The sequence below is a fragment of the Geotrypetes seraphini genome, chromosome 2 (assembly GCF_902459505.1).
Source record: "Geotrypetes seraphini chromosome 2, aGeoSer1.1, whole genome shotgun sequence".
Taxonomy (NCBI): Eukaryota; Metazoa; Chordata; class Amphibia; order Gymnophiona; family Dermophiidae; genus Geotrypetes; species Geotrypetes seraphini.
This window is the reverse complement of record NC_047085.1, coordinates 12,912,535-14,065,967: the sequence shown is the minus strand read 5'-3', so window position 1 is coordinate 14,065,967 and position 1,153,433 is coordinate 12,912,535. Positions and strand designations below refer to the sequence as shown.

General features: G+C 44.8%; 3 protein-coding genes and 1 long non-coding RNA gene across 4 annotated transcripts; 1 reads left to right on the top strand and 3 right to left on the bottom strand.

Annotated features, from left to right (window-relative positions):
- Positions 1-301,190: 301,190 nt before the first annotated feature.
- MAFA (MAF bZIP transcription factor A) lies at positions 301,191-303,804 on the bottom strand. The gene has a single exon (XM_033933906.1). It carries the CDS (start codon positions 303,586-303,588, stop codon positions 302,680-302,682), a length of 909 nt encoding a protein of 302 aa, XP_033789797.1. The 5' UTR covers positions 303,589-303,804; the 3' UTR covers positions 301,191-302,679.
- Positions 303,805-356,214: 52,410 nt separating this feature from the next.
- Positions 356,215-933,401, bottom strand: ZC3H3 (zinc finger CCCH-type containing 3). The gene is made up of 12 exons (XM_033934356.1): positions 933,270-933,401; positions 927,187-928,606; positions 918,321-918,502; positions 671,882-672,041; positions 557,530-557,723; positions 491,892-491,979; positions 490,720-490,878; positions 486,076-486,145; positions 456,342-456,473; positions 423,661-423,842; positions 401,807-401,997; positions 356,215-356,527 (listed from the first exon to the last, which is right to left on the bottom strand). The coding sequence occupies exons 1-12, from the start codon at positions 933,313-933,315 to the stop codon at positions 356,496-356,498; spliced, it is 2,856 nt and encodes a 951-aa protein (XP_033790247.1). The 5' UTR covers positions 933,316-933,401; the 3' UTR covers positions 356,215-356,495.
- Positions 933,402-939,825: 6,424 nt separating this feature from the next.
- On the bottom strand, positions 939,826-959,902 carry LOC117355379. Its single transcript, XR_004538348.1, has 3 exons — positions 959,881-959,902; positions 954,050-954,258; positions 939,826-940,162 (listed from the first exon to the last, which is right to left on the bottom strand). It is a non-coding gene; the product is annotated as an uncharacterized LOC117355379 (long non-coding RNA).
- LOC117355378 (1-phosphatidylinositol 4,5-bisphosphate phosphodiesterase gamma-1-like) lies at positions 940,289-1,144,501 on the top strand. The gene is made up of 33 exons (XM_033933848.1): positions 940,289-940,415; positions 941,037-941,286; positions 985,475-985,624; positions 989,122-989,215; positions 993,762-993,809; positions 1,015,875-1,015,959; positions 1,018,737-1,018,817; positions 1,025,001-1,025,035; positions 1,032,800-1,032,872; positions 1,045,043-1,045,144; positions 1,049,858-1,049,976; positions 1,052,671-1,052,756; positions 1,056,859-1,056,979; positions 1,061,418-1,061,586; positions 1,062,897-1,063,016; positions 1,065,945-1,066,052; positions 1,067,186-1,067,373; positions 1,072,051-1,072,251; positions 1,085,291-1,085,410; positions 1,088,821-1,089,004; positions 1,090,333-1,090,410; positions 1,096,566-1,096,669; positions 1,097,993-1,098,089; positions 1,101,173-1,101,239; positions 1,104,567-1,104,730; positions 1,112,770-1,112,866; positions 1,114,548-1,114,772; positions 1,122,783-1,122,931; positions 1,129,057-1,129,171; positions 1,129,986-1,130,147; positions 1,130,435-1,130,523; positions 1,140,441-1,140,625; positions 1,143,474-1,144,501. Exons 2-33 carry the CDS (start codon positions 941,064-941,066, stop codon positions 1,143,523-1,143,525), a joined length of 3,891 nt encoding a protein of 1,296 aa, XP_033789739.1. The 5' UTR covers positions 940,289-940,415; positions 941,037-941,063; the 3' UTR covers positions 1,143,526-1,144,501.
- Positions 1,144,502-1,153,433: the final 8,932 nt, after the last annotated feature.

The following is a 1,153,433-nucleotide window of genomic DNA, read 5'->3' as shown; positions in this document are numbered from 1 at the left end:
CTGCCATTCTCACTGTAATTCAAAAACGGCTTGACCGATTTGAACGATACTTGGTATGCAGATCCCTCACTACCTGGTGTGATAAGTTCTGGGGGTCTCGTGGCCCACCTGCACACGTGGGCGGAGCTACAAACAGAAAATCATATTTCACCCATTCATGTCAATGGAAAAAATGTAAAAAGCTGCCATTCTCACAGTTATTCCAACTACCTGGTGTGATAAGTTCTGGAGGTCTCGTGGCCCACCTGCACACGTGGGCGGAGCTACAAACAGAAAATCAGATTTCACCCAGTCATGTCAATGGAAAAAATGTAAACAGCTGCCATTCTCACAGTAAATCAAAACCGGCTTGACCGATTTGAACGAAACTTGGTATGCAGATCCCTCACTACCTGGGGTGATATGTTCTGGGGGTCTCGCGGCCCACCTGCACACGTGGGCGGAGCTACAAACAGAAAATCAGATTTCACCCATTCATGTCAATGGAAAAAATGTAAAAAGCTGCCATTCTCACAGTAATTCAAAAACGGCTTGACCGATTTGACACATATCTCCTAAAGCAATAAATAAATAGAAATTTTTTTTCTACCTTTGTCTTCTCTGGTTTCTTCTTTTCTCATCTTCTTGTTGCTCTCTTCCTTCCATCCACTGTCTGCCCTCTCTCTGCCCCTATATGGCATTTTCTCTCCTTTTATGCCCCTTCCAGAAACTGTATGCCTTCCCATTCCATCTCTCCCTTCACCCCCATTGATCTGGCATCTCTCTCCTCTCCTTCCCTCTCCCACACCTCTCCTCTGCAATCCCTTTCCCTTTTTTCCCTTCATTTTCCTTTTCAATTTATTTTCTGCATCTGTCTAGATTACATTCTTACTACCCTGTCATCAATTTCCTTTATCATTGTCTACCTACAGCTTGCCACCTCTTTCCCTCTGTCCTCACGATGGCCAATCCAGGTCACTAGTACCTGGCAAAAACCCATAGAGTAGCAAGATTTATTTATTTATTACACTTTCACTAATTCAATCCTTTTCCCTCATCATGTGCCCTCCTTTTATTTATCCCCTCCTTCCATCATATGCCCTCTTTCTCTACCCCTTCCATCTAGTACCTTCTGCTCTCTCAGTCCACTTCCATCCAGCATCTGCTCCCCTCTTTCTGTCCTCCCCATTTCCTTCCTGCATCTGCTCCCTTATCTCTCCCATCTGCACATCCATCCAGCATAAGCTCCTCCTCTACCCTCCCCACTACCATCCAATGTCTACCCTTTCTCTCTCCATCCACCCCTCTTCAATCAGCATTTACCCCTTTTCTCTCCCTTCCCCCCACTTCCATCAGCATCTGCCCCCTTTCTTTCCCTCCAATCCAATTCCATTCAGTATCCTTCCCCCTTATGTCTTTCTCCCCTTTCCCTGCACACCAATTCCATCAGCACCACCCTGCCCCGTTTCTATCCCTCCACCACTCTTCCATACCAGCAGTCCTGCTCCTTTCTCTCCCTTCATGCAGCAAGGTTCCGCGATGACTGTAGCTGCCGGATGCCAGTCCACCCCACTCCGACGTACTTGCTCTAGAGCAGAGTAGGCAGTCGCACTAAGGTGCAGGAAGGTCCCGCGATGACTATGTCTGCCAGCTCCGCTCCGGAAGAAGTATGTTACATCAGAGGGGGTGGACCCGGCAGACGCAGTCATCACGGGACCTTCCTGCACCTCAACGCGGCTGCCGACTCTTATGCAGAACAAGTACGTCGGAGGGGGTGCACCGGCAGCTGCGCTGAGGTGCAGGTCCTGTTGCACAGTAAGGCAGGAGGTTCCGGACCCGGCCGGCTGTGCACCCTCCTAGGGCATGAACCCGGGGCGATCCGCCCCCCCTCCTTTGATATGCCACTGTATATGGGTTATAAGTGTAATAAATAAATCTTGCTACTCTTTGGGTTTTTGCCAGGTACTAGTGACCTGGATTGGCCATTGTGAGGACAGGCTACTGGGCTAGAAAAAGCAATAGTCTGACCCAGTAAAGCTATTCTTATGTCCTCCCCTGGCACTCTGGTAATACTTTAAATGTTCTTCCTGCTTTCTGGAAGCCAGAGAGATTCTGACACACAGTGCTTCTCTCAAGCCACTATTGATCCCAGCTCGGTAAAAATGATTAAACTTGACCCCAGCCTGCACTTGCTTTCCTGTCTCTATAATTGCTCAAAATTGGTGTGAATGTTCTGTGGTGGGGGCAAAGGATCGGAAAGATTTTGAAGTAAGAAAGAAAGGCGGGGAGGGTGCCATTTCTATTGTTCTCCATTCTTTTGTGTGTGTTTTTCACTAGAAACAGAGGTGAAAAGTCAAGGTTATTGCGCCCTGCTGGAAAGAATGCTGGTCACCTCCTCGACAGGCAAAAGCGAGATGTGCTGTGACTACCAGAGAGGTGAGGAGCCCATGACAGCTTAAGAAGCCCTAGGCTTCTCCCTCGGACCGCAACAGATGCCCATTGGAAGGGCCTTAGGCATCCTGTTCGCTTTTTTGGGCCGCCGCCACACATTGGGCGGAAGGTTTCATCATATTGTCTACGATGACACCCAGATCCTTTTCGTGGGCGCTAAACCCCATGGTGGACCCTAGCATCCGATAACTGTGATTTGGGTTATTTTTCCCAATGTGCATCACTTTTACCAGATCAATCGCCAGTAAAAATTTCCGATAGAGTTTAAGATGTTACCATTAGTTCATCAACAGTTGAACTGTGAAGCTCCTGTGGTTTTGAAATGAAGGTTATCTCTTTATCAACCTCCTCCCCCACCCCATACCTTGAGGTCAGAGACAGGGATGAGAATTTCTATGTCGGAATATCATAAGGCACATTATCGGATTACTAGGTCAGGTGGTTTTTTTCCTCTTATATTGCCACTGTAGCGGAATGACCTTCCAGGATTACTAATATATCACACTGTCTTATTTTCAGGGAAACACAGTACTATTCTTTAGAAGGTAATTGAAAACTTATTTATATGATAAATTTGTTACTGGATGGATATTATGACTGAAACGATTTGTAATTTGAATATCACAGCTGTACCATGTGATATGTAATGATCGCTGTTTTGTAACCCATCCTCTTGATATAAACCGCCCAGAACTAACATAGTGTGGCGGTATGCAAGAATAAAGTTATTATTATTATTACTAGTCTTTAAGCCCGTTACATTAACGGGTGCTAGAATAGATGTGTGTGTTTGTCTTTCTTTCTTTCTTTCTCTCTCTCTCCTTGGCCGCTGTCTGTCTGTCTTTCATAAGAACATAAGAAGTGCCTCTGCTGGGTCAGACCAGAGGTCCATCGTGCCCAGCAGTCCGCTCGCGCGGCAGCCCATCAGGACCTGTGGAGTAGTCCTCTATCTGTACCCCTCTATCCCCTTTCCTTCAGAAAAGTGTCCAATCCCTTCTTGAACCCTAATACCGTACTCTGTCCTATCACGCCCTCTGGTAGCGCATTCCAGGTGTCCACCACCCGTTGGGTGAAGAAAAACTTCCTAGCATTGGTTTTGAATCTGTCCTCTTTCAACTGTAGTTTTCAAAAGTTTGAAGAATCTGTCCCTCTCCACTTTCTCTATGTCCTTCATGATCTTCTAAGTCTCTATCATATCCCCTCTAATTCTCCTCTTCTCCAGGGAAAAGAGCCCCAGTTTCTCCAGTCTCTCAGTGTATGAAAGGTTTTCCATACCCTTTATCAAGCGTGTCGCTCTCCTCTGAACCCTCTTGAGTATCACCATATCCTTCTTCTTTCTTTCATTCTGTCTCTCTCTTTCCTCTTTCCCGTGAATATACCGAGGGGAAAAAAGGCTGGGAAGAAACAATGGACAAATCACAGGAGTTGGCAAACCCAGAAGAGGAAGTTATAAGAATTGTAACAACAGAGAAGAAACTAAAGATCGAAGCACAGGGAAAGGAAATAAAGACAAGGATATACAAGGATCTAAATTGCATATATACTAATGCAAGGAGCCTAAGAAACAAAATGGGGGAATTAGAAGCCATGGCCAATGCAGAGGACATAGACATCATTGGAGTCTCTGAAACATGGTGGAATGAAGAAAACAAATGGGATACAGCACTGCCGGGGTACAAGCTCTATCGCCAGGACAGGTAAGGACAAAAAGGAGGTGGAATAGCCCTCTACATAAAAGAAAGCATACAATCGACAAAAATGGACACAGCAGAAATGACCAACAAGTTAGAATCGCTATGGGTTAAAATACCTGGAAGGAAAGGGCCTGAAATAAAGATGGGCTTATACTATCGTCCGCCCGGGCAATCAGGAGATATTGATGAAGAAATGGAAGCCGAAATGAAGCGAGAATCCAAAAGCGGTAACGCGGTTATTATGGGAGACTTCAACTACCCCGGAATAGACTGGAGTCTTGGAAACTCAAATTGCACTAGGGAGACAGAATTCTTAGAGGTTATACAAGATTGTTTCATGGAGCAGCTTGTCAGAGAACCGACGAGAGGAAATGCCACTCTGGATCTAATCCTAAATGGGTTAAGGGGACCTGCTAAAGAAGTAGAGGTAGTGGGACCGTTGGGAAACAGCGATCATAATGTGATCAAGTTCAAGGTTGAGGTAGGAATACCGAAAGGAAAGAGAACCATAGCGACAACTTTAAACTTCAGGAAAGGAAACTACGAAGCAATGAGGGAAATGGTAAGGAAGAAACTTAGGAACACTTCAAAAAAATGGCAAACGGTAGAACTTGCCTGGTCTTTTCTCAAGAACACGGTGAGCGAGGCGCAAAATCTATATATCCCCAGATTCAGAAAGGGGTGCAAAAAGAGTCGAATAAAGGACGCGGCGTGGATAACCAAAACAGTGAAGGAAGCGATAGGCAATAAGAAAAATTCATTCAGGAAATGGAAAAAGGACAAAACTGAGGGGAACTGGAAAGAGAACAGGAAGTATCAAAAAGAATGTCACCGAGTGGTTCGAAAAGCCAAAAGAGAGTATGAAGAGAGGCTAGCCAGGGAAGCAAAAAATTTCAAACCGTTCTTTAGATATGTTAAAGGGAAGCAACCGGCTAGGGAGGATGTGGGACCGCTGGACGATGGTGACAAGAAGGGAGTGGTGAAGGAGGAGAAAGAAGTGGCAGAAAGACTTAATGCATTCTTTTCATCTGTATTTACAAACGAAGACACATCCAGCATCCCGGAACCTGAACAATTCTTCAATGGAAATCAGGCAGAAAAATTAACAACCATGGAAGTGAGCCTTGAAGATGTACACAGGCAGATAGATAAATTAAAAACAGACAAATCCCCGGGTCCGGACGGAATCCATCCAAGGGTTCTGAAGGAATTAAAGGAGGAGATAGCGGAACTACTGCAGCAAATTTGCAATCTATCCCTGAAAACAGGCGTGATCCCGGAGGACTGGAAGATAGCCAATGTTACGCCCATCTTTAAAAAGGGATCAAAAGGTAACCCAGGAAATTACAGACCGGTGAGTCTGACCTCGGTACCGGGGAAAATGGCAGAAACACTGATAAAAGAAAAATTGATGAACATTTTGAAAGAAACAAACTTCTGATAACCAGCCAACACGGTTTCTGCAAGGGAAGATCTTGCCTAACTAACTTATTGCACTTCTTCGAAGGAATTAACAAACGGATGGACAATGGAGACCCCATAGACATCATATATCTTGATTTCCAAAAAGCCTTTGACAAGGTGCCCCATGAACGCCTACTCCGGAAACTGAAGAACCATGGGGTGGAAGGAGATGTACATAGATGGATCAGAAGCTGGTTGGCGGGTAGGAGACAGAGGGTGGGAGTGAAGGGCCACTACTCGGACTGGAGGAAGGTCACGAGTGGGGTCCCGCAGGGCTCAGTACTAGGGCCGCTGCTATTTAATGTATTCATAAATGATCTGGAAACAGGGACGAAGTGTGAGATAATAAAATTTGCAGATGACACTAAACTATTTAGTAGAGCTCGGACTAAAGAAGACTGTGAAAAACTGCAAAGGGACTTGAACAAACTAGGGGAATGGGCAACGAGATGGCAGATGAAGTTCAATGTTGAGAAATGTAAAGTATTACATGTGGGAAACAGAAACCCGAGGTACAACTATACGATGGGATGGATGTTTTTAAATGAGAGTACCCAAGAAAGGGACCTGGGGGTGATGGTGGACTTGACAATGAAGCCGTCGGCACGGTGCGCAGCGGCTGCTAAGAAGGCAAATAGAATGCTAGGCATCATCAAAAAGGGTATTACAACCAGAACGAAAGAAGTTATCTTGCCATTGTATCGAGCAATGGTGCGTCCGCATCTGGAGTACTGCGTCCAATATTGGTCGCCGTACCTTAAGAAGGATATGGCAATACTCGAGAGGGTTCAGAGGAGAGCGACACGTCTGATAAAAGGGATGGAAAACCTTTCATACGCTGAGAGATTGGAAAAACTGGGACTTTTTTCCCTGGAGAAGAGAAGACTTAGAGGGGATATGATAGAGACTTATAAGATCATGAAGGGCATAGAGAGAGTAGAGAGGGACAGATTCTTCACACTTTCAAAAAATAAAAGAACAAGAGGGCATTCAGAAAAGTTGAAAGGGGACAGATTCAGAACGAATGCTAGGAAGTTCTTCTTTACCCAGCGTGTGGTGGACACCTGGAATGCGCTTCCAGAGGGCGTGATAGGGCAGAGTACGGTACTGGGGTTCAAGAGGGAATTGGACAACTTTCTGCTGGAAAAGGGAATAGAGGGGTATAGATAGAGGATTACTGCACAGGTCCTGGACCTGTTGGGCCGCCGCGTGAGCGGACTGCTGGGCACGATGGACCTCAGGTCTGACCCAGTAGAGGCATTTCTTATGTTCTTATGCTGTCCACCACCACCCCTTGCCTGCTCCCCCTGTCCAGCAGTAGCCCTTTTCCCTTCCTTTTACCACCCCCATGTCCAGCAGCAGCCCTTCTCCCTTCCTTTTACCTTTCCCCTGTCCAACAGCACCCCTTCACTGCTCCCCCTGTCCAGCAGTAGGCCTTCTCTCTTCCTTTTACCTCCCCCATGTTCAGCAGCACCCCTTCACTGCTCCCCCTGTCCAGCAGCAGCCCTTCTCCCTTCCTTTTACCTCCCCGGTGTTCAGCAGCACCCCTTCCCTGCTCCCCCTGTCCATCAGCACCCCTTCACTGCTCCCCCTGTCCAGCAGCAGCTCTTCTCGCTTCCTTTTACCTCCCCCCTGTCCAGCAGAAGGCCTTCTCCCTTCCTTTTACCTCTCCCCTGTCGAGCAGCACCCCTTCCCTGCTCCCCCTGTCCAGCAGTAGTACCCCTTCTCCTTTCCCTGCTGCCCCTGTTTAGCATCTGGTAGCCTGGGCAACCTCAGGGCTTTTGCTAGGCCGGACCACCTCGCATTATCGAAGTGGGCCTGCCTAGCGAATGCCCTACGGCTGCAAGATGAAACCGCGGCTGCTGCGTTTGCTGGTCCAGGGGTGATAAGAGGCATCCCGGCAATGGCAGCGCAGGAAGTCAGCCGGCATCGGAGATTGGGGCAGAAGGCAGGCAGTGCACATGTGCGGCACGGAAACACACATCACAGTGGCGTTTTATTATAGAGGATTATTACAGATGTGCTCGTCCAGGAGTACTTTTAAACAATTACAGAAAACACTTCTGTTTGTGCAACCATTCTGTTGGGGTTTTTTTTAAAGGAAGTTGTGAGATGGTTGTGAGATGGAAGAGGAATGATTGGTTGTTTTTTTTTAATCTTTATTAATTTTTAAAAACTAATATATATACATTAATAACAAAATAAGCACTTAAATTCCATCAATAACAATGCAGATAATAAATATCCCTCCCCTCCCATCCAACCATTTGATCAAGAAATGAACCAGAAATATACCCCCCCCCCCTCATTCCTTCCTGGACATGTATAAAATAAACAAAAAATTAACAAAGGCTCGTCAACGGGTCCCAAACCAATTTAAATAATTTGCTATTCCCTAACATATCTGCATTCATCTTTTCGTACTTGTAACCTAAACATAAACAGGCCCAACAAAAACGGAAAGTTGAGGCGGTCGCAATTTTTCCACTTGTGGGTTATCATTTCCATAGCGATCCCTCAAGAGGGACGATTGTATGATGATTTTGTTATTGGATTATGTACATGTGCATTGTAATCCGCATAGGTATATGTGGAACATTAATTTAATTAAATAAATAAATAAAGCAAAATGAAAATATCTGCAAATGGCATAAGAAACTAAAGAAAATAAAATGAGAGGACACCGTCGAGCGGTCACTTTGTTGCTGTTGGCAGAGACTGCCGCCTAGTCACCCTGATGTCTCTGGTCTCTCTCTCTTTCTCTGGTCTCTTCCAATCACTACCGGTCACTCAGGTCTCTGCCAGTCACCTTGGTTCCTGCGGACCCTTGGGTCACCAATCAATTCGGGTCTCCTGGTACCTTGATCCCCATGGACCGGTGGTCACTGGTCAATATGGGTCTCATGGTACCTGGAACCCCCACCCCTCCCCGTGCCATTCTCTAGTTTGTCCAAGTTCCTGGAGGAAAAGACCATAGTCTGCTATTGAGATAGACATGGGGGAAGCCACTGCTTGCCCTGGAGTGTTGCTTCTATTTGAGTTTTTACCAGGTACTTGTGACCTGGATTGGCCACCGTGAGGACAGACTACTGCACTAGAAAGACCATTGGTCTGACCCAGTAAGGCTATTCTTATGTTATGGGCTTGATGGACCTTCAGTCTGTCCCAGTATGGCAACTCTTTTTTTTTTTTGTAATTCTTTATTTAAACACAGAAAGTGAACAAGACAAACACACGATATGTTTTGTCATTTCATGTCATTACCAAATGAAAACGAGCCAAAAAACCCATGACATTTCATGCTTTGTCATTTGTCAAAAATAGGTTTGCTCTCTTTCCAAACAGTGGAAACACCACGCATGTTTGAACCATGGTGTAATGTAATGTAATGTAATTTATTTCTTATATACCGCTACATCCGTTAGGTTCTAAGCGGTTTACAGAAAATATACATTAAGATTAGAAATAAGAAAGGTACTTGAAAAATTCCCTTACTGTCCCGAAGGCTCACAATCTAACTAAAGTACCTGGAGGGTAATAGAGAAGTGAAAAGTAGAGTTAGAGGAAAAATAAAAATAAAATAAACATTTTAACAAGACAGCATTGATCTAAATACTTTGAAAGGTAGAAGAGAGGAGAGAAAGGAATAGAAGCAGAAGGGGGAGCCGTTGAACAGTAGAATTCTGGAGAAATTTAAATGATAGAAATAGAACAAAACAAAGACAAAAGGCAAAACAATAGATAAGATGAAAGATAAATCATAAGCTGGAAAGAAAAATAGAATAAAACTTTGTCTTCAATCCACGGTTTCAGCGTCAGTGATGAAGTGGAGCAAGTAAGTTTAGGAGGAGCGATTGACGTTTCCAGAAAGGGCTTCTTCAGGGAAGAGACTTGGCCGACAGTCCCAGGATGCCTATGTCTCCTCCCCTGCGATGTTCTCCCATCCATGCATTCCCTCCCAGACACACTGCCCGTGCCCCAGCCGCTCCAAGGAGGCTGCCCCAGATGAGGCCCACGGTGAATGCAGGATTCTCTCCTCTGCGGGAAAGCCGCCCGGAGCCGACAGTCGATCTTCTTAGCGGATTGTATTAGTGTATGCACAAACCTGGGGAAATAATCTGCACTCTTATGGCTAAAGCAGGGGTGTCCAACCTTTTGGCTTCCCTGGGCGTAACTGGCCAAAAAAGTGTTTCTGGGGCCGCACAAACACGCAAACGCTGCAGCAAGACAGAGGAGGGAGCCGGCAAAACGGTAAACACCGGGGAGCAGCAGAGGAAAACACTGCATCACCCTCGACCGGGGCCACACAAAATACTTCACGGGGGCCGCATGCGGCTCTCGGGCTGCAGGTTCGACACCCCTGGTCTAAAGGGTTTCCACCATTATCACAAATTGACAAAATGGTCAAAAAAGCCAAATACAATGGTACCTTGGTTTAAGAGTATAATTCGTTCCAGAAGCATGCTCTTAAACCAAAACACTCGTATATCAAAGCAACTTTCTCCATAGAAGATAATGGAAACTTGAATAATTCGTTCCACCAACCCCCCCCCCTGAGGCTACCGGCGCTGCTCCATCACCCCCTCCCCCCGCTCTAACTGGCATTGCACCCCCCCCCCGAACCGGCATCGCAACCCTCCCCCCCCCCCCTGCGAACGCCCTCCCGCGAGAACCGCAAAGCACCCCCGTGCTGAAAGCGGCATCCGCCCGCCCTTCCTCCCAAGCACGGCCTTACCCCTTCTGCTCGTTGTAAGGGTGAATGTGAGCTCCCGCCTCTTGCCTGGGATGGGCCTTGAGCATCTGCGCATGCTCAAGGCCTTCTGGTTCTCGTTCTCTCGGAGGGGGGGCGTTCGCGGGGGGGGGGGTTGCGATGCCGGTTCGTGGGGGTGCGATGAGGGTTAGAGCGGAGGGGGGAGGTGCTCGTACACCAGAACATGCTCGGTTTGCGAGGCAAAAGTTAGCTGAGTGTTTTGCAAAACACTCGCAAACTGGGTTACTCGCAAACCGAGGTTCCACTGTACATGGGCATTACAAAAAGTAATCTAAGGAGATTACAAACAATTCAAAATACTGTACAATGAAAATTCCTGTAAACATCAAGGTGAAAATGGTTGGTTCTGCACATTTACCACAACAAAACTAAGATAATAGGGCAAGTCAGTGAATCTTCCATTCTCTCAGTTTGAAAAATTAGATTGAAGCCCTCTAGGGACAGGGAAATACCTAGGGTTAGCATATGGCTCCAGAGAAAAGAGGATGGATTAAGACATCCGGGTTTTACTTCCATTATGGCAGTAAAACCCGCATGTCTCAATCCGTCCTCATTTCTCTAGAGCAGGGGTAGGCAATTCCGGTCCTCGAGAGCCGGAGCCAGGTCAAGTTTTCAGGATCTCCACAATGAATCTGTATGAGATGGATTTGCACGCACTGCCTCCTTGAGATGCAAATCGATCTCATGCATATTTATTGTGGCTATCCTGAAAACCTGACCTGGCTCCAGCTCTCGAGGACCGGAATTGCCTACCCCTGCTCTAGAGCCATATGGTAACTCTAGAAATACCTACTACACATGGTACAGGGGCATTATAACATTCATAGTCTTGTTAACCATCCCTTTTTTAAATAATTCCTAGCATCCTGTTTACTTCGCCTTGAGCAACACAGGCATGAGTCAAATCCAGAACCAGAACTAGATAAAAGCTTAAACCATTTGATCTGTAGCCTCCCTCCCCTTTACGACGAGTCCTGGCCCTCTCCACCAGTTACAGAGACACAATGAGAAATGAATGAAGGGTTCCCAGAGGGCTGTGGGCTCGCTTGTAAGCATTAGCGCAGAGAGATACTAAGTAACGGTGGTTTTGTGGTGAGTGAAAAGGCGGCCGGGGTTGGTGGGAGGCAGCAAAAGCCCACTTTTCATCTGATGACCTACAATTACTTTGGTAGAGAGGTTAAATGGAGCGCGGCGAGTACAAAGCCTCGAGCGTCTGCCTAGGCCATGCACGGGATTTATTTTGATGTAGCTCATGGCAAATTCCAGTGATCCAGCTGCACGGGCATGACCACACAGGCGGTGCAGCACCTTGGACAGCTGCCTGCCTCATTCCCGTCCACTTCCAGTGCTCCGCCACCTCTTCCTATCCCAGCAGCCACTTCTCCTGCATCGTAAAACCCTTCACCGAGTCCTTGAGGACGCATGTTGGCTATAAGGTTCAGACACGGTTCAAAGTGCTTGTTACATCACGGGCCTTAGCAAACCCAGAAAATAGCACAGCAGACACCCATTTCCTGCTTGCCTACTAAATCCTAACTCGCATCTGATTTTCCTTCAATTACATGTGCGAAGACACCGGATTCCATTTACCAAGCTTGGTAGGATCCAAATGCATAATATACAAGTCAGGGTATGTGGCAAAAACTGCAATTCTATGACTGGACTCCCGCACTTCCATGCCCCTCGGGCATATAAATATATAGGATACTGGCACACTCTTGGGTAACAGTACTCTTATGCACATATGTGGCAGCAATGCAGCCAAGCTCCAGTCTGTAAGGACATAAGTAAATGGTATAGTGTGGGGGAGAGTGTGGCGCAGTGGTTAAAGCTACAGCCTCAGCACCCTGAGGTTGTGGGTTCAAACCTATGCTGTGCCTTGTGACCCTGGGCAAGTCACTTAATCCCCCCCATTGCACCAGCTACATTAGATAAATTGTGAGCCCACCAGGACAGACAAGAAAAAATGCTTGAGTACCTGAATAAATTCTTGTAAACCGTTCTGAGCTCCTCCTGGGAGAATGATACAGAAAATTAAATAGTGTGAAAAGTTTCAGCCTCTGATAGCCAGAGCTGGTATTGTGACATCATAATGCCTCATTCCACCAATAAGAGCCAACCTCATCGGTGATGTCACAATGGCTGGATTATCTGACACTTGGATCACGTTTGCTACATTTTGATTTCTAGAGCTGGAATACAGTGGTTAAAGCTACAGCCTCAGCACCCTGAGGTTGCGGATTCAATCCCACGCTGCTCCTTGTGACCCTGGGCAAGTCACTTAACCTTTTCCTATCGTGTGTCCCGGATGACGGGACATTCCAAAAATGTTGTTGCCATCGTGGATAAACAGTCTGTATGGACTAATAAAGAGCCAGGAACACAAAATATTTGAATTGACAGGCTTATGACTTATTTACATTATGTTTACAATAGCCATAAATGATAACGGTGAATAATACAAAACTTTGCTAAAATAATTACGATTGGAACCAGCGTAACGTAAAATTTATTACGATAGGAAAAGGTTAATCCCCCCATTGCCCCAGGTACATTACATAGATTGTGAGCCCCCCAGGACAGACAGGGAAAAATGCTTGAGTACCTGAATAAATTCATGTAAACCCTTCTGAGCTCCCCTGGGAGAACAGTAGAGAAAACTGAATAAATAAATAGTGTGAAAAGTTTCAGCCTCTGAGCTGAGCAGAGCTGGTATTGTGATGTCATAATGCCTCATTCCACCAATAAGAACCAACCTCATCAGTGATGTCACAATGGCTGGATTGTCCTACACTTGGATCCCTTTTGCTGCATTTTGATTTCTAGAGTGGCGCACTGGTTAAAGCTACAGCCTCAGCACCCTGAAGTGGTGGTTCAAACCCTGTACTGCCACTTGTGACCCTCCATTGCCCCAAGGTACATTAGATAGATTGTGAGCCCACCAGGGCAAAATGCTTGAGTACCTGAATAAATTAATGTAAACGATTTTTAGCTCCCTTGGGAGAATGGTATAGAAAGGCGAATAAATAAATGTATATGCAAGGCAGTGGAAGTAAGGAGGACGGATTGAGACAATGGAAGTAAAACCCGGATGTCTCAATCCGTCCTCCTTTTTCTGGAGCCATATGGTAACCCTACACTTAGCTTGCTGTATTTTGACCCCTTTGTGCACAACTAAGGTTTAAGACAGGGGTGTCCAATGTCGGTCCTCGAGGGCCGCAATCCAGTCGGGTTTTCAGGATTTCCCCAATGAATATGCATGAGATTTATTTGCATGCACTGCTTTCAATGCATATTCATTGGGGAAATCCCGAAAACCCGACTGGATTGCGGCCCTCGAGGACCGACATTGGACACCCCTGGTTTAAGCCAATGATTCCCAAACGTGTGCTGGAGGAACTGCAGCCAGCTGGATTTTCAGGACATCCACAATGAATATTCACCAGATAGATTTGCCTGTCAAGGGGTCAGTATGTGCAAATCAACCTCATGAATACTTATTGTGGACATTCTGAAACCTGACTGGGTGGGGTTCCCCCAGGACAGGTTTGGGAATCGCTGCCTTAAACCTTAGTCACGCATAAAGGGGTCAGTTCTGTAAAGGGTGGCCACATTTGGGAGAGAAAATATCGCAAGAGCTGAGCACGCTCAGGGAGTGCCAGCATTGGCGGCTAGAGGCGTGTCGCCAACTTCCTGTCTTCGGAGGCCGTACAGACTTGTGCATGTGGGTTTTGCCTTCTCGTCTTTCTCCCTCCTCGTCTACAACTCATCTGCGGTAAATTCCCACACACTGTCTTTTCATGGAAAGACTAAAGACTTCGCTTGCGCTTCACTATGTAGAAGGCGAATAATCAATAAAGACAATGCAATAGATACCTTTCCCCCTTGTAGTTGAACTAAGGCCGGTACTGGGCAGACTTGCACGGTTTGGGTCTGTATATGGCCTTTTGGTGGAGGATGGGCTGGCGAGGGCTTCAATGGCTGGGAGGGTGTAGATGGACTGGAGTAGATTTTGACGGAGATTTCGGCAGTGCGAACCCAAGCACAGTACCGGGTAGAGCTTTGGATTCTTGCCCAGAAATAGCTAAGAAGAAAAAAACTAAAAAAATTTAAATTGAATCAGGAAGGGCAGACTGGATGGACCATTCGGGTCTTTATCTGCCGTCATCTACTCTGTTAGTTACGTACGCTATCTGTGGTCTAAGACCTCCCATTTATTACTCCCTCCAACCATGAACTATCGATGTTGAATCTGTTCACTTCTAATTTGGAATCACAAATGTAGTCCTTCTTGCTCTAAGCCGCAATGATTCCCTGTCGAAAATTGGCAGGATGTAAGAAGCTGTTTGGTATTGTATTGTACTTTGTCTCTTTTCATATTTGTGTCTCTGCATTTCTCACCTTTGTTCCTCTCTCTCTCTTTCTGGGTGCATGTGTCTTTCTCTGTCTCCTTCGTACCGGTCACTGCCTTACGTGCTTTTTCTTGTCCTCCAGATCCTTTGATCCTGAGAAGGCAGCAAAGGTTGGTTGCACAGGACCAAATCCCAGGGCACGCTCAGAGGAAAAAAAAAAAAAAAAAAAAAAAGGTCTTTAAAAAATACTTTAAAAGTCAGCAACCTTCAAACCTGCCATAAATCAAGACCCCCCCCCCTGACGTCCCACTGTAACGCCATAAATAAATAAATAATCAACCTGGTGAAGCGGGAAATGGCTGTGAGGTAAATATTCACGACTCCCAGCCAAATGCTGACGGAGAATATTTTCATGCAAATCCCAGCAGTCTGTAAACTGGCCTGCGGCAGCAGCCTGTGCTCACCGGGACAGTAGAAGGCTCGCCTCTCCCACCCTCTCCATGCACAAATTCCACAGGCTCTCCACCCACACTATAGGCTGCATGCGTTCATCGAGGGGCCCAGGGCCTGCGTTTGCTTAACCCCGGAACCAGCTCCTCTCAGCTTTAATTAAAAATAGGAATACAGTAAAACCTTGGATTGCGAGGAACTTAGGGCTCCTTTTATCAAGCCGCGCTAGCGGGGTTAACGCCTGCGACTTTTCATCACGCGTTAACCCCCGCGCTGGCCAAAATCTACCGCCTGTTCTAGAGAGGGCGGTAGCGGCTAGCGCGGCCGGCGGGTTAGCGCGTGGTATTACGCGCGTTAAACCGCTACCGCAGCTACGTAAAAGGAGCCCTTGGTGTACGAGTGTTTTGCAAGACGAGCAAAACGTTTTAATGAATGTGATATACGAGCGAGGTCTTGCAATACGACTACGTACAGTATACGCGTGACACGTCATCAAAACTGAGCCGATGGCGCTTCTCTTTCTGACACTGCGGGAGTGTAGTGACTGTTCTAAACGAGCGAGGTCTTGCAATACGAGTACATACAGTATACACGTGTCACATCATCACAACTGAGCCGATGGTTCTTCTCTCTCTGACAGTGCGGGAGTGTAGTGACTGTTCTAAACGAGCGAGATCTTGCGATACGAGTACATACAGTATACACGTGTCACATCATCACAACTGAGCCGATGGTTCTTCTCTCTCTGACACTGCAGGAGTATAGCGACTGTTCTAAACGGGCGAGGTCTTGCGATACGAGTACATACAGTATACACATGTCACATCATCACAACTGAGCCGATGGTTCTTCTCTCTCTGACACTGCGGGAGTGTAGTGACTGTTCTAAACGAGCGAGATCTTGCGATACGAGTACATACAGTATACACGTGTCACATCATCACAACTGAGCCGATGGTTCTTCTCTCTCTGACGTTGCGGGAGTGTAGCGACTGTTCTAAACGAGCGAGATCTTGCGATACGAGTACATACAGTATACACGTGTCACATCATCACAACTGAGCTGATGGTTCTTCTCTCTCTGACGTTGCGGGAGTGGAGTGACTGTTCTAAACGAGCGAGGTCTTGCAATACGAGTACATCCAGTATACACGCATCACATCATCACAACTGAGTCGATGGTTCTTCTCTCTCTGACGTTGCGGGAGTGGAGTGACTGTTCTAAACGAGCGAGGTCTTGCAATACGAGTACATCCAGTATACACGCGTCACATCATCACAACTGAGCCGATGGTTCTTCTCTCTCTGACGTTGCGGGAGTGTAGCGACTGTTCTAAACGAGCGAGATCTTGTGATACGAGTACATACAGTATACACGTGTCACATCATCACAACTGAGCCGATGGTTCTTCTCTCTCTGACGTTGCGGGAGTGGAGTGACTGTTCTAAACGAGCGAGGTCTTGCGATACGAGTACATACAGTATACACGTGTCACATCATCACAACTGAGCCGATGGTTCTTCTCTCTCTGACACTGCGGGAGTGTAGTGACTGTTCTAAACGAGCGAGATCTTGCGATACGAGTACATACAGTATACACGTGTCACATCATCACAACTGAGCCGATGGTTCTTCTCTCTCTGACACTGCGGGAGTGTAGCGACTGTTCTAAACGGGCGAGGTCTTGCAATACGAGTACATACAGTATACATGCGTCACGTCATCACAACTGAGCCGATGGCGCTTCTCTCTCTGACGCTGTAGTGACTGTTCTAAACGAGCGAAGTCTTGCGATACGAGTACGTATAGTATTTTGTGGAACGAATCGTCTGAGTTTCCATTATTTCCTATGGGGAAATTAGCTCTCATTGGCGAGTGTTTTGGATTACAAGCATGTTTCCGGAACGAATTATGCTCGCAAACCACGGTTTTACTGTACCTAATTTAAAACTTCTGCTTCGTATGCAATTGGAATCAGGAGAGCCCCTACATTGCGCTCCTCGTGAACTAACGCTGAAAACAGCGCCTCGAGTCTTCTCTTTTTCTGTGCTGTGTATTGCTTATATCTGAGTGGACAGCTGTCAGTTTTTCTGCTTATTGATTTTACATTTATTATACCACTGCAACCATACAGGACAGAGGTAAGCGGTATACAATCTAAAATTTAGGGGGGGGGGAAGACAAAAAGAGCGCTATCGTGTGGGTGGGAAAGAAACCTATCACTCACACAAGACACAGGGTAGAGCGTAGAGACTGGGCTAGCAGGACAATAATTCTACATGGAATAATTTGAATGTGTTGTAGACCCAAGTTCCAACAAGCAAAAAGAAGAAGAACACCTCGCCTTAAAGTCCAAACAGTTCAATAAAAGGCAAAGTAGACGTCTATTCAACCAATGGGTCAATATTTATTCATAAAATAAGTCTTTGTTCCTAGTTATAGTCCCAACTAGGATAAACGTTTCAGCGTAATCAAAACGACTTCATCAGGGGACACGTATGTAAAATGGACTGAACGCGGTGAGGAGCCGTCGCGCGTGCTGTAGCAGGCGATACTCCCACGCTGTAAAAACAAAAGTGCCCAAGTTCTTCTTGCTACCCCTAGAAGTTCAATACACCCCATTTTTGTCTATCACTCCAGCACCCTGGAATTCATTCAGAACAATCTGACCCAACATTTAAGGCCCTGGTGAAATATACTTTAAATTTTCTAAAAATTTGTTTTATGGTAAAAGAATATGGACGTACCCAGATGTGACAAAAATTATCCAAGAAAGGAGGAAACCGTTTTTGTCTTTAAGACAAGATGTAATATCTCTGGGGGCCTCTTTTCTTCTGGCATATCCCTGTAAATCTATTCTATTCTATTCTATCTATATATATAAAATCGGATGTATGTGTGTATGTATGTGTGTATGTGCCGCGATCACGCAAAAACGGCTTGACCGATTTGAACGAACCTTGGTATGCAGATCCCTCACTACCTGGGGTGATATGTTCTGGGGGTCTCGCGGCCCACCTGCACACGTGGGCGGAGCTATAAACAGAAAATCGGATTTCACCCATTCATGTCAATGGAAAAAATGTAAAAAGCTGCCATTCTCACAGTAATTCCAACTACCTGGGGTGATATGTTCTAGGGGTCTCGCGGCCCACCTGCACACGTGGGCGGAGCTACAAACAGAACATCAGATTTCACCCATTCATGTCAATGGAAAAAATGTAAAAAGCTGCCATTCTCACTGTAATTCAAAAACGGCTTGACCGATTTGAACGAAACTTTGTATGCAGATCCCTCACTACCTGGGCTGATATGTTCTGGGGGTCTCGCGGCCCACCTGCACATGTGGGTGGAGCTATAAACAGAAAATCAGATATCACCCATTCATGTCAATGGAAAAAATGTAGAAAGCTGCCATTCTCACAGTAATTCAAAAACGGCTTGACCGATTTGAACGAAACTTGGTATGCAGATCCCTCACTACTTGGGGTGATATGTTCTGGGGGTCTCTTGGCCCACAACTCTATGTTTCTTGCTGAAGGGTGGGTTCACCCAACAATTTATATGTTCTTGCTCCTGGAGGTGAAACTAAAAATGTTGTTTATAATCACGTTTTGCGTTAGTTGTATTGTATTCATTTTGTCAAATATTTCACATTATAATTTGAATATTGTACTTTTTATTAAGCTGTAAAAAAATAATTTCATTCACCACTATATAGTATCTTTATTTGAATCCATTTACAGTGTTATTGCTATAATTAAATACCCGTGCAACGCCGGGGCATCAGCTAGTGCATTATAAAGTATTCCCAAGTTAAGTATGTGTTTTTTTCACCAGATCAGTTAAAATCCTTTTTGGAGCTGAAAAAGATAGCTTGATAAAGTGTGCACAAGTGCAATGAATAAGCTACGGCGATTTGTGAATTAGTGTTAAGCCTTACCTATTACCTTTACGTTGATTGAATTTATCTCTCTTTCAATGTTTAGGCTAGACTCCTCTCTTATTTGTGGTCTAAGGAAGTTAGTTAAAATTATTCCACTATTGTATTTTGGGATTATATTAATAATACGTTACTGTATTTCTGTAACAAGAAGTTATTTTTCTTGTAAAAATTTGATGAAAAATTTAAATAAATATATTTTAAAAAAAGTAACTAATAAAAGACCATGAGAAGTATGAGGTAGTAATTTACACCTCAATACTTATAGTCTGGATCCAGACCCCCCCCTCCCCCTTACTACGCATACTCTCATCTGCACGGCATCTGGGAACTGGCCACACAAGCTTAAAGTGAGCCACATGCAGGAAGAGTAACTACTTCCCTGTCGAAACAGGATTTTATTATTTATTTACCACTTATATCCTAAGTGGTTTTATATTCAGGTACTTCATGATAATTCCCTGTCTGTCCCGGTCAGCTCAAACTCTATCTAGTGTACCTGGGGAAATGAGGGGATTAAGTGACTTGCCCAGCATCACAAGGGCAGTGAGGGATTTGAACCCACAACCTCAGGATGCTGAGGCTGTAGCTCAAACCACTGTGCCCCACTCTCTTCCAATATCAGAAGTGAGTCAAGTATAGAACAATGAAGCCATTGTGACATCACTGCTGGGTTTGGCTCTTAGGTATTATGACATCACAGTCTGAGCTCTGGAATGTTGCTACTCTTTGGGTTGCTGCCAGGCATTATGACATCAGGGAAAGGGGCTGGGACTTGTATAACCACACTCAAGTTTTACATACAGGTCATTCAAGCATTTTCCCTGTCTGTCCTGCTGGGCTCACAATCTATCTAATGTACCTGGGGCAATGGGGGGATTAAGTGACTTGCCCAGGGTCACAAGGAGCAGCGAGGGATTTGAATTCACAGCCTCAGCGCTCTAACCACTGCGCCACTCACTTCCAGTGTTGTATCTGAGGCAACATAGGGTAAAATGTGTTGCCTGAGGTCACACCAAGTATGGGTTTCTTCTCCAGTTCTCAGTCCTAACCATTTAGGCTACTCCTCTCCTTAAATCCTGGATGATTGACAGATGCATAGGGAGCCCTGGACAACTCAGTTCTGTAGAAAAGACTTGAAAAACCGAATTTTGCTAATGACCAATTGAAACCTTCCCCCCCTCCCCCCCAGGGAAATCCCAGCAGCAATGGCCTTGCTTAGGAGCTGCTGCAGTGTGAAGGGAGCCTCCAGGAAGGCACTTGATGGATAGCAGGAAATGATCTCTCTCCCTATAATTGCAATTGCTTCGTAAGAGAAGAAGAAAAAAAAAAATGCATCTGTTGAATGAATAAGCAGCAGGAGATTGATTGAATATCTCACTTCATCAACACCTTCCCAAATTGGAATCAATCACCAGGTCACCGGAATGACTGCTTGTCGATCGAATGGACGCACATCTCCGAGATGGAATTGCATTTTTAGGCATTAAAATATTTCATTTACATCATCATACAACACACACAAAACTGTCTTCTGGCCATAAGTTGCCCATCCGTCTGCTGTTGGGCAAGTTGCAAAAGTCTTACGGCTCAAGAGCAACTGGTTTCTATCCTTTCAACACAGATTGACTTGGTCTGGGTTTAGCGTACATGCAGTTGGGGGTGTACTTTCCTACAAGTCCGTGCATCATGTGAGCAAAAGGCAAGAGTGAGGGTAACTCTAATAGAAGTCCAGTCGTACAGCTGGGTTGTTCCAAATTGCCTCTTCTCAAGCCTGACTCCCGTATTTTCATAGGAGCAGTTCAGACTAGTTGGCTCAAAAAGATACTTTGACTGTAATGATAGTCCTGGTTTGTCCCATCACATCCATAGATTTGAAATTTCGGTGCTTCTATGATGTTAAAAGGAGTGCAAGAGAAGATGGTTTCTTCTTCTTGAAGAAATCCCAAATATGGGAAAGATCAACTCCATGTTCTGAGGCTTGCCCCACAGTTAAAATTTAATTACTATAGGACCTGAATCTAAAGTCCACTAACCAGTCTAATTTGTTTAATGGTTTTTGTCATATGTATGTCGATAGATATAAGAACATAATGAGATCTCTTTATTTTATGAGTTTCTCGCACTTTTTCAGTCTAAAGAAGACAAATAGTTGCAGGATGAGCTGGAGATGCTGGTGGAGAAGTTGGGGGGAAAAGATACATCTCTGTATCAACCAGCACTGGAAGTGCTACGCAGGCAGATTCGCTCCTCCACCACTTCAATGAACATAAGAACATAAGAAATGCCCGCACCGGATCAGATCATGGGTCCATCTAGTCCGGTGGTCCGCACCCGTGGAGGCTCAGCTAGGTGTTCCCCGACGAGGACCTTGGTCACTCGTATCCCTCAATGTATCTTGCAAGAAGATGTGCGTCCAACTTGCCCTTAAATCCTAGAATGGTAGTTTCCGCCACAACCTCTTCCGGGAGTGCGTTCCAGGCGTCCACCACTCGCTGTGTGAAACAGTATTTTCTGACATTTGTCCTGGTCCTGTCTCTCTTCAGTTTCAGTCCATGACCTCTTGTCCGAGTTACATTTGACAACGTCCATGACCTCTGTTCCCAAGCCTCTGAAATTTCTATGGCCTCACTATGGCAAGCTGAAAGAGATTTATGAAAGCATGGCTTCTGGAGAGAACAAGCGTTTTGCGGCTGACATCATTTCTGTGTTGGCTATGACGATGAGTGGGGAGAGGGAATGTCTGAAATACCGCCTGCTGGGATCCCAGGAAGAGCTGGCATCATGGGGCCATGAAACATGTAAGGCACCTGGCAGGGGAAGTTGCCAAGGAATGGCAGGAGATTGATGAGGCTGATAAATCTCAAAGGGACACCCTTCTGACCCTGGTGAAGGAGATTGTGCCCTACAACATGGTACACAATGCTGAGCATGAAGCCTGTGACCTTCTGATGAAGATTGAGCAGATGGACATGCTGGAGAAATATATTGATGATAATGCTTACACCAAAGTGTGCTTATACTTGAGCAGCTGTGGCAGTTATGTCCCAGAACCAGAGAACTCGGCCTTGCTGCATTGCGCCTTGGGAGTCTTCTGCAAATTTAATCATTATCCCGAAGCACTGCGCTTAGCGTTAATTCTAAATGACATGGAGCTGGTGGAAGACATCTTCACAACCTGCAAAGATGTGATTGTCCAAAAGCAGATGGCGTTTATGTTGGGAAAAGATAAAAAGAATGGAATTGTCCAAAAGAGATTGATGTGCACTAAAATAGTGTCCACAAACTCATCTGTTGGTGTGTAAAGCCTTTATTCTTCCAATATCATCATGGTACAATCAATGATTCAGTGACTCGACACGTACATGTTTCGGCCAACAAGCCTGCCTCAGGAGTCTTAAGAATCACAGAAAAAATGATGGAATGAATGAATTGATGCATAAAAACTAGACGCTACCAATGTTCAAATGAAACCAGTAAAGGACAAATCTTTCTTTCACCCTTAGCCAAGAGACCAAAGAAAATGGAAGGGGTGCCCACAGCAAACTATTAGAAAACCTGTGACTTTTGATCTCATAAATCCCTCCTTTTACGAAACCGTAGTGCAGTTTTTAACGCCGGCCGGTTTTCTAATAGTTTGCTGTGGGCACCCCTTCCATTTTCTTTGGTCTCTTGGCTAAGGGTGAAAGAAAGATTTGTCCTTTACTGGTTTCATTTGAACATTGGTAGCGTCAATTTTTTATTTTTTGGGGGGGATTGTGTTAGGATCTTTATTACACTTTTCAACTGAAATATTTAGTCATTGTCTACTACTTTCAGATCATAATAATCCAGACAAAATTTAGTACCAGCAACCAGTGATCCAGCAAGTTTCAGGGTAGAGACCCAGTTGGGTTCCAGAAGCATATTCTTGGATGTTGCCAGCCACGAAGCCACATTTGCTGGGAGTTTTCTTGGACTGGTGTGTTTGCAGTGACATTTCCTTGTGCAAGAACTATCTACCTGGAAGGATGGCCAACGACCTTCTGGTCTGACCCTTTCTGACTTATCTGTTGCCTGCTCCACCTCCCCCTCCGTTATGCTGTTGTCCTGGTTTTGGTCAGTAACTTGCTCCGTTTCCTTCTTGCTTTGTTTTGCAGGCTTGTTGATCTTTTGTGCTTTGGTTTCGGTCTGCATGGGCAGCTTGGGCCTCTCTTGAAACTGGGTGGATTGTTTAGGCTTCTCTTGAGGCTGAGTGGGCAGTTGGGACTTCTCTTGAGACTGATTAGGTGGTTTCAGCCTCTCCTGAGGCTGAATGGGTGACTTTTGACTTTCTTGTGACTGAATGGGTAAATTGTGGCCCTCTTGAGGGTTAATGGACATTTTGGGCTTCTCTTGAGGCTGGATAGGTAGCTTGGAATTCTCTTGAGGCTGGAGGTATGGGGCTGTACAAGGCTTGTACTGGCTCTGAGTTCTAAGAGGAGGCTTGGACATCGTGCCAAGGGGGCCCTGATATTTAGTTGTTGGCTTGACTTGGGAAGTTGCGTCTAGTTTTTATGCATCAATTCATTCATTCCATCATTTTTTCTGTGATTCTTAAGACTCCTGAGGCAGGCCTGTTAGCCGAAACATGTACGTGTCGAGTCACTGAATCATTGACTGTACCATGATGATATTGGAAGAATAAAGGCTTTACACACCAACAGATGAGTTTGTGGACACTATTTTAGCGCGCATCAATCTCTTTCGGACAATTCCATTCTTTTATCTTTTGACATTTTTTTGTGGTTTTGTTGTTCCCCTGTTTTTGTGCTGTTTATGTTGGGAAGATATGGTGCATTCCTGGAATTGAATGAAGATGTAGAGGAGTAAGAACATAAGACTTACATAATGGGTCCGATAAAAAGGCCCATTGAGCTCCGCACACTAACTCAGACAGTGGCCGATCCAGGTCACGAGTACCTAACAGGTGGTGGCGTAGTAAAAGGGGGTGAAGATTGGTCCGCCCCAAGCGCAGTCTTCCTAAAAGCACGGCACCCCTCCCGCTCCTCTCCTTGCCGCATGTGCACGCCCCTTGCCTTCCTCATACCTTTTTTTTTTTTTTACTTCCCCACACCCACTGACTCCCATTAAGTTTTTAATTCAGTTTCAAATACTAGTTCTCACTCACAAAACCATTTATACAGATCTTATTACACCATGCTCTTCTTCCCATCTCCTCTGTTTATCCAGCCCATTTCAGTTCATCATTCCATCTCCATTGTCGGCTGGTCTAGAAACAGCCTAACCCTCAGCCTTTTTCTTCCTGGCATCCGCGCTATGGAATCTTTTGCCACGTCCCATTCAGCTTCCTAAATTTAACGTGGCCCTGAAATCTCAGGGGTCAATATTGAGTTAGTGGTGGTGAGGGATTCTTCACCTGATGGATTCTCTTCAGGGAGTAGGATCTACATGTAGGGAGGGACCTTTGTTTATATCAAGAATGTTAATTCCTTACAATCCTATTCGTTCACTGAGATCATCCTCCCAAAACGTATTAGTTATACCCTCCCTTAAAACAATAGGAATAAGAAGAGCAGACATGTTTTCTGTCATGGGCCCACAATGGTGGAACTCTCTTCCACAATATATTACAATTGAAAGAGATTTGCATTCTTTTAAAAAAATCTTTGAAAACTCACCTTTTTAAAGACGCTTTTAATACTCAATATTAAATAATCTTTTCTTAGTATTTTAATTTTTTAACTAAACCCTTTCCCTTATGTTTTTTTCCCGTATTTGTTTTTCTATTTAAAACAGATGTAATTTTTGCCCTTTTTTTCCCTCCATTTCAAGTTTGTCTTGTCTTAAAACTGATGTTACTGAGTTTTAATTTGTATCTCCATATTTTATGTTTTTTTACTTATGTACATCGCTTTGTAAACAGATTTAGCGATAAATCAAATGTTAATAAACCTTGAACCTTGAACCTTGAACCTTCAGTGCTGGAGGCTTCTTCTCCTGGAGCAGCTTGCTAGCGGGGATGTTGGTAGGGCAAGGGACATGGTGGTGCATAGTTTACACCAGTGTCTCAAACTGTGTGCCACGGCAGAGTGGTGTGCCCCGAAGAGATTCCAAAATTTTACTTTATTTTAAAAAATTCCCTTCATAAGTATACACGAGAATAGGTGACATGTACGTCGCATACGCAAGAGACTGTCAATGGTATGAGTGTCTGTGTGCGTAAGAATACAATTGCCCAGGCAAGCATCATTTTGTGACGTGATTGGTCCTTGAAAACTAAAAAGTCATTTTATTTTTAATTTTTTATGCAGTAGTTATCTTAACTGGAGCAACAAAGCAATCAAGGCTTGGTTACCAATTGGATCTTCTTAGCGTTGCGAACTTCAGCTCTGACAGAAATTAAATCGAAAAAAAGATGCAGATGGTAGACGATGAAATGTGACGGTGGACGATGAAAAAAAGACTGCAGATGGTGGACGGTGAAATGCGTGTTTGCTTGTCGACTTTCGAGCCATGTCTTGAGTTCATTTGCACTCAAAAACAAGCTCATTCATCGCATTGATTAGCAATTCTATTTTATCTATCTTACCCCCTCTTCTATGAAACCGCACTAGCAGTTTCTAGCGTGGGGAGCCGCGCTGAATGGCCCACGCTGCTCCCGATGCTCATAGGAAGTCAATGAGCCTCGGGAGCAGCGTGGGCCATTCAGCACGGCTCTCTGCGCTAAAAACTGCTAGCACGGTTTCATGGAAGAGGGGGTTAGTGTCACCATTGTTACAATTACCCATACATAGCTTAAAGAACTGTATATGAATAACTCTCAATTTTTATTTTTTTTTGTTGGTTTTGCAATTTTATAATTTCAATTATAATGTGCCCCCGAAAACATTTGCTCCGTTTAGTGTGCCGGAGTAGAGAATGACACGGGGAAAAAATCTGTCCCCGTCACCGCCCCGTCACCGGCCCACCATCCTCTGCACCGCCCCGTCACCGCCGATCCCTTCACCGCCCCGTCACCGTCACCGCCATCCCTTTCACCGCCCCGTCACCGCCACTGCCATCCCATTCACCGCCCCGTCACCGTCCCCGCTGCATCCATATAAGCCTTTTTCCTTTCACTCCCTCCTTCCAATTTGAGCCGGGAACACTAGCGATCGCACGGTCCCCGCGGCCACTATCTGCCTGCCTGGTCGATCCTGGTGTTTGGCCGGCTCTCTCCCTTCTCCTCACCTTGGTTTGTGGGTTTTCTTTTTCGGCAACCTGCGCGCTTTCCCAGGGAGCCGCACACGCGCGGCTGCTCAGTGTTCGATCTTCTGCTCTGCTGCAACTTCCTGTTTCCGGTTGCGTCAGAGCAGAAGATTGAGGCTGAGCAGCGGCGGGTGTGCGCGGCTCTCTGGTAGCGTGCGGGTCGCCGAGGAGGAGGATCTGCGGACTGGGGTGAGGAGAGGGGAGAGAGCTGGCTGGACACTGGAATCGATTGGGCGGGCGGGTGTGAGCTGCGGGGACCGCGCGATCCTTCATGCCTCACTGCGGGGGACAAGACCATTCACCGCCCCGCGGGCGGTGAATGGCCTTGTCCCCGTCGCCGCAGCGACTGCTAGTTTTCTTCCCCGTTTTCGGCGGGTGACCCGCGGCTAAAATGCGGTGGCCGCGGGTAAACCGCCACCGTGTCATTCTCTATGCCGGAGCTAAAAACATTTGAGACACACCGGTTTACACAATGCTGGGTGTCCATCCTAAGTTCAGAAGGTCTATCCTCAAGTGAAGGGCCCCAGTTTCAAGGGTCCATATCAGATAGAGTAGTTGTGCCTTTGGAGGAGGCTAACATGAGATGATTATGGCTCTCTAACCCTTGGACAATTGCTTTTTGACCGGAAGTGTTTGAGTGGGGAACATAAGCCTTGTTGGGCCTTGTCTTATGAGCCTTATGAGGCTAACATTCAGTCTTACCCACATTTGGCATGTTAATGCAAACTATATTATTTCATGCAATTTGCAGTAACCTGTAATAATAATTCATGAGCTACTTAGTATAGATTTGCATACTATACAGCTCATGTCATATTTTCAACATTAGCTGCATTAAAGGTCGAAAAGAGAAAAAAAATGCCAAGTCGAGAGGGGTATCCATTTAAACTCTTTGAGACTGGAGCAGTGAAAAACTGTTTTTACAAACTGCGCATGATCAGGTCATTAGCAAAAGTATTAGAACCATCCGAAACTCGACTATTGTAATTCTCTGCTTAAAGGCATCCCCCAAAACCAAATACAGAGACTTCAACTTATCCAAAACACGGCAATAAAAATCATAACAAATTCAAAAAAAGTACGACCATGTAACACCTCTTTTAAAAAATGCACAATGGCTGCCAATACCCCATCGTATTACCTATAAAACAGCATTACTTTCATTCAAGATCCGCCAATCTAATCTGCCGACCTTTTTGGACAGGTTACTTATCCCTTATAGTCCATCCAGAACTCTGCGGTCCTCTGACCAAAACCTTTTCTCAGTACAATCTCTTAAAGTTATCGGCACGAGATGAGCAGAAATATTTTCAGTAGCTGCGCCTCAATTAGGGAATTCTTTGCCTGGATATATTCGAGGAGAATCCGCTCTAGATAAGTTTAAAAGTTTTTTGAAAACGTTTCTTTTTAAAGATGCTTTCGTAAATGAAAATTCACCAATCAAACTTATTTTTGAAGGTCTTTTTTTTTAAAAAACATTTTTGCTTCTGCTTTTAACCCCTCCACGTTGTTTGACCCTTCATTGTTATCTTTTTCAAAAAATTTTAGAGTTCCACCCCCCTCTCCCATTGTTGTCTGTAAGTCTGTCTATTCTTGTTAACGTATGTGTGAAAATGTTCTTATTACCCCTTTTATATCTGTAATTCGCTTTGAAACTATGGGCTCCTTTTACTAAGGCGCTCTAGCGTTTTTAGCGCATGCAGGATATTACGCGGCTAGAACTAATGCCACCTTAAGGTCTAGCGTGCACGGCAATTCAGCGCACGCTATTCCACGCGTTAATGCCATAACATACCTTAGTAAAAGGAGCCCTATGTTATAAGCATTTGCATCAAATTTTAATAAACATGGAACATCACCTAATAATGATCATCATTTGAAAAGGCAGACTAAAATGCACCCCCACCCCCACCCACCCATATATACCAAAAATCAATTCAACATATAGCAAAGAGGAGGGATTTGTGTATTTTCAGAGCTGTACAGCCAATTACAGTTCATTTAAGTGCAGAAATGCAGAGCAAAACTGTATTTAATGAGACTGTTAATCAAAATAAAACAATCATATAAACAAGGCCATAAATATCTCTCCAGCTAATTTGCCAAGACAAATTAAATTAATGAAATCAAATTAAGAATTCTGCGCATCTGTCCAATGAATGTTAATCATGGCCAATAAAACAGGCTGAACTATGAGAAAATAAGGAAAAAGTGTTTGTACTGAGCACATCCATGGCAAATACTAAAATGGAAAGCGGAGGTATAATATGTGGAGGGACAATTTTCGATATGACGTGCGAATCTGAGTTTGGACTTTTTGCGGAACGCACACAAAACTCCAGTAGCGAAGATGACCATTTTTGGAGACCGTATCTGGCGAAGGACACAGAAAGGCTTGAAGCGGTCCAGAGGAGGGCGACGAAAATGAGAGGAGGCTTGCGCCAGAAGACGTATGAGGAGAGACTGGAAGCCCTGAATATGTATACCCTAGAGGAAAGGAGAGACAGGGGAGATATGATTCAGACGTTCAACTACTTGAAGGGTATTAACGTAGAACAAACTCTTTTCCAGAGAAAGGAAAATGGTAAAAACCAGAGGACATAATTTGAGGTTGAGGGGTGGGAGATTCAGGGGCAATGTTAGGAAATTCTACTTTACGGAGAGGGTAGTGGATGCCTGGAATGCGCTCCCGAGAGAGGTGGTGGAGGAAAATGGTTATGGAGTTCAAAGAAGCGTGGGATGAACACAGAGGATCTAGAATCAGAAAATAATAGTAAATATTGAACTAAGGCCAGTACTGGGCAGAGCTTTGGATTCTTGCTCAGAAATAGCTAAGGAGAAGAAGAAGGAAAAATAAAAAACCCAATGAATTTTTGGTTCATAGTGTAAAGCACGCGAGGACAAAGGCGCGCTGACAACCGAGCGCAGGACTTCATCGCGCCGAAGAAAAAACGTATTTTAAAGGGCTCCGACGGGGGGTGTTGGTGGGGAACCCCCCCACTTTACTTAATAGAGATCGTGCTGGCGTTGTGGGGGGTTTGGGGGGTTGTAACCCACCTCATTAAACTGGAAACAACTTTTTTCCCTGTTTTTTAGGGAAAAAGTTAAGTTTTCAGTATAATGTGGGGGGTTACACCCCCACACCCCCTAACATGGCAGCATGAGGCAGCACGATCCCTATTAAGTAGAATGGGGGGATTCCCCCCCCACACACCCCCACCCCCCCCCGTCAAAGCCCTTTAAAATATGGGTTTTCTTCGGCGCGATTAAGCCCTGCGCTCAGTTGTCCGCGCGCCTTTGTCCCTGCGCGCTTTTGACCCGTCACCAAATTTTTAGATTGAATCAGGTTGGGCAGACTGGATGGACCATTTGGGTCTTTATCTGCCATCATCTACTATGTTACTATGAAACAGAAAAACGTTTATCTTTTTGTTTCAAAAGTGGCCATTTCTCGGGTGTGCTTGCCCTCATTGCATCTATCTTTTTGAACCATTTTTATATCTTAATCTTCTTAAATAATAAAATGCTAGCCCGCGCACTCGCGACAAGCGTGTTCCCTGATCCCTTTTCTGTCGGGATGTGGCCGCACGAGTGCGCATGCGCGCTTACTAGGTCACAGTCAGAAGACGAACCGTCACAGAGGGAGTGAACGCGGAGTCCTGCCGTCCCTCAAACGTAAGTCTCCTCCTTTGCCCGACTCCAGCCTCTGCTCCTCACCAGTCCTGCCTTCGGTCTTGTCCCTGTTAAACCGGCTGCCAATAACATAACAAGATGCCATGGGTTCTTCCCTTTTGCCAAATTGCTAAAGGCTCTGCCGGTCTCGATCCTGTCCATCTCTGAAGTTACTTCCCGATTTTGAGGGGCGGGATCGAGACTGGAAAAGCCTATAGCGATTTAGCAAGAGGGAAAGCCCCTGTGATGTCTGGCTTCGTTATTGCCAGCCGGTTTAGTGGGACCGAGACAGGACCGAAGGCAGGGCTGCTCACAAAGGCGCGCGCCGACAACTGAGCGCAAGACGGAGGCGCGCGCCAAAGAAAATTACAGTTTTTAGGGGCTCCGATGGGGGGGGGGGGTTTGTTGGGGAACCCGGCGCGCGCCTCCGCGCTGCGCTCAATTGTCTGGGCGCGCCTTTGTCCCGGCGCGCTTTTGACCTGACACCCTCCCCCCTCCTTCCAGCTGCCGGCAAACAATATGGAGGACTGCTTCCGGGAGGAATCGGCTTCCAGCTTTATATGTCAGGCCTGACTCGCGACTCCATTGGAAGAAGCAAGGAGTAAAAGGTGATGGGCAGAGAGAGAGATGAGGTGTTGGAGGAAAGAGGGGAGAGGATATGCTGGATGGAGGGAGCAAGACAGATACTGGTTAGAAGACTGAAAATAAAGGGGGAAGAGAGAGAAAGAGAAGATGCTGGAAGGGAGGAGTTAGCAAAAAAAAAAAAAAAAAATTCCCCAAAAAACAAACAACTGGAGAAATAGAAGCAGCTAGAGATGCAGAAAAATAAATGGAGGAAAACTGAAAGATAAGGTTAAAGTCAGAGATGGATGTAGGAGAGGAAGTGAAGACAGGAATGAGAGAAGAGTCAGATAGACTGCAAACCCTGGTAAGAAAATTGAGAGAAGAGAGCAGAAACTGGGATAAACATGAATAAAATGGCCAGACAATAAAAGTAGACTGCTTTCTTTTTATATTCCAAAGTGTATAGTGTTTTTTCTCTTTCTCTGCTGTGAACTGTATATTGCTGGACAGGGGGAGCAGGAAGAGGTGCTGATGGACAGGGGGGGAATGAAGGGAGGCCTACTGCTGGACAGGGGGAGCAGGAAGAGGTGCTGATGGACAGGGGGGGAATGAAGGGAGGCCTACTGCTGAACAGGGGGAGCAGGAAGAGGTGCTGATGGACGAGGGAGCAGGAAGAGGGGGGAGGTAAAATAAAGGGAGAAGGGCTGCTGTTGTATAAGGTGAGCAGTGATGGGGTGGGGGAGGACACAGGGGAGGTAAAAGGAAGGGAGAATGAACAGGGGGAGCAGACAAGGGGTGGTGGTGGACAGCCAAGGAAAAAAAAGAAAGACAGAAATACCGAAAGCGGCTAAGGAGAGAGAAAAAGAAATAAAGACAGACACACACACACATATTCTAGCACCCGTTAATTTAATGGGCTATAAGACTAGTTAATAAAAATATTGAACATAAAAATAAAAACCCACACACATTCAAAAGAAAAATGGATTGGGACTTTCATACTGCCTTTTTGTAGTTTTAGAAACACACTCAAAGTGGTTTATGTACAGTAGAGAATGACACAGTGACAAAATTCATCACCGTTCTCAACCCCACGAATAACTGCGGGAAACCATCTCCATGTCATTCTTTCAGGAGAGAGTGAAGAATCAGACTATGAATGGGCCCAACCACTCACCGTCAAGTCCTGCATTGAAGAATGTTGGTGCAGAAGGACTGAGGTTGAGAGATTCACTAAAGAACGACAGTCTTTGGTATCCAGAGCCGATATTGTGATGTCATAATGCCTCATTCCACCAATGCCTAAGAGCCAACCTCATCAGTGATGTCACAATAGATTAATTGTCCTATACTTGGCTCACATAAGAATTAGAGTATGAACAGGCCCAGCCACTCACCCTCAAGCCTTGAATTGAAGAATGCTGGTGTAGAAGGACTGAGGTTGAGATAGACACTAACGAATGACACGGGATGGTTTCCCGCGTTATCTGCAGGGATGAGAACAGTGATGAATTTTGTCACTATGTCATTCTCTAACGTACAGGTACTTCAAGCATTGCATTGTAGGAGGGGCCAGCATTACGGGGCAAAGACCTAAAACAATTGCTTTCGCCCACCACTTACGAGGAATTCAGGAAGCGCCTAAAAACATACCTATTCCTGAAGTACCTAGACAACTGACCCGCACACCTCTCTCAATTAACGGTTTTCTTGACCTATTCTCACTCTCTTCTCTCTTAAGTTCTTTCATTTTTTACCTCTTGTAATCTTTTGTAAACCGCATAGAACTTTACGGTATTGCGGTATATAAACTGTTATTATTATTATTATTAGCATATTCACGAGGGGAGATGGAAGCAATATTGTTCTTCTAGAAGTCACTGCTGAGACTCCCTTCACCAGTAGCATAGCTAGAACTCAGTGGGACTTGAGCAGGAGGCTGAAATGGGACCCCTCTGGGTCCAGCACGCTTTTTCTCCCCAATAGTTATCTGTCTGCGGGATGCTATACAGCTACAGTGTCAGTGACGGTGCTAAAGGCTGCCTCTCTGGTGCTCTGCTGCGTCCCACTCACAGGAAGTTGCATCAGCGCAGCAGGATGTAGCAGAGGAAATGTCCAGCCAGTCAGAGATGCAGTGTATAGTGTTGTCTCTGATGCTGAAGCTATGGAGGACTTGGTGGGTGGGTAAATAGCTGAGCGCAGGGGGGAAGTGCTGAACCTCGGCACGCAGAAGGAAGGGTTTCGCTGCAGGCAGCCCCTACTATTGGGTGGTCCTTGGCATTTTGTCAGGCTCGCTCAATGGTAACTATGCCCCTGCCTTTCACCCACTCCTATCCCAGTACCAGGTTCAGTTCTGGAGGCTGCATCTTTGTCTTTTTTCTGAACTGCTTCCATCGAATTGATATTCTTGCAACCAGAATGATGCAAGACCTGCCACATAAACCCTGCTAAGAGTGTCTCGACACTCAAAATCTACTTGTTGGAGGCAAGAAGGAATGGGGTGAAAGGATAGAAGCATTCAAATATTACTCGGGTTTCGATAAGGCACAGGAAGCTACAGCTTCTCATAGAAAAAGAAATGGAAGACAAGGTATTATGATGGAAGTCGAGGGAGGAGTTTTAAGGAAATCCTTCTTTATTGAGAGGGTGATAAATGTAAACATACATGGGACGAACATGGAGTACAATGATAACAACTAGTAACGGAGGAGATCATGTGGAATTTAGAAGGCAAAGAGGGGAGAAAAAATGTTTGGAGCTGAGAGTGGCAGAAGGGTCATAACAAGTTTCTAGAAAAGCTGTGGTAACTTGTATGGGTCAGCCATTATTGTAATTCTAAAATCATTAGTACAGCTATAAAAGTTGTTATTATCATTATTTTATGTGGGGGGGGTCTTTGATAGAGAATGACACGGGGAAAAATCTGTCCCCGTCACCGGACCACCATCCCCTTCACCGCCCCGTCCTCCTTGTCCTCAAACCCACCGTCCCCTTCACCGCCCCGTCCCTGCAGCATCCACCCTTCCCTCGCCACTTCACCGCCCTTCAGTGGCCCAAGAATCTCCCTCCCTCCCCCTTACCTTCATGGCGTAAAGAAACTTAAGGGAGGGAAGGCGCGCGGTCACCGATCACGCGCGCGGCCCCTTTCCTCCCTCCCTACCTCCGGCCAAATCTATCTATCTCCCTCCCCCCCTTACCTTCGTGGCGCTTTAGAAAAGAAACTGATGCCGGCAAAGCCTACCTGTGCCACCCTGCAGTCGTGTGTTTGTGGGCGAAAGCTTCTCCTCTGACAATTGTCATTTTATAAACACAAATAAAACAGAGCAAGGTTCAACAAAACCCATGGCTTGGCTTTACAAAGGGAAGGTCTTGTCAATCCAATCTGATAAGCTTCTTTGACTGGGTGGCAAAAAAACTGGATGGGGGTGAGTCCCTGGACATCGTGTATTTGGACTTTAGCAAGGCTTTTGATAGTGTTCCACACCAGAGGTTACTGAACAAGATGAAATCATTAGGACTAGGAGAAACACTGACAGCATGGGTACAAGACTGGCTAAGTGGCAGACTTCAAAGAGTAATGGTAAACGGGATTCCATCAAAAACGTCGAAAGTGACCAGTGGAGTGCCACAGGGCTCGGTCTTAGGCCCGATGCTATTTAATATCTTTGTAAGGGATCTGACTAAGGGACTTCGAGGCAAAATTACATTATTTGCCGATGACGCTAAACTATGCAACATTGTGGGCAGGGCAACAGAACCTGACAGTGCAACCAGGCCCAGCACTATGGAGCAGGACCTGCTTTTATTGGAACAATGGTCCAGTACTTGGCAATTAAACTTTAATGCCAAAAAATGCAAGGTAATGCATCTTGGGAGCGGAAATCCATGCAGAGCATACACCTTGAACGGTGAAAACTTAACTAGAACTACTGCAGAAAGAGACCTGGGAGTTCTCATCCGAGAAGATATGAAAGCTGCCAATCAGGTGGAGAAAGCTATAGCAAAGGCTAGACAAATGCTGAGTTACATCAGAAGAAGCTTTATCAGCCGAAAGCCTGAAGTCATACTATCGTTATACAGAGCCATGGTGAGACCTCACCTGGAGTACTGTGTCCAGTTTTGGAGGCCACATTATCAAAAGGATGTGAAGAGAATGGAGTCAATCCAGAGAATGGCCACTAGGATGGTCTCAGGACTGAAAGACATCCCTTATGGAGAACGTCTGACCAGACTGCGCTTATATTCTCTCGAAGAGCGCAGAGAAAGGGGGGACATGATAGAAACATTCAAATACATCACGGGTCGCATTAAAGTGGAGGAATAAATCTTCTTTCTAAAGGGTCCCACGGCGACAAGAGGGCATCCGCTGAAACTTAAGGGGGAAACCAAATTCCTGCTGCTAGAAAAAGACAAAGAACCTACCTTAACTGATCTGACGACAAATGCAATCACATACCCAATACAGCCAGCACTCAAAATCCTGGGAGTAACAATAGACAGGAGATGCACAATGCAGACTCATACTAACAAAACCATCCAAAAAGCCTTCTACACCATGCGCAACCTGCGAAAAATAAGAAAATTCTTTGACAAAATTCAATACAGGATCTTAGTCCAATCACTTGTACTAGGACTTGTAGACTACTGCAACAGCCTTTATCTACCCTGCCCCGCTTACATGACCAAACAATTACAGACAGTACAGAACACAGCACTCAGACTTATCTACTCGCTAGGAAAATACGATCACATCACTAATGCCTATCTCGACTCACACTGGCTACCGATACAAGCAAGAACTCAATTCAAACTATACTGTTTATTATTCAAAGCACTAAACAGAACAGCACCTCTCTACCTAAACAGCCGCCTAACCCGAAACCTCTCAACTAGAGTAAGGAGAACCCAGACTCCATTCACCTACCCCTCACTCAAAGGCACAAAACGCAAAAAGCTATATGACAACCTACTTGCTACACAGGCCGCGAAAATTGACCCCACCATATCCAAGCTGCTGACCACAACTACGGACTACAAAGCGTTTCGAAAAGATATAAAAACCATACTATTCAAAAAACACATCCCAATATTATAATCTACCATCATCTTCTCTCCCTTCATAACCTACTGCAACTCACAACCAACTGCAACTTCGTCCCCATAGGCAACATCTAATCTAGCTGCATCGGGCGTAAAGCCAATTCATATCTAGAAACACAGTCTCCCCAAATACCGAAAAAATCAGATATAGCAACCTAGGAACAGACGATTTTTTGGTAACATAAGAATATGCGTTGTAATATTATGTAAAGTAACATAAGGTTATGCGTTGTAATATAACATAAGGTTATGCTTTGTAATATCATGTAATGTAAGTTATGCAATGTACTGGAATAATAAGGTAAAATAACATAAAATAACTCTACGTAAAGTCTTGTAAAGTTATGTAAGATAAATTATGTAAGATAAATTATGTAAACTTAATGCAAGTTATGCAAGCACGGTAAGGATAATGTAAAGTAACACAAAGTAACTCCACGTAAAGTTATGTAAAGTTATGTACGTAAAGTTATGTAAAGTTATGTACGAAAAGTTAAGTAAAGTTAGGTTTGCAAAGTTTGTAAAGTTATACAAATAATTGTATTGTCATCGCCTGGAAATGTCCAGCCATCTTCTAATGTAATCCGCTTAGAACCGCAAGGCACAAGCGGAATAGAAATCACTAATGTAATGTAATGGAAAGATTTCATGGTGACACCAGGAAATACTTCTTCACTGAACGGGTTATTGATCGATGGAATGATCTTCCATGCCAGGTGGTCGAGGCCAGTAGCATGCTCGACTTCAAGAGTCGATGGGACAATCAGGTGGGGGCACCACAGAGCTATGCCCAAAAGATGGATACCCCAAGGAGGAGGGTTCGTATTGATTAAGTGGGCAGACTTGCGGGAGGGAGGGTTCTGGAGTGGGCAGACTTGTTGGGCCGCCAGCCCTTTTCTGCCGTCATACTCTATGTTTCTATGTCCCCTCCCTTTCACAAATATCCCCTTCACTATTGTGAAAACTGAACAAACCAAATTAATACAGAATGCTACATAGAAAAATCAAGCTTTAGTCACACATGGCAAGAATAATGTTAGGGGAGTGCAACTAGGGCAACTGCCACCTGGTCAGAGAGAGAGCCCTAAGCCAGCTGGAAGCTAAAGAAGCACAGCCTGGACTTTGTGGTCCCCAGTTATGTCCAATACCAGCTCTAGCAGGATACATATTTCAAATCTGAAATATTCTAATCACAAAATGTAAAATAAATTTATTTTTTCTACCTTTTGTTGTCTGGTAATTTTATTCTTCAAATCACATTGGTCTCAGGCTTTGGTTTTAGGTTCCTTCTGTCTTCATCGTGGCATGGCTGGTTAATGAAGGTAAAATAGGCGCAAGAGGAGCTGGGGAGAAGATGCCGAGTCTGACACGGGTGCAATTTTTTTTAACACAGGAGTAAGACTTTTCACCATTCCCACGGGGCGGTAAAAGGTCTTGTACCAATTCCCGTGGGGCGGTGAAAGGTCATGTCCCCATTCCTGCGGTAAACCAGTTGGAAATGTCTCCATTCCTGCGGATTTACTGCGGTGACCCGCGGTTTACCGCGGTAAACGGTCCCTGTGTCATTCTCTAGTCTTTGAGTTAAAACAGCAGAGTCAGGAGAGCAGCTGCCAGGTGTAATCTAAGGAAATACTGTATTTTTCTCTCTATAAGACGCATTTGATCATAAGATGCACCTATCTGTAGAGGAGAAAAAAAACCAAGAAAAAAAATTCTGAGCCTGTCCCCCCTCTGGAGTATTGCCCATTCCTACAAGCTCTGCCTTAACCACACAAGCTTCAAACAGTTATGATTTTAAAGTGTTTGAGACTTGTGCAGATGAAGACGGAGCTTGCAGGGACGGGAAAATGAGTTGCCGTGGGGACGAAGAAAAATTTGTCCCCGCGTCATTCTTTACAATATATGATTCAATAATGATAAAATCTCAACACCTTGTGGGATCACTCTAGCTAGATCTAAAGATCATTCATAAATGTTCTTAAGCATAATATTTCCACCTCTCAGCCTATGACTTGTGCACCACCTTCATCAGGCAATGTCTAATTATTCATAAATGACTCTATGTGACCAGTGGCGTAGCGAGGGTGTGAGGTGCCTGGGGCTGTGGTGCCCCTCCCCCACCCTCATCTCTGACCCCCCTCCACCGCTCCTTCTCCAATCTTGCCTGCCGCGCCTGCCCCCCTTCCCGTCCTCCGTACCTCTAGCTGACATTGTTGCTCGCGGTGGTCAACGTGCTCCTCACAACCCCGTCGGCTCTCCCTCTGACATCTCTTCTGATGCGCGGCACCCAGAAGTGACGGCAGCGGGAGAGCCGACGGGGTCGCGATGAGCACGTTGTTGACCGCCGCGAGCAGCAACGTCAACTAGAGGGTATGGGGGAAGGGAAGGGGCGCGCACATACAGGGGAGGAACAGGAAGAGGCGGGGGCGAAGAAGAGGAGGGGTGCCGGCACCCCCCCCCCCCCCCGCATGGCGCCCAGGGCGGATCGCCCCCTCACCCCCCCCCCCTTTGCTATGCCACTGTATGTGACCGTATAATGAAAAGATATCACTCTGTATGCATATTCTGTAATAAATCTCCAAGAAAGCAACCACTTGCGTCAGGGGGCGGTTCCAAATCTAAACATCAAACCCTCGTTTTCTGCCTCAGTCTGATGTTTCTTTGAAACGGCACCTGATCAGCAGGGTACCGTAACTAAAGCGCGCAGGACCTTGGTGCAGCGACATTTGCATGCCGGACAAATGTGTGCCGCCGTTTCCACCATTCCCATTAGCACTCTGAAGGGGTGTGGGGGGATCCCCCCACTACACTTAGAAGTGTTCGTGCTGCTGTGAGGGGGAATCCCCCTCTCCCCACTACACTGAAAATTGACGATGAGTGAAAACGGGAAGGAGAACGGGAGTTTTCAATGTAGTGGGGGGGGGTTTCCTCCCACACGCACCACCTCAGAGCGCTAAAGGGAATGGTGGAAGCGGCGGTGTGCATCTGCCCTGCGCGCAGATGTCGCTGCGGGATTGTTGGCGCACCAAAGTCCTGGGCGCTTTTGACGGGTCACCGATCAGCAGTCATGCTGCATCTCCTCCCTTCTCAAAATGGCGTCAGCTACAATGATCACGTGAAGTGTTGGGATTTTGTCACTATTGCAGTACCAGAGTCCGGGTTTTGAAAAGCTTTCCGCCACATGACGTCGGACAGGAGGTCATCCGTGCATGGCGGCATCGCGGCGCATATGAACATGCGTGGATGACCTCCTGCCCAACGAAAGCAGGCAGCAGGGGGCCTGGCTAGAGCGGGACTGGGGCGTGACGGGGCAGGGATGGGTGGAACTGGGCGGGTCCAGGGATCCGGAATTTCCAAATGGAAAATCTGCTAACCCTATGTATATGCTAAAGGGTTAAACATTCAGAGAGGAAAATCTGTCGGAGTGAACAATCCTATTGGGCTCTAACATACTATTATTTCCTCTGCTACCATGTGTGAGGGAGTCTATAGAATGCTACCACTCCCCCTGCTGGATACTCCCTGGCAGTACCAGAGCCGCCTTAGCATATGTAGCCCCTCCCTAGGGGGAAGTGACACGAGAGGGCGGAGTCAGGGAAGTAGCTGCCAGGAAGTATAAGAGGCAGGGCCAGAACTAGGTTAAGGAGGCCCAGGAGAGAAGAAGGAAGAAGTGATCCCAGTAAATGCCTTAACCACAACCACCAGGCATTGTGCTTGGCTGAAGTAAGCCAGCTACATTTTGCTGAGTACTTGTGAGCCCTGATCTGGCATCTGGCCAGGGCCAGACCTGGTTATCTGACAGAGAGAGACTGTGCAACCTGTGTTTGGGGCATGGGCAGCCACCAGCCCGGATGGTGTCTTGGGCCCTGTAAATCACCAGCCCATCTCAAGACTTTTTGCCCTTGAATTAAGAGACTATTTTCCTTACCCCGACCCTGTGAAGTAACAGCATTCAGGTTTCTGAGTTAATAAAACAGTTTTTTTTGCACCTTTTATGACTCTGTCTGGCTGCGTGTGCACAGGCCCAAAACCCAAACCCGTTCGCACTGTTACACTATGCGGTATTGGGCTGCTTGTCCTTAATCTGAGTTCATGCTATGGAAAAAAGACCGGACCCAGCAGCCTCTCTCAGTGCCGGCGAACAAAGCCCGGGGACTTAATGTATTCAGAAGCACAGGCCATCACCTCTCACTTTTAATGGAGTCTCACTGTCTATTTTCATTATTGAACCATTTCTTTGTATTGGACATCTCGTCTCATCCTGGAAATTAGATCGATAGGGCTCTGAAAGACTGGGGTGGGGGAAAGGCCAGGACTTCTAATGGGTTTCTTAGACTCTTATCCTGACAGCCCTCGGTGAGAAAAGGCTTTTCAAAGGTTTGTGGGGGGGGGGAAGGGGTTTCAGTCTGGTGAGGGGTTGCCATTACCCTATCTGAAAATTATTTTGTCGCCCTATCGTTTGCCGAGTGGTCGGTTAGGCTAGAGTCCACGATTAGTGTTTGAGGGCTACATGAAGGCCGGTCCCTTCTTGGCCTTGTGGCTGATGTTAAGAATCTGTATAGTATGGGGGGACAGTGGATAAGTTTTTGCGGTCTGTCGTGTACCCCAGAGCTGTTACCCAGGGCCATCTCTCCATGGCCATCCTCTGATAGCAGACAGTGATGAGTCAGGGCCTGGGGAGGCTACATCAGGTAATGGGAAACCCATGCACAGGAAGAAGATAGGCAGCAGGAGGGCCCTTGAGAGCACACACTAGCTTATAGGCCCACATATTAGCTTTTGTCACCTTACTTTCTGTCACTGAGTGACCAAATAGATAAAAACAAAGAAAAATGAAGGCAGATAAAGACCATTTGGCCTATCCAGTGTGCCAGGTCCAAGTGGCAGCCCCCTTGTCACAGCACCAGAAAGAATTGTCTTGTATGCTGTAGTTACTTTATTCACCAGATGGGCCTCAGGACATCAGCCAGACAGGCTAACATCTACATAAAGCACATATTGTCATCCTAATGCTGACAAAGACCCATCTCCCATGTTAAAAAAGGTTTGGACAAGTTCCTGGAGGAAAAAGTCCATAGTCTGGAGGAAAAGTCCATAGTCTGCTGTTGAGACTGATATGGGACGGTAGCCTGGAATGCTGCTACCATTTCAGTTTTTGACAGGTACTTGTGACTAGGATTGGCCTCCGCGAAGACAGGATACTCGGCTAGATGGACCATTGGTCTGACCCAGTAAGGCTATTCTTATGTTCTTAGGTGTCTGATGGTCTCTAACAGCATACTGCCATATGTAACGTGAGCATTTTTTTTCCCCATCAAAATGGGACATCTATTAATATTCAGTCCCGCCCCCAATCCCGCCCTAGCCCCACCTCCAATCCCACCATAGCCCCGCCCTCAATCCCACCCTAGCCCCACCCCCAATTTCTTCCATTCATTTTTCATGTATACACAATATCTTATTATTTCATAATGGTAACCATAAAATTTAAAAAAAGCACAAAGCACCCTATACGCAGAGAAAATGTTAATTATCATTTATATTTGGGGGGTTTTCAAAGATGTCACCTCAGTAACTATAGAAATATAGACAAATATATTACATTACATATAGTGCAAACTATAGACAGCAGATATAAATTCTCAAAACTGACACATTTTGATCACTAAATTGAAAATAAAATCATTTTTCCTACCTATGCTGTCTGGTGATTTCATGAGTCTCTGGTTGCGTTTTCTTCCGACTGTGCAATCTTTCTTTCATTTCTTTCTTTCTGCACTCAGGCCCAACAATTGTCCCTTTCTATTCCCTCCCTTCTTCCTTCCTATGTCCTTAGTGCCCCAGCGCCTCCTTCCAATGTCCTTAGTGCCTCTTTCTATGTCCTTAGTGCCCCCAGCACCTCCTTCCTATGTCTTTAGTGCCCCCAGCGCCTCCTTCCAATGTCCTTAGTGCCTCTTTCTATGTCCTTAGTGCCCCCAGAGCCTCCTTCCTATGTCCTTAGTGCCCCTTTCTATGTCCTTAGTGCCCCCAATGCCTCCTTCCTATGTCCTTAGTGTCCCCAGCGCCTCCTTCCTATGTCCTTAGTGTCCCCAGTGCCTCCTTCCTATGTCCTTAGTGCCCCCAGATCCAGTGTCAGTTCTCCTTTGTACCTTTGTTCCAGGTCTCCCTCTCTCTCCCTCCTCTGTTATGATCTTGCCTCTTTCTGCTCTTCCTCAGGGGCTCTCCCCCTCTGTCTGCACCTCCCAAAGTCCTGCTTCTGCCTCTTGTCTTTCCCCTTTGGTCCAGGCCTTTATCTCTCCAGTCTTTCTTCTATTTACAATCCCCCTACCTTCTCTGTCTCTTTCTCCTCTTCCTTCATCCCACCTTCCTATGTCCCCCTCACTGCCTTCCAGCCTTTGTCCCACCCCCTCCCAAAAAGCCTGCCAGCCTACCTCCCCCAAAGCCAGCCTGCCTGCCTACCTCCCCCAAAGCCAGCCTACCTGTCTCCCCAAAAGTCAGCCAGTCTGCCTGCCTACCTTCCCCAGAGCCAGTCAGCCAGCCTGCCTGCCTCCCCAAAGCCTGCCTACCTACCTCCCCCAAAGCCTGCCTACCTACCTCCCCCAAAGCCAGCCAGCCTGCCTGCCTACCTACCTACCTGCCTCTCTGCCGCGCAAAAGCCAGCTTGCCTGCCTACTTCCTTCTCCCCTACCGCGGAAAAAAAAAAGCCTCCCTCCAAGCCCGATTTAAACTTCCCTCCGGTCCACCGCCGCTGCTCCTCTGCTTACCTTCCTGCCGCTAATTGCGCCCAGAAGCCTTCTTCCTGACGTCAATTCTAACGTCGGAGAGGACATTCCGGGCCAGCCAGGCAGACACAGAATTGACGTTGGGAAGAAGGCTTCTGGGCGCAATTAGCTGCAGGAAGGTAAACAGAGGAGCAGCGGCGGTGGACCGGAGGGAAGTTTAAATCGGGGGGTGGGGAATTTAAATCAGGCCGGATGGGACGCTTTTTTTTTTTTTTTTTTTTGGTGCGGCAGGGAGGGACAGGAAGCGATCCCCTGTCCCGTTGTCCCCGCGCACAGCTTCGGGACGCTGTCCCTGAAAACGGGACATTTTGGCGTCCCGAAGCTGTGTGTGGGGACAACGGGACAGGGGATCCGAAAACAGGACTGTCCCGTTCAAGACGGGACATATGGTCACCTTAGCCATATGGTCTCTCTTCTGTGATATGATATATCGCAGGAAAACAGAGAGTAGAGCTGTGACGCTTGCATTTTTCGGTACTTATCTAGACAAACAGTTGGTCTGCAGGAAAAAGAAATCACTTTTATTGTTCACATGTAAGTTCTAAAAGAGACGAAGTGTAAGTAAACAGAAGATTTGCCACGGTCGCCATGTCAGGAAGGAGGCCTCTACGAAAATTACAGATGTGCAAGATGGTAAGTGACAGAAGGATGAAGAAATAAGGATGGGGAGAGAGAGAGAGAGAAGCGAGGGTGGGGGGAAGCAGGAATGATGGTGAGAGGAGAACAGAGCGGGAGAAAATCCAGAGTAACCTGGCACGGATCTTTCTAGATTTATACCCTGGACACTTTGTCTGGAAAAATCTCACTTTTTGGCCTTCAAGCTCATTTAAGGGGGACGGACCACTCTCTTGGCGTCTCTGTGTGTAACTTTGAAGGAAAAAAAATCCACTTGGAGGGTAATAATTAGTGAAATTTCTAAGCAGTGGACGTTGGGACTTTAATTATTGCCCAAAATGACAGTAAGTAAAGGAATGGGCACAACATGTCCTCTGAGCGAAGCGGTGGTGCCGGGTCAGAGTGCAGCTTGGGATAATCAAAGCCACACGGGTTTTTAATGAGGAAAAAAATTAGGCACCGAGGAGTTGATATTCAGCCGGCGGCGCTCGGCATTCTTCTGGCCGTCATCGGTGTTATGGCTGGAAACTCAATACCAGGCTATGTCCAGACTCTGGCACTAAACTTCCAGTTTTAGGGAGCCAGTGAAACCATAGCCTGTTGCCAGTGGTGTGGTAAGCGGGGGAGGGGAGGGGCGGTCCACCTCAGGCGCCATCTTGGTGGGGGAGCAGGCACACGCTCTCCTTTCTGCCCCGCCCCGCTCCTTCCCAATGCCCCCCCCCCCCTGCTATGCGCATCCGCCCTTTCCCTTGTACCTCACAAAATTGCTGCCCACGTCAGTGTCGGCTCCGACGTCACTTCCGGGTCCCGCGCTGTGTCCAGAATGACATGGAAGAGCACCTGGGCGGAAGGGGTTTAGATACCTTTGGCACTGTTGACAGTCTGTCACACATGTTACACAGAAATACACTAAATGATGACAGATAAAGACTCATTTGAGCTTTGGGGCTGGAGAGGAATTTTAGGCATGCCATGGACTGCCAGAAGAACTAACAAATCGATTCTGGAAGAGATCAAACCGGCTGTGTCACTCGAAACCCAAATGATGAATGTAATGTAATGTAATGTAATTTATTTCTTATATACCGCTACATCCGTTAGGTTCTAAGCGGTTTACAGAAAATATACATTAAGATTAGAAATAAGAAAGGTACTTGAAAAATTCCCTTACTGTCCCGAAGGCTCACAATCTAACTAAAGTACCTGGAGGGTAATAGAGAAGTGAAAAGTAGAGTTAGAGGAAAAATAAAAATAAAATAAACATTTTAACAAGACAGCACTGATCTAAATACTTTGGAAGGTAGAAGAGAGGAGAGAAAGGAATAGAAGCAGAAGGGGGAGCCGTTGAACAGTAGAATTCTGGAGAAATTTAAATGATAGAAATAGAACAAAACAAAGACAAAAGGCAAAACAATAGATAAGATTAAAGATAAATCATAAGCTGGAAAGAAAAATAAAATAAAACTTTGTCTTCAATCCACGGTTTCAGCGTCAGTGATGAAGTGGAGCAAGTAAGTTTAGGAGGAGCGATTGACGTTTTCAGAAAGGGCTTCTTCAGGGAAGAGACTTGGCAGACAGTCCCAGGATGCCTATGTCTCCTCCCCTGCGATGTTCTCCCATCCATGCATTCCCTCCCAGACACACTGCCCGTGCCCCAGCCGCTCCAAGGAGGCTGCCCCAGATGAGGCCCACGGTGAATGCAGGATTCTCTCCTCTGCGGGAAAGCCGCCCGGAGCCGACAGTCGATCTTCTTAGCGGATTGCATGGGGGGAAGAGTTCACACTCTTGGTAGGATCGGGTCTGTGTGCTCTCGGTGGTTGTGGCTGGTCTCGTTGCTGCTTAGGTGTAAAAGCAGTTGATCTCCACTGCTGCTGATATTTAAAAGCAGGCAGATTGATCTCTCCAATGGACTGCAGGGGGAGGAGTTACCACTATCTTATTTTGATCACAATGATTGGCTTAACTGAATAGGTTCCCCCGGGAGAGTGTTTAAACTTGACTTATTTATATTTTGGACTCATTGGCAGCTGTCAAGTCCTGAGGGTTAGTTTTTCTTGTGCTTATTTTGATCACACCATCAGAAGAGAGAGCTCACTGGAGAAGGACATCACGTTTGGGACGATCGAAGGAACCAGTTGAAGAGGGCGACCTGCAATCAGATGGCTGGACATGTTGAAAACAACCATAAAAACATAAGAATTGCTGCAGCTGGGTCAGAGCAGGGGTCCATCGTGCCCAGCAATCTGCTCACGCGGCAGCCCTCTGGTCAAAGACCAGCGCCCTAACTGAGACTAGCCCTACTTGCGTACGTTCCGGTTCAGCAGGAACTTGTCTAACTTCGTCTTGAATCCATAGAAGGTGTTTCCCCTACAACAGACTCCGGAAGAGCGTTCCAGTTTTCCACCACTCTCTGGGTGAAGAAGAACTTCCTTACGTTCGTACGGAATCTATCCCCTTTCAACTTTAGAGAGTGCCCTCTCGTTCTCTCTACCTTGGAGAGGGTGAACAACCTGTCCTTATCTACTAAGTCTATTCCCTTCAGTACCTTGAACGTTTTGATCATGTCCCCTCTCAATCTCTCTCAATGAAGTTAGAGGACCTTTCTAGACTAGCACAAAACTGAGCTCTTTTTAGATCCGCAATTCATCAATTCGCTAAGACTTGATCATGAGTCGATGGCACCTGACAACAACAAAGACCCACAAGGTGCATCCAACATGCCAAACTGTGCAGTCAGAGCAGCACCAACCACTCCATGATTAAACACTGGCATCGCAACTAGGGTAGTTCTCAATTTGTTACTATAACATATAGGCAATTCTAAATATCGCCCAGCCTATCACACGTGGAGGGGCATTTTTGATTTGACATCATGCACAAAGATCCAGTAGCAAACATGACTAGTTTCAAAGCAGGAAAACCTTCATCTTTTTTGGTTTGAATATGGCCATTCTCAGATGTGTTTGAACATCCAAAAGTTCCCAGCTTAGAAATACTTGATTGTAACCTGTCGCATTCCAACCATATTTCTCAGGTGGTGTCTTCCTCATTTTACTAAGTGCAACAACGCCGAAAATAAGGAACTATATTTCAGGATCTCACTTTGCCCAACTACTCTATGCCTTAGTACTCTCCCACAGGGATTACTGCAATGCACTATTCAACGGTGAAGAATGTACGTCGTCTACAGCGTGTTCAAAATGCGGTGATCAGGCTTCTGAAAAACCTCCATGCTCGCGACCCCTGTTTCCCAAGTTCTAGCGAAAGCTCACTGGCTACCTGTAGACAAATGTTTTGTCTTCAAGGGTCTGGTGCTACCATTCAAATCCTTGCATGACATGGCGTCGGCCTACGTGATGACTATGCTTCCTCTGTATATGCCGAACCAGACCCTACGCTCCCAGGATGAAATACACCTCAAAACGCACCCTGATCGTGCCCTTCAACTGCAAACCGCAAAGCGACAGTCGTACTCCCACCTTCATACCGAGTCACTGAAGGACTCTTCAGCTTAAGAAAAGCAATCAAAACATACCTCTTCACCTAAACCCCTATCCTTGACCGATAGACTACAAAGAGATGTACATTGGTACCAGAACCAGTATCTGTCACATAAGGATAACTTGTATCATACACTATAACTGTCTGTGTGTTGAATTAGGTATAACTTGTAGTAGAAACCTTGCATTGTAAGTGCAACCATAGCAAATTGTAACCAGTAAACTGTATACAGTATTATTATTAATCCCTAGCATGTATCAGGTTAGGATAAAAACCTGTATCGTAAACTTGTACAGAAACTATGTATGTTAAACCTGTAACCCATTCTGAGCTCTTTGGGGACATCGGGCTGGAAAACAAATTAATTAATTAAATAAATAAAATCACACAAAATAAGCTATTGGGATGTAGGAGGGGCCAGCATTTTTAGTAGACTGGCTACAAAGCAGAGCAGTAGGGCATCCTAGGGGACCACAGCAGTGAACTTCACATAAAAAGACCGAGGTACAGATCTCACCATAACCCCCTTATATTGAATGGGGAGCAAAACCTACTGGACCCAACTGTTAGGTGCTATCGACTCATGTTAGAGTCTTAGTGACTTCATGAACATAATCAAGTTTTCGTGAAGTAGAACCTAAGAAGCCCAGTAGCTGGTTTTCACGGTGGCCAATGCAGGTCACTAGTACCTGGCCAAAACCCAATGAGTAGCAACATTCCACACAGAATCCCAAGGAGTAGCAAGATTCCGGAATCCCAAAGAGTAACAAGATTCTAGAATCTCAAAGAGTAGCAACATTCCATGCTACTGATGCAGGGCAAGCAGTGGCTTCCCCCGTGTCTTTCTTAATAACAGACTATGAACTTTTCCTCCAGTAACTTGACCAAACCTTTCTTAAAACCAGCTACGCTATCCGCTCTTACCACAACCTCTGGCAACGCATTCCAGAGCTTAACTATTCTCTGAGTGAAAAAAAATTTCCTCCTATTGGTTTTAAAAGTATTTCCCTGTAACTTCACGAGTGTCCCCTAGTCTTTGTACTTTTTGACGGAGTGAAAAATTGATCCACTTGTATCCGTTCTACTCCACTCAGGATTTTGTAGACTTCAATCCTATCTCCCCTCAGCCGTCTCTTTTCCAAGCTGAAGAGCCCTAACCGTTTTAGTCTTTCCTCATACGAGAGGAGTTCCATCCCCTTTACCATCTTGCTGGGCCTTTCTTCTGTGCAGGATACAATCAGAGCAAATGCTCCAAGATATTTGTACACCCCAGGGTGCTTAGGGAGTTGAGTGATGTCTTGGCGGAGCCACTGTCAGCGCTCTTCAACCTCTCCCTTAGTACAGGCAGCGTCCCATTGGACTGGAGGACGGCTAACGTCATTCTACTCCACAAGAAAGGCTCAAAGATGGAGACAGCAAACTACAGACCAGTGAGTCTAACATCGATAGTGAGCAAACTAATGGAAACTCTAATCAAACACCAATTGGATAAGATCCTGGATGAGGAGAATCTACGGGACCCCCGTCAACATGGATTTACTAAGGGGAGATCCTGCCAATCCAACCTGATCAGCTTCTTTGACTGGGTGACGGGGAAGCTGGATGTTGGGGAGTCCCTGGACATCGTGTACCTGGACTTTAGCAAAGCATTCGATAGCGTACCACACCGCAGGTTGCTGAGCAAGATGAGTTCTATAGGATTAGGTGACACATTGACGAAATGGGTTGGGAGCTGGCTTGGAGGTAGGCTCCAAAGGGTGGTGGTGAACGGCACCCCCTCCGAAATGACGGAGGTGATTAGTGGAGTGCCACAGGGCTCGGTCTTGGGACCGACCCTATTCAACATCTTTATAAGAGACTTGGCAGAAGGGCTTCGAGGTAAAATAGCATTATTCACCGATGACGCCAAACTAAGTAATGTAGTGGGCAAATGCACAACGGACAAAGATTCAATGCCCGACAACATGATGCATGACCTACTCCTACTAGAGCGCTGGTCTAGGACCTGGCAACTCAGCTTCAATGCCAAAAAATGCAAAGTTATGCACCTAGGCAGCCAAAATCCATGCAAGACTTATACCCTTAATGGTGAGATTCTAGCAAGAATGGTAGCAGGACGAGTCTTGGGGGTGATCATCAGTGAGGACATGAAGGCTGCCAGTCAGGTGGAGCAGGCCTCATCCAAGGCAAGACAGATCATAGGTTGCATACGCAGGGGTTTCGTCAGCCGTAAGCCGGAAGTCATTATGCCTTTGTATAGATCCATGGTGAGGCCCCACCTGGAATACTGTGTGCAATTCTGGAGGCCGCATTATCGCAAGGATGTGCTGAGACTGGAGTCGGTTCAGAGAATGGCCACCCGGATGGTCTCGGGACTCAAGGATCTCCCGTACGAAGAACGATTAGACAAACTACAGCTATACTCGCTCGAGGAGCGCAGAGAGAGGGGGGACATGATCGAGACGTTCAGGTATCACACAGGCCGCATTGAAGTGGAGGAAGATAACTTCTTTTTCAAGGGTCCCACAGCAACAGGAGGGCATCCGTGGAAAATCAGGGGCGGGAAACTACAAGGTGACACCAGGAAATTCTTTTTCACTGAAAGGGTGGTTGATCGCTGGAATAGTCTTCCACTGCAGGTGATTGAGGCCAGCAGCGTGCCTGATTTTAAGGCCAAATGGGATCAGCACATGGGATCTATTCACAAGACAAAGGTAGGGGAGGGTCATTAGGGTAGGCAGCTAGATGAGCCGTGGCCCTTATCTGCCGTCTCTTTCTATGTTCCTATGTTTCTGTCTCCCTCCAACAGTGCCCATCTGCTGTTTGCTGAAACCTGTCTGCCTTGGGAGGCCCTGCTAGTAGCGAAACTACCGACGGCATAGCTTCCAGCTTCTCAAATGCGCACAAGCCCCAGTGGCATGACAAACCCATGTACCATGACTGGGGGGACCCAAATGTACACCACACAATAGCCCTTATGCCTGCAGGTGTCACCTACATGTAGGTACAAGTGAGGGTAGTCAGATTTTCCAATCGGAAAATCCGAACCACTAGGCCCGCCCCCCGGCCCGCCCATTTCCACCCATCCCCACCCTTAACGCCCTAATCCCACCCCCAGTCTCACCCCAGCGGGCAGGCACATACACGGATTACCTCCCTGCTCAACAGTATTTGAGGAGGCTTTTCAAAACCCGGACAAAGTCACAGGTTTTAAAAAGCCGTCCGAACCCCCGGACAGGAGGACATGTCCAGGGAAATCCAGACACCTTAGTACAACTGGATTTGGGAGGATTTTGGAAGGCTCACGTATTCTGCCATCAATTAGAGTGGGGTAGAGGCCTGAGTTCCCAGCTCGATGGTCCACTCCATCATCCACTAGGCTACTCCAGGCGCCTTTTTGCAGATGTACTAGGATTAACCATAGCATCTAAAGCTATCATAGAGGTAGGTAGGTGCTGTTTCAGTCACATCTTGGGGGGAAGAGGGAGTAAGTGACCACCGGGGGAGTGTGGGGAGTTCATGCCTTGATCACGACAGTGGTCACCTGGTCAGTTTGGACAACATTTTGGCATTCATATGTTGTTAAAGCAGGCCTAGCCCTAAACATTCACGTTGTGCCCCGGACGTTTGCTAAAATGTTCAATATTGCAGAAAAACATCCAAGTCATAAGCCCACCCTAGTTTTGGTAGGAAATTTTTTGTTTCACTCAGAGACTAGTTGAGCTCTGGAACGTATTGCCAGAGGTTGTGGCAAGAGCAGATAGCGTAGCTGGTTTTAAGAAGGGTTTGGACAAGTTCCTGGAGGAAAAGTCCATGAGCTGTTATTGAGAAAACCTGGAGGAAGTCTCTGCTTGCCCTGGATCGGTAGCATGGAATGTTGCTACTCTTTGGGATTCTGTATGGAATGTTGCTACTCTGGGATTCTAGAATCTTGTTATTCTTTGGGATTTCGGAATCTTGCTCCTTGGGGTTCTGTATGGAATGTTGCTACTCTTTGGGATTCTGTATGGAATGTTGCTACTCTGGGATTCTAGAATCTTGCTACTCCTTGGGGTTCTGTATGGAATGTAGCTGCTCTTTGGGATTCTGTATGGAATGTAGCTACTCTTTGGGATTCTGTATGGAATGTTGCTACTCTGGGATTCTAGAATCTTGTTACTCTTTGGGATTCCGGAATCTTGCTACTCCTTGGGGTTCTGTATGGAATGTTGCTACTCTTTGAGATTCTAGAATCTTGTTACTCTTTGGGATTCCGGAATCTTGCTCCTTGGGGTTCTGTATGGAATGTTGCTACTCTTTGGGATTCTGTATGGAATGTTGCTACTCTGGGATTCTAGAATCTTGTTACTCTTTGGGATTCTGGAATCTTGCTACTCCTTGGGGTTCTGTATGGAATGTTGCTACTCTTAGGGATTCTAGAATCTTGTTACTCTTTGGGATTCTGGAATCTTGCTACTCCTTGGGGTTCTGTATGGAATGTTGCTACTCTTTGGGATTCTGTATGGAATGTTGCTACTCTGGGATTCTAGAATCTTGTTACTCTTTGGGATTCTGGAATCTTGCTACTCCTTGGGGTTCTGTATGGAATGTTGCTACTCTTAGGGATTCTAGAATCTTGTTACTCTTTGGGATTCTGGAATCTTGCTACTCCTTGGGATTCTGTATGGAATGTTGCTACTCTGGGATTCTAGAATCTTGTTACTCTTTGGGATTCTGGAATCTTGCTACTCCTTGGGGTTCTGTATGGAATGTTGCTACTCTTTGGGATTCTGAATGGAATGTTGCTACTCTGGGATTCCGGAATCTTGCTACTCCTTGGGGTTCTGTATGGAATGTTGCTACTCTTAGGGATTCCGGAATCTTGCTACTCCTTGGGGTTCTGTATGGAATGTTGCTACTCTTTGGGATTCTGTATGGAATGTTGCTACTCTTTGGGATTCTGTATGGAATGTTGCTACTCTTTGGGATTCTGTATGGAATGTTGCTACTCTGGGATTCTAGAATCTTGTTACTCTTTGGGATTCTGGAATCTTGCTACTCCTTGGGGTTCTGTATGGAATGTTGCTACTCTTTGGGATTCTGTATGGAATGTTGCTACTCTGGGATTCCGGAATCTTGCTACTCCTTGGGGTTCTGTATGGAATGTTGCTACTCTTAGGGATTCTAGAATCTTGTTACTCTTTGGGATTCCGGAATCTTGCTACTCCTTGGGGTTCTGTATGGAATGTTGCTACTCTTAGGGATTCTAGAATCTTGTTACTCTTTGGGATTCTAGAATCTTGCTACACCTTGGGGTTCTGTATGGAATGTTGCTACTCTTAGGGATTCTAGAATCTTGTTACTCTTTGGGATTCTAGAATCTTGTTACTCTTTGGGGTTCCGGAATCTTGCTACTCCTTGGGGTTCTGTATGGAATGTTGCTACTCTGGGATTCTAGAATCTTGCTACTCCTTGGGGTTCTGTATGGAATGTTGCTACTCTGAGATTCTAGAATCTTGTTACTCTTTGGGATTCCGGAATCTTGCTACTCCTTTGGGTTCTGTATGGAATGTTGCTACTCTGAGATTCCAGAATCTTGCTACTCCTTTGGGTTCTGTATGGAATGTTGCTACTCTTTGGGATTCTAGAATCTTGTTACTCTTTGGGATTCTGAAATCTTGCTACTCCTTGGGGTTCTGTATGGAATGTTGCTACTCTTTGGGATTCTGTATGGAATGTTGCTACTCTGGGATTCTAGAATCTTGTTACTCTTTGGGATTCTGGAATCTTGCTACTCCTTGGGGTTCTGTATGGAATGTTGCTACTCTTAGGGATTCTAGAATCTTGTTACTCTTTGGGATTCTGGAATCTTGCTACTCCTTGGGGTTCTGTATGGAATGTTGCTACTCTTTGGGATTCTGTATGGAATGTTGCTACTCTGGGATTCTAGAATCTTGTTACTCTTTGGGATTCTGGAATCTTGCTACTCCTTGGGGTTCTGTATGGAATGTTGCTACTCTTAGGGATTCTAGAATCTTGTTACTCTTTGGGATTCTGGAATCTTGCTACTCCTTGGGATTCTGTATGGAATGTTGCTACTCTGGGATTCTAGAATCTTGTTACTCTTTGGGATTCTGGAATCTTGCTACTCCTTGGGGTTCTGTATGGAATGTTGCTACTCTTTGGGATTCTGAATGGAATGTTGCTACTCTGGGATTCCGGAATCTTGCTACTCCTTGGGGTTCTGTATGGAATGTTGCTACTCTTAGGGATTCCGGAATCTTGCTACTCCTTGGGGTTCTGTATGGAATGTTGCTACTCTTTGGGATTCTGTATGGAATGTTGCTGCTCTTTGGGATTCTGTATGGAATGTTGCTGCTCTTTGGGATTCTGTATGGAATGTTGCTGCTCTTTGGGATTCTGTATGGAATGTTGCTGCTCTTTGGGATTCTGTATGGAATGTTGCTACTCTTTGGGATTCTAGAATCTTGTTACTCTTTGGGATTCTGGAATCTTGCTACTCCTTGGGGTTCTGTATGGAATGTTGCTACTCTTTGGGATTCTGTATGGAATGTTGCTACTCTGGGATTCCGGAATCTTGCTACTCCTTGGGGTTCTGTATGGAATGTTGCTACACTTAGGGATTCTAGAATCTTGTTACTCTTTGGGATTCCGGAATCTTGCTACTCCTTGGGGTTCTGTATGGAATGTTGCTACTCTTAGGGATTCTAGAATCTTGTTACTCTTTGGGATTCCGGAATCTTGCTACTCCTTGGGGTTCTGTATGGAATGTTGCTACTCTTAGGGATTCTAGAATCTTGTTACTCTTTGGGATTCCGGAATCTTGCTACTCCTTGGGGTTCTGTATGGAATGTTGCTACTCTTAGGGATTCTAGAATCTTGTTACTCTTTGGGATTCTAGAATCTTGCTACTCCTTGGGGTTCTGTATGGAATGTTGCTACTCTTAGGGATTCTAGAATCTTGTTACTCTTTGGGATTCTAGAATCTTGTTACTCTTTGGGGTTCCGGAATCTTGCTACTCCTTGGGGTTCTGTATGGAATGTTGCTACTCTGGGATTCTAGAATCTTGCTACTCCTTGGGGTTCTGTATGGAATGTTGCTACTCTGAGATTCTAGAATCTTGTTACTCTTTGGGATTCCGGAATCTTGCTACTCCTTTGGGTTCTGTATGGAATGTTGCTACTCTGAGATTCTAGAATCTTGTTACTCTTTGGGATTCCGGAATCTTGCTACTCCTTTGGGTTCTGTATGGAATGTTGCTACTCTTTGGGATTCTAGAATCTTGTTACTCTTTGGGATTCTGAAATCTTGCTACTCCTTGGGGTTCTGTATGGAATGTTGCTACTCTTTGGGATTCTGTATGGAATGTTGCTACTCTGGGATTCTAGAATCTTGTTTCTCTTTGGGATTCTGGAATTTTGGTACTCCTTGGGGTTCTGTATGGAATGTTGCTATTCTTTGAAATTCTAGAATCTTGTTACTCTTTGGGATTCCAGAATCTTGCTATTCCTTGGGGTTCTGTATGGAATGTTGCTACTCTTAGGGATTCTAGAATCTTGTTACCTGAAGAAAGGAGATAAATCCTTCTTCAGGTATATCAGTGACAGAAATAAGAACTCAGGCTGGATAGTACGTCTTAGGTAACCAGACGGAGATTATGTAGAAGCAGACTCGGAAAAAGCCCAACTGTTAAATTAATACTTCTGCTCAGTCTTCACCCGCGAGGCGCCAGGATTCGGCCCTCAGCTACAGACAAGGGTTGATGCAGATGACCCGTTTAGTAATTTCGAGTTTACACCCAGCGGTGTCTACTGCGAGCTGTCAAAGCTTAAGGTTAACAAGGCAATGGGACCTGACAACCTACATCCCAGGGTGCTCAGGGAGTTGTGTGATGTCTTGGCAGAACCGCTATCCGCGCTGTTCAATCTCTCCCTTAGTACGGGTAACGTCCTGTTGGACTGGAAGACGGCTAACGTCATTCCACTCCACAAGAAAGGCTCCAAGATGGAGACAGCAAACTACAGACCGGTGAGTCTCACATCAATAGTGTGCAAACTAATGGAAACTCTAATCAAACGCCAATTGGATACAATCCTGAACGAGGAGAATCTACGGGATCCCTGTCAACATGGATTTACTAAGGGGAGATCCTGCCAATCCAACCTGATCAGCTTCTTTGACTGGGTGACGAGGAAGCTGGATGTTGTGGAGTCCCTGGACATCGTATACCTGGACTTCAGTAAAGCATTCGATAACGTACCACACCGCAGGTTGCTGAGCAAGATGAGTTCTATAGGATTGGGCGACACATTGACGAAATGGGTTGGGAAACTGGCTTGGAGGTAGGCTTCAGAGGGTAGTGGTGAACGGCACCCCCTTCGAAATGACGGAGGTAATCAGTTGAGTGCCGCAGAGCTCGGTCCTGGGCCCAATCCTATTCAACATCTTTATAAGAGACTTGGCAGAAGGGCTGCGAGGTAAAATAACATTATTCGCCGATGACGCCAAACTAAGCAATGTAGTGGGCAAAAGCACAACAGACATAAATTCAATGTCCGACAACATGATGCACGACCTACTCCTACTGGAGCGCTGGTCTTGGTCCTGGCAACTCAGCTTCAATGCCAAAAAATGCAAAGTCATGCACCTGGGCAGCCAAAATCCATGCAAGACTTACACCCTTAATGGCGAGATCCTAACAAGAACTGAAACAGAATGAGACTTAGGGGTGATCGTCAGTGAGAACATGAAGACTGCCAATCAAGTGGAGCAAGCTTCATCCAAGGCAAGGCAAATCATAGGTTGCATATGCAGGAGTTTCGTCAGCCGTAAGCCTGAAGTCATTATGCCATTGTATATATCCATGGTGAGGCCCCACCTGGAATACTGTGTGCAATTCTGGAGGCCGCATTACCGTAAGGATGTGCTGAGATTGGAGTCGGTCCAGAGAATGGCCACCCGGATGGTCTCAGGACTCAAGGTACTCCCGTACAAGGAATGGCTGGATAAGTTGCAGCTGTACTCACTTGAGGAATGCAGAGAGAGGGGTGACATGATTGAGACATTCAAGTATCTCACGGGCCGCATCGAGGTGGAAGAAGATATCTTCTTTTTCAAGGGTCCCGCGGCAACAAGGGGGCATCCGTGGAAAATCAGGGGCGGGAAACTGCACGGGGACACCAGGAAATTCTTTTTCACTGAAAGGGTGGTTGATCGCTGGAATAATCTTCCACTTCAGGTTATTGAGGCCAACAGCGTGCCTGATTTTAAGGCCAAATGGGATAGACACGTGGGATCTATTCACAGAGAAAGGTAGGGGAGGGTCATTGGGGTGGGCAGACTAGATGAGCCGTGGCCCTTATCTGCCGTCTATTTCTATGTTTCTATGTTACTCCTTGGGGGTTCTGTGTGGAATGTTGCTACTCTTTGGGATTCTAGAATCTTGTTACTCTTTGGGATTCCGGAATCTTTCTACTCCTTGGGATTCTGTATGGAATGTTGCTACTCTCTGGGATTCTAGAATCTTGTTACTCTTTGGGATTCCGGAATCTTGCTACTCCTTGGGATTCTGTATGGAATGTTGCTAATCCTTGGGTACTAGTGACCTGGATTGGCCACTGTGAGAACGGGCTACTGGGCTTGATGGACCATTGGTTTGACCCAGTAAGGCTATTCTTGTGTGAGGCTGGATTTGAAAATTGTCTAGCACCAGAGTGTGTACATTTTTTTGTGTGTGTTGTGGAGGGAGGGGGTGTTGGTGTGTGTTCAGATTATGCATACATTGAATTGTAACCTATGTTTTCCTAGGCATACTATGTGCATGCACAGACTGAACACAAATGAACACACACACACACACAACCAAACATTTCTTTCCCTGGCTCTCTAAAGGCAGGCGTGGTACAGCTGTTCAAAGATCTATCTGTTTAATTGTTCTCCCATTCTCTTCTGCACACCAGAATGGGTCAATTAAAAAGTGCACCAGTCGATGAATTGGAACAAGTAATTAATTGTTAATCCATTGCCCAGGCTCCCTAATTGCTCAGAGAGATGGAGGAGGGGTGAGAAAACACCTCAGTGCACCAAAGCTGGTTAATTTCAGCTGCTTTGCAATGAGATTTTTTGGCCCAGGGGTTTTGTTATTGCAAGAGGGCTGGTGTGCCCGTGAAAATTCCATCTGGTATTCAATTTAGGCTAATTCAATTAATCTCTTGCTCTGACCTTTGCGAATTAATGGGGAGCCACTTGCTCCCACTCCCTGCTCTTTCCTGGAGAGAGTGACACTTCTAGCTCTGACCCTAACCTCCAATTCTCCTTCTCCGCTCAGAGCAACCATAAGTCCTGGTCTGCATTTTTTTCCCCCATCTTCCAGCCTGGAAAGAAAAGTTTTTCTTTTATTGTTGTTATGTTACTGTGTTGGTTGCTTTTGAAAATGATAAGAACATAAGAATAGCCTTACTGGGTCAAATCAATGGTCCACCAAGTCCAGTAGCCCGTTCTCACGGTGGCCAATCCAGGTCCCTAGTACCTGGCCAAAACCCAAAGAGTAGCAACATTCCATGCTACTGATCCAGGACAAGCAGTGGCTTCCCCCATGTCTTTCTCAATAACAAACTATGGACTTTTCCTCCAGGAACTTGTCCAAATCTTTCTTAAAACCAGCTACGCAGTATTTCCAGTGGCCTAGACTCCTACACTTTTGCTGCAGCAGATTCAGGAATGGTCACATTGTGGTTGCATGTGCTGTACCTTGGAACACGGGTAGGGTCAGTTAGCCCTTTTGTCAGCTGGAAGCAGAGGGAAGCAGCAAGAATCTTAAAATCTACAAGTTTCAAGTTACATACAAATCTGACTTAAGAACAGCTTTGGTTTGGATTCACGAGTTGACGTATTAACTCCAAGGGTAACACATTCCAGCAATCGGGCCCCTGTACTGATAACCTAGTGTTACCGATACCCAGACAATCTCACTGCAGTCATAGGAGGCACATCTAAATCACAGCTTATCCAGACCGTAGGGTCCGGGTTGGCTGATATAAATGTAACAAGGATCTCAAGGCCACCGGAGAGTCATCATTCAGCAGGTTAAATTCAATGCGTACACTAATTGGTAGCCAATGTAATTCTTTCAGAATTGGGGTAATATGCGCAAGATCTTGAAACGAGCGCAATAATGCACGCAGCAGCGTTCTGAGCAAGTTGTAAGGCCTTAAGAACATACTTTCGCAAACCCAAGTACAAAGCATGACGATAGTCATAAACTGGAGTCAACATCATCACGATAGTTCTTAAAATTGTCCGCAGACTGGTGGAAGGGCGTAACCAAAAGAAACGCCTAAGTCTGATTTGGACATAGGGCGCTAGTCGCCCAAAGTCGGAAGTGGCAAAATAGCCATTCTCGAAAAGTACGTCCAAAATATTTTCGGCTGCCCGTACGTCCAGGCATTTGATCGTCCACTATGTCTATCTTTATACCACATTATCAACCAAAAATTCGTCCAAGTCCCGAAACGCCCAGAACAAGACCTTTTTGGCCATGGGAGGGGCCAGCATTGTGATGGACTGGCCACCCAGACATGGCAACAGAGCAGAAGGGCACCTTACAGGGCAATGCTGTGAAAGTGTCAAAAAGGGTGCCACATCTCACCAGAACTCCCTTAAAGGTCATGGTGAGCCCCCAAAACCCACTATATCCACCTGTCTACAGCCCCAATGGCCCTTATGGCTGCAGGTGGCACCTGTATGGCAATACAGTAGGATTGCGGGGGGGGGGGGGGGGGGGTTGGTGGGCACACATGTTTTACCATAAATGTAGTGGTTAGAGTAGCTTATGGGCCTGGGTCCTCCTCTCTATGGTTCACTAGCCCACCACCCCGGCTATTTAAGACACCTGTGTGCAGTTCTACTAGGCTTTCCTGTACTAGGTACTGATTTTCTGGAGACGTTTATATTCCAATCTTTGTGGGGAAGTGAGGGGGTCAGCGAACACTGGGGGAGTCTGTGAGGGTCTTTACTTTGTCCCTGCAGTCTCGTCAAACCTTCAGTTATCCCTGCAGGACGACTAAGTTTAGGTCATGGAAACATAGAAATGTAGAAATAGACGGCAGATAAGGGCCACGGCCCATCCAGTCTGCCCACCCCAAAGACCCTCACCTACCTTTCTTTGTGAATAGATCCCACGTGTCTATCCCATTTGGCCTTAAAATCAGGCATGCTGCTGGCCTCAATAACCTGAAGTGGAAGACTATTCCAGCGATCAACCACCCTTTCAGTGAAAAAGAATTTCCTGGTGTCCCCATGCAGTTTTCAGCCCCTATCACGCCCCCATCCTGTCCACATACTGCCCTAATCACTCCTCCAGATACGCCCCTTACAGCTCTGGGTGCAGAGCAGCATTCAGAGGCCTAAAAAGTCCCTGGATACGTCTAAAAAGCCTTTTCGATTATCGGCACTTGACCGGCCTATCTTTTAGATCGTCCAAGTGCCGACTTGGGTGGATTTTTAGACGTATTTAAGTTTCGATTATGGGTCCCATAATCTCTTAATCTACGCAGCAATCTTAAAGAATGCTTGGCATTCTTATGCTCACAACCTAAAGCTGGCATTTGGATCCAATTAACACCGGACAAGCACTGGCATTAACCTGGAAACAATGTGCACACCAGAGATGGCTGTTAATTGTATTTAAATGTAGTCAAAGAGATGTTAATGAGGTCATTTGCTATGACCTCTCAATGCTTAGAGAACAGCACACAAATCGGACTTAACGCTGAAAACCTACTGTCAGCTCAGAGCTGGCGCTGGAGGATTTTAAGAGAGGATTTCTTTTGATTTTCTATTTAAATCTGCTGGCTTTGATTCGTTTTGGAAGTGGAAAGAAACCCGTGAAAGCCTCTAAGAGCCAGTACTGAGGAAGAAATGTGAGCAAGTCCGAGCATACCCGAAGTTGCAAGCATACATTGGCACCATTTGGGGGGGATTTTTTTTTTTTTTGTAGTTAAGTATAAACCTTTCAAGAGAAAAGAAAAATGGAAAAGTTTATATTTAAAGGCACAGAAGAATGGCACAGATGTACTTTCAGGGATTAAAGGGTAGGCCCAGTAGGCACATGCCTTGGGTTTGATAACATCAGGGGGGGCCCACCAGCATTACGGGAAGGCAAACAGGGCAGCTGCTTTTGTGGCAGTTTTCTCTTTCAGAGGGACCCTTTTGCGGCAGCCATTCTCACTAGTTGCATAAGTGTGGCTGCCGCAAAGCTTCTCCTCTGACGCGATCCAGCAGAAACCGGAAGCTTTTGGGATTGTCCTTTACTTGGCTCATATAAGAACATAAGAGCTATCAAAAAGGGACAGACCGAAGGTCCATCAAGCCCAGTCTCCTGTTTCCAACAGTGGCAAACCAAAGTCCAAAGTAGAAAAACTGATTTTATGCTGCTTATCCTAGAAATAAGCAGTGGATTTCCCCAAGCCATCTTGATAACGGCCTATGGACTTCTCTTGTGTGAAATTATCTGAACTTTTTTATAAACCCTGCTAAGCTAACTGATTTCACCACGTTCTCCGGCAATGAATTCCAGAGTTCAATTACACGTTGTATGCAGTGGCGTAGTAAGGGTGAGCGGTGTCTGGGGTGGAAGCGCCCCTCCCCGACCTCTTCTTTGCCCCCCCCACCACACCCCCTTCCCGTTTCCCGTATGTTTTTAACTTCTCCGGCATGGCTGGCATGCCCGTGTTGGTGTCCGCTCGCCCTTTGACATCACCTTCTAGGCGTGGGTCCCGGTAGTGGCATCAGAGAGAGCGCTGAGGCCGACGCAAGCAACAACCTCGCACTGGGAGAGTAAAAAAAAAAAAAATACAGGGGGCAAGGGGCATGTGCACCTGCGGCAAGGAGAGGAGGGGGCAGAGAGGAGCAAGAGTGCCACACCCTTAGGAAGACCGTACCCAGGGTGGACTGCGCCCCTCCCCCCTGCACCCCATTACTATGCCACTGGTTATGTGAAGAAATATTTTCTCTGGTTTGTTTTAAATCTACTTCTTAGTAACTTCATCGTATGCCCCCTAGGCCTAGTATTTTTGGAAAGAGTGAACAAGCGATTCACATTTACCCTTTCCACTCCACTCAGTATTTGATAGACTTCCATCGTATCACCCCTGAGCCGTCTCTTCTCCAAGCTGAAGAGCCCTGGCCGCTTTAGCCTCTCCTCATAGGGAATTTGTTCCATCCCTTTAATTATTTTCTTCGCCCTTCTCTGTACCTTTTCTAATTCTGCCATATGTTTTTTTGAGATACAGCGACTAGAATTACACACAGTATTCGAGGTGCGGCCGTACCATAGAGCGAAACAAGGTAAATCATTTTTTCCCTGTCCCTGCAGAAACTCAGTTTCCCTGTCCCGTCCCTCCGAGTTTTGTCGCTGTCCCTGCCCCATACTTGTAAGCTCTGCCTTAACCACCCAAGCCTCAGACATTTATGATTTTAAAGGGTCTGAGGCTTGTGCAGATGAGGACGGAGCTTAGGCATTGGTGGAAGAGGCATTATGACATCACAATCTGAGCTCTAGAATGTTGCTACTTAGGATTTTAAAGCGTTTAAGGTTTGTGCAGATGAGGACGGAGCTTAGGCATTGGTGGAATGAGGCATTATGACATCACAATCTGAGCTCTATAATGTTGCTACTTAGGATTTTAAAGGGTTTGAGGCTTGTGCAGATGAGGACGGAGCTTAGGCATTAGTGGAACGAGGCATTATGACATCAGAATCTGAGCTCTAGAATGTTGCTACTTAGGATTTGAAAGTGTTTGAGGCTTGTGCAGGTGAGGACGGAGCTCAGGCATTGGTGGAATGAGGCATTATGACATCACAATCTGAGCTCTAGAATGTTGCTACTTAGGATTTTAAAGGGTTTGAAGCTTGTGTAGATGAGGACGGAGCTCAGGCATTGGTGGAATGAGGCATTATGACATCACAATCTGAGCTCTAGAATGTTGCTACTTAGGATTTTAAAGGGTTTGAAGCTTGTGTAGATGAGGACGGAGCTTAGGCATTAGTGGAACGAGGCATTATGACATCAGAATCTGAGCTCTAGAATGTTGCTACTTAGGATTTTAAAGGGTTTGAAGCTTGTGTAGATGAGGACGGAGCTTAGGCATTGGTGGAATGAGGCATTATGACATCACAATCTGAGCTCTAGAATGTTGCTACTTAGGATTTTAAAGGGTTTGAAGCTTGTGTAGATGAGGACGGAGCTTAGGCATTAGTGGAACGAGGCATTATGACATCAGAATCTGAGCTCTAGAATGTTGCTACTTAGGATTTGAAAGTGTTTGAGGCTTGTGCGGATGAGGACGGAGCTTAGGCATTGGTGGAACGAGGCATTATGACATCACAATCTGAGCTCTAGAATGTTGCTTCTTAGGATTTGAAATGTTTGAGGCTTGTGCGGATGAGGACGGAGCTTAGGCATTGGTGGAACGAGGCATTATGACATCAGAATCTGAGCTCTAGAATGTTGCTGCTTAGGATTTTAAAGCGTTTAAGGTTTGTGCAGATGAGGACGGAGCTTAGGCATTGGTGGAATGAGGCATTATGACATCAGAATCTGAGCTCTAGAATGTTGCTACTTAGGATTTTAAAGGGTTTGAAGCTTGTGTAGATGAGGACGGAGCTTACGCATTAGTGGAACGAGGCATTATGACATCAGAATCTGAGCTCTAGAATGTTGCTACTTAGGATTTGAAAGTGTTTGAGGCTTGTGCAGATGAGGACGGAGCTTAGGCATTGGTGGAATGAGGCACTATGACATCACAATCTGAGCTCTAGAATGTTGCTACTTAGGATTTGAAAGTGTTTGAGGCTTGTGCAGATGAGGACGGAGCTTAGGCATTGGTGGAATGAGGCACTATGACATCACAATCTGAGCTCTAGAATGTTGCTACTTAGGATTTGAAAGTGTTTGAGGCTTGTACGGATGAGGACGGAGCTTAGGCATTGGTGGAACGAGGCATTATGACATCACAATCTGAGCTCTAGAATGTTGCTACTTAGGATTTGAAAGTGTTTGAGGCTTGTGCAGATGAGGACGGAGCTTAGGCATTGGTGGAATGAGGCACTATGACATCACAATCTGAGCTCTAGAATGTTGCTACTTAGGATTTGAAAGTGTTTGAGGCTTGTGCAGATGAGGACGGAGCTTAGGCATTGGTGGAATGAGGCACTATGACATCACAATCTGAGCTCTAGAATGTTGCTACTTAGGATTTGAAAGTGTTTGAGGCTTGTGCGGATGAGGACGGAGCTTAGGCATTGGTGGAACGAGGCATTATGACATCACAATCTGAGCTCTAGAATGTTGCTACTTAGGATTTGAAAGTGTTTGAGGCTTGTGCAGATGAGGACGGAGCTTAGGCATTGGTGGAATGGGGCATTATGACATCACAATCTCAGCTCTGGAATGTTGCTATGAAAGTTCTCAGGCCAACCAAGAGAATGATGTGGATATGGTTCAAATAATATCTGAAACAATGTCAAAACAGAGAATTTTGTTTCTGCAAATTGGCACTTAGCAAAATAAGATCACAGTCTTTTCAGCTCCAGTGGCAAAATAACAGTCAGAATTTAGGAAATTGGTTAGGATAAAAACATTTCAGCACTCCCTTGTAAATCTTAATAAATCAATAAGACCAGTTGTTAATTGTGTTGCTATATGTTTACATTTTATCTGTGTATGTGTGTGCATACTTGAAACATGTATGTCTCTACACGTATGCAACATGTTTCTGTGGAGTCATGAGAGCAGCTCCGAGCCTGACATGCAGAGCTCTGGGGGAGCATCTCACCTAATGAGCAGACTTTCTGTCGCGTGGCTCCGTAATGAGGTCCCTGTCACTGGCACTATCCTGACAAAGCCTCATAATTGCTAGGCAGGCCGGCAAACACTCCAAGACATTTGTACAAGCGTTGCTTCCCTTTCTACCTGCCGTCTCCACCGACGTTCCCTCCGCCTTGCATTTCAACGGTCCAGTTTAGCCGGCAGCGCAGGGCGGACGGTGGGTGACTGGAAGCCCGGATGCCCACTGGGTACTTTTCCAGGTGCCTTGGGATGTCGGTGGCGGGGCCTCTTTCTCGTCTGTGGGAGGCTTCCCGCTTCCCTCGGCAGGTGCCGCACACAGCACGGACGATTCAGAGCAGGAACTGTTGGTGCACAGCCGGCTTTCCCACTTAAGAGACAGCATCATCGCCGTCAAATCCCCCCTTTCAGCGGCGTGGCATCTCTCTGTAGAATTTAAAGCTCACACGCAGATCCAAGCTCCTGTGTTTTGAACTCATTGTACTCGCGCTCCACTGCTGCTTTTGTAACGGGGGATCGTTCTGAATTTTCTGTGCATTTTGATGGGTGGGGGGTTGGATTTGGCTTTCTGGACGGCTGCACAGCTTGCCAGACTGCTTAAAGGGTCAAAAATGACCCTATACCATCTAGAACAAGCTTAGTGACTCCTGACAAGAGAGGATCAAATAAACGCTCTTGTCAAGAAGTGCGTTTTTAGCCTTCGAATGTTGAGAAAGGTCAGAAACTTTTTCCACCAACAACACTTCTCTGTTCTGGTCCAATCTATCATATTATCCCGGCTAGATTACTATAACGCTATCTATCTCGGCATAACAAAGACCTGCCTTTAAAGACTCCAACTGATGAAATACCGCTGCAAAATTAATTTTGGGAAAAAGTAAATTTGACCATGTGTCTCCTTTGCTTTTAAACCTTCATTGGCTTCCGGTCTATCTCAGGATTCACTTTAAACGTGCATGTATCACTTTTAAAATTTTAGATGGTATCTTTTACCCCTCTTATCCCTTTATTATGGAATGCTTATTCTCCTATGCCAGGGGTAGGCAATTCGGGTCCTCGAGAGCCGGAGCCAGGTCAGGTTTTCAGGATATCCACAATAAATATGCGTGAGATAGATTTGCATCTCAAGGAGGCAGTGCATGCAAATCCATCTCGTACATATTCATTGTGGATAAACTGAAAACATGACCTGGCTCCGGCTCTCGAGGACCGGAATTGCCTATCCCTGTCCTATGCAAGAGGCATCCAACAATTCAAACTCTCCCTTCCTTCAGTGAAAGGAATCAAAGGAGTCAAGAATTTCAGTCAATCCTTGGTTTTCAAATTTTCTCAACTATGGAATGAACTTCCTCTTATTTTAAGGGGTCCTGGTCCTTTTCAACATTTTTTGTAAATCTTATGTATAACAATTTTTATTGAAAGAATCAAATAATCAGTACAATAGGATAATACAAAAATACATTCAATACAATAAGAATTACAATAATATTTCATACAAATTTAAATCATTCTTTCAAATGTAATTTCCATATGAATTAATTTCATCCTTAATTTCATCCCCTACCCACTATCTTCCCCTAAATGAAATCCCTCACCCTGGATGAAAGTTGACAAAAATAAAGAATTAAAATAAATAACTGGAATGTAATTAGTAAACCTAATTTTCATAATAAATCATTGATAACCAAACTTCGTATTTTTGGTGAAAGATTCTGAATATAAGGATCCCAAACGTCCATAAAAACTATTTTATTTGCCAAACACTTTGGAAACAAGTCATATTAATATTTTCTGATTGTTACTTTTTTAAGTATTTTTTTTGTTACTGTTAACCGAGTCGAGCTCCTTTCTCTCCCCTTCCTCTGGCATTGGCTGAGATGTGGACCCGCAAAGGGATAAAACCAGGACTGGCCCACAGGAAATGGAGTTGCTTGCTAACCCTCATAAAAACCCTGTTTACTCTGGCATGAGTCATTCTGGCAGATTTCATAGTGCCTTTAAAAGTTTCCTAACAACTGCAGCTGTAATTTTTTTTTTAACTCACATCCAGTGGCAAAGCGAGGGTGAGAGGTGCACCTCCCCACCCTTCTTCCCCGCCCTCCCCACCCCCATCCGCTCCTCCCCGCCCCCCTCCTGCCGTGCGCCTGCGCGCCCTTCCCTTCACCCTGTACCTCGTTTAACATTTGCGGCGTGAGCAGCAATACCGACCTGCTACTCGCACCAGCGTTGGCTCTTCCTCTGACGTCACTTCCTGGACCTGCACCTAGGAAGAGTCAATGCTGCCGCAGGCAGCAGGTCGGGGGTGCTGCTTACGCCGTAAACATTAAACGAGGTATGGGGTGAAGGGAAGAGCGCGCATGGCAGGAGGGGGCGGGGAAGAAGCGGATGGGAGTTGGGGTGGATGCCCCACCGTCCTGGGTGCGTCTCACCCTCCTATCAAACTTCTAGGCAGTTACACATATTTGAAATGATAAAATTGGGGTAACAAACATTATGACAAAAAAGACATCATTTTTCTACCAGCTTCGACCTTCTGCTGGTGGTAAATATTCTCCTTTACGTAATGAGGGAGGACAATTGTAGAGCAAAAAGACTCCAGATTCAGAAGAGTGCTGGTATCTGACCACCGTGACAAAACTCTGGGCTACTTTCTATATTCAAAAAAATATATACCAACTCAACTCTTTTTTTTTCTTTTTTTCTAATTCTTTATTCATTTTTTTAAAAAACTTACAATAAGTGTAACAGTATTTATAGCATTTAAAATTGAAATACAACACTTAATATTCTGTTAAACATTATATCAGACTTTATCCCCCCTCCCCCCTACTCAATTACATTCTTAAAATTCCAGAAAACCTATCATAAACCCCATTCTTATATACCTTATTTCAGGGGTCTCCAAAGTCCCCCCTCGAGGGCCAAATCCAATCGGGTTTTCAGGATTTCCCCAATGAATATGCATTGAAAGCAGTACATGCACATAGATCTCATGCGTATTCATTGGGGAAATCCCGAAACCTGACTGGATTTGGCCCTCGAGGAGGGACTTTGGAGACCCCTGCCTTATTTAATGTTCAAATCAATAAAAATCCCTTCCCTCCCCTCCCCCCATCCTGGATATGTATTTTTAAGGGAAAAAGAGAAAAAAGAAAAAGAAATATTCAATCATTACAATATTTTGTTAATGGCTCCCAAGTCTCCTGAAATTTTCTAAAATTCCCCTGCTGTGTGGCTATTATCTTCTCCATTTTATAAATATGACATAAAGAGTTCCACCAAAAACTGTAATTAAGTCTCTTCCAGTTTTTCCAATTACTCGTAATCTGTTGTATGGCAATATACCAACTCAACTCTAAAAAGATGTTTTGAAAATCATTTCATGAAATACTGCAACTACTGAATTTAATATAAGGAGGAAACAAGCCTCAGAACCCCGTCTTCAGACAGATGAAAACTTGCTGAAAGACTGCAAAGAGTAAGTACCCATAAAGAACCCAAAAATAATAGGATGGCAGACCAAAATGAGTTGATCAAAGGACACAACCAAAAAGCATGAGATAATGTGCCAGGATCTTTATTACATTTAATACAAATTGGGGTATCTATTAAATTCGCATGAAAAGCTTGAATTTGGGAAAAATAAGCCCTGTGTAAAATTCTCTCCAAACAAACCCTTTTATAATCTTTGGTAGTCTATTAATAGATTGAGTAAAATCAAGAAGAGAAATCTGAATTCCCAACTCCTCATTCCAATTTTGTAGAATTTTATCATATGTACGGGTAGGTAATATATTCCGCCACCACTTGTGTAATAAAGAAGCTGAAATAGACACATCATCACATTGATTAAAAAATGAAATAATTATGGAGATATAACCCATGTATAACAGATCTGCTACCTATTCAGGGTAATGGAGATTTTCAACCTGGTATAAGAACATAAGAACATAAGAAGTTGCCTCCACTGGGTCAGACCAGAGGTCCATCCCGCCCAGTGGTCCGCTCCCGCGGTGGCCCACCAGGTCCTTTGACCTGTGAAGTGATTTGACCATTTTTATATCCTACCTCTGCTTCTATCTGTACCCCTCAATCCCTTTATCCTTTAGGAACCTATCCAAACCTTCCTTGAACCCCTATACTGTGGTCTGGCCTATCACAACCTCTGGAAGAGCGTTCCATGCGTCTACCACCCTCTGGGTAAAAAAGAACTTCCTAGCATTTGTTCTGAACCTGTCCCCTTCCAATTTCTCCGAGTGACCCCTAGTGCTTGTGGTTCCCCACAGTTTGAAGAATCTGTCCTTGTCCACTTTCTCTATGCCCTTCAGGATTTTGAAGGTTTCTATCATGTCCCCTCTAAGTCTCCTCTTCTCCAGGGAGAACAGCCCCAGCATTTTTAATCTGTCAGCGTATGAAAAATTTTCCATACCTCTTATCAGTTTTGTCGCTCTTCTCTGGACTCCCTCGAGTACTGCCATGTCTTTCTTGAGGTACGGCGACCAGTACTGGACACAGTATTCCAGGTGCGGGCGCACCATTGCACGATACAGTGGCATGATGACTTCTTTCGTCCTGGTTGTGATACCCTTTTTGATGATGCCCAGCATTCTGTTTGCTTTCTTTGAGGCTGTCGCACATTGCGCCGATGGCTTCAATGTTGCGTCCACCATCACCCCCAGGTCTTTTTCAAGGTCGCTCACCCCTAGCAATATTCCCCCCATTTTATAGCTGAACATCGGGTTCTTTTTCCCTACATGCATGACCTTGCATTTGTCCACATTGAAACTCATTTCCAATTTTTTTGCCCACTCCTCTAGTCTCGTCAGGTCCCTCTGCAGGTCTTCACAATCCTCCTTGGTTTTGACCCTGCTACAGAGTTTGGTGTCATCAGCACATTTCGTCCCCGTCTCGTTGATAAATATATTGAACAGGATATATTGAACAGGAGTGGTCCCAACACCGATCCCTGAGGGACTCCGCTCGTGACCCATTGCCAGTCTGAGTAATGCCCTTTTACTCTATGGACCCTTACTCTATGACATCTAGGATTTTTAGAATTTGAGGGTTTAAAGGTATTTATTATTTATCACAAGCATTGGATGAAACTGGGAAGATTAAGAGTTTTCCTGACCTTTCTATTGAAGTGGGAAGGGGTCCTGGATCATTATATGCGTAAATGCAATTGGTAATTTATATTAATAAATTGAAGAGATTGAATTTTTTTTGTCAGCTTTTAATCTATCTGTTTGAGTACGTCTTCGAGGCTTACCTCCATGCATGATAATTTTCCCCCTTGAAGATGTTTTTCGGTTCCGGCAGGTTGGATGTGTCCTCTTTTGTGAAGACCGATGAGAAGAACGTGTTTAGTCTGTTTGCCACCTCCACCACTCCCTTCCTGTCTCCCTCATCCAGAGGTCCCACCTCTTCCCTTGCCGGCTGTTTTCCTTTCACATAATGGAAGAATGATTTAAAATTCTGTGCCTCCCTGGCAAGTCTCTCTTCATACTCTCTTTTTGCTTTTCTGACCATGCGGTGGCATTCTTTTTGATGCTTCCTGTGCTCTTTCCAATTTTCCTCGGTTTTATCCTTTTTCCACTTCCGGAATGATTTTTTCTTGTCTCCTATCACGTTCTTAACTTCATTGGTTATCCATGCCGGGTCTTTTGCCTGATTCTTTTTGGACCCTTTTCTAAATCTGGGTATATGCAGGTTCTGCGCTTCGTTTACCGTGTCTCTGAATAAGGTCCAGGCTTGCTCCACTGTCTGTGCTTTCCTGGAGCTGTTCCTGAGCTTGTTCTTCACCATTTGTCTCATGGCATCATAGTTCCCTTTTCATTGTTGCAATAGTTCTCCTTCCCCTTGGCATTCCTATTTCCACTTTGAACTGGATCATGTTGTGATCACTGTTTCCTAAAGGCCCTACTACTTCCACTCCCTTGGAAGGTCCTTTCAGCCCGTTGAGGATTAAATCCAGAATAACTGTCTCTCTTATTGGTTCCTTGACAAGCTGTTCCAAAAAGCAGTCCTGTACAGTCTCCAGGAACTCCGTTTCCTTTGTATATTTTGAAACTCTAAGACTCCAGTCTATCCCGGGATAGTTGCAGTCTCCCATAACTATGGTGTTTGCATTTTTGCATTCTTGCCTCAACTCGGCTCCCAGTTCCATATCCTTTGCTTCAATTTGCCCAAGTGGGCGGTAATACAGTTCCTTCTTTATCTTGGCTCCCTTTCCTCCCGATATTTTAACCCATAGTGATTCCAGTTGGTCAGTTGTCTCTGCTGCATCCACTCTGGTCGAGTGGATGGTGTCCTTTATGTAAAGTGCAACTCCTCCTCCCTTCTTATGTGTCCTGCCTCTTCCGTAGAGCTTGTACCCTGGCAGTACTATGTCCCATTTGTTTTCCTCGTTCCACCATGTTTCCATGATCGCTATGATGTCCAGGTTCTCATCTTTGGCCATGACTTCTAGTTCCCCCATCATAAGTTCTTCTGAGCAGGGACCATCTACATGTTAGTAGATGTACAGCACTGCATACACCTTTCAGCACTATGGGGCCCGTTGACATCCTTTGTTAATTCAACATAATTGTCTTTATTTAATTTCTGTCTATTTTTATGCATATCCAGGGTGGGGCGGGTGGGTGGGGGATATTTTATTGGTTTATTTTTTGATTGAACTGTTGAAAGGGTGGGATATTTTTCTTTGTATTATTATTGATGGAATTTAAGTGCTTATGTTGCTTATTAATGTTTGTAAAATTCATGGCACTTTATATTAGTTTTGAAAATTAATAAAGATTTAATTTTTTTTTTTTTTTTAAAGAAATGATAAACAGTAGTAATAGTAATTTTAAAAAGAAGGTAATCAGGAAAAGGGGATGGGATATACCGCCTTCCGTGGTTGTGATCAAAGCCCTTTACATATTATATACAGGTACTTATTTTGGTACACCATCAAAAGCGCGCTGGACTTTGACACGCCGACAATCCCGTGGTGACATTTGCACACAATGCGTGCTGCCGCTTCCTCCGCTTTTAAGCCTTTTCGTTAGCGCTGTGAGGGTGTGTGTTGGGGAACCCCCCACTACATTTACAAGTCCTCACACTTCCATGGGGGGGTTGGGGAGGAACCCCCCTCCCAAGTACAGTGAAAACTCCCGTTTTCTTTACCGTTTTCACTGTTCGAGAGTTTTCAGCGTAGGGGGGAGTTCCCCACACACATACACACCAACGGGAGCGCAAGGACTTGTAAATGTGTTGGGGGTTCCCCCCCCCAGACGCCCCCCACTAACAGCACTAATGGAAAGGCTTAAAAAGGCGCATATGTCCTGTGCGCAAATGTCGCCACGGGATTGTCGGCGCGCCATAGTCCGGCGTGCTTTTGATGGGTCACCCATATTTTGTACCAGTCAAAAGAAGCTACAGTGGGTCTTCTTGAGCCCAGTGTCCCTGGTTCTTAGCCCCACTAACTCACCGTTAGGCTCAGTGCTGTGTATCAACCCGTTCTCCTGTCAAGTGTGAGCGGAGTAAGGGAAATGACTGAGGACAGAATGAATTTCACCTATGTACCCTTGCTTTTCTCAAAGAAGATCATCAGTGCTGTGTGCCGTTCAACGGAACTGTAAACTAGAGAGTTGCGCAGGGACAGAAATCCCACCCATCCCCTCCAGGATCCTCTCCATCCCCACCCGTGCCCGTCAGGATCCTCTCTGTCCACACCCATCCCCACAAGGAATTACCTCCATCCCCGCCCATCTCCATAAAAAGCAGCAATTACTTCTGACAGGATTATCAATTCCACAGTTTCTTTTGTGTTTGCGCTGCTGTTTTCCTTGTGGAATCTCTTTGGTGGAACCTTTTTTTGTTTTCAGTTCAGGTAATTAACTTATAAATCCCCTCTTTTACTAAGGCTGATGTGTCCATTATATTATATGGACGAACCCTGCTTCCAAAGCCTTCCATCCCCGTGGGAGTCCCGGGGGTTAGGGGGGGATTCCTGCGGGACCCGCAGGATTCCCACGATCCCCGTTCCCGTGCAGACCTCTACTGTAAGAGAGACAGGCTTACCGTGGGAAATATTTGGATCATCAGTGCTGTGTGCTCTGCGCTGTCGCTTCTTCTTGTGAGAGAGGAGGAAGAGGGATATTGTGGAAGGGTGCAGTGCAGGGGGCAGAGGGCAGGGGGCAGTGCAGTGAAATGCGCTGTTGCATAATGATAGGTACGCCAATATGCCCCAACATTCTGCCCAATCCTTTTCTTCCAGCGCCCCCTAGATGTGGCACCCTGCCAGTTCTCCTCCTCGCCCCATGACAGCCACATCCCATTCTCTTTTCCTTTTGTGGTGCTCGTTTCCTGCAGCTAACAGATGTCTCTGCCAGCGACCAGCGTCGACTTGTCAAGCTCTCCATCTTTATTGGGAGGAAATGCCCCTGATTTAATAACATTTCAGCTGCTTTGCCCCAACATACAGCTCTCTGGATGACACCGAGACAAATAACAGGAGAACAGAAAAGGGAAAAAGTGGATCCTTTTATTCCCCCCTCCCCCACCCCCTAGAAAGCTGCAGGCACAGAGAGTCCTGGGGAGCTGTTGTTCCCTGGGCCCACTATTCATGTGGCCAGCGTGGGAGAACGCCAACATAAACCAAAAATACAACATGCTGACTCCTTTCCCTGCTAACGTAATTGCATTTGAAAGTCACGGCCTGCTTTCCCTAATCCCCTAGTCCATTCAAAGCTGCAGATATAACAGAATAGGGCTCAAATTCAATCAAGTGCGACAAAATAAACTGATGTTACCCCTCATGATTACCCCGTCCCTTATAGCTTCAAAGCTGATGCAATAATGTGGCGTTAAATATAGACAATTCAGAGCATCCTTACGCATTTCAGAAACACCTTAGAGCAGCGGTCTCAAACACGCGGGCCGCATGTGGCTCTCCAGGTTTTATTTGCGGCCCGTGGTCTGGAGGCCATCATTCTCTTCCTTTTGGAGCAGCAGCCGGCTCGTTCGCTCAAAGCCGCGGGTTGGCGGCTCCTTGAGCTATCCACTCCTGCATCGGAAGCCTCTCTGATGTCACAACATCAGAGAGGCTTCAGACGCAGGCGCGGATCTCGCAAGGAGCCGCCACCCGCGGTTTTGAATGAACGAGCCGGCCAGACACGCTGCTGCTCCAGTGGCGTACCAAGGGGGGGGGGCGGTCCACTGTTCTCTTCCCTGCAGGGCCGACCAACTCTGGCGGCCCGACGTCAATTCTGACGTCGAGAGGACGTTCTGGCTAGCCAATCGCTGCCTGGCTGCCTGGAACGTCCTTTCCGACGTTAGAATTGACATCGAGCAGCGAGAGTTGGTTGGCCCCGTGCAGAAGAGAAGCAGGGAGATGGCCTGTTCCCGATAGCGGCAGCAGCAGCAGCCTATTCTGCGGCGGCGGTGGCATGGGGGAGGGCAGGAAGGAAGGAAGAAAGAAAGAAAGAAGGTGGGGTGGGGACAGGGAGCCAGAAAAAAAAGCAAAAAATGGGGCACGAAGGAAGGAAGAAAGAAGGAGGGGGGACAGGGAACCAGAAACAAAGCAAAAAATGGGGCACGGAATCAGAGAAAGACAGACATAGAGAAAGAAAGAAAAAGTTGGGGGAGGGAATGAGGTCTGGAGGAGAGGAAGCATACAGGAGGCTGAAAGAAGGGAAGAAGTATTGGATGCACAGTCAGAAGAATAAAGTGCAACCAGAGACTGATGAAATTACCAAACAAAGGTAGGAAAATGATTTTATTTTCAATTTAGTGACTGAAATGTGCCAGTTTTGAGAAAGAAAAGATATTGAACTTTAAATGTGGGTGCTGCAGAAAAAAATAGAGTACTTGGAGGGCCGCAGAAAAAATAGTTAATGTCTTATTAAAGAAATGACAATTTTGCATGAGGTAAAACTCTTTAGTTTATATATCTTTCCTTTTAACTGTTAAAGGAAAGTTTTATAAACTATAAAGAGTTTTACCTCAAGCAAAATTGTCATTTCTTTAATAAGACATTAACTATTTTTTCTGCGGCCCTCCAAGTACCTACAAATCCAAAATGTGGCCCCGCAAAGGGTTTGAGTTTGAGACCACTGCCTTAGAGTGTCCTACAGCGAAAATGGAGTCCTTTTACTAAATTGCGGTAAGCGCTAGCACGTGCTTACCACACATTAAGAGGGCTTACCACAGGATGTGAGCGGCCATCCTGCACTAAATTTGCCTATCTGCATGTGTACGCCACATGCTAAAATGTTACTAATTTTGTCTAAGGTGTCACGTTTGGGGGTGGAAAGTAAGCGTGGCAGCGCTAATTAGTTAGTGCATGAGGCATTGCCGTGCGGTTAGCATGTGGGCCCTTACTAAGGGCTTATGCAGTAACTCTATTTAATGGCTGTGCATCAGTTGTGAACTTAGCAGATGAACAGACAGGCAGAAGAGCACCTCGCCTTCGAGGAAGGACTGTCAAACAGAAAAGGCAAGGGAGGTAAAGGGGATGGGCCTCCGCTCGTGTGAGGAAAGACTAAAACGGTTACGGCTCTTCAGCTTGGAAAAGAGTCGGCTGAGGGGAGATAGGATTGAAGTCTAGAAAATCCGGAGTGGAGTAGAACGGGTACAAGTGGATCGATTTTTCACTCCGTCAAAAATGACAAAGATTAGGGGACACTCGATGAAGCTATAGGGAAATACTTTTAAAACCAATAGGAGGACATTTTTTTTTTTTTTTCCACTCAGAGAATAGTTAAACTCTGGAACGTGTTGCTAGAGGATGTGGTTTTAAGAAAGGTTTGGACAAATTCCTGGAGGAAAAGTCCAAAGTCTGTTATTGAGACATGGGGGAAGCCACTGCTTGCCCTGGATCGGTAGCATGGAATGTTGCTAATCCTTGGGATTCTGTATGGAATGTTGCTACTCTGGGGATTCCGGAATCTTGCTATTCTTTGAGATTCTGAATGGAATGTTGCTACTCTTTGGGATTCTAGAATCTTGTTCCTCTCTGGGATTCCAGAATCTTGCTATTCTTTGAGATTCTGAATGGAATGTTGCTACTCTTTGGGATTCTAGAATCTTGTTCCTCTCTGGGATTCCGGAATCTTGCTATTCTTTGAGATTCTGTATGGAATGTTGCTACTCCTTGGGTTTTGGCCAGGTACTAGTGACCTACATTGGCCACCATGAGAACAGGCTACTGGGCTTGATGGACCATTGGTCTGACCCAGTAAGGCTATTCTTATGTTCTTAGGTGTCTTTTCAACCAATGATAAGTCGTTATTGGACAAGTAAACATCCCAACAAGGATCCCTGTTTCGGCATATACAAACGCTTCCTCAGGGGACACGGCAGTAGCCAGGCAGCAGCGTGCCGAGCGCTATGAAACCGAACTTAGCAGGTGGCCATAAATTAGGAGGTAGAGGAGGAGCGCAGTGCATAGTGTGGTGGACCCTGATCCTGGGGGCCTGGCCTCAATTCCCACCGCAGTTCGCTGTGACCCTGGGCAAGTCACTTAACCCTCTATTGCCCCAGGTGAATGTATACGGCACTGCCTATGCCTAGTCGTAGCAGAAAATGGGAAAGTCAGCCACTTGCTGGCTGTGGCACAAGTGGACAGTGGTGTAGTGAGGGTGAGAGGTGCCCGGGATGGTGGCATCTCTCCCCTGCCCTCTTCTTTGCCCCTCCCCCTCCTCTACCACTACTATTTATTATTTCTATAGCGCTGAAAGGTGTACGCAGTGCTGTACATTTAACATACAATAGACGGTCCCTGCTCAGAAGGGCTTACAATCTATTTTGACAGACAGGACATCTCAGGGTTGGGGAGATTATGGTAGAGGACTGATAGAGTGGGTCTAGGCATCTGACAGCAGTGAGGGGGAGTTAAGAGTTGAAAGCAGCTTGTAGCTTGGATTTGAACACCGCCAGGGACAGAGCACGATGTATTGATTCAGGCAGCCTGTTCCAGGCATAAGGTGCTGCAAGAAAGAAGGGACGGAGTCTGGAGGTGGCAGTGGAGGAGAAGGGTACAGATAAGAGGGGCATGTCCGGAGAACGGAGATCACGGGGAGGAGCATAGGCAGAGATAAGTGAAGAGCAAACGCACTTGTAAGTCAGCAAGAAGAGTTTGAATTGTATTCGGAAACAGACGGAGAGCCAATGAAGCGACTTGAGGAGATGGGTAATGCGAGAATCGCGGCTCTCCTTCCCCACTCCCTCCTTCCCCTTTCCCCCGTAGCTCTGTAATGTTCCTGGCATGAGCAGCAACCCATAACATAACGTCATTTTTTTATTTACAGTTCAAAGCAGGGTAAAGAACAAGGCGACAGAAATGCTGTAACTAAAAGGCCGGATCATCTATTTTTTTGTCAAATTTAGCATATGAAAGGCCAATCTAGTATTATTTGAAGAATGTCTACTAGCAACGAACCCTGTTTGGTGGACACCAATAATATAAGGAAGAGCCTTGGCCAAGCATAAAGCTAATAATTTTGCTAATATTTTCCCATCTACATTAATCGAAGAAATCGGCCTATAATTAGCAACCAACAAGGGATCTTTATTTGGATTTGGCAAAACAATAGTTAATGATTCCGCTATAGTACCTGTTATACAACCATTATTCAGTTGATCCTGATATAAATTTAATAGATGGAGTATTAATATGTTTTGAAATGATGCATAGAATTCAACTGTATATCCATCACCACCTGGAGCGGATCCAATTCTAAGGGACTTCAATGCAGATTGTATTTCTTTTTGTGAAATGGGTGCTTATAATTTTCCTTTCACATGCTCGGGAATTTTGGGACCCTCAATCGGATTTACAAATTCTAACCCATCTTCCTCCTTAGTTAAATAATGCTCAGAAGAATACAAGCTTGTGTAAAATTTCAAAAACTGTTTTAATATATTATTATTTTGATAATGAATTACCATGTTTTCATCTTTAATTGCTGTAATATTTATTTTCTTCTTTTTAGTTTTTAAATAATTAGCCAGTAGTCTTTCCGCCTTATTTGAGTTTCCATAATACAAAGCCTTTAGAGACACCAATTGTTTCCTAGCTAGCTGAAAAGAAATTTCATTGTATCTAAACTTTGCTTTTTTAGTATAAACTTTTTTATTCACCAACAGGAAAGATATACACAAAATAGAGAGAACACAATTATTTTCTCAGTACAATGCCTCAATACAGAATCATGGTAACACCCAACTAGAAATCCCAGATAACAGCGAGAGTCCAGGCCTGTACTCTGATAGCCTGGAGCCCTCCAAATCCAAACTAGAAACAACCCCCCAACCGCTCCATCCCAACACCTCCCCCCCCAAAACCCCTACCTCAACCCACTGGCAATACGGGGACAACTGGCTTCCGCAAGCGATTGACCACCTGGCTCTTTATCACAGGGGGCAGAGTATCCAAATAAGAAGCCCAAACGGACAGAAAAAGCTTGCTCCGAGATCCAGAAAACCGAGCGGACATGGACTCCCAGACCATTAAAAGATGCAATTTATTGCGCCAATACCAGATGGTGGGCGGGGAGTCCTGAAGCCAATGAGTAAGAATACATTTCTTTCCCACAATATATCCTTTACGAATGAGCTGGCTATCACCTGCAGAAAGGCCGCCTAAATAGCCCTCCGCCAAAAATATAGTCCCTTCCACCGATGAGGGGAGCCGATAACCCACCAAAGTAAACTTTGCTTTTAAAAGAGCCTGAAAAGTATTTGGATCCCAATTTGACTTCAATTGTAACTCTAATTTAGTAATATCTTGTTCAAAATAAGAAATTCTTTATTTAATTGTTTTTTAATATATGAAGAATATGAGATTATATGACCTCTCATGGTAGCCTTAAAGGCATCCCATATTGTTTCTTTAGTTATTTCTTCTGAATCATTAATCTGAAAAAATTCATTTATTTTCAAATGAAATTCCTCTTTAAAATTAGAGTCTGCCAGGAATGTATTATTGAATCTCCATACAGGTCTATTATTCTCTTGTCCATCTATGCTACAATCAATCCAAACACCTCCATGATCCGATAAAATAATCGGATCTATGGTTGCCCTTGTTACCTTTGGAACTAAGTTATCTGATACAAATATATAATCTATTCTTGAAAATGACTTATGCACAAGAGAGCAAAATGAAAATTCCCATTCATTGAAATGGAGAATTCTCCAGATGTCTTTTAAACCACAAGACCCTACCAAATTATCCAAACCTAAAGATTTTAAAATTTTACTAGGTTTTTTTTATCCAATATCGGATCCATAACCGCATTAAAGTCCCCTGTCAATATTAAATTGGAGGCTGATGATGATAATATTAATTTTTGGAGCTTGTTAAAAAATTCCAATTAATTCGAATTAGGGGCATATATGTTAAACAGCGTCAAGGTATTTTCCCCTGAGATCATTTCTATTTGAATACGTCTTCCCAACTGATCCATAGATATCATATTAAACGTTGCTAAACATTTTTTATGTATCAAATAGCTACTCCAGCTTTTTTTCCTATAGCAGGGGCATAAAAACATTTCTTAACCCAATCCCTCTCTAATTTATTTGACTCCACTGCAGATAAATGGGTCTCTTGGATGAAATATATATCCGCCCCCTGCCTTTTTAAAAAAGATAATGTTTTTTTTCTCTTTATTGGGTGATTGAGCCCATTGACATTTAGCAAATATATTTTCAAAGACATTATAATATAATTATCACAAGGCACCAACATAAGGAACTTACATTAACCCATGGCCAACCTAAAATAATATACCTAATGCACATCCATTTACCCTTATTTAAAAACCCCAACCCCCCACCCAACCCCAAAGTAATGCAATTGCTTGAAAACGCACATCGTGACCAGGCATTTGATCACATAAACTTCAAATTAAATTTCCTTAGTAATATCAAAATAATCATCATACTAATATAATACTAATATAAATACAATCATCATTTGTTTATATTATTAGTAGTAACATAAATCTATAAATAATCAATAAATCAATAATCAATAAATAGCTTCTCACCTATAATAACATTAATTCCCTAATAATTTTCCTATTAATGATTAAGAATAAGCATATCAATACCATTATGTAACCTGATACCCTATTATTTAATAAAATTTGGAGCCCATTGACTAAATTTGTAAAAACATAATAATGTATTTTCATCATATCTCTTTTTTTCTTTGGTTTATTTATCTTTACATATCCAGGGGGGTGGGGGGTTGGAGGGAGGGGAATAAATATTGATAGTGATATTTGGGTAACTTTATTCTTTATTTGTATTGTATATTAGGATATATTATGATATTATTATATGCAGGAAAATGAAATTATTGATGATATTTATGTTACCTGTATAGATAATAGTGGAATATGTGGAATATCATTTGTTCTTTCATTTTTATGACACTGTTTTTGATTAAAAACCAATAAAGAATTAAAAAAAAAATTTTTTTAAAAGAAATGCTGTAACTAATAACATCAAATATAATAAATTAAAAACATATAACAATGGAAATGAAGGATGGGAAAAAGAATGGGAGAGTTCTCTCGGGAACGGGGGGGGAAAGGTTCAGGAAGTGACGGCAGAGGAAGAGCTGGCGCGAAAGCAGGTTAGAAGTTGCTGCTTGCACCAGGAACGGTGCAGGGGAAGGGAAGCAGCACGCAGCCGTGGGTGGGGGAGCAGGGAAGGAGCGGGGGAGGCAAAGAAGAGGACGGGTGCCCTCACCGAGGTGACGCCCGGGGCAGAACACCCTCCCAATCCCCCCTTGCTACGCCACTGCAAGTGGCCACTTTTGCACCCTTTTTGCGTGGGACCGTTTTACGAAAGCTTAGCGTGTCCGTAAAATGTGATCATGTAAACCTTTTTTTTTTTTTTTTACAAAACATGTTTGTACTTTGAAAGCAAAAGTCCGAGATTTGCTCTTGTGAGACCATGAAAAAGAAGGATACGAAATTAGATGATCCCCAGTCATACCAGCCAGAATGTAATATACCTTTTATTGGAAAGTTAATTGCAAAGGTGATTTTCAGATGACTGATCGTTGCATTACTGTGAAGATTATCATGCTCATTGCTGTCAGCCTGGGTTGCGAGAAAAACCTGGGTCAACGACTGTCGTCACATCAATTATGAGTAACATCCCAACGACAACAGACGGGGGTCAAAATTCAGACTGGACAGCGTTTGAGGCAACTGACCATTCAGAACCAGAACAGAGCAGCTGGGCTGGTAATAGGTGTAAGGGCAGGAGTAACCTAAGGAAATACTTTTTTTTACAGAAAGGGTGGTACATGCGTGGAGCAATCTCCTGGAAGAGGTGGTGGAGACAGAGACTGTGTCTGAATTCAAGATAGCCTGGGATAGGCACGTGGGATCTCTTACAGCAGGGGTGTCAAAGTCCCTCCTCGAGGGCCACAATCCAGTCAGGTTTTCAAGATTTCCCCAATGAATATGCATGAGATCTATTTGTTTGCACTGCTTCCATTGTATGCTAATAGATCTCATAGAAACATAGAAATAGACGGCAGATAAGGGCCACGGCTCATCTAGTCTGCCCACCCTAATGTCCCTCCCCTACCTTTGCCCTGTGAATAGATCCCATGTGCCGATCCCATTTGGCCTTAAAATCAGGCACGCTGCTGGCCTCAATCACCTGTAGTGGAAGACTATTCCAGCGATCAACCATTCTTTCAGTGAAAAAGAATTTCCTGGTGTCACCTCGTAGTTTCCCGCCCCTGATTTTCAACGGATGCCCTCTTGTTGTCGTGGGACCCTTGAAAAAGAAGATATCTTCCTCCGCCTCGATGCGGCCCGTAAGATACTTGAACGTCTCGATCATGTCCCCCCTCTCTCTGCACTCCTCGAGCGAGTATAGCTGCAATTTGTCAAGCCGTTTTTCGTATGGTAGATCCTTGAGTCCCGAGACCATCCGGGTGGCCATTCTTTGCACCGACTCCAGTCTCAGCACATCCTTGCGATAATGCGGCCTCCAGAATTGCACACAGTACTCCAGGTGGGGCCTCACCATGGATCTATACAATGGCATAATGACTTCCGCCTTACGACTGACGAAACCCCTTCGTATGCAGCCCATGATTTGTCTTGCCTTGGACGAAGCCTGCTCCACTTGATTGGCAGACTTCATGTCCTCACTGACGATTACCCCCAAGTCTCGTTCTGCTACCGTTTTTGCTAGGATCTCGCCATTAAGGGTATAAGACTTGCATGGATTCTGGCTACCCAGGTGCATAACTTTGCATTTTTTGGCATTGAAGTTTAGTTGCCATGTCCTAGACCATCGTTCCAGTAGGAGTAGGTCGTGCATCATGTTGTCGGGCACTGAATCTTCGTCTGTTGTGCATTTGCCCACTACATTACTCAGTTTGGCGTCATCGGCGAATAATGTTATTTTACCTCGAAGCCCTTCTGCCAAGTCTCTTATAAAGATGTTGAATAGGATTGGGCCCAAGACTGAGCCCTGTGGTACTCCACTAATCACCTCCGTCATTTCGGAGGGGGTGCCGTTCACCACCACCCTTTGGAGCCTACCTCCAAGCCAGCTCCCAACCCATTTCGTCAATGTGTTACCTAATCCTATAGAACTCATCTTGCTCAGTAACCTGCGGTGTGGTACGCTATCGAATGCTTTGCTAAAGTCCAGGTACACGATGTCCAGGGACTCCCCAATATCCAGCTTCCCCGTTACCCAGTCAAAGAAGCTGATCAGGTTGGATTGGCAGGATCTCCCCTTAGTAAATCCATGTTGTCGGGGATCCCGTAGATTCTCCTCATCCAGGATCTTATCTAATTGGTGTTTGATTAGAGTTTCCATTAGTTTGCTCACTATCGATGTTAGACTCACTGGTCTGTAGTTTGCTGTCTCCATCTTTGAGCCTTTCTTGTGGAGTGGAATGACGTTAGCCGTCCTCCAGTCCAACGGGATGCTGCCTGTAATAAGGGAGAGGTTGAAGAGCGTGGACAGTGGCTCCGCCAAGACATCACTCAGCTCCCTAAGCACCCTGGGGTGCAGGTTGTCCGGCCCCATTGCTTTGTTAACCTTGAGCTTTGACAGCTCACCGTAGACACTGCTGGGCGTAAACTCAAAGTTACTAAACGGGTCAACTGAGCCAACCCTTGTCTGTAGCTGAGGGCCAAGCCCCGGCTCTTCTCGGGTGAAGACTGAGCAGAAGTATTCATTTAATAGTTGGGCTTTTTCCGAATCCTTTTCCACATAGTCTCCATCTGGATTTCTAAGACGTACAATCCCGCTTGAGTTTTTTCTTCTATCACTGATATACCTGAAGAAGGATTTATCTCCCTTCTGGATGTTCTTTGCTAGAGACTCCTCCATGTGGAATTTAGCCTCCCTGACTGCTGTTTTGACGGCTTTTGATTTGGTCAGGTAGTCTGCTCTAGATTCCTGCTTCCCCGATTGTTTGTAAGAGATGAATGCTTTTTTCTTCTCCTTGATGAGGTCTGAGATCTCTGCAGTAAACCACTGTGGCTTATTGTTCCTTCGCCGTTTACTTACTGATTTAACATAGCGGTTTGTTGCTTCTTGTATGGTTGCTTTCAAAGTCGACCACATATCTTCCACGTTATCGGTTTCTGCATATTCATTGGGGAAATCCTGAAAACCCGACTGGATTGCAGCCCTCGAGGAGGGACTTTGACACCCCTGTCTTAGAGAGAGGAACAGAAAATGGTTACTGTGGATGGGCGGACTGGATGGGTCATTTGGCCTTTATCCGCCATCATGTTTCTATGTTTCTATAACTATAAAGTTCTATGACATCACAATGCAGGTATAAAGAGCCTTAGCCAATAGGAAGAGGAGATGCAAATGTTAAGCGCCTTAGCCAATAGGGAGAGGAGGAGATAGTGGATGCTGCAGATGGGCAGACTTGGATGGGCCATTTGGCCTTTATCCGCCATCATGCTTCTATGTTTCTATGTGTAGCATAGTGGTTAGAGCGCTGGGCTGAGAACCAGGGAAACCAGTTTAAATCACAGTGCTATTCCTTATCCCTCCATTACCTCGAGTTCAAACCGTGATAACAATTTGCAGTTCCGTGACTTAATAGCAGAACCTAGAGCGAGTGGTCCCAATTTCTAAAAAGTATGTTTTATTTTTTAATGCATGGGTAGGAAATTACATATCCAACAATTACCGCAGGCTGCCTCAGCGTGCCCCAAGGTAAGCCATATTTTGCTGCGGTAAGCATGTATTTGGGCTTACCATAGCTTAGTAAAAGGGTCCCAAAGTGATTTAAATACAAGACAAACTATATTACATAAGAGATGCCATATTGGAACAGACCAAAGGTCCACCAAGCCCAATATCCTGTTTACAACATTGACCAACTCAGGTCACAAGTAACTGGCAAGATCCCAAAGAGTAAAACAGCTTTAATGCTGATTATCCTAGGAATATGCAATGGATTTTCACAAGTCCATCTTAATAATGTCTTATGGACCTTTAGGAAAGTATGCAAACTTTATTTTTTTAACCCTGCTAAGCTAACTGCTTTACAATACTCTCCACAAAAAGGCAGACCTAGTCACATCAAGGTTCATTCGGAGGACGCTCAGGAACACAGACTATACACACAAACCACGTTCAGTATCATGTGAATGAGATCAAAGTGAAGGGTGCTCTCAGTGTGAACCATCAGCGATAGGAGTCCAGCTCCAACACTTCACTTCTAGGTAGAGGCGATAAGCCCCCACCCGCACACCATCATGGAGCACCCTGAGTGTGCTAGAAATCAAAGCAAAACTTTCACCAATTAATCCAATAAATCCACAAGTGAATAAATCAATGTAAATAAGTCAATGTAACCTGAGCGACCCCCAAACGAACCCTGCCAGCCGAACCCCCCGAAAAATGCAACCAAAAAGTCAAAAAATCAAAATACACCATACAAAAGAAAATAAATGAAATACTTATCTGCAAATGAAAAAGTCACAAAACTGCAACGCAGAAAACCGCGCCAGGAAAGGAGTGTAATCCTTGTGTTACTATACTCTCCGGCAGCAAATTCCAGATTTTAATTATATGTTGAGTGAAGAAATATTTTCTCCAGTTTATTTTAAATTTACTACTTAGTAGCTTCATTGCATGCCACCTAATCCTAGTAATTTTTGGAACCGCAGCAGAGGGAACATGTTGAGGAGGCTGATGGCAGCCTGATAGGATCACTACAGCACCGGCAATCCTCTGCAGGCTGTCGTAATTAGCTGATGGTGAGACTGGGAGGCCGGGGGGATGCCAGAGGATGCTAGAAAGAAGGGAGGAAATATGCAGGCCTTCAGGGGGAGGCCATGGTATAGATGTACATGGAGGGAGGGAAGGGGGGGTCCAAATAATAATAATAACTTTATTCTTCTATACCGCCACAATCTTGCGACTTCTAGGTGGTTTACAATCAAGAGTGCTGGACATTCAGCGAAATACAATATGCAGATATTCAGGGAAATACAGAGAGCTGAGACCTTAAGAAGGCAATAGTATAGAAATACAATTTGCTGAGCAAAAATATAAGATGTACATTTTAGTAGGTATTGTCCTACAGGACCTGTTCGGAATAAGTAGCAACGTAAAATTATGACAAGATAAAGATAACAGATTATATATATCACAGTGCTGTAAATTCAGGGGGAGGACTAGGGGGAGGGAAGAAATAATGGGTCTAAAAACAGAGGAGAGGGAGAGAGATGGTGGACAATGGGATTTAGGGAGGGATGGAACAGAAAGGGAAAGAAGTTGGACACAAGGGATGGTGTGGAGGGGGGGGGATAGAGATACTGGATAGGAGGGTAGTTGGGAAAAGAAAGGGAGAGATGGTGGACCCTGAGGTGGTGGGGAAGGAGGGAGAGATGCTGGATGAAAGGGTAGTTGAGAAAAGGAAAGATGGTGGATCTGGGGATAGTGGGGTCCTTCACTGCAGCTGTTGGGATTGAGATGAAAAAAGGAAAGATGTCAGACCTCCAGGGGAGGGAAGGGAAACAGAAGGGGAGGACAGAGATGGAAGATGGATGGTTAGCACGGAGAAAGAAGGAGACCCTGGCAAATGACTTATCAGAAGACAACCAGAGCCTGGGACCAACAAGATTTGAATAATGACCAGACAACAAAAGGTAGAAAAATGAATTTTATTTTCTGTTTGTGATTACAATATGTCAGATTTGAAACGTGTATCCTGCCAGAGCTGGTGTTAGACCGCAAACGTGAGCTAGGATTTAAGAGAGAGAGGAAAAGTCTTTTTTGTTTGTTTATTTTGTTTACACCACAGCGCCAGTGTGGTTAGGAGAAGCCAAAGGGGTTGAAGAGGCTATAAAATAAACCCACCAGGATGTTTGAAAGAAACACCCAATTGGGAAGGAAAATCGAATCGAATCAAAATTGTTTTTTCCTAAATCGGGCAACCACCGAAGGTACTCCACTGCCAACGTGTGGCTCTGTTTCTGAGAATTCCAGCCCTGGCTGTGGAGTCACATTACCACCGTCCTTCTGCCACTAACCGTTTTAAGGTGTTTTTGTTCCCATCTAATAACTGTTTTGAGTAAAACTGACATCTTTCCTGTCTGTGTTAATTGTTGGCAACCAAACCCTGGGACAACTCCATGGATCTGTCCTTTATTTGAGGGGTGGGGGGAGGCAGAGGTTAGTTGAATGCAATCTGAAATGTCCCTGGAGATTTCCAGCACATTAACCCCCGGCGTGCCACTAAACGCAAGCGCACCATATAGTTTCAAGGCTTAAAAGTTAAGCGGCAGCTCTTTTTAAATATGCATTTGATTATTGATTATCTCCATCCTAGAGCTTCTGCGCTGAAGCTGTATGATTGTCCTGCACTTTAAAACTTCTGCATAATGCATGTGAAAAAAAAGAGATAAATCTGCAGAGAAAACCATCTCTTTGCCTGGATTTCCTGGGTGTTTTTTTTTAGGGGGTTATTATTCTGTGTGGAAAGAAAGGCCAGTCAATGAGTTGTAACAGACACCCTTTGATTGCATTAACGGTACCCGATGTTTGTGTGTCCTGCTTTCTGGGATAGTGCGTATTTCTTGAGGGCTGTTTCTTGAGGGATATTTTATGTATTAGGATTTTTTTTTTTTTAAATAAATCTTTATTAATTTTCAAATATTAACAGTGCATTGCAAAAATTTTAAACATAAACGAATTAGGAAAAGCACTTTAAATATACAAACATTCTGAAAACAATCATTTTCTCCCCCTTCCTCCCATTCATCCATAAAAGTATAATCACATATAGAATTTCAATAAACTAAATACAAGAAATAATGATGCCTTCCCGCCTCCCTCCCACCCTGGATGTGTAAGGAATTAACTAAAAATAAAAGGTCCATAAAGGAAAAGACAAAATGAAGAGAAAATTTAGGACAGAGTAACCAGAGAGAGGAAGAGTTACATTTTTTTAAATAACCAGGTTTTCAGATGTTTATGGAAGAGTTGGAGGGAGCTCAGATTCCTAAGAGGGGAGGTACGGTTGTTCCAGAGCTCAGTGATTCTGAAAGGGAGGGAGGAACATAGTTTTCCTACAAGGGCTACTTCTAAAAAGCCAGCAAACCAGTAAACTTATCTGGCCGCTGTGCTGCCGGGTACACGCTGCTGTGGTCCGTGTATGTTACAGTCTCCCTTTTGCCGACGAGGCACGCCATCGTTTGACTTCAATGGCTGCGTCAGGGCAGGAGATCCTATGAAAGAATGAATTCAGAATCACAGAAGATCTAAAGAGCAGCGTTCATGGCATACCTGTATGCGCAGTCTACTTCTTAGTTACTTACTATCCGGCGCTTAGACTCCGAGCTCATACCACAGCTGTGACGGCTGTGAGGCAGAGACGCTGCGTTTTGAAAGAGCGTCTGACATCTTCAGATGACGTCTTCAGTTAACAGCTGACCGACCGGCCATAATTTTTTATTCTTAAAATTTATATACCGTTTTATTCCAAAAGCGGTTTACAAATGGTTACATACATAAAATATTGTACAATTCAAAACCAGGTTAAAACAAGACAAACAGATTCAGTCCTTACATAGGATCAATTTCTCAAAGAAATGCGTCTACATATAATTGTGTTTTCAGCATTTTCCTAAATGATTAGACAGTCAGCCGCAAAAATACTGGGGGTTGAAAAACAAACCCTAAATGTTGAAGATCTGGGGAGTGTCCGAGTATGCACAAATGCAACATGATGACATCATACACATGCACGTAAGCGTGGACGCCCTCCAGACACATTGAGCTCCTAAACCCAGACAAACTGCTGGTTTTTTTTAAAAAACGCCTACCACTGATATACCTACAAAATTGTCTTGTCTCCCTGTTTTATCGTGTCAGCTATTTTTTTCTTCCATTTGCATCTTTGCTTTCCTGACTACACGGCCAGCCTCTCGTAACTTTTCCAGATATTTTTGCCTGTCTTCCTCTTTCTGCGATCTTTTGTGCAGCCCGCCCCGGGTGCCGTGTTGGCGGGTTCACCGGTACCTCTCTGCCAGGCCCATGCCATCCCGCCCCCTCCCACCCCATACCTCTGTAGATCTTCACGAGTGCGAGCAACTTCTCTTGCCTGTTGCTCGCGCCAGGCTGGTTCCCCTCTGAATCACTTCCGGGTCATGGGGTCAGGAAGTGATGTCAGAAGGAAGTCTAACGCTGGTGCAAGGAGCATGTGGGAGAAAAGCCACTCATGCAGGTGAATGTTTAGAGGTACGGGGGGGGGGGGAGAAGAGAGCGTGCAAGTGTGGAATGGGGGGGGGTGAAAAGGAGCACCTCCTACCCTTACTATGCCACTGTGTGGAGAAGACAATATGGGAAAGGATGAAGAAACACAATGACTAAAGATTCGGGCAGAGGAAGGGAGAGGTTTAAAAAGTGAATAGGATCCCACCAAAGTGTGTTTCCCTCCTGCACAATACAGTATTAATCCAGCCCTGAACAGGGAAATGAGTGACAGCGGATTAGCCTGGCACACTCCAGCTCTGAAAAGTCCGCCAGTACCCATGGCCTTCCGTGAACGGGGAGAGCGATGGCACATTAAACCAGGGAGAAAAAACATTATAAGTCAAAAATCAACGAAAGAGAGGTGTGTAAGAAAAAACAACAACTCAACAACCCTCCGTTTCCTAGTCAGCTGAGATGTGACAAAGTAATTTGCTAGTGGCAGTCTATCACTGCTGTCTAATTCCCAGTGACACGGTTCAGCTGCTGACTGCACTAACTGTCAAAGGCAATTAGCCGGGAGCAGCGGGAGCAGACTGTTTACAGGTGCTACAATTCACTCCACACGCTGCGCCGAAGTGAGAAAGGAGGACGTTCAAAGGGAGCAAATTAAGCACATTGTTAAACGCTCTGCTCTCTCCTTGGCACTCGCATTCGGAGATTAGAGGGGGAAAAGTTGCAATGACTGCACTGGTAGTTTGGCGTAACGTGTATTTTATTCATTTTTCTATGCTGTTCTCCTAAGAGAGATCAGAATGGTTTGAATGCATTTATTCAAGCACTTTTCCATGTCTGTCCAGGTGGTCTCACAATCTATGTAATGTACCCGGGGCAATGGGGGGATTAAGTGACTTGCCCAGGGTCACAAGGAGCAGCGTGGGATTGAATCCGCAACCTCAGGGTGCTGTGGCTGTAGCTTTAACCACTGCACCGCTCTAGAAATCAAAATGTAGCAAAAGGGATCCAAGTGTAGGACAATCCAGCCTTTGTGACATCACTGATGAGGTTGGCTCTTATTGGTGGAATGAGGCATTATGATGTCACAATACCAGCTCTGGATATCAGAGGCTGAAACGTTTCACACTATTTATTCAGTTTTCTCTACTGTTCTCCTTGGGGAGCTCAGAATGGGTTTACACGAGTTTATTCAGGTACTCCAGCATTTATCTCTGTCCTGGTGGGCTCACGATCCATCTAACGTACCTGGGGCAATTGGGGGAGGGGGGATTAAGTGTAGGGTTACTAGATGTCCGGATTTATCCGAACATGTCCTCTTTTTTTAGAAGACATGTCCGAGTGTCTGGACAGCTGTTCAAAACCCGGCATTTTGTCCGGGTTTTCAAAAGCTTCCAGCTCAGGACCGTGTTGGGAGGGCATCTGCGCATGCGCGTGGTGAAGTTAGGCACCTGCATGTGATGTCATTGCATCACACCTGCGCAGATGCCCTCCCGATGTGGCTCTGAGCGTGAGTAAAGGTTGAAGGGGCGGGGCTGGGATGGAACAAGGCGTGACTTGAGTGGAACAGGGCAGGCCTGAGGATGGGGCCCTGGGTCCGGGTTTTACAATAGCAAAATCTGGTAACTGTAATTAACTGGCTTGCCCGGGGTCAAAAGGAGCAGGGTGGGGTTTGAACCCACAACCTCAGGGGGGCTGAGGCTGTAGCTTTAACCACTGCACCACACTCTCCCTCTACGAAGAGGAAGGGACTCTGAAGGCATGAAAAGATTTCAAGCCTAGACTAGTTAAATACATCATTGAAAATTCTGCGTTTCCCACAATCCAATGAACGCAAGTGTTTCGCAGCTTCTCTGGCTTTGTCAAGATCACTGTAGCACAGGGGCATCGAAATATGAATCCTGACCTACGGACATAGCATAGTAACTCCGAGAACAGCCCTACACTCCAGGACCCTTAACTCCCCCCCTCCTGCAATGAACCGAAACCACCTCCTCCCTCCCTTACTGCTCTTCCCCTTCCTCCCCTCCCCATTTTGACTCTCTCTCTCTCCCTTCCCTTCTAACCTCAACTACATCGTTGCTTGTAACTCTGATAAAATGTTGTGAATCCGCTTGTAATCTCGGATCTTAATTAATTGATGTGAACCGCCTAGAACTCCCTGGCTATGGCGGTATACAAGAATAAAATTATTATTATTATTATTACACCGACCTTTGTCCACACCCGACCTAGGGCAATCCATTTTTTCTGAAATTTACCCTCACACACACACACACTTTACTAAACCGGAATAGCGGTTATCAGCGCAGGGAGCCGCGCTGCTCCAGACACACATAGAGTTCCTATGAGTGTCGGGAACAGCATAGAGCATTCAACCGCTAATAACCGCTATCCCGGTGTACTAAAAGTGTGTGTGTGGGGGGGGGGGAATGGGCAAGATTGAATTTAACAAATTTGCAACACTTGAGGAACATTTCAGCCAATGTTTGAGAGCCACAATGGAGGACTTGGGGGGGGGGGGGGTCATGCATTGGAGACCCCTTGAGAAATGTATAGCAGGATGCCACAGTGCGCCCTTTCTATGCAGTGGCGATGGGAACATTCTGGGGCTCCTTCAGAGAAATCCCCGTCAGACCAGTGCAGGGGTGCTCTATGCTGGGGGAATAGCTCAGTAGCAGGAGATCTTCAGGAAGGAAGTATAAAGTCCAGAGGTAAATAGAAGGGGGTGCTGAAAAGTTCTCAGCCCAACTCAGCAACTTCCTAAATTCTGAGCGTTATTTTGCCACTGGAGCTGAAAAGAGGGTCGTCTCATTTCATTAAGTACCATAATGCAGGAACGAAATTCTATATTTTGAACCCTATCCCCGTCATTCTTTTCTTGGCTGGCGCTGAGATCTTTTCAGCACCCCATAGTAGCATGAAGAGTTTCAGTCTCTGGTAACCAGAGCTGAGATTGTGATGTCATAATGCCTCATTCCACCAATAACAACCAACCTCCTCAGTGATGTCACAATGGCTCGATTGTCCTATACTTGGCTCACTTTTATTACATACGAGGGGGTGCTGAAAAGTTCTCAGCCCAACCAACCAACTTCCTAAATTTTGAGCGTTATTTTGCCACTGGAGCTGAAAAGAGGGTTAAGTGCCAATGTTTTGACCTTGATTGAACCATATCCCCGTCATTCTCTTCTGGGTTGGGCTGAGGACTTTTCAGCACCCCCTCATAAATATTCAGTTGATGACGATGAGCAGTTTATCTGCTGCCGGCTTTTTCCTCTGATGCCGGGTCATGCCCAGGCACATGCGTTGAATATGTGGGTATGTGTGGATGGCTGGTACCAATCCAGTTAAGGGCAATATGCACCGCATAGGTGAAACTGTATTGCTATTATTGTCAGGCTGGCATTTTATTTTGATTTTCTGCTCAATATGATGTATATTGTTCTTGTTTTTGCCTAAGATGTTTGAAATAAGAACATAAGAAATGCCTGCACCGGATCAGACCTTGGGTCCATCTAATCCAGCGATCCGCACACGTGGCGGCCCAGCCAGGCCTACCCTGGCAAATACCTTAGTTACTCGTATTGTGACCACCACTATAGCCCAGGGCAGGGCTCAATAAAAATCATGGTGGTTACAACAGACAGTACCTTAGCGTGTGACCCGGCATGGAGTCACCCTGCAGGACCGGACTTTCAGCAACAATCAAAATCAACTCCACTCAAGAATACAGTCCCAACAGTAGAGTAGTTTAAAGGAATAGTTCATTTTTAAAGCAGGTAATTCTTTAAAGCAGGTAAGTAATTCTTCCAACTTTATAACATTAGTCAGGGTTCCTCACCACATTCAAAAAGAAAGAAAAAAAAAACTGCCAAAATGAGCAAGAAAATAAAGCAATGCACAATCAGGTTCAAACTTTCTTCTTCTGCTTATTAAGTCTCAATTAGCTCCTGAGACCCCAGCTCTATAGAGAGCTAGCATTGCCTGCTTCAAAGCAGGTATTTTATCAAAACCAAAAATAAAGTTCAGCATACAAGTTTCCTCAATTCTCAGTCAGAAAAGAAAATCAAGAAAAAGCCTCTGGCAACAGATGTCTGCCAGGAACAGGAGAGAGCAATAGGTTTTGCCAAAACAAAGGCCTTCAGATAGGCTTTCAAATTCCCTCCCAAGGTGGAAGCAAAACCTCTCCCCACACTCTCCAAGCCTTCTCTCAAAACCAACATTCAAGAAAAAAAAACACAGCACACAAACAGTTCCAAAAGAACCTCACTCACTGTTTGTGGCTTAAAGCCAAGTCCACCTGCATTGGTTCAGGAAAATTGCATTCACAGCCAGCCCAAGCCTCTTGGAAGTCCATAGGCTCTTCATTCATGTGGGGCACATCTTCAGTCCATTCAGCCTCAGTCAGCTCCATGGGTTGTGGCCTGTTGCCCCTGTTTGGCCCGGAAGGATCCCTAGGGAGGCAAGGCCTAAACTTCCTCCCTAACCGGCTTCCCTCTTTGAATGCCACTGCTGGCTTATCTACCCTAGGGGCGTGCCCTGTTCTGAGTATGTCAGCTGAATTCCAGGGGCCTCTTGAGCTCCCCTGGTGGTGGCTTGGACAAAATTCGCTCTCTTCATCCTCAGATAAATCTGGCTCCTCCTGGTGGTGACTTACATTATTTTCCTCACTATCATCCTGGGAGATCCTGGAATTTTCCTTCCGGGATTTTACTTTTACTTTTTTTTCTAGATTACCTGGGACCTTGGCAGGCCTTGGGTCTGACTGGTCACAGTATCCCTCAATGTGTCTTTCAAAAAGATGTGCATCCAACTTGCCCTTAAATCCTTGAATGGTGGTTTCCTCCACAACCTCTTATTATGTGCGCGTTGTTGTACTCCGCCTTCAAAAAGACGGATTATAAATAAAGAAATCATAGAAACATAGAAATAGACGGCAGATAAGGGCCACGGCCCATCTAGTCTGCCCACCCCAATGACCCTCCCTTACCTTTCTTTGTGAATAGATCCCACGTGTCTATCCCATTTGGCCTTAAAATCAGGCACGCTGCTGGCCTCAATAACCTGAAGTGGAAGACTATTCCAGCGATCAACCACCCTTTCAGTGAAAAAGAATTTCCTGGTGTCCCCGTGCAGTTTCCCACCCCTGATTTTCCACGGATGCCCCCTTGTTGCCGCAGGACCCTAAGCTGGACAAAGATAGGCCTGTGTTTTGTGCAGTCTAATTTTTCTGGTTACTTCATGTGGTTACGTGCTGAATATTAGAACTTAACCGTGTACGTCCTGGCTCCACCACAACTCTGCCCCCCAGACCTCCCTCGACATAGCCAGTTTCAGCTTAGATAGTAAGAGGGGATAGCCAGTGGTACCCCTGAATTTTGGCGGCTTTAATGGGGCAGCAGCCTCTCCTACTTCCTTAGGTACAAACTAGATCGTGAGCCCTCTGGGAACAGGGAAATACCTACTGTACATAAGAATTGCCCTACTGGGACAGACCAAGCCCAGTATCCTGTTAGCAACAGTGGCCAACCCTGGTCCCAAGTGCCTGGCAGAAACCCAAAGAGCAGCAACATTCCAGAGCTGAGACTGTGACGTCATAATGCCTCATTCCACCAATGCCTAAGAGCCTCATCAGTGAGGTCACAATGGCTGGATTGTTCTATACTAAGCTTACATAAGAATTGCCCTACTGGGACAGACCGAATGGCCATCAAGCCCAGTATCCTGTTAGCAACAGTGGCCAACCCTGGTCCCAAGTGCCTGGCAGAAACCCAAAGAGTAGCAACATTCCAGAGCTGAGACTGTGATGTCATAATGCCTCATTCCACCAATGCCTAAGAGCCTCATCAGTGAGGTCACAATGGCTGGATTGTTCTATACTAAGCTTACATAAGAATTGCCCTACTGGGACAGACCGAATGGCCATCAAGCCCAGTATCCTGTTAGCAACAGTGGCCAACCCTGGTCCCAAGTGCCTGGCAGAAACCCAAAGAGCAGCAACATTCCACAGCTGGGATTGTGATGTCATAATGCCTCATTCCACTATGAATCAGCCTCATCTGTGATGTCACAATGGCTGGACTGTCCTATACTTGGCTCACATAAGAACAGCCATACCAAGTCAGACCAATTGTCAATCTAGCCCGTTTTTCTGTTCCCCTAGCTAGATCCCAAGCAGTAAAACTGATTTTATGCTTCTTCCCCTAGGAATAAGCAGTGGATTTCCCCAAGCCATCTCAATAATGGCCTATGGACTTCTCTTTTAGAAAATTATTCAAATCTTTTCTAAACCCTGTTAAGCTAACTGATTTCACCACATTTCCAGAGTTCAAGTACACATTGTGTGAAGAAATAGTTTCTCTGGTTTGTTTTAAATCTACTTCTTAGTAGCTTCATCGCATGCTCCCTAGTCCTAGTATTTTGGGAAAGAGTGAACAAGCGATTCACATTTACCCTTTCCACTCCACTCCACTGATTTGATAGACTTCCATCGTATCACCCCTGAGCCGTCTCTTCTCCAAGCTGAAGAGCCCTAGCCGCTTTAGTCTTTCCTCATAGGGAAGTTGTCTTAGCCCTTTTATCATTTTTATCACCCTTTGTACCTTTTCTAATTTCGCTCTATCTTTTTTGAGATCCGACAGTATTCGAGGTACAAAACCAGTACTCGTGTATCCAATAATGACCCCTTAATATGAACAATACACTCTGTATCACACTGAGGCCTCAGATTCGGAGCATACGCGAAGTCCTATCACGGACTGAACGATCAGCGTATTCCCAGCTCCACACTCCAGTCATAGGCCCCCTAACTTAGCTAGTTTGTTAACTTCTTTTTTTTAAAAAAAAATTATCAAAAATATTTTTTCTTATACTTTTTTTCTCATTTTCTTTTTTCAAAACAGTGTAGCACTAATATTATAATAGAAAGGTTCAAAGATTTCCTAAGTGCATTCTAAAATATCTATATTATCAAGTGAAATACAAACTGGCAGGTCTAAAAGCACGCAATGCCTTAATGCCCTTTGGTCAGTGGCCCTGACGCACTGGACTGTAATTGATAGCCATGAAACACTGGCCGCGTCGGCCCAGATAGGCGAAGGCTAAGGCTTAACACTCAAGTTTCAATGAATACCGCTTGACATAAGTGATCTATCTGCCTGCTAAACAATTCATATGCTTTGTATTTCACTTGATAATATAGATATTTTAGGATGCACTTAGGAAATCTTTGGACCTTTTTTATTATAATACTAGCTGATGCCCCGGCGTTGCACGGGTATTTAATTATAGCAATAACACTGTAAATGGATTCAAATAAAGATATTTTATAGTGGTGAATGAAATTATTGTTTTACAGCTTAATAAAAAGTACAATATTCAAATAATAATGTGAAATATTTGACAAAATGAATACAATACAACTAACGCAAAACTTGATTAGGAACAACAATTTTAGTTTCACCTCCAGGAGCAAGAACATATAAATTCTTGGGTGAACCCACCCTTGAGCAAGCAACATAGAGTTGTGGGCCGCGAGACCCCCAGAACATATCACCCCAGGTAGTGAGGGATCTGCATACCAAGTTTAGTTCAAATCGGTCAAGCCGTTTTTGAATTACTGTGAGAATGGCAGCTTTTTACATTTTTTCCATTGACATGAATGGGTGAAATCCTATTTTCTGTTTGTAGCTCCGCCCACGTGTGCAGGTGGGCCGCGAGACCCCCAGAACATATCACCCCATGTAGTGAGGGATCTGCATACCAAGTTTCGTTCAAATCGGTCAAGCCGTTTTTGCGTGATCGCGGCACATACACACACACATACATACATACACACATACATACCTCCGATTTTATATACAGTGGTGCCTCGCATAACGAACGCCTCGCACAGCGAACGCTGCACACAACGAACTTCATGTCTTGATTCATACAACGAACTTCGTTTCACACAACGAAGTTGCCCGAGCTGCGTTACTCACTGCGCTTAACTGCCCGCTCTCACAGCCCTTCGCCTGGCTCCCTGTGCAGTGGCGGACCGTCGGCTCGCCTCCTTTTATGGAGGGGCCCGGCGCCTACTGCTGATGCGTTGGGGGGGGGCGGAGCTACTCTCGCCGCTTCCCCGATGCTAGAAAAAAAAAAAAAAGAAAAGTTAAGTCCCAGTTTTTGCCGCTGAGACTCTGCCCTCTCTCACTGTATACAGTCGTCCTTTTAAGATAAACTCAATTTTTTATATATCATGGCTTCTAAAAAAAAGCAGGAAGGTGATTTCTGTTGAAATGAAACGGGAAATAATTAGAAGGAGTGAATGTGGGGTAAAACAGTGTGACCTCGTCAAAGAGTTTGGCCTCAGCAAGACCACCATTTTCACCATTTTGACAAATTTATCTTTTTTTATGTCATCTTAGCATATTTTATGCTGCAGAACGAATAATTTTTTTTAACATGTATTGTTATGGGAAAACGCGTTTCACATAACGAACTTTTCGCATAACAAACTTGCTCCTGGAACCAATTAAGTTCGTTGTGTCAGGCACCACTGTATATAGATTAGTGCTACACTGTTTTGAAAAAAAGTATAAGAAAAAATATTTTTGATAATTTTTTTTTTTTAAAAAAGAAGTTAACAAACTAGCTAAGTTAGGGGGCCTATGACTGGAGTGTGGAGCTGGGAATACGCTGATCGTTCAGTCCGTGATAGGACTTCGCGTATGCTCCGAATCTGAGGCCTCAGTGTGATACAGAGTGTATTGTTCATATTAAGGGGTCATTATTGGATACACGAGTACTGGTTTTGTTAAAACCACTTGGGTTGGGTTATTTAGTTAGTATTCGAGGTGTGGCCATACCATAGACATTATAACATTTCATCTTTGTTTTCCTTTCCTGTTAATTCCTAACATTCTATTTGCTTTCTTAGCTCCGCCACACACTGAGCTGAGGGTCTCAATATATCCTTAACGATGACACCTAGATCCTTTTCCTGAGCAGTGACTGCTAATGTGGAACCCAGCATCACATAGCTATAGATCAGGTTCCTCTTTCCCACATGCATCACTTTGCACTTGCTCACGTCAAACATCATCTGCCATTTTTACGCCGAGTCTTCCAGTCTCACTAGTTCCTCTTGCAATTTTTCACAATCCTCTTGCGATTTAACAACTTTGTGTCATCAGTTGAATGTAACTCGCCTCGAAACTACTAACTGAAAAGATGTGAGCTGAGAATTGCTAGGCTAAAAGATGCTGGGAACCAATATGTGGAAAGTGATGTAGAGAAAGCGAATGTGCTAAACAAATACTTCTGTTCTGTGTTCACAGAAGAAAATCCTGGAGAAGGACCGAGATTGTCTGGCACGAGAAAATGGAGTAGATTCTGCGCTGTTCACGGAGGAGGGTGTTTATGAGCAACTTGAAAAACTGAAGGTGGACAAAGCGATGGGACCAGACGGGATCCATCCCAGGATACTAAGGGAGCTCAGAGAGGTTCTGGCGAGTCCTATTAAAGACTTCTTCAACAAATCTCTGGAGACGGGAGTGATTCCTGGGGATTGGAGGAGAGCGGATGTGGTCCCTATTCATAAAAGTGGTCACAGGGATGAAGCAGGAAACTACAGGCCGGTGAGCCTCACTTCAGTTGTTGGAAAAATAATGGAAGTGATGCTGAAAGAAAGGATAGTGTATTTCCTTGAATCTAATGGGTTACAGGATCCAAGGCAACATGGCTTTACAAAAGGTAAATCGTGCCAAACGAACCTGATTGAATTTTTTGATTGGGTGACCAGAGAGCTGGATCGAGGACATATGCTAGATGTAATTTATTTGGATTTCAGCAAAGCCTTTGATACAGTTCCTCATAGGAGGCTGTTGAACAAACTTGAAGGGCTGAAGTTAGGACCCAAAGTGGTGAACTGGGTCAGAAACTGGCTGTCGGACAGACGCCAGAGGGTGGTGGTTAATGGAAGTCGCTCGAAGGAAGGAAAGGTGAGTAGTGGAGTCCCTCAGGGTTCGGTGCTGGGGCCAATCCTGTTCAATATGTTTGTGAGTGACATTGCTGAAGGGTTAGAAGGAAAAGTGTGCCTTTTTGCAGATGATACCAAGATTTGTAACAGAGTAGACACCAAAGAGGGAGTGGAAAATATGAAAAAGGATCTGCAAAAGTTAGAGGAATGGTCTAATGCCTGGCAACTAAAATTCAATGCAAAGAAATGCAGAGTAATGCATTTGGGGATTAATAATAGGAAGGAACCGTATATGCTGGGAGGAGAGAAGCTGATATGCACGGACGGGGAGAGGGACCTTGGGGTGATAGTGTCCGAAGATCTAAAGGCGAAAAAACAGTGTGACAAGGCAGTGGCTGCTGCCAGAAGGATGCTGGGCTGTATAAAGAGAGGCGTAGTCAGTAGAAGGAAGAAGGTGTTGATGCCCCTGTACAGGTCATTGGTGAGGCCCCACTTGGAGTATTGTGTTCCGTTTTGGAGACCGTATCTGGCGAAGGACATAAGAAGACTTGAAGCGGTCCAGAGGAGGGTGACGAAAATGATAGGAGGCTTGCGCCAGAAGACGTATGAGGAGAGACTAGAAGCCCTGAATATGTATACCCTAGAGGAAAGGAGAGACAGGGGAGATATGATTCAGACGTTCAAATACTTGAAGGGGATTAACGTAGAACAAAATCTTTTCCAGAGAAAGGAAAATGGTAAAACCAGAGGACATAATTTGAGGTTGAGGGGTGGTAGATTCAGGGGCAATGTTAGGAAATTCTACTTTACGGAGAGGGTGGTGGATGCCTGGAATGCGCTCCCGAGAGAGGTGGTGGAGAGTAAAACTGTGACTGAGTTCAAAGAAGCGTGGGATGAACACAGAAGATTTAGAATCAGAAAATAATATTAAAGAATGAACTAGGCCAGTTACTGGGCAGACTTGCACGGTCTGTGTCTGTATATGGCCGTTTGGTAGAGGATGGGCTGGGGAGGGCTTCAGTGGCTGGGAGGGTGTAGATGGGCTGGAGTAGGATTTAACGGAGATTTCGGCAATTGGAACCCAAGCACAGTACCGGGTAGAGCTTTGGATTCTTGCCCAGAAATAGCTAAGAAAAAAAATTTAAAAATTTAAATTGAATCAGGTTGGGCAGACTGGATGGACCATTCGGGTCTTTATCCGCTGTCATCTACTATGTTACTATGTAACTCTAGAATTCATTATTAGAGAATGTGGTGAAAGCAGTTAGCTTAGCGGGGTTTAAAAAAAGGCTTGGCTAATTTCCAAAAAAAAAAAAAAAGAAGAGTCCTTGTATTGAGATGAGAAAATCCACTGCTTATTCCTAGGATAAGCAATATAAAATCTGTTTTTCTCTTTGGGATCTTGCCAGGTATTTGTGACCTGGGTTGGCCACTGTTGGAAACAGATACTGACTTGGATGGACCTTTGGTCTGTCCCAATATGACAACGCTTATGTTCCTATGTTAACCTGGGGAACTGGACTCCATTATCACTATGCTTCCTTGTGACCCTGGGCAAATCACTTAATCTTCCATTGCCACAGGTACAAAAACTTATATCGTGAGCTCACTAGGGACAGAGAAGGTACCTAAATGTAATATGTAAACAAAGACAGTATATTAAATTCATGACCCAAGACCAAAGAAGGAGCAGAGATCAAGGTATAATTCTTACACTCTAAAGACCAATTACTTCTTGGAAGAATAAGTAAAGAGGTGTGTTGCTGCCGACAGCCAAGAAAGAAAAAGCCTCTCACAGAGTAGACCGAGGATCTTTTGCTACTATTCTGCTTTGGTTTTATAGATTGATGCCTCATTATTTTTATATTCTTGTTTCTCTATATATTTTCACATTTAAGAAGGATGAAATAAATTGGAATATATTTATACTTCCTGTCGATCAAATCAGGAAGGATTCCGGAAGACTGGAAAGTGGCGAATGTTACGCCGATCTTCAAGAAAAGTTTGAGGGAAGATCCGGGAAACTACAGACCGGTGAGTCTGACCTCGGTATCATGAAAGATGATAGAGGCGCTGATAAAGGACCAAATCATTGACCAACTTGACGGACACAGTATGATGAGGACCAGCCATCACGGCTTCAGCAAAGGAAGATCTTGCTTGATGAATTTGCCGCACTTCTTCGAGGGAATAAACAGGCAGATAGACAAGGGTGACCTGGTCGATATTGTATATCTGAATTTTCAGAAGGTGTTTGACAAGGTCCTGCATGAATAAGGTGACCATACGTCCTGTTTTGAACGGAACCATCCCGTTTTGGGATCCCCTGTCCCGTTGTCCCGTTGTGATCTATCATTCACACACAACTATTAAGCCTAGAACTATTAAGCCTAGAAGGATAATTCTAAAACAAATAAACATCCAAGCTTCACAGTCTCCCTCCTTCCCCTTTCCATCCAGCATCTCCCCTCTCTCCCCTTCCATAAATAGTTCCATCCTTTTTGTATCTTTTCTCTCCCATATATCTGCCGCCTCTCTCCCTCTCATCTTCCATTCAGCATCTGCCCTTTCACTTCCCCCATTCCATCATCTCCCTCCTCTCTGTACCCTACCCACATCTGCCTTCTCGCTTCTCTGCTCTATCTAGAATCCATATTACCACTTCTATACAAAATTGACCATCTCTCCCCCCACCCAAAACCATTTCCCGTTGTCCCGTGCACAGCTTCGGGACGCTGAAATGTCCTGTTTTCAGGGACAGTGTCCCGAAGCTGTGCACGGGGGCAACGGGACAGGCGATTGCTTCCTGTCTTTCCCTGCTGCACAAAAAAAAAAAAGCCTCCCTCAGGGCCAGATTAAAGGATCTTTGCATTCCGGCCATTTCTCCCCCTAACTGGCCCATCTCCCTCACCTTTGTGGACGACTCCATCGCTGGAATTGCCGGCGGCAGCACTCCCCATTCTCCCCACGCAGCTGACCCTCCGACCGCGAGACGACCGACATGTCTCCCTCAACAGCAGCGTCGGCAGCGCTCTAAACAGGCTGCTTTGCAGCCTTTTCCTGCCTTGGCCTTCCCTGTGCCGTGTTGCTGATTACATCATCAGTGATGTGGCAGAGGGAATCGGTGACAGGAGAAGGCTGCAAAGCAGTCTGTTTAGAGCGCTGCCGACGCTGCTGTTGAGGGAGGTATGTCGGTCGTCTCGCGGTCGGAGGGTCGGCTGCGTGGGGAGAGTGGGGAGCGCTGTTGCCAGCAAACCCATCCAGAACTCTGTACGACTGCAGGCAGGATCTTTGAAGACACATTTTAAATGGCTTCCAGATCTTTCCTGATCGCTTCTAGGGCAGTCTCTGATGGACAGACCAATGCTGATAGTGTGTCTGGGAGGGAATGCATGGATGGGAGAACATCGCAGGGGAGGAGACATAGGCATCCTGGGACTGTCTGCCAAGTCTCTTCCCTGAAGAAGCCCTTTCTGGAAACGTCAATCGCTCCTCCTAAACTTACTTGCTCCACTTCATCACTGACGCTGAAACCGTGGATTGAAGACAAAGTTTTATTTTATTTTTCTTTCCAGCTTATGATTTATCTTTAATCTTATCTATTGTTTTGCCTTTTGTCTTTGTTTTGTTCTATTTCTATCATTTAAATTTCTCCAGAATTCTACTGTTCAACGGCTCCCCCTTCTGCTTCTATTCCTTTCTCTCCTCTCTTCTACCTTCCAAAGTATTTAGATCAATGCTGTCTTGTTAAAATGTTTATTTTATTTTTATTTTTCCTCTAACTCTACTTTTCACTTCTCTATTACCCTCCAGGTACTTTAGTTAGATTGTGAGCCTTCGGGACAGTAAGGGAATTTTTCAAGTACCTTTCTTATTTCTAATCTTAATGTATATTTTCTGTAAACCGCTTAGAACCTAACGGATGGAGCGGTATATAAGAAATAAATTACATTACATTACATTACATTACACTACTGAAGTTTCCAAACTCTCTCTTGCCGGCACTAGACCCAAAGGTGTAGCCTGTGATGAATTACCTATTCAGCCTACTCACTCCTGCTGGGAATAACACACAAGGCAATGCCCCAGAGGGTCCTGGCAAAGGTTCAGTTCTGGGATGTAGGGGAGGACTAGGACCTGCTGGGCTAAGTGTCACATCACTCCCGAAGCTTGGGTGGTTCATAGACAAAATCGCGCGAGACAACGGCGTGCCGACAACTGAGCGCAAGGTTGACGGCGTGCCAAAGAAAAGCACTATTTTAAAGGGTTCTGACGGGGGGTGTGGGGGTGGAACCCCCCCACTTTACTTAACAGACATCGCGCTGGCGTTGGGGGGGGGTTGGGGGGTTGTAACCCCCCTCATTATACTTGAAACTGAACTTTTTGCCTGTTTTTTAGGGAAAAAGTTCAGTTTTAAGTATAATGGGGGGGGTTACAACCCCCCACAACGCCAGCGCAATGTCTGTTAAGTAAAGTGGGGGGGGGGTTCCCCCCACACACCCCCCATCGGAGCCCTTTAAAATAGTGCGTTTCTTCGGCGCGCCGTCAACCTTGCGCTCAGTTGTCGGTGCGTCGTTGTCTCGCGCGATTTAGTCCAGTCACCGCTTGGGTTCTTCTCCCTGCCACAAACAAATCCCCTGATCTTTGACCATCTCATCAGAGGAAACATCACTTGACGAGTGGACTATGGAGGGGATCACACACGTCCTCACACCCTGGCAGCCTAGACTCTTTTCTAAAATACCTACAGGGGTCCACATGTAGTTGTGGCATGTGGGAAGAATCAGAGGAAATGTGGCAACATGTAACGTGTAAGTTGGTATTTTACAACAAGTAAATTGCAAAATGGATTAGTCAAATAAAATGGTATATTCTTATTTTTAAGTTTTGTGTTATTTCTATTGGTTAATTTGTAAAGTGATTGTTTTGTCAGTTTCTTCAAATTTACATCTGCTATATTTCTATTTTGCAGAGTATTATGCGTCATTGTTCCTGTGGTGCTTCACTGTTTGCAGTTTGGCTTCTTGGCGGTTCAGTTTAACCTTTATCAACATATTTCTATTTTTAGTTTGTGATTACTTATTCCATACTGGGTGAAGCTGTATCTGTGTGTATGAAAGACATGGTTTTCTGTTAGCGTTGACTAGCCTTGTTTGGCGAAATGCATCAGGCATGGTTCTTGGGAGCACCTTGAATTAACCTGATTTGAACCTCCTTATTTTCTGCCAATCTTCTTTTGTTTCACGTTGGATTCTTTGGTGGACCGCTTGCCTTGTTGTTTCGTTGCAAGTTAACATACATGGAGTGGAACGTACTAGAGGAGTTACAGATTTGGTTGTTTATATATATATGGGTTACAGTTGGTTGATGTAAAGTGAGGCAGTTGAGAGGCGTTGTAAACCTGGTTATTAATATAGACTTTTATATTTTGGATAGTATTACTGCTTTACAATATATTTAAACACTTTTATATATGTATGGAAAAAAAGTCCTGGGTAAATAGGTGGGAAGGGAAGGGAAGGAAGGGGGATTTGTTCAGAGATGTTTGGGGGTTGCATAGAAGAAAAACTGTGCACTGGTATCCTAATCTTTGTTTGATTTGAATTTAAAAAAAATACAACTGGAAATAAAGAAGTAAATAAGAAAACAGTTAAATGAGGGTGGGGAGTGGGCAGGGCCAGTGGGATCCAATGTACTTGTGTGCCTAGGGGCCCTCAAAGAATTAATCCTGCCCTGGCCTCCCTCCAGCGCCCGATTTAAACCTCTCCTGGTCCGCCGCCGCTGCTTACCTCCCTGCTGCTGCTGCTAATCGCGGCACAGAAGCCTTCTTCCTGACGTCAATTCTGACATCGGAGATGACGTTCCGGGCCAGCCAGGCAGCGATTGGCTGGCTTGGAACGTCCTCTCCGACGTCAGAATTGATGTCAGGAAGAAGGCTTCTGTGCCGCGATTAGCAGCAGAAGCAGGGAGGTAAGCGGTAGCAGCGGACCTGGGGGGTTTAAATCGGGCGCTGGAGGGAGGCTTCTTTTTCTGAATGGCAAGGAGGGAAGGAGGTAGGTAGGCAAGCAGGCTGGCTTTGGCGCGGCAGGGAGGGAGGGAGGTAGGTAGGCTGACTGGCTTCAGGAGGTGGGAGAGGGACAAATTCTGGAAGGCAGTGAGGGGGACATGGGAATGAGGCACTGTGGGCACTAAGGACATAGGATGGGACACTAAGGACATAGGAAGGAGGCACTGGGGGCACTAAGGACATGGGAAGGGGCACTAAGGACATAGGAAGGAGGCACTGAAGGCACTAAGGACATAGGATGGGACACTAAGGACAGGAAGGAGGCACAGGGGCACTAAGGAGATGGGAAGGGGCACTAAGGACATAGGAAGGAGGCACTGGGGCACTAAGGACATAGGATAAGAACATAAGAACATAAGAACATAAGAAGTTGCCTCTGCTGAGTCAGACCAGAGGTCCATCGCGCCCAGCAGTCCGCACCCGCGGCGGCCCATCAGGCCCATGACCTGTACGGTGATCATCTGAACCCTTAAATCCCCTTGGTCTCTATCTAAACTCTCTCTATATCCCATCTCTACCTCTATCTGTATCCCTCAATACCCCTATCTTTCAGGAATTTATCTAATCCTTCTTTAAAACCCTGGAGTGTACTCTGTCCTATCACAGCCTCTGGCAGTGTGTTCCATGTGTCCACCACCCTCTGAGTGAAAAAGAACTTCCTAGCATTGGTTCTAAACCTGTCCCCTTTTAGCTTCTCCGAGTGCCCCCTTGTACTTGTGGGCCCCATTAGTCTGAAGAATCTATTTCTGTCTACCTTCTCGATACCTCTCATGATCTTGAAAGTCACTATCATGTCTCCTCTGAGTCTCCGCTTTTCCAGGGAGAAGAGCCCCAGCCTTTCTAACCTGTCTGCATATGAAAGGTTTTCCATGCCTTTTATCATTTTCGTCGCTCTTCTCTGGACCCTCTCAAGCATCGCCATGTCCTTCTTGAGGTACGGCGACCAATACTGGACACAGTACTCCAGGTGCGGGCGCACCATCGCTCGATACAGCGGCATGATGACTTCCTTTGTCCTGGTTGTGATACCCTTCTTAATAATACCCAACATTCTATTTGCTTTCTTTGAGGCCGCTGCACATTGTGCCGTTGATTTCATTGTTGTATCCACTAGCACACCCAAGTCCTTCTCAAGGTTGCTTTCCCCTAGCACCGATCCCCCCATTTTGTAACTGAACATCGGGTTCTTTTTTCCTATATGCATGACCTTGCATTTCTCTGTATTAAATCTCATTTGCCATTTGTTTGCCCACTCTTCCAGTTTGTTTAGGTCCCTTTGTAGGTCTTCGCATTCCTCCGCGGTCCTAACCCTGCTGCAGAGTTTGGTGTCATCTGCAAATTTTATGACCTCACACTTCGTCCCCGTTTCCAGGTCGTTTATAAACACATTGAACAGCAGCGGTCCGAGCACAGACCCCTGTGGAACACCGCTCGTGACACTCCGCCAGCCTGAGTATTGTCCCTTCACCCCAACCCTTTGTTTTCTGCCTGCCAACCAGTGTTTAATCCATCTGTATATATCCCCTTCCACCCCGTGGTTTTGCAGTTTCCTAAGTAGTCGCTCATGGGGCACCTTGTCAAAGGCTTTCTGGAAGTCGAGGTAAATGATGTCTATGGGTTCCCCTTTGTCCAACTCTCTGTTTATACCTTCAAAGAAGTGCAGTAAGTTTGTTTGGTACGACCTTCCCCTGCAAAAGCCATGTTGGCTCTCTTTCAGTTGTCCGTTTGTTTCCATGTGCTCACAGATGCTGTCCTTTATCAGTGCTTCCATCATCTTGCCTGGAACTGAAGTCAAGCTCACCGGCCTGTAGTTTCCGGGGTCACCCCTTGATCCCTTTTTAAAAATAGGTGTGACGTTAGCTATTTTCCAGTCCTCTGGGATCTGCCCCGTTTTCAAGGATAGGTCAAAAATTTGTCGGAGTGTTTCCGCTATTTCGTTTCTTAGCTCTTTTAGAACCCTTGGGTGGATTCCATCCGGGCCCGGCGATTTGTCGCTTTTCAGTCTATCTATCTGCTGGAGGACATCCTCATGGCTTATCTCTATTTGCGCCAGTTTTTCTTCTTCTCGATCTCCACTTATGGTCTCTTCGGGTTCTGGTATATAGGATGTGTCCTCGCTTGTGAAGACCGACGAGAAGAATTTGTTCAACCTGTCAGCTACCTCTTTTTCCTCCTTTACCACTCCCTTTCTGTCTCCATCATCCAACGGTCCTACTTCCTCCCTCGCCGGTTGCCTCCCTTTAACGTATCTGAAGAACGTTTTGAAGTTTTTTGCTTCCCCAGCCAGCCTCTCTTCGTATTCTCTTTTTGCTTTCCTAATCACTCGGTGACAGTTTTTCTGGTATGTTTTATGTTCCTTCCTGTTTTCCTCGGTTTGGTCCTTTTTCCATTTTCGGAGAGATTTCTTCTTGTCACCTATCGCCTTCTTCACTTCATTTGTTATCCATACCGGGTCCTTTGTTCGATTTTTTTTGCATCCTTTCCTAAACCTGGGGATGTACAGGTTTTGTGCTTCTTGCACCGTGTCTTTGAATAGGGACCAAGCTTTCTCTACGGTCTCCATTCGTATTGAGCCTTTTTTTTTTAGTTTCTTTCTCACTATTGCTCTCATAGCATCGTAGTTCCCTTTCTTGAAATTTAACGCCGTTGCTGTGGTTCTCATCACTTTGGATGTTCCTACCTCTAATTTGTACCGGATCATGTCGTGGTCGCTGTTTCCCAGTGGTCCTCCTACCACCACTTCCTTTGCAGGTCCCCCTAGCCCATTTAGGATTAGGTCAAGAGTGGCATCCCCTCGCGTTGATTCCTTGACAAGCTGTTCCATGAAGCAGTCTCTCACGGCCTCCAGGAATTCTGTTTCCCTAGCGCAGTTTGAGTTTCCAAGGCTCCAGTCTATCCCGGGATAGTTGAAATCTCCCATCACTATCACCCTTCCGCTTTTGCATTCCCGCCTCAATTCTGCTTCCAGCTCTTTGTCGTTCACTTCCGTTTGTCCAGGAGGGCGATAGTACAGTCCCAATTTTATGTCAGCTCCATTTCCTCTTGGTAATTTAACCCATAATGATTCCAGTCCTTCCGCCCTTGCTGCCGTATCCATTCTGGTCGACTGAATGGTGTCCTTTATGTACAGTGCTATTCCTCCACCCTTCTTGTAAGTCCTGTCTCTCCTGTAGAGTTTGTACCCTGGCAGTACTACGTCCCATTTGTTGTCCTCAGTCCACCATGTTTCAGTGATTCCAATAATGTCTAGGTCCTCGTTTTTGGCCATGACTTCCAGTTCTCCCATTTTGGTCCTTAGGCTCCTTGCGTTTGCGTATAAGCAGTTTAAGTTCTGATTTTTTTTCTTCCCTGCTGTTCTTCCTTGTGAATTGTTCTTTTTGCCGTCCTCCTCATGGGCTGTCAGCCCCTGAATTTCATTTTGTTCTTCCTCATCCTGCGGTGCATCTTCTATTTCCTTAGCCTGTTTCCTTGTTTCCATCTGTTTCTCTATTTCCCGCGGTTTGCTCCCCTTATTGGTCTCTAGTTCCCCTTGACTCTTGGACCCCTGTAGTTTATTATTTGTTTCTTCCCAGCATTTCTCCCTCTCAGTATCTTCAGTGGATACTCTTGTCCGAAGCGACGATGTCAGGTCGACTGTCGGCTTTCCCCTTCTTCTCAGTTTAAAGCCTTCTCTATTTCTTTCTTGACGTTGTTTGCCAGCAGTCTTGTTCCTGTTGCGCTCAGGTGCAGTCCGTCCCTCCTGTAGAGCTTGTTCTTCCCCCAAAAAGTCGTCCAGTTCTTCACAAAGTGGAAACCTTCCTCTTCACACCATCTTCTCAGCCATGCGTTTATTGCTTGTAGCTCAATCTGCCTCTTCGCATCAGCCCTCGGTACTGGCAGGATCTCTGAGAATGCTATCTTCTGTGTCCTCAGCTTCAGTTTCTTTCCCAGGATCTTGAACTGTTCGGTTAGTGTAGTCCTGCTGTAATTTCTTCTGTTGACATCATTTGTTCCTACGTGGATGATCACTGCTGTCTCTTCCATCTCAGCTCCCTCCAGGATCCTCTCGATTCTGTCAGTGATGTCCTTCGTTCTTGCCCCTGGGAGACATGTCACCAGCCGATCTTCTCTCCCTCCTGCTACGTGACTGTCCACTTCTCTCAGGATTGAGTCTCCCACTACAATTGCGGATTTCCCTTTTCTCAGCTTCCTCTTTGGCCTCAAGTCTGTATCTTCAGTGTGGTGCGATACTTCTTCCTCAGGATTCTGATGGATCTTTGCCTCCTCTTTTTGCTCGACGTTTTCATAAGGTCCTTCTCCCCTGGTGTCTGTTGGTTCCTGTCCTCCATCTGTCGGTTCCTGTCTGCACTGTTGGTGATCCTGATCCTCCACTCTCCTGTAGGCCTCCTCGATGAATCTCTCGAGCTCCTCAATGTGGTTCTCTGTTGCGGGATCTCTGGTTGCCCAGTAAGGATCTCCTGAGATGCAGAGTTCCTCCAGCTCCTGGACCCTGTCCTGTAGTCTAACGACCTCCTTCTTCAGGCTTTCCAGATCCTGACACCGACCGCATATGTATGCCTGCCTTCCCGAGGGGAGGTAGTCATACATATGACACTCTGTGCAGTACACCGGGAAGCTCCTCTGGGTTCCTGCTTCTTCCATCTCTCTATCCCCTCTTTTAATCTCTTGGTGTGTGGTGTGTGAAGGTGGTCCCTGCTGTGCAGTTAGCTGAAAGAGAAGAAAAGAAAAAAGGTATAAGAGAAGATAGAAGTACTTGTGGCTTGGGCGGCCTGGTCTCCTGGCTCCTTCTTAAGGCTCCCTCGCAAAGGCGCTCTCGCCTTTGCTGCGCGCCTTCGCCGCGCGCCGAACGGCTGTGCGCCGTTGGCTCCCTTCCTTAAAGGGGGGGGTCCGGGCGCTGACGCAGTGCTGACGTGGAGGGGTGGGCGGAGCCTTCTCTCGCCGCTACCCGCTCCTTGCCTCCGCTGGAAGTTGTCTCTGTCTTCCTCCGGTTTCTCTGCTCTCCCTCCGCCTCCTCTCTCCCTCTTCGCCGCTTTCACACGGCCCGCAGAAGTCCTCGCGCCGCGGCTCCCTTCCTTAAAGGGGGGGGTCCGGGCGCTGACGCAGTGCTGACGTGGAGGGGTGGGCGGAGCCTTCTCTCGCCGCTACCCGCTCCTTGCCTCCGCTGGAAGTTGTCTCTGTCTTCCTCCGGTTTCTCTGCTCTCCCTCCGCCTCCTCTCTCCCTCTTCGCCGCTTTCACACGGCCCGCAGAAGGGGCACTGAGGGCACTAAAGACATAGGAGGCAATGAGGGCACTAAGGACATAGGAAGGAGGCACTGAGGGCACTAAGGACATAGGAGGCAATGAGAGCACTAAGGACATAGGAAGGAGGCACTGAAGGCACTAAGGACATGGGAAGGGGCACTAAGGACATAGGAAGGAGGCACTGGGGGCACTAAGGACATAGGATGGGACACTAAGGACATAGGAAGGGGCACTGAGAGCACTAAGGACATAGGAGGCAATGAGGGCACTAAGGACATAGGAAGGGGCACAAAGGACATAGGAAGGAGGCACTGGGGGCACTAAGGACATAGGAAGGAAGGAGGGAGGGAATAGAAAGGGACAATTGTTGGGCCTGAGTGCAGAAAGAAATGAAAGATAGGATGCACAGTCAGAAGGAAATGCAACCAGAGACTCATGAAATCACCAGACAGCAAAGGTAGGAAAAATGATTTTATTTTCAATTTAGTGATCAAAACGTGTCAGTTTTGAGAATTTATATCTGCTGTCTATATTTTGCACTATATTTGTCTATTTTTCTATAGTTACTGAGGTGACATTGCAAGTCATCTGCCTTGACATCTTTGAAACCCCCCCAAATATAAATGATAATTAACATTTTCTCTGTGTATAGTGTGCTTTGTGGGTTTTTTAAAAAATTTTATGGCTACCGTTATGAATTAATAAGATATGTGTACATGAAAAATGAATGGAAGAAATTTGGGGCGGGATTAGGGGTGGGGCTAGGGTGGGATTGGGGGCAGGACTGAAAATTAATAGATGCCCCGTTTTGATGAAAAAACTAAATGGTCATGTTATGCATGAACGACTACTTTGAAAAATTGCAAGCCATGGAATTGATGGTGAAATACTCGCGTGGATTAAAAACTGGCTGGCGGATAGGAAACAGAAAGTGGGGGTAAATGGACAATGCTCGGGCTGGAAAAGCGTCACGAGTGGAGTGCCGCAGGGTTCGGTGCTTGGACCCGTGCTCTTCAACATATTTATAAATGACCTGGTAATTGGTACGACAAGCGAGGCGATTAAATTTTCAGACGATACGAAGTTATTCAGAGTAGTGAAGACACAGAAGGATTGCGAAGACCTGTAACGTGACATAAACATGCTCGAGAAATGGGCCGCAACATGGCAAATGAGGTTTAACGTGGATAAGTATAAGGTGATGCCTGTTGGTAAAAAAAATCTTATATACAAATACAGAGAGATCCCCCAGGAAAGAGACTTGGGAGTACTGGTCGGCAAGTCAATGAAGCCGTCCGCGCAATGCGTGGCGGCAGCGACAAGGGCGAACAGAATGCTAGGAATAATTAAGAAGGGGATCACGAACAGATCGGAGAAGGTTATCATGCTGCTGTACCAGGCTTGGTACGCCCCCACCTGGAATATTGCGTCCAGCACTGGTCGCTGTACATGAAGAAGGACACGGTACTACTCAAAACGGTCCAGAGAAGAACGACTAAAATGGTTAAGGGGCTGGAGGAGTTGCCGTACAGTGAGAGATTAGGCCTCTTCTCCCTTGAAAAGAGGAGACTGAGAGGGAATAGACTTAGTAGATAAAGACAGGTTGTTCACCCTCTCCAAGGTAGAAAAAATGAGAGGGCACTCTCTAAAGTTAACTCAAATATACAAACAACTAATTAGACATATATCAATAATTCAGAATACGACTTCTAGCCACAGATGTCATAGTATTCCAAAATGGCTCCCATGTAGCCGTAAAGTGGAGACCACCTGTTGAGGAGAGGTCAAGGACACTTCGACGTTCCCAGGCTAGCAAGGTGATCATCTGAGACCTCCACAAGGAAAGTGTTGGAACAGTTGGTTCTAACCACAACAGCAAAATGCATTTTAAAGCAGACAGAATTGACCATCGCAAGAAGATCCTAGCTCCAGGTAGTCTAGGGCAGTGGTTCCCAACCCTGTCCTGGAGGAACACCAGGCCAATTGGGTTTTCAGGCTAGCCCTAATGAATATGCATGAAGCAAATTTGCATGCCTATCACTTCCATCATATGCAAATCTCTCTCATGCATATTCATTAGGGCTAGCCTGAAAACCCGATTGGCCTGGTGTTCCTCCAGGACAGGGTTGGGAATCACTGGTTTAGGGTGATAAGAAGGTAAAACCCCAAAAAGTAGTTCTGGTGTAAGACGTACTTTCATCTTCCAAATATGTTCAATGAAGGCAAATAAACTGGTCCAAAAGAATTGAACAGCCGGCCATGACCAAAACATATGGCCAAGAGTAGCTTCCTGGAATCCACATGTCATACAGCATGGAGAAGGGCGTAATTTAGCTTGATGCGCCCACTTAGGTGAAACAAATAATCGAAATAACAATTTATATTGCATTTCAAAGAAGTATATATATTTTCTTAAAGAAGGTAGTCTGGTTACAGCGGTAAGAATAGTGTCATCAGGCAGTATTATATTAAGATCCTGAGCCCAAACGATCTGGTATTTTGCATAGTCAGGGGGTGGGGTCTCATCTTTCAGATAACGATGATGAAATTTAAGAGGCACCACCATTTGAGAGTACTCTCTAAAGTTAAAAGGGGATAGATTCCGTACAAACGTAAGTGTTTCGAAAAGAAATCAAAACAGTTCTATTCAAAAAACACGTCCTTACTCACTAATCTCCTCCCACTCGTACATGCTTTTCCCCCGTGAATAACACACTAGTCAATTCCTCGAATCATACCTACCAAAAAAATATCCAGACCGCTAAACAAGCATCTACCACATGTATCCAATAAACTTATCCCTTCAATGTTAGGTAATCCTCTTGAGTTACCCGAATATATTGGTATTCTCCACTGTTTCCTGTAAGTACTTGAATCTTTACTATGTAATTCCATCGGATAACTTCAGATATCCTCTAATTTGTAACTCTCAACTGTATCATGTAATGTACTTGAATCTTTGTTATATAATTCTCTCGGTAATGTCCAGATATCTTCTAATTTGTAATCCACTTAGAACCGCAAGGCACAAGCGGAATAGAAATCACTAATGTAATGTAATGTAATGTAAGGAAGTTCTTCTTCACCCAGAGAGTGGTGGAAAACTGGAATGCTCTTCTGGAGTCTGTTATAGTGGAAAACAACCTCCAAGGATTCAAGACAAAGTTAGACAGGTTCCTGCTGAACCAGAACGTACGCAGGTAAGGCTAGTCTCAGTTAGGGCGCTGGTCTTTGGCCTGGGGGTCGCCACAGGAGCAGGCTGCTAGTCACGATAGACCATTGGTTTGACCCAGCAGCGGCAATTCTTATGTTCTTATGTTTGCGTTCCTCACTCATTTTGTTGAGTAAGTTTGGAGCGTGCTTGGGGTAAGATCCAGAGGAAGTTGCACCAGTGTTGCCGTAGACACTGATTTGAAGGTACCCACCTCTGGGGTTGCCCTCAGCCCCCCAACCCTTCTTGAGACGTCCACCACAAATTGATCATTTTGAATTTCCAAACTTGTACTCAATTTATAATTCAGCTGGATGAAATTTCTTTGTGTGTGAAAGAGACATCAATTGTTATCAAGAAATCAACTGCACGTATGCTATATGGAATAATTTTGAACTTGTGAGAACGAGAGTTACAAGCAAACTAAATAAGCGGTTTATTAAATACAAATAAAAACTTGAAACTTGAATGCTGGTTTTCTATTAAATATCTGGACGGAGAAAGATTTTTAAATTACTTTTTTAGTATTTCTCTGAACTGGAGTGGCTCTGAGTGGGTATAGGATATCAGCATGTAGAGTATGAATTTATTGTATATGTAATATTTAATAAACTATGAATATTTAAATTTATGATAAAAGTATATTTATGATATAATTATTTAATATATATCTAGTTTCGAGGATTATATGTGTCGTACAATTTATAATACAGGTATAAGTCCCTGTCCCAGAGGGCTTACCATCTAAAGGCAGTATGTACTAATATGGATTAATGTGAGTCTGTTTATGCATTGTTCTCATAAGTTCCATTGAGAATAATGGGGGACCAGGAGGGAACAAGATGGAGAATAATGGGGAGTTCTGTTATTTAAGCATGTGTAGTGGACCTCTCAGGTAATGGGACTGAGGACTGATCCCAGAGGCAGTTACACAAATAGTCCCTCTCCCAAATTCACGGACATATCAGAGGTACCCTAAAGAAGTTTATTAATTCAGACTAACCCCCCCCCCCCCTTTACAAAACCTTAACGCGTTTTTTAACGCCAGCTGCAGCGGTAACAGATCTAAACTTCGGATTCCTAAACCATGGGGAAGCGCTACAAGGACTTCAGGGACCAGACGGACTCCATCTGACCAGTAGGGGTAAGAACGTCTTCGGACACCGACTAGCCCGCCTGCTTCACAGGGCTTTAAACTAGGTAAGTCGGGGGAGGGTACCCATTCACATATTAGTGCAGAAAGGAATTATCCTGATGAGGTGAGTCGAAACTCAGCTTCCATGTCCAAGCTAAGTACCCACATTGCAAACAGTTCTTTAGGAGTCACACCGACTCGGGTAGGATACGCCTCACAGGGACTTAGCAAACACAAGATATGGAGGGCCATGTATGTCAATGCACACAGTTTAGGTAACAAAATTCTAGAATTGGAGGCTGAAATAAGGAATGCCGACCTAAATGGCAATATCTGAAACTTGGTTCATGGACTCACATGGGTGGGATATGGCTATACCAGGCTACAATCTACTTCGTCAGGACAGAGAGGGCAGGTTAGGAGGGGGGGTTGCTCTATACGTTAAAGAGGACATCAAAACCACCAGGATCACAGATGTCAAGTACACCGGGGAGTCCCTCTGGGTAAACCTGGCAAGAGGCATAGAAAAATGCCTGTATCTAGGTGTGGTATACAGACCCCCAAGACAACTGGAAGACATGGACGCAGAATTAATTGAAGACATAGAGAATATCACTCTACGAGGAGAAGCTGTACTGCTAGGGGACTTCAATATGCCTGATGCAGACTGGAACTCATTTTCAGCGACAACTCCGCTTCAATTCCCCTGCTCCTGAAAGGCTGGAACCAAACGCTTCAGCTCCGCCAGCCCGCTCTGAGATGGCAGAATGAAGAGAGGTGTACTGTCCTCCCAAGGGACTCCAGAAGAAGTTGTGGGCTGGGAGCTGGATGTGAGTAGAGGCTCTGGTTCTGGGTATAAGAGGCATTCTCCATCCCGCTGCAGCATCAGCCATAACCAGCTATGAAAATGATAGCTTTGCGACAAAAGACGTATGAGGAGAGACTGGAAGCCCTCAATATGTCTATCTTAGAGGAAAAGAGGGACAGGGGAGAAATGATTCAGACGTTCAAATACTTCAAAGGTATTAACGTAGAACAAAATCTTTTGGAAAATGGTAAAACCAGAGGACATAATTTGAGGTTGAGGGGAGGTAGATTCAGGGGCAATGTTAGGAAATTCTACTTTACGGAGAGGGTGGTGGATGCCTGGAATGCGCTCCCGAGAGAGGTGGTGGAAAGTAAAATGGTGACTGAGTTCAAAGAAGCATGGGATGAACACAGAGGATCCAGAATCAGAAAATAATAGTAAATATTGAAGAACTAAGGCCAGTACTGGGCAGACTTGCACGGTCTGTGTCTGTATATGGCCCTTTGGGGGAGGATGAGCTGGGGAAGGCTTCAATGGCTGGGAGGGTGTAGATCATGGGTCTCAAAGTCCCTCCTTGAGAGCCATAATCCAGTCGGGTTTTCAAGATTTCCCCAATGAATATGCATGAGATCTATTTGCATGCACTACTTTCAATGCATATTCATTTGGAAGAAGGTAATGGTATGTCGGTCTCGAGGTCGGCATGGGGAGGGAGATATGGAAGGGGAGGGAGAGCTGGAAGGGTTGGCGGGGATAGAAAAATGATGTGGGTTTGTGATTGGGCATTGTTTCCCCGAAAATAAGACCTGGTAGGTTTTTTGGGCCCCAAATTAATATAACACAGGGACTTATTTTCAGGGAAACACAGTAGTGACCTGGATTGGCCACCGTGAGAACGGGCTACTGGGCTTGATGGATCATTGGTCTGACCCAGTAAAGCTATTCTTATGTCCGGGGAGATCCGTCCGTCTGGTAACCCCACCTCTGTGGATAACAGCAGTGCTGTCCTCCGTCCAGACATTCAGCACCGCTCACTATCCGGATAACAATGAAATCCGAATTTCATTTCAAAACTATGGCCAGTGTTTTTTGTTGAACCCAGACTGAAGAGTTGAAACAGTCTCTTGTAAAATACTGTTGCATCTAATCTTATAAAACAGATGGGTAACTGAACAAGTCCTGACCTAGGCCTCTCAAATCCTTTCTGACATTCACTAGGCACTAGAAGACTCGATATGTTTTCGGTAATGGCCCCTCAACTGTGGAACTCACTACCTCAGTTTATTAGAGAAGAAAAAGATCTTACTTCCTTTAACCCTTTCAGGACCATAAGGATCGTAGGCCAATTTTTGTGGTTTTGACGACATTTTTATGGTAAAAAGGGCTTGCAGATGCCAAAATATTGATTTTTTTTGTGAAATATCATTATTTTTTTTTAAAAAAAAATCACACTTCTGGCTTATGGACAGTGTGGCAAGTGAATCTTCTCGTCAATCTGGCAACGACGCTAATGAATGAATGTCGGAACCAGTTTGTTTACATAAAGGCAGTATCATATGGAATCCGTACATATCAAATTTAGAACTGTAGACTATCCCAATCAAAATTTATAGGATTTTAAAGTTATGGGACAAATATGTCCCTTGGTCCTGAAAGGGTTAAAAAGTCTTTAAAAACCTATCTGTTTAAAGACGCATTTAACATTTGATCTCTAGACCTCCGATCCTATGCTTCAGGTCCTTAACTTTTTACCCTCCCTCTCTCGCCTTTTTACTTTTTGTTTATTCTCTCTAGCAAAGAATTGTAACTTTTCCCCTCTACCCTCCACGACTCATGTTTGTCTTAAATTTGTAAGTTTGATGTTATTGTGTATGTTTCCACACCTATGTGTTTAGGAAATTGTACATCGCTTAGCAAATTGAATAAGCGATTCATCAAATATTAATAAAAACTTGAAACTTGAAACTTGAAACTATAAAATGGGGCTTAATTACACATATTACGATTTGAATTTCAAGTCCTTCAACTCATCCAGTGCACAGGGGGGGGGGGGAGGAAGGGACAGGAAGAGGCAGGATAGAAATATACTCTATGTTTGTTTTCTCAAAGGAAGGATTCAGCCTGGGCTAACGACAAGAGAATAAGGAGGGGGGGGGAAAAAAAAAACACCTCGAAGTAGGAAGTGACACAGAGGGAAGGTGACTGGTGTACATGAGTCTGCTGAAATATTCATTGCTGAAAAGTGAGGCGAGGGGCTGAGAAGAGGCGAAACAGACGCTGCATACACAGCGCCCGCACGCACACCCACAAACAAACACACAAACGCAGCCCCTGTCACTTGGCATCTTAACTAAAAGGCAACAAGCTGTGCCAGTCAGACAGGGACTCAGGTTTCTCCCAATTAAATTTAACAAGAGCCGCCCCTGAATCTTTCATGAGCGCTCGGAAATTTCAGGCTGCCTGTATCGCTCGCTCTTTAAACTCCCGATACAAGCTGCCTATTAGTCGCGGGCTTTTGTTTAGCCATTAATAATTTCTGAAAGACCTGAAGTCCAAGCAGCAGTCGGTGTCGTATGCTCGTCACGCTCTGAGCCGAGTCCTTTGGCCCTCTTGCGTGCTTTCATGAGGTTCCCCCCCCCACCTCCTCTTACACTGTTCTCCTTCCATCCCCCCACTTATGTCTGATCGATTGTCACTTAATTATCCCAATGAAGGGAAGGTAAAAACCCAGCCCCTAGTGAAGCTTCAAAGTGTTTGGTGCGTTCTGGAGCATGTGCAGCTCCCGCTATTTCCAATTAAATTGGTTTTACCTGAAAAGACAATGCCTAGAGCTGCCAAAAGCAAGCAGGAGGGAGGTAGGTTGATATGTCCCAGTTAGGGGCACCACTCCTCCACAGCCATCACCCTACCAATTTGACAGAGGAGAAAGATCAGAAGGCCAATCTAACCCCGTACCCTTTTCCCAAATATACTGCGACACAACAGACTCCAATTTGCCCCCTAGCCACTATTCCCTCTTAGCTGAGCAGGAGTCCTCCAACTGCATTGCTGCCAGTAGGGGGTGCTGCTTCAATATTGTGTATTCAATCACTAGGGACAGACAGGTTCCCTTGAACCCTGCAGAGCATGACTGTCTATCACTATTGAAAATATGATAGCAAAACAGCACCCCACACTGTCAGGAATGTAGGTGAAGAACAGTGCACCCTAGCTTGGCCTTCGCTTTATAAAATATATCTAGCACTCTATTCCAGGTCTTGATATCATAAATTTACATGTAGGGTTACCAAACGTCCGGATTTCCCCGGGCATGTCCCCCTTTTCGAGGACCTGGCACTTTGTCCAGGTTTTGAAAAGCTTCTTTGAAATCGCTTCAGGGGTGAGTCTAGGGGGGGGGGGGTTCCGGATTTTGCTAAAGTAAAATCTGGTAGCCCTATTTACATGAAAAGGCAACAACCCCCGTCTACAAACTGCTCATAGTCTTAAATGGGTACCTGGAGAGACGGGAGAAAAAAGTAACTTGACGGAACTTACCAAGGAAATAAGACTGGAACTCGAATCTCAAGGGTCTCAGTCCATTGCTCTAATCAGTAGGGTCTTCCCTTTCCTTGTTTCCCTGTTACTGAAAATTTTCTGCTCCTGAAAATTTCCAGGCCCTTTGAGTCTGTTTCAACCATATATTCCCATAATCTTCATTGGGAGGGTATGATGCCAGTAAAAACACATGTAAAACACCATTCATAAAACACACATATAATCACAAACATATTTGCCTTCCTCCCCAAAGAATGCCTTTCCTTCAAATTAGGTAGCTACTGGCATTTAAATTAATAGCTGTTTTCCATTCATCGTGCCTACAAAGAAACACACAGTTGACCATAAATCTTTAGACATGGAATTCCACCACTGGAGGACCAAACCCGGAAAGGTACATTTTCGGCATTCCTTACCTCCCCAACTCCTGTGCACCCTAAATATAAGTCCTGGGATTACCTAAGAGCCCTAGCTAAGCAATTTGTGCCTTCAGGAACCAGAGCAATTTTTACAGATTATCCACAACAGAAGGCTTAGAACCTTAATGGTCAATTGATTGGTTCTTTACGTGAGCTGCTGTATTTTACGTGAGCTGCTGTATTTTGTGCAGTACATAGAGCGCACTGCAAGCTCAAAGCTGCCCCAATTAAAGCCCAAATTACCACTGCTAAATGTCTACTAGTCAAATATGATGTCTCCTGATGGAAAATGCTCCTACAGCCTCTTCATCCCACAGCTTTGGAACCAACTCTCCCCATCAAATCAGATCACAGAACTTATTGATGCCCTTCTGAAGAACAGTGAAGGCCTTTCTCTTCAACTAGAAACATAGAAACATAGAAATAGACGGCAGATAAGGGCTACGGCCTATCTAGTCTGCCCACCTCAATGACCCACCCTCTACCTTACTCTGTGAATAGATCCCACGTGTCTATCCCATTTGACCTTAAAATCAGGCACGCTGCTGGCCTCAATAACCTCTAGTGGAAGACTATTCCAGCGATCAACCACCCTTTCAGTGAAAAAGAATTTCCTGGTGTCCCCGTGCAGTTTTCCGCTCCTAATTTTCCAAGGATGCCCACTTGTTGCCACGGGACCCTTGAAAAAGAAGATATCTTCTTCCACCTCAATGCGGCCCGTGAGATACTTGAACGTCTTGATCATGTCACCCCTCTCTCTGCGTTCCTCGAGTGAGTACAACTGCAACTTATCCAGCCGTTCCTCGTACGGGAGATCCTTGAGACCGCAGACCGCAAACAGTCTGAGTCCCAACCGCCACCAGCTGGCGACCTCCTGGTTCAATCTTCTATACTGCCCCTCCATAAATTCCCTATGACTGTCCTCAAGTTACTGTACTACCCTTTGTGACTGTATTGTATAGCATTGTATTGTATTACTAAAAGTATTGTCCAATTTAACTTCTGTGGATGTTGGCTTGTAACCCATTCTGAGCTCCCAAGAGGACGGGATAGAAATCAAATTAAATAAGTAAATAAATACTATCCTTAACTGCCAAAATGAAATCTTTGTTAAATTTGAAGATGCATGGTTACTACCACATCTAGAAACACACCTAAGAGGTAACCACTGATTTAATCTGTAAAGCCTGTCCATATAAGATCAGAATTGGAGGAAAACCCTCTAAGTCAACCTTCCTAATCCAGGACAACTTGGATTCTCTCCGATTTAAGTAGGGCCTGTTTTCCAAAAGCCACTGGTGTGCAGAACAGAAACACTGTGCCCGCATAGCTAGTTGTCTCAGCTGTTGACTATCCATTTCACAAATGTTTTGGGCTTAATCTGTGTAAAATAAACATCACAGTCCAAATCCTTTAATTCAATCTGCTAAATAAATTCAATCTGCTATATTTTAGAATTATATTTAGTATATTTAGAATTATATTTGAATTCAAATATAATTCTAAAATATAGTAATAAGACAAGTCACATGTATTTTGAAATGTGGGTTAAATACAGGAAAATTGAAATTGAAGGTTATCTAACAGTATAGCAACTTTGACGGGCCAGTGACGAATCTACATGTAATTCTTCCCGCTATACAAAACAGTTAGAGCGGTGGAGTAGTGAGGCCTGAAAATATATGGATAATAGAAGATATACTGAAGGAGATTGCACCTGGAATATTTCTTAAAATTGTGATATCCAAAGGATAGGGGGGCATGTTGTGGGTGTAGGCTTACCATATTTTTGATAGGAAGGAAAAAAAAAAAGGAGGACACGTGGCCCCGCCCCATTCCACCCCTTTCTTATCCCTGCTCTGCTCTGTCCCAGCCCTGCCCCCACACAGTCCTCATCTCCAATTCTTCCTGGAGCTTGGGGACATGTCTGGAAGGCCTCCAAGCATGCACGTGTCAAGTATCAAGCTTCAAGTGTATTCATGGCTTGATATACCGACCATCACATGTATCTGGGCGGTTTACAATATTAAAAATTAGAAAGGTCTAATATAATTTTTGAATTAGGTGAGATAAAATAAAAAGAGGGTAAACCTAAAACTATGACGAATTATGACTGATTAGAAACGAGAGGTTTCAGGGGATAGGGAAGTTTTCTTTACAATAAATAAAAATAAAAGGTAGGGTAGAGAGATGGGAAGTAACGAGAGGGAAACAAGGATGTTGCTTCTTAAAAGCTTTCTCTCCCCCCCCCCCCCCCCCACACACACTTATTAGTAGGCATCTTTAAAGAGAAATGTTTTGAGATTTGTTTTAAATCCTCTAAAAAGAGGAAAGTTCAGGTAAATCCAGATGTCTGGTAACCCTTTGTGGATGTATTTTGGGTGTTAGAGAGAATCAATAAAAAAAATTTGGAGTTTAATCTTCAAAAACTCAATCCTCAGCAAATATCAAATGATATACTAAATATACAGGATTGATAAATTCAATCAAAACAATAAAAAAAATTAACTAAATAATAGTGCTCAGTGAAAAAGCCAACAGGCTATAAATGTGAGAGCAGCAAACTCCACCAGCCCAGACTTTATAATATCATGGCACTCTCCCACCTTCCTAAAATATATCCTTAATTTAGAAAACAGGATGACCTCAACAAATGTTCAATGATGGAGATAATGAGAGAAAGAAAATCGTGTACCTACCGTATCTCGCTGGCTGATGTTCACTCAATTTGCTGCTTACAATACTTCACATTTTCAACGTGAAGGCTGTGTTCCCAGTGTTATATGTGAATCCCCCCCCAAAAAAATTCCAAACCACAAAATAGTTCATATCCATTCACCCAATAAAATCCAAGTGACAAAACTTTAATCCATAGTCCTTAAACTTCCTCAACACACTACATCAGGGGTGTCAAAGTCCCTCCTCGAGGGCCGCAATCCAGTCGGGTTTTCAGGATTTCCCCAATGAATATGCATGAGATCTATTAGCATACAATGAAAGCAGTGCATGCAAGAAACCCTAAACCCCAGTAGCTGTAAGAAACCCTAAAAGACCACAATCATTTACCCAAAAGGCTACACACTCAGTGATCCTGGGCCTACCTGAACTGATAGAGCCATTGAAGATTAGGCTTCAAGATAAGCAGATATGTAAATCCTCTCCTTAACTTAACTCATTAAAGAAACATGATCACATTACAGAAGCATATCTCCAATCGCACTGGCTTCCGACCCCAGCAAGAATACAATTTAAATTCTACTGCCTACTATTTAAGACTTTATATGGAGACAGTCCAAACTACCTGAATAACCGCCTCATCCACAACACCGCAACCAGACATAGGAAAACTTACACCCCATTCTCATACCCCCCAATTAAGGAGGTCAAACAGAAAAACTGTATGATGGCCTCCTGGCCACTCAAGCAGCCAAACTAGACAACCAAATCGCCAATCTACTGACGGCATCCCTCGACTACAAGACTTTTAGAAAAGAAATAAAGACCATACTCTTCAAGAAAACTCTGAAAAAAGAAATAATACTGCAAGTCTCAAACTCCACCTCTCACTAAAGCCAACTACCCCAAACAAATAACCTTACCCATTTTTTATTCTTTTTGAAAATGACCAATTTTTTTTTTTTTTTGTAAGTTCTTGTTGTAATACATCTTGGATAATTCTTTTGTAATCCGCCTTGAACTGCAAGGTAATGGCGGAATAGAAATCCCTAATGTAATGTAACTTTATGTGATAGAAGGAGATCGAATATTGCTCCTATATACTCGCATTAGAACCACTTTTGGTATTTTTGGAACGTGCAACCCAGGCCCCACAACCATGATAAAACAACTACAAACAGTTCAAAACACAGCGCTAAGACTTATCTATTCACTGAAGAAACACGACCACATCACGGCGGCATACCTCGACTCACACTGGCTCCCAATACAAGCAAGAGTACAATTCAAATTCTACTGCCTACTATTTAAAACCATAAACAGACTACAGTTGTATTCCATTCCGCCTGTCTAATTTGGGGGTTGGGGGGGTTAGGGGGTGTGGTGTTCTGGGGGGGGGGTCTGGGGGTTAGAGGCTCTTTGTAACCTAAGAGGACATCAAAGTCCAATCCTCTTGGGGGGGGGAGCCTTATCTTTTTTCCTTGATTTCTTGTCTGCTATTTGAATTTGTTGCTGTATGGTTTGTTTTTTCTTAATAAAAAACAAATATCAACTAAAACCATAAACGGAGACAGACCAGCCTACCTAGACACCCGCCTAATCCAAACTACCTCAACCAGACATAGGAGAACCCACAAATCGTTCACGCATCCGCCAATCAGAGGCGTCAAACAAAAAAAACAGTGTGATGGCCTTCTAGCCACACAGGCAACAAAACTGGACCGCCAACTCTCCAATTTACTGATAACGACCCCAGACTATAAATCGTTCAGAAAAGAAATAAAAACCATGCTAGTCAAGAAATCCTTGAAGACAAACTAACACCGCAAGACTCGTCCCAATTCTCTGAAGCAACCCGCTCTACTCTTCAATTCCTCTGGAAATGGCCAGATAACTCCTTTTGTAATCCACCTTGAACCGCAAGGTACTGGCGGAATAGAAATCACTAATGTAATGTAATATTGTGAAGGGAGACATTTGGGTGCTATGAGGTATCCACTTGCCAGAATGTTTAATGGGGAGAAGCAATATCTTGAGTACCCACAGCGTTAAGACAAAAACACTACAGAAAGAAAATCTGATGTCCTCACCAGAATCTGTGTCATTCTTTACTACTATTCATTTCAAAAAACTTTAAAGACAATTCTGTTTGCTAATTATTTTGGAAACCACTCCTATTAATTTTTCCCTCAACTTTTGGTCCCTTCTTTTTTCCTCCCTCTATCTATGTACTATACTTATTGTTAACCGAGTCGAGCGCCTATTGGTGATGACCCGGTCTACAAATCCCAGTTTTAGTTTAGTTTTTTAGTTTAATCTTGTTGTTCCAAAATTAGGGATCCTTTTACCAAAGCTTAGCATTTTTTGTTAGGTACCATCGACTCATGTTCGAATCCTAGTGACTTGATGATATCATCAGATTTTCGTGGCAGAATGATGAGGTAGATTGCCGGGTCTTTCTTCTGGCTTCAATAGAAGAAAAGGAGTGATTGAGAAGTGACCCAATTAGGCTTGAAAAACTGCTCAGAAATATGAAACTCTGAAGGGAAGGCTGTTAAACCTCCCTTGGAGAAGAGTTCACCTTCCAGTCACTGCAAACTTAACAAGTTTATGGGCACACTCAAAAACTCCAAAGATGTTTGAAAAAACAAAGTTTCAAAGTCTTTCTGTTTTATACAAGAAATGTCTTCATTTAGTAAAAGTTAAAACTGCCACCACTGAGTTACTTAGCTCTGTTTATTGTCTTTGGGGGTCCCAACGTGGCCCCGTTTCGAATCCTGCTTCAGGAGACCCGATGTAGATGAAAATCAGAGAGTAACAAATGTGAACATGTGTGACTCTACAGTTCTTCATTAGCTAAATACTTTTGCTGGTTCAGTTGTACCCCCAAAGACAATAAACAGAGCTAAGTAACTCAGTGGTGACAGTTTTAACTTTTACCAAATGAAGACATTTCTTGCATAAAACAGAAAGACTTTGAAACTTTGTTTTTTCAAACATCTTTGGAGTTTTTGAGTGTGCCCATAAACTTGTTAAGTTTGCAGTGACTGGAAGGTGAACTCTTCTCCAAGGGAGGTTTAACAGCCTTCCCTTCAGAGTTTCATATTTCTGAGCAGTTTTTCAAGCCTAATTGGGTCACTTCTCAATCACTCCTTTTCTTCTATTGAAGCCAGTTTGTTTTACTATATCCAATCCTCTTTCTGGTTTCCATTTTGTTTGTTACACTTCACCCTGTACCTTGCATATAGTAACATAGTAACATAGTAGATGACGGCAGATAAAGACCCGAATGGTCCATCCAGTCTGCCCAACCTGATTCAATTTAAATTTTTTTTTTTTTTTCATTTTTTTCTTCTTAGCTATTTTTGGGCAAGAATCCAAAGCTTTACCCGATACTGTGCTTGGGTTCCAACTGCCGAAATCTCTGTTAAGACTTACTGCAGCCCATCTACACCCTCCCAGCCACTGAAGCCCTCCCCAGCCCATCCCCCACCAAACGGCCAAACACAGACACAGACCGTACAAGTCTGCCCAGTAACTGGCCTAGTTCAATATTTAATATTATTTTCTGATTCTAAATCTTCTGTGTTCATCCCACGCTTCTTTGAACTCAGTCACAGTTTTACTCTCCACCACCTCTCTCGGGAGCGCATTCCAGGCATCCACTACCCTCTCCGTAAAGTAGAATTTCCTAACATTGCCCCTGAATCTACCACCCCTCAACCTCAAATTATGTCCTCTGGTTTTACCATTTTCCTTTCTCTGGAAAAGATTTTGTTCTACGTTAATACCCTTCAAGTATTTGAACGTCTGAATCATATCTCCTCTGTCTCTCCTTTCCTCTAGGGTATACATATTCAGGGCTTCCAGTCTCTCCTCATACGTCTTCTGGCGCAAGCCTCCTATCATTTTCGTCGCTCTCCTCTGGACCGCCTCAAGTCTTCTTACGTCCTTCGCCAGATACGGTCTCCAAAACTGAACACAATACTCCAAGTGGGGCCTCACCAATGACCTGTACAGGGGCATCAACACCTTCTTCCTTCTACTGACTATGCCTCTCTTTATACAGCCCAGAATCCTTCTGGCAGCAGCCACTGCCTTGTCACACTGTTTTTTCACCTTTAGATCTTCGGACACTATAACCCCAAGGTCCCTCTCCCCGTCCGTGCATATCAGCTTCTTTCCTCCCAGCATATATGGTTCCTTCCTATTATTAATCCCCAAATGCATTACTCTCCATTTCTTTGCATTGAATTTTAGTTGCCAGGCATTAGATCATTTCTCTAACTTTTGCAGATCCTTTTTCATATTTTCCACTCCCTCTTCGGTGACTACTCTGTTACAAATCTTGGTATCATCTGCAAAAAGGCACACTTTTCCTTCTAACCCTTCAGCAATGTCACTCACAAACATATTGAATAGGATTGGCCCCAGCACCGAACCCTGAGGGACTCCACTAGTCACCTTTCCTTCCTTTGAGCGACTTCCATTAACCACCACCCTCTGGCGTCTGTCCGACAGCCAGTTTCTGACCCAGTTCACCACTTTGGGTCCTAACTTCAGCCCTTCAAGTTTGTTCAACAGCCTCCTATGAGGAACTGTATCAAAGGCTTTGCTGAAATCCAAGTAAATTACATCTAGCATATGTTCTCGATCCAGCTCTCTGGTCACCCAATCAAAAAATTCAATCAGGTTCATTTGGCATGATTTACCTTTTGTAAAGCCATGTTGCCTCTGATCCTGTAACCCATTAGATTCAAGGAAGTACACTAACCTTTCTTTCAGCAACACTTCCATTATTTTTCCAACAACTGAAGTGAGGCTCACCGGCCTGTAGTTTCCTGCTTCATCCCTGTGACCACTTTTATGAATAGGGACCACATCCGCTCTCCTCCAATCCCCAGGAATCACTCCCGTCTCCAGAGATTTGTTGAACAAGTCTTTAATAGGACTCGCCAGAACCTCTCTGAGCTCCCTTAGTATCCTGGGATGGATCCCGTCTGGTCCCATCGCTTTGTCCACCTTCAGTTTTTCAAGTTGCTCATAAACACCCTCCTCCGTGAACAGCGCAGATTCTACTCCATTTTCTCGTGTAACTTTGCCAGACAATCTCGGTCCTTCTCTAGGATTTTCTTCTGTGAACACAGAACAGAAGTATTTGTTTAGCACATTTGCTTTCTCCTCATCACTCTCCACATATTGGTTCCCAGCATCTTTTAGAATTGCAATTCCATTTTTTATCTTCCTCCTTTCACTAATATATCTGAAAAAATTTTTATCTGCCTTTTTTACATTTTTAGCCATTTGTTCTTCCGTCTGTGCCTTTGCCAAACGTATCTCTCTCTTGGCTTCTTTCAGTTTCACCCTGTAGTCCTTTCTGCTCTCCTCTTCTTGGGTTTTTTTTATATTTCATGAACGCCAACTCTTTTGCCTTTATTTTCTCAGCCACTAGGTTGGAGAACCATATCGGCTTCCTTTTTCTCTTGTTTTTATTGATTTTCTTCACATAAAGATCCGTAGCCATTTTTATCGCTCCTTTCAGCTTAGACCACTGTCTTTCCACTTCTCTTATGTCCTCCCATCCTAACAGCTCTTTCTTCAGGTACTCTCCCATAGCATTACAGTCCGTACGTTTGAAATCTAGGACTTTAAGTATCGTGCGGCCGCTCTCCAATTTAGCCGTTATATCAATCCAAACCGTTTGATGATCGCTACTTCCCAGGTGAGCACCCACTCGAACATTAGAGATACTCTCTCCATTTGTGAGGACCAGATCCAATATCGCTTTTTCCCTTGTGGGTTCCGTCACTATTTGTCTGAGCAGAGCCTCTTGAAAGGCATCCACTATCTCCCTACTTCTTTCCGATTCCGATTCCATCTTTGAAAATAGGTCTTTCTTCTGTGCAGTATAAATTTATTGTTACTGTTATCACATCAAACACAATCCTCCGTCTTCAACACTTCCCACCTGCTGCTGCCCAGATGGGTGGTACTTCATTAGTCTAACATCTCCGATGAAACCTGTCTGCCTTGGGAGGTCCTTCTGGTACTGAAACTACCGTTGGCATAGCTTTCAGCTTTGCAGATGCACGCAAGCCCCAGTGGCACGACAAGCCCATGTACCATGAGACAATTCCGTTAGCATGCGCTAAGCTTTAGTAAGAGGGCTCCTTAATTATTTCAGATGGGATGAAGTTCACCCCCTCTCACCTCTCATTTAATTGTACGTCAGTGCTATGTATCTTGTGGTATGCAGCTTATGCCTGCTAGGAGTGTCCCCAGAGTAGTGCACAGTTCAAGAGTAGATACTCCATAAACAGCTCCATTTAAACCCCAAACTGAGGAATTGGATGACTTTCCTTCTCTGACATATAGAGGGAGCGGGAGAGCAGAAGTGCAGGTTTCCCATCCCTCACACAATCCTAGGTTACTTCCCAGGAAATCTTTTCTACCTGAGGGTTTGGGGCGTGGCTGCAGACTGTTATCCCAAAGAGCTGAGCTGTTAGAAAGGCAGAGGCAGAAGCAGAATCAGAATCAGAAGGAGCAGCTACAGCTAGAGGACAGGCAGCGGCGCTCAGGGCTGAGAGCTCTGAATGGCAGCCCCCATGTGGAATGCATGGAGTTGACTGAGGCTGTAGCGGAGCCGCCTCTCTGCATGCCTGAAGTTCCTCAGGACATGGAGCTGGACCCAGAGCCAAATGCTGAGTTACAGAATGAAGTCCTGCCCATGGAAGTTTGCTGTTCCAGAAGCAAGTAGTTGACACTGCCTATGTGAGTAACTGAAACCTTGCTTATCTAAGCTGCCTCCAAGTTGTTTTTGGTAACCCTGTGGGAGATGAAGAACTGTGAGGGCTCCTATGGGAACTGTGAAAGACATGTTTTGAATTTTGAGGGGGGGGGGGTTCTCCTGGATGAGGGGAAAAAGGACTGTTCCAGTCCCAGGCAGTGGGGTTTGCCCCGTGTTCTCAGTGGTGGGATAGAGGGCCTATTGTTGGTAAAGTTGTTACCATGCGGAGCACACTGCCTGGCCAACACGTCAGCTGCTGGGAGGGTCAGTGCCGTAGCACTGACTCAGGCTGAAGATATCAGCACAAGAGACTGTTTTGGGTTTGAAGTTTTTCCAAGTGATTGGACTGTTAATTGGCTGGAGAGTCAGCCACAGCTTTAGGGAAGATTTGCCTTCTGTGTTTGGAACTGCATCTAACCTACATTTACTCAGAGATATATTTTGATTGTTTTGGGACTATTCTTGTTCACTGAACATCCTGACAAGTTTGCGTTTTGTTTTGAACCGATTAATATGCAAGCAAGTTAGCTTGATTTATTTTGGTTTCAAGAATAAACCCAGTTATTACTCGAAGATTACCTACCTGGTGAGGTGGGGTTTCCTTCTGTTAACATTTCTTTTCCTTTCCTTGTGCTGCCCGCAGTGGCTCACAAGAGTTTTTCTTGTCCCAGTGTCCCAGGACACATTGCCCTGAGGCTGCTGGTGACAGTCTTGATTGTATATGTCCATTGTTTTAGATTTTGTCCTCCCCTTTTTAGCATTGTAAAACACCTAGAATTTTGGATAAGCGTTTCATCAAATTTCAAATAAAACTTGTTGCACCTGAACACTGGAATAAATTATTACCCAGACTGCAAGAGCAACATTCTCTGTTCTCATTCAGGAAGGGCCTGATTCCATAAACAGCATTTATTTATTTATTTATAAGTTTCAAGTTTATTAAAATATTTGTTATACCGCTTATTCAAATTTCTAAGCGGTGTACAGCAATAAAAGTAAAGTTTATAAAACAAACATATAGTATTAAAATAAGAAAAACAAGACAGTGTTAGTTAGTCTAATAAGGGTTAAACAGGGATCACGTAAGTTGACTACACACAAGTAGTAAAGGGGGAAGAACTACAATAATTTCAGTAAAGAGAACATTAAAGGTAAAGACACAAGGTAGGTAGGGAAACTAGCATAGTTTAGTCCTGAAAAGGACAATTTTTTTTTATCCAAAGGCATCCTTAAATAAAAAAAGTTTTGAGGTTTGCCTTAAATTGCTTTATTGAAGATCCCATTCGTAAATGATGAGACAATGAATTCCATAGGGTAGGCGCGGTAACAGCGAAATTATTGATTCTTAAAGTATTGATAATCTTGAGAGATGGAACAGTTAAGAGATTTTGTGATGTAGAACGAAGAGATTTAGCAGGGTAATAGGGAATAAGTAATCGGTCAATAAATTGTGGTAAACTAAATGAACGAGTGGTGAAGATTAATAGTAAAATTTTATAGCTAATTCTGTGTTCGACAGGTAACCAGTGGGCGTTAATTAGAAGGGGGGGGGGGGGAGACATGGCCGTATTTCCTAGCACCGTAAATGATTTTAATGGCAGTGTTTTGTATAATCTGGAGCCGCCTTATTTCCTTTTTAGTGATGCCCTTGTAGAGGGCGTTACAATAATCTATACAAGTAATTACTAAGGAATGAATTAGTATATTAAGAGATGATAGATTTAACAGTTTGGAAAGAGAACGTATCATCCTGAGACGGTGAAAACATTTCTGGACCACTGTACTAATGTGATTATGGTAGGAATATTTACAGTCAGAAGTAACTCCCAAAAGTTTGAGAGTAGAGATCACTTTAATCGGAATCGATTCAAATTTCAGGGGGGCCTGAAGGGTTAGTCCCTCTTTAAGAGGGAAAATCATCAGTTTAGATTTATTGATATTGAGTGACAACATGTTGGTATCGAGCCATAGTTTAATTTTTTTGAGTTTTAGATTAATGGAGGCAATTTCATCAGAATTATTCAGATCAATGGGATGTATTAGCTGCACATCATCAGCATATGCGAAAGTGGTAAAGCCAATAGACTGGCCCACTAACAAAAGGGGAGACAAAATAGATCCTTGTGGAATCCCGTATTTAGTGGGAAAAGAAACAGAGGAAGAATCATTAGCAATAACCTTGGAGGATCTGTTAGAAAAGTATGATGTAAACCATTCCATGACTTGACCAGTTATTCCTATTTCTTGAAGGTGAGAAAGTAATAAGTTGTGATCAACAGTATCGAAAGCAGAAGAGAGATCAAGAGAAATGAGCAGGACTGACTGGTGATGGTCAAGATGATAAAGTATTTTAGTAGTTAGACCCAATAGGGAGAGTTCTGTGGAATGATGTGGGCGAAAACCGGTTTGATTGGGATGTAAGACATTTGTTTTTTCAATGAAGCCGGATAATTGGTGAAACACAATTTTTTCGGTAAGCTTGGCTATGAATGAAATGTTAGCTATTGGGCCAGTTCATGGGTACTAGACGTATGATCCTTAATAATGGGAAAAATGGTTGATTGTTTCCAAGCTTTAGGTAGATAGCCTAATGATAAGCTGGAATTGACTAAGTCTTTAATGTACGGTCCAAAAATGGAAAAGAATCGTTTTAGGAGAAATGGAGGAATAACTTCAGATTTCGTTCCTTTTATATTAAGAGAATTAAGACTTCTTTGTAATTCTTGCAAGGTTGGAAGGATAAAGCTAGATAGTGTAGAAAAAGACAGTTTAATAGTTGTAGGGTCAGTGGGATCAGTGACACTATTGGAGTTGAGAGTTTGTGAAAAATTCTCCCGAATTTTTTGTACCGTATTTGCCGGCGTATAAGACGACTGGGCGTATAAGACGACCCCCCAACTTTTACAGTTAAAATATAGAGTTTGTTATATACTCGCCGTATAAGACTACCCCTTCTTCCGCACACCTTCTGCACAACCTTCTGCCTGCCTGCCCCCCCTTGAAGGTCTGCACCCCCCGAAGGCCTGCACCCCCCCGAAGGCCTGTCCCCCCCCTTGTAGGCCTGTCCCCCCCCTTGTAGGCCTGTCCCCCCTTGAAGGCCTGCCTGCCTGCCTGTCACCCCCCTCCCCCTTGAAAGCCTGCCTGCCTGCCCGCCCGCCCCACCCTGAAGGCCTGATGCCCCGACCCACCCCGAAGGACCGCTCGCCCCCCTGGCCTCCCCGCACCACCTATGAAGCAGCCGCAGCAGGATCGCGAAGTCAGCGTCAGCGATCCCTGCGCTGCTTCCTGCGCCACGGTCCCGCCCCTCCTCTGACGTCAGAGGAGGGGCGGGATCGCTGACGCTGACTTCGCGATCCTGCTGCGGACTGCTTCACAGGTGGTGCAGGAAGGTCAGTGGGGCGAGCGGTCCTTCGGGGGTGGGGGGGGGATTGAACGGCAAGGCCGGGAGCACCCCCTTAGGGCTGGCACCCGGGGCGCACCGCCCCCTCCGCCCCCCCCTTGGTACGCCACTGCATGTAAACAGTACCCGGCGTATAAGACGACCCCCGACTTTGGGGAGGATTTTAAGGTACTGAAAAGTCGTCTTATACGCCGGCAAATACGGTACTTTATCTGCAAAGTAAGTCGCAAAAGCTTGCGCTGACGGTGTTTGAGTTACTTTGTTTGATTCTGTTTTCTTTGAAGTTAGAGATTTAACTATAGCGAATAGTGCAGAAGTATTTTTTGCTTTATTGATTTCAGTTTTATAATAGGCTGCATGATCCTTAAACTTATTAAGATTAAAAAGTGTTTTATTACTTCTCCATTTACGTTCTAGAGAGCGCAGTTGTTTTTTAATAAGATTCAAGCTGGCTGTGTACCAGGGGCTTTTCAATGTACGCAGAGAACGCGTAATAGTAGTCATAGATGCGAGAGAGTCTAGGAGCTTAGTGATGGCAAGATTCCATTCTTAAAATTTTATTGTCGATAGAGAGACTAGACAGTCTATCAAGAGTGAGGTCAAAGTTAGACATAATAGAGCCGGCATCCAGGTTATTAAAGTTTCTAGAAACGACTAATTTAGGTTTTGGTTTTAAGGTGCGATCTACGGTTAGTTGTGGAAAAGAAACTAGAAAATGATCTGTCCAGGGAACCTGTAAAGTGGGAAGTGGGAAGGACATGAAAATTACTGTGGAAAGAAGCTTGAACAAGCACCCTATCCAAAGTATAACCGGCAGTGTGGGTAGAATTGTATAATAACGGCAAGAGCTCAAGATCTCTTAAAAAAAGTGAGAATTTCTGAAGTTAAAGCATTGCTTGGGTCGTCGAAATGAATATTAAAATCACCTAGAATGACAGGATTAGTAGTAGAGATGCAAAAATCCAATATAGTGGATTATAGATGCGTAAGAGTTGTAACACTGACTGGGGGTGGGAGGTACAAAAGCAAATATTCTTGAGGAGGGGAGGTTTTAAGCGTAACCTCCATGTATTCCAATGTACTATTATTAGGAGAGACTTCAAAGGCAGCTAGTATGGTGGAACGATAAATGATGGCTAAACCACCTCCTTTTTTACCCTGACGATGATTATATTGATAAGTGAAACCTGGTGGACAAGAAAAAGACAGATAACATTCTTCCCCTTTGGATAACCAGGTTTCTGTAATAAAAAGAAAATCGAAGTTGTGTTTGGTTACAGTGTCATGTATCAAGTGATGTTTTGTTTCGAGAGATCTAGAGTTAATTAAGCCTATTTTTAAGGCTTTCAGAGAAGTAGAAGAAGGTATAGCATTAGTTTGTATTATAGTTAAGTGAGCAGGTTGTGGCGGGACTGAGCTGGGAGAGGAGTAAAAAGTTGTACCTGGACGGTAGCCCCAGTGTACAGGAATTTGGGAATAAATTAAAGCCATAACTAATAGTATTTGGAGAAAGAATGACAACTTAAGATGGAAAGATTTATGATTGGGCGGAGGTACAGAGGAGGCGCACAAAGGGGGCACACAAAGGAGCGCGCTTAAGGAGCAAAGGCGCGCGCCGCAAGCAGGGCGAATAAATAATGCATATACCGGCACGCTTTGAGGTGGGCGGGGTCAGCAGCGCCGTCGCTTTGCGGCGGCAGGAGAGGAAAGAGACATTGAGAGCCAACAGATTACAGAGGCACACAAATAAGGAACAGCAAGCAATTGGTGCAGGTTGAGTCCAGTAAGATAGTGGATAACATTTATATTCCGCTTAAAACCAAAGCAGATCACAATTTGTATATCATGTATTGAAGGCACATAACATAGAAACATAGAGTATGACGGCAGAAAAGGGCCAACGGCCCAACAAGTCTGCCCACTCAAGAACCCTCCCTCCCAACTAGTCTGCCTACTCAAGAACCCTTCCTCCATGAAGTATCTATCGTTTGAGCATAACTCTGTAGAACTCCCACCTGTGTGTCCCATTGACTCTTGAAGTCAAGCACGCTACTGGCCTCGACCACCTGGCGTGGAAGATCATTCCATCGATCAATCACCCATTTGGTGAAGAAGTATTTCCTGGTGTCACCATGAAATCTTCCTCCCTTAAGTTTTAGTGGATGCCCTCTTGTCACCGTGGGACCCTTTAGAAAAAAGATTTCCTCCTCCACTTTGATGTGACCCGTGATGTATTTGAATGTTTCTATCATGTTCCCCCTTTCTCTGCGCTCCTCGAGAGAATATAAGCGCAGTCTGATCAGACGTTCTTTCAATCCTGAGACCATCCTAGTGGCCATTTTCTGTATCGACTCCATTCTCTTCACATCCTTTTGATAATGTGGCCTCCAAAATTGGACACAGTACTCCAGGTGAGGTCTCACCATGGATCTGTATAACGGTAGTATGACTTCAGGCTTTCGGCTGATAAAGCTTCTTCTGATGCAACCCAGCATTTGTCTAGCCTTTGCTGAAGCTTTCTCCACCTGACTGACAGCTTTCATATCTTCCCGGATGAGAACTCCCAAGTCCCTTTCTCCAGTAGTTCTTGTTATGTTTTCACCGTTCAAGGTGTATGTTCTGCATAGATTTCTGCTCCCAAGGTGCTTTACTTTACATTTCTTGGCATTAAAGTTTAGTTGCCAAGTACTGGACCATTTTTTCAATACAAGCAGGTCCTGCTCCATAGTGTTAGGCCTGGTTGCACTGTCAGGTTCTGTTGCCCTGCCCACAATGTTGCATAGTTTAGCATCATCGGCAAATAATGTAATTTTTTCCTTGAAGTCCCTGAGTCAGATCCCCTACAAAGATATTAAATAGCATTGGGCCCAAGACTGAGCCCTGTGGCACTCCACTGGTCTCTGTCCTAACTAGGCTCACAATCTAAACTACACTTCTCCCTCCGTATTCATGGTTTCAGCATTCATGGTTTCGATTATTCACGTTTTTTAGCTTGACTGCGTTATGGAATGTTCTTCCCCTCCAGATAAGATCATGCACCTCTCTTCAGGTTTTTCGTAAAATCTTGAAAACTATGTTGTTTCAATGTTTTTTAGAATGTAATTCTTAATGATTTATTTTAATATCAACATTTTCTTGTAAACAAATTTTAGTGTAAACCGAGTCGAGCCCTATGTTTTTAGGGATGACCAGGCATATAAATCTAAGATTTAGATTAGATCAGATCCCTGCCCTGCAACCATGCTCCATCAAACTGGGGTAGCTGGGGTTTGAGATACCAGTAATATTATTGTTGTAAAAAAGCAAAAAAAAAAAAAAACCCAAACCCAAACAATCTAAAACTATGAGTCCTAGGACATCAAAACATTTTCATCCAGTGTAAACCTTCCATTTTGTCCAAAATAGCTAAGAAAGTAGATTACCAGGTTGAACTTCATGTCTTGATTTGAACAGTATTGTGTAATGCAGACTCGGTTTCCATGATTGAACAGTCACAAGGTTGGGCAAATCAAAAACAGCAGCAGCGTTGTGATATTCTTGTAATGAAGACAAACTCAATGACTGGAGAGAAGCATTCCCCCAGTACTGCCACGTTTCAGCTTAGGCCCGCAACATTCTCACATCATCTTCAACAATTGGAACTGTGGAAGACGAATCAATACCCAGTCTTCTCTGGATGTGACATGGTGCCCCGATGCAGATGTAGGCCGAAACACAGTCGCATCAGGTGACGCTTCTCTTCAGCCACTGGTTATGTCTTCAGGCTGGGTAGATGAATTCCTGGTTAAATCCGCTGACTGCTCAAACCTACTCTTATTTTACATTTAAGAAATCATTAAAAACGTATTTATTCGATAAACAAGAATGCTGATTTTAATTTTACGATGCGGTGTTTTTATTTTTCTAAACTTTTATTTTTTAGTAATAGGGAAGTGTATTTTAACTAATGCTGTATCTGACTGCTGTATGAAGTAATGTTTTATGAAATTGTATTTTTTCGCTGAAATGTTTCAGTTTTTCTTCTGTTGTGAACCGCCTAGAACTGTTGGTAGGGAGGTATATAAGAATATTAATTATTATTATTATTATTAAGAGTGAAGGAGTCTGGGACTGGTTTTCCTAAGTGTTGAACTAAGTTTTCTCTTTAATAAAATGCTGAATTATGTTTAGCTGCAGACCTAACTTATCTCATGTTCGAGCCTGCCTGCATTGGGTGTTTTAGCTTGGACATTCAAACTTCTTATGGCTATCTCAGCTTAAACGACATGTAACAGAAAGACTGCAGGGCTTAGATAAGTGACCTGCTAATAACCTGCAAGTGTGAGCTTAGCACCAATGATTGTTAAGAAAAGTAACACGTGAAAAGTGTTTTCTAGAATTCAGTTGTATAGCCAGAAGAATGTATAAATATCTCTGTAACTTCCTGTTTTCGGGACTTCTGAAGCCAGCTTGGAGCTCAGGAGTTGCATATGTATGCTTATAAACATCTGTGCTTAACATAAGAACATAAGCAGTGCCTCATCTGGGTCAGACCAGAGGTCCATCGTGCCCAGAAGTCCGCACATGCGGTGGCCCAACAGGTCCAGGACCTGTGCAGTAATCCTCTATCTATACCCCTCTATCCCCTTTTCCAGCAGTTAATTGTCCAATCCTTTCTTGAACCCCAGTACCGTACTCTGCCCTATTACGCCCTCTGGAAGCGCATTCCAGGTGTCCACCAACCGTTGGGTAAAGAAGAACTTCCTAGCATTCGTTTTTTAATCTGTCCCCTTTCAACTTTTCCGAATGCCCTCTTGTTCTTTTATGTTTTGAAAGTTTGAAGAATCTGTCCCTCTCCACTTTCTCTATGCCCTTCATGATCTTGTAAGTCTCTATCATATCTCCTCTAAGTCTCCTCTTCTCCAGGGAAAAGAGTCCCAGTTTCTCCAATCTTTCTCTATCATCTCTCTCCCTTTCTCTCTCTCTTTCTTTCTTTCTATCTCTCTATATATTTCTCTCTGTCTCCCTTTCTCTCTCTCTCTTTCTGTCCCTCTCCACTTTCTCTATGCCCTTCATGATCTTGTAAGTCTCTATCATATCCCCTCTAAGTCTCCTCTTCTCCAGGGAAAAGAGACCCAGTTCCTCCAATCTTTCTCTCTCTCTCTCTCTTTCTCTCTGTCTCCCTTTCTCTCTCTCTTTCTGTCCCTCTCTACTCTCTCTATGCCCTTCATGATCTTGTAAGTCTCTATCATATCCCCTCTAAGTCTCCTCTTCTCCAGGGAAAAGAGACCCAGTTTCTCCAATCTTTCTCTATCATCTTTCTCTCTTTCTCTCTCTCTCTCTTTCTGTCTCTCTCCCTCTCTCTCTCTCTCCCTTTCTCTCTCTCTTTCTTTCTATCTCTCTATATATTTCTCTCTGTCTCCCTTTCTCTCTCTTTCTGTCCCTCTCCACTTTCTCTATGCCGTTCATGATCTTGTAAGTCTCTATCATATCTCCTCTAAATCTCCTCTTCTCTGGGGAAAAGAGACCCAGTTTCTCCAATCTCTCAGCGTATGAAAGGTTTTCCATCCCTTTTATCAGATGCGTCGCTCTCCTCTGAACCCTCTCGAGTAACGGCATGTCCTTCTTAAGGTACGGCAACCAATATTGGACGCAGTACTCCAGATGCGGACGCACCATCGCCCAATACAACGGCAGGATAACTTCTTTCGTTCTGGTAGCAATACCCTTCTTGATTATACCTAGCATTCTATTCGCTCTCTTAGCGGCCGCTGCGCACTGTGCCGTCGGCTTCATTGTCATGTCCACCATAACCCCCAAGTCCCTTTCTTGGGTACTCTCACTCAATAACATCCCTCCCATCGTATAGCTGTACCTCGGGTTTCTGCTTCCCACATGTAATACTTTACATTTCTCAACGCAGCGCAGAGCATTCAGCGTGTCCGCTTTCTTCAAGTCTCTAAGTTTTGTGGCTGCCCAAAGTGACCTTTCAAGAGAATTAGGGCTCCTTTTACAAAGGTGCGCTAGCGTTTTTAATGCACGCACTGGATTAGTGCGCGCTAGCCGAAAATCTACCGCCTTGCTCAAAAGGAGGCGGTAGCGGCTAGCGCGCAGCAATTTAGCACACGCTATTCCCCGCGTTAAGGCCCTAGCGCACCTTTGTAAAAGGAGCTCTTAGTTTTGATCATTTTTTGAATAATAGATTTCAATTTGCGAATTTGGGCTCCAGGGTATCACAGCACTGGCCTCTTAAATTTGAGGAGCCTCAAGGTGCTCTTTGTCACCCCCTCCTCCTGATTTAGCACCTTGTCAGGAATTATGTCTAAGTTTGGAGTCCATGTACAGTTTTTTCCCAAATGATATACTATCGTATATTCCTTATGTAGCCCGCATATCAACCGTCTACGCAGATAACAACGATACGTACATAATTAAAACAGAGCATAGCAGATTATTAAAAATAACAGCATACAACAAACAATAGAACTGATTGGAAAAACAATCGGGGAAAACTGAGCTGCTGTTAACAGTAACGAAGGAGTAAATGAAAAAAAACCCCAGAAGTATCGATATGTGGGAGTAGAGTCAACCACTTGATCATCTATAAATCGGGATAGAGTCAAGTAAGTGTCAAAAGATCAGGTACTAAGGGCTCCTTTTACAAAGGCGCGCTAGTGGTTTTAGCACGCGCTAGGCCGCTACCACTTCCTCTTGAGCAGGCGGTAGTTTTTTGGGTAGCGCGCACTAATCCAGTGCATGCGCTAAAAACGCTAACGCACCTTTGTAAAATGAGCCCTAAGTCTGGGGGTTGAAGCTTGATTGTAGGTTAACTTTTTGAACCCCAAATTTCACAGGTCATTAGGTCAGGCATTTTCTACTTATGACAACTTACCCCCCCCCCCCTTTTACAAAACTGCGAAAGCGGTTTTTAGCACAGGCCGGCACGCTGAATGCTCTGCGCTGCTCCTGACACTCATAGAGTTCATATGGGTGTCGAGAGCAGCGCAGAGCATTCTGCGTGTCAGCCTTCTTCACGTCCCATCTTTAAAAATCATTAGTACTCGTAGGGCTTCTTCATTTGCAACTATAGCCCCCTACAATTTGGAATTCGCTACCATTATATTTAAGGTCTGAGAAAAATCTAGATAAATTTAAGGGCCCATGAATGCTAAATGATCTCTGGGTCCACCCTTGCCAAATTCTGCATTAATCATATTCAACGTTGATATGATTTCTTCTAGATCCCTCTTGTTTTTATCCATAATTGTACTCTTTTTCTTTTTAAAATTGTATTTCTCCCTACTATCCTATTGTTTTAATATAAGTTATGTCTTGTCATTAATTAGTATGTTAATTGTTCTAAAAGGTCCAAAGTAGAAGACGGAGAGTGAAGAAGTTGGACAACTCCAAACCAAGCAGAAACCTTCACTCATAGGGTTCAATCTTCAATCTGTACAGTGTTAATCAATTTGTCCAAAAAATAAGAAACAGACTGACATCGGTGTGCTTTCATCACTTGTCCTTTATTATAATCAAAATTTCTTGCCCCAATAACAATAACATTGGGGCAGGCAATTTTGACTATGTTAATTGTTCCCCATTTTAATTTTTTTTAAATTGTCAAACGCTTAGAATTTATGATTAGCGTTTCATCAAATTTTAATCAACTTGAAACTTGATGTTTAATGATTCATCCTTAAGTCAAAAGACGTTGTTCAACTGTTGAATGCTGCTGTTGTGTCTCGGTTGAATTACTGCAACACCTTTTACCAAGGGATGTCAGTGATGAGTACAGGTAGTTACAGAGTCAAGAATATTACAGTAAGACTTCTAGGGATTAGCAAGGCCGAGGGGTTATGTTTCCCCTATTTTAAGATCTCTACATTGGTTGCCTGTATCCATGAGGGTTTGTTTGATGATTCTGGGTTTAGCTTTTAAGACTTGTCATGGAAAAACTTCAGGGCTGTTAATCTATCAATTCTTTGCGATCACAGGGGAAGTGGTTATTCGTGCTTCTATTAAGATCTTTTGTTGGTGAGGAATTGGACGTGCACTCTTTCATGAGCTAACCCGTCACTTTAGAAGAAATTTCCATTTTCTTTAAGGCTGCTTCAGGATTTAATCTAGTTTAGGCAGGCAGTAAAAATATTTTTGGACCCGGTGAGATGAAATTGTTTTTTGTTGTAAGTGATGGGGTAGGTAGGAAGAGTGAGGCCTTAGGCTGGCTGCTTTGACTGCTGTCATTGTGGAGTTGATGATTCAAGTGTTAAGATGAAAATAGGCAGAAGAACCATCAGCAATCTGAGATATGCAGATGATACTACCCTGCTGGCAGAGAGTAAACAGAACCTCTAGAAGTTGATCCTGAAACTGAAAGAAGAAAGCGAGATGAGACTTTACCTGAACATCAAGAAGACCAAAATCATGACTACCGCCAACAAGAAAGTCCACATAAATGTCAACAATAAAGAAATAGAAGTGGTTGACAGCTTCGTTTTCCTTGGGTACCTCATTGATCCCAATAGCGGTTTGACAGCAGAGATCAAGTGTCGATTAGCACTGGGACGTTCAGCCATGGTGAGCATGGACCAAATATGGAAGTGCAAGGATATCTCAGTTACCATAAAAGTCTGATCATTGCCATTCTATTCCCAATCACAACATATGGCTGCGAGACTCACGAAAGCAGATAAAAGAAAAATCGATGCCTTTCAGCTGTGGTGCTGGAGAAAACTTCTATGAATGCCATAGACAGCTAGGATCACCAACAAAGATGTTCTTGACCATATAAACCCAGAGTTGTCCCTGGAAGGCAAGATTACCTGACAGAAACTGACCTATTTTGGACATGTGATGAGGGCGACTTCACTAGAAAAGGAGGTGCTACTCAGAAAGGTCGTTGGTAAAAGGAAGCAGGGGAGACCAAAGGCCAGTTGGCTGGATACCATCAAGAATTACATTACATTACATTAGAGATTTTTATTCCGCCATTACCTTGCGGTTCAAGGTGGATTACAGAAGAAGATTTCTGGACATGTCCAGAGGGGTTACAGAGTAGAGCGGGTTGCTTCAGAGGCTTGAAATGTTTCATATGGTGTTAGTTAGTCTTCATGGATTTCTTGAATAGCAGGGGGGGGGTTCTTTTCTGAAAGTTTTGTAGTCTGGGGTCACGATTAGTAGATTGGAGAGTTGGTGGTCTAGTTTTGATGCCTGTGTGGCTAGACGGCCATCGTACAGTTTTTTCCGTTTGACGTCTCTGATTGGAGGGTATGTAAATGGTGTCTGGGTTCTCTTGTGTCTGGTTCTGGTGGTTTGGATTAGGCGGTTGTTCAAGTAGGCTGGGCTGTCACCATTTATGGATTTAAATAATAGACAATAGAATTTAAATAGTATTCTTGCTTGAATTGGGAGCCAGTGTGAGTCGAGGTATGACACAGGAATGAACATCAAGCAATTGAAAGAAGCCAAGGAAAACAGGGAAGCATGGCGAGGACTGGCTCACAGAGTATCCAAGGATCGGACACGAATGAATGGATTGTAGCAGTATTCTGTTACATCTTATTGTAACCTGCTCTAAACATGAGTCAAGCTGTACTGAATTAATAATATCTGTAATGCTTCTAATTTATTGGTAAATATCTCCAATGAAGATAGTGAAATTGGATCGCTTCCATGCCTTTATCAAGGGAACAGTAAAAATTGCTTCCCTTCATTCTAATTGTAATCAGTTTTATATTTTGCTATCTGTTTCCATCTATTTTGATCATGCCTTTTGCAGTCATACCCCAAAGGATACTGTTGTTCTTGTTTTGTTTCCTTGGAATTTAATTGATTTCATCATCTACATTAAAAGATTTTAAATGTTAGTACATATCTACAGTACTAACATTTAAAATATTTTAATGTAGATGATTTGCTAAACAAGAGGACAATGACAGGTCATTGGTGAGGCCCCACTTGGAGTATTGTGTTCCGTTTTGGAGACCGTATCTAGCGAAGGACATAAGAAGACTTGAGGCGGGCCAGAGGAGGGCGATGAATATGATAGGAGGTTTGCGCCAAAAGACATATGAGGAGAGACTGGAAGCTCTGAATATGTATACCCTAGAGGAAAGGGGAGATATGATACAGACGTTCAAGTATTTGAAAGGTATTAATGTAGAACAAAATCTTTTCCAGAGAAAGTAAAATGGTAAAACCAGAGGACATAATTTGAGGCTGAAGAGTGGGAGACTCAAGAGCAATGTAAGGAAATTCTTCTTTACGGAGAGGATGGTGGGTGCCTGGAATGCGCTTCCAAGAGAGGTGGTGGAGAGGAAAACAGTGACAAAGTTCAAAAAAGCGTGGGATGAACCTGAGGATCTAGAATCAGAAATAATAGTAAATATTGAGGAACTAAGGCCAGTACTGGGCAGACTTGCTTGATCTGTGTCTGTATATGGCCGTTTGGTTGAGGATGGGATGGTGTAGATGGACTGGAGTGAGCTTTGACGGAGACTATGAAGAAAGAAAAAAAAAAATTAAATTGAATCAGGTTGGGCAGACTGGATGGACCATTCGGGTGTTGATCTGCCGTCATCTACTATGTTACTATGTTGCTATGTAAAATTATTTTTCATGGAGAGGGCGGTTGATGCTCAGAATTCCCTCCTGGAATTCAAAAAGGTATGGGATGAACACAGAAGATCTCTAATTAGAAAGTGAATGGTATTACAGAACAAAACTTAAATGGTTTTATATGTGTTGGATGTGTCAAGTAGTACTTAGATGGTGACTTTGGCTGTGAAGAACTAAGGCCGGTACTGGGCAGACATGCATGGTCTGTGGGTTTAGGATGGGCTGGAGAGGGCTTTGACAGAAATTCCAGTAATTTGGAACGCGAGGAGAGTGCCGGGCAGACTTTTATGGCCTGTGTCCGGCAAATAACAAGATGGTTTAGATAGGCCGGAGTGCACTTTGATGGTTTTAAGCGGAATAGAAGTTTTTAAAATAAATAAATAACTTCATTAGTTGAAACCTACGGACAGTGCTAGGAGGACCTCTATGGTCTATGTTCCAGAGATGCCAAAGAGAGACAATTTAATCGTGAATTAATAGTAAATGTGACCGTTGGGCAAACAGGATGGACTGTTCAGGTCTTCATCTGCCATCATTTACTATGTACTATGCTATGTCATAATCTGCAGCTGAAATGTATCAAGGTGAGGGATACTTTCTAAGTAGGCAAAGATGGCAACTATGGACCAAATTACCGAAGGATTTTCACTCGGCAACACATTAGATCAATAAAGAAGTAGCATATCAAATGTAATTATATAATAACTAGGATTGTAAATATTAGATTTAGTCTAGTATCCCAAGAAAGTCAGAGGACCACTCTTCCATGTCTAGGAGCAGTATGGATGGCATAGCATAATCCAAAATTATAATTTATTTATTACCAGGATTCATTACTCACTTCACTACCAAGTTGTTGTTCTTGTGTGTTAGTCCGGAAAGGTCCTCCAGCGTTAACCCCATCTGATTGCAGGTCGCCCTCTTAACCTGGTTCCTTTGATCTTCCCAAACATGATGTCCTTCTCCAGTGATCTCTCTCTTCTGATGGTGTGACCAAAATAAGACGGTCATAACTTCATCATTTGGGCTTCGAGTGACACAGCCGGTTTGATCTCTTCCAGAATCGATTTGTTAGTTCTTCTGGCGGTCCATGGCATGCCTAAAATCCTTCTCCAGCACCAAAGCTCAAATGAGTCAATCTTCTTTCTATCTTGTTTCCGTAGTGTCCAACTTTTGCATCCATAACTGACCACTGAGAAAATGAGTGTTACCTTCTTGCCTATGAATACTTTGTCGAGAGCCTTCATTGAAGAGCAACCAAAAGCTATTCTGCAGAGTATTTACTCCCTGCTAGTTGTTTCTTTGTTTACAAAAGAGCCCAGGAGATTGAAATCCTTTACAACTTTTATTCTATCGCCTTCAAGCTCAAAATAGTCATCATTTTCCGTGTTCATGATCTTCGTTTTGTTTATGTTCAGTTCTAATCCCATGTTATGACTTTCGGTTTTGACTTTTCTCAGTAGATACAGCATGTCTTCATTGCTGCTGGTATCTTATTTATTACTAGGATTCATCATTCACTTCACTACGAAGTACTCGGAGCAAATTACAGAATACTTAAATGATATCACCGCCATACATCAGTATGTATAAAACTGAATCAGATATAAGGAGAGAGTGGCTAAGTATTAATGCATGCTGCAAGACTTTTCACAAGGGAAGACATCAAAGCTTTCTTCTTTTCACTGGCCAAAGTACGTGTAATATGTTATTTATATCATAAGAGACAAAGCTCATTGTATAGATGAATTTAGAACGTTATAAAGAATACAGTAAGAATGGATGACATGGGATGTAACAGTTTTTGCAATTAGGTATAACAGCTCATATTAAGAGCGGGACTCTTTATAACGCATAGTGATTATAGTATGCTACAGATGACTTTTATATATGAACACAAGAATCTGAATATTTACGGAGCATTCAAGAAATCACTGGTTTTTCATGGGGCAATGTCTCTAAATGGGCTGGTTTTGCGTTTTGCACATTCCGTGACAATAATGAACCTCGATCCAAAGCCAGGGTATGTTGAATATGATCTCATTCTCTTGAAAAAAGAGCTGCCTTGTATATAGGCAGCTCATCAAGGTGTGCTTGGAAGTTGCTTTTAATCAGATCTGTGGCACCCACTACACTAGCAAACCTTTCTGTTAACTTTTTCCCACATTTTTGTGGTCTCCAACTGCATTTCTTGGTACCTGAGGAGCTTCTTCCTCTCAAAACAATTCACCGATTAATTACTTAGCATTAGCAAATAAAGTAGGAGTCCAAGCATGGTAGTTCCATCAGTGGACACAGGATGCCTACCAAGAGGCCTTTTGTCCAGGAGCTATTTAGAAGGAGATTTGTGGACATAGATAGATGTCTTCATATGCCCCATATAAAACGTTTTGGATTAAATGGATTACATGCATCTTTTCAGAAGATGGAATGTGGAAATGGACATTTCACTCAATGTTTTAAATACAGTTACAATAGTTTTTAGACTGAAGAAAAGACCATGCCAAAGAAAAAAAGCTCTGTTCCAGTCACCAACTGCACTTAATGCTGTTATCGCCCCCCATCTCTAGTTAACACCTTGCATCTGACCATCTATGCTCAATATTATACCATGCTTCCATTTTTATCATCTTGGCTTCCTAAAAATTGTGAAGTGAATGCAAACACCTGCCTTGTCAACAAAATTATTGTGTGGTGAGTAGAAGGAGGGTCACTTGTCATCAAGGTCATGACAGACTTAAAGATCTCATTATGTATACTTTGGAGGAAAGACGGGAGAGGGGAAATATGATAGAGCCTTTTAAATAACTTATGTGGCATAAATGCGCATGAGGCGAGTCTCTTTCAACTGAAAAGAAATTCTGGAATGAGGGGGCATAGAATGAAGTTGAAAGGGGTTAGATTCAGAAGTAACCTCGGAAAATGTTTTTTCATGGAAAGAGTGGTGAATGCTTGTAATGGCCACCCAGTGGAGGTGGTGCAGACAAAATAAATTTATCTATAATCAAGAAAGTTTGGGACAAGTAAGTTGGATCTCTAAGAGAAAAGAGGAGATAGTAGAGGGCATGGTTAGGCAGACTAGATAGGCCAAATGGTCTTTATCTGCCTTCATTTTAATAGGTTTCTCTATGGCCACATAGCTGCATTTTTAACCATCTGGCTCTACAAGAGACAGTAGAATTTATTTTTGTACGACACAGACCAAAGTGGAGCTAAAAAAAAGGTGTAGTGTCTCATAATTAACTAGAGAATATAGCCTTAAAGTTGAGCAGGGCTGGATGGGGGCAGTAGGCCTCAGTCCTGCTAAATCCAAGCTTCCCTGTTGCTTAAAAGGAGCAATGGGAACTGGAATGATTCGGCGCATGAGAACTATGTTAAAACTAATCCACAAAGCTCTCCGAGCGCCATCTGCTTTGCCTGCCAAGACATGGATACGAAACATGCCCATTTGAATAATGTGCCAAGTTAAATAATTTGGCAAATACTTTAATTGCCAAACATGTGACTACTTAGCAAGTCATTACCGTATGTAAATAGATACATATCATAGTAATTACTATTCCCCAACCAAAGTGTTACCACAACAGCTACAAATTACAGGGTAATTATGCGACAAGGTGTTGCCGTTTTTGACACCCGACGTAAGAGTGTCATGCGCGCATTTAATGAAATACAAGCTTTCCGCTAGGAATCATACACAGCTGAGCTTTCAGGGTTTCCCAGCTCAGCACAGTGCCTTCTTCCTACAGCCTGGAGAGAATACAAGTGAAGAATAATTAAAGAAATAAACTAGGGCAGGAAAGGGGTGGGGAGGGCTCTTGTTTTTAATGAGTTCTGGTGGCCGGAAATACCACAGTCCTCCCCAACAAGAGTTGGATATATCGCCCCCAGTGTGCAAAGCACAGCTTTCCCTCCGTCTCGTTTATGGTTACATTGAAATAAGCTTTAATTCGATATTGCAAGCGTAAGGCATTTGTCATTGTCCACTTAAGCCCTTGATAAGTGGCACAAGGGTAGGTAATCCCATCTTGGTTCACAAGAACATGACAATTGCCGCTGCTGGGTCAGACCAGTGGTCCATCGTGCCCAGCAGTCCGCTCAACACGGCAGCCCCCAGGTCAAAGACCAGTGCTCTAAATGAGTCCAGCCTCACCTGCATATGTTCCAGTTTAACAGGAACTTGTCCAACTTTGTCTTGAATCCCTGGAGGGTATTTTCCCCTATAACAGACTCCGGAAGAGCGTTCCAGTTTTCCACCACTCTCTGGGTGAAGAAGAACTTCCTTACATTTGTACGGAATCTATCCCCTTTCAACTTTAGAGAGTGCCCTCTCGTTCTCCCTACCTTGGAGAGGATGAACAATCTGTCTTTATCTGCTAAGTCTATTCCTTTCAGTATCTTGAATGTTTCGATCATGTCCCCTCTCAGTCTCCTCTTTTCAAGGGAGAAGAGGCCCAGTTTCTCCAATCTCTCACTGCCTCTCCAGCCTCTTAACCATTTTAGTCGCTCTTCTTTGGACCCTTTCGAGTAGTACCGTGTCCTTCTTCATGTATGGCGACCAGTGCTGGATGCAGTACTTCAGGTGAGGGCGCACCATGGCCTGGTACAGCTGCATGATAACCTTCTTGGTTGTTATGCTGTAAGCCTTATGGACAGTAGGAGCAAAGAGAGCCATGCAAAGCAGAGTTCTTGAGAAGAGATAAAGAAAGACGGATGCTGCTTTATCAGCTAGTCCTGGTTTGGCTCCCCATCGTATCTCTGAACTTGCAATTTCTGCTTTTATTGGAAAAATTGGAACTACAAATCCATACATTTACTGGAACATCAGAAGAACTGAATCAGCCTACTTCAATGACCTGGAAGCATCTGAAAATATTTGAAAAAGCTGCAGATTTTCTACTTTTCTTTCCAAAATGTTGCCTTATTCCTTTTCATTTCTGTGGAGACCATCTGCTTGTTCCTAGACATCTCTCTTCAGAACCATTAAACAATTCCCAAAATGATCCCACTCAGGTCCTTTTCATAAAATGAAATACTCTGTGGTAGGCAACCACTTCCAGCGGTTATTTCCCTCAATGTTGGCAATACCAACCTGTTAAATATGAGAATGCTTCTAGTATAACTACTGATACTCACTAACTCAACTGGTAGGATGATTCAGGAGGTGAAGAGGTAGGTATGACATTCGTGAGTCAGCAGATAGAGAGGTGTGACACTCTCATATTAATGAATGGGGAGATTGAGAATAAGAGAGTAATTTGTGACTTAGCACGCTGAGAGGTGTGACACTCATTATGACTAAATTTATGACTTGGTGGGTTGATAGGTGTGATGCAATATTCATTAATGACATGACAGGTTAAGAGGTGTGATACTCACGTGTTACTGACACAATATGTTAGAGGTATAATACTCAGCAGGTTGAGAGATATGATAGCTAGTGACTCAACACATGGAGAACTATGGAATTTACAAAGAAAGTAACTCCATAAAGTGGTACCTAGAAATAGGCACCACCTAACTTGTCAAAGTTGCCACTGAATTGACAGGTGCACGTGATGGGCAGTTTTGAAATCCCACTACTGCCACAAAATATGAATGGGCCGAGTGGTCACCACCCGTCACTTCATCATCTTGAAGCACTTCTGGTCTTCCTTTCATTCTTCTACCAGGTTCTTCTCCACACTTCACTGACACACTGCTAAAACCACGACCAGGTTCCTCCAAACACTTCCCTGGTCTCTCTGGCTGCCATAAATCACTCCAGCCTCCGCCGGTCCTTCTGATCACCACTGGTTACTTCTGATCATTTTGATCAGTACCGGTCATCCCTGGATATTTTGGTAGCCAGTCCCTTCTGGTCACCACCGGTCACTCACTCTGGGGCTACTACCGGTCCCTTCGTTGCCAGCCTCTCTGGTCCCTCCCGGTCACTCTTATTCCTCCACTGGTCACCACTGGTCTGTCCACCAGCCACTGTCAGCCAGGACTCCACTTATACACTTGTCCTCCTACAGACCCTCTGGTCACCAGTCACTCCTTAAGGACTCTCCTGGTCCTTCAGGGACTCTCATTTCCGGCACTCTCCTGGTCATGCAATCTTCACTCCTTGAAGATTCCCCGGTCACTCAGCCTTTACTCCCTAAGAACATCTCCGGTCCCTTAGTCTTCACTCCCTGAGGACTCTCTCAGTCACTTGGTCTCTCCCTGAGGACTCTCCCAGTCACTCAGTCTCTCTTCACAAGGCCCTATGCTGGTCATCAAGCTCAAGCCCTCTCTAGTCACTCCAGATTCTACTGGACAGGCCGTTCTAAGTCAGGCTTACAGAGGGTTAGGCCAAATGTGTTATTCCTCCCCTTGAGGGTCACCTGGGCTCCTGAAGGAGCTCTTGCTTTCCCCAGCTGTGTTGGAACTGTTCTTTTCAGCACCCTTTTCTACTCAGGATGAGTAGGCAGCTCCTAGGTGCAAATGAGCTCCATTACCACTGCTGAGACTTCCCTCTGGATGTCTATAAGATAGCTCTTAAGTGCTATAGCACCTAATGGCAAGGGGTGCACAAGAGGGTGAAGCATGGGTAGAGTGTGAACATGTCTCCCAGTTACACGCATAGGGCGAGATTCTATAAACAGTGCCTAAGCATACCCTACATTGAAGGCACCACTCGGCACAGTTGTCAATCAACCACTTGGTGCCATTTATAGAATCATGCCTAATGACGCCTAAGTGGACTTAGGCATCCTAGACATAGGTGCCGCTCCATTAGGCTAGCTTTTCACTCGCCTAATCTGGCAGTGCCTATGTAGGCCACCTAACAACACCTAACTCAACCATGCCTAGTCTCCACACATAACCACGTCTACTTTTTAACATAGGCGGTGTTAGGCAGCGTTAGGCATAGAAGGGCACCTCCACTTAGGAATCCTAAGAATTTTACGCCAAACTCTCAAATTTTTTAATTAATTGGGGGGGGGGATTGGCTGATAACTAGCATGGTCAATTACCATGCCAATTAAAAAATTTAAGTTCGGCATGGATCCTGAAATTAGGGCATCTAGAAGCACCTAATATGGGCGCCATTTGTAGAATCTGGTCCATATTCCCCAATATTCAGCACTATTTATCCAGCCAGGAACAGATCCTGGCCTTGAGTAGTCAGTGGGAGATAGCTGCTGAAAGGCCATCAGAATGGTTTCAGGACTCAAGGATCTCCCGTATGAGGAACGACTGGGTAAGTTGCAGCTGTACTCACTTGAAGAACGCAGAGAGAGGGGAGACATGATCGAGATGTTCAAATATGTCACAGGCCGTATCGAGGTGGAAGAAGATCTCTTTTTTTCTTAAAGGACCCACGGCGACAAGAGGGCATCCGCGGAAAATCAGGGGTGGGAAATTTCATGGCGATACCAGAAAATATTTCTTCACCGAAAGGGTGGTTGACCGCTGGAATAATCTTCCATAACAGGTAATTGAGGCCAGCAGCATGCCAGATTTTAAGAAAAGATGGGATTGGCATGTCGGATCTCTTCATGGAGGTAGATAGGGGGTGGGTCTTTGGTGTGGGCAGACTGGATGGGCTGTGGCCCTTTTCTGCCGTCATTTTCTCTGTTTCTATGTGTCTTACTCATGGTCAGCTGCTAGTCCGGACACCAGCTTTGTCATACAACATAGCCAGTTAGCACCAATATTCATTGGCTGACCAGCAGGTTTAGCAGCCAGATAGATCTGCCTAAAATAGAAGATCTTTCTTTAGCCAGTCACATGATGAACATCAACTTGACCGGCTATGTAAAATGAGGCTAAAAATAGTATGCCAGTTGCCGGAATTGAATTTCCGGGTTCACCACCGACCACAGGTGCTAGCCCAGCCCTTAGTTTATAAAATACTATGAGCGCATCATTCGGTGTACCTCGGTGCCCAACTTATGCCTCCTAATCGTGACGCAAGAGGGACGCCTACATGTGGCATGCCAATGTTGACCTCACGCTAGCATTCTGTTCGAGAATCTTGGCACCACAATGCTATTATAGAATTGGTGCTAAGCGGGCCAGCATTTGGGGCACCCAGACTGTGATGCCAATTTATAGAACTGCTCACAATATATGCTCACTGTATCTTCAACATTTAATTACCATGACCTCAGCGCCCAATTATTTATGAAAGCGGGTAGAATTACGTGGTCATGAAATGATTTAGTAATGTTAAATTGTGTTATTTTATACTTTTCTTGAAATTAACAGTGTTTTTAGCAATTTAGCAAAAGTTTTATGGTTCGGAAGAACCAGCTGTATTTATCGTAAAACCGTTGTACCGCACGGGCTGGGGAGGCTGAACCCGACATGTTTCACTGACATAGCTTTACCAAGGGTCCACCCTAGAAAAAAATAGCCCAATAATTAATTGTTCACGTCAAAACAACTTTTACTCTCATAAGTGATATCCCACTATTAGGTATGAAATACCTACCACAGCCGTTTCATGCCTTCCAGCTCACACAAGTTTAGTAAGTTAAGACGGCGACGGTGTTCCTCAATTGCATTTAAAATAATAAGAATAACTTTATTCTTCTATACCGCCATAGTCGTGAGACTTCTAGGCGGTTCACATTGAAGAGAGCTGGACAGTCAGCGAGTTACAATCAGCTGACTCAAAAGAGCTGACCAATCACCAGCCTGGACTCAGAACAGGGACGCCCACTCAAGCTCGCTGTTTAAACCCCCCAGTTCCACAGTGTTTAGCATATAGATATACCTTTGTTCCTTCCTATTTAATAAACTTTCTGAATTATCACCCTCCCTCCCTCCCTCCCTTTTATCTGATCTACAACTCGCCAGCCAGCCCATGTTTATTTTGTAACCAATGTTGTACTATAGGAGCCTGGAGAGCTCCAGTAGAAATCCTCGATTTATATTCATTCAACCAGAGCATTGGACCATTCTTCAAGTTTTTTTGAGATTTCTCTTCATGTCATCTACACCATCAGAGACATCTGTCCAAATCATATCAATTAGCCCTTCTAAATATTGTTTACAAAAATGTTTAAAAAAGCACCAATCCAAGAACCAGTCCTTGTGGCCCAGCACTGGTAACATCCTTTTCTTCAGAGTGAGCTACATTTACTATTGAAAACCATTTTGTTCACTAAGCACTTTGGAGATTAATTTTCTTTGATATCTTCTCCGCTATAGCCTTCATTGGCCTAACTAAGTTAACCATTGTACACCGAGTCGAGCTTTCCTGGATTGAAGTCTCGGTATATCAAGCCAAGCATTAGATTAGATTACTATTGTCCTTTCTCACCTTCCACGCAATCAATTTCTAAACCTGGAATTGGCTGGTTTTCTTATACGTGTGATCCATACCAAAATCGATGGGTGTATTGCAGAATATAAGACATTTTGTATTGTACTGTATGACATTGCAAACCAGTCAGTCACTTTGAGGTCCATACTGAGGGCACACAGTTATTTAAAGTCATCAGTGAAGAACTGTGTCAAAGGTTTTGCTAAACTCTTAAGTATACCACATCTAGCACTCTCCCTCAATCCAGTCAAAGAAATTAATCAGATTCATCTACTTCTAGTAAAACCATGCTGTTTTGATTCCTGCAATCCAGAGAATGACAGGGTGACAAAATTCATCAATGTTCCTGTCCCCACAGGGAACCACCTCCATGTCATTCTTTAAGGAGAGAGGGAAGAATCAGAGTACGAATGGGCACAGCCACTGACCCTCAAGCCCTGCATTGAAGAATGCTGGTGTAGAAGGACTGAGGTTGAGACAGACACTAAAGAATGACAGTCTCTGGTATCCAGAGCAGATATTGTGATGTCATAATGCTTCATTCCACCAATGCCTCACAGCCACAATGGCTTGATTGTCCTAAACTTGGCTCAGATAAGAATCAAAAGTATGAATGGGCCCAGCCACTGACCCTCAAGCCCTGCATTGAAGAATGCTGGTGTAGAAGGACTGAGGTTGAGACAGACACTAAAGAATGACACGGGATGGTTAGAACATAAGGCCATAAGCATTGCTATACTTGGACAGACTGAAGGTCTATCAAGCCCACTATCCTGTTTCCAACTGTAGCCAACCCAGGTCCCAGGTTGGCAGAAACCCAAAGCGTAGCAACATTCCAGAACTGAACTTGTGACGTCATAATGCCTCATTCCACCAGTGCCTACGAGCCAACCTCATCAGTGACGTCACAATGGCTTGATTGTCCTATACTTGGCGCACATAAGAATCAGAGTATGAATGGGATGACCCATCGACCCTTAAGCCTTGCGTTGAAGAATACTGGTGTAGAAGGACTAAGGTTGAGACAGACACTACAGAAGGACACTGGATGGTTTCCTGCGGTTATCCACGGCGATGGGAACGGTGATGAATTTTGTCACCGTGTCATTCTCTATATTGGATTCACAAAAATTCACCATCCTCAGTTTTAGAAATATTTATTTTACTCACCATGGAGACCAGATTAACAGGCCCATAGTTCCCAACCTCATCCTTACTTCCTTTTTTTGTGAAGAGGGACCACATCACTCTTCTCTAGTCCTCTAGGACTACTCCAGACTCTAAAGAAACATTGAAAAGGTTAGACAGTGGTACTTTCAGAACGTCCCTAAGTTCCTCAGGACCTTCTTATGTAACTCATTGCGTTCCATCGTTTTGACCACCTTTAGTTTAGCTAGCTCCTCACAAACACAAGTCTTCTGAAAAATAGTCAAGGTCTACCACAGATCCATTTTGGTTAGCTCTTGTCTTCTGCAGTCCTACTCCTGGTCCTTCATCTATGAACACAAACAGAAATAACTTAAACAGTTTTGTTTTATCCTTACCAGCTTCTATGTATTCCTCCTCTTCACCTTTGAGCCTTACAATGTCACTTTTTCACTTCTTCCTATCACTAGTATATCTAAAAAAAAAAGTATTGTCCTCCAGTCTTACTGTATTTGCTAATTTTTTCTGACGTTTGCATCTTTGCTTTCCTGACTACTGTTCTAGCTTCTCTTAGCTTTTCCAGATATTGTTGCCTATCTTCTTCTTTCTGTGATGACTTGTAATATATGAAGACTAACCTCTTTTCCCTTACATTTTCAGCTACTACTTTTGAGAAACAAAACAGCTTTCTTTTCCTCTTGCTTTAATGTACTTTCCTAACCAAAAAGATTTGCTGCTCTTAAAATAGCTCCTTTGCTCACAGCTTTTTTTATTTTGTAAATCTTTATTAATTTTAAAATATAAATAGTGCAATACAATGAATTTAAACATAAACAAATCAAGAAGCGCATTTTAAATATGCAAATAACTAGTGTTAAAGCCCGTTACATTAACGGGTGCTAGAAAGCAGCCCCCTTTCCCTCTCCCCCTCCCTGACTGTATCTCTGTGGGCCCCTAGTATTTAAGCCCATTACATTAACGGGTGCTAGAATCTATGTCTGTCTGTCTTTCTTTATTTCTGTCTCTCCCTCTCACTGTTTTTCTTTCTGTCTGTCTCTCCCTGGCCCCTTTGTCTCTGTCTTTCTGTGTCTCTCCCTGCCCCTATATCTTTCTTCTTTTCTTTCTGTCTCCCTCCCTCCCACTGTCTGTCTTTCCTTCTATCCCTCCCCCTCCATTTTTCTGTGCAGCAGCAGCATTTTCCTCCCCCACCCCACTTCCCTGTATAGCAGCCGCACCAGCATTCCCTCCCCCTCCATTTCCCTTCCCCCACACCACTTCCCTGTGCAGAAGCAGCATTTTCCCCTACCACCCCTTTCCCTTCCCACGGTCTGGCTGGCTCCCTTAGTCCCTTGCCGCCCTCCCTTCCATTCCCTTCCCGTGGTCCCGACAAACCTGCCGACTGAAGCAGCGCAGCACTCTACACATGCTGCTTCGGGGCTTCTACTGCTCTGATTTACTCTGGCACGTCCCTGATAACATCATCAGAGATGCAGCAGAGCAAATCAGGGCAGTAGAAGACCTCGAAGCAGCATGTGTAGAGTGCTTTGGACACTGCTGGAGTGGACAGGTTTGTCGGGACCGCAGGAAGGGAAGGGGGGCGGCAAGGGACTAAGTCAGTCAGACTAAGTCAGTCAGAAGGCGGGAAGGGATGGGAAGGTCATATCGTGATGGGAGGGTCAACGGTCAGGACCATGGGAAGGGAAGGGTGGCGTCAAGGGACTAAGTGAGTCAGTCAGACGGCGGAAAGGGATGAGAGGGTCAAACCGCGATGGAAAGGTCAACGGGGGTTCAGGTGCTTCGAGGAGGGGTGCGAGGGGGACCATTTTATACGCGCAGGGTGCTAGAGTAGATGTCTGTCTGTCTGTCTGTTTTTGATTTTTTTTTGATTTGTCTCTCTCTCCTTGGATGCTGTCATTCTTTCTGTCTGTGTCTTTTGCTGGCCCCCTGTCTATCTTTATTTCTAACTCTATCCTCTTCCCTCAATCCTGCATGCTGCTCCCCCTGTCCTCCACACTTCCATTCAGTGTCTGTCTCCCTCTCTCTACCCCTTCCATCTACTGTTCACCCTCTGTCTTGCCCCTTCCATTCACTGCCCTCTCTTCTCTTTCCATCCAGTGTCCGCCCCCTCTCTCTCTGTCCCATATGGCCTCTCTCCATCTCCTCTTTCCTTTTCCCTTGGTCTGGCATACCTTCCTCCTTCCCTCCATGCCCTGCCATCTGTTCTTCCCTCCAAGCCATTCTCTCCCTCTCTGCTCACTTTCCTCCTTCAACTACTTCATCGGGCAACAGCAGCATTCACAATTCATTGCTGTTGCTGGCTTCAGGTCTTTCTCTCTGGCGGGTCCTGTCTTCATGAAAACAGGAAGTAGGCAGGACCGGCCAGAGAGGAAGGCCTGAAGCCGCAACAGCAGCGAATTGTAAACGCTGCTGCTGCCTGAAGCACCCGAGGCAGATGCTTCTCTCCCCTCCCAGCCCAACCCCCGCTGACTCTGCGACCCTCCCAGCGAGATGACTTTTAATAACAAACCTCCCTCCAGCGTTGGCAGCCGCAGCATGTTAAACAGGCTGCTTCCCGGCTTTCTTCTGCCGTTGAGTCTCTCTGTCGCGTCATTGATGACGTCAGCAGTGACGCGGCAGAGGGACTCAACTGCAGGAGAAAGCCGAGAAGCAGCCTGTTTAACGTGCTGCGGCGGCCAACGCTGGAGGGAGGTTTGTACCGGTATGTGCAGAAGCGATATGTACCTCCCCCTCCGGCATCCCTCCGGCGCATCCTCCCACGATCCTGAGTCGGCCACAGCGCTTGAGTGTGTTTCTCCCGCTTTGTCTAGCCGCCGCATACGCACTCTGGTCACGGACCTACAGATCACGGAACAGGGATCACAGATCACGCAGGTCTGAGTGCGCATGCGCGGCTAGCGTTTTATTATATAGGATTCATAAAACACTCATTTTCTCCACCTCTCCCTCCTTAACTAATAAAAGTAGATATACATTTATAATTTCCATACAATAAATAAAATAGGAATAACAAACAATAATACATTTCCCACCCTCCCTCCCTCCCACCCTGGATGTGTAAGGAGGTCAGATAAAAAGAAAAGGTACATGACATCTATTGTGATTCAATAAATGATGCCAATGGGCTCCACATCATGTTAAATACTTTACTATAACCTGAAAGTTCAGCATTCATTCTTTCATATCTATAACTAGAACACAAGTTGGCCCACCAGAAAGTATAATTAAGTCGATCATAACATTTCCAATTGCGTGTTACCATCACTTTAAATAAATCCTCTCCACATATATCTTAATATTTAACCACACCTTCTGGTGATCACTGGAGTTAGATTATCACCAATTTAAAACATCAAAAACACGCTACCCATTTGTACGCACCAGTTATAGCATGGCCCCATTCAAATTTGCTATCAACAAACTTTCCTGCCAAAATTCTAACTTATGACCAGCTCTATTTCCTTTTTTTTTTTCACTCAGAGAATAGTTAAGCTCTGAAATGCATTGCCAGAGGTTGTGGTAAGAGCGGATAGCGTAACTGGTTATTGAGAAAGACATGGGGGGAAGCCACTGCTTGCCCTGGATCGGTAGTTTGGAATGTTGCTACTCCTTGGCTTTTGGCCAGGTCCTAGGGACCTGGATTGGCCACCGTGAAAATGAGCTACTGGGCTTGATGGACCTTTAGTCTAACCCAGTAAGGCTATTCTTATCTGAGTGCCCAGGTGGTGTTATAGAACAGCATGGTTGCGGAGTCAGTACACCAAACCTTGGACTCTGACTCCGACCCCAGCTCTGGCTCCTACTAATATAAGGTTTGGACAAGTTCCTGGAGGAAAAGTTCTTAGTCTGTTATTGAGAAAGACATGGGGGAAGCCACTACTTGCCCTGGATCGGTAGCATGGAATGTTGCTACTCTCTGGGGATTCTAGAATCTTGTTACTCTCTGGGATTCCGGAATCTTGCTACTCCTTAGGATTCTGTATGGAATGTTGCTACTTTTTGGTTTTGGCCAGGTACTAGGGACCTGGATTGGCCACCGTGAGAACGGGCTACTGGGCTTGATAGACCATGATCTGACCCAATAAGGCTATTCTTATGTTCTCATGTTTTTTCATGAGGAAACTACCTACCTTAAGATTCAGTCAATCAGGTTTGAAAACCCACTAAATACAAAGACAAACTGCAGAGCTCTCAGCACACCCTGAAGAGAGCCACAACACAATGGCTGAAACGTCAGCTCCACTTACTCAGGCCTGGCAAGACCCTGACAACTGCAGCAATCGTGACGCCAGCCGAGGAGCCAAGGAGAACAATTATTACAGCATCAGTATCTCACAGGCTGAGAGATTAGCTGAACTAAGCCAGATGTGAGTCCAACAGATGTCAAAAAAAAAAAATCCATTAGACAGAGAGCATGGTAAAGCAAACCACAGGGCAGAAGCATAGACTGTACGTTATTTGCAAAACACGCCAATAGCTTTTGATAACCCGCTTAATTAAAATGCTTTGTCGGTTCATTTCAAAGAGCAGACCAGAAAAGAATTCCCAATATCTTGTCATGCTCCCTGTAGCAATTGACCCTGAGCAAAAAGAGCCCTTTGGAATGCTCCCATGATGACCTTCTACATAAAAACTTTAGATTCATGACATCCACCTGTACAATTGAGTATACAGATATGGGTTTGAAATGGGTTACAATCAAAAATCAAAGCCAATTGTTCAATTACGCAATAATCGGAACAGAACTAACCGTATTTTCACTCATACACCGCGCACCCGTGTAAAACGCGCACACGGGTATAGCGCGCGGGAAACTGTAATTTATGTAAAGAAATTTTTATATACCGCGCACACCCGTTTACCGCGCATGCCGCCCCGACTCTCCTTTTGCCCGCCCTGACTCTCCTCTCCCCCTTGAAGTCCTGTCCCCACCCTGAAAGCCTGATGCCCCCCCCCCCGACGTCCGATTCACCCCCCCGCAGGACAGCTCGCACCCCCACCCCGAAGGACCGCTCGCACGCACTCGCACCCGCATGCGCACCCCCACCCCGAAGGACCGCTCGCATCCCCACACCCTCCCGACCCCCCCCCCATCATGGAGAAGCTCCTACCTTTGTCCTGCTGCTTCCTCTTGGCGGTCCCGGCCCTTCTGTGAGCCCTGCGTCTGCGCTGCTTCCTCTTCCAGCGGTCCTGCCCTTTCTCTGACATGGTTATGCACGGTTTGTAAAATCGTGTATAACGCGCGCGTTATATGCGTGAAAATACGGCTAACAAAATGCAGCATATTTCAAGCTGGTAGACAACAATCTTGGTTATTCAGCAAGCTAGGTTATCCTTGATATTTGGATTGAAAAAGAGCGACCATGTTAGCCCCTACTTCACTGGTTGCCAATGGAGGCACGAATAATATTCAGGTTCTCTTGCATATGTTTCAAGCTGGTTTGGGGACTAGCTCCTACATACCTGCTTCCTCACTTCACTGTATACAGCCCTACGAGACAAACCAGAAACAGCAACCTATTTGCATACCCAAGCATTATCGGCTGCAGATACAAAACCTTCCTGGATAGAACCTTTATGTACCAAGCTAACAAACAACAACACTGGTTGGACAGCTCCATAAATGGAGCAAGACTGACATATAATGCCTTTCGAAAAGCCATAAAAACTGCCTTATTCAACAGAATTGTCACCTAAAAAGTATCTACACCCAACACTACATATGTCCACTCCTGCTTTCAAATCTGAAATGTATAACATTTTTTCTGCTGCCTTTTTAAGACTTTGCTGTATTTTCACTGCCTGTTGTAAGACTCCATATGCTCTTTGTAAGACCCTACACGCTATATCCTGGACTTTTTTGTAAGATTCTATATGCTTTTGTAAGTGTCTGTATACTGTATCCCGGATCTCAACACATTGTAACTTCGCTGACTGTCCAGCTCTCTTCGGTGTGAACCACCTAGAACTCTCACGACTATGGCGGTATAGAAGAATAAAGTTATTATTATTGCTGTTTTCGGAAATTAATTAAGACCACTTTGTTCGATAAGTTTATTACTTAGTGAGTTTTATTATTGAAATTCTATTTTACAAATATTTTTATTTTTACTGTATTATTGTATTTCGCTGATTGTCCAGCTCTTTGTAGTGTAAACCTCCTAGAACTTTTGGTTATGGCGGTATAAAAGAATAAAGTTATTATTATTATTATTATATGTACACGTACATTGACTGTTGGATAGTTTATCCATGCACAGTATAATGCTTGGCCTTTAGTCATGTGGCAGCCACGAGGTCAGAAACATGGACGCTCTATTACAAGTTTGCACCATCAAAGCACATGCAATAGTGCACTTTCTAGTGGAAATTCACCATCAGACATTAACTCAGTATGGACATAGCACCATGAATCAACGAAAGGCTTATGAGTGGGTATAAAGGTTTAAAGCAGGAAGAACAGGTCATTCTGCTCGCCCATCAACATCACGCAGCCAAGAGAACATTGACTGGGAGGGTGCCTTGATTAGAGATGACCGACAGATAACGGTGTCTCAATTGGCTGCAAATTTGGATATCAGCCATGGATCTGCATTTGCCCTAATGCATGATGACTTTGGATACAGGAAGGTCTGCGCACGATGGGTTCCCAAACAGCTTACTGATCTGAGCAAGCAAAAGCATGTAGAGGTTGCGACCCAGTTCCTGAGACGGTATGTAGAAGATCCATGTATTCTGGGGAGAATTGTCACTGGTGACTAGACATGGGTGTATCACTGCAACCCGGAGAGCAAAAGACAAAGCAATTTATAAAAACATACAGGGAAACAAAAATTCATATACCAAAAACATGACTTTTATCGGACAGACAGAACCAATAATTAAAGTACGGATAAAAATACAGTAAAACCCTGGATTGCAAGTAACTTGGTTTGCAAGTGTTTTGCAAGACAAGCAAAACATTTGATTAAATTTGAACTTGATATACAAGCAATGTCTTGCAATACAAGTACATACAGTATACACACATCACAACTGAGCCAATGGTTCTTCTCTCTCCGACGCTGCAGGAGTTTAGTGACTGTTCTAAACGAGCGAGGTCTTGCAATACGAGTACATACAGTATACACACATCACAACTGAGCCGATGGTTCTTCTCTCTCTGACGCTGCGGGAGTGTAGTGACTGTTCTAAACAAGCAAAGTCTTGCAATACAAGTACATACAGTATACACACATCACAACTGAGCCGATGGTTCTTTTCTCTCTGACGCTGCGGGAGTGTAGTGACTGTTCTAAATGAGCGAGGTCTTGCAATACGAGTACATACAGTATACACACATCACAACTGAGCCAATGGTTCTTCTCTCTCCGACGCTGCAGGAGTTTAGTGACTGTTCTAAACGAGCGAGGTCTTGCAATACGAGTACTTATAGTATTTTATATTAAAGTTTTTGGGTTGTGGAACAAATTGTCTGAGTTTCCATCATTTCCAATGGGGAAATTTGCTTTGATATAAGAGTGCTTTGGATTACAAGCATGCTTCTGGAACGAATTATGTTTGCAAACCAAGATTTTACTGTACAATAATTGAAAGCAAATGAGACAATTAAGGAAAACTACAAAAGGAAGGATTTTAAAGAAATCAAGTCTTCAGCAGGATTGAAGGGATCTAAGCTGATATGTGCAGTCCCAATTTGCGATGTTGAGCAACCAAAAGCAACTTTAAAAAGAAAGCATTTTAACTTGCTCTTAAATCTGTCGATATTTTGTTCTTCCCTTAACTAAATTGGTAAGGAATTCCACAATTATGGAGCCGTAACTGAAAAGATGTATCGTCTATGCGTATTAATGGTTTTAAGTGAAGGAACAGTCAGCAGATGTTGGTCATTGGACTGAAGCATTCTAGTAGAAGCGTATGGAATTAGAACTCTCTCGATGAAAGTTGGGGATTTGTAGAGCGATCTCCATTGACAACTACCCTCTGGCACCTTCCACTTAACCAGTTCCTAACCCAGTTAGTCACTTTAAGGCCCAAACAGAGGACACTCAGTTTAATTTATTAATTAGTCGTCATGCGGAACCATGTCAAAGGCTTTGCTAGAATTCTAAATATATCGCATCTATCACTCTCCCGTGATCCAATTCTCTGGTCACCCAATCAAAGAAATTAATCAGATTTGTCAGACAATACCTGCCAATATTCACCAGGACTCGTCTGGATAGGAGAAGCTCTCACCTGGATAAGTCCCACTGACCTGGATTTTCGATGGCATTCATTTGGATACTCAAAACAGAAAAGGCGACCACTGGTGTTCAAATTCTTTATTGTAGTCAAGACTCGGCACATACGTGGTTCGGCCATAAGGCCTGCCTCAGAAATCTTAGTTACAATGCAACACAGTGTGTCTCGTCTGCTCTAATCAGTTTTGTCGGTTCAACGCATAAAAGCAGTGCGTCTCGTCTGTTCTAATCAGTTTTGTCAGTTCAACGCATAAAAGCAGTGCGTCTCGTCTGTTCTAATCAGTTTTGTCGGTTCAACGCATAAGAGCAGTGCGTCTCGTCTGTTCTAATCAGTTTTGTCGGTTCAACGCGTAAGAGCAGTGCGACTCGTCTGTTCTAATCAGTTTTGTCGGTTCAACACGTAAGAGCAGTGCGACTCGTCTGTTCTAATCAGTTTTGTCGGTTCAACGCATAAGAGCAGTGCGTCTCGTCTGCTCTAATCAGTTTTGTCGGTTCAACGCGTAAGAGCAGTGCGTCTCGTCTGCTCTAATCAGTTTTGTCGGTTCAACGCATAAAAGCAGTGCGTCTCGTCTGCTCTAATCAGTTTTGTCGGTTCAACGCATAAAAGCAGTGCGTCTCGTCTGTTCTAATCAGTTTTGTCGGTTCAATGCGTAAGAGCAGTGCGTCTCGTCTGTTCTAATCAGTTTTGTCGGTTCAACGCATAAAAGCAGTGCGTCTCGTCTGTTCTAATCAGTTTTGTCGGTTCAACGCATAAAAGCAGTGCGTCTCGTCTGCTCTAATCAGTGTTGTCGGTTCAACACGTAAGAGCAGTGCGTCTCGTCTGTTCTAATCAGTTTTGTCGGTTCAATGCGTAAGAGCAGTGCGTCTCGTCTGTTCTAATCAGTTTTGTCAGTTCAACGCATAAAAGCAGTGCGTCTCGTCTGTTCTAATCAGTTTTGTCGGTTCAACGCATAAGAGCAGTGCGTCTCGTCTGTTCTAATCAGTTTTGTCGGTTCAACGCGTAAGAGCAGTGCGACTCGTCTGTTCTAATCAGTTTTGTCGGTTCAACACGTAAGAGCAGTGCGACTCGTCTGTTCTAATCAGTTTTGTCGGTTCAACGCATAAGAGCAGTGCGTCTCGTCTGCTCTAATCAGTTTTGTCGGTTCAACGCGTAAGAGCAGTGCGTCTCGTCTGCTCTAATCAGTTTTGTCGGTTCAACGCATAAAAGCAGTGCGTCTCGTCTGCTCTAATCAGTTTTGTCGGTTCAACGCATAAAAGCAGTGCGTCTCGTCTGTTCTAATCAGTTTTGTCGGTTCAATGCGTAAGAGCAGTGCGTCTCGTCTGTTCTAATCAGTTTTGTCGGTTCAACGCATAAAAGCAGTGCGTCTCGTCTGTTCTAATCAGTTTTGTCGGTTCAACGCGTAAGAGCAGTGCGTCTCGTCTGCTCTAATCAGTGTTGTCGGTTCAACACGTAAGAGCAGTGCGTCTCGTCTGCTCTAATCAGTTTTGTCGGTTCAACGCATAAAAGCAGTGCGTCTCGTCTGTTCTAATCAGTTTTGTCGGTTCAACGCGTAAGAGCAGTGCGACTCTTCTGTTCTAATCAGTTTTGTCGGTTCAACGTGTAAGAGCAGTGCGTCTCGTCTGCTCTAATCAGTTTTGTCGGTTCAACGCATAAAAGCAGTGCGTCTCGTCTGTTCTAATCAGTTTTGTCGGTTCAATGCGTAAGAGCAGTGCGTCTCGTCTGTTCTAATCAGTTTTGTCGGTTCAACGCGTAAGAGCAGTGCATCTCGTCTGTTCTAATCAGTTTTGTCGGTTCAACGCATAAAAGCAGTGCGTCTCGTCTGTTCTAATCAGTTTTGTCGGTTCAACGCGTAAGAGCAGTGCATCTCGTCTGCTCTAATCAGTTTTGTCGGTTCAATGCATAAAAGCAGTGCGTCTCGTCTGTTCTAATCAGTTTTGTCGGTTCAACGCATAAGAGCAGTGCATCTCTTCTGTTCTAATCAGTTTTGTCGGTTCAACGCATAAGAGCAGTGCGTCTCGTCTGTTCTAATCAGTTTTGTCAGTTCAATGCGTAAGAGCAGTGCGTCTCGTCTGTTCTAATCAGTTTTGTCAGTTCAATGCGTAAGAGCAATGCGTCTCGTCTGCTCTAATCAGTTTTGTCGGTTCAACGCGTAAGAGCAGTGCGTCTCGTCTGTTCTAATCAGTTTTGTCAGTTCAATGCGTAAGAGCAGTGCGTCTCGTCTGCTCTAATCAGTTTTGTCGGTTCAACGCATAAAAGCAGTGCGTCTCGTCTGTTCTAATCAGTTTTGTCAGTTCAATGCGTAAGAGCAATGCGTCTCGTCTGCTCTAATCAGTTTTGTCGGTTCAACGCGTAAGAGCAGTGCGTCTCGTCTGTTCTAATCAGTTTTGTCGGTTCAACGTGTAAGAGCAGTGCGTCTCGTCTGCTCTAATCAGTGTTGTCGGTTCAACACGTAAGAGCAGTGCGTCTCGTCTGCTCTAATCAGTTTTGTCGGTTCAACGCATAAAAGCAGTGCGTCTCGTCTGTTCTAATCAGTTTTGTCGGTTCAACGCGTAAGAGCAGTGCGACTCTTCTGTTCTAATCAGTTTTGTCGGTTCAACGTGTAAGAGCAGTGCGTCTCGTCTGCTCTAATCAGTTTTGTCGGTTCAACGCATAAAAGCAGTGCGTCTCGTCTGTTCTAATCAGTTTTGTCGGTTCAATGCGTAAGAGCAGTGCGTCTCGTCTGTTCTAATCAGTTTTGTCGGTTCAACGCGTAAGAGCAGTGCATCTCGTCTGTTCTAATCAGTTTTGTCGGTTCAACGCATAAAAGCAGTGCGTCTCGTCTGTTCTAATCAGTTTTGTCGGTTCAACGCGTAAGAGCAGTGCATCTCTTCTGTTCTAATCAGTTTTGTCGGTTCAACGCATAAGAGCAGTGCGTCTCGTCTGTTCTAATCAGTTTTGTCGGTTCAACGCGTAAGAGCAGTGCATCTCGTCTGTTCTAATCAGTTTTGTCGGTTCAACGCATAAAAGCAGTGCGTCTCGTCTGTTCTAATCAGTTTTGTCGGTTCAACGCATAAGAGCAGTGCATCTCTTCTGTTCTAATCAGTTTTGTCGGTTCAACGCATAAGAGCAGTGCGTCTCGTCTGTTCTAATCAGTTTTGTCAGTTCAATGCGTAAGAGCAGTGCGTCTCGTCTGTTCTAATCAGTTTTGTCAGTTCAATGCGTAAGAGCAATGCGTCTCGTCTGCTCTAATCAGTTTTGTCGGTTCAACGCGTAAGAGCAGTGCGTCTCGTCTGTTCTAATCAGTTTTGTCAGTTCAATGCGTAAGAGCAGTGCGTCTCGTCTGCTCTAATCAGTTTTGTCGGTTCAACGCATAAAAGCAGTGCGTCTCGTCTGTTCTAATCAGTTTTGTCAGTTCAATGCGTAAGAGCAATGCGTCTCGTCTGCTCTAATCAGTTTTGTCGGTTCAACGCGTAAGAGCAGTGCGTCTCGTCTGTTCTAATCAGTTTTGTCGGTTCAACGCGTAAGAGCAGTGCGTCTCGTCTGTTCTAATCAGTTTTGTCGGTTCAACGCGTAAGAGCAGTGCGACTCTTCTGTTCTAATCAGTTTTGTCGGTTCAACGCATAAGAGCAGTGCGTCTCGTCTGCTCTAATCAGTTTTGTCGGTTCAACGCGTAAGAGCAGTGCGTCTCGTCTGCTCTAATCAGTTTTGTCGGTTCAATGCGTAAGAGCAATGCGTCTCGTCTGCTCTAATCAGTTTTGTCGGTTCAACGCGTAAGAGCAGTGCGACTCGTCTGCTCTAATCAGTTTTGTCGGTTCAACGCATAAAAGCAGTGCGTCTCGTCTGTTCTAATCAGTTTTGTCGGTTCAACGCGTAAGAGCAGTGCGACTCTTCTGTTCTAATCAGTTTTGTCGGTTCAACGCGTAAGAGCAGTGCGACTCTTCTGTTCTAATCAGTTTTGTCGGTTCAACGTGTAAGAGCAGTGCGTCTCGTCTGCTCTAATCAGTTTTGTCGGTTCAACGCGTAAGAGCAGTGCGTCTCGTCTGTTCTAATCAGTTTTGTCGGTTCAACACGTAAGAGCAGTGCGACTCTTCTGTTCTAATCAGTTTTGTCGGTTCAACGCGTAAGAGCAGTGCGACTCTTCTGTTCTAATCAGTTTTGTCGGTTCAACGCGTAAGAGCAGTGCGACTCTTCTGTTCTAATCAGTTTTGTCGGTTCAACGCGTAAGAGCAGTGCGTCTCGTCTGTTCTAATCAGTTTTGTCGGTTCAACACGTAAGAGCAGTGCGACTCTTCTGTTCTAATCAGTTTTGTCGGTTCAATGCGTAAGAGCAGTGCGTCTCGTCTGCTCTAATCAGTTTTGTCGGTTCAACGGGTAAGAGCAGTGCGTCTCGTCTGCTCTAATCAGTTTTGTCGGTTCAACGTGTAAGAGCAGTGCGTCTCGTCTGCTCTAATCAGTTTTGTCGGTTCAACGCGTAAGAGCAGTGCGTCTCGTCTGTTCTAATCAGTTTTGTCGGTTCAACGCGTAAGAGCAGTGCGTCTCGTCTGCTCTAATCAGTTTTGTCAGTTCAATGCGTAAGAGCAATGCGTCTCGTCTGCTCTAATCAGTTTTGTCGGTTCAACGCGTAAGAGCAGTGCGTCTCGTCTGTTCTAATCAGTTTTGTCAGTTCAATGCGTAAGAGCAGTGCGTCTCGTCTGTTCTAATCAGTTTTGTCAGTTCAATGCGTAAGAGCAATGCGTCTCGTCTGCTCTAATCAGTTTTGTCGGTTCAACGCGTAAGAGCAGTGCGTCTCGTCTGTTCTAATCAGTTTTGTCAGTTCAATGCGTAAGAGCAGTGCGTCTCGTCTGCTCTAATCAGTTTTGTCGGTTCAACGCATAAAAGCAGTGCGTCTCGTCTGTTCTAATCAGTTTTGTCAGTTCAATGCGTAAGAGCAATGCGTCTCGTCTGCTCTAATCAGTTTTGTCGGTTCAACGCGTAAGAGCAGTGCGTCTCGTCTGTTCTAATCAGTTTTGTCGGTTCAACGCGTAAGAGCAGTGCGTCTCGTCTGCTCTAATCAGTTTTGTCGGTTCAACGCATAAGAGCAGTGCGTCTCGTCTGCTCTAATCAGTTTTGTCGGTTCAACGCGTAAGAGCAGTGCGTCTTGTCTGCTCTAATCAGTTTTGTCGGTTCAATGCGTAAGAGCAATGCGTCTCGTCTGCTCTAATCAGTTTTGTCAGTTCAATGCGTAAGAGCAGTGCGTCTCGTCTGTTCTAATCAGTTTTGTCGGTTCAACGCGTAAGAGCAGTGCGACTCTTCTGTTCTAATCAGTTTTGTCGGTTCAACGCGTAAGAGCAGTGCGTCTCGTCTGCTCTAATCAGTTTTGTCGGTTCAACGCGTAAGAGCAGTGCGTCTTGTCTGCTCTAATCAGTTTTGTCGGTTCAACGCATAAAAGCAGTTCGTCTCGTCTGTTCTAATCAGTTTTGTCGGTTCAACGCGTAAAAGCAGTGCGACTCGTCTGTTCTAATCAGTTTTGTCGGTTCAACACGTAAGAGCAGTGCGTCTCGTCTGCTCTAATCAGTTTTGTCGGTTCAACGCATAAGAGCAGTGCGTCTCGTCTGCTCTAATCAGTTTTGTCGGTTCAACGCATAAGAGCAGTGCGACTCGTCTGTTCTAATCAGTTTTGTCGGTTCAACGCATAAGAGCAGTGCGTCTCGTCTGCTCTAATCAGTTTTGTCGGTTCAACACGTAAGAGCAGTGCGACTCGTCTGTTCTAATCAGTTTTGTCGGTTCAACGCGTAAGAGCAGTGCGTCTCGTCTGCTCTAATCAGTTTTGTCGGTTCAATGCGTAAGAGCAGTGCGTCTCGTCTGTTCTAATCAGTTTTGTCGGTTCAACGCGTAAGAGCAGTGCGACTCTTCTGTTCTAATCAGTTTTGTCGGTTCAACGCATAAGAGCAGTGCGTCTCGTCTGCTCTAATCAGTTTTGTCGGTTCAACGCGTAAGAGCAGTGCGTCTTGTCTGCTCTAATCAGTTTTGTCGGTTCAACGCATAAAAGCAGTTCGTCTCGTCTGTTCTAATCAGTTTTGTCGGTTCAACGCGTAAGAGCAGTGCGACTCTTCTGTTCTAATCAGTTTTGTCGGTTCAACGCATAAAAGCAGTGCGTCTCGTCTGTTCTAATCAGTTTTGTCGGTTCAACGCATAAAAGCAGTGCGTCTCGTCTGCTCTAATCAGTTTTGTCGGTTCAACGCGTAAGAGCAGTGCGACTCTTCTGTTCTAATCAGTTTTGTCGGTTCAACGCATAAAAGCAGTGCGTCTCGTCTGTTCTAATCAGTTTTGTCGGTTCAACGCGTAAGAGCAGTGCGACTCTTCTGTTCTAATCAGTTTTGTCGGTTCAACGCGTAAGAGCAGTGCGTCTCGTCTGTTCTAATCAGTTTTGTCGGTTCAACGCATAAAAGCAGTGCGTCTCGTCTGCTCTAATCAGTTTTGTCGGTTCAACGCGTAAGAGCAGTGCGTCTCGTCTGTTCTAATCAGTTTTGTCGGTTCAACGCGTAAGAGCAGTGCGACTCTTCTGTTCTAATCAGTTTTGTCGGTTCAACGCGTAAGAGCAGTGCGACTCTTCTGTTCTAATCAGTTTTGTCGGTTCAACACGTAAGAGCAGTGCGTCTCGTCTGCTCTAATCAGTTTTGTCGGTTCAACGCGTAAGAGCAGTGCGTCTCGTCTGTTCTAATCAGTTTTGTCGGTTCAACGCGTAAGAGCAGTGCGTCTCGTCTGTTCTAATCAGTTTTGTCGGTTCAACACGTAAGAGCAGTGCGACTCTTCTGTTCTAATCAGTTTTGTCGGTTCAACGCGTAAGAGCAGTGCGACTCTTCTGTTCTAATCAGTTTTGTCGGTTCAACGCGTAAGAGCAGTGCGACTCTTCTGTTCTAATCAGTTTTGTCGGTTCAACGCGTAAGAGCAGTGCGACTCGTCTGTTCTAATCAGTTTTGTCGGTTCAACGCGTAAGAGCAGTGCGACTCTTCTGTTCTAATCAGTTTTGTCGGTTCAACGCATAAAAGCAGTGCGTCTCGTCTGTTCTAATCAGTTTTGTCGGTTCAACGCGTAAGAGCAGTGCGACTCTTCTGTTCTAATCAGTTTTGTCGGTTCAACGCGTAAGAGCAGTGCGACTCTTCTGTTCTAATCAGTTTTGTCGGTTCAACGCGTAAGAGCAGTGCGACTCTTCTGTTCTAATCAGTTTTGTCGGTTCAACGCGTAAGAGCAGTGCGACTCTTCTGTTCTAATCAGTTTTGTCGGTTCAACGCGTAAGAGCAGTGCGACTCTTCTGTTCTAATCAGTTTTGTCGGTTCAACGCGTAAGAGCAGTGCGTCTTGTCTGTTCTAATCAGTTTTGTCGGTTCAACGCGTAAGAGCAGTGCGACTCTTCTGTTCTAATCAGTTTTGTCGGTTCAACGCGTAAGAGCAGTGCGACTCTTCTGTTCTAATCAGTTTTGTCGGTTCAACGCGTAAGAGCAGTGCGACTCTTCTGTTCTAATCAGTTTTGTCGGTTCAACGCGTAAGAGCAGTGCGACTCGTCTGTTCTAATCAGTTTTGTCGGTTCAACGCGTAAGAGCAGTGCGACTCTTCTGTTCTAATCAGTTTTGTCGGTTCAACGCGTAAGAGCAGTGCGACTCTTCTGTTCTAATCAGTTTTGTCGGTTCAACGCGTAAGAGCAGTGCGTCTCGTCTGCTCTAATCAGTTTTGTCGGTTCAACACATAAAAGCAGTGCGTCTCGTCTGCTCTAATCAGTTTTGTCGGTTCAACGCGTAAGAGCAGTGCGTCTCGTCTGTTCTAATCAGTTTTGTCGGTTCAACGCGTAAGAGCAGTGCGACTCTTCTGTTCTAATCAGTTTTGTCGGTTCAACGCGTAAGAGCAGTGCGACTCTTCTGTTCTAATCAGTTTTGTCGGTTCAACGCGTAAGAGCAGTGCGACTCTTCTGTTCTAATCAGTTTTGTCGGTTCAACGCGTAAGAGCAGTGCGTCTCGTCTGCTCTAATCAGTTTTGTCGGTTCAACGCGTAAGAGCAGTGCGTCTCGTCTGTTCTAATCAGTTTTGTCGGTTCAACGCGTAAGAGCAGTGCGTCTCGTCTGCTCTAATCAGTTTTGTCGGTTCAACGCGTAAGAGCAGTGCGTCTCGTCTGCTCTAATCAGTTTTGTCGGTTCAACGCATAAGAGCAGTGCGTCTCGTCTGTTCTAATCAGTTTTGTCGGTTCAACGCGTAAGAGCAGTGCGACTCTTCTGTTCTAATCAGTTTTGTCGGTTCAACACGTAAGAGCAGTGCGTCTCGTCTGCTCTAATCAGTTTTGTCGGTTCAACGCGTAAGAGCAGTGCGTCTCGTCTGTTCTAATCAGTTTTGTCGGTTCAACGCGTAAGAGCAGTGCGTCTCGTCTGCTCTAATCAGTTTTGTCGGTTCAACGCGTAAGAGCAGTGCGTCTCGTCTGCTCTAATCAGTTTTGTCGGTTCAACGCATAAGAGCAGTGCGTCTCGTCTGTTCTAATCAGTTTTGTCGGTTCAACGCGTAAGAGCAGTGCGACTCGTCTGTTCTAATCAGTTTTGTCGGTTCAACGCGTAAGAGCAGTGCGTCTCGTCTGCTCTAATCAGTTTTGTCGGTTCAACGCGTAAGAGCAGTGCGTCTCGTCTGTTCTAATCAGTTTTGTCGGTCCAACGCGTAAGAGCAGTGCGACTCGTCTGTTCTAATCAGTTTTGTCGGTCCAACGCGTAAGAGCAGTGCGACTCGTCTGTTCTAATCAGTTTTGTCGGTTCAACGCGTAAGAGCAGTGCGTCTCGTCTGCTCTAATCAGTTTTGTCGGTTCAACACATAAGAGCAATGCGTCTCGTCTGCTCTAATCAGTTTTGTCGGTTCAACGCATAAAAGCAGTGCGACTCTTCTGTTCTAATCAGTTTTGTCGGTTCAACACATAAGAGCAATGCGTCTCGTCTGCTCTAATCAGTTTTGTCGGTCCAACGCGTAAGAGCAGTGCGACTCGTCTGTTCTAATCAGTTTTGTCGGTCCAACGCGTAAGAGCAGTGCGACTCGTCTGTTCTAATCAGTTTTGTCGGTCCAACGCGTAAGAGCAGTGCGTCTCGTCTGCTCTAATCAGTTTTGTCGGTTCAACGCGTAAGAGCAGTGCGACTCGTCTGTTCTAATCAGTTTTGTCGGTTCAATGCGTAAGAGCAGTGCGTCTCGTCTGTTCTAATCAGTTTTGTCGGTTCAATGCATAAGAGCAGTGCGTCTCGTCTGTTCTAATCAGTTTTGTCGGTTCAACGCGTAAGAGCAGTGCGTCTCGTCTGCTCTAATCAGTTTTGTCGGTTCAACGCGTAAGAGCAGTGCGTCTCGTCTGCTCTAATCAGTTTTGTCGGTTCAACGCGTAAGAGCAGTGCGTCTCGTCTGTTCTAATCAGTTTTGTCGGTTCAACTCGTAAGAGCAGTGCGTCTTGTCTGCTCTAATCAGTTTTGTCGGTTCAACGCGTAAGAGCAGTGCGTCTCGTCTGTTCTAATCAGTTTTGTCGGTTCAACGCGTAAGAGCAGTGCGTCTCGTCTGTTCTAATCAGTTTTGTCGGTTCAACGCGTAAGAGCAGTGCGTCTCGTCTGTTCTAATCAGTTTTGTCGGTTCAACGCGTAAGAGCAGTGCGACTCTTCTGTTCTAATCAGTTTTGTCGGTTCAACGCGTAAGAGCAGTGCGTCTCGTCTGCTCTAATCAGTTTTGTCGGTTCAACGCGTAAGAGCAGTGCGTCTCGTCTGTTCTAATCAGTTTTGTCGGTTCAACGCGTAAGAGCAGTGCGTCTCGTCTGTTCTAATCAGTTTTGTCGGTCCAACGCGTAAGAGCAGTGCGACTCGTCTGTTCTAATCAGTTTTGTCGGTCCAACGCGTAAGAGCAGTGCGACTCGTCTGCTCTAATCAGTTTTGTCGGTTCAACGCGTAAGAGCAGTGCGTCTCGTCTGTTCTAATCAGTTTTGTCGGTTCAACGCGTAAGAGCAGTGCGTCTCGTCTGCTCTAATCAGTTTTGTCGGTTCAACGCATAAAAGCAGTGCATCTCGTCTGTTCTAATCAGTTTTGTCGGTTCAACGCGTAAGAGCAGTGCGACTCGTCTGTTCTAATCAGTTTTGTCGGTTCAATGCATAAGAGCAGTGCGTCTCGTCTGCTCTAATCAGTTTTGTCGGTTCAACGCGTAAGAGCAGTGCGACTCGTCTGTTCTAATCAGTTTTGTCGGTTCAACGCGTAAGAGCAGTGCGTCTCGTCTGCTCTAATCAGTTTTGTCGGTTCAACGCGTAAGAGCAGTGCGTCTCGTCTGTTCTAATCAGTTTTGTCGGTTCAACGCGTAAGAGCAGTGCGTCTCGTCTGTTCTAATCAGTTTTGTCGGTTCAACGCGTAAGAGCAGTGCGTCTCGTCTGTTCTAATCAGTTTTGTCGGTCCAACGCGTAAGAGCAGTGCGACTCGTCTGTTCTAATCAGTTTTGTCGGTCCAACGCGTAAGAGCAGTGCGACTCGTCTGTTCTAATCAGTTTTGTCGGTTCAACGCATAAGAGCAGTGCGTCTCGTCTGCTCTAATCAGTTTTGTCGGTTCAACGCATAAAAGCAGTGCGTCTCGTCTGTTCTAATCAGTTTTGTCGGTCCAACGCGTAAGAGCAGTGCGTCTCGTCTGTTCTAATCAGTTTTGTCGGTCCAACGCGTAAGAGCAGTGCGACTCATCTGTTCTAATCAGTTTTGTCGGTCCAACGCGTAAGAGCAGTGCGACTCGTCTGCTCTAATCAGTTTTGTCGGTTCAACGCGTAAGAGCAGTGCGTCTCGTCTGTTCTAATCAGTTTTGTCGGTTCAACGCGTAAGAGCAGTGCGTCTCGTCTGCTCTAATCAGTTTTGTCGGTTCAACGCATAAAAGCAGTGCATCTCGTCTGTTCTAATCAGTTTTGTCGGTTCAACGCGTAAGAGCAGTGCGTCTCGTCTGCTCTAATCAGTTTTGTCGGTTCAACGCATAAAAGCAGTGCATCTCGTCTGTTCTAATCAGTTTTGTCGGTTCAATGCATAAGAGCAGTGCGTCTCGTCTGCTCTAATCAGTTTTGTCGGTTCAACGCGTAAGAGCAGTGCGACTCGTCTGTTCTAATCAGTTTTGTCGGTTCAACGCGTAAGAGCAGTGCGTCTCGTCTGTTCTAATCAGTTTTGTCGGTTCAACGCGTAAGAGCAGTGCGACTCTTCTGTTCTAATCAGTTTTGTCGGTTCAACGCGTAAGAGCAGTGCGTCTCGTCTGTTCTAATCAGTTTTGTCGGTTCAACGCGTAAGAGCAGTGCGACTCTTCTGTTCTAATCAGTTTTGTCGGTTCAACGCGTAAGAGCAGTGCGTCTCGTCTGTTCTAATCAGTTTTGTCAGTTCAACGCGTAAGAGCAGTGCGTCTCGTCTGTTCTAATCAGTTTTGTCGGTTCAACGCGTAAGAGCAGTGCGACTCGTCTGTTCTAATCAGTTTTGTCGGTTCAACGCATAAGAGCAGTGCGACTCTTCTGTTCTAATCAGTTTTGTCGGTTCAACGCGTAAGAGCAGTGCGTCTCGTCTGCTCTAATCAGTTTTGTCGGTTCAACGCGTAAGAGCAGTGCGTCTCGTCTGCTCTAATCAGTTTTGTCGGTTCAACGCGTAAGAGCAGTGCGTCTCGTCTGCTCTAATCAGTTTTGTCGGTTCAACGCGTAAGAGCAGTGCGTCTCGTCTGCTCTAATCAGTTTTGTCGGTTCAACGCATAAGAGCAGTGCGACTCTTCTGTTCTAATCAGTTTTGTCGGTTCAACGCGTAAGAGCAGTGCGTCTCGTCTGCTCTAATCAGTTTTGTCGGTTCAACGCGTAAGAGCAGTGCGTCTCGTCTGCTCTAATCAGTTTTGTCGGTTCAACGCGTAAGAGCAGTGCGTCTCGTCTGTTCTAATCAGTTTTGTCGGTTCAACGCATAAGAGCAGTGCGACTCTTCTGTTCTAATCAGTTTTGTCGGTTCAACGCGTAAGAGCAGTGCGACTCTTCTGTTCTAATCAGTTTTGTCGGTTCAACGCGTAAGAGCAGTGCGTCTCGTCTGCTCTAATCAGTTTTGTCGGTTCAACGCGTAAGAGCAGTGCGTCTCGTCTGCTCTAATCAGTTTTGTCGGTTCAACGCGTAAGAGCAGTGCGTCTCGTCTGTTCTAATCAGTTTTGTCGGTTCAACGCGTAAGAGCAGTGCGTCTCGTCTGTTCTAATCAGTTTTGTCGGTTCAACGCATAAAAGCAGTGCGACTCGTCTGTTCTAATCAGTTTTGTCGGTTCAACGCATAAGAGCAGTGCGTCTCGTCTGCTCTAATCAGTTTTGTCGGTTCAACGCGTAAGAGCAGTGCGTCTCGTCTGTTCTAATCAGTTTTGTCGGTTCAACGCGTAAGAGCAGTGCGTCTCGTCTGTTCTAATCAGTTTTGTCGGTTCAACGCATAAAAGCAGTGCGTCTCGTCTGTTCTAATCAGTTTTGTCGGTTCAACGCGTAAGAGCAGTGCGTCTCGTCTGTTCTAATCAGTTTTGTCGGTTCAACGCATAAAAGCAGTGCGTCTCGTCTGTTCTAATCAGTTTTGTCGGTTCAACGCGTAAGAGCAGCAAAGCAACCAAATGAAGGTGCCCTGACACTTTTCATTTAGGAAAACCCCAAAAAAATCCTCAATAAGTATTTTGGGAGGTGGCACACAATGATATAGTGAATGAAAATGTAAGTAAGTATAAGTGAGCTGGATTTCCCCAGATATGTCCTTTTCGAGGACATGTCCGGAGGTCCGGATGGCTTTTCGAAACCTGGCACTTTGTCCGGTGAGAGCAGGCAGAGGGGGGTGCGGTTGGGCAGGTTTGGGGGAGGAACTGGGGCGTAACGGGGCAGGGATGGGTTGAACTGGGGATATTACTAAAGTAAAATCTGGTAACCCCACACGTGTTTACCTGGGTGAAGGGACAATCGTGCGCCTGACACCAGCGCACTGACAATCGAGCACTGACAATTCAGCGCAAGACACAAGCGCGCTACGGGAAAACTTCATTTTAAAGAGGTCCGATGGGGGGCGTTTGGGGACCCCCCTTCACACTTTACTGCACACTGTTCGCGCTGCCGTTGGGGGTGGGGGTGGGGGGTGCAACCCCCCACATTATAGAGAAAATGGAACTTTTCCCCCCAAAACCCAGAAGAAGTTCAGTTTTCTCTATAATGGAGAGTTCCAACCCCATCCCCCCAACAGCAGCGCGAATACTATGCAGTAAAGTGGGGAGGGTTCCCCACTCATATCCCACTTCGGAGCTCATTAAAACTAAGTTTTCCCGCGGTGCTCTAGTGTCTTGCACTGAATTTTCTGCCCTCCATTGTCGGTGTGCTGGTGTCTCGCGCACGACTGACTATGAACCGGTTACCTGCATAGGGTTCGCTGCCAAGGAGAAGGATGAGCACCAAAATATACAGCGTCTCCCATGGCCACTGATGTGCAGTCCCTTTGAGGCTTTATAGATAACTATATAACAGTCTTTGCCACTGTCCACCAGGAAACAAAAGAGCAACAATATTCTTCTGGGCAAAACACAGCGCATTTCTTTGTTCATGTCAGGTAGCCACATGCACCAGCCCTCCAATCAAATGTCATTTTTTTTTAAAAATATAATCTACAAGAAACAGGCAAATTCTCAGTCCCTCTGGATTGTCCTTTTTCATACAAAAAAATTTTTTTTAACCCAAAACATTCAATGTGCTCTTCTGATTTTTCCCTGGAGAAGCTGGGACACTGTCCTTTTGTCCTCCTCAAAATCTGTCTCTCACTATTCCCCTTATACCCCCTCTGCCAGCTCTCCCTGTCCTCCTTCTACCCCCCTCTGCCACCCCCAAGTCCATCTCTCCCTGTCCCTCACAAATCTGGCATATTTCCCTCCCTCCCTTACCCCATTCTTGAGTTTCACATGTCTCTCCCCTTCCCTCATTTGAGTCCAACACCTCTCCCTTCCCCCACTCCCTCCCCCAAGTCCTATACCGCTCCCGCTCTGCCTTTTACTCCTTTCCCAAATCTGAAATGTCTCAGGAGAGGCCTTATTTCTAGGCAGCACTGGTGTGGTGCAGTGGTTAAAGCTACAGCCTCAGCACCCTGGGGTTGTGGGTTCAAACCCACCCTGCTCTTTGTGACCCTGGGCAAGTCACTTAATCCCCCCGTTGCCCCAGGTACATTAGACAGATTGTGAGCCCACCGGGATGGACAGGGAAAATGCTTGAGGACCTGAATAAATTAATGTAAACCGTTGAGTTCCCTTGGGAGAATGGTATAGAAAATTGAATAAATAGATAAATAAATCTTGCTACCAGCCAGCATACCTGCTGGTTGGCTCTCCCTGGCATGTCCTTTCCTGCATCTATTCCTTGTTACGCCCCATGTGTACCTCAAATTTCTTGTAAAAAAACACAGCGCCACCCCCACCATCAGCCCCTGAGTCTTCTCTCCACTGTGGCTTGCCCTCTCTTACAACTTCCTGTTTCCACTGGGGCAGGCCGCAGTGGAGATAAGACGCCAGGGCGACGTCAGGGCGGGGGGGCCCTGTGTTTTTACAAGAAATTTAAAGTAGACGCATGGAGGGGGGGGGAAAGGGCAGAGTAGATGTCGGGGAAGGGACGCGGCAGAGAGATGCTGCTACCATGAGAGCACCGCCGCTTAGGTGCAGTACTGCAGCCTCGCAAGCGGTGTTTCTATCTGGCAATTTTGGGGGAGGCCATGGCCCCTGTGGTCCCTGCCCCCCGTTCCGACACCTATGCCCTGCTCTATGCCCTAGTTGCCACATTGGGGTTGCCAGATTTTACATTCGTAAAATCCGGAACCCCTAGACCCGCCCCCCCATCCCTGCCTCATTATGCCCCAGTTCCGCCTCTAATCCCGCCCTAGCCCCACCCCCGCTGCTTGCTCTGGTCGGGCAGGAGGCCATCTGCACATACACTGATGCTCTCTTGCCCAACACAATTTGGGGGGAAGCTTATCAAAACCCAGTTTTGAAAAGCTGTCCGGACCCCCAGTGCCCCGGACATGTCCTCAAAAAATAATATTATTTGATAAATTCATCTCCTAATCTGTGCTTTTATCTTTATTTTTTTTAAACATAATTAATCTTATCCTATCAATTTTAAATTTTTTATGTCTTTTTACTATTTTGTATTTCACTGATTGTCCAGTTTTTCTCTTTTGTGGAAACCGCCTAGAATTCTTTTGATTAAGGCGGTTTAGAAAAATAAAGTTATGTTATGACATGTCCGGGGAAATCCGGACATCCTGTAACCCTATGCCTCGATGAAACTGCAGGGAAATACTTTTAAAACCAATACTCAGAGAATAGTTAAGCTCTGGAACGTGTTGCCAGAGGATGTGGTAAGAGCGGATAGCGAAGCTGGTTTTAAGAAAGGTTTGGACAAGTTCCTGGAGGAAAAGTCCATAGTCTGTTATTGAGAAAGACACAGGAGAAGCCACTGCTTGACCTGGATCAGTAGAATGGAATATTGCTACACCTTGGGTTTTGGCCAGGTACTAGTGACCTGGATTGGCCACCGTGAGAACGGGCTACTGAGCTTGGTGGACCTTTGGTCTGACCTAGTATGGCTATTCTTATGCTCTTATGCGAGCTAAGTATTGGACAATCAAGCCATTGCACTGATGAGGTTGGCTCTGAGGCACTGTGGACTGAGGCATTATGACATCACAATCTCAGCTCTGGAATGTTGCTCTCATTGGGGTTCCGGAATCTTGCTGTTCTTATGTTCTTATGTTTTAATCTATAGAAATGGTGTGTATTTTTATAATATTGCTTTGACTTTCTTTTCTATTTTTATATTGTAAACTGTCAAGGTAGCATGATGATCGGCAGTATAACAAGCGCTTATTAAACTTGATGCTTGAAACGTGATAGATTTTCATCCTAATATTCTGTACTCTATATTGGTGATTGTAGATCCCCTTCCCCATATTTTTTTTCGCGTAAGCTGTCTTGCATCTTATTGTAGAAAAAGGTACAATATCAAAGAAATCCAAAAAAAATAAGATAAACACCATTATATCACCACCATAATGCAGCCCCTAATTATTGTATATTCAGGCAACATCTGACATGGCTCATTCTGCTGCGATATGATGAAGGGAGTACAGCTCTCCAAAGCTGTTCACATATGTGATAAGTTTCAGCTACAATCTCTTGCTTTATTTGGAAGCTGCAGGAAAATTACACTCAAGCAAACAAATAATTTTAGTATTTGAGCATCCTTTGACTCAGGCTCAGATGCACAAAGCTCCAAAACCCCAGAAAAAATACCATGGTGGGAGTGATTTTTCCTCGCTAATATTGGGTATTGTTATTGATTCATCTCTTAAATAAGGATCAGCTAAAGTCTCTTGTTAAAAAGTGTTTCTTTAGCCTCCATATCCTGAGAAGAGTGAGAGCACTCTTTCATCAGCAACACTTCTCTGTATTGAGTTAGTCAATTATTTTCTCAAGGTTGGATTATTGCAACCCAATGTACCTGGGTCTCTCAAAGGTCAGTCTGCAGAGACTCCAACTGATACAGAGCACTGCTGCCAAACTCCTTTTTGGTAAGAGTAAATTTGATTACGTAACCCCATTGCTCAAGGAATTACATTGGCTTCCAGTGTACCTTAGAATTCAATTTAAGTGCGTTTGTATTGCATTTAAAATTCTCTTTGGCATTTTTATTACTTTGGTTCCTTTACATTGGAATGTACACACATCTCATCTCACTAGGAGTTCAAATAAATTAAAACTTACATATCCTTCCCTTAGGGGTAAAAATAGAACTTTCAAGAGATTCAGCCACTCTTTCATTTTCAAACTGAACTCTGGAATGAGTTACCGCTTTCAGTTAGAGTCTAGGCCCCTTTGTTTTATTTTGGAAAGCTCTGAAAACTTTCTTGTTTACTAAACACTTTGGAAACTAAGCCATTCTAGATTACATTCCCAGATCCTGACACATACTATAGCAGGGATCTCAAAGTCCCTCCTTGAGGACCGCAATCCAGTCGGGTTTTCAGGATTTCCCCAATGAATATGCATTGAAAGCAGTGCATGCACATACATCTCATGCATATTCATTGGGGAAATCTTGAAAACCCGACTGGATTGCGGCCCTCAAGGAGGGACTTTGAGACCCCTGTATTATAGCTATCAATCTTGTAATCTCCCTGGGAATGCCCAGGCTAATTTCTTGTTGCAAACCGCCTAGAACTGAAAAGTATTGGCGGGATATAAGACATCAATGTAATCCTATATAATAAAAGGCTAGCCGCACATGCGCACTCCTATTTGTGTGCTTCCGAGATCAGTAGGTCTGTGGCCGCAGGAGTGCGCATGAGCGCTAATACGTCACCAGCCACTGATCGCCTCCTCAAGCCGAGACTGCAGCTAGCCGCCGATCTCCGTTCCTCCAGCGGAGGAGGGTCTGGGAGGAGAGGGATCGCGGCCGCTCAGCGCCCCCACCGAGGAGCCCAGCAACTTTCCGCTGCCCGGGACCCGAGTCCTTTGCCGCCCCCCCCCCATCCCATCCCGCGGGCCCGACTGGCGATTTAAGCAGCGTGTGCAGCAGTCTTCACACGCTGCTTCGGGCCCTTCTACTGCCCTGATTTGATCTGCCGCATCTCTGATGATGTCATCAGGGACGTGCCTGAGTAAATCAGGGCAGTAGAAGGACCCGAAGCAGCGTGTGAAGACTGCTGCACACGCTGCTTGAATCGCCATGTGTAGTCGGGCCCGCGGGAAGGGAAGGGGGGGCCGCAAAGGACTCGGGACCTCGTTTGTAATCAGGACCGCGGAAAGGGAAAGGGGGTAGAGGAAACGCTAATGCTGCTGCACAGGGAACTGGTGTGGGGGGAGGGAAATGGAGGGGAGGAAATGCTGCTTTGGACAGACAGACAGAGGGAGGAAGAGAGACAGAAAGAAAAGAAGAAAGACACAGGGGCAGGTGCACAGGGAACTGGTGTGGGGGGAAGGAAATGGAGGGGGAGGGAATGCTGCTTCGCACAGACAGACAGAGGGAGGAAGGGAGACAGAAAGAAAAGAAGAAAGATACAGGGGCAGGGAGATACACAGAAAGACAGACAGACAAAGGGGGCCAGGGACAGAGACAGACAGAAAGAAAGACAGCGGGAGTCGCGTCAGGAGGTGTGCGGGATGCGGCAGAAGGAACTTTTCCAATGGCTGCAACTGGGTGGCTGTTGGGAACCTCTGATCAGGGGCAGAGCAAGGTAAGTGTATCATAGGGATAAGAAGGAGGAGGGGGGGAAAAAAGGAAGGGATGCCTACTGCTGGACAGGGGGAGAAGGAAAGAGGTGCTGATGGACAGGGGGGTGAAGAAAAAGGAACGGAGGCCTAATGTTGGACAGGGGGAGAAGGAAAGAGGTGCTGCTGGACAGGGGGAAGTAAAACAAAGGGAGAAGGGCTGCTGCTGCATAAGGAGAGCAGTGAAGGGGTGGTGGTGGACACAGGGGAGGTAAAAGGAAGGGACAATGGACAGGGGGAGCAGGCAAGGGGTGGTGATGGACAGCCAAGGAAAAAGAAAGGCAGAAAGAAAAAAAGCGGCTAAGGAGAGAGAGAGAAAGAAATAAAGACACACACATATATTCTAGCACCCGTTAATGTAACGGGCTATAAGACTAGTGTAATATTCTTCTTCTATATTTATGTACTATTCTTACATCATTGTAAACCGAGTTGAGCACCTTTGTGACTGAAGACCCAATCTATAAAATTAAGTTTTAGTTTAGTTCTTAAACTAGCCTTATACTGGCTGGAGTGTGAAATAAGGAAAAGAAGGAAAGGGAGATCTGGGACTGGAATAAATTCCAGCCAAAATTCTAATCTGCAGTATATTGTACAGTACTTGCATCTCCAGCATACTGCATTTCACCCTTAATCCCTAATTCACCTGTTTAATACCCATGCTCTTATAATACTCGCATAATAAATATAACTCAATCACTTATTTGTTCTGTTTGTCTCGGTTGAATAAATTCTAAGTTCTGTTGAGAAGGAACTGCCTCATCTGTGTTTGTGTATAGTGCTGTGTACATCTAACAGTGCTACAGATATAAGTGATGGCAGTAGCAATAGTAGTAGTAGTAGTAGTAACAGCAGTGATGGTGTTGGTGGTAGTACTACTATATAAGTAGTAGCAGAGGAGATGGTAGTGGTAGTAGTAGTGTTAGCAGCAGTAGCAATGGTGGTGGTGGTGGTGATGATACTAGTAGCAATGGTAGTAGTGGTTATAGTAGTAGCACTGGACGTTGTAGTAGTGGTAGTAGTAGCAGCAGTAAAAGTGAAAGTGGTAATGGTGGTAGTAATAGTAATAGCAGTGGTGGTAGTAGTAGTAGCAATAGTAGCAGTGGTGGTAGTAGTAGCAACAGCAGTGGAAGTAGTGATGGTAGTAGTATTAGTAATGGTGTTGGTAATAGTAGTGGTATCAGTGGTTGTAGCACTGGAAGTTGTAGTATTAGTACTATCAGCAGCAGCAGTGGTGGTGGTAGTAGTAGCAGCAGCAGCAGAAGTAGTGATGGTAGTAGTATTAGTAATGGTGTTGGTAATAGTAGTAGTAGCAGCGGTTGTAGTAGTAGCACTGTAAGTTGTAGTATTAGTACTATCAGCAGCAGTGGTGGTAGAAGTAGTAGCAATGGTTCTACTGAGTGGTTATAGTAGTAACACTGGAAGTTGTACTAGTACTATCAGCAGCAGCGGTGGTGGTAGTAATAGCAGCAGCAGTGGAAGTGGTGATGGTAATAGTAGCAGCAATGGTGGTAATAGTAATAGTAGCAGTGGTTGTAGTAGTTGTAGAGGTAATACTAGTAGTAGTACTTGAGTAATGCACATCTATCAGTAATGGTGGTGGTAGTATTAATAGCAGTGGTGGTAGTAGTAGTAGCAATGGTAGTAGTGGTTTTAGTAGCACTGGAAGATGTAAAAATAGTACTATCAGCAACAGCAGTGGTGGTGGTAGTAGTAGCAGCAGCGGAAGTTGTGATGGTAATAGTATTAGTAATGGTGTTGGTAATAGTTGTAGTATCAGTGGTTGTAGTAGCACTGGAAGTTGTAGTATTAGTACTATCAGCAGCAGCAGTAGTAGAAGTAGTAGTAGCAATGGCTCTACTGAGTGGTTGTAGTAGTAGCACTGGAAGTTATAGTAGTACTATCAGCAGCAGCGGTGGTGGTAGTAGTAGCAGCAGCAGCAGTGGAAGTGGTGATGGTAATAGTAGCAGCAGTGGTGGTAATAGTAGCAGTGGTTATAGTAGTTGTAGAGGTAATACTACTAGTAGTACTTGAGTAATGCACATCTATCAGTAATGGTGGTAGTAGTAGTAATAGCAGTGGTGGTGGTAGTAGTAGTAGCAATGGTAGTTGTGGTTTTATTACCACTAGAAGATGTAGTAGTAGTAGTACTATCAGCAACAGTGGTGGTGGTGGTAATAGTAGCAGCAGCGGAAGTAGTGATGGTTGTAGTATTAGTAATGGTGTTGGTAATAGTAGTAGTATCAGTGGTTGTAGTAGTAGCACTGGAAGTTGTAGTATTAGTACTATCAGCAGCAGCGGTGGTGGTAGTAATAGCAGCAGCAGCAGCAGTGGAAGTGGTGATGGTAATAGTAGCAGCAGTGGTGGTAATAGTAGCAGTGGTTATAGTAGTTGTAGAGGTAATACTACTAGTAGTACTTGAGTAATGCACATCTATCAGTAATGGTGGTAGTAGTAGTAATAGCAGTGGTGGTGGTAGTAGTAGTAACAATGGTAGTTGTGGTTTTATTACCACTAGAAGATGTAGTAGTACTAGTACTATCAGCAACAGTGGTGGTGGTGGTAATAGTAGCAGCAGCGGAAGTAGTGATGGTTGTAGTATTAGTAATGGTGTTGGTAATAGTAGTAGTATCAGTGGTTGTAGTAGTAGCACTGGAAGTTGTAGTATTAGTACTATCAGCAGCAGCGGTGGTGGTAGTAATAGCAGCAGCAGCAGCAGTGGAAGTGGTGATGGTAATAGTAGCAGCAGTGATGGTAATAGTAATAGTAGCAGTGGTTGTAGTAGTTGTAGAGGTAATACTAGTAGTAGTACTTGAGTAATGCACATCTATCAGTAATGGTGGTGGTAGTATTAATAGCAGTGGTGGTAGTAGTAGTAGCAATGGTAGTAGTGGTTTTAGTAGCACTGGAAGTTGTAGTAGTAGTACTATCAGCAACAGCAGTGGTGGTGGTAGTAGTAGCAGCAGCGGAAGTTGTGATGGTAATAGTATTAGTAATGGTGTTGGCAATAGTTGTAGTATCAGTGGTTGTAGTAGCACTGGAAGTTGTAGTATTAGTACTATCAGCAGCAGCGGTAGTAGAAGTAGTAGTAGCAATGGCTCTACTGAGTGGTTGTAGTAGTAGCACTGGAAGTTATAGTAGTACTATCAGCAGCAGCGGTGGTGGTAGTAGTAGCAGCAACAGCAGCAGTGGAAGTGGTGATGGTAATAGTAGCAGCAGTGGTGGTAATAGTAGCAGTGGTTATAGTAGTTGTAGAGGTAATACTACTAGTAGTACTTGAGTAATGCACATCTATCAGTAATGGTAGTAGTAGTAGTAATAGCAGTGGTGGTGGTAGTAGTAGTAGCAATGGTAGTTGTGGTTTTATTACCACTAGAAGATGTAGTAGTAGTAGTACTATCAGCAACAGTGGTGGTGGTGGTAATAGTAGCAGCAGCGGAAGTAGTGATGGTTGTAGTATTAGTAATGGTGTTGGTAATAGTGGTTGTAGTAGTAGCACTGGAAGTTGTAGTATTAGTACTATCAGCAGCAGCGGTAATAGAAGTAGTAGTAGCAATGGTTCTACTGAGTGGTTGTAGTAGTAGCACTGAAAGTTGTAGTGGTACTATCAGCAGCAGCGGTGGTGGTAGTAGTAGCAGCAGCAGCAGTGGAAGTGGTGATGGTAATAGTAGCAGTGGTTGGTTTTTTTTAATTTTTATTTATCAATTTTCAAATAAACAATCACTTGTACAGAAAGGAGAGGCATTAAAGAAAAACACACATTCCAAGTAAAACAATAATTATAATCAAAGCAAAAATAATCATAATCTCCTCCTCAAGTCCTCAATTAATGGATCCAAGATGTAAAACATTGAGCCTAACAAAAAAATCTTAGTAATATATTGAAAAAAGAAAACAAAGTGACCAAATTAAACAATAAACACTCATGTTATTATCGTCCCAGCTTTCAGGTGTGCAGCTGACAGAAAGGTTGTCAGTTGTACAGGATCAAAGAAAACATATTTTTGCTTTTGATATAATATCACACATTTACATGGGTGTCTTAAGAAGAAAGAGGCCCCAAGAGCGATAACTCCCGGCTTCAAAATCAAAAATTCACGATGACGCCTCTGGGTACCTTGAGCCAGATCTGGAAATATTTGTACTTTAAATCCCAAAAATTCTTTTAGCTTATTTTTGAAGTAAAGTCTCAGCAACCAGTTTTTATCCGGCGCTAAGGCAACAGTAAAGTTGCAGGTGTCGCAATTTCCTTGTCCGACGGTTCCAATATCAATGAAACATTTAAATTCTGTTGGACCTCTGTAGATAATGGTGGTTGTTGATGTTGTCCTTCAGTTTTTCATATAGGCTGGGTTAAAGGCGGAAGCAATTCTTCTGATATATCCAATATTTCTATCATATATCTTTTTATAATCTCTTTCGGAGATATTGTTGCCACTCTAGGAAAATTGATCAGCCTGAGATTGTTATTGCGAGAAAGATTATCCAAAGCTTCCAGTTTTCTTCTCATATTCATATTGTCTCTCGTTAACGTTTCATTAAATTGTTTGGTGGCAGCATTTGAATCTTTAAGGTCCTGCATATCCAGTTTGTAAACCTTTAATATTTGTTTCATGGGTTTTTAACTTCAGTTCAATTTGGGAAATTTGAGGTTTGATTGGTTTTGCCAAATCTGCCACCAGATCCCATATCGCCTCAAGAGTTATTTCTCTAGGTTTCTCTATTTCAACAAATTGTTCATTCTGAGTAGGAAAGTTAACGATAACTGACCTTTCTTCCTGAATGCTGTTCTCCTGGAAGCTGTTTTCCCTCTTGCTGTTCTGAGCCTCAGCCCCCCACTGGACTCACAGCATAGGAGTCCAAATCCAGTCTCCCCTGTCTGATGACTGAAGCCTCACAGGGCAGGAGCTCACCGACCTCCGGTGGCTCTACCGGCCGAGGGGAACTGGTGTTCTGAGGAAGAGGGGGTGGAGTTCTGGCGGTCGGGGCTTAACGAGATCTCCAAGCCCGGGGAGACCGCATCCTGCTCACCACCTAGAGCCCCCCATCGGGGAAACCGACGACGACACTTCCTGCATCCAGCGGATTAAATCTTCGATGTTGCCGAGCCTTGCGGGGTCAGGGTGCCGCGAGGCTACAGCGGCACTTCGGCCCCTTCTCTTCGGCGTTGCAGGTAAAGGCAAACGCCGCACAAAGAGGAAAAACGAGCAAATATTCAAATCTAGGATCTAACCGGGACGCTCAGTTAGCTGTCCCGTCGGCCGTCAGTAGCAGTGGTTGTAGTAGTGGCAGAGGTAATACTAGTAGTAGGACTTGAGTAATGCGGGAGTATCTGCTTTCCAGGGGGATCCACAGTTGTAAGAGTTACCACTCCCACCTTACTCTCAGTGCCGGGACAAGGCGCACGCAGACAATTGAGCGCAGCGCGGAGGTGCGTGCCACAGAAAATGACAGTTTTTATGGCTCTGACGGAGGGGGCGTGGGGGGGAACCCCCCCCCACTTTACTTAATAGAGATCGCGCCGCGTTGTGGGGGGTTGTAACCCCTCACATTTTACTGAAAACTTCACTTTTTCCCTGTTTTTAGGGAAAAAGTTAAGTTTACCGTAAAATGTGGAGGGTTACAACCCCCCAAACCCCCCACAACGCCGGCGCGATCTCTATTAAGTAAACTGGGGGGCTCCCCAACAAAAACCCCCGTTGGAGCCCCTAAAAACTGTAATTTTCTTTGGCGCGCGCCTCCATCTTGCGCTCAGTTGTCGGCGCGCGCCTTTGTCTTTCGCCGAGTTGTCTATGAACCCTTACTCTCCTACCTCTAGTCCCTTATATTTCCTCACCTAAGTAACACGTATAAGCCTTTGTCCTATGTCCATCTTAATTAGATTGTAAGCTCTTTTGAGCAGGGACAGTCTCTTACGTGTTTGTTGTACAGTGCTGCGTGCGTCTGATAGCACCTTATAAATAATAAATAGTAGCAGTAGCAATCGCTTGAGACACAGGAGGCATTCATATGAGTATCCAAATCATATATGTTCTAAGACACATGTAAGAGCGTCCGACTGAGATTATGTTTAAAAGTGCTTCCCTGAGACAAGTCTTAAGATTAGCTTTAGACCTGTAAGCGGGTTTATTTGAGACACACTTGCAAAAGTGCCTGCCAAAGACACTTGGAACAGCATCTGCCTGAAACATATGTAAAAGGCGATCCCCCATCCCCCCCCCTCCGAGACATGTATGTTAAGAGTCTGTCCCTGAGACACAGTAACATAACATAGTAGATGACGGCAGATAAAGACCCGAATGGTCCGTCCAGTCTGCCCAACCTGATTCAATTAAAAATTATTTTTTTTTTAAATTTTTTTTTTCTTCTTAGCTATTTCTGGGCAAGAATCCAAAGCTTTACCCGGTACTGTGCTTGGGTTCCAAATGCCGAAATCTCTATTAAGACTTACTCCAGCCCATCTACACCCTCCCAGCCATTGAAGCCCTCCCCTGCCCATCCAACACCAAACAGCCATACACAGACACAGACCGTGCAAGTCTGCCCAGTACTGGCCTTAGTTCGATATTTAATATTTTCTTCTGATTCTAAATCCTCTGTGTTCATCCCACGCTTCTTTAAACTCAGTCACCGTTTTCTTCTCCATCACCTCTCTCGGGAACGCATTCCAGGCATCCACCACCCTCTCCGTAAAGTAGAATTTCCTAACATTGCCCCTGAATCTACCACCCCTCAATTATGTCCTCTGGTTTTACCATTTTCCTTTCTCTGGAAAATATTTTGTTCTACGTAAATACCCTTCAAGTATTTGAACGTCTGAATCATATCTCCCCTGTCTCTCCTTTCCTCTAGACTTTGTGGGACTGTCAAGAGCGACTGCCCGAGATGACAGACGGATTTGTTTCTCTGTGTGGATGACAGGTTATGTAATCAGCTCTGGTCCTCTATCTCCTTGGAAAAAGAAGACAAGGAAAGGGGGGGGGGGGAATCATTTTCGATGACTCTCCAGAGAATAGAGCAGCAGGTCACCCTCTCCGTAGCCAGGTGTCGCGTCCACGAGAGATGGCAATAAAAAAAATACAGTGCGTAGAAGTGTTAATGCTTCGTAGGCTCAGAGAAGCTGTACTGAACCATGGCAAATGTCTTCCACTTGGGTTTATTGCCTTCCTAGCAATCAGGATAATAAAACGAGGACATTGTCCCGGCATCGCTCCTTTCAATGGGCTCCTGAATTATATGGGAAGGAAATGGCCTGCAAAGGACTTTCAAAGGCACTAGGCCATCATCCCTTCTCCGAGTGTCGCCTGATGTTCTCCCTTCACTGTCGCGGCTCTTTATGTATCCCATTCATGTCATGGCTGGACGGCTGCCATCTGGAAGATGCCGGCATAACCTTGACCCTGTTTCCCAGGTTTACAACCACAGCTCACATGAACTAAACCTCGGCTCTGACTGACTCAGTAACCATTGGGGGTTAGGGCGCAGCCTCCGTGCATCCCTGGGGAAGACGACAAAAGCCAGATGGACACGGGGAATCCAGATACACAGGGAGCCGTTTTATAAGTAAATTGACCATAGAGAGCATTTTACATCCTTGAGCAGGGGCTCAGAAAAGATATCCGTAGGTATTCCCAGGGACAGAGAGCATGTAACGCAGGCACTAGGCATGTATTTTTGTGTCCAATTTCAAGAAAACCTGGGATAGTCACATGTGATCTCTTAGAGAGAGGAAGAGATAATGGTTACTGCAGATGGGCAGACTGGATGGGCCATTTGACCTTTATCTGCCATCATGTCACTATGTTTCTATAACCATAGAGTTCTATGACATCACAATGCAGGTGTAAAAAGCCTTAGCCAATAGGAAGAGGATATGCAAATGTTAAGAGCCTTAGCCAATAGGGAGAGGAGGAGAAAGTGGATGCTGCGGATGGGCCATTTGGCCTTTTATCTGCCATCATGTTTCTATGTTTCTATAACCATAAAGCTCTATGACCTCACAATGTAGGTGTAAAGAGCCTTAGCCAATTGGAAGAGGAGATGTAAATGTTAAGAGCCTTAGCCAATAGGAAGAGAAGCTGAGGGGGGACAGGTTCAGGACTAATGTCAGGAAGTTCTGCTTTACTCAGAGAGTGGTTGACACCTGGAATGCTCTCCCAGAGGAGATTATGACAGAATCGACCGTCCTAGGCTTCAAGAGCAAACTAGATGCATATCTCCTTAAGAGAGGCATATAAGGATTGATGGACTATAAATTACGCCAGGTGTACACCTGGCAGGGCCTCCGCGTGTGCGGATCGCCGGACTTGATGGACCGAAGGTCTGATCCGGAGAAGGCAGTTCTTATGTTCTTATGTTCTTATGAGATGCACATTTTAAGAGCCTTAGCCAATAGGGAGAGGAGGAGAAGAAAGTGGATGCTGTGGATGGGCCATTTGGCCTTTTATCTGCCATCATGTTTCTATGTTTCTATAACCATAAAGCTCTATGACCTCACAATGTAGGTGTAAAGAGCCTTAGCCAATTGAAAGAGGAGATGTAAATGTTAAGAGCCTTAGCCAATAGGGAGAGGAGGAGATAGTGAATGCTAGGGATGGGCAGACTGGATGGGCCATTTGGCCTTTATCTGCATTCATGTTTCTGTGAGATGCACATCTGTGACACTTACTGGCAAAGCTCCCAGGGTCTGAGAGATCAGGAGCAGAATTATTATAAAATATTAGATGACTTTATAGTGGACTCAGTGTAATTCATGTTCCAGGATACCTGAGAATGGGAACTCTCAGACCAGAGCAAAATGCAACACAGAGAACTTTTAATTCCAAAGCCAGGCAACGATATTAGAGCAGCAGGGATCATATAGATCAAATTTGCGGTGATTCTAGGTCTGATATTCAAAAGCATTCAGGAATGCTATCCTAAAGCCAGGACAGAAAATCTGTTCTCCTGATCTCAGCCACTTATCTATCCAGATAGTCTCCATACTAACAGCTCTACCTATATATTCAGCACTGCTTGTAATTCAGATATTAATCACCCTTCACTTCTTGCTATTACATTACATTGGTGTCTTCTATCCCGCCAATACCTTTCAATTCTAGGTGGTAGTCTCGTGAGACCACAGGAACTCAGAGCACGGCTCTGCACGGGCAGGAGTGTAGGAAGATCTCTCCTGCCCCACGTCACCACTAGACCACCAGGTAAGGTCCGTGCTCCTGGGGCAGCTGCTCTCCTCTTCCACCTCCGATCGCCCCTCTCCGCCTCTAATCGTCTCCTTCACCTCCGATGGCCCCCCCCCTCCACCTCTGATCGCTTCCCTCCTTGCCCCGATCCAAATCCCGGGGCCGTTTTTTTTTAGATGCGGGCTGCCAATGAGTGATTCTCGGGTGGGGGGGGAGAGGCCTGGGGAAAAAATTGCAAATAATCGAAACCCGGATGGTCTCAGGACTCAAGGACCTCCCGTATGAGGAACGGCTGGATAAGTTGCGGCTATACTCTCTCGAGGAACGCAGAGAGAGGGGAGACATGATCGAGACGTTCAAATATCTCACGGGCCGTATCGAGGTGGAAGAAGATATCTTCTTTTTCAAAGGTCCCACGGCTACAAGAGGGCATCCATGGAAACTCAGGGGAGGTAAGCTGCACGGTGACACCAGAAAGTACTTTTTCACCGAGAGAGTGGTGGATCGCTGGAATGGTCTTCCACTTCAGGTGATTGAGGCCAGCAGCGTGCCCGATTTTAAGACAAAATGGGATCGTCATATGGGTTCTCTTCACAGAGAAAGGTAGGGGAGGGTCATTAAGGTGGGCAGACTAGATGGGCCGTGGCCCTTATCTGCCGTCTATTTCTATGTTTCTAACTCCTAATGGGAATCGAGGAGAAAATGGGACAGATTTCAACTTAACCAATTTTCTAGCGAACTCTTTGGAGGTTATTACAGAGAGAGAAAAACCTTGCTGTTAACACTTGCTTTGGAAAGTGAGAGGGGAGTATGTATTACGAATGTATTTCCGTCATATAAATGATCAGTTCTTGGGCTCTAATGTTTGTGTATTTCCAGATTTATCTCAAAAATCCCAAAGGCGGAGGAAGGAATTCTTGGCATTGCGCCCAAGAATCCTCGCTTGGGAGGTATATTTCGACTAAAGTTTCCTGTAAAATATTTTGTTACATATCAAAATAAGAATTACCTGTTTTTGGAACTCAAGCAACTGTTAGAATTTATAGAATCAAAAGTAAGGTGCGCTAGCGTTTTTAGCATACGCAGGAAATTACCGCGCGCTACACCGTACGCTATGCTTCTAGAACTAACACGGCTTAGTAAAAAGGAGCCCAAAGCGTATCTGTAGCTCATGAAGGGTAACCTGACATAAACCGGCTGTAGGATATGCAGAGGACTGCCGTTCTTTTGCTAGTTTTAAGTTTCCAAAGATGTCACTTTTTCCTGTTGATTTTGTCTAAAATTGTGGACTAAATAAAGGTTGAATTCCTTATGTTTTACTTTTCTATTTCTGTTCTATGGAATTATTGATCTGTTTCAAGTTTGTATACTTGGATGTAATAAGAAAAAAGAGACTGGAAGCCCTGAATATTTATACCCTAGAGGAAAGGAGGGACAGGGGAGATACGATTCAGACGTTCAAATACTTGAAGGGTATTAACGTAGAACAAAATCTTTTCTAGAGAAAGGAAAATGGTAAAACCAGAGGACATAATTTGAGGTTGAGGAGTGGGAGACTCAAGAGCAATGTAAGGGAATTCTACTTTACGGAGAGGGTGGTGGATGCCTGGAATGCGCTCCCGAGAGAGGTGGTGGAGAGGAAAACTGTGACTGAGTTCAAAGAAGCGTGGGATGAACACAGAGGATCTAGAATCAGAAAATAATAGTAAATATTGAACTAAGGCCTGTACTGGGCAGACTTGCATGGTCTGTGTCTGTGTATGGCCGGGGGATGGGCTGGGGAGGGCTTCAATGGCTGGGAGGGTGTAGATGGGCTGGAGTAGGTTTTAACGGAGATTTCGGCAGTTGGAACCCAAGCACAGTACCGGGTAGAGCTTTGGATTCTTGCCCAGAAATAGCTAAGAAGGAAAAAATTTAAATTGAATCAGGTTGGGCAGACTGGATGGACCATTCGGGTCTTTATCTGCCGTCATCTACCATGTTACTATGGTTTTTTTAAAAACAAAACAAAACTGTAATTTGTATGTTGAATTATTATTCCTGCCCTGCACTGCCGTGGGTGAATCTCTTCATAAAGGTGGTTAATCAAGCTCAATAAAAATAAATAAATAATGTTTTGTTGATTGTCCTCTCTGGAAGATTTTATGTTTGTGCCGATAGTTTTTGATCTGAGATTTTTTTTGGTCTTTTGCCTCTGATGCAGCCCTGGATGAAAATGTGGCCGTGGCAGGTGTATTATTTAATTTAAGTTCTTTAGATTTTATTACATCTATATATATAAAATCGGAGGTATGTATGTGTGTATGTGTGTGTGTATGTGCCGCGATCACGCAAAAACGGCTTGACCGATTTGAACGAAACTTGGTATGCAGATCCCTCACTACCTGGGATGATATGTTCTGGTGGTCTCGCGGCCCACCTGCACACGTGGGCGGAGCTACAAACAGAAAATCAGATTTCACCCATTCATGTCAATGGAAAAAATGTAAAAAGCTGCCAACGCAAAAACGGCTTGCCCGATTTGAACGAAACTTGGTATGCAGATCCCTCACTACCTGGGGTGATATGTTCTGGGGGTCTCGCAGCCCACCTGCACAGGTGGGCGGAGCTACAAACAGAAAATCATATTTCACCCATTCAAGTCAATGCAAAAAATGTAAAAAGCTGTGGGACCGATTTGAACACAAATTGGTATGCAGATCCCTCACTACCTGGGGTGATATGTTCTGGGGGTCTCGCTGCCCACCTGCACACGTGGGCGGAGCTACAAACAGAAAATCAGATTTCACCCATTCAAGTCAATGGAAAAAATGTAAAAAGCTGTGGGACCGATTTGAACGAAACTTGGTATGCAGATCCCTCACTACCTGGGGTGATATGTTCTGGGGGTCTCGCGGCCCACCTGCACACATGGGCGGAGCTACAAACATAAAATCATATTTCACCCATTCATGTCAATGGAAAAAATGTAAAAAGCTGTGGGATCTCCAGTTATTTTACTTAGCAACCTTGACCCACCAAAACTTTGCAATGGCACAAGGCTTTGTGTAAAGAGGTTACTGTCCAATGTAATTGAAGCGACTATCTTAACCGGAAAGGGACAAGGTGAAACCGTATTTATCTTGTGGATACCACTTATTCCAACAGATCTTCCTTTTCAGTTTAAGAGATTGCAAATTTCAGTGAGACTTGTATTCTCTATCAAAATCAACAAATCACAAGGACAGACTATTACATACTGTGGAGTGGATTTAAGATCCCCCTGTTTTTCCCATGGACAACTCTTGCTCAAGGGTGGGTTCACCCAAGAATGTATATGTTCTTGCTCCTGGAGGTGAAACTAAAAATGTTGTTTATAATCAAGTTTTGTGTTAGTAATATTTCACATTATTATTTGAATATTGTACTTTTTATAAAGCTGTAAAAAAATAATTTATTTCACCACTATAAAGTATCTTTTTTTGAATCCATTTACAGTGTTATTGCTATAATTAAATACCCGTGCAACGCCGGGGCATCAGCTAGTTACATTATATAAATTCTTCTATACTGCAGTTAGCTTGCATTTCAGTACAGTTAACAGCTAAGAGGATGATCATAATAAATTAATCCAAATATTTACCAAACAAGTGGGTTTTCAGCAATTTTTTAAAGACTAGATAAGAAGTTCCGATTGATATCTAAGTACCAACTTTTTTGTCCCACATAAACACATCTCTTTACAGATGGAAAATCAAAAAGTCGTATCACACGTGTTTTCTAGTAGCAAAATTGAAGCAATCTAAAAGTTGGGTAAAGGTCCATTCAAGGCCTTAAAACATACACAAGGTAGAGAGATTAGACTATTGCAACTCTAGCTACTTAAGCCTAACTAAGAAAAGCCTCCTCAGACTCCAGCAGATTCAAAATGCTGCAGCTAAGCTTATTTTTGCAAAAAGTAAATTTGATCACGTCTCACCACTTCTGTCCAAGCTTCACTGGCTTCCAGTAATCTCCAGGGTCCACTTCAAATGTGCCTGCCTAACTTTCAAGATCCTTCACGGCATTCTTCCTCCCGTTATTCCACTATCTTGGAATTCCTCTAATCCTAATTCCAACAGATCCTCCCAAAAATTAAAACTATCCTTCCCTTCTATAAATGGTATATCCCATGCTGGAAAACTAGGGACATCCCTCCCCTTTAGAATCACTGAGCTCTGGAACAACCTTACATCCCCTCTCCGAAACTCGAGCTCCCTCCAACTCTTCCGAAAACAACTGAAAACTTGGCTTTTCTCAAAAATGTAACACCTCCCCCCTCTCTGGTACCCTAAAACCCTCTATATCTTCTTTACACTTAATCCTACAACCTTCCTTTGGAGTTCCATTCTATCTTAGTCCTGTAAACCGTGCCGAGCTCTACTATTGTGGAGAAGATGCGGTATACAAACCTAAGGTTTAGTTTAGTTTAGTTTAAAGTTAGAAGGGAAAAGATTCCGTACAAACGTAAGGAACTTCTTCTTCACCCAGAGGCTGTTATAGGGGAAAACACCCTCCAGGGATTCAAGACAAAGTTAGACAAGTTCCTGCTGAACCAGAACGTACGCAGGTAGGGCTGGTCTCAGGGCGCTGGTCTTTGACCTAAGGGCCGCTGCATGAGCGGACTACTGGGCACGATGGACCACTGGTCTGATCCAGCAGCGGCATATCTTATGTTCTTCTGTTCTCCATGGTAGGGAGAAGGAGAGGGCACTCTCTGAAGTTAAAAGGGGATAGATTCCCTACAAACGTAATGAAGTTCTTCTTCACCTAGAGAGTGGTAGAAATCTGGAACGCTCTTCCGGAGGCTGTTATAGGGGAAAGCACCCTTCAGGGATTCAAGACAAGGTTGGATAAGTTCCTACTGGAACAGAACATACGCAACTAAGGCTAGACTCAAATAGGGCACTGGTCTTTGACCTAAGGGCTGCCGCTGGAGCGGACTGCTGGGCACGATGGACCACTGGTCTGACCCAGCAGCGGCGATTCTTATGTTCTTAACCAAATCTAAAAACTACTCTAGCTTCTATTGTAAACCAATGCAGTCTATAATAATATTGTGACACGTGATCTGTCTGTCTGGTCTGCTTTCTGTTCTGCTAAATGGCAGTGCGCCTAAGCTTTTAACGCCCACCGATGCCTCGGAACACTTAGGAACCACTAGGCACAATTCTATAAACGGTGTCTAGCCGATGCATGACAATCGCGCTCAACAGCGCCTAGGAGCTAGGTGTCATTTATAGAATCAGCGCCTAAGGGCTCACGTGCTAGCTACGCGCTAATCCGGTGTTCCGCAAATGTTTTGCAGCCACGGCACACTAAAGTCAGGACCGCAGCTAGAGAGCATCTGGAAATGCACGGATATTGACGCGATGGCGTCACGCACAAGCGTGATGCCATCACGTCGATATCCACACTTGCGCGGAGACGCTCCAGATGGGGCCCTGAGTCTGCAATTGCTACGCCATTGGGAGGGGGGGCAATGCTGCAGGAGGAGAGATGCGGATAGTAGAGGCACCAGCGAGGAGGAGAGACGCTGATGCTGGCTGATTGCCTACAACAGTGTTTTTCAACCTTTTTCCACCTATGGACCGGCAGAAATAAAAGAATTATTCTGTGGACCGACATCGGTCCGTGGACCGGCGGTTGAAGAACACTGGGCTAAGTCGTGGGCCAGACCCCGCCCATCTCTACCCAATCTCCACCCCAGACCCCGCCCCCATAATAGTACTAATTGCACCTTGCACGTCCCATGCCTCATCTGGAAGCCTTCCCTCTGACGTTGCAACGTCAGAGAAAAGGCTTCTGGTTCAGGCGCAGGATTCCCGTAGGAGCCGTTGCCCGTGGCTTTGTGCACTGAATCAGTTAGGAAGAGGGAGCTGGCTCGAAGATAACACCGCATCGATCGTACCGTGGACCGGTGGTTGACGAACACTGGGCTAAGTCGTGGGCCAGACCCCGCCCATTTCTACCCAATCTCCACCCCAGACCCCGCCCTCATAATAATATTAATTGCACCTTGCACGTCCCGTGCCTCATCTGGAAGCCTTCCCTCTGATGTTGCAACGTCAGAGTGAAGGCTTCCGGTTCAGGCGCAGGATGCCCGTAGGAGCCACTGCCCGTGGCTTTGTGCACTAAATCAGTTAGGAAGAGGGAGCTGGCTCGAAGATAATGCCGCATCGATCGCACCGTGGACCGGCAGTTGAAGAATACTGTTTTGGCCCTGTGGACCGGCACTGGTCCATGGACCGGTGGTTGAAGAACACTAGCCTACAAAACGTGCTTCATGCCACAAAAGGTATGTCCTATATGCAGTCAGCCAGCACCGGCACTGGTGCCTCTCCTCCTCACTGACTTCTTGCAGAACACCCAGAATCTTGCCATGGCGCTCAGTTTGTGATACGCTCTGCTAATCACTAGTTGTGCCCTAGAGGATTCCAGGTGTTCCCTGAGATGGCAGCAAGGAGGAGAAGCTCTGGCGCTGGCTGACCGCTTGCAGGACATGCATGCCTCTCGCGGTGAGAGGAACATCCTGTAGTCAGTCAGCCAGAGCCTCACGTCTCCTTCTGCAGCACCCTCCACCAGTGGTAACGGGAGGCTCAGGGCCGCGGCTGCAGGACATCCGTGCATGTGCGAATGTCTACATGATGATGTCATGCATGCGCATGATGTCATCACATCGACGTCTGTGCTTCTCCGGGTGCCCTCCAGTTGCAGCCTCAAGATTAGTGTGCCGCTGCGTACAAAGTTTGTGATACACTGAGTTAGCGCATGGCAATGTCACTGCTCGAACCAGATCTTCCTCCAGGGCTAAAAAAAAACAACTATTTTTTTTTTTAGCACACACAATGAAATCTTCCGCCCAATATGCGGCCAAAAAATCAAATAGGATGCTAGGAATTATTTTAAAAAGGGATGGTTAACAAGACTAAAGATATTATAATGCCCCTGTATCACTCCATGGTGTGACCTCACCTGGGATATTGTGTTCAATTCTGGTCTCCTTATCTCAAGAAAGATATAGTAGCGCTAGAAAAGGTTCAAAGAAGAGCGACCAGGTTGATAAAGGGGATGGAACTCCTCTCGTATGAGGAAAGACTAAAACGGTTAGGGCTCCTCAGCTTGGAAAAGAGACGGCTGAGGGGAGATAGGATTGAAGTCTACAAAATTCTGAGTGGAATAGAACGGGTACAAGTGGATTGATTTTTCACTCCGCCAAAAATGACAAAGACTAGGGGACACTCGATGAAGTTACAGGGAAATACTTTTAAAACCAATTGGAGGACATTTTTTTCACTCAGAGAATAGTTAAGCTCTGGAATGCTTTGCCAGAGGATGTGGTAAGAGCGGATAGCGTAGCTGGTTTTAAGAAAGGTTTGAACAAGTTCCTGGAGGAAAAGTCCATGGTCTTTTATTGAGAAAGACATAGGGGAAGCCACTGCTTGCCCTGGATCGGTAGCATGGAATATTGCTGCTCTTTGGGGTTTTGGCCCGGTACTCGGGACCTGGATTGACCACCATGAGAATGGGCTACTGGGCTTGATGGCTATTCTTATGTTCCACGGGATGCCTGAGCACACCCCACGGTACTGCATTTTAACCTGCAGTAAGTGTGCATTACTGTTTACCGCGGCTTCAAAAAAGGACCCCTAAGATACATACCAAAGACATATACAGAGGAATTGGCAAGAACTCCTTGAGCCATGCTCTGCAGCCTTTCCTCACTTGTTATCGTTCTGAAAGGTTACAAAATGTTTAGCAAGAAAACTGAATTCTGAAACACCGCGTGCGAGCATCGAAATGAAAAGGGTATAGAGAACTGAAGATCTTTTTTCCCGAGGGCTGAGCGTATCCTGTTGTCCTTGTACCTTGCATTAAAAAGGAACTTAAACAAGGCTGTTAGCTATAGAGAGAAGGCGCTGTCTTTCCGATAACTGTGAAGCGTTGTTTGTGTGTGCTGATAGCGCTTTGGAAATGATAAGTAGTAAGAGTAGAAAGATGGAGAAGAAAAGGAGGAGGGAGAGAGGATGGCAAAGGCGTCGGCAGAGGAAACGTTGAAATGTTAACAGAGGCAGCAGAGCAGAGGGATGGGATAAGCAACACATACCGGCAGTAATAGCTTGAGATCATATGTGATCTTTTTTCTGTAAATTCTTTATTTATTTTTAAACTTTACAATCAGTGTGACAATATGTCCAAACCAATTGACAACAAATATATCACTTAATAATCATCAATGGTACAAATAATATGCTCTTATCTCTCACCCTTCCCACCCTTTCCTGTCATAAAACCAAATACCTTGTACAATATGTAATAATAAAATTATCACCCCTCCCCCCTCTCACAATTGAACTTGTAAATTTAAGGGAAAAAATGTCATCTAATCAGAACAATATTTTGTTAATGGCTCCCAGAAATCTTGAAATTTCCTGAAACATCCCCGCTGTATTGCGATAAATCTCTCCATTTTATAAACATGACATAAGGAATTCCGCCAGAAATTATAATTTAATCTACTCCAATTTTTCCAATTATACGTCAATTTGTTGAATGGCAACTCCAGTCATTATAAGTAATAATTTGTTATTATTTGTAGAAATCTGACTTTTTGCTCTCATTACCATACCAAATAGCACAGTATCATATGATAATGCCACTGGGTTATCTAATAAACAATTAATTTGGTCCCAAATTGATTTCCAAAAATTCATAATAAATGGACAATAGAATAACAAATGGTCTAAAGTCCCTGCTTCGAGATGACAGTACCAACATTTATTAGACTTAGAGCTATCCAATTTTTGTAACCGAACAGGGGTCCATAATGCTCTATGCAACAGAGAAAACCAAGTTTGTCTCGTAGATGCCAACACTGTACATCTCATCCTCCAAGACCAGATTCGTGTCCATTGAGACGCAGTAATTTGATGCTTAATCTCAATGCTCCAAATGTCTCTCAGACCAGTGTTTGGTTTCTTTTTAATAAATCCAGTCAGCAATTTATACCACAGGTGGAGAAAAAGCCTTAAAAACAGGGATGAGATTTTTGCCAGCTGAAAGTCATCAAAGATTGCTGCTTTTTCTCCACCTGTTTTATATCTTAATGTTAGATCTTATTGTGGTAACCCAGGGCTGGTGAGTGACATTTTTTGAATTTTTGGTTTAATTGTCACTACAATAGAGACATTTAAATACCTACATAATGTAAATGCGCATGAGTCGAGTCGCTTTCATTTGAAAGGAAGCTCTGGAATGAGAGGGCATAGGATGAAGTTAAGAGGTGATAGGCTCAAGAGTAACCTAAGGAAATACTTTTTTACAGAAAGGGTGGAACAGTCTCCCGGAAGAGGTGGTGGAGACAGAGACTGTGTCTGAATTCAAGAGGGCCTGGGATAGGCACATGGGATCTCTCGGAGAGAGAAGGAGATAATGGTTACTGCGGATGGGCAGACTAGATGGGCCATTTGGCCTTTATCTGCCATCATGTTTCTATGTTTCTGTAACTATAAAGCTCTATGACCTCACAATGCAGGTGTAATGAGCCTTAGCCTATAGGAAGAGGAGATGCAAATGTTAAGAGCCTTAGCCAATAGGGAGAGGAGGAGATAGTGGATGCTGTGGATGGGCCATCATGTTTCTATAACCACAATGCAGGTGTAAAGAGCCTTAGCCTATAGGGAGAGGAGATGCCCCAATGTGTACCAAAGAGAACAAATATTTTCTTGACATCATATCTGAATAGTTCAAGGTAGAGAAACAGAGTGACAGGACAGTGGACAGAGCCAGAAAGATTAGGGTTACCAGATTTGCCGATTTGAAAACCCAGAGCCATGGCCTCGCCCCGTTCCGCCTCCATCCCTCCCCTGTTCTGCCTTCAGCCCCACCCCCAAAAAGAACATCTCTTTTTCTTTTGATTTCCAGTTTGGAGGGCTTCCTGCGCGCGCCGAGGCGTGCGACGTCATCCGCGCATGCTTGTTGGAAGCCCTCCAGTTGCGGCCGGAGCTCAGGGCTTTCCAAAACCCTGGCAAACTGCCGGGTTTTGGAAGGTCCGTCCGGGACCCCGGAGAGTCCTCTAAAAAGAGGACATGTCCAGGTTTTCCCAGACATCTGGTAACCCTAAGAAAGATACTCATCTGCACAACCGGCAGGAGAAACGAGGTGACAGGCAATGACGAGGCCGAAGGCCAAGGCTGGAGACGGCCCAAAAGGCCAAAGCAGGCTGGCGAGGGTTCAGTGAAGGGCTAGCAAAAGACTACACCAAAAGCCTTACAAATCCGAGCAGAGAGAGAGGGCACAGGAAAGAGAGAGATTCAAATTCAGCCTTCATTTATTTGCTGCTCATCAGACCTCAGCCCTGCCTGTTTATAAAATTAGCAACTCTCAATTGTAACCGTGCCTCAGAATTCGCAATTACACTTTGTTTTTATTTCAGTGTAGGGTTTGTTTGTTGTTGTTTTTTTTATTAGCTGTCAGGCAATACATATCACTTTGAGAAACATTAAAACCAGAAAAAAAGAAACTCCTGAAGGCATCAGCATATGATAATGCAGTCAGCAACCCTATTTTATGGGTTTGTTTTCAAGTCTCTCTCTCTGTAGGAGCTGCTCTGTCCCTCCCCTCCCCCCCCCCCAAAACACTTCCACGTCGAGGGGCACCTTTGCTGTTCCCCGATGGATTTTAATGGAGCTTGCAGGCTTTGGGCCCTTTTATTGTTAACCCTTTCAGGACCAAGGGACATATTTGTCCCATAACTTTAAAATCCTATAAATTTTGATTGGGATAGTCTACAGTTCTAAATTTGATATGTACGGATTCCATATGATACTGCCTTTATGTAAACAAACTGGTTCCGACATTCATTCATTAGCGTCGTTGCCAGATTGACGAGAAGATTCACTTGCCACACTGTCCATAAGCCAGAAGTGTGATTTTTTTTAAAAAAATAATGATATTTCACAAAAAAAATCAATTTTTTGGCATCTGCAAGCCCTTTTTACCATAAAAATGTCGTCAAAACCACAAAAAGTGGCCTACGATCCTTATGGTCCTGAAAGGGTTAAACACCTCGCTGTGGGGGCTGGTGGGAGCGCTGACAGCTCCTCGCTTGGGCTGGATGAAGAAAGCGGGAGGGGCGCTCGGAAACATGAAGAACCGTCTTAATTATTCAAACTAACAACGAGTCAGGCAGGAGAGAAGGCTGCGCAGCAGAAAGAAAAGGTATCTAGGCTTATTCTGGCTTCGTCTGGCAGCGACGAAGCTCCCCGAGATCCAGAAGAATGGCTTTTTTTTATTTTTTTTTAGCTTTCTTATGAACAAAGCATCGCTGGCCCCTCATTGCCCACATCTGTAACAGTCATTTGCAATTGCTTTATAGAGGTGAAGGACTGCCGGGACCTGTGGCAGGATAATGATGGAAGGAACCCCTGGGCAGTGTTGTGCAATGCTGTTACTAGTAATTAGTTACTGGAGTTAATTATTTTCTTGTTGTAATTAATACTTTTTCATTATCCCAATAACTGCAATTAATTACTTTTGAAGAGCAAACTGGCACAACATGATATGGCATGACAGAGGATGTGGTCGGCATGCTTGAGGAGGTGAGGAGTGGCCTAGTGCTAGGGCCCTCTCTGGGGGAGAGGGGGGCAGTCTGCCCTGGGTGCCATGTTGGTGGGGGTACTAGCACTCCTCCACCTCTTCCCACTCAACCCCACGCACCCTCTTCCCCCCTGCCTCTAGTGGTTCACCTCCGCGAGCAACAACTTCAACATTTTCCTGGCGACCGTGCCAGCTCTCCCGCTGATGTCACAGAGGAAGTGATGTCAGAGGGAGAGCTGCCGGGGTCACAAGGGGCACGTCGAAGTTGTCACTCACGGCGGTGAGCAACTACAGCTACGAGGGAAGGGGGCGCACGCGTGGCAGGGGGGAATCGGGAGGCGGAAACGAGGGCGGGGAGGGGTGCCTCTCACCCTCGCTGCATCACTGATTCCCCTTCCCCTACAAGTTAGTCAAACCTCCTTGAAATAAGCTTTGAGAGTTGAAGTTATGCAATATTCTCATTGGGGTTGTGTATGAGGGATATTTTACCTCTTCACATACCATAAGACTTGTACCATATGTTCTCGCATACCAGCACTATTTGGTTTTCCATCAGTTAGGAGATGCCATAACAGATTACTTTCATATCAGGCAGGACATAATTTGAGGTTGAGGGGTGGTAGATTCAAGAGCAACGTTAGGAAATTCTACTTTACGGAGAGGGTGGTGGATGCCTGGAATGCGCTCCCGAGAGAGGTGGTGGAGAGGAAAACTGTGACTGAGTTCAAAGAAGCGTGGGATGAACACAGAGGATCTAGAATCAGAAAATAATAGTAAATATTGAACTAAGGCCAGGATTGTACCATTTTCCCCAGGGAGCTCAGAACAGTTTACATGAATTTATTCAGGGACTCGAGCATTTTTCCCTGGTGGGCTCATACTCTAATGTACCTGGGGCAATGGGGGGATTAAGTGACTTGCCCAGGGTCACAAGGAGCAGCGTGGGTGTGAACCCCCAACCTCAGGGTGCTGAGGCTGTAGCTTTAACCACTGCACCACTCTAGAAATCAAAATGTAGCAAAAGTGATCCAAGTGTAGGACAATCCAGCCATTGTGACATCACTGATGAGGTTGGCTCTTATTGGTGGAATGAGGCATTATGATGTCACAATACCAGCTCTGGTTATCAGAGGCTGAAACTTTTCACACTATTTATTTATTCAGTGTCATATACTATTCTCCTAGGGGAGCTCAGAACGGTTTACATGAATTTATTCAGGTACACAAGCATTTTTCCCTGTCTGTCCTGGGGGGCTCACAATCTATCTAACGTACCTGGGGCAATGGGGGAGTATTCTATGAGATATGTGCAATTTCCATAGCACAGAACTGCAAGGAGGTGTGAACCTGGGCAGAGGATGGGCATGTTAAGGACATGCCTGGTATTTATACGCACACCTTATAGAATATGCGCATTTACATGCCTAACTGCGTAAGCGTAAGCATTTACACCTGCCAGTGGGTTAGCCTAAAGTTCTATCCTATGGGGGCGTTCTTCAAAAAGTTTCCGCACTTTAATATTTTCACAGGAAATGGTTTGGGGCTGGAGAAGCGGTAAGAGGACGTGTCGTGCGACTAGTCAGTCGGACAATACAGGGTGATTATGTGGAAAAGTGACGTAATTTGCTTTTGAGATATTTAATAAATAGTGTTTAAAAAAAAAATAAAAGTGTGGAAACTTTTGGAAGATCTGATCAATTTCTTTGACTGGGTGACCAGAGAATTGGATAGAGGAGTAATTGACCCTGATCAATTTTCAGAGGGTTGTGTTTGTGAGGAGCTAGCTAAAATAAAGGTAGACAAAGCGATGGGGCCGGATGGTATATATCCTAGGGTGCTGAAGGAACTTAGGGAAGTTCTGGAAGCTCCGCTGACTGACCTTTTCAATGAGTCTCTAGAGTGGTACCGGAGGACTGGAGAAGGGCGGATGTGGTCCCTCTCCACAAAAGTGAAAGTAAGGAAGAAGTAGGGAATTACAGGCCGGTAAGACTGACTTCTGTGGTAAGCAAATTAATGGAAATGCTTTTAAAACAGAGAATAGTCAAGTTTCTGGAATCCTGTGGATTACAGGACTGGAGGCAACATGGATTCACTAGAGGTAGAAACATAGAAACATAGAAAGATGACGGCAGATAAGGGCCATAGCCCATCAAGTCTGCCCACACTATTTACCCACCCTCTTAAGTCTACTGACCCCCTAAAGAATAATTGTAATTATACTGTCACTCTACTGACCCGCTCATTCAGTCCTAGTGACCCTATCCCTTGGCTTGACCTCGTAGGGATCCCACATAGGTATCCCATTTGTTCTTGAAGTCTGAGATGCTGCGTGCCTCGACCACCTGCACTGGAAGCTCGTTCCAATGCTCAATCACTCTCTCCGTGAAGAAGTATTTCCTGGTGTCTCCACGAAACTTCCCTCCCCTGAGCTTGAGCGGATGTCCTCTTGTGGTCGAGGGTCCCCTGAGAAGAAAGATATCATCTTCCACCTCTACCCGTCCCGTGATGTACTTAAATGTCTCAATCATGTCTCCCCTCTCCCTACGCTCCTCGAGAGTGTAGAGCTGCAATTTGCTCAGTCTTTCTTCGTACGGGAGATCCTTTAGCCCCGAGACCATCCTGGTGGCCATCCGCTGAACCGATTCAACTCTGAGCACATCCTTACGGTAATGTGGCCTCCAGAATTGAACACAGTATTCCAGATGCGGTCTCACCATGGCTCTGTACAGTGGCATCATGACTTCAGGTTTCCTGTTGACGAAGCTTCTCTTGATACAACCTATCATTTGCCGTGCTTTAGATGAAGCCTTCTCCACTTGAGTGGCTGCTTTCATGTCATATAAGGTAGGTCTTGTCAGACAAATCTGATCAATTTCTTTGACTGGGTAACCAGAGAATTGGATAGAGGATGTGCGCTAGATGTGGTGTATTTTAAGAAAAGATGGGATTGGCATGTAGGATCTCTTCATGGAGTTAGTTAGGGGGTGGGCCATTAGTGTGGGCAGACTAGATGGGCCGTGGCACTTTTCTGCCGTCATGTTCTATGTTTCTATTTAGATTTTAGCAAAGCCTTTGACAGTGTTCTACATAGACGTCTAATAAATAAACTGAGTGGCCTCGGGATGGGCCCAAAGTGATAAATTGGGTCAGAAACTGGTTGAGTAGAAGGCGACAGAGGGTAATGATCAATGGATATCACTCGGAGGAAATGGATGTTACCAGTGGTGTGCCTCAAGGTTCTGTTCTTGGGCCTGATCTTTATAACATTTTTTATAAATGATATTGCTGAAGGGTTGTCGGGTAAGATTTGCCTCTTTGCGGATGATGACAAAATCTGCAATACAATAGACACACCGGATGGTGTGAATAACATGAGGAAAGACCTGGCGAAGCTTGAAAAATGGTCTGAAATTTGGCAGCTAAAATTTAATGCTAAGAAATGCAAGGTCATGCATATGGGCTGCAAAAACCCGAGGGAACTGTACAGTTTAGGGGGTGAAGAACTTATATGCACGATGGAAGAGCAGAACTTGGGTGTGATTGTATTAGATGATCTTAAGGAGGCCAAACAGGTTGTAAAGGTGACAGTGAAAGCTAGAAGGATACTAGGTTGCATAGGGAGAGGTATGACCAGTAGGAAGAAGAAGGTATTGATGCCTCTGTATAAGACTTTGGTGAGACCATTTAGAATATTGTGTACAATTCTGGAGGCCACACCTTCAAAAAGATATAAAAAGGATGGAGTCGGTCCAGAGGAAGGCTACTAAAATGGTGTGTGGTCTTCGTGATAAGGCGTATGGGGACAGACTTAAAGATCTCAATCTGTATACTTTGGAGGAAAGGCGGGAGAGGGGAGATATGATAGAGACGTTTAAATACCTACATAATATAAATGTGCATGAGTCGAGTCTCTTTCATTTGAGGCCATAAGAACATAAGCAGTGCCTCTGCTGGGTCAGACCAGATCATGCCCAGCAGTCCACTCACGCGGCGGCCCATCAGGTCCAGAACCTGTATAGTAATCCTCTATCTATACCCTTCTATCCCCTTTTCCTTCAGGAAATTATCTAATCCCTTCTTGACCCCCAAAACCGTACTCTGTCCTATCACACCCTCTGGAAGCGCATTCCAAGTGTCCACCACCCTTTGAGTGAAGACGAACTTCCAAGCATTGGTTCTGAATCTGTCCCCTCTTAATTTTTCCGAATGCCCTTTCGTTCTTGTAGTTTTTGATAGTTTGAAGAATCTGTCCCTCTTGTGACAAACCCAGCACCAGCACTAGTTTTGCCCCTAATAGGATCCTGTGCAGAAGAGCTGACCAGATTGATTCTGGCGGTCAACTTGAGGCTGACCTCACTTGCCCCTATGATAAGAGCAATAGTGATTCGGAGCAGAGGCAGGCAGACTGGCAACAGCAGCCTCCAGTCTATAAGGTAGCTAGAAAAGCCACAGAGAAACTGGCTGCACCTAGAAAACCCAGGCAGGGAAAGGCTGTTTTAGAGCCAAAGCCCATCCCCCGCTACAGGCTGAAGGGGATTGGCTCTGAGCTGTTTAAAAGCAGGCTGAGACAAGAAGGAGGAGGAGGAGCGAGTGACCAGGGTGAGTCACTCCCACAGCCCAAGGCAGGGGAGGAGCCGTGGAGCCAAGCAGCAGAGCCAACAGTTCCAGATTGGCCCATGCAGGAGGTGGAAGAAATCCTCCCCACCTCAAACTTCCAGATTCCGGATTGTGTGGAAAGCATGGAGGTACAAGTTGCTGGTCCTATGTTAGAGAGCCAAACATTGAATGAAGGAAGTGAGTAGCTGGGAAACAATTAGTGTTTTGTGTTTTCTTTTCTTTTTCTTGTGCTTTCCTTCTGTGCAAGACAAGCCTGAAGAATGTGCTATGTGTTTGGGCTTTATGATGATTTTTGGTTTAAGGATTATACTTACCTGAATTCCAACTATTGGATTTACTTAAAGCCAAGTTTGGGGGAAAAGAACCTTAAGGTGGAACTTTGGAAATCCTGCTGTGGCTCCCGTTCCTGAGAAGCTAATTAGCTTATCTCTCTCAGCTGTTGGCTTTTGCCTTCACGAGGTAGCTGAAGAAACGCTGGGCTGTAATTGCTTAAGGAGGTATCCAATATTGTTTACAGCAAGGGTTTGTTCTAAACTTTACATGACTGCTGAAATCTTCTGTTGCATGCCTATAACAAATATTGCTGGGAGAAAATTTGAATTGTGTGTGAACACCATTATAAGGCATTCCTGAATCAGAGTACAAGATCTCAGGAAAAACCAACTACATGAGATTGCTGTTTTGGGTATATCTTTATTTTTGCCATTGACTTTATTTTGGAATGAAATGCAAAAGTGACTTTGTTTTATGACCACTGTGTCAGAATAAACATCCTATTCTTACTTGAAGAACGTGGTTTGACTAATGGTATTTTGAAACCCTTACTTACTTGTCTCTCCCAGGCCTAGGCAGTTGCCTAGGGCCAATTGAAAAGTCCTGAAAGTACCCCTGGTTAGAGGGGACACGCCAGAATCCTGGTGTTTGTCACACGATAGCTCTGCGCTGAGGAGTGTTTGTGACACTCTCCACTTTCTCCATGCCCTTCATGATCTTGTAAGTCTATCATGTCCCCTCTAAGTCTCTGCTTTTCTAGGGAAAAGAGCCCCAGTTTCTCTAATCTTTCAGCATATGAAAGGTTTTCCATACCTTTTATTAATCGTGTCGCTCTTTTCTGAACCCTCTCGAGTATTGCCATGAAGTTATGAGGTGATAGGCTCCGGAGTAATCTGAGGAAATACTTTTTTATGGAAAGGGTGTTAGATGCGTGGAACAGTCTCCCGGAAGAGGTGGTGGAAACAGAGACTGTGTCTGAATTCAAGAGGGCCTGGGATAGGCACATGGGATCTCTCAGAGAGAGAAAGAGATAATGGTTACTGCAGATGGGCAGACTAGATGGGCCATTTGGCCTTTATCTGCTGTCATGTTTCTATGTTTCTTCATATATTGATACTCCATGGGAGATTGCTGATGTAGAATTCATGCTCATCATTCATCATCCCAACCACCAGTTTTAGGTGACCAATAGAAAATGTCACACCCATCTTCAAGAAAGGATCGAGGGGTGACCCCGGGAACTACAGGCCGGTGAGCCTGACTTCAATTATAGGGAAGATTGTTGAAGCTATGATCAAGGACGGCATTTGCGAGCACATCGAGAGAAATGGCCTACTGAGAACAAGCCAGCACGGATTCTGTAAGGGAAGGTCGTGCCTAACGAACCTTCTGTACTTCTTTGAGGGAATAAGCAGTCGGGTGGACAATGGGGAGCCCATAGACATCATTTACCTCGACTTTCAAAAGGCTTTCGACAAGGTGCCACATGAAAGGCTACTTAAGAAGCTGTGGAACCACGGGGTGGGAGGGGATGTGCACAGATGGATCAAGCACTGGTTGTCGGGAAGACTGCAGAGGGTTGGAGTAAAGGGTCAATATTCTGACTGGCGGGGAGTCACGAGCGGTGTGCCACAGGGATCGGTGCTGGGGCCTTTACTCTTCAACATATTCATCAATGACCTGGAAAAGGAGGCAAAGTGCGAGGTTATAAAATTCGCAGACGATACCAAACTGTGCGGCAGAGTTACGACCAGGGAGGAGTGTGAGGACCTACAAAGGGACCTGGACAAGCTGGAAGACTGGGCAAACAAATGGCAAATGCGCTTCAACGTGGACAAATGCAAGGTCATACATATAGGGAAAAAGAACCCGTTGTTCAGCTACAAATTAGGGGGGGTATTGTTGGGAGACAGCAGACTCGAGAGAGACTTGGGTGTGCTGGTGGATGCATCACTGAAGCCATCTGCACAGTGCGCAGCAGCCTCGAAAAAAGCCAACAGGATGCTGGGCATCATAAAGAAGGGCATAGCAACCAGAACACGGGAAGTCATCATGCCTTTGTATCGAGCGATGGTACGTCCACATCTGGAGTACTGCATTCAGTATTGGTCGCCGCACCTCAAGAAGGACATGGCGGTACTTGAGAGAGTCCAAAGGAGAGCAACGAAATTGGTAAGAGGGCTGGAACACTGCTCATATGCCGAGAGGCTAGATAGGCTGGGGCTCTTCTCTCTGGAGAAAAGGAGGCTCAGGGGAGATATGATAGAGACTTTCAAGATCATGAGGGGCATAGAGAAGGTGGATAGGGACAGATTCTTTAGACTGAAGGGGACAGCAAATACGAGGGGACATTCTGAGAAACTGAAGGGAGATAGGTTCAAAACAAATGCAAGGAAGTTTTTTTTCACCCAGAGGGTGGTGGACACTTGGAATGCGCTACCGGAGGAAGTGATCAGACAGAATACGGTACAAGGATTCAAACAGGGATTGGATGGATTCCTGGGGGATAGAGGGATCGTGGGATACTGAGGGAGGAGCTGGGAGGTAACACAAGTATAGGAAGTAAATCAGGTAATGAGTATAAACTAACCTGGTCGTGCATGTGCAAGACCGGAGGGCTAGGACTTCGATAGGAAGGCAGGACTTAAATGGGAAACCAAGGTGGCAGGGGAGCCCCTTCTGATGATTCAGACAGGTCTTGACCTGTTTTGGGCCGCCGCGGGAGCGGACTGCTGGGCGGGATGGACCTGTGGTCTGACCCAGCGGAGGCACTGCTTATGTTCTTATGTTCTTACTTGTCCAGCCAATATTAATGTATAAGCGGATGCCCTCATTTATACCTGGCATAAACGGGACCACCTAGATGAAGCAGACAAGTGAGCACTTTGCGGTAAAAGTAAGAAGAAAAGAAGGCCGCATTGGATCTCAAAAGTAGTAGCTCAGAAGGTAAGGAAAAAGAGGTTGGCTTTCATAAACTACTAAAGATTGCAGAAAGAGGAAGACAGGCAAAAAGATCTGGAAAAGTTAGGAGAGGCTGGTTGTGTAGTCAGGAAAGCAAAGATGTAAATGGAAGAAAAACATAGCCAACAAAAAATGTATCTGAATATAAGAAAGCTTGAGACATTTAAAAGTTGACTTGAAGCTTATTTCCTTTCTTGATCTCATAAATATTGTGGGCTAAATAAGAGTTAATATTACTTGTTTATATTTTGTTGTTCTTTGTTAATGTTAATTTCTTCATCTCTGATCTGTATCAAGTTATGATTGTCATACTTGTGTTATATATAAAATTCAATAAAGTAAAATTAAAAAAAATAAAGAAAGTTTGGGACAGGTACATTGGATCTCCAAGAGGGGAGATATGTGGCGTAAACGCGCACGAGTCAAGTCTCTTTCTTTTGAAAGGAAGCTCTGCAATGAGAGGCATAGGATGAAGTTAAGAGGTGATAGGCTCTGGAGTAATCTGAGGAAATACTTTATTACAGAAAGGGTGGTAGATACGTGGAACAGTCTCCCTGAAGAGGTGCTGGAGACAGAGACTGTGTCTGAATTCAAGAAAGCATAGGACAGGCACATGGGATCTCATAAGGAGGGAAAGGAGGATACAGTGGATGCTGCGGATAGGCAGACTGGATGGACCATTTGGCCTTTATCTGCTGTCATGTTTCTATAACCATAAAGCTCTATGACCTCACAATGCAAGTGTTAAGAACTTTAGCCTATAGGGAGAGGAGGAGATAGTGGATGCTGCGGATGGGCATATGGTCTTTGTCTGACTTAATGTTTCTCTGTTTCTTACTTGCCTGCCTAAAATTCTGCCCCACCTAGCGCCTGCCTATGTGAATGCCTGTCAGATTTTCAGGATATCCTCAATGAATATGTATGAAAGAAATGTGAATATAATGGAGGCAGTATATGCAAATCAAGTTTATGCATAGTCATTGTGGATATCCTGAGAACTTGACTTATAATGGGGTACTCCGTGTTGAGAAACACTGCAGTTGTCAAAACGTACAGTAAATAATGGCCACAAGTGGTTCACATACAGGTACTTCTGTCCTGGTGGGCTCACAATCGATCTAATATACTGAACCTCTGGCAGTGGAGGATTAAGTGACTTGCCCCAACCACCCATGTTTAAATGCTGGCTGTGTAGTCACCACCCTGCCAACCATCTAGGCAGCCAAACATGATGGGAATGATATGTGATTGTAGCCAAGACTTCAACTATTGATAAGATGTTGGCAGATCTGCGCATAGATCCAGATTAGAGCCAATTAATACCAATATTTGATTAACAGCTTGTTGATTAGGTTATGTCTTGGATCTTGGAGCATAGACCCAGATTCTATAAAAGGTGCCTAAAAGCCTGACTTAATTTTTGTAATTGCCTTAATCGGCGCTCATAATTGAAAGCACTATTAAAAGCAATTAAAAATCCATTGACAAAAATTAATTAGTTGGTAGGCATCGAACTCGGTAGGCTAGGGGTGGGTTCGGGGCAGATTTTGGACATGGTCTGACTAAGGCGCAAGTAGACGTCTAACTTAGACGCCCTCATTTAGACCGTGAAAACCTTGGCCTAAATGGCAGTGTGCCTAAAGATTCAAAGCCTACTGGTGTATAAGACCACTTAGGCGCAATTCTATAAACAGTGCCTAGTAGATGATTGACAGTTGCGCTCGACGGCGCCATTCATAGAATCAGGGCTTTAGGGAGTCATTTTTAAAGCAATTAGACACGCAAAATACCAGTGGCATGCAGCCGGGGCCTTCAGGGGATTTGTCCCGCCCCTTAAAGGCCCTGAGGGCACTGCTCTGAATTTGATTGGTTGAGCAGGCAACAGGCAGATGCTGCTCAGCCAATCAAATTCAAGTCAGTACTGCCAGGGCCTTCAGGCGGTTTGGAAAATCACCAGCCCAAGAGTCCTGCTTTTTTTTTTTGTTTGTTTGCTTGTTTACTTTTTGCTTGATGCAGTTTGGTTGAGCAGGCTGCCTACCCAATAAATCAAACCGCATCAAGCAAAAAGTACACAATAAAATTTTTAAAAAGCAGAGCTGTAGAGCTGGGGATTCACTGAATCCCCTGAAAGCCCTCATCACACACCACTGCAAAGTACCATAGATTATTAGAACATAAGACTAGCCTTACTGGGTCAGACCAATGGTCCATCAAGCCTAGTAGCCCGTTCTCACGGTGGCCAATCTAGGTCCCTAGTACCTGGCCAAAACCCAAGGAGTAGCAACATTCCATGGTGCCTTGTGTCTAAATGCTTTGAAAATTAGCCCCATAGTGACTTCTGTGTGACCCAGGTCAGGCTGAAAACACGCAGCAAAAGCCCACCTTTATCCTTCATGTGCGCTCCTGGAGAAAGTGCCTCTACCATCCATCCCAGGACTCTACGTATCTCAGGCTGTCTTACGGCGCATTTTGGAAAGAAATTAAGACTTGTCTACTCATTGAAAAAACATGATCACATTACTGAGGCTTCATCAATTCTCATTGGCTTCCAATCCAGGAAAGAATGCAATTTAAATTCTACTGTATACTATTTAAAACTATAAATGGAGACAGCCCAATCTACCTGAACAACCGCCTCATCCAAACCACTTCTACCAGGCATAGAAAAACACACACCCCATTCACGTACCCCCAATCAAAGCAGTAAAACGGAAAAAACTATACGACGGCCTACTAGCCACTAAAGCAGCAAAAATAGATAACCAAATCTCCAACCTATTGATAACAACCCCAGACTACAAGATGTTCAGAAAGGAAATAAAAACTATACTCTTCAAGAAATCCCTTAATAAAGCTTAATACCATGATAAAGCTTAACCCCCCTCTTACCATCCCCTCCCTAACCCCAGATCCTACTTTTCCCTCTCTTGGAAACCTTCTCTGATCTAACGTTGTAACCCTTCTTCCATAACTCTTTTTGTAATCCGCTTTGAACCGAAAGGTAATGGCGGAATAGAAATCTGTAATGTAATGTAAATTAATTTCCTAAATAAAAGTTATATTAATTCCAATAATTCTACTCTGACTATTCTTAAGAAATATTACATTACATTACATTACATTACAGATTTCTATTCCGCCATTACCTTTCGGTTCAAAGCGGATTACAAAAAGAGTTTATGGAAGAAGGGTTACAACGTTAGATCAGAGAAGGTTTCCAAGAGAGAGAAAAGTTGTACTTTTGCTATTTGTATTTTGTACTTCACTGATTGTCCAGCTCTCTTCGGTGTAAATCGCCCAGAAATTGTCTGATTGTGGCGGTATGGAAGAATAAACTTATGTTATGTTATGCTCTCAGCCAGCACACACTTCCTACACTCCCGCTGTAACTTCAGCAGCAGCAAGTGAACTCAGGAAAGGGCCTTGGCAGGCTCAAAGATCTGCGAAAAGAGGCCATTTTTAAGCGGTTTCTCGCATGCACCATGTTCTCTCCTGCTTATCGCATCTTTAATTAAATCAAGGACTAACCCTCTTCTGATAAAATAACCCAGTAAAAAAAAATATAAGCGACAGAATGTTACAGCGTTACAACCCTTCATCTGATTAGCCATGAAAAAAAAGTCATTTCAGGTAAAATGATTTTCCCGGCCGTTCATCTGCAGAATATCCATTTTCTATTTACATTTAAGAATAACAATTATCCCTTACAACAGCAGAAGATTTCCTGCCGATAATGGTGAGATGGACAGAATTTTAAACAGGAGGAGGGAGAGAGTTTGGCTAATTAGCACGAGGTAATTTGGAACCACTTTTCTCAACTTTCAGTGTAATACAATGGCGCCAAGAAGGTCCCTATTGGGTAAAAAAAAAAATGACATTTCACTAACTGCAAAATCATGTCTCTTGGTGTTATGTGAACAGTAGCTAAAGGGGATGATGTGGCCACACAGGTCTATTCTATTCGTCAGTCTTCCCTTAAAAAGGTCCCAATGTGGTTTATATAAAAGTATACAAAATTAAATCAAAATAACAAGCAGAAGAACTGTATAATCTTCAAAGGGAAAAAAATTAAGCATTATAATCTTAGGAAGAGTATTCCAAATTGAGGTTTCTTTATAGGAAAAAGATTACTTTAGCCCTTTATTTGGCATTGTTGTTCCAAAGCAACATGTGTTTTCGATGGCTCTTATGGGAGATCTGCCATCTCCAAATGCCTGTTACCTTGGCACTGTTGCTTGCGTTCAACATCAAGTTACGTAAAGCATCGTCTAATTAAAGCCACTGTTGCTTGCGTTCAACATCAAGTTACGTAAAGCATCGGCTAATTAAAGCCACTGTTGCTTGCGTTCAACATCAAGTTACGTAAAGCATCGGCCAATTAAAGCCACTGTTGCTTGCGTTCAACATCAAGTTACGTAAAGCATCGGCTAATTAAAGCCACTGTTGCTTGCGTTCAACATCAAGTTACGTAAAGCATCGGCCAATTAAAGCCACTGTTGCTTGCGTTCAACATCAAGTTACGTAAAGCATCGGCCAATTTCACCATCGGCCAATTAAAGCTTGATAATTCTAGATTGTCTGTAAGGGATACATACTTTGAACAGGGAAATGTACTAGTGCCAGAAACTTCCGGTGTATCTGCACAGAAATTTTTTTTAAACAAAACAAGAAATTTAAAAAAACCCCAATTCTCTATTGCTTAATCAAATTTTAATGTCCCATATTAAAGATCCAAGATGGTAAACTTGATTGAAAAATGAAAACTAACGAGTACGAGAATTCTCTAATTTTGTATTTACTTTCTTTTTTGTAATACTGCTGATTGTCTTGATCATATTCTGTACAAGAAGTTATTCTTGACAATGTTCAATAAAATAAATAAATAATTTTTAAAAACCTCAAAAAACAATTCTCTTACGAAATGGGAGCCAATGCAATTCTCTTATTTGTCAACCACCTGTTCCTAGACGGCCTTACAAAAGTAACATACACAAAATGGAATAAGACTTAGACAAGCATCTTACATTACAGATGAGTAGTTACATCTTAAAATACCATAGTTTTATAGATCCTCACCGTACACATCTTTTATTGAAATGCTTGTAGAAATGGTGTAGCTTTAAGCATTTTTATAAACTTCTGAATATCAGATAGAGCCCTGGTGAAATGGTGTGGTGGCCGTGTTAGTCCCCTCTTCAAGGTCATATGTAGAAATAAAACAAAAACATACAGGGAAAAAAATTATACCTTTTGAATTGGATATTATACCTTTTGAATTAATAATGCAGTTAATGACTAGCTTTCGGGGCTTTCAAAAATTAGCTTTCAAAGATGTCTGCTCTGAGGAAGAAGGGTTTACCTTCGAAAGCTAACCATAAACTACTTAAAAGCGGTGAGGCTTGTTTCTTGAAAATCATACAAGCCGCCATATTCTGGGGCTATCTGAGTCTCCTCAGAAAACCAGTTGTAATTCCAACATAAAGTGAAGTCAAGTCTAGATATATATATATATTGATGGGAGCTTATAAAGTATAATCTCGTTATAACGGAACCTCGCCTATAGCGGACGAGGTCCGCTGGTCCCGGCCGTGCGCCTTTATAAACATACAGAAAATCATCGCATGTAGCGGACTCGCATATAACGGACTTTCGGATATAACGGACACCGCTTATCTGCCAATTGATTTGATGCCAACCTTCTAGCCCTGAAACGAGATGTGCGCAAACTAGAAAGAATTTGGTGCAAATCTGGCACAGACACTGACAGCTACTCCTGGCGCATAAAAGTCATTGAAAACAAAAGAATGATCAAAGAGAAATGCTCCAAATATTACTCCCAATCAATCAACACCCCATCACTGAACAGCAATAAACTCTTCAGACTAGTCAACTCCTTATTTGACATCAACTCTCATAAAAGCTCCCCCATAGATCTTCCACCCTCCCCGACAAACCTAGCCGACTACTTCGCCAAAAAAATTCATAACTTAAAAACCTCTCTTGCAACAACAAGCACCAGCCCATCAATCCAACTACCTACCCCAGACAATGAAGGTTCAACCGCCTGCATGACCTGGAATCGCTTCGAAAACACAGATTGGAACCTATTTCTCGAGTTATACTCTAAATATTCCAAATCCAACTGCCTACTAGACAACTTCCCACCCTCCATCATGAAAATAGCTCCCCTCCCCCTTCAAAGCCGAGCTCTTTAACTGGGTCACTCTCTGCCTGTCCACCAGCTACTTCATGCTGGAACTCAGCCACATCCTCATATCTCCAATTATCAAAAACCCCAAAGAACCACTCTCTACAGCCGCCAACTACAGACCCATCGCCAACATACCCTTCTTCCTCAAAATTATGGAAGGCCTAGTCAGCCATGACCTCATGAGAACTTTAACATTCTTCATGACTCCCAGTCTGGATTCCGCACAAGCTACAGCACGGAAACCGTCCTAGCATCACTAACTGACTACCTCCTCCAACTATTCTCCCAGGGAAACAGCGCACTGCTACTCCAGTTTGACCTCAGCAGTGCCTTCAACCTTGTAGACCATGACATCCTGCTTAGTTGCCTAGACTCTATAGGCATTTCAGGACAGGTACTAACTTGGCTCACAGGCTTCCTAAAAAACCGCACCTACCAAGTCCACAATGAGGGAACCTTCTCCCATACTTGGTGCAACCCCTGTGGAGTTCCTCAAGGCTCCCCTCTATCCCCCTCCCTATTCAATATCTACATGGCATCGCTAGGACACATGTTATCAGACCGAAAGCTGAAATCCTATATTTATGCAGATGACATTACAATCGTCATCCCTATCTCCTCATTGTCACAAGAAACAGAACAACACATCTTATCAGTATTCACCATGGTCGAACCTGGACCACTCGGTTCAAACTAAAACTAAATCCAGAAAAAAACAAATTCTTCCTTGCAAGCCCCAACCACAAATTAATGACCACCACCCTACAACTTAACGGTCTAACTTACCCTATCAATTCCACCATCAAAATTCTTGGAGTCATCCTGGACCGCTGCCTGACCTTCGAAGACCACACCAATCCCAGGTCAAAAAATGTTTTTACACCCTCTGGAAACTCCGTACCATCAAACATTACTTCGACTTCCCCTCCTTCAGACTGTTGGTCCAATCCCTAATCTTAAGCACCCTAGATTACTGCAACATCATATATTTGGGCTCCTACAAGAAAACCATTAAACATCTGAGACTCATTCAAAACACCGCCGTCCGCCTCATCTATGGCCTCAAAAAGTCAGACCATATTAGCCCTTACTACAGAAAACTTCACTGGTTACCAATAGAAGCGAGAGTCATCTTCAAATTTGCCTGCCTCTGCTTCAAAACTTTAACCGGCTCGTCCGCAATATACCTGTCACATCACTTTGTGTTCCCTGGTACCAATCGCACATGCAATGCCTATCTGTTTACCTACCCATCCCCAAAGGGATGCACCTACAAAAGATTCCTTAACAAAACTCTCTCATTCCAAACTGGCAGATGGACTGACTGCCTGACTACCCTCATCTCATCTGCTCCATCCTACTCATCATAGAAACATAGAAACATAGAAAGTGACGGCAGATAAGGGCCAAGGCCCATCAAGTCTGCCCACACCAATGACCCTCCCCTACCTCCCTTTGCGAAGAGATCCCACCTTTCGATCCCATTTAGCTTTAAAATCAGGCACACTGCTGGCCTCAATCACCTGCATCGGAAGACCATTCCATCGATCCACCACCCTCTCGGTGAAGAAGTATTTCCTGGTGTCGCCATGCAATGTCCCTCCCCTGATTTTCCATGGATGCCCTCGTGTTGACGTGGGTTCCTTGAAGAAGAAGATATCCTCCCCCACCTCGATACGGCACGTGAGGTACTTGAATGTCTCTATCATGTCCCCCCTCTCCCTGCGTTCCTCTAGGGAGTAGAGCTGCAATTTATTCAGCCATTCCTCATACGGGAGATCCCTGAGCCCCGTGACCATCCGTGTGGCCATTCGCTGGACCGATTCAAGTCTCAGCACATCTTTGCGGTAATGTGGTCTCCAGAATTGTACACAGTATTCCAGATGGGGTCTCACCATGGACCTATATAATGGCATTATGACTTCGGGCTTACGGCTAACGAAACTCCTTCAGGAAATCTCTGAAATCTTACCTCTTTGATAAATTTCTTTAGTGTCTGCTCTCAACTGCATTGTACATTCTCTTACATTGTATCCTGGCTATACATGTACAATCTCTTGCATTGTTAACTGCTCTCAACTGCACTGTACTTTCTCATGCATTGTATCTTCGCTGTATACGTACAGTCTCTTACATTATAAACTGCGCACAACTGCATTGTACATTCTCTTGCATTGTATCTTTGCTGTATATGTACAGTCTCTTGCATTGTAAACCGCTCTGAACTGTTTGTGGTATTGCGGTATACAAAAATAAAGTTATTATTATTATTATTATTAACCAATTTGGTCCCCAGAGCCACTTTTAGCTGTAGTTTTCTTCGGCTATAACGGACATGCAGGCTCCGCCTACAAGGCGCATGCATGCCGGTGATACAGTATTAAAATGCAGCCCAGAAGAAAATGACAGAGTATTTTTCTTTCCACTACAGTATGACATAATACTTTAGAACATCTAAAAGTGTTCTGGTTTTGCAGTCGTTTCGTGCCATACCAATGTTTTGCTGAGTTTTGTTCTTGATGTTGCTGATATGGTTGTGCAGTGACTGTTCTTCATTCATTGAACGTTGACCTAAATAAAGTTTTAAAAAAATGCAACTCTGGATATAACGGACTCTGGATATAATGGACCGTTTTTCCAGGTCCCTTGAAGTCTGTTATAACGAGATTATACTGTAGTCTCAAAAGAGTGCACACAGGTTAATATGAGTATCTTTGTAAAATCTGTCATGTTGGTTCAACGTTGGTCTACTGAAAGGTCTCGGAACCTGTGAACAATCCAGTAGAACACTGTGAAATGGAATTGCACTTTGGAGTTCACGGGAAGAAGTATAGGAGAGATACTGAAGAGCTGCAGAAGAAGGAACAAATCCATAACAAATGCAGTCCAATCATTGGGTAAGTTTCTCACTGCCAACTCCAGACTCCACCCCTTCTATCTTGCTGCACCATATGCCTGGAACAGACTGCCTGAGTCAGTACGTCAAGCCAGTGGCGGAGTGAGGGTGAGCAGCATGCCCACGTCGGTTTCGGCTCACCCTGTGATGTCACTTCCTAGATGCACGTTCAGGAAGTGACATCAGAGAGAGCGCCAATGCTGATGCAGGCAGCAACCTCGCGCCGATAACGAGCACTTAATTGGTGTGTTTTTTTTCAAAGTTACACAACCTGTGTGGTGACATACACACCTAAATTTCATGGTATGCATTTCTAAAGGGGGTGTGGCCATGGGAGGAGTATGGGTAGATCAGAGGTGTTCCCTGAAATTTAGCACAATGATATAGAATACCTGCATTTGCGTGCCTGCCATTAGTCGAGGGCCAGCTTGTACACCAGCCTTTGGCAGACATAAGTGCTCCAGAGTCAGGCACGCAAAGCTAGTCATCTGCTGCTCGGTGCATGGATCATTCTGATGCCTAACTGCCATTATCGAATCTGGTGCAGACGCTGCTTCCATTTAAGCATTTGACTGTGCGCTTACACGAAACACTGTTGCCAAAGGGACCAATCGTTCTACCAGCAAGAGTACCCGGTATCCTTTCGCCTTGAGTGCCACCACCACTGCAGTTACTCAAACCCTCTGGAGCACAAGGAAAGGGCGGGAAGTGTGTGCCCTCCCTCATTGCCTCTCAGCTTTATGATGCAATGATTGCAGATGGTGCAAAATGGAGTGGTCAGGTTAACTTTTGGGTTAAAGAAATATGACCACGTGACACCCCTCTACCGGATGTTGCATTGGTTGCCAGGAGAGGCATGTGTCAAATTTAAATTTGGTTGCTTTTATTTTAAAGTTCTATTTGGTTTGACTCCTAAATATATAAATTAACTTTTCTCATTTACGACCAATAGACATAAGAGAAGTTCACATTTGAAGTTTAAGAACATAAGAATTGCTGCTGCGGGGTCAGACCAGTGCTCCATCGTGCCCGGCAGTCCGCTCACATGGCGGCCCTTAGGTCAAAAACCAGTGCCCTAACTGAGACTAGCCTTACCTGTGTACGTTCTGGTTCAGCAGGAACTTGTCTAACTTTGTCTTCAATCCCTGGAGGGTGTTTTCCCCTATTTGAATCCCTGAAGGAGGTTTCCCCTATAACAGCATCCGGAAGAGCATTCCAGTTTTCTACCACTCTCTGGGTGAAGAAGAACTTCCTTATGTTCGTACAGAATCTATCCCCTTTCAATTTTAGAGAGTGCCCTCTCGTTCTCCCTACCTTGGAGAGGGTGAACAACTTGTCCTTATCTACTAAGTCTATTCCCTTCAGTATTTTGAATGTTTCGATCATGTCCCCTCTCAATCTCCTCTGCTCGAGGGAGAAAAGGCCCAGTTTCTCTAATCTTTCGCTGTAGGGCAACACCTCCACCCCTTAACCATCTTAGTCGCTCTTCTCTGGACCCTCTCGAGTAGTACCATGTCCTTCTTCATGTAAGACACTACTCGAAAGGAAGCAAACTTAAAAAACATCACCAGCATCTTCTTTCATATCAGGCAGCAGCAGGGGGCAAAAATTTAGATCAACTGCTTCTTCTTACCGAAATTTATGGGGAATTTAGAAAACATCTAAAAACATATTTGTTTCTGAAGCATTTAGATGCTTAATTTGGAAAAAAAAAATATTTTATTAGGCAATAATCAGATCTTTTAGGGTTTTTAGCCATTGTTTCTAATTCTCTTCAACTTTTATTGTATACTACATGACATATTTTAAAAGATGTAAACCACATAGAACTTCACGGTTTTGCGGTATATAAATAAATTATTATTATTATTACATCTGCCGGTGCTGTAAGCCAATGAAGAAGGCTGATGAGGAAGCCATTTCCAATGCAGCCTCGTTCATTGGCTTCCAGCTTTATCTATATATATAAAATCGGAGGTATGTATGTGTGTAGGTATGTATGTGTGTGTGTGTGTATGTGCCGCGATCACGCAAAAACAGCTTGACCGATTTGAACGAAACTTGGTATGCAGATCCCTCACTACCTGGGATGATATGTTCTGGGGGTTTCGCGGCCCACCTGCACACGTGGGCGGAGCTACAAACATAAATTCAGATTTCACCCATTCATGTCAATGGAAAAAATGTAAAAAGCTGCCATTCTCACTGTAATTCCAACTACCTGGGGTGATATGTTCTGGGGGTCTTGCGGCCCACCTGCACACGTGGGCGGAGCTACAAACAGAACATCAGATTTCACCCATTCATGTCAATGGTAAAATTGTAAATAGCTGCCATTCTCACAGTACTTCAAATACGGCTTGACCGAATTGAACGAAACTTGGTATGCAGATCCCTCACTACCTGGGGTGATATGTTCTGGCTGTCTCCTGGCCCCCCTGCACACGTGGGCGGAGCTACGAACAGAAAATCTGATTTCACCCATTCATGTCAATGGAAAAAATGTAAAAAGCTGCCATTCTCACAGTAATTCAAAAACGGCTTGACCGCTTTGAACGAAACTTGGTATGCAGATCCCTCACTACCTGGGGTGATATGTTCTGGGGGTCTCGCGGCCCACCTGCACACGTGGGCGGAGCTACAAACAGAAAATGAGATTTCACCCATTCATGTCAATGGAAAGGATGTAAAAAGCTGCCATTCTCACCGTAATTCCAACTATAAAACACTTTCTATGACACTATAACCACTAGGGACATCGTTTCTATTCTACCACGGACACCATACATATAGAGTTTGTATGTTCTAACTGTGTTTGTAACTGTTTCCTTCATGCACCCCAGTTCATAATGTTATTACATTACATGAGTACTCACATATGCTGAACTAGGAACACAGGTTCCATTCTGAACCGGGAAAAAACTGCATGGAGTTTCTTTTCAACCTGAGTTTCCACATATTGAGTTGTTTAAATCAATACTGAAACTTTTGGATGCCACTTTTTCCAACAGATCTTCCTTTTCAGTTTAAGAGATTGCAAATTCCAGTGAGACTTGCATTCTCTATCACAATCAACAAATCACAGGGACAGACTATTACATACTGTGGAGTGGATTTAAGATCCCCCTGTTTTTCCCATGGACAACTCTATGTTGCTTGCTCAAGGGTGGGTTCACCCAAGAATTTATATGTTCTTGCTCCTGGAGGTGAAACTAAAAATGTTGTTTATAATCAAGTTTTGTGTTAGTTGTATTGTATTCATTTTGTCAAATATTTCACATTATAATTTGAATATTGTACTTTTTATAAAGCTGTTAAAAATAATTTCATTCGCCACTATAATGTATCTTTATTTGAATCCATTTACAGTGTTATTGCTATAATTAAATACCCGTGCAACGCCGGGGCATCAGCTAGTAATGTATAAGTGCCTGCGCCGTGAGCCAATGAGCGAAGGTGAGAACAGAGCCATTTCTACTATACGTTCCCTTATTGGTCTACAGCTTATGAATCACTTGTGGGAGGGGAAGTGGAGGAGAGAGGAGGAATGTGCTCCCCCATATACAATCTCCCCCAAATTGGAGGACTGCCTAAGCCTCTGTAAAGTCCCCCCCCCCTCCCTCCATCCCATTGCTCACCATCACTCGGTCTCTCTCTCTCCCTCACCCCCTTTCATAATTTGTTTTTCTCCAGTTCCTCCATCACCTGTGGTCCACATTTTCCCCTCTCTCTCTCATCCCCTGGGCTAACCCACAGTCCGGGCATCTCTTCTCCTTGTTGGTCCAGCTCCCTCCTTTCCCCTCACCTTCACAGTGGCCTTTGAAAATCAACGTTTTCCTTTTCAAAGGGGGCCGCAACGTTGCAGCCATTCTCATAAGCAGCCAGCGGCTGCCCTGAAGCTTGCCCTCTGCCATGATTTGCCCAGGCAGTGACAGGAAGTTATGTCTGAGGGAAAGTGTCAGGGAAGTTTGTGATAATGGCTGCTGCACAGGAAAACTTTGATTTTCAAAGGTGAGGGGAAGGGAGGTTGCTGGACCAACAAGGGGAAGAAATGCACAGATCATGAGGCCCCCTAGAGTTATGGGGCCCAGTTCAGTTGCCCTGTTTGCCCTTTCCTAATGTCGGCCCTGCCAGTGTGACCACGGTGAAGGAAAGCATTGCTGGAGCCAACGCAGATCAGTCACTACAAACAGATTTCTATGTTGATTTACGAGTATGGAAATTGATTTCCTTACTGACTCGAAATTGATTTCTCTCCAGATTTAGGACTGTGTGTTGTTTTTTTTAAGTCTCTCTTACCTGTCCAGAAAGTGATTTCTGGAGTAGTAGCAAGTGAATAACTTAAAAACCAGCACAGAAGAAATTTAACGGCTGTGTTTCTGCCTCCTGAAGAGTCGATACACAAGCAGCTTTGAGAAAGAGCGATGGCCATTCCAAGGTGAGTCTAGGTCACTGAGATCCTATGTAGAGAATGACACGGGGACAAATGTTTCTCCGTTCCTACGGGAACTCATTTTCCCATCCCTTTCCCTGTGACTTCTTTTCCTGCCTCTGCCCCGTTCCTGCAACCTCCGTCCTCATCTGCACAAGCCTCAAACACTTTAAAATCATACGTGTTCGAGGCTTGTGCGGTTGAGGCAGGGACAGGCATAGCGACAAAATTAATGGGGATGGGAAGTGGAAATTGAGTTCCTGTGAGGACGAAGACAAATTTTTCCCCGTGTCATTTTTCTAATCCTGTGGTCAGTGTGGGAATGTGAGTTCATAGTCTGATTTCCTGTGTGCATGCAGAAAATGGAGCGCATAGAACCCAAGAAAAGCAAAAAAAATGAAAACCATCCACAAAAATGGAAGAATTAATCATAGGACCACAGGGAACATGTGTTTGCCATAGAGCCCATTAGTGAAATGTGCTCGTACAAGGACCTCTTCCTCATCTTATAGAAACATAGAAATATACAGCAGGTAAGAGCCACGGCCCATCCAGTCTGCCCACCCCAAAGACCCTCCCCTACCTTTCTCTGTGAATAAATCCCACGTGTCTATCCCATTTGGCCTTAAAATCAGGCACGCTGCTGGCCTCAATAACCTAAAGTGGAAGACTATTCCAGCGATCAACCACCCTTTCAGTGAAAAAGAACTTCCTGGTGTCACAGCGCAGTTTCCCGCCCCTGATTTTCCACGGATGCCCTCTTGTTGCCATGGGACCCTTGAAAAAGAAGATATCTTCTTTCGTCTCGCTGCGGCCCGTGAGATACTTGAACGTCTCGATCATGTCACCCCTCTCTCTGCGTTCCTCGAGTGAGTACAGCTGCAACTTATCCAGCTGTTCCTCGTACGGGAGATCCTTGAGTCCCGAGACCATCCGGGTGGCCATTCTCTGGACCGACTCCAGTCTCAGCACATCATTACGGTAATGCGGCCTCCAGAATTGCACACAGTATTCCAGGTGGGGCCTCACCATGGATTTATACAATGGCATAATGACTTCCGACTTACGAAACCCCTGCATATGCAACCCATGATTTGTCTTGCCTTGGAAGTCTGCTTTATTTTTAGCTGGGAGTCGGCTGGGGGACTTTCAGAGTATCTCACTCTGTTTTTTCTTTAGCACTGTGAATATGTGATTTACTATTATCACTTATAAGTTTGTTCACTTGATTATTTGGTTGGTTTGCGCACTTGGAGGGACCCGATGATGGTGTGCAGGTGGAGGTTATTAGACCTTCACCAGAATATGTGAGCGCTGGAGATTGTTCTCCTTTCGCTGAGGATCCCCCTTTCACAGATTATATTACACTATTGGACGTTCAGTGCTTGAGACAGAGTGAGTTACTTTGAAAGTCTATTAGACTTTTTTTGCTGCTGCTTGTGGTTTCTATTTAGTGTCTTGTGCAGTATTTTTTGCGATAGTGATTTCAGGCATTTGTGCTCCTTGTCTGACTCTTACCTTCAGTTTAAAAGGAAATTGAAGACCAACCTTTTTAACAAATTCATAGGCAATTAGATCTCTTCATTTGGATTATTTCTGTATCTTTATCACTCTTTTGTAAACCGCATAGAACTATGGGGACAGACTTGGAGATCTCAATCCGTATACTTTGGAGGAAAGGTGGAAGAGGGGAGATGTGACAGAGACGTTTAAATACCTACATGATGTAAATGCGCATGAGTCTCTTTCATTTGAAAGGAAGCTCATGATTGAGACGGCATAGGATGAAGTTAAAAAGTGATAGGCTCCGGAGTAATCTGAGGAAATACTTTTATAGGGAAAGGGTGGTAGATGCTTGGAACAGTCTCCCGGAAGAGGTGATGGAAACAGAGACTGTGTCTGAATTCAAAAGAGCCTGGGAGAGGCACATTGGGTCTCTCGGAGAGAGGAAGAAATAATGGTTACTGCGGATGGGCAGACTAGACGGGCCATTTGGCCTTTATCTGCCATCATGTTTCTATAACCATAAAATTCTACGACATCACAATACAGGTGTACAGAGCCTTAGCCAATAGGAAGAGGAGATGCAAATGTTAAGAGCCTTAGCCAATAGGGAGAGGAGGAGATAGTGGATGCTGCGGATGGACCATTTGGCCTTTATCTGCCATCATGTTTCTATAACCATAAAATTCTACGACATCACAATACAGGTGTACAGAGCCTTAGCCAATAGGAAGAGGAGATGCAAATGTTAAGAGCCTTAGCCAATAGGGAGAAGAGGAGATAGTGGATGCTGCGGATGGACCATTTGGCCTTTATCTATGTTTCTATTTGGTTATGCAGTCTAGAAATTGATTTATTGTATTGTATTGTATCATCGCATCGCATTCGAGCATGCGCAGATGCCTTTCTGCCCGACGAACAAGCAGTGGGGATTGGGGCTGAAGGCAGAGCTGGGGCATAACGGGGAGGGTGGGTGGAACTAACGTAAAATCGGGTAACCCTACAAAAAATCAGAAGAAAAATATTAGGTACATTAGCAGCAGGAAGGCGGATCATTTTCTAAAATGCTACCAGAATTAGACACATTCTGACCTGGATGGCTCAATCAGTGGAGTAACTACAGGGGGGAGGAAGGGCTTGGGGGCTGGGGTCCACACTTTGGGCTCAGGCCCTCTCCAAACCTGCTCTGTACCTGTTAAATTAGAATTGAGTCAAAGGATGCAGCAAGCCCTCCGATTGGGCAGAGGTGGATTCATGGACAGGGCTGTGGAGTCAGTACATAAGACCTCCAACTCCAACTATGAATCCTTTATTTATATATCTATATAAGAATAGCCAAAGGTCCATTAAGCCCAGTAGCCGGTTCTCACGGTGGCCAATCCAGGTCACTAGTACCTGGCCAAAACCCAAGGTGTAGCAATATTCCATGGTACTGATCCAGGGCAAGCAGTGACTTCTCCTATGTCTTTCTCAATAACAACTATGGACTTTTCCTCCAGGAACTTGTCCAAACCTTTCTTAAAACCAGCTATGCTATCCGCTCTTACCACAACCTCTGGCAACACATTCCAGAAATTAACTATTCTATGAGTAAAGAAAAATGTCCTCTTATTGGTTTAAAAAGTATTTCCCTGTAACTTCATCAAGCGTCCCCTAATCTTTGTAATTTTTGATGGAGTGAAAAATTAATCCATTTGTACCTGTTCTACTCCACTCAGAATTTTGTAGACTTCAGTCCTATCTCCCCTCAGCCGTCTCTTTTCAAGCTGAAGAGTCCTAACCGTTTTAGTCTTTCCTCATAGGAGAGGAGTTCCATCCCCTTTACCATCTTGGTCGCTCTTCTTTGATCCTTTTCTAGTTCCGCTATATCTGTCTTGAGATAAGACAACCAGAATTTTATTTTCTCTTTAAGATAAAAGTAGTGTGGTAGCTCTGTTAATAAATAAAAATAGAAAATGGAGGGTTGATAAGACTTGAGGATAACGAAGGAGTATGATGACAAATGGACATGGGGATTTTTGGTGCAATGGCTGTGTGGAGGGAGATCAATGAGAATGACCTAGCACTGAATTTACGGGTTTAATTTTTGGGAAGAGACAGAAAAAGAGATACTGTAAGATAAGAGTTTTATTGACTCAGGGCTCCTTTTATCAAGCCGCGCTAGAGGTTTAATGCGCGAAATAGCGCACGGTAGTTTTTTGGCCAGCGCGGGGGTTAGCGTGTGATCAAAAAAGTTGCGTGCGCTAACCCTGCTAGCGCGGCTTGATAAAAGGAGCCCTCAGTCTCCGATGATCTAGCGCCAACTGGTGAACCTACATATTGGCCAACAAAGAGTGCCATCGTCTACCTCAGTCAGGTGATCTGTCTGTTTGGGTAAGAGAGGACAAGGCAGCAAAAGCAAACTAGCAGAGAGAGAGAGACTGGAGAATGTGTTAGCTTAGCAGGGTTTTAAAAAGATTTGGATAACTTCCTATAATTGAAGTCCATAAGCCATTATTAAGAAGGATGTAGGGAAATCCACTGCTTACTCCTAGGATGAGAGCATAAAATCTGTTTTAATCCTTGGGATCTTGTCAGGTATTTGTGACATGGGTTGGCCACTGTTGGATACAGGATACTGGGCACGGTAGTGTAGTGAGAGAAGGGCAGGGGGGCAGACCATCCTGACCACCATCTTCTAGGGGGCACCATCACCTCTCCACCCTCCCCCCTCCTCATGTATCTCTTCCATCTACTGCTCCTGCTGGTCTCGACTCCCTTCTGACATCACTTCCTGCTCACCGAACCAGGGAGCCGAGGCTGGCACAAGCAGCAGGTGGAAGATGCCGTTCGCACTGGAAAACATTTCAAGAGGTGGGTGGGGGTGCTCAAGCAGCAGGGAAGAGTGGGGGGGCTCACGGTGCGGTGACGCCGGGCACCAACCTCCCTAGCTACACCAATGAGTGGACTTAATGGACTTGTGGTCTCTCCCAGTACTGGAATGCTTATGTTCTTTTGTTCTTATGACCTGACCCGCCCACTCAGCTGCTCCCCTATGTCAGGTACAGAAGGCGGATTTTTTGATACCGAATCTAAAAACCCGAGACATTCTTCAAAAATCACGCATGCAAATAAGATCGGCGGACAGCAGCAAAGATTTTCTACATTTGCATGTGCCTGTCGCTGATGGGCACATGGGCAGAAAAACGCCCGCAAAAGAACAAAACCACACTCTCCTGCCGCACTATTGGACGAATGGAAGGGAGAGAAGGGGAGAAGCGACGTCGACTTTTTTCAATCGCGCATAAAACATGCCTTACTCTCCAAAAAAACTACTATAATTCAGGTAAATCTTGTAATTTGTTTTTAATGTAAAATGTAATCAAGACCCACTGCCAGAAACACACATGACAAGGGTATCATACACGCGCTCAAGAAGAAACGTTGGCTTTTGACAAGCACGCACGATACATGCCTGTGTCTCCCAAAAACTCAAAAAATACCCTCCTCTAAAAATATATAGATACACTTTTTTTTTTTCCTCATTAGCCATAGTCAAAACACAAGTGCTGGCACTTTAACGGCACCCCGGACCAGTTGCTGTCTTTTGTCACCAAAAGCCGACGCCGCTCTTCGAAAATGCCTCGGCGATTTTTAAGAATCCACCGGAGGGCTCCTTTCAATGTCAAAGAGACCATTTGCGTGCCATTGTCGGAGACTGCTAGAAACCTCGCTGAAGACAGAGAGAATCCGTTTTGATAATCCGCGCGCAGGCAAAACCGCCGGAAAACAGTTTAGCGACAGCATTAAAAGTTTTGAGAATCAATGGTTACAATATCAAGAGACTCTCATCAAAGAAAGGCCACTGCCGAATTGCCTAACCAGGAACACCCCGCCCCCCCACCCCGGCAAGCACAACAGAGCTTGCAGGCTTAGCTACTGTGATCCTTCACCCCAGGACCCGGAGCCTGGAGCACCAGGGAATCTTGCAGTCAGACATCCCTCTCATAAAGTCAACCCTGGAAACTTATGGCGTTTTTCATATTTCAGAGGTGCTCCATTTTTCTCAATTCCAGTGCAAGGAAAGGTCTGAATCAGCAGCTGCCTGAATTTATTAGCATCTCTCTTGCAACTTGTTCTACGACTCGTCCAGTGCCCAGATTCTTGTTGTCTTCCAGGCACCTGCAGAAATGTTCCCGATTGCCAGAAAGACGAATTTCTGGTCACCTCATAAACTATTCCATGGTAATTTTTCACATGATTTTTTGCCATACGAACAGCCAAGCCCTTATATCCGGGATGGCATATGAGAGTTATGTAAACAGGTATGACTGGATCTATAACCTGTCACCCTGTCCAGTCCTAAGCATCATTTCTGATCAGTTTCACAATCAAGATGATATATGTTCTCTCAGGGTTTCCGCAGCTGGCATCGTGCTTGTTGTCAGGTAGAAATCGACTTTTCAGCCGTCATGCTGCTTTTGTCTTTTATACAGCAGGTCCTCAATCCCGATTGGCCGGGGCTTGAGGTGAATGAGGCAGGAAAGACCATTGGTCGCCAATTTAAATTTTGGCGGGAAAGTCAGTTGGTCACAAATCAGATTTAAGGACCTACTATATAAAAGACAAACTGCAGACCTCACAGCATACTCTGAACAAAACCACAGCATGGTGGCTGAAATGTCGGTTTCTACCCGGAAACCTGCCACAAGCAAGATGATACATTTTCACATTTTTCCAAATTCCAGTCAGTTTAAGATCCTATACTGTTCATTTCACACCATTGAACCATTATTGCCAAAACATCACTTTATTATTGTTATATAATGGGGGGGGGGTTTCTTTTGATTACCTGTCAATCATCTTACCGTGTATATTATTTTGTGTAGGCCCTCGCTGCAGGCGAGTACGCCGAAGCACGGCCCGTGTCGGGTCCATCAATAAAATAAAGTTTGACTGCCTGGAACTTGAAGGCCCTTCGTGTAAGGTCTTTTTCGCTAGTATCGCAGTTGGTGCCAGTCCATGAACAGATTTGGCCACTGAAGTTTGAACTGTTTGTAGTGCTTTCAGGGTAGAGGCTGGAAGCCCTGGCAGAGAACCACATTATCAATGAGTGCTGTAGCTCTAACCACTAGGCCATTCCTTCTTGTCAGGAATTCAATGCTGAGCCATGTCTGGGCCCCATTGAATTTTCAGGTCTCCCGAGCGGCTGCACCATAGCTAGTTAAGTGAGATGCACCCGGTGGCGTAGTAAGGAAGGGGGTGGGGGCTGCCCCATGGTGGGGGCACCAGCACCTTTCCTCTTTTCCTGCCCCCGCTTCTTCCCACTCCTACCCCCGCCACATGCGTGCCGCCCTTCCCTTCCCCCATAGCTGTTCACCGCCACGAGCAACAACTTCCAGCGTACGACTCGTGATTGCGTCGGCTCCCGCCAATGTCGTTTCGGGGTGCCACGCCTAGGAAATGATGTCAGAGGGGGGGAGCCGACGTGGTCACAAGGAGCACGGCGAAATCGTGGTACCCCTCTTCCTCCCCACCTCTTCCCACTCCTCCTCCGCCGCACGCATGCCCCCCCCCCTTCCCTTCCCCGTACCTCCAGGTGTTCCCCGCCACGAGCAACCACTTCGACGTGCTCCTCGTGCAGGAAATGACATCAGAGGGAGAAGACGTGGTTGCTCGCGGCAGTGAACAACTAAAGGTACGGGGGAAGGGGGGCACACGTGCAGCAAGGGGGCCATGGAAGGAGTGGAGGGGGGCGGGGAAGGACGCTAGCCCCAGGTGCCTCTCACCCTTGCTACGCCACCGTATGCACCACATAAAGACAGGAGTGGTTTTTATGCGAGCAGTTTTGAGGTAGACACTGCTGTCCGGATTCTCTAAACAGCGCCGGTTTCTTAGGTGCCGAAGCTCAGTGATAAACACCCTTTAAATGACACTTGTCACAGATTTTCAAGGCGCCAGAATCACGCCTCCGTAGGTGCTTTACGACACCTAATACCACTGTAGGTACGGAAGCAGCGTTAGGTGCCAAAAAAGTGCCTACGGAGACGCAATTCACATCAAAGGTAGGCACCTAAAGACAGGCTTGGAAAACCCCAGCCTACCATTTCCAGCGCCTACCATTGCCGGAGGTGTGATTCTCTAACCGGCGCCGTCACACGATTGACACACTATTGCCGGCCGCTTTAAGGGCTGCCACCGACAAGGGCGCCAGTTAGAGAATTCGGGCCTGATTCTGTATGGAACGTCTCCATTAGACACTGCTAGGCGTTCAAATCAAAGATGCCTAGCGACGCCTAACTTTGGAAGCCATGCGTGACTTTTTTTTCCAATTGGCGTGGTAATTGGCCATGCCGGTTTTCAAGCAATCAGAAAAAAATTTTAATTAACAATTAAGAGATTGGCACCAAACTCTTAGGATGCCTAGCGATGCCTAAGTCCAGGTGCCCTTCGATGCCAACCTGAAAAGTAGGCGTGGTTAGGGGCGGAGAATAGGCATGGTTGACTTGGGCGTCGCTGGGTGTCCAGGTTAGGCGCTTGTAAATTAAGCCAAATAAAACCTGGCCTAACATACCGGCACCTACCTCTATGAAGCTTAGCAATCCCTAAGCACGCCTAGCTGCTGCTAGGTGAGATTCTATAAGTAGAGCCTAGCGGTTGATTGACAACCACGCCACACGGCGCCATTTATAAAATCCAGGTTAAGCACTGTTAAACAGGATCCGTTAGCCCTGAACAAGTGATTTAATCAGCCAGGAACAATTTCTGGCAAGTTAAATCAATTTGAATATCAATACTCCCCTCCCGGTGTGCATTTACCCGTACAAATGGGTGACCCGTCAAAAGCACTCAGACACCGGCGCGCCAATTGTGCGCAGGGACGAAAGCGCACCGTCGCCTGAAGCCGTTATTACCATTCCCGTTAGCGCTGTGAGGAGGGTACACTGAGAAATACTCCCGCTCACGTTGAAGGGGTTGTGGGGGGAGGGGGGAACACCCCCAATACACTGAAAAGTCCCACTCTCCTACCGAACACCGGCTCTTCCACTCTGCTCCCCCCCACACACACAGGTTCCCCCCCAACCCCCGTCACAGTGCTAACAGGAACGGTAATAATGCGTGCAATTGTCGGTGCGGCTTTGTCAGAGCGCTTTTGTCCTGCGCTCAAACGGCGGTGTACCATAAACATGTCATGTGGGCACTTAAGTGACATTTTGCAAACAGGCACTCAAATGGCATAGCGTGGTATTTCTAAGGGGCATGCTCACATGGGCAGAGAATGTGCGGGTCATGGGTGGGACAGAGATTTAGGCAGGTGACTGTCATTTGCCCGTATGTCTGCTTACATTTTGGACCCTCCCATTTACACCAGGTCTATGGTAGGCGGTGCCTAGTGTTCAATAAGGACGATCCCCTGTACGGAGGTGCCCTGTTGTAGAATTATCCCCTTTGTGTCCGTGGCTGAGTGAGGAGAGGCAGGTGGTTTATTCAGGAGTTAACACCTGCTGCATGGGTTCCAATGCAGCCACAGATGGGTAAGAGTGCGCTTTGAGCTCCAACACACGTGACAAGTAACATTTGTATTCGTTTTTCCAACATTGAGGGGAAAGGGTCTACGAGAGATGAAAGATGGCTGCCACGGTAAGGCTAATGCAGAATGCTTCGTCTGGACTGGCTGAAGCTCCTCTTTGCCTCTTACCTAGTCCTTAAAAATATAAAAACTCACAAAAAATACCTAGGAACTAGTTGCCAGATGGTGTGGTAGGTTAAATGCAACATGGGGAAAACCACGTCTTATCCCTGGAGGTAGCATGGAAACTGTCCAACCTTTGGGATCCCGTCAGGGGATTGCGACCTGGACTGGCCACCGCTGGAGGACCTTCAGTCCGACCCACTGTGGCTAGTTTGAGGTTTCTACAGGTTGCTCACACAATCACGCCCAGCTGAACGCCCTTCCTATTCAAGCAAAGTATACTAACGGGCAGAAATGATCCCGGTCACAGATGGAGGTGCTCTCTGGGATTGGATGGTTGGCATCAGTAAATTGTGTTACAAAGGGGTTACAACATAAACCAAATCCAGTAGTTGGAGCATTGCTTTTGTGGTTTTGAAATTTTTGTATATTTTTATGTGAAATGGTACATAATTTAAGCGTGGTGTCGTGGTTAGAGCTACATCCTGAGCACCCAGAGGTTTTGGGTTCAAACCCCGTGCTGCCGCTTGTGACCCTGGGCAAGTCACTGCATCCTCCACTGCCCCAGGTCCATTAGACAGACTTTGAGCCCACTGGGACAGAGAGGGAAAAAATGCTCGAGTACCCGATGGTGAATCGCTTAATACATCTTGTCCAAGCAGTATATCAAACCCCGATCCCAAAGTCCTTGAACTTTAATTTTTTGGGAAGTCTTTTCTTCTGGGCCTCTTGACTGACCAGGTCATCTGATAGATTGTTGTTTGAAAAATCAACCACATAAAGTCTTGATAAACTGATCCACTCTCTCCCGGTAGAATTTGTCTTCGCGGTGGATATCTGCCAAAGAACACAAACAACATATAACCAAAAAAAGTCTCTGAAAGTTCAAAGTCTTTTTTCTCGTCACAGAAACTCTTCTTAATTAGTATTTACGTGGTTTTTACATAGTAACATAATAGCATAGTATATGATAGCAGATTAAAAACCCACATCGTGCATCTAGTCGGTTCATAGACAACCCCACGAAAGACAAAGGCGCGCGCCGATAACTGAGCGCAAGACGGAGGCGCGCGCCGAAGAAAATTACAGTTTTTAGGGGCTCCGACAGGGGGTTTTGTTGGGGAGCCCCCCCCCCCAGTTTACTAAATAGAGATCGCGCCGGCGTTGTGGGGGGTTTGGGGGGTTGTAACCCTCCACATTTTACTGTAAACTTAACCTTTTCCCTAAAAACAGGGAAAAAGTGAAGTTTTCAGTAAAATGTGGGGGGGTTACAACTCCCCACACCCCCCACAACGCGACGCAATCTCTATTAAGTAAAGTGGGGGGGTTCCCCCCCACGCCGCCCCCTCCCCCCGTCGGAGCCGTAAAAACTAATTTTCTGCAGCGCGCACCTCCGTGCTGCGCTCAATTGTCTGCGCACGCCTTTGTCCCGGCGCACTTTTGACCTGACACCCATCTAGTCTGGCCTATTTAGGGGACAGAGAACTTAATATGTACGCATAAGAGCATACGAATTTGTCATACAGGGATAGACTGAAGGTCCATGCAGCCCAGCATCCTTTTCCCAACAGTGGCCAACCCAGGTCCCAAGTACCTAGCTAGATCCCAAGTAGTAAAACAGATTTTAGGCTGCTTATCCTAGGAATGAGCAGTGGAATTCCCTAAAAGCCATCTCAATAATGGTCTTTGGACTTCTCTTTTAGGAAATTATCCAAACCTTTTTAAAACCCCGCCAAGCTGAATGATTTCACCACATTCTCCGTCAGCATTGTGTAGAGAAACATTTTCTCCGGTATGTTTTAAATCTACTACTTAGTAGCTTCATCGCATGCCCCCTAGTCCTAGTATTTTTGGAAAGAGTGAACAAGCGATTCATATCTACACTTTCCACTCCACTCCGTATTTTATAGACCGCTATCATATCTCTCCTGAGCAGTCGCTCCTCCTACCCTGAGCCATTTCTGCCTACACTGGAAGAAAGATGGAAGGGAGAGAATATAATAGAGATGTTTAAATATCTCCTTGGGGTTAATGTACAAAAGGTGAGTCATTCTCAAATGAAATAAAATGCCGGAAGGAGAGGGCATAGAATGAGGTTAAGAAAATATTGGGCTGCAGTACCAGAACCTTCCGTATTCTACCAGAATAAAAGCAATTCTAACTTTTCACTAATTGCTGCAACTTCCAGAACAGGGACTGTGCTTTCTCCACCTCACTGACATGGTGGGATTCAGCCCTTTAGTTTGTCACCTAGGAAAATGTCTTTGACTTTGGCTTCCAGGCCTCAGCCATTGTATTGTACAAGGATACCGTTAGGGGACCAGGCCTGGCTCTTATCTCACCAAGGTCCATCTACTAATGAGAGAGAGGGGTTGCTGGCTTCTCAGGTCAGAGTACCTGGAGAAAGGAACAAAGCCTGCAAAGCTGCTGCACATAGTGAAGGAGGAAGGAAGAGAAAACAAAATCAAACTTTAACCAAGTGATCCACATTTCCACAGAACTCAGAAGTTGTGTTCCAGGGAAGAAGAAACAAGGGCTCCAAGAGTAGATGCTTGGAGAGAAAGAGACAGGGAAGTTCCCCTCCGAGAAAGGACTCAAAGGAAGTTTGTACTGTAGGTGTTAAAGAGTTCAATACCTGTCTAGCAAAAAAATACTTCTTTACAGAAAGGTAGATGTGCGGAACAGTTTTCCAGTGAAGGTGGTGCAGACGAAGACTGTATCTGAATTCAAGATAGCGTGGGACAGGCATGTGGGATCTCTTAGGACAGGTGTGTCAAAGTCCCTCCTCGAGAGCCGCAATCCAATCAGGTTTTCAGGATTTCCCCAATGAATATGCATGAGATCTATGTGCATGCACTGCTTTCAATGCATATTCACTGGGGAAATCCTGAAAACCCGACTGGATTCTGGCCCTTGAGGACCAGAGTTGCCCACCCCTGGGCTAGATTATAGCATGAAAACATGACAGCAGATAAAGGCCAAATGGCTGTCCACAGCATCCACTATGTTCTCTTCTTCCTAAGACAGGGGTATCAAAGTCCCTCCTCTAGGGCCGCAATCCATAGAAACAGCTCTGGTCCTCGAGGGCCGCAATCCAGTCAGGTTTTCAGGATTTCCTTAATGAATATGCATGAGATCTATGTGCATGCACTGCTTTCAATGCATATTCAATGGGGAAATCCTGAAAACCTGACTGGATTGCGGTCCTCGAGGACCAGAGCTGCACATCCCTGGTCTAGCCTCAGTGAAATCGATGGATGTCAGGGTGAGATGTAGGACTCACTTCCTTCTCTTTCCTTGCACGCTGCCCCGCTTCCTGTTTCACCACGGGATGTACACTTCTCCCTCTGCACTCGCGGTTTCGCTTATTCGCGATTTTTCAGATGCTGACTCCGGCCCCCCAAATTAGGTCATGAGTAAAGTTCCTTTTCTTTTACTGTACCGATAAAAAAGTTTAGCGCTTACCAACATGCATTCTGAGAATCGCTGCTTAAAATCTTTCACCCTCAAAATCGCTGCTTCCCAGCAACTCCAACATAGGCAGACACCCAGGTCAGGTGGGGCCCTGCCATCCACTCCCCCCCCCCTCCTCCTGATCATCTGATATCCTTTTAGACTTGGGGTTTTGGGGGGGTAGTTATGTTTTTTGCTGCGCTAACAAACCTTGCCTTTACGCTTCCCAGCAATGTAAGTGATTCGGCGTGACAAGGAGGAAAACACACATTTCTCATCTTTTCGTGCGGCCGCCAAACCGAGGAGAGAGCGCTTTAGCACGCACCACTACACCGCAGAGCCGTTCTCGCCAGCTTTCAGCATTCACTACCTTTAGGTTCGGGAATTGTCTTTGTGTCTGTTTTTTTTTCCGTTATTTGGTTTAAGGGGGGTACATAAATTTGGATTTAAACTCCCACCGCCACCGCAAATAGTAATAATAGTGGCTTTTTTCAAAAAAACCCGCAAATAACAGTTGAAACGTTATTCACGGCTTCAATAGTAAAAACGATGGCGTGTACACAAATCCGCGAACAACATAAAAAGTTATTCGCGGTTTTTCCGTAATCGAGGCTATGTTCCGCCCGCATCCACTGTGAATACAGAGGGAGAAGTGTATTGCAAACCGCTCTGGTGGCCCTTAAGCATCTCGCTGTATAATAAAAATTGGAATAAATTAATCTACACCCCTGGGACACTTATATACACACACACACACTCATCTGAAACATTGAATTCAATATATAGTTCTATATACAGGTAACTTAAATTAACATTTAGGGCCTCTTTTTACAAAGCCACAGTAGAATGCACCGAAGGGGCTCTTTTTTTCCAAAATCCTAAAAATCACAGCATAACAATATCATAAAATATCTAATTCAAATTAAAAACTTCCTACTCTCCCTCCCCCCACCCTGGAAAATCCTCTATGAACTCCACAAATGTGCTTCAGTCCCTTAGTCCAGTGACTTTCAACCCAGCCAGTCAGGTTTTCAGGATAGTTCAAATGACTATGAATGGAGCATATTTGCATGCCAGTCACCTTCCTTTTATGCAAATCTCTCTCTTGCATATTCATTAGGTCTATTCCAAAAACCCGACTGGCTGGTGGGCCTCCAGCACAGAACTAGGAACCACTGCCTTAGTAAACACTCCTGAGTTAGCCATGGCTTATGACGTGTTTGTTTCTTTTCTCCAGTTCCTTGGCACAACAGAGATGCCAAGTCACCCAGTTCTAGGCTGGAGACTCTTTGGCAGTCCTGGTTGTGAACTTCCATCCCAAAGCAGTGTGAGATTTGTACTAGAGAATGATATGGGTCAGAGTTTATATCCCATCTCCACCCTGTCTCCACAATAATCTCATTTGTACAAAAGCAAACGATTGTTTATTATCAAAATTGATGGAAGTGGTTCAATGGAATGGATGGAAATTTGGTAGGGAAATGCACAAATTTTGTCCCCATGTCATTCTCTATTTTGCACTGCCTGATCTTCTCCTTTGAAATCTAGCCAAGGAGGCAAAAAACTTTCAAGCCGTTCTATCGATATATTAAGGGGAAACGATCCGCGAAGGAAGCATGGAATAAAGGGAGTGCTAAAGGAGGACAAAGCCATCGCTGACAAAGTGAACACACTTTTTGCGTCTTACCATAGAGCAGGGGTAGGGAACTCCAGTCCTCGAGAGCCGTATTCCAGTCGGGTTTTCGGGATTTTCCCAATGAATATGCATGAGAACCATTTGCATGCACTGCTTTCAATGCATATTCATTGGGGAAATCCTGAAAACCCGACTGGAATTCCCTACCCCTGCCACAGAGGATATACACAACATACCAAAAGCCGACAGGTTACACGCAGGAAACGATGATGGGAAACTGACTGGGTTGACAGTCAGTCTAGAAGAGGTATGCAGGCAGATTGATAGGCTTAAAAATGATAAATCCACTGGACCGGATGGCATCCATCCAAGGGTAATCAAGGAACTGAAAGGGGTTATAGCTGAATTGCTTCAAGTAATAACCAATCCGTCAATCAAATTGGGAAGGATTACGGAAGAATGGAAAGTGGCAAATGTTACTCCAATCTTCAAGAAAGGTTCGAAGGGAGATCCAGGAAACTACAGACCGGTGAGTCTGACCTTGTTACCGGGAAAGATGGTAGAGGCACTGGTATAGGACCGAATCATTGACCCCCTTACGGACACAATCTGATGAGGACCAGCCAGCACGGCTTCAGTAAAGGAAGATTTTGCTTGACGAACTTGCTGCACTTCTTCGAGGGAGTAAACAGGGTGACCCGGTCGACATTGTATATCTGGATTTTCAGAAGGCATTCGACAAGATAAGAGGGCTGGAAAACTGCCCATACGCCGAGAGGCTGGATAAGCTGGGGCTCTTCTCTCTGGAAAAGAGGAGGCTCAGGGGGGATATGATAGAGACCTTCAAAATACTTAGGGGCATAGAGAGGGTGGACAGGGACAGGTTCTTCAGACTAAAATGGACGACAGGTACGAGGGGGCACTCAGAGAAACTGAAGGGGGATAGGTTCAAATCAAATGCAAGGAAGTTTTTCTTCACCCAAAGGGTCGTGGACATATGGAATGCGCTCCCGGAGGAAGTGATCCGGCAGAGTACAGTACAGGGATTCAAACAGGGATTGGACGGATTCCTGAAAGACAAGGGGATCGTGGGGTACTGAGGGAGGTGCTAGGGTGTTGCTTAAGTATAGACAGCTCACCAGGTCGTGCAGGTGCAAGGCCGGAGGGTTAGGACTTTGATGGGAAGATAGGACTTCGATGAGAAACCTAGGGGGCAAGGGGGCCCCTTCTGGTGATTCAGGCAGGTCATGACCTGTTGGGCCGCCGCGGGGGCGGACTGCTGGGCGGGATGGACCTGTGGTCTGACCCGGCAGAGGCACTGCTTATGTTCTTATGTAAGGTTCTGCATGAACAACTACTTTGAAAAATTGCGAGCCATGGAATCGAGGGTGAAATACTCACGTGGATTAAAAACTGGTTGGTGGATAGGAAACAGAGAGTAGGGGTAAATGGACAATACTTGGACTGGAAAAGCGTCACCAGTGGAGTACCTCAGGGTTCGGTGCTTGGACCCGTGCTCTTCAACATATTTATAAATGATCTGGAAATTGGTATAACGAGTGAGGTGATTAAATTTGCAGACGATACGAAGTTATACAGAGTAGTGAAGACGCAGGAGGATTGCGAAGATCTGCAACGTGACAAACACGCTCGAGAGATGGGCCGCGACATGGCAAATGAGGTTCAACGTGGATAAGTGTAAGGTGATGCATGTTGGTAACAAAAATCTTATACACGAATACAGGATGTCCGGGGCAGTACTTGAAGAGACCCCCAGAAAAGAGACTTGGGAGTTCTGGTTGACAAGTCGATGAAGCTGTCCGCGCAATGTGTGGCGGCCGCGAAAAGGGCGAACAGAATGCTAGGAATGATTAAGAAGGGGATCACAAACAGATCAGAGAAGGTTATCATGCCGCTGTACCGGGCCATGGTACGCCCTCACCTGGAATACTCCGTCCAGCACTGGTCGCCGTACATGAAGAAGGACACGGTACTACTCGAAAGGGTCCAGAGAAGGGCGACTAAGATGGTTAAGGGGCTGGAGGAGTTGCCATACAGTGAGAGATTAGAGAAACTGGGCCTCTTCTCCCTTGAAAAGAGGAGACTGAGAGGGGACATGATAGAAACATTCAAGATACTGAAGGGAATAGACTTAGCAGATAAAGACAGGTTGTTCACCCTTTCCAAGGTAGGGAGAACGAGAGGGCACTCTCTAAAGTTGAAAGGGGATAGATTCCATACGAACGGAAGGAAGTTCTTCACCCAGAGAGTGGTAGAAAACTGGAATGCTTTTCCGGAGGCTGTTATAGGGGAAAACACCCTCCAGAGATTCAAGACAAGGTTGGACAAGTTCCTGCTGAATCAAAAATGGGGTCTCGGCTTACATTGCCTACCCGCCCCCCCCCTACCGGACCTATTGCAGACCTCCACAGGGCTTGCCGCAAGACCCGGTAGTCCAGCGGTGGGCTGGGACATGTGGGATTCCCCCTTCTCCCGTCCCAGCTGAATCCACCTCAACTCCTCAGCGACCTCGCAGTGGACGGGATAGGAGAAATCCCTTCTGCCTCCTGCACCTGCCGAAATTGACAACCACATCTCTTTACCACCTCCCCCAAATGCCTTCTACCTGGAGGCCCCACGAAAGTGTTATGGCCTTAAAAAGAAAGCAGCCGTGACGTGGGATCTGTGGGGTTGGCATATCTGTGCCTAAAGCCATTATCCTTGCAGTGTGCATTCCTCTGACAAATCAGCAGCTACCGGTATTACTGTAATGAACGTCATTCTTCTCTGGTAAATCAGTGTTTTTCGACACTGTTCTTTCAGTGTGTGTTCCTCTGGTATGTCACTGCTCGTCAGTGTTATCAGTGCAGTATTATCAGTGCAGTGCAATCAGTGCAGTAATACTACTATCACTACTACTGTTAATTATTTCTATAACACTACCAGATGTACGCAGGGCTGCACATTCACAAAGAAAAAGGGAAAAAAAGTCCCTGCTCCAAAGAGCTTACAATCTAAACAACCAAACAGGATGTCATGGATACAGTTAAGGGGAAGGGATAATGTGCTGACTGGGTTGGAGGGCAGAAGAGAAGGGGTTATGGATTGAAAGCTACGAGCGCGTACATCAAAAAGGTGAGTTTTCAGTCTGCTTTTAAACAAGGGAAGAGAAGGGGTTTGGCGGAGAAACTCAGGTACCGTATTTGCCGGCGTATAAGACGACTTTTCAGTACCTTAAAATCCTCCCCAAAGTTGGGGGTCGTCTTATACGCCGGGTACTGTTTACATGCCCTTACTTTACATTAGAGAGCTGCACGGGGACGCCCCTAGGGTCGCGGGGATCCCGTGGGGACGCCCTCTAGGGTCGCGGGGATCCCATGGGGATGCCTCCGAGGGTCGCGGGGCTCCTGCGGGGCTGGATGTACTCAGTCTTCTGGATGTACGCGGCTCTTCTTCTCCCTACCTTCTCTGCTTGCAGCACAGAGCCGAACGGACGTCTTCCCGACGTCAGCGCTGACGTCGGAGGGGAGGGAGGGCTTAAACAAAGCTTAAACAAAGCCCTCCCTCCCTCCGACGTCAGCGCTGACGTCGGGAAGACTTCCGTTCGGCTCTGTGCTGCAGGCAGGGCAGATAAGGAGAAGGAGAGTAGCCTCGCGGTTCGAGTGGCTACCAAGGGAGAGGGGCGGCCCGCCCCACCCCGCCCCGGTTGCAGCACAGCCGGCCAGGTTCCCTTACTTTTGTGGCACTTCCCCGACTGACCGATAACAGCCCGGGTCCGACAATCCTCCCTGCCCTGTAGCCGCGAATCTAAATTACCTTCTTACAGCAGCTGTAAGAAGGTAATTTAGATTCGCGGTTAAGGGCAGGGAGGTTTGTCGGACTGGGGCTGTTGTCGGTCGGTCGGGGAAGTGCCACAAAAGTAAGGGGACCTGGCCGGCTGTGCTGCACCCGGGGCGGTAGAGAAGGTGTGCGGAAGAAGGGGTAGTCTTATACGGCGAGTATATAACAAAACTCTATATTTTAACTGTAAAAGTTGGGGGGTCGTCTTATACGCCCAGTCGTCTTATACGCCGGCAAATACGGTAATTTATTTCAGGCATAGGAGGCAGCTAAATGAAAGGAACAGAGGCTGGAACTGGCAGTGGAGGAGAAGGGTACGCAGAGTTCTCTGGGAGATGTATAAGGAGAGAGGAGCAAGAAGAGACATTGAGGGGCAGCAGAATGAATACATTTGTAGGTCAGCAATAAGATCTTGAACTGTATGCGATGGCAGATAGGGAGCCAGTGAAGTGATTTGAGAGGGGCGACATGAGCGTAGCGAGGTTGGTAGAAGATGAGTTGCGCAGCAGAGGTTTGCACAGATTGCAAGGGGGAGAGGCGACACTGCGGGAGACCAGTTAGGAGCAGATTGCAAGTCATCTAAGCGTGAGGTTACGAGAGCTTGGACAAGGGTCCGGGTAGTGTGCTCAGAGAGGAAGGGGCAAATTTTGGTGATATTGAAAAGACAGAAGCGACAGGTGGACGTGCGTAGAAAATGCGAGCAGAGGAGACTGGAACGATGACAGTATTATTTGCCAAGATGGAGAAAGGAGGAGGAAAGAGGAGCTGCTCAGTCTTGGACATATTTAGTTTCAGATGACGGCAGGACATCCAGGCAGCAATGTCAGCCAAACAAGCAGAGACTTTTTCCTGGACTTTAGGTGAAATTTTAGGTGTCATCGGCCTATAGGTGATACTGGAAGCCATGAGACGAGATCAGAGGCATTCCTCTGATAAACCAGTGCTCGTCAGTGTTATCAGTGCAATGGTAAATCAGTGCTTTTCAACTTCATTAATTCATTGTGAGTTCCTCTGCTATGTCGCTACTCATCAGTGTTATCACTGCAGTATACATTCCTCTGATAAATCAGTCCTTGTCAGTATTTCCAGTGCAGGGTACACTACTCTCCTCTGGTAAATCGGTTTGTCATTGTTATTAGTGCTGTACTCCCTCTTTTTGATAAACCAGTGCATGTGGGTGTTATCAGAGCAGTGCACACTATCTGGTCAATTAGTACGTGCCAGTATTATCAGTGCTGTGTACACTCCTTTCGCTAGGTTCCAGCTCTGTAGGTGCTTGAGCATCCCCAGGATTGGACAAATGTTTTTAGCCCTCTTAAAGAGATGCAATTTGTCACGGGTTTAGCGTCCTCCATCATTCTGAAAAGTTGGCTCCCGTGCTCCTCTCCTCTGGTCTGGTAAATTTGTGTCTGTCAGTGTTATTTGTGCAGTGTGATAAATCAGTGCATTTTGAGATTATTGATGTTGTGTTCTGTTCTCTGGTAACTCAGCACTTTTTCATATTATCAGTGCAGTGTACTTTCCTTTGCTAAATCAACATTTGTCGGTATTTTCATCTCCCCCCCCCCCACCCCACCCCTTTTATTAGTTTGTCTGTCTCTTGTCAATTATTCTGCAGTCTCTGGTATATGGACGCAGGCTGTTCGATTGATTTTTGGTTTAAAAAAAGAACGACCATATTAGTCCATATTATCGTTTACTTCATTGGTTGCCTTTGGATGCAAGAGCTTTATTCAGATTTTCCTGCATCTGCTTTAAGCTGATATCGGGATTGTCTCCAACTTACCTTTTTTTTCATCTTGTGTTGCATAGACCAGTGGTTCCCCAACCCTGTCCTGGAGGACCACCAGGCCAATCGGGTTTTCAGGCTAGCCCTAATGAATATGCATGGAGCAGATTTGCATGCCTATCACTTCCATTCTATGCAAATCTCTCTCATGCATATTCATTAGAGCTAGCCTGAAAACCCGATTGGCCTGATGGTCCTCCAGGACAGGGTTGGGAACCGCTGGCATAGACCCTCAAGAGAAACTAGAAACTTCTACTTATTTGCTTATCCCAAAATTAATGGGTGTCGATATAAGACCTTCGTAGATAGGACCCGAGCGTTTCAAGCTGGCAGGCAACAATCTTGGTTAGGTAAATGTATTCAGCAAGCTATGTTATTGGAAATTAATTAAGACCAGCTTGTTCGATAAGTTTATTACTTAGTGAGTTTTATTATTGAAATTCTCTTTTACAAATATTTGTATTTTTTAACTGTATTATTGTATTTCACTGATTGTCCAGCTCTTTTTAGAGTAAACCGCCTAGAACTTTTGGTTATGGCGGTATAAAGGAATAAAGTTATTAGTATTACTAGTCTTTAAGCCCGTTAAATTAACGGGTGCTAGAATAGATGTCTGTCTGTCTTTCTTTCTGTCTGTTTCTCTGGCCCCCTGTCTGTCATTCTTTCTTTCTCTCTGTCTATCCTTGGCTAGTGTTTGTCTGGGGGGGAGGTTTCTTTCTCTCTTTCTCTGCTGTCTGTCTGTCTTTCTTTATGTCTGTCTCTCTCCCTGGCCCCCTGTCTTTCTTCCTGTATGTCTCTCTGTCTTTCTCCCTGGCCCCCCCTGCCTACCTGTATTTATCTGTTGCCTCTCTGGCCCCCTGTCTTTCTTTCTGTATGTCTGTCTCTCTCCCTGGCCCCCTGTCTTTCTTCCTGTATGTCTCTCTGTCTTTCTCCCTGGCCCCCCCTGCCTACCTGTATTTATCTGTTGCCTCTCTGGCCCCCTGTCTTTCTTTCTGTATGTCTGTCTCTCTCCCTGGCCCCCTGTCTTTCTTCCTGTATGTCTCTCTGTCTTTCTCCCTGGCCCCCCTGCCTACCTGTATTTATCTGTTGCCTCTCTGGCCCCCTGTCTGTCTTTCTTTATGTCTGTCTCTCTCCCTGGCCCCCTGTCTTTCTTCCTGTATGTCTCTCTGTCTTTCTCCCTGGCCCCCCCTGCCTACCTGTATTTATCTGTTGTCTCTCTGGCCCCCTGTCTTTCTTTCTGTATGTCTGTCTCTCTCCCTGGCCCCCTGTCTTTCTTCCTGTATGTCTCTCTGTCTTTCTCCCTGGCCCCCCTGCCTACCTGTATTTATCTGTTGCCTCTCTGGCCCCCTGTCTGTCTTTCTTTATGTCTGTCTCTCTCCCTGGCCCCCTGTCTTTCTTCCTGTATGTCTCTCTGTCTTTCTCCCTGGCCCCCCCTGCCTACCTGTATTTATCTGTTGCCTCTCTGGCCCCCTGTCTTTCTTTCTGTATGTCTGTCTCTCTCCCTGGCCCCCTGTCTTTCTTCCTGTATGTCTCTCTGTCTTTCTCCCTGGCCCCCCTGCCTACCTGTATTTATCTGTTGCCTCTCTGGCCCCCTGTCTGTCTTTCTTTATGTCTGTCTCTCTCCCTGGCCCCCTGTCTTTCTTCCTGTATGTCTCTCTGTCTTTCTCCCTGGCCCCCCCTGCCTACCTGTATTTATCTGTTGCCTCTCTGGCCCCCTGTCTTTCTTTCTGTATGTCTGTCTCTCTCCCTGGCCCCCTGTCTTTCTTCCTGTATGTCTCTCTGTCTTTCTCCCTGGCCCCCCTGCCTACCTGTATTTATCTGTTGTTCCATGCCTGACTGTCTCTCCGTAGCCCCCTTCCGTCTCCCTACCCCCTCCCGAAAGCAAGCTTGTTACATTAACGGGTGCCCTGTGCAGCAGCATTAGCGTTGCGTTTCCTCTATCTCCCTTTCCCTTCCCGCAAAGCTGGTGATTCCAGCAGCGTGTGCAGCAGTCTCCACACGCTGCTTCGGGTCCTTCTACTGCCCTGATTTACTCTGGCACGTCCCTGATGACATCATCAGATGCAGCAGAGCAAATCAGGGCAGTAGAAGGGCCCGAAGCAGCGTGTGAAGACTGCTGCACACGCTGCTTGAATCACAAGGTTCGTAGTCGGGTCCGCGGGAAGGGAAGGGTGGGGTGGCAAAGGACTTGGGGTCCCGGGCGGCGGGGTCAGTTTTTGGGTTCGTCCCGGGGGGGTGGGGGGGAGGAGGCGCTCTTTCTACCCCAGTCCCAGCTTGTGGAGGCGATCGTCAGCGTGTAAAGAAACTTCCGTATTGTGAGGTGGAGAGCAGGGAAGCTTGATTGGCGCGCATGCGCACTCGTGTTTCCGCGACGGATCAGGGAACACGACTTTTGAGTGCACATGCGCAGCCTAGCATTTTATTATATTAGATTATTTAAGTGAAGCATGTTCAGATGAAGGACCGCTCATGATCTAGCAAAGTTGTATTTGTGTTGCCAAAGCACGAAAGAAGGGAGGGGAGGAAAGAGCTTAAAAATACAAGAGGGATATAAGCAATTCTCAAATTCTAGTGATTCTCTGTTTCATTGGATCCGTCCATCCATGCTGGGAATAAAAGGGACACGGACTGCAGGAAGAAAGTATCTAACCACAGTTTAGTAAACAGCCAGGTTAAGGAAATCCAGAGATGATAAAACATTTCTGATAGATTTCACCTACTACAGATCTCTCCAAAAGGGCAGGGCAGGATTAATTCATCGAGGGCCCCTAGGCACACAAGTACACCGGGCCCCCTGCCCTGCCCCGCCCCACCCCACCATGCGCCCAGGCGGAAACAGGAAGCTGCGTCAGAGGGAAGCTTTGGGCAAGCAGCACCACTTGCACAATTACAGTTCCCGTTGCCTTTCTTACCCGAGTTGCTTGCTCGTCTTACTTTCCGTCGATGGGGGGGGGGTTTCCACGTTGCCGATCAGGGTGGGGTCCGCGTTTCCGATCGGGGGGGGGGGGGCCGCATTGCCAATCGATGCTGGAGGGGTCCCATCGCCGTTTGGAAAAAAACAATGTTGAAGCCCTCCTTCATCGGGGCCCCCCTGACCATTTCGGGCCCTAGGCACGTGCCTACTTGACCTATTGGTTAATCCTGCCCTGCAAAAAAGGGGTTTGAGGTTTTTGAAGCATGCAATGCCGTCAGCCTGGAAAAGTGCAGTATTAAGTTGGCTGTCACTGATCATGCCCTCGCTAGCGTGGCGGAGGGTTCGGACGATCTCATTGCTTACTCTGGAAAAAGTGGAGATGGGCGCTGTGCAGTCTTACCAAGGGTGTTTGTTTCCCAATGTAGGTGGGAGACCTTTTGGAATTTTTGTGGCTCATGTTGCAGTGACAAGTACCCAAATATTTAAGCCTCTATGGTCCTTAGGGAACAGGGAAGAGAGAGGAAGGAGAGTGGGAGAAAATTTAGGGCCGATGGGATGAACTATGGAAGTATTTGGGTGCAAGTTCTTGTGATAGATCAGGGTTTCCCAATTACAGTGGTACTTCGGTTTACGAGTGCACCAGTTTGCGAGTCTTTTGCAAGACGAGCAAAACATTCGCAAACTTGGTGCCTTGTAAACCGAGCTTGCCTCGCTGTATGAGCGCCCCCCCCCCCGCTCGCATTGCCCCCCTCCACCGCGATCCTACTTCCCCCCCCCCAAGCAGTCAATTACACCCTTTACCCGACTTGGCACCAGTGCCGGTGCCCGAAGATCCTCCCTCTTCTGGCGCGGCCTGGGCTGGGCGGTGCGTCGGAGATCCTCCTTCTGTCTGGGCTGGACTGGCTTTGAGCATTTGCGCATGCTCAAAGCCTTCTGGTCTCGCTCTCAATCTCGGAGAGAGCGAGACCAGAAGGCTTTGAGCATGCGCAAATGCTCAAAGCCAGTCCAGCCCAGCCCAGACAGAAGGAGGATCTCCGACGCACCGCCCAGCCGCGCCAGAAGAGGGAGGATCTTCGGGCACCGGCACTGGCGCCAAGTCGGGTAAAGGGTGTCATTGACTGCTCGGGAGGGGGGAAAGTAGGATCGCGGTGGAGGGGGGGCAATGCGAGCGGGGGGAAGAGATGCTGGTTCGCAGGGGGGGGGGAAAGCTGGATCGCGGGAAGGGGTTTGGAACAGCGTCGGATTCCTCAAGGGGGGGGAACATGGAGCAGTGCCGGTAATCTCGTGGAGGGGGGGAGGAGGTGGAACCAATCAAAGCAGTGTCCCTTACTTCCTATGGGGAAACTTGCTTTGATATACGAACAATTTGGTTTACGAGCATGCTTCTGGAACAAATTATGCTCGTAAACCAAGGTTCCACTGTACTTAGGATATCCACAATGAATATTCATAAGATCATAAAAATAGCCATACTGGGTCAGACCAATGGTCCATCTAGTCCAGTATCCTGTTTCTAACAGTGGCCAACCCAGGTCCAAAGTACCTATCAGAAACCCAGAGTAGCAACATTCCGAGCTGAGATTGTGATGTCATAATGCCTCATTCCACCAATGCCTAAAAGCCAACCTCATTAGTGATATCACAATAGCTTGATTGTCCTTTACTTGGCTCGGTTCATAGACAACTCCGCAAAAGACAAAGGCGCGCGCCGACAACTGAGCGCAAGACGGAGGCACGCGCTGAAGAAAATTACAGTTTTTAGGGGCTCCGACGGGGGGTTTTGTTGGGGAGCCCCCCCAGTTTACTTAACAGAGATTGCGCCGGCGTTGTGGGGGGTTTGGGGGGGGGTTGTAACCCTCCACATTTTACTGTAAACTTAACTTTTTCCCTAAAAACAGGGAAAAAGTGAAGTTTTCAGTAAAATGTGGGGGGTTACAACCCCCCACACCCCCCACAACGCGTCGCGATCTCTATTAAGTAAAGTGGGGGGGTTCCCCCCACGCCCCCCCCATCGGAGCCCTAAAAACTGTAATTTTCTGCAGCGCGCGCCTCCGCGCTGCGCTCAATTGTCTGCGCACGCCTTTGTCCCGGCGCGCTTTTGACCTGACACCCTTGGCTCACATAAGAATTGCCATACTGGGTCAGACCAGTGGTCCATCTAGTCCAGTATCCTGTTTCTAACAGTGGCCAACCCAGGTCCAAAGTACCTGTCAGAAACCCAGAGTAGCAACATTCCGAGCTGAGATTGTGATGTCATAATGCCTCATTCCACCAATGCCTAAAAGCCAACCTCATCAATGATGTCACAATGGTTTGATTGTCCTTTACTTGGCTCACATAAGAACATAAGAATAGCCTAACTGGGTCAAACCAATGGTCCATCTATCCAGAATCCTGTCTCCAGCCATGACCAATCCAGATTATACCTGGCAGAAACCCAAATAGTACAAGGGGATGCTGAAACGTTCTCAGCCCAATCAACCAGCTACTTAAATTCTGAGCGTTATTTTGCCTCTGTAGCTGAAAAGAGGGTTATCTTATTTCGTTAAGTACCAATTTGCAGAAACAAAATTCTCTGTTTGACATTGTTTCAGATCATTGATTGAACCATATCCACGTCACTCTTTTTGGTTGGGCTGAGAACTTTTCAGCGCCTCCTCGTAAAAGAAATATTTGAACCATTTAAGAAAACACATTTTTCATACATTTCCTGATTTATTAGAATAAACTACTAGCTTGCAAAGACGAAAGGTCTTAGGTTGTTTTGCAGAATCTTATTAAGATGAATTGTATTCTCCATTGCATATTTTTATCTTTAAATCTTATAGAAAAAAAGGAGTGTTTGTGCTTATTACCAGGTTTTCTTTTAACAGAACAATTTTTCAAAGTGACAAAAGTTTCAGCTCGCTGGCACTGGTTTTCCTTTCAGTTAAACGCAGCCTTCACCCCCCCCCCCCCCCCATATCAGTTTTTACAGGGCTTGGTAGAATTTGGTTTATGGGCAGTAGGTTGTATTGAAACAAATCTTCCTATGACTTGCTCCAGTTTGACTTTTTGTAGGGGAGGGAAAATTATAAAGAAAATTCTTGCCTTTCAGAGCCTTCCGGATAGATTATAACTAAGTCGCTTGTAAATTTTAAGGAAAAAAATCCACTGTACAGAAGTGAGAAAAGATGAATGTGACCCTCAGGTCTGTATTTATTTGGGTACAGGCTGGGTCATTCCAGTGGTAGCATAAAGTGAGTTATGTTTAGGTACAGAAGGTATTTTCTTGTCCCCAGAAGACGTGCAATGTAAGGGTTAGATTCATTTAAAAAATTTAAAAAAGCACTACCATGCGTTAACCTTTACGCCAAAGTCTAGGGGAAACTCAATGAAGTTACAGGAAAATATTTTTTCATTCAGGGTAATTAAGCTCTGGAACTTGTTGCCACAGGATGTGGGAGCAGCAGTTAGGCCATTTGGGTTTAATAAAGGTTTGGACAAGTTCCTGGAGGAAAAGTCCATCATCTGCTATTGAGACAGACACAGAGGAAGTCACTGCTTGCCCTGGGATCGCTAGCATGGAATGTTGCTACTCTTTGGGGTTTCCGCATGGAATGTTGCTACTGTCTGGGGATTCCATATGGAATGTTGCTACTGTCTGGGGATTCCGCATGGAATGTTGCTACTGTCTGGGGATTCCGCATGGAATGTTGCTACTGTTTGGGGATTCCGCACGGAATGTTGCTACTGTCTGGGGATTCCGCACGGAATGTTGCTACTGTCTGGGGATTCCGTATGGAATGTTGCTACTGTCTGGGGATTCCGCACGGAATGTTGCTACTGTCTGGGGATTCCGTATGGAATTTTGCTACTGTCTGGGGATTCCGCACGGAATGTTGCTACTGTCTGGGGATTCCGCATGGAATGTTGCTACTGTCTGGGGATTCCGCATGGAATGTTGCTACTGTCTGGGGATTCCGTATGGAATGTTGCTACTGTCTGGGGATTCCGCATGGAATGTTGCTACTGTCTGGGGATTCCGTATGGAATGTTGCTACTCTTTGGGGATTCCGCATGGAATGTTGCTACTCTTTGGGGATTCCGCATGGAATGTTGCTACTCTTTGGGGATTCCGCATGGAATGTTGCTACTGTCTGGGGATTCCGTATGGAATGTTGCTACTGTCTGGGGATTCCGCACGGAATGTTGCTACTGTCTGGGGATTCCGTAAGGATTGTTGCTACTGTCTGGGGATTCCGCATGGAATGTTGCTACTGTCTGGGGATTCCGCACGGAATGTTGCTACTGTCTGGGGATTCCGCATGGAATGTTGCTACTGTCTGGGGATTCCGCATGGAATGTTGCTACTGTTTGGGGATTCCGCATGGAATGTTGCTACTCTTTGGGGATTCCGCATGGAATGTTGCTACTGTCTGGGGATTCCGCACAGAATGTTGCTACTGTCTGGGGATTCCGTAAGGATTGTTGCTACTGTCTGGGGATTCCGCATGGAATGTTGCTACTGTCTGGGGATTCCGCACGGAATGTTGCTACTGTCTGGGGATTCCGCATGGAATGTTGCTACTGTCTGGGGATTCCGCATGGAATGTTGCTACTGTTTGGGGATTCCGCATGGAATGTTGCTACTCTTTGGGGATTCCGCATGGAATGTTGCTACTCTCTGGGGATTCCGCATGGAATGTTGCTACTTTTTCAGGTTCCGGAATTCTGCTACTCTTTGAGATTCTAGAATGTTGCTACTCTTTAGGTTTCTGCCAGGTACTTATACCCTGGATTGGCCACTGTGCAAACAAGATACTGGCCTACATGGACCAGTGGCTATTCTTATGTCTATATTTACCACTGTTCCCTTTTATGCAATGGGATCCATTTACTAACATCGCGTGCTAAGCACTTTATTAAATCCAGCCTTTGCTTTGTACCTGAGGGTGAATGAAGTGTGCACAAGGAGTGCTTTATATAAGAACTTTAGAATCGTCATACTGGGTCAGTATCCTGCTTCCAGAAGCTTTTAACATTTGATTTAAATTTTACAGTATCCTTTTTAACTCCCTTAAGGAATTAAGCAGCAACGAGCCCTTTCCTTTTGTTTTTTTTTTCCTTATTTGTCTTTCGTTCCTATCCAAATTGTATTTCTAACCCTATTTCCTTTTGTCTCCCGTCTGTCTGTCTCATTTATCCCTTTTTAATACGCACCTTGTTCAAGCACTATTTATTAGTAATATTTGGAAATGGGATGGGTGGAGGAGGGGTCAGGGGATGGGAAGGGAAGGAGGTGGGAGTGCTGGGAGGTACTTTATCGATTGTTGATTTCTTTGAGTTTATATATCTACAATGAGTTGAGCTGATATTCTTTGTAAGATTTTTGTTACGTATATTTTATTTTTAAAACTCAATAAAAAAATTATTGAACATTAATATACCAATTATTAGTTGATGTTTCTTTGTAATTGTTTTCTTTTTGTAAGTATTAATAAAAATGCCATTAGCAATACCATTATGGTCACTCTCTTTTTTATATTGTAAATGCGCTTAGAAATTAGTTAAGCGATTAAATCAAATTTTAATAAAACCTTGAAACCAATCCAGGTCACACATACCTGGCTAATATACAAAGAATAGCAACCCCCTCCCCGGCCGCTGCAATTCAGTTTTTGAGCAGTCGGCGGCAGCAACAAGGTGAGCCTGCTGCCGCCGGCCTGTCCTGAAAGCCGCCTCTCTGCGAGGCCCGCTTATGAAGGAACAGGAAGTTGCTGCGGATAGGTGGCTTCTGTGACAGGAAGGTTATTTACCTCGTTGCTGCATTAGGCTGCCCAAAGATTGAATTACAGTGGCGGAAGTAGGTAGGGGGGAGTCGGGAGCTAGAGAAGGCGTGAGGGGAAGCAGCATCGGAGGAGGAGGCTGGAGCATGGAGAGAGGAAGGGAGAAACAGCATGAAGGGAGGGAAAGGAGGGAGGGAGGGAAAGGAGAAAGTGCTGGAGAAAAGAACATTGGTTAGGATAGTGCTGGATGGGAGGGGAGAGACAGAAACAGCAGGCGAGGAGGTTGTTGGAAGGAAAGAGAAAAGGGCACCTGCAAAGAAGGGGGAGAGGTTGGAAAGAAACACCCACAGGAGAGGAGGGTTGGAAGGAGAGAGATAGAATTCTGCACCTGTTGGGAAGGAGGGTAGGAGGGAGGGAGAGATGCACTTAAAGGTGCAGAGGATGGGAAGGGAGACCATGGAAATGGGTGAAAGGTGGGTCATGTGTAATCTTTTTGGTCTGTATTTTAAACAAAAGGAGGAGTGGAGGGAAAACTATTACCACATCATTTAGACTACAGCACTCCAAGCTTTGACAAAAGAAAAAGCCTCAGGTCATTGGTGAGAACCTCCGAGCTCCACCTCCACCGCCCACGTCATTGGCGTAAAACAACTTTTTGTCACGAGTGACCATTGCCAAGTCTAAATGAAAAAATTGTCTAGAACAAAATCCAGATTTAGATTAAACTGTGAAACATTCAAACCACCTCCTGCTGCAAAAAAATAGTCTTCGTCCATCTGTCGAAGCCAAGTTTCACGGTGCACAGGCTGCTGCTTCAGGACATAACGGACTTCGCCTTCCCATCAGCTGCGTGTGACTTTTTGACTCTTTATCGCTACGCCCTTATCCCATTTACGATTCTGCAATTGCCCTCGCCCAGCTACCGAAATGTAAACTCTTCCTCCCTTTACAATTCTGGAGACCACATTACCAAAAGGATGTGCAGAGAATTGAGTCGGTTCAGCGAATGGCCATCAGGATGGTCTCAGGACCCAAGGATCTCCCATATGAGGAACGGCTGGGTAAATTGCAGCTTTACTCACTCGAGGAATGCAGAGAAAGGGGAGACATGATCGAGACATTCAAATATGTCACAGGCCGTATCGAGGTCGAAGAAGATATCTTCTTTCTTAAAAGGACCCAGGGCAACAAGAGGGCATCCGTTGAGAATCAGGGGTGGGAAATTTCATGACGACACCAGAAAATATTTCTTCAGCGAAAGGGTGGTTGACCGCTGGAATAATCTTTCACTACAGGTAATTGAGGCCAGCAGCGTGCCAGATTTTAAGAAAAGATGGGATTGGCATGTGGGATCTCTTCATGGAGGTAGTTAGGGGGTGGGCCATTAGGGTGGGCAGACTGGATGGGCCGTGGCCCTTTTCTGCCGTCATGTTCTATGTTTCTATGTTTCCCCTCTCCACCCGCAACAAATGACCTTCACTCAATGATGAGATGTAACTAAGGTTGCCCATTCGACCCCATGGGCCTCTTAACTAGTCAAATTGCCTTGAACCTGCACTAGATAAACGCGATACAGAAAGAGAGATTAGATTAGATGTGTGAGGATGTATTTTGTATATGTATCTTTTCTATTCTTTTTCTATGCTACTTAATACTCATGTCAATAGCGGTAAATCAAGAATAATCAATCCGATCCCTACCAAATCACTGCAGCGGGAATAAATCTCCCCTTCTCCAAGTCAGGTGCACTTTACCTAAGAATTACTTTTGCAGGGTTAACATCCTTTATCTGCCAAGAGGGGGGGGGGGGGGGACAGACGCACTCGCAAAAAAACTCAGGGCACGGGAAAAACAAAGCAAGTTAACTGTAGAAAGGAGATTTTTCCACGTGAGAGGAGGGGGAGGAGCTGCTGAAACATCCGCCACGTCTGGCCCTGGCTGCTCCTCTCTAGAGCAGGGGTAGGGAACTCTGGTCCTCGAGAGCCGTATTCCAGAGCAGGGATAGGGAACTCTGGTCCTCGAGAGCCGTATTCCAGAGCAGGAGTAGGGAACTCCGGTCCTCGAGAGCCGTATTCCAGTCGGGTTTTCAGGATTTCCCCAATGAATATGCATGAGATCTATTTGCATGCACTGCTTTTAATGCATATTCATTGGGGAAATCCTGAAAACCCGACTGGAATACGGCTCTCGAGGACCGGAGTTCCCTACCCCTGCTCTGGAATACGGCTCTCGAGGACCAGAGTTCCCTACCCCTGCTCTGGAATACGGCTCTCGAGGACCGGAGTTCCCTACCCCTGCTCTGGAATACGGCTCTCGAGGACCGGAGTTCCCTACCCCTGCTCTGGAATACGGCTCTCGAGGACCGGAGTTCCCTACCCCTGCTCTGGAATACGGCTCTCGAGGACCGGAGTTCCCTACCCCTGCTCTGGAATACGGCTCTCGAGGACCGGAGTTCCCTACCCCTGCTCTGGAATACGGTTCTCGAGGACCTGAGTTCCCTACCCCTGCTCTGGAATACGGTTCTCGAGGACCTGAGTTCCCTACCCCTGCTCTGGAATACGGCTCTTGAGGACCGGAGTTCTCTACCCCTGCTCTGGAATACGGTTCTTGAGGACCTGAGTTCCCTACCCCTGCTCTGGAATACGGCTCTTGAGGACTGGAGTTCCCTACCCCTGCTCTGGAATACGGTTCTCGAGGACCTGAGTTCCCTACCCCTGCTCTGGAATACGGCTCTCGAGGACCGGAGTTCTCTACCCCTGCTCTGGAATACGGTTCTCGAGGACCTGAGTTCCCTACCCCTGCTCTGGAATACGGCTCTTGAGGACTGGAGTTCCCTACCCCTGCTCTGGAATACGGCTCTTGAGGACTGGAGTTCCCTACCCCTGCTCTGGAATACGGCTCTCGAGGACCTGAGTTCCCTACCCCTGCTCTGGAATACGGCTCTTGAGGACTGGAGTTCCCTACCCCTGCTCTGGAATACGGTTCTCGAGGACCTGAGTTCCCTACCCCTGCTCTGGAATACGGTTCTCGAGGACCTGAGTTCCCTACCCCTGCTCTGGAATACGGCTCTTGAGGACTGGAGTTCCCTACCCCTGCTCTGGAATACGGTTCTCGAGGACCTGAGTTCCCTACCCCTGCTCTGGAATACGGTTCTCGAGGACCTGAGTTCCCTACCCCTGCTCTGGAATACGGCTCTCGAGGACCGGAGTTCCCTACCCCTGCTCTGGAATACGGCTCTTGAGGACTGGAGTTCCCTACCCCTGCTCTGGAATACGGCTCTCGAGGACCGGAGTTCCCTACCCCTGCTCTAGAACGACTGAATATGTCTTCCACGGTTTAACCCGACCCCCACCATGCTCTTTGGTCTTTCCTACGGGTGGAGGAATTTACGTCGCGTTTAACCCTCCCAAACATTTCAAAGAGTGGGCTCCGGTGGGAAGAGTTCAGCGTTCGGGAAGATCAAGCAATTGAAAACGCGATACAAGATGAAACCTAAACACATTTGGGCTTCCTGCGGCCCAGGATAAACCAAGAAAAAAAAAAAAAAATAGAAAAAAAAGCAAAGGAATTAGAAACTTAACGCTGGTAACAAGATGAGGCTATGAATGTGTTTGCAGTTCCACTAATAACATATTCCCTTGGTGTTATCAAATGGTCTAAAACAGAGCCAGAGGCTGTCGCAGAGAATATTGGAGTGTGAATGACGCATCACCCCATCCGTCACCCAAAAGGTGCAACCGAAAGGATCCGTCTTCCACAAGAAGAAGAAGCAGGAAGTGGCTTAATTACACCAACACTTGGAATCATGCCCAGACTGCAAAACGGAGGGAACTTTTTTTTTTTTGGCAGCGCATCCAACTGTCTCCTCTCAAAAACTGGTAGCTAAAGCTGACCCCGAATCTAGGAGGCAGAGGATAACGGTTCATAGACAACCCCACGAAAGACAAAGGCGCGCGCCGACAACTGAGCGCAAGACGGAGGCGCGAGCCGAAGAAAATTACAGTTTTTAGGGGATCCGACGGGGGGGTTTTTGTTGGGGAGCCCCCCCAGTTTACTTAATAGAGATCGTGCCGGCGTTAGGGGGTTTGGGGGGTTGTAACTGTCCACATTTTACTGTAAACTTAACTTTTTCCCTAAAAACAGGGAAAAAGTGAAGTTTTCAGTAAAAATGTGGGGGGTTACAACCCCCCAAGCCCCCTACAAAGCCCCCACAACGCGGCGCGATCTCTATTAAGTAAAGTGGGGGGGTTCCCCCCCCCACGTCCCCCCCCGTCGGAGCCCTAAAAACAGTAATTTTGTGCGGCGCGCACCCCCACGCTGCGCTCAATTGTCTGGGTGCGCCTTTGTCCCGGCGCGCTTTTGACCTGACACCGAGGATAACCCATCAGAGCTCTTCTCAAGAGAACACAACACCAGGCCCCCAAGAAAGACCGCAAGCGACGTGATGGCTGTGTGTGGACAGTGACGCCATCCAACTGCGCGGAGGAAACTCTGGCAGCTCGCTGGCAAGACACTTGTGAGTTTAGGCATCAACATTTTCAAATGATTAGAGGTGTCACACAAAATTCAAAATTGTCCCTCCCTGGGCCCAGTTCTCAATACTTAGGGTTGCCATATGGCTCCAGAAAAAAGGACGGATCGAGACATCTGGGTTTTACTTCCGCTGAAAGCAACGGAAGTACTACTTTTATCTATCATTTCTATAGCACTGAAAGCCAAAACACAGCACTGTACATTTAATATTCCATAGGCGGGTCCCTGCTCAGAAGAGCTTAACAAAAAAAAAAGCGGGCTTTTAGCTTGGATTTGAATACTGCTAGAGATGGAGCTTGACGTATTGAATCCCGCAGCCTGTTCCAGGCATATGGCATGGCCCAAAGAAGGGACAAAGCCTGGAGTTGGCGGTGGAGGTAAAGGGGACAGATAAGAGGGACTTGCCCAACGAACAGAGTTCACGGGAGGGAGCGAAGGGGGAGATAAGCGAGGAGATATATTGAGGGGCTACAGAGTGAATGCACTTGTAAGTCGGTAAGAGCAGTCTGAACTGTATTTGGAAGCGGATGGGGAGGGGATGACTTGAGGAGAGGCGTAATGTGGGCATAGCGGCTCTCATGGAATATGCGTCGGGCAGCAGAATTTTGAATGGACTGAAGGGGGCGAGAGATGGATGCGCGGGAGACCCGAGAGAAGTACGTTGCAGTAGTCTACACGCGAGATGAGAGCATGGATAAGAGTTTTGGTAGTGCGCTCAGAGAGGAGAAGCTGGATTTTGGTAATATGATAAGAGAAGGAAGCAATTTTTGGTTTTGGTGGTTTGTTGCATCTGAGCAGAGGAGAGAGGAGTCAAAGATCACACCAAGGTTGCGAGCTGACAAGACAGGAGGGAGGAAAGTGTTATCCACAGAAATATAGAATGGCAGGAGGGGAGAGAGGTGAGTTTAGGCAAAAAGATAAGGAGTTTGTTTTTAGCCATATTCAGTTTTAGATGGACGTGAGACATCCAAGTGGCAATGTCGGACAGGCAGACCGCGCGGCCCCGGCCCCGAAGCCCTTTAAATCTCTATGGGCTTCGTCAAACAGGCCCTAAGAGTTAGTTAAATGGTTGTAGTATACTTGTTTGGCACGTGAGAGGATAGATTGAATTTGAAATGTACGAAGTCGGCACATGTGCAGGATTTAAGCCAAAGACATTCAGCAACTTGGGCCCAGGAGTGGGGGTCACGGATTTGGGGGGTCAACCAGGGCTGGGGTTCGGCACGTCTTACAGGACGTGAAATGGGAGGGACGAGGATATCAACAGAAGAAGAGAATGGAGTTATAGGAGAGGACAGTTTTATTGTCAGACTTGTGTGACGTTGTAGAAAGCGCATCGGGGTCAATAGCCGGAAGGTTCCCAAATATATGGGTAGTGATTGGCCGGGTTTGGGGGGAGGGGGTGATGAGTTGTGAAGGTTAGCAGCTGATGGTCAGAGATGGGAAGATTCAGGGTACAGAATTTGGTGATAAGAGCAGCTGGAGGAGAGGAAGAGGTCGAGGCATTAGCCATTCTGGTACGTAGGGGTGGTGGAGCACAGCTTTAGATTGCATGAGGATGTTAAGAGCGAGAAGTAAGGAAGACAGATTGAGATGCCCAGATTTTTCTTCCATTGACAGCAAAACCCAGATTTCTCAATCCGTCCTCTTTTTTTCTGGAGCCATACGGTAACCCTATCAATACTGAAACACTCAGCATTCACTGGTGCTCCCAGAACTGGCTCCTGTGTTTATGACAGCTCTGGGAAAGCTTCAGGACCGAGGGTGAGCTGCAAGAAATCAGAGACCACGCTGGTTGGAGGCTGGAACCCATTGATTAACTCCCTCCCACATAACGGAGTGCCTGCTGTTGACGTATCCCCGGGCAATCCTTCAGCAGAGGTTCTACCGCATAACACTGGTGCAGCACTCTTTCCGTCCATGTCTTCCTCCCCTCCACCACTTCATCCACCGTTACCCTCCAACTCCTAACTAAAAGGGCCATGTCCGCCTGACCCGGCACCCCTGCCAAAACCCCCACCACCCGCTTCTTCCCTATTTCCACTCCCCCCAACCAGTCTTTCCAAAACACTGTACCCCACGTTTGAACACTTTCTACCCATGCCACCCTTTCCTGCTGTCCCCTCACCAACCCCCCCAAACGGAACTGGAGGAAGAGGGAGGAGAAAAAAAGAATGGGGTTCACCATCCCCAAGCCCCCTTGTTCTTTTGCCAAATACGTTACCCCCCTCTTCATTGGATTTAAGCGGTTACCCCAGAGGCACTGAAAAAAAAGACTATACATTGTAGCGTGCAACCCCTAAGGGAGCAAACACACATAACTAAGGAATAGGAACAAAGGAACCAAATATACTTTCATTAGATGCACCCGTTCCAGAAATGTCAGCTTCCACTGCTTCCAGGCTTCCACCTTCTGCCGCCCTTCCTGGATTTTTTTCCTTCCAATTCTCCATTTGATACTCCTCATCCCCACTGAAGACAACCCCCAGCATCCTTACCCTCCCCTCTGGAGGCATGAACCCACTTGTACTCTCCACCTCCCATGCCGGATCCCCGAGTTTCAACAAATGACTCTTTTCCTGGTTAATGCACGCCCCTGTGGCACCTGAATACTCTCCCAGTTTTTCCTCCATCCACCTAAACTCCCTATTTGAAGACACAAACACAGAGATGTCATCGGCATATGCCACCACCTTGACCTTTGTGCCTTCCCCCATATCTAATCCTGTTAAACCCCCACCCTTCTCCAGCCGCTGCAGCAATGGATCGATGGCAAACACATATAGCAATGGACTTAAGGGACAGCCCTGTCTCACCCCTTTCCCAATGGAGAAACGCTCCCCCCTCCACCCACAGGAATCCCATACTTTGTAAGAACCCCCCACAAATATTCGTAGGGCACCCTATCAAAGGCTGTGGCTTGGTCCAAACTAACTAGCACCCCCCCCCCTCTCAACTGCCTCTCTTACTGTTACCGCTGCTTCTATCGCCCTCCTCCCCTGCATGCCACACATCTGTGCCGATGCCAGTACTGCTGCCACCACCTCTCCCAGTCTTGCGCACATCATCTTTGCTAAAATTTTCCTATCCGTATTAAGCAAAGAAATCGGCCTCCAATTTCCCAACCTTGACCCTTCCTTCCCTGGCTTCGCAATCAAAACCAATACCGCCTCCTTCATGGACCTCGGCAGAACAGGCTGACAGCTAAGCTCCGTAAACAGCCGCACCAAGAAAGGTATAATCTGCTCACAAAATGTCTTTAAAAACTCGGCTGTCAACCCATCTGGACAGGGTGATTTCCCTCTGGTCAGGCCGGCTCCTCCACCGTCCATGGGCCATTCAGAGCTTCTGCCTCCTCCTCTGTTAATCCTCCCACCACCCCTTGGGTCCCCGCTATATATTCCTCCCACCCCTCCCTTCCCTCTTGCCCAACTGCAAAGGGCCCCCCAAAATGCTCTCTCACAACCCTCAAGATCCCTTCTCGTGACTCCTGCTCTATCCCCTCATTGTCCCACAAACTCCTCACCTTCCGCCGCCTGACCCTCTCTTTGCATGCCTTGAAAGGGTCTGGTGAGATGAAATGCCCATAGTCCCTCTCCCACACTAAGGACCTATATCTATCGTACTGTAGTGCTTCAATTTTTCCCTTGAGTACCTCAATGCCCTCCCCCTTTTCACCCTCTTCCACCCTCCAATTTAATTCCTTCCTCAGAGCTATCAGCCTCCCCTCCCTGTTTTGTAATGCCCTCCTACTTATTTTCTTGAAAAAACCCTTGATCCTACCCTTCACAACCTCCCACCATCCCTCCAATGACCCATACGCGCTCACAGTAGACAGCTGGTCTGTCCAGAACTCTCTAAAGGCCTCCTGTATACTCTCCTCCTGGAGCCATGCATTGTTGAGCCTCCACAGACCCCTACCCATAACCGAATTCTTTCCCCCTATTTGTATGCTCACCAAAGCGTGATCCGTAAATTCAACATGTTGCACTTGGGGAGGGACCTTACAAAAAAACCTGCCAAATGTAAACCCCCCTTGCTTCCCAAAAATTGTATAAATATCAACCAGCCCTGCCCCCTCCCCCCACCCGTTTCAAAAATAATTCATCATATCCTAAAGAAAATTTCCTCCCTTCCCTATCCTCCTGCCTCACCACTGCATTAAAATCCCCTCCCCACACCACCCTCCTGGCCGTGTATAAATATGGTCTGATCTGGGAGATTAGAGCTTTACGCTCCCAGTTCCTCTGAGGACCGTAGATGTTCACCAACCTTACCTCCTCCCCTTCCACCCAATATTTGCCCCCTCCCCCCACCCAATTCTACCACCCTACGCACTTCACCGCCCTGGAGTTAAACAGAATTGCCACCCCCCCATATACCTCCTGGGCTAATACCCAGTAAGACGGCCCCCATTTCCAGTCCCTTTTAGCTTTCCACAATAAACTTGGGTGGTCAACCGTTTGTTTCTTGCAACATGAAAACATCCAGTTTTTTGGAAGCCAGGAACTCATAAACCAGAAACCGCTTTCTCTCTGTCCAGAGACTAGCAACATTCAAAGTTGCAATATTCAAACCGGGACCCCCCATCATGACACTAACTTAGATTTCTTCCCCCCCTTCTCTCCGCTCCCCTCTTCCATTCCCCTCTTCACCACCACCCCTGGTGGGACCGCCTTGCCCTCCACCAGAATCAACTCTTCCCCAATTCCTTCCCCTTCCTTAATCACATCCTCCCCACCATCAAAACGTTCCCATCTACTTCCATACCTTCCTTCCCACCCCCTCTGTATTTAGAAAAGCCCCTCCACCATCTCCTTCCCCTCCCACTTTCTCAACCCGCAACCTCTCCAGAATCACCACCAGCTATTCCTGCTGCCTTCCCTCCTGCCCTTTTTTCCCTTTCCTCTTCTGGTACACCCCACCTCCAACCTCTTCCTCCTGTGCCAATACGCTAAACCTATTAGTATCCTCAACCCTATCCCCCTTCTTTTCCTCTGGTGTTTTCCCACCTTCTTACTACATACCATTTCCCATGTACCCTCATCCCCCCCCCTCTTTCCCCCCTGTTTCTTGCACCAGCCCTTCACCTTGCCTCACTCTTTCCTGACTATCTTCCTGCCCACCCTCCTGATCCCGTTCCTCCTCCTGGGCCCGCTCCTGAAGTTCCTCCCCTCCTTCATCATCTTCCTCTCTCCCTCCCTTCATTTTCCTCTCGCCACCTGTTATGTGCAGCCCTCTTGACACTTGCTGAACGGATGCCCCAGACATCCACACAAGTTGCACCGAATGAGGTCACACTCCTCCCCAATATGCGCCTTCCCTCCACATTTTACACACATCAGGGTAAGACACACCATACTTGGATGCCTAAACGATCCACATCGAAAACACACCCTGGGCTGCCCCTTGTAAAAACATTGGATGCGCTCTCTCCCAATGTATGCCACTGGTGGAACATGCTGTATCACATTACCCTCTTGACTTAGCTTCATGCTGGCCGTCCATCCACCAGCCCAGACCCTTCTCGGGCCAATGATCTTAACTAATGGAGTCCGAAGCACCCCATACCGATTCAACCAGTATGTCAGGTCTGAACTGGGGATGGACTCATTTCTCACTAACACTGTCACTTGCACAAGGTCAGGTTTACTCACAGGTATGGCTTTAAATTCTGCCCACTGCTCCCTCCCCCTCACCCCCTCATATTTTTCCCAAAATAACTCTAAACCCCTCTGTCTCTGGAAACTGATGTCATACTCCGGAACCATTACCGGATGAATACAGGCATACAGGTCCTCAGGGATGAAGCCCAACCCCAGAACCATTCTCAACACCCTGTCCCTTGTTGGCATATTCCCCATCCCCACCCACTTCAACTGAACCACATTTCTTCTCTTGAAAATACCCCCCTCTCCCCCTCCCCCGCTACCCCACCCCCCACCACCATTCCCATTCCCTCCACCATCCTCCCTCCTCCCCCCACTCTCCCCTTGCGCATTCCCCCTCCCCCGATTCCTACCCCCCTGCCCTAATCCCCCAGCCACCACATCTGCAAAAGATATTCCCCTTTTAACCTCTTTCTGGGCACCATGCCCACCACCCCCAGATCCCCCACCCTCTCCCAACCCGTCCCCCTTCCCAACACCCCATTCACATTCCTAGGGATCTGTCCTACTTCAAACTGCCCTGCATTCAGTTTTTTCAACTGCAGTTCTTTAGAACAAGGCAAAACTTGCTTTGTCCATTGCTGCCATTGTGGCAGCGCAGCTTCATCATCTGCAGCCACCTCCTGCTGTACTTCTCTCTGTAGATTCTCAGGTTCCAGCTCCTGACTCCACTCCACTCCTTCCAACACGCTGGAAACACCTCTCTGCTGTATTCTGCACTTTGAATTAGGCTGAGTTCCCTCAGCACAGTTCAAAGACGACTCCACCCCTTTCTCAGTCCCACAAATGATTTCCCCCACCAGTTCTTGGGAACTCCTCCCCTGAGCTGCATTCTGGGATTTTCCTTGTCCATGGAACTCAGGTGTTTCCAATCCAGGCTGCTGCTCAATCAGTTTCAAATCACATTCCTCCTCCTCCTCCTCCAAGAATTTTAGCAAGTTACTGGGCAAACTAGTCTCAGTTACCTGCTGTTCCAGCACTCCCTCAGGTGCTTTTATTAAAGTTTGTGGTAGCTCAATTTCTGTTTGTGGTTTCTCAGTCCCTGCTAATACTTGCTCAAACTCTATATGAAGTTTTTCAGTCCCTGCTTGTTCCAGGTAGTTCACTCTTTGTGTGGCTTTCTTCTTCCTGTGCTCCTTTGTCTGCCCCTCCTCCACTCTGGTTTCTGCTGTGTCTGCACTCTTTTCCCAGCTGTACCAATTCAGGCTGTCTCCCAACTTTTCTCCAGTAGCCTCTGTGGTAGCTTTTTCTTCCACTGCTATGGGAGTTTCCTGCACTTCTTCCAACTGTCCTGCTTCTGCACAGGGTTCTTCTGCAGAAACTGCTGCCTGTAATTTCCCCTGGTGTCCCTGCAGCCCTGCCATTCTCTCTCTGTTCCGATACACTTCAGCCATGGGGTTAGACACATCTTTTGTAATACCAGCCATCTCTGTTATGCAGTTCTCCACCTGCCGCTGAAGGTATTGCTGTTCTTTCTTATACTTTTTCTTTTGCTTCTCTGGAGCCAGCTTATACAGAGTGGACACCATACGTTGTTTCTTTTGTAAGTCCTGCAGCTTTTTCTCCAGTCCAGCCATCCCCTTAACTGTTAATATGGCTCTTGTGGCCAAATCCATGTCCTTCTCCACCTCCTCCTCCCCACTGAAAATATCCTCCTCTGACCCTTGTGAGTCCTCCATATCCTCCACCACTGTAACAGCCTGGGCTTTCTGCCTGTCCATCTCCACCTCCAACTCCCAGGCCCTGCCAGACCCCTGTTGTACCTTCATGCTCCTTGGTGTCAATTCTGGAACAGGAACCCTTCCTCTAGGAGCTCTGGGGTCTGGCTCTTCTGGCCTCCTCCAGCCTGATGGCCCAGGCTTTTCACCATCTGGTTCCCTCCTTCCTTCCATAGTAGGTCCTCCAAACCAGGACCTTCCCTGGGAAGGGACCCCAGGCTTCATAGCTCTGCCTGGGGCACAGAGCTAGGCCCAGCTCCCACCTTCCACAGGACTCTGGTTCTCAGTTGCAGCTCTCTCTTCAGCTCCTCTCACAACCACAGTCACACACAGACTGGTTCCAACTACTGAATAATAATAATAACTTTATTTTTGTATACCGCCATACCCAGGGAGTTCTAGGCGGTTCACATCAATTAAACAAAACTTAATAAGAAATTACAATAAACTATCTTTACAAGTAAAGAAGTCTACATCAAAGCTCACTCCAGCCCATCTAAACCATCCCAGTCATCGAAGCCCTCCCCAGCCCATCTTCAACCAAACGGCCATATACGGACATAGACCATAGAAGTCTGCCCAGTACTGGCCTTAATTGTTTCTGATTTGAGACCCTCCGTGTTTATCCCATGCTTTTTGAACTCTGTCATCGTTTTCCTCTCCACCACCTCCCTTGGGAGCGCATTCCAGGTATCCACCACCCTTTCCATAAAGAAGAATTTCTTTACATTGCTCTTGAGTCTACCACATGCCCTCTAGTTTTATCATTTTCCTTTCTCTGGAAAAGATTTTGTTCTACGTTAATGCCTTTTAAGTATTTGAACATCTGAATCATATCTGCCCTGCCCCTCTTTTCCTCTAGGATGTGCATATTCAGGGCTTCCAGTCTCTCCTCGCCACATAAGTACTTTGATTTGGCATGGCTGGCACTGCACGGCATGATGTATGTCCAGGCGAATCTGAAGTGTAGACCTGTGACTGACAGGGAGTGTCCAAGGGGGGAGTGCCAGGGAGCGTTAGAGACAATGGAACATTTTTTGTGTGTTTGCCCCTTTTCAGTTGAGGTGGGGAGGAGGGTGGCCAGGGATTTGGGGTTTCAGGTGGGTTTGTTTGAAAGTCTGAGTTATGCGGATTGGGTTTATGGGGTGGTGGGGGGAAGAGGGTGGATGGTGAAACTTTTTTTTAATTATTTTATCCATACTAAAGTATTTCATTTGGATGGCACGTTGCCAGATGTCGCTGAGGCAGCAACAGCTGGCACCGGACACAGTGGCAATGGATGTGGTGCGGGCAGTGTGCCAAATTGCAGAAGCAGAGAGAAAAAGGAGTGAACAGCAGTGGCGTCTACTGTGAAAGGGGGTACGGCTTCGGCCTCCCTGGCACGTGTTTCAGTTTTTGTTTTAACTGAGGTTTTGTATTTAGGTTTATTTATTGCTTGGGGGAGGGGGGGTTTCTTATCACTTTGTGTACAGGGTTTGGGGCTGTTTAGTTTTCATATGTACAGGTTTGGTGTGGGGATAATGAAATGTCAGTTTATGTTTGTATTATTTGTATGATATTTGCTGCTGTGACTTTGTAATGCTTTTTGGTGTAAGTCTATATAATAAAAAAATAATTTTTCATAAGTTGGAAAGTAAGGCCAAAGCCAAGCAGACTTCTAGGTCCAATAAATGCCCCCAAACTAGACTGGGCTTCAACAGCAACTGCGCTAGTTGGGAAGTAGGTCTAGTCCTGTCAGAAACCGCCCGCAAACGCTCCTACAGCCACTTCATCCCCCAACTCCGGAACCAACTCCCCCCGCAAATCAGATCACAGAACTAATTGATGACCTTCCAGAAAGCGGTAAAGACCCTTCTCTTCAACTAAAATTACAACCGCAATCTACCCCTCATCCCCCTAAACTCCCCCTCCCTTCTACCCTTTCTTCTCCATTCTGAACCTCTACTTAAATTGCTGTATAGACTTTGTATTGTCCAAATGTACTCCACTGTGACTGTTTGCTTGTAGGCCTTTCTGAGCTACTAGGAGGGGAGGACGGGATAAAAATCTAAATAAATAACTAAATAGTCTGTGCCCCATTGATTGACGGAGAAAGAGGAGGGGGCCTTAAAAAAAAAAAAAAAAAAAAGTTGGCTGTTTCCCACAAAACTTGCAAAATCAGAAGCAAAAAGGCCATTTCCGAAAGCCAAGCCACTAGATATCCTCCCCAATTTTTTTTTTTTTTTTGTCTATCTGGACATCCAGGCCACTAAACCGTCCAAGGCTGCCAAAATGTCCAAAGTTATACCCCATGTTACTGTTGTCTTCTTTCCCAGCTTCTGTTGGGAGTTTGTTTGGGGTTTTTGTTTTGTTTCAAATTAGGTAGTTGTTGGAAGGACAGCACTGGTGGTGAAATTGCAGAAAATTGAGGTGCTGTCAAGGGAAAGTATGGTTTATAGTTAGAATTGTTAGGAACTTGAGTAGTTTCAGATTTTTATCTTCTGGCAGTGATAAAGAAAATAAACCAAAGAAACAAAAACCAGAAGTAAAAGCCAAAAAGTTTCTCTGTGATCATAGATTCATGTCATGGAGGTACTTGTCTAACATTAGGTAATATGTCGGTAAACCTCTGAATGTTTTTATTAATTTATCTGGATAAAAACCAGCTGAATTTAAGAAAGGTATGGACAAGTTCCTGGAGGAAAAGTCCATAGTCTGTTATTGGGAAAGACAAGGGGGAAGCCACTGCTCGCCCTGGATCGGTAGCATGGAATGTTGCTAGTTTTGGGGGATTCCGCGTAGAATACTGGCGCTATTTGAGGTTCCGGAATCTCGCTATTCTGTGAGAAGCTGGAAAGTTGCTACTGTCTGGGATTCTAGAATCTTGTTACTCTTTGGAATTCCGGAATCTCGCTTCATTTCATGTCACTGAGCGGTGTTTCCAGTGGCATAGACTCCTACACTTCTCCTGCAGCAGATTCAGGAATGACGCATGGCCACATTAAGAATAGCGTGTGGTCGTGCGTGCTGTACCTTAGTGGGAACACTGAGGGACAGTTGGCCCTTTTTGTCAGCTGGGAGCAGAGGGAAGCAGCAAGAATCACAAAATCTACAAGTTCTGACTTACATACAAATCCGACTTAAGAACACCTTTAAAAAAAAAAAACAGTAACACGTTCTTAACCCGGGGACTGCCTGTATTCAAATCTAGGCTAAAAGCTCTTTTTTTTTAACCTCTAAATCCCACTCACTTGTAAAGTACCCAAGTCTGTTTTATCATTCCCTCTGTGAGAAATTCCCAAACCCCTGTTTGTCCTGTTTGATTAGATTGTATGTAAGCTCTATTGAGCAGGCATTAATTACATCTAGCACTACAGGAAAGTACTTTGTCCAATTTTTCTTTTTTTTTCCCCCACTTTGCTATTCAGTGTTATCAAGAGTATATTATACGACGTTTAGGTTTATTAAAGTTTTTGACCGCACTTCGTTTTAGCATCAGCACAGTTTACGAATATTAAAAAGAAAGGAACGCCATTAAAAAGTAAAAGAAAATTAAAGTAAAAATAGTCTAATAGTTGCCTCAGAAAAGATGCCACTCTCGATAATTTCAAGGGAAAACTAAAATCAAAAAGAGACGTCTTCACAAGTGACCCACATTTTGGGTAAGAAAGTTCAGAACGAATTTCAGTCAGGCAAAAAAAAAAAAAGAAAAGCAGAGTTACGAGTTGAAGCCAATCAAACATCAGGGGTGTCAAAGTCCCTGCTCGAGGGCCGCAATCCAGTCGGGTTTTCAGGACTTCCCCAATGAATATTCATGAGATCTATTAGCATACAATGAAAGCAGTGCATGCAAATAGATCTCATGCATATTCATTGGGGAAATCCTGAAAACCCGACTGGATTGCGGCCCTCGAGGAGGGACTTTGACACCCCTGAACTAAATGAACTGAAGGAAAAGTTAATGAATAAGCAGATACAGAGCACAAGCTACGAGTTGGCCCATATGGAACTAATCATTTCACCCAAATATTCAGGTTGATCCGATTCAGTGGCGTAGTAAGGGTAGGTGGGGCCCCTCCCATGCCCTTCTCTCTGCGCCCCCACCCCGCTCCACACTTGTGCTCTCCTTCCCCCACATACCTCTAAATCTTCATCCGCGCGAGTGGCTTTTCCAGCATGCTCTTCCTCATCTCTGCCCCACTCCCCCCCTCTTCTTCCCCGGTCCCATTTGCCACGCGCAATCCCTCTACTTGAAGTTGTTACTCGTGGCGGTCAACAATGTGCTCCACACAACCCCGTCGGCTCTCCCTCTGATGTCACATCCTATGCGCGGCACCCGGAAGTGACATTAGCGGGAGAGTCGATGCGGTCACAAAGAGCATATTGTTGACTGCTGCAAACTAGTACTACCACTATGAATTATTTCTATAGCGCTACCAGACGCACGTAGCGCTGTACAGCGTCACAAAGAAGACAGTCTCTGCTTCAAAGAGCTTACAATCTAAACAGCCAAACAGGATGTCATGGATACAGTTAAAGGGAAGGGTTAATCTGCTGGCTGGGTTGGAGGGCAGAGGGGAGTGCAGAACAATCAAGTCATTGTGACATCACTGATGAGGTTGGCTCTTATTGGTGGAATGAGGCATTATGACATCACAAGCTCAGCTCTGCTTTCCAAAGGCTGAAAAACTCTTCACACTACTGCTATGAATTATTTCTATAGTGCTACCAGACACACGCAGCGCTGTACAGTCACAAAAGACAGTCCCTGCTCCAAAGAGCTTACAATCTTAACAAGCAAGACAGAAACAGGATGTCATGGATACAGTTAAAGGGAAGGGTTAATCTGCTGGCTGGGTTGGAGGGCAGAGGGGAGTGCAGGACAATCAAGTCATTGTGACATCACTGATGAGGTTGGCTCTTATTGGTGGAATGAGGCATTATGACATCACAAGCTCAGCTCTGCTTTCCAAAGGCTGAAAAACTCTTCACACTACTGCTATGAATTATTTCTATAGTGCTACCAGACACACGCAGCGCTGTACAGTCACAAAAGACAGTCCCTGCTCCAAAGAGCTTACAATCTTAACAAGCAAGACAGAAACAGGATGTCATGGATACAGTTAAGGGGAAGGGTTAATCTGATGGCTGGGTAGGAGGGCAGAGGAGTAGGAATTAAGGACTGAAAGCTATATCAAAAGTCCACTTTATAAGTAATAAATAGAAATAAAGCAAAAATAAAAAGTTTTTACTAGACTACCTCGATATATTTTTGAAAAGCTTTTGAAGGTAGAACTTTCTTCTTCAACTACAGGTCCGGGGGAAGGGAGCATGCACGTGGAGGGGAGGAATGGGATGAGGTGGGAGAACGGAGAGGAGGAGTGTCAGCGCCCCCACCAACATGGCACCTGGGGTGGTGGAACCCCCTTCCCTTTATCACGCACTGCACAGATGGTGCCAAAATTTGCACAAAAGATCTGGATGAACATAAATTTAAATTTATTCAGGAGTCAATATAAAGTTATTCCAGCTGCAGTTGTGTTGTGAAAAAGGGACCCAACAAGGTCTGTGTTTCAACACTTTGGTCCTGATTCTATAAAAGGTGCCTAGAACTAGGCTCCTAGATCAGCTTAAATGGCACCGATTGAAAGTGCCATTAAAAAAAAAAGATTAAAATACAAACAATTAATAAAATTAAAATAGCAGGTAGGCACCAAATTCGGTAAGCGCCTACCACCTCACGGTAGATGACTATACTGAGGCACTTCCGCAGAAAGTAGGTATGGTTAGGAGCAAAGTTTCGGCATGGATTGAGTTAGGCACTTAACATTACGACACCTTCCAGTGCTGAAATTGGCTTGGCGCTGTTAAGACACGATTCTACAAATGGCGCCTTTGATTGACATGCGGTAGGTGTCGTTTATAGAATCATAGAAACATGATGGCAGATAAAGGCCAAATGGCCCATCCGCAGATTCCTATTGGCTAAGGCTCTTAACATTTGCATCTCCCCTTCCGATAGGCTAAGGCTCTTTACACCTGCATTGTGATGTCATAGAACTTTATGGTTATAGACACATGATAGCAGATAAAGGCCAAATGGCCCATCCGCAGCATCCCTATTGGCTAAGGCTCTTAACATTTGCATCTCCCCTTCCGATAGGCTAAGGCTCTTTACACCTGCATTGTGATGTCATAGAACTTTATGGTTATAGACACATGATAGCAGATAAAGGCCAAATGGCCCATCCGCAGCATCCCTATTGGCTAAGGCTCTTAACATTTGCATCTCCCCTTCCGATAGGCTAAGGCTCTTTACACCTGCATTGTGATGTCATAGAACTTTATGGTTATAGACACATGATAGCAGATAAAGGCCAAATGGCCCATCCGCAGCATCCCTATTGGCTAAGGCTCTTAACATTTGCATCTCCCCTTCCGATAGGCTAAGGCTCTTTACACCTGCATTGTGATGTCATAGAACTTTATGGTTATAGACACATGATAGCAGATAAAGGCCAAATGGCCCATCCGCAGCATCCCTATTGGCTAAGGATCTTAACATTTGCATCTCCCCTTCCGATAGGCTAAGGCTCTTTACACCTGCATTGTGATGTCATAGAACTTTATGGTTATAGACACATGATGGCAGATAAAGGCTAAATGACCCATCTAGTCTGCCCATCTGCAGTAACCATTATCTCTAAGAGATCCCACGTGTCTATCTCAGGCTTTCTTGAATTCAGACGCAGTCTGTCTCCACCACCTCTACCAGAAGACTGTTCCACGCATCTACCACCCTTTCTGCAAAAAAGCTTTTTCTTAGATTACTCCCGAGCCTATGCCTTTATGCCTTCCACAGGGGGTCCTTATTGCAATTAAAATACACCTATTGGGGATAAAGCAGCTAAAAGCCAATCTCGCATTCCAAACACCCAACGCCATCACGCCACAAAAACTGGTAAATGAAAACAAATTTGGACACCCGAAGATCCAAGATGCGGGTGTACAAACAAATTGGTCAATCAGCTGTAAACTACTGAATAATTCCATTTAACAATCAATTACTGAAGTTAATCAGTACTAATTTGGTTTTGTGCGTACATCTACCGTACTTCCCCAAAAATAAGACAGTGTCTTATATGCATTTGGCGCCCAAAAAAGGCACTAGGTCTTATTTGCGGGGTATGCACATGATCATCTCTCCCTTACCCCAATCCTTCCTCTTTCCTTTCTCTCCCCCACATCTGTAGCATCTTTCCTCCCCTCCCTCCGTCCCATCCCCCTTTGCAGCAGAAGTTTGCCTCAGCTTCTATCCTTCCCTCCCTCCCCTCCCTCTTGCAGCAGAACCCTTGCCCAGCTTCTATCCTTCCCTCCCATCCCTTGTGCAGCAGAACCCTTGAGCAACCTCCCCCCCCCCACGCAGCCAAACCCCTGCTGACCCTCCATCCTTCCCTCCCCGCAGACAGCGAGCGAGCCCTACCTTCAACTGAAGTAGCGTCAGACCGGCAGCACTCTAAACAGGCTGCTTCAGCCTTGTCCCTCGGGGATGACATCATCAGTAATGTGGCAGAGTGAAATCCCTGACGGACAAGGCCAAGCAGCCTGTGTAGAGTGCTGCCGGCCCGACCTTGCTTCGGTCAAAGGTAGGGCTCGCTCGCGGTTGGCGGGGGAGGGAAGGATGGAGGGACAGCAGGGGTTCAGTTGCGTGCTCGGGGGGGGGGGGGGGGGAAGGGAGGCAGGTTGAAGAGTTGCTGGCGAATCCCAGAACTAAGGCTTATTTTTGGGTTAAGGCTTATATGAAGACCTACCCCAAAAATGATGCTAGGGATAATTGTCGGGGAAACACGGTAGCTGCACGCTTGTGACAGGATGTACGTTTTATTACAAGAGGAAAAGCGTAGGATGCCTCAGGAGAGAACCGACACCAAGTCATAGGTTTGAAGGTTTCCTTCTGCTCCCCCAGTACAGTTAGGGAGAGTATATTGATGACCTGCTGCGAGTGGTTGTAGTCTTGTCAGGGAAGGCCACGTGGTAGGTGACAGTCCCAAATTATGGACTGACCCATCTAAGACACAAGTCCCTAAATTCTGGGAGAGAATATATAATACCCAGATAAAGCTACAAACTGTTGGGATTTGCATCTCATTTGCATTGAACAGGACCTGCGTAACACCGACTACTGAAAAAACAAAAAGGGGGGTTGGGGGGAAGAAAGCCCTTCATTACACCCCCAGAAAAAGGGGACAAATGCTCGGCTCTTAGGACCAGATGCACAGAACTCGGGCACTGCAGTAAACCACACCCAGTTTTACATCGATTTTTAAAAGTACTGGGCACCGCTCAACACTGGCAGCATGCAATCCATATGTACGCTGTTAGTGCCGAGTATGAGCAGTAAAAGGGGAAGGAACGTGCCTGGTCCCTGCACCCAAGAGCCGAGCAGTAAGCACTGCTTTTATGCACAGGCCTATGTCACGGCAGGAAATGCATACCAGGAGATACTTCGGTAGTAGTCAGTGACACAGTAAGGGTGAGAGGCCTCCCACCCATGCGCCCCCTTCCCATTCCCCATACCTTTTTAATTTCTCCAATGCGAGCAGCATGCCCACATTGGTATCGGCTCATCCTTTGACATCATTTCCTAGGCAAAAAGGTACAGGGAAGGCAAGGGGCATGCGGCAAGGAGCAGGGGAGGGGGGTGCCACACCCTCAGCAAGACCGTGCCTAGGGCCACTGGCCGTAATCAAGGACCTTGATCGTCCTTGTAGAAGCATGTGGCATCATCCAACAGTTCACCCTAAATCGGGCTCCCCCCCCCCCCTTCTCACCGGAGCCATTAGAAAATAAATACTTTTAAAACCTGCACGTTGGCGTGGAAGCGTTTCTCTTTTGTCAGACGTGTTTTGGGACGTTAATCCTCGTGCCAACCAGTCAGAGGTTTCTATTCACCCAACACCCGCAGTAAGGCTGCTTCTGGTCTTTCTGGTTCAAGCACGAGCTGTCATAGAGCTTTTGTGAAGCTACCAGCAACTGCTGAGGGCAGCTGACACCGTGACTTAAATCACATCCGCTGGGCTGGCGCTGGCTCTTGCATCGATGCATTCCGAAGCTGACCGGTGCAGCACATGCTAAACCCTGCTTCCAGCTGCCCAACAGGTGGGGAGTGGACATTCCGGGGGGAGTGTGCTTCTGCCAGCGTACAGCAAGTGCTCTGGGTCGGGGCTAAGACGTAACCGCTACAGGGTGCATTACAGATGGAAAAATAAACTAAAACCTGGATTTGTAAATCCGGTCATCCCCAGTGATTCAAAGATACACAAGAAAAGGAAAAAGGAAAAAAAAAACACAAATAATAAGGGCAGATGAATCAAAGAAAAAGTGATTTTCAAAATGATTTGTTTTTAAAGTTTTGCGACATGATTGGAAGGAGCCGAGTCCCTTAAAGTAACTGGCGAAGCATTCCGTAATTCTGTTAACTTGAAAATGAAAGACCGGCTTTTATTCCCTTAAATGAGAGAAAGAGAGTTTGAATCTTTGGGTACTTCTCGCACGATAAGATCTACGAGAATTCCAAGATAAGGAGACCAGAGGAACAAAAAAAAAAAAAACAGAGGAACAAAAAAAAAACAGAGGAAACAAAAAAACAGAGGAACAAAAAAAAAAACAGAGGAAACAAAAAAACAGAGGAACAAAAAAAAAACAGAGGAACAAAAAAAAAAAAATCTTGAAAGCGATACATGTACATTTGAAATGAATCCTTGGATGAACAGGGAGCCAATGTAGTTTTTTGAACGGGGGGACACGTGATTCAAATTACTTTTCCCGAAGATCAGTTTAGCGGCGGTATTCTGTATCAATTGGAGCCTTAGTTAATCCCAGGTAAACTGCATTACAGTAATCCAACCGGGCCAACATAACAGATTGAACCCGGACAGAAAAATGTTGTTGAAGGAAAAACATTAACTTTTCTCAGCATATGAAGGCTAAAAAAAGCACTTCTTTACAAGGGAATTTATTTGGTCCTTGAGAAGTAAGCGAAGAGTCTATAAGAATACCTAATTTCTTGGAGGAAAATTTGATCTGCAAAGACACCCCAGAATCCAAAGTCACAAGCCTCCAACAAACAAATGGATTTCCTCTTATACGTTGCAGCAGGGAAGCCAGGGTACAAATTCCACTTCTCCCACAGATGCCCCCATGACCTTGGACACGACCCTTCACCCTCCATTTTCTCAGTGGCAAAACTCAAGACCACAAGCCCGCTGGATAGAGATGCTTATTCTACCAGATGGGGTATGCCAAACTAACCCCCTCTTTTATCAAGCTGTGCCGATGAGGAGTGCGCGATAAATGCCGAGCCGCCCATTCTATTCCTATTGGCGGTTCAGCATTTAGCTTGCATTGGAGCCTAGCTTCATTAAAGAGTGGGGGTGGGTAAGGTTACTAACTGGACCCAAATTCACACAACAGGATTAATCCAGGCCTGGGTTTACCCCATTGCATGTAGGGACTTGTAGTCTTTCTTGACTTAGAAAATCAGAACTACAAGTCCCTGCTTGCAATGGGGCAAACCCAGGACTGGATCAATCCTATTATTTATTATTGGCACTTGATATACCGATAGCAGTCCCATAGGTTTTTCAGCAGTTTACATTGAAAACATATACAAAGAGGTTACACAATTAATCAACATTGGTTAGTAACATACAAATAATGCATACAAAGACACACACTCCCTCCTTCGAAAATACAAACTAACATAAGAATCCGCAATTCACTTAAGCGCCAAATAACTTAAGAAGAGATGTGTTTTAAGCTTTCTCTTGAATTCCTGAAGGGCAGAAGAGCTCCCACTTTGCTATGGAGGTCACTCCAAAGCTTAGGAGAGGGTGCAGAGACGAGCAACGAAGCTAGTAAAAGGTATGGAGAACCTGGAATACGAGGATCGACTTAAGAGAGACTGGGACTGTTCTCCCTTGAGAAAAGGAGACTGCGAGGGGATATGATCGAGACCTTCAAAATACTGAAAGGAATCAACAAAATAGAACAGAAAAAACTATTTACATTGTCCAATTTGACACGGACAAGAGGACACAAGTTCAGGACAAATATCAGGAAGTTCTGCTTCACGCAACGAGTGGTGGACACCTGGAATGCTCTCCCAGAGGAGGTTATTGCGGAATCGACCGTCCAAGGATTCAAAAGCAAACTAGATGCACATCTCCTTACGAGAGGCATAGAGAGATATGGGTGACTAAAAATTACGCCAGGTGTACACCTGGCAGGGCCTCCGCGTGTGCGGATCGTCCAGACTTGATGGACCGAAGGTCTGATCTGGAGACGGCGCTTCTTATGTTCTAACGAAATGCAGAGTGAAACTGTGGCGTGAATCTGGATCCAGTTGGCAACCTTATGTCAAACTAAAGACTACCTCCGCGTCAGCCTGGCTCTTCTTTAATGCATGCAGTGACTGACTATCCACTCACTCCACTGCAGACCTGGATGTAATGTAGAGACTAGCTCCTTTGTAAAGATGGTGAACAAATCGTAATCAATAAATCTCTTATTCAACTGTACATCTAATTTGCCTTCAGCATGTCTGTCTACCATATTTTCACTCATATACCACGAACCCGTGTAAAACGTGCACACGGGTATAGCGCGCAGGAAACTGTAATTTATGTAAAGAAATTTTTATATACCGCGCACACCTGTATACCGCGCATGCCGCCCCGACTCTCCCGTCGCCACCCGACTCTCCTTTCGCCTGCCCCGACTCTCCTCTGGCCACCCCGACTCTTCTTTCGCCCGCCCCGAATCTCCTCTCCCCCTTGAAGTCCTGTCCCCACCCTGAAAGGTGATGCCCCCCCGACGTCAGATTCACCCCCCCCGCAGGACCACTTGCACCCCCACCCCGAAGGACCGCTCGCACGCATTCGCACCCGCACCCCCACCCGAATGACCGCTCGCACCCCCACAGCCTCCCGACCTCCCCCCATCATGTAGAAGCTCCTACAGTTGTCCTGCTGCTTCCTCTGCCGGCGGTCCCGGCCCTTCTGTGAGCCGGGACCACCGGCAGAGGAAGTAGAAGGACAACGGTAGGAGCTTCTACATGATGGGGGGAGGTCGGGAGGCTGTGGGGGTACGAGCGGTCCTTCGGGGTGGGGGTGCGAGTGCGTGCAAGCGGTCCTTCGGGGTGGGGGGTGCATCGGATGTCGGGGGGGAACTATGTAAAAAAAAAGTTGTAAAACACGCTCACGCGTATAACGCACATGGTTTTGCACGGTTTGTAAAATCGTGTATAACGCGCGCGTTATATGCGTGAAAATATGGTATATCTCAACTGCAGTTGGCCACTGGTGTAGTTAAAATGGTTCATTGCATTGTACAAACAGCGTTGGCGTCATACGAGTTCTATATTATTTAAATGGTCTAATGTGCATCTATTAAGACATTTCATTTGCTGTGGGATGACATTTTCTAATCTTTCCGTTATATGAACACTTCTTCCAGTGCTGCCTATTAAAGGTATCGTTTTCTGCCGACGTTTATCCCGTTTGTTTCACGACTGTTTTACAAGGCGTTAGACATTTATATTTTCCGATAAAGTAAAACCTTGGATTGTGAGTAACTTGGTACGCAAGTGTTTTGCAAGACGAGCAAAATGTTTTATTAAATTTTAACTTGATAAACGAGCGAGGTCTTGCAATACGAGTACGTACAGTATACGCGCATGACAACTGAACCGATGATTCTCCGATACTGCGGGAGTGTAGCGACTATTCCAAACGAGCGAGGTCTTGCAATACGAGTACGTACAGTATACGCGCATGACAACTGAACCGATGATTCTCCGACGCTGCGGGAGTGTAGAGACTGTTCTAAACGAGCAAGGTCTTGCAATACGCGCGTCACGTCATAGTGGAAGTCGTCCTTCACAATAACCCTCATCCTCTCCTCTCTCACACCAACTACAATTCTTTTCAAAAGTGCAGGTTAATATATTTTAACTTTATACAGTAAAGTACAGTATTTGGTATTAAGGTTTTGGGGTTGTGGAACGAATGGTCAGAGTTCCATTATTTCTTATTGGGAAATTTGCTTTGATATTAGAGTGTTTTGGATTACAAGCATGTTTCTGGAACGAATTATGCTCGCAAACCAAGGTTTTACTGTACTGTTTATTCCTATTACGAGGCTTCAATGTGCGTGTCCAACTAGAGTTTGCGTGGGGACAGAAATCCCACCCATCCCCACCAGGATCCTCTCCGTCCCCACCCATCCCCGTCAGGATCCTCTCCGTCCCCACCCGTCCCCGTCAGGATCCTCTCCGTCCCCACCTGTCCCCACCAGGATCCTCTCTGTCCCCACCCGTCCCTGCCAGGATCCTCTCTGTCCCCACCCGTCCCCGCCAGGATCCTCTCCGTCTTCACCCGTCCCCGCCAGGATCCTCTCTGTCCCCACCCATCCCCGTCAGGATCCTCTCTGTCCCCACCCGTCCCCGCCAGGATCCTCTCCGTCCCCACCTGTCCCCACCAGGATCCTCTCCGTCTTCACCTGTCCCCACCAGTATCCTCTCTGTCCCCACTCGTCCCCGCCAGAATCCTCTCCGTCCCCACCCATCCCCGCAAGGAATTACCTCCATCCCCGCCCGTCCCCATAAAAAGCAGCCATTACTTCTGACAGGATCATCAATTCCACAGTTTCTTTTGTGCTTGCGCTGTTGTTTTCCTTGTGGAATCTCTTTGGTGGAACCCTTTTTTTGTTTTCTGTTCAGGTAATTAACTTATAAACCTCCTCTTTTACTAAGGCTGACGTGTCCATTATATTATATGGACGAACCCTGCTTCCAAAGCCTTCCATCCCCATGGGAGTACCGTTGGCTAGAATGGGGTCCCCGTGGGCCAGAGGGGGGATTCCCACAGGACCCATGGGAGGTTCATAGACAACGGCGCGAAAGACAAAGGCGCGCCCAGACAATTGAGCGCAGCGCGGAGGCGCGCGCCGCTCAAAAGTACTGTTTTTAGGGGCTCCGATGGGGGGTTTTGTTGGGGAACCCCCCCACTTTACTTAATAGACATCGCGCCGGTGTTATGGGGGGCTTGGGGGGTTGTAACCCTCCACATTTTACTGTAAACTTATCTTTTTCCCTAAAAACAGGGAAAAAGTGAAGTTTTCAGTAAAATGTGGGGGGTTACAACCCCCCACACCGCAGCGCGACGTCTATTAAGTAAAGTGGGGGGTTCCCCCCCACGCCCCCCCCCGTCGGAGCCCTAAAAACAGTAATTTTGAGCCGCATGCGCCTCCGCGCTGTGCTCAATTGTCCGGGCGCGCCTTTGTCCCGACACCCCCATGGGATTCCCGCGATCCCCATTCCCGTGCAGACCTCTATTTCCAACTTGACCGCCTTGACGGTACGAGGGCCAATCGAAAAGCAACGAGACGGCTTTTCTTTTTGTTCAGAATCCGATGACTCCGCAGGATCTGAACATTTTTCTTTTCCAAAGTAGCGGCCTTCACATTCACTACATCTTTTGTAGCCAGTCAAAGACGTGCGGTAGATTGCCTTCCAGAACACACTTCATCAGTCACTCACGTGTTACCACCTTTGAAGGGCTCGTTCCAAGTTTAACACAAAATTCAATCGCACACCTCTGGCGTACACTCACAGACACGTCTTCCTCGTCTGCCAAAAAGTACAAGTTCTTCCTTTCACTGTGACCCAACAATGGAGACTACGGCAGTCCAAAGGTCAATGTACGCCTTTCACAAAAACCAGCAGCGTTGCCACTTCTACTTCTTGGGGGAAAAAAAACCTCATTTATATTTGATCATTTTATTATTGTTATGCCATTAACAAAAATTGTACATTTCACAAGGGCCTGCTGAAAAGTTCTCAGCTCAACCAACCAACTTGCTAAATTCTGAGCGTCCTTTTGCCACTGTAGCTGAAAAAAGTGTTATCTTATTTCATTAAGTACCATAATGCAGAAACGAAATTCTATTGATCCGTATCCATTTCACTCTCTTCTTGGCTGGGCTGAGAACTTTTTGTAGTGTGAAGAGTTTCATTCTCTGGTAACCAGAGCTGAGATTCTGATGTCATAAAGCACAGTTACTTACCGTAACAGGTGTTATCCAGGGACAGCAGGCATATATTCTCACACATGGGTGACGTCATCTACGGAGCCCCAGCGCGGACAGCTTTCAAGCAAACTTGCTAGAAGTTTCAAGTTTGCACACTGCACCACGCATGTGCTAGCCTTCTTGCCCCTAGAGGGCGCATCTCCACCTCGTGGTCCTCAGTTCCATATCAAGCAAAGAAAAGCCATCCCCGGGGAGGTGGGCGGGTTGTGAGAATATATGCCTGCTGTCCCTGGATAACACCTGTTACGGTAAGTAACTGTGCTTTATCCCAGGACAAGCAGGCATGATATTCTCACACATGGGTGACCTCCAAGCCAACCAGAAAAAGGGGTAGGTGGGAGGATGGCAATTTAGGAAAACAGGTTACGTAACACCGACTGGCCAAACCGGCCGTCACTCCTGGACAAGGAGTCCAGACAGTAGTGGGAGGTGAACGTATGAACCGAAGACCAGGTGGCAGCTTTACATATGTCCTCCATAGGAGTAGAACGGAGGAAAGCAACCGAAGCTGCCATCGCCCGGACCTTATGACCCGTGACTCGACCCGAGAACGGGAGACCAGCCTGAGCGTAGCAAAAAGAGATACAAGCAGCTAACCAGTTGGACAAGGTACGCTTGGAAACCGGATGTCCTATCCGATTAGGATCAAAGGACAAAAATAATTGAGGAACCTTCCGATGAGACTTAGTACGTTGGAGATAAAAAGCCAACGCCCTCTTACAGTCAAGCGTGTGAAGTGCCGTCTCACCAGGATGAGAATGGGGCTTCGGGAAAAATACCGGAAGAACAATGGACTGATTGAGGTGGAAATCAGACACAACCTTAGGCAAGAATTTGGGATGGGTGCGAAGAACCACCTTGTCATGATGAAACACAGTGAAAGGAGGATCCGCAACCAAAGCCTGTAGCTCACTAACCCGACGAGCGGACGTGAGCGCAATCAAAAAGACCACTTTCCAAGTAAGAAACTTAAGAAGAGATTTATCGATAGGCTCAAAAGGTGGTTTCATCAGTTGAGCCAAGACCACATTAAGATCCCACACCACAGGAGGAGGTTTGAGAGGAGGATGAACATTCACAAGACCCCTCATGAAACGAGAAACCAGAGGGTGCAGAGAGAGGGAACGACCCTCGAGATGTTGATGGAATGCAGCAATTGCACTAAGATGCACTCGAATGGAAGTCGTCTTCAGACCAGAATTCGACAGATGCAACAGATATTCCAGCACCGAAGACACAGGAACCGAACTCGGGTCCATGTGGTTCGAGGAGCACCAGGATGAAAATCTGGTCCACTTCTGGGAATAACAAAGCCTAGTCGAGACCTTCCGAGAAGCCTCCAAAATATCCCGTACTGACTGAGAAACAGAAACCGAAGTCAAGGGGAAAGGAACCAAGCCGTCAGATGTAAAGACTGAAGATTGGGATGTAACAGCGAACCCCGACTCTGAGACAGCAGAGAGGGAAAGACAGGCAGAAGCAGAGGCTCCCTGACACTGAGTTGAAGAAGCAGGGAGAACCAGTGCTGTCTTGGCCAACGAGGTGCAATGAGAATCATAGTAGCTCTGGTCGATTTCAGATGAACCAGCGTTCTCAAAATCAGAGGAAAAGGAGGGAACGCATAAAGGAACCTCCCCTCCCAGTCGAGAAGAAAGGCATCGGCCTCGAGACGGTCCCGGGAGTACACCCGAGAACAGTAGAGGGGTAGTTTGTGAGTCTCGGGCGAAGCAAACAGATCCACCTGAGGAGTCCCCCAGCGGTCGAAGACTTCGCGTAGAACCCGGGAGTTCAGCGACCACTCGTGTGGCCGGAGAAGACGACTGAGTTTGTCTGCCAGACAATTCAGCTCCCCCTGAATGTAAACCGCCCGCAAGAAGATGTTCTGAGAGACGGCCCATGTCCAAAGGCGCAGGGCTTCCTGGCACAGAGGCCAAGAGCCCGTCCCCCCCTGCTTGTTTACGTAATACATGGCCACCTGGTTGTCCGTTCGAACGAGAACCACTTGATCGCGCAGGAGGTGACCGAAGGCCCGAGCAGCCAGATAAATGGCACGAAGCTCCAACACGTTGATGTGACACCGACGATCCGCGGCCGACCATAGGCCTTGCGTTCGTAGACCGTCTAGATGAGCCCCCCACGCATACTCCGAAGAGTCCGTCGTCAGGACCTTGCGATGCGGAGGGACGCGAAAGAGCAAACCCCCGGACAGATTGGTAGAGTTGGTCCACCAACGGAGCGAGCGTCTGAAAGACGGAGTCACAAGCAAACGTCGAGATACTGGGTCGCGGTCCTGACGCCATTGCGAGGCCAAGGTCCACTGAGGAATCCTCAGATGCAACCGGGCAAAAGGGGTCACTTGGACCGTCGATGCCATGTGCCCCAAAAGCACCATCAGACGTTGAGCCGACACTACCTGCAGTTGCGAAACCTGCCGGCCCAAGCGAAGCAGTGCCTCCAGCCGTGGAGAAGGGAGGAAGGCACGGAGGAGAATCGTGTCCAGCACGGCTCCTATAAACTGGAGTGATTGAGTCGGGCGCAAGTGAGACTTGGGAAAGTTCACCTCGAACCCTAGACCCTGAAGAAGCGTGATAGTCTGTTGGGTCGCTGAAATAACTCCTTCCCTTGTCGGGGCCTTGATCAGCCAATCGTCCAGATAGGGAAAGACCTGCAACCCCCGGGAGCGCAGAGCAGCCGCGACCACCACCATACATTTCGTGAATACCCGAGGGGACAAAGCCAGACCGAAGGGTAGTACACGGTACTGCAGGTGCAACTCCCCGACCTGAAATCTTAAAAACTTCCGAAAGTCGGGATGCACCGGAACATGGGTGTACGCTTCCTTCAAATCCAGGGAGCACATCCAGTCCCCCTCGTCCAATAGAGGATACAGAATCGGAAGCGATAACATACGGAACTTCTCCCTGACCAGGAACTTGTTGAGCTTCCGGAGGTCCAAAATGGGGCGCAAGTCCCTGGTCTTCTTTGGGACCAAAAAGTAACGGGAATAAAATCCCCGGTCCTGCTGATCGAGGGGCACCACCTCGACCGCCCGGAGGTTCAACAAGGCCCTGGCTTCCTCTCGGAGAAGGGCCAACTGGCTCCGATTGGACGGGCACGCCCCGGGAGGCATGTCTGTAGGCTGCCTGGAGAAGTTTAACGAATAGCCCTCGGAGACGGTCCGGAGCACCCATGCGTCTGACGTAATCTCTGACCAAGCCCTGGCAAAAGCCGTGAGCCGACCCCCGATGGGGAGGGGGTTGGGTGACTTCGCGGCGGGGGCCAGCCCCCGGCCGCTCATCCCGTCAAAAGGACGGCGCCGGCTTGGATGCCCCCTGCGCAGCGGGCTTGGAGGGCCCCCCTCTACCCTGTTGGGGTGGACGTCGGGGTGGAGGTCTCGAAAAGGCCGGTGTCGATTTTTGAGGATACCGCCTAGGTGGTTGTTTAAATGGCCTCTGAGGCGACGGCTTAGGCTTCGGGCGAACCAGAGACGCCAAAGATCGCTCTTGGTCAGAAAGCCGCTTGGTAGCCGCCTCCAGGGAGTCGTCGAATAACTCCGACCCGACGCAGGGTAGATTGGCCAATCGCTCCTGTAGGTTGGGGTCCATCTCGAGGGTCCGTAGCCATGCCAGCCGGCGCATGGCTACCGCACAAGCGGATACCCTCGAGGCAAGCTCAAAAGCGTCATATACTGCATGAAACAGATAGAACCGTAGTTGGGACAGGTTCGACGCAAAAGTGGCAAACCTATCCCTGTGTGAATCCGGTATCACCCCCTGAAAGTCTGGCAGATCCTTAACCATGGATCTGAGGTAGGAAGAATAGGCGAAAGCATAGTTGAGGACCCTCGTGGCCATCTGGGAATTAGCATACAGACGACGGCCGAATTTATCTAGGGTCCGACCCTCTCTCCCAGGGGGGACAGCAGCCGAGACTCTAGAAGGCTGCGAACGCTTAAGAGCCGACTCCACCAGGAGCGACTGATGGGAGAGTTGCCCCTTGTCAAACCCCTTGGGGGGAAGAGTCCGATATTTGGATTCCATCTTGGTGGGCACTACCGCCACTGTAAGAGGGGTCTCAAGGTTCCGCAGCAAGGTCTGAAGGAGGACCTTGTTAAGCGGCAGGCGGGGAGATTCCCGCTGAGGGGCAGGAGAATCCTGTTCCTCCAAAAATTCTTTGGTATAGTGTGACCCTGCCGACAGGTCCACCTCCAGAGCCTTCGCCATGTCATGGACAAACTTTGAAAAAGAAGATGTCCGTGCAGGCGGAGAGGGTGACCGAGACTTCTCAACGGAGCCGAAGGGAGAGGCCTGGCGAGAATACCCGAACTGCCCCCCCCGACCCCGAACCCCAGGAGGCACGATCTCGAGACCTCGAAGGGGTCGGGGAGACAGTCCGCCGAAGAGACCCCCTGGGGGAACCCCCCGGGGTACGGGGTATGGAGGCCCGTCCCTTCCGCCTCGGCGAGGAGGCACGGGAACTCTCCCGGATCGGGGACCGTAAGAGATCGGGGTTGTCGAGGCGGAGTTCCTCGACACGCAAAGCCCCGCCCTCGGGCGGCGTCGAGCGATGACTCCTCAGAGGCGAGGCTCGAGACCGCTTGGCCCTCTTGAGGCGGTGCTTCGCCCGAGGCTTGCTCGAGGGCGATGAACCCCGTGAGGACCTCGAGGACGAGGACGAGGAGATCCGGCGTACCCGGCGCTGCTTGTCTCGGGACCGCACACTGACCTCAGGCTGTCTCACCGAGGTCGGATCCGAGGGAAGCGTCGAGGTCGAGGCCGAGGGAGCTTCGGCCGCTGAAAGGCCGGTGCCCGAGGCCGAGGTCGCCAACTGCGGGGCCGCAGAGACCGAAGTCGAGGCCGAAGCCTGCTGCAAGGTCTCAATGGCCCCGGAGAGCTCCGAGGAAATTAAAGCGCGAAGCAATTCCTGGAACGCCGGGATAGTGAGACCCGGAGGCAACACCTGGGGGCGCTCCGCAGAGGGCGACCTCGGTTTCGAGTATTCCCTCGGGGCTAACCCCTTCGACACCTTGGACTGGGCCGAGGTCGACGGTCCCGCCGACGAAGAGCCCGAGGATGGCTTCCTGGTAGATGAAACTGAGGAAGGAAGTGGAGACTTACCCGGGGCTTGCTTCTGCGAGGCAACCGGCTTCGAGGTAGCCGAGGGGTCCGATGTCGAGGCCGAGGTCGAGGCCGGGGCCGAAGCCGGGGCCGAGCTCGAGGCCTTCCCCGTCGGGGTATCGACGGCAAAGAGATCAGCCATACGGGCCTTGCGACGAGTAAGGGCCCGTTTCTGGAAGGTGGCACACTTAGGGCACGATGCTGTCGGGTGATGGGGCCCCAAACACCTTAGGCAGCACCTGTGAGGGTCAGTGATGGACAAAAGCCTATCACACCTATCACACTTCTTAAATCCCGTAACGGGCCGGGACATGGGCCCAAAACAAGGCCGGGAACAAACGAGGTTCCTCGGCCACGGCTACCGGGAGCCCCCGGAGCGAACGGAAAGTTAGATTTTTTTTTTTTTTTTTTTTTGAAAAAAGAAGAAAATAAAGAAAGAAAACACAAATAACGCAGCGACCGCGTCGAAAATCCGAACACAGCCGCGGCGACAGAAGGCAATACGAGCACAAATTAGCCACAGGGCTTCTGGCTCCGCGGATGAAAATGAACTGAGGACCACGAGGTGGAGATGCGCCCTCTAGGGGCAAGAAGGCTAGCACATGCGTGGTGCAGTGTGCAAACTTGAAACTTCTAGCAAGTTTGCTTGAAAGCTGTCCGCGCTGGGGCTCCGTAGATGACGTCACCCATGTGTGAGAATATCATGCCTGCTTGTCCTGGGATAATGCCTCATTCCACCAATAAGAGCCAACCTCAGTGATGTCACAATGGAGTCATTAAGGACATACAAATAGCCTTACTTAGTCAGACCAATGATCCATCAAGCCCAGTAGCCCATTCTCACGGTGGCCAATCCAGGTCACTAGTACCTGGCCAAAACCCAAAGAGTAGCAACATTCCAAGCTACCGATTCAGGGCAAGCACAGGCTTCCCCCCTTAACAGGCTATGGACTTTTCCTCCAGGAATTTGTCCAAACCTTTCTTAAAACCAGCTACGCTATCCGCCTGTACCAGAACCTCAGGCTTGGCTCACTTATTACATACGAGGAGGTGCTGAAAGGTTCTCAACCCAACCAACTTCCTAAATTCTGAGTTATTTTGCCACTGGAGCTGAAAAGTGCGTTATCTTATTTCGTTAAGTGCCAATTTGCAGAAATTAAATTCTATGGTTTGACATTGTTTCAGATCATTGATTGAACCACATCCACCTCATTCTCTTCTTGGTTCGTCTGAGAACTTTTCAGCACCCCCCTCGTAAGTCAAGTTGGGCGCCATCCTCATCTGATGGATATAATGTACTTTGGTGCAAATGATTATTGTGGGCGTCTTTACTTTTATTTCTATCAAGGTAGCATAGTTCCTTTCTGAAAGCTCATATTTTCAGTCTGTAAACTGCCTCAACTTGTTTGTTCAATTAAGGTACTATACAAAGTAGTAATAAACTATAAAAACAATTAATAAATCCCAATAAACAAATAAAAATGTAATACACATTACACCTGGATTTAGAAAGGTAACCGTTCAAATCCAAAATCCAGATCTCCTGTCATCTCCCTCTGTGCCCTTCTCAAGTGGGCCTGGATTCTGGCCCCCATCACTGTTAACAGCAGATAGGAGATTACTTGGCACAACTAGATTTATAAATCTAGTTAACATTTTTGCATAACAATAGATGTTTTAAAAGAAAATAAAGTGATATATAGTAATAAAATTTATGTAAGAGATCGATGTTATTTTTCCAGAGAAAGGAAAATGGTAAAACCAGAGGACATAATTTGAGGTTGAGGGGTGGTAGACAAGAGCAATGTAAGGAAATTCTTCTTTAAGGAGAGGGTGGTGGATGCCTGGAATGCGCTCCCGAGAGAGGTGGTGGAGAGGAAAACAGTGACGGAGTTCACGGTTTCAGCAAAGGCAGATCGTGTTTGACGAACTTGCTGCACTTCTTCGAGGGAGTAAACAGGCAGGTCGACAAGGGCGACCCGGTCGACATTGTATATCTGGACTTTCAGAATCGAGGGTGAAATATTCACGTGGATTAAAAACTGGCTGGAGCATAGGAAACAGAGAGTGGGGGTAAATGGACAATACTCAGACTGGAAGAGTGTCACCAGTGAAGTGCCGCAGTGCTCGGTGCTTGGACCCGTGCTCTTCAACATCTTTATAAACGATCTGGACATAGGTACGACGAGTGAGGTGATTAAATTTGTGGACGACATGAAGTTATTCAGAGTAGTGTCACAATCCTATCCCCGATGCTCTGCCTGTACCGGGTTTGGCTCCCACTAAAGCCAGCCCGATCATACAGAGAGCTAATCATGGGGATAGGGTTGTGACCAGGAGAAGGGAAATAGCTGCATTCCCCTTTAAACTGGAAAATTCTGATTGTGAGGGAGGAGAGGAAAGTGAAGAGAATGGCCCTGGGCAGTCTCCTTGGGACCTCCCTCCCTCCTCCAACTCTCAGCTGAGGGAGATAATCAGCAAGCCGAGAAAACCTAGGCAAACTTTACAGGCAGCTCCTCCCCCTAAGAGAGCAGGGTGTGGTCGGCTGAACACTTTAGAGGCTGCTCTTAGGAGGAAAAGGGCAGTTCTCTCAGGGCCAGCACAGGAAGAGGTCTATCCAAGCTGTTCTCCTGTAACCCAGGATATCGAAATGCAGGAAACAGACATTGACCCTGTGGCCAGCCAGGCAGCCAAGCCAGAGCCTATGGACTGCATGGAAACTCCCAGTCTGCCTGAAGACACCTGTATGGATCTCAGCTAAGTGGCAGGGCTGGGAAGTTTGGGGTTTATTAACCCATTGTGTATGTTTTTGGGACTGCTTAGGAAAGGGTGCTTGCCTTTATGAGTTAATTGAGAACTTGTGCTGGCTGGTGCTGTCCTGCTTGAGGGAAGCAGGAAGAAAAAAAAAAAAACGTTTTTCTTTTGAGCTTTAAAGTTTCCAGCCAAGTTGAGCTGGCTGGGACTGTTATTGTTCTGAGAGTGTGAGAGGGAAGTAATGTTCGGGGAGAATCCACTGTCCATACTGGTTGGGATTGTGGGGCCATTAGTGGCATTCTGTTCTAGCAGAAATATTTAGTGGATTCACTTACTTCCCCTCCCCCACCAACTCCCTTTGAGCTGGTTGGGGCTCAAGCCTTCCAAACAAAAAGGCTTATGCACAAAGACTACCTGTAGTGCTAACAGTTGTGTTTGTAGTTTGTCTGAATGTAGAGACAGCAACTCTTTTTGGTTTATTTTTACTTTCTCGTTCCGTCAGCATGTAGATGACGGATGGAAACCTAGACCTGTTGGTCGGTGATATAATTTTTGTTGATGTAATTTTTGCTACTTGGGAAGTTGGACTAACTACAAGTTTGTTCCCAGCAAATATACCACGCAATAAAGTGGTCATCACCAGAAAAATTAAATTGACTCTGATTTTCTTTTTGCCTGTTTATTTGGATTATGCGAGAATGTCGTTCAGCAGGACTTCCTTACTTTATGGGAAGCACGCAGAAGGAGCTCTAAGGTGAGCGTGGACCGGCCCCGCTGAAGGACAGGTACCGGCCCCGCCACAATTTGGTATCAGGAGTGGGATAGAGCGCCTCCTGCTGGACATTCTTGAAACTGGGAAAAAAAAAAGTGGAAAAAAAAAAAAAAAAAAGTTGTGACTTTTGAATATTTTTTGCTTTAGCTTATTATTTTAGTTTGTTGTGTTGGTTCCTGTTCGGAGGTGTCCAGACGCCAGAGTCGTTTGCCGGAGTGTACAGAGGGGACACGCGACCGGAGGGATTCGACTTGGACGGTGGTGAACCGGAGGCGGAGGAAAACCTCAGGCCGGATAAGAGGACAAAAACGCAGATAAGCGACTGGGGGCCAAGGAGGCCTACAAACCAAAGGCCCAGACTCACCCGGCCCTCTGGTAAGGTACCTGACCAGGGAGGGGTGAGGGAGATAGGCTAACCTATTGTTTTCGTGCCACACTTGGGTTGGTCTCTCTGTTTGTTTCCTTTCAGACGGTGGACCAAGATGGATCAACAGCAGCTGTTGGCGTTTCTCACGGCCGAAAGGCAAAAACAGACTGAGGACTTACAAGCAGTACTGAAAACCAACCAGGAACTGTGGTACAGGTCCCAGGAACTGTCTCGGAGGCAGCATGACGAGATGGTGCTAGCCATGGGGGAGCAAACAAAGGTACTCTCACAAATTCTACAGAGACCCCTGCCTGTGGGAGGCAGCGAGCCAGGACTGAGTGGTGTACCGCAACCCTCAGGAGCAGCTAACCCTCTCACCATGCTGAACCTGTGCAAAATTACACCGGCGGATGCTCCGGACGAGTTCTTGTCCGCGTTTGAGAGGGTGGCTACTGCTGCTGGTTGGCCTCAGGGTCAGTGGGCTGTAAGGCTTCTCCCATGCCTTGCAGGTGAAACATTGTCTGCTTTCCAAACCCTAGCCCCAGAGGTAGCCAACAATTATCAGGCAGTAAAAACCCATATCCTGGAATACCTAGGCTATACTCCTGAGTATTACCGCCAGCAGTTTAGGACGACGGTTATGCAGGAGAAGGAAAGGCCTAAGGCACTGGCTCAGAAGCTATCAAAGCTGGCTGAGCGGTGGCTTAATCCTTGGTGGGGAGACGCCAGGGCCGTAGTACTGGAAGTAATTAGGGAACAATTTCTGCAGTCCGCACCGAGAGGTCTGCGAGGTTGGGTGCAGAAACAGGGCTGCAAAACCTTGGCCCAGACTGTGGAGGTTGCCGAGGCCTATTTGGACGCTCAGGGCGCCTACGAGGAAGGAAGGGCAACCTCCATACAGAGTCCGGGAAAAGGTAAGGCAGGCCAGGGACAGGTCCCACAGGGCAAGGCCTCAGGGTACCCCAAGGCTAAAGAGCCTCTCCAGAAAGAAGCCCTTAAATGTTTTCGCTGTGGGAAAGCAGGGCATACCCAAAGGTATTGTCGGGTTATGAAAGACCTGATCATAACCAAGAGGGACTGGGCTACGATTCCGCAAGAATATCGGGTGGTAGTATCAGTGGCAGACAAGAAAGTGTCGGCTCTTGTCGACACAGGGGCTGAACAGTCAGTGGTGTCAGGGGAACTGTGGAAAGAGCTGGATAAGGGCCAGGATACAGGTACTGAGAAAGTGCCCATCACATGTATTCATGGGGAGGCCCAGGAATACCCCCTGAGAACCCTGATTATAGGATATGGGAGCCGGGGAATTCACCTAGCAGTGGCCGTGCTGGAGTCGGCGCCTTACCCATTAATATTGGGAAGGGACTGGATTGCTCTAGCGGGGACAGGAAAGTCCGAAGTCAGGCAGAGCCCGGAGAATTGGGTGCTGGGGAGCCGGGTGGGAGGAAGTCCTATTGCCCCACCGGAGCGGCAACGTAAATCACGAACACCAAAAGCTAGGAGCTGGAGGCCGACGATTCGTTGGGCCCCGCTCTCGGGAAAAGCGAGGGCACCCACTCGAGCTTACCCTAGGGCCGCCGGGTATGACGTGTATGCGGCCCATGAACAGTTAATACCCGCTAAGGGACGGGCTCTGGTTAAGACCGACATTCAGGTGTCCCCTCCCCCAGGGGCCTATCTTAGAATAGCTCCACGATCTGGGTTAGCGCTTACGCAAAATATTGATGTAGCTGCGGGGGTGGTTGACCCGGATTACAGGGGGAATGTGGGAGTACTCCTGGTAAACCAGGGGAATTCGGAATATAAAGTCCAGTGTGGAGATCGAGTGGCACAGTTACTGTGTGAAAGGATTTGGCACCCTGACATGGTGCAGTGCTCCTATCTCCCGGAAACAAGCAGAGGGCAACGGGGTTTTGGCTCTACAGGGATGGGAGTACCAGGGGTTAGCTCCTGTCCTGAGTCACTAGCTAACCCTCGAGGGGATACTGGGGCTAGGTCCTTTGCCGCACTCGAGGCAGAGGTTGATAAGATTAAACAAAGTTTAATAACAGCTCGCCAGGACTGGGAGGCCGGGTTTAAATCCTGTGCGGAGGCCAGTTTTCAGGCCTGGAAAGATCCCATAGACCAGGAGCACAAAAGATCCAGAGAGCAGGTTCTATCACAATGTCAGCGTGAGTCAGAAAAACTTGCTAAAGTAATGGAGCAAGTTAACACTCAACTCAGGTTGATCCAGGGGCAGGTCAAAGATAATCAAGCCCAGCAGCAAGCAGTCCAACACAGTATGAAGGAAATAAAGGACGCTTGTGGGGAATTAACTACCAAAACAGGGAAGGCAGAAAGTTGGGTGGTAAAACAGCAAGCGCAGGAAGAACAGCTAGAACAACATGCCCAACACTTCGAGAAGGTCCTAGATACCTTCAAAGGAATGGAGCAGGACATGGAGGAACTAAGGGAACAAATCGCCCGAATAGGAAAGGAGGACTTAGGGGGCATTACCCAGGTTGTAGCGGCATTGGCCCAGAGGGTGGAGGGGCTAGAAGATCCAAAGAATCATAATGGCGAAACATCCAGAGGGCGAGGTGAGGCATCCCTGTTGAGATGGCCAGAGGATTTTGAGGACCCAGACCCTCTACCTCTAAGTCAGGGGAAAAATCTTCATAAACCCCGGAAGCGCTACTAAGGGTTGTCTTGCATCGCCCTGGCAAACTAAGTACTAATGTCGACACATTGTCCAGAATGCAAGAGGATAGCAAGGCTCCCCTGGAAAGTAGGGACAAGCAACCCTTAAAGGTGAGGGTATGTCACAATCCTATCCCCGATGCTCTGCCTGTACCGGGTTTGGCTCCCACTAAAGCCAGCCCGATCATACAGAGAGCTAATCATGGGGATAGGGTTGTGACCAGGAGAAGGGAAATAGCTGCATTCCCCTTTAAACTGGAAAATTCTGATTGTGAGGGAGGAGAGGAAAGTGAAGAGAATGGCCCTGGGCAGTCTCCTTGGGACCTCCCTCCCTCCTCCAACTCTCAGCTGAGGGAGATAATCAGCAAGCCGAGAAAACCTAGGCAAACTTTACAGGCAGCTCCTCCCCCTAAGAGAGCAGGGTGTGGTCGGCTGAACACTTTAGAGGCTGCTCTTAGGAGGAAAAGGGCAGTTCTCTCAGGGCCAGCACAGGAAGAGGTCTATCCAAGCTGTTCTCCTGTAACCCAGGATATCGAAATGCAGGAAACAGACATTGACCCTGTGGCCAGCCAGGCAGCCAAGCCAGAGCCTATGGACTGCATGGAAACTCCCAGTCTGCCTGAAGACACCTGTATGGATCTCAGCTAAGTGGCAGGGCTGGGAAGTTTGGGGTTTATTAACCCATTGTGTATGTTTTTGGGACTGCTTAGGAAAGGGTGCTTGCCTTTATGAGTTAATTGAGAACTTGTGCTGGCTGGTGCTGTCCTGCTTGAGGGAAGCAGGAAGAAAAAAAAAAAACGTTTTTCTTTTGAGCTTTAAAGTTTCCAGCCAAGTTGAGCTGGCTGGGACTGTTATTGTTCTGAGAGTGTGAGAGGGAAGTAATGTTCGGGGAGAATCCACTGTCCATACTGGTTGGGATTGTGGGGCCATTAGTGGCATTCTGTTCTAGCAGAAATATTTAGTGGATTCACTTACTTCCCCTCCCCCACCAACTCCCTTTGAGCTGGTTGGGGCTCAAGCCTTCCAAACAAAAAGGCTTATGCACAAAGACTACCTGTAGTGCTAACAGTTGTGTTTGTAGTTTGTCTGAATGTAGAGACAGCAACTCTTTTTGGTTTATTTTTACTTTCTCGTTCCGTCAGCATGTAGATGACGGATGGAAACCTAGACCTGTTGGTCGGTGATATAATTTTTGTTGATGTAATTTTTGCTACTTGGGAAGTTGGACTAACTACAAGTTTGTTCCCAGCAAATATACCACGCAATAAAGTGGTCATCACCAGAAAAATTAAATTGACTCTGATTTTCTTTTTGCCTGTTTATTTGGATTATGCGAGAATGTCGTTCAGCAGGACTTCCTTACTTTATGGGAAGCACGCAGAAGGAGCTCTAAGGTGAGCGTGGACCGGCCCCGCTGGAGTACAGGTACCGGCCCCGCCACAGTAGTGAAGACGCAGGGGGATTGCGAAGATCTGCAACGTGACATAATCAGGCTTAAGGAATGGGCATCGACATGGCAGATGAGGTTCAACGTAGATAAGTGTAAGGTGATGCATGTCGGTAACAAAAATCTCATGCACGATTACAGGATGTCCTTTGCGGTACTTGGAGAGATTTCCCAGGAAAGAGACGGGAGTTCTGATCGACAAGTCGATGAAGCCGTCCACGCAATGTGCGGTGGCAGCAAAAAGGGTGAACAGAATGCTAGGAATGATAAAGAAGGGGATCACGAACAGATTGGAGAAGGTTATCATGCCGCTGTACCGGGCCATGGTGCACCCTCATCTGGAGTACTGTATATGGCACTGATCGCGGTACATGAAGAAGGACATGGTACTACTCGAAAGGGTCCAGAGAAGAGCGACTAAGATGGTTAAGGGGTTGGAGGAGCTGCCATACAGCGAAAGATTAGAGAAACTAACAGAGGAGATTGAGAGGGGACACGATCGAAACATTCAAGGTACTGAAGGGAATAGACTTAGTAGATAAGGACAGGTTGTTCACCCTCTTCAAGGTAGGGAGAACGAGAGGGCACTCTCTAAAATTGAAAGGGGATAGATTCTGTACGAACATAAGGAAGTTCTTCTTCACCCAGAGAGTGGTAGAAAACTGGAACGCTCTCCCGGAGGCTGTCATAGGGGGAAACACCCTCCAGGGATTCAAGACAAAGTTAGACAAATTCCTGCTGAACAAGAACGTGCACAGGTAGGGCGATGGTCTTTGACCGGAGGGCCGCCGCGTGGGCGGACTGCTGGGCATGATGGACCACTGGTCTGACCCAGCAGCGTCAATTCTTATGTTCAAAAAAGCGTGGGATGAACACATAGGATCTAGAATCAGAAAATAATAGTAGATATTGAAGAACTAAAGCCAGTACTGGGCAGACTTGCACGGTCTGTGTCTGTAAATGGCCGTTTGGGGGAGGATGGTGTAGATTGGCTGGACTTCAGTAGCTGAAACCTAAGAACAGTACTGAGCAGAGCTTTGGATTCTTGTCCAGAAATAGCTAAGAAGAAAAAAACAACAACAAATTTTTAGATTGAATCAGGTTGGGCAGACTGGATGGACCATTCGGTTCTTTATCTGCCGTCATCTACCATGTTACTATGTTTCAGTACTGAACTGACAGGGGAACAGTCTGTGGCCAATGTGACAAGAAAACTCACAAAGAGACGGGTTTGTCACTCAGTGCACCGCCTACCACAAAACACAAGAACCCCAGTTCAGTACTCTGAGTGGGATATTTACACGTATAAATCAGAAAAAACAAAACACATATTTCTACCAGGCAAGGACCTGCTTGTCTCGCTCCTTTATTTGCATTCGGTCAAGGATTAGGAGACTATTTCAACCAACAGAGAAACTTTCATGAAATACAGATGTACTTTGCAAACCCAGTCCAACGCATCCATTCACCACAGGAACCCCATCACCATAAGGAACTGTCCTAAAAACCTAGCCAGCAAAGGGACATGTCAGTATCAGCTAACGACCCAGAATATTCCTCCAGCACAGTATCATATCAAAACCAATGCTCCTGCCTATTCTCATATTTGTCCATTCCAGATGTTTCACCCCTGCGTGCAAAAAGAAATGGCCGACACAAGTAGAAGTCGGAAGGAGAATTTTTAGTTTTTGGGGGGTGTTTTGTTGTTATTGTTTGGTTTTTCAATAGGAAGAGAGTTGCTTGCCCTGGATTGGTGGCATGGAATATTGCTACTCTTTGGGCTTCTAGACAAGTGCTCTTCAACCTTTTGACACCTATGGACCGGCGGAAATAAAATAATTATTTTGTGGACCAGCACCGGTCCACGGACCGGCAGTTGAAGAACACTGGGCTAAGTCGTGCCCATCTCCACTCAATCTCCGCCCCCATAATAGTATTAATTGTAACACCATTTTTTTCCATTCATTTTTCATATATGCACACATACAATATAATCGTATTAACAACACATAATGGTTACCACAAAATTAAAATACACAAAGCACACTGTATGCTTTTCAACATTCATTCCTACCAGAAAACAGATAACCCCATACAAATATGGGACCAAAAACTGAAAGTACTAATATATACAAACAAACCCTAAGATGCAAGACTCTGCAAGCAGTACAACCCCAGAGGAAAAGAAACAAATGCATTTCTTCCTGAACAGACAAATCAATCACTAAATAAAAAAATAAAATAAAAGCATTTCCCCTACTGTTGTTGTCTGTCTCTCTTCCTCCATGCTGTACCTTGCCTACTGGCCGGTCTACGGTGCGATCAACGCAGCATCTTCGGGCCGGCTCCCTGAGTGCTGCATTGCACAAAGCTGTGGGCAGCAGCTCCTCACGCATCCCGCGCCTCATCTGCAAGCCTTCCCTCTGAGAGAAGGTTTACGGTTCAGGCGCAGGATGCAGGTAGGAGCCTTTTCCCACGGCTTTGTGCACTGCAGCACTCAGGAAGCCGGCCCAAAGACACCGCATTGATCGCACTGTGGACCAGCGGCTGAAGAACGCTGTCTTGGGCACGATAGACGTGCCGGCCCCTTGGACCGGCAGAAAATTTCTGCGGTACCGGCACCGGTCCATGGACCGGCGGTTGAAGAACACTGTTCTAGAATCTTGTTCCTCCTTGGGGTTTGGAATGTAGCTTCTCTTTGGGGTTTGGCCAGGCACTAGTGACCTGGATTGGCCACCCTGAGAATTGGGCTTGATGGATCATTGATCTGACCCAGTAAGGCTGTTCTTATGTTCTTAATCATTTTCATTTCTCAGTTTCTTCTTTAGGAGTATTCATCTGCCTTACCAATTAGGTTAAGGAAGAAGAAAAGAAATTTAAGTGTGGTGGGCATGCTGCCTTCCTTCGGGGCTGTGAGCAGGCATGGCTTAACCACACAGAATAAATCCCAAGACCTCTTCCCAGCCCCCAAAATAATCTACAATGCATTTTTGGATTTTAGGGAACCTGAAGAGATTTATCAAGTGTTCTAACACTGGGATTAAACTAGTGGCTTGATTTTGCACATTAAAAAAAATAATTAAATTAAAAAAATCAACCCTTTGGTTTCCAAACTGTTCGCAGGGGAAAAAAAAATGTAAAACCCTGGATTTAGGAGGAAAAGGAGAGAGTAAATTCCCCAATCTTTAACAGAAAGTATATGTGGGGAAACCCAGCAAACCTAATCACCCCTTTTTTTTGAGGAACAGGGTGGGGAGGAGCCCGACTTTTTTTTTTTTTTAGTGAGCAGAATACCAGGAAAAAGTCCTGTTTTGAGTAGTTCCAACTCCTACACGAGCTGGAAGTTCATTATAAGATCCAGCTTCCTCGATACCGATGGGATTCCCTTCACAGCAGGGGTGTCCAATGTCGGTCCTCGAGGGCCGCAATCCAGTCGGGTTTTCAGGATTTCCCCAATGAATATGCATGAGATCTATTTACATGCACTACTTTCAATGCATATTCATTGGGGAAATCCTGAAAACCCGACTGGATTGCGGCCCTCGAGGACCGACATTGGACACCCCTGCCTTCACAGTCACCACGTCTCTTCGGTCGCATGAAAACAAAACCCATATTTCAAAAAGATTACCTTTCTTCTTTTTTTTTTTTAATATAATTTCTTTATTTTAAAGCCATAAGTAAGAGCAAAATATAATACAATCGTATAACTCTATAAAAGCACTTAAATCCAATTACAATTATAATCTATGACAAAAAGATACATCATCCCCCCCAGAATTATATTCAAAAAATACACTCAGATTACCTTCCTATATTTCATACTCTTCTCACTAAGGAAAAAATACAGTTTATAAAAGCATACACAAAAATTGTCACCTGAATCTGAGCAATTCAAAATTAAATGCAGCAAAGTTTGTTTCCTGGGAAATCAGCATAGCTCGAGCCTCCGACATGCAACCCCCCCCCACCCCCCAAACAACCCACTACTTTAAAAAAATCATTGCTAGTACAGATATAAATTTCTTGAGGATTAAGGCTTGGTGAGATCATCTTTAAAAAAGCAGCTACCAAGCGTTCACTTTTAGATCGGGAAACCCTGATAGTCTAATTTCTTGCAGATAACATGCACAGGAAAAGCCAAGCAGACGTAAGACGAGCTTATAGGGTTGACCTTTGCCCTCTTCATATCCCGGACTATCCGTGCATCTGTCTGCTAAAAATGCCAAGTAGCCATGTACTGGCCCCACAGTCCCAGAAAATATTCAGACTACCCATCTGCACACGAGTGACACATCCCAGAATTGTAATTTAATTTCGATACTGGGGGCTCCACGAGCATCCACAGCTACCCATATCGGCAGGCCCTGCCACGAGTCTCTTTCACACAGGGATCTTTATTTATTTCTTCAATTTTCCATACCGTTCTCCCAGGGGAGCTCAGAATGGTTTTCATGAATTTTATTCAGGTACTCAAGGATTTTTCCCTGTCTGTCCCGGCGGGTTCACAATCTATCTAATGTACCTGGGGCAATGGGGGGGGGGGGGGGAGGGAATTAAGTGGCTTGGCCACAAGGAGCAGCGTGGGTTTGGACCGCCAACCTCAGGGTCCCGAGGCCGTAGCTTTAACCACTGCGCCATGGCATGGAGTCATGACGGAAAAGGTGGTTCTGAAGATGAATTCAATCCATGCAAAAGTCCCCTGCCTCCGCCCGCTCCCCAGCGGATATCAGAGCCGCGCTTGCAGCTCTCTGAAAGCGTCCTCCTGAACCGGAGGCGAGAATGGAATCTGTCTCCACACTGCTCCCTCGCCGTTAGAATCGGGGATGCTTTTACTGGGAGAAATATCAATTCTGATGCAGCTGTTATTAGGGCTTCAAATTCAGCAGTTGCAGATTTTTTTAAAAGAAACAACTGAAAAATTACACATAGGGGTCATTCTGCCTGAGATTCTGGGGCCTGCTCAACCCTTCTTCTGACAACCAAATTTTGGATCATCTCCCAAGCCTTCAGCTGAAGAAACAGTTAACTAGCAAGTCAGACACTCAAGAACCAACACCAGCTGTACAGGCTGGAGCAAGGCTGGCTTTTCCATTCCTACCATAGCCGAGATCATTGCCACGGACCTTTCCTGACTTGTTTCCTTAACTTAGACTACTACTACGATGAATTATTTCTATAGTGCTACCAGATGCACAGAGCACTGTCCAGAGTCACAAAGAAGACAGTCCCTGCTCCAAAGAGCTTACAATCTAAACAGCCAAACAGGATGTCATGGATACAGTTAATCTGCTGGCTGGGTTGGAGGGCAGAGGGGAGTACAGGACAATCAAGCCATTGTGACATCACTGATGAGGTTGGCTCTTATTGGTGGAATGAGGCATTATGACATCACAAGCTCAGCTCAGATTCCCAAAGACTGAAAAAGGATGTCATGGATACAGTTAAAGGGAACGGTTAATCTGCTGGCTGGGTTGGAGGGCAGAGGGGAGTGCAGGACATTTAAGCCATTGTGACATCACTGATGAGGTTGGCTCTTATTGGTGGAATGAGGCATTATGACATCACAAGCTCAGCTCAGATTCCCAAAGACTGAAAAAGGATGTCATGGATACAGTTAATCTGCCGGCTGGGTTGGAGGGCAGAGGGGAGTGCAGGACATTTAAGCCATTGTGACATCACTGATGAGGTTGGCTCTTATTGGTGGAATGAGGCATTATGACATCACAAGCTCAGCTCAGATTCCCAAAGACTGAAAAAGGATGTCATGGATACAGTTAAAGGGGACGGTTAATCTGCCAGCTGGGTTGGAGGGCAGAGGGGAGTGCAGGACATTTAAGCCATTGTGACATCACTGATGAGGTTGGCTCTTATTGGTGGAATGAGGCATTATGACATCACATGCTCAGCTCTGCTTCCCAAAGGCTGAAACTCTTCACACTACTGCTATGAATTATTTCTACAGCGGTTCCAGACGCATGCAACTCCTTTTTGTGTCTGCCTTTTCCATATCCGTTTATAACCTTTGTTCTCTACTGAAATGTTTTAATGTATATCACGTTGACACCGTCAGGAATATACTTTATCGCCATAATGTGTCTGTTATCCAAATATTTTTATGCTGCAATATACCTATTGCCAACGTCCAGATTATTCTCTCTATATACTGCCTTCGGTGACTTTTTCCCAACAAGGTGGTAAATAAATCAATACATTTTACAGCCACCGAACTGACCTTGCCCCTAAGACGGCATCAAACGATTTGACTGCATTGGTCTAGGCTTTTATAAGCTGCTCGTTCCTCAAAGGTCCCGAGACGTGTGCAGCCAAAGGAAGCCAATTACCACACTGGGCAAACGCAGACTTAAAAAAACATCAACACTCTAAAATATCCCCGGTTACAAAAAAATCTATGAGATACGGTAATATGTAGAAATGAAAAGAAATAACGGTTCGGATCAGAGGTCAATTACCTTCGAAAGCCCATCTAACCATTCTCTAGTTAGGCCACTTGCGTTCATTTCCACGTTATTATCTATGAAAAAGAGGGTTTTGGTTTTTTTTTTAGCAACTTACAGAATGAGTTCTACAATGTTTCCTGCGTAATGGTCAAAAGACGGCTTATTCCAAAGACTGCAAAAGAGCCCCTTCCCTTTGCTCAAACATCTCAGCGGCTCCAGGTAGGTATCAAAGCACGGGATAAAGTCTCCTTAGACCAGGCTCTCCCCCTTTATGCCAAGTCTTGGGGAACAGCAAAACCCTGTCCAACATATTGCTAACTGCAGTGACAGGGTTTATAAGTAAATATATGATGCCGTGCTTTAGTGCCAGAAAAGGAACATTTAAAGGCCGTGCCCTTCCCCTGGTGTCCCAGAACTTCCTTACAAATGACTTTTAAAACTATTTTCTACATTTGTTTTATGCAAAGGGGGAAGTGAAAGGGACTAGGCCTTGTATACTACCTTTTTTTGCTTACACATTCAAATCAGTTTACATATTTAGAAACATGATGGCAGATAAAGGCCAAAAGGCCCATCCAGTCTGCCCATCCGCAGTAACCCATATCTTTCTCTCTCCGAGAGATTCCACGTGCCTATCCCAGGCCCTCTTGAATTCAGACACAGTCTCTGTCTCTACCACACATCTACCACCTTTTCCTCAGATAACTCCGGAGCCTTTCACCTCTTAACTTCATCCTATGCCCTCTCATTGCAGAGTTTCCTTTCAAATGAAAGATGCTCGACTCGTGCACATTTACATTATGTATGTATTTAAACGACTCTATCATATCTTCCCTCTCCCGCCTTTCCTCCAAAGTATACAGATTGAGATGTTTAAGTCTGTCCTCATACACCTTATCATGAAGACCACCAACCATTTTAGTAGCCTTCCTCTGGACCGACTCCATCCTTTTTATATCTTTTTGAAGGTGCGGCCTCCAGAATTGTACACAATATTCTAAATGGTCTCACCAGAGTCTTATACAGAGGCATCAATACCTCCTTTTTCCTACTGGCTATACCTCTCCCTATGCAACCCAGCATCCTTCTAGCTTTCGCCGTCACCTTTTCAACCTTAAGATCATCACATACAATCCCACCCAAGTCCCGCTCTTCTGTCGTGCACTTAAAAGTTCTTCAACCCCATTAAACTGTACCTAGGGCAATGGAAGACCGAGTGATCTGTCCAGGGTCATGAGGGGCCGTGCCAGGATTTGATTCCACCACCCCTGGGTGCTAAGGCTAGCAGGTCCACCACTAGGCCACTCCTCACGTGCGAAGAGTAGACCAGTGCTCAAACCCAGTCCTCCGAGACCACCTGGTCAGTCCGCAGTGCTGGATTCACCTATAAGCTAAACAAGCTGCAGCTTAGGGCCTCATAGAAGTTCAGAATTTTTTGAGGGAGCTCTGAAAATTTTATGTGGCTTTTTCTCAGAGACTTTACACCTCCCCCTTTTTACCAAACTGCACCAAGAGGTTTTTAGCGCCGGCCGGCACGCTGAATGCTCTGCGCTGCTCCGACACTCATAAGAAATCTATAAGCGTCAGAGCACCCAGTGCGCCGGCCGGCGCTAAAAACCTCTTGCGCAGTTTGGTAAAAGAGGGGGAGGTATTTAAATATTCAAAAGATGGAATTACTTTAAAAATGGTTTCATACGTAGTGAATTTAGGTGATATTTTAAACATAAATGTTCTGTCTTCAGGCTTATCACTTAGATTAATAAAAGCGATCCAAACGACTAAATGCTAAGGCCTCCGTTATATTCTTTGGGGGGCTTAGCATTTAACTCACGCTAATCTAGCGCACGCCTTAATAAAAGGACCCCTTTGTCAGCATTATATACCAGAGTACGCTAAAATTATTTTTAAAATTCCATGTATAGCTTCTGGGTTATACAATATGGCGGAACCTATTAACAAGGGGCCTCCAAGCTTTATATAGGTTCGGGCCTCACCAAGTCGAAATCTGGCCCTGCAAGTCAGGTTTTCAAGATACTCCCAATGAATATGCATGAGGGATATTTGCCCGCAGTGGAGAACGAGCGTGCTAATACAACTCATGCGTTTTCATGGTGGATATCCTGAAAACCCAGCTGATCAGGTGGTCCCCAAGGACTGGGCTTGAAAGCCTCTGGTGTCAACAACATGGGGATGGAGGATGTACTTCCGACCTGGAACAGTCTCACCTCCATTCTTTCGGGAACCGATTCATCTAGAGAGGTGGGCTGATATCAGTCAACCACTCTTTCACAAGGACAGTGCTTATGCACGGGTCAGGACTAATGTGATCAGGGGGAGGAAAAAGCCTCAGACAACAGACCCTCCCCACCATCCACAGATGGGATTTAAGGTGTTCCGGCTAAACCCACCCCCCCCCTGAAATTTCAAAACTGGCTCTGTGCGGTGCAAAATAGAGTTAAAGCATTTCAAGATAGATGAAAAAAAAAATCAACTTATCTCACAAAAACGACCGGTACGCCAACGGTGGCCAGCGTTACACATTACTGCTACCTCAGGAGGTAACAGTTCTGGAGAGTTCCAGGGGTGTTTTTTTTTATGTCAATGAGGTTTAGCCATCTGTGGATGGTGGGAGGGAATGTCGTCTGAGACTTTTTCCTCCCCTGATAATATTAGTTCTGGCCTGTGTATAAGCACCATTTCTTTACTTTGCCCTATCCTCGTGAAAGAGGGTTTGACTTATATTATTGAATGTTCACTATATCTGTGTTATTTTTTGGACTGATATAATATGCCACCTTCCACTCCCCCCAAGTTCTAAATGGGATCTCGGACGCTTTTCTGTCAAAAAAACCCACCTCCTCATACAGCAGTAAGGACCAGCCAGAATCCTACCTAGGAAAAAAGATAAATACCAGCACAGCTGACTCCCTGCAACTCCTCCGTCCCATTCATACAATATCCTTGTCTCTGTAGGCAGAAAAAAATCACTCTTACTGGAAGAGGTGAGCAACTTCCCCCCTCGACGAGAAGTGCCAGAAGGACCCCTAGAACACACAGGCTACATGACATGAAGATGACCCAAAGCCAAGTTTTAGTCAAACCACAAATCTCACTTCCACATTTCTACAAGTAAAAGGCTGAAGCTGCAGAAAGGGTCGTCCACGTTGCAGAGGAGTCAGCCCTCCACGCAGAGTCAGCAGAAAAGCACAGTGTTTGAGAGTTCAATACACGAGGAAGAGCAAGCCACCCTGCTGTTATTAAAAGGCATGCCCAAATCCAGAACAGAAGACTAGCCTTACTGGGTCAGACCACTGGTCCAACAAGCCCAGTAACCCGTTCTCATGGGGACCAATCCAGGTTCCTAGTACATGGGCAAAACCCAAGGAACAGCAATAATCCATGCTACCAATCCTGGGCAAGCAGCGGCTTCCCCCCAAAATTGGTCTGAGGAAGGGAGTGGCAGGAACTTAGAAACAGTGGATCTTTGCTTGGAAAGGATCTACAGTCAGAAAAGCTCGTGGCCCGTGGATAACCTTTACAGGGGTCCAATACAGGACATCAAACCTCACATATTAACAGTAAATGACAGCAGGTAAAGGTCACCCAGACCTCCAGAGTCTATTCCCAAACCATACATCAGTCTCTCTCCCCTCCCCCCAAGCACCCGGGATTTTGCCAACAGATAGTCGCTCTGACCCCCTTTCCTCTTTTTCATTTCGCGTTTCTCCCTAGTGTGATGTGCTAGGCATCGTCTCTTAACTACCTTTCAAGTTTCCTAGAAGACATTTCTTGAAAAGGGGAAAAAATTCAGTGTATACATTTCTTCTTAAACAATTTCTGCTTTTAAAATGGACTGGCCACTTGCAGAAACATTGATCCGATCTAACACGGCATTTTCCCAAGCTCCTGCCAGTGGCGCGGGTCTCCGTGGAAATGGCTTCTAACCTATTTTCCAAGGGGGGGGGGCTGAAAGGTTCCGAGCCCCACCAACCCACTCCCTAAATTCTGAGCGCTACTTTGCCACCGTCAATTTGCAGAAACAAAATTGTTTGACCCGTATCTTGGTCGGGCTGAGAACTTTTCGGTACCCCCCTTGGAAAATTGTTTAAAAGCTGTCAACGGGGAACGGTCAGAAAAGCAAAATTTGTTCTCACCTCCGACTAATTTTTATTCACCCTCCAAAACATTACCAAGATAACACTGTTTATATAGGCAGCAAAATCATCAAATAAAACCTTTGGGAAGAAACCTAAGCCATGCGGTTGCCATCTTAGATTATCAGAATGCCTGAAAATATAGATTAACAATTCAAAAGTCATGTCAGGTGATAAACTTATTGGACTGGCTTTTGCGAGCCAAAATGCGGATCAGAGAGAAAGTGGCTAGATGGTGATGGGAAAGGCGAAGGTGCGGGAGGAGAAGCGGCTCGATATATTTGAATGATGTTAAGAAAGTGACACAGAGGCAATAACATTTCTGGTAAAAAAAAAAAATACGAGTGATATTTTTCAGGAAATAATTTTTTTTTTCTTAAATGAAATTTGGTTTACCCTGGCCACATCTTACACATTTGGAATATTTTATGTCAGGGGGCTTGGCATTTTTAAACGAGCTACCTACAAGCTTAGAAAAGCCGCATGGAGGCTCTTAAAAGTTAAAAAATAAATAAATAAATTCTGTTTCTATTTCTGATATGTCGTTAGTCCTATTAGTAGGATTAAATGTGCCATTTCCAATTTTTCCTTATTTATGTTCATACTTGGTCATTATGCTTTTAACGTAAGTGTAAGTTTGATGTCGAGCTGTACCCGCCGATTACCACCTTAGATGAATCTCTCCCAAAAAGGCATTTAATAACTCCCAATAAAATATTCTTAATAAGCTCTATAACATTAAACGGGGTTCAATAGATTCAGTAAGTCAGTACAATGATTTTTGTTACAGGAAAATTAAAACCAGCACAGAGCAGCGCCACAAACCCATAATCTGGAATGGGACAAAGCTTAAAAAATGACTGTCCTATAAAAAAAAAAAAAAAAGATTTCTTCAGTCATCGAGAAATAAAAAAAAAAGTATAAATTTCCATTTACCTTCCTGCGTGCTTCCAGGTGCCTTCAAGGTATGTTTAAAGTTGTCCCTCACGGCCGGGGAGTTAAAAATAACAGAAGGACTGGGCGTAAGAAAGAAAGGGGAAAAAACGGGTTTCTCCTTGGCGAGCTTTAAACAAACAGAAGAAAGACAAAAAATTATCAGCAGGACACATGATGGCTTAGGAAAAGCCCTTTTGCACAATTCAAACCCCCGCTTCTGTGCGGGAGACGCTAAGACTGGCTAATGGACTTTTGGGCCGTTTTCCCTTTCGGCGTGATTTGGAAATGTGGATTTTAAATGCTCTTGTAACCTTCCCCAATACAGACCACATAGAAAGATAGATAAAGTTTAGTTCCGCAAACAGATCTCACCCCACCTGGGCATCCCACTGGTTTAACACAGCAGCTGCCCTGCTTTATTCAGGTTTTGGTGCAAAGAGCTTAAAACCAGGTGTGCCAACAGGCTTCCTCATGCCGTCTCTCTGAGAAAAAGTGCTTAGGGCAGGGTGGGTGCAGTTGGTAATAAAGGGGACGATATAGCGGCAAACAGGTTACGTTAATAGCAGAAAAAGCAGCGTTACCCAGATTTCTAGCCTCACCGCTGTTTTTCCGCCTCTCTCTAGGTTAGTTTTGTCCTGGGAACGTTCTACCTGTTCGACCTTCAAACCAACCCCCTCCCTCCCTCCCCTAAAATCAAAGTAATGGGATAGCCACAAATGTCCACTTAAATGTACAGGAAGTTTCAAGAACCCAGACCAGGAGAATGAAATTCCCACACTTCAGACACTGCCGTGACCTGATTTAAAAAAAACAAAACAAACCCCAAACCAAAGGCATCATTAGAAAAGCAATTTGGGGAGGTGGGGGGTCGATTTCAAGCACCGGGTAGCAGCTACACTTCTAACTCCCCCGTTCTCTCTTTCTTGGCAAAACTAAACCAAAAGCTGCCCAGAACTGCCGCTCTCGCCCTTACCTAACGCAAAGGTCAACCTCCCAGTTCACAGAAAATCGTAACGACACCGAGACCTTCAGGTATACATTCTAAACAGGTTTATTTCGGTTTGTAGCAAATGAAAAGCTTTGAACGAGTTCATAAAAATCCAGATGAAAATAAAACCTCTGATTTCGTTTACGCTCTTTTTTTTTTTTTATTGCAACAGCCATGCGGCTCAAGAACATAGAAATAAATTAAAAAAAAAAAACCCAAAAAACTTGATTGTATGTAAGCTAGATGAGTATAATAGACGCAAGACTGGCAGCCTTCAGGGAAAATTTTGCCATAGCAAGTTGTTGAAAGAGCCTTAGAGAAGTATCTATGCATGGAGAGGGTTCAAAGCCCACACGGGTCGCAGGATCTTGTCCTAAGATTGCTGTCCTTCACACTAAAGTTTTGTTCCGTTATCCTTGTTCTTAAATAGTAATTGTTTCCCAGGGTTACTGATAAAATAAGTCTTGTATACAGAGAAACAGCCAGCCTTTGAGTCCAGTCCATATATTAATATAGTACCTTAGGACCTGTTATTATGAACAAAGGTTATTTCTTTTTTTTAATCTCTATAAAACAGTGATAAGTACCCAATTTGTCCTCTTATATAGTGCATGAAGCTTGTTTGTTTGTATTTTTTTTAACTGACCATCACCCTTTAAATGATTTTTTTTGTTTATATTTGCATGCTTTTTTTGTTGGGTTTTTTTTTACATACAAACATTTCATTAAGACTTTCTCGTTCAAGTTTAAAATCACAAAGCAAAAACAGAAGCTCAAAGGGGGAGGGGGGAACCGGGAAAGGGGGAAAAATAAAATTTAAAATTTTTACAGCCTGTACAAGTGAATACTTTAAATAAATTTATATCTGGCTCAGGTTTCTTTAAAATAATATAATATACAAAGAAGGGAAAAATATAGATATATATATTTAAAGCAAAAGAATTAAAAAAAAAACACTCATCCCTTCTGATGCTGAAGTCCGATTGATATTTCGTTTCTACATTTGTTCAGTTCGATCCGTTCCTGGATCCTCTTTAGGACTAATGCACAAAAAGTCGTTTTGCGAGTCTTGTTCAAAGATGTCAAAGTGCCGAGAAAGAACAAAACCCCCGAGGAAGAAGTGTCTAAAAAGAAAGAAAGCCAGCCCAAAGTTGGAAGACAGCAAGGGAGAAGCGCAATACCGAGGTACCGTACATGTCCCGCATGCAGGGTGAGGAGGAAGTCCCCAGGGTCAGTCGCCCTCCGTCCGTATTGCGCTCAGAGGAAGAAGTCGGCGGCGGCGGCGCTGGCCGGGCGCTTGGCGGCGCTGGGCGAGGCGGGCGCGTAGCCGGCCAGCTTCTCGTACTTCTCCTTGTAGGCGTCGCGCTCCTTGGCCAGGCGCGCCACCTCCTGCTTGAGCGCCTCCACCTGGCCCTGCAGCTGGCACTTCTCGCTCTCCAGGATGTGCCGCTGCTGCACGCGCTTGTAGCGGCACGACTGCGCGTAGCCGCGGTTCTTGAGGGTGCGCCGCTTCTGCTTGAGCCGGATCACCTCCTCCTTGCTGAAGCCGCGCAGCTGGCGGTTCAGCTCGCGCACCGACATGCCCACGAGCTGCTCGTCGGAGAAGCGCTCCTCGAGGCGCAGGTGGTGGTGGTGGACGTGGTGGTGGTGGTGGTGCACCTGGTGGTGGTGGTGGGCGCCCGACGAGGGCGGCGTCTCGTCGGGCGCGTACTGCTGGCCGCGGTAGGCGCCCTCGTAGCCCTGGTGGGGATGGTGGTGGTGATGATGGTGGTGCGGGGCGCCGATCAGCGCCTCCACCGCGTCCTCGGGGGTCAGGTTCAGCGCCTCGGGGTTCAGATGGTGCTGGTAGCCCGACATCCAGTAGAGCTCGTCTAGCGGGGGCTTAGCCGCCGCCGCAGCCGGGTTGGAGTGGCCGCCGGCCGGGTGGCCGCCCGGCTGAGCGGCGCCGGGGCTGGGCGCGCAGAAGGAGGGCGACGAGGGCACCGAGGAGCAGGGGGTGCTGAGCGGCGTGGACGACAGGGAGCCCGGGGGCAGCCGGTGGCAGAAGCGCTCCGCCTCGGGGGGCTCCTTCTTCACCTCGAACTTCATCAGGTCGAAGTCGTTCACGTACTCGATGGCCAGCGGGCTGTTGGGCAGCTCGGCGCCCATGGCCAGCTCGGAGGCCATGGCGGCTCTTCCTGGGGGGTCGCTGCCCCCTGCCCCCTCCGCTGGGGGCGGGGGGTCACTGGCTCGCTCCGATCGCCCCCCGCCACATGCACAAGCGGAGAGGCAAAAAAAAGTTGCTCCGTTCAATGCACACTCCGGCTCTGCTCGCTCGCTCAGCGCGCGCCCCCCGGCCGGGCCCCCCGCGCTCCGCCTCCTGCAACTCTCGCTGCAGCCGCGGCCAACTCTTCTCTCGGCCGCCCGGGACACTCGGCCCTTTTACAGCCCCGGCCGCCCCGCCCCCCCGGCCCCGGCTCTCCGCCAATCGGCGCCGGCCCTGGGCGGGTGCATTTGCATGTCCCCCTGGCAACCCTCTCCGGGAGCTGTCAATCGGCCGCGGCAACAGCTGGCCGGCCGAAGGGCCCTCTAGCGGCGGCGAGCCGCAGGTGCCGCTTTCCAGGACTACGAGCAGATGTTTCCCTTTCGCAGCCAAAGGAAAGGCTGGAGCGCTGACGCCAATTCCCCAGATGCTTCGGGTTTTCTCTTAAAAACAACCCAAACCCCAGCAGAATGCTCTACCTTATGACATTTCCTTCACTCTCCCACCGGCTAATGAGCTCACGGAGGGAGGGTTATCCTCCAGCCTGCTTGGGTAATGCAACCCCGCCCCTCCTCCTCCTCCTCTTCCTCCTCCTCCCAAGCTCTAGGGAATACTTCGGCTAGGTTGATCTTCGCAAAAAGCAAATTCGATCATGTTTCCCCACTTCTGTCAAAACTTCACTGGCTTCCGGTGATTTCTAGGATTCACTTTAAATGTACCTGCCTAATTTTCATGGCATTCTTCCTCCCCTAATCCCACTATCCTGGAATTCTTCGAGACCTGACACTACCAGATCCGCCCACATACTCAAACTATCTTTCCCCTCGTTAAAAGGCGTCATGTACGCAGGTAAATTAGGGAAATCCCTTTTCTTCAAATTCACTGAGCTTTGGAACAACCTCCCTGACCCTCCCTAGGCTCATTCCAATTATTCCGAAAGCATCTGAAAACCTGGCTTTTCTCCAAAATGTAAAGCTATCTATTTAAAATGTAAAGCTATCCATCCTCTTCATAACCTCTAATTTCTTATTATGTCCTTCCCTCATTTATTGAATTACCTGTAAACCGTGCCGAGTTCTATCTTTATGGAGATGATGCGGTATACAAACTTAAGGTTTAGTTTAGTTTAATTCGTCCTCCCTCTCCCATCAGGGAGTTTTTGCAGAGCTGAAGTGCATCTGACAGCATCTGTCCCTCCCCGTCTGATTGCTTGTGCCTAGAGCTGGATAACTTACACGTGCAAGTGATGGTCTTTGCTCACCTCGCCAGCTCCTCATATACGGTGAAGTTTGGTGCCATTGTTTCGTGAAAACAAAAAAGTTAAGTGGCAGAGAAAGTCCCCACTCGCTGGATTATAATCAGAAAGCCATTTTTTCACGTGTTGCCAGGGTAGTTCACGTCAGGAGCTAAATAAAAGGGGAAATGACCAAATACAGATAATTACAGTAGAAACACGTTCATTAGTTCCAAATGATTATTATTAATTTTTTTTTTGTCAGCATCAGGGATGGAGTAAATTTAAAATCTCAGGTTCATATGGTTCATTAGATTTTTTTTTTTCCATCTCTGTTGTAAGCGATCCTTATAAGAGACCAGCACTAAAGAAAAACGATATGTCCAGAATGTTAACAAAGCATAAGCTAGAGCTATTTGGAACTCCTTTGAATAGGAATATCAAGGATGTAATAAACATAAGCCAAAGCTATTTGGAACTCCTTTGAATAGGAATATCAAGGATGTAATAAACATAAGCCAAAGCTATTTGGAACTCCTTTGAATAGAAATATCAAGGATGTAATAAACAAAAGCCAAAGCTATTTGGAACTCCTTTGAATAGGAATATCAAGGATGTAATAAACAACAGCCAGAGCTATTTGGAACTCCTTTGAATAGGAATATCAAGGATGTAATAAACAAAAGCCAAAGCTATTTGGAACTCCTTTGAATAGGAATATCAAGGATGTAATAAACAACAGCCAGAGCTATTTGGAACTCCTTTGAATAGGAATATCAAGGATGTAATAAGCATAAGCCAGAGCTATTTGGAACTCCTTTGAATAGGAATATCAAGGATGTAATAAACAACAGCCAGAGCTATTTGGAACTGCTTTGAATAGGAATATCATGGATGTAATAAGCATAAGCCAGAGCTATTTGGAACTCCTTTGAATAGGAATATCATGGATGTAATAAACAACAGCCAGAGCTATTTGGAACTCCTTTGAATAGGAATATCAAGGACGTAATAAACATAAGCCAGAGCTATTTGGAACTCCTTTGAATAAGAATATCAAGGACGTAATAAACATAAACCAGAGCTATTTGGAACTCCTTTGAATAGGAATATCAAGGATGTAATAAACATAAGCTAGAGCTATTTGGAACTCCTTTGAATAGGAATATCAAGGATGTAATAAATATAAGCTAGAGCTATTTGGAACTCCTTTGAATAAGAATATCAAGGATGTAATAAACATAAGCCAGAGCTATTTGAAGCCGCTTCGCTTGTGAAACAGCCTCATGATTGTCCTCCTGTAAATTGTCTCTTGAGGGTGCGACCAACATCCAAAATAAATTGAATATTTCCTGCCCCTAAAATCAAAGCTGATTTGGAGCACTTATATTTCTAGAGATCTCAATAAGATTACAGCCTCCGCCATTCAAAATTCTTTTTAATTTGAACCTACAAGATTTCACTAATCTTACATTAGAAGAATAATCTTCTCTCTGGAAAATTACAACACAATGCCTCGTAGACCTTCTTGCTTCCCCTCAGGAAAAAAACATCCAAATTACAATCTAAAAAGAAACCTTGGTACAATGAAAATATCAGTCTCCTCCATTGACAACTCCGCTCCACCAAACATAAATGGCGGCAAACACGGTCTAACAGCTCCCTCCATCAATACAAAGAACATGCCTCTCAATACAAAACTGCTATACAAGCCAAAAAAGAGTACTCTTCAAACTACATAACTATAGCTCACAATTCTTCAGCACTCTTCAGTATAGTACGATCCCTATCTCCCTGTTCAAACAAGAAACCTCCCCCTTCACTTACACAACCACCAGCTTCAGAACTTGCAAACTTTTTCGACAAGAAAATTAAGGATATCAGATTGAACCTAGGACAATCCACACCCGTACAACCCCAAGATCCTTCCAACCAGACAAATTTTCTACCTTTCAGTACTTTTTCTAACTTTAGACAACCACCTTTAGCAGACCTCCCAAAAATCTTTCAAACGATAAACGCCCCTAATAATCCAATAGAAAGCATCCCTCCCTCAAGTCTGAAAAAAATTATTTTCTATCTTCGGCCCGGTTCATAGACAACGTCGCGAAAGACAAAAGTGCGCGCCGACAATTGAGCGCAGTGTGGAGGCGCGCGCTGCACAAAATTACAGTTTTTAGGGGCTCCGACAGGGGGTTTTGTTGGGGAACCCCCCCAGTTTACTTAATGGAGATCGCGCCGGCGTTATGGGGGGTTTGGGGGGTTGTAACCCTCCACATTTTACTGTAAACTGAACTTTTTCCCTAAAAACAGGGAAAAAGTTAAGTTTTCAGTAAAATGTGAGGGGTTACAACCCCCCACACCCCCCACAACGCCCCCACAACGCATCACAATGCCTATTAAGTAAAGTGTGGGGGTTCCCCCCCATGCCCCCCTGTCGGAGCCCTAAAAACAGTAATTTAGAGTGGCACGCGCCTCCGCGCTGCGCTCAATTGTCTGGGCGCGCCTTTGTCACGGCGTGCTTTTGACCTGACACCCTTTGGCCCATTCATACTGGAAATGATAACTAAAAGTCTCACTTCTAATTCTGGCCCAAAAGCCTGGACATCTGCTCTAGTTTTCCCGAAACTGAAAAACCCAAATTTTAACAACACACAACCAGCAAACTTTTGTCCCATTGCTAACCTTCCCCTCATTTCAGTTTAGAAGTAGGGGATCCCCCACCCACTTTCATGCTTCTCTCTGTTTTCTAGATTTCCTTTTTCAGCAGCTAGTCTGGCTTTTGCTCTAGCCCTGGAATGACCTCATTTATCCTCCTGACCCGGTGGAAAGTCTTTTTCGCAGCTCTTTCTCCCAGGCTGTCAGCATGCTGGGAAAAAAACCCTACCTGGGTATTTTTCAAAGATTTCCCCCTGCCCCCGGTATACTTTTTAAATAAAACTGAATGCCCTCCTCTCCCAAACTGCCACACTATGCCGCATTCATCCAGATGTGGTTCAGAAGGAGCAACACCAGATCCACGATCCCAAGCGACCCCCCTCACCAGCTTTTCATAATTGAACTCTGCATCTTGATCACTCTACAACATGGGTGCCCCCACTTTTTGGGCTTGCGAGCTACTTTTAAAATGACCAAGTCAAAATGATCTACCAACAATAAAATTTTTAAAAACACAAAACACACTGTATGCAGAGAAAATGTGAATTATCATTTGTATTCTGGGGTTTTTTCAAAGAGCTCAAGGCAGATGACTTTATGCAATGTCACCTCGTATACAAAAATGGACAAATATACCCCCTCCCATTTTACTAAACCGCAAAAGCATTTTTTAGTGCAGGGAGCTGCGCTTAATGCCCCTTGCAGCTCTCGACACTAATAGGTTCCATGCGCTAAAAACCACTATCGCGGATTAGCAAAAGGGGGCCACAGTACAAACTATAGACTATAAATAAATTCTCAAAACGGACACATTTTGATCATTAAATTGAAAATAAAATCATTTTTCCTACCTTTTTGTCTGGTGATTTCATGAGTTTCTGGTTGCACTTCCTTCTTCTGTAAAGCCAATATTTCCTTCTTTCTGCCCCCTCCCCTTTTCTTTCTGTCTCTCTTTCTTTCATTCTCCCCCTGCCCCCCTAAGCCATCGCGCCAATTTCTCCATTTCCCCAATTCTTTCTCTCTACCTGCCCCCCCCCCTCAAGCCACCATGCCGATTTCTCCCTGCTTCCCCAAGCCAGGCCTGGTGCGTATAAGCATCGGGCCCACAAGCCTTCTCCCCCCCCCCCCCCCACGTCAATTCTGACATTGGAGAGGAAGTTCCAGCCCAGAACATCCTCTCCAACATCAGAATTGATGTCGGAGGTGAAGGCTTTTGGGTCTAGCGGGTTTTCGGGGCAGGAGTGATCTTTCAACGCTCCTGCCCTGTGCAGATTGCTCACAGAAAATGGCTGCCTTGAGCTTCCGTAGTCTCTCAAGCCATTTCCTGTGAGCGATCTGCACGGGGCAGGAGCGTTGAAAGATCGCTCCTGCCCCAAAAACCCACTAGACCCACAAGCCTTCACCTCCGACGTCAATTCTGATGTCAGAGAGGATGCTCTGGACCAGCCAATCGCTGCCTGGCTGGCCTGGAACTTCCTCTCCAATGTCAGAATTGACGTGGTGGGGGGGAGAAGGCTTATGGGCCCGGTGTTTATACGCACCAGGCCTGGCTTAAGGGGGGGCTTACAGGGCTTAAACTAGCCCAAAAAATGAAAATATATTTTTTGATTTAAAACTGCGAATAAGCGAATCCATAGATATGGAATTCGCGAATATGGAGGAGGAAGTGTAGCAGTATAATAAGGTTTTGGTGGGCTCAGACTTTCCACCTACCAGGCTACTTAAGACACCTGTGTGTTGCTTTACTAGGCTTTCCCACACCAGGTACTGCAGTTTCATTCAGATTTTGGGGGGTAGGAAGGGGTTAGTGACCACTGGGGGAATGGGGGGGGGGGTAATAATGTAATCCCTCCAGTGGTCAACTGGTCAGTTTGGTTACCTTTTTTGCACTTAGACACTTCTGAACAGATCTAGCTCACAAACTTCTAAGTTTCATCCAGGATGCCATGGGAAAGGTTACATTCATACCATAAGATGACGAAGTCTAAACCTGCCCAAAGCTCACCCATAACACACCTCCAACACTCTCCCCCCCCCCCCCCCCACACACCTTATAGTTCTGGGTGCAAAGCAGGTAGAATGACTCAGAAGACATCAAGAAAGACGGTTTTGACGAGATGTTTTGGCGAGAAAAATGTCCAAGTACCGATTTATGCCATTTTTTAATGTTTTGAAAATGCCCCCATTAGGGAAACGAGTCACTCTAGATCAGTGGTCTCAAACTCAAACCCTTTGCAGGGCCACATTTTGGATTTGTAGGTACTTGAAGGGCCGCAGAAAAATTAGTTAATGTCTTATAAAAGAAATGACAATTTTGCATGAGGTTAAACTCTTTTCTTTTTGGCTAAGTCTTAATAATCATATTGCCATTTATAGCTAAAGAGACGTATGATCGAGAAACTTTTATTTTACTTTTGTGATTATGATAAACAGACCGAGGGTCTCAAAATAGTACCCGGCGGGCTGCGAGTTTGAGACCACTGAGTTAAGGGGAACAGTTAATCTATTGGCTGGGTTGGAGGGCAGAGGGGAGAACAGGACAATCCAGCCATTGTGACATCACTGATGAGGCTGGCTCTTATTGGTGGAATGAGGCATTATGATGTCACAATACCAGCTCTGCTTCCCAAAGACAAACAGGATGTCATGGTTACAGTTAAGCCAGTGGTCTCCAACTCCAACCCTTTGCAGGGCCACATTTGGGATTTGTAGATACTTGGAGGGCCGCAGAAAAAAAAAAAAGTTAATGTCTTATTAAAGAAATGACAATTTTGCATGAGGTAAAACTCTTTATAGTTTATAAATCTTTCCTTTTTTCTAAGTCTTAATAATAATATTGTAACTTGTAGCTAAAGAGACATGTGATCAAGAAACTGTTTTATTTTACTTTTGTGATTATGATAAACAGACCGAGGGCCTCAAAATAGTACCTGGCGGGCCGCATGTGGCCCCCGGGCCGCGAGTTTGACACCACTGCTCTAGATGTTGGTTGTCTCATTAATTGATGACTTCTCTTCTGCTTACCTACATGAGCTGATTAGACACACCGGCTTGTGTTTTCTTTTCATGTCTTACATGGGTGATAAAATATTACTCATGTTTTGTATCAGTGTAGGTGAGAGATCTTTACTTAGAGAGTGATAATTTGTGGAGGAAAAAGTGCTCTATGAATTCTAATGTGGCTTGTTTTCACTCTCGGTCCAATTTGATGGTGTTACAATCACTGCTGAGATTGTTTGGTTCTCCTCCCTCGAGCTCTGCTACGACCCACCGCGTGAGCACAATTATCTCAATCCGTGCTATTTTGTTCATTCAATTTTGCAATGTTCTGTTCATGATTTAAAATCTAATCTAATAAAACGCTAGGCCGCGCATGCACAGTTCCTAAGTGTGCGCCGCTTTTCCGTGAGCTGTAGCGACACATAGGAAGTGCGCATGCGCGGCTTACGGTTCTTTGAAAGACGCGGTGGTGGCTACTCTCACGATCCCCGCCTGCGTCGGACTTCCGACGCAGGTGGGGATCATGAGAGGAGCCACCGCCGCGTCTTTCAACTAAAAAAAAAAAAAAGTCAAGACCGAAGTTTTTTTCAATTTCAGAGACGCTGCAGCGGCTCTCTCTCTCTCTCCGGTCGTCGGCGTCGTCTTCATTCCTCTCCCCGGCACACCCGAACCCCTGTTCAGCCTCCCTTAGTTCCTTGCCGCCGCTCCTCAGAGCAAATCAGGGCAGTAGCAGGCCGCGAAGCAGCGTGTTTAGAGTGCTGCGGCCCCTGCTGGAGTAAGGACGTTTGTTGGGACCGCGGGAAGGGGGCGGCAAGGGACTAAGTTGGCCGGTAGTGCTGTTTTTCCGTGATGGAGGAACACGCGAAAAGAAAACAAAATAAAGAAAATGTTGGCCCCCGCCAAAGAAGCGGAAGGTGGAGGAGGGGCGTGAGGAGCCGGAGAGCTGTATGTAAGTGTGTGTGTGTGTGCATGTGTATAGCCGAGGAGGAAGTGCAGCAGGAGCAAGGAGGTGGGGAGAGTGGATTTCCCCTACTTGGATGTCAGGCATCAAGAGGATTGGAGTAAAAGCTTTGGTCCTGTGATCCTCACTCTTTTCCTGGGGCTACTGCTGGACAGGGGGGAGCAGGACATAAAGGAGAAGAGCTACTGCTGGACAGGGGGAGGAGGGAATGGGAGGGGTGCTGCTGGACAGGGGGAGATAAAAGGAGAAGGGCTACTGCTATATGGGGGGGGAAGGTGTTGCTGGACAGGGAGGAGGTAAAAATAAGGGAGAAGGGCTGCTAGCACCCGTTAATGTAACGGGCTAAACAACTAGTATTTGGATAATCCCGTTGTTTTAAAAATTAAAAAAAAGAACTTTTTTTTTTTCAGTATTTTACCGTCGTGTACTTTTATCTCCAAGTGACAAATAAGTCCTTATACCAGCACTGTTAGTTTATATCAGTATATGCGTTCGTCGGAGCCTCAGCGTCACCACTCTACCGCTCAATTAAACTTTCATAGCGGCAAGCTTTACGTGCCAGATCGTCATACGTTCAGTTTAAATTTTATCAGACCTTATATAATAAATCTCTTCAATATCTCAGAGCATAAAATTGATTTTTAAAAAAAATATATATATTTATTTTTTTAATCATAATTGCTACCATTTGTTAGAGTACGGACAGGGGATTTTATATAGGTCCTCATTTATTAAGCTGCGGTAAAGGTTTCCACTGCGGCCCAGCGCGCTAAATGCACAGACGCTGCTCCAGCGCTCATATGAATTCTATGAGCATCGGAGCATTTAGCGTTCCGGACCGTGGTAGAAACCTCTACCATGGCTTAGTAAAGGGGGGGGGGAGGGGATAGTGTCTTCCCGTGGTACAACCAAAGTGGTTTACATTTTTTTTTTAAACCTAAAAAAAACTTACCCTCTCTTTTATAAATACATAGAGTATGACGGCAGAAAAGGGCCGACGGCCCAACAAGTCTGCCCACTCAAAGAGCCCTCCCCCTAAAAGAACCCTCCCCATAGCATTTCCCAAGGAGCGAACCCACACGTTTATCCCATCGTCTCTTGAAGTCGAGCACGTTGCTGGCTTCGACTACCTGGCGTGGAAGACCATTCCAACGATTAACCACCCTTTCGGTGAAGAAGTACTTCTTGATGTCGCCATGAAGTCTCCCACCCTTGAGTTTGAGCGGATGCCCTCTTGTTGCCCTGGGACTCATAAGGAAAAAGATATCTTCCTCCACCTCAGCACGGCCTGTAAGATATTTGAACGTCTCTATCATGTCTCCCCTCTCTCTGCGTTCCTCGAGAGAATATAACTGCAGCCTGCTTAGACGTTTTTCATATGAGAGATCCTTGAGTCCTGAGACCATCTTAGTGGCCATTCGCTGAACCGACTCCATGCTCTTCACATCCTTCTGATAATGCGGCCTCCAATACTGTACGCAGTACTCCAGATGAGGTCTCACCATGGACCTGTACAACGGCATTACGACTTCAGGCTTTCGGCTGACAAAACTTCTTCGGATGCAACCCAGCATTTGTCTAGCCTTGGTTGAAGCTTTCTCCACTTGATTGATAGTCTTCATATCTTCACTAATGATTACACCCAGGTCCCGTTCTGCGACGGTTCTTGTTAAGGTTTCACCATTCAGGATGTATGTTTTGCAGGGGTTACCGCTACCAAGGTGCATAACCTTACACTTTTTTGGCGTTAAAACTCAGTTGCCAAGTATTTGACCACTTTTCCAGTAAAAGTAGGTCCTCCCCAACCCTGAGATGTCCTGTCTGTCGTTCCAAATTAGATTGTAAGCTGTAAGCGCCTGTGTCGTCTCCTTCATGATTTTAAAATGTTCATCTCAGTTTCCCTTTATAAGTATATGTTGGTTAAATTTAATGTAAATCCCTTACCCCCTCTTTAACAAAGGTGCACTATGTTTCACGCTAAACAGACGCTAAACGCTAATGCATGCTTTTGTAAAAGAGGGCCTTTGACTGTCGGCCCACTAGGACAGAAAAAGTTCCTGTATAGAATACGAAAACCGCTTTGATTGTAGACGCAGAAATCGGATCCATCCCTCCTTTCTTTCTCCCTAGTGGGCCGACAGTCTAAGGCCCTCTTTTACAAAGGCGCGCTGAGGGCCCCTTTTTATCAAGGTAGGCGGTTAACGTGCGTTACACCGCGCGTTCATCCGCCTGCCGCGCCAGTCGCTAACGCCTCCATTGACGAGGCGTTAGTTTTTAGGCTTGCCGCGGGGGTTAGCGCGTGATGAAATGTCCGACGCACTAACCCCCGTAGCGTGCCTTGATAAAAGGAGCCCTAAGCGTTTTAGCGCGCGTTTAGCGTGAAGCGTAGCGCACCTTTGTTAAAGAGGGGGTAAGGGATTTACATCAAATTTAACCAACATATACTTATAAAGGGAAACTGAGATAAACATTTTAAAATCATGAAGGAGACGACACAGGCGCTTACAATTTAATTTGGATGGTGTCAGGTCAAAAGCGCGCCAGGACAAAGGCTGCGCGCAGACAATGGAGGCGTGGAGGCGCGCGCTGCAGAAAATTACTGTTTTTAGGGCTCCGACGGGGGGGGCGTGCGGGGGAACCCCCCACTTTACTTAATAGAGATTGCGCCGCGTTGGGGGGGCGTTGTGGGGGGTTTGGGGGGTTGTAACCCCCCACATTTTACTGAAAACTTCACTTTTTCCCTGTTTTTAGGGAAAAAGTGAAGTTTACAGTAAAATGTGGGGGGTTACATCCTCCCAAACCCCCCCCCCCAATGCCGGCGCGATCTCTATTAAGTAAACTGGGGGGGCTCCCCAACAAAACCCCCCGTCAGAGCCCCTAAAAACTGTCATTTTCTTCGGCGCGCGCCTCCATCTTGCGCTCAGTTGTCGGCGCGCGCCTTTGTCTTTCGCGGTGTTGTCTATGAACCAATTTGGACAGACAGGAAGGACAACTCAGGGTTGGGGAGTTTCTAGAAGAAGGAAGGATATGATGGATAAAGGTATCAGGTGGTGAGCGAGAGCTGAGAGTTGGAAGCAGCTTCAAAAAAAGGGGGCTTTTCGCTTGGATTTGAAGACCGCTAGAGATGGAGCAGGATGCATCGACTCCCACCTGACCTGGGGAATTCATTCATTCCATTTTCACATGAATTTATTCAGGTACTCCAGCATTTTCCCCCTGTCTGTCCCGGAGGGCTCACAATCTGTCTAATGTACCTGGGGCAGTGGAGGATTAAGTGACTTGACCCAGGGTCACAAGGAGCAGCACGGGCTTTGAACCCACAACCCCAGGGTGCTGAGGCTGGAGCTCTAACCACTACACCACACTCTCCTCCAATACAATAGCAGAAGTGAGCCAAGTATAGAACAATGAAGCCATTGTGACATCACTGTTGAGGTTGGCTCTTATTGGTGGAATGAGGCATTATGACATCAGGGAAAGGGGTTGGGACTTGGATACCACCTTTTTCTAGTTATACAACCACATTCAAAGCAGTTTGCATACAGATACTTCAAGCATTTTCCGTATCTGTCCCTGTGGACTCACAATCTGTCTAATGTACCTGGAGCAGTGGAGGATTAACTGACTTTACCCAGGGTCACAGGGAGCAGTGTGGGGTTTGAACTAGAGAGTTGCACAGGGACAGAAATCAAACCTGTCCCCGCTGGAATCAAATCCATCCCCGCCCATCCCTATAAACTTCAGAAGTAGTTACTTCATTTAATTATGCTACTGAATTAAAGGCTCTGGTAAAGACCCATTAACAAATAAGCAATGACACTTTATTAATTTGGAAATATTAATTGGGAAGAATACATACTTTGTAAATGGGTTTCTACCAGAGCCTCTAATGTAAATATAAAATATAAATACTCAGATGATGAGAACCCCCAAGCTGTCAGCTGAGGACTTCCTTTGCAGTTGGCCGGGGGTCCCTTTTGCCAAGCTTCGCAGGCAGCAGTAGCGTCCCTGAGTCACAGATGCTGGCACCTCATGGATGTTGCCAGCGACTGCTGTGCTTGGTGGAGGGGAGGTCCTCTGCTGGCGGTGCTTGGGGATCCCCACCAGTCACAGCAAGGGTCAGCAAGTACTTCAACACTGTAGAAATAAAACCAGAAATGCATTTCCTTTTCTTTTGAACACAATACAAAGACATCTGCTACATACATTTCCCAAAGCTGACATATTTTAATCAACAAATTCCGTTTTTTACCTTTGTTGTCTGGAGACTTATTTTTCCATCAAGATGGTCCCAGTTTCTTTTTTCTGCTTTCCGCTTTCCCATCTTCTGTCCATTGGTTCCTCCTACCACAGTCTAGCATTTATCCCTCTCTCATCTTTTGCCCCTGCCCACCAGCCCCATGCCCAACATTTCTCCTTCTATCACCCTTCTCCAGCACCATGACACATCTCTCCCTCCATTCCCTTCACCACTATGTCCAACATTCCTCCCTCATGCATCCCTTTCAATCTGTCCCACTATTCCCTATCCACCACATTTCTCCCTCTCATCTTTCTCTTCCCTCTCATCTGTAACTCACTCCCTCCCTATGACCAAAAATTCTCCTTTCTTCCATTCCCCGTGTACACGACATCCCCTCTCACTGACACACCACGCCCAATTTTCCCTCCCTCCCCCACCTCAGCATCTCTTTCCCTTCCTTTCTCTCTCCCAAGTTCATGCCTTCTGTATCCAAAAACGCACTCCCTTCCCTCCCCCTCCTCTCCCCTCTGTGTCCCGTGATCGCCTCACAACACTTCGCAAACAGTCTCTATAACTTTCACACTACCCTCAGGAACCTCTCTAAAAACTGAAAAGACATCGAAGGTCCTTGGAGACATACTTCACTCCACTCTTTGCTATGGAGAAAAACCTTCTATACCATGAGACAACTTAGACTAATTAGATCCTTCTTTCACAAACATCATTTCGCCATACTATCACAGATGCTTATACTGTGTTATCCCAACTCGACTACCGTAACTTTCTCTATGCTGGCATCAACACAATCCTTATGCACAAATTGCAAATGATCCAAAACACAGCATTGAGATTGATATCTAAAATGAAGAAATATTATTCCATCTCGCTTTATTATAGCAAATTACACTGGCTACCAATCAATGCTCAAATCATTTTTATACTACCTATCAAAGTTATCTAAGCATTTTCCCTCTCTCTCTCTTGGTGGGCTCACAATCTCAGTGGAGGATTAAGTGATTTGCCCAAAGTCACAGGGAGAAGTGTGGGATTTGAACCCACAACCTGAGGTGTAGCTCTAACCACTGCACCTCACTCTTTAAACTGCCATGTGCAATATATCACACCCTATATGTGAACTCAGCAGAGCCACTTATAAACCTTTTCATCAACTGCTGGTCCAAATGACCCAGAAAACTCAAAACACTCCAACTTATTCTTCCCTCACCCAAAGGAATAAAATATAAATGAATATTAACTCACTTTTCACTTATATTGGCACCGAAACCTGGAACAATCTTCCATCAATCAAGACAGAACCTATCTTCCTTGGATTACCCCCCCAGAAAAAAAAATTAAAAACTCTCCTTTTTGAAAACATATACATCATTGACACTTAACAAATATACATCAACCTACACAGCTCTTCATCCTCTCAAACCCTACATGAGCTTCCCCTCGAGCTCTGGGTTGCATAACCTGTATCAAATTTTAAACCACCTTATCCTCTCGTATGAGGAAAGACTAAAATGGTTAGGGCTCTTCAGCTTGGAAAAGAGACGGCTGAAGGGAGATATGATTGAAGTCTGCAAAATCCTGAGTGGATAGAACGGGTACAAGTGGATTGATTTTTCGCTCCGTCAAAAATTACAAAGACTAGGGGACACTCGATGAAGTTACGGGGAAAGACTTTGAAAACCAATAGGAGGAAATTTTTTTTCACTCAGAGAATTGTTAAGCTCTGGAACACATTGCTAGATGATATGCTAACAGCAGTTAATGTAGATAGGTTTGGACAAGTTCCTGGAGGAAAAGTCCATAGTCTGTTATTGAGAAAGACATGGGGGAAGCCACTGCTCGCCCTGGTTCGGTAGCATGGAATGTTGCTACTCTGGGGATTCTAGAATCTTGTTACTCTCTGGGATTCCGGAATCTTTCTATTCTTTGAGATTCTGTATGGAATGTTGCTACTCTCTGGGGATTCTAGAATCTTGTTGCTCTCTAGGATTCCAGAATCTTGCGATTCTTTGAGATTCTGTATGGAATGTTGCTACTCTTTGGGATTCTAGAATCTTGTTCCTCTCTGGGATTCCGGAATCTTGCTATTCTTTGAGATTCTGTATGGAATGTTGCTACTCCTTGGGTTTTGGCCAGGTACTAGTGACCTGGATTGGCCACCATGAGAACAGGCTACTGGGCTTGATGGACCATTGGTCTGACCCAGTAAGGCTATTCTTATGTTCTTATTATAATCTCTAATGGCATTTCTGTGTACATCTGGTAATTTCTTCCTAGTTCTCCTTCATCTAATTGTTGTAACTCCAATTTAAAATATAAACCCTTAATGTCACCTAGAACCTAGATAGGCACAGAGTGACTCAGAAATTAAAGATTAGATTAGATCTTCTGGTTCCTGCTTCCAGCACACTGTGGCGTTCAGATGATCCAACACCCTTCTTAAGGTTCACCACCGCTGCAGGAAACAGCGGTGTATTCAGCGTTAGAGGCGACAAAGATGTTTCAAGCCCCAAAGGAGTGGACATTCCCTTCAGCCAACTCCAAAGCAGGATGGCTCTCCCCGACCGCATGCAATGGAGGTCCGGCTGTGAAGCAATCAATCATTTGTTGACCCAAGGGCATGGCTTGTGCCAAGGAAGGTGCAGTACAAAAAAAAACCTTTCTCTTACTATAAGGCATCATTCAGGGGAGCAAACCAGCAAAGAAAGACAAGCTTGCTCACAGATGGTGCCTGTCACCATCTTAGTCACTCCCCCTCCAAAGTGCACTGAAAGCACTCTTATCCAAACCTTTTTTAAACCCTGCTAAGCTAAGTACTTTCACCACATTCTTTGGCAACAAATTCCAGAGTTTAATTATAGAAATAAAGGTGATACCTTTTGTATTGGACTAACTTAGTGCATTGTGTGATTGAAGAAATCTTTTCTCTGGTTTGTTTTAAATCTAGTAGCTTCAGTTAAATATTTTATTATGCGTTTTCCATCTGTGAACCTTTTATCGTATGTAAAACTTTGTAAATTTATATCTTGGACACACTGTCCTTAAATCTCACTTTTTTAGACAGTTCACCCTTGGAATCTCTGGTTTGTACCAGAGAAAATGGAGGGTGAAAATGACTTGTCCAGCTTCCCTAGTTCTCAGCCCAGTGCGAAGGGAGATTGTTGGAACTTACTGTATATCTCCGTTCAGTGTTCTGTATGTAGGTCTTGATAACCACCAATTGAAATCGGCTCTTCGGGTCCCATAATGTGCCAGGAAAGGGCTGCAGAACCCCAGGTCTTGCTTAGAATTTCTCTCCTAGAACTGGAGGACTTGGCAGCTTTCCATCTCTACCCATTAAGCTTCTCCATTCAAAGCATGTGATTGCATAGGTCCCCACCCTCACTCACAAGCTATTACTGCTATCATACCCAAAGCTAGGCTCTGTATTTTTCCCTACTACTTCTGGAGAGGCGAAATGATGGTAAGGGAGGGGGGTTAATCTGGCCCCGATAATGAATATGTACGAGATCTTTTTGCATGCAGTGGGAACAATGTGGAAATCCCGAAAACCAGGCTGGGTTGTGGACCTCAAGGATTGGATTTGAGGACTCCTGATAAAACAATGCCTGCATAAGGTGAGAAGTGAATCAACCTGGCCAGCGGATTTTTGGCTTCTGTGGAAGGGAAACTAATGGAAATAAGCTCTGGCTTCAACTGAGGAGCCTCCAGAAGCATCCCAGCTGGAATGTTTCTCTCCGTTTGGGCTGCGAACTGTGTTTGTTCTGTGCAGCCGGAGCTGCTAGTTATTGAAGACAGAGAGGAACAGATGCACACAGCCATGCAGGGCGGATGCTAAATCATTGCAGCACTTAGGAAATCCTGACACATGATCTCTGCAGGTTTCCTTTGCTGCAGTTGGTGTGTTGTAAAGTCGCTGTGAGAATGTGGCCACATTTCTCCCGGTAGGATAGAAAGAGACTTGGGTGACCGGGGCATAATTATCCAGTCACTGTCACAGCCTCCATCCCTCCCTTGACACGAAGCATGGTATACACCAGGGATCTCAAAGTCTCTCCTTGAGGGCCGCAATCCACTTGGGTTTTCAGGATTTCCGCAATGAATCTGCATGAGATCTATGCGCATGCACCGCTTTCAATGCATATTCATTGGGGACATCCTGAAAACCCAACTGGATTGCGGCCCTCAAGGAGGGAGTTTGAGATCCCTGGTATACACTAAGGCCACAAGCTGCTTAGTTGAATTCCCAGTGCAATGGTCTTTGGCTTTTACGCCTCATTAGACCAATATATCGGAAGACGCACCAAAATTAGCATTGCGATTTCTCGTATCTGGAAACCTGGACTACCTTCTCATGTTTACTCAATAGCAGAATGTTAAGGAAGGAAAAGCTTACCGTAACAGGTGTTATCCAGGGTCAGCAGGCAGATATTCTCACTTATGGGTGACGTTATCCACGGAGCCCCGGCACGGACGGTCCCAAGTGCGTGGCCACTTTAAAAACTTTATAAAGTTCGCGACCGACCGCACCATGCATGCACGAGTGCCTTCCCGCCCAACGTGGGTGCGTGGCTGCTCAGTTCAGATAGCCACCTAAGAAGCAGGAGTCTTGGATACAGGCCTGGATGATGGGCAGTGCCGTAATCCAGTAGGCGGTACCGGGATCCTGTGAATTGGTACCTGGGTCAAAAGATTGAAAAGGCTACCATACGCTGTGCGAAAAAACTGCTCAAATTGTTCTTTCAAAGTACCTGTGGCTTCGTCGCCGCTACCATAGGTGCCTCGACTCGCTCTGGAGAGGATGGCTCCATAGAGGAGGAACCCCCAGATGGATGAGAGAGTCGCATTAAGGGTCGTATTATGGCCGGCAGGATTGGACTCAATGCCACAGTGGCCAATCCCACCTGGGAGACTGGCGACTTCCTTACTGGCTTATCCAAAGGAGCGAGGGATTCGGATGTAGAAGGTGGTGCCGATGAAGGTCGCGACGCCTTGGATATCTTCGGAGGTGCCGCGGAACACGGTGCCTTCTCCTCCGGCACCTTGGAAGTCGAAGGGAAAGATTCTGCCATCTCAGCACCACAAAGTTGATTTTGTTGAAGAAGGCGGGATTTTAAGGTGCGCTTTTTTTAAAGTAGAACAGCGCGTGCGCACGTCAATACGGTGTTCCGGCCCCAAACACTGAATACACAAACTGTGTGGGTCTGCGACCGAAATAGTGCGCTGACACTTGCCGCACTTCTTAAAACCGGGTAAAGGACATGCCATTAATTTAGGAAAAATCACCTCAGCCAAATCGAATGTGTGAGGCTGAGGTGAGAGAAAACACGAAAGTGTGACAAAAAAATGAAAGAAACTCTCTACTTACTTTTTTTTTTATTCTACACAGAAAAGAAATGCCGAAAAAATACGTATAAAATATACACAAAAATTCCGCGTGAGCGGGAAGACAAGCACAAAAAAATTAACGAACGTTCAATGGCGCGAATGAACAGCTCCGTGGAAAACATTGAACTGAGGAGCTGCACACTACGTCAGGCAGAAAGGCAGTCACGCTTACGCGGTGCGGTCGGTCGAGAACTTTCTAAAGTTCTTAAAGTGGCTACGCACTTGGGACCGTCCGTGCCGGGGCTCCGTGGATGACGTCACCCACATGGGAGAATACGCTGCCTGCTTGTCCTGGGATAACGTCTGTGATCAGTGCGTCTTGGACAGGGAACATGAGCAGCTTCAGACTGCCGTCCCTACTGACACAGACAGGTGTCTGATCGAGACTTACAGTAACCTCCGCATTAATGTCCTGTAATTAATCATCTGAGCTCTTTACGCTGCCCTGGCTGAGAAGGGTCCTTTTCAGGCTGGCGTCTAGTCCATGCGTGCTTTTCCTGGGGGTGTATTTTGGGCAGGGAAAGATAACAGCCCATGCACACGTCATATTCCAACGTGAGTGTGGAATTGTATTCCCCAAAGAGGAGGAGCAAAGTCATTTCATAACCAAGCATGAAATAAAAGCAGTATGTGTCTTTATAAAATAACACCACCACCCGCTACCTCCTGCAGGAGGAAGTTTGTGCATTCATATGCAAGCAGAAAGCAGAAAACACGTGCACATTTTATGCAATAAAATCCACAGGGGCTGACCCCACCCCACCCCACCCTGTGAACACCTGTGTGCGTTTTGCATAAAAGTGGATGTCCTAAGGCCTACTGTGTGTCTGTGCTAGGGCAGCTGTTCCCAGGTTTTCGGGATGTGCACAACCAATGTTCATGAGATGAATCTGCATGCAGTGGAGGCAGTGCATGCAAATCTCTCTCGTGAATATTCATTGTGGATATCCCGAAAACCTGACTGGCTGGGATGCCTCCAGGATCAGCTTTGGGAATTACTGTGCATCTAATGCAGTGGTTCCCAAACCTGTCCTGGGGGACCCCCAGCCAGTCAGGTTTTCAAGATATCCCTAATGCAGTGGTTCCCAACCCTGTCCTGGAGGAACACTAGGCCAATCGGGTTTTCAGGCTAGCCCTAATGAATATGCATGAAGCAAATTTGCATGCCTATCACTTCCATCATATGCAAATCTCTCTCATGCATATTCATTAGGGCTAGCCTGAAAACCCGATTGGCCTAGTGTTCCTCCAGGACAGGGTTGGGAATCACTGCCCTAATGAATATGCATGAGAGAGATTTGCATATAATGGAAGTGACAGGTATGCAAATCTCTCTCATGCATATTCATTAGGGATATCTTGAAAACCTGACAGGCTGGGGATCCCCCAGGACTGGTTTGGGAACCACTGATCTAATGAATTATGCCCTATTGCAGAAGTAAGGAACTCCGGTCCTCGAGAGCCGTATTCCAGTCGGGTTTTCAGGATTTCCCCAATGAATATGCATTGAAAGCCGTGCATGCAAATAGATCTCATGCATATTCATTGGGTCCCTCCTATGGTTTCCAATAGGGCATAATTCATTCGTATCAGGAGTTTTGTATGTCCTTCCTGAGATTGTTTTGGGAAATCACTGTGCACCCGCTGAGTATGTAAAGCTTTAATCCTCATAGGAGCCCAGTATGAGAGGTTTGGAGACCCCCTACTCCCCCCTTGGTGAAACAAATTGACAGGAAAACAGCAAGTGCGCTGGTATTTATTGTGGTGGGCCACTGACCCCCGGCAATTAGCAACCTCTCACCCCAGAATCAAATGCCACGCTGTTATTTGGTGATACTAAGGGCTAGATCTGCTAATCTGCCTGATCATGACTGATCCGTGCCTGATCCCTGGCTGGCCGACCAATTCACTACAAAGTAATATTTAAATGGGGGCGATCGGAGGAATGCCCCCCACAGACCGCACGGATTGCTACTTTGCCTGTCGATGGTCTGCGCATGCTCTCTCCGCGCAAGGAAGACACTTAGGGAGGGAGGGAGGGAGGCAGCAGGGGGGGTGGGCAATCAGCCAGAACACGCTAGGCCTTAACCCGCCCGACTCTCCTACTCTCTGCCTCCTTCTCTGCAGTGCGAGCCCCCGTGTTTAAAGCTTTAAACCCGTGGGCTCGCACTGCAGGGAAGGCGGCAGAGATCCAGAGATGGGGGCAGAAAGCAGGGCTGGAAGATCGGGACAGAGAGCAGGGCAAGATCGGGGCATAGAGGAGGGCGGCAATGGAGCAGGAGAGTCGCTTCTTCTGCTGATCGGCCAGCCCAGTCGGTGTCTCAGATTTGTTTAGTGAATTGCGTCCCTGTTTACTTTGCATGCCGTTTGCCCTCATTTGCATGCACGGATCGGAAGCGGATCGGAGGAGAGGTTAGTGAATCGGGTCGCAAACCGATCGGTTTGCTTAGTGAATCTAGCCCTGAGGCTAAGGTTGTGCCACGTGTTCACTGCGGGAGCCGCAAAGTTCCTTCTTGAATTTTCACGCTGGCTTCCGACAAGTCTCCGTTCTCTTATTCTAAACTACTAGTATTTATCATTTCTATAGCGTTGAAAAGGGTACACAGCGCGGTACATTTAACATTCGATAGACGTCCCTTCTCAGAAGAGATTACAATCTAATTTGGACAGACAGACAGGACATCTCAGAAAGCCACGCCAAAACCTCTTGTGTTTTTTAACCCCTTTTGCTCCGAAACAAGGATCCCTGATTGGAGCTCATCCCGACAAAGCACCTGAGCAGGAAGGAAGAGGAAAGCTCGGAGGGGGGAGGGGGGGACGGACTCAGAGACAGCAATAAAATGTCAAGATCAGAGCTTGAGTCAGAGCGGAAAGGGCCTCAGCTTCTCTTAACCCTTTCACTGCCAAGAAACGAGCTTGGACTGCTGCCTCCTCAAGTAACAGCTCCTTCAGTTCACAAACAGGAGGTGCTAAGCACTGGGAAGGGGGAGGGGATTGCTTGACAATGCCATCATGGATTTGCAGTGAATCACATTTCAAGGAATGTAAATTTTCCAATATTCCATTTCCAACATGACAATATAAGAGCATAAGAATAGCCGTACTGGGTCAGACCAATGGTCCATCAAGCCCAGTAGCCCGTTCTCACGGTGGCCAATCCAGGTCACTAGTCCCTGGCCAAAACCCAAGGTGTAGCAATATTCTATGCTACCGATCCAGGGCAAGCAGTGGCTTCCCCCGTGTCTGTCTCAATAACAGACTATGGACTTTTCCTCCAGGAACTTGTCCAAACCTTTTTTAAAACCAGCTACGCTATCTGCTCTTACCACATCCTCTGGCAACACGTTCCAGAGCTTAACTATTCTCTGAGTATTGGTTTTAAAAGTATTTCCCTGCAGTTTCATCGAGTGTCCCCTACTCTTTGTAATTTTTGTCAGAGTGAAAAATCGATCTACTTATACCCGTTCTACTCCACTCAGGATTTTGTAGACTTCAATCCTATCTCCCCTCAACTGTCTCTTTTCCAAACTGAAGAGCCTTAACCTCTTTAGTCTTTCCTCATATGAGAGGAGTTCCATCCCCTTTACCTTCTTGGTCGCTCTTCTTTGAACCTTTTCTAGCGCCACTATATCTTCCTTGAGATAAGGAGACCAGAATTGAACACAGTACTCCAGATGAGGTCGTTCCATGGAGTGATACACGGGCATTATAATATTCTTAGTCTTATTAACCATCCCTTTTTTAATAATTCCTAGCATCTTGTTTGCATTTTTGTCCACCGCCACACATTGGGCGGAAGGTGTCATCGTATTGTCTACCATGATACCCAGATCCTTTTCTTGGGTGCTAACGCCAAAGGTAGACCCTAGCATCCGGTAACTGTTTATTCAGGTTATTCTTCCCAATGTGCATCACTTTGCATTTGTCCACATTACATTTCATCTGCCACTTGGACACCCAGTCTTCCAATTTCCTAAGGTCCGCCTGCGTTTCAACGACTTTGAACAGTTTAGTGTCATCTGCTAATTTAATCCCATTACATTACATTAGAGATTTCTATTCCGCCATTACCTTGCAGTTCAAGGCGGATTACAAAAGAATTATAGATGATGGGTTACAATGGAAGATTATTTGTCATTTCTAGTGAGGTAAAGAGAAGTCCGGTAGATTTAGTGTGGCGGGAAGATGGAGGATGTGATGTTAGGACTGTTTCAGGAATTTCTTGAAGAGTATAGTTTTTATTTCTTTTCTGAATATCTTGTAGTCTGGGGTAGATATCATTAGATTGGAGATCTGGTTATCTAGTTTTGCTGCTTGAGTGGCTAGAAGGCCATCGTATAGTTTTTTCCGTTTTACTTCTTTGATCGGGGGGGGGAATGGGGTGTGTGTTTTTCTATGTCTGATTGAGGTGGTTTGGATGAGGCGGTTGTTCAGATAGGTTGGGCTGTCTCCATTTAAGGCTTTAAATAACATGCAGTAGAATTTAAATAGTATTCTTTCTTGGATTGGTAGCCAGTGTGAGTTGATGTATGCTTCTGTAATATGGTCGTGTTTCTTCAATGAGTAGATGAGTCTCAGGGCCGTATTTTGGATTGTTGCAGTAATCTAGTAGACCTAGGATTAGGGATTGTACTATAAACTGGAATTGTGTTATTTCAAAGAATTTCCGGACTTGTCTTAATAAATCCCTTAATAAAGCTTAATACCATGATAAAGCTTAACCCCCCTCTTACCATCCCCTCCCTAACACCAGATCCTACTTTTCCCTCTCTTGGAAACCTTCTCTGATCTAACGTTGTAACCCTTCTTCCATAACTCTTTTTGTAATCCGCTTTGAACCGAAAGGTAATGGCGGAATAGAAATCTGTAATGTAATGTCTTAGTTTTCTCATAACTACGAAGGATTTCTGTATTGTTTTATTTATTTGCGGTTGCATGGTGCAGCATCAGTCTATAGTCATTCCTAGTAGTTTTATGGTGGTTTGGATGGGATAGTTGGTTGAGTTGATTTCTATATTGGTTATGGTTGGGACTTTGTCATTTTCGAGGAGGATCATTTATAAATCATTTATAAATAAGTTAAATAGCATCAGCCCCAGTACAGCCCCCCCTGTGGCACTCCCCTGTTTTGTTTACCCTCCTCCATTGAGAAAAATGACCATTTAACCCTACCCTCTGTTTTCTATCCAATAACCAATTCCTAATCCACACCTCCCCTGCCCTCGTCTCTGCTCCCCTACTCCCGCCTGCCGTATGTGCCCCCCGCTACTTTCCCGCTCCTGCCTGCCAGGCACACACACCCTTTCCCTTGCCTTGTATCTTAGTTGAAGTTGTGGCTCGTGGCAGTCAACCAGGTGCTCCTCACGACCCCGTCAGCTCTCCCTCTGATGTCACTTCCTTTGCTTAGCACCCGGAAGTGGCATCAGCGGGAGAGCCGACGGGGTCGCAAAGAGCACGTTATTGACCGCCGCGAACAACAACTTGAACTAGAGTTATGGGGGAAGGGAAGGGGGGGCGCGCATGTGGAGGGGAGGAATGGGAAGAGGCGGGGTGGAGTGGAGGAGAGGTGCCGGTGTACCCCCTTATTATGGCCCGGCCTGGATCAGTTGCTCCAAGAAGCAGCCACTTATGACGTCTAGGAATTTTACCTCCCTCGCATTCCCTGACGACAAATGAACGTGTAGAAAAGTTCCCAATCCTTGACATGGGATTTACTGCAGATAAAGGGCTCCTTCTACAAAAGCGCGCTAGGGCCTTAACGCATGGAATAGCACGCGCTAAATTGCCGCGTGCGCTAGCCACTACTGCCTCCTTTTGAGAAAGCGGCATATTTCCGGCTAGCGTGCGTTAATTCGGTGCGTGCGTTAAAAACGCTAACGCACCTTTGTAAAAGGAGCCCACAGTGTATCAGTTTCCAAGTTTATTTAATCTTCTTATAAGCATTTTAGAACTCAGTTGAAAACCTATCTTTTCTCAAAATACTTGGCCCAATAACTCTTTTTGTTTTTTCATGATATTGTTTACAATCTTTTGTAAACCGCGTCGAACGTATGGTTACGCGGTTAAGGAGCACGATGTTACGTTATGTTTGATATACCATTTATCAAAACATGCCAAAACAGTTTACAATTATCAGAATATTGTTAAGATAAAACATGAACTTAAAAGTAATATGGGGAGGGGACGACAGAACGAATAGACCGACTAGAACAAAAAAGTCAAAAATGGGAAAAGGTAAGAGCTTACATACAATGAAAAATTAAAATCTTAAAAGGGAGGGAAGAAACGGAGGATAGGGATCGCTTCAAAAGAAGCATTGCAGTTCGCTACTGCCGACTGCGTGGAAGCTGTTAGGGCTTTAAGTGAATGGAATCAAACCGAGACGGAGTCTTTAAAAAGGAAGGTTCTTAGTTTACATTTGAATTTTTCAAGAGATGTTTCCTCTCTTGGTGTTCCATAAAATGGTTTTGCGGGTAGAATCGAGAAATAGCTCACGAATAGAAGGAATAGAAAACAGATTTTGAGTGGTGGAATGCAGATTCTGGGAAGGGGCTTTTGGAACGAGAAGTTTGTCGATGAATGCGGGTGAATTGGACTGCTTGGTTTTAAATGTTAACAGAAGCGTTTTGAAAGTGATGCAATGAAGAATTATAATAATAATAACTTTATTCTTTTACTAGTCTTTAAGCCATTACATTAACGGGTGCTAGAATAGATGTCCGTCTGTCTTTCTTTCTGTCTCTCTATCTCCTGCTGTATTTCTCTCTCCCTGGCCCCCTTTCTCTGTCTGTCTTTCTGTCCCTCTTCCTGCCCCTGTGTCTTTCTTCCTTTCTTTCTGTCTCCCTCCCTCCCGCTGTCTGCCTGTCTTTCTATCTATCTGTCTCTCTCCCTGCTCCCTATGTAACATTCCCTCCCTCTCCATTTCCCTGTGCAGCAGCATTTCCCCCCACTCCACTTCCCTGTGCATCAGCAACAGCATTTCCCTCTCCCCCACTTACCCTGTACAGCAGCCGCAGCAGCATTCCCTCCCCCTCCATTTCCCTGTGCAGCAGCATTTCCCTCCCCCACCCCACTTCCCTGTGCAGCAGCCGCAGCAGCATTCCCTCCCCCTCCATTTCCCTGTGCAGCAGCATTTCCCTCCCACCACTCCACTTCCCTGTGCAGCAGCCGCAGCAGCATTCCCTCCCCCTTCATTTCCCTGTGCAGCAGCATTTCCCTCCCCCCACTCCACTTCCCTGTGCACAGCAACAGCATTTCCCTCTCCCCCCACTTACCCTGTTCAGCAGCCGCAGCAGTATTCCCTCCCCCTCCATTTCCCTGTGCAGCAGCATTTTCCTCCCCCGACCCCACTTCCCTGTGCAGCAATTGCAGCAGTATTTCCCTCCCCGTCCACTTCTCTGAGCATCAGCAGCAGCGGTATTTACCTTCCCCTCCAGGTCCCTGTGCTGCAGCAGCAGCATTTCCCCAACCCCCCCCCCCCCCCTTCCCTTCCGGTCTGGCCTACCATCGCACTCACTGTGGTCAAGGAAATCTCCCTCCTCCAGATTAGACACACCGATTGGCTGCTTCATCAAAACTGTTCGTTGCCGCAATGCTTCATTCACTGAAAGAGAGGGCACAGCAAGAAAAACGGCACTACCGGTAGAAGTTTATTTTTAAATTTAAAGGTGCCGCGGCGGCTCCTCTCAGGATCGCTGCTTGCGTCGGAAGCCTTCTCTGACGCAGGTGCGGCTCATGAGAGGAGCCGCCGCAACACCTTTAATCTTAAAAATAAACTTCTACCGGTAGTGCCGTTTTTCTTGGATGGAGGTCTGGAGCGCCAATTCTGTGCACGTGTCCGCCGCCAGCACTCCCAATGACCTCCTCGCAGTCCAATGCGGGCAGCCATAGCGATGTTTCTCTGGCGGTGGGTGGGTGAGTGAGGGCGGGAGGGGGGAGTGGCGCGTGTTTGCTGCCTCTGTCAACCGGCCACTGCCACAGCCAAGCGCGCATGCGCACTCCTACCTGCGGGAACCTACAGCTCACGGAAAACGGAAGCACGCAGGTAAGAGTGCGCATGCGCGCTTAGAGTTTTATTATATTAGATACTGCCATAACCATAAGTTCTAGGCGGTTTACACTAAAAAGAGCTAGACAATCAGTGAAATACAATAATACAATGAGCTTTGAGCACGAGGGGGGGGGGGGTCACATGGTCAAATTTTTTAGCTTTCTACATGAGTTTGACTAAGGTGTTTTGTAATAGTTGAAGCCGGTGAATTTCCTGTTGTGTCGGAGTATAGCCCTAACTGCTAAGGCCCCCCTCCCCCCCACTGTTGTCTGTTGCGTGCATGCGGTGCTGAAGGCTTTGAGTCTTGCACAGCTGCTGAGACAAAGTATATAATGCACAGCCTACATTTGCATCAGCTGAGGAGAGCAGGACTTGGGAGCTAAGGCGCTTCGGAGTTTGATTTGGCATTAGGGTGTTTCATAATTTAAAAAAAAAAAAACACTAGTGAAAAATTTATTTCTTTTAAAAATTTCTTTACTGTTTAAAACTAAACGGTGTACATAATTTACATACATAATTTTAAAACAAAAAATGATAAGATAAACATAGAAACAATCCTCAGAAATGATGTGTACAAAATAATACCATAGCTTGCATAGTAAGGATCATGAATAGTTCATCAACTCTGCCAGAGGGGAAAATTATTGGCTAGAGAAAGGCGTCAACAAATAACTGCGTCTTAAGTAGTTTTCTAAACATGTCCTTTTCACGGCAGTTTCGTATCTGACCCACCAGAGAATTCCATATCTTAACTCCTGCACAACAAGACTGAGAGGGGACATTCAAGATAACGAAGGGGATAGACTTAGTAGATAAAGACAGGTTGTTCACACTCTCCAAGGTGGGGAGAACGAGAGGGCACTCTCTAAAGTTGAAAGGGGATAGATTCCGTACAAACGTAAGGAAGTTCTTCTTCACCCAGAGAGTGGTAGAAAACTGGAACGCTCTTCCGGAGGCTGTTATAGGGGGAAACACCCTCCAGGGATTCAAGACCAAGTTAGACAAGTTCCTTCTGAACCAGAACGTACCCAGGTAAGTCTAGTCTCAGTTAGGGTACTGGTCTTTGATCTAAGGGCCGCCGCGGGGGTGGACTGCTGGGCACGATGGACCACTGGTCTGACCCACAGCGTCAATTCTTATGTTCTTAAAAAGTCATTTTACCTCAACAAGCCTTGGATTCACAGTCATCTTCAGCAAAGCTATATTCTCCCAGCGCAATGATCTTTTTGGTGTATAGCCAAGTATATTATTTTTAAACAATTCTGGAATGTTTCCATACAAGAATTGATGCCAAATCATTACTGCTTTATATTGTACTCTGAAGGCGACTGGTAGCCAATTTAGACCATTCCATTATCAATCTTGCTGCCACGTTTTGTATAACCTGCAATGCTCTACATCTTGCTTTTGTTATTCCAAGGTACAGGGCATTGCAGTAATCGAGCCCTGACAAAACCATAGCCTGGACTACAGGACAGAAATCATATGGCGCTAACATTGGTTTTAATCGGTGTAAGAAATGCATTTGTGCGAAACCTACTTGTACGGTCTTAGTTACTCCCAACTTCATTGTTAGGCCAGAATCAAGCCTTACACCTAAGATGGTCATAGACTCATGTCCCGAAAGAACATCATCAATAACTTTCACTTTCTTAGGCCACTGATGATCCGATTTTCCTACCAACATTATTTCAGTTTTATTTACATTTAATTTCAAACCTTGTTCTCCCATCCACTCCTCAATTTTACACATATATTTACTCAATGATTTTTAAAAATTCTTATCCCATCCGCCTCCTACAACTTCATGTCGAAAATCAACAACTAGCTTTAGATTTTGTGTAAAATGTTATTATCTACCTGGAATTTCTAGGAGATTATGCCAAAATAAGTTTAAGTGCTCTGATAATAGTTTAGAAACATAGAAACATAGAAAAATGCAGCAGAAAAGGGCTATAGCCCACCAAGTCTGCCCATTCCAAGTATCCCCTCCCCTGAATTTACTCCCTTAAAGATCCCACGTGAGTATCCCATTTTCTCTTAAAATCCGTCACGCTGCTGGCCTTTATCACCTAGAGTGGGAGTCTGTTCCAATGATCCACTACTCTTTCAGTGAAGAAGTACTTCCTGGAGTCGCCATGAAACTTCCCTCCCCTGATTTTCAGCGGATGCCCTCTGGTGGTTGAGGGTCCCATGAGCCAGAAGATATCATCTTCTGACTCGATGCGTCCCGTGATGTACTTATATGTTTCAATCATATCTCCCCGTTCTCTTCTTTCCTCAAGTGAGTACAGCCGCAATTTTTTAAATCTTTCTTCATACGTGAGATCCTTGAGCCCCAAGACCATCCTGGTGGCCGTTCGCATTGTGTTTGCATTGCGTCTTAAAAGGGAAAGGGATTGGGATTTCATATACCCCTTTGTATCATCACTGGAATGTCCTCTTATTCTGTGAACCGCCTAGAACGTTTTGGGTGTTGGCGGTATAGAAAAATAAAGTTATTATTATTATTATCTATAAGGCCAAAAAATACAATCAAGTCACTCCACTCCTGAAAAACGCTCTCTGGCTACCCATATCTCACCGTAACACTTTCAAAATCTTACTCCTTGCTTTCAAAACAAAACAAGAAAACTCTCCGGCATTTATCGACAGACTATGACTTCCTCACACTACTTCATGGCTACTTTGTTCAATGCAGCAAAATCTCCTTTCAATTCCTTTAATTCGTCATATAGTTCATGCAAACCCATTTTTTCTGTTGTGGCTCCTACCTCATGGAACACTCTTCCAAGCCATCTCAGACAAGAAACATCCTTATCCTTACCAATATATAAGACGAATCGAAAGACCTTTCTGTTTAAGGAAGTTCTCAGTCTCTATCGGTACAGAATAGTAGCTTTACCCTCTCCTATCTGTGTGGCCTTTTCATTTATTTTCTTTTTTGTTTGAATGTTGTATTTTCCCCCTCCCCCCTTTTGTCTTCGGTCATTATTTCATTTTTCTCTGTATATTCCAGTAATGATGTCTTCTTTCAATCCTTTGTTTTATCATATATGTAAAATTTATTTTTTTTTATTGGAAACTGCCTAGACGTAATGATAGGCGATATAGCAAATAAATAATACACTTGAAACTTGAATGGACTATGCGGGTCTTCATCTGTTATCATCTACTATGTTGCAGTCCTGCACAGGCTCTAGACTTGCATTGCTTGATCCTGCCGTCACCAGCAGCAATGAATCTGCGTTGCCTGAGTCTGGTAAGGGTAGTAAATATGAGATATACTGTCCTGTCTACTTTGGATGCAGTTTAGATGTCTTTATTTTATTGATTGATATTATTATTATTTTGATCTATATTATGCTTATAGATTTGTTGTCATGCTGTTATTTACGCACCACCTCTGCCTTCCTTTTTCTCTATTTTGTAGCACAGTGTGTCGCAAACTTTTTAAGCTGCTGGCACACTAACCTTGGGGCTGCGGCTGGAGGGCACCCGGAAATGTGCCGATGTCGATTCTGGAGGCCGCACCTTCAAAAAGATATAAAAAGGATGGAGTCGGTCCAGAGGAAGGCTACTAAAATGGTGTGTGGTCTTCGTGATAAGGCGTATGGGGACAGACTTGACGATCTCAATCTGTTTACTTTGGAGGAAAGGCGGGCGAGGGGAGATATGATAAAGATGTTTAAATACCTATGTAATACGCATGAGTTGAGTCTCTTTCATTTGAAAGGAAACTCTGCAATGAGAGGGCATAGGATGAAGTTAAGAGCTGATAGGCTCCGGAGTAATCTAAGGAAATACTTTTTTTACAGAAAGGGTGGTAGATGCGTAGAACAGTCTCCTGGAAGAGGTGGTGGAAATAGAGACTGTGTCTGATTTCAAGAAAGCCTGGGATAGGCACGTGAGGAAGAGATAATGGTTACTGCAGATGGGCAGATTGGATGGGCCATTTGGCCTTTAGCTGCCATCATGTTTGTATGTTTCTATAACCATAAAGCTCTATGACCTCACAATGCAGGTGTAAAGAGCTTTAGCCAATAGGAAGAGGAGATGCAAATGTTAAGAGCCTTAGCCAATAGGGAGAGGAGGAGATAGTGGATGCTGCAGATGGGCCATTTGGCCTTTATCTGCCATCATGTTTCTATGTTTCTATGATAATGTCATGTGCATTCATGGATGTCCTCCAGCCATAGCCCTGAGCCTCCTAATACCACCGATTGGGAGTGCCGCATAAAGAAAGGTAACAAAAAGGAGCAGTGGTGCCGGCGAGGAGGAGAGGCGCAGGCGGTGACTCTCGCTGTGCGCCTCTCCTTCTCACCAGCATCTCGGGACACACCTGGAAGCCTCCGTGGCACACAGTCTGCGATACACCACTGTAGAGTCTAATTCCTAGGCAATTCCTTCCCATACCCCTGGAAAACCGTGGAAAACCATCCCCTGTCATTCTTTAGCGTTTATCTCAAGCTCAATCCTTCTACACAGTTCAGAAAAGGCTCAATGTGATAAGGTGGAGATGGATTCCTAGGCAATTCCTTCCCATACCCCTGGAAAACCGTGGAAAACCATCCCCTGTCATTCTTTAGCGTTTATCTCAAGCTCAATCCTTCTACACCAGCATTCTTCCATGCAAGGCTTGAGGGTCATTGGTTGTGCCCATTCAAACTCTCTCCTTAAAGAATGACACGGGGTTAACCGCAGGGATGGGGACGGTGAGGTGAAAATATCTCAGCATATGTGGAAACAAACTTTTCAAGAGCTCTGCATGGATAGTCCCTTTCTAGGCTACATAGCTCCAGATTAGAGAATGACACGGTGATAAAATTCATCACCGTTCCCGTCCCTGCGGATAACCGCGGGAAACCATCTTCATGTCATTCTTTAAGGAGAGAGGGAAGAATCAGAGTATGAATGGCCACAACCACTGACCCACAAGCTTTGCTTTGAAGAATGCTGGTGTAGAAGGACTGAGGTTGAAACAGACACTACAGAATGGCAGTCTCTGGTATCCAGAGCAGATATTGTGATGTCATAATGCCTCATTCCACCAGTGCCTAAGAACCAATCACATCAGTGATGTCACAATGGCTTCATTATCCTTGGCTCCCATAAGAATCAGAGTATGAATGGCCACAACCACTTACCCGCAAGCTTTGCTTTGAAGAATGCTGGTGTAGAAGGACCGAGGTTGAAACAGACACTAGAAAATGACATGGGATTATTTCCTGCGGTTATCCGCGGGGACGGGAACGGTGATGAATTTTGTCACCGTGTCATTCTCTACTCCAGATACAATACCTTCCTACTCCCAATTTTATAGAGTTTGTGTTTTATTAACAGTGAGAATTTTTCTCTGTGGCTGCTCTGTCTTCAGGCTGAAAGAGGCGCACAATTCTGTCTCTGCTGGTCCCAGAAAATGCACTCCAGGATTTATCCAATTTTATTGTACAATGCTTCAAACTTTTATGATAAGCGATTTATCAAAATTTTATTAAAACTATGAAACTTACAATAGCAACCTGCAGACTATGCAATGCCTTTTGGGGTTTACTGCAACCAGGGAAGAACAATTCCAGTAAACAGGTAAATTTCATGCTCAGTTCTTTGTAAGATCATGGGGACAGGGACAGAGTGAGGCTCGCCCCTCATTGTGTAGAATTTCCCCCTTAGTGTGTCATGTGATCCCACTCTGGAAGAGATTCAGTTAAACAGCAAAAAGGCCTAACGAGGGGGGAGGACCTCCCTCTCAAAAGATCTCACACGCTACATCCATGTTGACACATCACTCATGAGGTTGCATTACATTTGGCAACCAGATCAGTGGAATGGTGAGCCAAGAAGATGAGGCACCACCCTCTTGCAGTCTTCTTTGGATTTCATCATCCTTCACTGATAAAAGGTATGGAAAACCTTTCATACGCTGACAGGTTAGAAAGGCTGGGGCTCTTCTCCCTGGAAAAGCGGAGACTCAGAGGAGACATGATAGAGACCTTCAAGATCATGAAGGGCATAGAGAAGGTAGAAAGTGACAGATTCTTCAGCCTATTGGGACCAACAACAAGAAGGGGGCACTCGGAAAAATTGAAAGGGGACAGGTTTAGAACAAATGCTAGGAAATTCTTTTTCACTCAGAGGGTGGTGGACACCTGGAATGCGCTTCCAGAGGTTGTGATAGGACAGAGTACGCTCCGGGGTTTCAAGGAAGGACTGGATAAATTCCTGAAAGATATGGGGACTGAGGGATACAAATAGGGATAGATATAGGTTAGGAAAGGGTATAGATAGAAGGATAAAGGGGATCAAAGGGTTAGACAAGGATCACCTTACAGGTCATGGACCTGATGGGCCGCCGCGGGAGTGGACTACTGGGAGCAATGGACCTTTTGGAGGCAATTTCTTTTGTTCTTATGTTCATCTTCTTTGGCTCGTCTCCCATGAGTACGGCACATGGGAGACCCTATCAGGAACCTATCAGGCTCCTGAAGGCCTCGCCCTCAAGGGTCATTAAACCGGCAAGCCTCTCCGCCATAGCTGAGGACAGGCATAATGAATATCCATGAAACACATTTGCTTTAGTAGCAGGTCAATTTGCGTATTTTGTTTATCCTGAAAACCCCATTTCTAGGGGATTCTGGGGGACAGGAACCAAGAAGGCACTGCTTTCGAGCTGCCAGTTCCCTGAACGCCTCTGCTCAAGTTCACATTGCAGCTTATTGTTTCAGGCTCAGAGTACAATGCATCTTTTTAATTGTAATTGCGATTTAATTGAAGATATTTAAATAGAAAAAGCCTATGGGAAAAGATATCTTAAAAGAAAATGTTAACGTTTGGTAGTACAGACCTTGAGAGAGCTGTTTGTTCATTGCACATTACGAGGGAATCCCATTTAAAGTCAATCAGGCAAGCTGTGTTTCTCGCCACTTCTGTCCCTGTCTAGGATATGGTAGATGTGAGAACACCAGAGGGTTGTTAGGGGTCAACAAGTAATGCCATTTCATCTAGAACAGCATGGGGCAGTTCCACATGGAGGCGTATGTCTGAAGAAAAAAAAAAATAGCCTGTCTTAGGCAACACGAGCTAACCGGTAAAAAGATAGTCTACGCATGGGTGACAAATGGAAGAGATTTGATTATATAGGGGTACTTAGTTTGTATCTGTAGCAATTTAGGGTTAAATGACTTGCCCAGAATTTATTTATTTTTAGGATTTATAGACCACTTAAAGACTAGGGGACACTCGACAAAGTTACAGGGAAATACTTTTAAAACCAATTGGAAGAAATTTTTTTTCACTCAGAGAACAGTTAAGCTTTGAGTGCTGGTCATGGAGGTGTTTGATGGTCTGGTCCAGGGGTGTCAAAGTCCCTCCTTGAGGGCCGCAATCCAGTCGGGTTTTCAGGATTTCCCCAATGAATATGCATGAGATCTATTAGCATACAATGAAAGCAGTGCGTGCAAATAGATCTCATGCATATTCATTGGGAAATCCTGAAAACCCGACTGGATTGCAGCCCTCAAGGAGGGACTTTGAGACCCCTGCTCTGTCTTATTTGGTTTATTGATGTCTGTTATTGAGGCATCTTGTATGACTTATGGAATTTTTTATTTTCATGAAGTATATATGTTCTTTTGCGGCTATTCTTTGGATGGGCACGTCACGTGATTTTCTGATGATTATATGTTAATGTTTGTTTGATTTTATTTGTTTTGTTGAATTATGTATGTAACGATATGTAAACCATTTAGGTTTAAACGGTATATACTTTTTTAAAATAAATAAATGTGTGGGTTTGGCCATTTTTGGCCTTAAATTGAAATTCGTTATTGATGCGACGTGTATGTTATATGTATTTTGATTTGATATGTAAGTATGTAATTTGTTATAATGTGTCTCTGAAGTGTTTTGTACGATAAATGTAAATCTTTTATTTTGTATGTTAATATATAACTCGCCCTGGATAAGGGCGGGTGAGAAATCAACAAACAAACTCTCAGGGGACAACACATGGACCCCTTCCCCCCTCCCTTTTTCAAATCTATTTTTTTCATTGTAACTTTGCACCCTTCTCCCCCTTCTTCCTCTTGATTTCATGTTAGTCTGGTTTAGTCTGTGAATTCCCCTCAATTTTAATAGAATATTTTTTATTCTATTTACTTTATGTTTAAATCATTTTTATTAGGAAAAGCAAAAACTTATGACAATACAAGTTTCCACACAATGAGATTTTCAGCAGAACACCACACCAATCCCCCACCCACCCAACCACCCCCCCCCCCCACCCACCCAACCCAGGTGGCAGCAGCGGCAATCAACTCAAGGTAGAAAAGGATTATGCAGGGGCGAAAGAAATTCTGAACATCCCAAAGTTGTTGTTGAACATAAGAGGTAAAAGTTAAACTAAAAGGCCGCCAGCATAGGTGGAATAGCCGCCCCACTTTGGAGGACATATTATCAATGTCTCTCCTTTCCAGTAACATTTGTTGTAACATTTGTGTTCTCCACTGCGCAAGCGAGGGAGGCTGAGATGAAAGCCACTGTAACAGAATACACTTCCTTCCCATCAACACTGTCTTCCGGATGAAAGACGAACAGCCAGGTCTAGGAGGATGAAGCCAAATCTGTAAGGTGAAGAGAAAGTTCGGATGTAGTCGCCAGGAACACTGCCAGAGTTGAGCCACAGAAGATATCACCTGTAGCCAGTAAGAGGATATCAAGGGGCATGACCAGAACATGTGACCAATAGTTGCCAAAGGTTGAGAACATTTGCCACAACCAGGTCCCGAACCAATCCCCATTAAATATGCTCTCCGTGGAGCGTAGAACGCACGTAGAAGAAATTTATAATTCCTCTCCTTCTCTACTGCTGACAGAAGTGCAGTATTGCCCATGCGAATACCCCTACGAAGCATCTCCTCCGAGATGGGCATCCGGAGATCCATAGTCCATTTCTGAGCCAAAGTAGCATAATCCAGGGTACCAGATAAGTCTTGTAAGAACTGATGATGAATCTTCAAAGGTATAATGTCCTGAGCCGTGAGGCCAAGAGCCTCTTGCAACTGGTCATGAACTCTCTCCGTCAGTATGCTCGGGGCCAAAGTTTGTAGATAATGTTGAAGTTGTCTATATGCAAACCAATCAGTTGGGCGAAGATGAAACGTCGCTTGTAATTCAGTGAAGGAGATAGGATGACCCTCACGAGTTACTGCTTGAGAAACATACTGGAAGCCCATCCTGGACCAACGACGAAACAAAGCAGAGTCCATTCCAGGTGTAAAGTCTCCATTTCCCCATAAAGGAAGGCAAGGCGTTGTTCGTGATGGAATCTTTAATAAGCGACATAACATCCTCCAAGCTATCCGCATAGCAGGTAGTAGAGGGTGTGTAAGCAATTGAGGCACATCAGGCAAATGGAGAACATGTAAAAGGTAGCTAAAGTGGTAAGGCTTAAAGGAAAAACATTCAATTTCAGGCAAGGAAAAACAATCAGTATTGCAGAACCAATCATGGATATGACGTAATTGGCAAGCAAGATTAAACCTATAAATACTCAATAAGCCCATTCCCCCCTGTGCAATAGGAAGCATCAGTTTGGTCAAAGATATCCTAGCCCATTTTCCCTGCCACAAGTATGTTGATAGGGTAGATCTATGTTGAGATAAGTGTCGTTTCGTTAACATTATAGGGAGTGTTTGTAATAAGTAAAGCCATTGTGGGAGAATCATCATATTATATAAAGCTATGCGACCAGAAAGAGAAAGAGGATAAGTCCGCCAGTTCTTTAATGTTGTACCAGTGCGAGAAAGTAAGGGCAGTATATTGACGGTATAAAGCCTATCTAATTGTTGAGGAATGACCACCCCTAAATAAACCAGCTGGGAGGATGCCCATTGCAGTGGGAACTCACCATTCCAGTTCTGACGCACCTCTAGTGAAGTGGGGAGAGCGATTGATTTTTGTTTATTGAGAACCAGTCCCGAATATGTATTAAATTCATCTAAGATGTCCAGCGCCCGACACAACGAACGTTGAGGGTTGCCCAAAGCCAGCAAAAGGTCATCAGCAAAGGCTAACACCCGCAACTGAGACCGACCCTCAGGTAGTCCCATAATCTCATCGTCCCTCTGCAGTGTACGTAACAACGGGTCTAAGTAGAGAAGAAACAGGAGAGGGGACAGTGGACAGCCCTGACGCGTCCCCCTTCCAATAGAAAAGGAGGGCGATCTCATGCCATTAACTAACACTGAGGCAGTAGGGTTCGCATAGAGTGCCTGTATAGACGCAAAATAACTAACAGGAAATCCCATATATTGTAAGAGCTGAAACAAGTAGTGCCAATTGACCTTATCAAAGGCTTTCGCTGCGTCCAGCCCAACTAGTAGACCAGGTAAACGCAACTGCTGCGCACGAGAAAACGCTAGTAGTACTCTCCGGACATTCAACACCGAATGTCGAGTTCGAACAAATCCCACTTGTTCAGGAACAATCAGTGACGATAACAGCGGGGCTAACCTATCCGCCAGGATACGGGCAAAGATTTTTACATCTACATTTAATAATGATATCGGACGGTAGGATTCCAAGTCAGTCGGTGGTTTGGCCGGTTTAGGGATAAGAGTAATCAAGGCCTCATTGGCATATCGAGGGAACATGCGCCGTGTCTGAATGGTCGTGTAATAAGCAAGAAGAGAGCCCCCAATGGAAAGTGCTAAGATCTTAAAAAACTCAGGGGAGTAACCATCCGGCCCCGGAGCGGTGCAAGATTTTATGTGCTGAATCGCCCGAAGCACCTCCTGCAATTGCAACGGGCGGTCCAAGCGTGAAATTTGAGCATCCGTCAAGCGAGGCATACCCGCATCTTCCAGGTAATCATTCACATCTGGGCCTGTATATGCATCCGGGGACGCATAGAATGCCTCAAAATGTCTATAAAAACTCTCAGAGATAGCCTCTGCTGAAGTTAGTATATTCCCCGTCCTATCCTGTATCATTGGGATGTATCGAGAACCCTTCCAACTTTTAGTAATGGATGCTAGTAACTTCCCCACTTTATTACCGTATTTATGAAATCGAAATTTACGAAAAAACAATAGCTTTTTCGTACGTTCATGTATGAGGGAGTTTAAGGTCACCAACGCCGAATGATACGCTTCGCGGTTAGTGGCAGTGGGGCTATGCAATAAGTCTCGTTTTAACAACACCAGTTGTCGTTCAAGCGTTATAATACGATGTGCTATGCGTCGCGTGCGAGTAGTGACGTATGCGATAATGTCCCCACGGAGTACAGCTTTTGCTGCATCCCAGAACAACACCGGTTGGTCAATATGTTGGTTGTTGAAGGAGCAATAAAATTCCCACTTGTCAAGTAAAAACTTTTGAAAATGTGCATCTTGATGTAAATAAGAGGGAAATCTCCAGCCCGTCCCCGGCCCTACTGGTCCACCCACCGCTAGGTCAATCCAAATCATGGTGTGGTCGGATACCTCCAAGGGGCCTATGGTCGCCTCAATAACCTTGGCGAATAAAGATTCTGACAATAAGGTGTAATCAATCCGCGAGAATGACCCATGTGCCCGGGATTGGTGTGTGTAATCCCGCTCGGTGGGATGGAGCAAGCGCCAGGGGTCAACTAGCCCCAAAGCCCGACATAGGTAAGGGACCCCTTTGGTGTGTCTCGTCGATGATATACCCGACGTCCCAGATCTATCTATGTTTGGGTCCAATACTTGATTTAAGTCACCCACCAGGATCAAAGGACTATCCGAATCTTGTAAGCAAATGTTAACCAAATTTTGAAAATACGAATGTTGATATCCATTAGGTCCATAACCCACCAACAATCTAAAAGTCCCCCCGAGCCCCTCAATCTTCAGTAAAAGATAGCGACCCTGGATGTCACGTCGCTGGACTCGAACAGTGCACGCTAAGCCCTTTCGGATAAGTATGGCCACCCCAGCCCTCCTCCCAGGGGCAGATGCGTAGTATACAGTACCAACCCAGCCTTTCTGGAGCTTCTGGTGTTCTAAATCAGTGAGCCTAGTCTCCTGGAGACATGCGATATCTGCTCTATGATGTTTTAGTTGGGATAGTATCTTAGTTCTTTTAGCCGGGGATGTAATGCCGGATACATTCCAGGAGATTATACGTAATGGTCGGTCACCCATGGGATTCCCCACTAGGATATCGGGAAACAGTCAACCCCCAAAGAAAGTGGGTCCCAGGGCGCCCAGCCTCACCCCAAGGTCCCTTAAATACACTCCATACAACCCACTCATACTTCCCCACAAAGGTAAACACCCAGCAAAATTTTAACATCAATATAATACCCCAAAACCATGCCGCCGCTACCACCCAAAAACTAAACACCCCCCAACCCCCCCAAACAAACCCAGCAGTCCCTACCAAGAGGGACCCAGACAGGTTACAAAAGACACTTGGCCCGAGGCCGCCCGAATCACTGTAAGAGCCATCAGGACTAAAAAGTGCTCCAACAAACTAATACTCTAATCAAACAGTAATTAGTGCAATAAAGAACAATGGGCTATAGAGACTCATAATGCAGTCAAGATTCTCCAGACGTCTGGCTTTCCAGGATTTTTATGAAATCTGCTGCTGCCTCAGGTGAATGAAAGGATTTCCAGACTCCATTATGTTGAACTCGCAGCAGCGCTGGGTAGTTAAATTGGAACCTCCGTTTAAGCTCAGCAAGTTTCGTGCAGAGTGGGTAGTACGGCTTTCTCTTTTCCTGTAAAGCCACCGAAAAGTCCTGGCTTATGCGGACCGGTGTGCCGTCATAGGTAAGCGCATCCCGTTTGACTCTATATTGATGTAGAAGCTCTACCTTGTGACGGAAGTTTAACAGCTTAAGGATAACCACCCTCGGGCGAGTCTCCAAACCCGGTCGGGATCCCAGACGGTGAGCCCTCTCCAATCTCAGGGGGCCCAAAGAGGGTGGGAGAGGTAGTTCATCCTGTAGCCAGCGCTCCAGTGTATCCAATAAAAGGCGATCTGCAATTGTCTCAGGAATGCCCATAATCCTCAAGTTAGAGCGACGGGAGCGATTCTCCAGGTCATCCAGTTTTTCTGCTTGCAAAGATACTTGTGCTTGAAGTGTAGATATATCCGTGCCTCTGGTCACCGAGGAATCCTCCAGTGTGGAGACACGCTGCTCCAATTCAGTGGTACGAGCCGCAGCAGCTGATAGCAAGGTTTCAATATTGGAGATTTGCGTGGAGAGCAGTTCCATTTTGGGCCCCAGGACCTGCGATATTGCCTCCTTAATGTCCCCCAGCGCGGTCTCAGTCAGGTGGGAGACCGGTGCTGCAGGGCTCGACGCCATCTTGGATTCCCCCGGTCGCACACGTTCGCGCTCCTTTCGGGCCGCTTTGGTCGTCATAGAGTCCTGGGAGCGCGTAATATATCTGTCCATGCAGCGACTCACCGATCCCGGAGCTGCACTAGCGTCGGCGAGCAACTTTGTCCCGCGATTGAGAAGTAAAAAATCGGGCGGCCTCGGAGCGAGCGAGGAGACGTCTTCACTCGCTCATAGCGTCACGTGACCTCATTCTATTTACTTTATTCTAAATTGTCTAGATCAGGGGTGTCAAAGTCCCTCCTTGAGGGCCACAATCCAGTCAGGTTTTCAGGATTTCCCCAATGAATATGCATAAGATCTATTTGCATGCACTGCTTTCATTGTATGCTAATAGATCTCATGCATATTCATTGGGGAAATCCTGAAAACCCGACTGGATTGCGACCCTTGAGGAGGGACTTTGACATCCCTGGTCTAGATATTTGTGATAGATGGCATATCAAGATACTATTAAACTTGAAAATAAAGATGAGCATTTGGGGGTTACTGTTGTTAAAATACAGACCCTTCTCTGGACATCCACCTAGGCATCGACATTGCCTTAATAACACAATATCAGGAAATGGAGAAAGAGCAGCACTGATCAAACTAAAGAATCACTGGTACCCGAGTAGAGAAAAAGACCTCCTTAATGCTCCAAAGGAGCTAACACCATGCTCTGAACACCAGACTAACACAGTATTGGTTAATACAGCAGTCATAGGTCGAGACAAAGGTCCACTTGTTAGGGTGGTATTCAGGTCCTCACCTAAAGCAGGTTCAAAGGGATTAAAAGGAAAGAGTCCTAATGAACCAAAAATGGCCAGTTATCTCAGGCTTTTCCATTAAATTCCAGACTGTGTCCATATAGAGCAAGTCCCAATTGGAAAGATTTGAGTCCCAATGATGCGACTGGTGAAATGGGGTACACCTGTTGGGACTCGAATCTTTCCAATTGGGACTTGCTCTATATGGACACAGTCTGGAATTTAACGGAACAGCCTGAGATAACTGGCCATTTTTGGTTCATTAGGACTCTTTCCTTTTTGTCCCTTTGAACCTGCTTTAGGTGAGGACCTGAATACCATCCTAACAAATGGGAATGGCTGCCCTGACGGGACTTGCGAGAACTGACAGCAGTCATTCAGTGAGCGGTGTGGGACCAGGCAGGCGCGCCGCTCTGCCGCTGCTGGAAGACATCAGGACAGGAGGCAGGATTAAAAAAAGGTACTGGGGGGAGGGGGAACTGTATTCGCTACAGTACTTGTTTCTTCAGCGGGCCCCTGAAAACAGACATTTTGGTGTCCCGAAGCTGTGCTTGGGGACAACGGGAGAGGCTACCTAAAAACGGGATGGTCCCGTTCAAAACAGGACGTATGGTCATGTTACCTATGACTGATGTATCAGCCAATACTGGCTGGTGTTCAGAGTATGGTGTTAGCTCCTTTGGAGCATTAAGGAGGTCTTTTTCTCCGCTTGGGAGCTTGTCTGGGTACCAGTGATTCTGTAGCCTCTCTTAATAACACAACCCCATAAACTTTCATGATTTGAAGCTAAGCAATTTTTATTATAATAGTTATATAAATATGAATTGCACATGGATTTTTTTCAATATATTTTTGAATCATATTTGATATGCAGACATTTTTTTAGAGAAGCTGAGACAGGTGATATTTTAAATGAAACGGAAGGACATCTGTGAAGGGATTGTGAGCGCACCGGGACAGATAGGGAAAATACTTGAATACCTAATTTGTAACCTCCTTTGGGAGGAGGGGCTAAAAAAAAAAATCAAAGAAATAAATAAGATTGTGAGCTTCTTGAATTTGATGGTCTATATCAGGGCTGCCCAAGTCCAATCCTCAAGATCTACTGGCAGGTCAGGTTTTCTGGATCTCCACAATGAACATGCATGAGAGAGATTTGCATACCAAGAAGGCAGTGCAGGCAAATCTCTCTCATGCATATTCATTGTGGATATCCTGAAAACCTGGCCTACCAGTGGATCTCGAGGACCGGAATTGGGCAGCTCTGGTCTATATTCTCTATGTTAAGATTTCTGTCAGTAAGTCGCTTTTAAAAACAGAGGTATAAAAATGTATTTGGGAGCTTAACTTCTAGTGGTAGTACTTCAAAACTGCCACTAGGGGGTCAGAGGCAGCATTTTGAACCTGAGTGTCAAAGGGGCAGAAGCATCTAGAGATCAATCCTAACCCCGCCTCCCCCAACACACACACTAGACCCCCAAGGTAGGGTTACCATTTGGCTCCAGAAAAAGGAGCAGTGGAAGTAAAACCCGGATGTCTCAATCCATCCTCCTTTTTCTGGAGCACTATGGTAACCCTACTGCAAGAAGACCTCCAGCAAGAGCTGGAGGAGGTCAGGAGGCTCTTGTCAGGGGAGGACAGTTAGATGAGTGTCAGGGTAAAAATTGTATCAGCAACTACCTAACATTTCATTCATCAACTCAATTAGCTCAAAATAGGACTTATATAGAAATCGTAAGTGGAGGAAAAAAAAGTGTTACTCATAAGCGCAGTGGAAGGCCATTCAGATGCTACGCTACTTCAAAACCTCCTTCTTGACACTAGTTAAGTTCAAGATCAAGAGGGGAACACATCACGGGTTAAAAAAACCTCCTCTAGTGCCCTCAAATTCATCCATTCAATATACATTTATAACAGAAAATGAACTACACTTCTTCCTTATTCGTTGTGATAGGGGATTAACAGAACCGCAAATAACTTTTTCATATGTTATTCGCTGTTTTCTATTAAAAACCATTGTGAATATGGTGAAGCGAATAACATGGCGGGAGACCTGGCCTGTTCCGGAATGAGAGACAAAACACGGTGAAGAAAGTGCCGGGAATCAGAGATTTTTTTCTGTAAACACTTGGAATCGGTGATTTCTCTATGCAAGCTGATGTAATTTGGGGGGGGAGGGGCCAGGAAACTAAAAATCGTGAATAATCGAAACCGCGAATACGGAGGGAAAAGTGTATTTCTATAGTGCTACCAGACATATGCAACGCTGTACAGTCACAAAGAAGACAGTCCCTGCTCCAAAGAGCTTACAATCTAAACAGACAAGCAGGATGTGGTGGATACAGTTAAGGGAACGGTTAAACTGCTACAATCAAGCCATTGTGACATCACGGATGAGGCTGGCTCTTATTGGTGGAATGAGGCATTGTGACATCACAATCTCAGCTCTGCTTCCCAAAACTGAAACTCTTCACACTACTACTATGAATGACATTTCTCCCTCCGTATCCGCTGTGAAAGGGGATTAACAGAACCGCAAATACAGAAAAAACGTGAATAACTTTTTCATTTGTTATTCGCTGTTTTCTATTAAAAACCATCGTGAATATGGTGAAACCACGAACCTGGTGGGAGATCAAGCCAGTTCCTGAAGGAGAGGCAAAACACGGTGAAGAAACTGCTGGGAATCGGCGATTTCTCTATGCAAGCTGACGTAATTTGGGGGAAGGAGCCAGCAAGCTAAAAACTGTGAATAATCAAAACCGCAATTGCTGAAACCGTGAATATGGAGGGAGAAGTGTATAGTTTAAGACTATGTGCACTTATCGTTCAATCCTTTTCAAAAAAAGGTCCTTAATCCAAAATGCGGCAAGGTGCAAGTCTTCACGGCTAATAAACGGCTGCTTCGTCCACTTCCAAACGCTGACTCTTCACATGATGTTCCAACAAGGTCCCTTGTTTCACTTCTGCTGCCTCAGGGGAACCATGAACAAAATATGGTGCTTCACTTCGGTTGTTGGCCGTGGTCTGTGACCTTTGGGCGAGTGCAAAACCTGCTGTATTTTCACATACATCTATTCCCACTATAGAGTTTTGGCCACCTAAGCCATGCCCCATATCACCCCAACCCACTGGACTCACTGCGTGGTGGGGACTTTCACCTGGAAGCACACAAAGCGACACGATGGTCCCGCAGAAACGTAGATCAGAGAAGAAACAAGTGGGAAAATAGAGATAATTCCAAATACAAACTTTTATTAAAAGCAGGGATTCAGTTCTATCGGTATAAATGAAGGACAACACTGCGACTAGACTGCAGGAGATTTTTCCAGTCAACCAATGTAGTCGGGTTTCTTAAGGCCGTTTTGAAGAAAAAAAAAACCCAGCCTGTGTACGCAAGATGAGATTAGACAGAAAAGAAACCCACCAAAATGTTTTGCTGGCTCTTGCACCATTTGCTTCTTCTCTGGGGACTTTCACATCTACGTAAATATTGCGATTTATACATGAGATGCTTCTACAACAGCTTTCTTAATGAATCAGAAGGGTCTCTACTGGCTCCGCTACTTGTGAGTGTTCAGGGTCTCTGCTAGCTCTATTGTGCAGGGATCATTATTGGATCTAATCTCAGCCTGTGAAATAAAGCAACAGCTTCTGTCGCTTAAAGGGGTTATTTAAGTCCTTGACATTAACGGTTAGGCGTTTGTAGTCTGTATTGGCAGGCATTCATGAGCATTAATAGTTGTAAGATACAAGTCAGAGGCAAACTGCACCAACTTTCCGGTCAAGATGCCTTCCCCTCCCTCCAAAGCTGCACCAGACACTGGAGTTGTCAAACATAAGACTAGCCTTACTGGGTCAGACCAATGGTCCATCAAGCCCAGTAGCCCGTTGTCTCAATGGCCAATCCAGGTAACTAGTACTTGGCCAAAACCCAAGGTGTAGCAATATTCCATGCTATCGATCCAGGGCAAGCAGTGACTTCCCCCGTGTCTTTCTCAATAACAGACTATGGACTTTTCCTCCAGGAACTTGTCCAAACCTTTCTTCAAACCAGCTATGCTATCCGCTCTTACCACAATCTCTGGCAATGCGTTCCAGAGCTTAACTATTCTCTGAGAGAAAAAATATTTCCTCCTATTGGCTTTGAAAGTATTTTTGTGTAACTTCATCGAGTGTCCCCTAGTCTTTGTAATTTTTGATGGAGTGAAAAATCGATCCACTTGTACCCGTTCTACTCCGCTCAGGATTTTGTAGACTTCAATCCTATCTCCCCTCAGCTGTCTCTTTTCCAAGCTGAAGAGCCCTAACCGTTTTAGTCTTTCCTCATATCAGAGGCGTTCCATCCCCTTTATCATCTTGGTCGCTCTTCTTTGAACCTTTTCTAGCGCCACTATATCTTTCTTGAGATAAGGAGACCAGAATTGAACCCAATACTCCAGATGAGGTCGCACCATGGAGCGATACAGAGCCATTATAATATCTTTAATCTTGTTAACCATCCCTTTTTTATTGAGTAAGAATTTTTTTAAATAAATACATTCCAGGTCCATTCCTTGGAGCTCAAAATGAATGGAACTCATTAATAGTGGCCTCCCTGGGGCCCCGGCATAAGGAAATGGAGCTTCTCCTCCAGAAAGTGTTCTGAGCAAATTCCATGTGTAACATCCAGCTTTAAGTTTAGTGTCCGAACAGGACACTCTGAGTGTTAAAGTGTATTTACCATGTCATATAATACCATGAAAAACGATACATGCTAAACTGGTTACAAGTTCAGCTGGGAAGGAATAAATTACAAAAAAGTGTGTCTGCCCTAGGGGAATTAGTTTTTGGAAACTTTCCAGGCATACACCACACAACCGGCAGCTTTGCATTCTGGCCATGATCTAGGCTCTGTTTTTGCTGTTTACTCCCCGATTTTCCAGTGCCAAATATAGTGGGAAAAGCCTGGCCTGAATTATCCTCTGTGCAACTTGTGATACAAAGATTAGGTGCAATTCCAAGTTCCGTGCAGGTTGCAGTTGTTAAAATAATTAGTGAGCTTGAGATGGTGGTGGGAGGGGAGTGGAAGGAAATGGATCCATTTGGAGCATTCAAGCCTGGCTCTGGAACGTTGCTAGTGGCGCTTTGGAATCAATCGGTTAAAGAGAACCTACTAGTTTGCCTTTACACATGGAATTAAATCAAACAAGGTTAATGGTTTGGGGCTTTATATTTGACTTTTCTCATTCCCCCCCTCCTTCCTGATTTTTTAATCTTCCACTTTCAAAAACCCTCCCCAAGGGCAAAACCAGAGAACACCAGGATCCATCATTGGCTGAGGACTGGAAGTGAAGTTCCTTCACAGTACAGCTATGACGTCGTTCTGCACCCAGAAAGAACCGCTGGTGTGGCCTAGCGGTTAGAGCAGCTGCCTCTGCAACCTGCAATTCCCAGGGCAGCTGCTTGGGACTCTGGGCAAGTCACTTGCCCCAGGTACAAAATAAGCACCTGTCTAGAATACATAAACCACACAGAAAGGCGATATACCCCTTTACCCTTTTCTGGGCCACTGCACGCTGGCTTGACTGATCCACCGAGATGAGGAATCTGAGCCTGGATCTCCTGCTATGATTTAAACCGGACTTGCTTTTTTTGGTGGTGCTTGTTTTGAACAGTGGCCAATCCAGGTCACAAGTACCTGGAAAGATCCCAGAAGAGTACAAGAGATTTTAAGTTGCTTACTCCAGGAATAAGCAGTGGATTTTCCCAAGTCCATCTTAACAATGGTTTACGGCAGGGCTCAACAAATCCTAAGCACCTAAAAATTGAACACAGAAGATTTAGAATCAGAAAATAATATTAAAGATTGAACTAGGCCAGTTACTGGGCAGACTTGCACGGTCTGTGTCTGTGTTTGGCCGTTTGGTGGAGGATGGGCAGGGGAGGGCTTCAATGGGTGGGAGGGTGTAGATGGGCTGGAGTAAGTCTTAACAGAGATTTCGGCAGTTGGAACTCAGGCACAGTACCGGGTAAAGCTTTGGATTCTTGCCCAGAAATAGCTAAGAAGAAAAAAAAAAAAAAAATTTAAATTGAATCAGGTTGGGCAGACTGGATGGACCATTCGGGTCTTTATCTGCTGTCATCTATTATGTTACTATGAACTCTGGTGTTTTTTGGTTGTGGTGCTGTAGAACAGCAGATTACCTGCTGCTCTGCTCTTTGGACCAGATGCACTAAAGCCAGCATTTGCCGACCCGACCCTTAGTGCCGTCTTTGCGCCTCTCCTCCTTGCTGCTACCCCACATACCTCCTTAAATGTTTGCCAGCGCGAGCAGCGTCTTCCACTTGCGGCTCGTGCCAGCCTCGGCTCTATTCTGACCATGTGACCAGGAAGTGACATCAGAAGGGAGCCAAGGCTGGTGAAAGTAGCAAGTGGAAGACGCTGCTCGTGCTGGCAAAACGTTTAAGGAGGTATGTGGGGTAGCAGCGAGGAAGAGAGGCGCAAAGACGGCACTAAGGGTGGTTCACCCCCTCCACCCACACTATGCCACTGTCTGGTTGTGTGTATGTATGTTTGCCTATGTGTTTGGATGGGTGTGTGAACACACCTATGCATGTTTGTATCAGGATAATGTCTCCAAATGGGTCAGTTTTGTGCATACTACAACTAATTGATGGGAAAGAACCAATGAATTGACATTTCCTATATAATCTACAAACAAAAAATGTCTTTTAAGCACAACTATATATTCACTTAAAATATTTTTAATTGAATAAATCAATAAATAATCCAATGTGATGTGCTCAGTACACCTCCTTCATGGCCATATCTGAGATATGACTGAAGTCTACAAAATCCTGAGTGGAGTAGAACGGGTACAAGTGGATCAATTTTTCATTCCGTCAAAAATTACAAAGACTAGGGGACATTCGATGAAGATACAGGGAAATACTTTTAAAACCAATAGGAGGAGGAGAATAGTTAAGCTCTGGAACACATTGCCAGAGGTTGTGGTAAGAGCGGATAGCGTAGCTGGTTTTAAGAAAGGTTTGGACAAGTTCCTGGAGGAAAAGCCCATAGTCTGTTATTTAGAAAGACACGGGGGAAGCCACTTCTTGCCTTGGATTGGTAGCATGAAATGTTGCTACTCTTTGAGATTCTAGAATCTTGTTCCTCTTTGGGATTCCGGTATCTTGCTATTCCTTGGGATTCTGTATGGAATGTTGCTACTCTTTGGGATTCTAGAATCTTGTTACTCTCTGGGATTCTGAAATCTTGCTACTCTTTGAGATTCTAGAATCTTGTTCCTCTTTGGGATTCCGGAATCTTGCTATTCCTTGGGATTCTGTATGGAATGTTGCTATTCCTTGGGTTTTGGTCAGGTTCTTGGGACTTGCATTGGCCACTGTGAGAACGGGTTACTGGGCATGATGGACCATTGGTCTGATCCAGTAAGGCTATTCTTAAGGGCCACGAAATGAAGGGAACCATCATCGTGTTTCCTCAATTATCCACCTTTAACTATTCACTTTATGATGAATAACCAGTACTTATCTGAATCAAATATTGCCAGTGAATGTTAGCGGCTTGCTGAAATCAGGTCCTTTCTCAGGTGTGGCCGAGCCCCTATATTCACCGTATTAGTGCTGCAAGTGTTCATAAATCTTTATATCCGTCCATGCTGTCCACTGAATGAATGTTTTCTATTTCAAGTTCACCCGTTTCCTCTGTAATGAACTTCACTCCTAACTCAAGGTATGTAGAGCATAAGCTCAGTCTCTCAATGAAGCACCTGTAAATTGTTAAACAGAGCTTCCTTTTGGAGCTCACAGGACATAGGCCTCCAAATTCTATATGTGGCACTCCAAATTATGTGTACAGATTTGGGCATGCAATTTAACTGAATTACGAGCCACTAACAATTTCAATATACAGTGGTGCCTCACACAGCGAACGCCTCGCACAGCGAACGCTGCGCACAACGAACTTTATATCTTGATTCGTACAACGGACTTCGTTTCACACAACGAAGTCCGGGGTTCCTGCGGGGTTGGATCGCAGCGGGGTTGGTCGAGCCGCGAGGGTAGTCTCCTTCTCCTTACCTGCCCTGTCGCAGCACACAGCCGAACGGAAATCTTCCCGATGTCAGCGCTGACGTCGGAGGGAGGGCTTAAGCAAAGCCCTCCCTTCCTCCGACGTCAGCGCTGACATCAGGAAGACTTCCGTTCGGCTGTGTGCGGCTGCGGCAGGGCAGGTAGGATGAAGGCAATGGCGAACGAAAGAGGGGGGAGGGGGCGGTCCGCCCCGAAGAATGTGCACAGCTGGTCAGGTCCCCCGATCGACCGACAACAGGCCCGGCCGACAAACCTCCCTGCCCTGTAGCCGCGAATCTAAATTACCTCTTACAGCAGCTTCAATAATCCAGCTGCTGTAAGAAGGTAATTTAGATTCGCGGCTACAGGACAGGGAGATTTGTCCGACCGGGCCTGTTCTGTTGTCGGTCGGGTGCAAAAGCGCCACAAAGGTGGAGGCAGGGAGGGAGGAAAGGTGGAGTGGAGAAGAAAAGACGCTTAAGGGGGGAGAAGGCCGCTGAAAGCACATGTTGGAGCAGGGGATGAGAGGGAGGGAGAGAAGGGGAAATATTGGACAAGGGCAGAAGGGATGCTAAATCATAGGGTGACAGGCAGAGAGAACAACAGGAAAAAGAGTGGAAGCAATCTTGAACCCTGAGGGTGAGGGCAGAGAGAGGTGGTGAGATGATTGATCATGGGGAGAGGGACAAAAGGGAATAGAGATGGGATAGGAAGATAGTGGAAGTAAAAGGACAGGGAGATGTATGTTTTTAGATGTATCTAAATAAAAATAATAACAAAAAATTTATCTTTTTTATGTCATCTTAGCATATTTTATGCTGCAGAACGAATTATTTTTTTTTACATGTATTCCTATGGGAAAACGCGGTTCACATAACGAACGTTTCACATAACAAACTTGCTCCTGGAACCAATTAAGTTCGTTGTGTGAGGCACCACTGTACAATATGCATGCATCTCTCCATTCTGTATTCTATAAAGACTAGTATTTAAGCCCGTTACATTAACGGGTGCTAGAATAGATGTGTGTGTCTGTTTTTCTTTCTTTCTCTCTGCTTGGTCGCTTTCTGTCTGTCTATCTGTCTGTCTGTCTTTCTTTCTGTCTCTCTCTTTCCTCGGCTGTCCACCACCATCCCTTGTGTCCAGCAGCACCCATTCCTTGCTCCCCCTGTCCAGTAGCAGACCTTCTCCCTTTCTTTTACTCCCCCCCCCTGTCTAACAGCACCTCTTCCCTGCTCCCCCTGTCTAGCAATAGGCCTTCTCCCTTCCTTTTACTCCCCCCTGTCTATCAGCACCTCTTCCCTGCTCCCCCTGTCTAGCAATAGGCCTTCTCCCTTCCTTTTACTCCCCCCCTATCTAACAGCATCTCTTCCCTGCTCCCCCTGTCCAGCAGTAGGCCTCCCTTCCTGTTATCTTCCCCCGAGGAACTGCTGGGCCTGTTACATTGTGTCATAATGCTCTACAGAGGCTACCACAGCCTGGACTTGGACCCCGCCTCAGTGTCCCCGGCCTGGCTCCCCCCCTATAGCGCTTCCCGGGAGGAATGGGGTCACACCAACTATAGCGCAGGAGCGGCTGCTCTCAACCCGTCCTCCGGGCCCACTGAGTACCCGGGCCCACCGAGTACCCAACCCTTTACCTGCGCTTCCTGGTCTGCCCTGAATAAAGAGAGAGAGAGAGAGCAATCTGCAATCAAAAAAGCCTACTGAGGATCGCGGCCGGCTGTAGCGAACCTCGCAGGCGCTATGCACCTCGGTAGCATGTTCCCTCTGACACGATCCGGTGCGTCAGAGGGAACATGCTACTGAGGTGCAGAGCGGCCAGCGAGGTTCGCTACAGCCGGCCGCGATCCTCAGTAGGCTTTTGTAGACAGAAGAGCCCTTCGGTGGACTGGATGGAGGACTGGCGCTCGATTCCTGGAGGAACTGGAGAGCAGGGAGGTCCGTGCTAGCTGACAGTAGCGCGCATGCGCACTCCTGCGGCCACAGACCTACGGATCACGGAAGCACGCAGTTAAGAGTGCGCATGCGCAGCTAGAGTTTTATTATATAGATGTGCATGTAAATTCAATATTCTTGTTATATAGGACGATTTAGAGGAAGCTCTTGAGGAACTTTTTTGAATGGTTAAAATCTTTGACAAGACATCTACGGTTTACCATAATAAATGGAATATGGCTTGCCTATATGCCCATATATAGAGAGAAAATGATTCACTGTTGATAATGTTATATAGAAAAGAATTTGCAAGACATAACTTTCTCTAGTTTCAGAATTACACTTCAGTTTAACAGTCAGTCAATGGAGCATTTGTTCTACTAAAACTGAGCTTGTTACTCACGATCAAGAATTATATCATAGATTATTGGCAAGGGGATACCTAGGACTGTCATCAAGAAAGCATACCTGAGAGCCAAGGTTGGGAAGCTCTATAAAACCCAATCCAAGGAAGAAAGATTGGTAGCAGGGTTTCCCTATATAAGCCATATTGCTCCGATGGTTTCATTAATATTGTCCTTGCATAGAGCATCTCAGGAATCCCCTTAATAGCATTTTGACATGGGAAAACTGTAGGTGAATTCTTCACTTATAGAAGATTGGACTTGTCGTTTGAACAAACACACATACTTGGGCATTGAAAATATAGACCATGTCAATGGTGTCAAACCACCATTGAGGGAGGGAATTGGCTGGACCCAACAGTTACATCCAATACCACTTATGATTCAGACATTATCATATATATCGTATATAATTGAATAATAATAATAATAATTTATTTTTTTTATATACCGCCAAAGCCATAATAGTTCGAGGCGGTTTACAATAAAAGATGCTGGACAATCAGCGAAGTGGTTGCATTACAAAGTCATCAAATATAAGGTACAGGATGGGAGTAGTGAAACACTATAAGATTCTTAGGTTACAATCGATTAAACAAATTCGTTTTTATTGATTTTCTAAAACTGAAGTAGGATAAGGAATGCATGATAATGTTACCCAGCCAGTCATTCCATTTACCTGCCTGGGAGGCAAGAGCTCTGTCCAGGAATCTTTTGTAGCGACAGTCCTTTAATGATGGATAGGTGAACATATGAATTCTGCGTGTGGGCCTAATAGAACTGTCCAGATTAAATTGAGAAACCAAGTACATAGGGGCCAGGCCAAAAATTGATTTATAACAAAGGCAAAAAAATTTAAACAAAACTCGTGCTTCCAGGGGCAGCCAGTGAAGTTTTTGATAATAGGGACTTGTCAACTTGTATATATGGGTAGATCAACAAAAATAATTGATAAAATTGAAGTGGGATGGGAGGGAGGGAGGCAATGCAAGCAATTTTTTTAAATTACAAAAAGCAAAGGTGGCTCTTTGTCATAGAAACATGATGGCAGGTAAAGGCCGTCTGCCCTATCATTGATACAGTTTCTCCTAAAGATTGAATTTAGAATTGGATTGGTCATCGTTCTTAAGTGAGAAAACAATTGGTGGTTCTGTTACACCACTGACGTATTTGGGTTCAGGGTTCAGAAGCCACTGCCATTTTGAGGAATTGAGAATAAATTATGGACAATTAAGCTTAGATGCCATCTTTGGAGGAAGAGCCATTGATATATTTGTGAACTGGATTATCAATTTCCATGCGACTAATAATGCAGGCCAAGTCAAGGACAATCGAGCCATTGTGACATCACTGATGAGTTTGGCTCTTAGGCATTGGTGGAATGAGGCATTATGACATCACAATCTCAACTCTGGAATGTTGCTACTCTTTGGGTTTCTGTCAGGTACTTGTAACCTGGGTTGGCCACTGTTGGAAACAGGATACTGGTCTTGATGGACCTTCAGTCTGTCCCAATATGGCAATTCTTATGTTGTTACCCAGGACATAGGTGGGTTTTCTATTCTCTATAATAAAACCCTAAGTGCACGTGCGCACTTAGGGTTTTGTGATCACTGCCACCCTGCTGTGTGCCTCCGTGCCGAATTCGATTTCCGGTGCTTGAGGAGGCTTGCGACGGCAGTGGCGGTTTGACTCCTGCGCTGCCGCTGCTGGGACGCCTCTTCTCACCCCCGGACCAGCAAACGCAGCAGCTTCGGGGCATTTGCTAGGCCGGCCCACTTTGATAATGCAAGGTGGACTGGCCTAGCAAAAGCCCCGAGGCTGCCCGGGCTAGCGGATGATGGACAAGGGGAGCAGGGAAAGGAGAAGGCCTACTGCTGAACAGGGGGGAGGTAAAAGGAAGGGAGAAGGGCTGCTGCTGGTCAGAGGGAGCAGTGAAGGAGTGCTGCTGAACAGGGGGGGAGGTGAAATGAAGGGAGAAGGGCTGCTGCTGGACAGGGAGAGCAGGGAAGAGATGCTGCTGGATAGGGGGAAGGTAAAACGAAGGGATATGGCCTACTGTTGGACAGAGGGGGAGGTGGGAGAAGGGCTGCTGCTGGTCAGAGGGAGCATGAAGGAGTGCTGCTGGACAGGGGGGAGGTAAAATGAAGGGAGAAGGGCTGCTGCTGGCCAGGGGGAGCAGGGAAGGGGTGGTGGTGGACAGCTGAGGAAAGAGAGAGACAGAAAGAAAGAAAGACAGTCAGACACATCTATTCTAGCACCCATTAATGTAACGGGGTTAAAGACTAGTTTGGGCATAATTCTCTACGGCACCCAGATGTTGGGTAGGCTAACACTGGTTCTGCTAGTGTTGTCTAAAAGAATACAGGTGACTATGTGCGTCCTATAACTCCGATCATTCCATTGGACAAGAAGCCTCCATGAATAGGATGTCTCATTCACAAACACTCCAGGGACTCAGAAGCAAATGAAAAGATCCTTTAATTCAACACTTTAAAAATTCCTATAAATCCTTTGGAAATAATATGTCTCTAGGAATTTATACAAACTAAAATGGTACTTTATTACTCACACAGCCGTGTGTAAAAACCTAATAGCAAAAACACACACTCTCCTGGCTCTGGTACAGGTTTCCTGAGAAGGTGCCAGGAGATCCTTGGAAGCAGTTCCCAGCAGTTTGGGAGTGAACTCGGCTCTGGAAGCACTCATAAGATTGCAGAGGTCCTGACAGCTGACCTTTCGGCTCACAGTCTTGGTTTGATCTGGAGAGGTTTCCCTGTAAGGAGAGATATGAGAGGGATCAGTCGGGGTCGCTGGAGACGGCAGAATTTACGAGCCCAGAGAAGCTCCTCAAGTGGCTCCAAATTCATTGCTTTCTCACTAGCCAGGCTTGCTGGCTTCAAGTTCCTAGTTTATTAAAAATGGGATTAAACGCTTATCATAACATTCAAAGCGTTGTACAATTAAAAAGCTAAAATATAAAATGGGGGAACACACAACAGATAGTGGACAGAATCTTCGTACAATCAGACATACTTGATTGGGAAAAAAGGGAGAACTAGAATTTTTAAGTAAAGTAAATATAAAAGGGTAACACAGTAGGACAGGGATGTCAAAGTCCTTCCTCGAGGGCCGCAATCCAGTCAGGTTTTCAGGATTTCCCCAATGAATATGCATGAGATCTATTAGCATACAATGAAAGCAGTGCATGCAAATAGATCTCATGCATATTCATTGGGGAAATCCTGAAAACCCAACTGGATTGCAGCCCTCGAGGAGGGACTTTGACACCCCTGCTCTAAAGGATGTAACAAATCCTTGGAAACAGGAAGAAGTTCCATGTGATTGGAGATGGGCTGATGTGGTCCTTTTTCAAAAAAGCAGTAACAGAGAAGAGATGGGAGGGAAGCTACGGAGGTGATAAGTTTTACTTCAGTGGTGGGAAAAAAATCACAGAACACTGCTGAAGGAAAGGACAGTGAAATGTCTAGAACAGACATGGGCAACTCTGGTGCTTGAGGGCCAGAATCCAATCGGGTTTTCAGGATTTCCCCAAGGAATATGCATGAGATCTATTAGCATACAATGAAAGCAGTGCATGCAAATAGATCTCATGCATATTCATTGGGGAAATCCTGAAACCCCGACTGGATTGCGGCCCTTGAAGAGGGACTTTGACACCTCTTCAATTGGATAAGAAAAAGTAGGGATTGGCTTCAGAAATAAAGGACTGAAGGATTGGAAAACTCATTCGTAGACATCTTTAAACAGAAAACATTTTAAACTACTCTTGAATTTGTCCAAACTTTGTTCTGCTCTAATAAAAAGTTGGGAGGGAGTTCCAGACCGAAAAAATGGTGGCTCGACGAGTGCCAATTATTTTAAGTGAAGGGATGTTGAGGCTATGTTGCAAGGCAGACCTTAATGTTCTGGGAGGATCATGGGGGCATTTGTTTTTTGAGTTTTGAAAGTTAATAAGGTAATTTTATATGTAATTCAGTACGAAATGGGTAACCAGTGTGCGTTCTTTAATAATGGAGTAACATGATCAAATCTTTTCGAGTTTGTAATCATTTTTATGGCCGTATTTTGAACGAGTTGGAGACGCCTAGTATCTTTTTGACACAGTCCTTTGTAAAGGGAATTACAATAATCGATTTTAGAAATGATGAGAGAATGAATTAAAATGTTGAGGGCCTTAGAGTCCAGAAGTGGAACTAAGGATCGGATCATCCTGAGCTTATAGCAACCAGGAGGAAGCTTTTAGGGTTATCCCCGGGGGAGGGGAGAGGGGTATAAACAGAGCACCGTTTAAGTAAAGGGCAGCTTCCATCTCCCCAAGCGCCAGGCTTTCAGATTTCTTTAGATGGTGTACCCTGTGACATAATGAAAAGCTTTGGGGTGCACTGCTGCTTGCTTTATTTCCAGAGCATCCTGATTGCGGGATCTTCTGCCCAGCACAGAGCAGACACTTTTTCTACCATGCTATAAATAAAGTGGTATTGAACGCCAGGAGGAGCTTCTTGTGATGTGAAAGGGATTCATTTCACAACCTTTGGCATTGCCCCAGACCGTTGCGCTAGGGCAGAGCAGCGATTCTCTCATACCAACCACTTTTGTTATTAGACCTTGACTCAATAATGATCACATAAATCCCCGGAAGATTCAGCAGGTCCCATCTAGCGGCAAATGGATTGCGCTTTTGCTGCTGGTTTTAAACACCAACCATCAAACAACGTTTACAGAAATGGGTTGAAGTTTTGGCCGAATCTTTACACAAACTTCCAAGAATAATTCTATACGTGGTATTATGTAAAAGCCCTCTCTGAGCTATCGACTGTGATGAAGACCATCTCGTGAAATCACCAAGGCTGTAATTCACTGAAGTCTACTTGAAAAAGTGCATCATTCATAGAAAAGAGAGAACCTGAGGCACCTCTCAGCTGTTGGGCTGTATTTCCGAGAGGAATAGACAGAATGAGGTGCTGTATTTATTTTAGGATCTGTAACAAAGTGGACATCTTTGAGGGAGTAGACTGTGGCTTTAACTTGGTTTTACTGCAGATTTTACTGGCTAAGCAATGCAGAAATCATTTCACATGGATTTCATTACTACAGACCAAACTAAAACACATGTTAATGTGGCCATGCAGGAAGAAAAAGCTTGTCATGCACATCGTGCATGGGAAACTTTTCATCTGGTCAGAGGTAGTGACATAAAACTCCCCAGATGCATGGCCCTGCCCTGTTCTGCCCCAGTCCCGCCTTGCTTCACCTCCAGCCCTGCCCCATTCCACCACCAGCCCTGCCCCGCCCCCACAAAGCTTCGTCTCTTCTTTCCCAACCTCCGGGTCGAATCTAGAGGGCCTCCAAGTATGTGCGGATACGTGTGACGTCATTCGCGCATGTTCTGAGGCCCTCTAGACGTGACCGGAGCTCAGGGCTTTCCAAAACCCGGACAAAGTGCTGGGTTTTGGAAAGTCCGTCTAGGCACCTGGACAGCCCTCTAAAAAGAGGACATGTCTGGGTTTCCCTGGACATCTTGTAACCCTAGGTCAGCGGCACCCCTTCTCTTACTAGAATCAGACCACCCCTTCCCCCTCCTGACCCAGGCACTCCTCTGGATATTAAGAAAGCAAGTTGCCCAAGTAGTCTATTGCCCCCCCTCCTGACCCTCTTTCCCTGCTATTCAATCAAAGGAGATCCCCCCCAGCCCCCGCCTTCTAAACAAATTCCGTAGTATCTAGTGGGACTCTCTCCCACTCATCCCGAGACTCAAAGCCTAGGCCCCCCCCCCCCAGATCCATGTCTTAAACAAAGCAGGAGCAATGTCCACTTACTCCTCTCTCCAGCACCAATGGGGCAAGGCACTGAAGGCACAATGAGTTAGCTTCGCTCCTGCTTGTTTGAAGTACAGGGTGGGCGGGGCCTAGGCTTGGTCTCACTAGTCTAGCAGCAAAGTTTTCGGGAACTGGAGAGAGAGGGAGGGAGGGAGCTACTAGACTACCAGAAAATTTGTTTAAAAAAGTGTGAAGAAGGGAAGGGGGCCACAACCAGGGATGTTTTGGGGGGGGGGGGGTTCGTCATGCGGGGGTGGGGTGAGTTCTTTTTGGAGCAAGCAGGAAAAGGTGTGGGGTTAGAGCAGCGGTCTCAAACACGCAGCCCCCCCAGGGACTATTTTGCGGCCCGCAATCTGTCCTCATCTAAAGCAGGGGTCCCCAATCTGCTTCCCTTCCCACTGCCCTCCCCCAAGCCACCGCAATCGGGGAACAGGCCAGTGCCCGAGGTCTTAGCTCTCCCTGCATATCTTCCCCAGCTTGGAGCCGACCAATTCTCGCCATCCGACATCAAATCTAATGTCGGGGAGGAAGTTCCGGGCCAGCCAATCGCTGCCTGGAAACATAATTAAATGCACAAAAAAATAAAGTCACCAGACAACAAAGGTAGGGAAAATGATTTTATTTTCAATATAGTGATTGAAATGTGTCAGTTTTGAGAAAGGAAAGATATTAAACTTTAAATGTGAGGGCGCAGAAAAAATATTTAATGACAATTTTGCATAAGGTAAAACTCTTTATAGTTTATAAATCTTTAACTGTTAAAGGAAAGATTTATAAAATATAAAGAGTTTTACCTCATGCAAAGTTGTCATCCTTATATAATAAAACCCTAAAGCACGCATGCGCTCTTGAAAAATCGTGATCCCTGGCGCCGTGTTTTCTGATCCATGGCCGCGTTCCATTTTAGAACGCGGCCAGGGATCACTCTGGCCACTCCCCTCCTCATTCACCAACCCGAAGCAAGCTCCTCACCAATCGGAAGCAAGCACCTCATCTCCCGCCTTCGCTCACCGCTGCTGCTGCCGCTGATCCTTCTCTTCGGGGCAGCCTGTGATCGTGGCCAGCTTTGGCGGGCCTCGTGGGCCGCTTTTCGGCCTCGGTGGCACGTTCCCTCTGACGCACGGATTGCGTCGGGAGGGAGCGTGCTTCCGGGTTGGGGAGCAGCCTGTGAGGTTCGCTGGGGCCGGCCACCACAATCGCGGCCTGGAGCAAGCCAGAAGACGCCGGGATGCAGGGAGGGTAAGCAGGGGAATCAATACAGGGGGCCAGAGGGAAAAGGGGCTGCTTTGGGGGGAGGGGTGTGCTGAGGGGAGACAGAAGGGGCCATGGAGAGACAGGGAGAGGGAAAGGGGACTTCTTTGGGGGAGGAGTGTGCTGGGGGAGACAGAAAGGGCCATGGAGAGATAAGGAGAGGGAAAGGGGGCTGCTTTGGGGGGGAGGTGTGCTGGGGACAGACAGTTTTGCTCTGGGGGAAATAAAGAAGGGACCATGGAGAGACAGGGAGAGGGAAAGGGGGCTGCTTTGGGGGAGGGGTGTGCTGGGGGGAGACAGAAGGGGCCATGGAGAGATAGGGAAAGGGGGCTGCTTTGGGGGGTGGTGTGCTGGGGACAGACAGTTTTGCACTGGGGGGAAGACAGAAGGGGCCATGGAGAGACAGTTAGGGAGAGGGAAAGGGGGCTGCTTTAGGGGGAGGGGTGTGCTGGAGGCAGACAACTTTGCTCAGGGGGGAGGGGGAGACAGAAGGACACAGACAGCGGCCAAGGAGAGAGAGAGATAAAGAAACACAGACAGACAGACACACATATATTCTAGCACCCGTTAATGTAACGGGCTTAACGACTAGTTTCTTTACTAAGATATTAACTATTTTTTCTGCGGCCCTCCAAGTACCTACAAATCCAAAATGTGGCTCCACTAAGGGTTTGAGTTTGAGACCACTGAGTTAGAGGGATGTTTATCGCAGCATCTGGTGGGGGTGAGGGGCTGATTTATGCCATAAGTTTAGTTTAATGTAGCGATAATCTTCATGCTCTTCGTAGCTGATCTTAACCTACTGACTGGTCCGTCTCTCAAAGATCTTTTCTACACTCAAAACTTTGGGCTCCTTTTACAAATCCACGCTAGTGGTTTTAACGCTATAGCGTGCACTAGCTCCAAAAGAGGCGGTAGCAGCTAGCGAGTGCGATAATTTAGCGCATGCTATTCCGCGCGTTAAGGCCCTAGCGTGGCTTTGTAAAAGGAGCCCTTTATCTTTTCTGTCATAGCCCCCTGCCTCTGGAACGCAATCCCATCTCATTTTCGATCGGATAACTTAAAACTATAAAAACTTTTTTATTTCAAGATGCGTATCAAAATTCTGGATGAAATCCTTTTTTTAAATCCAATTTTTAATTGCTCAAAACAACCGCTTTCCCTCCCCTCTCCTTTTTTGTTCTCTCCCTTCCCCTTCCTTCTATTTTTATTTTGACTTCGATGTCATTTTAAATCTTCCCCTCCCTCAGTGCCTTTTGTATCTATTCTGTCCTTGTCTGGATTTTATGTTCTCCTATTTTTATTGCATTTTTTTTAAAACTCCAATTTTAGGAATTGTAAACCGTCCAGATATCTGTTTGATGGTTGGTATATCAAATTGTAAATAAACTTGGAAACTTTCTGCATGAGCCCCAGAAAAAGGTGGTTACCTGTGAGTGTCCGGACCGCAGTTACTTTAAGGTGTGTAACAGACAGACTGAGGCAGGCACGTGGCAGCTGTAGATCAGTGGTGTAGCCAGAGCTGGGGGGGAGGGGGGGTTAGCCAACCTTAAAGCGGGTGAGCAGTAAGCATACGGATACGGATCTGAACTGCTCACATTAAGTCCCATTTAAAAACAATTTAACTCCTCGCAAGCTTCGGTCACAGCTGGTTTTCCATGAAAACTGAACCAACCAGACACGGAAACGACATGCTAGCAGAAATACTGTGCTTCTGTGACACCGCAAAAACTGGACTGGAAACGACTGGAACAACGAAGAAAACGCATTTCCCTCCGAAATGGAAAAATTGGATATGCCCAAAGCTGCCATATTTAAATAAATACTTTTTTGTGTAGCTAATCTGCCTTTTAATAGCCAGTCTCTGAACAGACATGTACGTTTATGTTCATTCAGTGACTTCAGTTTGCAATTGGAGAAAGGGAAAATGCACCATTTGTCACACCTTTCAACGTGCTTCTTTCAAATTTCTCCTTCATTTTCTGTTTATCCCTATCTTCTTCGTTTCTTTCTCTCTTTCTGAAAATGGTTTTCCCCTTTCATCTTTTTCTCAATCTCTCTTTTTTGCTTCTCTTTATACCTGTTTTATTCCCCCCCCCCCTTTTAAACATATACTCTTCACTCTCCATCTTTCACTTTTCTCCTATCTCTAATCTTCCAATTGGGTCCTGGTCTTCTTTCCCTTTTCATCATTCTGGAGTCCCTCATTTTCACCCTCTGTATTCTGTTCTTCTCTAACCCTCATCTTTCTTTCTTTCTTTCTCTACCTCTCATCCCCAGCTTCTTTCCTGCCTTCAGAATTTGTCAGCCCCCCAATCCTTGCTTTCTAAGGATCTCAGCTCTCCTACTGTCTTACTCCTCCTTTCAACCCCTCCCCACCTTTGTCCACCCTGGGTCCCTCATATCTAACCAACCCTACTTTTACCCCCACACAATCACCTAGTGCCCATTTTCCTAATGCCAAACCAGACTCCACTCTCCCCCCAACCTACTCAATACTCTAACTGCCGAATCTGTGCCCTCTTACCTACTCTCCCGGTCTTCACTTAGCTTTGAGTCTCTGCTTCCCCTATCCCTATATCTCCAGCTTCTACTTCCTTATATCATTCCCAAGCATCAACCCACCTGCGTCCTGAGCTCTTCCCCAGAATCCATCCTCTTTCCCCACTGTCTGCCCCCTCTTCCCCCAATGTCTGTTCCCTGCTCTCCATCAGCACCCTTTCTTTTCCTTCCACAATTATTTTATCAGCATGTCTCCCTGCCTCTTCTCTTCCCATTTACCAGTACCTGGCAACCTTCTACTCAGGAGGGAAGAGGAGCGCTCTAGCGGTGTAACTGAATGCTTCACAGCCTTTCCCTAATGACCAGCTCTTTCCCAAACACAATGGATGCCCACATCCATAAAACCAGGTCGATGAGTGCCCTGTCCTGGCTTACTGTTTATCTAACAAAATGAAGCTATCTGGGAAACAGGTGACAGCTTCAATTCCTCTGTAGAGAGTATGGTTCATTCATGGAAGTTTGCTGCAGGCATGAGCTCCATTACCAGCTGCTTCCTCCTTCATTTCATTCCAGCAATGCCTTCTAATCTAACCTGAAAATCCAGATTCCCGGAGAATGCTTATTTGCAGTAGTCACCAAGGGAAAAGATAGACAACAGGTGCTGTTCTACTGGAGACTGGACACAGTAACATAGTAAATGAAGGAAGATAAAGACCTGCATGGTGTCTTGAGTTTGCTCAACCAGGTAGTCAGAGTTGGACATGTCACTCCATGCAGGTTATACCTTCCATACCCTGTGTAAAGTATGAAGGTCATTTAAGGTTGGTTTGTTTTTGACCATCCTCTTTCAGAATCAAGATCCTCAGTGTTTATCCCACCCATTTTTTGAATTTCTTCTCTGTTTTTTGTCCCCACCACTTTTGCTGGGAGGGTGTTTCATTTATCCATCAAACTCTCCATGATAAGTTACTGTCTGATGCCACTCCTAAGTTTACCACTCTACAACTAGAGAATGACACTAGCCACAGGTAGCCGCGGGTAACCCGCTGAAACGGGGAGGAAAAAACTGGTTGTTGCGGGTACAGGGACAAGGCCATTCACTGCCCAGTGGAGCAGTGAATGGTCTTGTGCACTCAGTTAAGTATTTTGCATGCGTTGCCTCACTTATCACCCCTCGTGATCGCCGTGATCCAGGCATCTCCCTTCCTCCTTTCTCTTCACCTTTGCTGGCGATTTTCATTTTTCTGCCTCCGAGCGGCACAAGCCTTTTCACAAATCACGTGTGGCTGCCTGAAACTTCTCCTCTGATGCAACTGGAAACAGGAAGTTGTGTCAGAGGAGAGGTTTCAGGGCAGCCACATGTAACTTGAGAAAAGACTCGAGCCACTTAGAGACAGAAAAATGAAAATCGCCAGCAAAGGTGAGGGGAAGGAGCGAGGGAGGGAGATACTCGGACCACGGTGATCGGGAGGGGGCTGCTGGCCCGCGTGAAGGGTGCTAAAGGGAAGTGGAGAGAGAGGGGGAGAGGAGAGAGGAACAGACGCTGTAGGGAAATGGGGAGAAGAGAGTGGGGATCAGACACTGCATGTTAATGGGTAGGAGAGAGAGGGGAGAAAACGCTGAAGGAAAATGGAGAGGGGAGAGAGTGGAACAGATGCTGAAGGTAAATGGGGAGGAGAAAGAGAGAGAGGGGAGGACTGTACATACTAGATGGAAGAAGGGGATAAAGAAAAAAGAACACATGCTGGATTGGGGAGACAGATACCAGATCTGAGGGGAGGAAAGGAGGAGAAAGATGCTAAAAACCACCTGGAGGAGGGAAGGAAAGAAGTCAGAGATGCCAGACTATGGGGGGGAGCGGAGGGAAGATTAGTGCCAGACAAATAGGGGGTGGTGGAGGGAGAGATGGAAAGAAGAGGCAGACAGTTTCTGGTAGAGAGGCATAGAAACAGAGCAGATGCCATATGGAAGAGGCAGAGAGAAGGCAGACAGTGGATGGAAGGAACAGAATGATGAGAAGATGAAGAAAGCAGAAACCAGATAACAAAGGTAGAAAAAAATTTATATTTTTCGAAAAAAATTTCTATTTTTCCTTTCTTTAGGATAAAGTAGTATTGTAGTTGTGGTGATAAACATTTATAAACAAAACTCTGCCAGCTGAAGATCTCTTCCTCTAGTTCGGCAGCCAGAACTTTTCATGTCCTCTAGTTCTACTTCTTCCCCTCCTCGGAAAAATAATTATTTAGCTGGATCATCTGGAGTGACATACAGAGCTAATAAACATAACAACAGTAAATGAAAACAATAGAAATACTGAAAATTATGTCAATCTATAATTACAGAAGAGTAACACATATCTGGTAAAGCTGGTCGAGAGGGAATATGTATTAAAGGGACATCCAAGCACCATTTCCTCTACCAGTAGGGAGTAGTGTTTCAATATCGTGTTTGCAATTGCTAGGCACAGGCAGATTCCTTGCCTGGCCCTCACTATTGAAAATGTGATGGCAACTGTCACTGGAGGACTCCCACTCGGTGCATCCAGAGCATATACATTTGATATCCCAGAGATTATACTCATCTACCGCTGGCAGCAAACGTAATACCGCTGGCTCCTTCCCACTCTCAATACCTTCCCGATTCCCCAAAGCAACCTCAACTACTCCGTATCTCCTCTAGAAATTACCAGATATCTTCTTCATGTAATACGTTCTTTGTAATTATTTTGGAATCCGCTTTGAACCGCAAGGAATTGGCGGAATAGAAATCTCTAATGCAATAGAATGGTCGAAAAGTACTAAAGTGCCCACAAGTCAGGAATGCTTCAAGAGAATCAGGGAAGTCGAAGAATTGGGAAAACTATTCCTGCAGCTGAAAGATTGAGCCCTTGAAAGGAGGCAATTTGGAATATATCGCAGGATGAAAAGGACGCCTGAAAAGAGTAGGGAAGGTACAGTAGCACACAATCTGTGCTACTGAGCTGGAAAGATGTTCTGGTTTTGTTTGTTTTCCCTTTCTCTGGGTACGTTTAACATTTAAATGGACAACTAGTTTAGAGAGAAAACACCCGAAATGAAGTTAGTCGATCCAAAGACAATCCAATAAATCAGACACTCCATATAGAACTGGAAAGGAAGAAGCTTCAGAAACTGTATTATATAAAAACTATTACATTCAACAAAAGTCTTCAATATACTCAACAGCATAGACTATCAAATGCATTTCATTTCAAATCTGACTTCAGAACAAACTGCTGTGATGAAACAATCCCAATGATGGCTGACGTTTTGCACTGCTGCTTGTGGAGTCAAATGGACCAACTTGACACTCTTCAATCCAGCAGGTCAGTCCATTTGTGAAAATTTATTCTGAAATCAATTTTTGAGCTAAGTGTGTTTCTATAGGAGAGGCTCCTGCCCAGTTAACCCTGAGCGAATTGGCCACTTATCTGGGCACTGTCTTTGAATATCTCTGCTAACTGGCTAAGTTAGGGCAAGCCAGGGGTGGAGCACCAATTTAGTAGCGATATTTGGTTTGCTAATCAGCTAAGCAATACGTAAAAGGCCCTTTTACTAAAACTTAGCACACGTCAACAGAATTAGTGGTGCACTAAATGCTAAGAGACCCATAGCTATAAAATGCGCTTATTAGCAAGTAGCACAGAATCTGGTCACACCAATGAAGATTCTCAACAAAGTATTCAAAGGCAAGGAAATAACACGTCAAACGAAGATCAGACTTGTCCACGCACTCATTTTCTCAGTGGCCAATTACAGATGTGAAAGCTATAGCTCAGTGGTTAAAGCTACAGCCTCCGCACCCTGAGGTTGTGGGTTCAAACCGACGCTGCTCCTTGTGACCCCGGGCAAGTCACTTAATCCCCCCATTGTCCCAGGTACATTAGATAGATTGTGAGCCCGCTGGAACAGACAGAGAAAAATGCTTGAGTAGCTGAATAAATGCATGTAAACCGTTCTGAGCTCCCCGGGGAAAATGGTATAGAAAATTGAATAAATAAATTACGGAGACAAGACAGAAAGAAGATTGACTCACTTGAGCTTTGGTGATGGAGAAGGATTTTATGCGTGCCATGGACTGCCAGAAGAACTAACAAATCGATTCTGAAAGAGATCAAACCAGCTATGTCACACCGTCAGTAGAGAAAGATCATGTCTGGGAAGATTAAAGGAACAAAAGCAAAGGGAGAAGGGAGTTCCAACTTTGTCTGCAGTAAAAAAAACCAACGTAGCGAGATTTCACAATATCCAGTGACCCTTGGCAATTTATATAATCCGGTTTTTCTACTATATATATTTTTTGTGACATACCGTATTTTCACGTAGATAACGCACACCCGTGTAAAACGCGCACACGGGTATAGCGCGCGGAAAACACAAATTTATGTAAAGAAATTTTTATATACCGTGCTCACGGGTATACCGCGCATGCCGCCCCGACTCTCCTCTGGCTGCCCTGACTCTCCTTTGGCTGCCCTGACTTTCCGTTCGCTGCCCCGACTCTCCGTTCGCTGCCCCGACTCTCCTCTGGCTGCCCCGACTCTCCGTTCACCTGCCCCGACTTTCCGTTCGCTGCCCCGACTCTCCTCTGGCTGACCCGACTCTCCTCTGGCTGCCCTGACTTTCCGTTCGCTGCCCCGACTCTCCGTTCGCTGCCCCGACTCTCCTCTGGCTGCCCCGACTCTCCGTTCACCTGCCCCGACTTTCCGTTCGCTGCCCCGACTCTCCTCTGGCTGCCCCGACTCTCCTCTGGCTGCCCTGACTTTCCGTTCGCTGCCCCGACTCTCCGTTCGCTGCCCCGACTCTCCTCTGGCTGCCCCGACTCTCCTCTGGCTGCCCTGACTTTCCGTTCACTGCCCCGACTCTCCTCTGGCTGCCCTGACTTTCCGTTCGCTGCCCCGACTCTCCATTCGCTGCCCCGACTCTCCGTTCGCTGCCCCGACTCTCCATTCGCTGCCCCGACTCTCCTCTGGTTGCCCCGACTCTCCGTTCACCCGCCCTGACTTTCCGTTCACTGCCCCGACTCTCCTCTGGCTGCCCCGACTCTCCTCTGGCTGCCCCGACTTTCCGTTCGCTGCCTCGACTCTCCGTGCGCTGCCCCGACTCTCCTTTCGCCCGCCCTGCCCTGCTCTGTAAGCATGCGCAATGGTCTGAGCATGCTTGCCGCTTAGTTTTCTGCGCCGGGTTGTGGGGGCGCGCTTTTGACCTGTCACCAAGGCGGTTTTTCTGGCGGTGTGCTTTTCACCACGTGGCTGTGGCCCCCCTCTATCTGGCCTTGTAATTTGCCCAGTGAATACTATTTTGACTATACAACAGCATCTCAGCCTTTGGGTAAACCTATAAAAGATTAATGCTGCATGTAGAGCCCACATTTTAATTTGATCTCTTCAGATTGGTATTCTGCATATATCTACCCGGTAGTAGAGTTTATCAATTAAATTTAAATTTACCGCCATAATGGCAGGAATGAGACGAAAGTCATATACAGCGGACTTTAAGCTTCAAGTCGTTGCGAAAGCTGAGGAAATAGGCAACCGGGCCTCAGCGAGAGAGTTCGATGTTGGAGAAACATCGGTGCGTGAATGGAGAAAAGATAAGAAGGAACTGGAGAAATGCAATCCGCGCAAACGGGCACGTCGTGGGCCCAAACCAAAATGGCCTCAGCTGGAGGATGACTTGAAGCAGTGGATTCTGGCGAGAAGGGAGCAAAATCAATCAGTCTCTACTGTTGCGATTCAGATGAAGGCAAAACTACTTGCCAATGGAAGAGGAATACCCGACTTCAAAGCTGGCTTCACATGGATCTCATAATTTATGAAAAGGAACGGACTATCAGTTAGATTGAGAACAACTGTTGGCCAGCGACTTCCAGATGACTGGCAGCAAAAATTGATTGATTTCTGTGACTTTGTCGCCAAAGAAATATCTGAACTTGGCATCACTGCAAAGGACGTCATCAACATGGATGAAATTCCAATGGCATTCGACATTCCAGCGACAAGAACCATAGCCCCCACAGGTGCTAAATCTGTTGCCATCACCACAACTGGGCATGAAAAAACGTGTTTTACAGTCGTTCTTGGTTGCTCAGCTAGCGGGGTTAAGTTAAAGCCCATGCTCATTTTCAAAAGGGTCACTATGCCCCGTGAAAAGCTGCCCACCAGTGTGGTTGTGCACTGCAACAAGAAGGGATGGATGGACTGCGACGTAATGAGATTGTGGGTAGATAAATGCTTTAGGGCAAGACAGGGTGGATTCTTTGCAAAAAAATCCTTGTTAATTTTTGATGCCATGGCTGCCCACAAAGAAAAAAATGTTCAGGCCTACATTAATTCTACTCGTGCCCACATCGCTGTGATACCTGGAGGCCTGACATGTAAGCTGCAACCACTTGACATCGCAGTGAATCATCCATTCAAGACTTTTATTAGAAAGGAGTGGGAGGAATGGATGCAGAGCGGCATGCACGAGTACACACCCGCGGGGCGGCTGAAGCGGGCAACTTTCACAGAAGTCTGCAAGTGGGTGACTTCAGCATGGGACAAAATAACACCAGATACCATTCGAAACGGATTTAGAAAAGCGGGCATTGTTTATGAAACCAATGACACTACGGGTACTACCAGTGCAGCGGAAGGAGGCAACAACATGGATATCAGCGATGATGATGACGATGATGACGATATTACTTCGGAAATAAACGAGGATCGTCTGCAGGCCGTGCTCACTTTATTTAATGACGATGATGACAATTCGGATTTTGATGGATTCAAGGATTCAGATGACTGTGATGATGATGACTGAATAAACCTGTAAACTTTGTTTATTTACAACTTTACCGTAATTACGGTAACTGTATTTAGATTATTTTGTCCTCGATACTTCGTTTGATCTACCGGTTAATGTTATAGTTTATAAGAATGAACATGTAATTTCTGTTCTTGTTGCTGAATTCATACTCACTAACTCTAGATTAAAAGTTATACGGTTGTTTATAAGAATGAACAGTTTTTTCTTTTCACGTGTTTGGTTGGAGAGTGTGTGAATGGTGCATGTGTTCTCCTATGTATGGTTGAGGTGGATTGAATTACCGGTATTTAGCTGAAGAAATTATGGTAGTTAAACACCCCCCCCCCATTCCACACACATTACGGTAATTCTCTTCCATTTTTGTTCCCATTATAAAAAACACTGATAAGTTTCCAGAAAAAAATACATTAAAATAAGAAGTGAAAACAAAGGCCCCTACAGATGAGAACATAACATAAGAATAGCCTAACTGGGTCAAGTCCAATGGTCCATCATGCCCAGTAGCCCATTCTCATGGTAGCCAATCCAGGTCACTAATACCTGGTCAAAACCCAAAGAATAGCAAACATTCCATGCTACGGATCCAGGGCAAGCAGACGCTTCCCCCATGTCTTAATAACAGACTATGGACTTTTCCTCCAGGAATTTGTCCAAACCTTTTTAAAACCAGCAACGCTATCTGCTTTTACCATAACTTAAATCTTTCCTTCCAAACAGAGACCTTGCTAGATGTCAAATACAGAAAGAACAAGGTAACTTCACAAGGACTTAGCTGTGCAGGAAATGTGAATCTCCTCATACACCCACCATATAGTGCAAAAATGTGCAAAGGTCTGTTTTTTTCTTTCGATCACTACATAGCCTAATGCCACACAAATATATTCTGAAGGTCAATGCTAAGGTTAACAAAGTTTCCTTCCTTGGACCACAAGGAGATACTGACAAACCACTAGAGAGATCCCAAAACAACTACGCAGGCACAACACCACTCAGTGTGTGAACCAGTTCAGTGGAGTGGACTACGGTAACTGGGGGGTGGAAATGGACCCGGAGTTTTCTCAGCAGAATTTCCCAGAACATCTCTTCCTCTCAACACATTGACACGCTGGTGGGTTTATTTTATAGCTTTTTCACTCCCTTCGGTCTGCCTGTCCCCCCTTGAAGTCCTGTCCCCCCTTGAAGTCCTGCCTGTCCCCCCTTGAAGTCCTGTCCCCCCTTGAAGTCCTGCCTGTCCCCCCTTGAAGTCCTGTCCCCCCTTGATGTCCTGTCCCCCCTTGAAGTCCTGTCCCCCCTTGAAGGTCTGCCTGTCCCCCCTTAAAGTCCTGTCCCCCCTTGAAGGTCTGCCTGTCCCCCCTTGAAGGTCTGCCTGTCCCCCCTTGAAGTCCTGTCCCCCCTTGAAGTCCTGTCCCCATCCTGAAAGCCTGATGCCCCCCCCGACGCCCGATTCATCATCCGGAAGGACCGCTCACACCCCCACCGCTCGCACTCCCACCCCGATGGACCGCTCGCACCCCCACAGCCTCCCCCCCTCCCCCATGAAGAAGCTGTTTACCTTGTTTCCGGATGCCAGTGAGCCCAGCTGTTTCCTCTGCCGGCGGTCCTGCCCCTTCTCTGAGCCCTGCGCTACGCTGCTTCCTCTTCCGGCGGTCCCGCCCTTTCTCTGACATCAGAGAAAGGGCGGGACCACCGGAAGAGGAAGCAGCGCAGCAGGGCTCAGAGAAGGGGCAGGACCGCCGGCAGAGGAAACAGCTGGGCTCACTGGCATCCGGAAACAAGGTAGACAGCTTCTCCATGGGGGAGGGGGGGCGACTGTGGGGGTGCGAGCGGTTCTTCGGGTGGGAGTGCGAGCGGTCCATCGGGGTGGGAGTGCGAGCGGTCCTTCCGGATGATGAATCGGGCGTCGGGCGAGGTGGGAACTATGTAAAAAAAATTTTATATACCGCGCTCACGCGTATACCGCGCAAGGTTATGCACGGTTTGTAAAAACACGTATAACGCGCGCGTTATATGCGTGAAAATACGGTATTTTTCTTCCCTTTTCTACCATGGACCCCTGATGAAGGTTGTCCGAAACACGGACTGTGTTGGGTCTCCTGTTTGGTAAAAAGGTTTTTAGATATAATTTGGTTGTCACAATAAATTTTGCCTACACCGTTGTACATATCTGCAGTTTTGGTTTGTTTGTTCCTGGGAAGATTAAAGGAACCAGGCGAAGAGGGCATCCTGCAATCAGATGGCTGGATATGTTGAAAACAACTATGGGGATAACACTGGAGGACCTTACTAGACTATCACAAAACCAATCTCTTTTGAGATCTGTAATTCATCAAGTCACTATGACTCGAGCACAAGTCAATGGCACCTAAGAAGAAGTTTTAGCAAAACAGTCCCAAAGATGAAGCAAGTTATTCAAGTACTTGACTGAATCAGCCAGTTAACTTCCAGTCAATGGACATACCTGGACAGCCCCACATGCCCTGGCCTTGAATATCCACGACTAGGTCAGCCAACGGCTGGAATTGGCTTCAACTATATTAATCGGAGAAGATCTATGAGCACATAATTTAACCAAACACTGAAAATGTGGAAGCTACACTGTTGTGCCTGATTGTAACTCCCCTTGAGCTACAACTGAAAAAGAGGTGTGGCCTAAATCCCAAAAAAAAGGACAAAAAATCCCATTCAACAACAAAATCATCAAGTCCAGCATAAAGTGGGGACCTTTGTGTGTTCCCAGAGCAAGACTGCAGAAGGCGTTGTGTACCTGACCTGTTAGCCCTTACACCAGGGGAGACTACATAAATGAGAAAAGACCAATTTAGCACTGGTAAAAGGCAAGATGTCATTAATGACTAACATTGAGAACCATGGAAAATTTTTCTTGCTATGTTTTTTAAAGAAATGTTCTTCTCAGTAGGATGATTTTTTCTATGGTTTTGCAATTATCTCCTGAGTCTCCACCAGCATTAACTAGGGCATATTATATTTCTGTCACACTTAAAAAGCCTGGTGAGACTAGGGAGGGGGGGCGGTGATGCTTTTACAGTTTTATTGGACACCTCAGGTGAGAAGGATACTTATAGGAGGGCCTCAGACCTTATCTGTATTTTTTACATTTTGCATCATTCTTTTTCAAGTTTAGAAAATAAAATGTTTTTCCTTATCTCTGCCCTGCTATGTTTGTAGTTAGGAGACTATGTCTTGTCCTGAGACCCAGTCTTAGGTCTGAACATGAGGTACTTCCTGAAATAAATTGTCAAAGATCAAACAAGATCTTATGTCTTCTTAGTACCAATGCAGTTGAGAGTGTTTGTACAGAACTTGGCTCTCTCCTCTAGGACCGATAAGAACATAAGAATAGCCTTACTAGGTCAGACGAATGGTCTATCTAGTCCAGTATCCTGTCTTCATAGAGGCCAATCCAAGTTGCAAAAACCTAAATAGTAGCTGCATTCCATGCCACCGATCCACGGCAAGCAGTGGTTTCTCCCATGTCTGTCTCAAGAGCAGTTTATGTACTTTTCCTCCAATAACTTGTCCAAACCTTTTTTAAAACCAGTGCTACATTGGCAGCCTCCCCTGCTGGACAGCCGCCCAAGTCCCCATCTGCCGTGGAAGTGAGAGGCAGACATGAGCCTGGTCCCGTGCCGCCACCCGAATGGTGTCAGCTCAGTCCAGCACTGCATCGGCAGGCTCTCCCATCTGCCGCAGAAGTGAAAGGCAGGTGCAAGCCCCGAGCGCGCCTGCCTTTTCCTGCGCCGCCTCTCGAATGGTGCCGTCAGCTCCCACAAGTCTCGCGAGAATCAACAGCATCATTTGGGCGCTGGCGCAGGAGCAGGTAGGCGTGCTCGCGCCTGCTTTTCACTTCCATGGCAGATGGGAGAGCCTGCCAATGCAGCGCTGGGCTGAGCTGACACCATTCGGGCGGTGGCACGGGACCAGGCAGGCGTGCTCGGGGCTTGCGCTTGCCTGGCAGTTCGGGACTCCAGCGGCCATCCAGCAGGGGGGCCTGCCGATGCAGCGCTGGACCGCCAGGATTACATCAAGGTACCGGGGGTGGGGGTGGGTGGTATTCACTGCATAAGACACACCCTTATTTCCACCCCCTTTTTGGGGGTGGAAAAAGATGTGTCTGTTGGAGTGAAAAATACGGTTTTTTCGCTTCTATTCTGCAATTTCCTTCTTTTGTGGATTTATGGAGACTTTCCTTGATTGTTTCATATGGGAACCAGCTTCTCTCTAAGGGCCCCTTTTACAAAGCTGTGGTAGTGATTGTCCCATGGCAAATGCACTGAATGTGTCTGATAATCTAGTCATGGCGTATTTTCACATCTCTTCCAAGATGTTCAGGGATTTGTAATTATAGTTCCGATTTTGGCCCTTGAAATGTAATAATACAAAACAGAAACACATGCAGATGCCCTGATGTTTACAGGGGCCCATCTGTTTGAGTGGATCATGAAAACACAGCGCTATGGCAAAGCCAGGTAGCACTAGAACAGCTGATTAGATTCTTGGATCCTGTAAGTCTGGAAAATCTTTGAATGCGAGGTGGAATAGCATTTAAAGACTGTGGTCATGAGCCTTGTAGTTAGCCTAGAACAGATGATCCTGCTGTGAGGGTAGGAAATGATAGTCTTGAGCACTGTATTAACAGGCATGGATTTTGGAGCCGCTCCAGAAGTGGGGGGAGGGGCGGAGAGATGAAGTGTTGAAAAAGTTATTCTCCATTGCAGAGAAAGCCGCTCTTTTAGTGCCGATCTTCTTTGGCCTAAATCTTTCCAGAGCACGAGTGTGGGAGCATGCTCAGTGGAGCCGTTAAAAAAGACTGCAGCGAGCGGCTTCCATTAACGTTATGACCGTGAAATATGACAATAAAATGATAGCCGTATGGCCACAAATTTGCAGCCCACCGAGTTGCCAGGGGTTTATCGTCACTCAAACGTGCAGAGAGCCGTAAAATGTTTACAGAAAGGGTCGTTTGTGGCTATAAAATCCTCCTTTCTCTCCTAAACAAGGCTGAGCAGAGCCATTTACAAACCCCCAAATGTTCATCGGGGGAGAGCGGAACATCTGTTCTCTCCAGGAGCGTGCAGCCATCTTCTCCAACAAATTAACTAAAATGGGTGCTTTCTAATTAAATTAGCACTTGACTGAAATGGTTCGCATTGGTGTGCTTGCTTACAATTATCATAGGGAGAACAGCTCACTCGGTCGCACGGCTATTTAACTGGAAGGTGAAATATGGAAATTCACATTACCTGAACTACAGGCCTTGGGATTGTCCTAATCTCAGATTCCAAAGAGCAAATCAAGGTGTGATGTAACTATGTAGAAAACATAATGTACTCGTACCTTTTCCCTTTCCGCCAGCTATAAGGGAACAGAGTGAAAGGTCTGTCCTGCAGAAAGACAAATCCTCTGGAAAAACAGAGCCAAGCTGTTAGGATCTTCTGAGGACGAAGCCTGCCCTTATTTTTTGTATAACAAAGCATTCACTAATGAAGCACTCAGTGGATATAATGTGCAACTAATTAATGGGAAAACCGCTCTGGCATAAAACACAACAATGGAGGGAGACTACGTCTCTCTTCTCCAGTAATCGTCAGTAACAGGAGTCGAAAACTCCTTTTGGAGAACCTGTTCAAATAAGCCCACAGCATGCATTTTTAAGCAACATGGGCTACAGACAGCATGAAATATTTGGGCACGACAATCCCAGCACAGTTAGAGGAGAGCTGTATAAACTGAATGTGCACCCCTCGATACAAGACACCCAACGTAAATTGCAAATGAAGGCAGTCTCATTGATGGGGAGGGTCCATTTATACAACTTGATGAATGTCTCTGGGTGGCTCTATAAATTCCAGATGTGGATGAGAAACTATTGTGTAGGTTAATTCAGAGGCTTTTGTGGCGTGGGAAGAGGCTGCTGATACCCATTGTTAAGGTAATATAGTCCCAGGCCTCTGGGGGTTGGGGTTGCTGAATATTAAACATATGATAGTGGCTGGCCATATAAGGCATCTAAATGATTAGTATCGTAACTCCACTTTGTTCTCAGTCACTGACGTCTCTTCCTCCACTCATTTCAACACCCTTCTGCATCTTCAATCTGATAAACTTCCTGTATGTCTTTTATATTACTGCAACCAATGCATGTCACTTGGAAATGGACTTGTGCCTACTTGAAGGTTTCATCAAGTGTCTCCATACGGAACAATCCAGAGTTTCTACTGGGAATGGACAATAAGGTTTTTGTGGACTGGGAGAATAAGGGTATCCATTATCTCTGTCGTGTTGTATCAGCGGATGGCTGCATGAAATCGTTTATGGATTTGCAACAGGAGTATTGACTTCATCGTAAGGACTTTTTTGCCTATCGCCAGCTGCATCACTAAGTGCAGTCGCTACCCTGGGAGCATCTTTCGGAAAATGTGCTGGACCAGATCTCTACTCCATACTCTTTGGGCTCCCTTCTCCTAGTGCCATTAAGTTGTCATCATGCAGCTCCCCCAATCTCTTATAGGGTGCTGGCGGAGTGCTGGACAGAGGACTTGCAGATTAACATTCTTGTGGATTTGATTGGTTCCTCATTTGCTAGATGCTCTAAGATTACTGATGGAGCATCTTTATAGGAAATAAAACACAAGTTCTTGCTGCGTCTGTTTCGAGCCTATCTTGCTGCACTTTGATCAAATGATGCTTGTCCAAAATGTCAATTTTCCAGTGCCACATTGGGATACATGTTTTGGCACTGCCCTGCAGTTACAATCTTTTTGGGCCACTCTATTCCTGTTTGTCCGACACCATTGGTACCATCGGCTAGCAGCCACTCCCCACTTTCTGTTTGGACATTACGGAGCCCTGTGCTCTAGGTCCAGAGGCCTCAATACCTTTCTGGACAAAACAATAATTGTTGGTCTAAAAGCTATCCTTTTGGTGTGGATCCAGCCAGATGCGCCTTCTTGGGCAGTGTGGCGGACTCAAATGATTACATTATTGCTGCTTGAACGCCAGGGAATTCAAAATCTCTCATCTTCCAAGGGACAATTGTTTCTGAAAACTTGGGAACCCTTTTGGCTCATTTTTACGTATGTGGCTCGAAGTAGAATTTTTCTTTTTTGTTTTCAGAAGAAATGCATGGTGGGGGGAGGGGGTGGAGAGTTCCAGAATGGGTGGGGTGGTAGGGTAGGGGATTGTACTTTGGCATATCCGATAGGGCTGTTCTTCTGGGCCATTCTTTCATGGTAATTCTGCAGACATATTATTTTTCTGTCACCTTTATTATGCTATTGTATTGCCATGTCCAACTGCATTATTATATTGATACAGCCTCAATAAAAATGATTTCAAGATATAGAGGGTCCGCAGGCAGCGCCTGATTTTCAGCAAGGCTGATCCTACCCTGTGTATAGGGAAAGCAATAGAAAAATCAGAACTACAAGATCCTGCATGCAGTGGGGGTAAACCCAGGACTGGATCAATCTAAAAATATGGAGCCTACTGGCAACACTCTGTGTATGATTCTTGATTGATAGACGGCTCTGGAATTGGAATGCGTTGATGTAACAGTCCCTCACTAGCCAATCAGATGCGAATGATGCCAGAGCATCTGCTGTTTTCTTACCTATTTGTGACATCACAAAGGCTCGAGAGCCTGACTGCATTACATACATTAATGATTAAACAAACAGAATGTTATTCCCGTGGGGCTACAGCAGACATGAAGTGGATCAGTGGACTAGGAACCAGAGACGGCAGGACTGAAATCCCACTTTCCCACTGATACTTCTTGTGACCTTGGTCTAGACCAGGAGTGGGCAACTCAGGTCCTCGAGGGCCGGAATCCAGTCGGGTTTTCAGGATTTCCCCAATGAATATGCATTGAAAGCAGTGCATGCAAATAGATCTCTTGCACATTCATTGGGGAAATCCTAAAAACCCGACTGGATTCCGGCCCCCCGAGGACCAGAGTTGCCCACCCCTGGTCTAGACCAGGGGTCCCCAAAGTCCCTCCTTGAGGGCCGAATCCAGTCAGGTTTTCAGGATTTCTCCAATGAGTATGCATTGAAAGCAGTGCATGCACATAGATCTCATGCATATTCATTGGGGAAATCCTGAAAACTCAACTGGATTCGGCCCTCAAGGAGGAACTTTGGGGACCCCTGGTCTAGACACTCTGATACAGTACCGGCTTAAATGAAAAAAGTGAAACGTTCCTGGGTTTTGTCATGGGAGCTGTCAAACTGTTTCTGTTCTTTGAAAACACCCCAACAGTGAGGCTTTTTGTCCAGAACTGAAATGCCATTCTAATATTTTGTACAGACAAAATTGCAACAGACAGTACTTAGCACTGATTCTCCTTAGGCTCCCTCTGCTGAAAAATTCTGAACCGGTGCAAGCATCAGATTCACAGCTTAAGCAAGAGTGCCTGATAAAGCTACGGGTTTATTAAAAGTGCTTTTCTTTCTAGTTCAGCACCTTGCTTTCTGGACAGCTCCTGTGACAGATAGCAGTTGGACGCAGTGAAATACATCGCACTTTTCGAGATTTTGAAATGTGCTGAAATTTAATTTCTGTATTTAATGGGCATACTTGCAAGACCACCCAATACTTAAAGCAATTTAACTGGGCAGGAGAGGTTCCTACCCAGTTATTGAGAGGCACTTAAAATGGCCATTTAACCCTACCCTCTGTTTTCTGTCCAATAACCAATTCCTAATCCACAATAAAACATCTCCTTTCCCATGACTCTTTAATTTTCTCATGAGGAACTTTGTTGAAAGCTTTCTGAAAATCTAGATACACTATGTCAACCGGCTCTCCTTTATCTGCGCGTTTATTCACACCTTCAAAGAAATGCAGCAAATTGGTGAGGCAAGATCTCCCTTGGCCGAACTTCCAATCTCTTCTATAACTCAATTTCCAGATAGAGTAAACCAATAAACAGACAGAATCTTGCGCTTAACTGGGCAGTGCCAGTGACCACTCCGGCAGAATCTGGGTACTGCCAAGGTGGCCCAGAGGACAGAGTTGGAGTGGATCCGGAAATTATGCGAGCACTATCACCGTTCAGTGGCAACGCCTACAAAGCTAAGCAGGCAGCCAAGACCACATAAAATGCAATCCAGTCTTCATCTGGTCGACATCTGGGTTTGCTGAAGACCTGGAAATTCAATGCCGGTGCACATAAGAGTTGCCATACTGGGAAAGGGATTTGATATGGCGCTTTTCTGTGGTTACAATCAAAGTAGTTTACATATTATATGGAGTGTTAGGTGACTAACCTAGTTACAAGGAGCGGCAGTGGTAACTAAACCCAGTTCCACTGCATTAACCATCAGTTTCTCTGATTCATCAGCAATGAATACTATTTCTGGCACCGGTGAAAATTGAAGCAAAGAAGTCATGCAATCTCTCTGCTATGGCCTTCAATGTCCCTTTTACCTCTCGGTTATCCTGCGGATTCTTTCTAGTTTACTTAAATGCCTTCATAAGGGACCCTGGGCATCCAGTTTGTAAAGCGTTGCATTTAACATGTTTCAGGGCCAGGCATGGGTTATACTTGATGGCCCTGACGCATTCAAAATGTGGGCCGATACGGCAACCTACACATGGATTTCCTGTTGGAGGCGAGGAATGGCCTAGTGGTGCAGCTGCTGCCTCAGCACTCTGAGGTTGTGGGATCAAATCCTGCTCCTTGTGACTTTGGGCAAATCACTTAATCCTCCATTGTTCCAGATACAAAATAAGTACCTGTATTTATGTAAACCGCTTTGAATGTGTAACCAGAAAAAGGCAGTATAAGAACATAAGAATAGCCATACTGGGTCAGACCAATGGTCCATCAAGCCCAGTAGCCCGTTCTCACGGTGGCCAATCCAGGTCCCTAGCACCAGGCCAAAACCCAATGAGTAGCAAGATTCCGGAATCCCAGAGAGTAACAAGATTCTAGAATCTCAAAGAGTAGCAACATTCCAAACAGAACCCCAAGGAGTAGCAAGATTCCGGAATCCCAAAGAGTAACAAGATTCTGGAATCCCCAGAGAGTAGCAACATTCCATAAAGAATCTCAAGGAATAGCAAGATTCCGGAATCCCAGAGAGTAACAAGATTCTAGAATCCCAAAGAGTAGCAACTTTCCATGCTACCGATCCAGGGCAAGCAGTGGCTTCCCCTTTGTCTTTTTCAATAACAGACTATGGACTTTTCCTCCAGGAACTTGTCCAAACCTTTCTTGGACTGAAGCTAAGGGGGGACAAGTCCAGGACAAATATCAGGAAGTTCTGCTTCACGCAACGAGTGGTGGACACCTGGAATGCTCTCCCAGAGGAGGTTATTGCGGAATCTACCGTTCTAGGATTTAAAAGCAAACTAGATGCACATCTCCTTAATAGAGGCATAGAGGGATATGGGTGACTAAAATTACGCCAGGTGTACACCTGGCTGGGCCTCCGCGTGTGCGGATCGCTGGTCTTGATGGACCGAAGGTCTGATCCAAAGATGGCAGTTCTTATGCTCTTATGTTAAAACCAGCTACGCTATCCGCTCTTACCACAACTTCTGGCAATGCACTCCCTTAGTTATTTTGCAAAGGCTCCACACTCAGCAAACCTTTTGTAAAATATACAGGTACTTGTGCACTTTAATGTGCCAAGCAGCCATACCCTGATGCAGTCCAAACATAGCTGAGATCCAGGAATATCGAAAGAGCTATTTCAATTATGAATGTATAATTACGTCATTGGCAGCGTAGAATCATAAGATACCTTGATCATGTGGACAGACTATTTGACCTCACTCTGTGTTTAAACGACCAACTGAAAGAGCCTGTGCTGTTGAGGTGGCAGTTAATCAAGCTGCATTTAAACCACTCTCTCACCCTATGAGGGGAGTTTTAGTCTAACCAGGAAGGTCTTTTACAAATGCTCTCTCTGTCAGAGGCTATGTTGATTGATAGCCAAAGGAAGACCTTAACCCCTCAAAGAGATCAGGATAACTAAAATACTGCAGATCTTATGATCAGAGGTGGCATGACTCCTCGTCACTTCCTCTTTGAGAAAGGTCTGTTATGAAAACAAAAGGAGCTGAGTCTTTTCAATCACAGGTCCTTATAAATGAAACCGTTTACAGCTGACATAAGAGCACGGGCGACCTGTCAAAAGCACGTTACACATTGGCGCAGAGGGACGAATGTGCGCCACCGCCTGAAGCCGTTCTGACCGTTCTCGTTAGCACTGCGAGGGTGTGGGAGAACCCCCCTCCCCACTATACTGAGAAATGCTTGCACTCACATTTGGGGGTGTTGGGGGGATCCCCCTAATATATCAAAAACTCCCACTCTCCTCCCGAACACCGGCTCTTCTGATCTGAGGGGCGGTGTGGGGGGGGGAACCCCCAACACTCCCTCAAAATGAGCGTGAGTATTTCTCAGTGTACTGGGGGTTCCCCCCCCCCCCCACAGCACTAACGGGAACAGTCAGAACAGCTTCAGGTGGTGGCGCGCATTCGTCCTTGAGCGCAATTGTCGGCACGGCTTTGTCAGAGCGCTTTTGTCCTGCGCTCAAATGTTGGTGTACCAAGAGCACGGACTGAAACATCTCTCTTTAAGAAACAGGTTGATATATGGTACATGAATTTCATGGCTGATAAGAACATAAAAATTGCCGCTGCTGGGTCAGACCAGTGGTCCATCATGCTCAGCAGTCTGCTCCCGCGGGGGCCCTTAGGTCAAACACCAGTGCCCTAACTGAGTCTAGCTTTACCTTTGTATGTTCTGGTTTAGCAGGAACTTGTCTAACTTTGTCTTGAATTCCTGGAGGGTGTTTCCCCCTATAACAGCCTCCGGAAGAGTGTTCCAGATTTCTACCACTCACTGGGTGAAGAACTTCCTTATATTCGTACAGAAGCTATCCCCTTTTAACTTTAGATGTTTTGATCATGTCCCCTCTCAGTCTCCTCTTTCCAAGGGAGAAGAGGCCTAGTTTCTCTAACCTCTCACACAGCAACTTCTCCAGCCCCTTAACCATTTTAGTCGCTCTTCTCTGGACCCTTTCGAGTGTACAATGTCCTTCTTCATATACGCCAACCAGTGCTTGATGCAGTATTCCGGTATATCAGAATACCATGGCCCAGTATAGCAACATGATAACCTTTTCCGATCTATTTGTGATCCCCTTCTTAATCATTCCTAGCATTCTCTTCGCCCTTTTTGCCGCCGCCATGCATTGCACGGACAGCTTCATTGACTTGTCAACCAGTACTCCCAAGTCTCTTTCCTGGGGGGTCTCTCCGAGTACTGCACTGGGCATCCTGTAATCGTGTATAAGATTTTTGTTACCGACATGCATCACCTTATCCACATTAAACCTGATTTGCCATGTTGCGGCCAATTTCTCGAGCGTGTTTATGTCCCGTTGCAAGTTTTTCACAATCCTCCTGCGTTTTCACTACTCTGAATAACTTTGTATCGTCTGAAAATTTAATCACTTCGCTCGTTGCATGGGACCAAGCACCAAACCCTGCGGCACTCTACTCGTGACGCTTTTCCAGTCCGAGTATTGTCCATTTACATGATATACGAGGGCTGTTCAAAAAGTATCAGACTTTTATTCATAAAAAATACTTGCATGCAGATACAACAATCTTATACTAATCTCCTTCAAAGTAGTCCCCTTGGGCTGCCACACACTTCTTCCAACAGTTCTGCCACTATCAGAAGCAGTGCTGGAACGCATCTTTTGAGATTGCTCACAATTGGTCCGTCACATTCTGCATGATGTCTTCTCTTGTCTGAAATCTGGTCCCTTTTAGGGGCATTATCAGCTTGGAGAAAAGCCAGAAGTCACACGGAGCCATGTTGGGAGAGTAGAGAGCCTTAGGAATCACAGGTGTGTTGTGTTTGGCCAGGAAACTCCATATCAAATGTGAAGAATGGGCAGGTGCGTTATTGTGATGGAGCTGACAATTGCCTGCTGCCCACAGGTCCGGTCATTTGCGTTTCATAGTGTTACGAAGGTGATGCAGAACCTCTTGGTAGTACCCCTTGGTGATGGTTGTGCCGTATGGTGTGTACTCGTGATGAAACACGCTACTGGAGTCAAAGAAGGCAGTCAGCATGACTTTGACATTGCTGTGAACCTGCCTTGCTTTTTTTGGCCTCTGGGATGTTGAATGTTTCCATTGTGATGACATTAACTTGGTTTCTGGGTTGTACCCATAAACCCAGGACTCATCGCCAATAATCACTGTGCTGAGGAAGTTGGAATCATTGTTCACAGTCTCCAGCATGTCCAGTGCCATTTCCAAATGGAGTTGCTTCTGCTCGATCGTTAGCAGCTTTGGAACGAACTTCGCTGAAATTCTCCTGAAGCCCAAATCCTCAGTCAAAATGAAATGAATGGATCCAACACTGATGCTCGCCTTGTCTGCAAGTTTTCTGATCGTGATTTGACGATCCTGCATCACCAGGATCCTCACTTGGTCAATGATGATCTCATTTCTGGATGTTGAGAGCCTACCAGAACATGCTTCACTCTCCACTGATGTGCGGCCATCTTTGAAGCGGTTGTACCACTCCTTTATCTGTATGGTGTCCACTGCTTCGTCCTCGAAGGCCTGTTGAATCTTATGGATTATTTCCACTTGGGAATCGCCAAAATTTAATGTAGTAGCATTGTTCAAGTTCAAAAACGAAAATTGGATAGTGCTCACTTACACTTCCTCACTTATCTGCGGATTACCGGCGACTGACAGCTTCTGTAGGTGGGAAAAAATTCAAGCATGTGCATTAGGGTCACCTACATACAAGCACCAAACCACGCCTCCCTAGCTTTGTTTACGCAAGAAAAATTAAGGTCTGATACATTTTGAACAGCCCTGGTATTGTCATTAGCTTTATTTTTGTTTGCTGTGTTTTTAAATTTAATTGCATTTTTATCTGTATAGGCATTGTAATTTTAGTTTATTGATTGCTTGGATTTAAGGAATATAAATATACCATAATCATTGTCAGGCACAGAAACTGCAATAATGTGTTTCTTAATTTTGGACCTTGCCACTTTAATTTATATCCCACTTTACCAAGAACTGTTCAAGGTAGATCACATAAAAGCTTAAAAAAAATAAGAGCCAGCCAATTACCCTTACAATATCTAGATTATATAAAGGTCTTATAATCAACATTTAGCTTGCCAAGTACACATTACTAAGTAGATAAAGATTTACAGAATAACCATTTCATCAAGGCACATCTAAAATCCATATAGGAAGATAAACTTCTCAATTCTAGGGTAAAGAATTCTGGGCTGCTGGTCTCCAACCTGAAATACTTTTATTTCTAATTTCTTGTAATCTAAAAAGCTTCATAGCGGGGTATACCTAACCAATTCTTACAGCTGAAAAAAAAAAATCACCTGAATGGAACATATAAGTGTATAAAAACACTAAACTATACTAGAACCCATGAATATAAAGTTTTAAAAATGAACAAACAATTTGAGAATAATCCAGGACTTCAACCAGGAAAGGTGTGCTCTGTCCATCAAGTACCCTCTAAAATCAATTTAATGGATGCATTTTGCAAAACCTGTAGCCCTCATAATCGAAACAGAAAAACGTCTAAAAACCGGCCTAAATCGGCACTTGGAGGATCAGTAACAAAAAACCGTCCAAGTGCCGATAATCGAACAGGGTTTTAGACGTATTTAAAAACGACTTAGGTCTTCATAGTGCTGTTGAATGACCAGAGCTAAAAGGGGCGTTTTAGGAGGAGTGGTGAGGTCAGGACATGGCAACAGAAACAAGAGGCGGAGGAGTCCAACCTTGTCTGCAGTCAAAAAGCCAATCAGGAACAAACCAACCAAAACTGCAGATGTAGGCGAATTTTATTGTGACAACCAAAATATATATTAAAACCTTTTTACCAAACAGGGGACCCAACACGGTCCGTGTTTCAGACAACCTTCATCAGGGGTCCATGGTAAAAAAAGGAAAAATGTATGTCACAAAAAATGTAGGAAAATACAATAGAAACAAACAAATGATATGTCACGCCGAGAGTCACTAGATATAGTGAAAGTCGCTAGTGGAGGTCAGGACATGGGCCATCCTCGACTTAGTCATACTGCATGTATAACCAAAGATTTTACAACACTTCCTAGACAGAACTTGGACATTGTGACTTAGGCCATCAAAAACCATGTCTAAGTCCACAAAAGGCATCCAAAGTGACCAGTTAAGCACTGCAGACACAAAATACAGACCCCCCCACAAACAGCCCTAGTGATCACTGACCCCCCCTTAGAAATCGTAATAACAACTTTACATATCTGCCTCCAGAACATCAGCACCTGGCAGCCTGGCATAGGAAAGCCTAGTAGAGCTGCACAGAGGTGGCTTAAGTGGTCTTTGGGGTGGGTTAGTGAACAATGGAGAAGAGGACCCAGGCCCATAAGCCACTCTAATCACTGCATTCATGGTGAAAAATGTGCACCCCCCCAAACCCCCCCCCATCTCTTTTGTACTGCCATATAAGTGGCTCCTGCAGCCATAAGGGCTACTGGGGTGGTAGACAGGTGGGTCTAGTAGATTGTGGTGGTGTTTTGGGGGGCTCACCATGACCTATAAGGGAGCTGTTGTGAGATGTTTATGTGGCATCCTTTTTGTGAAGTTCACAGCAGTGCCCTGTAAGGTGCCCCACTACTCTGTTGCCATGTCTGGGTGTCCAGTTCCTTACTTTTCTGGCCCCTCCCACGTCCAAAAGGTCTTTTTCTAGGTGTTTTTGACTTGGATGAATTTTTGGACGAAAATGGGGTATAAAGATTGATGACTTAGCGGTCTGGACGATCAGACGGATGGACGTACAGTTAGACGATTTTCAGAAAAAAAAATAAAATATGCTGGATGTATTTTTTGAAAATGGACCTATTCCTGTGTCCGACTTTGGACAACTTTTGAGTTAGGCCAAAATGGACTTAGACGTTTCTTTTGATTATGCCCCTCTGTGTGTTTGTCCGGGAACCCTAATAAGCTAATATTACAGAACTTAAAGAGGGTCACTAAAGCTGAGTAATGATCATCTGTAACTGTTTAGTATCCATAAGATTTGAGGTGACAAACTAGTTTCAATTTAGAGAAAATTTTCTTCATTGGCTCTGTAAAGTTCCATACTTAATTCAATAGCCTTAAACTATTTGATTCACTGTATAAAGATACACTAAAATCTGATAAGTTGGGTTAATAAGAGGTTGCTCAGTATTTTGACCTCCTAACGGACTATAAACTTTTTAGGAAGGACAGAGATGGCTGAAAAGGTGAAGTTACTCTTTATGTGAAGAACAATATTCAAGCGACTGAAATGCAGAGGGCCTGGGGAAAGGACGAAGTGGAAGAGGTCCTGGGGAAAGGACGAAGTGGAAGAGAGCCTGGGGAAAGGACGAAGTGGAAGAGAGCCTGGGGAAAGGACGAAGTGGAAGAGGGCCTGGGGAAAGGACGAAGTGGAAGAGGGCCTGGGGAAAGGACGAAGTGGAAGAGAGCCTGGGGAAAGGACGAAGTGGAAGAGAGCCTGGGGAAAGGACGAAGTGGAAGAGGGCCTGGGGAAAGGACGAAGTGGAAGAGAGCCTGGGGAAAGGACGAAGATATGGATACTTAGTTTTGAAAAGAGATGATGGAACTTTTATCTACATGGGTACTGGCTACAAACCTCTGCTACAATCGGAGCAACTTGATAAAGATCTGGTTGCAGATATTCAGAAGTTGAAAAAGAAAGGGAAGTTGCTACTTTTGGGTGATTTCAATTTGTCAAATGTGGATTGGAAAGTCTGCGGAATCAGAAAGAAGCAGAGAGATCGTGGATGACTTTCACCATACTCTCCTTAAGCAATTGGTGACAGAACCCACGAGGGAAGAAGCGATGCTGGATCTGGTGCTCACAAATGGAGAAAGTGTCTGAGTTAGCACCCACCTGGGCAGCAGTTGTCATCGAATGGTTTGGTTTGATATAACAGTTAAAGTGGAGGGCGGCCACACAAAACTCAAAGTCCTGAATTTCAAACGTGTAGGCTTCAGTAAAATGAGGGAGTACCTGAAGAAAGAGCTGATAGGATGGGAGGATATAAGGGAAGTGGAAAAAGAGTGGTCCAAACTGAAAGGAATAAAATTGGCCACCAACCTTCATGTGCGGAAAATAAACAAAAGCAAGAGTAAAAGGAAACCAATATGATTTTCCAAAGAAGTGATGGAGAAAATAAAAGCAAAAGAGTTGGTCTTTGTGAAATACAAAAAAAAACTCAAGAAGAGGAACACAGAAAAGAATACCAGATGAAATTGAAAGAAGCCAAGAAAGAGGTACATCTGGCCAAAGCTCAAGTGCAATAGCAAATGGCAAAATTTTTTGCAGGTATATTAGTGAAAGAAGGAAGGCAAAAAATAGAATTGAAGCTATAAATCATTATGTGGAGAGTGATGAGGAAAATGCTACCTTACTAAACAAATACTTCTGCTCTGTGTTCACAGAAAATCTTGGAGAAGGCCCGCAATTGGTTGGCAAAGTTACCCATGAGAATAGGATGGATACTACACCGTTTACACAAGAAAGTGTTTATGAACAACTTGGAAATCTAAAAGTGGACAAAGTCATGGGACCAGACGGCATCCATCCCAGGATACTGAGGAAGCTCAGAGAGGTTCTGGCGGATCCTCTTAAAGATTTGTTCAATATCTTGTTGGAGACGGGAGAGGTTCCATGGGAGTGGAGAAGAGCAGATGTGGTCCCTCTTCACAAAGGGATCACAGAGAAGAAGCAGAAAACTACAGGCAAATAAGCCTCACTTTGGTTATTGGAACAATAATGAAAGCATTGCTGAAGGAAAGGATAGTGAACTTCCTAGAATCCAATGAGTTACAAGATTCGAGGCAACATGGTTTTACTAAAGGTAACAAAAATATCAAAAAAATTCAAGAAAAGGATGCCCAAAATAAATCACAAAAAACTGCACCCTCCTGTATTGTTTGGAGGGTGCAGTTTTTTGTGATTTACTAAAGGTAATTCATGCCAAATAAATCTAATTGAATTCGTAGACCAGAGAATTGGATCAAGGTCGTGCACTAGATATAATTTATTTAGATTTCAGCCAAGCCTTTGACATAGTTCCACATAGGAGGCTCTTGAATAAACTTGATGGGAAGAATTTAGGATCCAAAGTGGTGAAATGGATTAGAAATTGGTTGAAGGACAGAAGCCAGGTGGTGGTGATTAATGGAATTTGCTCAGAGGAAGGAAAGGTAAGCAGTGGCGTGCTACAAGGATTGGTGTTGGGGTCGATTCTGTTCAATATATTTGTGAGCGACATTGCTGAAGGTAAAGTTTACCATTTTGCAGATGATACCAAGATTTGTAACAGTGGACATACTGGAGGGAGTGGAAAACATGAAAAACGATCTGCACAAAGTTAAGACGAATGGTCCAAGTTTGGCAACTAAAATCAATGTGATGAAGTGCAGAGTGATGCACTTGGGGAGTAGAAATCCAAGGGAACAGTATAGAAATATAGAAATAGACGGCAGATAAGGGCCACGGCCCATCTAGTCTGCCCACCCCAAGGACCCTCCCCTACCTATCTCTGTGAATAGATCCCACGTGTCTATCCCATTTGGCCTTAAAATCAGGCACGCTGCTGGCCTCAATGACCTGAAGTGGAAGACTATTCCAGCGATCAACCATTCTTTCAGTGAAAAAGAATTTCCTGGTGTGTTAGGAGGTGAGAGGATCTGAAGGTGACGCAGCAGAGTGACAAGGCAGTGGCTTTAGCTGGAAGAACACTGGGCTCTATAGAGAAAGACGAAACTAGCAGAAGCAAGGAGATGTTGATGACCCTTTACAGGTCGTTGGTGAGGCCCCACCTGGAGTACTGTGTTCAGTTTTGGAGGCCATATCTGGCTAAGGATGTAAAAAGACTCAAAGTGGTCCAGAGAAAAGCAATGAAAATGGTATGGCGCTTGCGCTAAAAGATGTACAAGAAGAGACTGGAAGACCTGAATATGTATACTCTAGAGGAGAGGAGGGACAGGGGAGATATGATACAGATGTTTAAATACTTGAACGGTATTAATATAGAAACAAATCTTTTCCAGAGAAAGGAAAATGGTAAAACTAGAGGGAATGAACTGAGGTTGTGGGGTGACATAGGAGTAATGTGAGGAAATCCTTTATCTTGGAGAGGGTGGTGGATGCCTGGGATGTCCTCCCAAGGGAGGTGGTGGAGATGAAAAGTGACAGAATTCCAAAAAGCATGAAATGAACACAGAGGATCTTTAATTCGAAAATGAATGGTATAAAACAAATTAAGGTCAGTACTGGGCAATCCTGCACAGTCTGTGTTCCATATATGGTGATTTGGTTTATGATGAGCTGGGGAGGGCTTTGATGGCAACTCCAGCAGTGGGAACCTAAAAGACAGTACTGGGCGGACTTCTATGGTCTATTGCTCAGAAATATTAAAGAATAACGACAATTTAACCTTGAATATACTGTATGAGTGGGACTATTGGGCAGACTGGATGGACCGTTCAGGTCTGTCATTTATTATGTTACCCATAGGATCTTCATTTCCTCAGGATTTAATGATCTTGCATCCAATCCTGTGTATACTCAATGAATCTATACATAAAATCAGAAGTGTTTTGATGGGTAGTCTTTAAGGGGAAAAAAATCAAAAGAACATAAATGGCATATGGATATTAAAGGACCCCAAGATATTTCAACCCACCCCATGCCAACTTTGTCCCACCTTCTCTGCACTGTTTCTCACCCCACTGCCCCAAATATCTCTCTTGCTTTACATCCCTTCTGCCCTCTTGACCCCATGTTCTCTGTACTTTCTCTTCCCCTCCATCCCTTCTGCCTTCTTGGTCCTATTCTCTTTGAATTTAGATTGACTTGCCTTTTCTAAATCTAGACTCAGGGTGAATTACAAGTCGGTATGCAACTTATTTCCCCATCCAAGTGGACATACAATTTGTTTCACTGCAAGGAATGGAGACTGAAGTGACTTGTGTAAAGGTCACAAGGAGCATCAATGGGAAACGTGGGATTTGAACTCAAGTCCCTGGTTCTCAGCTTGCTGTCCTAACTACTAAGCTATTCTCCTCCTTAGGTTTCAAATTCCTCTTTATTCTCTCATCAACTTCCTGACCTTCTACGTTCCATTTTCTCTGCCTCTCTCACACACCCTGTTTTCAGGCTCTTTTCCCTCTATCTTCAAAGATGCCTTTCTTAGTCAATCCTTTATAAACCCTCCTCCCCCTTGAGCTATTAGTCCTCTTGTATATCTCCTTCCAAAAAGTACCTGTTCTCTTGATTCCTTCTGATCTGACTTCTAGAAAGCTCATTTTCCTCTAACATTTATCACTAAAGTATCTGAATATCTCCAAGTGTCACATTTTGATCTTTATCCTTGTTGACCTTGCCACATAGTTGGATATCACATCCCATCCTTTACTCTTTAAGGCATATGGGGACAGATTTAAAGATCTCAAAATGTATACTTTGGAGGAAAGGTGGGAGAGGGGACATTTATTTATTTATATACCACTTATATCTTAAGTGATTTACTTTCAGGTAATCAAGCATTTTCCCCTGTCTGTCCCGGTGGACTCACAATCTATCTAATGTACCTGGGGCAATGAGGGATTAAGTGGCTTGCCCAGGGTCACGAGGAGCAGCGTGGGATAAGATATAGATGTTTAAGTATCTAGGTGGCCTAAATGTGCATGAAACGATTCTCTTTCATTTGAAAGGAAAGTCCAGAATGAGAGGGCAAAGGATGACGTTAAGATAGTTATAGGCTCTAAGGAAATACTTTTTTTAACAGAAAGGGTGCTAGATGCGTGGAATAGTCTCTGGGTAGAGATGGTGGAGACAAAGACTGTGTCTGAGTTCAAGAAAGCATAGGACAGGCACATGGGAGAGGATGAGATAGTGACTGGGCAAACTGGATGGGCCTTTTGGCCTTTATCTACCATCATGTTTCTCTGTTTCTTCCTGGAATCTGAAACTCTTTCCTAACACTTTTCTTGCTTTTCTACAGGGGCCTCCTGTTTTCAACTTCTGCCTATAGGAGGCCTTTGGGGTTCAGTTTTCTGTCTACTCTTTCCATTGAAAAACTTTCCACTAAGTGGTAATTACCATCAGAAATCTTATTATGTTGGTTTTAAGTTGTTCCTTTGTTAGTAGCAGCTCAAGCTGGGTTACATTCAGGTACACTAGCTATCTCCCTGTCCTCGAGGGCTTATCCTTTGGCAGTAGAAGACTGACACTTGCCTAAAGTCACGAGGAACAGCAGTGGGATTGAACTTGGCTTCCCTGGTTGCTAGCCCAGTGATTTAACCACTGAAATGATGATTTCTGCTATCTCCTCTATACAGCTCTTTCCCCTGAATGACTGGGCAAGGAGCTTCAGAAGTGGTCCTCAGATCCATTCTCGGGAGTCTGGGGATTAGTACACAAACAGATGGAAATTAACTAGGTTCTTAGATCACAAGTATGCAGGTATCTCATCCTTATTCATTCTTGATCAATGTGGGGGCCTCAAGGAGTGGACTTAGTAAGCTGTGCAAGTGTGTCTTTCGAGTAGTTTGGTACAGTTGATGGCAGGATACTGAGGATATGATGTCAGAATCTAGTGCTCTGCTGCTCCTGGAATACAGTGGCAGCACCCCCCCCCCCCCCCCCCCCGGCAAAAGCAGCAGGGAGCTCTCCAGTCAAGCAAGACAGTGAATTATGAGCATGAGTTCCATTTAACTGGGCAATTCCAAAACCCTACAAAAAGCAGACTTCAGGATATATTCCTGCTTCTGAACTGTGCTGTGCTATTGCAAGCTCTGAGAAGATCAGACTGCCTGACTGATCAGAAATGGAGAGTCAGTCCAGACTGACATGCTCAATTTGCTGCATTTCAACAGCTTTCGTTTTGTGGATTAAGAGCTCTGTCTTCAAAGCACAGATTAAAGCCCACTGGCTGGCCTGAGGCTATAGGGCAGAAGGCGGACAGCAGTCGCCTGGCTACAGAGATCAAAAGCAGCTGAACCAAGGCCAAGAGCAACACTGAAGAACTCGGCAGGAAGAGAGCCGGGAGAGGCAATGATCACTGCAGAAAGGATAGCTAGCAAGGGGGAAGACGCTACCAGCCCGAAACAAAGAAAAACCACTTCTCTCTAGGGCTCGGAACTTACTCCGATAAGCGCAGTGCTGCCAATAGCTGTGAGGGGTGTGACCGAGCAGTTCCACCCACCCCCTTCCCCTCAAATCAAAAAATATAATTAGTCTAAGTATAATTAGCAGCATGCTGATAAGTGACTTCTCACGGGTCAATATTCAGCTTTGGCAGGCAGCATTTCATTTAAACACCAGCACTGCGGCTGAAAATAATCTCGATATTCAGCATTAGTATCTGAAGGCTTCAACTAGACAGACAGTGCCAGTATGTTGACCATATTATTCATAAATTCAGCACCACCACCAGCAGATATCTTTTAATTGAAGTGCCAGTGCTGGACCTGCTCTTTGATTATGTCACTTGAGTGCCATCCCACTTTTCCTTTAGAGTCACTAAAGGCCAGATATAACATACCTTCTGACTACCACCATTGATCATCTTCATAGCACTACAACACTGTAAACCGAAAAAACGAACGAGAGGGCACTCTCTAAAGTTAAAAGGGGATAGATTTCATACAAACGTAAGGAAGTTCTTCTTCACCCAGAGAGTGGTAGAGAACTGGAACGCTCTTCCGGAGGCTGTTATAGGGGAAAACACCCTCCAGGGATTCAAGACAAGGTTGGACAAGTTCCTGCTGAACCAGAATGTACACAGGTAAGTCTCAGTTAGCGCGCTGGTCTTTGACCTGGGGATCGCCGCGTGAGCGGACTGCTGGGCGCGATGGACTACTGGTCGGACATGTGGTAAACACATCAAACAACCTGCTAAATAGCAAGAGAAGCAGGAATAAGCCAAACAACTTTGGTTAGGATAATTCAAGACGATCTGAAATTAAAGTGTTGTGCCCAAGAGTTAACTTTGCACAACAAAGACACATGCCTGAAATGGCGCAAGCAACTTTTGACTAAGAACCTGGAACACACTGTCAGCTTCATCTGGTTTACAGATGAAAAGATATTTATAGCAGCTCCATCGATTAACACACACAGAATGATCACCAGTACGTGCCTTCAACAACACTGAAGCGTGAGGTTAATGCCAAATGCCTACTATGAACCTGCCCGACCTTCAGCCAATCAGTCATGGTCTTGGTCGCAATCTCAAAACTCAGATTCATAGACATAAGAACATAAGAAGCGCCATCTCCGGATCAGACCTTCGGTCCATCAAGTCCGGCGATCCACACATGCGGAGGCCCAGCCAGGTGTACACCTGGTGTAATTTTAGTCACCCATATCCCTCTATGCCTCTCGTAAGGAGATGTGCATCTAGTTTGCTTTTAAATCCTAGAACGGTGGATTCCGCAATAACCTTCTAGGGTTAAGATCAAAGGTGCATACTATCAGGACATCCTCTACACAGAAGCCGTTGCCAGCGATCTGTCACATGTTGGGAGACTACTTTATCTTCCAACAGGACAATGCCCCAGCACATCAGGCAAAGGACACCGTAGAACTGCTACATCGGGTCATTAGTTCAGACCTCTGGCCTGCGAATTCACCAGACCTAAACCCAGTCGACTACCAGATCTAGGAGCTGATACAGGAACGCATGTACCAGACAGCGATATCTGACGTTAAAGACCTTAACCAACACCTCATCTCTGTTTGGGCCGAGCTGAAGCAGAGCGTCACTGACAAGTTCATAGATCAGTGGCGGCTAAGGCTGAGGGTATGTCTTTGTGCAAAGGGAGCGCACTTCGAACATCTGCTTAATTGAAACATTACTTTTTGACTTTACATTTTTCTGCACAATATGCCATAAAACTTTTTGATGTGTTTTTATTCAGTTCACAATTCACTTTCACAAGTTGTGGTGCAGTGGGAAATAGTGACATGTTACATCAACTTCATTCAGGATACGGCCCACTAAATTTCATAAGAACCAGCCAAGTTCTGTGGAAGATACAACAAAAAACATATTTTTTTTTTTTTTTGGGGGGGGGGGGTGTTTCAGTTCACAGTGTAGATATACAGTATACATCATGATACAGCTATTCACAGAAGGCAGTCCCTGCTTAGAGGAGCTGAGAATCTAGTTGAGATACAGAAACAGGGCTGGGAGGGTCACGAACAGGCTAGATCAGATTTTCCGCTTTGTATGAAGCCTGGCTGGTTCCCATAAGGGTAAAAAGGGATGTTTATGCTGTTGCTATCAACCACAGCATTCCCTCGCTTTGGCTTCAAGCCACACTACACACTTATCAGTAGGTAATAAGGACTCAGTGCCTGCCGTCGTTTCAAATCTCACTGTTCTTCCTCCACTCTGTGGGCAAATTTTCAGCCTATGCTGCAACTGGCGTTTAATACATATGTTCATTTTGCTATCTGTATTTCGATAACTCTACATTTCCCCCTCCACATTCGCGGTGATAAGGGAATAACAAGTCAGTGAATACAGAAAAACCGCAAATAAGTTTTCGTATGTTATTCACGGTTTTCCGTTACAAAAGCCTAGAGAATATGATGCAACCGCAAATAACTGACCTGTTCCTTTGAAGAAAGATCAGTGATTTCCTCTGTACAACGCTGCTCCCGGCGATTTTCTCAGATGTAATTTTGGGGGTGGAGCTTCAAATGAAAAACCGCGATTGGTGAAACCACGAATGTGGAAGGGGATGTGTATAACACAGCATCTACTAATGGTGCTTGTTTAGGGAATGAAACGGAAAGGGGAGGGAGTTGAAAGAAGGCAGCGTGTTATTAAAACAACAGTCTAAGAACCAGGGAATCAGGGGTTCAAAGCTTTTCTATCTCACTGAAATTCCCTGTGATCACAGAATATGAATACAAAGGTAACATAGTAAATGACAGTAGATAAAGACCTAAATGGTCCATCCAGTCTGCCCTATAATTACATGCATTACAATTTCATGATTAAAGTGTCGTTTTCTTTGTTATTTCCGGGCCATAGACCTTAGAAGTCCACCCGATACTGTCCTTAGGGTGCCGTTGAAGCTTACTCCAGCCTATCTGAACCATCTCATTGTTTATCAAAAGCTTCTATACCGCTACTAATGACAGTGAGGAGTCAATTCAAAGCAGTTGGCATGAGATAGCATTTTTTGAGTTGGTTTTTAATATAGACACATTTATACCATAGTCAATCATCCTACATATACTGTATACACATTATAATACTAGTATCGTGTACTATGTTCATACTAAATCCTACTTATTTGCACACATAATACCTGTATCATGTTCTATGTTGCATTCCTAATGCGGGCAAGCCAGCTGGCTCCTTTATGCTGTTTTATTAGTTAAATTAGTCTGTGAAGAGGATGGTCTTTATTCCTTTCTTGAACTTTCTGGTGTCCTTTTCTAGTTTTAATTGCTTTGGGAGTTCCGCCACCTTGAAGTCATCAATGAAAACATTCTTGTCCTTACGCTTTTGTGTTTGATGTCTCTGGAGGATGGTACTTCCAACAGGTATTCTTGGCTCGAGTGCAGGGCTAATGCTCGTGTATGGTAATGTAGCCTGGACACTAGATATTGCGTGTCTGAGAGATGAATGATTTTGTGTGTCAGCAATAAGATCTTGAATTTCACTCTGCTTTCAATCAGAAGCTAGTGTAACTTAGTAGCAGGGTGATACTCATCTGCTTCGATTTTCCCAGCAGAAATCTTGCAGCTCTGTTTTGTACCTTTGAATCTGCCTGATCATGTACTTCGGAACGCCCAGCAGGATTGAATTGCAGTAGTCAAAGACTGAGACTACCAGGGTTATTATTACGTTGGACATTGCTTGATGGGTGAGGTAGGGTTTGCCCAGTAGAGTTTGCCATAAGTATTTTTCACGATGCATTTGATCTGTAACGTTATGTCTAGGTTCGGGTTCAGCCATACTCCTAGGTTCCTCACCCCTTCTGTGGATGATTTTATGGTATTGCCATTCAGTTAGTTGTTAATTAGAAGTAGCTCCGTTTAATCCTTGTTAGCTACTAGTCCATTTGTTTGGAACCATCCGAAGATTTCTCTAGGTCTCTTGATCCACCGTTTAGTCTTCGCATCCTGTTTCTTCAGCGGGATGATCAGTTGGACATCATCTGCATAGATGTAACATTCCCATCCTAGTTTTCTGATGAATTTCCCCAGCGGTTGGAGGAAGATGTTGAACAGCATTGGTGACATAGCAGATCTCTGTGGTACACCTACGGCTGTTTCTTTCCAGTTATTTGCGTTTCCCTGCCATTCTACCCTTGTTAGTTTTTGGGATAGAAAGGACTCTATCCATGCCATGACTTTTCCTTTAAGACCCAATTCTATGCATCTTCATTTTACCAGTGCATGTAGGACTAGGTCAAAAGCTCCCGAGAGGTCCAGGAACCCCAGCAGTACGTCTTCTCCTTTTGAATGGTATTTGAGAACCAAGTGCTGTACTGTCATTAGCACGGTTTCCCTGCTCAGGTGTCTTCTGAACCCTGATTGGGCCTGGTTTAGCTTTGGTGAGTTTTCTAGGAAGTCTGATATTTGTTGGAAGGCTAGCTTATCTATTAGTTTAGATATCCACAGTTGGTTGGTCACAGGTCTGTAGTTGGAGGGATCTTCTAGGTCTTTTTTCTTTACTCATCAGGATGGGCCTGATGACTGAGAGTTTCCATTTAAGTGGAACATGTCTGGACTGTAATGATTCATTGATAAGGTCAGTGAGGTAGGAAAGTTCTGGGCCTTTGAGCTCTCTCATCGGGTGTATCAGGCATGTGTTGAAGGATGGTGGGCCCGGTTTCACTCTTCTCAGATGTTTCATCTCCTGGATCTCTGTGATGTCTGCCCAGCACTGTCCTCATGCTCCAAATTGCTGGAGTTCCTGTTGAAGCCCTCTTGACCCTCTTCCCCCCATGCAGCATTTCTTCCTCTCTTGCCCCTCTCCCCCAATGCATCTCTTTTGCCCCTCACCCCATCATGCAGCATCTGTGAAGTGAGCTCTCTTCTCTTAGGTTTAAGGTTCGACTTAAAGCATTTCACTGGAACCTCAATGATATAATCAGCCCTTTTTTGCCAGTTCCTTCTTACTAAAGCAATGACTCTCCCTTCATTGTCCTGTTCTTTCTTTTCATTACCCTTCCCTGCCTTGTACATCCTACCCTTGAATTAACAATAGTAATTCTTCTTTCCATTTGATATTTTATTCTCCTATATCTTCATAATCCTTTTCATGTCTCTCTCTCCCCTTTTTCCTCTTTAGTTTATGAATATTTGCAAACTGCTTAGACATCAATTTTATTTGTGGTATATTAAATGTGAACAAGTGATAAGCAGTGACGGGGGGATATGGAGACATTTGTACCACATAGTGATATGGCTATGCTTATATAGAAATACACTAAAGCCAAACCAAATCTAATCATCATAGCTCTAAAGAAATCTTTTGTCTGCTTCTTTTCACACTTCTCAGTGGCGATTAGGAAAATGCAAAGTTGCCTGCATTAGTTCCTGAGTTGCGTATTCACCCACACACTGAATCTAGGAATTAGTAACACAGCTTTGAGTAAAGTTATTTATATTACTGACGGCGAGAAATGGCTTTGAATTGCAAATTACAGAGGTGCAAATTGATGTGATATGAGAAATGATTTTTTTTTTATATTGCTTCCCGATGCAGAGGTGATGCCAGAAGATACTGGGAGGTTGAGGAATTCATAATTCAGATGTGCTATGCAAGGATTCCTCATGAAACGAGACGTGCTCAATCCTAGAGCGTAGAAACTCACTGAAGGTAATTTTACTGTATAACGTGTGAAAGGCAAGTAGACACCTATTTGGAGCTATTTGATAAAGACAACATACCGTGTTTCCCTGAAAATAAAACCTACCCCCCAAATAAGCCCTAGCATGATTTTCAGGGTAGGTCTTAATATAAGCCACGAAAATAAGCCCTAGTCGTAGGCAGCCGCGCTTTCTTCCACCCCGCAGCCAAACCCCCACTGGCCCTCCATCCTTCCCTCCCAACCGATCCTTGCCAACCATGACCATAAATACCTTCCGGCAGAGGAGCGTCGGGCCACAGGCACTCACAGGCTGCTTCGTGGCCTTTTCACTGGGGCCTTCGGTGCACTGATGACATCATCAGAAATGCGGCACACAGAAGGCCCCACTCCAAAACACACCCACTTAGGTATTAGGTGCTCCTAACCGGGACAATTAAAAATTTTGTTTTTCAATTATGAGCTTGTTAAATGTCTTGGTTTTGAATCAGCTTTCTTTACCCACAGTAGGTTTGCATTGCCCTGTATTGTGCTCCGTCCTTAGCAGGCCCACTGCTCGGCATTACGTTTTCATTTTTTGATACTAATACATTTAACGCTGGCAGATCTGTTTTGTTTTTTCAACCTTTATGATATATGAGTCATTGCACACGTATTTTTAAGAACATAAGCAATGCCTCTGCTGGGTCAGACCTGAGGTCCATCGTGCCCAGCAGTCCGCTCACGTGGCAGCCCAACAGGTCCAGGACCTGTGCAGTAATCCTCTATCTATACCCCTCTATCCACTTTTCCAGCAGGAAATTGTCCAATCCTTTCTTGAACCCCAGTACCGTACTCTGCCCTCCTACATGCAAATGGCTTATTTGGGATGGTTTTAATTTGGAATTTTTTTTTTTTTTTCGATAATGGCAACAAAAATTAGATGTCTAGCTGGACAAAACATCTAGCTGGGTCATTTTCAGAAGAAAAAGTTAAGACATCCAACGGAGATAGACGTTTTGCAGGTTCAAAAATTGGCATTTTCTCCATCCGATTTTTGGACGTCTTTCTCAAAACATCCAAAGTCAGACTTAAGACGTCCTATCGAAAATGCCCCTCCAGATCTTTTTTGAGATGTGACGACCGGAATTCTTTCTAGACAGAATTAAGATATCATCTGTACGTAAAAGGGTGAGAAATCGGAGCATTTGGACGACTCCTTTAGTTCAATTTCTACACGCAGATCCAACGTAAAATCATCGTATGGGAAATTAAGATGGATTAGCGGATTGAGAAACCTTTTATTAAGGTGCACTAACCGATTTTGCACACGCTAAATGTCAAGGCGCCCATTTTTGGGAAATGGAAATATGATCATGTTTCCCCTTTGTTGATAAAGCTTCACGGGCTCCCAGTTCGCTTTAGGATCCAGTTTAAGGGCTCCTGTTACTAAGGTGCACCAGCGTTTTTAACGCACGCCAAAGATTAGCGCGCGCTAGCTGAAAAGGAGGCGGTAGCGGCTAGCGCGCGTGGCATTTTAGCGCATGCCAAAACCGCTAGCGCGCCTTTGTAAAAGGAGCCCTAAATGCGCATGCATAATCTTCAAGCTCCTCTATGGAATATTTGATCCTTTTGTCCCCTTATGTTGAAATACCCTCAGACTTTGCCATTTGAGAAACACACAAAAATATAAGTTAGCCTTCCCTTCCTTTAAGGGAATTCAATCTGCTGGGAAGCTCAGTCGATCTTTTGTCTTCAAGTTTGTAGAGATCTGGAATGAACTTCCCGACTCCATTAGGCTTTTAGGCCAGCTGCAATTATTTCGTAAATTCCTGAAAACTTTGTTGTTCTCGCAATTTTTAAATGGTTTAACTGCAGTCTCAACGAAATGATAATATTTTGAAATTTTTCATCGTGTCCCTTTGGGTATATGATTCTCAAAGGTGCTATATTTTACAGACAGATCTGTAGATTTATTGCTTTTTTGTAAAATTTGCTCTTAACGTTGTTTGCCTCTGTTTTACAGGTTCATAGTCAGTCGCGCACGAGACACCAGCATGCCGACAATGGAGGGCAGACAATTCAGCGCAAGACACCAGCGTGCTGCGGGAAAACTTAGTTTTAAAGAGCTCTGAAGCGGGGTGTGTGTGGGGAAACCCCCCCCCCCCACTTTACTGCATAGTGTTCGCGCTGTTGTTGGGGGAGGTTTGAGAGGTTGGAACCCTCCATTATAGAGAAAACGGAACTTTTTCCAATTTTTTTCAGGAAAAGTTCCGTTTTCTCTATAATTTGGGGGGGTTGAACCTCCCACACCACCCCCCAACAGCAGCGCAAACAGTATGCAGTAAAGTGGGGGGTTCCCCACTCACACCCCGCTTCAGAACTCTTTAAAACTAAGTTTTCCCACAGCACGCTGGTGTCTTGCACTGAATTGTCTGCCCTCCATTGTCTGCCCTCCATTGAAGCGGGGTGTGAGTGGGGAACCCCCCCCCACTTTACTGCATAGTGTTCGCGCTGCTGTTGGGGGGGGAGTTGAGGGGTTGGAACCCTCCGTTATAGAGAAAACGGATCTTTTTCCGATTTTTTCGGGAAAAGTTCCGTTTTCGCTATAATTTGGGGGGTTGAACCCCCCCCCACACCACCCCTCAACAGCAGCGCAAACATTATGCAGTAAAGTGGGGGGTTCCCCACTCACCCCCCCCGTCGGAGCTCTTTAAAACTAAGTTTTCCCGCGGCGCGCTTGTGTCTTGTGCCGAATTGTCAGCGCTTGATTGTCGGCGTGCTGGTGTCCGGCGTGCGATTGTCCCGTCACCGTTTTACATTCTATTTTTTATTAATAAAGAGTAAACTTGATTTTCAAGGTGCAAATTATCTACATACCTCAGAAGAGGCCATATTGGGTACGTAACTCACTCCATTTTCCTCACAAGACCTAATACACTGACACGTCACTCACCATTGCCACCTTTAGCCACTTGGATGCCCTATAATTCAGCAGCTTAAGGACTAAGACAGATTCACTATTTTACCTGTTTTTATAAACACACAATGAAGACACATTTTGGTCTGTTTTCTCTTTTACACTATTGCACATTATCAAGAGATATGATCTTCAACATGCAAACACACACTTTCATACCTACAGGACCCTGAGGAAGATCTCTGGGTCGAAACACGGACCGTGTTGGGTCCTCTTTATCAAGTTGTGGATGGATTTTGTCTACATCAGCAACATCGGTCTCCACAGTCTCTTTGTTTTGGACTATTCCAGGCTCTACCTCCCCCCCCCCCCACTCAGCTAAGGATCCTCTGAGCTTACACCATCCTTTACCCACTCACTCTTCCTCAGCTAACAGTGCTCTGTGCTTATCCCAGGCTTTACTCCTCACTCCTCCGACATCTGAGAATCCTTTGTGCTTATCCCAGGCTTCACTTATCTCTCTGCCACAACTAAGGATTCCCTGTACTTTTCCCAGGCTTTACTCCTCACTTCCTACAGCTAAGGATCCTCTGTGCTTAACCCAGGCTTTACCCCTCATTCCTCCCTCCTTCCAAATGTGCAAACAACTCCCCACAGTATTTACCAGAAAGTGAGAAGGTGTGAGCTGGGAAACCACATCACCAGGTCAGCATATTAAAACATAAATACCATATGGGAGTTTCAAGTGAGTTATTTTGTATTGCACTATGATCAGACAAGCTGGTGGCCAGCATGTAAAAATCACCCACCTGCATCATCTTCCCTGGGCTTGACTCTGCCAGATATGCTCTCATCGCCTGGAGAGGGAGGGGTCAACTGTAGAGAGATAAAAGATGGCAGCTTTCGTAACCCATGGCGTCCTGGTTCATCCTCATCATTCAAAGGTTTGCTTTTGCTCGCCACCCTCAATTTAGGCGTACCATCAATCTGGGCCAGAGCACTAGAAAAGATGAGAAACAGAGCTAAAAGGGCTTGAACTCCATTCAGGCCTAGCCCAGTGGCCCTATAAGAGACAAGGGTCTGACTGCTGCACCTTGCTCCTGCTCATTCAGCAAGCATGAGGGGAGAGTGTGGTGCAGTGGTTAAAGCCACAGCCTCGGCACCCTGGCTGCTCCTTGTCACCCTGGGCAAGTCACTTAAACCCCCCCATTGTCCCAGGTACATTAGATTGAGCCCACCGGGATAGATGGGGAAAAATGCTTGAGTACCTGAATAAATTCCTGTAAATTGTTCTGAGCTCCCTTGGGAGAACGGTATAGAAAATTGAATGAATAGTGTAAAAAGCTTCAGCCTCTGATAATCAGAGCTGTTATTGTGATGTCATAATGCCTCATTCCACCAATAAGAGCCAACCTCATCAGTGATGTCACAATGGCTGGATTGTCCTACACTTGGATCCCTTTTGCTACATTTTGATTTCTAGAGTGGTGCAGTGGTTAAAGCTACAGCCTCAGCACCCTAAGGTTGCGGATTCAATCCCACGCTGCTCCTTGTGGCCCTGGGCAAGTCACTTAATCCCCCCATTGCCTCAGGTAAATTAGATAGATTGTGAGCCCACCGGGATAGACTGGGAAAAATGCTTGAGTACCTGAATAAATTCATGTAAACTGTTCTCAATGAATGAATACATAAATAAATAAGGTAATACACAGCCCTTGTAGAGGAGAACCCTAGCGATCATTCAACAGCGACAACTATCTGAAAGGCCACATGTACTGGCTTTCAACGGTTGCCACAGCTAGTGGAGACTGGTCAAAACACTGAGCTACAGAGGACGGTGGTTATAAAAATGGAGACACCCCCCAACATTGACTCCAGTAAGTTTTATCCAGAGGGGGTTAGTTTTCAAAAAAATGATCAGTCTTTCATAAAATTGAGAGTATTTTTAGCTGAATTTAAGCCTGCAATCCATTTGCTTAGATTTAGACCCCTAGGTTAGGTGTTTACTGCTGAAAATCAGTGCTAGGTGCCTTTCATCCGCTTTTAAGGCGTCTATATTTAGCTGCCGAGCCCCGGCAAGTTTCCAAACTGGCTGATTTCGGTGCCTAACTCAAGACAGGCTTATTTATCAAGTTCTGATAACATGTTGGCAAATACACTCCATCAAGATTAATGGGGTCTATTTAGCACAATTTGAGAAATAGGCCTAAACCTTTTGAAAACAGATACTATAATAATCAGAGAAACCGATTAAATGAAGTCATCGTTGTCAACTATCTCCTCCTCTTCCTAAGAGATCCCATGCTTTGTTGAATTCAGACACAGTCCTCATCACTCCCACCCCCACTGGAATGTTGTTCCATGCATCCACCACACTTTCCGTAAAAGTCAACTATCTCCTCCTCTTCCTATGAGATCCCACTAGCCTGTCCCATGCTTTGTCGAATTCAGACACAGTCCTCATCACTCCCACCCCCACTGGAATGTTGTTCCATGCATCCACCACACTTTCCGTAAAGGTCAACTATCTCCTCCTCTTCCTATGAGATCCCACTAGCCTGTCCCATGCTTTGTCGAATTCAGACACAGTCCTCATCACTCCCACCCCCACTGGAATGTTGTTCCATGCATCCACCACACTTTCCATAAAGGTCAACTATCTCCTCCTCTTCCTAAGAGATCCCATGCTTTGTTGAATTCAGACACAGTCCTCATCACTCCCACCCCCACTGGAATGTTGTTCCATGCATCCACCACACTTTCCATAAAGGTCAACTATCTCCTCCTCTTCCTAAGAGATCCCATGCTTTGTTGAATTCAGACACAGTCCTCATCACTCCCACCCCCACTGGAATGTTGTTCCATGCATCCACCACACTTTCCATAAAGGTCAACTATCTCCTCCTCTTCCTAAGAGATCCCATGCTTTGTTGAATTCAGACACAATCCTCATCACTCCCACCCCCACTGGAATGTTGTTCCATGCATCCACCACACTTTCCATAAAGGTCAACTATCTCCTCCTCTTCCTAAGAGATCCCATGCTTTGTTGAATTCAGACACAATCCTCATCACTCCCACCCCCACTGGAATGTTGTTCCATGCATCCACCACACTTTCCATAAAGGTCAACTATCTCCTCCTCTTCCTAAGAGATCCCATGCTTTGTTGAATTCAGACACAGTCCTCATCACTCCCACCCCCACTGGAATGCTGTTCTATGCATCCACCACACTTTCCGTAAAGTATTCCCTTAGGATGGTGGTTACCAAACACATGCAACAAAAATGCTTGATCTGTATGCTGTGTGCTTTGACGATGAAAATATGCTGCCAAAAAAAAAAACCTGAAGAAAAAATAAAGTCATGGGATAGGAGGTAATGTCCATTTATGGATTAAGAACTGGTTAAAAGATAGCAATGGAGAAGGACAGATAGTGGGGATCCCCAGGAGTTTGTGCTGTTTAACATATTATTAAATGATCTAGAGATGGGAACAACTAGTAAGGTAATTAAATTTGATGATAACACAAAGTTGCAAGAGGACATAAGAACATAAGAATAGCCTTGCTGGGTCAGACCAATGGTCCATCAAGCCCAGTAGCCCGTTCTCACGATGGCCAATCCAGGTCACTAGTACCTGGCCAAAACCCAAGGAGTAACACATTCCATGCTACTGATCCAGGTCAAGCAGTGGCTTCCCCCATGTCTTTCTCAATAACAGACTGTGGACTTTTCCTCCAGGAACTTGTCCAAACCTTTCTTAAAACCAGCTACGCTATCTGCTCTTCCAGAGCTTAACTATTCTCTGAGTGGAAAAATTTTTCCTCCAATTGGTTTTAAAAGTATTTCTGTGTAACTTCATCGAGTGGGACTGGGATATGAGCCATCAAATAGCAGATAATGTTTAGCATGAGCAAGTGAAAAGTGATGCGTGTGGAAAAGAGGAACTCTAACTATAGCTATGTGATAAAGGATTTCTCATTAGGAGTCACTGCCCAGGATACATTGAAACCCTCAGCTCAGTGTGCGGCGGCTAAGAAAGCAAACAGAATGTTAGAAATGAATGGAAAACAAAGAATGAGAATGTTATAATGCCCTTGTATCATGTGAATAGTATATGCAATTTTGATCACCTCATCTTAAAAAAGATATAGTGGAACTCGAAAACGTACAAAGAAGAGCGATGAAAATGATAAAAGGGAGGGGACAACTTCCCTTTGAAGAAAGGCTAATAATGTACAGTAACTAGGGCTCTTCAGCCTGGAAAAGAGACGGCTCCGTGGACATATGATAAGGTCTATAAAATACTGAGTGGAATGGAATGGGTAGATGTATTCCAAAAAACTAGGACTAGGAGGCATGCAATAAAGCCAGAGAAAATATTTCTTCACTCAGTGTGTAGTTAAACTTTAGAATTCTCTGTCGGAGAACTGGTGAAAGCAGTTAGCTTAGTGCAAGGGTCTCAAAGTCCCTCCTCGAGGGCCGCAATCCAGTCGGGTTTTCAGGATTTCCCCAATGAGTATGCCTGAAATCTATGTGCATGCACTACTTTCAGTGCATATTCATTGGGGAAATCCTGAAAACCCAACTGGATTGCGGCCCTCGAGGAGGGACTTTGAGATCCCTGGCTTAGCGGGTTTAAAAAAGGTTTGCAGAATTTCCTACAAGAAAAATCTATAAGCCATTATTAAGGTGGATCTGGGAAAATCTACTGTTTATTTCTAGGATAAGCAGTATAAAATCTGTTTTACTTTTTTGGGATCTTCCCAGGTATATGTGACCTGGATTGACCACTGTTGGAAACAAGATAGTGAGCTCGATGGACCTTTGGTCTGTCCCAGGATGGCAACTTATTTGATGAACTGCCTAAAGCAAGGCTGTCAAGGTGGTGTACATCAGAGTTCTTCAACTGCCGGTCCTCAAAAATTTCTTGCCGGTCCGTGCAGGGCCGGCACATGCCTCGGGCCCGAGGAGATCAGGGGGGCCCGATGAGCTGGGTACCCGTATAACAGTGGCTTTCTCCCCTCCCCTCAGCCCCTGCAGCAGTGCCAGTAGTGTCAGAGCAGTGATTCATTTAGGCAGCCTTGGGACTTTTGCTGAGTTGCGGCCCGCCTCTGATGATGCAACTTCCTCTTTCCTCAGAGGTGGGTGCGACCCATCAAAGGACCCAAGGCTGCCTAAGTGAATCATTGTGCTGACGTTACTGACACTGCTGCAGGCAAGTTAAAACAATGATCTACTGCTAGTTCTGGTAAGGAAACGTGCTATTGCCACTGGTTGGAGGTGGAAAGGGGAGCTATTGCTGGTAGGGTGAAAAGGGAAGGAGAGCTAGAGCTGGTTGGGGGGGGAAGGGGACAGTGCTTCTGCTGGTCAGGGGAGTTGCCACACTAGACTGGAAATGGAGGATAGTGAAGTGGGAGCTGCTATTGGACAGAGGAAAAGAATGGGAGAGCTACTACTGGACCTGGAGAGAGGGAGAAGGAGAGATGATGCTGAACTGTGGGGAGGGCAGTGGAGAAGGGGGAAGAGAGAGTGAATTGGTGGATGGGGGACAAGGAGGGAGAGGAAGGAAGGCATGCAAGCCATAGGGTGGGGGGCCTGGGCTCCGGGCAGAAAAGAAAAGAGAGATGATGCCCAGAGAAGAGATGCTGTTCATGGAGAATAGGGACCGACACAGAGGGGGAATGCTGGATGGGGACACAGAAGGGCAATACTGATCACAGGGGTACAAAGGGACAAGGACGCAGAGGGTAGTGGTTTTTATTTCAGTCTTAGTAATTTGCCGATCCATAAAATAATTCTTTTATTTCTGCCGGTCCATAGGTGTAAAAAGGTTGAAGAACAATAAAATTCAGCAAAGTATATTAAAAAGAGACAAGATTTGTCATCTTATGTTGTAAGATTCTTACAGAATGCTTAATATTCTAGCACTGACCATGCCTCTAACACAAATCTCAGCGCAGTCACCCTGCGATGCACTTGCATGAGCTTGTGCAAGACAGAAAATACAGAGGTGTTTTTGCTAGGAGGAGGCAGCAGTGAGCAGGGGCTCTTCTGTTAGCTGGTACAGAAAAGATGTAACTGCAATTTCACATTAAAGGGAAGAGGAAAGAACTGGGATTGAGGAAGAAAGGAAAGCTGACAAGTTAATATGAAAAAGGTAACAGGGATCCTTAGATAATTAAAGCAGTTTGGTGGTAAGACATGGGAGGTCAGAGCTGAGTGATCGGAGCCTGCAGTATTGTGACAAGAGACTGAGAAGAAAGATGCACGGAGCTGAAGTTGCGTTCCTAAAAAGTGACGGTAATGGCGAGGAAACTGGAGAGCGGGATGTGCAAGATATGAGGTTCCATATTGGAATTTGTATGTGTCTGTCCCTCAACTGGGCAGGCTGGATGTGCCATTTGGTTCTTTATGTGCATCAACAGTGGACACTCAAATACACACACACTCACTTTTCCCTCTTAGAAACATAGAAAGATGACGGCAGATAAGGGCTATATAGCCCATCAAGTCTGCCCACACTATTTACCCACCCTCTTAAGTCTTCTGACCCCTTAAGTATAATTGTAATTATACTGTCACTCTACTGACCCGCTCATTCAAGTCCTAGTGACCCTATCCCTTGGCATGACCCTCGTAGGGATCCCACATAGGTATCCCATTTGTTCTTGAAGTCTGGGATGCTGCGTGCCTCGACCACCTGCACTGGAAGCTTGTTCCAATGCTCGATCACTCTCTCCGTGAAGAAGTACTTCCTGGCGTCTCCACGAAACTTCCCTCCCCTGAGTTTGAGCGGATGTCCTCTTGTGGTCGAGGGTCCCCTGAGAAGAAAGATATCATCTTCCACCTCGACCCGTCCCGTGATGTACTTAAATGTCTCAATCATGTCTCCCCTCTCCCTACGCTCTTCAAGAGTGTAGAGCTGCAATTTGCTCTTAATCTAGGTTGCCAGAGACTAATAATGTACAGAACTTGAGGCATATAAGGAGGGGATTTAGCCCTTTTCCACTTAGTAGAAGGAATGGTGGAAGTCATGCCTGATCCTTTTCAGGCTCCAGGAGGCTTCACAGAACCCAGGGGAAGAGTGTCATCTTGCTCAAACCCTAGCTGGAGCATTTACAGTACATAGGATGGCAGAGAAAAGATAAGATAATGCAGTCAAGCTCTACTGTTCGTCTGGCAACTTGACAATAACTTAGCACAAAAAACCTAGACAGAGTGGGTGAGCCAACTGGTCTTTACTAGAATTTATTTAAAAATCTTCTTACTGCCTATTGGCATTATCAGAACCCATCTACTATACTATAGCACTATGTGAATTGAAGGTATCCCAACTTCCAAAGGGTATGAAGAAGTTTCATTATACGGTGGGTATGATCTAGTCTTGCAGAAAGTTCTAGTTCAAACCTTAAGGCTGAAGAAGCAACCCCCTATCATCAGTTGCATTACCATGGGATATGGCCAATTACAAACTTTTCTGATCACATCACTTTGTGATACTGCTTTGTGTCATCAACCTTAGGTTAGAGTATGGTCAAGAGCAGAGAACCTCACCTGGATGGTGTTTTTATGATCTTCTCACTCTCAGTTCTTCTCTGTCTTACATAGTAAAATAGTAAATGACAGCAGATAAAGACCCGAATGGTCCATCCAGTCTGCCCAATCATACACACTCTATAAATTAATGATTTAATTTAAATTTTTTCTTAGATATTTCTGGGCCAGAAACCCAGAGCTCTGCCCAGTAGTGTGTTTAGGTTCTATCTACTGGAGTCTCCGTCAAAGCTCACTCAAGCCCACCTTAACCATCGAAGCCCTCCCCAGCCCGTCCTCAACTGAATGTCCATATATGGGGCAAGTCTGCCCAGTACCGGCCTTAGTTCCTTCAATATATACCCATTATTTTCTGATTAGAGATCTTCTACGTTCATCCCATAGTTTTGCTGATAATGTCTCAAATAAAAGGGATGTACATCTAGCATGTCAGTTTAAGGGTGGGGATTTTTGTGATAGTCTTTTCATTGTTATGAATGTTGATTGAATTAGTTTAGCCTCAACAGAACATTTTTGAAGCATTCAATGTTGTTTGATTGGGTTGACACCATGTGATGCAATGACAGCTGGTCTCAATTCTAAGCATTTTTTTGTGAATGTGTTTCCTGGCAAAGCCCACATTCTGGCTCCCAGGGGACCACACACCAGCAGAAGGGAACAAAAGTACTGACAGATTGCCAGTATCATTCTTTTCTATTAAAGAGTCATTCCCACAAGATGTACTATCCAAGACAATAAATGGAGTGTGGCAGAGAGTATTTTAGCTATATCATAATATTGCTTGAAATTGCTACAAAAAATACATTGCTTCTTATGGCAGAACATAAAGAAGATTATAGATAGGATTGCACTACACTAAGTAGATTTGTTTGGTTTTTGGCACTTTTGCATTTAGTCAGCATGCAAAGGTTACCAGGAGAAAGCAGCAGCTATGTAGGCAACTGATTAGTCTTATCAGAAGCTGATGCAAAGGAGAGACTGCAGCCATCAGGAGAAGCCAGAAGAGAGCCTCAATCACTGAGAAAGAGCGCGTTCTTCTAGGCCTGACAGATCACAATTCCAGCCCAGGCCCCTGTGTCTAATCAGCACACCTTCCTAAGTGACTACGCATCTTTATTTCATGGGAAGAGAACAGTATTACATTACATTACATTAGGGATTTCTATTCCGCCATTACCTTGCGGTTCAAGGCGGATTACAAAAGGTTAATTTAAAAAAGACAGAGTTACATTGATTTGCTAGAGAGGTAAGTTGTAGATCTTAGGAGCATTTAGAGGTCGTGTTGTTATTGCTGTTTCAGGAATTTCTTGAAAAGTGTGGTTTTTATTTCTTTTCTGAACGTCCTATAGTCTGGGGTGGTCATCAGAAGGTTGGAGATCTGGTTGTCCAGTCTTGCGGCTTGGGTGGCCAGGAGGCCGTCGTGTAGTTTTGTTCTTTTTACTTCTTTGATTGGGGGGGGTATGAATGGGGAGTGCGTTTTTCTGTGTCTGGTACTGGGTGCTTGAATGAGGCGATTGTTCAGGTATGATGGGCTGTCTCCGTGTAGGGTTTTAAATAATATGCAGTAGAATTTGAATTGGATTCTTTCTTGGATTGGGAGCCAGTGTGAGTTGACGAAGGCTTCAGTGATGTGGTCATGTTTTTTCAATGAGTAGATGAATCTCAAAGCTGTATTTTGGATTGTTTGGAGTTGTCTTATCGTGGTTGCAGGACATGGAAGGAAGAGTATGTTACAGTAGTCCAATATACCTAGTATTAGGGATTGTACTATAAGTTGGAATTGTGTTCTTTCAAAGAATTTTCGGACTTGTCTCAGGTTTCTCATGATTGCGAATGATTTTTGAATTGTTTTATTTATTTGCGGTTGCATTGTGCAGCATCTGTCTATGGTCATGCCTAGTAGTTTTATGGTGGTTTGGATGGGGTATTTGGTTGTGTTTATGTCTAGGCTGGTTGTGGTTTGGATCTTGTCATTTTCTAGGAGGATGAATTTGGTTTTGTCTTGGTTGAGTTTAAGTTTGTGATTTTCCATCCAGGTTGTGACTGCTTCAAGTGTTTGGTGAAGTTTGTCTGTCATGGTAGGTTTAGAATGATCGTATGGGACGAGGATGGTGATGTCATCCGCATAACTATAGGAGGTTATGCCTAGATTATCCAGATGCGTTCCTAGAGAAGCAGTGTAGAGATTGAAGAGGGTAGGGGATAGTGGAGATCCTTGTGGTACGCCGCAGGGGTTTGACCAGGATTCTGACTTTTCTTTGTTTGATTTTACACTGTAGGTTCTGAGTTTTAGGAATCCTTCAAACCAGGAGTACCGTATTTTCGCGGATATAACGCGCACCATTGTAAAACGCGCACAGGGGTATAGCGCGCAGAAATCACGATGATATGTACAAAAACTTTTCTATACCGCGCTCAGGCATATAACGCGCATGCTGCCCGACTCTCCTCTGGCCACCCCGACTCTCCTTTCGCCCTCCCCGACTCTCATCTGGTTGCCCCGACTCACCCTGACTTTCGGTGCACTGCCCCGACTCTCCTCTGGTTGCCCCGACTCACCGTTCACCCGCCCTGACTTTCGGTGCACTGCCCCGCCTCTCCGTGCCTGTCCCCCCTTGAAGTCCTGTCCCCCCTTGAAGGTCTGCCTGTCCCCCCTTGAAGGTCTGCCTGTCCCCCCTTGAAGTCCTGTCCCCATCCTGAAAGCCTGATGCCCCCCCTCGACGTCCGATTCTTCTCCCCCCTCGGCAGGACCACTCGCACCCCCACCCCGAAGGACCGCCGACTCCCCGACTATATTGGGCCAGGAGGGAGCCCAAATCCTCCTGGCCACGGCGACCCCCTAACCCCACCCCGCACTACATTACGGGCAGGAGGGATCCCAGGCCCTCCTGCCCTCGACGCAAACCCCCTCTCCCCAACGACCGCCCCCCCCCAAGAACCTCCGCCCGTCCCCCAGCCGACCCGCGACCCCCCTGGCCGACCCCCACGACACCCCCACCCGCCTTCCCCGTACTTTGTGTAGTTGGGCCAGAAGGGAGCCCAAACCCTCCTGGCCACGGCGACCCCCTAACCCCCCCCCGCACTACATTACGGGCAGGAGGGATCCCAGGCCCTCCTGCCCTCGACGCAAACCCCCCCCTCCAACGACCGCCCCCCCCAAGAACCTCCGACCGACCCGCGACCCCCCTGGCCGACCCCCCCACCCCCCTTCCCCGTACCTTTGGAAGTTGGCCGGACAGACGGGAGCCAAACCCGCCTGTCCGGCAGGCAGCCAACGAAGGAATGAGGCCGGATTGGCCCATCCGTCCTAAAGCTCCGCCTACTGGTGGGGCCTAAGGCGCGTGGGCCAATCAGAATAGGCCCTGGAGCCTTAGGTCCCACCTGGGGGCGCGGCCTGAGACACATGGTCGGGTTTGGCCCATGTGTCTCAGGCCGCGCCCCCAGGTGGGACCTAAGGCTCCAGGGCCTATTCTGATTGGCCCACGCGCCTTAGGCCCCACCAGTAGGCGGAGCTTTAGGACGGATGGGCCAATCCGGCCTCATTCCTTCGTTGGCTGCCTGCCGGACAGGCGGGTTTGGCTCCCGTCTGTCCGGCCAACTTCCAAAGGTACGGGGAAGGGGGGTGGGGGGGTCGGCCAGGGGGGTCGCGGGTCGGTCGGAGGTTCTTGGGGGGGGACGGTCGTTGGAGGGAGGGGGGTTTGCGTCGAGGGCAGGAGGGCCTGGGATCCCTCCTGCCCGTAATGTAGTGCGGGGTGGGGTTAGGGGGTCGCCGTGGCCAGGAGGGTTTGGGCTCCCTTCTGGCCCAACTACACAAAGTACGGGGAAGGCGGGTGGGGGTGTCGTGGGGGTCGGCCAGGGGGGTCGCGGGTCGGCTGAGGGACGGGCGGAGGTTCTTGGGGGGGGGCGGTCGTTGGGGGGAGGGGGTTTGCGTCGAGGGCAGGAGGGCCTGGGATCCCTCCTGCCCGTAATGTAGTGCGGGGTGGGGTTAGGGGGTCGCCGTGGCCAGGAGGGTTTGGGCTCCCTCCTGGCCCGATATTGTTGGGGAGTCGGCGGTCCTTCGGGGTGAGGGTGCGAGTGGTCCTGCCGGGGGGGGGATGTATCGGACGTCGGGGAGTCGGCCGGGCAAGAGGGCTTGGGCTCCCTCTTGCTCCGATCGTGGATGCGGGTGCGGGTGGGAGCGCGTGCGAGCGGTCGTTCGGGGTGGGGGTGCGAGCGGTCCTGCTGGGGGGGTGAATCGGGCGTCGGGCGGGGTGGGAACTATGTTTAAAAACTTTTGTATACCGCGCTCAGGCATATAACGCGCGAGGGGTATGCGCGGTACGTAAAATCACGTATAACGCGCGCGTTATATCCGCGAAAATACGGTATACTTTGTCTGAGATGCCTATTGCATCTAAGATCTGTAGGAGGATGTTGTGGTCTACTAGGTCGAATGCCGCCGATAGGTCCAGTTGAATGAGTAGCATTTTTTTCCCTGTACTAAGTTGTTGTCTGACGGTATCCATAAGGGAGCCTAGTAGTGTCTCTGTGCTGAAGTTTGTTCTGAAGCCTGATTGCATGGGGTGGAGTAGGTTATGGTCCTCTATGTAATTGGTGAGGAGTTTGGCTACTAGGCCTTCTATAATTTTGACATATAGCGGAATTGAGGCTATAGGTCTAAAGTTAGATGGGAGGTTTTGTGGTGCTTTTGGGTCTTTTTGGATTGGGGTGATGACAATTTCGCTGAGGTCAGCAGGGAATGTGCCTTCTGTGAGCGTGATTTGGATCCATTGTAGAGTTATGGTGCGGAATTTTACACTAGAGGTGGTAAGGAGATATGAGGGGCAATGGTTGAGGTCACAGGAGGCATGGCTGTATTTTTTGTAGAATTTGTTGAATTCTGACCATTGTATGTTAGGGAATTGAGTCCAAATTCTGTCTGCTGCGATTGCCTCTTTTCCTGTAGGGTGGATTGTGATTGGATTTTGATGGGATGGGTTAAGGATGAGTGTGGCTCTGGTGTTGGTGATTTTGTTCTTGAAGTGTTCTGCTAAGAGGGTGGGTGATGGTGGAGGTGTGTTCGTGGTGGTAGTGTATGGTTTGGTGTCTGTTAATTCTTTCAGGATTTGGAATATTTTTTTGGAATCTTGGGTTTCCGTGCCTATGAGATTAGTATAGTAGCTTTTCCTCTTATCTTTTAGTAGCTTTTTGTATTGTTTGTTGATTTTTTTCCAGTCGGTTTTTGTTTGATCTTGGTTCTTTTTTCTCCATTTTCTTTCTAATCTTCTACACTGTCTTTTGAGTTGGAGTAATTCATTATCAAACCATTGGTCTGATTTCCTGCTGGTTCTGGTTTTGGTTTGTAGGGGTGCCAGATCATCAAGGATGTTGGTGGATACATTTTTCCAGTGGGAGATGAAGTTTTTTGGGTCGCAGTCTTGGATAGTTTCGTCTACATTTGACCAGAAAATGGTTGGGTCGATATGTTTGCGTGAGGTATAAGTGGTTTTTTTTTGATTGAGGTGTGTGTTTGGTCTTGGTCCAATTGATGTTGAAGTTATAAATGTAGTGGTCTGACCATAGGGATGGGGACCATGTTCCGTTAGGAGTTTGGATTGCTGGATTGGATGGTTGGTGAGACATGAATGCAGCAATGTCCAGTTGATGACCTTTTTCATGGGTGGTTTGTGGGTTTAGGATCTGGAAGGATAAGGCATTGAGGAAGGATAGACAGTTATTTGTTGGTGTGGAGGTTGTGTCTTCTAGGTGTAGGTTTAGGTCTCCTAGGATGAGGTTATATTCAGCTGTTAGTGAGTTTAGGTAGATGAAGTTTTCGAATTCAGGTCTCACTGTGGTCCAGTTTCCTGGTGTTATGTAGCAGAGCAAGCAGTTTAGAGAGTTTTTTAGTGTTGGGTTTGTGAGTTGACACGCTAGGAAATCCATTTGTGGAGTGGATGTTTTCTCAAGAATGTTTAGAGTTAGGGAGTTCTTGAATATTATTGCTAGTCCTCCTCCTCTTTTTTTCTCTCTGCAGGTTACTGTTATTTTGTATCCTGGCGGGCATACTTCTTTTATTCTAGGGTCTGTGTCTGAGGTTAACCAGGTTTCAGTGAGGAATAGGCAGTCAAGTTTTTCTGTTTTTAGCCAATTTTTTATGTTTTCTGTTTTGGGTCCTAGAGATCTGATGTTAACATAGGCACAAGTAAGGGAGGTCGTGTTGGTCTGGGGAATGTAAGTTGTTTCCGGGTATATGAGTGTTGTGGGAGTTGGGTGAGATTTTGTTTTCGGAGGTGTTGATCTTCTTCTCCAGATAACATTGATGGGTTGTTGAGTGCTGGTGTGGTGGTTCGGGTTTCTTGATGTGAGTATTCTTCTGTTGGGAATTTGGAAGTTGGTTGTACTGGCGGTTGAGGTTGTGGTGGGTAAGTTGTATGCTGTTGTTTTCCAGCTAGAGATGAGGAGGATTATCAGGAGGGTGGCTAGTTTGTGTGTATGCAGGGAGAGCTTCATGTTTGATGTCTGGTTCGGAGTGTTCGGAGTGTTAGGTAGAGGGAATGGTTCACAGAAGCCAGCATCATTGGGTACACCTTTTACCTTAAAGAAGCAGGGAAATATTTGATATCTCATTTCCATGCAAACTTGACAGCATCAACCCTAAAACCATTATATCTATGAGAAAGCCCTGGGGGTAACATGACTGACATAGCAGACGCAATCTTGAAAGGTAAAGGTATTACTCTGAAAGGTTAGATGATGGCCACCAGGGAGAAGGCCTTGTGGGTTGGGAGCTATATGGGAATTCATTCGTACACTACATCTACCCAAAGTGCAATATCACTGCTGGGCAAACTAGATGGGCAATTTAGAGCTTTCTCACCTGCCATTTCCTAAAAAGAGATTATGTACTTACCCTGGTAAGCTCTTTTCCAGTAAATAAGTGAGGCATTCTAGACAAGTAGGTAGTGTGCCCATGGATGCGTGCCATCTGCAGACGGAATCCAGTTCACTAGGGCCCAGACGATCCTCGACCTGGTACTCACCAACGGGGAAAGCGTCTCAGAGGTCTCAGTAGGAGATACGCTAGCCTCCAGCGACCACAACATAATATGGTTCAACCTTAGGAAAGGCTTCCCTAGATCAAACACGAAAACAAAGGTACTCAATTTCTGGGGCACAGACTTCGCACGCATGGGAGATTTCGTCCATCGGACGCTGCAGGACCAAGCGGAGACCGATGATGTAGAAGCTAAGTGGTTAACACTGAAATCAACCATACATGAAGCAACTAGCCGCTTCATAAAATCAGTAAATAAACAACAAAGAAACAATAAACCCCAATGGTTCACCGCGGAGATCTCGCACCTCATTAAGGAGAAGAAAAAAGCGTTTCTCTCCTACAAGCGCACGGAGAAAAGAGAGGCAAAGGTAGAATATAGGACCAGGTCTACAGCGGTCAAAATGGCAGTTAGGGAGGCAAAACTTCGAGTGGAAGAAATTCTGGCAAAAAACAATAAAAAGGGGGACAAATTCTTCTTCAGGTACATTAGTGACAGAAAAAGGAACACAGGCGGGATAGTACGCCTTAGAAGATCGGACGGAAGTTATGTGGAAGCAGATACCGATAAAGCCGAACTACTGAATGAATACTTCTGCTCAGTCTTCACCTGTGAGGCACCGGGACACGGTCCGCAGTTGAAGGCAACACAAAGCACAGAAGACCCGTTTCAGAATTTTGAGTTCACACCAGGTGAAGTTTACAGTGAACTGGCAAGACTCAAGGTGAACAAAGCCATGGGACCAGACAATTTGTACCCAAGAATGCTCAGAGAATTGAGCGATGTCCTGGCGAAACCATTGGCTGAGCTATTCAATCTCTCCCTAAGTAAGGGGAAAGTTCCCCTGGACTGGAAATTAGCTAATGTCGTTCCTCTGCATAAAAAGGGTTGCAGGGCAGAGGCTGCGAATTATAGACCGGTGAGTCTCACATCAATAGTGTGCAAACTCATGGAAACACTAATTAAAAGCAAATTGGACACGATCTTGAATGAAGGGAATCTTCGGGATCCCAGTCAGCATGGATTCACCAAGGGTAGGTCCTGCCAATCCAATCTCATCAGCTTCTTTGACTGGGTAACAAGAAAGTTGGACTTGGGAGAGTCTTTGGACGTCGTGTACCTGGACTTCAGTAAAGCTTTTGACAGTGTCCCACACCGCAGGCTGCTAAGCAAGATGGAATCGATGGGGTTAGGAGAGACACTAACTGCATGGGTCAATGATTGGCTGAGTGGCAGACTTCAGAGGGTGGTGATTAATGGTACCCTCTCTAAAACATCGGAGGTGACCAGTGGAGTGCCGCAGGGCTCGGTCCTGGGTCCATTCCTTTTCAACATATTCATAGGGGATCTGACTCAAGGGCTTCAAGGTAAAATAACACTATTCACCGATGACGCCAAACTATGTAATATAGTAAGTGAATGCAGTTTACAGAATTATATGGCGCAGGACCTGCTTACATTGGAAAGTTGGTCCTCAACCTGGCAACTAGGCTTCAATGCTAAGAAATGTAAGGTCATGCACCTCGGAAGCGGAAATCCATGCAGGACATACTTCTTGAACGGAGAAACTTTAACTAGGACTTCAGCAGAACGAGATTTAGGAGTAATCATCAGTGCAGACATGAAAACTGCCAATCAAGTGGAGAAGGCTTCATAAGCACATAAGCATTGCCTCTGCCGAGTCAGACCATAGGTCCATCATGCCCAGCAGTCCGCTCCCGCGGCGGCCCCCCAGGTCAATGACCTGTAGTGATCTATTACTCAAGAGCATTTTGTCTTGTATAGTAACCCTCTAATTGTACCCCTGGATTCCCTAACCCTTTAGGAACTCGTCCAATCCCTTTTTGAAACCCAAAACTGTACTCTGCTCAACTACCCCCTCTGGAAGCGCATTCCAGGTGTCCACCACCCTCTGGGTGAAGAAGAACTTCCTAGCATTTGTTCTGAACCTATCTCCCTTCAATTTTTTTGAGTGTCCTCTAGTTTTTGTTGCCCCCGCCAGTCTGAAGAATCTGTCTCTCTCTACCTTCACTATACCCTTCATGATCTTATAAGTTTCTATCATATCCCCTCTAAGTCTCCGCTTTTCCAGGGAAAAGAGCCCCAACTTCTCCAGCCTCTCAGCATACGAGAGGTTTTCCATGCCCTTTGTCATTTTTGTTGCTCTTCTCTGGACCCTCTCGAGTATCGCCATATCTTTATTTAGGTACGGCGACCAGTACTGGACGCAGTACTCCAGATGCGGTCGCACCATTGCCCTATACAGCGGGAGGATAACTTCTTTGGTTCTGGTAGTGATACCTTTTTTGATAATGCCCAACGTTCTGTTCGCCTTTTTTGAGGCCGCTGCGCATTGTGCTGCCGGTTTCATTGTTTTATCCACCAAAACCCCCAAGTCTTTTTCTAGGTTGCCTTTTCCCAATGTCATCCCCCCCATCGTGTAGTTGTACATCAGGTTCCCTTTCCCTATGTGCATAACTTTACATTTCTCCACATTAAAACTCATCTGCCATTTATCTGCATTTATCAGTTTGTCCAGGTCCCTTTGGAGTTTTTTACATTCCTCTACAGATCTAACCTTACCGGAGAGTTTCGTGTCATCCGCAAATTTTATAACTTCACACTTTGTCCCTGTTTCCAAGTCATTAATAAATATATTGAATAGCAGCGGTCCCAGCACTGACCCTTGTGGGACGCCACTTGTGACCCCTTTCCAGTCAGAATAGTGTCCCTTTACTCCTACCCTCTGTTTCCTGTTTGCCAGCCAGTTTTTGATCCATCTGTGTATGTCCCCTTCCACCCCGTGGTTCCACAGTTTCCTTAGAAGGTGCTCATGAGGTACCTTGTCGAAGGCTTTCTGGAAGTCTAGGTATACTATATCTATGGGGTTACCTTTGTCCAAATGTCCGCTTATCCCCTCGAAGAAGTACAGTAGGTTTGTTTGGCAAGATCTTCCAGTACAGAAACCATGCTGGCTTGTTCTCATCAGCTTATTTTTTTCTATGTGCTCACTGATACTGTTCTTGATCAATGATTCGGCCATCTTCCCCGGAACTGAGATCAAGCTGACCGGTCTATAATTCCCCGGGTCGCCTCTGGTTCCCTTCTTGAAGATAGGTGTAATATTTGCTATCCTCTAGTTTTCCGGTATTACCCCTGTTTTCAGGGATAGGTTACAAATCTGCTGCAGTAACTCCGCTATTTCGTTTCTAAGTTCTCTTAGTATTCTTCGGTGAATTCCGTCCGGGCCTGGCGATTTGTCAGTTTTTAGCCTATCTATCTGTTTGAGTACATCTTCGAGGCTTACCTCCATGCACGATAATTTTTCCTCTTGGTCCCCCTTGAAGAATTTTTCCATTTCCGGAACATTGGATGTGTCCTCTTTTGTGAAGACCGATGAGAAGAACGTGTTTAATCTGTCCGCCACTTCCTTTTCCTCCTTTACCACTCCTTTCCTATCCCCCTCATCCAGGGGTCCCACCTCCTCCCTCGCCGGCTGTTTCCCTTTCACATATCGAAAGAAAGGTTTAAAGTTCCGTGCCTCCTTTGCAAGTTTCTCTTCATATTCTCTCTTTGCTGTTCTGACTACGCGGTGGCATTCTTTTTGGTGCTTCCTGTGCTTTTTCCAATTTTCCTCAGTTTTATCCTTTTTCCATGTCCTGAAGGATTTTTTCTTATCTCCTACCACCTTCTTAACTTCTCTTGTTAACCATGCTGGGTCCTTTGCTTGATTCTTTCTGCCCCCTTTTCTAAATCTGGGTATATACCAGCTTTGCGCCTCGTTCACCGTGTCCTTAAAAAAGGTCCAGGCTTGGTCCACCGTCAGTGCCTTTCTGGTGCTGTTCTTGAGTTTTCTCTTTACCATGTGTCTCATGGCATCATAGTTCCCTTTCTTCATCTAAGGCAAGGCAGATATTGGGTTGTATCAATAGAAGTTTCATCAGCCGAAAGCCTGAAGTCATAATGCCGTTGTACAGGGCCATGGTGAGACCTCATCTGGAGTACTGTGTGCAATTTTGGAGGCCACATTACAGTAAAGATGTGTGCAAAATTGAATTGGTTCAGCGGACGGCCACCAGGATGATCTTGGGGCTCAAGGGTCTCTCGTACGAAGAGAGACTGAACAAATTGCAGCTCTATACTCTCGAGGAACGTAGAGAGAGGGGAGACATGATCGAAACATTTAAGTACCTCACGGGACGTGTCAAAGTAGAAGAAGATATTTCCTTTCTCAAGGGACCCTCGGCCACAAGAGGGCACCCGCTCAAACTCAGGGGCGAAAAACTTCATGGCGACACCAGAAAGTATTTCTTCACAGAGAGAGTGGTACTAACTATAGGTGGCGATAAGGAGCTCAGTGAAGTACTAAAGAGGCACATAGAAACATAGAAGATGACGGCAGAAAAGGGCTACAGCCCATCAAGTCTGCCCACTCTGCTTACCCACCCCCTGTCTATGCCTTAATGACCCAATTTCCTTATCTTGACCCTCGTAGGGATCCCACATGGGTATCCCATTTATTCTTAAAGTCTGGCACGCTGTCTGCCTTGATCACCTGCGCTGGAAGCTTGTTCCAATGATTGATCATGGATTCGGTGTTGTTCAGTCACCCTAAGACCAGGCCCTTGTCAAACAACAACTGCCCTGAAGGGAAGTCTCGCCAAAGAAACCTTTGGAAGTGGAGTCACCAGCCCATTGTCTAATCCAGAGCATTCTGCGGGCACAAATGGAAAATGCCAAAACCCACGTAAGACAAATAAAGCGGCAGTCACAGAAGCTGACCCAACAAAAAGAAATTGAGGAGGAGAATCTACAGCTTCACTCTCCAGGGTGCACAGGCGAGACAGATGCTGCCAAAGTAGCCTGAAAGCCCAAAGAAGCTGCATCAAAGCACCTCCGGAGGACATCCACATGGCAGTCCTGCACATCTATAAGCACCAAGGCATTTTCCCTGGGTAGAGAGGTGCAGTCACAGGCACCTGTGTAACCAAAGAATTTATTCTAGGCTGATCCAGAACCTGCAGGCACTCCAATGCCAGAGGGTAGAAGTGAGACATGGTCCTCGCTAATATAAGAGCACCTACCAGATAGTCACAGTGTGCTGATATTAAAATGGTGAGATCAGGGTGCCAGGGAAAAAGGTGGGAGACTTGGAGAATGCATCAGAAAGTCAGGAAGAAGAAGAGGACAGAGCCAGTTCCTGCAAAGACTCAGAAATAAGATCCGGCAAAGCCGCAGACTGAAATAAGTGCAGAATTGTGGGATTGTTCTCAGGTCCTAGAGCTCCGGAAGGATCTGAAGACCCAGCATTAAATCCCTGGTCCCCCATCCTTGGAAGCTCTGCGCCTTGAAACAAGGGGTCAGCAAGCTGGACATCAGCATAAAGACCAGGATCAGGCAGATCAGGTTGACTGAGACAAGGTCATGTTCAGAGAACCAACGCCACTGGGAGATGCAGCAGATGTGGAGAGGGACTACGCAGGGAAAGAACAAAGAACGCCTGCTTTGAAAAGGGCTTTTTTTTTACAACTGTTTCAGAAAGTCCCTGGCTCCTAGGGTGCATAGTCACCCTCTGATGACTAGGCTGTGGAAGGACTGCATCCATGTGCACGGAACTATAAGCCATGCCGAGCCTCAAAATTAAAAAATGCTGCCCCACCCAGGCTAGCCAAGCATTTTGTCACCTGCTAGACCAGGAGAGAGGATAAGCTTTGTGCTGTTGCCCCTCCCGGCTGCACACGCAGAATGTGGCGCAAGAATTCACACTAGGAGAGCCTAAGGACTCCATACCAACATGATTTGAGGTAAAAGTTACAGTTTTGGAGAAGCAGGAAGCTTTTGAAAAAAAAAGATCGCTAAAAATCCAAGATGGCCGCCACTGTGAAATCTGCACCAAAATTACAATATTTACCACACCTAGCCTAGTTAAAATATGGCGATTTTAAGATTTTTCAGATGAGATAACACAGAGGTCCATGCAGAAACCTTGAAACTCCCACTTTTCAGACCTCCCATGATCCATCTCACAGGCTGTAATAGCCTATACTCACTATGACCTCTTTGTAGATATGTGCTGCAGCCTGCCTCAGCTCTCTTACAGTAGCTGGATTAGAGAATCACTGCCTCATGCTGGGAATGACTCTGCAAAGCTGATCTTTGGGCTGCCAGTCAGACTCCATGCCTGACTGCACCTCCACCTCTGTGGACCGACAGACGTGCACGGGGACGGATGGAGTTGAGAAGATACAGCCGGCACCTGTGAGACACCGCAAGCCTCCTAAGGGCACCTAACAGCCTATGCTCGACCCCTGCTTAACAGTACATGCTTCAGGGTCGGCCCTGAGTTCCAAAGAAACTAAGCAGGTTGGCTAACAGGTACCCACTGGGATTGGCCTGTCAGCTACAGCCAGAGGTCTGTGTGTTCTTAATGCAGGCAAAGCAAAAGAAATGTGCTGAGCACAAGAATCCTGAAAAAATGGACTAAAAACTCTGAATAAAATAATAAGATGTGGAGAGCAGAACAAACACACTCCTGCAGGCATGTGTGCAGAAGTGATAAACTGTAGATAGAGCTAAGGATTCTTTCTGCAGATGGCACATGGCCACGGGGACACTAGAGAAAACCAAAAAAACTCTGTGGAGTGACGATGTTCCTAAATGGACTTTATTTGAAAGTGTCAAAGTTACAAAGTTACACAGAAATCATCCATATAAAATAATTTCATCCACATAAAAGTAAATCATCCACATAAGAGCCTTAAAGGACCTAGTCCGTTAGGGATACAGGACCCAACAAGGTCTGCGTTTCGACAAAAAGTCTTCTTCAGGGGTCCTATAAAGGTGAGTATGTGGGAAACAATTGTGTGGTGAGCCGGAAGTGAGACACTGCTTGCATTTGTCGAAACGCAAACCGTGTTGGGTCCTGTATCCCTAACGGACTAGGTCCTTTAAGGCTCTTATGTGGATGATTTACTTTTATGTGGATGGAATTATTTTATGTGGATGATTTCAGTGGACCTGTGGAACTTTGATACTTTCAAATAAAGTCCATTTGGGAACATCGTCACTCCACAGAGTTTTTTTGGTTTCCACGGGGACACTATCCACTTGTCTAGAATGTCTCACCTATCTCACTGGAAGTTATTTTATTTATTTTTTTTAAATCCATATATTTCACCTATCAAAAAAATTCTTAGTGGATTACAATATTATATAAATAGTAAACTGAAACATTAAAACAAAAAAATCCCCAAAATCAGGCAAAAATAAGCTTGCTGAAATAGGAAAACCCTAAAATGTTTTCTAAAAGACACTAAGGAATTCATCTGCCTGAACGGCAGTAGAAGAGCATGCCACATAGCTGGACCTGCAACAGAGAAAGCTGGGGTGCGACCAGGTGAAACAAAGCGTTTCTCCTAACAGGGCAGTAATCACACAGGGATGTTACAACAGGGCATAGAAACGAAAGCTAAACTTTTAAACTGAGGCTGGCACCCAACAGGCAACCAATGTACACTTCTCCCTCCGTATTCGCTGTGATAGGGGATTAACAGAACCGCAAATGCAGAAAAACCACAAATAACTTTTTCATATGTTATTCGCTGTTTTCTATTAAAAACCATCGTGAATAGGGTGAAACCGCGAATAACATGGTGGGAGACCTGGCCTGTTCCTGAAGGAGAGGCAAAACACAGTGAAGAAAGTGCAGGGAATCGGCGTTTCTCTCTGTAAACGCTTGGAATCGGCGACTGCTCTATGCAAGCTGATGTAATTTGGGGGGAGGAGCCAGCAAGCTAAAAACCGCAAATAATCAAAACGGCGAATATGGAGAGAGAAGTGTAGTTTCATAAGCAACAGAGAGATATGTTGTTATGTTTATTTATTTATTTAGTTGGATTTCTATCCCGTTCTCCCGGGAGCTCAGAATGGGTTACAATTGACATTCTGGATTCCTGCATTGGGGGACCTGATACAGAAAAGCATTTATCACTAGGCAGCACTTGGCAAAAGGTAAGTCAGGATCAAAACGGTTTGCAAGCATGCTGAGCAGAATGCCTTTGATTGTCTTACCCTGGCTCCTCGGCAGATCGCCTTCGCTTCGGGGCTCTGGTGTCCTCTTCAGGGTGACGGCTGGGACTGAACGATCTCTTTGGGTGCTTCCTTTGACGATGCTGCAGTTTGCATTGTGCTCCTTTGGGACAGCTGCCATTTTTGGCAAAGTCTGGGCAAAGCAGGGTGTGCTTCTTTTTACACTAAAGTTAAAGAAACAACAAAATATTTGGATGATCAATGATGATCACAATTCATTTCAGGGCTCTGGATAGAGGTACTAAACATAATTAAAAATTTCCCATGTGACAATGCTCCATTTAGTGCCTCTTTCAGGTATGGACAGGTTCCTGGCCTGTGGAAAGGGGAAGACAAGACACAGAGGCCAGTCTCAGTTTTGGACATTATTTTCCCCTGTTTTCATCATAAATAGCCAAGAGAATAAACACTATCTTTAATGCACTATATTGCTCTTAATGACCAGGCATGCTCGACTGCAATGGCACCTTCCCCTAAGTCAGGGGTAGGGAACTCCGGTCCTTGAGAGCCGTATTTTCAGGATTTCCCCAATGAATATGCATTGAAAGCACTGCATGCAAATAGATCTCATGCAGATTCATTGGGGGAAATCCTGAAAACCCGATTGGAATATGGCTCTCGAGGACCGGAGTTCCCTACCCCTGACCTAAGTGGAAGTTGTGTTTTCTGTACAAGACACCCAGCCCCACTCATCATTGTCAATATTCAGCTGGCAGCAGTCAGCGTCTTTTGGGTGCCGCCAACTTTATCCCCGGATATCCACGTCTGGGCACCAGCAATGAATATCTCGGCATATGTGGCCAGTTAACACACGTGCCGTTAAGTGCAATACTCAGCACTTCACTTCATAAAGATAGGACTGCGTTTCATGGACCTGAATCCTGGCACCATCACAGAAGTGCTGACTCTGCCCACAGCCGGTTACAGCTTCGGAATTAACCACAAATACTCAGTGGCACTATGTGGCTGACTGCGGCTAAATAGCCAAGGTTAGCCCCAGACAAGTGATTTAAATGGCCAGGAGCCTCTCCTGGCTGTTTCTTAGACTAGGCAAGAATCCACATCACGAGTGCCTTAACCAATGTCTTGTTCCTGGACTTAGTGACAAAGCCAGATGTCCGATCTTTCATGCTGTGCATCGAAAGTATTTTTTTGTTGATATTATCAATTGTCATATTAAGTTCCCAAAACATGTATTCAGTCTCCCCTGCAGTATTTAGGAATTATCTTACTCTTGCTGTACATCATTTTCAAACCTGATATTTGTTTTCTCATGCTGTATATAGGAATTGTCTCACTATTATATGAGGACAGAGCCAACCTAGTCTTCCTGCTAACCAAACATCTAGTCCCTTCAGAGTAGAGCTATTGTCGCTAACCGTTGTATGTCATCTTGAAACTTGATCCACAAGGATAAGGAAGCCCAGCCCCAGATGTCCCCGACGGATAAGGACATTATGACCATAGGCCCTACATAACCAATAAGAGACTTACAGTGAAGCTTACATCAGGGAAGGGGCCCTAGAGAGAGTAACGTTACAAGAGGAAGATCCACTGGAGACTTTGGGGGACATTCTGTAGAGCAGGGATCTCAAAGTCCCTCCTTGAGGGCCGCAATCCAGTCGGGTTTTCAGGATTTCCTCTAAGACGCTCCTTCCCGCCTACATTCTCTTACATTCCCTGGTACCCATCGATTCCAACCCTACCCTAACTGTCTCCAACCCTATCCCAGTCGACAGATCCTGGACTGCCTTTGGGCTCGTATCTGAATCACAAGTCTTCAAACTCTCCCTCAAACTAAAAACTTGCAATTGTACCTTGGATCCTTTCCCCTCCTACCTATTTGAGAAAATCCCCGCACAGGCCATCGCTTCTCTTACCAAACTTATAAACTCAGCCCTACTATCGGGCCCATTCTCTTCTGAAATGGGGCACATTGCTCTGACCCCACTACTGAAAAAGGCTGACCTAGACCCCTCCACACCATCCAACTATCGTCCAATAGCAAATATCCCTCTCCTAACCAAGATGCTAGAATCTATCATATCCACCCAACTCTCATCCTATTTAGAAAGATTCTCTATTCTCCTACCCAACCAATTTGGCTTTAGACCCAACTTCAGCACTGAATCCCTATTGGCCTCATTAATCTCTAAGGTTCAACAACTTCATTCTTGTAACAAGTTCGCTGTTCTCCTACAATTCGATCTCTCTGCAACTTTTGACGTTGTCCATCATGATATTCTAATTTTCCAACTCTCCGAAATAGGCATAAATTCCACAGTCCTAGATTGGTTCTCTAAATTCTTACGTTCCCGCTCTTACACCGTTAACCTAAAAGGTACCTCATCCTCCCCCTGGAAACCGATATGTGGAGTCCCGCAAGGTTCACCCCTTTCTCCTATTTTTTTCAACATCTATATGTCCTCTCTGAAACTCCTCTATCTATCCCCCCTAGAAACACTCTACACCTTTGCCGACGATATCCTTATCCTCCTCGAGACCAACTCGAACCTCATTAACCTCCCTGAGAACATATCCTCATGTATAATGAACCTCCAATCCTGGGCCCACACTGTACAAATAAAACTGAATGTCCAAAACAAAATTACTTTGGCTCGGCCCAAAATTAGACCATTTACCCACCTCCATCCCATTGTCCTCCGGCCCCACATTATAGCTCGAGTTTTCAATCAAAGTCCTGGGCATCATCATAGACTCCTCTCTATCCTTCAATGACACCTCAACTCCTTGGTAAAAAAATGTTTTTTTAGCCTTCATATGCTGAGGAAAGTGAGATCCTGCTTCCATCAAAACACTTCACCATACTCTCCAGATTGGATTAATGCAACTCTATCTACTTAAGCCTACCTAAGAAAAGCCTCCATAGACTTCAGCAGATTCAGAATGCCGCGGCTAAGCTTATTTTCGCAAAAAGCAAATTTGACCATATCTTACCACTCCTGTCCAAACTTCACTGGCTTCCAGTAATCTCCAGGGTCCACTTTAAATGTGCCTGCCTAACTTTCAAGATCCTACACGGCATCCTTCCTCCCGTTATTCCACTATTTTGGAATTCCTCAAATCCTAATTTAACCAGAACCTCCCCAAAATTAAAACTATCCTTCCCTTCTATAAAAGGTATATCCCATGCAGGAAAACTAGGGACATCCCTCCCCTTTAGAACCACTGAGCTCTGGAATAACCTTTCATCCCTGCTCCGAAATTCGAGCTCCCTCCAACTTTTCCGTAAACATCTGAAAACTTGGCTCTTCTCAAAAATGTAACTCTTCCCCCCTCTCCGGTACCCTAGCCCCTCTATACCCTTTTTAATAATAATAATAATAATAATAATAACTTTATTTTTGTATACCGCCATACCCAAGGAGTTCTAGGCGGTTTACATTAGATTAACAAAAAATTACAAGTGGTTTAAAAACAATTGAACAATATTAGAGGCAAGCAATAAATAATACGTGGTTCGAAAACAATTGAACAATATTTGGAGCAAGGAGGTAGAATGTAGTTAGGAGAAGAGAGGGGGGTAGGTTAGGGGGGGGAGGGGGTGGGTAGGTTGGGAAAGGAGGTGGAAGGGGGGAGGAGGAGATTGTTGTTCATTGGAGAGGGGTGTTAGGTGTCTTGTCCATGGAATAGGTGAGTTTTGAGAGATTTTCTAAACCCAAGGTAGGTGGGGGCCTCAAGGACAATTTGGGCTAGCCATGGGTTCAGTTTGGCAGCCTGGAAGGCAAAAGTTTTATCAAGGAATCTTTTGTAGTGACATAGTTTTAGGGAGGGGAAGGCGAAGAGTTGAATTCTTCATTGGAGTTCCTTTCTATCCCAGCTCTGTAAACCGAGTTCCACGCTTGCGGAGATGGTGCGGTATACAAACCTAAGGTTTAGTTTAGTTTAGTTTAGTTAGAATATGCATTGAAAGCAGTGCATGCACATAGATCTCATGCATATTCATTGGGGAAATCCTGAAAACCCGACTGGATTGCGGCCCTCAAGGAGGGACTTTGAGATCCCGGGCTAATCTGACAGAGAAATTTAAGCAGACAAAGGGCTAGATCAGACATGGGCAACTCCGGTTCTCGAGGGCCGGAATCCAATCGGGTTTTCAGGATTTCCCCATGAATATGCATTGAAAGCAGTGCATGCACATAGATCTCATGCACATTCATTGGGGAAATCCTGAAAACCCAACTGGATTGCGCCCTCTAGGAGGGACTTTTAGACCACTGCTTTAGAGGATGCCAGTCTCAGCAGTCACCTAAGAAGTGGCTGAGAATCGCAGACTGGTGTCTTATACAGAATCGTAGCTGCCCTAATGGACAGACATCTAACCCCACCTAACCATCCTGATACTCTAACCGGCACCCATGACACAGGCCTTCCAAAACTCAAACAATCCCTCCATCGTTGGGAGAGAGGAGAAGAGAGCCGGTGGTGACCGACGCATTTCTTTCGCAACACACCCGGAATCTCGCCAAGGCACACAGTTTGCAATACATTGGTTTATAGAATTTGGGGGTTAGTGTCTTAATAAAATATTCATTTCTAAAAACTTGATATCCCAGCATAGAGGGTGAAATGGGCCCTGTTAGACTTTTATAAAAGTGCATATTTTGATTTTAAGATATGTACATTTGTTATATGAATAATCGCTTAAAGTCACTCTATACACAAGTTTTATATCCAGAGGTAACAAAGCCACTTGGTTTATATTGAATATAACTGTTACCACTGCTACTACTAATCACTTATATAGCGCTGGAAAAGCATAAATCTAACTTGGACAGACAGACGTGACATATAGAGTTGGAGATGCAGAACCCAAGGTGAGAGGAGGAGTTAAAAGCACTCTCAAAGAGGTGGGCTGACATTTATAGAGGGTCCCTGCTCAGAAGAGCTTACAATCTTACTTGGACAGACAGACATGACATATAGGGTTGGGGATGCAGAGCCCAAGGTGAGAGGAGTTAGGAGTCGAAAGAACTCTCGAAGAGGTGGGCTGACATTTATAGAGGGTCCCTTCTCAGAAGAGCTTACAATCTAACTTGGACAGACACACATGACATATAGGAAGGATTGGGGATGCAGAGCCCAAGGTGAGAGGAGTTAGGAGTCAAAAGCACTCTCAAAGAGGTGGGCTGACATTTATAGAGGGTCCCTGCCCAGAAGAGCTTACAATCTAACTTGGACAGACACACATGACATATAGGAAGGATTGGGGATGCAGAGCCCAAGGTGAGAGGAGTTAGGAGTTGAAAGCACTCTCAAAGAGGTGGGCTGACATTTATAGAGGGTCCCTGCCCAGAAGAGCTTACAATCTAACTTGGACAGACAGACATGACATATAGGATAGGGGATGCAGAGCCCAAGGTGAGAGGAGTTAGGAGTTGAAAGCACTCTTAAAGGCTTTTAACTGGGCCTTGAACACTGCCAGAGATGGAGCCCGCTATAGGGATTCGAGTAGCTTGTTCCAAGCAGACAGTGCAGCAAGGCAGAAGGGACAGAGTCTGGAATTGGCAGCCGAAGAGAAGTTGCCATTGACCGCTTCAAAAATAATTTATATAGTTAAAGTGTGATGCAGAGCCTTGTTTATATCATCAGTGCTCTGAATCTAGGGCAAGTTTTGATCTCTTAAGGTTTCTCTAGCAGGTTAGCTGAGAGCTACCTGCCACAACGGCTCAGGTATCAATCTAAGAACAGAAGCACATCAAACTCAAGAAACACTAATACGATCTGACAATCCAACACAAGCCTTTTACTTGGCTCTGGTCCCAAACATCTGATGTCCACCTCGGAGCTTTCTGATCCTTGGCATCTTAGAGTAACAGAATGCCTTGGCCTGGACGCAGCACTACAGAAGGCCAAAGGATATGTGGGAGTTTCTGCAGCATTGGCTTGGGTTACTGGAATCCTGTTTGCCGCATGGCACATGTCATCAGAGGTAAAGAGGAGAGCTGCTGGGTTCGGAGCTGTAAGCGAATGCGACCTCATTGCTGTCGTTACCCGATCTCTGTCACCTGTTGGGGGGTGACTAATTATACCCGCAGCTGGATTCCAGCCCACTAGCAGGTTGTACCATAAAAAAAGGCCTGGACTCACTCCATCCATGCTCTCTGAAATCTGCCCCAGTGAGGAAGCCAGAAGGGAACAAGGAATGTCCCCCCGCCTGCAACAGGCCTCTTCCTCCTGCAGTTCTTCTCAGAAGCAGCATTCGTACATTTTGGCTCAGCATCAGAGTATGATCCAGTGTAGGGTTACCAGACATCCGGATTTCCCCGGATGGCTTTGCAAAACCCGGCACTTTGTCTGGGTTTTGAAAAGCTTCTAGCAATGAGTGACATCGGGACGGCATCGGCACATGCATAAATGCAACGCGGTGCATTCACATGACATCACTGTCTCATACCAATGCATGCACAGATGCCATCTCAATGAGAAAACAGGTCGGGGGGGGGGGGGGGCAGAATGGGATCTGACTCAAGCAGAATGGGACAGGCCTGGGGGGTGGGACCATGGGTCTGGATTTTCATTCCCTAATCCAGTACCCCACCTCATCTTTTTCTGGTTACCTGCTCCTGCATTTATGCTTAAACACCAGATTCAGTCCGGTCATCCTTTATGATCTACAGGTTCATAGTCCAATCCCTTGTCCTAGGTCTAGTGGACTACTGCAATATCCTCTACCTTCCATGCCCTACAAACTTGATAAACCAACTGCAAACCAATCAAAACACGGCCCTCAGACTGAGCTATTCACTCGGAAAATTTGACCATATCACTAATGCCTACCTTGACTCACACTGGCTACCAATACAAGCTCAAATCCAATTCAAATTTTATTGTCTATTATACAAAGCAATAAATGGAACTGCATCCACCTACCTCAACAACCGTCTAAATTTCAACCACACATCCAGAATAAGAAGAACCCAGATCCTATTCTCCTACCCACCGCTCAAGGGAACTCAGCGAAAGAAGATGTACGATGGCCTCCTAGCGACGCAGGCAGCAAAACTGGACCCCTGTAACTCCAACCTGTTGTCAACTATAAGTGACTTTAAATCATTCCGAAAAGAAATCAAAACCCTGTTATTCAAAAAAACTATACAGCCTCCCCACCGACCCTAACAAGTAACCAACCCTAAACTCTTCCTCCCTACTAGTATTCCTCAATTCTCCTCCCTTCCCCAACCTCTCCCCTCTGCCTCCTCTATTTAACCTCCCCTAAACTGTAATCCCCCTGCATCTACTGTGTAAGCATCCCCCAAATTGTAACTTCCTGGAAATGTCCAGCTATCTTATACTGTAATCCGCTTAGAACCGCAAGGTACAGGCGGAATAGAAGTCACTAATGTAATGTAATTGTAAACATATTAATTGGTCTCTTGGCTCTTCATGGCCTCATCAGACCACAGACATGAGATTTGCTTTTTTATTTGCAGGCACCCACTTCTCTTCTCTTTGTCGAGTCCTTCCTCATGCTACCTGCTGCCGGGCCCACAGGAATATTAGTAAAGAAACCCCTCGGTTTGATAACGGTGACACTCCATCACCAACTTTACCATCTCATTCTTTTGGAAAGTCTATTAATTTTGGTAAAAATATAACCAGTTGGATTTTCAGGATTACTGCAATGAATATGCAGGAGAAATATCTAGATACAGTAGATATTTGTTGCCTACAAATCTATCTCACACATTTTAGCATTGCTAGACGTACTTAGCGCTCTAAGAGAGAACCCCTGCTCAATAGAGCTTGCAATCTAACTAAAACAGACAAACAAGACAGGTAGGGAATTTCTCATAGAAGGAATGATAAAACAGACATGGGTACATTGGAATTAAAAGCAATCCAACTAGAAACCTTCAGAAATGCGTCTCGCCACCCTGATAAACCCAAGGGCAACTCAAGGCCTCATCTCTTGTTCAGATTTTTCCCTTCACTTTCTTACCCCTCACCAAAGTCTAGCATTTCCCCATGCCCTCCATCTTCTCCCCATAATCCAGTCTCTCTCCTTCCCCTCCATCCTCTCCCTACAGCCCAGCATCTCCCCTTTTCCACCATACCTCCCTCCCTCCCCCCCACCCCCATGCTTACCATCAGTTGCTCCTCTGCACTGTTACTGCTATCCTCTCTCTTCAAGAGCCAAACAGATTTAACACTAGTGCAGGAGGAAGAGAAGGATGTGGCAGCCAGTTTTTTCTTCATTTCCTTTCGCAATATGAAAGAGAAAATCTTTGGATTCAGTCCTTTGGGTACATTCTACAAAGCCTGTTCGTTATTACTTGGACAAGGAGCTGAACATCTCAGATGCCATGACTGGGCTCTGGAAGCCACTGTGTGACTTCTGAATTAGCTTTGCCTCAGTAGAGGGAGTTCTGTATATCTTCTTAGGCTTCAGGGACTTTGAAGGTCCTCTAGGAGTGGCTGACAGTGACACTGACAACTTACATTTTTGATGAGTTGGCATTTACTTTGGAGATGCCAGTCTACTTGTTTGCTTTCTTCTGCCACAGAGATGGAAATTCTCTCTATCATGTGAACACTTCAGATAAAGGACGATAGTGGGTGTCAAAGACCAATCTTTCTGAAACTTAGCTTGTCCCTAGCCACAGTGAAGTCAGAGAGGAGAGAGAAAACCTACAGCTGAATTTGAAGGCCTTGGTTTTCTTTTCAAAGAAAGAGTAGCAAAACAAAAATGTGTTCCAGATGTGCACAAAGAGTGCGAAAGCTACAATACATCTAGTCAGTCATAGGGGAAAACATCCTCCAGGGATTCAAAACGAAGTTAGACAAGTTCCTGCTGAACCAGAACATACTCAGGTAGGGCTCGTCTCGGTTAGGGCGCTGGTCTTTGACCGTGTGAACCAACTGCTGGGCAGGATGGACCACTGGTCTGGCAATTCTTATGTTCTTATGGAAAAGAGAGAAAGTGGAAGTCTTGCCTGTTCAGTCAGAAACCTTTAGAAGTTCTACTAAGCTCTGAGAGAATTGCTATGTTTCAATGCCAACCACCTGGGTGGCTGATAGAAAAAAGATGGCTTGAACTTCACAGAAGATGGGACTCCTGAGTGATTTGGAGCTGGTTGTTTGCCAGCTTGCTTTGCAGTCTGATCTTGCTAGAGATGGCCCTATTTAATTCCCCTTTTCTGCATAATTCTTTAATTCTAAAGCCCCAACAAAGTGGAGTGTCATGACTTTCAAAACGAAAAGTCGTATCTATAGTTTGAGAAAAGGCAGGTCTCCTTTATAACTATATGCCAATCATGGACTGACAAAAAGGAGGGTCTCAGTTACACTATACTCGAATACCAATTGTATACTTAGAAAAAGACAGGACTCCTTTATGCTTTATACTGATTTTAGATCAATGAAAAGCAAAAAATTTCCACCACCAAAATATCCGAATAAAAAAGATTAATTTATTAATTTGTCAATTCAATTGTAGGCAAACCTGTGTCTCATAACAGCCTATGGCTATTTGACAAATGCAATATAATGGCTTCAATCATTGGTCCGCCTCCTTCCTTTTGATATAAATACAATCATTTGTTAAGTGTGACAATTAATATAGTACTATGAAAAAATTTTTTTACTAGTAGTTTTTATAAATTAGTTAATATGATTGTCAAAAAATAATGAAAGTAATGGCTAAAGCATCTGTGCAAAATAACAATTTAGTCACATAAAACTGAATTCATAGAAAGTTCATAGAAAAACCACTTATCTTAGTGGCCACAATAACTGACTCTTTTATATCTGTACATAATTTGTAAACCGCTTTAGTTGTACCACAGAAAAGAGGAATATTAAATGCAAGGTTCACAGCTCATACCATACATGGTTTCCCAAATCTAATTTGGTGACCCCTAACGCCAGTCAGGTTTTCGGGATATCCACAATAAGATAAATCTCTAAGATATTAATTGCAGATATTATGAAAATCCCAGATTAGAACTCGAGGAAAAGTCACAGATTATGACTTGGAGGCCAGCAAATACAGAATATTGGGGCTTATGTCAATAAGAGGATTGTTAAACATTGTGCATCCAAATGGAAGTGACATTTAGGGCTCCTTTTACAAAGGTGCGCTAGTGTTTTTAGCGCACGCACCGGATTAGCGCGTGCTACCCGAAAAACTACCGCCTGCTCAAGAGGAGGCGGTAGCGGCTAGCATGCGCCATTCCACGCGTTAAGGCCCTAACGCACCTTTATAAAAGGAGCGCCTAATGTGAGAAGTACAAAGTCATGCACATAGGGAAGAGGAATCCAAACTATAGCTAAGCGAAGCAAGGTTCCAAATTAGGAGCCACACCCAGGAAAAGCATTTAGGTATCGTTGATGTACATCTGAAACCCGCTGGTCAGTGAACAGCAGCTGCAGCTAAGAAAGAAAGAATAAAAAAATAGCTTTTGTACTGCCTCTTGGTGTGATCGCACCTCAAATATTGTACACTTCTCCCTCCGTATTCGCAATTTTTCGCATGCTGACTCCGCCCCCCCCAAAAAAATTACATCATTCTGAAAATCGCTGCTTCCATGGTCTGCCTTCTTTCTTCCTTGCGCTGAGAATTTTGTGATTTGTGTGTTTGTTATTTTTTCGGGAGTGTGTGTAGGGGAGGGAGCAAGAAGGGTAGAGTGAAACAATTACCCCTCAGAGGACCACCCCTGTATACTGCGAGATGATTGGCTGGATTTCCACAGGCGCGGGCCGCCCATTACTGTGGTGTCTTGTCAGTCGCAGGGCTTTGGGTCACTGTCAGTGCCTCCCGATCCTTGTCCCCCACCTCTTCTTTCTCCTGCATGTAAAATCGGAGCAGACAGTGAATGGAGCCAGCTGCAGATTAGTGCAAAGCATGGATCGGGGGGATCCCACCGCCGGCCTGGAGGAGAGAATGGAGAGCAGAAAGAGCCCCTTTCCAGTGGGGCTTCGCGTGGGACTTCACGTAGAAAGGGGGCCTAAAGCACGGGGAGCCGTTAATCGTGTCCAAGGTAAGCAATCGTTGTGCCAGCCCGCCATGCACTCAACAGTGTGCACTTTCCCCCTGCTCAGGAGCTCTTTTAAATCCCCGTAGTAGTAAAGAACAAAGGAACGGGTTTTAAAGAGCCCCCCCTCACCCTGTACCTTCTTGCAAACACCTCATAACTTTTTTTTTACCCTGAGATTTTTACTGTACACTACTGCATTCGCGGTTTCAATCGTAAAAACGCTGACTTTTACAAAAAAACCGCGAATAACTATTGAAAAGTTATTTGCAGTTTTTCCATATTCGCGGTTATGTCCGCCCGCATCCACCGCAAATATGGAGGGAGGAATGTAGGCAGTTTTGGTCACCACATCTCAGAAAAGATATAGCAGAATTAGAAACGGTACAGAGAAGGGGACAAAAATGATAAAAGGAATGAGAACTTCCCTTTGAGGAAAGTCTAAAAAAGATTAGGGCTTTTTAGCTTGGAGAAGAGATGACTGAGGAGAGATATGATAGAGGTTTATAAAATATTGCTTGGAGTGGAATGGGTAGACATGAATCGCTTGTTTGCTCTTTCCAAAAAATACAAGGACTTGGGGGCATGTAATGAAGCTACTAAGTCGTCAATTTAAAACAAATCAGAGAAAATATTTCTTCACTCAACATGTAATTAAACTCTGGAATCTGTTGCCAGACAATGTGATAAAAGTGGTTAGCTTAGCACGATTTAAAAAAGGTTATGGACAAGCTCCTATAAGAAAAGTCCATAAACTGCTATTAAGATGGATTTAGGAAAAATCCCTGAGGATAAGCAGCGTAAAATCTTTTTTTATTCTTTTGACCTGGATTGGCCACTGTTGAAACTGGATACTGGGCTTGCTGGACCTTCAGTCTGACTGAACCAGTACGACAATGCTTATGTTCCTAGAAACTCTGCAAGAGGCTGTTGGGGAGATTTCCTGCTTGATGAAGTGACAGCTAGTAAACAGATTATTTTGATGGCCTCTGTTTTACAGCTCGATACAGCTGGAATCAGACTCAGAGATTCGGACTGTGTTATCATTAAAACCTGGAACTCAGCATTTCACAGTCTAGGAAATTATAATTGAGAAGTTATCCAACACATGGAATATAGCTTTCCTCTGTCTATTTCTTTTTTCCACTTTAGCTGTAAACAGAAGCGTTCTTTAATTTCTAATTAGATAAGTGCTGAAGTCTGGACAAGGCTGGAGGCGAACGTATACTGCTGGTGTACCAGATTCTGCTGTTCGAGGATTGTGGGCTCTCTGCAGGTATTGGGAGAGGACATGACTTCTACCAGTAAAATCAGCAGGAAAGACAGCTAGAGGCTCTCTTATCTGCAGCCAGACAAGTTTGGCTCTGGTGCTGAGTCAATTTGAGAAATTTGTTGAAACATTACAGTCTGAAGGAATTTCAACTAGATGTAATCTGTGTCTCTTACAATCTGAAAGACTCAGCTGGGTGACATTATAATGAGCCAAAAACACTTAAAGGGAGATCTACTGGAACTCTGGTAACTTAGGGGTGGGGGATTCCTTTCACCGCTCCTGTCAGTTCTCCTTATTCCATTTTGTAAGTCGCCTTGAACCTATGTAGGCATAGCACGACCCAAAAATCCCTGATTAGATTAGAAATTCTAGAAACCGTGTCTAAATTTAAAACGGCAAAAAAACACAATGTTAAAGTGCCTACCAGCATCTAAATATGCGCCAGAATCACGCCTACGTAGGCGCTTTAGGCTTCACCACTCAAAGATGATCTATTTAAGGTTTATCCGGATAGAATCGATCGATATGGGTAACGCGGAACAGGCAATCTAGAGGGGGGAGTTCCTTGAAACAGCCTGTGGCGAAACATAGTCCTATGAATAGTGAATAACGATGTTTCTTGCTCTATTAAAATACTAAAAGGATTTGACATAACAGAGCAAGAAACATCGTTATTCACTTTGTCAAATGTGACACGGACAAGAGGTCATGGACTGAAACTGAGGGGCAGCAGGCTCAGGACAAATGTCAGGAAGTTCTGTTTTGAAACAGCGAGTGGTGGACGCTTGGAATGTTTTCCCGGAGGAGGTTGTGACGGAGACTACCATTCTGCGTTTCAAGCGCAAGTTGGATGCACACCTCCTTGCAAATCACATTGAGGGATACGGGTGATCAGGGACTCCATCTGGGAGCACCTGGCTTGGCCTCCGCGTGTGCAGGTCGCCGGACTATGTGGACCTAGGGTCTGATCCGGTGAAGGCGTTCTTATGTTATGTTATGTCGGAATATGGACCCCTAGCCGTATTTATGATGAGTATTTATTTATTTAAAACAAAAAAATTTTTAAAAATCTAAAATACATTATTAAGCATTAGCACTTTAAAAGAAAAAAAAAGAATATTAGACCGATGAAGAGGTTGGTGTTGTCAATCTGTGTGTGGAATTTGCTATACACACAGTTACACCGCTGAGATCTAAAAATAGTTTATTTAAGGTTGTTGTTTATACGATTAACACCAGAAGTGGCATTAAGCGGCCTCAAACTCCTACATACGGTAGGTGCAATTCATGACAACGATAGGCACCGGGAAACCCGAGCCTACCTTTCTGGCGCTTATCTTTCGCGGAGGTGCAATTATCTATAGAGGGTACCGTAGTATAACTGACACGTGACCGGCAGCCCTGCAGCGAATTGTAGCTGGGACTTTTTTATTATTTACTTAACAATCTTATATCCCGCCTAAAAGCTAAGCAGGTTACAATAACTCATACACTTCTCCCTCGTCATTCGCGGGGGATACGGGCAGAGCCGGACCGCGAATGCCGAAAAACCGCGATTATCCGGCTCTGACCCACCCCCACCTCCCTGCCGCCTTCCCGGCCTTACCTGGTGGTCTATAGGGCTTTTGGGGCAGGAGCGATCGTCCTACGCTCCTGCCCCGTGCAGATCGCCATGAGGAAATGGCTGTAGGGAGTTCCCGACGTAGTCTCGAGAGACAGCAGCCATTTCCTGATGGCGATCTGCACGGGGCAGGGGCGTAGGAAGATCGCTCCTGCCCCAAAAGCCCTCTAGGCCACCAGGTAAGGCCGGGAAGGCGGCAGGGAGGAAAAAAAGATGGATTTTTTTAAACATTAAGACAGTTTTTTAAATTTTCTCCTTCCCCAAAAAAAATTGCGATTATATGAAACCGCGAGTGCAAGAACTGCGAATGGGGAGGGGGAAGTGTACATGAAATGAATAACAACAAAACAATCAGTGGCCTAAGATAAAATTTCACATCTTACATCTTCTGTTCCATATTAAATAGTGCTTCTTATTCATTTAAAGAAAGCTTCCACGAATAGGGATGATTTCAAAGGTTTCTTAAAGTGCTGACTGTTATCCACTAACCCCCAACTGCTGAAAATGCTATTTTTTCTGGTATCAGCATATTTTATCCGTTGCAATCCATCTATTGGCAAATGCATTGCTTTTTCAAATCTCAATGAACGCTGCGTTATAGACTGCGAGAGGTACCAAGGCACTCCATTATGAACAGCATGAAAAATCAACGCCAATGCTCTTAATACACCACCAGTGCAGCTGTTGTAAATGGGGGAGGGGGGGTAACGTGTTCAAATCTGCTACTTCTGCAGATAAGCCGTGTCAAATGCCCATCTCCTGTTTTGACTGGGTGGCCCTATGGGGCTTAGAGCTTCTCTGATCTCAAAGACGAAGCTTCAAGCCTTACAAATGAGGTTTGGAGTCTTTCACAAATTCCACTACTTCCTTGATCTTAGTGTTGAAGATTTCTACAACTCAAAGGATATCTGAAAATCTTTTCCGCATGTCTTCAAAAAGATCCAAGGTTTCTGTAGTGGAGTGGTTATTACGTTTGCCTAATCAGGCAGAAACAGCACTCTTTCCTTGGGTTTTGGCCAGGTACTAGGGACTTGGATTGGCCACCGTGAGAACGGGCTATTGGACTTGATGGACCATTGGTCTGACCCAGTAAGGCTGTTCTTATGTTCTATAACCATAACAGTCTATGGACATCAAAACTGTTGTAGGCTGAAAGGACTGGTTGCTTACCCCACCCCTCACCTGTCTCCATCAGATGACACAACCCTACTTGTTTCTTTTGGTGGGGGATATCTGTGAATGCTTGGACCCTTTCCAAGATTGTTTCTAAGGGTCATGTAAATTGGATAGGATGCTAAGCAAGGTTGGAGCAAGGCCTGATAATGTTCTTATTCTACAAATCATGTCCAGGGAACCTCACAGACATGAGCTCTACATTATTTGACTATGTTTGGGGTGGATTTGACTATCGAACTAGTGTAGCAACTTGGGTTTGCTAAATCCTTTGGATACCTAGACACAGTACCTTAGTCTGTCTTTTTAATAACAGAAAGTACATTCTCAAAGAAAAGATGGATAAGGGAAAGGGATTGGGACTTGTATACCGCCTTTTTGTAGTTTTACAACCCCATACAGGTACTTCAAGCATTTTCCCTATCTGTTAGGGTGGGCTCACAATCTTTCCAATGTGCCTGGGGCACTGCCATCAACTATTTAGAGGTGTTCCGATACTTTTGCTCAGTTTGGGTAAAGTTGTGAGGATGTACTGCACACATATAATTTAGTGAACCTTGAAGGTAATACATCTGCTTCATGGCAACCTTCCTGTGGAGTTCCTCAAGGCTCTCCGCTTTCACCGATATTATTTAACCTCTATATGACCACTCTTAGTCTACTTGTGAAACCTTACTCACGTATTCTGATGACATTTTTATCCTGATAGAGATAGATCCGGATACTACTGATTTAGTGTGTAAAGTAAATCTTTGTATCTCAAAACTTCTAATGTGGGCCCAGTCTGTTCGGATGAAATTGAATGCGTCAAAGACGAAACTGCTGTGGCTCGGCCCAAAACTGGATGGTCTCCCTAGTTCTGTAGTACTGGCTTCTGGATCCTCCCTACAAATGGAGTTTTCTGCTAAGATCCTAGGGAGTCCTCCTCGACTCCTCACTTTCCTTCAAGGATCAAATCAACTCTGTGATTAAGAAATGCTTTTTCAACTTACGCATGCTGAGGAAGGTCAGACACCTTTTTCATCAACACCATTTTTCCATCTTGGTTCAGTCGATTATTTTAGCAGAGTACAGTACAGGGATTCAAACAGGGATTGGACAGATTCCTGAGGGAAAAGGGGATCGTGGGGTACTGAGGGAGGTGCTGGGGTGTTGCATAAGTATAGACAGCTCACCAGGTCGTGCAGGTGCAAGGCCGGAGGGTTAGGACATTGATGGGAAGATAGGACTTCGATGAGAAACCTAGGGGGCAAGGAGGCCCGTTCTGGTGATTAAGGCAGGTCATGACCTGTTGGGCCGCCGCGGGGGCGGACTGCTGGGCGGGATGGACCTCTGTTCTGACCCGGCAGAGGCACTGCTTATGTTCTTATGTTCTCACCTTGACTATTGTAATGCCCTTTACCTCACTATTACAAAAACCTGTCTTTCTAGACTACAATTGGTCCAGAATACAACTGCCAGATTGATTTTCGGGAAATGTAATGTAATTTGTAATGTAATTTATTTCTTGTATACCGCTACATCCGTTAGGTTCTAAGCGGTTTTAAGAAAATATACATTTAAAATTAAAGATAAGAAGTAAGAAAGGTGCTTAATAAATTCCCTTACTGTCCCGAAGGCTCACAATCTAACTAAAGCACCTGATAAATTTTTAAAGAAGTGAAAAATAAAGAAGAAGATTAAGAATAAACATTTTAACTAGACAGCATTGATCTGAATAGTATTTTGTTAGTGTAAGAGAGGAGAAAATAAGGAATAGATGTAAAAGGGAGAACCGTTGGACAATAGAATTTTGGAGAGAATTTAAATGAAGGAAATAGAATATAATAAAGGCAAATTAAAAACAATAGATAAGGTTAAAGAAAATTCATAAGATGATAAGAAAAATAAAGTAGAAATGAAAAATATTATCTTTAATCACAGTTTCAGCGTCATTGATGAAATGCAAGTTTGATCATGTGACCCCACTGCTTTATAATCTCCACTGGCTCCCTGTATATTTTAGAATCCAGTTCAAATGTGCCTGTGTCACTTTTAAATTCCTCGGTGGTATTTTTACTCCCCTAGTTCCTTTATCTTGGAACTCTTATAGATTTTCTTTTGCAAGGGATGATCAACAATTCAAGCTGTCCTGTCCATCTAGTAAAGGTGTTAAAAGAATCAAGACTCTTGGTCAATCTCTGTCTTTTAAGTTGAACGACCTTCCACTTCGCTTAAGAAGTTCTGGTTCCCTTCCCTTTTTTCGTAAGTCTCTGAAAACCATTCTGTTTACGAAACATTTTGGAAACGAATCTTTCTTGATAATTCTCTATATGCCCTTATTGGCCTAACTTAATCATTGTAAACCGAGTCAAGCTTTCCTGGATTGAAGTCTCGGTGGTATAAAAATAATTATGAAAAAGAAAAAAATTTGATCACGTGACACCACTTTTAAAGGAAAAACACTGGTTACCAGTAAACCATAGAATTACTTATAAAATAGCACTACTTACTTACAAAATACTCATAAATAAAGCCCTGGCATTCTTAGAAAGATATTTAATACCTTACACCCCCTTAAAATCCTTAAGATCAGAAGACAAAGTCTTACTAACAGTCCCTTCTTTAAAAGTTATAGACTCTAGGAGAGAAATGATTTTTTCTGTTTCAGCTCCCCAAATCTGGAACTTACTCCCACTTAACCTAAGAGAAGAAAAACTATTGAACAAATTTAAAAGTCTCCTAAAGAGTTGGCTATTTAAAGATGCTTTTTAATAGACCAATCTTATTATATTTTAGGTCAGAAGGAGGAGGTCATAGAAATACAGTGGTGCCTCGCATAACGGACGCCTCGCACAGCGAACGCTGCGCACAACGAACTTTATGTCTTGATCCGTACAACGAACTTCGTTTCACACAACGAAGTCGCCCGAGCTGCATCCTTCCGCGCAGGCACTGCGCTTAACTGCCCTCTCTCCGCCTGGTTCCCTCTTGCCCCCCCGACTCCCCGACACGATCGGGGCAAGAGGGAGCTCAAGCCCTCTTGCCCCCCCCGACTCCCCGACACGATCGGGGCAAGAGGGAGCTCAAGCCCTCTTGCCCCCCCGACTCCCCGACACGATCGGGGCAAGAGGGAGCTCAAGCCCTCTTGCCCCCCCGACTCCCCGACACGATCGGGGCAAAAGGGAGCCCAAGCCCTCTTGCCCCGCCGATTCCCCAACTCCCCGACAATATCGGGCCAGGAGGGAGCCCAAGTCCTCCTGGCCACGGCGACCCCCTAACCCCACCCTGCACTACATTACGGGCAGGAGGGATCCCAGGCCCTCCTGCCCTCGACGCAAACCCCCCCTCCCCCCAACGACCGCCCCCCCCAAGAACCTCCGACCGCCCCCCCAGCCGACCCGCGACCCCCCTGGCCGACCCCCACGACACCCCCAACCCCCTTCCCCGTACCTTTCTGTAGTTGGCCGGACAGACGGGAGCCAAACCCGCCTGTCCGGCAGGCAGCCATCGACGGAATGAGGCCGGATTGGCCCATCCGTCCCAAAGCTCCGCCTACTGGTGGGGCCTAAGGCGCCTGGGCCAATCAGAATAGGCCCGGGAGCCTTAGGTCCCTCCTGGGGGCGGGGCCTGAGGCACATGTAATGTAATGTAATGTAATTTATTTCTTATATACTGCTACATCCGTTAGGTTCTAAGCACATGGGCCCAACCCGACCATGTGCCTCAGGCCCTGCCCCCAGGAGGGACCTAAGGCTCCCGGGCCTATTCTGATTGGCCCAGGCGCCTTAGGCCCCACCAGTAGGCGGAGCTTTGGGACGGATGGGCCAATCCGGCCTCATTCCGTCGATGGCTGCCTGCCGGACAGGCGGGTTTGGCTCCCGTCTGTCCGGCCAACTACAGAAAGGTACGGGGAAGGGGGTTGGGGGTGTCGTGGGGGTCGGCCAGGGGGGTCGCGGGTCGGCTGGGGGGGCGGTCGGAGGTTCTTGGGGGGGGGCGGTCGTTGGGGGGGGGGGGGGGGTTTGCGTCGAGGGCAGGAGGGCCTGGGATCCCTCCTGCCCGTAAGGTGGTGCAGGGTGGGGTTAGGGGGTCGCCGTGGCCAGGAGGACTTGGGCTCCCTCCTGGCCCGATATTGTCGGGGAGTTGGGGAATCGGCGGGGCAAGAGGGCTTGGGCTCCCTTTTGCCCCGATCGTGTCGGGGAGTCGGGGGGGCAAGAGGGCTTGAGCTCCTTTTTGCCCCGATCGTGTCGGGGAGTCGGGGGGGCAAGAGGGCTTGAGCTCCCTCTTGCCCCGATCGTGTCGGGGAGTCGGGGGGGCAAGAGGGCTTGAGCTCCCTCTTGCCCCGATCGTGTCGGGGAGTCGGGGGGGGCAAGAGGGCTTGAGCTCCCTCTTGCCCCGATCGTGTCGGCGAGTCGGGGGGGCAAGAGGGCTTGAGCTCCCTCTTGCCCCGATCGTGTTGGGGAGTCGGGGGGGCAAGAGGGCTTGAGCTCCCTCTTGCCCCGATCGTGTCGGGGGTGCCAGGGACTACACGGAGTCACCCACCGTACCACCCGATTCGGGTAAGCGCAGGTATCGGTGGGTGGCTTATTTGCGGGGGGGTGCCTTATTTTACATTTTTTTCTAAAAAGGGGGGGCTGTCTTATTTGATGGCCCTGCCTTATCATCGGGGAAACACGGTAGAAAAAAAAAAAATGAACAGTTAAGTCCCAGTTTTTGCCGCTGAGACTCTGCCCTCTCACTGTAAAATTAGACTCTACTTAGTCTGTCTTTAAATTTAAAAAATGTGTGTTGTTTTAAAAAACAATTATGTTTTTAGATGTATCTAAATAAAAATAATAACCAAAAATTTATCTTTTTTTATGTCATCTTAGCATATTTTATGCTACAGAACGAATTATTTTTTTTTAACATGTATTGTTATGGGAAAACGCGTTTCACACAACGAACGTTTCACATAACAAACTTGCTCCTGGAACGGATTAAGTTCGTTGTGTGAGGCACCACTGTATGTGGGTATTTGTTTCCCAACACATGTGTCCTAAATCTATACCCGATTTTATTTTTGGTTTTATTTTTTTTTCTATTGTAATTAAGCTACCTCCCCGCCTAATGTTCTATTGTTAATTAGTTGTGTATGTTATGTATGTGGATTTTATTATTTTATTTAATTTCTCACTGATGTAAATCGCATTGAAAATGGATTATGCGAACAAATCAAAGAATTTATTAAACTTGAAACTTAAGCATTAGATTAGATTAGTCTGCATATTGAATGTTCAACTGTATAAGTTGTCCCTGCTTGACAACTTCTTAAGGAGTGCAGAAAAAGCAGTGTGAACAAGTTACTATATACACTGTATACTTGAATATAATACAAGATAACCTTTTTCCCTCAAAAAAGGGGGGGAAAGGGTTCACTCGAATATAAACCAAGGGTTAATATTCAAGTACAGATAATCTTTTCTCTCCTTCCTCTCTGATATCCACATTCCTGCCTTCCTTGAGGTGTCTGACCTCTCAGGCTCTGTACCCAGCCCCCTCAAACCCATCGCAGGCCTCTCCCTGAGTCAAGTTTAAGCCCTGGTGGTCCAGGTTGAACAGGGACAGGAGTGATCCCTCCCATTTCCTGTCCCGGATTGTTCTGCTCCACCCCAGCCCCTCCTGGACCCATCGCAGGCCTCTCCCCAGGCCTACTTTAAACCCTGGTGACCTAGCAAAGAGCTGGAGAAGCAGTAATCCTTCTACATTCCTGCTCCGTGCAATCTTACTACTGAAAATGGCTGACACAAGTTTCTGTGGCAACCTCGCAAGTCTATCGAACTCATGGGGCATAGGAGGAATTGCTTCTGTCCTGGATCACCACTGGAGACCACCAGGGTTTAAGATAGGCCTGGGGAGAGGCCTGCAATGGGTCCAGGAGGGGAAGGGCTCAAACATAAAGACCCCCATTTTTGGCCCATTTATCTTGGTTTATATTTAAAATATATATGGTATTTTGACAATTTGCTCAACTGCTTCTTGTATGGTTTTGTATTTTGATACTTGCTACATAATTTTTCCTTTTATTAATTTTATTGACTATTATTGGTAGTGATAGGAAGGTGCGTTATATATTCTGTAAAAATGGATAATTCTGAAATTAAATCCAATTAAAAATTCTTCATTTTACCATTCTAGAGTTTACTAAACCTTTAAAACTTATTGATGTCTTTAAGTTTTATTATTACCTGCCTAGAACAATGGATTGTGCAGGAAATAACTAATAAATGATATAATGACCCTTTCTGGCTACTCAATCAGCATCCTTCATCTCCCTCAGAGCACTCTAGTGACAGAGAGTAACGGAGCTGCGATTAGAACCAAGACACAAAAAGATAAAGTGACTCTCTCAAGACCTTACAGACAGTAGACACTCCTGATGATGTGAATAACATAAGAAAGCACCTAAAGAAGCTTGAGAAATGGTCTGAAATTTGTCAGCATGGTCATGCATTTGGGCTGCAAAAACCCGAGGGAACGGTTTAGGGGGTGAAGAACTTATTTGCACGACAGAAGAGCGGGACTTGGATGTGATTGTATGTGATGATCTTAAGGTAGCCAAACAGGTTGAAAAGGTGACGACGAAAACTAGAGGATGCTAGGGAGCATAGGGAGAGGTATGGCCAGTAGGAAAAAGAAGGTATTGATGCCTCTGTATAAGACTCTGGTGAGACCTCATTTAGAATATTGTGTATAATTCTGGAGGCCGCACCTTCCAAAAGATATAAAAAGGATGGAGTGGGTCCAGAGGAAGGCTACTAAAATGTTGCGTGGTTCTCGTCATAAGGCGTATGGGGACAGACTTAAAGATCTTAATATGTATACTTTGGAAGAAAGGAGGGAGAGGGAGATATGATAGAGACATTTAAATATCTACATGGTATAAATGCGCACAAGTCGATTCTCTTTCATTTGAAAGGAAGCTCTGGAACGAGAGGGCATAGGATGAAGTTAAGAGGTGATAGGCTCCGGAGTAATCTAAGGACATACTTTTTTACAGAAAGGTTGGTAGATGTGTGGAACAGTCTCCTGGAAGAGGTAGTGGAGACAGAGACTGTGTCTGAATTCAAGAAAGTGTGGGATAGGCACGTGGGATCTCTTAGGGTGAGGAGAAGGTAGTGGATGCTGCGGATGGGCAGACTGGATGGGCCATTTGGCCTTTACTTGCCGTCATGTTTCTATGATAGAGCTGGCATTAGAATTGGACCACAGGGAGTTAAAGTGACTCATCTAGGGTGACACAATCAGTGAGAGAGCCAGGACTGTTTACCAGAGTCACTCAACTCCTAGTTCCACGCTTTAACCACCAAACTAATGCTCCTTTCTGAGAACAGAATGGGCTTCCTTTAGTTTATAGAAAGGAAAGGAACCTGCTTTCAGAATCTGATGTGGCCAGTGTTTGTCCTTGGTAGATGTCTAAGCCAAGGACGGACAGACAGACAGAGAAGCAAAGCAACATCTGAGGTACAAGACAGAAAAGATCAGGAGATTTACCTCCCACCTAAATTATTCACACGAGCAGGGACTGCTCATCTTTAACAAGCCACCGTTTTATGAAGCAAGGTTAACAGTTTTACTCGAATCAGTAGAATATTACAAACCCTCTGGGGTCCATTTCAGGACTTCCACTTCAAGCACAAAGCCTCAGCCTCAGCAATTCTCAAGTATTTAAAGAATTTTATTAACCCCGTGAAGCCCACACACCGCACTTTCTTCTCACCAGCTAAGCATGGCTTGCTCAGCAGTTGCCACTCTCCTCCCCTCCTTTTGTCATGGGCTGCTATCCATCATTGACAACGCCAGAGCTCTTCTGACGCATCCAAAAAGGCAACCTAAGCATCTTCGCTAATATAATAAATATTCTAAATATCTCTTTTGTATTTTCATTTCAGTGGGAATACTTGACAAAAGGCTGTCCATGGATCCAGGCTCAGGGTGCCTCATCTAATGTCCTGCCCCAGAATTAGCAAATTCAGCCCTTTCTCCCTAGAAATAAGCGGTTAAATCTCGTCTCATTGTGCGGCTACACTGGAGGGCATTTAGAGCTGTCAGGGAGCAAAGGGTTAATGCATCCAAGTGGCTCATTAGTGCAAAGAATTAGCCCATTGCACAGCCCACTTAGGAGAGAGGAAATCCTGTACAGGATGGAGGACACAGAAGGCTGTTTCTATTCATGATAGCAGTATATCGCAGGAGATGACTTTCAGTAAGCAGCAGTTTTTTTAAATGCTGAGCACGGTTAGTGCACTGAGCTGAGATCCTGGGAAACCGAGTTCAACTCCCACTGCAGCTCCTTGTCATCTTGGGCAAGTCACACAACCCTTCATTGCCACAGGTACAAAAAACACCTTATCCCCACTAGGGACAGAGAAAGTAACTACGTCTAGTAGCGCTATGGAAATAATAGTAGCATTTATATCGATGACATCCAGATCTTGGCTGTTCTAGACTCAAGTCAGGCCCAGGATCTTATAACACTAGACTCCAAATTATCTACAATCTCTGATTTGTTGTAGAACATTTGGTTGCAATAAGACTAAAGCCAGAAATACAAAGAGTTAACCCTTGGAATTCAGATGACTGACAACAAAAATCTTAGGGATGATTATACAAGTAGATTCAGACCTGAATTTTCATCCACACATCTCCTCAGTTGCTGGGAAATGTTTCTATAAGTTGATTTGTCATCTTCTGGAGCCTAACACCCTTTGAATTCTTCTACATGCTGTGGTAATCTCTTACTTGGATTACTGTAATACACTCAAGGATCTACCATACGAAAAACGGCTTGACAAATTACAGCTATACTCGCTCGAGGAGCGCAGAGAGAGGGGGGACATGATCGAGACGTTCAAGTATCTTACGGGCCGCATCGAGGCGGAGGAAGATATCTTCTTTTTCAAGGGTCCCACGACAACAAGAGGGCATCCGTTGAAAATCAGGGACGGGAAACTACGAGGTGACACCAGGAAATTCTTTTTCACTGAAAGAGTGGTTGATCGCTGGAATAGTCTTCCACTACAGGTGATTGAGGCCAGCAGCGTGCCTGATTTTAAGGCCAAATGGGATCGGCACATGGGATCTATTCACAGGGCAAAGGTAGGGGAGGGACATTAGGGTGGGCAGACTAGATGGGCCGTGGGCCCTTATCTGCCGTCTATTTCTATGTTTCTATGTTTCTATGTTATTCAAAGGACTTCACCAGAAAGAATTTAAATGTCTGCAATTTATAGAAACATAGAAAAATGAGGGCAGATATGGTTTATCTAGTCTGCTCAACTCTGCCGTCCACTAGGCCCTCCTCTCCCTTAGAGATCCAACGCACTTGTTCCAAGTTTTCTTGAGTTCAGACACACTGTCTCCACCACCTCCACCGGGAGGTCTTTTCCAAATAGCTGTGAAGCTGATCACTGATGGCCCAAAATTCAGTTGTGTTACCCCACTATTAAATGTGGCTCATTGGTTACTTACAGAACTACGCATCATGCATAAAGTCCCAATATTGGTTCACGAAATCTCTCAGGCCAACCACTTTTTCTCTCTCATTATCTGATTCCATATTCCAGCTCAGGTGCACTTTGCTTCTTGCTCAGTAATCCCCTCTTTCTGTCAAATTTTTTGGGATACTTTCAGGGATTCAACATTTAGCCCTATATTGTGGAACTCCCTCCCATCTACGGATGCATGATATCTTCCCATCAGCATTCTAAAACATCCCTTAAGACCTATCTTTTTCTCAAAGCTTTGAAGACATAAAGACAAGCTCTTCCATGTTGGTAGGTGTTGGGATGAAGCAGCTGTTGGCGTGTTGAGTTTGCTGGCATGATGGGAGAGCAGTTTCCTCTTTGTGATATGTCGCTCTTCCTCGGTTCTCATTTGTACTCTTGTTTGTAATGTAAACCACCCTGAAGACTCATCTGGAGGGTAGTAAATCCAACTGAAACCAAACTTAGAAACTTTCAAACAACAGCGGCACAGACTATAACGTCGCCATATGTGCAGCTCCATCTTACCACCCACACTCCAGCCTAAGCCCAGGATCTAAAGCAGTTCCAGTGATTTCTGCTAGCACTATTTTTATAGATGACAATTCTATAACATAGGTGCCTACAGTTAAGCACGTATTACATATGGACTTAGAATAATGGCATATTTGTGTATGAGGGCACATACATGATTAACTGCCAAAATTCCACGTTAAGTGCTATTCTGAAAATATTTGTTTACATTACACTGTACATATTTATGGTGATGTGGGGGTGGGAGAGCAGGGCTCCCATTTATACACATAACTAGAGAATGACACTGTGACAAAATCTATCACTATTCCCATTCCCACTGATAACTGCTGGAAACCATCCCGTGTCATTCTTTAGTGTCTCTCTCAACCTCAGTCCTTCTACACCAGCATTCTTCAATACAAGGCTTGAGGGTCAGTGGCTGGAAACCATCCCGTGTCATTCTTTAGTGTCTCTCTCAACCTCAGTCCTTCTACACCAGCATTCTTCAATACAAGGCTTGAGGGTCAGTGGCTGGAAACCATCCCTTGTCCTTATTTAGTGTCCCTCTCAGCCTCAGTCCTTCTACACCAGCATTCTTCAATACAAGGCTTGAGGGTCAGTGGCTGGAAACCATCCAATGTCATTCTTTAGTGTCTCTCTCAATTTCAGTCCTTCTACACCAGCATTCTTCAATACAAGGCTTGAGGGTCAGTGGCTGGAAACCATCCCTTGTCCTTATTTAGTGTCCCTCTCAACCTCAGTCCTTCTACACCAGCATTCTTCAATACAAGGCTTGAGGGTCAGTGGCTGGAAACCATCCCGTGTCATTCTTTAGTGTCTCTCTCAACCTCAGTCCTTCTACACCAGCATTCTTCAATACAAGGCTTGAGGGTCAGTGGCTGGAAACCATCCCTTGTCCTTATTTAGTGTCCCTCTCAGCCTCAGTCCTTCTACACCAGCATTCGTCAATATAAGGCTTGAGGGTCAGTGGCTGGAAACCATCCCGTGTCATTCTTTAGTGTCTCTCTCAACCTCAGTCCTTCTACACCAGCATTCTTCAATACAAGGCTTGAGGGTCAGTGGCTGGAAACCATCCCTTGTCCTTATTTAGTGTCCCTCTCAGCCTCAGTCCTTCTACACCAGCATTCGTCAATATAAGGCTTGAGGGTCAGTGGCTGGAAACCATCCCGTGTCATTCTTTAGTGTCTCTCTCAACCTCAGTCCTTCTATACCAGCATTCTTCAATACAAGGCTTGAGGGTCAGTGGCTGGAAACCATCCCTTGTCCTTATTTAGTGTCCCTCTCAGCCTCAGTCCTTCTACACCAGCATTCGTCAATATAAGGCTTGAGGGTCAGTGGCTGGAAACCATCCCGTGTCATTCTTTAGTGTCTCTCTCAACCTCAGTCATTCTACACCAGCATTCTTCAAGGTTTGAGGATCAGTGGTTGTGCCCATTCATACTCTGATTCTTCCCTCTCTCCTTAAAGAAAGACATGGAGATGTTTTCCCACGGTTATCCGTGGGGACGGGAATGGTGATGAATTTTGTCACCGTGTCATTCTCTATATATAACCTATAGAATACTGTAAACGACACATGTATGTCCAACATTTAGGCACCAGGAATATGGGATAGGGGGGAGAGTGTGACGCAGTGGTTAAAGCTCAAAATCATTCAAGTTAAATGCTTTATTTTTTTTTATTTTAATTTCCAATATTACACACAAGAATCCTCTTGTACAAGACAAACAGACAGCAAATACAGAGCTTGAAAATTCAGCCCTAATGCTAAACATTGAGGGCTCCTTTTACTAAAGTGTGCTAGCGTTTTTAGCACGCGCTGAAGATTAGCACGCACAAATCACGCGCTAAACGAAAAATACTAATGCAAGCTCTATTGAGGCATTAGCGTTTAGTGTGTGCGGCATTCTAGCGCATGCTAAAACCGCTAGAACACTTTAACCGCTCTGAACTGTTATTAACTGATCTGAACTGTTATGGTACTGCGGTATACAAAAATAAAGTTATTATTATTATTAATAAAAGGAGCCCTAAATGAAGAAATTAAGTCATCTTCATCAGACCACTAAGGGCTCCTTTTTTCAAGCCGCGCTAGCAGGGGTAAAGCGCACGACGTTTCATCATGCGCTAACTCCCGTGCTGGCCAAAAACTACCGCCTCCTTAAAATTTGATATATCGTGGTTTACAATTAAAATTGGTATGTACCTGTACAATAAAATCAAGATATTTACACTTCTCCCTCGGTATTCGCGGGGGTTGAGTGCAGAGCCGGACCGCAAAGTGTGAAAAATCGCGAATAAGTTTTCGGCTGGCTCTAACCCATCCCCGCCTCATTCCTGACCTTCCCCGCCTCCCTCCCATCATCCCAGACCTTACCTGATGGTCTAGTGGGCTTTCGGGGCAGGAGCGATCTTCCTACGCTCCTGCCCCGTCCAGAGCACTCATGGAAAATGGCTGCCGTGGGTTCCTGTCGTCAACACCTCTTTTCATCTGCTTGTTATGTCTCTCTTTATACAACCTAGCATCCTTCTGGCTACCGCCACCGCCTTGTCACACAGTTTTATCACCTTCAGGTCCTCAGACACTATCACCCCAAGGTCTCTCTCTCCATCCATTCATATCACCCTCAGATTTCTACCTCCAAGTACATTACTCTGCACTTCTTTGCACTGGATTTTAGTTGCCAAATATTAGAACATTCTTCTAACTTTTGTAGATCCTTTTTCATGTTTTCCACTCCCTCTGAGGTGTCCACTTTGTTATAAATCTTGGTATCATCTGCATAAGGCAAATCTTACCTTCTAACTCTTCTGCAATGTTGCTCACAAGTATATTGAACAGAATTGGCTCTAGCAGTGATTCTTGAGGCACTCCACTGCTCACCTTTCCTTCCTCTGAGTGAATTCCATTAACCGCCACTCTCCAACGTCTGTCCAGTTTCTAACCCAGTTTACCACTTTGGATCCTAACTTCAGCCTGTCAAGTTTATTCAAGAGCCTCCTCTAAGGAACAATGTCAAAGGCTTTGCTGAAATCTAAGTAAATTATATCTAGCACATGGCCTCGATCCAATTCTCTGGTCATCCAGGCCTTATGAGGAATTCAGGAAGCGCCTAAAAACATACCTGTTCCTGAAATATCTAGACAACTGACCCGCTCCTCTCTCTCTCCACAATAAAGGTCCTCCCGATCTCTTATCCATTCCCTCTCTCCCCTCATAAGTCCGCATAGAACTTCATGGTTCTGCGATTTATATAAACTGTTATTATTATCATATTGTAATTTTTCGCTGTATTTTTTGTAATACGTGACCTTTTCCTAACAGGTCCTCTCAGAAATTTCTTAGCAAACTGTATAACCTATATTCGCGCTCATCAAACTGTATATTTACATTTTCGCTTTCTTAAAATCTCTGCACTCTGTATTTCCTCTGATCATCTGCATATTGTAACTCGCTGAATGTTCAGTTACCTTGATTTTAAACCGCCCAGAAGTCGCAAGATTGTGGGGGTATAGAAGAATAAAGTTATTATTATTATTATTATCCAAAGAATTCAATCAGATTCATTTGGCACAATTTATCCATAGTAAAACTATGCTGTGTCAGATCTTGTACCCCATTGGATTCTAGGAAATTCACCATCCTTTCCTCAGCAACGCTTCCATTATTCTTCCAATAACTGAAGTGGGTCCCAGCAGGGTTTAGTGTAGCAGGAGAGAGTGGGCCTCTCTCCTGCTGCAGGGGGGTAACGGCCGGGATTTTAGGGCAGCAGGAGAATGTGGGGATCTCTCCTTTTGCTGTTGTGTTTTGGGGGTTTTTCCCTTTACGCATTTTTTCTGCGCATGTGTCCATTGCTATCACCAGCGATAAGCACATGCAAATTAAGCGAATCTTCGCTGTTGTCCGCCAACCTTATTTGCATGCGCAATTTATTAAGAATGTCTCAGATTTTTAGATTTGGCATCAAAACGTCTGCGTTAGACGACCGTCACTTTTTTATGTGGGTTTTTGAGAATCCTGGCCTCAATCTTCCATAGCAATGGATCGTCTAGGCTTACCTCAGACTTTACCTCTTATGCCCCCCACAGCTAAGGATCCCTTGAGCTTATCATAAGCTTTAGCCCCTCCATCCCCTAGCAAAAGATCCTTCTGTGCTACCTACTTCAATCTTCATATCATGACCTCTTTTCTAGATCTATAATTTTTCCTGCCACTGAAAAAAATCTATTTCTTGTGTTTAATTGACAGCTCAGAGGTATCTGCATCTCTATCATATCCTGTTCTCCTCTATGATAGAAATATTTAGATCTTTAGGACTCTGTTTATGTGGCTTTTGGGACAGATTATGACCGTGCAGCTGCTTGAGACTTTCCTCTATACCGACTTGGTCCACAGCAAGGTGAAATCTAACATCAAACTCTGCATCTCTTCTTCCTGCTCCAGTGATATTTATACTGGGCCCTGGATTGTTTTGATCTTTCCTTAGAAATAGTGTTTTGATTCTTTATCAATTATCCTTGCTTGCCTTTGATAAAGAAAAAGGGTTAGATAATTACCTGAATTTGTATTTAAAGAATATAGATTTCCCTTTATCTTTAATTACCTTTTGGAGATATTACGATATTGTTTTTCCTAAATTGTAAATTGCAAAAATCTTCAATAAATTCAGCTACTGGGAAGCAGCATGGATAACTCCTACAATTGGCGTTCACCACAGATATTCAATAACAAATAGCAGCAGAGAGCACACTTAGGGCTCTCTGCTGGAGAAGAGGAGACTTAGAGGGGATATGATAGAGACTTACAAGATCATGAAGGGCATAGAGAGAGTAGAGAGGGACAGAAAAGGAGAGAGAAAGGGAGACAGAGAGAAATAGAGAGAGAGAGCAATAGAAAGAAAGGGAGAGAGACAGAAATAGAGAGAGAGAGAGAGAAAGATTGGAGGAACTGGGTCTCTTTTCCCTGGAGAAGAGGAGACTTAGAGGGGATATGATAGAGACTTATAAGATCATGAAGGGCATAGAGAGAGTAGAGAGGGACAGAAAGAGAGACAGAAAGGGAGACAGGGAGAAATAGAGAGAGAGAGAGAGAGAGAGAAATAGAGAGAGAAAGGGAGAGAGATAGATAGAGAAAGATTGGAGGAACTGGGACTCTTTTCCCTGGAGAAGAGGAGACTTAGAGGGGATATGATAGAGACTTACAAGATCATGAAGGGCATAGAGAGAGTGGAGAGGGACAGAAAGAGAGACAGAAAGGGAGACAGGGAGAAATAGAGAGAGAGAGAGAGAGAGAGAAATAGAGAGAGAAAGGGAGAGAGATAGATAGAGAAAGATTGGAGGAACTGGGACTCTTTTCCCTGGAGAAGAGGAGACTTAGAGGGGATATGATAGAGACTTACAAGATCATGAAGGGCATAGAGAGAGTGGAGAGGGACAGAAAGAGAGACAGAAAGGGAGACAGGGAGCAATAGAGAGAGAGAGAGAGAGAAATAGAGAGAGAAAGGGAGAGAGAGAGATAGAGAAAGACTGGAGAAATTGGGGCTCTTTTCCCTGGAGAAGAGGAGACTTAGAGGGGATATGATAGAGACTTACAAGATCATGAAGGGCATAGAGAGAGAAGAGAGGGACAGAAAGAGAGAGAGAGAGAAAGGGAGAGAGACAGAAATAGAGAGAGATAGAGAAAGATTGGAGGAACTGGGACTCTTTTCCCTAGAGAAGAGGAGAATTAGAGGGGATATGATAGAGACTTACAAGATCATGAAGGGCATAGAGAGAGTAGAGAGTGACAGATTCTTCAAACTTTCGAAAACTACAAGAACGAGAGGGCATTCGGAAAAGTTGAAAGGGGACAGATTCAAAACGAATGCTAGGAAGTTTTTCTTTACCCAACGTGTGGTGGACACCTGGAATGCGCTTCCAGAGGACGTAATAGGGCAGAGTACGGTACTGGGGTTCAAGAAAGGATTGGACAATTTCCTGCTGGAAAAGGGGATAGAGGGGTATAGATAGAGGATTACTGCACAGGTCCTGGACCTGTTGGGCCGCCGTGTGAGCGGACTGCTGGGCACGATGGACCTCAGGTCTGACCCAATGGAGGCATTACATATGTTCTTATGTTCTTTTATGAAGCTGCGGTAGCGACTTTAACGCACGGGACTTTTAATCACGCGCTAACCCCAGCGCTAGCCAAAAATTACTGCCTGCTCAAGAGGAGGCGGTAGCGGCTAGAATGTCCGGCAGTTTAGCAGTATATAACAATCTTAACAATACACAGGATACTCAATTATATAACTTATTGAATCAACATTCAATTCAAATATTTGTTTATCGAGAAGTGCAGTCCGGAGAAAAAATAGTAGGTAATAGTAAACATTCAGAGAAGTCCCTGCACCCTAGATTCTCTGCGCCCTCCAGGAGAAGCTTCATCCCCTTTTGGCTAAGTCTTACTAATAATATTGTCATTTATAGCTAAAGAGACATATGATGAAGAAACTGTTTTATTTTACTTTTGTGATTATGATAAACATACTGAGGGCCTCAAAATAGGACCTGGCAGGGCTGCAAGTTTGAGACCACTGGTCAAAGCCAAGATGCAAAAGTAATGATTGACCTTTGGTCTGGCCCAGACCCAGCCAACATATATTTTTATGTAGGAATACGTGAAAGATTCAAGGCCTCTAAAAAAAAAAAATAAATACACACAAACACTTGTATTATATACATACATACACATATAGATAGATATAAACATTAGAAGAAGAATATGCTTCATTTTTAACAAAGACAGGCAGACATAAAAGAAATGCATTGCATCATGGGACAATTTTCCCCCATGACTGTTCCTCTTGGGCCCAGCTAGATGGAACATTCTCCTCTATAGTGGAATAGTTTTCCATTGGGACTCTGATATGAAGACGAAAACCTACTGTGGGCTCATGTTCCCCATCGCAAATCTCATACACTTGGGTCAAAGAACAGAAGCCGGGGTAGGAAGGGGTTCTCTGTCTTAAACCTACAGCTGCTCCAACACCAGATCTATTGTGACAGCCCATAAAACCGAAATAAATAACAAATCCTCCAGTCTATTAGCTGAAAAGTCAAGTCTAACGGAAGAAAAAGCCTCAGGTCTCATTTGGCAGAGCTTAAAGCTCAAACCACCTCCGCCCACAGCACTGGCTTAAAAAACTTCCGCATAGAATGACCACTTGCCACTTAAGTTCTTAGTAGAAGCTGAGATTTTAAACAACAGTATTAATGAATGTGTTGCTAGACTTTTCCCATGGCCCACATGCAGCCAACGTTTCACAGCTCCCGGACTTTCATATTGCTGTTGCTCCTTCAATCTTACCAGCGTCCTGAGACCTGAGGCTTTTTCAGCTAATAGAGTGGAGTATTTGTTACTTATTTAATCCCACTTTCACCTATAGCATATTTATTAGCCCCTAAAACATCAAATTTCCCACTTGCATACAGGACGTGATATGGATTTGAAGTCACTGCACTAAATCATTAATTGCACAGCAGCAGGGATGAATCTCAGGCCACCCGGGCGATGTTACCTTCTCTCCCATGGGACAGTAGCCTTTGAGGAAATCCTGGCAGACTTCGGCCTTTCTGGACACGTAGACATGGCTGTAGGGGCAGGCACTGTTGTTACAGATTCCCTTCAAGAAATATGAGCACACTGGCATCTGCAAGTGAGGAAACAAGAAGAAAAGATGATACTTTGCCTCTGCGGCTTCAAAGCACCAGCTCGGACCTGGCCACAGCATTTTGAGGGGTGGAAGAGGCTCTGAAGATAACTCCAGTACCTGTGATATTGAGTAATAATAATATCAACAACGTTATTCTTTTATAGCGCCGTAACCAAAAGTTCTAGGCGGTTTACACTGAAGAGAGCTGGACAATCAGCGAAATACAGAAATAACATGAAAATTCAAATATTCAATAAAAATACAATTTCCGTAATAATGGACCATGTTAAGAAATAAATTTATCGAACAGCGCTGTCTTGATTATTTTCCAAAAAGAACTATAAGATGACATAGCTTGATGAATGCAATTGCCTAGCCAAGACTGCTGTTTACCTGTTTGAAACCCTAGGGTCTTTTCTAATAAAGTCTTGCGTCTACAAGCATTCATTTTTGGATAAGCAAATAAGTCCCATGATCAACTTAAAACAGATACAAGAAAATTTAAATAATATTCTTGCCTCCAAGGGCCTCCACCTCTCACTAAAGCCAACTACCCCAAACAAATAACCTTACCCATTTCTTACTCTTTTTGAAAATGACCAATTTTTTTATTATTTTTTTTGTAAGTTCTTGTTGTAATACATCTTGGATAATTCTTTTGTAATTCGCCTTGAACTGCAAGGTAATGGCGGAATAGAAATCCCTAATGTAATGTGTTCTGAATTATCCTCAATATTTTCCTGGGGGTTCCGAAGTAAATGACTTTAATTGACCACACGCCAACGGGCAAAGTACGAGGCAACAGTGCTATTAATCAACTGAAGGTTAAAGCAGTGCAGCATATCCAGCCACTGGGGGCATTTTGGGCGGCCAACCGCCATATTTGTTTTACACATATTCCCTCCGGATTGGATATATGGGACCGAAATGGGGCGCTGATCCAAGATAGGTGCCCAACTAAACTGGCTAACAAGCCAATTAATGCCAATAACCGATTTGGATCTTGGTGCACATTTTGCTATCCGTTACTCTCTAATTACGCTCAAATTACATTACATTAGAGATTTCTATTCCGCCATTACATTGCGGTTCAAGGCAGATTACAAAAGAGTTATAAAAGGTGGGTTACAAAAAAAGATCATTGGTCATTTCTAGTAAAGGTAAACAGTAGATCAGGTAGATTCGGGGAGTCAGGAAGAAGATGGGAAGATGGAAGGTACTCATGGTGTTAAGACATTTTCAGGGATTTCTTGAAGAGTATTGTCTTTATTTCTTTTCTGAATATCTTGTAATAATAATAATAATAATAATAACTTTATTTTTCTATACCGCCATAGTCAAACTGACTTCTAGGCAGTTCACATAGAAAGAAGGCTGAACAATCAGCGAATTACAGAATGCAAGAAGAAGGAAGTTATATAATAAATTTGGGAAGCATGGGGAAGGAATACATGAGAGGAGAAAGAAGTTGCATAATACATTGGGGTTATAAGGGGAAAGAATACCTGAGAGAGGTCAACTGATTAGGCAAGGAATTTGTCAAATAGAGCGGTTTTAATTGATTTTCGGAATGTGTTGTAGGTCTGTCTGGCTTTATTTATGTGGTTTCCCAGCCAGGATTGCTGTCTGTTTGCTTGGAACATGAAGGTTCTGTCTAGGAAGGATTTGTATTTGCAGCCTGTGATCTTTGGGTATGCAAAGATGTTTTTGTTTCTGGTTGTACGTGTGGTCTGGGGTTGTTATCATTAGATTGGAGATTTGATTGCCTAGTTTTGCTGCTTGAGTGACTAGGAGGCCGTCATATAGTTTTTTTCCGTTGAACTTCTTTGATTGGAGGGTGTGTGAATGGGGTGTGAGTTTTTCTATGCCTGATTGAGGTAGTTTGGATGAGGCGGTTGTTCAGGTAGGTTGGGCTGTCTCTGTTTATAGTTTTAAATAGTATACAGTAGAATTTAAATAGTATTCTTTCCGGAATTGGAAGCCAGTGTGAGTTGAGGTATGCCTCCGTAATGTGGTCCCATCATGCACAACCCAAAACAGGGTGTAACATTGGGAGGTACATGGGTGGGTCACGGGAAGTTCAAAAATTTGTGCACAGTGTTCGAGAATACCAAAGAATTACACTTGGTTCCAGCAAGCGGAAGTCTTGGCACTCAATGTTATTCTATAATCTAAACTAAACTAAACTAAACCTTAGGTTTTATACCGCGCCATCTCCATGGTCGTGGAGCTCGGCACGGTTTACAAGGAATGTAATGAGAAAGGAACTCCAGGGAAAGGGTTAGATGAAGATCGGAGGGAAGAATAATGTAAGAGAGCTAGAGAGTCAGAGAGGAGGGAGAGTTAGATTTTGGAGAAAAGCCAGGTTTTCAGATGTTTGCGGAAGGGTTGGAGAGCACTCAGGTTCCGAAGGGGGGAGGTGAGGTTATTCCAGAGCTCTGTGAATCTGAAGAGGAGGGAAGACCCCAGTTTTCCTGGGTGGGAAATGTCTTTTAGTGAGGGGAAGGATAGTTTCGATTTTTGGGAAGGTCTGGAGGTACTACGATTCGAGGAATTCCAGGAGAGTGGAATTAATGGAGGAAGGATGCCGTGGAGGATCTTGAAGGTTAGGCTGATGCATTTGAAGTGGACTCTGGAAGTTATCGGAAGCCAGTGAAGCTTGGAAAGTAGTGGTGAGACGTGATCGAATTTACTTTTAGCAAAGATAAGCTTGGCTGCGGCATTTTGGATCCATTGGAGCCTGTGGAGGTTTTTCTTCGTTAGGCATATGAAGATGGAATTGCAATAGTCCAGTCTGGAGAGGATGATGGATTGGACGAGAACGGCGAAATGTTTTTGATGGAAACAGGATCTTACTGACCTCAGCATGTGAAGGCTGAAATAGCATTTTTTTACCAGGGAGTTGAGGTGGTCATTGAAGGACAGTGTAGAATCAATGATGACGCCCAGGACCTTGCTGGAGAATTCGAGCTGCAGAGAGGAGCCGGAAGACAGTGGGATTGAGGGGGGTAGCTGAGCTAATTTTGGGCCAAGCCAAAGTAGTTTTCAATTTCATTTGGACGGTGTGGGCCCAAGATTGGAGGTTTGAGATACAGGAGGATATGTTCAATGAGAGATCAGTGAGGTTCGAGTCGGTCTCGAGAAGGACAAGGATGTCATCAGCATAGGTGTAAATTGTTTCAAGGGGGGATAGATGGAGGAGTTTTAGGGAAGACATATAAATGTTGAAGAGGATAGGAGATAGAGGTGAACCTTGTGGGACTCCACAGATTGGTGTCCAGGGGGAGGATGAGGTGCCATTCATGTTGACAATGTAGGAACGGGAACGAAGGAATTTTGAGAACCATTCAAGGACAATGGAGGTGATGCCAATCTCGGAAAGTTGGTAAAGTAGAATGTCGTGATGAACAACGTCGAAGGCGGCAGAGAGGTCAAATTGCAAGAGGACGGCGAACTTGTTGCGGGAGTGAAGTTGTTGGACCTTGGAGATTAGGGAGGTCAGTAGGGATTCGGTGCTGAAATTGGGTCGAAAGCCGTATTGGTAGGGCAGGAGCATGGAGAATTTCTCTAGGAAGGAAGAGAGTTGAGTCGATATGATTGACTCAAGCATCTTGGTTAGGAGAGGGATATTTGCTATTGGGCGATAGCTAGATGGAGTGGAAAGGTCGAGGTCAGGTTTTTTCAATAGAGGGGATAAGGCGATATGGCCCATTTCTGGGGAGAAAAGGCCCGAATGTAGAGCGGAGTTTAGGAGATTGGTAATGGAAGAGATGACTTGAGTGGGTATTTCCTCGTAGAGGTAGGAGGGGAAAGGGTCTAGAGAACAGTTGCAGGATTTCATTTTGAGACAGAGTTTGAGGATGGTGGAATCGGATACTTGGTCGAAGGTAGCCCAGAGTCTATCGGCTGGGATAGCGCTGGAGGTCGGTAGAGTAGGGTTGGGGTCAGTGAGCACCAGGGAGTGGTAGGAGACTGTAGGTGGGAAGGAGCATCGTAAGGTAGTGACCTTATCATTGAAGAAATTTGCTAGAGCATCGGCTGAGGGAGAGGAGGGGAAAGAGGTGGAGTCTTTTTTGGAGGTTAGAGAGCACCAGATTTTGAAAAGTGTACTACTCTGGTTATTGGATCTGGAGATTTTCTCGCCATAGAAGTTCTTTCATGCTTTTTTTTAATGTAGAATTATAGTGCTTAATGTTGGTTTCTCCAGGATTGTTTATCTGTAGGGGAGTTAGATTTTTTCCATTTGCGCTCCAGGGCTCGACATTTCTGCTTTAGTTCTCTATGGTAAGGGAGGTACCAGGGGGCTTTTCGAGGATAAGAGATGAATTTGGTGGAGAGGGGGGCGAGGGAGTGGTAGGTGGATTCGGAGAGGGCGGTCCAGTTTTGCCAATTGGATTCAGGGTCTGCAGGCTTAGGAGCGGAAGAGAGTTGTTTGAGAAATTTTATCCAGAATAGGTCGCTTGAAATTTTTTTGCGAAAGGTGATGGAATTAGAGGAGAGGGGAGGGGCCCCGAGATGTGACATGAAAATGGGGATGGAGAAGGTCCCGAGGAAGTGGTCAGACCAGGGGACCTGTTCCCAGCGGGTGTCACCGACTGAGGTTTTGTAAGCGGTAAGATCAAGGAAAGTAATGAGGTCTCTAGTGTGACCCTTTTCATGGGATGGGGATGATGAAGGGGGTGAAAAACCGAGAGAGGCGAGGAAGCTCTTTAGATCGATCGTATCCTTGTTGGTGTTGTCGTCAAGGTGAAGATTGATGTCCCCGATGATCAAGAGCCTTTGAAATTTGAGGAAGGCGCTTGATATGGTTTCAAGAACGAGATCAGAGGATTTGTTCCAAGGGGTAGGTGGGCGATAAAGAAGTAGGATACCCAGTGGGTGAGGATGGAGTTCGTCGTTGACCGAGGCCAGCATGTATTCTAGAGAGGAGTGGCAGCTCTTTTCGATGAGCTGGACATCGAAGAAGGATTTGTAAATTAGTGCCAGACCGCCTCCTGTTCGGTTAGTTCTGGGAGAAAACAGATAATGGGTGCTCATCTTTGAGTGCCTATAGAATAACATTCCCCGTTCCCATGTAGACCTCTATTCCAGAGCTCTGTGATTCGGAAAAAGAGAGATTTGCCCAATTTTCCCGCATAGAAGATACCTTTTAGCGAGGGGAAGGATAGTTTAAGTTTTTGGGTGGGCCTGGAGGTGTCAGGGCTCGAGGAGTTCCAAGAAAGCGGGATTAGTGGAGGGAGGACGCAGTGTAGAATCTTAAAAGCTAGGCAGGCGCATTTGAAATGAACCCTGGAAATTATTGGGAGCCAGTGAAGTTTGGACAGAAGTGGGGAAACATGATCGAATTTGCGTTTTGCGAAGATCAGCTTGGCCGCAGTGTTTTGAATTAGCTGAAGTCTTTGAAGGCTTTTTTTAGATAGACTTAGATAGATGGAATTGCAATAGTCTAGTCTGGAGAGGATGATGGATTGAACAAGGACGGCGAAATGTTGTTGGCGGAAGCAGGATCTCACTTTCCTCAACATGTGGAGGCTAAAGAAGCATGATTTTACCAGGGAGTTGAGCATGCACATTATATGGGTTAAATATGGCCCCCTCTCTATCTCCTTCCTCCCACTCCTGCATTTCTCCCTCTCCCCCTCCTCACAGTCTCTTGTATGTCCTGCATCACTTCCTTTCCCCCTCTCCACAATCCTTTGCAAGTCCTGAATCTCTCTCCCTCCCCGCAATCAAGTTTATTTAGCGTCGAGAGGTCATTTAGGCAGTGTACAGAGTATAGAGTAGAAACCTAGATAGGGAGCATTTCTATCCCTCCCCCTCCCCACAGTAATAGGTTAAGGGTTATGGATTTGATATACCCTCTTTCTGGGGATATAACCAAAGTAGTTTACATATACTATATATGCAAGTACTTTTTCTGTCCCTGGGGAGCTCACAATCTAAATTCTGGAGGGTTGGGTGACTTGCCCAGGGTCATAAAGAGCCGGAGTGGGAATCAAACCCATTCCCCCGAGACTACTCCTTCGTGCATTCTACAGCTCTCCCTCTCCTCTCAATGCATCTCTCCTTTCCCCTCCCTGCAGTCTTCATTACTTTGTCACTGTCTCTGATCCACCTTGCAACATTCACAGTGCACCGAGGGCTGGGGAGGAAGGGAGGGAGAGAGAGAGTTGAGAAGATAGACTGCATTGTGGACTCATGTATATAGTGGGGAGGGAGCGATGCAAGCTGTGCAAGAGGACTGTGAGGGGGGAAGGAAGGAATTGAGAAGATACCAAATTTGCATTAAAATGTGTTCATGCTTCCTTTCTCCTTTTCCTTAGATTGCACTTGGAATTAGAGAGCTGCACGGGAACGGGTACGACGGGAATCCCGTGGGACCTGCGGGTTCCCCCTTCGGGTTGTGGGGATCCTGTGGGGATGTCCCCTAGAGTCACGGGGATCCCGTGCGGACGACCCTAGGGTCGCGGGGTTCCTGTGGGGTTGGATGCACTCGAGCTGCGAGGCTCGTCTTCTTTTTCTTACCTACCCTGCTAAAGCACACAGCCGACCCGGAAGTCTTCCACGATGTTAGTGCTGACGTCGGAGGGAGGGCTTAAGCAAAGCCCTCCCTCAGACGTCAGCGCTGACATTGGGAAGACTTCCGGTCGTCTGTGTGCTGCAGCAGGGCAGGTAGGATAAATTCAAGGCAGTGGCGTACCAAGGAGGGGGTGGTCCACCCCGGGGAAGCCTTGGGGGGGTGCAGAGCCGGCCAGATCCCCTTACCTTCGTGGCGCTTTCCCCCGACCGACCGACAACAGGCCCAGTCCGACAAAACTCCCTGCCCTGTAGCCACGAATCTAAATTACCTTCTTACAGCAGCTGGATTCAGGGCAGGGAGGTTTGTCGGACGGGGCCTGTTCTGTTGTCGGTCGGGCGGGGAAGCGCCACGAAAGTAAGGGGCAGGGAGGGAGAAAGGGAGGAAAGGTGGAGTGGAGAGGAAAAGACACTTAAGGGAAATGGGTAAAGCTGAGGGGGGAGAAGGACGCTGAAAGGACATGGGGAAGACAGGGGGGAGAAGGATGCTGAAAGGACATGGGGAAGACAGAGGGGGAGAAGGACACTGAAAGGACATGGGGAAGACAGAAGGGGGAGAAGGATACTGAAAGCACATGGGGAAGACAGAGGGAGGAGAAGGACGCTGACAGGACATGGGGAAGATGGGGGGAGAAGGACGCTGAAAGGAAATGGGGAAGAGAGAGTGGGGAGAAGACGCTGAAGGGAAATGGGGAAGAGAGAGTGGGGCGAAGACGCTGGAAGGGAAGAAGACAGAGATGCCAGACTATGGGGGGAGCGGAGGGAAGAAGATGGGTGCCAGACCAATTTGGAAGGGGGAAGAAAGGGAGAGGCACAGTAACAGAGCAAATGGAAGACGCAGAGAGAAGAGAGATAGTGGATGGAAGGAATTGAATGAGAACATAAGGAAAACAGAAACCAGGCAACAAAGGTAGGAAAAAAGTTCTATTTCTTTTTTTTTTTTTTTTTTTTGCTTCAGGATAAAGTAGTATATTAGTTGTGTTGATAAAAATTTATAAACATTAGAGGCTCTGGTAGAAACCCGTTTACAAAGTATGTATTCTTCCCAATTAATATTTCCAAATTAATAAAGTCTCTTTGCTTATTTGTAAATGGGTTTCTACCAGAGCCTTTAATTCAGTAGCACAATTAAATGAAATAACTATTTCTGAAGTTTATAGGGACGGGGGGGACAGAGGGGATTCTCGCGGGGACAGGTGGGGATGGAGGGATTCCTCACGGGGATGGGTGGGGATGGGTAGGATTCCTCAAGGGGATGGGTGGGACTTTGACTGGACGGGTGGGGACGGGTGGGATTTCTGTCCCCGCGCAACTCTCTACTTTGAATTAGTGCTGGGATTCATTCACAAGCTGTAACTGTTCATTGCCTATGTCTGGCTTATTCTTGCTGTAAACCACTTTGGGTGATTAATAACGCCTGATAATCAAAGTAAACTAATTGAACGACCTGGAAATTTGGTTCACATACCGTAATTGAGCCTTCCACTGCTCCTAGTCTGGTTCTGAGACTGGCTCTGTCCTTAACCACTACATTTTCCTCTCACTCTCCCTGGCATTCTCATTCCTTGCTGACACAGTCCAGGAATTTGGACTTGGATTGAACCAGACACCCTCACTATAGCAGTTCATCGTGCAAAGTTTGATTATACCATAGAAAAGCAGCATATCAAATCCCATTAAACCCCTCCCCCCTCAAGAGAATGCATCCTGGCAGGTGATAAGCTATAAAACAATTGAAGATTTACATCAAATATTATTCCAAACAGCACTCACATGCCTTTCCTTCATTCTTTGCCTCTAGAGAAAAAAAAACAATCCCTCAGGACTGAGGCTAATGCTTAAGCTCTTGGGGGCAGGAACACATGTTCCACTCTTTCTTTTTAGGCATGTTTCAGCAGCGCAGAGTTCCTTTTGCTACGTTCTCTCTGTTCATATGCAAGTATTATCAGCCCTCTCTACGACAGGAGATCTCTGAAATCTGGGAAGGGATGCAGTGACTGAAGTGCCGATAGCTCACAAATTTTGGCTAAACGCATCCAAGAGGAAGATCCCCGGAGAGATGAGCCAGAACAGCTGTGGCAGTGTGGACTCTATTTCACCTATTTATTGATTTATCTATTGAGATTTATTAACCATTTTCATGAAGAGATTCACCCAAGGCAGTGAACAGCAGGCACTACATAGAATCCAAGCTAACCCTGTACACCCCCACCCGCCCCCTCTGCTCGGCAATGGAGAAATGCCTATGCAGCCCCCCAGGAAGGTCCCTCCGGCCAGAAAACGCCTGCAAACGCTCCTACAGCCACTTCATCCTCCAACTCCCCTCGCAAATCAGATCACAGAACTCATTGATGACCTTCCGGAAAGCGGTAAAGACTCTCCTCTTCAACTAAAATTACAACTGCAATCTACCCCTTAAACTCCCCCTTTCTTCTCCCCTCCCCCCTCCATCCTGAACCTCTGCTTAAACTACCATATAGTCTTTGTATTGTCCAAATGTACTCCACTGTGAATGTTTGCTTGTAGACCGTTCTGAGCTACTGGGAGGACGGGATAAAAATCTATATAAATAAATAAAAAAAACTTACAGTTTTGTTATCAGCATATCAATAGTAGCAGGACCAAATATCAACATAAATATAATCAAGGAGGTCAACTTCGGGACAGAAAAATGGAACCCTAAAAGGACTAGCAGGATTCAGTATCAGGAGAGGGTGGCGTAGTGGTTAGAGCGACAGCTGCTCCTTGGGCAAGTCACTTAATCCCCCCATTGCCCCAGGTACATTACATAGATTGTGATCCCACCAGGACAGACAGGGAAAAATGCTTGAGTACCTAAATAAATTAATGTAAACCGTTCTGAGCTCCCCTGGGAGAATGGTATAGAAAACTGAATAAACAGTGTGAAAAGTTTCAGCCTCTGATAAGCAGAGCTGCTATTGTGATGTCATAATGCCTCATTCCACCAATAAGAGCCAACCTCATCAGTGATGTCACAATGGCTGGATTGTCCTACACTTGGATCCCTTTTTGCTACATTTTGATTTCTAGAGTGGCGCAGTGGTTAAAGCTACAGCCTCGGCATCCTGAGGTTGTGGGTTCAAATCCCATGCTGCTCCTTGTGACCCTGGGCAAGTCACTTAATCCCCCATTGCCCCAGGTACATTAGATAGATTGTGAGTCCATCAGGATAGACAGGGAAAAAAGTTTGAGTACCTGAATGTAAACCACTTAGGCTGTAAGTGGTATATAAATGCTAAAAATAAATAAATTGGTAGTCGCCTAGGAAAGACGCACCCACCACTTGTCAGTCAAAGTTAGGTGCCGTTTCTAGAATGGCACCTATTGAACCAATTAAAAAATTGTTAGGCGTGATGATCTAGGCGCCTAATGGCAGGCACGTTTTATAGCATCAAGGCCTTACAATTGCCACTCCATGCTTTCTTGAGGCAACACACCACTGCCGCTTTGGGTTCATCCAGTCCTGGGTTTTAACCTACTACAAGGAGGGACCTGGAGTTCTGATTTCCCAACTGCATTCCTTAAGAAAAGCAAAAGTACCTTGTATGCAATGGGTTAAAATGAGACCTGGCTGAACCAGTCGTCAATCCTACCTCCTGTGGGTATAATCCAGATCTAAGGTGGGAGGTTAAAAATCAGGAGACCCAGGTTCAGATACTCAAAGAATCAGGGAAGCTTAAAAATCCGAACCCAGAGATCAAAAAGGAGACTGTTGATCAGAATCTGCAGCTCTGCTCTCTAGTAAAAATACCTGATTGGGGTGGCATATGGGGGGAGGGTACAAAAATGGCAGCTGCTCAGGGAGCCACCATGGCCCAGCATCTCCACCCCTTCCAGTGTACCTTAAAGAACAACTTTCTTTATAGAGGTCACCGGCAGTTATTTATATACTCTGCCTCCAGTTGGCCCTTCCTTCTGTCACATGGACAGAACACAGCAGAAAGCCCCAGGGCTAGCTGCAGGCAGCGTATGTGAATTGCTGCAGGCAGTGTATGTGAATTGCTGCCTGCCAATGATCTCCTATTTTTTTAAAAATCCCAAACACTTTTTAAGGTAGACTTTGGGGACGGGGAAGAAAGGGAGATGCTGAGAGGAAGGGAGATGCTGGACGACAAGCAGAGTAGAGGGAGGGAAGTGGAGGGAAAGATAAGCCGGGGACAGAAAGAAGAAAGGGAGAGATGATATACAGGGGGTGGAGGAGGGAGAGATGCTGGATTACTGGGGGGGGGGGCATGAGGGAAGAGAGATGGGACAGGAAGATGCTGAGGATAGATTGGAAGGGACAGTAAGATGTTCTCTTGGGCTTCCAAGACTGGCCTCATGATTGTTGCAATTATCCAGGTCTCGCCGTGTCTGGGTAGGTAGAACCAATGTTTCAGCCATCATGCTGTGGCTTTCTTCTGAAACATCGGTTCTACCTACCCAGACGCAGTGAGACCTGGACAACTGTAACATAATGTCAGGTTAAGAGGGGGAGGGACTAGTAGATGCTGGGCTATAAGGCTGGAGAGAAGAAGAGGGAGAATGCTGGGAAGATGGAGCTGTGTAAGAGAGGTCCAGAAGGAGGAGATGAATGAGAAGGGGATAATAGGTATATAGACTACAATTGGGGTAAGGGAAGGAGACTAGGGAAGGAACAAGATGGGAAATGGGAGAGCTAGTGGGTAAAAGAAGGCGATAGAAAGTTGATAAGTAGATGGAAAGTAAAAAGGAGGAGAAGGGTAAAAAAAAATAGGGGCAGATAAAAGGTGAAATTGGAATGGACAGGGTGGCAAAAAAAAAAAAAAAGAAAGAAGAGAGAAAAGAGCTACAAGGAAAAGATCAACACGTCAGAAACAAGTGTAGGTAGGGAATGAACCAAGACAGGAAGATAAAAGGCAGGTAGGGAATGAACCAAGACACAGGATAAAAGGCAAATGAACAGTAGCCACTTGAAAGAGAATTAGCAGAAGACAGGAAATTGGGTCAACATGATGGAAAAATAAAAAGGGGAATAATATTCAGCCCACAGCGATAAGTGGTTTGTAAACTGCTCACGAACCCTGGATATTCAGCGCTGAGGCATGCATGGCTCCTGGCATTGAATATCTGGGGATGTGAGTTGATTTGGACAAGCCAACAAAGTTAAGACAACTTTCGCCCTTGCCTTTTGTATGTGAAGTCATTTTATGTTGTTTTATAGGTGATAGTAATGGTGGGTGGGGAGAGGGGGTTGGGAGCCTCCTCTTTTTCTGTCCTTTTGGTCCTGCTTGCGATGTCCTTTCTGTTTTGTCTACTGCTGTTTGGGAAATCCTGAAGATATGTGACAACATCTGGGATGCTAAAGCACAAACCAATATACCAACCAGGTGTCACTTTAGGATTCCTCTGTCTATGTGAATATTAGCTCTTAGCCACTTTGACTAATCACATCCAGACCAGACTGCAAACAAAACTCCAGCAGATAGTGCTGGTTAGCTCTCATCAGGATAGTATCATGCAACAGCCCTAAGCAGCTGAGAACCAGTGGCCAGATGTGCTGAAGGCTGGGTGGCTCTGGAACTTGTGGGGACCCTCAGCAGCATCCCCGATCGATTGCTTCCGGTTTTAACAAAGATGTTCCTCCCGCAACAGGTCAGGTTAAGTAAATCAGTGGCTGCCCCATAGCATTTATAAGATGGCAGATTGCACAGCAGAATGAAAAACTCTGAAAACTGGGAAGACTCCAAATCCTGCAACAAGACGACAGGTTGCGAGAGCCAGAGAGAGAATGTGCTGCCCCCTGCTGTCGAGAGTCAAACTCTGGGCTCAAAGAGTTTACCTTTAGCAGCTGTTCTCATTAAAAACCCATTACTAGCCTGGTATGACGCTTCAGCTCCATGTACTGCCATGTAGACAGCTTTGGGGCGGAACAGACCAGTCAATCCCAAGTCCCTTAGGTGGATTTGGGCAGCGCTTCATGGACTGTAGTAATGGTACACTGTTTGCACACACAGACCTAAAGTTTTGCACAAGGCTTCGAGGTCGCCTTTCTTTTCATGCGACTGTAAGCCTATCGTCTTAATGTCTTTAATGCAGTTGTTTCAATTTCGAGGCTGAATTAGTTCCAATAAATGGAGATAATAAAGCTCACACCATACGAGCTCCCCCCCACCCCCAAGCTGTCAGGTCCTGCTATTATCATGAACAAGCTGCCTTTTCATTTCACTTAACCTTGTTTGCACCCCGCTACGTCCACACAAGTAACAATAACATTAATTCAAGGCCCTGATGTGCCACGACCGTCCCGAACAACCCTGAATATGTAACGGCTTTGGAAGCTGCCAGCTAATGAACCTGAAACACGACAGGAATTTTCAAATTGCTCAGCACAGAGTTTTGAAGCTCTATTAAGGAGAAAAATGCTGATTCTTTCCGAGTTCCTCAAGGGGAAAAGCTGTTGTACCAGCAGCATGTGTGTGCCGAGACCAGCCTGCCTTTAACCTTCACTCGTCGAGCCCATTCATTCACATTTACAATTTTCCCTAACTCATCACTTACAGCGAAGCCTGCCTTGTTTTCTGGAAATGTTCGAACATTAAAATTAATGTGTAACAATTTGGAAATGAGCTTCTTCACAAATTAGTTCTGTCTATGTACTTCTCCCACTCAAGCCACCAAAAGCTCCCCAAAATGGAGGTTCCAATTCTCTCCCTGTGCTTTCTGGGAAATGCAATCCTGGGATTTCATTAGACTCGGGTAGCGTTCTTCTCTTCCTGTAATTTGAAGGTGTGCAGCAGAAAGCACGGTTACTTACAGGGACAGCAGGCAGATATTTTCACACGTGTGGGCGACGTCATCCACGGAGCCTGGTAGGGACAGTGCTAAAGTGTACTGTCACTTTAAGCTTTAGAAGACTTTAAGACTGCCCGCACTGCGCATGCGTGAGTGCCTTCCCGCCCAACGTCAGCTCAGTAGGTCGTCAGTTCTATGCCCAAGAGAGGAAGTCAACTGGGGGAGGTGGGTGGGATGTGAGAATATCTGCCCGCTGTCTCCAGATAACACCTGTTAATTAATTTTATTTCAGCATTTATATACCACTTATAGCCTAATGATATACCCACCTTGCAGAGTTTATGGCATCTAGTGAGGGTTTAGGAAACTATTTAAGTAGCGATTTAGAGCTAGTGTTTGAAAGGTTGATGAGTTAATTCTCCTTTGTCACGTTAAGTGACATTTAACTCAGATAGTTTTAATAAATCATCAATTTGCCCTGTGGTGCTATATTGAGTTTTCACGGATATTGGACATGATGACTATCGAGACCCCTTTCTGTTTTCTAGATGAAGCTATTAAGGAGCACATTGAAAACAAATAGGAGAAAATGTATTTTACTCAACGTACAATTAAGCTTTGGAACTCATTGCTGGAGGATCTGGTAAAAGCAGTCAGCATAGCTGGGTTTTAAAAAGGTTTGGACGTTCTGGAGGAAAAGTCTATACACCATTAATAAGGTAGACCTGGGGAAAGCCACTGCTTATCCCCAAGATTAACTAGCAAGGAATCTTGACACTTTTTGGGACTCTGCCAAATACATGTAAACCTGGCCTGGCCATTGTTGGATGTTACAAGAAATCAGTCTTAGACATCCAACCTTTATTTAAAATCTTGTATAGAACAAATGGGTAAAAGGATGATTAACCTGTGTTGTTTCAGAACCAAAAGCTCTATAGTTTCTTATGAACCCCAAATCATCAAGAGTTAATACAAAAACGTTTACTCTTAATTTGGTACTATTGACTTTATGGAAACCCTCAAAACTTCCCTATAAACCAGGGGTGTCAAAGTCCCTCCTCGAGGGCCGCAATCCAGTAGGGTTTTCAGGATTCCCTCAATGAATATGCATGAGATCTATTAGCATACAATGAAAGCAGTGCATGCAAATAGATCTCATGCATATTCATTGAGGAAATCCTGAAAACCCGACTGGATTGCGGGCCTCGAGGAGGGACTTTGACACCCCTGCTATAACCGATCATAGGACCTCTTAGGTCCACATCCTGCATTACATTGTTTCTTAATCATGTATGATGTCTATTCCTCCTTCCTATCCCTCAATCTATTTAAAGAGACCCTAACTTTTGTGCCGTATATGAAGAAGGACATGGTACTACTCGAAATGGTCCAGAGAAGAGCAACTAAGATAGTTAAAGGGTTGGAGGAGTTGCCGTATAGTAAAAGATTAGAGAAACTGGGTCTTTTCTCCCTCAAACAGAGGAGATTGAGAGGGGACATGATCGAAACATTCAAAGTACTGAAGGGGATAGACTTAGTAGATAAGGTCAGGTTGTTCACCCTCTCCAAGGTAGGGAGAATGAGAGGGCACTCTCTAAAGTTGAAAGGGGATAGATTCCGTGCAAATGTAAGGAAGTTCTTCTTCACCCAGAGAGTGGTGGAGAGCTGGAACATTCTTCTGAAGTCTGTCATAGGGGAAAACACCCTCCAGGGATTCAAGGCAAAGCTAGATAAGTTCCTGCTGAACACGGACGTACGCAGGTAGGGCTAGTCTCAGTTGGGCGCTGGTCTTTGACCGGAGGGCCGCTACGTGAGCGGACTGCTGGAAATGATGGACCACTGGTCTGACCCAGCAGTGGCAATACTTATGTTCTTATACAATGTTACAATAGTTCAGTAAACTCAAAAGTAGTGACTGAATTAAAATTGTGAACGCAGCGGCATCAAAATAGGATCTGAGGGTGCACAGTTTCCATAAAGTATAGTATCCCTTTTCAACCACTGCGTCAATCTGATTTTTCATGGTCAAGCACTAATCTAGAACAACTCCCGAGATTTTAATTTTAGGGCTTATTGTATATGACATTGAACTGATCTTAATTATTGGTTCAAAAATGATCTTTTGTGATGACACAAGGAAGGATTTTGTTTTTTCCTGATTTAATTTCAATTTGCATTCCTGCATCCAGGATTCCATCGTGTTAAGCACAGACTCAATAAGTTGAGTACTGCTGGATAGCGTTTTACAAGTCCCCTTCCTCCTTTCGCACTGAATTTGACTCCTGGATTTTGGGCTTCCTTGATTCATCTTCTTCCTCCAGAACATCAGCACCTGGCAGCCTGGCATAGGAAAGCCTAGTAGAGCTGCAGAGAGGTGTCTTAAGTGGACTTGGGGGTAGGTTAGTGAATCATGGAGAGGAGGACCCAGGCCCATAAACCACTCTAATCACTGCATTATGGTGAAAAATGTGCACCCCCCAAAATCCCCCTAACCCTTTTGTACTGCCATATAAGTGGCTCCTGCAGCCATAAGGGCTATTGGGGTGGTAGATAGGGGAGCTCACCCTAACCTATAAGGGAGCTGTAGTGAGATGTTTATGTGGGATCCTTTTTGTGAAGTTCACAGCAGTGCCCTATATATACCCCACTACTCTGGTGCCATGTCTGAGTGTCCAGTCCATCACTTTTCTGGCCCCTCCCACGCCCAAAAGGTCTTTTTCTGGGCATTTGTGACATGGGGTATAAAGATGGACGACTTAGCGATCTGGACGATCAGATGGCTGGACGTACAGTTAGACGATTTTTGGGGGCAAAAATTATGTTGTACGTATTTTTTGAAAATGGACCTTTTCCCATGTACGACTTTTGTCTGACTTTGGGCGACTTGCGACTGAGGCCCAAAATGGACTTAGACGTTTCTTTTGATTATGCCCCTCCACGACTTTTGCATTTTTCATTATTATTATTTTTTGTTATATTTAGACTTGCATTTTGGGGGTTTAAAGTGCCGGTTTAGCTCTTTCCTCCCGCTTTGAATTTACACTCAGCGTTACATATTTATTACATAACATAACTTTATTCTTCTATACCACCATAATCAGACGACTTCTAGGCGGTTGACACCAAAGAGAGCGAATTACAATATGCAAATTATAAAAGTACAACATATTGCTCAAGACGACATGATAAAAATTGTTAGATTTAGTGTAACTTCTGTTTAGGAGATAAATCTATCATACAATGCCGTTTTAATTTCTTTCCTAAAGGCGCCGTAGGTCAGCCTAGCTCCATTAATGTAGTTGCCTAACCAAGACTTTCTTGAAATTTAGGGATGTCAATCAACACTTGCTTTGGGCTAAATGCGAATCGAAGGGTGGATTGAGCCTGTACTGAAATCCCATCATTACTAATAGTAGTATTTTAGAAGCTAGTGTCAATCTCATCGGGAGGCAAATGATCCTACTAATTGTTTTGGATTTGTTTATTCCTACGTATTACCTTGAAGACAACTCAAGTGTACACATAAAGCTACTGTCTTTAACCATACTAACCCCCCACTTTGCCCTTGCATTCTCTGTTCTAACTAGGGCTAATCTCCTAGCTCTTACCCATAGAAATTTGATCGCTTTTAGGTACTGTCTCATCTGCATTTTCACCAATACATTTCTACTCCTATTATTATTTTGGGGCTGTTGAAACATTCTCAATCAAGATAGCTTAGAAGCAAAACCACCTTGCATACTTTCAATGGATTCATTTCAACGGTGGCTGTTTTGGCTATTAAAGCTGCCCCAAAAATATCCCGATCAGTTCTCTCGGAGGTGCCTTTAATGCAACCTGACATCTGCCCCACTGTATTCTTCCAGTTTGATCCTTTCCTAAAAAGCAATTGTTCTGGCAGAAGAGCCTGCAAAATGATCAGCAGCTGAATAACAAAAACCAGTTCAAGCTCCTTAACCTGCTGTAATCTCTCAGGTTTCTGCTTCCTTGCATTCTGTAGTGCTTCTTCTCGCACAGCACATTACGGGAGAATTGTCTTTCTGTTTTCTATTCAGTCCCCACACGTCTAGGAAGTCGACTCTTGAGCTCTATTGAGAATGAATGCTGGAGGAGAGTGTGGCATGCCATAGTGGTCAGAGCCACAGCCTCAGCACCCTGAGGTTGTGGGTTCAAACCCCATGCTGCTCCCTGTGAACCTGCGCAAGTCACTTAAATCCTCCACTGCCCCAGGTACATTATTAAATAGATTGTGAGCCCACTGGAACAGAAAGGGAATATGCTTGAAATACTTATATATAAACCGCTTTGAGTGTGGTTGTATAACTACAAAAAGGCAGTACAGTCCTCCCCCGATATTCGCAGGGGTTCCATTCCAGGAACCCCTGTGAATATTGAAAAACTGCAAATACAGTTTTTCACCTGGGGAGGCAGGAGAGGGCAGCTGGAGCGCTGGCGAGTGAAGGAAATCACTCGTGGTATGCTCCGTCCGCCTCTTCCTGCATTAAAGTCAGGCTTCACCAATCAGGAACTGCTTTGAAACGCAGCTCCTAATTGGTGAAGCCCGACTTTAGCACAGGAAATCCCGGTCGGCGTCCCAATCCCTTTCCCTTTTGTGTGAACTTGGCTTCATTCTGCTGCTACTCAACACAGACTTATTTTGTATCTGGCTCTCAAATCAGATACTCGTCTTCTCTCTTTAATTTGAAAATTATTCTGAAAACTAATTGCCCTGAGATTCATTATTTATGTCATATCACTTAGTGGGAAGAGAAATCAAATTCATCAGGATAAGGTGCCCACCAAGGTCAAGAGGCCAGACTCCGGTACCCAACTGTGGTGGTCAAAGCTTACGGGTAGGGTCTACAACAAGGGTGCCCAAATGGTCAATCGCGATCAACCAGTAGATTGCAAAGGCAACGCGAGTCGATTGCATTGCCTTTGCTATCTTTTTCTCCCTGCTGCTTCCCCAAGGGGGGAGAGAAAGACAGGCAGAAAGAAAGAAATATTGGATTTACAGAAGAAGGAAGTGTAACCAGAGACTCATGAAATCACCAGACAAAAAGGTAGGAGAAATGATTTCATTTTCAATTTAGCAATCAAAATGTGTCCATTTTGAGAATTTATATCTGCTGTCTATATTTTACACTATGGCCCCCTTTTACTAAACCGCAATAGTGTTTTTTAGTGCAGGGAGCCTATGAGCGTCGAGAGCAGCGCAGGGCATTCAGCGCAGCTCCCTGCGCTAAAAACCACTACACTTCTCCCTATATATTTGCGGAGATGAACACACACGTGAATACGGAAAAACCGCGAATAGCTTTGTGTCTCTACTGTATTTCTCTCCACACGCAGGAAATGGCGGCTACCCCCCCCCCAAGAAAAAGTTGCACAAGACGTAATGCTCCTTTGCTCCTCCCTTTGATGTCATTGGCTAATAGAGAATGCAACGGTCAGGCTATTCTCCTATAGCTTTGACTCCGCCTCGCCCTCTTTTCTGATGAGTCGTGGCTGCCAATTGGCCTTCCTTCCTGCCTTGCACAAGGCTCCTCTAAGTAATGTATTTTCTGTTCTCTTCCCTCCCCCCGTGCAGAGACTACAGGTAATATGGTGCTTAAACTCCTTAACTGGACTTTGTCTAGAGTCAAGGTTTTGGTGGCGGAGGGCTGAGATGTTTCTAGGTACTGTATTTTTTTTCTTTTTCTTTACGTGACGATAGGGATTTAAAGACATGTCCCTTGCAGCTCTCTGATGAATGGAAAATGGTAGCTGCTACTTTGAAAGCGCCAAAATTTTTATTGGATGGCGTAATTTGAGAGGGAGGAGCCAGCATGCCAAAAATTATGAATAATCGAAATCGCGATTGTTGAAACCACGAATACGGAGGGAGAAATGTGTTGCGGTTTTGTAAAAGGGGAAAGGGTATAGTTGTCTATTTTTGAATAGTTCTTACTGAGGTGGCATTGCATATTTTAAAGTCATCTGCCTTGACCTCTGATAAAAACCCTGAATACAAATGATAATTAACATTTTCTCTGCGTACAGTGAGGGGCATAATCGAAAGGGACGTCTAAGTCATCCAAAGTTAAAAAGAGCCTAAGACACATTTTCGAAAGATACGTCCAACTTTTTTTTACTTTTGAAAATCGTCTAATTATACTTCCTGCCGATCTGATCGTCGAAGCCACTAAATCGTCTATCGTTATACCACATTTTCGTCCAACTTTCTGTCCAAGTCCAAAACGCCTAGAACAAGCCCTGTTGGACGTGGGAGGGGTCTGCAAAGTGATGGACTGAACACCCAGACATGCCACTTAAATAGTGGGGTACCTTATAGGGCACTGCTGTGAACTTCACAAAAAGGGTGCCATGGCTTCTCCTCCCTACAGCTCCCTTATAGGTCATAGTGAGCCCCCCAAACCACCTCCAGAATCCCCTAGACCCACTCATCTACCATCCTAATAGCCCTTATGGCTGCAGGAGCCACTTATATGCCAGTACAAAAGGGTTTTGGGGGTGTATAGGGCAGTGCACATTTCAGTATCAATGCAGTGATTAAAGGGGCTTATGGGCATGGGTCCTCCTCTCTATGGATCCCTAACCCACCCCCAAGACGACTTAAGCTGCCTCTGTGCTGGACGACTAGGCTTTCCTATGCCAGGCGGCCAGGTGATGATGGTCTGGAGGCTGAAAGTTGTGAATAAAATTTTTATGGAGGTGATCACTGGGGTAGTATATGGGGGTCTGTGTTATGTGTTTGCAGTGCTTATCTGGTGAGTTTAGGTGGGTTTTTGTGACTTAGACCATGTATCTGGAGCTAGTTGGGTATGTTCCATAATAGTAACTCCTGTCCAGTACATTTACAGCCTTTCTTGCTTAAGTTCAGAACCTAGCCCCCTTTTCTACTAAACCGCACTAGCAGTTTTAGCGTGGGAGCCGTGCTGGATGGCCCACACTGCTCCCAACATACCTGGTGGTCTTTGGGGACAGGAGTGCAACGGCCTTTCAAATTGGCAGCCATGGAAACTCACAATAGTTAAAGTCAAGGTACCAAAACTTGTTGTTCCACTGCGTTGGATGGATGACTTCTCACTGGGGATGTTGGAGCTTTTGAGGTGGCGTAGTGGAGAGGAAGCCTTGGACTGGAGCAATGGCCATCTCTGCTCAGGGAGCATGGGGGCTGTCATGGATTGGGTCGTGGGCATGGAAGGCTCCATACATAAGGGCTTTGCAGGGTCAAAGGATGACTGGCAGCCATCAATGTACACAGAAACCAATAACTGAAACAAGGGACGAGACTTGTCCGGTGCACTGGAGGCGGTTTTCACTCCCTCGGTAGCGTTCCTCCAATGTGTTTTCATTTTCGATACATTCTGTCTCCAACAGAGATTATAACTACAACCTCAGCACCCTGTGATTGTGGGTTCAGGCCTACATTGTCCCCTGTGAACCTGAGCAGGCCACTCAGTATCCCACTGCCCACCGGGACAGATAGGAAAAAAATGCTCGAGAACCTGAATAAATTTATGTAAACAGTTCTGAGCTTCCCTAGGAGAACGGTATAGAATTGAATGAATGAATAAATAAATAAATAATAAAATATTGAACTCGATTTAAGAGGCAGGAGAGGTTCCTGCCTGCTTAAATTGCCTGTGGCCGCTAACTGCCAATATTCAGCACCACTTAACTCTGATCTGTGTCATTGATCATTGACACAAAATGGCCGTGGATGAAGTGGGCAGGTCGGGGTGGTGAAGGAGGCAGGCAGTAATATTTAGTGGCAGAACCCACATAGCTAACCAAGTGAATTTAGGAATGCCCCAAAGTTTCATGGGACTTGAAACCGCTAGACTGCTCAAACTCTATTACTAAGAGCTCTACACTAGAGAATGACACAGGGACCGTGGTCACCACAGTAAATCCGCAGGAATGGAGACATTTGCATCTGGTTTACCGCAGGAATGGAGACAAGATCTTTCAGCGCCCCGCGGAAATGGGGACAAGACCTTTTACCGCCCCGTGGGAGCGGTGAAAAGTCTTACTCCTGTGGTAAAAAAAATTGTGCCCGTGTCAGACTCGGCATCTCCTCTTATGCCTATTTTACCTTCAGGAGCCAGCCATGCCACGATGAAAACAGAAGGAACCTAAAACCAAAGCCTGAGACCAATGTGATTTCAAGAATAAAATTACCAGACAACAAAAAGAAAAAAAAATAAATTTATTTTATATTTTGTGATTAGAATATTTCAGATTTGAAATATGTATCCTGCTAGAGCTGATATTAGACATAACTGGGGACTGCAAAGCCCAGGCTGTGCTTCTTTAGCTTCCAGCTGGCTTAGGGCTCTCTCTCTGACCAGGGGGCAGTTGCCCTAATTGCTCTCCCCTAACACTATTCCTGCCATGTGGACTGAAGTATTCTGCTAGCTTGATTTTTCTATGTAGAATTCTGTAGTAATTTGGTTTGTTCAGTTTTCACAATAGTGGAGGGGATATTTGTGAAAGGGAGGGGAGACAGGGGTTTTGTTGAACCTTGCTCTGTATTATTTGTGTTTATAAAATGACAATTGTACAGAATTTTGTCTCTTTTTATACTTTAATAAAATAAGTTCAGTATAAAATTATAACTATTCGAGGCTTGTGCGGATGGGATCTGACAGTTTACAGGGTGGGGATGGGGACTGAGCTTGCAGGGATGGGGCAGGGACAGGGACCGAGCTCACGGGAACGGGGCAGAAACGGTGATGAATTTTTTCCCTGTGTCATTCTCTACTCTACAGTACAGTCTGGTGTGAAGTTCAAGTTGTCTTGTTTTTAAAATTCTTCACAGGTTGCTATTAGACACCTTTGGTGCTGTTATCTTTGAACTTTTCAGGACAAAGAACTTGTAGATCTAATCATCTTTATACAGTGACATTTCCTTCAGTTAAAGGTGCTCACAATAGAAATCATGTTACGCACTTGTTTTCCTATATTTTTACACCACTACGGATTAGAGCCTGCATCTCAGTTATCAGATTTTTGGCAAATTACTGAAAACTGCACTTTTTAATTTATAGTAGAATTAAATTGATTTTGTTTTAAGATCTAAATAACTATTTTCAATAGTAGAGAATAAACTTTTTCCCATCCCTGCAGGATCTCATTTTCCCATCTCGTCCTGGCATTCTTTTCCTGCCCCTGCGCCATCCCTGCAAGCTCTGCCTTCATCTGCACAAGCCTCAAACCCTTTAAAATCATAAGTGTTCAAGGCTTGTGTGGTTAAGGCAGAGCTTAGAGGAATGGGGCAGGGATAAAACTCAAGGGGACGGGATTGGGTTCCTGTGGGGATGGGGACAAATTTGTCCCCGTGTCATTCTCAATTCAATAGTTGTACTTGGAAAAGATTAGGGCTCTTCAGCTTGGAAAAGAAATGGTTAAGGGGAGATAGGATTGAAGTTTACAAAATCCTGAGTGGAGTAGAACGGGTACAAGTGGATTGATTTTTCACTCCATCAAAAATGACAAAGACTAGGGGACACTCGATGAAGCTACAGGGAAATACTTTTAGAACCAATAGGAGGAAATTTTCTTTCACTCAGAGAATAGTTCAACTCGGGAACACGTTGCCAAAGGATTTGGTAAGAGCAGATAGCGTAGCTGGTTTTAAGAAAGGTTTGGACAAGTTCCTGGAAGAAAAGTCCATAGTCTGTTATTGAGAAAGACATGGGGGAAGCCACTGCTTGCCCTGGATCGGTAGCATGGAATGTTGCTATTCTCTGGGACTCTAGAATCTTCTTACTGTTTGGGATTCCAGAATGTTGCTACTCCTTGGGTTTTGGCCAGGTACTAGTGACCTGGATTGACCACCGTGAGAATGGGCTACTGGGCTTGATGGCCCTTTGGTCTGACCCAGGAAGGCTGTTCTTATGTACTTACTGACTTTATTGTAAACTGAATCGAGCTCTAGATATATAGAGATGGTCCGGTATATAAACGTAAAGATTAGACCAGATTAGATTAGCACAGTTCAACTTTATAGTGAGCTGTATCGTTGTGAAGAAGAAGGAAACATTTTCTACGGCAGCACAAAAATAAATAAAAATTGTGAGGCAAGAAATTTCAGTCAGCAGGGTGCAAATTCTAGGCATCACGGTGACCTGACACCTGGGATTTGTTGAGCCTTGCATGAGAGTTGGCTTGGATACCTTATTAATGCGATATGAAATGCAAAATGCATATGTAATGAATAAAACTGCTGATAAATCGGATATGTAGACTGTTCTTTGTGAGAATGTGGATGGAGGTTCTGAAGTTAGGGAAGGGATGTCCCGGCTGGCCCTTGTTAGTTCAGGTTAGTATAAATGGCCCTCAGCGATGTAACCAGAACAACTTAAAAAAAAAAAAATTTACCTCAAACATTTTCTAAAGGTTGTATTATGGATTTTCCCTGTCCCCCGAAGGCTTATATTCAAAGTTTGGACCTACCCAAGGTGGGTTTTGAACCCTGGCTTCCCTGGTCCTCAAGCCACTGCCCTAACCACTAGGCTACTTCTCCAGTCAGTGCTGGTGGGAGAGGAGGAGGGGGGACAGCCAGTGTTAACATGGATGGGCAGCAGGCGTACAGGTCAAAGCCACATTAATTATACACTTATTGGCAAATAATGCCTTCAAACGCACCTAAATAAGTCTGCAACAGCTGTTATATTTCAGGAGCGATATGTTAAATATTTTAAACACTTATCAATGCTAAACTACATTCACAGTTCAATTATATTTAAAGAAGTCTCAGGAGGCAGTATTCTACAATTTAATTCAATTTGTTACAAGTCTGCTTTAAATACACACAAAACATAGCGTTTGAGAACCTCATCTGATGTTATAACCAAATAATTACCATCATATCCTTTAACTGTGTTTTACGATAAATGCATTACACTGGCTTTGGGGCCTCAAATGTTAGACCTATTTCTGGGTACAGTGTTCCCCCGGTCATTCGCGGCCAGCAGGTCCCAATCATTTGCGGTATTTTCCGACCGTGACCGCCGACCGGAAGAGGACAGCGGGAGAGGCAGGAGAGAGCAGCCGGAGCGCCGGCGAGTGAAGGAAATCACTCGCGGTATGCTCCGACCGCCTCTTCCTGCACTAAAGTCGGGCCTTACCAATCAGGAGCTGCGTGTCAAAGGCCCGACTTTAGTGCAGGAAGAGGCGGTCGGAGCATACCGCGAGTGATTTCCTTCACTCGCTGGCGCTCCGGCTGCTCTCTCCTGCCTCTCCCGCTGCCCTCTCCAGTCTCCCCCACGAAAAACCGTATACGCGGTTTTTCAAGATTCGCGGGGGTTCCTGGAACGGAACCCCCGCGAATTTCAGGGGAGTACTGTATATTTGACCTGCTGAGTCCAAAAATGGCACCAGTTTTCTCTCATCAGCTCTAGTTTTTGAGATGCAGAACATGTGCCATATACCACCCTTCTCTCTGCTCGTCCATTCAAAAATCAGAATAGCTTTTAAGCATGAAGGCAACATATTATACCACACTATAGAGCAGGGGTGTCAAAGTCCCTCCTCGAGGGCCGGAATCCAGTTGGGTTTTCAGGATTTCCCCAATGAATATGCATTGAAAGCAGTGCATGCAAAGCGATCTCATGCATATTCATTGGGGAAATCCTGAAAACCCGACTGGATTCCGGCCCTCAAGGACTGACTTTGACACCTGTGCTATAGAGAAACAGTCAGCACAGTTTAAACCCCAATAATTAATATTAACGTCAGTACTGCAGTCTGGAAAAACTCTCAACACAGTTAGAAAATTACTTCAACAGTGTCTGGCCCTTTAATCAGCTCAAGATATCAGTGTAAGTTTTAAAAATATATGAAGGGTGAACTTGAAGGGCTTATTTCCAAACCCTGCTAAGTCCATATTGGAAATATCCCCTTCAATTACAGGTGAATACGTAACGTCCTCTGAATATCAAGCCACAGACACTTTGGTTGCTAACCTCTATTTCCTTGAATTCAATTGGACTAACATGGCAAAACGGGAATACTTTCACATTCAGTGCTCAGAAAGGCAGAAACTCTTCTCCTTGACAGGGTTTTTTTTAAAAAACATTTTTCTTTATGACTTATAGCACGGTTTCAACAATCTTATGATAGGCTAATAGCTATGGGCTAATTTACAGCCATCATAAAGCAGCCATTTGACTTTCGAAGGCCTGCATGGAAAAACAATCCAACACACTCATTCAACAGACCAGAACCAGCCCTGGAGGATCTGCATTAATTCTAAAACTAGTGAGCTTGCTTAGTAACATACAGTAGTAACTCAGTATGTGACAGCAGAAAAAGACCTCAACGGTCTGTCTAGTCTGCTCAATAGCCACTAATAGCTCAATATTATTTTTTCCTTGGTATTTCTGGGACATAGACCGCAGAAGTCGGCCTGGTACTATCTTTAGGTTCCAACTACTGGATTTGCAGCTCACTGCAGCCTATCGAAATCATCTTGTCATTTCCAGGCCCAGCCCTGTTCTCACTTCCAAAGTACTAGAGTTTCCTTCCAAGCCCTCCCACTGAATTGCTATAATCGGGACAGGGAGGGAGAGATGGTGGCAGCGAAAAGGGCGAACAGAATGCTAGGAATGATAAAGAAGGGTATCACGAACAGATCAGAGAAGGTTATCATGCTGCTGTACCGGGCCATGGTACGCCCTCACCTGGAGTACAGCATCCAGCACTGGTTGCCGTACATGAAAAAGGATATGGTACTACTCGAAAGGGTCCAGAGAAGAGCGACCAAGATGGTTAAGGGGCTGGAAGAGTTGCCGTACAGCGAAAGATTAGAGAAACTGGGCCTCTTCTCCCTCGAACAGAGGAGATTGAGAGGGGACATGATTGAAACATTCAAGGTACTGAAAGGGAATAGACTTAGTAGATAAAGACAGGTTGTTCACCCTCTCCAAGGTAGGGAGAACAAGAGGGCACTCTCTAAAGTTGAAAGGGGGATAGATTCCATATGAACATAAGGAAGTTCTTCTTCACCCAGAGAGTGGTGGAAAACTGGAACGCTCTTCCGGAGGCTGTTAGAGGGGAAAACACCCTCCAGGGATTCAAGACAAAGTTAGACAAGTTCCTGCTGAACCAGAATGTACGGAGGTAGGGCTAGTCTCAGTTAGGGCGCTGGCCTTTGACCAGAGGGCCACCGTGTGAGCGGACTGCTGGGCACAATGGACCACTGGTCTGACCCAGCAGTGGCAATTCTTATGTTCTCTCAGTGACACTGTACAGCAGAGAGTGCTGCTAACTCACAGAGTGGCAGGGTAAGTCACCTTTGTGAAGGTGAGACAAACCTGCTGAGTCATGGGGTTGGGACTCAGGCAAGAAGGAGTGGAGTCAGTCAGGGAGAGGTCCCAGAGGAAGAGACCTCCCCATGAGAGGTCCCAAGAGGAGAGTGCTCCCGAGGGAGAAACCTTCCATAGTTGTGGGCTGGGGAGAAGTCTGTTATGAGACAGACTGTCAAGGTGAGATGGATGCTTTCTGCTTGACTAAGATAAGCCAACCTTTAATGCTGAATAAACTGTTTGTAGCATGTTGAACATTGACCTCAAGAGTATCTTGGACTTGGTAAACCAGATAATAATTAAAGACATAGGGTTAGATTCACTAAGGACATGGATCGGATCGGATCGCCCTCATTTCAGAATCACGCCCCCAACAGACTGCATCGAATCGCTGAACAGCGATCCTTGAGCATGCGCAGACCATCTGTAGATGGTCTGCGCATACGCTGGCCCTCTGTGCTCAGCAGAGCAGGAAATCCCTTTTTTTTTTTTGCTTTTTTTTTTCTTCCCAAGCCCCTGATTTTAACCTGCTTTAAGCCCGCGGATTAAAACCACGGGCTTGCACTGTGAGGAAGGATGGAAGAGTCGGGGCTGCAGGAGTTCAGGGCAGGCAGGAGATCAGGGCAGGCAAGAGATCGGGGCAGGCAGGAAATCGGGACAGGCAGGAAATCGGGGCAGGCAAGAGATCGGAGCAGGCAGGAGATCAGGGCAGGCAGGAGATCAGGGCAGAACGGAGATCGGGGCAGAGAGCAGAACGGCAGAAGGCAGGGCAGTTGGAAAGGACCTGAGCGACTGGTCCTCAGCAGTTGCTTGTTTGTGATCAGCCAGCTCAGTTGGTGTTGCAGGTTTTTTGTTAGTGAATCGCTGCCTGCCATCATTTGAATGCTGTTCTCCCTCATTTGCATGCGCGGATTGGAGGATGATTGGGACACAGGTTAGTGAATCAGGTCGGAGGGAAATCGGGTTGCAAAGGGGTCACAAACCAATCGGTACACGCTCGGTTTGCTTAGTGAATCTAGCCCATAGGCTGTTGGATTAGACCAGGGGTGCCCCCACTTTTTTGGCTTATGAGCTACTTTTAAAATGACCAAGTCAAAATGATCTACCAACAATAAAATTTTTAAAAAACACAAAGCACACTGTACACAGAGATAATGTTAATTATCATTTGTATTCGGGGGTTTTTTCAGAGGTCAAGGCAGATGACTTTAAAATGTGCAATGTCATCTCAGTAACAACTATACAAACATAGACAAATATACCCCTCTCCCCTTTTACTAAACTGTTAGCGCAGGGAGCTGAGCTGAGTTGAATGCCCTTCGCAGCTCCCAACGCTCATAGGCTCCCTGTGCTAAAAACCACTATTGAAATAATACCGCAAGTCTCAAACTCCACCTCTCACTAAAGCCAACTACCCCAAACAAATAACCTTACTCATTTCTCATTCTTTTTGAAAATGACCAATTTTTAATTTTTTTTTGTAAGTTCTTGTTGTAATACATCTTGGATAATTCTTTTGTAATCCGCCTTGAACTGCAAGGTAATGGCGGAATAGAAATCCCTAATGTAATGTAATGTAGTAAAAGGGGGCCATAGTGCAAAATATAGACAGATATCAATTCTCAAAATGGACTTATTTTGATCACTAAATTGAAAATGAAATCATTTCTCCTACCTTTTTGTCTGGTGATTTCTTGAGTCTCTGGTTGCACTTCCTTCTTCTGTAAATCCAATATTTCTTTCTTTCTGTCTCTCTTCCCTTGCCCCCCTCTTTATTTCTGTCTTTCTCTCTCTCCCTGCCCTCCCCCAAGCCATTGCGCCGATCTCTCCACTTCCCCAATTCTTTCTCTCTCCACTCCAATTTCTCTCTGCTTCCTCAAGCCAGGCCTTCCCTCCCCCGACATGAATTCTGACATCAGAGAGGAAGTTCCAGGCCGCGCCTGGCCTTTCTCAAGGAGGTAGGAAGAACAAGATCACAAAGGCAACGCAATCGACCATTTGGGCACCCCTGGATTAAACTGATATTTTTGAGCTGTAATCCCAGAGCCTATGAAGTAACAAGTCTCAGGTCTGTGAACTTTAAAATGTGTCTGCTGGACATGTACAGGTTTAACCCTCAAATCTGCACGGTATCTTACAGGGACACAGAATGTGCAAGTCTGCCCAGTACCGGCCTTAGTTCATTTTATACCATTCATTTTCTAATTAGAGATCCTTTGTGTTCATCTCAATTTTTTTTGAATTCCTCCACTTTCTTCATCTCTACCATCTCCCAGGCATCCCCCATTCTCTCCTTGAAAAAGAATTTCCTAACATTAATCCTGAGTCTACCACTGCACAACCTCAATTCCTGTCCTCTGGTTTTACCATTTTCCCCTCTCTGGAAAAGATTTGGTTCTACATTAATACCTTTCAAGTATTTAAACACCTGTATCATATCTTCCCTGTCCCTCCTCTCCTTAGAGAATACATATTCAGGTCTTCCAGTCTTTACTTGTACGTCTTCTGCTGCAAACCCCATAACATTTTCATCACCTTCCTCTGGACCGACCTGCATGCCCTTCATTATCAGTAAAGAAATGAACTTTGAAATACTGGCACAACCAGTCCAAAGAAGAAATAAGGAAACAAAACCCTACGGTAAACAAACAAAAACCAAGACGCGGGGATGGAACTGCCCGCAACAACCGAGGATATATTGACAGACCTGAATAGCAACGATGAAAGAATTCTTCTTAAAACAGGGTCAAATAAAGTTGTTTTTGGAAGAATTCTTTCATCGTTGCTACTCAGTTCTGTCAATATATCTCTGGTTGTTGCGGGCTGTTCTATCCCTACTTTTTACATTGGAACATCCACCATCACAAAATGTCTAGCTCTTTAAGTCAACATGGCAATTAACTTACAATATGTTCATCATCAACCATACACACCTTATCTTTGGAAACCTGGTGAGAGAAGGGGCAAGTGCCATCTGTCTTCTTACATGTGCCCCGTAAAAATCTGTGGAGAGAGAACAGGAGGAAGAGGGATCAGGAAGAGTTCTACAGGACTCCTTGAACACATACAGAAAGGACAGCCTCTTGGTACATTATAGGGGTAATCTAGAAAAGTGGTTCTTAACCGGTGTGTCGGGACACACTGATGTATTCCCAAGAGGTGTGAGGTATGTCACACAATATTTGGTAAAGGAAAGCATGGGCATTCTGTCTAAACAACTATCTGTGCCTGCAAGTTGGAGAGACCTGAGATCCCAACAGTCAGGTCCCTTGTACTCATCATAATTAATTTCCAAGGTTTCAATTAAAATTTGATTTAATCACTTATCTAATTTCTAAGCGAGTTTACAATATATATAAAAAAGATCATGAACATGATAAAAATGCCATTAACAATACCATTAATACTTACAAAAAGAAAACAAATTACAAAGAAACATCAACTAATAATTGGCATATTAAAAAGGGATAAAAGAGATAGACAGACTGGAGACAAAAGGAAATAGGGTTAGAAATAAAATTTGGATAGGAACGAAAGACAAATAAGGAAAAAAACAAAAGGAAAGGGCTCATTGCTGCTTAATTCCTTAAGGATAGTGTAAAATTTAAATCAAATGTTAAAAGCTTCTTTAAATAAATGACTCTTGATTAGGCTTTTGAAATGTTTGAGATTAGCTTCTTCTCTAACAAGAGCTGGTAGGGTATCCCAAAGTTGAGGGGCTTCGACTGAGAAAATGTCAGGCCTTTTGGTTCCTATTATATGAAGGGAGGGGACCGTCGGCAATTTACGATTAAATGATCTAAGACTGCAGGGTGGGTCATTGGGATAAGATATTTATCAATAAATTGGGACAGTTTAGAATCAATTGTTTTAATTGTTATAACAGAGATTTTGTAAGAAATTCTTTGATTAATTGGCAGCCAATGGGCATTTCGAAGTAGGGGAGTAACATGGTCGTATTTTCTAAATTTTGTTATTAATTTTATTGCGGCATTTTGAATTATTTGTAAACGTTTTAATTCTATTACAGTAATCTAATTTCGCAATGATTAATGAATGTACCAGAATGTTAATGGATTTTTTTCTAGTAAAATATCAATCGAGGAGGTTTTTTATGCCAATGATTTAACTTTTCCCTGTGATAGTCGCCACCTTTTCACTACTTTTGTTGTTTGGCTGGTGGAGGAGGGGCTCTGAGGCTTCTTCTTACTTGGAGGTAGTTTTTTCAAGGGAAAGCCATAAATGTGCTGGACCTGGGCCTTTTGAATAACTCTTTTTTTTATTTTTTTTTTTTAATCTTTATTCATTTTCAAATCAAACAATAAGTGCATAAAAATATATCATAAAAATAATTTCAATATAGCACTATATTATTTAACATATGAACTATAATAGTGTAAAACTCCCCGCCTCCCCCCCTTCATCCAATTCTCAATTAAAATAGAATATGCAATGTTATACAACATATTATAACATCTCTTGAATGTGCTAGATAAAACTAAGAAAGAAAAGAAAAGGAACAGAAAAGAAATGATGTCTATTCATCACAATATTTTTCCAATGGCCCCCATATCTTTATAAAGTTATTATATGTCCCTTTTTGAACTGCTATTACTCTCCATCTTAAAAATATGGCACAACGAATTCCACCAGAATGTGTAATTAAGATTCTTATGATTTTTCCAATTATTGGTAATATGTTGAATGGCTACCCCTGTCATAACTAATAATAGTTTGTTATTATGTGATGATATTTGTATCATAGGAGAGCACAACATGGTTTTCCAATAAAGAGTTTACTTGAGTCCAGATTGAATCCCAAAATGACTTAATGAAGGGACAGTGATAAAGTAGATGGTCTAATGTCCCTGGAATAGTCTTCCACTTCAGGTGATTGAGGCCAGCAGCGTGCCTGATTTTAAGGCCAAATGGGATCGACACGTGGGATCTATTCACAGAGAAAGGTAGGGGAGGGTCATTGGGGTGGGCAGACTAGATGGGCCGTGGCCCTTATCTGCCGAATATTTCTATGTTTCTATGTCTATGTTTCTAACTCTTATTAACTCAAAACAAGCCCCACATGGACAAACGATACACACACCCAACAACACTACAAGGCCTTAAACATACAACCAACAGCATTCTATAAGTTGAGGTGTTCCACTTCATGCTCTACTGAGGGGGCGATTTATGTGATTCTTTGCCCCTGTTTGAAAATTTATGTTGGGCATACTTACCATCAGTTCAAGACAAGACTGATTGAACATAGATCATGTTTGAATACCCGGCGTTTGGAGGAACCACTGGTGATGCATTGTTTGGAAGCACATCATGATTTTGGAGCCCTGCGATGTACTGTGATTGAACATATTGCACTCCCGGTTCGACGGGGGGATTGGAGACGGCTCCTCTGGCAAAAGGAGCAAAGATGGATCTATCAGCTACAATCAGTCCATCCTGAGGGTTTAAATGCCTGAATAGAATGGTCCGCCTTCTTTTGAGTCTGAGTGGTTTTTGATTGGGTGCTGCATGTGGATGGGCAGAGCTTTTGGGCCTTTTTAGAGCCGGAGTGAAGAGTTTCTCTGCACCAGTTTCGATTGATGAAGTGGTGAGGATGTTTGAGGAGTATGGTGGGTCTGGAATATCTAGATGTGAAGCAATGATATGAAGTTTATTATTAGGATTTAATATACCGCCTATCAAGGTTATCTAAGCGGTTTTTACAATCAGGTACTCAAGCATTTTCCCTGTCTGTCCCGGCGGGCTCACATATGAACACCCCTGACGCAGTGATTTGATGCGAAACGGAGGGTTCCCCGTTGGGTTTAGGGACTGCCTGGCCTGGATTTGGAAGCCATTAGCAGCTAAGTTATTTTTTCTTGCTTTTGCTGTGGATGTTATGAGCTGGACTCTACTGCCTTTTGTTACATTCACCCACTGATTTTCATCTGTATCAGGCGTCCTGTTTGATACCACCTGGCAGGCTACTTTAGTTGCCTTGTTTTTGGACTATTTTTCAGCATTTACATATAAACAGATAAACAGCTTCTGTAGGAGTTGAGGTTTTTTGGCCAGATGAAGCTGAACTGGGGCCTTTTTCTCCACTTCTTTTCTTTTTCCCTTTTTCTTTTGGGGTGTGTGAATGCTGTTGGTTGTATGTTTAAGGCCTTGTAGTGTTGTTGGGTGTGTGTATCGTTTGGACGTGTGGGGCTTGTTTTGAGTTAATAAGGGATACATTTGGGCCCTAATCCTCGAGTACTAATTTCTATTTTGAATAACCCCATAAATATTTAAATGCATTTTCCAAGGGGCTCTGTGCGTTCCTCATGGTTTGTATGTTTGCTGTGCTGTAAGATTTTGGAGAGTGGTGGTTGTTATTGATTTATTTTTCTCATTTTGCCATGAACTTTGAAGTTGAAATAGAACTTGAACCTGCAGGTCCTTGAAAAAGTTGAGTCAATGAAACCCATGGCTGAATGTTGCTAAAGTTTGAAGGGGCACCTTGAGATAGCTATGAACAAGTCAGAGCACAGTGAAAATGGCTTTTTTTTATTACGTGGACAGAAGAGAACCCACATAAGACAAGTGAATTTTTATGAACTTTATTATTATAGAATATTGAGTTTGTGTGGCTGTTAGATCTATGGTTTTCCTTTGACTATAGCTGCTCTTTGGTCAAGGAGGTTGCCTAGTCTTGCCTAATGATTGGGCCAGTCCAGACTCCTGGAGGGTAAACATTGGACACCTGAGGTGGAACGGTGGCATCAAACAGTTCTCTGTTCTTAGTTTGCATAACAATAAGACATTGGAGAAGTTGGAGCTATCTGGAAACAATATTCCTAGTGACATCTTGAAGGCAGTTGGTATGTTGGTACATGTCCTATTGTATTTGTTTGCAAGAGTTCTGTGAGCTATGCGCATCTTGAAGTTTCTCAACCCACGTTTCAGGCTGTAACTACATAAATGGAGCTGACATGACCTACATCGCCGTTAGAAAAACCATAAAAACTGCCTTATTCGACAAATATGTCAACTAAACTTCAACTACACCTCTCTTTTTCCTTTTTCTTTTACCTAATATGTCCCCCCTGAAAAAATTCTAAACAAACAGTATTATGTAATTCACCACTTTATCAAAAAGGACCTCTCTGAATTTCTAAACAAACTGTATATTATAATTGCTGCATTTCTAAGATTCTGTAGACTGTAATTTCTCTATCTGCATACTGTAAATCGCTGATTGTCCAGCTCTCTTCAGTTGTAAACCGCCTAGAAGTCGCAAGATTATGGCGGTATAGAAGAATAAAGTTATTATTATTATTATTATCACCACTGTCCTGCCTTAAAGTCTGGGACTAGTCTCATTGACCCTCCTCCTCTCTCCCCCATTCAGCAGACTCACACTTGCTATGGTCCAGATTCAGTTACCAACCACATGTCCATCCTCCCTCCATTTATCATCTGACCCTGACCCCATCTCCTCTGCCATTCTTTCACCTTCACATCTGGCTCCCCCACTTCCCCCTGGTATCCAACAAAGTACTTTCAAAGGCAATGCAATGCTGGAAAAGCTTTACCTGGTGCACACGGCCACTTTCTCAGGGTCATGGATGAAAGGGCAGGTCTCTCCACGATTACACTTCCCAAAACGGTTGTAGTACATACAGTACTCTTTCTTCTTCTCTTTCTTCTGTTTGGCCTGCCGAATGATAGCCAGGCTACGCTGAACAGCTCGGCTAGGTGGAAGAGAGAGAGGCTTGTGTAAAATGCAGTAAAATGGTTACCTGCACACAGCCAGGTCTATGAATTTAGAAGATGAATTACAATTTCCTTGAGAGTGCAACACTAGAAAACTCACCACAGAGTCCCAAGTAAAAGCTAAAAATGGAGGTGATAAGCCCAGCACTTCATAATTCTACTAGCACAAGGATCTCAAAGCCCCTCCTTGAGGGCTGCAATCCAGTCGGGTTTTCAGGATTTCCCCAATGAATATGCATTGAAAGCAGTGCATGCACATAGATCTCATGCATATTCATTGGGGAAATCCTGAAAACAAGACTGGATTGCGTCCCTCGAGAAGGGACTTTGAGACCCCTAGATTAGAGTGTCTATGTCAGGGATGGGCAACTCCGGTCCTCGAAGGCCGGAATCCAGTCGGGTTTTCAGGATTTCCCCAATGAATATGCATTGAAAGCAGTGCATGCACATAGATCTCATGTATATTCATTGGGGAAATCCTGAAAACCCGACTGGATTGCGGCCCTCAAGGAGGGACTTTGAGACCCCTGTGTAACTAGCACAATAATTAACAATATGAAAAGTATGACCTGGCCACTTATATTAAGAAACATCCTTTTGAAATTTTTAAATACAAGTATAATTGAAAATGACTTTGGAAACCAAATCTTGAAGGCTGTGCGTACTGTACATGGGATAAAATAATGAAACTATTGAGCAGCCCAGGTTGTTGTTTCCTGACAGCGGTACCAGCAATCACTCTTGAGTGGGGGGGCACTCACTGTTGATAAGCTCAAAGCCTAAGTTGTGTTGCCTTTTGGTGGGGAAAGGGCTGCTTGCTGTATTACAAAAAGGCTTTATCGGATGGTCAGGGTTTGCTATTTTGATGATGTGCTGGGATTTAAGGCTCAAGGTAACTCCAGGGTGTTGGCCCTCACTCATCCTAAGGAATTAATGAATGTTGAATGAATAATGAAGCAATATCATATCTATAACATAATAGGAGACAAACCTTGCAATGTAGCGGCTTGGAGTAGTTGATTTGCTGGGACAGTTCGAAACTGAAGAACCAGGGCTGCTGGCAGAATAATCCAACCTTCCTAAGAGAAAAAGGCCAAAGGACCAGTTACAATTAACTCTACATGAAGCATTCAGAAAACCCACACATAAAAAATAACACAAGGCCAAACCTAATGCCCTGGTGGTCACTAGGCACCTATCACATCCACTTCTATGTGGCAGGAGATCAAGTTCCCAAGGCTTTTGATTCTCTATCATATTCCCCTCAAAAGCAGGCCGCCACCAGTTCCACTACCACGGTTATCCATATATAACTGTGGCAACCTTCCTCTTTGCTGGTAGCCAGAAGAATTCTTTGTCTCAAGGAAGTTAGAGAAAGACAGAAGACACAAGTAGGAGGACAGTGTGAAGGAGTCCTGAAAGGAGCCCATGGAGCAAGGGGCAGTGATGCAGGGAGCATAAAGCATAGGACCTAGCTATGATGGAAGGGCTCAGAGAAAAGTACAAATAAGAACATAAGAATAGCCTTACTGAGTCAGACCAATGGTTCATCTAGTCCAGTATCCCGTCTTCATGGTGGTCAATCCAGGTCACAAGTACCTCGCAAAAAACCAAAGAGTAGCAGCATTCTAGACAGAATCCCAAGGAATCCCAAATAGTAGCAACAATCCATGCTACCAATCCAGGGCAAGCAGTGGCTTCCCCAGGTCTGTCTCAATAGCAGACTATGGACATTTCCTCCAGGAACTTGTCCAAACCTTTTTAAAAACCAGCTACATTAACCGCTCTTAACGCAGAGCAAGGCACAGTGAAAGAAGGACCACGAAGCAAGGTGCAATGATTTAAGTGTACAAAGAGTGCAGTATTGTGATGCACAGGTCAAACTGAGCAAGACTCAGTAAAGATGAGGCCCAGGAAGCTAAGTGCAATCATGAAAGGCCCAAGGAGAAAGGCACAGTGAGGCAGGGAGCTGTGATGAAGACACAATAGGGAGAAATGGAGAGGCATGTGCAGCATGGGGGGGGAGTGCCCAGAGGGTAAGTAAATAACAGTGAAAGAAAAGAGCAGTGAAAGGGAATGATGCACAATAATGGAAGAGCCTATGGATAGAGGCATAGTGATAGCACAAAGCAATCATAAAGGACGCAGAGAATGAGAAGCAGTAATGGAAAAGGCTCACAGAGAGGTTCTGGGAACAAGAGGCAGAAATGAAGTATCACACAGAGAGAATGTGAGGAATGGAGAGTCATAGTGAACATATAGCAGTGATTGCCAGTACCATAAATAAACTGAAACCCTGAAATCACAAAGGGTCCAGGACAATGGCATTAGGGCCTAGAGGCCCAGAGAGAATGTGGTAGTGATGGAGGGACTCAGAGAGCCCAGGATAATGACTGAGAGCCCCGGGGCGCATAAGACAGAAAAAGAAGAGCTCAGTGATCTTAGAGCAGTAACAAAGAGGCCTAGAGAGGTGAGGGAGAAGAAACCATTTTAGATAGATGAAAATTGGGAGGAAAGAGATCTCTCCTTGGTTTGATGAGGTTCTGGGAGAACTTAAGAGAACATGTAGAAGGTTGGGGAGGAAATGGCGGAAAATGACGGAAGAGATGACTTTTTTTAAGAATGGAAAGGGAAATTTTAAAAATTGAACGAAACAAAAAAGGAGTATGATGAAAAAAGAATTAAACAGTCAGAAAACAAAAATGAGACCATTTTTTCAAATTTTTATAGAGCTATCGTTCTGCCTCACTTGGATTACTGTAATTCTTTATATTGTGGTGTTACAATGAATTTAAAAAATAGGTTGCAATTGCTTCAAAATACAGCTGTGCGTTTGATTTTTAGAGCAAAAAAAAATATGACTGGCTTACTCCTCTTTTGAATCAATTGCATTGGTTGAAGACTGAGAAGAGAGTACATTTTAAATTGGTTATACTTATATATAAATCGTTGCAGGGAATGAGACCTGGTTTAATAAAGTATATACTGTAACTTTCTCAATAAATAGGGCGACCTCCTGGTATAAACAGAACATCTCTCCTGCTGCAGGGTGGTCGCGGTAGGGATTTTAGGGCAGCGAGAGAGAGTGGACATCTTTCCTGCTGTTGTGTTTTTGTTTTGGTTTTTTCTTGAATCCCAGGAGTCCTTTACAATAACTTTTTAACAAAGTCACTGAACATTCTTTGCAAAACAGAGGGAGCAACCCTACTGGGGAAGAACTCATCCATTACTATGAGAAGTGAATGGATCCATACTTATAGACTGTGGCTATACAAGTGAAGAGTAGAAATCATCCTGCGGCTTGATAGGCAAGGAAGATGTTTGCATAGGCTCAATGAGGGACAGATCTGTTCACAGAAACACTTGTATTTCAAGAATACCAAACACCGTCCTGAAGATGGATGAACCTCTGCTCTGTGCCCCAGACAGAGTTTCTTGTTCAACACACCCTGTGAAGCAGAAGCTTTCTGGTTTGTGTGTTTGGATAAAACTTCTGCAATGAGGTGATGATACTTCTCCGGCACGTAAGATACAGCTTTATGCTCAGACCTGTGCATTTGCATCCAAGAGGACTGCCCTGTAGGTCAAGATGCCTCTCGTGAAGGTTGTTTTGGCTGAGGAAGGTGCTGTAACATGGCAACAAGACATCTAAAGTAGAGAATGACACGGTGACAAAATTCATCACCGTTGCCGTTCCTGCGGATAATCATGGGAAACCATCTTCATGGCATTCTTTAAGGAGAAAGGGAAGAATCAGCATATGAATGGGCCCAACCACTGACCCTCAAGCCTCGCATGGAAGAATGCTGGTGTAGAAGGACCGAGGTTGAGATAGACACTAAAGAATGACAGTCTCTGGTATCCAGAGCAGATATTGTGATGTCATAATGCTTCATTCCACCAATGCCTCACAGCCACAATGGCTTGATTGTCCTAAACTTGGCTCAGATAAGAATCAAAAGTATGAATGGGCCCAGCCACTGACTCTCAAGCCTTGCATTAAAGAATGCTGGTGTAGAAGGACTGAGGTTGAGACAGACACTAAAGAATGACACGGGATGGTTTCCCACAGTACTGGGACAGACCGAAGGTCCATCAAGCCCAGCATCCTGTTTCCAACCGTGGCCAACCCAGGTCACAAGTACCTGGCAGAAACCCAAAGAGTAGCAACATTCCAGAGCTGAGATTGTGATGTCATAATGCCTCATTCTACTAATGCCTAAGAGCCAACCTCATCAGTGATGTCACAATAGCTTGATTGTCTTATACTTGGCTCACATAAGAACATAAGAAAATGACTTGGATAGTTGTTCCCATTGGCGTGGTTAACCACAGGAAACTATCCTTGTGTTAGTCTTTAAGGAGAGAGGGAAGAATCAGAGTATGAATGGGCACAACCACTAACCCTCAAGCCTTACATTGAAGAATGCTGGTGCAGAAGGACCGAGGTTGAGATAGACACTAAAGAATAACGGTCTCTGTTATCCAGAGCAGATATTGTGATGTCATAATGCCTCATTCCACCAATGCCTAAGAGCCAACCTCATCAGTGATATCACAATGGGTTCATTATCCTGTACTTGGCTCACATAAGAATCAGAGTATGAATGGGCCCAACCACTGATCCTCAAGCCTTGCATTGAAGAATGCTGGTGTAGAAGGACTGAGGTTGAGAGAGACACTAAAGAATGACACGGGATGATTTCCTGCGGTTATCCGCAGGGACGGGGATGGTGATGTATTTTGTCACCGTGCCATTTTCTAATCTAAAGCCACTGAGCTGAGCACTGGCAACTATATCAATGGATGAGGATCTGCTGTAATGTAGAAAATCCATTGACTTCAGTGAAGAGTTTTTGTTTTTCTCTGGCACAAGCAAGTTGGCTGTCGTCCAACTTGTAGTGTTCATGAAGACAATGGAAGCAGTTTGTTTTACTTTATTAATTTCATTGTACACCGCTTCAAAACATCAGTATTAAAAGGTATATACAGTTAATAAATCCAATGCAGGACATTCTCGCGTGGTGCTTCCATTCATCCGGGCTGTGCTCTGAATTCAAACAGATGTGGGTGTTCAAGTTCTGATTTTTCTTCCACACACTGACCAGGTACTAAAGCGAGGCTTAGACTCAGCTTTGGCAAAGAAAAATAATAAGCTAAGAGTTTCTCTATACTTACTTGTCTTTTTTTTTTTTTTCAACAACAAACTTGATGAAAAATGTCATCAGAAAAACTAATAATAGGGTGAGCTTTGTTTTTGTCTGTTCAGCAGATTTGATAATACAAAACTGAGGAACTGAAGAGACTACAGGAAAGGACTGTTCATGATCAGAAATTTACACTAGTCCTGACTAGTTCTCCCCGAGCTTAGTCCCAGAACTCTAAGATGATATCACCCACTTATGTGACTGATTATTTGTTTTTGGAAAAATAAAGTATGGTGTGAACTATGGGAACAGAAAGAAACTGTGTCAGTGCGTGTAACAGAAGCTATGTTCAGTGGCATCGTAAAGGGGCAGACTGCCCGGGGCACCGGAACCTCTCCGCCCCCTCCCTTCCCCAGCACAAGCAACTACTCTGGCCTGCTGCTTGTGCCGGCCTAGCTCCCTCTGAAATCACTTCCGGGTCACGGGGCCAGGAAGCAATGTCAGTTGGAAAGCCAATGCCAGCAGCGGGCCGGAGAAGCTGCTTGTGCTTGCGAACGTTTAAAGAGAGGGTGTGACAGTGGCACGGAGGGAGGGCACCACTGCTCCAGGCGCCTCCTACCCTCGTTACACCACCGGCTAGGTGAGGGAATCTATGGTTCTGTTCCTGTAGGGAACAGGATTGAGCCTATTGAGAGAGAACGTGGCCGCCTTGTGTCTGGGGATGTAAATGTGCAAACCTTAGGCTGTGGTATATTTGTGTTTAGCAAAGAGTGATTGGATTTTAAACGTCTTCTTTACATATGATAGAGAGGAAAGGGGATTGATACAAGAACAGTAAAAGATGAGACAGAAAAACAAGGCACTATATAAGTCAGGGAACATGAAATAAAGAAATATTCTTACGCTGGACTCTAATTATGGAATTCTATCCCACCTTCTTCTGTTGTCCTTTATTAATTTTTTCTGATTTACCGATTCCCCCAACACTCCACCAACTTGCACTATCAAGTTTATTAGCAAAATTTGATTAATCGCCTATTATAATCACTAAGCGATGTACATAACAAAAATATAGTAAAGTAAAAAGAGGTTCACAATTTAACAACAAATTTTTAACTTGAACAAACATATAGTTGGGAAGGGAAGGATAAAAGTTACAATTTTCGATTGGGGAAGAATAGTGGGAATAACAATAGGTAATGGGAGGTAAAACCTCAGCAATTATGAACATGCCATGCTTTAAACATTGAAGGCATCTCTAAATAAATATGATTTTAAATATTAAAATATCTTTTTCATTACGAATGTATTGGGGAAGGGCGTTCCACCATAGGGGACCCGTCACAGAAAAAATGTCAGCCCTTCTTGTACCAATGATTTTCAAAGAAGGAACTGAGAGAAGATTCCGGTTAGTAGAACGAAGTGAGCGTTGTGTATTATAAGGAATCAAGAGTCTAGATATGAATTGGGGTTCAAGTTTTCAAGTTTCAAGTTTATTAGGATTTTATATACCGCCTATCAAAGTTATCTAAGCGGTTTTACAATCAGGCACTCAAGCATTTTCCCTATCTGTCCCAGTGGGCTCACAATCTATCTAACATACCTGGGGCTATGGGTTCACCAGAGGCTAAAGTTTTAAAGATGAGTAGCATTATTTTAAATGTGATTCTATGACTAATAGGCAGCCAATGAGAATTTATTAACAGCGGAGAAACATGATCATATTTCCTGGCATTGTATATTAATTTTATTGCAGTGTTAGGCTATTGCAGGTAAGGAATGAACATAAATAAGAGAAACATAACATAAAAATGTATTTCTATATCACAAATAATAATAAATAATAATAATAATAATTTTATTCTTATATACCGCCATACCCAGCGAGTTCTAGGCGGTTTACATCAATTAGAAAATGACCTGCATTGACAAGCAGATTTACAACAATTTATCAGAAATTGCAGCTTAGATCGAACTAGACAAAGGATGAAGAGAGTAGGAAAAAAGGGAAGGTCTGGTGAAGGAGGAGAGGAGCAGGGCTGGGGGAGGTGTTATGTGGTTTGATGCAGTGTACAAAAGAATAAAACTGAACAATTACATTTACAACACAGCAGAGTCTACAAATACTTCTAAAGAAATGTTTTTAAAAATTTTCTGAAATGCATCTAAGTCATGGGCCGTCTAATCAGGGGCCCAAGTTCAGAATCCCAGTGAGCAGCTTGGTACGATGGTTCTCGATTTATAAATCTTGTTTGTGAGCAACCTTAAACTGCAGGAAGCCTAAAACATGATACGTTACACAAAGAATGCCCTTGGGTAATCAAAACAAAATGATTAACCATATAGCTTGGTAATAAACCATACAATGCTCTATAAGCATGCATGTGCATTAACAACTTCGTGTTCCCTGCCGCCGTCTTCGATGCAGCTGCCTCTCCTATGTTACTGCGTCTCATGAGCAGGGACCGGCGAATCCTTTGCAATCCTGGCGGAACGAAAACAGCGTTTGGAGCTTTTACCACCCCAAAGACTAGCGGAGCTTCTTTTAATCAGACAGGATGATAGCTGCCCAGCTTCTGGCCTATTACTTCACGGAATTAAAAGATGAATTAGAAGGGCTTGAGCATGCGCAGATGCATGCTCAAAGCCGGAAGAGACTGGGAAGAAGAAGATCTTCAAACGGCACCGGCACTTGTGGGCTCCATGCCGGTGCCAAAGGGAGGGTGAGTTAAAGTTGGTCGGGCGAGGGGTTCCTGTTCTCGCGGGGGGGGGGGGGAGCGATGCTGGTTATAGGGGGGTGCTTGCAAATCGATTCAACACTCGGTTTGCGAGACACGTTTTGCGAGAATGTTTTGCTCGTCTTGCAAAACACTCGCAAACCGGGTTTCTCGCAAACCGAGGTTTGACTGTATTGTATTTCTACCCAGTTACCTCTCGTATCAGTAAGTCATTGTTTGTTAGTGTGTCAGACTGTTAGTGTTATTGTATTGAAATTTGTTTTTCATAATTTTTTTTTATACTATGTAAAATCGCTTTGATATTTGATATGGCAGTATATCCAATTTTTAATAAACCTGAAACCTAATGATATTCTTCTAAATTCTTAGCAGCAAGTTGTTTTATCCATATATGAAACAGAATTACAGTCTCCTGACCTGCATTTTCAAAAGAGTTTTGGTAGAAGTATTGGCCAGCTTAGATTAAAACACCCTAATTTGAGTCATTAGCCAAAATTGCACTTCTCTGAGGACATGCAAGCCTAATATTTTCACATGTGGGTGACATCATCCATGGAATCTGGTATGGACACTGCCAAGTGCACTGTCACTTTAAATCTTCAGGCAGTGCCTATCCCTTTTGCATGCAGATGCCTTCCTGCACCTGGGACCAATAGTTCTAAGTTTTCCTTGGAGCTAAGAAGTAGAGAATGACACGGTGAAAAAATTGGTCCCCGTCACCGCCCCGTCCCCGTCTCACCATCCTCTGCACCGCCCCGTCACCGTCATTCCCTTCACCGCCCCGTCACCGCCACTGCCACCCCATTCACCGCCCCGTCACCGCCACTGCAACCCCATTCACCGCCCCGTCACCGTCACCGCTGCATACATAAAAGCCTCAAACGGGTACGATTTTATATACTTTTCTAATATCTCCCCTATGTATCTGCCATTGCCCCCCCCCCTGTGTCCATATACCATCCCCATGGCATGTCCCCTTTTTGTCTCTGTCCCTATGCCCCATGCACATAATTTCCCCTCTTTCTGTTACCTTCCTGTGTCCAGATTTCCCCTATCTTCCTCTTCCATACCAGTGTGTCTCTTCTTTTCAACCCCATCTAGCTTTTTTCCCTCTTTCTTCCCCCCCCCCCTGCTTCTAGCATCTGGCTCACCTGCCTGTCCTTCCCTTTCTTTCCTGCTGTGGGTTTTTCTTTCCGTTTTCATCCCCTTGGCCCAGAATCCTTTTCCCTTTCACTCCCTCTTTACAGTCTGAGCCGGGAACACGGGTGATCGCACGGTCCTCGCAGCCCCCACCCGCCTGCCCAATCGATCCTAGTGTTTAGCCAGCTCTCTCCCTTCTCCTCACCTTAATTTGCAGGCTTTCTTTTTCAGCGACCTGCACGCTTTCCCAAAGAGCCGCACACGCGCGGCTGCTCAGTGTTCAATCTTCTGCTCTGCTGCAACTTCCTGTTTCCGGTTGCGTCAGAGCAGAAGATCGAAACTGAGCAGCAGCGGCTCTTTGATAGCGTGCGGGTCGCTGAAAAAGAAAATCTACAAACTAAGGTGAGGAGAAGGGAGAGAGCTGGCTAAACACTAGAATCGATTGGGCAGGCGGGTGTGAGCTGCGGGGACCGCGCGATCCTTCATGCCTCACTGCGGGGACAAGACCCATTCACCGCCCCGCGGGCGGTGAATGGCCTTGTCCCCGTCGCCGCAGCGACTGCTAGTTTTCTTCCCCGTTTTCGGCGGTGACCCGCGGCTAAAATGCGGTGGCCGCGGGTAAACCGCCACCGTGTCATTCTCTACTAAGAAGCTGTGTCTTCAGTCTCTCCTCAGTGTGTCAGACTTTGAAGTCTTTTTTGTGCCTTTTCGTTATTATTTTCTTCATAATTTTTCATTTCTCTTGTTTTTTTTAAAACTCTGTTTAAGTTTGATTAATTCCGATCAATATTTGGCCTTCAGGCCACTTTGAGGCCTGTTTTTGCTCCAGGGAGCATCGACATTTTTCGGTATATTTTTCATACGAGCTCCCTGGGCCATCCAACCGTTTGAATTTGCATCAATGTTTTTCCCTCCATATCAAAGAGGGCTTCAAGAGATGTACTGGTACTCAATGTAACCAGACCATTTCAGTCTCTGACCTCCATAATTGGAGTATCTAGTATTTACAAAATAGTGGCTGGTCCCTGGGCTAGTACCCACTGGCCATGTTTGCTTGCACATATGCCCTGGGTACACAAGAACATCCAGCTCCATTAGACTTTAAGCCCCCCCATGCCATGCCACACCTCTCTTCCTATTTTCTTGACAAATATCTCATCCCACATACCCCTCCTAGGGTCCTTAGATCTACAAATCAGAACTTACTGACAGTCCCCTCTATCAAGGATCTCTACTATACTAGAAATTCCATTGTTTCGTAGTCGCACCCTCACTCTGGAATGCAATGCCACTTTATCTTTGCAGTGAAAGTTCTCTTAATAAATTCAAAACAACCCTTAAAACTTTCCTTTTCAAAGCTGCCTATCAATAATGCACTTAAAGAACCCATTAAAAGGGGGGAAAAAAGCTTTTAAGAAGCGACATCCCCATCTCCCTTCTGTTACTTCCTATCCCTCTATCCTTCCTTTTATTTTTATTTACATCTCCCCTTTCGTTTCTAATAAGTCTAGTTTTACCCCTCTTTATTTTATTTTAACCATATTTCTACATTAGATTTTACCAATTTTTAATATTGTAAACCATCCAGATACATGTGATGGTTAGTATATCAAGCTATAAATAAACTTGAAACTTTATGTTTGTTTCTAAAATTATTTCATATCCAGTAGACAGGGTAACATGTACAGGCTTTTAATATCAAGAATATTGGTGCATTGTCATTCCATAGCTCTATTATACCACATTTAATTCTCTACTCTAAAATCTCATTATTGGGTCCCACGCTAATGAAAGATTTGGCGACTGGCCTCCACTACAGTACTTTGCTTCTCCTCTTGATAAGATTAATCTTGGTTCGTTATTCACTGGAATGTTGACGATAATTGAAGGCCTTGCCAACAAACAGAACCCAATGCTGTACCAGTAGTTTGGTGAAATATTTGTCCTCTGTATTTTATCTATTCTTTTGGATATGGATATTGCCAGTCTCTGGCTAAAGCTCTTTATAATTTTATCCCAAAAGTGCTGGTTTTGCATGTGACTTTTTCCAAGGGTGTGCTGGTTCATATTCCCTCTGGATTACTACTGCACTTTCAAAGTGGAATACATGTCTTCTGACTCATATTACCAAAATCAGACCTTGTTTTGTCCCCTCTCTTGTCTAGTCAGGAAACGCCCCTGATCAGCGGCTGTTTTTTTAGACAGCCACCAATAATGGCACCGTTTACTGTGTGATCTGGGCTCTTTCCAACCATTTCGAAAACATCTGAAAACTTGGCTATTTTCAAAGTTGCAAATTCCGCTACTCTCCATACTATTCCAAAACCATATTGTATCTGTTCTCCTTTCTAATTTCTTGCAAACCGTGCCGAGCTCTACTGTTATAGAGAAGATGCGGTATATAAGCCTAAGATTTAGTTTAGTTTTAGTTTAAGCTTTTCTCCCCATAATCAAAGCAGGGATGCTATTTGAAATATAGTGATGCCTTGGAATCCAAACATAATCCATTCCAGAACTCCGTTCGAGTTCCAAAACATTCGAGTTCCAAGACAATTTTTCCCATTGAAAATAATGGAAACTGGATTAATCCGTTCTTGGGTCCCACAAACTCATATTTTAACAGTAAATACACTGGATTTTAGGGGCAGAAACACACACATACAGAATCGGGCCTACACGGCCCCCCTGAAGATCGCCAGCAAGAGGGTGCCCAACCCTTCCTGCTAACAGAACCCTCCCCCCCCAAAGATCGCCAGCAGGAGGGTGCCCAACTCCTCCTGCCGGACCCCCCAACGGCCCCCCCCCTAAGATCGCCGGCAGGAGGGTACCCAACCCTTCCTGCCAGACCCCCTAACGGCCCCCCTAAGATCACTCGCTGGCAGGAGGGTGCCCAACCCCTCCTGCCGGACCCCCCCCCAACGAAATATCGCGTATGTATTAATGGGCCTTAACAATTGCACTAAGTTGGAACTAATCTGGATTTGTGTTCACGTTTCCTTGTGTACTATTCCGTAAGCCCAAGTAGTGGCATAGTAAAGGGGGACGAACCGCCTCGGATGCCGTCTTGGTGGGAGAGCCGGCACTTCTCCGCCCCTCCCCCCCAGTTTTGTAAAAGCGGGTGAGAATGGGGTTATTATTTTTCATTTGGCCATTTTGTCACCGTGAGAGCAAAGTCGTCGCGTTCGGGGGCTCTTTTTTTAAAGCGTGCACATTCTTTCCTTGAAGTGGTTTATTCATGTGCAGTTGCGTGAACGGGCAAACTATTGGCGAAAAGCCCCCATCCCGGAACACCTCCTTGGGTTTACCTCCAATTTGACCGGATGGCAACTCGCACCAGCCAGCCAGCAGGCTCGCCTCCGTCTAAATGAGGCGGGCCTGCCCCTCCACTGCCCAACCCACAGGATCTTAGGGCCCGATTGGTCCAGGCACCTAAGGCCCCTCCCGCTATAGGGGTTGGATACCCTCCTGCCGGCGATCTTAGGGGAGCCATTGGGGGGTCCGGCAGGAGGGGTTGGGCACCCTCCTGCCGGCGATCTTAGGAGGGGCTGTTGGGGAGGTCTGGCAGGAGGGGTTAATCACCCTCCTGCCGCGATCGGGGTTGGGGAGGGGAGACTGGCGGCCATAGCCGCGTCCGCTATGCCTGGGGAGCAATTTATTTATTTATTTTTTAAAGTGCCTCCCGATTATCGGGAGCACTTTGCAGAATCAGGGCCACAATGTGCAGGGTGTTTGGATTCCAAAGCAGAGTTTGGATTCTGGGGCAAAATTTATTACAAAAAAAGTTCGGCTTCCAAAACGTTCGAGTTCTGGGGTGTTCAGATTCCGAGGTACCACTGTAATGCCAAGGGCATTCAATGATTACCTAAATAGCTAGAATAGCCTGCAATTATTTTATACTACTTAAATACCAACATGCATTTCATAGAGCAAAAATTGGCTGCAAAATTTTGTATGTACCACAGAATCTCACCTCAAACTGCTAAAGAAACTCACCCAAAATTACTTTAAGCGTTTAAGGATCAATCCAGCTGCAGTGTTTCCCAGCCATTTCTCCAAGCGACTGATTTAATAAAGATGAGTAAACATAATTAAACTGCCCTTGACTGACACCAGCAAATGATGATAACTGTGAAAAAAGCCAGCCAGCCTCATGGCGTTCCAGGTGGCAAGAGCACATCTCAGTCACTCACCTGCCAGCCTCAGTGTGTTAGGAAATGAGTGAGTGAGATTTGATAGTGCATCAACAAGCTATCCCCGCACCAGAGCTGTCACCTGGCCTGCCGGTGCTGACATGGCCCCATCTGTTCCCCATGTAAACTAAACAGTGGTTTAGCGGCAATCCAAGGAGCGGGTGCCATGCACCTGTCTGTCAAGCTTCCCCATCACAGGGTGAAAGCAAAAGCAGTCAGTCACCTCTCCATGTCTGGGAGGCTGGCAGATTTACACCCCATGCCGGATTTCAGGAGTTGAGGCAGGGGTGATGGGTGTGTGCGTGCACTTCACAAGGTTTCATTTCTCTCGTCTCGTTGCACAGCTCTCTTGACAAAAAGCAGCTTTTTAGAAGTCTTTTCCGTGTTAAAACATGTAGAGAAAGTAGGCTGCTGGTTTCCTGCAACTGAAAATGTGTTCTGACAGAAGGTGCTAAAAAGAAGACAAGGGGGAGGGAGGTGAAGAAACATCCCATTTGATGAACTTTCACTTCAGACAAAGCAGAAGACCAAGGAGCTCCAGATACATCGAGCGCCAGCTGCTTGGGGGACAAGAGCTAACTACTCCTCGGTAGTCATAGGTCTAACGGAAATCAGATGATAGGGAAACCACTGGCTCGTCAAATGTTTTCATCATTCCTTAATGAAACAAGCTGACTAGACTGAAGAATGATTTGAGCCCATTGGGGATAGAGATAGTACCTGTATATATAATATAGTACATTAATCAGTGTAAGTAGGACCAATCATTGTCGGATAAGGGAAATGAATTGTAACCCCTCAAAAAAAGGTAGTAAAAGTACCAGGTCAAAAACAAACAGTCATCTGCAGTACATGAAGACTGGAAAGTCACCAACATAATGCCAATCTTTAAAAAGGGTTCTAGGGTGATCATGGAAATGACAAACAGGCGAGATTGATATCAGTGCTAAGAATAAAATGAGAGGAAAATGGTGACGGAGTTCAAAAAAGCATGGGATGAACACAGAGGATCTAGAATCCGAAAAGAATAGTAAACATTGAAGAACTAAGGCCAGTACTGGGCAGACTTGTACAGTCTGTATCTGTATATGACAGTTTGGTGGAGGATGGGCTGGAGAGGGCTTCAATGGCTGGGAGGGTGTAGATCAGGGGTCTCAAAGTCCCTCCTTGAGGGCCACAATCCAGTTGGGTTTTCAGGATTTCCCCAATGAATATGCATGAGATCTATATGCATGCACTGCTTTCAATGCATACTCATTGGAGAAATCCTAAAAACCCGACTGGATTGCAGCCCTCAAGGAGGGACTTTGAGAACCCTGGTGTAGATGGACTGGAGTGAGCTTTGACGGAGACTTCAGGAGTTGGAACCTAAGAACAGTACCGGGCAGAGCTTTGGATTCTTGCCCAGAAATAGCTAAGAAGAAGAAGAAGAAAAAAAACCTTTCTAGACGTGTTTGCCCTTAGTGGCCCAGATTCTATAAATGGTGTCCTGATTGTAGGCGGCTAACTGCTACCTAACCAGCCAATCGGGATGCACGTTTAAAAAAAACCCAACCTCCCAAGGCCACCTACATTGGAGGTGCCTGCGGGAGCCTAGCTAGGCACGCAAGCCCTCCTAAGCTCACCTAAGGCTAGGCGTGGTTTGGCCCGGAAGTAGCCTTAGGCAGACCTAGATTGCCATACATGTCTTCCTTAGCCAGTGGTAGAAACGTACAATGTAGGCCTACACTGTAAGCAGACATGGCCGCTGAGCTTGTCGCGACGAGGGATCTCCCTGTCATGATAAGTTTAGCAGCCGCTCGTCCCACCCCCATCCATACATCACTGGCAGGAGGGATGCCCAATGCCTCCTGCCAGAACCCCCCCCCCCGAAAGTTATCACTGAATAGTGCTCCAAATCTAGCACTTGATTCACATGAGGACACTCCTGACACCCTGTCTCTTAGAATGTTAGACTTGTACTGAGCCGCAACAGTGCATGAATAACCTTGAGACATGTCACAACATGCACAGACTTGTTTCAACATGATTGCTACTTTCTTTCATACTCAGGTAGATAAATTATTGAACACTCCTCACAGCCAAATTTCTCAGTGGAAGAAGATGAATACTGAACTATCACAGGGATTTGTCCTATTACCGGTGCTTTTTAACATTTTATAAGTGATCTGGAAATGGGAACACAAATTGTGATGATGAGATCTGCAGTTGAGTGATACACATTAGGAAGAGTAACCCAAATTATAGTTATGTGATGCCTCGTTCCACATTAACAGTCACCATCCAGGAAACAGATCTAGGTTTTCTCATGGACAATAACCTGAAATCTACTCAGTTTGCAGCAGCACCCAAAAAATCAAAATGTTAGGAATTATAAGGAAAGAGATAGAGAATAAAACCAAAAATGTTTCTGTAGCTCTCCATGGTTTGACTACACCTTGAGTAACGATTGCAATTCTGGTTGTAGTAACTCAAAAAAAAAAAAAAAGAGAAAAGGGTAACCAAAAATAATTAAGGGGAGAGAACAGGAAGAAAGGCTAAAAAAGCGAGGCAGATGAAGGGAAACATGATAAAAGTCTATAAAATCTTGAGTGCGGTGAATCAATTCTTTACTCTTTCAAAAAGTATGAAGACTAGGGGATATGCCATGAAGTTACATGGCGGTATATTTTAAACAAATGAGATTCTATAAATGGCGCTCAACCTAGGCGCTGCCAGCTACCCTAATTGAGGCTGCCTAGTGACACCTAAATAAAACCCACATCTGACCTAAATTACCTCAATTAGCTTAAATTACTTCAATTAGTCATTGAAGTTAACGGAATAATTAATTTAAAAAAAATAAAAGATAAACCCCCTTTTACAAAGCCATGTGGCAAACGTTCCGACTCCCATTAAATCTCTATGGTCGTCGGAGCGATTACCACAGCAGCAGCCGCTACAGCAACTTTGTAAAAGAAGCCCTAAGTGCAGAATTCCACGCGGCGCCTAGTGACACGTAACATAGAAACATAGAAACATAGAAATAGACGGCAGATAAGGGCCCACGGCCCATCTAGTCTGCCCACCTTAATGTCCCTCCCCTACCTTTGCCCTGTGAATAGATCCCATGTGCCGATCCCATTTGGCCTTAAAATCAGGCACGCTGCTGGCCTCAATCACCTGTAGTGGAAGACTATTCCAGCGATCAACCACTCTTTCAGTGAAAAAGAATTTCCTGGTGTCACCTCGTAGTTTCCCGCCCCTGATTTTCAACGGATGCCCTCTTGTTGTCGTGGGACCCTTGAAAAAGAAGATATCTTCCTCCGCCTTGATGCGGCCCATAAGATACTTGAACGTCTCGATCATGTCCCCCCTCTCTCTGCGCTCCTCGAGCGAGTATAGCTGTAATTTGTCAAGCCATTTTTCGTATGGTAGATCCTTGAGTCCCGAGACCATCCGGGTGGCCATTCTTTGCACCGACTCCAGTCTCAGCACATCCTTGCGATAATGCGGCCTCCAGAATTGCACACAGTATTCCAGGTGGGGCCTCACCATGGATCTATACAATGGCATAATGACTTCCGCCTTACGACTGACGAAACCCCTTCGTATGCAGCCCATGATTTGTCTTGCCTTGGACGAAGCCTGCTCCACTTGATTGGCAGACTTCATGTCCTCACTGACGATTACCCCCAAGTCTCGTTCTGCTACCGTTTTTGCTAGGATCTCGCCATTAAGGGTATAAGACTTGCATGGATTCTGGCTGCCCAGGTGCATAACTTTGCATTTTTTTGGCATTGAAGTTGAGTTGCCATGTCCTAGACCATCGCTCCAGTAGGAGTAGGTCGTGCATCATGTTGTCGGGCACTGAATCTTCGTCTGTTGTGCATTTGCCCACTACATTACTAAGTTTGGCGTCATCGGCGAATAATGTTATTTTACCTCGAAGCCCTTCTGCCAAGTCTCTTATAAAGATGTTGAATAGGATTGGGCCCAAGACTGAGCCCTGTGGTACTCCACTAATCACCTCCGTCATTTCGGAGGGGGTGCCGTTCACCACCACCCTTTGGAGCCTACCTCCAAGCCAGCTCCCAACCCATTTCGTCAATGTAATGTAATGTAATTTATTTCTTATATACCGCTACATCCGTTAGGTTCTAAGCGGTTTACAGAAAATATACATTAAGATTAGAAATAAGAAAGGTACTTGAAAAATGTGTTACCTAATCCTATAGAACTCATCTTGCTCAATAACCTGCGGTGTGGTACGCTATCGAATGCTTTGCTAAAGTCCAGGTACACGATGTCCAGGGACTCCCCAATATCCAGCTTCCCCGTTACCCAGTCAAAGAAGCTGATCAGGTTGGATTGGCAGGATCTCCCCTTAGTAAATCCATGTTGTCGGGGATCCCGTAGATTCTCCTCATCCAGGATCTTATCTAATTGGTGTTTGATTAGAGTTTCCATTAGTTTGCTCACTATCGATGTTAGACTGGTCTGTAGTTTGCTGTCTCCATCTTTGAGCCTTTCTTGTGGAGTGGAATGACGTTAGCCGTCCTCCAGTCCAACGGGACGCTGTCTATACTAAGGGAGAGGTTGAAGAGCGCGGACATCACTCAGCTCCCTAAGCACCCTGGGGTGCAGGTTGTCCGGCCCCATTGCTTTGTTAACCTTGAGCTTTGACAGCTCACCGTAGACACTGCTGGGCGTAAACTCAAAGTTACTAAACGGGTCAACTGAGCCAACCCTTGTCTGTAGCTGAGGGCCGAGCCCTGGCGCTTCTCGGGTGAAGACTGAGCAGAAGTATTCATTTAATAGTTGGGCTTTTTCCGAATCCTTTTCCACATCTCCGTCTGGTTTCCTAAGACGTACAATCCCGCCTGAGTTTTTTCTTCTATCACTGATATACCTGAAGAAGGATTTATCTCCCTTCTGGATGTTCTTTGCTAGAGACTCCTCCATGAGGAATTTAGCCTCCCTGACTGCTGTTTTGACGGCTTTTGATTTGGCCAGGTAGTCTGCTCTAGAGTCCTGCTTCCCTGATTGTTTGTAAGAGATGAATGCTTTTTTCTTCTCCTTGATCAGGTCTGAGATCTCCGCAGTAAACCACTGTGGCTTATTGTTCCTTCGCCGTTTACTTACTGATTTTACATAGCGGTTTGTTGCTTCTTGTATGGTTGCTTTCAAAGTCGACCACATGTCTTCCACGTTATCGGTTTCTTCTTGGCTTTGTAGCGCCTGGTGAACGAAGTCTCCCATTTCTTTGAAATTTGTGTCCTTGAATTTGAGGACTTTGGTTAGTGTAGTAGATTTAGTGAAACCTTTCCTGATATTGAACCATACCATGTTGTGGTCACTGGAGGCCAATGTGTCGCCCACCGAGACCTCTGTGACACTTTCTCCATTGGTAAGTATCAGGTCCAGTATTGCCTGATCCCTTGTCGGTTCCAACACCAGTTGCCTGTGGCTTGCTCCTTTCATAGAGTTTAATAGCCTCCTGCTGCTGCCGGAAGCAGAGGTAAGTGTAACCCAATCCACATCAGGCATGTTGAAGTCACCTAGCAATACTGTGTCCCCACGCAAGGTGATATTTTCTATATCTTCGATTATTTCCATATCCAGGTCATCCTGTTGTCTTGGGGGTCTGTAAATTACGCCAAGATACAAGCATTTGTCCTTCCCTCTGGCCAAATTAACCCAAAGGGATTCCCCAGTATACTGGACATCTGAGATTCTCGTGACCTTAATGTCATCTTTAGTCAAGGTGCCTTCTGAGGCATAGTTAGGAGTGGAGAATAGGCTGCTTGACTTTGGCATCACTAGGTCTCCAAGATAGGCATGACTAAACTAGGTCCAGTAAAACCTGCTACTCTTTGGGGACCTGGATTGGTCACCGTCAGGACAGGCTTCTGGGCTAGATGGACCATGTCACCGTTTTCCTCTCTACCACCGTCCTCAGAAGTACATTCCAGGCATCAACATGTAAAGAAGAATTTCCTAACATTACTCTTGAATCTACCACCCCTCGACCTCAAATTATGTCCTCTGGTTTTACCATTTTCCTTTATCTGGAAAAGATTTTGTTCTACATTAATATCTTTCAAGTATTTGAATTATATCTCCCCATCCCTCCTATTCTAGAGGAAAAGAGGGACAGGGGAGATATGATTCAGACGTTCAAATACTTGAAAGGTATTGTAGAACAAAATCTTTTCCAGAAAAAGGACAATTGTAAAATCAGAGGGCATAATTTGAGGTCGAGGGGTGGTAGATTCAAGAGTAATGTTAGGAAATTCTTCTTTACGGAGAGGGTGGTGGATGCCTGGAATGCGCTCCTGAGAGAGGTGGTGGAGAAGAAAATGGTGACAGAGTTCAAAAAAGCATGGGATGAACACAGAGGATTTCTAATCAGAAAATAATGGGTATATATTGAAGAACTAAGGCCAGTACTGGGCAGATTTGCTCAGTCTGTGTCTCGGATATGGCCATTCAATTGAGGATGGCTGGGGAGGGCTTTGACAACTGGGCTGGTTTCGATGGGCTGGAGTGAGCTTTGACAGAGACCTAAGCACAGTCCAGGGTGGAGCTCTGGGTTTCACGCCTAGAAATATCTAAGAAAAAGGCCAATTTAAATTCAATCATTAATTTATAGAGCATGTATGGTGGGGCAGACTGGATGGACCATTCGGGTCTTTATTTGCCGTCATTTACTATGTTACTATATATATTGGTTTGACCCAGGAAGACTATTCTTATGTTCATAACCTGGTCTAATATACTCTATCCAGGATGCCTAGCAAGGTCTATGCACCGCTAGGCAGGATTCTATAAATGGTATCTAACTATTGATTGTAAACCATACCAAGCAGCGCCTATAATATAAGTGCCATTTATAGAATCCGGCCCTCAATGCAGTTAAGCTGGAACTTGTTGTTTGAAGTCATAGTAAAAACAATGCAGCTGTGTTTTTAAAAAGGTCAGCTCCATCAACCATTATAAAAGGTAGACCTGGGGAAAAACACTGCTTATCCTTGGGAATCTTGCTGCTTTCTGGTAGGTTGCAGGATATTTTTACTTCTGTTGCTGATTGGCTGCGGAGGAATAAATTAGCTCTTAATAGGGATAAAACAGGAGTAATTCTAAAGGGAAACTGCATGGACAATCTGTTCCATCTAATATTGATTTAACTAGCAGGACCATTACAATCTCCAAGCATGTTCAGGGTCTAGTAGCAATTCTGGATTCCCATTTGACTTTTAAAGAACAAATATGGAACATGATGAAAAATTCCTTTTCTAAATTGTGCATGCTGAGTAGGTCGAAATGTTATCTTGCCCTAGATGATTTTAGGACAGGTGTACAATGTTTATTTTTAGTGGCCTAAATTATCGCAACTCTTTATATTTAGAGTTATTTGCAGTGAACATTAAATCTTTACAGGTCATTCAGAATGCTATGGTCCATCTTATTTCAGATTGCACTCATAGAAACATGATAGCAGATAAAGGCCAAATGGCCCATCCAGTCTGCCCATTCGCAGCACCCACTATCTCCTCCTCTCCCTATAGGCTAAAGCTCTTAACGCTTGCATTGTGAGGCCATAGAGCTTTATGGTTATAGGCTAAGGCTCTTAACACCTGCATTGTGAGGTCATAGAGCTTTAGAGTTATAGGCTAAGGCTCTTAACCCTTGCATTGTGAGGTCATAGAACTTTATGATTATAGGCTAAGGCTCTTAACACTTGCATTGTGAGGTCATAGAACTTTATGGTTATAGGCTAAGGCTCTTAACACTTGCATTGTGAGGTCATAGAGCTTTATGGTTATAGAAACATGATGGCAGATAAAGGCCAGATGGCCCATCCACTATCTCCTCCACATCGGGACAAATGATGTCAGCAGGAGAGACTACAGTAGGAATGCACTGATCGAACAATTCAAGACTCTGGGAAGGAAGTTGAAGATGAGGACTCAGAAGATAGTGTTTTCAGAGATCCTACCAGTACCGAGGGCAGATGTGAAGAGGCAGGCGGAACTACAATCAATAAATGCATAGATGAGGAGATGGTGTGAGGAAGAGGGGTTCCACTTCGTGAGGAACTGGACAATGTTTTGGGGCAAAAACAATCTCTTCAGGAGAGATGGACTACAACTGAGTGCGTCGGGAACAAGACTTCTAGCAAACAACGTCAGAAGAGGAATAGAGCAGGCTTTACACTAAGAAGAAGGGGAAAGCTGACAGTTGACCAAATGTCAATGATTCGGAAAAAGATATCCCGAGAAGATACTGAGAGGGGAAAAATGCTGGGAAGAATCAACGGCCAAAAAACAAGACTTGACAGACCAAGAGGAGGATAAGAAGGACGTAGCACAGGGGGAAAACACAATGGGCAAAAAACAAGAGCTGACAGCTCGAGATGAGGATAATAAGAAGAACGTAACACAGGAAAAGAAAACGAAGACAAAAAAACCCCACCAGAATTTAAACTGCATGTATACTAATGCAAAGAGCCTAAGGACAAAATGGGAGAACTAGAAGTCATGGCCAAAAATGAGATCCTAGACATCATTAGAGTCTCTGAAACATGGTGGAATGAAGAAAACAAATGGGACATAGTACTACTGGGGTACAAACTTTATCGCGAAGACAGGTCAGGTTAGAAAGGAGTAGTAATAACCCTATACATAAAGGATAACATGCACTCGACCAGAGTGGACACAGCGGCTACGACCGACAAATTGGATTCACTATGGGTTAAAATACCAGGAAGAAATGGGAGATAAAGATGGGCCTGTACTATCGTCCACCTGGGCAATCCGAAACAAGCGACGAAGAAATGAAAGCCGAGATGAGGCGAGAATGCAAAAGCGGTAACACGATTGTTATGGGAGACTTCAACTATCTTGGGATAGCCTGGAGTCTTGGAAACTCAAAATGTGCTAGGGAGACCGGATTCCTGGAGGCTATACAGGACTGCTTCATGGAGCAGCTTGTCAGAAAACCGACGAGAGGAAATGCCACTCTAGTCCTCATCCTCAATGGGCTAAGAGGACCTGCAAAGGAAGTGGAAGTAGTGGGACCGTTGGGAAACAGCGATCACAACGTGATCAAGTTCAAAGTTGAAGTTGGAATATCGAAAGGGAAGAAAACCACAGCGACAACATTAAACTTCAAGAAAGGAAACTACGAAGCGATGAGAGTAATGGTAAGAAAGAAACTTAGGAGCAACTCAAAGAAATTCCAGACTGTAGAGGAAGCCTGGTCACTATTCAAAGACACGGTGAGCGAAGCACAAAATTTGTACATCCCCAGATTTAGAAAAGGATGGAAAAAGAACTGAACTAGAGACCTGGCGTGGATAACCAAAGAAGTGAGGAAAGCGATAGGAGACAAGAAACATTCATTCCGGGAATGGATAAAGGACAAAACCGAGGAGAACTGGAAAGAGCACAGGAAGCATCAAAAAGAATGTCACTGTGTGGTTAGAAGAGCAAAAAGAGAATATGAAGAGAGGCTAGCCAGGGAAGCAGGAAATTTCAAACCGTTCTTCAGATATGTTAAAGGGAAGCAGCCGGCTAGGGAGGAGGTGGGACCGCTGGATGACGGAGAAAGAAAAGGAGTGGTGAAGGAGGAAAAAGAGGTGGCGGATAGACTAAATATGTTCTTTTCGTCAGTATTTACAAAGGAGGACACATCCAACGTGCAGGAACCTGAAAAAATCTTCACAGGGGACCAGGTAGAAAAATTAACATCAATGGAGGTAAGCCTCGAAGACGTATATAGGCAGATAGATAGATTAAAAAGTGACAAATCTCCGGCCCCGATCGGAATCCACCCCAGGGTTTTGAAGGAACTAAAGGAGGAAATAGCGGAACTACTAATGCAGGTTTGTAACCTATCCCTGAGTACAGGCGTGATCCCAGAGGATTGGAAGATAGCAAATGTTACGCCCATCTTCAAAAAGGGATCAAGAGGTGACCCGGGGAACTACAGACCAATTAAGTCTGACTTCGGTTCCGGGGAAGATGGCGGAAGCGCCGATACAAGACAGCATTGATGAGCATCTAGAAAGAAATAAACTGATGAAAACAAGCCAGCATGGCTTATGCAAGGGAAGATCATGCCTAACGAACTTTTTACACTTCTTTGAAGGAATTAACAAACGAATGGACAAAGGGGACCCCATAGACATGGTATACTTGGATTTCCAAAAAGCCTTTGTCAAGGTACCCCATGAACGCCTACTATGGAAACTGAAGAGCTATGGGTGGAAGGAGACATACATAGATGGATCAAAAATTGGTTGGCGGATAGGAAGCAGAGGGTAGGAGTGAAGGGCCACTACTCTGACTGGAGGAGGGTCACGAATGGTGTTTTGCAGGGGTCGGTGCTCGGACCGCTGCTATTCAATATATTTATAAACAATCTAGAAACAGGTACGAAGTGCGAGGTAATAAAGTTTGCAGCCGAAACCAAACTATTTAGTGGAGTTGGGACAAAAGAGGACTGTGAAGCTTTACAAAGGAACCTGAACAAACTAGAAGAGTGGGCGGTGAGATGGCAGATGAAATTTAATGTAGAGAAATGTAAAATCTTGCATGTGGGAAACAGAAACCCAAAGTACAGCTATACGATGGGAGGGCTGGAATTGGGTGAAAGTACCCTAGAAAAGGACTTAGGGGTAATGGTGGACAAGACAATGAAGCCGTCGGCACAGTGTGCAGCGGCCTCAAAGAAGGCGAATAGAATGCTGGGTATTATCAAGAAAGGTATTACAGCCAGAACGAAAGAGGTTATCCTGCCATTGTATCAGGTGATGGTGCGCCCGCATCTGGAGTACAATATTGGTCACCGTTCCTAAAGAAGGATATGGCGTTACTCGAGAGGGTCCAGAAAAGAGCGACGCGATTGATAAAAGGTATGGAAAACCTTTCATATGCTGACAGACTAGAGAAACTGGGGCTCTTTTCCCTGGAAAAGTGGAGACTTAGAGGGGACATGATAGAGACTTACAAGATCATGAAGGGCATGGAGAAAGTGGAGAGGGACAGATTCTTCAAACGTTCGAAAACTACAAGAACGAGAAGGCACTCGGAAAAATTAAAAGGGGACAGATTCAGAACCAATGCTAGGAAGTTCTTCTTCACCCAAAGGGTGATGGACACCTGGAATGAGCTTCCAGAGGGTGTGATAGGACAGAGCATGATATCAGGGGTTTAAGAAAGGATTAGATAAATTCCTGAAGGAAAAAGGGATGGAAGGGTATAGATAGAAAAATACTATACAGGTCCTGGACCTGTTGGGCCACTGCATGATGGACCTCTGGTCTGACCCAGCAGAGGCACTGCTTAGGTTCTTATCCGTAAGAGGTCCCACGTGCCTGTCTCACGTTTTCTTGAATTCAGACAGTCTTTGTCCCCACCACCTCTACTGGGAGACTATTCCATGCATCTAACACCTTTTCTGTAAAAAAAAAGTATTTCCTTGGATTATTCCTGAGCCCATCACTTCTTAACTTCATTCTATGCCAGAGATTTCCTTTATTTGAGAAAGGCTCACCTCCTGTACATTAATACCACAAACATATTAATTAATTAATTTAATTTGTTTTCCATCCCGTTTTCCCCAATGAGTTCAGAACGGGTTACAGGTTACAATATGACAGTTAAAGTACAATTTTACGATACAACGATGTGTCCTAATTCTATACATACTAAGGGTCTAATACCAATAAACAGAGTTCAGAGGTTAAAATTTGCCATAGTTATCCTCAACAGTGTAAGATTTTTCAATACAAATTTTTATTCTAACTAGACCAGTGTTTTTCAACCTTTTTTGGGCAAAGGCACACTTGTTTCATGAAAAAAATCACGAGGCACACCACCATTAGAAAATGTTAAAAAATTTAACTCTGTGCCTATATTGACTATATATAAAGTAATTCTCTTGAATAGGAATCAAATAAACACAAAGAAAGTATTTTATAATTACTTTATTATGAAATATTAAGTAAACAGAATAGTGAAAAATTATAAAATACTTTATTCAGTGCGAAACCTGGGCCTGTTTGGCTGAACACAAAGCTGATATTCTGGCTGGAATCGAAGAAAGACACACACGTAGCTCTTCGTCAACAGCCGTTCCCTTCACCGCCCCGTCACCGTCACCGCCATCCCTTTCACCGCCCCGTCACCGCCACTGCCATCCCATTCACCGCCCCGTCACCGTCCCCACTGCATCCATATAAGCCTTAGTACTGTAATATTTAGCTTATTCCTTTCTTATAAATCAAAGTTCCTGCTGCTGAACTAGAGAAAGAGATGTTCAGCTGGCAGGGCTTTGTTTATACATTTTTATCAACACAACTAATATACTATTTTATCCTAAAGCAAAAAATAAATAAATAAATATAATTTTTTTTCCTACCTTTGTTGTCTGGTTTCTGCTTTCCACATCTTCTCATTCAATTCCTTCCATCCACTGTGTGTCTTCTCTCTACGTCTTCCATTTGCTGTTACTGTGCCTCTCCCTTCACCCCCCCCCCCCAATTGGTCTAGCACCCATCTTCTTCCCTCTGCTCCCCCATAGTCTGGCATCTGTCTTCTTCCCACTCTGTCTTCCACATTTCCCTTCGGGGTCTGTTCCTCTCCACCCTCCTTCAATGTCTGTCCTATTCCTTTCCACCACCACCCTTCCCTCCCTCCTTTACCATCCGTTCCTTTCTACTACCCTTCAGCTCCTCTCACGTGGCTTATCTATCTACCTTCCTCCCTCTTATTTTCATGGCACGTTACAATGTAATTTGTGCAAGCCACTGGAGCCTGTGAGCTCGGTCCCTGTCCCATCCCCACAAACCATCTCGCTTCTGTGCTCCTATTTTCCCCATTTCTAATATCTCCCCTATGTATCTGCCATTGCCCCCCCCCCCCCCGTGTCCATATACCATCCCCATGGCATGTCCCCTTTATGTCTCTGTCCCTATGCCCCATGCACATAATTTCCCCTCTTTCTGTTACCTTCCTGTGTCCAGATTTCCCCTATCTTCCTCTTCTATACCAGTGTGTCTCTTCTTTTCAACCCCATCTAGCTTTTTTCCCTCTTTCTTCCCCCCCCCTGCTTCTAAAATCTGGCTCACCTGCCTGTCCTTCCCTTTCTTTCCTGCTGTGGGCTTTTCTTTCCGTCTTCATCCCCTTGGCCCAGAATCCTTTTCCCTTTCACTCCCTCCTTCAAATTTGAGCCGGGAACACGAGCGATCGCACAGTCCCTGCAGCCACCACTCACCTGCCCAATCGATCCTACTGTTTAGCCAGCTCTCTCCCTTCGCCTCACCTTAGTTTGTAGGTTTTGTTTTTCGGCGACATGCACGCTTTCCCAAAGAGCCGCGCACGCGCGGCTGCTCAGTGTTCAATCTTCTGCTCTACTGCAACTTCCTGTTTCCGGTTGCGTCAGAGCAGAAGATCTAAACTGAACAGCAGCGGGGACCGGGGGAGTCTCATGGGAGCGCGTGCGGGACCCGGCCTGAGGCCTAATCAGTGTCTGCACCGTACGGCACACCAGGCAACATCTCGCGGCACACTGGTTGAAAAACACTGAACTAGACACACATTAGGGATCTAATACCAATATCCATACAGGTTAAATTTGTCATAGTTACAGTGGAAGATGCTTCAATACAAGTTTTTTCTAACGTGATATTTATCGGGATCTAGTGCCAATATACATTTCTTTGTATTCCATCGGAAATGGGCGGGGGGAGGGGGAGGTTAGGTGAAGAGGAATGTTTTTATTGCTTTCCTAAAGCTGAGGAGTACTTCAAGGAATCTGATCTGTGGGGGCAGTTGGTTCCAGTGGCTCGGTATGAAGTGAGAGTAGGAACATCGTTTGGCAGTTTGTAGTTGAAGGGCACGACTAGGAGGCATTTTGCGGCGTATTTCATCCTGGGATCGGAGGGACCTGTTCAGCATGTATGGAACAAGCTTTGCCATCACATAGTCTGGCGTCATGTCGTGCAAGGATTTGAACGCTAACATCAGGCCCTTGAAGATATAACGTTTGGCCATGGGCAGCCGGTGAGCCGCCAATAGAGCCTGGGAGACAGGGTCACGGGCATTGAGGTTTTTTAGAAGTCTGATTGCTGCATTTTGTACAAGCTGGAGACATATGTTGCTCACCGTGAGACCGTTGAATAGGGCATTGCAGTAGTCCATGCGGGAAAGGACTAAGGCACAGAGTAGTTGAGTGAAGTCAGATTCAGAGAAGCAGTTCCTTATTTTTTGGAGTTGACGTAGGTAGTAAAATTAGGACAATACCACCTGAGAGATATTGGAAAGTGACAGGTTAAAGTGAAGGAGTATTCCTAGGCTGCATGCTTGGTCCTTTGCGGTTAAGGTAGTCAAGTCCCAGCGTAGCGAGGGACGGGCACGGTTGCAGTATTCTTTGCGGATCTAAAGGAGTTCCATTTTGGTGGCGTTTAGTAGCAATTTGTTGACAGTCATCCAGTTTTTGATTTCCGAGAGGCATTTTAGGAGTTTCTCGATCTGGGTGTCATGGTTTTGTCCTAGTGGTAGGTATAGTTGGATGTCGTCTGCAAAGGAGTGAATCTGTATTTGATATTTGTGGGCTATGTCTAGGACTGGCCTAATGTAGAGATTGGATAGTAGGGGGGATATCAGAGCCCTCTGAGGAACACCGTACACTTACCCCTCCCCATTCGCGGTTTCTGCACTCACGATTTCACATAATCGCGATTTTTTTCTGGGGAGGGGGAAAATGTAAAAAACCATATTTTTTACCTCCCTGCCGCCTTCCCGGCCTTACCTGGTGGTCTAGCGGGCTTTTGGGGCAGGAGCGATTTTCCTACGCTCCTGCCCCGTGCAGATCGCCATGAGGAAATGGCTGTACGGAGTTCCCGTCGTAGTCTCGAGAGACTACGGGAACTCACAGCAGCCATTTCCTCATTGCGATCTGCACGGGGCAGGAGCGTAGGAAAATCGCTCCTGTCCCGAAAGCCCTCTAGACCACCAGGCAAGGCCGGGAAGGCGGCAGGGAGGTGGGGGTGGGTCAAAGCCGGATAATCATGGTTTTTCGCCATTTGCGGTACGGCTCTGCCCGTATCCCCCGCGAATAACGAGGGAGAAGTATATTTGATTGGTTTAGGTTTCAATCGTGCATCATTGAGCAATATGCTTTGGGATCAATTATTCAGAAAGGAGGCGAACCATTGTAACACAGTGTTTCTGATTCCAATTTCAGAGAGTTGCACAATGACAAGAGGATGGTCAATAATGTCAAATGCCGCACTGAGATCCAGCAGCACTAGAAGGTCATCATTACCCTTATCCATGAGTTTCCAGCAGTTGTCGATGATGTTGAGAAGGATGGTTTCAGTACGAAATTTCCTGAATCTCGATTGGAAGGGGGATAGGGCTCTTTGTTCATCAATAAAGTAATATAATTGGTTCAACACTGTTTTTTCTAGGATCATGGAGATGAAGGGTAGGTTGGAGACAGGTCTAAGGTTACTGGGTACGTTAGGGTTGAGCGTAGGTTTTTTTCAAGATCAATGGAGGGCAGCTTGGCGACGGGTGATAGAGTGTAGATTAGAGGAGAGTTGTTGGAGTGGGCAGACTTGATGGGCTATGGCCCTTTTCTGCCGTCATTTTCTATGTTTCTATGATGACTTCCAGTTTGCGGGCACACCACCTGTTTTCAGAGAGGTGTTAATGAGATGAAGAATGGAGTCTAAAAAGACATCTTTCACAGCCACCAGGAGGTGTGGCATACAGGGGTCCAGGTTGGAGCTGGAAGGGCATATAGCATTTAGTATCTTGGCGATGTTGTCATGGGAGACAGTTTCAAAGTGAATTTGGTTTCCAGTTGTTGTTTTAATTATCTTGTCTGGGTCACGGGAGAATGATGGTTGTAGTGCGGTAGAGTCGAGATGAGTTAACATTTTATCTACTTTGTCAGCAAAGTAGTCTGAGAGCATTTCACTGTTGAGTTTGGTATTAAGATACCTTTCTTCTAAAGCAGGGGTCTCAAAGGCCCTCCTTGAGGGCCGAAATCCAGTCAGGTTTTCAGGATTTCCCCAATGAATACGCATGAGATCCAAGTGCATATACACTGCTTTCAATGCATATTCATTGGGGAAATCCTGAAAACCCGACTGGATTTCGGCCTTCGAGGACCGGAGTTGCTCATCCCTGACATAGACACTCTAATCTAGGGGTCTCAAAGTCCCTCCTTGAGGGACGCAATCCAGTCTTGTTTTCAGGATTTCCCCAATGAATCTGCATGAGATCTATGTGCATGCACCGCTTTCAATGCCTATTCATTGGGGAAATCCTGAAAACCCGACTGGATTTCGGCCCTCGAGGAGGGACTTTGAGATCCCTGTTCTAAAGTATACATAGTGAGGTCTCTAAGTCTGACCCTATATGCTTTATGACAAAGACCACCAACCAGTTTTGGAGGAGCCCTCTGGACTGACTCCAGAATCACACAGAGTATTCCAAATAGGGCCTTACAAGAGACCTATTTAAAGGTAGTATCGCCTCCCTTTTCCTACTGACTATTCCAAGCATCCTCCTGGCTTTGACCATCATCTTTTCTGTTTTGCCACCTTGAGATCATCAGACACAATCACCCCCAAGTCCTGATCTTCTTTCATACACAGAAGCACTTCATCCCCTATACTACACAGTTCTCTTGGAGTTTTGTAACCCAAGTGCACGAGGGGTCCTTTCATTAAGGCGCGTTAACCGATTTAGCGTGTGCCCATAGAATAAAATGGATGCCTTAGCATTTAGCGTGCACTAAATTGGTGAGCGCACCTTAATAAAAGGATCCCTAAATCTTAGTTGCCAATTACTGGACCATTCTTCAAGTTTCACTAGATCCCGCCTCATGTATACTTTGTTTTTTTAGTATGGCTCTATTTTATTTACAGTTTTAATGTTGTTTTAATTATGTCATTTTATTTATATTGTGTTTGTATTGGCTGTTATCTGCCTAGGTTTTAGGCAAAATATAAATGAATAACTCCTTGGCCACTTGTTAGAAATATGATTCTGGCCTGACCCAGTCTGGCAATTTTTGGGTGTCAGGTCAAAGGCGCGCCCAGACAATTGAGCGCAGCGCAGAAGCGCACGCCGCTGAAAATTACTGTTTTTAGGGCTCCGACAGGGGTGTGTGTGGGGGGAACCCCCCACTTTACTTAATAGACATCGCGCCGCATTGTGGGGGCATTGTGGGGGGTTTGGGGGGTTGTAACCCCCCACATTTTAATGAAAACTTCACTTTTTCCCTGTTTTTAGGGAAAAAGTTAAGTTTACAGTAAAATGTGGAGGGTTACAACCCCCCAAACCCCAACGCCGGCGCGATCTCTATTCAGTAAACTGGGGGGGGGGGGCTCCACAACAAAACCCCCCATCGGAGCCCCTAAAAACTGTAATTTTCTTCGGCGCGTGCCTCCGTCTTGCGCTCAGTTGTCGGCGTGCGCCTTTGTCTTTCGCGCCGTTGTCTATGAACCCAATTTTTGAGTTCTTATGTTTCTTGTATTTTCATACCACCGAAACCTTTATAGGCCTATTACTTTTTCTAAATCTGATCAAGGTTTGATCACCACAGCTAGGATAAGATACGAGCTGTCTCCCAGTGGAAGGAGGCCATATCCATCACTAGCTTGCTAGGTGGTTTCCTACTGGAGCAGAATTCACTTATCTTCCTGTTCAGTGTTTCCACAAACAAATCTATCTTGGTTTTGTACCGAGAAGAAAATTCTAATCCACTATGTCTTGATCCAAAAACTACCCATGGGGTCCAAATAATGATTCAGGAAGTTCTTTCTTCCTTTAAGGTTGTCCTAAAAAAAGGATGATGCAGTTCTAGAACTTCAGAGATTCTCATGGGCAATGTTTCAAAATAGATCAGTTTTGTGCACACCATAAAAGAAATGGACCTTACTCCTAAGCCAAGGTACAGTGATTTGAAAAAGATTTTCCCCTCCTCCTGATCTCCCTTATTATTAGACAAAGGGAACCTGAGTTAAACATAAAATGCAGTTTTTAAATTATTACTTCATTTATTTAATAATTTATATTCCGCATATCCTACAATTTTATGCGGATTACAAATGATTCAGGTATTCAAGCATTTTTCCCTAACTCTCCCACTCTATCTAATGTACCTGGGGCAATGGCGATTAAGTGCCCAGGGTCACAAGGAGCAGTACGGGATTTGAACCCACAACCTCAGGGTGCTGAGGCTGTAGCACCACACCCATTTCACCCATATGAAAAAGTACCATATATACTTGAATATAAACTGAAATTTTAGGGCCAAAAAAAGTAGTCCAAAATGGAGGTCTCGGTTAATATTCAAGTCCCATCTACCCACCCTCCCTCCTGGACCCACCGATTGATCCCTCTCTCACGGTGACTTTGCCTCTGCAACTAACCAGCCCTACCCATCCCATCCCCTCCCGGTCCCCCTGCAGGCCTGCCTTAGGTCCCTAGTGGACCAGCGGTGAGGCAGGTCAGGAGTGATCCTTCTATGCACTCTTGCCTGGTAGTCTCTGTAGTAAAAAAAAAAAAAATAAATAAAAAAATGGCTGCCATGAGTTCTGACAGCAACCTTCGCGAGACTGTTGAGTCTCACAGGGGGACCGGGAGGTGAGGGGCAGGCTGGTTAGTTAGTTGCAAAGGCAAAGTCGCCATCAGGGAGGGAGGGATCAATTAGTAGCTCTGGCTCCCTGCACCACCAGGGCACAGTACTGGAGGTCCACAGTGGGTCCACGAGGGGCAGTGGCTTCTGGCTGTAGAGCCGGCAGACAGGATACCAGGGAAGGGAGGAGGAGTCCCTTCTGCCCCAGCACCTGAATATAAACCATCAGTTTATATTTGAATTAACATTTCCCCCCCCTTATTTTAGGGGAAAAATGTTCTCTTGATTTATATTCAGATAGGTTTATATTCAAGTATACACAGTAACTGTCCCCTTAGTTAATCAACTAATTGACCACATTTAATTGAAAATTAGATTCATCTGATCAAATACAGCCAGGGTTGATTGCAGCCAGCCCTGTTGAATCTAAACCTCACTATATACCGAACCTTACCATGAAAGTGAAGTACAAAGTTTCTCCATGAATGCTAGGCCATGATGAAAGGAAATTCCAGAAGAGATGAGATAGGTCCCCAAGAGTGAAATAGTCTTCTTTAATTTATACACCAACAGATAAGTTTAGACAGTTTCGAAAAATTGTTAAAAAGACATCGCTTTTGTATGATTAAATCCTGAACCAGGACCATTTTTGATTTATATGTAGGTGCTGGACGCCTATTCCGTGAGATTTCATGTTTGCCTTCTGTGTATATGCTGTGATTTTGTGATTATTGTTTGATTTTGTATGTGCTATGTTGTAACCCGCCTTGGGAAAGGCAGATATAAATAAATAAATAAAAACAGCAACAATATCCTACCAACAGTCATAAGGACATAAGTCATAAGAATTGTCATACTGGGACAGACTGAAGGTCCATCAAGCCCAGCTAGATCCTAAGTCGTACAACAGATTTTAGGCTGCTTATCCTAGAAATACACTCCTCCCTCTGTATTCACAGGGGTTACGGGTGGAGCAGACCCGCGAATACGGAAAAACTACGAATAACTTTTTATATGTTATTCGCGGTTTTTTGTTAAAACACTCGTCAATAAGGAAAGGAAATAAAAACTATACTCTTCAAGAAATCCCTTAAGAAAGCTTAATACCATGATAAAGCTTAACCCCCCTCTTACCATCCCCTCCCTAACCCCAGATCCTACTTTTCCCTCTCTTGGAAACCTTCTCTGATCTAATGTTGTAACCCTTCTTCTATAACTCTTTTTGTAATCCACTTTGAACCGAAAGGTAATGGCGGAATAGAAATCTGTAATGTAATATGTTGAAATCGCAAATAATACAAACGATCACATTTGCGATTTTGGCAGAGTAGATAGAACAGATGGAGGCATAAGAACATAAGCAGTGCCTCCGCTGGGTCAGACCTGAGGTCCATCGTGCCCAGCAGTCCGTTCATGCGGCGGCCCAACAGGTCCAGGACCTGTGCAGTAATCCTCTATCTATACCCCTCTATCCCCTTTTCCAACAGAAAATTGTCCAATCCTTTCTTGAACCTCAATACCGTATTTTGTCCTATCACACCCTCAGGAAGTGCATTCCAGGTGTCCACCACACATTGAGTGAAGAAAAACTTTCTAGCATTTGTTTTGAATCTGTCCCCTTTCAACTTTTCCGAGTGCCCTCTTGTTCTTTTATTTTTAGAAAGTTTGAAGAATCTGTCCCTCTCCACTTTCTCTATGCCCTTCATGATCTTGTAAGTCTCTATCATATTCCCCTCTAAGTCTCTTCTTCTCCAGGAAAAAAAGCCCCAGTTTCTCCAATCTCTCAGTGTATGAAAGGTTTCCCATCCCTTTTATCAGACGTGTCACTCTCCTCTGAACCCTCTCGAGTATCGCCATATCCTTCTTTAATTACGGCGACCAGTATTGGATGCAGTATTCCAAGTGTGGGCGTACCATCGCCTGATATAATGGCAGGATAGCGTCTTTCGTTCTGGTTGTAATACCTTTCTTGATTATACCTAGCATTCTATTCGCTCTCTTAGCGGCCGCTGCACACTGTGCCGTCGGCTTCATTGTCATGTCCACCATAACCCCCAAGTCCCTTTCTTGGGTACTCTCATTCAATAACATCCCTTCCATCGTATAGTTGTACCTCAGGTTTCTGCTTCCTACATTTAATACTTTATATTTCTCAACTTTGAACTTCATCTGCCATCTTGTCACCCATTCCTCTAGTTTGTCCAAGTCCCTTTGTAATTCTTCGCAGTCCTCTTTAGTTCGAGCTCTACTAAATAGTTTGGTGTCGTCTGCGAACTTTATTATCTCGCACTTCGTCCCTGTTTCTAGATCATTTATAAATATATTAAATAGCAGCGGTCCGAGCACCGACCCCTGTGGAACACCACTCGTGACCTTCCTCCAGTCCAAGTAGTGGCCCTTCACCCCTACCCTATGTTTCCTACCCGCCAACCAATTTCTGATCCATCTGTGTACGTCTCCTTCCACCCCATGGTTCTTCAGTTTCCGAAGTAGGCATTCATGGGGTACCTTATCAAAGACTTTTTGGAAATCTAGATATATGATGTCTCCTTTGTCCATGCATGGTAGACGGCTGGGTGAGTGATAAAATGGTTTTTATGTGGTTTTAACAAAGTCTGAGGAACAGAAACTAGGCTTAGAAATCAACCCAGACCTCAGCATGACAGAGTGCAGCATTGCCACTGAGGCAGCAGCTCGAACCTGTGCAACAGCCTTGAATGAATTCCTTGAAAAAGGTGGTAAAAAATACATGAACATTAAGGTACCTTCCGCAACAGCAGTGGTGACGGAGAGTTAAACAGCTGGTATGAGATGATTAAGAACGGGCGGACTCAGGTCACATACAGAACTCAGGACCTTACTGTCAAGGACGGCAAGGTATGGGCTGGGATTCCCACAAGGAGAGCAGAAGTGAGGTGATGAGAGTAACACTGCAGCTCCTTAATCTGCTTCATCACAGTTGTGTGTGCCTTTCCATGGGTCACAGGCCTGTCTGCGCCAAAATTTTTATCGGCACTCTGGGACGTCATTTGGGGAGAGGAGCCAGCAAGGTAAAAACTGCAAATAATCAAATTCATGAGTAATAAAACCGCAAATACCGAGGGAGAAGTGTAAATACAGGTCATTTTTGGATAAGACTTTTATGTTTCAAGCAGGTAAACAGCAGTCTTGGTTTGGTAATTACATTAGTGGAGCCAGGTTGACCTATGGCGCTTTTTGGAAAGAAATTAAAAACTGTACTATTTGATAGATTCATTTCCAAAATAGAAATTACATTAATTGCAATAATCTAATATAATAAAATGATAGGCCGCGCATGCGCACTAAAAAAACGTGTTCCCTGATCCGTCGCGAAAACACGAGTGCGCATGCGCGGGTTTTACGTCACCACCTGCTCACTTAATACGTCACAGCCTCCCTGCTCTACACAAGCCCGACCGCAGCCAGACGACGATCTCCGTTCCTCCTGCCGCCGCCGATCTCCGTTCCTCCTTTGACACCCACCCCCTTCTCTTCCCGCGGGCCCGAATGGCGATTCCAGCAGCGTGTGCATCAGTCTTCACACGCTGCTTCGGGCCCTTCTACTGCCCTGATTTGCTCTGCCGCGTCTCTGATGATGTCATCAGGGACGTGCCAGAGCAAATCAGGGCAGTAGAAGGACCTGAACCAGCGTGTGGAGACTGATGCAAGCGCTGCTGTAATCACCACGTTTGTAGTCCGGACCGCGGGAAGGGAAGGGGGGGTAGAGGAAACGCTAATGCTGCTGCACAGGGAACTGGTGGGGGGGAGGGAAATGGAGGGGGAGGGAATGCTGCTTTGGAGAGACAGACAGAGAGAGGAAGGGAAACACAAAGAAAATAAGAAAGACACAGGGGCAGGTGCACAGGGAACTGGTGTGGGGGGAGGGAAATGGAGGGGGATGGAATGCTGCTTTGGACAGACAGACAGAGGGAGAAAGAAGAAAGACACAGGGGCAGGGAGATACACAGAAAGACAGACAGGCAAAGGGGGCCAGGGACACAGACAGACAGAAAGGACAGCGGGAGCCGCGTCAGGAGGGGTGCGGGATGCGGCAGTGGGAACTTTTCCAATGGGTGCAACTGGGCGGCTGTCGGGAACCTCTGATCAGGGACAGAGCAAGGTAAGAGTATCATAGGGATAAGAAGGAGGCGGGGGGATAAAAAAGGAAGGGATGCCTACTGCTGGACAGGGGGATAAGAAAAGAGATGCTGATGGACAGGGGGGGTGAAGAAAAAGGAACAGAGGACAGCCAAGGAAAAATAAAGGCAGAAAGAAAGAAAATGGCTAAGGAGAGAGAGAGAGAAAGAAATAAAGACAGACACACACACATATGTTCTAGCACCCGTTAATGTAACGGGCTTAAAGACTAGTTCTGTAATAATTGCAATAATTCTACTCTGATTATCCTTAAGAAATATATTGTAATTTTGTTATTTGTATTTTGTACTTCGCTGATTGTCCAGCTCTCTTTGATGTAAACCGCTGAGAAGTCATTAGATTGTGGCGGTATAGAAGAATAAAGTTATTATTATTATTATTATTATAAGAAGTGGATTCCACATGGTGGTGATAGTGTGGGCATGCTTTGCTGTCTCAGGATCTGGAAAACTTGCCATTATTGAAGGAAGCATGAATTCTGCACTGTACAAGAAAATTCTTAAGAAAATTATCTATTGGATGGACTGCAAAGCTATTGGATTGGAAACAACATCCAATAGCTTTGCAGTTCATCTCATAACTACTCAGCATTGATCTTTTCCTTGCTGGCATCCTTTTAAAGCTAGCCGCCATTTTTTAATTAAATGAAAAGTGGCAGTGCAGTAGCATGTAGTTAGTTTCATCTGAAGTCGATCGCCTTGCCTTTGCGATCTTCTTCCTTCCTCCCCGAGCCAGGCCAGGCGTGTACAAGCGCCGGACCCAAAAGACTTCACCTCCGACATCAATTCTGACGTTGGAGAGGAAGTTCTGGGCCAGCCAATTGCTGCCTGGCTGGCCTGGAAATTCCTTTCCAACATCTGAATTGACGTCGGAGGTGAAGGCTTGTGGGCCTGGTGCTTGTACGTGCCTGGCCTGGCTCGGGGAGGAAGAAATCGGCGTGGTGGCTTGTGGGGGGGGGGGGGGGGGGGGGGGGGGAACGGCAGGGAGAGAGAAAAAGAATCAGGGAAGTGGAGAAATCAGTGCGATGGCTTGGGGGCAGGGGGAGAGAGAAAGAAAGACAGAAATAAAGAGGGGGGCAGGGGTAGAGAGAAAGAAAGACAGACAGAAAGAAAAGGGGAGGGGCAGAAAGAAAGAAATATTGGATTTAGAGAAGAAGGAAGTGCAACCAGAGACTCATGAAATCACCAGACAAAAAGGTAGGAAAAATGATTTTATTTTCAGTTTAGTGATCCAAATGTGCCTGTTTTGAGAATTTATATCTGCTGCCTATATTTTGCACTATGGTCTCCTTTTACTAAACCACAATAGTGGTTTATAGCGTCGGGAGCTGAGAGGGGCATTCAGCGCAGCTCCCTGCGCTAAAAACCGCTATCATGGTTTAGTAAAAAGGGAGAGAGTATATTTGTCTGTTTCTGTATAGTTGTTACTGAGGTGACATTGCATATTTTAAAGTCATCTGCCTTGACCTCTGAATAAAACCCCAAATACAAATGATAATTAACATTTTCTCTGTGTACAGTGTGCTGTGTTTTTTTTAATTGGTAGATCATTTTGACTTGGCCATTTTAAAAGTAGCTTGCAAGCCCAAAAAGTGGGGGCACCCTTGGTTCAAGGTATATGCTGTCTAGAAAGTAACATAAAAATATAATCGTAAGAAAGCATCAATAATTCTTATCGAGTGATATTTCTTATATCAGGTCAAAGACGATATTATAGTGACCATTATAGTTTTAAAAAGTAAGAGTTTCTGGTCCAATGGGACACGTTTTTTAATTTTTTCTTTTTCGTGCACTTAAGTTTAATAAAGCAATAGCAGTTTGTACTTATAACATCACATAAGCACTTCCCTTGAAGAAGTCGTCCAGGAGTGAAACGGACTGGCCGTAGTTCTGTCGGGAGCAAGATTGAGTTTGAAGGCATTAATGACTAAAATAATATTTCTATATTTGATTGCATTTGTTAATGATCTGCATATGCACAAAAATACACAATTTGAATGAATATAAAAAAGAAGAAATAACTGTGATGATGTTCAAGCCCCATTAAAGTGTTTTTATCATCGATTATTTTAAACACTTGGGCGTTTGAGGACTTTTCCCAGTTTAACTACAATATAAAGTAAGTATTGATTGCAATAGAAAACAGAAATTCTCATATCCATTATAGTTTTACTTTTGGGTTAATTTGGGTGTTTATTTATTTAGATTTCTATCCCATTCCCCCGGGAGCTCAGAATAGGTTACAATTGACATTCACAATAAAATTACACGACAAAGTTTACAGGTAGTCGTAGAGAGACAGGTGGGAGGACGTGGGGGGGAGCATGAGAGGAAGGCGAAGGGTGGAGAGAGAGGGAGTGGGAGTTTAGGAAGGCAAGTAAGGAGGAGGCAGTCTGTAGGGGCTGTTCAATTGAAGAGATGAGTCTTTAGTGTTTTCCGGAAGGTCATCAGCGAGTCTTGTGATCTTATAATAATAATAGCAGTTTCTATACCGCAGGACCGTGAAGTTCTATGCGGTTTACAATGATTAAAAGATGCTACAAACTGAGTAGAACTAACAAAGTTAAAAACTAGTGACTAACAGCTCTAGAGATCAGTTATTGTGGAATAAGATTGTACAGGTCAGTTGCCTAAATACATCGGGAACAGATGTGTTTTTAGGTGTTTCCTAAATTCCCTATGACAGGGGTCTCAAAGTCCCTCCTTGAGGGCCACAATCCAGTCGGGTTTTCAGGATTTCCCCCAATGAATATGCATGAGATCTATTTGCATGCACTGCTTTCAATGCATATTCATTGGGGAAATCCTGAAAACCCAACTGGATTGCGGCCCTCAAGGAGGGACTTTGAGATCCCTGCCCTATAAGTAGTAGGCATAAGCAGTTGTTCCAGATCTTTACCCCATAATGCAGCCTGATGTGAGAAAAGATGTTGATGATGTCTTTTAAATTCATATCCTTTAACCCAGGGGTAGGGAACTCCGGTCCTCGAGAGCCGTATTCCAGTCGGGTTTTCAGGATTTCCCCAATGAATATGCATTGAAAGCAGTGCCTGCACATAGATCTCATGCATATTCATTGGGGGAAATCCTGAAAACCCGACTGGAACATGGCTCTCGAGGACCGGAGTTCCCTACCCCTGCTTTAACCAGTGGAGAAACAAAATTCAAGGGTGAGCTTCTCTTATGTCTATTGGTTGAAAAAGAGAAAAGGTCAGTTATGTATTTAGGGGCTAAACTGAATAGTATCTTAAAGCAAAAACATCCAAACTTAAACTTCACTCGTGCCTCCATCGGCAACCAATGGGCAAGCAATTGGTTTCAAAGACGGAGGACTACCGTGTTTCCCCGATGGTAAGACACTGTCTTATTTTTTTTGGAAGGCCAAAATATGCTCTAGGGCTTATTTTCGGGGGGATGCCTTATTTACCCTTTCATGTCCCCTCTGTATCTCTATCCTTTCTCTCTCTCTTCTGCTCCCTCACCCACGAGTCCTGCATCTGGCCCTCTCCCTTCTACCTGCACCTGGCAACACCCCCCTGCTCCGCGGCTCTCTTCAGCAACTCGTCAGCAGCGGTGATCAAGACAAGCTGCCGACATCGAGGCCTTCCCTCTACGAGTCCTGCCTTTGTGGAAAAAGGAAGTTGAAACAAGCGGGACTCGCAGAGGGTAGGCCCCGACGTCAGAAGCTTGTGTCGATCGCTGCTGCTGAGTTGCCGAAGAGAGCCGCGGAGCAGGGGATGTGGCCGGAAGCAGGTAGAAGGGAGAGGGAGATAGGAAGGCTGTAGATCTCCGGAGCATGACACCGACCCCGGCCAGGATGATTTCTTTTTCAGGCGTGCATCTTACAAGTCCGGCGTCGCGGCGGGAAATAGCCATGCTGAGCAGTGAGCTCAGCACTACACAGATGAAAGCCTTGCTTGCTGATTGGTCCGGCGGCACAGCCGCCGGACCAATCAGCAAGCAAGGCTTTCATCTGTGTACGTGCTGAGCTCACTGCTCAGCATGGCTATTTCCCGCCGCGACGCCGGACTTGTAAGATGCACGCCTGCGTGACACACTACCGGAGCCACGGCAAAGGTGGAAAAGAGCCGCATGCAGCTCTGGAGCCGCGGGTTGCCGACCCCCGCGGTAGACGGAGGGACCACATGGAGTCACCCACCGTACCACCCGATTCGGGTAAGCGCAGGTATCGGTGGGTGGCTTATTTGCGGGGGGGGGGTGCCTTATTTTACAATTTTTTCTAAAAAGGGGGGGCTGTCTTATTTGATGGCCCTGCCTTATCATCGGGGAAACACGGTAGTTATTTTAGATTTACTTATATTTACACATTTATTCTAGGTCCATAGCATAATGATAGCATTATCACCTGTTTAGTGCAAAATTATCAGCTGATTTTAAGGGAAAAATGGATTTTGGTGGAGCTTTTGAGCAACTCCAGGATGGGCCTAAAAAATTGTACAAAAATGATTTTGTAATCAAGCACTTATAAATTCATGGGCAAAACTTCAATTAGTAAAGTTTCTCCAACTTTAGGTTTTTCTGGACAAGCTGAAAATCAATTGCTGCAGACCCTATGCCGCTGTCTGGAGGGAAAAAGCAACTGTCATGGTCATGAAATGCATGATTAGGGTCGTGATTAATGGCAGGGGGCTAAAGCCCAGCCACTCTGCTTGGGGATGTATCACGGTTCCTGCTCCTGCCATAAATAAAATAGAAAGTGCACAAGAGAGAACGGGATTACTTTCCCTCCTGATGGTGGTGATGTCTGAGCAATCAGGCAGCTCAGATTCCGGCTATTTATTCTATTCATTTTAAAGATCTATGAAATTTGCTTCAAAATAAGTGGCATTCAGAGGCACTTTTTCATCCAAGTTTTCTTAGAAGTCTTTCAGATACTTTTTGGCCCGTCAGAATTCTTTATGGCTTTCTCCTGAAAAACTTTTCCACTCTTTCAAATTCTTTGTGAAAAGAGTTGTGAAGTTTAGTTGGGACCTCAGCTATTCAGAATATAGGATAGAAATTCTCCAATATTCATTGAGCCGTCCGTACCTGCAACCAAAGCACTAATAAGTGACTTACCTCACTCTGGGGCCCTCAGGGACCTTGACTTCCTGATCTAGGGGCTAGGGAGAAGGAGCGAAGCACAAGGGTTTTCAGGCTGATTCACTCAGACAGGCCTGTTCCGACAAAGATTGTACTACACAGGGTCCTCTGAGGCACTGAGTGCCAGGGATAAGGGGAGATCTGATGCTGGTCCTCAGAAATAGGGAGTAACAGAGTGAAGCTGCTGCCAAGACAGTCCTTGCCAGGAAAGGATTTGGAAGTGGGAGCAGCGGAGCTGGCGAGCATTGATACCTTAAGAGACAGGACCCAACCCGCAGGGTGGTGAAATGGCACAGGGCACAAAAACTGACCCTTCCACGGAGTCTTTGCCTATCCCCTCTCTTCGAGACTTCCATTTGTGGGTAGGAGACTATGTTCTGCTTGGTAGGAGGAAGGAAATCAAGAACGAAACGGACGAGCTAGAATTTCAGGGGCAAATGCAGAGCACAGCTGTTGCTGCACCACCTTCTGTCCTGTTTTAATCACCTCGGTAGGCACAGCAGCAGCACAAGCATCAACATACTATCTGGGGGTGGGTTATGTTATAATCCACCAAGATCAGAGATTAGTAGAATGTAAATTTTTTAAAAAAATTAATAGGTAAGGAGGGATAGCCCTCTGCTGGCCACATACAATTAACACTACTTGTGTCTCAGTCAAACCCAACCCCATCTGACAAAAAACACTTTATCCATCTAGGGCAGTGGTAGGTAAACTCATTAGTCAAATGAGCCAAAATAAGCAGTACAACGATTAAGATTTTTTTTGAAAGCCACCGATGGCTACGTCAACCCGACTGACACCCTGCTCGCCCGCACGTAGTCGAAATCGATTTGTGGCAGAGTCTAGAGAATGACACGGGGAAAAAATGTGTCCCCGTCCCCGCGAGCTTGGTCCCCATCCCCGCAAACCATCTGATCCCATCCACAGAAGCCTCAAATAGTTTTGTACTGAACTTATTATAGTAAAGAATCAATATTCTGTACAATTATAAATCAGCGTCTTCTCCCCACACTCTCTTCTCCATTTCCCTTCAGCGTCCTTAGCCCACTCTCTCTCCACTTTCCTTCAGCGCACGCACATAAAAACAAGCAAGCAATTTGATATCATTTTCATTCTATTCATTCATAGAAATTAAAGTCTAAATAATGCTAGTCGCATAACAAAACATGATTTTACAAAAATAATTCCCTGCACAATCAAGCCTGCAAGGATTACTAGATGTCTTTCAGCAGCTCCCCTCCCTCCCCCTTACCTTCGTGGCCAAGTCAAAATGATCTACCAACAATAAAATTTTTAAAAACACAAAGCACACTGTACGCAGAGAAAATGTTAATTATCATTTATATTCCACGGGTTTTCAAAGAGTTCAAGGCAGATGACTTTATGCAATGTCACCTCAGTAACAACTATACAAAAATAGACAAATATTCCCCCTCACTTTTTACTAATCTGCGATAACAGTTTTTAGCGCAGGGAGCTGCGCTGAATGCCCTGTGCTGCTCTCGATGCTCATAGGCTCCCTGCACTAAAACTCGCTATTGCGGTTTAGTAAAAGGGGGCCACAGTGCAAAATATAGACAGCAGATATAAATTCTCAAAACGGACACATTTTGATCACTAAATTGAAAATAAAATCATTTTCCCTACCTTTGTTGTCTGGTGATTTCATGAGTCTCTGGTTGCACTTTCTTCTTCTGACTGTGCATCCAATATTTTGTCCCTTCTTTCAGCCTCCTGTTTGCTTCCTCTCCTCCAGACCTCATTCCCTCCCCCAACTTTTTCTTTCTTTCACCCTGACCCTTCTTTTTTTCTCTCTCCATGCTCCCTTTCTTTCTGTATGTCTGTCTTTCTCTCTTTGTGCCCCATTTGTTCCTTTCTTTCTCCATGCCCCCTTCCTTTCTTTCTGTCTTTCTCTCTCCATGCTCCCTTTCTGTCTGTCTCCCATCTCCCTTCTTTCTTTCTTTCTTTCTCCCTGCCCTCCCCCAAGCCACTGCCATTGGGGAACATACTGCCACCACCGTGGGGGAATAGGCTGCCCCTGCTGCCATCAGGGAACAGGCCGCCACCGAGTTCTGAGCTCTCCCTGCTTCCCTTCCCCACGGGGCCGACCAACTCTCACCACCCAACGTCAATTCTAATGTCGGAGAGGAAGTTCCGGGCCAGCCAGGCAGTGTTTGGCTGGCCCAGAATGTCCTCTCTGACATCAGAATTGACATCGGGTGGCAAGAGTTGATAGGCCCCCCCGGGGAAGGAAAGCAGGGAGAGCTCAGAACTCGGTGGCGGCCTGTTCCCTGATGGCAGCAGGGGCAGCCTATTCCCCCACGGTGGTGGCAGTTTCGTAGAAGAGGGGGTTAGTAAAAGGACCCTTATATAATCAACAAACAATACAAAAATCTACTAAAAGATAAGAGGAAAAGCTACTATACTAATCTCATAGGCACGGAAACCCAAGATTCCAAAAAAATATTCCAAATCCTGAAAGAATTAACAGACACCAAACCATACACTACCACCACGAACACACCTCCACCATCACCCACCCTCTTAGCAGAACACTTCAAGAACAAAATCACCAACACCAGAGCCACACTCATCCTTAACCCATCCCATCAAAATCCAATCACAATCCACCCTACAGGAAAAGAGGCAATCGCAGCAGATAGAATTTGGACTCAATTCCCCAACATACAATGGTCAGAACTCAACAAATTCTACAAAAAATACAGCCATGCCTCCTGTGACCTCAACCATTGCCCCTCATATCTCCTTACCACCTCCAGTGTAAAATTCCGCACCATAACTCTACAATGGATCCAATTCACGCTCACAGAAGGCACATTCCCTGCTGACCTCAGCGAAATTGTCATCACCCCAATCCAAAAAGACCCAAAAGCACCACAAAACCTCCCATCTAACTTTAGACCTATAGCCTCAATTCCGCTATATGTCAAAATTATAGAAGGCCTAGTAGCCAAACTCCTCACCAATTACATAGAGGACCATAACCTACTCCACCCCATGCAATCAGGCTTCAGAACAAACTTCAGCACAGAGACACTACTAGGCTCCCTTATGGATACCGTCAGACAACAACTTAGTACAGGGAAAAAAATGCTACTCATACAACTGGACCTATCGGCGGCATTCGACCTAGTAGACCACAACATCCTTCTACAGATCTTAGATGCAATAGGCATCTCAGATAAAGTATACTCCTGGTTTGAAGGATTCCTAAAACTCAGAACCTACAGTGTAAAATCAAACAAAGAAAAGTCAGAATCCTGGTCAAACCCCTGCGGCGTACCACAAGGATCTCCACTATCCCCTACCCTCTTCAATCTCTACACTGCTTCTCTAGGAACGCATCTGGATAATCTAGGCATAACCTCCTATAGTTATGCGGATGACATCACCATCCTCGTCCCATACGATCATTCTAAACCTACCATGACAGACAAACTTCACCAAACACTTGAAGCAGTCACAACCTGGATGAAAAATCACAAACTTAAACTCAACCAAGACAAAACCAAATTCATCCTCCTAGAAAATGACAAAATCCAAACCACAACCAACCTAGACATAAACGCAACCAAATATCCCATCCAAACCACCATAAAACTACTAGGCATGACCATAGACAGATGTTGCACAATGCAACCGCAAATAAATAAAACAATTCAAAAATCATTCGCAATCATGAGAAACCTGAGACAAGTCCGAAAATTCTTTGAAAGAACACAATTCCAACTTATAGTACAATCCCTAATACTAGGTATATTGGACTACTGTAACATACTCTTCCTCCCATGTCCTGCAACTACGATAAGACAACTCCAAACAATCCAAAATACAGCTTTGAGACTCATCTACTCATTGAAAAAACATGACCACATCACTGAAGCCTTCATCAACTCACACTGGCTCCCAATCCAAGAAAGAATCCATTTCAAATTTTACTGCATATTATTTAAAACCCTACACGGAGACAGCCCATCATACCTGAACAACCGCCTCATCCAAGCACCCAGTACCAGACACAGAAAAACGCACTCACCATTCATACCCCCCCCAATCAAAGAAGTAAAAAGAACAAAACTACACGACGGCCTCCTAGCCACTCAAGCCGCAAGACTGGACAACCAGATCTCCAACCTTCTGATGACCACCCCAGACTATAGGACATTCAGAAAAGAAATAAAAACCACACTTTTCAAGAAATTCCTGAAACAGCAATAACAACACGACCTCTAAATGCTCTTAAGATCTACAACTTACCTCTCTAGCTAATCATTGTAATTCTGTCTTTTTTAAATTAACCTTTTGTAATCCGCCTTGAACCGCAAGGTAATGGCGGAATAGAAATCCCTAATGTAATGTAATGTAATGTAATCTCAGGGCCCATCTGGAGGGCCTCTGCACATGTGCAAACGTCGATGTGATGATGTCATGCATAAGCCTGATGTCATCACAGTGACGTCCACGCACTTCTGGGTGCCTCAAGCCGTGGCCACTGCCTTTAGTGTGCCCCGGCTCGAGAAAGTTTGAGAGACACTGATGTACAGGAAATGAGTCTTTTTCAAATGAGGGAAAACTCCAGAATGAGAGGGCATAGGATGAAGTTAAGAAGTTATAGGTTCAGCAGAATCTAAGGAAATATTTATTTACAGAAAGGGTAGATGCAGCATGGAATAGTCTCCCAGCAGAGTTGTCGGTGATGAATTCAAGAAAGTTTGGGATAGGCATGTCGGATCTGTTAGGGAGAGGAGGAGATAGCAGATGTTGTGGATGGACCATAAGGTCTTTGTCAGCTGTCACGTTTCTAAATGCCAATATTCATAAGTTAAGTGGCCAAATAGGATTGCATAAACCATAGTCCTATTTTTGTCTGGTTTCACGTATACACTTAAGTGATGGATCTAACCGGCTTAAGTGATAACCAGCTGCATATTCAACGCCAGTGCCTAGACATGGTCCACCACTGAATTTCCAGGCATTCCACCAGTGGCAGCCAAAACAACACTGACTGCCACTGTCTGAATATTTCCCACCCATTTTTTAAGCAACGAGCTGCCTCCTCTCTCAGCAGAAGAAGCTGATCCATTGAACATTCATCCCACTGCCATGGCTGGATCCCATACTGCTCTCAGAAAAGGGCAAAACAAAGCAGCCAGGACAGGCATCCTATCGCTTTCTCTCTGGTGCTTGCTAAAGAGCTCCTCATAATTTGCTTGAATTGTTTCCAGGAAAGAGAAAAGTAACAGAGAAGTAAAGGAAACACATCGATGACCTTAATGGAATCCTTCAGGGAGCAGATGGAAAGTTCAATAAATATTCACTTTGCTACTGTTCAGAGGAAGCAGCTGTTGAAGTGCAGACTGTGCTCGCCATATTCATGACATCAGCAGACAGATGATCTCATCGTGGGATCTATATACTGAACGAACATCGAAACTGACATGCGTGCTAATCTTAGTGGTGCTTATGCTAATGAACGTAATGACGTACAGACTGAGACCATGATGTGCACGAAAATGCAGACTGAATCAACTTTAAACCTGAGTGTATTCATATGCTAAAACTCGTACAGTGGACACCAAACACTCTAAGCAAGCGGTAAATGTAGTGTCTGAAACGGATCTACTGCTTTCTGCAAAACAAAACTGAAGACTTCTCCCTCTCCGTCACTCAGAGCTACCCCCGCAAAGGATTTTTGCGAAACCAGGAGGACTGCAGGTAAGGAAAAGGGGAGACTTAAGGGGCCTACCTGATGTTTAGTGGTACTCACTTCTTCTCATGCACCAGTACAGTATATTTTTTGCATACTCTTAGGCTGGGATGGTTTATGGGCTGGAGTGAGCTTTGATGGGGACTTCAGTAGATGAAACCTAAGCATAGTACCGGGCAGAGCTTTAGGTTCTGGCCCAGCAATAACTAAGAAGGAGGAACATTTAAATTAAGTCAGTAATTTAAAGAGTGGGAAAAGTTGGGCAGACTGGATGGACCAACTGGGTCTTTATCTGCCGTCATCTACTATCCCAAGATTCAGAAAACGGTGCAAAAAGAATCGAACAAAAGACCCGGCGTGGATAACCAAAGAAGTGAAGAAAGCGATAGGTGATAAGAAGAATTCATTCAGGAAATGGAAAAAAGGAAAAACTGAGGAGAACTGGAAAGAGCACAGGTAGTATCAAAAAGAATGTCACCGAGTGGTTAGAAAAGCCAAAAAGGAATATGAAGAAAGGCTAGCCAAGGAAGCACGAAATTTCAAACCGTTCTTCAGATATGTTAAAAGGGAAGTAGCCGACTATGGAGGAGGTGGGACCGCTGGATGACGGAGACAGGAAGGGAGTGGTGAAGGAGGAGAAAGAAGTGGCAGAAAGACTAAACATGTTCTTTTCATCTGTATTTACAAAATATGACACATCCAACATACCAGAACCTGAGCAAATCTTCAAAGGAGACCAAACAGATAAATTAACATCCATGGAAGTAAGTCTTGAAGACATATGCAGGCAGTTAGAAAAATTAAAAACTGAGAAATCGCTGGGCCCGGATGGAATCCACCCAAGGGTTCTGAAAGAACTAAAGGAGGAAATAGCGGAACTACTACAGCAAGTTTGCAATCTATCCCTGAAAACAGGCGTGATCCCGGAGGATTGGAAGATAGTCATCTTTAAAAAGGAATCAAGAGGTGAACTACAGACCGGTGAGTCTAACCTCGATTCCGTGGAAAATGACGGAAGCGCTGATAAAAGACAGCATCGATGAGCATTTTGAAAGAAATAAACTTCTAATCACAAGTCAACATGGCTTCTGCAAGGGGAGATCGTGCCTAACAAACTTACTGCACTTCTTCGAAGGAATTAACACACGGATGGACAAAGGGGACCCCATAGACATCGTATATTTAGATTTCCAAAAAGCCTTTGACAAGGTACCCCATGAACGCCTACTTCAGAAACTGAAGAGCCATGGGGTGGAAGGAGACGTACATAGATGGATCAGGAATTGGTTGGCAGGAAGGAAGCAGATGGTAGGAGTGAAGGGCCTCTACTCGGACTAGAGGAGGGTCATAGGTGGTGTTCCGCAGGGGTCGGTGCTCGGACCGCTGCTATTCAATATATTTATAAATGATATAGAAACAGGGACGAAGTGCGAAATAATAAAATTTGCAGTCAACACCAAACTATTTAGTGGTGCTCGGACTAAAGAGGACTGCGAAGAATTACAAAGGGACCTGAACAAACTAGGGGAGGGGGTGACGAGATGGCAGATGAAGTTCAATGTAGAGAAATTGCATGTAGGAAGCAGAAACCCGAGGTACAGCTATACGATGGGAGGGCTGTTATTGGGTGAGAGTGCCCAAGAAAGGGACTTGGGGGTAATGGTGGACGAGAAAATGAAGCCATCAGCACAATGCGTAGCGGCCACTAAGAAGGCGAATAGAATGCTAGGAATAATCAAGAAAGGTATTACAACCAGGACGAAAGAAGTTATCCTGCCGTTGTATCGGGCGATGGTACGTCCACATCTGGAGTACTGCGTCCAAATATTGGTCGCTGTACCTTAAGAAGGATATGGCGATACTCGAGAGGGTTCAGAGGAGAGCGACACGTTTGATAAAAGGTATGGAAAACCTTTCATACACTGAGAGACTTGGAAAACTGGGGCTCCTTTCCCTGGAGAAGAGGAGAATTAGAGGGGATATGATAGAGACTTACAAGATCATGAAGGGCATAGAGAGAGTAGAGAGGGACAGATTCTTCAAACTTTCGTAAACTACAAGAACGAGAGGGCATTCGGAAAAGTTGAAAGGGGACAAATTCAAAACCAATGCTAGGAAGCTTTTCTTCACCCAACGGGTGGTGGACACCTGGAATGCGCTTCCAAAGGGCGTGATAGGACAGAGTACGGTATTAGGGTTCAAGAAGAGATTGGAAATTTTTCTGAAGGATAAGGGGATAGAGGGGCATAGATAGAGGACTACTACACAGGTCCTGGACCTATTGGGCCACCGCGCGAGCAGACTGCTGGGCACGATGGACCTCTGGTCTGACCCTGCAGAGGCACTTCTTATGTTCTTAAAAATACAAGAGCCCAACAATTTATTTACATTAAAGAATAACAGCACGGGTGCAAGATTTGCACACTGAACCAGGAAGGCAGAAGCTGGTCACATGCATGCAGCCGCCAGGCTTTCATTATAACGTAGCTCACTTCCCTATAATAAACGCAATCTCAAAGACACTCATATGTCTTAATTATGTCTCAGTTATGTGTGTCTACCCAGCAGTGTGCAGGACTGGTAATGATTTGGAAGTGATACGCATTCATTATTTTATTTATAAAAAGTTTATAACGTCTTACTGGAAACTCATTTAGCAAGAAGGGAGTTATGGTGGCGGGAGGATGGCAAGGTCTCGCCTTGTGCTATGGGACCAGCTGCAAGTCAGAAGGTGCCAGTGTCCCTGAGAATGATGTCTGCAGCATGAAGAAAATGCCGATTACCTGCTTCAAGTGCGGTCATGCAAGGTGCCCAAGTGTGTGGCAGGTACAGGGTTAAGTGGCCACAAGAATCTTGTATAAGTCAGAGCAATGAGAAACTGGGTGGGAAGCAAAGTGTTACTCTAATGTGATACTTAAAGTAGCAGAAGATAATATATTTGCTTTGGTCCTGTCTGTGAGGTGACCTTATCTGCTACAAGCTCCCTCCGGCATCCCCTCCTTATTTACAGCTTTTGGGTTCTAGTCCCCAGATTAGCTGTGTCTAAAAGTATTTGGAACGATTCCAGTCATGTTTTCCCTTTCAAAGAGCAATTCCCTTCTATTCCCACAGACTCGCTCCCTCCTTTCCCAAAAGTGTCAGGACAGTGCCTTGAGCTGCAGGAAAGAGCCTTCGGGGAACTGGGCACAATTTGAACATAATTCTTGTCACCACAGAGGCACTGGATGCAGCAGATACTGAAAGGAAGGGTGGGACGAGGCAGGATGATGGCTGAGAAATAAATGGCTCCCAGCACCCGCTAGTGCTGATCTGTCAGACCCCTTAAATGAATAATAATTAAAGAAATAAATTTCCTAAAATGTGCTCAGCGATAAGGCAGCGCCCCCTTTCATGAATAACTGTTAGTGTGAAAGGTCTCGTAAGGAATGTGCTGCACAGCAATAAAGTGACCCGCTTGAGTAATGAACTTGTGAATGGGGTGAGCGATCCGCGCTGTCAGGACACCAACTTCCCACTGTCAGCTGAACGAAGAGCTTTCCTACATGCCCTCCGCACTTTATACACTCCGATTCACACTCACAAAGACATGTCGCAACAAATACAGAGCAAGTGCTTTCTCTCCCTTGTCTGAAAATCTTTTCATGAAATTTAGTTCAAGGAAAGTTGTCAAATTGAAAATGTATCACACAAGCAACAGTAGTGCAAGCTACACACATACATTCAACACAGCAACAAAGGGTCGTGGATTTGATATACAACCTTTCTGTGAGTACAAAGAGATACAGTACAGGAAGAAGTAGTACAAGCTTCACACACGTGCACACAAACACACAGTAAAAATGTAAAGGGTCGTGGATTTCTGTGGTACAACAAAAGCAGTTTACATTTCTTATTTGCGGGTACCAGCATAGAACAGCTATCACAAGGGCAGAAGCAGTACAGGCTTCCAAATCACACACTCACCCACACAGAAATTGCTAACTGAACTCCAAAAGGAAGCTCTCTTTGGTTAGATGCAAGTACTAAGGGGAGTGTTAGCAGTAGAGAGACTGAGACATACTCAAATATCCTGGCTTAGGAGTGAGAATCATTCCTGTCATGGAACGCACAAAACTAGAATCCCAAGATATGCAAAGAAATTTTTGTTATAGTTGTGTCAATGGAGGGGTAAATCATTAGACTTCCAAGAATTTTAAATTATCAGGTGGAAAAAAAAAGCCTCAGAACCACTTCCAACAGCGTTACACACAAATGGTGAAAAAAGCTGTACGTATTATTATCATATAAAGCTATTATATACTGGCCACTTGTCATGTGATAATAATCCAGCCTCTATAGAATCCACAAAATCAGTGTTGTAACTGAATGGTCTGGATTAAATGTTCTTAGTGATAATTATATGATGTTGAAAAGGACGCCTCAGCCCCACCACTCCACCGCAGAAAAAACATTCACATCGCGGGAAGCATAGTGTGGTGCTTCATCATTGGATCTTATACTCTTTAACGTTTTGGAGTCAGATGACGGCGGCGACCTAGGGAGGCCCTTGAGAAAGCACAATTCTTGTGCGAAACATGTCGGGTCTGACTCCCCAGGGTTGGCTGAGATAAGTACTAAGCTAATGTACCAGCAACAAATGTAATACAATTATAACAATGCAATATAATTATAATATATTTATGATATAAGTATTTAAATTAAAATAAAATAAACGAAAAGTATAGAGTTAATAACAAATGGGAAGTGGCAGCCAATGATGAAGCACCACACTATGCTTCCCGCGATGTGAATGTTTTTTCTGCGGTGGAGTGGTGGGGCTGAGGCGTCCTTTTCAACATCATATAATTATCACTAAGAACATTTAATCCAGACCATTCAGTTACAACACTGATTTTGCGTATTATTATCATAGGCATTAAAAAAATCCCCACCTTAATTCACTTGTAATGTCTCAAAATGAAAAAAATAAAATAAAATCCGCCACTTTCGCAACACAGTGACATATCTGGTAACGCAGGAGATCACATGTAATCTTCCGATTCACACTTCCATATCGGTGTCCATAAATACTCTATATCATGCTCATCCTCAACAAAGATCCTTGTTTTGCCATTCACTTCGGCTTCTTCAGGAGTTTTCAAATCAACAACTCTGCGCCTTCACACTAAATAATAAATGGTGGCCATGAGCAGTTAAACACCCTCGCTTCCTTTTCAAAGAGCAAATAACATTCTCTTCTGGCTCCCTTCCTGTTTTATTTCTGGTTCACCAATCTTATCAATATATTGCTATCTTTCAATTATAATAAAATGCATGCCATTCCAATTGATGATTTAAACCCTTTGGCCACATTGTGTCCATCTCAAAAATCCAACGTTGCTCCTTCTGATGCAATAGTCGCTGCATATTACCTCGTTGCAAAAACAGAGGTATCGAATCTATCACCGGGCATTGTAAATCACTGAAAGTGTGCCGTCTCTCTTCACAATGAGATATACAACTCTCTTGTGTTCAATATTGTCATTTTCTGTGCCCGGGTAGTATAGCCAATATAATTTAAATGGTAAGAACAGATCAAAATCTCATTTTTAGAGGTACAATTTTATATCTCTTCGCTGTGGATCCTTCACAACTGCAGGTTAGTGCAAACCGCACACTGGCCCCTTGTTATCACAGTCTGTCCAAAACTGCATCATCCCTAACTCGAACATCAATCTAATAACACTTCACAAAGAAATGTCCAATTCTATAGTCCCAAAAAATATTCAGTCGAATGATGAGAAAAATCAACAATGTCTCACCAAAACATCTCATCAAAAGAATCTATTTCTCATTTTGGACTTCAGTGGCTAAACTCAAGTCCTTAAGGGGCTCATAATCGAAAGAGAAAAACGTCCAAAAATCGGCCTAAGTTGGCACTTGGACGAACATTTCTTAAAAACATCCAAGCGCTGATAATGAAACCGGGCTTTGGACGTATTTCTAAACGACCTAGGCCTTCATAGTGCCGCTCAACGTCCAAAGCTAAACGGGGCGTTTCGGGAGGCGTGTCGAGGGCAGGAGTTGGGTGGGACGTGGGCTGGCTTAGACTAAGTCGTTTAACAACAGAGCCTAGACGGAACTTGGATGTTGTGACTTAGACCATGTAAAACATGGTCTAAGTCACAAAAACCCACCTAAAGTCACCAGATAAGCACTGAAAACACATAACACAGACCCCCCACACACTACCCCAGTGATCACCAACTCCCCCCCCTCCCAATCCCCATAAAAAAATTATTCACAACTTTAAATTTCAGCCCCCAGACCATCATCACCTGGCCGCCTGGCATAGGAAAGCCTAGTTGTCCAGCCCAGAGGCAGCTTAAGCCATCTTGGGGGTGGGTTAGGGACCCATAGAGAGGAGGACCCATGCCCATAAGCCCCTGTAATCACTGCATTGATACAGAAACATGTGCACTGCCCTATACACCCCCAAAACCCTGTTTTTACTGCCATATAAGTGGCTCCTGCAGCCATAAGGGCTATTGGGGTGGAAGATAAGTGGGTCTAGGGGATTCTGGAGGTGGTTAGGGGGGCTCACCCTAACCTATAAGGGAGCTGTAGGGAGGAGAAGCCATGGCACCCTTTTTGTGAAGTTCACAGCAGTGCCCTGTAAGGTACCCCACTGTTTAGGAGGCATGTCTGGGCATGCAGTCCATCACTTTGCAGACCCCTCCCATGTCCAACAGGGCTTGTTCTAGGCGTTTTGGACTTGGACGGAAAGTTAGACGGAAATGTGGTATAAAGATAGATGATTTAGTGGCTTGGACGATCAGATCGGCAGGATGTATAATTAGACGATTTTCGAAAGTAAAAAAAAGTTGGACGTATCTTTCGAAAATGTGTCTTAGGCTCTTTTTAACTTTGGACGACTTGCGAGATGGACGTAAACGGACTTAGACATCCCTTTTGATTATGCCCCTCTAAGTGTATACTTGAGAATTTACTTAGCCAATTTCTTCATCAGCCCAAGATTTTCTAACAATTTGCTTACAAATTCATAGTTTCTTGATATAGTTGTAGTTCATACTTTGAAATCAAATCTACTCATTTTCAGCTGCAATATTCTCAAACAGTTCCCGTTGGAGAGACAACCAACCTGGCCCATGTGTCCTAAGAACCATCCTCATTCTTTCACATGATAGTGACAAGAGGTACATTCAAACCTTGGATAGCGAGTTACGTGGTTTACGAGTGTTTTGCAAGACGAGCAAAACTTTTTCTTAAATTTTAACTCGATAAACGAGCACATATACGTGCGTCACATCACATACGCACAATATATGCGGGTCGCATCACTGATCACGTCTGAACATAATACATGCAGCTTGAACTGCGGGTGCATGCAATAAAAGCATCACGCCCAATTCACCCGCTGTGTAGTGACTGTTCGAAACAAGCAATACAAGTGCGTACAGTACTGTATTTTCTATTAAAGTTTTTGGGATGTGGAACGAATCGTCCGAGTTTCCATTATTTCCTATGGGGAAATTTGCTTTGATATACGAGCGCTTTGGATGCTTCTGGAACGAATTATGCTCGCAAACCAAGGTACCACTGTATTTATTTCTGTAGAGCCTGCTAGCGTACACATGGTGTAATATGGTTTCCTCAAAGAGTTCATGATCTCTAGTTGAATACACTTCTCCCTCTATATTCGCGGTTTCAGCAATCGCGGTTTCAATTATTCACGGTTTTTAGCTTGATTGCTCTTCCTCCCAAATTATGTCAGCTTGCATAGAGAAATCGCCGATTCCCAGCACTTTCTTCATTGTGTTTTGCCATGTTATTCGCGGTTTCATCAAATTCAATATGGTTTTTAATAGAAAACTGTGAATAACATATGAAAAAGTTATTTGTGGCTTTTCTGTATTTGCGATTCTGTTAATCTCCTATCACAGCAAATACGGAGGGAGAAGCGTACAGTGAACCTGCTTCATTTTCAGATGGTGACAAAGTGAGTGGTGAAGGTAGGACTGGAACCCGCTGGGTCTATAGCATGTAGCATGAGTAGTTCCTACTCGTAACTGCAAGGAGCACAGATAGCAAATGCACACATGGTGGATGAAAAGCTCTTCATTATTAAGGCAAACCACCAGAAAGTGGCAGCAAATTCTCATAAATATTTCCTTAGACTAAATCTGTTGTAATTCTAATATTCCAAGGGGTTATACAAGGAGTGAAAATGGTCAGAGGGAGGGCTCAAAACCAGAGCAGTCATGCTTGGGCAGCAGAAAACACAATGGTTTCTCCCTCACTTAGGAAGACAGATGACTTTTTTATCACTTCTGGCAGCCTTCTGATATTGTACAGGGCCAAGGAACTCCCTGTGGTCACTGTGGGTTGAAGAGCAAAAGTGTACACAGCGTTGGGAGAAGATGAAAAGAGGGCAGAGAAGACACGTCAGCCTGGACACCAGGCCTGACCCAATCTAGGTCTCCAGCAGACAGGTATAAATGAGGGCACATTAGTGGCTGTGCTCACAGTGTGTCCCTTTACTCTGTTATGTTATGTGTGTACTGGTTTGCTCAATAAAGAAATATATATTTAAAAAAAAACAATAAACGCAGATTTTTATCTGTTTAGGCAATTTATTGTCTGCTTTTACCCAAATGCGCATCCGGTTTACAACAGTCCAAAAGAGACTGAGCCAGTCATACTACAGAAATATGAAAGCATGCAAAAGCATCAAGAGATCAAAGCCACTTTATTAAGCAGCGTAGCAGAGTGATGAGTTCAGGAAGTGACTAGCTTTCAGGCTCAGACCCCACACTTTAGAGCACTTTGGACCGGTGGAAATAAAAGACTAATTTTGTGGACCGGCACCGGTCCGTGGACTGGTGGTTGAAGATCCAAACCCTGCTCCATCCCTCTTGGCCTTCAAGCACCAAGTCGGCAATGTGATTCAGGGGTTTAGATTCAAACAGTTTTATTGATGCAAACATCATCAGATACAACATCAGGGCACTGTTTACAACAATAATGTATCAAATATAATAATGTAATATACATATTCTACTTTCAATAAACCCCCACTTTACCTATATGTGACTAAGTGTTTGAACCTTTCAATAACCTCTACCATCCCACCCCACCCAATGGTACTCTCTACCCCACCTCATCAAAACACACCAATATTAATTCATTCAACTAAATAGAAGCCCAATTAAGAGACCCAAATTAAAATCGCACTACGGCCCTTAGGATGCAAAGCTTGCAAATATGAATCCCAGATCTGTAGAAACAACATTTTTCGCTTTCTTATCATTCCAGCATCTCTAGCTTCCCAAATGGCCAACCGATGTAATTGGTTCCGCCAATGCCAAAACCTCGGAGGGTCAGGGATCGTCCAGTATTGAAGTATACATTTTCTAGCCAATAGACTCATTTTCCTACAAAGCATCTTATGTCCTTTTGGCAAATGGCCAAAAGCTTCTGGCAAATCTAAAATAAAGAGGGAAGGAGAACAGCACTAAGATCTTCCAATTATCTTTGACATATAATATATTATTCGCTTCCAAAAGTGCTGAATTATGGGGCAAAAGATTCAGGGGTTTAAATCCTATCCTGCCAACTAGACAAAGAAAATAAATTAACCCCTCCCCCCCAAAAAAAATAATGATAATAGGAAGGTGCAACCCTCGGGGAGCAAAGTTTATTCACAATGGGTGAAAGTGAACCTGTGAGAAGTGCACCACAAAATGCAGAGCCTGCTTGACAGGAAATAGTAGGGAAAGAAAAAGAAACCGGCGCCCCTCTATATATCAACACGAAAGAGAAGTCGGGACGATGAGGCTGACATCACTCGCACAGCCCTTGGGACCAAGTTAAACCCAAGTACAAGTGATGGACGCAAAAGAGCAACGTTACAAAAACCGCTAACTCTGTAACCGCGCTGGGAGTGGAGCAAGTCACCCCTCCATCCCTTCTTCAGCACCAGCCATGCGTCAGGCCCAACTCTAGCAACTAGGCAGATACTAGCTCCGATACCTCAGTGGCACACTTTAGTTTTTCTGCCCGTACCCAGCTTATCGGTGCCGCCTGCACGGACCGGCAGGAAATCTTTGTGGACCGACACCGGTCCACAGACCAGTGGTTGAAGAACACTGCTTTAGAGTATGTGATTTCTGTTGTTCAGTCCTGTGAGCTTTCACTACCTTAACCTAATTACTGTAAACCGAGTTGAGCTTTCCTGGATTGAAGTCTCGGTATACAAAACTAAGCATTAGATTAGATTAGCTTTGGATCCAGTCAAGGACCTGTCCTTGGTTTTGTGCGATACGTGAAACTGAGCCCCACTGTTCATAGAGGCAAGCAGACAAAAAAAGTTCACTCCTTTTTGGAAGATAAAGATGCTTTTTCACTGGGCCACTGATGCCTCCTGATAGCAGGCTGCAGAAAGCATCTGATGCATTGATCATAAATAAGGTTTACCCCTTCTTTGACTTCATCTCTGGAAAGATGGCCTCCATGTCTGGAAGCCTTTCCTGTATATCCTCGTTTTGGCTTATAACGATGAACCATCAGAGGCTGAAATAGAAAAGGTGCTTTCTATATGCCTCTCCTATGGAGGAAGAATGTCAGATGTTGTTTTGCTCTTTCTGAAACGGAATGCAAAAGATCTTCTGGAAAGCCATGCAGGGGAAGAACATAAGAATGGTCATACGGGTCAGACCAGTGGTCCATTTAGCCCAGAATTATGTTTCCAACAGTGGCCAACCAGGTCATAAATACCTGGCAGAAACCCAAATAGTAGCAACATTACAGAACCCTAAAGAGTATCAAGATTCCATGCAGGATTTCAAAGAGAAGCAAGATTCTGGAACCCCAAATAGTAGCAACATTCCAGAACCTCAAAGAAGAACAACATTCCATGAAGAATCTCAATGAGTAGCAAGATTCAAGAATCCCAAATAGGAGTAGCAACATTCCAGAACCTCAAAGAGGAACAACATTCCATGAAGAATCTCAATGAGTAGCAATTTTCCAGTATCCCAAATAGTAGCAACATTCCATGCTACTGATTCCAGGGCAAGCAGTGGCTTCCACCATGTCTTCGAAAAGAAGCAATTCCTTCTATTGGTACAATCTCTTATCCTTGGGATGATAGACTACTGCAACATACTATACCTACCATGTCCCACGATCATGATAAAGCAACTGCAGACAATACAGAATACAGCCCTAAGACTTGTCTATTCACTAAAAAAATATGACCATATCACAGAGGCATTCCATGACTCGCACTGGCTTCCAATAGAAGCGAGAGTGCACTTCAAATTCTACTGCTTACTTTACAAGGCTATCAACAGAGAAAGCCCAACCTACTGGAATAACCGACTAAATCAATCCTCCTCAACCAGACACAGAAGAACCCACTCACTATTCTCTCATCCATCATCCAAAAATGTCAAACGAAAAAAACTTTATGACAACCTAATAGCCTCCAAAGCAGCTAAACTGGACAGACAAATCACCACCCTGTTATCTTCAACTACAAACTACAACACCTTCAAGAGAGATACTAAACCATACTCTTCAAAAAACACATAAAGCCTATCCAGCACGACTAATCCCAACCCAACATCCAACACTCTCTATACCCTTAGGACTCTCTAATATTCTTCTATTTACCTAATGTTATCTAAAACCACATAATTCACCCCATTCTTATCTCCTAAATACTTCTACTTCCAGTTGGTAACTCTTTACCCAACGTTTTTTTTTTTTTTGGTTTTTTTTATTACCTTAAAAATTTTATATCATCGCTTATTCTATTCTTTCAAATTTTGAATGTAATTCTTGTTTTTAGTTTGAATGTAATCCGCCTTGAATCGCAAGGTAATAGCGGAATAGAAATCACTAATGTAATGTAATGTATTGTAATGTAATGTCTGTCTCAATAGCAGACTTTGGACTTTTCCTCCAGGAATTTGTCTAAACCTTTAATTGCTGTTACTACATCCTCTGGCATAAGTTCCAAAGTGGAAAAAAATATTTCCTCCTATTTGTTTTAAAAATATTTCCATGTAATTTCATTGAGTGTTCCCTGGACTTTATACTTTTTGAAAGAGTAAAAAAAAATCAATTCACGTTTACCCATTCTCTACTACTCAGGATTTTGTAGACCTGAATCATATATCCTCTCAACGTATGATTGTAGCCTTCTTTGTATTATTTACAGCAATATATTTCTGGTGTGCAAAATTAATTCAGCTATTCTTTTTCAAATCCTTTCAGATGGGGAGGCTCTGGAGGCAATGATTAGAGTCCCAGGAGGGAGGGAACTTCAACAGTACCAATGACTGAGTCAGGCTGGTTTAGAAACTGAGAACAACTCCAATTTGAAAATGTCACTTTCTGATCACCTGTCAACCTGCCTCCTCTCCACACACACAAACATACACCCTTTCCCCCTTCAAACTATTATTTCAATGGTTTTTATGATTCACTTAAAATTTATGACATCATCTTTCTTGCCAAAAACTTGTCTTTAAGTAAAAGGCATCATCCTATCTATGCCAGAGGTGCTCCTGTAGTTTGTACTACAGGTGATCCATTGGTTGAGCATATGAAAGGGAAAGGGATTGGGACTTGTAGATCACATTTTTGCACTTATACAACCACACTTAAAGCAGTTTACATACAAATCCTTCAAGCATTTTCCCTATCTGTCCTGGAGGGCTCATAACACAGGCCAACCCAAAAATATTCTTGGTACCTTGGGTTTCTTGACCTGTTCTTGGGCTTATTTGGGGTGCTGATTCAGAAAATTGCACTGGACAGACTACATCAGCTCTAGTTTCTAAGATACGGCAACAAATATGGTTCTATTCCAATCGGTCACTCCACCAGGATGAAAGAAGAGTACAAGACCATCTCTTTAGTCTTGGAAAAGATAAATTACCAAGAACATCAATGGGTGATTTGTGTAGACTTGAAGATGGTTAATTTTCGTCTTGGTCAACAAAGTGGCTACACAAAGTATCCTTGCTTTTTATGCCTTTGGGATAGTAGAGCCAAACAGGAACATTGGGTATAAAAAGATTGGCCTTCGAGGGAATATATGGTGGTTGGAGGAGAAAATGTAATTAATGAAGGTTTGGTAGCATGAGATAGAATAATACTGCCACCACTACATATAAAGCTAGGCCTGATGAAACGATTTGTAAAGGCTTTGAATAAAGACGGTTCGTGCATTGAATACAGAGTGCATATGTTACCTGGACATACCATGGAAAAACTGAAGGCAGGAATTTTCGATGGTCTACAGATCAGACAACTTATAAATGACCCACATTTCATAGCATCAATGCCTGGTCTTCATCTATTCTTGGTGTGAAGAGCTTTCTTGGCAACAAGAAGGCTGACAACTACACCCAATTAGTAGAGGATATGCTCTTTCTAACGTGAGTGTTAAAGTCCTTTATCTGCACCGTCACTTAGATCACTTTCCAGAGAACCTTGGTGACATAAGCGAAGAGCAAGGGGAAAAATTTCACCAAAACATAAAAACAATGGAAGCCAGGTACCAAGGAAGACGGGATGTGGAATCTTACGTGGGATTGTCCTGGCAGATCCCAATCTCTGAAGTCTTACAAAAGGAGCTTCTTGTATGTCGAATGACTGGACAGTTTGTGCTTTTGGTATGAAATAAGTAGCTTTTCATGTTGTACACTTTTCTTTTAATTTTTAATGTCTCCTTCATGCTTAAAAGATATTAATTTAAATACTACATTAAAATATTCTGATGTTCTGTATCAAAAACTAGAGGAGAAAAGTGGTGCCATTTTTTGGAATCAGCAGGTCAAATATACTCAGAAACAGGTCTAACATTTGAGGCACCAAAATGAGTGTTGGCCAGTGTAATCTATCTATTGTACCTGGGGCAGTGGAGGGGGGGATTAAGTGACTTGCCCAGGGTCACAAGGAGCAGCGTGGGTTTGAACCCACAGCCCCAGAGTGCTGAGGCTGTAGCTTTAACCACTGCACCACACACTCTCCTCTGAATCCTGGAAGCAGTATACAGATCAGCTGCAACCTCCCCAGTGCTTAGGGAAAAAAAATTAATTAAGTTTTCAAGCAATCCATACTTCTGATTAACTCAATATGCGGCAATGTTCCTCCCTGACCTGAGAGAGACCACCCTGAAATCTGGAGGCAGGAGAAGACGTTTACCCAGCTCTTTTTCCCCCCTTGCTCTGCCTTCTGTGGTGCTGCTCCTTTATCATTAGCATTAATAAGTCAACTGGGATTCTACAACGGAAAATAACACAAGGAACCTTTTTACCATAAATCAGTTTTATAATTGTGAAAAGGCATTCAAGGCAGATCCTGCTGTCTCCCTGGGGAGACTGAAAAGTTTTATAAAAATATATTCTGATTACTAGGTTATCTCTGGGCTTCCATTAATCACAAAAAGAAGTTTCCAAACTTTTTTTGACCCTCCCCGCACGGGCAAGGGTTTAATTATGTTTTGAAGTTCTCGAGACTGCCACTTTTACTCAGATTTGAGCCTTCAGCAATCAGTTGACCCCAGGTGCACAGCCCTGATTCATCTGCTATGCCTAAGAGCAGAGGAGCTCCATAAAGCTTTCGCTATTCGGCCAGCTGTGTAAGACGCCTTTTCCGAGCTCCCTTTGGGCCCAGCGCCCACCCTCTCGGCTGCTGCTCTTATCCTGGGGGATGTCAGAATAATGGAAATCCCTTGCCCATCCTTCTCTCTTCAGGTCTGCGCTTTAATAAATAAGATGGTTCTTATTTTCTGATCTGTTTACTCATACTGACAGCTCGACTTTCCATGACGGGAGATGTGTGCTTCTGGAATTTGAGTACAAATCGCACCTGCTCAGGACTTAGAACATTTTCCATCAACAAGATATTGCTGCCTCAGGCAAACAAAAGGAATTGGAGCTTGCATTTGAGGATAAACTCCCTTTTCTATGGGGTTTCAGGTCAGCCTCTGCTCGCTGGTGTGTAACATGTTAACTGCTTCATTATAAAACGTATGACACTTCTTATGCATATGTGAATATGTAAAGTCACTTTGCAGACGTTACAAACATCTGAAACAGGGTGGAGGAATTCAAGAGTAAAAAAACCCAAAAATCTTTGCTCAAATCTTCTCCACAAGTAGTATACAGTCTCATACCTCAGGAAGGTGCACACTTTAAGGAGTGAAGACAACGAAAAGCTTTTAAGCCATATCCGCACTCCACTCTCTCCTTAATTGCTCACACAGGTGTATCAAGGGATCTGCACATGGCAAGGCATACCTGCATCCCTCATCCCAGTGGCTTAACATCTCAAACCTTCCTGTCCTGTTGGCTTACAATGATCTTTGAGACATCAGCCTCAAGCAGTGAAAAAGAGAGCCAGTATTAGAACCACACAAGAGCGCTCTCTATACCACACCATCCACGGGGGTCTCGGCCGATTCAGCAGCACCTGACCTCTTGTAGGTGCATCCCTCACAGCGCCCCCCTCCCCCACACATATCTGACCTTTTGTAGGGGGCTATGCCCCCACACACCCCTAAAAGTAGGAGTGCCCCCTCCGCATACCTCTTGAAAAGTTCACCGGCGTGAATAGCATCTTTGATCCCCTGCTTGCACCAACCTCATCTCTCCTTTGACGTCATGTCCTGGTCCCATGACAAGGAAGTGATGTCAGAAGGGAGCCAAAGTTGGCCAAGCAGGGGGTGGAAGATGTGCCAGCACTTTTCAAGAGGAGGAGAGGCACCAGCCGGGGGTGGGGTGGGGACGGGGACAGAGAGAAGAGGCATCGGCTGTAGGAGAGGAGGACAGGCAATGGCGGGGGAACGGAGAGGAGAAGGGGAAGGGGAGATGGAAAAGAGAGACGCCAGGGCACATTCATTGCAGAGAGGATGATTCATCACAGCTGTGTTGAAACGTCCTGCACTGAAATCATCCTATTCCACCATCCCTACTTGTTCTCACATGACTCAGCCTTTACATATACAACTCAAAAACTTGAACACCACATTCTTCCCACATTGGGGAATATATACTGGAAAGTCATTCACACCTCCTGTTTTTCTGCTCTGTTCCATAAGACAAACAAAACAGATACACTTCTCCCTCCGTATTCGCTGTGACAGGGGATTAACAGAACCGCAAATACAGAAAAACTGTGAATAACTTTCTCATATGTTATTCGCTGTTTTCTATTAAAAACCATCGTGAATAGGGTGAAACCGCAAATAACATGGTGGGAGACCTGGCCTGTTCCTGAAGGAGAGGCAAAACATGGTGAAGAAAGTGCTGGGAATCGGCGATTTTCTCTATGCAAGCTGATGTAATTTGGAGGGAGGGGCCAGCAAGCTAAAAACCGTGAATAATCGAAACCGCGAATGCTGAAACTGCAAATACAGATTAAAAAGGGACAAGCCTTCCTATTAGACTTCACATAGGGAAAGGGTTTGAGAAAGGGACAGGGCTTTTTCTATAGACTGCCTGGACAAAGTGCCTTAAGCGGTTTTACATACAGGTACTTCAAGCATTTTCCCTGTCTGTTCCGGTGGGCTCAAAATCTGTCTAATGTAACCGGGGCAGTGGAGGATTAAGTGACTTGCCCAGGATCAAAGGAAGCAGCATGGGATTTGAACCCACAACCTCAGGGTGCTGAGGCTGTAGCCTTAACCACTGAGCCACCATCTCCTCCAATATAAGAAGTGAGCCAAGTATAGAACAATCCAGCCATTGTGACATCACTGATGCGGTTGGCTCTTATTGGTGGAATGAGGCATTATGACATCAGGGAAAGGGGTTGGGACTTCTATACTGCCTTTTTGTAGTTATAAAACCACACTCAAAGTAGTTTACATGCAGGTTCTTCAAGCATTTGCCCCTGTCTGTCCTGGTGGGCTCAGTGGAGGATTAAGCGACTTGCCCAGGGTCAGAGGGAGCAGCATGGGATTTGAACCCACAACCTCAGGGTGCTGAGGCTGTAGCCTTAACCACTGAGCCACCATCTCCTCCAATATAAGAAGTGAGCCAAGTATAGAACAATCCAGCCATTGTGACATCACTGATGCGGTTGGCTCTTATTGGTGGAATGAGGCATTATGACATCAGGGAAAGGGGTTGGGACTTCTATACTGCCTTTTTGTAGTTATAAAACCACACTCAAAGTAGTTTACATGCAGGTTCTTCAAGCATTTGCCCCTGTCTGTCCTGGTGGGCTCAGTGGAGGATTAAGCGACTTGCCCAGGGTCAGAGGGAGCAGCATGGGATTTGAACCCACAACCTCAGGGTGCTGAGGCTGTAGCCTTAACCACTGAGCCACAATCTCCTCCAATATTAGAAGTGAGCCAAGTATAGAACAATCCAGCCATTGTGACATCACTGATGCGGTTGGCTCTTATTGGTGGAATGAGGCATTATGACATCAGGGTAAGGGGTTGGGACTTCTATACTGCCTTTTTGTAGTTATAAAACCACACTCAAAGTAGTTTACATACAGGTCCTTCAAGCATTTGCCCCTGTCTGTCCCAGTGAGCTCACAATCCATCTAATGTACCTGGAGCAGTGGAGGATTAAGTGACTTGCCCGGGGACAGAAGGAGCAGTGGTGTGGGGTTTGATCCCACAACCTCAGGGTGCTGAAGCTGAAGCTCTAACCACTACGCCACACTCTTCAGTAGGGTGAGGGGCTAACGAGGGTAAAATGTGATCTCCCCATAAGAAAAGAACCCAAACCAGAGCAATACCTGCCATTCTAAGCATTTAGGGGTAAATTCAGTAAATGGGACCCAAAGGTAGGTACCAACTCTGTGCTAAACTGGCATTCTGCACACAGCGCCCTTTGCAAAATACTACTTTAATGCAGATTGGGTGCCAAACTTTGGGCTGAAACCTGGCATAAATGCCAGCGCAAAAATAATGGCGCTGGGGTGCAGAATGACCCTATTACCATTAGTTGCACGCTTGAGATGCCCATGTCCTCTTCAGTTGCACACGAGGGAAGTGTGCATGTTCTAGAAGAGAGGCGTGTCTGCCAAATAGTGCTTGTCAATCCCAATTCCTGGTACTTATATCCACTTAAGTGCCAATTCACTTTTTATGTTACATCTCGAACTGAGAATTTGGAAGTTGTTCGTGATATTAGCTGGGCTTGACGAAGGCTCTATTTGATCGTTTGTTTTAACGTTCCTCATTGCTCTTACTTTTGGCTGTACTCTAAGTTTCCAAGTTTATTTACAATTTGATATATCGAACACCAAACTAATATCTGAAGGAACATAAAAACCAGACAAAGATATGGACAGAGCAGGTACGATAGGCACTGAGGGAGGGGAAGATTTTAAATTACATCGAAGTCAAAATAAAAATAAAAGGGAGGTAGGAAGGGGAAGGGAGAGAACAAAAAGGGGAGGGAGGTCACTTCATAAAAGCGGTTGTTTTGAGCAATTAAAAAATGGAAGAAAAAGCATCTAATCCGGAATTTTGGTATGCATCATGAAATAAAAAACGTTTTTAGCTTGGTTTTGAATTTATCTAGTTGTTTAGATCAGTGGTTCCCAACCCAGTCCTGGAGGACCACCAGGCCAGTTGGGTTTTCAGGCTAGCCCTAATGAATATGCATGGAGCAGATTTGCAATGCCTGGCACCTCCATTATATGCTGATCTCTCTCATGCATATTCATGAGGGCTAGCCTGAAAACCCGACTGGCCTGGTGGTCCTCCAGGACAGGGTTGGGAACCACTGGTTTAGATAATGTTACATTTACATAGCGGCAGTTTTCTTGCAATTGGCTGTAATTTGGTTTTTCTTAAATTTTTATTTCTATATTATATGATTCAAGGTGGTTTTCTTGTTTTGTACTCATATCTCACCTTAGACAACAATGTGGTAGGGCAAAAAACAGGATCTTAAAATACTACTGGCCATTCAGCCGTGTCGAATACTCTTTAGGCCAGTCCTGGCTATGCTTCCCTGTTTTCCATGGCTTCTTTCAATTGCTTGATGTTCATTCCTGTGTCCTATTTTGGACATGTGAGGAGGGCAAATTCACTTAAATAAATGCATAAATATTATGAATTTACGCTCCTAACGGCCTCTGAAAATTTGCTAGGCCGAGTCATATAACTTTTAACTCAAAATTTAACTATAATTGAAAACTCTTAAATTTCGGAGCATAAAAGTGAGTGGATTCAGGACAGGAAAAAAAAGTTAGGAGTTTAGCACTGATTTTCAGCACTAGGCTCACAGATCAAACTGATAAATCTAGGGCTAAATTTAAGAGCAGAACTTTTAAGCTCCTAAATTAAGCTTAAAACATAAGCTCAGCATAAAACATAAGTTCAGCTTAAAACATAAGCTCCTCAGTTTGGCTGAAAACAGGAGCTTGGTGGTTTATGAATAGCAGGCTCTATATTTCTTCACTGACTTCTATAAACACAATCCAACCCCCGCATTTTAGGCCCCACCAACTGAGCTGTGTTCTAGAGCAGTGGTTCCCAGGCCATTCGGGTTTTCAGGATTTCCCTAATGAATATGCATGAGAGAGATCTGCATATAATGGAGGTGCCAGGCATGCAAATCTGCTCCATGCATATTCATTAGGGCTATCCTGAAAACCCAACTGGCCTGGGGATTCTCCAGGACAGAGTTGGGAACCACTGTTCTAGAGGATCAAGAGTCTATCGCTGTCCTCACGCCTAGCTGGAGCCTTGATCATGTCTGAAATCCTACCTGCTCTGCTGAGGCTTCTGTTGCCCAAGTCACTCGATTTGTTAGGAGCGCTGGAGGTTTTCAAGAGTTTATTGGCTGATACCCTGTACATGACACCTCCGATACAGCGAAGTCCCCGGCTTTTCCATCTCTGCTGCAACTGCTGGGATCTGCCACTCAAGGGCATTTGGCGCATTCTGTTCAACAGCAACAATCTGCAACAAAATTTAGCAGAAAAACATATGAAAATGAGAAAACTACAGCTCTTTCCAATGCTCAGATCCCTTCTGAGAGAGGATTTGTACCTCCAGTAGTCAGAAAGTGGCACTGCAAGTTATTAGAACACTAATGAAGCAACATAGGTGACACGGCTGGAAGGATCCTGTACTTCCTGTTCACTGAAATAAATCAGTGCCACTTAATTGGAAGCTCTAGACAAGGGGGGCATAGGATGAAGGGGAAAGGGGGTAGACTCATATGTTACCTGAGGAAATACTTCTTCACAGAAAGGGTGGTCAATTCTGGTGAAGATAGTGGAAAAGAAAACAGTATCTGAATTCAAGAAAGCTTAAGTACCGTATTTTCACAAAGATAACGCGCACCCGTGTAAAACGCGCACATGGGTATAGCGCGTGGGAAACCGACATATATGTAAAAAAAAATTTATATACCGCGCGCACCCGTATACTGCGCATGCTGCCCCGACTCTCCCGTCGCCGCCCGACTCTCCTTTCACCTGCCCCGACTCTCCTCTGGCCACCCCGACTCTCTGACGTCAGAGAAAGGGCGGGACCACCGGAAGACGAAGCAGCGCAGACGCAGGGCTCACAGAAGGGCCGGGACCGCCAAGAGGAAGCAGCAGGACACCGGTAGGAGCTTCTACGTGATGAGGGGGGGGGGTCGGGAGGCTGTGAGGGTGCTAGCGGTCCTTCAGGGTGGGGGTGCGGGTGCGGGTGGGAGTGTGTGCGAGCGGTCCTTCGGGGTGGGGGTGCGGGTGCGTGCGAGCGGTCCTTCGGGGTGGGGGTGCGAGCGGTCCTGCGGGGGGGTTAATCGGACATCAGGGGGGGGAACTATGTAAAAAAAAATTTGTAAAACGTGCTCACGCGTATAACGCGCAAGGTTATGCACAGTTTGTAAAAACCGTGTATAACACGCGCGTTATATGTGTGAAAATACGGTATATAGGTTCTCTAGGGGAGAGGAAGGCATGGTAGATGGTATAGATAGGCCAGGGGTGTCAAAGTCCTTCCTCGAGGGCCGCAATCCAGTCAGGTTTTCAGGATTTCTCCAATGAATATGCATGAGGTCTATCTGCATGCGCTGCTTTCATCAGATGGCTAATAGACCTCATACATATTCATTGGGGAAATCCAGAAAACCCGACTGGATTGCGGCCCTTGAGGAGGGACTTTGACACCCCTGAGATAGGCAGACTGGATAGACCATATGGTCTTTACCTGCCTTCATTTTCCTATATTTCTGTTTCTATAATTACGTCTAAATCAAAACTGTCAGGCAACAGAGAATGTGTACGAACAGTTGAAAGGAGCTAAATATCCCTCTTAACACAACATGACTGATGAAGAGCAGCCTTTTGGCTCTTAACCAGACAGATGAATGAGTCAAGGGCACAGATGGAAGCAAAGCTGTTAAGTACCTTAAACAAATTGGTTGCTGTGGCCTACCACCACCAATATGGTTAGAGGTGAGGTAAATGAGTGTATCTTGGAAGATGAAGGCTGGCACTTTTGATCCTACTGAAGCATTCTCATTTTGAGGCATCCAAGAAGGACTACATGTGCTCTAGAGGTCATATGGCCTAGCATTTTTACGTACATTCTGGCTGTGATCCAGGTAATCTGTGAGAGCAAGGAGGGAGAGAGTTGTTACATTGAGAGGGGCAAGGAGAGAGAGGTGATGCATGGGGGAGGTAAGGAGAAGGAAAGAAGTGCTGGACTCAGAACAAGGAAAGAAAGAGATGCTACATTGGTGGGAGAAGGTTGCAAAGAGGGAGAGAATTGCTGTTTTTTTTTTGGGGGGGGGGGCAAGGCGATAAGAAGGAAATGCTGGATTTGGAGCAAGGAGGGAGAAAGTTGCTGCATCAAGGAGGACAAGGAGACATAAAGAAACTCTGGACCCTGGGCACGGAGGGAAAGAGGTACTGCATCAGGGGAAGGGGGGATGCAAGGAGGGGCACAGTTGCTACATTGAGGGGGGCAAGGAGAGAGAGGTGATGCATTAGGGATGCAAGGAGACAAAGAAACTCTGGACTCAGGGCAAGGAGGGAGAGAGGTTCTGCATCAGGGGGAGGGCAAGCAAGGAGTGAGAGAGATGCTGTATGGATAAGGTGACCATACGTCCCGTTTTGAACGGGACAGTCCCGTTTTCGGATCCCCTGTCCCGTTGTCCCCACACACAGCTTCGGGACGCCAAAATGTCCCGTTTTCAGGGACAGCGTCCTGAAGCTGTGTGCGGGGACAACAGGACAGGCGATCACTTCCTGTCCCTCCCCTGCCGCACCAAAAAAATAAAAATAAAAAAGCCTCCCTCCAGGCCCGATTTAAACTTCTCCCCTGGTCCACCGCCGCTGCTCCTCTGCTGCCACTACTCGCACCCGGAAGCCTTCTTCCCGACGTCAATTATGACGTCGGAGAGGACGTTCCGGGCCAGCCAATCGCTGCCTGGCTGGCCCAGAATGTCCTCTCCGACGTCAGAATTGATGTTGGGAAGAAGGCTTCCGGGTGTGAGTAGTGGCAGCAGATGAGCAGCGGCGGTGGACCGGGGATGAAGTTTAAATCGGGCCCGGAGGGAGGCTTTTGTTTTCTGGGGGGGGAGGGGGAGGAGGTAGGCAGGCAGGCTGGCTGGCTCTGGGGGAGGGAAGTAGGTAGGCAGGCTTTGGGGGATGTAGGCAGGCAGGCTTTGGGGAGACAGGCAGGCAGGATCTGGGGGAGGTAGGCAGGCAGGCTAGCTGGCTGGCTCTGGGGGAGGTAGGCAGGCAGGCTAGCTGGCTGGCTCTGGGGGAGAGAGGTAGATAGGCAGGCTTTGGGGGAGGTAGGCAGGCAGGCTTTGGGGGAGGCAGGCAGTCAGGCTCTGGGGGAGGTAGGCAGGCAGACTGGCTGACTTTGGGGGAGACAGGCAGTCTGGCTTTGGGGGAGGCAGGCCGGCAGGCTTTTTGGGAGGGGGTGGGACAAAGGCTAGAAGGCAGTGAGGGGACATAGGAAGGAGGGATGAAGGAAGGAGAGAAAATGGCAGAGAAGAAGGGGAGTTGTAAGTAGAAGAAAGACTAGAGAGATAAAGGCCTGTACCAAAGGGGAGAGACAGGAGGCAGAAGCAGGACTTTGGGAGGTGCAGAGGGGGAGAGCTCCTGAGGAAGAGCAGAGAGAGGCAAGATCATAACAGAGGAGGGAGAGAGGGAGACCTGGAACAAAGGTACAAAGGAGAACTGACACTAGATCTGGGGGCACTAAGGACATAGGAAGGAGGCGCTGGGGACACTAAGGACATAGGAAGGCAGGAGGGAGGGAATAGAAAGGGACAATTGTTGGGCCTGAGTGCAGAAAGAAATGAAAGATAGGATGCACAGTCAGAAGGAAACGCAACCAGACTCATGAAATCACCAGACAGCAAAGGTAGGAAAAATTATTTTATTTTCAATTTAGTGATAAAAATGTGTCAGTTTAGAGAATTTATATCTGCTGTCTATATTTTGCACTATATTTGTCTATTTTTCTATAGTTAAGAACATAAGCAGTGCCTCCGGGGTCAGACCCTAGGTCCATCCAGCCCAGCAGTCTGCTCCCGCGGTGGCCCAAACAGGTCACGACCTGTCTGAATCCCAGAAGGGGCCCCCTTGCCACCTTGGTTTCCCATTGAGTCCTATCTTCCCATCGAAGTCCTAACCCTCCGGTCTTGCACATGCACGACCTGGTTGGGTATCTATACTTATTACCTGGTTAGCTTTCTATACCTGTGTTACATCCCAGCACCTCTCTCAGTATCCCACGATCCCTTTATCCCTCAGGAATCCGTCCAATAGTTACCGAGGTGACATCGTTGAAAACCTTCCAAATATAAATGATAATTAACATTTTCTCTGCGTATAAGGTGCTTTGTGTTTTTTTAAATTTTATGGTTACCATTATGAAATAATAAGATATTGTGTGTACATGAAAAATGAATGGAAGAAATTGGGGGCAGGGCTAGGGTGGGATTGGGGGCGGGGCTAGGGCAGGATTGGGGGCGAGACTGAATATTAATAGATGTTCCGTTTTGATGAAAAAAATAAATGGTCACGTTATGTATGGGGGGCATGGAAGAAGGAAAAAGCCCTGGATTTAGGGGGGCTTGGAGGGCAAGAGGTGCTGCATGGGGGGGAGGAGGAAAAGGAGAGTGAGCAAGGAGAAACTGCAATGGAGGCGAGGAAGAGAATGTTGAACTCGGGAAGAAGTGGGGAGAGAAGACAGAGATTCAGTGAAGGGATTGAGGCTGAGAAACTGATTGCATGGAGGGATGGAGAAAGAAAGATACTGGATATGAGGGGTGAGTGGAAGGAAAAGAAAAGAGGGCACACATTGGTCTGGAGGTAACAGAAAGAAGAGACCAGGTTGGAACTCAGGCTGGTGGAAGCTGAGAGGGTAAGTACAGAGAAAGGAAATGGGTGAAAGAGAGCGAGGAAACTACAGATAAACAAGTGGTTTATGCTTGATTTCAGGAATTTTTTTGTCGTTTGTGATTGTTGTATTTTCTTTAAAAATATCTTACATATTAATTGTGATTAATTGCTAATGCACAACATGATTAATCACAATTAACATTTTTAATCTTCCTGCAACCCTAATTAAAATATGTCATTTTCCTGTTAACCCCAGTTATTAGTAACTAGGCCTCATTGCATAAAATGGGCCCTGTGCTAAAGTAGCAGAAGTTGTGGCAAAATAGCCCATGTTGATAACATTTCCTTTAGAGGTAAAATAATACATCTACCACTAAAATAGCCATCTAATTTTGTGTGCTAGCTGTCCTGATGAATACTGACTGCATCAATTATCTGTCCATCTCCAGGTTACAAGCAGATAGAAAACATGCAACCATTGCCCACTTGCTTAGAGCATTACCTCATCTAGACTGCTGTCTCCAATTCTGGAGGCCATTCTTCCAAAACAATATAGAAATGGAAAACTGGCATATGAGGAGCTTCCAGGCCGCTGAAGGCAGTGGGTTTAAGGAAAGGGAAGGAAAGAAATATCAGACTACTGGAGGGGGAGGGAAGAATAGAGATGTCAGACTACTGGAGAGGGGAGGGAAGGAGAGAGAAAAACCACAACAGGAAAGAGAAGGAGGAGAAAGACTAAGGTAGGGAAGAGGGGGAAGAGAACAGAGAGATGCCAGACCATAAAGGGGAAGAAGGGAAGGGGAGCTGGGGAGTGAGATGCCAGACTGTGAGAAGCAGAGGAGAAATATGTCAGACCACCAGAGGGAAAGAGAGAGGGAGGATATGCTGCACAGGGTTGGGAGAGGAAGAAGAGAGAGAGGGAGGAGATGTGCACAGGGCTGGGAGGGGTGCGGAAGGGAAGAGAGATAGAAAAAAATGTTGTTTAAGAAAAGATGGGAATAGGGGAGAAGAAAGAGGGAGGAGAGGGGAAGGGCAGAGAAAGGGAAGAGATGGTGCACATGGATAGATAGGAAAGGAAGGGAAGACATGGAAAAGTAGATAGATTTGAGAATAAAGAAGAAAAATTGAAGAAAGTTGAAAATTAAAAGTTAATGCCAAAGATGGATGTAGGGCAGAAATTAAAGAAGGAAAAAAAAACAGCAAATGGATAAGAAGGACATGGAACCATAGATAATAATAATAATAATAATAATTTTATTCTTATATACCGCCAAAGCCATAGTAGTTTGAGGCGGTTTACAATAAGAGGAGCTGGACAGTCAGCGAAGATAGGTACAAAGTAAGGTTTTAAAGTACATGAAGTGGATACAGGGATAAGAGGGCTGGAACAGGCTGCAACCAATCAGCGAGAATAGGCGCACTGGACAGTCGTCAATACATGTAGGCAGAGAACAGAGCGGGAATAAGAGATCGTGGTAAAAATCAGATGGAGTAAAGCGATAGGGCAATGGGAACATTTAGGTTACAAATCGGTTGAACAAGTTTGTTTTTACTAGTTTTCTAAAACTTAGATAGGATTAAGTGGCTCAGCCTGCTTGGAAAGCAAGTGTTCGGTCTAGGTATCTTTTGTAAGATAAGAGCACCGACAGAAGGAAGTGGGAAAAGATGATTAGAAAAATAAAATCGCCAGGCAAGAAAAATGATTTTATTTTCAATTTAGGGCTCCTTTTACTAAGCTGCGATAGCATTTACAGCACGCGCAGAACTTTAGCATGCGCTAAACCCACGCTACGCGGCTAGAACAAACGCCAGCTCAATGCTGGCATTAGTGTCTTGCGTGTATGGCAATTTAGCTTAGTAAAAGGAGCCCTTAGTGAATGAAATGTGTCAGTTTTCAGAATTTATATCGGCTGTCTATATTTTACACTGCATTTCTTTCTGTTTCTCTGCAGAGTCTGTCATCTTAGGATTTCATTTGCGTATATTAGGACATTTATCTGTGTTCTGCATAAGTGACCAAGGCCAGGTATTCTAGCAGGAATAAATGTTGAGAAAGGGAATAGGGACTTGTATACCGCCTTTTTGTGGCTTTGGCATTTCAAAGTTGACATTCAAAGAGGTGGGCACTGGAAGATTAAGTGACTTGCCCGGGGTCACAAGGAGCAACGCTGGGATTTGATTTCACAACCTCTAGGTGCAGAGGCAGCAGCTCCACCAGTAAGCCACAGCCTTTCCCCATTATTGGTGTCATGGCCCAAAGTAGGAACCTACTTCTTGGCTCTCCTTCACCTGGACAGGGGGGAGGTAAAAGGAAGGGAGAAGGGCTACTGCTGGACAGAGGGAGCAGGGAAGGGGTGCTGATGGACAGGGGGGAGAGACAGAAAGAAAGAAAGAGAGACAGAGGGAAAGAAAGACGGACAGAGGGCCAGGGAGAGAGACAGAAAGAAAGACAGGCAGGGGGCAGGGAGAGAGACAGAAAGAAAGACAAACAAACAGGGAGAGAGACAGAAAGAAAGAAAGAAAGACAGACAGGGGGCCAGGGAGAGAGACAGAAAGAAAGAAATAAAGGAGGCAGGGAGAAAGACATACACAAAGAAAGAAAGAAATGCCTAAATCTACACATCTATTCTAGCACCTGTTAATGTAATGGGCTAAAAAACTAGTATTTCATATTCTTGCTTTACAACGGCTAACCCCAGAAGTGGCATTCGGTGTCATAACGCACATCCCTAGATGCAGAAATGTAGGCCTTGAAAACTCTGGCGAACATTTCTAGCACCTATCTTTCCCCAAATTGTAATTCTATAAACGGCGTAGTCACATGATTGACATGCAATCAGCTGCCACTTTTAAGGCAGCAGCCAGTGCCGGCGCTGTTTACTGAATACGGGCCTACCAGTATAAATAACTACAAACTACTGAATTGAAAGAAACAGAACTTATAACTAATATCAACTGAATATCACAAGTTTTAATTTGAAAGGAGCAGAGTGATAATTAAGCAGGACACAGTATAGCCGAAAGAACTTAACAAGGAGAAAGAATAGCTTTTGGTATAATTACATTACATTAAGGATTTCTATTCCGCCATTACCTTGCGGTTCAAGGCGGATTACAAATGGATTGTCAGAACATTAGAAGTATTTAGGGAGTAGTTTGTACATTTCTTTGAGTTGCTAAGGATTACATTTGAATTGTCATGGTATTAGAAGTACATATGGAGTAGTTGCAGGTGATGCTTGGGACAGTTCTGATTGTGTTAGTTCGGTTTTATGTGTTTTTTGAATAGAAGGGTTTTTATTTCTTTCCTGAAGGTTTTGTAGTCTGTGGTCGAGGTCAGTAGGCTGTAGAGTTGGAGGTCGAGTGTTGCAGCTCGAGTGGCTAGGAGGCTGTCGTACAGTTTTTTTCTTTTGACGTTTTTGGTTGGAGGGTGTGTGAATGGTACGCGAGTTCTCCTATGTCTGGTTGAGGTGGATTGAATTAGTCGATTGTTCTAATAGGCTGGGCTGTCTCCGTTTATTGCTTTAAATAGTAGGCAGGAAAATTTGAAGTGTATTCTCGCTTGTATTGGGAGCCAATGTGAGTCGTGGTATGCCTCTGTGATGTGGTCGAATTTCTTCAGTGAATAGACCAGTCTATGAGGATTTTTCAATGACTCAATGAGAAGTCAACACGGTTATCAATAATAGTCAGGGGACAACTGTTATCAGCACCAGTGAGGAGGAAGGCAAGTAAAAGAGCCTCTACTCATCGCAGCTGTGTTTAGATACGAATTGAACTTTTTTCAGGTATGACCAGATGGGTATTTAAGTTTACAGAATCATTGACAAGGATCTTTATGTGACAAAATTTTTGATTTAATCATTTTGAATGAGCAAGTCTTGAAGTATATGTCAACAAATGTTTTTATTGGATTTTATTTGAGAGGCTGAATGATCTCAGGCACTCAAGCAAAAATTTCAAGCAAGTTCACAGTGGAAGTAAACGTTCCAAGTGCTAAGCAATGGGAATCCTGTCATAACACAAAGTGGCATGGATTGGCGACTAATAAGAGGATCAATATATATTTTCAGCATAGCATCACAAGAGCTTCATCGTTTAAGATAAGTAATATCTTTTTTTCTTATTCTGTAACCAATCTGGTACAGGAATAGCAGAACGGTTCTGAGCACAAATATAATCTTTTACTGTTTAAATTGTTTATTCATTTTATACAATCACATCTTGCAATAAGTGTAACAGATTATTCATCAATAACATTCTTGAAAACCACTTATGTACTATAGATGAATACAAAATAAAACAATCCCCTCCCCCCTCTCTGGATTTGTATGTACAATGTGAAATCTTTAATCTAACTAACTAAACCAAACCTTAGGTTTGTATACCGCACCATCTCCATTGTCGTGGAGCTCGTCACGGTTTACAGGAATTGTAATGAGAAAGGAACTCCAAGGAAAGGGCTAGATGAAGATCAGAGGAAAGAAGGATGTTAACGGCTAGGATGTCAGATGAGGAGGGAGTGTTAGATTTTTGAGAAAAGCCAGGTTTTCAGATGTTTACGGAAGGGTTGGAGAGCACTCAGGTTCCGAAGAGGGGAGGTAAGGTTGTTCCAGAGCTCGGTGAATCTGAAGGGGAGGGAAGTCCCCAGTTTTCCTGGGAGGGAAATGCCTTTTAAAGAGGGGAAGGATAATTTTGATTTTTGGGTAGGTCTGGTGATATTAGGATTTGAGGAGTTCCAAGAGAGTGGAATTAATGGAGGAAGGATGCCGTGGAGGATCTTGAAAGTTAGGCAGATGCATTTTAAGTGGACTCTGGAAATTATCGGAAGCCAATGAAGCTTGAAAAGGAGCAGTGAGACGGTAGGTAATATGGTAGGTACACAGAATTATTAAAGTTCTTTAACATAAGAATCTAATGGACCCCAGATTGCTATAAATCTTTGTGATTCATTTATTTTTTCTGCAAGCATTTTCTCATATCGGTTATATAGACAAACCAAAACGGCATATTTTACCTATCCCATTATTTCCACTTCCTTGTAATCATTTGCAAAGCCACAACCGTCATGATGAGAAGACGTTTATCTTTGGAACTATTTAGTGGGCAATTTTTCATAACTGAAGTACCTAACATTATAATTCCATATGACAACGGAATCGGGACTTCAAGAATCGAAATTATTTTGCTCCATATGGACTTCCAGAATCTGAATATTAAAGGGCAGTGAAATAAAAGATGATCCAACGTTCCAATTTCTATTAGAACGTGTCGAGTCTGGTTTTTGTAATCTTACTGGAGTCCAAAATACTCTATACATTAAATCGTATAAAGTTTGCCTCATCAAAGCTGTACATCTCGCTCTATGATTCCAAAGCCTCAGCCATTGAGTTTCTGAAAAAGCCATTTGTAATATTATCGACTCTTCATTATTGTTTAAGCATTTTAGATATAATTTATTCATGGACATACAAATGTTTTTCATTTGGAATTTGCCTTATCAATAAAAAGGAAATTTAAAAACCATGGACTCCTTTTACAAAGCCGCGCTAGGACCTTAACACGTGCTAAATTTCCACGTGCGTTAGCCGCTACTGCCTCCTTTTGAGCAGGCGGTAGATTTTTGGCTAGCGCGCGCTAATCCGGTCCTTTGTAAAAGGAGCCCCATGTTTTCCTTCCGCAAGCTTTGCTCTTATTCTGCATTTGCCACGCAGCCAGGTCCTGTGGCTGAGACTACAATTCTAGCTGATGCATTTGAAAGTACAGGCGTCCCAATGGATTTATGCATTTGTCGCTGGCACACCTGATCTCACAGAATGAATTTGACGGATGAATGAATTCAATAGAACACACAATGGCCCACATTACCACTATAGCTTGGCCTTCCAGGGCCAGAGGCTAATGCTTATGAGCTGAGGGTAACTCTGAACACAAAAGAAAGACATGTTTCTTTCCTGTCACACAGCCTTATATATTCAGGGCTGGTCCAACTATTAGGGAAGACTGAGTGAGTGTCTAGGGCCACGGCATCTGGAGTGCGCCCAATATCAAAGAAAAGTAATAGATCTTGATAGTCAAACAACAGGAGGTACAGGTCTCCCTTCATATTTGTGGCAGGAAGTGCCACAAATTCATGAATAACTTTAGAGCCTCCCTCCCAACCTTAATTCTTAATAATGTTGAACATAATAACACACTCAGATCACTTATTCAGGGATTCAAGACAAAGTTGGACAAGTTCCTGCTAAACTGGAACGTACGCAGGTGAGGCTAGACTCATTTAGAGCACTGGTCTTTGACCTGGGGGCTGCCGCGTGTATGGACTGCTGGGCGCGATGGACCACTGCTCTGACCAGCAGCGGCAATTCTGATGTTCTTATGTTTAGTGAAAGTGGATCATTGGTGTCTTCATCCTTGTCGTCCTGTACATGCTCTGTATGCGGTGGAGGAGGAGATGAAGGGGTGGCTGATGTGGAAGAGTTGGATGGGAAGGCAGGGACTCTCGGCATCTTTTGGAATACATTATGATTTCAGTCTGGTTCTTCTGCTTCTTCAACCAGAGCTGATGAATTAACCGAGGATGACCTAATTGACCTGACTGTTCCCAAAGGAAAGGCAATACCAGATGAAGAAGTAGTGTCAGAAGAGAAATCTACATTGTACAATATTGTAGAGGGTCTCCGTATGTTCAAGGCTGTTGAGAACTATTTTTATGATATTGACCCATCCATTGTATGTGCCTTGAAGCAGAAGCAGCAACGTCTATGTACATGAATATATATAATGTGGAAGAGCTGGATGGGAAGGCAGGGACTCTTGACATCTTTTGGAATACATTATGATTTCAGTCTGGTTCTTCTGCTTCTTCATTTCTTATATTCCAAAAGATGCCGAGAGTCCCATCCAGCTTGTATGCGCCTGGCGTCAGGGAAGCAGGGAGAACAGAACGCAAAGGCAACGCGAGTCTATTGCGGAGCCCGGGATGGGCTCCGCAATCAACTTGGGTTGCCTTTACAATCGATCTTTTGGGCACCCCTGCAGCATTTGCACAAAGCAGCATGTTAGCCTATCCCTTGCAGCCTTGAAGCCTGGTGCTTGCTTATCCTTTTTGCTCATGAAAGTCCTCTGTAGCATTCTCTTCCAAAACCGAGTGGTTTCATCGGCATTGAATGCCTGCTCAGGTTCATATCCCTTCTCTTCTGTGTGCTTCTTGGTTGGCAGATGCTGCTTCTCCTATCACTTTCACATTACGTAGGCCATACCTGTGCCGAAATTTATCAAACCACCCTATAATGGCCTGAAAGTCTTTAGACTTTATCATACAAAGATTTTGCCTTTCCTCTTATCGACATAGTCTACAGGAATGCTCTTCTTATAGCAATGCTGCACCCACATAAATGTTGCAATTTCCAAACGAGAGAGACTGTTATCTCACACAACATGGAATGGCTTCACACCCACTGGTGTAGTTGCAGCAACGGCTTCATGGATTGGCTTTTCCTTCTTCTTTATGTACCTAATGCTAGATTTATTAAGGCCATAATGCCGAGCAACTTGGAGGCCGACTTTACTTTACGAAGCATGTCCAATAATTCAATCTTTTCTTGTAAGGTCTTCACTTTTTTTTCTCTCTTGGGAGCACTTTCGGTACGTTATGAACCTTACGCTTTGTAGCCATACTGCGCGTAATCCAACATGAACAAAATTGCTAATTTCGTGAGATGAAATAATCACTGCAAGATGAATCCACGTGAGTGAAGCTGATTTGTTTGGAGACAAAGAAAGCGCATTTCTAAAAGGCAGTGAGTGCTGTGCATTTCTTAGGAAACTCTAACTTTTGACCAAATTTACCTTTTTAAAATACTGTACAGTACAATACTCACATTTAATTATTGATGGAACACTCATGAATAAGCAAAGTTGTGAATGCCAAACCCGTGAATATGGGGTACCTTTATCAGAAAGGGTGAGCAGATTTCACATAGCCCAATTATTCTGGGAGGGGTGATGTTGGAAGTGATCAGGATTGTTATTGATGGGAGGGGAGCAAGAAGACTAAAAGTTAATCAGAAGGGATGCAAGACTGTAGGTTTGCCTAGGCAGCTAAATAGCAATGAAATACAAATTATTTCCCAGAAAACTGGAGATGTTTCAGGGTGAAAAGGCCACGGAGCTGGCTTATTTTAGGTTCCTGATGCTGCGGGCAGGGGTCTAGTCAGTCTTCAAGGGGAGGGGGGGGGGGGTGGATGCTACCAGAGAACAGAAAATGATTATCATTCTGTGTACTTGAATATCAAACAGGAACTGTAGAAAAAGAAAGAGTTACGATGTCGCTGAGAGTGTGAACGCCCTCCTTGGGGCTTCTCCTCTGATTCTAGCAGACAAACCGTGGTTTTACTGTTATGTGGCTCCCTTTACCAGCCAACTTAACACCTGTTATCTCTTTTTCCAGTCGTTTTGTATCCGCTCTCTGACAGCTGAGCCCAACGCAAACAGCAGGAACAGCTTGACACGATTTGCAAATAAATAAGCAAATTTTCATGCTGCTGTCGGCACTTTACTTTGTAATGCAAGGTAATAGAACTTATTTCACACAGTACAAAAATAAACTTTGCTTTGACTAATAAAAAAAGGGGGGGGGGGGCAACTGCGATTGTGTTTTGCCATCTGAAGGAAGCTAAATGGTACAAAAGCAGCAGATAGGCAAGGGATTCAAGACCGGAACGGACGCAGGTAGGGCTAGTCTCAGTGGACCGCTGGGCTGACCCAGCAGCGGCAGTTCTTATGTTCGGTAATATTACTTCTAGGCATGGAGACCCCAGTAGCGAATTGCAATTATCTAAGTGGGAACCTACTCTATAATGGTACCTGGGCACCCCGATTCTGTTGCAAAGAAGAACAAATCCTCGCCAGAAGAAAAAGGCAAGGAGGACGTCAGTTCAACCAATGAGAAATCCTTTAGTCATACATATGGTCCCAACAAGGATCCTAGTTTCGGAGTTGCCAGAACGCCTTCCTCAGGGGACACTTGAGCGCGCTGAGAAGCGAAGCCACGGGTAGTACCATATCTGTCCTTGAAGCATTTAGGTAACTGATTTATACAATCTTAGTCCACAACAACTGATCCCCAGAACTGTTAATTCTACTCAATCTGTAACATCTTTTAATCATTGTAAACCACACAGAACTTCACGGTCCTGTGGTACCTGGACTTTAGCAAAGCATTCGATAGCGTACCACACCGCAGGTTACTGAGCAAAATGAGTTCTATAGGATTAGGTAACACATTGACGAAATGGGTTGGGAGCTGGCTTGGAGGTAGGCTCCAAAGGGTGGTGGTGAACGGCACCCCCTCCGAAATGACGGAGGTGATTAGTGGAGTACCACAGGGCTCAGTCTTGGGCCCAATCCTATTCAACATCTTTATAAGAGACTTGGCAGAAGGGCTTCGAGGTAAAATAACATTATTCGCCGATGACGCCAAACTGAGTAATGTAGTGGGCAAATGCACAACAGATGAAGATTCAATGCCCGACAACATGATGCACGACCTACTCCTACTGGAGCGCTGGTCTAGGACATGGCAACTCAACTTCAATGCCAAAAAATGCAAAGTTATGCACCTGGGCAGCCAGAATCCATGCAAGTCTTATACCCTTAATGGCGAGATCCTAGCAAAAACGGTAGCAGAACGAGACTTGGGGGTAATCGTCAGTGAGGACATGAAGTCTGCCAATCAAGTGGAGCAGGCTTCGTCCAAGGCAAGACAAATCATGGGCTGCATATGAAGGGGTTTCGTCAGTCGTAAGGCGGAAGTCATTATGCCATTGTATAGATCCATGGTGAGGCCCCACCTGGAATACTGTGTGCAATTCTGGAGGCCGCATTATCGCAAGGATGTGCTGAGACTGGAGTCGGTGCAAAGAATGGCCACCCGGATGGTCTCGGGACTCAAGGATCTACCATACGAAAAACGGCTTGACAAATTACAGCTATACTCGCTCGAGGAGCGCAGAGAGAGGGGGGACATGATCGAGACGTTCAAGTATCTTACGGGCCGCATCAAGGCGGAGGAAGATATCTTCTTTTTCAAGGGTCCCACGACAACAAGAGGGCATCCGTTGAAAATCAGGGGCGGGAAACTACGAGGTGACACCAGGAAATTCTTTTTCACTGAAAGAGTGGTTGATCGCTGGAATAGTCTTCCACTACAGGTGATTGAGGCCAGCAGCGTGCCTGATTTTAAGGCCAAATGGGATTGGCACATGGGATCTATTTACAGGGCAAAGGTAGGAGAGGGACATTAAGGTGGGCAGACTAGATGGGCCGTGGGCCCTTATCTGCCGTCTATTTCTATGTTTCTATGTTTATATAAGTTCAAGTTTCAAGTTCAAGTTTAATAAATTTTGATTTTACGCAATATTCAATATTTCAATGCGTATTACATAATTCTAATATACAATAAAAGCCGGGGATGACAAATACAAATGAGACAAAATTATACCAACTAATCATTACGTTCTATTAATACAAACTGGAACAAATAGGTAAAGGGTAAAAATACAATTTATAAAATTAAATTAAATTAAAAAAATAAAAAAAAGGAACATTTAAGGTTTGCACACAAGGATAGGGTCAATTAAGAAAGAATATAAAAAAAAATTGATTGTAAAAGCTTTAATTATTTTGAAATAATTCAAGAAATAAGATAAAGTTAAGAATGATTAATCAGTTTAAATGTAAAAGGCCTTTTGCGTGAAAAAAGTAAAAAAACTAAGATTAATATTAATGACCTTTTAAAAGAAGAGAAAAGTAAGAAGATTAAGATTATAAAAGCACTTATAATTTCCATATTGATGTCCTATTCATTTAATTCTGCGTTTATTGGAATGTTCTATCTATGTATTGAATGCATCCTTATAAAGAATGCTTTTCAGACCACGTTTGAATTTGTCTAATGATGATTCGTTACGTAAATAGACTGGTAAATTGTTCCACTGTTGGGGTGCTTGTCCTGTTATTATTATTATTACCAAGCAGACGCTTATGTTCTTTTGTTCAAGCGTCTGCTTGGTACTACCCATGGCTTCGCTTCTCAGCGCGCTTAATGAGTTATATTGCATCAGGGACGCAGCAGAGGAAATCAGGGCAGCAGAAGGCCGCGAAGCAGCGTATTTAGAGTGCTGCGGACGCTGCTGGAGCCAGGAGGTTTGTCGGTCGTCTCGCGGTGGGAGGGTCGGATAGGAGGGTCAGTGGGGTCGGCTGCACGGCGGCGGTAGTGGTGGGGGGGGAGATGGAAAGATGCTGCTCAAGGGTTCTACTGCACAGGGGGATGGGAGGGAGGGAAGTAGGCAGGCTTTGGGGGTGGGAATGGAACAAAGTCTGAAAGGCAGTGAGGGGGACATAGGAAGGCGGCACTGAGGGCACTAAGGACACAGGAAAGAGGCACTGGGGACACTAAGGACATAGGATGGGACACTAAGGACATAGGAAGGAGGCACTGGGGGCACTAAGGACATAGGATGGGACACTAAGGACATAGGAAGGGGCACTGAGGGCACTAAGGACATAGGAGGCACTGAGGGCATTAAGGACATAGGAAGGGGCACTAAGGACATAGGAAGGAGGCACTGAGGGCACTAAGGATATAGAAAGGGGCACTAAGGACATAGGAAGGAGGCACTGAGTGCACTAAGGACATAGGAAGGAGGCACTGAGAGCACTAAGGACATAGGATGGGACACTAAGGACATAGGAAGGAGGCACTGGGGGCACTAAGGACATAGGATGGGACACTAAGGACATAGGAAGGAGGCACTGGGGGCACTAAGGACATAGGATGGGACACTAAGGACATAGGAAGGGGCACTGAGGGCACTAAGGACATAGGAGGCACTGAGGGCATTAAGGACATAGGAAGGGGCACTAAGGACATAGGAAGGAGGCACTGAGGGCACTAAGGATATAGAAAGGGGCACTAAGGACATAGAAAGGAGGCACTGAGGGCACTAAGGACATAGGATGGGACACTAAGGACATTGGAAGGGGCACTGAGGGCACTGGAGGACATAGGAAGGAGGCACTGGGGACACTAAGGACATAGGAAGAAGGCATTGTGGGCACTAAGGACATAGGAAGGAGGCACTGAGGGCACTAAGGACATAGAAAGGAGGCACTGGGGACACTAAGGACATAGGAAGAAGGCATTGTGGGCACTAAGGACATAGGAAGGAGGCACTGAGGGCACTAAGGACATAGGATGGGACACTAAGGACATAGGAAGGTGGCACTGGGGGCACTAAGGACATAGGAAGGGGGCCAAAGAGAGACAGGCAGGCATGGCACAACAGAGAAATACAGGCAGGCAGGGGGCCAGGGAGACAGAGACAGAAAGAAAGACAGACAGACAGACAGCATCCAAGGAGAGAGACAAAGAAAAAAAAAAATAAAAAAAACCCCAGACAGACAGACATCTACTCTAGTACCCGTTAATGTAACGGGCTTAAACACTAGTTGCTAATATTATAACTGATCCCAATCTTACTGTAAGCCACAATGATTCCTTGCTAAAAATTATGGGATATAAAAAACTACGGTATGGGAGCCATGTTGGTACAGGTACAAGATCCTTTATCCAAAATCCTTGCGATCAGGCATATTTCAGTTTTGGGATTTTGGAAAAAAAGACAGACCACAAGATCATAAAATTGCCCCCAAACTTTTCAGATACACCGTGATCAAGCCTCTTCAATACCTCAACTTTCTCTGCTATTAACAGAGATAAATGCTGCCTTTTCTGCTTCTCACTGGAATCTGCAGCCCTCTTTGCCATTTTTCCAGTCCTCCGACTTGAATTGGACAGAGAATAGGAAAAACACACAAATTGATTTTAGCGTGTGTCAAATTTGGGTTTTCAGAATTTCAGATAAAGGATCTTATGCCAGTACTGCCATCAATATGGCCTTTCTCGTCTCCAGGAGGGAGATTATTTGGTCAACTCTGACTTTGAACTTACATCTCAATGTCCATTTTAGCAGAGTTTACAGGACTATACAGAAGCTCCTTAAAGCATTATTTTAAAATTAGATTTCCAAATCTAAGCTCAAGGTAAGTCCTAACTTAGACAGAAAAATAATTCCTTATTCAACAGGAATGTACCAAGTTTGTATTTAAGGTCACAATGAGCATCAATGGAAGAAGTGAGTTTGAAGTCTGGTTCTCAGCCCACTAGAGTACACCTCAACAATCTTATATCAAAGAAGGTTGGCATAGTAAAATAGTTTTAAAAATGTGATAAGAATAACACTAGAGTAAGAAAAAACAGTGAAAAGGGATCAGGGGTGTCAAAGTCTCTCCTTGAGGGCCGCAATCCAGTCGGGATTTCAGGAGATCTATTAGCATATGATGAAAGCAGTGCGTGCAAACAGATCTCATGCATATTTACTGGGGAAATCCTGAAAACTCGACTGGATTGCGGCCCTTGAGGAGGGACTTTGACATCCCTGCAATGGGGTCTCAAAAGTAATGACACCGTTATGCTCCTTTCCCAGTCACGGGCAAAAAAAACCCTTTAGTTAATTTTATGCTCTATTTTTTTCTCTTTTTTTCTTTCTTTTTTGTCCTTCGTAGTCTTGATTCTATCCAAAATATTATCTTAAAAAAACATCTTTTCTCATGCAGTTAGTAAACACATACACCAAGGCAGAAGTGTCAAAGTCCCTCCTCGAGGGCCGCAGTCCAGTGAATATGCATGAGATCTATTAGCATATGATGAAAGCAGTGCGTGCAAACAGATCTCATGCATATTCACTGGACTGTGGCCCTCGAGGAGGGACTTTGACACCCCTGCTATAGATCAAAATATGGTTGTGGATGAAGTAAAGAAGCAGAATAGAAACAAAAGTTAAACTACAAGGAATAGCATCGAAAATACTGTCAGAAGTCAGAGGCTATACTCATCGTATTATCACGATTACTGAACCTGCTTCTGGACTTTAAGGAAATCCTAACTGAAAAAGAGTCAAACTAAACCCTATAAGCCAGCAGTTAGGGGAAGGCGAGATTACAAATTGAATACTGTATGAAGAGAGAGCCGGATTCTACAAACGGTGCCGTCGGCCACCTAAAACACGGCTGCCAATCGCGTGTCACTCACAACGGCGCCATTTCTACCTTTGTGAAAGGTAGGCCAGGGTTTTAAAGGCCTACCTTTCATGGGAATTGTGGCTACGGAGGCACTTTACGACACTTAACGCCACTTCTGGCATTAGCTACACCTACAATGCATTAGGTATCACCTAGATTTAAAAAAACAAACCAACCCATTTTAATTATGCTTAAATGGCTTTTTCCACGTAAGTTAAGCAGAGCTGAGCGCCTAACTGAAGGCGCTGTTTATAGACTATGGGCCAAACTGCCTTGTGATTCCGGCTAATGACTGGTCTGATGCCTCTGCTTCTAGCATTGCTTTGCTTTATAAACCCAACCGGTCCAAATGTCCCTCCCACAGGACAGGAGGTTATAGACAGAGGCTCTGAAATGGTCCATTCCACTGCCAGTAAAGCCTGCGATGTGACCCTGGAAAAGCCTGAAGAAATAGGCCACAACTGGGCCACGGGAGCCAAGTCAGGCTGTTTCCAAACCAACCTGTAGCTTTTCAGCGCCGGTGGTGTCGCAGCGCTCCACTAAATTGTTCCCATAATGGAAAGAATGGACTTTGGAAATGGACTGTATTGAGAGGAAAGGATAAAATTAATGAGATAACAGCAAGGCCAAGGACCTGAAGAAAGCATCTGCCCTCAACACGAGCGGCTGGTAATTCCTTTTCTGCAACACAAGCCTTCACATCGAAAGGCTTCTCCCACCCGCTCCGGCAGGAAATTTCATTAACGCTGGAAAATAGGAAAGGTATTAAGCGTGGATAATGAAGGCCAGAGAGTGACGAGTGCCTTAAGATAGTCTTCTTTCTAGCCTTTGTAATGGGAGGCATGAACTCTCCCTTCAAATCCATTTCTAATCCATTTGAAATACTACAGCAAATTATCTTCCCTTCAGCCCGAAAGCGGCCAGCCAATTTACTCCGAATAGAAGTGACAATGCAACAGAATTTATCGCCATAACCTTGACTACACAAGGTTGAGGGTTTTCCTTTTTTTCATGGGGATGTAGGGCAAAAAGGGGGGGGGGGGAAAACTCCCTGTAAAAAAGACAAAATAAAAGGGGACACTGGCCACAAGGTTTCCAGCTGGATCCAGTGCTCAGGTAAATAAGAACAGCACGCAGGTCTGAAGTGGAGCTCTGTCAACCTCAGGGAAAGCAGTGTCACAAAATACAGTGCCGGAAGGGAGACGGGACCGAACGAGTGAGACACTAAGGGTGCAGGTAATAATTACAAAGAAGAAAAGGACGAGATTTTCCTTTCAGGACTGCTTTTAGAATGACGTGAGCAAGGCGCACAAATCTTTCCCTTCCAAGAATCAACTGGCCTGTGAGCAGCAAAGTACTTCAGAGTTCACTAAATACAGCTCAATGCGATTACTGACAAGTACGGTACTTAACTTCACCTTACTTCTTTTGTGCAAATTCCACTCAGTTCAATATGGATCCCAGTAATAAGAAAACTAGAATATTCCTGGAAAAGAAAATACAAAATAAACCCATTATACCTAAATGTAAAAAATAAGAGCATTTTTAATCTACAAAACAAGTGGGGCTTTTGAAATAGACCTAATAGGAACCCAACAGCAGTTTTCAATAACTAACAGGTCCTGTACTCATTCCACTAATAAGCTGTTTAAGGTGTTCCCAGTAAGAGCCTAAATTAAAGCTTCTCGTTTTTATAAAGGCTTCTTGACTTGTCTGCTTAAGTTAAAGGCCGCCATGTCTGGAAATAAACCTACTACTACTGCTATGAATCATTTCTATAGCGCTACCAGACACACGCAGCGTTGTAGAGTCATGAAGAAGACAGTCCCTGCTCCAAAGAGCTTACAATTACCAACAGACAAACAGGATGTCATGGATACAGTTAAGGGGAAGGGTTAATCTGGTGGCTGGGTTGGAGGGCAGAGGGGAGTACAGGACACTCAAGCCATTGTGACATCACTGATGAGGTTGGCTCTTATTGGTTGGAATGAGGCATTATGACATCACAAGCTCAGCTCTGCTTCCTAAAGACTGAAACTTCACACTATTACTATTATAACTATTTCTATGGCACTACCAGACGCACACAGTGCTGTCCAGAGTCACAAAGAAGAAGACAGTCCCTGCTCCAAAGAGCTTACAATCTAAACAGCCAAACAGGATGTCATGGATACATTTAATCTGCTGGCTGGGTTGGAGGGCAGAGGGGAGTACAGGACAATCAAGCCATTGTGACATCACTGATGAGGTTGGCTCTTATTGGTGGAATGAGGCATTATGACATCACAAGCTCAGCTCTGCTTCCTAAAGACTGAAACTCTTCACACTACTACTACTACTATGAATTATTTCTATAGAGCTGCTAGATGCACGCAACGTTGTACAGAGTCACGAAGAAGACAGTCCCTGCTCCAAAGAGCTTACAATTACCAACAGACAAACAGGATGTCATGGATACAGTTAAGGGGAAGGGTTAATCTGGTGGCTGGGTTGGAGGGCAGAGGGGAGTGCAGGACATTCAAGCCATTGTGACATCACTGATGAGGTTGGCTCTTATTGGTGGAATGAGGCATTATGACATCACAATCTCAGCTCTGCTTCCCAAAGGCTGAAACGCTTCACACTACTGCTATGAATTATTTCTATAGCGCTACCAGACGTATGCAGCACTGTACAGAGTCACAAAGAAGACAATCCCTGCTCCAAAGAGCTTACAGTCTAAACAGACAAACAGGATGTCATAGATCCAGTTAAGGTTAATCAGCAGGCTGGTTTGGAGGACATGCATGCACATGGCTTTTAAAATGACATGGACTGTCCATTATCTGTCCAGACAGAGACATTTAGGAAAATGGTCAAAGCGAATTCGTTTATCCAGGCAGCTCTTAGCAGCTGCATCTCCGTAAGGAAGACACAGTATTCTTGTTGTTGAAGGGAAAGGGATGTTTCAAAGCAGTTTTCTGCTGCTACCTTTTATTATGCTTTATTTACGCATGTTTTTTAAGTTGTTCTGAGCAATCTAAAAACTAGTGGATATAGAATTATAGAGAAAAATCTAACCTGGCACCACGGCTAATAATTTATCACTAAGAATTGGGGATATAAAAAGATAATCTATATAGCAGACAAGATGCAGAGTTTTCAGTGGGATTTTCATATTTAGCCCCTGTTGTTTGGAACTCACTGGAAGGTTCAAAATTATTTTTTATTTCGAAAGATGCTAAAGGCTCTCTATCTTTAAAACTACCTGGATGTATGATGGTACTATTTCAGTAAACTGTGATGTAGATCCCGGGCAATATCAGTTTTTCCATACATGTTGAAATCCGCATAGAACCGAATGGTATTGGTAATGTAAACCAGTGTTTTTCAACTTCAAGCCAAGTACCCCCTAAGCCTAACAAATACCAACCGAGTACCCCCGCCCAAGCTCCGCCTCTGACCCCCACCTCCCTCCTATGTCCAAGTTAGTGCCCCCATGTGTCGAGTTCGTGCCCCTTCCCCCCCCCCCCCCCCCCCGAAGCCATCCCGTCCACAGAAGCCACCGGGGATCCCTGCCTGCTGCCCGTTGAAGCCATAGCCGCTGCCAGGGATGCCTTCCTGTCTGCCTGCACACTGCACCACCCCCTCCCCCAAAGCCGACCCTGCCACCAAGCCGGAGCCAATACGCTCCATCCCCCACCCAGCAGCAACTCCGCACAAGGGATGGGCCACGACGAAGCATGCAGTGACTGACACGCTGCACACAGCTGGCTCACAAGCTTTCCCCCCCAATGTCAATTCTGATGTTGGTGAGAGAAGGTTCCGGGCCAGCCAGACAGCGACTGGGTGGCCCTGAACCTTCTCTCCGACACCAGAATTGACATCAGGGGAAAGGCTTGTGGGTCGGCCGCGTGCAGCGTGTAAGTCTCTGCACACGCTGTGGCCTATCCCTGTGCAGAGTTGCTGTTGGGGGAGTGGGGATAGAGCATGTCGGCTCCGGCTTGGTGGAAGGGTTGGCTTCGAGGGTGGGGGGGGGGTGCAGCGTGCGGGCAGACAGGAAAGCATCCCCGAAGGCGTGGCTTTGGTTTCTGTGGGGGCAGGCAGGGATCCTTGGCAGAGGCCAGGCTGTGTACCCCCAACAGGCGGCCCGCATACCGCGTGTTGAGAAACACTGATGTAAACAACTCTTCCCTCCCACCTTTGCAGACGGCTGTGGGGTCTCAAGAGCTCAGTTTTGATAACACAAGCTAGCAAAACCAAGAAAGATTTCAATCCCTCTCTTGGCCTGCATGCATTCTAAACCTCTGCTTCCTGTTAAGCAGGGCAGGACTGATGCACAGGCAAACTAGTCACATGCCTAAGGGCCAACGTGAAGAGGGTGCCCACAGACCTAACATATCTCACACTTGAGAATGGGAAGCTTATGACAGATGTGGGATACTTAGGGCTGGGATAGGCCTGCCAACTAGCAGTTTAATGAAGGGAGACCAGAGGTTGGCAAATCTTTGAATTGCCAATATAGTCATAGTAATCTGCAGTAGGTCTACATCCCTTGCAGCAGACATGCATTACTTGTGGAGGAGTGGCCTAGAGATTAGAGCAGCTGTCTCAATAACCTGAGGTTGTGAGCTTGACTCCCACTGCTGCGCCTTGGGACTCTGGGCAAGTCACTTAACACTTCATTGGCCCAGGTAGATGCCTACACCCTCTTGCCTCTCGGCTCCCCCCCATACTTGCCATCCCACCCCCATACCTTATTTCAACAAAGAGAGCAGAAGGGATGCTCCGTCTCTACTGCATTAGGCCTGCCTCTCCAAAATAGCATGTCTTCCCCTTCCTAGTGCATCCCAAAGAGGAGGGGGACTTAGGCGCTTTAGCCAATAAAGATCTTAGGCCCCTGCCTGGTGCATTCTGGGATATACTGAGAGGAGCTTAAGGCACTAATTGGCTAAGACACCTAAGGCCTGTCCCCTGTGGAAGGAGCTTTAGATGCCTGAGTCAGTCAGTGCCTTAGGCCCCCTCCATGCATCCCAGGATGCACCAGGAAGGGGAAGGCCCGTCGTTTTGAAGGCAGGCCTGACACAGGAGGGACTAGGCATCCCTCCTGCTCTTTTTATCCAAATAAGGTACAGGGGCATGGCGGGGGATGCAGGGGGAGCCAAATGGCAGAGGCAGGAGGGAGTGGGCATCTCTCCTGCCAAGGATCTTCGTGGGTGGGGATGTTGGGGGGCCGTGATCTTTGTGAGGGTGGTCGTGATGCTCATGGAGGGGAGAGTGTGGGGATCCAGGTGGTGTGATCCTCGTGGGGGGGGCAGGCGTTGAGAGTATGGAGGGGTTGGGGGGAATCAGAAGTGTGGAGTTTCAATTCATTTTGCTGTTCATGCCATTAAATGAGCAAATAACCTTTAATGTCCCATGTCATGTTGAGCCCTCTCGCTGCTACATTTCTTTCCTTCCTTCCTCTAAAGCGCTGTACAGAGTGGTAATGTGTCACTTGGACGTCTCTAATCTTCCTGTTAAAATGACCTCCCCAGCTCTAGGCTACATGTCATGCAAATTGCACTGGAGCTATCCCTTATGTTTATAGCATTTCCATAGAGACAGGAACATAAAGGCCCCCCAAATTTATAGTCACATTAAATCTGCTGGATGATCTGTTGATTTTGGTCTTGCCTGCTACTCTGAAAAGTAGAATTAATACATATTGTAGGGAGAAGTGCAACAGTGTGTTGAAGGACTTCAGATGGACTATTGTAACAGAACAGAATGCTAGGAGGTTCTTCTTTACCCAACGTGTGATGGACACCTGGAATGCGCTTCCAGAGGGCGTAATAGGGCAGAGAACGGTACTGGGGTTCAAGAAAGGATTGGACAATTTCCTGCTGGAAAAGGGGATAGAGGGGTATAGATAGAGGATTACTGCACAGGTCCTGGACCTGTTGGGCTACCGCGTAAGCGGATTGATGGGCACGATAGACCTCTGGTCTGACCCAGCGGAGGCATTGCTTATGTTCTTATGTTAACAGGCTAGCCCACAGCAGAAGGCATCATCAACCTACACATGATGTCATCACTGTGCGACACTTTGGTCCACTTTTTTCTTCAAGTGACTGAAGTTTGATGGTATGATTTTCTTACCTTTTAAAACTGCTCAAGGGCAGCAGGCAATCAAGGATATTTAAAAAGAAAAGCCTATCCGATTGAAAGCATTTTCCAAGGTCCTGTTTCTGTTAAATAGAACAAATGCTCAGATAGTCATTTATAGGAGAACTGAAAGAATAAGATCAGATAGAGGAAGGTTTACTAGAGTCAATGCAATTGTATGAAATGATTTTCGCCTTTATTTTTTTATTGATCATGGTTTGGTTTTCTACTATCTATATGTATTCTGCCTTTTTACTTGAAATGTGTCTTTTGTACATGTTTACAACTTGAGCCTGAATTGGATAAAAACCAATTTGGAAAATAATAGAACAAAAAGCTCAGTACAGAAATGAATTATTAAGCAGAAAAAGCCCTTTTAAAAGAAACATCAATTTCTGTCACCCGAATCGAAAGTAAAGACCCTAATTGCATTGCAAAGTCTAGCTTATAGCCACTTGTATCTGCTTTGCTGGTCTAGTCAGTGTATGTCTGTCTTGCCCACGAATGCGTCAATCAGAAACCGGGATCTTAATTCAGTCCTTAACAAGTCTGGAAGCTCTCCGAAAGCCATCATTCATCCTTTGTTCCTACCGATAGAGAGAATTTTGTGCCTAATTGTGACCTTCTCCTGGTCTTTGTCCCTTCTGTAAATAGATCCCTTTCACTCTAATACAGTGTGAGCGAGGCGTTCTGTCTTTCAGCGCACTTGCTAGCCAGCTAATGTTACCGAAGTGACCGTGTGTGCATTGCTCGTCTGAACACATTCCTGCAGGGCGGCCCGTGACACTCAGCTGCTCTCCACAGGATGCTGCGCTTCGGTCTGTAATTAAACTTTCATCATTGTCACTGGATGTGAGCATCTGCTGTCATGTCACCACAAGCCCATCTTCCTGCGCCTGGTCTCCCAAGGGAGGACACCAGATCACACTGACCTTGGCTTTCCTGTTGTCCTTATTTACCTTCAAGTGTTTTACATTTCATTGCATGCTCTGCTCTCCTTCTTATGGAGGTACGTGCTACCATTTTTTATTTTTTTTTGGGGGGGGGGGGGGTTGGCCCTCTGCAGTTACCTTTTGCTCCTTCAGGTTTCCAGTTCAAATCAGATGTCAAGGCCATAATCTTCATTTACCACGACCAAGAGATTCTTCCAGACCGTATCTGGCGAAAGACGTAAGAAGACTTGAGGCGGTCCAGAGTAGGGCGACGAAAATGATAGGAGGCTTGTGCCAGAAGACGTATGAGGAGAGACTAGAAGCCCTGAATATGTCTACTCTAGAGGAAAGGAGAGACAGGGGAGATATGATTCAGACGTTCAAATACTTGAAGGGTATTAACGTAGAACAAAATCTTTTCCAGAGAAAGGAAAATGGTAAAACCAGAGGACATAATTTGAGGTTGAGGGGTGGTAGATTCAGGGGCAATGTTAGGAAATTCTACTTTACGGAGAGGGTGGTGGATGCCTGGAATGCGCTCCCGAGAGAGGTGGTGGAGGAAAATGGTTATGGAGTTCAAAGAAGCGTGGGATGAACACAGAGGATCTAGAATCAGAAAATAATATTAAAGATTGAACTAGGCCAGTTACTGGGCAGACTTGTACGGTCTGTGTCTGTGCATGGCTGTTTGGAGGAGGATGGGCAGGGGAGGGCTTCAATGGCTGGGAGGGTGTAGATGGGCTGGAGTAAGTCTTAACAGAGATTTTGACAGTTGGAACCCAAGCACAGTACCGGGTAAAGCTTTGGATTCTTGCCCAGTAATAGCTAAGAAGAAAAGTTAAAAAAAAAAATGTAAATTGAATCAGGTTGGGCAGACTGGATGGACCATTCGGGTCTTTATCTGCCGTCATCTACTATGTTACTATGTTTTTCCAAATTCTATATCTCCTCCCAACTCACTCTATCACCAAGTTTCAAGTTTATTAGGATTTTATATACCGCCTATCAAGGTTATCTAAGCGGTTTTTACAATCTCTGTCCCTCTCTGTCCCGGTGGGCTCACAATCTATCTAACGTACCTGGGGCTATGGAGGATTAAGTGACTTGCCCAGGGTCACAAGGAACAACACGGGGTTTGAACCCACAACCCCAGGGTGCTGAGGCTGTAGCTTCAACCACCGCGCCACATCCCTCCCTCACCAGTGACAGTCTTCAAACTGTGACCCAATCCAGGGCTCCTTCCAGACCCTGCAACTGTAAGTCTTTAATGTGGCCATTTTATTATTATTTCTTAAATTTATATACCGTCTAAACCTAGGCAATTTTCAAACATACATATAAGTACATAATAAAAATGACAACAATTACTTTTATATCGCGATTACCGCTAAGTTCTATGCGGTTCACAAAAGGTTACGAGTAGAAAAGATGAGAAGAGGCAGAGCCTGCCTAATTTCCAAAGTATTCAGTAAAAAGATTCGTTTTTAAAACACGTCGAAATTGTAGATAAGAGTCAGTCGACATAATTAAGAAATCCAAATCCTTATCCCATAATGCCGCTTGAAAGGACAGCAGACGTTGTTGAAATCTTTCAAATTTACAACCCTTAGAAGATGGAAAAGAGAATAGTGCGTATGATTTCCTGGAATGTAAATGATTCCAAGAGATACTCTGGGATCAAGCCTGCTAAAACCTTAAAAGAGAAACATCCAAACTTGAACTTAATCTGCGCTTCAATCGGTAGCCAATGCAATTGATGATAGTAAGGTGTAATATGATCAGACTTCTTCAGATTATAGATCAAGCGAATAATGCGCAGTCTCTGCAGATTTCTTCGGGCTCCAGCAAGATGCACGATATTATAATAGTCAAGTTGGGTCAAAACCAGAGCTTGCAATTGAAATGAGTTTATGTCAAAAGAAGCTCTTATGGTTCTCAATTTCCACAATGTGTGGAAACTCTTACGTACCATAGAGTCAACCTGGTTTTTCATAGTTAGGTTTCGGTCCAAAATTACGCCAAGTATCTTAATGGAAGAGTGAACAGTATAGGTTTTAGCATTTAAGATAAATGATGCAACATCTTCCTTCAAGAATTTAGTCTTCTTAGTGTTAAGTTTTAAATTAAATTCTGCCATCCATAATTCAATAGCCGTCAAAATGTCAGTAACCATCTGATTAATCTGGGAGAAAGAAGTAAAGATAGGAACCAAAACTGTAATATCATCTGCGTAGCTGAAGAGTTGAATCTTAAAGTTGGACAAGCTGATCCAAAAGAGCATTCCAGAATTTCACTCCTGCAAATGAAAAGGTTGGCACTCGTCTAGTACAGACATGGGCAACTCCGGTTCTCGAGGGCCGGAATCCAATCGGGTTTTCAGGATTTCCCCAATGAATATGCATGCGATCTATTTGCATGCACTGCTTTCAATGCATATTCATTGGGGAAATCCTGAAACCCCGATTGAGGATCAGAGTTGCCCATGTCTGCTCTAGTATACTATTTGATCCTGTGATAGGAAGAAAGCATCTTCAGACTTTAATGATCTGCCTGGGCAGTAAACAGCCAGAAGCTGCTTGAAGTACAAAGGTACCGGATAAAAGAGTGCCTGATGGACACCTTATAATTAATTCTATACAACACCGACAACCAATGCAATTGTTTTAGTACTAGGGTTATATAAGCTGTCTTTGCAGCATCTGTAACCAGCCGTACTTTGGCATTTTGAACCAACTGCAACACCCAACTCCTTGCTCTCAATATGCCGAGTTATTCGCACTCCAATCTATTTGATCATACTCCCTGGGTTGCAAAAGTCACACATCTCTTTCTCAGGTGCGTTTCTTGGAACATCACAGCCATCCATTTGAGCATACTCAGTTTCTTATATAATGCCCTCCTCTTCCCTGGATTGTTGAGCCTGTTTACCTCCCCTATCCCTTCAAAACCCCCTCACATCCTCAGTTTTTAAAAGTAAGAGTCCACATAACCAGTCTTCTTCCATCTTATCCCCTATAAGAGATCTGGCGAATTGGAATCTTAGGCTACTCTTAGTGCATCCCAGAATGCAATGCGAATGGGGCCTAAGATTTCAGTTGGCCCAGGTGCCTAAGGCCCGTCCTAAGGGAGGGGCCTTAAGCACCTGGGCCAATCAGGGCCTAAGGCCACTCCCCGATGCATCCCATGATGCACCAGGATGGGGCAAGCCCACCATTCGCAAAATGGTGGGTCAGCCAGCTGAAGGCAGGAAGGATGCCTCCAACTGTCTAATGATTTAAGGTAAGGGGGTTCCGGTGCTGTGGAGGGGGGGAGGTCAGGCAGGGGGGATGCTTGTGATGTACAGGGGGTGGGGGGGTTCTAGCAGAAAGGACTGGGCATCCCTCCTGCTGGCAATGTTTGGGTGATGCTCAGGGGGGGGTCCGGCAGGAGGGACTGGGCATCCCTTCTGCCGGTTGTCTTCGCGGGGGGTAGGGGTGGGTTCCTGCTAAACATTGCGGCAGAGAGATCCCTTGCCGCGATAAGCTCAGCAGCAACCCGATTCTCTGTGAAATGGACGTCGGTTAGAGAATCGGATTATTAGGCGGGCTTAGGTGTCTGTCAGTGAGGACAGACACGATTCTCTATAGGACGCCCATGTGCGATTCTGAGACTGGGCGTCCTATACAGAATCCAGCCCTTGGTGTACATTCAGGTACAGTAGATATTTTTCTGTACCTGGAGGGCTCATGATTACAAAAAAAAACCTCACTCACTGCTCTAACTACCCTCCTACTCTGTATGGACATCCGTGCAGCCAATTTCTAAGACAGATGCTCCTAGCTGCCATAGAGCCATCCATGTCCCTTGTTTTTCCCATTCATATAATTTGCTTGTTTCAGCTTGTAAAATGCATGTTCTTGCTAGATGTTTTCAGTGCATGGACCTTCACCTCCCATGCATTTTAGAGCAATGTTTTAAACATGCGAGAAGGATGTCCATTTCGGACGTTCTGACTTGGATATCTATATTCTGAGTTGGACATCCTTTCTAAAATGCCGCTTTACATGTCTTTATCAAATAACTTCTAAATTGGTGCCAATTTGACCTTCCAACCTATGCAACATGCAAAAAACTCTTTAAGTTGATTTTTTTCACTGTATGCAGATCACGAATGGTGGCGTTTTTCACAGCGGTATTTACATTACTTCTTTTGATCTACTAGTATGAGGTTCAAGTAACCATCGGATGTGAATCCATTTACTTTTGTACAAACTGTTGAGACTCCTGAGGCAGTCCATCTGGCCGAAACATCTACACGTCGAGTCGGTGTTCTATTGAGCACTAACGGAAGTGTGTTTCTGAAATATCCAGAGTTCACCAGTCTTTTCTTGGACTCTTCTACTCCTTCATGTCTCACTTAGAATTTATGACATCAACTTCCTTGCCAAAAACTTGTCTAGTAAAAAGGCGGTATCATCCTAATTGTTTCTCAGAATCCAGGTGGATTAACACAGCAATCAACCAACTTCATTCGAGAGGGGGGAGTAAGGAAATTAAATGGGTGAAATATTCCCAGGTAGTTGGTAATCAAGGATAATAAATCTCTACTGAACTGAGGCTGGTTTCAATTTCTCTGGAAGCCTGAGAGAATTCAGAATGCTGCAGTACAACTGATAGAGAACTGGAAGAGGCATGAGCAGAAACTGAACTGGCTACCAGTGCCCTACAGGAACAAATTTAAAACACAACTAGTCATCTTTACAGAACCCTAGTCTAGAGAATGACACAGTGACAAAATTCATCACCGTTCCCGTTCCCGCGGATAACCGGGGGAAACCATCTTCATGCCATTCTTTAAGGAGAGAGGGAAGAATCAGAGTATGAATGGCCACAACCACTGACCCGCAAGCTTTGCTTTGAAGAATGCTGGTGTAGAAGGACTGAGGTTGAAATAGACACTACAGAACGACAGTCTCTGGTATCCAGAGCAGATATTGTGATGTCATAATGCCTCATTCCACCAGTGCCTAAGAGCCAATCACATCCGTGATGTCACAATGGCTTCATTATCCTTGGCTCACATAAGAATCAGAGCATGAATGGCCACAACCACTGACCCGCAAGCTTTGCTTTGAAGAATGCTGGTGTAGAAGGACTGAGGTTGAAACAGACACTACAGAATGACAGTCTCTGGTATCCAGAGCAGATATTGTGATGTCATAATGCCTCATTCCACCAGTGCCTAAGAGCCAATCACATCAGTGATGTCACAATGGCTTCACTATCCTTGGCTCACATAAGAATCAGAGTATGAATGGCCACAACCACTGACCCGCAAGCTTTGCTTTGAAGAATGCTGGTGTAGAAGGACTGAGGTTGAAACAGACACTACAGAATGACAGTCTCTGGTATCCAGAGCAGATATTGTGATGTCATAATGCCTCATTCCACCAGTGCCTAAGAGCCAATCACATCAGTGATGTCACAATGGCTTCACTATCCTTGGCTCACATAAGAATCAGAGTATGAATGGCCACAACCGCTGACCCGGAAGCTTTGCTTTGAAGAATGCTGGTGTAGAAGGACCGAGGTTGAAACAGACACTACAGAACGACAGTCTCTGGTATCCAGAGCAGATATTGTGATGTCATAATGCCTCATTCCACCAGTGCCTAAGAGCCAATCACATCAGTGATGTCACAATGGCTTCATTATCCTTGGCTCCCATAAGAATCAGAGTATGAATGGCCACAACCACTGGCACTCAAGCTTTGCTTTGAAGAATGCTGGTGTAGAAGGACTGAGGTTGAAATAGACACTAGAAAATGACATGGGATTATTTCCCGCGGTTATCCGCGGGGACGGGAACGGTGATGAATTTTGTCACCGTGTCATTCTCTACCTTAGTCTTCAAGGAAAAACAGTTTTACTTTCTAAGGAAAAGATCTCCATCTTGCACAGAAAGCAAACCACTCCACAGCCTTTCTATCCCTCTCTGCTCCTATAAATCAAATTGCCTTTTTACCAATTATTCATTTACTCATAAGAACATAAAAAGTTGCTATACTGGGACAGACTGAAGATTCACCAAGCCCAGTATCCTGTTTCCAACAGTGGCCAATCCAAGATCCCAAGATTTTATGCTGCTTATCCTAGATTTAAGCAGTGGATTTCCCAAAGTCCATCTTAATAATGGCTTATGGACTTTTCTTTTAAAAAATTATCAAAATCTTTTTAAACCCTGCTAAGCTAACTGCTTTCACCACACTGGCAATGATTCCAGAGTTTAATTGCACATGGCGTGAAGAAATATTTTCTCCAGTTTGTTTTAAATCTACTACTTGGTAGCTTCATTGCATGACCCTAATCCTAGTGTTTTTGGAAAAAAGTGATTAACATCTATCTATTCCACTCCACTAAATATATTACAGACCTCTATCATATCTTTCCTGAGCCATCTCTTCTCCAAGCTGAAGAGTCCTAGCTGCTTTAGCCTTTCCTCATAGGGAGGTTTTTCCATCCCCATTATCATTTTTATCGCCCTTTTATGTACCTTTTCTAATTCCACTATCTGCCTCTTTTACAAAGCTGCACGGCAATGGCCCTGAAGCCCTTTAAATCTCTATGGGCTTCGGGGTAAAAGAGGCCCTATATCTTTTTTGAGATGTGATGACCAGAATTGCATACAGCATTCGAGGTGTGGCCACACTATGAAGCAATAAAAAGGCATTATAACATATTCATCTGTGTTTTCTATTCCTTTCCTAATACTTCCTAACTTCCTGATACTTCTATTCCAGGGGTAGGGAACTCCAGTCCTCGAGAGCCATATTCCAGTCGGGTTTTCAGAATTTCCCCAATGAATATGCATGAGATCTATTTGCATGCACTGCTTTCAATGCATATTCATTGGGGAAATCCTGAAAATCTGACTGGAATACGGCTCTCGAGGACCGGAGTTCCCTACCCCTGTTCTATTCCCTTCCTGGTATGCTTTCTTAGCCACTACTGCATACTGATCTGAAGGTTTCAATGTATCATTAATGATGATGCCTAGATCCTTTTTCTGGGCGGTGACTCCGAACCCAGTATCAGGTCAAAAGCGCGCCGGGACAAAGGCACGCGCAGACAACTGAGTGCAACGCGGAGGCGCACGCCGAAGAAAATGACTGTTTTAAAGGGCTCCGACGGGGGTGTGGGGGGGAACCCCCCACTTTACTTTATACAGATCGCGCCGCGTTGTGGAGGCATTGTGGGGGGTTTGGGGGAGTTGCAACCCCCCACATTTTACTGAAAACTTCACTTTTTCCCTAAAAAACAGGGAAACAGTTAAGTTTCCAGTATAATGAGGGGGTTACAACCCCCCAAACCCCCCACAACGCCGCCGCGATCTGTATTAAGTAAAGTGGGGGGGTTCCCCAACAAAAAACCCCGTCGGAGCCCCTAAAAACACTCTTTTTCTTTGGCGCGCGCTTCCGTCTTGCACTCAGTTGTCGGCGCGCGCCTTTGTCTTCGGCGGTTTTGTCTATGAACCCTGAACCCTGCATCCCATACCTATAATTTGGTTTCCTCTAAACCACTTACATCACTTTGCACTTGCTCACATTAAACGTCATCTGACACAGTTTCCCTAGAAGAAGTGGTGAAGACAGAGACTGTGTCTGATTTCAAGAAAGCCTGAATTAGGCACGTAGGATTCTTAGAGAGAGGAAGAAATAATGGTTACTACGGATGGGCAGACTGGATGGGCCATTTGGCCTTTATCTGCCATCATGTTTCTATGTTTCTAGTTTGATGCCCACTTTCCCAGACTCGCAAGGCTCGCTTGCAATTTTTCACAATCCTCTCAAGATTTAACAACTTTGAATAACTTTGTGTCATTAGCAAATTTAATTATCTCACTAGTTATTCCCATCTCTGATAAATATGTTAAAAAAACATCAGACCCAGCACAGATCCCTGGGGAACCCCACTATCTACCCTTCTCCATTGAGAATACTGACTATTTAACCCTACTTTCTATTTTCATTCTTTTAACCAGTTCTTAATTCCTATCCCATGACCTTTTAATTTTCTCAGGAGTCTTTCATGAGGTACTTTGTCAAACGCCTTTTGAACATCCAGATATACAACATCGACTGAACTGGTTCACCTTTAATCAAATAGTGGGTGATCATTTGGCATCCAGTGATCACTGTGGTTTAATATTAACACACATGTAGAAAGGGCTAATTCAAAAGTGAAAGTTCTAGACTTTAAAAAAACTAACTTTGTACAGATGGGGGATTATGTCAAGAAACTGTTGTTTTGATGGGAACATCTGGAAGAATTAGGAAAGCTGTGGGCAAAACTGAAAGGAGCTATTATAAGGACAACAAACCATTTTGTAACGAAAATAAGTAGAAGTAGGAGGAAAAGAAGGCCACTTTGGTTCTCAAAAGTAGTAGACGAGAAGGTAAGGAAAAAGAGGTTAGTCTTTATAAATTACAAAAGATTGCAGAAAGGGGAAGACAGGCAAAAATATCTGGAAAAGTTAAGAGAAGCTGGTCGAGTAGTCAGGAAAGTCAAGATGCAAATGGAAGAAAAAATATTCAACATGGTAAAACGGGGACAAAATATTTTTTAGATATGTTAGTGATGGGGGCGGGGCTTGACGATCATGGCTGCCAGACGTGCCTACTGAGCTCTCCCTACAGCGGTGCGTTTAATTGAAAAAATATCTAACACGCTTTGAGAATTGAAACTTTTCAAATCACATCCTCAACATATACTATATTATAGCTGCGCGCCATGTCTTCAAATAAACCAACTAAGACTGAGCAATCCGGCACGGGACCCACTAGCGGTAAGAGGCCTAAACACGAGGTCGCATCGCCCGTAAAACAGCCGCCGAACTCAGTGGAATCGCAGCTCGAGCTTATCCTAACTGAGATGCGGGCATTTAAAAGTCTTATGTCCCAACAAGTTGAGGAATCCCAACTTATTAAAACAGAAATTGAGGCTTTGAACGCACAGTTTACCGATGTTCGGCATAGAATTGACGCACTGGAAGATTTCAAAATCCAACACACAGCAAATATTTCGCTCATACCGCAGCACAGCAAAGCCATTACCGCATTACAAGCAGACCTGGAGGATTTGGCTAATAGAAGCCGCCGAGGCAATGTACGCATCCTGGGGATCCCCGAATCCTCTGAAGGGTCGGATACCATTACCTTCCTACAAACCTTAATACCATCTCTGACCTTTGATCCACCGCTGGAACTGGAACGCGCACATAGGGTTCCATCCAGACCTTCTCCGAACCAAAAAGCGCCTCGGCCTATTGTAGCCAAGCTGCTGCGCTACCAGCATACCTTGCAGATCCTGACTTCAGCAAAAGAAAAGAAACAGATTCTTTACCAAGGCAAAAAGGTTCTTTTCGTTCCCGATCTGGCAAAAACCACTGCGGCCAAAAGGAAACTATTTCTGCAACTGCGACAAGACCTAAAGGACATAGGAGCCCGATTCGGCTTGCTCTACCCGGCGAAAATGCTCGTAACTCACAACAACAAAACCTGATCTTCAGTTATATATTGAATCTATTAAGATGCACTGATTCTGTTATGATGCTCTATTATTCCATAATATGTTCTAACATTCAAAGATATTGTTACCGTATTTGCCGGCGTATAAGACGACTTTTCAGTACCTTAAAATCCTCCCCAAAGTCGGGGGTCGTCTTATACGCCGGGTACTGTTTACGTGCCGGTCCGCAGAAAATTCCTGCCGGTCCGCACAGGACCGGCGAGATGGACCCGTTAAATTTTCTGTCCCGTTGGTGTTTGCAGAAATCTTCTGTTCCTCCCAGCCTCGGACGATCAAGACAGGCGGTCATTCCCTCTGTGAGTCTCGCCTATGCGGAAACAGGAAGTTGAAACAAAATAGGCGGGACTCAGAGAGGGAAGGTCCAGACGTTTGCAGCCTGTCTTGATCGCTGCCCCTGCTGAGTCGCCGAAGAGGGCCGCGGGGAAAGTGCAGGCAGAGAGAAGATGGTCAGCGTGCGCGGGGAGGTCAGCGTGTCGATTGGGGCCATCAGCAGCGTTTGTGCTGAGTCTGCCCACGTGCAGGATGCGGCGGGTAGGGGCCTCCGACTCGTCTTGGGCGGCTGGGCCTGCGGTGCAAAGCTGTTTTTGCCGGCTTGGGGGGGGGGGTTGCGAATCGGAAGAAGGGGTAGTCTTATACGGCGAGTATATAACAAACTCTATATTTTAACTGTAAAAGTTGGGGGGGTCGTCTTATACGCCCAGTCTTCTTATACGCCGGCAAATACGGTATATCACGGTCCTGGTGTGTTAATGACATTAGTTTCTCTTACACATGCACTGTGGAAGGGAGGCAGTTGTCTGCTGCAGGCTCCTCATGAGGTTTCAAGCCCACCCGTTCTCTTCTTTCTTCTTTAACTTGTCACTCCTCTGGCACTGTTTGCCTTTTATGGGTCTGACATTTTGTTGTTATCTACAGGTTCAGAATTGGTTTTTCTCCTTGACACTGTACATGTTGATGCTTACTAATATACATATATACTCTTTTTCCAGTATCATTATAACAACTGCACTGATTCTTCTCTATGACTAATTTGCATATTCTAACTTTCAATGTCAATGGTCTTAACCACTGTAATAAGCGGAAAAAAAGTGTCGAATTATATAAGATCATTGAATCCTGATATTATCTTCATTCAGGAAACCCACCTTTCCCATGCTGATAATATAAAAACCACCCTGCAGGGATATAATGCTCCAATTTTTTCTCCTGCACTGAAAAAAAAGAATGGAGTTTCCATTTATATTAGATCCTCTCTACCTATAGTTGTACATTCACAAAATACAGATTTAGAAGGGAGATGGTGTTTACTACATGTCTCACTCTATGATTCCCATTTCACATTGCTGAATGTCTACGCCCCTGTATCTGACTCCCCGGAGTTCTACCGCTCTCTGCAATCTGTCCTACTACCTTTCTCACAACATCCACTCGTTATTGGAGGTGATCACAACCAACCGCTTGATTATATCTTAGACAGAACCTCCTCATGCAGACCTACGAAATCTAAAACTCTGGCAGAAATTAATCCCCTGGAGACTCTTAAATCCCACACAAAGAGATTACACACATTTCTCAGCTCCTCATAATTCCTATACAAGATTGGACTATTTCCTACTCTCTTCTTCCCTAGCTTCAGATATAACACAAGCTTCTATACACCCCATTCTCATATCGGACCATGCGCCAGGATCTATTTCTATCAATCTGAAGGGCCCAAGTAGATCCTCACCCAGCTGGAGATTGAACAATAGCATCTTAGCTGATGAAGATGCGAAACGTAAACTTCATACTTTCACCGAAGAATTTTTCCTGCATAATTCCTCACCTGATATTTCCCCGACTACGCTATGGGAAGCCTATAAAGCTACATTGAGAGGGCAAATAATTAGTCTAATGGCTTGGAAAAAAAAACAATTGACTCAACGTCTTACTACATTAGAAGCTGACATCAAATTACTAGAGTTACAATATACCTCTGACTTGTCCAATACCATCATACACTCTCAACTTATAAAACTTAAATATGAATATAACTCTTTAGCGTCTAAACTAGCTAATCACGATATTTTCCTAATGAAATCTGGACACTATATTGGAGGTAACAAAATGGGACGAGCTCTGGCTCAATACCTCAAAGGGAAAAATAAAAAACGATCTCATATTACCTCTATCACTACCCCAAATGGCACCCTAACTACAGATAAACAAACTATAGCAACTGAATTTGAAAATTTTTACCTTAAACTGTTTCAATCTGAAACTTCCTCCACAGCTGATGACATTTCAAATTATCTTGACTCCATTAGTCATCCAGAATTATCCTCCAATTTCAAAAATATCTTAGACGAACCTTTGACAATTCAGGAAATCCAAAATATTATCAAAACGCTCGCCACTAATAAATCCCCAGGCCCAGATGGCATAACTAGTGAATGTTATAAGACATTTTCCTCAATTCTCTCTCCTCATTTACTTGCCTACTTTAATTTTATTCAAATACATCCTGATCTCCAAAGGAACTTTTCGGAAGCCCATATTGTAATATTTCCTAAACCAGGCAGAGATAGCACACAACCCAAAAACTATAGACCAATCTCATTGCTTAACTGATTATAAAATATTAGCAAAAATTTTAACCGTCAGGTTAAACAATGTTACAGATTATATAATCTCCCCCGATCAAGTGGGATTTATTAAACACAGATATATTGGAGACAACCTACGCATTTTTCACACTGTTAATGATTACGCCAAGACCATCTCGGAACCTGCAATAGGCCTCGCTATTGATGCGGAAAAAGCCTTCGATCGGGTGGAATGGGAGTTCTTGTTGCAGGTTCTGAGATGGTTTAATTTAGGTGAATCTTTTATTTCATGGATTCGGGCCCTTTACTGGAAACCACTCTCCAAGATTCTCATCAACGGATCTCTTTCTACACCTATTGCACTAGAAAGAGGAACTAGACAAGGCTGCCCTCTCTCCCCGCTCCTTTTCAATTTATCCCTGGAACCTCTCCTCTTAGCAATAAAACAAACTTCTTCAATGCAGGGAATTCCCTTAGCTGCAAGAGAACTCAAAGTTGCAGCATATGCTGACGACATAATGCTTTTTGTTAGGAATCCCTTGACTTCCCTCCCCTCCTTTATACAACTTACGGACACCTACTCCACATACTCTGGATACAGAGTCAACTGGGAAAAATCTGTTATATTACCGCTCAATAATCAAATATCCCAAACGGAACTATCTTCATTTCCATTTGCATGGTCCTCCTCTCCTATCAAGTATTTAGGCATCCATATACACAAAGACCGAGACATTATAATGAATACTAATATCGCCAAATTAAAAGATCTCGTTATAGCCTCCACTTCTAAATGGAAACCTCTTTATCTGTCCTGGTGGGGACGCATATCCTCCCTCAAAATGACCTTAGCACCACAAATTACTTACATCTTAACTATGCTACCCAATTTAGGTAAACCCTCTTTCTATAAATGGCTTGATAAACGAATTACTGAATTTATATGGGGCAATAAAAATCCTAGGATAGCTTTAAATCAGCTAAAGGCACCCAGGATGTATGGAGGAATAAATATTCCTGATTTTCGCAGCTATCAAGTTGCATCACTTGCTAAATATGGATCACAATGGATCACATATACTCACTCCCAATCTGCTTCAATCTTACCCACCTGGCTGGAACTAGAAATCTCAGTCTGCAATCCAATCCCTATTAATATCATTCCTACTATGTCTATTCCCTCTAGACTAAAACCCTTCTCTCTATTCCCAGCCACAACCACAGCACTCCGTATGCTAGATCGCAAAGTCACTCATTCAATTTTTGCACAGAAGAATATGGCCCTCTGGAAAAACCCAGCTATTAAACACAACAAAAGAGTTTTTAATTGGACATCCTGGAGTAAGTTGGGTATTTGGCAGGTTCAACAGCTCTATCACAATACCACTTTATATACTTTCACAGATCTCATAGCAACTTATCCAACCCTTTTTGGCAAACAAGCTCAGTGGATGTTATTGTCCTCCGTACTCTCTTCCATACATTACTCAGTTAATTCATGTATTAGTAAATGGAGTTCATTGCTTGAGACACAAGGAAAAGCAATATCATACTTCTACAAAATACTACAAGGGGGACAACCCTTATCTGATATAGACATCCAGCGTAAATGGTCACAAGATCTTAATGTACAACTTTCTGACAGGGAATGGATTAGGTTTTGGACGAAGGTGAATAGACCTCTTCTCTCAGCAAATATGACACAATCCTTGTATTTTCTTATGAGAAGAGTGGTGTGGACTCCACATAGAATGAAACTAGCACATTTAAAAAATGATGATCTCTGTTGGCATTGTCTACAATGCCCAGGTACCTTAGCACATATGTTATATAACTGTCCTAAGATTTTACCTTTTTGGACGCAAATTTGGTCCTTAATTAGTTCTGTAACCAATTGTACTGCTGACTTATCTTTTGACATCATAATTATGAGATCTCTCCATCCTTGCTTTAAGACCTGTACCTGTGAGCCAAAATTGATTGATATATTGATATCTGTGGGTTTACTACATATTTTGCAAAATTGGAAATCCGCTTCTCTGTTGAATTTCACTTTTTGGTGGAATTCTATATGCCTATATAAAAAATATAAACAGCATGCCTTTGACAAGAAGAGGACTAACCCTTTAATTTCACTAAGTGATATTTGGACTCCCATTGACAACTACTTACAATCACTTTAAATATGTGATTATCATGCATTTTGTACAAGTACTCTCGGAGGTTATATATCCCGCATTATTATGATATTCTCTGCCAATTTCTGTACTCTGTTTTTTTTTGGTTACATGATGTACATTTTTTTCCTTTTCTTCATTATTCAATAAACAAATTGAACTAAAAAAAAAAGATATGTTAGTGATAGGAGGAAGTGCAAAAATGTCATTGTGAGACTCAAAGGTGAAGGGGAGGAATATACAGAAGCTGATAAAGGCTGAACTGCTTAAATATTTCTGTTCTGTGTTCACAGAAGAGAAAAGCAAATAAGGGTGGAGGTATCAAAGACCCTGATTGATTTTTAGAGGATTATGTTCATGAAAAGCTAGCTAAATTAAAGGTGGACAAAGCGATGGGGCCAGAGGAATTTAGGGAAGTTCTGGCGGCTCTGCTGGCTGACCTTTTCAATGCCTCTTTAGAGTTGGGAGTGGTATTGGAGGACTGGAGAAGAGATTTATTTATTTATTTTAAAACTTAATATACCGCCTGGAGTCACAGCAGTTTCCAAATAAACATACATAAATCAAAAACAAATAAAAACCCAATTCAAATCATTCTTCAAATAATATCAACACATATGAAAGAGCAAGATCTACATATTGTTCAATAATGTATTAAAAAAAAAAGTTTTAAAAATACCCAAAGAGACAAATCAAAAGTATGTACAACCGATCACCACAAATTGGAAAAATTGGGATAGACTGAATTTTACTTTTTGGTGGGAAACAATTTGTTTATATTACCGTTATGAAAGAATATTAGCGGAGCAATCTGGAAAAATTAGGAATTTTAAAGAAATTTGGAGTCCATTGGAGTCATTTGTTAAACACCTTAATGATTAGTACAGTGCTCCCCCAAGATTCGCGGGGGTTCTGTTCCAGGAACCCCCGCGAACCTCGAAAAACTGCAAATGTGTTTTTTTATGGGGGAGTCTGAAGAGGGCAGTGGGAGGGGGCAGCAGGAGAGCAGCCGGAGCGCCGCGAGTGCAGGAAATCACTTGCGGTACGCTCCGACCGCCTCTTCCTGCATGAAGTCGGGCCTTATCCAATCAGGAGCTGCGTGTCAAAGCAGCTCCTGATTGGATAAGGCCCAACTTAGTGCAGGAAGAGGCGGTTGGAGCGTACCGTGAGTGATTTCCTGCACTCGCGGCGCTCCGGCTGCTCTCTCCTTGTCGACAGTTCACAGTCTGAAAATACCGCGAATGACCGGGACCGCCGACAGTGAACAACTGGGGGAACACTGTATTCACCTACCAGATTTGATCTTAGTTCCACATGCATCCAGGAAGGGGGGGTAGGGAGGGGTAAATTGTTTCAGTAATATGAAAGTGCTGTTTATTGAATTTTTGAATGTATATGTGTTGCACTTTTTATATGCTTAATAAAATCATTAAAGATTTATTAAACTAAAAAACCAAAGTATGTGTGCTTGGTTTTCAACATCTTCTTAAAGCTGGAGTGATCTACATATAATCTTAGTTGCCCAGTAAGCTTATTCCAATATATTATTCCAGCAATGGAAAACATTTGAAGTTGACTTGCCACATATCTTACATTATCAGCTGTCATTGGTACCAATTTCATTTTCCCCTCAGAGCGCAATGCCCTCGGAGGTTTGTAGATCTCCCAGAGGGATTGAAACCAAAGTGGTACAGTGTGGTATACTATTTGATGTACCAGTGACAACACTTTGAATTGGATTCTTTGCTCAATCCAAAAGTGGAAGTAAGGAAGAAGTAGGGAACTACAGGCCTGTAAGTCTGACTTCTGTGGCAATAAATTAATGGCAATAAATTAAAAAAGGGAATAGTTAAATTTTAGAAATCCAATGAATTGCAGGACTTGAGGCAACATGGATTCATTAAAGGCAGATTTTGTCAGACAAACCTGGTCAATTTCTTTGACTGGGTGACCAGAGAATTGGATGGAGAGTGCTAGATGTAGTGTATTCAGATTTTAGCAAATTCTTTAACAGAGTTCCACACAAGGGTCTAATAAATGAACTGAGTGATCTCCAGATGGGTCCCAAAGTGATGGACTGGGTCAGGAACTGGTTGAGTGGAAAGTGACAGAGGGTAATAGTCAATGGAAGTTCCTATGAGAAATGTTATCAATTGTGTGCCTCAAGATTCGGTTCTTGGGACTGTTCTTTTTAATATTTTTGCAAGTGATATTGCTGAAGGGCTGTTTGGTAAGATTTGCCTCTTTGCGGATGATGCCAAAATCTGCACTAGTTCAGACACCCCAGATGGTGTGGACCTAGTGAAGCATTTGGGCTACAAAAATCAAAACAAACTCCAAGGGAACGGTACAGTTTAGGGGGTGAAGAAATTTTTTGCACGAAAAGAGGAGCAGAACTCAGGTGTGATACTACGGGATGATCTTAAGATGGCAAAATAGGTTGAAGAGGTAACAGCGAAAGCTAGAAGGATGATTGGGTGCATAGGGAGAGGAATGGTCAGTAGAAAAAAATGAGGTATTTGTGCCCCTATATAAGACTCTGGTGAGACCTCATTTAGAATATTGTATACGAATTCTGGAGGCCTCACCTTTAAAAAGATATAAACAAGATGGACTCATCCAGAGGAAAGCTATTAAAATGGTCAGTGGTCTATGTCATATGGTGCATGGGGATAGACTTAAAGATTTCAATAAGTATTCCAAAGGGAGAGGGCATAGGATGAAGTTAGGAGGGGATAGGCTCAGAAGTAATCTGAGGAAATACTTTTTTACAGAAAGGATGGTAGATGCATGGAATAGTCTCCCAGTAGAGCTGGTAGATACAGACTGTGTCTGAATTCAAGAGAGCATGGGACAGGCATGTGGGATCTCTTAGGGAGAGGAGGAGACAATGGATGCTGCAGATGGGCAGACTGGATGGGCCATTTGGCCTTTATCTGACATAATGTTTATTCAGCCCTTTGAAGAAGTCTAGTAGATTAGTAAGCAAGATTTCCTTTGACTAAATCTATGTTGGCTTTCTCTCATTAAGCCATGCTTAGGTATATACTCGAAAATCTCTAAAGATTCATCTGAAATCGCTAAAGAAATTCTCATCATACTTGTATTTACCCAGAATCAGTACAGCACTCTTGGTTTCAACAATCTACAATAAGTTTCTTGTAATAAACTATTTTCATCCTAAGGCCGCAATGTGTTCTCATATGAATGTTGGTCTGGTTTAATTTGCTGTCTGTTAATAAAGCGAATATGACCTCTAAAAACAGTGCATTTGAATTTATTGGAAAATGATAAGTCTGTTATTCAATTTCTTCATGCTGTAGCTTCTTTTGGGCTTCTGGGTCAACTGAAACTTACGTCGCTACCCAGAGCCTTTCTGCAGTCAGCTGAGCTTTTTGGCTTATTTCTGAATTTTCTCTCCCCATTCAGCCTACAAGCCTAGGCATTTCAGCAAATTTAACTAAGAGCTCCTTTTGCGTTACGGCATTAATGCGCGGAATAGTGCACGCTAACGCCAGCATTGAGCTGGCGTTAGTTCTAGCCGTGTAGCACGCAGTAAAATCCTGCGTGCGCTAAAAACGCTAGCACACCTTAGTAAAAGGAGCCCTAAGAATTACAAAATAGGGTTATTGTAGATATTAAAGTTATTCTTTCCATTTGAAGAATGTTTTGTCTGTGTATGTGAGTGGTGGGGAGAGGGGTTCCTTTATTTAATATCTCTCCTCCCAACACACAAACATACACGTGGAGGGGCATAATCAAAAGGGACGTCTAAGTCTGTTTACGTCCAACTCGCAAGTCGTCCAAAGTAAAAAACAGCCTAGGACACATTTTCGAAAATATGTCCAAAATTTTTTTACTTTTGAAAATCGTCTAATTATACGTCCTGCCGATCTGATCGTCCAAGTCGCTAAATCTTCCATCTTTATACCACATTTCCATCCAACTTTTCGTCCAAGTCCAAAACGCATAGAGCAAACCCTGTTGGATGTGGGAGGGGTCTGCAAAGTGATGGACTGAACACCCAGATATGCCACCTAAATAGTGGGGTACCTTACAGGGCACTGCTGTGAACTTTGCAAAAAGGGTGCCATGTCTTCATCTCACTACAGCTCCCTTTTAGATAATGGTGAGCCCACCAAACCACCTCCAGAATCCCCTAGACCAATTATCTACCACCCTAATAGCCCTTATGGCTGCAGGAGCCACTTATATGCCAGTACAAAAGGGTTTTGAGGGTGTATAGGGGAGTGCACATGTTTAAGTATCAATGGAGTGATTACAGGGCATGGGTCCTCCTCTCCATGAGTCCCTAACCCACCCCAAGGCGACTTAAGCTGCCTCTGTGCTGGATGACTAAGCTTTCCTATGCCAGGCGATGATAATAATAATAATAATAATAATAATTTTATTCTTATATACCGCCATACCCAGTGAGTTCTAGGCGGTTCACATCAATTAGATTAGGATCCACATTTACATGCAGATTTACAACAATTTATCAGATTTACAACAAATTTAGCCGAACTTGGCAGATGAAGAAGGAAGAGGGTAGAAGAAAGGGAAGATAGAAGCTATCATGAAGGAGGAGATGAGCCGAGCGAGGGGCCAGTATTACCTGTTGGTCTGGAGGCTGAATTTTTAAGGTGGGATTAATCTTTTTATGGGGGTGGGGGGGTCGGTGATCACTGGGGTAGTGTGTGGGGGTCTGTTTATGTGTTTGCAATGCTTAACTGGTGACTTTAGGTGGGTTTTTGTGACTTAGACCATTTTTTACATGGTCTAAGTCACATCATCCAAGTTCCGTCGATCCTGGGCTGTATAATTTTTGGTTATACATGCTGTACGACTAAGTCTAAGCCGACCCACGTCCCGCCCAACTCCCGCCCTCGACACTCCTCCCGACACGTTCCGTTTAGTTTTGGTCGTTCAGCGGCACTATGAAGGCCTAGGTAGTTTAGAAATACGTCCAAAATCAGATTTTAGTATCGGCACTTGAACGTATTTGAGAAACGTTCGATCAAGTGCCGACTTAGGCCGATTTCTGGACGTATTTCTCTTTTGATTATGAGCCCCCTAATGTGCAGTGACATCCTTCAACTGGAGTCTTTCTGGAACCTTGTAATCCAGTCACTAGGTTTCACTCTCGAGCAAGGACCACACTCCCCTCTTCAGCATTCTTTTCCTCAATTCAGGGGTCAAACCACATTCCACCGAGCTTCTGGGTTAGCCGTCTTTGGTGGGGATTATGAACACTGCCTAAGCAGCAATCGCAGCCACTGCTACCACAGGAACGGGAGCCAAGATTGAGAATTGAATCTTCTGTAGATTGGTGCTGCCAAGCTACCGAGCTGGCACTTTTTTTAATATACGGTAATGCATTTTGAATTTCCTCAAGTAATAAAGTCAAGTCCAGGGGAAAACCTTTTCTCCATTACAATCTTCAATACTTATTACAAACATGTACATTTGTGAGTTTTACCATTCTTTCTATTTATATACTTCATTAACTTTAAATTATATTTCAAGCACAAAGTGATATAGCTTCCATACTTTATTCCGATCAGCTCTAGTACTGGAGCCCTATGGCAACTAATAGGCATTAAGGCATCTCAAAGATGCTGAGGTCTGTGTAAACGCATGGATTTCTGCAGCTAGCTAGAACTGCTACTTGTGCCTCTTATCCTTTGGAAGTTGATGAAATAGTCTGCTTGGATTTCTGCAATCATCCAGTTGTTTCTTTGATTTCTCAATTAGGCACACAGGGCAAAAGCCCAGAAAACTGAACACAATTTCACCCCAAAAGCAACTTTTCTTCCTCGGCACTGGCATGCCTCCTGCTTAGATTTGCTTTCACCATTTAGGAGGCTCTGGGTAAACTTTGGTGGATGGGTTTTATTTTGCCACTCTCCCTTTCCGCCTTCAAGTTAGCACTCTCCTTTAGAAACATAGAAACATAGAAATAGACGGCAGATAAGGGCCACAGCCCTTCAAGTCTGCCCACCCCAATGACCCTCCCTATCTATCTTTGCGGATAGATCCCATTTGGCCTTAAAATCTGGCACGCTGCTGGCCTCAATAACCTGAAGTGGAAGACTATTCCAGCGATCAACCACCCTTTCAGTGAAGAAGAACTTCCTAGTGTCACCGTGCAGTTTCCCGCCCCTGATTTTCCACGGATGCCCCCTTGTTGCCGCGGGACCCTTGAAAAAGAAGATATCTTCTTCCACCTCGATGCGGCCCGTGAGATACTTGAATGTCTCGATCATATCTCCCCTCTCTCTACGTTCCTCGAGTGAGTAGAGCTGTAACTTCCCTAGCCGCTCCTCATATGGGAGATCCTTGAGTCCTGAGACCATCCTGTTGGCCATTCTCTGGACTGATTCCAGTCTCAGCACATCCTTGCGGTAATGCGGCCTCCAGAATTGCACACAGTATTCCAGGTGGGGCCTCACCATGGATCTATACAATGGCATAATGACTTCAGGATTACGGATGACGAAACTCCTGCGTATGCAACCAAAGATTTGCCTTGCTTTGGATGAAGCTTGCTCCACTTGATTTGCAGACTTCATGTCTTCACTGACAATCACCCCTAGGTCTCTTTCTGCTTCAGTTCTTGTCAGGATCTCGCCATTTCTTCAAGCTGACAGGAAGGCACTTGCCACTGCCTTTTTCCAACTGGTGTGAACTAATGCAAGGGCATTTTAGCTGACTTCCATCCCATGTGAACCCATGAGAATGCTGCATGAGGTGTTCATCTTTCTTTCGATTCATGAGGGCATTATTAAGGATCTTGGGCTAATGGGCTATGTGCTATGAAGGGTACCTTGGTACTGGTCCTAAAGTGACTGACAGGGTTAGAAAGTGGTTAAGTGGAAGGAGACAGAGGGTAGTGCTAAACGGAGTTTGCTCTAAGAAAAAGAATGCTATCAGTGGTGTGCCTCAGGGATTGATCCTTGGTATGGCTCTTTTTAATATCTTTGTGAGTGATATTGTGGAAGGGCTGTCTGGTAACGTTTCTTGTTTTGTGGCTGATACCAAACTCTGTAACAGGATAAGCATCACAGAGGGTATGGGCAGCATGAAAAGAGATCTAATGAAGCTTGAAGAATGGCCCAGAAATTGACATTTAAGATTCAATTTCTAAAAAAATGCAGGGTCATGCATTTCAGCTGTAAAACTCCAAGGAAACATAGAAAATGATGGCAGAAAAGGGCCACGGCCCATCTAGTCTGCCCACACTTGTGACCCACCCCCTAACTTCCTCCATGAAGAGATCCCACATGCCAATCCCATCTTTTCTTAAAATCTGGCACGCTGCTGGCCTTGATTACCTGTAATGGAAGATTATTCCAGCGGTCAACCACTCTTTCGGTGAAGAAATATTTTCTGGTGTCGCCATGAAATTTCCCACCCCTGATTTTCAGTGGATGCCCTCTTGTTGCCATGGGTCCTTTAAGAAAGAAGATATCTTCTTCCACTTCGATACGGCCCGTGATATATTTGAGCGTCTCGATCATGTCTCCTCTTTCTCTGCGTTCCTCGAGTGAGTAAAGCTGCAAGTTACCCAGCCGTTCCTCATACGGGAGATCCTTGAGTCCTGAGATCATCCTGGTGGCCATTCACTGAACTGACTCAATTCTCTGCACATCCTTTTGGCAATGTGGTCTCCAGAATTGTACACAGTATTCCAGATGGGGTCTCACCTTGGATCTGTACAACGGCATTATGACCTCGGGCTTACGGCTGATGAAACTTCTACGGATACAACCCATGATTTGTCTAGCCTTGGATGAAGCTTTCTCCACTTGATTGGCAGTCTTCATGTCTTCGCTAATGATCACTCCAAAGTCTCGTTCTGCTAATATAGGGGATGAGGCATTTCTATGTACAAAAGAAAGGGACTTGGGGGTGGGATCATGTCAGAAGATCTTAATAGAAGTAAAGTGGCCAAACAGGTGATGGCCAAAGCCAAAAGGATGTTCAGATTCTTAGCAAGAGGAAAGGACAGCAGGAAAATGGAGATGAAAGTGCCGCATTTATAAGTACTGTATGCAATTCTGGTGAAAGTTAAGACACCAAAATTACTTTATCTAGTTAGCTCTGCAGATAGTGGTTTGAATATTGCCATTATTCTGATATAACTGGCACAGGCATTTTTGGCCAAAACCCAGCTCAGATCTGTATTTGAGATTGGTTTTGGTGCTGAATCGAAATTCGATTGGTCTCTGGATCACATTACTCCTGGGTTTTTTTACAAAAATTCTTTATTAAAGTATTTCAAAATACAAAAACATTAAAATCCTGTTTTGAAACAGTCATACACATTATTATAACAACAGTAATTAACCCTTTCCTTCCTTACAAGCTTTTCAGCCAATACACTATTATAATATCAAACAATAAAAAAAAGAAAGAGACAAAGCAAGAAAAAAACAACTAATCAAAATCACATTCTTTCCTAATATAATTATCCAAATCTCAATCACACCTCCCCCTAACTCCCCTTCTTTCCACATCCCAGATCACCCCCCTCCCACGAGGTCGGAAGGCAACACAACTTTTAAAAACTTCAAACCATTGTGGTCTATTCTAACATAGCAGAATCTTCCAAAGTATATTTAGACCATCATTTTTGAAAAGAAGATCTCTGATTTCTTCTCAATGCAGTTAATTTAGACATGTAGTTTCTTCAAGTGAGCTTATGAATAAGTTGAATAGAAGTGCGGACAGAGGAAAACCCTGGGGTACACCACAAAAAAACTTCCAGCTTTTGAAGAAGTTATTTATTTATTTAATTCGTTTTCAATCCTGTGTTTCTCAAAAAGCTCAGAACGGGTTACAGGTTAACATACCTAATATACAGTTAACAGGTTAGTTGTCTTTCCACGCTATGTACTCTACTGGGTAGGAAGGAGCTAAATCAATCAGGTACTGATTCTCCTATTACGATTTCACAAAGTTTCAACAGCAGGATGTTATGGTCCATGGAATCAAAGGCTCTGAAATGTCGAATTGCTTGTTTTCTTTTGCATAGAGACTGCTTGATGTTGGGCATTAATGTGAGTAGTAATAATTCAGTGCTGTGTTGGGCCCTGAATCTACTACAACTATTTATTATCTCTATAGCACTACCAGATGCATGGAACATTAAACACGCAAGAGATGATTGTTCTGCCCCCATGTTATGTGGGCATTTGCTCAGTTTCTTATATAAAAACTTACATTACATTAGTGATTTCTATTCCGCCATTACCTTGCGGTTCAAGGCAGATTACATACAATTATCAAGATGATACAGAATACATAAAGGGGATTCCATGAGAATTGTCAAGAAATTAGGAGATACATAAGGAGTGGTTTGAACATTTTTGATTTGCTAAGAAGTAAATTGTAACGTAGGTGATGCTTGGGAGGACCTGTTTTTGTTATATAGGTTTTATGTGTTTTTTGAAGAGTAGGGTTTTGGTTTCTTTTTTGAAGGTTTTGTAGTCTGTGTTCTAAAATAGCAGATTGGTGAATTGTCTGTCCAGTTTTGCTGTTCTGGTGGCCAGTAGGTTGTCATACAGTCTTCTTCGTTTGACATTTTTGGTTGGCGGGTGTATGAATGGTGTGTGGGTTCTCCTGTGTCTGGTTGAGGTGGATTGAGTTAGTCGGTGTTCCAGTAGGTTGGGCTTTCTCCGTTTATGGCTTTAAATAGTAGGCAGTGGAATTTGAAGTGTACTCTTGCTTGTATAGGGAGCCAATGAGAGTCGTGGTATGCCTCTGTGATGTGGTCGTAGTTAAGTGTTTGCAATGTGTTCTATGGACTTAAATTCCCAGAGGGCTTTGCTTCCATGAGAGTTGGGCTGCTTCCTCGGTACATAAGTCCGCCTCCTTCTCCAGTCTGGGAGAGAGCAGTGGCCATATTGCAGAGCACATGCCTAGATGAGAACCTAAGTGTAGAATTGTTCTCCCACCAGGTTTTTTTCACCAGAATTAGGGGTTGGCTGAATAAGAAACTTCTTACAGTGGCCAATATAACTCAGAGGAGTCCTTGCTTTCAGCACTAAAACCTGAGATAAGAGAAACAGGAAGTTGGGTCAGAGGAGACTTTTTCCAGCAGGCAACGCGACGCGACTTCAAGGCTCCGGCTGTAATACAGCTCGTAGCCTTATAGAAATCGCCAGTTTCAAGAAGAAAAGGTAAGGGAAAAAGAGGGAGGGAGATGCATGGACGGCCGGCGGGAGAGAGTGGGCTGCTGGATCGAACGCTCATTCACCGCACGTTCACTACTTGTTCACCGCCCCGTGCGACCATTCACCACTCCACGGGGCGATGAATGGCCTTGTCCCCGAACTCGCGGTGACCTTTTTTTTTTGGTCACCGTTTTGGCGGGTTACTCGCGGCTATCCGCGGGTTACAACCACCATGTCATTCTCTAATTCCCACCTTTGATTGTTAGTAGGTGTTAAAGATTTTGAGTTGGTTCTCGTTTGGATTGATGAGTGGGCAGGAGAATATTTTTAAGACCCTCTTCCATTACCTAGCCATTGATTAATGGCATCTGGTGCAATCGCTAATAGTTTACTAGGAAACTGATTAAGTGTACTGCTGTGTGTGGATAGTTTAGTGAGCAGTGTAGTGACTTCTGTCGCAGTTAATGGGGTAAAGTTATTCCAATTGTGGTCTGTAGGACAATAGTCAATGAATGTGAAATTGTATGGTAGGTCAGTCTTGAAGGTGCTAGATACCTGCACTATATCTTCTTGAATCTTTCCCTTTAGTTCTTCAGCATTTGGTTGGGTGGTGATGTTTGATAGGCCTGGCACGCGGGGAGTCTCAAAGTCCCTCCTTGAGGGCCGCAATCCAGTCTGGTTTTCAGGATTTCCCCAATGAATATGCATGAGATCTATGTGCATGCACTGCTTTCCATGCATATTCATTGGGGAAATCCTGAAAACCCGACTGGATTGCGGCCCTCAAGGAGGGACTTTGAGATTCCTGTGTTAGAGTGTGCATTATACAGTATGAAAAAAAGTTTACTGGAATTGAGGTTTCCATTTTCTATTTCTACTACTAATCATTCGTCTGTGTTTTGGGGATTGAATTTTTTGGCCATTGTCTTTCATCTGGACAAATATAACAGGTGGACATCCACATTCTTTGCTGTTGATAATAGGACTCTTGCAGGATATCTATCCATATGGGTTTGTGGTCAGAAACTTCCAAAGGTCCAATATTAGCAGTAACAATATGTGAGCAAGTATTAGTGGAAGTGAGAATATAATCTATTTTGGAGAAGGTGTCATGGGCTTGAGACAAATGTGGATATGTAGATATAAAACAAAAACATAAAGGAAAAAAATAGACCTTTTTTATTGTACTAACTTAATGTAGTTTATGATTAGCTTTCAAAGGTAAACCCATCTTCTCAGATCAGAAATCTGTAAAACGGGTAAAATCCCTAGTATTTGGATATAAAAGGCGCCATTGGGTCAATCAAATCCAGAGCCTGATAAATTGAGTGTGAAGCCCTCCCCAAATCTATCCACAGATGGATCCATAACTAAGTGGAAATCACCAACTATAGCCCCTCTTTTATGAAGCCGTTTTATGAAGGGTTTCTAATCGCACGCCAAAGCAGTAAAAGCTTCGACACTCATAGGAATTCAGAGAGTCGGAGATTTTACCACCGCGGTCGGCAATAAAAACCCCTAACGCGGCTTCATAAAAAGGGAAGATAATTAGCTGCCCAGCTAAGGAGAACATAAGCTCAACAAGCAATGTAAAAATTGAGAATCATATGAATTAGGCCCATATTCCAAAATAAATGTTCTACTCTGCAAGTTTAAATGAAGCCCTCAGATTATTTTGCTATAACCCTGGCTTCACACTAGAGGTTCTCCAACAGAGGATCACTACTCTACCATATCTACCAGCAGAGGCGTCAAAGTATATCTGCCCCACCCAACCTCGCTGAAGTTTCATATGTTCAGAATCTGTTAACGTCTTTTCTTAAAGACACACGATGTCAGCTTTAGGTCTATTTAGAGCAGCTAAAATTTTTGTTCTCTTTATTGAGGATGTGATTCTTCATAACTGGGTGCAGTGATTGAAAAGGTCTCATTACGTCTGGTGCCAATGATCTTTAAGGAGGGGATATTGGTCAGTCAAACGTAAAGCTCCAGGAGAGGCGTAAGGTGTTAATAGTCTGTCTAAAAAATTAGGAAGGTTTGTCTGACAAATCTTGAATGATAGAAGGCCTATTTTGTAAGAGATGCGGTGAGGCATTTTTCAAAAGCGGAGTTACATGATCATATTTCTTTGAATTTGTAATGATTTTTATTGTAATGTTTTGAATTAATTGTAGTCGCCTTAATTGTTTCTGAGCAATGCCTTTGTATAATGAATGACAATAGTCCAGTTTTGAGATCATGAGCGAATGGAGAAGAATATTACGAGCGGATGGTTCAAGCACCTTTGCTAGAGATCAGCTCATGCGTAATTTACAGAAACAGTTTTTTACCACATGGCTTATCTTGTGCTGTTGTAGCAGAGTCCAGAGTGAGCCAACAGCCTTCAGAAAAAAAACTTCTAAGGATTGCTGGATAAATTAACATGAAGCAAATCTTTTTTTTTTTTTCAGAGAGCTTGCTGCAAATCTGCATAAAGCATCTCCTTTTTTCCAAAAGAGCAGGAGCGTAATCTTGGGAGCACGATCATAATGAAGCCCAGCTTTCTTTAGCTCTGTGTAAACAGAGCAGTTCCACTTTGTATGTATAATCGCGGACTTTAACAATAACCGCCGGCAGCCACTGCTCAGCTCCAGTGCAGCAGTCCACGCTCCAACCTTAACAGGACCATCTTCTGAGGCAAAGGCAGCTCAGCCTCTAACCATTGTTCCAAACTTGGGAGCAGAGACTCTGGCACTGTTTCTGGTAACCCAAGAAAACGCAGTTGGCCCAGGGTCACGGGGAGCAGCGCCAGGTTTGAACTCAACCTCAGGGTGCTGAGGCTGCAGCTTTAACCCCTGCACCACACTCTCCTCTGCAAGGAAAGTCTGCTCATGTTTTCCCTTATAAAAATAGGACAAATCAACAAGCGACAGATAGATTTATGATTCTGAGAAAAGTCGAGAACTTGGAAAATCAAAGTAAAAGTTTGAACTTGAGATTTTTGCATTTTCCTGTTTCTAGATTTATGACGCCCCAGGAACTCTTAAAAAATGTTCCGCTTGCTACTCTAAAGATCCCCGAATCTAATGTTCTTCCATTTCAGAAAATTTACTATGGAGAAAGACCTTAAAGACGAAAAGGCGGCTTTAGACGTTTTGGAATTGCTGGAATCATCGGGTGGGCAACAACGCTGGTCTCTTTTGTTTTTCATCAAGATAAAGAAATGGTGCTGAGATTATATCATCTCAAACAAATCTCCTACACTTCTCCCTCCGTATTCGCGGTTTCGATTATTCACGGTTTTAGCTTGCTGGCTCCTCTCCCCAAATTACATCAGCTTCCATAGAGAAATCGCCGATTCCAAGCGTTTACAGAGACAATCGCCGATCCCCGGCACTTTCTTCACCGTCTTTTGCCTCTCCTTCAGGAACAGGCCAGGTCTCCCGCCATGTTATTCGCGGTGTCACCATATTCATGATGGTTTTTAATAGAAAACAGCGAATAAAGTTATTTGCGGTTTTTCTGTATTTGCGGTTCTGTTAATCCCCTATCACAGCGAATACGGAGGGAGAAGTGTATTTAGGAGATAGGATATTTATATTTTCTGAAGTCTCATGATGGACACGGAACGGAGGAAGCCATGTTTGAAATATTGTTAAGCTATTGTTTCACTTGGGGCAGAGGTTTCTTTGTAAATGTTTAGTAACCTATCAGGGTAATAAATACATTTTTATGAACCTGCTCAATTGCAATTTTTTTCTTCAGGGAAAGGAGGTCTCTATGACCGTCCAGTCTAGAATAGAGAATGCTTCAGATTTCTGCTCTTTTTCCGAGGTTAATTTGTTAGTTATATCTATTTCCCGTGGAATTTTCTCTCATCTCCTCCACCAATTGTGGACTATAATAATAGAATTTACCTTCTCTCTTTTTTAAAAAATTTGTGCTAATATGATGTAATTAGCCTTGACAATTTTGTGTAATTTCTTTATTCAAAGTTATTCCCACTGAACCTTGGTTTACGAGCATAATTCGTTCCAGAAGTATGCTCGTAAACCAAATTGCTCGTATATCAAAGCGAGTTTCCCCATAGGAAGTAGGGGAAACTCGCTTGATTCATTCCACCTCCCCTCCCCCCCACCGAGGTCACCGGCGCTGCTCTACTTTATCCCCCATCCCCGAGGCCACCTGCGCAGCTCCACACCCCCTCCCCCCCACGATCTGACATCCCCTCTCGATCTGGCATCCCCCCCCCCCCCCGCCGTGATCCAGCATCCCCCACTCACCCACCCAAACACAATCACTTACCCTGCTCTGGCACCAGCACCAACGCACAGGGCATGCCGGTGCTGGTGCCCGAAGATCCTCCCTGTTGCTTGTGCTGGGCCTTGAGCATCTGCGCATGATCAAGGCCTTCTAGTTCTCGTTCTCTCCAGCCCAAGCAACAGGGAGGATCTTTGGGCACCAGCACCGGCATGCCCTGTGTGTTGGTGCTGGGGCCAGAGCGGGGTAAGCGTGTTTGGGTGGGTGGGTGGGTGAGAGGATTGCGGCGGGGGGAGAGGGGGCTGATGCGAGTGGGGGGATGCCGGATCGCAGGGGGGGCTCGCAAATCGTGGCAAGCTCGGGTTCCGAGGCGCAGATTTTGCAAATGTTTTACTCGTCTTGCAAAACACTCGCAAACCGCAGCACTCGTAAACCGAGGTTTTACTGTATTATTTAAAAGCAAAAGAACCCCCTCCCCCCCGCCCTTCAGTACAAAGCTACAGATAAAAGAACACAGGGCCTCTACATCTATCCAAACAGATTTGAAAATTAAACAGAGAAAGAATGGAAAAGAAGCTGAATTCATCCTTCCTAGAGTGCGGTGAATCCTGCCGGCACGATCCAGGAGGGCTGCTGAAGAAAGGCAGAAAAATGATTCAGAGGCAGCTCTCGGCAGGCACCGGATTGCATGGCAATACTAATTGTGCTGCCTACATTACAAATGATATCGCTGTATTATTAAAGGGCTGGGACTAGTTTATGTGCTCACGGACTTCGATCGCTGGTTCAATCAATGGATGCATTACAAGCTTTCCCTTTAAGAGCCTAATAAACAACAAGATAGAAAGTCAAATTCTCCATAAAATGACACTTTTAAAAATCTATTCCCACTGAACTTATTGGAGTTTTCCACAGCAGCCTGCAAAAATTTTTTTCAAAAGATCTTCTTGGTGTCTTTATTGTTCAATCGTCTAAGCATTGCTCTCTATCTTCTGTCACTCTTCTGCAGTGCCAGGAATGTCTGAGAGAAATTTAATACACTCGTCAGACCCAGGGACTTCAGAGCAAGTCCCTCTCATCCACAAATCACAGGCGGCACAGGACTTTCTCCAGAAGGATTCAGTGCTGTCGTCATCGTCAACGCTGGATGCGTTTCACCCTAAATGCGCAGAAATCAACGAGCTTTCATAGGGAGAAAAAATAAGAAAAAAAACAAACCATGGGCCAGAAGCTCATGAGAAACCAAGAGGTGTAATCAGGGACCAAGAAAATGTGCCCAAATCATCTCATCCTGGAACTAGCAGCTTGAACGTCCAAGTACACCTTGCTTCTTGGAACGAATGCCAGAAGGCCATTAAGATGAGCACTAGCAGCTAAAGTGTGACCAGTCTAAACACACCCTAGTTTACACCAGGTTCCGCAAACCGCTTGTTGGGGGCACTGTGCGGGTCTCCCACCCCTTCCTTCTTAATGGCCACTGCCACCGAGGATCCCATGTTCTCCTTATTGCCTGCCCGCCCACCTCTGCTGAAGCCGCTGCTGCCGCCATGGATCCTATACCCTCTTTCCTGCTTGCCCCCTTCACCAAAGCCGACCCAGAAGGCTTTGCTCCAATGTCGGAGGAAAGCCTTCCGGGTCAGCGGGTGATCCCAGTTACCTCCTTCCAGGCGGGCTGTTCCTTCCTGCCTTCAGTGGCACTTATTGCAGGGATGCGTCAGCAGCTCTTTCATGTTGCACGTGGCTGACCCAGAGACCTTCTCTCTGACGTCAGAGGGAAGGCTTGTGGGTCAGCCACATGCAGCGTGTGAGCCGCTGCCTGCACATCCCTGCAACAAGGGCCGCTGAAGGCAGAAGGAGCAGCCCAGCTGAATGGCCCTGAAGAAAGCAAGTAAGTGAGAAAAGGGACATGATCTTGGGACAAAGGGAGAAAGGGGGCAAGTCACTTAAACCAGGTACGTTAGATTGTGAGCCCACCTGGACAGAGAGGGAAAAACTGCTTGAGTAACTGAATAAATGCATGTAAACCGTTCTGAGCTCCCCTGGGAGAACAGTATAGAAAACGAATAATTAAAAAAATTAAAATAAATAATAATTTATATCTGCTGTCTATATTTTGCACTATATTTGTCTATTTTTCTATAGTTGGTACTGAGGTGACATTGCATATTTTAATGTCATTTGCCTTAACCTCTTTGAAAACCCCCCAAATATAAATGATAATTAAAATTTTCTCTGCATACAGTATGCTTTATGGGTTTTTTTAATTCTGTGGTTACCATTATGAATTAATAGGATGATTATATTGTGTGTGTATGAAAAATGAATGGAAGAAATTGCATTACAATTGGATGAGTGAATTACAATAGCAGGAGTGTGTGGCACAGTGGTTGGAGCTACAGCCTCAGCATCCTGGGGTTGTGGGTTCAATCCCTTGTCACTCAGTCCTCCTTAGCCCCAGGTACGTTAGACAGATTGTGAGCCCACCGGGACAGATAGGGAAAATGCTTGAGTACCTGATTGTAAAAACCGCTTAGATAACCTTGATAGGTGGTATATAAAATCCTAATAAACCCGAAACTTGACGGCTGAGGTGAGATATGGTTGAAGTCTACAAAATTCTGAGGAGTAGAACGGGTATAAGTGGATCGATTTTTCACTCCATCAAAAATTACAAAGATTGGGGGACACTCGATGAAGTTACAGGGAAATACTTTTTAAACCAATAGGAGGAGATATTTTTTCACTCAGAGAATGGTTAAGCTCTGGAACGCGTTGCCAGAGGTTGTGGTAAGAGCGGATAGCGTAGCTGGTTTTAAGAAAGGTTTGGACAAGTTCCTGGAGGAAAAGTCCATAGTCTATTATTGAAAAAGACATGGATGAAGCCACTGCTTGCCCTGTATCGGTAGCATGGAATATTGCTACACCTTGGGTTTTGGCCAGGTACTAGTGACCTGGATTGGCCACCCTGAGAACAGGCTACTGGGCTGGATGGACCATTGGTCTGACCCAGTAAGCCTATTCTTTTGTTCTTACTATTATTATGGGGTGGGGTCAGGAGCAGAGCTTGGGCGGGTTTGGGGCAGAGCTTGGAAGGGGTACTCACTCGGTTGATATTTGTCAGACTTAAGGGCTTGAACAAGTTGAGAAACACTGGTTTACACTAAAAGGATCAGGTATTACTGACCTGGGTTAGATGGACCTTTAGTCTGACCCAGTAAGGTTATTCTTATGTTCTTAAACCCATTTGAAGGTGAGAAAATCACTTCAAGTTTCAATTTGTGTAAAACTTTACATCAGGAATCCTGCTGAAAGCAGAAGTGAAATGTAAATGTGTGGACTGAAGACCACGTTGCAGCTTTGCAAATGTCCTCAACGGAGGCTAATCTCAAGTAGGCTTCTGATACCGCCATGGCTCTGACATTGTATTTAAAAAATTCCAAGTTTATTTAAAATTTGATAAACCGTCTGAGCACCGCACCGCACAACAGAATATCATATCTAACCTCACTCTTCCATCAGGCATTACTCTCATAATGGAAAAATCCACCAAAGTACTAGGCTGCATCTTAGACGACACTCTCACAATGGAACCACAAATATCTAACCTTCGGAAAAAGACCATCTACACTATGCATCAACTGCAACTCACAAGATCATACTTCCACCCACACCACTTTGCTCTGATCGTTCAGATGATGGTCCTACCTCAACTGGACTATTGCAACTCCGCCTACCTTGGCATCAACACCTCTCTCATCCACAAACTACAATTCATCCAGAACATAGCAGTTAGACTAATTTACAAATTAAAGAAATTAAACTCAATCACAGCCTTCATTAGGCAATTACAATGGCTCCCAATATCATCCCGAATAATTTTCAAATCATCTTGTATCCTACACCAGATCCTATACGGAAGCTCAACAGCCCTCTCATCCAATTATTCTCTAATGTTTGGTCAACATTAAAAAGAATCCTTAACAGAATCCAACTAAATCTACCATCCACAAAAAACCTCCACTACAAGCAAATTTTCCACTCTATGCTAACTTATCTAGGTGTAAAAACCTGGAATGACCTACCAGAAGTTATCAGGACAGAGACAAACTACACTACATTCAGAAAAAACCTGAAGACTCACCTCTTTGACAACTAACTGTGTTAGTTTCTGTATAACTCCCCATACTTCTGGGTCCCCTCTCTTATTTCTCCATACCCCCTTCCCCCCTTTTTTCTTGATCTGTCACCTTGAGCCTGTATAGGTATGTGCGATGCACAAATGGAAGATTAGATTAGAGATGCAGTCTGATAGCTAATTAGATAATGTGTTTACACCAATGGCTGCCCTCATCCTGTTTGGATTTAAAAAAAAAAAAAAAAGATGGGTGAACTGTCTGTAGGCTTTAGTCCATTCCAGATAGAAGACCAAGGCTTGCTTGTAGCCCAAGTTATGCAGTGCACTTTCACCAGAATGGGCATGAGGTTTTGGGAATAATGGGTGAGATGGAATTCCTACACCACCTTAGGATGCATGCGGAGAACCACTCTGTTAGCAGGGCCTGAAGCTCGTTGACACTGCCACCAAAATAAAACCTTCCAGGCAGGGCAGGATTAATTCATCGAGGGCCCCTAGGCACACAAGTACACTGGGCCCCCCTGCCCCGCCCCACCCCACCATGCACCCAGGTGGAAACAGGAAGCTGCGTCAGAGGGAAGCTTTGGGCAAGCAGCACCGCTTGCACAATTACAGTTCCTGTTGCCTTTCTTACCCACGTTGCTTGCTTGTCGATAGGGGGGGGGGGCTGCGTTGCCGATCGGGGTGGGGCCCGCGTTGCCGATTGGGGGGGGGGGCCCCGTGTTGCCAATCGATGCTGGAGGGGCCCATCACCGTTTGGAAAAAACAATGTTGATGCCCTTCTACATCGGGCCCCGTCTGACCATTTTGAGCCCTAGGCATGTGCCTACTTGGCCTATTGGTTAATCCTGCCCTGCTTCCAGGTTAGGAACTTCAGGTGCCAGGTGTCCAGCAGCTCAAATGCAGCTTTCATTAGCTGGGTGAGGATGATACTGAGGTCCTGATTTGAGAGGGAGGCTTGATCACAAGCAAACCGAACTGAGGTGAAACCTTATGGAATTGGTCTTGAGACCAGGCTCAGAAAGGCAAAGAAAATATTCAAGCAGTTTATGGGTATAGCAGGCAAACCCTCCTCTTGATGCTCAAAAGAGTTCTCCGTGGCTGCTACCAATCCTTGTAGCAGTCACCAAGAATCCTATACAAATACATTATAAGGAGCTCATCAGTATTCGAAGGAGAATTCGCAGGAGCCAGTCAGGAAGCAGTTCAGCGCTGAGAAGCAGCACCAAAGTGCGCTCCTGCTCAGTGCAGCTCAGCGGCCAGAACTCACGGCGGCCACGGCAACGACTGACCAGGTTAGCAGCGGGCCAGGAGTGCGGAAAGCTCGCTCCTGCCCGCTGCACCTCTGGACCACCAGGGATCAGCAGAGCATGTACAATGGACAGGGCAGGGTGCAGAGCTTAGTGGCGGCCTGCAATAAGTCTGGCCAATTTTTTGGCCCCAAAATCCTGGTTTATATTCGAGCATTTAGGGAAGTATCATATATACATGAATAAAAACTTATTTGAATATAAACCGAGATAACATTTAAACTCAAATAAAAACAGTAACTCCCCCACCACCACCACCACCACCACCACCAATGATGGTATTTCTTCCTCCGGCTACTGGACATTTTCTTCCTTCACCACACTCCCGGGCTATGGAGTCGGTACACAAAATCTTCAGACGCCTTTATTTATGGTATTTCCACTTCGACTCCAACTCCTTTATTTATAGAACCATTCATATACACAAGCTCCATTAGTAAAATTGCTCACTCTTTACTTTTTTATTGACCGCGTTATGGAACGATCTTCCCTTCCAGAGAAGATCATGCACCTCTCTTCGGGTTTTTCACAAAATTTTGAAAACTATGTTGATTCAACGCTTTTTAGCATGTAATGCTAAGTGATTCATTTTAATATCAATATTTCCCTGTAAACAAATTTTTATTGTAAACCAAGACAAGCCCTATACTTTTAGGAATGCCTCGGTATATAAACAGGGGTGGGGACGGGGACAGAGCTCGCAGGGATGGAACAGGGAAAAACTTGTCCCCGTGTCATTAATATAAATATCGTAAAATATATTGCAAACAACTTGATATCAAAATATATTCTACAAGGAAAACATCCTGAAACAATGGGTTAATCAAATATCTGTGAAATAAGACATTTAGGGCTCCTTTTACAAAGTGCGTTAAGGCCTTAATGCATGGAATAGCACACGCGCTAGCCGCTAGCGCCTCCTCTTGAGCAGGTGGTAGTTTTTCGGGTAGGGCGCGCTATAGCGTGGGCTAATCCGGTGCGTGCGCTAAAAACGAGTCCTTACGCATTATAATATTTGTATGACATAAAATTTCACTGTCTTAGGATTCACCAACTCGGACTCCACACTGCAGCTCTTTCAAGTGCTGGGAATTAACGCTGGGGTGTCCTTCAGGTCCTTGGATTGGTGGAAGGGGTGGCTGTTCGGCTGCTCGTCTACTGGGGAAGACTGGAGAAGCTGAACCCAGAAGGGCTCGCGGCAGCAACCGAGCCTGGGACAGAGAAACTACAGGTCCGGATAAGAGAGCAACTGCCATTCAATTCTTTTGAGTTATGTTTTCATTGGAAAGCTGTGTACTAAATTGAAGAACGATGTTACTTGATAATTGCTCCTGCTGAAGAAGCGACGATATAATATTGTGACTTTGTATTTTCCTCTACCTGATGTGAGCTGCCTTGGATAAAGGCGGATTAAAAAGTTTGAAATTAAGATAAATAAATAATTCTGCCATATTTCACCCACCAACCAAGCAGAAGATCAACTTCCAGCATTGGCTAGCAAAGGAAAAGAGGCTGGAAGGGAAATAAAGTGAAGAGAGAACAGGGTTGCTGAGAGACAGAAGAGAGGCTTCAGGCTGATCTCGGGCCTGGTGGCAGCAGCTCCTTCCTCCTTCTGTATTGCTGATAAACACTTGTGCTGGGCCGATGCAGGCCCACCTTCTCCAGAGGCCTTGAGCATGCACAGTAGTGCTGCCTGATTCACTGATTTGAATCGATTCACCAATTCACTGAATCGATTTGTGTTCCCCAAAAATCACTCACCGATTCAGTGACCAAACCCCACCACCAGGCAAGACCTGACATATCTCGGGCCTCCTAAAGCAGCAGCAGCATTCTGAGCAGGCTGCTTGTGGCCTGCCTCGCTAGGACCTTCCCTTTGCTGCCTCACTGAAGACAAGTCAGAGGGAAGCCCTGATGTGACAGGCCACAAGCAACCTGTTCACAGTGCTGCCTCTGCCAGCTGACCACCACCATCACTGTTGCTACTTTAGGAGGACTGAAAGTATGTCAGATCTCATGGGGGGGGGTCAGTTGGGGGGATAGGAGGAATGAAAAGCTGCTGCACAAGGGGGGAGAATCCTGCATTCACCGTGGACCTCATCTGGGGCAGCCTCCTTGGAGCGGCTGGGACACGGGCAGTGTGTCTGGGAGGGAATGCATGGATGGGAGAACATCGCAGGGGAGGAGACATAGGCATCCTGGGACTGTCGGCCAGAAGAAGTCCTTTCTGGATACGTCAATCGCTCCTCCTAAACTTACTTGCTCCACTTCATCACTGACGCTAACCCATTCTGCTTCTATTCCTTTCTCTCCTCTCTTCTACCTTCCAAAGTATTTAGATCAATGCTGTCTTTTTAAAATGTTTATTTTATTTTTATTTTTCCTCTAACTCTACTTTTCACTTCACTATTACCCTCCAGGTACTTTAGTTAGATTGTGAGCCTTCGGGACAGTAAGGGAATTTTCCAAGTACCTTTCTTATTTCTAATCTTAATGTATATTTTCTGTAAACCGCTTAGAACCTAACGGATGTAGCGGTATATAAGAAATAAATTACATTACATTACATTACATTACATGGGATGGAGAGAGGAAGGGAGAGATGTAACAGATAGGGAGAAAGGGGTGAGAGGGAGAAATCCTGAATATGGTGAAGGGGAGGGAGACATGAAGGAGAAGGAGAAATGTTGGACATAGGGGGGAGGACAGGGAGAGATGGTGCATGGGGAGAAAGAAAGAAATAGAGGGGAGGAAGGGAAAGATACTGCATGAAGGGGAATAGAGAGGTTTGACCCAGGGCACAAGGCAGGGAGAGAGAGAGAGATGTTAGGCAGTGGAAAAGAAACAGAAATGATGGATATGGCAGTGGAAGGGAAGGTACAGAGATGGATAATGAGCATGGAGAAAGAAGAATATCAAATGGGCAGGAGACCCTGGTGAGCGAGTTAACAAAAGACCAACAGAAACCAGAGCCTGGGACCAACATGATTTGAATAATAAAATGACCATATTTCAAAAGATAGACAAAATCATTTTATTTTCTATTTTGTAATTACAATATGTCAGATTTGAAATGTGTTTTCTGCTAGAGCTGGTGTTAGACAGTGAGTGTGAACTAGGACCTAACAGAGAAAGGAAAAGACTTTTTTTTTGTTTACACCAAGCGCTGGTTTGGGGTTGGAGAGGGCAAAGGAGAGTGGGGTGGGTAAAGAGGACGTTTGAGAGTGGGGTGGGTAAAGAGGACGTTTGGAAAAAAAAAAAAAACAACACCAACACCCAATTGGGTGTGAAAAGCAAGTCAAATTGAAAAATCAATTCAATAGGCCTAATCGAATTGAAATTTTTTTCCCTGAATCAGGCAGCACTAACGCTCAAGGCCCTGCACCAGGTCCTGCCCCAGCATATTTATATATATATTTTTTTACATTTCTGTTCCGCACTATCCAAAGTTCCAGTTCAGATACTTCCAAGGAATAAAGGGACAGGAGTCGAGCCTTTTTCAAAAGAAACTGACACTGGAATAAGGTGGTACTGTATGAGGGCAAAAGAGGGGGGGGGACTCAGGAGTAATCTAAGGAAATGTTTACAGAAGGAGTAGTGGACACATGGAACAGCTTCCAGTGTAGGTGTCAAATCCACAAAACATAGAATTCGAGAGACCATATGGAATTTTTCTACTATCATTTTTTAAGATTCTACTTTTCTGAAAAGCTGACCCCATTCTCTACCTTCTTTTCTCTACTGGGGAGGGAAAAATGAAATGTATTATTACAACAGCAGAGCAATTACCTTCAACTCCATCCCCTTTGGAAATCAATACTAAAGCACTAAAACTGATTAGGCCTGGCCTGGAGTAGCCCTGGAAGAACAGACACAAATTGTTAGGAGCAGCTCAGATAATCCTTCTCCCCCTACGCAGGTCAAGCAGAGCCACCGAAGGCAGAAGCCATGGGAGGGAGCCAAGGGCTAGGCTGACGAGAGAAGGAGAGACAGCGAGAGGCTCATAATATATAGTCTCCTGCCTATACTTTATGGTTTTCTTAATTCAGCTCCTGCTACTATTAATGTAGTTAATGCAGAGATTATATCTATTTTCTGGCGTCAGGCAGTGATTTATTCGAGCCATTTTTCCGGTGCCGGCTCCCACGCTGTTAAATCAAGCGACTTGCCAATTAAATGCTGACTGGGGAAGTGGATGCAATCTTAACAGATATCTAACTGCAAATTAAAGTGGGGAGGCGAGAGAGGGCTGTGTGCTGGAATGCAGTGGCTAAGCAGAGAAAAGAAAAGAATCACCCAGAAGTGCTAAAGACGTCTGTCCTAGGACATCAGTAACAGACACAAACTAAACTAAACTAAACTAAGCCTTAAGTTTATATACCACATCATCTCCACGGAAGTGGAGCTCGACACGGTTTGCAAAGCTTAAAAATATAGGAAGAGAGGGGAGAGAGATTTACAAGGGCATATAAAAAGAGGGGATGTAAACAGGAGAAGAGATGTTATATGCTAGAGAAAAGCCAGGTTTTCAGTTGTTTTCGGAATAGTTGGAGGGAGCCCAGGTTCCGCAGCGGGGCAGTGAGATCGTTCCAAAGGCCCGTGATTTTGGAGAGGAGGGATTTTCCCAGTTTACCTGCGTGTAGGATGCCATGTAGAGAGGGGAAGGATAGTTTATGTCTGTGGGCTGATCTGGTGGTAGCAGGCGTCAGGGCGAGGAAGGATAGAGGGATTAGGGGCGGAAGGATGCCGTGAATGATCTTGAAAGCCAGGCAGGAGCATTTGAAATGAATTCTGGAAAGTACTGGGAGCCAGTGAAGATTGGTAAGTAGTGGGGAGACGTGATCAAATTTGTGTTTAGCAAAAATCAGCTTGGCCGCAGTATTCTGGATAAGTTGGAGTCTGCGAAGTCTTTTTTTTGTTAGGCATAAATAAATGGCATTACAGTAATCGAGTTTGGATAGGATGATGGATTGTACAGGTAGTTTTGAACATTAAGTTAAAAAGTTATTTAAAAAAAGGGTGAGTTTGGAGAGATCACCTCCAGAATATTGTTCAACGTTCCAACCATCATGGCCATTGTGTCTTTTTCTTCAACTTTCTACACAATTATTTAAAGGCCACCAAAAACATTAATTTAACGAATTACAATTCAATAAGGGTAAAGCTCGAGGCAGCAGTGAATGAAGTAATGCAGGAGAATTTCCTGCATCAGGAGGTGGTGAAAACCCTCCATCCGTGTGTTTCAGTTTTACTTCTGTGTATTTTGGGATTATAACTCTCAGCTTAGACCAGTGGTCTCAAACTCGCGGTACTATTTTGAGGCCCTCGCTATGTTTATCATAATCACAAAAGTAAAATAAAACCGTTTCTTGATCATATGTCTTCTTAGCTATAAATGACAATATTATTATTAAGACTTCGCCCAAAGGAAAGATTTATAAACTATAAACTTCATACAAAATTGTCATTTCTTTAATAAGACATTAACTCTTTTTTTTCTGAGGTCCTCCCAAGTACCTACAAATCCAAAATGTGGTCCTGCAAAGGGTTTGAGTTGGAGACCACTGGCTTAAACATAGCTGTACAGTTTGGATGATGTTTATCAGCTCACAGACCAAGAGCCAGGATTTCTGGGTTCTAGTCCTGTGTGACATTGGGAAAGCCTCAGTTTAAACAAACAACTAGATGGCATTTGGCCCACAGTTTGGCATCTTTTGAAAGCAAATGCTGGCTCTAAACTCTAATCTTTCCACTAAAGTACAGTAGGACTTCAGTAAGAAACTCTCCTTACAACACTATTTTACTGCTTTATTGGTTTACTGCCTGCACCGAGGTCAGCCTTACTGGTCTGTAATTACCCGGATCTCCCCTGGAACTCTTTTTAAAAATCATCGTAACATTGGCCACCCTCCAGTCTTCAGGTACTGCAGACGATTTTAGTGACAGGTTACAGATCACTAACAACAGATCAGCAATTTCATGTTTGAGTTCTTTTAGTACCCTGGGATGTATACCATCTGGTCCAGGTGATTTATCACTCTTTAACTTGTGAATTTGACTTAGAACGTCTTCCAGGTTCACCAAGATTTCTTTCAATTTCTCCCCCTCATCACCCTTGAAAACCATTTTCAGTTCAGGCAGACTTCCGCAAAGAATTTATTCAATCTCTCTGCTATGGCCTTATCCTCCCTAAGTACACCTTTTATTTCTTGATGTACATAAAATTTTTTTTACTGAGTTTTTGCCTCTTTATGACTTTTTGTTCTTCACATTCTTGTTTAGCTTTCTTATCAATGCTTTGCATCTAACCTGCCAGTGCCTATGTCTCTTCTTATTTTCTTCATTGGGATCCTTTCTCCATTCTTTAAAGGATGTTTTCTTTCACTTTGCCTTTTAACCACGCCAGATCTCGTTTTCTCTTCTTGTCACCTTTTTAATACATGGAATACATCTAGTTTGGGTTTCCATAATAATAATAATAGTTTATTTTTATATACCGCCAAACCATCAGTTCATGGCGGTTTACACAATAATAATTACACTAGGCAATTAGAAATACAAAGCCTTATAACAATTATTATAAATGAAAATAACACCGTTCAGAATAAAATACTAAATAGCAAAACACAGCCCTATAAAAACTATAAAAGATAGTAATTACACAATACAAGTTGATTTATGATTTATCTTTAATCTTATCTATTGTTTTGCCTTTTGTCTTTGTTTTGTTCTATTTCTATCATTTAAATTTCTCCAGAATTCTACTGTTCAATGGCTCCCCCTTCTGCTTCTATTCCTTTCTCTCCTCTCTTCTACCTTCCAAAGTATTTAGGTCAATGCTGTCTTGTTAAAATGTTTATTTTATTTTTATTTTTCCTCTAACTCTACTTTTCACTTCTCTATTACCCTCCAGGTACTTTAGTTAGATTGTGAGCCTTCGGGACAGTAAGGGAATTTTTCAAGTACCTTTCTTATTTCTAATCTTAATGTATATTTTCTGTAAACCGCTTAGAACCTAACGGATGGAGCGGTATATAAGAAATAAATTACATTACATTACATTACATTGATTATACTAAAATAAATAAAAATAGTCTGTAGAATTGTTTAAAAGAATGATCATAAGATAGTAGAAACTGACTACGAATAAAATCAATATTGTATTTTGTATTGTTTAAATAGATAAGTTTTAAGATCTTTCTGAAACTGATAATAGGTGAGGGATGGGGAAATGAGAGCAATCAAACATGCTTGGAATGGCAAAAATTTTTTAGAACGATATTTTTAAACCATATCCATGCCTGGTTTACATTTCTGACCTTTGCCACAGATTTACCCATTTTCCTCATTTTATTAGAGTCGCCCTTGTGAAAATTAAATGCCCCCGTTAGATTGTGAGCCTATCGGGACACATAGGGAAAATATTTCCGAATACCCAATAATTACTATTCAATGTATTGTAAACCGCTTTGGGTGAATCTCTTCATGAAAAAGGCAGTTAATACATTCAAATAAATAAACATAATTAAAATGAAATGTATATATGCACTCCCGGTATCTTAGTCATCATAACAGTAGCCTAATCCAACAAAATTGAAAATCCTGGGTGTCATCTTGGACCGAAGCTTGACGTCTGAAGACCACACTAAATGTTTTTCCACTTTATGAAAACTTTGTACCTTTAAACACTATTTTGACTTCTTCTCTTCTCGACTGCTGGTTCAATCTTTGATCTTAAGTATCTTCGACTATTGCAATATTATATACTTGGGATCTTTTAAGAAAATCATGAAACGACTGAGAATCGCTCAGAACGCTGCAGTCCGTCTCAAGAAATCGGATCACGTAAGCCCATATTACAAAAAAAAACAAAAAACTACACTGGCTGCCCATGGAAGCAAGGGTTATTTTTCAGCTTGCTTGCCTTTGCTTCAAAACCATAACAGGTTCATCCCCAATCTATCTATCCCATCATTTCGACTTTCCAGGCACAAATGATACTCGAGGCCCCCCCTCTTACCTTAGTTTTAGAAAATTTCTCAAAACGCACCTTTTCCGCAAACAGGTCTTTTAACCCCCTTGCCCCCTGCTTCTCCCCTTTCCCACACTCACCCCGTTCCTTCTGCTCCCACACTTCCCCCCTCCCCCCACTTGGTCTCTCTCTCTCTCTCTCGTTATCTCATACCTTCCAACCCTACCTTCTGTATTACCTTTACCTCTGCTAAATCTCAGTTAACCCTTTCAGGACCATAAGGATCGTAGGCCAATTTTTGTGGTTTTGACGACATTTTTATGGTAAAAAGGGCTTGCAGATGCCAAAAAATGTATCATTTAAAAAAAAAAAAAAAATCACACTTCTGGCTTATGGACAGTGTGGCAAGTGAATCTTCTCGTCAATCTGGCAACGACGCTAATGAATGAATGTCGGAACCAGTTTGTTTACATAAAGGCAGTATCATATGGAATCCGTACATATCAAATTTAGAACTGTAGACTATCCCAATCAAAATTTATAGGATTTTAAAGTTATGGGACAAATATGTCCCTTGGTCCTGAAAGGGTTAAAGCGTTCCCACGCTCCCCTCTTCATTACCTGTAACTTTGTTAAAATTTCGTAAATCCGTGTGTCATCGCGGATCTTAATTAACGGATGTGAACCGCCTAGAACTTATTGGATATGGCGGTATACAAGAATAAAATTATTATTATTATTAACTTGTACACGTAGTGTATCCTTGAAGGGCTGGATCTACAAGAGATTCCTCGATAGAACATTATCGTTCCAAGCGGGCGAATGGAAGAAATGTTTAACCAACTTTGGGCTCCTTTTACGAAGCCGCATTAACGGCTTCAGCGCGCGTGACTTTTAATCACGCGCTAGTCAAAAAACTACCGCCTGCTCAAAAGGAGGCGGCAGCGGCTGGCGTGGCCGGCGGTTTAGGGCGCTCTTTTACGCGCCTTAAACCACTACCGCGCCTTCGTAAAAGGAGCCCTTTATCTCAAACGCACTTTCTTACCAAACTTTTAAGAAGCCAATCAAAACTTATCTCTTTGACAAATTTCTCTGACTCCACTTCTGCTTTGATGTACTTCTAAAACACCTCCAGGAAAACTTGATTAATTTTACCACGTTAATGTAATTTTGAACGTTTTTTGTAATATCGCTGTCTGTATACGCTCTGAACTGTTCGTGGTATTGCGGAATATAAAAATTAAGTTGTTATTATTATTATTATTATTGTCACAATTTTTGAGGTATCATCAGATTTGCAAGACTGATCAAGAATTTCATCTGCAGTCAGCAATTTTAAGCAAACAGTTCATTGAATAAAGCTGTGAAAAAAGCTAAGAAAGTAGACACTTAAATGATCCTACGTGTGATGAGATTTTCTGCACTATTCCCTTTCATTGGGAAAAGTATTAGGAAGTTATGGCAAATATTACGGGCACATGAGTGTTTTCAAGACAAAAAAAAGACATTCAACCAACAGACACAAGCGAAGCTCACACCTGAACTTCATTTCTCCACCGGTTAGAGGTTGTAAATTTAAAAGTCATCATCAACGTCTTCTCGCACATCAAGCAGCATTATGGGGTAAAGACCTTGAAGCCTACTAGCTATGGAGAATTCAGGAAACGTCTGAAAACACATCTATTCCTGAAATACTTAGGAGACCAACCCATTCAATCTTAGTCCTTAACAACCGAGCGCAAGAACCACCTGTCGCTAAATCTGTAACATTTCTAATCATTGTAAATCGCATAGAACTTCACAGACCTGCGGTATATAAAGTGTTATTATTATTATTATTCTGGCATACAGCAGGAGTCATAATTTGAAGGAATACCTCTGCAGATCCGATGTGTGGACTCGTCACTTGATCTGATGTTAATGTAATTGGACATTTTAAATGCGGGCACTGTGGTGGAGGGTCCAAATGTCCAGGTTCCTAATAGGAAGGTTTTTCGGTTGAGATTTTGCACTACTTGTATATTCACTCATGTAGTATATTTGCTGAGCTGTCCTTGCCAGCTTTGTTACATCGGTCAAACTACCCGTCCACGGTAGTATCATAAAATTATTGGTTTCCATAATCTCACTTTGTTTCAGAATTAGAAAAGGTTCAAAGAAGAGCGACCAAGATAATAAGGGAGGAAAGTCTAAGAGGTTAGGGCTCTTCGGTTTGGAAAACAGACAGCCGAGGGGTGATATGCTTGAAGTGGTGCAGAACAGGTACAAGTGAATCAATTTTTTATTCCGTCAGAAATGACAAAGCCTAAGAGACACTCGGTGAAATTACAGGGAAATACTTTTAAAACCAATAGGAGAAAATATTTTTTTCACTTAGAGAATAGTTAAGCTCTGGAATGCGTTGCCAGAGGATGTGGTATTCATTCAAATTACGACTCCTACTATATACCAGATTACAATGAAAGGGGACAATCAGATCATTCACAAATCTCGGCAACCCATCCACAGCAGAATGAGAAAAGTTCAAAGAAGAGCAACCAAACTCCTCTCATACGAGGAAAGACTAAAGAGGTGGGGGCTCTTCTGCTTGGAAAAGAGACGGTTAAGGGGGGAATATGACTGATTAGTGTAGAACAGGTAAGGGTGAATTGAGTTTTCATCCTTTCAAAAAGTACAAAACCCAGGAGACACTCAATTAAATTACATAGGAATACTTTTAAAACCAATAGGAGGAAATATTTTTTTTTAAATCAAAGAATAATTAAGCTCTGGAACTCATTCCCAGAGGAGGTGGTTAAAGTGGTTAGCGCAACTAGGTTTGGACAAGTTCCTGGAGGAAAAGTCCACAGTCTGATATCGAGACAGACATGGGGGAAGCCAATGCTTGCCCTGAATTGACAGCATAAAATGTTACTTCTATTTGGGCTTCTGTCAGGTACTGTGACCTGGATTGGCCAATGTTGGAAACAGGAGACTGGGCTACATGGTCTAACCCAGCACGGCTGTTCTTATGTGCTTATCTGGAATATAGCTTATACAAAACAATATATTTAGATACCATAAGCATGACTAAATGCAATCATAAGACGTGACCAAGGGCTACAATATCAAACATTGTGAGGGTGAAGAAGGTACACAAAAGCAGAAGAAAGGAATGACAGGTAGCATTAGTTATAACTAATGATATCTACCACATTATACTGAAATGCTAACAATGATGCATAACTAAAGTACTTGTGATCACTTGTAAATGCAAAATAAAGACATAAATATTGCTGGTATGGAAACCAATGGAACTGTTAAATGCTAAATTAAGCTTTATCAATGTTATTAGGTTGAATCTCTTGAAGAACATTTCCAAGATCACCGGGTTAATAAAAATTATTCATTTGATTCATTATCGTAAGCTTTCAGTCTTGTTTGGTAGGCTAATAGCGGTTTCCTCAGTCGCGCTGTTGTCTTGCTCGGATCTGGCACATTTGGACCTCTGCATTATTTCAATTACTTGGTTGTATTGGAACAGCTTAACAAGAATTGGTCTAGGGTAGGGGTTGGCCACATGCAGCTCTTCTTGCATGTGGCCAACGCGATACCTGGTGGTCCGGTGGGGGTCTTTGTGGCAGGAGCACAGCCTTCTCGCTCCTTCCTCCTTTCGGCTGACTTCTAAAATAGTTGTTGTGACCTCTCGTAGCTGCTCACAGCATTTCCGGAACTACTGCGAACCGCTGTGAGAGGTCACACCAGCCATGCGGAAGCAGGAGCGATAGGGCTGTGCTCCGGCCACAAAGACTTCCGCTGGACCACCAGATACACCTGAGTAGGCTGGGGGGGAGGGGGAATTGGGAGGGAGATTAAAGGGTTGGGGCCTAGAGGGGGAAGAGAAACTTGGCTATGAGTTAGAGGGAGGGGAGCAAGGGATGAGACCTGCAAGGGGTTGGAGGGGAAGGGAGAGAAGCTACACATTGCGGCTCTTTCTAAATCTTGGGTCAGACATTTTGGTTAAATTGGCTTTTTGCTGTAAAAAGATTGCCAAGCCCTGGTATAGAGTAACGGCTGCTCAGTAATTTAGAAACATAGAAACATGACGGCAGATAAAGGCCAAATGGCCCATCTAGTCTGCCCATCTGCAGTAACCATTATCTCTTTCTCTCTCTAAGAGATCCCATGTGCCTATTCCAGGCCCTCTTGAATTCAGACACAGTCTCTGTCTCCACCACCTCTTCCGGGAGACTGTTCCACGCATCTACCACCCCTTCTGTAAAAAAGTATTTCCTCAGATTACTCCGGAGCCTTTTACCTCTTAACTTCATCCTATGTCTTCTCATTCCAGAGCTTCCTTTCAAATGAAAGAGACTCGACTCATGCGCATTTACATTACATAGGTATTTAAAAGTCTCTATCATATCTCCCCTCTCCCGCCTTTCCTCCAACGTATACACATTGAGATGTTTAAGTCTGTCCCCATACGCCTTATCACCATTTTAGTAGCCTTCTTCTGGACCGACTTCATCCTTTTTATATCTTTTTGAACATGCGGCCTCCAGAATTGTACACAATATTCTAAATGAGGTCTCACCAAAAATGCATGACCTTGCATTGCTTAGCATTAAATTTTAACTGGAGACTTAGTGCCACAGACAGGTCATGTGATCTCGCTGGGCCCCAGGTATCTAGTGAAGACTGAAGCTCGATGGTTCAAGACCAAGTTAGACAAGTTCCTGCTGAACCAGAACGTACGCAGGTAGGGCTGGTCTCAGTTAGGGCGCTGGTCTTTGACCAGAGGGCCGCCGCGTGAGCGGACTGCTGGGCACGATGGCAGCAGCGGCAATTCTTATGTGTCCCGAATACACTGTCACTGCTTTCATGAAGAACCAAAATGCATAGCATTTCATGCACAGTTAAGAAGAGAAAAAGTATAGACGGCATTTGTCACTACGTCTGCACCATTGGGAACAATCGGATTCAATGCAAAATGCTGGGAATGGCTCCAGCACTGCAGCCCCGTTAGCAGGTCCGACCGCTCCTTGTACACGCACACAAAAATCCCTTTCAACCCATTTAACAGAATGATGAAAGCAAAGGGATCTGAAAAGCACGCTCGTTCCCTAATGAGCAGCCAAAGGGATCGGTAAGCAGAATTTCACAGGCCAGTAATATTTTATATAATCGCCAAGAGGTTCCAATTGAAAACCCCCAACTGAATCAATATTTACTACATTGAAGTGAAATGAATAGTAATAAGTCACTAAGCTCCCTGTCTTGTTTCATAAAATAAAAATATTCTAAACTGAGCCCAGACGCGAGGAGGCCATCGCATTCACTTTTGCAGCACTCGGGGAGTCATAACGGACTGCTTCCATGCCATAAACTCTTTAAAACCCTGCTTCAGAACTGAAAGCTCTCCTCCTTCCCATCCCTAAGCCATGACAAATGCTGCTCTGAGCCTTGAACAGTCCACTCACTATCAGACTCAGGGTTACGCAAGCAATGAATGTGGTGTAAAAATGCTTCCTCTCGGGTCTAGGCCTTTTTTGGAATATCAACCACAGAAGTTCACCCAGCACTGTCCTTGCGTTTAAGGGAAGAGAGTGTGACGCAGTACCCTGAGATTGTGGGTTCAAACCCACGCTGCTCCTTGTGACCCTGGGCAAGTCACTTAATCCCCCCAGTGTCCCAGGTACATTAGATAGATTATGAGCCAACCAGGACAGACAGGGAAAATGCTGGAGTACCTGAATAAATTCATGCAAACCGTTCTGAGCTCCTCCTGGGAGAATGATACAGAAAATTAAATAGTGTGAAAAGTTTCAGTCTCTGATAGCCAGAGCTGGTATTGTGACATCATAATGCCTCATTCCACCAATAAGAGCCAATCTCATCAGTGATGTCACAATGGCTGGATTGTCCTACACTTGGATCACGTTTGCTACATTTTGATTTCTAGAGCGGTGCAGTGGTTAAAGCTACAGCCTCAGCACCCTGAGGTTGCGGATTCAATCCCACGCTGCTCCTTGTGACCCTGGACAAGTCACTTAATCCCTCATTGCCCCAGGTAAATTAGATACATTGTGAGCCCACCAGTACAGACAGGGAAAAACTGCTTGAGTAACTGAATAAATGCATGTAAACCGTTCTGAATTCCCCTGGGAGAACGGTATAGAAAATTGAATAAATAAAAATCTATGGTCCATGAAGCCCAGTAACCCGTTCTCAGGGTGGCCAATCCAGGTCACTAGTACCTGGCCAAAACCCAAGGTGTTGCAATATTCCATGCTACCAATACAGGGCAAGCAGTGGCTTCCCCCATGTCTTTCTCAATAACAGACTATGGACTTTTCCTCCAGGAACTTGTCCAAACCTTTCATAAAACCAGCTACGCTATCCGCTTTTACCACATTCTCTGGCAACGCGTTCTAGAGCTTAACTATTCTCTGAGTGAAAAAAAATTTCCACCTATTGGTTTCAAAAGTATTTCCCTGTAACTTTATCGAGTGTCCCATAGTCTTTGTAATTTTTGACGGAATGAAAAATCAATTCACTTGTACTTGTTCTACCCCACTCAGGATTTTGTAGATTTTCCAAGCTAAAGAGCCCTAACCGTTTTAGTCTTTCCTCATACGAGAGGACTTCCATGCCCTTTACCATCTTGGTCACTCTTTGAACCTTTTCTAGCGACGCTATATCTTTCTTGAGATAAGGAGACTAGAATTGAACTCAATACTCCAGATGAGGTTGCACTATGGATTGATACAGGACATTATAATATTGTTAACCATCCTTTTTTTAATAATTCCTAGCATCCCGTTTGCTTTTTTGGCCACCGCCGCCACACACTGTATACAATGATACCCAGATCCTTTTCTTGGGCGCTAATCCCCAAGGTGGACTCTAGCATCTGGTAACTGTGATTCAGGTTATTCATCCCAATGTGCATCACTTTGCATTTGTCCACATTCAAGTTCATCTGCCATTTGGATGCCTAGTCTTCCAATTTCCTAAGGTTTGCCTGCAATTTTTCACAATCCGCATGCATTTTAACAACTTTGAGCACTTTAATGTCATCTGCAAATTTAATCACCTCACTCGTTGTTCCAATTTCCAGATCATTTATAAATAAGTTAAATAGCACTGGTGCCAGTACAGACCTCTGTGGCACTCCACTGTTTACTCTCCTCCATTGAGAAAAATGACCATTTAATCCTACCCTCTGTTTTCTATCCAATAACCAATTCCTAATCCCCAACTGAGCTTTGCCACCTATCCCATGACACTTTAATTTTCTCAGGAGCCTCTCGTGAGGAACATTTATCAAAAGCTTTCTGAAAATCTAGATATACTATATCAACCGGCTCACCTTTATCCACATGTTTATCCACACTTTCAAAGAAGTCAAGCAAATTGGTGAGGCAAGATCTCCCTTGGCTGAACCCATGCTGACTCCGTCTCATTAAGTCATGTTTGTCTACGTGTTCCACAATTTTATTTTTTATAATTGCTTCTACCATTTTGCCCGACACTGAAGTGAGGCTTACCAGTCTGTAATTTCCCAGATCTCCCCTGGAGCCCTTTTTAAAAATTGGTGTAACATTGGCCACCGTCCAATCTTCAGGTACTATAGACGATTTTAGAGACAAGTTACAGATCACTAACAGCAGGTCAGCAATTTCATGTTTGAGTTCTTTTAGTACCCTGGGATGTATACTATCCTGTCCTGGCGATTTATCACTTTTTAGCTTGTCGATTTGGCTTAGTACATCTTCCAGATTCACCAAGATTTCTTTCAGTTCCTCCACATCATCACCCTTGAAATCCATTTCCGGTTCAGGTGGATCTCTTACATCTTCTTCTGTAAGACCGAAGCAAAGAATTCATTCAATCTCTCCGCTATGGCCTTATCCTCCCTGAGTGCCTCTTTTGCTCCTTGATCATCCAATGGTCCCACAGATTCCCTCACAGGTTTTCTGCTTCTGATGTACCTATAAAAATTGCTGAGAGTTTTTTTTTCCTCTTTTGCAAGTTTCTCTTCATAGTCTTTTTTAACTGTCTTTATCAATGCTTTGTATCTAACTTGCCAGCGCTTGTGTTTCTTCTTATTATTGTCATTCGGATCCTTTTTCCATTCTTTAAAGGATGTTTTTTTGGCTCTAATAGCCTCTTTCACTTCACCTTTTAACCACGCCGGCTCTCGTTTCCTCTTTACATTGAGGTCGTGCTGCTGCCTACTGTGTGAAATTCTTGCAGTTGCTGACAGCTCTTTTCCTCAGCCTCTGGAAGTTTCCTTTCCCACCTCTCTATGCATCGCCAGTCTCCAGGATACTCACTGACTCTCAGAGGTTATCATAGTACAGTGGCCACCAATGACCGGCCCTTTAAGTTCTCCATCGTGGCCCTCAAACAGTTGGCTGAAATGCTCTTGAAGCCCTGTACAACTACTGGCTGGACAACTACATAAACAGAGCCAGCTTGACCTACGGCACATTCTGAAAAATCAATCAAAACCATTCTGTTTGACAAATTCATCTCCTAAACAGAAGCCTCCAAATGATATATTCTCCCTCTCTCTACCTCGATGTAATTTTGCTGTTTTTTTTGCAGTTCCTTTACCTAATTCTTATGTAACCCTCTTTTCTTACATCCTGTATCTCGCTGATTGTCCAGCCTTCTTCGAATATGAACCGCCTAGAAGTCTTTCGACTATGGCGGTATAGAAGAATAAAGTTATTATTATTAAATTCAATCATGCCTACTCAAATACTACATAAAATGGCTTGAAAAAGGCTGTGAGCTGGGCATATTATGCAGGTTTGAAGTGATCAAGCCAGAAATGAAAGCAGTGTGTGAAACGGGGAAGTGTTAAAATAGATCATCATTCAAGATAGTGTGCTTGCAACAACTCTTTACATCTGTGTTTGGGGGGGCTATTTAGAGATAGGGGTTTACATTGTTTCTGAAAAGATAAGAGTAGTATGCAAGTGCCAAGTCATAAATGACTTATGGGGCTGCCGCTTGCTGATGGCTTCTTGGTAGACTAATTATTGGGGTAGAGGATTAGCCTAATGGAACCCTATGGAACTGGGTTCAATTCCCACTGTAGCTCCTTGTGAGCCTGGGCAAGTTAGCTAACCCTCCATTGCCAGATTGTGAGACAGTACCTGCATATAATGTGTACAGTGCTGTGTACATCCAAATGATTAGTAGTAGCATATTACTACTATGCTTGCACCGTAAGCAGTACAGGTTAGGATTCATATTTACATGCATGTGCAGGAACATATGAACTGGGTCAGACCAATGGTCCATCAAGCCCAGTAGCCCGTTCTCACGGTGGCCAATCCAGGTCACTAGTACCTGGCCAAAACCAAAGGCGTAGGAACATTCCATGCTGCCATGTCTTTCTCAATAACAGACTATGGACTTTTCCTCCAGGAACTTGTCCAAACCTTTCTTAAAACTTAAAGGAAACGTTTCTTTAGTTTTTGGTTCCACTTTTCTGTGTGAACAGACTTTTTTCAACTAGGAACATTTTAAAGTTAAAGCTGAGGGAGAGTCTCTTAAATCTGATACGACAAATAAACCAAGATTTGCTATGCTGGTAAACAATCTACACACAGACATCTCATTAATGATATTTGCTACAGCAGTTTAAATACATCCTATTTGTGTTGCAGAATCAATATTTCATCTTTAATAATCACTTGATACAGTAACTGCAATCTCTTAAGTGTGTTACTCATTTATGGAATTTGCTACTGTTGACAATCCAAAATAAAGACAGTTTTTAAAATATATCCTTGAAGTGTTGAAGAATAAATAAAAGAAATTTTTATTTAAGACCCCCAATCTGAACAAGCAGGTCAAGGCAGTTTACAAAATCAGTAGTAAGTGTAAGCTTTAAATTTCTTGGTGGCCCTCAAGAGTCTTCGAGTATTCACACTTTAGCCCTTTACCTGAAAAAAGTTGGAGAGACCGCTTTCCTAATGCCTCTTGCAATATAGAACTTCCCCTCCGCATGCAAAGAAACATAGAAACATGATGGCAGATAAAGGCCAAATGGCCCATCCAGAGCATCCACTATCTCCTTCTCTCCCTATTGGCTAAGGCTCTTTACACCTGCATTGTGATGTCATAAGAACATAGGAACTGCCGCTGCTGGGTCAGACCAGTGGTCCATCTTGCCCAGCAGTCCGCTCATGCAGCGGCCCTCAGGTCAAAGACCAGCGCCCTAACTGAGACCAGCTCTACCTGTATACGTTCCGGTTCAGCAGGAACTTGTCTAACTTTGTCCTGAATCCCTGGAGGGTGTTTTCCCCTACGACAGACTCCGGAAGAGCGTTCCAGTTTTCTACCACTCTCTGAGTGAAGAAGTACTTCTTTACATTTGTACGGAATCTATCCCCTTTCAATTTTAGAGAGTGCCCCCTCGTTCTCCCTACCTTGGAGAGGGTGAACAACTTGTCCTTATCTACTAAGCCTATTCCCTTCAGTACCTTGAATGTTTCGATCATGTCCCCTCTCAATCTCCTCTGTTCGAGGGAGAAAAGGCCCAGTTTCTCTAATCTTTCACTATACGGCAACTCCTCCAGCCCCTTAACCATCTTAGTCGCCCTTCTCTGGACCCTTTCAAGTAGCATCATGTCATTCTTCATGTACGGCGACCAGTGCTGGATGCAGTACTCCAGGTGAGGGCGTACCATGGCCCGGTACAGCGGCATGATAACCTTCTCGGATCTGTTCATGATCCCCTTCCTAATCATTCCTAGCATTCTGTTCGCCCTTTTCGCCGCCACCGCACATTGCGCGGACAGCTTCATTGGCTTGTCGATCAGAATTCCCAAGTCTCTTTCCTGGGAGGTCTCTCCAAGTACCGCCCCGGACATCCTGTATTCATGCATGAGATTTTTGTTACCGACATGCATCACTTTACACTTATCCACGTTGAACCTTATCTGCCATGTCGATGCCCATTCCTCGAGCCTGATTATGTCACGTTGCAGATCTTCGCAATCCCTTATGTCTTCACTACTCTGAACAACTTCGTATCGTCTGCAAATTTAATCACCTCACTCGTCGTACCTATATCCAGATCATTTATAAAGATGTTGAAAAGCACGGGTCCAAGCACCAAGCCCTGCGGCACCCCACTGGCGACGCTATTCCAGTCCAAGTATTGTCCATTTACCCCCTTTATAGTTATAGAAACATAGTGACATGATGGCAGATAAAGATCAAATGGCCCATCCAGTCTGCCCATCCACAGTAACCATTGTCTCTTCCTCTTTCTAAGAGATCCCATCTGACTATCCCAGGCTTTCTTAAAATCAGACAGTCTCCACCACTTCTTCTGGGAGACTGTTCCATGCATCTACCACCCTTTCTGTAAAAAATGTATTTCCTTAGATTAGTCCTGAGATTATCAGCTTTCAACTTTAACCTATGCCCTCTCATTGCAGAGTTTCCTTTCAAATGAAATAGACTCGACTCATGCGCATTACATAGGTATTTAAACGTCTCTATCATATCTCCCCTCTCCTGCCTTTCCTTCAAAGTATACGTTAAGATCTTTAAGCTTGTCCCTATACACCTTATCACAAAGGCCACACACCATTTTAGTAGCCTTCCTCTGGACCGACTCCATCCTTTTTATATCTTTTTGAAGGTGGGCCTCCAGAATTGTACACAATATTCTAAATGAGGTCTCACCAGAGTCTTATACAGGGGCATCAATACCTCCTTTTTCCTACTAGCCATACCTCTTCCTAAGCACCCTAGCATCCTTCCAGCTTTCGCCGTCACCTTTTCAACCTGTTTGGCCACCTTAAAATCATCACATACAATCCAACCATGTCCTGCTCTTCTGTGGTGCACTTAAGTTCTTCATCCCCTAAACTGATCTTGCAATTCAGACCATTCTTCAAACTTCACCAGGTCTTTCTTCATGTTATTCATATCATCCGATGTGTCTAACTCTAGTGCAGATTTTCATATCATCCAGAAAGAGACAAATCTTACCCCACAGCCCTTCAGCAATATCGTTTAGAAAGCTGTTAAAAAGAACAGGCCCAAGAACAGAACCTTGAGGCACATCACTGGTAATATCCCTTTTCTCAGAGCGATCTCCATTGATCACTACCCTCTGTCGCCTTCCACTCAATCAGTTCCTGACCCAGCCCATCACTTTGGGACCCATCCCGAGGGCATTCAATTTATTTATCAGACATCTATGTGGAACACTGCCAAAGGATTTGCTAAGATCTAAATACACCACATCTAGCGCACATCCTCTATCCAATTCTCTGGTTATCCAGTCAAAGAAATTGATCAGATTTGTCTGACAAGACCTACCTCTAGTGAATCCATGTTGCCTCCAGTCCTGTAATCCACAGGATTCCAGAAACTTGCCCATTCTCTGTTTTAAAAGCATTTCCATTAATTTGTTTACCACAGAAGTCAGTCTTACCAGCCTGTAATTCCCTACTGCTTCCTTACTTCCACTTTTGTGGAGAGGGACCACATCCGCCCTTCTCCAGTCCTCCGGTACCACTCCCGACTCTAGAGACTCATTGAAAAGGTCAGTCAGTGGAGCTACTAGAACTTCCCTAAGTTCTTTCTGCACCCTAGGATGTACACCATCCGGCCCCATCGCTTTGTCTACTTTAATTTTAGGTAGCTCCTCACGAACACTACCCTCTTAAAATCGATTAGGGTCTATTAGTCCTCCATTTCTATTCATGTTTGTCTTCTGCGGTCCTGCTCCTGGCGCTTCAGCCGTGAACACAGAACAGAAATATGTTAAGCAATTTGGCCTTTTTTTTTTTAAATCAGCTTCTACATATTCCTCTCCTTCACCTTTGAGTCTCACAATGCCACTTTTGCACTTCTTCCTATCACTAATATATCTAAAAAATGTCTTGTTTCCCCGTTTTATCGTTTCAGCTATTTTTTTTCTTCCATTAGTATCTTCGTTTTCCTGACTACTCGACCAGCCTCTCTTAACTTTTCCAGATATTTTTGCTTGTCTTACTCTTTTGTGATCTTTTATAGTTTATGAAAGCTAACCTTTTATTATTTACCTTCTCAGCTACTCCCTCCTTGTTACTACATCTGCCTCCAGTACTTCGTCCCCACTGTCTTGGCATTGAACAGATAGCTGTTAGTGCCACAAGGGGCTTCTACTAAGTATTAAATCAAAGGGGGTAAATCCTTATACAACCAAGACAGTCTGGTTTCTTATTTTTCAATTCTCTTTGAATATTTCTATAATTGTTCTTTCATGTAGAAAGTATAGAGCATGTTGTCTTAGGGGGGAGGGTCCTTAGAGTGGGCAGACTTGTTGGGCTGGTGGCCCTTTTCTGCCGTCATATTCTATGTTTCTATGATTATCATCAGAAGTTGTTACAGAACAAAACCATCAAGGGACAATAGTTACAGGAGTTTTTAAGTCCACATGGCATAATTTTATAATAATGTACCTCAAGGTAACACAGAGCTTATTATGTTAATAAATGTTGCATCTCAGTTTCAAAAACAAAGTCTTATATATAATATATACAAAACAAATATACTGTATGTTAAAATTCTGATGACACCTCAGTAATAGCCAAAACAAAGAGAACTGCAGACTAAATTTATTAAACCAAAATCATGAATGTGGTTAATGTACCAAACCAAAGGACATGACACGGTCCGTGTTTCGGTAAACACGCCTTCATCAGTAATAGCAACACAAGGTCCATCCAATGCAAAATACTGTGAAGCAATTCAAAGCCCAGCAAAAAGAAACCATGTAGCAAACAGAACTATGGACAGCAGACTTGGGGCTAATGGCATTAGCTATTGGGGGTAGTCAGGAAGCAGAAATAAAAGACCCATTTATGGGGAATTCGAGAGCCTGACTCTTGGGATCTCTGCTCTCCCCAGCTTGCAGACACAGATGGTTATTAAGAAAAGCACAGACTCGCTGCCACCTCTTCATATTGGTTGAGAATCACTGCTTTATAGAATAGGCTGCATTAGTGACTCACTAATCTAAAAACATAGTAACATAGTAGATGACCCGAAAGGTCCATCCAGTCTGCCCAACCTGATTCAATTTAAAAAATTTTTAATTTTTCTTCTTAGCTATTTCTGGGCGAGAATCCAAAGCTTTACCCGGTACTGTGCTTGGGTTCCAACTGCCGAAATCTCTGTTAAGACTTACTCCAGCCCATCTACACCCTCCCAGCCACTGAAGCCCTCCCCAGCCCATCCTCAATCAAAAGACCATATACAGACACAGACCGTGCAAGTCTGCCCAGTAACTGGCCTAGTTCAATCTTTAATATTATTTTCTGATTCTAAATCTTCTGTGTTCATCCCACGCTTCTTTGAACTCAGTCACAGTTTTACTCTCCACCATTTCTCTCGGGAGCGCATTCCAGGCATCCACCACCCTCTCCGTAAAGTAGAATTTCCTAACGTTGCCCCTGAATCTACCACCCCTCAACCTCAAATTATGTCGTCTGGAAAAGATTTTGTTCTACGTTAATACCCTTCAAGTATTTGAACGTCTAAAACCTATTTGAAAATCTAAAAACTTCTCATTAACCTCCCTTTTTACAAAGGTGCGGCAGCAAACGCTCCAACACCCATTGAATCCCTATGGGTATCGGAGCGATTACTGCGGCCTGCCGCGATAATGATATTTGTAAAAGGGGGCCTAAGTCAGAAAGACACTTTTTCTCTTTAACAACTTGTCAGCTGAAGATAAGAATAATAGTTCTTTGCTGGCACATGGTGGGGACTATATTAATATTTTTATTTTTTAAATTTTTATCCACCCCCATTTCCTTCTGTTTTTTCCATATATGTTTTTCTCAATACAACAGATGTAACCTTTGCCCTTCTTCCCTCCCCAGTTCAAGTCTGTCTTGTCATAAATTTGATGTTAACAAATTTTTAATTTGTATCTTTATAATCTTATCCTTTTTTTACTTGTGTACATCGCTTTGTAAACAGATTCAGCGATACATCAAATATTAATAAACCTTGAACCTTAATTAGGATTCCCAGATTAGCGACACAAACTCTGCTCAACATATTCTGATTTGTCTGTTTTTAGACAGTAGAATTTGAAAAATATTACAAAAGCGTGACAACTTTTGTAAGGCACCATATTATTTGAACTTGTCGACCTAGAAGTATCGGTCTCCATTAAGGTGCGCCCGAACCGCCCAAAGCAAATGAATGGGCTGCTCAGCAGCGCACTTTTGTCAAAGGACCCATAAAAGCTTGCTTGTTCTTTTCCATTTTTTAAGCATTTATTAGTTTAGGAAGGCCTCTCAGTAATACTAAAAGAAGGACCAGACGCAAAGAACGAACATTTGTTAGCTTGATTTTTTTGAACTGCATTATTTTTCCTGCTCTTAAAAACTTGTAGAGACTAATTTCTATTTCATATAAATGCAGAAATTATGTGATTTTTTTTTTTTTTGAGGGGAGGAGAAGTAACTATCCCATGACAGAACATATGGACTCAAGTTTCAAGTTTATTAAAATTTTGATTAAATGCTAGTCATGAATTCTAAGCGTTTTACAATTTATATAAAAAAAAAAAAATGGGGGAAACATTAAACAGATAAGTACCTATAAGTACCGACTAAACAATAATAATAATAATAACTTTATTCTTGTATACCGCCATACCCAGAAGAGTTCTACAATACTTGACAAACATGAAAACAATAGGGAAGTGGGGGAGAAGTACAATTTTAAAAGCAAAGTTTCCCTGTTTTTTAGGGAAAAAGTGAAGTTTTTCAGTAAAATGTGGGGGGTTACAACCCCCCCAAACCCCCCCACCACGCGGCGCGATCTGTATAAAGTAAAGTGGGGGGGTTCCACCCCCACACCTCCCGTCGCAGCCCTTTAAAACAGTCATTTTCTTTGGCGCGTGCCTCCGCGTTGCGCTCAGTTGTCTGCGCGGGCCTTTGTCCCGGCGCGCTTTTGACCTGACACCTTATGAAACAACCCTGGTAGTCACCAAGTCTATTCAGCAATCATATGCATTTTGGAAGAGGCAGTATTTTAGATTTCCCTTAAATTGATCTAAGTTTTGTTCAGCCCTGATATGAAGTGGCAAAGAATTCCATACTGTAGGGGTTGTAATTGCGAATGACGCTTGCTAATGATTTTCAAAGACAATGTATGAAGAAGAAGTTGAGAGGAAGATCTTAGGACTCTTAAAGGTTCATGCGGAATAAGAATCTTGTGAATGAAGGCCGGTTTTTTAGTATTTTGGGACTTAAAGGAGAGAATAGCTAGTTTGTACATAATTCGGTGTGGGAGTGGTAGCCAGTGCGCACTTCCTAGTAGGGGAGTGACATGGTCAAATTTCTTCCTGTTTGTGATCATTTTTATGGCAGTATTTTGTATCAGTTGTAGGCGACGGATATCTTTTTGGCAAATACCCTTATATAATGCATTACAGTAGTCAAGCTTGGATATAATGAGTGAGTGAATTAAAATGTTGAGAGATTGGGGGTCCAGAATGTTCACAAGAGACTCATCTTATTTCATATTTTCGTCAATGACCTAGAAGAAGAAACATCCAGTGAGATCATCAAGTTTGCAGACGACACAGAAGGATAGCGAGGAACTCCAGAGCGACTTGAATCAGTTGGAGAAGTGGGCAGATAAATGGCCGATGAATTTTAATGTGGAAAAGTGCAAAGTAATGCATTTGGGCAGAAAGAATAAGGAACACAAGTACAGTATGTCAGGTGCAACTCTGGGAAAGACCGAACAAGAAAAGGACCTGGGTGTACTGATAGATAGGACCCTGAAACCGTCGGCACAATGCGTGGCAGCGGCAAAGAAAGCAAACAGAATGTTAGGCATGATAAAGAAAGGAATCACGAGTAGATCGGAGAAAGTTATAATGCCGCTTTATAGGGCAATGGTCAGACCACACTTGGAATACTGTGTCCAACATTGGTCTCCCAACCTAAAGAAGGATATAAAACTGCTGGAGAGGGTGCAGAGACGAGCAATAAAGCTAATAAAAGGTATGGAGAACTTGGAATACGAGGAACGACTTAAGAGACTGGGATTGTTCTCCCTTGAGAAAAGGAGACTGCGAGGGGATATGGTCGAAACTTTCAAAATACTGAAAGGAATTGACAAAATAGAGCAGGAAAAAAAATTATTTACAATGTCCAATGTGACATGGACAAGAGGACATGGACTGAAGCTAAGGGGGGACAAGTCCAGGACAAATATCAGGAAGTTCTGCTTCACGCAAAGAGTGGTGGACACCTGGAATGCTCTCCCAGAGGAGGTTATCGCGGAATCCACCGTTCTAGGATTTAAAAGCAAACTAGATGCACATCTCCTTACGAGAGGCATAGAGGGATATGGGTGACTAAAATTACGCCAGGTATACACCTGGCTGGGCCTCCGTGTGTGCGGATCACCGCACTCAATGGACCGTAGGTCTAATCCGGAGATGGCACTTCTTATTTTCCTCTTTTTTAAAACCATTCGGAATGAATTTTAATCAAGCAAATGTTAATTTGAAGTTTGTTGCTAGTAAAGCAAGGAAAATAATACTGCATTACTACTACCATTGTAAGAACAACAGGAGAAATCGAAACATTTAAGATAATGAAGGGAATAGGCTTAGGGGTCCTTTTATCAGGCTGCGGTAGGGGTTTAACGCGCGTTAAACTGCCTGCCGCGCAAGCCGCTAACGCCTGCATTGAGCAGGCATTAGTTGTTTAGCCAGCTGCAGGGGGTTAGCACGTGATGAAATGTCTGACGCGCTAACCCCGCTAGCACAGCTTGATAAAAGGACCCCTTAGTAGATAGAGACAGGTTGTTCTCCCTCTCCAAGGTAGGGAGAAGGAGAGGGCACTCTCTGAAGTTAAAAGGGGATAGATTTCGTACAATCGTAAGGAAGTTCTTCTTCACCCAGAGAGTGGTAGAAAACTGGAACGCTCTTCCAGAGTCTGTCATAGGGGAAAACACCCTTCAGGGATTCAAGACAAAGTTAGACAAGTTCCTGCTGAACCAGAACGTACGCAGGTAAGGCTAGACTCAATTAGGGTGCTGGTCTTTGACCTAAGGGCCACCACGGGAGTGGACAGCTAGGCACGATGGACCACTAGTCTGACCCAGCAGCGGCAAATCTTATGTTCTTCTGTTCTCCATGGTAGGGAGAAGGAGAGGGCACTCTCTGAAGTTAAAAGGGGATAGATTTCGTACAATCGTAAGGAAGTTCTTCTTCACCCAGAGAGTGGTGGAGAGCTGGAACATTCTTCCGGAGGCTGTTATAGGGGAAAACACCCTCCAGGGATTCAAGACAAAGTTAGACAAGTTCCTGTTGAACCAGAACGTACGAAGGTAAGGCTAGTCTCAGTTAGGGTAATGGTCTTTGATCAGAGGGCCGCCACGTGAGAGGACTGCTGGGCACAATGGACCACTAGTCTGACCCAGCAGCGGCAAATCTTATGTTCTTCTGTTCTCCATGGTAGGGAGAAGGAGAGGGCACTCTCTGAAGTTAAAAGGGGATAGATTTCGTACAATCGTAAGGAAGTTCTTCTTCACCCAGAGAGTGGTAGAAAACTGGAACGCTCTTCCGGAGTCTGTCATAGGGGAAAACACCCTCCAGGGATTCAAGACCAAGTTAGACAAGTTCCTGTTGAACCAGAACGTACGCAGGTAGGGCTAGTCTCAGTTAGGGCGCTGGTCTTTGATCAGAGGGCCACTACGTGAGAGGACTGCTGGGCACGATGGACCACTGGTCTGACCCAGCAGCAGCAGTTCTTATGTTATGTTCTTAAATACTAACCCTGATCTGAGACTGTTAACATAACAGGTGATACAGTCACCAAACAGACTGTCTAATGAAGCTTTCCTAACTCCTTAACTAAATAGAGTGGGCAGACAAGAGAGGCATCACTTCGAACAACCACTAATGTATTTTCCAGGTGCTTTATAATTGCGGGGGGTTTTCAACAACGCATTACTTTAATAAAAGGGAGAATTGAAAAGCATGTGTGGGGCAACTTAATGACCTGAGGTCTATCCACTCAGTTTATTAATTGAACATCATTTTTCAGCGGTAATACTACTCAGTAATTAAAAACATTGAGCTGTATATTCTCTGCTCCTCATATCAAAGAACAGCCAGCATTTTGATGCTGTCATGAGGAAGAATTAATACGAGCTTCATGATCCATCCTCTTTAACAAAGCAGAACCCAGACTAAGGTGGTTATCATGCTTTTCTTCTGGCTGGGCTGCCCTAATGTTTTCCCATTACGATATTAATTTTATGATATAATAACAGGAAATTTCAATTACCACAACACTGATTGAGCAAATGTCTTATTGGGACAAGCCAGGGAAGCTTCTAGATGCCATATATAAATAAATAAATGACTGTTTTATGAAGCAGTTGGTCCAGGAACCAACCAGAAGGGACAATGGGTAATGGTGGATGCCTATTCCTCTAGCATCCTATATAATAAAACCCTAAGGGTTTCGTGTTCCCTGCCACCGTGGTGTGTGATGCGTGGCTGTGTTCCATTTTAGAACCCGGCGGCAGGGAACACTCTGGCCACTCCCCTCCTCCTGCCCTCACTCACCAACCGCTGCTGCTGGAGGAAGCTGCAGGCAAGCTCTCTCCCAGCGGCGCCAGAGCCGCATAATCTCCACCCAGTACCGCCGCCGCTCTTCAAAGGAGCCTGGTGAGAATAGTGGCCGCCTGTAACAAACTTCGCAGGCCGCTCAGTACTTCAGTAGCACGTTTCCTCTGACGTATGCGATCGCGTCAGAAGGAACTTGTTACTGAGGTGCATAGCGGCCTGCGAGGTTCACTACAGCTGGCCGCTATCCTCATCAGTCTGCAAACAAACATGCTGGACAGGGGAAGCAGGTAAGGGGCGCTGATGGGCCGGGGAGCAGGGAAGAGGGACAGGGGGAGCACGGAAGAGGTGCTGATGGACGGGGGAACAGGAAAGAGGGACAGGGGGAGCACAGAAGAGGTGCTGCTGGACACGGGGAACATAAAAGGAAGGGAGAAGGACTATTGTTGGATAGGAGGAGCTGGCAAGGAGTGGTGGTGGACAGCAGAGGAAAAAGAGACAGAAAGAAAGAAAGACAGACAGAAAGCAGCCAAGGAGAGAGAGAGAGAGAGAAAGACACATCTATTCTAGCACCTGTTAATGTAACGGGCTTAAAGACTAGTTTAATTATAAAAACTTAGTGCTCTTTTTACTAAGGTGCGCTAGACCTTAACGCCAGCATTGAGATGGCTTTAGTTCTAGAAGCTTAGCTCATGGTGGTGTGCGTGGTAATTTCCTGCGTGCGCTAAAAACGCTAGCGCACCTTAGTAAAAGGAGCCCATAGACTGTGATGAAATGAAGAAATTAATTAAAAAATGTTTTCAAGGAACAGTTGCTAGGGTCAAAGGTTTGCACAAGGCATGGAAATTATTTAAATAAAGTATTTTGGAAGCCTACATCTTAGAAAGGTCAAAAGGAAGGCAAACAATGGCCAGTGACGGTGAAAGTCAAAACTGCATCTTTTAGAAAATGGAAAGCAAATATAAATAATACTATTTTTAAAAGCAGAGAAGGGAAATAGAAAATATCTTCAAGTTTCAAATTCACTACTTTTGATATACCACAAATCAAGATTCCATCTAATAGAAATAAGGCCAGTCAAAACAGACTTTAAAAAGAAGCGACTAACACTAAAAATATTGTGAAAGACATCCAAAGTTAAAAGCTGTTGATGAAGTTGACAGGATGAGCAAAGAGGAAAAGAAGTGCTCAGGAAAAACCAAACAATCTCTTTGCCTCAGTCTTCAGAGAGAATGATGCTGGATTCAGATCTACACTGGGAACCTTCTCCAACGTAACTCCTTTTACTGGAATCTTTTTGGAAGCGTACAAGGCCCTGGAGACTAGTGATGCCAGATTCAGGAAAAACCAATTTCAATTCGATTTGGGTGTTTTTTTCAAACATCCTGGTGGGTTTATTTTATAGCTTCTTCACCCCTTTTCCCTCTCCTACCCACACTGGTCCTGTGGTGTAAACAAAATAAACAAACAAAAAAAACCTTTTCCTCTCTGTTAAATCCTAGCTCACGTTCGCGGTCTAACACCAGCTCTGGCAGGATACACGTTTCAAATCTGACATATTGTAATCACAAAACGGAAAATAAAATGAGTTTTTCTACCTTTTGTTGTCTGGTCTTTATTCAAATCATGTTGGTCCTAGACTCTGGTTGTCTTCTGATAACTTGCATGCCAGGGTCTCCTTCTTTCTTCTTTCTGTGTGCTAACCATCCATTTTCTATCTCTGTCTTCTCCTTCCGTTTCCCTTCCCTCCCCCCGAGGTCTGGCATCTTTCCTTTTTTTCATCTCCATCCCCACAGCTGCAGTGATGGACCCCACCATCCCCACAGCTGCAGTGATGGACCCCACCATCCCCAGATCCAGCATCTCTCCTTTTCTCAACTATCCTTTCATCCAGCATCTCTCCCTCCTTTCCCACCACCCCATGGTCCACCAGCTCTCCCTCTCTCTTCCCAACTATGCTCATATCAAGTATCTCTATTCACCACCACCCCTCCACACCATCCCTTGTGTCCAACTTCTCTCCCTTTCTGTTCCTTCCCTCCTTAAATCCCATTGTCCACTATCTCTCTCCCTTTATTTCTACCCCCCCCCCCCTTCCCAGTCCGGCATATGCACAACTATTTAAACCTTCCCTCCTTGTACTTCTACACCAGGGCCCCCCCCCCCAAAAGGCCTGTACCCCCCAAAGGCCTGGCCCCCCAAAGGCCTGCATGTTCCCCTAAACAGCTCCATGTGCCCAGTGCATATCGGCGGCTGCCGCTGCAGCTCCCCACACACTTCCAGTCACCCACCGCCAGTAGAAGGCGAAAAAAATTTGGACGTCTACTAGTTTAAAAAATGGACGTTTCCCCACCATAACTTTTGGACGTCTTGAGAGAAATGTCCAAAGTTAGACTTACTCACTATAAGTGGGAGTATCAAGTAATCATATCCAATTCTTTAATATTTAATTAAAACTTCTACAATAAAAGAATTGCTAATCTTAAATACTATAACAAAAAACTGTTTTATAAATACATAATATTGCTCAATGTAAACCAGAGCAAACTATAAAATATACAAGCACAGGAACTTGCTCTGGTTTACACTGAGCAATATTATGTATTTATAAAAGTTTTTGGTTACAGTATTTAAGATTAGCAAATGCCCCCATAGCGAAATTAGATAAAGTTCAAAGAAGAGTGACTAAGATGATAAAGGGGATGGAACTCCTCTCGCATAGGGTTCTTCAGGTTAGAATATGATCAAGGTCTACAAAATTCTGAGTTGTGCAGAACGGGTAAAAGTGAATCCATTTTTTACTCTTTCAAAAATTACGGGACACTCAATGAAGTTACAGGGACACACCTTTAAAACAAATTGAAGGAAAGATTTTGGAATCTTGTTGCCAGAGGATGCAGTAAGAGCAGTTAGCATAGCTGGGTTTAAAAAAGGTTTGGACAAGTCCCTGGAAGAAAAGTTCATAGTTTTTGATTGAGAAAGACATGGAGGAAACCACCGCAAGCCCTGGGATCAGTAGCAAAGAATGATGGTACTATTTAAGTTTCTGCCAGGTACTATGTCCTGGATTGGCCACTGTTGGAAACAGATAGACTATTGGTCTGACTAGTTCAGGGATAAGCAAGTCCGGTCCTCGAGAGCCGGAGCCAGGTCAGGTTTTCAGGATATCCACAATAAATATGCATGAGATAGATTTGCATCTCAAGGAGGCAGTGCGTCAAATCCATGTGTACATATTCATTGTGGGTATCCTGAAAACCAGACCTGGTTCTGGCTCTCGAGGACTGGAATTGCCTACCCCTGGACTAGGATATTTGTTCTTATATTCATTTGTAATGTTCTGAGACCCAAATGCTACTACTCAGGAATATTTCTTGCAGAACCTTTTGGCTGTTTCCTGAGAACAAAATAAGGAATGTTAACTTAAAAAAATCTCCTTTCCATTCCTGATGAGATGGTTGTATTATGAAATTGTGAAAAACAATTTTCAAAGCATTTTACCCCCATTAATCAGCTATCTGGAAAATGTCTTTGCTTAACGAGGCTAAAAGTTGTACCATAATGATCACATTTGTAGTTGCATTGAGAAAAGGCATTTCTGGAGGCACATTTCGGAAGAAAAGGAGGCACCTAGATTACATTTTTCAATTGTTCTTTTCCAGCAAAATTCTACCTGAAGAAAAACGGACCAAATAGTCTGCAGCTGCAGCGTATTTCCGAGCACAAGATATGTGTGTACATTAACTTATATTTTTTATTGTCTACCAGTGTAATCAACGCTTCCGGTCCCCTCAATTTTTGAACTCACTTCAACAAGTTAATTCATTTTTAGTTTCTGTTATTCTATTCACACCTTGCACTAATACAATAATTTTAATGTCATTATTTCTGACGGACATTAGGGGGCACCATTTGCAAAGGTGCGCTAGCGTTTTTAGCGCACGCCACCTGAAAAACTACCGCCTGCTCAAGAAGAGGTGGTAGCGGCTAGCGAGCGCTATTCTGCACGTTAAGGCCCTAACGCACCTTTGGAAAAGGAGCCCTACGTTTTTAAGTATAACTGTGCATTCTCTTTATTGTTATTGTTTTTATCACACTGTACAACTTCCCCCTCCGTATCTGCGGGGTTAGGGGCAGAGCCAGCCCAAGAATATTAAAAAACCACGAATAATATTTGGGTCGGATCTGCCCCTAACCCCCGCTTCCCCCAGCTATTTTAAGCCCTGAAAGCCCCCCCTTAAGCCTTACCTGGTGGCCTAGCGGGTTTTTGGGGCAGGAGCGATCTTCCCACGCTCCTGCCCCGTGCAGATCTCTCGCAGGAAATGGCTGCCTTGAGCTCCCGTAGTCTCTCGAGCCATTTCCTGCGAGCGATCTGCACGGGGCAGGAGCGTGGGAAGATCGCTCCTGCCCCGAAAACCCGCTAGACCACCAGGTAAGGCTTAAGAGGGGGGGGCTTATAGGGCTTATAATAGCCCGAAAAAAGAAAAGGTATTTTTAGGTTTAAAACCGCGAATAAGCGAATCCATAGATACAGAATATGGAGGGGGAAGTGTATTAACTTTTGGCTCCTTTTATACAATTTACAGTTTTTTTAAACATTCATGTGTTAATATATGTTTATTTTGTAGCTAGACCCCTGAGGCAGGTGTTTTACACTGAAACATGGCCCATGTCGGGTCTGACAATAATAAATTTCATTTGATTTTCCCAAATCTGGACGGCCCATGGTCTATGTTCCTCTAAGTTGAGCATGTGAGGAATCACTCACTGGAGTGGGCAGACTTGATGGGCCGTGGCCCTTATCTGCCGTCTATTTCTATGTTTCTATTCTAGGAGTGTCGCTCACAAAACTACTTGCAAATCTGAAAAATTGTTGGTTTTTTTAGAACTTGTCTCTCACATGAAAAAAAAACATTTGCACACACCCGACCGATCCTTAGAGGCAGCATTGCTTTTTCCCTTCTGTCTCTGTCCTAACTGCTCCCAAAATATAGGAGGCCATCCAGTGCTACAGAACTATAGTATCCTCTTTAGTGCAAAACTAAGTGTAGAAATCTCAAAAGTAAAACATTAGGAGAATAAAAAAGGAGACCTAAAGAGCTAGAACAAAGCCCTGAAACAGGCAAGTTGCTCAAGTTGGCTTTAAGACCCGTCAGGCTCTCTGCAAACGATCTGCAAGGGACCAAGATTAACACAATCCCCTCTCAACTAAATAACCCATAATTGCCTGCTCAGGTTTCTGACAGTTTTATTTTTAATAGAATCAATTCAATACTTTAATACTCCATTAACCAAAATTAAAAATGGGAAAATGCCATTATTCTTATGTATTTTCCTACGCATTTAAAGCTGATCATTAACCTCTGAGTTCCAGTATGCCTTAGCTCTTGGTTTCCACTTTGTGTGTTTTGGGAGGGACTCGGGTGACTTCCCCAATGCCAGAAGTGGGCTCATGGCTCCCAAACCTTTCCATCTGCAACCCATATTACAACCATCACAAACAACTGCTTCCAAACAAGATCAAAATGCTAGAGATTTAGACATTATTTTCAAATATATGCTTTATTTTTCACACTTCCTATATCAAATAAAGAACAGAAGAAAAATCAATACTAAATCCAACAAGGAAAATGTCCTCAGGAATATTCATGAAGGAGGGGGGAAAAAAGATAAATTTCATATACCCCCTCTTCTACGAAACTGCGCTAGCAGTTTCTAGCGCGGGGAGCCGCGCTGAGTGGCCCGCGCTGCTCCCGACGCTCATAAGAGTTCCTATGAGCATTGGGAGCAGCGCGGGCCATTCAGCACGGCTCCCCACGCTAGAAACTTCAAGCACAGTTTCGTAGAAGAGGGGAATCGTTTCCAACACAGCTATGCTTACATTACACTTCCCCTCCAAAGAGATACCACCTTGTAGTGATGGAGGGACTTATGTGTTTCAATGACTTGGAGGGCCACCAGATGAAGAGTGTCCCAAACCTGCAAGAGTCAAGATGTGGTGACATGAAGAGGACGGCAGGAGGATGGCTGCTCTCTCCAACGGCACTAGCTATGATGGGGAAAAGACTCGAACATACGCTCATAGTTAGAGCTTCCACTCCCCACCCGAGGCAGTCAACGTTGGAAGATTGTAGCATCAGACAGCCGAGCACATTGGCTGGAACTTTGGGTGGCTCAATGGAAACCGCGCAGCTTAGCTTGGAAAGGGTGTCGTTAAGGCCTGAGATTCATCGGCAACCCCTGTGGTCTGGAAGTGCAATGGCATCGGAATGGTGCAGCAGGAGGTATCTGCCTCTGCTGGTGGGACTTCTACTGTCATTTCCTCGCCAAGCGGATCGGTTGGAGCAGGCATTTGGGGAGCAGGGAAGTTATCTACAATGCCTTCTTGAAGAACCCTGGCATTGGATTCTAGGCAGAAGTAACAATTATCGTAGAAATACGATGACAGATAAGTCTGCCCTTCCATAGAATCCTCTCTCGAGATCCCACTTGCCTGTCCCACTTGCATTCAGACACCAGGAGCCTATTCCACACAACTACCATCCTTTCTTAGATTCCTCCTGAGCCTATCATCTTTTAACTTCATCCTATGTCCTCTCATTCCAGAGCTTCCTTTCAAATGAGACTTTCATGCTGATGACCTGACATTTCTAATTAACACCATATTTGAGCCCTTTTAATGGTATTTTCCCACACAGAGTTTTTTACTGCAGTTTGTGCCTCTTTAATAAACCAAGTCGACCCCATCTTTTCTGTTTTTATTGCCTGGGAGCTGCAGGGGGAGAACACGCAAACAGGCTGGATGGATTACCAGGGGCTGGAGTATGGTAACCTGTGCCTCTCTGGCAGGGCGTCTATTGGAAGCTAAAAAGGTTGACTGCAGCTAGCGGAGCAGAACTCCGTGAAGAGTGTCCCAAACCTGCAAGAGTCAAGATGTGGTGACATGAAGAGGACGGCAGGAGGATGGCTGCTCTCTCCAACGGCACTAGCTATGATGGGGAAAAGACTCGAACATACGCTCATAGTTAGAGCTTCCACTCCCCACCCGAGGCAGTCAACGTTGGAAGATTGTAGCATCAGACAGCCGAGCACATTGGCTGGAACTTTGGGTGGCTCAATGGAAACCGCGCAGCTTAGCTTGGAAAGGGTGTCGTTAAGGCCTGAGATTCATCGGCAACCCCTGTGGTCTGGAAGTGCAATGGCATCGGAATGGTGCAGCAGGAGGTATCTGCCTCTGCTGGTGGGACTTCTACTGTCATTTCCTCGCCAAGCGGATCGGTTGGAGCAGGCATTTGGGGAGCAGGGAAGTTATCTACAATGCCTTCTTGAAGAACCCTGGCATTGGATTCTAGGCAGAAGTAACAATTATCGTAGAAATACGATGACAGATAAGTCTGCCCTTCCATAGAATCCTCTCTCGAGATCCCACTTGCCTGTCCCACTTGCATTCAGACACCAGGAGCCTATTCCACACAACTACCATCCTTTCTTAGATTCCTCCTGAGCCTATCATCTTTTAACTTCATCCTATGTCCTCTCATTCCAGAGCTTCCTTTCAAATGAGACTTTCATGCTGATGACCTGACATTTCTAATTAACACCATATTTGAGCCCTTTTAATGGTATTTTCCCACACAGAGTTTTTTACTGCAGTTTGTGCCTCTTTAATAAACCAAGTCGACCCCATCTTTTCTGTTTTTATTGCCTGGGAGCTGCAGGGGGAGAACACGCAAACAGGCTGGATGGATTACCAGGGGCTGGAGTATGGTAACCTGTGCCTCTCTGGCAGGGCGTCTATTGGAAGCTAAAAAGGTTGACTGCAGCTAGCGGAGCAGAACTCCGTGCTCAAGCAGGTCCAGTCTGGGGCCAGGTAACCTGGGAGTGAGTGTTGCAGAGCAGGGAGCTAGGTTAGGAACCAGGAGCACCAGCCTAAATAATCTACCATTTACTGCTACTACTTCTATTACTATTTATCATTTCTATAGCACAGAAAGGTCTGCGCAGCACTGTACATTACTACCACTATTCATTTCTTTCTATAGCACTACCAGACGCATGCAGCGCTGCAGAGTCACAAAGAAGAAGAAAGTCCCTGCTCCAAAGAGCTTACAATCTAAACAGCCAAACAGGATGTCATGGATACATTTAATCTGCTGGCTGGGTTGGAGGGCAGAGGGGAGTACAGGACAATCAAGCCATTGTGACATCACTGATGAGGTTGGCTCTTATTGGTGGAATGAGGCATTATGACATCACAAGCTCAGCTCTGCTTCCTAAAGACTGAAACTCTTCACACTACTACTACTACTATGAATTATTTCTATAGAGCTGCCAGATGCACGCAACGTTGTACAGAGTCACGAAGAAGACAGTCCCTGCTCCAAAGAGCTTACAATTACCAACAGACAAACAGGATGTCATGGATACAGTTAAGGGGAAGGGTTAATCTGGTGGCTGGGTTGGAGGGCAGAGGGGAGTGCAGGACATTCAAGCCATTGTGACATCACTGATGAGGTTGGCTCTTATTGGTGGAATGAAGCATTATGATGTCACAATCTCAGCTCTGCTTCCCAAAGACTGAAACTCTTCACACTACTACTGCTATGAATTATTTCTATAGCGCTACCAGACATATGCAGCGCTGTCCAGAGTCACAAAGAAAACAGTCCCTGCTCCAAAGAGCTTACAATCTAAACAGACAAACAGGATGTCATGGATACAGTTAATCTGCTGGCTGGGTTGGAGGGCAGAGGGGAGTACAGGACAATCAAGCCATTGTGACATCACTGATGAGGTTGGCTCTTATTGGTGGAATGAGGCATTATGACATCACAAGCTCAGCTCTGCTTCCCAAAGACTGAAACTCTTCACACTACTACTATGGATTACTTCTATAGTGCTACCAGACACCCACAGCACTGTCCAGAGTCACAAAGAAAACAGTCCCTGCTCCAAAGAGCTTACAATCTAAACAGACAAACAGGATGTCATGGATACAGTTAATCTGCTGGCTGGGTTGGAGGGCAGAGGGGAGTACAGGACAATCAAGCCATTGTGACATCACTGATGATGTTGGCTCTTATTGGTGGAATGAGGCATTATGACATCACAAGCTCAGCTCTGCTTCCTAAAGACTGAAACTCTTCACACTACTACTATGAATTATTTCTATAGAGCTGCCAGATGCACGCAGCGTTGTACAGAGTCACAAAGAAGACAGTCCCTGCTCCAAAGAGCTTACAATTACCAACAGACAAACAGGATGTCATGGATACAGTTAAGGGGAAGGGTTAATCTGGTGGCTGGGTTGGAGGGCAGAGGGGAGTACAGGACATTCAAGCCATTGTGACATCACTGATGAGGTTGGCTCTTATTGGTGGAATGAAGCATTATGATGTCACAATCTCAGCTCTGCTTCCCAAAGACTGAAACTCTTCACACTACTACTGCTATGAATTATTTCTATAGCGCTACCAGACATATGCAGCGCTGTCCAGAGTCACAAAGAAAACAGTCCCTGCTCCAAAGAGCTTACAATCTAAACAGACAAACAGATGTCATAGATACAGTAAAGGGGAACAGTTAATCAGCAGGCTGGGTTGGAAGGCAGAGGAGAAGGGTTAAGGATTAAAGGCTATATCAAAAAGGTGGGTTTTCAGTCTGCTTTTAAACAAGAGAAGGGAAGGGGATTGACAGACAAACTCGGGTAATTTATTCCAGGCATAAGGGGCAGCTAGATCAGGGGTGGGCAAATCCGGTCCTCGAGGGCTGGAATCCAGTCGAGTTTTCAGGATATCCCCAATGAATATGCATTGAAAGCAGTGCATGCAAATAGATCTCATGCATATTCATTGGGGAAATTCTGAAAACCCGACTGGATTCCGGACCTCAAGGTCTAGAGTTGCCCACTCCTTAGCTAGATGAAAGGAATGAAGTCTGGAATTGGCAGTGGAGGAGAAGGGTAACGCTAAGAGTGACTTAACTGAGGATCAGAGCTCTCTGGGAGGTGTATAAAGAGACATTGAGAGGCAGCAGAATGAATACATTTGTAGGTCAGCAATAAGATCTTGAACTGTATGCGATGGCAGATAGGGAGCCAGTGAAGTGATTTAAGGAGAGGGGTGACATGAGCGTAGCGAGGTTGGTAGAAGATGAATCGTGCAGCAGAGTTTTGCACAGGTTGCAGTTATCTAAGTGCGGGGTTACGAAAGCGTGGACAAGGGTTTGGGTAGTATGCTCAGAGAGGATGGGGTAAATTTTGGCGATGTTGTAGAAATAGAAGCGACAGGTCTTAGCAGCTTGTTGGATGTGCGTAGAAAATGAGAGGTCGGAATCGAAGACCACTCCAAGGTTGCGAGCAGAGGAGACTGGAACGATGACAGTATTATTTATAGAGATGGAGAAAGGAGGAGCAGAGGGTTTAGGAGGAAAGAGGAGCAGCTCAGTCTTGGACATGTTTAGTTTCAGATGATGGCAGGACATCCAGACAGTAATTTCAGCCAAAAATTTAACATGTAATAGATGGTCCCTGCTCAGAAGAGCTCACAATCTAATTTGGACAGACAAACACTTGAAATTTCCCTGAATACCAGCAAGTTATACAGGTGGATCCACTAGAATGCAGTAATCACTTTTTTCTCTACCGCCATCTGCTGGTAGGAGGAGGTAATACCCAATTGTTCAGAATGGCAAGGAAAGGGGCAGATTTAAGGTGGGGAAAAATTTAAGAGTTTAGAACAGATTTTCAGCATTAGACTAAAATTAGGCTCATAAATCTAGTCAAAGGAATGATGAGCCTAAATATGTGCAACTCTTAGCACCTAAATTAAGATTTCAGCTTCTATAGAGCCTAGCTTCTTTTTAATATCAGACCCAGCATCTTTTATTATTGTCATTTTAAAGTGCATTGAGATCTTGTTTAGATGACAGGCCCCATGTATTGTGTATGGGATATACTAATGATTTGGAGTTTGTGTGTGATTAATCGGTTTCACCGTTTCCCTTCTACTGATGCATCAAGTAAGCCCAAAGGCCCTAACCTAGGTCCATCTCTCTGCCTGTAGCTCTGGTAATAACGTAACTTTCACTTTTAAACTCTAATCCAGGCTCCAAAACAGGCTGGGTGCCTCCTCTCAAGACTCGTAAATTCAGCATGATTTAATATGTCTGACCCCCTTATCAAATTATGCCAGGGCAGCATCATTTTGAAAGTGACAAAGTGTGAGTAATGTAAAACGGGGCAGCAGACTTCAAAAAGCCCAGTTGAGTGACTGACAGTAAGAGGAGCGGTGCTTCTTCCATGTAATGTGTCTGCCCACATCCATCTGTCTAGGCCAGAATAATGCGAGCCTTTCATTCAGCTGAAAGTATTGGGCCACTTCTTGGCTTTGAATTAGAGAATGACACGGTGACAAAATTCATCACCGTTCCCGTCCCCGCGGATAACCGCGGGAAATAATCCCATGTCATTTTCTAGTGTCTGTTTCAACCTCGGTCCTTCTACATCAGCATTCTTCAGAGCAAAGCTTGCGGGTCAGTGGTTGTGGCCATTCATACTCTGATTCTTATGGAAGCCAAGGATAATGAAGCCATTGTGACATCACTGATGTGATTGGTTCTTAGGAATGAGGCATTATGACATCACAATATCTGCTCTGGATACCAGAGACTGTCATTCTGTAGTGTCTGTTTCAACCTCAGTCCTTCTACACCAGCATTCTTCAACGCAAAGCTTGCGGGTCAGTGGTTGTGGCCATTCATACTCTGATTCTTATGTGAGCCAAGGATAATGAAGCCATTGTGACATCACTGATGTGATTGGCTCTTAGGCACTGGTGGAATGAGGCATTATGACATCACAATATCTGCTCTGGATACCAGAGACTGTCATTCTGTAGTGTCTGTTTCAACCTCGGTCCTTCTACCCCAGCATTCTTCAAAGCAAAGCTTGCGGGTCAGTGGTTGTGGCCATTCATACTCTGATTCTTCCCTCTCTCCTTAAAGAATGACGTGAAGATGGTTTCCCGTGGTTATCCGCGGGGATGGGGACGGTGATGAATTTTGTCACCGTGTCATTCTCTACTTTGAATCATTATTATCTTGCAATAATGGCAGTTCGTTTTTTTTTTCAACTCTCAAAGAAGTTGTTCTTGGGTCAGCCTGATGGATGAATGGCACTGCAGAGGACCTGAGCTTGAGTCTGCGGAAGAAACCAGGAGTCCCTGCGCCCTTTTACGATGCAGGAACAGAAGGAAACTCGCTCACAAAGCTCCCAGGCTCATTCTTATGGAGCCCAGGCTTCTCTCTGCTGGTATACAGTTTTGTGTCTAGGAATAGCAGGTCAGGCCTTGCAGCCTATGACATAACTTTCAATAAATAGAGCTGGGTGTGTATATGACAAATACATATACACCCAAATAGCAAGTTGTGAATGAATGTGGACTAGGGTTCCCAGGCTCCCTGGGTGCTGTTCTCTCTGCCACCTGTATAAGAAAGAAGAGTGGGTGGATAATAATTATAATAATTTTATTCTTATATACCGCCAAAGCTGTAGTAGTTTGAGGCGGTTTACAATCAGCGAAAATAGGTACGATGTAAAGTCATCAACATACAGGTGGGCAGGATGCAGGAGGTATAAGAGAAATTGGGGAACAATTCAGTTTGGGTTGGAGAGATAAGGCTTAAGAGGTCTTAGGTTACAAATTGGTTAAACAAGTTTGTTTTTACTAATTTTCTGAAATTTAGGTAGGATGAGGAGTGCGTGATAATATTACTCAGTTGACCTGCTTGGAAAGCAAGTGTTTTGTCCAGGAATCTTTTGTAACGGCAGGTCTTTAGTGTTGGATGGTTAAACAGATGGACTCTGCGTGTGGACACTAATGAAGGCAGGACTGGGAAACGGTGGCATAGACTCACAACCAAAGCCAGGGTGACCCAAAGCCTTTATAATGGAAGCTAAAGACAGCACAGCCTGTAACCAAGGTCACATAGGCCAAACCACTGGCCACACGAGTGCCTGATTTGCAAATTTAAAAAAAAGTGGGAGGGGGATAAAAAATGGATTTGGCTGTCTTAATAGTTCACAAACCTACTGATTTTATTAGCCATACTCAAAAAGAACGAAAATGGAATGCAAATCCTAACCCAAGATAGCGATGACTGACTTTATCAGTAGCAACAGACATTTCCTTCTATCCTCCCTTTGAACATAAGAATCATCTTACTGGGTCAGACCAATGGTCCATCAAGCCCAGTAGCCTGTCCTCCAGGTCATTTCTATCTGGCAGAAACCACAAATAGTAGCAACCTTCTAGAACCCCAACGAGTATCAAGATTCCAGAACCCTGAAGAGTAGCAACATTTCATGCTAACATGATCCAGGGCAAGCAGTGGCCTCCCCCATGTCTTTCTCCATAACAGATAATCCAAAACACTGCAATAAAACTCATTCATAAAGCAAAAAAATTTGACCACGTTACACCACTATTGATTAAGTCCCATTGGCTACCTATTAGCCACCGAATTACTTTTAAAATATTATTCTTGGTTTTTAAAGTTCTAGCTTTCAATGAGCCGCAATTCATGTCTAGAAGGATCATTCCATATGATGCCCCTCGTTCTCTACGATCATCGTCACAAGACTTATTAACTGTCCCTTCCTTAAAAATTGTGGGGACAAGAAGAAATGACATGTTTTCTGTTACAGCGCCACAAACGTGGAATGCATTGCCACTTTATATCAGAAAAGAAAAAGATCTTATCTCTTTTAAAAAACTCTTTAAAACTTTTTTATTTAACGATGCTTTTATCAAATAAACTACGAGACCTTTTATTAATTAAATGCAGAACTTAAAATTTTTTTCCCTTCCCCGTGTTCTTTCCTCTTTATGTTTTTCTACCTGAGAGAATTGTAACTTTACCCCCTTTTCCTTCTATATCATGTCTGTCTTTAAGCTACATGTATGAAGAAATTTATAATGTGTTATAAGTATTTTAACTTTTTACTTGTGTCTTAAAATTGTTTGTCTTCTAAAAAGTTGTTTTTTTAAAAATTGTTCATCGCTTAGAATATTTGTATAGGCGATTCATCAAATAATAATAAAACTTGAACTTGAATTGAACAGACGATGGACTTTTCCTCCAGGAAATTGTTACTTTTGGATTTTATGAGGGGAACACTGAGGCCCTTCGTTGACAGATTTAGATTACAGCATAATGAAAGGAGCTCATCGCTGCATTGTCTCACTTGCCCTTATTCAGTTCCTCTGACCCTTAAAGACTGTAACAAAGCAAGATTAAGCTCTTTCTATCTATTTGGGGCAGAAATATAGGGGACAGTCTGATGGCTTCGTATTACGACGCCTCAATGTAATGGTCTATTTCCTGGTACTGGTTCTGTTCCTTAGGCTAGTAGGCGTTTGGGATAGCGTGGAACAAACCCCAGTTATTAAAAACAGCAACACCTCAAGGCACGTATGTTCCTATTTGCTTGTTTCTCTCTTTTTGTAGATCTGTTGATGATTGATTGGGGTTTAGGAAGGCCATCAAAACTACTTTTTAACTAAATTTTATTCTGTATTTAGGATTATTTTATTTATGAAGTTGTTATGCTGTGGGTTTCTTAGTTTTCTAGCCACTAGTTTTAGTTTAGTTTTAGGGTTTTATATACCGCCTATCGAGATTATCTAAGCCAGGGGTGCCTATACTTTTTGGGCTTGCAAGCTACTTTTAAAATGATCAAGTCAAAATGATCTACCAACAATAAAATAAAATAAACCACAAAGCACACTGTACACTGAAAAAATGTTAATTATCATTCCTATTCTGGGGTTTTTTCAAAGAGGTCAAGGCAGATGACTCTATGCACTGTCACCTCAGTAATAACCATACAAAAATAGACAAATATACCCCCTCCCTTTTTACTAAACCACAATAGCAGTTTTTAGCGCAGGGAGCTGCGCTGAATGCCCCGCGCTGCTCTCGACACTCATAGGCTCCCTGCGCTAAAAAACGCTATTGCGGTTTAGTAAAAGGGGGCCATAGTGCAAAATATAGACAGCAGATATAAATTCAGACATATTTTGATCACTAAATTTAAAATAAAATCATTTTTCCTACCTTTGTTGTCTGGTTATTTCATGAGTCTCTGGTTGCACTTTCTTCTTCTGACTGTGCATCCAATCTTTCTTCCCTGCTTTCAGCCTGTATGCTACCTCTCCTCCAGACCTCATTCCCTCCCCCAACTTTTTCTTCCTCTCTCCCTGCCCTTTCTTTCTCCCTGCCTCCCTTTCTTTTTTTCTCTCTTCATGCCTCCTTTCTTTTTTTCTGTTTCCCTTCTTTCCTTCTGTCTCCCTGCCTGCCCCCTTTCTTTCTTTCTCCCTGCCCTCCACCAAGCCACTGCTGCTGGGAACAGGCCCCCAAGCCACTATTGGGTAACAGGCCCCAAAGCCGCCGCCACCCCAAGCTCTCCCTGCTTCCCTGCGTCGGGCCGACCAGCATTCCTCTCCCCGACGTCAATTCTGCCGTCAGAGAGGAAGTTCTGGCCCAGCCAGGCAGCGATTGGCTGGCCTGAACTTCCTCTCCGACAGCAGAATTGACGTCGGTGAGAGGAAGGCTGATCGGCCCAGTAGATCGCCAAGGCAAAGTGAGTCTATCACGGAGCCCGGGATGGGCTCCGCGATCGACTCACTTTGCCTTGGCGATATACCAATCGATTGCAATCGACCTATTGGGCACCCCTGATCTAAGCGGTTTATTTCATTTTATGCTAACTGATTGTGTAGGGTTTTTTGTAACCTGTTCTGGGCTTAACTGGAAGAACAGGCTAAATCAGGGGTAGGGAACTCCGGTCCTCGAGAGCCGTATTCCAGTCGGGTTTTCAGGATATCCCCAATGAATATGAATTGAAAGCAGTGCATGCAGATAGATCTCATGCATATTCATTGGGGAAATCCTGAAAACTCGACTGGAATACAGCTCTCGAGGACCGGAGTTCCCTACCCCTGAATTAAATAAATAAGGTACAAAGTGAATCAGGGTCCTTGGCCCCTTATAGAAAAGAAGGAAAACCCAAGAGAGCTGCAAATGTTCTACTGAAACTTCAGTCACTTGAGCCAGACGTCCTCCGACAGAGAGATTCCCAATCACCACCAAGTCAGGACGGCTACTTTTTTCCCAAAACAATATCCGAGTCCTGAACTAATATCCTAGTCTGGTCATGGAGAAGGAGTTTTAACTTTTTTTTAATTCTCGCATCTCTTTAACTGATCAATGAAACCCTCGTACTCCCTTCCTAAAACACGTGCAAACCAGTATTACTGACAGCTACATGTGTCGCTGTTAGCCAGCAACAGTTTTAATGCTAACATGTCACTACAATTATACTAGTGCCCAGTTCTACTACCAATAATGTCCAAATAACTGCCTTCACTCTTGTCTAGAAAGTTTCAATGAACTGCCTCGGATTTCAAGACCCTTCGCATTCTTAAGATAGACTTAGTAGATAAGGGCAGGTTGTTCACCTTCTCCAAGGTAGGGAGAACGAGAGGGCACTCTCTAAAGTTAAAACGGGATAGATTAGATACAAACGTAAGGAAGTTCTTCTTCACCCAGAGAGTGGTGGAAAACTGGAATGCTCTTCCGGAGTCTGTAAACCGTGCTGAGCTCTACTTCCGTGGAGAGAATGCGGTATATAAACTTAAGGTTTAGTTTAGTTTAGTCATAGGGGAAAACACCCTCCAGGGATTCAAATAGGGGAAAACACCCTCCAGGGATTCAAGACCAAGTTAGACAAGTTCCTGCTGAACTGGAAGATACTCAGGTAGGGCTAGTCTCAGTAAGGGCGCTGGTCTTTGACCAGAGGGCCGCCGCATAAGCAGACTGCTAGGCATAAAGGACCCCGGGTCTGACCCAGCAGCGGCAATTCTTATGTTCTTATGACACTGTACTGATATAGGTACTGTCTTTTTGATTAGATGTTAAACGAAGGATGTCCTTCAATGCAAAGAAATGCAGAGTAATGCATTTGGGGATTAATAATAGGAAGGAACCGTATATGCTGGGAGGAGAGAAGCTGATATGCACGGACGGGGAGAGGGACCTTGGGGTGATAGTGTCCGAAGATCTAATGGCGAAAAAACAGTGTGACAAGGCAGTGGCTGCTGCCAGAAGGATTCTGGGCTGTATAAAGAGAGGCGTAGTCAGTAGAAGGAAGAAGGAGTTGATGCCCCTGTACAGGTCATTGGTGAGGCCCCACTTGGAGTATTGTGTTCAGTTTTGGAGACCGTATCTGGCGAAAGACGTAAGAAGACTTGAGGCGGTCCAGAGGAGGGCGACGAAAATGATAGGAGGCTTGCGCCAGAAGATGTATGAGGAGAGACTGGAAGCCCTGAATATGTATACCCTAGAGGAAAGGAGAGACAGGGGAGATATGATTCAGACGTTCAAATACTTAAAGGGTATTAACGTAGAACAAAATCTTTTCCAGAGAAAGGAAAATGGTAAAACCAGAGGACATAATTTGAGGTTGAGGGGTGGTAGATTCAGGGGCAATGTTAGGAAATTCTACTTTACGGAGAGGGTGGTGGATGCCTGGAATGCGCTCCCGAGAGAGGTGGTGGAGAGTAAAACTGTGACTGAGTTCAAAGAAGCGTGGGATGAACACAGAAGATTTAGAATCAGAAAATAATATTAAAGATTGAACTAGGCCAGTTACTGGGCAGACTTGTACGGTCTGTGTCTGTGCATGGCCGTTTGGAGGAGGATGGGCAGGGGAGGGCTTCAATGGCTGGGAGGGTGTAAATGGGCTGGAGTAAGTCTTAACAGAGATTTCGGCAGTTGGAACCCAAGCACAGTACCGGGTAAAGCTTTGGATTCTCGCCCAGAAATAGCTAAGAAGAAAAAAAAAAAATTTTAAATTGAATCAGGTTGGGCAGACTGGATGGACCATTCGGGTCTTTATCTGCCGTCATCTACTATGTTACTATGTTTCTTTTCTCATACTCCAAGACAATAGCTGGTATGTCTCCTTGTCTCACTTTTAAGCAATAGTTTCCCTAAAAGAAGAATTGCGTACATAGAGCACACTTGCAATTAAATGGATAATCATAATTTCAGCAAGCAGAGCTACAACCTTCATGAATCGTAGCAGAGAGAGATAAGGCAGCTAAGCTGGAAGTGATAAGGAGGAGGAGTGAGACACAAAATCAATAAATCTTAACCTCATTCTCAATGATCTGGAGCTCTTATTAAGTAAATTAATTTAAGTTAATTTAACTCGATCATGACTCCTGATCGTGGTGATTTAGTGACGGGGAAATTGCATTACGAAAGGCCATGCTCAGTAGATATAAAAAGGGAAGAAAATTAGATCCACTTAGCAATGTGAATTAATATGGAAATAGCAGGTGTAAATTTCACCTTATCGAGAGCGTGAGAATTATCTTCATAAATTTGTTGCAATAGCCCATGGGCTGCTTATAAATCTATTTAAAACAAAAATATTATTTAAAAAAAGCACTGTAAAATTTTAAAAATCCTTCCCTCTATTTCCTGCAAAGAAAGTTAACCACAGGGCTAAGTTTAATGAACCCCAGCAATATGGGGGGAAAAAATTAATCAAGAAGGGATTAGCATTGAGGGACTCTGCACGAGGCAAGCAGCCACTCCTCGGACAGAGATGGTGTATTCAACCTCATAGCTGGAAACCTTAGTGGAATCAGGAGTGCTCACGCTGATGGCCAAGTCTAGGACGTGTCCTTTGTGGAAACAAAATGTATCATACAATGACAGTGGACTCAACATCAGAAACCCATGCTTATAGGGCCAGCAATAGGGGTGGACGTTCAGGGGGCCCCAAATCTGCCTGAAGTTAAAAAAGGGATGGACTTCAAGCAGGCTTTGGGCCCCCTTCCCTAGAGTCTTAAGCAGTGGGTTGGATGTTGGTTACAGTTTCCATAGAGTCTGTTGTGATTTTTGAAATCATTCAATTTAAAAGTCTTTTTTTTTTAACTGGCCCCACGTTTGCTTTCCAAGTTAAGGCACACAGAAGGTAAGGAAAGCACTACAATAAACGTCCCCATATTTATTTCAATAGCATTTCATTATCCTAAGCAACCCTTTAGTTGATTGTCAACACTGAGTATTCGAAAACAGTGAGAACATCAAAGCTTTGCCGAGTCATTAAGGGAAGTGCTGAGTCAATTATCATCCCAATGCCCCCTCACCCATGTGAATCATCTGTATAAGAGTACTTGACATTTAGAAACTCCGGAAAAGAACACGTGTGTAAGAAGAAGGGTCCTTTGTAGCAGGAGACCCTCTGCTCGTCAATCAAAAGGCCATACAATAATATAGAGTTCCTTATGGGCTAGATACCTCAACAAAATGGCACCAAACTCTTTCAAACTGCCAAGTGTGGACGCTTGTATCAACAGAAAGCAAAAACCAAGTTCATAGGATTGTTATGGTAGCTTCCTGTTAAAAAGCTTCCATTTTGTCCCTGATGTGATGTCCACCTGGAGTCCATTAAGGGCTTGCATAAGTCTAAATAATTACAGCAGAAATGATGGCCCCCAAGTGTAGGGGCAGAAGAAAAAGACACCATCAATCTAACCTCAGCTGGACAGACTGGAGGTCTAGTCGAGGCTGGCAGGTACGACGACTCCTTGCTCCAGCTGTGCACTTAGTGCAATTAGGGCAACTCTCCAAACCAAGCCCCGGGATTTAGCCTTCTACAGGGCACATCCGAGCAACAGACACGAAAAGCCCAGGCACTTAGGACTGGGAGGCACAAAGCCAGGCCAAATTGCCGTGCACGGGCCATAACTCTTCTAAAGTGGGCAAAATGGAAAGAAGCTGTCAAATCTCCACTGTGCATTTTCTGGCAAGGATGAATTTTAGTTCTACTCTTAAGCCAGAGGGGCAGACGGGATGAGCTGCCATTTATTATTATTACGTTAGCTTTACCTTTATAATGGGTCAACATGGCTTAAATATCCAAGCTCACACCACTTTCTTCATGGACTTTCATTCAAAGTATTAGTCTTACACAGCAACAGCTCTGGGAGCCACTATAGGAAAGCTGATTTTAAGTGGACATTTTCACACATTCGGCCCTGTGGTGCGGTTTCCAGGATGAGGACCAGGAAAGACCAGGCTTTTGTGCAGTGAGAACTATGTTACCCAGGAGGCTTAGCTATTAGGAGCAGTTTTGGAGCACTGGGGGAAAGAGGAAAACCCAGGCTGGAGTCTCTTGGGAAGGAAAGAGGAAATAGAACCTTTCCATTACCCAGAGAAAAGGGAGGTCCCAGAGGAGGTTCCTGAAATAACCAGAATTTTCTCAACCCCTAGACAAAAAGCAAGTGAACTTGATCAGAAGAGGAGAGAGAGGGATGTGCCTGGAACTACCTGAGTCTGATGCCTAAAGGAATCCAGAAAGGGAACAAAGATGGTTCTACAAACCCTCAGTGATCCTCAATAACTGACTGAATAAAGTTACAGGAGAAAAGGCCAGCAGAGCCCAGAAAGCAAAGGAATCTGGTTGGAATCCATGCTGGAGAATTTGGGGAACATAGAAATTGAAGCCTGGGACACTGTTTTATTTTGAAATGAACTGAAACATGGTTTGCTGACTGTACCCTGCTGGGGGATGGATCACCTACCTAACCTGGTGGGCTTGAACTCTTGTTTAAGGGAGTCTTTCAGCAAACTCCCTGGCCAGCATAAAATTGCCGGCTAGGTAAACCTCAGTACTGTGTTCCTGTTCAGAAGTTTGGGTTCTGCTTACAAAGGCTCTGAACGGCTGTTTGGTTTGTGCTGCAAGGTGAAAGAACCTTTTAAGGACTGTGCTGGACTATAGCTTAGTCTTGGGGACTGGCGGAGGATTTGGGGGAGCCTGCTAATTTGGCTTGAACTGTGCTGTTGGAGTGAACTGAGTTCCAACCCAAGACCCAGCTCCGCTGGGACTCCAGTCTTGATTTTCCTGCAAGGATGGAATGCCAAAGAAGAGGGCATCATTCAGTTTTCTGTCCCTGTTTTGACCTTGTAGAGTACATTGATGATACAAGCTTTGCTACAACTGAGTAGTGGAAAAATAAAAGCCTCACTGTAAAAGACCTGTTTTAGCTTTCTGCCTGTATGTGTTTTATCAGCTGTTGCTGGTAATTCTGCTTACCCAATTCTCTGTACCGCTGGGTGGTCCTACAGATATTCCGGTTTGTTGCCCTTATAATACCTCTTTTCAGTCTTGCCCACTGCTTTCCTACTTCTTCCAGATGTTCCCCATTCAGACAATTCCTCGACACAAAAAAAAAACTACCGTATTTTCCGCTCCATAAGACGCACCTGATCATAAGACGCACCCTAGATTTAGAGTAGGAAAACAAGGAAAAAACATTCTGAACCAAATTGTATACAAATATATGCCAGGCTCTGCATCCAGCCCCCCCTCACTCCCTGCCAGGTTCTGCACCCCTCTCCCCTCTACATCATTTTGCTAACTCCAGACTCCAAAACTTTCAGAAAAGAAATAAAAACTCTGCTATTCAAGAAATCCATCAAAACAAACTAACACCACAGGAAGCTCTTCAGTCCCCCGAAGTAACCCGTTCAACTCTGTAACTCTTCTGGAAATGTCCAGATAATCTCTTATGTAATCCGCCTTGAACCGCAAGGTAATGGCAGAATAAAAGTCACTAATGTAATGTAACTGAAATATATTTAAAATACACATGATGTTGGACCTTACAAAGGCTACTGAGGTCTATTTAGTAAAAATATATGAAAAAGCTTCTCTTACTGGAATATTTGACGGAGTGCTGAGCTTCTCCTGGGTGGGGGGAGGGGAAGGAGCAAGGCAGGGGCTGCTACCGACTTGGCCATTAGCTGTAGAGGCTGAAAGAGGGAAGGAAGGAGCTGCGAGAGTCCAAACCAGAACCATTCCCGGGATTCAAGCACGGTCTCCTCCCAGATCGGATCTGAGCCAGCACCAATCGCAAGCCAGGCATGATTTCTCCCGAGCTGTATCAGAGCCAGTCTGACACGGCTTCCTCTGATCCGGATCCTCCCAACGAAACCGGTCCCAAGTCAGGCGTCGTCTCCTCCAGATAGGAGTGCTGCCTCTCTCCCTCCTCGATGAGCGGATCGTGGGACTCTGTGGGCCAGTCCCGGCTACTTCCTGATTGCTGGTCACTGGACGGCAGCCTCCTCATGATGTCGGGGCTAGCGGCGCACAAGGGCGGTCCTGCATGGGCCCACACGCCGTCAGTTCTCACAAGTCCCGCGAGAAGTGGCACGGGCCCATGCAGGAGCATGCTTGTGCGCCGCTGGTCCCAACATCATGAGAAGGCTGCCGTCCAGCGACCAGCACAATTTAAAGGTACCGGAGGGGGGGTTGTATATTCTCTCCACTTTCTTGAGGGGGGGGGGGAAAGTGCATCTTATGGAGCTAAAAATACAGTAACTTTATTTAGATGGGGGATTAAGTTTAGTCTTCACTTTCAAATGAGCCCTCTCTACGCCTGAATTAATATTAAACCACACCATGCGGTGAGCACTGGATGCCAAAGTATCACCCAATATATAACATCAGAAACAGAGAAGAGGATAGTGGGAAATGGAACTGATGTTATTAGTGAACTACTTCAAGGAATGCATTTTAAAAAGGCAATGTGAGCAGTAGAACTTAACAGGAAAATCTGAGTAGCAAAATATGGCATCGGATCTCTAAGGGAGAAGAGTTCTCCCTCCGTGTTTGCTGTGATATGGGATTAACAGACCTGCAAATTACAGAAATAACTTTTTCATATGTTATTTGCTGTTTTCTATTAAAAACCATCGTGAATATAGTGAAACCGTGAATAACACGCTGGGAGACCTGGCCTGTTCCTGAAGGAGAGGCAAAACACGGTGAAGAAAGTGCTGGGAATCAGAGATTTTTTTCTGTAAACGCTTGGAATCAATGATTTCTCTATTCAAGCTGATGTAATTTGGGGGAGGAGCCAGTAAGCTAAAAATCGTGAATAATCGAAACCGTAAATGCTGAAAACGCGAATATGGAGGGAGACTGGAAGGTCATTTTGTCTTCATCTATGAGCGTATTTTCATTTTTCTCTGTTTCTATGAAAAGTGCAGAAGAGAAGTTTAACTGGCTAATTGAAAGTAATTGGCTAGACCTTGTCAATCTGGCTTCAGACCTAGATCAAAGACTCACCTATCAAAAACAAATTAGTGCAGTGGTTTCACAGACTGCGCATGATTAGATCTTTCGCCTCTTTTCTTGACACGGCTTCATTCAACACATTAATACATTCTTTGCTAATATCCAAGCTGGATTACTGCAACTCTTTATATAAAGGAATTACTCTAAAAAAAAAATGACGACGTTTACAAATAATCCAACACTGCAATAAAAATCATCACTAATACGAAAAAACATGATCACGTAACACCTCTCTTCCAGAAAGCTCATTTGCTACCCATAATAAGTAGAATCACGTAGAAGATAGCATTGTTAATATTCCAAATATTAACACATAAAGCATTCCTAGAAAGATATAAAATGCCTTCAACTCATACAAAATACATCCCCTAAATATATAACTGACCTTTTCTCTTTCTCAACCAACAGACATAAGAGAAGCTCACACTTGAATTTTGTTTCTCCACCGTTTAGAGCAGTGGTCTCAAACTCGCGGCCTGGGGGCCACATGCGGCCCGCCAGATACTCTTTTGAGGCCCTCAGTATGTTTATCATAATCACAAAAGTAAAATAAAACAGTTTCTTGATCATAAGATTTGCCGCTGCTGGGTCAGACCAGTGGTCCATCGTGCCCAGCAGTCCGCTCACGCAGTGGCCCTTAGGTCAAAGACCAGCGTCCTATTGGAGTCTAGCCTTACTTGCGTATGTTCTGTTCCAGTAGGAACTTATCCAACCTTGTCTTGAATCCCTGAAGGGTGCTTTCCCCGATAACAGCCTCCGGAAGAGTGTTCCAGGTTTCTGCCACTCTCTGAGTGAAGAAGAACTTCCTTACGTTTGTACGGAATCTTTTCCCTCTCGTTCTCTTCACCTTGGAGAGGGTGAACGATCTCTCTTTCTCTACTAAGTCAATTCCCTTCAATATCTTGATATCTTGAGTCTTTAGCTCTAAATTACAATATTATTATTAAGACTTAGCCAAAAGGAAAGATTTATAAACTATAAAGAGTTTTACCTCATGCAAAATTGTCATTTCTTTAATAAGACATTAACTGTTTTTTCTGCGGCCCTCCAATACCTACAAATCCCAAAGGGTTTGAGTTGGAGACTAGAGAATGACACTGTGGCGGTTTACCCGCGGCCACCGCATTTTAGCCGCGGGTCACCCGCCGAAAACGGGGAAGAAAACTAGCAGTCGCTGCGGCGACGGGGACAAGGCCATTCACCGCCCGCGGGGCGGTGAATGGTCTTGTTCCCCGCAGTGAGGCATGAAGGATCGCGCGGTCCCCGCAGCTCACACCCGCCTGCCCAATCGATTCTAGTGTTTAGCCAGTTCTCTCCCTTCTCCTCACCTTAGTTTGTAGATTTTCTTTTTCGGCGACCCGCACGCTATCAGAGAGCCGCGCATGCGCGGCTGCTCAGTGTTCAATCTTCTGCTCTGACGCAACCGGAAACAGGAAGTTGCAGCAGAGCAGAAGATTGAACACTGAGCAGCCGCGAGTGCGCGGCTCTCTGATAGCGTGCGGGTCGCCGAAAAAGAAAATCTACAAACTAAGGTGAGGAGAAGGGAGAGAGCTGGTTAAACACTAGAATCGATTGGGCAGGCGGGTGTGAGCTGCGGGGACCGTGCGATCGCTAGTGTTCCCGGCTCAAATTGGAAGGAGGGAGTGAAAGGGAAAGGGGATGAAGTCGGAAAGAAAAACCCACAGCAGGAAAGAAAGGGAAGGACTGGCAGGTGAGCCAGATGCTAGAAGCAGGGGGGGGGGGAAGAAAGAGGGAAAAAAGCTAGATGGGGTTGAAAAGAAGAGACACACTGGTATGGAAGAGGAAGATAGGGGAAATCTGGACACAGGAAGGTAACAGAAAGAGGGGAAATTATGTGCATGGGGCATAGGGACAGAGACATAAAGGGGACATGCCATGGGGATGGTATATGGACACAGGGGGGGCAATGACAGATACATAGGGGAGATATTAGAAATGGAGAAAATAGGAGCACAGAAGCGAGATGGTTTGTGGGGATGGGACAGGGACCGAGCTCGCAGGCTCCAGTGGCTTGCACAAATTACATTGTAACGTGCCATGAAAATAAGAGGGAGGAAGGTAGATAGATAAGCCACGTGAGAGGAGCTGAAGGGTAGTAGAAAGGAACAGATGGTAAAGGAGGGAAGGAAGGGTGGTGGTGGAAAGGAATAGAACAGACATTGAAGGAGGATGGAGAGGAACAGACCCCCAAGGGAAATGTGGAAGACAGAGTGGGAAGAAGACATGCCAGACTATGCGGGAGCGGAGGGAAGAAGATGGGTGCTAGACCAATTGGGGGGGGGGGGGGTTAAGGGAGAGGCACAGTAACAGCAAATGGAAGACGCAGAGAGAAGACACACAGTGGATGGAAGGAATTCAATGAGAAGATGTGGAAAGCAGAAACCAGACAACAAAGGTAGAAAAAAAAATTATATTTATTTATTTATTTTTTGCTTTAGGATAAAATAGTATATTAGTTGTGTTGATAAAAATTTATAAACAAAGCCCTGCCAGCTGAACATCTCTTTCTCTAGTTCAGCAGCAGGAACTTTGATTTATAAGAAAGGAATAAGCTAAATATTACAGTACTAAGGCTTATATGGATGCAGCGGGGACGGTGACGGGGCGGTGAATGGGATGGCAGTGGCGGTGACGGGGCGGTGAAAGGGATGGCGGTGACGGTGACGGGGCGGTGAAGGGAACGGCGGTGATGGGGCGGTGCAGAGGATGGTGGGCCGGTGACGGGGACAGATTTTTTCCCCGTGTCATTCTCTATTGGAGACCACTGGTTTAGAGGATGTGAATTTAAAAGACATCATCAACATCTTTTCTCACATCAGGCAGCATTTTAGGGTAAAGATCTGGAACAATTGCTCACGCCTACTACTTATGGGGAATTTAGGAAACACCTAAAAACACGTCTGTTCCTGAAGTATTTAGGTAACTGACGTGCTTATCTGGTTGCTCTATCCTAGAAAGTCAGACTTGGTGTGCACTTTTCTCCTCCGCTTACATTTGCACAATGTTCTATCACTGAAAGCTACTTCTGGAAACTTGCGTCCTGAATCCCAGATGTGTGTGCTTGAAGCATTTTTGATAAAGGGTGCCCTGGTTTTGGGCCCCTCCTTTCGTTTGCCAGGCCTGAACTATGGCTTTGTTCCCTATCTTTCTTTTCCCCATTAACTCGGAAAAGCCATTTCATCACCAGTCAGGACAGAATGGATCATTAATGAGCTTTTAGAATTTTTCTTCTAAGTAAATAAAGCTGTTGTAGGAAGTGCAACATAATTAATAGAAAAATTAAGCAATTCACACAACTAATTGGCTATTGAAGTTAAACAATCCACATAGTCTATGTGTTTGCCTAATTCCTTCCAGTACATTGCTCAGCTCCACCAGCCACATCTGCCGCTAGATCCATCACTTGGCATGGGAAGTCTTGCTAGAAAAATCACCTTTCTTTATTTAAACGTCACAGGGCACCGTGATTTATAGAAAAATCAAACTGATTTCTAGAGCAGAAGGGTTCTCAAGGTTGATTCCAGCTAATTACCTTGCTGCAGAAAGCCGTCGCACTTTCCAGGTGAGGGCCAGGCTGCTGAGAGCTGACAGGGAGGTGGGAGCAGGAGACATTGCAGTCTTCTTCACTATCCGGTAGCGTGACTTTATCACTTTCGTAGCCGAAGGGCTCCTGAAGGGAGTGGTGCTGGGGCCTAAAGGAGAAAAACAAACAGGAAATGTGTTAAAAAAAGGAGGAAAGAATCTCCACAACCAATATCAACAAAAAGGAGCAGAGATGACCAAGTAGATTTGCAAGCCTGATTATCCTGGTCATCTCTGCTCTTTAAAATATATATATATATATCTCCGAGAATCTCAGAGAGAGCGAGAACTAGAAGGCCTTGAGCATGCGCAGATGCTCAAGGCCCAGCCCAAGCACGAGGGAGGATCTTCGGGCACCAGCACCGGCATGTCCTGTGCGTTGGTGCTGGTGCCACATCGGGGGTAAGAGATTGTGTTTGGGTGGGTGGGGGACGCCGGATCACGGCGGGGGAGAGGCGACGCGAGCAGGGGGAATGCCGGATCGCGGGGGGGGGGGGCACTCGCAAATCGAGTCAACGCTCGGTTTGCAAGGCACGATTTGTGGGAATGTTTTGCTCAACTTGCAAAATACTCTCAAACCGTGTTACTCGCAAACCAAGGTTTGACTGTATAGATATATATATATTGCAATACCAAATCATGTCATTTAAAAACCTTTTTGAAAAATGACCTGGTTTCTAAATGATTTCTAGCAGTAATACGAGTACATTACCTTCATAACCTTGTGCCAATCACCAGATCATCTTTGTGATAACTATGCTGTACCCACAAATATCTTCCTAGGACTCAAAAAAGAGCGCCCATCTGCAAAAAGAGTTCTCCGTGAACCATAGGATATGTCCTCACAGGTGGGTGACGTCAGTCAACAAAGTGCACCGGCTCAGATTACTCTGGGAGCTTTAGAAAAGCAAGACCATACATATGCATAGTTTCCCAGTGACCTCCCTCAGTCTCTGAATACAACTGCCAAGTTATGTGAGGACTTGTATCCTGCCGTCAACCAGAGCACACGGCTTCTCTGAGGACAAGAAGGATGCCAAGATCTCACAGATGGGACACCATAGCTTACATCATACCATACCATACAGTTTCTTATATCCCGCAGTTTTCAACAAGGATTCAGTGTGGTTTACAATAAGATTCTTGGTTATTACAAACTTTGGGGCCTTGATATTCAAAAGTAGACATGCAATAAAGAAGCAAAGGTCAACTTACAACATTGTGTCAATCTTGAGCTATAAAAGGAATGTAAGTGTGATCTTGGAGATTAGTCTGTTTCTCAGCCTTTTCAAGACTAACAAATACCAACCGAGTACCCCGGCCAAACTCCGTCCCTGACTCCACCCCATAATAATAATACTAATTGTAATGCAATATCTTCCATCCATTTTTCATACACACACAATATAATCTTATTAATACATAACAGTGACCACAAAGCACACTGTACGCAGAGAAAATGTTAATTATCATTTATATTTGGGGGGTTTTCAAAGATGTCAAGGCAGATGATTTTAAAATATGCAATGTCACAACTATAGAAAAACAGACAAATATAGTGCAAAATATAGACAGCAGATATAAATTCTCAAAAGTGACACATTTTGATCACTAAATTGAAAATCAAATAATTTTTCCTACCTTTCTTGTCTGGTGATTTCAAAAGTCTCTGGTTGCACTTCCTTCTGACTGTGCATCCAATCTTTCTGCCTCCTGCATGCTTCCTCAATTCCAGACCTCATTCCATTCCCCAACCAACATCTCTCTCTGTCCCTCCATGAGTCCAACTTTTCTTCCTCTCTCATCCTCCAGATCATTTTTCACCATGGCCCACCAGCCCAATGCCCATTTCTCCTTCTATCACTCCTCTCCAACACCATGACACATCTCTCCCTCCATCACTATGCCCAACATTCCTCCCCCTTGCATCCCCTTCAATCTATCCCTCTGTTCCCTCGCCACCACCATATCCAACATTTCACTCTCTCATCCTTCTATTCCACTCCTCTCTATGCTCAATTTTCCTCTTCCTTTTTCCCCATGTGCACCATCTCTTTTCCTCCCACTCAGGCCCAACAATTGTCCCTTTCTATTCCCTCCCTCCTTCCTATGTCCCGAGTTTGTGCCCCCTCCCTGCCTTCCAGCCTTTGTTCTTCCTAACTCCCTCCCTGCCACGCCAAAGCCTGCCTACCCGCCACCAATTCCTTCCCACCCCACCACTGCCACTCATCGCAACTCCAGGAAGGGAAGGGCGAATGCAGCGATTGCACACTGCCCACGCACAAGCCTTCCCCTGACATCAATTCTGATGTCGGAGAGAAGGTCTGGGCCAGCCAATCGCTCCTTAACACAAGTTTGGTGGGACACAATTCATACTCGCAATATTATGCCAATATGGCATACTCTCTAAAAAAATCAGTAACGTATATCTCTAAAACCTGACGTGCTAGCTGAATTTCAATTACAGATCTGAAATCAGAGTCATTAAATTAACTAAGAACATTTCTTAAGCTCTCAGTAGCAAAGAAAATTTTTTTTGTTGATCAGTGTTATAAGTCTAATTGAATCAAAAGGTCATCTCTATATTTTTTTAGATGGATTTACAGCCTGCTAATCCTCAATGGAGAACAAATTTCAAGAACATATTAGTTTCTCCCAACAAATTTTGGGTTAGTCTAGAGCAGTGGTCTCAAACTTGTGGCCTGCCAGCTATTATTTTGAGGCCTTCGGTATGTTTATCATAATCACAAAAGTAAAATAAAACAGTTTCTTGATCATATGTCTCTTTAGCTAGTTTACAAGACGTTAAAAATGAGAGAGGGTAGGAAAAGGTTTACATAAGTTTATAAGTTGAGTGGAAAAGTAAGGGAAAAAAGAAATTACATGTTAGAGAAGAGCCAGGTTTTTAGTTGCTTGCGGAATAAATGGAGGGAGCTCAGGTTCCGCAGCGGGATGGTAAGGTCATTCCAGAGACCTGTGATTTTGAATAGCAGTGATTTTCCCAGTTTTCCTGCGTGGAGAATACCATGTAGGGAGGGGAAGGATAGTTTGAATTTATGGGCGGTCCTGGTGGAGTCAGGGCACGAGGAGTTGGAAAGTGGGATTAGGGAAGGAAGGATGCCGTGAATAATCTTAAAAGCCAGGCAAGAGCATTTGAATTGGATTCTGGAAATCACTGGGAGCCAGTGAAGATTGGCCGGCAGTGGGGAGACATGGTCAGATTTACGTTTTGCAAAAATCAGCTTGGCTGCCGTGTTCTGAATAAGCTGGAGCCTAATGCCACTGTAGGCAAGGGGCATCTTAAAATGCCTCTGTAGGTGCGCTTCACATGAAAGGAAGGTGCTGGAAAAGTAGGCCTTGAAAAGTCTGCCTTCAATTCCAGCACCTACCTTTCGTGAAGCTGTGATTCTATCAACAGCACTGTTGCATGGCCATTTTTTAAGTGGGCAACATTGACAGCGCCAAGATGCCCAGCTTCACATCCAAAATAGGCTTGCCTCACCAATGGAGTCTCATGGCTCTTCTTTGCACCTTCAGACCGAACTCACCGCAAACGGAGCGTAAAGTGTCAACCTAATTAATACATTTCCATGATATTTTCAGGTTAATTAAATATCTGGTCATACAAATAACTAGCCATTCATCAACTTCTAGAGGCAATACATAGAAAATAGGACCTAAATGACATCTTAAAATATTTAAACTGAATGGTGTTTAAATATGATGGATTGACAATCATATGTCGTAATAAATTTCTGTAAAAACTATATGTCAGAGAAAAATTTGTATGGTATTTCTATGATCAGTTTCCAAAAGATCTATAAAAATACCCAATCTCATTCTAGAAGCAAAATTCATATGTCCAGAAGAGACAACAGTAAACACTGCCCCATCTGCCCGCATTTGTACTCTGTTCACAAATGATAATAAAGCCATCTCTGTATTACAATGAGGTAGAAATCATGACTGAGATTAAGATTCAATTAATGCCTGAATGTCTTTTCTCTTTTTTTGCATTTTACGTTTATTTGCAGAATGTGAAATTTACATATTCAAGAACATATCTTGACTGAGATAAGAACCAAAGTTGAAAATATCACAATTTTACAAATAACAAGGCCAAACAAATATCTCAAGTTGGGAGGTGACAGAAGAAGAAATGTTCAAACAAACTAAGAAAGGCAGGGTCTTGGACTATCCCATCCCCAATACATTACAGGGTCCCTAAGGGGAGAAAATGACTTGGCTTGTTTTCTATAGCTTTGTATTGCTAAGATGCTTGTTGATTAGTTTGTTACTTTTGCATTCAATAAATATACATTTAAAAAAACAAAACAGGGTCCCTGGGTAATTGCCTATTATCAACTTTATCACACACAAACATGGGAAACACAACCGATTGATCCCAAGAAATAACTTGTTTTTAGGTCTTTTCTGAGAGTGTAAATATGTCAAGGAAAATTGTTACAAACATCCCCCAAATAAGGTCTCAAAGTCCAACTCACCCAAGTCCGCTTTTTTGAGCTTCTTAGTGAGCATCTTCTAAGAGCCTAGTTACATAGAAACTATCTTCAGAAATGCCAGACAGAAAGTTGACCCCACCCGGATTTCCCCTCTTACAACAGGGGAAATCTGGGACCTTCAAGTATTTCTTCAGGGAAATTACGCCTTTTAGTATAATTTGCCAACATCTCAACTTGTTATTATATCACAGTCTCTCAATCAATGCTGCATTTCCAGGTATCAATTGTTCAAGACCAGATTCACTAACCTGCCCAATCGGGCCCCAGGTCCGACGAATTCAGCAATCCCCAACATGCATCTGCAGGCAAGGATCGCTCTATAGCAGGGATCTCAAAGTCCCTCCTCGAGGGTCGCAATCCAGTTGGGTTTTCAGGATTTCCCCAATGAATATGCATTGAAAGCAGTGCATGCAAATAGATCTCATGCATATTCATTGGGGAAATCCTGAAAACCCAACTGGATTGCGACCCTCGAGGAGGGACTTTGAGATCCCTGCTCTATAGCGATCCCCGCGCATGCGCAGACCATCTGTAGTACCTGACCAAAACCCAAGGAGTAGCAACATTCCAAACAGAATCCTAAAGAATAGCAAGATTCCGTAATCCCAGAGAGTAACAAGATTCTGGAATCCCCAGAGTAGCAACATTCCATGCTACCAATCCAGGGCAAGCAGTGGCTTCCTCCATGTCTTCCTCATTAACAGAATATGGACTTTACTCCAGGAATTTGTCCAAACCTTTCTTAAAACCAGCTACGCTATCTTCTTTTACCACAACTTCTGGCAACTCCCAGCATAACAGCTTCTGCAAAGCTACCAAAAGAAGAAATAATAGATATCTTGAGCAGCCCTAAACCCTGCAAGGTAGAGGCAGTAGATTAACTGTCCAACTCTTAGGCTTCACCATTATTGAGAGAGGTAATCTACAGCTTTCTTAGTCATGTCTACCCCTGCAGCTACTCTGGAGTCCCGTCCCCTACTTCATGAATTTGGCTAGCTTCCTTTTCACTTTCTCATCCCCTGCTCTCCTAAGTCTCTCTTCACATCCTCATTCCCCTAGTCTTCCTTTCCCACACAATCCTTCAGTCCTTGCTCTCCCTGTCTCCCAATCTCTGAATTTCCATCTCGCAAGTCCTAACTCACCCAGTTCCTACCCATAAGAACATAAGAATTGCTGCTGCTGGGTCAGACCAGTGGTCCATCGGGCCCAGCAGTCCGCTCCTGCGACGGCCCTCATGTCAAAGACCAGTGCCCTAATTAAGTCTAGCCTTACCTGCATATGTTCTGGTTCAGCAGGAACTTGTTTAACTTTGACTTGAATCCCTGGAAGGTGTTTCCCCTATAACAGACTCCAGAAGAGCGTTCCAGTTTTCCACCACTCTCTGTGTGAAGAAGAACTTCCTTACGTTTTTATGGAATCTATCCCCTTTTAACTTGAGAGAGTTCTTGCTCTTCCCTTCTCACCTCCACCTAAGCTTCAAACCTGTTATCCCTACTTCCCAGGACTTTTTTCTCACATGCCCTTGGTTGGAATGCAGTGCTAGGAGCCCAGCATTTCTACTCTACTCTTTCTGCTGTCAGAATCTCTTCCTCCTGGGAGGGTTCAAGCTACAACAATCAACAATTTGAACTCTGTAATGATGTGGAGATCTACAGGAGGAGAGGTGACACACTTGACTGCTTCCCATGGAAGTTAGGACATTGCTAATATAACAGTCATGCTTCAAAACTAGGGTGGCAAACTTGGGGAGGAGAGGGGTAAACCATTTTTGGGAGGTGAGAATACTTGTAACTTGTTGACATCTTTCTGTGTCTCTTATAGCCACCCAAAAGGCACTTCTTAACAAATCTCATTCCTAGCGGTATGTCCAGGGTTCCATCACTAGGATATGTGCAGCCTTGAAACTGTCATCAAGTTTAGGAGAGGTTTACTCAAGCGACTGAACTTTTCACCTCACGTTTCTTTAAGAAAAGCCGTCTTGCCACACAGAAATACAGGTATAATTAGATCCACAGATCCCGACGCCTACTACATCTATTAACCTGGGAATGCCCAGGCCAACTCTTGTTGGAAACCGCCTAGAACTGAAAGGTATTGGCGGGATAGAAGACACCAATGTAACGTAATGTAATCTCTCCTAACAAAGAATTACTTCACCTTTCATAATAGCAAAACATTAGCCGATAAGCTTCATAGGTTTTGACTTTACAAAATTCTGAAAAGGGACGTTCCCAAAGTTCATCGCTCAGCACCTGCTTACCACAACGCTCATTCTAGTAATTCATCAGGTACATGGCCAGTCTCTGTACGAAATGTCGTGTCCCCTGTAAGAGACAGGCTGGTTGCCAGCACATTGCTTTCAGCACTACTGCACAAGATCTACTTTTGTGAATGGGGGAAGAGACCTAGTTTATCGTAACCTACCGTACATGAATGCAACTTGCCTTGAGCTACTCATCGGCCAAATCCCAATCCCTAAACCGTGTTTTGTTAGAAAGAAAATCCTTTATGTCTCCAAGCTGCAGATAGATTTCAGCATGACAAGAATCAATCCAGGAGGGGGGTTGAGGCTTATAATCACAGAGCGCAATAAAAACGATTTGGTTAGTGCTTGTGCGTCTCGCCATTCACAGATGTCTGCAGAGCTTCAGTAAAAAGTCACTTGGCTCTCTATTACTACTTGCTAGCTGAGGGCTTTTATGTAGATAATCATGTTATTTAGATAGGACGCTGGTTTAATTCCCTTCATTACAGGTTCCCAGTGCTGTAATTTTTTTTCTCCGCATGATGTATTCCCTGTGGCACATTTCACTCAAATCAAACACTCTACGCTTTTATTGCAAACAATCCCCCAGCGTCTGCCTTTATCAGTCCAACACACACATGCTCGCTCCTTGCAGCGGTCCAGAGGTCACTTCTAATGACTAATCGATCTCATTAGTTTTCCTAATTAAAAACTTTACTACCGCAATGGAAGACAAACTACAAAAAAACTGCTTGCATCATATCTGACTGGGATATGAGCTGCATTTCTCAGGCCAGGCTGGCGGCTCTGCACAGCACGGGGGGTTCTGAATGCTTGCTGAGCTTGTGCTTCTCCTTCCAGGCCAGGCAAAAAGAAAGGAGGTAGCCTCGGGGCAAGGCAGAGACAACTCAACTGGCTTTCTCCTCCTAATTTTGTCATCTTTACTTTTCTGTATAAGTCTTCACTCTTTCTCAATCAGGAGAAGACTGACCAGTCAAGCAACTAGGCTGTGCCTTTGAGGGTCCTTTGCCTCCTCTTACCTGATTCAGCATGCTATCATCTTTCTCCTCTCCAGTCAACATTTCTCCCTGCCTCTTCCACTCCCCTTCCGCAATCTGGCTCTCCCCTCCTCTCATCTACTTTACACCATATCCCCAGGACTTGATAGACATAGCTCAAGACCTGCTTAGAGTACTACTACTATTTCTCATTACTATAGCACTGAAAGGCGTACTGTACATTTAATATTCAATACACAGTACCTGCTCAGAAGAGCTTACAATCCAATTTGGACAGACAAGATATCTCAGGATTGGAGATTTTCTAGCAAAAGGAAAGATACGACAGCTGACAGTGAGTGAATTAAGAATTGAAAGCAGCTTCAAAAAATTGGGCTAGAGACTGAGAATGACATAGACTTAGAGTCTCTCTCCTGCTGTGACCCAACCCCATGTAAACATGAAGTTGAGATAGAAGGGTGGGTTGTGCCAGAGGATAGGCTCCGAGAAGGCCACAAAAAGCATCTGTCAAATGCTGTCACTGCCAGGGACTTCCTGGGAGACATGGTGCAAGGTAGACCGAGCGAGGGGTGGAGAAGTAGAAAGAGAGATGATGGACCCTGAAGGGGGTGGAGGGGGAGGGAAGAAAGTAAGAAACTATGGACCAAGGAAGGAAGAAAGAGAGGAGTGGAGAGGAGGGTGGAAGAAATGCTGGCCAATGGGAGGGAAGAGATGCTGGACTTGGGAACAGAAGGGAGAGAGAACCACAGGGGCAGGAAGGAAGGGAAGAGACAAGGAGAGAGATGGTATAGGAAGGAAGAAACCGGAAGATGTCAGACTATAAGGGTGGGGGAAAGAGATAGGAAGGAGATGATGGTCTGGTCTACAAAAGGGTGGATTTAGGGAGGGAAGTTATTAGGAATGGGGGAACTAGTGGAAAAAGCCATGGGGGGTTGTCACGGAGATATGTCAGAGGAGGATAGGAAGTACAGAGGGTAAAAATGCATCCATAATGAGCAGAGAAAAATAGTAGAGATTAAGAAGCCAGGAAGGGAGTTAGTCAGGAACTGGGAGAACCAGAGGATAAGAAAGGAAAGACAAAGATGGTCAAAAAGGCAGAGGAGTACCTCTCTATGTAAAGATCGATATCCAAGCGACTGAAATGCAAGGGACCTGGGGAGAGAAAGAAGCGATATGGATCGCTCTGAAAAGAGAAGATGGAACTTCAATCTACGTGGGTGTAGTCTACAGACCTCCAACTCAATCGTAGCAAATTGATAAAGATCTGATTGTGGATATCCAAAAGTTTGGAAAGAAACAGGAGGTGCTGCTGTAAGGAGATTTCAACCTGCCGGATGTGGACTGGAATGTTTCGTCTGCAGAATCGGAAAGAAGTAGGGAGATTGTGGATGCCTTTCAAGAGGCTCTGCTCAAACAAATGGTGACGGAACCCACGAGGGAAAAAGTGATATTGGATCTGGTCCTCACAAATGGAGAGAGTATCTCTAATGTTCGAGTGGGTTCTCATCTGGGAAGTAGCGACCATCAAACGGTTTGGTTTGATATAATGGCTAAAGTGGAGAGCGGCCGCACAATACTTAAAAGTCCTACATTTCAAATGTTCGGACTTTAATGAAATGGGAGAGTACCTGAAGAAAGAGCTGTTAGGATGGGAGGACATAAGAGAAATGGAAAGACAGTGAGTGGTCTAAGCTGAAAGGAGCGATAAAAATGTCTACAGACCTCTATGTGAAGAAAATTAATAAAAACAAGAGAAAAAGGAAACCGATATGATTCTCCAAACTAGTGGCAGAGAAAATAAAGGCAAAAGAGTTGGAGTTCCTGAAATATTAAAAAACCCCAAGAAGAGGAGTATAGAAAGGATTACCAAGTGAAACTGAAAGAAGCCAAGAGAGAGATATGTCTGGCGAAAGCACAAGCGGAAGAGCAAATGGCTAAAAATATAAAAAAGGGAGATAAGAACTTTTTCAGATATATTAGTGAAAGGAGGAAGATGAAAAATGGAATTGCTAAACTAAAAGATGCTGGGAACCGATATGTGGAGAGTGATGGGAAAAAGCAAATGTGCTAAACAATTACTTCTGTTCTGTGTTCACGGAAGAAAAACCTGGAGAAGGACCGAGATTGTCTGGCAAAGTAACACAAGAAAATGGAGTAGATTTTGTACCGTTCACAGAGGAAAGTGTTTATGAACAATTTGAAAAACTGAAGGTGGACAAGGCAACGGGACCGGACGGGATCCATCCCTGGATAATGAGGAACTCAGAGAGGTTCTGGTGGGTCCTATTAAAGACTTGTTCAACAAATCTCTGGAGACGGGAGTGATTCCTGGGGATTGGAGGAGAGAGGAAGTGGTCCCTATTCACAAAAGTGGTCACAGAGATGAAGCGGGAAAGTATAGGCCAGTAAGCCTCACCTGGGTTGTTGGAAAAATAATGGAAATGTTGCTGAAAGAAAGGATAGTGTACTTCCTTGAATCTAATGGGTTACAGGATCCGAGGCAACATGGCTTTACAAAAGGTAAATCTTGCCAAACGAACCTGATTGAATTTTTTGATTGGGTGACCAGAGAGCTGGATCGAGGACATATGCTAGATGTAATTTACTTGGATTTCAGCAAAGCCTTTGATACAGTTCCTCATAGGAGGCTGTTGAACAAACTTGAAGGGCTGAAGTTAGGACCCAAAGTGGTGAACTGGATTAGAAATTGGCTGTCGGACAGACGCCAGAGGGTGGTGGTTAATGGAAGTCGCTCAAAGGAAGGAAAGGTGAGTAGTGGAGTCCCTCAAGGTTCGGTGCTGGAGCCAATCTTATTCAATATGTTTGTGAGTGACATTGCTGAAGGGTTAGAAGGAAAAGTGTGCCTTTTTGCAGATGATATCAAGATTTGTAACAGAGGAGACACCGAAGAGGGAGTGGAAAATATGAAAAAGGATCTGCAAAAGTTAGAGGAATGGTCTAATATCTGACAACTAAAATTCAATGCAAAGAAATGCAGAGTAATGCATTTGGGGATTAATAATCGGAAGGAACCGTATATGCTGGGAGGAGAGAAGCTGATATGCACGGACGGGGAGAGGGACCTTGGGGTGATAGTGTCCGAAGATCTAAAGGCGAAAGAACAGTGTGACAAGGCAGTGGCTGCTGCCAAAAGGATGCTGGGCTGTATAAAGAGAGAAAGGAAAATGGTAAAACCAGAGGACATAATTTGAGGTTGAGGGGTGGTAGATTCAAGAGCAATGTTAGGAAATTCTACTTTACGGAGAGGGTGGTGGACGCCTGGAATGTGCTTCCGAGAGAGGTGGCGGAGAGGAAAACTGTGACTGAGTTCAAAGAAGCATGGGATAAACACAAAGGATCTAGAATCAGAAAATAATAGTAAATATTGAACTAAGGCCAGTACTGGGCAGACTTGCATGGTCTGTATATGGCCGTTTGGGGGCGGATGGGCTGGGGAGGGCTTCAATGGCTGGGAGGGTGTAGATGGGCTGCAGTAGGTTTTGACGGAGATTTCGGCAGTGGGAACCCAAGTACAGTAATGGGTAGAGCTTTGGATTCTTGCCCAGAAATAGCTAAGAAGAAAAAAATTTTAATTTAATCCGGTTGTACAGACTGGATGGACCATTCTGCCGTCATCTACTATGTTACTATGGGACCATCTGTTACATGTCAAATGTTAAATAGTACTAGTAGCTTTTGCAGTTTCATGAGCTCCCTAAGAAACTGCAGTGTATGACATTTGTTCCCTCTCTCTACAGCACAGTTACAACTTTCTGCATCGATTTCAAATCTATTTCATTCCAAGCTGAAATAATAAAGATACATCAAAATAACCCGGCCCATGTGCTTAAGGCCCCACCCACAGGAGGAGTCTAAGCCTCCCGGGCCTATTCTGGTTGGCCCAGGTGCCTCAGGTCCCACCTGTGGGCGGGGTTTGAGCCTCCTGGGCCAATCCGTCCCCATTCCGGAGCCGGCTGGCCTGCCGGGCGGGCTTGGCACCCGTCCGTCCGGCCAACGTTTTCAAGGTATGGGGGGGTGGAATTGGGGGTGGGGGGGTTGTGGGGTCGGCCGAGGGGATCGCGGGTCGGCAGGGGGTCAATCAGGGGTTCGGGGAGGGGAGGTCGTGGGGGGGGTCGATTCGAAGGCAGGAGGGCCTGGGATCCCTCCTGCCCGTATTTTAGTGGGGGTGTGGGGTAGGGGGTCCACCTGGGCAGGAGGGGTTGGGCTCCCTCCTACCCGATCTTGTAGGGAGTGGGGGTCGCATGGACAGGAGGGCTTGGGCTCCCTCATGGCCAGATCATGGGGGGGAAGGGGGTTGGAAAGCGCAGGGCCAGGAGGGCTTGGGCTCCCTCCTGTACAGATCATGGGGGGGAGGGGGGTTGGAAAGAGCAGGGCCAGGAGGGCTTGAGCTCCCTCATGGCCCTATCGGACTCGGAGGGGGGATTGGAGATCGCGGGGCAAAAGGGCTTGGGCTCCCTCTTGCCCTGATCGAGTCGGGAAGGTTCGGGGTGCCATGGGGCAAGAGGGCTTGGGCTCCCTCTTGCCCCGATCATTGTCGGTGGGGCCAGGAGGGCTTGGGCTCTCTCCTGGCCCGATCATTGTAGGGGGGGGGGGTGGATTCTGTAACCGGTGTTGTTTTTGACAGACACCGGTTACAGAATCCAGCTTTTAGGCGAAGGACTGGCTCCTCCTTCGCCTAAAATCCCTTGTTTTGGACGTTTGGGGCTTAGGCTTTTTTTAGGTTGATTATAGGGTATAAGTTTAGATGTAGTGGTGGTCTGGGCGTTTAAACAGCAGAACATAGAGGCAGGCCATTATCAAAAAAACACTCCTTTTGGACGTTTTTTTTGATAATGGACATTTTCCCTGCTTCTACTTTCAACGTTTAAGGCCTTAGGCCAAAAGGGGACTTAGACGTTTTTTTTGATTATGCCCCTCCACGTCAGTATGTTTTTCCAAAGTAAGATGTTTATCCAGAGTTACTCCCAATATTTTTATGGATTGTTCAATATTATAGTCCAGTCCATTCATATGAATCGTAGTTTCTTTGATCTTATCGTTGGGTGTTGCTAAAAAAAAATTTTGTTTTTTCGGTGTTTAATTTCAGGTTTATAAGCAGTCATCCAAAGCTCAATCTGATTTAAAATGCTTACCAATGAATTTATAAATTCGGATGACAGACAAGTTAGCGGGATGACTACGGTAATGTTAAAGAACATATTAAAGCCACACAATTGCAGGATCTGCAGGACAAGGAACAAACACTGTGGATGAATTTGGAAAGAGGAAATGGTGAATATATTTACATTGGTGTGATATACAGGCCTCCTTCACAGACGGAAGAAGTAGATAGAGATTTAATATTAGACATTCAGAATATATCTTAAAAAGAGGAAGCCTTGCTAATAGGTGGTTTTAACATGCCGGATGTTGATTGGGGTATCCCTATTGCGGGGTCTTCTAGAAGTATGGAGATTCTGCATTCTCTACAAGGAGAACTGTTCCAGCAGTTGGTAATGGAACCCACAAAGGATGGGGGGTCATACTGGACTTAGTGCTTACAAATGGGGAAAGTGTTTCTGATGTTACAGTGGGTTGTCATCTAGCATCCAGTGATCACTGCATGGTATGGTTTAATATTAAGATGGGTATAGAGAGGGCTTATTCAAAAGTAAAGGTTCTAGACTTTTAAAAAAACTAACTTTGTTCAGATGGGGGTTTATGTCAAGGAATTGTCTGGATGGGAATGTCTGGAAGGAGCGATTGTAAGAGCAACAAACCTTTTTGTGAGACAAGTAAGTAAAAGTAAGAGGAAAAGAAGGCCACTTTGGTTCTCAAAAGTAGTAGCTGAGAAGGTAAGGAATAAGAGAATAGCTTCCATAAACTACAAAGGATCGCAGAAAGAGGAAGACAGGCAAAAATATCTGGAAAAGTAAAGAGAGGCTGGTCTTGTAGTCAGGAAAGCAAAAATGCAAATGGAAAAAAAATAGCTGACAAGTTAAAACGTGGAGACAAGACTTTTTTTAGATATATTAATGATAGGAAGAAGTGCAAAAGTGGCACTGTGAGACTCAAAGGTGAAGAGGAGGAATATGTAGAAGCTGATAAAGAAAAGGCCGAATTGCTTAACAGATATTAACAGTTTTGCTCAACAGTTCTGTGTTCACAGTTGAAGCCCTGGGAGCAGGACCGCAGAAGACAAACGTGAATATGGATGGAGGAGTAATAGACCCTGATCGATTTTCAGAGGGTTGTGTTTGTGAGGAGCTAGCTAAAATAAAGATAGACAAAGCAATGGGGCCAGATGGTGTATATCCTAGGGTGCTGAAGCAACTTAGGGAAGTTCTGGAAGCTCCGCTGACTGACCTTTTCAATGAGTCTCTAGAGTCGGGAGTGGTATCGGAGGACTGGAGAAGGGCGGATGTGGTCCCTCTCCACAAAAGTGGAAGTAAGGAAGAAGTAGGGAATTACAGGCCGGTAAGACTGACTTCTGTGGTAAGCAAATTAATGGAAACACTTTTAAAACAGAATGGGCAAGTTTCTGGAATCTTGTGGATTACAGGACTGGAGGCAATATGGATTTACTAGAGGTAGGTCTTGTCAGACAAATTTGATCAATTTCTTTGACTGGATGACCAGAGAATTGGATAAAGGATGTGCGCAAGATGTGGTATATTTAGATTTGAGCAAAGCTTTTGACAGTGTTCCTAATAAATAAACAAAGGCCTAATAAATAAACAAAGTGCTCTCGGGATGGGTCCCAAAGTGACAGGCTGGGTCAAGAGCTGGTTAAGTGGAAAGCGACAGAGGGTAGTGATCAATGGAGATCGCTCTGACGAAAGAGATGTTACCAGTGGTGTGCCTCAAGGTTCTGTTCTTGGGCCTGTTCTTTTTAACATTTTTATAAACGATATTGCTGAGGGGTTGTCGGGTAAGATTTACCTCTTTGCGAATGATACCAAAATCAACATGAAGAAAGACCTGGCGAAGCTTGATGAATGGTCTGAAATTTGGCAGCTAAAATTTAATGCTAAGAAATGTAGGGTCATGCATTTGGGCTGCAAAAACCTGAGGGAACGGTACAGATTTGGGAGTGAAGACCTTATGTACACGACAGAAGAGCGTGACTTGGGTGGGATTGTATGTGATGATCTTAAGGTGGCCAAACAAGTTGAAAAGGTGACAGCAAAAGCTATAAGGATGCTAGGTTGCATAGGGAGAGGTATGGCAAGTAGGAAAAAGGAGGTATTGATGCCCTGTATTTGGTGAGACCTCATTTAGAATATTGTGTACAATTCTGGAGGCCTCACCTTCAAAAAGATATAAAAAAGATGGAGTCGGTCCAGAAGAAGGCTACTAAAATGGTGTGTGGTCTTCATGATAAGGCGCATGGGGACAGACTTAAAGATCTCAATCCGTATACTTTGCAGGAAAGGCAGGAGAGGGGAGATATGATAGAGACATTTAAATACCTATGTAATGCGCATGAGTCGAGTCTCTTTCATTTGAAAGGAAACTCTGCAATGAGAGGGCATAGGATGAAGTTAAGAGGTAAAAGGCTCCGGAGTAATCTGAGGAAATACTTTTTTAGGGAAAGGGTGGTAGATGCGTGGAACAGTCTCCCGGAAGAGGTGGTGGAAACAGAGACTGTGTCTGAATTCAAGAGGGCCTGGGATAAGCACGTGGGATCTCTCGGACAGAGAAAGAGATAATGGTTACTGCGGATGGGCAGACTAGATGGGCCATTTGGCCTTTATCTGTCATCATGTTTCTATGTTTCTAACTTAGTACAGTTTTGCAAAACGAACCAACTGTTTCCAACATCACAAACGTCACCAGTATTTATTTATTTTAAAATGTATATACCTATAAACAAAGTGGTTTCCATAAACTAATCATACATAATTGTGATCACAAAACAGAAATTTACAATTCCATTCATTCCTATCTAAAATAACAAAATACAACTCCCTCCCAGCAAACAATCAATACACGTGGACCTCTCTAAATAGCATGTATCGCAATTGACTATATCCTTATAGGACAGAGATGGAAATCTGAAGTTTTGACTGCAAGGACTAAACTAGGAGTTGATTGTGGAAGAGACCATGAGCTTTTGACATGCAAGATCAAAGTAAAGCTTCACAAGATCATTAAAGACTTCCCAAAATATGACATTGAAAATATTCCATCGGACTACTCCAAGTTTATTCTATATTTGATATACCGATCATGAGTCAGTACCTGGTTGGTTTACAATACTAAAATTAAGTTGCATTTAAAAAAAAAGGGGGGAACATTTCTTAAATATAACATAAGTGACTGACGAAACATAGACTATCTTGGTACCGGAGGACTGGCGAAGAGGGTTGGGGGAGAGTAAAATACATCAAGATAAAAATAAACTCTAAAAGGAAAGTATGAGGGGGAAGGGAGAAACAAAGGAGGGGGAGTTGCTTCTTAAAAGAGGTTCTCATTCATCATTGGATATGGTCCAATCTCATAGTTGATATGCGTCCCTGAATAAGAATGTTTTAAGTTTGCTCTTAAATTTATCGAGGAATTCTTCGAGTCAAATGTTGGACAGGAGACTGTTCCAGAGGGCAGGGGCTATAGCGGAAAATTTAGGGCTCCTTTTATTAAGGCGTGCTAGCGTTTTTAGCGCGTGCAAAACCGCACGATAGACAAAACTAGTAACGCAAGCTCTAAGGAGGCATTAGCGTCTAGCATACACGGCATTGAAAAGCGCGCTACTCCACGCGCTAATTCCCTAACGCACCTTAGTAAAAGGAGCCCATAGTCTTGTGAGTATAGAATAGCTCCTAAATGGAGCCTTTTGATGGAGCTGAAGAGCCTGAGAGAGGAGGTTCAGCGCCTAAGGAGCATCCGAGACGACGAGACCTTCATCGATGGAGTCATCCAGGAGCTGTCTCAGATCGCTGAACAGGAACCTGACAAGACCACCCTGGGAACACCCAAAGCGTCCAAAACGGCCACCTTGAGACAAACCGCTGGAAAGCAGGAAGTGTTTGGGGACGCTGACTCCTGGCAGCTGGTGACTTTCTCCACAGGAAAACGCAGAGGACCTAACTCTGTCTCTTTTTCTCTCACACAGGACAGCTCTACATCGACACCACAAATCGCCCTGAGGAACAGATATCAACTGCTACAGGAAGGTCCGGAGACAGAGGTACAAGAAGTTGTTCAGCAGACAGTTCCAGCTCCGGAATCAACTGTACGGCCCACCCCTATGAAGCGCTGAGTGGTGGTCATCAGAGATTCGCTGCTGAGGGGCACCGAGGGACCAATCTGCAGACCAGACCTACAATCAAGAGAGGTCTGCTGTTTGCCAGGGGCCAGGATCCGGGATGTCACTGCTTGCCTTGACAGACTCATCAAGCCCCGAGACCACTTCCCCATGATTCTAATCCACGTCGGAACCAACAACACCGCCAGGAGCACCCCGGACAGCATACCTGAAGACTTCAGGGCCCTGGGGGAGAAGCTGAGGAGGATGGATGCACAGGTAGTCTTCTCCTTGATTCTCCCAGTGAAGGGCAAGGGCAGAGCCAGAGAGGATCGAATATGGAGGGCAAACAACTGGCTGCGAGGATGGTGCAAGGAGATGAGCTTCGGGTTTCTGCACCATGGAGAAGCATTGCAAGGGCTACAGGGACACGACGGGCTACACCTGACCAGAAGAGGGAAGAATGTCCTTGGACACCGTCTAGCCCGCCTACTCCACAGGGCTTTAAACTAGGTAAGTCGGGGGAGGGTACAGGCACAAACAACATACCTGGCGAACTAAACTGCCAATACTTTTTTGAGGCTGAGGTAAGTAGTCACCGAAATTCTGGGTCGGGGGTGAGTGCACACACTTTCGAGTCGGGAGTAGGGTCACATCATATTTATGGGTCACATTGTAATTCCGGGTCTAAGGGGAGTACACACTGTAGTTCTGGGTATATGAGGAGTACACATTGTGGTTCTGGGTCTAAGGAAAGCACAAATAACGCTAATAATGCTAAAGGTGTTCAAGTAGCTCAAGCAGGAATATCCCCATTGAGACGTAACAAAAATACAACATGGAGGGCTATGTACGTCAACGCACACAGTTTAGGAAACAAGATCCTGGAATTGGAAACAGAAATAAGGAATGCCGACCTGGATGTGGTGGCGATATCCGAGACCTGGCTCACAGACTCCCACGGGTGGGATATGGTCATACCGGGTTACAACTTGCTTCGCCGGGACAGGGAGGGCAGAATGGGAGGAGGTGTAGCATTATATACTAAAGATGACATTAAGGTCACGAGAATCTCAGATGTCCAGTATACTGGGGAATCCCTTTGGGTTAATTTGGCCAGAGGGAAGGATAAATGCTTGTATCTTGGCCTAATTTACAGACCCCCAAGACAACAGGATGACCTGGATATGGAAATAATCGGAGATATAGAAAATATCACCTGCGTGGGGACACAGTATTGCTAGGTGATTTCAACATGCCTGATGTGGATTGGGTTACACTTACCTCTGCTACCGGCAGCAGCAGGAGGCTATTAAACTCTATGAAGGGAGCAAGACTCAGGCAACTGGTGTTGGAACCAACAAGGGATCAGGCAATACTGGACCTGATACTTACCAATGGAGAAAGTGTCACAGAGGTCTCGGTGGGCGACACATTGGCCTCCAGTGACCACAACATGGTATGGTTCAATCTCAGGAAAGGTTTCACTAAATCTACCACACTGACCAAGGTCCTCAAATTCAAGGAAACAAATTTCAAAGAAATGGGAGACTTCGTTCACCAGGCGTTACAAAGCCAAGCAGAAACTGATAACGTGGAAGAAATGTGGTCGACTTTGAAAGATACCATACAAGAAGCAACAAACCGCTATGTTAAATCAGTAAGTAAACGGCGAAGGAACAATAAGTCACAGTGGTTTACTGCGGAGATCTCAGACCTCATCAAGGAGAAGAAAAAAGCATTTATCTCTTACAAACAATCAGGGAAGCAGAACTCTAGAGCAGACTACCTGACCAAATCAAAAACCGTCAAAACAGCAGTCAGGGAGGCTAAATTCCACATGGAAGAGTCTCTGGCAAAGAACATCCAGAAGGGAGATAAATCCTTCTTCAGGTATATCAGTGACAGAAGAAAAAACACAGGCGGGATTGTACGTCTTAGGAATCCAGACGGAGACTATGTGGAAAAGGATTCGGAAAAAGCCCAACTATTAAATGAATACTTCTGCTCAGTCTTCACCCGAGAAGCGCCAGGGCTTGGCCCTCAGCTACAGACAAGGGTTGGCTCAGTTGACCCTTTTAGTAACTTTGAGTTTACGCCCAGCAGTGTCTACGGTGAGCTGTCAAAGCTCAAGGTTAACAAAGCAATGGGGCCGGACAACCTGCACCCCAGGGTGCTTAGGGAGCTGAGTGATGTCTTGGCGGAGCCACTGTCCACGCTCTTCAACCTCTCCCTTAGTGCAGGCAGCGTCCCGTTGGACTGGAGGACGGCTAACATCATTCCACTCCACAAGAAAGGCTCAAAGATGGAGACAGCAAACTACAGACCAGTGAGTCTAACATCGATAGTGAGCAAACTAATGGAAACTCTAATCAAACACCAATTGGATAAGATCCTGGATGAAGAGAATCTACGGGATCCCCGACAACATGGATTTACTAAGGGGAAATCATGCCAATCCAACCTGATCAGCTTCTTTGATTGGGTGACGGAGAAGCTGGATATTGGGGAGTCCCTAGACATCGTGTACCTGGACTTTAGCAAAGCATTCGATAGCGTACCACACTGCAGGTTGCTGAGCAAGATGAGTTCTATAGGATTAGGTGACACATTGACGCAATGGGTTGGGAACTGGCTTGGAGGTAGGCTTCAAAGGGTGGTGGTGAACGGCACCCCCTCCGAAATGACGGAGGTGATCAGTGGAGTGCCACAGGGCTCAGTCTTGGGCCCGATCCTATTCAACATCTTTATAAGGGACTTGGCAGAAGGGCTTCGAGGTAAAATAACATTATTCGCCAATGACGCCAAACTAAGTAATGTAGTGGGCAAATGCACAACAGACCAAGATTCAATGCCCGACAACATGATGCATGACCTACTCCTACTGGAGCGCTGGTCTAGGACATGGCAACTCAATTTCAATGCCAAAAAATGCAAAGTTATGCACCTGGGCAGCCAAAATCCATGCAAGTCTTATACCCTTAATGGCGAGATCCTAGCAAAAACGGTAGCAGAACGAGACTTGGGGGTAATCGTCAGTGAGGACATGAAGTCTGCCAATCAAGTGGAGCAGGCTTCGTCCAAGGCAAGACAAATCATGGGCTGCATACGAAGGGGTTTCGTCAGTCGTAAGGCGGAAGTCATTATGCCATTGTATAGATCCATGGTGAGGCCCCACCTGGAATACTGTGTGCAATTTTGGAAGCCACATTATCGCAAGGATGTGCTGAGACTGGAGTCGGTGCAGAGAATGGCCACCTGGATGGTCTCGGGACTCAAGGATCTTCCATACGAAGAACGGCTTGACAAATTACAGCTATACTCACTCGAGGAGCGCAGAGAGAGGGGAGACATGATCGAGACGTTCAAGTATCTTACGGGCCGCATCGAGGCGAAGGAAGATATCTTCTTTTTCAAGGGTCCCACGACAACAAGAGGGCATCCGTGGAAAATCAGGGGCGGGAAACTGCAAGGTGACACCAGGAAATTCTTTTTCACTGAAAGAGTGGTTGATCGCTGGAATAGTCTTCCACTACAGGTGATTGAGGCCAGCAGCGTGCCTGATTTTAAGGCCAAATGGGATCGGCACATGGGATCTATTCACAGGGCAAAGGTAGGGGAGGGACATTAGGGTGGACAGACTAGATGGGCCGTGGCCCTTATCTGCCGTCAATTTCTATGTTTCTATGAATAGTTAGTAAATTCTGGTTAGTTGATATTTACCTGGGAAGGCTAGGGAGTGGGTGTATTAATTTTGAAAGCGAGTAAGAGTATCTTGTACGTTGTTCGATGCGATATCGGTAACCAGTGGGCTTCGCGGAGTAATGGGGTGACGTGGTCATATTTCTTTGCCTTATTCATGAGTATGATGGCCGTATTTTGAATTAGTTACAGTCTATGGATTTCTACACAACTGATTTGCCCGTTTTGATACAGGAGATAGAAGGTACTATCATAACTCTCACTCAATTGTATCAACAGATTTGGAAGGAAAAAACGTGGCCAATCGATTGAAGAAGATCGCTGTCTATACCACTACTCAATTTTATATGAGCCTTTTCCGTGAAAATTTATAAAAATCTTGGGCACAATAAGAATGGTCTCAAAATTTGGGTTCTGAACACTAGTAGAATATTAGAGGGAAGGAAGGGAGATGTCAATTAAAATGAAACAACTTTTTCAGATTGAACAATAGTGAACTAAATGACACTGCTGAGCTTTCTTTTTATAAACTTATCAATGTTAAGAGTAGTAAATCAGGAGAGTGTACCATGGGATTAATCTTATAATCGTTTGATGTGTAGAATTAGGTGATTATAAAATTGCCCAGAGGTTTTACACACATAAAAATATCTTCTGCTGATGCATAGCTCAGATTTTTACACACAGATGTTCCTGGGAACAGAGATTTAGACGAAGATAAAAGTATGCAAACATCCACACAGATTTAGGTGAAAAAGTTACGCCTGCCTAGAAGCAAATGTACCTTGCAAGGAAAATCATTTTTATAATAATAATAATAATAACTTTATTTTTTCTATACCGCCACAATCTTACGACTTCTCGGTGGTTAACACTGAAGAGAGCTGGACAATCAGCGAATTACAGAATACAAATAGCGAAAATATCACTGGACAGTCACACAGGTACACAAAGCTGTTACGCCTTTTCAATAAAGAGAACCCAGATCTTGTACATTCCTAAAAGATTTTTATGGCCATGGAATTTAAAATATATGGAGAGTGTGGCGTAGTGGTTAGAGCTACAGCTTCAGCACCCTGAGGTTGTGGGTTCAAGTCCCACACTGCTCCTTGTGACCCTGGGCAAGTCACTTAATCCTCCACTGACCCACGTACATTAGACAGATTGTGAGACCACTGGGACAGATAGGGAAAATGCTTGAAGGACCTGTACTTACAACCACCCTCAACGTAGTTTACAACTTCAAAACAGATGGTCTACAAGTCCTAATTCCTTTCCCTTTCCCTATTATTGCTGCCTAGAGCCAGAATTTGACCTCATTTGGTGTGAGTTTTTACAAAGGCAACAGTTTCAATACCTGTTATAAAATTATTTTTTGTGTTTTTAATTTTTTGACATTAAGTGGTAGGCATCTTTCATTTCTGAACAAAATACTACCATTTTAAGAAGTCGGTCAGTATCTGTGGATAAAGATGGTGAGCGTAATTCCAAACTGGATCTTAATAAAAAAATTTTACATAGTAACATAGTTGATGACAGCAGATAAAGACCCGAATGGTCCATCCAGTCTGCCCAACCTGATTCAATTTAAATTTTTTTCTTATTAGCTATTTCTGGGCAAGAATCCAAAGCACTACCCGGTACTGTGCTTGGGTTCCAACTGCCAAAATCTTCGTTAAAACCTACTCCAGCCCATCTACACCCTCCCAGCCACTGAAGCCCTCCCCAGCCCATCCCCCACCAAACGGCCATACTCAGACACAGACCGTGCAAGTCTGGCCAGTATTGGCCTTGTTAAATATTTAATATTATTTTCTGATTCTAGATCCTTGTGTTCATCCCATGCTTCTTTGAACTCAGTCACAGTTTTACTCTCCACCACCTCTCTCAGGAGCGCATTCCAGGCATCCTCCACCCTCTCCGTAAAGTAGAATTTCCTAACATTGCCCCTGAATCTACCACCCCTCAACCTCAAATTATGTCCTCTGGTTTTACCATTTTCCTTTCTCTGGAAAAGATTTTGTTCTATGTTAATACCCTTCAAGTATTTGAACGTCTGAATCATATCTCCCCTGTCCCTCCTTTCCTCTAGGGTATACATATTACATTACATTACAGATTTCTATTCCGCCATTACCTTTCGATTCAAAGCGGATTACAAAAAGAGTTATGGAAGAAGGGTTACAACGTTAGATCAGAGAAGGTTTCCAAGAGAGGGAAAAGTAGGATCTGGTGTTAGGGAGGGGATGGTAAGAGGGGGGTTAAGCTTTATCATGGTATTAAGCTTTATTAAGGGATTTCTTGAAGAGTATAGTTTTTATTTCCTTTCTGAACATCTTGTAGTCTGGGCTTCCAGTCTCTCCTCATACGTCTTCTGGCGCAAGCCTCCTATCATTTTCGTCGCCCTCTTCTGGACCGCTTCAAGTCTTCTTATGTCCTTCGCCAGAACACAATACTCCAAGTGGGGCCTTACTAATGACCTGCATAGGGGCATCAACACCTTCTTCCTTCTACTGTCTACGCCTCTATTTATACAGCCCAGCATCCTTTTGGCAGCAGCCACTGCCTTGTCACACTGTTTTTTCGCCTTTAGATCTTTGGACACTATCACCCCAAGGTCCCTCTCCCCGTCCGTGCATATCAGCTTCTCTCCTCCCAGCATATACGGTTCCTTCAGATTATTAATCCCCAAATGCATTACTCTGCATTTCTTTGCATTGAATTTTAGTTGCCAGGCATTACACCATTCCTCTAACTTTTGCAGATCCTTTTTCATATTTTCCACTCCCTCTTCGGTGTCTACTCTGTTACAAATCTTGGTATCATCTGCAAAAAGACACACTTTTCCTTCTAACCCAGGGGTCTGCAACCTTTAAGACATAAAGAGCCACTTGGACCCGTTTTCGAAAAGAAAAAAAAACTTGGAGCCGCAAAACCATTATAAAACAAATCTAACACTGCATATATTGTTTCTTATCTTAATGCTATATACAGGATCACTAAATTGAAAATAAAATCATTTTTCCTACCTTTGCTATTTGGTGATTTCATGAGTCTCTGGTTGCACTTTCTTCTTCTGACTGTGCATCCAATCTTTCTTCCTTTCTTTCAGCCTCCTGTATGTTTCCTCTCCTCCAGACCTCATTCTCTCCCCCAACTTTTTCTTTCTGTCTCCCTGTTCCCCCTTCTTTCTGTCTCTGTCTGCCCCCTTTCTTTCTTTCTCCGTGCCCTCCCCCAAGCCACTCGGTTTGCTGCCACCGCCATCAGGGAATAGCCCCCAAGCCACCGCCGTCCCAAGCTTTCCCTGCAGAAGCATCGCGCTGACCAGCATTCCGCTCCCTGACGTCAATTCTGACGTAGGAGAGGAAGTTCCGGGCCAACAAGGCATTTCTCCTCATTCCATCCAGCCTGAGCCCCATCTCTCCTTGATCCAGCTTTTCCCTTCTGTGTCTGTCAGAATTACCATTCCACCTATTTTCCAGCATCACCCTTCTTTGTGTCCATCTCACCTATATCCCTATCTCACCACTTTTTCAGAATCTTCATTTGTCTCTATCCTTGTCTTTACCCCATGTTCACCATTTGCCCTTTCAATGTCTTTATCCCCCCCCCACTTTTTCAGCATTACTTCTATGTCTCTATTTCACCTCCTCTTCATGTCCCCTCTGTATCTCTATCCTTATTCAGTAGGTCCTGCTTACCCTTTCTCTTCTTTGTGTCACTATCTCCATTTTCAGCTTTCCCCCCCTTTTCCTTTGTTACTGCACCCTGTAGCTAGAATCTTTCCACCCTCCCTCCACTCCGGCCCAGCCCAGTATGAAATATTTCCTTTTGTTTCCCTCCCCTCTCTCTTTCTCTCTCTCTTTTGCTCCCTCACCCACGAGTCCTGCATCTGGCCCTCTCCCTTCTACCTGCACCTGGCAACACCCCCCTGCTCCGCGGCTCTCTTCAGCAACTCGTCAGCAGCGGTGATCAAGACAAGCTGCCGACATCGAGGCATTCCCTCTACGAGTCCTGCCTTTGTGGAAAAAGGAAGTTGAAACAAGCGGGACTCGCAGAGGGTAGGCCCCGACGTCAGAAGCTTGTGTCGATCGCTGCTGCTGAGTTGCCGAAGAGAGCCGCGGAGCAGGGGATGTGGCCGGAAGCAGGTAGAAGGCAGAGGGAGATAGGAAGGCTGTAGATCTCCGGAGCATGACACCGACCCCGGACAGGATGATTTCTTTTTCAGGCGTGCACCTTACAAGTCCAGCGTCGCGGCGGGAAATAGCCATGCTGAGCAGTGAGCTCAGCACTACACAGATGAAAGCCTTACTTGCTGATTGGTCCGGCGGCACGGCGGGGCGGGGCCGCCGGACCAATCAGCAAGCAAGGCTTTCATCTGTGTATGTGCTGAGCTCACTGCTCAGCATGGCTATTTCCCGCCGCGACGCCGGACTTGTAAGCTGCATGCCTGCGTGACACACTACCGGAGCCGCAGCAAAGGTGGAAAAGAGCCGCATGCGGCTCTGGAGCCGCGGGTTGCCGACCCCCGTTCTAACCCTTCAGCAATGGTCACTCACAAACATATTGAACAGGATCGGCCCCAGCACCGAACCCTGAGGGACTCCACTAGTCACCTTTCCTTCCTCCGAGCAACTTCCATTAACCACCACCCTCTGGCGTCTGTCCAACAGCCAGTTTCTAACCCAGTTCACCACTTTGGGTCCTAACTTCAGCCCTTCAAGTTTGTTCAACAGCCTCCTATGAGGAACTGTATCAAAGGCTTTGCTGAAATCCAAGTAAATTACATCTAGCATATGTCCTCGATCCAGCTCTCTGGTCACCCAATCAAAAAATTCATGCAGGTTCGTTTGGCACGATTTACCTTTTGTAAAGCCATGTTGCCTCGGATCCTGTAACCCATTAGATTCAAGGAAATACACTATCCTTTCTTTCAGCAACACTTCCATTATTTTTCCAACAACTGAAGTGAGGCTCACCGGCCTGTAGTTTCCTGCTTCATCCCTGTGACCACTTTTATGAATAGGGACCACATCCGCTCTCCTCCAATCCCCAGGAATCACTCCCGTCTCCAGAGATTTGTTGAACAAGTCTTTAATAGGACTCGCCAGACCCTCTCTGAGCTCCCTTAGTATCCTGGGATGGATCCCGTCTGGTCCCATCGCTTTGTCCACCTTCAGTTTTTCAAGTTGCTCATAAACACCCTCCTCCGTGAACGGCGCAGAATCTACTCCATTTTCTCGTGTAACTTTGCCAGACAATCTCGGTCCTTCTCCAGGATTTTCTTCTGTGAACACAGAACAGAAGTATTTGTTTAGCACATTTGCTTTCTCCTCATCACTCGCCACATATCTGTTCCCAGCATCTTTTAGCCTAGCAATTCCATTTTTCATCTTCCTCCTTTCACTAATATATCAGAAAAAATTTTTGTCTCCTTTTTTACATTTTTAGCCATTTGTTCTTCCGCCTGTGCTTTTGCCAGATGTATCTCTCTCTTAGCTTCTTTCAGTTTCACCCTGTAGTCCTTTCTGCTCTTCTTGGGTTTATTTATATTTCACGAACGCCAACTCTTTCGCCTTTATTTTCTCAGCCACTAGGTTGGAGAACCATATCGGCTTCCTTTTTCTCTTGTTTTTATTGATTTTCTTCACATAAAGGTCCGTAGCCATTTTTATCGCTCCTTTCAGCTTAGACCATTGTCTTTCCACTTCTCTTATGTCCTCCCATCCTAACAGCTCTTTCTTCAGGTACTTTCCCATTGCATTAAAGTCCGTACGTTTGAAATCTAGGACTTTAAGTATCGTGCGGCCGTGTTCCACTTTAGCCGTTATTTGGCCCGCGACTTAGCCTGTGTTTTAGATTTCGGCCCCTTATGTGATTCAGTTTGACACCCCTGCCTTAAACTAAAGGAGTCCGATACACTGGAGGGCTGGTGAGCAGCTAACTGCCTCTCAGATGGACAAGATGAAAAAGGCAATGGGAGGACAAGTGTGTGTATATGAACACACCTACACATGTAATGCTATGCTCAGCTGAGACTTTTCGCTGATGAGCAGAGTTTGCAATCAGCATGGCACATTTCCCCGCTAAAGAGAGTGAATAGGTCCCCAGAGCTTTGGGTCTTGTTGAAATATAACCCTTATTATTGTAGCAAAGGGTCTACCTGCCTCCCACCCTTTCCCCTTCTTTCCCTGAATAATTGTTAATGAGCTTCTGGGAGCTCAGTCCAGTCCTCCGGGTGAGAGCACCAATGGTGTCGGCAGAAGCCGAATGAAGTTTGATAAATGCTCCCCCATCGCCCAATACTCTCTCTCCACAGGAGCTGCCAGGAGTTCTCCTTCTAACAAGCTTCAGATGGAAGATGACTAGAATAACAGAGTATGAATTTTTATGAGCCTAATAAATCACTCCACTTTTCCTACTCTTGATAGTTTTCGGCAGCTCACACGCTGCAAAAACCTTGGTTGTAATTAAATAGGTTCAGCGATCTGAAGTTAAAGGGACAGAATGCATGCAGATGTGTACATTTGGAATCAAGGGTGGCTGCTAGCAAAAAAAAAAACCCCAACGCAAGGATAGCTCGAAGGTTAGAAAGTAATCTCCTTCTGTGATTATTGGTCAATTACTTGAAAATAATTAAGACTTTTAATAGCTTTGAAAATACACCTCACACATGAGCCGGCAAGTGTAACCATGAACCAACGCCCAGACAGGAAAACCTCACAAAGAGCAGGCCACACTGGTCGAGCTGCTGGCTCTGCGCCCAGAGGTTGTGAGATCAAATTCCAGCACTGCTCCTTGTAACCCTGGGCAAGTCATTCAATCCTCCAGTGCCCACCGCTTTGAAATGCCAAAGCAACAAAAAGGCGGTATTATAAGTCCACATTCTCTTTCCCTCCAAACCCGTGCTCCATGGCTTCTTTATCCCTTTTTATTTACATCAGAAACAAAGGAGCGCAAGGCTCCAGAAAGCTTTATTTAAATAAAAACAGTAGATTGATATTATATTCTTTTTATCGCCAGCCGCAATAGACATAAAATAACAGACCATAAAAGCGTGCTTCTATACCACATTATCATGAAGTTCCATGCGGTTTACAAAACAAAGAACCAATCAAGAGGAGGGTTTTAATTACCTAGAAATCTAGTGAACATATGTTTTTAGGTGTTTTCTAAACTATTGATACGTACTAGCAGTCACAATTAAAGAATTCAGATCCTTATCTCAGGATGCTGTCTGTTAAGATAGAAGACGACGATGATATTTTTTGAATTGACATCCTTGAACTGATGGAAATAAGAAAAAAGTGTCTGATCGTCTTATTCTGTACCAGTATCTTCATAGTGGCCAACGCTGAATAACTGGATAGAGCCGTGACTGCATCGCTGTCCGGATAACAGCTTTTGAGCTGTTCTAACTTTACCTATATAGTTATCCATAGTAACATAGTAAATGACAGTGTGCCCATACGTTATACCCATTAAAAAATACATGATTTGATTAACTTGTCTCTTCTTTGATATTTCTGGGCCGTAGACTGTGAAGTCTGGTATTATCTTAGGTTCCAACTGCCGAAGTTGCCGTCCAGTCAAGCCATTGTGACATCACTGCTGAGGTTGGCTTTTAGGCATTGGTGGAAGGAGGCATTATGACATCACAATCTCAGCTCTGGAATGTTGCTACTCTTTGAGTTTCTAACAGGTACTTGGGACCTGGGATGGCCATTGTTGGAAACAGGATACTGGGCTTGATGGGCCTTCAGTCTGTCCCAATATGGCAATTCTTATGTTCTTAGGTGAGCCAAGTATAGGATAATGAAGCCATTGTGACATCACTGCTGAGATTGGCTCTTAGGCATTGGTGGAAGGAGGCATTATGACATCACAATCTCAGCTCTGGAATGTTGCTACTCTCTGGGTTTCTGCAAATGACAGTAGATAAAGACCTGAATTGTCCATCCCGTCTGCCCATAAGTTTGACTCATTAAAAAATACATGATTAGATTAACTTGTCTCTTCCTTGATATTTCTGGGCCGTAGACTGCAAAGTCTGGTATTGTGCTAGGTTCCAAATGCTGAAGCTGCCGTCCAAGCTCACTCCAGCCTATCCAATCATCCCGTTGTTTGCAGGACGTCTACCGTAAAGTCTGGCCAGTAACATCCTCATGCTCCATATTAGTGGAGTTCACATTGATGCCCTCTCCAGCCCAATCCTATACCAAATCATCACATATGGGACACAGACCGTGCAAGTCTGCCCAATACCGGGTTTTAGTTCTTTAATTTGCATCCTTCGTTTTCTAATTTGAGATCCTCTATTTTTATCCCACGCTTTTTTGAATTCTATCACCATTTTTCTCTCCACCACTTCCCTCATTAGGGCATTCCAGGCATCTATCATCCTCTCCGTGAAGAAGAATTTCCTAACATTGCTCCTAGGTCTTCCTCCCCTTAACCTCAAATTATGCCCTCTAGTTTTACCATTTTCTCTTCTCTGGAAAAGATTTGGTTCTCTATTAATGCCTTTTAAGTATTTAAACATCTGTATCATATCTCCTCTGTCCCTCCTCTCCTCTAGAGTATACATATTTAGGTATTCCAGTCTTTTCTCAAACTTCCTTTGTTTCAAATCCCTTACCATTTTCGCCACCTTCCTCTGGACCACTTCAAGTCTTTTTATATCCTTCACCAGATATGGCCTCCAAAACAGAACACAATACTCTAAGTGCGGCCTCACCAACAACTTATACAAGGGCATTGACACCTCCCTTCTGCTGCTGGTTATTCCTCTTTCTATACAGCCTAGCATCCTTCTGGCTACAGCCACCACCTTATCACACTGTTTAGATGTCTTTAGATCCTCAGACACAATCACCCCAAGATCCCTCTCTCCATCAGTGCTTATCAGCCTCTCACCTCCCAGCACATTCGGTTCCTTTGGATTTCTACCTCCCAAATCCATCATTCTGCACTTCTTCACATTGAATTTTAGTTGCCAGACACTAGACCATTCTTCTAACTTTTGCAGATCCTTTTTCATGTTTTCCACTCCCTCCGGGGTGTCCACTCTGTTACAAATCTTGGTATCATCTGCAAAACGGCCAACCTTGCCTTCTAACCCTTCAGCAATGGCGCTCACAAACATATTGAACAGGATCAGTCCCAGCACCGATCTTTGAGGCACTCCACAACTCAACTGATCCTTCTCTGAGTGAATTCCATTTACTAAATATTGCTGCTAACTGACTAACGTTTGGCTCCCCAATTACTCTGAATTGGCACTATCTGGATAGCACCAAGCAGAACCATCTAGACCATTTTTATTAAAATTGACAGACAGCCTCAGCATTCAACACTTATCGAGATGGCAGATGATCTACCTGGGTAAGTGCACTCAAATACCAAGCCTATGGTTTCCGGCTTTTTATTTTATAACATCTCAAATCAGACCCACATTTTTTAATCACCTCAGATAAACTAACAAGTTAAAAAATGATAAATCGCCAAGACCAGATGTACTAAAAGACCTTAAACATGAAATTGCTGCCCTGTTGTTGGTGATCTGTAACCTGTCGCTAAAATCGTCTGTAGTACCTGAAGATTGGAGGGTGGCTGATGTTATGCCGATTTTTAAAAAGGGCTCCAGGGGAGATCCAGGAAATTACAGGCCAGTAAACCTCACTTCAGTGCCGGGCAAAATGGTAGAAACGATAATAAAAAATAAAATTGTAGAACACGTAGACAAACATGACTTAATGAGACGGAGTCAGCATGGGTTCAGCCGAGGGAGATCTTGCTTCACCAATTTGCTTGACTTCTTTGAAGGTGTGAATGAACATGTGGATAAAGGTGAGCCAGTGTATCTAGATTTTCTGAAAGCTTTTGATAAAGTTCCTCACGAGAGGCTCCTGAGAAAATTAAAGTGTTGTGGGATAGGTGGCAAAGTTCAGTTGTAGATTAGGAATTGGTTATCGGATAGAAAACAGAGGGTAGGGTTAAATGGTCATTTTTCTCAATGGAGGAGAGTAAACAGTGGAGTGCCGCAGGGATCTGTACTGGGATCGGTGCTATTTAACTTATTTATAAATGATCTGGAAATTGGAACGACAAGTGAGGTGATTAAATTTGCAAATAACACTAAACTGTTCAAAGTTGTTAGCACGCATGCGGATTGTGAAAAATTGGACCTTAGGAAATTAGAAGACTAGGTATCCAAATGGCAGATGAAATTTAATGTGGACAAATGCAAAGTGATGCACATTGGGAAGAATAACCTGAATCACAGTTACTGGATGTTAGGATCCACCTTGGAGATTAGCGCCCCAGAAAAGGATCTGGGTATCATCATAGACAATACAATGAAACCTTCCACCCAATGGGTGGCAGCAGCCAAAAAAGCAAACAGGATGCTAGGAATTATTTAAAAAGGGATGGTTAACAAGACTAAGAATATTATAATGCCCCTGTAACGCTCCATGGTGCGACCTCATCTGGAGTATTGCATTCAATTTTGGTCTCCTTAACTCCAGAAAGATATAGTGACACTAGAAAAGATTCAAAGAAGAGCGGCCAAGATAGTAAAGGGGAAGGAAGTCCTCTCTTATGAGGAAAGACTAAAACGGTGAGGGCTTTTCAGCTTGGAAAAGAGACGGCTGAGGGGAGATAGGATTGAAGTCTACAAAATCCTGAGTGGAGTAGAACAGATAGAAGTGGATTGATTTTTCACTCTGTCAAAAATGACAAAGACTAGGAGACACTCGATGAAGTTACAGGGAAATACTTTTAAAACCAATAGGAGGAAATTTTTTTTCACTCACAGAATAGTTAAGCTCTAGAATGCGTTGCCAGAGGAAGTAGTAAGAGTGGATAGTGTACCTGGTTTTAAGAAAGGTTTGGACAATTTCCTGGAGGCAAAGTCCATAGTCTGTTATTGAGAAAGACACAGGGAAAACCACTGCTTGCCCTGGATCAGTAGCATGGAATGTTGCTACTCTTTGAGTTTTGGCCAGGTACTAGGGACCTGGATTGGCTACTGAGCTTCATGGACCATTGGTCTAACCCAGTACTGAAGCAACTAATAAGAACAAGCCACCATCGGCATCATCATTTGCTTAATTACTGTATATTCTGTCTTACCTTTTCCGGAGCCAAAGAAAAGCTTGGCAACACTTTGAAGTCCCTTACCCCTAGGAATACAGCAGAGGAGAGCCAAAAGAGGAAACACTAAAAACCACATTTCAGAACCCACGCAGAATATTAGGCCCTATAGATCGAGCCAGTCTGTAAGCTGTACAGTTCCTTCCACTGCAGGCCTTGCTAGCCTAACTGTATTTCATAAGACCAATGGTCCATCTAGACCAGTGGTCTCAAACTCAAACCCTTTGCAGGGCCACATTTTGGATTTGTAGGTACTTGGAGGGCTGCAGAAAAAATAGTTAATGTCTTATTAAAGAGGTAAAACTCATTGTAGTTTATAAATCTTTCCTTAATTGCTTCTGATAATTTCAGCTATACACAACTGCAAGAGAGTAGGTACTAATTTAAGGCCCTCAGTATTATAAAGAATGATTCTCAATGGAAAACTTGTGCCTGAAGTGTCCTGCGCTCACGTCCGCAACTGCCTTCAGCTCTCACCTCCTCCAGCACCGAACACACGCACAAGCTGCACTGCCTCCAATCATTGCTCCAATGGTTAACTTACCGTATTTGCCGGCGTATAAGACGACTTTTCAGTACCTTAAAATCCTCCCCAAAGTCGGGGGTCGTCTTATACGCCGGGTACTGTTTAGAGAGCTGCACGGGGACGCCCCTAGGGTCGCGGGGATCCCGTGGAGACGCCCCCTAGGGTCGCGGGGATCCCATGGGGACGCCTCCGAGGGTCGCGGGGCTCCTGCGGGGCTGGATGCTCAGTCTTCTGGATGTACGCGGCTCTTCTTCTCCCTACCTTCTCTGCTTGCAGCACAGAGCCGAACGGAAGTCTTCCCGACGTCAGCGCTGACGTCGGAGGGGAGGGAGGGCTTAAACAAAGCTTAAACAAAGCCCTCCCTCCCTCCGACGTCAGCGCTGACATCGGGAAGACTTCCGTTCGGCTCTGTGCTGCAGGCAGGGCAGATAAGGAGAAGGAGAGTAGCCTCGCGGTTCGAGTGGCTACCAAGGGAGAGGGGCGGCCGCCCTGCCCCGGTTGCAGCACAGCCGGCCAGGTTCCCTTACTTTTGTGGCACTTCCCCGACCGACCGATAACAGCCCGGGTCCGACAATCCTCCCTGCCCTGTAGCCGCGAATCTAAATTACCTTCTTACAGCAGCTGTAAGAAGGTAATTTAGATTCGCGGTTAAGGGCAGGGAGGTTTGTCGGACCCGGGCTGTTATCGGTCGGTCGGGGAAGTGCCACAAAAGTAAGGGGACCTGGCCGGCTGTGCTGCACCTGGGGCGGTAGAGAAGGTGTGCGGAAGAGAAGGTGTGCGGAAGAAGGGGTAGTCTTATACGGCGAGTATATAACAAAACTCTATATTTTAACTAAAAGTTGGGGGGTCGTCTTATACGCCCAGTCGTCTTATACGCCGGCAAATACGGTACTTCTGGAACCTGCCTCACTGATGTAACCTCATGCGAGCGCTTTCCTGCGTCTGAACGCGATTGTGAAGCGGAGTGGAGAGGACAATCGCGTACAGACCGAGGGCTTCAAAATAGTACCTGGTGGGCCGCGAATTTGAGACCTCTGATTTCTAGGCCAGTAGCCCGTCTTCACAGTGGCTAATCCAGGACATAATTACCTGGCAAAACCCCCCAAATAGTAGCAAGATTCCAACGCTACCATTCCAGGGCAAGCATGTAGGATCTGCACTGCCTCAGATGGCTCTGAAGTAATTCATGCTCGGCACAGAGAAATGAGAAGCATTCTTGTATGCCGACCAGCCAGACAGCTAATCTAGTCTGGTAACATTCAGTGAGAAATAACTAAAATCATCTTTTTCCACAGAAGATTAATCACAGCAGTTTCAGGTCTCCTTAACACAGTCAATATGGGTAGCAGAACGAGGTGAGGTACTGGACCTCAGCCCAATCAATATTAGCAGGTAGAGAGACTGATTTGCAGAGGAATTCTTCATTCAGAGAAATCATTTGTAACCTTCAAGGCCCAATTAAAGGCCGCTAGCTCGTCACTTACTTCTTCCTGATGGCTCCTTTTCTTTGGTGTGGGCAGATTTTAATTTTGTTCCCTCCCTTACCACATTGTTCATGCCTTTCCCCATCTTTTTTATTTTTATTGTAATCCCTGATTCCCTCTTGCCCATGTTCTCAATTGTTTTCCTTCACGTTTTGTCTTCTTTCTGTTCTTACCTTATTTAATTTGGTGGTTTTTTTTTAAATTGCCTTCTGGTTTTATATTTAGGGTATATTAAATAAACTGAACTTTGTTTGGCCCCCAGCTAAAAAGATGTCCTGCTGCCCTTGGCTACCAAAACATTTTGAGAGCTCACAGCGCATGCGTGTGCGTGTATATTTGAGAACAGCGCGTGTACAGGGGGTGGTGGTCGATGTTCCCGCTAAGCAGAGCAAAAACCAGGAGAAAAACCTCCACACACACCATCAAAAGCAACAAACCACCGTGGAGGTTCGAGAACAACGGTGTGCAATTTTATTCAACAAATCATAGGGCTCCTTTTACTAAGCTGCGTTAGCGTTTTTAGCACTCGCTAAACCCACGCTACACGGCTAGCTCAATGCTGGCGTTAAGGTCTAGCACGCTATTCCGCCTGTTAAAGCCCTAACGCGGCTTAGTATAAGGAGCCCATAGTCTTGTGCGGTGGCTCGCCACGCACGTGTTTCGGCCAATACGGCCTGCTTCAGGAGCCTAAAATCCATACATGAACGAGAAATATTTCTGAGATAACTTGTGTAACACACAATGGAAATATTAAGCAAGATTAAAAATCATTAAAATTAGGAACATTTAAACAAGAATATAATATCCGAATGAATAGATAGATAAATATGACTGTAATAATGTTAGCGTACTTTCCATTAGTCATTTTTTTGGTCTTTTATTCTTTTCACATATTGCACTTTTTCTTATCTTTTATCAACTAAAGTCGAGTGGCGTTTATGTTTGATTAATATATTTTGTTGTTTCAAACACTTTTTTACACTCTCATTTGTTGCCATCTTTGGGTGGCTACGTCACTGTTTGTACTTGTGCCCCATTCGCGTGGTTAGTTTTTTCTTCTCTTTTTTTCAGTATTTCTTTTTTGATTGTCTTCTTTTTTTTCTTTTTTGCTCTCTTTTTCTTTTCTGTTGATCAACACACGATTGCACTTACATTTAAAGTATTTTTCTCTTTATCGCTTTCACAAGATTTCCCGCATCACTTTGAATCATCACTTCCTCAGCTATATGAGACCTTGTGATTGTGAATCAAAGCTATGTCTGCTTTGAATTGTTATTGCTATTCAAGATGTTTGATACATATATTTATTCATTATTACAGTCAAATTTATATATCTATTCATTCGGATATTATATTCTTGTTTAAATGTTCCTAATTCTAATGATTTTTAATCTTGCTTAATATCTCTATTGTGTGTTACACAAGTTATCTCAGAAATAATGGATTTTAGGCTCCTGAAGCAGGCTGTATTGGCCGAACCACATGCATATCGAGCCACCGCACAAGACTATGGGCTCCTTTTACTGCGCTAGCGTTTTTAGCGCACGCTAACCTCACGCTACGTGGCTAGAACTAACGCCAGCTCAATGCTGGCGTAAGCGTCTAGCACATGGAGCATTGTAGCACACGTTATTCCGCCCTAACGCAGCTTAGTAAAAGGAGCCCTATGATTTGCTGAATAAAAAACATAGAAACATAGAACATGACGGCAGAAAAGGGCCACGGCCCATCCAGTCTGCCCACCCTAATGGCCCACCCCCTAACTACCTCCATGAAGAGATCCCACATGCCAATCTCATCTTTTCTTAAAATCTGGCACGCTGCTGGCCTCAATTACCTGTTGTGGAAGATTATTCCAGCGGTCAACCACCCTTTCGGTGAAGAAATATTTTCTGGTGTCGCCATGAAATTTCCCACCCGTGATCAACGGATGCCCTCTTGTTGCTGTGGGTCCTTTGAGGAAAAAGAGATCCTCTTCCACCTTGATACGGCCTGTGACATATTTGAACGTGAACTTCTATGCGGTTTACAAAAGATTAAAAGACGTTACAAATTGATTGAACTTACAGAGGTGCAAGAAAGTGGTTGATAGGTCAAGAGAACCGTTATTGAGGAGCAAGAGATGTACGGGTCAGCTGTCTAGATATTTCAGGAACAGGTATGTTTTTAGGCGCTTCCTGAATTCCTCGTAAGTAGTGGGCGAGAGCAATTGTTCTAGATCTTTACCCCATAATGCTGCCTGATGTAAGAGAAGGTGTTCATGGTGTTTTTTCAGTTTACATCCTCTAACTGGGGGGGAAACGAAGTTCGAGTGTGAGCTTCTCTTGTGTCTGTTGGCCGAGAAGGAGAAAAGGTCAGTTAGGTATTTAGGGGCTACTCCATATAGTACTTTGGAGCAAAGGCAAGTGAACTTAAACTTTATGCGTGCCTTCTTCGGCAGCCAATGCAACTGCCGGTAGCAGGGTGTCACGTGATCAAATTTCTTTAGTCCGAAGATTAGTCTGACCACTGCATTTTGCATTAATTGTAAACGTCGCATATTCTTTTGGGAAATTGTTAAATAGGCAATGTTACAGTAATCAAGTTGACTTATTACGAGGGATTGTACCAGGATTCTGAATGCTGGCGTATCAAAATATGATTTGATGGATCTAAGTTTCCATATATTTTACATGGTCGCTCACAAACATACTAACCTCAACTGACTTCCAAAAAAATTAAACCAAATTAAATCAAATTACCATATGTGTGATGGCTTTTTTGTGCTATATACAGAAATGCATTGCTAATACTGGAATCAAAAATTGCTGGTTTTTAGAAAAAAAAAACTTTGCACGTACCCAGCCACTCCTTAGAGCAGGGGTAGGGAACTCCGGTCCTCGAGAGCCGTATTCCAGTCGGGTTTTCAGGATTTCCCCAATGAATCTGCATGAGATCTATGTGCATGCACTGCTTTGAATGCATATTCATTGGGGAAATCCTGAAACCCCGACTGGAATACGGCTCTCGAGGACCGGAGTTCCCTACCCCTGTGGTAGCACTTATCACCTCCTAGAACAGCGGTAGGGAACTCCGGTCCTCGAGAGCCGTATTCCAGTCGGGTTTTCAGGATTTCCCCAATGAATCTGCATGAGATCTATGTGCATGCACTGCTTTGAATGCATATTCATTGGGGAAATCCTGAAACCCCGACTGGAATACGGCTCTCGAGGACCGGAGTTCCCTACCCCTGTGGTAGCACTTATCACCTCCTAGAACAGCGGTAGGGAACTCCGGTCCTCGAGAGCCGTATTCCAGTCGGGTTTTCAGGATTTCCCCAATGAATATGCATGAGATCTATGTGCATGCACTGCTTTGAATGCATATTCATTGGGGAAATCCTGAAACCCCGACTGGAATACGGCTCTCAAGGACTGGAATTCCCTACCCCTGCCTTAGAGGGAGCATTGGGAGTGATATGTGTATATTGCTAGTGTCGGGGGGGGGGGGGGGGGTCACACGAGGGAACGTGTGTTTATGTGGAGAAGGAGTGTATGAGTAAGGAGAGGGGATTCTCTCGGGCTCCACGCGCCGCGAGACGGGAAGGGTCCGGCTTTAACGAATGACCCTCCCTTTCTTCTCTCGCGCGTCTCTCGGGCCCGTCGAAAAAAAAAAAAAAAAAATAAAATCCCACTGCTGGCTCATCTCTAACTGGAGCCATCTGAGGAACCCTGCAGCTTCTGTCACCGTCGGCTATGTCTCATCATCCAGTAAACGCGCGTCTGACACTCCCCACCTGTCTACCACTATGTTCACCAGTGATGGGAGTGCCACAAATGGACAAAACAGAAGTGCCGAACAAGATTAAAGTAGTTTCTCTTTTTTGCAGGGAAACATACAACCTACAGCAGGGTTTACCAGCCTCTTTGGCTTTCAGGTGCATAAGAGATCCGCAGGCAGTGAAGGCCGAATGTGCAATATGCTCTCTTGCATATTTGTTGTGGTCAGACTGACTAGGCGGGTGTTTCCCGGACTGGTTTGCATATTTCTTGAACAACAGGCAATTCGCAAATCTTTTCTGGAAAAATTCCCACATCCCTGTGCAACGCAAGTTTTGGGACACAGGTAATGTGTTAAAAAAAACCTCCTATGGATCGCTACAAAGGCAGGCTCTTCTTGGTTATGCAGCTGATAACCCGCAAATGGAAGAATTGTGATCGGCTCAACTTTCCGTTTTGGTGGGCCAGTTTATGTTTAGGGTACAAAGACGAATGCAGATGTACTTGGGCATAGCAAAGTATTAAATTTGATCTGGGGCCCGTTGACATCCTTTGTGAATTCAACATAGTCTCTTGGGTTTCAAATCTTTTCTTTATTTTTATACGTGTCCAAGATGGGGTGAGGGGATATATTTTTTGGTTCATTTCTTGATCAAATTGTTGGATGGGAGGGGAGGGAATTTTATTGTCTTCTTTGTTATTGATGGAATTTAAGTGCTTATTTTGTAACGAATGTATGCATAATTTATGGCTAATTTGTACTAGTTTTGAAAATTTAAAATAAAGATTTATTTTTAAAAAACTAGCAAAGCAGGAGTGAATAGAGAGAAACAGCACCTACGGCAAGGGTAGGCAATTCCGGTCCTCGAGAGCCAGAGCCACGTCAGGTTTTCAAAATATCCACCATAAATATGCATGAGATTGATTTGCATCTCAAGGAGGCAGTGCATGCAAATCCATCTCATACATATTCACGGTGACGGGACTAAATCGCGCGAGACAACGGCACGCCGACAACTGAGCGCAAGGTTGACGGCGCGCCGAAGAAAAGCACTATTTTAAAGGGCTCCGATGGGGGATGTGGGGAGGGAACCCCCCACTTTACTTAACAGACATTGCGCTGGCGTTGGGGGGGGCTTGGGGGGTTGTAACCCCCCACATTATACTTAAAACTGAACTTTTTCCCTAAAAAACAGGCAAAAAGTTTGGTTCCAAGTATAATGAGGGGGTTACAACCCCCCAAACCCCCCACAATGCCAGCGCGATGTCTGTTAAGTAAAATAGGGGGGTTCCCCACCAACACCCCCTGTCGGAACCCTTTAAAATAGTGCTTTTCTTCGGCGCGCCGTCAACCTTGCGCTCAGTTGTCCGCGCTCAGTTGTCGGCGCGATTTTGTCTATGAACCCATATTCATTGTGGAGATCCTGAAAACCTGACCTGGCTCCGGCTCTCGAGGACCGGAATTGCGTACCCCTGACCTAGGGTGAAAACACTCCCAAACTTCAGAGCAGCAACTTTTCACTTTTACCTTCCAAAATCAAATGTCTATATGGACCTGGCAAAGAGTCTGAGGACTTGGACACTACTTTAAGCGTGAAAGAATTAAATGGAGATCACAAAGTGACACAATGGGCCAGCAAAAAGGCTCTTAATCGTCTGGGGATGAACTGAACACGGGAGAGTCAGGCAGAAGCGCTGCTTTAAAGTGACAGAGAAAGCGGCGCTTGTTCATGCTTTTTGCCCAGTGCTTAATCCATCTAATCCGTTCTCCTGCGCAGTCCTTTTCATTTGCTTTCCCAGCCTGGTATTGAATCAAGAGGGGAATTCATCTTTGACAAACATTTACCGATTATCAAATCACAACTGCAGCCGTCGACAGGGGCAATAAGTCACTGCACGCAGCCGTCCACATTGCAGGCTGAGGACTTTGAGGAGCTCGCTGATAACAAATAACTCCTGTCAAAAGCTCATGTTCTCCTGCGCGCAGGAGCCTTGTTCTCTCTTGTCCCACGCTACCTGGTGCTTAATGACACACTGTCAGGCTGAGGCAAAGCTCTCTGCCGCCGCTGACTGTCAGAGACCTATTAAAGGAAAGATTGAGATCCTACTCTTCGTAAACTCACTCAACCAACACAACCCGCTAGTTTTTATAATTACTGTACGAGAGGCATCGATCGCCCGCTGACACTTAACCTATCTGTATGAGATGGGAGTCGTTCGCCAGGGTGACAGCTGCTATAGATTACTGTAGGTGGGTTGTGTACAATATTCCCATGGAGGAAAAAATATAAAGACCATTTTCCCCCAGGGATACTCTTAAAACGGTTCAGAGACAACCCCGCGAAAGACAAAGGCGCGCGCCGACAACGGAGCGCAAGACGGAGGCGCGCGCCGAAGAAAATTACAGTTTTTAGGGGCTCCGACGGGGGGTTTTGTTGGGGAGCCCCCCCAGTTTACTTAATAGAGATCGCGCCGGCGTTGGGGGGGTTTGGGGGGTTGAAATCCTCCGCATTTTACTGTAAACTTAACTTTTTCCCTAAAAACAGGGAAAAAGTGAAGTTTTCAGTAAAATGTGGGGGGTTACAACCCCCCAAACCCCCCACAATGCGGCGCGATCTCTATTAAGTAAAGTGGGGGGGTTCCCCCCCCCCACACACACACACACCCCCGTCGGAGCCCGAAAAACAGTAATTTTCTGCGGTGCGCACCTCCGCGCTGCGCTCAATTGTCTGCGCGTGCCTTTGTCCCGGCGCGCTTTTGACCTGACACCCTTAAAACTCATTTGGTTTTCTCTTCCCCTTTGACTACACTGTCTGGAAAAAAACAACAACCCCAGATCCTGAAAAACTTTCAAAATTGTTCCGTGTAGCAGGCCAGCGTTCAACTGTGACCCACCAGGACAGACAGGGGAAACTACTTCAAGTTCCTGCTTGTAAACCACTCTGATATCTATGGAGGAAAGGTGGTATATCAAATAAAGATAAGCGTCAAATTTAATTTTTTTTCAGTACCTGAAGAGGAATGATAACTTCAACAAGCTGTTGTAGCGAACGCAGCATTGAATTTGTGTCCTCAACAAATTTACTCCGATTGATTTCGATAATAAATTTGATCTTTCTGTGTGGTTCTGAATCTGTTTGAAACTTGAACTAGACAGACTGCAATGGCGAGTTTTGATTGGTGATTCATTATCCTTCTGCCGTGCGTGTATATTTGCAATGTGATTGGAAGCAAGGTTTCCTGCATTTTTTTTTAACCCTTTTGAAAAGTGGTTGACCAATGGAGTGCATTTCTGAAGACATCTCCATATTTAATGCATATCGGTAGGAAGAAAAGGAGGAGAGGAGCGTTATATGCTAAAGATCTTATTAAAGCCACACAATTGCAGGATCTGCAGGGCAAGGAAGAGGCACTGTGGATCAATTTGGAAAGGGGGAATGGTGAATATATTTACATTGGTGTGATATAGAGACCTCCTTCACAGACGGAAGAAGTAGAGATTTTATAGCAGACATTCAGAATAAATCTAAAAAAGGGGAAATCTTGATACCAGGTGATTTTAACATGCCGGATGTTGATGGGGGTATCCCTATTGCGGGGTCTTCTAGAAGTAGGGAGATCCTGGATCCTCTACAAGGAGAACTGTTCCTGCAGTTGGAAATGGAACCCACCCAGGATTAGGTCATACTGGACTTAGTGCTTACAAACGAGGAAATGTTTCTGAAGGGTTGCTGAAGGGTTGTCGGGTAAGATTTGCCACTTTGCGGATGATATCAAAATCTGCAATAGAGTAGACATGCCAGATGGTGTGAATGGTCTGAAATCTGGCAGCTAAAATTTAATGTTAAAAAATGCAAGGTCGTGCATTTCGGCTGCAAAAACCCGAGGGAATAGTATAGTTTAGGGGGTTAACTTATGTGCACGACAGAAGAGTGGGACTTGGGTGGGATTGCATGTGATGATCTTAAGGTGGCCAAACAGGTTGAAAAGGTGACGGCAAAAGCTTGAAGGATACTAGGTTGCATAGGGAAAGATATGGCCAGTAGGAAAAAGGAGGTATTGATGCCTCTGTATAAGAGTCTGGTGAGACCTCATTTAGAATATTCTGGAGGCCACAGCTTCAAATAGATATAAAAAGGATGGTCGGTCCAGAGGAAGGCTACTAAAATGGTGTGTGGTCTTCGTGATAAGGCGTATGGGGACAGACTTAAAGATCTCAATCTGTATACTTTGGAGGAAAGGCGGGAGAGGGGAGATATGATAGAGACGTTTAAATACCTATGTATTGAGTCTCTTTCATTTGAAAGGAAGCTCTGGAATGAGAGGGCATAGGATGAAGTTAAGAGGTGAAAGGCTCAGGAGTAATCTAAGGAAATACTTTTTTACAGAAAAGGTGGTAGATGTGTGGAACAGTCTCCCGGAAGAGGTGGTGGAGACAGAGACTGTGTCTGAGTTCAAGAGGGCCTGGGAGAGGCACGTGGGATCTCTCGGACAGAGAAAGAGATAATGGTTACTGCGGATGGGCAGACTATGTATCTGAATGCAATGCATCTTGAATAGAGAGTTGCGCGGGGACAGAAATCCCACCCGTCCCCACCCGTCCCCGCCAAAGTCCCACCCGTCCCCACCCGTCCCCGTGAGGACTCCCACCCGTCCCCACCCGTCCCCGCGAGGAATCCCTCCGTCCCCACCCGTCCCCGCGAGGAATCCCTCCGTCCCCGCCCGTCCCCACGAGGAATCCCCTACGTCCCCGCCCATCCCTATAAACTACAGAAATAGTTATTTCATTTAATTATGCTACTGAATTAAAGGCTCTGGTAGAAACCCATTTAAAAATAAGCAAAAAGACTTTATTAATTTGGAAATATTAATTGGGAAGAATACATACTTTGTAAACGGGTTTCTACCAGAGCCTCTAATGTTTATAAATTTTTATCAACACAACTAATATACTACTTTATCCTTAAGCAAAAAAAAAAAAAAGAATTTTTTTCCTACCTTTGTTGCCTGGTTTCTGCTTTCTTCATATTCTCATTCAATTCCTTCCATCCACTGCCTCTCTTCTCTCTGTGTCTTCCATTTGCTCTGTTACTGTGCCTCTCCCTTTCTCCCCCATCCCAAATTGGTCTAGCACCCATCTTTTTCCTTCCACTCCCCCCATAGTCTGGCACCTCTGTCTTCTTCCCTGCCAGGGTCTTCTCCCCATTCCCTCTTCCCCATTTCCTTCCAGTGTCCTTCTCCCCCACCATCTTCCCCATGTCCTGTCAGGCAGCATCCTTCTCCCCCCTCTGCCTTTCCCATGTCCTTTCAGCGTCCTTCTCCCCCCTCTGTCTTCCCCATGTCCTTTCAGCGTCCTTCTCCCCCCTCTGTCTTCCCCATGTCCTTTCAGCGGCCTTCTCCCCCCTCTGTCTTCCCCTTATCCTTTCAGTGGCCTTCTCCCCCCTCTGTCTTCCCCATGTCCTTTCAGCGGTCTTCTCCCCCCTCTGTCTTCCCCTTGTCCTTTCAGTGGCATTCTCCACCCCTTTGTCTTCCCCAGTGCTTTCAGGGTCCTTCCCCCCCCCCTTCCTCCCGTTTACCCCATGTCCTTTCAGCGTTCTTTTCCACCCCTTTGTCTTCCCCAGTGCTTTCAGCGGCCTTCTCCCCCCTTAAGCGTCTTTTCTTCTCCACTCCACCTTTCCTCCCTCCCTGCCTCCACCTTTGTGGCGCTTTTGCACCGGACCGACAACAGAACAGGCCCGGTCGGACAAATCTCTCTGTCCTGTAGCCGCGAATCTAAATTACCTTCTTACAGCAGCTGGAGTAGTGAAGCTGCTGTAAGAGGTAATTTAGATTCGCGGCTACAGGGCAGGGAGATTTGTCGGCCGGGCCTGTTGTCGGTCGATCGGGGGACCTGACCAGCTGTGCACATTCTTCGGGGCGGACCGCCCCCTCCCCCCTCTTTCGTTCGCCATTGCCTTCTTCCTACCTGCCCTGCCGCACACAGCCGACTGGAAGTCTTCCTGATGTCAGCGCTGACGTCGGAGGAAGGGAGGGCTTTGCTTAAGCCCTCCCTCCGACGTCAGCGCTGACATCGGGAAGACTTCCGTTCGGCTGTGTGCTGCGACAGTGCAGGTAAGGAGGAGAAGACTACCCTCGCGGCTCGAATGCAGTGCACTGCGATCCAACCCCACAGGAACCCCGCGACCCTCGGAGGCGTCCCCACGGGATCCCCGCGACCCTAGGGGGCATCCCCATGGGATCCCCGCGACCCTAGGGGGCGTCCCCACGGGATCCCTGTGACCCAAAGGGGGAACCCGCGGGATCCCCGCGGGTCCCGCGGGATTCCCGTCATCCCCGTTCCCGTGCAGCTCTCTAATCTTGAACTACCATGAAAAGTTGTGAGCTTAAACTAAAAGAAATAAAAACATTTGCACAGCTCCAGAAGCACAGACAAATGGAAATAGTTGAAAACATTTGAAGATAATGTTGGGTTTCCTCTGCTTATCCAATAAATGCTGTATGCTTTTTCACACTGAAGTGATTGATCAAGGTTTATCTGTTAAAACTGACTGTAAAATCAGAAGCTCTACATCCTCCCGCTATTGCTAATGTAGGCAGCCAGGCCTCAGTTCTCCTCTTATACTTTTTGCAGCCTCTCAACATCAATGGAAGAGGTGCTACAAACAATGGAGAAGGAGAACATTAACTATTGTGAAGAGGCTACGCTAAAACTAGTACACCAACAAGCAGTGGCGTACCAAGGGAGGTGCACAGCTGGTCATTCTCCCTATTCTGCTGCTGCAGCGGCAGTAAGCTTCAATCAGGGGTGTGCTCCCTTCGGCGGGTGGTTAGTTTCTGGCCGGCTCCCCTGCAGCGGTTTTTCTGCTCAAAGACGCAGCCATCGGCTCCTCGTGTGATCCGCGGCTGCATCGGAAGCATTCCCTCTGACTTCACAACGTCAGAGAGAAGGCTTCCGATACAGCCGCGGATCGCGCGAGGTGTCGACGCCCATGGCTTTGAATGGAAAACCGGCTGCAGCAAGGAACCAGCCAGAAACACTGTTGCTGCACAGGGCAGGGAAGAGAAATGTTACTGCTGCACAGGGAAGGGGGGAGAGAGAAATGCTGCTTCTGTAGCACCCAATTGGGGAGACAGAGGAAAGGAGGGAGAAGGAAGACAAGGGAGAGGAACCAGAGATGCCTAGTCCATGGGAAGGAGGGACAGGAAAGGAGATACCAGACCATGGAGGGGGAAGGAGAGATGCCAGGGCTTGAGGGGGAGGGAAGAAGATGGATGCCAGACCAATGAGAGTGAAGGGAGAGATGGAAGGGGGAGGCATAAAGTTTCTAGAAGGAGAATAGAAGGAGAGAAGATGTCCTATAGAAGGGGCAGAGAGAGGGTAGACGGTGGATGAAAGGAAGAGAATGACATGAAGATGAGGAAAGCAGAAACCAGAGAAGACAAAGGTAGAAAATAAATTTATATTTATTTATTTTTTGCTTTAGGGGACATGCGTCACTGTTTCTGTGGTGTTGCATTGTATGCAGAGTCCAGCTTCTTGGTGGTTCAGTTTAACCTTTGTATTTCTATTTTATCCCCCCTTTTACAAAACTGTAGAGCGTTTTTTAGTGCCGGTCGTGGTAGTAACAGCTCTGATGCTCAGAATTCTGAGAGTCTGAGCTGTTACCACCGTGGCTAAAATCCACATTACAGTTTTGTAAAAGGGGGAGGGGTTAGTTTGTGTTGACATATTCCATACTAGGCGAAGGTGTTTTCTGTGTTCTGTGTGTTCGAAAGACATGGTTTTCTGTTAGGATTGACTGTGCAGGATTGATCTGTGCTGGTCTGGCTTGTTTAGTTTTACAATGGGTGTATTGATGTTGTACTGCTCACTGCAGTATGTAAGATGCTGCGATTTCCTAGGTACTCATGTGTGAAGTGTGGATTGTTACTAAAACTCATGTTTTTCATATAGATAGGGGGGGTGTCAAAAAATGATGGGCCCCGGGTGTCACATATGCTACCAAAAATCATGTTTTTCATACAGATGGGGGGGGGGGGGGTCAAAAAATGATGGGCCCCGGGTGTCTCATATGCTAGGTATGCCACTGCCAACAAGGCAACCAGTTCAGTTTGGGAGGCAGTATCTGGCTAAGGGCAGAAAAAGACTTGGTGGTTCAGAGAAAAGCAACAAAAATCATATGGGTTTACGACAGAAAGCGTAAGACAAGAGACTTGAGGACCTGAATATGCAGACTTTAGAGCAGTGTCTCGCAAACTCTCTGGAGCCACACCACACTAAACTCGGGGATGCGGATGGGCATCCAGAAATGCATGGATGTCACGCACATGCATGTTGCCATCATGTTGGCATCCGTGCATGTGCAGAGGTCCTCCAGACAGAGTCCTGAGCCGCCAGTGGGGGGTTCTGGAGGAGGAGAGTCGCCGGCTGACAGCCTTTTACTGCAAGAGTCACGTCCTGTAGACAGTCAGCCTGTGTCTCTCCTCGCTGACGTCTCACGGCACACCAGGAATTTGTTCGTAGCACACAGTTTGTGATACACTATCTTAGAGGAAAGTTGGGAAAGGGCGATATGATACAGACATTTAAATACTGGAAAAGTATTAATATACAGACAAATCTTTTGCAGTCAGAGATAGTGCAGCACAAGAAGTAGAGGACATGAATTTAGGTTGCAGGAGGGTCATAGTAACATAGTAGATGATGGCAGATAAAGACCCGAATGGTCCATCCAGTCTGCCCAACCTGATTCGATTTAAATTTTTTCTTCTTAGCTATTTCTGGGCAAGAATCCAAAGCTCTACCCCAGGGGTGTCCAACCTTTTGGCTTCACTGGACCGCATTGGCCTAAAAAAATGTTTCTGGGACCGCACAAACTTTCACACGCTGCAGCAAGACACAGGAGGGAGCTGGCAAGATGGTAAACACCCGGGGGCAGCAGAGGAAAACACTGCATCGCCCTCGACCGGGGCCACACAAAATACTTCACGGGGCCGCAGGTTGGACACCCCTGCTCTACCCGGTACTATGCTTGGGTTCCAACTGCCAACTTAGGAGTAACATCAGAAAGTACTTTTTTCATGGAGAGGTTGGTGGATGCCTGGAGACAAAAATCAGTGACTGAATTCATAAATATTGCCGCAAAATTGATTTGGGGGAAATGTAAATTTGATCACGTGACCCCGCTGCTTCAGAGTCTCCATTGGCTCCCGGTTTGTTCAATTTAAATGTGCTTGTGTTGTTTTTAAAATCCTAGATGGTATCTTTACTCCTCTCCTTCCTCTATCTTGGAATGCTTACAGACTTACAATTTAAATGATCCCTTCCTTCCAAAAATGGGATCAAAGGAGTCAAATCTTTTAGTCAATCTCTGATTTTTAAGCTATCCCAACTTTGGAATGAGCTTCCACTTCCTTTAAGGAGTTCTGGCTCTCTTCAATTTTTTTCGCAAATCTTTAAAAACCACTTTATTTGCTAAACACTTCGGAAATTAACTTTTTCAAATTCAGTCTTATTTTTCTTTCATGGTCTTTTATATGCTAACTTAACTATTGTAAGCCGAGTCGAGCTTTCCTTGAATGATGACTCGGTATATAAAGCCAAGCCTTAGATTAGATTAGATAAACACAAAGGATCCCTTTACGGTAAGATAATGGAATCAATAAAACTTAATAGTGCTTCGATGGAAGCTCCAGTAGTTCAGAAGTGAGGCCAGTGCCGGGCAGACTTCTACACTTTGTATCCCCAAACTGGCAAAACCAGATCAGGATCAAGTGTGCAAATCTTATATCACAATCATAGCGCAGGCTGTGTTCTCTTAGGCTTCGGCGGCTGGCATCATGATGGTTGCAGTTGTCCGGGTCTCGCCGCATATGGCAAGGTATGGACCATGCAGCTAGATCCATCATCTATTATGTTGCTAAGTTTTTATAGAAGGTTTATGGAAGACCAAAGCAGCTAAGCAGGTCTAAAAACAGTTGTCCCAGCATTTCAGCGACCTTAGAGGTAAAGAAAGCTTACATTTTGGCTCTGTTTTCCATACTTTGATAGTGGAACGGAATATGTCACCCCACTAAAGAGCACCTCCCACCCAGCATTAGCCTGGAATAGTCTGGCTTTGATAAACAACTCATTTTCTCCGGGATGAGTGACAGCCAGAACATAAAGTTTGCCTTATATCATTTCAGGATTACCAAATAATGGTGCTGGAGGGGAGGAAGAAATCTCACTTATCTTTCCTACAAGTTTGACAAGCAATTGCAAGCAGCAGTGCTAATATTTGATAAATTTTCATTTTCCCTTCCAGACTGTCAGGTAAGAAATCTTTTATTGACAGTACTACAGTGTTTTTATATAGGCTGGGGGAAAGGGTGAATGCACTTGCTCGTTACTGCACTACATACATATTTGTAATGGAGAACGTTTTGTAAAAAAATTTTTCTGCTGGATGTAAATTTGGCTCAGAAAACTGTACTGAGAGAATTTTAAAAGCGGGATTTGTAATGCAAGGAAGGGGGAGCTATGTTCTCTCTAAGCGGAGCCAGGGCTGTGGAGTCGGTAGATAAATGTTCCGACTCCGACTCCTCAGTTTTTTGTACTTCAGACTCCGACTCCAGTACCCAAAATTTCCTCTGACTCCGACTCCACAGCACTGGTTAATTTTCAGATCGTTAAAATGGAATGTCAAGTTGAGAGAAATGAGCATTTTCGACACCACCTTCTTTTTGCTTTTAATCAAGGTTCTAAGGCCACAGAAGCTGCGCGCAACATTTGTGCTGTGTATATAGTGGGTGCTATAGCTGAAAGAATCGCTCGTGACTGGTATGCCAAGTTCAAAAATAGAGTCGGTAGATAAATGTTCCGACTCCGACTCCCCAGTTTTTTGTACTTCTGACTCCGACTCCGACTCCAGGTACCCGAAATTTCCTCCGACTCTGACTCCTCGACTCCGACTCCACAGCCCTGAGCGGAGCACTTGAGCAATCACTCATATGTTTTACATGCTCGCTCACACAAATACTGACCCGACCTAACTTCCAAATGAAATAAAACTATAAAAAATTAATTTAACTAAGCTAAATCAATGCTGGGATCAAAAATGGTTGGGTTCATAGCCTGTTGCCACTCCTGGCCACTCCTTAGAGGGAGCATTGGACAGGAAGAACATGTGTTATCTGCAGGTTCTAACATGCATGGATCTGAGAAAGACTTAAGAGAGCCAACAATCCGCAAAAACTCAGCAAACAAGGAAACCGCCCCTGGGAAGATGCCTTTCGCTATGAAATGTTATATGATGAGCGCACCAGAGTGCCTACAGGCAGTCTCATGCAATGTAATTCTCAAGTATGCTATATTTGTATTAACTTATTAAGAATAATTCTTACTGCTAGCAATAACTGTACATTTTCCCTACGGAATTGCCTTGTGAGTAGCTGAAATATAAACACTGATTTTCCCCCTCTGCTTTTGGACTCCAAGGAGGAGCCGGGGGAATATTTCAAGAAATTTAGGCATAACCAAATGTTAACTGTCTTAAGATCATCTATTATTTGGGAGATGTTTAGGGTGGTTGACAAAATCTGTATGTTATGTTATATCATGTCATGTCATACTGGTTCTTCTATTCCACCTTCACCTAATTAGTTCAAACTTGTCCAGAAATTAAAGAATGAGACAGTAGAAACGTATCCTATATAATAAAACGCTAGCCACGCATGCGCACTCAGACCTGCGTGATCTGTAATCCCTGATCCGTGATCTGTAGGTCTGTGGCCAGAGTGCGTATGCGGCGGCTAGACAAAGCGGGAGAAACAGACTCGAGCGCTGTGGCCGACTCAGGATGGGAGGATGCGCCGCAGCAAAGTGCTGCACAGGTACTGGAGGGGGAGAGACATATTGCTTCTGCACATACCGGCACAAACCTCCAGCGTTGGCAGCCGCAGCACGTTAAACAGGCTGCTTCGCGACTTTCTCCTGCAGTTGAGTCCCTTTGCCGCGTCACTAATGATGTCATCAATGACGCGACAGAGACTCAACGGCAGAAGAAAGCCACGAAGCAGCCTGTTTAGCGTGCTGTGGCTGCCAACGCTGGAGGGAGGTTTGATATTAAAGTCATCTTACTGGGAGGGTCGCAGAGTCAGCGGGGGTTGGGCTGGGAGGGGAGAGAAGCGTCTGCCTCGGGTGCTTCAGGCAGCAGCAGTGTTTACAATTTGCTGCTGTTGCTGGCTTCAGGCCTTCCTCTCTGGCCGGTCCTGCCTACTTCCTGTTTTCATGAAGACAGGACCGGCCAGAAAGAAAGACCTGAAGCCAGCAACAGCAATGAATTGTGAATGCTGCTGCTGCCCAATGAAGTAGTTAAATGAGGAAAGGGAGCAGAGGGGGAGAGAATGGCTTGGAGGGAAGGAGGAAGGTATGCCAGACCAAGGCAAAAGGAAGGAGGAGATGGAGAAAGGCCATATGGGACAGAGAGAGAGAGGGCGGACACTGGATGGAAAGAGAAGAGAGGGCAGTGAATGGAAGGGGCAACATAGAGAGCGAACACTATTCTAGCACCCGTTAATGTAACGTGCTTAATGACTAGTATTACAATAACAGAGTCCATGTAGATTCAATCATGTTGAAACAAAAGAGATTTGAAAATCTTCCTCAATCGAAAATATTGCCCGCAAGGACACAGTCCTAAAGGAAGCTGGTTCCAGAAACTAGCCAAAGAAAATGACCTAATAGATTCCACTTCCTTAACCACAGGGAATTTCAATTACAGTGGTGCCTCGCATAACGAACGCCTCGCACAGCGAACGCTGCGCACAACGAACTTTATGTCTTGATCCGTACAACGAACTTCGTTTCACACAACGAAGTCGCCCGAGCTGCATCCTTCCGCGCAGGCACTGCGCTTAACTGCCCTCTCTCCGCCTGGTTCCCTCTTGCCCCCCCCGACTCCCCGACACGATCGGGGCAAAAAGGAGCTCAAGCCCTCTTGCCCCGCCGATTCCCCAACTCCCCACACAATATCGGGCCAGGAGGGAGCCCAAGTCCTCCTGGCCACGGCGACCCCCTAACCCCACCCTGCACTACATTACGGGCAGGAGGGATCCCAGGCCCTACTGCCCTCGACGCAAACCCCCCCTCCCCCCAACGACCGCCCCCCCCCCCCAAGAACCTCCGACCGCCCCCCCAGCCGACCCGCGACCCCCCTGGCCGACCCCCACGACACCCCCAACCCCCTTCCCCGTACCTTTCTGTAGTTGGCCGGACAGACGGGAGCCAAACCCGCCTGTCCGGCAGGCAGCCAACGACGAAATGAGGCCGGATTGGCCCATCCGTCCCAAAGCTCCGCCTACTGGTGGGGCCTAAGGCGCCTGGGCCAATCAGAATAGGCCCGGGAGCCTTAGGTCCCTCCTGGGGGCGGGGCCTGAGGCACATGGGCCCAACCCGACCATGTGCCTCAGGCCCTGCCCCCAGGAGGGGCCTAAGGCTCCCGGGCCTATTCTGATTGGCCCAGGCGCCTTAGGCCCCACCAGTAGGCGGAGCTTTGGGACGGATGGGCCAAACCGGCCTCATTCCGTCGATGGCTGCCTGCCGGACAGGCGGGTTTGGCTCCCGTCTGTCCGGCCAACTACAGAAAGGTACGGGGAAGGGGGTTGGGGGGGTCGTGGGGGTCGGCCAGGGGGGTCGCGGGTCGGCTGGGGGGGCGGTCGGAGGTTCTTGGGGGGGGCGGTCGTTGGGGGGAGGGGGGGTTTGCGTCGAGGGCAGGAGGGCCTGGGATCCCTCCTGCCCGTAATGTAGTGCAGGGTGAGGTTAGGGGGATGCCGTGGCCAGGAGGACTTGGGCTCCCTCCTGGCCCGATATTGTCGGGGAGTTGGGGAATCGGCGGGGCAAGAGGGCTTGGGCTCCCTTTTGCCCCGATCGTGTCGGGGAGTCGGGGGGGCAAGAGGGCTTGAGCTCCCTCTTGCCCCGATCGTGTCAGGGAGTCGGGGGGGCAAGAGGGCTTGAGCTCCCTTTTGCCCCGATCGTGTCGGGGAGTCGGGGGGGCAAGAGGGCTTGAGCTCCCTCTTGCCCCGATCGTGTCGGGGAGTCGGGGGGGCAAGAGGGCTTGAGCTCCCTTTTGCCCCGATCATGTCGGGGAGTCGGGGGGGGCAAGAGGGCTTGAGCTCCCTCTTGCCCCGATCGTGTCGGGGAGTCGGGGGGGCAAGAGGGCTTGAGCTCCCTCTTGCCCCGATCGTGTCGGGGAGTCGGGGGGGCAAGAGGGCTTGAGCTCCCTCTTGCCCCGATCGTGTCGGGGGTGCCAGGGACCACACGGAGTCACCCACCGTACCACCCGATTCGGGTAAGCGCAGGTATCGGTGGGTGGCTTATTTGCGGGGGGGGTGCCTTATTTTACATTTTTTTCTAAAAAGGGGGGGCTGTCTTATTTGATGGCCCTGCCTTATCATCGGGGAAACACGGTAGAAAAAAAAAAAAAATGAACAGTTAAGTCCCAGTTTTTGCCGCTGAGACTCTGCCCTCTCTCACTGTAAAATTAGACTCTACTTAGTCTGTCTTTAAATTTAAAAAATGTGTGTTGTTTTAAAAAACAATTATGTTTTTAGATGTATCTAAATAAAAATAATAACCAAAAATTTATCTTTTTTTATGTCATCTTAGCATATTTTATGCTACAGAACGAATTATTTTTTTTAACATGTATTGTTATGGGAAAACGCGTTTCACATAACGAACTTTTCGCATAACAAACTTGCTCCTGGAACGAATTAAGTTCGTTGTGTGAGGCACCACTGTAGAACAAATAACCAATACCAAGTGACAACAGTCTATTCTGCACAGAATCAAGGATTGCACCAAAATCCTAAAAGGTTTGATCTATAGATCTTAGTTTTCTCTATCAATAAACATTGTTTATCCACAAATTGTACATGATAACATACAGAGAAGTTATCATCAGTTCCAACTCCTAAAATTTGTGAGTGCAATTCCAAAGGGAAATCATTCCCATCTACAGAAACAGTTCTTTTGGGAAATTTGGTTTTGTTCTTGAAATACCTTAAAGATATCATTGCCTAGCCTACCTATTTATCCATAGTAACATAGTAGATGACGGCAGATAAAGACCCGAACTGTCCATCCAGTCTGCCCAACCTGATTCAATTTAATAAATATTTGTTGCAATTGGGCGCACGTTTCAACGTACATGGGAGCCTTTTTGGAACACTTTGACCCCAGTGGCTCGTAGTCACTTATTGAACTGTTGACCGGTTTGTCTGTTGCTTTGGACTGCTTCCCACACCTGTTGCTCTCTAAGGGACTTTATGCATCTCTATCCTGTTTGGTATCTTGGGGTAAGACTTGAAGGAGGACTGGGGGGTGGGCGGTGGTTGGGAAGTGGGCTGCGGGGGAGGGGGTTGTTTTTTTGCCTCTATTCTGAGCTTGTCCTATCTGCTTGGCTGTATTTCTTATTCTTTCTTCCTGGTCCGCTCATTTTATTGTACCCGGTATTTGGGAATCCTTAAGGGAATTTGGGGTTGGGGTTGCATTTCTAACAATCACTAAGTGAGCTTGTTTTCTGTATTTCTAGTATCATCCTCCTTCTACTACCTCCGCCAGCTAAAAACCATCCGTGCCTACTTCTCAGAATCTGAATTTGCCCAACTACTCTACGCTTTTGTTCTATCCCACGTAGACTATACTCTACTAGTGGGCCTGCTTGAGCTCCCTCTTGCCCCGATCGTGTCAGGGAGTCGGGGGGGCAAGAGGGCTTGAGCTCCCTTTTGCCCCGATCGTGTCGGGGAGTCGGGGGGGCAAGAGGGCTTGAGCTCCCTCTTGCCCCGATCGTGTCGGGGAGTCGGGGGGGCAAGAGGGCTTGAGCTCCCTTTTGCCCCGATCATGTCGGGGAGTCGGGGGGGCAAGAGGGCTTGAGCTCCCTCTTGCCCCGATCGTGTCGGGGAGTCGGGGGGGCAAGAGGGCTTGAGCTCCCTCTTGCCCCGATCGTGTCGGGGAGTCGGGGGGGCAAGAGGGCTTGAGCTCCCTCTTGCCCCGATCGTGTCGGGGGTGCCAGGGACCACACGGAGTCACCCACCGTACCACCCGATTCGGGTAAGCGCAGGTATCGGTGGGTGGCTTATTTGCGGGGGGGTGCCTTATTTTACATTTTTTTCTAAAAAGGGGGGGCTGTCTTATTTGATGGCCCTGCCTTATCATCGGGGAAACACGGTAGAAAAAAAAAAAAAAATGAACAGTTAAGTCCCAGTTTTTGCCGCTGAGACTCTGCCCTCTCTCACTGTAAAATTAGACTCTACTTAGTCTGTCTTTAAATTTAAAAAATGTGTGTTGTTTTAAAAAACAATTATGTTTTTAGATGTATCTAAATAAAAATAATAACCAAAAATTTATCTTTTTTTATGTCATCTTAGCATATTTTATGCTACAGAACGAATTATTTTTTTTAACATGTATTGTTATGGGAAAACGCGTTTCACATAACGAACTTTTCGCATAACAAACTTGCTCCTGGAACGAATTAAGTTCGTTGTGTGAGGCACCACTGTAGAACAAATAACCAATACCAAGTGACAACAGTCTATTCTGCACAGAATCAAGGATTGCACCAAAATCCTAAAAGGTTTGATCTATAGATCTTAGTTTTCTCTATCAATAAACATTGTTTATCCACAAATTGTACATGATAACATACAGAGAAGTTATCATCAGTTCCAACTCCTAAAATTTGTGAGTGCAATTCCAAAGGGAAATCATTCCCATCTACAGAAACAGTTCTTTTGGGAAATTTGGTTTTGTTCTTGAAATACCTTAAAGATATCATTGCCTAGCCTACCTATTTATCCATAGTAACATAGTAGATGACGGCAGATAAAGACCCGAACTGTCCATCCAGTCTGCACAACCTGATTCAATTTAATAAATATTTGTTGCAATTGGGCGCACGTTTCAACGTACATGGGAGCCTTTTTGGAACACTTTGACCCCAGTGGCTCGTAGTCACTTATTGAACTGTTGACCGGTTTGTCTGTTGCTTTGGACTGCTTCCCACACCTGTTGCTCTCTAAGGGACTTTATGCATCTCTATCCTGTTTGGTATCTTGGGGTAAGACTTGAAGGAGGACTGGGGGGTGGGCGGTGGTTGGGAAGTGGGCTGCGGGGGAGGGGGTTATTTTTTTGCCTCTATTCTGAGCTTGTCCTATCTGCTTGGCTGTATTTCTTATTCTTTCTTCCTGGTCCGCTCATTTTATTGTACCCGGTATTTGGGAATCCTTAAGGGAATTTGGGGTTGGGGTTGCATTTCTAACAATCACTAAGTGAGCTTGTTTTCTGTATTTCTAGTATCATCCTCCTTCTACTACCTCCGCCAGCTAAAAACCATCCGTGCCTACTTCTCAGAATCTGAATTTGCCCAACTACTCTACGCTTTTGTTCTATCCCATGTAGACTATACTCTACTAGTGGGCCTGCCTACCAAAACTCTCTCCCGCCTTCAAAGGGTGCAAAACGCTGCAATCTGCCTTCTGAAAAACCTAGGCATCCGCGACCATGTTACCCCTGCATTAGCTTCCATGCACTGGCTGCCCATTCAAAAACGCTGCACCTTCAAGGCCCTGCTCCTCGCTTTCAAAACCTTCCATGAAATGATTCCGTACTACATGAAAACTAAACTACAAATCTACTTCCCAAAACGACCACTGAGGTCCCAAGGAGAAAAACAACTGACCATACCTTCTGGCTGCTCCTTCAAAACTGAAACTTCCCGCAAACGCTCCTACTCACATTTCATACCCAAACTTTGGCACACCATCCCTCCATCTGTCAGATCACTAGATGGACTCTGGAACTTCAGGAAGGCCGTGAAAACCTTCCTCTTTACTAACCCAGCGCCTTAAAGTCATTCACCCTGAAATGCCACCCAGTCAACTCACCTTTGTCACTTAATTTCACCAGATGCTACTTAGTACATATGTTTTATTGTCATGTCTATATTGTAATTTATGTAAACTGTCATCTCTGCTCTGTCTGGATTATTATGGATGTACTTTGTAACCCGTTCTGGGCTCTTTTGGGAGGATGGGGTAAAAAAAAAATCGAATAAATAAATAAATAAATATTTCGCTGTGCTTTTATCTTTGTTGAGCTCCATAAAATACATTGAACAATACAGATTTGTTGCTTTCTTATTCTCTTTACTTTCATTCTTAATGTATGTGTCTTATTCCTTTCTCTCGCTCCCATTTCACCTGCTTTCAGGTATGCTCTTTACCCTTTTATTAAGAACGTAAGAATGGTCATACTGGGACAGAAAGCGCAATCTTCCAGTGCATCTGCTTTATGCCCTTATACCCCCTTGCCATTTATATGAGCCATACAAAATGATCCCCGTCGTGCCAATGAGTTGTTTCAAAAGTGTGCCAAGAACAAAGAGCAACTATAGTATTGCATCTGTCTCTCACTTTCAGGAAAGCCAGCCAGTCCTCCATGTTCCTGTTATATTAAATAAAACTTCCTATCAGAAGGAAACCATTTGCCTGTTACTAAGAAAAGGCAAGACCAGACAACTTTTACTTTGAAAATCAGGGGCTTTTTTAACCCCTTGGAAATGAATTTGTCTGCTACCGAGCTGTCAGTCAAACAGCTAGTTACGAGAACATAAGAAGACACGTCAATGCATAACAAGTCTACAGGCTGACAGCTCCACAGCAGACGCCTTCAGGGAAGAAAGGCCATCCTTATAATATTCGGATTCAAATCCATGCAGGTATTTGAGAAATAAACTCTCTTGCTGTGTAAGATGAAAAACAATACAAAGAGCTGTGAGCCCTGTGTCTGCGCTGTTTCCTCTTCCGGCGGTCCCACTCTTTCTCTGACATCAGAGAAAGGGCGGGACTGCCGGAAGAGGAAGCAACGCAGACGCAGGGCTCAGAGAAGGGGCGGGACCGCCGTCAGAGGAAGCAGCAGGACAACGGTAGGAGCTTCTCCATGATGGGGGGGTGGGGAGGCTGTGGGGGTGCGAGCGGTCCTTCGGGGTGGGGGGGGTGCGAGTGCGAGCGGTCCTTCGGGGTGGGGGTGCGAGCGGTCCTGCGGGGGGGTGAATCGGACGTTGGGGGGGTGCATCAGGCTTTCAGGGTGGGGACAGGACTTCAAGGGGGAGAGGAGAGTCGGGGCGGGCGAAAGGAGAGTCGGGGCGGCCAGAGGAGAGTCGGGGCGGGCTAAAGGAGAGTCGGACGGCGACGGAAGAGTCAGGGCGGCATGCGTGGTATACGGATGTGCGCGGTACATAAAAATTTCTTTACATAAATTACAGTTTCGTGCGCGTTTTACACGGGTGCACGGTATATGAGTGAAAATACGGTAGTCAGTAAGGGTATTTTCCAGGGGTAGGGGGGGAATGCTACTAGACACCAGGAGGGGTGGAAAAAGATGTTTGTCTGGGCATCAGGTGGGGAGGGTGAGGCATTGATTTAAATGTCACCCTTCCTGTCAGTGCCTGAGCCAATCACTAGTCAGGAATTGACAAGAAAGGTCACATTTAGCAGTTTCACGGTACAATGAGAGCTCTACTGCAAGGCTCTCTGCAACTAGTCCCTCAATGAGCCTTTGCAAAATCTACAAGAAATTAGGCACATTCATATGCTTGATGTGAAAAAACCTAAGTTTTGTGGTAGGCGCCGTTAGCTGTGATTCTTGAAATGGCGCCTAAGCAGGACTGCCATGCGGTCGGCGCCATTTTTGTAGGCGGACGTTCATTTAGGTGCCATTTACAGAATCTGGCCCTTTAAATCCAAGAGCAGGAAACAGAGATCTCTCACACAAGTGAAGAACGACAAAGCTTTACCCAGGGCGGGTTACAAACTTACATACAAATTACGTCAAAAATGCATACACAATCAACCTCTCCTCCTCTATAACACCTAATCTGTGAGAAATTCATATTCCCATCAAATAACATCACTCTTAAAAAAAGAAATCGGAAATATAGCTAAAGGGAAAAAAGACACACTATCAAATTAATAAGAAAACACGCGAGAGCACGAGAAAGATATAATAGACAAGCAAACAACTATCTCGTGTAAAAGAGAAAAGGAGAAACCGCATTAGTTACAAGTTTTCGTTGCCTATACCCCTGCAAATCTACTACCAGGGTCTGAATACCTTCTCCCGCCAAAAGAAAATCTAACACTTGTTTAGACTGCTGCTACTACCACTGCTGTTATTTCTATAGCGGTACCAGACGCACGCAGAACTGTACAGAGTTACAAAGAAGGCAGTCCCTGCTCCGAAGAGCTTACAATCTAAAAAGACAAACAGGATGTCATGGATACAGTTAATCTGCTGGTTGGGTTGGAGGGCAGAGGGCAGTACAGGACAATCGAGCCATTGTGACGTCACTGATGAGGTTGCCTCTTATTGGTGGAATGCGGCATTATGACATCACAAGCTCAGCTCTGCTTCCCAAAGGCTGAAACTCTTCACACTACTACTACTATGAATTATTTCTATAGCGCTACCTGACACACACAGCACTGTCCAGAGTCACAAAGAAGAAGACAGTCCCTACTCCGAAGAGCTTACAATCTAAACAGACAAACAGGATGTCATGGATACAGTTAATCTGCTGGCTGGGTTGGAGGGCAGAGGGTACAGGACAATCAAGCCATTGTGACATCACCGATGAGGTTGCCTCTTATTGGTGGAATGCAGCATTATGACATCACAAGCTCAGCTCTGCTTCCCAAAGGCTGAAACTCTTCACACTACTGCTATGAGTTATTTCTTTCTTTCTTTTTTTTAAATTCCTTATTGATTTTTAATCTACTATGAATTATTTCTATAAGCACAGTGTCTCTCAAACTTTCTCGAGCCGGGGCACACTAAAGGCAGTGGCCACAGCTTGAGGCACCCAAAAGTGCGCAGACGTCACTGTGATGACATCAGGCATATGCATGACATCATCACGTCAATGTCCGCACATGTGCAGAGGCCCTCCAGATGGGCCCTGAGATGCCAGTAGGGGGTGACAGCAGGGAAGAGGGCTGGAGAGAAGGAGAGGCACTGGCGCCAGCTGATTGCCTTCAGCAGTGTTTCTCAACTACACTTCCCCCCTCCGTATTCACGAATTCCGTATCTATGGATTCGCTTATTTGCGGTTTTAAATCAATAAATACATTTTCATTTTTCAGGCTATTTTAAGCACTGAAAGCCCCCCTTAAGCCTTACCTGGTGGTCTAGCGGGTTTTTGGGACAGTTGCGATCTTCCTACGTTCCTGCCCCGTGCAGATCGCTCACAGGAGACTACGGGAGCTCAAGGCAGCCATTTCCTGCGAGCGATCTGCACGGGGCAGGAACGTAGGAAGATCGCTCCTGCCCCGAAAACTCGCTAGACCACCAGGAAAGGCTTAAGGGGGGCTTTCAGGGCTTAAAATAGCCAGGGGAAGCGGGGGTTAGGGACAGAACCGGCCCGAATATTATTCGCGTTTTTTTAATATTCACGGGCCATCTCTGCCCCAAACCCCCGCGAATATGGAGGAGGAAGTGTACTTCAAGCTAAGTACCCCCTAAGTCTAACAAATATCAACTGAGTACCCCAACTACAGACATCCCTACGCCCTCCCAAGCTCTTCCTCAGATCCCATCCCCTTTACTAATTGTAATGCAATTTTTTCCATTCATTTTTCATATAAATTCTCAAAACTGACACATTTCTATCACTATATTCAAAATAAAATCATTTTACCTACCGACGATCCTCTGCAGGCTGCTGTAATTAGCTTTAAAGGTGAGACCGGGAAGCCGGAGGACGCTAGAGAGAAGGGGGGGAAGTCAGCTGGCAGGCGCCTCACTTCCTCCTCAGTGTGCTGCGGCACACTTGGAATCTCAGGAGGCACACAGTTTGAGATACACTGCTATAGCGCTACCAGACGTATACAGCACTGTATACAGTCACAAAGGAGACAGTCCCTGCTCCAAAGAGCTTACAAGCTAAACAGACTAACAGGATGTCGTGGATACAGTTAGGGGAACGGTTAAGGCTTAAAGAAAATATAGAAAATAGAATATTTTACAAGATAATATAATATTTAGCAGGAAATTTCAAAAGATATATAGAAACATGATGGCAGATAAAGGCCAAATGGCCCATATGGCCTCTAATAGTAAGTTCCTTCAACATATAACCAAGAAATCTTTCCAGCACTTCTGTCACCGAAGACAAATCAAGAAAAATACATATAATGAGCCAAAAAACTATTCATGCATACAATGAAAACACAAAAGCAAATTATGATTTGGCTCCAAAGCAAAAGTCATTAAAGCATCCTTTTACAAAGTTGCAGGTTTTTCCCATGCACTAAAGTCATTTTAACCACAGCCAGAAAATAGCCGATTTCCCAAATGAATGGCCATGCGCTGTTTTCATTAGTGTGTGGCCATGACCAAAAATTAGCAAACCCTTACTTCCGTCTATTTTGTAAGCGATAAGGGTTACGCACTAATCAGTTAGCTTGAGAATGTGGATGCATTCTCTGCCGCCAGATGCATTCCCTCCTAGAAAAATTTGTAAAATACATTTTAGCACCTGTGCATCACAGTTACCGGATGCTAGGGGGTTAGCGCCCAAGAAAGGGATCTGAGTGTCATTGCAGGCAATACGATGAAACCTTCTGCCCAATGTGCAGAGGCGGCTAAAAAAGCAAACAAGATGCTAGGAATTATTTTAAAGGGGATGGTTAACAAGACTAAAGATATTATAATGCCTCTGTATCGCTCCATGGTATGACCTCATCTGGGGTATTGCATTCAATTCTGGTCTCCTTATCTCAAGAAAGATATAGCGATGCTAGAAAAGGTTCAAAGAAGAGCGACCAAGATGGTGAAGGGGATGGAACTCCTCTCGTATGAGGAAAGACTAAAATGGTTAGGGCTCTTCAGCTTGGAAAAGAGACGGCTGAGGGGAGATAGGATTGAAATCTACAAAATCCTGAGTGGAGTAGAACGGGTACAAGTGGATCGATTTTTCGCTCCGTCAAAAATTACAAAGACTAGGGGGACACTCGATGAAGTTACAGGGAAATACTTTTAGAACCAATAGGAAGACATTTTTTTCCACTCAGAGAATAGTTAAGCTCTGGAACGCATTGTCAGAGGTTGTGGTAAGAGAAGATAAGTGTAGCTGATTTTAAGAAAGGTTTGGACAAATTCCTGGAGGAAAAGTCCATAGTCTGTTATTAAGACATGGGGGAAGCCTCTGCTTTCCCTGGATCAGTAGCATGGAATGTTGTTACTCTTTGGATTTTGGCCAGGTACCAGTGCATTGGCCACCATGAGAACCATTGGTCTGACCCAGTAAGGCTATTCTTATGTTCTTATTGTTTGCTGATGTTAATTTTAAGTTTGAATGATCACCATGTCTACATATAATCAACCTGTTTAGAGAAAATCTTAATAAACAAGATTTCCATTAGAATAAAATCTAAACTAAACTAAACTAAACCTTAAGTTTATATACCGCATCATCTCCACGGAAGTAGAGCTCGGCACGGTTTACAAGAACTTAAAAATGAAAAAGGGTAGGAAACGGTTTACATAAGTTTATAAGTTGAGTGGAAAAGTAAGGGAAAAAAGAAATTGCATGTTAGAGAAGAGCCAGGTTTTTAGTTGTTTGCGGAATAAATGGAGGGAGCTCAGGTTCCGCAGCGGGATGGTAAGGTCATTCCAGAGATCTGTGATTTTGAATAGAAGTGATTTTCCCAGTTTTCCTGCGTGGAGAATACCATGTAGGGAGGGGAAGGATAGTTTGAATTTATACTTTTCTACAGTGCTTACAGAAATATCTGTGATAAAAGTTGGTAGAAAGAACTATAAATCATTAAAAGCTTTAAATCAAATGCAATGAGTTGGATGGTCTCAACTCAGCCCAAACCCCTATGAACAGGAGAACACAAACAGATTTATTACATTTAACCCTGACAGAAGGTACAGTCCATGCCGCAAAAGGGCACAGAGCCCTGCAAGACACCACCAAATGACAGCAGACACAGATATTACTGGCTTGGGAATGTGCTACATATATCTATAAAAATAACACAGCGTGCTTTATTTATTTACTTCGGTCTCCTCTTTCAGGCTGAGCCATGCCAAGAATATTTTTCATGGAAAGGGTGGTGGATGCAAGGAAGGACCTCCCAGGAACAGGAGATGGAGGTTAAAACGATAGCAGATTTTTTTATTTTTTCTAATTTATATTAATTTTTTGTTTAAACATACGACGATAGCAGATTTTAAGGTTGCACAAAGGTGAAGAGATCATTTAAGTCATAGAAACATAGAGTATGACGGCAGAAAAGGGCCGTCGGCCCAACAAGTCTGCCCACTCAAAGAACCCTTCCTCAACAAGAACCCTCTTTTTAAGCATTTCCCCGGAGCGAACCTACATGTTTATCCCATCGTCCCTTGAAATCGAGTGCGTTACTGACCTCAACTACCTGACATGGAAGACCATTCCATTGATCAACCACCCTCTTGGTGAAGAAGTATTTCCTGATGTCACCATGAAATCTCCCACCCTTGAGTTTGAGCGGATGCCCTCTGGTTGCCGTGGGACCTGTAAGGAAGAAGATATCTTCCTCCACCTCAATACGGCTCGTAAGATATTTGAATGTCTCTATCAAGTCACCCCTTTCTCTGTGTTCTTCGAGAGAATATAACTGCAGCCTACTTAGACGTTTTTCATATGGGAGATCCTTAAGTCCTGAGACCATCGTAGTGGCTATACGCTGAACTGACTCCATTCTCTTCACATCCTTTTGATAATGTGGCCTCCAAAACTGAGCACAGTACTCCAGATGAGGTCCCACCATCGACCTGTACAACGGCATTATGACTTCAGGCTTACGCTCATAAAACTTCTCCAGATGCAACCTAGCATTTGCCTGGCCTTGGCTGAAGTTTTCTCCACCTGATTGGCAGTTTTCATATCCTCACTAATGATTACACCCAGGTCTCATTCTGTGATGGTTCTTGTTAAGTTTTCACCATTCAGGGTGTATGTTCTGCAGGGGTTATTGCTACCAAGGTGCACCTTACACTTTTTGGCATTAAAACTCAGTTACTAAGTATTAGCCCATTGTTCCAGTAAAAGTAGGTCCTGCCTCATAGTGTGTGGCACGGTTGCGCTGTCGGGCTCAGTTGCGCTGCCCACAATGTTGCATAGTTTAGCGTCATTTTTACCTCGAAGTCCCTGAGGTAGAACCCTTACAAAGATATTAAATAGTATCGGACCCAAAACCGAGCCCTGTGGCACTCCACTGGTCACTTCTGACATTTCCAAGGGAGTACCATTTACTACCACCGTCTGAAGTCTGCCACTAAGCCAGTCTTTAACCCATGCAGTCAATGTATCTCCCAGACCCATCGTATTCATCTTGTTTAATAAGCTACGGTGTGGGACACTATCAAAAGCCTGGGAGCCTTTAAGAAAACCATCAGGAAACTGAAACTGATTCAGAATACCGCCATCCGCTTCATCTTTGGCTTGAACAAATGGGAACACATCACCCCTTTCCACCATAAACTACACTGGTTACCATTCAAATCCAGAGCCCTATTCAAATTCTCATGCATCTGCTACAAAACAGTATTTGGAATGTCACCGAGTTATCTTAACCCACATTTCAATTTAAATTACAACAATTTAAATTACAAAATTCACCTGTTTGCCTTTCCCTCACTAAAACTATGTCATTTCAAAAGGTTCCTTGATAAAACATTCTCCTTTCCTTTCCATGGCTCGCCCAAATTTTACTTGATGCCCCCTCCTATCTTGACTTCAGAAAGCAGCTCAAAACGCTCCTATTCCACAGACTGAACTCTTAATGCATTTCACTACTACTTTCTTTTACTACCTTCCCTCATCACTACTATCTTATGACTGCTTTCCCATCCCCTTATGGCCTGCAACCTTTCCTACCCCTTTCTTATATTGTTCCCTTCTAACTAACTGTTAACTTCAATGATTGTACTGTATGTATTTTTGATTAACTGCTGTGAACCGTCTAGAACTCCCTGGGTATGGCGATATACAAAATAAATAATAATTATTATTATTATTATTATTAGTTCTGTCTTGTCTTTGTTGGCTGCTAGGCCGTTTGCTTGAAACCATCCAAAGATTTTCATGTGTTTGGTCATCACATCCCATTTCCTCAGCAGTATGATCAGTTGGATGTCGTCTGTGTAAATGTAGCATTCCCATCCCAGGTTTCTGATTAATTTTCCAAGCGGTCGGAGGAAAATGTTGAATAGCATGGGTGACATGGCGGATCCTTGCAGTACCCCTATGACAGTTTCTTTCCAGTTGCTGGTGTTCCCTTGCCATTCTACTCTCGTTAGTCTTTTAGACAGAAATGATTCTATCCATGCCATAGCTCTTCCCTCAAGGCCTACAAGAGAAGGATGGGCGTCAATAAGTAATTGGTAGTTGTTCTTAAGGAAGGATTTGAATTTGAACTATTGGATTCTAAAATGACTAATCATTTGGAAATTTTAGCTTGTAAAATTAGTAACAAGGAATTAGAGGATCCTCTTTCTTGTATATTATTCTATGTTCCACCAAAAAGCTGGATAAAAGCTAGAGAGGATTTCTGTGAATTTGTTGTACATAACTCAATTACTTATTTCTATATTATTATCGCAGGTGACATATATTTATATTTAGATGAAAAGGATAATATAGATGTTGAGGATTTTAAAAATTTTTTATCTTTGCTTAATTATAGTCTTCCTTTACCTACACAAACACATGAAAAAGTCATCATTTAGATGTGGTAGCTATATCCTTAAAGGAGACTTTAGATCATTCTATCTCTCTAACTGATGGTATCTGGTGTCAAGATATTTGGTCCAATCATTTCACTTATTATTTTAATTTAGTTTGGAATCAATTAAAATTTAAAAATCATTCAAGAATAAAAAAAGAACATCTTATAAGGGGGCCATATTAATCCAGAGGAATATTAGCCACAATATGAGTTGTTAACGGAGCTTGGTGAAAGGGTTGATTTTTGGAACCATTGAATAGAAACAAGTACATCTTTTATAGATAAAATTGTCCCAAACGAAAAAGTAAACATTGTTCGAATAAACATAATAAGTAGTTTGATAATGAACTCCTAAAAATGAAACAACTAGTAAGACGATTGGAAAGGATCTGGCAAAAAACTGGAAAATTATTAGAACGGAATAATTGGAGATCCAACATAAAAATTTACAAACAATTGATAAAAGAAAAATGTAAAGCATTTTATTCATCTAAAATTGATTCATCTAATATGGGTTCAATGGGTATCAATACAAAAGAACTGTTCAATCTGGTTACAAATTTATTCGATACCACACACCACACTCAATCTATACATAATATTATGCTACCTTTAGCAAATGATTTAGCTCAGAATTTTGATTTTAAAAAATTAAAAATCTAAGAAATAATTGCTTGATAAATGATACTCATGAATATCAAATGCTATTTTAATACGCAAGGAAATGTAATACAAGCGGATATGATTTTGAGCTTCTTTTATGATTTAGAATGGAATAATTATATTAAATTATATAACAAATATGCTAAATCACAGTTCTTCAACCGCCGGTCCGTGGACCGGTGTCGGTCCGCAAAAAAATTTTGCCGGTCCGCAAAGGATTCGGGTCCCCGCCGCAACGAAAGGTGCCGGCGTCAGCTGACTTGCAACTTCCTGTTGCCGTCGCTGTGCCAGGACTCCTGCTGCGTCTCCACACCTCCAGACCAGCAGTGGCAGCTCTGTGTGCTTTTAACTTCAGCACAGAGCTGCCCCTAAGCAGTAGTTTAGCGCGGTTTCATGAGGCAGCCTCGGGGCCTTTGCTAGGCCGGCCCATATCACATCATCGAAGCGGGCCAGCCTAGCAAAGGCCCCGAGGCTGCCTCATGAAACCGCGCTAAACTACTGCTTAGGGGCAGCTCTGTGCCAAAGTTAAAAGCACACAGAGCTGCCGCTTGCCTAAAGACTCTTGGGCCACTGAAGGAGGGCAAAGAGCAGCTGTCCTGGAGGTTTCCCTTCCTCTCACCTTTGCAAGTCCCTTTTTTCCATCTTTTTTTTTTCTTCAAACGGCAACGGGCCCCAGCATCGACATCAAGTAAGTTCCACTGTTCCTTGCAAGCGGTTCTGCTCAGCCAAAGCTTCCCCTCTGACATGAGCCACCCTCAGGGGAAAGAAAGTGACCCACAAAGGTGAGGGGAAGGGGGGCAGATGATGGAAGTTGGGGGGGGGAGAGAGAGAAGGGGCAGATGATGGAATGGAGGAGATGAGAGAGAGAAGGGGACAGATGATGGAAGTGAGAAGAAGGGAGAGAGAGCAGAAGGCAGATGGATGTCAGTTGAGAGGGGAGAGCAGATGCTGAATGGAAGTGGGGAAAGAACACATACTGGATGGAAGGAGGAGATAAATAAAGGGGGAAGAAAATAGTAAGATAATGGAGGGGTGAGGGAAAGGGGTGACAAGCTATGGGTAGATACAGTGAAAAGAGGGAAACGGGACTAAATAATAAGAAAGAATTTAATTTATGGAGGCAAAAAATAGAGAAGGAAGACCAGAGAAGAAAAGGGAAGAGAGAACAGAGAACGATATCAGATCTGAGTGGAGGAAATGAGAAGAGAGAGATGCTGAAAACCACAGGGGGGAGGGAAGGACAGAGATGCCAGACCATGAGGGGAACAGAAGGAAGATGATGGATGCCAGACCAAATTGGGGGGGGGGACAGGAGGAGAGATGGCAGGGAAAGACAGACAGTGAATGGAAGAGGCAGATGCTGGACTGAAGAGACAGAGAAGGTTATCATGCCGCTGTACCGGGCCATGGTACGCCCTCACCTGGAGTACTGCGTCCAGCACTGGTCTCCGTACATGAAGAAGGACACGGTACTACTTGAAAGGGTCCAGAGAAGAGCGACTAAGATGGTTAAGGGGTTGGAGAAGCTGCCGTACAGCGAAAGATTAGAGAATCTGGGCCTCTTCTCCCTCAAACAGAGGAGATTAAGAGAGGACATGATCGAAACAGTCAAGATACTGAAGGGAATAGACTTAGTAGAGAAAGACACTATTCACCCTCTCCAAGGTAGGGAGAACAAGAGGGCACTCTCTAAAGTTGAAAGGGAATAGATTCTGTACAAACGTAAGGAAGTTCTTCTTCACTCAGAGAGTGGTAGAAAGCTGGAACGCTCTTCCAAAGGCTGTTATAATGAAAACACCCTCCAAGGATTCAAGACAGTTAGACAAGTTCCTGCTGAACAAGAACGTGCGCTGGTAGGGCTAGTCTCAGTTAGGGTGCTGGTCTTGGACCAGAGGGCCGCCGCATGAGCGGACTGCTGGGCATGATGGACCACTGGTCTGACCCAGCAGAGGCAATTTTTATGTTCTTAGGGCAGACGCTGGATGGAAGAGAGTGAAAAGGCAATGAAAGCAGAAACCAGACACGACAAAAGGTAGAAAAAAATAATTTTATTTCTATCTTGTGATTCAAATATATCAGATTTGAAATATGTATCTTGCTAGACATAACTGGGGAGTGCAAAGCCCAGGCAGTGCCTCTTTAGCTTCCAGCTGGCTTAGGGCTCTCTCTGACCAGGGGGCAGTTGCCCTAGTTCCATTCCCTTAACACCATTCCTGTCATGTGTGACTGTGGTATTCTATTACATGTTATTTGTGTAGCATTCTGTAATAATTTGGCTTATTCAGTTTTCTTGATAGTAGAGGGGATATATGTGAAGGGGAGGGGAGACAGGGGTTTTGTTGATCTTTGCCTTGTATTATTTGTATTTATAAAATGACAATTGTATAGAATACTCTTTCTTTTTATACTTTAATAAAATATGTTCAATATAAAATCATAACTATTTGAGGCTTGTGCGGATGGGTCAGATGGTTTGTGGGACCGAGCTCGCGGGGACGGGGCGGCGATGGTTTTTTAAAAAAGTTTCAGTCTTAGTAGTTTGCCGGTCTACGAAATAATTATTTTATTTCCACCGGTCCATAGGTGTAAAAAGATTGAAGAACACTGTGCTAAATCATATTGTGTTTTGGAATACCGCGCATTAAACCTCCTGCCGCGCTAGTACCTAACGCCTCCGTTAGGATTTCAGGCTGCCGCGGGAGTTAGCACGTGATGAAATGTCCGACGCGCTAACCCCCGTAGCGCGCCTTGATAAAAGGAGCCATTAGTAATAAGTGATTTGAGGGTTAAATGTAATTCTGAAAACAGTGATGACGAACAAACTTATTCACGCGGAAACTGCACGAACATGGTTGTTCCAGTTAGAAATCTGTTGACAGATGGCCAGTTTATTATGTTTACTAGGCTGATGGGTCACAGGAAGTGAAGAGGATTAGAAAGTTCAATGAACTGGTAGTGGATACACAACTTCTCACCTCTAGGTCACAGGGTCAAACAAATCACAAGTCCTGTCTGACAGCAGTTACCTTCTGATGTGGTCAGTGACAGCCCTAAGTGGGAAGTCTCAGTTTCATCCGCAATAGATGGGTGTCCACCTCACTCAAACCAGTATCACATTTATCTTCCATTTCTCACACGGGCTGAAATAAGTAGAGAGGCTTAAAAGTCAACAAATAAGGAGAAGGGAGTTACTCTCTCCCTCTACAGCACAGAGTGTGATGCTTGCTTGCGTTAATTAAGCTACAGCACAGAAGAACTGTATAAATGCTTTGCTAATTTTTTTAATTCAAATTTTGTCTCCGTATTTTTGATGCCTTATTTTGTTGTCATAGGGGTTTTTTTAAATTATGGCTAAAGCCACGAGGTACCCTCTTTGACTCGAAGGGGAAAAAAGATCAGACACTAAATCAAAGGGCCCAATGGCCCAGGGAGGTCGAGTAAGTAAGATGACGAAAGTGGTCGATGCTCCTGAGAGGAAGATAAGGCTTGGAGCAGCCTGAAGGCCCAAAAAAACAAAACACTGACAAAAATGAACCAAAGTCAGTTAAAATACTGGAACACAAAAAAGACAACAAATTATGAGGAAAACTCTGATAAATAAGTACAGGAAGGCACAAAAACAGCAAATGTTTGACACACTGAAGACACAGTTTCTTAGCTCCGCAGAAAAAGAAAGAACTGATGGTCCCACGAGCTGACATCAGACAGGAAGGCACCAGTACCACCGGCATGCGTGCAGGATGGGCACTGCCTAAAGAATTCAAGTTACAGTGCGCTTGGTAGTGTCTCTACCGGTTTCTGTGGATGACGTTCCCTACAAATGATAATATGCCTCAGAGAAAGAACTCCATGAGCTGCTGCACGAAAGAATCACCAATCAGGCACATTAGGCACATTTCAAAATCACTCCATCAGCACTGAAACAGAAAAACAGGGGAATTAAGGAGCGGAGCCTCAACGCGTCCGCTTAGACTGTAAGCATAACGTGACTCCCCAGGCTTATTTCAACGTCACCTTTCCCCCCCTCCAAACAGCCAACCCAAAAGTTTACTTATCCCAGGCTTTCTTGAATTCTCTTACTGTTCTGACCTCTACCATTCTTCCATGCATCCAGAACCATTTCAAAAAGCTACCAGGATCCGCCCCATCCTTCCCTCCTTCGCCCATGAGTCCACCCGTAACTCTTCCAGTTCCGACCGCAACACCACCAAGCCCCATCCACAGCAGCACCAGCACCGTTTCCTGATGCCATGAGACAAGCATCAGGAGATGACATTTTAAGAAGGCCTCTCCTGCTGCTGCTGCTGCGAGGAAAGCCCGAACAGGAGGACTTCCCAGCTCCTCAGCGGGCAGGTGGTAAATGACCTGCAAAAGCGGGAGTCTCCAGCTGAAAAAAAGAAGACTTGGCAGTTCTGATTTCAGTGAACAAGTTGTTCTATATCACAAGATAGCAGAATCGTGGGGCAAAACAGACCTCTTTTCACAATAAGAGTGCTGGATGCCTTACACATAATCGTATAGGGCACTGTGGTATAAGATCGGTGTCAGGTCAAAAGCGTGCCGGGACAAAGGCGCGAGCAGACAACTGAGCGCAGTGCGGAGGTGCGCGCCGAAGAAAAAGACTGTTTTTAGGGGCTACGACGGGGTGTGTGGGGGGAACCCCCCCACTTTACTTTATACAGATCGCGCCGCGTTGTGGGGGCGTTGTGAGGGGTTTTGGGGGTTGTAACCCTCCCACATTTTACTGAAAACTTAACTTTTTCCCTGTTTTTAGGGAAAAAGTTACGTTTTCACTAAAATGTGGGGGGGTTACAACCCCCCAAACCCCCCACAACGCCGCCACGATCTGTATTAAGTAAAATGGGGGGGGCTCCCCAACAAAATCCCCCGTCGCAGCCCCTAAAAACAGTCTTTTTCTTCGGCGCGCACCTCCATCTTGCGCTCAGTTGTCAGCGCGCGCCTTTGTCTTCCGCGTTACTGTCTATGAACCATAAGATCAATCCACGAAAGGGATGTGAAACAAAACAGGAAAATGACAAACAATAGAAGCACAGTGTCTGTGATGTACAAAGGAGACATTGATCTATTTAAGAAGGAATTACTTTGAGCTGAACAGACTGTAGGGGAAGGGGGAATATTCACAGGTCTTATACGTCATGGCTACCTTCAAGAAATCTTGGTGGCAACGTTAGAGAACTAATCAAAAAAATTGAGAGTTTTGCTAAGCAAGCATACTACGCAGGAGTGATATGCCCCCCAGGTCCCCTCGATTCAAACTAAACAAGAGGGTTGGTCAATAAATTTCACAACCATTCCCATTAACGGAGTCCTTTCCTAGCATAGGTTTCACCAGCCCTGAAAACAGAAGCAGCTGGAAAAAAACTCCCCAAAAACCTGGAGAAACAAAATCAACCGCTATAACAAAAAATAAAGGCAAAAACACTCGACAGTTGCACTTTGTTAGAAAACTCTTTATAGAAATATTTCCAAAAAGTGAGACTCCAACCTAGCCTTCCCCATGACATCCTGTTTGTCTGCCTTGCATGTTTAGATTGTAAGCTCTTTCGAGCAGGGACTGTTTTCTTGTATAGCGCTGCGTGCGTCTGGTAGCGCTATAGAAATAATTCATGGTAGTAGTGAGACTGTAACTACACCCAATATTAACATGAAGAAAAAAAATAAATCCTGAATATTATCCAGACTTTTCTTCATCCAAATCACCAACAATCTGAATGTCCTTACAGATCATTTCACTATACTTCGGGAGAAGGGACCAAACCCTAGGTTTTGATAATAACATTAGAGAGCTGCCATATAGAAGGAAGGGGACACAGAAGGAAGAAGGTGATGGGAAGCAGTAAAAGGAGAAAGCCAGAGAAATAGAATTGCTAACAAGGACAGGTGACTAATAATAATAATAATTTTATTTTTATACTAGTGTTTACCTTTTCCTTTTGTAATAAATTTTACATTACGCTGGTTCCAATCGTAATTATTTTAGCAAAGTTTTGTATTATTCACCGTTATCATTTACGGTTATTGTAAACATAATGTAAATAAGTCATAAGCCTGTCAATTCAAATATTTTGTGTTCCTGGCTCTTTATTAGTCCATACAGACAGTTTATCCACGATGGCAACAACATTTTTGGAATGTCCCGTCATCCGGGACACACGATAGGAAAAGGTTAAGCCCGTTACATTAACGGGTGCTAGAGTAGATGGCTGTCTGTCTGGGGTTTTTTCTTTGTCTCTCCTTGGACGCTGTCTGTCATTCTTTCTGTCTGTGTCTCTCCCTGGCCCCCTGCCTGCCTGCCTGTATTTCTCTGTTGCGCCATGCCTGCCTGTCTCTCCGTGGCCCCCTTCTGTTCCCCCCAGAGCAAAGCATGACTGCTGTCTGCCCTCCCAGCACGCCCCTCCCCCCAAAGCAACCCCCTTTCCCTCTCCCCCTGCTCCCTGTTGTGCCATGCCTACCTGCTCCGTGGCTCCCTTCTGTTCCCCCCCTCCCAGAGCAAAGCATGATTGCTGGCTGCCCCCCAGCACACCCCTTCCCCCAAAGCAGCCCCCTTTCACTTTCTCCCTGGCCCCCTGTTGTGCCATGCCTGCCCCTGTTGTGCATGACTGTTCTTACCCTTCCTCCATCCTGGCTTCTTGGTGTCTTCTGGCCCACTGCCACGAACCGCTGCCGCCGCTGCTGCTCCTCTTCAAAGCAGCCTGCTGAGGTTCGCTGGCCTCCAGATTCGCTACAGCCAGCCGGCAGACCTCAGCAGGCTGCTTTGAAGAGGAGCAGCAGCGGTGGCAGCAGTTGATGAGTGAGGGTGGGAGGGGGGAGTCGCCGGCGTGTTCCCTGCCTCCGTGTTCGAAAATGGAATTCGGCACGAATGGACTTGCTGTTAGGGAACCTGCTGTCCTAAGTGCGCTTGCGCGCTTAGGGTTTTATTATAGAGGATACCACAGTACCACAAACAGTTCAGAGCGGTTTACAGAGGAAGAGACTGTATACAGACAGCGATATTACAAAAAACTTTCAAAATTACATTAACATGGTAAGATTAATCCAATTTTTCCTAGAAGCGTTTTAGAAGTACATCATGGTAGAAATGGAGTCAGAGAAATTTGTCAAAGAGATAAGTTTTGATTGACTTCCTAAAAGTTTGGTAAGAAAGTGCGTTTGAGATAAAGTTGGTTAAACATTTATTCCATTTGCCTGCTTGGAATGATAATGTTCTATTGAGGAATCTCTTGTAGATACAGCCCTTCAAGGATGGGAAAGTGAACAAGTGAGCGCTACGTGTGCAAGTTGTGCCTGGAAATTCGAAATGATGGGATAGACAGATTGGAGATGAACCTGTTATGGTTTTGAAGCATGCAGTTTAGGCACTCTTCACTGGTGGTGGAGAGACATTAAAGGCTTAAGCACTAGGAGAAGTCCAATATACCGTGTTTCCTTGAAAATAAGCCCTCGTTGAAGTGCTGGATTCGCCGGCAACAGCTCTTCCCCGCCCCCCCATGGAGGTAGGAAATCTGTGGCAGTGCTATGTATGCCACATATCAGCAAACGTGGAAAGAAGAGGAAACGAGAGCCGGCATGGTTAAAAGGTGAAGTGAAAGAGGCTGTTAGAGCCCCAAAAAACATTCTTTAAAGAATGGAAAAAGGATCCGAATGAAGATAATAAGAAGAAACACAAACACTGGTAAGTTAGATGCAAAGCATTGATAAAGACAGTTAAGAAAGAATATGAAGAGAAACTTGCAAAAGAGGAAAAACTCATAGCAATTCTTTTAGGGACATCAGAAGCAGAAAACCTGTGAGGGAATCTGTGGGACCACTGGATGATCAAGGAGCAAAAAGGGCACTCAGGGAGGATAAGGCCATAGCGGAAAGACTGAATGAATTCTTTGCTTCGGCCTTTACGGAAGAAGATGTAAGAGATCTACCTGAACCGGAAATGGATTTCAAGGGTGATGATGTGGAGGAACTGAAAGAAATCTTGGTAAATCTGGAAGATGTACTAAGCCAAATCAACAAGCTAAAAAGTGATAAATCACCAGGACCGGATGGTATACATCCCAGGGTACTAAAAGAACTCAAACATGAAATTGCTGACCTGCTGTTAGTGCTCTGTAACGTGTCACTAAAATCATCTGAACTAGCTGAAGATTGGAGGGTAATGTTATGCCGATTTTTAAAAAGGGCTCCAGGGGAGATTCATGAAATTACAGACCTGTAAGCCTCACTTCGGTGCCAGGCAAAATGGTAGAAACGATTATAAAAAATAAAATTGTGGAACACATAGATAAACATGATTTACTGAGACGGAGTCAGCATGGGTTCAGCCGAGGGAGATTTTGCTTCACCAATTTGCTTGACTTCTTTGAAGGTATGAATAAACATGTGGATAAAGGTGAGCCAATTGATATAGTGTGTCTAGATTTTCAGAAAGCTTTTGATAAAGTTCCTCATGAGAGGCTCCTCAGAAAATTAAAGTGTCATGGGATAGGTGGCAAAGTTCAGTTGTGGATTAGGAATTGGTTATCGGATATAAAACAGAGGGTAGGATAAAATGGTCATTTTTCTCAATGGCAGAGAGTAAACATAAGAACATAAGAATTGCCGCTGCTGGGTCAGACCAGTGGTCCATCGTGCCCAGCGGTCCGCTCCTGCAGCGGCGCCTAGGTCCGAGACCAGTGCCCTAACTGAAATTAGCACTATCTGTGTACGCTCGAGTTCAGCAGGAACTTGTCTAACTTTGTCTTGAATCCCTGGAGGATGTGGAGTGCTGCAGGGTCTATACCAGGACCAGTGCTATTTAACTTATTTATAAATGATCTGGAAATTGGAATGACAAGTGAGGTGATTAAATTTTCAGATGACATTAAACTGTTCAAAGTTGTTAAAACGTATGCGGATTGTGAAAAATTGCAGGCGGACCTTAGGAAATTGGAAGAGTGGGCGTCCAAATGGCAGATGAAATTTAATGTGGCCAAATGCAAAGTGATGCACCTTGGGAAGAATAACCTGAATCACAGTTACCAGATGCTAGGGTCCACTTTGGGGATTAGCGCCCAAAAAAAAGGATCTGGGTGTCATCGTAGACAATATGATGAAACCTTCCGCCCAATGTGTGGCGGCGGCCAAAACAACAAACAGGATGCTCGGAATTATTAAAAAAGGGATGGTTAACAAGACTAAGGATGTTATAATGCCCCTGTATCGCTCCATGGTGCGACCTCATCTGGAGTATTGGGTTCAATCCTGGTCTCCTTATCTCAAGAAAGATATAGCGATGCTAAAAAAGGTTCAAAGAAGATCAACCAAAATGGTGAAGGGGATAGGAACTCATCTCGTAAGAGGAAAGACTGAAATGGATAGGGCTCTTCAGCTTGGAAAAGGGACGGCTGAGGGGAGATAGGATTGAAGTCTACAAAATCCTGAGTGGAGTAGAATGGGTACAAGTGGATCGATTTTTCACTCCATCAAAAATTACAAAGGAGAAAATTTTTTCACTCACAGAATAGTTAAGCTCTGGAACGCGTTGCCAGGGGATGTGGTAAGAGAGGGAAAGTCCGTAGTTTGTTATTGAGAAAGACATGGGGGAAGCCACTGCTTGCCATGGATCAGTAGCATGAAATATTGCTACTCCTTGGGTTTTGACCTGGATTGGCCACTGTGAAAACGGGCTACTGGGCTTGATGGACCATTGGTCTGACCCAGTAAGGCTATTCTTATGTTCTTATGTATTTCGCTGCATCGCGATCTGCCGGGAGAATGGAGCTGGGACCAGGTTGCAAAGGACTTTGCTTCTAAGCTGAAGGGCATGTGTGAGACATAAAGATGACATCTCCATTGCCAAATGCTGGAGTCAACAGTTTTGGAAAACTTTGATGAGAATGACAGCCCAAAACCTGATAAATTTTAAAAGATTACTTCGTCAAGCTCTCTGAACACCATCTGAATGTCTGTTAGAAAACAACTGCCTTTAAAGCAGGGGTCCCCACACTTTTTTGGCTTGCAAGCTACTTTTAAAATTGGCAAGTCAAAATGATCTACCAACAATAAAATTTTAAAAAACACAAAGCACACTATCATTTGCATTCAGGGATTTTTCAGAGGTCAAGGCAGATGAATTTAAAATATAAAATATCACCTCAGTAACAACTATACAAAAACAGACAAATATACCCCCTCCCCTTTTACTAAACCGCGATAGTGGTTTTTAGCGCTGGGAGCTGCGCTGAATGCCCCTCGCAGTTCCCGACACTCATAGGCTCCCTGCGCTAAAAACCACTATTGCAGTTTACTAAAAGGGGGTCATAGTGCAAAATATAGACAGTAGATATAAATTCTCAAAACGGACACATTTTGATCACTAAATTGAAAATAAAATCATTTTTCCTACCTTTTTGTATGGTAATTTCATGAGTCTCTGGTTGTACTTCCTTCTTCTCTAAATCCAATATTTCTTTCTTTCTGCCCCCTCCCCTTTTCTCTCTGACCCTTTTTCTTTCTCTCTCCCCCGCCCCCCCCCCCCCCCCCCAAGCCATCGCGCTGATTTTTCCACTTCCCCCCCCAAGCCACCACCCCGATTTCTCCCTGATTCCCTGAGCCAAGCCTGGCGCGTATAAGCGCCGGGGCCACAAGCCTTTACACCCCCCCCCCCCCCACATCAATTCTGACATCAGGGAGGAAGTTCCAGGCTAGCCAGGCAGCGATTAGCTGGCCTAGAACTTCCTCTTCAATGTCATAATTGATGTCAGAGGTGAAGGCTTGTGGGTCCAGCGTTTGTATGAGCCAGCCTGGCACGGGGAGGCTGGAAGAACAAGATCGCAAAGTTCCGGTCCAGCCAGGCAGCGATTGGCTGGCCCAGAACGTCCTCTCTGACGTCAGAATTGACATTGGGTGGTGAGAGTTGGTTGTCCCCACGGGAAAGGGAAGCAGGGAGAGCTAAGTACTCGGCGGCGGCAGCCTTTTCTCCGCCGTCGGTGACGGTGACGGCCTGTTCCCAATGGCGGTGGTTTGGGGGAGGGCAGGGAGAAGGGAAGCAGGTAGCCGCGAGCCGCACTCAAGTGGCTAAAGAGCCACATGCGGTTCATGAGCCGCAGTTTGCCGACCACTGCCCTATTTGCACTCCCCTAACACTATTCTTGCCATGTGTGACTGAAGTCTGTTAGCTTGATTTTTCTATGTAGCATTCTGTAGAAATTTGGGTTGTTCAGTTATTACAATAGTGGAGGGGATATTTTTGAAAGGGAGGGGAGACAGGGGTTTTGCTGATCCTTGCTCTGTATTATTTGTGTTTATAAAATGACAACTGTACAGAATATTGTCTCTTTTTATACTTTAAAAAAGTAAGTTCAGTATAAAATCATAACTATTCGAGGCTTGTGCGGATGGGATCTGACAGTTGGCATGGCGGGGACGGGGACTGAGCTCGTGGGGACAGGCAGGGATGGGGACAAGCTGACGGGGACAGGGCGGGAACGGAATTTTTTTCCCCACATCATTCTCTATTCTGTTTCTCAGAAAATGCAAAAGACCATCCAAAATACAGCTATAAAACTAATATATAATGCAAAAAAATATGATCATGTCTCCCCATTACTTAAAGACGCTCATTGGTTACCAATAAGTCATAGGACTCTGTTCAAAACAATGCTTCTCATCTCTAAGACTTTATTATCCAACGAACCTCAATTTATCTCAAAATCATTAATCCCTTATATAACCCAACGCCCATTACGATCATCTGAACAAAACCTTCTAACAGTACCGTCTCTGAAAATCATAGGTACACGAAGAGCCGACATGTTTACAGTAATGGGACCACAATGGTGGAATGCACTTCCCCAATATATTAGAACTGAACAGGACATTACAACTTTTAAAAAATTACTAAAAACTTATTTATTTAAAGACGCTTTTACTCCTGATTGATCTAAGAATACCTTTTAATATTGGCTTAAACATTATTGTTTTATTCCTTTTAAATAAAAAAAAAAAAACACTTACTTAAAGATCATCTTTAATCTCAAAGTGTTTATTTGCTTTAGAGATAGCCTTATCTTGTGTTTTGATAAAGTTAAACCTAGCCTTTTGTTTTTCCCTTTTTTCTAACCCAACATTGTAACTTTATTTTATTCCTTACCCCTCATGTATGTTTTGGATGAAATTTATAGTGTAATATGTCAATATTTGTTATATTTTAGTTTCTTGAATATTTTTACTCTGATTATGTACATCGCCTAGAAATTTTTTAATAGGCGATTCATCAAATATTTAATAAAACTTGAAACTTGAAACTTGCCAAAGTCCGAGTAAATATTTGTAGACTTCTCCTGCTAAGACTAAAGGTATTGGCAAGCCAAACAGCTGCATTGACAACAGAGGAAATAAAAATGCTTCACCTCGGACTCTTGGCCTATCCCTACTGCCAAGTACCAAGATTACAGCCAGATCTAGTAAACGATTTTTCCTAAAACCAGATTCTAGGAAAGACCCAAAGCTAAAATTGGAAATCTTGTTGATAAATTGGGTTGATAAAGATGGTCTTAGGAGATCTGTGATCTTGTTACTACCGCGTTTCCCTGAAAATAAGACCTAGTAGGGTTTTTTGGGCCCAAAATTAATATAAGACAGTGGGCTCCTTTTACTAAGGTGCGCTAGTGTTTTTAGCGCACACAGCAGATTAGTGCGTGCTACGCGGCTAGAACTAATGCTAGCTCAATGTTGGCGTTGGCGTCTAACGCGCGCAGCATTGTACCGCACGATATTCCGCGCATTAAAGCCCTAACGCAGCTTAGTAAAAGGAGCCCAGTGTCTTATTTTCAGGGAAACACGGTAGTACTGACAGCCAGAATTCAAGGGAAACAAATCCATGAAAGCACCTCCTCTCTCCTATGATTAAAGAGATACTTTTTTTCCCCCCATTTGAAAAGAAAAGGAATTGGTGCTACTTGCACAGGGCACATGGATTTTATTTGTATTTTTTTCATATCTTAGCTATTAATATCTGACCTGGGGCAAGCCGAGGGTATCCCCTTGCAGATACCAAGATGCAGAGCTGTCCCACAGCAACTTGTTCTGCATATCAGTTTCATCCTGGGAAGCAGGAGAGAAATCTTCCAGCACTGCATAGTTGGGAAGCTCTGACTGCATATGCAGCTCGGCTTAATCCCTACAAACTGCTTCCCATGCCAGCTGGAGCTCGCTGGAATTAGTCCCTGCACGCACTAATGATTTCAGCCTGTTGTCTCTTCTCCCCCTAACGTAACCTCCCTTGACAGAGCAGTTCAGGACCTACGGCTGGAGCTGCACAGAAATGTCAGTTTAGGACCCAGGGAAATTATTTAGGGGGTATCCCTTTGGTTTTAGCGCCCCAGGAAGCCAAACATGATGCCCTAGCCAAGCAGCTAGGAGGCCGACAACAATCACAGTGGAATCCATCTGAATCTGTATTTAAAATCCATTACAGATTAAAACTACTCTGAATTGTCTCCCCAGGGGAGTGTGTGACACAGTGGTTAAGCCTCGAGTAGAAATGTATATTGAAGGAATGATAGAAATATGAATGTAAATTTCATAATTTATTATAATTTGATTAATGACTTCAATACAATGTGAATAGGAGGGGGGAAGGGGAGGAGGGGAAGTGGGGGAAGGAAGGTGGGGAGAGTAGATATGGGTCATATGGAAATATATTTTGGAGGAATGATAGAAATATGTATGAAAATACCATAATTGTGATTCTATTTGAAATGAAAATCTATTTGTATTATATTATATTTACTTAATTCCTTCAATAAAATGTTATAAATTAAATCTACAGCCTCAGCACCCTGGGGTTGTGGGTTCAAACCCATGCTGCTCCTTGTGACCCTGGGCAAGTCACTTAATCCCCCCCATTGCCCCAGGTACATTAGGTAGATTGTGAGCCCACCGGGGCAGACAGGAAAACATGCTTGAGTACCTGAATAAATTCATGTAAACCGTTCTGAACTCCCTTGGGAGAACGGTATAGAAAATTAAATAAATAAATTAGTAGCGGTATAGAAGCTTCTAATAAAGATAAAGGCATGTCAAAGGATAAAGAATTTAAAAAAACAAAATCTTCAATCCCTTTAGATGCCATTCATACAATATCTGCTATATATATATTAGTTGTGGTATTTATATGCTCAGAGATATGGAGACCAACAGGGAACTCAGTCCCAATCATTGCATACGTGTAAGATCACCACCTTCTTTTTTCAATATCAAAATTCTTGTGAAAAAATAAATGAATAAACTTATCTGGAAAAACTTCAGAATCAAGATGAAAATGTTATAATGTAGTGCTCTATGTTGCGGCCACACCTTGAATACTGGGTGCAATTCTGATCGCCGTATCTCAAAAAAGATGTAGTGGAATTAGAAAAGGTACAGAGAAGAGTGACTAAAATGATAAAAGGAATGAGGAAAGTCTAAAGGGGCTACAGCTCTTCAGCCTGGAGAAGATATCAAAGTCTATACAATATTAATCGGTAGCACGGAATGTTGCTACTATTTTGGGTTTTCCAGGTACTTGTGACCTGGATTGGCCACCGTGAAGATGTGATACTGGGCTAGATTGATTTATTTAATTAAAACTTTTTTATACTGTTTACATCAGTGGTTCCCAAACCTGTCCTGGGGGACCCCCAGCCAGTCAGGTTTTCAAGATATCCCTAATGAATATGCATGAGAGAGATTTGCATATACCCCCACCTTCCTCTCCCCCCCTCTCCTGGTTTCCCACTCCCTCCTTTTTATCTCCTAACCCAACTATGATAAACCTGTGCTAAAACTACTTTGCCTCCTTCCGCGCTACCTGCAATTCCGACAAAATTTTTGTAAATCCGTGTTCAGACCGGATCCTAATGTAACGGATGTGAACCGCCTAGAACTCTTTGGGTATGGCGGGATATAAGAACCTAATAATAATAATAATAATAATAATTAAGGATATCTTGAAAACCTGACTGGCTGGGGGTCCCCCCGGACAGGTTTGGGAACCACTGGTTTACATCAATAAAAACATACATTCTCAAATGACCTGCTCCTGATCGAATCCAAAGGCCTCTACTCTGTCCTCATCCTCCTTGATCTATCAGCAGTATTTGACACTGTAGATCACCGCTTCCTCATCAACACACTGTTCTCACTTGGATTCCAAGGCTCTATTATCTCATGGTTTTCTTCCTATCTCTCCCATCACACTTTTAGCGAATGCTCTGGAGGATCCTCCTCTGCTGCCATACCACTATCAGTCGCTGTACCTCAGGGCTCTATCTTGGGACTTCCTCTTTTTTTCTGCACTTCTTCCCTCAGTGCTCTAATCTCCTTCCACGGCTTCCAGTACCATCTCTATGCTGACGACTCAAAAATTTACCTCTCTAAGCCCAAAATTTCTACGGGAATCCGGGCCCGAGCCTCAGCCGACATTGCTACCTGGATGCCTTGTTGCCATCAAAAATTAAACATGGCCAAGACTGAACACTTTATCTTTCCTCCTAAACCTGCCTCTCCACTTCCTCCTTTCCCTATTTCAGTGGGTAAAATTCTCATCCTCCCTGACTCATCAGCTCACAAACTCGAGGTCATTTTTGACTCATCTCTTTCCTATATACAGCAGACCACCAAAACGTGTCACCTCTTTCTATACAATGTTGTTAAAATCCAGAATTTCCTTTCTGAGCATGCTGCTAAGACCCTCAACCATGCTCTCGTCATCTCTCCCCTGAATTACTGAACTTAGCCATCTCTTTTCCTTTCAATCTGTTCAGACTTCTGCTGCATGCCTCATAATCCATCAGTGTCGTTATACTCATATTACCCTTCTCCTCAATTCGATTCACTGGCTCCCAGTTCAAAACTCCTCCTATTGACCTCATTCACTCTGCGGCTCCTCAATATCTCCTCTCTTATCTCTCCATATACTCTGCCCTGGGAACTCCATTCAACAGGCAAGTCTCTCTTATTTGTACCTCTCTCCTGACTGTCCCTTCTGCCTCGCTGTGCCACATGTCTGGAATAGCCTGCCTGACTTTGTATGTTGGGCTCTGTCTCTGGCGGTACTCAAAGCTGCGTTTAAGTTCTGACCCTACCAACTGCTAAAGCACCATATTTGTTTAGCATTTCCTCTTTAGTCCTCTACCCTCTCTACCCATTCATCCCTTTGTATTTCCCTACATGAGCACCATATTGTCCACAGTGTCTGTCATAATTAGACTGTAAGCTCTTTCGAGCAGGAACCATCTCTTGTGTGTTTTATGTACAGTGCTGTGTGTGGGACTTGCGAGAACTGGCGGCAGCTATTCAGGGAGCAGCTCAGGGCCGAGCAGGTAAAGCTCGCTCCTGCCCAGTACACATCTGGGCTGCAAGAACTCAGGCAGCCACTCAGGGAGGGAGGGGCTCAGTGCGGAACAAGAGCGCAGAAAGCTCTCTCCTGCCTTATACACTGCTGGACCACCAGGGATTCAAAAAGTCGAAAAGATACACAGGAGGAGGCAGAAGGGAGATATAAAAAAAAAAAAATGTTAGGTCAGGATAAGAGATGGGAGGGATCCCTCCTGTCCCGGCCTACCACTAGAACATACAGCAGGCTTTGTGGAGGCCTGCAGGGCATCGGGAGAGAGAGTAGACAGGGAGGGGGGACAGGGTATAGAGCCTAGCAGGGAGTGAGGGGGATCAAGTGCAAAGCCTGGCATGGGAGAAAAAGGGTACCTCGTCTTATACTTGGATCAACTTATTATTCATTTATATGTATACTAGTCTTATAGCCCGTTACATTAACGGGTGCTAGAATATATGTGTGTGTGTCTGTCTTTTTTATATTTTTTCTCTCTCCTTAGCCGCTTTCTGTATTTCTGTCTGTCTTTTTTTTTTTTTTCCTTGGCTGTCCACTACCACCCCTTGCCTGCTCCCCCTGTCCATTCTCCCTTCCTTTTACCTCCCGTGTCCTCCACCTCCCCATCACTGCTCACCTTATCCAGCAGAAGCCCTTCTCCCTTTGTTTTACCTCCCCCTGTCCATCATCTGTCCAGCAGTAGGCCTGTCTTCATTTTTCTGCCCCCCTCCCTGTTCATCAGCACCTCTTCCCCTGTCCATCAACCCCTTTTCTGCCCCTCCATTTCCGTGTGTTGCAGCATTTCCCTCCCACCCCACTTCCCTGTGCAGTATTTTCCTCTCCCCAATATCTTCCTCCTGAACTCCATGCCCTACTTATGTCGACATCTGCCTCGGGGGGAGGGGGGAGGAAGAGAGAGAGAGAGCTTCAGGCGGCCAGCAGCCGCCGCGGCCGACATCCGACTCGGGCCGCCGCGGCCGACATCTGCCTCGGGGGGGGGGTGAGGAAGAGAGAGAGAGAGCTTCGGGCGGCCAGCAACCGCCGCGGCCGACATCCGCCTCGGGCCGCCGCGGCCGACATCCACCTCGACAGGGGGGGGGGAGGAAGAAGACCCTAAGCCGCGCATGCACACTTCCTAGCTACAGCTCACGGAAAACGGACGCACACATAGGAACTGCGCAAGCGCGGCTTACCGTTTTATTATATTAGATACACTTAATAACTCAGCTCATGTGTAATCTGTAATCTGTTATTTTTTGTTTAACTGGGTCTGTTACCAGTAGTCTACTGAACTCTTTTTGGGCACTGGCAGAATGTAAATATTCATGTAATGTAAAGGATGGTGCTAGAAGTGAAGAACTACGGGAAAGTTTCCCAGCAAGAAAATTAGTTAGCTGATGTGGCTCATAAAAGATATATTTAGAGCCTTGTCATCTGATAACACATTTACATGGGCAATTTAACCAGAATTGTGCTCCTATCTGCAAAACACCAAATCTCATCAATAAATATTGTCTCCTTTTTTGTCCATTGATTGCTTTTCTTTCTCTACGTAACTATAGTACAAAGTCTGATTTTAAAGTCCCAGTCTGAATTGTAGGATCACTAGAAGTTCCCACGACATCTAATAGACTCAAAGGCTCATATTCTATAAACAGTGCCCTAACCTAGGTGCACCTAAGTCCAAAACGCTGTTTAAAAGTGGACTTAAGAGAAATTACAAGGCATCTACTGGCATCTAAAAAATGGAGGTGTAATTCACGTCAAAGGAAGACCTTGAAAACCCTGCCCTACACGTCTGGCGCCTACCTTGGCTGGAGATGCAATTCTCTAAACTGCGCTGTCGCATGACTGACACATGATCAGCGGACGCTTTTAAGGTGACTGCCAATAACGGCGCTCTTTACAGAATCTGGGCCAAAGAATCTAGCCCTTGTAACCGCATCACCAGCCTCCATTTAGTAATCAATTCTTGTCATAGGTGCTGCTTCAGGAACTTTCCATACCTCAAAAACTATTTCTTCAACCTTTCAACTGGTTGAAATAAAGAGGATTTAGAAAAGTTTATAAATCTCAACATATGCTTCCTCTGCTTATTTTCTGAATCCTCTACCTTCCTACAGAATTTCAGAAAATCTTGTATAAATCTCTCTTCCTTTTTTAATACTGTCTGATAGTTTTCTTCCACTTGCTGGACTTTCTTGTCTAAAAGACCCAATTTTTTTTTTCTAGCTACACAAGAAAATTGCTGGTAGAACAATCCATTTTGTCCAGATAAGAGACTTTTCCATTCAGTACTGTGCAAATTCCTGAATCCCGATTGGAAGATGGCTAGGACTCTTTGTTTGTCGATGAAGGAGTGTTGAGCACTGTTTTTTCCAGGATCTTGGAGACAATGATTAGGTCGGAGACTGGTTTAAAGTTGCTAGACATGCTACGGTCCAGGATGGAGCCAGAAGGATGAATAAAGTCTAGAATATTGGTGAGGTCATCATGGGACACAGGTTTGAAGTGAGTTGGGTTTCCAGTTGTAGGATTAAGTAGCCTAGCAGTGTTGTGGGGAGTTGGGGTTGGTAGTGCGATGGGAGTCGAGATAAGTCCATATTTTGTCAGCGAAGTAGTCTGAGAGTGTTTCACTGTCTAGTTTAGTGTTCAAGCTTTGCTTTGACTGTCTACTTGTGATGTTATGAAAATCTTTTTTGTTAGTTTGAAAAGGTTTTTAGATCTTTAGCTGTTGTGAGTAGTATATCTTTTTAGCCTCTAGGGTAGCTTTTTATAATCTTTATGTAGGTTCTTCCAACTGGACTTGTCACTGTTAAGCCTAGACTTGTACCATTTCCTTTCCAATTTTCTTAGTTCTCTTTTCTTGGTTCTTAAGCCATCAGTAAATGAGGGAGGAGGAGAGTTTACAGGGATAGTATTTGATCTCTTTGATTGGTGCTAGGCCTTCCAATGCCAGTCTATGGCTGCCTCATTAATAATACTAATACTAATAATAATAATAACAGTTTATATACCGCAATACCGTTAAGTTCTATGCGGTTTACAGAAGATTAATGGAGTACAAGTTGAATGGGTTCAGAATTAGGTTTTAATGTATCCACTAGGTTGGAGAGGCCAGTGGAGAGATCCTCCATGTTGACAGTGTCATTGTTGCGTATTATCTTGGATTGGGTTTGTTTCCTGGTAGATGGGTATTTAATTGTGTAGGTGTGGTTAAAAGTGCTCAGATGGTGATAAGACCAGGGTATTGCTTTGATGGAGTAGCTGGGAGTTCCTGAGGTAAGCGATGTATCTTTTTGAATAAAGATTAAGTCTAGGATGAGGCCCACAGATTGAGTCAGTCAGGGAACTATTTAATGGGAGCCTAGGTCTGAGAGCAATGTGATGAAGTCTGCTGGGGATCCAGTCTCGCTTGGGTAGTCTGTGAAGTTAATCTCCTAGTATGATAATATAAATAGAGGTGATGACCATTTTTCCAAGAATGGATAGTAATTCATCTAGATGGCCATTGGATAGTGGGGTGTTCTGTATATCAGGGTGATGGTGAGATCTCTGTTATGACCAACTGAGAAGATGAAGCATTCTAGTGTGTTTAGCATGATGGCATCTATCAGTGTTGGGTGGTGGTTGGATAGTGGCTACACCTCCTCCTCTAGTGATGGTTCCATCATTGTCTTTGAGCCAGGTTTTAGTCATTATGTGAGCATTTCCATTCACAGGAAAACTTAAATCACTTTCTCTAGCAACTCCTAACTCCCACTTACCATTTGATACCTATCATTCTCTCTGCAAAAAACTCCCCAACCTCTCTGCTTGCCCTGGATCAGTAGCATGGAATGTTGCTACTCTTTGGGTTTTGGCCAGATACTAGTGACTTGGATTGGCCACCGTGAGAATGGGCTAGATCAGGGGTGTCCAATGTCGGTCCTCGAGGGCCGCAATCCAGTCGGGTTTTCAGGATTTCCCCAATGAATATGCATGAGATCTATTAGCATACAATGAAAGCAGTGCATGCAAATAGACCTCATGTATATTCATTGGGGAAATCCTGAAAATCCGAATGGACTGCGGCCCTCGAGAACCGACATTGGACACCCCTGGGCTAGATGGACCATTGGTCTGACCCAGTAAGGCTATTATTATGTCCTAATTAGATTGTAAGTAAGCTCTTATGAGAAAGGACCTGCTATTACATGTTGAATACACCTTTCAGCGCTATAGAAATGATAAGTAGTAGTAGTAGTAGTAGTCAAGGGCAACTAAACGATTCAAGAGAATAAGAGCAGCTGATGAGCAGAAAAGAGCTGATGTGTAAAAGTGATGAAAGAAATGATGAAGAACAGATTCCATGGTATATGATGATGATCCAAACACAGACTAGAAAAGGAGTCTCAAAGTCCCTCCTTGAGAGCCGCAATCCAGTTGGATTTCCAGTATTTCCCCAATGAATATGCATGAGATCTATGTGCATGCACTGCTTCCAATGCATATTTATTGGGGAAATCCTGAAAACCCGACTGGATTGCGGCCCTCAAGGAGGGACTTTGAGATCCCTGGACTAGAGAGTCAGTAGTACTGGAACATAATAAAAAGTACAAATTCTGGTGATACATTTACACTACAGTAATTTCATAGAGAAAAAATAGCAGTGAGAACAGCTAAGTAGAAACAGAAATTAGGAACAATACCAGAAAGTAGAGAATAAATGAAAAAGGTCAAAATAAAGGGAAAGATGGACCCTTTTAGAAGAAGAAGAAATTCTCCAAAGGGAAATTTGGAGAAATCATAGAAAGACAGTGGAACAGAATGAAAGAAGAGCTCCATGTGTAAACTATTTAGAGCAGGGGTGTCAAAGTCCCTCCTCGAGGGCCGGAATCCAGTCGGGTTTTCTGGATTTCCCCAATGAATATGCATTGAAAGCAGTGCATGCAAATAGATCTCATGCAGATTCATTGGGGAAATCCTGAAAACCCGACTGGATTCTGGCCCTCGAGGACCAACTTTGACACCTGTGATTTAGAGATATGAATATGATCTGGAATGATAGCCCTGTCCACATTAGATCAGTCTCGTCGTACTGGTTATTTCGTAAAATGTTGAGAGCTGGGTATCTTAGGAATCTTTTGTAATTATTATTGTACTATTTCTCTTGCTGTAATCTGCATTGAATCCATTGGAGAAATTGCAGACCATAAAACATTTTAGCATAGCATGAATTAAAGATGGCAGAATAGAAAATTTCTCCAGAAAAAGACGAGTGAAAGGAATTGGAAAGGGAGACAGAACAGGAAAAAAATCTAGATGTCACCACTGATATGTGGGAACCCTCTGTTCAGTGCGCAGAAGGCTAAGAAAGCAAAGAGAATATTAGGAAAGGAATGGAAAACAAAACTGAGAATATAATCATGCCTTTGAATCAATCCATGGTGTAAGTATATCTCGAATATTGTGTGCAATTCTAGTCACCAAATTGCAAAAAAGGATATAGCAGAATTAGAAAAGGTACAGAGAAGGGTGATGAAAAGGCTAAAGAGGATAGGGCTTTTCAGCATAGAAAAGAGATGGCTGAGAAGAGATAAAATACTAGGACTAGGAGGCATACAATGAAGCTACAAATTGGAGAAAATACAAGTTTCTTCATTCAATGGGTAATTAAATTCTGGAATACACTGAGAATGTGGTAAAAAGCAGTTAGACTAGCAGGGTTTAAAAAAGGTTTGGCTAAGTTCCTAAAAGAAAAGTCTATAAGCCATTATTAAGTTGGACTTGGGAAAATCCACTACTTATTCCTAGGATAAGCAGCATAAAATCTGTTTTACTCTGGGATCTTGCCAGGTACTTGGGAACTGGGTTGGCCATTGTTAGAAACAGGATACTGGGCTTGAAGAACCTGCGGTCTGTCCCAGTACGGCAACGCTTCTGTTCTTATGTCAGGCTCAAAGCTTGCAGGATTTGTTTGCAGAACTGATAAGACACTATATTAAATTGTTTTATATTATATGAATTGCCACTGCTGGGTCAGACTAGTGGTCCATCATGTCCAGCAGTCCACTCATGCGGCAGCCCTCTGGTCAAAGACCAGCGCCCTAACTGAGACTAGCCCTATCAGCGTACATTCTTGTTCAGCAGAAACTTGTCTAACTTTGTTTTGAATCCCTGGAGGGTGTTCTCCCCCATGACAGCCTCCGGGAGAGCGTTCCAGTTTTCTACCACTCTCTGGGTGAAGAAGAACTTCCTTACGTTTGTATGGAATCTATCCCCTTTCTCGTTCTCTCTACCTTGGAGAGGGTGAACAACCTGTCCTTATCTACTAAGTCTATTCCCTTCAGTACCTTGAATGTTTCGATCATGTCCCCTCTTAATCTCCTCTGTTCAAGGGAGAAGAGGCCCAGTTTCTCTAATCTTTCGCTGTACGACAGCTCCTCCAACCCTTTAACCATCTTAGTTGCTCTTCTCTGGACCTTTTCAAGTACTACCGTGTCCTAACATAGTAACATAGTAACATAGTAGATGACGGCAGATAAAGACCCGAATGGTCCATCCAGTCTGCCCAACCTGATTCAATTTAAATTATTATTTTATTTTTTTTTTCTTCTTAGCTATTTCTGGGCGAGAATCCAAAGCTTTACCCGGTACTGTGCTTGGGTTCCAACTGCCGAAATCTCTGTTAAGACTTACTCCAGCCCATCTACACCCTCCCAGCCATTGAAGCCCTCCCCTGCCCATCCTCCACCAAATGGCCAAACACAGACACAGACCGTACAAGTCTGCCCAGTAACTGGCCTAGTTCAATCTTTAATATTATTTTCTGATTCTAAATCTTCTGTGTTCATCCCACGCTTCTTTGAACTCAGTCACAGTTTTACTCTCCACCACCTCTCTCGGGAGCGCATTCCAGGCATCCACCACCCTCTCCGTAAAGTAGAATTTCCTAACATTGCTCTTGAATCTACCACCCCTCAACCTCAAATTATGTCCTCTGGTTTTACCATTTTCCTTTCTCTGGAAAAGATTTTGTTCTACGTTAATACCCTTTAAGTATTTGAACGTCTGAATCATATCTCCCGTCTCTCCTTTCCTCTAGGGTATACATATTCAGGGCTTCCAGTCTCTCCTCATACGTCTTCTGGCGCAAGCCTCCTATCATTTTCGTCGCCCTCCTCTGGACCGCCTCAAGTCTTCTTACGTGTTTCGCCAGATACGGTCTCCAAAACTGAACACAATACTCCAAGTGGGGCCTCACCAATGACCTGTACAGGGGCATCAACACCTTCTTCCTTCTACTGACTACGCCTCTCTTTATACAGCCCAGAATCCTTCTGCCAGCAGCCACTGCCTTGTCACACTGTTTTTTCGCCTTTAGATCTTCGGACACTATCACCCCAAGGTCCCTCTCCCCATCCGTGCATATCAGCTTCTCTCCTCCCAGCATATACGGTTCCTTCCCATTATTAATCCCCAAATGCATTACTCTGCATTTCTTTGCATTGAATTTTAGTTGCCAGGCATTAGACCATTCCTCTAACTTTTGCAGATCCTTTTTCATATTTTCCACTCCCTCTTCGGTGTCTACTCTGTTACAAATCTTGGTATCATCTGCAAAAAGGCACACTTTTCCTTCTAACCCTTCAGCAATGTCACTCACATACATATTGAACAGGATTGGCCCCAGCACCGAACCCTGAGGGACTCCACTAGTCACCTTTCCTTCCTTCGAGCGACTTCCATTAACCACCACCCTCTGGCGTCTGTCCGACAGCCAGTTTCTGACCCAGTTCACCAGTCCTTCTTCATGTACGGCGACCAGTGCTGGACGCAGTACTCCAGGTGAGGGCGCACCATGGCCCGGTAAAGCGGCATGATAACCTTCTCTGATTTGTTCTCCGATTATATTTGGTATTTACCAAAACAAGAGTAAAACTATTAGGTAGTTAAGAAAAAAACAAAGTGTGATGCATTTCTTAAGCATGCCTGTCTAATTCTTCTTGAAAAAGAGTTTTTCAGTTACTTCGGTCATCATTAACTGCTCCATAGTATCCCGTGCCTGGTGCCAAAATTGTTTTTAAAAAACACTTTTAATTTAAATATTTTGAGAAAAAAAGCAAGTTATTAAGAAATCTATTATTGTTTTAGAGAGCTGTTAAACATGTACATTTCTCATTTTGTGCCACGTTACTAGGATTCAAATTGCTATTTCCAACTTTACCTCACTGATTGCATTCATTTTACTACAGTTATCCTGTTAATCACCTCCATTGTGTAGCTGAACATATAGGGAAAAAGAACCCAATGTTCAGCTACACAATGGGGGGATCCTTGCTAGGGGAAAGTAACCTTGAGAAGGACTTGGGTGTGCTGGTGGATACAACAATGAAATCATTGGCACAGTGTGCAACAGCCTCTAAGAAAGCAAACAGAATGTTGAGTATCATTAAGAAGGGTATCACGACCAGGATGGGGAAGTCATCATGCCGCTATATCGTGCAATGGTGCGCCCGCACCTGGAGTACTGTGTCCAGTATTGGTCACCGTACCTCAAGAAGGACATGAGAGGGTCCAGAGGAGAGCAACAAAAATGATAAGAGGTATGGAAAACCTTTCATACACTGACAGGTTAGAAAGGCTGGGGCTCTTCTCCCTGGAAAAGTGGAGACTTAGAGGAGACATGATAGAAACCTTCAAAATCATGAAAGGCATAGAGAAGGTAGACAGGTTCTTCAGACTACGGGGAATCACAAGTACAAGGGGGCACTCGGAGAAACTGAAAGGGGACAAGTTTAGAACCAATTCCAGGAAGTTCTTCTTCACCCAGAGAGTGGTGGACACATGGAACGCGCTCCCGGAGGTTGTGAAAGGGCAGAGCACGCTACAGGGATTCAAAGAAGGATTGGATAAATTCCTGAACGATAGGGGGATTGAGGGGTAGGTTAGGAAGAGTATAGATAGAAGAAAAAGGGGGATCATAGGGCTAAGTCAAGGAACACCTGACAGGTCATAGACCTGCTGGGCCGCCGCGGGTGCGGGCTGCTGGGTGCGATGGACCTCTGGTCTGACCCAGCGGAGGCAACTTCTTATGTCTTATGTTCTTATGAGGCATAGAAGGATATAGGTGACTAAAAATTACGCCAGGTGTACACCTGGTAGGGCCTCCACCGGACTAGATGGACCGAAGGTCTGATCCGGAGATGGCGCTTCTTATGTTATGTTCTTAGGTGGGTTTCTTCTTAAATTCCAACAAATAGAAACTATTGATGTGTTTGAGAGGTAAGGGTTTATCTATCCTGTTATGAATAGCTTCAGTCAAATTTGCTACTACTCCACATCCCTAGTGCTAATATCCTAATCCAAACCAGTTTAATCTCGGAATCTCCCCTCGGTCCTTTCTAAACCAGATTCACATATTTCCAAGGCTGAGAGAGAGCTGTAAACAGGGAAAAAGCCTCATGCACTGTGGCCACGATGCTCTAGCTTACCGTGCCTTTAACAATCAAAGCTACGCCAGAACTAATCGGTTTAGCGTCCAAGTATTTCAGCTGGGAGGGGCCGAAAGCTCCTGAGCCAATCAGGGCCTTAGGTCCCTCCCAGTGCATCCTAGGATGCACCAGGAAGGGGAAGGCCTGCCATTTTGAAGAGGCAGGTCTGCCAACAGGAGGGAATGGGCATCCTTCCTGCCAGTTTTCAGTATAAGTTATGGAAGTGGGGGCGTCGGGAAGGTTGGTGTCGACATGGGGGATGGCAGGCCTGCCGGTAGGAGGGAGTAGGCATCCCTCCTGCCAGTCTTGAATTTAAGGTACGGGGGTTTTTTTTGGGGGGGCAGAGGAATGGGGGGGCCTTTTTTTATTAAATAGGCACAGCTCTTGAGTGGGTGTTGTGCACGCACAAAAGTTGTGCCCATAAAAAAAAAGAAAGACTAAGCTGATCAGCAATTCCCTTGCCGACTCCAAAGCAGGAGCCTGCAGTCAATGTTCTCCCCTCTGCCAGCTCTCAGCTGATTGTGGCTGGACAGAGGGAAGGAGAAATGCAGCTGCAGGCAGGAAGAGCTGCAATGCAAAGCAATTGCTCTTCTGAGCAGGCGCCAGGCACCGTTCCTCACCTCTTTTACCGATGCCGCTCCACTCAAATAGCACGCGCCCGCTTTTGTTATGAGCATTTCCAGTAAAAGAAAAATCACGCCCACCTTAGTGTCGGAACTTAGCGCACCCTGCCCTGTGTAAATAAAGTGTTGAACACTTTCACTGGTGTATGTAGCCTGAAAGCAACCCTGGATCCTGCAGCCCCAGAAGGACAATCTGGAGAGCCACATGTGTGAAAGAAGCTGGACTCAGATTTCAGCACAGTGGGTGTGTGGGTTCAGAAACATTGCTACTATTAATACAAGGGGCCAACTCTTTCCTACTGGGAAGGGTTAAACATTTGGACATCAATGTGTTACGCTACTTGTGTTTCCAGATTTGAAGCAACTGCACAGGAAGCCAGAACTAATCAACGCTACTGCTGTTCAGTGTCCCTCCCTACTCTTAGACAGTATCAGTGTTACTCCATTACTAGATCAGGCCATTTCTTCTAAACCAGTGCTTTCCAACGAGCCAGACGGGATTTTAGCATTACCACAATAAATATGCATGAGAAAGGCACATAGCTAATAAATCTCTCACAAACATCCCAAAAACCCAGCTGGTGTAGGGAGTTCCCGTCGTAGTCTCGAGAGACTACGGGAACTCACAGCAGCCATTTCCTCATGGCGATCTGCACGGGGCAGGAGCGTAGGAAGATCGCTCCTGCCCCGAAAGCTCTCTAGACCACCAGGTAAGGCTGGGAAGGCGGCAGGGAGGTGGGGATGGGTCAGAACTGGATAATTGCGGTTTTTCGTCATTCGCGGTCCGGCTCTGCCCGTATCCCCCGCGAATAACGAGGGAGAAGTGTATCTGGCTATGAACATAAGGTCACAAGCCCTGAAAAGATTAATAAGCTCATACAACCCACTTAAATAATTTAAATATACCCCCATACATTATCAGACAGTTCTTAAAAAGAAATACTAGATAGAGAATGACAGGGCCCACAGAGCATGTGAAGACAGCGACAAACTTTGTTCCCATGTCATTCTCAAAGATTTGAGACTAGTATCAATATGTAAAGACTTAACACATCTTAGACAGTTGGCAACTGAATTCAACAAAAAAACTGGAGAAGCTGCTTTTGGATTTCAATGAACTACTGTTAAATGGCATAATTTGTGTCTTGTCTGATGAACAGACTCTAACCATCTGCAACATCCTTCCATCATGTGCCCAGCTGCTCAAGCCCTTTACTGTTACTGCAACAGATTCATCCATCATTGTTGGTATCAAGGAACATTTCCAATATTTACTAGACATTTATTTTCCTGTTCATCCATTACATAGTGTTGGTTCACTTCTACCAATGCCTGAAAGACAATCCAATTACCTTCCCGGATGATGCAAAAGCAGGCAACTGAATCTTTGGGAAGGATGTACCAAAACGAGATCAAAATGGAAGGTTCTATTTGTGATTTATAAACAGTTGTATAGAATATTGTCCCTTTTTATACTTTAAGATTTAAATATAAAATCATAAGTGTTCGAGGCTTGTGCAAATGAGTCCACAGGGACGGGGCAAGGACAGAGACAGAGCCTGCAGAGACAGATGGGGATCTGCGGGGAAGGAGACGGAGCCTGCGGGGACAAGGACAAAGGGAGCCTGTGGGGACATAGATGAGACAGAGCTTACAGGGATGGGGATAGAGACTGAGACTGTGTGGACGGGGCAGTGATGGGAGATGAGGAGATGAGGTAGGGACAGGGACAGGGAATGATTTTGTCCCCCATGTCATTCTTTAAAGTACTGGAAAATTTGCTGCTATACAAACAATTTTTTAACAGAATCCTCGCTTATCAGGCAGCCTTTTTGGGAATTTGATTTCAGGTTCTAAGTCTTATCTAATTTTTAGAAAATTGGTCAAAACTTATCTATTCGATACATTTTTTTAAATAATTGAATTGTAAATCACTGTGAATGTACAGTATTTTAGCATTGTGAACCGCACAGAACTATAAGGTAGCTGCGGTATATAAATGGATTGTTATAAGTAGTGTTAGAACATAAGAATTGCCGCTGTTGGGTCAGATTAGTGACCCATCAGGCCCAGCAGTTCGCTCCCGCGGTGACCCTTAGGTCAAAGACCAGTGTCCTAACTGAGACTAGCCCTACCTGTCTAATCTTGTCTTGAATCCCTGGAGGGTGTTTTCCCCTATAACAGCCTCCGGAAGAGCGTTCCAGTTTTTCACCACTCTCTGGGTGAAGAAGAACTTCCTTACGTTTGTACGGAATCGATCCCCTTTCAACTTTAGAGAGTGCCCTCTCGTTCTCTCTTCCTTGGAGAGAGTGAACAACCTGTCTTTATCTACTAAGTCTATCCCCTTCAGTACCTTGAATGTTTCGATCATGTCCCTTCTCAATCTCCTCTGTTCAAGGGAGAAGAAGCCCAGTTTCTCTAATCTTTCGCTGTACGGCAGCTCCTCCAGCCCCTTAGCCATCTTGGTCACTCTTTGGGAAATAGAATTATTTGTACCTCTACGTATCTGTATCATATCTACCCTTTCCACTGCACTCAGTGTTTCATAGACCTCTCTCATATGACCCCTGAGCCATCTCGTCTCCAGGCTGAAGAGCCTTTCCTCATAAGAGAGTTATCCCATCCACGTTATCATTTTCATCGCCCTGCTCTTCTTTTTTTCAGATGCAGCAACCAGAATTCTACCCAGTATTCGATGTGCGGCTGCACCATTGAACAATCTAAAGGCATTATAACAATCTCATGAATCTAATCTAATGCTTGGCTTTGTATACCAAGACTTAAATCTAACAAAGATCGACTCGGTTTACATTAATTAGCTTAGGCCAATAAGGGCTATATAGAGAGAGTTTTGTTTTGGCACTATCTTTTGTGTCTATCCCACACCTTTTTGAATTCCATCATTGTTTTTGTCTCTACCAGAAGGACATTCCAGATATCTACCACCCTTCTCTGTGGAAAAAGTGATCTACCAGCCTGTAACCTCAATTTGTGTCCTCTAGTTCCACTGCATCCTTGTTTCCGAAAAGAATTTCTTTGGATATTTATTCCTTTCAAGCATCTCCCCTATCCTTCTTTTCTGAGTCTGAATCCTAACACCAACACCACACAAGTTTCCAAATGCCCTGGTAGTATACTGGACCCCTCTCCCCAAAATTCCTGGTAGGATAGTGTACCCCTTTCCCCTCTTCAACCACCTCAAAAAAGCTGAAAGACAGGAGTGATGTCCACACCTGGAATTAGGTAGCAGTAACAGCTGTGCAGTGAAACCGGCACTGTGGCAGTAGGAAGGCGTCAAGGTCAGCTGTCGGGTTGCCTTCTGTAACCAACTGCAATGGCTCTAGTGAGAGGGACTTTCCCTAGAGAGACTAGTAGATTTCTTCCTGGTGTTCAGTTTGATGGCATGCGCTTGATTGGCAGTTATCAGAGACAGCAACGCTACTGTACCAGATTCATTGATGTCGTTATGTGAAAAGCTGGAAATATCAATTCCAGGCATTGCAAAGTAGTTTTGCATCCCTGATTATATCCTGTCAGGAACACTGGGAACATAGAGATACTTTCAGCATGTATGTCATCAATCATGTTGATAGCTGAGTGGAGCTACACTGGCAGCTCCCTTCCCCCAACTGAGTGCGGACCTTATAAGGGGCCAGTGCCCTAGTTATATGATGTGGCCTGGCCCAACACCGATCATAATATTTTGCTGTGATTGCCAATATGAAAAGGCACTCACTTTCCAGTCTTGATGCAGGTATGGCTGCTACATACCTTCTTCATCTGTCAGAATTGCTAAAACAGGTCAGGCTGGGTCCTCCATATGACCCTGAACCTAATTTTAAGAGTCTCGACATCTCACCATTTTGTAGGATCTTGAAACATCTAGAACAAAAGAGCCTATGTCCATCTTCCAATTGATGTTCCCTGCCACCACAAATGACAAAACAGGGGGCCTTTTTGGCTGTATAGTGAAAGCAGAGGCAAGTTGATGGCCAGGGTTCAATTCCTGCTCCTGCCAACACCACCATGAAGAAAAGTTTTGGTGAAGGGAAAGATTCTCCTGACTCTCGTTTTATCATCAGCTATTTGGATGTGTATTTAACATTATATAAAAACATAAGAATTGCCAGACCAGTGGTCCATCGTGCCCAGCAGTCCGCTCACAAGGCGGCCCTCTGGTCAAAGACCAGCGCCCTAACTGAGACTAGCCCTACCTGCGTACATTCTGGTTCAGCAGGAACTTGTCTAACTTTGTCTTGAATCCCTGGAGGGTGTTTCCCCCTATAACATCCTCCGGAAGAGCATTCCAGTTTTCCACCACTCTCTGGATGAAGAAGAACTTCCTTACGTTCGTATGGAATCTATCTCCTTTCAACTTTAGAGAGTGCTCTCTCGTTCTCCCTACTTTTGAGAGGGTGAACAACCAGTCTTTATCTACTAAGTCTATTCCCTTCAGTACTTTGAATGTTTTGATCATGTCCCCTCTCAATCTCCTCTGTTTGAGGGAGAAAAGGCCCAGTTTCTCTAATCTTTCACTGTACGGCAACTCCTCCAGCCCCTTAACCATCTTAGTCATTCTTCTCTGGACCCTGAGCCAAGTGTCCATGAATTTGATTTACCAAACAGACGACTGTGTTCTTAACTCATTTTTTTAGTGGTATGTGCAGGGCCGGATTTAGATGAAAAGAGGCCCTAGGCTATTCCACTTATGAGGCCCTTTCACCTCCCATTTTTAAGTTTGTAAATTACATGAGAGATAATAAAATACATCATTACTGTGATATATATCAATATGTTAAATGAAATATGTTGTTATCGGCACTAACCTTTATAAAAAATGTGACACGGATAATAAATAAAAAAAAGTCGAGAATCTGAACCGGAGACAGGATCGTACTGGGGACCGGCACGCACCCCCACCCAGGGCTGAGACCAATTCTCCTCCGGAGCCGGGAAAGGGGGGGGGAGAGAGTAGCAGCGGGATCTGATCCGGAGCTGGAGCACGTGTGCAATTCGGATTCCCCACCCCCGGCTGAATTTTGATGAGTCGCTGGCGCAGGCGCCATGAGGAGTGACACAGAAGCACACCTCACGCCACCAGGACTCAGTGTTTTAGTGTTCACTGTTTTAGAATAGTGTAATTTTAATTTTGCTAACAATTTGAATGTAGGCCCCTCTTGATCTTGAGGCCCTAGGCTGAAGCCTAGTTAGCCTATAGGGAAATCTGGCCCTGGGTATGTGTAGGACAGTTCTGCCTACCCACTTACAGTAAGAAGCCATCCAGATACCAGATTGTGTCCGACAGCTGTATGCACGTGACATGTTTCGTATGTAGGGACTGAGACACCATGGCACTTGAATTATTTTGGTAGGGGTATTTCCTGCAGGGTGGCAGGACATTTCTGACTGTTAGGTTCTTATGTGACAACACCATAGGTGGCATACCGCTGCTTTATGGGTAGTGTAGGTGCATGGGACACATGGTTGCACTTACTTTGTCAGGGTTATCCAGATTGATTCCCAGACCTTTCTTGCTCCAGCATGGTCCAGCCTCTATCCCCTCGATGGAAAGCACAAAACATGCCAGTAGGTTTTTCTCTCCCCTGGCTGCCATGTTAATGCTCTGTACAGAAGGCCTACTAGGGGCTGCTATGCAACCTGGAACCTGAAACACATGGTAGCTTCACAAAGCAAGCCGCACTATGTGCACAGAGAGTTCAGAGAGGCATGTGGAAGTAGCAGGCACTATGGATGAAAACAAGAAGAAGCAGACCAGCAAATCATAGCAAACACGTGGCCACATGTCACTTCACCAGGCTGCCTCTGGGTAGAGCTAAAAGGAATGCTAGGTGCAATTTTCCCCAGCAGCCAAATTGCAATCCTTAAACCAAAAAGTATATACCGTAAGCACTCCTCTCAGCTAGCAGTTCAGCAGAATCTCAGCTTCGGGGGGGTAACTGTGCCTAGCCCCACCTGATGCAGCCCGGTGAGGTGAAACATGCCAATTCAGGTGCCCATTTTACATAAATTGTGCTTTGCTATTACTCGTATTTGCTGGTCTGCTTCTTCTTGTCTTCTACTTCAAGTGTCTGCAGATCACAACCTTTCAATATTCAGTGTATCTGTTCTGTGAATGTCACCTTATGTCTTCTGGCTATTCTATTTTGTACGTGCATGCTGTTGCCTCTCTGAAATATTTTTCCATGTTGATCCGGGGGGGGGGGGGGAGTGGGGGAGGGGCAGAAAGACACATATTTTATACTGGCCTCCATGCTGACCATTGTTTTTTAAATGCCATCTCCTGCCTCCACATGCAGACAATTGTCTCTGTCCTCACAAATACATCACATTAGAGAGTTGCACGGGGACAAAAATCCCACCCGTCCCCGCCAAAATCCCCTCTATCCCCATCTCATCGAGAACTGACATCAGCCAATCACTGAGCAGCTTTGGACCAGGCAGGAAGTGCAATGTTCAAGCTCCTGTGTCGTTGCGATCTGCTACCAAAGCCAGTCGTCCAGCAAGAGCGCGCGATGGACCACCGCAACTTTAAAAAGGTACCGGGGGGGAAGATGTATTCACTCCATAAGATGCACCTAATTTTCCACCTCCTTTTGGGAGGTGGAAAAAGTGCATCTTATGGAGCGAAAAATACGGTAAGTGATGTCTTGTCTTGGATGCTTTAATTAGATTGTGAGCTGGTTTGGAACGGAAAAAGTAACTCAATGCCTATGTATTAGTATTGTAAACCGCTTAAAACTTATGTTCAAGCGGTATACTGTCTATTATTCAAAGCAATAAATGGCTCAGCCCCCAATTACCTAAACAACCGCCTGAACCAAAATCTCACCGCTAGACAAAGAAGATCTAAGACTCCATTTACCTACCCCCCACTCAAAGGCGCCCAGCGTAAGAAGATGTTTGACAGTCTACTAGCGACGCAAGCAGCGAAATTGGACCATGCCATCTCCAACCTACTCATGACAACAAGCGATTTCAAATCTTTTCGCAAAGAAATCAAAACCCATCTATTCAAAAAATGTATACAGATGTCCTAACTCCAACCTGGATTCCCCTCAGTGTGACTCCCCCATCCTCCCTTCTTCACCAGTTACCCTCCCCCTCAAAGCCCAAGCTTGTCAACTGCTTCCCTAACTGCATATATACTGAAACTGCACTATATCCTATCTGTACAGCATCCCGAATTGTATATCCACTGGAATAGGCCAATCCTCCTTGCCGTATCCCATTCCCTAAACTATACTACACCATTCTTCTTGTAACTCCTCTGGAAATGTCCAGTTGTCTCTTTTGTAACCCGCCCAGAACTGCAAGGTTGAGGCAGAATAGAAATCAGTAATGTAATGTAATGTATATCAAATGCAATGAATCTAATCCAAAGCCCTCAATTTCAAAAGAGTTTGATATCACCGAAATGGTTCTTTGTTTCCGACAAATTCGGAACGCCCTAGCAGAAAAGCAGGTTATGGTGCAGGAGGGATCTGCCCTGCCCTGCTGACTTGCTAGCTCACTCTTCTCCAGCCCATCCGAGGGCTGCTAAAGGCCAGCGTGTCCCGGCCCCTCTTCAGCCCACTGCGGGCCGCCGAAAGCGTTTTCTCCGCTCCAGCGACTTCAAGGCAGAGGAAGGAGGAAGCTTCCTCCATCTTGTCCCTCCTTCCTCCGCCCGACGCCACTCGTGCAGGAGGGATCTGCCTTGCCCTGCTGACTTGCTAGCCAGCTCTTCTCCAGCCCATCCGAGGGCTGCTAAAGGCCAGCGTGTCCCGGCTCCTCTTCAGCCCACTGCGGGCCGCCGAAAGCGTTTTCTCCGCTCCAGCGACTTCAAGGCAGAGGAAGGAGGAAGCTTCCTCCATCTTGTTCCTCCTTCCTCCACCCGACGCCACTCGTGCAGGACGGTGCGGACCTGCTCTTCATTAGAAACTCTGCCCCCACAGCCCACCCAAGAGCTGCCAAAGCCCCTGCAACTTGGGCTCCTCTCTGCCTCACCTCACTGCCCTCCCCCCTCCTTGGCCTATCAAGGTCCACTGAGGGTCTCCAGACTCTCAGCTCCCCTTACCCAACCCGGACTCTGCCCATTGTCAAAGTTTACCACCGTTTATACCCCTGTTTCTGCACCATATTTTACTATTGTATTCGCTCATGTTTTGATGCTAAACTTTTTCTGCTTTTTTTTTGCTCAGTTCTGCTCCAAACTGTACTCTCTGCCAAAGGTTTTTTACCAGTCTCTCACTTTTTCAGTTGCCCCGGTTCCCCTAGCACATCCTGGGCTACACACATACCTTAACCGTGCAATCCCCCTGTTACCCATTTACTGCCCCAAGCCTCTCCGCTCTAGGCACCACATGGAAAGCGCTTAGCCGCTAATTGTCCTCACTGATACAGCCCCCCTTTAGTCCTAAAAAAAAAAAATAAACAAATAAAAAAACAAAAAACAAAAAAAAAAGCCTCTCCTCCCTTCTCTCGGCCCCGTACTTAGTCAGCTTAATTTAAGTTCCCCTGCTCCTTCCTCAACCAACTCTACTCCCCCTTGCTGCAGACTCTCACACACCAACCACCCCGCCATGAATCCATCCTTCTGGATCCTTCTCCTCCTACTCTGCTCACCTCTCTATCCTTCCCTCTGTCTGAAACCTCCCTCCCCCAACCTACTCGACCCCGCCAACACCAATACCATCTGCCCCGGACTCAGAATCCCCACACTGATACGCACCAAAAATTCCCCTCCCAAGAAAAAACCCCGAAAAGTCAACCAAGATTCTCTAAAGCCCCTGTCCCCTGCCAATCTTCCCAACACTGTCCCGGACTCTCTCACCCCAGTCCCGACACTTTACTGCAATGCCAGATCCGCATGCAATAAGACCCAAATCTTGAAAGACCTTCTAGACGAGCTCGACCCTAGATTCCTGTGCATCACAGAATCATGGATCGCCAAAGACGACCTATTCACACAAAATGAACTCCTCCCCCATGGCTACCAAGGCCTCTTCTCCCCCAGACCCAACCGAAAAGGAGGTGGTCTGGCACTCCTCTACAAATCTTTCTTCGACGTCCAGCTCCTTGAGACGGGCACCCATGCTTCTCTAGAATATTTGCTTGCCTCAGTCACTGACGAACTCCGCACCCACCCATTGGGCATCCTAATACTATACCGACCACCCACCCCTTGGACCAAATCTTCCAATCTCGTCTATGAGACCATAACAAATGCCTTCCTTAAATTCCAAAGACTTCTGATTGTTGGTGATATCAATCTCCACCTCGACGACACAAATAACAATGATACATCTGAATTCAACAACTTCCTTACCTCTCTAGGTTTTCCCTCACCCACCCCATCCCCAACCCACGAAAAAGGGCATACCCTAGACTTCACCACCTTCATTGATCTTACCGCCTTCAAAACCTCAACCGACGACACTCGCTGGGAACAAGTCCCCTGGTCAGATCACTTCTTAAGGACTACCTGTCTCCCCGTCTTCATGTCACATCTTGACTCCCCACTCCACTCCTCTCATTCCATAACCTTCTGCAAAAAAACCTCGAGCAACCTATTCTGGTCCAAATTCCTCAACAAACTCTCCTCCAACCCTAGACCTACAGACCCCGAATCACATTGGCACAACTGGACCGCCCTCTCCGAGTCCACCTACCACTCCCTTGCTCCATTAACCACCAAAACCATCTCCTACCCCCGAAAGGCCCCCTGGTACCTACCTCTTCACAGAGAATTGAAACAGAAATGTCGCACTTTGGAGCGCAAATGGAAAAAATCTAAATCCCCCTCTGATAGACAGACCTGGAGGGCTAATATTAAATTTTACAATTCAACATTAAAAAAAGTCAGGAAAAACTTCTTTGGAGACAAGATCTCTAGATCCAACAACCAGATCAGTGCGCTGTTCAACATCTGGCGCTCCTTAACTACAAAAAAAGACCCACCTTCGCTTCCACCATCTCTATCAGCCGATGCCCTTGCAAATTTCTTTAATGAAAAGGTTACCACTCTAAGATGCTCCTTCCCTCCCACAGTCTCCTACAATTCCCTGACCTCTATTGATCTCAACCCTACCTTACCTGTATCCACCCCCATTCCTGCCGACAGATCCTGGACCACCTTCGAGCTTGTCTCTGAACTGCAAGTCTCCAAACTCTGCCTCAAACTAAAAACTTGCAAGTGCATTTTGGATCCTTTCCCCTCCTATCTATTCGAGAATATCCCTACACAGGCCATCACTTCCCTCACCGACCTTATAAACTCTGCCCTAACATCGTGCCTTTTCTCCCCCGACATGGGACACATTTCATTGTCCCCTCTACTGAAAAAGGCCGACCTTGATCCCACCATTCCATCTAACTACCGTCCTATAGCAAATATCCCTCTCCTAACCAAGTTATTAGAATCCATCATATCCACCCAACTCTCATCCTACCTAGAACGATTCTCTATCCTCCTACCCCACCAATTCGGCTTCAGACCCAACTTCAGCACCGAATCCCTCTTGGCCTCACTAATCTCTAAGGTGCAACAACTCCATTCTCGCAACAAATTTGCTGTTCTTCTTCAATTCAACCTCTCCGCAGCCTTCGATGTCGTTCACCACGACATCCTAATCTTCCAACTCTCCGAAATAGGCATAAGCTCCACAGTCCTTAATTGGTTCTCGAAATTCCTACGCTTCCGCTCCTACACCGTTAACACAAACGGTTCCTCATCCACCGCCTGGAAGCCGAAATGTGGAGTCCCGCAAGGCTCACCCCTCTCCCCTATCCTTTTCAACATCTACATGTCCTCTCTGAAACTCCTTCATCTATCCCCCCTAGAAACTCTCTACTCCTATGCTGACGACATCCTCATCCTCCTCGAAACCGACGCGAACCTCTCGAACCTCGCTGAGAACATCTCCACATGTATTACGAACCTCCAATCCTGGGCCCAATCTGTACAAATGAAACTGAATGAGTCCAAAACCAAACTACTTTGGCTCGGCCCAATTTCAGACCATTTACCCACCTCCATCCCTCTACCTTCCGGCCCCACTCTTCAGCTTGAGTTTTTAAGCAAAGTCCTAGGCATCATCTTAGACTCCTCTCTCTCCTTCAACGATCACCTCAACTCCCTGGTAAAAAAATGCTTCTTTAGCCTCCATATGTTGAGGAAAGTAAGATCTTGCTTTCATCATTCTCATTTCGCCATCCTCGTTCAATCCACCATCCTCTCTAGACTAGACTACTGCAACTCCATCTATATAAGCCTAACTAAGAAAAACCTCCATAGACTTCAGCTAATTCAGAACGCCGCGGCCAAGCTTATTTTCGCAAAAGGCAAGTTCGATCACGTTTCCCCACTCCTCTCCAAGCTTCACTGGCTCCCAGTATACTCCAGAGTCCTCTATAAATGTGCCTGCTTAGCCTTCAAGATTCTACATGGCGTCCTTCCTCCCGTTATCCCACTCTTCTGGAATTCCTCAAACCAGCTCTCTTCTAGACCCTCCCAAAAACTGAAACTATCTTTCCCATCTATAAAAGGTATATCCCGCGCAGGAAAACTTGGAACATCCCTCCCCTTTAGAACCACGGAACTCTGGAACAACCTCTCATCCCCGCTCAGAAATTCTAGCTCCTTCCAATCCTTCCGTAAACGCTTGAAAACTTGGCTCTTCTCAAAAATCTAATCACCTCCCGTTCTCTAGTACCCTGCCCCTCTCTATCTTCTCAGTCCCTCTCCTATATCCCTTCTTTGTAGTTCCTTTCCTCTCAACCTCTGTAAACCGTGCCGAGCTCTGCGCATGCGGAGATGGTGCGGTATACAAACCAAAGGTTTAGTTCAGCTTAGCAGAAAAGCAGGTTATGGTGAATGGGTTTCCACACACAAAAAAGCCTTGCGGGCATAGCATCACGTCATCTTTTGTGTCGTCTTGACTGCATTCCTTCTAGATACTGAATCGATCTGGATGAGATGTACATAGGACGTTCTACGCTTAGGAATCGGCTCATACTCTCATTTCTCTGTCCTCTTATTTACAAAAGATTGATAACCAATCCTCCAAAACAATCTCTGCTGGTGGTGGACTATGAAAGGAAAACATTAAGTAATCAAAAAATTCTTAGATTGCAAGACCATTTCTTGTAAATACACTACTGGACTGGTTGGGGGTTTTTTTTAAGCTTATCTGTTGGCTCTGGAATTACAACCCTCTCTGCAATTCTGAAGTTGCTTTTTCATCCAAATGATAATGCAAAATTAAAGCCCGTCTTGAGTGTTATATAAAAGTCTGTCTCGTAGAAAGAACGGACCATGTGCCCATCACACTCACCATAGAATATCATTCCACAAGCCGTAAAATGACTTGGTCTTTCCAGTCTGGAGAGATGATGCCATGGAATAACAAAACTGTATTTTCAAGATGTGCCAACTTTGCAAATATTTTCCCCTTTTGGTTTCACATTTACAACATCTAAATGCAAAAATCTTAAATGAGCCCAGAAGAAAATGAATTGGGGGGGGAAGGGGACTATTGCTAACCTCTAATACTGATTCTTTGTCTGGGATGGGATGGGAAGGCCTCCGTCTATTAGGAAGCGCACGAGGATGACAGATTACAGACTCCTTAGATGAATTTCTCTGCAAAGTAAGAAAGTCGCGTGTGGCACCCAGCGTCAGCACATCTCATCCATCTGCTGTCGGAAGGACTGAAGAGGGGAGGAGGGAAGCTTCCTCCACATCTCTGGGAGCCTGGAGTTCATTTCCACTTCATTACTTCACAGGGAAGCACCGCTCACGGTGTCTTATTTACCAGCTCTAAGTACAGACACAGGCACTGAATTATCTGCTGCCTGCACAGACCAGAAAAAGAAGCCAAACGAGTCCAACAAAAAGCCTATTGCTGTGATTCAGTGCAAGTGACGGAAGTTGGAGGGGGCTCAGACATGAAGGGGAGACACGGCGAGGAGCTCCCTTTTGCCAGATTCTGTAGTGTGGATGCTTCTGGAAGCAAGAGCATGGGATAGGAGCTCTTCAAATAAATTTAGTAACATGCAAAAATGTACCAGTCTGTTAAAAACTAAACTTAACGTATGATCAGGATTTATAAACAAAAAAAATGGAGACTTAGGAATAAGAGCAAGAATCAAATAAGCTGAGCTTTGGGGCAGCTAGGCAACAGCATTAACTGTAAAAGGATAGGAAAGATCACGGAAACGGCATACCCCAGCCCGACTGCCTAGCAGGATTAGCGCACACGTTGCATTATTCGGAGGTAATAACAATGACCAAAGCCCTAAGTTTTCACTATTCTACTGCTACTAAATCTCGTTGTAACACTTTCGACACAGAAAAACAACTCTTTTTTTATATAAATAGCAAATCAGAATGAAGACGGCACAAAAGTGATCAAAATCAGAAGGGATTCAGCCTTTTTAGTCAAATGAAGATCACCTCGACAAGGCAAAACTCTCTAGGCTAAGATTATATATGCACTTAAAAGCCTGAAAGGAAACCGATGCAGAGACGCTGGACTCCAAATTCTGAATCGATTTGTCACCAGATCCTAGAAACTAGCACAAAGCTGTCAGAAAAGCTGCGCTTTAATGATGAAACCTGCGGAATGAACTTTCAGAGCTAATTATGAGTTGGAGCTCATGTACAGCTTTTCTATGTCTGGATTGACTAGGCCTTGGATTACCAGATCTCTGAACTTGGGGAAAAAGAACGCTAAAACGGTAACTTAAGGCTTTAGCTCCAAAAGGAGGTAGCAAAAATAGCCCAAAATCTGCACCATAAAATCGACCAAAAGAAATCGAACCATCTAAATATGTGTACTTGAAAAGAGATGAGGGAGGAAAGCCATGATTCACAGCAAACCTTTTTTCAGTGGAAAGATAATTCAAGAACAAGAGCTCAAGGTAGAAGGATCTCAGATTCTGCAAAGTACGTCTAAAGTTAGGCGCCGTTTGGACGTCCAAGGCAGCCGTCCTTAGTAGCATCGCGCTCAGCACTGTTTAGACGTCCTGTAGACCAGTGTTCTTCAACCTTTTGACACCTGTGGACCGGCAGAAATAAAATAATTATTTTGTGGACCAGCACTGGTCCGCAGACCGGCAGTTGAAGAACACAGGGCTAAGTCATGCCCATCTCCACTCAATCTCCGCCCCCATAATAGTACTAATTGTAACACCATTTTTTCCATTCATTTTTCATATATACACACATACAATATAATCATATTAACAACACATAACAAATGCATTTCTTCCTAAACAGACAAATCAATCACTAAATAAAAAAATAAAAGCATTTCCCCTACCATTCTTGTCTCTCTCCCTCTATACTGTGCCTTGCCTTCTAGCCTGACCCCGGTGTTATCTTCGGGCCAGTCCACAGTGCGATCAGCGCGGCGTCTTCGGGTCAGCTCTCTGAGTGCTGCAGTGCACAAAGCTGTGGCAGCGTCCCGCGCCTCATCTGGAAGCCTTCCCTCTGATGTTGTGACATCAGAGAGAAGGCTTTCAGTTCAGGCGCAGGATGTGCATAAGAGCCTTTTCCCACGGCTTTGAGCACTGCAGCACTCACGGAGCCGGCCCGAAGATGCCGAATTGATCGCACTGTGAACCAGCGGCTGAAGAACACTGCTTTAAAGAATCAGGTTTTAGGTGAGAGTTAGATGTCCAATGTCTTTAATATTACAATATTTTATTATGATGATGTTATTAGAATGGCGATTTTATGGTGTTTTTCATTATAATTGTGCACCTGCAAGGTAGACTGTCACAATTAAAATATGTGCTGGGATTTGAACCCATGACCTCTGGAAGATGAGCACAGGGCTTTTACCTGGTGAGCCACAGCCGCTTCCTTTTGATTGGGGAGGTTCCTACCATGAGAGCTTAGTGATCCTAGCCATGTGAAGGTGAAAATACCTGAGAAGATCATAGCTTAGCGCATCCCTAAGCTATCATATCAGATGTGAGGAAGAAAGATATTAGTGGAAGCTGCTGCGGTTCAAAGGGTAAAAGCCCTGTTCCCATCTTCCAGAGGTCATAGGTTCAAATCTCAGCATATATTTTAATTGTGGCATTCTACCTTGCAGGTGCACCTTGATGATCTCACAATGAAGTCAGTATTTGTGCAACTGCACACCTCCATTTGCAGTGAAGTAGAAGCCATGCTAAGGTCTGTATCTGTTTTTAAGCTTTTGCAAATGAACTTATGTATGCAATCTATATGTTTTTGTCATGTGCTTTCTTTGCTTTCAAGAATGAGCTGATTGGAGCACTGTTTAGTCAGAAAAAAAGGGTAGCTTTTTAGCAAGAAACCTAAAGCTGTGTTTTTCATGTGCTGTGCTTCAGTTAATGGATATTTTCCTCTAATTAGCAAATAGCATTGCTGTTTGTCCACAAAAACAGAAGGTTTTGCATGCAATATATCTGTTTTGATGTGCCCTGTTTATTTGTTGCCTTATTAAATGTATTTTGAGCTTAATACCAGTATGTGACATAAGGATAACTTGTATCATACGCTGTAACAATCTGTGTTAAATTAGGCCATGGCAAATTGTAACCAGTAAACTGTACTGTATATTATGAATATTAATTTGAGACCCTAGTCTGTATCAAGTTAGGATAAAAACTTGTATCGTAAGGAATACAAAGAGTCACACATGAAATTACATGAAGTCGAAGTCTAGGGTTACAACCTCTCCAACCCCTTGACAGCTCTCTGGTATAAACAAAATAAATAAAAAAGACTTTTCCTCTCTTTTAGGGCCTAGTTCACGCCTGCTGTCTAACACCAGCTCTGGCAGGATACACATTTCAAATCTGACATATTGTAATCACAAAACAGAAAATAAAATTAGTTTTCCTAGCTTTTGTTGTCTGGTCATTATTCAGATCATGTTGGGGGTCCCAGGCTCTGGTTGTCTTCTGATAACTCGTTTGCCAGGGCCACTTTTTTCTTTTTCCCTCCCTCTACATAGTACATAGTAACATAGTAGATGACGGCAGATAAAGACCCGAATGGTCCATCCAGTCTGCCCAACCTGATTCAATTTAAATTTTTTTTTTTTTCTTCTTAGCTATTTCTAGGCGAGAATCCAAAGCTTTTCCCGGTACTGTGCTTGGGTTCCAACTGCCAAAATCTCTGTTAAGACTTACTCCAGCCCATCTACACCCTCCCAGCCATTGAAGCCCTCCCCTGCCCATCCTCCACCAAACGGCCAAACACAGACACAGACCGTGCAAGTCTGCCCAGTACAGGCCTTAGTTCAATATTTACTATTATTTTCTGATTCTAGATCCTCTGTGTTCATCCCACGCTTCTTTTAACTCAGTCACAGTTTTACTCTCCACCACCTCTCTCGGGAGCGCATTCCAGGCATCCACCACCCTCTCCGTAAAGTAGAATTTCCTAACATTGCCCCTGAATCTACCACCCCTCAACCTCAAATTATGTCCTCTGGTTTTACCATTTTCCTTTCTCTGGAAAAGATTTTGTTCTACGTTAATACCCTTTAAGTATTCTATCCTGGCAGCTGAAGACAGGCACCTCCCCCAGTAGTCTGAGACAAGAGAGAGCATCCACAACGCGCATATACTGAGGTAGGAGAGGGTCTGAGGCCAAAGAAGGGCACAACCACCTTTCCTTCCCTCCCTTCCTCCATCAGATGCAGCGCAGCTCCACCAATGTTAAAAAGAGCCGCGTCAAAATCGGAGCCCTGCCGCTGCCATAGCACGTTCCCTCTGCCTTGGTCCCACCCCTCCTCTGACGTATGGGACTGCAGCAGAGGGAACATGCTACGGTGGCGGCAGGCCTCCAATTTCGAAGCAGCTCCTTTCAACATTGGTAGAGCTGCGCTGTACCTGTTGGAGGGGGGGAAGGAACGGCGGGCCAAATCTTGGCAACGGTAGGAATTGTTAGGTGGGCCAAATTTTGGTACCCCGCGGGCCAGTTTGACATGTCTGCCCTAGCAGGACTCGGGGAACAGGAAAATCTTTTCATGTTGTATAGTCTAGAATCAATAATGTAGGTGCTGCCAGGAAGAACTCCCTGGCTCTTCCTACTTTCAGCGTATCATTACGTAAAGCCTGCCGACCAGGACCAAGGCGGACATACCAAATATCCGCTTCAAACTATGCCCTTAAATCTCTATCAGCAACCCTGAAGTGAATGTAACAGAGCTCACTGCCCCAGAATCAACTTTGCCACAAATGTTGAAATGTGTCCTACCTGTAGATATGGAATACAAAGAGTCACACATGAAATTACAGGACGTAATAAATAGTATGTACCATATTATACATAAAGCCTAATAAAATACACAAACTTTTAAAATTCAACAAACTCATGCTCCAACTTTTCTACATTGTTCCTTAATACCGTATTCTCCATCCAGGGCATTAAGATCAACAAAACAACAGCTATTGACTATCCCTTCATTAAAGATAATAGGAGCCAGAAGATCTACCATTTTCTCAGTTATAGCACCCCAGCTTTGGAACAATCTACCTATTTATATTCGTAATGAATCTTCTTTAGAAAAATGCAAGCGTTCCTTAAAAAGTTTTTTTATTCAAGGACGCTTTTGAAAAATAGACAACACAATTTTACAAAACACCAAACTTCTTAGATCTAAATTAGATTTCTGTATAGATTATAGATTCAACTTTTTTCTTTTTTTCCTTTTTGTGTTACCTACCAAATGTGTTCCCCGCTAAATGTTTTCTTTTTCTCTTTAAAAATTGTAGTTCACCCCTCTCACCTTCTGTACCAGTTATGTATTAGAATGGATAGAATTTTATTGTAATTATGTAAAAGAGTTTTGTTCTATCCCCCATTTTTAAAATGTTATACGCTTTGAAGTTTTTGATATTGCGTACATAACAAAAATTTAATAAACTTGAAACTTGAACATTATCAAAACATTATAAGCAGAAGAGAAAATTTAAAACAGAAGGGCAGTAGGCTTAGAACAAGAGATGGCTGAGGGGAGATACGATTGAAGTCTACAAAATCCTAAGCGGAGTAGAACGGGTACAAGTGGATCGATTTTTCACTCCCGTCAAAAATTAAAAAGACTAGGGGACACTTGATGAAGTTACAGGGAAATACTTTTAAAACCAAGAGGAGGAAAAAATTTTTTTTTCACTCAGAGAATAATTAAGCTCTGCAACACATTGTGGTAAGAGCGGAGAGCGTTTTATGAAAGGTTTGGACAGATTCCTGGAGGAAAAGTCCATAGTCTGTTATTAAGACATGGGGAAGCCTCTGCTTGTCCTGGATCGGTAGCATGGAATGTTGCTACTCTCTGGGATTCTAGAATCTTGTTACTTTCTGGGATTCTGGAATCTTTCCTTGGGATTCTGCATGGAATATTGCTACTCCTTGGGTTTTGGCCAGGTACTAGTGACCTGGATTGGCCACTGTGAGGACGGACTACTGGACTTGATGGACTACTGGTGTGACCCAGTAAGGCTATTCTTATGTTCTTAAGAGAAGCCAGGTTCAAGTCTCACTGGAGATTTTGGTGATTTTGCACAAGTCATTTGATCCTTCACTGTCTCATGTACAAACCCCAAGGGTCCTTTTATTAAAGTTTAGCGCATGTCAGCCGCTAAGAAGCCCATTTATACCTATGAGCTTCTTAGCACTGAGCGCAAACTAATTCTGATAACACATGCTAAATGTTAATAAAAGGGCTTCTTCCCCTTTAAGCCCTCCAGGGAGCAGGGAAGTTGATCTACTACTGAAAAGGTGTACGCTCAATCCAAAGTGAATAAAAGATGCGGAGAGAAGATGAGACCGAGCAGAGAAGGCAACAGTTCCTTCAGTCCTCGAGCACCGCTGACTGGATTTACTGCTCTGTTTATTGTTTCGGGAGGACAATGAGGTGTTGCAGGTTTTTCCTTTGCCATTTTTTTCTGCCCAAGTCAGCAGGATTCTTGCGATTGTGCAGCGTACTTCAGCGGGTTTTACTGGTGAACAACGGCCAACGAATCCAGGGGGCAAAAACCACACACACACATCCTTTTTTTTATATATACAGTCAAACCTCGGTTTGCGAGTAACCCGGTTTGCGAGTGTTTTGCAAGACGAGCAAAACATTCTCGCAAAACGTGTCTCGCAAACCGAGTGTTGACTCGATTTGCGAACACCCCCCGATAACTGGCATCGCTCCCCACCACTCGCAAAGGGCCCCCTCCCGCTCGAATCGGCGAGAGGGAGAATTAGAAGGGCTTGAGCATGCGCAGATGCATGCTCAAAGCCGGCAGAGACTGGGAAGAAGAAGATCTTCAAGCGGCACCGGCACTTGTGGGCTGCGTGCCGGTGCCAAAGGGGGGGTGAGTTAAAGTTGGTCGGGCAGGGGGAGGTGCCGATTCGAGCGGGGGGGGGCCTTTGTGAGCGGGGGGAGCGGTTCTCGTGCCGGTGCCAGACGGGGGGGATGAGTTAAAGTTGGTCGGACGGGGGGTGCCTGTTCTCACGGGGGGTGCCGGATCACGCGGGTGGAGGGGGGACTTTGCGAGCGGGGGGGGGGGAGCAGCACCCTGGCCTCGGGGTGGGGGGTGGGAACGTATCAAAGCGAGTTTCCATTATTTCCTATGGGGAAGCTCACTTTGATAAACGAGCATTTTGGATTACGAGCATGCTCCTGGAACGGATTATGCTCGTAATCCAAGGTACCACTGTATATAATTTATATTCTGCATATCCTACAATTTTATGCGGATTACAAATTATTCAGGTACTCCAGCATTTTTCCCTAACTGTCCCGGCAGGCTCCCACTCTATCTAATGTACCTGGGGCAATGGGGATTAAGTGACTTGCCCAGAAGCAGTGCAGGATTTGAACCCACAACCTCAGGGTGCCGAGGCTGTAGCTCTAACCACTGCACCACACAATCCCACACATCCTGATCCTAAGAATTAGGATAAACAAAGTGTGCTTTTCTAGTTTAAGGACTTGATATTAAGCCTTGTGGTTTTGACTTGTGGCCCTAGAAAAATCACCTCACTTTTACAGTACCTGACGATTCTGGGTGAGGGCCAAAATTGGAAATAGTAACTCGGTGACACAAACCTGCATCCATTCTGCTCCTGGCTCAAAAGAGTTTCAAGTGGCTACCAATTCTGAGTGTATTTAGCTATAGAGCTTAATTTAGTGAACCCAATTCTGGCTGCATGGTCATAAGAACATAAGAACATAAGAACATAAGCGTTGCCTCTGCCGGGTCAGACCAGGGGTCCATCGTGCCCGGCAGTCCGCTCCCGCGGCGGCCCCCCAGGTCCATGACCTGAAAGTGTTCCCTACCTAACTTAAAATACCCATACCCTGTTCACTCAATGTCCTGTAAGGTAAATCTCTATCTGTACCCTGTTATCCCTTTCGCTTCCAGGAAGTCATCCAGTCCCTTTTTGAACCCCAGAATTGTACTCTGTCCTATCACCTCTCCGGGAAGCGCGTTCCAGGTGTCCACCACCCTCTGAGTGAAGAAGAACCTCCTTGCATTTGTTATGAATCTGTCTCCTCTCAGTTTTCCCCTTGTTTCCTGCCTAATGTGGTAGCCGTCCACTTTACCAGGCCTCCCAAGTTCACTGGCTGGTGCCCACAAAAACACTCCTTGATTTTAAATGGTTACAAAATCAAAACTTATTGGAATATCTTTATAAATAAGATGGCAGCAAATACAAGTCCCAAAAAGCACGCTTAGTAAGATCTTACACAATCGCTTGCACTTTCACCCTTTATAAGCTGAAATTGGTGCCGAAGTTACAACCTTCAGACAATTCAACGGGACAAAATGACCAGGTGTTCCTCAAGTGGCCCCTGAGATCACCGGACATTACTGTTTGCGACTTTTTCCTTTGGGAGTACGTACCTCCACTACCCGCAACTGTGGACGATCTGCAGGAACGCATCACTGAAGCTATAAATGCGATCAAGCCAGATATGCTTCGAAGAGTCTGGTCCGAGCTCAATTATCGCATCAATGTTTGCCGATTAACAGGGAGGGGGCGCACATTGAGTGTATGGAATATGAAACTTAATGAGTTAATGAAACTGTAGCCTCAAAGGTGAAAGAATATTCCAATAAATTTTGGTTTTGTAACCATTTAAAATCAAGGAGTATTTTTGTGGGCACCCAGTATTTTTTGGTCACTAGTCCTAGCCCTTTCTCAGCACCTAATTGAATTCAGTAAGATCACAGTTCACTCTTTTCTCCTTTCTGGGTTTAGAAGCAGGCAAACTGACAGCTCGGAAGACTATAGATGAGCACATAGGATGGGAAGGTGATACCCCCTAGAGGCTTCTGAGGAAACTGTTGTATCAATGGAAGAGCAAGGTATTAGTGTCTCTGATCCTTCCATGCAGGACCATATCAACGTCAAGTATTTCGCTACTGGCTTTCATTTTAACGAAACTGTCCTTTCAATAATTAGTGTAAAAAGCTTCCGCTCATCCGAGATGAATGGTTTGATGCAGCTATATAACATTTTGGTAATCATTTCTAGGGTGATGTTAGGTTATCTGCTGACTTATATCCCGCCAAATCTTCACATATTGTTCTAAGCAGGATACAAAGACTGGGTAAGACAAGTTACAACTGTGACCATTATTACAGGTGACTGCATATACTTATAGAGACTGTTACTCCCAAACCACTGTATTCTTAACAGATGTTCATGCTTCAGGCTCCAAGTGTCTGCTAATCCAGAACAATTGAACTAGACCAGGGGTAGGCAATTCCGGTCCTCGAGAGCTGGAGCCAGGTCAGGTTTTCAGGATCTCCACCATGAATATGCATGAGATGGATTTGCATGCACTGCCTCCTTGAGATGCAAATCTATCTCATGCATATTTATTGTGGATATCCTGAAGACCTGGCCTGGCTCCGGCTCTCGAGGGCCGGAATTGCCTACCCCTGACCTAGACACATCTCACTGTACCCTATTGCCTTAGTCTTCTGTTCCCATGTACTCCGTTCTGGGCTCCTTGGGGAGGAAGGGATATAAATCGAATTAAATAAATAAAATTAAATATACGGGTATTACCGGTACATCATTGACAGTTTTTATATGCAACTGTGAGTTAGCTGATGTCAGTTCTTAGGTGGTGGGTTATAGACTGTATTGTCCTTATGGTGAGAATGTGTGTAATTTAGATGTTTGCATGTAAATTTAGATTTTCTTGTCCATTGACAAATTTTGTTAACACTGATTAGCTGCATTTCCCATTATTTCCTATTTGATTTGCACATCCAGAGAGGGGGGGTATTATATTTTGTTGTATTAATTGACCACAGGAAAGTGTTGTTTATGATTTAATTCTATGTATGTAATAATGCACTTTGTTTTTGAATTAAGGGGGGGGGAATGTTTTGTAGTACTTTGATTGATTGTAAGTGCTGTCTTGAAGTCAATTGTATATATATTTTATTGCACTGTTTTTCGAATGGAAAATTAATAAAGATTAAAAAAGAAAAAAGATTTTCTTATAACTTGCCTTATGCTAATTGCTGGAAAGGTGGGCAATCATTTAAGTCAGGGGTGTCCAATGTCGGTCCTCGAGGGCCGCAATCCAGTCGGGTTTTCAGGATTTCCCCAATGAATATGCATGAGATCTATTAGCATACAATGAAAGCAGTGCATGCAAATAGATCTCATGCATATTCATTGGGGAAATCCTGAAAACCCGACTGGATTGCGGCCCTCGAGGACCGACATTGGACACCCCTGATTTAAGTTATAAATTATGAATTAAAACATAAATGTGCTGGATTTTATACTGTACATAATAAAAGAGAAAAGGATAGCAGAAGGTAGCCAACTGGTCTTTGGATCCACATTTTGAACATAAGATTTGCCGCTGCTGGGTCAGACCAGTGGTCCATCGGGCCCAGCAGTCCGCTCACGCGGGGGGCCCTTAGGTCAAAGACCAGCGCCCTATTGGAGTCTAGCCTTACTTGCGTACGTTCTGTTCCAGTAGGAACTTATCCTACCTTGTCTTCAATCCCTGGAGCGTTCAAGGATAGAGCTCAACTTCCACTGCTCATAGGGCATCATTAACTATCCAAGTCTGATTTTGTTGCCTCTCTCTTTAGTTCTCAAACATCTTAGTCAGGTTTCCACATCCAACCTAACATCGTAACAGACAGCCGATAAAGACCTGAACAATCTGTCCAGTCTAAACCAATAGTCACACGCATTATAAATTCATGATAAAATTGTCTTTTTTCCTTTGATATATCTGTGGTCTTTGTCCCAGAAATATGAAGGAAAAAAGACTCCTGTGAACAGGGAAGGATTAATTCGTCGAGGGCCCCTAGGCACACAAGTACACTGGGCCCCCCCTGCCCCGCTCCACCCCACCATACGCCCAGGCAGAAACAGGAAGCTGCGTCAGAGGGAAGCTTTGGGCAAACAGCACCGCTTGCACAATTACAGTTCCCGTTGCCTTTCTTACCCGCGTTGCTTGCTTGTCTTACTTTCCGTTGATGGGGGGGGGGGAGGGCCGCATTGCTGATCGATGCTGGAGGGGCCCATCGCCGTTTGGAAAAAACAATGTTGATGCCCTCCTTCATCGGGCCCTCCTGACTATTTCGGGCCCTAGGCACGTGCCTACTTGGCCTATTGGTTAATCCTGCCCTGCCTGTGAACCTGGCACTGTCCTTAGGTTCCAACTAATGGAGTTGCCGTCCAAGCTCACTCCAGCCGATCCAAACATCTAAACCCCCCCCCCCCAGTTCTCCAATAACCCAAACAGCCACCAAAACCAGTAAAATGTCTTAACTAAACCTAGGAAACAAGTGTTCAGAAGGCATTAAGAGTAGCTCCTGCCTCTCAAGTAGGCAGGTCACAGAAAAAAAATAATACTGTTCCATTTTTAAAACAGGGGTTCCTGAGAACGGATATAAGTTAAAGGGGTGCGGAGGGGAGGAAACAGGACAGAGAGATCAGCTTAGCAACAGCAGAAGTCCCGAGATCTCAAGCCACATCATTTCAAAGCATACATGTTTAGTTCTAAGGTTCAAACTTGAAATTGCGAGCCCTTAGGGGACAGAAAATACCTACTGTAGCTGCATCCAAAATCCCCCATATCCTAAAGTTGTGGCATTTAAATGTTCTGCACATTAGGATCAAAGAAAACCTGTATTAAAACAGAGAATTTTGAGAGATCTTTTATATTCCAGAACACATCTCAGCGCTAGAAGTCAGACTTGATAGGCTGCCCCGGCCAGTGTGTTAGGATAAGAACTGCCTCTGCTGGGTCAGACCAGTGGTCCATTGTACCCACAGTCCACTCACGCGGCGGCCCTTAGATTAAAGACCATAAGAACATAAGCAATGCCTCCACTGGGTCAGACCTGAGGTCCAGCAGTCCGCTCACGCGGTGGCCCAACAGGTCCAGGACCTGTGCAGTAATCCTCTATCTATACCCCTCTATCCCCTTTTCCAGCAGGAAATTGTCCAATCCTTTCTTGAATCCCAGTACCGTACTCTGCCCTATTACGCTCTCTGGAAGCGCATTCCAGGTGTCCACCACACGTTAGGTAAAGAAGAACTTTCTAGCATTTGTTTTGAATCTGTCCCCTTTCAACTTTTCTGAATGACCTCTTGTTCTTATATTTTTTGAAAGTTTGAAGAATCTGTCCCTCTCTACTCTCTCTATGCCCTTCATGATCTTATAAGTCTCTATCATATCCCCTCTAAGTCTTCTCTTCTCCAGGGAAAAGAGACCCAGTTTTTCCAATCTCTCAGCATATGAAAGGTTTTCCATCCCCTTTATTAGACGCGTCACTCTCCTCTGAACCCTCTCGAGTAACACCATGTCCTTCTTAAGGTATGGCGACCAATATTGGACGCAGTACTCCAGATGCGGACGCACCATTGCCCGATACAATGGCAGGATAACTTCTTTCGTTCTGGTTGTAATACCATTCTTGATTATGCCTAGCATTCTGTTTGCCTTCTTAGCGGCCGCTGCGCACTGTGCCATCGGCTTCATTGTCATGTCAACCATTACCCCCAAGTCCCTTTCTTGGGTACTCTCATTTAATAACATCCCTCCCATCGTATAGTTGAACCTCGGGTTTCTGTTTCCCACATGCAATACTTTACATTTCTCAACGTTGAACTTCATCTGCCATCTCGTCGCCCATTCCCCTAGTTTGTTCAAGTCCCTTTGCAATTCTTCGCAGTCCTCTTTAGTCCGAGCTCAACTAAATAGTTTGGTGTCGTCCGCAAATTTTATTATCTCACACTTCGTCCCTGTTCTAGATCATTTATGAATATATTAAATAGGAGCGGCCCGAGCACCGAGCCCTGCGGGACCCCACTCGTGACCTTCCTCCAGTCCGAGTAGTGGCCTTTCACTGCTACCCTCTGTTTCCTACCTGCCAACCAGTTTCTGATCCATCTATATACGTCTCCTTCCACCTCATGGTTCTTCAGTTTCCGGAGTAGGTGTCCATGGGGAACCTTGTCAAAGGCTTTTTGGAAATCTAGATATATGATGTCTATGGGGTCTCCTTTGTCCATCCGTTTGTTAATTCCTTCGAAGAAGTGCAATAAGTTCGTTAGGCACGATCTCCCCTTGCAGAAACCATGTTGGCTGGTTATCAGAAGTTCGTTTCTTTCAAAATGTTCATCGATGTTTTCTTTTATCAGTGCTTCCGCCATTTTCCCCGGAACCGAGGTCAATACTCCAACTGAGACTAGCCTTACCTGCGCACATTCTGGTTCAGCAGGAACTTGTCTAACTTTGTCTTGAATCCCTGGAGGGTGTTTTCCCCTACAACAGCCTCTGGAAGAGCGTTTCAGTTTTCTTCCACTCTCTGGGTGAAGAAGAACTTCCCTACATTTGTATAGAATCTATCCCCTTTCAACTTTAGAGAGTGCTCTCTCGTTCTCGCTGCCTTGGAGAGGGTGAACAATCTCTCTTTCTCTACTAAGTCTATTCCCTTCATTATCTTGAATGTTTCAATCATGTTCCCTCTCAGTCTCTTCTTTTCAAGGGAAAAGAGGCCCAGTTTCTCTAATCTCTCACTATACGGCAACAAATCCAGTCCCCTAACCATTTTAGTCACTCTTCTCTGGACCCTCTTGAGTAGTACCTGCTAGGTCAGTGTACCAAACAGAGTCTTATTTGCTAGGGTCAAGTGCTGCCATTTTGCATGATTGCGGCAGTGGTGGCAGAAGCGAGTGGGCATCACTCCTGCCTTTCCACTTTTTGAGGTGCATGGGGTGGGTACACTAGACTACCAGGAATCTTCTTTTTTTTTTTTTTACTGTTGAGGGTTGGGAGGAGGAGAAGAAGAAGAAGGAGGCTGGGCTTCTAAACTACAAGGGAATTATTTGTTTTGTGGGGGGAGGGTGGGTCATATCAGGGCGTCATTACACTACCAAGAATTTTGTTTTTATGTTGATGGTGGTATCCAGAGGCCATTAAACTACTGGGGCAACTAACCCTACTATACCATCTCAGATCTAGCGGGACGTTTCCTGTATTGTGTTCATGTTGTGAAGTGCCAAAAACCTTTTGGAATAATGGCAACTTAACTAAATAGTTCCTTTGATGTACATTTTACCAAGCTGTGCCCCGATGTTCATTGTATGAGTGCATTTTTGCATTAAAAAAAACCTTTCCTCATTACATGTCTGATAACATGTGCAGTGCACACACAGGCCTTCTGTCCATGGTAGCTTTCTGCCTCGGATCCAAAGAGGTCAGTGGTTAGAATCGATCTGAGGGAACAGGGAGAAGATCAGGAGGAGTTCCTGGTCAGAAGGCATGCAAGGACGAGTCCAGAAAGGATAGTGAAAACATGCAAGGGCAGATGCGACTGAATTCTCTCAGCAGTTGGGCAACAGGGATCTGCAAACTCAAGGAGTTCCTTCAAAGTCATCCACTTTGTAAAACGGATGACTTTTCTGGTTTTTTAACACTCCCACTGGTGAACTTTGTTACAATTCATCAGAAGGAATACAGGCAGACTCAATGAATTATGAATTACTTCCCCGGTCCCTTTTTTCTCTTATAATAAGTGGAGACTGCATAAATCAGAGCGTTTCTCCGCAGGCGATCAGTAGAGATCCACGGGAAGCCTTTCAAAAGAACACACTCCAAGCAGGAATCCAGGGACCAGGAAAAAGGGTTTCTAACCAAAAGGGGAGGGGGAAATGTGCAAATCCCGGCGACACAGAAAACAACGAGGAAGTCTATAAAGGAAAGTTAATCTTCAGAGAAGCACAGGCAGTATCCTGGCTTTAATGAACTGTCTGGGAATAGACGGGCATACCCAGAGTGGATGATAAATCAAACAGCAATATATCCCTGCACTTACCCTTCAGAACTGCTATGGCTTAATACACAGAGCATGAAAAAAACAGAAAAACAAAGAGTTGAATGACTTAGAGTACAAAGCAGCCTGGATTAATCGATACAAAGGTTGGGGCGTAATCTTAAAAAAAAAAAAAAAAAAGCCAAGCATAACAAAACCTTGAACAAGTGCAACGCTGAACAGATGCACCACCACTTACTCCGATAGGCCGTACATATCTCGAGAGGCTAAACAACAAAGAACACATAGCTTTTAATTACCGGCCATGTCTTAACTTGTGGCAATTGCACAGGGCCGAAGCTGGCTGGGCTTAGGATGCCTGGGATGGCTGAGATACCAGGCGCACATTTCTCTCTGAGATTTACAAATGGATCGGCTCTCTTGAGCTCACAGCAGTAAAGATAGCACTCTCATACCAGAATAAACCTGTCTCTGAACTTTGTTTCTAGCCTGGGCCCCCACCTCTAAGCATCCATGCCCAAAAGTCAAACTTAGGGCAGGCTAGCATTATTGGGTGAGACGCTCCATTCCCATTCTCCCTTTCTTTCTGAACCAGTTCATTGGCGACTCTCATCACTTGGGCCCATCACAGTGTTAGGAGAAGTAGCAGCAGGAAAAGATATCTAAAAGGCAGAAGAGACATTTTCTCTCATTCTGGGATGAAAAATGTCAACGCTGGCCATGTGGCTTTCTACTTCTTCTTGTACATCGCATAGCTGTGCTCCCCTCATATATACGATGCAATATAACAACTCAAAGAAGGTGAGAAAGTTCCTCCTTTACTAGGTAATATGTAGAAAGAAAACCAAAACATCAAGGAAAAAATAATACCTTTTTATTGGACTAAGTGTAGTTTATGATCAGCTTTTGAAGTTAACCTCTTCTTCCTCATATCAGAAATAAGCAAATCTTGGCCATATCACGGAGGCATACCTCGACTCACACTAGCTTCCAATTCCGGCAAGAATACTATTCAAATTCTACTGTCTACTATTTAAAACCTACTTGAACAACCGTCTCATCCAAACTACATCAACTAGACGTAGGAAAACCCACACTCCATTCACGCACCCTCCAATCAAAGAAGTCAAACGGAAAAAAACTATATGATGACCTCCTAGCCACACAAGCAGCAAAACTCGACAACCAAATCTCCAATCTACTAATTATGACCCCAGACTACAAAATATTCAGAAAAGAAGTAAAGAAGCTACTTTTCAAGAAATTCCTAGCTCCTTCCCACTTCCCAATACCTTCTCGATTCCCCAAAGCAACCTCATCTACTCCGTATCTCCTCTAGAAATTACCAGATATCTTCTTATAATACGTTTTTTGTAATCCTTTTGTAATCTGCCTTGAACCGCAAGGCAATGGCGGAATAGAAATCTCTAATGTAATGGAATATATAAGAGAAACATGAAAGCATTTCAGTGCCAGTTGGAGACAAAGTGGAGTCAAAGCAGTTTGAATTTCTTTGTAGTGGGAAAGAAAGCCAAAGTCCTTGTTGAGTCCTGTCCGGTGAGTATCAAAATATTTTATCATTTTTGGATTGTCTTAAAATTTCCTTTTAAAAGTCTTTTGGAGAGCCATACTCCGCTTTTTGGAGCGGCTGGTTGGTCACGCTATTCCGATGTCTCCGGTAGGCTTGCTTTTGGATAGATATGAATCTTTGCGAGTGCCTGCTCGGAGACATCGGTTGCTGATCCGGAAAGGCGCTGTTATAGGAAAGAAGGTCATTCTTAGCGTTTGGACGCAAGACATAGCGCCTGCTTACTGGGCTTGGAGGAATCGTTTTCATAATTTGATGCTCTTGGAGCAGCGCCATGCTCGATTATCTGTCAGGCGGTCGAAGATTTTCCTGCAGACCTGGGACCCCTACATTTCCTCGCTTTCCCCTAGGGCCAGAAGTCTGGTCTTAAATTCACTCTGTTGCTGATACCTTATGCTCTCAGCTGTTTTCCCCGGGTTGGTGGGTGGATGTTTGGGTGAGTGTGAATGGTGGGTATGAGTGGTTGGAAGTATGTGGAGTTCGGTGGGTAGGGTGGGATTACACATTGTGGGTGGGAGGATGGGATTTGGTTCTCTTGTTTTGTTTGATATGTGCTGAGCGGCATAAGCAAACAGCTTGCTCAGCATAATCCTTTCTTGCTGGGGTTTTGGGTATGGATTGGGTCTCATGGTGTGGGTTTGGGTTGGGGTGGGGGTTTGGGCTTTGGAGTGGGTGGGGATTGGGGGGATTCTTTGGTTGGGGTGAAAATGTGTTTGATGGTACGTTTGGTGTTCGCGACCTTGTTGTACTGTCGTGCTGTATTGTGTATTTACTGCTGATGTGCCAATAAAACATGATTTATACTAAAATTTCCTTTTAATATTCTCACCAAGAAATCATTGGTTCGGTGGTCGACAGAGGTGACATCCTGGTTGGCACTATAATCTTTAATATATCTGTATAAGTTGATCCTAGCCTTTAATATCTGGCCTGTTTCACCAATGTAACACCCTTTCTTTTACTGCATATGCATAGGACTGTATTTCCTTCCCTAATTCCCTCCGAGGACGTCTGCTGACCAGCTGAAGAGCTATTCAAAGCTGATGCTGCACATAAGCTTTCAAGACATCGCAGGTCCCTGTTAAGCATTTAATCCCTTATCTCACTTAATGCAAAATTGCATACTTAGTTATAAATAAAATATGGTATTAAGCCTCAACTGATGCCACCTTCATAAAAAGCAACTATGATGGCAGATAAAGACTGTAAGACCCATCTAATCTAACCACTTACCTTCATTACGTCAGCACCCAGAATCCACAGGATCGAGACCGGCAAAGCCTATAGCAACTTGGCAAGAAGGAAGGTCCTCACGGCGTCTGGCTTTATTATTGCCAGCTGGTTTAGCGAGGCTGAGACTTAAGGCAGGGATGATTGCAATCAGGATACGCTGCTGACTCCTCACTCCCTCCCCCCTTTCTGGCGGCTAGCAAACAGCATGGATGATCGCCATGGCCATAACTGGGAGGAATCAGCTGTCTGCCTCTCGTATTGGGGCTGCCCCTGACCTGCAACTACATTCCCCACAGCCAGACTCCCAGGTATGTAGAGGTGGAAGGAGAAAGAGAGAGAGAGATGAGGTGCTGGAGGAAAGAGGGGAAAGGACATGCTGGATGGAGGGGGCAAGAGAGAGAAAGAAAAGATGCTGGAAGGGGAGAAGTTAGAAGAAAATAAACTGGAAAATACTAGGATGAGGAAGATGGAAAGCTGTAAGCAGAAGTAGATAGAGATGCAGAAAAATAAATGGAGGAAAAGGTTAAGAACATAAGAATACTAGCTTTACTGGGTCAGACCAATGGTCCATCAAGCCCAGTAGCCCGTTCTCATGGTGGTCAATTCAGGTCCCTAGTACCTGGCCAAAACCCAAGGAGGAGCAATATTCCATGCTACTGATCCAGATAAAGCAGTGGCTTCCCCCCATGTCTTTGTATATGGAAGAGGAAGTGAAGAAGACAGGAAGGAGAGACGAGGCAGATAGACTGAAGACCCTGAAAAGAAAATTAAGAAAAGACCGAAGAAAGCAGAAACTGGGATAAACATGAATAAAATGGCCAGACAACAACGGTAGAAAAAAAAGAATTTTGTTTTTAATTTCATGAACAGAAAAATGCAGTTATCAATGCGGGAAAATTAGGGAAATCTCTCTTCTTCAAAATCACTGAGCTTTGGAATAACCTTCCTGCCCTGCTGCGGAATCTGGGCTCCTTCCAGTTATTCCGAAAGCATCTGAAAACCTGGCTTTTCTCTAAAATGTAAATCTCGCTTCCCTCTTTATAATCACTAACTCTTATTATGTTTTTCCTTCCTTATATTAAAGTTCCTGTAAACCGTGCCAAGCTCTATCTCTATGGAGAGGATGCGGCATATAAACTTAAGGTTTAGTTTAGTTGACATTAAATTTACACGGCTTTCTTTTTATTTTCCAAAGTGTAGAATGCTGTTTCTCTTTCTCTGGTGGTTTCTTGAGGTTAAAGTTTGATTTTTGTCTACATTTATTTAAGTTTGTGGTTGTTTGTAGTTGCGTTTTCCAACGTAGGGGCCTTGTTAGCTTTGGGATATGTGCATCACAGATATTTGTATTATGTTTAGTGACTTACGAGATAGCTGATGGGGAGGGAGGATGAGCAGTCTTTATAGATTGGCTCACAACGATAACCCAAATTTCTAACCTCGGTTTATATTCAAGTCAACCTCCCCCCCCCTTATTTTTTTTTTAGGGGGAAAAGGATACCTCAGTTTATATTCAAGTATATACAGCACTTGTAAACCGCTTCAGGACCTAATTTTAAGGTAGAATGTGATATAAAAGTACAATGGTGAAGCTTAAAGAATGGTCCAGAATTTGGCAGTTAAGATTTAAAGATAAGAAATGCAAGGTCAAGCATTTTGGGCTGCAAAAACCTGAAGGAACGGTACAGATTAGGGGGGAGAATATTTGTGAACAAAAGAGTAGCGTGACTTGGGTGTGATCATATGTGATGATCGTAAGGTGGCCAAATAAATAGAAAAGGCGATGGTGAAAGCTAACATGTTTCCCTGAAAATAAGACAGTGTTTTATATTAATTTGGATCCAAAAAATGCATTAGGGCTTATTTTCGGGGATGTCTTATTTTTTTTTCATGTATGACAATCATCTTTTCCTTCCTCTCCTCCACCCCAATTCTTCCTCTTTCCTTTCTCTCCTCCCCCCCCCCCTCATGTGCAGCATCTTTCCTCCCTCTCACCCATCCCCTTGTGTATCAATCTTTCTATCCCTCCCTCCCATCCCCCTGTGCAGAAGAACCCCACTGACCCGCCCACTGTGACGCGGCAGAGGGAAAGCCCCAGCAGGGAAGACCACGAAGCAGTCCATTCAGAGTGCTGCCGCTGCCTTAGGAGGCCTTGCAGCAGAGGTATATGCAGTGGCGGCGAAAAGGGCGAACAAAATGCTAGGAATGATAAAGAAGGGGATCACGAACAGATCAGATAAAGTTATCATGCCGCTGTACCGGCACCTCATCTGGAGTACTGCGTCCAGCACTGGTCGCCACACATGAAGAAGCACACGGTACTACTCTAAAAGGGTCCAGAGAAAAGCAACTAAGATAGTTAAAGGGTTGGAGGAGCTGCCGTACAGCGAAAGATTAGATAAACTGGGCCTCTTCTCCCTCGAACAGAGGAGACTGAGAGGGGACATGATCGAAACATTCAAGATAATAAAGGAATTAGACTTAGAAGATAAAGACAGGTGGTTCACCCCCTCCAAGGTAGAAAAAACGAGAGGGCACTCTCTAAAGTTGAAAGGGAATAGATTTCATACAAACGTAAGGAAGTTCTTCTTCACCCAGAGAGTGGTGGAAAACTGGAACGCTCTTCCAGAGGCTGTCATAGGGGAAAACAATACAAAGTTAGACCAGTTCCTGCTGAGCACGGACGTACACAGGTAGGGCTAGTCTCAGTTGGGCGCTGGTCTTTGACCGGAGGGCCGCCGCGTGAGCGGACTGCTGGGCATGATGGACCACTGGTCTGACCCGCAGCAGCAATACTTATGTTCTTATGTTATGTCAGGTCTCACCGGAGTGAGAGACTCCTTGACCGGCCAAACTATTGCTCCATAGATTAATACAAGTGTGAAAACTACTCAATAATAAACAAATTGTGATGATGAGCCCTCATTGTGAGACCATAAGCTAAGGAGCCAACAGAAGCTGCAGCTCAAGCGCTTCATTCTAGGCAGAACAAGACAGCAGAACTCACTTACCTGTCGCACACCGTCAGCGGGCTCAAACGTGGGCTACCATAGTGAATCAGTGGAATCACCAAATCAATCAGAACTTGTAGAAAAATGGATGCCTCCCCTTAGCCTCTTTTTCACTTCATACTCGGCGTCCTGCTTGCTCTTGTTAGCGTTGGCTCCTGAAGAAGAGCCTTTGTTTGTTCCTGAAACCATTGCTTACTACAAATCAAGTATCTAATATAATAAAAGGCTAAGCCGCGCATGCGCACTCCCATCGCGTGTTCCGTTTTCCATGTGCTGTAGGGCACCGCAGATAGGAGTGAGCATGCGCGCGAAACACTCTCTCTCCTCCCCCGAGGCGGATGTCGGCCACGGCGGCTGTCGGTGGTTGCAGGCCGAGCAAAGCTCTCTCTCTCCCTGCCCCCCCCCCCCCCCCCCCCCGAGGCAGATGTCAGCGGTTGCAGGCCGCTGGAGCCAGGACGCCATTTAAAAAAAAAAAAGGCAAGTTTTTAAAGTCATTAAAAGCCTTCGGCATACTTCACGGCCGATGGCTTTTCAAACCCCCCCAGCACCGCCGCCGTTGTAGCTTTTAAAACCCTCCAGCTTTGTGTTTAAGGCCTGGCCGCCAGAGAGGAAGACCTGAAGCCGGCAACAGCAATTAATTATAAATGCTGCTGCTGCCGATGAAGTTGAAGGAGGAAAGGGAGCAGAGGGGGAGAGAATGGTAGGGCATGGAGGTAAGGAGGAAGGTATGGGGGGGAGGAAAATGCTGCACAGGGATGTGGGGTGGGAGGGAAATGCTGCAGCACAGGGAAATGGAGGGGCAGAAAAAGGAAGGGAGGCGTACTGCTGGGCAGGGGGAGCAGGAAAAAGGGACAGGGGAAGAGGTGTTGATGGACAGGGGGGACAGAAAAATGAAGGGAGGCCTACTGCTGGACAGGGGGAGCAGGAAGGAGATGATGATGGACAGGAGGAAGTAAAACAAAGGGAGAAGGGCTACTGCTGGATAAGGTGAGCAGTGATGGGGTGGTGGAGGACACAGAGCAGGTAAAAGGAAGGGAGAATGGACAGAGGGAGCAGGCAAGGGGTGGTGGTGGACAGCCAAGGAAAAAAAAAAAAAAGAAATACAAAAAGTGGCTAAGGAGAGAGGAAAAAAAAAAGACACACACACACACACATATATTCTAGCACCCGTTAATGTAACGGGCTATAAAACTAGTCTTCTGATAATCGATTGCTAACTTGTTCTTCTACCCTGCTTGAAGCTAAGTATTTTTGATCATTTCCATCCTGTGGAGGGGGCTTTGACTGCTCAATTCTCCTGCCGCTTAATTGTGGGTTTAGTCCCCTGGCATAAATGTTGATTGATTTCTCTTTCATCTGCTCCCTCTCCTCCCTCCTGTTCACCATCTACCTCCTCTTCCCCTTCTATCTGGTGTCCACTCCACTTTTTCTTCCTCTTCCTCTTCCATCCAGCATCTACCCCTTCTGCCCTTTCTATTCAGTGTATGACCCACTCTGCTCTCTCTCTCTTCCATCCAGTATCTGTCCCCTCTCTCTTTCCCCCTTCCATCCAGTATCCATCCAGTGTCTACCTCCCACAGAACCCTCAGCAGAATACTTCTAAATCTCCCCTCCACAAAAAATCTTCAATACAAACGTGTTTTCCACTCCATGCTCACCTTTCTTGGAGTAAAAACTTTACTCCAAGAAAGTATGACTTTACTGAAGCGGTCAGAACGGAACCTAACCATACCATGTTCCAGAAGAAATTGAAAACTCAGCTATTTGACACTTAATCATCTGTATCTTCCCTTTCCCCCTCCCCCCTTCTACCCTCCTCTTCTCTTCTCCCTCCTCTCCCCCATTCTCGTCCCTCTCCTTGAAGGCCTAGGTATAAGCGACACAGAAAAAGAAGATTAGATTATATTAGTATCTACTCCCCCTTCTCCTCTTTACATTCAGCATGTCTGTCCCCCCACTCCTTCCATCCAGTGTGTCTCTCCCCTCAATCCCAACCCTTCTCCCCTCCTACATCCAGCATTTACCCCAGCAGCCACTGCTGCTGTCAGTCTGGAGAAACCTCAATGGCACCGGCAGCAAAACAAAGATAAAGGCATCACGGGGGCCGCCCAATTAATCTTTGTGGCAGCCGGCCCCACCCCCTTCTGACATCACTTCTAATTCTGGGGCAGAGCCAGCAAACGCAAGGATGAATGGATAAGCAGCGGTATCAGGGAGATTTTGGGGGGTACCATGGAACTCATAACTCCATAAGAACATAAGAATTGCCATACTGAGAAAGACAGAAGGTCCATCAAGCCCAGCATCCTGTTTCCAACAGTGGCCAACCCAGGTCCCAAGTAGTAAAACAAATCCCAAGTAGAATTTGTATTCAGCTGCACAATTCTTTACAAAATCAAAACATGAGGAAAAAATGTTTCCTTACTTCTAAATATATTCCGATTCCCTGAAAAATCTGACGGTCTGGGTGAGAAAACATAAAATACGTACCATCAGCGTTTCCTCGGATATCAGACAGAGCAACCATACAAACCCTCAATGTGCTAATTTGCAGTCTAAATCACGACCCTGAAGCAAAAATGTCCAAACCTGACAAGCCAGTGCTTGGGAGGCCCAACAGCAAGCAAGTTTATCTGACCTTGTCAGAGCGCGTTTTAGGGAAGAAGTATGAGCAGAGCTCATAAATGAAGCTGGAAAATGCATATGAACCTCAGAGTAGATGCAAATGTATTCACATACATAATTTTCAAAGGGAAAGTGTGCATATATTTTCATTTTTATTACCGGTGTAATTACCTCTCAGTCACAGACTGAATCAGCAGATAGTGTAGCTGGTTTTGAGAAAGGTTTGGACAGTTTCCTGGAGGAAAGGTCCATAGTCTGTTATTGAGAAAGCCATGGGGGTAGCATGCTAGTCTCTGGGGATTCTGCGTGGAAAGCTGGTACTATTTGGCGCTCCGGAATCTTGCTACTTCTTGGGATTCTGTATGGAAGGTTGCTATTAGGGACCTGGCTCGGCCGCCGTGAGAACGGGCTACTGGGCTTGATGGACCATTGGTCTGACCCAGTAAGGCTAGTCTTATGTTCTTATGACTTCCCTCTGGTATCAAATCATACTGCACATTATGATATTCAGATATCTCATTAAACACCCTTTAGCAGTAATGCCATTAGCATTCCCCTACTGAACAACAGCTACAAGGCCTGGAGTTACTATTCATTGGCCTGCTCCTATTTTATTTGAAGAGGGACATCTGTCCGATTTGAAAGTATCAATCACAGATAGACACTAATTAGCATGTTTCTCCAACAGTGAATCTCTCAATAGAGCAAACGCTTTTCCAGAAAGCAGGTGTTCACTGTCAAAGGCAATCCTTAAACTGCTACTTTTTTACCGGATGGAAGACAGGACACATTTGACCGTTTCTTCATTGGGAACGTTTGGTCAACAGATCACTTTGATTGTAACCAAACACAGAAAAAGCGGTACCCAGGTCCCACACCCTTTACCACAAGCTGACAAGATGGCCCAAATGTATTTGCTAAAAACAAAAGGAATTGACCCCAAAATATCCACAAAGAAGAAATCCAGAGAAAACTGAAAAAAACTCTGTGGAGTGACGATGTTCCTAAATGGACTTTATTTGAAACTATCAAAGTTTCAAAGGTACACTAAAATCATCCACATAAAGTAATTCCATCCACATAAAAGTAAATCAGCCACATAAGAGCCTTAAAGGACCTAGTCCGCTAGGGATACAGGACTCAACACGGTCCGCGTTTTGACAAAAAGTCTTCTTCAGGGGTCCCTGGGGGGTCCTATAAAGGTGAGTACGTGAGAAACATCGTCACTCCAAAGAGTTTTTTTGGTTTTCCCCAAATGTATTTGCTAGCATCTGCTTGAGAACAGCGGGACCTCTGCAGAAAGAGTGAAGGAAGGAGTTTATGGAAGGCTCGAGTGTTTTCAAAACTTGATCTGCACAGTTATAGGATGACGGATCACTTAAGTCTGGGGCAGAAACTATTTTGCCTTCTCTAATGGGTGTAGTATAGCTTTGATGCCTGTTTTGTTATTTTTAATTTGAGCTTAACAAACCATTACACAGATGAGTCTAACCGTTCTCAGGCACATGTGATGCAGCCTAGAGGTGCTGAGTGATTTAGACTCTCCCTCCCCACAAGGGAAGGGTCCCACCTGTCAATGTTTAGAGCATGAGAAAATACTCAGGAATGAGAGAATCTCAAGACACGCAACTCCATTCCAGCAACTGCAGTAAAAAAGAACCTGCTGATGGCTCCCGCTTGCTACAAGGATTATGTCATAGCTCAAACTGTATACTCAAGGATGGAGTTATCGCATTCCCGCATTCCTAAGAAATGTGCTCCATTCAGGGGTGGGGTCACCAAATCTTAAGTACACAGTCACAGATGTATGAGCCGGATCAAGCACTTCCCCCACCAAAGCAAAGAGCCTAATGAACTCAACAAGACCATAGGGTGAGGCAGTGAGGAAGGGTGGCAGTGGAGAAGAATCATCATGTCCCTATTGACCTTTCTATAATGCAAGTTACACTGGCTCAGACGAACCAGTTATGAAATTGCTCAGTGCGGGTAACAATAGATACAAGTTATGTATCTATTCTACAAGGAAAACAACCAACAGCTATTCAAGTGATCCAGTTTCTGTTTGGAACCTTTGGAACCGTCTCAATCTAGATCAGGGGAAGGCAATTCCGGTCCTCGAGAGCCAGAGCCAGGTCAGGTTTTCAGGATATCCACCATAAATATGCCTGAGATCGATTTGCATCTCAAGGAGGCAGTGCATGCAAATCCATCTCATACATATTCATTGTGGAGATCCTGAAAACCTGACCTGACCTGGCTCCGGCTCTCGAGGACCGGAATTGCCTACCCCTGGTCTAGATCAGTCCTGGAGTACCCCCCTTGTCAGGTTTTCAGGATATCCACAATGAATATGCATAGACTTGATTTGCATACACTGCTTCCATTATATGCAAATTTCTTTCATGCATATTCATTGTGGATATCCTGAAAACCTGACTGGCTTGAGAAACACTGGTCTAGATCAACTAATTTCCAGTTCTTTTGTACAGAGATTAACATAGGGTTAAACTCCCACCTTCATTTAGGAGTGGCTGCTTCTACACATTCACATTCTGTGCTAAGCCGTAACATGAGATCAGCATCTCGACCACAGATAGGTTCTGGACAGGCGAGATTAATTCTTTTTTCTTAAATAACACATTTGGCTACGTGCCAGCCATCAGGATCAAAATACCCAGAGGGTTTTGACCAGAATTGCAGAGGAAACCAGTTGCCCAGTGACAACCAGCTGTTTATACTGTGTCAATCTTACATCCAACCGCTAGGTCAAGTCCAGTTCAGAAAGGGAGGAATAGGACTCTGGATTTAGAGAAATGTCATTGAGAGAAGAAATTGGGTTCATGAGAACCCACCAAGGGCCAGTTCCAGGCCCGCAGGCTACCAGTAGAGGAGAAAGCTGGTGTTTAGAGCAAAAGGGCACGAAAGAAATGCAAAATCTCAGAAATCTGTAGATCAGGAAGTGATATTTAAACTTCAGAAAGGGAAATGCTAGAACTTTCAGCGTCCTGGAGTCCAATTTTCCAACAGCAGTCACTCTGTCTCATCCTCTACTGCGATTACTCGGTGGAGTCCCTCCTTATACAATACAAGCAAACATCTGGCACCACTCCTGGAGCGAAGACATGCTTCTTATGATTCCAAATTTAACTTGGAAAAGCATCCGTTCAGGGATCACTTCTAATAAGCCCAGCAGCTGAGGCATGCTGTTCATTTTAATCGCACCCGGAGAAAGCGAAGGGTACAGAATTCCACTCGTACTAAGTTCTCTTAAGGTGGAAAGAGGAACACAAGTCAGACTTGTAATGGGGCAAAATGAGTCATGCTTTAAGAGGTGCACTGGTGAATTCAATGACACCTCTTTTGGGGATATAGGGCACGTAAACAGAAGATCAGGGTCCCAGTTAGAGCAAATACAGGAAAAAGCCGTGTTCTGAAGTCCCATACATAACATGGTAGTCTGCCAAGACATGAGTCCTTTGGTTTTGGCCTTGAACTTCTAGTCCAGCTTGAACCTACCTCACCTAGTTACGGCCATTTATGACACCAAAGTCTAAGGCCCGATGCCAAAATCATCATTTGAAATTATCAAGGATTTCTCCCCATTCTTAATCCAGCTCCTCCTCTTGCCTTTCCCTTTCACAGCATCCATCCTCCAGTTGAGTGGAACAGACCTCATCTTCAAAGCCCATAAAAGGAGTATTTATTTTCAAAATTTCTATACCGTTTTTTTCCAAAATGGTTTACAAGGAGTTACATACACAAAATATTAAGAGTCTATACAAGATAAAAATAAAAGCAGACAAATTCAGTCTTGCATAAAACCAACTGCTCAGAGAAATGCATCTACAAATAGTTGAGGTCTTTAACATTTTCCTCAATGAATTCCTCTCTCCACATTTTCGAATCTGGCCATTCCATAGCTTGACTCCTGCACATGTGAAAGTCAGAAATATATATGGGGAAAACCAAAGAACTGGTACTCTACTAAGAAGAGTGTATTTTATTTATGCTTTCAGAGACACCACCGCTTTTTGAGAGCTTTGCCGAGTGCTCCATTTGGTTCCCTGACGCAGGATCGAAACGGGCCCCGTCGGAACCTTTGATCAAGCTAAGCGATTGCTTGTGACTGTTCAAAGTATAAGAACTTTTTCTTTGCTAGTTTGCAGCAAAGAATTTTGGTTTTCACTGGAATTTACAATTTTCTCTTGGGGCTACGGCTCCATGTTGATGCCTTCATGTCTCTGAGCATACTTCTGAATGCTAAGTGTGTGTTTTGGAAGTATTAATTTCACTATTGCACCTATTGAGTGGTTTTTTTTTGACTTCTGCATGTGAAAGTCATGGCATTTGTTCCCAAATATTTAGGGCTAGCCTTTGTTTTCAGCAATACGGCACTTTCGGAACGCAGGGATCTTTGTGGTTTGAAGAAGCAGCTGAGGCTTCTGTAATGCTCTAACACAGTGTTTTTCAACCGCTGTTCCGCGGCACACTAGTGTGCCGCGAGATGTTGCCTGGTGTGCCGCAGGGCCGCCGGGCCCGGAGCTGACAGGGGGCCCGAGGCAGGGGCGCCAGTAGCTCGCCAAGGCAAAGTGAGTCGATCACCCAGGACTCACTTTGTCTTGGCGATCTAATCTATCTAGCCGATAAGTCTTCTTCTCCCCGACGTCAATTCTGCAGTTGGAGAGGAAGTTCGGGCCAGCCAATCGCTGCCTGGCTGGGCGGAACTTCCTCTCCGATTGCAGAATTGACGTCAGGGAGAGGAAGACTGATTGGCCCGAAGCAGGGAGAGCATGCGTCGGCGTCGGCTTTGGGGCCTGTTATCCATTGGTGGGTCCTGTTCCCCGATGGCAGCGGCAGTGGCAGTGGCTTGGGGAACGGCAGGGAGAAAGAAAGAAAGGGGGCAGGCAAGGAAACAGAAGGAAAGAAGAGAAACAGAAAGAAAGAAAGAAAGGTCAGGGAGAGAGGAAGAAAAAGTTGGGGGAGGGAATGAGGTGTGGAGGAGAGAAAGCATACAGGCTGATAGAAGGGAAGAAAGATTGGATGCACAGTCAGAAGAAGAAAATGCAACCAGAAATCACCAGACAAGGTAGGAAAAATGATTTTATTTTAAATTTAGCAAAGTGGAGGCAGTATTACCACAGTTTTCAAAGGAATTTGCCCAAATAACTTAATAGTTAACTGGGTAAATTCCCAGAGATGAAAACTTCCCTTCACTTACTATGCACAGTTCTGAATTTATATCTGCTGTCTATATTTTACAATATGGTCACCTTTTACTAAACCGCAATAGTGGTTTTTAGCGCAGGGAGCCTATGAGCGTCAAGAGCAGCGCTGGACATTCAGCGCAGCTCCCTGCGCTAAAAACTGCTATTGTGGTTTAATAAAAAGGATGGAGGGTATATTTGTCTATTTTTGTAAGCTATAAAAACCAAATACAGAGAGAGACTGAGAGCTGTTGACGAAGAGCTACGTGTGTGTCTTTCTTCGATTCCAGCCAGAATATCAGCTTTGTGTTCAGCCAAACAGGCCCAGGTTTCGCACTGAATAAAGTATTTTATAATTTTTATTTCGTAATAAAGTAATTATAAAATACTTTCTTTGTGTTTATTTGATTCCTATTCAAGAGAATTACTTTATATATAGTCAATATAGGCAGAGAGTTAAATTTTTTAACATTTTCTAATGGTGGTGTGCCTCGTGATTTTTTTCATGAAACAAGTGTGCCTTTGCCCAAAAAAGGTTGAAAAACACTGCTCTAACATATGGGCAACGCTTCAAGCTTTCTATGAGGCCCAGAGTATGAGCAATTAGATTCAGTAAAAACGGTGCTCAAACATCAGAGACAAAAAAAGATCGGCACTCAGAGCTATTCTCTAAAGGGCACTCAGAGACTGAGTGCCGATTTTAGCATCCAAATGTGGCGTGATGAATCCAGGTTGTAATTCCCGGTGCCTAATTTGGGAACACATCTCCGGTATTCTAGAACGCTACACCCCTTGATCCACCCAATCTCTTCCCATGGCCATGCCCCCTTCTGAGTTGCTCCATATGGGATTTGGGAACACATTGTTATAGACTAGCACATAGCAAAATGTGTGCCCACTTGCAAATTGGTGATTAGTGCTAATTAACACCCAATTACTGGTATTAATTAGCTCATTAGCACATTTTTATTGCCACCATATCTAGAATGAAGGGGGATAGAGGGTAATTTTAGAAATTATTTTTGTGTCTAAAGCATTTATACCCCTTTTTATGAAGCTGCGTTAGGGATTTTTATCACTGGCCGCAGCGGTAAAAGCTCCAGCGCTCAGAGAATTCCTTTTACCGCCACAGCCTGCAATAAAAAAACCCTAACATGGCTTCATAAAAGGGAGGGAGGGGGTTAATAAGCTCTTCTAAAATTTATCATGCCTAAAAATATTAAGCCAGTGCGTGCGTGGCAGGCTCGTGATTTACACTCGTATTTTATAAAGTGCATGCTAGCATTTAGAAGGATATGGTGATACTCGAGAGGGTTCAGAAAAGAGCGACACGGTTGATAAAAGAGATGGAAATCCTTTCATACGCTGAGAGATTAGAGAAACTGAGGCTCTTTTCCCTAGAAAAGCGGAGACTTAGAGGGGACATGATAGAGACTTACAAGATCATGAAGGGCATAGAGAAAGTGGAGAGGGACAGATTCTTCAAACTTTCGAAAACTACAAGAACGAGAGGGCATTCGGAAAAATTAAGAGGGGACAGATTCATAACCAATGCTAGGAAGTTCTTCTTCACCCAGAGGGTGGTGGACACCTGGAATGTACTTCCAGAGGGTGCAATAGGACAGAGTACAGTATTGGGGTTCAAGAAGGGATTAGATAACTTCCTGAAGGAAAAGAGGATAGAGGGGTATAAATAGAGGATCACTATACAGGTCCTGGACCTGATGGGCCGCCGCATGAGTGGACTGCTGGGCACAATGGACCTATGGACCTATGGTTCTTATGTTCTTACACATCCTCTTGTGTAGGCACAATGTGTAAACCTTCAATATAAGCACTACTTCTGCACGATTTGCACTAGTATTTTATCAAGTCACAGAAGCACCTATGTGCCCTTGTAAAACATGCTGAAAGAGGCTTTTTCTCCACCTCCAAAACTAGGTGTCCTGTTATATGAAAGTTGATTCCTAAGTCATGGCGACTATTTTTTATCTTACAAAAATGTACCAACAATGGAAATTTAATATATACATTTGAAAGTGTGTGATATGTACTCCTTAATGTTGCCACCAGATGAGAGATGAGTGCAGTGGTCTCTGGTAGGGGAAAAGCAAAAAAACATGACGCTTGAAATCATCGTTTTAATAATAATAACTTTATTCTTGTATACTGCATTACCATGGAAGTTCTATGCGGTTAACAGAAGAAGAGACTGTCCATTTACAGCGATATTACAATTTCGTTAATATTAGATTTACATTTTGGATGATACATATTCGGTCAGGTTACCTTTACATTTTTGACAGTAAATATCCTGTGAAGTTATTTTGGCAGCTAGGTTATATGTTCAGAGCAGTTACAGTTGCTATACAATTGCTATAGTTAGATACAGCAGCGTTACAGATAGCAGTGTTGCTTGAGGCGGTAAGGGTCTAGGGGGGGGAGGTCAGAAGGGAAGGGAGGAGGAGGGAGGGTTAATCAGAGGAACTTGTCAAAGAGGTAGGTTTTGGTTAGTTTCCGGAATGTTTGATAGTGGGGGGAATTGGAGATGAGGGTAGAGAGGCATTTGTTCCATTTGCCCGCTTGGAATGTGAGAGAGGGAGAAGGATAGAGCATGGAAGCTCTGATCCAGGTAAGTCCTGGCATTGGCCAGGTGAAGTGAGATACATCCCAAGATAAGTCCTGGCATTAGACAGGTGAAGGGGGATGGGAAAGAAGACAAAGATCACTTTTCTCTTTACAGAAAAATCTGCTCTCGGCCCCTGCAACTGACATCTACCTTATCTATCTCTGCAGATGATAGAAACAGTAGATTAACTATGGAAAGATATTTCACCATTAACTGAAGAACATGCAAAGATGGAGAAATACGCTGTTTTATGAGTTCAATTAGCTACTGTAGGAATAAAACTAGAGAAAAAGCAACAGGTCCTGAGGCTGTGGGCTAGCTGTGGTTTTACACCAAGGCCCACCCAGCCAGATACCATAAAGAGATAAACAGACTGTGGTCAGAAGACAGAATTCTCAGAAGAAAGAATTCATAAGAAATATCATCTAATGGAAAGTATTGGAGATGTTTAAAGTTGGGAGGGGGGCTTGTGCTCGGAAATACTAATATGGTGGGGAAACAGGCATTTCGGGGAAAAGGTAGGCTTTACGGAAAACAGAGTAGACATATAACATGACGTAGGTAAGAATAGCCAATAAATGAGTGAATAACCTATAAGGATGTATCATGTGATGTAAACCAACGTGGTGTTGGCCACTAAGAAATGTATAAAAACCAGGCCTTTAGGAGCCAGAGGTCAGAACAGACATCAGAGGACCTCTAGGCCTAGAGGTCACCTTCTGTATCACCTTCTGTTACACTATATACTATATGATCTATTCTTGTAAGCTGTTATTGATTGGAAAAATAAATATATACAGTATATAGTGTTCGAGGTCTCATTCGAGGTAGGCCTAGACAGCGGCTTATCTACCTCAGTGGTGAACCCCGACGTTGAAATAAAGGGAACATGCCCCTTTTAGAGACCTCACTGGATTGAAGGCCTATACTCTGCTTGTCAGATTGCCTCTCCATTACTTTTGGCCAAAAGTGTGTTTCTGGGTTGCCTGCTTGTACTTATGCAGTGTCTCTACCTAAACTTCCTTCTTTTCTTGCAGATTTGCTGTGTTATTTTACTTCCCCTTTTATGCGGTTATTTCTTTCTTTTTCTAGTTTATAGCCAGCAATGGAATGTGGTCTGCCTTAAACACTGCTTTCTCTTTCCTTACTAATCCTGTTTGTTTGTCGTTACACAGGCCCTGTGGCGTCAACTTTGGAGGATCCCGGACCCTGGAGCAGGAATTCACGTCAATTCGCCCAGGACCGGGCTACCATCCTTAGCTGTCCTACGGGTCCTGTATAGACTAGTGCGTTGGGTAGTTAGTTGGATTGACCGGTGGTGGGCATTCCATAGTTCTTAGGTTTTAGGATATATTTGCTTGCGGACGGGTCGAGTAGTCCGCCGATAGCTTAGGTAGCTGATAGCTTAGGTGGTCCATAGTTTAGGAATGGTTTAGGAATTAGGATATATGTATATATGTTTATGACTGGTGGGTGGTAGTCAGTCCATAGGTTAGGATAGGAGTCAGACTCCATTATAGTTGGCAGGTTATGTAGTCAGTTCAGGGTGTAGTTAATGTATACATACGTAGGTAATTAGCAGTTAATCAATTACCGGTGGGTCGGGTAGCCGGTGTTTAGGTATAGTCTCAGCGCAGCTGTGTTGTCACCCACTAACACTTCCGTTATATGCTTTTTTTACTCTCCTTAATTTTTCTTTTTGGGTACAGACACTGATTCGATTGCTGGTTAAATTCTTTTCTTTATTTCTTGTGGTCTTGGGCCACGCCTGACATTTCCTCTGCTATATCAAACTATCACTGTTATGGTGTGACTGTTGAACCAGCTTTGACTGGTGGTTATGCTGTTTCTGTGGTCTCTGGCCACACCTGAGTTATTGCTACGAAGGTACCTGCTCTTCTGTGATCACATTGCATCATTTTGTAAGTATTCTTATTAGTTTTATTTTTAGACTCATTAGTTTGTACACTTTGTAGTTGGATATATTGTTTATTTCTCCCATGTTGCCTGCTCCTGCAGTCTCCCACCCCCTTCTTCTCCTGCTTCTCCGCTTTTTATGCTAGCGTCTCAGTCCTCCTGTTTGTATTGCTCTCTGCCACTGTTCACTGCCCCTTTGCTCTCCACAGCAAATACTCTTAACCCTAGTCCTATCTTTCCACCTTCCGTTGCACACCAAGTGCAATGGCAGGCAGTTCGCACTCTTACAACACATACTGGTCGTTACTCCCCTGTCCCGTGGGCCACTATCTCTCAGGCATTAGATGATATCTGTGAAACTATTCACCAGCAATGCACCCTGTCCCCACCTTCCCCCACTTTACAGGAAAACTGAGGTTCAGCAGTGTTCCTGGCTCGAGAACCCCACATCTTGTACTAGAATGCCCACTATGTTTGATTTTTCCCCCTTTCTCTTGCTGACCTTGGGAATCCCCTTGTCTTATACTTCTCTGGCTGCCAGTGCTAGCCAGAGTTATTTGTCTTGTGCCCCTGGCCCTAGCTTCTCTTTCTCTTGTCTGTTCCCGTTTGATCTTCTGTTAAGCTGTTGCTTAGACAATCCTGTTCCTCCTTTTGCCCCCATATTTCCTACCATTGTTGAGCCGAAAGTATACACCTCTTCTCTGTATTGTGCTTTGTGTTACCTAGCCCCTTATGATGTAGTATTATTACATTACATTACATTACATTACATTAGGGATTTCTATTCCGCCTGTGCCTTGCGGTTCTAGGCGGATTACATTATAGAAGATATCTGGACATTTCCAGTAGAATTACATTTCTTTTATGTCTGTTGTTTTGGTCAGTAATTTTGAGATGTCAGAGTCTATTTTTGCTGCCTGTGTCCCCAGGAGGTTGTCGTATAGTTTCTTACGACAAGTTCCATTGAGTGGTGGATAGGTGAAAAGGTTCTGTGTTCTCCTTCTTCTTGGTGGTTGATAGTGATGGAAACGATTAATTAGGTAATTGGGTGCCGTGCCATGGGTTACTTTGAAAATGAGACAGTAGAGTTTGAATTGTGTTCTTGCTTTTATTGGTAGCCAGTGAGATTCTAGGTATGCATTGGTGATGTGGTCGTATTTGCTGAGTGAGTATATGAGTCTGAGGGCTGTGTTCTGGATGGTCTGTAGTTTTTTATTGTGTTGGTCGGGAAAGGTAGGTAGAGGCTGTTGCAATAGTCGACAATACTTAGCACAAGGGATTGGACTATGATCCTGAATTGGTCTTTGTTAAAGAATTTCCTGATTTTTCTTAAATTTCGCATTGTGAAGAATGCTTTTTGGGTGACTTTTAGGATTTGTGTTTGCATTGTGCAGCATCTGTCTAAATGTATTCCTAGGATTTTAAGGGAGTTCTGTATAGGGTACTTGATTGAGTTTACTTCCAGTTCTGTTAGGGATGGTTTTTTTTCCTTCTCTAGTAATAAGAATTTGGTTTTGTCAGAGTTCAACTTCAACTTGTGATCTGTCATCCATTTATCCACTGTTTCTAATGTAGTTTTCAGGCGTTCTGTGGAGATTGGGTTGTGTATGTCGAATGGAAGGAGGATGGTTATGTCGTCTGCGTAGCTGAAAGAAGTAATATTTTGGGTGTCTAGGGTGGTGCCTAGGGAGGATATGAATAGGTTGAAAAGTGTGGGAGAGAGGGGAGAGCCTTGAGGTACTCCACATGGATTGGACCATGGTTCTGATAGAATGTCTTTAGATTTGACTCTGTATGTTCTAGTTTTAAGGAAGCCTTGGAACCAGTTATGAACTTTACCTGAAATTCCTATTGCGTCTAGTTTTATCATGTATGGCCACTATTCTGTATGGGTTTTGGCTTCTTAGTTCTGTTTTTATGGGTTTATTTCTTTGCTACCAACAAGAGGGGTCTTCTAGCCTTGGCATAGCTCTGAGTCTGTGTTTTACTGTAATATTTTCAGCTTGTCATGCTGTCTACAGGCTTCCTTTATTCTTCCGTTTATGCTAGCTGTCGCTTGTGTACTGACCTGTGTAACATATGGCGCTTTGTGAGACAGCGAAAGCATTGCTCTCGTGGGTTTTTTGTTTCCTGTTCTTTTGTGGTCACGACCGAAAAAAAAAAAAAAAAAAAATTGGGGGGGTGAGGGGGATGAGAGTGAATGAGACTGAAAGAGGAAGTATATATTTTAACTGCGTTTCAATGTTACCATAAGCTTTCATTAAACAATTATTTATTTCATATAAGTTTGCTGGATTATAAAGGATTGTTTTTGAGAAAGAGAAGAACGAAATTACAGAAATGTTTGGATCACTATTGTTTTTATATATAAATACAAACAGTATTGGAAAGAAGGGATGTGAGACAAATATCGAAAGTCAATAGATATATAGAGATAGTGTACGTAGATAGGAAGGTTTCGTGACAAGTGTTTATGTCTAACCAAATAACTGACAGGCATTAAGTATAACTGACAATATAAAAATAAATGCACCCTTTGTCTTTCTAGGTCTGGGATTTTTATTATGGGCGTTTCCCATCACCTCACTTTTTCCCATTACTAATGATCATTTGTTTTCTAGAGTTAGGAAAAACTACAGTGCACTCGAAGAGAACACCTAATGCTAATACTCTAAATAGAAATAAAATGAAATAAATTATACAAGAGGGGGTCTCCTTTAATACTTGCTAGCAATTAATGTCTGTCTATTTTTCAGTGTTACAGTCTTTTATGTTACTATGAGTCATTATCTGTTGTATTGTGCCCTGTGTCAACTTCAGTGTTTATGGAAATACGTGTGAATTTCCATTTATGAGCGCTCACTATAATTACCAATATAATGAAAGAAGATTTATTTTTTACTACTCACCACAACCATTTCCAACCTTATTCTTTGTCTGTGATCAAAGTTTAAGAAAGGAGTTATGCTTCTTCTTCTTTTTTTCCGTTACACAAACATACCGAGCTACTTCCTGGTTGATGTGTCTATGTTTAAGGACACTGGGAAATGTAGTGCTCTATTTCTTTAACTTGAAATTATTAGTTGCTATTTTCTTTTTGTTTTTTCATTATTCATGTCTCTACAATAACTGGAACATATTGCATAGGGTTCTTATGATCCGCTTCTATCCCAAATGGTAATATTAATTAATGTCGTGCTAACACACCGAAGCGAAAGTAACTTCTGCTTTCTTCATGTACTGTACTGTTAACCCATTGCACGGTTAACAGCAATATAAAAGGGAAACTATTGTTCCTTTACTTATCATAACAGTTTCGGAAAAAAACAAACTTCTAGCAGTCTTTCTCTCTCTGCCTTTTCTTGGAACTTGTAAAAGAAATGTTACTTCTTCTTTTTCTTACATATTCTCTGACACACGCAGAAATACTTTTTGGTTTAACACAATGCAATTAGCGTTTGGCTTTAAAAAAAAAAAAATGGTTCTACCTGTTGTTTAAGAACTTTTCTAATAAGTTGGTGAAGGAAATATCCAGTCCTATTGATTGGAATTCAAAATACTGTAGTTTAGGTCTTTTTGCTGATTGACATTCAGAATATTAGTGAAAGAAACAAAATTGAACCCATGATTTGATAGAATCCCATGGGAAGGACATTTCTCCCATAAATCCTATTTTATTTTAATTTTTAGGGTTTATCATCTTTATTTTAGTATGTTTCAATATAACCTATGTGTTAATATGTTTAGCCATCCTTTTGCTTGGGTTTGACTCTTTGCTAATTCATATTTATGTTTAGCATATTACTCCTGTCCTTTGAACATCATATGCCATTGTAACTATAACTCCCTTAGGCTGACAAATATAATTCAGCCAATACATATATTAGACCTTAGCCTATCTGAATTAAAGCAGATAAGTTTTTATTTTCTTTTGTATGTCATCTTTTAACGCTGCACCTATCCTATTAGTAATATTGCTCAGGTATTGTTGGAAACAAGTTAAAAGATATATACAGTACAGATATTTTTGCCTTATTAATTATGGATCACTTCACAAAGACAATTGCCTATCAGAGGAAGCTGTATGCTACATGAGAATCCGTGTTTACATCCTTTTAATGTCTATTAAGGACTTATTTGCATAATTATGGACTAATGCTATTTGAAATATCATCGCTGGAAGAAAGATTTTCGGCCGTATGAAACCCCGATGACGGATGAGCCCTAACGGAAGGATCTTGCTACCGGAGAAGAAACTGGATAAATGCCTAGACTTACCAGCGAAGACTTCCTGACTGTTGCTACCAAAGACAGGATGACCTTTATGACCTTGAACTTCTACAGCTTTAATTATGGACTTATTAATTTGCACTTTGACTCTTTTATGGACTCATGCAGTATTAGTACATATATATATTTTCATGTGTTGATAATTATTTCTAGCAGCCCTATTGCAAGATTCATGTACTTTTCTTGATTGTGACTTTATGCATTTTCATCCTGTTTTGACTCCCACAATAGCTCCCTAGTTATTTTCCCCTCCAGTTGGATTCTTTCCATTCTCTTTCTTGCTGCTAAGCTGAGGAGAACTGCAGTGAAGAAGAAATGATGAGCCCAGCTGAAGGATGATGACGTAAGATTTGATGTGGTTACCTGGACTTTCACCCCTGGCGTCTGGACCCAGCCGAGTCTGCACCAATCCCAGCTGTTTTGGAAGAGCATGGAAATAATCTAACTTGTTAATTTATCCCGCCATCCCTTTTGGATGTAGTATGCTCATAACAGGATGAAGCCATAAAGAGAGAATATATTAAAATGTATCAGGTTAAATTATGAACCCCTGCAGATACCTGGTTGCCCGAACTATCCCAAATGTTGAAATAGAGACCCCTACACAGACCCATACACAACATTTTTGATAATCTTGACTTAACTGATTTTTAATGTACCTCCCTATGAAACACCAGCAGCTGATTTCCCCTCCCACGAGTCACCACCTATCCCCACTACATCAGTAATTTATGCTGATGTTTCTATCACAGCCCGGCAGGTATAAATTTTAATGCAGCATTCAAATGCTTACATGATTTCTGCTTTACACAAAAATCTGAATCATTGACTGCTTAGCCTAGTATTATATGCAATAAGTACACTACGACATGTTATACTGCTCTGTTCTCGATAGCATAGCAAGGGTGGGTACTTGTCTCTTTCCTTTACCATGGGTGGTTCCTAGCACATAGCCCCGGCCCATAATGTACAGTTTCTGATGCAATCTAACTCCTCACCGAATGAACAGGGGTCAAAGCCACCTGGAGGGGCTTTGAAGAGGGGATGAGAGAGGGAGAAGGATAGAGCATGGAAGCTCTGATCCAGGTAAGTCCTGGCATTGGCCAGGTGAAGTGAGATACATCCCAAGATAAGTCCTGGCATTAGACAGGTGAAGGGGGATGGGAAAGAAGACAAAGATCACTTTTCTCTTTACAGAAAAATCTGCTCTCGGCCCCTGCAACTGACATCTACCTTATCTATCTCTGCAGATGATAGAAACAGTAGATTAACTATGGAAAGATATTTCACCATTAACTGAAGAACATGCAAAGATGGAGAAATACGCTGTTTTATGAGTTCAATTAGCTACTGTAGGAATAAAACTAGAGAAAAAGCAACAGGTCCTGAGGCTGTGGGCTAGCTGTGGTTTTACACCAAGGCCCACCCAGCCAGATACCATAAAGAGATAAACAGACTGTGGTCAGAAGACAGAATTCTCAGAAGAAAGAATTCATAAGAAATATCATCTAATGGAAAGTATTGGAGATGTTTAAAGTTGGGAGGGGGGCTTGTGCTCGGAAATACTAATATGGTGGGGAAACAGGCATTTCGGGGAAAAGGTAGGCTTTACGGAAAACAGAGTAGACATATAACATGACGTAGGTAAGAATAGCCAATAAATGAGTGAATAACCTATAAGGATGTATCATGTGATGTAAACCAATGTGGTGTTGGCCACTAAGAAATGTATAAAAACCAGGCCTTTAGGAGCCAGAGGTCAGAACAGACATCAGAGGACCTCTAGGCCTAGAGGTCACCTTCTGTATCACCTTCTGTTACACTATATACTATATGATCTATTCTTGTAAGCTGTTATTGATTGGAAAAATAAATATATACAGTATATAGTGTTCGAGGTCTCATTCGAGGTAGGCCTAGACAGCGGCTTATCTACCTCAAATGCTAGAGATCGGTCAAGGAATTTTTTGTAGAGGCAGCCCTTCAGGGAGGGAAAGGAGAACAGGAAGGTGTTTCGGGTGCGAGAGGGGCGTGCAATTTCAAGATGTTCAGATAGGTAGATTGGTGAAGAGCCTGCTAAGGTTTTGAAGCAGAGGCAAGCAAATTTAAAGGTGATTCTTGCCTCCACCGGCAGCCAGTGGAGTTTAGCATAATAGGGGCTAACGTGGTCGTATTTTTTGAGGCCGAAGATGAGGCGGACGGTGGCATTTTGTACTATTCTTAGGCGTTTGATGGTGTTTTTGTAGGCTCCTAGGTATATGATATTACAGTAGTCCAATATGCTTAAGATTAATGATTGGACTAGTAAGCGGAAGGAAAGGTGGTCGAAGTGGTGTTTGATAGTGCGAAGTTTCCAGAGGGTACAGAAGCATTTTTTGACCTGGGCATTTTTATGGTCTTCGAAAGTTAAGCATCTATCTAGGATGACTCCGAGTATTTTTATGGAGGGGTTGATAGGATAATCTAGGCCGTTCAGTTTTATGGAGGTGTTTGATATTTTATGGGTAGGGCTTGCTAAGAAGATTTTGGTTTTTTCAGTGTTCAATTTTAATTTAAATTGTGAGGTCCATTGTTCTAACTTGGTGAGGATGGAGGATGTGAGTTGTTCCGTCTGTAGGGTGAATGAAGTTAGGGGGATGATGATGGTGATGTCATCAGCGTAAATGAATGATTTAAGGTTAAGTTCAGCTAGTGTCCGTGCTAGAGGTGCCAAGTAGATGTTAAAGAGTGAGGGGGAAAGTGGGGAGCCTTGTGGGACTCCACAGGAATTACGCCATTGATGGGAGAAGGTTCCATTGCTGTGGACTTGATAGGTACGGCTAGTTAGGAAGCTTGAGAACCAGTGTAGTACTTGGCCGGAAATACCGATGGAGTCAAGGCAGCAGAGCATGATATCATGGTCGACCAGATCGAAAGCGCTGCTTAGGTCGAATTGGAGTATTAGGGCGCTTTTGCCTAGGGAAAATAATTGAAGGAGGTAGTTGGTTAGAGCAGCTAGGACCGTTTCCGTGCTGTGGTTTGAGCGGAAGCCGGATTGGGCATCAGGAAGGATGTTGAACTTTTCTAGGTAGTTCATGAGGTCATGGTTAATGAGGCCTTCCATAAGTTTTTGGAAGAGTGATATGTTGGCGATGGGTCTATAGTTGGTGGTGGAGGAGATGGGTTCTTTGTTGTTTTTGAGGCGGGGGGATACGAGAATGTGGCCGAGTTCCGTCGGGAAGAGGCCAGTGGACAGGCATAATGAGACCCAATTGAAGAGTTTGGCTTTGAATTGGGGGGGGGGCAGATTTAATAATGGTAGGTGGGCAGTTGTCTAATAGGCAGTTAGAGTTGGCATATTTTGAGAAGAGTTTGAGAAAAAGGTTCCAGTCTGCGCTTTCGAATGAGCTCAAGGTCATGTCAGCCCTTGAGCCTGTTGTGTCTATTGCTGGAAGGTTAGGAATTGTCTCAGTATTGGGAGTTGTAAGTGACGATTTTAGGGTTCGGATTTTATTGGCGAAGTGGTCAGCTAGGATTGTTGCGGGGGGCGGGAGTTCAGAGCTGGAGCGTTTATGAGAATCGGTGTCTAGGAGGGAGTTGACTAGTCGGAAAAGTGCTTTGCTGTTTAGCGAAGGGGTGTTGATGAGTTGGGAGTAATATTTACTGTGTTTTTCGACTATGGATTTTTTGTATTCGCTGACTTTTTTTCGCCAGTTAAGTCTGTCATTGTCGGTCCCTGATTTGCGCCATGTTCGTTCTAGTTTCCTTACTTCGCGTTTTATGGCTGAGATCCGCATCAAACCATTTGTTTGAGGGCCGAGGGGTTTTTTTGCGGAGTCTTGGGGGGGCGATGGTGTTAAGGACTTGGTCGCTGAAGTGTTTCCAGTCAAGGTGGAAGTTGGGGTTGGGGTCGGATTTGGAAATGAGGGTGTAGTGGGACCAGAAATCTACAGGATTAATTTTCTCTCTTGTCCAGGTCATCGTCTTTGTTTGGTTAGGTGTGTATTTCCTGTCTGGTTGTTTTTTGAGCCAGGATAGTTCAAAATGGCATAGGAGGTGGTCAGACCAGAGGGTGTTAGACCAGTTTTGTTTTGTGAGATTTATGTGTGGAGTAGTAGAGGGGTTGGAAAGGAAAGTGATCATGTCAAGCTGGTGTCCTTTATTGTGTGTTGTGGTAGGAGGGGGTTTGGCGAAGCCTAGTGAAGTGAGGAAGGAGTATAGGTCAGCAACGTTGGGGTTTTCTTCTTGTTCAAGATGAAGGTTGATGTCTCCTGCTAGGAGGTTGTGGGTGCCAGCTGCCGAGTTTGTGATAAGAAATTCGAACTAGTCTTCTTTTGCTAGGTTCCATTTATTAGGGGGATGTAGAATAGCGTGATGTTGAGATTATCGATGAGGTCGGTTTTAGAGATTTTGCAGGTGAGGATTTCTAGATTATTGGTTAATTTGGAATCTAGGATTTGGAAGTGAAAGTGGTCGCGTAGTATGATGGCCAGGCCACCTCCCCTTTTGAAGTTTCTTGAGAGGGGGATGATTTTGTAGTGTGGTGGGAGAATGTCTGCTATGATGGCATCCTGGTCGGAAATGAGCCATGTTTCTGTTAGAAGTACAAAATCCAGATGAGTTTCTTCAAGCCAATCTTTGAAGAGTTGGGCTTTGTTTCTAATCAAGCGAATGTTCAGGTAGGCGCCAGGGAGAATAGATTGTTCTAGGTGGGGCAAGAGTTCCGTGCGTTGTAAATTTTTTAGGGATCGTTTTTTGATTTGTGTTGGTCTGGGTGCGTGGCGGGTAGTGTGGATCACGGGGATGGGGAAAGGACCTGTTTCTGTGACGTCCTGAATGAATTGGTGGGGTCGGAGGGGTTTGTCATGTCCCGGGATTCTAGTCCATGCGATGTAGGTAGGTATAGGTTCGAAGGCTAAAGCTTTAGAGATCCAGCCTCTTGTAGTAAGCAGGTAGAGAAGGAGAAGGGCAGTGAGCTTGTGGGTAGGGCTAGACATGTTTGTTGATAGGTAAGGAGGCTAGGGGGGATGAGTGGGAAGAGGGGGGAGGGCAGACTGGAGATGCAGGGTAGGAGGAGAGACAGATGCTTGAGTAGTGGTGGGTAGATATGAAATATTCCAGTTAGGTAAGGTGTTTGTGAGCGATAGAGAGGGAGGGTCTTTGGACAGATGAACAGGTTAAGATTATGAGTTAGATAGGAATACAGGCAATGAGTTGTAAGAGACTATGAACAGTATAAGCAGTTGAACAATATGGATCTTAAGTTTAAATGGTATTAAAGGCAGTAAACAGTTTAAACAGGATAGGACAAGGTGTCTATCAACACGTTGTCTATCAACCTTTTAAGTATAAATCTACAGTTAAATACAACAAGGTATAACAGTTAAATATAGCCTGCAGTTAAGAATAACAAGGTATGTCAAGGTATACCAACTATTAAGAATAACAATGTATACTGCAGGCAAGGCAGTGCGCCGTTGAGGGTCTCAAAGTCAAGGAGACCCCGCTGGTTTCAGGGGGGAGGCGGATTGCCTCGCGCTCCCCCGCTGGATCGGGCTCCTCTCTCTTCTTTTCCCGGAGTAGGGCTTAATATCAAGGAGACCCCGCTGGTTTCGGGGGAGGGGCGGACTGCCTCGCGCTCCCCCGCAGGATCGGGCTCCTCAGTCTGCTTTTCCTGCCTTCCTGCTGGCTCTCAGTGCAGGCAAGGCAGAGCACCGTTGTAAGGCTCAAGATCAAGGAGACCCCGCTGGTTTCGGGAGAGGGGCAGATTATGGCATACAATGTACAATGTGAACAACAAAGTACAAATACAAACTGTTTAATACCACAATTATTTGCAAGGAATCAATGCAATTTACAATAAGATTTAGAGCAGGGGTGTCCAACCTTTTGGCTTCTCTGGGCCGCATTGTCCGAAAAAAATGTTTCTGGGGCCGAACAAACACACAAATGTTGCAGCAAGACAGAGGAGGAAGCCGGCAAGATGGTAAACACCCAGGTGCAGCAGTGGAAAACACTGCATCGCCCTCGACCAGGGCCGCACAGTTGGACACCCCTGATTTAGAGCAAGCTCTTAAGTTACATTGTTATGAGGAGCATTGATTTAGGAGGTAGGATGGAGGGTCAAAGAGTAACTATAGTGAAAAGTGATATGTCTTACGTTTCTTCCGGAATTCAAGATAGTTGATGGGTTGCATTGGCAGTTTGTTCCAGAAGAGAGGTCCGTGATATTCGAAAGTGCTTTCGAACATCTTCTTCCGCCGTACTTGTTGAGGAGATCGGAAGGATAGTTTGTAGCGCTGTGTAGTGCGTGAATTGAAGAAGGACTATGGGACTTTGATGCCAGAAGTTAGTCCCTCTGAGTTCTCTCCATAGATTGCTTTGTGGACCATGCAGGCTAACTGTTAACATCCTTCAAATTAGTCTTCCAGGTTGTCCACCGTTTGTTGCCATCGACAGAAAAGGCGGTAAATACCACCAGCTGCATTTGATTCCCTAATCTGTGGCACCTCTTGCCGAAATGCAGTTAAAATATTCGGTTTGTTAGGAAAGCATTCCCACACAATGGCTTCTTCACTTTAGGAATCAGATTGAAGTCACATGGACTGAGATTTCAAGAATAGTTTGTACTTGTACTTCGTTGTTCATGTTTACCATAATAAAATAATGATTTCAAATGTCATGTTTTTTTGCTTCGGTTGCCATGACTGGAATGCGCTTCCAGAGGGCGTGATATGACAGAGTATGGTTTTGGGGTTCAAGAAGGGATTGGATGATTTCCTGAAGGAAAAGGGGATAGAAGGGTATAGATAGAGGATTACTATACATGTCCTGGACCTGATGGGCCGCTGCGTGAACGGACTGCTGGGCATGATGGACCTCTGGTCTGACCCAGCAGAGGCATTACTTATGTTCTTATGAATCAACCCTCAGTAAAATGTCCAATCAGTGCACATTACCAATGAAACCATTTACAGTCCTGTTCAGAACTTTTGAACTTTTGCATGCTGGTTTATTGCATTCTCTCCAATCCAATTCTGTTTTGCTTTTGTTTCATTTTTCCTGTGCTATCTTGGGATACGTCATTCATGTGTTTTGCAGAACATCTGCAAGTAGGGGTTGGACAAGTCACAGAGCTCCTCATCTGGAAGGCTCATAGAGGGTGTGGGTTCTGGCTCACTGGAGCTCGTAAAAGAATGCATGACCAAATTGGAATTTGGTAATGAGAGAGAGAAGCATTTCCTTTTTTATGACATTGTCCGCTTAGACAAAAGCTTTCTAAAAGAAGATTCACTTCCATTGCAAAGAAATAAAACCAGAGTATAGCATGGGTAGCATGATATAGTTATATATTGTACCCTGACTTACCAGAGAGTATCTGACAAATTCACTATTGCCACAGAAGTCCTGAAACAGATCAGCAAACCATGAGACACAGGTGAAATGCAACATGTTCTCTATCACTACTGTGAAACTACGAGGACGAATCAAAAATTAAAGGCAATTGTTAAATTATGCAAAAACCAGAACAGAGCTAGCGAAATGCAACATATGTACTCGTACATTGCCTGTTGGATAGTTTGTCCACACACAGTGCAGGGCTCGGCCTTTAGTCATGTGGCAGTCACAAAGTCAGAAACACGGATGCTCCATTGCAAGATTGCACCATAGATGAACAACATTGCTGAGAAAACTCCATTGGCTTCCGGTCCATCATAGGATCCAGTTCAAGTGGGCATGTGTGGTTTTCAAACTCCTTTATGGAATATTTGACTCTTTGATTCCCTTAGTGGGAATTCCTTTAGATCCTGCTATTCAAGAATTACAACAATTCACAAATTAGCATTTCCTTCTCTGGAAGGTATTCAATGCATTGGGAAGTTTAGTAAATCTTTTACTTTTAAATTGGTGAGAATTTGGACTGGACTTCCAGATTCTCTAAGACTGGTAGATCAATTATTTCAATTTCGAAAAAGTTTAAAAACCTGGTTGTTTTCACAATAGTTAATCTCATTTTAGCTGTCGTATAGTAATTTTAAGCAATTCAACATACTTTTTTCTAACTTTTTCCATCCATCTAATCTAACCAATTTCTGTTTTTATCCCACAGTTTTTACTTGTTATGTTTCATTTTTTAACGAGCTCCTTAGGGAGTAGATTCGGTTTATAAAATGAAGCTTAGATTAGAACATGCAGTAGTGTGCTTTATTTGGGCAGAGGGAGTAAAACCTGTGGAAACTCACCATCAGATATTGACTCAGTCTGGACATAGCACCATGAATCAACGAAAGTCTTAAAGTGAGAAGACCAGGTCATTCTGCTCGCCCATCAACATCACACACCCAAGAGCACATTGACAGGGCAGATGCCTTGATTAGAGAAGACTGACGGATAACGGTATCTCAATTGGCTGCAAATTTGGATCTACATTTGGCAAAATGCTTGACGACTTGGGATACAGGAAGGTTCCCAAACAACAGCATGCGGAGGTTGCGATCCAGTTCCTGAGACGGTTTGAAGAAGGTCTGAGTGTTCTGGAGAGAATTGTCACCGGCGATGAGACACGAGGACATCACTGTGACCCGGAGAGCAAAAGACAAAACCTGATGAAGTAAAGGAAGCGGTTCTCACTTGGCTTCGGGAGCAGCCAAAAAACTTCTCTGCAGGAATGCAGAAGGTAGTTGGAACGATATAATAAATGCATTAACATATATAATATACAGTTAATATGTTACAATTTGCCATAGTTACAGTACAAGGGTTTTTTTTTTTTATACACGTTTTATCCTAACATGACACATACCAAGGATCTATTAGCAATAAACATTTCTTTGTAATCCATTGGTTGTGGGCAGGGGAGTTAGATGAAGAGGTGTGTTTTTATTGCTTTCCTATGTTTTATTAACCTTTTCCTATCGTAATAAATTTTACGTTACGCTGGTTCCAATCGTAATTATTTTAGCAAAGTTTTGTATTATTCACCGTTATCATTTACAGCTATTGTAAACATTATGTAAATAAGTCATAAGTCTGTCAATTCAAATATTTTGTGTTCCTGGCTCTTTATTAGTCCATACAGACTGTTTATCCACTGTCTATGTCATTTTTGGAATGTCCCGTCATCCGGGACACACGATAGGAAAAGGTTAAGATGTTTCATGCAAGACATTGAGTTTACTTGTAAACATGTGCATTTGCCCCTCCCCCATTTTACAAAAGCGTAACAATTCCTACGCTCATAGGAATTATATGTGTGTTGGAGCTGTTACTGCCAACGGCGCTACAAACAATGCTACGCTTTTATAAAAGGGGGGGTTAATTTATTAAAAGTAGGCGTATGCATAATTAAATGCAGGCTATTCTAGAATTTACTTCTGCTTATATTCATTTGCATTTCACTCCCTCTCTCAGGGTGGAATTGGAATGAAATACAGTCAAACCTCGGTTTGCGAGTGTTTTGCAAGATGAGCAAAACACTCAACAAACTTTTGACTCGTAAACCGAGCATTGACTCGACTTGCGAGCCCCCACCCGACCCGACCCGACCACGGGGACCAACAATATTGCTCCCCTCAAGGCCACCGGCACTTCTATCGCCTCTTCCCCCCCCTCCCTGACTGGCCCTGTCCTTACCCCTGCACCGCCGGTGATAAAAGTGCCTGCCGCCAGTCTGCTGCTGAGCCTTGAGCAGATTCTCATGAGATGTATGGGATTTGTATAGGATTTGTATGGGATAGCCATACAAATGATTACTCGCAATTGGAAGAACTAGGATCGCCTTCAATTTTGGTGGGCAAGTTTATGTTTAAGTTATAGATTAGAAAAGATGAATGCGGATATGCTGGGACATACTAAGAGATTCAAGTTAATTTGGGGCCCTTTGTCGTCTTTTATAGATTCTTTATAATTGTCTTTTCCTTTATTTTTGTTGGTATAATGTACACGCAACCAGGGGGAGGGGGGAGGGAGGGGAGTATTTCTGTCATATGGTTTCATTCCCTTATGAAATATTGGTTGGGTGGGAGGGTTTAATGTTGTATGGATTTTGATTGATTATAAATGCATATATGATTAATATTATTTGTATAAATATTGTATTGCATTTTTGTTAGCTTTAAAAACTCAATAAAGTTTTTTTAAAAATATATATATATACATATAAAAAGTCTCAAGAAGCATTTCACATACTTCTTCAACCATTTTAAAACTGTAAGTAATCAGAACGAAAAATAAAGAGAGAACATCTCTAGGAAAGCAGATCAAGATGCTTTTGCTACTCTGGCTGAACTTGAAGAGCCCAAGAAACATATGTTAGGAGGTGAGTTAGCAGTGTTTTAATTAACACACCATTCAGATATAGCCAATAAACAGGGAATATGCAGTAAGAGTTGTCCACTGGGTCCACTGTTTATTGCTATTATTTCAGCGTTTCTATAGCTCTCTAAACCAGCCCACCGGGGAGCCAAAAATTCATTGTGTAGAGGAGCAGTGACGGCCCAAAGCAGGGGCCAGAAGGAGCAGCCATTGGGTTACAAAAGAAAGGAAATGGGAGAAAAAGGCTGACGAAATACCAGATTTGACAATCCAAGTCTCTCCAGCCAGATCAGGACCCACTTTACTTGGACTGGTTGAAGAAAAGTGCTGTACTTGGCCTGAACATAGAGAAAGAAAGCGAGTATAATGCTGGCAAGCTGCGAGGGGGGAGCAGAGAGTGGCAGGACCCCAGCTTTTGATACGGCCAGATTACCTGACCTGCTCTTGACATTCAGATATAGGCTGGTCATTCACTACCAGATGGATTTTGGTTTTCTTTGCTAGGTGAGGGGAAATTTGTTGTGAGCTTTGAGTTCAGCACCATCAATCATTTTCAAAAGTTGGCTCCTACGTGTAGGTATGTGTGCTCACATATATACCGTATTTTCACGCATATAATGCGCGTGTTATACACGATTTTACAAACCGTGCATAACCTTGCGCGTTATACGCATGAGCGCATTGTACCAATTTATTTTTACATAGTTCCCCCCCCCCGACGTCCGATTCACCCCCCCGCAGGACAGCTCGCACCCCCACCGCGAAGGACCGCTCGCACCTCCACCCCGAAGGACCGCTCGCACGCACCTGACGTCAGAGAAAGGGCGGGACCGCCGGAAGAGGAAGCAGCGCAGGCGCAGGGCTCACAGAAGGGCCGGGACCGCCAAGAGGAAGCAGCAGGACACCGGTAGGAGCGTCTACATGATGGGGGGGGTCGGGAGGCTGTGAGGGTGCGAGCGGTCCTTCAGGGTGGGGGTGCAGGTGCGGGTGGGAGTGCGTGTGAGCGGTCCTTCGGGGTGGGGGTGCGAGCGGTCCTGCGGGGGGGTGAATCGGACGTCGGGGGGGCATCAGGCTTTCAGGGTGGGGACCGGACTTCAAGGGGGAGAGGAGAGTCGGGGCGGGCGAAAGGAGAGTCGGGGTGGCCAGAGGAGAGTCGGGGCGGGCGAAAGGAGAGTCGGCCGGCGACGGGAGAGTCGGGGCAGCATGCGCGGTATAAGGGTGTGCGCGGTATACAAAATTTTTTTACATATTTTCGGTTTCCCGCGCGCTATACCCGTGTGCGCGTTTTACACGGGTGCGCGTTATCTACGTGAAAATACGGTATATGATTCAGACGTTCAAGTACTTGAAAGGTATCAATATAGAACAAAATCTTTTTAAGAGAAAGGAAAACGGTAAAACCAGAGAGCATAATTTGAGGCGGAGGGATGGGAGACTCAGGAGCAATGCAGAGAGGGTGGTGGATGCCTGGAATGCGCTCCCGAGAGGTGGTGGAGAGGAAAACGGTGACAGAGTTCAAAAAGCATGGGATAAACACAGAGGATCTAGAATCAGAAAAAAATAGTGAATATTGAAGAACTAAGGCCAGTACTGGGCAGACTTGCACGGTCTGTGTTTGAATATGGCCGTCTGGGGGAGGATGGGCTGGGAAGGGCTTCAAAGCTGGGAGGGTGTAGATCAGGGGTCTCCAAAGTCCCTCCTCGAGAACCAAATCCAGTCAGGTTTTCGGGATTTCCCCAATGAATATGCATGAGGTCTATGTGCATGTACTGCTTTCAATGCATATTCATTGGGGGAATCCCGAAACCTGACTGGATTTGGCCCTCGAGGAGGGGCTATGGAGACCCCTGGTATAGATGGGCTGGAGTGAGCTTGGACGGAGACTTCAGTAGTTGGAACCCAAGCACAGTACCGGGCAGAGCTTTGGATTCTTGCCCAGAAATAGCTAAGAAGAAAAAAAAAAAATTTTATTGAATCAGGTTGGGCAGACTGGATGGACCATTCAGGTCTTTATCTGCTGTCATCTACTATGTTACTATATTCCAGTATGCCACCAAAGCATTATTCAGTAAATACTAGTTTATATTTATTGGGGGGAGGGGGGCATATGGGCAAGGGTGGGGCATAAGTGGGAGCTTCCAGTTACATGTGTAACTTACAGCTTGCTGTAAATTACCAAATCCCTGCCTTATTTAGGTACCCACACTTGTGCCAGGTCTATGACTGGTAGAAGTGTAAGCATGTTGATACAGGGTAAAGCTCAGCTCGAGGGCTTCTTTAAATGTTAGAATGTATGTAACTTAATCTTCTTTTTGTTAGTTCCTTCTGGATTCTATACTCTAGGTCAGTGGTCTCCAATTCAAACCCTTTGCAGGGCCAAATTTTGGGATTTGTAGGTACTTGGAGGGCCTCAAAAAATTGTTAATGTCTTATTAAAGAAATGACAATTTTGCATGAGGTAAAAACTCTTTATAGTTTATAAATCTTTCCTTTGGGCTAAGTCTTAATAATAATATTGTCATTTATAGCTAAAGAGACATATGATCAAGAAACTGTTTTATTTTACTTTTATGATTATGATAAACATACCGAGGACCTCAAAATAGTACCTGGCAGGCCGAATGTGGTCCCCAGGCCACGAGTTTGAGGTCACTGCTCTAGGTGTTCAATCCTTTCTTGCAATCCGGGAGTTGCAGAAATCCAAACTTTTTTCTGAGCATGTGCTCCTCCTACCTTAGAGAGAGAGTTAAAGCCCCCTGCAGTTCAGTCCCAAAGCCAAGCAACCATACCAAAACAAATCCATGACAAAAGAAGGAGATACGTGGAACCTCCCCAGCAACTTAAACAATTGCTATTATGGTCTGCTCTGCAAAATATAAAAATAAGTAATAAACAGACAAAAAGCAACACAGAAAACCATTGAGGAACAATATAGAACTAACTTGTGGGCAACGAACACCCCACGAAAGAGCCATTGGTAATATTCATACTCATTATTACATCCAATTGACCCCAAGAATACACAGGAAATAATAGCAATAAATAACAAATTGGATCAGATTCATCATTGGCTGGTTACCAACAAGTTATCATTAAATATTCATAAAACCAACGCGATGCTATTCCCGTGGAAGGATAGTAGTTCATTTATTACCCCCATTTCGATTAATGGCAATCCATTACAGATACAACAAAATATTAAAATTTTAGGTGTTATATTTGACAATAAATTATCATACCATGACCACATAAGTAATGTTGTTAAATCTACTTTTTTCAGACTACGTCAAATTCGTTCAGTTTCTAAATTCTTATGTTCAAAATCCCTCAATATTCTGATTCATTCTTTAGTCATCTCTAAACTCGATTATTGTAATGCTTTATTCAAAGGTTTATCTCATAAAGAAATTAGACGCCTTCAAATTGTGCAGAATACCGCCATTAAAATAATTCACAATGCAAAAAAATTTGACCACGTCACACCCTTACTTAAAGAATTTCATTGGCTTCCTGTGGCACACCGCATTTTATTTAAGATATACTTACTCACGTTTAAAACTCTTATTTCTCAAACTCCTGCTTTTATCCATAGAGTCTTAATCCCTTATACCATTTCTAGAACATTAAGATCACAGGATCAACATCTATTAACCATTCCCTCGTTAAAAATCATTAATACAAGACGTCTCACTATTTTTTCAGTGACAGCCCCTCAATCCTGGAATGATCTCCCAATATATATAAGAGAAGAAAAGAACCTCGAAAAATTTAAGATTAAGCTCAAAAGTTTCCTTTTTAATGATGCTTTTAGTGAATAGTGATCTTTTATTATTTTTATCTATTTTTTTTATTGTTTTTCTCCCCCCCTTATGTTTTTACCTTTGTATCTTGAATTTAATATAGAATGTAACCATTAATGAATTTTCCCATTGTTTCGATATAATTAGTACCAACTTAACTTTTTTAATTGTGTTTGTTTTTTGTAATATTGTCCACTTATATAATATTTTACCTATGTTTATATAATATTTTACCTTTGTTTGTAATTATTTGTTTTATCTTGTACATCGCCTTGAATGTAGAGTAGGCGATTAATCAAATCATTTAATAAACTTGGAAACTTGGACTGTCTGGAAGATCCTTAAGCCTGTAAGAAGAGTAACTGTGGCAGAAAGAAAGCAGGCAATTCCAAACAACTGACCATACACAGAGAGGGCAGGCCGTGTGGAATCCTACAGGGACTAACAGAAAGAAGATTATCTAAGGTAAAAACCTAATCTTCTATTCTGTTACGTCCCTTCTGGATTCCATACTCTAGATGACGTATCAAAACAATGGCATCATCTAGGGAGGGACAGAAGAGCCTGCCCTCAACACCGAGGTCTCAAAAGTGGTATCAGAGCCAGCCGCCACATCCACTCAGTAAAACCGGATCAAGGTATGAAGAGAGGACCAGGTAGCCGCCCTGCAAATTACATCTGGATGAACTGCTCGAGACTCTACCCAAGAGGCAGCAACACTTCTAGTCGAGGGGGCCTTAAGAGAAACCTGCGGCTGCTTGCCACAGGCAGTGTAAGTCGCTGAAATGGCCATATGAATCCGATGGGCAATAGAGGTCTTAGAAGCCGGCCTACCTTGCCAAGATGCATTAATCAGGATAAAGAGATGATTAGACAGCTAAAAGTAATTAGTCTTCTCCAAAAAATGGAGCAAGACTCCCCTGATATCCAATTTGCATAAGATCCGATCTTTTCACTCAGATCCCGTGGAGTGAAATGCAGGCAAATGAACCTCCTGGTTGACATGGAAATTGGAAACCACCTTCGGAAGAAAAAAAAGGTACTGTACGGAGAACCACTCCCACTTCTGTGATCTATAGAAAGGGTTTCCTGCACGAAAGAGCCTGAAGCTCCAAAATAAGCTGTGCCGAATGACAGTCTCGAATGGGGCTTCCACAAGGCCCTGCAGAACAATGTTAAGATTCCACATAGGGAAAGGATGATGCAAGGGAGGTCACAAGCAAAGTACCCCTCTCAGAAAACTGGTCACATTGGGATGAGCAGCGAGTTAACGAAAGGCCTGCTACCTGAACCTTAAGATAAGCCACAGCTAAACCCTTATCAAAGCCTGCCTAAAGAAAAGCCAGAATCCACAGAATGGGAGTTCACTCAGGCTCTACCTGTTCCTTGGCACATCATTTTTGGAAAGCCTTCCAGGTTTGGCATAAGAAGTCATCGTAGAGGGTTTCTTGGACTTCAAAAGCGTCGAAATGACAACATCAGAATAACCGTGCTCCATCAAGGCTGAGCGCACAAGAGCCATTCCATTAGACTAAAGCGCTTTGGGTTCTAAATGGGTGCTGGACCTGAACAAGAAGGTCACAAGGAAGCTTGAGCTTCTAATCCCAGTGAAGACATACGAGATCTGCAAACCATGGACGACAAGGCCAGTCCGGAGCAACTTGGATCAGCAGACAGGATAGGCATAATATCGATATGCCAATTAATGAAGTTCAGATCAGATGTAACCAGATGGAAGGCTCCTGCACAGGGGCCTCCAGCATCAGAGCGACTGGCTTAAAGGTGACACACCCGCCAGCTGCGTCAAAGTAGCTGGGTCCGAAGTATACACTCTCCAGTGGAGCCAAATTAAATCTGGGGGGAAATTCACATGAGACCATTGCTGGGTCCCGCTGAAGAGCCCACACCGCACCAAAGGAATCCTCAGACTCAGTACACAGACGTTTGGTGCCAGTGTCCAGAACAGCCCCTGGGTGAGTCTTTTTGCTCATATCACAGACCCAGGCCAGTTTCCCAGCCCTGGAGGACCTGGAGGAGGCAAAGTATGAAGCTCCCACCCCCCTCCCCCAGCGTGCTGTGGCACAAGGTACACAGACGCTGTTCAGGTGCAATCCACACATGTAATCAACAGATTAGGTGCTGAGGAGTCCATCCCGATCAATTTTCAACAAAATCAAGGGGTATTGAGGTAGAAATCAAGCTTAGAAAAAAAGATCAATAAAAATTGAAGATTGCCGCTGTCAGTAAATTTGTGCCAAAAATGATAAAAATAAACACTTTTCAAAAATAAAAATAGCGATTTCAGCTTTGTGGAGCTGGGAGACCTGAACCCTACACTCAGAAAGTCTCAAAAATGAGTTTTACAGAGTTCCACAGATCAATCCTGAAGTTCCATAGGAAATAATGGAGGTGTACTCACAGTCTCTGAAGGGCCTGCCTGCCAGCTATGTGCACTGCAGTTGAATGGAGGAAAATAATTTTCTGCCTCAGAACTATTCCAAAATAGCCAGACATGAAGATCTTCGGACTGCCAGTCGGATGGACTCTGACTGTAACCTCTGCCCCCACAGACCCTCTCCATATGACCAGGGGCGGTAAATGCAGCTTGAGCTTGAAACCCAGAAGGACTTTTACACAGGACATACACAGCCTGCACTTAAACCCCTGACTAGGTCAACGGGCAAACGAGCTCCCAGGGGACTGGACCCAGAGTCTGAGAAGGGTGGCGCATAGCAAGCTGGCTCCACAGGCCCACCGGTCTCTCTGTGAAGCAGCAGTCTGACTCTGCGGAACTGTGTCCTTTCCTCCAGCAGAGGACACCGCAAGGGGTCTGAAGGCACTGAAGCCAACGAAAAAAAAATGAACTTTACGTGACCAAAATAAGAAAAAAGATGCACAGCAGAACAGAAGACTTCTGCATGGATTGCTTGCAGAAATTGAAACTGCAGGGGGCTCTAACTCTCTGTCTAAGGTAGGAGGAGCACATGCTCAGAAAAAAGTTTGAATTTCTGCAACTCCCGGATTGTGGTAAGAGATTGAACACCTAGAGCAGCGGTGCCCAAAACGTTGATCGTGATCTACCAGTCGATCACAAAGGCAACGCCAGTAGATCACAGAGCCAGTGTTCTCCCTAGCGTCTTTAGCATTCCCCCAATCACTGTGTCACCTTTAAAGTACTGTAATTGCGACAAGTAGCAGGCTGCCGGCAGCCTCTGTAGCATGTTCCCTCTGCCGTGGTCCCACCTCAACGTCAGAGGAGGTGCGGGACTGCAGCAGAGGGAACGTGCTACAGAGGCCGACGGCAACCTGCCACGTTCGCTCTGCAGGCTGCCGTAATTAACTTTAAACTGTGGTAGTTAGGCCCAGAGGGAAGAATGGAGGTGAGAACTGACCTGACAGACACTGTGTGTGGGAAGCAGCGGAGGGCCCTGGCGGGATGGGGTTGCCTTAGAGACACTGGATCAGGGGGGGGGGAAGAGACAAAAGGACCTTGAGGAGGGGCAGGAAAGCAGCCTTGAACCAAAAGGGAAGGAGAAGACAGGGCAGATCCTGGACTATAAGAGGGGTTAGAGAGGGGAAACACCCTGAACCGAGGAGAGAGAGATAACAGGCCCTGTGGAGGGGGAAGACAAAGAGAGTGAGAGAGACAAAGACCTGGACCAAAGGTGGGAGGACTCAAAATGTTAGCAGAATGAAGACAGAGAGAGGGTGTACCGATCAACAGAAGATAAGCTGAAAATAATTTTCTTCTATCTTTTAATGTCTTCCCTAAGCACAGCACAGAGCTTTCTTCCATTTTGACGGAGGTTTTTTGCCAATGAGGTGATCGCTTAACCACCTTGAAACCATTTTTGTGGAGGTGGGAGGGCCCTTGTCTGAGATTTTTTCCTCCTTTTGTAAATCGTTACAAAGCCTGTACTGTGTTGACATTGCACCACTCGACATTGTGCATTTTTCATTGACTTTTCAAAATATCTGAGTTTTTTTTGGCTTGTCCTTATGTCTACTACATTCTGTACTGTCTGGACTTATGCCCTGCTAATATCACAATACTAGCCTTCCCACTCAGCCTGGGACCTCACCCACCCCACACACTTCACTGGGTATGCTCACAAAGAGCAGACTGGCAACCCCTCCCATCTAGTCAGGAACCCCTCCGACAACACATACTGTTTGATCTTTCTGCAAATAAGATACAAGAAGAATGCACGAGCTTCAAGATGCACAATGTTGGCATATATTTTTCCAACCTCTTTATTAGTTTTTGCCAATTTCATTTTTTGCTTTCCTCTTATATGAGAATATGTTGGAAGTGCTGAACAAACAATAAAGCTGTTTCTCTACCTCCCACCATCTAAGAATGGACAGGTAAAAGCCCACTTTTTCAAGACTGCTTTGAACTCCAAACTCACCCTCGCTGTAAGACATGCGCTCATTCCCTCAGTGAGAAACTCCCCAACCCCTATATGATCTGTCTGTCTGTCCATCCTAATTAGATTGTAAGCTCTTCTGAGCAGAAACCATCTATTACATGTTTAATTTACAGAAATAATAAATAGTAGTAGGTAAGGGAAGAGGTTTCTAAGATAGCTGTCTAAGCCACAGTCTTTATCAATTGTTCATTAACTGGCTAAGTGCTGAGTCTACCTCCAGAACGCTTCCAAGATAGCCAGTACCACTGAAAAAAAATTGATTAGGATGATGTGATTCATTCTAGAGCTACTTTCAATGCTATTCAAAAGTCAGCCACTGGGTGTCACTGTATGAGTAGCATGATGTTCTCCCAAAGGTAAAGAAATGCACCAACCTGAAGAATGAGACCCTGGGCTGGGAATCTACTTCCTCCTTGCAAGCGCTGCATGATAACTATCAGCCCAATAAAAAAGAAAGCACGAAACATGGTACTATTTTCCTGTAGAACGTGGTACCCGCCAGGGCTGTCTCCTTTCCCCTTTATTGTTTATTTTATCCCTGGAGTCTTTGTTGCGGCAGATCCGAGAGCACAGATTGGTTTCTGGGTTGTCAGTGGGGCGGGAGGAAGTGCGTTGTTTGGCATTTGCGGATGATATTTTACTTTTGTTGACTCAGCCAGGTCGGTCTCTTCTGCGGGTCTTGCAGTTGGTTGGGGGTCATGGGGGGGGGGAGGCGGGTTTGGAACTGAACCTGGAAAAGTCGGAGGCCTTGGCCATTGGTGGGTATGATTATGCGGACTGGACTATTCCCTTCCCTTTGCGAAAGGTGGCATATAAACTTAAATACTTGGGAGTATATATCACTGGCAATTTGTCTCAAGCCTACTGGGCAGAACGAGGGATCTTTTGGCCTGTGGACTCGTTTTCCTTTGTCTTTGAGGGGGCAAATTGCCCTCTACAAAATGGTATTGTTCCCCCAGTGGGTTTATGTGATGCAGACTTTTCCTTTTTTTTCAAATGAAAGCTTTTATTGAAAAATATACATAAGTATACAGCAGTGATACACAGCTTCAGCAAAGCACAAAGGAAAAATCAACAGTGCAGACAACAAATTAAACAGTAGTTATAGCCCCAACATGTCGAAAACCAACCACAAATCCAGCAAAACCACAGCAAAATCCCCCCTCCCACCCCCCCTAGGGATAAAGCACAATGTACACACCGCCCTTTTGGGTAAGGATCTCCCAACCTCACCTTCAAAAACAGTTATCATAGGGTCTCGTCCTGTCCCACACTCCCAATTAAACATCCAATCCAACCCCCCACTCCCCCCTCCCACCAATCCCTATAGAAGCCCGAAATCTACGCCAAATATGAGCATAGCCATGATGTTTGCCATGTCGTAAAGCCGTTAACTGATAAAGGAGCTGCCAGGTAATTAAGCGCTGTTCCACCATATGCCAAGTGGGGGAGTGCCCCTGATTCCACAAAGATGCTAGGGCCAACCGGGCAGCAGTGAAGGCTAACTTACTAAATAAAGAGTCACCCCAATCAAGATCCAATTGGTACCAAAATAACAGGGCATGTCTCCAGTCCAACGGAACCTGCACAGTGAGAATCTGGGAAACTCGAGAGAACACCTCAATCCAGAAACCGCTCACCCTCCCACAATACCACTACATATGCATATAGGTTCCCACCTCCCCACATCCCCTCCAACAAGAAGCACTCGTCCCCCCACGGCATCGAGCCAGAACCTGAGGAGTATAATACCACCAGAATAGAACTTTATACCCATTTTCAACCACCAATGCTGCAATGCCCGCCGAAGCAACTTCTCTCCAGATGTCGCCCCAAGTATCTAAAGAGATAGCTGATTCCCAATCCCCTTCCCAAGCCAACATATAAGGCAAGGACCGAGCCCCCCGACTATTAAGACACCGATATATAGCAGACAAAGCACCCTTCCGGAGAGTCGGGCCCAGCAACAACTCAAAGGGGGTCTTACCCGCCCGTAAGTCCCGTAGGGCCCCCGAGGCCCGCAAGTAGTGAACAGCCTGTAAGTAGGGAAACAGATCCTGAGCCAGAAGATCATAACGGCCCTGTAGTTCAGCAAAAGGCCTAATACTGCCCAAGAGTGGATCCCACAATTGACCCACACACACCAAGCCATGAGACTCCCACCTAGCAAACACACCCTCTCCCCGACCAGACTCAAAGGCCACATTATGACGCAGCGGCATATACCAAGAATGGCGCTTACCCAGCAACAAACTTCTCCGGGTCATATTCCAGACCCACAGGGCTGTATCTACTGAGGATAGGACTCGCTCGGGCCGAATCCTCTCAGGCACCCAGGGCCGATGCAACAGGGGCACCCCAGCGGACATGCGTTGTTCAAGCTCCACCCACGGCTTCGGGTCTTGCGCTTGCCACTCCAACAGGGCTCGCAACTGTGCAGCTTGATAATATTTCACCATATTAGGGACAGCCAAACCCCCATCGCTCCTACCTAAGCACATAACCAACCTACTCACACGAGGCCTCCGACCGGCCCAAAATAAAAGCAAAAATGTGCCGCTGCACCCCCCTCCAATACGCGCCTATTCACCCAGAGAGGCAACACCTGGAATAAGAACAGAAGACGAGGCAAAATCATCATTTTCACTATTTCCACCCGTCCTAACCAGGAAAAAAATTGATCCTTCCAGCTTGTCAAATCCCGCTGGATACGTCGAAAAAGTGGGGGAAAATTAAGATCATAGATCCCCGTTCCCGGTGGGCCAAAATAAACCCCAAGATAGCGCATAGACTGTTGTACCCAACGAAACGGAAACCGTGCCTGAAGATAATTCACTCTATCCAGGGGTAAATTAACATTGAGTAGCTCGGATTTCCCGACATTAACACGAAACCCCGACACCCTTCCGAACTCCTCCAGTTCCCGCAAGATAGCTGCCAGGGAGGTCTCAGGATCCTCCACCGTGAAGAGAAGATCATCCGCAAACAGAGACAACTTATAGCTACTGCCCGGTACCGTTATTCCCCTGACATCCCGATTCATCCGCACCCTCTGTGCCAGAGGTTCCACTGTCAATGCAAAGAGGAGCGGAGAAAGAGGACACCCCTGCCTCGTCCCCCTGCCCAATGATGCAGACTTTTCCCATGTATATCACTAACAAGGAAATCATGTTTGACGAACCTACTTCAATTTTTTGAGACAGTGAACAGACAAATTGATAGTGGAGAACCGGTGGATATTGTGTACTTGGACTTTCAGAAAGAGTTCGACAAGGTTCCACATGTAAGACTTCTCAGGAAATTACAAGGCCATGGAATAGAGGGAGATATACTAAGATGGATAGGCAAAAAGCTAGAGAACAGGAAACAGAGAGTGGGCATAAATGGGAAGTTCTCGGACTGGGAGAAAGTGACTAGCGGTGTACCCCAGGGCTCGGTACTTGGACCCATCTTATTTCATATTTTCATAAATAACCTGGAAGAAGGAACATCCAGTGGGATCATCAAGTTTGCAGACGACACAAAGCTATGTCAGGCAATCAGATCGCTGAAGGACAGCGAGGAACTCCAGAACGACTTGAATCAATTGGAGAAGTGGGCAGATAAATGGCAGATGAATTTTAATGTGGAAAAATGCAAAGTGATGCATTTAGGCAGAAAGAATAAGGAACACAGGTACAGTATGTCAGGTGCAACTCTGGGAAAGACCGAACAAGAAAAGGACCTGGGTGTACTGATAGATAGGACCCTGAAACCATCGGCACAATGCGCGGCAGCGGCAAAGAAAGCAAATAGAATGTTAGGCATGATAAAGAAAGGAATCACGAGTAGATCGGAGAAAGTTATAATGCCGCTTTATAGAGCAATGGTCAGACCACACTTGGAATACTGTGTCCAACACTGGTCTCCCAACCTAAAGAAAGATATAAAACTGCTGGAGAGGATGCAGAGACGAGCAATAAAGCTAGTGAAAGGTATGGAGAACCTGGACTACGAGGAATGACTTAGGAGACTGGGGTTGTTCTCCCTTGAGAAGAGGAGACTGCAAGGTGATCTGATCGAGACTTTCAAAATACTGAAAAGATTCGGCAAAATGGAGCAGGGAAAGCAGTTATTTACAATGTCCAATGTGATATGGACAAGAGGACATAGACTGAAGCTGAGGGGGGACAGGTCCAGGACGAATATCAGAAGTTCTGTTTCACGCAATGAGTGGTGGACACCTGGAATGCTCTCCCAGAGGAGGTAATTGCAGAATCCACCGTTCTAGGATTTAAGGGTAAACTAGATCTACTTAAGAATGGCATAGAGTGATATGGGTAAGGGTAAAATAGATGCACATCTCCCTTGAGAAGTATACAGTGATATGGGGACTAAAATTATGCCAGGGTACACCTGGCGGGGCCTCCGCGTGTGCGGATCACCGGACTTGATGGACCCAGGGTCTGATCTGGAGATGGCAATTCTTATGTTCTTATGTAAGGATCTTGGTATGTGTCAGACTGTATTGCGCAAATTTCTGTGGAATAATAGAAAGCTCCGCATGACACTTAGTCAATTGTCTTTGCCTGTTGGGCGTGGGGGACTGGCACTACCGGACCTGAAGATATAACATAGCTTGTCTTCTTAGACACCTGGTGGATTGGATTAAGAACACTCAACATTATACTCCAGTCTCTCTTGAACATCAGCTGATGGCTCCCACTCAGCTGCTTTATTATCTTCATGCGAAACGCCCTCATCGGATTTCCCCTACCAGGAGTCATCCTTTGCTGAGATCCACGAGAGAATGTTGGCAATGGTTGTGTAAACGAATGCATCTGCCTTTTACCTCCACGGTTTTGCTGCCACTATGGGGTAACTGAGATCTGGATCCTGATGCTTCTAAAAGGTATTTGCAAAGATGGAGTGCTCGGGGACTTTGTTATGTGCGAGACGTGGTGTCAGCGAAGGGTGTACCTCGTTCTTTTCAGGACCTAGAGGCGGAGGGTTTCCTGGAGGCCAGTGATTGGTTTTACTACTGTCAAGTGTCTCATTACCTTCTCTCTTTGGATGCTGCTACACTGAATGAAGATATGGCAGATGTGGTGTGTGAGACCTTAGAAACATAGAAAATGACGGCAGATAAGGGCCATAGCCCATCAAGTCTGCCCACTCCACAGACCCACCCCCTAAGTCTGCTCTAGAGCCCCCGCTCTAACTGACCCATCCGTAACTTCACCCTCTGAGGGATCCCACATGGGCATCCCATTTACCCTTAAAATCTGGAACGCTTTTGGCCTCGATCACCTGTATCGGAAGCTTGTTCCAGTGTTCAACCACTCTTTCAGTGAAGTAATACTTTCTGGTGTCGCCCTGAAATTTCCCTCCCCTGAGTTTAAGCGGATGTCCTCTTGTGGCTGAGGGTCCCTGGAGAAGGAAAATATCTTCTTTCACTTCGATAAGCCCGGTGATATACTTGAACGTCTCAATCATGTCACCCCTCTCCCTACGCTCCTCGAGAGAGTAGAGCCGCAATTTGTTCAGCCTCTCTTCGTATGAGAGATCCTTGAGCCCCGAGACCATCTCCCGCCTGACCAGGATCAGTTTATCTTTTCATCAAGTCAGTTTAGGGAGTTTTAGTGCCCCATGGGACGATGAGGTCGTGGCAGCTGTGTGGAACCAGGATCTATCCCCCTCTGAACATGTTACGGGAGATGGACTTCGTCTTCTTATGAAACATCTTCCTCGGCCGACTCGTTCCATAGTTTTGCAAGAACAGCAGTACAAGTTTCTTCTGCGGCTGAATATGTCTCGGGGTCCCAAGTGCCTGTCCATCCCGGCAGGCTTGCTTCACATGTTTTGGTCGTGTGACCGAATTCAGACCTTTTTGTCTTTTGTTGCACTGTATCTACAGACTGTATTGTGTAAGCAGATTCCTCTGCGGGCGGATATTCTGCTCTTTTCTCAACTTTGGGTTTGTCTAGAGGGGGAAATTTGCTGCTGCACAAAGCCACCTTATTGGCTAGAAAATGTATCCTTGTGTTTTGGCGCCAAGCAGAGGTGCCCACTGTCACTATGTGGAGAAACGAACTGTTTATTAAAATTTGAATATTTGGATGTCTGCAGGTGGTCCCGGACAATGGCGGAAATTTAGGAAAATCTGGACCCCTGTCTGTCCCATAGAGCTAGGAGTTCTCTTTTGAACTTTTGACACTGGAGTGCTGAGGGGGGTTCACAAAGGGAGGGTCTTTTGGTGGGGGGGTTTGGGTCTCTTAGGTCTCCATGAAGGATTAACATGGATGTCCTTGCGTAGTCTGCAGTTGTATTCTGTATTATTGTTGAGTTTGGTGTGTAAACATATGACAAAAACTTTCAATAAAAATTTAAATTAAAAAAAAAGAAAGCACGGAAATAATCTGTCCTCATTACAGAATGAAGGAAGAACCGCTCTTCCCACCACAGTCTCCTGAACTTTAACCTTTCCACCTTCAAATTAGAGCATCTACAGCAGGGTTGTCCAACCTTTTGACTTCCCTGGGCCGCACTGGCCGAAAAAAATGTTTCTGGGGCCGCACAAATATGCAAACGCTGCAGCAAGACAGAGGAGGGAGCCGGCAAGATGGTAAACACCAGGGGGCAGCAGAGGAAAACACTGCATCGCCCTCAACTGGGGCCACACAAAATATTTCAAGTTGGACACCCCTGATCTACAGAGAAGAGCTTTTGGGAACCATCCACAGATGCAACTGTTAAGAACATAAGAATAGCCTTATTGGGTCAGACCAATGGTCCATCAAGCCCAGTAGCTCGTTCTCACGGTGGCCAATCCAGGTCACTAGTACCTGGCCAAAACCCAAGGTGTTGCAATATTCCCTGCTACCAATAAAGGGCAAGCAGTGGCTTCCCCCATGTCTTTCTGAATAACAGACTACGGACTTTTCCTCCAGGAACTTGTCCAAACCTTAAAACCAGGCACAGGCTGTCAAGTGATAACCAAGAGTATCAAGTTTAATCCACTTTTCAAGTCAAGCCTCTTGATCAGGGAGCAGCACAGGCATCTCACCACCTTGTCTCCAAAGATGAAGATTGCTTTATCAGTATTGTTCACTCATCTCTCCCTGGACTGTTTTAACAGCCAAAATTACTATAGGGCATCCCGCTTTTCAATAAGACACTCCTGCTGGACTCAGTACCCTATTACAAATCCATCATTTTTACAAAGCCTCTGCAGTGTATCTCAGGAGTTTTACGGTCACATGTAATGTGCAGCTAAGCTACAGTCAAATAAAATATACTGTCACTATGTTAACAGATCATAAAGAGAAAATGGAGCAAGCAAGAAAGATGGTGAGGCTAAAAGATGTTGATATATCATTTGAAACGCAGGGTGTGGGAACAGAGAAGAATCAACCACCAGCTGTGACTGGATTATGCCCTTGGGACAGAGAAGGGAGCTACGGGAAGGGGAATCAAAATCCCGGGACAGAGAGTGAACGGGAGTTAAAACTAAGGGCCTGATATTCAATACGATTTAAACATGGTCATTTCAATCACCTATTCAGAGCTCATAGGACATTTTCAACAACAATTTATCATTTACATGCAAGAGATGGTCCCTGATCTGAAGAGCTTACAATCTAATTGTCAGTGGCACTTAAAAGATTTATGCCAGCTATTTGGTGGGTGTTCTGGAGGTGGAGTCAGCACTTAGCCAGTTAAGATAACTGCACAAATAGGACCACATCAAACACAATCTTATCTTTATACAGATCATCACAGCCGGTTAAGTGCCAGCGATGTTTTAGTCAACTCCCTATACCTGGAAATTCAATGCTGGAGCCCACATACGGCCTGGCACTAAATTTCCAGATATAATCTGGCAGTGGTCATCAAGACACTGATCGCTGCTGTCTGAATATTGAGATAGAGGAGTAACATGAGTCAGAGGAATAAGGACGGGCAAATGGAAAACTTGGAAATCAGACGAGGCAAAAGAATTCCGTGAGATAGATTAAAGTCATGGCATGAAAGGAGAACAGGCTTTAGACAAGCTGAGGGGATGGGTAAGGTGGTTGAGAAAAATCAAGTCAAAGAGGTACAGGGTGGCCTACGACTGTGAGTGAGAGCTGTTTCTCTTACACTGTTCATGCCAACAGTTCACAAGAAGATGGCGAACAGCAGTCATAGGGATGAAATGTAGACTTTGATACAGAAAATGATGTCAGATACAGGCCTTAAGGCCCATCTAGATCATCACCTCCACCAGGAGGCTCTTCCACACATTCACCACGCTTTCCATAAAGAGGTATTTCCTTAGATTACTTCTGAGTCTGCCTCCCTTCAACGTCATCTTATGCCTTCTTATTCCAGAGCTTCCTTTCAGTTGAAAGAGACCTGCCTTCTATGCATTTCTGCTATGGAGATATTTAAATGTCTCAATCCTATCTCCTCTCCCTCGTCATTATGAGTCTGTCTCTATCTGCTTTATGATGAAGACCACTGACAATTTTAGTAGCTGCTCTGTGCACAGACTCCGGTTAGATCATTTTGACGGCGAGTCTCCAGAGCTGTACACAGTACTCTGTACATCTGGAATACTGTGTCCAATACTAGTCGCCATACCTCAAGAAGGACATGGCAATACTCGAGAGGGTCCAGAGGAGAGCAACGAGGATGATAAAAGGCATGGAGAACCTTTCATATGCCGAACGGTTGGACAGGCTGGGACTCTTTACCCTGGAAAAGCAGAGACTGAGAGGGGACATGATAGAGACTTATAAAATCATGAAAGGCATAGAGAAGGTGGATAGGGACAGATTCTTTAGACTAGCAGGGACAACAAAAACAAGAGGTCATTCAGAAAAACTGAGAGGAGACAGATTCATAACAAATGCAAGGAAGTTCTTCTTCACTCAACGGGTGGTAGACACCTGGAACGCGCTTCCCAGAGAGGTGATAAGACAGAGTACAATTCTGGGGTTCAAAAAGGGACTGGATGACTTCCTGGAAGCGAAGGGGATAACAGGGTACAGATAAAGGTTTACCTTACAGGACATTGAGCAAACAGGGTATGGACATTTTAGGTTAGGTAGGGAACACTTACAGGTCATGGACCTGGGGGGGCCGCTGCGGGAGCGGACTGCCGGGCACGATGGACCCCTGGTCTGACCCGGCAGAGGCAGTGCTTATGTTCTTATTAATGAAGCCTCACTAGGGACCTACATAGGACACCATCCCTTCCTTTTTCCTGCTGGCCATTCCTCCTCCTATGCAAGCAGAATCCTTCTGGCTTTAGTAGTCACCCTTTCTACCTGCTTAGCCACCTTACAATCATCAGAAGCCATCTCCCCCAAGTCTCGCACTTCTTCAAACATAGAAATACTCTCCCTCCCCTCCAATGTTACTACTCTGTCGGGTTTCTGTGCCCCAAACGCATGACCTTGCATCTGAGGTAGCTACGCCCCAGGAAGAGCCTTAAAGCTAGACGTATTCAGGGATCTAGAATAAATGCGGACATGGCAGCCACAGTGAAAACAGCAGCATGAACAGATCTTGGCTTGATCCTCTGAGGTTTCCATATTACTAGCTAAAACAGTATAACCAGTCCATGCAAACACAATGCTCTTAAGTGCACCAGTATCTTTCGCATATCACAAAGTCCTACTAATCAAACTATTTAGATTGATGCCGTGACTCGAAAGGGATACTACACTTTGTGGAAATTACGTGTTATTAGATTGTATTTTGAAATTTCTCTTTTTAAAGTTTCTGTGCAATCTTTACTGTTAGGTCTTCTTGACTACTGTAATATCATCTACTTGAAAAATATGGCCAGACTCAAACTGATACAGAATACTGCGGTCAGATTAATTTATGGTCTGAAGAAATACGATCACGCGACTCCACTTTACTGTGAGCTGCATTGGCTCCTAGTGGAGGCACGAGTTGTTTTCAAGTCGGGATGTCTGTGCTAGAAAGTTGCTTTCGGATTAGCTGATATATTTCTATAGCACCTTACAAGGATAGTAGAAAGTCACACGCTCTGTTTGTTTTTCCATCAGTAAAGGACGTGAAAGTAAGAAATATCTTGACCGCACATTACGACAAAGATTTTCAATATTTAATACATACATCATTCTCTTACGAACATTTTAGAAAACAACTGAAATTCATGGCATCCCCTTTAAAAAGATCATTAAAATAAATTCATAATATATGCAACGTAATAGTTTGGAAATTGGAAGGACTATACTAAACTTAATTATACTTTTTGGTGGAATTCAGTTTGTCATATTTATAAAATGGAGAGAGTGCTTGCTTTACAGCAGTGGTCTCAAACACGCGGCCCGGGGGCCACATGCGGCCCGCCAGGTACTATTTTGAGGCCCTCGGTATTTTTATCATAATCACAAAAGTAAAATAAAACAGTTTCTTGATCATACGTCTCTTTAGCTATAAATAACAATATTATTATTAAGACTTAGCCAAAAGGAAAGATTTATAAACTATAAAAAGTTTTACCTCATGCAAAATTGTCATTTCTTTAATAAGACACTAACTATTTTTTCTGAGGCCCTCCAAGTACCTACAAATCCAAAATGTGGCCCTGCGAAGGGTTTGAGTTGGAGACCACTGCTTTACAGCAAGGAAATTATAATAGTTTTAAAAAGATTTGGGGGCCATTAATTGCATATTCTAATGATTAGACACCTTGGACACCTTTTTATTACATAGGACTATATTTAATGTGGGGATGGGGAGGTATGTTATGGGATTTAATAGGTTTATTCCTGATGAATGGGATGGGTGGGGGAGGGGTCTTTTTTATATGCATTTGACAATAATTGTTAGAATGTCAAGCGATTTGTACGAATTATCTGATTGAATATTGTACACTTGTTGCAAGAGTTAAAACTGAATAAAGAATTTAAAAAAAAAAAAGAAAACAACTGAAAACTTCTTTTTTCAAAATTTCTTATGAATAATTTAGAACAGAATTGAAAGCCTTCTTTTTTCTAAAATTTGATAATATCTTGTAAACCGCATAGAACTTTTGTTGGTTATGTGGTCTAGAAGTCCAATGTTATGTTAAGAAGCCATTTGCCCAAGGCAGTGTACAACAGGTGTAGCCTGATACAGACAACTTACATTGTAGTAACAGAATAACCATAGGAGAATGACCAAATGTCAGCGGAATATATAGTATAATCAGAACAATACCAATAATATGATAGAGTACATCAGCCCCTCTCCCACTTCATTTTTATTGGTCAGAAATAAAATCCATCACTTGGGAATTTGATGTACAGTGGTGCCTCGCATAAAGAACGCCTCGCACAGCGAACGCTGTACACAACGAACTTCATTTCATGATTCATACAACGAACTTCGTTTCACACAACGAAGTCGCCCGAGCTTCCACGATCGCTGCCGATGTATTGCATCCTTCCACGCAGGCACTGCAGGCAGTTGTTAGTCACTGCGCTTAACTTAAGCAAGTATCGCGGCAATCGTTCTTCATTACGAATTAAATCACGCACGCACGCACGTATCACGGCAGTCGTCCTTTTAAGATAAACTCAATATTTTTTATAGATCATGGCTTCTAAAAAAAGCAGGAAGGTGATTTCTGTTGAAATGAAACGGGAAATAATTAGAAGGAGTGAATGTGGGGTAAAACAGTGTGACCTCGTCAAAGAGTTTGGCCTCAGCAAGACCACCATTTTCACCATTTTGACACATTTATCTTTTTTTATGTCATCTTAGCATATTTTATGCTACAGAACGAATAATTTTTTTTAACATGTATTGTTATGGGAAAACGCGTTTCACATAACGAACTTTTTGCATAACAAACTTGCTCCTGGAACCAATTAAGTTCGTTGTGTGAGGCACCACTGTATCAATAACACATAAAGAGGTCAATTCACTCAAGCAAGCTTATTCATTGTGGATATCCTGAAAACCCAACTGGATAGGTATGGACCCAGGACTGGGTTCAGAACCCCTGGCACTAGACTACCAGTGATCCTTCCAGTAGGTGACAGGGGAAGGTCGGGGATTGTGCTGAGGAAAATTGAGTTACATTACATTATCATTTATATTTCACATAACCTGATTTAGTTCAATGTGGTTCACAACTCAGGAACTACACAAATTGACAAATTGTCAAGTCCTAATTATGTGTTACAGAAATTTATCAAATAAATAGGTTTTCAAAGTTTCCTGAAGTGTTTATAAGATGCAGCGTTAGCTATTAGCTGACTAAATTCCGGGTCTCTGATTGTAGCCTGAAACGAGAAGAACCCATCAAAAAAATTTGTGTATCGACATCCCTTATCAGAAGGGAACGTGAAATCAGGTAGAAAGTGCTGGTGTTGCCAGTTCAAAGTGATCCTTCAGATCATTTGCAGTAAAGGCCATACACTTCTCCCTCCGTATTCGCGGTTTCGATTAGTCACAGTTTTTAGCTTGCTGGCTCCTCCCCCCAAATTACGTCAGCTTGCATAGAGAAATCGCCAATTCCAAGCATTTACAAAGAAAATCGCCGATTCCCGGCACTTTCTTCACCGTGTTTTGCCTCTCCTTCAGGAACAGGCCAGGTCTCCCACCACGTTATTCACGGTTTCACCATATTCACGCTGGTTTTTAATAGAAAACAGCGAATAACAGATGAAAAAGTTATTCACGGTTTTTCTGTATTCGCAGTTCTGGTAATCCCTATCACAGCGAATAAGGAGAGAAAAGTGTATAGCACTTTGTAACATAATAATCCAAACTTGAGTTCAAGGAGTCCCACTGAATGAGAGCTGAGAACAAGGGTTCATAGACAACAACGCGGAAGACAAAGGCGCGCGCCGACAACTGAGCGCAAGATGGAGGCGCGCGCCGAAGAAAATGACTGTTTTTAGGGGCTCTGACGGGGGTTTTTGTTGGGGAACCCCCCCAGTTTACTTAATGCAAATCGCGCCGGCGTTGTGGGGGGTTTGGGGGGTTGTAACCCCCCACATTTTACTGTAAACTTCACTTTTTCCCTAAAAACAGGGAAAAAGTGAAGTTTTCAGTAAAATGTGGGGGGTTACAACCCCTCACAACGCGGTGCGATCTGTATTAAGTAAAGTGGGGGGTTCCCCCCCACGCCCTCCCCCGTCAGAGCCCTAAAAACAGTCATTTTCTTCGGCGCGTGCCTCCGCGCTGCGCTCAATTGTCTGCTCGCGCCTTGGTCCCGGCGCGCTTTTGACCTGACACCGAGAACAAGAGGTCCTCCTGGGAGGGTTGCGTGATGGGGGGAGGCACATCGGGACAGTGCTCAGAGATTTGCAGATGCACTGAGGGTTTAACACAGGAGAGGGCAACCTTCGTCCCAGTCAGGTTTACAGGATTTCCCCAATGAATATGCATTCTCAGTCACACTAGGAGTTCACTAAAACTTTCCACCAAAAAAAACACTGAAATAAATCCTCATTTAAAATGAAATTTGGAAAAAATAAGTTTTAAAAATGTGATATGCTCAGACCCAAAGCAACAAAACTTGAGCAAGGCTAAGGGTCTGTACATCACATTTAAAACATTTTTTTTTTCAAAAAATCATTTTGCAATGAATATGTGTGAGATTTATTTACATACAACAGAGGCAGTGCATGCAAATTCATCTCATACATATTCACTGGGGAAAATCCTTGAAACACAACTGGGTTGTAACCCTTGAGGACTGAGTTTGCCCACCCCTGAATTAACTGGATTGACTGGGGGGTTTTTTCCATTTAGCTTCATTTAGCACTGAGGCCCATATTAAAGGCGCTACCCTGTTTCCCCGATGGTAAGACACTGTCTTATTTTTTTTGGAAGGCCAAAATATGCTCTAGGGCTTATTTTCGGGGGGATGCCTTATTTACATTTTTTTCTAAAAAGGGGGGGCTGTCTTATTTGACGGCTGAAGAATCGGTCGGCCGAAAAATCGTACCGTGTATGGCCAGCTTTATCCATCATACCATATATTGTACCATTTAATGTCCCCAATGTTCTCCATCAGGGAAACACAGTAAAGAGATTATTCTGTGGTGCAGCATCAGAGGGGACTTGACAATGTGAAACCATGGTTTAATACCGTATGCATTTTAAACAGGCTTTATATACAGTAAGTGGTATTGCTCACAGCAAAAGAAACCTGTCTGCGTGTCTCACTTTTGGATGTTCTGGCCGTGAACAAACTCCTGCAGTCTCTGTTAGGGAGGGATGAGGGAAGCTGCCTGTGTTTCCTTGCGCGGAGTCACGTGCGCGCGCTGCAGTCCTGTCACTTCCTCCTCTTCACTTCATGACGAGGCGCGGCACGCAGCCATGGAGGCAAATACGGTAGACGGAGGGACCACATGGAGTCACCCACCGTACCACCCGATTCGGGTAAGCGCAGGTATCGGTGGGTGGCTTATTTGCGGGGGGTGCCTTATTTTACATTTTTTTCTAAAAAGGGGGGGCTGTCTTATTTGATGGCCCTGCCTTATCATCGGGGAAACAGGGTAGCACATAGTACAGGCCTGTGAAATATGAGTAAACACAGGGCACATGCTGGCTTTTACACCTGACAATTATTGAATAGGCTTTGTACTTAAAGTGTGGAAAGTGCAAAAACAAATTACCTAATATTAGAAAATATAATCCGTAAGGCCCAACCTTCTTTGACAGCTCAGGGGTATATTCTGTGGCAAAAGGGTTCCTCCAAATCCACCACGGTTATAGAGCACATATTAAAGAATGCTCATTTTATTTTCATTTAATTAATGCTATTTTCTAACATTTCTTGGGTGGATGATTAACTTATATGGCCTTTTTGTTCTGAGGAAAAAGATCCTTAGTATTCAGTGCTGGGAAGAGAAAGAGGATGAAAATATTGGGGTGGAGAATAGGAAAGGAATAAGGACCTTAGAAGAGAGAGCAGATTCAGGAACGATGCAGGGCCACATTAAGAACAGTGTGTGGTTGTGTCTATTGGACCTTAGAGGGAACAGTGGTAGGGGCCAGTTGTCAGCTGGGAGCAGAGGGAAGCAGCAAGAATCGGAAAATCTACAAGTTCTGACTTAAGAACTTAACTCGTTCTTAACCCGGGGACTGCCTTTACACAGCTCTGAAGGAACATTTTAAAGCTCAGAAATCATTTGAGCTGTACAGCTGTAGCATTGAGTCTCATAATAAAGGAGCCCAGGGCAATGCAGAAATGGATTATACATTGTTGACATTGATAGGCAGAATGTAAGAGCTCTAGTGTTGAAAACTTACACCGATGAAAATTTAGGTAATACAGAAATGTTCTACATGGCCCTAAACCATATACACTTCCCCCTCCGCATTCGTGGTTTCGATTATTCACGGTTTTTAGCTTGCTGGCTCCTCCGCCCAAATTACATCAGCTTGCATAGAGAAAATTGCTGATTCCCGGCACTTTCTTCGCCGTGTTTTGCCTCTCTTTCAGGAACAGGCCAGGTCTCCCACCATGTTATTCGCGGTTTCACCATATTCACGATGGTTTATAATAGAAAACAGCAAATAACATATGAAAAAGTTATTTGCGGTTTTTCTGTATTTGCGGTTCTGCTAACCCCTATCACAGCGAATACGGAGGGAGAAGTGCAAAGTACTTTTAGAGCTGTGGCACTGAGTTTAGAAATGGTGGCGTTCGCTCCTTTTATGAGGACTTTTCGACTCCATGTCCCAAGAGGAAGCTTGATTGGTTTATACAAAAAAACATGTTATATGAGATGGGCTTGGAAATCCCTCCATTGGAACCTTGGATTTGGAACACTCAGGGTTTCATAGATAGCCAGCGAGGGCATTATCCTTGCTTGGTGATTTTTTGATGCTCAGTCACAGATTCTTCCCTGCTCTGTCTTACAAACTAATTATGTCCTTAGCCCTACAAATTACTTTGCATACTTACAAGTTAAGCAACCTGCTTACAGCTTGAAAGGTCCCCATCTGTCAGTGCTCAGAGCACAAGCTCTAGGTAAGTGCTTACAGCTTAAGGAGGATAAAATACGGAAACTCAAGCATTTTTACTGGTACTTCAGGGACTTCCTGCCAGAGTTATCCAATGAAGATCTGGCCTCTATCTGGGGAGGGGATTTGTGAAATTGAGGGGGGTTCTAAATATTAGCTTGAGCACATGTAGTATGTCTCTTAGGGGAAGGGAATATAAGATTTTACTGAAAATATATATAACACTATGGGAAGCATAAAGAGTACATTGGAATCTGATGGGAGTTGTATAAATTATGGCACAGTAAGGGCAAACTTAGCACATATGTTTTGGCATTGCCCTAGGGCAGGGGTAGACAATTCCAGTCCTCGAGAGCCGGAGCCAGGTCAGATTTTCAGGATCTCCACCATGAATATGCATGAGATGGATTTGCATGCGCTGCCTCCTCGAGATGCAAATCGATCTCGTGCATATTCATTGGGGAAATCCTGAAAACCCGACTGGATTGCGGCCATCGAGGAGGGACTTTGACACCCCTGCTTAGAGTAGACTTTAGAGAACCTCTCAGAGGTTTATCAGTATCCTAGATCAGGGGTAGGCAATTCCGGACCTCGAGAGCCGGAGCCAGGTCAGGTTTTCAGGATCTCCACCATGAATATGCATGAGATGGATTTGCATGCGCTGCCTCCTTCAGATGCAAATCTATCTCATGCATATTTATTGTGGATATCCTGAAGACCTGACCTGGCTCTGGCTCTCGAGGACCGGAATTGCCTACCCCTGTCCTAGGGCAGTGGTTCTTAAACCTGTCCTGGGGGACCCCCCTGCCAGTTGGGTTTTCAAGATATCCCTAATGAATATGTATGAAACAGTTTTGCATAACTGTCACCTCTATTAGACTAGAATCTCAGTTAACTGATATTCAAGCAACCAACATTCTCACCCAACCAGCAAAAAAATTGCCAGGGGGAAAAAACCATAAGCCGAAGCACCAGCAGCAGCGGTCCTGAGCCATGAAACCCCCTCCCTTAAGCCCCAAAGCAGTAGAAGTGGCGGCAGTCCTGAGCCACAAACCCCTCCTCCCTCCTGCCCTGAAGCACCAGCATGACAGCGGTCCTGAGCCGTGAACCCTCTTCCCTCCCTCCAGCCCTGAAGTAGCAAACTCGGCAGCCAAACCCCCTCTCCCTCCTTCCCTTCCTTACGCATAGCGGCAGCCGGTCAGCATTAGTGCTGCCCGATTTCCGATTTGATTCACCGATTCACTTCGGATGAATCAATTCAATTCGATTTGGTTTGGTTTTTTTGTTTTGTTTTTAATCAGCCTGGCCGATTCGGTGACCAACCCAACTCTCCGTGCCTTCAGGTCTCCTAAAACAGGAGCGGCAGCGCTGCCTCTTGCAGGCCATCCACTGCCGAAAAGTGCTGCGAGCTGTCACATCTCCTGAATGGCATCGCCACTAAAATGGCGCTTTTCGGACTGGGTACTATGTTGATTTGCAGGCTTTTATCTATGTATTGAGAGCATTCCTTTTTTTGGCTTTTTTTAACATTAGCACCATCTACTGGATTTAATTTATACACCCCTGAGGAAGGCTTTTCAAGCCGAAACACAGACCGTGTTAGGGTCCAGTACAAAAAGGATTGAGAGACTCTCTGTTAGGCTTGAATAATTCCTTGTATATGTTTTAGCTATATATATGTTTCTAATAAATTGATTGTCCTTGAGGTTGGCCAACTGTGTCTCTTCCCTACTCTTTTCTATTGTATAAAGTCTGCCATGTAACTACATGTATTACAATTTCATGATTGAATTCTTTTTTTGGTTTCTTCTGGGCCACAAACTTTAGAAGTCCACCCGGAACTATCCTTAGATTCCAACTACTGGCTTTGCCGTTAAAGTTTACTCCAGCCTATCCAAACCATCTCTTTGGCAGGATTCAGATTGTGAAAGTTTGCCCATTCATATTCTAGCTAGAGATCTTCCGTGCTCATCCCATGCTTTTTTGAATTCCATCACTATTTCCCTCTCCATGAAAAAGAACTTCCTAACATTACTCCTAAGTCCACCTCCCTCTAGTTTTACCATTTTCCTTTCTCTGGAAAAGATTTGTTTCTATATTAACACCTTTCAAGCATTTAAATGTCTGTATTATATCTGTCCTCTCCCTCCTCCCCTCTAGAGTATATATAGTCGGATCTTCCAGTCTCTCCTTGTATGTCTTTTGGCTCAAACCCCTTACCATTTCATCGCCTTTCTCTGGACCACTCTTCAGCCCAAACTCTGCTCCTCGAAATGCACATAATTTTAGATGGGTAATTTTATGAGGCATATACGCATGAAAATGGCTTATAAATTACCCTCTCAAAAAAGACAAAAACAGCTGAACTAAGAGTTTACTTGATCAACTGAATTTAATCCAACCCAATGGACAATTTCTGTTGTCTTGCTGAGAAATAACATAAACCAATCCAGGGTGACATTAGTAAACAGAATTTCCCGCAGATGGCGTAGCCCAAGGTCTAGTGTGCAAATATGGCAGAAAGGTCCAATAGGATTAATTCCCAATACTGCTCCCATTCCAGACCCAATGTAAAATTTGTACTGTAGGAACAGAAATCTCTGCTATACTTGGAGGTAGTACTTTAGTACTATTGGAGACAGTCTTTTCTCCTGATTATCACCATGGCTTTTACAACACTATCTCCCTGTTCCACTGATAGGTTAATAACAAATGCCAAATCTGATGGTAGTCAAAGCTTCCAACGTTTTAGGACTGGGTCAAAATGACAAGTCAGAGACCAAAATCCAACTTATTTCAATAGATAGAGAGTTCCCAGTGGGCTCCAAATAATTTTCACTCAGAGGATCATTCGTCAAAGTTCTCTGCCTATTCATTCTATTCGGACTAGAAGTATTGGAATTTGCACTATACTCTGCCTTTGTAGCGTTAACAGAACAGCATTGTTTGCCAATTTCACTTTGGTCCTTAAATTTAATGGGTACACAATTGATTTAACTTCCATTACCCTAAGAATTACTATGCATAAAGTCAATTCACACATGCTAAAATACTGTTTTAAACACAAATAAGAAGCACGAACATCCAAAAATTAGGGGGAAAAAAGACTAAAACGAACCAAACATTTTTCCCTGTCCACATTCCCAGTGGACACCTATCTGCTGAGACTGAACCAAGACCATCAACTCAGGTCACAAATATTAAGCTGCAAGGGCGGGTTTTCACAAAGGCGCACACCAAATGGTGACTGTAGATGGCAGTAAACATCTTACTATCATCTCACCAGCCAATAGGGACTCAAGTTTAAAATAAAAAAAAATTTCATGTGGCGAACGATGCTTACAGTATAGGTGTCTGACTCATGCCTACCAACGCCCAAGGCCAGCTTAGGCCTTGGGCATCCATAAGCGGCCCTGTGTGTCTCTGTACAGATGGTCTGCGCATGCGTCGGGATCGCTATTCAGTGATCTGAGCAGCCGGATGGAGTCATGATTCCAATCGCACTCATTTGCATGAAGGCGATTCGTGAATCAGCCCCCCCGGCCACGGATCGTATCGCATCACTCACGGATCTGATCCGATCCGTGGTGTTAGTGAATCCAGCGTCCATTGCACGTCGGTGGAAAGTCACTCTGCTGGAACATCTCAGCTTTGGAATACTTTACCTAACCAAATTCAAACTATTACCCCTTATTTCATAAAATGCTGAAAGCTCATCTTTTCAAAATTCGTTTCATTTTTCCCTTTTAGCTTCCCAGGAATGTTCTGGCTTCTTGTTTTGTAATCCACTTGGAACTCAAAAGGATATAGCAGAATATAAAAACATGGACGTAGGATACACACAAGTTCACGGATCTTTGAGAATGTGGTAGAGCCTCAAACTAAGGTTTAAGACAGCTTTTTAAATTCTTGATGTAGCAGAATTGATAATAGTGTTCAGAAGATCAAGGGGAACCTACAAGAATGTACACTTCCCCCTCCCCATTTGCGGTTTCCGCACTCACGATTTCACCTAATCGTGATTTCGGGGGGAGGAGGGGGGAAAAAAACAAACCTATATTTTTGCCTTCCCCCCGGCATCCCGGCCTTACCTGGTGGTCTAGCGGGCTTTCAGGGCAGGAGCAAACTTTCTACGCTCCTGCCCCGTGTAGATCGCCAATAGGAAATGGATGTGGGGAGTTCCCGTCGTAGTCTCGAGAGACTACGGGAACTCCCGGCAGTCTGCAGGGGGCAGAAGCGTAGGAAGATCGCTCCTGCCCCGAAAGCCCGCTAGACCACCAGGTAAGGCTGGGATGCCGGGGGAAGGCGGGCGGGAGGCGAGGCTGGGTCAGAGCCGGATATTCGCGGTATTTCCCTATTCGCGGTCCGGCTCTGCCCCTATCCCCCGCGAATAACGAGGGAGATGTGTATGTGTGTGTACTCAGAAGTAATATGTAGAAATAAAAACGTAAAGGAAAAAAGTGCCTTTTTAATTGGGCTAACTTAGGGCTCCTTTTATCAAGCTGCGCTAGCGGGGTTTAACGCACGCGACTTTTCATCACGCGTTAACCCCTGCGCTGGACAAAAACTACCGCCTGCTCAAGAGGAGGTGGTAGCAGCTAGCGTGGCCGACGGTTTAGCACGCATTATTACGCACGTTAGACCGCTAGTGTGGCTTGATAAAAGGAGCCCTAAGTTTTCATGCATTTGCTATAAAACAGTACTTGGCTTGCTACCGGGTTCTCTTACTCCTCATTTTACTTTGAGTCCTACTAACAAGAGTTCTCGAAGAATACACTTGCTTGAATATCCCTCAATAAAATGATGTCATTTTAAAAGGTTCCTCGCGAGAACCTTTTCTTTTCAGGCGGCCAAACTGAATTTATGGCTGTCCAAAACTGTGTTAGAAGCTTCTTCTTATATCAATTTTAGAAAACAGTTAAAAACTCAATTGTTTAACAGGCTGGGGTTTTAATGGATCTTATCCTTTTAACTTTCTACTTTATACGGTATTCGCTATGCAGGCAAACTGGGAAAATCCCTTCTCTTCAGAATCACAGGTCTTTGGAACGACCTTACTACCCCGCTGCGGAACTTGGGCTCCCTCCAATTATTCCGCAAGCAACTGAAAACCTGGCTTTTCACTAAAATGTAATTCTATCCCCCCCTTACTCTTCTCTTCTATATATAAGTTCATGTAAACCTTTTTTTCCCTTCTCTTCCTATATTTTAAGTTCTTGTAAACCGTGCCGAGCTCCACATCCGTGGAGATGATGCGGTATATAAACTTAAGGTTTAGTTTAGTTTAGTTTAACATTGTTGTACTCTTCTTATATTGTATGTATTTCTTTTATATTGAATGCACTTAATTTGTTGAATTTTAAATGATTTGCATTGTTTGTACTATGCTTAACTGTTGTGAACTGCCTAGAACTCACGGGTATGGCAGCATATAAAAATAAATTATTATTATTTAAACAGATTCTGTTTTTCTCCAAAATACACTGTGTTACTAGAACCCTGAACAGCTGGATATAAAATAATTTAATTTTGCAAGGTTTAACTTGTATTAAGTCTTGCATCCTCCCCATGCAATGTACCTTCTTCCTGTAACTTTGTCCAACCTTCAGAAAGCCTATGTACACCTTGTCAACTGCAGTGCAAAGAGCCCAGCTTAACAAGGACACCTTTTGAGACTACAGAGCAAAAAGCCCAGTTTAACAGGGTCATTGCTTGAGACTGCAGTGTAAAGAGCCCGGCTTAATGGGTACACCTCTTCAGACTGAAGTGCAAAAAGTCCATCTTAACCAGGACACCTCTTGAGACTACAGTGCAAAGAGCTTGGCTTAACGGGAACACCTCTTAAGACTGCAGTGTAAAAAGCCCATCTTAAGGAGGACACCTCTTGAGACTACAGTGCAAAGAGCTTGGCTTAACGGGAACACCTCTTAAGACTGCAGTGTAAAAAGCCCATCTTAAGGAGGACACCTCTTGAGACTACAGTGCAAAGAGCTTGGCTTAACGGGAACACCTCTTAAGACTGCAGTGTAAAAAGCCCATCTTAAGGAGGACACCTCTTGAGACTACAGTGCAAAGAGCTTGGCTTAATGGGAACACCTCTTAAGACTGCAGTGTAAAAAGCCCATCTTAAGGAGGACGGACACCTCTTAAGACTGCATTGCAAAGAGTCTGGGTTAATGGGGACATCTCTTGAGACTGCATTGCAAACAGCCTGGCGTATCAGGTACACCTTTTAAGACTGCTGGCTTGCTCTTTGTACATCCTAGATCAAAAAAAAAAAAAATCAACAAAGTGAAGATATAGAAAAAAAATTCTTCAAGGGCAGATGAAGTAAAGAAGAAAGACCATAAAACAGAGTCAGCTGAACTGAAGCTGCAAACGCAGCACCAAGATAAGGTAATAAGAGCAAAAACATAAGAAAACCTGAAATGAGATACAATGCCAAAGGCCACTAAGGGAAACTCCATTAAAATCAAGTGGTCCCATATTCCTTCGAACAACAGTTCAGCTGAAAAAGGTTACTTAGAAAACTTTGGGCGGATTGTAAATGTTCCTTAGAGAACAGGAGCAAATAGCAAGCAAACACGAAAGAAAGGTGTTCCCAGATTTTCCTGGCGTACAGAAGCAAAGTCAGGGCCCCTTTAAACTATTTTAAAAATATTAGCTAAGACAGGCACTGTTCCCTACATTGGCTCCTACGAGCAATTCAGGAACTCAATCACTCAAGAAAGCTGGGAAACCTGAACCTGCGAAATAACAGGACTGACGAAGCTGCAGCTCAGAGCCCAGCCAAGTATGTGAACTTTTCCCAGTCACTTAGCCACTCCCGCTGCAGCCAGCCTCAAGGGCAAGCCAGCAAGAGGGAGAGGGCCGATTTACGAGCAAGGTTTAATCCTGCACTAGGGGCCGACAGGATGGCTGAAGACTGCTTCCAGCAATGAACGAGTAGGAAGGAGAGAGTACCAAATACATTATATTCTAGGGCAGGGTTATGAGTTGATGACATTTTACATAACAAAGACATAGTGACTTTATTCAGTTGCATCCAGGCACATAGCCCCAGGTAGCTGAAAACAAAAATTCTCAGAATGATAAACAAGGAAATCCCCTTTCCCAAATAGCTTACTCTCCAAGTGGAGAGACATTCAATGGAACGAGAATGGATGCATGGAAGGTGAAGGCTTGAAGGTAGGGAAAGAGGAGAAGGGCTGGATCCATGTATTATTACTCTACACAAATAAGACTAGGATGTCACCGCCACTCCATGCTAGCACTCCAGGGCTTGTTGTTGTGGAATGCCTTGCCACTTGAAGCAGAGAGAGCTCCATCCTTACTAAGCTTCAGGAAATTGATTAAAACAGTACTGTTTCAGCGATACTATTCAGTTAAACTCCATTCACGTGCCCACCAATCAGAAACGACAAACGAAAACAAATGTACGATGGCCTCCTAGCCATGGTCCTCCTTTCTTCCCAGCTCTCCTGGAGGACTGCCATTGATTGATTTGTTCCGTTATGGGTTCCTGAGGAAGGGACTTGTTCCCGAAAGCAGGCTGGTTGAACCTGGTCTTTGGCTTTCCATCTGCCCTGTCTCACTTCCCTTGGACATTGGATGAAAAATTTTTTGAAGCTAAGTTTTGCTTTTTCATTTTTGGGAAGTTGGCTGGGGGGTTCCCCGATTGGTTGCTGTAATAGTGCCCTGTGTTTATTTTGCACTGCTTTTGTTGGTGATAGTGTCATTTTGATTTAAAAACACACACTCTGGTACCCTATGATGGTGTGTAGGTGTACGCCTTCCCGGCGCCACCTTGATGTGTGACGCGTTGGAGCTACGCTCCCGTCGCTGTCCCTTCGCACTGAGGGTACCTAAGTCTTGCAAAATTCTGATAGTTATTTACCTTATACACATTATTGGGTTAGTTATTGATTTAACCTTTGCTGGGGACACTGTTTCACTACCACTCTTGGGAACCTTTGACCTTTTTGCGGGTCTCTTTGTGAGGATTAAGTAGGGCAAACCTCCTTCAAAATGCTGAGTAACAATGTTCTAATCATGTGCACCTGATGTGATACACCTGTGTGTGATTTGAGCCACTTTAAGTGGGAGGAAATGTGGGAGTGTCCTAATTTATTCCTCAGTTTGAATACACATTTTTGAGGGTATCTTTTGTTTCATGAGTAAATCAAGAAAACATAACATAGTAACATAGTAGATGATGGCAGATAAAGACCCGAGTGGTCCATCTAGTCTGCCCAACCTGATTCAATCTAAAAAGTTGTTGGTTATTTTATCTATTTCTGGGCAAGAATCCAAAGCTCTGCCCGATACTTTTCCTACTGCCGAAATCTCTGTCAAAGCTCACTCCAATTCATCTACACCAGGGGTCTCAATGTCCCTCCTTGAGGGCCGCAATCCAGTCGGGTTTTCAGGATTTCCCCCAATGAATCTGCATGAGATCTATGTGCATGCACTTCTTTCAATGCATATTCATTTTGGGAAATGCTGAAAACCCGACTGGATTGCGGCCCTCGAGGAGGGACTTTGAGATCCCTGATCTACACCCTCCCAGCCACTGAAGCCCTCCCCAGCCCATCCTCCCCCAAACTTCCATACACAGACCCAGACCGTGCAAGTCTGCCCAGTACTGGCCTTAGTTCTTCAATATTTACTATTATTTTCTGATTCTAGATCCTCTGTGTTCATCCCACGTTTCTTTGAACTCCGTCACCGTTTTCCTCTCCACCACCTCTCTCGGGAGCACATTCCAGGCATCCACCACCCTCTTCGTAAAGTTTTTGTTGTTTACCCTGCAATTACATCACTTTCTTTTCCAGAGAAAACTTAAAAAAAAGATTTGACATCGATATGTGAACATATTGATGTGGGGTGTCCTAATTTTTTAACATGACTATGTTTTCCTGTGTCTTGCACAGAATTGCAGGATGCAGCGCATAAGAAATTTTTAAATAAATAAACAAACATATTCAAGATGGACAAACAAGACAAATAAGGGATTAAGAATATAGGAACATAAGAATTGCTGCTGCAGGGTCAGACCAGTGGTCCATCGGGCCCAGCAGTCCGCTTACGCGGCGGCCCTTAGGTCAAAAACCAGTGCCCTAACTGAGACTAGCCGTACCTGCGTACGTTCTGGTTCAGCAGGAACTTGTCTAACTTTGTCTTGAATCCCTGGAGGGTGTTTTCCCCTATGACTAAACTAAACTAAACCTTAAGTTTATATACTGCATCCTCTCCACGGAAGTAGTGCTCAGCACGGTTTACAGATTCCGGAAGAACTTTCCAGTTTTCCACCACTCTCTGGGTGAAGAAGAACTTCCTTACGTTTGTACGAAATCTATCCCCTTTCAACTTTAGAGAGTGCCTTCTTGTTCTCCCTACCTTGGAGAGGGTGAACAACCTGTCCTTATCTACTAAGTCTATTCCCTTCAGTATCTTGAATGTTTCGATCTTGTCCCCTCTCAGTCTCCTCTTTTCAAGGGAGAAGAGGCCCAGTTTCTCTAGCCTCTCATTGTACGGCAACTCCTCCAGTCCCTTAACCATTTTTGTCGCTCTTCTCCGGACCCTTTCGAGTAGTACTATGTCCTTTTTCATATACGGCGACCAGTGCTGAATGCAGTATTCCCCAGGTGGGGCGCACCATGGCCTGGTACAGAGTTACTTTTATATTGTTAATGTCAATCTTCTTCTTCTTTGTGACTCTATGCAGCATTGCGTGCGTCTGGTAGCACTATAGAAATAATTAATAATAGTAGTAACCTGTAACCCATTTTGAGCTCTTAGGGGAAAACAGAATAGAAAACAAATTAAATAAATAAATAGATGTGGACATAATTTAAACATGGGTATTAAGCAGGTGAATAAGGGGTTAACATTTAACAGCAGCCTCAAAATGGTGGGCTGTGAGCCTGGCTTTGAAAAGGGTCAGAGAGGGAGAAAGACTTCTTGAATCAAAGTCTATTCCAAGAGTACAGCACATCTGCGTGGAAAGCATGGGATTGGCAGTGGAGGAGAAAGGCACCGATAAGTGTCACTAGAAGCCCAAATGATGACGTTACGACCGTCTTATTTTGGTCCCACCATCATAAGAACATAAGCAATGCCTTCGTTGGGTCAGACCTGAGGTCCATCGTGCTCACGCGGCGGCCCAACAGGTCCAGGACCTGCACAGTACTCTTCTATCTATACCCCTCTATCCCCTTTTCCAGCATGAAACTGTCCAATACTTTCTTGAACCCTAGTACCGAACTCTGCCCTATTACGTCCTCTGGAAGCGCATTCCAGGTGTCCACCACACGTTGGGTAAAGAACCTCCTAGCATTTGTTTTGAATCTGTCCCCTTTCAACTTTTCCGAATGCCCTCTTGTTCTTTTATTTTTCAAAAGTTTGAAGAATCTGTCCCTCTCTACTCTCTCTATGCCCTTCATGATCTTGTAAGCCTCTATCATATCCCCTCTAAGTCTCCTCTTCTCCATGGAAAAGAGACCAAGTTCCTCCAATTTTTCTCTATCTCTCTCTCTCTCCCTTTCTTTCTATCGCTCTCTCTCTCTCTCTATTTCTCTCTGTCTCCCTTTCTCTCTCTTTCTATCCCTCTCTACTCTCTCTATGCCCTTCATGATCTTGTAAGTCTCTATCATATCCCCTCTAAGTCTCCTCACTGGCGGAGAACATCATGTTTTCAAAGATCGAAGGAACCAAGCAAAGAGGGTGACTTGCAATCAGATGGCTGGACACAATCATGGGAATGATGCTGGAGGACCTTACCAAACTAACACAAAACTGATTTCTTTTTAGATCTGTAATTCTTTTTTTTTAGTATGTATAGACCACTTATAGCCTAAGTAGTTTACATTCAGGTACTCAAGCCTTTTCCCTGTCCCGGTGGGCTCACAGTCTATCATCTCAGAATCTCTCCCTGCCAATTTTAGGGCATAGATAGTAGAAGTCTGCTTGGCACCAACTACTGGAGTTGTCGTTAAAGCACAATCCAGCCTAGATCTTGATCTGACTTTATCATTTACGGGACCCAGACCACAGACGTCTTCCTTGTCTACCTGTGGAGCTGCTGTCAAAGGTCATTTAAGTCTTTTGATGTCCATAGCGAGATATGGTCTTCAAAACTAAACGCAATGCTCCAAATAATGTCCCTGTACAAGTTGTTGGCGAGGCCCCAACACACACCTCCTTTCTTCTACGACAGTGATGACGATTTGATACACTCAGAGAATGGAAATGGCTGCTAGGTGGGTTTCTACGAATAAGCCTAGCTGTTGATCGACAATGGCATCGAGCGGTACCTACAGCATAGGTGCCGCTAAGCGCCATTTATAACATACAGTTCAAAATGGTTAATAAGATGAAAATAGAAAATGGCAGTGTGGTACTGAAGTAGGTAGTGGTTTGAGAGGACCTCCAGAGACAGAGAGATCGTCACTGTTAACACTTTGCTGGGAAATTGCTTGCAAACTTAGGGAAAGAGAGACAAAGTTAAGTCGGTAAAGCTCAGGGGCTTTATTTTAAGTCCTAATGATTTTTCTTACAATAGAAAGGCTAACATTTAAAGAGGCTATTTTAAAACTGCTATAAAGCACAGCTAATAAGCTCAGGAAGAGCTTTGGATTACTGCCCAGAAATAGCTAAGAAGAAAAAATTTAAACTGAATCAGGTTGGGCAGACTGGATGGACCATTCAGGTCTTTATCTGCCGTCATCTACTATGTTACTATGACGCATCAGTTGGCACTTTTGAACCTATTTTCATGTTTCCTGTTTTATAAGTTCTAATTTTTTAATTAGTAGTTCTTAATGTATTTGTTTTCTTTGTTAATGTGACCCTTGACCCTGGCTAGTGGCATATAGAGCGACCTTCAGTAACTTAACAGTAGATTGTACATTCTGGCTCTGGAGATGCTCTGTATAGAAACTGCTATTATTGTAAGTACGGTAACTTTTAAAAAACTTTTAGCAGCTATTTTGCTGAGATCGATCTGAGGAAAGGGATGTTACTAGTGGTGGGCGCCTCAAGCTTTGGTTCTTGAACCTTTTCTTTTTAACATTTTTGTGATATTCCTTAAGGGCTGTCAGGTAAGATTCGCCTCTTTGCGGATGATAGAAGGACTTAACAAAGCTTGAGGAATGGTCTGAAATTTGGCAGCTATGATTTAATAATAATAATTTTATTCTTATATACCACCAAAGCCTTAGTAGTTCGAGGCAGTTTATAATAAGAAGAGCTGGACAATCAGCGAAAATAATTACAATGAAATCGTCAAATACATGTAGAGGGGGAGAATACAAGTAGAGAGGGAGAAAGTCGGAGTAATAGACATAGTGTAGGGACATCGAGTACATGTAAGTAGAGAACAGGGATAAGGCATTAAGAGTTCTTGGTAACAAATCGGTTGAACAGCTTTGTTTTAACTAGTTTTCTAAAGCTAAGATAGGAAGAGGAGTGTTTAATGATGTTACCCAGCCAACCGTTCTGTTGACCTGCCTGGAAAGAACAGTTCTGTCCAGGTATCTCTTGAATCGGCAGGCCTTTATTGTTGGGTGGCTAAACATATGTACTCTGCTTGGTGGAACAGTCCAGGTTAAAATGGGAAACCAGGTATATGGGAGCCAAACCTTGAATAGATTTGAATGCTAAAGAAGTGCAAGGTCATGCATTTGGGCTGCAGAAACTCAAGGGAACGGTACAGTTTAGGGGGTGGAGGGCAATAGATGAAAACGTGGCAAAATTCCTTAACCAACTGGAAAAGAGTGGTTTCCATGTGCTACCAAGTCCCAGTTTCTTCACACAATTTTCTCAAAAGAATGGAGGTGACATATCTCAACTGCTTACTTACCAGGAGCAGTGGTTGATATTTGCTTGGGGACTTAATATGGCTAGTGCCATATTGAATGTCTTTATAGTTGTACTGAAGTTTGCTTGGGCCGCTGGGTGGTAATTTGCTCAGCTGCGACATTTACGTCATGCTGTCTGATACTATTTCACTTTGCTACTCTCGCGAGGTCTGATGTAATTCTATCCGACGGACCTGAGATCGCTGCTCCTGGTCAACTCAGTTTTTTCTCCTCACTCGATAAGAGAGTCAAGAAAATGTGTTTGATTAATTTATTTGAATTATTTTTTGAGTTATTTTTCAGCTTCAGTGCTGGTTATTTTGTCTGTGCACTTCCTATTCTCCGGCGCTTTTCTTCCTCTTGAGAAAGAGCCTTGTTGAAACACGATCTGTGTTGAAGAAGTTGAATCTGCTTTGGATTGACTATACTGTATATCAACCAGTGCTGTGGAGTCGGAGCCGGAGTCGAGGAGTCGGAGTCGGATGAAATTTCGGGTACCTGGAGTCGGAGTCGGAGTTGCCAAACAATGCACCGACTCCGACTCCGACTAAATTTAGATTGGAATTTAAAAAAACCAAGTTTAAATGTCCCAATTCACAAAAAGTTATAATTAATGACTTCTCTACTGTAAGAATAAAGACCAATGCATGCAGTGCCTCACGTAACCGCAAAACGAACACGTGCTTCACTATATGGCACGCAACGCACAATTCGGAGCACCAATACTTATAAATGTATTCTCCCTTGTTGTTGTTTACAACTTATTTCCAACGTTCAACAAGGTTTTCAATACCTCGTTGGTAGAAATCACCTGGTGTAGACTCGAAAAATTCATCCAACCAAGCTCTCCCACCATACGCACAACATCTTTTTACGCGGATGAAGATGTTGTTTCACGCGCGGTGTCGTTTGTTTACCGGGGCTAAGCCATTCCTTACGCTGCTTCATATTGATGTACAGGCGCCATTTTTCGTCGCCAGTAACGATTCGGTAAAGAAATCGTTCCTTGTGTCCATGAGTTGAACGGTGACGAGCAAGCAAACCAGCGGAGATTGTGGCTCGTTGATTTTTGTTGTCGTCTCTTAAAGCAGTAATTTCTGTGGTAATGACATGTATGTTGTCTTTCTTTCCTTCAAGGAATGTATAAAATACATTCGCATATTAATACAGAGGAGTCGGAGTTGGAGTCAGAAGTATAAAAAACTGAGGAGTCGGAGTCAGAAGTACAAAAAACTGAGGAGTCGGAGTCGGAACATTTATCTACCGACTCCACAGCCCTGATATCAACTACATATTTATTGAACGTTGAACTTGTGTGAATAATGAATTTGGACTTTTTATTGACGCACTTGCACTTTCAAACCACTGTGTGAAGAAACTGGGACTCGATAGCACATGGAAACCACTCTTTTCCAGTCGGTTAAGGACTTTTGGCACGTTTTCATCTATTGCCCTCCATTCAGACTATAAATGAACTACAGAACATATGCTGACTTATTTAAGATAAGTTATTACTTTTTTCTATCTATGTTATATGTACATGAGACTATTTGTTATCATCATCATTGCCTGCCACTGGTTTTTAGAGTATGTTTATATTATTGAGCACAATTAATTAAATTGTTCTGTGTATTTTTGTTTACTTGAATTCTCCTAAAGGATATAAGAAGACCTGAAGCGGTCCAGAGAAAGCGACAAAAATGGTAGGGTGTTTGCATCAAAAGAAGAATGAAAAAAAAAGACTGGAAGGCTTGAATATGTATGTATACTAGAGGTCTGCACGGGAACGGGGATCGCAGGAATCCCGCAGGTCCCGCGGGATTCCCCCCTAACTCATGGGACTCCCATGGGGACCCCCCTCTGGCCCACGGGACTCCCACGGGGATGGAAGGCTTTGGAAGCAGGGTTCGTCCATATAATATAATGGACACGTCAGCCTTAGTAAAAGAGGGGGTTTATAAGTGAATTACCTGAACAGAAAACAAAAAAAGGGTTCCACCAAAGAGATTCCACAAGGAAAATAGCAGCGCAAACACAAAAGAAACTATGGAATTGATGATCCTGTCAGAAGTAATTGCTGCTTTTTATGGAGACGGGCGGGGATGGAAGTAATTCCTTGCGGGGACGGAGAGGATCCTGACGGGGACGGGTGGGGATGGGTGGGATTTCTGTCCCCGTGCAACTCTCTAATGTATACCCCAGAGGAGAGGAGGAATAGGGAAGATATAATATAGACATTTAAATACCTGAAAGGTATTAATATAAAACCAAATCTTTTCCAGAGAAGGGGAAACGATAAAACTAGAGGGTGTAAATTGAGGTTGCAGGGAGGTATACTTAGGAAATTCTTTTTCACAGAGAGGGTATTTGATGCCTGGAATGCCCTCTCAAGGGAGATGGTGTTGATGAAGAGGATCTCTAAATTAGTAAATGAAGAACTGATGCCAGTACTAGACAGACTTACACAAACTGTGTCCTGTATATGACAATTTGGTGTAGGCTGGGGGGGGGAGGAGGACATTGATGGGAACTTCAGTAACTGGAAACACGAGGATGTTGATGGACAGACTTTACGGTAAACATCACGCTAACGATGGGATGGATGGATAGGCTGGAGTGAGCTTTGATTGCAACTCCAGGAGTTTTGAACCTAAGGAGAGACCTAGGTGGACTTTACGGTCTATGGTCCAGAAATAGCCAAGAAAAAAGACAATTTAATCATGAATTTATAAGGCGTCTACCAAATGGGCAGATTGGATGGACCGTTCAGGTCTCTCTCTGCTGTCATTTATCATGTTACTACGTAGAGACATTTAAATACCTACGTGGCATAAATGCGCATGAGGTGGGTCTTTCATTTGAAAGGAAGCTCCAGAATGAGAAGGTATAGCATGAAGTTAATTAGGTGATAGGCTCAGGAATAATCTACGGAAATTTTTTTTTTACAGAAAGGGTGGTAGATGCGTGAAATAGTCTCCCAGTAGAGGTGGCGGAGACAAAGACTGTTTCTATTCAACAGCCACGTGGGATCTCTTAGGGAAAGGAGGAGACAGTGGATGCTGCAGATGGGCCATTTGGCCTTTATCTACCATCATGTTTCTATCTTTGCTTTATATTAGCAGCTTTGGTTGAGCTGTTCTTTCATATTTTTTTAGGTTCCTTTGGATTCATTTTGGTTTGCAGGTGAAGATTAAGTATTATCTCCCTACAGGTATGTGCCCTGATTAGTTTTTCTGGCACTCATAGTCATCTATATTTAGTTCAAGACATATTCCTGTTCTGGTTCCACTGGTTACAAATGAAATGCTCACTCTGTGAATTACTTGTGTCTTGTCATATTTCATCAGTTTCATTATAGATTAATTTTTATTTCATGCTTTGCTTTGTTTGTTAATACAGCCCTTGATCTCATTTACATGTATTTCATTTGCATGATTGAAGCTCTTAGCTCACTTTTACATTACATTACATTAGAGGTTTCTATTCCGCCATTGACTTGCAGTTCAAGGCGGATTACAAAAGAATTAAATAAATGCATTACATGAAGAAGATATCTGGTAATTTCTAGAGGAGATACGGAGTAGTTGAAGTTGCTTTGGGGAATCGAGAAGGTACTGGGAAGTGGGAAGGAGCTAGCTGTATTAAGTCGTTTGCAGGAATTTCTTGAAAAGTAGCTTCTTTACTTCTTTTCTGAATGTTTTGTAGTCTGGGGTCATAATTAGTAGATTGGAGATTTGGTTGTCGAGTTTTGCTGCTTGTATGGCTAGGAGGCCATCTTATAGTTTTTTTCCATTTGACTTCTTTGATTGGAGGATGCGTGAATGGAGTGTGGGTTTTCCTACGTCTAGTTGATGTAGTTTGGATGAGGTGGTTGTTCAGGTAGGTTGGGCTGTCGCCATTTATGGTTTTAAATAGCAAACAGTAGAATTTGAATAGTATTCTTGCCGGAATTGGAAGCCAGTGTGAGTTGAGGTATGCCTCTGGGATGTGATCGTGTTTCCTCAATGAATAAATAAGTCTCAGTGCTGTGTTTTGGATTGTTTGTAATTGTTTTATCATTGTTGCTGGGCAGGGGAGGTAGAGAATGTTGCAATAGTCTAAGAGACCTAGGACTAGAGATTGTACTAAGAGCCAGAATTGTGTACTATCGAAGAATTTTTGAAGTTGTCTTAAATTTCTCATAACTAAGAACATAAACTTAAAAACATAAGAACATAAACAGTGCCTCTGCTGGGTCAGACCAGAGGTCCATCATGCCCAGCAGTCCGCTCACGCGGCGGCCCATCAGGTCCAGGACCTGTATAGTAATCCTCTATCTATACCCTTCTATCCCCTTTTCCTTCAGGAAATTATCCAATCCCTTTTTGAACCCCAATACCATACTCTGTCCTTTCACACCCTCTGGAAGCGCATTCCAGGTGTGATTTCTGAATTGTTTCATTGATTTGTGGTTGCATGGTGCAGCATCTATCTATCGTCATTCCTAATAGTTTTAGGATGAGTTGAATGGGGTAATTGATTGAGTTAATTTCTATATTGGTTACGGTTGGGACTTTGTTATTTTCGAGGAGGATGAATTTAGTTTTGTCTGGATTAAGTTTCAGTTTATGATCTTTCATCCATGTTACTACTGTTTCTAGTGTTCGGTGTAGTGTGTCTGTCATAGAGGGCTTGGGTTGATCAAAAGGTATGAGAATGGTGATGTCGTCTGCATAGCTATATGAGATAATGCCTAGTTTGTCCAGACACCAAGGGAGGCAGTATAGAGATTCAATGTAGTTTGCGATGTAGTTTTAATTTTGATTGCATGCCCTGCACTCTCTTGTGTCCTAACTTTGGGCTGATATATGTTTTGATTTTACTTGAATGCATTTTTATTTGCATGTATTCAATTTGTACATCTATATTATGAATTATGATATATTTTCATTATTCATTTCTCATACATTGGCTTAATTTTATGTTTATTTAACAACTTTTCCCCTAAAGCAGCCACGTTGGGTTATGGTTTTATTAAACTGGTCGGCTCTGTGTCTGCTGCTTGGTTTATTGCTAAAGACAATTTCAATTGTAAAAAAACATCAAACTTATAGCTACTTTCTGTAGTATTGCCCATAATTTTAACTCAGTGGTCTCAAACTCGCAGCCCGCCCAGTACTATTTTGAGGACCTCGGTCTGTTTATCATAATCACAAAAGTAAAATAAAACCGTTTCTTGATCATATGTCTTCTTAGCTACAAGTTACAATATTATTATTAAGACTTAGACAAAAGGAAAGATTTATAAACTAGAAAGAGTTTGACCTCATGCATTAACTATTTTTTCTGAGGCCCTCCAAGTACCTCCAAATCCCAAATGTGGCCCTGCAAAGGGTTGGAGTTGGAGACCACTGGCTTAACTGTAACCATGACATCCTGTTTGTCTTTGGGAAGCAGAGCTGGTATTGTGACATCATAATGCCTCATTCCACCAATAAGAGCCAGCCTCATCAGTGATGTCACAATGGCTTGATTGTCCTGTTCTCCCCTCTGCCCTCCAACCCAGCCAATAGATTAACTGTTCCCCTTAACTCAGTGGTCTCAAACTCGCAGCCCGCCAGGTACTATTTTGAGGCCCTCGGTCTGTTTATCATAATCACAAAAGTAAAATAAAACAGTTTCTCGATCATACGTCTCTTTAGCTATAAATGGCAATATGATTATTAAGACTTAGCCAAAAAGAAAAGAGTTTAACCTCATGCAAAATTGTCATTTCTTTTATAAGACATTAACTAATTTTTCTGCGGCCCTTCAAGTACCTACAAATCCAAAATGTGGCCCTGCAAGGCTTTGAGTTGGAGACCACTGTTTTAAATGTAAGCTTTCTATCAGAGATAGCAGCTTAGTTGTCATAGCCTACAGCAGGGGTAGGGAACTCTGGTCCTCGAGAGCCGTATTCCAGTCGGGTTTTCAGGATTTCCCCAATGAATATGCATTGAAAGCAGTGCATGCACATAGATCTCATGCAGATTCATTGGGGAAATCCTGAAAACCCAACTGGAATACGGCTCTCGAGGACCGGAGTTCCCTATCCCTGGCCTACAGCATTAAGAACATAACATAAGAACATAAGCAGTGCCTCCGCCGGGTCAGACCATAGGTCCATCCTGCCCAGCAGTCCGCTCCCGCGGCGGCCCAAACAGGTCACGATCTGTCTGAATCACTAGAAGGGGCCCCCTTGCCACCTTGGTTTCCCATTGAGTCCTATCTTCCCATCGAAGTCCTAACCCTTTGGTCTTGCACATGCACGAGCTGGTTGGGTTTCTATACTTATTACCTGGTTAGCTTTCTATACCTATGTTGCATCCCAGCACCTCTCTCAGTATCCCACGATCCCTTTATCCTTCAGGAATCCGTCCAATCCCTGTTTGAATCCCTGTACCGTACTCTGCCTGATCACTTCCTCCGGTAGCGCATTCCAGGTGTCCACGACCCTTTGGGTGAAAAAAAACTTCCTTGCATTTGTTTTGAACCTATCTCCCTTCAGTTTCTCCGAATGCCCCCTCGTACCTGTTGTCCCCTTCAGCCTGAAGAATCTGTCCCTATCCACCCTCTCTATGCCCCTCATGATCCTGAAGGTCTCTATCATATCTCCCCTGAGCCTCCTTTTTTCCAGAGAGAAGAGCCCCAGCCTATCCAACCTCTCAGCGTATGGGCAGTGTTCCAGCCCTCTTACCAGTTTCGTTGCTCTCCTTTGTACTCTCTCAAGTACCGCCATGTCCTTCTTGAGGTACGACAACCAATATTGAACGCAGTATTCCAGATGTGGACGCACCATCGCTTGATACAATGGCATGATGACTTCCCGCGTCCTGTTTGTTATGCCCCTCTTTATGATGCCCAGCATCCTGTTGGCTTTTTTCGAGGCTGCTGTGCACTGTGCAGATGGCTTCAGTGATGCATCCACCAGCACACCCAAGTCTCTCTCTAGACTGCTGTCTCCCAACATTGCCCCCCCCCAATTTGTAGTTGAACAACGGGTTCTTTTTCCCTATATGCATGACCTTGCATTTTTCCACGTTAAAGCGCATTTGCCATTTGTTTGCCCAGTCTTCCAGCTTGTCCAGGTCCCTTTGCAGGTCTTCACACTCCTCCCTGGATCTAACTCTGCCGCACAGTTTGGTATCGTCTGCAAATTTTATAACCTCGCACTTTGCCTCCTTTTCCAGGTCATTGATAAATACGTTGAAGAGTAACGGCCCCAGCATCGATCCCTGTGGCACACCACTCGTGACTCCCTGCCAGTCAGAATATTGTCCCTTTACTCCAACCCTCTGCAGTCTACCCGACAACCAGTGCTTGATCCATCTGTGCACATCCCCTCCCACCCTGTGGTTCCACAGCTTCCTAAGCCTTTCATGTGGCACCTTGTCGAAAGCCTTTTGAAAATCGAGGTAAATGATGTCTATGGGTTCCCCATTGTCCACCTGGCTGCTTATTCCCTCAAAGAAGTACGTCCCAGCAGTTGGATCGCTGGAGAGATCTACCGCTTTCCTTGTTTGGGTCGCATAGCGGTGATTCGCATGGTCATCTTTCCCCAGTGGCTCTATGTGCTCCGGATTCTCCCGTTGCGTCTCCTTAAGAAAGACTTGAGGGCTTTACATCGCGTTTTGTCCAGGTTTTGTTGGCATGGGAGGAAACTTCAGTTGCGTTATGATCTTCTGGTGGGGGGTGGCAGCAGGGGGGGTCTCGGTATCCCGAATTTAGCTTGTCTTTTGTGTCACCTTAAGGATTGGTTGTTCAGGGACTCTCAATATACCCCCACTTCTCTCGAGACAGCTTTGTATGCCCCGTATTCTCTTCTTGCATTGCTTCATCTACCCTGTGGGGCTTTGCCTCGGGAGGTTCGTGGCACTGTACTTTTGGCTTCTATGCGTGGGGCGTGGGAGGGTTTAGTTCGGCGCTGGGGGGGGGGGGGGGGGGTTTCCCGGGTGACTCCTTTGTTGCCCCTGACGGGCAATACTTGTTTTGTGCCTGGGACAGATAATTCGAGTTTTCGTCGTTGGAAAACGTTGGGCTCAATGTGTTGCAGTAACTAAGAAAACAAATAGAGCGTTAGGAATTATCCGGATTGAACAACTTCCCCATGAGAGGCTAAAGCGGCTAGGGCTCTTCAGCTTGGAGAAAAGATAGAGGTCTATAAGATACGGAGTGGAGTGGAAAGGGTAGATGTGAATCGCTTGTTCACTCTTTCCAAAGGGGAAATGCGATGAAGCTACTAAGTAGTAGATTGAAAACAAACCAGAGAAAATACTTCTTCACAATTAGCCACCTCACTGAAGGCTGGACACATTTCAGGGCAACTCTCCAAAGCACTGCCATGAGTTAACCCTGATTCAAAAGCATTTACAGCAACATAGGGGTCCTTTTACAAAGGCGCGTTAAACCGCCTGCCGCGCTAGTACCTAACGCCTCCATTAGGATTTTAGGCTGCCGCGGGGGTTAGCGCATGATGAAATGTCCAACGCACTAACCCCCGTAGCGCGCAATGGGCTTAAAGACTAGTATAATATAAACACATAATATAGTGAAATTTCCAGAAAATCTACCCCCCCCCACCCCCCCTATGTGTACATATATTCATCCAAGGAAAATGATGTTTACTCCTTACAATGTCGTTCCAATGGCCCCCAGATCTTTATCAAATTATTCTAGTTCCCTTTCTGTATTGCAATTGCTCTTTCCATCTTAAAACCGAATTCCACCAAAATGTATAATTAAGATTAGTCTCATTTTTCCAGTTATTGGTGATATTCTGAATAGCAACCCCAGTCAAGATTAATAATAGATATACAATTAATTTGGTTTTTGGTTTTTTAGAACATATTGAAATAAAAAAGTATCCATCATATATCAATTGCATAAGAAAATATTCAGGAAAATTACCATATTTGCCGGCGTATAAGACGACTGGGCGTATAAGACGATCCCCCAACTTTTAGTTAAAATATAGAGTTTTGTTATATACTCGCCGTATAAGACTACCCCTTCTTCCGCACACCTTCTCTACCGCCCCGGGTGCAGCACAGCCGGCCAGGTCCCCTTACTTTTGTGGCACTTCCCCGACCGACCGACAACAGCCCCGGTCCGACAAACCTCCCTGCCCTTAACCGCGAATCTAAATTACCTTCTAACAGCTGCTGTAAGAAGGTAATTTAGATTCGCGGCTACAGGGCAGGGAGGATTGTCGGACCCGGGCTGTTATCGGTCGGTCGGGGAAGTGCCACAAAAGTAAGGGAACCTGGCCGGCTGTGCTGCAACCGGGGCGGGGCGGGCCGCTCCTCTCCCTTGGTAGCCACTCGAACCGCGAGGCTACTCTCCTTCTCCTTATCTGCCCTGCCTGCAGCACAGAGCCGAACGGAAGTCTTCCCAACGTCAGCGCTGACGTCGGAAGGAGGGAGGGCTTTGTTTAAGCCCTCCCTCCCCTCCGACGTCAGCGCTGACGTCGGGAAGACTTCCGTTTGGCTCTGTGCTGCAAGCAGAGAAGGTAGGGAGAAGAAGAGCCGCGTACATCCAGAAGACTGAGCATCCAGCCCCGCAGGAGCCCCGTGACCCTCGGAGGCGTCCCCAAGGGATCCCCGCGACCCTAGGGGGCGTCCCCACGGGATCCCCGCGACCCTAGGGGCGTCCCCGTGCAGCTCTCTAATGTAAAAGTAAGGGCATGTAAACAGTACCCGGCGTATAAGACGACCCCCGACTTTGGGGAGGATTTTAAGGTACTGAAAAGTCGTCTTATACGCCGGCAAATACGGTAAATCATTCTATCAACTGTTATGTAGTCCACAATAATTGAGGACGGAGTGTCCAAAAATCGAAGACTATCTTGACGCCTTCATTTCTCTGGGCATAGTCATTATCTTGGCTTCTGATAGGGGGACTTGCAGTTGTCACCTCCTTATCCAAAATAAATCTAGATAACTGTGTACAGCTCCTTGAAAATTAACCAAACATTTACATGGAAATCTTCATTTAAATGTTGCTCCCAATTTTAAGCCCTGAGGTCTCAAGAGCTGAAACGGTTTTCTCTTTTTTGTGTGTCATCTGGATACATTCTTATTTTTTGATTCAGAAACAAAGCGTCTTTATATTTATTTTTTTATTTTTCCTCTATCTGAAAAGGGTGACTTCTCTAATAGGTTAGTCAAATCCAAAACGTCTGTTGCAGGTTCCTGATGATCCTCCGGAGATTTCTTCTTTCCCAAGAGAATGGAGTAAATTTTTGAAAGTGGCGGAAAAGAATTTTGTGGGACTTTCAGAACCTCCAGGAGACAGCGTTGAAACATATCCAATGCTGTAGTGGTGGTTAATTTGGGAAAATTAATCAGTCTCAAGTTTTGTCTACGTGCTAAGTTCTCCATTCTAAAGTTAATATTACCATTATCTTTTATTAGAAGTTGGGTTTGTGCACCCAATACTTCCACTTTTTTTTCATGTTCAGATGATTTTTTTTTTTTTATCAAGTTTGCCCACAGTAAGAATCCCAGAACAATGTGTAGATAAGATTTTGCAATTGAGATCCCAGGGAAATTTGTAGAGTTGAAATCGCTTCCCAAATTGAATTGAGATCAATCACTGAAGGTTTTTCCAGAGGAGCTAGTAGTGTTAAATTGTAAATCTTTAAGTTGCACAGTATCTGTTGCTAGATTTAACAATAGTGTTGATGACTCTTGCTGTTCCCCTGTCTGTTCCAAGACTTCCCGCTGGAGCAGTTGTGTTGGAAGGGCTGTAGAAACTAGAGTGTTGTGCAGGGACAGAAATCCCACCCATCCCCACCCGTCCCCGCCAGGATTCTCTCTGTCTCTACCCGTCCCCACCAGGATCCTCTGTGTCCCTACCCATCCTCACCAGAATCTTCTCCGTCCCCACCCATCCCCATCAGGATCCTCTCCGTCCCCACCAGGATTCTCTCTGTCCCCACCCGTCCCCGCTAGGATCCTCTGTGTCCCCACCCGTCCCCGCCAGGATCCTCTGTGTCCCCACCCGTCCCTGTCAGGATCCTCTCTGTCCCCACCCATCCCCGTAAGGAATTACCTCCATCCCCGCCCGTCCCCATAAAAAGCAGCCATTACTTCTGACAGGATCATCAATTCCACAGTTTCTTTTGTGTTTCCGCTGCTGTTTTCCTTGTGGAATCTCTTTGGTGGAACCTTTTTTTGTTTTCTGTTCAGGTAATTAACTTATAAACCCCCTCTTTTACTAAGGCTGACGTGTCCATTATATTATATGGACGAACCCTGCTTCCAAAGCCTTCCATACCCATGGGAGTCCCGTTGGCTAGATGGGGGTCCCTGTGGGAATCCTGTGGGTTAGGGCGGGATTCCCGTAATCCCCGTTCCCGTGCAGACCTCTAGTAGAAACCCTCTGAACTGCTAGATCTTCTTCTTCCTCCTCCTCCCCACAACTTTCGGAGGCAGCCGCATTACTCTTCTCACTCCCCCCCCCCCCCCTGCAGTTCCAGGTGGGGAAGTGGCTGTGCCGGCGTGCTGCGTTCCTCCAGAGAGAGACTGGTCGTCTCGAAAGAAGTGCCAGGGCTCTCCGACATGCCCCCACCTCGTGCCGAAGACTTATTCTCCAGTTCATTTTGGGGCCCGCGTTCAACGAATGCATCCATCAGGCCAGGTAATTGCTGCTGCCCAGGTTCCACAGGGAAAACCCGGGTCTTAGAGTTGAGTTTCACCATCATGGCGGCACAGTGGAGCTCAGCCTAATGCCTTCAGGCCGCCATCATAGGTAGGATCCCACAATTAATTTATTTTAACAAAAATCCAAACCAGTTTTTGCAGACCAGTCCAGAGTATACAAATCTGGCAGCTAATAAACTGAAACGTTCTCTATCATGGAAAGTACGCAGGTGAGGCTGGGCTCATTTAGAGCACTGGTCTTTGACCTAGGGGCCGCCGCGTGAGCAGACTGCTTGGCACGATGGACCACTGGTCTGACCCAGCGGTGGCAATTCTTATGGTCTTATCTTACAGAGGTATTTCAAATCAAAGCTGGATCTATTTTCAACTACCAGTCACAGCTCGGGATGCAGTGACGTTTGAAGGGCAGAATCAACACAGGGTTTGTATTTATTTCAGTGACTGGAATTTGGATTTAGCTGATGCCTTTTCAGCAGTCCCACATTCAGGTACAGAAGGTATTTTCCTAAATTCATACCTTAGGCCAGGGGTGCCCAACACGTCGATCACGATCGATAGGTCGCTCGCTCAGGCGACCCCAGTCGATCGCTCAGGCGACCCCAGTCGATCGCAGAGCGGGTTCCCTTCTTCCCTTCTCTTTTTTCCCCTCCTGACTGGCCTGCTCCTGAATTCTGCTGCTGCCTCCGCTGCTCAACATTAATAAAATAAATAAATAAAAACCGGCTTGGAGAATTTATGCTCCGGGGGCTAACGTGTGCTTGTACCGGCTTCCCTTCTCTTCCCTCTGAAACCAGAAGTTATGTCCGGGGGGGGAGAGAAGGGAAGCCGGCACGCACATGTTAGAGCCCCATTCGCGGGCTAAAGCGGGAGACAGGTCAGTGAAGCTTGCGATTTGCTCTTCTTGCTGCCAGGACCTGCCTACTTTCTGTTTCCTCAAAGGCAGGACCCGGCAGCATTTCTCCCAATAGGTCGATCTTGGGCCGGTCAGCCTTCCTCTCCCCGACGTCAATTCTACCGTCGGAGAGGAAGTTCTGGCCAGTGGAACTTCCTCTCCGACGGCAAAACTGACGTCGGGGAGAGGAATGCTGGTGGGCCCGAAGCATGGAGAGCTTGGCCAGCGGTGGGCGGCTTTGGGGGGCCTGTTATCCGATGGCAGCGGCAGTGGCTTGGGGGACGGAAGGGAGGGAGAAAGAGGGCAGGCAGGGAGACAGAAGGAAAGAAGAGAAACAGAAAAAAAAGAAAGGGGGCATGAAGAGAGAAAGAAAGAGAGGGCAGGGAGAGAAGAAGAAAACGTTGGGGGGGGGAGAATGAGGTCAGGAGGAGAGGAAGCATACAGGCTAAAAGAAGGGAAGAAAGATTGGATGCACAGTCAGAAGAAGAAAGTGCAACCAGAGACTCATGAAATCACCAGACAAGGTAGGAAAAATGATTTTATTTTAAATTTAGTGATCAAAATGTGTCTGAATTTATATCTGCTGTCTATATTTTACAATATGGTCCCCTTTTACTAAACCGCAATAGTGGTTTTTAGCTCAGGGAGCCTATGAGCGTCGAGAGCAGCCCTGGGCATTCAGCGCAGCTCCCTGCGCTAAAAACTGCTATCGTGGTTTAGTAAAAAGGGAGGGGGTGGGTATTTGTCTATTTTTGTATGGTTGTTACTGAGGTGACAGTGCATAGAGTCATCTGCTTTGGCCTCTTTGAAAAAACCCTGGAATAGAAATGATAATTAACAATTCTATGAGTACAGTGTGCGTTGTGTTTTTTTAAAATTTTTTTGTTGGTAGATCATTTTGACTTGGTCATTTTAAAAGTAGCTCGCAAGCCCAAAAAGTGTGGGCACCCCTGCCTTAGGCAATGGGGAGGTTAAGTGATTTGTCCAAGGTCACAAAGAATGGAAGTGGGATTGTGAATCCTTGTTTCCCTCATTGTCAAACCTATTGCTCTCAACACCAGGCTACTCCTCTAGTCAGTCTAAGAAGTTTATCAGCATAATAACTGGAAAAAAAAACCCAAAACAAAACCAGACTCCCCTCTCCCACAGGAATTTTCTGTTTCATTTATGGTCCGTTTTGGTTTGTAAGAGGGGAGCTTCGGAGCAGTCTTTAAATTCACCTGCAAAGTTTGGCATTCAAAATTGTATTAATATGTTGTCTAAGTACCCACTACAAACCAGCAAATAAAGACATTTAAATTTAAATTGTAATATAATTCCCCCAATGGAGCTGCATGTGGGGGAAGAGCTGATATCAGACTTTGGTTTCCAAGGGTTATCAATCTAGTGTCCTTCGCGGACCCTTCTCAGCCCTTTGGCTAAGATCCAAGTGTAAGGTTTGATCCTGCATAATATAGTGGCAAGGTTAACACCCTGCCCACTAGGGACATAAAACCATCTGGACTCTGGCCAAACCAGAAGATTAAACTTCACATTCTTATTCATGAGATTGATCAAATCAACCCTTTTTTTTTCCATTTCATGAGATCACACCGTACATGAAAACCAATGAATGATTATTTTCATTCAGAAGCTTTTGATGTTGCCACACACTTCACGTTGAGAATAACAAGAACGTAACCTGAAAGCAGGAATTACTTCTAGCAAAGCTGGAAGATGCTTCACATCCTCTCGAAGAGAAGGGAAGGGGAATGCCAAGGAGCACCTCCTAACCTCTCCAACAGAACTAAAGTGGATTTTAGTTGCACTGTTGACTCCCAAGGGGCTGATTTGTTTTTAGTCTCTAAATGGGTTCTGCCGTGCAGATAACAGATTCCCCACAGCAAAAAAAAACCCATCCCACATTCTGCTACACCCTAGGAGGCAAAGACCTAATGAAAGGCTCGCCAGAAGACAAAGGGAGAAGTTCAACTAAATCATACACCCCCCCCCCACTCCCCCAACCTTCAGATACCTGTTCTGCTTCCCCTGCATGACCTGCAATCTCTGCTCTCTAGGCAGTGCAGCTAACAGCTCAAATTTCCCTGATCATGACAAGAGAGGGGGGGCTTATACCAAGATGTACCAGAGGCAGACAAGGCAGAGGTTTACTCAATACAGCCTACTCCACTTATGCCATGCTTAGGCTAAGATACAAAGCAAAATACTGCATATAATTCCATTTCCAAATATCCTCAAGCCTTTCTCATACTCAAAGACAAGAAGAAGGCAACTCAATTCCAAGTCCCACCCCATCACATCAAAAACCTACACACAAAATGAACATTAGTTTCTTTCGGAAGGTCAGGTAGTTCAATTCAGATTTGGTGGTTGTGGGGAGGTTCTTCCATATCCATAGTGTTGAAGATGCATTTGTATCTCGGGCCTTTTGTTGAGGGGTAGCTCAACAAAAGCTTCCTAAGATTTCTGGCCAAGATGGACCATGAGGAAGTGAATAAGTTAAGTGGCATGGCAGAGTTGCCATGTAGGATGTGGAAAATTATACAGGAGATTTGGAAGTTTATTCGAGTAGTGACAGGTGGCCAATGCAACTGTTTAAGATAGGTAGTGATTGGGTCATTTCTTTTAGTTTGAAAATAAGTCTAACTACCTTGTTTTGAATTACCATATATACTTGAATATAAACTGAGAAATGGCCCAAAAATGGGGGTCTCGGTTTATATTTGAGCCTCCTTTTGATGATGGTGCTTTTTACCTTCCCTCCCCACCCGATGAACAATGTTGCTATTTCTCCCCCTTCTCTGATGACCGGAATTCCTTTTCTCCACTACCTGCTCCCCCCTGTGCCCCAGACCAACATCGCACTTGAAGCCCACACCGGCGCTCTGTGCTGGGCTGAAGGGCCTTCAGTGTCTGTGCATGTTCAAGGCCTGCTGACTTCCACCCTCTCTAGGACTCTCAAAGGGAGTCCAGCAAGCCTTGAGCAGGCACAGATGCTCAAGGTCCTTCAGTCCAACACAGATCGTCAGCTTCCAGAGCATTGGGGCTGTAAATGCAATGTCAGGCCTGGGGCAGGGGGAAGCGGGTAGTGGAGGATAGGAGTGCCTAAGCCACTGTTCTTCGATTCTCCAGCGCTGCCGGTGTCCTCCTCTGTATTTTTCTTTTGCCATGGTCCACCCAACTCTGAAGCAACTTCCTGTTTCCACTTGGGCACACTGCAGTAAAGAAACGGTGCAGAGCAGGCCACCAGCAGTTCAAGAGAATCACTCCCACACCAGCGACTTCTTTGTAGCTTTCTTGGTGAGGAGGACTCTGGAACAGGGTGGGGAGAACATTTGGTGGAACCAGGGAGAGATGGTGGGGAGGGAGGAAGAAGGGAGAGATGCTGAATGGGAGAAGCAGAGAGAAGAGGAGCAGGGGCACATAGATGGAGGGAAGGGGAAGAGATGGTGCACATGGATGGATGGAAGGAAGGGGAAGAGATGGTGCACATGGATGGATGGAGGGAAGGGGAAGAGATGGTGCACATGGATGGATGGAGGGAAGGGGAAGAGATGGTGCACATGGATGGATGGAGGGAAGGGGAAGAGATGGTGCACATGGATGGATGGAGGGAAGGGGAAGAGATGGTGCACATGGATGGAAGGAAGGGGAAGAGATGGTGCTCATGGATGGAAGGAAGCGGAAGTGTTGGAAAGATAGATTTGAGTTGGAAGTAGAGCAATGGAAGAAAACTGAATATGAAAATCAGTGTCAAACATGGATGTAGTGCAAGAGGTAAATAAAGAGAGGAAAGAAACAACAAATGCATAAGGAGGCCTTGGAAACAGAGTTAAGGGCACAGATGGAACAAGATGATCAAAAAAATAAAATTGCCAGATAACATAAGGTACGAATAATGTTTTTAATTTTCAATTTCGTGATTAAAATATGTCAATTTTGAAAATTTACATCTGTTATTTTATATTTTGGATTGTTCAGGAAAAAAATGCTTTTAATTCTATTTCTCTTGTGGTGTACTGTGTGCAGAGTCTGGCATATTAGGGTTTCATTTATGTACAATAGTACTTTTAGTTTGTGGGTTTGAATTTGAAAAGGGGTTTTTCCTGCTTTCTGTGTAACTGAAGTCAGGTGCTCTGGTGGAGACAGAAGTCCAGAAACTTTGGTTGGTGTCGTGGCCCCAAGTAGGAAACTATTTGTCGGCTCTCCATCAGCTTTTTTGGACTCAAAACAGCCCCGGCTGAAAAATTTGTGATTACTTATGGCATGATCCCTTACAAACGACACTCACATAACCCAAATTTCTAACCTTTCGGAATAATTGGAATGAGCCTAGGTTCCACAGCTGGGCAGGTAGGTTATTCCAAAGCTCAAGAAGAAAAGGGATTTTAATGAGAATGAGAAAGAGAAAGAGAGAAAAAAAGAAGAGCGAGAGAAAAAAGAGGGAGAGAAAAAAAGAGAGGAAGAGAGAGAGAAAAGAGAGAGAAAAAAAGAGACACAAAGAGAGAGAGAAAAAAAGAGAGGAAGAGAGAGAGAGAAAAGGAGAGAGAGATAGAGAAAAAAAGAGGAAGAGAGAAAAGATGAGAGAGAGAAAAAAGAGAAGAAGAGAGAGAGAAAAGAGAGAGAGGAGGAGTAAACTAAACTAAACCTTAAGTTTGTATACCGCATCATCTCCATAAAGATAGAGCTCGATACGGTTTACATGTAAATTCAATAAATGAGGGAAGGACATAATAAGAAATTAGAGGTTATGAAGAGGATAGCTAGCTTTACGTTTTAAAGAGATAGCTTTATGTTTTGGAGAAAAGCCAGGTTTTCAGATGCTTTCGGAATAATTGGAATGAGCCTAGGTTCCGCAGCGGGGCAGGGAGGTTATTCCAAAGCTCAAGAAGAAAAGGGATTTCCCTAATTTCCCTGCATACATGATGCCTTTTAATGAGAATGAGAAAGAGAAAGAGAGAAAAAAAGAAGAGCGAGGAGAAAAGAGAGGGAGAGAGAGAAAAAAAGAGAGGGAGAGAGAGAAAAAAAGAGAGGAAGAGAGAAAAAAGAGAATACGAGAGAGAGAGAGAGAGAAAAAAAGAGACACAAAGAGAGAGAGAAAAAAAAGAGGAAGAGAGAAAAGAAGAGAGAGAGAGAGAAAAAAGAGGAAGAGAGAGAAAAAAAGAGAAGAAGAGAGAGAAAAAAGAGAGAGAGAAAGAGAGAGAGGAGGAGTAAACTAAACTAAACCTTAAGTTTGTATACCGCATCATCTCCATAAAGATAGAGCTCGATACGGTTTACAGGTAAATTCAATAAATGAGGGAAGGACATAATAAGAAATTAGAGGTTATGAAGAGGATAGCTAGCTTTACGTTTTGGAGAAAAGCCAGGTTTTCAGATGCTTTGGGAATAATTGGAATGAGCCTAGGTTCCGCAGCGGGAGGTTGTTCCAAAGCTCAGTGAATTTGAAGAAAAGGGATTTCCCTAATTTACTTGCGTACATGACGCCATTTAACGAGGGGAAAGATAGTTTGAGTATGTGGGCGGATCTGGTAGTGTCAGGTCTCGAAGAATTCCAGGATAGTTGGATTAGGGGAGGAAGAATGCCATGAAAATTAGGCAGGTACATTTAAAGTGAATCCTAGAAATCACCGGAAGCCAGTGAAGTTTTGACAGAAACATAGAAACATAGAAATAGACGGCAGATAAGGGCCACGGCCCATCCAGTCTGCCCACCCTAATGTCCCTCCCCTACCTTTGCCCTGTGAATAGATCCCACGTGTCGATCCCATTTGGCCTTAAAATCAGGCACGCTGCTGGCCTCAATCACCTGTAGTGGAAGACTATTCCAGCGATCAACCACTCTTTCAGTGAAAAAGAATTTCCTGGTGTCACCTCGTAGTTTCCCGCCCCTGATTTTCAACGGATGCCCTCTTGTTGTCGTGGGACCCTTGAAAAAGAAGATATCTTCCTCCGCCTCGATGCGGCCCGTAAGATACTTGAACGTCTCGATCATGTCTCCCCTCTCTCTGCGCTCCTCGAGCGAGTATAGCTGTAATTTGTCAAGCCGTTTTTCGTATGGTAGATCCTTGAGTCCCGAGACCATCCGGGTGGCCATTCTTTGCACCGACTCCAGTCTCAGCACATCCTTGCGATAATGCGGCCTCCAGAATTGCACACAGTATTCCAGGTGGGGCCTCACCATGGATCTATACAATGGCATAATGACTTCCGCCTTACGACTGACCAAACCCCTTCGTATGCAGCCCATGATTTGTCTTGCCTTGTCTTCCCCAGAAGCGGGGAAACATGGTCAAATTTGCTTTTTGCGAAGATCAACCTAGCCGCAGTGTTCTGGATCCGCTGAGGTCATTACTACTAAAATGGTAATAAAATAGGGTCAATAATATTTAAATGACCACTCCAGGCGATTCTCTACCCTTGTTATGCTACATTTGCGGGCAAACTTTTCCAGCAGGACCTGAGCTGTCATAGTCTTACTTTCTGGACAGTGCCTGAGCGCTGATTGGCTCAGACACTGACAGGAAAGTAAGATTTAACAGCTCAGACTTACCCCCTACATTATTAAAAAAAGACCCCCAATTCCTCCCTCCCCAGGGCCCATTCGATGCCTCCCTCCCCATTCAGCAGGAGAGATGCTCACTTCCTCCTACCATCAGCATCCCACACCCCTCCCCCATACCTTTAAATTGAAGGACAGCAGGAAGGATGCCCACTCCTTTCTGCTGCAGGAATCTCCTACTGCCCCAACATCCTCCTGACAGCCCCCACCGCCTGGTATCTTGAAAATGAAGGACAGCTGGATGGATACCCATTCCCTCTGGCCAGGAGGCCTGCCTCTTCAAAATGGTGGGCCTTAGGCCCTGGTGCCTGCCCGGTGCATCCTGGGATAGGGAGAAGCCTTAAGCGAATGAGCCAATCAGGGCCTTAGGACCCTCTTAGTGCATCCCAGGATGTACAAGGGGAAGGCCCATCATTTTGAAGAGGCAGGCCTACCAGCTGGAGGGAGTAGGTATCCCTCTGGTCATCCTTCAATTTCAAGGGCTGTTGGGGGGGGACAGGGAACCCCCGGAAGCAAGAGGGAGTGGGCATCCCTCCTGCCATCCTTCAATTTAAAGGTACGGGGGCGGAAGGTTGTTGGGGGCTTGTTGGGGGCATGGGGAACCCCAGTGGCAGGAGGGAATGGGCATCCCTCCTGTCAAGGCACAGGAGTGTTGGAAGGGGGGGGCTCCAGGTCAGGCAGTGGCAACCGAAGCAGGAGAGAGTGGGCATCCCTCCTGCCAATCTTGTACAGGGTGTCTGGGGGGATACCATGGTGTTCGGGCAGCGGCAGGCAAGGGGGGGATGTTGGCAGGAGGAAGAACTTTTCTTTGTAATGTAATGTAATGTAATTTATTTCTTATATACCGCTACATCCGTTAGGTTCTAAGCGGTTTACAGAAAATATACATTAAGATTAGAAATAAGAAAGGTACTTGAAAAATTCCCTTACTGTCCCGAAGGCTCACAATCTAACTAAAGTACCTGGAGGGTAATAGAGAAGTGAAAAGTAGAGTTAGAGGAAAAATAAAAATAAAATAAACATTTTAACAAGACAGCATTGATCTAAATACTTTGGAAGGTAGAAGAGAGGAGAGAAAGGAATAGAAGCAGAAGGGGGAGCCGTTGTCAAGCTGGTCAATCAGCTGAGCCGGTAGGACTCGGCGAGACTTGTGGCTCAGTTGATCTGGGAAGGGAGAGCAGCTTTGACAGAAGGGAGGAGCTGTGCTTAACGACTGCTCTTCTGAGCTCTTCTTTACCAGTGATTCTCTTAACAAATAGCATGCATATAATTTGTTGCATGCAATTATGCTGAGACATGCCTGTAAAAGAAAAATCATTCCCACTTCAGCCACTACAGCAACTCGCTGGATTTTGCCCTGACTTGCTTACATACATGAGTGTCTAGGTAAATATGGGGATGCCTGCTACGGGTCTGAAGTTTGAGGGAATGGAGAGGTGAGTATTTTGCGATTTTGGTGTGAGAGATATTTTTCCCATTTTGGACAGGAGTTGGCCTTGAAGGGCATGGTGTGGTGTTGGGACTTTGAGGTTTGGATCCTTGTTTGGTGGTGCACCGTGGGGATATGTGGACTGGTCTTCTATTAGGCTTACCAGGTACAGGAGAGATTCATTGTGGTTCTTTAAATTTGCTTATCAGGTAAGGCATTTTCCGATGGTGAAAAGTTCACCCTTTGGGAGTGACCTACCATCTGATGTGGGCCTTCACTTGACAATGGGCCTGTTCGCCCCCAAATGCTTCTCTGCTTGCTTATAGTCGCTGTGCTAACCCCATGGCTTTCTATTGTTACCTCAGGACCTTCCTAAGTCAAGTATTAGCAAAATCCAACCCTTATCCCACACCTTCATCATCTCGTGCTTAGACTACTGCAATTCGCTACTCTCTTGCCTTCCTTCCACTTAGCCATCTCGCTCCCCTCCAATCCATCCAGAATTCAGCTGCTATACTTACGTTACCCATCTCTTAAAGTCACTTCATTGGCATCCCATCCGTTTCCAAATACAATTCAAACTCTTCTTACTGACCTACAAATGTACTCACTTAGCTGCCTCTCACTGTCTCTCTTCACTTATCTCCCCCTGTTTCCCCGCGAGCTCCGCTCAGCTGGTAAGTCCCTTCTCTCTGTGTCCTTCTCTTCCTCTTCCAACTCTAGACTCCAACCCTTCTACCTTGCTGTGCCGTTTGCTTGGAACACGGTGCCTGAATCCCTACAGCGGGCAGTGTTCAAGGCCCTGTTAAATGCTCATCTCATAACCCCGTTAAATGCTTTCGCCTCATAACTCCTCTCAGTTGGGTTCTGTCCAAGTTAGATTGTAAGCTCTTCTGAGCAGGGACCGTCTATTACATGTCAACAGGTAATTGAGGCCAGCAGTGTGCTAGATTTTAAGAAAAGATGGGAATATCATGTCGTATCTCTTCATGGAGGTAGATAGGGGGTGGGTCTTGGTGTGGGCAGACTGGATGGGCCATGGCCCTTTTCTGCCGTCATTTCTATGTTTCTATGTTTCTAAAATATACAGTGTTGCGTACACCTTTCAGAACAATATACGTGATAAGTAGCAGTAGTAAGTAACCTGAATTTTGATTGAAACTCAAAATACACTTTGATCAGTTTTCTTCTTTTGTTCCTCCTTTTCAGCTTACCCTGAAAGGAGAGGTATCACAGTTCAGAATTAAGTAAAACATTTGCCAATCAGCTAATCCTTGATGCCAGACACACAACAGTCTACTTTTAGAAGCCAAGCTTGAACTGGATTTCTGAATAAGACATGTTCAGAGACTATTGCATATTATTAAAGGGAAGGTCGGAAAACACATTCCTTCCTTTCACTGTATCACCTTTGCTATTCCAGTGGATGTAGTACACCTATTCTGTTTGAAGCGACTTTTCTTCTGTCGTACAAGTGTAAAAATAAAGCTCTTTATGCTCAATTTTATTTTAAAGCAGGGGTGTCCAACCTGCGGCCCTGCGAAGTATTTTGTGCGGCCCCGGTCGAGGGCGATGCAGTGTTTTCCTCTGCTGCCTCCGGGGTGTTTACCGTCTTGCCGGCTCCCTCCTCTGTCTTGCTGCAGCGTTTGCGCGGCCCCAGAAACATTTTTTTCGGAAGATGCGGCCCAGGGAAGCCAAAAGGTTGGACACCCCCCGTTTTAAAGCATTTTGATCCAGCGGACAGTGGAGAGAAAACTCACCCCCAGTTGCACCTACCACCGTCTCTCTCTCAGAGCTCTGCAGCACATTTCAAAAACACTTTGATCAAAAGTTTTGCAGGAAGTCGCTGGCCCCCACAAACCCTCTGGGAGCCCCTTCAGGTCCTCTGCTATACTTCTGGTGCACAGGAGCCAAGGTCCTGCCCGGAAGTGTGAAAGACGAGAGGGAAGCAGCTAGGTTTCTGCAGCTGGAAAGCTGCCAGCCTCCTGAGATTTTCTGCTGCCCCACCCCCTCCGGCCGGCCAGACTGCTGCTGATCAATGCATTTTTCAAGTCAATTAAAGTGATTATCCGTTGGGCCCAAACAAATGGTGCACGGCATCTCTCCACCTGAAACCTCGTTACTCTCCACCAGCCTCCTGCGCTTCCAAATTAAACTGCTGATAATATGCGCCAGAAGACGAAAAAAAAAAAAGAGCGCATCTTGCCCATAGGGAATAGATTCTTCCCCCCCCCAACCCCTCCCCAGAGCCAGCCGATCGCCAGCTTTTATATACTGTGTCCTCGGCGATCATTACTAATTCAATTTTCTTTTTATGAGCTCGCTTATCTGCTGAGCAGTACAGAGGCAGCGCTGACCTCCTTCACACGGGTAAATGTTTAAAATCTTTTTCCTGATTAATTTTGCCAGTTAAGAGAAAGAGGAGAAATGGCCCGGCTCTTAGCCATCACAATGAATAAAGCTTAATGTTGATTGTGATGGAATTTCTAATGCCTGGGAAATTGATTGAATGCAGCAATTACGCTGCAATAGTAACTCAGGGGAAATGGGATCGTTTTCTCCTGGCCACAGCCTTTTGGTTATTTAAAACAATCCAATTTGCAAGGATAATTATATATTAGTGTTTTATCTGCCACTTGAAATGAACATGGGAGTTTTGATACTGGCCCAGCATTAGTGGGTTATTGCTGCAAATTACTTGATATCTGCTTTCTGTCACATAAGGGGGAAATTAGGCAATCAATTACCAGAAAAGGTGCACCAGGAGGGGAATGAGAGGGGCAAGGCTGCCCTCTGGTGGCCATACATGGGAAAGCTCCCTAGCTAAGCCTGGCATTCACTTCTCTGCTTTTTTTTTTTCTGGCCAGAGCCAGACAGCAGGTTCAAGAAAAGCTTGTCATTGGCGCTTAAAGTAAAATGCAAGATTGCAGAGAACGCAATACAGGCAAGTGAAGAAAATGTGCCCGATTCCCAGCACACTTTCAGGACTAGGGAAACTGGAAATAGGGATGTGAGAATTCCTAGCCCCAAGAGCTTACAGCGGAACTTAAGGGCTGCATTTGGTGTGCGTGTACGGTGGGCCACATATGTCAGCTGCCTTTTATGAACTAGCATAAGGTCCTAATGTGCAACAGAAACTGATCACAGTTGCAAAGTGAGCCAGAAAATATAAAACTGTCATTTGAGGACAGCCTAATGTGACATGCCGCAGATAACTGCTCCTTCCAATTACAGGTTCCCTGGACTTCATGCCACACAGCTGAAGCAAGATGAGAGCTCTACGATATGGTTATACTGGAGTATTCAGTGGCTTGATTAGTCCAATCAGTTTGGCTCTCACATGTGAAAGGTTGTGCCAACTAAACAAAGGGGGGAGGGGAAAGGGATTGGAACTTGTATATCGCCTTTTTATAGTTTTACAATCAGCTCTAGACAGAAGAAACATATCCGGCAACTCAGCAAAGCTCAAGACACCACCAGCTCCTCAAAAGCAGTAGTGAAAAAGTAGGTTTTCAGCAACACTTTAAATCAATTAAGAGAATGTGCACTATGTATAAAGGGTGGAAGAACATTCACTCCCCTGGGAAAACAAAGAACATAAGAATCGCCTTACTGGGTCAGACCAATGGTCCATCAAGCCCAGTAGCCCGTTCTCACGGTGGCCAATCCAGATCCCTAGTACCTGGCCAACACCCAAGGTGTAGCAACATTCCATGCTACCGATTCAGGGTAAGCAGTGGCTTCACCCATGTCTTTATCAAGAGCAGACTATGGACTTTTCCTCCAGGAACTTGCCCAAACCTTTCTTAAAACCAGCAACGCTATTCACTCTTACCACAACCTCTGGCAACGTGCTCTAGAAGTTAACTATTCCCCTGAGTGAAAAAAATATTTCCTCCTATTGGTTTTAAAAGTATTTCCCTGTAACTTCATCAAGTGTCTCCCTAGTTTTTGGAATTTTTGACGGAACGACAAATCGATCCACTTGTACCCGTTCTACTCCACTCAAGATTTTGTAGACTTCAATCATATCTCCCCTCAGCCATCTCTTTTCGAAGCTAAAGAGCCCTAATCATTTTAGTCTTTCCTTATACGAGAGGAGTTCCATTCCCTTTACCATCTTGGTCGCTCTTCTTTGAACCTTCTCTAGCATTACCATATCTTTCTTGAGATAAGGAGACCAGAATTGAATGCAATACTGCAGATGAGGTTGCACCATGGAGCGATACAGAGACATTATAACATTCTTAGTCTTGTTTTTTAATAATTCCTAGCATCCTGTTTGCTTTTTTGGCCGCCGCCACACATTGAGCAGAAGGTTTCATCGTATTGTCTAAAAGAAAGCCAAGCGTCATGTAGATTCAAGAAATGCCTGTTTAGGATTGGGGAGAAGTAGTCGGTGTGAATTGATTGATCTAAGTGGGGTAGCTGTGGACAGGATTGTCATGGTTGCACGTGGCAAAGAGGAAAACGAACTATAAGCTACGTGAAGCAGGGTGACATGTCAAGAGTCACTGCCCAGGAAAAGGATCTAGGTGTCATCGTTGAGGATGCATTGTGGTGGCGACTAAGAAACCAAATAGAATGGTAGGAATTATCAAGGAAGGAATGAAAAACAAAGATGAAAATGTTACAATGCCCTTGGATCGCTTTATGGTACAGAGAAGGGCAACAAAAATGATAGAAGTGATTGGACAACTTCCCTATGAGAACAGGCTAAAGTGGCGAGGGCTCTTCAGCCTAGAGAAGAGACGGCTCAGGGGAGATATGATCAAGGTATATAAAATACTGAGTGGAACAGGTCGATGTGAATCCTAAAATATCAAGATTAGGGGCATGCAATGAAACTTCCAAGTAGTAGATTGAACACAAACTGGAGAAAATACTTCTTCACTCAGCGTGGACTTTATTGCCAGAGAATGTGGTGCAAGCAGTTGGCTTATCTGGGTTTAAAAAAGGTTTCGATAACTTCCTAAAAGAGAAGTCCATTAGCTATTATTAAGACCGACTTAGGAAAATCCACTGCTTATTCCTAGGCTAAGCAGCCTAAAATCTGTTTTACTACTTGGGACCCGAATTGGCCACTTTGGAAACAGGATACTGGGCTTCATGTCCCAGTATGGCAACTCTTATGTTCAGATATGATGGCAAACCAAGACAGTATGCTCTGTGGGAACCAAAGTAATTTTATCAGGAGAGGTTTGGCACGGTCAATTCCGCATTGTGGAATGTACGAGTCAGTGAATGCTCACGGACCCTCCTCTATGGACTTCCTGTTAAGACTGGAAATCCATGCACAAAAGTAGATCCTGTACAAATACTCTGGCACATCAGTCTCGAGGAGGCAGTGGGTTTTCTTTTCCTCATCATTTTCAAGTGTTAAAATGGTGTCCTATTGGTAAGCACTAACTTTCTTTATCTTTATTGGAAGTCAATTCAGAGTGGCTTTCAAAGACAGATTCCGATGGGTTCCACTGTGGTTGTTGTCGGCCTCCTAGCTGCTTGGCTAGGGCATCTTGTTTGCATTTGTATTATTACACGATTCTATGCATGCTATGTTTACACAAGATCACAGTTAACCATTCTAAGTATGCTATAAATGGAAAGCAAATCTCCTTGTGTGTATCAAGACATGGTGTATATGACTTTCTGTGGCCTCAGTAATGTAAGGGGTATCAGCTTGAAAAATCTTTTGACCATGATTGCTATTTCTCTTTTCCCTTGAACTGTGTTTCATCTTCTCCCCTTGAAGCAACCTTTCCGGATATAAGAACATAAGAATTGCCTTACTGGGACAGACCGAAGGTTCATCAAGCCCAGTATCCTGCTTCAAACAGCGGCCAACCCAGGTCCTAAGTGCCTGACAGAAACCCAAAGAGTAGCAACATTCCAGAGCTGGTATTGTGACGTCAAATGCCTCATTCCACCAATGCCTAAGGGCCAACCTCATCACAATGGCTTGATTATCCTATACTCAGCTTACATAAGAACGTAAGAATTGCTATACTGCACAGACCGAAGGTCCTCCAAGCCCAGTATCCTGTATCCAACGGTAGCCAACCCAGGTCCCAAGTACCTAGCTACTGGTAGATCCCAAGTAGTAAAACAGATTTTATGCTGCTTATCCTAGGCATAAGCAGTAGATTTCCACAAGCCATCTCAATATTGGCCTATGGACTTCTCTTTTAGGAAATTATCCAAACCTTTTTTAAACCCCGCTAAGCTAACTGATTTTACCACATTCTCTGGCAACAAATTCCAGAGTTTAATTACATGTTCTGTGAAGAAATATTTTCTCCCTAGCCCCCTAGTCCTAGTATTTTTGGAAAGAGCGAACAAGCGATTCACATCTACCCTTTCCACTCCACTCAGTATTTTATAGTCCTCTATCATATCACCCCTGAGCTATCTCCTCTCCAAGCCGCTTTAGCCTTTTATCATTTTTGTTGCCCTTCTCTGTACCTTTTCTAGTTCTGCTATATCTTTTTTGAGATACAGCGACAAGAACTGCACATAGTATTCAAGGTGTGATGGTTATCATGTATGTTTCTTTTTTTTGTATTATGGATTGCATTCCATCTTCTTGTGTGTTCTTTAGAAATTTAAAAAATTCTAAGAAAAAAAAAGAGATGGATAGTTTGTGAATACTAAAGAACAGGTAGAAGAAATGTGCACATGTAGTTTACATGATAACGTGACAGTACACAAATTAGATAACTATTTATAAAATCACTTCCTAAGTACGAGGGTCATTTCATAAATAATGCACACTATTTTTTTTTTTTTTTTTTTTTAATTTACATGTTGTTTGTTCTTTTTCCAAGTATTTCTTTACAATCCTTCAATATAGTCTCCTTGCTTTGCAATGATCAAGTAAGTCCCAACATCCTGGAAGCTTCATTATTCCATCCAAGACACCATTTTAGTTCAGTTGCCAAATGGCTCGGGTACCAGAGGAAGAAAGCTCTTCCAGAGATGCACAACGAAGTCCACGCATAGGTTGTTTCAACTTTGGAAAAAGGTCGAAGTCTGGTGGTCTCATGAGGTAACATCTCCCACCCGTATTCGCATAGTTTTTCAATGACAATTTGAAAGTTCCATCTTCCCCATGACCAAAATAATTTCGATGATGAGCTCAATCAAAAGTCAAGCAAATGATGATTTTTGCTTATGATCATGAAGGCATCATCATCATAGACAAAGTTCCATGTGGAAGAAGTATCACAGCAGTGTATTATCGTGATTTTTGCACACAAAAATAAATGCGCAGAAAAATGCACAAAACCCGACCTCAGTTGCTCTTGGCTGGGTCACTCATTCTTCATGACAACGCTCGCCCGCACATAGGGAATGTCATTGAAAAATTACGCGAATACGGCTGGGAGGTGTTACCTCATGCTCCCTACAGTCCAGGCATGTGTCCACCAGACTTTGACCTTTTTCCAAAGTTGAAATAACCTATGCCTGGACAACACTTTGTAACTCTGGAAGAGCTTTCTTCCGCCGGTACCCGAGCCATTCGGCAACTGAACAAAAACGGTGTCTTGGATGGAATAATGAAGCTTCCAGGATGTTGGGGCGTACTTGATCATTGCAAAGCAAGGAGACTATATTGAAAGGACTGTAAAGAAATACTTAAAAAAAAAACGTAAATTTTAAAAAATAGTGTGCATTATTTATGAAATGACCCTTGTAATTAGGACATTTTTGGACCATTACCTAGTGGGGCTGGCTGAGTGGTCCCTGGGTGGCTCTTGGTTAGGTGTGCTTTCAATGAGGTTTCACTTTGATTTCATATTTTACACCACTTTGTTCTTACTCATAGTTAAGGATAAAAGCAGTAAAGCAAGTTTAATAAATTGTGAAGTGTGTTAAATACTCAGTTAGGTGCCATCGACTCACGCTCGAGTCCTAGCGACTTGATAAATTACAGATCTAAAAAGAGATGGGTTTGGTCCTCCCGCGTCATCCCCATGGTTGTTTTCAGGTTGTCCTCTTCATGTCCTTCTCTCTGACAGTGTGACCAAAACAAGACAGCTGTTTCTTCATCATCTGGGCTTTGAGTGATCTCTTCCAGAATTGATTAGTTACGTCTTCTGGCGGCCCACGGGACGCATAAAATCCTTCTCCAGGACCAAAGCTCAAATGAGTCAATCTTCTTTCTGTAGTGTCCAGCTTTCTAATCTGTAATTGACCACTTAACATGCGATTAACGCTTGGAAACAGGTTATCAGGTGACTGCATTAACAGGTTTGCAGTAGTTTGCCTGTTACTGTATGTAGAGTTGTAATCCACCTAGAAACTAATTGATAGAACGGAATATAAATCCTTTAAATAAATAAATTACTGAATTTTGCAGAGTATTTCTGCAGGGGACATGGCATTAGCATTAACTAGCAAGCATGTAACACTTGCTCGGACTAACCTGCCAAGACAGAGTTAATACAATATCATACTACTAGTCTTTAAGCCCGTTACAATGGGTGCTAGAATAGATGTGTCTGTCTGTCTTTCTTTCTTTCTTTCTCTCTCTCTCCTTGGCCACTGTCTGTCTGTCTTTCTTTCTTTCTATCTCTCTCTCTCTCTCTCTCCTTGGCCACTGTCTGTCTGTCTTTCTTTCTTTCTATCTCTCTCTCTCTCCTTGGCCACTGTCTGTCTGTCTTTCTTTCTTTCTTCCTTTCTATCTCTCTCTCTCTCTCCTTGGCCGCTTTCTGTCTGTCTGCCTTTCTTTCTCTCTCTCTCCTTGGCCACTGTCTGTCTGTCTTTCTTTCTTTCTATCTCTCTCTCTCTCTCCTTGGCCGCTTTCTGTCTGTCTGCCTTTCTTTCTCTCTCTCTCCTTGGCCACTGTCTGTCTGTCTTTCTTTCTTTCTATCTCTCTCTCTCTCCTTGGCCACTGTCTGTCTGTCTTTCTTTCTTTCTATCTCTCTCTCTCTCCTTGGCCACTGTCTGTCTGTCTTTCTTTCTTTCTTCCTTTCTATCTCTCTCTCTCTCTCCTTGGCCGCTTTCTGTCTGTCTGCCTTTCTTTCTCTCTCTCTCCTTGGCCACTGTCTGTCTGTCTTTCTTTCTTTCTATCTCTCTCTCTCTCTCCTTGGCCGCTTTCTGTCTGTCTGCCTTTCTTTCTCTCTCTCTCCTTGGCCACTGTCTGTCTGTCTTTCTTTCTTTCTATCTCTCTCTCTCTCCTTGGCCACTGTCTGTCTGTCTTTCTTTCTTTCTATCTCTCTCTCTCTCCTTGGCCGCTTTCTGTCTGTCTGTCTTTCTTTCTATCTCTCTCTCTCTCTCTCCTTGGCCACTGTCTGTCTGTCTTTCTTTCTTTCTATCTCTCTCTCTCTCTCCTTGGCCACTGTCTGTATGTCTTTCTTTCTTTCTTTCTATCTCTCTCTCTCTCTCTCCTTGGCCGCTTTCTGTCTGTCTGCCTTTCTTTCTCTCTCTCTCCTTGGCTGCTTTCTGTCTGTCTCAGACACCCACTTCTCCCTTTCTATTCCCTCCCTCACCTCAGCATCTCTTTCCCTCACTCTCTCCATTCTTCCATCAGGGAGGAGAAGGCCTATTTTGAAAAGGCGGGCAAGCTGGTCAGAGGGAGTAGGCATCTCTCTGACCAGCCATCTAAAGAAAGGTAAGGGGGAGAGGGCGGGGAGGCATGGGGAGGAGTAGCATGGCGGCGGGAGAGACTGGGCATCTCTCCTACTGTTGAGGGATGTTGCTTTGCGGCAGGAGAGAGTTACTTGCAGCTTGATTTCTTGTTGTTGTTTTTATTTTATTGCCTTTATTCTGCGCTGACCTCATTTGCATGAGCGATTTTTTCAGAATGACTCGCGTTTTTGAAATTGCTACAAGAACACCTGCAACAGCGCCCAGTCAGTATTTAACGCCAATTTTTGAGAATCTGGCCAATAGAGTTGGAGCTTCAGAAGTTTCCATGCTGCTACCGCTTTTAGGCCTAGTGCCGCGGCCTCAAATTGTCTCTTAATGGCAAAGTCCAGTCTGCGGACCTGGGAGTCCTTCAGAACTACTCCACCTTCACTGGGAAGGGAGGTACATTTAGGGCTCCTTTTACTAAGGCGCGATAGCGGTTTTAGCACGCTTAATGCGCGCAGAATTGCCGCTGGCATTAGTTTTAGACACGTAGCATGGGTTTAGTGCGCGCTAAAACCGCTATCGCAGCTTAGTAAAAGGAGCCCTTAGCAACTTGTGCCACTAGGGAATACACCTTTGGTGTATTAAACAGCTGCTGAACTCTGCATCCATCGAGGAGACCTTTGCCATAGACTTGGCTACTCTCAGGGACCTCCCATGTCAAGTGGTCCAGAACTCCTCACTCAACCATCTCAGAAATTGCTGAAAGTTTTTCAGGGGATACGTTGGGACCTCTAAAGAGACACACAGCATACTATTGTAAACTAAACTAAACCTTAAGTTTGTATACCGCATCATCTCCATAAAGATAGAGCTCGATACGGTTTACAGGTAAATTCAATAAATGAGGGAAGGACATAATAAGAAATTAGAGGTTATGAAGAGGATAGCTAGCTTTACATTTTAAAGAGATAGCTTTACATTTTGGAGAAAAGCCAGGTTTTCAGATGCTTTCGGAATAATTGGAATGAGCCTAGGTTCCGCAGCGGGGCAGGGAGGTTATTCCAAAGCTCAGTGAATTTGAAGAAAAGGGACTTCCCTAATTTACCTGTATACATGACGCCTTTTAATGAGAAAGAGAAAGAGAGAAAAAAAAGAAGAGAGAGAAAAAAAATAGAGAGGAAAAGAGAGAGAAAAAAAAAAAGAGAGGAAGGGAGAGAGAAAAAAGAGAAAGAGAAAAAAAAGGAGAGAGAGAGAGGAAGAGGAAAAGAGAGAAAAAGAGAGAGGAAGGGAGAGAGAAAAAAAGGAGAGAGAGAAAAAAGAGAGAGAGGAAGAGAAATTAAACTAAACCAGGGGTCTGCAACCTTTAAGACATAAAGAGCCACTTGGACCCGTTTTCGAAAAGAAAAAAAAACTTGGAGCCGCAAAACCATTATAAAACAAATCTAACACTGCATATATTGTTTCTTATCTTAATGCTATATACAGGATCACTAAATTGAAAATAAAATCATTTTTCCTACCTTTGCTATTTGGTGATTTCATGAGTCTCTGGTTGCACTTTCTTCTTCTAACTGTGCATCCAATCTTTCTTCCTTTCTTTCAGCCTCCTGTATGTTTCCTCTCCTCCATACCTCATTCTCTCCCCCAACTTTTTCTTTCTGTCTCCCTGTTCCCCCTTCTTTCTGTCTCCCTGTCTGCCCCCTTTCTTTCTTTCTCTGTGCTCTCCCCCAAGCCACTCGGTTTGCTGCCACTGCCATCGGGGAACAGCCCCCAAGCCACCGCCGTCCCAAGCTTTCCCTGCAGAAGCATCGTGCTGACCAGCATTCTGCTCCCTGACGTCAATTCTGACGTAGGAGAGGAAGTTCCGGGCCAACAAGGCATTTCTCCTCATTCCATCCAGCCTGAGCCCCATCTCTCCTTGATCCAGCATTTCCCTTCTGTGTCTGTCAGAATTACCATTCCACCTATTTTCCAGCATCACCCTTCTTTGTGTCCATCTCATCTATATCCCTATCTCACCACTTTTTCAGAATCTTCATTTGTCTCTGTCCTTGTCTTTACCCCATGTTCACCATTTGCCCTTTCAATGTCTTTATCTCCCCCCCCCCCCACTTTTTCAGCATTACTTCTATGTCTCTATTTCACCTCCTCTTCATGTCCCCTCTGTATCTCTATCCTTATTCAGTAGGTCCTGCTTACCCTTTCTCTTCTTTGTGTCACTATCTCCATTTTCAGCTTTCCCCCCTTTTCCTTTGTTACTGCACCCTGTAGCTAGAATCTTTCCACCCTCCCTCCACTCCGGCCCAGCCCAGTATGAAAGATTTCCTTTTGTTTCCCTCCCCTCTCTCTTTCTCTCTCTCTTCTCCTCCCTCACCCACGAGTCCTGCATCTGGCCCTCTCCCTTCTACCTGCACCTGGCAACACCCCCCTGCTCCGCGGCTCTCTTCAGCAACTCGTCAGCAGCAGTGATCAAGACAAGCTGCCGACATCGAGGCCTTCCCTCTACGAGTCCCGCCTTTGTGGAAAAAGGAAGTTGAAACAAGCGGGACTCGCAGAGGGTAGGCCCCGACGTCAGAAGCTGCTGCTGAGTTGCCGAAGAGAGCCGCGGAGCAGGGGATGTGGCCGGAAGCAGGTAGAAGGGAGAGGGAGATAGGAAGGCTGTAGATCTCCGGAGCATGACACCGACCCCGGCCAGGATGATTTCTTTTTCAGGCACCTTACAAGTCCAGCGTCGCGGCGGGAAATAGCCACGCTGAGCAGTGAGCTCAGCACTACACAGATGAAAGCCTTGCTTGCTGATTGGTCCGGCGGCACGGCGGGGCGGGGCCGCCGGACCAATCAGCAAGCAAGGCTTTCATCTGTGTGTGCTGAGCTCACTGCTCAGCATGGCTATTTCCCGCCGCGACGACGGACTTGTAAGCTGCATTCCTGCGTGACACACTACCGGAGCCGCAGCAGAGGTGGAAAAGAGCCGCATGCGGCTCTGGAGCCGCGGGTTGCCGACCCCCGAACTAAACTAAACCTTAAGTTTGCATACCGCATCATCTCCATAAAGATAGAGCTCGGCACGGTTTACAGGTAATTCAATCAATGAGGGAAGGACATAATAAGAAATTAGAGGTTATGAAGAGGATAGCTAGCTTTACATTTTAAAGAGATAGCTTTACATTTTGGAGAAAAGCCAGGTTTTCAGATGCTTTCGGAATAATTGGAATGAGCCTAGGGAGGGTCAGGGAGGTTGTTCCAAAGCTCAGTGAATTTGAAGAAAAGGGATTTCCCTAATTGTACACCACCTAACAGCAGTCAAGCAAAAATAATAAATCCAATCCAATTATGTGGAGACTTATACCAAATTTCAGTTAGCGTAAATCCTTACGCCTCAAATTGGACACAGATCTCAGCATTTAGCGCCGTCTATAGACCAGTGTCCAGTGCTCATTTTTGGGGTGACCAGGCTTGAGCACCATTTCTAGAACTGCCCTTTATGTGCTTTTTTTAAATCATAGCTGCAAATATTCGACAAAAGCACCGATGCAGCCAGTAGGAAGCACTGACCTTATCGGATTTCTTTTTGGGGGGAGGGGGGGGATGTTTACTACTAGGCTCTTCAAAAAGATACATTTTGGTTGAAGAGCTATACATGAATTTTTAAAAAAAGATTTTTCATTTATTCAATTTTCTATACCGTTCTCCTAAGGGAGTCAGAACGGTTTACATGAATGTATTCAGGTACTCATGCATTTTTCCCTATCTGCCTGGTGGGCTCACAATCTATCAAATGTCCCTGGGGCAATGGGGGGATTAAGTGACTTGCCTGGGTTTGAACCCGCAACCTTAGGGTGCTGAGGCTGGAGCTTTAACCACTGCGCCACACGCTCCCAAAATTTAGCCATTTCAAAGAGGAATGGCCAGGGGTGTTCCAGGGCAGGGACAAAGCTATCCTTAAAGAAGCAATACTCAGACGCTATAGAAACATAGAGTGTGATGGCAGAAAAGGGCCGGTGGCCCAACAAGTCTGCCTACTCAAGAACCCTCCCTCCTTGAGAATCCATTTTTTAAGCATTCCTCTGGAGCGACCCCACCAGACAGTCCCATTGTCCCTTGAAGTCAAGCGTGGTACTGGCCTCAACTACCTGATGTGGAAGACCATTCCATCAATCAATTACCCTTTCGGTGAAGAAGTATTTCCTGGTGTCCCCATGAAATCTTCCCCCCCCCCCCTGAGTTTTAGCGGGTGCCCTCTTGTCACCGTGGGACCCATAGGATAAAAGATTTCTTCTTCCACCTCAATGTGGCCCGTGACGTATTGGAATGTTTCTATCATGTCCCCCCTTTCTCTGTGCTCTTCGAGAGAATATAAGCGCAGTCTAGTCAGACATTCTCCATAAGGGATGTCTTTCAGTCCTGAGACCATCCTAGGGGCCATTCTCTTCACATCCTTTTGATAATGTGGCCTCCAAAACTGGACACAGTACTCCAGGTGAGGTCTCACCATGGCTCTGTATAACGGTAGTATAACTTCAGGTTTTCGGCTGATAAAGCTTCTTCTAATGCATCCTAGCATTTGTCTAGCCTTTGCCGACACTTTCTCCATCTGATTGACAACTTTTATATCATCCCGGATGATTACTCCCAAGTCCCGTTCTGCTGCAGTTCTTGTTAAGTTTTCACCATTCAGGGTGTATGTTCTGCATGGATTACCTTTACCAAGGTGCATTACCTTACATTTTTTGGCATTAAAATTCAGTTGCCAAGTACTGGACCATTGTTCTAGTAAAATTAGGTCCTGTTCCATAGTGTCGGGCATGGTTGCGCCGTTAGGCTCTGCCGCGCTGCCCACAACGTTGCATAGTTTACCGTCATCAGCAAATAATGTAATTTTTCCTCGAAGTCCCTGAGGCAGATCCCTTACAAAGATATTGAATAGTATCGGGCCCAAGACCGAGCCCTGTGGTACTCCACTGGTCACTTCCGACGTGTTTGAGGGAGTACCGTTCACCATCACCCTTTGAAGTCTTCTACTCATGCTGTTCGCGTTCATCTTGTTCAATAACCTCCGGTGTAGGACACTATCAAAAGCCTTACTGAAGTCTAAATACACGATGTCCAGGGACTCTCCCTTCTCCAGACTTTCATCATTTACGTTTGATGCATTATTTTATTTATTAAAAATGAATGTATTCCTGACAACCATCCAATAATTCTGAGCAAGTTACATTCCAACATACATAATTAAAATAATGTCACAAACTACTAGCTACATATAATTCTCTTTCACCTTTTCTAATCTTCATACATCAAAGCACATTATAGCTGTAGTTTGATATACAGTCATTACGTGCAAAATACTATAAAGAATAAAAATACAATAACAAATCAGACCTCATCACTGTTCAATACATAACATAACATAACATGATTTCTTATATACTGCAGCAACCTTGCGGTTCAGTGCGGTTCACAAATTAAGAGATACAGTCAAACCTTGGTTTGCGAGCATAATTTGTTCCAGAAGCATGCTTGTAATCCAAAGCACTCGTATATCAAAGCAAATTTCCCCATAAGAAATAACAGAAACTCATACAATTTGTTCCACAAGACCTCACTCGTTTAGAACAGTCACTACACTCCCGCAGCGTCAGAGAGAGAAGAACCATCGGCTCAGTTGTGATGATGTGACGTGTGTATACTGGATATACTCGTATTGCAAGACCTCGCTCGTTTAGAACAGTCACTACACTCCCGCAGTGTCAGAGAGAGAAGAACCATCGGCTCAGTTGTGATGATGTGACACGTGTATACTGTATGTACTCGTATCGCAAGATCTCGCTCGTTTAGAACAGTCACTACACTCCCGCAGTGTCAGAGAGAGAAGAACCATCGGCTCAGTTGTGATGATGTGACACGTGTATACTGTATGTACTCGTATCACAAGATCTCGCTCGTTTAGAACAGTCACTACACTCCCGCAGTGTCAGAGAGAGAAGAACCATCGGCTCAGTCGTGATGATGTGACGCGCGTATACTGTATGTACTCGTATCGCAAGATCTCGCTCGTTTAGAACAGTCACTACACTCCCGCAGTGTCAGAGAGAGAAGAACCATCGGCTCAGTCGTGATGATGTGACGCGCGTATACTGTATGTACTCGTATCACAAGATCTCGCTCGTTTAGAACAGTCACTACACTCCCGCAGTGTCAGAGAGAGAAGAACCATCGGCTCAGTCGTGATGATGTGACGCGCGTATACTGTATGTACTCGTATCGCAAGATCTCGCTCGTTTAGAACAGTCACTACACTCCCGCAGTGTCAGACAGAGAAGAACCATCGGCTCAGTTGTGATGATGTGACACGTGTATACTGTATGTACTCGTATCGCAAGATCTCGCTCGTTTAGAACAGTCACTACAGCGTCAGAGAGAGAAGCGCCATCGGCTCAGTTGTGATGACGTGACGCATGTATACTGTATGTACTCGTATCGCAAGATCTCGCTCGTTTAGAACAGTCACTACACTCCCGCAGTGTCAGAGAGAGAAGAACCATCGGCTCAGTTGTGATGATGTGACACGTGTATACTGTATGTACTCGTATCGCAAGATCTCGCTCGTTTAGAACAGTCACTACACTCCCGCAGTGTCAGAGAGAGAAGAACCATCGGCTCAGTTGTGATGATGTGACACGTGTATACTGTATGTACTCGTATCACAAGATCTCGCTCGTTTAGAACAGTCACTACACTCCCGCAGTGTCAGAGAGAGAAGAACCATCGGCTCAGTCGTGATGATGTGACGCGCGTATACTGTATGTACTCGTATCGCAAGATCTCGCTCGTTTAGAACAGTCACTACACTCCCGCAGTGTCAGAGAGAGAAGAACCATCGGCTCAGTCGTGATGATGTGACGCGCGTATACTGTATGTACTCGTATCACAAGATCTCGCTCGTTTAGAACAGTCACTACACTCCCGCAGTGTCAGAGAGAGAAGAACCATCGGCTCAGTCGTGATGATGTGACGCGCGTATACTGTATGTACTCGTATCGCAAGATCTCGCTCGTTTAGAACAGTCACTACAGCGTCAGAGAGAGAAGCGCCATCGGCTCAGTTGTGATGACGTGACGCATGTATACTGTATGTACTCGTATCGCAAGATCTCGCTCGTTTAGAACAGTCACTAAACTCCCGCAGCGTCAGAGAGAGAAGAACCATCGGCTCAGTTGTGATGATGTGACGTGTGTATACTGGATATACTCGTATTTCAAGACTTTTCTCATTTAGAACAGTCACTACACTCTTGCAGAGTCAGAGAGAGAAGAACCATCGGCTCAGTTGTGATGATGTGACGTGTGTATACTGGATATACTCGTATTGCAAGACCTCGCTCGTTTAGAACAGTCACTCCACTCCCCCAGCGTCAGAGAGAGAAGAACCATCGGCTCAGTTGGTGATGATGTGACGCGTGTATACTGTATGTACTCATATTGCAAGACTTTTCTCGTTTAGAACAGTCACTACACTCCTGCAGCGTCAGAGAGAGAAGAACCATCGGCTCAGTTGTGATGTGTGTATACTGTATGTACTTGTATTGCAAGACTTTGCAATACAAGGTTTTATTGTGCTAACATTATAGTAGATTAAGCCAGAGAATTCCAAAATATATTGACATTATAACTTATTGTAAAATTTTAACTTAAATGTTTCCTAAAAAGATAAGTTTTTAACTTTTTCCTAAAAGTTGAGTAAGAAATGGAAAAAGAAATACAGTTCGCAAATCGCAGACTCAGGGGTCCTTTTATGAAGCCGCGCTAGTGGGGTTAGCACGTCGGACATTTCATCACGTGCTAACCCCCGCGGCCAGCTAAAAAACTAACGCCTGCTCAATGCAGGTGTTAGCGGCTAGGGTGACAGGCGATTTAACGTGCGGTATTACGCAAATTAAACCCCTACCGCAGCTTGATAAAAGGACCCCTTAGTAATCTGTGGTATTTTCCAACTGCCTCTTCTTGGTTCTAAAGTCATGGTTACACCAATCAGGAGCTGCTTTGACATGCTATCTGGCGTATCAAAGCAGATCCTGATTGGTGTAACCATGACTTTAGTACAAGGAAGAGACGGTCGGAAAATGTGCCCGGCTTCGTAAGTACAATTTAAGCACCCGCCGGCATCTCCTGCCTTCGATCAGCTGAAAAACCGTATTCGCGGTTTTTTGAAATTCACTGGAACGGAACCCCTGCGAATATCGGGGGAGTACTAACTTGTTTTTCCCAAAGGGCTGCTTGGTATGCCAGTGTTTTACAAAAAAATTGTTTATAAATACTTCCCTTAACAAGAAACGTTGGGCAGACTAGATGGACCATTCGGGTCTTTATCTGCCGTCATCTACTATGTTACTATGTACTAATCATAGATGATTCCTATTCACAAATTTGAAGTGTTCAAGGAGACAACTTGGCAATAATCCATATAGCATTTTAAAAGATGCGCAACCAAGTTTAAAAATTACTCTAGCCTCAACACTTAACCAATGTAATTTATGATAACATTGTAATACATGGTCAAAGCGCTTTGGCCCAAAGATCAACCACACCGCAGTGTTCTGAATGGTCTGCAGTCTTTTTACATTTTGCTTAGAATTCGAAAGATAAAGGATATTACAATAATGCAATAAACTCAGGACAAGAGACTATACCAACAATCTAAATGAGACAAAAACAGGGAGAATGTGGTGCAGTGGTTAGAGCTAGGACCATGAGGTTGTGGGTTCAAATCCCATGCTGCTCCTTGTGACATTAGGTAGAGTGTGAGCCCATCAGGACAGATAGGGAGAAATGCTTGAGTACCTGAATGGACCACTTAGGCCAGGGGTGTCAAAGTCCCTCCTCGAGGGCCGGAATCCAGTTGGGTTTTCAGGATTTCCCCAATGAATCTATTAGCATACAATGAAAGCAGTCCATGCAAATAGATCTCATGCATATTCATTGGGGGAAATCCTGAAAACCCGACTGGATTCCGGCCCTCGAGGAGGGACTTTGAGACCCCTGACTTAGGCTGTAAGTGTAACTTCAGACTATACAAAACACTGCCCTCAGACTGATCTACTCCCTGAGAAAATATGATCATATTACAACTGCCTTCCTAGACTGGCTACCTATGCAAGCACGAATTCAATTCAAATTCTACTGTCTATTATTCAAAGCATTAAACGGCTCCACCCCCCCCCCCCCTATCTAAACAACCGCCTAAACCAGATCCTCACCGCAAGACAAAGAAGAACTCCGAACCCTTTTGCCTTCCCTCCACTCAAGGGCACTCAGCGCAAAAAGATGTTTGATAACCTTCTGGCGACGCAAGCAGCAAAACTTAACCACTCCATCTCCAACCTGTTGACGGCAACGGGCGACTTCAAAACTTTTCGAAAAGAAATCAAAACCCTACTTTTCAAAAAATTTACCCAGATATCTTAACCCAACCCTTCCCCCTCCTCCTAGATAAATTCTCCCCCCAAACCTCCACTTAAATAATCTCTTCCTCCCCAAAACACCAACCAAGTATTCAGATCCCGGAAATGTAACGTAATCTTATTTGTACTCTAACTGTAATCTATTTGTTATATCACACAGTCAATTTAATATCCAATTTGCAAGTTCTTCCGGAATTAATCCAGCTACCTCTCCTCCCTTGTAACCAAAAAAAAAAAAACCCCCAAAAAACCCCCAAAACTGTTGTAACTTCACTGGAAATGTCCAGTTAGCTCTATTGTAATCCGCCTTGAACTGCAAGGTATAGGCGGAATAGAAGTCCCTAATGTAATGTAATGTATATACTTTACATACAATTCACCTTCAGCCCTCCGAAAGCTTGAGTTAAAAATGCAGCTTCTAATTGTTTATGGAAATGAAGATGATTTGGTTCTTCTCCAGACCAACGTAACCATAAGCATGCCAATCCAATTTCAGGTAGAGATGAAACTATAATGGTCCCTGTCTGGGATGACCACAGGGATATACATAGCTGCTAGAAGTATTCCCCTGTAAGAGCATTTATGGACCAAGCACGACATTGTGAACTTAATCCTACTTCCACTGGAAGCCAATGATATATAATTACCAAAGGAGTAACACGATCATAGTCCCACGTTCCAGTCAATGATTTAAGAGTAAAATTCCGAACTGGCTGCGACGCCCCGAACCAGAGAATTACAATCATCTAATCTATTCAGGACTAAAGATGACCAGCTTCAAGACAATTTTGTGCACCATAAATGAATGCAAACGATGAATCATAGGCAGAAAACAGAAGCAAGATTTAACAACCTGTGAAATCTGCAAAGTTGTTATAAGCTGCTCATTAAACCTGACTCCCAGACTAATTAAATGATCTAGTAGCAGAACTGGAAAACCTGCTATGGGGGGGAGGGGGTACTATATTTAACTCTTGGCCGTGCCTGGAAATGCAGAGCGCCCTCATCTTATCCAGATTAAGTTTCAACTGCTTTTTAAAACGCCCGTCATTAGCCATGGTTTATTTAACCTGTTACCCACCTCACCCAGAGCATAAACAGGGCTGTGGAGTCGAGGAGTCGGAGTCGGAGGAAATTCCGGGTACCTGGAGTCGGAACATTTATCTACCGACTCCATTTTTGAACTTGGCATACCAATCACGAGCGATTCTTTCAGCTATAGCACCCACTATATACACAGCACAAATGTTGCGAGCAGCTTCTGCGGCCTTAGAACCTTGATTAAAAGCAAAAAGAAGGTGGTGTCGAAAATGCTCGTTTCTCTCAACTTGACATTCCATTTTAACGATCTGAAAATTAACCAGTGCCGTGGAGTCGGAGTCGAGGAGTCGGAGGAAATTTCGGGTACCTGGAGTCGGAGTCGGAGTCTGAAGTTCAAAAAACTGAGGAGTCGGAACATTTATCTACCGACTCCACAGCCCTGAGCATAAACGTGAGTTTTTACCCCAAATTTTTCAATTTTGCTACCACATATGAATTAAACAGCCAAAAGGACAGTCCTTGATCCACGCAGAACCTTGCAAGTAAATGGCCTATATTCGGAGCATTCTCACCTAGCTTTCAAATCACCTCATAACCTTGCCCCAAGTACCTAGACCAGGGGTGTCCAACCTTTTGGCTTCGCTGGGCCGCTCTGGCTGAAAAAAATGTTTCTGGGGCCGCACAAACACGGAAATGCTGCAGCAAGATAGAGGAAGGAACCAGCAAGATGGTAAATACCCGGGGGCAGCAGAGGAAAACACTGCATCGCCCTCGACCGGAGCCACACAAAATACTTCACAGGGCCGCATGTGGCCCTCGGGCCACAGGTTGGACACCCCTGACCTAGACCATACAGCTGCCAAATCAATAAACCCTAATGAAGTGCATCAAACACTGCTAACAGATCTAGATGTAACCACAATACATCCCAGTTCTGGTGAACTCATGCCCTATTGTCAGTAACTGCAGACAAAACGGTATACTTTGGAGGAAAGGCGAGAGGGGAGATATAATAGAGACATTTAAATGTGCATGAGTCGAGTTTCTTTCGTTTGAAAGGAAGCTCCGGAATGAGAGGGCACAGGATGAAGCTAAGAGGTGATAGGCTTCGGAGTAATCTAAGGAAATACTTTTTTACAAAAAGGGTGGTAGACGCATGGAACGGTGTCAGGTCAAAAGCGCGCCGGGACAAAGGCGCGCGCAGACAACTGAGCACAACGCGGAGGCGCGCACCGAAGAAAATGACTGTTTTAAAGGGCTCCGACAGGGGGGTGGGGGGGAACCCCCCCCCCACTTTACTTTATACATATCACGTCGCGTTCTGGGGGCGTTGTGGGGAGTTGTAACCCCCCACATTATACTGAAAACTTCACTTTTTCCCTAAAAAACAGGAAAACAGTTAAGTTTCCAGTATAATGAGAGTGGTTACAACCCCCCAAACCCCCACAACGCCACCGCGATCTGTATTAAGTAAAGTGGGGGGGTTCCCCAACAAAACCCCCCGTCGGAGCCCCTAAAAACACTCTTTTTCTTCGGCACGCGCTTCCATCTTGCGCTCAGTTGTCGGCGCGCGCCTTTGTCTTCGGCGGTTTTGTCTATGAACCACATGGAACAGTCTCCCAGAAGAGGTGGTGGAGATAGAGACTGTGTCTGAATTCAAGAGGGCCTGGGATAGGCACGTGGGATCTCTCGGAGAGAGAAGGAGATAATGGTTACTGCGGATGGGCAAACTAGATGGGCCATTTGGCCTTTATCTGCCATCATGTTTCTATAACCATAAAGTTCTATGACCTCACAATGCAGGTGTAAAGAGCCTTAGCCAATAGGAAGAGGCGATGCAAATGTTAAGAGCCTTAGCCAATAGGGAGAGGAGATGCAAATGTTAAGAGCCTTAGCCAATAGGGAGAGGAGATGCAAATGTTAAGAGCCTTAGCCAATAGGGAGATGAGATAATGGTTACTGCGGATGGGCCATTTGGCCTTTATCTGCCATCTTGTTTCTATAACCATAAAGTTCTATGACATCACAATGCAGGTGTAAAGAGCCTTAGCCAATAGGGAGAGGAGATGCAAATTTTAAGAGCCTTAGCCAATAGGGAGAGGAGGAGATAATGGTTACTGCGGATGGGCCATTTGGCCTTTATCTGCCATCATGTTTCTATAACCATAAGTTCTATGACATCACAATGCAGGTGTAAAGAGCCTTAGCCTATAGGAAGAGGAGATGCAAATGTTAAGAGCCTTGGCCAATAGGGAGAGGAGGAGATAGTGGATGCTGCGGATGGGCCATGTGGCCTTTATCTGCCATCTTGTTTCTATGCAATATGATCAAAAATCTGATGGAGTCACTTTTCCAAATATTGCAATAATTTCAATAGCAACTGTAAGTTTGGCAAGTCCACCATTATTTTTTTCAAACTAACTCTCCCTTTTATGAAGCTACTTTAGCTTTTTTTTATATCGCCAGCCACGGCGGTAAAAATTACGACGCTGCTAGAAATTCTGAGCGTTGACACTTTTACCGCCGCAGCCGGTGAAAAAAGTGCTAATGTGGCTTCATAAAAGGGGGGAGGGGGTTAAGGCCTTATATACCACACCCCTGCTGAAAGAATGGTTCATTAACATAGATGGCATGGAAACTATGTATTTTGCTAGCTGCAGGTGTAATTTAATTTCTTTTGGACTTCAACATCTCGCCTGGTCCTTCCAAACAATCAGAAGGCTCATTTTCACACCTAGGACCGTGCCCAAATATCCTGCCTATATTCAGTACTTGCTCCTCGCTGACAACCCTCTAGCTAACTGACTCACCAACTCATGTAACTCACAAGAGCTATTGACAGAATCTGCTATATGCTGGAAACGAAGACGGGAAACTGGCAGGGTTGACGGTCAGTCTAGAAGAGGTATGCAAAGATAGGGAGGACGAGAGGACACTCTCTAAAGTTGAAAGGGGATAGATTCCGTACAAACGTAAGGAAGTTCTTCTTCACCCAGAGAGTGGTAGAAAACTGGAACGCTCTTCCGGAGTCTGTCATAGGGGAAAACACCCTCCAGGGATTCAAGACAAAGTAGATAAAGACAAGTTGTTCACCCTCTCCAAGGTAGGGAGAACGAGAGGGCACTCTCTAAAGTTGAAAGGGGAAGATTCCGTACAAACGTAAGGAAGTTCTTCTTCACCCAGAGAGTGGTAGAAAACTGGAACGCTCTTCCGGAGTCTGTCATAGGGGAAAACACCTTCCAGGGATTCAAGACAAAGTAGATAAAGACAAGTTGTTCACCCTCTCCAAGGTAGGGAGAACGAGAGGGCACTCTCTAAAGTTGAAAGGGGAAGATTCCGTACAAACGTAAGGAAGTTCTTCTTCACCCAGAGAGTGGTGGAAAACTGGAACACTCTTCCGGAGGCTGTTATAGGGGAAAACACCCTCCAGGGTTTCAAGACAAAGTAGATAAAGACAGGTTGTTCACCCTCTCCAAGGTAGGGAGAACGAGAGGGCACTCTCTAAAGTTAAAAGGGGATAGATTCCGTACAAACTTAAGGAAGTTCTTCTTCACCCAGAGAGTGGTAGAGAACTGGAACGCTTTTCCGGAGGCTGTTTTAGGGGAAAACACCCTCCAGGGATTCAAGACAAAGTTGGACAAGTTCATGCTAAACTGGTGAGACTGGACTCATTTGGAGCACTGGTCTTGACCTAGGGGCCACCGCGTGAGCAGACTGCTGGGCAGGATGGACCACTGATCTGGTCCTTATGTTCTCATATTCCTATATGCCTTCTTAGAATTAGTTAAATGCTGGCAATAAAAACTCTCCATTTCTACTATTCTTATTCTCTAAATTATAAGATTTTTTTCCCTGCATTCTTTCAGACCTTTTGGCCAGACCCTCGGTGACATCATTAATTCTTCAGTCAAAAAGACACCTTTAGACAACACATCACATGTCTCATCCCAGACTGACAATTCTTCGATAGACCATTCGTTAGTCTCATCTCTGTCCATGGCTCCGTCTCTGGCAGTGTTCAAGGCCCAGTTAAATGCCCACATCTTCGAGAATGCTTTCGACTCCTAATTCCTCTCATCCTGGGTTCTGCATCCCTAACCCTATATGTCATTTCTGTCTGTCCAAGTTAGATTGTAAGCTCTTCAGAACAGGGACCATCTTTAAATGCCAAAATGTACAGCACTGTGTACGCCTTTCAGCTCTATATAAGTGATTATTAGTAGTAGTGCTACCTGTGCATACCCTAAACCAGTGGTTCCCAATGGGGGCGCTACCACCTACTGGGCGCTAAGAAGTCTAAGGGGGGCATTTTGGCCCTGATTCTGCAAAGTGCGTCCCGATTGTAGGCAGCTGTAGGCGTCCTACAGCTGTCTAATCAGCCAATCAGGAGGCACGTTTTCTAAAAAAATGCTCCCCAGGCAGGCCGCCTATACTGAAGGCGCTTCCAGGAGCCTAGGGAGGCCCGCAAGCCTGCTTAAGGCTAGGCGGCCCTATGCGTCTCCCTAGCAGAGCAGGAGACGGTTACAATGTAGGCTAGCAAAATGCTGGCCTACATGGTAAGTAGATGGGGCCGCTATACCTAATCGCGGCAAGGGATCTCCCTGCCACAATTAGTATAGCGGCTACGGCCGCCAGTCTCCCCTCCCCAACCCCCCGATGTTTGTGGCAGGAGGGTGCCAAACCCCTCCTGCCTACCCCCCCCCCAATGAAACCCCCATCCCGGAACCTCCCCTCGGGCTTACCTGCAAGTTGGCCAGATGGGTCCTCGCACCGTCCGGCCAGCGGGCCCGCCTCTGTCCAAATGAGGCGGGCCTGCCCCACCCCTGCCCAACCCACAGGATCCTAGGGCCTGATTGGCCCAGGTGCCTAAAGCCCCGCCCACTAAGGACCGGGATGGGCGTCCTATACAGAATCCGGGCCTTTGTGTCCAAGTCACATTGAGGGGGAGCTGAGGACCAGCCGCCGCCCCCTTGAGCTACTGGCGAATCCAATGGCCACTGATGGCAGCACTGCCTCAAAGCTTCTCCTCTGACGCAAGCCGCCCAGGCGGAAACAGGAAGTGCGTCAGAGAAGAAGCTTTAGGGCAATCGCGCGGGACCTGGAGATCTCATGCATTGATTACTGAATGCCCTTTACAAAGGCATAAGAAAAAAAGAAATAAGGCGGCTTCAGATTGTGCAGAGCACAACGATTAAAATCATTTTCAATGCTAAAATATATGATCACGTCACCCCCTTATTAATCAAAGCTCGAGCCCCGAATCACTTAAAAAAATTACTACTAACATTCAAAATGCGCTCAAGTAACCAGCAAGAATTTATCAACAGGCTTCTCATTCCTCAACACTCTTCACTCGGGTCACACTTAACCTCCTCACTATCCCATCTTTAAAACATATTAATACCATGCTGTCTAATATCTTCTCCGTTACCGCTCCCTCCCTCTGGAACTCTATTGCGAATTAAATGAGAAGAAACAACTTTAAACCAATTCAAATCAAAACTAAAAACATTCCTGTTTACCGACGCTTTGAGACTATAACTGTCCTTATATGAAACCCATTTCCGATGGTCTTTCCCTACCTTATGTTTGTCCCTTTTTTGTTTTCTTTCCTCTCATTATTGTAGTTCTATCCCACTTCCTTTTTGTCAGCGTTCATCTAGTTTCTACTGCTTGTTGTATTAACACTCCCTAGAGATGTCCCTTTTTATTAATTTTCATACCTTGTTTTAACTTTAAATGTAGTTTGTATACAGTACTCTCCCGATATTAGGGGGGGGTTACGTTCTTGGGGTGACCACAAATGTTGCGAAGGAGGGGAGAAGGCACCAGAGAGCGGGAGAGGGGCTGAGCTGTTACTACATAACAATTATGAAGGGAGGAGGGTTTTAAAGAAAAAAAAAACGCGAATTACTGAGTCCGCGAATTCGGAACCATGAATTTGCGAGAGTTTACAGTAATCCTTTTTATTGATGTACACTACCTAGATACCTGATTAGGCGGTACAAAAATTTTTTTAAATAAACTTGAACGTTGCCATGTCTGGACAGCTCAGAAATGGAAAATTATGAAGAGCGTCCACAAAGATGAGGGGAAGGGAGGAATGTGGCCCGATGAGGGGAAGAGGTTGAGTGGCGCTGAAGGGAAGTGGAGGGAGAGGGGTAAGGGTAACAAACACTGAAGGGAAGTGAGGAGGGGAGAGAGGGAAGCAGACACTGAAGGGAAATGGAGAGGGGGAAGGGTAACAGGCGCTGAAGGGAAGTGAGTAGGGGATAGAGAGGGAAGCAGACGCTGAAGGAAGTGGAGAGAGAGGGGGAAGAGTAACAGATGCTGAAGAGAAGTGAGGAGGGGAGAAAGGGAAGCAGACACTGAAGGGAAGTAGAGAGAGGGAGGGGGGAAGGGTAACAGACGCTGAAGGGAAGTGAGGAGGGGAGAGAGAGGGAAGCAGACGCTGAAGGGAAGTGATGAAAGAGGGGGGAAGGGTAACAGACGCTGAAGGGAAGTGAGGAGGGGAGAGAGAGGGAAGCAGATGCTGAAGGGAAGTGGAGAGAGAGGGGGGAGGGGTAACAGACGCTGAAGGAAAGTGAGGAGGGGAGAGAGAGGGAAGCAGATGCTGAAGGGAAATGGAGAGAGAGGGGGAAGGGTAACAAACACTGAAGGGAAGTGAGGAGGGGAGAGAGAGGGAAGCAGATGCTGAAGGGAAGTGGAGAGAGGGAGAAGGGTAACAGACAGGGCAGGGAAGTACGTATAATATAGTTTACCCAAGGGGAGCACTATCAAATGATTCACTGAAAAAGTGGGCTCTGATTCAAAAAAGGTTGAGAACCTATGCCGTAAACCAAAGGCCCTCAAACCCAGTCCTCGAGATCCACAATCCAGTCTGGTCTTCAGGATTTCCACAATGAAAATGTATGAGATGTATTTGTATTCGCTGCTTCCGCTACATGCCAATACACCTCATACATATTCATTGTGGCAATCCGGAAAACCAGGCTGGGTTGTGGACCTTGAGGACTAGATCTGAGGCCCCCTGCCCCAAACCCACATTTGTTCTTAAAAAGCACTGCACTTTATTAATAAGCACAGACTGGTCTGTCTTCTTTTCTGTCCTTTTCAATCTGATATGAATGAAGACTCTATGAAACCTGGATTATAAGTGCGTAAAAGTATTGCCTGCAGCTCATTTAAAACACAGCAATTAAACTTATCCATAAGGTTGGGAAATACGATCACGTCACTCCACTTCTGCGAGAATCTCATTGGATACCCATTACTCACCGCATTACCTACAAAACCTTAATGCTGGTCTTCAAAATCAAACTTTCACATCTCCCACTTTTTCTCGATACAGCTCCTCATCCTTTTTTGCTCTTCCCAGACTCTTAGATCAGCCGATCGAATTTACTGACCATACCTTCCATCAAAGAATTTTATTTCACTAGGAAAACTAATTTCTCAGTTGTAGCCCTTACTCTATGGAACACATTGCCGCTTCCACTTTGTCTTGAAAACTCTCTCGACAAATTCAGGATTAAACTAAAAACGTTTCTATTCAAAGACTCTTAAATATTTCTTCTTTAACAGTTAATAAACTAAATAAGAACCGCTTTTAAGAAGCGATCCCGTTCCCTGATGTTTTACCCTCCCCTCTCTTCCTCCCCATTTTTTTTGTTTCCCAAAGATGTATTTATCAACTTTCCCTTCCCCCTTTACCCCCCAAGTTCATGTTCGTACTTGTAACTTGTCTAATTAATATCTACACCTCCCCCCTCCTTTTCTACAATCATTTATTTTCAACTTTTTTATTGTAAACCGGCCAGGTGTTCATCGATGGTCAGTATCTCAAAACTCAATAAACTTGAAACTTGAACTTGAAACAACAGTTGTGCTCATAAGTTTACATACGCCGGCAGAATTTATCTAAGACGTGTATCGTTTGTGGAAAATATGAGCAATCATACAAAACATATTTCTTATATTTTAATGTGTTTCAAATTAAACCACTATGAATCGCTGACTAGCATAATCGTTAAAAAAAACCATAGCAATAAGAACATAAGAAGTTGCCTCCACTGGGTCAGACCAGAGGTCCATCGTGCCCAGCGGTCCACTCCCGCGGCAGCCCATCAGGTCTATGACCTGTGAAGTGGTCCCTGACTATTCCTATAACCTATCTCTACTTCTATCTGTACCCCTCAATCCCCTTATCCTTTAGGAACCTAAAGGAAATAATATTTCTAACACGAAGAAATAAGCTAGATACGTTCTTTCTTTAATAGCTATTATGGCATACAGTGGTGCCTCGCATAACGGACGCCTCACACAGTGAACGCTGCGCATAACGAACTTTTTGTCTTGCTCCCTATAACGAACTTCGTTTCACACAACGAAGTCGCCCGAGGGGCCCGGGGGGGGGGGCGGAACTACTCTCGCCGCTTCCTAATGTGAGCCGGGAACAGCAGCACCCTCCTGTCTGAATGCAGTGTTCCATCATCTCCCTCCACCTTACCTTAGATGCCGAGTTTTCCGGCTTTCTTTTTCGGCCAGCCACACACTTTCAAAGAGCAGCACATGCGCGCATGCTCTGTTGTTCAATCTTCTCCTCTGACGCAACCGGAAACCGGAAGTTGCAGGAGAGGAGAACATTGATCAACTTCAGCAGCTGCGCGTGCACAGCTTTTTGAAAGCGTGCGGCTGGGTGAAAAAGAAAGCTGGCAAACTTTGCATATAAGGTGAGGTGGAGGGAGGGAAATGTAGGGCTGCAGAACGAATTATTTTGTTTTACATGTATTCTTATGGGAAAACAGGGCTGCAGAACGAATTATTTTGTTTTACATGTATTCTTATGGGAAAACGCGTTTCACACAACGAACGTTTCACATAACAAACTTGCTCCTGGAACGGATTAAGTTCGTTGTGTGAGGCACCACTGTATTTTGAAAACCTACAAGCCCACATCAAGACCTTTAGGGCCTCTTTTATCAAGCCACAGTAGCGAGTGTCTAAGGGCTTCGGTGCATTTATCGCGTTATTGGGCTTGATAAAAAAGGCCCTTAGTTCTTGATATCGTATCTTGCCCCCTTTTGCATCAACAACTGTTTGCATTCTTTCTGAATGAGGCCCTTTATTTTCTCATGTGGAAAAGCTGCCCATTTCTCTTGGCAAAAAGCCTCCAGATCCTGTAAATTCTTTGGCTGTCTAGTTCTCCCCAAAGTGGCTCAATGGTCAGGAGACTGTGATGGCCACTCAAGAACTTCCCCTTTTTTTCTGCTGCAGCCACTGAAGGGTCGACTTGGCCTTATGTTTCAGATCATTGTCATGTTGGAAAGTCCAAGTGCACCCCATGGGCAGCTTCCTGGCTGATGAATGCAAATTCTATTACTAAACATTTCTATAGGTCTGTCAATCTAATCTGGACAGACAGGACATATAAAGGTTGCGGAGTTTCTTGCACAGAGAATGATTGGATGGACATATTTTCTGTTAAGATTCTGCATTCCTCCTGCAATCAATATGGATTACATTCCCTATGCTGCTGTATTTCACCCCCTTCATGCTTCACTTCATAGGCCTTGTTGACTCCTCTCCAAACATAGTGTTTATGACTATGACCATAAAGTTCAATTTTGGTCTTATCACTGCAAATTATTTTGTTCCAGAAGTTTCGAGACGTCTCTAGATGCTGTTTGGCGTATTGTAAGTAGGATGTCTTGTAACAATGGTGCAGCAATGGCTTTTTTGTGGCAACTCTACCATATAGCCCACTTTTCTTGACGTATCTCCTTATTGTGCATGCTGAAAGAGCCAAGCCAAGTTGCTTGTGGGTTTTACTTTGCATCCCTAAAAGGTTTTCTGGCAGTTGTGTCTGAAATCTTTCTTGATCTACCTTGCCGTGGCTTAGAATTAACAGAACCTACTTCTTGATCAGAATTGACATTTTCAGATCTTTAGATATCTTTTCATATCCTTCTCCTGATTTATAAAGTTGAACTACTTTTGCTTGCAGATCCTTTGACAGTTCTTTTGCTTTCCCCATGCTTCAGTAACCAGCAAAGTCAGTGTAACCCTGGATGAAATGCACAAGGGTTTCTCAAGAGCTGAAAAACTCATTGATTATTTATACACAGATCCTAATTTCAATCAAACAAGACATAGGTGTGGATACTTACCCTTCACTGCCATCTCAACTTGAGTGTATATTATCAGCCCAAACAGTCAAAGGTATGTAAACTTTTGATCAGAGCAATGTGTGTTCAGTTATCATTATGATTACTAAAAAACATAGTAACATAGTAGATAACGGCAGATAAAGACCCGAATGGTCCTTCAAGTCTGCCCACCCTGATTCAATTAAAAATTTTTTTTTTTTTTTTCTTCTTAGCTATTTCTGGGCAAGAATCCAAAGCTTTACCCTGTACTGTGCTTGGGTTCTAATTGCCGAAATCTCTGTTAAAACCTACTCCAGTCCATCTACACCCTCCCAGCCATTGAAGCCCTCCCCAGCCTATCCTCTCCCAAACAGCCATACACAGACCCAGACTGTGCAAGTCTGCCCAGTACTGGCCTTAGTTCGATATTTAATATTTTTTTCTGATTCTAAATCCTCTGTGTTCATCCCACGCTTCTTTGAACTCAGTCACAGTTTTACTCTCCACCACCTCTCTCGGGAGCGCATTCCAGGCATCCACCACCCTCTCCGTAAAGTAGAATTTCCTAACATTGCCCCTGAATCTACCACCCCTCAAATTATGTCCTCTGGTTTTACCATTTTCCTTTCTCTGAAAAAGATTTTGTTCTACGTTATTATCCTTCAAGTATTTGAACGTCTGACACACAATTTTGGGATGATAAATAATTTCACCTACCAATATTCCTAAATTAAAGAATGGTGTTATGCAGGATCGCTCATTTTCCACAAATGGCACACATCTCCCAAATTCTGCCAGGGGCATGTAAACCTATGAGCACAAGTAATCTGTTTAAGATGTAATTCAAACATTAAAGTCATAAACGTCTGGTGAAAAGTGGGGAGGGCCATTGTAATGGAGATATTAAAAACCTCCAAGACAATAAAGACTGAGTTATTAATTCACCCAACTCAGTGGTCTATATGCCAATCAAAAATAAACACCAAGCACTCAAATCCACAAACACTCAAACAGAGAACTCAAAAGATATCTTTCACAATAGTGTTTCCCCGGTCATTCACGGTATTTTCTGACCGCGAACCGCCAACAAGGAGAGGACAGCGGGAGAGGCAGGAGAGAGCAGCCGGAGCGCCAGCGAGTGCAGGAAATCACTCGCTGTATGCTCCGACCGCCTCTTCCTGCACTAAGTTGGGCCTTAGCCAATCAGGAGCCGCTTTGACACACAGCTCCCGATTGGTAAGGCCCGACTTAGTGCAGGAAGAGGCGGTCGGAGCATACAGCGAGTGATGTACTTGCCGGCGCTCCGGCTGCTCTCTCCTGCCTCTCCCGCTGCCCTCTCCAGTCTCCCCCATGAAAAACCGTATTCGCGGTTTTTCAAGATTCACGGGGGTTCCTGGAACGGAACCCCCGCGAATATCAGGGGGGTACTGTATTATCTCTAGCACTGGTCCATATGATATGGCTAAACCTCCTCACTTTCATTCTCTTCTAGACGATAACTGGGGGAGGGATGGAGAAAGACACAGCAAGTTACAAGTTAATATACATTGCCTTGCCTGTCCACGTTTCAGTTCTTTCTGTTAATAGACCTTCCGTTAACCAAAGTTATAATAACAGCATCTCATTAAACATCAACAAGAGAAATATTTCAATTCAATAAGAACTTAAGGAAGTCCAATCTACCCACATGTTCTTATTATAGAGGAAAACATCCTTCAGGGATTCAAGACAAAGTTAGACAAGTTCCTGCTAAACCGGAACGTACCCAGGTAAGGCTGGACTCATTTAGAGCACTGGTCTTTGACCAAAGGGCCGCCGCGTGAGCGGACTTCTGGGCAAGATGGACCACTGGTCTGACCCAGCAGCGGCAATTCTTATGTTCATGAAGGAGCACACAAAGGGACACGCTCTTTTGGCTGTCCCAGTCAGATATTCGACTCTCTTGCAGAGCTCAGGTATGAGGCCCTTTGTTGGAAGGGCTAGAGCAGAATGGCACAAAGGCAGTAAGTTGAAGCGTGGGAGACTGAGGCCCGTTTGTTGGACAGCCTGGATGGATCGGTGTGTCTTTATCTGCCATCATTTACATAGTAACATAGTAGATGACGGCAGATAAAGACCCGAATGGTCCATCCAGTCTGCCCAACCTGATTCAATTTAAATTTTTTTTCTTCTTAGCTATTTCTGGGCAAGAATCCAAAGCTTTACCCAGTACTGTGCTTATGGTGTTACTGTGTACATAGGCTGTTCCCCACTTGTCTAATTCTCTTTTGAGTTCCACAATGTTAGTTGCCTTGACCACATCCTCAGATTTAATTATACATCGCATTTAAAAAAAACTTTTCAGGGTTTCCTGTTGATTTCTTTACATGTTCACACAGTAACACATTTAAACTATAGCAAAAAAGAGGGGAACTGACCCATCCAGTTTGGCCAACTGAAATGCTTTCAACGAGAATAGATAAGCAGGCAAATCTCCATATGTACCCTCAAAATCAACTTGTTCTCAACCTTCTCTCCCATCACCACCCTCTCTATCCATCCAAAGCATTCCTTTGGGGCATCTCGATGCTAGTCATCTTCCTCTATGACTATTATGCGACTAACACTAAGTCCAGCATGTTATTGCCATGTTTTCTAATAATCCACAAAGCCATTGTCTCCCTCTGCTTATTTGAATTTATACAATGGACACTCCATGCAGGTTAGCCCCATGCCATCTTGGAAGCCCAGTAGCAATACAACTATTATTAGGGTCACAGCCACAGAACTGCCAGTAGAGGGCACTGTTTCACTAGCACACTTTCAAGAATGAGAGACAGGAAAGCTCTGAAGGACTCAGGGAACCTCCCTAGCAACTGAAAACACAATATTGAAGCACCACTCCCTACTCGCAGTAATGCACTTGCTCAACTTAAAACAGTGGTCACAACTGCTCCATCTTGGAGGTTATGTACCATAAACCAAGATTTTGGGGCCAAAAAAATAGCCCAAAACGGGGGTCTCGGTTTATATTCGAGTCATCCAGCTGTGCAACCCCCTGCTGGACTACTGCAGGCCTCCCCCGGGCCTGCCTTGAGCCTTGGTGGTCCAGCGGTGAGCTGGAAAAGCAGCAACCCCTTCCGTCTCCTGTCACAGCTGGCTCCAAACCAACCCACCTCTCTCCTGCCTCCCAGACCCAACCAAAGCCTATCTTGCACGCCCTGGTGGTCCAGCGGTGAACCGGGGCAGGTGCAACCCTCCTATGCTATTGCCCCATGCAAAGCCTCTAAAGTGCAATAGGTGAGACATTCTAGACAGATAGGACGTACAAAAGCAGTCCCCAAAAAGCTAGAGCAGACTTGCTGCGCCGACCCCTAAGACCTAGGACCCAAAAACAGAGTCCTGTTTTGCCACCACATCCACTTTGCAGAATTTGGCAAATGTAGAAAAGCAGTCTCCAAAAAGCTAGGGCGGGCTTGCCGCGCCGACCCTTAGGACTGAGGACCCAAAAACAGAGTCCTGTCTTGCCGCCACATCCACTCCATAAAACTTGCAAATGTGTGAAGAGAAGACCGCATTGCTGCCCTGCAAATCTCCTCAGGGGAGACAGATCTAGCTTCGGCCCAAGAAGAAGCCACACTCCTGGTAGCATGTGCCTTGAAGGGAACAGGGGACTGTTTTCCAGCAAGAATGTATACTGACGAAATGGCCCTAAGGATCCATTTTGAAATCGTGGCCTTGGAAGCAGAAGCACCCCGCTTAACTGAATGAGTCAGCACAAATAATCTAATCTAATAATTCATTTTTATACTGCATAACCAAGAAGTTCAATGCGGTTTACATAAATTTCAAATAGCATATAAAAAGATCCGATTAGTTAGGTACTAAACAGAAAAGTTTTCAATTGCTTTCTAAAATCATAGTAGAAAGCAATGATCACAGAGACGAAACTCGCTAGTGACCTCCAGATAACACAGAAGAACTCTGCGCACATCCAATTTCTTCAAACCTGTTGGTTGAAAGGCAGGCAAACACATTTCCTGATTAATATGAAAAGCCAAAATTACCTTCAGTAGAAAGGAAGGAACCAACCGAAGGGAACCCCAGCCTCGACATACGGAGGGAAAGATCCCTGCAAGACAAAGCCTGCAGTTCCGACACACGATGTACCGATGTAATGGCGACCAGAAAAACACAAGAACATAAGAATAGCCTTATAGGGTCAGACAAATGGTTTTTCAAGCCCAGTAGCCTGTTCTCACTGAGGCCAATCCAGGTCACTAGTACCTGGCCAAAATCCAAAGAGGAGCAACATTTCATGTTACCGATCCAAGTCAAGCAGTGGCTTCCCCCATGTCTTTCTTAATCACAGATTATGGACTTTTCCTCCAGGAACTTGACCAAACCTTTCTTAAAACCAGCTATGCTATCCGCTCTTACCACATCCTCTGGCAACACGTTCCAGAGCTTAACTATTCTCTGAGTGAAAAAATATTTCCTCCTATTGGTTTTAAAAATATTTCCCTGTAACTACATTGAGTGTCCCTTAGTCTTTGTAATTTTTGATGGAGTGAAAAATCGATCCACTTGTACCCGTTCTACTCCACTCAGGATTTTGTAGACTTCAACCCTATCTCCCCTCAGTCATCTCTTTTCCAAGCTGAAGAGCCCTAACCTTTTTAGTCTTTCCTCATACGAGAGGAGTTCCATCCCCTTTACCATCTTTGAACCTTTTCTAGCACCACTATATCTTTCTTGAGATAAGGAGACTAGAATTGAAAACAGTACTCCAGATGAGGTTGTATCATGGAGCGATACAGGGGCATTATAACATTCTTAGTCTTGTTAACCCTTTTTTAATAATTCCTAGTTTATTGTTTGCTTTTTTGGCCGCCACCACACATTGGGCGGAAGGTTTCATCGAATTGTCTACGATGACACCCAGATCCTTTTCTTGGGCACTAACCCCCAAGATGGACTATAGAATTCAGTAACTGTGATTTGGGTTATTCTTCTCAATGTGCATCACTTTGCATTTGCCAAACAGTCCCCCTCCCAGCTGCACCACACAGCACATGGCGCAAGGACACTCTAAAAGCGCTAAATTTGCGCAATCCTGGCAAGAATCCACATGAGGAGAGCTCAAGTACTCCATTCCAGCAGGTGTCTAAGCAAATTTTTCAGTTTTGAAAAAGCAGGGAACTTTAGAAAAAAGATCACTAAAAATCCAAGATGGCTACCATCAAAAAATTTACGTCAAAATCATGATATTTTTCACACTTCCCAAACTCTACAAATGGCAATTTTAGGATTTTTCAGGGGGGGGGGAACTTTCAGAAACACTCAAAACCCCACTTTTATAACCTCCCCAGATCCTTTCACAGACTGTCAACCTGTGTACTCACTGTAACCTGAGAGGATCTGTCCTGCAGCCTGCTTTCAGCTCTCTCACAGTAGATTCAAAACGAATGCCAGGAAGTTCTTCTTTACCCAACGTGTGGTGGGCACCTGGAATGCGCTTCCAGAGGGAGTAATAGGGCAGAGTATGGTACTGGGGTTCAAGAAAGGATTGGACAATTTCCTGCTGGAAAAGGGGATAGAGGGGTATAGATAGAGGATTACTGCACAGGTCCTGGACCTGTTGGGCCACCGCGTGAGCGGACTGCTGGGCACGATGAATCTCAGGTCTGACCCAGCAGAGGCATTGCTTATGTTCTTATAGCTGGATGAGAAAATTCACTGCCACAATGCCGGGAATGCTTCTGCAAAGCTGATCTTTGGGCTGCCAATCAGACTCCTATGTCTGTCTACACCTCCTACCCTGTGGACCAACGGAGGTGCACCAAGACAGACAGAGGCACAAAGACGCAGCCAGCACCCTACGAGACACCGCTAAGCCTCCTAAGTGCGCCTAATAGCCTGCGCTCGACCCCTGCTTAACAGTAGGTGAGACCATGTCAGGGATGGCCCTGAGCTCCAGAGAAAACTATGCAGGCTGGCTAACAGGTACCCAGTGAGATCGACCTGTCAGCTACAGACCGAAGTCTGTAAATTCTCAAGCAGGCAGAGCTTCAAAATCACTCAAAGCACCAAATTACCCCCAAAAAGGGACGAAATTACATTGAATTAAAAATAATAAAATAGGGAGAGCAGAACAAACTCTCCTGCAGGCACGCACGCAGAAGGAAAGAACTGTAGATGGAGCTAGATAGCCCAGTGAAATACAACAGCTAGGCAGAGTGAAAAATCCGGAGTGGATTCCTTCTGCAGCAGCACCCGGCTATGGGGAAATAACCCATCTATCTAGAATGTCTGCCTATTGCACTGGAAAACAGGTTTTCAGTACAATCCCTTAAAATGGGACAGAAAAGCCAGCAAGTAAAAACTATCAGAAGACGACAGAATTTGAAACACGATTGCAGTTGTTGTCTGGGTCCTGCCACATCCAATAAAGTGAAACTGACGATTCAGCCATATTGCTGTGGGTTTCTTCAGAAGTCTTCTAACAGTATTCTTCTATTTGGCTTTCAATGAACTCTCTTGGTTCCACTTAATTGGATGCAACAAGGCTCAGACATCCTCAACAATAATGACGCCAGCCATGGAAGCCTAAGAAAATATTTTAAACAATTTACTCGACAGAATATGATCCTCAAAGAACCTAAGCCCCACATTACAGTACAGGTGCTCAGTAAGCGCCAACATAAGTAAAAAGTAATCACTTATGCACAACGAAACCCTGCATGCTGCCAGAAACTCCTCTGTTTACGTTTCAGCCCCAGGCTGCCTCACACTCAGCACGGGGACCAAGTTTGAAAATGAAAGCTCAGAAATGAACAGGACTTTTACTTCCTTACCGTCCCTCACAGGCAGCCGACGAAGCCGATGCTTTGTGATCTGCACCAGCCCTTTGGGTGGGGTTCTCTTTACCACCTGGGGGGATTTGCCTCGCGTCGTCGTGTTTCTCCTCCTGAGCCAGTAACGACTTTTCACAATCATTACTGGAGATGAAGAGCTGACCTTCCTGTCTGCTGGAGAGCTGTAAAGAAAAAGCACAGACCTCAGCACCCAGAGCAGAATCACCTCTGATCTCAACATCAAACACAGTATTGGGGCCAGGAATCACAAGATGTCCAGAACTCTAAGGACCAGAGGCAGGCAGGGTTCAGAAAGAGGAGGATGAGGGGAGAATACTTAAAAAGGATGCAGGAAACAAGGAAAGTAGCCAGAACAGCAATGATATCAAACAGAGGAAATGCTAAAGGCACCAAAGAAAAGAAAACTTTTTTTACTTTTTCTTAGACATGTTAGTGAAAAGCATTACGGATAACAGGAACCTGACGAGCATTTTGGAAATCAGAGAGTTCATTGAAGACCTAACATTTGAATTAACTCTTCCTTGCACAGGCCAGATATTAAAAAGAAATTATGTTGCGACCTTTCAAGAGATAAGCATGAATTTCAACTTAGCATGTTCTCAAAGATGTAATGATTTTAGCTGAGGTGCGTTATACAGCCAGAGATTTATAAAACATGTGATTTGGTGCTTGCATCCTCTGAAAAGTTTTTGTGGATCTCTAAGAGCTAGTTGCACTCAAGAAGCTCAAACTTGAATTTTGTTTCTCCCCCGGTTAGAGGATGTAAATTTAAAAGACATCACCAACATCTTCTCTCTTATCAAGCAGCAATTGCTTACGCTTGCCAACACCTAAAAACATATCTGTTCTTAAAGTACATAGGAAGCTGATTTGCGCAATCTCTCCCACAATAACTGATCTCATTGTAAACCGCATAGAACTTCATGGTCCTGCGGTATATAAACTGTTATTATTATTATAAAGTCCGCTGTCATCGCTATACCAGATTTGACTGCTATAGCGGCAATTGCATTTGCCAACCCAGGGCAGAAATGGCTCACCACATGGTTCTCTGTACGATCGCTCATTGTCTGACTCAGCCATGCAAAGAAGCTTTTTAATATTAAAAGGCCATGCGATTGATGCACTATCATTGCTTGGTGGTGCACAAAAAAAAAGCGCGATGAGTTTCAGCAATCCAAGAAAAGCGACTGGTTCAGACTCCCCTATGCAATCAGCTAATGGCAAGCTGTTCTGACAGGGTAGGACAAAAGATCCTAGCAATTGTCATAGACCCCTTGCAGACTCTGTCACTTGTGCTGAGTGCAGGAACTCCCACGACTGAGATGGACACGGGAGCTGAATGTGCAGCAAAACCCGCTGCGCAGGAAACGTGAGCCGGTGCTGAAACATCCTCCTAGAATGCAGTTGCCACAGTGGGAACAGCTGTTTGCCGACTCTGGCGCTATAGCAGCAGTCTCCAAAACTGAAAGTACCGCGGGTAATGGCTCTGAGAACCACAACGCTCATCCCTATTCAGCAGAGCTGCTTGCTGGTCAGTCTGGAATCCAGCCCCTGGTACCTCAGTGGAGCCAAGCAGCAGATCAAACCAGCTACATGGGAGAAACTATCCCTTCACCTGCTGGAGATAGAGATAACGAATGATCAAGGAGCATGCAATCCTACATTACAGGTCACAAATTCACTTTCTCTGTCTCTGCTGCTGATGACAGGAAAAGCCCGCATAAACAAATTGGTTTTTTAAACTTTCTTAAATTTTAACAGCATTGGACAAAAATTATAATGTCCTGGGAGCCTATTAGCATCAGAATCCGCTCCTTCGCTGACGACCTACAACTCTATCTTCCCCTAGGCCGTCACCGAGACACACAAATCAAATATCTCCAGTTTTGCTTAACTGAAATAAAGTCTTGGATGACCGTAAACAAATTACATGAATCCAAGACAGAACTTCTGTGGATCCACAAAGATTTATGCGTATACCCCAGTCCGTCCTTTTCCTGGGCCACAAACACCCTTACACCCAAAGACAACGTCCACAGCCTAGGAGTAACTCTTGACTCTAATTTATCAATGACAGATCATGTATCCAAACTAGGATCATCCTCCTTCTACTACCTCCGCCAGCTAAAAACCATCCGTGCCTACTTCTCAGAACCTGAATTTGCTCAACTACTCTACGCTTTTGTTCTATCCCGCGTAGACTATTGTAACGCTCTACTAGTGGGCCTGCCTACCAAAACTCTCTCCCGCCTCCAAAGGGTACAAAACGCTGCAATCCGCCTTCTGAAAAACCTAGGCATCCGCGACCATGTTACCCCAGCATTAGCTTCCATGCACTGGCTGCCCATTCAAAAATGCTGCTCCTCGCTTTCAAAACCTTCCATGAAACGATTCCGTACTACATGAAAACTAAACTACAAATCTACTTCCCAAAACGACCACTGAGGTCCCAAGGAGAAAAACGACTGACCATACCTCCCGGCCGCTCCCTCAAAACTGAAACCTCCCGCAAACGCTCCTACTCACATTTCATACCCAAACTTTGGCACACCATCCCTCCATCTGTCAGATCACTAGATGGACTCGGGAACTTCAGGAAGGCCGTAAAAACCTTCCTCTTTACTAACCCAGCGCCTTAAAGTCATTCACCCTGAAATGCCACCCAGTCAACTCACCTTTGTCACTTAATTTCACCAGATGCTACTTAGTACATATGTTTTATTGTCATGTCTATATTGTAATTTATGTAAACTGTCATCTCTGCTCTGTCTGGATTATTATGGATGTACTTTGTAACCTGTTCTGGGCTCCTTTGGGAGGATGGGCTAAAAAAAAATCGAATAAATAAATAAATAAATATTCCATAGTGCTGTGCCAGTATCAGAGAAGGCAAAAATGGATGTCTCTGTATAGCAGAAAATCCTAGCCCTATTAGAGTAAGGGCCGTACATTTGATATATTGCCTTTCTATTTACATTTATTATATACAGATACTGTTCTCATTAAGAGCAAAGCCTAATGGCCTTGGTATCAACTATTACTTTCCGTCACCTGATGACTTCCTAACTCCAGAGGGAGTTTTCAACCCAGTCCTTGGGACACACCTAGCCAGTCAGGTTTTCAGGATAGCCACACTGAATATGCGAGAGAGAAATTTGCATGCCCTAATTCCATTCTTTGCAAATCTCTCTCATGCATATTCATTGTGGACATCCTGAAACCTGACTGGTTGGAATATTCTCCGAGGACTGGGCAGACAACCATTGGACTATAGAGTAAATAACACCGCCCTCATGCAAAGCCCCAATAGAACTGTTTCTAGCTCCATGACAGAATATGAGGCACTCTCACACATGGCAAGAATAATGTTAGGGGAGTGCAACTAGGGCAACTGCCCCCTGGTCAGAGAGAGCCCTAAGCCAGAAGCTAAAGAAGCACAGCCTGGACTTTGCGGTCCCCAGTTATGTCTAATACCAGCTCTAGCAGGATACATATTTCAAATCTGAAATATTCTAATCACAAAATATAAAATAAATTTATTTTTTTTTCTTTTTGTTGTTTGGTAATTTTATTCTTCAAATCACATTGGTCTCAGGCTTTAGTTTTAGGTTCCTTCTGTCTTCATCGTGGCATGGCTGGCTCCTGAAGGTAAAATAGGCGTAAGAGGAGATGCCGAGTCTGACACGGGCACAATTTTTTTTACCACAGGAGTAAGACTTTTTACCGCTCCCACGGGGCGGTAAAAGGTCTTGACCCCATTCCCGCGGGGCAGTCCCCATTCCTGCAGTAAACCAGTTGCAAATGTCTCCATTCCTGCGGATTTACTGCGGTGACCCGCGGTTTACCGCGGTAAAAGGTCCCCCGTGTCATTCTCTAATTCAGTGCAACAAGAATGTTAAGTGAGTTTGTAAGCTTTTCTGAGCAGGGACCATCTATTAAATGTCAAAATGTGCAGCACTGTGTACGCCTTTCAGTGCTATTTAAGTGATAAACAGTAGTAGTAAAAGGTGTGCTTGAGGAAAGGAAGGAGCTAATAACCGATAAATGAGGAGAGGAGAGGACAGAAGACAGAGACCCTGGAACTGAGCACAGCATCAGTCAGGGTGAAGAACGGTAGAGAAATGGAGGGGATATCCCAGGAAATGGAAAAAGGGGCAACTTTCATCATCAGAAAGAAGTCCAGAGGGATCCTATGACTGTGGAAGTCTTCCAGAGGCCCTGATGCTGGTTTCTCCAAGAGAACATTGCACACTGTCCAGCTATAAAATTGGAGGCTACAGTTCCTTCCAAAGCTGAAAATTTATCTTACCCTCTATAAGGTTAAAACTAATGTAATGTAATGTAATGTAATTTATTTCTTATATACCGCTACATCCGTTAGGTTCTAAGCGGTTTTCAGAAAATATACATTAAAATTATAAGTATGAGAGGTACTTAGAAGTTCCCTAACTGTCCCGAAGGCTCACAATCTAACTAAAGTACCAAGAGATCTGTAAGGGAGTGCAAAGTAAGAAAAGAGAAAAGATGAGAAAATTAACAATCTAACTGAACTGTGTACTTTGAAAGATAGAAGAGAAGAGATATAGAGGAGGAACTGTTGAAAAAAGAATTCTGGAGAATTTAAAAGATAGAAATAAAACAAAATAAAACTAATAATAGGTTTCAGCTGAAGGGGGATGAAGTTTCTGCTATTGAGGATAATTTGTCACAAGAAATGGAGAATATTGCTCTGCTAATGACATTGGTGCTAAAGCCAGACAAGAACTGGCTATTGAGCCAGTCTTTTCCTGCTTTCTTGACGAGAAAATGGGGATTCTTCCTGATGGAGAGCTGTCAACGGAACATCAAGGTTGCCCAAGCCCGTGACAAGAGGTGTTGAAAGACAGCAGTCCAAGCTCTGCTGTCCGATCAAGTACAAGGAGAATCTGTATCTCTTCAGGGAATTTCAGGCACTTTATTTTCAGCCAAACCGAGGCTCCTGATTTCGATCAGATTGAAAAGTGGGAGCAAATCTATTCTGCACAAATTATGCCCATAAATGTTTAGAAAAATGGCAAGTACTCACAAAAAAATTCATGCTAAGATGATTCAATAAATCGTGTATCATTGAAATTTCATGATGTTTCTTAATAAACTGAGTGCATAGAGATATTAATAAAAGTTCATGCTATAGTTGATATTGAAGTGTTGAGAAATGTTTTTTTTAAAGTTCCTGACTGAATAAATATACAATTCAGAAGTTAGATGGAAGGAAACTTCCTACTAACAATTCATAGCAGCACTTGTTTTGTGGAAGAATTCATCCAGAGTACTTAGTTGAATCTTGAGAATATGTACTGCCGCCTAGAAGTTAGTGGTTTATTAAGAAACACCATTACATGGCTTATTGAATAATCTTAGCATGAATTTTTTTGTGAGTACTTGTGCTTTAAGGACTTCAAATATTGTGACGATTTGGGGAGGTTTTTCATGTTTATTATTATCATTTTTATTTTTTAGATTTATTTTCCTTTTTCCCTTTTTGTGAATGTTGATATAAAACAGGACCAAATGATGTCTGGTGCTGGTCACCTATCTCTCGTTTACTTTCGAAGGGCTCATACTGATGTCCATCATTTAGAAGATTTTTTCTAGTTCAAACATTCCCCTCAAGGGAATTATCTATTTGATTTTTTGTTTGGACCCTCTAAATGAAGCCACTATTGTGGACTAAATGGAGATCATTTTATAAAGCCGTTCTCAGCTATGTACAGAAACAGCTTCTCATAAAACACAAAGGAGCCTGAAAGTACACACAAAGAAACATGAGCAGGGCAGGCAGGCAGAAGGAGCAGAATCCGGAGAAGAGTAAGAGGGGAAAGGACAGAAGAAGGCAGGCGAGAGGGAGGGGCAGCGGCGAGAGGTAGCTCCACCCACCCCTCTGACATCAGCACAGCACCGATCCGGAGCTCCCCCTTAAAAGGCAGAGCGTTTGCAGAGCATAAGTGCGTGCATGGATTATAAAACACGCTAATCTTCAGGTGAGCTTGTATAACCTAGGTGCAGTGTCTGCTGGTAACACCGGTATTTTCTAAAGATACGCAGGCATCACTTTTAGGCCTCTTAATCCAGACACTCTGATACAAAATAGCCCTCCACAGGGCCATCAAGTCAGCCTGCTAAATCTGCAGGCCTGGAGTTAACCAGGTATGTTAGACACCTCTCTAGACCATGTCTCTAGCGCACATCTCCCAAACTAACGCTGGCTTTTACAAAGCTGCGACAGAGGTTTCTACCATGGGCCTGCGAGGTAAATGCTCCGACGTTCATAGAATTCCTGAGCACTGAAATCTCTACTGCAGTTTTATAAAAGGAGCCCTAAAGTTCCTAATTCCCGTTGTGGGCCAAATGAAGCTTTTGAAAAGAAAGCGCCTAATGCCCCTCCTAAAGCAGGAGGGGCCTTAGGCGCTTGGGCCAATCAAGCCCTAGGATCCTGTGGGTTGGGCAGGGGAGGGGTGGGCCTGCCTCATTTGGACAGAGGCGGGCCTGCTGGCCGGACAGTGCGAAGACCCATCTGGCCAACTTGGAGGTAAGCTTGAGGGGGGTTCCGGGATGGGGGTTTCGTTGGGGGTGGTCTGGCAGGAGGGGGATGGGCACCCTTCTGCCGGCGATCTTCGGGGAGGCCTTTGGGAGGGTCCAGGGAGGGCGGTTAGGGCATTTTGTTTGGGAGGGGTCGTTGGAGGGGGGTCTGGCAGGAGGGGTTGGGTATCTTCCTGCCAGTGATCTTTGGGACGGTGAGTTCTTTCAGCAGGAGTGGTTGGGCAACCTCTTGCCGTGAACGTCGGGGGGTTGGGGAGCCTGGCGGCCATAGTCGTAGCCACTATACTAATTGCGGCAGGGAGATCCCTTGTCGAGATAAAGTATAGCGGCCGCGTCTACTTACCATGTAGGCCAGCATTTTGCTAGTCTACATTGTAAGCGTCTCCCGCTCTGCTTGGGAGACACGTAGGGCCACCTAGGTTCGCCTAGCCTTAGGTGAGCTTAGGTGGGCTTGTGGGCCTCCCTAGGTTCCCGTAGGCGCCTTCAATATAGGCGTCCTGCCTGGGGAGCATTTTTTTTAGAAAACGTGCCTCCTGATTGGCTGATTAGACAGCTGTAGGATGCCTACAGCTGCCTATAATCGAGACGCACTTTGCAGAATCAGGGCCTAAATGTACAGCGCTGCGTACATCTTTCAGCGTTATAGAAATGATAAATAATATTAACAATATACACACAAGGGTTGATTCATAAGTCATGCAACTAATTTTTTCTCTCAAAAATGTGCCAACACTGGAAATCTAATAAATACATTTGAAAGCGTGTGATATGACATGAGGCTGTCACCAGATGAGTACAGAGGTCTCTGGTAGGGGAGAAGCAAAAAACATGGCATTTGAAATCATTGTTTTATTAGCAAACAAGTAATAAATGTTAGCTGTTTCACTAAACCAGGGGTCTCAAAGTCCCTCCTTGAGGGCCGCAATCCAGTCGGGTTTTCAGGATTTCCCCAATGAATATGCATGAGATTTATATGCATGCACTGCTTTCAATGCATACTCATTGGGGAAATCCTGAAAACCCGACTGGATTCGGCCCTCAAGGAGGGGCTTTGGGGACCCCTGGTCTAGACCAGGGGTGGGCAACTCCGGTCCTCGGGGGACCGGAATCCAGTCAGGTTTTTAGGATTTCCCCAATGAATGTGCATGAGATCTATTTGCATGCACTACTTTCAATGCATATTCATTGGGGAAATCCTGAAAACCCGACTGGATTGCGGCCCTCAAGGAGGGACTTTGAGATCCCTGCACTAAACCAAGCTTGAGAGTGAGTATGTTTAACTGTTTACATCCTTCATGTAGGATCCTTCATCCTTCATGTTTACATCCTTCATGTAGGATTATGGCGCTGTCCAACAGTTCTGGATGTTTCTCCCTTACTGCAGAAATGACTTGTAATACCGTGCATTCACACTGTGCTCCTCGCAAACTGGATGACACACCAGACAACCTGGGAGACTACTTTGAAGGATGCTAACAGTTGAACAGTTTGTACTTGGACTTTGTTGCTCACACTGTACTGTTATGCCATAATAAAATGATTTCAAATGTCATGGGGTTTGGTTTGGGTTTTTGCTTCTCCCCTACCAGAAACCGCTGCACTCATCTCTCATCTGGTGGCAACATTAAGAAGTACATGGCACCCACTTCCAAACGTACAGATTAGACTTCCAATGTTGGTGCATTTTTGAAAGAAATTAGTTGCCATTCCAAGTATTTATAACTAGATGGCTGACCTCCCCTAACCTTAGAGATGCCTTTGGTCTATGGCAGAGATAGGCAATTCCGGTCCTCGAGAGCTGGAGCCAGGTCAGGTTTTCAGGATATCCACAATGAATATGCATGAGATAGATCTGCATCTCAAGGAGGCAGTGCATGCAGATCCATCTCATACATATTCATGGTGGAGATCCTGAAAACCTGACCTGGCTCCGGCTCTTGAGGACTGGAATTGCCTACCCCTGGTCTATGGCACCCATCTACTGCAAACTAGAATAGGCCCACCAGCTCATTTCAGGAAGCCACTGAGCAGATGCCAAAGGTCACAAGCTTTGGTTACTTCCTACCTGGACTCCCTCTAATCAAACTTGTAACTTACAGGAAACGGGCCCCACAGCAGTGCTGTCTGAATGCACCGTTATTGGACATGGGGCACTTACGAGCAAGATCATTTGAGCCTTTGACTATCCAAATCTGAAACAGATATTACAGCCTCAGGAAAACAATCATCAAATCCAACGAGATTTCAAATAAAAAGAATTTACCAGACACTGCTCCTCCTTCGGATAATTTTAGTCCGACTTTTCACTTTATATCCCGAGTGCGTCACATCATTGAATGATGGTTTCCCGTGTCCACAGCCTACAGCAGTCTTGGCTGGTGTCTGAAACAAATTAGCAGCAGAAACAGATGGAAGTACTGCTCCAGTCACCTTTTGCCCTTCAGACTGCCACCTGAATGCTGATCTGGTGTTGGGGCTGGGCTGCAGAATATTGGCAGCCTTCCACTTGTATTTACTGGTCGAGGTGCCAGTTTTCCCCTGCACAATCTGTTTTCTCTGCTTGGGCCCATGTTCTCCCCTGGGTGATGGTTTCAGAATGGCCAATCTCTCTGTTCCAGTCATATTTTCCTGTGCCCTCGGGCTGATTGTTTTCTTTCCCCCTCTGCTGCATTTTCCCGGATTGGCAACCCATGTATATTTTGTTTTCCTGAACTTCGAAGCCCTACAGGAAACAGGAGACAAAATGGCTGTCCTTGGACTACTGAACACCTTGGCACCACAACTTTTCACAACTTTTCTTTTCGAAAGGTTTCCGCCCTGCAATGAAGGAGTAACCTGACCAGAGCTGCTTGGGGTTTGGGGGTTTGTGAGGCTCAAGGCTTTAGAAGAATGTCCTCTCAAATGGTTGGAATACCGGACCTGCAATTCTGTTTTTTTCTCTGAATATGTCCAAAGTGATCCTTGATTATGTGATGTAGAAGACTTCAGTGTCTTGGATGCTACTGCCAAAGAACTTGTACCAACACTTTCTTGTGGAACTGAAATCTGTGAAGGTGCGCCTCTCACTAAGCGCTCAGAGGTGGCAGGAATGCCCGCCACACCTGGAGTTTTCAGGATAATCTGTGTTTTATGTCCACTGCCTGGAGTGCCTTTCCTCTGCAGTGTCAGAACAGACTTTTCTTTGTCTCTCGTGCTGATACTCTGAGATCGAGTACAGGCCTCTGTCACTTCCCGCCTTCTGAGAGAATATGATCTCAAGTCTCCATCTCCTGAGGATGTCTTAAGCACCCCTAAGGCAGAACTAGCTGGTGATGGCACTCCTGCCCTGGTGGCTGTACTGCTCCCCATGTTTAAGACCTCCTGCCTTGCTGGTATCACTTTCCTTATGGCAAACTTCTGAGCAACAACCTTGTTGCTGAAAGCCTGAGAGGGACCAGTGGACACACAGGTCCTGTTGTCAACAGAAGGAGCAGGGGGTCTGTTCACCAGCGAGTACTTTTTCCTCCAGGGACTCCCTTGGTGGTGATGTGGCTGCTGTTGTCTGTAATCGTTCTGCTGGGGTCCTGCACCGAGTGTCCTCTGCACTCTGTAGGATGCAGGTGTAGGCTGCCTCCATACTGTGCCAGAGGTTGCCCGAGGAGCTGGAACATTTCCATGCACATTCTTGTGATTGGTTATAAGATCTACAAGACAAAAGTAAGAGACAGTATTAGTTTCTAACAGTGGGCTTTCCTTTCCCAGCACTACCACTGTCCTGTGTCGTAAATCACTTTACTCTATATTACATTCTCTTATTTTTAGTCATTCCTGGGTCAGGTTTTGATCTAAAGCTGGTTACTAAGGCAGCTGTTTGCAACATCAACTATATTGTATTTCGCTGATTGTCCAGCTCTTTTCAGTGTAAACTGCCTAGAACTTTTGGTTATTATTATTAGGTGTATGTCATTTTCTGTCAACTTTCAAGAAACATTATTGGCATATCACCATAGTGAATACATAAGGAGAATAATTATATATGACGCCCCTTGTTGAAAACTGTCCCTCTCACACCATATGTATTTGTAATAAGATCAAGGAGGTGCGTTTCTGAAGGTGTGGTTAGATCAGGAAAGAAAGAATTTCCAAATTTGTCTACGCAGAGTTCCCTGAGATCTCCTCCCACAGTCACCCTGCAAATACCCACTCAAAATATATTAGTTCAAGATTAAGGAAAATAAACTCAGAATGCTCAACAGGTACTCTGCAAGCCAGTGATTGACTTTAAAATCCTTCCTTGAAGATGTTCAAATAGTTCATTTTGATTTACATCTTTTTGTTATGATTTTTTTAATATATGAAAAACTTCTATAATCTATTCCGGCACACGCTATGCATTTCAATTTTTTTACTTTAAAATCCTTCCTTAAAGATGTTCAAAATATTTAATTTTGATTTACATCTTTTTGTTATGATTTTTATATATATATATATATAAACTTCTATAATCTATAAATTATTCCAGCCAAACTATACATTTCAATTTTTATTTCAACAAATAATAACAGAGACGTTATTCAAAGAACTTCGTACAATGGCCACCATTTCAACTAACTGCACCTGGGAAAAGTCTCAGCCCAAAAACTGAAAAAGATGCTGAAACATTCTACTCTCTTACTCGTTTCGAGTTGTATTAAAATTTGATATTCCGCTTTTCAAGCTTCTAAGCGGTGTACATTAAAAATATAAAATCAGGGATACATAGACTATGACAGTGTTTTTCAACCTTTTTTGGGCAAAGGCACACTTGTTTCATGAAAAAAATCACGAGGCACACCACCATTAGAAAATGTTAAAAAATTTAACTCTGTGCCTATATTGACTATATATAAAGTAATTCTCTTGAATAGGAATCAAATAAACACAAAGAAAGTATTTTATAATGCTGCCACCGCCAACAACACCGTTGGCGGCGGTGGCACTCAAATGGCTAAAGAGCCGCAGTTTGCCGGCCTAGGGACAACACTGGAGGGTGGCCAGCTGTGCACCCCCTTGGGACGTAAACCCGGGGTGGGGCAGACCGCCCTCCCCCCACCCTGGTATGCCACTAACTGTACCTCACTCCCTCCCTATGACCAAAAATTCTCCTTTCTTCTATTCCCCGTGTACACAACCATCTCTTTCCCTCCCTTCCTCTCTCCCAAGTCCATGCCTTCTGTGTCCAAACACTCATTCCCTCCCCCACCTCAGCATCTCTTTCCCTCCCTTCCTCTCTCCCAAGTCCATTTCTTCTGTGTCCAAAAACGCATTCCCTCCCCCAACTCAGCATCTCTTTCCCTCCCTTCCTCTCTCCCAAGTCCATTTCTTCTGTGTCCAAAAACGCATTCCCTCCCCCACCTCAGCATCTCTTTCCCTCCCTTCCTCTCTCCCAAGTCCATGCCTTCTGTGTCCAAAAACCCATTCCCTTCCCCACCTCAGCATCTCTTTCCCTCCCTTCCTCTCTCCCAAGTTCATGCCTTGTGTCCAAAACGCACTCCCTCCCCCCCTTTTGTGTTCCGTCCCATCTTTGCAACTTTCTCAGCAAAACGAAGCTCAAGCCGCGAGGCTTGTCTTCTGCTTCCTGCCGCGCACAAATAGCCGAACGGAAGTATTCTCCGACGTCAGCGCTGACGTCGGAGGGCAGGCTTTGCTTAAGCCCTCCCTCCGACGTCAGCGCTGACATCGGGGAACGCTTGCGATCGGCTATATGTTAGCTGCAGGGCAGGCAGGAACAGAAGACGAGCCTCGCGGCTGGAGATGTATTGAACTCCGCGGGTCCCCCGTCCAGCTCTCTCCTGTCCACGTGGGGCGGACCGCCCCTCTCCCTAGACTGGTGGTACTGCCCTGATGGCGGCCCTGACCGTACGGCACACCAGGCAACATCTCGCGGCACACTAGTGTGCCGCGGAACAGCGGTTGAAAAACGCTGGACTATGACACATTGACGTACTGGTACGAAGGGAAAAGGGGAAGAACTACATTTCAAAAAAGGACAGGAAACCAATAAAGAGTAGTACAATAGGAAGGTACCCGTCTATAAGAGAGGTTTGCAGGACATAAGATTTGATTAGAGATCGAGGCATCTCAAAATAGGAATGTTTTTAATTTTGATTTAAATCAATCTAATGTTGCTTCTTCACGCAATTCTATGGGCCTTGAGTTCCAGAGTGTGAGGGCGGATCTAAGGAAGGTTTTTTAAGCTAATTGACTGGTTTACAGAGAGCACTGGTCATATAAAACAGGATTCAGTTAGCAACATCCAAATTTAGGTCCTGGAACGAATTGGCACCAGGATTTACTTCTGCTGTAGTTCTTGACACCCAATCGGTACCAGGTGGACTTTATAGTCTATGGCCCAGAATAATCAAAGAAAAAAGACAATTTAACTTAATTATGAATTTATAATGTGTGTAACTAATGGACAGACTGGATGGACCATTTGGCTCTTTATCTGCTGTCATTTACTACTGTATGGTCCTATGTTAGGGGTTTTAAATGGATCTTATGAATTGTGTGTTATTACGAGAGATCCATTTTAAAACCCTAACATAGGACCATACAGTAGTAAATGACAGTAGATAAAGAGCCAAATGATCTATCCAGTCTGTCCATTAATTACCCAATATGACAAAGCTTGATATCCTTCTAAAAATCCATATCTTCCAATCAGACCTTTCTCCTCTGCTTGCCCATGCCCAAACTGATCAATGTCAGACTCTTCAAACATCGTCTTTTTTTGTTGTTATTGTTGTTGCAAATATTCTATTACATAGTTTGATTTGACTATATGAAAACCAGTCCCTATTTGTAAGGCTGTATCTCTCATTCAGGATCCTAATAAACTTAATAGCCTAGAGAATTCAGGGTAGATTCAACTAACAAGTGTGTTGAACACCTCTACAACCAAAATTCACCCCTTCCTCTCTGAGCACACTAACTGGATCCTTTGTCCACACTTTTAACCTTATGCTTAAACTACTGCAACCTCGCTACACCCACCTGACCCCTCTCCGCAAATCACTTCAGTGGCTCCTTCTCTGCCTCTGCGTACTGTTCATACAGTAGCACAGTGGTTAAAGCTACAGCCTCAGCACCCCTGAGGTTGTGGGTTCAAAGACCCACGCTGCTCCTTGTGACCCTGGGCAAGTCACTTAATCCCCTCATTGCCCTAGATAGAATCTGATAGATTGTGAGCCCATGGGGACAGACAGGGAAAAAGTTTGAATACCTGAATTAATTCATGTAAACCGTTCTGAGCTCCTGCGGGAAAATGGTATAGAAAATTGAATGACTCAATAAATACAAATGTGTTCATGCCGCAGCCCCTCAACTAAGAGACAACTTAGCTCAGGGGTGTCAAAGTCCCTCCTTTAGGGCCGCAATCCAGTCGGGTTTTCAGGATTTCCCCAATGAATATGCATTGAAAGCAGTGCATGCACATAGATCTCATACATATTCATTGGGGAAATCCTGAAAACCTGACTGGATTGCGGCCCTCAAGGAGGGACTTTGAGACCCCGGGCTAGTCTGACAGAGAAATTTAAGCAAAGGGCTAGATCAGACATTGGCAATGCTGGTCCTCGAGGGCCGGAATCCAATCGGGTTTTCAGGATTTCCCCAATGAATATGCATGAGATCTATGTGCTTTCAATGCATATTCATTGGGGAAATCCTGAAACCCCGACTGGATTGCGGCATCCAGGAGGGACTTTGAGACCCCTGGGCTAGTCTGACAGAGAAATTTAAGCAAAGGGCTAGATCAGACATGGGCAACTCCGGTCCTCGAGGGCTGGAATCCAATCGGGTTTTCAGGATTTCCCCAGTGAATATGCATGAGATCTATGTGCTTTCAATGCATATTAATTGGGGAAATCCTGAAACCCCGACTGGATTGCAGCCCTCCAGGAGGGACTTTGAGATCCCTGGGCTAGTCTGACAGAGACATTTAAGCAGACAAAGGGCTAGATCAGACATGGGCAACTCCGATCCTCGAGGGCCGGAATCCAATCGGGTTTTCAGGATTTCCCCAGTGACTATGCATTGAAAGCACATAGATCTCAAGCATATTCACTGGGGAAATCCTGAAAACCTCCAGGAGGGACTTTGACACCCTTCCCCTCCACTGCCCAGCTGCCCTCTGTGCCTGGAGCTTGAGTGCCTCCCCTTGTCTGAAAAGCCCCCTTTGTGCTCTAGCTCAGCGCCCTAGGCAGCAGACTGACCATCCCCCACCCTGGCATCCTGTCTCCCTCGTGACTCCGTACAGCGCTGCGTACGTCTGGCAACGCCAACCAAATCGTTCCCTAGGCGAGTGCCTACATCCAAAGGGCTCACCCTGCAAACGCTCGATTTGCCTCTTCAGAGCCTCCCGCTCGTCCATTCCTCTCGCTCCTCCGCCGCAGACGCCACCCTCTGCGTCATCACGGTGCGCCCGGGGCCGAGGGAAGCCTATGTGACCTCGGAAGCGTCCGCTGGTTTCCTAGGCGACGGGGGAAGCGACGCGGCGTGAGAGGGCCGTGGCCGAGGACCGTGATTGGGCAGCAGAGGAGCCCCGCCTAAGCCGGAAGTGATGGCTAAAACCTCTCCTTTCCACTTGTGTTGTTTATCTAAGAGTACTTGAGCATGTGTTGTGTTGAGTTGAGCTTAGCACTTATCATTTCTATAGCACTGAAAAGTTGTACACTTGAACATACACTATTAGACGGTCCCTGCTCAGAAGAGCTTACAATCTAATTTAGAAAAGTAATGAAGTAATCACTCCTGTACTAGTTCCAACATCAACAGTTCCAGTATTGTATACACATATTGGTAGCTTTAGTGCTCAGAATCATAGAGATGATAACAGGGACACTGATGCGATGATTGAGTGGTGAGACGGTAACGTTGGGACATCAGTGTCCCTGTTATCATCTCTACGATTCTGAGCACTAAAGCTACCAATATGTGTATACAATATTGAAACTGTTGATGTTGGAACTAGTACAGGAGTGATTACTTCATTATTTTTCTGTGTATCTTTTCTAATCACTCAAGAAGAAACACCTTGAGTTCAATTGCCCCTATTTTGTATATTTGACGGAGTCTATAATCTAATTTAGGCAGGACATTTCAGGGTTGGGGAGATTATAGTGGGTCTAGCAGTGAGGCGGGAATTAAGAGTTGAAAAGCAGTTTCAAAAAAGGGGGCCTTTAGCTTGGATTTCAACACTGCCAGGGACGGAGCACAATGTACTGATTCAGGCAGCCTGTTCCAGGCATAGGGCACTGCAAGAAAGAAGGGACAGAGTCTGGAGTTGGCAGTGGAAGAGAAGGGTACTGAGAAGAGGGATTTGCCCGATGAGCGGAGATCACGGGGGGGGGGGAGCATAGGGGGAGATGAGCAAGGAGAGATATGGAGAGGCCTTCAGAGTGAATGCACTTGTAAGTCAGCAAGAGGAGTGTAAACCAGGGGTGGGCAACGAGGGCCGCAATCCAGTCGGATTTTTAGGATTTCCCCAATGAATATGCATGAAATCCATTTGCATACAATGGGAGGCAGTGCATGTAAATAGATCTCTTGCATATTCATTGGGGAAATCCTAAAAACCCAAATGGATTGTGACCCTCATTGCCCAACTCTGGTTTAAACTGTATTTGGAAATGGACTGGGAGCCAATGAAGTGACTTGAGGAGAGGGGTAATGTGAGAATAGCGGCTCTCACGGAATATGAGTCGTGCAACAGAATTACCACGGGACTGTTTTCCAACTTCTGGCTTCAGGAGTTGGTCCAGATAAGTGTACTTCATCTGCTAAAAAGTATATTAGTTTCCATTAAGCATATTCTTGTATCGGCAGTATGAATTTTGGGAACTTTTCGCTTTATTGTTGTCTATTTATTGATGATAGTCCTCTGAATTTTATATATATGTGTAGTTTTGAATGTATGCTTACTACATTGTTATATCAATTATTATACTGGAAAGAAATAAAAATTGTTTAATGTATTTATGCTGAAAAGTTAATCTTTCTGCTTAATAGAGTCGGATAATTATATTCTATATTGGATCCTCTTTATTTATTATCTATTCTGTTGAGTATCCTTTGTTCAAATTATTATCTCCTTTTTTGTGCTTTGTTGATACCAATTTAGATTGTTACAGAAAACTCACATTTCTAATAACCAACAGGCTTAAGCTGAAGAACCAGAATCAAGATTAATTATCAGGACTGCAACACAGAGTTATGATCACCTGGGACATCCCCATCTCAACTACTAAAGAACTGGGTGCAAGAAATCTGGATGTGGTGTTTAAAAAAAGAAAACCACCAAGATGTTGATTAATTATAAAAGAAAATCACAAAGAAAAAGAAGATCCTCAAGTATCAAGAAATGCAGCTAAAAACCAGGAAAATGTGGCAGAAAGATACAAAAACATTTCCCATCGAAAAAAATACTTACAAGTAAGACCTGGTGGTCCAAGTCCAAAGACTAAGGGCTCCTTTTACAAAGGTGCGCTAGCGTTTTTAATGCGCGCACCGGATTCGCGCTAGCTGAAAATCTACCGCCTGCTCAAAAGGAGGAGGTAGCGGCTAGCACACGCAGCAATTTATCACGCGCTATTCTGCATGTTAATGCCCTAGCACGGCTTTGTAACAGGAGCCCTATATAATTAATAAACCCACTCTGATCCTTTTACTAAGGCATAGGATATAATGGACACGTTAGCAATCGTTAGCATTTAGGGCGCGCTGACGCACTTAGTAAAAGGACCCCTGTGTGTATATTACTAAGCAGTCTTTACTCTAGAAGCTCATTCAAATTGTAGATCTTAAGTACTATTCTCACAAAGGGAAAAAAGCCTCAAGAGTGACAATTTCACTTGGCTCTCATTTCACTCATTGGCAGCCATAAACCCTTATTAATCTTGTTTTCTTATATCTATTATGCTATAATAAACTTCTTAAAGTACCTTATCAGGTTTTGTGCATTTTTTTTTCTAACATGCTGAAATATTTTTTTTTAACATGTATTCTCATGCAATCTAGACTTCTAGATCATGTTGAAAAGCAATCTGAAGTTGATTTCATCTACTGCTTAGTAAATGACACAAAATTGAAGAACAGCTGTTCTCTCACTTCCATTTATATACTTAGTCCGTATAATTCCATATTTTCAATCAATCAATATGATGTGGAAAAGTTTGACTTATCTTTTAGAAGTTTATCTTTCAATCCTTCCTCTTGCAAACATTTCTCTCAGGGTCATATCGTTAGCATTTGGTGCATTTCCACAGCCTCTGTTTCATAAATTTGTGCTTTTCTATCTTATGGAACCTTCATAAACTATTCCCCTGCTTCGTGAAGTTATCAATAAATTTGGAAACTTCTCTGGCTATTAATGTGTTAAGTAATCAAGATCTATTTCAACAATTCTGATTCTAGAATGTTGTTCGAGTGAGACCTGGGCTTCAGTGTCTCCCTCTTTTGTTTTTAAGTCTTAGTTTTATTTTGTTTCTTTCACCTACTTTATTTATACTTTTATGTTGTTCTTATCATTTTACTTTTAATTTTTATCCTGGGCGAGTCAGAAAATCATTAACATCTTTGAATGTGGGAGTTTGACCGTTACAGAACCTAAAGGCCTTGAACTGTTAATCTTTAGCAGAGGCCTTTCCTACCTGCAGCCTCAATGCCAGTGGGCAGGATTGGAGTTCTTTTATAGAGTGTCCATATTCGTTCATCTGGTGGGGTCGGAGAGTTGCCAAGGTGATGGAGGCCAGATGTGGGGAGATCGATATTCGGCTAGCCGGGGTGAGAGTGGCACAATGTGAGCGTCGACGGAGGAGGCGTCCTGCGTGCTGGCGCTCCTGTTAAAAGCCGTGGAGACCAACGACGACGGAACCGGAGACAGGAGTTACGGAAGCCCCCTACCGATGCAGCCTACAGCCGTCGAATCAGCCCTGTCAGAGGTGGCTGACTGAAGAGTCCTCCTTCTCTCCTCAACCTGCTGCCTTCGGCCGTTGGGCCCTTCCTGCCTCTGTGAACTTCTTCAGTTATCCTGCCTTCGGCTGCTCCTGGCCCTGGGGAGTGGCGCCTTCCCGTGCTGTCCTGATTGCAGACGTTGTCCTGCTGTGGAGACCAAGCTGCCCTAATGACAAATTTTAAATTCTCATTACTGTTATTATTATTTGGTGTAATATGGTGTTGCGGTATAACAAATGATAATAAACATAAACACAATTTCCATTTAAATGGAAACCATATGGCTTTAGGTATCTGGGAATACAGGTGCGTTCCTCCTTGAATGAAACTATCAATGCAAATAAAGTTAAATTGCTGAGTACCATAAAAGTTTTGCTAAGGAAATTGATGCCCAAATGGTTATCCTGGTGGGGGCGAGTTAAAACCGTACGAATGACCATAGCTCCAAACAATCTTGTACTATTTGAACATGATCCCTATCTACTTTCTCTGGTGCTGTGCAAGGATTTGGGCAGGGAGACCAGTAGATTTATCTGGCAAAATAAACAACCAAGGATTGCCTTTAAGACATTACAGCTCACTGAGGACTATGGTGGATTATATGTTCCGCATCTTTATAAATATCATAATGTGTATATACTGAGACAAGCTATGTACTGGCTACTTACCCGAGCAGCAGCAAAATTTTCCAAAATGGTGCCTATTGGAGCAGAATTTGCTTCATCCATTTAGATCATCAAAGTAAAGGTTCTCCAAAAATGACACTGCTACAGATACTTCAAAAGAGACTCCAGAAAAGCAGGAAAAGTCAATAGGTTCTTAAAGGGGACCAACCTGCATAAATAAGCCCTTGAGCAAAGACAATGATTGAGTAAATAAGTTAATTCAATTTAATATGTGGAACGGGGTGTCCTCAGTGTGTAAGGTCAGCGAAGGGAGAAAAATCTCCAGCACGTTACATGATAAGGCACAGATTAGCCAACCTATGCCCGCCTTCCTCTCAGCTTGCTCTGTTCTACAACTGTTTGTCCATTGTGGCAACGTTTCTGATCCATCTCCTCCCTGATTGGCAACGGGTTCCTGGTGAAGGGACTTTGTGTCTCGTAACTAATGGGCAGACTGGATGGACCGTTCAGGTCTTTATCTGCTGTCATTTACTATGTTACTATGAAACCGGGCTTGGTTTAACCTGGTTATTAGGATATGTAAGATTGCTGCCTTCCTTTTTTGACTACAGACCATCGGATGAACTATCAAGCTAAGTCTGAGTTTATTTTTAGGAGTTGGCTGGGGGGTCCTGCTTTATTTATGCACTTGTGTGATTGATAAATGCTTTTATATCACCATTTAAGTTTCAACACGATGAATTACTTTAAGCACACGAGAGGTGTCCAGTGATGGTGTGCGGACATAGGTTGGCTAATCTGTGCCGCAGGGCTCGGTCTTGGGTCCCATCCTATTTAATATCTTTGTACAGGACCTGCCTCACGGACTTCGAGGTAAAATTGCATTATTTGCCGACCACACTAATCTGTGCAACATAGTGGGCAAAAGCACAATGCCCGACAGTATGACGTAGGACCTACTCTTACTGGAACAATGGTCTGCAACTTGGCAACTGAGTTTTAATGCCAAAAAATGTAAGGTTATGCACCTTGGCACCAGAAATCCATGCAGTACTTACACTCTGAATGGTGAGACCTTAGCAAGAACTGCTGCAGAACGGGACCTAGGAGTAATCATTAGTGAAGATATGAAGACTGCCAATCAAGTAGAGAAAGCTTCATCCAAGGCTAGGCAAATGCTGGGATGCATCCGAAGAAGTTTTGTCAGCCGGAAGCCCGAAGTTGTAATGCCGTTGTACAGGTCCATGGTGAGACCTCATCTGGAATATTGTGTTCAATTTTGGAGGCCACATTATCAAAAGGATGTGCTGAGAGTAGAGTCGGTTCAGCGAATGGCCACCAGGATGGTCTCAGGACTCAAGGATCTCCCATATGAGGAACGTCTAGGTAAATTGCAGCTATACTCTCTTGAGGAACACAGAGAGAGGGGGAGATATGATAGAGACGTTCAAATATGTTACTGGCCGTATTGAGGTAGAAGAAGATATCTTTTTCCTTACAGGACCTACAGCAACAAGAGGGCATCCGTTAAAAATCAAGGGTGGGAGATTTCATGGTGACACTAGGAGGTATTTCTTCACCGAAAGGGTGGTTGATCGTTGGAATGATCTTCCACTTCAGGTAATTGAGGCAAGCAACATGCTTGATTTTAAGAAAAAATGGGATAAGCATGTGGGTTCACTTCAAGGAAGTGCTTAGGGGTGAGGGTCCTTAGAGTGGGCAAACTTGTTGGGCCGGTGGCTCTTTTCTGCCGTCATATTCTATGTTTCTATATGTAAAGCGCTGGAGATTTTTCTCCCTTTGCTGACACTGAGGACACCCCGTTCCACATATTAAATTGAATCAACTTATTTACTCAATCATTGTCTTTGCTCAAGGGCTTATTTATGCCAGAGGAGTATTTTATTTTATTTATTTTATTTCTTCCATTTGTGCGTCACACATACCTATACAAGCTCTTGGCGACATTACAGAGGAAGGGATTAGAAGGACAATGGAGGGCAGGAAGATACAGGAGGAGAAGAGGATACAAGTGATTAGGTGCCAAATAGATGAGTTTTCAGTTTCTTCCGGAATTTGGTGTGGTTAGGTTCCGTCCTGGTCATTTCAGTAAGGTCATTCCAAGTTTTTACGCCTAGAAAGGTGAACATGGAGTGGAAAGCACGCTTGTATTGTAGATTTTTTGTGGCAGGGAGATTTAGAAGTATTCTGTTTAGGGTTCTGCGGGAAGTAAAACATGCCTTGGAGAAGAGCTGGATGAGAGGAGCCGCGGAGTTTCCGTAAAATATACGGTGAATGATGCATGAAGTTTTGAAGGTTATTCGTGACGGGATGGGTAGCATGTGCAGTTGCCTGATGAAGGCTATAATCGAGTCATATTTTCTCAGGTTGAAGATTTGTCTGACAGCAGTGTTTTGGATGAGTTGCGTTTTGTGAATCAAACCCCACAGCACTCAACTCACTTCTGGTACAGCTGTATCAGGCTGTCTTGATGTGATGTCACTGGCTCAGTGTGAAAGCTGCTGACTAGGGCATATACATCACCCATAATTTCTCGCATTTTTGCTGCCAAATTCCTCTCAGAGCATTTCCTCCCATGCTTCCAGTTTATTCTGTCTTCCCTCTAGATGTCACTGTTCACTGTAAAACAAAAAATAAATGTTAAAAAAAACCAAACCCATAATCCCCACACAGTCCATTTTTCGTGTTCCAAGATCCTGCATTTTTTTTTTTTTTAATTCCTTTCTCCTCTCTTTCCGGCTGTGTGTGACTGGCAGTTTCCTCTGGGCGTCCATTTCGCTGGAGCTGAAATGAAGAAGCAGGAGGTGGAAACGAAAAAGGATGAACCAGCCTTGAAATTCACCCCAGCCAGCTTTCTGGGCCTGCAGAGGAGGTAAAACCAGCCCCCAGAGCCCCTCTGCTCCCCCTCAGCCCAACATCCCTTTGCTCTGATTTTGGCACTAAAGAATCACTTTTCTTTGGGGGCTGAGTACCTAGTCTGCCTTCCTCCTACTGCCAACGAGAAAGAAGCTGGTGGACGGAATGAGAGGGATGGCAGCTGTCCGTGCCGTGGGCTTAGCAGCTACCCATCTCTTCTGTATTTATAACCTTTTCCTCGTGTTTTTCGTTTGCTGATGTCATTTTTCTGCAGGTTTGTTTCGGAGATCTGCTTTACCTAATCACTGGCATTGAAGCTGCCTGTCTTCGTTATATTCACCTATTCTTATGCTAGTGCAGAGAAGAAAAGAGAGGGGTGGATTTTGATACCATTCTTTTAGCAGTAAGACACAAAGACCTACCAAGCTGAGATTTTTTTTTTTTTCTGTTTATATTCTTTTGCCAGCGTCGTGTATGTTGCCTCAGAGCAAAGGGATCTCTAATGCCACCAGGATCTTTTCAGAAAAGGAAAGCCAGGGCTTGGGGACTTGAGGACGATTGGATTTGTTCTTGTCATTAATTTTTTTTTGCGAACTCCCCCACCCCCATGTATTAACCAGCAACATTTTTCCTCCAGGCTGTGGTCCTCTGTCATGCACTGACCATGCTGGGGACCAGGGCAAACAACATGAATGGATTTTTGGAAGAACCCAGGCCCGAGACCCCCATGGACATGAGCAGGTCCTTGAGGAGCTTAGAGATAGGATGTATCTTCACCCTGTTTTACCAAAAGAAGTCCCAGAGGCCTGAGAGGAGGACTTTTCAGGTGAAACTGGAATCCAGGCAGATCATCTGGAGCAGGTCCCCCGAGAAGGTGGAAGGAGACGGTAAGTGACAGCGGGGAGTGGCAGGAGCAGAGTTAGATGATGGTAGAGCATCCTACAGGGTTTCTAATACCTCAGGGCAGCCTTGAGAGAGAAAATGAGGGGCTAGGTTTGCTTTTACCCCTTTTTAAGAGAAGCAAGAATGAGCTGTCTAACGAAAGGACACCCATACTGGACTAGCCTGTTTCTTTCTTTTCTGATTCATTCAGATCTACAATTACGACTACTTATCATCATTTCTGTAGCCCAGATGTGCATAGCGCTGTACAGTGCATTAATCACGTATTAGAGAAGCCCTGCTCGATAGAACTGCCAAGTAACCCAGTTCCAGGAGGGCTATGTTTTTTGGTCGGTGGCTTTGAACTTGCATCCCGATGCAGCTCCCCATGAGGGTGGTTAGAAATCCAGGACTGGCCTCTCATCTCCCTCCTGGATAACTCTGTTCTTAGCTCTTTCATTTCTCTAGGATGCTCCTTTCTTCCCTGTCCTGGGTTTTACTCGTTCTCTTGTTCGTGGTTCTCAAAGGGACACCTGTGACTCTCCAGTGCCACAGAGAGTCCTTTGGTTTTTTTCTATTTTAAGGGGCTGGAATAAAATGAAAGGGCATAGGACAGGGCTGGGCAACGAGGGCCGCAATCCATTCGGGTTTTTAGGACTTCCTCAATGAATATGCACGAGATCCATTTGCATACAATGTGAGGCAGCGCATGCAAATTGATCTCATGCATATTCATTTGGGAAATCCTAAAAACCCGACTGGATTACGGGCCTCGTTGCCCACCCCCTGGCATAAGACTTGATATACTGCTTTTTCTGTGTGGTTTACACGGGGCAACGAAGTGTTAAGTGACTTGCTGAGAGTCACAAGGAGCTGCAGTGGGAATCAAACTCATAACTTTAGGGGGTTGAGGCAAGTGCTCCAACCATTAGGCCCCTCCTCCACATGTTACAGGTAGAAGATAGTGACTCTGGGGTGTGTTAGTTTTATGAGGGGGGGGGGGGTGCCCCTGAAAAGTTCTCAGCCCAGCAAACAAAGTTAAGGCAGACTCCATCAAGGACTTAGTCCAGCGATTTTCCACTTATTTTCATTCCGTATTTTTCCAAAGGAGTAAAAAAGTAGAAAATTACTGGACTAAGTACACAGCCCTCGATGGAGACTGCCTTAACTTTGTTTGCTGGGCTGAGACCTTTTCAGCGGCCCTTTGTATTCTTTTGGTTATCTTCCCCACAGACTCAGAATGGGAAGAGAGACTTTAGTCCATCAAACCCATGGTCTGTGGCAACTGTAGGCAGTGGTGTAGTAAAGGAGGGGATCGTCCCAGGCGCCGCCGGCACCTCTCTGCTCTCCCACACCACCCTCACACCCTCCCTCTTTAAATCTTCGGCAGTGTGAGCAGCTATTCCAGCCTACTGCCCATGCCAGCCTGGCTTCCCTCTGAAATCACTTCCTGGTTGCGGGGCCCAGGAAGTGATGTCAGAGGGAAAGCCAAAGCCGGTGCAAGCAGCTGACAGGAGAAGCCGTCCGCGCTGGCAAAGATATAAAGAGGTACCGGGGGGAGGGTGAGTGTGGTGTGGGGGGGCAGGGAAGTAGCAGGGGGTGGAGAGGAGGACAGGGGGGAGGGGTGCCACCTCCCTGGGAGCCTCCTACCCTTGCTATGCCACTGGCTGCAGGGAGTGCTGAGATATTAGTAGCATGAAATCTATATACTTTCCATTTAACCAATGACTATATCCTACCCATTGAAATCTAAAGTAATAGAAACATGATGACAGATAAAGGCCAAATGGCTCATCCAGTATCTCCTCTCTCTATTGACTAAGGCTCTTAACATTTGCATCTCCTCTTCCTATTGGCTTTACACCTGCATTGTGATGTCATAGAATTTTATAGTTATAGAAACATAGTAACATGACGGCAGATAAAGGCCAAATGGCCCATCCAGTCTGCCCATCCGCAGTAACTATTATCTCCTCCTCTCCCTATTGGCTAAGACTCTTTACACCTGCATTGTGATGTCATAGAATTTTATGGTTATAGAAACATAGTAAACAAACAACAGCAAAAAGGAACAATAATAAAAGTTATTAATACCTTTCTAGAATGGCGCTCAGAATCCAAGAATGGAATAAGAAAGCTCAGCGTGGGGACCTAACCCCTACAGAGACTTTCACTGAATCTATCATTGCACAATCTTGTTTGATAGAAAAGGTTATTAAAATAACTTCATAAAGTGATAGGTAATTCTTAAGTCTCCATATAGTGAATGTAATGTCCAATGCCTTATAAATGCAAAAAATGGTGTAAGCAAATAACTTAGCTTCAATGTCTATACAGCGATGGTCCGGCGGGGTTCTGACGCGTTTCGCCGAACTGGCTTCCTCAGAGAACCCGCTGTGCTGTGTGCGACATGACGGCACATAAAGGTCAAATGACCCATCCAGTCTGCCCATCCGCAGTAACCATTATCATCTCCTTCTCTCTCTGAGAGATCCCATGTGCCTATCCCAGGCCCTTTTGAATTCAGACACACTCTCTGTCTCCAGTGCTGCAAGCCTCATAATGCCCTACTGTCCCATAATCTCCAGCCTGTAACTGAATAATCTGATATTTCTGTACTTCATTACTGCCAAGTTTCCCAGAGAGAGATATTTTGCACAGGTGGTGGAGCGCTTCTATGTTTGGGGGTTCCCAAAGGTTCCGTCCTAGCCCCAGCAGAATCCTGTGACATGACTCCCCCACCTACCTTCCCCAGTCACTGTCATTTTAAATCTTCCGGCAACCGCCGTGCCACGTCAACGAGTAGCTCTGCCCCGGAAGTCTTCATTCTGCAGCAATGTTGCACGGCGGCTGCCGGAAGATTTAAAATTACAGCGGCCGAGAGGAGGTGGGTGGGGGAGCAGAGCCATAAATGACTCTGACTGCCAATTTGGGGGGAAGCCATGGCCCCTGCGGTGGCCTCCCCTGTTCCGACACCCATGTTTTGGCTAGTCCTGGTTTAGGACTCACACTCCAGAGCCATGTGTAGTATTTGCATTTCCTGGTTCTACCTATTGAAATCAATGCTGCAAGCTCCATGATTTTACCAGGATTGACCTCAAATCTACCTCCTGGAACTGGATAATTTACACGGTGGACTTTCAGATATAGAGCAGTTGGAAGTTGTGTGGGCAGGATCCACAAGCCCAGGGACAGGGCAAAAACAGAACAAATTCCCTGCTCCGCAGACCCCGAAAAAGGGCATGCAGCTCCCAAGAGGCAGTCACACGTGTATTTGGTCCCATACAAAGGTCCATTGACCACGTCTCCTTCACGTCCGATGAGAACAAGAGAGCAGATGCACTGCTTCAAGATTTCTATTAAAATAGCGCCTTTCATTCATTTCCCACAACTTCAGGAAGGAAAATCAGTTCTCCTGAGTACAAAATCAAAGAGGCAAAAAACTCTCTGCCAAAAAAAGCACTGCAGGATGTTGTGCTGAAATGGGCTGAATTGCTGGTGCAGGTCTGTCCCTGCCCCTCCCCATTCCTGCAAACTCTGTCCTTATCTGCACAAGCCTCAAACGCTTTAAAATCCTAAGCAGCAACATTCTAGAGCTCAGATTGTGATGTCATAATGCCTCATTCCACCAATGCCTGAGCTCCGTCCTCACCTGCACAAGCCTCAAACCCTTTAAAATCCTAAGTAGCAACATTCTAGAGCTCAGATTGTGATGTCATAATGCCTCATTCCATCAATGCTTAAGCTCTGTCTTCATCTGCACAGCCTCAAACACTTTCAAATCCTAAGTAGCAATATTCTAGAGCTCAGATTATGATGTCATAATGCCTCATTCCACCAATGCCTAAGCTCCGTCCTCATCTGCACAAGCCTCACTTTAAAATCCTAAGTAGTAATATTCTAGAGCTCAGATTGTGATGTCATAATGCCTCATTCCACCAATGTCTAAGCTCCGTCCTCATCTGCACAAGCCTCACTTGAAAATCCTAAGTAGCAACATTCTAGAGCTCAGATTGTGATGTCATAATGCCTCATTCCACCAATGCCTAAGCTCCGTCCTCATCTACACAAGCCTCAAATACTTTAAAATCATAAGTGTTTGAGGCTTCTGCGGTTAAGGTAGAGCTTACAGGAATGGACCAGGACAAAACTCAAGGGGACGGGATGGGGAAAGTGAATTCCGGTGGGGACGTGGACAAAATTGTCCCTGTGTCATTCTCTAATCTGTTCTATCTGGTGTTTTGGATTTTCTCTCCATTTGGAGTTCCTGTGGAAAGCTCATAAGTCCATTGAAACGCGCTGGACTTTGGAAACTAGCTATGAGAACTTTTGACCTTATTTGCTGGGTTGACACAGGTTTTGAGAGGCTTTTTCTTCTTAGAAGCTTGCCTTCCTTGTGCCTGCCCTTCTGACCTCCTCCTTCACAAGATCACGTTGTTTTCTCTGGCTCTATTTCTCAGGGCAGTGGCAAAATGGAAACGTTAAAGTATCACAGATCATGTTTTAAACAATTCTGTCAAAGGTTAAAACAAGCAGAATCGCTTAATTTTTTTCACTTCTGGTGAGAGTTTTATGATTTTCATGAGTAGAAACTATGCAATTACCATTTTGCAAACATTCTGGGTACATTAGAGCTGATTTGCTTCTTAAAAAAAGTCAAATCTCAGGCCTCTATGAAAATCTAGTAGATTTGCCATTGCTCTTAAATTTGATGGAAGTCTGTTCCACAATTTAGGGCAGTGGCTCCCAACGGGGACGCTGAGAAGTCTAAGGGGGGCATTTTGTGTCCAAGACACATTGAGGGAGTGCTGAGGACCAGCCACCATCTTTGAGCAATTGGCAAATCCAATGGCCACTGATGGCAGCACTGTCATCTTTGTTTTGATTCTTCAACTTTTAACGCTTCAACGTTTTGCCATCACATAACGTTCTCACCAAGTCCCGCGGGTCTGCCCCAAAGCTTCTCCAGGCGTAAACAGGAAGTGCGTCAGAGGAGAAGCTCTAGGGCAGTCGTGCGGGACTTAGTGAGAAAGAGAAAACTATGAAGAGCGCCCTGCGAAGGTGAGGGGAAGGGAGAAAGGTGGCCCAATGAGGGGAAGAGGTTGAGTGGCACTGAAAGGAAGTGGAGGGAGAGGGGGGAAGGGTAACAGATCTGAAGGGAAGTGAGGAGGGGAGAGAGAGGGAACCAGACGCTGAAGGGAAGTGGAGAGAGAGGGGAAAGGGTAACAGATGCTGAAGGGAAGTGAGGAGGGGAGAGAGAAGGAAGCAGATGCTGAAGGGAAGTGGAGAGAGAGGGGGAAAAGTAACAGACGCTGAAGGGAAGTGGAGAGAAAAGGGGGAAGGCTAACAGATGCTGAAGGGAAGTGAAAAGGGGAGAGAGAGAGGAAGCAGACACTGAAGGGAAGTGAAGATAGAGGGGGGAAGTCTAACAGATGCTGAAGGGACGTGAGAAGGGGAGAGAGAGGGAAGCAGATGATAAAGGGAAGTGGAGAGAGAGGAGGGAAAGGTAACAGACGCTGAAGGGAAGTGAGGAGGCGAGAGAGAGGGAAGCAGACGCTGAAGGGAAGTGGAGATAGAGGGGAGAAGGGTAACAGACGCTGAAGTATTGTGTCTCTGGGCAAGTCATTTAACCCTCCATTGTCCCAGGTACAAAATAAGGGGAATGTGTGGCACAGTGGTTAGGATTGCTCCCTGTGACGCTGGGCAAATCCCCCCATTGCCCCAGGTAGATTAGATAGAGTGTGAGCCTACCAGGGAAAAATGCCTGAGTACCTGAATATAAACCACTAAGACTAAAAGTGGTATATAAATACTTAAATAACTAAATAAAAAAATTAAATAAATATATAATATGTAAACCTCTGAGCATTTCCTCTTTGCAAATAGTAGACACCTTGTTTGAGAAATTAGATTTTTTTTGCTTTTCCCGCTGTAAAGGGTTGTCGGTATAAGAGATTTTTCAGTTGAATTATGCCTTACCAGGCTGCTCTATGGGATAAGAGCTTTGTTAAGTTGATTTCCAGTACCTATTCTTATTTGAACTTCAGGAAATGATTAAAAACCTCTCTTTTTAATAAAAACTTGTATCAACTTAATTGTCAAAATCCTTTCTTTTTTTCTTTAGAAAACCTTTTATTATAGAATTGTCCTATCACTGCATATGAGCAGTCTTCTTTACTTGTAAACCACACAGAGCTGTAAGGTTGTGGCGGTATATAAGGGTACTGTTATGTCATGGATATCAAATCCCATCCCTTTTATTACGCAGGCTCCAGACTCAGTGTGAGGTTTCTGGGCTTTTCCTCCAGGTATTTGTTCAAACCTTTTTTAACCGCAGCTTGGTGACTGCTTTCAGCAGCCATTGACAGTGAGTTTTGAAGCCTTTGGCCCGGATTCTAGAAATTTCGCCCTAAGTTAGGCGGTGGTAAGCGCCTTAACGCAGCCTATCTTAATTGCTTTAATTGGTTTTAATCAGCACGGTAATTGACCACACTGTTAAAAACAAAACAAAACAATTAAAACCTTGTTAAAAAAAAGTAGGCACTGGAGTCAAGTCTAAGCATGCCTTGTGATGGCGGCAAAGAAGGTGAGGTTAGGGGGAAGAGATTTAACCCCCCCCCTTTTTCTTATACTAAACTGCGATAGCGGTTATTAGCGCAGGGAGCTCCGTTGAATGCTCCGCGCTATTCTCGACACTCATAGGAACTCTATGAACATCGGGAGTACCGTGGAACATTCAGTGCGGCTCCCTGCGCTAATAACCCCTATCATGGTTTAGTAAAAGGGGGCAGTTATTTATTTATTTAAAACACTTGTAGCCACGATGTGGGACAGAATGAAGCGGGAATGCAATGATGGGTTAGCGGCCTCCAATTTAGCAGTTTAGAGGGCTGAGCCACAATTTTTAGTAGATAAAACCAGCCCCATTTTTGAGAGATGGGGGGCATTTGGGCTTGACCAAGTTTTGCGATTTCTTGCAGGCTGGGAGAATAGTATCTTTCGATGTCCTGAAACGAACACCTGGAGTACGGTAGGGAGATTTCCTCGCCTATCTCCACGTGAAACATTATATGAGTGCTAGGGGATGGGATAAGACATAGTGGCTGAACACTTAGAAAAATTAAGGGGGACTTTGCAGAAGGTGCCCAGGCCCATCTTGATTTTATACCAATACTTAAGAGGGTGAGTAGTACCAAATTTTGTTTTTAAAAGACATTGGGAGGAGGACTTGAACTGCACATTCACACCTAAAGAGTGGGACACCATTTGTGCTGCGCCGTTGGTATTATACCCCGGAAAGGCTCCATAAGATGTACCCACAGCCTTCGGACCGCTGCTGGTGATGTCACAGGGCTTTAGGGTCCTTTCTTCACATATGGTGGGACTGACCGGTGTTGGCTTCTTTCTGGACCACGGTGACTCGGACTCTGTCTCAGATGTTGAGAGTGCCAGTCCCTGTTACTCCTCAAAGCTGTTTATTGGGGTTGACCAATATTGGTGCGACTAAATGGCAAACCCGATTACTGAGGATGGGATTGGCAGCGATCAAATGTCTCATAACGGCATATTGAAACAGTTCCTGGTGCCCGATTTGAGTGAGTGGAGAGTGAAATTATCTTTGATAGGGAAAATGGAATTGTATGTGGCTAAACGCAGAGGTTACTATATGCAAGCTGTAAATACATGGACTGTTCTATCCCGGAAACTGGATGTTTAAGTGATCCTAATGTTGACTATATGATCCATAGGGGGAGGGGGGCAGTGGTGTTATATTGTTCAATATGAGAGAGGCAGTGATTCCAGGGCAGTGAGTGCCCATTTTGTACAATGCGGATAGGGGGGGAGTCCTTCGAGCTTGCAGGCTCCCGGTTTTCGGGGGCAGGGCTGGCAGGGTCTCTCTGACTGCTATTTAAGGAGATCTGTTACTGTATTCTTGCCCATGTTCGGGCGTTGTTTTCAGGTTGTATGGTACTGTGTTATATTTTTTGAAGTGTTTTGAGCTTTTTATTTGTTTGAAAATCCAATAAAACTTTTAAACATTAAAATTAAAAAAAAAAATAACCCCCACTTGTAGCCTGCAGATCCACCACCTAGGCGGATAACAACGATACATAATTAAAACAAAACATGACAAACATAATAGAACAGAACATAGCAGATTATTAAAATAACAGAATACAATAAACAACTTACACATGTGCCTTAAAATAAAAAGCCAAGCAATTACACGATTACAAAGTAACCAAATCTGAAAAGGCAAGTCGAAAAAAAAAAAAAAAAGATAGACTTTCAAATGTTTCTGAAATGCCAAAAAAAATCAGAGGTCAGACGGAGAGAATCTGGAACCGAGTTCCATAGGAAAGGTCCGGCTACTCGGAACATACGTGATCGATTTGCCACTTTGGTGACAGAATGAAGAGTGGGAACAGCCCAAAAAGCTCTGGAACTAACTACCACTTACACTACGATCCTGCGACCAGAAAACGTTTCTGTCCCAAGACAGGGAGCCAACCCTGAAGTAACGAAAATGGTAACTGTAAAAGCCCATTTCTAAACTGTCCAATGCAACTCTTGGGACATGATGACGAGCCGATAACCTACTTGACCTTGTAACCATGGGCTCCTTTTACTAAGGTGAGCTAGCATTTTTAGCGCACGTAGGATTTTAGCATGCGCTAAACCCATGCTACGCTTCTAGAACTAACGCTAGTGCGTGGGGCAATTTACCGCACGTTAAGGCCCTAATGCACCTTTGTAACTATGACCTAATTGTATTAATAACTTTATTAGCAACTCTATTGAATGTCTGTGTCAAACTGCCCGTTGCAACTTCCTGGGTTACTGACCCAACCTTTTGTAATCCGACCTTGAACTGAATAGGTAAAGGCAGATTAGAAAACCTGATTAACATAACATTTTAAGATAGTCTCTCTTTTGCAATGGCGTACCAAGGGGGGCTGGGGAGGCAGTCCGCCCCGGGTGCAAGCCATGAGGGGGGTGTTCCCGGCCTTGGAGTCATGGTCCGGGAACTTCCCTTCTCATGGCCCGGTCCCAAGACTCTGGGTAGTCCCCGTGGCCCAACATGTTCCCAGCCTTCTTGCCTGTCCGATGGCCCTTTACCTTCCGTGAAGCTGAAAAAACTGCCGACCTCGGCAGTGATTCAGTTACGTCGCCCACGGCTCCCCTTTCTGCTTTCCACGTCTGCCAATGACGCAACTTCCTTTTCCGCCCGGATGGATTGCGGCAGAGGCAGACGCGGAAAGCAGGAAGGGGAGCCGCGGGCGACGTAGCTGTTTTTTTTTCAGCTTCACGGAAGGTAAAGGGCCATCGGACAGGAGAGAAGGCTGGGGACATGCTGGGCCACGGGGACTACCCAGAGCCTTGGGACCAGGCCATGAGAAGGGAAGTTCCCGGACCATGACTCCCAGGCCAGGAACACCCCCCTCATGGCTGGCACCTGGGGGAACATTACTAAAAATATTTTTTTTTACATTGGGGGGTGTCATAAAACAATGGGCCCCGGGTGTCAAGTACCCTAGGTACATTACATTAGAGATTTCTATTCTGCCATTACCTTGCGGTTCAAGGTACACCACTGCTCTTTTGAAAGTGAAATTCTGATGCAGTAGATTGTCTTAGTTTTCATCCCAGTTATTAAAATCCAATTTCATCATGTCATGATCATTATTGCGAACTGAACCCCATAATACTGTTGCCTCTTACACATCATCCTGCATTTCACCAGGGTCTAGATCTAAAACAGCTCTTTCTCTTTTAATTAAGAACTTTGCCTCCCTAGCATTTCCTGATGTAACACTTATCCAGTCATTATTGGGGGTAATTAAAATCAATCACCATTACTATGTTGCCAAATTTGCTAGAATCCTTAATTTCTGTTCATATTTTATCATCTGTCTGTTCTGGCCATGTGGACAGATGTCTAATAACTCCACTGTTATTCTCTTTCCCTTCACGCATGGAATTTCTGTTCATAAAGATTACATGGTGCATTGAACGCCTCATCTCCACCAATTTGATCCACCCTAACATTGTGATATAATTTGTACCCTGGCATCACAGTGTCTCGTTGGTTATTTTCCTTCTATTGAGTCTCTGAGATGCCTGCTATATCTGCCTATTCTCTGACTCTCCCATCGTATGTTGTAGGCTTCTAGCATTTGTCTTGCAGCCATTTCAAAGAATGCTTTATTATGTATATCTACAAGCTGCTTAGTAGTTGACAGTGATAATTTGCAATCTTTCAAATCTGCTGTTCATTTAATGGTACCTGGGATATTTGTAGCTTTATTGCAACCTCTATCATTCCCATTCACAAAGAAGAACTCCGAACCCTTTTGCCTTCCCTCCATTCAAGTGCACTCAGCGCAAAAAGATGTTTGATAACCTTCTGGCGACGCAAGCAGCAAAACTTAACCACTCCATCTCCAACCTGTTGACGGCAACGGGCGACTTCAAAACTTTTCGAAAAGAAATCAAAACCCTACTTTTCAAAAAATTTATCCGGATATCTTAACCCAACCCTTCCCCCTCCTCCTAGATAAATTCTCCCCCAAAACCTTCACTTAAATAATCTCTTCCTCCCCAAAACACCAACCAAGTATTCAGATCCCTGAAATGTAACATGATCTTATTTGTACTCTAACTGTAATCTATTTGTTATATCACACAGTCAATTTAATATCCAATTTGCAAGTTCTTCCGGAATTAATCCAGGTACCTCTCCTCCCTTGTAACCAAAAAAAAAACCAAAAAACAAAGCTGTTGTAACTTCACTGGAAATGTCCAGTTAGCTCTTTTGTAATCCGCCTTGAACTGCAAGGTATAGGCGGAATAGAAGTCCCTAATGTAATGTAATGTAATGTACTAGTATCATTCAAAGATACTTTACTCTAAACCAGGGGTGTCCAACCTGCGGCCCAGTGAAATATTTTGTGCGGTCCCGGTTGAGGGATGAGTTTTCCTCTGCTGTCCCCGGGTGTTTACTGTCTTGATGGCTCCCTTCTCTGTCTTTTGTACAGCCCCAGAAACATTTTTTTTCGACCAATGCGGCCCAGTGAAGCCAAAAGGTTGGACACCCCTGCTCTAAACAATGTGCTCCTGGGTAACTGTCAGCTTCCCCTCAGCTTCTCGTTTTCAAACAGTGCCAGCAGCCTGGTTCCACCTCAGTTAAAGTGAACTTTATCTTTTCAGAACAGGTTCGCCCTTCCCCAAAATGATCCTCGGTTCCTAACAAGTCTAAATCACTCCTTCCTGTGCTATTGTCTTATCCACCCCTGAGACTTGGGTGCTCTGCCTATCTCTTGGGTCCTGTGCAATGAGGTGACGTGCAAGGATAATTTTTCTCTGCCAGAGTTAGAGGCGATGCCTAACGGATAAAGTATTCCTTTCCCAAAGAGCTTACAATGTATCTTTGAGCATAGGATGATAAAAAAAACTAAGAGCATAAGAAATGTCAAACTGGGTTAGAGCAAAGGTCATCAAGCCTAGCATCCTGTCCCCAGTAAAGGTCATTCCAGGTTACAAGTACTCAACAACCTCTCAAAGAATAGATCTGGCAGCAGCTTTCCAAGCCTAAAAGTCTCCAATAACATGTCTAAACTTTTTTTTTTTAACTAAGCTAAACTGTTTTCACTGCATATTTCAACAACAAAGTCCATAGTTTAATTAGGCATTGACTAGAAGAAGATACTTCCTCAGATTTGTTATAAATGTGCCACCCCCCCTCTGACGTCACTTATCTCTTCCGAAGCAGCGGCAGCAGTAGTCGTCATCGCAGGACCTTTGTGCACTTCAGCGTGGCTGCCGTATTTATGCTCTGGAATAAATACGGCTGCCATGCTGAGGTGCTGTTTTCAGCAGCGAGCTTCCGGACCCGGCCGGCTGTGCACCCCCTTGGAGCGTGCACCCGGGGCCGACTGCCCCCCCCTCCCCCTTGGTACGCCACTGCCGAAGGTCTGCATGTTTCCCCCTTCTCTCTAGCGTCCTCCAGCTTGCCTCCCAGCTTGCCTCCAGCGTCCCCCTGGCCTCCCAGTCTCACCTTTATAGCTAAATACAGCAGTCTGCAGAGAATCGTCAGTAAGTAAAATGATTTTATTTTTAATATAGTGATTGAAATGTGTCAGTTTTGAGAATTTATATCTGCTGTGTATATGAAAAATGAATGGAAAAAAATTGTATTACAATTATTAAAGGGGATGGGATCTTGGGCAGAGCTTGGGAGGTCTGTGGTTGGGGTACTCAGTTGATATTTGTTAGACTTAGGGGGTACTTAGCTTGAAGTAGTTGAGAAACACTGCTGTAGGCAATCAGCTGATGCCAGTGCTCTCCTTCTCTCCGGCCCTCTTCCCTGCTGGCACCCCCTACTGGCGTCTCAGGGCACATCTGGAGGGCCTCTGCAAATGCGTGGACGTTGACGTGATGATGTCACACATATGTGTGATGTCATCACGGCAACGTCCGCGCACTTCTGGGTGCCTCAAGCCGTGGCCACTACCTTTAGCATGCCCCGGCTCGAGAAAGTTTGAGAGACACTGGTCTAATTGAATGTGTTGATATATTATTGTTAGCTCAGGGCTTGCTGTTTTTTGGTGCCTCGAATCCCTCCCCAGTGTGGACAGGACTTCTTGGGCGTGGCTCATTTCCTTTATAACATCAGCAAGTCACACAATCTCCTTTCCCCGCTCACTCTGCTAAGGGAAGCGTCTGTAGCATGTGAAGTGATTGATTTTCGGATGACTGAGCTCTTACCTCCCAGCTTAGTGCTGGGAAGCCCAGAGGAATCTTGCCGGGAATGGCTGTAACAGGAAGTCAGGCCTTGTCGGTTGCTGTGCAGTGCACCATGATGCATCTTTAAGCAAGTTTCTCTATGAGCCATAAAGGTTGTGGCGCTTTAATGAGACCTTGACAAGGCATTGTGTTGGACTATTTGGATGAAATCCTCCAGACAGCTGCTTCATCTGCCAGGGATTTAGACAGAAAGGTTAAAATGACAGGAATATCTTAATACACTTCTCCCTCCGTATTCGCGGTTTCAGCAATCGCGGTTTCGATTATTCACGGTTTTTAGCTTGCTGGGTCCTCCCTCCAAATTACATCAGCTTGCATAGAGAAATCACTGATTCTAATAATAATAATAATAATAATTTTATTCTTATATACCGCCATACCCAGCGAGTTCTAGGCGGTTTACATCAATTATGTTAGGATCCGCGTTGACAGCAGATTTACAGCAATTCTAAGTATTTACAGAGAAAATCGCCGATTCCCGGCACTTTCTTCACCGTGTTTTGCCTCTCCTTCAGGAACAGGCCAGGTCTCCCACCACGTTATTTGCAATTTCACCATATTCACGATGGTTTTTAATAGAAAACAGCAACTAACATATGAAAAAGTTATTTGCGGTTTTTCAGTATTTGCGGTTCTGTTAATCCTCTATCACAGCGAATACGGAGAGAGAAGTGTACTTCAAATTACCCTTTCTTTGCTCCTTTTTCCTCCTTCACCTGTTGGTCTTTTACTTCCAAAGGAATTTTATTCCATAGTCTTATAGCCCGTTACATTAACGGGTGCTAGAATATATGTGTGTGTGTCTGTCTTTATTTTTTTTTCTCTCTCCTTAGTCGCTTTCTGTATTTCTGTCTGTCATTTTTTTTTTTTCCTTGGCTGTCCACTACCACCCCTTGCCTGCTCCCCCTGTCCATTCTCCCTTCCTTTTACCTCCCCTGTGTCCTCCACCACCCCATCACTGCTCACCTTATCCAGCAGAAGCCCTTCTCCCTTTGTTTTACCTCCCCCTATCCATCATCACCTCCTTCCTGCTCCCCCTGTCCAGCAGTAGGCCTGTCTTCATTTTTCTGACCCCCCTCCCAGTTCATCAGCACCTCTTCCCCTGTCCATCAACCCCTTTTCTGCCCCTCCATTTCCGTGTGTTGTAGCATTTCCCTCCCACCCCACTTCCGTGTGCAATATTTTCCTCCCCTCATACCTTCCTCCTGAACTCCATGTTAAAATTCTTTCTGGGTTTGGCTGCTGCAGCCGCCAACAGCCGCCGCGGCCGACATCCGACTTGGGCCGCCGCGGCCGACATCCGGCTTGGGGGGGGGAGGAAGAGAGAGAGCGGAGAGAGTACGGTGCGCAAGGGAATGACGGCGGCGGGGACGGCCAACTTACAGGAAGGGAGGGAACGCAAGCGGGGATCATGAGAGTAGCCACCGCTGCGTCTTTCAAGGGAGCAGGGCAGACCGTAAGCCGCGCATGCGCACTTCCTATGGGTCGCTACAGCTCACGGAAAACCGGCGCACACATAGGAAGTGCGCATGCGCGGCCTAGCGTTTTATTATATTAGATACCTTTACTGTGTCTGGAATCTAATTTCAAACTAGTCTGGCATTACTCCTTACTAGTTTTTTCAAAACGTTAGCAGACTTCAATATTTACAGTAGGATTACCAGACGTCCGGATTTCCACGGACATGTTCTCTTTTTCGAGGACACGTCCGGGAGTACGGACGGCTTTTCCAAACCCAGGACTTTGTCCGGGTTTTGAAAAGCTTTTCAGCTGGCACCGACGTCGGGACAGCATCTGTACATGCGTTGATGCAACGCGGTGATGTCACACGTCACACCAGCGCATGTGCAGATGCCCTCCTGACAAGCGACCAGGTTGAGGGGGGGGAGGGCGGGGCTGGGGGGTGAAACAGGGCGTGACTCAGGCAGAATAGGGCAGAGCCATGGGCCCAGATTTTCGTTCTTGAAAATCTGGTAACCTTAAGTTACAGGAAGGTACAGCTTTCCACAGAAAAGGAATTTACACATGGTAACATAAATGGCCAGTAGGGGCCTTTTTGGCACCCTTAGAGTCAGATTCCCTAAAGTCACCGTGCATTTAACGATGGCGTTAAACCATCGTTAAATGCCTGTATTTTACCGCCCAATTATTATAACGGCTCACCATAGTCTTTTCCGTGCCTTCTAGCAGCCCCCAATTGTACTAAGCAAATGTAGTACAATGAGGTCATTAATATTAAAATGATCTCTCTGGGCGAATCTCAAAAAGGAACGCCCCTTCCTTTAAGAGGGATATTTACTGACAGGGTCTGAGCTGCTGGAGCCTTACGTTCCTGTCAGTGCCTGAGGTCTGATTGGCTCAGGCACTGACAGGAAAATAAAGCAGCTCTCAGACCCGCCACCAGCCCCAACTCTTCATAAATGTAGCCCCCCAAAAGCTTGGGACAGTCCTAGGCTTTCTCCTTAACCACCTATACGACCTTTTCAATCAAGGTTCCAGCGCCTTGATCCTACAGTTAGACTTCAGCAGTGCCTTCGATCTCGTGGACCACGAAACTATGCTTAGGTGCCTCGACGAAATGGGAATATCAGGAAGAGTGTGGACCTGGTTCCAAGGTTTCCTAACCAAACGATCTTATCAAGTGGTCCATGAAGGAAATTACTCTGAACCCTGGAAAAGCCCCTCGGGAGTCCCACAAGGATCCCCCCCTATCTCCCACCTCTTCTCTAGGCCACCTTTTACAAAAGCTTAACCTAACTTATTATATATACGCAGACGACATCTCCATATTAATACCAATAACAAATGTGACCTCAACCAACTCAAAACATATCTCCTCCATCATGCTCGAAATAGAAAAATGGACTTTAAACTTCAAACTGAAATTAAACTCAGAAAAGACAAAGATTTTCCTTGCTAGCCCAAACGAGAAAATCTCCGCAACTACAATATATGTAAACGGCCATGATCACCCAATACTAAAAACCATAAAAATACTGGGAGTCACCCTGGATACCCACTTGACCCTGACCGAGCACATAAACTCAGTGACTAAAAAATGCTTCTTCATCCTTTGGAAACTGAAAACCATAAAAAAATACTTCGACCCGCTATCCTTCAGAATATTGGTACAATCACTGATTTTATCCATCCTGGACTACTGTAACATTGTCTACTTGGGAATATCTAAAAAAAAATGTGAGAAAACGCGATGATGTCAAACACATGCGTGCATGCGCATGATGTCACCATGCCTGGGCTAATCAGGACCTTAGGCCCCTCCCTGATACATCCCAGGATGCACTGGGAAAGGGAAAGTCTACCATTTTGAAGAGATAGGCCTGCCAGCAGGAGGGAGTGAGCATTCCCCCTGCTGATCTTCTTAAAAAGGTATGATGGGGGGTTGGAGGGGGAGACAGCCTACTAGACCACAAAGCTTGTGTGGTGGGGGTGCTGCCGGGGGGGGACTTGCAGCTGAGGGGTACTGGGGAGGGGTCAGAGGGGGGGATGGCCAGTAGACCAGCAGGCTTGAGGTTGTTTGGGGGGTCCCCGAGCCTGTAGCTGAAAGAATTGGGCATCCCCCTGCTGATTTTCTGCATGGGGTGGGGAGGTATCGGCGGGGGCAGAAATGGCGGTTGGCACTAGACCACCAAGCTTTTGGGGGGCTACATTTATGAAGAGTTGGGGCTGGTGGCGGGTCTGAGAGCTGCTTTATTTTCCTGTCAGTGCCTGAACCAATCAGACCTCAGGCACTGACAGGACTAGAAGTCCTGGCGCTCCCGTCGGGGGTTGGGGGGAATCCCCCCACTACACTGAAAACTCCCGAAGAAAGGAGAACAGGCGTTTTCCCCTGCACCCCCCCTCAGAATGCATGCCTGAAGGCCTGAAACCGGTGGCGCGCAAATGTCACCGCGGGATGGTCGGCGCGCCAACGGCCGGCGGGCTTTTGACGGCTCACCCAGATGCTATGCTTGCCTGTAGCAATGATGCTGCAGAGCCTCCTGCCATCTTCACTTAAAACTACCCAATTAACCCTTTCTAAACCAAACGTTAGCATCCCAAGCTGCTCTACATGATAAAGAATTTCGTACATTCCTGCTTACAGCTGATTCTTGCAAACAGTTTAGAACACAACTGAAGACGTAGCTTTTTACAAAATATTTGACTATCTAACTTATATTTCTCCCCTTGTGAACATTGGTGGTAATCTTTTGTACATTGCGTTGAACTAATGGCTACGCGGCCTATAAGTATAATGTAATGTAATGGATTCCCTATACAGTAATTGGCTCACTTTTATTATACATATAGCAGTGATTTCGATTACAAGAGACATGTCCTTTTTTAATTGTCAATATGGGCTCTTGTTAAGAGGAGTTATTTTACTATGAACTCCATTAAATAAAATAGTACAAGTTCGTGTTAAAATAATCCATCTTAACAGTAGCCCATGTTGATCACTTTCCCCCTTACTGTGAAGAGTTTCAGTCTCTGGTGACCAGAGATGTGATTGTGATGTCATAATGCCTCAGTCCACCAATGCCTGAGAGCCACCCTCACCAGTGATGTCACAGTGGCTTCATTGCCCTACACATGGCTTACTTTTATTCTTTACTAGCTGATGCCCCGGCGTTGCACGAGTATTTAATTATAGCAATAACACTGTAAATGGATTCAAATAAAGATACTTTATAGTGGTGAATGAAATTATTTTTTTACAGCTTAATAAAAAGTACAATATTCAAATTATAATGTGAAATATTTGACAAAATGAATACAATACAACTAACGCAAAACGTGATTATAAACAACATTTTTAGTTTCACCTCCTGGAGCAAGAACATATAAATTCTTGGGTGAACCCACCCTTGAGCAAGCAACATAGAGGTGTGGGCCGAGAGACCCCCAGAACATATCACCCCAGGTAGTGAGGGATCTGCATACCAAGTTTTGTTCAAATCGGTCAAGCCGTTTTTGCGTGATCGCGGCACATACACACACACACATACCTCCGATTTTATATATATATAGATTTAAGGAGAGAAATGATCTGCACGGGCTGTTAAGCCCAGTTAATAATAACTAGGTTTCATTGACTAAAATTGGACCTGTACTAAAGCAGCACAGCTTAGTGGTAAAATAATCCATCTTAACAGTAGCCTATGTTGATAAATTTCCCCCTTACTGTGAAGAGTTTCAGTCTCTGGTAACCAGAGATGTGATTGTGATGTCCTAATGCCTCAGTCCACCAGTGCCTAAGAGACAACCTAAAACAATCTTTAAAAAAAAAAACCCACTCTTTTATGCAAAAGGCAATGGCCGCTCGTTATCATGATGAAATACAATCCTCTTGTACAAATGAAAACAGATCTACTATTAATATTATGACTAAGGGACTGGAGGAGTTGCCATACAGTGAGAGATTAGAGAAACTGGGCCTCTTCTCCCTTGAAAAGAGGAGACTGAGAGGGGACATGATCGAAACATTCAAGATAATGAAGGAAATAGACTTAGGAGATAAAGACTAGACAGGTTGTTCACCCTCTCCAAGGTAGAGAGAACGAGAGGGCACTCTCTAAAGTTGAAAGGGGATAGATTCCGTACAAACGTAAGGAAGTTCTTCTTCATCCAGAGAGTGGTGGAAAACTGGAACGCTCTTCCGAAGGCTGTTATAGGGGAAGACACCCTCCAGGGACTCAAGACAAAGTAGATAAAGACAGGTTGTTCACCCTCTCCAAGGTAGAGAGAACGAGAGGGCACTCTCTAAAGTTGAAAGGGGATAGATTCCGTACAAACGTAAGGAAGTTCTTCTTCATCCAGAGAGTGGTGGAAAACTGGAATGCTCTTCCGAAGGCTGTTATAGGGGAGAAAAATCAACAGTATAGTGAAGATAAATGTTCATTTTTATCTGACCCTCACGGACCCCATGAAACTCATCTATGGACCCCCCCCCCCTAGGGGGGTCTACTGACCCCCATGTAAGGAACCCGTGCACTAGATAATTCAGTTTTCAGGACATGGCTCATGAATATGCATGAAAGAGAACTACATATAATAGAAAGCGGCACACATGCAAATGATGCCATTCATACTTTTTAGAGCTATCCTGAAAATCCGAGAAAACGGAAGTGAATGGGGATGAGGGCGGACTGCCACTTCCTACTCTTCTTGGCTCATCCCTGTTTGCGCTGCCTCTTTAAATCTCTGGGGCTGGGTCTCACTCGGCCCATGTGTTTCTCTTCCCCAGTTTCTGCTCTTTTCCTCCTTCTGCTGCCTTACAATAGCAGTGATTTAGGGCTAGCCTTTCCGTTTGAGGCTAATTGTTTCTCCGTAGAGGCTGGCGGGGCCAAGGCAGCCATGGAAGTGATGAATACAGGATGGATTTAAAGCTAAACTCAAAACTTTTTTGTTTGATGATGCTTTTGAATAAAACTGTCCTTTTTAGGACTAAACAATCGTTAGTCTTTCCCTTCCTATTGTTTTTTTTCCCTTTTAAATGTACTTTATCTTATTTTAAATATTGTAGTTCTTCCCTTTTCCCTTTTTGTATGGAGTTTACTTTTTTTTTTTTTGTCTTCAGTGTTTTTTCGTTTGTTGTAACTTTTAATGATTTGTTGTAACTTTTAATGATTTCCCCAATTTTTACTATTATTGTACACCGCCTAGAAATTTGTATAAGCGGTATAACAAACTTTTTAATAAACTTGGAAACTTGGAAACTTTTTGTGTGTGTAATGAAGAGTGGAGTATTTGTAAGACAGTTGCCTATCCAGTTCCTAAAACTGTAGCATTTTCCACTGTCCTGTAATTAGACAAGAGTACGGTATAATAACTTGAATAAAAAGAAATATATACAATACTGCTATTTATTATTTCTATAGCGCTGAAAGGCGTATGCAGCTCTGTACATTTTAATATCCAATAGACCAGTGGTGCCTACACTTTTTGGGCTTGCGAGCTTCTTTTAAAATGACCGAGTCAAAATGATCTACCAATAATAAAAATTTTTTTTTAAAAACACAAAGCACACTGTACGCAGAGAAAATGTTAATTATCATTTATAGTCCACGGATTTTCAAAGAGGTCAAGGCAGCTGACTTTAAAATATGCAATGTCACCTCAGTAACAACTATACATAAAATAGACAAATATACTCCCTCCCTTTTTACTAAACCACAATAGCGTTTTTTAGCGCAGGGAGCTGCACCGAATGCCCTGCACTGCTCTCGACGCTCAAAGGCTCTCTGCGCTAAAAACCGCTATTGTGGTTTAGTAAAAGGGGGCCATAGTGCAAAATATAGACAGCAGATATAAATTCTCAAAATGGACACATTTTGATTACTAAATTGAAAATAAAATCATTTTTCTTACCTTTGATTTCATGAGTCTCTGGTAGCACTTTCTTCTTCTGACTGTGCATCCAATATTTCTTCCCTTCTTTCAGCCTCCTGTATGCTTCGTCTCCTCCAGACCTCATTCCCTTCCACAACTTTTTCTTTCTCTCTCTCTGCCCTCCTCCCCTTTCTTTCTTTCTGTCTTTCTTTCTGTCTCCCTGCCCCCTTTCTTTGTCTCCCTGCCTCCCCTTTATTTCTGTATGTCTATCTTTCTTCATGCCCCCTTCTTTCTTTCTGTCTCCCTGTCTTTCTCTCTCCATGCCCCCTTTCTGTCTGTCTCACTATCTCTCTTTCTGTCTCCCTGCTCTCCCCCAAGCCACCGCCGCCGCAATTGGGGAACAGGCCGCCACAATCAAGGAACAGGCTGCCTCCGTAAAGAGGACACTGAAGCGCTGGGACGACCAACCTTCCCACCCGAGGAAGTTCCGGACCAGCCAGGCAGCGATTGGATAGCCTGGAACTTCCTCTCCGACGTCAGAATTGACGTCGATTGAGGAATGTTGGTCGGCCCGGCACTTCAGCATCCTCTGTAAAGGGGCGGGAAGCAGGTAGAACGGAAGGCAACACGAGTGTATCATGGAGCCTGGGATGGGCTCCGCGATCAACTCACGTTGCCTTCGCGATCGACCTTTTCGGCACCCCTGCAATAGACTGTCCCTGCTCAGAAGAGCTTACAATCTAATTTAGACAGGACATTTCAGGGTTGGGGAAATAATGGTAGAAGAAATGATACTGTGGGTATAGGTATCTGACAGCAGTGAGTGGGAGTTAAGAGTTGAAAGTATTTTCAAAAAAGTAAAACCTTGGTTTGTGAGCATAATTCATTCCGGAAGCAGGCTCGTAATCCAAAGCACTCGTATATCAAAGCGAATTTCCCCACACGAAGTAATGGAAACTCAGACGATTTGTTCCACAACCCAAAAACTTTAATACAAAACATTGTATGCTGTGAGCACTTGAGCTATGGGTAAATTGGGCATGACGCTTCTATTACGTTCAGCCGCGCTCGGCGTAAGATGCGCGTATGTTGTGCGTGCTTGAACTGTGGGTAAATTGGGCGTGACACTTCTATTATGTTCAACCGTGCTCGGCGTAAGATGCGCGTATGTTGTGCGTGCTTGAACTGTGGGTAAATTGGGCGTGACGCTTCTATTACGTTCAGCCGCGCTCGGCGTAAGATGCGCGTATGTTGTGCGTGCTTGAACTGTGGGTAAATTGGGCATGACGCTTCTATTACGTTCAGCCGCGCTCGGCGTAAGATGTGCGTATGTTGTGCGTGCTTGAACTGTGGGTAAATTGGGCGTGACGCTTCTATTACGTTCAACCGCGCTCGGCGTAAGATGCGCGTATGTTGTGCGTGCTTGAACTGTGGGTAAATTGGGCGTGACGCTTCTATTACGTTCAGCCGCGCTCGGCATAAGATGTGCGCGCTTCAACTGCGGGTTCTGATGACGTAACGCGCAAGACAACGCTCGCCTATTGAGTTAAAATTTAATAAAATGTTTTGCTCGTCTTGCCACGTTACTTACTATCCAAGGTTTGACTGTATAAGTAAAAAGAAAAGAGTGTAGATTGACCTGAATGGGGAATAAGAGAGTTAGTGGAACAGTTATAATCGGGGTCTTGTTATACCCCAGAAAATGGGACATGGAACGAGAGTCACTTTCTCTTTTCTATAGGAATTTGCCATGCAGCTTTGAGCAGAGGGAGTTTTAGCAACTTCGCAAAGGTCTTGCAGTGAGTGATAGAGAGGGCATTCAATCTGTAACTAGAGAATGACACGGTGACAAAATTCATCACCGTTCCCATCCCCGCGGATAACTGCGGGAAATAATCCCATGTCATTTTCTAGTGTCTGTTTCAACCTCGGTCCTTCTACACCAGCATTCTTCAGAGCAAAGCTTGAGGGTCAGTGGTTGTGGCCATTCATACTCTGATTCTTATGGGAGCCAAGGATAATGAAGCCATTGTGACATCACTGATGTGATTGGCTCTTAGGCACTGGTGGAATGAGGCTTTATGACATCACAATATCTGCTCTGGATACCAGAGACTGTCATTCTTAACCTCAGTCCTTCTACACCAGCATTCTTCAAAGCAAAGCTTAACGGTCAGTGGTTGTGGCCAATTATACTCTGATTCTTCCCTCTCTCCTTAAAGAATGACATGAAGATGGTTTCCCGTGGTTATCCACGAGGACGGGAACGGTGATTAATTTTGTCACCGTGTCATTCTCTATCTGTAACGAGAGAACATATCCCAGAATGCTTTACGCTGGAGGTTTAAAAAAGAGAGACCCTTGCTATAGAGCAGTGTATCGCAAACTGTGTGCCTACTGAGATTTCTGGTGTGCCACAACACACTGGCGAGAAGGACAGTCATCCACGCGGCGAGAGGCACGTCCTGTAGGAAGACAGCCGGCCCAGATGACTCTCCTCCTGGCCAGTGTCTCTCCTCCTCTCCCTGCACCTCCCGGATCCCTCCACTGGCGGGTCACTGCCAGATGGGCCTCCGCTTAGCGGAGTTTATAAAAGGCTTGGATAATTTCCTAAAAGAGTCGTCCATAGGCTATTATTCCTTGGATAAGCAGCATCAAATCTATTTTCCTACTTGGGATCTAGCTAGGTACCTGGGACCTGGGTTAGCCACTTTTGGAAATAGGATACTGGACTTGATGGACCTTCGGTCTGTCCCAGTATGGCTATTCTTATGACTAATGGCATTATGGCAGCTGCTAATTGGTGCCATTAATAATAATTAGCTGTTAATGCAATTAATAACTAATAATTAAATTAAGTTACACTTGCAACTAACTTGAATGCGCAAATTTTCACGTTAGATGGAAATTTTTGCAAGCAAGTTTCCAAAAATAAAGGGATGATGTGTGAGGCAAAACCTGTGAAGAAGGACAGGCCAAGTATTTTAGGCACATCACATGGACACATGGAACTCATAGAAACATAGAAACATAGAAAGATGACGGCAGAAAAGGGCCAAGGCCCATCAAGTCTGCCCACTATAGACCCTCCCCTTAAGATTAGCTAGTGTTTTGCCCTGACCCTCTTAGGGATCCCACATGGGCGTCCCATTTATTCTTAAAATCTGGCACGCTGCTGGCCTCGATCACCTGCACCGGAAGCCCGTTCCACCGATCAATCACTTGCTCCGTGAAGAAATACTTCCTGGTGTCGCCGTGAAATTTTCCGCCCCTAGGGTTTGAGCGGGTGCCCTCTTGAATAGGCATGGGGCAGATTTGCATGCCTGTCACCTTGATTAGATGCAGATCTCTCTCATACATATTCATTAGGGTTATCCCATAAACCTGACTGGCTGGTGGTCCTCCAGGACAGGGTTGGGAACCATTGCTCTAAAAAACCCCTTTACATACCCATCTCTTAGGGTTGAGATATTGATCTTTTTTCAAGCAGCTCATTCTTCTACCTATATGGGCTTTCAGTGTTCTCTGAAAACATATTTATATAGTAAATTCTTTGCTTTATAATGTCTTTTCTATTTTTATTAAGAACATAAGCAATGCCTCTGCTGGTTCAGACCTGAGGTCCATCTTGCCCAGCAGTCCGCTCACGTGGCGGCCCAACAGGTCCAGGACCTGTGAAGTAATCCTCTATCTATACCCCTCTATCCCCTTTTCCAGCAGGAAATTGTCCAATCCTCTCTTAAATCCCAGTACTGTATTCTGCCCTATAACGTCCTCTGGAAGCGCATTCCAAGTGTCCACCACACGTTGGGTAAAGAAGAACTTCCTGGCATTTGTATTGAATCTGTCCCCTTTCAACTTTTCCGAATGGCCTTTTCCGAATTATTGTCAGTAATTATTTTCTGCATGTTTTGCATTTTATTTTTTTGTTATGACCAACTTTGTGTGTAAACTGCTTTGAACTGTTATGTTATGTTCTGAAAGAGAAATGATATCGCATTCTTCCTCTGGACTGGTTTAAGAAAATAACAATAGCCTTACTGGGTCAGCCCAATGGTTCACCAAGCCCAGTAGCCCATTCTCACGGTAGCCAATCCAGGTCCCTAGTACCTGGCAAAAACCCAAAGAGTAGCAACATTCCATTCAGAATCCTAAAGAATAGCAAGGTTCCGGAATCCCAAAGAGTAGCAACATTCCATTCAGAATCCTAAAGAATAGCAAGGTTCCGGAATCCCAAAGAGTAACAAAAGATTCCGGAACCCTAACGAGACGTTCAAGTATCTTACGGGCCGCATCGAGGCGGAGGAAGATATCTTCTTTTTCCAGGGTCCCATGACAACAAGAGGGCATCCGTTGAAAATCAGGGGCGGGAAACTACGAGGTGACACCAGGAAATTCTTTTTCACTGAAAGAGTGGTTGATCGCTGGAATAGTCTTCCACTACAGGTGATTGAGGCCAGCAGCGTGCCTGATTTTAAGGCCAAATGGGATCGGCACATGGGATCTCTTCACAGGGCAAAGGTAGGGGAGGGACATTAAGGTGGGCAGACTAGATGGGCCGTGGGCCCTTATCTGCCGTCTATTTCTATGTTTCTATGTTTCTAAAGAGTAGCAACATTCCATTCAGAATCCTAAAGAATAGCAAGGTTCCGGAATACCAAAGAGTAACAAAGGATTCCGGATCCCCAAAGAGTAGCAACATTCCATTCAGAATTCTAAAGAATAGCAAGGTTCCAGAATCCCAAAGAGTAACAAAAGATTCTAGAACCCCAAAGAGAAGCAACATTCCATTCAGAATCCTAAAGAATAGCAAGGTTCCGGAATCCCAAAGAGTAACAAAAGATTCCGGAACCCTAAAGAGTAGCAACATTCCATTCAGAATCCTAAAGAATAGCAAGGTTCCGGAATCCCAAAGAGTAACAAAAGATTCCGGAACCCTAAAGAGTAGCAACATTCCATTCAGAATCCTAAAGAATAGCAAGGTTCCGGAATCCCAAAGAGTAACAAAAGATTCCAGAACCCCAAAGAGAAGCAACATTCCATTCAGAATCCTAAAGAATAGCAAGGTTCCGGAATCCCAAAGAGTAACAAAAGATTCCGGAACCCTAAAGAGTAGCAACATTCAGAATCCTAAAGAATAGCAAGGTTCCGGAATCCCAAAGAGTAACAAAAGATTCCAGAACCCCAAAGAGAAGCAACATTCCATTCAGAATCCTAAAGAATAGCAAGGTTCCGGAATCCCAAAGAGTAACAAAAGATTCCGCAACCCCAAAGGAGTAGCAACATTCCATGCAACCGATCCAGGGCAAGCAAAGGCTTCTCCCATGTTTGAAGCTGAGGTCTCTATGCTTCAGGCAGTAGTAGGTAAAGGGCCTTCTCCTTAGTGCCTGCCTCCCACAGATAATTCCTGTTTCTTTCTGTTTTGTTCTATTCTTTCCCTAACATGTTATTTCCTACAGAGTCCCAGAATAGAGCTTGGAATTCAGCTGTCTGGGTGTCTCCTCGATTGTGGTTCAGAAGGAGGGGGGAAAAATGCAGATATAAGGGCTTGGTTACCACAGGGACCAAGAGGGTTTGAGACATAGACCGTCAAATATATGCCAGATCAATTTACAGAGAGAGAGAGAGAACGAGGGGAACAGGTCTAGACACAGAAAATAAAACAAAACATCTTCAGAAGAGATGAGTTGAAAGTACATATTTTTATAGTGTACAAATATTTTAAAGGAAAAAAACCAACATAGCAGATGATTCACCAATATGTCTTTGAGAAACATGGTGGGGAGATGTACAGGGCATTTGTCTGTTCTAAATGTTTGTGTATTTAAGGTCTGTGTGTAGATTTTGGTAATATTATAGAAGAAGAAGCGACAGGTTTTAGCGATATGATGTATCTGAGTGGAGAAGGAGAGAGAGGAATCGAAGATGACCCCGAGATTGCGAGCAGACAAAACGGGGAGGATGAGAGCGTTGTCCACAGCGACAGAGACTGGGGGAAGCAGGGAGCTGGGTTTAGGCGGGAAGATAAGCAGCTCCGTTTTAGACGGCGGTGAGACATCCGAGAGGCAGTGTCGGACAGGCAGGCTGAGACTCGGGTCAGGGTTTCGGTAGAGAGGATATATCTAGGAAATTGTCAAACCAGATTCCAAAGAGCTGGACCTGTGTCCAAAAAGGCTATTTTAAGACCAGGAAACTGGAGCAAACCTTTTTGGGATGAATGCAATGCTCAGAAGGTCTGGGATAAGCTCGGATAGGGTTACCAGACGTCCGGATTTCCCCGGCACTTTGTCCGAGTTTTGAAAAGCTTTCCTTTGGGCAGGAGTGCATCCACGCATGTACGGATACGACGCGATGACGTATGCATGTGCGTGATGTAGAAACCCAACCAGGTCGTGCAGGTGCAAGACCGGAGGGCTAGGACGTTGATGGGAAGATAGGACTCAATTAGGAAACCGAGGTGGCATGGGGGCCCCTTCTGGTGATTTAGACAGGTCGTGACCTGGGCCGCCGCGGGAGCGGACTGCTGGGCAGGATGGACCTATGGTCTGACCCGGCGGAGGCACTGCTTATGTTCTTATGTTCTTATGTTATTGCATCATATCTGCGCATGTGCGGATGTTCTGCCTGACGAGAGCAGGCAGCTGGGGCGGGATTGGAGGCGGGGCTGGGGTGGACGGGGGCGTGATGGGGCAGGACTGGGGTGACAGGGCAGGGATGGGTAGAACTGGGCGGGCCTGGGGGGGCGGGCCTGGGGGGGTCCAGATTTTCCGATTGGAAAATCTGGCAACCCTAAGCTCGGAGAATCTGTACTTGTACAGGGAAAGCCAGAGCTCAGCAGGGTTTTGTGATAATGCATTAAAAAAAATAATAAACTGGGCAGAGTAGATGGCTCCCATAGCCCATATCTAGACTTTTCCACCTCTCTCGTTTTCTTCATCCTGTTCCCTCCCACTGCCCCACTCTCTGTCTCCCAGTGAACTCACAAACGTCTTGTTATTGTCAACAGCTATAGCCATTCCTGTCCAATACGGAATTCATAGGAAAAATATGCCGACATATACAAAATGTGCTTGATCTTCATTATTGAGAGCCAGCACAGTGTGGGTGGCCTTTGCTGGGGAGGGGAGCTTGTCCCTGAAATTTCATCAGGATCCATGCAGGCCTCGCTTTTGCCCCTCCTGGGTAGATAGTCTGGCTGGGCTGTATGTGATGGCTGGGTGCCAACGCTGTCATCAGCTTCCTGACAGCTCTCCAGCGTTGCCTGGCAACTGGAGGCCTGTGCGCTGAGCACAAGCCAGGCAATGTAGCTACACAGAGAGGGCCTGTCCTTAGGAAAACAAAAGAATCCCAAACGAAGGATAAAATCTGCCAAGCTAAAGTTCACCGGGGTAATCAAATGGCAGTAGCTCCTGACTCATCTGTGCGTTCACAAATATCTTTTGTCATATGTATGACATATTATGATTTTATAAGTTGCTATGTTTGGAAGGAGGTGCCTTTATTTGTTTGGAAGGTAGTGTCTTGTAACTTTGGGCCAGAGAATCAGGAAGTTAATGGTTATGTCAACGAAACCACACATACAAGCTTTAGTTTGTCAGATCTATCTCTCTTCAGCTTGGAAAAGAGACGACTGAGGGGGAGATATGATTGAAGTCTACAAAATTACATTACATTAGCGATTTTTATTCCGCCATTACCTTGCGGTTCAGAAGAGGATTTCTGGACATGTCCAGAGGTGTTACAGAGTAGAGCGGGTTGCTTCAGAGGATTGAAATGTTTCCTACGTTGTCAGTTAGTCTTCATCGATTTCTTGAATAGTGGGATTTTTATTTCTTTTTTGAAAGTTTTGTAGTCTGGGATCAGGAGTGGAGTGGAGTGGAGTGAATGGGTACAAGTGGATCAATTTTTCACTCTGTCAAAAATTTCAAAGACTAGGGGACACTCAATGAAGTTACAGGGAAATACTTTTAAAACCAATTGGAGGAAATTTTTACTCAGAGAATAGTTAAGCTCTGGAACACGTTGCCAGAGGATGTGGTAAGAGCAGATAGCGTAGCTGGTTTTAAGAATGGACTTTTCCTTAGTCCAAACCTTAGTCTGTTATTGAGAAAGACATAGGGAAGCCACTGCTTGCCCTGGATCGGTAGCATGGAATGTTGCTACTCTGGGGATTCTAGAATCTTGTTACTCTCTGGGATTCCAGAATCTTGTTACTCTGGGATTCCGGAATCTTGTTACTCTGAGATTCCGGAATCTTGCTATTCTTTGAGATTCTGCATGGAATGTTGCTACTCCTTGGGTTTTGGCCAGGTACTAGTGACCTAAATTGGCCACCGTGAGAACGGGCTACTGGGCTTGATGGACCATTGGTCTGACCCAGTAAAGCTATTCTTATGTTCTTATCTATCTATCTATCTGTCGATCGATCGAGCGATAGATAGATATTAGCCTCATCGTAAAATCCAGACCCCTAGACCCTCCCCTCTTTCAGTTTTCCACCACTCTCTGGGTGAAGAAGAACTTCCTTACGTTTGTATGGAATTTATCCCCTTTTAACTTTAGAGAGTGCTCTCTCGTTCTCTCTACCTTGGAGAGGGTGAACAACCTGTCCTTATCCCCTTCAGTACCTTGACTGTTTCGATCATGTCCTCTCTCAGTCATAAGAACATAAGAATTCCTGCTGCTGGGTCAGACCAGTGGTCCATCGTGCCCAGCAGTCCACTCACACGGCGGCCGTTAGGTCAAAGACCAGTGCCCTAACTGAGACTAGCCCTACCTATGTACGTTCCGGTTCAGCAGGAACTTGTCTAACTTTGTCTTGAATCCCTGAAGGGTGTTTTCCCCTATGACAGACTCCGGAAGAGCGTTCCAGTTTTCCACCACTCTCTGGGTGAAGAAGAACTTCCTTACGTTGGTACGGAATCTATCCCCTTTCAACTTTAGAGAGTGCCCTCTCGTTCTCCCTACCTTGGAGAGGGTGAACAACCTGTCCTTATCTACTTTGTCTTGAGTCCCTGGAGGGTGTTTTCCCTTATAACAGCCTCCGGAAGAGCGTTCCAGTTTTCTACCATTCTCTGGGTAAAGAAGAACTTCCTTACGTTTGTACGGAATCTATCCCCTTTCAACTTTAGAGAGTGCCCTCTCGTTCTCCCTACCTTGGAGAGGGTGAACAACCTGTCCTTATCTACTTTGTCTTGAGTCCCTGGAGGGTGTTTTCCCTTATAACAGCCTCCGGAAGAGCGTTCCAGTTTTCCACCACTCTCTGGGTGAAGAAGAACTTCCTTACGTTTGTACGGAATCTATCCCCTTTCAACTTTAGAGAGTGCCCTCTCGTTCTCTCTACCTTGGAGAGGGTGAACAACCTGTCCTTATGTACTAAGTCTGTTCCCTTCAGTACCTTCAATGTTTCGATCATGTCCCCTCTCAATCTCCTCTGTTCGAGCAAGGAAAAAGCCCAGTTTCTCTATTTTATTTTCTTTTGGGAATCTTGTAAGATTTGTATTTATTAGGCAGAAATGTAGGCTAACGCGCAGATTTGTTTTGTTTGCCGGTGCTTCGTTAGTGTGCAGTTTTTGATACAGAGGGAGGAGCCTAAGGCCCTGATTGGTTCAGACACCTAAGGCCTGTTGGCATCTGAGCAAATCAGGGCCTTAGACCCCTCCCTGTGTATCCCAGGATGTACCGGGAAAGGGAAGATCGGCCATTTTGGAGTGGCAGACCTGCAAGCAGGAATAACTGGGCATCCCTCCTGCTGTCATCGCAATTTAGAGGTATGGGGGAGATTCAGGGGTGTGGGTGGGCCGAGGGGTCATCTGGTAAGAGAAGGGAGTGGGCATCCCTCCTGCTGAATTTTGGTAAAGTTTGGAAGGAAAGTAGGAGGGGATGATTCAGGGAGTCTTGGCGGGGGAGGGGGGTCAGTTTGGGAGGGGGGTTGTGGCAGCAGGAAGGAGTGGGCAACCCTCCTGCCGATTTTTATTGAAGTACGGGGAGAGGGGGCAGTTCGGTTCAGGGGGTTTTCATGGCAGCAGGAGGGAGTGGGCCTCCCTCATAAGAACATAAGAACATAAGCAGTGTCTCCGCTGGGTCAGACCACAGGTCCATCTTGCCCAGCAGTCCGCTCCCGCGGCGGCCCGAACAGGTCACGGCCTGTCTGAGTCACCAGAAGGGGCCCCCTTGCCACCTTGGTTTCCCATTGAGTCTTATCTTCCCATCGAAGTCCTAACCCTCCGGTCTTGCACATGCACGACCTGGTTGGATTTCTATACTTATTACTTGGTTTGCTTTCTATACCTGTGTTACATCCCAGCACCTCTCTCAGTATCCCACGATCCCCCTATCCCTCAGGAATCCGTCCAATCCCTGTTTGAATCCCTGTACCGTACTCTGCCTGATCACTTCCTCCGGTAGCGCATTCCAAGTGTCCACGACCCTTTGGGTGAAGAAAAACTTCCTTGCATTTGTTCTGAACCTATCTCCCTTCAGTTTCTCCGAATGCCCCCTCGTGCCTGTTGACCCCTTCAGCCTGAAGAATCTGTCCCTATCCACCCTCTCTATGCCCCTCATGATCTTGAAGGTCTCTATCATATCTCCCCTGAGCCTCCTTTTTTCCAGAGAGAAGAGCCCCAGCCTATCCAACCTCTCGGCGTATGGGCAGTGTTCCAGCCCTCTTACCAGTTTCGTTGCTCTCCTTTGGACTCTCTCAAGCACTGCCATGTCCTTCTTGAGGTACGGCGACCAATATTGAACGCAGTATTCCAGATGTGGACGCACCATAGCTCGATACAATGGCATGATGACTTCCTGCGTCCTGGTTGTTATGCCCCTCTTTATGATGCCCAGCATCCTGTTGGCTTTTTTCGAGGCTGCTGCGCACTGTGCAGATGGCTTCAGTGATGCATCCACTAGCACACCCAAGTCTCTCTCAAGACTGCTGTCTCCCAATAATGCCCCCCCCAATTTGTATTTGAACAACGGGTTCTTTTTCCCTATATGCATGCCCTCTCGATCTCCTTCCTCACATTTGCTGCCAGTAGTCTAGTTCCCGCTGTGCTCAGGTGCAGGCCGTCTCGCCGGTAGAGCTGGCTCTTTCCCCAGAAGGACGTCCAGTTCCTCACAAAGTGGAAGCCCTCCTCCTGGCACCATCTCCTCAACCATGCATTCACAGCCTGGAGGTCTGCCTGCCTCTTTTCATCTGCTCTCGGTACAGGCAGGATCTCTGAGAATGCTATCCTCCGGGTACTCCGCTTCAGCTTTCGTCCCAGGGTCCTGAACTGGTCAGTCAGTGTGGCCATGCTGAAGTTCCTCCGGCTCACATCATTCGTTCCGATGTGGATTATCACCGCAGTCTCCTCTGTCTCTGCTCCGTCCAGGATCCTCTCGATCCTATCAGTGACATCTCGTGTCTTGGCCCCTGGGAGACAAGTCACTAGCCGGTCCTCCCTTCCTCCTGCCTTTATTTTGGTTCCAGGGTGAACTGTCATGGGGGGGGAGGCAGCAGCTCACTTTTTTGTAATGGAGACAGATATTGTGTGCTGGAACAAATGCACAAGATATATGTGCCATCCAAAAAAAAAAAAGCCCCAACAGCTGAGTGGCAGGAAGCTCCTTTGGGGCTTCCCCAAACCATCTCTACACGTGTCAAAGTTGTTCTCACAGCGACCAGTCGGACCAGGAAATCATTTGCATGCAAACTTGTTGAAACATCGATCACCCAAAAATCACATGTTCTTAGCGACGGTGTTTTGTGCATCTAGCCCTGAGTGCTTCATTTGCAGATCTGATACCTGTATTTCTATCAATTATATAAAGCAAGTAAAGAGGCTCTGTGAAGTAGGAACAGAAAGACATAGTAACATAGTAGATGACAGCAGATAAAGACCCGAATGGTCCACCCAGTCTGCTCAACCTGATTCAATTTAAATTTTATTTCTTCTTATTAGCAATTTCTGGGCAAGAATCCAAAGCTCTGCCCAGTACTGTGCTTAGGTTCCAATTGCTGAAGTTTCCGTCAAAGCTTACTCTAGTCGATCTACACCAGGGGTCTCCAAAGTCCCTCCTCGAGGGCCGAATCCAGTCAGGTTTTCGGGATTTCCCCAATGAATATGCATTGAAAGCAGTACATGCACATAGACCTCATGCATATCCATTGGGGAAATCCCAAAAACCTGACTGGATTCGGCCCTTGAGGATGGACTTTGGAGACCCCTGATCTACACCCTCCCAACCTTTGAAGCCCTCCCCAGCCCATCCTCCCCCAAACGGCCATATACAGACACAGACCGTGCAAGGGTGTCAGGTCAAAACCGCGGAAGACAAAGGCGCACGGGGACAACTGGGCGCAGCGCGGAGGTGCGCGCTGAAGAAAATAACTGTTTTTAGGGGCTCCGACAGAGGTGTGTGGGGGGGGAACTCCCCTACTTTACTTTATACAGATTACGCCGCGTTGTGGGGGGTTTGGGGGGGTTGTAACCCCCCACATTTTACTGAAATCTTCACTTTTTCCCTAAAAACAGGGAAAAAGTTAAGTTTACAGTATAATGAGGGGGGTTACAACCCCCCAAACCACCCACAACGCCGCCGCGATCTGTATTAAGTAAAGTGGGGGGGCTCCCCAACAAAACCCCCCGTCGGAACCCCTAAAAACTGTCATTTTCTTTGGCGCGCACCTCCGTCTTGCGCTCAGTTGTCGGCGCGCGCCTTTGTCTTCCGCAGTTTTGTCTATGAACCCCATGCAAGTCTGCCCAGTACTGGCCTTAGTTCTTCAATATTTACTATTATTTTCTGATTCTAGATCCTCTGTGTTCATCTCACGCTTCTTTGAACTCCGTCATCGTTTTCATCTCCATCACCTCTCTCGGGAGCGCATTCCAGGCATCCACCACCCTCTCCGTAAAGTAGAATTTCCTTACATTGCTCTTGAGTCTTCCACTCCTCAGCTTCAAATCATGTCCTCTGGTTTTACCATTTTCCTCTCTATGGAAAAGATTTTGTTCTACGTTAATACCCTTCAAGTACCTGAACATCTGAATCATACCTCCCCTGTTCCTCCTTTCCTCTAGGGTAGACATATTCAGGGCTTCCAGTCACTCCTCATACGTCTTTTGGCGCAAACCTCCTATCATTTTCGTCGCCCTCCTCTGGACCGCTTCAAGCCTTTTTGTGTCCTTCGCCAGATACTGTTTCCAAAACTGAACACCATACTCCAAGTGGGGCCTCACCAACGACCTGTACAGGGGCATCAACACCTTCATTCTTCTACTGGCTAAGCCTCTCTTTACACAGCTCAATATCCTTCTGGCAGCATTCCCTACATATATTTAAGATAAGTTCTACTGTTTTGCTTAGTTTTGGTTTTTCTATAAAGACAAGTCTTCTCTTTCTTTTATTTTTTTGGAGGAGGGGGTTTATATCCCTGCCTTTTCTAGTGTAGAGAACCCTTTAATTTAAAAAAAAAACCTCAAAATCCCAAAGCAAGACATAATAGAAATCCGTTAGGCTCTAATCACTGGATCCCAATCATGGGCAAGGGCTAACGGCCGAAGATTGCAGGGCAACATTTGTGGGCTCTCAGTCCGCAGATTCCCCAACATCCGATGCACCACCATCTGACACCTGGTCCGGCCAACTCCAGCATCCGATCCTCCGCTTTCAGCCCCAACCGGCTGTTTTCTCTCTCCTCTCTGCCGCCAGAATTGAATCCTGGATGGACTGTGTCACCCACGGAGCTGAGGGGGGGGCCACTGCAGCACATAGTGCAATATAGTCGACTCCACCTAAGTGCACGTCGGTTAAGCGCACACTTCGGTTATCCACACCCGACCACCATGGTCCCATTTTATTTACATTAAAGTCAATGGACGTAAACTCCGAATAATTGCAATTCTGATAAGCAAACAATCTGCTTATGCACACTGATGTCATAGGTCCCACCTCTATTTGTTCACGTTACATTCACTCCGGTAAAAAGCACTCACGTTCTGGTACGGATGAGCCACATGTTTCGGAACAACAGTCTAGGCCCGGCCAGGTGTTCGAACTTTCAGAACTGCACCATGGTGTCGTGTGGACAAAAATCATTGTCTTTGGCTGAACGTGTCGATGTCTTAAAGAGACTTGACCAACGGGAGAGTCAGGTATCTATTGCAAAATATTACAGTGTTCATCCTAGCCAGATTTCTCTGATTTCCAAAAAAAAGCAAGCCATATTGAAAGACTGGCAAAATAGCAATCCTACCAGAAAACGGAAAAGAATTTTGAAGGCTGGTTTGCTGGCAATGGTTTGCTGAAGCTAGAAGTCGACAACTGCCAATCAGTGGACCTCTGCTGATGGAGAAAGCAGCACAGTTATCTGAAGAACTGGGCGTAGAAGACAAACGGATGGTTAGAGAGGTGGAAAGTTTGTAACGGCATAAAATTTAAGAAGCAGGATGGCGAAAAACAAGACGCGGATGGGTTTGGTGCAGAAAGATGGGTCATGGAAGTGTTGCCATCAGTCTTTGGTATATATCAGTGGTTCCCAAACCTGTCCTGGGGGACCCCCCCAGCCAGTCAGGTTTTCAAGATATCCCTAATGAATATGCATGAGAGAGATTTGCATATAATGGAAGTGACAGGTATGCAAATCTCTCTCATGCATATTCATTAGGGATATCTTGAGAACCTGACTGGCTGGGGGTCCCCCAGGACAGGTTTGGGAACCACTGGTATATATGAACCATGCAATGTTTTCAACGCCAATGAGACGGGCCTGTACTGGCGTGCCATCCCTGACTGAACATTGACTTTCATACACAGCGGAATTGTTGGCTTCAAGGTGCCAAAAGAACGATTGACATTGCTGCTCAGTTGCAATATGGATGGTAGTGAAAAGCTCGAGCCACTGGTGATTGGGAAGAATTGAAATCCTCGGTGCTTCAAAAACATTAACGCCTGCCCGTTGAATATGAAGGCAACAAAAACACATGGATAACGGTGACACTGTGTATTGAATGGTTGCAGAAGTTTGACAATCTGATGAGAAGGCCTAGGAGGCACATTGTAATGCTGTGTGATCATTGCACAGCACATCAAACTTGTGTTTCTGCCACACACACGACCTCTTTGATCCAGCCGATGGACCAAGGGATAATCGCAGACATCAAACGTCATTACAGGTCACTCGTCCTAAGATATGTGATGGCAATGATTGATGCAAGAACGGAATCCAGGCCCCGGTGCTCGACTCTCTTCATATGGTACGGGAGGCATGGAGTCGAGTCTCATCAACGATTTCAAATTGCTCTCGATGGGAGAGCTTCGTTCACGCATCTGATGAGACAAGTGAAGCTGACACTTCGTCCACTGAACTCCCAGTTGGACTCTCGCCACAAGAGTTTGAGCTGCATGTCGCCGTTGACAACGATGTGCCCACATCATCTGACAGCACTAATTCCGACATCTGTACAGTCATAAAGGACACTGCTGACAACCAAGAGTCTGATGATGACGGGGATACTAATGAAACACCTGCAGAGATTGTTTCCTTCTCAGACGCGTTGAAGTCCCTACACACGCTGCGTTATCTGGAGATAAATGGATGTCACGACTATGGCCAATTTTATAGCATCAGTAGTCAGATACACAGCCTGAATCGTGCAATCTGCGTGCAGAAAACAATGACTGATTATTTCAGTAGAATGTTGGTTTAAAAAAAGGTTTACATTGTACGTATGGAAAACAAAAAAAAAAAAAACCACAACTCTGTGGAGTGACGATGTTCCTAAATGGGCTTTATTTGAAATTGTCAAAGTTCCAAAGGTAATGTAATGTAATGTAATGTAATGTAATGTAATTTATTTCTTATATACCGCTACATCCGTTAGGTTCTAAGCGGTTTACAGAAAATATACATTAAGATTAGAAATAAGAAAAGGTACTTGAAAAATTCCCTTACTGTCCCGAAGGCTCACAATCTAACTAAAGTACCTGGAGGGTAATAGAGAAGTGAAAAGTAGAGTTAGAGGAAAAATAAAAATAAAATAAACATTTTAACAAGACCTCATTGATCTAAATACTTTGGAAGGTAGAAGAGAGGAGAGAAAGGAATAGAAGCATGATGAAGTGATGAAGTGGAGCAAGTAAGTTTAGGAGGAGCGATTGACGTTTCCAGAAAGGGTACAATGAAATCATCCACATAAAATAATTCCATCCACTTAAGAGCCTTAAAGGACCTTATGTGGAGGACCTTAAAGGATACAGGACCCAACATGGTCCACGTTTCGACAAAAAGTCTTCTTCAGGGGTCCCTGGGGGTCCTATAAAGGTGAGTATGTGGGAAAGAATTGTGTGGTGAGCCGGAAGTGAGACACTGCTTGCATTTGTCAAAACGCGGACCGTGTTGGATCCTGTATCCCTAGCGGACTAGGTCCTTTAAGGCTTTTATGTGGATGATTTATTTTATGTGGATGATTTCAGTGTACCTTTGGAACTTTGATACTTTCAAATAAAGTCCATGTAGGAACATCGTCACTCCACAAAGTTGGTTTTTTTTTTTGTTTTCTCTGGATTTTCTTCTATGTGGTCAATTCCTTTTGTTTTTTTGCTTGTTCCAATGTACGTATTGCATTAGACAGAACAGTGCTGTTTCTATAACTGAACCGTATAACATTGTATTTGGTGTGGTTTTTGTTGAATAAAAGTTTTATTGCATCTGTCTACAGTGTACTGTGATTTTTCATGACTAAAAAGTGGTACTCCGATTAAGCGCATATGGTGCTCCAGTCCAAAGGGCTTGCACTTAAGTGGAGTTGACTGTACCACACAATTCACAATTTTGTCAGCACCTACACACACAATGCATGTGTAACTACACATACCCAGTGTCATAGTGAGGGGAGGTGCGGCTGGGGGTGGGGGGTGGTCTCCCCTAGGCACTGTCCACCTCGTTAAAGTTAGAAGGGAAAAGATTCCGTACAAACGTAAGGAAGCTCTTCTTCACCCAGAGAGTGGTAGAAAACTGGAACGCTCTTCCGGAGTCTGTCATAGGGGAAAACACCCTCCAGGGATTCAAGACAAAGTTAGACAAGTTCCTGCTGAACCAGAACGTACGCAGGTAGGGCTAGTCTCAGTTAGGGTGCTGGTCTTTGACCAGAGGACCGCCGTGTGAGTGGACTGCTGGGCACGATGAACCACTGGTCTGACCCAGCAGCGGTAATTCTTATGTTCTTATGTTCTCCGCCCCCCCCCCTCCTTTCCTGCATCCGCCACTTCCCTTGCCCCATACCTCTGTAACGTTGCTGGCGCAAACATCCACCCCCCAACCTGCTTTCGTGCCAGCGTCAGCTCTTCCTATGATGTCACTTTCTGGACCCCGCCTAGGAAGTGATGTCAGAAGAAGAGCCGACACTGGCGCTTCAGCAGGTTGGGGGTTGTTGCTCATGCCAGGAACGTTACAGAGGTACGAGAGAAGGGAAGTAGCGGATGCACGGCAGGAGGGGAAAGGGAAGGAGCGAGTGGAGGTGGGAGGGGGTGCCACCGCCCCAGGCACATCTCACCCTCGCGCACACCCATTATAGAATTTCCCTGTAAGATAATGGAGGGTCAAGCAATTTGTTCAGGGTCGCAAGGAGCAGCTACAGGATTTGACCCCCAGTGACGCTGGTTCTTAGCCTGCTGCTCTAGCCATTAGGCTCCTCCCCCAAATAGAAATGGGTTGGAAAGCAAACAGGATCATCCAAAGGCCAGATGAAAAGGGAGGGTCAGAGGCAGACAGGAGCTTACCACCATGTTAGGGACAGCTAGAGTTACCCTATGGCTCCAGAAAAAGGAGGGTGGATTGAGACATCTGGGTTTTACTTCCACTGAAAGCAATGCAAGTAAGGAGGACAGACAGTGGAAGTAAAACCCGGATCTCAATCCTCAATCTCAATTCTGGAGCCATAGGGTAACCCTAGGGGCAGCACGCATTTGGCCTGGCATTTGAAAGAGAGGTTACATGCTTTCCTAGTGACATTAGATTTAGGTTATCGACATTCTGTCCAGTCCACTTAAAGGATATTTTTTTCTGCAGGAAGGAAGGAAGTATAGTCATTGTGAGCTACAGTATGAATTCTGCATTCTTGGCAAGAACAAGGCCTTAAGACACCCCTTCCCCCCCCCCCCCCCCCCCCGTACCAAATTTTACAGAAATCCAGGTGCACAGCATGCTGGAATTTCATGAGAGGCCACTGGTGCCCTCTGCTGCACAGCTCAATGCACTGCACCGCTTTCTCCCACCCATCCTTGCCAGACATCCAGGCCCAAATTCTCTAAAAGGCGCAGTTATCAATCACTCGACAGCGCCATTTAGAGAGTCGCGCCTCCGGCAAAGGTAGAAGCCAGAAATGAAAGCCAGGGCTTTCAAAGAATACTTTTTTCGGCACCTGCCTTTGACATTAATCGTACCTACGTGGACACTTTGCAGCGTCTAATGCCACTTCCAGCAATAGCCATGCCTCCAGGGGGGGTCAGGCACTGTAAAGCGCCTCTGGAGTCTTAACTTCCCTCCTTAGGTCAAGGACTCAGTTAAGGCTCTGGTCCATGACCTAAGGGTCGCGGCGGGAGCGGACCGCTGGGCACGATGGACCACTGGTCTTATGTTCAATTTACATTTGCCTGTCATTCAACACAATAATGTAATGCACCAAAGAGCAAAGGAGTGTTCCACAGGAGAAACAACAAAGATGAAACCGATGTGTGGACTAGGATTCAATTTAAGAATAATCTATAATAAAACCCAATACAGTCATGGGGGGGAGGATCCAAAATGGCTGCATGCTAGACTGGCTCGCTTAGCTCTCCTGTGGAGCCGGCTAATTTCTTGTTTTTCCTTTAACACCGCGTTTTGTTTCTCGCGGTGTTTTCTTCTTTATACAATGCCGCACACTAAAAGGAAGGGTCTTCTGAGGTCGGCTCCCTCGTACCTCAGAACCTCCACGCCGATTCAACAACAAACCCTCAAGAGGCTCCTGAGCCAGCTTTCAACCCCACCCCGCGGAGAAGAGGGCCCTGCGGTAGGTTCGGACGATGGAGCATCCAGCCTCTTGGGGCATGAGATATCGCTGTCCCCTCCGCATTCTAGCACACCGCCGTGTCCGATGTCAGTACGGGTTGCCCTGGCAGGGGCTCTAGGAGCGGAAGTCGCTGATCTGGAGCCGAGCCCGGAGGGAGGAGCACCCGTAGACAAGACAGTTGAGCGAGTGTATCGCTGCCTTCGGCCCCTTCAGTGGTAACTCTGGAGACCATTTGGCATGTTCTACAGAGACTTGACGACAAGTTAACTGAATCGACACAAGAGGTACTTAGCCTTTCAAGGAAAGTAGATAATTTGTCAAAAACTATAGAACTGACCAAACAAGACTCTGCTGAACAGTTAACATCTGTTAAAGTTGAATTAAAAGATATAACAACAACCCTGGTCAGAGACAAAATTTATGTTCATTCTAAATTGGAACCATTTGAGAACTTTAATAGGAGACTAAATTTACGAGTATTAAATTTTCCAAAATCACCAGCTTTAAACGCCTATGACTATTTCAAAAAATACTTATTGGAGATTCTTAAAATTCCTCAACAAGCTATTCCTCCTTTTAACAAAATATATTATACTAGTCTTTAAGCCTGTTACATTAACGGGTGCTAGAATAGATGTCTGTCTGTCAGTGTTTCTTTATCTCTCTCTCCTTGGCCATCCTTCTGCGTCCCCCTCCCCCCCCCGAGCAAAGCTGTCTGCCCCCAGCACCCACCTCCCCCCAAAATGTCTCTCCATTGCCCTCTTCTGTCTTCCCACCCCAGAGCAAAGCTGTCTGTCCCCAGCACACCTCCCCCCAAAGCAGCCCCCTTTCCCTATCTCTCCATGGCCCCTTCTGTCTCCCCCCAGCACACCCCTCCCCCCCAAAGCAGCCCCCTTTCCCTCTCCCTGTCTCTCCATGGCCCCTTCTGTCTTCCCCCCAGAGCAAAGCTGTTTGCTCCAAGCACACCCCTCCCCCTAAAGCAGCCCCCTTTCCCTCTCCCGCTGACTCTCTCTCTGGCCCCCTTTCTCTGTCTGTTTTTCTGTTCCTCTCCCTGCCCCTGTGTCTTTCTTTCTTTCTGTCTCCCTCCCTCCCGCTGTCTGTCTGTCATTTTTCCCCATTTCCCTGTGCAGCAGCATTTCCATCCCACTTCCCTATGCAGCAGCAACAGCATTTCCCTCCTATCCCACCTTTCCTGTGCAGAAGCAGTAGCAGCATTTTCCCCACCCCCCCTTTCCCTTCTCTTCCCTGCTCCGTTCGGCCCCTCCCCCTTCTTTTACTGCCCGATCTGGCCTGCTCCTGACCCTCCCACCGCCGACAAACCTCCGGGCTCCAGCCGCGTAGGCAGCACTTTAAACACGCTGCTTCGCGGCCTTCTACTGCCGATTTCCTCTGCCGTGTCTGTCTTCGATGATGTCATAATATGATGGCAGTAATATTGGGTGAATGTTCTTCAGGACCCGTTGTAACTGTTGAGCAGTCAACTGGCAATGCAAGTCCTCAGCCCACGCTGTCGCTAATATATCCAGATTCGTACTTGGTTGGCAATCCCGGATCCCCACAATATGAAATCGTAGAGGAATCCTCTGTTGGGCTGAAAGGCTGAAGAGTTCCGAAAGCGCCTCCCTGCAGACTTCAGTAAGGGCAGCCACTGGGAGGGACTGAACATAGTGACGGATCTGGTAATAGGCGAAGAGATCATTAGCCTGTAGGTCAAAAGTCCGTTGCAGCTCGGCAAATGTGGCCAGGCTCCCCTCCTCCGAAAACAGGTGAAAAAGATATTGTAGACCTTGTGCTTGCCACCTAAGAAAGGTGGCATTTTGCATGCCCGGCTGGAAAGCTCCATTGCCCTGTATAGGCAAATATAAAGACACCCTAGAGGACAATTTGGCTGTTTTACAGACCCATCTCCACGTCCTTCTGGCCGGCGTAAAAATGGGGTAGTGAGACACCAAAGGACGCGTCCTTGGATCCGACACATGTAGAAAATAGTTCACATGGAACGGAGCCAGCAAAGATAACTCCAGTGGTGTAGCAGAAAAATCAGATGTTCCTCTAAACCAATCATTAATATGTCTCATCTGACAAGCCATAGCATACCAATGTACATTTAATAAACCATAGCCCCCCCTATCCCTGGGCAAACACATCCGTAGCAAGGGCATACATGGTCGCTTACCACCCCATAGAAAACGCTGTAGCTATTTCGTTAAACGAATGTTATGGGCATGGGACAGCAGCAGAGGTCTCAATAAATTTTAAAAACAGCACTTCCATCCATCAAGAAACCATTTTTGCCCACCTCCCACCCACCCTAATTCCAATTTATTCAATGAAACCATACAACAGTACATACATGTAATTAATAAGCAAATCCAAATATAATATCCCTCTCCCTTCCACCTACCTCCCTTCCCTGGATGTGCAAATCAAACCGGTAATAGGGGAATAATCCATTTAATTAAAATTAATAAAATTGGTCAGTTTAAACAATTTATTATTACCCATTTGTTCATTTTCTCGTACTTATAATACAAGCATAAAGAATTCCACCAAAAAGTGAAATTTAGGGCTCCTTTTACTAAGCTGCGCTAGCAGTTTTAGCGCGCACTGACCCCGTGCTATGCGCCAAAAACTAACGCCAGCTCAATGGTGGCGTTAGCGTCTAGCGTGCATTAAGCGCGCACTAAAACCGCTAACACAGCTTAGTAAAAGGAGCCCTTAATCTATTAAAATTCTTCCAATTTTTAGTGACCATTTAATAATAATAATAACTTAATTTTTCTATACAGTCATAGTCAAGCGACTTCTAGGCGGTTCACATTGAAAGAAGGCTAGACAGTCAGCAAATAACAGGAAGCCTATAAAAGAAAAGATACATATTAATTGGGGTTCCATGGGTAAAGAATACATGAAAATTGGAGCTTCCTGAGAGATTGTAATAGCGTTTACAGAGGGGAATATCATAGAGAGAGAGGGTGGTCTGTTTTAGTCAGTGAATTTGTCGAATAGGGCGGTTTTAATAGATTTTCAGAATGCGTTGTAGGTCAGTTTGGGTTCATTTATGCAGTTTCTCAGCCAGACTTGCTGTCTATTCACTTGGTACTTGGCTACCCCAGTCATTATATCAAGTACAGTGATGCCTTGGAATCCGAACTTAATCCGTTCCAGAACCCCATTCGAGTTCCAAGACAATTTTTCCCATTTGAAAATAATAGAAACTGGATTCATCCGTTCCTGGGTCACACAAACTCAAATTTTAACAGGAAATACACTGGATTTTAAGGTAAAATATTAACAAATATTCCAAAGCAGCATTCAGATTCTGGGGCAGAAACACACGCAAACAATGTGAAGGGCGTTCAGATTCCAAAGCAGAGTTCGGATTCTGGGGCAAAATTGACTACAAAAAAAAGGTTTGGATTCCAAAACGTTCGAGTTCTGGGGCGTTCGGATTCCGAGGTACCACTGTAATCTGCTTTTATGTCTATCCTCTGTGTTAAAATGATGTGATCTGGTCTCCCGCTAATCCATTTCTCCCCCCTTCAATCTGTTTCGTATTTTTCCAGTGTCGTTATGCTGTTCCCCCTCTCCTCAATTCGCTTCATTAGCTCCCTGTCCGCTTCTGCATACAATTCAATCTTCGGGTTACCAGATTTTCCGGAACTAAAATCCGGATCCATGGCTACGCCCCCAGGCCCGCCCTCTCAACCTGATTGCTTGTCGGGAGGGCATTTGTGCTTGATGACTTCACCCACATGCATGCATGCATGTGACATCGCCCCATTACATCCACGTATGCGCAGATGCTGTCCCAACGTCATTCCTAGCTGGAAGCTTTTTAAAACCCAAAGTGCCAGGTTTTGAAAAGTCACCTGGACGCCCAGACGTGTCGATGAAAAGGCGGACACGTCCGGGCGTCTGGTAACCCTATTCAAACTCTTCTTACTGACACACAAGTGTACTCACTCCGTGGCTCCTCAATATCTCTCCTCTCTCTTCCTTCCCCCACCCAAGGAACTCCGTTCTTTGGGTAAGTCTTTCTTGTCTGTACCCTTCTCCTCTACTGCCAACTCCCGAGTCCACCCCTTTTGCTTTGCTGCACCGTTTGCCTGGAGCAACCTACCTGATTCAGTACACCAGGCTCCATCCCTGGCGGTATTCAAATCCAGGTTCAAACCCCACTTTTTTGAAGCTGTATTTAGGTCCCAATCCTTAATACACTCTGTTCCTCATTCCCTCTGTAGCCCCTACCCTCTCTACCTCGTCATCCCCTCCTATCGAGTACAGTACTCCCCTAAAATGCTAGGAAGTTCTTCTTTACCCAACGTGTGGTGGACACCTGGAATGCGCTTCCAGAGGGCGTAATAGGGCAGAGTACGGTACTGGGGGTTCAAGAAAGGATTGGACAACTTCCTGTTGGAAAAGGGGATAGAGGGGTACAGATAGAGGATTACTACACAGGTCCTAGACCTGTTGGGCCGCCGCGTGAGTGGACTGCTGGGCACGATGGACCTCAGGTCTGACCCAGCAGAGGCATTGCTTATGTTCTTAAAATTCACGGGGGTTCCGTTCCAGTATTTAGGCAGCTAATTCATAAAAATTTTATTATGCGCTATTTTGATCATTTTAGTGTCTCTAATTATTGGCTTTTAACTTTTTTTTAGTTCTATTCAACTTCTTTTATTGTTTTTTTAACTATTGTAAACCGCATAGAATTTTACGGCCTTGAGGTATATAAACTGATTATTATTATTATATTTCTCTTCATGAGCAGCATATATTGAGTCACCCTTTGTCCTATGTGTCTGTCATAATTAGATTGTAAGCTCTTTCGAGGAGGGACTATCTCTTGCGTGTTTAATGTACAGCCCTGCGTGCCACAGATAGTGCTACAGAAATAATAACTAATAGAAGCAGTAGTATATGTGTAGCGGGAGAAGTGGGGAATTGCCAGTTCTGAAGTTGGGTCAACACAAGGTGCTATATAGATAGAGTCATGTGATTTCTCTTCTGTCTCTTTCCACAGTTGACATTCGTGAAATTAAAGAGATCCGTCCAGGGAAGAACTCACGGGATTTTGAACGCTACCCTGAAGATGCTCGGAAATTGGACGCCTCCATGTGCTTTATCATCCTCTTCGGCGCAGACTTCCGTCTGAAGACATTGAGTGTTGCAGGTTGGTGCCAGGGGGAGGGGAATCTCCCACTTTGTGTTAATGTTTCTGAACCCCCTTGCATAGGAGCCAACTCTGTGGATGCCATGGCCACCGAGCAGTCCCAATATGGAGCAAGCTCTTTCATTGTGTCCATGGAGGGGCAATTTGTATCATTTTTGACACCTTACTGTGCCTCTTTGTATCTTTTTCTTTCATTATAATAACAATAGTAATAGTATTCAAGAAATTTGTCAAATGATCTAACCAAACCGTATCGACCATTCCCAGATCCCAACGCATACTATAGCTATCAACCTTGTAATCTCCCTGGGAATGGCCAGGCTAATTTCTAGTTGTAAACCACCTAGAACTGAAAGGTATTGGCAGGATAGAAGACACCAATGTAATGTAATGATTATTAGAGACATCACGGAAGAGAATTCACGTAGTGTTGGTGCTCCTTATCGGAAAAGATTAGAGTCTCAATTTTGGTTCCTGAAGGTCATGGAATGAGTGGCAGATAATGGAAGAGAATCACAGCCTTCAGGCTTCTCTTTTCAGGGACAATCCAGGGTTCCTCTGCTTTTTCATTGTGAGACAACAGATAAGTGTATCGCGCTAGATTAACCTTGGGGGTTGGCTAGTGTGGTTGGGTATTGCCAAATGCTTAGGGTTATCAGCCGTCCAGGAACATCAGGAAATGTCCTCTTTTCAGAAGACTATCCAGGCAGTGGCCTAGTTAGGGGGGCAGGAGGCCTGTCTTGCTAGGGGCACCGGCAACCTTCCTCCTCTCTGCCCCCTCCCTTTCCTCCCCCTGCCGCACGCTGTGCCATTTGCCTTCTCCCACACCTTTTATACTTCTCTGGCGTGAGCAACATTGATGCCCACGTCAGCACTGGCGCTCTCTTTGACGTCACTTCTGGGTCCTGCGCCTAGGAAGTGACGTCGAAGGGCAAGCCGACACTGACGCGGGCATGCTGCACGCATCAGACACATTAAAAAGGTATGGGGAACGAGAAGGAGGGTGCGCGCGTAGCGAGGGGGCGGAGATTAAACCTGGCAGTTGGTCTGTGGTTTGGAAGCCCCCGAGCAGAATGGGGGCGGAGCTGGAGGCGGAATGGGGAGGGGCCAGGTATCCTCTCTTTTTAAAGAGGAAATCTGGCAACACTACAAATGCCGTCATGAGGGCCTTAAAGAGGCAGGGGCGGATTATTAGGAGAGGATGCCCTGAAGTGCTAAGGAACAGTAACGTGTGAATAATTTAGGGGCCTGATTCACTATCGTGACCGATCTGTGGCAGGCTGACCAATTCATGACGGGACAATATTCAAATGGGATCGGAGGAATGCCCCCCACCAATCACATGGATCGCTACTGAGCGATCCCGACGCATGCGCAGACCATCTTCGTTGCCTGTAGATGGTCTGCACATGCGTTTGCTGTCCGTGCTTTTTTAAAGCAGGTTAAAACCACAGGCTCGCACTCCAGGGAAGGGAGGCAGAGAGCAGGAAGAGTCGGGGGAGCTAGAGAGGGTTGGGGAAAGCAGAGAGAGCAGGGGAGCCAGAGAGAAGAGTCGGGGCAAATCTGTTTGTTACACACCAGTCGCTTGTTCTTGATCGGCCAGCCAGTCGGTGTTTAGGGAAAAAAGTTTTGTGAATCGCATCCTTCCTGCTTTGCATGCCGATTCCCCTCATTTGCATGCACGGATCGGGATGGGGTTGGAGGGAATTCGGGTCGCAAAGGGGTCACAAACCGATTGGTTTGCTTAGTGAATCTAGCCCCTAGTCCGGGGGTCGGCAACCTGCGGCTCCAGAGCCGCATGCGGCTCTTTTCCACCTTTGCTGCGGCTCCGGTAGTGTGTCACGCAGGCATGCAGCTTAAGTCCGGCGTCGCGGCGGGAAATAGCCATGCTGAGCAGTGAGCTCAGCACATACACAGATGAAAGCCTTGCTTGCTGATTGGTCCGGCGGCCCCGCCCCGCCGGACCAATCAGCAAGCAAGGCTTTCATCTGTGTAGTGCTGAGCTCACTGCTTAGCATGGCTATTTCCCCCGCGACGCTGGACTTGTAAGGTGCCTGAAAAAGAAGTCATCCTGGCCGGGGTCGGTGTCATGCTCCGGAGATCTACAGCCTTCCTATCTCCCTCTCCCTTCTACCTGCTTCCGGCCACATCCCCTGCTCCGCGGCTCTCTTGGGCAACTCAGCAGCAGCGATCGACACAAGCTTCTGACGTCGGGGCCTACCCTCTGCGAGTCCCGCTTGTTTCAACTTCCTTTTTCCACAAAGGCGGGACTCGTAGAGGGAAGGCCTCGATGTCGGCAGCTTGTCTTGATCACTGCTGCTGACGAGTTGCTGAAGAGAGCCGCGGAGCAGGGGGGTGTTGCCAGGTGCAGGTAGAAGGGAGAGGGCCAGATGCAGTACTTGTGGGTGAGGGAGGGGAAGAGAGAGAGAAAGAGAGAGGGGAGGGAAACAAAAGGAAATATTTCATGCTGGGCCTGAGTGGAGGGAGGGTGGAAAGGTTCTGGCTACCGGGTGCAGTAACAAAGGAAAAGGGGGGAAAGCTGAAAATGGAGATAGTGACACAAAGAAGAGAAAGGGTAAGCAGGACCTACTGAATAAGGATAGAGATACAGAGGGGACATGAAGAGGAGGTGAAATAGAGACATAGAAGTAATGCTGAAAAAGTGTGTGGGGGGAGATAAAGACATTGAAAGGGCAAATGGTGAACATGGCGTAAAGATAAGGACAGAGACAAATGAAGATTCTGAAAAAGTGGTGAGATAGGGATATAGGTGAGATGGACACAAAGAAGGGTGATGCTGGAAAATAGGTGGAATGGTAATTCTGACAGACACAGAAGGGAAATGCTGGATCAAGGAGAGATGGGGCTCAGGCTGGATGGAATGAGGAGAAATGCCTTGTTGGCCCGGAACTTCCTCTCCTACGTCAGAATTGACGTCAGGGAGCGGAATGCTGGTCAGCGCAACACTTCTGCAGGGAAAGCTTGGGACGGCGGTGGCTTGGGGGCTGTTCCCCGATTGCGGTGGCAGCAAACCGAGTGGCTTGGGGGACGGCACGGAGACAGAAAGAAGGGGGAACAGGGAGACAGAAAGAAAAAGTTGGGGGAGAGAATGAGGTCTGGAGGAGAGGAAACATACAGGAGGCTGAAAGAAAGGAAGAAAGATTGGATGCACAGTCAGAAGAAGAAAGTGCAACCAGAGACTCATGAAATCACCAAATAGCAAAGGTAGGAAAAATGATTTTATTTTCAATTTAGTGATCCTGTATATAGCATTAAGATAAGAAACAATATATGCAGTGTTAGATTTGTTTTATAATGGTTTTGCGGCTCCAAGTTTTTTTTTCTTTTCGAAAACGGGTCCAAGTGGCTCTTTATGTCTTAAAGGTTGCAGACCCCTGCCCTAGTCCATAATGACAGGACCGATTTCCATGAATTCGCTCACTTTCTCCACTTGCTCTGCCTCTGTAACACCCTCCTCTCTCCAATCTCTTCATCAGCCTTCTGTGAAGAGGACGTCACCCTATGGATAAATGGGCTGAACTGGTTGCTGCTGGACACACAAAGAGCGCAAAGTCCTCTCCAGATAGAGAGGTGAGAAGCAATGTCATAATCCTGAGTGTGATCACACCCACAAACACACCCTTGATTGTCTGATTGGGTAGAGCCTGAGGTAAGCACAGAAGAGCCTCAGCTGTAGGAAGTAAAGATGCATCTGGAGATAAGAGGGTTCAATGCCAGCAGTCAGCGTATTTACTTAAAAGCCAGACAGAGCTTAATAGAAAAGAATGTATAGTCGGTGGCACTCCATGTATAGTCAGAGAAGATGAATATATGTTTTCACCACGGACCGCCGGTCGTTATCTGGAGAGCGGCAATGTCGGTGTTTTACTTCGGGCCTGCATAGTTTGTCCACAGTGGCGTAGCGAGGGTGAGAGGCACCCCTCCCCCGCCCTCTTCGTCACCCCCACCCGCTCCTTCCCCGCACCCTCCTGTTGCGCACACTTGCATCCCTTCCCTTCCCCCGTGGTTCATAGAAGAACGCGTGCGGACAACTGAGCAGAGACAAAAGTTAAACTTAAAGCGCTCTGAGGGGGACATGGGGGGAACCCCCCAGTTTACTTGTAACTGTTTGTGCTGCCATTGGGAGGTTTGGGGGTAACCCCCCCCCATTACACAGGAAAGTGTAATTTTCCCTGTTGTAGGGAAAAATTAGTTTCCTCTGTTAGTGTGGGGGGGTTATCTCCCAAACGGCAGCGCCAACACCTGATACCCCCACTGGAGCGCTTTAAATTTAACTTGTAATCTGGCGGGCTGACATCCTGCGCGCATTTGTCTCTGCTTATTTTTCTGTGCGCGATTGTTTGGCGCGCTGTAGTCCCGTCACCTCCCCCCGTACTTCTTTAACATTCCCGGCGCGAGCAGCAACCCCCAACCTGCTCCCGCCAGCGTTGACTATTCGTCTGACGTCACTTCCTAAGCGTGGGTCCAGAAAGTGACGTCAGATGAAGAGCCGACGCTGGCACGAGCAGGTTGGGGTTTCTGCTCACGCCGGGAACATTAAAGAGGTACGGGGGAAAGAGCAGGGGGGCAGAGAGGAGAATGGGTGCTGGTGCCAAGGGCGGACCCCCCCCCCCCCTTAGGGACCAAATTTTTAAAACCTTCCCCTCGCTAAAAGGTATCTCTCTTCTTCAGAATCACAGGGCTTTGGAATAACCTTACTACCCCACTATGGCATCAGGTCTCCTTCCAACTATTCCGAAAGCATCTGAAAACTAGACTAGACTTCCAACCCCATTACTCTGTTCCTTCCTTACATTAAGCTCTTGTAAACCTTGCCGAGCTCTATAATTATGGAGAGGATGCGGTATATAAACTTAAGGTTTAGTTTAGTTTAACAGGGTAGAAAAATCTCCTAACTGGTTAGATGGTGCTCAGCTGGTTATCATAAGAACATAAGAATAGCCTTAGTGGGTCAGACCATTGGTCCATGAAGCCCAGTAGCCCATTCTCACTGTGGCCAATCCAGGTCCCTGGTACCTGGCCAAAACCCAAAGAGTATCAACGTTCCATACAGAATCCCAAGGAGTAGCAAGATTCCGGAATCCCAGGAGGAACAAGATTCTAGAATCCCTAGAGAGTAGCAACATTCCATACAGAATCCCAAGGAGTAGCAAGATTCCGGAATCCCAAAGAGGAACAAGATTCTAGAATCCCCAGAGAAGCAACATTTCATGCTACCGATCCAGAGCAAGCAGAGGCTTCCCCCATGTTTTAATAACAGACTATGGACTTTTCCTCCAGGAACTTGTCCAAACCTTTCTTAAAACCAGCTACGCTCTCTGCTCTTACCAGAGATAGCCAGTAAAAAGTGGCGTAACAAGGGCAGGGGGCAGGGAGGGCAGCGGTGCTAGGGTGGTTTCAGATCTGTGGTCCGCCTGCGCGCAGCCGTCAGCTCCGCCAGCCCCCGCCCCCTCTGACGTCAACTTCCTGTTCCAGCGCGAAGGAGCAGTAGAGCCGACGGCCATATACAGGCAGCCCTCAACCCCGCAACCGATCCATGCACATTCCCACTTCCTGGAGGAGGGGGGAGTGCTCCAGCCAGAGGATGGGATGCTTGGCCCCGGGATTCCATCCCGCCAGGTCCACCACTGCCAGTGAATATCCCCTCTAGCCAGTCAAAGAGAAACTGGCTGTCTTGTAGGCAGTCTGGGAGCAGAATCAGCATTGATTGGGTTAAGTGCCACTATTCAGGCCTTAACTGGATATGATAACCAGACAAATAGAACTTCATAAGAACATAAGAATTGGCACTGCTAGCTCAGACCAGTGGTCCATCGTGCCTAGCTGTCCACTCCCGTGGTGGCCCTTAGGTCAAAGACCAGCGCCCTAACTGAGACTAGCCCTACCAGATGACGTTCTGGTTCAGCAGGAACTTGTCTAACTTTGTCTTGAATCCCTGGGGGGTGTTTTCCCCTATGACAGACTCCGGAACAGCGTTCCAGTTCTCCATCACTCTCTGGGTGAAGAAGAACTTCCTTACGTTTGTACGGAATCTATCCCCTTTCAACTTTAGAGAGTGCCCTCTCGTTCTCCCTACCTTGGAGAGGGTGAACAACCTGTCCTTATCTACTTTGTCTTGAATCCCTGGAGGGTGTCTTCCCCTATAACAGGCTCCGGAAGAGCGTTCCAGTTTTCTACCACTCTCTGGGTAAAGAAGAACTTCCTTACGTTTGTACGAAATCTATCCCCTTTCAATTTTAGAGAGTGCCCTCTCGTTCTCTCTACCTTGGAGAGGGTGAACAACCTGTCCTTATCTACTAAGTCTATCCCCTTCAGTATCTTGAATGTTTCAATCATGTCCCCTCTCAATCTCCTCTGCTCGAGGGAGAAGAGGCCGAGTTTCCCTAATCTTTCGCTGTACGGCATAGCACTCCTGTCTTTGACCAGTTAACTTATCTGGTGAAGGGATCATGATTGGCACGTAACACGATGAATGCCACCAGCCTGCACATACATATCCAAATATGGCCTGGCATTGAACCTCTAGGCATATTTCTGCTGGCGATGAAAAAAAATCTCTGACCGCCACCAGTTAAATATAGCTCCTATTGATTTTAAGCCTGCCTTTTCTCCACCTTAGTCCTAGGACCAATTTCATATGAGATACTGGGCCAGTCAGTCACAGATATAGTGCTATTCTTGGAAAAGTTACATCTATCATCATATCCTACACAAACATTTATTTGTTATCTGATCCATATCTGCCCATTCGCACAAACCGAAGGCTCACGTGACAGAGTCCTGTCTGCTGAGCGCAAGAGGCATGCGCTGAGTCCCCTTTGGACTGGGCAATACAGGGCTGTAATCCCAATTGCTGGGACAGAGGAACCTTGGATAAGACATGGGGGAAGCCACTGCTTGCCCTGGATCGGTAGCATGGAATGTTGCTACTTTTTGGGTTTTGGCCAGGTACTAGGGACCTGGATTGGCCACTGTGAGAACGGGCTACTGAGCTTGATGGACCATTGGTCTTACATGTGCCAAGTATAGGACAATCAAGCCATTGTGACATCACTGATGGGGTTGGCTCCGAGGCACTGTGGACTGAAGCATTATGACATCACAATCTAAGCTCTGGAATGTTGCTTTTATTGGGGTTCTGGAATCTTGCTTTTCCTTGAGATGCTGGAATGTTGCTACTCCTTGGGTTTTGGCCAGGTACTAGGGACCTGGATTGGCCACTGTGAGAACGGGCTACTGAGCTTGATGGACCATTGGTCTTACATGTGCCAAGTATAGGACAATCAAGCCATTGTGACATCACTGATGGGGTTGGCTCCGAGGCACTGTGGACTGAAGCATTATGACATCACAATCTAAGCTCTGGAATGTTGCTTTTATTGGGGTTCTGGAATCTTGCTGTGCCTTGAGATGCTGGAATGTTGCTACTCCTTGGGTTTTGGCCAGGTACTAGGGACCTGGATTGGCCACTGTGAGAACGGGCTACAGTGAAGCTATTCTCGTGTTCTTAAAGCAGTAGGACCTGGCCAATGTGAGAGTTGCGTTTACACTTAGGGCCATATTCTGTAAACGGCACCTAAGTTGGCAACCACCTACAAAAACGGCGCAGGCCACGTGTCAATCATGCTTAGGCGCCGTTTAAAGGATCTCGGCTAATGACGCCTATCACAAAACGAAGGCATCTGCCATGTAGGCCAGGGTTTGCAGACGCCTAAGGTCAACCACCCTTACTTTGACCTTAGATGCCATTAGACAGCGTCCTGTCCACGCGCTTGCGACGCCTACCTTGGTAGGTGCCTACTTTTTGTAACAACTTTTTAATTGGTTTTTAATGGCGCGGTCAATTACCATGCCAATTAAAACAAGTTAGGCAGCGTTAGGGCACCGTTTACAACATCTGGCTCTTCGTTTTTTTAAGACGTGAGCAGGCTCTCCAGCCACTTAGCTTTGCCATGGAAATTCTCTCCGATCTCAATGAGCTGCGACAAAAGGATTCTGTTTAGTGTTTGCCCTCTGTTTTCATGGCTGCTGAATCTGGCCCTCTTTAGAGACAGCGGTTTCTCTCCTTTGCTGGTTCACAAGCCCTGAGGCTGAAGGTTTCTCTTATTCCCGATAGGTGGCTCCGGAAACAGTTTGACTCCATGGACAGGGGAAGAGAAGGCAGGTAAGTCACTGTCTGTATCACCACTACCACTACCATATAAGGGTGTCAGGTCAAAAGCGCGCTAGGACAAAGGTGCGCCCAGACAATTGAGCACAGCGCGGAGGCGCGCGCCACTCAAAATTACTGTTTTTAGGGCTCCGACGGGGGTGTGTGTGGGGGGGAACCCCCCCACTTTACTTAATAGACATCGCGCCGCGTTGTGGGTGGTTTGGGGGGTTGTAACCCCCCACATTTTACTGAAAACTTCACTTTTTCCCTGTTTTTAGGGAAAAAGTTAAGTTTACAGTAAAATGTGGAGGGTTACAACCCCCCAAACCCCCCATAATGCCAGTGCGATGTCTATTAAGTAAAGTGGGGGGGGGGGTTTCCCCAACAAAACCCCCCGTCGGAGCCCCTAAAAACAGTAATTTTGAGCGGCGCCCGTCTCCACGCTGCGCTCAATTGTCCGGCCGCGCCTTTGTCTTTCGCACCGTTGTCTATGAACCCCATATAAGAGACAACCCCTGCTCAGTCTAATCAAACAGACGAGACCTGAGCTGGGTGACGGAGAGACTGATCTCAGTCACTGGGAAAGTTGCTTAGTATCTGTATTCATGTGCTAAGCTGCTTATTTCACCGCTAGGGCAATGGTGTGGACCAGGGGTGTCAAAGTCCCTCCTCGAGGGCCACAATCCAGTCGGGTTTTCAGGATTTTCCTAATGAATATGCATGAGATCATTAGCATACAATGAAAGCAGTGCATGCAAATAGATCTCATGCCTATTCATTGGGGAAATCCTGAAACCCCGACTGGATTGCGGCCCTCGAGGAGGGACTTTGACACCCCTGGTGTAGACTCTGTGCACTGAAATCAAGAAAAGAAAGTGGGAAGGTTGAGATGTTCCAGTCGGGGGTCTTTATTGTCAGGAACGCAAAAGCATTCAGTGACTCAACGCTGCGTGCCTTTCGGCACTCAGGAGTCTTGAAATTTGTTGTTTAAGAACCAAACGGTTGTGTTTTAAAGGTACGTTTTGAAAAGAAACGTTGCCTCTCGTAAAGAAGATTCCCATTGGCTCGCGATAAACCAGGTTTTGATTATCTGCCAAGGATCAAACTCAGTGAAGTCCTCTGCAAACAGTGAGCCAGAAAATTTCATTGCACTGTTTTATCGAGAGCCAGCCTAAATCTTCTTTATACGGGAGGCAACGTGGTTTTTTTTTTTTTTTCAAAACGTACCTTTAAAACACAACCGTTTGGTTCTTAAACAACAAATTTCAAGACTCCTGAGTGCCAAAACGCACACAGCATTGTGTCGCTGAATGCTTTTGTGTTACTGACAATAAAGACCCCCGACTGGAACATCTCGACCTTCCCACTTTCTTATGTTGATTCCGTCCGTGGGGATTTCCTGCCGCTTCTAGGGCTTCAGACTCTGTGCACTGAGCATCCCTCCTTATTAAGGACAGTCTGCCTAACCTTGGCATTCTTTTTCCAATGTTCACTACGTCAAGCATTTTGCCCGTCTGTCCTGGTGGACTCACAATCTCTCTAATGTACCTGGGGCAGTGGAGGATTAAGTGGCTTGCTCAGGGTCACAGGGAACCAGCACAGGGTTTGAACCCAGAACCTCCGGGGGCTGAGGCTGTAGCCTTAACTACTGCAGCACACGCTCCTCGAATATCAGAAGTGAGCCAAGTATAGAACAATGGAGCCATTGTGACATCGCTGCTGAGGTTGGCTCTTAGGCATTGGTGGAATGAGGCGTTATGACATCACAGTCTCAGCTGTGGAATGTTGCTACTCTTTGGGTTTCTGCCAGGCATTATGACATCAGGGAACGAGCCAACCACGCTCAAAGCAGTTTGCATACAGGTACTTCAAGCATGGAGTGGAGGATTAAGCGACTTGCCCAGGGTCAGAGGGAGCAGCACAGGGTTTGGACCCATAACATCAGGGTGTTGAGGCTGTAGCTTTAACCACTGCAAAACACTCTCCTCCAGTATCAGAAGTGAGCCAAGTATAAAACAATCTAGCCATTGTGACATCACAGATGAGGTTGGCTCTTATTGGTGGAATGAGGCATTATGACATCAGGAAAAGGGGTTGGGACTTGTATATCACCACACTCAAAGCAGTTTACATGCAGGTACTTCAAGCGTTTTCCCCGTCTGTCTCGGTGGGCTCACAATCTATCTAACGTACCTGGGGCAGTGAAGGACTGAACCCATTACCTCAGGGTGCGGAGGATGTGTAGCTCTAACCACTGTGCCACACTCTCCTGCCATATGTGTCTTCCTAAGTCACTTAGGCTATAAATAAATAAAGATGCAGAGAATGGGCTCACGTGCGCTAATGTGGAGCAGACTGAGTAGAAAAGCAGAAGCCCTCTTTGGATCCTCGCTCTGCAAACCATTTTCTAATCATATCCCCTGCTCCGATGAATGCAGCGCCTTCGTCACTCATGTCTAATCAGTACAGCTGCCAAGCAAGCAGACGCAACACAAACCTTTAAAAACCAACACAAAGTGTCACACTTCCAGCGAACGCACCGTTTCTTGTATAGTTTCACGTTTCTCGCATGCACGCAGCATGAGATGACCCTTATAACATAAGAGGCCTGCTGACATTATTTATTAACTTGATAAAGCAAATAAAATCATTTGACGTCCTCTTTGGACCCTTGCAACGTTTTGAGTTGTGCTGAACAAGAAACCTGAAAAAAATGAAGACTGGTTTCAAGTTCAAGTTTCAAGTTTAATTAATTTAATTTAATTTTTTAAAATGTCTTTATTTATTTTAAAGCCATAATTAAGTGCCACAAGTAATTCTCAATTAGAGTGTAGTTCTTAGATATAATTGGGGGGCGGGGAGTGATAATCTTTTTGTTATAGATTATAATTATAATTATATTTAAGTGCTTTTATAGAATTATATGATTGTATTTTATTTTGCACTTTCTTATGGCTTTAAAATCAATAAAGAAATTTTTAAAAAAAGTTTTAATTAATTTTAATCTACCGACCATCGACGTGCACCTGGCCGGTTTACAATGCTAAAAATGAAAGGTCAAAATAAATTTTGTAGGGAGGGGAAATGTGAACATTGAATAGGCAAATTACAAATACGAGCATGAGCTTAAGGGGAAAGGGGGAGGGGAAAGTTAATAATTACATCATTAAAAACAAATTCATTAAAGGGAAGGGGGGAGGATAAAACACCAGGAAAGGGGATCGCTTCTTAAAAGCGGTTCGTGCTAAAATAGAATCTATGGAAAATATGAATAGAGGGAAAAATCTATGCTTAGTCAATTTCCCAATAACTCATTTATTGTCACCTGAAATTCTATTAAGGAAGTTTTTTAAAGAAGTATTGGGAGTGGCTAATGCTGAGAATTTTCCAATAAATAATTACTATTATATTCCTCCAAAAAAAATAGAATCTGCCCAGGAGGTGGACCATCTGGTCACTACTGAAGTAAATTTGACTGAGTTTTTGGAAGATACTCAGGATGTGATTCAGAGCCGGTCCACCCTGGTGATAACATGCATGAGTGAAATAGATAAGATGTTATTAATGAAACTTTACTTTAAAAATAGGTTAATGAAATTTTGTGGAGATTTGGTTAAGATTTTTCCGGATGTCTCTAGAACAACTCAATTGAGAAGAAAAGAATTTTTGAAGTTAAAAACTAGAGTTTTCTACCTGAAATTTCCTTGTAAATGTTTAGTTAAGTTACAAGATATTGAGTATGTTTTTTTGGGACCCCATACAATTACAGCAATTTTTAGTAGCAAGAGAACAGAAATTATTTTGTTTCATCTATAGAGAATAAGAGGAGAAATTAGAATCCCTATTAGTAAGGAATGATTCAAGGTTTGATAGGACGAACTGAGAATTTGTGTCCTTAATCTTTTCCTTTAAACTTGTTTGTTTAGAAATTGTAACATGTTTCCCCATAATGTGGGCTTAAAAAGAATTTTGTAAGAATGAATGATTATGAATTGCTTTGAGAAATGTTTCTTTTTTTCCTTGAATTATTGGATATTGTAAATGTATTCAAAAGCATAAAAATAAAAAAAGCAGTTCGTGTTTATTTTGCTAACTATTGGAAAGAAAATATTTAGACGCTATGGTATGCGTCTTGGAATAAGAACGTTTTTAGTGTAGTCTTGAATTTGTCGAGTGAATTTCCGAGGCGGAGTTGAGGTGGCATGGCATTCCATAAAGTTGGCGCTACAACGGAAAAGGTAGTTTTTCTAGTGTCACCATCACCACCTTCTCTAGGTACTGAGCACTGTTACTTCTGCAGAATCAGCATCTAAATTAAAACGATGACCGCACATGCTAAATATCTACACCCCCCTCTCCCATGAAGTGAATGCAAAATGAATGCACCTTAACTCATTAATGAATTTAAGTTAGTAAATGAAGTCGAGGTTGTAAGCCTTCTGGGGCAGGAACCTAGCAAACATTCCTGAACTGCAATTTGCTCTCAGCTTAAATTTTAAACTAAAACTTTAGTTTTATAAACCGGGTCATCAACCAAAAGCAGCTCGACTTGGTTAATAGTAATGTAATGCATAATACATAAAGTTGACAAGGAAAGTAGACTAGAATAGGTGAATAATCAGATTCATTCAAATCCATCAATTCATAATACTTGGGAGTAGCTGGATCGTTACTAGCGGTCTACAAATCCCCAGAAATTAGATAGGCCAGTGCCAGGTGGACGCGGGTGGTCAGGAACCTAAGAAATCCAGATGTTCAGGCCCCAGCCTCAGTAGTCTTGCAGACATCCAACTTTGCAGAAGCGAGAAACCCATGGCCAATGCAGGAGACTTGGGAGGGGGCTTCAGCCGGACCCTATCCTCCACCGTTTCTGGTGTTGCTGTCACTTTGCGTTTTCTCTCTGGAAACACAGCAATTCGCCAGACTGGCTTAAACCTCTCAGGAGCAGATTCTCAAAACTAAAATGTGCCTTTAATGTGCTCGCTAAACCAGTTTCAGCCGGTTTAGCGTGCGTGTATTTTAGTGGCGGACTATCAAAACGGTCTTTTTCGAGTTTCCTAACAATTCAAATGTAATGCAATGAGGTCATTAATATTAAAATGATCACTCTGAGCGATTCTCTATCATTGCTGAGTGAGTGCCACATTTGCGGTCAAAATATGCCAACACTTCTGAGCTGTTGTAGCCTTATTTTCTGATCAGTGCCTCAGCGCTGATTGGCTCAGGCACTGACAGGAAGGTAAGGTTTGACAGCTCAGACCCCCCCCCATGAAAATTTTTAAAAAGCCAAACAAACCTCAAATCGAAGATCGGCAGGAGAGATGCCCATTCCCTCCCACCACACAATCCCCTGACACTACTACCCACCCATCCCTCCTAGGCAGGGCCTTAAGCACCTGGGCCAATCAGAGACTTAAGCCTATCCCCAGCACATCCCAAGATGCACTGGGAAAGGGAAGGTCCACCATTTTGTAAGAGGTAGATCTGCCAGCTGGAGTGGGTAGGTGTCCTTCAGGCCGGACTTCATGAATAAGGTAGATATAGGCAAGGGGGTTTGTCAGGGGCACGGGGGGAGTTGGGCAATGTCAGGAGGGAGTGGGCATCCCTCCCACTGTGGGGGAGGGAAAGTGGTGGAGTTGGATGGGTAGTAGTAGTGTTGGGGGATTGTGCGGTGGGTGGGAGTGGGCATCTCTCCCACTGTGGAGTGGGGGTATGGGTAGTAGTGTTGGAGATTGTGAGACGTGGCAGGAGAGAGTGGGCATCCCTCCCGCTGCCAGAGGTGGGTGTCCGGAGGTTGTGTGAGCACAGCGGGAGAGAGTGGGCATCTCTCCTGCCGATCTTCAATTTGGTTTGGGGTTTTGGGTTTTTTTTAATATGCGGGTGCATTCTGGGCATGAGCTGATCACTACCACTAGAAACTTATCTCAAGTAAATTTAGCGAGCCTAAGTGAACATCTGCAAACCTCATTTGCATGCGGGGTCTTTTGAGAATGACTCACCTTTTTGAAATTGTTACAATAGCGACCTCGGTAGCAGCCCATCAGATTTTATCATGAAGTTTTGAGAATCTTCCTCTCAGAGGCTTGAGATCAGAAAGAGGAGGTCTCCACCCCTGAGTCTGTGCCCCTGAATGGATCCTGGGTCAGCAGTAGAGAACCAGCCATTTATAATAAAAGAGATAAGGGAGTGGGAAATGGGAGGAGAGAAAATAGGGGCTGTATTCATGGTGAAAGGGAGGAGGAGGCAAGGAGCAGATACTGAGAAACTAGGGGGAGAGTCAAGGGAACATGAAGCTGATGCTAAGAAAGAGAAGAGGGGGGAAGCAGATGCTGGAAAAGAGGGAGGAGAAATGGAGGATTAATGGTAAGAAATGTGGAGGGATAGAAAGGGACTGAGGAGAGATGGCAATGAAGAGAAGTGGGAAAGGAGGGAAAGAATACCATGGGCCAGACATAGTATGGAGGCAGAGGAAGAAAATTAATGATGGAGGAGAGGGAGAGATAGAAAAATAGGGAAGGGGAAGGATAGACGATGGGAGCAGAGCGAAGAATGGGGATGGGGGAGAGGGACAGAAGATGGGAGCAGAGAGTGAGGACTAGGGATGGGGAGTAGGAAAGAGAGGACAATAGATTTGTTTGGAGGAGGGAGAAAAAGATAATGAAGGAGAAAAGGACTGAGGAATGGAAGAAATAGTATAGGAGAAAGGAGAGCGTGCAGGAAGAAGAAATATTTGAAAAAATATTAAAATATTCACATACAAAAAAATAAAAAGAAGCGAGAATGGAAAGTAAAGCAAAAGGGAGAACAACAGAGGCAGAAATGGAACTAAGAGAAGATGAAGAAAAGACAGAAACGAGCTGGTCAATATTCACCCCATGGCGGTCAGTAGTTTTTTATATACTGCCCACCACAGGAAAATTAGACACTGATATGCCAGACCATGTCAAGGCCCCAATATAAAATATCCAGGTCTGACTGTCAGGCTTTTATGCAGGCCCTGACTGATATTGGCCAAGACCCTCCCCCAGTTCTCAGATCTCATCAAGGAGAAGAAAAAAGCATTCATCTCTTACAAACAATCAGGGAAACAGGACTCTAGAGCAGACTATCTGGCCAAGTCAAAAGCCATCAAAACAGCAGTTAGGGAGGCCAAATTCCGCACGGAGGAGTCTCTAGCGAAGAACATCCAGAAAGGAGATAAATCCTTCTTCAGGTATATCAGTGACAGAAATAAGAACTCAGGCGGGATAGTACGTCTCAGAAAACCAGATGGAGATTATGTAGAAACGGACTCGGAAAAAGCCCAACTGTTAAATAAATACTTCTGCTCAGTCTTCGCCCGCAAGGCGCCGGGTCTCAGCCCTCAGCTACAGACACGGGTTCAATCAGTTGACCCGTGTAGTAATTTCGAGTTTACACCCAGCAGTGTCTACTGCGAGTTGTCAAAGCTCAAGGTTAACAAGGCAATGGGGCCTGACAACCTACACCCCAGGGTGCTCAGGGAGTTATGTGATGTCTTGGCAGAACCGCTATCTGCGCTCTTCAATCTCTCCCTTAGTACAGGTAATGGCCCGATGGACTGGAAGATGGCTAACATCATTCCACTCCACAAGAAAGGCTCCAAGATGGAGACAGCAAACTACAGACCGGTGAGTCTCACATCAATAGTGAGCAAACTAATGGAAACTCTAATCAAACGCCAATTGGATAAGATCATGAACGAGGAGAATCTACGGGATCCCCGTCAACATGGATTTACTAAGGGGAGATCCTGCCAATCCAACCTTATCAGCTTCTTTGACTGGGTGATGAGGAAGCTGGATGTTGGGGAGTCCCTGGACATCGTATACCTGGACTTCAGCAAAGCATTCGATAGCATACTCACCGCAGGTTGCTGAGCAAGATGAGTTCTATAGGTTTGGGCGACACTTTAACGAAATGGATTGGGAACTGGCTTGGAGGTAGGCTTCAGAAGGTAGTGGTGAACGGCACCCCCTCCGAAACGACGGAGGTGATCAGTGGAGTGCCACAGGGCTTGGTCCTGGGCCCGATCCTGTTCAACATCTATATAAGGGACTTGGCAGAAGGGCTCCGAGGTAAAATAACATTATTCGCCGATGACTCCAAACTAAGCAATGTAGTGGGCAAAAGCACAACAGACAAAAATTCAATGCCCGACAACATGATGCACGACCTACTTCTACTGGAGCACTGGTCTAGGTCCTGGCAACTCAGCTTCAATGCCAAAAAATGCAAAGTCATGCACCTGGGCAGCCAAAATCCATGCAAGACTTACACCCTTAATGGCGAGATCCTAACAAGAACTGAAGCAGAACGAGACTTAGGGGTGATCGTCCGTGAGGACATGAAGACTGCCAATCAAGTGGAGCAGGCTTCATCCAAGGCAAGGCAAATCATAGGATGCATACGCAGGAGTTTCGTCAGCCGTAAACCTGAAGTCATTATGCCATTGTATAGATCCATGGTGAGGCCCCACCTGGAATACTGTGTGCAATTCTGGAGGCCGCATTACCGTAAGGATGTGCTGAGACTAGAGTCGGTCCAGAGAATGGCCACCTGGATGGTCTCGGGACTCAAGGATCTCCCGTACGAGGAACGGCTGGATAAGTTGCAGCTGTACTCACTCAAGGAACGCAGAGAGAGAGGAGACATGATCGAGACGTTCAAGTATCTCACGGGCCACATCGAAGTGGAAGAAGATATCTTCTTTTTCAAGGGTCCCACGGCAACAAGGGGGCATCCGTGGAAAATCAGGGGCGGGAAACTGCACAGGGACACCAGGAAATTCTTTTTCACTGAAAGGGTGGTTGATCGCTGGAATAGTCTTCCACTTAAGATTATTGAGGCCAACAGCGTGCCTGATTTTAAGGCCAAATGGGATAGACACGTGGGATCTATTCACAGAGAAAGGTAGGGGAGGGTCATTGGGGTGGGCAGACTAGATGAGCCGTGGCCCTTATCTGCCGTCTATTTCTATGTTTCTATGTTCCTAACTCCCCTCAAAGAAATAATAGGCCCAACAAGAGCACCCCCATCCCCAACCCATAGCCCCCTCCCCCCAATTGTTCCTTTAATAGCCCTTGTGGTCTAGCTAGCATTACAATCTGCCACTCAAAGTTGTGGTGGCCATTTTGAAGGCAGAGGTGTGAGGGAGCTTCTCTCCTCACCAGAGCTATTGAAGGTAGACCTGGGGGGAGGGGGTTCTTGTTGGATCTGTTTCTTTTCTTTAGAGGAGGGAGAGGGCCAGCCATTGCTGTGGAGGGATTTGGAAGGAAGGAACGAGGAACCAGGTGGCCCTTTAGGCTGCTAGCCTGAAGTTAACTGGACACAGGTCAATATTCAATGCTGGCACGTGTATAGCCAGTGGTGTAGCGAGAGAGGTTAGTGCCTGAGGCAGCGGCACCTTGCATCGCCGCACCATGTGCCCCCTGCTCTTCCCCGCTGATTGAGCACCCCTCCCCCTCCCCGTGTACCTCTTGAAATGTCGCCAGCACAAGCAGCAACTTCCACCTGCTGCTCACGCTTGTCAATGACGTCATGTCCTGGTCGCACGATCAGGAAGTGACATCAGAAGGGAGCAGAGGCCAGCACGAGAAGCACGTGGAAGATGATGTTTATACTGGCAAACATTTAAGGAGGTATGTGGAGGGGCAGAGAGGAGGACAGGCACCAGTGCCCCCTGTGAAAATGGCACTCAGGGTGGTCTGCCCCTCCCTCCCTCCCTTACTATGCCACTTCTTAATGCTAACCAGACAAAGGACAGACTTATCTGCTCAGCTATACCAAGGCCAGGGCAGTAGGGCATGCATGCAGCTGTTGGCTCTACTGGCCTCACCTTCTCTGATGTCAATTTCCTGTTCTAGGGTACAGGACTGGTAGAATGGATAGCCATGTGCAAATGGACTGCGCCCCCTGCAGCCACTCCATTGCTCTGAGGAGGAAGTGCTCTGGCCTGGGTGGCTACTAAGCCAGGTACACCACTGCTATCTGGTCACTGGCATTGAATGCCACCATTAATGGAATAAATGCCAGACTGCACCCTTGGGACAGTCCTCCATTGCCCAGATTCAGATAATGCTGAAATTCGGTGGCTCTGTGATGAAGCTTTGGCTGTTCTTGGCAGTGAGCTTGTTGTGCAAACAGTTTAATGACCTGCAGCTGGGCTCCAGAGCTGCTGGGGAATATTTACACACACAAAAGAGCCTTTGACATTTCCAGCCAGCTTCTGCACAAAGCACATCTGACAGGAAGTGACAGGAAGCAAACAGGAAGAGGAGGGGCCTAAGCAGGATGTCAGGAGTGGGCTGCCACAGAAAGTTTGCAAAGGGCACATAAGTAAGTGTAATCAGCTGTCAGGCACTTTCCAACACAATCGTGGAGAAATAATGAGTCGAGAACAGCTGCACAAAGCTATACACGACGACAGCAGATAAAAACCTGCATTGTTCATCCAGTCTGTCCAACTAGGCAGCGATGGCTGCACTCACCGCTTTGTGCAAATTATAGTGATTCATGACTAAACTCTGGCAATTTGCCGTCATGCCAACCGCATATAGGCAGTTCAACATGATGCAGTCTCGAGACAATATTTGTTATAACAAAATATTGCTAACAGTATTTAATTTGCTATTTAAGATGCGTTCTCTTCCCCTTTGCGTGTGTACGGCAACCTCACTCTCACGATAATACAAGAAGTGATATACAATACTGGAATTGCCAAAACTTAATCTATCTTTTGCCGTTTGGAGGACACAGACCATAGAAATCGGTCTGGCATTAGCCTTATTTTCCTCTACTCTTGCCCAGCACAACACCTCAACAGCTATTTGGTGTTTCCATCCTCTTTCTCTTTAGTTATCCCTTGTGTTTATCCCACACATTTCTGAATTCCCTGTTTTAGACTTCACCATCTGTCTCTGTAACTCTATAACTTTCACTTTGACCACTCTTTATAGCTGGAATACTATTTAGACCTGTGTCTATAACTCTCTGAATTATGGGGAGAAAGACCATCACTTAGACTTGTCTTTGCAGCTCTGTATTATAGATTCTTATGATCTTGGTCATGTCATTTAACCATCCATCGCCTCAGGAACAAACCTGTATTTTGAAACCTCCGGGGGCATAAAAATATCTATTATACTTGAGTGTACATTGCTTCAAAAGCTTTGAGATTTGAAGTGATATATCACCAGGACCGGATGGTATACAACCCAGGGTACTAAAAGAACTCAAACATGAAATTGCTGACTTGCTGTTAGTGATCTGTAGCCTGTCGCTAAAATTGTCTGTAGTACTTTAAGATTGGAGGGTGGCCAATTTTACACCGATGTTAAGAAGGGCTCCAGGGGAGATCTGGGAAATTACAGACTGGTAAGCCTTACTTCAGTGCCGAGCAACTTGGTAGAAACAATTATAAAAAATAAAATTGTGGAACATGTAGACAAACATGACTTAATGAGACGCAGTCAGCATGGGTTCAGCCGACAAAAAGTCTTCAGGGGTCCCTGGGGGTCCTATAAAGGTGAGTACGTGGGAAACAATTGTGTGGTGAGCCAGAAGTGAGACACTGTTTGCATTTGCATTTGCAAGCAGTGTCTCACTTCCGGTTCACCACACAATTGTTTATAGGACCCCCAGGGACCCCTGAAGAAGACTTTTTGTCAAAACGCGGACCGTGTTGGATCCTGTATCCCTAGCGGACTAGGTCCTTTAAGGCTCTTATGTGGCTGATTTACTTTTATAGAAACATAGAAACATAGAAGATGACGGCAGAAAAGGGCCATAGCCCATCAAGTCTGCCCACTCCATTAACCCTCCCCTAACCACTCCTAAGGGGTCGCTCACAGGTGGTATCACCTCTATACTGCCTTCGTAAAGATCCGACGTGGGCATCCCATTTATTCTTAAAATCTTGTATGCTGCTGGCCGCGATCACCTGCTCTGGGAGTTTGTTCCAATGGTCTACCACTCTTTCTGTGAAGAAGTACTTCCTGGTATCCCCATGAAATTTCCCGCCCCTGATTCTCAGCGGATGTCCTCTTGTGGCAGACGGACCCTTGAAAGAGAAAATGTTGTCTTCCACCTCTATGCGGCCAGTGATGTACTTAAATGTCTCAATCATGTCTCCCCTCTCCCTACGCTCTTCGAGAGAGTATAGCCACAATCTGTGCAGCCTGTTATGTGGATGGAATTATTTTATGTGGATGATTTCAGTGTATCTTTGGAACTTTGACACTTTCAAATAAAGTCCATTTAGGAACATCGTCACTCCACAGAGTTATTTTTTGTTTACCCCTCTCCTTAAGTCACTTCACTGGCTCCCTATTTGCCATCGCATACAGTTCAAGATCTTATTGCTGACCTACAAGTGTGTTCATTCTGCTGCCTCTCAATATCTCTCCTCTCTCCTTATTCAACTCCCAGAGAACTCTGTTCCTCAGATAAGCAACTCTTAACTATACCCTTCTCCCCCATTGCCAATTCCAGACTTTGTTCCTTTCATCTAGCTGCCGCCTATGCCTGGAATAAGTTACCCGAGTTTGTCTGCCAAGTCCCTTTTCTTATCTTGATTAAAAGCAGACTGAAAACCCACCTTTTTGATTTAGCCTTCAATCCATAACCCTACTTGCTGCCCACCAACCCAGCCAGCAGATTAACCATTCCCCTTAACTGAATGTATGACATCCTGTTTGTCTGTCTTGTCTGTTTAGATTGTAAGCTCTTTGGAGCAGGGACTGTCTTTGTGACTTTGTACAGCGCTGTGCAAAAATAATTCATAGTAGTAGTGTGAAGAGTTTCAGTCTTTGGGAAGCAGAGCTGAGATTGTGACGTCATAATGCCTCATTCCACCAATAAGAGCCAACCTCATCAGTGATGTCACAATGGCTCGATTGTCCTGTACTGCCCTCTGCCCTCCAACCCAGCCAGCAGATTAACTGTATCCATGGGTGTCAGGTCAAAACCGCGGAAGACAAAGGCGCGCGCCGACAACTGAGCGCAAGACGGAGGCCGCGCCGAAGAAAATGACAGTTTTTAGGGGCTCCGACGGGGGTTTTTGTTGGGGAGCCCCCCCACTTTACTTAATACAGATCGCGACAGTGTTGTGGGTGGTTTGAGGGGTTGTAACCCCCCTCATTATACTGTAAACTTAACTTTTTCCCTGTTTTTAGGGACATCCTGTTTGTCTGTCTTGTCTGTTTAGATTGTAAGCTCTTTGGAGCATGGACTGTTTTCTTCTTTGTGACTCTATACAGTGCTGCGTACGTCTGATAACTTATAGAAATAATTAATAGTAGTAATTAATAATAGTACTAGTATATTACATATTAATAATAATAATAGCAGTTTCTATACCGCAGGACCGTGAAGTTCTATGCGGTTTACAATGATTAAAAGATGCTACAAATTGAGTAGAACTAACAAAGTTAAAAACTAGTGACTAACAGCTCTAGAGATCAGTTATTGTGGAATAAGATTGTACAGGTCAGTTGCCTAAATACGTCGGGAACAGATGTGTTTTTAGGTGTTTCCTAAATTCCCCATAAGTAGTAGGCGTGAGCAGTTGTTCCAGATCTTTACCCCATAATGCTGCCTGATGTGAGAAAAGATGTTGGTGATGTCTTTTAAATTCACATCCTCTAACCCACAGGTGTCAAAGTCGGTCCTCGAGGGCCGGAATCCAGTCGGGTTTTCAGGATTTCCCCAATGAATCTGCATGAGATCTATGTGCATGCACTGCTTTCAATGCATATTCATTGGGGAAATCCTGAAAACCCGACTGGATTACGGCCCTCGAGGAGGGACTTTGACACCCCTGCTCTAACCGGTGGAGAAACAAAATTCAAGTGTGAGCTTCTCTTATGTCTGTTGGTTGAGAAAGAGAAGAGGTCAGTTATATATTTAGGGGCTAAGCCGAATATAACCTTAAAGCAAAAGCATCCGAACTTAAACTTCACCTGTGCCTCCAACGGCAGCCAATGCAGAAGTCGGTAGGAAGGTGCTACATCAGTGGTTCCCAAACCTGTCCTGGGGGACCCCCAGCCGGTCAGGTTTTCAGGATATCCCTAACGAATATGCATGAGAGAGATTGCATATAATGGAATTGACAGGTATGCAAATCTCTCTCATGCATATTCATTAGGGATATCCTGAAAACCTGACCGGCTGGGGGTCCCCCAGGACAGGTTTGGGAACCACTATGCTACATGATCGAACTTCTTCAACCCAAAAATTAGCCTGACTGCCACATTTTGCACCAGTTGTAATCGCCGCATATTCTTCTGGGAAATTTCCAAAAAGGCGATGTTACAGTAATCAAGTTGACTCGGTATAAGGGATTGTACCAGAATTCTAAACGATGAAGCATCAAAATATGCTCTAATGGACCGAATCTTCCAGAGAGTAAAAAAAACCCTTTCTAACTAAGGAGTCCACCTGGTCTTTCATGGTTAGGCTCTGGTCCAATGTTACACCCAATACCTTCATAGTAGATTGAATATTAATGAGTAATACTGTATAATGTCTAGTTACTTTATATCAGGGGTAGGGAACTCCGGTCCTCGAGAGCCGTATTCCAGTCGGGTTTTCAGGATTTCCCCAATGAATATGGCTGAGATCTATTTGCATGCACTGCTTTCAATGCATATTCATTGGGGAAATCCTGAAAACCCGACTGGAATACGGCTCTCGAGGCCCGGAGTTCCCTACCCCTGCTTTATATAGTTACTTTTCAGTGACATCTGTCCATTCAGTGGCACGTGGCCCATTATTGGGCTGCTTCTGGTTTCCGGCAAAGTCCTTTTTGACTGAAATTGCATGAGGTGATAACGATAGCTGGGTCTTCAACATTTAAGCACTCTGTTTATTGTTTGATTTAGTTAGTGAAAAAGATAGCAACATTTATGTTACGTGCAAGTTGTGTCTGGTAAGCCAGTGATTCCCAACCCTGTCCTGGAGGAACACCAGGCCAATCGGGTTTTCAGGCTAGCCCTAATGAATATGCATGAGAGAGATTTGCATATGATGGAAGTGATAGGCATGCAAATTTGCTTCATGCATATTCATTAGGGCTAGCCTGAAAACCCGATTGGCCTGGTGTTCCTCCAGGACAGGGTTGGGAACCACTGTGGTAAGCCACAAACCTGAGTATGACGAAGTGGCATCAATGCTAGCAAAGAACTAAAATCTTGTTCAATCAGCTATTGATTTTAACCAGACAGCATGAAGCCATTTTTTGGGGTGATTACTGCTGTGTCATGAATCCACTAGCAGCGGCTCTGCACATCGTACAAACAGAAGCTAAATGCTATTTGGGCTTTTTGCTGCCCACTTTGGTCATGTTGAAAATGAAACTCACTAAAGTTGGTACAGACTTTAAATACGAGAGTGTACTTCAATGTGGGCTCGATGAGCATTTTGGTCATTATCTTGACAGCAAAGGTTTGATTCTGGCTGCAGTTATACTGCTACAGTTCTATCTTCATTGGGCTGAAGGTGACAAAAAGAAGAAGAAATGCAAAGAACATTTTTTTCAAAGCAATGAAGACAGTGAAACAAACTGCACCAGTTTTATTGTGGTGATGAAATTGACCTCTTCTGTTTTCAGAATGTTGATGACAGTGACAGAAGTGATGTTGCTGCTGACTTGAACCTATTTCTAAATGACAAATCTCAAGAAATAATCAACGTGTCCCATTTTCTCATATCAAGGCACTGAGAGTTTTTAAGTACTGTATAACAGATTTGGCTTCAAGTGTTTTTCGGCATGGATGAAGAAATTATTACTCCAAGAAGATACGGAATGACAAACAAATCTACTGAGATGCAATTGCTCCTTCATTGTAATGGAAACTGTTTAGTTAAAAGATTAGCAGATATTATACTTCAAAAACAGCATCTTGGAACAGGAAACTGTCATTGGACTTATTTCTAATTCAAGTTTCAAGTTTTTCAAGTTTAATTTTATTTGATGTATCGCTTATTACAAACTAAGCGATTAACAAAGTATAACAATCATCGTTAAATTATATAATATTGAACACTAAAGGGGTAAAATAACGGTGAAATAATGTTTCTTTAACTAATAGGAATTTAACACACAAAACAATATTGACAGACTATGACACATATGGAATAAACATAAGGAATTAAAGTTACAAAAATATTTTCCCTAAAAAGGGAGAAAGAGAGGTCTGAAAGGGGAGGGAAAAAAACAATGGGGAGGGATTGAAGGAGCTCAGATCGAAATTGGCAATGAGGCGAGTTTAGAGATCAAAAGAAATTTTAAAAAGAAATGTTTTTAAATTGGTTTTGAATTGGTTTAAATTCTTATTTTTCCTGATATATAAAGGAAGAGAATTCCAAGTAAGAGGAGCCACTACAGAGAAAATATCGTGGCGTTTTGTCCCTACTATTTTTAGAGAGGGAACCATTAATAATTCTTGGGATTCGGAATGTAAAGAGCGATTTGAAGAATGGGGTATTAATAAACGGTCTATGAATTGTGGTTCATTAGTATTTAGTGTTTTGAAAATCAGTAGAGCTATTTTATAAGTTATTCGGTTATTTATGGGCAGCCAATGTGATTTGATTAGCAGAGGTGTTACGTGGTCGTATTTTTTACCATTGTGAATTATTTTGATTGCTATGTTCTGTATAATTTGTAAACGTTTTTTTTCTTTTTGAGTAATATTTTGTAGCAGAGAGTTACAGTAATCTAGTTTTGTTATAACAAGAGAGTGCATTAGAATATTTAAAGATTGTGGTTCTAAATATTTTGTCATTGAATGGATTAAGCGGAGACGATAAAGACAGCATTTAACAATATTGTTAACATGTTCTTGATATGTAAACTTGTCATCTATGATTACACCTAAAATTTTGAGTGATGTCACTGTTTCAATTATTAAGTCATCTATCATGAAAGGAGAAGATAATTGTATTCCCTGTTTTGAAGGAAAAAGGAGGATCTTTGTTTTTGATATGTTAAGCGCGAGTTTGTTATAAGTGAGCCATTTTTTAATTTTGACTAATTTTTGGTTGATTTGAGCTATTTCAATAGGGTTTTCTAGGTTGACACTTCAAATCTGGAACCCTATGATCAACCATTCTGATTAAAAATGTTTTTGTTTCTTTGCTGGCATTGACACCAGAAGATGGCTCTGCCTGGTGCTGCCATACTGAGGACTGTTGAATATAGATAATGTTTGATTTATATACTGTTCATATGCTAGCTATTTTCATGGGGGTATTTTTCTTATTTGATTTAAATCTCTCTCTAATTAAGTGGTCTCAAACTCGCGGCCCGCCAGGTACTATTTTGAGGCCCTCGGTATGTTACCATTGTTCTGGAACGTTGCCCGCCTCACTGCTGTAATCTCACGCAAGCGTTTTCCTGCGTCTGTACGTGATTCTGAGGTGGAGTGGCGAGGCCCATCGCGTACTGATGCAGGAAAGCGCATGCCGTGAGGTTACAGCAGTGAGGCGGGCAACGTTCCAGAACGTAAGGCAGCGCAGCTTGTGCGTATGTACACAATCTCGTGCTGGAGGTGAGCGCTGAAGGCGGTTGCGGACGCGACCACCGGACACTTAAGAGACAAGTTTTCCATAAAGAAGCCTTCTTTATAATACCGAGGGCCTCAAAATAGTACCTTGTCTCTTGCAGTTGATACTGAACTGCTTTCAGCTGTGTATAAGCTGAAATTATCAGAAGCAATTAAGGAAAGATTTATAAACCATAATGAGTTTTACCTCATGCAAAGTTGTCATTTATGTAATAAGGCATTAACTATTTTTTCCTACAGATCCAAAATGTGGCCCTTCAAAGGGTTTGAGTTGGAGACCACTGTTCTAATTGTATTGGATCCCTATATTGGAGGACTTGAGCATTTGTTAGATGTTTTCTTGGGTAATGAATGCTAGAATTAATTGTATGTAGCATTGAAACAACTGCTTATATCCAAGAATTAAAAAGTAACTAAAGATAACATTACTTTCACAGTAACATTACTTTCATTAAAGAAGTGAATAGTAACTTTTTCATGGCAGTAGCTAGTAACTTTAATATATTATTTTTACAAAATAACTGACTCAACTCTGAAAATGACACATACAATAATATTCTGTTTAAATCCCGTAACCACAATGCTGTTTGATAGTACAGCAGACCCTCAATATTCGTGGAGGTTAGGGGCAGAGCCGGCCCGCGAATATTGAAATATCGTGGATAACTTTCAGGGCCGGCTCTGACCTACCCTCCTCATCCCGTACCTTCCCCAGACTTTACCTGGTGGTCTAGCAGCTTGGGGGGCAGGAGCGTAGAACGATCGATCCTGCCCCCCTTCGCCGCTAGACCACCAGTAAGGTCCGGGATGCAGTGTTTCTAAAAAAAAAAAAAAAAAAAATCATGAATAACCAAATCTGCGGGTACTGAAACTGTGGATTTGGAGGGGGTACTGTAATACTTCCATTATAACATGTAATCGTCTCTTTATAATGTGCAGAACTTACACCTTGAATGGTGAGACCTTAGCTAGAACTTCAACAGAACGAGACTTGGGAGTGATCATCAGCGCAGACATGAAAACTGCTGATCACGTGGAGAAGGCTTCATCTAAGGCAAGACAGTGGTTAGGTTGCATCCGCAGGAGTTTCGTCAGCCGGAAGCCTGAAGTCATAATGCCATTATACAGAACCATGGTGAGGCCTCATTTGGAATACTGTGTGCAATTCTGGAGGCCACACTACCGAAAAGATGTGCTGAGAGTAGAGTCGGTGCAACGGATGGCCACCAGGATGGTCTCGGGGCTCAAGGATCTATCGTACGAGGAAAGGCTGAAAAATTTGCGGCTGTACTCACTCGAGGAACGTAGGGAGAGAGGAGACATGATCGAGACGTTTAAGTATATTACCGGCCGCATCGAGATGGAAGAAGAGATTCTCTTTCTCAAAGGACCCTCGGCCACAAGAGGGCATCCGCTCAAACTCAGGGGCGGGGAATTTCATGGTGACACCAGGAAATATTTCTTCACCGAGAGAGTGGTTGATCCTTGGAACGAGCTCCCGGTGCAGGTGATCGAGGCAAACAGCGTGCAAGAATTTAAGAGCAAATGGGATGCCCATGTGGGATCCCTTAGAGGGTTAAACCAAGGGAACCTGTCACCAGGAGTGGGATCCCTAGGATAGTAGACTTGGGGGTGGGTCAGTAGAGTGGGCAGACCTGATGGGCTATGGCCCTTATCTGCCGTCATCTTCTATGTTTCTATGTTTATAGTGATTATGAAACCCTTATTCTTTCTTACAGCAATATTATAAGAGTACTGTAGGCTCAGAGTAATCGGACTGAAGGATAGCTCTCTTTACTTGTGAATTATTCTAAGAATGGCATAATGATTCCTGCAAGTCACTGGGAGCAAGCTCTGCTCCTGTGCTCCACCTGTTGGATGTGCTGGGTAATGCACTCATATAGCTCCTGACTGAGTCGTGAGCACTTCAAAAATGTGCATTCCGGCTGATGAAAAGCTCAGTGGGAGAAAACCAGACACAACGAGTAAAGGAGACCCCCCCTCCCCCCGAATAATTAGATTTATATTCAGATAAAACTGGGCTCCTAAATTTGTCCCTAAAGTGATCTGTAAATGCTTTTCACCCCATGCCTGAGTAAGTCACTTAATCCTCCATTGCCTTGGTGCAAAATGTTTAGATTGAGAGCCTACAAGGAACAGAGAAAGAACCTGTATGCCAGTGGTCTCAAACTCGCGGCCCGCCAGGTACTATTTTGAGGCCCTCGGTATGTTACCATTGTTCTAGAAAGTTGCCTGCCTCACTGCTATAACCTCACACAAGCGTTTCCTACGTCTCTACGCGATTGTGAGGTGGAGTGGAGAAGACAATCGTGTAATGTAATGTAATGCAAATCATCTGATAAAAATTCAGCTAAATTTAGGAGCCTAGATCGGAGAAAGTTATAATGCCGCTTTATAGGGCAATGGTCAGACCCCACTTGGAATACTGCGTCCAACATTGGTCTCCCTACCTAAAGAAGGATATAAAACTGCTGGAGAGGGTGCAGAGGCGAGCAACTAAACTAGTGAAGGGTATGGAGAAACTGGAATATGAGGATCGACTTAAAACACTGGGATTGTTCTCCCTTGAGAAAAGGAGACTGCGTGGGGATATGATCGAGACCTTCAAAATACTGAAAGGAATCGACAAAATAGAGCAGAGAAGATTATTTACATTGTCCAATTTGACACGGACAAGAGGACATAAAATGAAGCTAAGGGGGGGCAAGTTCAGGACTAATATCAGGAAGTTCTGCTTCACACAGAGAGTGGTTGACATCTGGAATACTCTCCCAGGGGAGATTATTGCAGAATCGACAGTCCTAGGCTTCAAGGGCAAACTAGATGCATATCTCCTTGAGAGAGGCATATAGAGATATGGTTGGCTATAGGGTAAGCCAGGTGTATACCTGGCAGGGCCTCCGCGTGTGCGGATCACCGGACTAGATGGACCGAAGGTCTGATCCGGAGATGGCGCTTCTTATGTTCTTATGTAGAAGTTATGGTCTTGACATAGTGACCTAGGGAAGTCCGTGTTATAAAATCATATCAGCAAAAAACACCACACCTCAAATAAAAAAGATGTTTAAGAAGAAAATTATGAGGACCCTCAGAGGTGGGCTTGTAGACATACATGCCCCAAAGATATCTATTTCTTCATTAGGTCAAGTGTTTACAAATTATTCAAAATATCTAAATCCGTTAGAGCGCCTTAGAAAACGATCTGGTAAAAAAATTCAAATGATTAATGATTAAGATTAAAGATTGATGGTTCCCTGATTGGCGTCATTTGAAATTTTTTTATAGTTTGCAGTTTCTCTCCTTTCAGACAAATATGCTAGGACATCAGGCCGCCAGGTGGCATAAATTAATATCCGAATCTGTGAATAAGAAACCCAAAAATGCGCTTAGAGACATTTGGAGCATCGAGATTAAGCAATATATTTCTGCATCTCGATGGCCACGCATTTGGTCTTGGAGAATGAAGTGTACACCGTCAGCATCTATGAGACAAACTTGGTTTTTTCTGTTACATCGTTCTTATTGGACCCCAATTAAATTGAATAAGTTAGATAATTCTAGGTGTAATAGATGCTGGCACTGTCATCTAGACGTAGGTACTTTGGATCACTTACTGTTTTATTGCCCTATGATTCTGAGCTTTGGGAAGTCGATGTGGGGACATATTAATAGTATTTTAGATTCTGAGATCCCTTTAACTTATGAGGTAGTGATTTGTGGGACTATATTGAATGTTAAAGATCCCTTAGATAAATATAAGAGGCGATTATTTTTAATTATGACAGGTACAGCTATACAATTGATTATGTGAAACTGGAAAAATTGGGACCGTCTAAATTTCACATTCTGGTGGGCAAATTAATGTTTAATTTATAGATATGAGAAAATGAATGCTGATTTGTCAGGGAATATACAAATTTTTAAATCAATATGGGGCCCATTGATGTCGTTTGTAGAATTATTATAGTTTTGATTTTTGTTGATATATCAAATGCACATCTGGGGGGGGGGGATTTTTCTTTGAATTTAATCTTTGAATTTTTTATTAAATGATGGGGTGGGTTGGGTTGATTTGGGTTCTGAATAATTTAATATTTATATAGGTGCTTACTATTTCCTTATAAAAATGAAAAGTATGTTATTTGCACTTTTTGAAAGATATGAATATATTTCATTAATAACTATATATTAATTTAAGATGGGAAGGAAACATATTGATCTATTTATATATTGTAAGGATTTTAAGTGATGTCTAAAGTGTAAAATGAATTTTTCTTGTATTCACTTAATGAAAGTGTTAAAAATGAATAAAGATATTAAAAAAGAAAATGATCTGGTAAAATGCCTTTGCAGATCTGTGCAACTGAGGGCTGGAGGGGATCCGATGGGTGATACATTGCTGGAGTTCAATGTTAGTTTGTACCATTGGACGGTATGGGGCACCCTGACCTCATCTGTGGTTTTTCTTTAGTGTCACTGTGAAGGACCTGAAAGCTCTGCTGCCCCAGGTCAACTATCGAGTGCCCAACATGAGGTTCCTGAGGGACAAAATTCTGGTGAGTTCCCCCCCCCCCTCCCATTGCTGTGATCGTGACTCCGCTCACTGGGTATTTCTGATATGAAAATAGCAGGGATTGTTGGGGAAATGTTGGCAGGATCCCTGGGAAAAGGGCCATAGAAAGTGTGTTAGCTCTTAGCAAATGGATGACCTTTCGCTTCCAGTAAACCTGCGTTGCCATGCTCTCGGCCAGTGCCACAGCCTCTGCACACTGGAGTGGCATTCCACCCTGGCCTGTGGCATTAGTTTGCCAAAAAAGTGATCACATAGGCAAGTCCTGCTATGCAGCATTTGTGGCAGCGTTGTGACAAAGTCACAAAACAGAAGTAGGGACGCTGTCCAATAGAATTTGCACAAAAAAAATAGAGGGCAAAATGAGCCACTATGGAAAAAGATCTCTACATATGTATTCACGTGTTTACAATATCATAAATGTGATAAGATTCACATACACTCAGAATTGTGTGCACTTCTCCCTCCGTATTCGCTGTGATAGGGGATTAACAGAACCGCAAATACAGAAAAGCCGTGAATAACTTTTTCATATGTTATTCGCTGTTTTCTATTAAAAACCATCGTGAATATGGTGAAACCGCGAATAACATGGTGGGAGACCTGAAGGAGAGGCAAAACACGGTGAAGAAAGTGCTGGGAATCAGTGATTTCTCTATGCAAGCTGACATAATTTGGGGGGGGGGAGCCAGCAAGCTAAAAACCGTAAATAAACGAAACCACGAATGCTGAAACCGTGAATACAGAGGGAGAAGTGTAATTCGGCCAAGAGCCGAAGCTCCTATAGCCAAACCCACCACCCAATCACTGTGTATGGAAAAGTAACAGAGGTTGGATAAATGATCCCCTTTATAACAACCCCCCAAAAAGAAATGAACCCCCTAAATCAGTGGCGTAGCATGGGTGAGAGACACCCGGGGTGGTGTTCTGTTACCGCTGCACCTGGCGCTAAAAACCGCACTACAGTTATTTAAAAGTGTGTGTGTGGGGGGGGGGGACTTTTTGTCCTAAACATTACATAATAACAATGATTGACAATGTAAAGTAACTTGGACTACTACATAGCTGCCCACACACCTTGTCAACTATGACATCCAAACCCTTGTGATTTAAAATTAAAACTCCTGCTTTACGGTTCTCTGCTTCTGCTCCCAAGGTATCTCCCACCCACCAGGACCGAGTTGAGAAACACTGATTTAAAACATTTTGCATTCTTTGTTTTTGCAGGAAACCCATTTATTTGCATTAGAACAGGGGCAGGCAATTCCGATCCTCGAGAGGCACAGGCAGGTCTGGTTTTCAGGATATCCTCAATAAATATGCTTGAGATGGATTTGCATCTCAAGGAGGCAGTGCATGCAAATCCATCTCATTGTGGATATCCTGAAAACCTGACCTGGCTCTCAAGGACCGGAATTGCCTACCCCTGTTCTAATGCAAATAAATGGGTTTCCTGCAAAAACAAAGAATGCAAAATGTTTTAAATCGGTGTTTCTCAACTCAGTCCTGGAGTCCCCCCTTGCAAGTCAGGTTTTCAGGATATCCACATTGAATTTGCATAAACTTGATTTGCATACACCAGGGGTCTCCAAAGTCCCTCCTCGAGGGCCGAATCCAGTCAGGTTTTCTGGATTTCCCCAATGAATATGCATGAGATTTATGTGCATGTGCTGCTTTCAATGGGTTCATAGACAACTCGGCGAAAGACAAAGGCGCGCGCTGACAACTGAGCGCAAGACGGAGGCATGCACCGAAGAAAATTACAGTTTTTAGGGGCTCCGACGGGGGTTTTTATTGTGGAGCCCCCCCCCCCAGTTTACTGAATAGAGATTGCACCGGCGTTGGGGTTTGGGGGGTTGTAACCCTCCACATTTTACTGTAAACTTAACTTTTTCCCTAAAAACAGGGAAAAAGTGAAGTTTTCAGTAAAATGTGGGGGGTTACAACTCCCCACACCCCCCACAATGCCCCCACAACGTGGCGTGATCTCTATTAAGTAAAGTGGGGGGGTTCCCCCCACGCCCCCCCGTCGGAGCCGTAAAAAGAGTAATTTTCTGCGGTGCGCACCTCCACGCTGCGCTCAATTGTCTGTGCGCGCCTTTGTCCCGGCGCGCTTTTGACCTGACACCCTTTCAATGCATATTCATTGGGGGAAATCCCAAAAACCTGACTGGAGTCGGCCCTCGAGGAGGGACTTTGGAGACCCCCTGGCATACACTGCCTCCATTATATGCAAATATCATATGCATATTCATTGTGGATATCTTGAAAACCTGACTGTCAAGGGGGTAACTCCAGGACCAAGTTGAGAAACACTGTTTTAAATAAATGAATAAAATTTAAAAAAAAAAAAAACGTTTTCAAAATCACAAAGATAACCGATTATTTCAGACATGGGCAACTTTGGTTTTCGAGGGCCGGAATCCAGTCGGGTTTTCAGGATTTCCTCAATGAATATTCATGAGATCTATGTGCATGCACTGCTTTCAATGCATATTCATTGGGGAAATCCTGAAAACCCGGCTGGATTCCGGCCCTCGAGGACCGGACTTGCCCATGTCTGGATTATTTGCTAGCTTTAACCCAATGATTTTTCATAAATGTATTTCTCTGACCTGGATACACCCATCGTGCAAACGTCCATTTTTCCTGTATTTCAGAACAGGCCTCTCCGACTTCTACAAGTTGTCTGATATGGGATCGTATGCGTCTGTTTCGTTTTCCAAAGCTCTGCTACCTTTTTTTTTTTTTTTCTCTCAACAGGAAGTTGAAACCAGGTCTGAGATGACATTTTTACACTTTAGCCAGTTCTACAAGAACTTGATGTTTGATGCTCAGAAATCGGTAAGTCAGGCAGAGTCCCTTGGGCGCCTAGATAGGAAGGAGGCAATTGTCCAAGGATGAAGCTGTGCTTTCCTCTGTCTTCTTATTAGTGAAGTTAATCCGAGCCAGAGAATAACACAGAGACAAATTTGTCCCTGACCCGCAGGAACTCAATTTCCCAATCCCGACCCCGCAAGTTTTGTCACTGTTCCTGTCCCTTTCCTATACGCTCAGCCTCAACCACACAAACCTCCAACACATGATTTTAAAGTGTTTAAGGCTTGTGCAGATGAGGACAGAGCTTGCAGGAATGGGACAGAAACTTGCCAGGACGGGGAAAAATTTGTCCCCATGACATTCTCTAGAGGGGAACTCTCAGCCTTGTGGCCCCCTCAGTTATCTTCCATGTCCCTAGACACTCCTTAGATTTTCATAATTAAGCTCAACAATCATGATTATTACAACATCACCAGGTAAATTCCTAAGTGCCCTTATTATTAATTGCTTGTGTATTGTTCATTTGTTTTGTTTTGGGTTTTTAAGAAAAATGTATTTTATGGTACTGTAATTTAGGTTTATTTTTAGAAATGTATTGTATTTTTTGCTTCATAAGACGCACCTTACCATAAGACACAGCCCATATTTAGAGGAGGAAAACAAGAAAAAAACCATTCTGAACCAAATTGTGCACCCAGCCTCCCTCACTCCCTGCCAGGCTCTGCACTCAACCCCACACTCCTTGCCAGGCTCTGCACCCAGTTCCCCCTTCCCAAGCAGGGACCATCTATAAATTCAGCCCACCTCTTTGAGAGCACTATCGATTCCTAACTCCTCTCACCTTGTGCTCTGCATCTCCAACCCTGTATGTCATGTTTGCTGTCCAAGTTAGATTGTAAGCTCTTCTGAGCAGGGATCGTCTATAAATGTCAGCCCACCTCTTTGAGAGTGCTTTCGACTCCTAACTCCTCTCACCTCGGGCTCTGCAACCCCAACCTTATATGTCATGTCTGTCTGTATCCAAGTTAGATTGTAAACTCTTCTGAGCAGGGACCATCTATAAATGTCAAAATGTACAGCGCTGTGTACACCTTTCAGCGCTATATAAGTGATTAGTAGTAGTAACAGGACAGTTTCACTTTAGCCAGAACTGAATAATTAGTTCACCAAATCAATACTTTTATCCATATACTAGTCCTATAGCCCTTTACATTAACGGGTGCTAGAATATATGTGTGTGTGTCTGTCTTTATTTCTTTCTCTCTCTCTCCTTAGCCGCTTTCTGTATTTCTGTCTTTCTTTCTGCTCGGCTGTCCACCCATTCTCCCTTCCTTTTACCTTCCCTGTGTCCACCACCACCCCTTCACTGCTCCCCTTATCTAGCAGCAGCCCTTCTCCCTTTTTTTAATCTCCCCCCTGTTCAGCAGCACCTCTTTCCTGCTCCCCCTGTCCAACAGTAGGCCTCCCTTCCTTTTTCTTCCCCCGTCTCTTCCCCTGTCCAGCAGCACCCCTTATCTCACGTCTGCCCTCTGCCGACAGCCGCGGCGGCCTACAGACGCCAAGAGCCGCCGCGGCCGACAGCTTCCGCGCCACCTGAAGCTGACAAAACCCTAAGCCGCGCATGCGCACTCCTACCTGCGGGGACCTACAGTGCACAGAAAACGGGAGCACGCAGGTAAGAGTGCGCATGCGCGGTTTAGGGTTTTATTATATTATACTAGCTGATGCCCCGGCGTTTAATTATAGCAATAACACTGTAAATGGATTCAAATAAAGATACTTTATAGTGGTGAATGAAATTATTTTTTTACAGCTTAATAAAAAGTACAATATTCAAATTATAATGTGAAATATTTGACAAAATGAATACAATACAACTAACGCAAAACGTGATTATAAACAACAATTTTAGTTTCACCTCCTGGAGCAAGAAAATATAAATTCTTGGGTGAACCCACCCTTGAGCAAGCAACATAGAGTTGTGGGCCGCGAGACCCCCAGAACATATCACCCCAGGTAGTGAGGGATCTGCATACCAAGGTTCGTTCAAATCGGTCAAGCCGTTTTTGAATTACTGTGAGAATGGCAGCTTATTACACTTTTTTCCATTGACATGAATGGGTGAAATCTGATTTTATGTTTGTAGCTCCGCCCATGTGTGCAGGTGGGCCGCGAGACCCCCAGAACATATCACCCCAGGTAGTGAGAGATCTGCATACCAAGTATCGTTCAAATCGGTCAAGCCGTTTTTGAATTACTGTGAGAATGGCAGCTTTTTACATTTTTTCCATTGACATGAATGGGTGAAATATGATTTTCTGTTTGTAGCTCCGCCCACGTGTGCAGGTGGGCCGCGAGGCCCCCAGAACATATCACCCCAGGTAGTGAGGGATCTGCATACCAAGTTTCATTCAAATCGGTCAAGCCGTTTTTGCGTGATCGTGGCACATACACACACACATACACACATACATACCTCCGATTTTATATAACATAGAAACATAGAAATAGACGGCAGATAAGGGCCCACGGCCCATCTAGTCTGCCCACCTTAATGTCCCTCCCCTACCTTTGCCTTGTGAATAGATCCCATGTGCCGATCCCATTTGGCCTTAAAATCAGGCACGCTGCTGGCCTCAATCACCTGTAGTGGAAGACTATTCCAGTGATCAACCACTCTTTCAGTGAAAAAGAATTTCCTGGTGTCACCTCGTAGTTTCCCGCCCCTGATTTTCAACGGATGTCCTCTTGTTCTCGTGGGACCCTTGAAAAAGAAGATATCTTCCTCCGCCTCGATGCGGCCCGTAAGATACTTGAACGTCTCGATCATGTCCCCCCTCTCTCTGCGCTCCTCGAGCGAGTATAGCTGTAATTTGTCAAGCCGTTTTTCGTATGGTAGATCCTTGAGTCCCGAGACCATCCGGGTGGCCATTCTTTGCACCGACTCCAGTCTCAGCACATCCTTGCGATAATGCGGCCTCCAGAATTGCACACAGTACTCCAGGTGGGGCCTCACCATGGATCTATACAATGGCATAATGACTTCCGCCTTACGACTGACGAAACCCCTTCGTATGCAGCCCATGATTTGTCTTGCCTTGGACGAAGCCTGCTCCACTTGATTGGCAGACTTCATGTCCTCACTGACGATTACCCCCAAGTCTCGTTCTGCTACCGTTTTTGCTAGGATCTCGCCATTAAGGGTATAAGACTTGCATGGATTCTGGCTGCCCAGGTGCATAACTTTGCATTTTTTGGCATTGAAGTTGAGTTGCCATGTCCTAGACCATCGCTCCAGTAGGAGTAGGTCGTGCATCATGTTGTCGGGCACTGAATCTTCGTCTGTTGTGCATTTGCCCACTACATTACTCAGTTTGGCGTCATCGGCGAATAATGTTATTTTACCTCGAAGCCCTTCTGCCAAGTCTCTTATAAAGATGTTGAATAGGATTGGGCCCAAGACTGAGCCCTGTGGTACTCCACTAATCACCTCCGTCATTTCGGAGGGGGTGCCGTTCACCACCACCCTTTGGAGCCTACCTCCAAGCCAGCTCCCAACCCATTTCGTCAATGTGTTACCTAATCCTATAGAACTCATCTTGCTCAGTAACCTACGGTGTGATACGCTATCGAATGCTTTGCTAAAGTCCAGGTACACGATGTCCAGGGACTCCCCAATATCCAGCTTCCCCGTTACCCAGTCAAAGAAGCTGATCAGGTTGGATTGGCAGGATCTCCCCTTAGTAAATCCATGTTGTCGGGGATCCCGTAGATTCTCCTCATCCAGGATCTTATCTAATTGGTGTTTGATTAGAGTTTCCATTAGTTTGCTCACTATCGATGTTAGACTCACTGGTCTGTAGTTTGCTGTCTCCATCTTTGAGCCTTTCTTGTGGAGTGGAATGACGTTAGCCGTCCTCCAGTCCAACGGGATGCTGCCTGTACTAAGGGAGAGGTTGAAGAGCGCGGACAGTGGCTCCGCCAAGACATCACTCAGCTCCCTAAGCACCCTGGGGTGCAGGTTGTCCCATATAGATTATCAGTGGTACACTTATGCAGATAAATTACCTGTTCAACAGGTTTTCAGATTTGGCCCTCCATGAGGTCTGTAGTCAAAAACCAGCGGAATGGGCGAGACAGTGTCCCATTTTTAGCCAGTTGACTGAAAATACACCTAGATATAGCCGTAAAAATGTTGACTGATGGCATTTATTCAACATATCTGGGTGGAGGGGAACTGTATACAGTGGCATTGTAAGGGTGGTAGTGCCCCTCCCCCACCTCGCCACGCACACGCCTCTTCCCTTTCCCCGTAACTTTTTAACTTCTCCGGCGGTCGTCAGGGTTCAGATAGGAGGGAGGGAAGGATAGGGGTTTGGCTGCATGGCAGGGGCGGATGCTCGGGGGGGGGGTTGTGCTCGCTCAGGGGTTCTATGGCACAAGGAATGGGAGGGAGGGAAGGGGAACTGCTGTTGAATTCCAGGACTAGGACTTATTTTCAGAGTAGGTCTTATTTTCGGGGAAACACGGTAGTAGTCTGTGCAATACATATTTAGGCCAGGACCTGCAAGCTGGAGCATTGGAAGGACACATGAAGTCCATTCATTCAGCAAGTCCAGGCCAGAAGGTGCAGGTCCAATTAAGAGAGGATTACATAGCCTCAGAGGCAAAATGGGATCAAACACACCAGAGGTTGTGGTAAGAGCGCATAGTGTAGCTGATTTTAAGAAAGTTTGGAACAACTTTCTGGAGGAAAAGTCCATAGTCTGTTATTGATACCGACTTGGGGGAAGCCACTGCTGGCCCTGGATTGGTAGTACGGAATGTTGCTACTCTTTGGGATTCCGGAATCTTGCTACTGTTTGAGATTCTGCATGGAATCTTGATACTCTTTGGGGTTCTAGAACGTTGCTACTCTTTGGGATTCCGGAATCTTGATACTCTTTGAGGTTCTAGAACGTTGCTATTCTTTGGGTTTCTGTCAGATACTAGTAACCTGGATTGACCACCGTGAGGACAGACTACTGAGCTAGATAGAGCGTTGGTCTCATCCACTAAGGTGTATTCTTATGTCCTTAGTGTCCTTAAGCAGAATACTTACAGTCTTTTTAGTAGAACAGAGCTGCACAAGAACGGGGTCGGTGGGAATCCCGCCAGGACCCTCTCTAGTATTAATAGCTCTAGTAGTGTATCCTCTGCGTTAGAGGAGGTTCTGTTTAGAAAGTCCTTCATACAGTTTCTGTCTCTGGACCAGACACGGTTTTCAGACAGGCCACGTTTTTCACACCTTTAAATAACATGCTGCAAATTCGGGGGCTTGTAATAGAGCTTAGCGCATCCTCACGCGGGACTTTGCTGCGCTCTAAGCCCATTTCTAGCACAGCTTTAAATTAAGCCCATCTGTTATTTTGTTGGTTAGCTGTGCCCTGTTATCATTAGGGTGTAGCCACTGAAAATATTAATCGGGGAGCCCTTAATGCCTCTTATAGCTACTCACATAATGGAATGTTGCTCCTCTCTGGGGATTCTAGAAGCTCTTTAGGATTCCGGAATCTTGCTACTCCTTCGGATTCTGAATGGAATGTTACTACTCTCTGGGGATTCTGAATGGAATGATGCTACTCTCTGGGGATTCTGCATAGAACATTGCTACTCTTTGGGATTCTAGAATCTTATTACTCTTTGGGATTCCGGAATCTTGCTACTCCTTCGGATTCTGAATGGAATGTTACTACTCTCTGGGGATTCTGAATGGAATAATGCTACTCTCTGGGGATTCTGCATAGAACATTGCTACTCTTTGGGATTCTAGAATCTTATTACTCTTTGGGATTCTGGAATCTTGCTACTCCTTCGGATTCTGAATGGAATGTTGCTACTCTCTGGGGATTCTGCATGGAATGTTGCTACTCTCTGGGGTTCCAGAATCTTGCTATTCTGAGATTCTGGAATGTGGCTACTACTTGGGTTTTTGCCAGGTACTTGTTACCTGGATTTGGCCACCGTGAAGATGGACTACTGGGCTGGATAGAACAATTGACTAGTATTAGATTCTTATGTAACTTTCTCTCTCTAAATTAACCCCACCTAAGGGCTGTCCAAACTACCTAGAGAAGCCTAGGCAGTGAATTCTAACCTCCCAGCAGTGGAGAATTGGCCCTCTGAATAATTTCCAAATTCTAATTTCATTTTAATCTTAAATTTCAGATCATTGAGCAGCTGGAGCTGTCATTCCCTCTGCGGTGAGTATAAAGTTCTCCTATAGCACTGGTGTAATCTGGGGTGGTGTCAGAGGGTGGAGCCCAAAATATTGCAAGTGCTGATGCTGAATCAATTCCTATGCCCCCCCCCCTACCAAATAATATGACTGCCTTAACTCTTGTCCCCACAAACTAATCAGGCAAGCTGCTCCTGCGTTGCACAGAGACGTTATTTTGTTTGGGTTTTTTTTAATAATAATAATTTATTTCTTATATACTGCTATACCGTGAAGTTCGAAGCGGTTTATGTAACTTCTGACCCAGTATTGCTATTCTTATGATAAAGGGGATGGAACTCCTCTCGTATGAAGAAAGACTAAAGCGGTGAGGGCTCTTCAGCTTGGCAAAGAGACGGCTGAGAGTCTACAAAATCCTGAGTGGAGTAGAACGGGTACAAGTGGATTGATTTTTCACTCCGTCAAAAATTACAAAGACTAGGGGACACTCGATGAAGCTACAGGGAAATACTCTTAAAACCAATAGAAGGAAATATTTTTTCACTCACAGAATAGTTAAGCTCTGGAACGCGTTGCCAGAGGTTGTGTTAAGAGCGGATAGCATAGCTGGTTTTAAGAAAGGTTTGGACAAGTTCCTGGAGGAAAAGTCCATAGTCTGAACTCAGAACTTTCTTAAGAGATCAGACTCCACAGGTGACCCTTGAGGGGAGGAATGCTGGCCTAGTGCCTAACCCCCAGTAAGCCTGGTTCTAAGAGAACGGTTGTAGAGGCTCAGCGTTAAAGATAGTTTTCACAGCAACCTGTGAACTACTGTCTGGGAAAGGTAAACTTGGGTTTCAGTAGGTTATATAATTGTAGTTCTCTTTTTTAGCTCAGCAAAATCAGTTAAGCAATAGTGTAGTCGTTAGGGTTTAATACAAAACAGTGTTTTTACTCGAGATTCGGGTTTTAGGTTGCATTTCAGGGCATAATATCAGTCTCTGTCTCCACCACCTCTACCGGGAGACTGTTCCACACATCTACCACTCTTTCTGTATAAAAAAAGAAAAGTATTTCCTTAGATTACTCCGGAGCCTATTCACCTCTTAAGTCTACTGGATTGTCTACATTGGATTATTGTAATGTTGTTTATTTAGGGTTACCAAAAAAGACTTTATTAAGACTCCGATGAGTTCAGGATGCTGCAGTACGTTTCATTTTCAGTCTTAAGAAATATGATCATGATAGTCCTTTTTACGCCAGGCTGCATTGGCTGCCATTTGGGATCAGAATGGGTTGGTTTTTTGTTTTTTTTTAAATTCTTTATTCATTTTTAAAAATTTACAATAAGTGTAAAAGCATTTATAACATTTTAAACTGAAATACAACACTTAGGGCTCCTTTTATCAAGGTGCGGTAGATGGTTAACGCGTGGAATACCGTGCGTTCAACCGCCTGCCGCGCTAGTCGCTAACGCCTCCATTGACGAGGCGTTAGTTTTTTGGCTTGCCGCGGGGGTTAGCGTGTGATGAAATGTCCGACACGTTAACCCCCGTAGCGCACCTTGATAAAAGGAGCCCTTAATATTCTGTTAAAATACATATCAGAATTTATCCCCCTCTCCCTAATCAATAACATTCTTTAAATTCAAAAAAACCTACCATAAACCCCATTCCTATATACCTTATTTAATTTTCAAATTAAAAAAACCCTTCCCCTCCCCCCATCCCGGATGTGCATTTTTAAGGGGAAAAATAATATTCAGTCAAGTTTTCAGGTTTCAAGTTTATTTAGTTTCTTTGATTACCTCGCATAGTCCAAATCCAATGCGATTTACACAAGCTCCAAAATTATGTAAAATATTAAAAACCAACAAACATAACATTCATTACTAATACAATAGTACATGTAAGGAGGGAAGGGATTAACAACAATTAACATAAATACAATTCTAAAAAAAAAAAAAAAAAAAATTAAAGATAAAACCATAGTTTGTTAATGGCTCCCAAATCTCCTGAAATTTTCTAAAATTCCCCTGCTGTGTGGCCATTGTCCTTTCCATTTTATAAATGTGACCTAAAGAGTTCCACCAGAAGCTGTAATTAAGTCTCTTCCAGTTTTGGTCAGAGTGTTTTTTAAGTTTGGCTGTTTTTGTTATAAGGCACTTTTTGGATTATTACCCTCTTATTTGGTATCTTATTTGAAATTGTCTTATTCAATCAAATGTACCAGAAACTTACTCAGCACATAATAACCAACTATTATTATTTTTTATTTTTTTTGTAATTATTTATTTATCAATTTTCAAATAAACAATCAAGTATTCACTTGTACAGAAAGGAGAGGCATTAAAGAACACATTCCAAGCAAATCAATAATTATGATCAAAGGAAAAATAATCTTAATCTCCTCCTCAAGTCCTCATATTATGGATCCAAGATGTAAAACAGTGAGTCTTACAAAAGTCTTAGTAATATATCAATAAGAAGAAAAACAGGAACACAGTTAGCTGAAGGAAGTGACCTAATCAAATAATGAACACTCATGTTATTATTGTCCCAGCTTTCAGGTGTGCAGCTGACAGAAAGATTGTCAGTTGTATAGGCTCAAAGAAAACATATTTTTGCTTTTGATATAATATCACACATTTACATGGGTGTCTTAAGAAGAAAGAGGCCCCAAGAGCGATAACTCCCTGCTTCAAAATCAGAAATTCACGACGACGCCTTTGGGTATCTCGAGCCAGATCCGGAAATATTTGTATTTTAAATCCCAAAAATTATTTTGACTTATTTTTGAAGTAAAGTCTCAGCAACCCGTATAACCAACTATTATTAATCTTGACTGGGGTTGCTATTCAGCATATCACCAATAACTAGAAAAATTATACTAATCTTAATTATACATTTTGGTGGAATTCGGTATGCCATATTTTTAAGATGGAAAGAGCAATTGCAATACAGAAAGGGAACTATAATAATTTTATAAAGATCTGGGGGCCATTGGAACGATATTGTAAGGAGTAAACATCATTTTCCTTGGATGAATATATGTACACATGGGGGGGGGGGAGTTTTTCTGGAAATTTCACTATATTATGTGTTTATGTTATATTTATGATATAATTGATTATAATATTTGAAAGAAGGTGGGTGGGACGGGATATAATTTTTATGTTTTTAGAATTATATGAGAATTACAAGTGTTATTGTTGTTACTAATGATATATTCCTGTACGCTTGCTGTAAGTTTTCAAAATAATAAATAATTTAAAATAAAAAAAAAAATGTACCAGAAACTCAGGTATGGTCATCTCCCCCGCCCCAAGGGCCTGTCGTCCTAAGACTTTTTGGGACAGGACATTGAAGTATCAGATGGGGAAGATGAACTCCTGTTGATTGTTCAAACTTATTCTTACTCTACATTTAATAATAATAATAATAACAGCTTATATACCGCAATACTGTGAAGTTCTATGCGGTTTACAAAGATTAAGCAAAGGTACAAATTGATTGACTTTAAGAGGGGAGGAAGAAAGAGGGTTAATAGGACAGGAAATCCATTGTTGAGGAGAGAGTGATCAATAGAACAAGTTAATCGCTCTAGAGGGGAGAGAGAAGAGAGGATCAGTTGTCTAGATACTTTAGGAACAGGTGTGTTTTCAGACGTTTCCTAAATTCCTCATAAGTAGTGGGCGAAAGCAATTGTTCTAGGTCTTTACCCCATGATGCTGCTTGGGGCGAGAGAAGATGTTCATGGTGTTTTTTCAGTTTACCACCTCTCACTGGGGGGGAAACGAAGTTGGAATGTCAGCTTCTCTTGTGTCTGTTGGCTGAGAAGACGAAAAGGTCAGTTATGTCTTGGGGGCATTTAGGAAATTATTAAAAACTTAGGGCTCCTTTTAGGAAGGTGCGTTAGGGCCTTAACGTGCTACCGCCTCCTTTTGAGCAGGTGGCAGTTTTTCGTCTAGCGTGCGCTAATCCGGTGAGTGCGGTAAAAACGCTAGGGCATCTTTGTAAAAGGAGCCCTTACTTATTTGATAAATAAGAATGCTGATTTTTAAATATTGATGATGGCGTTTTTTATTCCAATTATTTTTAACCTTTGTTATAATTTGATAGAAACGAGTTTGGAACTGTATTTTAGCTCTGCTCCTTGATTGATGTATGTTGGTGTGTGTTTTTGAAATTGTACGTTTCGCTGAACTGTTTCAGTTTTTCTGTTGTGAACCGCCTAGAACTGTTGGTGGGGCGGTATAGAAGAAAATAAATTATTATTATTATTATATCCTATGCCTTCTCAATCCAGAGCTTCCTTTCAAATGAAAGAGACTCGACTCATGCGCATTTATGCCATGTAGGTATTTAAACGTCTCTATCATATCTCCCCTCTCCCGCCTTTCCTCCAAAGTATACACATTGAGATCTTTGCCTAACCCCACATACCTTATGCCAAAGACCACGCACCATTTTAGTAGCCTTCCTCTGGACCATAAGAACATAAGAATTGCCGCTGCTGGGTCAGACCATGGTCCATTGTGCTCAGCAGTACGCTCCCGCGGCGGCTCTTAGGTCAAAGACCAGCACCCTAACTGAGATTAGCCTTACCTGCGTATGTTCTGGTTCAGCAGGAATTTGTCTAACTTTGTCTTGAATCCCTGGAGGGTGTTTTCCCCTATAACAGCCTTCGGAAGAGCGTTCCAGTTTTCTACCACTCTCTGGGTGAAGAAGAACTTCCTTACGTTCGTATGGAATCTATCCCCTTTCAACTTTAGAGAGTGCCCTCTCATTCTCCCTACCTTGGAGAGAACATAAGAATTCCCACTGCTGGGTCAGACCAGTGGTCCATCCTGCCCAGCAGTTCGCTCATGCGGTGGCCCCTAGGTCAAGACCAGTGCTCCAAATGAGTCCAGTCTCACCAGTTTAACATGAACTTGTCCAACTTTGTCTCGAATCCCTGAAGTGTGTTTCCCCCTATAACAGACTCCGGAAGAGCGTTCCAGTTTTCCACCACTCTCTGGGTGAAGAAGAACTTCCTTACGTTTGTACGAAATCTATCCCCTTTCAACTTTAGAGAGTGCCCTCTCGTTCTCCCTACCTTGGAGAGAATGAACAACCTGTCTTTATCTACTAAGTCTATTCCCTTCATTATCTTGAATGTTTCGATCATGTCCCCTCTCAGTCTCCTCTTTTCTAGGGAGAAGAGGCCCAGTTTCTCTAATCTCTCACTGTATGGCAACTCCTCCAGCCCCTTAACCATTTTAGTTGCTCTTCTCTGGACCCTTTCGAGTAGTACCTTGTCCTTCTTCATGTACACCGACCAGTGCTGGACACAGTATTCCAGGTGAGAGTGTACCATGGCCTGGTACAGCGGCATGATAACCTTCTCCAATCTGTTCGTGATCCCCTTCTTAATCATTCCTAGCATTCTCTTCGCCCTTTTCGCTGCCGCCCGGACGGCTTCATTGACTTGTCGACCAATGCTCCCAAGTCTCTTTCCTGGGGGGTCTCTCCAAGTACTGCACCAGACATCCTGTATTCATGTATAAGATTTTTGTTACCGACATGCATCACCTTACACTTATCCACATTAAACCTCATTTGCCATGTCGCAGCCCATTTCTCGAGCGTGTTTATGTCTTTTTGAAGGTGCAGCCTCCAGAATTGTACACAATATTCTAAATGAGGTCTCACCAGAGTCTTATACCTACTAGCCAAACCTCTTCCTTTTCTTTTTAGAGGACATGTCTGGGCGTCAGGACAGCTTTTTAAAACCCGACACTTTGTCCAGGTTTTGACAAGTTTCCAGCTCGGAACTGTGTCGGGAGGGCATCCGCACGAGCGCCGATATAACGTGGTGATGTCACGCGCATGCTTGCAATGTCATCGCCTCATGCCTGCGCATGCTCTGATGCCCTCCCGACGGGGCTCCGAGCATGAGAACAGGTTGAAGGGGGCTGGCCTGGGGGCGAGGCTGGGACAGAATGCGGCGTGTCTTGGATGGAATGGGGTGGAGCTGGGTGAAACTGGGGGCAGGGTCATGGGTCTAGATTTTTCTGGTAACCCTACTCTAAGCTGAGCTGGAATCCTCCACTGACAGTGCTGCCACTAGATGGTGCTGTTTACCCAAATCACATTTTCAATAGCAAGGGACAGGCAAACTCTTTAGGACTTCAGGGATCCTGCCTGTCCTTAGCTACTGAAAGCACAATATTGAAGCACTGCCCCCTACTGGCAGGAACATAGCTGGAGGTCTCCTGATTATCTTAGAGCAGAGGTGTCAAAGTCCCTCCTCGAGGGCCGCAATCCAGTCGGGTTTTCAGGATTTCCCCAATGAATATGCATGAGATCTACTTGCATGCACTGCTTTCATTGTGTGCTAATAGATCTCATGCATATTCATTGGGGAAATTCTGAAAACCCGACTGGATTGCGGCCCTCGAGGAGGGACTTCGACACCCCTGTCTTAGAGGAGACTGCGAGGGGACATGATCGAAACATGCAAAATACTGAAGGGGATAGACTTAGTGGATAAAGTCAGGTTGTTCACACTCTCCAAGGTAGAGAGAACGAGAGGACACTCTCTAAAGTTGAAAGGGGATAGATTCCGTAAGGAAGTTCTTCTTCACCCAGAGAGTGGTAGAAAACTGGAACGCTCTTCCGGAGTCTGTTATAGGGAGAAACACACTTCAGGGATTCGAGACAAAGTTGGACAAGTTCATGCTAAACGGGTGAGACTGGACTCATTTGGAGCACTGGTCTTGACCTAGGGGCCACCGCATGAGCGGACTGCTGGGCAGGATGGACCTCTGCTCTGACCAGCAGCGGCAGTTCTTATGTTCTTAAGCCATGCCCTTTTGAAATCTGTACACGCTGTGGCTCTCCATCTCTGAAATCACATATTTACATATGTATGCAATCTACAAGTTTAATTATTGTTCCTTACACATAGAAATACTTCTAAAATAATCTACAAAATGTAATGGTAGGGGGGATTAATTAGGGTTATACTTTAGTCACGAACATGAATTTCTGTACTCACATTGGACTTTGTTACCAGCTGTCTTGCTGTTTGGGGTTTTTTTGTATTTTTGTGGCCTTTTTCTCTTTACTGTCTCCAATTTTTCAGTGTAATTTTCAATGGCTTTTATTTTCTTTGGCTCATCACTGTGCGTGTGTATCCTTTCTCTTTCTGCTTCATCAACATTACAAGCATGCCCTCACACTTACACACACACAAGATGGGCTAGATCAGGGATCTCAAAGTCCCTCCTTGAGGGCCGCAATCCAGTCGGGTTTTCAGGATTTCCCCCATGAATATGCATTGAAAGCAGTGCATGCACATAGATCTCATGCAGATTCATTGGGGAAATCCTGAAAACTCGACTGGATTGCGGCCCTCAAGGAGGGACTTTGAGACCCCTGGGCTAGATGGACCGCCGGTCTGACCCAATATGGCTATTCTTATGTTTTTATGTGAGCCAAGTATAGGACAATGAAGCCAATGTGACATCACTGATGAGGTTGGCTCTTAGGCATTGGTGGAATGAGGCCTTATGACATCACAATCTCAGCTCAGGAATGTTGCTACTCTTTGGGTTTCTAACAGGTACTTATGGGCTGGATTGGTCACGGTTGGAAACAGGATAGATACTTAGCTAGATGGGCCATTGGTCTGACTATTCTTATGGGATCATAATGAGTGGCTGTATAGTGAATCGGAGCATCTGTGTGCATGATCTCCGAGCAGAGGCTATAACGCCTTATATCATGGATTTCTCTGTCCTCACCTGTCTCCTTTTCTGCCACAGGAATGTCGATCGACCAGAACTTTGCCAAATCACACTGTATGACTTCCAGAAGTTTCTGCAATATGATCAGAAGGTAGGGTCTTTTGTGGTTTTAATTGGCACATCTCACGCCAACCTCTAGAGATTTTCAACGTTCTCATTGGTGGAAGCAGGACCAAATAGCAAGTGTGGATGATGCGGCAGCATTATTCATGGGAAAGCAGAAGGGGAAAACGTGATTAATAGCGTTCCATAGTTTTATTTGGGCAAAATGAGGCAGAAAAAGAGGAGGGGACTGGCCCCAACTCACATAGACAAAGAACTGACATCCAAAGTCTCCTTCCGGTTGCAAAGTCTGCAGATAATTTGTTTCCGCCCACAAACTTTGCAGCAGTTCTCAGGGGGAAAAAGCGCAGGTCCACAGACATTTGCATCTGGAAAACAAGTAATGAATTAGCTTTTCTTTAGCACTCTCCAGACCAGTAGAGGTTAACTTTACGAATGGGTATATATCTAATCATGACCAGCAGGTGGAGACTGAAAACAAAACTTTGGGACAGTATATACTATCCTCCCTTCTCTATTTCCCTCAGTCTTCTTTCAGTCTCCAGCAGGTGTTGAGTGATCTGTACCCATCTCTCTTGGTAGGGCTGTTGGAATTTGTTTAGGGGTTTATTGTCCCTGTTTTTGGCCGGACGGAGCTTGGTCGGGCCCTGTTTGGGGGTCCGTCCGACCTCGGGGGTGTCAAACCCGGCGGGTCACGAGCGGGGTCCCTCCCCCCACTTCCTCCACCTCCCCACATTTTTTTAGAGGAGCCTCAGCAGTAAGCCTTGCCCCCTAAGTCAAGCAAGGCATATTGCTTCGAGAGCCTGTGGAGTCTGTTCTGTAAAAAAAAAAAAAAAAAAAAAAAAAAAAATCCTGAGGTAGTGCTGGTCTGAAGGGTTGTTTCCCTTTAAGAAAACTGTATTTTACTGTTTTTTTTCATGTAACCAGCACTTTTTTATAGCTAGGTCGCGTCTGGAGCAATTGTGCCCTTCTCCGGGGGAGTAGGCCACAATTTTTGTCCAGCCGCGAGGCACTCGCGGCCGGCCTGAACTCGGCGGTTTGGGTCGGTGAGGTGGTGGAGCTCCGTCGGCAGCGGCTGCAGGCGCCCAGAGCTCCCCGCCGATGGTGCCTCGCGAGTCGGCTTGGAGCAGTGGGGAAGCCCGGTCTTCCACAACCGCCCACGGAGGGATTCCCCGAAGGATTCCCTCTCAGCTGATTTTTTGACAGCTGATGCCGACTTGCCTGTCTTAGCGGCTGGGACTGTTCAGTCTTCTCAGCCGCTACAGGCCATGGAGGGAGCATTTTTGGCGGGAACTTCGCCATTTTCTTTGTCTGGCCCCTCCATTTTGTCTGCAACCTCAGGTGACCTTCCCCCTGTATGGCGAACACAGGGGCAGGTTTCAGCATGGACCCCTGCTGGGGCAGGGAGTCCCTGGGGACCCCCAGGGGTTTTTTGCCCCCAATTTATTTTCTTTCTTTGTGCGGACTTTTGGGGGTCCCACGTGCGCCTGGGGGGTTTCGGGGGGGGTTTCCCTCCGCGCCCCCTATGGCTTTGCCTCCCTCTTTTCGTTTGGCGTCCCCTCTTCCTCCTCCCTCATCCAAGCGCCCGCGGGGGGGCTTGGATTGCGAATTGGTGGGCGGAGGAGCGTGTTGGCCTGGTTGAGGACCTGGCTGCTTTGGCGGGCTTCCAGGATCCTCTAGAGGGGACGCCTGTTGGCAGCGGGGCGGCGGGTTTCCCGTCTTCCAGAGCAGATGCGTCCGTGGTGCGCTTTTTTATTCAGAGGGATGAGCTTTTAGACCTGTGTAGCAGGTCTCCTTGGTGCTGCATTTTTGCAGTGGCGCCGCCGGAGACCCCGCGTATGGGGGCCCCTCTGCTTCAGGGGGTCTGTCCTGGTTCCCGCTCTTTTCCTGTGCGTCAGGATTTGCGGGATTTTGTGTTGGCGCAGTGGCCTATGGGCGCAGTTTCGTTTGGTGTGCGCCTTGGCTCTTGGGTATCCCGTCCCGGAGGGAGGTAGGGCTACCTTAATTTCGCCAATGGGGAACGCGGTGGTCTCGGCACTTCCTAAGCGGCATACCGTGCCTGTTATGGACGGTTCTGCTCTTAGGGTCTCGGAGGCGCGTGCGTTAGAGACTCTTCTTAAGTATGATTTTGATGTCTCTGCCTTTGGGGTCCAGGCGGCTGTTTGTGGGGAGCTAGTCGCTCGCGCCGTGTTTCGGTGGGCTGAGCGTGTCCTGGATCGGGAGTCTGATGACTGGTCTCTAGTGGATCAGGAGGTAGCGAAGATTGCGATGGCTGCCTCGTTCCTCTCAGATGCTCTTTATGACTTGGTGCGGATTTCGGCTAAGTCTATGGCATGGCCGCGCGGCGTATTTTGTGGCTGCGCGCTTGGGCGGCGGATGCTGCGTCCAAAGCTAAGTTTACTAAAGTTCCCTTTAGGGGGTCTTTTTGTTTGGAGAGGAATTAGATGAGTTGATTCAGACTCTGACGGACTCGAAGGTGCCCCGTCTGCCTGAGGACCGTGCCCGCCCTGCGTCTAGGTGTGGGGCTGCCCGGGGGCGTTTGCGGGAATTTCGCAAGTATCGCCCGGGGCGTGGGGCTGCTTCTTTCCCGGCTCAGGGTTTTTCCCGGGGGCGGTTCTTCCAGCGCATGCAGCCCTTTCGGGGGGCCCGTCGGGGGGCAGGGAATCCCTCCGCCGGTTCCCCCGCTTCCCGTCCTGCGCAATGACTCCTTGCCGGCGCCCCCTTTGGTTCCGGTGGGGGCCCGGCTGCGCAAATTTTTCCCCAAATGGGCCGAGATCGCGTCCGATCAGTGGGTCCTTGAGGTGGTGCGGGACGGTTACGCTCTGGAGTTTACCCGCTCTCTGCCGGACCTTTTCCTCGCTTCTCCATGTCAGACTCCATGGAAGACGCAGGCTTTTCGTCAGACCCTTCAGCGTTTGCTAGATCTCGAGGCAGTGGTGCCGGTGTCCCCTACGGAGTGGGGCACCGGCAGGTACTCCATTTACTTTGTGGTGGCCATAAAGGAGGGGACCTTTCGGCCCATCCTGGATGTCTCTCGATCTGACGGAGGCCTACTTGCAGGTTCCAATTCGGGCCTCTCATCAGCACTTCCTTCGCTTTGCGATCTTGGGGCGGCACTTTCAGTTCTGTGCGCTTCCCTTTGGTCTGGCCACGGCTCCTCGGACGTTCACCACGGTAATGGTGGTCGTCGCGGCAGCCTTGCGGTCGGTGGGCATCCTGGTTCTCCCCTACCTGGACGACTGGTTGATTCGGGCAAAGTCGTTGCAGGAGAGCTCCCGGGTTACGGCTCGGGTGGTGGAGTTTCTCCGGTCGCTGGGCTGGGTGGTCAACCTTTCCAAGAGTCGGTTGGTCCCGGCTCAGCGTCTGGAGTGCCTTGGGGTTATGTTCGACATCTCCTTGGGGAAGGTCTTCCTTCCAGAGGCCCGGGTGAGCAAATTGCAATCTCAGATTCGCCTGCTTTTGGCGTCCCGGGGTCCTCGGGCGCGAGATTTCCTCCAAGTCCTGGGGTCAATGGCGGCGTCCCTGGACGTGGTGAGGTGGGCGCGGGCCCACATGCGTCCTCTTCAGTATGCTCTGCTCCGGAGGTGGTCTCCCCGGAGGCAAGATTTGGATGTTCCGGTTCCCCTGCGAGGCTTGGCGCGCTGCAGTCTGCGCTGGTGGCTCCGGACCCCTCACCTGGTTCAGGGGGTGGGTCTGGATCTCCCGCAGTGGACGGTGCTCCTTACGGATGCGAGTCTCCTCGGTTGGGGGGCTCAGTTTATGGGCCACTCAGCTCGGGGCACCTGGTCCGCGGAGGAGGCCTCCTGGTCGATCAACGAGTTGGAGACCAGAGCGGTCAGGCTGGCGCTGTTAGCTTTCCACTCCCTTTTGCTGGGCAAGTCGGTCAGAGTCCTGTCGGACAATGCCACGGCGGTGGCTTATGTCAATCGTCAGGGGGGCACCAAGAGCACTCCTGTGGCGCAGGAGGCGGCTCGGCTCATGGTTTGGGCGGAGTCCCATCTTCTGGACCTCTCGGCTTCTCATATAGCCGGGGTAGAAAATGTTCAGGCAGACTTCCTCAGTCGTCACTTCCTGGATCCAGGAGAGTGGTTTCTCGGCGCCGGAGCGTTTCGGTTGATAGTGCAAGATTGGGGGCAGCCCCTGATGGACCTGATGGCCACGAGTGGCAACGCCAAAGTGCCCCGCTTCTTCAGTCGTCGCAGGGAAGGGCTGGCCGAGGGTCTGGATGCTCTGGTCCAGCCGTGGCCAACGGAGGGGCTGTTGTATGTGTTCCCTCCTTAGCCGCTGGTGGGCAGAGTGCTTCTTCGCATTGTTCACCATCCGGGTTTGGTGGTGCTGGTGGCTCCGGATTGGCCTCGACGTCCGTGGTATGCGGATCTGGTGAGACACCTGGTGGCGGTTCCTCTTCCTCTGCCTCTCTCGGACGACCTTCTGATGCAGGGTCCCATTCCCTTGTTCGACCCGTCTCTCTTCTGTCTTACGGCGTGGCTCTTGAAAGGGGTCGCCTTAGCAAGAAGGGATATTCAGACAAGGTGATCGCTACACTGTTGGGGTCCCGGAGGCTTTCTACCTCTCGGGCTTATGTGCGGGTTTGGCGTCTCTTTGAGGAATGGTGTCGGGCGCGGGGAGTGACCTCTTTTCGCGCTTCTCTGCCTAACATTCTAGAGTTCTTGCAGGATGGCCTGGATAGAGGCCTGGCTTGGTCTTCTCTCCGGGTTCATCTTGCGGCCCTGTCGACCTTTCGAGGGTTGGTGTCAGGTCAGCGTTTATCGGCTCTTCCTGATGTGATTCGGTTTCTGCGGGCGGCCAAGTTGCTTAGGCCTCCCCTACGGCCCTCGGTTCCCTCTTGGGATCTTAATCTGGTTCTCTCGGTTTTGGTGCGCCCGCCTTTCGAGCCCTTGGACGACTGTTCTTTGAAGGACCTTACTTTGAAGGCGGTCTTTTTGGTGGCCATTACTTCTGCTAGGAGTATTTCTGAGCTGCAGGCTTTCTCTTGTAGGGCTCCCTTCTTGGAGTTGTCTAGGGAGCGGGTCGTCTTGCGGCCTGTTCCTTCCTTTCTGCCGAAGGTTGTTTCTCCTTTTCATGTCAATCAATCGGTGGTTCTCCCGGTCTTGGGTGGTCGGGAGGGCTCTTCTGAGCAACGGCAGCTGCGCAAGTTGGATGTCGGTCGGGTCCTTCGCTCTGATGTGCAGCGGACCCAGGAATTCCGGAAGTCCGATCATCTCTTTGTCCTCCTGGCTGGTCCTCGTCGGGGAGCTGGCGCTTCTAAGGCTACTATTGCGCGCTGGATCAAGGAGACGATTGCTTCCGCTTATCTTCTGAAACAGCAGCCTGTTCCGGAGTTTCTCAAGGCTCATTCCACTCGGGGTCAGGCGGCTTCTTGGGCTGAGTCGTCGCTCGTGCCTCCGGTGGATATTTGTAAGGCTGCGGTTTGGTCCTCCTTGTATTCTTTTGTTAGACATTATCGGGTAGATGTTCAGGCGCGTCGGGACGCGGTGTTCGGTGAGCGTGTTCTGGTATCGGCCCTTCGGGGGTCCCGCCCGTGAGAGGGACTGCTTTGGTACGTCCCATTCGTAAAGTTAACCTCTACTGGTCTGGAGAGTGCTAAAGAAGGAGAAATTAGGTTCTTACCTGCTAATTTACTTTCTTTTAGCTTCTCCAGACCAGTAGAGGTCCCCACCCTGTCTGTTGTTGTTGTTGTTGTTGGGGCTGTTTTCGCGGGCAGTTTTTGTTTTTTGCTGCGGGTTCTAGTATTTTTCTAGGGCCGGGGAGAATTAAAGAACAGCGGCTGTGGCTCGGCTGGCTTAGCTGGCGAGCTGTGGGGACATTTTCCTTCGGGTATTTCTCCTCTGCATTTTCCAACAGCATTTGGGTATGTTATTTGTTACTCCTGTTCGGAGTATTGTTTTCTTCCTGTTTTCCAGTTCTTGGTTCTGCTTGGCTATTCGGCAGACTGAGGGAAATAGAGAAGGGAGGATAGTATATACTGTCCCAAAGTTTTGTTTTCAGTCTCCACCTGCTGGTCATGATTAGATATATACCCATTCGTAAAGTTAACCTCTACTGGTCTGGAGAAGCTAAAAGAAAGTAAATTAGCAGGTAAGAACCTAATTTCTCCTTATGTGCTATAAACAGATCAAGGAATAACCTATACGACAGGTAGCAATTGCTGTAGTGACGTCAACGGAAAAGCCAACGCTGGCGCGAGCATCAGGTTGGGATTGCTGCTCACGCCGTGAATGCTAAATAGATACGGGGGAAGGGAAGGGACACACGTACATGGCTGGAGGGGGCAGGGAAGGAGCAGATGAGGGTGGAAAGGGGCGGAGAAGAGGGCAGGGAGGAACGCCACCATCCTGGGCGCCTCTCGCCCTCGTTACGCCACAGCCAGTAGGTGCTTTGAATTTATACTTGCGTTTCAAACGACGTTTCCCTCTTAACTTAGGCGCTAATAGGGCGCTGTTTATAGAATTTGGCCCTGAATGTTGAGGGTTTGGAATTCCGTTGGTAGATGACTACGCCAAGGTGTACACGTTGTTTAGCAATGAACACAGCGGGTTAAATTTCTGTTATTTTCCACAATAAACTAAACTAAACTAAACTAAATCTTAGGTTTGTATACCGCGCCATCTCCGCAAGCGCAGAGCTCGGCACGGTTTACAGAAGTTAAGAGGAAAGGAACTACAATGAAGGGATAAAGGAGAGGGACTAAGAAGATAGAGAGGGACCGGTTGCTAGAGAACGGGAGGTAATTAGATTTTTGAAAAGAGCCAAGTTTTCAAGTGTTTGCGGAAGGATTGGAAGGAGCTTGAATTTCTGAGCGGGGGTGTGAGGTTGTTCCAGAGTTCTGTGGTTCTAAAGAGGAGGGATGTTCCAAGTTTTCCTGCGCGGGATATACCTTTTATAGAGGGGAAAGACAGTTTCAGTTTTTGTGAGGGTCTAGTGGGGTGTGGGTTTGAGGAGTTCCAAAAGAGTGGGATAATGGGAGGGAGGACGCCATGTAGGATCTTGAAGACTAAGCAGGCACATTTATAGAGGACTCTGGAGTATACTGGGAGCCAGTGAAGCTTGGAGAGGAGTGGGGAGACGTGATCGAACTTGCCTTGATATTGAAGTTTCATTTAATAAAATACGGCTAGATGTTTTTTTTTGGGGGGGGGGTTGCATAAAATATCTTTTTATCAGTGTATCATTGCCGAGAGTGAAAACATAAAAGTCACAGCGATAATACCAAGAAATTTGCTCCATTAAGCCAAAATAATAGCACATTGTAAGAAAAATGGAGCTTTATGTGATCGGTGGCTTTGAGCGACCCCACAAGCGATCAAGCACGCTCAAAGTCAGGGGAAAAACTTCAGTTCGCACCATTTTTCCGGCTTTAGCACACGCGACTTTTAATCATGCGCTACCCCCGCGCTAGCCGAAAAACTACCGCCTGCTCAAGAGGAGGCAGTAGCAGCTAGCGTGCGCTATTCCACGCATTAAAGCCCTAACGCACCTTCGTAAAAGGAGCCCTAAAGAACCGGCCTTTATTCACAAACTCCTTATTCCACACGAACCTGCAAGAGTCCTAAGATCCTCCTCTCAGCATCTTCTTCATACACCATCCTTGAAAATCATTAGCACACTTCGGGCCACCTCATTCGCAACTACGGCCCCCACGATATGGAATTCCGTACCACTTTATATCAGGGCGGAAAAATATGTAAACAAATTGAAGGGAAATGTAAAGTGTTACCTCTTCCAAGATGCATATGACTAGCTTAATAGACTTGGAGACGGCCAGAATTGTTCAATAATCCTATTGTGGTTTACCTTTTATGTATTCTTTTTTTTAAAAAAAATTTTTATTTATTCAACTTTATTTTACATCAAAAGAAATTCTTTGATAAAGAAACATAACAATATCCAATAGGAAATAAAATATCAAATAATACTTATATATTACCATGATAGCAGTCCACAACTAAGGAGAGAGAATCAAGCACAAATCAGCCAAAAGCCTGAAGTCATAATGCCATTATACAGGGCCATGGTGAGACCTCATCTGGAGTACTGTGTGCAATTCTGGAGGCCACATTACAGTAAAGATGTGCGCAGAATTGAATTGGTTCAACGGACGGCCACCAGGATGATCTCGGGGCTCAAGGGTCTCTCGTACGAAGAGAGACTGAACAAATTGCAGCTCTACACTCTTGAGGAACGTAGGGAGAGTTGAGACATGATCGAAACATTTAAGTACCTCACGGGACGTGTCGAAGTGGAAGATGATATTTTCTTTCTCAAGGGACCCTCGGCCACAAGAGGGCACCCGCTCAAACTCAGGGGCGGAAAATTTCATGGCGACACCAGAAAGTATTTCTTCACAGAGAGAGTGGTTGATCATTGGAACAAGCTTCCAGTGCAGGTGATCGAGGCAGACAGCGTGCCAGACTTTAAGAAGAAATGGGATACCCATGTGGGATCCCTACGAGGGTCAAGATAAGGAAATTGGGTCATTAGGGCATAGACAGGGGGTGGGTAAGCAGAGTGGGCAGACTTGATGGGCTGGAGCCCTTTTCTGCCGTCATCTTCTTTGTTTCTATGTTTCTATGATGGGTCATTTGGCCTTTATCTGCCATCATGTTTCTATGTTTCTATAATCAGAAAGTTCTGTGACATCACAATGCAGGTGTAAAGAGCCTTAGCCTATAGAGAGAGGAGGAGATAGTGGATGCTGTGGATGGTCCATTTGGCCTTTATCTGCCATCATGTTTCTATGTTTCTATAATCAGAAAGTTCTATGACATCACAATGCAGGTGTAAAGAGCCTTAGCCTATAGGAAGAGGAGATGCAAATGTTAAGAGCCTTAGCCAATAGGGAGAGGAGGAGAGAGTGGCTGCTGCAGACACCAGAAAGTATTTCTTCACAGAGAGAGTGGTTGATCATTGGAACAAGCTTCCAGTGCAGGTGATCGAGGCAGACAGCGTGCCAGACTTTAAGAATAAATGGGATACCCATGTGGGATCCCTACGAGGGTCAAGATAAGGAAATTGGGTCATTAGGGCATAGACAGGGGGTGGGTAAGCAGAGTGGGCAGACTTGATGGGCTGGAGCCCTTTTCTGCCGTCATCTTCTATGTTTCTATGTTCTATAATCAGGGACAGCTGATTATAAGAAGAAACCAACAATGTTCATAAGATAAATGCAGAACACATCGATTGTATATTAACTATATGGTCTGGTTGGTGACTTCAATGGGCATCTGAGGGGATACGGAAGCCGCTTTACCCTCCAAGAAAAATTGTAATTGATCGGGTTCATAAAAAACATATCTATTTGTTTGATAAATAATACAACATTTACATGGAAAGCGCAGCTGAAAGGTAGCTCCCAACCCCAATACAGATTGACGTAACATCAGAAATTTTTCACGACGCAATTACGTCCATTTGGAAACATCAGGAAATATAGCTACTCTTGAACCATAAAATTCAACATTCTCAGTCCTAAAGAATAGACGAAGAACTGCTTCTTTGTCTTGTAAGAAAACATAGGTCACAAGACCTTTTACGTATTCTTTACTTTTAATTTTGTACTTCTCCCAACTTTCATATTGTCTTATGTTTGTCAAGTATTGTTTAGTGAGTATTTATTCACCCTGTGGAAGCAAGGGTCATCTTTAAGTTTGCTTGCCTTTGCTTCAAAACCATGACAGGTTCATCCCCATCCTATCTGTCTCACCAGTTCGAATTCCCGGCACAACTAATACACGCAGTAACTACTTGTTCGCTTTTCCATCCCTAAAGGGCTGCACCTACAAGAGATAGCTCGATAGAACACTATCATTCCAAGCAGGCAAATGGAGCAAATGTTTAACCAACTTCATCTCAAACGCACTTTCGTACCAAACGTTTAGGAAGTCAATAAAAACTTATCTCTTTGACAAATTTCTCTGACCCCCACCTCGACCTGATGTACTTCCAAAACACTTCCAGATAAACTTGACTAAACTTAACATGCCAATGTAAATTTGAAAGTTCGCTGTAATGTCGCTGTCTGTAGACAGTCTCTTCCCTTGTAAACCGCTTAGAACTGTTTGTGGTATGGCGCTATATAAGAATAAAGTTGTTATTATTATTTGTTTATTGTCTCCCCCTTTTTAATACAAATTGTACAACGCTTAGAAGTCTTGATTTGCGTTTTATAATAATAATAATCTAATCTAATCTAATCCTTAGGTTTGTAAACCGCATCATCTCCACGTTCGTAGAGCTCGACGCGGTTTACAGTAGGAGAAATAGGAAGGAACTACAACAGAGGGTTAGAGGTAGAAGTGCTATCTCCTCCTCTCCCTATTGGCTAAGGCTCTTAACATTTGCATCTCCTCTTCCTATAGGCTAAGGCTCTTTCCACCTGCATTGTGATGTCATAGAGCTTTATGGTTATAGAAAAAGAGAAACATGATGGCAGATAAAGGACAAATGGCCTATCCAGTCTGCCCATCCGCAGCATCCGCTATCTAATCTAATCTAATCTAATCCTTAGGTTTGTAGACCGCATCATCTCCACGTTCGTAGAGCTCGACGCGGTTTACAGTAGGAGAAATAGGAAGGAACTACAACAGAGGGTTAGAGGTAGAAGTGCTATCTCCTCCTCTCCCTATTGGCTAAGGCTCTTAACATTTGCATCTCCTCTTCCTATAGGCTAAGGCTCTTTCCACCTGCATTGTGATGTCATAGAGCTTTATGGTTATAGAAAAAGAGAAACATGATGGCAGATAAAGGACAAATGGCCTATCCAGTCTGCCCATCCGCAGCATCCGCTATCTAATCTAATCTAATCTAATCCTTAGGTTTGTAGACCGCATCATCTCCACGTTCGTAGAGCTCGACGCGGTTTACAGTAGGAGAAATAGGAAGGAACTACACCAGAGGGTTAGAGGTAGAAGTGTGAAGAAAATTTACAGGACTTGGGATGCCAAGATATAAGAGTTTCCTTGATTCCTAAGTTGGAGGGAGACTTAACATTTTTTGAGAAAAGCCAGGTTTTCAGATGTTTGCGGAAAACTTGGAGGGAGCTCAAGTTCCAAAGAGGGGAGGTAAGGTTGTTCCAGAGCTCAGTGATTTTGAAGTGGAGGGAGGTCCCTAGCTTTCCTGTGTGGGAAATGCCTTTCAGCGAGGGGAAGGATAGTTTTAATTTGTGGGAGGATCTGGTGGTATTAGGGTTTGAGGAATTCCAAGAAGGAGGGATAAAGGGAGGGAGGATACCATATAGGATAATAATAATAATAACTTTATTCTTCTATACCGCCACAATCTTGCGACTTCTAGGCGGTTTACAATCAAGAGAGCTGGACATTCAGCGAGTTACAATGTGCAGATAATCAGAGGAAATACAGAGTGCAGAAACATTAAGGAAGCAAAATTATAGATATACAATTTTAATAAACTTGAAACTTGTTAAATCACTTGCTCGGGCTGTCCACTCCTTAATGATGCCGAATATCACCACAGACCGCTAAACTCAAAGCCGTGTATTTTGTGGCTGGTCTGGGACAGATTCGGCACTTATGCGGTGAACTGCCAATATTCTGTACTTAATTGGCTTCAGTGTAGCAGTCAAATCAGGCCACATAAAAGTCGGACCTATCTCTGTGCAGTCGGTATGCTAACTGGCACCCCTAGAATATAATGGGAACTTTAGCATTTAGCATGCGCGCTAAATCAGTTAGCGCACCTTAGTAAAAGGACCCCTAAGTGCTGACTATCCCATTTAACCGCATAAATTCAACTATTCAATGCCGGTGCCTGGACATAGCCTGGCATTGAATATCCAGAAACAATGTCAGCAGCAATTCAAAAAGATGATCACCACTGCCGGCTGAATATCAACCCCAAGAGAAATGAAGTAACTGTATCATATGTAACTCATTTTGCAACTCGTTTGACTAAATATTCTATATGTTATCCTCGTAACCCGTTTTGAGCTCGTTGGGGAGGACGGGACGTAAACAAACCTACCCCTGGAAAAGCCTTTGTTGATTGCAGGTCAAAGTCAATGGACGTTCTGAAATATCTTTTGAAATTACCCACCGCCTTCTACAACAGATCCAAAACTGGGCCTACCGCAGGGGGATGATCAACCGATGAGCCAGTTTCCTCGGGTAGAATCTTTTGCCTGGTTCTGGGTCATTGTGTCTCTCTGTCTTTGTCCAGGAGCCTTGGGCGAGCGATATCGGCAAGGTGCGGGAGTACCTATGCAATTACCTGAAGGATCCTCCAGTGGAAATGACCGAACCTGCCTTACAGTTGGATGAGGTGAGTAGAGAGCTGGGAGGCTGCTGGAGTTAGGTCCGTTCTCCCTAGAGAGATGTCTTAACCTTTCTGGCAACTGAATGAGGTGAGTAGACCACTGGAGACCATGTCTCTTCTTCTTTGTTCTTGCTATTCTTACATCCCTTTTCTCCTTAATTGCCTTTTCTTCCTTCTTTCCCTTTTGCTCTTTTCCCTGTTTTTTCACTTTCTACTCAATTTTTTGCTCTCTTCTTTGTTACTGCTGCTTCTCTCTCCTCGTTCCTTTAACTTTCATCTCTTTCCATTATTTATTCTACCTGATTTTTCACTTTGTCCTGAACATTTTGCTCTATTCTTTCTTCTTCACCTCTCTCCCTTTGTTTCTCTTCACTTTCTTGTCCTTCTTCGTTTAACTTTCATCTCTCTGTTTCTATCCTTATTGAATTTTCTTCCTTCTTTCCATTTTCTTCTCCCTCTGTTTTTTTTCACTTTCACCTTAACATTTTGCTCTAATCTTTCTTCTCTTCATCTCTCCCTTCACTTTCTTGTCCTTCTTTTTTTAACTTTCAGCTCTCCTTTTCTATCTTTATTGAATTTCTTCCTTCTTTTGATTTTCATCTCCCTCTGGGGTTTTTCACTTTCACCTCAATATTTTGCTCTGTTCTTTCTTCTCCTCCTCTCTCCCTTGGTTTCTCATTTACTTTCTTGTCTTGTTATTTGAGCATTTTCTTCTTTTAACTTTCATCTCTCTTTTTCTAACTTTATTGAATTTTCTTCCTTCTTTCCATTTTCTTCTCCCTCTGTTTTTTTTTCACTTTCACCTCAACATTTTGCTCTATTCTTTCTTCTCTTCCTCTTTCCCTTTGTGTCTCTTTCACTTTCTTCTCCTCTTATTTGATCACATTCTTCTTTTAACTTTCATCTCTCCTTTTCTATCTTTATTGAATTTTCTTCCTTCTTTCCATTTTCTTCTCCCTCTGTTTTTTTTTCACTTTCACCTCAACATTTTGCTCTATTCTTTCTTCTCTTCCTCTTTCCCTTTGTGTCTCTTTCACTTTCTTCTCCTCTTATTTGATCACATTCTTCTTTTAACTTTCATCTCTCCTTTTCTATCTTTATTGAATTTTCTTCCTTCTTTCCATTTTCTTCTCCCTCTGTTTTTTTTTTCACTTTCACCTTAACATTTTGCTCTAATCTTTCTTCTCTTCATCTCTCCCTTCACTTTCTTGTCCTTCTTTTTTTAACTTCCAGCTCTCCTTTTCTGTCTTTATTGAATTTCTTCCTTCTTTTGATTTTCATCTCCCTCTGGGGTTTTTCACTTTCACCTCAACATTTTGCTCTGTTCTTTCTTCTCCTCCTCTCTCCCTTGGTTTCTCATTTACTTTCTTGTCTTATTTGAGCATTTTCTTCTTTTAACTTTCATCTCTCTTTTTCTAACTTTATTGAATTTTCTTCCTTCTTTCCATTTTCTTCTCCCTCTGTTTTTTTTTCACTTTCACCTCAACATTTTGCTCTATTCTTTCTTCTCTTCCTCTTTCCCTTTGTGTCTCTTTCACTTTCTTCTCCTCTTATTTGATCACATTCTTCTTTTAACTTTCATCTCTCCTTTTCTATCTTTATTGAATTTTCTTCCTTCTTTCCATTTTCTTCTCCCTCTGTTTTTTTTCACTTTCACCTTAACATTTTGCTCTAATCTTTCTTCTCTTCATCTCTCCCTTCACTTTCTTGTCCTTCTTTTTTTAACTTTCAGCTCTCCTTTTCTATCTTTATTGAATTTCTTCCTTCTTTTGATTTTCATCTCCCTCTGGGGTTTTTCACTTTCACCTCAACATTTTGCTCTGTTCTTTCTTCTCCTCCTCTCTCCCTTGGTTTCTCATTTACTTTCTTGTCTTGTTATTTGAGCATTTTCTTCTTTTAACTTTCATCTCTCCTTTTCTATCTTTATTGAATTTTCTTCCTTCTTTCCATTTTCTTCTCCCTCTGTTTTTTTTTCACTTTCACCTTAACATTTTGCTCTAATCTTTCTTCTCTTCATCTCTCCCTTCACTTTCTTGTCCTTCTTTTTTTAACTTTCAGCTCTCCTTTTCTATCTTTATTGAATTTCTTCCTTCTTTTGATTTTCATCTCCCTCTGGGGTTTTTCACTTTCACCTCAACATTTTGCTCTGTTCTTTCTTCTCCTCCTCTCTCCCTTGGTTTCTCATTTACTTTCTTGTCTTGTTATTTGAGCATTTTCTTCTTTTAACTTTCATCTCTCCTTTTCTATCTTTATTGAATTTTCTTCCTTCTTTACATTTTCTTCTCCCTCTGTTTTTTTCACTTTCACCTTAACATTTTGCTCTAATCTTTCTTCTCTTCATCTCTCCCTTCACTTTCTTGTCCTTCTTTTTTTAACTTTCAGCTCTCCTTTTCTATCTTTATTGAATTTCTTCCTTCTTTTGATTTTCATCTCCCTCTGGGGTTTTTCACTTTCACCTCAACATTTTGCTCTGTTCTTTCTTCTCCTCCTCTCTCCCTTGGTTTCTCATTTACTTTCTTGTCTTGTTATTTGAGCATTTTCTTCTTTTAACTTTCATCTCTCTTTTTCTAACTTTATTGAATTTTCTTCCTTCTTTCCATTTTCTTCTCCCTCTGTTTTTTTTTTCACTTTCACCTCAACATTTTGCTCTATTCTTTCTTCTCTTCCTCTTTCCCTTTGTGTCTCTTTCACTTTCTTCTCCTCTTATTTGATCACATTCTTCTTTTAACTTTCATCTCTCCTTTTCTATCTTTATTGAATTTTCTTCCTTCTTTCCATTTTCTTCTCCCTCTGTTTTTTTTCACTTTCACCTTAACATTTTGCTCTAATCTTTCTTCTCTTCATCTCTCCCTTCACTTTCTTGTCCTTTTTTTAACTTTCAGCTCTCCTTTTCTGTCTTTATTGAATTTCTTCCTTCTTTTGATTTTCATCTCCCTCTGGGGGTTTTCACTTTCACCTCAACATTTTGCTCTGTTCTTTCTTCTCCTCCTCTCTCCCTTGGTTTCTCATTTACTTTCTTGTCTTGTTATTTGAGCATTTTCTTCTTTTAACTTTCATCTCTCCTTTTCTATCTTTATTGAATTTTCTTCCTTCTTTCCATTTTCTTCTCCCTCTGTTTTTTTTCACTTTCACCTAACATTTTGCTCTATTCTTTCTTCTTCACCTCTCTCCCTTTGTTTCTCTTCACTTTCTTGTCCTTCTTCGTTTAACTTTCATCTCTCTGTTTCTATCCTTATTGAATTTTCTTCCTTCTTTCCATTTTCTTCTCCCTCTGTTTTTTTTCACTTTCACCTTAACATTTTGCTCTAATCTTTCTTCTCTTCATCTCTCCCTTCACTTTCTTGTCCTTCTTCTTTTAACTTTCAGCTCTCCTTTTCTATCTTTATTGAATTTCTTCCTTCTTTTGATTTTCATCTCCCTCTGGGGTTTTTCACTTTCACCTCAATATTTTGCTCTGTTCTTTCTTCTCCTCCTCTCTCCCTTGGTTTCTCATTTACTTTCTTGTCTTGTTATTTGAGCATTTTCTTCTTTTAACTTTCATCTCTCTTTTTCTAACTTTATTGAATTTTCTTCCTTCTTTCCATTTTCTTCTCCCTCTGTTTTTTTTTCACTTTCACCTCAACATTTTGCTCTATTCTTTCTTCTCTTCCTCTTTCCCTTTGTGTCTCTTTCACTTTCTTCTCCTCTTATTTGATCACATTCTTCTTTTAACTTTCATCTCTCCTTTTCTATCTTTATTGAATTTTCTTCCTTCTTTACATTTTCTTCTCCCTCTGTTTTTTTTCACTTTCACCTTAACATTTTGCTCTAATCTTTCTTCTCTTCATCTCTCCCTTCACTTTCTTGTCCTTCTTTTTTTAACTTTCAGCTCTCCTTTTCTATCTTTATTGAATTTCTTCCTTCTTTTGATTTTCATCTCCCTCTGGGGTTTTTCACTTTCACCTCAATATTTTGCTCTGTTCTTTCTTCTCCTCCTCTCTCCCTTGGTTTCTCATTTACTTTCTTGTCTTGTTATTTGAGCATTTTCTTCTTTTAACTTTCATCTCTCTTTTTCTAACTTTATTGAATTTTCTTCCTTCTTTCCATTTTCTTCTCCCTCTGTTTTTTTTTCACTTTCACCTCAACATTTTGCTCTATTCTTTCTTCTCTTCCTCTCTCCCTTTGTGTCTCTTTCACTTTCTTCTCCTCTTATTTGATCACATTCTTCTTTTAACTTTCATCTCTCCTTTTCTATCTTTATTGAATTTCTTCCTTCTTTCCATTTTCTTCTCCCTCTGGTTTTTTCACCTCAACATTTTGCCCTGTTCTTTCTTCTCCTCCTCTCTCCCTTGGTTTCTCTTTCACTTTCTTGTCTTCTTATTTGAGCATTTTCTTCTTTTAACTTTCATCTCTCTTTTTCTATCTTTATTGAATTTTCTTCCTTCTTTCCATTTTCTTCTCCCTCTGGTTTTTTCACCTCCATATTTTGCTCTATTTTTTCTTCTCCTCCTCTCTCCCTTGGTTTCTCTATCACTTTAATGCTATGTACAAGGGGAGCAATTTTCATCCATCCCCAAAGATTCCTAGGCAAAACGCAGTCAGTGATCTCAGGATATTCTTCCTCTACTCATAGTTACAGCTGTGTGCAGGGAGGATGAGTACAGCAGCCTTGAAACCTCCGCTTGAGTGCAAAGCCCGTAACCCTGCTCTCTCTCTGTATTGTTTCCCCCTCCCCCCCAGTTTCTAACATACCTGTTCTCCAAGGAAAATATGATCATGGATTCTAAGTATGACCGGGTGGTCCCAGAGGAAATGAACCAACCCCTCTCTCAGTACTGGATCTCCTCATCTCATAACACGTAAGATAAATCTTATTTCAATACCAGATTTGCTTGTCCCATAACATGCTGGAGCAATCTCCCTATCCCAGGGGTAGGCAATTCCGGTCCTCGAGAGCCGGAGCCAGGTCAGATTTTCAGGATATCCACAACAAATACGCATGAGATAGATTTGCATCTCAAGGAGGCAGTGCATGCAAATCCATCTCATACAGATTCATTATGGATATCCTGAAAACCTGACCTGGCTCTGGCTCTCGAGGACCGGAATTGCCTACCCCTGCTCTATCCCATTGCTGCAGCTCCTCCATATTATAGACTTTAATAAATGTCCCCTCATGAATTTGACCAACCAGGCTATTCCACAACTTAACCCCTGCACATGTAAAAGTCATGGCCTCCGTTTCCACATATCTAGGGTTAGCCTTCGTTTTCAGCAATGCTGAACTTTCAGAGTGCAATGATCTCAATGGTTGATACTGCTTCAATGTCATTACTACTCTACATAAGATGTCTCAATATAGTTTATTTGCTTATAATTACATTACATTACATTAGTGATTTCTAGTCCGCCATTACCTTGCGGTTCAAGGCGGATTACATAAGAGTTGTCGTGAAATTAGGTAATATATGTTGGGTAATTTGAACATTTTAGATTTGATAAGGAGTAGATAGTATAGTAGGTGGAGCTTGGGATGGATCTGGTCGTGTTAAATAGGTTTTATGTAGTTTTTGAAGAGTAGAGGTTTAGTTTCTTTTTTGAAGGTTTTGTAGTCTGTGGTTGAAGACAGCAGATTGGTGAGTTGTCTGTCCAGTTTCGCTGCTCTGGTGGCCATTAGGCTGTCATATTGTTTTTTTCGTTTGACATTTTTGGTTGGCGGGTGTATGAATAGTGAGTGGGTTCTCCTGTGTCTGGTTGAGGTGGATTGAGTTAGTCGGTTGTTCCAGTAGGTTGAGCTGTCTCCATTTATAGCTTTGAATAGTAGGCAGTGGAATTTGAAGTGTACTATGGTTTGTATTGGGAGCCAGTGTGAGGTGTGGAATGCCTCTGTGATGTGGTCGTATTTTTTCAGTGAATAGATGAGTCTTAGGGCTGTATTTTGTATTGTTTCTAATCCACTTTTTTCCAAAGCAGAGTGCAACAAAACATACAGAATAAAACCAATCTACAACTACACAGTTACACAAAACGTAAAACCACATAACATAACATAAATTATAAAACAATCAAAGTTCTTTCCACCCTATCAACACTTTTTCTCCTTTAACCTACACGATTCTTCTGGATGTTGACTTCCCATTTGCTTCTGCACTCAATTCCAACCTCCCTGCATCGCTTGCCAACGTGTCCACCCTGCACCTCCTCATTATCTCTTTCCCTATACCCTTCCTCATGAGCTCCCTTCATCCAGCTGCTGACTCTTGCCTGCATTCTTCTCTTTTCTTGCCAGCTCCCGGCTCCATTCTTTCCACCGTTTTACGCCATTTGCCTAGGACTGACTTCCTACATCATGGGCTAGATTCATTCAACCGTGTCCATGTTTGAGCGCTGATAAAAAATGCACGCCGAGCGCTTTTATACAAAGGGCACTCTGAGCCAGGTGCCACTCGCACTGCAGGGAAGGGCAGCAGAGAACAGGTGAGGCGGGGCCAGTAAAAAAACCCAGATAGCAAATCCACGCGCAGACCATCTACAGGAAAAGTATATGGTCTGCACATGCGCTGGGATCGCTACCTAGCGATCCGTGTCGGCGGATGGGGACGTGCCTCCGATCGCTCCCATTAGAAAATTCTGGTTTCCAGAATCGATCGGCCCTGCCCGGATTGGACACGGATCGGTCACGATCGGGCAGGTTAGTGAATCGGGCCCATAGTCTATAAGAGCAGTGGAGTTGCCTGTGTTGGAACTGGTTAGATGAGTTGGGTCACTTTTAGTGTTGAAACAGTTTTTATTAAATTTGCAAGACAAAACAGAAGCGATTGACATCACAAACCAAATACCCCAAACCACCCCCCCAATCCCCATCCCCCAAACTCCCCCCAACCCCACAGAAGAAGAACTAGCCCCGGACCTGCATAACCACCAGGCCAAAGAGTTGGGTCACTTTTAAAGCGGAGAGGAAGCTGAAGCTGGTGGCATTTCTTCATGAACAGACATTGTAGTTGGGATATTTTTACTTTTTACTCAAAAGGTTGTATTTTAGGCACTTAAAAATTTACTCAAGTAAAAGTGAGAAAAAGTCATTTAGTTTTCATTATTCTTTTAGCTTTTACTTAAGTATCCAAATATGCATTTACCTTTACTGATACTTAAGTACTTTGACCTAGGACAGGGGTAGGCAATTCCAGTACTCAAGAGCTGGAGCCAGGTCAGGTTTTCAGGATATCCACCATGAATATGTACGAGATGGATTTGCATGCACTGCCTCCTTGTGATGCAAATCGTTCTCATGCATATTTATTGTGGATATCCTGACCTGGCTCCGGCTCTCGAGGACCGGAATTGCCTATCCCTGACCTAGGACTTGAAACCACACTGTTCTCCTGTTGGTCTTCACCAGACTGTATGGTCCACAGAGCGGGGACTCTCGTATGTGTCTGTACAGTGTTGCATATGACTAGCAGCTCTTCCAAAGTGATAAGTCTTCATAAGGGCCTACAGACCGTGAATGTCTTCCACTATAGGTCTTGCTAACTTGTCTCTCCTGTTGGAAGGTATCTGACTGGGGACCAGTTCTCTAGCGAGTCATCACTGGAAGCCTATGCTCGCTGCCTCCGAATGGGCTGTCGTTGTATAGAGCGTGAGTATTGCATGCTCAGCGATACCCAAACTTAGCCCAGACTCCTTTCAGCTGCGTTAAGAGGGCAGTTCTCATAAACACCTTCCTTTACAAAGCCACGCTGGCCGTGGCGGTAAGAACTCCGACGCTCCTAGGATTTCTAAGAGCGTCAGAGTTCTTACCACTGCATCTGACACTAAAAACGCTAACGCGGCTTTGTAAAGGAGGGGCAACGAAAGGGTGCCCCATCTTTCTTTCTATCCAATTCGTCCCTTAATTCTCCTGCCCCACAACAGAAACGTCTTTTTTTTTCTTGATGATGATGTTATTAACTTTTCAATGATTTCTTGATGTTTTCTCTCGTTGATGCAGACTATGCATTTCATTTACTTTATTTCAGTTGGAATATGTAATTAAATAATGATCAATAAAAAGAGGGCAGTTCTATAACTGGGTGCTACAATTTAGATGCCCAACTGATGGAGAGGGTGGTAGATGCCTGGAATGCCCTCGGGAGGGACGCGGTGGAGAGGAAAACGTTGATGGAATTCAAAAACGCGTGGGATAAACATAGAGGATCTCCAATTAGAAAACAAAGGATGTAAATTAAAGAACTAAAACCCGGTATTGGACAGACTTGCACCGTCTGTGTCCCATATGTGGTGATTTGGTGTGTGATGGGCTGGGGAGGGCATCAATGGGAAATCCACTAATTTGGAACATGAGGATGTTACTTGCCAGACTTTACGGTAGATGTCCTGCAAACAACGGGATGGTTGGAGAGGCTGGAGTGAGCCTGGACGGCAACTTCAGCATTTGGAGCCTAGGACAATGCCAGGTGGACTTTGCAGTCTGTTTTCCGGGCGTATCAAAGAAGAGACAAGTTAATTTAATCATGAATTTTTGATGGGTATGACTGGTGGGCAGACTGGAAGGACCGTTCATTTACTATGTTACTTTGTGTAGTGAGCCTATTGTAGAAGAGCATTTATATGTGAAAGTATTTACATATAAAATAAATGGGCATGTGTCAATATGTAGAAATGGAGAAAACATGATGGTAGATAAAGGCGAACAAAAGAAAACCCCACGAAGTGCTGTCAAGTATGGGTTAATCGAGAGTTCTTTATTGATGAACCTGACATGGGCTGCGTTTCAGCATCCAAACGCCTGCATCAGAGGTCAAACAGAGGTTAACTCTTAAGACCAGTCCAAAAATGTATCGTTACGACTCAATGAATTAGAAACCAAAACTTTTTTGCTGTAGATCGTCATCTTCAAAGTGGTGTCCATCCAAATGAGCCCATCCACACCATCCTCCTCTCCCTGAAAGATCCCACATGCTTGCCCCAGATACCGTCTTCCCAACCAATATTCAGTACGAGTTAACCAGCCATGAACAGACACTGACTGATTAACTCGCTTGTTGGCAGATAACCAGTCATTTTCAGCGGCACTTAACCAGTTATGTATGCTGAAAATGACTGGTTAGCATTGAATGTTGGAGGCATTTCAGGGGTGCCCAGTCCAATTAGCTCCCAATTTTCAGAGCTAACCAGCCAATGTTAGCACATAGGTTAGACCATATAAATATCAGTCCTAGCCTTATGTACTAATGCATGGCTGGCTAATTTTGAATTAACCAGACATATGCTAGTCAGTTTTAAAAATATGGTTATTCAATGCTAGCGGCCGAATATCCAGGTTGAACGCCGCTGGCAGACATCCACAGCACTACCCGGCACCGGTTGAGTATCGGGAGGGGAGGGGGGAGGCACTAAGATAGTTTCATGTGTAAGTTACAGAGTATCGCTGACCATGCAAGCAAGTACTTATGCAATAATTGTAACAGTCACGCACACAAGTGCTAATATTGTGTGTGATGAGGGCTTTCAGGGGATTCATAAGAACATAAGAATAGCCTTACTGGGTCAGACTAATGGTCTATCAAGCCCAGTAGCCCATTCTCATGGTGGCCAATCCAGGCCACTAGTACCTGGCCAAAACCTGCCTGTTGCCTGCTCAACCAATCAAATTCAGAGCAGCGTCCTCAGAGCATTTAGGGGGTGGGGCAAATCCTCTGAAGGCCCTGACCACACGCCACTGGGTGGGTGAGTTGGGCACTTGCTATAGAACGAGGGGGTAACCCTCATCACAAGCCATCATCTGCAAGCTCAGTACGTCCAATATTACTGTTGTGGGAGAGCTTGGTGAATAGCAAGGTGATGACTGGATGAATGCTCTAATGCTTATAAGTTATTCCAGTACTATTCAAAAGATAGATATTACAGGTAGGAGTCATTTGATTAGCATCATAATGGATTAGTGGATTAACATCAGTGATGGGGGTCCCCAAGGAGGCAATTCTGGAGGCCGCACCTTCAAAAAGATATGGAGTCGGTCCAGAGGAAGGCTACTAAAATGGTGTATGGTCTTTGTCATAAGGCGTATGGGGACAGACTTAAAGATCTTAATCTGTATACTTTGGGGAAAGGCGGGAGAGGGGAGATATGATAGAGACGTTTGAATACCTACATGGCGTAAATGCGCATGAGTTGAGTCTCTTTCATGTGAAAGGAAGCTCTGGAATGAGAGGGCATAGGGTGAGGTGATAGGCTCCGGCATAATCTGAGGAAATACTTTTTTACAGAAAAGGTGGTAGATGTGAGGAACAGTCTCCTGGAAGAGGTGGTGGAGACAGAGACTGTGTCTGAATTCAAAAAAGCATGGGCTAGGCATGTGGGATCTCTTAGAGAGAGGTAGAGATAATGGTTACTGCAGATGGGCAGCTCTATGACCTCACAATGCAGGTGCACAGAGCCTTAGCCTATAGGAAGAGGAGATGCAAATGTTAAGAGCCTTAGCCAATAGGGAGAGGAGGAGATAGTGGATGCTGCGGATGGACCATTTGGCCTTTATCTGCCATCATGTTTCTATAACCATAAAGCTCTATGACCTCACAATGCAGGTGTAAAGAGCCTTAGCCAATAGGAAGAGGAGATGCAAATGTTAAGAGCCTTAGCCAATAGGGAGAGGAGGAGATAGTGGATGCTGCGGATGGACCATTTGGCCTTTATCTGCCATCATGTTTCTATGAATGCCTCCATTTATTCACCCCAATGCCGTGTGAAGGAAACATATTCTAAAATGGCACCCGTGCACTCGGATTCTGTTATAGAATACCAGCGTCACCTGGCATTTACTAGCGTACCTAACATTTACGTGTCTGCAGTTACGCCAGCCATAGACGTGGCCGTAAGTGTGTTCTGTAAATGCGGCGATTGCGCACAGCAATTTGTAAGTTGCACACATAAGTGGGGGCCTGACCGCGCTCTACCCAGCTATACTCCCGTTACATTATTCATTGTGGCACTTAAGCGCATCTTTGCAGATTAGCACGCAGGCGCCCTGCTAGTTCCTACGCTCGTAAGTTCACATATCCACAAAAGTGCCAGCATTCTGTAATTGTACACATGCGAGTGACAACGTACATGCAAGTGCCCTGTTATAGACCTGCCCTTCACATTAGCATTGTTGTAAATGATGGAGGGATCTGTGTTGGGGGAGGAGCATTTGAAGGGGAAGTGGCCTTGAAACAGCCTGGATGGCAAAACATGAATTTGTGTCGGCGATGAATTCCTTCCCCAAATGCAATTTAAGATAAGTTGATGGTTTGAATATGTTTATATATGAAAACTTGAAATGTTGAATGAATGGATGAAATTTAAAAGGATTAGTTGAAAATGTTCCAAGTTCTAAAAGAACTTCTTTAAAAAGAATGGACCATTGAAGTTCTGTTTGTGAATTACTGTAGTCTATTATTACTCGTCTTTTGTATTATTTTATGTTCCCCTATTTTATCTTTATAAACCGCCTTGAAGTCTGACCAGACAGTATATCAAATTTGAATAAAACTCGGAAACTTGGTGAAGTCCTGAAGATTCCAATTGTCAAATGGTGTGATGATGTTTAAGTAGCTGTGTTTGGTTTGAGAGATCAACGTCTTCTTAAAATTAATGTTTGAATGAGTGGTATTGTGAGACTATTGTAAATTACAGTAACATAAGAACTGATGGAGAATGCAAGCTAAACTTACAGTTCTGGTTTGTTTGTTTTTTTCCAGTGGACTGCTGGGATGGTCCAGATGACTTACCCATCATCTACCATGGGCACACGCTTACCTCCAAAATCAAGTTCCTGGACGTGCTGTTCACCATTAAGGAGCATGCCTTTGTAACCTCAGAGTAAGGAACCTCTCTCGCCTTTTAGTCTGGCCTGTGTTTCTTTCTGGAGCCAAAACAGCCTGAATGTGGAAGCCCAGTCATTGAATCAGTTCTTCATTTTCTATTGGTGCTCTCTAATTCAGTGGTATTTCTAGATTTGAGTCTAGCGTTGTTATGTGTATTGGTTTCAAATGTTCTAGGATGGTGAAACGAACACGTTGAAAAGTAGGAGAAATGACTTCAAATCCTGCCACTGTCACAGACACTTGCTGTGGCCTTCAGCTAAGTTCAAAGTCCAGTGGGATGTGATGAGTGCTTTCAGGGCATTCAGTGAATCCCCAGCTCTATAGCCCTGCTTTTTAAACCATTAAACCGTTTTTTGCTTTTAAATGCCTGGTTTAATCTCTGTTGCTGAGTCTTCTTGATTATTGCAACATTGTCTACCTGACAAGTACTAAGAAAGACATGGCCAGACTCATATTGATTCAGAATAAAGCGGTCAGAAGAAGTATGACCATGTGATGCCGTTCTATTGCGAGTTGCATTGGCTCCCGATGGAGGCTCGTGTCTTGTTTAAGTTGGGTTGTTTCTGTTATAAGGTTATGTATGGCACTGCTCCGTTCTATATGGTCAATAGATTTTCTATAGCATCGCATAAACATAGTAGAAGATCTCACGCCTTCTTTATTTTTCCTTCCGTACAGGGTTGTAAAAGCAAGACGTTTTTTGATCATACTTTAGCATTTCAAGCAGCTTCCCACGATAAAGAATTCCGATCATTACAGCTTGTTCTTATAAACATTTTAGAGCTCAGCTGAAAACCTATCTTTTTTCAAAATACTTGGCCAACTAACTCTTCATGTTCTTCACTGCCCCCAAGTTCCGGAACCCATCTTCACGATATTGTTTATTGTTTATAATCTTTTGTAAACTACGTTGAAAGTGCGGTTAAGAAGCACAATGTTATGTTTTAATTTTTATGTTTACCTTTTGCTTGATGCAGATTGATTTGTTGAGTAGGTGGCCTGCTCAACCAGTCAAACTGCATCAAACAAAAAGTAAACCCCCCCAAAAAGACGCAAAACAGAGCTCTTGGGCTGGGGATTCTCTGAAGGCCCTGAGAATATTGATCTGAATTTGATTGGCTGAGCAGCATCTGCCTGCTCAACCAATCAAATTCAGAGCAGTGCCCTCAGGGCCTTTAGGGGGTGGGGTGAATCCCCTGAAGGCCCTGACCGCACGCCACTGCCAAAGTCCTTTCCCTTCCTTAACAAGAGCAGGTTGGGGCAATTCCCTTCAAAACTTTAAAGAATAAGGACAATATTTTAAATTTTGATAACCAAATGATGTAAAGTCAGCTTGTGTAAGATAGGTGAAATACATGTATATGGATGACAAACAGAGAGAAGCTTAGCTGCACCATTTTGTGCACGCTACAGAGCTTTTAAAGAACACTGTTAAAAGCCAAAATATACAGAATTACAATAATCCACAAGTAATAGGAAGTGCTGCAGGGAGGGAGATGAAGATGAGGAACAGCACAGCAGTGAGCGTGAAGGAATGTGCTCCTGATGCAGTGTCCATATGGGAATGCTGGGGCTGGGAATAGGGGGGATGGGGCTGATGCAGATACTGGGGCTTTGACGAGGCTGGTGCTGAGGCTAGGGGATAGGAGAAAGGAACTGACTATGGGGCTGAAAGACAGGAGAGGACAACAGATATTGGGGGGAGAAGCAAGGGAAGGTGGAAAGAGGTGAGCAGAGAGGTAGATGCTGGGATAAGAAGGAAGAAAGGCATGGCAAATGAATATAGGATAAGAAAGTAGATAAGAGGATGCTAGAGGACGGGAAAAATAAGAATGGGGAAATGCAGGACAATGGATGCCTGGGAAAGAAAGAAGCAGAAGGGCGGTCAGGGCCTTCAGGGGATTCGCCCCACCCCCTAAAGGCCCTGAGGGCACTGCTATGAATTTGATTGGTTGAGCAGGCAACAAGCAGATGCTGCTCAGCCAATCAAATTCAGATCAGTACTCTCAGGACCTTCAGGGAAGTTTGGAGAATCCCCAACCCAAAAGCCCTGCTTTTTGTTTTGGTTTACTTTTTGTTTGATGCAGATTCACTGGTTGAGCAGGCCGCCTACTCAACAAATCAATCTGCATCAAGCAAAAAAGTACACAAAATAATTAAAAAGCAGAGCTGGGGATTCACTGAATCTCCTGAAAACCCTCACCACGCACCATTGGCCACTGGGGACTTGGAGATGCAGAAGAAAAGAGATTCAGCCTTAGATGAAGCTCCAGGATTGGGTGCGAGACTAGAAGAAAACAGCTTCTAAGACTGACTGAATACTGGGAGTGTAAGTGGGATCTCAGGGCTTCAGTAGGATTGAGAGTGACTGGGTGGAAGAGAAAGGACTTGAGGTCCAGATGGGGGCATAGTGGAGACTAAAAACTTGAGCAAGGATAAATGAGGACAATGGGGATTAGGTGATTGGCTTAGGGGGTATGAACAGGGTTGTGAGAATGAGTGCAGTTGGAGAGGGAGAGATTTGAGAAGCAGTTGAAAAGGTATTGTAACTTAAACTAAACGAAAACTCAGTTTTATAGACTGAGTCATCAACCAAGACGAGCTCGACTCGGTTAACAATAATATAATACATAAACTTGACAAGGAAAAGTAGACTGAAATAGTTAATTTCCCAAATGTATAGCAAACAAAAAAGTTTTCAGAACTTTCCGGAATAAAGCAAAAGAACCTAAACTTCTTAATGTAAGTGGTAAAGCATTCCAGAATTCAGTTAAGTTAAAAGCAAACGAATGACTAAATCTCTTAACGGTTCTGTTTTTACCACTGAGAGAGGGAAATGTAAGTTTTAATTTTTGAGAACTTCTGGCAAGATGAGACCTTTGCACACTCCAATCTAAAGGAATCAAAGTGATGAAAATGCTGAATAAGATCTTAAATGCAATACAAATGCACTTAAATTGAATTTTCAGATACACTGGAAGCCAATGTAATTCCTTGAGCAGAGAGATTACGTGGTCGAATGTACTCTTGCCGAAAATAAGTTTAGCTGCAGTGTTCTGTATTAATTGAAATCTCTGCAGACTGACCTTTGAAAGACCCAAATACACTGGATTGCAGTAATCCAGCCTTGACAAAATAATTGATTGAACCAATACAGAGAAGTGTTGTTGGTTAATATTAAATTTTAAATTAAAATTGCCTGGCCTGAAGCTGGAGAGGTCAGGTGAAACAATGCTATGGGAAGGAGATGGTCTTGGTCCAGCTATTATATGTTGAGGTTGTCCAGGGGGAGTTTCCAAGGCAGGTGAGAGCAGGACAGGTCTTCTGATACCAGTCCCTTCATAACTCAGGATGGCTGAGGGTACCAGGACCTCAGGGTGCTGTTGGGAAAGTGGCCAATGTGGCTACTATAGAGGAGAGCCTGGGGATGTTTCTGGGCATATGCAGTAAGGCCAAAATGAAGCCAGGGCCTTGATTTTGAGGCTGCCCAGCAGACCTACCACCAGAGCTCATGTCTGGGACCAATCACTAGGAGGATGCTTCCAAACTGAATTGAAAGGCAGAAGTGGTCAGGATCTATCCCCAGGTCTCAGGTAAGTGGGATCCTGGGGTGGGAAAGTAAAAAATTATTTTATTTTTATGTAAATTGCATATGGTGGGCTGCAATGTACCTGGAAGGCTATTTTAGCGTTTTGCTAGTATACTTTTTATGGAGAATGTTTGGTGAGATTGTTTTCCGATGTTTACATGCATTCCAGCTGTGTATGTTGTTATCCACTTAGTTTTAAGCGGAGAATACATTTTTTAAATAAATAAATATTTATTATAGTTACTTTTGAATTATAGTTGGGACCTGGAAGTTCTTAGAGGGGGGGGGGGGGTTTCAGGTAATATATGGGTTGAGAAAAATTTATTTCTGGCTAAAAGTGGTGTTTCTGTATTCATAGATTTTAAAGGTTAAAAACGTCTGCTTAGCGTTCATGCCACATGGGAAGGGTTTAATTATTAACTTGAGTTTCACGGTGAGGCATTGTTGGAGGGTTTCTGATAGGCTTTTACAGTGAAAAGGCTGTCCTAACTTTATTCAGATAATTACTCTGGTACTGCTCTGATTATCGTTGATAACCAAATAACAGCCTGAAAATATTCTGCATATCCAATACCCAAGCTCAATATTCAGGCATAAGAGCACTTAAAATGCATTTATTGCTACAGGTTGAATTTTGATCCAATCGTTTATTACTTTATGAGTTTCATAGTTCTGTATCTTACTTCATACATTCATGATTTGTATTGTATTATGTTCAGTATCCTTTGCATTGCCTTGAGCGTTCAGTTAAGCAGAGTCGAAATGCTGGGTTAAATTAAAATTAAAAAGAAATGTCCTCCATGGTGTGAAATGTGACACGGGGCTTCCTTCCCTCTCCCGCCAGGTATCCCATCATTTTGTCAATCGAGGACCACTGCAGTGTTGTACAGCAGAGAAATATGGCCTCCCAATTCAAGAAGGTCTTTGGGGACATGCTACTGACGAAACCCGTTGACCTGAATGCCGATGAGCTGCCATCTCCCACACAGCTGAAGAAAAAAATCCTGATTAAGGTATTTTGAGAGAACCGTAGTCTTCTTTCTGCCACTCGTTTAGGAGCAGGGGTGAAGCGCGGGCACGAGATACTTACAGACTGTGCACGAGAGAACACCTCTTCCGTTCCCCACGGATCTCCTATCAGGGTCGGCTCAAGAGATTATGGCACACCGACCCATGCCCTGCTCTGGCCCATTCCCTGTCCCCAGGCCAGTTCACTCCTCCCTCCTCTGACGCTAATGCCCGGTCCTGGCAGGATGCGGCTTCAAAGGGCAGCGTCAGTGTCAAGCAGTAGCGGCAGAGGAGGGAGGAGGGAGGTGCTGCAATTCCCCCCCTCCCCACTGGCAGCAGCTGGTCTGTGAAGCCGCACCCTGCCTGGTCAGGGCAGCAGCGTTAGAAGAGGGAGGAGGAAGAGGGAAGCCACAGGGTAGCTTAACTTATGGGTCAGCGACATCACAGCCCTGGGGGGTTGGTGCCCCTTGGGCCGCAGCCTCACCTGGTCTATAAGGTAAGCTGGCCCTGTTGCTTATAATACCTGAGGATGGCGTGAGCTCCCCATCCGCTCCTCATGTCTTGCAAGGTCTTTGGCTGTGATCCCAATCTTACACTGCTCCCCACGTGGCCACTCAGCTCTTCAGAATATCCAACGCAAATATGCATGATGTAGATTTCCACAAACTGCTTTTCTCGTATGTAAATCTGTCTTGTGCATATTCCGGAAAAAGGGATTGGGATCTGATATACTGCTTGGACAAGGGGTATTAAGCACAGTGGCGTAGAAAGGGGGTGGCGGTCTGCCCTGGGCACCATGTTGGTGGGGGAGCCGGCGCCCCTCCACCTCTCTGCTCCCCGCCTCTACCCCTTCCTCCCCTCCACGCGCCTCCCCTCCCACCACGCGAGTAACAACTTCAGCGTGCTCCTCGCGACCCTGGCAGCTCTCCCTCCAATGTCGCTTACTATGTACGACACCTGCAAGCGATGTCAGCGGGAGAGCTGACGTGGTTGTGAGGACACATTGAAGCAGAGATAGGGGGGGCGTGCGCATGGTGAGGGGAGGAGTGGGAAGAGGCGGAGAGGGCAGAGAAGAGAAGGCGTGCTGACGCCCCAACCAATATGGCGCCCGGGGCGGATCATCCCCCCCCCTTACTTCGCCACTGGGTGTACTTCGGTGTTTGTAGTGCTTCTCCTGTCACCTCGCCAGCATTCTCAGCGCATGTGCCTGTGTTTGCCCACGTCCGTGTCGGTGCTGGGTTTCTTTTCTCTTTTCCACCCCTATCCACAGTGATAACGCTTTCCTGATCGCTGGATTTTGGGTTCTGTCTCTCAGCACAAGAAGCTGGTGGAAGGTAACCTCTATGAAGAAGTTTCCACGGCAAGCTACTCGGAGAATGACCTCAGTAATTCCATCAAAAACGGCATCCTTTACCTGGAGGACCCCATTGACCACGTAGGTGTTCCCCTGCATGGGACTCCAGCTGCCTGTGGGTTCGTGTCAGGAGGTGTGAATTTTGTGTTTTGCATGAATGGGGCCAGTGGCTGGGATTCTTCGTCCCTGTGACACCAGCGACATCCTGCAGTTTCTCGGTTAACTGAGCAGTCTTTTGACGTCAACATTTTATCGAAAGTTTTAATGAAATATACAACAAAATTATAAAAACAAAAAATACATTGTTAAGCTGCAAGCATATAAGAACAAAAGACCGTAAGAATTGCCGCTGCTGGGTCAGACCAGTGGTCCACCGAGCACACGGTGGCCCTCTGGTCAAAGACCAGCGCCCTAACTGAGACTAACCCTACCAGCATATGTCCTTGTTCAGCAGGAACTTGTCCAACCTTGTCTTGAATCCCTGGAGAGTGTTTTCCCTTATAACAGCCTCCGGAAGAGCGTTCCAGTTTTCTACCACTCTCTGGGTGAAGAAGAACTTCCTTACGTTTGTATGTAATCTATCCCCTTTTAACTTTAGAGAGTGCCCTCTCGTTCTCCCTACCTTGGAGAGGGTGAACAACCTGTCTTTATCTACTAAGTCTATCCCCTTCATTATCTTGAATGTTTAGATCATGTCCCCTCTCAGTCTCCTCCTTTCAAGGGAGAAGAGGCCCAGTTTCTCTAATCTTTCATTGTACGGCAACTCCTCCAGTCCCTTAACCATTTTTGTTGCTCTTCTCTGGACCCTTTCGAGTAGTGCTATATCCATCATGTACGGCGACTAGTGCTGGACTAAGTATTCCAGGTGAGGGCGTACCATGGCCGGATACAGCACCATGATAACCTTCTCTGATCTGTTCGTGATACTCTTCTTTATCATTCCTAGCATTCTGTTCACCCTTTTTGCTGCCGCCGCACATTGTGTGGACGGCTTCATCGATTTATCGATCAGAACTCCCAAATCTCTTTCCTAGGAGTTCTCTGCAAGTACCGCCCCAGACATCCTGTATTTGTGCATGAGATTTTTGTTACCGACATGCATCACCTTACACTTATCCACGTTGGACTTCATCTGCCATGTTGATGCCCATTCCTCAAGCCTGATTATGTCACTTTGCAGATCTTCACAATCCCCCTGCGTCTTCACTACTCTGAATAACTTTGTATCGTCCGCAAATTTAATCACCTCACTTGTACCTATGTCCAGATCGTTTATAAAGATGTTGAAGAGCACGTGTCCAAGCACTGAGCCCTGTGGCACCCCACTGGTGACGTTCTTCCAGTCCGACTATTGTCCATTTACCCCCACTCTCTGTTTCCTATGCTCCAGCCAGTTTTTAATCCACGTGAGTATTTCTCCCTCGCTTCCATGGCTCGCAATTTTCCGAAGTAGTCGTTCATGCAGAACCTTGTCGAATGCCTTCTGAAAGTCCAGATATACAATTTCGACTGGTTGCCCTTGTCTATCTGCCTGTTTACTTCCTCGAAGAAGTGCAACAGGTTCGTCAACCAGGATCTTCCTTTGCTGATGCCCTGCTGGCTGGTCCTCATCAGATTGTGACCGTCAAGGTGATCAATGATGCGGTCCTTTATCAGCACCTCTACCATCTTTCCCGGTACCGAGGTCAGACTCACTGGTCTGTAGATTCCCGGATCTCCCTTCGAACCTTTCTTGAAGATCAGCGTAACATTCTCCACTTTCCAGTCTTCCGGAATCCTTCCTGATTTGATCGACAGATTGGCTATTAGTTGCAGCAGTTCAGCTATAACCCCTTTCAGTTTCTTGATTTCCCTTGGATGGATGCCATCCGGTCCCGGGGATTTATCATATGTAAGCCTATCAATCTGCCTGTATACCTCTTCTAGACTGACTGTCAACCCTGTCAGTTTCCCGTCTTCATTTCCTGCGTATAGCCTGTTGGCTTCCGGTATGTTGCGTATATCCTCATTGGTAAACACAGATGCAAAAAATGTGTTCAGTTAATCAGCGATGGCCTTGTCCTCCTTTAGCACTCCCTTTATTCCATGGACATCCAATGGCCCCACTGCTTCCTTTGCGGGTCGTTTCCCCTTGATATATTAAAAGAATGGCTTGAAGTTTTTCGCCTCCATGCCTATTTTTTCCTCGTAGTCTCTTTTGGCCCCTCTTACCGCCTTGTGGCACCTGTTTTGATGTTGTTTGTGTTTTTTCCAGTTTTCGTCCGTTTTTGACCTTTTCCATTCCTTAAACGAAGTCTTCTTGTCTCTGATCGCTTCCTTCACCACTACAGTGAGCCACGCTGGTTCCTTGTTCTTTTTCCTCTTGGATCCCCTGTTGATACGCGGTATGTATAGATTTTGTGCCTCGGTGACTGTGTCCTTAAAAAGGGACCAAGCTTGCTCTAATGTTTTCACAGCGTTTATCCTCTTCTTAATCTTCTTCCCCACTATGAGTCTCATCCCAATAACCCTCTCTTTGCTAACCAGCTAGGTCATTGCTCCACCTAACTTGGATGGAGTTAGGGTAGAGACGAGACAGGAGACCTGGCCCACCCCTAACCCCTCCTGGTCATTTAAATTGATTTGAATATCAACCCTTTATTTCTCTGGTTTTTTCTTTATTTTTTTACTATTAACGTAAGCCATTGTGATGCCATGATGAATGGATGTATGGATGTTAGGAACTAACAAACAAGATTTCCTTCCCACGTCCAAAGTTTTACAAACTCTAGTAATCAGGGCTCGTCCTTCAAGGCAGAGATGAACCTACGGATGAAATTTGTGGCAATATCACGGTTGTCCTCAACGGACTTCCACTGATACATACATCTGCAGGGGAGCACCTGTGCACGAGTGTATTCATGTCGATGTGCGTAATGTTAGATACGGCCTCCTCCTATCATGTTGCCCCCCCCCATTTCCTGCGCCCCCCCTGTTAGTCTGCTGACATTGTCTCTCTCTCTTATACAGACCTGGAGTCCTCATTATTTTGTCCTCACAAGTAACAAGATCTACTACTCGGAAGAGACATCCCACTACCAGTCCAATGAGGATGAAGAAGAGACAGAACCGAAGGAGGTAAAGCTCAGGAAGGAAGGCCGGAGCTGGGGCTTTAAAAACTCTTATTTTCTTACACTATATGGGGCCTGTACCTGGGGTAGGGTTACCATGTGACTGCAGAAAATGGAGGACGGACTGAGACATCCGGGTTTTACTTCCACTGAAAGCAATGGAAGTAAGGAGGACGGATTGAGACATCCGGGTTTTACTTCCACTAAAAGCAATGGAAGTAAGGAGGATGGATAGAGACATCCGGGTTTTACTTCCACTAAAAGCAATGGAAGTAAGGAGGACGGATTGAGACATCCGGGTTTTACTTCCAATGAAAACAATGGAAGTAAGGAGGACGGACTGAGACATTTGGGTTTTACTTCCACTGAAAGCAATGGAAGTAAGGAGGATGGATTGAGACATCCGGGTTTTACTTCCACTGAAAGCAATGGAAGTAAGGAGGACAGTAAAGTAAAATCTGGTAACCCTAAACCTACTGGAAAAGGAACAAAATCCTGCACGTGGTCAGGAGTTAAGCCACAGTCTAGAGCAGTGGTCACAAACTCAAAGCCTTTGCAGGGCCACATTTTGGATTTGTTGGTACTTGGAGGGCCTCAGAAATAAATAGTTAATGTCTTATTAAAGAAATGACCGTTTTGCATGAGGTAAAATTCTTTATAGTTTATAAATCTTTCCTTTAGGCTTAGTCTTAATAATAATATGGTAATTTATAGCTAAAGAGACATATGATCAAGAAACTCTTTTATTTTACTTTTGTGATTATGATAAACATACCCAGGGCCTCAAAATAGTACCTGACGGGCCACATGTGGTTCCCGGGCCGTGAATTTGAGACCACTGGTCAGACAGAGTGAAGCAATTAATCTTTATCGAGCGTCGTCTGTTACTGTGTTACATTATGAACCAGAATTACGTTTCCTATTAAAACAGTATTGCAGAGGAAATTTACATGGGGCATTTGAGAGCACTGGGTCATTTGCTGGAATCATCTTCTCCTTTGTCTCCTCCCCTCCCTCCCCTTTCTCTTCTGTCTCTCCCTGTACCAATCCACCGTTTTCTGAGCCTTGCCTTCCCTCTCCTCTTTCCCCTCTCTTTCTCCATGGTGTCTCTCCTCCCTCCCCTGCATCTTGCGTGTACAGGAATTTAACAACAATGAGCTGCACTTTAGTGAGAAGTGGTTCCACGGGAAGCTGGGCGGAGGGCGCGATGGGCGTCAGATCGCAGAGAAGCTGCTGCACGAATACTGCACGGAGACGGGAGGAAAAGACGGCACCTTCCTGGTGCGGGACAGTGAGACGTTCGTGGGAGACTACACACTTTCATTTTGGTATGTGGGGGTGGCGGGTGGGTGGGAAGAAACTTCTGCCATGCCAGGAGAACCTCACACACAGCCTAAGAAGACACTGTCATAGCCAGGATTGTGTCCTAAAAAAAAAAAAAGAGGACAAATGGCCCTGCCCACAGCCCCGCCCTGTCCCACCCAGAGCCCCGATTCGTCAAGGCTGTGTCTGGAAGGCATCTGCGCATGAGCAGATGTAATTCACATGTATGCACTCATGCGTGTGATGTCATGCGTCGCATCCGTGCATGCACCGATGTCCTCCAGACGCAGCCCCGAGCTCAGTGGTTTTCAAAACCTGGACAAACTGCCGTGTTTTGAAAACCTGTCCGGACATGTCCGGGTAAATCCGGACATTGGTAACCCTAGTCATAGCTGTTGTAACAGGAAAATAAATCTTCCTTGTATGGCCATTTACTATCAGAAACCTCTGGGGCAAATGGTCTGGCAGGGTACTACTGTCTCCTGGACAAAAGGTTGCGTCCTTCAGTAGTGATCTGAACCAATTTGCCCTAAAAAAAATTCCTGGCTTTTAGGCTACATAAATCAGACTCATGACCTGGAATCTTACCTACTCTGACTGAGAAAAGTATTTCAATTTGCAATTTATATAGCACTGAAAGGCATATGCAGGTGCTGACCATTTTGACAGTTCCTGCTCAGAAGAGCTTACAATCTAACTTGGACAGACAGACATGACATATAGGGTTGGGGATGCAGAGCCCAAGGTGAGAGGAGTTAGGAGTCGAAAGAACTCTCAAAGAGGTGGGCTGACATTTATAGATGGTTCCTGCTCTGAAGAGCTTACAATCTAACTTGGACAGACAGACATGACATATAGGTTTGGGGATGCAGAGCCCAAGGTGAGAGGAGTTAGGAGTCGAAAGAACTCTCAAAGAGGTGGGCTGACATTTATAGATGGTTCCTGCTCTGAAGAGCTTACAATCTAACTTGGACAGACAGACATGACATATAGGTTTGGGGATGCAGAACCCAAGGTGAGAGGAGTTAGGAGTCGAAAGCACTCTCAAAGAGGTGGGCTGACATTTATAGAGGGTCCCTGCTCAGAAGAGCTTACAATCTAACTTGGACAGACACACATGACATATAGGAAGGATTGGGGATGCTGGGTAGGGTCGGTGCTGGGAGGGGGGGGGGGTTTACATGAAAACATGCTGCTCAGGGGGATGGGAGGCAGGCAGACAGGCTGGTATAGGGGGGTGGGACAAAGTTTGGAAGAAAGTGATGGGGACATAGGAAGGAGGCACTGGGGGCACTAAGGATATAGAAAGGGGCACTGAGATCAATAAGGACATAGATTGCACTGAGGGCACTAAGCAGGACAGAGGCACTGGGGACACTAAGGACACAGTACGCAGGCACTGGGGGCACTAAGGACATGGGAAGGAGGCACTGGAGGCATTATGGACACAGGAAGGAGGTACTGGGGGCACTAAGGACATAAGAAGGGGCACTAAGGCCATAGGAAGGAGGCACTGAGGGCACTTAGGGAGAGACACAGACAGAAAAAATGACAGACAGACAGGCAGCGTCCAAGGAGAGAGAGACAAAGAAAAAAAACAAAAAAAAACAGACAGACGGACATCTACTCTAGCACCTGTTAATGTAACGGGCTTAAACACTAGTAAGGAATAAAAGAATTGAAGAATTTTCAGTAACAGGAAAAGTTATTTTAAGTTAAGATTGCTTATTTTGAGAAAAGAGATGCTTTAAAGGATTTTCTAAAATGCATATATGAGTTGAAGAGCGAATTAAATGGCTCCAATCTGGGTTTCTTGAAGCAGCTTGATAGGCAATGAGTTTCGACACAAATCTTTTGTGGGTAATATACCTTTAACTGGTTGAAAGGAAAAAAAATGAGTGAGGTCTTGTGGTTCGACCTGGTCTGGAAAAGCAAAATTGGTTAGTAAGGTAGGAGGGTAGGAATCCATTGAGTGTTCAGTGATGTCACAATGGCTTGATTGTCCTGTACTCTGTGCTCTCCAACCCAGATTAATAATAATAATAATAACTTTATTCTTGTATACCGCAATACCATGGAAGTTCAATGCAGTTAACAATAGAAGAGACTGTACATTTACAGCGATGATACATATTATAGTGTTGTTACATTTACAGAGATGTTACATAAATAGCAGTAATAAAAAGGCATATACTAAAGAGGAGGCTGTGCGTATACAGCGATGTTACATTTTATAGCGGTGATACATTTACGGTGATGTTAAATGTGAGGCAATGATAAGGCAGGGCAATTAGATAAAACAGAGATTGAGTAAGAGAGGCCATAGTGGCTTGGGAGGGGGGCGTAGTCAGAGGGCATGGAGGCATATCGAGGTCAGGAGGGTGCAGGGAAGGGGGGAAGGCAGCGTTAGCGGAATTTGTCGAAGAGGTAGGTTTTTAGTGACTTCCTGAACAGGTGGTAGGGCGGGGAGTTGGAGATGAGGGCGGTAAGGCAATTGTTCCATTTGCCCGCTTGGAATGCTAGGGTTCTATCAATGAATCTCTTGTAGAGGCAGCCTTTTAGGGAGGGAAAGGTGAATAGGTGGGCGTTTCGTGTGCGAGAGGGGCCTGCTATTTCAAAGTGCTCCGACAAGTAGCTTGGGGAAGATCCTGTAAGAGTTTTGAAACAGAGGCAGGCAAACTTAAAGATGATCCTTGCCTCTACTGGAAGCCAATGGAGTTTGGTGTAGTAGGGGCTAACATGGTCGTATTTTTTGAGATCATAGATGAGGCGGACGGCCGCATTTTGGACTGTTCTAAGACGTTTGATGGTATTTTTATAGGATCCCAGGTAAATAATGTTGCAGTAGTCTAATATACCAGAGATTGAACGAGTAGACGAAAGGCTTGGTGGTCGAAGTAACGTTTGATGGTGCGCAGTTTCCAGAGGGTACAGAAACATTTTTTCACCTGGGCACTGGTATGGTCATCGAAGGTTAGAGTGCGGTCCAGGATTAACTGTACCCATGACATCCTGTTTGTCTGTCTTAGATGTTTAGATTGTAAGTTCTTTGAAGCAGGGACCGTCTTCTTCTTTGTGACTCTGGACAGCACTATGTGCGTCTGGTAGTGCCATAGAAATAGTTATAATAGTAATAGTGTGAAGTTTCAGTCTTTGGGAAGCAGAGCTGAGCTTGTGATGTCATAATGCCTCATTCCACCAATAAGAGCCAACCTCATCAGTGATGTCACAATGGCTTGATTGTCCTGTACTCCCCTCTGCCCTCCAACCCAGCCAGCAGATTAACCCTTCCCCTTAACTGTATCCATGACATCCTGTTGTCTGTTTAGATTGTAAGCTCTTTGGAGCAGGGACTGTCCTCTTTGTGACTCTCTACAGCGCTGCGTACATCTGGTAGTGCTATAGAAATAATTCATAGTAGTACACTTCTCCCTCCATATCCACAGGGGTTAGGGGCAGAGCCGGCCCGCAAATATTAAAAAACCACAAATAATATTCAGGATAGCTCTGACCCTCCCCCCAGCATCCCTTAAGCCAATCTTCCTACGCTCCTGCCCCGTGCAGATCACTCATAGGAAATGGCTGCCGTGAGCTCCCGTCGTAGTTTCAAGTTTATTAAAAACTTTGTTATACCGCTTAATCAAATTTCTAGGCAGCGTACAGTAATAAAAGAATATCTTAAAAGAAACAAAACAAGTTGGAGTTAAAATACTATACAGAACCGGGTTAGGTTAGTAGACACATACAAAAACACGGCAGCCATTTCCTATGAGTGATCTGCACGGGGCAGGAGCGTAGGAAGATTGGCTTAAGGGATGCCGGGGGGGAGGGTCAGAGCTATCCCGAATATTATTCGTGGTTTTTTAATATTTGCGGGCCGGCTCTGCCCCTAATCCCTGTGGATATGGAGGGAGAAGTGTACTACTATGAATTATTTCTATAGCACTACCGGATGTACGCAGCGCTGTAGAGAGTCACAAAGAGGACAGTCCCTGCTCCAAAGAGCTTACAGTCTAAACAGCCAAACAGGATGTCATGGATACAATTAAAGGGAAGGGTTAATCTGCTGGCTGGGTTGGAGGGCAGAGGGGAGTGCAGGAGCGTAGGAAGATCGCTCCTGCCCTGAAAACCCGCTAGACCACCAGGTAAGGCTTAAAGGGGGGGGGGGGGGGTCTAAGAGGGCTTAAAAATAGCTCGAAAAATGAAAATGGATCTTAAAAAAAAAAAGAATTGCAAATAACCGAATCCGCGGATTTGGAGGGAGAAGTGTAGTACCAAAGCTTTTTAATTTTTTTGGAATGGTATTTCCCAGGTAAGTTAGGCGGCAGTAGTGCGTCTACCAGAGCCTGGCACCATCCATAGAATATGGGCCATATTCCAAATTTAATGAAGGAAAATTACAGTTAACCTTGAAAATCCAATTTGACCTTTCTTTATATCATCTTGTGTAGTATATATTAGTTTGTTTGTTTAAGCGTGCTCCCTTTTTGCTGAATAAAGACATTTGTCCACGCAGAAAATCTGTGGCAAAGCCGGGTTTGGATTTCAGGCAGACCCTGTCTGAGCCCTTCACTCCTTTCCCCATGACGTGTTTTGCGTAGCGTTCCATGATAACGTAGCACTATCAGAGCAGCCCCATTGCAATGGCTGGCTCCAACTGATTCTGCCTTCTCTTTTTACAGGAGGTCGAACCGCGTGCAGCACTGCCGCATCCACTCGCGCCAGGAAGCCGGAACCACCAAGTTCTACCTGACGGACAACTTGGTGTTTGACAGCCTGTACAGTCTAATTTGTCACTACCGGGAGGTACCGCTGCGGTGTAATGAATTTGAGATGAGGCTCACGGACCCCGTGCCGCAACCCAACGCCCATGAGAACAAAGAGTAAGGGTCACAGAAAGAAAGAACTAGAAGAGATTGACGGGGTTTTTTTTTCTCTACCCTCACAGCAAATTATATTTGGGTTTTGCTTCAATTGGGGGAGGGCTGGAGAGGGTAATATTGGCCCACTGACTTTGGTCTCAGGCCTGCCCTAAATCGGCTGTGTGGTATCTAGTGTAGCTTACATGATCAAGTTATTGACCTTAGACATTAATGTCATGGCTCGTATCGTTGTGGAAGTGTCAACTAAAACTATCAAAGGGTATAAATGCACTGTATATACTCACTGTATGTTATACAGATTTAGAGGCTGTGTTTCTTTTTTTTTTTAGTTTCAAATTTTAGTTTTTTTTCAAAATTTTTTCAAAATTTATTTTTTTTGTTTCAAATTTTAGTTTTTTTTCAAAATTTTTTCAAAATTTATTTTTTTTGTTTCAAATTTTAGTTTTTTTTCAAAATTCTTTTTTTTGTTTCAAAATTTTATTGAAATTGTATATAGTAACGTACAATAAGCAGGAGAAACATACAAGGGTCATTTCATAAATAATGCACACTATTTTATTTTTTTGTTAATAATTTATTTTATTAAGTTTCAAAAAGAACCAAATAAGTACAGAATACCACAGTGTACAAAGCACAGAAATGAGTACCAATATTCTTGTCACATTTCACCATGATATGCTGAAACCCACCATCCACCCCCTCCCAAAAATCACACAAAACCAACCAAGGTCAATCCACAATCCCAATTCCAATGTGTCACTAACAGAAAAAGTTAAACATTCAACAAATGAACACTATTTTTTTTTTTTTTTTAAATTTACATGTTGTTTGGGGTTTTTTTCAAGTATTGTTCGCCGATGATGCCAAACTGAGCAATGTAGTGAGCAAAAGCACAACAGACAAAAAAGCAATGGCAGACGATATAGTGCTTGACTTACTTCTGCTGGAGCACTGGTCTAGGTCCTGGCAACTCAGTTTCAATGCCAAAAAATGCAAAGTCATGCACCTGGGAAGCCAAAATCCATGCAAGATTTACACCCTAAATGGCGAGATCCTGACAAGAACTGAAACAGAATGAGACTTAGGGGTGATTGTCAGGGAAGACACGAAGTCTGCAAACCAAGTGGAGCAAGCTTCATCCAAAGCAAGGCAAATCATAGGTTGCATACGCAGGAGTTTCGTCAGCCGTAAACCTGAAGTCATTATGCCACTGTATAGATCCATGGTGAGACCGCACCTGGAGTACTGTGTGCAATTCTGGAGGCCGCATTACCGCAAGGATGTGCTGAGACTGGAGTCGGTCCAGAGGATGGCCACCAGGATGGTCTCGGGACTCAGGGAGCTCCCGTACGAGGAGCGGTTGGGGAATTTGCAGCTCTACTCACTCGAGGAGCGTCGAGAGAGGGGAGATATGATCGAGACATTCAAATATCTCATGGGCCGCATCAAGGTGGAAGAAGACATCTTCTTCTTCAAGGGTCCCGCGGCAACAAGGGAGCATTCGTGGAAAATCAGGGGCAGGAAACTGCACAGTGACACTAGGAAGTTCTTCTTCACTGAAAGGGTGGTTGATCGCTGGAATAGTCTTCCACTTCAGGTTATTGAGACCAGCAGTGTGCCGGAATTTAAGGCCAGATGGGATAGACATGTGGGATCTATCCGCAAAGATAGATAGGGAGGGTCACCGGAGTGGGCAGACTTGATGGGCCGTGGCCCTTATCTGCCGTCTATTTCTATGTTTCTATGTTTCTTTACAATCCTTCAATATAGTCTCCTTGCTTTGCAATGATCAAGTACGCCCCAACATCCTGGAAGCTTCATTATTCCATCCAAGACACCGTTTTAGTTCAGTTGCCAAATGGCTCGGGTACCGGCAGAAAAAAGCTCTTCCAGAGATGCACAACGATGTCCACGCATAGGTTGTTTCAACTTTGGAAAAAGGTCAAAGTCTGGTGGTCTCATGAGGTAACATCTCCCACCCGTATTCGGATAGTTTTTCAATGACAAGTGAAAAGTTCCATCTTCCCCACGACCAAAATAATTTAAATGAGCTCAATCAAAAGTCAAACAAATGATGATTTTTGCTTATGATCATGAAGGCATCATCATCATAGACAAAGTTCCATGTGGAAGAAGTGTCACAACAGTGTATTATCGTGATTTTTTGCAAAAAAAAAAAAAATGCGGGAATCAAGATGGCGTCGGAGTGAGTTGAGCTATCAAGTGGCTCCTGCTCTGTTCGGCAATTTTTTCAACTTTTTTTTTTTTTTCCTTAGAGATTTACCTGCTATGCCCAAGCGCAGGGGTAAGCAGAGGAGCGTGCTTCCTGCCTCCTCTTCCACTTCATTGACTCGGCAAGCGGCAATAACATCTTATGTTGTCCCAGTTGGAGTGGGCGCATCTGTTGATCGAGGAGGGCAGACCTCGGTCTTGGAAGGCGACGTTTCGCTTAGCTCATTCGGGCCTGGAGTTCCTCTGCATCCCGGGATGATGTCGGGGACGCCCTCAGATGCACAGGAAGCGCCGGAATTGATGTCTCCGGCGGCGCTGCAGGTCTCACCCCTGACCCCGGATGGAAACCACAGCTTGCTGAGTTCCTTACAGTCAGCATTGGAAACCGGAGGATCTGAAAGTCAGCGGGAAATGGGGAAGGTGCAGATGGATCCCATGGTGGAGTCCCCCGGAATAGCTACCCCTGCTCCCCTGATTAAACCAGCGGTGATTGACATGGAGGCATTAAGCACAGTTACTTACCGTAACAGGTGTTATCCAGGGACAGCAGGCAGATATTCTTGACTGATGGGTGACGGCACCGACGGAGCCCCGGTACGGACAATTTTAGAGTGATTGCACTCTAAGAACTTGGAAAGTTCTAGCAGGCCGCACCGCGCACGCGCGAGTGCCTTCCCGCCCGACGGAGGCGCGCGGTCCCCAGTTAGGATAAGCCAGCTAAGAAGCCAACCCGGGGAGGTGGGTGGGACGCAAGAATATCTGCCTGCTGTCCCTGGATAACACCTGTTACGGTAAGTAACTGTGCTTTATCCCAGGACAAGCAGGCAGCATATTCTTGACTGATGGGTGACCTCCAAGCTAACTAAAAGAGGGATGGTGGGAAGGTTGGCCATTAGGAAAACAAATTTTGCAAAACAGATTGGCCGAAGTGACCATCCCGTCTGGAGAATGCGTCCAGACAACAGTGAGATGTAAAAGTATGAAATGAGGACCAAGTAGCAGCCTTGCAGATTTCCTCAATAGGTGTGGAACGGAGGAAAGCCACAGATGCTGCCATGGCTCGAACTCTATGGGCTGTGACAGAACCTTCCAGAGTCAGTCCGGTCTGAGCATAACAGAAAGAAATGCACGCTGCGAGCCAATTGGACAGCGTACGTTTAGAAACAGGACGTCCCAATTTATTCGGATCAAAGGACAGAAAGAGTTGAGGGAATGATCTGTGGGGCTTAGTTCGGTCTAAATAGTAAGCTAAAGCCCGCTTACAGTCCAAAGTATGCAGAGCCTGTTCTCCAGAGTGAGAGTGAGGTTTCGGAAAGAAGACAGGCAGAACAATGGATTGGTTGAGATGGAAATCCGAGACAACCTTAGGGAGAAACTTTGGATGAGTACGCAGAACCACCTTGTCATGATGAAAGACGGTAAAGGGTGGGTCTGCTACTAGTGCATGGAGCTCACTGACCCTCCTGGCAGAGGTGAGAGCAATCAGGAAGAGAACCTTCCAAGTGAGAAATTTTAAAGAAGCCGTGGCCAAAGGTTCAAACGGAGGCTTCATTAAGGCTGAAAGAACCACGTTAAGATCCCAGATCACAGGAGGTGGTTTAAGAGGTGGTTTCACATTGAAAAGTCCTCGCATGAATCTGGAGACCAAGGGATGAGCTGAAAGGAGTTTCCCATGGACTGGCTCATGAAAAGCAGCAATAGCACTGAGGTGGACTCTGATGGAAGTAGACTTGAGACCAGAATCAGATAAAGAAAGAAGGTAATCCAACACGGTCTCCACAGCAAGGGACGTAGGATTATGATGATGAAGAAGACACCAGGAAGAAAACCGTGTCCACTTCTTATGGTAACATTGCAGAGTGGCAGGTTTCCTGGAGGCATCCAGAACAGAACGAACGGGCTGAGACAAAAGAGTATCATTCGAAGTCAGCCCGAGAGATACCAGGCTGTCAGGTGCAGAGACTGGAGATTGGGATGCAGAAGGGTCTCCTGACGTTGTGTAAGCAGAGAAGGAAATTGTGGAAGTAGAATAGGTTCCCTGGAACTGAGTTGAAGTAGAAGGGAGAACCAATGTTGCCTGGGCCACCGTGGTGCAATCAGAATCATGGTGGCCTGTTCCCTCTGGAGCTTGAACAAGGTCCGGAGCATGAGAGGCAGAGGAGGGAAAGCATACAGGAAGAGATTGGACCAATCCAGGAGAAATGCATCCTCTGCCAGACGGTGAGGAGAGTAGAGTCTGGAGCAGAAGTGGGGCAGCTGATGATTGTGAGAAGCTGCAAAGAGGTCTATCTGAGGAGTGCCCCACTGAGCGAAGATGGACTGCAGAGTGAAAGGATCGAGTGTCCACTCGTGAGGCTGGAGAATTCTGCTGAGCTTGTCCGCTAAGGAATTCTGTTCTCCCTGAATGTAGATAGCTTTCAGGAATAGGTGGTGATCTATGGCCCAAGCCCAAATCTTCTGAGCTTCCTGGCACAAGAGGCGAGAGCCCGTCCCACCCTGCTTGTTGATGTAGTACATTGCAACTTGATTGTCTGTGCACAGTAGAAGGACCTGAGGAAAGAGAAGATGCTGGAAGGCCTTGAGGGCATAAAACATCGCTCTGAGTTCCAGGAAGTTGATGTGATGTTTCATTTCCTGGGCTGTCCAAAGTCCTTGAATTTGGAATTCGTTCAAATGAGCTCCCCAGGCATAAGGGGAGGCGTCGGTGGTGATGATAAGTTGATGAGGAGGTAGATGGAACAAAAGACCTCTGAAGAGATTTGAGGATATCAACCACCATTGTAGAGACTGACGAAGAGAGGATGTCACAGATATGTGTCGTGAGCAAGGATCCGTCGCTTGGGACCATTGGGTCGCTAGGGTCCATTGAGGGGTGCGTAGGTGGAGACGTGCGAAGGGTGTGACATGAACTGTGGAGGCCATGTCATCATTTGCTTGGCAGAGATCATCATTTGCTTGGCAGAGATGGAGCGTTGATGAAGCACCTGCTGACACAGAGATTGGAGAGTGTGAAGACGGTTGGACGGCAGAAATGCTCTCATGAGGACTGTGTCCAGCACCGCTCCAATGAATTGAAGTCTCTGAGTGGGGATAATATGAGATTTGGGTAGATTGATCTCGAACCCCAGAAGTTGTAGAAACATGATGGTCTGGTTGGTGGCCTGGAGTACTATCTGAGAAGAATTGGCCTTTATCAACCAATCATCCAGGTAAGGAAACACCTGAAGGAGGTGGGAACGTAGAAAGACGGCCACCACAATCAGACATTTGGTGAACACTCTTGGAGAGGAAGCAAGACCGAAGGGTAGCACCTTGTATTGGTAATGACAACGGTTGATCATGAAGCGGAGGTACTGTCTGGAGGCCAGATTGACCGGTATGTGAGTGTATGCTTCTTTGAGATCTAGGGAACATAGCCGGTCGCCTTGATTGAGAAGAGGATAAAGAGTAGCCAGAGAAAGCATCTTGAATTTCTCTTTTACCAAGCATTTGTTGAGATTGCGAAAATCTAAAATGGGTCTGAGATCTCCTGTTTTTTTGGGGACTAGAAAGTAACGGGAGTAAAATCCCTGCCCCTTTTGATCTAGAGGAACTTCCTCTATGGCGTTCAGAAGAAGGAGGGATTGAACCTCTTGAAGAAGGAGGGAAGACTGAGGAGTGTTCAAAGCAGACTCTCTTGGCAGACTTTAGGCAGGAAGAGTCTGGAAATTGAGAGAGTAGCCGTGGTGGATGATGTTGAGGACCCACTGATCCGAGGTGATGATTTCCCAACGGCTTATGAAATGAGTAAGGCGTCCTCCTATGGGCTGCTGAAGATGGGCAGAAGGAGGGAGACTGGCTATGTCCTGGAGAACCAAGTCAAAAGGGTTGAGTTGATTTCTGTGAAGGGGGAGGTTTCACCTGCTGTTGCTGCTGTGCTGGTCGAGCAACTTGCCTCTGTTGTTGCCTCTGACGCCTGGGTTGTTGCTATGTCTGAGGTAAAGGACGAGCCACAAATCTACGTTGATAGGCCGATTGTTGGCGAAAAGGCCTAGTAGGTGGGGTCTTCTTCTTTGTCTTAAGGAGAGTGTCCCATCGAGTCTCATGAGCTGAGAGTTTCTGAGTAGTGGAGTCCATGGATTCCCCAAACAGCTCATCCCCCAAACAAGGTGCATTGGCCAGTCGATCTTGATGATTGACATCGAGTTCTGAAACTCTGAGCCAGGCCAGTCGCCGCATAGCTACCGACATAGCCGTGGCCCTAGAGGTCAGCTCAAAGGTGTCATAGATTGATCTGACCATGAACTTGCGCAGTTGTAAGAGCGATGAAGAAGTTTGGCGAAAGGCGGATTTTTTACGGTCAGGGAGATATTTCTCAAAAGATGACAAAGTCTGAATGAGATGCTTAAGGTAAAAAGAAAAATGGAAAGCATAGTTCCCTGATCTATTTGCTAGCATCGCATTTTGATACAACCTCTTGCCAAACTTATCCATGGCCTTACCTTCTCTGCCAGGAGGGACAGAAGCGTATACACTAGCCCCCGTGGATTTCTTTAAAGTAGATTCCACCAGTAAAGACTCATGGGGGAGTTGCGGCTTGTCAAAGCCTGGAATAGGTATGACCTTATACAAGGAGTCCAGTTTGCAGGGAGCTCCTGGGATGGTCAAGGGTGTCTCTAGATTTTTGTAAAATGTCTCTCTTAATATGTCATGGAGAGGTAGTTTGAGAAATTCCCTTGGAGGCTGGTCAAAATCCAGAGCATCGAGAAATGCCTTGGATTTTTTGGATTCAGCCTCCAAGGGAATAGAGAGAGATTCACACATCTCTTTGAGAAAAGAGGTGAAAGAAGTTGCATCAAGTTTAGAGGACAGATCTAAAACAGAAGGATCCTCTTCTCCTGATGAACACTCTCCCTCTGAGAGAAGAGGGTCCTCCGAATCGCCCCACAGATCAGGGTCCCTTACTTGAAAACTGCGGTCCCGGGATTCCGGTGTGGAGGGTTCTAGGTGTCGAGTTTTATGCATCGACTTCCCAGACCTCTGTGAAACGGTACCGGGAGATGTTATAGGCTGTGTTGGCGCCGAGGTTTGAACAGCCTGGTGTAAGGATCTCGGTTCCGGCGCTAAGACCGGCATAGATACCGAGGAAGTAGTATGCATCGGTACCGACAAGGTGGATGCTGACAAAGGAGGCTGGTCCACTGTCGGTACCGGAGGCTCAGACCGGACCAGGACTGGAAGGCTCGGTGTCAGAAGAGCAGGTAACAGCTGCTGTAGTTGTTCTTTAAGCTGTACTTGCAGGACGGCGGCAATGCGCTCGTCCAGTGAAGGCACCGGTACCGCTTTTTTCTTCTGCGGTACCTTGGGTGCCGCTCTACACTCCGAAGAGGAACCCGATGTCAAGGGACTTACCTCAATCGGAGCGGAGCGCTTCCGCGGGCGCCTCGAGGTCGGCAGGATTGGGCTTGCTGCCACTGAGACCGGAGGGCGCTCCAGCGGGGAAGGCTTCTTAGCCGGCTTACCTGAAGGGTGCGACACCGGCGCGGTGTCGCGCGGTGTCGACGAGGCAGGTGCCGACTGCGTCGGGGTCGAAGTGGGGACCGGTGCCGCCGAATCCGACATCTCGGTACCAAACAATAATCGCTGTTGGATTTGTCGATTTTTTAAAGTTCTCTTTTTAAGAGTGGCACAGCGGGTGCAGGTAGATGCTCGATGGTCAGGACCAAGACACTGTAGACACCAGTTGTGCGGGTCTGTGAGTGAAATTGGTCGAGCGCACCGCTGGCACTTCTTAAACCCGGGTTGAGGGGGCATGAATGTAAAAACGGCTTCAGCCAAATCGAAGGCCGAGGCCTCGATGGTGGCAACAGGCCCCGCTGGGGCGAAACCGAAAAAATGAAAGAAAAACGAATTAAGATTTTTTATTTTTTATTTTTTAAAAAGAAAATAAAATAAAATGAGGGAAACAATATTTCCCAACGAGTTTACGCGAGCGGGAAGGCGAAAGAGAAAAAAGTTTTCAACAGCCGTTGAAAAGTGCGTCTTCTTAGCTCTGCGGAAACTAAGAAACTGGGGACCGCGCGCCTCCGTCGGGCGGGAAGGCACTCGCGCGTGCGCGGTGCGGCCTGCTAGAACTTTCCAAGTTCTTAGAGTGCAATCACTCTAAAATTGTCCGTACCGGGGCTCCGTCGGTGCCGTCACCCATCAGTCAAGAATATGCTGCCTGCTTGTCCTGGGATAATGGAGCGCTATGGAGACTTTACACAAGGTATGCTCCCAGATTGTACTTTCCACACAAAATTCTAATAGTAAATTTAAAACTTTTGAAGAGAAACTCCAGCAACAGTCTCTCAGAATGGACAAATTGGAGAAATCTGTGGCAGATGAGAAGATTACCACTAATTTACAACTTAATCTGGAGAAAGTTTTACTTGCTAGGAAAATTGAAAATTTGGAAAATGCTAATAGGAATTTGAACTTGAGACTTTTAAACTTTCCTGTTTCCAAGTTTCAATCTCCTAGGGATTTATTTCAGTCTTTTTTAAACACCGTTTTGAAATTTCCTGAAAATAATATGCCACCATTACAAAAGATATATTACTTAAATTTACCAAAGGAGGATAAAGGGAACGCAGTACCAGGAGAATTGGATCTCACTGGTATGCTGGAGACATCTCAAGAAGATATAATGACTAGAGCTACTTTATTGGTAACTTTTGTCTTTCTTCAAGATAAAGAAGCAATTCTTCGCCTATTCTATAGGACTGATAAGGTGGAATTTCATGGATTCAAAATTTCTATATTTCCTGATGTATCTAAGTGGACACAAGCCAGACGTAAGAAGTTTTTGGCTTGTCGTCAGTCTGTTTTGAGTTTAGGGGCAACTTTTCAATTACGTTTCCCCTGTAAATGCTGCATTACCGTACTTATCAGAGTAATAGATATATTTTTTATGAACCCGATCAACTGCAGTTTTTTCTTGAAGGTAAAGTAACCACAAGAATTCCAGACACCTCCATGGAATCAGCCTAGCAGGCCATTAGTTAATAACTCCAACTGCACTCTGTTATCGGAATTAATTTAGTTTATTTCTTGAATCCAACTACCCTTGGAAGTGACTGATTCCTTCTCCTCTCACATTGTGGACTTTAATCATAGTTACTATGTGTTATTATTTTATAATTAATATTTATTTTCCTTATTGGATTGTTATATTTCCTTTCAAGTATTGATTGATTTGTTAATTTGTAAAAGTATAAATTTAAAAAAAAAATTAAAAAAATGTGCAGAAAAATGCACAAAACCCGACCTCAGTTGTTCTTGGCTGGACCACTCATTCGTCACAATACTCGCCTGCACATAATAATAATAATAATAATTTTATTTTTTATATACCGCTATACCATAAGTTCGAAGCGGTTTACAGCAAGATTCATGCAATGAGTGTTTGCGATGATTACACCAAGAAACATATGTTTACAACAAGATACATAAGGTCAGAGCGGTTTACAACAAGATACATAAGTTCAGAGCGGTTTGCAGGAAGATACATGCAATGAGAATACGAGAAGATTGTAACAAGCAACAAATGATTACAACAGGATACAGAGGTACAGAGCGGTTTACAACAGGATACATGAGTTCGGGGCAGTTTACAGGAAGATGCATGCAATGAGAAAAAGAGAGGTTTACAACAATGTACATGCAATGGGGGTAAGAGGGGTAATGGGAGAGAAAGCCCTTTCAGGGATAAAAATTGTCAATGGAAGAGAACTCAAATTGTCTTCAGTGATTTTCTGAAGTCAGTGTATGACGCGGCCTCGAGTATGGGTTTTACGAGCCATGTGTTCAGTTTGGCTGCCTGGAATGATAGCATTCTGTCAAGGAACTTCTTGTAGTGACATGATTTCAGAGATGGGTAATTAAAGAGAATTATTCTGCGAGAGTTCTTACTAGGGTAGTTGAGGAAGAATTGGGAGGCGAGGTAAGTTGGTAGCATCCCAAAGACCGCTTTGTAGCTGATGCAGGCATGCTTGAAGAGTATTCTGGATTCCACCGGCAACCAGTGGAGTATTTGGAAGTATGGGGTGATGTGTTCCCATTTTTTAAATCCAAACCTGAGTTGGACTGCAGTGTTTTGGATTAATCTTAGCTTGTGGAGTGTCTTCTTATAAGCTCCCAGATATATAATGTTGCAGTAGTCCGCAGTTGTTATTCCATCAGAAGGAGAATTTGTCTTCTTTGAATACCTGGTAGGATCTGAGTTTGAGGAATCCCTGGAACCAGTTGTAAGTGTTTCCTGTGATGCCTAATGATTCAAGACAGTTCAACAGGATGGTGTGGTCAACTAGGTCGAAGGCACAGCTTAGGGAATGTCATTGAAAAATTACACGAATATGGCTGGGAGGTGTTACCTCATGCTCCCTACAGTCCAGGCATGTGTCCACCAGACTTCGACCTTTTTCCAAAATTGAAACAACCTATGCGTGGACATCGTTTTGCATCAGCTTTCTTCCGCCGGTACCTGAGCTATTCGGCAACTGAACAAAAACAGTGTCTTGGATGGAATAATGAAGCTTCCCAGACGTTGGGACTTGGTCATTGCAAAGCAGGGAGACTATATTGAAGGACTGTAAAGAAATACTTAGAAAAAAAAACCATTTAAATTTAAAAAAATAGTGTGCATTATTTATGAAATGACCCTTGTATTAAACAGATTGCTCATATACTATTAACACAAAGCTTAGGATATTAAAAGGCGAAATCCTTAAAATGAAACTCCCTCCCCCCACCCCACCCATCCCATTTGCAGAGGGTGAAAAATCAGCATCCATCCATATCTACATGCATACATCTCCATTCTTTCACTACAATTCAATTACTATCTGCAAACTCTTGTATGCCCATAATGATCTAAAATTTGGCCCCTTTACCTCTCTTCTTCATTATGACCACTACACTAAAACTTGGCTTTATATACCAGGTCTTCAGTCAGAAAGGAGCTCGACTCGGTTAACAGTAACTAAAAAAATGCTTAAAAAAAGCAACAATCAGAAAATATTAATATGACTAGTTTCCAAAGCGTTCGGCAAATAAAATAGTTTTTAAAGATTTACGAAAAAGTTGAAAAGGACCAGGACCCCGTAAAATAAGAGGAAGTTTGTTCCAATTTGAAAACCAAGGATTGACTGAAATTCTTGACTCCTTTGATTCCTTTCACTGAAGGAAGGGAGAGTTTGACGTGTTGGGTGCCTCTTGCATAGGAGAATCTCTAAGCATATTTCCCAACTCAACACACTGAATTCCACCAAAATTGGAAAGACAACAAGGATGCATTTTTCCAGGTTTTCCAAATGCTTTAGATTGCTACAGCAGTCTTTTATAAATATTAGTAATATCAACATACACAAAGAGGTTAAAGATCACTCCAGCATATGTCAAGGGAACATTTAAATGTAATTATTAGTGCTGCCTGATTCACGATTCGAATCGATTCACCGATTCAAATCAGGTGAATCGATTCGAATCAGTTTGTTTTTTATAAAAACCGGACTCACCGATTCAGCCGCAAGACGAGTTCGGGGAACTTCGGGCTATTTCATGCCGCTGGCCGCCAGACTCTTCCCATCTAATGTAACTTCCAGTTTTGCGAAACCGGAAGTTACATCGGAAGAAATGAAAGGAGTGGTGGGAGAGTCAAGTGGCGAGCGAGTGGACCTCGTGCAGCAGACTTCGGCACTCGGCAGCAACAAATTCTAGATTTGGCTGGCTCTTTCCTCGCATTTCTCCTCTCTTCCCTGTGATTTAATATCTAGTCCAGGCAGTAAGTAAATACATCGGCAGGAAGGCTGGGGATGGAAGCTGAAATCGGCAGGGGGGCTGGGGATGAAAGCTGAAATCGGCAGGGGGGCTGGGGGTGGAAGCTGAAATTGGCAGGGGGACTGGTGAGTCTTGGGGGCTGGGGATGGAAGCTGAGAATTGGCAGGGGCCTGGAAAAACTGAGAATCAGGCAGGGGGGCTTGGGGAAACTTTGGGGATGATTTGCTTTGGGGAAGCTGTGAATCTATGTTTCTAACTAATTTTACAGCTCTGTTATAGTTTGGATGTTCCTATTTTTGACATGATATTGCCTTGGTTAAATAACATTTTTAAACTTAACAAGCTGTGTCATTAACAGTGAATCGAATCGAATCGAATCAAAATATTTTTCTCTGACTCGGGCAGCACTAGTAATTTTTGTCTTGAATGTGATTCCACACCTGTTGCCAGAAGTTATGAGCCGTAGGACAATAGAATAACATACGATCTAGCCTTCCTTTTGTCCACAAGACCAACATGGAGGAGAATATTCTGAGTTAATTTTGTTCAGTCTAACAGGAGTCCATATTACACGTTTGATTACAAAAAATAGTGATTGGTTCATGGAGGCAGATTGACAACATCGGATGCGTTTAAGGGACATGAATTGCCATTGATCATCAGATATAGACACCATTAGTTCCCGTGACCATATGTTACGTAAACCATCAATGTTTCGTTTTCTTTGCTCTAAGTCAGGGCTGCCCAAGTCCGATCCTCGAGATCTACTGGCAGGCCAGGTTTTCAGGATATCCATGAGAGAGATTTGCATACCAAGAAGGCAGTGCAGGCAAATCTCTCTCATGCATATTCATTGTGGATATATTGAAAACCTGGCCTGCCGGTAGATCTCGAGGACCGGACTTGGGCAGCCCTGCAAATGTACCAGTATTTTATACCAATTTGATGCTTCTTGACCTAACCCCAATATTTTTTTTTAGAGGCTGTGTTTCTATCACTCCTTATACAGGTGGTATCACGCCAACTTGACACGCCTCCAGGCAGAGCACATGCTGATGCGGGTGCCCCGTGATGGCGCCTTCCTTGTTCGAAAGCGCAGCGAGCCCAATTCGTATGCCATCTCGTTCAGGTGAGCGCTGAGGAGCCTGGGACTCTCTCTCCCTGATCTGGACTTGGGTGGGTGCCTTTTAAACTCCCTCGTAAATGGTTTCTTATTGGAGCATGGCTGAACAAATGGTATCATGGACTTGACCTGAGCTCTTCTGTGTCTGAACAAACAAGCTGGCCCACTCCTTTCACTTGTTTTGAATTTAAACCCTGGGTGGAATCAGTTCAGTCTGTACCCAGGAGGTGGTGGATCCAACAATTCTGTTTATTTACTTTAAAAAAAATTTTTTTCAACAGTCCAGTACAATAGGTTGCTTAGTGGAGAAGAGGGGAAGGAGCGGGAGAGGGAGAAGAGGGGAAGGAGTGGGGGATTAAGAAGAGGGGAAGGAGCGGGGGTTGCAGAAGAGGGGAAGGAGCAGGGGGTGGAGAAGAGGGGAAGGAGCAGGAGGTGGAGAAAAGGGGAAGGAGCGGGGGTTGGAGAAGAGGGGAAGGAGCGGGGGTTGGAGAAGAGGGGAAGGAGGAGGGGGTGGAGAAGAGGGGAAGGAGCAGGAGGTGGAGAAGAGGGGAAGGAGCGGGGGATGGAGAAGAGGGGAAGGAGCAGGGGGTGGAAAAGAGGGGGAAGGAGCACAGAACTGGAAAGTTGCATGTCTCATTCCTGGGTGAGAAAACAAATGGGGAGCTGGATTGAACACATCAACCCTGGAACCAACAGATTTTATTCATATAAACTCAAATCACAATTAAATACATGGATATAGAGTCCTCTATATCCATGTACTTATCCATGTATTTAACTGTGATTTGAGTGTATATAAATAAAATCTGTTGGTTCCGAGGTTGATGTGTTCAATCCCGTTCCCTGCTTGTTTCCTTTCTCTGTTTGACTCTACGTGGGGTGGTTTCTCCTAGTTGTTTAGGTTTGTATTCATTCCTGGTTGCAACATGCCGATGTCAAAAGACCTGTTTTCAAAATGCTACAATAAGATGACTCAGTCCCTCTGCTAGAAATTGCGTCAACATTTTTGCATCGATGTACCTGAAGAGCACTGGGGTCATGACCCCAAAACAACGGTGTAGACCAGTGTATCGCAAACTGCCCGAGACGCCAGTGAGGAGGAGAGATGCCGGCTGACTGCTTATAAGATGTGCCTCTCCTTCTGCAGCACTCCCCACCCCCATCGGCGGTAATAGGAGGCTCATGTCTAATAGCATTCTAGAAATGAAGAAGATGGTAAGTCATTATTCTGTACAACATAAGAAGAAAAAGAAGATCCTTAAGTAGCAAAGGCTACAATCAGACGCCAAGAAAATGTAGGATGAAGATTCAGAAATTATTCCCCTTGTGCCAGGTGTCGTTGGCTTAAAAAGAATTTCCAAGTCCACCTTGATATGTTACCTCTGCATATTCGGTGCTTCACAAACTTTTTTTGCCTGTGACTCCATGTTGTAGCTTTAATGCTAGTTTAATGTGAGTTGAGGGGAGAGGGTGGCGCAGTGGTTAAAGCTACAGCCTCAGCACCCTGGGGTTGTAGGTTCAACCCAAGCTGCTCCTTGTGACCCTGGGCAAGTCACTTAATCCCCCCATTGCCCCAGGTACATTAGATAGATTGTGAGCCAGACAGGGAAAAATGTTTGAGTACCTGAATAAATTCATGTAAACTGTTCTGAGCTCCTCCTGGGAGAATATAGAAAATTGAATAAATAGTGTGAAAAGTTTCAGCCTCTGATAACCAGAGCTGGTATTGTGATGTCATAATGCCTCATTCCACCAATAAGAGCCAACCTCATCAGTGATGTCACAATGGCCGGATTGTCCTACACTTGGATCACTTTTGCTACATTTTGATTTCTAGAGTGGTGCAGTGGTTAAAGCTACAGCCTCGACACCCTGAGGTTGGGGATTCAAACCCACGCTGCTCCTTGTGACCCTGAACAAATCACTTAATCCTTCCATTGGCCCAGTTACATTAGATAGATTGTGAGGCAAACAGGGAAAAATGCTTAAGTACCTGAATAAATTAATGTAAACCATTCTGAACTCCCCTGGGAGAAGAATGTAGAAAACTGAATATAGAAATAGCTGATAATGCTGCTGCAGGCCCTGCCTCCCTATAAGCTCTTATGGTTGAATTATAGCACCCAATCAGCCTGTAAGGGCCAATGAAGCCACTGTGTGGGGGGAGAGGGAGCACTGTGATCATGACCCTAGATAGGATTATAGATCCACACTTTGGAAACTGCTGCCTTAAGAATTTCAGAAGGAGCCTCAAATGTTGAGATGAACACTAGCAATTAATCGAGAGACTGATCCAATCTCCAACATACCCTAGCTTATGAGCAAAGTGTATGCAAAACAAACTCATCAAGAAACATCACCCCCCAAGAAAACATTAGTGGCAATTTAGAGCAACAGTGAAACTCCTCCTAAACTGGTTGAGCTGCAGTCCCTACTCTAGAGAGCTTACTTAAGGTCTCCCTAATTTCCATTAATGATTACAGCAGCAGTATGAGAATCATGAAAGCCAGGTTCAAATCCTTGCCTCAGGTACAAACTCAGACTGTAACTCTCGAAAAATACCTACTGTTCCTGAATATAACTTGTAAGCTAAATCCAAAACTCCTTCCTTTTAACAGTTCAGAAAACACTAAACACATATTCTTTTCTTAGTATAATCAGTTCTCCCATACTGTGTAGAGACCTGCAATTGTTGGCAAAAGGCAGATCGTGCAATACCTTTTGGTCTGCTCATCACTTGAGGACAGCCACTATACACCGTGGGATATGCTCATGAAATACAACTGTGGTGGATAGACACAACAAGAAGAAGAAACAGCAAGAGCTGACAAGTGAACTTGGGGAAGACTTTAAATACAACATTCCTTAGTGTCCTCAGCAGATCAGTCCAGAACCTGTAGGTTAAGTGCATTGGCCAGCAGATGGCGACAGAGAACAATCTTTGTGAATTTACAAAGTTGCATACTACTTCCAAACATTGTAAAATGTAAGCGATATGATTAAAAAAATAATTTTAATGTAGAGCCTAAAAGAAAGATGCACAGGATTAGAGCTATAAACTTGTCGGCTCAAAATTGGGAGTTCCACAGTCTCAGGTCCTAGATAGAGCATGTGAAGGGAAAGGAGATGCTTATTTGACATACCACCTTTCTGTGGTTACAATCAAAGTGGTTTACATATTAAACACAAGCACTTATTTTGTACCTGGATCAATGGAGGGTTAAGTGACTTGCCCACAGTTACAAGGAGCTGCAAGGGAATTCGAATCTTGATTGCCCTGGTTCTCAGGCCACTATTAGACTACTTCTCTTGATCTGTAACAGAAACTAGTTGGCCGCTTTGGACCAGTTAGCTCTTTATCTGCTGTTATTTACCATGTCACTTTGTTAGTCTGTCTCCCGTATGTTTTGCCACAGAGCAGAGGGGAAGATCAAGCACTGTCGGATCCAGCAGGAGGGCCGTCTCTTCATGCTGGGCAGCTCTGCTGAGTTTGAGAGCCTGGTAGACCTGGTCAGTTACTACGAGAAACATCCACTCTACCGCAAAATGAAACTCCGCTACCCAATCAATGAGGAGACACTGGAGAAGATGGGCACCACGGTAAGCATAGAGGTACCAGGCCAGGAGTAAGAGGAGTGAGCCTTTCCCCCCTCCCCCCATGGATCTACTCCAACACTGATTAAACGCTATATGCAGCCGGCAGGTATACTGTCTGTACCTGGGTGGAGGAGAAAGAGAGAGGTTTAAATGAGCTCCCAGCTGCTGATTCCTCAGGGAACTGGGAGAAGTGCCCCAAAAATGGATTTATGTAGAACTTGTACTGACAACAGCGATAAGATCTATGTCTTCTGAGCATAAAGGCAGCATTAAAGAGAACTAACAGCACTGGATATGTCTTCTTTTTAGCCCGGACGGACTTTCCAAAACCCAGCAATTTGTCCAGGTTTTTGGAACGCTCTCGCCGCATCTGAAGGGCCTCTGAGTATGCATAGATGATGTCACATGCGTCCGTGCATGCTTGGAGGCCCCCTTATGTGGCCCGCAGGTCAGGAATTAAAAGAAGCAGTATGCTGGGGGTGGGGCCAAACAGGGCGGGGCTGGAAGCGGAACAAGGCATGGCCATGCATCCAGGATTTTTAGAAACAAAATATGGTAGCTCTAATCCTACATAAAGAGATAATCTCCATATCAGTGGATCTCTGTGAGCCGCGTACATGGACCTCAATCCTGTGGATCGTTCTTGGATATTCTGGAGCCCTGGTCTGTTGTCGTACTGGAGGGTTTCCATCATTTAATGGTAGTTGTGGTGCTCCATGAAGAGAGACTGGATTCAGACGTTCAAATACTTGAAGGGTATTAACGTAGAACAAAATCTTTTCTACAGAAAGAAAAATGGTAAAACCAGAGGGCATATTTTGAGGTTGAGGGGTGGTAAATTTAAGAGCAATGTAAGGAAATTCTTCTTTATGGAAAAGGTGGTGGATGCCTGGAATGTGCTCCCGAGAGAGGTGGTGGAGAGTAAAACTGTGACTGAGTTCAAAGAAACGTGGGATGAACACAGAGGATCTAGAATCAGAAAATAATAGTAAATATTGAACTAAGACCAGTATTGTGCAGACTTTCACGCTCTGTATATGGCTGTTTGGGGGCAGATGGGCTGGGGAGGGCTTCAATGGCTGGGAGGGTGTAGATGGGCTGCAGTAGGTTTTGACGGAGATTTCAGCAGTTGGAACCCAAGCACAGTACCGGGTAAAGCTTTGGATTCTTGCCCAGAAATAGCTAAGAAGAAAAATTTAAATTGAATCAGGAAGGGTAGACTGGATGGACTATTCAGGTCTTTATCTGCCGTCATCTACTATGTATGTTATGTATATATGATTCCTGTGCTATCCTTCCACAATGGCAACCATACTTTCTCTCCCCTGCAGGAGCTGGACTATGGAGCTCTGTACGAGGTGCGAACGCCTCATTTCTATGTGGAAGCCAATAAGATGCCCACGGCAAGGGTAAGTGCAAGAGCGTAGATTTGCCTAGGCCAGTGTCTCACAGACTTTCCAGTCGGCGGCACACTGAATCTAGTGCCCCGGCTGGAAGGCACCTGGACGTCGACGCATGCACGGATGCCCCTCTGGCCGCGACCCGCTTCGGTGGAGGGATCCGGGAGGTACAGGAAGAGGAGGAGAGACAGCGGCCAGGAGGAGAGTCATCTGCACCGCCTGACCTCGCCGCGACAGGCAAGTCCTGTAGGCAATCTGCCGGTGTGGACGACTCTCCTCCTCGCCAGTGTGTCTTGGCACACCGGAAATATCAGGAGGCTGGTCTAGGCGTTTGACTCGGTGCCTGCAACGGTGCTAAGTCAACTACAGACTTTGCGTCCTTTTTTTAAAGGGGAAGCACACACATTTCCTTTGAAAACTGCCCCAGGGAAACTTAGCTGCAGAGATCTATACTCACTCTTTCTGTACAGTGGCGCAGTAAGGGAGGGGGTGGGGGGGTGGGCAGTCCACCCTGGTTGTCACGCTGGTGGAGGCAATGGCACCCCTCCTCCTCGCCTCTACCCACTCCTCCCTTCGCCACGTGTGCTCACCCCCTTCCCCTGTACCACTAGTTCACCGCGGCGAGTGACAACTTGAACGTGCTCCGCGCGACCGCGTCGTCTCTCCCGTCGACGTCGCTTCTGAGTGCCGCGCATGGAAAGTGAGATGACAGGGATCGTGAGGAGCATGTCAAAGTTCTTGTTGCTCGCAGCGGTGAACAATTGGAGGTACGGAGAACGGAAGAGGGAGCGCTTGTGGCGGGGGATCGGGGAAGGAGCAGGGGATGGGGCGGAGAGTGGGGGAAGGGTGCCTCTCACCCTTGCTACGCCACTGTTTCTGTGGGTACCTTTTCCAAGGAAAACAAGGCGCCTACTGTCCTGAGAGTGGCTGCTACAGTGGTCAGCGGTCTTTGTCATAAAGTGTATGGGACAGAAGAAAGATGGGAGAAGAGAGATGATAAAGACATTTAAATACAGTAGAATCCCAGTTAACTGGCAAAAAAAAAAGAAAAGAATTGTCTCCTGTGTTCCTGACCCGACAACCCTCCCTCCTTCCCTCCAGGGCCTTTCCTCGGCCACCTCACTTCCGACACAGCCGAGGAAAGGCCTGTTCACAGGACTGCCTCTGCTGCTTTCGGAGAGCTGCAGGTAAGAGATACCGGCTCTACAGGGTGAGGGGGAGGGGTGCATTGGAAGGAAGGAGGTGCAGAAGAGGGCGGGAGAGGGTGTGCCACTGTCCTGAGCCCCTCTCACCCTCACGAGGCCACTGGAAGAGGCTTATCAATGTTATGCAATAGATCAGTGGTTCCCAACCCTGTCCTGGAGGAACACCAGGCCAATTGGGTTTTCAGGCTAGCCCTAATGAATATGCATGGAGCAAATTTGCATGCCTATCACTTCCATCATATGCAAATCTCTCTCATGCATATTCATTAGGGCTAGCCTGAAAACCCGATTGGCCTGGTGTTCCTCCAGGACAGGGTTGGGAATCACTGCAATAGATAATCTGTACTGAAAGAAGGTGATTAGACGAAGGGCTTTTGAAACGTCATAAAAAGATCGATCAGAGACGGAGGAGCAGTGACTGGCTGCTTTTTCATTATTTTGGCTTTTTTTTTTTTTTTTTAACTGTGTGAGGACTTGGGTAGATGTACTTTCCCTCAATTGTAGTTCTTTTCTGAAAAAGAATATGTTTTTATTGGTATGAAAAACTGCTACAATCTTGTCTGGTCCACCTCCACACCCATGGTCTACCCGCCTTCCCTCTGCGCCCGCCCCTTCCACCGTATCTCTTGAACGTCCTCAGCGCGAGCAGCATCGCCAACTTGCTTCCCGCTTCGATGTTGGCTCTCCCTTTGACATCACTTTCTAGGCTCGGGGCCCTGGAAGTGACATCAGAGGGAGAGCCGATGCTGGCGCGAGTAATAGGTTAGAGTTGTTGGTCACACCAGTGAAGAGTTAGAGGTACGGTGGTGATGGGGGCGAGTGGCGTTGGAAGGAGTAGAAGGGCAGAGAGGCCGGGGCTCCCACCAAGACAGCACCTGGGGCAGACCGCAACCCCCTTTATGCCACTGGTCTGTTCTAAATATCACAACCAAAAGCAAAAAGAACCGAAAGAAGCTGTGCCTCCACTCTCCAGAGTTTACTTTGTGCCGGGGGAAAAACAACAAGCCCAGGTCCAGGGAGAATCACCCATGGTTCATAGACAACCCCGCTAAAGACAAAGGCGCGCGCCAAAGAAAATTACAGTTTTTAGGGGCTCCGATGGGGGGTTTTGTTGGGGAGCCCCCCCAGTTTACTTAATAGAGATCGCGCCGGCGTTGGGGGGTTTGGGGGGTTGTAACCCTCCACATTTTACTGTAAACTTAACTTTTTCCCTAAAAACAGGGAAAAAGTGAAGTTTTCAGTAAAATGTGGGGGGTTACAACCCCTCACACCCCCCACAACGCCCCCACAATGTGGCGCAATCTCTATTAAGTAAAGTGGGGGGTTCCCCCACACACACACACCCCCGTCGGAGCCCTAAAAACAGTAATTTTGTGCGGCGCGCACCTCCGCGCTGCGCTCAATTGTCTGGGCGCGCCTTTGTCCTGGCGTGCTTTTGACCTGACACCATCACCCATGGACAGCTTGAATCCACTGTGTTGGCCCAGTTGGACTACTGTAATTCTATTTATTTGGGTATTAAACAGGGCAGCTTAGATCGTCTCCAGTTAATACAGAATACAGTGGCCAAACTTATTTTTGGAAAGAGAAAGTACGACCATGTTTCCCCATTGCTGAGAAAACTCCATTGGCTTCCGGTCCATCATAGGATCCAGTTCAAATGGGCATGTGTGGTTTTCAAACTCCTTTATGGAATATTTGACTCTTTGATTCCCTTAGTGGGAATTCCTTTAGATCCTGCTATTCAAGAATTACAACAATTCACAAATTAGCATTTCCTTCTCTGGAAGGTATTCAATGCACTGGGAAGCTCAGTAAATCTTTTACTTTTAAATTGGTGAGAATTTGGACTGGACTTCCAGATTCTCTAAGACTGGTAGATCAATTATTTCAATTTTGAAAAAGTTTAAAAACCTGGTTGTCTTCACAATAGTTAATTTGATTTTAGCTGTCGTATAGTAATTTTAAGCAATTCAACATACTTTTTTCTAACTTTTCCCATCCATCTAATCTAACCAATTTCTGTTTTTATCTCACAGTTTTTACTTGTTATGTTTCATTTTTTAACGAACTGTAAACCGAGTCGAGCTCCTTAGGGAGTAGATTTGGTATATGAAATGAAGATTAGATTAGATCAGATGTCACGCAGTTATTGGAGTTATACAACTAAATATAACAGGAGATTCAATTAAATAAATCAGAATGTATACCAAACAAATTGAATAAAGATTTTAGTAGCTGGACATCATTCACATCACATATATCAAAGACCTTCAGGCTACACACTCTCAATAACGTAACATATGAAAAATAATGTAGACATAAAACAACGGAGAAAAATGAACCTCAATTGTGAGAGGCCAGGACTACACAAGTACCTGAACCCATTCACATCATCACGGGTTCATAAAAAAACTCCGTGTACATTTAAATAATTCTCATTCATACGTTTTGTCAAAAACTCTTTTTTCTTTTTCAAACTTTTTTATGTGTGAACCCAGTCAATAGTATTACTAATCTATTTTTCAATGTGAATCAGAACCAAGCTAACTAAAGAATTATTTATGAGGGCAACAGCTCAACTTCACAGGTGTACGTAATTGTAGAAGCCTGAAAATACTGCCAATAATCAGAGCAAAAAACGTTCACTCATCTGGGAAAAAAGATGGTTCCGACGATTCTTCAGGTCGTATCCCAACAGAAAAGTCCTTCTGTTTCTCCTACAAGGCTACTTCAGGGGAGTATTGCATTATCCAGAATTTTCACCTCTACCAATATAGTCCATGTAAAGCTGGCTCCTCTCCAAAATGGACGCAGTTATTGGAAACATCTATTGAGGAAGAGTGTATAAGATCCACCCTCCTGGTGACTTTCGTTTTTGAGTCCGATAAAGACTGGGTGACGAGACTGTTTTTCTGAAATAGTGATAAATTGTTTTGGGGGAGGGAACGTATGGCTATTTCCTGACGTCTGTGTGGATACACAGGAAAAAAGGAAGCACTTTTTGATGTTTCGCCCTCAGGTTTTATCCCTGGGAGCCCATCTCTTTTTACGTTTTCCCTATAAATACTTAATCCTATATGAATCTAATACACTTCTCCCTCCGTATTTGCGGTTTCAGCATTCGCGGTTTCGATTATTCACGGTTTTTAGCTTGCTAGCTCCTCCCCCCCCAAATTACACCAGCTTGCATAGAGAAATCGCTGATTCCAAGCGTTTACAGAGAAAATTGCCGATTCCCAGCACTTTCTTCACCGTGTTTTGACGCTCCTTCAGGAACAGGCCATGTTATTCGCGTTTTCATCATATTCACGATGGTTTTTAATAGAAAACAGCAAATAACATATAAAAAAAGTTATTCGCGGTTTTTCAGTATTTGCGGTTCTGTTAATCCCCTATCACAGCGAATACGGAGGGAGAAGTGTAGATATCTTTTCTTTGATCCCAAACAAGTAAAGGCTTTTCTCGAAAATAAGCGTAAGATACAAGTCCAAGCTGTGGGTCCAAGGGAAGTGATTGGAGAATAGTCTAATGAGGAAGACTGAGTGAAATTAGCTGAGACGTTATTAACTGTAGTGCCTCTTTTTCCTAATACAGTGGTGCCTCGCATAACGAACGCCTCGCACAACGAACGCTGCACACAACGAACTTCATGTCTTGATTCACACAACGAACTTCGTTTCACACAACGAACTTCACACAACGAACTTCGTTTCACACAACGAACTTCGTTTCACACAACGAAGTTGCCCGAGCTGCCGATGTATTGCATCCTTCCGCGCAGGCACTGCAGGCAGTCGTTAGTCACTGCGCTTAACTTAAGCACGTATCGCGGCAATCGTTCTTCATTACGAATTAAATCACGCACACACGCATGTATCACGGCAGTCGTCCTTTTAAGATAAACTCAATATTTTTTATAGATCATGGCTTCTAAAAAAAGCAGGAAGGTGATTTCTGTTGAAATGAAACGGGAAATAATTAGAAGGAGTGAATGTGGGGTAAAACAGTGAGACCTCGTCAAAGAGTTTGGCCTCAGCAAGACCACCATTTTCACCATTTTGACAAATTTATCTTTTTTTATGTCATCTTAGCATATTTTATGCTGCAGAACGAATTATTTTTTTTAACATGTATTGTTATGGGAAAACGCGTTTCACATAACGAACTTTTCGCATAACAAACTTGCTCCTGGAACGAATTAAGTTCGTTGTGTGAGGCACCACTGTAATTTTCTCCCTCCTTTTAATTTGTGGGCTTATAGGGGATTTAGCCATATAAATTTGCCTATATAGGAATGTATAATCCTGTTTTTCTTTTTGTTGTAATAAGTGTCTATAATGGCTATTTTCTGTTTCCTGAGACATGTAATATGTAAATAAGTTCAATTAAAATTTAATAAATAAAGAATTTTTAAAAAAAATCAAAAAGAAGACCCACAGTGAAAGCAATCCAAGCAAATAAAAACATATAAATACAAATATGAGTATAAGTTTGTAGTCCACACATAATTGTCTTACACGGTCCGTGTTTCGGTGAACACGCCTTCCTCAGGGGTCCGGTTGATGTAGGAATCACAGATCAAAATGTAGATTAAAAACAGCTTGCGTGTCTTTAAGCTGATAACCGAATAGGCTGCAATTTTTTGCACCATTTCTGTCTGTACTACAGCCCTGTTGGTTACATAACATAACATAATAGCAAATTTCTAGACCGCATAACCACAAGTTCAATGCGATTAACAAAAGATTATGCCATGAGAAAATACAGGAATAATGTGATATACAGAAATCTTTTTTTTTTTTTTTTTAATTCTTTATTCATTTTTGAAATCAAATACATAGTGCAAACAATTTAACAATCAATATAACGTATTGCACTTTATTCCAACAAATAATTTAGAGCTATCCCTGAGGGTTGGCGTGTAACCCTCCATATGTTGTCCCTCTTTCTTTCTAGTGCACGGTGAAGGCTCTGTATGATTACAAGGCCCAGCGAGAGGATGAGCTGTCGTTCTGTAAACAGGCAATCATCCACAATGTGGACAAGCAGGATGGAGGCTGGTGAGGTCCCTATAGCTCTCCTTCCTCTACACAGAGAGAGAAAGAGAGAGAGTAGCGGAAAAGTAATAAAAACAGGGAAGCTTGAGAGTGAAGTGATAGGGATAGAAAAGGATGAGAGAGAAGGTGGAGAATGATGGAGGTGAGAAGAAAGAGATAGTAGTGGGAAAGAAAGAAGGAAGTAAACTGGAAAGTGATGAGGAGAGAAAGAAGAGATAGTAATGGAAAAGGAGGAAGGGGGTAAGCTGGAGGAGTGAAGAAAGAGATAGTAATGGAAAAGGAGGAAGGGGTAAGCTGGAGGAGTGAAGGAAGAGATAGTAATGGAAAAGGAAGAAGGGGTAAGCTGGAGGAGTGAAGGAAGAGATAGTGATGGAAAAGGGGGAAGGTAAGCTGGAAAGTCATAGAGGAGAGAAGGACGAGAGTAATGGAAAAGGAAGAAATAAACTAGAGAGTAATAGAGGAGATAAGGAAGAGATAGTGGTGGTGAATGAGGAAGGAAGTCAACTGGATAGTGAGGAGGGATCCTGTTTGTCTGATTAGATTGTAAGCCCTTCTGAGCAGGGACTGTCTCCGCTGTGACTGAACAGCTCTGCATATATCTGCTAGTGCTCTAGAAACAATTAATAGTATCAGTAGTGGGCCTTTCTTCTGCGCAGTGTGAATTCGATGTCATCGCCGTTGTTGCATCAAACAAGAAGGAAACCATAGTGATGGTAAAGGAGGAAGTAAGTAAGCTAGAGAGTAATATAGATAAACAGAGAGATAATGTTGGAAGAGCTTAGTAGATGTTAGCTGGACAGTGGAGGGAGGTAGTGAATAGTTGTGGAAGGAATATAATGAGCCGTCAGCACTGGCTTCCGACTTCCGATATTCATAAGATCAGAAGAGGCAAACTCCCGTAGAAATGGAGTCACTAGTATACCATATTTCACTCACATCGGTAATACCTCAAACCTTATAGAGCTGGAGGATAGGAAGAGAGAGATAATGGAAGGAGAAGTTGATAAGTATGTGGGAGGGAAGAAGAAAGAGAGCAGGAAAGGATCGGAGACATACTGAAGGCTAGTGGGAGAGGAGAGGGGTGAAATATTGGTGGATGAGCAGGAGATGAAGAACAGCAGCTGTGTGGATGGTGAACAGGAGGGAGGGGAAGGAATGGAGGATGAGTAGGGTTGGGCAGCAGTTCATGAAAGGGCAAATGTAGCGGAAGCACTGCAAGAGGAAACGTGCACGTCCCACTTCCATCTGCGCATGCTCTGTGGCATTGGACTTCATGTAGTGTTTCTCCAAGTCAGTAAGCTTGCCTTGTTCCTGTTACCCCTCTAGGTGGCGTGGGGACTATGGAGGGAAGAAGCAGCTGTGGTTCCCTGCCAACTACGTGGAAGAGATCACAAGTGTGCTGGCACCAGAACAAGATGAGGCGGTAAGTAGGAGGCACTCATGCACGACAGAAAGGAGACCCTGAGAATGGAACAAGTCCAGCCGATGGCGTAGCAAGGGTGAGAGGAGCTCGGGGTGGTGGCACCCCCCCTGCCCTTTTCTCCGCCCTCTCAGCTCCATCCCCACCCCCTTCCCTTCCCCCTCCCTTGAACTTTCCCAGAGCGCGCAACTTCACCAACTTGCTGCCCGCTCGGCATCATCTCTCCCTCTGACATCACATCCTAGGCGCCCGACCCAGAAGTGACATCAGAGGGAGAGCCGATGCTGGCACGGGCGGCAGGTTGGACTTGCTGCCCATGCCAGCGAAGAGCTAAGGTACGGTGTGGGGGAACGGATGGCACGCACACAGCTGGGGGAGGAGTGAGAAGGGGCGGGGGAGGAGAGGAGCAGGGGTGTCAGCGGCCCCACCAAGACGGTGACCAGGGCGGACCGCCACCCCCTCCCTCCCTCCCCCTTACTACACCACTGAGACCAGCATCCATTAGTAAGATGGCCATTTACCATCCCATGTAACCTAGTAAACAAGACCAGTAGGGATGACCAATAAAACAGGATCGGAATAAAACAAGCTTCAAATCATCAGGTTTCAAAGGACTCAAAAACATGTCATGTTTTGGCATCGCGGCCTGTATCAGGAGTCCATGGATTCTAGAACCACTTCAGGTTTTCTTCGTTTCATCATTGACTCTGTATTAGTCCAGGCTTCTTCTGTAAGAACTTCCTGTGGGTATGCCAGGAGCCACTGGAAGTTTCAAGTTTATTAAAAGTTTGTTGTACACGCAATATCAAATACTTTAATGACAATTTAAAATTGGGAGACAAAATAAAACAATTTGTACAATTAAACATACAATGTATGTACACAAGTAATTAGCGATACAAAAGGGAAGAGGGGTGAGCTACAATCTTTAAGGAAAGTAAAAGAACATTTAAGGAAATAACAACTAACTAAACTAAACCTTAAGTTTGTATTCTGCATCCTTTCCACAATCGTAGAGCTTGGCACGGTTTACAGGAATTGGTATAGAGAAGGAAGGTAATGAAGGGTAATGAAGAATGTTTAAAAAATATGGCTAAGCCTAAAAAAGAGGATAGGGGAGGTTGTGACCTATACATAAGGTCTGGTTAAAATTAGGCATTTGAGCCTGGGATTAATGATAGATGAATTATCCTATCTATGACTCAAATGCGTCTTTGTACAGGTAGCATTTTAATGTGCTTTTGAATTTTTCTAATGAAGTTTCTCCACGTAGATAGATTGGTAAATTGTTCCAAAGTTGGGTGCTATGATTGAAGGAACTTTTCTAAGTTACCAGTTCCAGGAGGGAGACTTTTTGGCCAATCATAGTTTTCCTGTCCTCGTGTGTTGGTTGTCACTACTGGACTTGTTTGCTTCGGCGAGCTGTGGAGTGCCGGTTCTTCTCCTATCATTGTGCCAATAAATTCATTAGAACGCACGCTCATTTCATAGGGAGATGTAGCAGATGGACCAGAGCTCTGAAATCGGGAACAACCCTAAAAATCGGAGACATCTGGTAACCCTAATATATACTGCTTAAGCAGTGACCGAATGGACCAAAATAATCATTCACACACAAAAAAAAAATTCAAAAGGTAAAGATCAAAGACTTCAGGCTGTTAAGGAAGAAAAAAACCTCAGTGTTGCCCAGAAACTGTGAAGGACCATAATGGCCACTGACTTCCAATACTCATAAGATCAGAAGAAGCAAACACATCACTGGTTAAAAAACTCCCATATGCTCGTATAAACTAAACTAAACCTTGGGTTTATATACCGCACCATCTCCACGAATGCGGAGCTCGGCACGGTTTACAGGAAGAAAGATGAGAGAGGAACTACAGTGGAGAGATTAAAGAGTTAGGTGTAAAGGGGGAAGGTGAGAGGCCTAAGAGGGGGGAAGTGTTACAGTTTTGAGAATAGTCAGGTTTTTAGGTGTTTGCGGAAGAGTTGGAGGGAGCTTGAGGTTCGGAGAGGGGAGGTGAGGTTATTCCAGATCTCAGTGATTCTAAAGGGGAGGGATGACCCAAGTTTGCCTACATGGGAAATACCTTTTATGGAAGGGAAGGATAGTTTAAAAATTTGGGAGGATCTGGAGGAAGTAGGGGTTGGGGAGTTCCAGGATAGAGGGATAACGGCAGGAAGGATGCCATGTAGGATCTTGTAGGCCAGACATGCACATTTGAAGTGGATCCTGGGGATTACTGGGAGCCAATGGAGCTTAGACAGGAGTGGTGAGACGCGATCAAATTTGCTTTTCGCGAAAACATAGAGTGACTAGTATACCATATTTTTTTTCAAATCAGCAATACTTCAGTCCTTATAGACAAATAAATATAACAAGGTACCTATCTTTGCCCACAAAAATCGAAGCCTTCAACCACTGGTGTAAGGATGGCAGAACTCCAATGTGCAAAGTCCGTATTGTAATCAGTTTTCAGCATACTTCAAAAAGATAAAGGGCTTCCCGATAGGCATAAATCCTCTCTGGGTTCCCGCCAAGGGCCCCCTGTTTCGCTACTGCTGCATCAGGGTAACCTGGAGCACTTCCAACCAACAAGAGTTCAAACCCTAATAGATATGCATACATACAAGTATATGTAGCTCACATCCCATTACATTAAAATACATTTCTAGACCGCAATACCTTCCAGATTGATGCGGTTTACATCATCAAGAGACTGTACATCACAGTGAAATATAAGAGAAATATCATCTTCCTTATGTTCCTAAAAATTTTACAAAAAGAGATGTCTTTTATAGTTTTTGGAAATGCAATCCCTAGCAGCCTGATATGCAATTGTTTGATGCGAAAATTTCTTGTAAAGACATCCTCGTATTGGAGGGAACACAACCAATGAAGTTATCCTTAGTGGATGAACCGCCTTAAAAAAAGTAAATTGTTCTAGTAAATAACCAGGTGCCTAACTATATATGGCTTTATAACAGAGCGTCCCAAATTTAAACCAAACCCTGGCCTCAAAAGGCAACCAATGGAGTTGTCTATAGTATGGAGTAACAAACCTTGTATTTTCTCTCTTGTACAGTCAGCGGAAAACAGCCCCTTGGGGAACTTCCTGAAAGGTTTTATCGATGTGCCTTCCTGTCACGTAGGTGAGTCAGCTGTCCCCACCTACCCGTTGTTCTTTGAAAAGCTTGCCTCATGTTATTGTTTCATGTAGGAAATGTCTCTATACCTTGAACTGCTTCACCACCATGGAAAGTGCACTAAAACCAGGATATGGTTCAACTAGAGGCGTCAGAGACTTACCGAATACCAAGCTAGGGTTACCATATGGCTCCAGAAAGAGGAGGGCGAGTTGAGACATCCGGGCTTTACTTCCGTTGAAAGCAATGGAAGTAAAACCCAGATGTCTCAATCATAAGAATAGCCTTACTGGGTCAGACCAATGGTCCATCAAGCCCAGTAGCCCGTTTTCACGGTGGCCAATCCAGGCCAAAACCCAAGGAGTAGCAACATTCCATACAGAATTTCAAAGAAGAGCAAGATTCCGGAATCCCAGAGAATAACAAGATTCTAGAATCCCAAAGAGTAGCAACATTCCATGCTACTGATCCAGGGCAAGCAGTGGCTTCCCCCGTATCTTTCTCAATAACAGACTATGGACTTTTCCTCCTGGAATTTGTCCAAACCTTTCTTAAAACCAGCTACGCTATCTGCACTTACCACAATCTCTGGCAATGTGTTCCGGAGCTTAACTATTCTCCTTCCTCCTTTTTCTGGAGCCAAGCTGACCACTGCTGCATATAAAGCGGCTGTGACCATGATGGAGTATTTACAGGTATCGACCAAGCACTCTTTACAAAGCATGGGACATGTTTAACATGACACTGTGCTGTTCAGGGCCTGGCAAAGGCCTCTGGCACTACAGTAGCATTCAAAATGAGTACGTGAAGGGCTGCAAATGGATTCAGTATTCAGAGTGTAAGAACCTGTACAAAAAAATGGGATTTTAGGTATCGTTCTAAAGAATTGTATTTTAGTTTTATGAACATTCTTTTTTTTTTTTTTTTTAATGGCTTTGAACCCAATATTGACAGGACATCGAGGGAATAATTTGAAATGTCTAATGTAGACGTTTCAAATTATTCTTAGATTTAGTGGCGCTGTATGAGTGGTGAACACCGCTGAAAGGGGCATCCTCGGTTCTCGAGGGTTGCAACCCAGTCGGGATTTCAGAACACAGAGGATCTGGCTAAGGAGGGCTTCGATGGCTGGAACGGTTTAGATGGCTTGGGATGAGCACTCCAGTAGATAGAATCTAAGCACAGTATTGGGCAGAACTCTGGGTTTCTGGCCCAAAAATATCTAAGAAAAAGGACCATTTAAATTAAATTGTTACTTTATAGAGCTTGTACGGTTGGGCAGACTGGATGGACCATTCGGGTCTTTATCTGCCATCATTTACTTTGTTACTTTGACTATGCATGAGATAGATTTGCATACAATGGAGGCATTACATTCAAATAGATCTCATGTATATTCATTAAAACCTACTGGGTTGCAGCCCTCAAAGACCGAGGTTGCCCACCCTCAGCGAGTTTCCAGGTTTTATATGCATTGTAGGAAAAATAGCTTACGAAAAAACTGGAAACTCACTGGACGGACTGTGTTGTTTAACTGGCTATTTTACCAAACTTTTAAAACCACCCTCATACATATAGGAGGCAATTCTATAAAATATGTCAATAGTTAAGCGCAGAAAGACCAGGCACTAAGGGCCAGATTCGGTATAGGATGTCGGGTCTCAGAAGCCGCCTAAGCAGCTTTTGAGAATCGCACATGGGCATCCTATATAAACTTGCGTCTGCCCACCTAACACCTAACACCACGATATAGAGATATGGTGGACCACGATATAGAGATATGGTGGACTATAAATTACGCCAGGTGTACACCTGGCGGGGCCTCCGCGTGTGCGGATCGCCGGACTTGATGGACCGAGGGTCTGATCCGGAGATGGCAGTTCTTATGTTCTTATGTTCTCTAACTGGATGCCCAGTCCTTCTTGCTGGAACACCCCCCCCCCGAGACATCCCATGGGGGGGGTGGCCTAAGGGATCTGACCAATCGGAATCTTAGGCCACTCCCAGTGCATCTCAGAATGGGAGGGGCCTTAAACGCCTTGTATTTTATCTCCCCAGCATGCCCTGATGTTGCATTTACCCAGTCAATATCAGGGTAATTGAAATCAGCCATTATGATTGTTACCCAATTCATTAGCCTCCCTGATTTCTGATAACACTTCAGCATTGGCCGTTCATCCTTCCTATCTTCTTCCCCTTTACACACAGAATTTCTACACATAGGGATTTCAAGGTATGTTTTGGATCCTGTAGAATTTTTAGTCTATTTGATTCACTCCATGGTGTGATCGCTGTATCTCAAGAAAGATATAGTGGAATTAGAAAAGGCTCAAAGAAGAGCGACCAAGGGGATGGAACTCCTCTCGTATGAGGAAAGACTAAAACGGTTAGGGCTCTTCAGCTTGGAAAAGAGACGGCTGAGGGGAGATAGGATGGAAGTCTACAAAATCCTGAGTGGAGTAGAACGGGTACAAGTGGATCGATTTTTCACTCCGTCAAAAATTACAAAGACTAGGGGACACTCGATGAAGTTACAGGGAAATACTTTTTCACCCAAAGAATGGTTAAGCTCTGGATCTCATTGCCACAGAATGTGGTAACAGCAGTTAGCATAGCTGAGCTTAACAAAGGTTTGAACGTATTTCTGGAGGAAAAGTCCATAGTCTACTATTGAGACAGACAGGGCAGAAGGCACTGCTTGCCCTGGGATTGGTAGCATGGAATGTTGCCACACTGGAGGATTCCGGAATCTTGTTATTCGTAAGGATTCCAGAATGTTGCTACTCTTTGGGATTTTGCCAAGTACTTGTGACCTTGATTGGCCTATGTGGAAACAGGATGCTGGAGTGGAGGGACCATTGGTCTGACCCAGTAAGGATATTCTTATGTTCTTATGAATTTTAGCACACAAAAGACACTATTCTATAACATGCACGTAAGCATGGGAGATGCCCCTGCCCTTGTGAGCTGCCCCTTTGCATTTACACACTAACATTATTGAACACTGCTTAGTGCCCATCTAGCACTTACACGCAATCTGTGGGGGCAGTTAGGGAGGGCAGTATATGAGGAGGGACCTTGCAGACAGTCTCACTCCAAGAAACAGCCAGCCAGTATTATGCAGAAGACTTGGTCCTCTGCAGCCCTCCTCATACTGTCCATTAAGTGAGTTCTGAGGCATGTTTCCCCATTATAAGGTCAGATCTTGTGGTCTGTGAGCTTGCATGCTCTCATCGTATCCTTTGTCTGTGTGGTCCTTACCTGGGCCATGTCCAGTTCGATGTTCTTCTGACTGACCTTTAGCAGTGACACTTTTTCTGCTGTTCTTTGCAGTTATCTCCAAGGACGGCAGGAGCTCCAAGCCTTATGTGTTCACCGTTCATTCGCAGCAGATGTCCCACCCGGCTCAGTCACTGGACGTGGCCACAGACACCCTGGAGGAGCTCAATGATTGGGTGGCCAAAATCAGGGAGGCCACACAGAATGCCGATGCTCGGGTGAGATAGGAAGAACGAGGCTATCTGCTCTTAGATGTTCAATCTCTCTGGTATTAGCACCGTGAAAGTAGCAGAATCAGCATATTGATAAGTGTGTTTTGCATTCAATAATCTACTGCAGGGGTGCCCACCCTTTTGTGGCTTGCGAACTACTTTGAAAATGACCAAGTCAAAATGATCTACCAACAATAAAATTTTTAAAAAACACGAAGCACATTCTACGCAGAGAAAATGTTAATTATCATTTATATTCCACGGGTTTTCAAAGAGGTCAAGGCGGATGACTTTATGCAATGTCACCTCAGGAACAACTATACAAAAATAGACAAATATACCCCTTCCCCTTTTAGTAAACCACGATAGCGTTTTTTAGCGCAGGGAGCTGCGTTGAATGCCCTGCGCTGCTCTCGATGCTCATAGGCTCCCTGCGCACTAAAAACCGCTATTGTGGTTTAGTAAAAGGGGGCCATAGTGCAAAATATAGACAGCAGATATAAATTCTCAAAACGGCCACATTTTGATCACTAAATTGAAAATAAAATCATTTTTCCTACCTTTGTTGTCTTGTGATTTCATGAATCTCTGGTTGCACTTCCTTCTTCTGTAAAGCCAATATTTATTTCTTTCTGCCTTTCTTTCTCTCTCCCCCTGCCTGCCTGTGTTTCTTTCTCTTTCCTCCTGCCCCCCCAAGCCATCGTGCCGATTTCTCCACTTCCCCTCACCCCCATGCCACCATGTTGATTTCTACCTGCTGCATCTCTGAGCCAGGCCTGGCGCGTACAAGTGCCGGGCCCACAAGACTTCACCTCCGACGTCAATTCTAACGTCGGGGAGGAAGTTCCAGGCCAACCAGGCAGCGATTGGCTGGCCCAGAACTTCCTCTCCGACGTCAGAATTGGCGTCGGAGGTGAAGTCTTGTGAGTCCGACACTTGTTCGCACCAGGCCTGGCTTGGGGGAAACAGCAGGGAGAAAAAGATTGCAAAGGCAACGCGATCGATTCGCATTGCCTTTGCGATCTACTGGTTGATCACGATCGACCATTTGAGCATCCCCTGATCTACTGTATACTTGGCACTTTACTCACTAGGTCTTTAATGTAATTACCAGAGCGTTTTTCAATACAATTATGTTTCGATGGATGTCTGAAATGGGGCATAAATGAGATTTCTCACTAAAGGTAACACCCTATGCCCCTGAAGCAGGTGCAAGCTGAAACATGGCCGCATAGGTTAGGTGATTTTTGCATCTAGTTTTATCACTATAAGGCGTGTATTACCATCCTGCTGCCATGTGTGAATAATATCCAACTTGAACCAACAGAGAAATATGTTATTGCAAAGCCAGTTGACAATCCAGAGTAACCCCCCCAAATTTTCAAAGGTTCCACTAATTCTTTGGTAGTATCAGCTAATAAGAGAGGTGTTTGCTGTATTAGAAGCTAAGATGGCTTTGGTTTTAGAGGGATTCAAAATAAATGTATTATTCCTGATCCATAGTGATGTACTACAACTATGAATTATTTCTATAGCGCTACCAGATGGACAGAGTCACAAAGGAGACAGTCCCTGCTCCAAAGAGCTTACGATCTAAACAGACAAACAGGATGCCAGGGTGGGGATACAGTTAGGGGGGATGGTGGCTAGGGTGGTGAGCAGTAGACAGTAGGGTTATGGACTGAAGGCTATATCAAAAAGGTGGATTTTCAGTCTGCTTTTAAACAAGGTAAGGGAAGAGACTAGACGGACAAACTCAGCTAGTTTATTCCAGGCATATAGAACAGCTAGATGAAATGAACGAAGTCTGGAATTAGCAGTGGAGGAGAAGGGTACAGCTAAGAGCAGCTTATCTGAGGAATGGAGATCTCGGGGAAGCGTAGAAGGAGAGATAAGAGAGGAGAGATACTGAGGGGCTGTGGAATGAACACACTTATAGCTTAGTAACAGGAGTTTGAACTGTATTCAAAGGTGGTTAGGGAGCCAGTGAAGGAGAGGGGTGTAGTGAGGTTGGCAGTAGATAAACCGTGCAGCTGAGTTTTAATCGATTGCAGGGGAAAGGCAGTTCAGCGGGAGACCTGTTAGAAGTAAATTGCAGTAGTCTAAGTCAGTGATTCCCAACCCTGTCCTGGAGGAACACCAGGCCAATCGGGTTTTCAGGCTAGCCCTAATGAATATGCATGAGAGAGATTTGCATATGATGGAAGTGATAGGCATGCAAATTTGCTCCATGCATATTCATTAGGGCTAGCCTGAAAACCCGATTGGCCTGGTGTTCCTCCAGGACAGGGTTGGGAAACACTGGTCTAAGTGTGAGGTTACGAGAGTGTGGACAAGAGTTCGGGTAATGTGCTCAGAGAGGAAGGGGCGAATTTTGGCAATGTTGTAGAGATAGATGCGACAGGCTTTAGTAAGGTGACCATATGTCCCGTTTTGAACAGGACTGTCCCTTTTTCACATCCCCTGTTCCCACACACAGCTTCGGGACGCCGAAATGCCTGTTTTTAGAGACGGCGTCCCAAAGCTATGTGTGGGGGCAACGGGACAGGTGATCGCGGGAGAATGGGCTCTCTCCCTGCTTCCCTGCCCACCACCGCAACAACAGCTGGAAAGGCATGTCCAGGCGGTGGCCCAGAAGCCTTCTCCCCGATGTCAATTCTGACGTCGGAGAGGAAGTTCCAGGCCAGCCAATCGGTGCCTGGCTGGCCCGGAACTTCCTTTCCAATGTCAGAAGTCTGACGTTGGGGAGAAGGCTTCTGGTCCAGTGCCTGGACATGCCTTTCCTGCGGTTGTTGCAGTGGGCAGGAAGTAGCAGCGGGCAGCGGCGGACCGGGGGGGAGCAGAAGAATCAGCGGTAGGCTTCGAAGGGAGGGAGGCAGGCTTCGGAGGGAGGGATGCGGACTTCAGAGGGAGGGAAGCAGACAGACAGGCAAGCCGTTGGTTGCTGAGCTTTCTCATATTCAGCATGGCAGGGAGGGAGGGAGGATGGCTGGCTTCAGGGGAGGGGGTGGGACAAAGGCTGGAAGGCAGTGAGAGGGAGGCAGGCAAGCAGGCTGGCTTTGGCAAGGGAGGGAGGGAGGCAGGCTGTCTGGCTGGCTTCAGGGGAGGGAGTTGGACAAAGGCTGAAAGGCAGTGAGGGGAACATAGGAAGGAGGGAGGGAGGAAGGAGAGAAAGGGGGGGGTTGTAAACATAAGAAAGACTAGAAAAGGAAGGCCTGGACCAAAGGGGAAAGACAGGAGACAGATGCAGGACTATGGGAGGTTCAGACAGAGGGGGGAGAGACCCTGAGGAAGAACAGAGAGATGCAAGATCATAGCAGAGGAGGGAGAGAGAGGGAGACCTGGAACAAAGGTACAAAGGAGAACTGACACAGGATCTGAGGAGGGTAACAGAGGGAAAAGAGAGAGAGACCTGGACCCAAAGGGGATGGGGATGGAGAAAGAAAGAGAGAGACCTGGACTCAAAGGGGATGGAGCTGAAGAAAGAAAGAAATATTGGATGCACAGTCAGAAGGAAGTGCAACCAGAGATTCATGAAATCACCAGACAACAAAGATAGAAAAATGAGTTTATTTTCAATTTAGTGATCAAAATGTGTCTGTTTTGAGAATTTATATCTGCTGTCTATATTTTGCAGTATATTTATCTATTTTTCTATAGTTACTGAGGTGACATTGCATATTTTAAAGTCATTTGCCTTGACATCTTTGAAAAAACCCTGAAACTTGTAAATGATAATTAACATTTTCTCCGCGTACAATGTGCTTTGTGTTTTAAAAAATTTTTTATGTTTACCATTATGAATGAATAAGATATTGTGTGTACATGAAAAACGAATGGAAGAAACTGGGGGTGGGGCTAGGGCGAGATTGGGGGCGGGACTGAAAATTAACAAATGTCCCGTTTTGATGAAGAAAATAAATGGCCACGTTAGCCTTTAGCAGTCTGTTGGATGTGGGTAGAAAATGATAGGTCAGAGGTGAAGACAGCTCCAAGGTTGTGAGCAGAGGAGACTGGAATGATACTCGTGTTATTTACAGAGATGGAGAACTAGGGAGAGGAGTAGAGGGCTTAGGAGGAAAGAGAAGCAGCTCATCTTGGCCATGTTTTAGGTGGTGGTGGTGAGAAATCCAGGCAGGCTGAGACTTTTTCTTGGACTTTAGGTGAAATTTGGGGGGCAGAGAGGTAGATCTGAGAATCATCAGCATACAGATGATACTGGAAGCCATAGGAGGAGATAAGAGGTCCTAAGACAGAATCCTTCTTTTCTCTTTCTACACCTCTTCCCGATGTATTAAGCTTAGTTGGTTAAATAAAAAGGTCTCACCTACAACTTTGTTGACCTTAATTTCTGAGGCCTATTAGCGGGGGCATTTTTAAGTTTCAAGTTTTATTTCAAGTTTATTTATTCTTAATGAATCGCCTATTTTAAATCACTAAGCGATTTACAAAGCCTTAAAACATACAGATTGAAACCTAAACACATGCAGATTAAATGTTATTGATAATATAAATTGAAATTTACTTAAATATTAAACATACTTAATTACATACGTATATTAAAATGTTAGTTAGGGTATCGAGACATACTTGAATTGTGAGGATAAATAGGGAAGAAATTACAATAATTGGATAGGAAAGGAAGAGTAATAATAAAGGAAAAAACAAATAGGAAGGGGAAATAAATTTATAAATGAATAAAAAAGCATAACAAACTATTAAACATCATATGCATCTTTAAAAAGAAACGTTTTGAGTGTTTTTTAAAAAATAGATAAATCTTTTAATTCCCTAATGTGTTGCGGTAAGAGATTCCAAGACTGAGGGGCAATAACAGAGAACATGTCGTTACGTCTAGTTCCAATCACCTTCAATGAAGGGACCGACAAAAGGTTGGAAGAAGAGGAGCGAAGTGAACGAGACGTGTTATACGGAATTAACCATCTATTAATAAATTGTGGCTCGTTTAGAGTGATGGCTTTAAAAACTAAAAATAAAAGTTTAAACGTAATACGGTGTGTTACCGGTAACCAATGAGATCTGATAAGAAGGGGAGTCACATGATCATATTTTCTTGCATTATAGATTAATTTGACAGCTGTATTCTGAATTAATTGTAGTCTTTTTTTTTCCTTTTGTGTAATATTAATGAAGAGGGAATTACAGTAGTCCAATTTAGAGATTAAATTGCTAAGACGTCCAAAAAATGGCATAACTCCTAACCTTCTATTTGCTTTCGTAGCCACCGCCGCACATTGAGCTGAGGGTTTCAACGTATCCTCAACGATGACACCTAGATCCTTTTCCTGGGCAGTGACTCCTAACACGGAACCCAGCATCACACAGTTATAGTTCGGGTTCCTCTTTCCCACGTGCATCGCTTTGCACATTAAACGTCATCTCGCCATTTTGACACCCAATCTCCCAAGGTCCTCTTGCGATTGTACAACTGTGAACAACTTTGTGTCATCAGCAAATTGAATTCTCTCACTGGTTATGCCCATCTCTCTCTGTAATAAAGAATTTCCTAACTTTACTTACGTTTACCACCCCTCAACCTCAATTTTTTTATTTATTTATTTATAATTTTCAAATACAATTTACAAGGAACAGTAAGGAATGGAATTACAATTATATGCTCTCTGTTCAATACAAACAAATATTTACATCTAGCCCACATTATGAGAGGATTTACTCTTAACTTCTTTTCCAAAGAATTTAGGAAATTCAAAATCAAAATTAACAAAGCAAAAATTTGATACACTCATCGAGGGGTCCTTTTATCAAGCCACGCTAGCGGGGTTAGCATGTCGGACACGCAAAGCCCCGCGGCCGGCTAAAAAACTAACACCTGCTCAATGCAGGCGTTAGCAGCTAGAGCAGCAGGCAGTTTAACGCGTGGTATTACATGCCACGCGATATAAGGACCCCCAAATGTCTCAAAAAAAAAAAAAAATAGAATAAGCTTCACCAATTCAATCAACGTTATTATGGTGAAATACTAAATACTCCTCAATAAGTCCGTGTATTATATACCTTTTGTTGCTCTTGAGAGCTCAAAAATTGTTCCAACTGAATAGGTTCCTAGAAAACAAATTCCTTCCCTTGAAACTTTATCTTACATTTACAGGGAAATTGCAAGTAAAAAGTGGCTTTTAGACCCCAAACCCTGGATTTTAATACTCGAAACGCTTCCCTTCCCAATTGGGTGGCTCTTGCTATGTCTGGAAATATCAATACTACATCTCCACAAAATTTATTATTTTTATTCTTGAAATATGTTTTCATAATTAACGTCTTATCTACTTTGCTTATACACGTCAACAGGGTGGCCTAGTCGAGATCACATCCTGTGAATCTTCTAAAAACCGAGTTAAATCAAAATCATTTGAAACCAACCAGTCTAATCCTTGTTCAGATTCAATCTTCTTTTTTTTGTGGGATGTAGTAACAGTTAGGAATAAGAAAAGTTTCCGCATTTGATAATCCCAATATCTCTTTGAAATATTTATAAGCAATATCTCTGGAGATAATAAATGAGTCCTTGGGAAATTAAGAAAGTGGAGATTTTTTGAGCGATGTGCATTTTCCATTGATTCAAGTTTGGAATATATAAAATGAGAATCTTTGACCGCAGAGGCCGAAACCTTCTGCAAAGTCGAAATCTGTGTTTTGGAAAACAACAATCTTTTATCCAAAATCATTAGGTTAGAATCTACATTTTCAAGCTTCTGAACAACTTCCTGTAAAAAAATTGCATTTTGATTAACAACTGATTTTAGCAATCCCTCAACTCTAGAATTTATGGAACCACAAGTCTTTTAATGAAATATCCTGTGGGATCTCCTGGGATCCATGATCTGCAGCATTATCCTCTTGTAAAGTAATAGCCTTAGGCAAAGATTCAAAAGATATCATACAGGTTAATTGCGGGTCTTTGGATTGCCCTATAGAACCCTTGGGAATGAAATTGGTACTCAAACCACTGGATACTGGTGGAGGTGGAGGAGTTCTATCAAGGGAACTTAAAGATGCCATTACTGCATTTGTTAACATCAAAGGTTTGTCCATAGGGCTGGTTATAGCAGGAATTGAGCTCTTGGGTTTAATATTTCTTTTACCCATATTAATATATCAGGAAATATATCAAAATGTTCTCACCCAGTTCCTCATAAGGTCGTTGTTTATCACGGCTTCTTATGGCTTCTTGAGGCTCCAAGGGGCCTTGCATGCTCCTTAAGGCATGCCCCTTTGGCCATGCCCCACAACTGTAGCGTCCTTTTCACGCACAGGAGATGGACCCAGATGACGTCAGACGTCCATCTCCTGCGGTGCCTGCAGAGAAACTGGTACCAGTCCAAAGCAGTCAAGATGGCACCAAATGGAGCCACTGAGCCAGACAGGAACAGGTAAAAATTCTCTTTCAAACACCAACAAAGCAGGGACTTCCTCTCCCCTCAACTTCAGTTTATGCCTTCTAGTTTTATCAATTTCCCTTCTCTGGAAAAAATTTGGTTCTGTATTAATACCTTTTAAATATCACCCCTGTCCCTCCTGTTCTCCAGGGGCATGTTGAGGTCTTCCAGTCTCTTCTCATACTTCTTTGGGACAGTGTGTGATCAGTCCTGGGCCTTTTAGAGAATGGTTCTATGATTCGAATTGGCCTGTTTATGATGAGAGCATGGACCAAGATGTGTAATGCATTTGGTTCAAATAAAGATCTGTTAATTAGATATCAGATTTCTTGCCAGAAAAGCAAAGGCTTCTGACTTCTGTGGACTTAATTGCAGTTTATATGATGGAGGTAGCCAAGGCATAGATTAAGACTTTGCAGCAACTGTGAAACTTCAGGTAGTATTTCTTTCTCTGTTGGCCCAGTCTTTGATGTCATGACCCCCCGAGATGTCTGGGTTTCTTTGAAGGGCTTCTTGTCTAAGGTTTTATTCTGTAGACTGTGGAGGTGGGACTCTTTGGGTCACAGGAGACAGGCTGCCCTTTGGACTGAAAACCTGTTTCTGTTGTCTTGTTCTCCTGTCTTGCTACAGATGCAAGAAGGAAAAATCATGGAGCGACGGAAGAAAATAGCTCTGGAGCTCTCGGAGCTGGTTGTTTACTGCCGCCCAGTGCCATTCGATGAAGAAAGTAAGTCCCGTATCTAGTCCTATGTTCATCTTTCATCCAGCCCGCATCAAAGCCACACTCAAAATACCACAGCTCTTTTCACCCAGCTCTTAACAGGGTCACAACATTAAATCACAGCTCTGTGGCCTTTCACACTGCCCTCCTACCTAATTCATCCTATACAATCGATCACGGTCTGTCCTCCTCCTGTGCATCTCTTGATATTAAATTTAAGGCTCTATGCCCTCTTTTCTCCTAACCTCTACCACAGCCAACTCCTTAAATCCAGGGCTTTGAAATCTTTCACAAATCTGATTCATTAAATCCACAGATATATCCTGTTCCTACACATTAAATCCTCATTAAATCCAGAGGTTTACCAATCTCCTGTTCTTATCCCATCTAAGGTTCATTATAAATTATTGGCCCTGTGTCTTACTTCCAGTGAAGTCCTTCTGCAATCATTCACTTCATGCACTGTGGTGGAGGTTCACTCCTTCCTCCTATCACTTTTGGGGGCACACTGCTACGTCTCACTCCTTACTCCTATCACTGATCTCACACACTGCAACAGTCTCACTCCTTCCTTCTATCACTGGTTTCACTGGTCTCGTACACTGCAACGGAGTCCCACTCCTTCCTTCTATCACTGGTTTCACTGGTCTTGCACACTGCAACGGAGTCCCACTCCTTCCTTCTATCACTGGTTTCACTGGTCTTGCACACTGCAACGGAGTCCCACTCCTTCCTTCTATCACTGGTTTCACTGGTCTCGCACACTGCAACGGAGTCCCACTCCTTCCTTCTATCACTGGTTTCACTGGTCTTGCACACTGCAACGGAGTCCCACTCCTTCCTTCTATCACTGGTTTCACTGGTCTCGCACACTGCAACAGAGTCTCACTCCTACCTTCTATCACTGGTTTCACTGGTCTCGCACACTGCAACGGAGTCTCACTCCTTCCTTCTATCACTGGTTTCACTGGTCTCGCACACTGCAACGGAGTCCCACTCCTTCCTTCTATCACTGGTTTCACTGGTCTTGCACACTGCAACGGAGTCCCACTCCTTCCTTCTATCACTGGTTTCACTGGTCTCGCACACTGCAACAGAGTCTCACTCCTTCCTTCTATCACTGGTTTCACTGGTCTCGCACACTGCAACGGAGTCCCACTCCTTCCTTCTATCACTGGTTTCACTGGTCTTGCACACTGCAACGGAGTCTCACTCCTTCCTTCTATCACTGGTTTCACTGGTCTTGCACACTGCAACGGAGTCTCACTCCTTCCTACTATCACTGGTTTCACTGGTCTCACACACTGCAACAGAATCTCACTCCTACCTTCTATCACTGGTTTCACTGGTCTCGCACACTGCAACGGAGTCTCACTCCTTCCTTCTATCACTGGTCTGACACTATGGTGGAGTCTCAATTGTTCCCCCTATCACTGGCCTCACACACTGTGAAGGAGCTTCACTTATTTTCGTATCACACATTCAGTCTTCATATCTTGTGTGGACCATATTAACTAATTGCATTGAGATTGAGCAGGCAAGCAAAATCAGTTATTCTCTTTCAGGATTCGTTAATAGGTCTTCCTTCACTGCTGCAGCAGCAGAGTTACTAGTGGGGCGTTAGGAGCAAATAAACCTGGAATGCGATTGCAAAGTTCAATGTCATCTCACGTCCGTTCTTTTCCAGAGATCGGCACAGACAAGGCGTGTTACCGGGACATGTCATCCTTCCCTGAGACCAAAGCGGAAAAGTATGCGAACCGCAGCAAAGGAAAGAAGTTTTTACAATACAACCGGCGTCAGCTGAGCCGTGTGTACCCAAAGGGGCAGCGTCTGGACTCATCGAACTATGACCCACTACCCATGTGGCTGTGTGGGAGCCAGCTGGTGGCGCTCAATTTCCAAACCCCAGGTAAGAAGCACTGAAGCGTCACCACCTGTTCTTGAATGATATTATTTATTTAATTTTCTATACCAGGGGAGCTCAGAACGGTTTACATGAATTTATTCAGGTACTCAAGCATATTCCCTATCTGTTTTGGTGGGCTCTAATGTACCTGGGGCAATGGGGGGATTAAATGACTTGCCCAGGGTCACAAGGAGCAGCGTGGGATTTGAACCCGCAACCTCAGGGTGCCGAGGCTGTAGCTTTAACCACTGCGCCACTCTAGAAATCAAAATGTAGCAAAAGTGAGCCAAGTATAGGACAATCCAGCCATTGTGACATCACTGATGAGGTTGGCTCTTATTGGTGGAATGAGGCATTGTGACATCACAATACCAGCTCTGGTTATCAAAGCTGAAGCTTTTCACTCACTCATTCAGTTTTCTCTACTGTTCTCCCAGGGAAGCTCAGAATGGTTTACATGAATTTATTCAGGTACTCAAGCATTTTTCCCTATCTGGCCCTTTGGCTCCCAATCTATCTAATGTACCTGGGGCAATGGGAGGATTAAGTGACTTGCCCAGGGTCACAAGGAGCAGGAGTAGCTTTAACCACTGCGTCACGCTCTCCCCTACTTCTATATCTTTCTTTCGTTGGTGAAAACTTTGAGCCCAAAATTCAGAGGCTTAAGCTTCTAACTTTGAGAGTTATTCTCCTAAATTGGCTTCTCTGAAAAATTAGTTAGAGTGGAAGCCGAATTTATACTCAGAATTTCACTACAGTTCCTAAATCTAGGAGCATAAAACGTATGTGGCAAAGGGGCTGGATTTAGCGCAAGGGAAAAAAAAATGAGGAACTTCCTTTTGATTTTCAACGCTAGGAGCCTAGAGAATTCACGCTGATTAGTTTAGAGCTAGGCAAGAATCTATAGAACTTAGGCCACAACTTAGGCCACCCAAGTGCCGCTGTGCGTCATATCTTGTAAGTGTGCCCATTTATGCCAGGTTTTTCTAGGCCTAAACGCTATGTGCCGAAGTTGCGAGCACATTGGCGCAGAAGTAAAAAGCTGGCACATAACTCAAAAAAGCGCCCATGATATGCCCCTAACTATATCCACATTTAGATATGTGGCATGACCAAGTTGCGCGTGCATCTTTCAATTAACTCCAATTAGCGTCAATTATGAGTTGTTAATTGCCAATTATTAGCGATGATTAGGCCTATGAATTCAGTTATGCGTATACTTGAGCTATGCGCACCAATGTACAGGCAAAACAGAATTTGGGGTGGGCTCATAAATCTAGACAAATGAATTCCAGGCCTAAATTTATAAGCATAACTTTTAATCTCCTGAATGAAGATGAATTTTAAGCTGAGCATTTAGGCCCGGATTCTAGAAATGGCGTCCCGATTGTAGGTGGCCAGCTGCTGCCTAATCAGCCAACTGGGATGCATGTTTTCTAAAAGAAAACCTACTGAGGCAGGCCCGCCTAAATTGGAGACGCCTCCGGGAGCCTAGGGAGGTGCGCAAGCCCACCTAAACTCACCTAAGGCTAGGCGTGGGCGTGGCTTGGTCCGGAAGTACAAACTGAATCAAATGAGTGGAGATCCTGGTGAAATGTTCAACTACCACGATCCTTAGATTAACATAAAATGTAGAACACTCACAGTTGTGCAAAGGTCACAATCTATGCTAAAACAGAGGAAAAAGACCTCAATAGACCCCAGAGATTCAGTCAACAGATTGAAACCATTTGGGGGTTAAGGTATCATCAATGGTCAAAACCTATGTTGTGAATCTTTTTTTTATATATACAGTAAAACCTTGGATTGCAAGTAACTTGATTTGCAAATGTTTTGCAAGACAAGCAAAACATTTTATTAAATTTTAACTTGAGACTCATCTACTCACTGAAGAAACACGACCATATTACAGAAGCATACATCGACTCACACTGGCTACCAATTCAAGAAAGAATACTATTTAAATTCTACTGCATGCTATTTAAATCTTTAAACGGAGAAAGCCCAATCTACCTGAACAACCGCCTCAACCAAACTACGTCAACCAGACATAGAAAAACACACACCCCTTTCACACACCCTCCAATCAAAGAAGTCAAACGGAAAAAAACTGTATGATGGCCTCCTGGCAACACAAGCAGCAAAACTAGATAACCAAATCTCCAACCTGCTGATAACTGAAAAGGATTTGGTCCCAATTACTGGTAAGTCAGATGCATCTGGGGACAATATCTTAGAGACAACAGACGCCCATTATCTCCCAAACTTGTCCAGTTTATTGTCAGTTTTACAACCCTTTTTATATCATTTTACATGGGTCAGTGTCGTCAGCATATGACGTAAATACAAACCATATATGGTGACAGGTCACATGAAACTTTAAAAGAAATAACAAGCATCTTACTATCTAAAGGCCAAAGTCTAAAGGTGCTTTGGTTAGCAGAGCCTTTCTTTATCTAAAGCTTTCTTACAAATGCAATTACGAAGACAATTGAATTCACTTCACAACAGGATAAAAAAACACATCTCTCAAACATAAAATGGCCTTGTAGTACTTCAGCAAGAGAAGGAAAAACAAACGGTCTGGTTTTTTACAGCTTCAAACACAGTTGAAAGAAAAACTACAAGACACATGAAAAGTATCCCTTCAATAACCACCCTCGACTACAAGATATTCAGAAAAGAAATAAAAACGATGCTCTTCAAGAAATCATTGAAACACTCTTAACATCACAAATACCTTCTCTCCTTCCACCTTCTTCCCACCCCTCAGATACTACCTGTTCTTCTCCTCAACTTCTCTTGAATTCACCAATGATCTTCCATTGTAACCCACTATTTATAACTCTTTTGTAATCCGCCTTGAACCGCAAGGTAATGGCGGAATAGAAATCTCTAATGTAATGTAATGAAATGTAATATACAAGCAATGTCTTACAATACAAGTACATACAGTTTACACACATTACAACTGAGCCGAAGTCACAACTTCTCTCTCTGGCACTGCAGGAGTGCAGTGACTGTTCTAAACGAGCGAGGTCTTGCAATACAAGTACGTATAGTATTTTGTATTAAAGTTTTTGGGTTGTGGAACAAATCATCTGAGTTTCCATTATTTCCTATAGGGAAATTCGCTTTGATATACGAGTGCTTTGGATTGCAAGCATGCTTTTGGAACGAATTATGGTCGCAAACCAAGGTTTAACTGTATTTTAATGATTTTGTGTGCTTAATAAATAATTAGATGATTTAATATTTATTTCTCTCATATTTCAAATGAGTGAAAGAGAGCTGGCAACCATAAAACTCTACCGATAATATTATACGATCTGGCTTTGTGAATAAATCATTAACAAGCACTTATCTTTTTTAAGCCCCCGACGGAGGCCACATCTGTTTCGCCACAGAAGGCTTTTTCAAGGAAAATGATAAAGCTTGCTTAATTGCCAGTATCGATTCTTTTTTACTTGAAAACGTGCTTAGGAGTTGCCACCAAAGCGCTCTCCTAAGCAGATTTGTAAAATTTAGGTGTGGATTCTGGCACCTAAAAATGCAAATGTAAATTTTAATTCATGCTAATTAGCACCCAACCACTGGCATTAATTGGTTTGTTCAATTCGATTGCATGAAGAAATTAGGCATGTGTCCCAATTTCCACATGCATGCTTAGTACCATTTATTGAATTAGGCTGTCTGTGTAATCTAATCTAATCTAATCTAATCTAATGAAGACTTAGTGAGTCTTCAATCCAAGAAAGCTCGACTCGGTTTACAGTAGTTAGATAAAGTAATGAAAATATGAAGCAGTAATTAAATTAAGCAAATAGTAACGTAACAGAAGTAGGAGAGGAATTAATTACCAAACTGTGTAATATAGTAAGTGAAAGCAATCTCAAGGATAGTATGACGCAAGATCTGATCACGTTGGAAAACTGGTACTGAAATTTCGGACCTCGTTAATGAGAAGAAAAAAGCATTTATCGCCTACAAACATTTAGGAAAGCAGGAGGCAAAAGAAGACTATCAGGACAGGTCTAAAGCTGTCAAGAAGGCAGTCAGAGAGGCCAAGCTCCGAATAGAGGAGAATCTAGCGCGGAACATTAAGAAAGGGGATAAATCCTTCTTTAGGTATATTAGTGACAGGAAAAGAAACAAAGATGGGATAGAACGACTCAGGAAATCGGACGGGAACTATGCAGAATCGGATTCCACTAAGGCCGAGCTACTAAATGAATACTTCTGCTCGGTTTTCACCTGTGAGGCACCGGGATCCGGTCCACTTTTACAGACAAGGGAAAGCCAGAAAGACCCGTTTCAAGACTTCACGTTTACGCCCAGTAGCGTCTACTGCGAACTTTCAAGACTCAAAGTGAACAAAGCCATGGGACCAGACAACCTACACCCCAGGGTGCTCAGAGAGTTGAGTGAAGTCCTGGCGGAACCATTGTCTGTGCTCTTCAATCTCTCCCTAAGCACGGGAAAAGTCCCCTTGGACTGGAAAACAGCTAACGTTATTCCACTCCACAAAAAGGGCTGCAGGACAGAGACGGCAAATTACAGACCGGTAAGTCTCACATCCATAGTATGCAAGCTCATGGAAACACTGATCAAACAGAAACTTGATACAATACTGGATGAAGAAAATCTACGTGATCCCCATCAACATGGATTTACCAAGGGCAGGTCCTGCCAATCAAATCTGATTAGCTTCTTCGACTGGGTAACAAGACAACTGGATGCCGGGGAGTCCCTGGACGTAGTGTATTTGGACTTCAGCAAAGCTTTTGATAGCGTCCCACACCGCAGGTTATTGAACAAGTTGAAATCGCTGGGATTAGGGGAAACACTAGCTGCATGGGTTAAAGATTGGCTGAGCGGTAGAATTCAGAGGGTGATGGTAAATGGTACCCCATCCAAAACATCAGATGTGACCAGTGGAGTGCCACAAGGCTCGGTCTTAGGTCCAATCCTATTCAACATATTCATAAGTGATATGACCCAAGGGCTCAGAGGAAAAATATCATTGTTCGCCGATGACGCCAAACTGTGCAACATAGTAGGTAAAAGCACTATGCCTGACAGTATGACGCAGGACCTACTACTATTAGAACAATGGTCATCGACTTGGCAGCTCAACTTCAATGCTAAAAAATGCAAAGTGATGCACCTGGGTAAAAGAAATCTGTGCAGGACTTACACGTTAAATGGTGAGACCTTAGTTAGGACCACGGAAGAACGGGAATTAGGAGTAATCATTAGTGATGACATGAAAACTGCCAATCAAGTGGAAAAGGCTTCCTCCAAGGCAAGGCAAATGATGGGTTGTATCCATAGAGGTTTTATCAGCAGGATGCCAGAGGTCATAATGCCACTATACAGGTCCATGGTGAGACCTCATTTGGAATATTGTGTTCAATTCTGGAGACCACATTACCAGAAAGATGTGCTGAGAGTTGAGTCAGTTCAGCGGATGGCCACCAGGATGGTCTCGGGGCTCAAGGATCTTCCGTATGAAGTAAGGCTGAATAAATTGCAGCTGTACTCACTTGAAGAACGAAGAGAGAGAGGAGACATGATTGAGACATTTAAATATATCACGGGTCGTATCGAGGTGGAAGAGGATATCTTTCGTCTTATGGGACCTTCGTCCACCAGAGGGCATCCGCTGAAAATCAGGGGAGGGAAATTTCATGGGGACTCCAGAAAGTATTTCTTCACTGAGAGGGTGGTCGATCATTGGAATGAACTCCCACGGCAGGTGATTGAGGCCAACAGCGTGGCAGATTTCAAAAATAAATGGGATATTCATGTGGGATCTCTGATGAGGTAAGGGCAGGAGGTTGGGGGAAGGGTCACTGGAGTGGGCAGACTTGATGGGCTTTGGCCCTTTTCTGCCGTCATTTTTCTATGTTTCTATGTTTCTATGACATGGCAGCTGGGCTTCAACGCTAAGAAGTGTAAGGTCATGCATCTTGGCAGTAGAAATCCATGGAGAACATACACCTTGAATGGAGAGGCACTAGCTAAGACTTCAGAAGAACGGGACTTGGGAGTTATCATCAGTGCAGACATGAAGGCTGCCAAACAAGTAGAGAAGGCCTCATCCAAGGCAAGGCAAATGATGGGATGTATCAAGAGAAGCTTCGTCAGCCGCAAACCTGAAGTCATCATTCCACTTTACAGATCCTTGGTGAGACCTCATCTGGAATACTGTGTACAATTCTGGAGGCCGCATTACCGTAAAGATGTGCTTCGAGCCGAGTCGGTCCAGCGGATGGCCACTAGAATGGTCTCCGGACTCAAGGGTCTCTCATACGAAGAAAGACTGGGCAAATTGCAGCTCTATACTCTAGAGGAGCGCAGAGAAAGGGGTGACATGATTGAGACGTTTAAATACGTCACAGGTCGTGTCGAGATGGAAAACGACATATTCTTTCCCATGGGACCCTCGGTCACAAGAGGGCACCCGCTTAAACTCAGAGGAGGGAAATTTAGTGGTAACATCAGGAAGTACTTCTTCACGGAAAGGGTGGTGGATCATTGGAACAAACTTCCTAGGCAGGTGATCAAGGCCGCCAGCGTGCTCGACTTTAAGAATAGATGGGATATCCACGTGGGATCCCTACGAGGGTCGAGCTAAGGAACTAAGTCATCAGCACTCAGACTTAATGAGGTGGGTCAGTAGAGTGGGCAGACTTGATGGGCTGTGGCCCTTTTCTGCCGTCATCTTTCTATGTTTCTATGTTTCTAAAGTGTTTGGTGAACAGAATGGTATACGAAATGGCAGAATATAAATTCTCAACGTACACACTAAGGCAGGGGTGTCCAACCTTTTGGCTTCCCTGGGCCGCATTGGCCAAAAAAAATGTTTCTGGGGCCGCACAAACGCACAAATGCTGCAGCAAGACAGAGGAGGGAGCCGGCAAGACGGTAAACACCCGTGGGCAGCAGCGGAAAACACTGCATCGCCCTTGACTGGGGCCGCACAAAATACATCACGGGGCCACATGCGGCCCTCGGGTCGCAGGTTGGACACCCCTGCACTAAGGGCTCCTTTTACAAAGGTGCGCTAGCGTTTTTAGCGCACTACCCAAAAAACTATCGCCTGCTCAAGAGGAGGCGGTAACGGCTAGCGCGCGGGGCATCTTACCGCACGCTATTCCGCGCGTTCAGGCCCTAACGCACCTTCGTAAAAGGAGCCCTAAATGATGGAAAAAAGCCTCAGATGGCACAGGGAAAAAAATCCCAAGTGGACAAACGAAGTGAGCTAAACACTTTGGCTCTACGTTGAACCGTCCATCGCTGGCATTTTAAAAAAACCTTCAAATCCAAACAGTCAATGAGATACATGAGCAAAAATTCTTATCAAAAATGTGTTTTTTTTTTAAACAATATATTTTATTGATTTTTACAAGAAAAAACAAAATACTCAAAATACATGGTGTACAGCAAAATGCCTGGGTACCAGAACTCATCCAAACTTCACCGTATACCTGAGCTCCCACCCACCCAATGACACAGTAAACACAAAAACAAGAAACATATTCCATTCCGGTGCATTCCAAAAGACAAATATCTCATACATTCAACAAATGACTACGTGCTCTGGGTGTTAAAGTGTCCCAAAAAGGTGTCCAACAAAGACAAAAGGTCCGTCCCAGAACAGAGTTCAATGATGAAAAGCATAACCGCTCCATAGATGCTTGGTGCAACATCAAAATACGCCAATGGGAAAGCGTAGGATCAAAAATGTATTGAATTTGTTTAATTCAATTTCTATCTCGTTGTCCCCAAAGAGCTCAGAAAGGGTTAAAGGTTAAACATACATAATATTCCGTTAACTGGATTTGCCATAATTTCAGTACGTTTATGATACAAGTTTTCATCCTAACTTGACGCGTACCAGGGGTCTAATAGAACACTTATCTGAGCATTAAGATCCCCCGACGGTGGCCAACGTTTTCTTTCTCTAGCTCTTTCCTGATTGGTTGTTGTGGTTTCTAATCTTTTCAGATAAACCGATGCAGCTGAACCAAGCGCTTTTCATGCTGGGGGGGCAGAGTGGCTACGTGCTGCAACCGAACATCATGAGAGATGACCTCTTTGACCCTTTCGATAAGAGTAGTCTGAAGATAGTGGAACCTATCACAGTACAGCTTCAGGTAAGTGAAATCTATCTGTAACAGCCTGTTTTGCATGTGTAAGCATTCGTTTATCTGCATAAACCCCTTGACTTCAAAATACTACAGCGGGAAGTTATTGTACATTTCAGAAATATGACTGAAAATGAGAAAACATCAACTCTTCCCATCCTCATTCCAGGTAGGGCCAACCCAACCTCTAGGTAAGATTAGGAAGAGAGCTAGGGCAGCAGCTTATGGGATGGAGGGCTAGGGTTACCAGATTTTACTCTCGTAAAATCCAGACCCAAAGCCCCTGCCCCCCCCCCAGGCCCGCCCACTTCCAGCCCCGCCCCGTTACACCCAAGTCATGCCGCATTCCGCCCAAGTCATGCTTCATTTCGCCCCAGCCCCGCCCACTCAACCCGTTCTCGTCCTCGGGACCACGTCGGGAGAGCACTTGCGTGTGACATCACTGCCCTTCCAGCGGGGTCCTGATGTGGAAGCTTTTCAAAAGTTGTACATAGCATAACAAAATTTCTTATATAACGCAGCTACCTTGTGGTTCTGTGCGGTTAACAAAAATTAAAATACAAGTATACACGGTATAAACACAATTAATTAAAATGTTTATCAGTCTTCATAAATTTTCTAAATGCCAAATAAGATGTAGAGATAGAAAGATACATACTAATTTGTTTATCCCGTAATGCTGCCTGATACGCTAAGATCTTACTAAAGAAGCATTTATACACACATCCTTTTACAGAAGGAAAGTCAAAGAGCCAAAGATCTCACAGATGTTGTCTATTGACAAATTAAAAATGATCCATAAGTTAACAAAGTCCAGGCGTCTTGTAACCCTAGGGTTGGTAAAACCCGACGCAACATAGCCAAGCAATGTAAGTGAATCAATCGTTTGGCTATTTTGCATGGGGTTTTTCTAATTTGCATGACTGGATCGGAAAATGGACGGTCGAGGGGAAAAACACGGGGTGGGCCGTTTTGTGAATTGGGTCAGTTAGCAGCGATCGTCGCTAGAGCTGTGAAAACGGGTTTAGCGACGAACGCTGACTTTAATGAATCGGGGCCTTTATCCACACCTTTCATCGCACTTTCAAAGAAATGAAGCAAATTGGTGAGGTCAACTTCCCTTGGCTGAAGCCATTCTGACTCTGTACCATTAAACCATGTTTGTCTATGCTAGGAAGTTCTTCTTCACCCAAAGGGTGGTGGACACCTGAAATGCGCTTCCAGAGGGAGTGATAGGACAAAGTACGGTATTGGGGTTCAAGAAGGGATTAGATAATTTCCTGAAGGAAAAAGGGATAGAAGGGTATAGATAAAGGGTTACTATACAGGTCCTGGACCTGTTGGGCCGCCGCATGAGCGGACTGCTGGGCGTGATGGACCTCTGGTCTGACCCAGCAGAGGCACTTCTTATGTTCTGCCATTTTATTCTTTATAATAGTTTCCACTATTTTGCTTGACAATGAAGTCTGTAATTTCCCAGATCACCTCTGGATTCCTTTTTAAAAATTGGCATACACTGGCCACCCTCCAATCTTCACATACTGCAGACGATTTTAATGATAGGTTACATATAAGAACATAAGAATAGACTTGCTGGGTCAGACCAATGGTCCATCAAGCCAAGTAGCCCGTTCTCACGGTGGTCAATCCAGGTCACTAGTACCTGACCAAAACCCAAGGAGTAGCAACATTCCATGCTACCATAGAAACATAGAAAGGTGACGGCAGAAAAGGGCTACAGCCCATCAAGTCTGCCCACTCTACTGACCCACCCCATTAAGTCTGAGTGCTGCTCGACCCACGTAGGGATCCCACGTGGATGTCCCATTTATTCTTAAAGTCGAGCACGCTTGTGGCCTTGATTACCTGCGTCGGAAGTTTGTTCCAGTGATCTACCACTCTTTCTGTGAAGAAATACTTCCTGATGTCACCTCTAAATTTCCCTCCCCTGAGTTTGAGCGGGTGCCCCCTTGTGACCGAGGGTCCCTTGGGAAGGAATATATCGTTTTCTACCTCGACACGACCTGTGACGTACTTAAAAGTCTCAATCATGTCACCCCTTTCCCTGCGCTCCTCTAGAGAGTACAGCTGCAATTTGCCCAGTCTTTCCTCGTATGAGAGACCCTTGAGTCCAGAGACCTTCCTAGTGGCCATTCGCTGGACCGACTCAGCTCGAAGCACATCTTTACGGTAATGTGGCCTCCAGAATTGCACACAGTACTCTAGATGAGGTCTCACCATGGTTCTATACAGTGGCATTATGACTTCAGGTTTGCGGCTGACGAAGCTTCTATTGATACATCCCATCATTTGCCTCGCCTTGGATGAGGCCTTCTCCACTTGTTTGGCAGCCTTCATGTCTGCACTGATGATCACTCCCAAGTCCCGTTCCTCTGAAGTCCTAGCTAGTGTTTCTCCATTCAAGGTGTATGTTCTGCATGGATTTCTGCTGCCGAGATGCATGACCTTACACTTCTTAGCGTTGAAGCCCAGCTGCCATGTCGTGGACCATTTTTCCAACTTGATCAGATCCTGCGTCATACCATCCGTGGGATTGCTTCCACCCACTATATTACACAGTTTGGCGTCGTCGGCGAACAGCGCTACTTTACCCTGAAGCCCTCGGGTCAAGTCCCTTATGAATATGTTAAAAAGGGATGGTCCCAGGACTGAGCCCTGAGGCACCCCGCTAGTCACCTCCGATGTCTCAGAGAGGGTGCCATTGACCACCACTTTCTGAAGTGGGCAAGCAGTGGCTTCCCCCGTGTCTTTCTCAATAACAGACTATGGACTTTTCCTCCAGGAACTTGTCCAAACCTTTCTTAAAACCAGCTACGCTATCTGCTCTTACCACAACCTCTGGCAATGCGTTCTAGAGCTTAACTATTCTCTGAGTGAAAAAAAATTTCCTCCTATTAGTTTTAAAAGTATTTCCCTGTAACTTCACCGAGTGTCCCCTAGTCTTCGTAATTTTTGACAGAGTGAAAAATCGATCCACTTGTACCCGTTCTACTCCACTCAGGATTTCATAGACTTCAATCCTATCTCCCCTCATCTGTCTCTTTTCCAAGATGAAGATCCCTAACCGTTTTAGTCTTTCCTCATACGAGAGGAGTTCCATCCCCTTTATCATCTTGGTCGTTCTTCTTTGAACCTTTTCTAGCGCCACTATATCTTTCTTGAGATAAGGAGACCAGAATTGAACAGATGAGGTTGCACCATGGAGCGATACAGGGGCATTATAACATTCTTAGGGATAGATTCACAAAGCAAAGCGATCATGTACTGATCGGTTTGCGACCCCTTTACTATCAAATTTCCCTCCAGCCTGATTCACTTACTTGTCCTGCAATCCGCTTCGAATCGGTGCATGCAAATGAGGTGAAACGCATACAAAGTAGGCTGGGACGCGATTCACAACACAAATTGCCCCCATCTGCATATTTTTCATTCCTGAATTCATCGGACCTGCCCGGATCGGGCCTGTTTGAGCAGGTTAGTGAATCTGGGCCTTAGTCTTGTTAAGCATGACTAGTAACAGATTAGCAGTTTTATGTTTGAGTTATTTTAGTGCCCTGGGGTGTTTACAAAGAAGTGGGGTTGTAGTTGTGCTCTTTTTCTCTGACAACACCAGCCAATGATAGTTTTCTGTGCTCCAGAAAAGCATAGTTCATTAGGGCAGTTTTCCTGCTCTCTATCCCCCTCTTTTGTGAATGTGTGGAGGGGTATAATTTTAAAAAAAAGTCTAAGTCCCCTTTTGGCCTAAGTCCTTAAACATTCAAAGTAGAAGCAGGAAAGTGTCCATAACCAAAACAAACGTCCTTGTTTTGATTAAGGCCTGCCTCTACTAAACGCCCAGATCACCACTACGTCTAAAAGTACACCCACACCACGTCTACACTTTTTGGCTAAAATGAACCAAAAACACGCCTAAGCCCCAAACGTCCAACAGAAGGGCTTTTAGGCGAAGAAGGAGCCAGTTTTAGAAATTGGGTAATCATGGCCATTTAAGTGAAGAGATGTTCTAGTAATTTTATTCTTTGGGCTTGCTAAGAAAACTTTTGCCTTTTCTGTATTTAATTTCAATTTAAAATTGATTGTCCATTGTTCTATTTCAGTCATAATGTGGGAAATGTGTTCCAAGATTTCATTGGTTATGCTATTCAAAGGGATTAAAATAGAGATATCATCAGCATATATGTAGAAATTTAGATTTAACTTTTGCATGTCCTAAGGACGAAATGTAAATATTGAATAGGGTGGGTGATAACGGGGAGCCTTGGGGTATCCCCGAAGGGTTTTTCCAGGAATTCCTATGAGCGAAAGAGCAGTTACCGCTGCTGCCGGCCCTAAAACTCACGCAATCGTAAACCAGGGGCTATGCATGTTGAGTCTTTGAAGCTGTTTCCTGAGATTTCTAAACAATGCCCACGCCTGATTTAAAGTCTTAATCTTTATGGCTGATCCCTTTAGCTTCTTTTTAATCATTTCCCCCATTTTATCACAGTCGCTCATTTGAAAATGAAATGCTGCTACAGTGGACTTCCTTAGTGACTTCACTCCAGATTTGATCTCTAATTTGTTCACGTTATAATCACTGTTTCCCAACAGATCCACTACGGACTAGACCTAAAAGAGCTCCCCCCTCTTGTCAGTTCCTGGACCAGTTGCTCCAAGAAGCAGTCATTTATTAATCTAGAATTGAAGTTTCATGCTCAGCCCTAATCAGTTTTCAAAGAAACATGATGGCAGATAAAGGCCAAATGGCCCATCCAGTCTGCCCATCCACAGCTCCTCCCTATTGGCTAAGACTCTTAACATTTGCATCTCCTCTCCCTATTGGCTAAGGCTCTTAACACTTGTATTGTGAGGTCATAGAGCTTTATGGTTATAGAAACATGATGGCAGATAAAGGCCAAATGGCCCATCTGCAGCATCCACTATCTCCTCCTCTCCCTATTGGATAAGGCTCTTAACATTTGCATCTCCTCTTCCTATTGGCTAAGACTCTTTACACCTAAATTGTGAGGTCATAGAGCTTTATGGTTATGGAAACATGATGGCAGATAAAGGCCAAATGGCCCATCTAGTCTGCCCATCCACAGTAACCATTTTCTCTTTCTCTCTTTCTGAGATCCCACGTGCCTGTCCCAAGCCCTCTTGAATTCAGACACAGTCTCTGTCTCTATCTCCTCCTTCGAAAGAACATTCCATGTATCCACCACCCTTTCTTTAAAAAAGTATTTCCTTATATTACTCCAGAGCCTATCACCTCTTAACTTCATCCCATACTCTCTCATTGCAAAGTTTCCTTTCAAATGAAAGAAACTCGACTCATGCGCATTTACACCATGTAGATAGTTAAACGTCTCTATCATATCCTCCAAAGTATATATAATCAAAACAACTGACCCTAAGAGTATTCTGTCTGAAGAGGGTGATCAAAAAAACTTCTATTAAAGCTCAGAGATATGGAACTCTGGAGGGAAGGCTAAAAAACCTCCCTGTGTAAAGAATTCACCTTCCAGTCATTGCTACTATATACGTTTTTTGATCACGCTCATAGACTAGGATTTTTTCATAAAATTTGAAGAACTTTACACAGTTTCAAAATATGATGATAGTTTTCCTTTCTTCTTATGTCAATCATGCAAAAAGTCACTGCATAAATGGATTTAGAAATACGTTCACTTAGCTTGCAAGAACAAGGTTAATGGGGTCCCAAGGTGGCCCCGTTTCGTTGTCTGCCTCAGGAGACCCGACTAGTGCATGTTTCAAAAACTGTCCTGACAGCTTGTTCAAAACGATCCTGGTAAGCTTCGTGACAAGCAATCACATCGCTGCTGGGTGGTTGAAAAAGTAACTTCTGAAGGTCCAATAAACTTCCTCCAAAGTATACAGATTGAGATCTTGAAGTCTGTTCCCATACGCCTTATGACAAAGACCACGCTAATTTATATGCCTAACTGCTTAAGTTAGTGTTTGAACCCTTTCAAAATTGACCCATAAATGTATTAATGTTTTATATACAGCTAGAAGTACAAGAAGAGAAAAGTCATGTTTGCAATGTTTTCACTATGCCCAGGCACTGCGTCCATCACCCTGCCTTACTTGTCCTACCAATTACTCCACAGATCCTGGGTGCCCGCCACCTTCCTAAGAACGGCAGAAGTATTGTGTGCCCGTTTGTGGAAGTGGAGGTGTGTGGCTCCGAGTTTGACAACAGCAAGAACAAAACAGATGTCGTAGGTAAGATGGAGAAAACAGCCGGTATATAACACGGAGAGGGAGGTGAAAGAGGGAGGAGAGAGAAGCAGTGATAAAGGAGAAGATTAGAGAACAGGTAAAGGATAAAGGAGAGGAGGGGGGAAAGATGAAGGAGGAGATGATGGAGAAACAGCAAGTTGAGAATGGTGAAGACGGATGAGGAAAAGTCCGGAAATGCAAAGGGAGAAGAGACATACTCTGAAGATAGGAATGATGGAAGTGGAGACAGGAGAAGAGATAGCCCAGGTGGACAACACCGACCTTGCCTTCTGCATCACCAGGATTCATTGTGCAGGGCAGGGAAGCGGGCATCACTCTTGCCTCATAACATATGGTGAGCGAGGACCTGGGAGAGGGAGTCGGGTGGGTAGATGGTTGCCATTGGAAACCAGGGACTTTTTTTTTTAGTCAGGGGGAGTGCCACTAGAAACCAGGAAGTGGCAAAGGGGTTGTTGGGGAAAGATTGGGGGCGGGGGGAGGGGTCTGCCACAAACACCTTAGTTAGAATATACATTTTTGTGGATATCTTTTGTTTCATGAATAAATCGAGGAAAATGTTTGTTGTTTACCTGCCGTTACAACCCTTTCTTTTCCAGAGATAAATTAAAAAAAGATGTGACGTCAATATGTGAACATTTCTTAAGAACTGAATATTTCATGGGGTGTCCTAATTTTTTTTCACATGACTGTATGTAGAAGTAATTGACTCAGCTCATGCCTGGATTGAGATGAGGGGATAGAGGGAGGTCCTCCTTTGCTTCTCTACTGATCTTCTCTCTGTTTCTCGCCAATCCAGCGGACAATGGCTTGAACCCCGTGTGGCTTTTTAAGCAGTTTGTCTTCGACATCAATAACCCGGAGTTTTCCTTCCTTCGCTTCGTGGTTTATGAGGAGGACATGTTCAGTGACCCCAACTTCCTGGCCCAGGCCATCTTTGCTGTCAGAGGCCTCAAAACAGGTGCGGGTTCAAGTCTGCAAAATTTGGCACGCTGCTTGCCTCAATTACCTGTTCTGAAATAATCTTCCACAACAGGCCAGCAGCGTGCCAGATTTTAAGAAAAGATGGGATTGGCAGGTGGGATCTCTTCATGGAGGTAGTTAGGGGGTGGGCCATGAGTGTGGGCAGACTAGATGGGCCGTGGCCCTTTTCTGCCGTCATGTTCTATGTTTGTATGAAAGGGATGGGTGGACGGAGCGTGTGGCGCTGCAAGACTTCACTTCCTCATTCTTCTGATCTCTTCCCAGGGTATAGGTCCGTACCGTTGAGGAACAGTTACAGTGAGGAACTGGAACTCGCCTCCCTGCTTGTCCACATAGAGATTGTCAATGCCAAGGTAATGCTGTCACATTATCTGCATCTTCACACTGCAGTTATAAAGATCATTAACACAAAGGTAACACATCACCACACAGTGTGGCCTATAAGGTGAAATGTATTCATGCCTGTTAATTTCCTTTCCTTGAATCCTGCCAAGGATGAAAATGAAAGATTATTAACACAAAAGTAACACTGCGCTGTTTTCCACATCACCACATTGTGCAACTGTAAGGATCATTCGCAGGGTTACCAGACGTCCGGATTTCCCTGCACCTGTACTCCTTTTTGAGGGGAGGGTCTTTGGGGTGGGCAGATTGGATGGGCCATGGCCCTTATCTGCCGTCTAGTTCTATGTTTCTATGTCCAGGGATCTGGACGGCTTTTCCAAACTTGGCACTTTGAAAAGCTTCCTTCAAATTCCATCGGCATGCGCGGACGCCCTCCTACCCGACGAGAGCAGGCAATGGGGATCGGGGCTGGGGTGAGGCTGAAGCATAATGGGATGGCGATGGGTGGAACTGGGTGGGCCTGGAGGGCGGGTCTAGGAGTCCAGATTTTACTAAATCATTCAATCAAAGGTAACACTGTTGTATTGTCTATATCAGTGGTTCCAAACCCTGTCCTGGAGGACCACCATGCCAGTCTGGTTTTAGCGATAGCCCTAATGAATATGCATGGGGCAGATTTGCATGCCTGTCACCTCCATTATATGCAAATCTCTCTCGTGCATATTCATTAGGGCTATCCCAAAAACCCGACTGGCCTAGTGGTCCTGCAGGACAGGGTTGGGAACCACTGGTTTATATCAGTACACAGTGCGACTTATAAAGATGTTTTGATTAACCCGACACAGTCCGTGTTTCGGCGTATCCAACTGCTCAGGCCTTCTTGGTTGTTTTGTATTTTGACTCCCTCAATAGAGCAGTCCTTCGTAACCCAGTCCTTGGGGCACCCCTAGCCAGTCAGGTTTTCAGGACATCCACAATGAATATGCATGAGATAGATTTGCATACCCCACACTTAATGCATACTCATTGTGAATATCCTGAAAACCTGACTGGCTGGGTGTGTTCCGAGGACTGGATTGAGAAACACTGCAATGGAAGCAGAGAAACTGAAGGCAGATAAAGGCCAAATGGCCCATCCGGTCTGCCCATCCATGCCATCTGCTCTCCCTTTCACTTTCTTAGAAATCCTATGAACTTGCCCCAAGCTTTCCTGAGATGATCAACGGAGAAGTGACACCACGGTGCGTTATCTATGTAGCCAATTACCCAAAGGTAACACTTCCGCATTGTCTACATCAGACCACTGTGGCTTTAAGGGCATAGGCGTCGGAACGGGGGAGGACACAGGGACCATAGCCTCCCCAAAAATTGGCACTCAGTTATGGCTCTAGTCCCCCCACCCCCGTTTCCTGGCCGCTGTAATTTTAAATCTTCGGGCAGCCTCCGTGCAGCATCGCTGCTGAATGAAGACTTCCAGGGCAGGCCTGCTTGTTGACACTGCGCAGCGGCTGCCGGAAGATTTTAAATTACAACGACCAGGGAAGGTAGGTGGGGGGAGTCAGGAGCTGGAGAGAGAGGTTGTGCCACAGGATCCTGCTGGGACTAGGGCGGAGCTTCTGGGCTCCACCCCCAAACAAAAAAGTGTTCCGCTGCCTATATTTAGGGGTAATGCACTGTGGTCTCTAAATATCGTTAACACAAAGAGGACACTGTCACATTATCTACATCAGCACACAATGTGGCGTATACAGTAGAGAATGGCACGGGGACAAATTTTTCCCTGTTCCCGCGGGAACTCAATTTCCCTGTCCCGTCCCCGTGACTTTTGTCCCTGTCCCCTCCCTGTAAGCTCTGCCTTAACTGCACAAGCCTCGAACACTTAGGATTTTAAAGGGTTTGAGGCTTGTGCAAATGAGGACGGAGCTTGCAGGAATGGGGCAGGGACAGGGAAAGAACTCGCGGGGACGGGAAAATGAGTTCCCATGGGAATGGGGAAAATTTTGTCCCCCTGTCATTCTCTACTTGGGAGAACAGTATAGAAAGCTGAATGAATAAATAAATAGTGTGAAGAGTTTCAGCCTCTGACAACCAGAGCTGGTATTGTGATGTCACAATGGCTCATTCCACCAATAAGAGCCAACCTCATCAGTGATGTCACAATGGCTTCATTGTTCTATACTTGGCTCACTTTTACTAGATTTTGATTTCTAGAGTGGTGCAGTGTAGAGAATGACACGGGGACAAATTTTTCCCCGTCCCGTCCCTGTGAGTTTTGGGGCTGTCCCTGCCCTATTCATGTCTTGAACACTTAGGATTTGAAAGGGTCTGAGGCTTGTGCAGATGAGGACGGAGCTTGCAGGAATGGGGCAAGGACAGGAACTCGCAGGGACGGGATGGGGAAACGAGTTCCCGCGGGGACTTGGAAAAATTTGTCTAGTATAAAGATCAGTACCAGGAATGTTAACCTGTTGCATTAACTGCTTCAGAGGAAGCAGCAGTATTGCATCATTTGCATCAGAGCATAAAGAGATCATTAATGCAAAGGTAACACTTCTGCATTATCTCCACTTGGATGCAGCATGGCCTAAAGAGACCATTAACGGTAAAGTAATGCAACCCGCTATCTGCATCAGCATGGAGGCCATTAATGCCATCTTAACATCGCATTATCTGCATGTGCATGCGTTACACCTTATAAAGGTCATCGACATCAAGCTAAAACTGCAGCGTTATCTGCATGGGCACGCAGAATGCCTAGAGACACATTCTGCATCTATGAGCAGCATGGCCCGTGGCGATCATTGGCATGTACAGTAGCGCAACGCGTTGTGATCAGAAATGCCAAATCTGCATTGCTGCGCTGCCTGTAGAGAGCTGTAAAGTAGCAATGCTGCCTTATCTGTGCCTCGTTACCAAAGAGGAAACTGAAATATCAGTTTAAAAAAAAAAGAAGACTCTGCTCCGATGAACCATAGCCAATAAGATCACAATTGATTGGGAAAATATAGAACAATGGTGGCAGCCCAATAATACGTTCTTACCATACCATCATCAGTCCACAGTTTTTCAATATATTAACTCTATTGCCATATCTGGCAAGCAAGACGATTCCAAATACTCTGTCATAAGAACATAAGACTTGCCATACTGGGACAGACTGAAGGTCCCTCAAGTCCAGCATCCTGTTTCCAACCGTGGCCAACCCAGGTCCCAAGTACCTGGCAGAAACCCAGAGTAGCAACATTCTGAGCTGAGATTGTGACGTCATAATGCCTCATTCCACCAATGCCTAAGAGCCAACCTCAGCAGTGATGTCACAATGGCTGGATTGTCCTATACTTGGCTCACATAAGAATTGCCATATTGGAACAGACCAAAGGCCCATCAAGCCCAGTATCCTGTATCCAACAATGGCCAACCCAGGTCCCAAGTACCTGTTAGAAACCGAACGAGTAGCAACATTCCGAGCTGAGATTGTGACGTCATAATGCCTCATTCCACCAATGCCTAAGAGCCAACCTCATAAGAACATAAGAATTGATGTACTGGGATAGACCAAAAGTCTCTCATGCCTAGGATCCTGTTTCCAACAGTAGCCAACCCAGATCCCAAGCACCTAGCTAAATCCCAAGTAGTGAAACAGATTTTATGCTGCTTATCCTAGGAATAAGCAGTGAATTTCCCCAAACCTTTTTTAAACCCTGCTAAGCTCACTGGTTTCACCACATTCACCAGCAATGAATTCCAGAGTTTAATTACACATTATTACACATTGTGTGAAGAAATGTTTTCAATCTACTACTTAGTAGCTTCATCGCATGGCCCCTAGTCCTAATAGTTTTGGAAAGTTCTTTAGTATATTAACTCTACCGCCATATCTAGCAAGCAAGACGATGCCATATGCTCCGTCACGCACATTGCACTCATTGGGGGTGCAGATGCTTGTTTTACCGTCACCCAAGGACGCCCATTATGAACCGTGGCGTAGTTAGGGGGGAGCGTGGAGGTGGGCCAGCCTAGGCGCTATTTTGGTGAGGGCACCAGCACCTCTCAGCTCCCCCATGCCACGCCCTGCGCCCAGTATCAGTTTAAAATTCTTCGCCAGTGCGAGCAATTACTCTAGCCTGCTGCTTGCGCTGGCTCCCTCTGAAATCACTTCCGGGTCGCAGAGCCACGAACAGTCCGGAGAAGCTACTCGCGCTGGAGAAAATTTAAAGAGGTAAGGGAGGGTGGAAGTGTGGCGTGGGGGCGTGGAAAGCGCTGAGAGGAGGGTGCAGGGAGGCATTACCATCGCAGGTGCCACTGATTACGAATCAACCCATAATGCGGCGTTTTTCTTTCTTATAGAATAACTTACCCCAATTTATTCGTAATGAACTTTCTTTTCCCCAAATTCAAAGCTCTATTAAAAACCTATTTTTTTTCTAATGGTATTTCACATTTCACACTACATTTTAAATTTATTGTAATGAGCTGCTGTTTTCAGGAGACCACAGTAACAATTTTATTTTCTTTTTTGTCTCTTCTTTTGTATGAGTGGTTAGGTCTTCACTATAATTTTTGGCATTCCTTTTATGTTTTATGCTGATTTTAACATACAGGCAGTCCCCGAGTTACAGACGCCCGACTTAAGTATGACTCGTACTTAGGAACGCTGGTTGCAATTTCATTTGATTTTACTGAGCAGTGCAATAACCTCCTACACTTTTCCTGTAGTACGTAGATTCAGGAATGATACATGGCCACATTAAGAACAGTGTGTGGTTGTGCAGCTATACCTTAGCAGGGGTGTCAAAGTCCCTCCTCGAGGGCCGGAATCCAGTCGGGTTTTCTGGATTTCCCCAATGTATATGCATTGAAAGCAGTGCATGCAAATAGATCTCATGCAGATTCATTGGGGAAATCCTGAAAACCCGACTGGATTCTGGCCCTCGAGGACCGACTTTGACACCTGTGCGAGGAACAGTTGGCCCTTTTGTCAGCTGGGAGCAGAGGTAAGCAGCAAGAATCTTAAAATCTACACGTTCTGAATTACATACAAATCGTATGACAAAGGCTAAAAAGGTTAGGGCTCTTGGAAAAGAGATGGCTGAGAGGAGATAGAATATCATAATGCCTCTGTATCGCTCCATGGTGCGACCTCTTCTGGAGTATTGCGTTCAGTTCTGGTCTCCTTATCTCAAGAAAGATATAGTGGCGGTAGAAAAGGTTCAAAAATGGTGAAGGGGATGGAACTCCTCTCGTATGAGGAGAGACTAAAATGGTTAGGGCTCTTCAGCTTGGAAAAGAGACGGATGAGGGGAGATAGGACTGAAGTCTACAAAATCCTGAGTGGAGTAGAACGGGTACAAGTGGATCAATTTTTCACTCCGTCAAAAATGACAAAGACTATGGGACACTCGATGAAGTTACAGGGAAATACTCTTAAAACCAATAGGAGGAAATATTTTTTTCACTCAGAGAATAGTTAAGCTCTGGAACGCGTTGCCAGAGGATGTGGTAAGAGCAGATAGTTTAACTGGTTTTAAGAAAGGTTTGGACAAGTTCCTGGAGGAAAAGTCCATAGTCTGTTATTGAGAAAGCCATGGGGGAAGCCACTGCTTGCCCTGGATCAGTAGCATGGAATATTGCTACTCCTCAGGGTTCTGTATGGAATGTTGGTACTCTCTGCGATTCCGGAATCTTGTTATTCTTTGAAATTCTGTATGGAATGTTGCTACTCCTTGGGTTTGGGCCAGGTACTAGGGACCTGGATTGGCCACTGTGAGAACGGGCTACTGGGCTTGATGGACCATTGATCTGACCCAGTAAGGCTAGTCTTATGTTCTTATGACTTAAGAAGAGCTTTAAAAATGTAACTCGTTCTTAACCCGGGGACTGCCTGTATATTATTTTGTAAGCCACAATGACCATTTGTACATTATGGGGTATAAAGTTTTTAACAAACTGAAACAGAAAATAGTCCACCACATTGGCATAGTAAGGGGAGGGGGGCAGTCCGCACCGAACGCCATGTTGGTGGGGGTGCTGGCACCCCCCCTCCTCTCTGCCCCATCTTCTTCCCACTCCTCACCTGGCCATACACACGCCCCCCCTTCCCTTTCCCCATATCACTAGTTGTTCACCGCCACAAGCAAAAAGTTTAGCGTGCTGCTCACAACCACATCATCTCTCCCGCTGATGTCACTTCTGGGTACCACGTACAGGAAATGACATCAGTAGGAGAGATGCTGGGGTCACGAGGAGCACATTGAAGTTCTTGTTTTTCATGGCAGTGAACAACTGGAGTTACAGGGGAAGGGGGGCGGGGGAGGGGCACCACTGCTCAGGGCGTCTCTCACCCTCTCTATGCCACCGGTCCAGCATGATTGTTGAGTTTGAATTGCATGCTGCCTTTGGATCATAGCTTAGTGTTTGAATTTTCACTATAAGTTCTGATTCATTTACTTATTCATTGAAGCATCCTGCTTTATCATTATGGCCACCAAATGATTTTTTTGGGGGGGGGGTTTTAAAGTAGAATTAATAGTATACTAGTCTTTAAGCCCGTTACTTTAACGGGTGCTAGAATAGATGTGTCTGTCTGTCTTTCTTTCTGTTTCTCTTCTTGGCCTCTGTCTGTCTGTCTTTCTTTCTTTCTGTCTCTCTCTCCCTCTCCTTGGCCACTGTCTGTCTTTCTGTCTCTCTCTCTCCCTCTCCTTGGCCGCTGTCTGTCTGGCTGTCTTTCTTTCTGTCTCTCTCTCTCCTTGGCCGCTGTCTGTCTGTCTGTCTTTCTTTCTGTCTCTCTCTCTCTCTCCTTGGCCGCTGTCTGTCTGTCTTTCTTTCTGTCTCTCTCTCTCTCCTTGGCCGCTTTCTGTCTGGCTGACTTTCTTTCTGTCTCTCTCTCTCTCCTTGGCCATTATCTGTCTGTCATTCTTTCTTTCTTTTTCTCTCCCTCCCACTGTCTGTCTTTCTTTCTATCTCTCTTCCTCCCGGTGTCTGTCTGTCTTTCTTTCTGTCTGTCTCTCTCCATGCCCCCTTTGTCTGTCTGTCTGTCTCTCTCCATGGTCCCCTTTGTCTGTCTGTCTTTTTTTCTGTCTGTCTCTCTCTCTGGCCCCTTTTGTCTGTCTGTCTTTCTGTCTGTCTCCCACCCCTCCCCCTCCACTTCCCTGTGCAGCAGCAGCATTTTCCTGCTCCTTCACTTCCCTGTATTTACATCCTGTAATTCTTACCAGCATGGGAGGACTCATTCATTTGACTAAACACCGCTTCTGACAGCCGAACGCCTCGCAGCACCCACACCCATGTCCACCTCGTCCAGGCCGAAGGCCATTGCTCTCACCGCCACCTATTACCGCAGGAGACAAACCGCCAAGTTAAGCGCCGCACACACTGCAAATGTGCCGCAAATCGAACACGGCCATGGAGGCACAAATCACAGAGGCAGGGATCACGCCGTTGTAAGTGCGCACGCGCGCTTAGGGTTTTATTATAGAGGATGGAAGGGCAACAGACTGATGATGGTATATGAGAGACACTGAAGCAGTTACTGAACTGACAGCTTGCTCATTTGTTCAAAAGCAATTTTCGGATGTTTGATTTTATTGACATTATCTGTGCCTGTTTGCTGTTGCATTATTTGAGAATGGTTAAACTCCGCTGATCAGTGGAATGGAGACACAGTAGTAGGAGAGCAAACAAGAAGATTCGAGGAGCTGGCCACGAAAAGAATGGATGACCACGGGAAACAAGTTGAATGACCAAGGAACTATTTATCGACCTAATGCGGACCGTGTTTCGGCCTGTGCCTAGGTCAGGGGTCAGATAAGGTCATCACAGTTACGAGTACAATAAGCAAGACTGTCCCGAGCCAGAAACTTGCCCCTACAGCTCCTATCCCACCCACAGGGACATAATTCTAGAACCTCCCCTCCCTTGTACCCTATGTGGCTGTACCACTCGCACATAACCTGTAATAAGCAATGCCTAATATTCAGCAGAGCGCACAATAAAACCTTGTAAATAATCTTCACGGAGAACGGCCCAGAGACTTGAGACTTCCTCTGCTCATCCATTCTTTCTGTGCTCAACTGCTTCTGTCTTCCTCCTATGGAATGGAGGGACACTGAAGACTCAGGCCCTGATTCTATAAGAGCCAAGCGCTTAACACACGTCAAACTTAAGTTATGTGCTGTTTATAGAATTGCCCCTAGAGGCACCTAAGCTAGGCTTACCAGACAATGGCATAGCGAGGGTGAAAGGCACCCTTTCACCACCCTCATCACCACCCCTTGTTCCTTCCCTGATCCCCCCCTTGCCGCACACACACCTGCCCTTCCCTTCCCCCGTACCACAGCGAGCTAGAACTTCAACGTGCTCTTCATGACCTCATCATCTCTCCTGCTGATGTCACTTCCTATGTGCGACACTCGTAAGTGATGTCAGCGGGAGACATGACGCAATCGCAAGGAGCACGTTAAAGTTGTTGCTCGAAACGGTGAACAACTAGAGGTATAGGGGACGGGAAGGGGGCATGTGCGTGGCCAGGGGAGGAGTGGGAAGAGGCGGGTGGAAAGGAGGAGGGGTGCCGGTGCCCTCCCTTACTATGCCACTGTTACCAGGATACCTGGCCCTGCCCCACCCCCACACAAACCTTCTCCGCGTCTGGAGGGCCTCTGCGCATGCGTGGACGTTGAGGTGATGACATCATGCGCCTGCGTACGATGCCATCACATCAATGTCCACGCATGAGCAGAGGCCCTCCAGAGGCGGCCCCAAGCTCAGGGCCTCCCAAAACCCGGTTTTGGAAATCCCTCCAAGCACCTGGACAGTCCTCTAAAAAGAGGCCATGTCTGGGCTTTCCTGGACATCTGGTAACCCCAACCTAGAGTTAGGCGCAGGTAGGCACCCTAACGTTAGGTGTTCCCTATTTACTCCAGTGTTTTCTTGGCCTAAATACCTATTGTTTCATTGTGTTCGTAAATGAGCGTTGTTTTTTTATTTTGGGGGGGGGGGGGTTATTATGTTTTGCAAACTTAGTCCCTTTGTTAGTTATGTATGTTTATTTTATGTATATTTTAACTATGTATTTTGCTGATTTGTACATCGCTTACAATTTGGAATAGGCGATTAATCAAATTGTAAATAAACTTGAAACTTGAAACTAAATACCGGTGCCTCAAGTTTCAAATTTATTAAAATTTTGATATACCGCCTTATCGGAATTCAAAGCGGTTTTTACAACAATTAAAATTGTATAAAAAATACAGAATAAGGATTGTAAACGAAGACAAACAAATATGCGTGACATACTGGAACGAGGGGAGACGGGGAAGAACTACAATGGTTGGATAGTAAAGAACAAAAAGCGGGAAAAACGAAAGGAAGGGAAATCGAAATCGACATTAGGCACCTGCTCGCAAAACATGTCCAAGCTCCGCCCATGAGCCACTCCCCTAACCACGCCTACTTTCCTGTAGGCATCTGAAACTGGTAGGCGCCTACCACCCAATTAATTTTAATTTATGTCAATTATGAGTTTCTAATTACTTGTTATCAACAGCAATTAAGCTTTGTAAATAATAGGTGCGCCAATCTAGGTGCCCGCATTTTGGCATCTTTTATAGAGTCCGTAGAGTTTCATGGTGAAGGTTTTATAGGGTAGGTCACCAGGTCTTTCCCCAACCCATAGCACTTAGCCACACGACCGCTGCGGTTGGTATGTCACGTGTTGCCATCCTCCCGTGAAAACCAGGGAAGCATGGCAAGGACTGGCCTACAGGGTCGGACACGACTGAATGGTAGTGGTAGTAGTTATAGAATCAGGCCCAAGTCCCCATCCTGGCACCACCACCCTCCATAGCTGTTCTTTTGTGTGTGTGTGTGTGGGGGGGGGGTGTTATATTGTCTTTATTGACTGGTTCTCACAATTGTTGGGATGGTGCAGGAAGAAGACGATGAGAACCTGTACTCCTCTATCCAGCAACTGCGGGACCGGGCCAACGAGCTCACCAACCAAGTGACGAGCTTTGAGCACACCAACAGCTACGACTCCCGCTATCAGCAGCGTCTGGATGAGCTCCGCGCAGCTGAGGAACGCCTGAGGGAACTTACCGAAGTTCGCAACAGGAAGTAAGTGAGCCCAGCTCCGATGGTGCCTTCTGTGTTGTCATAAGTCGCATGGCCTTGTGCTTTCTGTACCAAAAGTATTCAATGTGAGAAACAAAATACATTACCAGAAGAAAGGAACGAACCCTACCACTAAGGAGGTAGCAGGAAAGGGTAAAACAGAGGAATATTCAGAAAATAGAAAACTACGTGAGGAGAGGGACAGGCAGAATTCTCAGAGACAGAGAAGGAATGATGTGAGCAATTCTACAATTTAGAGGCTTCAAATAGGAGCTCTTTCTTTGGTACAATGTATGCAGTGCTCAACTATGCAAAGTAGGGTAAATATAGTCAATTACTGATAGTCAATTCATTAAAATGCTATACCAAGAATACCATAACATAAAATTAATTAACTATTTAATTGATTGATTTCTTTAATTCAATTCATAAAAAGGAAAAAAGTCAAATTTCATCTTATAATAACAAACTTCTATTAATAATGACAGGGGTGGCAATTCAGCCCATTTCGGCTAATTGGAAAAATTATACAAATCTTAATTATTCTTTTTGGTGGAATTCACTTTGTCACATTTTTTAAATGGAAAGAGCAATTGCTGTACAGAAAGGTAATTATAACAATTTTATAAAGATCTGGGGGCCATTAGAGAATTATTGTAATGAATGAACATCGTTTTCCTTTCTGATGGATACATGTATTTTATTGGGGGGAGGGGGGAAATTGGATGATTAATATTTTTATTTAATGATTGGATTTCTAATCTAATCTAATCTAAACCTTAGGTTTGTATACCACATCATCTCTACATTCGTAAATGTACCTCTCTACATTTCTGTTGAAGAATTGAATGGTGGGGGGGAAAGGGTTATAATTTCTTTAATGGATTATATGTATAAGAATGTCAAGTGCTGTATATTTTATTAGTAATGTAATGTTTTAATATTAATCACTTGTTTGTCAGTTTTAAAATGAATAAAGAATTTCAAAACAAAATTGAATTCATATCCTAAAAACTAACACAATTTATTTCATCTACATTTAAAATCTACAATAACATGTAATACAAAGTGCAAAATGCTACTAATAACAAAACCATAGGCTGGGGGAAAGCTACAGGTACTATCTAAAAAGCTTTAAAGTAGAGTCCATCAATCAATCTTCAAAGTAATTAATGATGTGACGTTTTGAAGCCATTCGGGCCCAATGAAGCTCACTTAACTTGATGATGAGTCAATTAAAGTCCCAATATCTCCTTGAGTAATAATCTGTAAGCTTGACCAGACCAGTTGTTCCTTATATTAATGATCCAATAAGAAATGCTTAATCAGTTCTCAGGTTCTCTCTTCTTAATCCTTAAAGTTTTCCAGTTTTAATTCCTTATGTTGTTCAATCAGCATAAGCCTCCAACTCCAGCTGAATTTCAGTTGAGTCCATCATCAGGAACTCTCAGCCGGAGATCTGTATCAGAAGTAATTTCAGTACTTATATCTTCAACCTCCCTGATGATGGATTCAACTGAAATTCAGCTTGAGTTGGAGGCTTATGCTGATTGAACAATATAATGGGGAGGAGGAATCGGCAATGGGTGGGCTTGGGGGCAGGCAGGCTTCAGTGTGGATCGGCTTCGGGGGAGGGAGGAAGGGGTGGGACAAAGGCTGGAAGGCAGTGATGGGGAGGGGCATGAACTCGGGACATAGGAAAGAGGGAGGAGGGGGCACTAACTTGGGGAAGGAATAGAAAGGGACAATTGGGCCTGAGTGTGTGAGTGAGAGGGAAAGAGATGGTGCACATGGGGAAAGGAAGAGGAAAATTGGGCATAGAGAGGAGTGAGGTAGAGATTCATGGGGAATAGTAGGATGAGAGGGAGAAATGTTGGCTATGGTGGTGGAGAGGGAACAGAGGGATAGATTGAAGGGGATACAAGGGGGAGGAATGTTGGGCATAGTGATGGAGGGACACATGTGGCATGGTGTTAGAGAGGGGTGATAGAAGGAGAAATGGGCATGGGGCTGGTGGGCCGTGGTGAAAAATGATCTGGGGGATGAGAGAGGAAGAAAAGTTGGACTCATGGAGGGACAGAGAGAGATGTTGGTTGGGGAATGGAATGAGGTCTGGAATTGAGGAAGCATGCAGGAGGCAGAAAGAAATACAGAAAGATTGGATGCACAGTCAGAAATCACCAGACAAGAAAGGTAGGAAAAATTATTTTATTTTTAATTTAGGGATCAAAATGTGTCCGTTTTGAGAATTTATATCTGCTGTCTATATTTTGCACTATATTTGTCTATTTTTCTATAGTTGTTACTAAGGTGATATTGCATATTTTAAAGTCATCTGCTTTGACCTCTTGAAACCCCCCCCAAATATAAATGATAATTCACATTTTCTCTGTGTACAGTGTGTTTTGTGTGTTTTAAATTTTGTGGTTACCATTATGTATTAATATGATTATATTGTGTGTACCTGTAAATGAAAAATGGATGGAAGAAAATGCATTACAAGTAGTATTATTATTATGGGGGTGGAGTCAGGGGTGGAGTTTGGGCGGGGGTACTCGGTAAGGATTTGTTAGGCTTAGGGGGTACTTGGCTTGAAAAGGTTGAGAAACACTGGTATAGGGTTACCAGATTTTACTTTAGTAATGGAGAAACCTCTCTGGACAGAGACTGTAGTGCCATTAAATGCTCTCCTTCAGAGGGGCAGCACACTTAAGCACTCCCTGTGTCCAGGGACATGAAAAGTTGGCTCCCAAGGTGGAGGCACACCTGATTGCTTGATGGGGAATAATTGCTAGCCACACCTTTAGATTGTCCATGTCACTGTTTCTTCTCTCTAATCCCTTCCTCGTAGGCTGATGGAGAAAAAGAAGAGGGACCGACAGATGGCAAACAAGCGAAACTGAGACTTCCTGCTTCGCCCTTCACGAGCTTAATCCTTCAAGATGGGGCCAGCAGTACCCACTCCAAAATTTTAGCTCCCTTCCGTCATATCCCAGAAGAGGGGCAGCAGAAAACATTTTGATTGGAGGGGAGCTACTCCAAGCTCTTGAGTTGCTGATGCTGGGCAATAAATTGGTTGGATCGTGGCCCCAGTGGTGCATCCCATTCTGATGCCTCAGCCCCAGTGCTTGTCTCAGGATCCCCTTGTTTTGGACCCTGATCTTTCATGCAATGGCTGTCCAGCTCTCACCCTGGGTACCTCCACCTCTTATGGCAGGATTGCTAGGTTGCTGACAATCCCTATACATGCTCCAGAGCTTTGTAGTGTCTGCAAGAGAGGACCGTTTTCTCTTAGCTGCAGTCCTAAGCTCTCACATGTTGCATGCACAAATCTCTTTTATGTCCTCATCTGCAACCTGGCACCTTCTGCTGGTGATCTAAAAAAAACTCTATGTACTACAGATGCAATGAGAAATGTGCCTTCCTACAATGAGTGTCCCAAGGGCTGAGAGGCATGGCAGTAGGATGACTCTGAGCTATGCGACACCGTGCCCATCCCAGGAGCGAGGCTGCTGCTACCAGTGGACAGAACACATTTCAGGCCCACTCTACAGTTTGCTTGGAAAGAAGACTTTATTCTGATTTAGCACTCTTTTTAGCTCAGTAGGCTTTGGTGCTCCATGAACATATGAGGAAGAAGTTGCGAGGTCTGTGCTCCGGAATTTGATGCGCCCTGGAATTCGAGTTTTAGGATCTCCAGAGGGTGCTGCTAAAGCCATAAACCCAACCCCAGGAAAAGATCTCGTCACATCAGCAGCTCAACAAATAAGAAGAGATGGAGCAGATCTTTCTAGATTTATATATATATATATATTATAAATATGCATATATATTTTTCTTTTATTTGTGTACATAAAATGTTCATGAGTTTGGTTACCAGCTACAGTGTTATGGTATGTCAGAGATGCACTAGCCCTGTGCGACACTTGTACGAGGCGTAGACCGAGCTCACCAAGATAGACTGGCTGACATTGACTTCAGTGGTGCACGAGGACAGACAGGGCGTATCATAGATCCAACACACCTGCCATCCATGAACCTGGGATAAAATTTAAATTGAATCAGGTTGGGCAGACTGGATGGACCATTCGGGTCGTTATCTGCCGTCATCTACTATGTTAATATGTATCTATTACCGGATGAAAGCAGCCACTGCAAACAATAGTCCTGGTCTAAGATAAGCCACCACCTGGTGCTGTGATTATGAAGACATAGAAACATGATGGCAGATAAAGGCCCATAACCATCCGCAGTAACCATTATCTCTTCCTCTCTCTAAGACACGGGTAGGGAGCTCCGGTCCTCGAGAGCCGTTTTCCAGTCGGGTTTTCAGGATTTCCCCAATGTATATGCATTGAAAGCAGTGCATGCAAATAGATCTCATGCATATTCATTGGGGAAATCCTGAAAACCTGACTGGAATACGGCTCTCGAGGACCGGAGTTCCCTACCCCTGCTCTAAGAGATCCCACGTGCCTATCCCAGGATTTCTTGAATTCAGTCTCTGTCTCCACCAGGAGACACTTCCACGCATCTACCACCCTTTCTGTAAAAAAAAGTATTTCCTCAGATTACTCTTGACTTCATCCTATGCCATCTCACTGCAAATGACTCGACTCATGGGCATTTACGCCATGTAGGTATTTAAACATCTCTATCATATCTCCCCCCTCTCCTGCCTTTCCTCCAAAGTATACAGATTGAGATGTTTAAGTCTGTCCCCATACGCCTTATCACAAAGACCACACACCATTTTAGTAGCCTTCCTCTGGACCGACTCCATCCTTTTTATATCTTTTTGAATCATATATCTATATGATTCTTTGAACTTTCGAAAAATAAGAGAACAAGAGGGCATTCGGAAAAGTTGAAAGGGGACAGATTCAAAACAAATGCTAGGAAGTTCTTCTTTACCCAACGTGTGGTGGACACCTGGAATGCGCTTCCAGAGGACGTTATAAGGCAGAGTACGGTACTGGGGTTCAAGAAAGGATTAGACAAATTCCTACTGGAAATGGGGATAGAGGGGTATAGATAGAAGATTACTGCACAGGTCCTGGACCTGTTGGGCCGCCGCGTGAGCGGACTGCTGGGCACGATGGACCTCGGGTCTGACCCAGCAGAGGCATTGCTTATGTTCATATGTTCTTGAAGGTACACAATATTCTAAATGAGGTCTCAGCAGAGCCTGTACTGAACCTCTTTTCACAGATCAAAGGAAATTTTGTCTCAGGCTGAGGTTGTGGCATTTGCTCTAATAGTCTGTGGAAATGTATCTGACACTAAAATGTACCATCTGAAAACCTAAACAGAAGGTTCCAAGTTTAGAGCTATGTATGGGATGAGGATGCAAATTGTGACTCATCTCTGGAAAGATGACCCTTCCTAGATTTTTGTTCTGGCCCCATCCCTTTCCTTTACTAGGTCATGTGCAGCACTTACTAAGAAGTAGAGAACGACACAGGAACAAATTTTTCCCCGTCCCCACGGGAACTCATTTTCCCATCCCGTCCCCGTCCCGAGTTCTTTTCCTGTCTCTGCCCCATTCCTGCAAGCTCTGTCCTCATCTGCAGTGGCATACCTAGCATATGTGACACCCGGGGCCCATCATTTTTTGGCACCCCCCACCCCCCCCCATTTGTACGAAAAATATGATTTTTTTGTAACAAGCCACACTTCACATATGAGCACCTAGGAAAAGGCAGCATCTTACATACTGCAGTGAGCAGTACATCAATACACCCATTGTAAAACTAAACAAGCCAGACTAGTACAGATCAATCCTGCACAGTCAATCCTAACAGAAAACCATGTCTTTCGAACACACAGAACACAGAAACACCTTTGCCTAGTATGGAATACTAGCTGATGCCCCGGCGTTGCACGGGTATTTAATTATAGCAATAACACTGTAAATGGATTCAAATAAAGATACTTTATAGTGGTGAATGAAATTATTTTTTTACAGCTTAATAAAAAGTACAATATTCAAATTATAAAGTGAAATATTTGACAAAATGAATATAATACAACTAACGCAAAACGTGATTATAAACAACATTTTTAGTTTCACCTCCAGGAGCAAGAACATATAAATTGTTGGGTGAAGAGACCCCCAGAACATATCACCCCAGGTAGTGAGGGATCTGCATACCAAGTTTCGTTCAAATCGGTCAAGCCGTTTTTGATTTACTGTGAGAATGGCAGCTGTTTACATTTTTTTGAACATATAAATTCTTGGGTGAAGAGACCCCCAGAACATATCATCCCAGGTAGTGATGGACCTGCATACAAAGTTTCGTTCAAATCGGTCAAGCCGTTTTTGAACTACTGTGAGAATGGCAGCTTTTTACATTATTTCCATTGACATGAATGGGTGAAATCTGATTTTATGTTTGTAGCTCCGCCCACGTGTGCAGGTGGGCCTCGAGACCCCCAGAACATATCACCCCAGGTAGTGAGGGATCTGCATACCAAGTTTCGTTCAAATCGGTCAAGCCGTTTTTGAATTACTGTGAGAATGGCAGGGTTTACATTTTTTCCATTGACATGAATGGGTGAAATCCGATTTTCTGTTTGTAGCTCCGCCCACGTGTGCAGGTGGGCCGCGAGACCCCCAGAACATATCACCACAGGTAGTGAGGGATCTGCATACCAAGTTTCGTTCAAATCGGTCAAGCCGTTTTTGCGTGATCGCGGCACATACACACACACATACATACCTCCGATTTTATATATATAGATGTCATCACACACTAACCCCTCCCCCTTTTACAAATCTGTAGTGTGGATTTTAGCCACAGTGGTAACAGCTCTGATGCTCATAGAATTCTGAGCATCAGAGCTGCTACCACCACGGCTAGCGCTAAAAAACGCTCCACAGTTTTGTAAAAGGGAGGATAAAATAGAAATACATAGACAAAGGTTAAATTGAACCAACAAGAAGCTGGACTCTGCATACAATGCAACACCACAGAAACAGTGACACATGTCTCCTAAAGCAATAAATAAATAGAAAATTTTTGTTCTACCTTTGTCTTCTCTGGTTTTTGCTTTCCTCATCTTCTTGTTACTGTCTTCCTTCCATCCACTGTCTGCCATCTCTCTGCCCCTCCCTATATGGCATCTTCTCTCCTTCTATGCCCCTTCTAGAAACTGTATGACTCCCCCTTCCATCTCTCCTCTAGACCCCCCCCTTTGGTCTGGCATCCATCATCTTCCCTCTGTTCCTTCATGGTCTGACATCTTTCTCCTTTCATCTCTCTTTCCCTCCCCCCTGTGGTTTTTAGCATCTCTCTCTTCTCATTTCCTCCGCTCAGATCTGATATCTCTGTCTCCTTTCCCGTTCTCTGGCATCTCTCTCTCTTCCCTTTCCTTCTCTGGTCTTCCTTCTTTATTTTCTGCCTCCGTCTAAATTTAATTCTTTCTTACTATGCAGTCCTCAGTTTCCCTCTTTTCACTATGTCTACCCACAGCATGCCACCTCTTTCCTTCACCCCTCCACTATCTCATTAACTATCTTCTTCCCCCATTCAGCATATGTCTTTTTTCTTTATCCCTCCTTCCATCCAGTATATGTTCTCTTTCTCCACATCCACTCAGCATTTGCTCTCCCTTCTCCCCACTTCCATCATCTGACCTCTTCTCTCTCCCCTTTCTACCCACTTCCATCATCTGCCCCCTTCTCTCAATCTCTCCATCCATCACAGGCCCATCTTTCTGCCTTCCTCACCTTTCCGATTTTGGCAACAAGATCTGCAACGCCCCCCCCCCTCCCCGAACAACAGGCCCGGTCCGACAAACCTCCCTGCCCTGTGGCCGGCGGTGTCTAAACTGCCTTCTTACAGCAGCCGGAGCTTTGTAGTTGCATATGGCTGCCGTAAAGGTCGTCTCTGATGCAACTTCCAGTTGTGTCAGAGATGGCCTTTACGGCAGCCACACGCAGCTTCAACACTCTAGCTCAGAGGTGCCCACATTTTTTGGGGCTTGCGAGCTACTTTTAAAATGACCAGGTCAAAATGATCTACCAACAATAAAATTTAAAAAAAACACAAAGCATACTGTACGCTGAGAAAATGTTAATTATCATTCCTATTCTGGGGTTTTTTCAAAGAGGTCAAGGCAGATGACACTATGCACTGTCACCTCAGTAACAACCATACAAAAATAGACAAATATACCCCCTCCCTTTTTACTAAACCACAATAGCAGTTTTTAGCGCTGAATGCCCAGGGCTGCTCTCGACGCTCATAGGCTCCCTGCGCTAAAAACCGCTATTGTGGTTTAGTAAAAGGGGGCCATAGTGCAAAATATAGACAGCAGATATAAATTCAGACACATTTTGATCACTAAATTGAAAATAAAATTTTTCCTACCTTGTCTGGTGATTTCATGAGTCTCTGGTTGCACTTTCTTCTTCTGACTGTGCATCCAATCTTTCTTCCCTTCTTTCAGCCTGTATGCTTCCTTTCTTCCAGACCTCATTCCTTCCCCTGCCCTTTCTTTCTCCCTGCCTCCCTTTCTTTTTTTCTCTCTTCATGCCCCCTTTCTTTTTTTCTGTTTCCCTTCTGTCTCCCTGCCTGCCCCCTTTCTTTCTTTCTCCCTGCCCTCCACCAAGCCACTGCTACCACCATCAGGGAACAGGCCCCAAAGCCGTCGCCGTGGCTGCCCCAAGCTCTCTCTGCTTCCCTGCGTCGGGCCGACCAGTATTCCTCTCCCTGACGTCAATTCTGCCATCGGAGAGGAAGTCCCACCCAGCCAGGCAGCGATTGGCTGGCCCGAACTTCCTCTCCGATGGCAGCCTTAGGGGGGGTGCACAGCCAGCCAAGTCCTGAAAATGGTTGATCGCCAAGGCAAAGTGAGTCTATCACGGAGCCCGAGATGGGCTCCGCGATCGACTCACTTTGCCTTGGCGATTGACCATTTTCCGGACCTGGCCAGCTGTGCACCCCCCCCCCTAAGGCTGCACCCAGGGCGGAATGCCCTCCCCCCCCCAGCCCTCCCCTTGGTACGCCACTGCTCATCTGCACAAGCATCACTTTCAAATCCTAAGTAGCAACATTCTAGAGCTCAGATTGTGATGTCATAATGCCTCATTCCACCAATGCCTAAGTTCCGTCCTCATCTGCACAAGCCTCGAATGCTTTAAAATCATAAGTGTATGAGGCTTGTGTGGTTAGGGCAGAGCTTGCAGAAATGGTGCAGGGGTGGGGCAAGGGACAAATTTGCCCCCATGTCATTCTAAGAAGCATCCAGTGATGTTTTTAAACCCCTTTTTGTGTTGCAAGAAACTGGTAACAGTGTACATGTAATAAGAGAAACTGACCCTAGAGCCCCGGGGAGGACAGATTTATATCAGACTGCAGAACCCTTTTCTAAGAGAACTGAATCTACAGGCACCAAGTTCATAGTGTAATGAATAACTGGGAGGTAGCAAAGTTAATCTTAGTCCAGGATAGTTGTGTAATGATGGGGCGGTCCGCCCCAGGCGCTGTCTTAGCATCCGTCCTCTCTGGTACCCGGCTCCTTCCCACTCCCCCCACCATGCATATGCCTTCATTCCACCCCCACCCCCCTCCCCTGCTGATACCTCTAGCTCTTTGGGGCGCAAACAGCAACTGCAAGCTGCTACTGGTGCCTGCATCGGCTCTCCCTCTAATGTCACTTCTGGGCCCTGCACCTAGGCATAGACAGTAAGTTTGTGATTCTGCTTGCACCAAGAAAGTTAGAGGTACAGGGAAAGGTGCACAAGCATGTTGGGGAGCAGAGAAGAGGATGGAGGAGGGGTGCCAGTGCCCCTCACCCTCATTGCGGCACTGGCCCAGGAATAGGCAACTTCGGCCCTCAAATACATAAGAACATAAGAATTGCCACTGCTGGGTGAGACCAGTGGTCCATTGCGCCCAGCAGTCCGCTCCTGCAGCAGCCCCCAGGTCAAAGACCAGAGCCCTAACTGAGATCAACCCTACCTGCGTACATTTCGGTTCAGCAGGAACTTGTCCAACCTTGTCTTGAATCCCTGGAGGGTGTTTTCCCCTATGACAGACTCCAGAAGAGCGTTCCAGTTTTTCACCACTCTCTGGGTGAAGAACAACTTCCTTACGTTCGTATGGAATCTATCTCCTTTTAACTTTAGAGAGTGCCTTCTCGTTCTCTCTACCTTGGAGAGAGTGAACAACCTGTTTTTATCTACTAAGTCTATTCCCTTCAGTACCTTGAATGTTTTGATCATGTCCCAGTCTCCTCTTTTCGAGGGAGAAGAGGCCCAGTTTCTCTAATCTCTCCCTGTACGGCAACTCCTCCAGCCACTTAACCATTTTAGTTGCTCTTCTCTGGACCCTTTCGAGTATTACTGTGTCCTTCTTCATGTACAGCGACCAATGCTGGATGCAGTATTCCAGGTGAGGGCATACCATGGCCCGGTACAGAGGCATGATAATCTTCTCCGATCTGTTCTTGATCCCCTTCTTAACCATTCCTAGCATTCTGTTTGCCCTCTTTGCCGCCACCATGCATTACACGGATGGATTCAACTTGTCAACCAGTACTCACAAGTCTCTTTCCTGGGGGATCTCTCCAAGTACCACTCCAGATATCCTGTATTCGTGTATAAGATTTTTTTTACCAACATGCATCACCTTACACTTATCCATGTTAAACCTCATTTCCCATGTCACGGCCCATTTCTCGAGTGTGTTTATGTCCTGTTGCAGGTCTTCGCAATCCTTCTGCATCTTCACTACTCTGAATAGCTTCATATCGTCTGCAAATTTAATCACCTCGCTCATCGTACCAATTTCCTGGTCGTTTATAAATATGTTGAAGAGCATGAGTCCAAGCACCGAACTCTGCGGCACTCTGCTCGTGACGCTTTTCCAGTCTGAGTATTGTCCATGTACCCCCACTCTCTGTTTCCTATCCGCCAACCAGTTTTTTTATCCACATGAGTATGTCACCCTTGATTCCATGTCTCACAATTTTTCATAGTAGTCGTTCATGCGGGACCTTGTTGAACGCCTTCTGAAAATCCAGATACACAAAGTCGACCGGCTCGCCCTTGTCTATCTGCCTGTTTACTCCCTCGAAGTGCAGCAAGTTCATCAAGCAAGATCTTCCTTTGCTGAAGCCATGCTGGCTGGTCCTCATCAGATTGTGTCCGTCATGGTGATCAATGATGCGGTCCTTTATCAGCGCCTCTACCATCTTTCCCGGTACCGCGGTCAGATTCACCAGTCTGTAGTTTCCCGGATCTCCTCTCAAACCTTTCTTGAAGATCGGGGTAACATTCGCCACTTTCCAGTCTTCCAGAATCCTTCCCGATTTGATCGACAGATTGGCTATCAGTTGAAGCAGTTCAGCTATAGTCCCTTTCAGTTCCTTGATTACCCTCAGATGGATGCAATCTGGGCCTGGGGATTTATCATTTTTAAGTCTATCAATCTGCCTCTTCTAGACTGACCGTCAACCCTGTCAGTTTCCCGTCTTCATTTCCTGCGTATAGCCTGTCAGTATGTTGTGTATATCCTCTTTGGTAAATACAGATGAAAAAAATGTGTTCAGTTTGTCAGCGATGGCTTTGTCCTTTAGCACTCCCTTTATTCCAGGTAGGTCAGGTTTGCAAGATATCGACAGTGAGCACTACCTCCACTGTATGCAAATCATTCTCATGGATATTCATTGTGGACATCCTGAAAACCTGACCTACCTGTGACACTTGGAAGAGCAGAGCTGCCAATCCCTGCCTTCAACTGATGTCATTTATACCAAAACCGTCAGACCTACTCTACATTGAAATCACAAAGGCAAAAGGATATAATTCAGAGCTGCAGCATCATTCGTGAGAAATGATCCTGTGGGTACCCTCTTCCACTGGGCCTGCATACTCACGCATCTCTTTAGCTCCTTCTCTGGTCGCTCTCACAAATGCGACAGAAGCTATCAAACAATCCCCAAATCTTGGTAAAGTACCAGCCAGTCAGGTTTCAGGAGACCCACAGTGAATATACATGAGATGGATTTGCATGCACTGCTTCAATTGGACGCAGATCTATCTCATTGTGGATGCCCTGAAAATCCGACCGGCTAAGTGTGCCCCAAGGACTGCGTTGAGAATCCCTGCAGGAAGGGCGGCCTCAGAGGCTCATTGATATGCCGATTTAGGGTCTGGAGTCATTGCCAGAACCTCCTTCACTAAATGCAATATTTCAAATCTCATTTTAAGAGTGAAGCACTGGCCTCTGGGCCTCATCACTTCATCAGGGCAGTGCATCAACATCATGCAGTGGCAATGTGAATGTCTAGCAGTGTATTCTTTGTATGAAAATAAATCTATTTAGCCAATAACTCTGTGGCTTGTGTTACTCTGTTGTCATGTTCATCCATACCCACCCTTCCTTCCTTCCTTCCCCTGGACCCTGTACTAAAAGCAGGAACCTGGTTCTGGCCTAAGACTTGGAGCTTGCATGAACCAAACTGGCCTCCGGCTCCTTCATCTCCTCCTCTTGTCACTATTTCCACATTTTCTCTTCCCTTTCCTCTGGCTCCTGTTCTTTTTTGCTGCCTTTCAGCCCTTTTCACACCATTTCTTTCCATCCTTCTGCACCCAGTGTCACACTATCCAGCTTGTTTAACAAAGCTCTACTCCTACCCCTCATTCAATCACCAAATTCCTGGGCCCCCAGTCAGTTTCAGCCCTTCTCTATCCAATCCCCAAGTCCCCACTCCCTCCCCATCCAATCTTCAAGGCCATACTCGGCTTTGTTTTCTCTCCTACTGCCCAAATCATCTGATCCTCAGCTTCCTTCTCAATTAC

What these genes read in the sequence shown, in the direction of transcription:
- LOC117355378 (XM_033933848.1), top strand. Translation starts at nt 941,064, where the DNA reads ATGCTGGGGACCAGGGCAAACAACATGAATGGATTTTTGGAAGAACCC. An exon ending in AAGAGACAGAACCGAAGGAG is followed by an intron (nt 1,066,053 to 1,067,185) that starts GTAAAGCTCAGG and finishes TTGCGTGTACAG; the next exon opens with GAATTTAACAACAATGAGCT. An exon ending in ACCGAAGTTCGCAACAGGAA is followed by an intron (nt 1,140,626 to 1,143,473) that starts GTAAGTGAGCCC and finishes CCTTCCTCGTAG; the next exon opens with GCTGATGGAGAAAAAGAAGA.
- MAFA (XM_033933906.1), bottom strand. Translation starts at nt 303,588, where the DNA reads ATGGCCTCCGAGCTGGCCATGGGCGCCGAGCTGCCCAACAGCCCGCTG.
- ZC3H3 (XM_033934356.1), bottom strand. Translation starts at nt 933,315, where the DNA reads ATGGACGAGCGGGAGGCTCTGAAGAGGCAAATCGAGCGTTTGCAGG. An exon ending in TCGGCTGCCTGTGAGGGACG is followed by an intron (nt 672,042 to 918,320) that starts GTAAGGAAGTAA and finishes TTTCTCCTTTAG; the next exon opens with GCCCCAGCACCACTCCCTTC. An exon ending in CAGAAGCCTCAGCAGAGCAG is followed by an intron (nt 491,980 to 557,529) that starts GTAGGATTTCAG and finishes TTTTTCTCTTAG; the next exon opens with GAAGGTTGGATTATTCTGCC.